Source organism: Antedon mediterranea, chromosome 2, assembly GCF_964355755.1.
Source record: "Antedon mediterranea chromosome 2, ecAntMedi1.1, whole genome shotgun sequence".
NCBI classification, from domain to species: domain Eukaryota; kingdom Metazoa; phylum Echinodermata; class Crinoidea; order Comatulida; family Antedonidae; genus Antedon; species Antedon mediterranea.
Genome location: NC_092671.1, coordinates 1,671,242 through 2,816,961, shown reverse-complemented (window position 1 = coordinate 2,816,961; position 1,145,720 = coordinate 1,671,242). Strand labels below are relative to the sequence as shown.

Below are 1,145,720 nucleotides of genomic sequence, written 5' to 3'. Positions count from 1 at the left end.
TTGGGGTGCCCGTGTTCTCGTGGTCCTCAAGAGTAGTGATGGTACCCAGGTGCTGCTGGAGGTGCCTAGGTGCTGGTGGAGGTACCCGGGTGCTGCTGAAGGTGCCCATATGCCGCTGGAGGTGCCCAGGTAATGGTGGTGCCCATGTGCTGGAGGTGCCCAGGTTCTGATGGTACCCAGGTGCTCCAGGAGATTCCCAGGTGCTGGTGGTTCCCATGTCAGTCGTGTAGAGTTTCCACACACACATAAATAATAATGTTCTATTCATTTAAGCTACGTTCACACTGAGTCCGGATTCCTAAGCTGGAGACGGGAGAGATAAGAATAATGCAACGAGTGAGGCATGACTTTTAATATAAATATTTTACTAGACAATGAACAGTTTACGATGTTAAGTAGTTTTTACAATGTGTTTTATGTTATAAAATTTCACGATATTGCACATGGCCGGATGGAAATTTAAAGCTATTATTTCCGGACTAATAACACTACTACAGTAGTATACTGGCCTTTACCGGAACTAAGTAGCAAAGACCTACATTATGGACGTACCTACAGTGCTCTGTATCTATCTTACCTTTACGTGTATACAGCTACTAGTTTTTACAACGTAAGATGGATAACTTGGATATTCTACCATTAACCCTATTCAGATTCTTCTCGTACCAATAGCAAAAGCAAGTGGAGGAAACAAAATACAGTATCTTTCGCTAGTCGAAGGTTTGTCCCATACTAACAAATACATTTACTATGAAGAATAACACTGAAATAGCAAAAGCAGTACATATCAATGCAATTAACATACAGTTAAAATATAGGGACCCCATAGAATGTAAATCTCCTTTGGGGGTTAGAGGCCTATCTCCGGTACCATACAAAATGATTGTTCTTTCGTTGGCATGGTATCGAAATTAATCAAATCAAACCTGATAGAGTTTTAATGTCTGACGCATGTTTTTAACATCTGACGCGTTTGTTTAATATCTGACGCGTTTAGCGGTATCTTTAATAAAAAACTGTATTTTATAGTAAATATTACAACGTTTTCAAATCATTAACAAAATTGTTAAAGGAATGAAGTATATATACTACTATAAATAGGTTGTGTTCCAAATTATTTATGAGTGTTACTTTTAATATTTCTTCATCAGAAATAGTCCTTCAATATTTATATTGAATAGCACAAACATGTAGTGAACTGCATCTAAAGAAACTAATATGCCATACAAATCAAGAAGTAAAACTAGTAAGGCCTTGGTAAAACTTAGTAAACTATGTGATATTTAAATCAAATGAAATCGAAAACATTACATCAATCCACCATGATGTTGGAATAATAAATCCGAATGATAAAATTGTACTCATGAAAATAAAGCCGACACAAATCACTTTTAATTACTAATTCCATATTTCTATTGTCATCTCAATAAAGGTACGTAATGTTCGAATTCAATTTTTTTCCCATAAAAGCAGTTGCTGCAGAAAAGTCACCTGCAGAACACCACCGGGAACCAGTGCAGTAATTGACGCTGTTATAGAGGGCTCTGTTGTTTTTCCGGAAATTTCGTTTGTAAACATCAAAAACAAGATGTCTTCTACGACTACGAGACGGGACCAGGTATTGTATTACTTGTTTTTTCATAACTTATGCAATGATTTAGTTTTTTAATTGAAGCTATATTGAGTGGAAGTATCAGTGCTCACTTTGAAATATAAAATATATTTAATTTCTGGCAATCATGGTTTTATTCTCATGCCTTTTCCTAGCTAGGCCTAGGCCTAGGCCTGCCTCTTTTTTTTTTAACGTAGAGCCTACCACCTAGGCCTACGCCGGAATGTGCAGCTGCATAGATAGACTAGGGTTATCCATACGGCCTAGACCCTCGAGGTAGGTACTAGACCATGTCTACTATTTTAGGACTAGAAGTAGCCTACTAAATCTAATAAATCTAACTAGCCAAGCTAATATGAGTGGCTTTTTTTTCTTTTTTAGAACTTAAAAGTTTGCTAATTATTAAAATTGTCAATCATTTATTATTTATAATAATTATTAATAGTAATACTGAAACTATTTTATTGTCCATAGTAATATAAAATGGAAATGCATTTAAAACTGGCATGAAATATTAGTAATAGGCCTACTCTACTTACTCTAGAGATTCTATGAATAAAAATAATAGTTTTAATACTAAAATAAATGTGCCTTAGGCTAGTCTAGACGAATACAGATCACTCCGGCCGCGCTTAAATCCGGCCGCAGCTATGGAGCGCCCAATGAGTCTTTTACAACCGAGACACGTTTTTTGTAGAGCTAATCAAAATAAACATTAATTAGACTGATATTTGATTATTTGAAATAAATTTATTAATATTTTACATATTGTTATTAACTATAATTAGTAAGTATGGGTACTGGCAAGATAAAGTGTTATAAAAATAAGGTTTTTAACTAATTTTTAATGTTAATGTAAAGCTATAAAATGTACATAGAAAGAAATTAAATATTGTTATTCAAGCATTAATTAGACGGGTATTTGATTATTTGAAAGGATAAGTTAAGTTTAGTTTGAAAGAAAAAGCAGTTCAAACTTCTTTGAATGTTAATGAAAAAAGTAAAATTGTTGCTAATCAACTAGTTCCATTTAAATTCTTTTTTCTTTTAATTCTTTTGGTCACCAAGAATTTGTTATAACACTGAACAGTATAGAAAACATAGATATGGGCGCACCATACTAACGGCCCCTTTGCACAGGAAGTCGAATTGAATAGCGGCCGGAGTGCATAACATCGCGCTAAACTGATACGGCGGCCGGAGTGAAGCGCGGCCGGAGTGATCGGCTTCCGTCTAGACATAGCTTTTGTTTCTAGGGTCAGCTGAAGCATTCCTTTACAGTTGTATCTTTGCTTATATTACCCCCTCACAGGTTATGGTTGGTGAACTTCCTGATGATTTTCTGTCAATCGGTGGAGGGGGAGGGGGTATTACAGTTCCAGATGGACACTCGCAACAGATTAATAATGACGAGCAAACCGCTAGAATGCTTCAATACGAGCAGAACGTGAATCCTGGCACTTACCAACAAGCGACCGTTGGACGACTTAGTATCACAGTTTCACAGGTACATTGACAAATCAAAGTATATTAAACGGATCAATATGTGACTCACCATAAATGTTGAATGTATTTATTCTTGGTTCTTAAGCTTAACTGGAAACTGAGGAAATTTGGACCCACTGCAGCCAGCAGTTCAGCGCCTACCAGATCAGCACACTGGTAGAGAATCCCCTACTCTTTGCGAATAGTGTACCAAGTTCTTTAACATACACTATATGTACATAGGACCAACGGCTTTACATCCCATCGGAAGGACGAGGCAATGAGAGTAAAGCATCTTGCCTGAGGATGCAATCAGTATGGTACATATATGCTCTATCACGTGCTAGTTATTATTACATAGCACCCGCCGCTAATTCCTGACGGTCTCTCACCTAGAACGCAACTGGGCCCAACGTTGCTTAACTTTAATGATCTGATGAGAACCGGTGTTTTAATGCAGTTTTTACTTAATTTTGTTTTCTTTATCTAGGCAAAACTTGCAAAGAATTACGGTGTGACCAGAATGGACCCTTACTGCCGTATCCGTGTCGGACACTCCGTGTTTGAAACACCAACGGATAGTAACGGCTCAAAGAACCCCAGATGGAATAAGGTGATACAGTGCAACCTGCCAACAGGAGTCAACACTTTCTATTTAGAGATATTTGATGAAGTATGTATCTGATAATTGGTAATATTATTAGCACAAACCCCTCCATAGAAAGAAGTTTTAAGTTCTGTACACAAGAAAGTGTTCACTTAAGCTCTGTCTACACTATCAAAAAAATGTTATGTGCCTATATGGACATGATGATGTCATATCACTAGCATATTTGGGCACATCACACTTTTTTTGTCAAACTAGTTTGATAGTGTGGACAGAGCTTTAGGAAAATTAAAAGTGACGTGACTGCGAATTTTGCAACAGAAACTTTCCCTATGGTTTGATATTTACCCGGATAAATAACTAACATTGAGCAGGCCCCCATGGTGAGTTTAGTCTATTTAGTGCACTATGGCTTGCTTACCAATTCCAGGGTTCCTGGTTCAAATCATTTTACAATTCAATACCCAAGTTTAGTATACGACTTATACTCAGAAAGAAGGGGTTTCCTAAGTATTTGGTTGTGTATCATACTTAATAGAAACAAAAATAGCAGTTCTATAATCAAGACTCCTTAATTAATTAATAAGCAAAATTGTATTTTATCAATTCAATTTTATTATCAATTTTTTTCTCTTTATAAGAAATCATTTACAACCGACAACCGCATTGCATGGGCCCACATCACTATACCACAGTGTGTCGTGAGTGGAGACACAAAGGAAGACTGGTACTCACTAAGCGGCAAGCAAGGCAATGATAAAGAAGGAATGATTAACTTGGTACTCTCTTACTCGGTAAATATAATGTATTTTTAAAGTATTTCAAGCACCCAACAGTCATAGCTGTGTGTTGATTTGCTGTTGGTTTTATTATTTATTATATTTCTGTTAAACTGTTTTATAATTGGAGAGATTAGATACAAAACATTATGTAGGATTTTTTTTTAAAAGCTCACAACTTTTATACACATCCCTATTCCAGATTTCCGCCAGTTCAAAAAAAATCATTTAAAAAAAGAACTACTTGCTCAAATTCAACCAATTTCAAGCACCCAGCAGTGTGTTGATTTGCTTATTGGATTTTTTTATAAAACTATTATATTTCTGTTGAATTGTTTTACATTTAGATGTTTTTTCCCCTCCAATTAAAATGCAATTCAGCATTTTTGCTATGTTTTGATATTGTTTAAATCTGAATTTAAATAAATACCAAAAAAACATTAGAGGAAGCTATAAAAATTAAAAATATACATCCAACTATAGAGGGCACTTTCACGTAATGCATTTTCACCTTTAGTTGACAAACAGTGACCTTGTAGTAGAGCCTAAGTAATATATGTCATTATCAGAATATTTGTACAGTATATCCAAAAACAAATCCTGAGAAATTGCATTTTAGCGGGAGATAAGGAGATAATCAAAATATCAAGATACTCTTGTGATTATCGGGAGGTCCTGGAATTCTATGTTAAGCCCTATCTACAAATTTTATGTGACAAAAAATGTGATATGCATATATATGGACATGATGACGTCATATCACTACCATATTTAGGCACGTCACACTTTGTGAAACTAGTTCGATAGTGTAGACAGAGCTTAATTACACAATTATGTCCCAGTTAAACACTGTATAACTTTTGTTTAAATCTATCTAATAATTTGCTAACTTTTGATTGGATAGCAAGTGGCAGCTACACCATGGTTGATGCAACAACAATTCCCTGCAGCTCCTCCTGTTATGGTCTTACCCTCTGCATATGCATACCCAGGTGTTGGTGCACCAATGGCAGGTAAGGCTTACAACAAAGTGTTTGTTTGTTTGTTCATTTACGTTCACAAACAAGTTTTGGTTGTAGGTGGGGCACTCTAATTGTGCACTGACATCGTTTATTGGCAAATGATAAATAATATTCTTGTCTAAATTTAATCTTTTGTTTAATGTGCTTGATGCTCGAAAATAGTAGATTTGTACTTGATCATGTGATGCCATTTCAACCATTTGCTAGACGGTAAATGTTTGGGCTTATGATCACTATGCTTTTGACTTGGATGATGAGTTAATAGTTTGGTGGTGATGATTACAATAATTAAAAATAATGATGAAGTTGTACTGATGAATATGTTAAATGGTAAAGAGATGATTATGGGACTTGAACCATTGATCTCAATATAAACAACCTAGCATCATACCACTAGACCACCAAAAGCGTAACTAGATTAAATGTGAAAATTCTTATTACTAGTGTATCCGCCAATGCGTCCTCCAGTCGTACAAGGCCCTGTCATGCATCAACATCAACAACAGCACCCTCAACCTCCTCCACCAATCACTCCCGAAGACATCAAATCCATCAACGAGATGTTCCCAGACACGGAACCAGAAGTTATCAAATCAGTCCTGGAAGCCAACCGAGGCAACCGTGAGGCGGCCGTTACCACACTGCTTAATATGCAATAGACCAAAATATATGTAACATGTTAAATAGTCTCATTACAGTCTCCAAGGTAACAAACGTTCAACCTTTGACCTTGGGTTACCAATCAAAATTTGATTTTTATTTCAATAACAACAGATATTTGATTGATCTTGGATTGAGGAAGTACAAAATCAAAAAACATGCATAAATATTCTCCACTTATTCATAACCCACACTTCACTGCTGGCTTTGTGAAAGATCATCTATGAGCAATTGTAAAAGTCATCCCATTTTAATAGATGTGGTTAATACATTCATTAGTGAATTGTAAACGTTTCCATTTGGTTAAGCACTAGGTATTATGGTGATGGATTTTATGAGTTTATTCAAAACATAAATTTCAGATTGTTGAATAATTATTTTTTGTGTATTATGCCCTCTATACATTGGTATAACATTTTGCATTATTTCAAATTGAGAGAGAGTGTGTTTTCATTCTCCGTTGGACAAGAATGTAAAGAATTTATTTAATGGGGACACAAATTTTTTTTTGTAAATGGTAATTATTTGTTTGTACTATGACATCTATTCCTTGAAAGTACATTTTGAATTATTTGTTTTCAAATTGATAGAGAGAAAGGGAGTGTGCTATTCATTCTCAAGAATGTACAATATAAAGAATTTATTTATGAGGACACTAATTTTTTTTTAATGATTATTATTTGTTGTATTATAGTAGGATGAAATGAAGAATTTAGGATTGAAAGTTCGCAACCCAATAATTGTAATGTTGTGAGGTCAGACATCAAACTTACAGGAAAAAAGATAAAAAATTTACATATGTGTCTATTAATGACCCTAAACCAATCTACTCTACCGCATTACTTAAGATAAAACATGACTGGTTTGATAAGATAAGTTTTTGCTTTAGGTACAAATAAACGGATATCTTGTACTCAATTAAATGTTACCCACGTGCCCTATTGAATGCCTTCCATGTACCGTATTGACTTTTATCCAGGTACCCTATTGAATTTTATCCTGTTACCAAAATCAGGTACAGAATTTATTGCTGTCCAGGTACCCTACTATTATTTTTCTTGCCTCATTCACAAACATAAGGGGATAGGACTTGTGTGTACCTTTTGCCTAAAACATATGATAGAAACTTCAAAACCCTGATGTTGGGATATCTGTTTTACAAGTATGAAATGATGTGCATCGGAGAAATTCTTAAAACATTTTTTCTTGATATATTGAGGTGAGAGAACTGAGATCCAAGGAAATGTTGGGAAAAATAATTTATTTCCATTTTAAGTCATTGCAATTCTAAATTAAATTCTCCTAATTCATTTGTTTGTATTGTGTCTGTATTTCAATAATTAAAATCCTTCTTGGACTTTTGTTTTAAAAGTAATTCTTTGAAATCATGTAAATCAATGCAATTACTATATAAAGTATGTTTTCCACTAGGTGAATATATTTCTGCGAATCGAGCATTCCTGAGTTCTGATTGGTTGGGCAATTTATCGCATCACAACAAGTATATGAATATCCACTGTCACACACAGACACTTATCATAACTTATCATGAGGTTATCTTGATTGTCAGCATACACTGTTTAGGGTCACCTTCTACAAATAGAGTTTTTTTTAAATGCTTCAAGTTTGATTATGCAGTCCGTCTGCCATTTAGTATTTGACGGGTTCTGAAGATTAAATTATGTAATTGAAAAAGAAATAAATTTAGATTAGCTTTCTTTTATTTTAAAATCATTTGTTGATGAAAACATATTGAAATGTAATTATTAAATTTTCCACAAAATTTATATGATTAATTATTCACGATATTTATGTATTATTCATAGTAATTAATGCATTATTCATGATAATTATGTATTATTCATAGTAATTAATGCATTATTCATATTTTAATTATGTATTATTCATACATTTTTGTATAATTAATTTTAATTAGTCCAGACCTAGTGTAATGGTATGGTACTTTTGATATAACTTTATATACATTTTATCATATAATACTCCGTCATAATGGCTACATTTTAAAGCTTAAAAAATTACAGTTATAAAATTATAGAATATATTATTTATCCATCATATCTTGTTATGAATATGTATGTATATTATGGCGGTTCTTACTGGAGTAATTAGTAAGTGTTTGTGTCAAGTGTAGCCTTACTTTTGTACGTGAAAGTCTATCAACACTTCGCTTTGACCTTACTCATGTTGAATATTGTGTACGTTTATGAATATCAAGCGCAGGTACTTCTGTACTGAGTACGCTTTCAACAATTGGCGTCAGTCCATCTACTAGTGTAGAGTATTGTGCGCGTTTTAATGTTAGAGCGCATCTACTTCTGTACTGAGTACGCTTTCCACAATTCGGTTCAGTCCTACTGCTGTGGCGTTTGTGTACGTTAATGTATGTCGAGCGCAGCTATTTATGTACTGTTTCAACTAATCGCTTAAACTGCTACTAGGCCTACTACAGTATAGTGTGTGCGTTTACATCAACCGTAACTAATATTTCACTGTGTTCATACTGTATGTCAAACTTTCATTCTTACTAGAGATTTGTACAAGCATTACATTGTTGAACATTAATACAGTCATCTGAGCATATTTCTTGTTTAATTTTAAATGATTAGCTTAAATCATAATTGTAGGCCTATTATTATTTATAATATTAACATACATATATATATGACGATCTGAATGATATTTTATGATTATGTACACGTTTATGTTCATAATTTATAAATAAGATTACTATTAAAATTATTTAAAACCGTACTATGTTTCTTAATCGTACATTTTTGTAGGCTACAATCCTATTATCTCTTAAAATACTAAAAAAGCTGAAGCACCACCAAAAACGGGCTTATTTCACTAATGCTAATACTGTTATTTGGAATTAGTTTTATACTATGTTAGTTATGTCGTGTTGTTGCAAAGGCTTATATTTATAATATAATAGAAATTTTAACCCCGGAAATACCCTTTAAGGGTTACTTAAAACTGGGATTTGTTTGTGAAATATTCTAAAACAAAGAATTCACATTGCAGAATCGAAAAACCCTACCTGTTTTATTCAACATGATAATGTACACTACCCCACCACAGACAATCTTATACAGTCAACTCTCCCAATACTGGACACCTTTGGGATGGCATTATGGGTTTGGGAATTGTACAGTATCTATAGGCCTATTTATCTATATGCATTTAATTATGTTTCTTAGAGAATTGTTTGCTTAAAATTCGTAGACGAGATTCAAATTCATCGTGATCGAAATAAGCTCCATGAAGGGCTCTTTCTTTACTTCCGTCTGTTTGGAATTTTTCACGCCCGTGTAGCACTCGATCGTTATCAACTGTCACCATATCACCTACAATTAAGAAGTCATGTGCATCATGTTTTAAAGAGTGACCAATATATCCCATTAATAAGTATTATCTACCTTTCTCATTATTTATTTTGTTAAGAACACATGAATACAAATTTTCAAAATCCCACCTTCTTCTATCATGAATTTCAGCAAGTTATCTGGCGCATATATCACGCTGGCAAACTTCTGAACGGCTTTGTAGAACGACCGGACTTGCTCCATCGGGATCTTTGCAATACCATCTTTACGAGCATGCTGGCTAAATGAAATTTTTCCAACCTGTCCATCTTTATCAAGGCTATCGTAAAATTGGTAAACCATTTGATTAAAATTTAAAAAAATTAAAGATTAGCAGTACAGTACTAGTATACAATTAATAAACGCACCCGTTTTTCAATGAGAAAAAAAAATGAAGTACAAAAGAGAGGGCAAACTACATATATCATGCTATTTAATACTGTATCTTATATTAAAGGTACAGGTAACAGGCCCGTAGCCAGGGGGGGTTTTTATGGTTCGGGCGAACCCAAATTGCTGTAAATAAATATAGATAGAGCTATCAGGGACGGTCGCAGGACTATTTTAAGAGGGTTGCCCAAAGACTCCAGGGCTGTAGACACTGAGTATTTGAGCAAGCAAATTGTTAAATGACACCCCTAGATGGCCGCAAATAGTACTCTCGCACGTACATTTATGATAATTTTTTTTTTCGTTCAATGCAAACGTCGCGGGAAAGTCTCCGATTAAGGTACTTTTGGTACGGTAATACATTCTAATAACTGTACTCAATTAATGTAAATTAATTATCAATTGATAATTTTTAAAAGTTGTACAAAAAATATGAAGCAGTTGCTATAAATATATTGAGCAAAAGGTTAAATTGTATAATTTGGAATTTTAATTCATTTAAAAATGCTAAATAAAGTCAGATGTTAAAACCACATTTTCCAAAAATTCATTTTCATTTATCCACTATAAACTTTACAAAAGTGTTGTTTTAAACCACACTCCAAATAAAACAAAGAAAATAATGATAGGAAATTTGCAGAAAGAAGCAAACTTTGCTCTGTTACCGGTATAACACGGTTCAAATTTTGGAACGTCTATAAATTACTACGGAAATTCGGCCTATTTACGACGAACGTACGGAAATGAAGATAAATAGGGTACTACACGCATCGGAAATACAACACTATACGCACAATTATGATTTGGCCTAAAAATTGGCCTTAGATTATGGAAAACCCCCGGCAAAACGCAATAATTATGGACAAATCGATTATTAGCCTTGGCAATATGCCTAATATTTAAAAGGAATGAATATAGGCTATATTTCGTTTGTCGATGAATTTTTTAAATCATGTGTGAATGATTGATCCATTAGAGGTAATCTGTGATGGTTCTAGTAACACTGCTATGCGTTCGTAATTTGTGAATAACGTAGTAGTATGCTACATACACGAGCCTAGATAGGGAGGATCTGTACTGTCGTTCATTGCGAGAGGAGGGGGAAGTCCGGTAATGTGTCATGAAAAATGTAACAAGCCAGAGATGAAATAAAATTACTAACATTTAGCTGATTGTCGTTGTTTTAGTCGTCGTCAGAAGTTTATCGACCGACATCTATTTCTCATGTGTAGTAGAGCGTTTCTTTGATTGAATAATTTTTGTTGTATTATAACACAAGTTCATTTTGGATTTTCAGTAAATTACCAATTGTTTATTCAAAGTCAAACTGTAACTAATCCCTCACTATTCAATCAAAATGTTATTATACTACTATATTGTTGAAAAATGGATTGCGTGACTTGAAAATAGATTGATAGTAAAATGTAATAAAGATACGTTCTTGTCTGGTTATTAGGTATGCATGCTCTGATAAAGCAGAGGATTATTTTTGTAGCGTTCCATTTAAAATAGATTTTATTACAAAGAAATATTTTGGTTGTGAAGTTCGTTTTAACAATTAGGCTAATATCAAAACATTCAACAATGATAAAATGCCCTGCAACTCTGTAACTACTTTATGACTAAGCCTATCAAGTTCCGTGTCCGGGTGGTATACGATGAAATGGAACTCAATTTCAATTTAGTGGCAAAAACAACATTTAGTATGAAATTAAGGCTGTTGCCCGGGCCACAAGGGAAACACAGTGACAGTGGGACAGTGACCCAAATACTTAGTGTCCGAACCCCCCCTTGACAGATCCTGGCTACGGCCCTGGGTAAATCAGATTTTAATATAACAAGTTTTTGTGATTCGACCAATTATATATACATTTTCTTGAAAATCAATAGGCATGTTCTGTAAGTATATACTCCCAAAAATTCAGGATGATAATTTAAAATTACTATCATGCTAACAAAACAAACCAAGCAAGTAAAAATGGTTTCTGTCAGTTGCTGCCGGTATTTTCCAGTACTAACTTGCTTGGTATGATCTTTTTCAAGACTTTTACCACAGTGGAAGAGAACACTGTTAACTACCATTCATGAAATGTGTCCAACTAACTATACCATACCATCATGCAATATGAAATGAGATGTATAACCGTAATAAATATGACATCATACTTTATGATCTTTGATTGTCCTCTATTGTCAAAGTGTCTTCCGCAGTCAAAACCAACTAATCCAAAGGACATCACACCAGTACATAGGAGTCGATGCGCGTCCGGGTCAGATGCTTTCAGATCATTCGCTATTTTAAATCCGTCCACAAACATGCTCTTACCACCAGAAGGGGCGCGTTTGAGTCCGTGAAAATTAATTATCTACATTAAATAAGTAAGATAACACATTTGCTCGGGTGAATCGTTGAAACATTTAAAAAAGTGCTTTTTAATGGTATTATTATCCGTGTTTAGACATGAATTGTTAAAGAATACAATTAATGGTGACTGTAGTTATGTGGTTATTTTAGTTTATTTACGTGGTAGTACCGTACCCATATTAAGGTGACACACCTTTAGGGACCCAACAAAGTGTCCCTTAATAGAGGTTTCTCCTGAATAGAGTAAAGTGTCCTTAAATCGAGGTGTCCCTTGAATATGAGTGTCCCCTGAATATAGATGTCTCCTGAATATGAGTGTCCCCTGAATATAGGTGTCCCCTGAATATGAATGTCCCCTGAATATAGGTGTCTCCTGAATAGGGGTTTCCCCTGAATATGGGTGTCTCCTGAATATAGGTGTCTCCTGAATATGAGTGTCCCCTGAATATAGGTGTCTCCTGAATATGAGTGTCCCCTGAATATAGGTGTCCCCTGAATATGAGTGTCCCCTGAATATAGGTGTCTCCTGAATATGAGTGTCCCCTGAATATAGGTGTCTCCTGAATATGAGTGTCCCCTGAATATAGGTGTCTCCTGAATATGAGTGTCCCCTGAATATAGGTGTCCCCTGAATATGAGTGTCCCCTGAATATAGGTGTCTCCTGAATATGAGTGTCCCCTGAATATAGGTGTCTCCTGAATATGAGTGTCCCCTGAATATAGGTGTCTCCTGAATATGAGTGTCCCCTGAATATAGCTGTCTCCTGAATATGAGTGTCCCCTGAATATAGGTGTCCCCTGAATATAAATGTCCCCTGAATATAGGTGTCTCCTGAATAGGGGTTTCCCCTGAATATGGGTGTCCCCTGAATATAGGTGTCTCCTGAATATGAGTGTCCCCTGAATATAGGTGTCTTCTGAATATGAGTGTCCCCTGAATATAGGTGTCTCCTGAATATTAGTGTCCCCTGAATATGAGTGTCCCCTGAATATAGGTGTCTCCTGAATAGGGGTTTTCCCTGAATATGAGTGTCCCCTGAATATGAGTGTCCCCTGAATATAGGTGTCTCCTGAATATGAGTGTCCCCTGAATATAGGTGTCCCCTGAATATGAGTGTCCCCTGAATATAGGTGTCTCCTGAATATGAGTGTCCCCTGAATATGAGTGTCCCCTGAATATGAGTGTCCCCTGAATATAGGTGTCTCCTGAATAGGGGTTTCCCCTGAATATGAGTGTCCCAAAGAGGGGTTCTGCTTTATTATTGTGTGTATGCAACTGTTTGGAATCTCGGTTTAAAGTTAAATCTTAGGCCCAATCTTAGCTCATTGTTTTATATTTGACTCCAAAATGAATCATTTGGACCTAGAAACCAGTCGATGTGAATACTGTAGACCGATGAAGCATGTCTCACGTTCCCTATAAAAGGGTCAATCCACCGAACCACACTGTTTGAATTTTAAAAGTGGCTTGCGAAAAATTTGTGGCTACAAATAAATACTATTTTAAAATGGTATTTATTTGTAATCTTTGGCCAAACCCTTACAAAAATTATGGTTTTGGGCCAAAGGAATATTTTTTAAATTGTTTAATGTTGATGTGAACAGATTGGCATATACTATGCAAAAGCCCCGAGTGTTAGTTATCTCGGCCCGAGGGCTTTCTAACCACATTAGTGATATGTATAGTAAAAATGTATCAAAACATACCCCAGGTGTGTTTGCTCCAAATGTGTAATCGGTGTGTAACGGGAGTTCAGCAGAGGTGTAACCTGGAAAATATGTATCCTTTTTTGACTTCACACCAAAAACAACCCTGTAAAAACATATATATACAACTTTTTTTCATCCTCACAGATTTCCTCATCTTTATTGTTCCAAATTATTTAATTCAATTTCAGTATATCACCGTGCGGTTAGAATTCATGTTCTGTGCCTGATGTGTTTACATAAAATTGAAATAATATATTAGTGCTCCCACCACATTAAAACAATCCTGGATCTGCCCATGGTGTTATATTATATTTGATAAAAGCAAAAAAATCTTTATTTTATATCTTTTGAGTAAATTGTAACCAAAGTGGAAAATATGCATTGGCGGTTAGTTTCCATCCATCAAAATTCTGCTTCAACAATGCTCTTAAAATCTTCTGACTCACCCATAAAATGTTTGTCGAATATGGCCAATTCTTTCGGTTAAATTGCGGAGTTCTTCGTCATCATGTGTTGGCGCATCATTAATCAACGCAATGCCGTGTATTTTAACACTTTGCATCCACCTGTACAGAATCTCGTCATCAGTCAGGACATCTTCATACTTAAATTTAGGCAGGTACGACAACAAATCCGCACCCCAAAGTTTCGTATCGAAAACTGGCCCCATATCGATGGTGCCAAACGTTTTATCTCGTAACCATGACGACTGGATGATCGTCTGATGTCCCTCCGTCCCATAGAACATTAGCTCTCCAGCATTCTGTTCAGATAACTTAAACTTAGCATCCAAATCTAAATCGTTGATCAGAAATTTTCTGGTTGCAACAGGTGAATCATAACACGAAGCACACCGACAGTTGTCTCGTAGCCATATGTAGGGGTATTTCATCTTGTGGCCATCGTCCCACAAGACGGTGACAGAGTGTCCATCGTCTGACGATTTAATTTCAGTAACCTGCTGTGAAAACTGTTTACGTTGATTAAAAAACGGCAAAGAAGCATCATAAAGCATTGACTGTTTTGGTGGAGCTGCTTCTTTACAATATGCTTGTTTAAATAATTTGAAAAATATGTTTCGACTGGCGGATAATGCATAAGAAGTTATCATGTTGCTGACTGTCGTAATACACGTCAATATGGCTACCAGAGAGAGAGAGAGAGAGAGAGAGAGAGATCCAGGAACCTATAAAATAAAATAGTAAGTTCTTACTTAATTTGCTTAGTTCTAAGTTGACCTTTATCGACGTAACGTAATTGTATGCTTTTATATTTCCGTTTGGGTCTGAATTTTTTTCGTTTGTGCGTGCGTGTGAGTGGATGCGTGTTTGTGTATGTGTGTTTGTGTGTTATATCTTATTTTTATCTTAGTTTTGATCTTAAATTGTTTCTCAGTATAAAAATCTCTAAATGATCAGATTACATTGCCATATGTCATTGCTTTGAACCCTATTATCATCCAAGTGTTTAAGTGCTTGATTGCCGTATTCATGTATTTTTCATAATTGTTTATACCTCAATATTCCTTTGTTGTTTTGCAATATTTAGTTCCTTGCCGGAATTCTGTTAAACTCACCTTATTTCGACAGTCTTGTTTTTTTGCATTGTTAATTTTTTCTTTTTTCCAATAGTCATTTTCATATTTATTTATTTTTTTATATTATACAGCGTATATATATTTATATATATATTATGCATATATTATTATTCATGCTTTGTACATTGCCTGATGAGTGTGGCCAGCTTTGCTGGTCATATGAAACAAATGTGTAGTAATACCGTAATTAAGCACCATGAAGTAAGTACCAAGTTCATAGTTTTTATTTTATTGTATTAAGCTCTACCCATAGTATTGAGCACTTTCTCCGGTTGATCTGGCTTTTTACTTAGTTATATTTTAAATTACATATTAACTAGTATTTTCACTGAACATATTTCTCTTTTATTTTTTCATTTTTACTAGATGTACAACCTTAACGCAGATGACGGAACATCCAACCACGATCGATTATCAACCTTAAACTTCTCCCCCTTTCCAAGCTATTCAGACAACCGTGACATTAACAGGAACCTTGGCAATTCTACATCTAACATTGATCCCGACTCTAATTTCACCAACAGCAACCACAGTCCCTCTCAATATTATGATCCTAATGAATTTCCTGTTGACTCACTTTCTGATTGCTTCTCCAGTATTCATTTCAACTCTAGAAGCATCCTCAAGCACATTGATGAAATTAAACAACTCCTATCATCCATTAATCTGCCATTCGATATTATTGGAGTAAGTGAAACTTGGCTCAAATTATAATTTTGTCTCTATCCACAGAACCCATAAAGACGGTGGAGGAGTTGCCATGTATATCCATGATACTCTACAATTCTCCATTAGAAGTGACCTGCACCCACACCCTTCAAACTGCGAATCCATCTTTATTGAAATTAAACGGCCTCATCACAAAAACATTATTGTGGGTACTGTATATAGACCCCCTCCTCTGACCCCAATCAATTCTCAATTGAACTTGACATTGTCCTTTCCAATTTAACAAAAGAAAATAGAAATGTTTATATTCTTGGAGACTTTAACATTGACATTCTTTTTAAATTGTCTCACTATGGAATCCGAGGACCCACCTTAAACGTTTTCAAAAGCTATCTCACTAACCGCTCCAATGTACTATGATCAGTGTAGTCATAATTTGATAACTGAGCACGCATCTTTTAATATCTACCTCATCAATAATTATTATTAATATCCTATATTACATTGTTGGATATGATCAGTGTAGTCATAATTTGATAACTGAGCACGCATCTTTTAATATCTACCTCATCAATAATTATTATTAATATCTTATATCACATTGTTGGATATGATCAGTGTAGTCATAATTTGATAACTGAGCACGCATCTTTTAATATCTACCTCATCAATAATTATTATTAATATCTTATATCACACTGTTGAATATGATCAGTGTAGTCATAATTTGATAACTGAGCACGTATCTTTAAATATCTACCTCATCAATGATTATTATTAATACTCTATATCATATTGTTGGATATGATTAGTGTAGTCATAATTTGATAACTGAGCACGCATCTTTTAATATCTACCTCACCAATAATTATCATTAATATCCTATATCACATTGTTCGATATGATCAGTGTATTCATAATTTGATAACTGAGCACGCATCTTTTAATATCTACCACATCAATAATTATTATTAATATCTCATATCACACTGTTGGATATGACCAGTGTAGTCATGATTTGATAACTGAGCACGCATCTTTTAATATCTACTTCATCAATAATTATCATTAATATCCTATATTTCAAATTTTCGATATGATCAGTGTAGTCATAATTTGATAACTGATCACGCATCTTTAAATATCTACCTCATCAATAATTATTATTAATATCTTATATCACATTGTTGGATATGATCAGTGTAGTCATAATTTGATAACTGAGAACACATCTTTTAATATCTATACCTCATCAATAATTATTATTAATATCCTATATCACATTGGTCGATATGATCAGTGTAGTCATAATTTGATAACTGATCACGCATCTTTTAATATCTATACCTCATCAATAATTATTATTACTCTAGATCACATTGTTGGATATGATCAGTGTAGTCATAATTTGATAACTGAGCACGCATCTTTAAATATCTACCTCATCAATAATTATTATTAATATCCTATATCACATTGTTCGATATGATCAGTGTAGTCATAATTTGATAACTGAGCACACATCTTAAAATATCTACCTCATCAATAATTATTATTAATATCGTACATCACAATATCAAATATGATCAGTGTAGTCATAATTTGATAACTGAGCACACATCTTAAAATATCTACCTCATCAATAATTAATATTAATATCCTACATCACAATATCAAATAGGATCAGTGTAGTCATAGTTTGATAACGCATCTTTTAATATCTACCTAATCAATAATAATTATTAATACTTAATGTTGGATATGATCAGTGTGATTTTGTTAAATTTACTGTATACGAGAGATCGAGTCAATGGGTTTTGAAAATATGTTATTCTTTTGTTCCTAATCACCCTATTGATTTGTATCCGTTTGCTGTTTAAATTTATATTTTTAATTAAGAACGCATCGTTTATGATGAACGTGTGCCGTTGTAAAAATGAAAATATTTGATATCTTTTCATGTATCATATGTATTGTAGGGGCCATCATGGGATATGCTTTTGCTTCTATTGAGGGTCCCAGTTATTCTTAACAGAATAAATGTGCAGTAAATGAATAATTTGATAAATGAGGACGTGTGTTTTAACATCGATCTATACAGACTGTAATGATACTCTTCCAGAAATGATATGTTGCTATAATAGGCCTATGACCAATTTCCATTACATTAATAATTCAATTAAGATTGGAAATGTGTCAGAAATACTAAAGAAATCCAGTAATCTTATTGATTAATAATTATTTATACCATTTCTGATGAACGAACAGAAAACTAAACTTGCAGCCAATCAAAAAGCTGCTGTACTGTAAAAGTAGGGAATTTTAAGTAGGAGTTGTTTTAAATGTCATTGGTCTCGGCTAATCAGTTGTTGCCATTTGACTATGATAGGCATCTTAATTATAATTATGGGTAGACCAAACAATATTGAAATATAATGACTTCCTTCACTTTTTATAAGCTTCTGACCTAGTTTGTGTTTTAAAATGTCAATTTTTTATAAATTGACAGATTTTACCATGTAAATTGTGCAAACTTTCAACAAAAACCCCACAAACATCATCCAAACAACTTATTATTGATTATACCACTACTAGAACTATAAAAGAGGAAAATGTATGAAATAATTTTATTGAAATAGCTCTAAGTTTGATTTTTTTGAGTGAAAAATGTCAATTTTGGATAAATTGACAGATTTTACCATGTAAATTGCGCAAACTTAATTGCAAATATTAAAAAAACACCCCACAAACATCATCCAAACCACTTACCATTGATTATATCATTGTTGATACCATAAAAGAGGACAATTTATGAAATAATTTTATTGAAATAGCTTTAGGTTTGACTTTTTTGGAGTGAAAATGTCAATTTTTTGATAAATTGACAGATTTTACCATGTAAACTTTGTATGTAAACATCCAAACCACTTTATTATATTAAGACAATATTAATATTTGAAGCAGATATAAAATGATGCATGCTCAGTTATCAAATGACTAGGCCTACACTGATCATATTTGATATTGGTAAATAGACTATTAATATTAATTATTGATGAGGTAGATATTAGAATATGCGTGCTCAGTTATAAAACTATGACTACAGTGATCATATCCAACATTCTGATATAGGATATTATTAGTTATTTAGGTAGATATTAAAAATGTTTGCTCAGTTATAAAACTATGACTACACTGATCATATCCAACATTCTGATATAGGATATTATTGGTGAGTTATTTAGGTAGATATTAAAAATGCTTGCTCAGTAATCAAATTTTGACTACACTGATCATATTCAATATTGTGATATAGATTATTAATAATAATTATTGATAAGGTAGATATTAAAAGATGAATGCTCAGTTATCAAACTATGACTCCACTGATCATATCCAACATTGAGATATATTATTAATAGTTATTGATAAGGTAGATATTAAAAAACTAAACATATCATATCCAACAGTGTGATATAGATTATTAATATTAATTATTGATGAGGTAGATATTAAAAGATGCGTGCTCAGTTATCAAATTAGGACTACACTGATCATATCCAACAATGTGATATAGATTATTAATATTAATTATTGATGAGGTAGATATTATTATTAAGAGGCATGCTCAGTTATCAAATTATGACTACACTGATCATATCAAACAATGTGATGTAGAGTATTAATAATAATTATTGATGAGATAGATATTAAAAGATGCGCGTGCTCAGTTATCAAATTATGACTACACTGATCATATCGAACAAAGTGATATAGATTATTAATATTAATTATTGATGAGGTAGATATTAAAAGATACGTGTTCAGTTATCAAATTAGGACTACACTGATCATATCCAACAATGTGATATATATTCTTAATAATAATTATTGATGAGGTAGATATTAATGGATACTAAAAGATGCGTGCTCAGTTATCAAATTACGACTACACTTATCATATCGAACAAAGTGATATAGATTATTAATATTAATTATTGATGAGGTAGATATTAAAAGATGCGTGCTCAGTTATCAAATTATGACTACACTTATCATATCGAACAATGTGATATAGATTATTAAAATTAATTATTGATGAGGTCGATATTAAACTTGAAATCTAAAGAGGTATAAAATCATAACAATGAATACAGTATGTATGTATACAGAAATAGTTTACATACATGTGTTTAATTGCTCTGACATAATTTTACTTTATACATTCTGATTACATTTGCAAAAAAAACACATGACCTCCAGATCACTAGCCTGGCATACATACCTCGAGACCGGCTGCAGACCATCAAACTTAAGCTGATGGCTAGGCTTGGATTCAAACAATTTAGACACCAATAGAAGGAAAATAAACATGTATTTTATACAACATGATGGTGATGATGTGGTAAAAAACATAAATTACAAAATTAAGAAAATAAACAAAATTACCGTTCTATAATCAATAGTAGTTTAAATTTTCAAAAACTAAGAAATATTACATAAATTGCAACAGAAAGTTGGTTATCCAAGCCTGTTAGAAAATGAAATAGTTCTTTCAAAGAGTTATAGAAATTTTATATAAAAAAATTACTCAGGTATGTAATATTCAAGTTCAAAGTTAAAAAAACCTTTATTTGTTCAACAATTGCATTATACAGTATAAAGCCAAAGAGAAAATTATTGTGTTGGCCACGCCCGACCGACCCTAAAATGACGAAAATGAAGGTCGGCTTTTTATTTTATTTTTGTGAGCCAAACGGCAATCGTGAAACCAAATAGTGAAAATATATTGTCTTATTTGCCAAATTGGCGAAATTTATTTCACCTCCACCGTCTAAAAAAGAAGTGTGCAACCAACACTCAATCATGTGATAACCGGAATACGCGATTAGCAATTTTTGGGGGGGATCGAAGTTTTAACTAAATAAACGCTTTGATTACACAGTGGTTGTGACACGTTTTTAATAGTTATCACATTTTTTAACATGTCATTTACAAAATGGATTACATTGCTATATACAGAAACAGAATGTATTATAGAAAATAATGGATGGCTATCTGAAAGTTTTCAGATGGAAAGTGGAGTAAGACAAGGATGTCCTCTGTCTGCTCTTTTATTCACACTTGCTGTTGAAATAATGGCTAATAATATAAGAGATAATCCTCTATGTAAAGGCACTATGTTACCATGTAATATAGATAATGTAAATGAAAGTACTGTTAACATTTGTCAATTAGCAGATGACACCGTCTTATTTACACAAGAAGAGACTAGTTTAAAACACTTTTTGAAAGAAATAGAGGTTTTTTGTAATATATCTGGATTAAAATTAAATAAAGAAAAAACTAAAGGAATGTGGATTTGTTCCAGCAAAAATAATGAAACAGCACCTTTTAATCTAACATGGACGAAGAATCCAGTTAAATTCTTAGGGATATATGTCGGCTACAATAAAAGAGTGTGCTAAGAAAAGAACTGGAATGAAAAAATCACTAAACTTGATCAGATATTGCAATTATGGCAAAAAAAGAAACCTCTCTTTTTTTGGAACAAGGCCAACAGCCATTAAGTCGCGTGCTACTACAATGCATAGTGATACCGGACCGACAGACAAACAGACCAACAGACAGACAGACAGACCGACAGACAGACGGACCGACCGACATAGTGAACTATACTGACCGAAATTACTGAACATGTTTAAAAATGTTGAAATGTTTAAAAATATTTATATTTTTTTAATTTACACGTGCGTAGCCTGTCACTTTTGACGTGCTCGTATAACGTAATTTCGAGTTGAAAAGTAAGTCAAGAAAACAGAAATCGGGCAAAATGAGTGCGCAATAACATTTAACGCGCAGTGCGCGCGCAAAAATCTGCGCACTCATGGCAATTTTGTAAACGCTTAAAATTGCCTGAAACGTACTCTTATTTCATCGAAAATAAATTTTGAAAATTTTAAGCGCGCGTACGCGTGCGTTATATGCGCTACGCACGTAATTGTATTGCCATATGATGATTTATGCCCTGAAATTTATGAGTACCAAATTTTATTTAATTGTGATTCATGGTTGTTAAGATATGATTACAAACGTGATTTCGTTAAATCGTGCGTAGACCGCGTAATTTTTTATTGCGCACCGTGAAAACATAACCACATCGATTCCTGGCAATAAGGAATATTCTGTGAAAAATTGACTTAGCTAGATTAAACTGATATCAAGATAAGGTCATAAAGCGATAAAACGCATAGTGATACCGGACCGACAGACAGACAGACAGACCGACAGACAGACCGACAGACAGACAGACCGACCGACCGACATAGTGAACTATAGAGTCGCTTCCACGCGACTAAAAATAATTATTATAAAAACATTTGCAATTTCCAAACTTGTATATAATGCTAGTGTCATAAATGTGCCTAAATATGTATTCCCAAAAGTAGAAAAGGTATTATATAGATTTTTGTGGGGTAAAAAAAGAGAAAAAATAAAAAGAAAAACCCTTAGGCCTATAAATTCAATGTTAGAAGGTGGTCTAAATATGGTACATCTTAGCACAATGGTTAGTTCGTTAAAACTTAGTTGGGTTAAGAGATTGTTAAGCCCTGACCCAGGTAAATGGAAATATTTACCAAAACATTATATGTATCCATTTGATTATACTGTCAATACTAGTGAACCCAATTTTGAAAGTCATGTAGAACTGAAATGTATGCCTGAATTTTATAAAGAAATGTTAAAAGGTGAGGTGAAAACCAAATATGCAGACGCTATCAAGTCCACCTGGACACAAGATGGAAAAATACACATACTTACGCACACTATGAAAAGAATCGTCGTCTGTACGCGCTCGGATCTATCTCGGCATGCTCAAGACCTGATGAAGTGAAGCGGCTATATTGTTCCATTTCAGGCCCAGCTAGAAAACTAATTTACTGAAAACCGGAATCTGAGTTTTTTCGCCTAATTTATTCTTGATTTGGTCTGAGACAAACTTGATTCATCAGATACTGTACTTTTTTAATTTTGGATATTATAGAAGACTTGATTATGTTTCAATTATGTTTTAAATGCCCTTTTGTTCTAAGCATTTCGTTTATATGTCTTGTTCTATGTTATTTGTATGTATGTCTTGTCACTAGTAGTTTGGTTTATACAAATAAGCACAAATATATAATTTATACATTTACATATATTGAATCCACATGAATTGTTTTATCTACTGTATGAACGTTAATTCTGATTTTAAAAAATGTATCAATTGCAACAATATTTCACACAATCTATGTTGTAATGATGACAGCTGGCTGTGCATTGACTGCACAACCATTTTGTTTCCATTTAATATGATTTTAGATGACAATGCATTTAAACAAGAAATAAAACACTTCTTTGACCACAATGTTAATCTAAACAGTTTGCAGCCTTTAACCTTAGATCCTTTTTGTATTTCATTAAACAATATACTTAATGATGACTCTTTACTTTTAGATAACAATGATCCGTGTAATTATAACCTTATTGATGCTTTTAATTCAAAAATCACAAATATGTCTTCCTCATTTAGCATTTTTAATATGAATTCTCGCAGCCTTGTTAATCATTTTAATGATATAACTGACTTTATTAGTACCTTAAAACATACTTTTTCTGCAATCTGTTTCACTGAAACCTTTTTTAATAATAACAAAACTTGTTTTTCTTTTTACAATATTCGAGGTTATACTTTATTGCATTCTTCTAGAACAACCAGAGCAGGGGGTGGCGTTGCCATATACTTAGACCAAAGATTTCAATATTCTGTTCGCAGTGATCTTTCTTCTATTATTTCTGAATCTGCCGAATCAATTTTTATCGAAGTTAAGACCGAGGCGAGGAATATTATTTTAGGTGTAGTTTATCGCTTACCCGAGTCATCATTAGTTACCTTCAATTCAAACGTATCCATTCTTTTAGACATTATTAATAATGAAAATAAAATCTCATATATTACTGGGGATTTTAACATTGATCTTTTAAAATCAAACACTCATAAACAATCATCCGAATTTTTGAGCAATATGTTTAAATTTAATTTTTACCCCCTCATTGACAGACCTACGCGAATAACAACTACAACAGCCACACTTATTGACAACATATTTTGTAACAATGTTTATGACAAAATATCTCCAGGAATTTTTTACTCTGACATCTCTGATCATTTTCCAGTGTATTCTATTACTTATTCTGAAGCTGTACATGCTTCTCTTAATGATAATAACAAATACGTTTGCTTCAGGAAAATAAATGATCAAGCTATTTCTTCTCTTGCAAATGACCTTCAAGAATCCGTTTGGTCCGATGTTTACAAAATGAAAAGTCCAAATGATGCCTATAACTTATTTTCAAAATCTTTTTCCAAACTATACGATACTCATAAAAACAGTCAGGTGTAAACGAAACATCCGGAAGAAAAAGAAACCTTGGATTACAACTGGCATTATCAAATCTATTGATAAAAGAAACAGACTTTATAAAAAATATAGGCCTATTAAAACCAAAAAAGAGTCGGACAGACACAAATACACACAATATAGAAACAAGTTGACTCATTTAATCAAAATTAACCGTAAAAAACATTATAATGACAAATTCAATTCCTTTAAAGGCAATATTCAAAAGACCTGGCAAACCATCAATACAGTCTTAGGACGCAATACTAAAAACAAACTACCTTCCCATTTTATACACAACGGATCCATAATCACTGACCCACTCACCATTGCGAATTCTTTTAATGACTATTTTGTAAACATCGGGCCAAACATTTCTAAGACAATAAAAAAACCTACTAACCAGCATTTTACTTCCTTCCTCAACTCACCTTTTTTTGCACCCACGTCAGAAGAAGAAATGGAAAATATTATCAACAATTTAAAAATTAACAAAAGTTCAGGCTATGATGATATCTAATAAGGTTATTAAAGCTATTTCCAAATTTATTTCTAAACCATTATCTTATATTTTCAACTTGTGCTTTTCTGAAGGAATTTTCCCCGACTTACTTAAAATTGCCAAGGTGGTTCCTGTCTTTAAAAAAGATGATTTTCATTCATTTAGTAACTACAGACCCATCTCTTTACTACCATGTTTTTCAAAAATCCTTGAACGGCTAACCTATGATAGATTATTTAATTTTCTCACTAAACACAGCATTCTTCACGATCGTCAATATGGGTTTAGAAAGGGATACTCAACTGATCTTGCACTTTTTGATATTTATGACCAAGTTACTAAAGCTATTTACAAAATTATTTTACTATCGGTATTTTTCTTGATCTTAGCAAGGCCTTTGATACAATTGATCATGACATTTTCTTGAGAAAACTCGAATTCTATGGTATCAGAGGCCTTGCTCTTAATTTTTTAAGAACTACCTTGGCAACCGTAAACAATTTGTCTCAGTTAAATCCTACTTTTCTTCTCATTCTAAAATTACATGTGGTGTTCCACAAGGCTCTATACTTGGACCTTTACTTTTTTTAATTTATGTTAATGACTTACCTAATTCCTCTTCCCTCTTAAATTTTGTTATTTTTGCTGATGACACTAACATTTTTTTTCACACAAAAATATTACTGAACTTGTGCAAACTACAAATAATGAATTAGTTAAGATTTCCAATTGGCTCAATTTAAATAAATTATCTTTGAATATTAATAAAAATAACTATATTTTTTTTAACTATAAAATAAAAAATATAGACTCTGTTGTTATTAAAATTAATGATAGTGTAATCAAACAAGTTAATGAAACAAAATGTCTTGGTGTTATCCTAGACTCAAAGTTATCCTGGCAGTCCCATCGTAATAATATTTCAAATATAATTTCTAGAAACATTGGAATAATGAATAAACTAAAGCACTATCTCCCACAGCACATTCTTTTATCTTTATATAACACCTTAGTTTTACCCTATATTAATTATTGTAACTTATCTTGGGCTACCACAATTGATAAATTTCTTTACTTGTGTCCCTGGACGAGTCCTGAAGCAACCAATATTGACAACATCTTTAAACTACAAAAACGTGCTATCAGGATTTGTGCAGGGTCAACCAGAATAGCTCACACCAAAAACTTATTTAATAAATTTAATATACTTAATGTATTTGATTTACACAAATTACAAACTTATATTTTTATGTATCGTCTAAAAAATCACTCTTTACCAAATCATATTATTTCTTTATTTCCTAAACAACAACCTGATATTCACAATTACAATACAAGATTTGCTAAAACAAATATTTTATCTGAAAAGCATACATTTCATTTAAGAAGAAAATCGATTTTTTTATAATGGTCCAAAACTATGGAATTTATTAAGTATTTCATTAAAATCTCTTCCTAATCTACCTTTGTTCAAATTTAACCTAAAAAAGTCTTTGGTCGCAGCATATGGCAGCTAAATCTCCTGTTCTTGTTCTTCTTGTTTCCTTTCTTCTTCGCTTAATAGAATCATATTGTTCATCTTGTAATTGTACTATTGTCTTAGCAATTTAAGCTTCTGTATTTTTAATGTAAACCGGACTGCTATTGTATACCTTCATTATTTTTATTTTTTTTTTTAACTGGTGGTCACGACTTAAAGTTGTCCGCAACTTATTTTGACCTCCATCCGCACATTTTTGATGTTTTTCTTGTTTATTGTAATTTTCTTTTTGCAATTTGTAATTTTTATCTTTTATTTTAAAATGTGTGGAGAAACTAATAAAACAAACAAAATAAAACAAAGTGTTAGTGTATTTTAACAATATAAGTATTACATACCCGCAAAATGTAAACAAAGTTGAAAAACAACAATTGTGGGAAAACACTTTTATAAAATGCAGTGGAAAAACATTATATTTTAAAAGTTGGATACAAGCAGGGTATAAAACAATAAAAGATATAATAGTTAATCACAAATTAATGACTCCGACAGAATTGATACCCACCCTTTCAGAGCAACAAAATGGAATAATTGAATATTTTAAGATTGTAAATGCAATTCCCTCAAATTGGAAGAAAATATTTATAAACAATGAAAAAGAGAGAGACAAACAAGAAATACAAACAATATATTGTAAAAAGTATAAAAATTTATTTTATTATAAACACATTATCAACAATATATCTATTACTCCATTTTGTCAATCGAAATGGGAAACAGAATTTAGAAATGTGAACTTTAAGTGGAATGAAATATGGTTAAAAAAAGTATATAGCATGAAACATGTAACAAAAGTAGCACAATTTAATTTTAAACTGCTACATCGAATTCTGGCATAAACAACGAATGAAGATATGGAAAATATCTCCTGAAGAAATGTGCGAACACTGCCAAAACGAAATTGAGACAGACAAGCACATGCTTTTGAAATGTAAAAGTATCCAAAAAGTATGGACAAAATTCAACAACATGATTCTAAAATGCTATACACTTGAAGAAACCGTACATGATTGGCTAGACATTGTTATTGGAACAAAAAGTGAAAATGTCAATGAATTATTATGATTGTTTACTTTTTGTATTTATAAAACAAATTTTATTAAATCATTAGAAAAGCATTCAAAAATTAGATCAAAAGTCGTCTGGAACTTGTTCCGATTTGAGCTAAAAAATCTTATACAGATCCATCGAAACGAATGAAGTGAGAGCAGCCGCAGCAGAGGGAGGTATATTCAGAGCGTCATTTCGACGATCAAGCGTTCTCTACTTCTACGGAGCGCCATTTATGCCTTTATTTACTTCCGAATTAGAAATAGTACTACGGTAACTGCTCCAGTGGACCACTGAATTTTAATATCTTTTCGTATGTTAATACACTGTGCTCAAGTGGACACAATTTGGAGCCAGTGGAGCACAGTGATATAAAATAGAAATAAGTCACTGAATGTTAATATCTTTTCGTATGTTAATACACTGTGCTCAAGTGGACCTAATTTGGCGCCAGTGGAGCACAGTGATATAAAATAGAAATAAGTCACTGAATTTTAATATCTTTTCGTATGTTAATACACTGTGCTCACGTGGACCCAATTTGGAGGCAGGGGAGCACAGTGATATAAAAGAGAAAAAAGTCACTGAATTGTAATATCTTTTCGTATGTTAATACATTGTGCTCAAGTCGACCCAATTTGGAGCCAGTGGAGCACAGTGATATAAAATAGAAAAAAGTCACTGAATTTTAATATCTTTTCGTATGTTAATACACTGTGCTCAAGTGGACCTAATTTGGCGCCAGTGGAGCACAGTGATATAAAATAGAAAAAAGTCACTGAATTTTAATATCTTTTCGTATGTTAATACACTGTGCTCACGTGGACCCAATTTGGCCCGCGCGCCAGTGAGCACACAGTGATATAAAATAGAAAAAAGTCACTAAATTATAATATCTTTTCGTATTTCAATACATTGTGCTCAAGTGGACCCAATTTGGTACCAATGGGAGCACAGGGAAATAGTCACATTCAAAAACATCGAGAAAAAATACTTCTGGAATTTAAAATTATTTCAAACTTGGTATATTTGTTCAACATCGGTTACTCCATCCGTAAATCAAAAGAAAAAATAGTTTCAAGCCACGTCAGTGATTTTAATAAACTTGCGTTTGCTTAAGATACTACTTACGAAAAAACATACAATTCCGACACATTATGTTAAACTCTAATAATGATTTTTACAACAAAAAAAACCGGTTAGGAATTCGATTTTTTCCCAGTAAATTGAGCAACTTAAATTAAAAATATACCAAGAAATATATATTGAAATCAAGGAGTATTTTTTTTTTACAAAAGAAATGTTCGTATGTTAATACACTGTGCTCCAGTGGATCCAATTTGGCGCCAGTGGAGCACAGGGAAATAGTCACATACAAAAACATCAAGAAAAAATACTTCTGGATTTAACAAATATTTCAAACTTGGTATATAAGTTCAATATCGGTTACTCCATCCGTAATGCAAAAGAAAAATTAGTTTCAAGCCATATCAGTGATTTTAGTAATTTTCGTTTTCGTGGCGCTATAGTATCTTTGGTTGATAGTTCTCTACGGGGCGCCGTATAGGACATTGCTAATTTTGTCGAAATATTACAATTTTGTCTACACATAATTAATTTTTTCAATACAAAATTCATTTTGTATTGACAAATTTCTTTTTGTGTTGACAAAATTGATTCTGTGTGGACAAAATGAATTTTGTCGAGACAAAATGAACTTTGTCAAGACAAAATTAATTCTGTGTAAGCAAAATTCATTCTGTGTAGACAAAATTAATTCTGTGTTGACAAAATTAATTCTGTGTAGACAAAATTCATTCTGTAACGACAAAATTCATTTTGTGTAGACAAAATTAATTCTGTGTGGACAAAATTAATTCTGTGTAGACAAAATTAATTCTGTGTGGACAAAATTCATTTTGTGGCGACAAAATGTATTCTGTGTAGACAAAATTCATTCTGTGTAGACAAAATTCATTTTGTTGCAACAAAATTCATTTTGTCGCGACAAAATTCAATTGGTTGCAACAAAATTCATTTTGTCGCGACAAAATTCATTTTGTTGCAACAAAATTGATTTTGTTGCGACAAAATGAATTTTGTTAGCCGAGCCTACTCAAGCGTGGGACAAAACGTTTTAACATTTAAATTAGAAGGCGGGGTTGTTATTGGAAACTCGAAGATTGACAGTTAGGCCTATAGGCCTACGATCAAACAGCGCGCGAATATCATTTTACGACCTCCTCTACACCGGTGCCAACAAATTGTTAATAGGTAAAGGAATTTAAATTAATTTATCTACCGTGAGTAAAAGCAAACTAATTAAGCAAAAGTCTAATATGGAACTGGAATACTTTGCGTCGAGTATAAGTACAGTTTATACTGACGTATAACAATTGTATACTTCAAAATTAATTCCGATTGTTTGTTTTTAGTTGCGTGAAAGCGACTCTATAGTTCACCATGTCGGTCGGTCTGTTGGTCGGTCGGTCCGGTATCACTTTGCGTTTTATCGCGTTTTCTGTACTCTTTGAACTGCACACGACTTACAGTGGTTGTTGGCCTTGTTTGCTATATGCTTTTGAAAGAAAAATGGTAAAGCACTTTCTTACCTCGACTCACGAATCAAACGATTTAAATTGAAAACAGAGTCCGATGCTTTTGTTTGAATATAATAATGTTAAAAATGCTAAATATAAATGTTATGTTTCTATGCTTATTTTACAACTTCATGGTTGATTTTATTTATTATACATTGCTAATTGCAAGTAATTGTTTATAGGTTTACATTGTTCTTTGTACTTTTGATGTACGTATTCAGTCTTTGGCTGGCTTGATAAGATTGATGTTAAATAAAAATGCATTTTCCTCTAATAAAATATGGAGTTGTATCGAGAGAGTATCGTAATTTCGGGCAGAATGGTTTTCGGTCTGGAAAGGGCATTATTACACTGTCTATGGGGTGTTGATATTTATACATCGAATGTTCGAATCGAATCGAATAGCCCCACATTATTGAAGCTTTACCTGAAGAGGTCCTAGACAACTTGCGTAATCTTGGAGAAGCCCAGATCCTCCGTCAAACCAGAATGGTTTTCGGTTTGGAAAGGTCATTATTACACTGTCTGGGGTGTTGATATTTATACATCGAATGTTTTATGGGCAATCAGTCCTGAACCTAGCCAACGTAGGCTACCTGGCCTACTTACTACCGTAGGTTAGAGGTTATTAGGTTTCGCAGGGTGGATGACTGTCATAATAAAACTAACGTGAGCAATCTTTTGTAGTCAGTTCTTTAAATGTTTTTTTTTCTTCAAATAACGGACAGCTTTCAGCATCATTATTTCTGCAATGATTATTATTATCTTAAAGATATATTGTCTCCTGAAAAAAAAGTGTTTTTTTAATCTTTTTGTTGAATACGTTATTTTAATGTCACATAATAGTTATTCACTTTCACAAAAAAAAAATTGGGTCTGAAAAAAGTTTATTTACCTGAAAAAACTGTAATTTAAAGCAAGAAATGGTCAAATTGTCTGGAAGCCAATGAGTTTTTGGGTAATTTAACTGTTTATTTTGTCTTTTTTCTTATGGAAGTGAACAACTTCATTAAAACTGCATAATGGCCTATTCAAAGTCCGATTTTAAAAATCTTTATTTTTCATGATTTTGGGAAACAATACATCTTTAATTTTAAAATAAAGTATATACATTTTTATAAAGATTAATTAATAATATTTTAAACGAAAAAATATTAAATAGCCCCATTACTACAATTTTACTTAAGTAATAAGCAGGGCTCTAATGAAAACCATTTTCCGATTTTTTAATATAGAATACATTATAATAATTATTATTACTGACGACGTAGATATTAAATTGTCAAAGTATGAATACTGATCATATCTGATATTTCCAGGGGTCCCTGATATTATAAAATAGATTAATATGATAGCAATAGAGACGGAGGCATGCTCAGCCATAATAACTGAACCAATAACAAATGTCAAAGATTCGCCACTGTCATCATTTATAGCTTCACCCCGTCTTGTCCTTTTCACGTTTAAACTCCGCCTTCTAATTTAAATGTTAAAACCGAGCCTACTCCAAACGTTTTTTAAAACATTTTGTCCCACGCTTGAGTAGGCTAGGCTAACAAAATTCATTTTGTCGCGACAAAATGAATTTTGTTGCAACAAAATGAATTTTGTCTACACAGAATGAATTTTGTCTACATAGAATAAATTTTGTCTACACAGAATACATTTTGTCGCCACAAAATGAATTTTGTCGTTACAGAATGAATTTTGTCTACACAGAATTAATTTTTTCCACACAGAATTAATTTACACAGAATTAATTTTGTCGAGACAAAATAAATTTTGTCAATACAAAATGAATTTTGTGTTAACAAAATGAATTTTGTATTTGTAGACAAAATTGTAATATTTCGACAAAATTAGCATGTCCCAAACGGCGCCCCGTAGTTCTCTGTTATTAAAGAACAACTACATAAGAAAATGTGTATTTACTTTTCTTTGCATGCCGCGTGTGCCATCCACGTCTGTTTTTGCACACAAAACTTGTACTGTATTTAGGTATTTAGTACGTAAGTCATATTATGGGGATTTATAGACAATATAAATAACTAGGTCAGCTTTTGTGGCTTTTGTGTGCGTGGCTGGGGTAGCTAGGCTTAAAAAGATAGACATCTAGGCTAGGACTAGCTAGAGGCCTAGGCTGTAGTAGTAGGCCCCCTAGAGCTAAACGTCACGTCGTAGGCTAGCCGGTACGGTAGAGCGGTACCCACTGACTGTTCTGTAGGGCCTACACATCACTGGATGAAGCGGGATCCAGTCAAGTCGCCCCATCGCAAAGTCGCCCCATACAAAGTCGCCCAATACAAAGTCGCCCCATCGCAAAGTCGCCCCAAAACAAAGTCGCCCCGGCACAGTCGCCCCATTACAAAGTCGCCCCATCGCAAAGTCGCCCCAACGCAAAGTCGCCCCAACGCAAAGTCGCCCCAACGCAAAGTCGCCCCATCGCAAAGTCGCCCACGGTTTTATTTCGTTATTTACAGTGTTGTGAGACAATGAGTGTTATAGGCTACTTATTGATCATTTTGCATTTATTGACAAGTTATGTGTCTTAATTTTATAAAAAAGGATTTCATCGCCGATATGATTGTTTTACATGCAGGTATTTTAGTAAAATTAAAATGCTACATTTTGACCATGGAAACACCATCGTACAGTATGATTATCGTGTGCGTGTTTTTTAAAAAGGGGAATCCCCGACGGGCAGCAGAAAGACGTAGCAGCTGTGAGAATGAAACAGATACCAGAAGGAGCAGCTCCGATTGGTTTCAGAGAATGTTTAAGATTGCGAGTCGCTTTTTATTCAACAGCAGAATGATCATTTTACTGAAGAAATTCTTTTCAACCCTTTTGGTTATAGAACATTCTAATTATCATGCCTAATAAATATCCTCATATCGGGTGTTTATTTAATTTTAATAAACAAGACAGTGAAGAGGCACGGAATAATACGTACACGGACGTACGACGAATACACACATGCACGTCATCATTTACGACATATAGTGGCGATATGATGCAATTTTATAATGGATATAATGATGGGATTGCATTTCCAGGCTTATAATCATCAATGTTCATTGTAATACTATGTATATAATAGTAAACTGAATGTTTATAAATAAATTGTTTTACCTAATTTGTTGCATATAAAAAATAAAAGACACAGATTTTTAAGGCACACATCTTTCTCTCATCATAGACCTCAGTGTAAAATAAAAACAATCAATTATTAATATAGGCCTAGGCCTAATAATAATAATAAATATTCATCGACCAAAGTAAAAATAATCTAGATCGTATAACATCATTTTATCGCGACCAAAATTAAACGCCACCGATTTCGAACGCGACTGATATCATCGTAAAACTCCGACGGGGTTTCCCCATCTTCAGATGGTGCGTTGTAGTGTGACAACGGCGGAGTAATTACGAGGGTTTCCCTCTGGTGAGAGCTAGCACGTTAGTGCGACCGCGGAGTGATTAGTTGGGGGCTTCCTCTCTGATGATTGGGGAGCGTGCTGATCGTGTGACCTAAGACTACATGGCGGGGCTTCCCCTTTTATGCCTACACGTTCCGTGTTATTTTGTGTATCATTGCGACATTTTACGCACTTTTAAACTATTTTTTAACGTTTTGGGGCGACTTTGCGATGGGGCGACTTTGTGTTGGGGCGACTTTGCGTTGGGGCGACTTTGCGTTGGGGCGACTTTGCGATGGGGCGACATTGCAATGGGGCGACTGTGTCAGGGCGACTTTGTTTTGGGGCGACTTTGCGATGGGGCGACTGTGTATGGGGCGACTTTGTATGGGGCGACTTTGCGATGGGGCGACTTGACTAGCATCCGATGAAGCAAGGTGATATTTTGCCTGGCGGATTTTGTATGTTGATATGTATGGAGTGCCATATGTGTCATGGACCAGCCTCCACAACAACCGTGACCGTGTAAGAAAGAGATGAGGGTCGTTTTTCTATTTTGTAGATATCGCGCATCCATGGCATCATAAACATGTTCAGAAAAATATTATTTTGAAATGAATTACTATTAATAATTTTTTATTTTTGCCTTATTCATTGGTCACTGAGAAAAAACATGCCAACCATGGCGGTAACAATTTTTACCTTCATGTGCCAACTTTGTTCAGTGACCAATGAGTTTAAAGATATAGGCCTAGACAAAATAATCAAATGAATAATAAAAATGTATAAATATTTATATTTTTTATGAATACGTAATCTAATAATAAGTAATAGCCAGAGACAATTACATTAATTAAGGCATTATTGATGATGTTTCTTACCCTACAAGTCTTTTTTTTGTTCTTAATTTGATATGTTCTTAATTAATGGTTTTAATTGAACGAATAGGCCTACTATAAACAATGGCAGATTCCCAGTCAAAACCATGCAGAACCATCCTAGTCACTGGAGGTACAGGCCTTGTAGGAATGGCTATCAAAGAAATTGCAGAAATTGGAAATCAGACGAATGAAAAATGGGTCTTTGTTTCGTCAAAAGACGCTGATCTTACGTAAGTAGTATAGAACAGTAGAACCCGTGAAAGGGACACTTGTACAGTTCATGTAACAAAGTGTCCCTATAATACAGGTTACTTCTGAATTGGCGTTTACGATGGGGTTATACAGTAACATACTGTATGTCCCATATTTGGGTTATACAGTAACATACTGTATGTCCCATATTTGGGTTATACAGTAACATACTGTATGTCCCATATTTGGGTTATACAGTAACATACTGTATGTCCCATATTTAGGTTATACAGTAACATACTGTATGTCCCATATTTGGGTTATACAGTAACATACTGTATGTCCCATATTTGGGTTATACAGTAATATACTGTATGTCCCATATTTGGGTTATACAGTAACATACTGTATGTCCCATATTTGCGTTATACAGTAACATACTGTATGTCCCATATTTGCGTTATACAGTAACATACTGTATGTCCCATATTTGGGTTATACAGTAACATACTGTATGTCCCATATTTGGGTTATACAGTAACATACTGTATGTCTCATATTTGGGTTATACAGTAACATACTGTATGTCCCATATTTGGGTTATACAGTAACATACTGTATGTCCCATATTTGGGTTATACAGTAACATACTGTATGTCCCATATTTGGGTTATACAGTAACATACTGTATGTCCCATATTTGGGTTATACAGTAACATACTGTATGTCCCATATTTGGGTTATACAGTAACATACTGTATGTCCCATATTTGGGTTATACAGTAACATACTGTATGTCCCATATTTGGGTTATACAGTAACATACTGTATGTCCCATATTTGGGTTATACAGTAACATACTGTATGTCCCATATTTGGGTTATACAGTAACATACTGTATGTCCCATATTTGGGTTATACAGTAACATACTGTATGTCCCATATTTGCGTTATACAGTAACATACTGTATGTCCCATATTTGCGTTATACAGTAACATACTGTATGTCCCATATTTGGGTTATACAGTAACATACTGTATGTCCCATATTTGGGTTATACAGTAACATACTGTATGTCCCATATTTGGGTTATACAGTAACATACTGTATGTCCCATATTTGGGTTATACAGTAACATACTGTATGTCCCATATTTGGGTTATACAGTAACATACTGTATGTCCCATATTTGGGTTATACAGTAACATACTGTATGTCCCATATTTGGGTTATACAGTAACATACTGTATGTCCCATATTTGGGTTATACAGTAACATACTGTATGTCCCATATTTGCGTTATACAGTAACATACTGTATGTCCCATATTTGCGTTATACAGTAACATACTGTATGTCCCATATTTGGGTTATACAGTAACATACTGTATGTCCCATATTTGGGTTATACAGTAACATACTGTATGTCTCATATTTGGGTTATACAGTAACATACTGTATGTCCCATATTTGGGTTATACAGTAACATACTGTATGTCCCATATTTGGGTTATACAGTAACATACTGTATGTCCCATATTTGGGTTATACAGTAACATACTGTATGTCCCATATTTGGGTTATACAGTAACATACTGTATGTCCCATATTTGGGTTATACAGTAACATACTGTATGTCCCATATTTGGGTTATACAGTAACATACTGTATGTCCCATATTTGGGTTATACAGTAACATACTGTATGTCCCATATTTGGGTTATACAGTAACATACTGTATGTCCCATATTTGGGTTATACAGTAACATACTGTATGTCCCATATTTGGGTTATACAGTAACATACTGTATGTCCCATATTTGGGTTATACAGTAACATACTGTATGTCCCATATTGGGGTTATACAGTAACATACTGTATGTCCCATATTTGGGTTATACAGTAACATACTGTATGTCCCATATTTGCGTTATACAGTAACATACTGTATGTCCCATATTTGGGTTATACAGTAATATACTGTATGTCCCATATTTGGGTTATACAGTAACATACTGTATGTCTCATATTTGGGTTATACAGTAACATACTGTATGTCCCATATTTGGGTTATACAGTAACATACTGTATGTCCCATATTTGGGTTATACAGTAACATACTGTATGTCCCATATTTGGGTTATACAGTAACATACTGTATGCCCCATATTTGGGTTATACAGTAACATACTGTATGTCCCATATTTGGGTTATACAGTAACATACTGTATGTCCCATATTTGGGTTATACAGTAACATACTGTATGTCCCATATTTGGGTTATACAGTAACATACTGTATGTCCCATATTTGGGTTATACAGTAACATACTGTATGTCCCATATTTGGGTTATACAGTAACATACTGTATGTCCCATATTTGGGTTATACAGTAACATACTGTATGTCCCATATTTGGGTTATACAGTAACATACTGTATGTCCCATATTGGGGTTATACAGTAACATACTGTATGTCCCATATTTGGGTTATACAGTAACATACTGTATGTCCCATATTTGGGTTATACAGTAACATACTGTATGTCCCATATTTGGGTTATACAGTAACATACTGTATGTCCCATATTTGTTTTAAGGGAAAGTGTCCCCTTAATAGGGTTGTCCCAAAGAAGGAGTTTTACTGTACTACAAAATATTTTTTTATTTTGAAGGGGTCACAAGATGATATGGTTTGACCTCTTATCTATCTCTAATTGGAGCAAGTATTCAATATGTGTGAGTCATTTAATGTTGGAACAATCTCTGCATGGAAGTGTCTCTTTAGAATGACCTATAATATAGTAATAATATTCTGTGTATTCCTTTACACTAGATCGGAAGCTGAAACGTGTGCACTATTTGAGAAGCACAAACCAACCCATGTTATTCATCTGGCGGCTATGGTCGGTGGACTGTTTAGTAACCTTAAGTACAACCTGGACTTCTGGGTAAGTTGATTCATATGCCTGAGCCTATTTACAAATGTTCTATCCAATTAATTGCTGCCTCATCCTATGGATTGAATGTTAAGCCAGGTATATAATGCATAATAAGCAACACAAAAAAAGTAATGGGTTATCATGATCGGCACTACCCTGTGGCTTTGAATCTATAATGTATCGTGTATATCTAAATGTTATCAGTCCTAATTATACTTTACATGTACACACACATAGGTAGTCTACAATCAATAATTAAGTTGTTTTGTTTGATTTTTAATACAGTATGGTGTTTTTGTGGCCATATTTTGTGTTAATGATAAATCAGTGCAGTCTTGCATAAAATACTACTACTAGGCCAGAACCTACAATAAAAGTGAGGGCGCTATTATAGAAAAGTTACTCATGCATGCAATTTCAACAAAAATGTAATGCTCAATTTTTAAAAAGCTGACTTTAAATTGAATCATCTTTTGTGGTGGTCACATAATTGTTTTAAAGCTTATTTTTTTTTTTTTTTTTCATTTCATTTATTTCGTCTCACATAATTATAACAAAAAAAATAACAAACAATACAGAAAGACAGGATTCCCAAAAGCGAACTAAATCAAACTATCAAGTGGGTGTCCAGCAAAACAAAATCAATCAACAATAAAATACAAAATTACAACATTAAAAACAACGTGAAGATTAAAAAAGTACAAAATATCTATACAAAAGTTACCCAAGACATTATTATTAGTTATCCGCTTGGTATACCAAGCGGATAACTCCTTGTTATTGTATGAGATCAACATTTTTTTTCTGTATTATTCTTCTTTCCTTCCTTCCTTTTTGTGAGTCGCGTTTCTCTAAAATGTGTAAACATAACATTTCATAACTTTGACAACATATGGGCATTTACGTGAAGTTGTGCACCTCCTATTTTTGAAAGACGTCATAGTTGCGCAACGTGACTTACGCGCAATTTTATGAATTTCAATGATTGATCATAGATTAAAAACCAAAAGTCATTTAGTATTGACACTTTGACAAAATTTAAGTCATATCAGGGGCAAACTTTCTACGGATTAAAAATGGCATGTTTCACAAGAAGTTACGCGCGCACGCGCATTTAAAATTTCAAAATGCGCAAAATTAATTTCTAATCAACTTTTTACGCGTTTCATGTCATTTTGAGCATGTCAAAAATTCCCACGGGCGCGCGATTTTTTACGCACGCGGTGCGCACGTAGCGATAAAAACATATTTTTTTCTCTTGAATTATATTTTTCAAGCCTTTCCTAGTAATTTTGAAAACAATTTAGAACTTTTCCAGTTTAAATAACGCCATACGAACACGTTGAATTAGACAATTTGTGCGCGTTTTTTAAGAAAAAGCTTAAAAAATCATCAAAATAATGTCTTTTTTTAAACAGTCATAGTTTCTAAAGTAAACCGTGAACCGTTTATTTTTATTACAAAATCTAGAAGTTGATGAGTTGCAGATATCGGATCATGCATCGATAAGGCTAAAAAAACATTGTGACGTAATCGTATGGCCACACGAATGTAAAATATAGGATTTTTGTCTGTTTCGTTATTGCTCATCACATTCAATGGAGCGCATCACGCTTATCTGTATTTCTTTTTCTCCTATATTTATATATTGTCTAGGTTAATCAACTTTCTTTAGCATGAGATAAAAATATTTTAATTTTTATAACGTCATCATGCCTAAAAATTTTAATTACGTGGGTCATTAATTTCATCTTTACAGTAAATTTTAATCTGTAATAGCTCGTAAGAATAAAATGTGATAATCACGATTAAAACGTTTTCTGGAAGCTATAGGATTGTAGATACGAATTCATGTAAACATTTTGCCAATCGGATGTTTTGACGTCATCATATTGCCAGTTGAATAAAAAAAGTCGTATTTTCATATTTTGCGTAATAGTTCATCACATTTAAATGTGCGCGCACCAACATTTTACGTATTCAAATTTCTTCTACACGTTAATATGTTGTTGCTAAGATAATTTTCTTCAGAAATTGCTATCGTTGTGTTGTTTTTTTTATGACGTCATCATGTTAAATATTTGAATTAAAGGCAGGTCCCATAATTCAGTTAATATGTCATATAATAATACAGTAGTACAATGTACACCAGCATAGTCTCTGATGTGAGCAAATTGTTGTTTGCCGCCCTCTGTATCATGTAGAATTAATGTCTCCTTTTATACACAGTGTACTGTATAATTATAATAGGCTACAAGGCGAAAATACAGGACCACCTCTTATTATAGTTTTTAACGTATGACGTGCACGTACCATCTGTCGTGCGGATAACTAACTCGTCAAAGTGACGAGTTTCATGTCTAGTTATTATTATTATTATTATTATTATTATTATTACTGTTATAATTATCACAGATATCAAATGAAGTTTCAATTTTTCGCGGATTAATGGCCGATAGTTGTAAAAGAATAAAAGGAAATATTTAGCTTAAAATAACATTTTAATTTATTAGTAAATAAGCCTAAGTTAATCGGGAGCGTATTTCTAAGATCCTGAGGCAACCTATCCCATGAGCGTTGAAACTGGTTAAATGTAGAACATTTAGAATTGTCAGTCCTACCAAACTTGTGAACAAATCTTAGATCATTGTCACGCCTGAGGTTAATCTGAACAAAATCAAAAATTTTAAAATTATATTTGTTATAGAGACATTTGGAAACAACGGAAATCAATAGGTAATTTATACGACCATCAAAGGACGGAAGACCAAGAACTCCAAGTCTCTGCTCATAAGACAGGGTGCCCCAGGATTTAGGTATACAAACCCTGGTCATGCGGCGTTGAACCCTTTCTAAAGATTCAATCTCTCCCTTTCGATACGGAAACCACGCCGGCATCCCATACTCCATAATAGGTCTAACAAGAGCATTAAAAAGCTTCGGGATAACGATGTGGTTTCTAAAACGCACGACCCTCATGATAAACCCCAGAAGCCTGGACGCCTTAGCCTTAACATTTGCGACATTCAAGCTTGTGTGTAAAGGTAAAATCCCAATATATTTAAAACACTCCACCCTCTCAATAACGTTCTCCCCAATTAGATAATTGATTGCACTGTTCTTAAGTTTGGCTGATCTAGTAAACCGTATGTGCTTACATTTAATAGGATTAAGCGGTAATTTATTAAGAACACTCCAATTATATATTTCGTTTATGTCGTTCTGCAATGCAGCACTGTCTTCGGTAGATCTTATTGCCCTGTAGACTGCTACATCGTCGGCATAAAGTAAAATATTCGATTCAATGGAGGAGGACAAGTCTAAAGTAAATACATTAAACAAAACCGGGCCGAGTACACTACCTTGCGGGACTCCCGAGGAGACAGGACAACGGTATGACAGGGCACCCCTAAACGCAACTCTTTGAGACCTACCCAATAAAAAAGATGTGAACCACCGCAAAATTTCGCCACAGATCCCAAGACGGTGAAGCTTCTCAAGGAGCAGAGAGTGACAGACCCGATCAAAAGCCTTGCTAAAATCTAAGAACAGGGCATCAATGGGAGGGGGCTTGCGTTCATCCAAAATATCAGACCAATGGGTGTAAGCAGTGGCAAGGAGAGTTTGACAAGACCTGCCGGAGACAAACCCGTGCTGTTGTGAGGACATCATACCATGCAAGTTAAGGTGGTCGGTTAGATTTTTACACACGATTCTCTCAAGTATCTTACCCACAACACTACATAGCGAAATCGGACGATAGTTGTTTATAACTTTAACATCATCTGATTTGTGAATGGGAACCACATTGGCCACTTTCCATTCTGTCGGAAGAACGCCAGATCGAAGCGAAAGATTGAAAAGCTCAGAAAGGGGCTTACATATATATGTAGCAGATAGTTTAAGCATCGATGACGTTATGCCATCAGGCCCGGAGCTTTCCCCATTTTCAGACCGTTAATTATGAACAAGACCTCCGACGGGGTTGTAATGATGTTATTGAGGGGAGAGAGGCCAATATGGTTCCCAGTACAATCAGTGTGAGTTTCAACCTGCACAGAGTCATTGTGAAATTTGATTGAAAAAAAGAGTTAAAAGCGTCGGCAATAATCTGGGGATTCTCTACTAGTGTCCTATTAATATTAAACATCTTCGGTGCATTTTTCGCTCGCGATTTCCTCGTAAATGACCAAAAAGCTTTTCCATTGTCAGTATTACTTTTTGCCGCGAGATTATTAACATACTCAAAGTATGATTTGTTTACACGATATTTGAGAGCGTTTCGACATTTCCTGAACTTATCCCATTTAACTGTGTCATCAGAATTTTTAGCTTTCTTGAATAAACGCTTCTTGATTCTTGATTGTTTTATTATATCGGGCGTTATCCACGGAGGTTTAGAACGCCTCTTAGCCTTGCGTTTCGGAACTACTTTGTGAATGACATCAAGGAAATGTGTTCTAAAAAAGTCCCAAGCAGAGTTCATATCAATAGCACATGTAAAATCAGGCCAATCAGTATTTTCGAAAGTGTTATTAAATCTATTAATATCAATCTTAGCGTAGTCTAAAAAATAGCCAGGAGGCAGGCGAGTCCCTTTGAAAGCGAGATCATAAGCACAACTGGATTCCATCGTGATCGCTACCTAAGATAGGTGCACATGTTGAAATGGATGAAAGCGTTTCAAGTTTGCTGACATAGACATGGTCGATCAGATTTCCTTCACTAGAAAGTTCATTTCTGCGTCTAGTAACAAAATTAACAACTTGTGTAAAGTTCAATACATCTAGAACAGAGGAAAGTTTCTCCTTTAAATAATTATCATGAGAGTTCAAATTAATGTTGAAATCGCCTGTTAGAATTATACAGTTGTATAAATAAACATCGTCAAAAACTGAGTCAATACTATTTTGCAATTTATCAAAGAAAGTAATATTAGCATTCGGAGGAAGATATACACAACCAATAAGAACTTTACCTTTCATAGTATATATAACAGTCCAACATATTTCAAGACCATCAACGTTATACTTAGCTGTGTCATGAGGTTGTAAGTCATTAACGACAGCAATAAGCGTTCCTCCACCATGTCAGTTTCTGTCACATCTAAATACTGTGTATAAGGATGCAGGAAACATTTGAGAGTTAGATATCGTTGGATGTAGGAAAGTTTCTGTAATGCAGATTACATTGGTTGAGTCAGTGGTGATAATACGCTGGAGATCTGAAATTTTATTTACAATGCTTCTAGCATTATAATAAGATAGATTTACTGTAGATCCACCAGGACCGGGGTTGGTTTTGACATCACCCGCAAGCACGATCATGTCTCGTTGAGACGACGTATGATTAGCATAATAATGCACTCTTCCACCTGCGTTTCTTAAATGTCTACGGTATTTAAAAAAACACCGGCAATTAGGCGGCATAAAAAAGTTTGTGTAACTTACGCAGTTATAATGATGATATTCTAAGCACTGAGGCTCAACCTTGTTATCCGAGTCGAATAGTGACGTAAGCCGGCTTACAAAGAAAAATGCAATTATGAGCAAAGTACAGGTGGTGAGACAGTACGGAATGCCCATAATGGCGATGTAAGAGTCACGTGACCTGCACGCACAAACAGGTAGGCCTAGTAAACGTCGTCGGAGAACCACCAGAAAATCAGTAAAATACGATAAACGAACAAAATAGCGTAGATGATAGTTGTAAAACAGCACTCAGTAAATAAGTTGAAAATCAATGCAGTGCTTTACATAAACCAGAAGGAGGTGACGCCGGTTTGACTATGAATAGTGTGGCTAGCGAGAGCTCGATGAAAACACGTCTACACTCGCTGAATTGTGTGTAACAGCCTTTCAGTATATATACTTTAAATTTAATCATCTTTTGTGGTGGTCACATAATTGTTTTAAGACCTAAATACACATCTTGAGAATTGATATATTTATTTTGTTGTGTTATTGTTTACAGAGAATTAATATAAAGATAAACGATAATGTTTTACATAATGCGTATAAACATAATGTACGCAAAGTAGTGTCTTGTTTGTCAACGTGCATCTTTCCTGATAAGACAACGTATCCTATTGACGAGTCGATGATCCATAACGGTCCACCGCATGACTCAAACTTTGGCTACGCATACGCAAAACGAATGATTGACGTACAAAACAAGTCAGTATAATATTTACCGTATATCCTCTGCTATAAATTCAACCACCACTGTCAAATCATTGAATTCTTTAATTTTTTAGGTCCATACTCAAATTCTATCTCTGATCTCTACCCTTGCAATTGTATGATGATGTAATAATACTTTATTATTTTCAATGTTTACAGAGCATACCATTCACAACACGGGTGTATGTTTACTTCCGTCATACCTACAAATGTTTTTGGTCCTCACGACAACTTTAATTTAGAGAATGGTCATGTGATTCCAGGACTGATACATAAAGTGTATCGAGCAAAAGGCGAGTACAGGTTATATCTAGTAAACAAAACAAAAAAGAAAAAGACTGTAGCCTAGATGCTTTTATTATATTGATAACTAAACATTCATGCAACTGAATGTATTGTAACGTAGTTGAAGTAACGAAACACCAAGACATTCTCATGGTGTGCTGCTAACCTAACTAGTTACTTATCTATTTATTTTATTAACCTAACAATAAAAAGAAAAAGAAAGCACTCAGAAACTGAGTGAAGTACTTAATATATAATATCAAAATATTGCCACAGAGGGCGCATGTTGATATTTAAAACCGGACCATGTTAAAAAAATACAAATTTTCCTTTTTTTTATTTGTGAAGTTATTAATGTGGTGGGGGTGGAAGGTGACAGTGTAGAAGAGGAGGAAAGAAAAATAATATTTTACATACTGTATATAATTGACTGAATGTTCTCATATTTTCAACAGAAGATGACACGCCATTTACAATATGGGGTACAGGGTCTCCACTTCGTCAGTTCATATACTCCAAGGACTTGGCACGTCTTTTTATCTGGGTTCTACACGAGTATGATGAGGTCAACCCCATTATCTTGTCAGTTGGAGAAGAAGATGAAGTGTCAATCAAAGAGGTTGCAGACATGGTTGTTGACGCTTATGAATTTAAAGGAAATGTTTTTGTATCCTTGGCACAAACAAATATTATTGTATAAGCTTTATTAAATTGAACCCTTACTTTTTTATTTTGTGTATCCACAAACTTTCATTCATAATCTTTTATTAGCGACCCTTCGGTTTTCATGACAGGGCAGGCTTTTGTGTCTAACAGTCATTCTATACAAGCTCATGTCTTTCTGAGCATGTATAGAATGACTTTTTGACTCGAAAGCTGTGATGTGTTGTGGAGCGAAAAGTCATTCATTTGTTTTTAGACAAAAAGTGTGCACACAAAATATATATGTTATACTCTTTTTAAAACATGAACAATTATTACCTTTATGTTACCAGGTTCATCATCAATTTATTAAATAATATAATTACATATATGTATGACACTTCTTCTGCTGCTTGTTAACTTCTTTATATCTGTTAATTTCCTATTGATCAACTCAGCTTGATACAAGTAAATCAGACGGACAGTTCAAGAAAACAGCAAGTAACGCAAAATTAAAAAGTCTTTTTCCTGATTTTAAATTTACCCCAATTAAACAAGGTATTTTTATTTACAAGAATTCAAACCATGTATCTGAATAATATCATTAATCAATCGATCATACTTTTAATATCGATGTTATTTTACTATTATTCGCAGCGTTAAAGGAGACAGTGACGTGGTTTGTGGATAATTATGAGACAGCCAGGAAATAAAGTGAAGGAAAATACGCTAACTTTAAAAGCACAAATAGGGGAGAAGAAAGAAGAACAGAAATGCATTTGGTGTCATTAACTGGACACAGAAGATGAGCACTTGTGGAAAGTTAGTTGATAGGTAGTAGACGAAACAACAGGGGTCAAAGTTCACCCTAACTAACGATTTGATAGTAGATTTGTCGTAATTGCTAGTTGAAAATGTTAAGTAGCTAAAATGTTGGGTGGTTGTAATTTGAACTTTTTTTAAACTAACAACATACAGCAGGCAAGACATGTCAATGTCTGTCATTTTTTCTTTTGTAGAATTTATTAATTTACCACACAGTGCTTACTTGCTAAAATGCTAGTTGGGTTGCTTATTTTGCTAGTTATAACCAAATGTTTTCTGGTGGATAAAAAGTATATTTCAAGCTCTGCAACACCAATAACCAAAAGTATAAGTTAATGGGGATAAAGTATACATGTTGATGTGTGTAGGATTATAATCATGTGCTATTATAAGGTATGATGTAATTATACACATAGGTTAATTACAATCCATCTTAACCGGCTGTATACACCCCGGCCTAACCTGTACATAACCCAGTCAATCCATAATCCAACCTATTGACCAATACATAGCCCATGGTATTTGAATTAACCTCTATCAACAAGTCAGCCTAACCAATACATAACCCATGCTATGCTAGCCTCTCACCCTAATCTTATTATATCTAATACATTCCAAATATATATAGTTTTGTATTTATTTTTTTGTTGGTTGGTTCATAAAACATACTATACCATATATATATATAGTTAGTATATTTTTATCACCAAATAAAGTACAAGGAACTTTTTCGAAAAATTGCTTAATTTTGACTCCATTTTTTTCAATGTATATTTGTCCTATCACAATATAATATAATATCATAAATATGTATACAGCAATATTATCACATTTTATAAAATTCATATTTTAGGTAATTTTTGACCAAAATCCCTGTACCATAGTACAGGGAACTTTTCAAAATATGGTTTCATCACCAAATAAACTACAGGGAACGTTTTTAATATAACAACATGATATCTGTATACAGCAATATTATCACATTTTATAAAAACTCATATTTTAGGTAATTTTTGAACAAAATCTTTTCTACATGGCACCAAAAGATGATAATAGAAATTGCACAATTGAGAGTTTATATTTGGGGTGATTTTTTAAAATCCCTGACATTTTTAAAGCCATTTTTATTTTTGTTGGGTCATATGAAAGTGGAGTGTATAATTTGGGTATTTTTCACCAAATCGCCTACAACTCTCTGAACACCATAAAGGATGAACAACAAGACAATAATATCATTTTAGTTTTGCACTTTTACATTTTTAATGACATTTTCTCGATATAATAGGGCATATATATTTTGAATTAACACAAAGATCAGTTACATGTGCTGTTAATAATCACCATTTTACATATATTAATAATAGGATATTATGTAATGATTTTAATATTAAAAATAAATTAAGAGAACTTTTAATATCAGGATAAGTTAACTAGCATCATTTTAATTATAGATTTAATTAATTTTAATATAAATGATGTTAAATAATTAAAATTCCTTGCTATATTTCGCATCCGTAGACAACTGCTCCCAATTGTATACAATATATTATATATATTATATATATATATATATATATATATGAATATATATATTATATATAACATACAATCAAAAGAATATTAAATTGTTAAATTACAATTATTCAACTTATAAAATGAAATTATTATCAATCATCGTTAAAACTATTTGCAATTGTTTATGGAATAATATTTATTAAAATAATAATAAATTGTAAAAATATAATTAACTAAACGACATAAATAAATATTAAACCGTTATCAATAAATTATTTATAACAAAAAATAAAAATTAATTGCTTTATTGATATTTTTGAATGCAAATAAAACATACATAAACATAAGAGCATGACATACTATATTTGGTGAGGTGACCTATGACCTCTGGACGGGATGAACTGTCATTTGGCTCGTATCTCAAGGTGTAAGTTTTAAAAGAATACTTGGAAATATTTATAGCACAAAATTAGCAAAATTGAGGTTTTATATGAAGATATTAACAAATATTTTGAACTTTTACAACGTTGTATTAAATTATGTACTAATTGAGCGCTTGTAGACAGGCATGTAGAATTTCACTGCTTGTGCCCAGACAAGCTACCTTATAAAAATCCAACAGGGATTGAAAGGAAAATAGAAATTAATTAGTTTTTCTTGCAAATAAACTAACAAAAAAGTTAGACAGGTTAAAATTGGAGAAACCAAGTTTTAGACATTACATGCCCAAAGTACAAGATTCTGCAAGCCCTGATTAGCCCACCATTCCATGTAACTGGAGTTTCATTAGCAAGAAAGGAATGTAGTAGCTAAAACTTTATTGCATGAAAATTACTTTAACATAGGCATAAAGTTTAATATAGCATATAGTTCGAACTATATAAAAACTAAGTATTACAGTGTTACTTTACGGGATGCTTAAAATTTAAAACACATTGACATTCGCAGAATTTTCCTGGCCTAAAAACACTTTGCAATTATAAATTGTGAAAATAGTAAATATAATAGCCAAAGCCTTTCTAAGCTTATTTTGCATAATGGTAGTATACCGTACTTGCACCAATAACCTTCCAGTAGCTTACACAACTTTCTAGCCCACTTAGAATTATTCATTTATTTATAGAAACGTTTTCTTATATAATGCATAAAATGCATCTCTATTCTTCTAGTGTGTTTACATACAAAGTAAACAATTTGCTGTTTAAAAAGCAAACAACAACCTCTAGGGGGCGCTATTGGACAGGGGGGGCGCTATTGGACAAGGGGAAGCAATAGTACGGTATCTACTATTTCTACTACTATTTCAATTCATCCTTCGGGGTTGTAAGTGATTTTATCATTATTTTCAAAGTTAGGAATAACAATGAGATTTTAACAACACGTATTACTATTAAAAATCGTTCACCATTTTATATAATTTCATACTTTCTGTACAATTATTTACATATCTCTATTAGTATTTATTTGCCAGCTCATAAACATTTTCGAGACAAGTCACTCACATATATTTTTTACCATAAAAATATAAACACAACACTGTGATATACAATGAAGATGGCCATGAACCTATATAAAACAACAATTTTTACAATCAATTCTTTTGATCACAACTTATATTTATATATTTAACAATAAATGATCAGTTATTAATTTTGCATTTTTTGCTATTAATATGACATACTCAATTCCTTCAGTAAACTAACAGATCATGACACAATGCGACCTAAAGAGTATCAGATAATTAGCATAACACCATATGTACATTTATTATGTTTAAAAAAATGTTACTTTCAATCAAGGATTAAAATCTTAATTAAATCAAGATTAAAAGAAGTCACTTTAAACTAAGGATTGAAATCTTAATGCAATCGACATTAAAAGAAATTACTTTCAATCAAGGAATAAAATCTTAAGTCAATTAAGAATAAAATAAAAGTCACTTAAAACCAAGGATTGAAATCAATCAAGATAAAAAGAATTCACTTTCAATCCAAAACTGAAATGAATTCAATTAAGATTATTAAAAGTCACTTTCAAATCAAGGATTAATTCAATCAATTGAAAAAAGTAACTTTAATAAGGATTAACATTTTATTTTAATCAAGATTAAAATTATAATTTAATCAGGATTGAAGATTACATTTTAATCACAATCATCGATGGTTTAATGAAAGGCTTAATCTATCTGTTAAAATACAATCTTCACCACATTACATATCTGTCAATAATTGTATGTACAGCTCTAAGAATGAATACACCATTGCAACTACTTGTGCCTTTTATAAAATTCACATCTCAACAAAACCATGAATATTAATTAAAATAATTATAATATTTAAAATTATTTTATTTGTATATATACAGGAATATACTGTTTGAACAATCATTTTTAGAAAACATATCATTTTTTTACTTAAATACATTTTGTAAATTGTCAACAGTTTTTAACTAAATACCACAACCTTCTGTTAAGACAACACACGCCCCCCCCCCCCCCACCCTTCTACACATGATGTTCCTTAACTAGGCCTAAAAATATGTTAGATAAAACTCAGCTATTATTGAGTTAAAACAATAATACATTTATTTGTTGTAAACCTTTGTATTTTATCATTTTAAACATTTATGTAAATTTCTAAACATAAATTGCAAAACCGCAAATTTATGGAATCAAAAACATGGAATCATGTACGTAGCTCGTGATATCAACACGATGCTTTACATACAGGTGTAACAAACAGAAAATGAAAGTGAAAACATTAGTTTCATGAAATTAAGTACATCAAAATTCCATAGACTTTTTTGCTTTTTATTTTGAAAGATGTATATCACATAGGTTAAAGAGCATTATACAATGGATGTCATTTGGTCACGTAGCGAAGGTGTTTTCATTCGTACCTATTCGCAAGCCAACTTGCTGTCAAAACTGCTAAGAGCAATACCAAAGGCTTGCACAGCACATAAAGGGTAGTTGTAGTCCATCGTGAAAACTTCTTCACCTACACGTCCAAATTGCATTATGATGTAGTCCACTAGAAAATAAAATAAAAAGTTGTTTAAATTTATTTAAATTCATCTTACGTTGGACAATTTTTCAACTCTTGCATTACTACTGTTTGACAGGGATAAATTAAAAATTAAAACAAAATAATAGTACAGTAAATATGGTAGTGATATGTCCAAACATGGTAGTGATATGCCCAAATATGGTAGTGATATGCCCAAATATGGTAGTGATATGACATCATCCTGTCCATATATGAGCACATCACTTTTTTTGTCATATAAAGTTTGATAATGTATATACTCTAGTAGCTAGATCAACTTTCGTATGCACTTTGAGGTCCAGAGAATTTGACTCCAGAAATTGGTTTAGGGTGGTCAAACAATCATTTTTGGCTTGGTTACACATTTTGAAAATGTGGCGAAAGGTCAAAAGGTCAGGATGAAAGGTCATAAGACCAAACACCAATATGTCCTTAAATCTCAACAACTAGTGGTCACAGCGAAGTAATTTTGGTCTCAAATTGAGATATTCAGTCTAATGGGACATTTTAGTAAAAAATGACCGGAAATGCCATTTCTGACCTTTGACCCACACCTCAGGGCATGTATGTATCTCCGTAACTACTGATCGTAGACACTTAAATTTGGTCTTAAATTGTTTGAAATAAATATTTATTATTTGTAGCACATTTTTAAAAATGTTACAAAAGGTCAAAGGGTCAAGGTCAGAGGTTATATGAACAAATAAAAATAGATACTTGTATCTCGGCAACCACTCGTCGCAGCAAGTCAATTTTAGTCTCAAAATGTTCAGAAGGCATGCTTTCATATTCAATCTAATGGGACATTTTAGTCAAAAATTATCAGAAATGCCATTTCTGACCTTTGACCCACATATCATGGCATCTTCATATCTCTGTAAGTACTGGTCGTAGAAACTTAAATTTGGTATCAAATTGTTCGAAATATACATATTTACATTCATTTTAATAGAAAATGTGGTTAAAAGATGAACAGAAATACTATTACTAATGTTTCAAACAAAAAACATATCTCTACATAACTTATCCTTAGACAGTAATGTTATGCAATAACTGATACTTTAAATTGTTTCAATTTCAAGTACTAGTTATTGCTGACCCCAAGAACATTGATAGAAACGTCAAGCTCAACAGTTCTTTTCAGAATGCTAGAAGTAACTTGCCATGTGTATCCGATTAAACTCCCCGGGCATTTATTGTTCAAAGGGGTTTTTAGGGGCAGGGGAGGCATCTTTATTTGTGGTATAATATGGTAATATGTATAATCAAATAAATACCACCTAGATGTAAAAAAAAATACAGCACAATTAATATCAAAAAGTGAAAAAAATGCTTGGTAAATTGTAGATTATGGTAGTTAATGTAATGTGTTGTGATACAATCATTGTGTAAATGCATGTGGCGGGCGTATTCCACATGTAATGGTGTTCTATTAGAGGGAATGGTGGCGTTTATTTGAGAGAGGCTTTTATTCAAAGCGGGTGTTAATTCGAATAAATACTCTAATTTTAATAATTATAATTCGTTTCTCAACTGATAAAAGGTACTTTACATGATTCGTTGTTTTCTTTATGCTTTTTAACGAAATGTTTCTGTCTTTTAGAATAAAAGTGACACTGTCATAGATAACATTAAATGGATCTTCTCTTCCAGGTGCCAGTATAATGATATAAAACAATGACACATCATTATCCTGACACAATTGCACTCATAATGGATCTTCATTCTATCATCTGTTTGTTTGTGACTACAATTTGACAACAATCTTTTGCATATTTTTAAATGCCAATACATAGCTTCATTACTATTGTACAATATGTCCAGCTTTCCTGAAAACACCCTTGTGTACAGTGTTGTAGTATGATTTTATCATGATAACTTCTGATGCTTTTATTATCAATGAATTCAGTACCTAAAACATGTCAAAGTTTCTAGTGGTATTGATAATAAATCTCCAGAAACATATATTGTTTTATTATCTACACTGGGAACAGACGTGTATAATATACACCGACAAAACTTATACATATTATAAGTTTTGTCGGTAACATTCAAAAATATTATGCAACAGTGTTACGGAATCATGACAATGAATTGGTCTATTATAGTTGTCTGTGATACCTTTTATTACATGATTGTACTTGCAACAGGATAGAATGAGGTTTAATCCAGTTATTATTCTTATTATATTAATTTTTTTTTTTTTATCTGGGGTGTATTTATTTGATTATACATGTTACCATTATTACACCCAAACAAAATAAACGCCTTCCCTGAATAACTAAATGCCCGGACCTTTTATTCGGGTAACTATAGTAAGTTACTTCTAGCATTCTTAACTGTTGAGCTCGAGTATTTATTCGAATTAACACCCGCTTTGAATAAAAGCCTCCATTCCCTCCAATAGAACATCATGTGGAATAAACGCTCCGCCACATGCATTTACAAAATAATTGTATCACAACACATTTCATTAATTACCATAATCTACAATTTACCAAGCATTTTGACATAATGTTATTTTTTTATATTAATTGTGCTGTATTTTTTTACATCTAGGTGGTATTTATTTGATTATACATGTTACCATATTATACCCCAAATAAAGATGCCTCCCCTCCCCCTAAAAACCCTTTTGAACAATAAATGCCCGGGGCGTTTAATCGGATACACATGGCAAGTTACTTCTAGCATTCTGAAAAGAACTGTTGAGCTTGACGTTTATATCAAAATGTTCTCGTGGACAGCAATAACTAGTAGGCCTACTTGAAATTGAAACAATTTAAAGTATCATATTGCATAACATTACTGTCTAAGGATAAGTTGTGTAGAGATATGTTTTTTGTTTGAAACATTAGTAATAGTATTTTCTGTTCATCTTTTAACCACATTTTCTATTACAATGAATGTAAATATGTATATTTCAAACAATTTGATACCAAATTTAAGTTTCTACGACCAGTACTTACAGAGATATGAAGATGCCCTGGTATGTGGGTCAAAGGTCAGAAATGGCATTTCTGATCATTTTTTACTAAAATGCCCCATTAGACGGAATATAAATGCATGCCTTCTGAACATTTTGAGACCAAAATTGACTTGCTGCGACCAGTGGTTGCCGAGATACAAGTACCTTTATTTATTTGTTTATATAACCCTTGACCCTGACCCTTTGACGTTTTGTAACATTTTTCAAAATGTTTTTCATATAACAAAATATATATTTCGAACAATTTAAAACCAAATTCAAGTGTCTACGACCAGTAGTTACGGAGATAAATACATGCCCTGGGTTGTGGGTCAAAGGTCAGAAATGGCATTTCCGGTCATTTTAAACTAAAATGTCCCATTAGACTAAATATAAATGTATACCTTCTGATCAATTTGAGACCAAAATTACTTCGCTGTGACCAGTGGTTGTTCAGATTTAAGGACATATTGGTGTTTGGTCTTATGACCTTTCACCCTGACCTTTTGACCTTTCGCCACATTTTCAAAATGTGTAACCAAGCCAAAAATGATTGTTTGACCACCCTAAACCAATTTCTGAAGTCAAATTCTCTGGACCTCAAAGTGCATACGAAAGTTGATCTAGCTACTAGAGTAATAGCTTTACACTAAAAGTAGTAATATATAATATATAACAGTAGAAACTTAAGTTTTATAACATGAATATATTACATAGACAAATTACCCAATTTGCATTCTGTCATCAAAACTACGAGAGGAAAATTAAACTGCTTATTATGAGACCAGTGGGACACAAAGCCTCTTTTGAACGCTAGACAGATAAATCCAAAGCAAAATTTACAACTTGTGCGCTTGCCGAAAAAGATAAATTTGATCTTCCTTTAAATTAACAATCAAACTTCCTAAAATTGTGCAATACATATTTATCGCTAGGAGATAAACAAAATAATCTCATGTGAGCGAATTTATTACGATTGATTGATTAACTTTATAAAATATAGGAGCCGTACATATAGATACACGATAAACAACAACGCATTACGATACAATAAATATTCAAAGACGTTGCCGATTATTGTGTTGTTCCTTTGAGAAATGTAACGAAGGAACGAAAGCAATAAACAGATTTGATGATTATGAGGCAATGGGGAAATGCTACAATATAGCGAGAGAATGCTTCTTGCTATTTGTTAGCGAACCATAAGTCTGATGGAAATGTCATCTAATGTATAGAGTACTTGTTCTTACTCTGTACAATGCTTACTGCAAGAATATTCTACTTGGTTTTTGTTTAGGCAGAGACTTTTACACCGCTGATTTGTTGGGGTTTAGGCCAATACTAGAGGTGTTTGTACTAAATGAGTCTTTCTTAGTCTTAGGCAGTGCAATAAAGTATGCATAGTCAGTCACTACCAAACAATCAAGTGCCCAACACAACAATTTGTTCTTCTGGTTAGAGGTTAAATATAATAATCTGATTTGAATAAGATAATTATCGGTAATTTTTTATGGAGCGGAATAGGTTAAACCTTGTTTCTGCAGGAACTTTATCTGTTAGTTATTGGTAAATTTTTGGGTGCAGAAAACACAGCTTTATTTTTCTATACATACATGCCCCCTTTATCTTAAGCTCTGTCTACACTATCAAACTAGTTTCACAAAAAGTGTGATGTGTCCAAATATGGTAATGATATACAGTACCCAAATATGCTAGTGATATGACATCATCATGTCCATATATGGGCACATCACATTTTGTTGTCACATAATGTTTGATAGTGTAGACAGAGCTTTATAGTGCAACACAACCTCTTTAAGATTGATTTCCGTTAAGATAAAAATCTTAATACATATTCACTATTAATCAATTAATGACAAATATAGATTTGATTTATAGACAACTTGACTGATCATTTCCTTTCAAGAAATAAACGATTTATTAATTTGAAATAAATCAGAAATTTCAACTGACAATCTCTGTGTATATAAGATATCATGACATTTTCAATATTTTTTTTTAATATGCCATTTTAATTATTCACTTTGATCAAAAACTAAATTAAAAAAAAAAAACCAACAAATTGACTGTTGCTGAAAAACTGTAATAATTAAAGCAAAAATAGTCAAATTTTCTGTCAGGCAATGTTTTTTCGAAATCATGCATTGTTTTTTTAGGTGAAATAATTGTTTTTTTTCGTTTTTCCCTGGGGAAGTGATTAACTTTATTAAAACTGCATAAAAAGCCTATTCAAAGTCTGATTTATTAATCTTCATTTTTTATGTTTTCGGAGAACAATACATCTTTAAACAAAATGTATAATTTTACCATCAATTTTATTTCTTTTTAATATTGGTTTGACAAAAGAAATTTCATTCCAATTTACATAAATAGTCGCGTGGAATATAAACACACAAAGAAAAATATTGATTTTCTTTACACTCACTCTCTCTAATTTCCTTAATGGAAAAATAACTACTTACGTTTACTTATTTCTATAATAACAATATGACCTCGAGTATAATTCCATCCTCGAGTATAATCCCACCCCCTAATTTAGGCTAAATTCAGACACAAGATTTTTACTATGTAACCAGAGTATAAGCCCATCCCTTAATTTTCAATAAATTTTGTACCTAGACCCCACTGGCCGTAGCCACCAGTACGGTTAGTAATGTTTCAACCTGACCACTTTTTCAGAGGCCTTTGACAACCCTGTGGCCTGCAGAGGGGCTGTTCCTCTTTTGTTGCAACAACACTATAATTCTCATGACTAGGGCACTGAGTATATATTATATGGTCATATACAGTAATATTCTATGAAGAATGTTCTGTGGGTTAAAGCTGACCATGTCGAGAAACTGGGAAAGTGAAAACTCCTTAAGAGAATAATAATAAATAAAGAAAATGTTCATTTCCGTTATTATACATAAGCAGCTTCAGATTTCATGCTTACCATCGTTCTCATGAACAATCTGAAAGTTCTTTACGGAGGCTTGAGTCACTCGACCATGAAAATTAAGAACGTAAGATTGCGTATCTGAAAATAAACAAATTATGAATATAAATAGATGAACCGGACTGCTTCTAAATGTAAAGAAACATACACACTTTATTAACAATAATATCAATACAACTTTAATTGTATGACCTGTAAAACATTATAATTACTAAAACAGTAGGGTAGAATTTAGGAAATCTTGAAAAAGCCAGTTTGAATTTTATGATTTCCATGGCGTCCAGGGTTCAAAGGTCATGTTCACTGTTGATCGTAACTAATGAGAATGCCAGGAAGAACATAATTCTGATTTTTAGACCACTTCATATAAAATGAGAAAAAACAGTGCAAAAAAACTATAATCAATATCTGGCCATGCTGTACATACTCTAACGATTTATTTTAATATTCTAATGCATGTAATTGAGTTTGGTAGAACATTAGTTCCACTAAACTGAAGATGCATTTTGTAATTCATTTAAGGTTTTAGTGATGTGTCTATAAGAGCTTCCCTGCCACTATTAAGTTGTCAATGTACTAGGAATATGGCAATTATCTAACAGAAACTTACAGCACTATTTGTGTTGAAGCAGAACAAATTATAATGCTTCAGTTCAGCACACACACACACATATATAATATTATATAAAGAGTTGCGACATTCAACTCTATGTGATGCACACCAGCCATGTTGTGTCATTTTTCATTAATTACGTGATGCATAATGAATATGAGTTGTGAATGCAAAATTTTAATAGATTGAAAAGGGTATGAATAATAGTAAAATGAAAATCACAAATGACAAAATGAACAAGTGTCCCATCACACTGACCTGGTATTGACAATCATTAGTGGCGCACAAATATATATTATATACTGTATATTGCTTTGATTAAATTTTATTGAGAAGCGCTCTCTCTTATTTCACGTACAATTACTAATTCATGGGATAAAACAAATCTCTGTCCTTTCTAAGTTAAGTTAGGATGCTTAGCCTAGTCATACTGTTTCTCGTTATTAAACTATACCAAAGATTTGAACCAAAGACCCTGTGATTAGTAAGCAAGCATGTTGATCACCAAATTACCATACCACTAATTACCTACCTGGCCTAAAGATACCAGCTCATGGTATGTCAAATTAAAACTACTATAGTACTTTTGTTTGATTGACAGGTGGGAAATGGTGCTCGGTGAAAATCACAAAATACACTATAGTTAAATTAACAATTAATAATAATATTTACATATACCTGGTTATATTTCATTGGATCACTTAACCGAATAATAATATAGAGCATGTCACAATTTAGAACAGATTACTATATTCAGAAATCAAATACTGCAAGAGAGTGTAATTATAATTACTAACCGTCATTCCAAACCGGAGTCTTGTTGTGCAGTTCAAGTAAATTATCCATCTGCTTTCCTTTAAATCTCTCAATCAAACAATCTCGATTCTGAAACACGAGAAAGGTAAGTAAACTTGCGTTATAAACGTACATTATCCATTCTATATGCACAGGAAACAACAACGACATATATTATTATTATATATCTATTCATGTTATTGCAACCCTAGCTTTTATAACTATACAATGAAAAATAAAAATGTATACGAGATCTACAGCTACAGTAGAAAGTTCACAGTATTTTTATAACAAAATAAAAATCCACATTAATATAAAAAAAAATGTGAACTGTACTATATATTTTAATTAAATTCATTGATTCAACATGAATTATCAAAAAAAATCAATGGTTACAAAATTAGAAGTATTGGAAATGTTCCACTTGTTTCATTATACAACTACTTTACATACAAAATTAAAAATAAAGAATATAAATAAAATGATAAAGTTTATCGCAAATAGCGTTAGCGATGCATGATGGGAAGGCTTTCCATCATGCATTGTGCAATGAAGTTCCTCGCAACTATTTGCGATAAACCTTATTGGCATATTTTATCTTACATTTTGCGGTCTGATGGGAACTCGTTCATGATCTAAGCTCATGCCAGGAATGATAACGGTCATTTTTCTTGGTCCTTTGAATCCTAAAACGTTTGTGTCCTACGAAAGAAAAACACAAATATAATTACTCAAAATTGTAACAATTAGTAGGGTATATGTACTGCATTATCAGTCAGTAAAGCTTGGTTCCCACTAGAACGCAACGCAAGGATGTAAATGCAGCGTAAGCCTGTTGACCAATGACAAGCGCCAATCAATTTAATCCATCGCTTGTGATTGGTCAACTCACTTACGTTGTGTTACGTACTCGTGTTTTGTTATATACTTGTGTTGCCTTCCTAGTGATAACCAAGCATTATATAACCAATTTATATTTCACGATTTTAGTAATGGTACAATTGAATTTAGTTTTAACCCATGCAAACATTCATAATTTATTAATTCTGGTAAAAAATATAAATAATTAATATAATGTAATCGAATAACTTCAGCTTCCTGGCATCCTAATCAATTCATCAGTTTCAACCATTAAAAAAAAAGGTGGTTTCATTAGCATTGTACGTCTTCAGTTATTAATCATTTCATTTTATAAAGGAAAGTCAGCAATATGAATTTCACGATTTTAGTTATGGTACATTTTAACCATGCAAACATTCAGAATTTATAAATTCTGGTGAAATATCAATAATTATTATAATGTAGTCGAATAAGTTCAGCTTTGTGGCATCCAAATCAATTCATCAATACAATCATTTTTTTTAAAAAGTATGTTTCATTAGCATTCTACGTCTTCAGTTACTAATCATTTCATTTTATGTGCACTTAACCTCGAGACATTAATAGAAATAAAATGAAGCCTATTATAGGTTTTCCGTCTAAATTCTGCCAATATGTTTTAAATTTCAGAAGGAATAACTATTCAATTTATTTACAATAATTCTCAGGAAAAATTGATAAAACATGTTCCAAGATAAAAATGTTATAATCACTACTGTGTTCCTCTGAAACATATTGTACTATACTCCATACTACTGTATACTGTAGATACATACAGTAATAACTATAATGCTATACAGTATACTGTACTGTATACTCTTGACTATATACAGTAAGTATACATACTATACTGTATGAATACTGACTAAACATTATAGTAATATACATACTATACTGTATACTGTACATACTATCTTGTATACTGTACATACTATACTGTATACTATACTGTTGACTATACAAATAGTATTATACATACTGTACTGTAAGTCTGTATACTGTACATACTATACTGTACTGTATACTGTACATACTATACTGTACAGTATACTGCACATACTATACTGTATACTGTACTGTTGACTATACAAATAGCACTATACTGTATACTGCACATACTATACTGTATACTGTACATACTATACTGTATACTGTACATACTATACTGTATACTGTACATACTATACTGTATACTGTACATACTATACTGTATACTGCACATACTATACTGTATACTGTACATACTATACTGTATACTGTACATACTATACTGTACAGTATACTGTACATACTATACTGTATACTGTACATACTATACTGTATACTGATACTATACTGTATACTGTACATACTATACTGTATACTGTACATACTATACTGTATACTGTACATACTATACTGTATACTGTACATACTATACTGTATACTGTACATACTATACTGTCATAATGTTGACAAATACTATTAGTATTACTATGTAAACTTGTTAAACATAGACTATAAACATGTGTTTATGAAAAACACTAAAATAACCATACTTCAGTTTTATTGTATCAATAATTAATAAATCATAAAAAAAAGCTAAACACATGGTTGTTGCTGACACAAAATCGACTTTCTCAACTTCTTGTATGAATAGATACAATAAATGTTCAAATGGCATTATCAGATTGCATTGATTTGGACTGCCAGTTCTATGTTATTTATATGAGAAGCGACGTAAAAAGAAATCCAGTTAGTAGGCCTACTGTATATTACAGTAGGCTGTAGTGATTGTAGCTGACACCTAAAGCAACTTTCTCAACTTCTCGTATGAATAGATACAATACATTTTCAGATTGCATTATCAGATTGCATTGATTTGATATGACTTCATGTACTAGGTTGTTTAATATGAGAAGCAATGTAAACAAACAGAATTCAGTACTGTACAGAATGATGTATATTATCTTTCGTTTAGCTCTACAATGCTGGATATATTTAATTTGAAAAATGGAACGTATAAAAATGATTAATATTTTTAACGATCCTTAAACAAAATAAATCTGTAACAGCGGCTACATAACTAAAACATTTAATGTGTGAACCATAATAATTTTTTTTATTCAGCATACCCCAATTGACGTAAAAAGTCAGAGATACCACTTTGACCTTAAAAAATTCTTTCTTTTAGAAAATGGACTATAAAATACAACAACTGGAAGCAAAGAGCAGACTGTTTGTTGTGTAGTGTGCAGTTGTACATCCAAATACATGGCAGATATAAAAGGACAATTTTTTACTGCTGCGGATGCTTTTTATATTTTAATTCATAGCCAGCAGCACATAAAAACTGGCTTCTTGCATGTTAAAATGCGTAACAACATAAACCAATTTATGAGGCTTTCAAAAATCTTGCATGACATTATGTTTTAAAAGCATTCATGTTTGAGGCACAAATCTGGACTCGGTTGTCAAATGTTGAAATAAAAGTGACAATTAATGCCATTTCAGAAAAAAATCTTAATATTGCTGCATTTTAGCCTTCTCAATATTAGTTAGTTTATTTTAGGAGACATAAAAGATGCTAAATCACCCCCTTGGAAATGTTAAATAAACTATTTTATATTGTTGAAGTTTTCAACAACTCAGTTATTTTATTTTGGGTGACATAAAAAACCTTAAATTATCCCCCTTGGCAATGTTAAGTAAACTATTTTATATTGTTGAGGTTTTCAACAACTCAGTTATTTTATTTTGGGTGACATAAAAAACCCTAAATCACCCCCCTTGGAAATGTTAAGTAAACCATCTTTTTCTTTCTAGTGCGTCATAAAAGGAAGACTACAACAAAAAGCAACTATAAATTGTATTTATACGGACAATAAATTAGAAGAGTTAGACATTAAAGGGTTATCATGGTGCTTAGTAAATAATCTATAATCTATCTGTCTCTTTTGTTTTGTTTAGCAAAAAAAATACAAAAAGATATTTGTAAGACATTTAGTTAAAATCAATTATACACAACATTTTGTTACTTTTAAAGCAGGTGTTTAAACCAGTGAATAATTTGTTAGTCTATAATTCAATAATTAATAAAAAAAAAATGTTTAATTCGTATATCAAAATTTAATAAGAAAACTAATAAAATATTTTGTATGAGAATTTAATCTGGTTAAAATTGATAATATTTTATTACAGATTAAGAAATGATCATATCAATGAAGACGATGCAAAGTGACATACATAGTAGATAATTGAATTTAGACGATCAGCGTTAACAATTACACGAATATGTGCGAATCCCAAGAGAGACGCGACATAGAGAACAAAATGAATTAATACTTGTGGAAAGTACTCAGTCTTGTCAGCGGTAATTCTAGAGGAAATGTAACAGTATAGCGTTTTCAACACACAAGATAATATCTAATACTAGTGCAACTTCATTGCTATGTTATACTGCGTTGGAAATGATTTTACTATTATTTTACTTTGTATGGAATCATAAATTATAATTTAATCACGTATAACGAAAGTGCAATGCTATACCAATCTGCTCATCTTTATTATGCAAATATTATTCCTTGAAGTACAATATACTCGGACCACTCTATGCAAGTAACCAATCTGTGTTGGATAGGCTAGTGAAAACTGTACCCAAATTTTCATGCTGATGTTACATCACTACCTTATTTGGGCATATTACTACCTTATTTGGGCATATTACTACATTATTTGGGCATATCACTACCTTATTTGGGCATATCACTACCTTATTTGGGCATATCACTACCACATTTGGGCATATCACTACCATCAAACTTTTTTTGTCAAACTATTTTGATAGCGTAGACAGAACTTTTGGTTGGGCTAGCAAAATAGGATGGGCTAGATAAATAGGATGGGCTATTAAAAATAGTTCAGTGAGGGGAATAGAAATAAGAACACAAATAAACTCACATAGATTACGGCCGCTACCTCTTCTCGCAAATTGCTTCCATCATCCAGTTGCCCTGGCTTGCCCGGACTGATGCCATTATCATATATTGTGAAATGTGTTCCCATGAAATTTGACCTAGAAGAAAAAAAAAACAAATTAAAATCTTACCATAGAGAGCGTTACTTTTACAAACAGCAATTTATATGACAATAGTATAGTATCCATAACAACAACCTTTACACAGAACTTTATGAAAATGGTTAATAATAGCTTCTAGCTATTTTCATTTTCATATTCGTGTTTGATTTGGGTTACAACTGCAAGGTTGAACGAGTCGTTCTAAAGCATCCTTCAAATTTTATCTACTAAAAATCGATTTTCAATAGATTGGTAATAGCTTATTTCACAGATCACAGAGTCAAGATATTAAAATGATATGCAACATTAGAATCGTTTTTATTGCCAACAAAATGAATTTGTTTCACGGTATACAGTAATTTTATCATATAATTATATTTTATAATGACATATTAATTATGAAATAATTTTTTGTTATACAAATTAAATATAATAATTTTAAGCTCTGTCTACACTATCAAACTTTATGTGATAACAAAATGTGATGTGCCCATATATAGACATGATGATGTCATATCATTACCATATTTGGACACATTACATTTTTTTGTCAAACTAGTGTAGACAGTGCTTAGAAAACACTGGTATCAAAATTTTTTAGTAGTAATAAATATTTATTATTAAGAACATTATACATTATTACATGTTGCATATTCCTAATGTAATGAAAGTATAATCTTTTAACTAAAAACCTGACAATATTAATACAATTTTCAAGAAACTACTTACCGTAGCTTTCCAGAGTATGCTTCCCCATCTCTTGACAAATCTGTGGCGTCTGTTGAAAGTAAGTAGTTTGAAGTCGTGCTCTTTTTTCTTCGACGAGCTGCCAACAAGAAAATCTACAAAAACGCAAACAATTTCATAATTAATCATTTAAGATTAACACCCATAAATCAGAAATAAGACTGGGAAAACCATTGGTAAACTCAACAACAAAATATATTTTTAAAAAAACATTATGTTACAATAAAATTAACATTACCCTTTTTCCATCATCTCGTTCCATGTGTAAGAAATATGTCGGGTACATGCCTCGGTCGATGCCCTTTTTATCGCGAGAAATTCTACATTTTACTGTTTGGCCTTGTGGCGCAGGTCGTAGTACGAATGCATCCAAATCATCTATTGTGAGACCTCCGCCAATAGCACCTCTCGAGTCCTAATAAAAATAAAATATATACAGTAAATAAAATATTTTATAAATATTAAATAAAACATTATAAATGTATGGAAGGTCTGAACAGTCAGTAAAATACAGAAATTGAGAAGAAATCAACAACGATAAAAGACGACAAAGTCCAAAATCAGTTTGGTGGCCACAGAAAACTCAAAAATATGTTTTTTTTATTATTTGGTATGGAAACTTATAAACATAAGGACATGGGTATTTTAATAATGCAACATTTGGATGGTTAATAAAAGCAATATACAGAGATAAGTACTGTACTGTATTTACTACTAACTATCAGTAATATCTATAATTATCAAAATTCATTTTCTTTGAGAGCAAAACAGAAAAACAAAACTCTTGGATTAATTATTTTACAAGAACACAACTAGACAAGGTTACTGCAGCCACTTAAAACAAATTACACTTTCTTCATCTTAAAAATTCATAACAACATTACTATAGCGACTGATGCAATTTGTGCTGCCATGGTTACCAAGTGTACACGACAATACAACAAAATAACTGTAAACTTTAGATTGATGATGATGATTTGTTTTATGACTTTGAACAGGCTTATTGTTTTATCTTCATCCTCATTTCCAAAACATAAATAGAATATTTTCAAAGAAAATATACTGTATGAAAAAATCGTAAAAGTAAATACATTTTATATAACTTGTTATTTGTATAACTATTTAGATACAAAAAAATGTTACAAAGTACACAAAAATGATTTGATTTATGGCTGCCGACAGTCTGATTGTTATACCTTAAAATTAACCATCCTAATTTCAAAGACATGATACTGTAAATAAAATATTTTCAAAGAAAATACATGTACTGTAAATATCGTAACAGTAAAAACATTTTATATATTATAACTTTATTATATGTATAAATATTATATATTCAAAAGTACACAAAAATGATTTGATTTATGGTTGCAGGCAGGCTGAATGTGTTTATCTTACCAAAGTAACCATCCTACAGTATATTTCCAATACCGACATATAATATAATATACAATATAATATTTTTAAAGAAAATATGTCAAAATTGTAAAAGAAAATATATTATAACTTATCATTTGTATAAATATACTATAAACAATAATTGATTAAATTGAGATGGATGGATATTACTCTAATCATTGTGCATAATCATCATTTTATTTAGTTGGACCAATGGTTGGATTTTGCTAAATCAAATTAGCAAAATGCCAAACAAACCAATCATACAGTCTCAATGTATTATCTGATTTCACTTTATTTTTAGATTAGTATAAACACAAAATTATTAATTATTATAAAGATTTAAGAAAATGTTGTGTATTGTTTGCTATAAGTACGAATTTGACTGTTTTATTTCAAGATTAATTATATTCAAAGAATTATTAGTAATATGACAAGGAAAGAAGACTAAGATTTTGTTTACAATTTTGTAAGTTGTTACACGTCCTTCAGAAAGTGAAGAGGGTTTCTTCGTTGTAAACTTAAGCTAGCTGTCTCTTAAGATTATCTAATAAACACAGCATTAATATCAAAAGTGTTCATACTGTACATATCTTTTAAGACTTAGATATCACATAAAATAAACTGGGGCGTGAAAGGGTGATAATTACTTGAATCTACTTGTCTAATTGATTGGTCTATATACATTTCATTAGTATTATTAAGATGGTATAACTCAAATGACAGCGAACTAATTCTCAATGTGTTTCTCTTTATTTGGAGTTATCCTCATTTTAATACATTCAATGGATCTTTTGGTATTAACAACAGCTGTGAGATTACCAGCTAGCCGCATGCCAGAACATGTATTTCAATGGCTTGTTGTACAGTACCAGGAGATTAAACTGTAAAATCTACAAAAGATCTATGCATTCGAATTTAGACCTTAATGTTTTGTGTCAGAAATAAATTAATAAATTTACTGCAGGCAAGAACAGCGTGACAATCGCATCATGCAAATGCAAGCCTGTAAATATTTCTAAGCAATGTCTTCTCTTCTTTAGACAACTACTTATCTCTCGTACATGCAAATAAGAAACATTCTCGATAATTACAGGCTAAGCCTTAAAGCTATCATTATAACAGAAGAGATATCCTGCTGGGATACTGACAGAAAACACACAGAATGTCCAATTACATCGCAACAGTCATGGAATGTCCAGCTCATAACACAAAAGATATCACTCAGAATTAACAGTTTAGACTGTGTTCGGATGTAAAATCAGTTACATGTGTAACTTTACATATAATAAGCAGTGATCGTTCAGACGATGAACAATTTACACGTGTAAACTAACAAAAAATACCCAGCAGGGCCATACTTCATGCATTTCTCTTTACACTATTTTGGTAAAAAATTGCTCCTTATCTTGCGATTAATCAGCTTGCGGTTTAAGGTGTAATTGAAAAATCTACCTCATGAGGTGAATTTTTGAAACTGCAAGTTTATCTCAAAATTTACAGCACACGTGACCATTACAGTTACACATGTAAATTTGTTACGTCCGAACAGGCTCTTAGACTATTTCATTACAATTGAATTTCAACTAACTGTGGTTTGGAAATCGGTTTCAGACATAATGAAATTGATACATTTTAATTGGAATTGATACAATTTATTTTATTTTTGTTGTTAAATGTAATAGATTAATTAACTACATAACCCTTCCATGATTATATACTAGGACATTAACGATCGACGATGAATATTTTAAGACAATTTTTCTGGAATAATTTTCAAGGATTTAATTATGGAAATTAGAATAGTAAAAAAAGAAACTTTGTTACTTAATAGGCATATCAATCATCTTCTAATATTATGTATCTTTTTTTTTATAATGAATGAATAAATATTGCAAAATATTATAAAATTATGTAAATAGGACTTGAATGTCAGAATGTGTGATGTATTGTACTATAGTAGAGTAGTAGTATCATGGAGTATAGAATAGTAATAGTATAGAATAGTATACAAATAATGAATGTTTATGATTGTAATGGTACAAATAATGGCACAAGGTGAATGATGAAAGGTTATATTTCAACGAGGCGATGAGCCGAGTTGAAATATAACCTTTCATCATTCACCAAGTGCCATTATTTTTACCATTACACGAATACAAAACATTCATTATTTGTTTTATATAACATCTAAATAAATTCTAGTTATTTGAATCAAATAAAAGGTAGCCCTAGCCAAAGCTTACTACATTTCATTCACACACATTGATTAAAACAGTAACATTTGGTTTTTAATAATTTTATATTAAATGTTATATTTATATGGATTTCGTAAACACACCTACTTTTGTGTTAATTATGTCAACAAACGACCAAACAATCATAGGCCTAGCCTAATACTAGCATGGCCTAGGCTAGACCTAGTAGCCTAGTACTAGCTTGGCTGAAAGGCAAAACTTCGACAGGCAATTGGAACTTATCTAAGCTAATTATGGTTTTTCCAACAATTCCACGTCTTGTAGGGATGTCCCCATTAATTAATCAAAATCCTAAAAACGATCTAAAGCTAATTTAAATGCCTTTTTGAATGAAATTAGTACATAATGTCCAAATCGTACACAAATATCTGCTGCTGTTGCATATCTCGCGGTGGTGTTTACAAATGAAACTGAGACCAGACGACAGGTGGCGCTGTTGTATTTCACAGTACAGAGCCATCATCATAGGGTAATTTGTGTACTAGATTTTTTTTCATCCGCGAAACGTTTTTTTTTTCGTACACAAATGTATAAAAGAAAAACGAAACTGAGCCCAGACGACAGGTGGCGCTGTTGTAATTCACAGTACAGAGCCATATCATAGGATAATTTGTGTACTAGATTTTTTTTCATCCGCGAGGCGTTTTTTTTTTCGTGCACAAAAATGTTTTAAAAAGTACTATTAAACGATCGTTTAATAGTGCGTACTATTGCACGCCATGTGACCCACAATCGTCCAATCAAATGACAGGAATTTATTTAGGTGTTATATAATATAGAATAGTATAGTATAGAATAGTATACAAATAATGAATGTTTATGAGTGCAATGGTACAAATAATGGCACGAGGTGAATGATGAAAGGTTATATCAACGAGGCAAAGCCGAGTTGATATAACCTTTCATCATTCACCAAGTGCCATTATTTGTACCATTACACGAATACAAAACATTCATTATTTGTTTTATATAACATCTAGACGTTTTTTTTTCGTACACAAAAATGTTTCAAAAAGTACTATTTAACGATCGTTGAATAGTGCGTACTATTGCACGCCATGTGACCCACATTCGTCCAATCAAATGACAGGAAATTATATAGGTGTTATATAATATAGAATAGTATAGAATAGAAGAGTATAGAATAGTAATTCTTTACTCCATGGTCTTACGGTACTAATGACGACATGATAATGACAATAGGGTGGTAATTATTAATAATATAAATAATAATGCTTTCATGCCACATAATAATTAATACATAATGAATATTATAATGAAATTGATAAATCATGAGTTCACATGATGTAGTACTGTACTTTATTATAAATTATAATTTGAATTCCTTACACACAATATCCACATTGATTAATTGAAAAATCAATACGTTTGTTGACCAATTATAATAAACTTTGTGTGTAGTAACTATTGCATTATGTTTTCCTTGCATAATTATCGTTATTCAGATTTAAAAGGCTGTGATGGAAAAAACTGGTTAATTTACTCTTCACAATTCTGTAGAGTATCAAAGAGCAACGTCCCTGGCTGCAGAATATTAGCTATCGCAGGTTATTAACAATGAATAACGCAAATGGTTTTATACGTCGCTACCATGGTAGCCAGTTAATTTAAAAATCATTCACGGCAAATTTTGCAATAACATAAAAAATGGATTTCTTGACAAAATCATTTGAAATATTTTATTAACGGAAATCTTTATAAATGTATTTTATTATTGTAGTAAAATGCTATTAAATTATGCTACATGCTCTGTAAGTTGAAATATTGTATAATTTAATCAAAATGACATTTGTGTTTAGCAGTATAGGCAGTAGAGATATAAAAAAACATCAGTTCTTTAACTATAAAACTGTCTTGTATTGCAGTCTCTCAAAATTGAAATTTAAGTAAGATTTTTAAAGATTCAAATTAATAATTGTATTCTTTAAAGCTCTGTCTACACTATCAAACTTTGTGGCAAACAAATGTGCCCATACAGAATATGGACATGATGATGTTTTACCCATATTTGGGCACATCACACTTTTTGGTCACAATGTGTGTACAGAGCTTTTTTGGTCTACTGAACCTGATAGTGATTTGGGATGCTATGCTAGCAGTGTACACTACTGGGTGGATTTTTGTTGTTTTTGTTTGTATAATGCACATATATACCCAGTATATAAAGAAGAAATTAGAAGATCCGGTTTTGGTGAAGTTTTTGGTTTGATAATCATCCAGAGGAAAAGTCAGCTTTAGTTGGAACAATTACTGTACTTACAGTACATCATTACTGTCCCTTTAGATGTAAATATTAGTGTTAAGCAAGTCTTGACGTCATTCTACCAACCATTCTATTTTTTTTCCAATAATTTTGACTAATTGGTTTTACTTTGTCGTGTGTATTGTTTGCTATCTTGCGGTCTTTTTAATTACAAATGATAGAAATAATCATAAAGAATGGATAAAAGTTTACTGATGGATGTCTCCATGGCCAGTCTACTTGCCTTCTTTGTAATATGATGATAAACGTTTTAATCAGTCCAGAATAAGACTAATAACAGTACCTTATTATATCGGTAAATTAAAACTCCTTTGACAATTTATTATGTAATAATGTTTTTTAAGTAAAAAAATTAGAGTTAAGAATAAATTTACTGTATCTCTAGGCCACCAAGCTTGTACTGATGATGACTATGGTTATACTGTATACAGTACACAGACTGCATTTAAAAATGGAAATTCTTGTGTTCGAATTTAGCCTAAATAAGGAGGCGAGATACAGTATTCCGTATTAACAGTGGGTACTGGTATTGTTCTGAGTCAACACTATAACTGTATGAATTGACTATACTATAAATTCAAGTACGAATAGACTATTCTACTTACTTACTATTCAAGTACAAATAGACTATTTATCCTTACTTATTCATGTAAGAATTGACTATTTATACTATCTAAGTATGAATAGAATATCTATGCTTTATTCAAATACGAATTGACTATTTATACTTACTGTTCCTGAATTTTGTCGCTCTTGATTTTCTATGTTTAAGTTTGAGTTTGAATTTGAGTTCATGCTGTTATCTACAGCATCCTGGTACGTTGGAGGGGAGTATGGCGACGTAGCTTGTAGGGAGGGCGCTGTTGGTATCATTTGCTCGTCATTCTCCTCAAAGTTCGCTCTCGATGATATTCCCATTGCTTTTAATTTCTTTTCAGTTTCTATAAAAAAAATATTTTTGTTAGGAAGTTGAAAACACAATACAGATCGAAGCGTTGAATAATGGCTTGCCTCTCGTTATTTGGAGTCAGTTTTATATATGTTATTTAAACATAATCAGTGCATTCTTGGAGAATTATGATATTAGATTGTTCATAAAACCATATTTGATTTGATATCTTTAAGATGATGTTCTGCAGTATTTGACAGAATATCTAAAATATTTTTTTTCAGTACCATTAAATTCATTGCTACTTGTAAATTCAGTACTGGCAAAGGAATAGATGACATTTTCATTCATTAAAATAAAAATATTAAAAAAAAACGAAACTCAATAAATCTAAAATCTAACTGTGCCTGTCGTAACAGAGGTTAGTTTAAGCTGTTTCATAGTTGTGTTTTTTTTTTCTTCCTATCTCTCTCTCTTGTACTTGTGATCAAGAATGAATTACTGTAAATTCATATTTGTCAGTATACTACAAAGTTTAGTATATCAGCAGGGAGTTCAGAATCTATTCAGGTAGTTCTGCATAATCTGCCTTAGTAGCCATTCACACAGTTGTGGACACTTAGTACCAAGCAGGGCGTCGCAATTATGTTAACCGCTCAACATTGTTTATCAACAATAACAATGGCTTTAATACTAATTACTATTCTGATTTAATTGTACTATTTTAACCATTTTCAATGTCGAAAATATTTGTAATTGGTCAATTTCTTATACTAGATGTTTTAGAATATCCACAAAATAATTTGCAGATAAAATAATACAAGCGTATAACTCTTTAAATAGACAGATTTTGAGAAATAAATTAATTTGCTTTTTTTTGTTGGTTTTTGTAGCATACTGTAGGTGTTTGAATTGTTTAGTATTTCCTTGCTTACAGTATATCCTGTTTGTTTTGCATTCGTAAGATAAATAAAATAAGAACTAAACGTACCTGTTGTTTCTTTAAATTGCAGAGTTTCGTCATCTGAGTCTGTACTTGTACAACCTACTGTGAGTACTTGCACGGTGGTGGTACTACCATTCAACATGTACGAGGCGGGGCCATCAATACCTGTTTAACGCAATCATAAAGAATAATAATATAGCCAGTGGCGGATCCAAGAATTTGAAATAGGGGGCACAGGGCCTAAAAATTGCAAATTTTAGGTCCTGAACTGAAATTAGTGTCCTATCTTTTGCATTATAATTTACAAAATTTAGGGGGGTTGGAAAGGCGCTGCACCCGGCAATGATAACAGCAAATAGTTAAGTGTGTAAAAATGTATAGTAATCAATCATTCTATTCTGTAATTAAATTCACTTAATAAGAAATAAGAAATTCTTTAAATTCAAATATCTTTCCTAATTTATATTAAAACAAAATCCACATTAATGCTGAAGATAATTTCCAATTATTCTATAGACTTTTTGATATTCAAATTTGTACAATTTATATACAATAGCTTATTACGGCAGGTAGAATTAGCGGATATTCGTATTAATGAAGAGAATTGTCATCATAGCTTTATAGCGCTGCCACAATTCATTATAATTAATGTTGAACGAAGCCAATGTCCTGCTGGCATAATGTTGAATTTACATTCAGACGCTTCAATTCAACATAGATTTAGCGTACAAAACCTATTTCTTCGTTTTGCATACATTTTGTGATTCATGATTGTCATTTGTTTTCTAGTTTTATTAATATTATTTATTATAATATATTGCTCTCTTTTTTTTTTACTATTAAAATAAATATAAATTAATTACAATTTCGTTCCATTTACAGTAATTTTGCACAATGTAAGAAATATTCAGTCAAAATACTGTATTCATCTTTTTTTTTAAATGAGCTAACTGTGTAAGCAATGATTGTTATACAAATTAGGAAATGAATAAGTAATTATTTTGTGGACCTCTAATTTATAGGTCCATGATTATATTATTGTATAACAATGTGTATTGTACTGTACATTGGGAACAATTGAAATGATTGTAAAATACAATGGGTTATTGACATCAAAATAACATTTCTAAGGCTTTTTACAGTTATTTATATATACAAAAGTATTTATTAAAGATATATTGTTCCCCTAAAAAATAGTTTATTTTTTGTTGAATATGGCATGATCAAATAATAATAGTTTTTCACTTTGACCAAAATCGGGATCGAAAGAAAAATATTTTCCTGGAAAAAATGTAATTTAAAGCAAAAAAATACCTAAAATGGATTTTGGTTAAAATTCACCTTTTCTTTTGTCTTTTTAAAAGTGAAATTTAAAAAAATAAATAAATAAAATAAATACAGAAGTGAATAACTTTATTCAAACTGCAAAATGGCCTATTCAAAGTCTGATAATTTATTAATATTAATTTTTTCAGGTTTTTGAATTAATGTAGACATTTTGATAATCTTAATCTTATCCTAAATATAATTTATTCAAATGGCAAGAAATGAACCAGACTACAGCACACGATTAATCATCATCAAGAGCATTGTGGGATGGCAATGCACTTTAAATTGTGGTTGGACGATCAATACCGTACACGCATGTAAAAAACAAACTCATATAATGTTCAAATTTTTTATAGTAAATTAAAATCATTTTAAATATCAATATTTGACATGTTTGGTGTACTGTGTACAAGTATCATTATCATCACCTACTACCTACCTACTGTACTAATCCAACAGATTAATTACCAGTTATTATCATTGGAAAATTATACATTAATTGTACATTATTATATTTAGCTTGCTAGTATCATAAAATAGTTTTTTTTTAATTTTTCAAAATGATATTCATCACTTCTTATAAACGAACTTATAAGCAATGCGTTTGTCTGCATTACACAGTACGTCATCTCTATCCGCTTTGCAAAGAATTTCCAATAACGAGCTCAAGAAACTGGGGGAATTTAAAGTACTGTACCATGCATAGCCATCATTGTAACTAATTATTTTATTTTTGTAGCTCACACATTGCTGTACAGTATGTGACGTTATTGGATTAGTGATAATACCATAACAATACCATAACAATACCAACATCACTTTCACTCTTTATTTAAAAATAATGTTTTTTATCATGAATTAAGCAAGTTCCCTTATTTTTCTAAAGACTTTAACAAGATACAAGAAAACTTTATTCATCCCAACTTGGGAAATTGTGTTGTTAATAACAATGCCGTATTTAAAAGAGAAATGATAGGCCTAATACATAAGTAAATAATAATAACAATAAAAGTGGATCGTAATAAATTCCCCTATCTTTGATACCTTTCATTATAGTCTTGTATGCCCTTGGGAGGAAGGAGAGACGATGGCGTTCAGTGGATCCCCGTGGCGGCCTCAGTCTACCACTACGTTCCATAAGGCAGTCGGCAATGTCCGAGTTAAGAGGATGACTAACATCATTCCATATCACTCTAAACATATTGCGCAACCGTTCATGATAGACCGAGTCCACCACAGGTAATTCACATCCAACCATCCTCCCTGCCCTCCTCACCAACCTGTCTATTCTATCCCTATCTCCCCTACCAACATTCCCACCCCAACCCAACAGAGAATATCCCCAAACAGAACTAATCACTGACAAATAAAACATCCTAAGGATGTGGCTATCAACATTAAATTAAGGTCGAACACAAATGAATTTATTTATAGAATATCATAAACAAATGACATCATCATTGACGACAAGTCCATAAATACAAAGACAGTTATACTGTATAAAGTGAGATTTATCTAGACTCGGTATATAAAAACACTTAAAACTCTGTGTGTGTGAAACGCTGCTAACAGCATGATTGATATGTTATGAATGTAGTAGCAAATTAACAGAGTATAATGCACTACTTTGGCGCAGAATGTTGTTAATATCCTGTAGAATATTTATGTAAACAATGAGTAGATGCATTGAACTTAATGGTAAGAAATCTTATGGGTTCAAATCCTCCCCAGGATCTTTTGTTAAGATTCAAGATAAAGGAGTCATTCATTTGGTGGTACTCAAGATTTAACCTAGCCTATTGTAGACCCAAAAAAAAAAATTAGGACCAAAACCAAAATACATGTAACTCCATAAAAGTTCTACTATAATGTTGGAAGGAAATTGCTGACTGCATGGTTACTTAACCAAGTGTGAATGGGGCTTTAGATGTATAATAAAAAAACATTGTACTGTACCATGTAAACTGTCACTGGCTGATGAGCTTCTGGTTGGAGAAACCAAAGGTCTGGTTTCCTCTGGCAGCCTTCTTTTTGTTTTGCCAGCAGAACCAGTTCTCTCTTCATTTGGTTTCATCATCATGGGTGTACTGTTTTTCTGTCGCTGCTTCTCCATAAGGAGCGCTCGCTAGAATGAAAAAAAAAGATAATTTATTTTATTGTTCAAAGATAACATAACAGTTGTAATTGTAATTGTAATATTTATTGCCATTCATATAAAAAAAAAGACAGATCAAACAATTTGTACAACAATAATACAAGAAAAATAAGTTACAGTATATGAAATAGCAGAGGATAACCCTTTAAGCTCAAGAGCTTGTTTCTGAAGGGGTCCTCAACATAAAAACAAATTATATTTACGTAAAAATTCAAATATAAAGTATGATAATTATAATTTAGATATTACCGGTATACAGATATTTTATAAGTAAAAGGTTTTAGAGAAAATATAAATTTGTAAATTAGGTTTTGTTTATAAACGACATTTCATAGAAAAATATTTTAAATATGTACAGTTTATATTCAATTAATTATTATTGACAATGTAATTAGATTTTTATTTTACAATTAAGATTAAATTAAATATTGACTATTGGTACTAAATTGTAATTTTTGATGCAAGATATTTCTTTACCTTGAAGGGAACATGAGAGGTAATATCCTTCAAGTTCTTTGGAAGTCTATTCCAAAGTAAAATGGCATGAAACATTTTTTAATAAAAATTATTTCTTCAAAAAATGAATAATTTTAATTAAAATGGAAATTGGCTGTGAAAGCTATTTCAATTTGAAAATCAAATTAGTACAGCCATTCTGCCTTATAAATTCAATTTACAAAATGTGTTTTTGTCCTTTACTGGTCATCTGAAGATAAAAGTGACACTGTTTACTTAATTTGCATATGCTGAATGTTTAAAGCGATGACATTAACAATAACATACAACCTAAAGATTTTTTTTAAACATCTCTATTAATTTTGCATTTTATTTTAAACTCATCGGAATTGAAATAACTGTTTGCGACACACTGATAAAAAAGTAGTTCACAAGAGATTGTTCCTTCGCAAAACTAGATTTTCCAAACCGATAGTTAAAGCTAAACAGGGTGGAGATGAAAAGAATAAATAGGTCATTTCTAATTCACAATTTACAATATTTTGTGAAGAACCAAATACACTGTAATGACAAAACAACCAGATATAACATTTTTTATTTTCTGAAATTAATTGAGCAATGAAATAATAGAACTACACAACATAATATTCCGTTCAGAGATAGATTGATGCATGGATGGACGAGAAATCTGTAGGGCAGCATCCGAAGTGTTTGATGCGAATGATTCTTTTGGAGTTACAGATATACAGTACAGTATGACTTCTGTATATTTATAAGATCTTTATAATTTCCGTTGAAGTTAGTCTCTTCAATCCAATCTAAACTCAAAACTATCTTTAGCAAAAATCATTTAAATAGAATGTTTGGTATCAATAATCTACCGTACTTTAAATAGTAAGTTCAATAAATATGGATCAATCATAACTTCAAACATGATCACTATTTTGAGGGGGGAAAAACATCATTAAATTTTGAGATGTTTGTTATTAATGTTACAAAATTGTTTAGAAACTGAATGTAAAGCTCTGTCTATATTATCAAACTTTACGGTATGTGACAACAAAATGTGATGTGCCCATATACTGTATGGACATTATGATGTCATATTACTATCTATTTGGGCATATCACTACCTTATTTGGGCACATCACACTATTTTGGTCAAACCAGTTTGATAGTGTAGACAAAGCTTAAAGATTAGTTCACACTTTGACGTAACATACTGTAATAGTGTATGCACAACGCAAGTGAGTTGACCAATCACAGTTTGTATGATCGTGCACTATGATTGGTCAAATAACTTGCAATGTGCTTACATCATTGCGTGGAGTGTGGGAACCAAGCTTTACAGAAGGTCAAATTATTTTCCTGAAAATAATTTTGTTTTTCATTTTTGTCTTACTGTTTGGTCATAAGTCATAAATAATCTGTTAATCACATTGGTTATTAGGTTGATTGAAGTGTGGGTGGTTATTAAATAAATAATGTGCCAGCAAGGCATGATTATTTACAGACATACAGGTATTGAGAACATATTTATTTAAAAGAAGTTGGAAAAGAAACAAACACTTCATTGCTGTTATCATTTGTACAGTGGTACCTGTACAGTACATTTTATGAGGCATTCTTTATCAAATAACAGAATCGAAAAAAAACCCCCATTTTAATTTATTTCACTTGCATCATACAGATACATAGAATATAATGATAATTGATAGCGATAAAACCATAGATATTACAGTGAACATAATATCTCTATGATAAAATCTATGAAATTAATGAAATCATGAACACAATATACAGTAGACAAACATGAAATTTGGTTTCCTGATACTTAAAAATTATTTTACAGTAATGGACACGATGTCATCATATCACTACTATTATTTTGGCACAGCACACTTGTTTGATAGTGTAGACAGAGCTTTACACTAAACCAGTGGGGTGACAAATGTTTAAAACTTTATTCTAAACATGTAGTATGCCACACCCAACTTTTACATTGTTTTCTGTATCTAAATTTGGTGATGTTTCACTTTCAAGCCTAAATTATCTTGTACACTGCAGTCAGAATCACTATCATGACCGGCTATTGCTCGATTACCACCGGTCATTATCTTAAATATTTGAAACTGTATCAGTGACTGTTTAGAAAATGATACAGGACAGGTCATGAATATCTTATCTTCTGTAAAACTCACACCTGAGTCGGTAGGCAGGTGTCCAAAGTAGTCTTCATCAAACTCAAATCTCATTTAAGAACTGTCAAACCTCCTCTTCTTCTTCTTACAGTATTTCATCCTTGCAACAAATCGCAATTATTTTTAGAAGTTTAAATGAATAGAACATCAAAGTAGATGTTGACTATACTGTACAACAAAGTGTATAACAAAGTGTTAAAATCATGTCTAATGATGTCTAGTTTCTCATTAGAAAAAAATAAATAAACTCACAAAATACTGTTAAATATTAAATATTGTCTTTGAATTTTTAAATAACTATAACAGTACAAATGATCGACAAATAATTCTTTAGCTTGATAATCTATGTAGCGTTAACTATCTCTTTATTGTCAATAAATGGTTGAATTTTAAATTATGTTCTGGTCCAGCGAAATAAAAAGCCTTTTGCTTGATACTATTGTTAAATAAGTTAATTCCTTGAGAAATAAATTTATTTTGACATTTAATTGATACAATAAAATATTCAACTATAATACAATAGGTTGTTTCCGCTACTTTTTTTTGTCATTTGCATGACATCTTCTACTGTATTGAAGGAAGGGAATATCGAGTATATTAGTTCTTCTAATTATAATACCGTACATTCAGATCCTGGTAAAGATATTCATTTTGCAGTGCTAAACTACTCCAATAAGAAGACATAGAATTAATGGCTCATGTGAAAGGAGCCTGTCAATAACAGCGGTGTCTTGCTAATAACTACATTAATCTTTATTGGCGCATTCGGTAATAACTAGGAATCTGTTGTCAGTAAGTGTGAACATCACACTCTCTTAAACTGCATAATGAATGCTAACTGCTTTTGTGTGAATTTTCTAGATATCAACTTTTTTTTGTCAATAATATGAAATATAATACTATAATTAGATAATATTGACTATTAAATTTTAGATCATTTAAAATATCATTCAACATTATCTCAAAAATAATATTGTCCTGAAAAAATAATTAAAAACATTTTTTTGTTGATCAAGTCATTTTGCTCTCAAAAATTGAATGAACCAAACATTTTATTTACCTGAAAAATGTATTTTAAAGAATATTCAACCACAGATTCATTGTCTAAAGACAACAGGTTTTTTAAACATAATGATTATTTTTGCCTTTAAAAAAAAAGTTTTTTTAAATTTTGTCCATTTTTTATTAGAAAACACAGTACATCTTTAAAACATACAGTATTTATACTTTTCTGCAGATTCACTAAAACAGAGTTTAAGTATGATATTTACACAGTCAACACAAGAACAAAAACATTGTTACGTACGTTACAACAATATTATTGTTCTTATTAATTACAGTATGACATCATTTGATCGCACTTAAATTGCACGAAAATATTATTTGCATTTAAGACAGTAATATATCCTTCTACTGTATCTAGGATGAAAACTTTACTAAATTCTTTTGCCTTCCGTAGAAAAAAATGTTAATTTATCCATTTATTGTCGTGGGCTATCGTCTATATTTTGACATGACACAGTATTTACCATCCTCTTTACACTACAGGGGGACATCTGCAAAATGTAACAACTTGCAATAATTTACAAAGATTTGAAAAGGATATAAGAGAGAGTAATATTGATTTTTATATCAAAACTTGTTTTTCTATCTACATCATTAGTAGGCCTAATGTACTGTAAGTAACTTTTTACAATTTGCATTTCTTTGTACACCAAATCTCTTGTCAGAAATCTATGCATGTCAGTGTCGTCGTTACCCGACGGCAGTTCATAAAATCTTTACTACAACGATAGGAAGTATTGAAGTTGATTGGACGTGCTTTGATTTATCACAGGTCATGTTACTCACTCACAAACTGAATAATCTAGAATGTTCGCTGTAAAAGAAAAATCAAAAAGAAAAATAACGTACCAAAAAACGTCCCATATTGTTGAATTTACTGCAAGTATAAGCTGATCACGCAAAGTGTTGACAAGCAATGATCATACATTAGCATTCATTACGACAAATGTATGCATTAACTGCTGCTCAGGATCAACAGCCTGAATTCTTTCCTCGTACATGCACTTAACAATGCAGTCCTCAGCGACGCAATTTAAATTTTCCAAAAGTGAAATCAGGCTAAACACGATCGGACAACTTAATATATTTCGTATTGATAATGTATATTATTCAAACATCTGCATCAATATGGATGAAATTAAAGGAACTAACGAATATTAATATCACTCAAAACGAAAGCGACAAACAAACCATTTAAATCAACGAAACTGAACAGAATAATTAAATAATAAAGTACCATGGGACTAGATTGTCAATCCAAATATATTTTATCATTAATCTAGTAATTTATAACAGTACCATATCATACTTGTTGTTGTGTATTGACGCACCACCTTTAACGCGGGTATTACGTTTCACCCGGGCTATTCGCACTAGTAAGCAAAAGTTATTAACATCTGGGTGAAACACGTTTTCCTCGAGGTCTGTTGACCAAGAAATAATCAGTTAATTAATCAAGGGTGATTAAATTACCTCTAGACTCAAGAATAAGCCCAGTATGGGTTAAGTTAGGAACAAAATAAACTCATACTACTGTACTCAGTCACTACTGTACTGTACATTTTTGGCACAGGTTGCAGTACAGTAGTAAAGTTGGCCACCTGAAATTGACTGCGTTTCTTATGACTGTGTTGATGTTATGAAATGATGGAAATACTGATAAGATTGGACATTACTTTAAAACAATGACACCTTTTTTGTCATTAGTTTTTAAATGATAGTGGGTGACTTGCTTATTAAAGTTCTTCCAGCCAATCAGTCTACTGTATAGCATAAGTTAAACACCATCTCCAAGAAGCTTTTTTCCATCTTAGTATAATTTTTCCTCTTCTGTAATCTGCATCCCGATCCATCACTGCAAACCCTAAACTAGCTAAGCTTTGAAATGTCACAGGATGCTACAGTATTGTAGTTCAAAATAAATGCTGACTATCTCCGAGTCCCAATAGAACAAAGTATAATACTGTAAATCCCTGTTGATAAAACCTTAATGCTACAATAATGCATTTTATCCAGGAGGATATACTAAAACAACTAATGCAAAACAACAACGTTTTTTTACGAATCATAAACAAAATTGTAAAGAAATGGGAAAAAAAATCAATTAATTTTGTCAATTTGTATACACTATTAATTGTCCATGTTTGAAAAAGAAAAAATGATATACAGTACTGTACTTATTGTGAAAAAATGATATACAGTACTGTACTTATTGTGAACAAATGATATACAGTACTGTACTTATTGTGAACAAATGATATACAGTACTGTACTTATTGTGAACAAATGATATACAGTACTGTACTTATTGTGAACAAATGATATACAGTACTGTACTTATTGTGAACAAATGATATACAGTACTGTACTTATTGTGAACAAATGATATACAGTACTGTACTTATTGTGAACAAATGATATACAGTACTGTACTTATTGTGAACAAATGATATATAGTACTGTACTTATTGTGAACAAATGATATACAGTACTGTACTTATTGTGAACAAATGATATACAGTACTGTACTTATTGTGAACAAATGATATACAGTACTGTACTTATTGTGAACAAATGATATACAGTACTGTACTTATTGTGAACAAATGATATACAGTACAGTACTGTACTTATTGTGAAAAAATGATATACAGTACTGTACTTATTGTGAAAAATTGATATACAGTACTGTACTTATTGTGAAAAAATGATATACAGTACTGTACTTATTGTGAAAAAATGATATACAGTACTGTACTTATTGTGAAAAAATGATATACAGTACTGTACTTATTGTGAAAAAATGATATACAGTACTGTACTTATTGTGAACAAATGATATACAGTACTGTACTTATTGTGAACAAATGATATACAGTACTGTACTTATTGTGAAAAAATGATATACAGTACTGTACTTATTGTGAAAAAATAATATACAGTACTGTACTTATTGTGAACCAATTGTAGTTATTATAAAGGCAAAATTATTGCAGATATGTCAATAACTATTTAAACTACTAATATACAAATTTGACTGTACAGAACTACTTCCAAGAGGTTCTCTTGGTGTTGGGCCATTGGAACATGGTTTCTGAATGTTTTATACATAAATACAGTACTACTGTATAATAGTATTAAAATATTATTATTAATAAGTATTAAAAACCGAAAGAACCACTTTAAGTACGAAAGCATAATACACCTACAGTAAGCAATGTCTGTGATGAGATTATTGATGTCATCACACTCACAGTAATATTTATTTTAACTGAAAATAAAGGGGTTTTCATTTTCACTTTGCAACATTTTAGGTTTTTTAAATACTATACTTACTGCATGCCTGGTTATGCCTCATTTGAGGCCCGAGAAGTGGGGTTGAAATAGTTACGACCCTGGAACTATAGTAGGTGAGGATTGAACCATGGACCTTGGGATTGGATGGCAAGCATTTTGCTAACCACCAAGCTACTGTACATCTCCATTACAATACTGTAATTTCATATTGATATTATACAGTAGTTATTGAAATTCAATCCAAGATTTGTGAATAAAGTTTCAAATAATTTTATTCAAGCTTTGAGAGAAACTCTCTACTGATTTGATGAGAATAATTGAAGTCATTAATAATGAGGATAGAATAAAGCGAGATTGAAGAGCAGTTGACGAGTTGGTAATGAATGATTAGCCTATCTCTGTATGTTGCCAGCAGAAAGTAAATTCTTGTATGATGTTACGGACAAAGGTAGCATAGAAAGCTGGATATCACAATAAAGAATGGAAGCATTGCAGAAATTTCTAATTTGTTGGTTTCCATAATTAATGTAATGACTCCGGAATTTACAGTTGAGTAAATTTACTTTAATAAGAAAAAAATTAGGTCAAATTGGGAAAGAGAGGACAAAAGCTATCAAACTTTGTGACACAATAAATTAAATGTGATGTGCCCACATATTGACTTGAAGACATCATATCACTACCATATTTGGGCATATCACACTTTTTTTGTCAAACTAGTTTGATAGTGTAGACAGAGTACAGTAAAGAGGTACATTAATGTTCCTCACAGGCTGGGCTTTAAAAAGGCAGTGAATGCATACTGTATATTTGACTCTCACATCAGTACATTACCTGATTCATAGCCAGCAATATTTTTATCAGTTTGTCTAAATATTTATCAAAAATGTACCTGTACTGTACATGTATTAATATTTAATTAATCATAAATGTATACTATTACTAATAATTTTGGAGCTCTTGAATTGAAGTCAACAAGCATGTAATTGCGTTGATTACTGACGCAAATTGAACATAGTTACATCTCCTGAAGGCTGATGGTTTTTGTTTCGTAGTTGTGATCTAAATTAGCAATAATTGACGAAACACGCTCGAAGCAGTTGCACATGATAGATCATTGACAGCAGAAAGTCCTGCTTTTAATGAAATGCAAACAGCAGTGAAGATAACATTTGCTCAGTGGGACATCAAAGTCTAAAATTAAGATTTTAACAGTTTCAATATGACGTGCACCGACCATCATCAAAGTGAGCACCGTCAATTTATGACAACTAGACAATGTCTGGAGATCTTTCTTCATAGAAATGCCCTTTTTTGCATTGGTGTACGAGAGCAGGCACTTCAGGTTGATGAGGCTAGCGGCATAGTCAATTGTGCGTGCAATGTAAAGTCATGGTAGACCATGCTTGTAAGTTACTGTAGTATTGGTTGACTGTGCCGATAGTCAGTGTTTGTTGTGATGAAACATGAAGATCATTATATATTTAAGCAAGGATCATCTTTTTCCTTATTATTTTTTTATAAAGCTCTGTCTACACTTTCAAACAAGTGTGATGTGCCCAAATATGGTGGTAATATGCTTAAATATGGTAGTGATATGACATCACATCATATATGGGCACATACTGTAAAGTTTGATAATGTAGACAGAGCTTTTTTTAAATATTTCAGAGAATAATGTAACAACATTGACCGTATAAACAATCTACTGTACATAATGGACCTTTGTTTTAGTGCTTTAAAATTCAAGTTTACAGTATAACACAATTGGTTGAATCGCCTTTTGTCAATTAAGAAATATATTTTAATTTCTTATTGTCTAAAGTGGTTTTGACTGATCTGCATATTATTTGACAAGCAACACTGTTACACCTGATCTGCTCTCTGTATTTCCTAACATTCCTTACCTCAAAAATGCACTTTCAGTCTTTCCAAACGTTTTTGTTACCTCAAAAATGTAATTGCTAATTAATGTTATTAATTGATGTGTATTTAACCACCCAGGGGCGATAGTAGCACAGTGCGTTGCCAGCATGAACCAAATTGAATCAAACTTCAGCGCTCATATTATTATACGACATAAAAAAAAAGCTATGAGTATGATGTGGCTAATTCCATGCAGAAAATTAATGTTGAGGTGCTGAATAGATTAACTGAATGCTATCTCACCAGCACTGTGGCATAAAGTTGTCATACTGTAATTTGTAAATATTTTGTAAACTCATTGAAAACAAACCTGTTTTTCTAATTTCTGTTGTCTTAAATTTGCTTGAGACGGGTTTCGCTCTTCATCAACCATCCCGGGCGGAGTGGACCAAGCACCATGGGCCGAGTATGTTGTCCTACAGCAAAAAAAAAATATTATTAATCTGTAAAACAAACTCAGAAAATAGTAAAGGCATGAAAACTATTTAGTGGACCCTTTTCTAGAGTACATGAAACAAAATTATAAATTACAGTAGAAATCTTTAATACAGTACAGTAGTACTATACAGTAGGAATATAAAAAAAAATTTTAAATAATAATTAATTAATATCATCTTATTTAAATTTTGTATTGAGTTTCCACAAAATGTTCATGTAATGTACACGGTACGTTAATCTAATTCGTACGGGCAATGAGGCGCTTAATCCATCTCGCATTCAATAACTTGTTAATGATTACTAACATGATGCGACGACGTAACATTAACATCGCATTGACATAAAAGCATTATAGTGTAGTGTAAAGTGCATTATGCTCACTAAAGACTGGCTATTTGCGAAATTTGTACTTAATTTACGGAAATGATTGAAAAAAACCTAGGTTAATGCTATTCTTTCTTACGCAATAATTCATGTGGGATCTCAATTTACTGAAGATACAAAATAAAGTAGCTGTAATGTTAAATAAAAATATTTCAACAGCCTAAAAAAGCCAAATTTAATTAGAAAACTCCTATGTCATGGTAAATTGATGCAACCATTATTTTGTGAAAAACTATATAGAAAAGTTGGGGTTATCCACGGTCAGATACTGTACCATATCAACAAAATGCACTGTACTACACTTACAGTACTAAAATGCACTGTACTACACTTACAGTATTAAAATGCACTGTACTACACTTACAGTATTAAAATGCACTGTACTATGATTATAAATTTTGTATTTTACATAAATTACCACTATGTTTATGCCCAAAGATTAGCATTGTATTGTAATTATACAGAAATAGTTTTTTGCTGTAATGTACAGTACTGTAGTAACAACTGTACTGTAAAGCTTCGTTCCCACTAGTGATGCAACGTAACGCAACCTACGCAAATGCCCTTCTAATAATTGTGTTTTCTCCCGCCGGCATAAAAATCAAACCTGCAATGTTTGCAGCATTGTTGCGTCGTCGGTTCCCATTCGTGATTACGCAATACAGCACTTTGCGTCAATACGTTGCGTTATGTTGCATCGCTAGTGGAAACCACGCTTAAGTATGTACAATACAACTAAGTACAGTACTGAGTGATAACTTAGGTTGGAAATTATTATGTTGTCTACAGAACAGTTATATTTATAAAGTGTTTTAGTTTATCAGTTCTAAAGTTGTTTATTATGTTTTAGAGAACAGTTTATTGATGTCAAAACATGTTGTCTTCATCGTCATTAGTTTCTTCAATCTCATAAAATGTCAAATGAATTATTTGAGTAATGCAATTGTATATTGAACTTGTTCTCAAATAACATGCACCATAATACTGTAATAATCGGATTAATTATTGGTTTGAAAATTGGATTACCCAATATACTGTAGTACATTTGGATTGAATATTTTGAAATTATGTTGAAAATTTAGAAATTGGATTGAAATTTGGTTTAAATATTGGATTGAATAATTGGAAAATTTGATTAAATTATACTGAAAGTTACATTGAAAATTTTGGATTGAAAAGAATGTATGAGAAGCAAAGTCTAAAAGTTTCAAACAGGATAGTGTTGTTTTCATGTCCAACTTTCAGTCGAATTTAATCTAATTCTCCAAAACTTAATAGTATAATTTTTTTTCAATTCGAATTAAAATCATTTAACTACAATATAATACCCCTTTCACACCAAAACTCCGGAGTGTCTCCGGAGACACCCCGGGGTTTATGACCATTCAAAACGTCGAGAAACTCCGGAGATACCCCTTTCACACCAACCTAGCAACACTGGGGTTAATAAAATAAAATTGTAAATGTCGCCCTCTATTTTTGTTTGTTTACATAGCGACGATCATTAGAATAATTTTAATTAACAATATTTTTAATTTAATAATTACTTTCAAAAGTCTCAGAAGTAATATAATGTTTTATTGATACTACTTATTATTTTTTAAACCTGCTATATATTTTGTACAAACATTTAAAGTGTTTTGAAATAAAACTAAAGCAATGAGTGATCGTGTGAGGATGACCTTTTGACCCGAAACACTCCGGAGTTTGATGTTGGTACCTTTCACACCAAAACACCGGGGTGTCCCCGCAGTTCGCTCTCCGGAGTTGCTTGATTTTACCTTTCACACCAAACAGCGGGGCGTCAACTCCGGGGTGTCCGGAGTTTTGCTTTTGGTGTGAAAGGGGTATAATATAATCATACTGTACAGTATACCACATACACAGGAAGTTCAAATTGAAAAAAAAAAAATTAATATCAAACTTGTCTTTATTATTAATATGAAATAAACTTTAAATGACAGTACTTGATTTGGTTCTAGATGACATTTAAAAAGTAGCCAGTTTCAATTTAAGATCTACAGTAACAAGATAATTTGTAATTTGTACTTTCATTATTTATTAACCAGAAATAGATCATGGACTTTAGTACTGAAATTATGCAGTCCTTTCATATTAAATAAACAGACAAATAGTGTTGCCACTGTATGTACAATAGTCAAATACAGGTATCCAATAACAACGATTAATACATCTATAAATATCATGTCATAATATTAATAAATATTAATAATTGTCAATGGTACTGTACAGTATGCTGAATGTTAAATTTAAAATCCCTTACTTAACATAAATTGTCCTCAGGATTAGGAAGAAAACCGTCTTTACAGTAATTTAATAGACTTAGTCTTTGTACTGTGTGCTGTAAACTTTGCTGATTTTAAATTTACTGCAAAATACTGCTTGGTGTATTGTACTCTCATTTATAGACATGGTATATAATAATTGTAAATTATTGTAATATTTTTTTAATTTATATTTTTTTGTAATGTAATGTACAGTGTACAGTATTTTCATCACAACATTACTACAGTATAAAAATGAAGAAGATTTTCTGAAATAAATGAAGCTTTATAAATTAGATACCAACAACTGTATTGTACTAATTAATTTCCAGGGATTGTGCTCTATGGTTGAGCACTCTTTTTTTTTGACAGCTAAAATGAAACTACATACAGTATGAAGTGGTTTTTGATGTACAGTACTATCATCATTTTGAAAAATTGGATCCTTCCCCGATGGTTTCCATGGATTATGAAACGAAGAAGGATTTTAGATAATTCTATTGCTCAGGTACAGCACAAACAATTGGTTGTCTTCTTTCTTCAATGTTTTTTAAGAGAATACAGAACATGCACTTACAGAACTGAACGTCCAAAATCCAAAAATGTTTTTATTGCAATCAGAAAGTACAGACCATCATAAAATACAACACAACTGTATTTAAATTAGGAGGTTAAAATAAGTTAGGTAAAGGAGGTACTGTACTGTTTCTTTGAAATGGCAAAATGCTTAAAATAATACAATAGATATAGACAGACTTTTGTTTGATTAATTCTAACAATGGCAAATTTTCTATTCATATTGTACTGTGGCATTTAACTTAACTACCGGTACCGTATGACATAAAAGTTTAACAAACTAAATAACACCAAGCAACAGTCTGTGCTTTGAGCGTCAACAAACCAGTGTTTGATTACACAGTACATTTAACAAGAACAGGCGATCCATTCAGGTGTCGACTACTGCAATGGAAAATCCACACCAGGCTTCAGCTTGACTTTGGCAATCAAGACATCATAACACAAGACGAGCCGGCGCAACCGGAGGAGATGGCCAGCTGTCACCAACGGAACAGCAACATGCTTTAAGAGTATTTGGTACTATAGTGTATGCATCTGTTATGTAATTTATTCAGTACACTTCATTTAACAAGACTCAAGGGAGTTTGCAACAAGCAATTAAACACCATTTTGAGTAACTATATGAATTAAGACATCTACAGTAACATTAACAATATGGAAATTGACAACTGTATTTATAATTTAAGAATCAGTCTACTATAAAATTTAATATTAAATCCAATTTACAGTATAATAGAAATCTATATCAGCAAAAGTAAGGAAAGGACTTAATTTAACATTAATGTAGAAACTGGGGTATTTCAACTGGATACTTAATGTAAATTGTAATAGCATAATCTGCCAGGTATTTTTGGATTGTTATTGGAACTCTATAATAGCAACTTCAAAGTGTGATACACATGGCTTTGTTTAAGATTTAAGTATTTTTAGAATGTACAGTAACAATGTTACTAGGAAATAGTATATGATATATCACCATGACAACTGAGTTAAGATTATGTCATATAATTAGTGCAGTAAGTTCCCACTGGAAAAAAAATTCTGCAACTCAACCAATGCAACATTTCACGTAGTGTACTCCTCTTTACGAAAGTTGTCATGGCATAAAACAGTGTTCGGTTTATCAACGAGGAAGAACTTGTTTTTTATATTTTTCCAACATGATGAAAATAATAGAACTTGATCAATAGTAGAGTTATAGCTTGCACGACATGCTTGCCTTCAAAATCCAATGTCCAGGGTTCAATCCCGACCTAGCCTAGTGCCAATGCTGTAAACTCATAACTCGTTCTACTCAGTCACACTCCCTCAATACTGTAGTGTACAAAATATGTGATGGCCTTCAATACTTTTAACATTTGGTTGTCATTTATCATTAATAACAATCAATTTTAAAGTTGATTGCAAATCATTCAATGCTCCTAAAATAATATCATGTTGTAGTACGCACAGTATTATCTTCAACGATTAACTAGATCGTGTCATATTAATTAGGCCTATATTTTCAAGCAAGTAATTTATTTCTTGTTCACTGACATTTTTTTGAATAGCTACTGTGTATCAGCATTGCTGTTTTTAATCAATGATTAAATGAATTGTTGTACAAAGCGTGATGAGCATGATAATATATTCGACAATCAACACCATCATTTAAATTTAAGAACATTGCATTCATTCAAGCAAGAAGTGTACCTTTTTAATTTTTAATGTAAGTGTTTTCATCAACCCTAATTAATGTTATTTTAATTTGTAAACACATGTTACAAAACTTAAAAGGCAAATATAGGCCCTACACTCATTCAATTGACATGCTACATTTCTTCCTTGACATTATATCATTCTCATAAACACAGCCTACAGGTAGGATTGGTGACTCAGTATCAGTTGGAAAAAATAAAAAAGAAATGTCTTGTTGGTTGGTTGTGGTATTCCAGCAGTCCAGTAGTAGTGGTGGTTGGAACATACATTCAAGGTGTGTTTCTTAAATAAGACTGAGGAAGTACTTACCCACTGTCATGATGATACATTGTGCCTTCTTGTATGTTTCAACAAGTAGTTTAAGGTACTTGTATTTTAAATGATAAAGTTTATATAAAAGAAAAATCTTTAAATGTTGTGGTAAAGCTCAAGCGGAAATTGTTGAATGTCAATTTACCTCACGGCGTCTATAACTATGGCCGACATGGCAACGTCAATGATTGGCTGGTTTCTAGCAGATGACAAATTTCTGGCAAATGATTGGTTGAAAATGTTGTTCTCAGTTAGAGGGCGCTATGTAATGTTATCTTTTGTAAATTGGTGGTTCAATCAAACAGACCGAGTTCGTGATCAATTTATTGTCAATTTAATTCCTTGTATAGGACAGACGTTATTAATTTTTGACATTATAATACGTATGTAGTTTAAACATAAGTAATAAAGGTTGATAATTTAAAGTATATAATGTATCTGGAAGTTACTTCTACTTTAAAACATCCATCCTGTCTAGGCCTACTCTTTTTCGTCATTACATAAAATAAAACGAGATTGGGATCACATCGCCATCCCTCCCTCACGATAACTCTTCTCTACCTACCTGTGGCCTGGGCAGACAGGCCTAGCGAATTAACACTCTTTAGGCAGACTACATAGTACCATTTTTAGTAAACATATACATGTAAAAACCATAAATAATGAAGTGAAAGTGCCATACATTCTCCAATCTATGTTTTTTTCTTTCTTTTGATATAAAGAATAAAGAACAATGGTTTTTCAGTTTTTATAATATTTTATAATCAGTTTTTGTTTATTTACAGAGTCTTCATCTACAAAATAACTGCCTGGAGAGTAGGATTGCAAGATGGAAATAAACCAGAGTTTACTAGACCAACCTCCGAGTGAAGAGGAGGAGAGACTTTACAAGGAACTTTTACTACAGGTTAATTAAACGCTTAATTATGAGACATCCATGAAGAACATTTCAATCAGACACAACTTTTTTCAAAACTGTCTGTAAATCTCTGTCTACACTATCAAACATTATGTGACAACAAAAATGTGATGTGCCTATGGACATGATGATGTCGTATCACTACCATTTTTAGGCACACTTTTTTTGTCAAACTAGTTTGATAGTGTAGACAGAGCTTTTAGTACAACATATTATCCACTAGCCAGTTCATTTTGTTAATTCGTACTGTAAAATCACAATTTATAATCAATCATACTTTGCTTTCTTATTTATTTAATCGTCATCATTTTAATTTGTTGTTATTTTGAACAGGCTTCCGAGATGCACAACATGGAGTCAAAGGAACCAGAATGTAACTTGGTTCAACCTCAGCCAGGCATGTGTGTCAAAACAAAAGATCTCCATGGAAACAAGATCTTTATAAACATCTGCCAATCGTCAGAGGTACAAACACAACTAACTTTTTATTCATTTAACCATAGAGGAACCATAAAGTAAAAAATACAGAACGAATTGGTCAGGGACTGTTAAAGTAAATAAGAATACTATAACTTTCAGAGTCTGCAGTCCCATGAAAAAATGTGTGGTTGAACCCACAACCTTGAGATTAAGAGTCTCATGCTCTACCGACTGAGCTTTAAGTCCCTTCCTCTCCCTCTCTATTCTGTTACCTTGTTAAATTGGAATTATCTTGTACCTTCTCACTACGATCTACATTTGTTATGGAATACTTCCTCTCAGTACCTGTTGATGATTTATGTCCCGAAAATGTTTGTCATTTACACTATTTATAGTATTTATATAAATATGACACTTTCGGAATGTGTCAAAAAACATTACTGTACTAGTGTTTGAGTTATGAGTTCTGACACAAACATTTTAATGTCATACATAATGCTCAGGGTCACCGAACCAAGAATACCATGTTGATAGACACTTACCATAAAGCTCTGTCTACACTATCAAACTTTATGTCACAAACTAATGTGATGTGCCCATATATGGACACAATTGTCGTATTCGATTTAGACTTTCACCGTTGAGTACAGTTTTTCCGTTGAGTACTTTTTTAACAGAGTATTTTGAGCGTTGAGATTGTTCTTAACGAAAAAGCTTTCGTTGTCAACGTTTTCTATTCGAATGACTTTCTGTATGTTGAGCACAAATTTACAATTCGAATACAAAAAGTACTCAACGAATCTTTACGTTGACAACGAAAGTTCCCAATCGAATACGACAAATGATGTCATATCACTACCATATTTGGGCATATTTTGACAAAATAGTTTGATAGTGTAGACAGAGCTTAACACCATACACCAACAGTTTCTCTCATATATTATATATAATTTGGTTTACATCTTTAGATGCCCTCGCCCTTAGACATCACAGAAGAAGAGTTAGTACAGATTTTGCAGTCAGATGAACCTGGTGATTACAGGGTTCCTATGAGCCTTGGGGAAGCTCATGCTGAAATTGACAAAGGTCTGTTTATAATGATACCATAGGCTCCTTTTGATCTGTCATGCTTAAGCTTTATCTACACTATCAAACTAGTTCGTATCACTACCATATTTGATCATTATGTCCATATATGGGCATATCACATTTTTTGTCGCATAATGTTTGATAGCTTTAGAGTGCCAGGCATACCCAATGTTTTCTATAGATTCTGATGCCATAGATTATTGTAAATAGCACCCTCTATTTGTTGGATGTATTAAAACAATTATAGCACCCTCTATTGTTTGGCTATGAATTTGTAAATCTCCCGATTATTTATTTTTTTAAAGTTGGGACATCTGGTCCAGCAAAACTGCTTGTGTTCTCAAAATCCACTTACAGTTAGATTTTAACAACAGATACTTTAATTGAAATTTAAATGATTTTTTTTTTGTTTAGCTGGTAAAGGCTGTACTGCCTACGATGTTCTTATTAGTCAAGAATTTTACGCCAAGATCAGTAAGAGTAATTTCTTTAAAGGGTTCTTTGTCACCGTTGTGTATGAAGGAATTGAAAACAAGTTCAAGTTAGCTGTTGATAGAAACCATGGTAAGTGTCCCCTTAATAGAGGTTGGTCAATGGGTAAACATTATTGGCACTTAATAGTGTCCCCTTAATAGAGGTTGGTCATAGGTCTATGGGTAAACATTATTGGCACTTAATAGTGTCCCCTTAATAGAGGTTGGTCATAGGTCAATGGGTAAACATTATTGGCACTTAATAGTGTCCCCTTAATAGGGATATCCCTTAATGTTGATTGGTCATAGGGTTACAACATACATTGGCTTTTCTTAGTTTCATAGAATGTGTCCCCTGAATGGAGGTGGGGGTCTACAGTAGCCATACATATGATGGGTGAATTGAGTGTGCCAACTGTGCATTATATTGGCAGTAATGGAATGCATAAGGATACCTACACTGCAATATTGGTATCAATTAATATGTTGGTTTATATTTTACAGAATGGACAATTTTAAAGCATCGCAAAACTATGGGGCCTCTACAGCAACATAATATTCGTAAAAAATCTAAACCAAGAATTTTAGAAATGGATTCGATTGAAGAAACGGCTGATGTTCAGATAAAACAAACAAAGAAATTAATAACTGAAGTTGATGATTCACATCAACCATCCGTTCCTGAACCAAAATACATAATGATGCGGGAACCGATTGACGGACAGCCCGAGTTTATAGTTGTTGAAGTGCAGTTACCAAACGTAGTGAGTAGTTTAATTATTATAACAAGAAAACAATCCAGCTGTGGTCTATCCACAAACAAAAATTTAGATCAGAATTTTACCCAAGACTCTGAGATCATAAGACAAAAATGTTAAGTGCCATGCTATAAGACCATAAATTATGCATTTCATTGATAATTGTTTAGATGTCATTAATTAATATTGTTTCTACTTTACAGAAAACAGCCAAATCTTTAACATTGGATTTAGGTGAAGATCGAATTTTACTAAAAGCTAGGCCAAACGTTTACCTTATGGATGTCTATCTTCCGTTTGATATCGTACAAGATGAATCAGGAGCCCAATATAATAGAGATAATACGGTAAAAGAGAAAACAAATACCATTTACTTTCTGTAGGACTCTGGGAAATCAAAATCACAAATCATGGGATTACTTTAAAGCCTTTAAAGCCAAACTTTATGTGACAAAAAAATGTGATGTGCCTATATATGGACATGAAGTCATATCACTACCGTATTTAGGCATATCACTACCATATTTGGGCACATCACACTTTTTTTGTCAAACTAGTTTGATAGTGTAGACAGAGCTTAATAAAAATCAACATTCTTTATTTTGTGGATGATATTGATAATTTTAATCATAATATATTTATGTATTTACAGGTACTAACACTGACACTACCTGTCAAACCAACATGACACTTGGGATATTGCACCCAGAAAATTACTTGGCAATGGCCAGTGCATTAAACAGTATAGACGACAACACGACCAATGGTACAGTTTAGATCAAGAGTGTATTGGACGGAGTTAGGATAGGTATTCCCACCCCTCCCTCATAAGGCAGAGATATTGCCAGGAGCCCCCAACACCAAGAAGACCTACCCATTGCTTGTTGGTTTACATGTATGAAATGTTGTAAATGAAATGGCTATTAAATCAACAGCTGCAACAAATTTGTGCTAAATTGAAATTATGTTTATAAAATAAAAGTAAAAAATAATATTGTTCAGTAATGGTTTGTTAATGTTTCACAAAATACAAACTACATTATTAAGATTTCATAGCACCATTTTATTTCAATGCATAATTCTAAGACTACTTTGATAGTGTAAACATGTTCCATCCTGTTGCGTAAATTCCCTAATATAAACACCACAAACATAGAAGGCTATATTCCACTCGATATAAACTATAATAAAAATGTTAAATATAAACTTTGTATAATATGTATAAATTATATTTAATTCTATAAAACAAAATCTCCCAATTTTACATTATAAACATAATACTGCTCGATGCCAAAAAACAACATATCTTGTGTGTGTTGTCTTTGATAGATTGTCACCAGAAATAATTTGCTATTGAAAATCTTTGGAAATCTTCCTTAATATAGTAAAACAATGATAACATTTTACATTCCTTGCACAGTATAGTATTGGCTGTGTATGCACACAATATCTGTCTTACAATGAAGTGAATCTTAACACAAATTGCAATCTCTGGGTTTGAAATATCAATAAACCGTCCATGTTAACTGTTTCATTTGTGAATTTGGTCCATGCAACTCTTCCAAGGCTTGTCTTGATCGTTCTGAGGGAAAGAAGTGAATACTATCAATAAAACTTTCATCATTGGTTGTTGCCTAGACCTAGAACCTGCCAGAAGTGTGTCAACTAAGCGAGGACCAAATGTCCTAGTACTGTAGTATGCACACAATGAATTAACTTCAAAACAGTAGGACCCCTAATTTAGAGGCTACTTTCCCACCAGTGAAACAAACAATGCCCTTTTAACACATGGTCAACTCCTACTAGAGAGACACTCCTATTAAGGTGACATTTTGTTGAGTCCCAAAGGTTTGTTGTTAGATTTTAATTAAGCAGAAGAGGGTGCTATAGCTATAAACTATGCCATGTATTTATATATTGTTGATATTAAGAATTGCCATAAACCATTTTTGTTCTGGTTACGTGCATGTTTCAGAATTTGTAAGTGGTTAACACATTACATACCTGTAATTTTAGGACATCCATGGAAGATGAGAAAAGTAACTTTTGGACAGAACCCAACTATAGCCTCAACAGCTTCATCAGTAAGTTGTGCACAATGGTCCATGTGCACCTCTTTCAGGGACTGTTTACACACACCCATAGCTAGGCTTAGAACACCCTCATCCGACACCTAGAAAACAGTAGATTTAGAATGGTACATTGATAAAGAAAGTGTTGATAAATATGAATACTGAATATCCTCATATTTTAGGCTTTAGGTGGAATCAAACCCTATGAATCAATCCTATTCACCCCTTCTCTGTCTACACTATCAAACTTTATGTGACAATAAAATGTGATGATGTCATATTATTACCACATTTAAGCATATCAGTCACTACCATATTTGGGCACATCACATTTTTTTTGTCAAACTAGTTTGATAGTGTAGACAGAGCTTAATGCCTAGTTGACTTAGAACATCACAGGTTGAGTCTTCCAATGAAAGTAAATCTATTATTTCTTTATATTTTGTGGCCTTCCAAAAGGCCCAGTTATGATGAATGTGTGCGACAGTGGCTGTGTGTGTGTGGTACACCGGGGTAACCCCCTAATCATCTCGAAACATGTACTAAATTCGTTAAAGTTTAAAGGTTCTTAAATGAGCTAGATGTGTACAATGGACCTACGGTTTATAGTCCTTATTCACCACCATGGAGCGAGCCTTGAACCCATACCGATGTTATGTTAACTTATTACTTCTGTTGATTTCTGCCGAAAGTTTCAGGTCATTGGCAACATTATTCATTATGATTTTGTTTGAATAAATGTGTACTTTAATTTGTTACTATTATGGCCTTCAACGTGAATAATATTAGTGCACAAGATTTGTCAATTAACCTGTCACAATCAACCATAGTGCATGGTGCCCATTTAGGTGACAAAAACAAGGCAGTTTGATCAAGTATATCTGTAACCATAAATAAATCTAATCTTCATAATCCTGCAGTATTCCTGAATTTCTTACTTGTGTTTTTGAGAAGTTAAAACTGCTCAACATTGTTGAATTTTGTCCTAAAGCTGCCAATGAGATGTCAGTTATCAGACAGCATCCACCGATGTTCAAATGTCTTAGATATCGGCAGTTCTGAGCGATGGCAATCACGGCGGGGTCTGTGATCAGGGTACACCTTCTGAGGTAAACTGTCTGTAAGTGAGGACAGGATCTGGATAAAGCTTCTACACCTGCAAATATGAATTTAAATTAATCTCAAATCAAATTATGAATTTGTTGTTGTACTATTTTATTAGTATTCATATTCAGCACAAATTTTCAACTTGATTCTCATGTACTGTATCTAAATTTGTCAAGTATCATAGACAAATTCCATGATACAGCATAGCATGTGTTTCACATATGATCATACTGTAGGCTGTAACCTAAACTTAAAAAAAACCTTCCATGATAACATGCACCACATGTAATACAGTTGAAAATGTTTCAATTTTGACTTGGACCTCCTTGAAACTTCTGTCAATAATGACACTTATGCAAATGAACTTATTTACATACCAAGTGATGTTATCGATGTCCTGTTTTCTTTTGTGGCGTTCAGGTCAATTTTACAAAGATTCCTACACGATGACAGTTTATGGAGCGACTCATCAGTGATGTCACATTCACTCAAATCAAGGGTCTTCGTTTTGTTGTGGACTAACTGTTAAAAATAGATTATGATTTTAATAAATTACATAATACATAAGCAAAAAATATAATCGCTGGTCACTTTGATATCTGATGATATCTATTCTATATCATACAATAAGTAAAAGACATATTGTCCCCCAAAAGCAAAAATGAAGGTCTAATTTTAATTTAATAGTCCATTTTGCATTTTTAAAGAAGTTATTCACTTTCATAGAAAACAAATAAAAAGACAACATAACGTTTAAATTCAACCAAAAACTTTTCCAGTAAATTTGACTATTTTTTTTTTTTTGCTTTAAATTGTAGTACAGTATTGTATGGTTTCAGGTAAATCATTTTTTATTTTCAATCCAAGTACCTGTATGTGAAATTAAAATGGCATATTCAACAAAAACATTTTAAAAAGTGATTTTGTTATAAAATAAAAGATATTTTTATAAAATATCTATACAAAGTTCCAATAAATGAGGTTCCCAATAAAATTAGCTCTTTTGTCTTCCTACTTCGCTATAAAATAAAACAAAAAGTTCAGATTTTACGTATGCGTCATTACCTCTGATATATTTGAGTCATTTAGGAGGCCTCGTTTGCTGAGTAAATGCAAGAACTTATCCTTTAAATTTGGTGGAACCATGTGTAGCTCATGTACGTAGGCGTCAAGCTCATGAAGAACAGCATGTAAACTCCTGTCAAAATAGAATTAGGAAAGTTAAAAATGATATACTAGCCTAGGCCTCTAGCTAGGCCTAATTGATTCAAATCACCAAATTACAAATAAAATCAATCTTGAAATTGGGATTTACATTTACAGGCCTAGAATTATTATTAGGATTTTATATCATTAAAAATATATAAGCTATATACAGTAGTATCATATATTAAGTCAGAGAGCTAGGCCAGAGTCGGACGCCATCCTGAGCTGAGAGTCACTGATCTCTCTCCTCCACACTCTAACCAGGTTGGATTTTCTCTGTATATGCACAGGGATAGCCACCCTAGGCTTAGCTAATTTTCTATTTAAGAAAAAACTGAACTTAATTTGATATTTCATAACTTCAATGCATTGCTTTATACTAATTAATAATGCTGCATTACGTACGAATTAAGAAGAGATGGAACTGTCGCAAAATTTGATGTCACCGCCATCTTTTGATGTTTACATGAAGGTTGCCAGTTTATCATGAAAGTGTACCCTTTTAAATTTCTTTCAATGGATTTTTTTTCCAATTTATGCAAACCATGGAGGTATAAAAATATTTTTATACCTCTATGTGCAAACCATAACTGAAATATGCCAACATATGAATTTTTGTAAATAATATGAAATAAGTTTATTACGTTATACTTGAAATCAAATAACACAAAACGAGTCAAATTTGTTTAAATCTTCAATTTTATTATCAAAGCCCATTCTAAACCTTTTTAAACAAAAAACAAATCAGTTGTTTTGATGATGTAACCAAAAATCTAACATTGGAAGAAAAAAAAAGTACCATTAAATGATTTGATGTAATAAAACAATCACAAAAAGACATTTCTACCGCATTTAAAATAAATCATGAATTTCACACTATATAGCTCAGGACTTGCTTGGGAATTTTTCAGAACCTAAAAAAGTACATTAAAAATACAAGCAATATACCCTGATTTTCCTCACACACACAACAAATCAAACGCAGTATGCCTTAGCAACAACAAAAAAATGGTAACTATGTTTCTATTCTTACAAAAATACAGTTTTTCTTTTAAAAATGCAGGTTTTACACTATTTATATTGTAAATTGTATTGCCTTAATTTCTTTAAACAGTTTTCAAGTGAAAATAACTCTAAGTCAAATATCCCAGAACTGGACTCCCTAAAACACACAAACTCACACAAGATCAGTATTTTGTTGAAATACATTCAGGGTTGAGATTATATTTTTGAAGTCAAGCACTGCCTAAGTAATAAGTTTTTATCAAATCCATTTTTTGGACAAGTTTTAAGGGAGTCTGGATTTAGGATATTTAACTGTATTTGCTAAAAAAAATATCAGGTAATGATTGTCAATTAAACATAATAATAATTACATATTCATTACTGACAAAAAACCAAAATAACAATCATCATAAATCGGTGAGTAGAACACAATTTGATACAAAATAGCTGGGGTTGGTGGATAAGCAATCACTTAAGCTCTCTCTACACTATCAAACTTTATGTGACAAAAAAGTGATGTGTCCATATATGACCATGATGTAGTCATATGACTACCATATTTGGGCATATAACTACCAAATTTAGGCACATCACACTTTTTTGTCAAACTAGTTTGATAGCCCAGACAGAGCTCTATATAAAGAAAAAAATGCAAGAGATGTATTGGTGGTAAATTTGTTTTTTACATCAGCTTTGTTTGGTTCAGGCTTGTTGTGAAGGCCCTTTGTAGTTTGCTGCAATTTACTGTACTATTTTTAAGGTGGGTGTCACAGCAAATTTGGCACAAGGATGTACTTATGATTCCTCGCACCTACTCTTACTCTTTGTAATTTTCAAAAGCCACAATTTTACCTCCCAAAAAAAACTAACACCAACACCTATTAAGGGAACACCTTCGGGACACAACAAAGTATACTGATGTGTTCCCTGAATAGGTGTTGGTAGTAGTGTTATAACATACTACCCTCACTCGTTTCACAGTAAAGTGTCCCCTTATAGGGGTGTTCCCTGAATATGGTCCACTGTAGTATTAAAACATATTACCGCTCATTTGATCCACAGTAAAGTGTCCCCTTTATGGGGGTGTCCCTGAATAAGGGTTTTCCAAAAAATGAAGGGTATATATTTTACACTAATTTTATTTAATACATAAATTATCTAACCCAAGGCACATAATCTGAAAGTATAATACAGTTTTGTAATATATTACATAACATTAAATGAATATTATACAAGAGGAATATTTAGTGCTGCTAACTTATCAAGGTGTTAAAAAGGAATATGCTACATGCAGTCAAATGTTAGTCTTATATTTCCAGCGAATAAATTACCATATTCATGTACAAATCCACATTTTAAGTTTAAGCAACAGAGCGATTACTCCGTGGCTTAAGTCGGTCAACAAATATTATTCATAAATTTTAAAACGAACATTAACATTAAATGGCATGTACAAACAAGTTCATATTTCTTTTTTTCTGTTCTGTGATTTTTATCTTTTAATTTATTCTAAATAACTTATATTGATATATTATGTGTCTTCTTGTTACAATGGCAATTTGGTTAGGGTCTGTGATGTGAGAATTACTGCATTACCGCTACCATATTTGTTTACATTTAATTTAAAACAAATAATTCAAGTCAAATGGCCAAGTGTTTAAGGGAGGGGCGCTGTTTAACACAAGTCTCCTCAGATTTATAGGTATATAAACCGTAGGTCCAGTGTACACAGTTTGCCAGTGCAGTTTATTATTCAAGATGAGTGGGGATGGAGTTACCCAGATGAACTGATTCACAAAATAGCCCCTGTATCAGGGGGATTACCACCTATCTGATAGGAAAGTGATTAATTTACAATTGGTAATCCACATGTCCCAAAAGAGATAAAAATAAAAAATAAATAAACAAAATAAAACAAGTATTGTATAATACAATAATTCTAATATAATTTCAGTTGAACCAATCATCTCATGATTTTAATGTTTTAAAAATGATTATGAAATAGAATTTTACAACGACATGATTTTGCGATTTTATATGGGAACCAAAATATGTGGCATTATCATATAATGCTATTCAACCTGTGCAGTGGAACCTTACTAAACCTAATGTACATCTTTCAACTTTACACAATTTTACCCGCTGAGGTAATATCAATAATAAATATAACTTTTCCATATTTATAAAATTAATTACATTTCTATAATAATTCTAAAATAAAAAACAAAATTCAATGAAATTATATATTATTTTACACATAATTTCACTCTTTCTTAATTATTCAAATCAAATAACTTGTATAAACATTATTTTTATAATAAATATATCTCGATATATAAATTAACATAACAGGTGCTTTTTTTAAACCGATTTGGTGCAGAATATTTAAATACATTAAAGCTAATTATAAAGCAAGGTGATACTAATTTAGAATTAAAACAAATTATTTAAAATTGCACAAAAACCCAACAAAATATTCCATTTTTCTGGAAGTTACTGAACCGTAAACTGCGAACCTAATTTACATATTTGACACAGATTGATTGAAAAGATCATGGAGTAAAAAAAATGTACAACAAAATTTGATTGAATTTTATATATATATTTTATGAATATATTATATAACTTTTCTACCATATAATAACCAATAGACAAAGGGGAGAATCCAAGATGGGGTGTGAATGAGGGGTCATGATGTCATTCATCCCTTTTCTTTTAATCTTTCAAAGAAGGAATTCCTTCATTTACCTCTTCCTCCGGTCTGCCTCAAATAGAAGCCCAGTGGGCCTAATTTTGCAGAAATTATCCCAAAAAACAAACTCCTAACTTCAAAATTAATAACTTACCAAAACATAAACCACTCTAAAATTAATTTGAAAACAAAAAGGGATATAGTATTTTTTTACTAAAAATACAACTAAAAACCATAATTAACATACAACTAAATAATTCAGTAGAAAACAACAACTTCTGGAAGATAAGTGGAACGAGTTAAAGGCCAGGTCAATGAACCCAAACATACCATGTTTAAAAAGTAAATCTCACACATATTATAAGCATTCTAGGCGGGAAACAACATCATTGTTCATCACTTTATAAGTAACATACAATAATCAGCTAAACAATGTTTTTAACTAACATAATGAGTTTTTTAAACCACGTTAGTTTTAAATTTGCAATCATTTTTTTAAATAATTAAAAAAACACTTTGTTTTTTTTACCTTTTAAGCTTTTTGCATCCCATTTTAGAAGATTCAAATTTATTTGGGAAAAAAAACTCCCAAAGGCAAATATCAAAAATGTATCATCTATAAAAACATGATTCTGTTTAAAAAGTCTATTTTGAAAAATAAACCAAGTGAATATATATTATTGCCTAATATGGTCATTTTCCCACAAAACGTGAAGAGTAAAAGGACATTGTGATAATTTTCAGCATTGTCAGTATTTTAGTGATTAGAAATTTTATAAAACAGCTGTACCGAAGCTTTTTTAAAATATGTTATATATCACTATTTATTATTTATCATATTGTTTGATACAGTAATATTAAATCACTATAATATCAATGAATTATACTCATCTTATCTAATTGTTTTTGTTTGTTTCAATTTCTTTATATAATTTTGTTCAATAAATATTTCTAATTAATAAATATCAGCTGGAAGGAAGTAGAATGCTTATTTACCATTTGGATAATTACTATACTGACTCAGGAATAGTTTAACCCTGGAGAATAAGCTCTCCTTGGAGTATAAGCCCACCCTGGGGTATCACCCACCCAATTTAGTTTAAAATCACAACCACATATCACTCAAGAAGATAGACTTCTGATGATTGATGGCTTATTATCTTGAAGTTCCACGTTTTGTGCTGGGTGTTCGTGTCGGGGGACTTCCTTTATATTTGGCGTTTATAACAAAGAAATCGTCCGGTACCGGGATACCTCTCTCGTCTGTAATCTGCCGACTTACGCGTACCATCTTACAAGCTTCATGTCTTTCTAGGAAATGCTCCAGCGTGTCCCAACCACCGCCGACTCGTACCATCACATGTCGGCCATGTAACATCTGTCGTAGAAAAGAATAATTTATTTATTTATGAGAAGTTTGATTGCAATGACAGTGATAGAGTAGACAGCCTTAAGGTTAAGGCATGAGTACCAATTACTGTTAAATATTATGATTAGAACAAAAAGAAAAAACTGCACATTTGTCATATTCTTGCATTGTGCTTTAGGGCTAAGTTTAACTGGTTGGTCTATTTTGTCAACTATTTTTATCTCACAAAGATATCATTATAAATGAGATATTTGAATTCGAATTGGTTTACTAAAATTAAAAAAGAAATAGGTACTGTATATAAGAATAACCTCCAAAAGTTTTTGTTGTGAAAAGTTGTTACAAAGTCTAAAAAACTTGACAAACAGTGGAACAGAAAATGAGTAACACCTCAAAAATTAATAATGTAGGCTTAAATTGACTTTCCTTTTCAATCATTCTCCAAAAATTGAGGAACTCATGAAAGGGAGGTTAAGAGATATCTTGGCTATTTTGTTGTATCTGTTAGGCTAGAGACTGTGTATAAAATGGTCTTCCTTTTCTACATGTCTCCTTTATCTTTGACAAATTAACCCTGAAAACCCAGTATTGTGTATATTGCAATGATGATGCTTGAACTATTACGAAATATAAAAAACACTTTAACTATCGTTAAATGTATTATCAAAGGGCATGTGTTTGAGGTTGAAAAGTCTTCATAAATCTTTATTAAACTATAAAAGCTATCTACAGTTTATCAGAGAAAAACAGAATAGTAAAAAACAGTTGAGACAAACTTTAACAGCAAAGTCCTATAATACTGTTGACAAAGAAAGACAGAACAATCGCATAGTTGACAGAGATAGACAAATAACCTTTTCATAAAAAAATAGTAGAAAGCCAAATGTGAATATTATTAGTAAGTATATCCTGTTTCATTCAAATTTTCAGTAATATTTTAAAATTATAATTTTTTTTTTTCATAAAACTATCTACCATCACTTTTCGAAAAACAAACTTGCAACAGAATTTAATCAAATGTAATTTTTCCATTATTAAAACAATGGTATTTAAAGATTAAAAATAGTGATATCAAATGACAGTTAATTATTTATGAAAATAATATAATCCAGATGCTTATCCATATGGTGAATATTTATAGTATATTCAACTTTATGTTATTTACCTACATATGTATGGATTTGATAACTCGGTTTCCAATATGTATTTATTTTATGTAATTTTACATATTTTATGAATTACTAATTACTAATCTTTTTTTTTATAAATTGCTAAATCCATATTTTTAGTCGCATGGACGCGACTCTATAGTTCACTATGTCGGTCGGTCGGTCGGTCTGTCTGTCGGTCGGTCCGGTATCACTATGCGTTTTAGCACGTGACTTATGGCTGTTGGCCTTGTTCTATTATTTATCAATATCACTGGTATTTGCTTTTAAAAAACGTACAGAATAAAAAAAATTGATTCATAAGATTTTGCAACAAACAATTTAAATGTCAGCTGAATTTAATTTTGAAATAAATTAATTGTTCTGTATTTTTAGTTGCATATAGATCAGACTTGGACCATAGAAGTGTGGTTTAATGGTCAGGGTCTAAATATCTTGGCAGAGGTTGGCAGAATTTTATTTAATTTGAAATGATTGATTTCATATTCTCTCATTTTGACTGTCCATGCATACATCATATAGTATTAATATTATGTACAGTACACATGTACATGCTCATAAAATCTTGTTATAATATGCATACGCAGTAATATAAATATTCAATTCAAACTAAATTTCAAATAATTCTAATGTAAACAATGTTTTAATAATGACATTTTTCAAGAGTATTAATTCCAATTATATTGGAACAGGAGATACGCATGTTACAATAAATTATATATTTTTAATCAAAACAACGGTTATTTGATGTTGTACGCTAGTTGTCCATTCAAACGGTTTCAAATCGTTTATCAATTCCTTTGATAGCTAGTACACTTTAGCGTGACGTATTCAATTTATTTTTTCTCTGTAAATGAGAATTCCTGTCATTACGTCCCTCGATACTCTTTAAAGATGCGTGTTGCCTCATCAAGAAATGACCACATTTTCACAGAAATAAATTTTGAAATCAGCTAGCAAAGTTATTAAATTGAGCATGAAATCGATGAGTATTCAACCAAAATTTAAAAAATGATTTTCATTCAAAATATTTGTTTATATTTCAATACTAACAGTGTTAAGCTCTGTCTACACTATCAAACTTTATGTGACATGATGATGTCATATCACTACTATTTGGGCATATCACTACCATATTTGGGCACATCACACTTTTTTTCAAACTAGTTTGATAGTGTAGACAGAGCTGTACAAACCAATACAGGAAAAAGATGACTGTTTGACAGTTAATATTTATCAATAATATAATTAATATCAATATTATTGATTTAAATCATTTAATTTATGCAGTAAGTGAAACATAAACAAGCTTGAATTTTATTTATTTTCTGTATAAACATTAAAATTCATGAATAATTTATACATTGTCAAATACAGGTTTTTGTTGTAGTATTGCTGGTACTAGATTACTAGAATATCTGACAGTTTATGACTAAAATAATTTGATAATAAGAATTGGTTATAGCTTAAGTACCTATATTATATAGTACTGTAATTTGTAAATGTATTTATTATTGAACCTCTGTGACTCAACAAAATGTCCCCTCAATAGGAGGGTCCGCAGTATTAACACACATATTTGGTACATAGGGAAGTATACCGCCACCCTCCCCCCCCCCCCCACCCCAACCCTCATTATGAAGGATGTCCCTGCATGGAGCCAAGGCATTCTACTGTACCAATATTTTAATGTTTTTTGTAGACGTATAGGAAGAAAATTATGAAGTAATTATCATTTATATATACTTTTGAAAATATTCAATATATTATGTAAGTTTATTTACTAAATAATTTCAATATAAAATTTAATGACAAAAAGAGAGATCGACGTTTCGGTACCATCATAGAACCATTTTCAAGATCAAGTGAATACAAAACAATAATAATTATGTGCACTAAGCACCAAAGTTGGTGACAGGAAATGCTAATTGAGGGCTAATTAAGTAATTAGCTCCTCCTACTGAGTTAGATAAACAATTTAGCTTTGATGGAATCCAATTGTTTATTGAGTGTAGGTTTTATTTACTAATACTACAATACTTTTAATTTATAAAGGTTTTTTTTATTTCAAGCAAATATTATTTTAACTGTATACATACTGCAATTTTCTAGATTTGACATTTGATTGTGATATTATAACAGTGACATTACAGCATGACATATAGGCCCAGCAGTGCTAAAACAAAACAAACAGAATAAAGTTTTTTTTTCATACCATACTTTTTTCTCTAAACAATTCAGATTCTAGATTCAAACATACAAAAATATCTAAAAATCTAAATATTTATTCACAGGTATAGAGGAATTTCTAAACCACCGGTAATATACTGAAGATTAATTAAGAATTAATCAAGATTTGGAAATCTGTGAGAATGAGAAAAAGCTGCTCCAACATGTATACTAATGTTATCAAGGATTTTCTGCAACAGCCAACAACCAACAACCAAACTACGTCATTTTAGTTCATTGCGCGCATGTTTAGATATTAGGACACGTGTCCTCACTTCTCAACGTGACACAGGTTTGATGACGACGACCTTTGATTGACTAAACTTGACCTGACCTAGCTTCCTTGTTGGTCCCTCAATTGTCCGAATCAAAAATGCCTTATTAATACTTTGTAGAGTCTCATTGAAAATACTGTATAATTTTACAAGATATGATATTATACATTCCACTTAACTACTCATAAAATTGTAATAAATTAGATGATAAGTATAAACATTTGTAATTTTAACAATAGATGGGAATTTAGTGCGTACAACAACTAGAGAATCGCATTTATCAAGGCCTTGTGGCGTATCATAGTTTGTTAAGTTAATTATTCTATCCTCTTACGCTAAGCTTACAGCAGGCCAGGTCATTGACAGGTTAATTACTTTTTTTCTCTGTTTATTTTTTAGTGTATAAATGACTTTTTGACTGCTGTGGAACGTGTACATTCCAATAGTGAATGCACATACTGTATATCAGTTTTATTGAATGTATTGATCACAAGAAAACATCAACATGACTTGCATTGTGGCATTGTGTTTTTGCTATTTTAAAGTCTGTTCATGGCTTCTCAATGATGTGTTTTCGTTCAATTGGTAAACAATATCAATACCAATCTTTACGGTGGGAAGTAAATCGGGCTGTACATAATTGGTCATTGTTTCAAACAGGCCAATTTGGGAGACATGTTCAAAAAGTATCTAGTAAACTCCTAATACTACGAATGTCATTATTAATCCTCCTACCAAGTAGCTAATACTGGGCGCTTCATTTGTACTTCTAGGAAAAATGTGATAAGGTAATTAGAATTGCTTACCCTGACAAACACAACTTTTCCTGAGATGTTATACCGGCCCTCTGAGATCCTCTTAATTTCTAAGCCATGACCTGATTTATTTGCTACCTTCATTACCTAACATGAAGAGAGAAACAAACAAAAAACATCCCTGTCATTAGTCCTTTCTAGAGAGTGTTTTATCATAAAATAATACACCTTGTTTTGTTTAAAAGGAGAAAAATGTAACTGAAATTCAAATACTTAAAAAATATCAAATACTATACAGTAGGTTCAGATGTCTATGCTGATTTTACTATTTACATTTAATTAATTTTAATAAAAATTGTGGACTATTGCTAATAATACTGGTAGTAGCAATTATGTACCAAAGGGTCAATGGTCAAACTACCAGGCTTATTTCTGATTTGCAGTGACCTATACTGTATGACCCAGCTACCCCATGTAACTCATTGTGCGTACGCATCAACATTCATCTTGGCGGATTCTAGGTACAGGCAACGACAAACAACACAATATGCGTAAGTTAGGGTATAGATCGTCACATATTGGAAGCTATACATGAACTAGTACAACACATAGATGATAAATTGGGTTAGCATTAAAAAAACAAGTAAATGCTTTCCTAGATGTTTTTATCTATTTTTCGATACAATGTTAATTATGTTCTTATTTGATTTACAATTTGGGTCAACCTTTAAACACATTTTTAGTAGCATTTTATCATGATATTTACTTCAACATCTAAGGCACCAACGGGACTCTTCTTTGCTTTTGGTACTGCTGAGACTGGCCTAGGGTTCGTCTGTTCTCTTTCAATCTCCTTTTCTAGTTTAACTAAGCCTGGCGGTTCGATGCCGTATCTTCCAGCTATCCTAGCTAGCTCGTATATGCATACTAATACATCCTTGGGCTGTTTCTGTAAAACTACAATGAGAAAGAAAGAGTGAAAATGAGTTAACTTTCTATATCTTTAAACATCACTGCCAATGTATTTATTATATGTCAACTGTTTTAATAAAGAAATATTGTCCCCCTAAACAATTTTTGTTCTTTTTATTTTTTGTTGAATATGCCATTTTAATGTCACTTGAGCAAAAACTGGATTGGAAAAAAATGTAATTTAAAGCAACAAAAAAAATTAATTAAATATCTGTCTGAAAATGGTTTTTGGTTAAAATTAAGCGTTTCTTTTGTCTTTTTATAAGTGAAATAATAATATTTTTTTGTTTTTTTATACAGAATTGAATAATTTATTAAAACTGCAAAATTTCCTATTTAAAGTCTGATTTTATTGTTTTAATCTGAATACTGCATATTTCGGATTGACCCCCCCCCCCTCTCCCTTCTAGACAGCAGCATAACAGGGGTGACCATTCATCCTGAAAAATTTACATGGTTATATTTGTTATACAACCATGGAGGAAAATATGTTTTCCTCTATGATACTACTATGTAAAAACAGCTTTAATTTGTAGGCTATTTTGTAAGCTACAGAGGCTGTATATAACAATTGGAAATGATTTAAAACTACAGAAAGTACATATTAGAACTATTTACTCTGTATAACGAATAAATATCTCTTTCACAGAACCAACAAAAAGCTTACAGTTAAGCCATCATACGAAACACCTAAAACAGGATTTTCTTTGTTATGATAATTATAATAAAAACCATAAAAACACCTAAAATAAGCAATAATGACACTCATTCTATTCTATACCTGACAAGCATGAACGGTTCAAAGTAAAGAACCATTTTATGTTGATCTGCATCAGTGAATTTAACTGATTTATCATTTAACTGTTTTCAAATTATTTTTTTGTGTTTGAACAACTCGTTTAATATTTATGATAGTGTGTGAATGAGGCTAGGTGTTATATTGTGTATCAAAATTGAGAGGAGATAGTGAGATGAAGGAGATAGTGAGATGAAGGAGATTGTGAGATGGATCGGAGTGGAGATAGTGAGATGGAGCAGAAATCGTGAGATGAAGCAGAGATTGTGAGATGGAGCAGAGATTATGAGATGGAGCAAAGATCGTGAGATGAAGCAGAGATTGTGAGATGGAGCAGAGATTATGAGATGGAGCAAAGATCGTGAGATGGAGCAGAGATCGTGAGATGGAGCAGAGATTATGAGATGGAGCGGAGATTGTGAGATGGAGCGGAGATCGTGAGATGGAGCGGAGATCAGGAGATGGAGTGGAGATAGTGAGATGAAGCAGAGATTGTGAGATGGAGCAGAGATTATGAGATGGAGCGAAGATTATGAGATGGAGCGGAGATCGTAAGATGGAGCAGAGATTGTTAAATAGAGCAGAGACTGATCAGATTCAGCAGTTGTATGTCCAACCCTTCCAGCTATAGCCACTATTCAACCAGCAAATTTATTATACAGTTTACCGACAACTAGGTCAAACTAAATGTCACTACAAATAAACATAAACGTTTTTTTTCTAATAATATCTGACGCAATTTCTTGTACAGTACATGAGCTTACGTGAAGATTTAAAGTTGTATTTCTACATATTGACTTAAGTTTAATATTTAAATATTCGCATAAAAAATACAGATAACATCAGGGAAGTGTGAGATACTTCTCTACCATGTAGTTCCCACAAAGGGGTTTACTGTACATAAAAACATCTTATGGTATACTCATACATAGAGCAAAGAAGATAAAAAGTTATTCAGTCAGCTGAGAATATCTAAACATTCATAATTAGTCCAAAATTTCCCAACATCTGTAATTACTCTGAACAATCAAAATTATAGTGGTTTATTTATCTATTTATTTATTTCATTTTCTTTCAATAGGGTAACCCTCTCAGTAATAAAGTAAAACTGCTCTACTGAGGGGCCCTACGACACATTTAAAACTAAAAACATATTTGTAAAGCAACTTCAAGTGAACTCAAACTTCAAATCATGTTCTCATTGTTAATTATCACATTTATACTATTTTTAATTATTTTAAACTATAACCATCCTAAACCACCAGCAAAAAATCACTTAAATTCAAAATGGCTATAATTGTGTTTCTTCACCATGCAAAGCTTTTATCAATAATTTAAAACAACTTTAGCACTTTTATCTCAGTAAGTACCACATTGAAAACTTTGTTGCTGGTAATTATTCGTCCATATATACTGTATATACTGCATATAAATTATAAACAATCTTGTTGTTGACATTCACTTGTCTATGATTCTACAATCATTTAAACTTTATTCAAACGTCTTAAAATTTATATTGATACGTCACTTTACATAATATTGTTTTAAGATTGTTGAAATTGTATTTGTATTTACACGGTCCTCGGGAAGAATGATGTGTTGGCACTACAGTATAATAATAATATCCTGGATTTATATAGCGCCTAAGGTTGTGAAACCTCCAAGCGCTGAACATTATTATCCCGGTCATTTATTTTTGGACCAAACACGTATGGAAACATACACATCACCAACTGAGCCCTCTGGGAGACCAGTCTTTGACTGAAGAGGTTACCCAGTATAAATATATATTTCAATCTATTTCATTCTACTCCCATAATGCAGCTAGTAATCACCACAAAGTTGTGTCTTGATCTAACCCGGTTCCAATTTATACATCTGGGTGGAGAGAGTAAGTAAAGTATCTTGCCCTAAGGATACAAGCAATGCGGCGATAGTTGGAATCGAACCTCGATCTCACGATCAGTAGTCCAACACATTGCGCCACACGTCCGAACGAAATAAAGTTGAATTGAATTATACAGGAAGGATATTGAGAAGGTCTTTTATGATAAAATATAAATAAATGGTATTGTTATAATAAATTTCATTGTTGAAACTACTAATCCTAAAAGGCAAGTATTACAGTTATTTAAAAATACTAAACAATATTTGTATTGTCTAATTACATCATAACCGTGTTACGCATGATTACTCCATAAGCTGGTATCTGAGCACACAGGTCTTGTGCTCACTCAACCACGACGTTTGTCTAGTGGGTTTTAAAGCTTATATTTCTGGATGTATAACTTCCTATTCAGAACAATTAACTAATGACCAGAAATGAGAAGGAAATAATTGAAGTTGTTGAAGTGAACAGACAGAAAAAGGGGAGACCTTTACGACTCATTAAACCGATAAAGTTTTGTGAGAGCGTCGCAAGTCAATCGTAAATAACGTATATCAAAACCAACAACTGTATCAACTTGCTATCAATTGTAACTGATACAATAATAATAATGATTTTATTAGCAACAGTCCCTGCAGTAACCTGTTCCTGCAACCATTGCAATAGCTTTTCAGATCATATTTTGGCCAATTTTTAAGCATTTTGCAAGCGCAATAAAAGTACATCCACATACTTTTAGTTGTGCTGGAGTTGGTAAGGTGACCAACCTACTGTATATTTCCCCCACTTTTCAGAGATACCCTAATAAGCTCTTGGTGTTTAGCATCCCCTTTTTATCCACCGTCTTATAACCGATATCTCTGCAAAAAAGTCCCTTTCTGTCTCGATCATAAATTTTTTGTGTTAAATTTATTGATACTCATTAAATCCAAGTGTTATCATCAAAATTGATGTCTAATATGAAAGTAACACTGAAAGTGAAAAATTTTGACCTCAGGACCTCAGCCTATATTTGGCCTAGTTTATAAATGTTAATTAAGTAGGCCTAACAGAATTAATGTACTGTACTGTACTCACCTAAAAGTAGGCATGAAATGGTTTATAGGTTTCTACTTATGATGTACAAAATGATTTATCAAATTGAAATTGTTTCGTATTATTAAATGTTAATTCAGACAAATTTGGCATTTATGATTTCATATACTTTAATGGCTTGGAAAAATGTATTAAATTTATGTATAAAAAGTGATTTTTGTGGAGAAGATGGATAGTTTGGTGGGGGTTTCCCATCTGACCTAACAGTAGGCCTACTGTAACTGTACAGTAGGCCTACTACAAGGGTTGTAACTCAAGATTATTATATTTCTATTCCACTCCCTAAACATTTCTGTTTATCCATCCTGGAATTGGTGATGGGAACATTTTCGACAGTGTAGCATAGCAAAAAGCTATACAAAACAACCTTATTGCTATACATTTCTAAAATTGTGTAGCAAAAAATACAATACAAAACTATGTTTCTCGACTTAAAAATCAGTTTGATTAGCAATATTGCTAAACAAAATTTTTTTATGAAATTTTTCCCTGATAATTTCCTCACTTTTAAATGTGTATGAAATCATTGTTTTTTAAAGATTTTACGTTAACAATCTTTACTAATTGCCAATTGTCCTATTCGATTGGGAGTTTTACCATAGAATATAGTTTTTTCGTAGTTATTTAACGGAGTATTTTGAGCGTTGAGATTGTTCTTAAAGAAAAAGCTTGCATTGTTAATGTTTTCCATTTGGATGCTTTTCTGTTGGGCACAATCTGTTTACAATTTACCATTGAAATACAAAAAGTACTTAACGAATCTTTATGTTGACAACGAAAAGTTCCCAATCGAATACGACAATTCAGAATATTCTCCCTCGCTTTCCGTTCTGAAAGGAACAAGCTACAGACGTAAACAGACAATAACGGATAAAGCCTTCTAACAATCAGCGATCTATTTCTAGCATAATTTTCGGATTCTTTAAACACACCTTGGTATTGCCATAGTAACACAAACAGCTTGTCTAGTATCAATAAAGGAAACAGTCTATTTATTTATTAAAACAAACAAATATGTAAAAATAAAATTTAATAATTTATTAATGCTTCAACCGATTAATGTAATTTTCAAATATCAAACAAACTGGGTAAAGATAGTTTTTCTGCTGTGAAATGGCTGAGTGGTTTAAGCAAGGGCGCCGTACCTAAAGAACCTACAATATTTGAATAGGTTCGAAGCCAACTCGCTCCTAGTTCTTGTTGTGGAACAATTCTTCTCGAATAGGGACTATAAACCATAGGTCCAGTGTACATAGTTTGCCTGTGTGCAGTTTAAAGAACCCATCATTCAAGAAAAGTAGGAGTTTCCCCAGTGAGCTGGTTCACAAGCCCCTGTATCAGGGGGTTACCACCTCCTATATCCGATACTGTAGGACAATGATTAATTTAGAAAAGTGAAATTATTATTCATATTCAGTAGACAGAACGATATTCAATGTTCTTAATTTAGAATAAATATGATTGCTGATATATTTTTTTGAGTTTGCATATACAGTACTATTATGTGTAACAACGAGGTTACTTGATGATTTCTGTATACAGTGAGCACAAAAGTACTTTTATTAATGACGTATTGGAACATTTCATTTTATAGATTAATGACAAATTATTGTGAATTTTCAAAGACATGACTCATAATTAATTACTTTTTAGAATAAAGACAACAGATGGTATTAGAAGTTAGATTTCTGTCATGTCATACAATTATTTTAAATCTTCATAATATTTGTATCTTTACAAATGTTCTGCGCATAAAAATTATTGTCATGTTGCTTCTTTATCATGCTATATTGCTACCTAGCTATCACCACCAACATCACCAATAGATTTGCCATCTAAAGGTCTATAACATCATATACAGTAGAGGCAGGGAGTTATTTTACAACTCCCTGGTAGAGGTATTATAATATTTGTCTCCGGACCCAATGGATTCTAGGTTCAGGTTATGAACTTGAATTCTGTTATCACATATTACATTATTTGCCCTCAATGGAAATTCGGATTAGACCCTGTACAGTACATACTCAAAAAAGTCACAGTGTAGACCAGTACACAGAGGTTAACCCTTTACTCAAGATTCATTAATTTCTTAAACTGCACATACTGTAAGTCAGATGTGGAAACTGGACCTCCAGCTTAAGATCCTTATCCAACAAAACAAAGATCGAGGAGAGCCTTGAACCTTTGCCGATTTTATGGCACCCCTGCCTTAACCGCCTAGCATAGCAGAGCTGGACGATGACCTGTACACATGATGTAATGCATCAATTACATGTTCTGCTCGTGAGAAATCAGGAGCTCTCTAATATTATAAAGGCAACATCGTCAACATTGCATGGCTATTTCTAACAATCATTTTATAAAGTATGTCATTTTTTGCTGACAAATAAATAAAGACCGTAATAAAATTATCATAAATATAGGATTATTTTTCTGCAGTTCGTTTGGTCAATAATCAAATGGACATTACCAAACACAGTAATACACCTAGCCAGTGGCATTTTCAATCAGTAAATGGACAATGACCATCATCTTTGGACTTAAAGTCCATAAACTTGATTGACACAACTCTAATTTGCAGACAAATTGTGCTCATAAAGTGAATAATCATTCAAGAACAAGGTGCTGCCTGATTTATATTAATATGTGGACATTACCATTTTTTATTAAAAGAATTAATTGTTTTGGAGGACATTCAACAAATAGCCAGATGCCTGACAGCCTAATTCACCTCATTATAGTAAACAATAGTTTCACACATGACTGATTAGTATCATCCGAAAACTGATTTACCAAATTAGGGTGGAAATATTAAATATGAATTAAAATTATCTAAATACCATGAGACAACTCTCCTATTCATTGCATTTTAATTTGTCATAAATTCTTCTGGATGCACTCAATTACATAATATTTCTCAATGTATATCCAATTCACACAAAACATCACAAACTGTAACATATTGTACCAAATTGTTAACTTGGTACGAATGTGTGAAAGTTACTATTCTCTCCATCATGTACTGAAAGGGGACACAAAAAAAAGTGTCCCTTTGATAAATCTAAGACATTTATTTCCCTCATTCATTTGACGGAGAAACATCTTCTTAATCTCCTGTAGGTTCTCCCCTTATGAATAGGGGTGTCACAAAAGAGGGCCTTTTTAAGTTTGGTTCCCACTAGAGACGCAAAGCAAGGACACAGATGCAACGCAAACAAGTTGACCAATCACAAGCAAATTACTTATGTTGCGTTCTTTAGTAGGAACCAAGCTTAACTGAATAGATGATACATAAATTAGTGAATAACGAAAGTACAGTAGTAACTATTATGTACAATAATGCTACTATAAAAGTATATTATAAAAACATTATTTACAACTGTATCAAAAAGTACTATAAATATCACATCAAGCCATAACATTCAGTTCATTGATCCCATAGTTATGAGGAGAAAAAAAACACAGAAACGGATAAAGACTTAATTTGTTGAAATAAATTCTCTAAAACACTAATACTTTTATCCGTAGTTAAGTCTAGCATGATTTCAACGAGATAACAGAGATGTGTTCTTGACGTAGAACAGGTTTTAGGTTTTTTTAACTAAGTGGTAATAAATAATCAATCTGTAATTGCATGATCTATCCTTTAGGATTAGTTACAAATTATTAAAAGATTCTCTTGTGAAAGGAAAATCCGTCAAGCTTAACATGATGATGTTATGAGGAGAAAATGTATAAATGTTGATGTTGTGGTAAAAGACAAAGTGGAAGATGATAGGTGAGGGTAACAGGGATGTTAAGTAGCTAGTCTAATCTCCCTACTCACATCTGTTTGTTTATGAATATTATTAAAATAAGTGATATCATCATTCAAATCATTTTGTTATAATTTACTTCCTTTTAAAAGGGATCAACAAATCAAACAATCAGTCGTTTGTTTTTGCAACCCGTTTATATTTTGAAGAAAAGACATTTTTCACCAAATTATTGAGATGTGTATAAGGTGGCTGTCCCCTTTATTATTACTTTAGTTTTACATATTTAGTTTGTTTCGTCATTTATAATCCAGTTTCCAGTTCGGTGTTTTGTTTTATTTGTTTTATCCTGGACTCTGCTGACACAAATCTCTTTTTTCAATGCATTTTCAGATGATATCGCAACATATTGAATCATTTAATTGACGAATAATTCATCCATTGAGTAAGACCCATCCTAAATAAAATGAGAATAGACTCGATTCTGTGCACATACTGTAGCAAATCATTGTGATTGCTTGATACTATCAATGTTAATGATGTGACCTTAGGGCTACGCATAATACATGAATATAAAACAAGCCTCTCTTTGTATTGAATTCAAAATAGAATATAACATACAGACATGTGCCTACAGTTAATTGGCTTCAATAGCTATGTGTTATGTATAAATTCAGATCTACTCTCAAAGGCCAGCTCAGTTTCCCATTACTGATATTAAAGTGTTGATTTTGAAGAAAAATTGGTAAAGTATAAGAAGTTAGATCTGATAGTTACATCAGGTCTCGTCTCATAGGAAAGATCACTTTCCCATTATCGATATTATAGTGATTTTGTAGAAAAAATGGAGAAAGTGCGCTTACAGTAAAACAAAGATGCATTAATGTACTAGTGTAAGTGATTTTTGTTCTCCAACTAAAAATACTGTTTGCGGTAAAATACCACATTATCTCAATAAAGAGAGCTAGGAAATCTCAAAATGCATCAACCATCTTCTGAAGAAAAACAAACTTATCATGCAAATATAGAGTGTCATGTTCTATTGAAGAGTAATTTAAAACTTTCTTTGAATAAAATAATTTTTTTAAACCAGATTTTCTGAGAACTGAGATTCAAAATAATAGTATTGGCATTAAAATAGCTATTGTATGTAATCTTCTATCAATTGAAACCAATTATGTACTGTACTACTACGCATCATGACATTTCTGTAGTAAAAAAAACATATATGATGAGTGCCGCTTACCTGGATAAATCTTCCAAGGGAGAAAGCTACTGAATTGTGTAAAAAGATTCCTTGAACATCCCCCTATAATAATGGACTAATCCTCCAACACACCTCTAATAATTTATTTTTATAACATAGTAAACTGTACACAGTACTTACCTAAGCCCTCAGTTTCAAATAAACAGGTATCTTCTAAACCAATTTCACGGCACCATTGAAGAAAGCTAGCTGTGTTGTCCCTTGCGAAAAATGACCCTCTTCTTGCATTCGCTCGGTATCTCACCCTTGACCTTGGCAAGTCCTTAAATTATAAAAAAAAAACACAAAATTATATAAGGATGAGTTTTTACAAGAGGACCACCATGAGTCCGCTTATTCTAACAAAAATAATTTTTAAGACAATTACTCAAATGTAAAAATTTATCCCAGGGTGGGCTTTTATTTGAATCAATACAGTAATTATTACATAATTATACACTGGTGTTCTTACTTGTGCGATTAATCCTTGTTTTTTGCATTCTTCCGCTTTGTTTTGTAGTAGTTGAGCTAATTTACACGGTAAGACACCATCAGATAAAGACTCCATGAAATTACTTGCGGAGATATGTATATCTGAAAGGTGATGCGAAAAATAAAATGAAAGCAAGCTAAATAATAAATGATAATAATGATTTACTTAATGATAATAATGACTATGAATCTTTTCAAAATAAAGTTATGATTAATTTTTATGAGAAATATATTATGAAATGACAAAAAAAACAAACAAAAATCTTCATAAATAAAAAAAATAAATTGTTCAAAAATCTATTTTAATGTTACCAATTTGTGATGTAACTGTATTGTAACCTGTCAAATTATCTTAATAACAAAAATGTTTATGGTACTATACATAGGTAGGATTTGTACCCATACTTTTCAAATTAAAAGCCTGGTAACATACTACAAGACCACTAATACCGCACTGCATTATTTTATTTTGCAATATTAATAATTTCAAACGAATTAATAGTGTTTTCCCGGCACTGGAAATCTCACTATGATTATGAAATCTTATGCATCTAATTTTTCTTACACAGCTAATAATTCTTAGAACTCGATATTCAATTCATAATTCAAATCTTTGTGACATACATTTACAGTACATTAAGAATATCATTCGTGATCCTAATAGCATAAATATTTCAGATATAAATTAGCATCGGATGGGCAATGGACGTGATAATACTATGCATGGATGTGCACTGTAAATGTGTAGTTATATTTCAAATGCTTTCTTCATATTAAAAGTAACCTCCATTTTGTATTGATGAATTATGCTTCTACCTGATATACTGTAAATTACTGGTGCAAAAAAGACAAGGAAATAAAAAGGAAAAGATAATTCTACAAGGATATTGCGATCTCGAACATAAGAAACTATGTTTTGGTCATGTAGACAGAATACAATTACAAGGAAATATTCCGGACAAGACATGGGCATGTACAGTAAAGGAAGTAGCCAACAGTATAACAATTAATAAACCAAATACAACATATCAAAAAATTACTTCCTATTGAAAATACCCTTTATTAAAATATTAAAATGTTTTCGTATCTATAATACATTATTAGAATTTTAAAATAATGGATTGTAATCTACACTCGTAAACACATTAAGGGGCCAATTACCAGTGAAATGAATCAAGTCAAGTCAAGTATCATTTATTATCATTTTTTTAAAGAAATAACATAGAAATTCTGTTTGCTCTGTTGGCGGAGCACAATATCCAACGGACACAACACGAACTCAAAAACAAAAACATTACAAAAAAGTGTCTACATGATGTTTAAGGCTCTAATAGCTCCTGGAAAGAAACTATTTGTAATCGTGCCTTATTGGCCTTAATAGAACGAAATCGTCGACTGCTGCGCATCAACTGGAACATACTAGAGGCCGGATGAAATTGATCATCTTTGATAGCCACTGCCTTTTTCAGAAGACAATCCGAAAATATGTTCTCCAAAGGCAATTTTGCAGATCCAATTATACGCGATGCGGTCTTGACTATTCTATTTAGGTCACGCTTTTCATTTTCGGTAGTGCTACCGAACCATACCGTTAAAGAATACGTTATGACACTCTCTATAACTGACCTAGAAGGACGACATTATTTCAGAATTTATACCAAATGATTTAAGTCTACGTAGGAAGAATGAGGGGCAATGTACTGTACTGTATGTTTTACCTCGACAAAACTCCTATTAAGAGGATCATTTGTTGGGTTCTGAAGATGTCTGTTTAAACAGGGGTTCTAGTTCAAATACATGTCATATTCATGATTTTAATATAATATTTAATTATGAATAATATTTCATTTTTTATAGTTAACCGCCATTTAACTTAAAAAAACATAAATTGCAGCATGCATTTGATGACCGAAAATAAATGTTTAAAGGTGATTTTTTTTGTTTTTTGCCATATATACATAATTTCTTGTGATATCAATGTCGTTTCTTTGGACTAAAAGCATCTGGTATTTTACGATTATTATCAAAATTAGTTTTGTTATTAATTTATTGAATTAACATATTAATTCATTTGTTTTGACAGCTCAATGTGATAGATGAGGGTTGATAGTGGCAGTGGTATTACTGTTATTACTACTAATAGAAATAGAGATTGGTAGAGAGAAAACAAGTAGGCTGAAGTATGTACAGTAATACAGTTGTACTGTACAATCCAATGATATATTGTATACTACATGTAGATTTTTGCAGTAGGCCTACTATACCGTAGGTAGGACAAATTCATCTTTTTCTCTTGAATTCGGTAAGAGCAGGCAAACTACTGTATAAGCAAATCTAACAACAGTATACTGTACCTTTACAGTAAGTACGATAAAAGTAAAGTAAAATTCACCTCTGGTAAAATATAGGCCTACTCTATACTCAGGTATAAGCCCATTTGAAGTCTACCCTAAACCCAACACAATGTTTATGAATATTTTATAAAAGAACCTTATCATCAGGATTACAATTTTATCAGCAAACACAGAAGCAAAATTGAGAGATTACAATAAAAACTATATTGATAGCCAGCATAAAAATAGATCTTAAGTTATAAAATATCAATGTCAATTTGCCTAATACTGTCAACGACATAATTACAACGTGCCTAGTTAAAATCAAGGTCATGGGAACAGTACTGGAGAAATGTATAGCCTAATCAATATGTTACTAACTACATTGTAAGTTAATGCTATGGGGAGAAGACGTGACTTGGTGTGCAATTGCATACTGTATTATTTACCATTATATGGTTTATATAATGATGGTATGGTCTCATTTATCAAGTCTGTAATCATAACATTCTAATATTAGAGCTATCCTTAGCCATTTCAGAATTAAGTTACTTCATATTTTAAATACCCTTTTTAAAATATAATTTTATTTTTCGTATAATAATAATTAGAATTTTTTAATGGATTTGTAATCTACTGTACACTTCTATTAAAACACATTAAGGGGACACTTTCCTGTGAAATGAACAAGGGGAAACATTATGTTTTAACACTACTGTACAACCAAACTCATATTACTGTAAGGGGACACTGACTGTTGGGTTCTGAAGATTTCCCCTTAACAGGGGTTCTAGTTCAATTGATAAAAAGTACTGTAATTCTTCCAAATTCATTTTAGAAGATCTTAAGTTCAAACTGTACAGCACAGGACAAGATTTCTCAGGAGATAATTAAGAAATAATCAACTAAATCTATCTATGCAATCACAGTACCGTAACCTACTGCACACTTGACTTATTGTGTATAATTAATCTTAAAATCAAATATTGTATTAATTAAATACTATTATTTAATCAAATCTACTGTAGTATTTATTCTGAGAATGAAGAACAAACATTGTTTATAAATTTTCAGAGACTCTTTAGAATATAAATCCCCTTTTGGAGATTTAGAGGGCTATCCCTAGTACCATACTGTAAAAAAACGGTTACAGTTTTACGTTTTTATCTGTATTTGTACTTGTATGGTATCGAGTCAATAATTAATAACTTCAAATTCCAGCAAAACCATATGTTCAAATCTAAATTTAGTACTATTTTTAATATTTTATCTTGTTCTTTTTATTTGGCTGTAATACCAAAAGTCCGTATTCATTACCAATCTGTAAGAGTGATGTTGGTGACAATAATCCGCTACTTGGTGTACCATAAAATGTTTCACTTTGCTAACAACTTTCAATCACATCTTAATATGAATACAGAGAAAGAGGATACGAATGAAATCCATTGTTAATCTCGTTGAAGGACCTCAGGGGAGATCAACAAATTGAGTGTAAGTCAATGGTATGTTGGATCTATAGTGGTAACCAAGCTTATTTGATGCATGTCTTCTTTATACTGGGTGACCTCTTCTGTGCAGCAACTGTTCTCTAGGGCCTAGTCTAGTCTCCTAACAGTCCTTTTATCTTATGTCTGGCTTCGACAACTACCAACAACTTTCTGTTGTTTGATTGTCTTGCTGTACCTAAGTTACTGTAGTGCACAGAATATTCAACAAACTGTACCACTGCATAAGCTAGTCCTTCTGCACACTGTGATGCCAGCATAAGCACTTACCTAGAACTCTTGACAACCATTCTGCTAGATCATCCTGTAGCGGGATCAATGCTGCCTCAGCTGCCTTAGCAATCTCAGTGGATAGTTCCAAGACTGTATGATCCTCTGTCATAGTACCATTAAACATCTCAAATTGAGATTTTTACAACGAAAATTATGAGATTGTTTTGATCGATTCATTCAGTCACATTTTCTTCAGTGATCAATCAAAAAACAGTGGGGGTACAGTAGCTGAAAAAGAAGGAAAATACAATTAGCAATGCATAGTAGCATAAAACTCTTTTACTGCAACAGTACAGTTAGTTTTCAGTACATTAATCGAAACATTCAAGTAAATGGAATATGAAATACATTACTGTTACAGTAGTACAGTCTTTACACATTCATTTACGGCACAACATAAATTTGAATGTTGGACTTCAAAGATATCTATGATGTAAAATAAGTGCCAGAATTAATTAAGCTAAAGGCTAAACAGTAGTTAGTGAGTAAATCATACCATTTGTCATGAGAGCATTGATTGTTTGCAATTAATTCTGTAAATCTATTTTGTTTTTATGAAATTCTAAGAAAGTATTTTAATTTATCATTTAAGAAGGATTTGTAATTTTTCTATAAAATAGACAAGACTACTGTAAGTTTTAATCGAAGCAACACTTTACAATCTTGCATACTTTATTTTATGAATAAGTTTAATCAAAGCAACACTTTACAATCTTGAATACTTTATTTAATAAGACTACATTTCATGGTAGCAAAACTTTTCAATCTGGCATACTTTATTTAAGAAGACTAATTGAAGCAACACTTTTCAATCTTGCATACTTTATTTAATAAGACTAAGTTTAATCAAAGCAACCAATCTTGCATACTTTATTTATAAGACTAAGTTTAATCAAAGCAACCAATCTTGCATACTTTATTTAATAAGACTAAGTTTAATCAAAGCAACCAATCTTGCATACTTTATTTAATACTGTAGGTGAATACAGTTCAAGATAGACCATAAGGTAGATTTACAAGAGATCCAAAATTCAGAGAAAAGATGAATATGATGCCATTTGTAAAGATAGTGTACCACAAGTTTCATCAAAAAAGAGATTTGATTTTGACGTAAAATCCTACCACTATTAGACTCGAAAAACATTTACAATTACATACACTACAGTAGAATCTTGTTGTCCAGCAATGTTATTATCATTAGTATAAAGAATAATATGATAATTATCTATGTGAACTAACATTAACAATTTATTCTATAAAACATTAATAAGTCTAACGTGATCCAATTATAAAGCATTAATGTTTGTAACATCAGTAAAGTTACAATAAATCAACTGTATTGATCTCTAAGAAGAAAGATCTATCACATTTTAAAACATTCAAGTCAGAAAATTATAGAATTACAGCACATTTCATAGAAACAAAAAAAAAACGCGATTTAAGTGGTTTACTTATGGGATCAATTCGTTGAACGATATTAAATCTCTTAAACACATTACTTTCAAATAGATCCCCTGATGCTATGAAATGTTTGACAGATTTACAGCAAAAAAAATAATAATTTACTAGTTAGAATTGTTGTAAGTAAAACGACCCATAACAAGACTGGAAAACTGGAAAAAATCAAGATTTCAAGAAAAAAATGTGGAACAAATTGTGGAAGCATAATTTCTTATTCAATAAAAAAAAATACTGTAGCTACTGTAAGTTGAGACGATACAAGTGATTTTCTTTTATTTTCAATTGTTCTTATAAATCTTAGGTATAAGGATGATTACTTTTTAGATTCTTTGACATTTGATGTTATCAAAACAGATCTACAGTACTGTAAAACGTTTTCTTATTCAATAAATAAAAATAGCTAAAATTGAAACAGTACACTTTTAAAGCAAATCACAATTTTTAATTTCTTTTGTTACTTGTTCTTACAGGTAAGGATTACTCGTTAAATTCTTTGACACATGTTATCAAAACAGATCTAAACAAACAATCAATCTGTCTTTTATAACAGGATTTACAAATAAAATTTGTTTGAGTGTGATCAGCTTTTATTATTTCAAATGTGTCCGAGGTCGTTTAACCACAGGAATTTCTTGTGGAATGATCAATAAAAACTATGAAGGTATAAGTCGGTTTTTAAACGTACAATTACGTCAGCTGGTCAATTGTGTTTAATGGTCATTGTGATATTTAACCAGAGCAATTGATGATTATTTGTATACAAACACAAGTTACAACCTAGTTACAAAATATATCGGCCAAAACGGCATTAAGTCTCGATCGCACTGGACTTAATTCGGTCAAATTATTTACCAAGTCGCCGGGTAAAGTGACCAAGAAATTCCCACAGGGTTGAGTCCAATATAGGTAGTTACTTTTACTGACCACTGCCTGCCAAGTAAAACCTCCATGGTTTTACAATGTAAAACCATGGAGGTACCTCCATGGTAAAAACTAACTACCCGGCTCAAAAGTCCAATCCGTACGAATCATGTTAACATATGCGAGTCCATCACGGTTAAATTTTGGTAAAATTACAGTAAAACTACTGTAACTGCGTGAAAATATCCAAGTGATCAAATCTTCCCATGACATTAGTTACTAAATGTCTAGTAGCGTGGTTAAATTTACCATTTTTCAAGTTCAGTGTGAACAAGGCTTTAGCCACTAGAACAGTTGGGCAAGTTGCAACCTGTATCAAACTAGTTTGACAAAAATAGTGTGCCCAAATATGGTAGTGATATGCCCAAATATGGTAGTGATATGACATCATCATGTCCATATATGGGCATATCACATATTTTTTGTCACATTAAGTTTGATAGTGTACTTTTGTAGACAGAGCAAGGATGTTGACATTTTTAAAACACATGAGGATGAGTGACTCATTAGTATCCCTTTATAGAACTTTTAACTGTGTTATGACAACATTCTAAACCCGCAGATTACTCTACACAGCACGACGGTCATTGTCTGGTGTTGGCTTCTTTCCATCTATAGTCAACCAGCTTTGTGTTTATTAAGTACAACACTAAGTGAGATTAATTAAATTATTTAAAAAAATGCTTGTATAGTATAATCATACCGTACTGATATTAATTAAGTCACGAGTTGTTTAACCTAATTAATACCAAATATAGTATTTTGAACTTTTAGCAGGCAAAATGCATCGATGTATAATATTATGGCCATCAGTTTAACAGTTAAGATAAGTAAATGTAGGGCATTAATTGACTTTTATTGATTTATATCTTTTAATTATTTATATTTCTACAGTACTATACAGCACTACTATAGTTAAACTTTAAAAAAACACTATACCTGTACTAACTACAGTAGTACTGTACGTTATTTCAATTTTATATGCGAGTTATTAAATCAGAAAATTACCTCTGTATGTAAACATTAATAATTCTACTGTAAGCAGGGAGTCTAATAACAACTCCCTGCTGTAAGTAATGAATTACACAATTGTTATGTTAACATTACTAAGCAAAATCTGTATAATTTTAGTTAACTTGTGGTGGTGGACTGGTGGTACCGAAAGTAGACGTGATGGTGTCTGCTTGTCAAAATGTGGCCGTAATGCATACCCCTGTCGGCGGGCAGATGGTGTCACGCTTCACTTCACAAACTCAGTTTGAGAATGGTAAACAATGGTAAAAGTTTAGTCATTGTGATTTCAGCAAACACATTAAGTGAATAACAATTGACGTTCATCGTTGAAAATAAGTGCACACTTTTTCAAATTGACAATACAGTATAGTAAAATTTTAAAAATGAACATTTAAAATGTATTTATGTAACACTGCAATATGATATAGTTGTAGCTGATATTCTATTTTCAATACAAAAAAATACCAGCATAAAAATTGAGTTCTTAGTGAATTTGGTTAAAATTTTACAGATTCATAAACTTGTATTTAATATTAACATCATTCAAATGAGATATTATTGTAAGTTGATGGTCTTTTTAAATAACATTGAACAAATGGTAGAGAATAATCTCCTGATATGGATACTGTACATAATTATACTGTAGTAACTATACAGTACTAGTTGTACTACTACAGTAGTACTATACTATACCTTCTGTGTACTGTATTCAAAGTTGTTTTATCTTTATATTATTGCTGACATATCCGAAAGTATAAACACTAGCACTATTTAGTAGGCATACACTAAGATTAAAAAGATAAAAAAATAATTTTTCAAGTAATATACTGTATGTGAGAAAATAAGAGATTTAATAGTACAGTATGGTATTCAATGTACAGTACACCCCTGTCGGAATGATTACATCACGCATCACTGCACAAGCCCTATTGTTTTTACAATACCATTGTTGTCACACTTCATCAGTCAGCACATGTGGGACCTAAGAACCTTGGAAGGAGTCACTGGAGAGATAATGCTGACTGTTGCAGACTTCCTCACAGACAGGTCTGGAGGCCAATCATCATGTCATGTGAAGTAAATCAATGTGAACACCATGTAGAGTACAATTGTGTTGGCACAACTCAATTGTACAATTTGTTGTTTTGTACATATGCTATGTAGAATATAATAGGGGCAGGGAGGTACAGTATGTTCTGTACCTGTACAGTATACAGTACCTCCCTGTGCTTGCAAAATATAGGTTTATTCTCTCTAGTTCTTACCTTTAGTAATTCTTACCTTTAGTAAAGTTAAGAGGCAAGGCAATGAGTTTTTAAACTCGTAGGGAGCCTCTTCTCTCATATGTGTGTATGTGTGTGTATTTGTCAAGTTTGTTTTTGAATGAATTTACACTCTTGCTATTGACAACAGATTTGGGCAGCGAGTTCCACTTGTTAATTACTCTAGTATCAAAAAAATTATTCCGTTTAGTTGAGTTCCATCTAGGTTTCTTTAATTTAAAAGTTGAGCCTCGAGATATTTGGACCAACTAGTGTGTAGAGGTTTCTTCTGGATGCTGTGTAGTTAACACAATTGCTTTTTGGGATCTAAATGTCTCAATTGGGCCTGTTTCTGCTACATATTTTAGGTTTAATTTAAAATATTTATACAGTTTATTTTTTTAATGTAGCCTACAATACATTATACAGTAATGATCAACTGCATTCTGTGAAGTATACAATATATGATCCTAACATCAGTGAGTGGTCATCGACTAAAATGTTAATATACCCAAAATGTGATGCACTCAGACGGTCGAACGGTCAAGATGCTACAGTACTTGATCAATGGCGGTCATAATAATAACTACCATTATTTCTGCTCAATGTTGCACAGCAATATCCGGTTAAGTGACATTATTGCATCGGTTATTTTCAAAACATCATTTAAAATCCAGATTCTGGTAATGGTAATTTATTCATGCACTATTATCTATGTATTTACTCATAGCACATAGGTCCAGACAGTAGTCTGTTTGCAAACTCTTAAACACCGAGACAACAGTGGCTCTGATGGCGTCTATCTATGCAATTAGTAATTGCAATAAACCATGAATCAATAATCAATAAGCATACATAATCGGTACATTTACAATAACAAAAATCGCAATTTTAATGGAAATTAACATAGGCCTGTAGATATGTTTATTCTTCAGGTGCTTAACTCATTGTGTACATAAGTCTGTCAAGTGCAGACACAGAAAAGGACAAATGATATTAAAAAAGGCAAATAAAAAGATCATGTGATCAAATAATACAGGCAGTAAACTGGTTCTATGCACTTAAAAAACCACAAGCAATGCCAAATAAATGAAAATTTTAACGAAATAAATGCAAAATTATTTAAAACAAATGGAAAAGATAGGAATTGATCTAGGATTTTAAAAGTTAGAGTTTCAAAGCAGCGACATTAGGAACGATCGCCACATCTTTTGAGATGACCTATCGGACAAGCAAGGATGGTGGAAGAAGAGGTAGACTTAGTGAACGAGTACATACATGTATGAAAGAACACAATATGATTACATGGAAATTAGAGTATGACTATGATATGAAAAGACCATGAAGAGACATGTACAGCACGTATTATATTATTATTAGTCTACTACTACTCACTGTACGTACTGTATGTATACTGTACTTAAAGGCTGAGAAAAACATAAAGTTACCGAACATTTAGTTGATAATATGTGGGATCTACAGTATCTCTAATTTTTAAATCTCTGTGCTCTAGGTCTACAATACACTAACTACTACTGTAGGTAGGCCACCACTTCTGTCCAAAATTTAAATAGTCCCATCTTTTTATGATTCAGTCAGTGTACTGACAATCTTGTGTGGTCTGAATATGTGCATGGAGTAAAGTCCATGATATGTGTGACAGTTTACCGTTTATTTTTTACAGACCAACGGTTGTCAAAATCAAACCCCACACAACGATTTACAAAACATCAAATATTTAATTTTAGCGGTGAAAATAATCAAACAGCATATAAATACTTACGGGCGGTTAAAATATCAACAAGTTCCCAATGAATCAAGAATTATTAGAGGATTTCATTCGTACGTCAACAGATTTCACACTTCTCATTGCTAATCATGCAAAAACTGAAGCCACTTGGTTTGTTGTGTGTTGCTGTCTGAAGTGCACCCTCAACGGTAGCACCTTACCACCACATTTTTATCTCATAAGATCAAAAAAGACAAACCGTGATCTTTGATCAAAGGCCATGCCGCTCTGTTTGTTTACTGTTATAAAAAGAGTGATCGATTGAATTTTTTTATGCATTTTATGTCTATAAAAAATAAAGATGCATTAAGGACTTTCATGAAACATTAATTATCTATCAGGACTCCTTCTACCCTCTTCTTTCACTTAAAATTATACTAGTATGCCATCCTATAGTATTTGAATTCTGCTTTGGTAATGCAGTACTATTAAACTAAAATCATTTTTATTGTTGTTTTTATGATATGATTATGATTAGATTATGATTTGCCTGATTTAATTCTAGTAGTACTGTATTGTAATAATATTATTTTGGTATGATTGTCACTTGTGGTATAAATAATTAATAGAGGCTAGGCCCTAAACAATTTTTTTTTTCAGTCTCATTAACCATCCCATTTTTTACATTGGTTTTTGTTATAGAAATCTTATCAAAAAAATAAAAAATGGGGGAGGGTTGGGAACATAAATATTTGGGTATATCATAATATCAAAGATATTAGAGCTTATAAGATAGCACGACGATAATTAGTATAGTATGTAAGATCTTTGATGATATAGATAGATTTATAGAGAGGGCGCACTGCAGAAAAAGAAAGAGAGACTCGATCGTGAACCAACAAAATGGCGCTAGCCGGTCGATTCTCCAAGTTATTTCGTCTTTCTTTGCTGAAAAATGTCCGTGTATCCCAAAAAGCATGCATGAGTAAGTTGCATATATATCTTTTTAATTGCTTATTATAGTAATTTGTGTAGATATGGCCTAGGTATAGGTAGCTACTAGGCTAGGCCTAGCTAGGGGCTAGTGTAAGTGTAGGCCTAGGTAGGCCTAGGCCTAGCTAGCTAGCCTAGCCTAGGAGGCTAGGCTGAGTTGGAAAGGATCTACTCTAGGCTAGTCCTAGCTAGGTAGTCTACTAAGACTAGAGGCCTAATAAATATATATTTATAATTGAGTAAGTTAGCCCCATCACCATTCATGCTTACACTAGAGAGGTCACAGAACTTCGCCTAGCTAGCCCTAGGCCTACTACTACTAGTTGTTAGACCTATCTATTAAATATTAATTAGTTATTCATTTAAACAAAATTAATTGATGACAATATTTTTCAGGTTCAGATTCATTTTTTGGAGACAGCTCCAAAAGAGGAATGCCTAAACTTTATCCCAAGACAGAAGCTGACAGAATTGCAGCTGCCAAGAAGTACAACATACGACTAGAAGATTACGAACCTTATGCAGATGATGGAATAGGTTGGGGAGATTATCCAAAGTTTGATAAAGTTCATCAGGATTCTAGAAATCCTCATGCTGACTGGGATTTCCCAGAGGAAAGAAGAAATTTTGGAGATGTTGTATGTTTTTGTTATTGTTTTTACTCCTTCATTAAACATACCTACTAAGCCTCTTGTTTGATGCTAATCTTGGTCAGTTACACCCACATTATTTATCGCCAGCCCCTAAGTTTCAAAAGAAATGGAGAACTTGTATCCATTTCCTTTCCTGATACCAGACCGAAGCCACAATGTCAATATAAACCAGTGGATGTGGGGTGTGTTATGTTTCGACAATATGTTTGGTAATACTTGTAGAAGAACTTTATATAAATTGTCATGTTTTATATGTTCGTATGAATAAGTCATACATAATCATACAACATCCCTTACTCAACAAGCTTTTTGATTTCATTTCTTGCTTACCGTTTTAATTTATAATTTCTTTTTCCCCAGTTACACATAGAAGAAGATTTTCTTAAAAGATACACACCTAATACTACAAAAACAATGAAATATTCAAGGTATGGCTACAGTATGATGGCGAACTATAAATTTAGGATTTAGAATACAGTGTGAACTCTTGGCAACCGTGTAGTCTATTTCAAGCTTAGCTTACCTGGATAAACCGACAATAGCCCGTGCTCTCCGAAATGATGATAGTGGAACGTTTCCACATGAGGGCATGGTTGCGTACTAGTCCATTATGGTCCAGGAGTGCTCTAAGAACTTTAACTTTTCGTATCTAAACCCTCCCTCTGGAGAGCATAGGCTATTGTTGGTTTATCCAGGTAAGCTGGGCACGAAATAGACTACTATACTAACATCACTATTAGTTTGTGTAATTTATACTACTGAGTATGAATAATCTCCATTGACTCCAGAGGTGGATCTTTTATTTGTTTTATAATAAATAATTTATATTTACTATTAATGTTGAAAAAAAGCCTAACATGTATAAATTCTGATTGGTTTTTTTTTGTGTATTTCAGGAAACAACAGGCTGGCATGTTTTTTGGTTTTCTTGGAATTATTCTCTTCATTTATTATCTTGGATATTTATTCAAGTGGTTTTTACCTGCAGTAAGTGTTGATACTATTACTAATCGACAAATATTTTTCAATTTCTGTTTAGTTGACCTTGGCTAAAACAAATGAGTGAGGGGGATTTTTTTTTAGAGTGGGGAGGGGCCTTTATACCTAAGAAGAAGAAAGGGGGAAAAGTATGTAATATGGACAGTCTTGTTGGCGGATCCAGGATATTTAAATAAGGGTGCTGACGGCTGGCCTAAAACTAAGTGCTCAACTTAGCCTAATGGCCTGTCTTTTACTTGTAATTTCTAAAACCTAGCTGGGCTGGGGCCCCTTTGGATTCATTTCTTTATACCGGGTGACTTCTTCTTTACTGTTCTCCCAGAAGGCCAAGTACAGCACCATGATAAACACATAGACAATTCTTGAACAGTGTACCATAGTCTTTATCATCATCACATGTGCAATGTCTGTACACAGTTTTATGTCCCATCCGAAGAAAGAGGTAATTAAAGTGAAGTATCTTGTTGAAGGATACAAGCAATTAAACCAATGACGATTACATCATAGCGCCTGCAGATATTCCTATATTATTTACATTTTTATATTCAATTTTAATTAACACGCTTAATTAATACCTTATAGGTCCCGAAACAGTATCCCGAAAACAACAAAGTAATACCGAACCAGGGCGTAATAGCATCTCATGGAAAGACGCATTATAAGTTTTAGATTTTTGTTTAGGTGGAATGAATTATACATATTGAAAATTGACAATGAATGCTGTTATAATATCGGATGTTAAAAGAAAACTTTGCAGCTGGTTGTACAACTAGAAGATGAATATCAGAAGATATTTGTTGATCACCATGAAACTTTTGCATCGCTACTACACAAATATATCAACTATTGCATCGCTACTACACCAATATATCACTATAAATTACAACCTGGTGGTTGATGATTATTAGAAAACAAATACTGTAGACAGACATGTAGTAGTAAACATCCATGAGGTTTACATTCGTAAGGCCCAGCATACATGGGCTCTGGAATACTACCAATTTATGAGGTGTTACATACTAGAGAGGAATTATTAGTAGAATGACATTTTTCATGAACACGAGACATCCTGCACAACTGCAAGCAAACCTAAATTGACAAACTCAACCAGATTGAAACTATAGTAACTTGGACCATGTCAAAATTATTATTTGCAGTTACTGCAGTAACTATACTAACTAAAGCTTGTTCTAACTTGGATGCAAACGCAAGCCCAATGACCAATCATATCACGATGGAACATCTTGTGCATGCGTTATTGCATCCTAGTAGGACTCTTTAACCTGGTTAGAAAATATTTATCAAGCCTCTTGTAAGTATTCATACAAACCATGTATTGCAGTTAATGAATCATAAAATTCTAAATTGAACAAACTAAGATCACATGTTACTGCAGTAGAATAATTTTGACATGATCCCTAAAGAAATTCATTTTATTTTTATCCATTTATTAGAATGCATCTCTGTTTAATGTAAAATAAACTTCAAAATAGTTACAGTATGTTGTTGCAATAAATACACAATTTAAATCAAGGTTATTATTATTTTTTGAATTAATGTTATTTATTTTGTGTTGCAATCATGACTTCAGGGTCGGGTCAAATTGCGGATATACCATTCACAACAAGCCATTCAGTTATTCACCCATCGCGTAAAAACATTGAGATCTGATGTGATTATATTTGCCCAGCCGGTACCAGTGTGAAAGGCCCCTTACAGTAGTCCATACCGATTATAATTAATCACATATGGAAAGATCCAACATTGTTTATACAGTAAAAAATCTTCAAAGTTTTGGTGTATTCAACGTTGAATTTTTCATTCATTGTTTGTTTAATTAAACATCAAATCGAATACACCAATAACTGTCTTATTACTTAATAAATTATATCTTGGTTAATTTTTTTTTTAAATGCATTTCTGTTGAGCACAAAGTTCCTGTTCACAAAAAAAATGGTCTGACAAATAACGAGGACGTAAGCAAACTGTCGTTTGTAATTGGTCAACTCACATCCATTGCGCTAACCAAGCTTTAACCAAACTTATTCATCCAGCAATAACATAATTGTTCTATAAAAACAGTCTGATGTATCATATACCAAACCAGCTTGGTACGCCACCACGTTGCTTTAATTCTAGTTCACTTTCTTTTTGTTTTTCTTTTAATTCCTCAATCAATTTATCTTCTTCCGATTCTTTCTCTGGGAATAAATCCGGGAAAGTAAACGTCTGTTCTCCAGCCTAAAAAATGGGATTTAAAAAAACGAGGTATAGATTAACAAATTGCTTGCTAAATCAAAAATTACATTAAATAGATCATTTGTATATTTTAGTACAAGTATATGGAAGCTTATAAGTGCCACCCAGATGTTGATGAAATTGGAGTTTCATTCTAGGTGGCACTTTTAAGCCTTTATACATACCAGTGTAACAAATGCAACTTTAAAATCATCCTTCGGTTTGTATCTCCTATTACGATGATCACGTGCTAAGCTCACGTACTTAATGAAGGTGTTCACTTGCGCAACTTCCACACCGTAAATTTTCTCCAGGTAATTTTGAATATCAAACTTTGTCATTCTGGATATCGGAAAAAAGTTTACAAAAATAAGTTAAAAAATTTCATGTGGGGTTACTTTTTTTTACGATCAAGTATAATACAGTATACAAGCAATTAAATTGCTGTGATAGAGGGTGCTAGAGTAGAAAACTATGCGATTGTAATAGAACGAGCTAGAATATGATGTATAATAATGTATTTTATACAGTAGAATCCCTTATTAAAGGGACACCTTCTGCACCCTACCTAAAAGCATGATATTGCCTCATTTTTATGTCTATGACACTTTCCCCTTTTCACATTTATAAGTACATCAAATAGCAGTAACATCCAAACTCAAATATTGTCATTACTGATATCTTTTAATAAAACAAATATTGTTCATACCCAGATCCCCAAACATCTATACAGTAATTAAAGTTTTGTTGCATAGAAAGAAAAGGAAGGGTCATATAAGCTACTTAGCTTGTTAACCGACCCGTTAACTAACATCAAGCAAAGTATCAAGCAAATAATAGGAGTATGCTAAATGTAGGGTTCTACTGTATTCATATATTCAAGATTCAAGAATTACTCACTCTACAGAACAATTAAATGTAACGACATTTGGAGGCACAGGTCTGCTTTCTTTCCATTTCACAATCTTCATCCAAAACTTTGGGAAAAATATCCGGAGTTGTGGATTCCCAGCCACATATAACGGATATCTATATGCATGGAAGATTAAAATAAATAAAAATCAGTACCGTCCCATAAATAATGTATATGCGATAATGACCTTTGGCCTAGGGCCTATTAATATTATTTTATCCTACAGAATTTATTTTCTTTATTTAGGCCTAGGCTCTAGTAAGTAGTACTGTAGGCCTAGGCCTAATTATTTTTATATTTTTTTTTATTAATAATAATAATAAACAGTATTTATATAGCGCCTAATGGATCACTGACCCCTCTAGGTGCTTTACATTAGACCTTAACTAATGGTAATAAACTATCCCCCGCCGGACACCATTCCGGTATTTCTTAGTCGAGGTTTCGGGGATGGAGACAATCAATAATGTGAAAAAAAATATATATATAACTAGGCCTAAGCTTAACTATTATGCTTAACTAAGCCTAAGGTAAAACTATCCCCCCCGCCGGACCAAAATAATATAACTGGAATCATTATACATTATTTTTTGTCTTAAAATTCCTAGCTTAATAGCTGGCACTATCCTATGCTTTGCGGTATTTAAGACTTAATTGTTGTGACTAGCCTAGGCCTGGACTTTCAGAACAACAACCGCATAATGTATGTGATTGTCCGCCCCTCCTGGAGGCTGGATGGATGGGAAAGAAGCAAACCAAAATCGCCGGCCTACAGAATTCTTACGACCAGACTAGGCATCACAGCACAATAAATATAAATAAATTAGAATAAACATATTGCATAATTAAAAATAAACGTCTACACATACTTTCTAGATATATTTGCCATCTTACTGATAGTTAAAAAGACTAATATTACTAAATTCAGGCAATAAAAGACACATGCTTAACTTTGAGTGAGCGCCCTCAAGTTGAGTCGAGCAGATTGATCGCGTGTGACGTAATTATGGAGTATGATAATGTTAGTTACGACGGGAACTAGAGGAGATAGAAGTTACTGGAACTGACGTGTGAGTGAGACCACATCTTACATTTCTTTAAAAGTTGAACATTTGTTTATGGATAAAAAATAAACTGCTGCTCAATTTATCTATGATTAAGATTCAAGCAATTTCTTCATCTCTTCATCTGAGTGGATAATACAATATAATGCATTGAAGTTTTTTTAGCACTAAATTAGTATTATCAACTGTGTAGGCCTACTGTATTAAATTGTATTGTCATTCACTACAATAGGCCTACTTTTTATGTAAAAATAATTCAGATCTACAACGTTGTCACGTATTATTGGAATTGATGAGAGCCCTATTGTATCTGTTTTTAAAAAATTGATTGATTAAGAAAACAATTATATATTGTAAGATTTCACTCATCCCATGCATAATGTTTTGAGGTGTTGCGTACTGTAACTGTAAGCGTTACCAGTCCATTATTCTAGGTTTCGTAACAGCTTTTATCCAGCTTCCATTCGGGCAATCTTCAATTTGCATTCAAAACACAGTATCGAAATACAGGGTTAAAAGGTCAAACTGGGTGACGCCATTTCACAGCATGGAGCAGTGCCCCCTCCAAACTAGGAAGTCAAAACTATTAATTCCTATAGAGGGCTCAGTCAATTAATCTATCCCCTTACCCCTATAGTATTAGCAGATCCCCTCTATGATTTTGACTTTCTAATTTGATGATCCTCATGACCTCAATAAGGCTGTGAAAAGACCACACTACTACGCGAAAACCTTAGATGACATACTCCCAGATCTGCGCGAGGCGAAATACTTTTCAACGCTAGACCTCCGAAGCGGGTATTGGAATATACCACTTACCAACAGATCACAACTATTGACAATATTCAGTACAATTTACGGGAGATTTTGTTTCACAAGACTACCGTTCGGACTGATATCTGCACAAGACGTTTTCCAAGTGGACCTAGATGGCATATTTGGCAATATTCCTAATGTCTTCTGCATCAAAGATGATATCTTAATAGCAGCCAAAACCAATAATGAACATGAGAAGGCCATACAAGATGTCATGAAAGCATGTAGAAAGGAAAACATCAAACTAAACCCTGATAAGTGCCAAATTAACAAGCGAAACGTCAAGCTCTTCGGACATGTACTCAGCAAAGAAGGAATTGCACCCGATCCAGCAAAGGTAACAGCAATACAGAACATAAAAGCACCTGCCAACAAACAGGAATTGCAATCGCTCTTGGGACTAGTACAATATCTGTCCAAGTTTGCGAAGCTGAGCCATCTAACAGAGCCTATAAGGAAGCTCCTACAGAAGGATGCAGTATATGAATGGACATCGAGCCATGACAAAGCGCTCGACAACATAAAAGACGCCATCATAAACACTCCAGTCCTCGCTTATTTTGATGCCAGGAAAGAGATCACAATCCAATGTGATGCGAGCATGAAAGGCCTTGGAGCAGTGCTCATGCAACAAGATAAACCAATACATTACGCATCAAAATCGCTAACTCCTGCAGAGAAAAATTACAGTAACATTGAGAGAGAAGCACTAGCTGTCGTATGGGCCATAAAACACTTCAGATATTATGTGTTTGGACGCGAATTCACAATCTGCTCTGATCACAAACCATTAGAAGACATCGCCAAGAAGGACATCTCAAAAATGCCAAGCAGACTCCAACGACTGATGCTGCAAATGCAGGATTACAAAGGCACAATCAAATATGTACCAGGCAAAGAAGTCCCGATAGCAGACTGCCTCTCGCGCTGCATAGACACTAATCAGAGAACATTTCAAATTCCTGATCTTGATGTCCAGATTAACGAACTGACTGATACGAAATTATTCGTCTTAGATAAAATAAAAGAAGCAACCGCAGCAGACAACATGCTACAAGAACTCAGCAAAATTATACTGAATGGCTGGCCAAACGAAAAAACGAAACTACAAATGCGTATTGGCAACATAGTTACGAACTAGCGATACACGATGGTATAATTCTCAAAGGCTCCAGAATCATCATACCAAAAGAGATGAGACCAAGAATCCTAAACATACTCCACAAACAACACAAAGGAACTGAGAAGACCAGACTGAGAGCCAGACAATCAGTATACTGGCCAGGAATTAACGCAGACATAGAACGTATCATAAACAATTGTGATGCATGTCAAACCCACCAAAGAAGCCAATCAAAACTACCAGTAAAACCCATTCATACATCTGAAGCTATGGAAATTATTGCAATCGACCTGTTTGAATTTGAAGGAAAGCAATACCTATTAACAGCTGACTACTTCACAGGATACATATGGGCAGACCAAATGATAAACACGACGAGCAATACAGTCATCAACAAGCTCGAAACAATATTCTCACTGTTTGGAAATCCCACTACAATCATTTCAGACAATGGATCGCAGCTTACAAGTGAAACACTGCAAGCATTCTGCAACAACCACGAAATCATCCACAGAACAAGCGCACCACACCACCAACAAGCAAATGGGAGAGCTGAACGAAGCATACAAACACTCAAAAGCATGCTAAAGAAATCAAAGAAAGGGGAAAAGAGTTTATATGAAATTCTTGTCGCATTGAGAGATACCCCCATATCATCAGACATTCCATCACCATATACATTAATGTGCAACAGGAAAGTCAAGAACTCTGTACCAAGCATAAACTTCCCAACTCAGAGAAACAACAATCATATCCAAGCTAAAGCACATCGTACAGAAGCATACGCTCAATATCATGCTGAACCACCACCACTTGAAGTCAGCAAGGAATGCAGGTTCCAGAAAGCACCAAAAAGTATGTGGCAACCAGCCAAAGTTGTTCAATGCACCTCCGACCGCAACTACACAGTAATAACACCAAAAGGTGTACAATACCAGCGAGATCGAATAAAAATACGACCTACACCAACTAGCACCCTGAGCAAACAACCTAGTGAAAAACAAGCGATCACACCACAAATAACTGGGAAACAAAAGACAAACATCATACCAGCCCAGCAAACGAGACCTGAACGAACCCACACTATGCCAGAGAAATTCAAGGACCACATCATGGAATAAACTACAATATAAGCACCCATGATACTTCACGTTTGTAAATAGTTGTGTTACAGAACTGTTTAGAGAGAAAGTTAATTTTTATACTGTTTGAAAACGTTTAATGAACAATGACTGTTCGTGAGTTATTATCGTTTTGAGACTTTAGTGTTGATAACCATACTCTACATGGACATACAGTTATGTTGGACAATAATCATAATGAACACTTATGTAATTTGAGCAGTGATTGTTTTTATGAATATTAATGTTAACTATAACAAGAGAATAACAATAATGACCACAGACAACATAATAATATTAAACTCTTTATTATTATATAATATCCACTTATGCATAACCGCAACTTTTCCTTAAGAAGAGGGATGTTACATTATTGTACTAAATAATTAATATGATCTTCTCAGAGAGTCGTGCTAATAACGAACGGTCAATGAATTCGGATTCGGAAATTAGGACTAAAAATGTTTTTTTTCAGGGGAAAAAGCTGATGAGATTTTGGAAAGCAAATTTATAATAAGACTGCCGTATGGTGGCGCTATATAGTTTAAAATCCAGCTCCAAAATCAAAACAAGAAGGCTGACACACATTTCGGTGAATATGTTATGCGCGATTTGAACGATTTGCGCAATTTGAAATTGCGCAAAAAAATCCTTGCGCAATTTTAAATTGCGCAAGAATTATTTGCGCAATTTCAAATTGCGCAAGGATTTTTTTGCGCAATTTCAAATTGCGCAATCAACTTGCGCAATTTCAAATTGCGCAAGAAAATCTTTGCGCAATTTTAAATTGCGCTGCACAATTTGTAAATTGCGCAAGATAGTTCTTGCGCAATATGACACCTTTGCGCAATTTGAAAACGAACTGTAAATTTTCCCATACATGGCTATAGGCTAGGCCTAGGCAGAGGAGTTTAAAATTTAGTATTTTATTATATAAATAAGACCATTTCAATGAAGATAATGTTTAATACTCACTTTTTAAGTTTTTAATATTAGTTTAAGCTAGGCCATGTAACCTAGTCAGTATCAGTAGTCCAGACCCTAGCTAGGCTAGAGTAGTATAGCCGGCCGCCCGCGCCGCGCCCGCCTGGTGGAACACCACCGCTTCGTTTTCCTTCGTCGGTTCTTCGACGGTATGCTAACTTATAACAATATTTGCACTACTAAAATAAGGAAATGCGATATTTATCTTTAAATTTGAATCATTCTTAGAAATTACTATAAAAATATGGGTGTACATGATTTCACAATCTGTCGAAAAACCTTGCGCAATTTGCAGATTACTTGCGCAATTTAATACGTTGCTTGCGCAATTTGAAACACATGTTTCAATTCAAATTGCGCAAGGATTTTTTTTGCGCAATTTCAAATTGCGCAAATCGTTCAAATCGCGCATAACAAATAAACATATTTATCATCTTATTATCTTGCCACGACGTTTGATAAACAAGGAATTTTGCCAGCCGGTAATTATATTTAGCGTTTGCAATTATGAGCACTACAATTTGATATTTTATGTATGTTTAGCGATGTTTTAACTTTACTAGCTAGGCCTACATTTACGTCGCAGTAAGTATCACACCACTCGGTCGATTTGTGCATGATGTTTTTGTATCCCATGAGCCCCTGCCTTGTGAAAAATGAATGGTTTTATTTTCTTCGATTGTTTTTCAAGTGCAATTACGTACGTATGTTTTTTTAATTAGGTTTTTTAATCAAGAATCTATAATGAAGTATTTGATGTAAAAAAACAATTCTTTTGAAAGTGAATTTACAATTTGAAAATCCTACCCCATCAGGATTCAGTAGTCAGACTTTCATCATATCAGGGTAATAATAGAGCCACTACAGTGTCATGATTGCCAACTGACACATTGATACCTCCATGACCAAATGGAAATGTGGGCGAAGTTTAAAGAAAGTCAGCGTTTGGCCAGCAAGTGGTCAGAAGAGCTGCACATCTACAGTACTATTCCAGCAACAAGTGACACAATACTGGGAGAGGTAAGTAATTATAATTGTTCAATAAACTTTATGTCTGAAAATTAATTTTATCAAAATTGAGATCTTGGACCTTTTTCCATATTATGGTATCTTTCACAATATCAGATACTGTACCTCTTTGCTTGTTCTTTGACCCTTGATTTGTAAATCACTAAATAATGTTTTATATTGGTTTTTTTGTATTTGTGTTGCCAAAATGTTGACACTATATCAATCCACCTACAGCTAAGTTAAATTTATGCAGCAGTAGTTGTGTTGTTTGATTTTATTGAAATAATTTCATGATAATTCATAAGAGAACTATAGAATGAAATAAAAATTGTCTCTTTTTCACCATCCATTTATGGAAAGCTGGTTATCAACTAAAACATAACACTATACAGACCTATATATATTATCATTACAAAGTTCTCACCCATGAACCTACTGTGTACCTAAACTATAGGGTGCCCTCACAGCTCAGGAAATTATCGGAACAGCAATAGATCGGACAAACAGCTAGATAACATGCCTTTTAGGCCTAGCGGTATAAACGGCCCTTGAGACTCGGTATACATGGCCTCTATTGCATCATGACTGCACGCTATATGAACATAAAATAACCATGGATGCTGAGTAAAATGTTATTATACACTAGTAAAATTTTATGTAATATACTGAACTATTATGATTTAGCTTAAGTGTGTGTGTACTTTGTCGACTAAAGCATGACATATCGGTTTGATTGAACGCAGTTGATCAAACCTAATGTGTCCTTTATAAAACTAATGAAACATATATCCAATGTATCATCGTTCAGAGTTTGAGTTTTAAAATACATTTGTTATAATCTAAACAGAGCCAATAATGTTCTATAATGTTAACTCTTTAGTTTTAGAGTGTACATCAATTTGGTATAAACATATTGCTTTTTTTTAAATAATGTACTTAATCATATCAATGATCATTCACATTATTTTGAAAGATTAATATTTTTACAAATATCACATTTGTGCTTAATTAATAGTTTTACTGTATTTATTATTGTTTATTCAACAGTTGTCAAATGTTATTTATAATCAAATGTATGGCTAAAACATATATAGAGAAAAAGTGTTCATGTTCCGTTTCTTAATCTTAATTTATCAGGTCTTCACATTCCATAATGGTAACATCTCTGTTTGTGGGTATGTTTACTCTACCCAACATAGACCCCCCCTCCTCCAACCCCATAACCCCCAAACCCCTAACCACTACCCGGGCTTGTTTTACATTTTCAGAAGAATCAACAGTCTAATACACTGTGATAAAAATCATAATAAAATAAATAAATGATGCTGTAATGGTGATTGTACTTATAACAAAGGGTCAAGATTGACCTTTTATAAAATAGTGAAAGCTAGCCTCAATTAGTTTCTCATAGTCAATGTTATAAAACCACATTTATTGCTGTTTGCTATTAGGATAATTGTACAAGATACTTCTTCACAGAAGTCACTTTATGTAGGCTACAGTGTCTTATACTCAACCAACTATTCACATACAGTAATACATGTAGTAAAGATTTAGTATGCTTGTCTTGTGATCATAGATCATTTTTGCCTGAGATTTTTACTGAAGTTCAATTTTATAGGACAGTGTAGGTGGGTTTTTTAACCATTATCATACACAAGAAAAATACGCTTTATTTAAAAGAACATTATATATTTCTAGCAATAATTACCTCGGCCTAGGAGGTTATTTTTCCCATAATTCTAAAATAATGTTGTTAAATATTAATACCACAGAATATAACGTACAAGAAAAAAATATTAAAGATCTGTTTTGTTGTACATATATTTATTTTTTTTGTAATTCACTTTATGACCACAATTTATTACTAAGACAAATATTAAGAAACAGAAATAGAATGTAATATACATTTCTTTGTTTTATTTATCATTTATTGGATTTGAGTATGTATAATTTTTTTTTTTAATGGTTATCAGATTCTAAACAGAAAAAGAAAATAAATGCCAGTCCCCTAGAGAATAAAAACTGACCAATCACAAAGTGAAATACTCCAAGATTTACTTATAATACAAAGATTTATCTTTTAACATTAGGAAACTATCACAGATAAAGATCACATGATTTTGCTTATTATTTTTAATAAGTTTATTAACTTTATATTGGACAGGACAGTCAGATATTTGATTAAATTTTTCATCTGATAAAACTTTAAGAAATTGAAATTTATTTAGCTGTACTGTTAATTTGTTTAATGGCAGTACTTCACTGGTGCAGATGCTGGAGGTTGTCGAAGAGAAAATATCAACCTCCACCAGGCAGGATGATCCCACTTTTCAGTCAGACCAAAAAATGTGTATAAACAGCAACTTTGTTTTTCAGCAGATCAGTGCCTTTGAGTACTGTAAGGAAATGCATTTCGCAATAATTAATATTTTTTATGTATTATTCAACATGAGTCTGATTAAAAAACAAATGGGGTCCAAAATATTTTCCTGTTGCTGTAAAGTTATTCCCTATTGTTTTCATTCATTTCTTTCATTTCGTTTAAATTATTTTATTTCAGAGAACATTGTGTCTATAATTTATTATTTTAAGTGTTTTGTATTTGTTGTCTTGTTTTTCCCTGCATGTGCTTGATCCCCCAAGCTGTGACCTGGGATGTTTGGTACATTCTTATGTTTTTTATTTTAAATAAAAGATTATTTATTTGTTTTATTCAGTTGTCAACCAACAGCGATGAAACCGCCACTAACAGGTTGAATCAATTTACTATATAAACAAAAAAATGCAAAAGAAACAAATTGCAAGATAATTTTATTTAAAGTATAGTTTTATTTTGAGAATATTGATATTTCATTCAAAGGTATTAAATTAAATATTTTATTTATGAGACAAATGACTACATAGGCTTGTGGTAATGCTATTGCAATTATTTTTTATTGCATGGTGTATTATTTCACAAATTTAAAAATTGAATAATTTATTGCATTGCAGGCATTGATATTTTGATTTATAGATTTGTTTCTTAATTCATATTTCCTGGCAACTTAAATGAAGTAGAGAATTATACCTGTCACTCACAACACCTAAAGTCATTATAATAAAATAATTTATCACATATTGACGTCATTAAAAACTGCTGACAGGTACAAATAAAAACATTTGACCTTTGACTTCCAGTCTGATTAGATAAAATTTAACTCATTTTAAAACAAATTTTTCCTGTTTTATGCTGGTCAATGAATTACAGTAGCTAGCTTGATATACACACCAAAATTGAATAATAATTATTTTAATCAAAAAATTATTATAGAGTATTCTTCCGATCTGCCACTGCCAAATAAAAGAAAAATGTAGTTTTACATCCAATTCCCTTATAACATTTGGAGTAGAATGACTTCATATTTTAATACTACTGTATTTCCTATCTCCCATTCACCAATCCCTCCCCCCACCCCCCATGTTCGTATTTAGTACAAACACTTAAAACAGGACGTTTATTTGCACTAAAATGTGAACTTTTATGCCTTGTCTGAAAACCAAGGTAAAATAAGAAGTAGACTTAAAATCTACCGTATCTATCACAAGGCCTAAAACGTTATACCACTTTTATTATACACCTCAAATGACCAGTGAATATTATTGTACTGTACTGTGCCCAAACATGGTAGTGATATGCCCAAATATGGTAGTGATAAGACATCATGTCCATATATGGGCATATCACATTTTTTGTCACATAAAGTTTGATGGTGTAGACAAGGCTTAAAATGAAAATTTACAAAATGTCAAAAATGTTTGTAGAAATTAAGAATTTTAAAAGATGAATCATAATAGGTGTGTATTTTTCTGTTTTTATAGATATTGTCGCCGGAAGATGTCACCCTTGTAATTTATAATTAATAAAGGATATCTTATTACTTACTCATAATTACAAAAGCATAGAGATATTATATTCACTATAATGCCTCTATGATAAAAATTTGCTTAGTTTTGTTTAATTGTGGTTCTGTATAGTACACTGTGTGTTTCAAAATGGATCAAAAGTATGGTTGAGATTGTCTCAACGTTTCTGAAGAATTTATATATTATAGAAAGCTTCTCATTGATACAATTGATTGATTGACCACTTTAGTTCCGAAAAAAAAAATTCCAGGTACAAAACAAATAATACAAAGAAAAATCACACTAACATAAGATTTTATCCCATTTAGTTGAGTTGAAAATTGTAACAGATAGTTCGTAATTGAAGATCATTTTCATCATTCACTTAAAAAACTCTTATTCTAAAACCATACACGCACTTGTACAGTAGTATAAACATAAGATTATAGATTATGCCATTTATTTAATATTTGTTGTTTTTGTTTGAGCTGCTTCAAAGTATAATAGCACTGTAATCAAGCGTGTTACGATTTTAGAGCTGTTTTGCAATATGATATTATCATCAATAATGACATGTCGAAGATAGTCATTCTTCAGTGAGATGTGAGAGTGCATTATCAAGATGTACACGCAATTTAGATTATATGCTATATGTACCTGGTTATTTATATTTTTTAGAGTAGCTTTTTATTGGCTCACCAATGATTTCGCAATTTTGCAATATTTTGCACTCATCATAAAATAAATAAATAACATCACTAATGTAATGGGCACTTCAATCTTTTTGCAATCTGCTTTTTTTTTTTCAAACGGCAGCGCTACATATAATTTTATCAGTGTGTCAAAAATATTTAGATATAAAAAAATAGTTCATAATTTTATTTTACCTGTCAAATGAAAAGTGTGACCATGTATTGTCCCCTGTTGATTGTTTATAAGTAGAATGAAGAGAATTTCATGAGTGAAAGATTAACTGAGGTGAATACCAAACTGCTATCTCATCACTAGAGCTTATTTTTACTAAATTTATATTTTCCAATAAATTCATTTTTACAACTGAAACATAAAATCATTACTAAAAATTACCATCGGGAAAACAAATTAGTTCAGCACGATTTAACACACATTAACTAAAAAGTTTTTTAACAATTTTAATTCACAATTTGTGATTATAAATTAAACTTATAAATGACTGAATAATTTGTGCTAATGCACTTTAATCTTGTATAGTTTATTAGGGTTATTAACTAATAATCATTGATGCATGACAATTTGTAATGTAGATTACTGCTAAAACCAGTTTGCTGCCCTCTATTTTTTTACAACTAATTATTTGACACACTAAAGCTCTGTTTCCACATGTTGGGTGCAAGAATGCTCAATTATTATCCATCATGTTAACTTTGATCTACTTCCTTGCATTGGGTGCAAATGAGAATCAAGCATATAAGTATCTATGTACAAGCTTTTACCTTTTTGTTGATACACCTTTTCATATTTTGATATACAGTATTTCTATGTTTTTAATGATATTTTTTCTTTTCTCTTTGGATGAATAAATTAATTAAATGAAGCATATACCCTGGCCACGTTTTTTCGTTCAGTGGTGTCTAGTTGACTCTTTTGTTCTTTTTTTTTTCAAGATTTTCTACATTTTAAAAGTAATTTGCCTTTTTTTTTATACATCTTTTGAAATATTTACTGTATATTATTCATTTTAAACAGGTATACATAGAACAGGCGCACTCAAAAGTTGTTTATCGAATGTGCAATAGTCAATAGCTTCAAGAGTAAAAATGTTTACAAAACATGCAATAGTACCATTAACTATCTCCATTAAATATCACTTTTCCATTTGTAGTTGAACCAATCAAATGGCAAGGATGTACTCATGCGTGTTAAAAAACTACAGTATTATAACTCATCATTAATAATACTTATTTATAGCAATATTAAAACGTTCTATTTATTAATAATTAAAACAGCATATGGTTCATAATAATAAAGCTTGTCTAATTATATGATTAACTAGGCTAACATAATCTACCTATTGAGCATCAATGGGTACAATAGAGTTAAATGCCACTTATTCTGTGTATTGGAATCCCATGGCGCTGTCTGGCTCGGAGCCAAAACAAATGTTTTGAAATGTATACCGTTATTAGTTACTGGACTCGATGAGACAGAGTATAGATCCTGCGCTGCATCAGTCCTGCTGGCTCCTCCGTAAATGTTAGTAGCTTCATATTGTTTTTTATAAGTAGGTCACGTTTAATTAAGTATTGTTGATTGAAGGTATAGTACATTTTTTTTAAATTTCTTTTCATTATTAGAAATCGTTCTATATAATTTATCAATTTTATCTGGAAAATTGTCATGTGTAATTATTATTATTGTTATCCTGTAGTTATAAAAATTGAAGCTGTCATGATTGTTTATAGATTAAAATCTAGAATTGCTGTTGTTTAGAATATTGTGGCAAAATATTGAAAATATGGTAGGTAAAAAAAACATTTTAAATAACATGGAGATAGACTTTATTTAAGCAGGATCTGTGGAAAATCTGATACAAGGTTTGTAAAATGTATTTTAAGATAGATAGAAACATCATTCACAGAACTTTGTACACTATTATAATAGTTTTTATATAACACCTAAATAAATTCCTGTCATTTGATTGGACGAATGTGGGTCACATGGCGTGCAATAGTACGCACTATTCAACGATCGTTAAATAGTACTTTTTGAAACATTTTTGTGTACGAAAAAAAAACGTCTAGATGTTATATAAAACAAATAATGAATGTTTTGTATTCGTGTAATGGTACAAATAATGGCACTTGGTGAATGATGAAAGGTTATATCAACTCGGCTTTGCCTCGTTGATATAACCTTTCATCATTCACCTCGTGCCATTATTTGTACCATTGCACTCATAAACATTCATTATTTGTATAATAATGAATGTACTCATCTGGATCCTGAACATCCTATTGAGACAGGGTAACTGTCATGGCTTCCGTACAAAATGATTCAATGGTTGATAAATGAAGGGCTGAAATGGAACACCAAGGTAACTCCCTACTCTTTCTGAAAGATGCACTGGGTTCTTTAAGTGAACACAAGCTGATTATGTAGGATACTATTGCACCATGTAGGATACTATTGCACCATGTAGGGTACTATTTCACTATCATATAAAATACTATTTTACCATCATGTAAGGTTCTATCTATTTGACCATCATGAAGGGTACTATTTCACTATCATATAAAATACTATTTTACCATCATGTAAGGTTCTATCTATTTGGTCATCATGAAGGGAAGTCTTGTAGTCTACTTATTTTGAACAGTTGTTTTGAGAGAGCAGTTCAAATTTTTGTGATTTACCTTTTTTCTTACCACGCCATTGACCTTAACAAACCCATTACAATTAGACTTGATGTCTCAAATTCAGCGTTAAAAATGATTGATTGATTGAATCTCAAGAAGTGGCTTCTTGTCATTAAATTAAACACATGATTTAACAAATTCTTACTTTTACGCTTCATCACAAACCTGTTACTCTTACTAATTGGCGAGCATTCTGTCAATAATTTCCAATCGAATGCCTTTGAGAAGAAGTTAGTGGTATTTCACACTCGTCTACTCACAAATAGGAACTTACTTTGTTCCCGTATCAAAAGAAGTATTTATATTTGATGATAATTGGATATTTATTTCTATATACCTTTATGTTATTGCAGTAGACAGTGATAGTAATTTTAATTAAGCCACTTGATCTGTTTGATACTTTATAACAGCAAAAGTAAGTGTTGTAGGTGGATCCAACAAGATGAGCCCCAATAATAAATTAAAATCCAAAGGATAAGATTAGATTCATTAAATGAATTTCAATACTTAATTTCACAGTCTATACCGTGCCTATATCATGTCTATAATTTACCTGGATAAACCGTCATAAGCCATTGCCCTCGTTTCTAAATCAACAAGGTAGAAATACACTCATAGACTACAAACACCATTTCTGGTTTGTATAATTTTTATTTTAAAATCCTAGACATTCTGCTGACATTCTACCATTCTTTCCATTGTACATGATGGAGACATTTTCAGAAAAAAACCACGGTTTTAAAAAATTTAAAAAAGCCCTCAAAACACATCTATTTCCTAAGAAGTAACTCATTGTTGGGTCTGCTGATGTAAAGCGCTTTGATCATTTTACACTAATTTGGAAAAGCGCTATATAAATAAAATAATAATAATAATAAAAATTGGCCAAATAAATATTTTTGTTTATTGAAATTACCAGGTATTCTTCCCCGACATAAACACTTTCCTTGCTGCATTTCTATTTTCTTTATGCATGCTTTTAAGGAATGTATTTTTTGTTTACTCTTATGGGCGAGTACAGATCTATCTGTATACTTTTGGTTCCAATTTCTATTTACTTAACTCCCACATGTATAAAACAAATAAAAATAATAATAACATGTTTGTTGATTTGTTTATACTTGAAGTTACATAAATAAAGTGTCTTTTAATTAAATACTATTTTATCATCTTTTAGATCTTAAATAAATGACTATATTTTAAAGGAGTGTAGTGGCATGGAAAATTCAATAAAGCTGATTAATAAAAGAAATCCAAAAGTAAAAAAACTAAGTTCTTATATAAATATACACATTATTTTCTGATTCTCCTGCAACAGGCTTGGGCCTCCCTGACAGAGAGTGGGGTATACGTAGCGGTCGACACATTAATAATAGAAGTACTGCACTTAAGCATTAACCATTATCAAATCGTGAACCTTCAGCTCTGTCTACTGTACACTAAAATGTCCAAATATCCATATGGGCACATCACATTTTTTGTCACTTACAGTTTGTTAGTATACATTTGATAGTATAAACATTTTATTTTATTTTATTTTATTTTATTTTATTTTATTCAATTTCCAGGTAACATACAAAAATCATAAACAAGGCACGGCATCATTCAACAAAACAGAACAAAGTACAATCAGCACCTGCGGGTAACCAAAAGTGGATCAGTTCAAAAGAACTGCACTGTCGAGTGGCTTTCCCAACTAATAGTACGAAAAACGCAAAAGACAAAAAAACACAGTGATAGTCTAGATGAATTCGATATCAGTAATACATTTTTTCAAATCCCTTCTAAACCCCCCAAAGTTAAACAGGACTTTGTTACGAACTTCATGCGGGATACATTCCCATATTCGAGGAAAATTAACAAACAGGGAGTATTTAAATGCATTAGTTCTAGCATACATGTGTTTAAAGGTGAGCGACTCAGGATACCGAGAATTAATTGTAAGGTATTCAAATATATCAAAATCAATTAAATTATGCAAACACTTAACTACAAAAATTATACTATGAAATTTCATTCTTTGAACCATATCTGGTAAATTTAGTATCTTAAGCCTGTCAGTGAAATCGCCTTCAACACACAATTTAGTAACCCGTCTTAATGACTTGTTAATAGCTATATTATGTTGTTTTTGATGTGGATCCCACACAGGAGCACCATATTCAATAACAGGTCGACATAGTGCATTAAAAAGTCGTAGTAAAATTTCGGTGTCATTGAAACCTACAAACCGTTTGATAAACCCAAGCATTCTCATTGATTTCATCGATACATCATTAACGTGAGCAGACCATGTTAAATCACGTGAGAAGTTAATACCAAGATATTTATGTGAATTAACAGCTTCAAGGGGATTGGATTCGATTGTATAAATAAAATGAGGGATATAATTACGTTTCCTAGTTATGTGCATGACTTTACACTTCTTTGCATTTAATTTCATTTTATTATCCTCACACCATTTGGAAATTTTACAAAGATCCTGTTGTAAGGTAAGTGCATCATGACGACTGAATACAGGTTTATAAATTACAGTATCATCTGCATACTGCTTCATAACAGAAGAGGTATTTAGAGGTAGGTCATAAACAAAGAGATTAAATAGAAGCGGGCCTAACACTGATCCCTGAGGAACACCCGAGCCCACTCTATCCCAATCAGAATGCTCCTTGTTAAGAACAACACGTTGGAATCTGTCACTGAGAAAGGAGTGAAGACACTTTAGGAGAGATCCACATACTCCCATGTTGTGCAGTTTCTTGATTACTAAATCATGGGGAACACGGTCAAAGGCCTTCTCCCAATCAAGGAATATTGCATCAATTACAGGAGGTTGTCTAACATCCATTGTTTGTGACCAATCATGATATAACGCTGAGGCCTGTGTAACACACGATCTACCTGGATAAAACCCGTGTTGCGTGGGACTTATAAATCCAAAAAATTGAAGATGAAAAAGAATGTTATCTGCTATAATACGTTCAAAAACCTTACCTATAATAGAACATAGCGATATGGGTCGATAATTATTAACATCGTTACGATTACCTGACTTAAAAATAGGAGTGACATTTGCGAGTTTCCAATCTTTTGGTACAAAGCCATCCGTTAAGAACTTGTTAAACATTTTGCACAACACTGGGGCAATAATTGGAGCTGACATGGATAACATTTTAGGTGTAATCCCGTCTGGTCCAGGGGATTTGTTGGGTTTCAATGACAATAGAGCCTCGAAAATAGTTTTTTCAGTAATATTAATGTTATTAAGGGGAACAATATCTGGGTGAACACAATTACAGATCTCATGGTTAACATTGAAATTACGATTAGGTTCGTTAAAGTTTGACGCAAAGAATGTGGAAAATGCATTTACCGCATCGATATCGGAAACCAAGGGTATACCATTAAAAACAAAGTTTTTGACTTGTCCAGTCTTACGCCTTGTCTTAACATAACTAAAAAAACGTTTGGAGTCACCATTTACACAGGCGACACTTAATTTCCTAATATATTGTAAATGAGCTTTTTTTGTTAGGTTTCTTAATTTATTACTAAACTTTCTATATTTGTCCATCTTATTTAGGTTATGAGGATGACGATGAGCCTCTTTTAGCATTCGTTTCTTTTTACGAGCCATGGTAACCATTTCTTGAGTTATCCAAGCTGGCCTGTTTCTTTTTTTACTTTTGACTTTAGGGATACAATCGTTGATAGTGGCGAGAAAGAGGTCTTTAAAATTTTCCCACATTTCCTCACAGTCTGATTGTTCCAGGCACAGTCCCCAAGGAACCGCCCCCAACGTTGTAAAAAGATCGTCATGGTCACATTTACTATATTGATAATAATATCTATCTACAGGTTTAACTTTACTGCATCTAGCGTTAATATTAAAATAAACCCCAAGGTGGTCACTTGTACTGAGACCGGGATGACTTCTGAAATTACATACAATGTCAGGGTTATTGCACAAGACCAGATCAATAATGCTACTTTTGGTGTTAGATACACGAGTAAAAAAATCAACAAATTGTATGGTATCAAGTGGAGCAATAATTTCTTTAAATTTCTTATAAACTAAGGGACTATCAACACCGTAATCATAATTAAAATCACCAGTTAAAATTACACCACAGTACTTATGTAAAATAGAAAGGATAAAATCAACGACATCGTGGAATTGATTGAGCCAATCGTCATTTGAACTCGGTGGCCTATAAACAGCACATATTAAAACGTTAAAATTGTTATTTACAGTTATTTCAATAATTTTGACCTCAATGTTAGTAGGAAAGTCAACAATAGAGGATTTAAATGCGTTCTTCAAAGCTAACAGAACACCACCACCGTGTCTTGAACGGTCTTTTCTGTACACAACGAATGAGTCTGGAAACAGTTCCGTACTATCAATAGAGGAGTCCAGCCACGTTTCTGTGACAATCAAGATATCCAATTCATCAATTGCGATACGCGCATGGAATTCTTCGATCTTATTCACCACACTTCTGGCGTTAAATAAAGCAACTTGAATAAGGTTAGTTTCAAAGATGGAAGAATCAGTTGATGTATTGCTGGATGCAAGTGACAATATACTGTTGTTGTTGTTCAATGAGTTGTCAAAAAATGAGTCCGATAGTTGTGGTAGGGAGCAGATGTTACACGCCCATGGATTATCTTGATAAAACACATAACTATCGCTGCTCATAGGTATGCACTTGATATGAAATATGTGATGACATTCACAGCAAATCAGACATTTTTGATTGCTTCTCGCCGTTTTAGCGCAAGATTCACATGTATTCTTCGTACTATTACCGTTTCCAATATGCTGGCTCTTGTTCCTATGCATCAGCTCTGGGCCTGGGTGAGGATGAATGTCGCCACTAACCAACAAACATAGGTTAAAAGTCGAATAATGATTGGCGTAATATCTCACAGGCCTACTTATATATCGTTTTCTTGTGGTGTTATTAATGCTAGCACATGTATGCAAAAAAAGAGAACATGACTCACCGACACGGATGTTATAGTGAACATTTTCGTTATGATAGCTGAGTTGACGAACCAGACAATCAAATGAACCTGGTTGAAATATGATTGATCTCAGAAATAATGTGCAGAGTAACGTCATCAAACAACTAAATAGAGTCATTATGTTGTTAAATAAGGCAATTCAAATAGGTCCAGATATGTGTTTGTTGTACCGGTACAGCTAATCAACTAGCGAGCCATTGTACTACACCGTACATTCATTTTAACCCTTCTTCATAAACAAAAAATAATAATATACTACATAAAGATAAAATTTTCAGTTGTAGAATGTGTTCTGTTTTATCTTCTGTTTTAAAAATGCACTTTAGTTTGATTGATAATATCTAAAATTGCCTAAAACCCTTTTTTTAAGTAAATTAAAAAAGTGCCATCAGTAATAAGGCAAATTATGCTGAAAGCATTTTGTGAATTCAATTCTAAAAAAAAAGTTAAAAAAATAAAGTAATGTAAAATTGTTTAGAATTTCATAACATAAAGAGTATTTAGCAAAATGTATATGAATATTACTTATAATTACATTACTTTATATTGGTTTATTATTGAAGCGAGGCACTTATTCATTTGGGTCATATTATTACAATGTTTTCATAACTTTACATTTATCTTACTTTATCCCTAGGCTATTCCAATATTAATTCCTGACCTTTTTCCTTTATTCCCATCTGATTCCTGATCAAATAGATTCGGCAATGTAAACATCTTGATTGCTTTTATTTGCTAAAGCCATTAAAGGGATCACTGTATAACAATCGATTGCATATAAGTAAAGTAGGTATCATTTGTCAGGTAAATTGTGTATCTTAGGAGTTACGACTACGGAACCAACTATAGCGTAAGTATTTAAAAAATACTGAGCATATACAGTAGTAAGATACGTAATGTAAAAGATAAAATCGGGGTGTTTTTTATATATTTTTACATATCGAGTAAAGTTACTGTTGCAAAGTAAGTAATATCATATAATTATTTGGATTCTATTTAAAAATAAGATTCTTATGGAGTATACTATAAAGCTGAACCCTGTCGTTTGCAATTGGTCAATTCGTTGTGCCAATGTCATTGCGTTGCGTCCAAGTCCAAACCAAGCTTGATAACGTCACAGACAAACTTGTGTAGTCTTTAACTATATACACAGAAAAATATTTATCTTAAACTTTTAATGTGTCTTCCATTGCAGGGTCATAGCCACCAGTATGGTTGGTAATTTTTCAACCTGACCACTTTTTCACAGGGGCCTTTGACAACCCAGTGGCTTGAACATAGATTGTTCCCCTTTCGTGCAAAAACAGCACCACTTTATTTCTTTGTGGCTACATCATTGCATTAGCTTGTCCTAATTGGATAATATAATTATTATTAATAAGAAACAATATCTTTATGTTTATGTTGGTGTACAGTATCAATCAATGGTTGCTAGTATTGATTTTTAGAGGTACAGTACTTCTACCTGGTAATCAATCTTGATCCTAAAACCCAATCTCAGGCAACTGAAAACTACTTTGTTCTATCAGAGATTGTTAATAGACAAATGGAAATATAGTATGAAGCAAGGTAATGATTTAAAAAGTATTTTATTCTTGATATTAGTTTTGTTTTACTCTATGATGTCATCAATAACGATGTAGGCTACTCATGTCTTTTAGTCTTTGAACTATAAAGTCTGTTTTCCAGTCAAAGGTGAGTTACAATGAGTTACATTAAGTTTTAAAACTTTTAAGGTTAAGATTTAAAATCTATATTGATGATTGACCCAGACCACCAATATTTACATTTGTTAAAAAATGGTTGGGAAACCATTTAAATTTGGTTTAAGCGTTTCTATCGGTCAACAACAACAATATATGTCCGACAACGTCATTTTCAGGCAACTTTAAAAACTCACATTTTTCTGACATTTTATTTTATTTTGTAAATCGTAATTATTAATAATTTGATTTATGTTCTGAACAAAAAATATTCTCTTTTAACCTTTTATGCTTATTTTGCGTCATAATGACATCACATTTGGTAACGTTTTTGGTGACATATGGTTTGTACAGGTAACACAGTTGATAAACATTGAGGAGTGTTTCAGTATAGATTATCAATATTGATTTAAGAGAATATACAAATACATCATAATTCTCACCACCTTGCTACTGTATTATATCACAAAGTTGTAGTAGTATAGATATGGGACGAACTGAAGCATTCATAGTAAGGTAGGCTATATTATATAGTACAATAGAACCCCTATTAGGGGGACACCTTTAGGGCCCAACAGAGTGTATACGAGATATATTGGCATACATTTTTATTTTTAAACCAATAACATTTCTCGAATCTTTAATCTTTCTCCCATTTATTTTTTTTTTCAATTTTGGTTGTAAATAAATGAACACTACACAGTATGGATTAATAGAAATATACCTACTGTTAAACTAATATTTAACCATTTAGATATTTCTAAACACACAAATTAATACATTACTTATCAATATCACCAATTTCAATAAAATAATTAGTTAGTGATTAGAAAGAAATAGTAAACTATGACAATTAACAGAAGATGGTAGTACTGTAGTCATTTAATACAGCTAAAAAATATGAAGAACTAGAAAGCCACTCCGAGAGTGCATACCTCCGCCTACTGTAAAATTCTTCTACATCAGATTTAGTCACCGTAAAGTGTGTGTCTTAGTGCTGTGTGTGATTTAGGCTAATTTCACTACAAGCATATGTATGCGAGTTTGGTGTAAAGGTTATGTAACCCGCCTTTCAACTAACAATAGCTTCAGCCGACTAACAATAGAACAGAAACGCGAAAAACAAACAAATAGGGTTTTTAAACTACTCGCAACAAAAAACTTATACATTAAATGTAATTATGTTTTAAAGGTACAAATCACAACATATAATTCTTGCCTCTTGTACAAAAATAAAGTTTTTTGGACAAGTAGTTCTAGAGAAAATACAATTTTTGTTTACTTATTAATTAAGACTGCACCGGCTTTTGAAATTTCTGAAAATAATTGTTAAAAGTGGTCCAGAATTGCATTTTGGGAAAGATCTTGTAATTACTTTTTGAGTAATCCTGCTAACAAACAAACAAACAAACAAACAAACACTCCTTTGCCGAGGTAAATAATATAAAGTAATAATAGTAAAGTTATGATCAGAGGGTTAAAGCTAATGAGTATCGCTCCTAGATGTCTTGTATATGAATATATATATCTGCTAGTATTATTTAATCTCTATAATAATTCTTTATTTTGGTAACATCTATCAAATTTCCACACCTTCCCTCGTCATACCTTAAATTCAGACATTTTAATAATACTGCGTAGTTGTTATATTAAAAAATCTATCCACCTATAAATATGAAATTAAATTATTATATTTGCGTAATTAATACCAGTTTCAAGGTCAATGGATTTATATTAAGTAGGTGATATAATCTTAATTGTAATAAGAAATTTACCGTGTTTTTCTTTAGATGACCAATGATGACATATATTTTGATATTAAAAAATTCATTTTAATAATTTTTATTATTAATATTTACAAAATTATAATTTTTGTAATATAATTATTCATGTTGTTAGACTCGTTAGTTTAAGCGTATTACTAGCCTGGTGTGGTACCGTACTGCTTACCTGGTGTTAAACTCAGCGTTATACATTAATAAATAAAATGCATAACTGATGTATTATAATTACGTATGAAAGCTGGTAACGCCATCTAAGCTTTGTGTAGCAGAATATATGCTATAACTACATTATATGTAGGTCAGTAATAACATAAAAGTGAGATATATAGCTTGACTGTTACTATAGAAGCATGCAGGTAATTATCATTATTTTACATTGTGTGTTTAGTCAACGAATCTAGGCCTACATTTGTTAAAAATATAGAGCACTTGTGTGGTATTCTTTCTACAGGTGTGTTCAGTTGTCAGAATAGGAAAGGCTTAGCAAAAACATAGGTAATCAGGTTTGTGTGTGACCAGTATTGGGACTATAAGACAAAGTTTAATGTGTGTGGGCAAACGTTACACGGTTGTACAAAGCTGTTGGTACATCAAAGTAATACTGGTGTGAACAAGAGAGTAAACCAATCACTCATTCGATTATGTTGATGTAAATCGGATATGATTTGAATAGGCTTAACCCCGCTTAATTCAGTTATATGCAGACTTAACTCTAGTTAAGCATACTTGCTACTTGATTTCTTTTCAACTGTTCATTCCAGTCTTTTTTCTCAACATTTTTCATTTGGTCCTATTTTGGACTGGCAGATATAAAGACCACTACAATCACTAAATATTGTGAAATATAAAAAAATGGAAATAGAAACTTTACCACTGAACTCTTATTATATTACTAGATTTTAAGATTAAATATTATAGGGTATCATTGGAATTAATCACATTATATATTTATTGGAATAAGACGCTTTCTATTGTAAGAGTTGTTTGGTCGGCAAGAAACACAAGAACTCTGTCTTTTCAAGCTACAAATTGGATTAAACTGCTAGCCTTTCTTTTTGTGAAGCAAAGCCATGATACTCTTGTATTGGTACACTATGGTATTAAATTAGAGGCTGTTATAGTCTTGCTAGAAATAGTGTAATGCTAGTAGGAGTGAACTTTAAATTTAAAAGTTACTGACAGAATTCAGGTAAGAAATTTTTATTTTATCATAAGTCCAACAAAGCTAATTATACTTGAAATTAAAAATTTCAATTTATAAAAATTCAGGTAAGACATTTGTTTTTATTTATCAATCATGACCAATTATAAGATGAAGGTTAAAATTTATCATCAAACTTAGCTAATGAAAATAATTTGACCTGAATTATTTTCATAGCCTATCATATTTATTTGAATAAGCCTCCCGCTTTGAATAAACTCCCCCTCCCTCCCCACATAGACTTTAATTTGTTTCCTTCTTTCTAATTGTTTCAAATAATGTCTACAGAAAATGTAATTTTCATGTACTGCTAGTATTCTTTTTCATCATAATGTCATTTCATACCATAGGTTTACTAAAAGTCATCACCATTAAAAGTTGAACGTCTTTAATTTACAATTTGCGAGTTGTTTACTAATTGTTTATTACAAGTCGGTAGAGAGAAAAACATATAACAGAATATTTTATGGTTACGGATTGTAGCAGTCTCCAAGATGAGGATGAACATTTCTTTATAATGATCAATAAAGCTACTTTTGATGACTTCTAAAAATAACTATTTTATCGTTGGATTATGATTGTCTGCTACATAATGATTTTTTTCAACGCATTTTGTCAAGAAATAATCAAAAACTGAATGTCTATGACTCTTTCAAACTATAAAGCCTTTGGAAGTTTAATTTCATTTTCAATTGATGTCTCATTTGTCAACATATTGAACTGCAAAAAGCTATGATTATTTGAAGTAGAATGTGCGTATAGCTGTTGATAATCTACAAAAATAACTCAACATGGTTTTATACTCAAAATAATATACATGGAAGTAATGTTAAATAATGGATTGACTGAAATAGCATATTTGCCTTTTTGATGGATAATACTATTTGGAATATAACATAAAAACAGTTCAAGTTATGCACACATAGGAATTACTATTGTGGTGGATATAAGGTGCACAATGGCCTCATATTGGTGGTACAGGTCTGCTTACCCCCCTGTAGGCCCTCGTCACTGGTCATTGGAAATTGAAGAAGATTCGCTGGTAAGACATACTTGTTTTATATGTGTACAGCCACCTCAAAACCAGGCGCTTTGGGATTTGTGTAAAATGCATTTGAATGTGTGAAACTCATATTTTGGCCATTTGATTTTTCAAGATAAACCGAGTGACCGAGTGTAATCCCATGTCAGAGTATAAGCCAACCTCCTAATTAAATTTAATTCCCTCTCCTTTTTGGAAATTGTTGAAGAATTTCTGGTAAGATACAACTTGTGCAAGTAAGGGAAATTTAAAGATGTACTACATGACCAAATACAGTATAATTTAAGCTAAATGTTGAGGGTTTATACTTAATCATGTACTGTAATGGTTTTAACAAATGTAAAGTAATCCAAGACAAATTTCATTAAAAAAAATATTTATTGGAAAAAATAACACAGAAATATTTAAATTTGTATATGCGTATACATTTAAATTTGATATTTATTTATTACTATTCTTGCAAGGGAAATAAAATGAAAAGCTGACAAAAACAAGCAAAAAAACACAAATAGTCGTTACTACTGTAAATTCTCTCCCAAAATATCTATTGTGTGACCACTGTGTCCCTGTACAATCCCAATGGGACAATAATCCTATTTGTGAGAGGTTTACTTGTTATTGTAAATACACAGACTTTCAATTCCTTTTCTTGACATATGTATCAACTATGATTACCCCCTCTATAGTTTTAGCATCTAATAACTTTTTACCAATAGCAATTCTAATCAATTATTTTAATATCAATTTATTTCTAAACAATATACTGAATAAATATTATTCACAAATACCTATTTGATTGTACCAATAAATATTATTCCATTTTTTATGTGAGGTAGATATAGCTTTGAATTATGCTTCAAAATTATTTTATATTCATCAATGGTTACATAACATAAAATAATCTATAATATAAAATTAGTATAGCCCCCTCTATTGTCTGTGTTATACCAGGCTTTAGTAACTTATTTGGTTTGATAATATTGATACAAATATGATTACACTAGATAACAATACAGTATTAGTACACAATACAATATATCATGTTTGACTGATTAACTTTGACATCTATGTATGTCAAAGTCTGCCTACACTAGATGACAATTTGGCTTTAATATTCATTTAAAAAAGAAACAAGAAATAGCTGGAAAGTTCCAATGACAAACACTTTCAAAAATTGTGTTATCAACACATGGGGCGCTATTCATTACTAATATAATAATGATATGGGTTATCAAATTAATAAGTAGTAATAATATTAATTTTTTAAGAAACTGGTAAAAACAGGGGACTAAATGAGTAGGCGGTAGGAAAGGTAATAAATCGGTAGCCAGCTCCTGTATATTTCCTGAAACTGCATCACTTGCTTAATTATTGCTTACAGTAAATAGTTTATTAATATTTTCTTTTTTAATTAAATTCTTCAACGAGTTTCTGAATTCCGTTAGATGAAACCAATAAATGATAGGATTTGCTAATGAATTAAAAATAATAGTAGCAAAACTAATCGTAGTAATGGTCTTAATAAAATCTGGTATAGATGAACAACTTACGAATGACAAAATTAAAAGTAAGATTGCATTTGGCGCCCATGTTACCACAAAAATTCCGATAATAATACTAAAAGCTTTAACCCATTGACCCCTAAGTTTATTTTGCTCCCCTGGGACCCAAAAAGCATATGTCATATAATTAACCCTAACTTTTTTTCTAAACACAGACATTAAAAAAATTAAAAAACAAAAATAATGCAAAGGACATTTTATTTCCAAATATGTTTTCAAATTTGTGTTACAACTTATTTTGGCGGAGTATGGATTATGCAAATTTTAGAAATATTTTAGGAAAATTATTAAAAATTTGTAATTTATCTTTGACTACCAAATGCACAAAAATTAATAAATATTTCATAATAAAACTCATCTCTTCATCAGAACCTATTTCTTCTCTTCAAAATAAGACCAAACTTGACCATTATGAATGACCGGTTTCGAAATTATGAAGAAATTAGTAGACTGACTCATCCGACGATGACCATATGGGGCCTAGGCCTATCGGGAGCCGCCCCGAGAGCGTCCTCGCCGCTGTTTGTTCACCGGGAATGTTAAAAAAAACATCCCGAAAGCGACTTGGAATTCGCGATTCCCACGCGCACCGGCATCCCTCGGGAGCTTAGTCCGCTATTTTAGACGTGTAGCTTGCAGAAAATTTGACGAAAATGCGTCGAAAACTTATGAAATTAAAACAAGTTTGGTATCAAAATGTTTGTCAAAAGTTATGCTTCAATAAACTGACCTTTGCGCAGAGTTTGAACAAATATTTCATGCCCATAATGCATCTGACATGTCAGGGTTCATATTACAATCAAAGGTAAACAATATGGCGCGGCCCTTGTGAGGACATCTTCACGACTTTTCTCCGGTAGAAAAATCACATTTTTACATGGAAATATGACGATTTAGACACTGTAACTGATACATAATCTTTATTTATTATACATTTATTGTATACAAGCTTCAAAATAGTGATTATTAGAAATAAAGATGGATTTTAGACGATTTTACGTTGTATGTCTAGGCCTAGATTCATTCAACGCGCCTGTCGCGTTTCGAACAGCGTGCTTCGAAAAACGGTTATATTTTCGAATTTTATTTTCAAACTAACTTCAACAATTGTTTTTATATATTTAGAAGCATATTTTTAAAAAAAAAGTTGTGAGTATTTTGTATAATTTGTTGTTACGATTCATGCACAGCAAACTGCGCATGTAAATTCGATTTACTTTTTTTTTGTTGAAAATTTGTTTACAATGACCTTGACTTTTAACCTTTTGAGCGCTTTAAGCGCTTATCGTGGTGAATCGGTTAAATAACTTTTTGAATTCTTCTATTTCATTTAAACTTGTATGTAGTTCAGACCGATTTTTCTGAAGCTGCTTATAAATATTAACATAGATGAAAATAGTTGTAATCATAGATAAAATTACAATAGAAGAGAAGATAATAAATGCGTTTCCATCAATAATATATTTCAATATTAAAAGTATTAAAAATGGCATAATAACAATTAAAATGGATACAATTATGTAACGTTTCATTGTGACTATGTTGTGGTATCGAAGCGGCGCCCACACAAGAGCTATTGATCGATCCACCGCTATGGCTGTGATTGTCAAAGTAGATGACAATAAAAATCCATCACATATGAATGCTAAATACTCAAACAATATATGAAAATCTCTATATATGTTAAGAAATCCGGGAATAACTAATACACTCAACAAAGCATCAATTACTGCCAATAAACCAATAAAAATATTTTTAGTTTTTCTTAACTTTCTATTTGTCAACAATAAAACGACCACTAACAAATTGGCTATAAATGACAGTGGTGCAAATACAGAAAATGTATTCAGTACAAAATCCAAACTAGATCGCCCGAGCATGTCAAATATGTCTCCTGTACAGTTATCCATGATAATTTACCATTTACAAAATACAAGGAATTGTGTCAAAATAATATATTATCAGATAATATTCTTTCAAAGCCCATTCTTTCATAGTGCTCATACTGGTGTGTTTTTAAAAAGATTGAATTGCAGAAAACGATTACTTCTTTTGACACAATTTTACTTTTTCGAAGAACCAAAATATAGGCCTAAAGACTAGTAGTGTCACACAATTGATGTCCATGAATAAACAATTTGTCAACTCTATGTACAGTGAAGTTATAATCTACCTTCAGTCCGGTTGTGTACAATTAGGCACTGTTGACTGGAAGAGAACTACTGTACTATGAAATACTAAATCCAGGTTCCAGCTGAAACACAGATCTTGCAGAACTTTTGCATCAAAAGACTTTATTGAAATAGAGTTGTGGAATTCACAAAACTTAACTTCATTTAAGAAACTAGTTTGCCCGTGAAAAAAATATCGCTTCAAATTTTAAAAATCTTTTTGCCCCAAGGAACCTGTAATATCTTTATGGCATGTCTCAATTTCCAGAAAAGTAGGATCTTGCAAAACTTTATTGCATCAAAAATCTTTCTTCAAATAGAGTTGTGGTATTCATTTAATTTTAGGAACTACTTAGAAAACCACTACAAGTTTTCCTTGAAGAAAACCGATATTAATTCAAATTTTCAGAAAAACGTGAGTCTCAAACCAATGATAGACAACCTCACACTGTAAAAACCGGAAGATACTGTAATCTCCTGTCATTATTAGCTGATCACTTAAACGAGTATTTGTTAAAATTAATAACATATTGATTTGTTTAAAATTCTTGTTATTAGATTTAATTGACAGGTTGGCAATTGGCAGTGTATTAAAAGATTTTATACTAGAAGCATCAACAATAAATATACTTTAAGAAAATAATTTCCGGTATCGTGATCATTTTATATAAAATTAATAAATGGTTTCGATTTGGAGGAAACAGATAGGAAAATATTTATACTAGCCCGGTGTTCATACCTTTAGTCCACTGACTAATGAGATTTGATTTGTTTTACAAATTAAATTCTTCAAAGAGTCTCTGAATTCTGTTAAATGAAACCAATAAATGATGGGATTTGCTAATGAATTAAAAAAAACAGTACTAAAAGTAATTGTAATAGAAGTCTTGAAAATATCTGGAATAGACGAACACTCAAAGAACATACCAATTAAAAGTAAGATTGTATTTGGCGCCCATGTTATCACAAAAATCCCGATAATGATAATAAAAACTTTAAATATCTTTTTGAATTCTTCTATTTCGTTTAAACTTGTATGTAATTCAGAACGATTTTTCTGAAGTTTCTTGTAGATATTAGCATAAAGGAAGATTGTGAAAATTATTGTTACGATTCCAGTAAAAGCAAAGACAAAGAATATTTTCTCCTCAAAAATGTTTCTCATTATTATGATTGTTGAAGCTGGTATTAAAACAATTAGAAGGGATACAATTATGTAACGTTTCGTTGTAACTATGGAGTGGTATCGAAGCGGCGCCCACACAAGAGCTATTGATCGATCAACCGCTATGGCGGTGATTGTCAAAGTAGATGAAAGAATAAGTCCATCACCTATAAAATTTATATATGTAAGCAATATATGGAAATCGTAAAACAAATTAAGATAAGATGGAATGAATAATATACTCAACAATGTATCAATTAATGCCAGTAAACCAATAAAAAAGTTTTGAATTTTTCTTAACTTTCTGTTTATCAACAATGAAACAACAACAACAAGATTTCCAATAAATGATACTGGTGCAAGTACGTATACGATAATTATTATGTAATCGAACATAGATTTATCAATGAAATTAATCTCATCTCCTGTACTACAGTTATCCATGATAAACTTTACCTTGACTCAATCTAAAAAAAATAGTTTAATTTCAGGATTTGTTAAATAATCATGTTTGATTAAATTCGTACATAATCTTTATCAAAGTTTCTAACCCAATATCTAATATCTAAATATATTTTACTTTTTATAAACATATTATACCTTTTCTGATCTTAAGAATGTAATTAATTGTTCATAACTATAAAACTGCCTGGAAATTCACTGATTTTAATTTAAACAATATTGATTTAATTAATTGTTCAATAAATATGATCAAATAATCATAAACCATTGATTTCAATTGTTTATTGAACCTCACCTATCTATAACCAGGGAAGAGTTAATACTCTTCCCTGCTATAACTAAATGTTTACCAACGGTTCTTGGAATCTTGATTAACAGTTAATTCATGTTCTCACATCCCCTTTTTATTTTTGTTTCATCTATTCTCTTTTAGCTGTCTTTTCCTCGTTTTCTGTAAAATATTGTACTTCCATCACACAGCAAATATTTCCTTCCTTTAACACAAGTGTTTACTTTATTTTAAAGAACCAAACATTGAATCATTTAATTTATGTCAATAGAATTAAGTTATGGTACAGATTAGCAAATGTTTCAGAGTTGTATATGTAAATTTCTGTAAAATATTGTACTTCCATCACACAGCAAATATTTCCTTCCTTTAACACAAGTGTTTACTTTATTTTGAAGAACCAAACATTGAATCATTTAATTTATGTCAATAGAAGTTATGGTACAGATTAGCAAATGTTTCAGAGTTGTATATGTAAATGCTCAGATCTAACTTTGTCTGCTTCCTAGGGTACTGTTTGTCTGTTATTACCCAGTTGTACAAACGGCATATCATTGGAAGTACCGTCTAAAATACTAAATACTGGTTCCAAAACCCATGATATTGTTTAAAAGCTGAAACATCAATCTTGCAGAACTTGATTGCACCATTTTGAATAGTTTAGCTCCTTTGTTGAATTCACAAAAAAAAACTCAGAAAATGTCTCCAAAGTAAAATCATATATGTCATTTTTTTTCAGAAGAACCTTACGTCGTGATCAACAATCCACTGTAGCATATACTGTATGACATGATTGGCTTGTTGTATGAGTATTTTAGTCTTTAATTAAAAATATATGACCATCAATTATTGTAATATTGATTTTTTTCAACTTTTATGAATCTTGTTCCTAGTTTTGATTGACAGGTCATTAAGTCGGTATATTTATGAAATTTGATGCGTGCGTGATAAATTTAAATTAATGTCAACAATGGACTAATTGCTTATTTTCTTAAGTTATGTAACTACTATACTTAATTAAGATTAAGATTTTATAGTACAGAGTAACCCTCAATAAAATAAAAATATCTAGGTATAATTGGGAAAAATTAAAAACTTGTTAACTCATAAAATGAATTTTATCTTTCAGATAAAACTACACAATCTAAAATAAGAATTAATTATTGTTTAAAAACAATTATAGTTGGTCCACATGTTATATAACAAAAACTCCAAAAACAATAGTAAATGTTTTTAGTAGTTTAATTTTTTTTCTATTTGTTGATTCAATCAAAGTAGGTCAAATTAGAAGTTTGATCAAACTGGAGGTAACATTATCTCAATGGCTAAACTTTTACAATCTCAAAATATCTATTCTTGTTTTTCGTGGATTTAGTCTCCTGCAAAATATCTCTTTCATAGATTTTCGAAATTCAGTGAGATGAAACCAATAAACAATTGGATTTAAAAATGAATTTACAATTAAATTTATATAAGTTGATGGCAAAACAAATATCATAACTTCTGGAATATCTGAGCAGTGCATAAAAAGTCCAGATAAATAAACAAAAATAACACATGTGTTTGGTCCCCATGTGATTACATACACTGAAATAATAATAGCAAATGTCTTAAACAATTTTTTAAACTCTTCAATATCATTGCTGCTTAAGTTTGTAGTAGTACGATTTTTATTTTAATGTAAATATTGATATACAGGAAAATAGTTGCTAACAATGAAAAAGGAATAATTAAAGAAATAGAAACATAGACATTGTCTTTATTAACATAATATAAAGTCAACACGTAGATGAATGGTAGCACTGCAATTGTAAATGCTACAAAAATGTAACGCTGTAGAGTTACAATAGCATGGTATCTGAGAGGTGCCCATACCAGAGCAATGGAACGATCAACAGCTATTGCAGAAATTGTCAATGCTGAAGACATTAACAGGCTCTTAGTAACATAAGCAACCAATAGAATAATAGGAGAAGTTACTAAAAGCCACTGATCCTGGCATTATTATCAAACTTGATGTCGCTAGTAGGCCGATGAAGAAATTCTGTATTTTACGTAATTTTTCATTAGTTGCGTATAAAATAATTACAAGTAGATTTCCAATTAAGCTAAATGGACAGACAATCCATAATGCCAATCCTGCCTTATTTACAGCATCTCTATTTAAATGTTGCCATACCATTCAGTAGCCGCACCAGTGCAATTTTCCATTTGATAGACTATTAATTTCTTCAGAATTGATCTGTGATATAGATATATATTAAACTAGAGGGTACTCCGAGAGTACAAACCTCCGCCTACTGTAAAATTCCTCTACATAAAATGCCCCTGAATATTTTTTTTAACATTTTTTTTTTATTAGTTCTAAGTGTAAATATGTTAACTGCACACTACAAAGTTGGGGATGACAGTGTGGTGTAATGGTTATGTATCCAGCCTCTCACAGTTGACGTCGCTGAGGTTTTTTTTTTTCATTATTTTTTTATTTTTTATTTTTTTTTTATGGACCTTGATCTTTGACCCTGACCCTTCAAAATGTAACCACAATTATATGATGTGTCATTGATCATTGTGGCTAAGTTTGGTGAGAATCGGATCAAAACTGTGGTCTCTAGACAGTAAAATAGTTTTTTGTTAGTTGTGACCTTGACCTATGACCTTTCCCCCTCAAATTCGAACTCGTCCAAGCTTTTTGGGCATAGATCATTGTGTCCAAATTTGGTTAGAATCGGATAAAAACTGTGGCCTCCATGCTGTTCACAGACACACACACAAACACACACACAAACACACAAACACACACACAAACATACAGGGTGAAAACATAACCTCCTTGGCGGAGGTAATGAAATATGACTCCGAGTGCAATATTCCAAATAAACCAATTTTAGTTTTTATAATTCGCAACCTCTGCACATGTCCAAAAATCTCTACACTTGCTCACAAACCTCACAAGCCTCTTTTTTTAAAAATCATATCAATTGATCTCAACATTTTAAACAGCAACAATTTTTTCAGTTTTTATATAGACAAAAGTCTTTTTTTCATTTTCACATCTTTAAATATTTTGCGAACATTTTATAAGTTAAAACATTGTTTTTCTTATGCGATCAGTCACACGCCGTATTTTCTTTGCAAACTTTATATTGAGTTTACCAAACTCCATTTTTGTTCTCTGTCATTATTTTGGTAAATTATCAAAATATAGTTTTTACCTTATAATTTTCCATCCAAATATGTCAAGAATCCTTTGGAATATTCTGAGAATTATACTAACAGTGCTGTTGGTGTTTTTGTTTCTAGTTACTTTGTTACAAGTAGAAGAATTCTTTTCAAAATAGAAGTAGAAGATGTTTAATTTTGTTGCAAATTGTCAATGAAAACTTCAACTTTTATCTGTTGCATAGTTACATGATGAAGTAGAAGACGTTTAAGAATCTTTGCCGTGGTTCCACAATTATATGAAAATATAAATATAGTGGATAGAACGATCTGAATTAGTAAATGTGTTATCATATTATAGCTGAAATTAGTGGTTTGTTCAAACATTATCTTAATGGCAAACTTTTAATTCATAAAATATCTATTCTTGTTCTTCGTGGATTAATTCTTCTGCAAAGTAGCTCCTTCATGGATCTTTGAAATTCAGTGAGATGAAACCAATAAACTATTGGATTTATAAATGCATTTACAATTAAAATGACATACGTCATTGGCAAAACAAGTTGCATAACTTCTGGAATATCTGAGCAGTGCATAAAAAGTCCAGAAAAATAAACAAAAGTAACACATGTGTTTGGTCCCCATGTGATCACATACACTGAAATAATAATAGCAAATGTTTTAAACACTTTTTTAAACTCTCCAATATCATTGGTGCTTAAGTTTACAGTAGTATGATTTTGTTTTAGTTTTATGTAGATATTGATGTACAGAAAAATAGTTGCTAACAATATAACAAAGATAAGTGAAGAAAAGAGCAAAAGGACACCATCTCTATGAACAATATATACAGTCAATACCCAGATAGATGGTAGTATTGCGATTGTGAATGCTACAAAAATGTAACGCTTAAGATTTACAATAATGTGGTATCGTAGAGGTGCCCATACCAGAGCGATGGAACGATCAACAGCTATTGCAGCAATTGTTAATGCAGAAGATATTAACATGCTGTTAGTACCATAAGCAGTCAATAGAATAATTGGAGAATCATTACCACTAAAAACCAGTGATCCCGGCATTATAAATAAACTTGATGTTGCATCAAAAATCGCTAGTAGGCCGATGAAGAGATTCTGTATTTTACGTAATTTTTCATTAGTTGCGTATAAAATAATAACAAGTAGGTTTCCAATTAAGCTAAATGTACAGACACAGTATAACACCAATCTTGCCTTATTTACAGCATCTTTATTTAAAATGCTGCCATACCAATCGACAGCACCAGTACAATTTTCCATTTCATTCAGCTTCAAGTTTTCCTTCTTCAATACTTTTAATTGTTCTTCTGTTGCCAGCGATGTTGTAAAATGCTTTAATATCTTTCTTAATTTAGCTCACTAACTTCAGGTTTAGTTTGAATGACAGTTGATGGATGCTAATAATGTCTTGAATTGATATGTGATATTAAATGAAAGTGTAATATGTTTTTAACAAAACTAATTAAGTATTTTACTTTTTTACATATTAGCAAAAATCGTTAAATAGAGGTCCACGAACATGTAATAAACTCGACAGTTTAAAAACGCTAAATCAATATTTATCTTCATTACAATTTTAAATTACTAATAACATTTATACTTTAAAATAAGCTATAAGCACATGATTTTTCTGAAAATTTTTTTTTTTTTATCTTTTCTTTAGGTTACTGCATGTGACAAGAAACTAGTTTTCTTCTAATACAGTATCCCTAATAATTGTCTTTAAAATGTCTTAATTATATTATACGTATTGGTATTTTGCCATTATTGAAATTAAGAAATGTTCTTGAAATGAAAATGAAATATACATTACATATTTTTACTTCAAAACTATGCATGCCGTGAAGGTTTGTGACTTCCTATTGTAGCATTTGGAAAATATTTGATAATAATACTAAAATGTTGAAGTGCCCATAACAGAGCAATTGAATGATCAATAGCTACTTTCAATGCTGAAGATATAAACAGACTGTTAGTACTGCAAGCAGTTACAATAAGAGAATAGACACCATTCAGATTAAGTAATCCCAGCATAATAATTGGGCTTGATGTTGAGTTAAAAATTGGTAATAGGTCGATGAATAGATTCTTTCATTAATTGCTATTAAAATAATTACAATAGTTTCTCAATAAAACAAAATGAACAAACATATTACAGCATAATTCTTCTTTTATTAATATAATCTTTATTACCACTACTATACCAGTACAATTATCTATTTTAAAGATATGATAACTTTCCTAGACTTTTCGTTCTTCTGCTCACAAATTGAAGATATGTACAATTACCTTTGCACACGCTCTAAAACTTGTGCTTATGCTCACAAACCTCTGCACATGCTCACAAATCTCTTTATCAAGCTCACAAACTGGGACTAAGACTTAAAGGAAAGGAACACCCTGGGCTAAATGTGCCACTGTGCTTATAGATAAATGTAATAAAAACATGATTACAATGGTTCAAGATACAATAGTAAGCAATTTAGTTAAAAAATAGACTTTTAAACGACAACATATCGGAAATTGAACAGCGCCATTTTGACAGGTTAAGAGCAATTATGTGACGTCAGATTAGGTGGACGCATTCAAGCAAATCCAAGCGTCCATCGTCTTAGTACAGTATTTCAATATGGAAGTGCGGGATATAACCATAAAATAAAATCAATTAAATAGCCTAACATACCTAATATTTTCGGAATATGGCTTGAAGTTTTTATAATTAAGAAAATTTGGAACCAGAATATACAGAAAGTGAGTTAGTTTTGCGTCGTGCTGATGAGGAAAAAAGAACATTCTCGAGCATAACAAACAAGCCGTCGAAGAATGGTGTACTTTCGGCCAGTCTATCTGTACTGTATGCCTTACTAGGCCTAGAACTCGTGTTGAACGAAAATAAAGTAGACACTGCATCGTCAACCAACAGCCTCCGTTTGGAAGGTTTGCCAGTTAATTCCCCTACCAAATCCCGTTTGAAACAGCTAGGCAATAAAAGTAACAATAGATTAACAATAGCTGAAAGATTTACGAATTGGCTTGCAGAAGAAAAGATCGATTGAAGGTTTGTTTACCAAGTCAGCGCATGCTCATACCGTGTCATCGCCGTCCTGCATGACCGCATGTCGCGTTATTAGCCAATCATATTAGCGGATTCGCTTAGCCAATAGAATCGCCAAATGCAACCGCGAATCTTAAAATTTTCGTCGGCCGTATCTGACGTCACAAACAGGCTGCTATGAGCACAAGATGGCGATTTTCAAATGTCTTGAAAACAGCTTTAAAATCCTGTTTACTAGAAAACTACAAATCCGATTTAAACATAAATTGTGCTGAATATTAAGTTGGTAGGGTTACTTATATAATAGTTAGGTAAGATATTAGAGTGTTCCTTTCCTTTAAATAACCAGTAGATTAATTTATATACATTTTACTATGTTAGAAATATTTAAAAACATTTTTTTATTTATATAGTTATAAACTTTTAATATTCCAATATTAAATTTGTATGTTTTGGTAACAAGTTCCAAAGCATTTTAAATCATGAAATGATTTGCGAAAGTCTTTAAGATGAAACCAGTAGACAATCAGATTTGCAAGAGAATTTAAGATAAGAAATGAATATGTTATAGGCATAGCAAGCTGTAGTTCTTTTGGCATTTCAGAGCAATTAAGTTGAAAAAAATATTATGACAACAATTGTGCTTGGTCCCCATGTTATAACAAAAACTCCAATAATAATTGTAAATGTTTTAAATAGTTTGTTGAATTCATGAATTTTGTTACCAAATGCTGGAGAATTATTCTTCTGTAGTTTTAAATAGATGTTAATAGATGTTAATAGATGTTAATAGATGTTAATAGATGTTAATAGATGTTAATAGATGTTAATAAATGTTAATGTACAGAAAAATCGTTATTATTATTGTCAGTAAAACTGTGATAGAAACTGTCAACATAAAATATAATTCATTTATATAGTAAAGAATTACCACATAAAGGATAGGGAGCGTAAGTATCAAAACTGACGTGATCATGTAACGCTTAGTTGTGACAAGGGCGTGATAACGAAGCGGTGCCCAAACTAGAGCAATTGAACGATCAATTGCCACAGCAGAAATTGTAAATGCAGCCGATAGAAATAGTCCATTATTAATGTACGATATTATATTTACAATTAAAGTATTATTAAATACGAATATAGATGAACTTGGTATCATTAGTATACTTATTGTCATGTCAATCATTGCTAATAGCCCAATGAAAATGTTTTGTTTCTTTCTTAATCTTGGAGATCTGGCAAGTAAAATGATCACAAGTAGGTTTACAAAAAAAGCTAACGCACATAATATAATTAATATTAATCTCAGTGTTTCCATTTCTTCTTCTTTGATTTCAGAAAACCAATCACTGAAACTACTGCAGTTGATATCCATTGTTCAAGATTTTGTTTTTGTTTTTTTCAAAACCAAATTATCAATTGATCTTCAAATTTTAACAGCACACACAAAGCATTTGTGAATCCATATAGTAAACGTTTTGTTGTACACTATTTAAAATGTGTTTTTATGTACACTTTTTATTTTTGAAAAAAAAATTTTCTTATGCATTCAGTCACAATTTTTTTTCAAAATAGACGATAGATAGTGCAACTCTTAACTGTTTTTTGTCCAGTTACTTCTTGAAGTAGTGAATGTTAAATTCTTAGCAAAATAGACGATAGATAGTGCAACTCTTAACTGCTTTGCTTCCAGTTACTTGTTGAAGTACAGAATGTTAAATTCTTAGCAAAGTAGGCAATAGATATTGCAACTCTTAACTGTTTTGTGTCCAGTTACTTGTTGAAGTACAGAATGTTAAATTCTTAGCAAAGTAGGCAATAGATACTGCAACTCTTTAACTGTTTTGTTCAGTTACTTGTTGAAGTAGAGAATGTTAAATTCTTAGCAAAGTAGGCAATAGATACTGCAACTCTTTAACTGTTTTGTTCAGTTACTTGTTGAAGTAGAGAATGTTAAATTCTTAGCAAAGTAGGCAATAGATATTGCAACTCTTAACTGTTTTGTTCAGTTACTTGTTGAAGTAGAGAATGTTAAATTCTTAGCAAAATAGGCAATAGATACTGCAACTCTTTAAACTGTTTTGTTCAGTTACTTGTTGAAGTAGAGAATGTTAAATTTTTAGCAAAATAGGCAATAGATACTGCAACTCTTAACTGTTTGCGTCCAGTTACAGTAATTGTAGAGAACGTTTAGTTCTTTGTAAAATCAGACAATGTAACCTTTGCCCTGTAAGTGTCCAGTATGTTTGTTCAAGACGAGAATTGTCATTTTTTAAGTGTTTGTTGATTGACAGTTTCTTCCTTTTGTTGTTAATTAAAACAACAACTGGTTAATTAAGTTTAAGGTATATAGAACATCATCTGGTAATGACAGTCTTTGTTTTAATTTCAAATTTAATATTTATCACAAAAGCAATTTCTCCTTTCCTTACCATAATGTTATTTGATATTGTTAGTTAGTTTCCATCTGGTTATTTCATAAAATATCTATTCTTCTTTTGCAAATTAACTCTTTCATAGATTTGCGAAATTCAATAAGGTGAAATCAATAAACAATCAAATTTATTAATGAATTTACAATTAAAATGACATACGTTATTGGCAAAACAAATGTCATAACTTCTGGAATATCCGAGCAGTCCATAAAAATAACACACATGTCTGGTCCCCATGTGAGCACATACACTGAAATAATAATAGCAAATGTCTTAAACAATTTTTTAAACTCTTCAATATCACTGACAGTTAATTTTACAGAATTTCAATTTCTTTTAGTTTTAAGTAGATATTGATGTACAGGAAAATAGTAACTAACAGTAAGATAGCTAAAGAAAAAAAGAAAAAATTACTATCTTCATCAACAATATATACAGTCAGTATGTAGATTTGTAGTAGTATTGCAATTGTACATGCTACAAAAATGTAACGCTTAAAGGTTACAATAGCGTGGTATCTAAGAGGTGCCCATACCAGAGCAATGGAACGATCAACAGCTATTGCGGCAATTGTCAATGCTGAAGACATTAACATGCTGTTAGTACCATAAGCAGTCAGTAGAATAATTGGGGAATCATCGCCGTTAAGAGCCAGTGATGCTGGCATTATTATTAAACTTGATGTTGCATCAAAAATCGCTAGTAGGCAGATGAAGAGATTATGTATTTTACGTAGTCTTTCAATAGTTGCGTATAAAATAATTACAAGTAGATTTCAAAATAAGCTAAATGGACATACACTCCATAATGCCAATCTTGCCTTATTGATATCATCTTTATTACTAAGAGCATACCAATCGGAAATGCTGGTACAATTCTCCATTTTGATAAACAATAACTTTATTTCCTTCCTTAACACTCTGTAAGTAGTTTCTTCGTTGCTAGCAATGTGTTAATGTATTCTTAATTATAGCTTACAACTAAAGGTTTAGCTTGATTGACAAACACCAAATTAATGGATGCTAATTATGTTTGGATTTGATCTGTCATATAGATAGTAACAATGAAATATGATACTCATCATCATGCCAATACTTAATTACTAATTTAAAGTCTTCTTTAGTAAGAAAAATTGCTTAAAAACTCTATCAAACAATGCCCCAACAATTTTAAGTCTTATATAAAAGTCATCGAGAAAATACAGTACCATGCTTTGATATACTGTATAAAAATCTGACTCTGTTACAAAATAATTCAAATTTTTTAAACAACTTTTCCACCATAAATTATTATTTGGTTTTTAGGTCTTTATTAATTGATAATTATGCAATGTGTGAGTTTCAAAATATATATTCTTACAAAGTTATATTAAAAAAAATCACATCTTAAAGTCAAGCTGAAGCTTCTTATATTATTAAACAATTACATTGCCTACATTTTACATATACAACTTTTCTACACTAGCAAACTTTACCAAACTTTTTTTGCAAACTCTTGAGTCTCCTTTCCTGTCATTTAAGCTATTACTAGAGGATCACATGACTGAACCAAAGACTGTTATTTGATTCGCTGACTTGATAACATAAATAAACTAGTTTGGAAGGTACACAGCCTATTAGCAAAATTGTTTCTACAGTTTGCTTTAGTTTATCAACTGATCTACATTAGCAAACTTTGCAAAACTTTACTTGCTAAACTCAGAAATTGCTCTACTTTGTGTAGGTAGACTGGGCTCCTTTTCCATGGATCTTTGGAATTTGGTGCAGTGTTAAACCAATAATTTATTGGATTATAAATTATATGAATGCATTGCCTATATTGTAATTCACAAAACATTTATTCTTAGTTGATTCATTCTTTTAAAAAGTAACTCTTTCATAGATTTTCTAAATTCACTAAGGTGAAACCAATAAACAATCGGATTTATAAATGCATTTACAATTAAAATGATATACGTTATTGGCAAAACAAGTTGCATAATTTCTGGAATATCTGAGCAGTCCATAAAAATGTCAGAGAAGTAAATAAAGATAATACATACATTTGGTCCCCATGTGAGCACATACACTGAAATAATGGTAGCAAATGTCTTAAACAATTTTTTAAACTCTTCAATATCATTGGCTGTTAAGTTTGTAGTAGTACGATTGTTTTGCAGTTTGATGTAGATATTGATGTACAGGAAAATAGTTGCTAACAGTATAAGAAAGATAACTGATGAAAAGAAGAAAAACACAAGGTTTTTGTCCAAAAGACATCATATAGATGAATGGTAGCACTAAAATTGTAAAGGCTACAAAAATGTAACGCTTTAGAGTTACAATAACGTGGTATCTGAGAGGTGCCCACACCAGAGCAATGGAACGATCAACAGCTATTGCGGCAATTGTCAGTGCTGAAGACATTAACAAGCTGTTTGTAGTATAACCAGTTAACAATACAATACGAGAAGGATTGTTATTAAGAGCCAGTGATCCAGGTATTATAAGTAAACTTGATGTTGCGTCAAAAATCGCTAGTAGGCCAATGAAGAGATTCTGTATTTTACGTAATCTTTCATTAGTTGCGTACAAAATAATTACAAGTAGGTTTCCAATGAAACAAAAAGGACATATACAATATAATGGAAATCTTGCCTTATTTACAGGATCTTTATCTAAAACGTTGCTATACCAATCTGCAATACCAGTACAGTTTTCCATTTGGGATTGATCAACTGTCCCTTCCACAACTTAGTATGTTCTTCAATATGTAAAGCTCCTCTACTGTATAGTTGTAGTGTCTTCAATGTTTAAAGTGCTTTAATATCATTCCTAATCTAGCTCACAAACTTGATTTTTAGGTTGAATGACAGGCAATCATGTTGATTGATAAGCTCAATAGTAATGTATTTTAATATCTTGCCATTAATTATATTGACATAACATGTTATTGGTGTGTGACATAAATAAATGTACAACGAAATATGATATATTTACATAGTAAAGGGCTTAATTATGATAACTAATTTTTTTTCTTCAAAATCCCTATTCTCACGATAACTTGTGCTTGAAGACAACTTAGTAAAAGTTATCTAATCTTTTTAAACATTTTGAAAGATTTAAAGCAATAGTAACAAACCTCTGCACATGCTTACAAACTTCTGCCCAACATCACGAACCTCTGCACATGCTTGCAAACTTCTGCCCAACATCACGAACCTCTGCACATGCTCACAAACATCTGCACATGATCACAAACCTCTGCACATGCTCACAAATCTCTGAACTTGTTCGCAATCCTCTGCATATGTTTACGAACCTCTCAACATGCTCACAAACTTCTGCACATGCTAACAAACCTCTGCACATGCTCACAGTGCTGTGTCTCACATCTGATGTGTGTATGAACATCTTACAAGACTTAAATGCTTGTACAGATGTCTCTCAAAGTTTGTGAGATGAAAGCATTATAACAATTGGATTTACAAAACAATTTAAAATAGCAAATATATTTGACAGAAATAACTGTCACTTCAGAGTAGGAAAAATATTGCAATAATCATGATAATTATTATCATGATCAAATTATTATTAATAGTTTGTTCAGACTTTGCATGTTAAAAATCAATTATACTTTATTGAACGTCTATTCTTGTGCTTCTTAGTTTCATTATTCTGCAAAATAATTCTTTCATAGATCTTCGAAATTCAGTGAAATGAAACCAATAAACAATTGGATTTATAAATGAATTTACTACTAAAATTATATACGTTGATTGCAATACAAACAGTAATACTTCTGGAATATCTGAACAATCTGTAAAAAGTCCAGAAAAATAAACAAAAATAACACACATGTTTGGTCCCCATGTGAGCACATACATTGAGATAATAATAGCAAATGTTTTAAACAATTTTTTAAATTCCTTAATATTGTTGGCAGTGAAGTGTGTACGATTGTTTCTGAGTTTTATGTAGATATTGATGTACACAAAAATAGTAATTAACATTGATAAAAGGATAACTTAAGAAAAAGTTATAAAGAAGATGTTTCTATCAATATGAATTACAGTCATTAGGCAGATAAATGGTAACACTGCAATTGTAAATGCTACAAAAATGTAACGCTTAAGAGTTACAATACGTGGTATCGTAAAGGTGCCCATACCAGAGCAATGGAACGATCAACAGCTATTGCTGCAATTGTCAATGCAGAAGACATTAACGGACTGTTAGCAGTATAAGTAGTTAATAAAATGAGGAGAATTATTATCACCAAGAGGCAGTGAACCAGGCATTAAAAATTAAACTTGACCAGTACAATTTTCCATTTGAATATCTTTGCTTATTTAGTATTTATGTTCTGCTAGCTTGTACATTGTTCTGTTACCAGCAATGTGTAAAATGCTTTAATATCCTTCATAATTTAGCTTACTAACTTCGGATTTAGTTTGATTGACATCAGGTTGATTGTTGCTAATAATGTCTTACTTTGATCTTGTCTTGTGACATGGATACTGTACTATGAAATATGATCTACAGAGTTTAATATTCCAGTACATCATTTTAAAAGCTAATTTATTGTCATTTTCATACAATAACAACATTGTTTGATACTAAAATACACATTTGTACAATTTTGATTGATATAAAAATCTACAGTGAAATATAATTACAAAGAAACAGTGAAAAGCCTTTCATCTTAAAACAACTTGAAGGTTTCTTTGTTTTAAACTTTGACATCAATTTAACTACTAACAAGTTTGATATATGAAACAAACAAAGGTGGGGCAAGCTGAGGTGTTTGATTCTAGTATATTTTAAGCTTTATTTGTTCATCTTCAGAAATTCACTTTATTTTGTTTATCTTCAGAAATTTCATCCTCAGAAATGAACTTTATTTTGTTAATCTTCAGAAATGAACTTTTATTTGTTCATCTTCAGAAATGAACTTTATTTGTTCATCTTCAGAAATGAACTTTATTTGTTCATCTTCAGAAATGAACTTTATTTGTTTATCTTCAGAAATGAACTTTATTTGTTTATCCTTCAGAAATTAACTTTATTTATTCATCTTCAGAAATGAACTTTATTTTGTTCATCTTCAGAAATGAACTTTATTTGTTTTCTTCAGAAATGAACTTTATTTGTTCATCTTAAGAAATGAACTTTATTTGTTATTTTCAGAAATGAACTTTATTTGTTCATCTTCAGAAATGAACTTTATTTTGTTCATCTTCAGAAATGAACTTTATTTGTTATCTTCAGAAATGAACTTTTTTTGTTCATCTTAAGAAATGAACTTTATTTGTTCATCTTCAGAAATGAACTTTATTTGTTCAACTTAAGAAATGAACTTTATTTTGTTCATCTTCAGAAATAAACTTTATTTGTTCATCTTCAGAAATAAACTTTATTTGTTCATCTTCAGAAATGAACTTTATTTGTTATCTTCAGAAATGAACTTTATTTGTTTATCTTCAGAAATGAACTTTATTTGTTCATCTTCAGAAATGAACTTTATTTGTTCATCATTCAGAAATTAACTTTATTTATTCATCTTCAGAAATGAACTTTATTTTGTTCATCTTCAGAAATGAACTTTATTTGTTATCTTCAGAAATGAACTTTATTTGTTATCTTAAGAAATGAACTTTATTTGTTATCTTCAGAAATGAACTTTATTTGTTCATCTTCAGAAATGAACTTTATTTGTTCAACTTAAGAAATGAACTTTATTTTGTTCATCTTCAGAAATAAACTTTATTTGTTCATCTTCAGAAATGAACTTTATTTGTTCATCTTCAGAAATGAACTTTATTTGTTATCTTCAGAAATGAACTTTATTTGTTATCTTCAGAAATGAACTTTATTTGTTATCTTCAGAAATGAACTTTATTTTGTTCATCTTCAGAAATAAACTTTATTTGTTCATCTTCAGAAATAAACTTTGTACATTTTCAGAAATGAACTTTATTTGTTATCTTTAGTAATGAAGAAATATAGTTGAAAAATAGAGCCATAATGGCTTGTTTCCGAGTTTGTTTTATATTATTATTTATATTATATCGATTTAATTGTGTTTATTGTACTATGCAAACCTCTGCACATGCTCACAAACAGCTGCACTTGCATCTCCTGCATCTGCTGTGTGTATGAACATTCTTTAAACATCATTTTACAAAACCTCAATTCTTGATTTTCGCTGATAACAATTCTTGTACAAATCTCTTACAGATTGTTTAAAGTCTGTGAGATGAAACCAGTAAACAATTGGATTTACAAAAGAATTTAAAATAACAAATATATATGTAATTGGCAGAATTAACTGTATCACTTTTGGAACTTCAGAGCAGTGATAAAATAATGATGAAAAATATATCAGAATAATACATATATTAGGTCCCCATGTAAAGACAAAAATTGCAATAATGGTGATGAAAGTTTTGAACAATTTGTTAAAGTCTTCAATTTCATTACTAGTTGTGTGTACGTTTGAACGATTTTGACGGAGCTTCTTGTAGATGTTGATGTACATAAATATTGTACAAATCATTATTAGAAATGTTGTAAAAGAAACTAATAAAACAGATTGGTTATATGCAAAGAAGTTCAAACACACTATGTACAAAAATGGTAGAACTGCAATTAAAACACAAGCAACTATGTATCGTTGGGTTGTGACTAGAAAGTGGTATCGAAGCGGCGCCCACACAAGAGCTATTGATCTATCAACTGCTATGGCAGCAATAGTTGATAAAGATGACATTAAAAGTCCTTCACTTCCGTACGATATTAAAATGATAATAATATTTTCATCATAAATGAAAACTTGACATCCAGGTATTGCCAATATGCTTGCTGATATATCAATAATCGCTAAAAAACCAATGAAAATGTTCTTTTTCTTTTGTAGTCTTTTATTTGTTGCAAATAAAACAATCACAAGTAAGTTTGCAAGAAAAGATAATGAACTTAGAATAAATAGAACTATTTCTGCCATCATTAAATCTGATTCTGTGACATCAGTAATCCAGTCAGTCAATTTACTGCAATTATAATCCATATTTTCACAAATTTATTATGAAGATAAAATTTAACCCAAAAAATAGTTGCTTGATTAGAGATAGTAACTGAAATTTACAAATTTTTAGAAAAATGGAATAGCTTGACATGCGGACACTAAGCGTCCACATTAAATACTAAGTGTCAGTTGCTTGTAGACACTTATTTATAAATGAACATATTGATTTTTATATTATCGTAGGTTTTCAGTTGGGCAGATTGTTTTAATAAATTTTAAATAATTAAGCTATCTAAATAAAGTGTCAATAAAGATTGTAATTAAGTTGGGTAAACCAAGACTATAAACAATAATTTAAATATATAGGATATTGGCGTTTAGTACATAGTTGTAAGTGTCAACCTTGCTCTGTCATCTAGAACCTCATTTCATTTCATTTGGTGCACATGCGCTGTTATTGGGTTGGGTTTGCTTAGGCCCAGCAAAATAACTCAAACCTCTACACAGACTCATAAACCTCTGCACATGCTCATAAACCTCTGCACATGCTCAAACAAACATCTGCACATGCTCAAAAAAACTCTTATGGATTAATTCTTCTGCAAAATAACTCTTTCATAGATTTTTGAAATTCAGTGAGATGAAACCAATAAACAATTGGATTTATAAATGCATTTAGAATTAAAATTATATATGTTGATGGCAATACAAGCAGTACAACTTCTGGAATATCTGAGCAGTCCATAAAAAGTCCAGAGAAATAAACAAAAATAACACACATGTTTGGTCCCCATGTGATTACATACACTGAAATAATAATGGTAAATGTTTTAAACAATTTTTTAAACTCTTCAATATCATTGGTGCTTAAGTTTACAGTAGTACGATTATTCTTTAGTTTTATGTAGATATTGATGTACAGGAAAATAGTTGCTAACATTGAAAAAAGGATAACTGAAAAATAGGAAATAAAGACACGGTCTCTATCGAAAAGGTATATAGCCAGCATGTAGATAAACGGTAGTACTGCAATTGTAAATGCTACAAAAATGTAACGCTTTAAAGTCACAATAACGTGGTATCGTAGAGGTGCCCATACCAGAGCAATGGAACGATCAACAGCTATTGCGGCAATTGTCAATGCAGAAGATATTAGCAGGCTGTTAGTAGCACAAGCAGTTATAAAAACAATTAGAGAATCATCACCATTCAGATTAAGTGATCCTGGCACCATAACCAAACTTGATGTTGCATCAATAAGTGCTAGTAGTCCTATGAATAGATTCTGTATCTTTCGTAGTTTTTCATTAGTTGTGTATAAAATAATTACAAGTAGGTTTCCAAGGAAACAAAATGAACAAACAATGTACAGCAGTATTTGTCCTTTATTGATGTCATCTTTATCAGCACCAGTATAGGAATTAGCAATACCAGTACAATTTTCCATTTTATTTGATTCACTATCTGTTCTCTGTATACGTTTTCCTTCTTCAAAACTCTTTGTCTTTCTTCTGTAGCCAACAATATGTAAATTGCTTTAATATCTTTCTTAATTTAACTTATTAACTTAAGGTTTAGTTTGATTGACAGATATCAAGTTTATTGATATGCTTAATAATGTCTTGCTTTGATCTTGCCATTAATTATATTTGTCATGTTTGTTTTGTAGCAGGTAATATGAAGTAGCATACTGTATGTTTACACATTTTTCGTTTCATTAAATCTGGATCACCAGAAAGGGATTTAACCAAATAGCATAAATATATATTATAAAACTGTTATTTTCACAAGCATTTCTTGCACATACAGTTTACAATTTTAATTTCAAAATACAAACAAACACAAAGACAATCAAAAACACCATAGAAGTACCTGCTTGGTTGCTTCTTATATTGACCAATCAGAGTTGAGGTATCATCAAGTGTAATAGGCAAATAGACTAATATTAATTTTCATTTTTGTAAAATAACAAAATTGATATAATATATGTTTTTACTATTTTGATTTTCTTATAAAAATCCACATTGCTATATTAATATTATTTAAAAAGTTGCATTGAAAGAAATGCCTTGAAGAATTTTTTAACTACAAAGCAAAACTTATACTATGAACATTCTTAAAAATTAATTTTACAAAACCTCAATTCTTGATTTTCGCTGATAACATTTCTTGTACAAATCTCTTACAGATTGTTTAAAGTCTGTGAGATGAAACCAGTAAACAATTGGATTTACAAAAGAATTTAAAACAACAAATATATATGTAATTGGCAGAATTAACTGTATCACTTTTGGAACTTCAGAGCAGTGATAAAATAGTGATGAAAAATATATCAGAATAATACATATATTAGGTCCCCATGTAAAGACAAAAATTGCAATAATGGTGATGAAAGTTTTGAACAATTTGTTAAATTCTTCAATTTCATTTCTAGATGTGTGTACGTTTGAACGATTTTGGCGAAGCTTCTTGTAGATATCGATGTACATAAATATTGTACAAATCATTATTAGAAACGTTGTAAAAGAAAATAGTAAAAAAGATTGGTTATATGCAAAGAAGTTCAAACACACTATGTATAAAAATGGTAGAACTGCAATCAAAACACAAGCAACTATGCATCGTTGAGTTGTGACTAGAGAGTGGTATCGAAGCGGCGCCCACACAAGAGCTATTGATCTATCAACTGCTATAGCGGTAATAGTTGATAAAGATGATATGAAAAGTCCTTCACTTCCGTGCGATATTAATATAATAATAATATTTTCATCATAATAGAAAACTAGACATCCAGGTATTGCCAATATGCTTGCTGATATATCAATAATCGCTAAAAAACCAATGAAAATGTTCTTTTTCTGTTTTAGTCTTTTACTTGTTGCAAATAAAACAATCACAAGTAAGTTTGCAAGAAAAGATAATGAACTTAGAATAAATAGAACTATTCCTCCCGTCATTAAATCTGATTCTGTGACATCACTGATCCAGTCAGTCAATTTACTGCAATTGTAATCCATATTTTTTCAAATGTATTATGAAGATAAAATTTAATAATAGAAACAGTTGCTCGATTACAGACAAGATAGTTTTACACTAAGAGTCCACATTAAATACTATAGGTTGGATGGCTGGTGGACAGTATTTATAATGAATATATTGATTATCATATTAAAGTGTAGTTTTGCAGTTGGTCAGATAATTTTAATATATTTTACATTATCAAGCTAAAATTAAAGTTTGGTAACACAAGACTATAATAACAATAATTAAAATACTATTGGAACTGTTGATCTTGCACCTCTCATAACAAATATAACAAGTAGATGCACATGCGCTGTTAAACTAGGGAGCAAGAGTTAGGGTTGGGTTTGCTTAGGCCCAGTAATTAGCTGTTAAATAGATGACCTAACAACTAGCCAATCAAATATTTTGTTCTGGAATGATCATACATTTTACTTTTATAAAACGTCTATTTTGTTTTTTCTTAAATTTATTCTTTTACAAAGTAACTCTTTCATATATCTTCGAAATTCAGTAAGGTTAAAACAATCGGATTTATAAATGCATTTACAATAAAAATTTGGAGGAGCTTGCCTACATTTTACTTTATAAAACTTCTATTCTTGTTTTTCGTAAATTCATTCTTTTACAAAGAAACTCTTTCATAGATCTTCGAAATTCAGTAAGGTTAAACCAATAAACAATCGGATTTATAAATGCATTTACAATTAAAATGACATACGTCATTGGCAAAACAAGTTGCATAACTTCTGGAATATCTGAGCAGTCCATAAAAATTTCAGAGAAATAAACAAAAATTATACACATGTTTGGTCCCCATGTGAGCACATACACTGAAATAATAATAGTAAATGTTTTAAACAATTTTTTAAACTCTTCAATATCATTGGTGCTTAAGTTTACAGTAGTACGATTGTTTTTTAGTTTTATGTAGATATTGATGTACAGTAAAATAGTTGCTAACAATGTAAACAAAATAATTAAAGAAAAGGAAAAGAAGACCTGGTCTTTATCCACTTGATGTATAGTCAGCATGTAGATAAATGGTAGCCCAGCAATTGTACAAGCTACAAAAATGTAACGCTTTAGAGTTACAATAACGTGGTATCGTAGAGGTGCCCATACCAGAGCGATGGAACGATCAACAGCTATTGCGGCAATTGTCAATGCTGAAGACATTAACAGACTATTTGTAGCTAGCAAAAAAAATCGAGAAGAATTTTCTTTAAGCGGTTGTGATGATAGTAACAGAACTAAGCTTGATGTTGCATCAACAATTGCTAATAAGCCGATGAAGAGATTCTGTATTTTGCGCAATCTTTCATTGGTTGCATATAAAATAATTACAAGTAGGTTTCCAATGAAACAAATTGGACATACACCGTACAATGCAAATCTTACATTTTTGACACGATCATCTTCTTTAAACACTCTTGCATACCAATCGGCAATACCAGTACAGTTTTCCATTTGAACAATACAGTTATTGAATTTATTTTATTATTTATTCTTCCTCAACACTCTTCTAACACTGTAGTATGTTCTTCTCATGCCAGCAATGTGTCAGTATTTTGATAATGTCTTTATCTTAGCTCACTAACTTATGGTTTAATTGACAGACTTAATTGATGCTAATAATATTTTGATTTGATGTTGTGATCTATGATATGGATACTATAAAATGGCGCTGATATGAGGGTGCCCGTGCGCGTCAGGATCTCAGTTTACAGCGAACGTATAAAATGAAATATGATATACTGTACATCTAATGTAGACATTTAGAAATCTTTATTACTAATTGTAATAATTGTGTGTCTCAAGGCGTTGGTCACGGGTAAAAAAGATCACCTCAAACATGGCGGCTTATCGATCATGTAGTTTGATGTTTATATGTAAATAACTGTCTCTCTAATTTTGACAATTAATTTATGTAGTGACAATTTTGATATAAATTATATTCTGACTATGGAGATTTCAATTTGCAAAAACCTAGAACTTAAACTAATATATATTGCGGTCATTGTCTGAACCTATAAAACACTAAAAGTCTGTCAAAGAATTGCGTGAGTTTACTGCATGTCCCAATGTCGCTTTGCTCGGACAGTCTGTTATCAATCCTCATTCTTTCCTAGATTTTGTAAACTATTGAATGGTCTTCCATCAGATTTTAGAGACCTCTCCTTTTTAGGGCAGAACTATTTTCATACCTAAAATTCCCTTTTTTTTCTCATTAGTATTTGTTCATTTGTACTGACGTGATTTAGTTTGCTGCTAACAATCCTTGCCATTTTTAAATTTGTATTGTTTTGTATTTACCGGTATATGTAATTTTTTTTTTCCAAAAATGTAATATTCAAATGTCTGCACATGTTAAAAACAAATTAAAAATCTAGAACAGTTCCAATGTTCATCTCATCTCTAGGTTGTAAAATTTAAGCCCATTATGTATGCTATTTTTATAAAGAAGACCTTTAGAAATGGTAGAACTGCAAAATGTCCGGCCAACTAAAAGGTAATAAAAGGGAAAACCACATTTATAAAGATATTTTTACAAAAATAAAGCAGGAGTATGGAATAGACTTGTCTCCAAAGACAGTAAATTCAAAGCTGAAGAGCCTGCGAAAGCAGTACAACATTGCAAAAGACAATAACTCGGGGAGGGAACGAATTACTTATCCCCATTACGATGTTTTCTGTGCTCTCACAACATCTCTATCACTAGGGCTAGGCTGAGACTTAAAAGTTCTTTTAAGGCTTTATTGCAACTTTTAATCATCGACCAAATAAATGAATGGCAATTTGGGTAAAAAGGACGATGAAATTTAACACGAACACCCAAGAAGTATTGTTAGCAGAAACAGGGTACTAAAAAATACGGTATTTTATACCGTATTTTTAGTTGCAGCAGAAACAGGCCCTAAGAAGAAAACACTGTTGCTTAGCTAGAGACAAATTTTAACAATAAAAATGACATAGCTTAACACAACAATAATAATAAGCTTTATTTATAAACAAGAAAACTAGCAGGCCATGTATAAAGACAAAATGTAAGAATTAACCTTAACTAGTGCCTGGTACATTTATACAATATAAACACAGATTTTAACTAATATGAACAAAATGTTAGAATTGTACTAAACCTTAACTAGTGCCTGGTACATTTATACAATATAAACACAGATTTTAACTAATATGAACAAAATGTTAGAATTATACTAAACCTTAACTAGTGCCTGGTACATTTATACAATATAAACACAGATTTTAACTAATATAAACAAAATGTTAGAATTATACTAAACCTTAACTAGTGCCTGTTACATTTATACAATATAAAAACAGATTTTAACTAATATAAACAAAATGTTAGAATTATATTAAACCTTAACTAGTGCCTGGTACATTTATACAATATAAACACAGATTTTAACTAATATGAACAAAATGTTAGAATTATACTAAACCTTAACTAGTGCCTGTTACATTTATACAATATAAACACAGATTTTAACTAATATAAACAAAATGTTAGAATTGTACTAAACCTTAACTAGTGCCTGTTACATTTATACAATATAAACACAGATTTCAACTAATATGAACAAAATGTTAGAATTATACTGAACCTTAACTAGTGCCTGTTACATTTATACAATATAAACACAGATTTTAACTAATATATGAACAAAATGTTAGAATTATACTTAACTAGTGCCTTGTACATTTATACACAGATTTTAACTTATATAAACAAAATGTATTCAGTATAATGTACTCATTTATTCTCTTGACTTAAATGAACTCAAAACTCAAAGACAAGCTTATTATTGATATTCTATATTAATTTTTTTTAGTGTTAAATTTGTTTTTTCTGGTGTGAAGATTTTTTTCAAACCATATTGATTATTCTTGCCATCTATTTTTCCAAAGTTTTATATCAAATTATTTGAGCTTAGTAGGTTGTTCACAAAATCTTTTCGAAAATCTGTGGAGGAACAATTACTTTATATAACGTCTATTCTTGTGCTTCTTAGTTTCAGTATTCTGCTAAATAACTCTTTCATAGATCTTTGAAATTCACTAAGATGAAACCAATAAACAATTGGATTTATAAATGAATTTATAATTGTAATAATATATGTTATTGGCAAAACAAGCTGCATATCTTCTTGAATATCTGAGCAATCAATAAAAAGTCCAGAAAAATAAACAAAAATAACACATGTGTTTGGTCCCCATGTGATCACATACACTGAAATAATAATAGCAAATGTTTTGAATATTTTTTTAAAATCTTCAATGTTGTTGGCGGTTAAGTTTACAGTAGTGTGATTGTTTTGCAGTTTTATGTAAATGTTGAAGTACAGTAAAATAGTTGCTAACAATGTAAAAATGATAGTTAGAGAAAATGAAAGAAAGAAACTGCTTCTATCAACAAGGTATATAATCAGCACATAAATGAAGGGTAGCACTGCAATTGTAAATGCTGCAAAAATGTAACGCTTAAGAGTTACAATAGCATGGTATCTGAGAGGTGCCCATACCAGAGCAATGGAACGATCAACAGCTATTGCAGCAATTGTCAATGCTGAAGACATTAACAGATTATTTGAACTAAAAATAGTGAATTGTACAATTGCAGATTTATTGCCTTGTAGACTCAGTGATCCTGGCATTATTAATAAACTTGATGTTGCATCAAAAATCGCTAATAGTCCGATGAAGAAATTCTGAATTTTGTGTAATCTTTCATTGGTTGCGTATGAAATAATTACAAGTAGGTTTCCAATGAAACATAATGGACAAATACAATATAAAACCAATCTTGCCTTATTGACAGGATCCTTATCACCAAGCCTATACCAATCCATAACACCAGTGCAATTTTCAAATTGAATCGACATGACTTTCCTTGATTAGTAGATGCTCACTTGCGTAATATTTGTTGACAGCAAGTGTTCTGATATCTTTCTTTTAGTGTGAATATAAACGACATTTAGATTCTAATAATAGATTTATTTTCATTGGATAATCATCATGTCATTGAAATATGATGTTTACAATAGTAGGACCTTATCACCACTACTTATTTTCAATGCAATTTTGATTTTAATCCATGTATATGCATCTAAGACTTCCTCTACATACATTTATTTTAAGGTCTATAAACTACATATTTTGTGGAAATAAATATCGGCCTCTTGAATTAAGCTCATTCCTACTTTTGCCACCAACTGCCATCCTTAAAGCTCTGTCTACCCTTTGAAATTTCATGTGACAACAAAATGTGATGTGCCCATATATGGACATGATGATGTCATATCACTGCCATATTGGGGCACATCACATGTGGTTTTTTTTTCAAACTAGTTTGATAGCTATAGTCTCTTGTAGGCAACATCCTTTTGACATGGCCATTTGTTTTCTTGAATGAAATAAATAAATGTTATTTTCTTATCACATTGCGTTTATTCCCGCTTAGACTAGTGTATTGCCCCATTTTTTGGTTTATCCTGACACAAATCACTCACAATAGATTTATAAGGTAATGCGTTACTGTAACATCGTATTAAATGATAAAAAACAAAACCCCACAATTTTGTATTTGTTTGTTTTGTCCACCATAACAACAGGCAGTGGCTTCTTTAAAAGTGCATTTTTATGTACAAATTCAGGCCATAATACTCAACTTAAGAATTTTTCAGCAGTTTATAATAATTACAAGTAGATTTCCAAGGAAGCAAATTGACACATATACTGTATAAAACCAATCGAACATTCATTATTGACAGAATCTATTTCACCAAGCCTATACCAATCCATAAGACCAGTACAATTTTCAAACTGAATAAACATACATTCCTTGCTTATATTATCAAAGTTCCCTTTCTTGTATCAGCAAATTTGTGTGCTTTAATATTTTTTTGTTTTAATGAAAAACATTTGGTTGATGGATGCTATTAATGTTTTGATTTTGCTTTATATTCTATTATATAACATAACATATTTGTCACTGTCAATGAAGTACAATAAGATGTTTACACAATATGACATAACTACTTAATAGTTCCAAAGCTATTTTACTTTTAAATCCACTGTGACTTCCTGTACTAAATTGTTGTGTCTATTTCTTTTAAAATATCAATTTACTATATTAAACAAATACGTTTTTCGTTTAATAATAATAATATCAAACCACGCCATTTAACATTTTGTGGACAAAGAACCAAGTTTTTTTTAGAAGAACTGGTGAATCTAAATAATATTGTTAGTTCTGTACCACACAGTGCTAAAGAAATTAAATCCCAGCACAAGAACAAGAACAAGTATTTAACAGTAAATGTCTTTATATTTTAGCTCTTGAATAAATTCAGGATTTCGAACAGTAAATGATATTTTTGTAAATAACAAACTGATAACATACCAAGAATTACTTCTCAAGTTATATAAGAAAGAAAATGCATTCATTGAATATTTTTTCTCATTGTTAATGAGAAATATATTATTATACCAAATCAATGGAAAATAATTAAAAATATACCAAGTATTGAAAATGGATCATAAAAAACCAATGTTATGTCTTCATTTTATAAGAAACACGATTATTTCCAGACATTTTATAGACATCTTATATACATCTTATATACATCTTATATACATCTTATATACATCTATATATACATCTATATATACATCTATATATACATCTTATATACATCTTATATACATCTATACCAACAAAATAGGAAACAGAATTAGGAATAGAATTGAATTGGCACGAAATATGGAGCAATAAGGTTGTAAAAAATAAGCATATTGTAAAAGTCGCCCAATTCAACTTTAAATTACTACATACAGTTATAGCATGTAGAACAAGGCTTAAACAGTAGAAGTTGGTTCACACAGAAATATGTCAAAAATGCAATGTTAAAATAGAAAATGAAAAACACTGCAGTGGATTTTTAAAAAAAAGACTATAATTCCCAAAGGGGTGATTCGGCAAACAAAACCTCCAATTAACTCCCTTCCCAACCTTTGATCATAAACTCACAAACAAGATACATATTGGATATATTTGAACAAAATGGTGAAGTTTGTCAAATCTTGTGTTTAAAATGAGTACCCTTTTTCCCGATTGTTGGAAAGAAAGAAAGTTTCGTTTATAAAACAGAATCGAGTCAGCCGTAGCTCATGACTGGATAATAAACAATTTTACAAAAAAAAAATTAAATAAAACATTCATATAATTTAATTTGTGATAATTCATAATTCCTTTTAATCCCTCTTTTACCGTATATTTCGGTATAAAAGTCGCACCTGTGTATAGGACGCATCCCCTAACTGAGAGTAAAATATCGGTATTTTGTATCGTCGATGTATAAGACGCACTTTATATTTCATCAAAACAATGTTTTTCTTACTTAGACTCAGGTGCGCCTAGCCTCAACAAGAAGGGAAGTCCCACATTCCGTCAGTTCTTTCTAACGTGTTATTCACGAGTTTTGCACCCGCAACATCGAGTGAATGACCGCACGTGTGTGTAACACCTGTGTGTGGGCTAGCCTCGCTCGGTCCTTTTATCAAGAGGGCGCACGTTTTTACGGACAATCGTATTCGATTATTATCTATGTATCCGAGAAGTGTGTACGCTAGGTCTATGCTATAATCAACTGGAGAATATACTAGTCGAATACTGTACACCATGTGACCGCCGGCGGTCGGCGATCGTGCGTATAACTATAATACTATTCCAATCGTAAACGTTTACAAATGAAATTTTATCGGAGCGCCTAAAACAGCTCAAATCTTTTCATCATATTTAGTACAACATCACGCTAAAATGCCTTGAAAACTAGACAGAAGCAGGTTGCTGTTACGTTAGTACACTGTAGCTAGGCGTACTCTTCGTACTTAGTACTACCTTACCTTAAAAAGCCCAGGCCTAGCCAATGAGGTGTCGATATGTACAATCTGTGTGGTGAGGCATTTATGTTCGGTGTATAAGACGCATCCTTAATTTAGAGGTTAAATTTGCATGTCAAAAGTGCGACTTATACACCGAAATATACGGTAGATACTTACCTTTTTCCTGAACCAGCTTTCTCTTTTTTTTTCTGAAAGTTATTTTAACCATGATTATTATAGAATAAATAAATGTTGATTTAATTTCACCTGTGTGAAATGACATTGAGGTCATTGCCATTTAGACTCCTAGTACCAGGATTTAAAACTTTCATTTAAGCTGTGTTGATTGAGTACACAGATTGAATCATATAAATATTCCTCCATTTCCTATTTGGTTTATGCTGTCATAAATCTGCTAGATTGATAAGATAAGATAATATGTTTACTGCAATATTGTATACGCATAACAATTTTAATTTTTGCGTTTTTGCAGTGTCCACCACAACAACAGACAGTCCATTCATTTTTAAGGACAATTAAGGATATCCAGGCCACAATATCCACCTTAAGCGCTTTTTAGCGATTTTGAGCCAACTCTTAGTGCTTCATTTTGTTGATAATAATCAAATTAATAATATAATATTAAATAATAATCATAATTCGTCATTTTTAAATATCTCTAGGTTGGGTTGACCAATTACAGATGTGTAGCACCTGTTTGGTCTTTACAAGTTGCCTTTTATATATTTTGTAATTTATGGCAGAAATTTGAATAAGTAGAATAAAAACCTATTTACACACATGTTATATTTTTATTGATTATTTTCCCATCTAATTCTTTAGACTTATTTATTTGACTTATTTAAGCTCCATGTTTCGTTTTCTTAAGTATAATATGATCAATGCACAAGATATTCATTTACATTGACAGACATAAACCTCTTTAAACCACCAATGTTATCCCCCCAAACCAAGGCCGGGACAAAATCTATCCTTTTGCCTAACTCATTTCAGTTTCTTTTTCTAACGGAAATTTCAAATTACCAATGTTATCTTAATATTTATCACCATCGCATTTTCGATTAGATTTAAAATATTTTATCTCAAAAAAGTATTAAGACCAGATTTTTAAAGTGTCATTTTTGGCTGAAAATTAGTGAAATGTCATACTTTATGGACAATTTCAAGAGTTTTACACTTTCACAGATTAATATACACTTATGGTTATGATTTTAAATTTCTCCATAAAATTTCTAAAACTTGAAATGTTTTTCTTTTAGGATTAATAGTTATAATACATCGATACTGGATACCAATTGAGTTATTTAAAAGTTCTAGACTAACATCGTCCTAATGAATTTTTTAGTCAATTTACAGTTTTTTTGCAATAAAAGAATAATGAAAAGCAAAACAAAAAGATAAATTGTAGGAATATATATTGATGAGTTCCATAATGTATTATAAATGTCAACATATTATACTTTCCAAAATCTTGGATCCACCACTGGTCTCCTCTCTTCATCATTGTTCTTTCCAAAATCCTGAATCCACCACTGGTCTCCTCTCTTCATCATTGTTCTTTCCAAAATCCTGGATCCACCACTGGTCTCCTCTCTTCATCATTGTTCTTTCCAAAATCCTGGATCCACCACTGGTCTCCTCTCTTCATCATTGTTCTTTCCAAAATCCTGGATCCACCACTGGTCTCCTCTCTTCATCATTGTTCTTTCCAAAATCCTGGATCCACCACTGGTCTCCTCTCTTCCTCATTGTTCTTTCCAAAATCCTGGATCCACCACTGGTCTCCTCTCTTCATCATTGTTGTTTCACTTTAGACAACCAATTTTCTGTATTATGCACCATATATAGACAGTTTATGTGATATATAAGTTAAAGATGTATTGTGCCCCTGAAAAAATATTTATTTAAATTTTTTTGTTCAATATGCCATTTTAATGTCATATAATAGTTTTAAAATTAGATCGAGAAAAAAAAATTAGAATTAACTGAAAAAACTGTAATTGAAAGCAGAAAATAGTCAAATTGGCTTCTAGCCAATGGATTTTTGGTTGAATTTAACCATTTAATTTTGTCATTTTATAAGGGAAAACATTATTGTTTTCAGTTTGTTTTCTACGGAAGTGATTAACTTTATTAAAATTACAAAATAACCTATTCAAAATCTAATTTAATTAATCTTCATTTTTCACGTTTCTAGGGGACAATACATCTTTAAATTGAATAAAGATCTTTTCCTCTGAACAGTTAATGAAGTCCTAATAAAAAGCTAATTCACAAATTATATTTTAGAATTTAAATTGATTCATTCTTTATTTACCATTCATTTAAAGCATTCTATCTGTCAAATCAATTTTTATTCATACAAAATAATGATTTCCTTGCCATAATACTAAAATTATGTTTAATGAGATTAAGTGATTTTCATCATGAAAGTGGTTCTTCACTTTGTAGAAATTTAAAGAAATTAAGTGAACAATCAAGAACGTCCTCTGTCATAGCAGTAGCCATAATGCTATAATTTTATAATCACTTTATTTTGCCAATTATCAAACATTTATCTATTTTATCTTTGTTGTTCATTTATGTCTAAGTGATGGCTTGTTGACAAAAACCAATTATTGTTTTCCAAATGGCAATACCAAATGAATTATACCATAATATGTGCGCATTATATGGCATTTTAATATTATCGGTTTGAATCCCTTGATTTGGGAGTATTAATTGTGAGCATGTGCGATGGCATTTTAGTATTATCGGTTTGAATCCCTTGATTTGGGAGTATTGTAGATTGTTCTGAGCATGTGCGATTGGAAGGGTGTATAAATATGGAATAAAAGTGGAATAATAATATAAAAGTATATAATGTGAAGGCCTAAAATGTTATAATTATGAGAAACAAAATGTAAACCTTCACTTGTCAATCCATTGATTTCCATTAAAATATAGGACATTTTATTTTTAAGGTCATAAATTGTACCCAGTTTTATTGTCATTTATAAACATATGACATATTCAGTGAGTGTTATAACATGCTTCTGGGCCTACGTCCTTGTCTTAAGAATCCCTATTGCATAATTGGGCTTATCGCAGACTTTCACTTGTTGTCAGACTCTCTGATATGATCGTAGGCAACGATTACTTGGGAAAATTATTCTGTACCCCTTAACGCCTTGACTGGAGGCCAAGAAGGGTTTCTATGCAACTTGCTTTTAGTAAAATGCTTTTAGAATTTTGCTTTTGTCAACATGTTAGTTAAAATAGATATATATGACGAAGGAATAACATTTTCTGAGAGCTTGGAACTTCTTTCTATCTGTTGTTTTATCTATTTGTATCTCTATATCCAACAACTGATCAACAACATGTTCATACATATTTTATTGTAATAAATTGGTTACCATGATTACCACACATTTGACATTTTACATGTTTTTTTAATTGTTGCATACGGTACTCTCTTTTGCTTGGAAAGAAATCAGGTAAATAGTGCCCTCTATATTACTTTGTATGGAACCAGGTGAGGTATGGCGATATCATAGAACTGTATAAAAAACTAAATCTTCGTCAGTGACCAATCACAAGCAACAGGATGATCCATCGCATTATGATTGGTCAAATTACTTGTGGCACTTGCGTAAAACCAAGTTAATACCCTTTTTACATCTGCATAAATTGTTAAACCTTGTAAAAACTTGTAACCAGGTTTATCTCCCGATTTATTACACGTTTTTGCAGATGTGAAAAGGTATTAATTGTACCATGATTCTGAGATGTTACTCTGTTATGCATAAAAATATATGAAAATCATATATTCTTTGTAGAATGTTTATTCCATTCCACGACACAACAATGGGGTAGTTTTTATAACACTGGTGGGTTCGTTTTTGTAACACCTCAACATGTTAATTTACTTGCCTCATTAGATTGTGTATCTCCATTTTGTATACTTGAATGTTTTAATTTCTAGGGTGGGAGTCATGGTCGTGCATGACTTCCTTCGTTTTATCCCATCCGGCTTGAACATTAATGTAACTAAATATCTTACAAGTTAATTACTTCAAGGCATTTCTATAGTGAGTTTGTTGATATTATGTAAGCCAACGCTTTATATCAAGGTCTAAGATAAGTTTACGTGTCACCATGGACTAATTTTACATTAACGATAACTTATTATTAAATTGAGGTATAATTGGAATCAACTAATCAAGCACAATATTTTAAAGAGTTCTTTTTCTTGAATCAAGATTATATTAAAAAACTAAAATAATTTTAAAGAAAACAAAAATTATGAATTATAAATATTCTAAACATCAAAGTACTTGATGATTTTTTAAAATTTATTTCAAAAACCTCTCTCCCCCTCTCGAGAAGCATAACATACACACATTTAAAATACAAATATGTTAGCAAGTTTAAAAGGCAATAAAAATCTACATCTATCAACATCGTTATGAAATTTTAAAAACTTTATCATTGATTCCATGACAAACACAAATAGTTGAATTTTCTTCCCATGTGACCTTTGTGGGCAATAGGACAATCATGGCAGATGATTGAGACATTGCTTTGGGGTCTAGTCTACACTGTAGACTCCAAACCAAAAAACTGATTGTGCTTTTTAACCATCTCACACTAGAAATAATTTTTTTACACACACAGATGTACTGTCTACACACACTAGATGTGGACGGGTTGCCAGATAAAAAAATAATAAAAAAGCACTTTGGTGTTTAAAAATAGAACCGTTAACACTAACTTATTTTTCACAATACATCCAAGTGATAAAAAAAAATTAGCCCAGAGTTTTCTCCGACCACTGGACCAAATTCACCCTCAATGTGAACGTAACATTATATACTCATAAATATAATAGTGTAAACAGACTGGTATTTTAACTAGTATTTCATTGCTAATTACCAAGTTTCTGGCATTTTTTTGATATCGATCAGTAAATCAAAAGAATTGCTAGAGGGGAATACTTGGATTGAAGGGATATGTACTGCTTGTCGCAAAATTGGCAACATAACTACCGGTTGTTTTTGTCGAGTCTTAATTTGATTTGATTTGGTATGTCTTCTGATCATGGTGATTAAGATTAGATTTTGTTTTTCCCATGTGGGGAATTTCAAAGTTTATTGACAGAGTTTATGTCAAATTATCAAACTCTCTGAATGGTTTTGACGTTTTGCGTCAGAAATTTGATAAAATTACCAATAATGAATCTCATCGAAAATTTAGAAATTTTAAGAATATAAATTTAAATAAGTCAATTTTATATTACTGTTTTCCCTGAAATCATTACAAGCAGGACAACATTTCGACAGCTTGAAACTATCATTTTAAAACACTCAATTTATTGGAATGCCATTTAACCTGTTGCATTTTGGGTAATATTTAATTGACAAGAACCCCAGGTTTAAAAGTTATTTTGGAAAACAAATTTAGCAGAAATGTGGTCAAAAAATGTATTTAGAAATAAATAGTTTATTCAGCGATACAGATGAAATCGGGCCTCAATTGTACAGTAACCATAAGACTTGCTCCAAGTCTGTATTGTTGTCTTTTTTATGTTAGTCCACCAGTTAGTTGGTGTTTCAATTTTTGTTTGAAAATACAGAGCTTAATTATACGTATGGAACGCCATATTTGCCATTTCAGTCTAGAACCTAGGCTATACAGTAAACGGCATCTTATTTATTTTTTTTTTGTCAAAAGCTTCGTTGAAGAGAGCACTTATATTCAAGGGTAGCAAACGTTATCAAATAATATATTTGAAGGGTGCATTGGTGCAACGGGACGCCCTGAAGAATAAAATTGCTTTTAAAAATGAGTATATTGAACAGTTGCCCCGTCACAATTGACAACCACAAGTTACATAAGTAATGAAATTAATTTTATATTTTCAATGAGTTTTATTTTTAAGGGATATAAACCCCACTCTTACTCTAAAGTGGATTGAAGGATGAATTTATAATTCAATTTTTCTTGTCGTCTGTGTTTTATCTTGATAAGAGTTTAAATACTGTTTTTTTTGCGTTTTTCACAATTTCATATGTTAAACATATGTCTGTATTGAAATAATTATAGAAAGGACACAACTCTTAATATTAAAGTAACTTTTTAGTTTTTACTGGTCTTAAAATGAATGATGCTTGTTTGTTCATTGGGTTTAAATTTAGTTTAAGTAAAATATTTGTATATTCACTGAAGGAAATTAGGGATGGATCCAGGAGTGTTTGGGTCACCCGCTCCCCTTGTACTATTAAATTCAAATGTACGACAACGTACTAATTCTTCTCTAGTATTTTCAAAAGAATTTCTGTGAAAAAAAAAATATTTAAGAGTGAAACTTGATGATTCATCATAAAGGCATGAAATTAACAATTAATAACCATTTTAACATCGCAGACAAAGACAATTAATTATATTAAGACTAAAAACGATTTGTGACGTTGCAATTTTTTTTGCAGAATGTTAATAACCTCTTATGACTAGGACGTAATTTTCAATTATCAATCAGTTCCGTTTAAAAATAAAAAATGACGAGAAACATTTCTTAAACATTTTACTGCAACCTCTTACATGGTTAGATATGTCCGGATGGAATTTATCGTTTTCTGTCTTGAATTATTATAAAATGATTGTCTTTCCTCTCATGATACCAAATTAATTATGCACAATAAAAAGGTCAATAAACCTTAATGATACTGTCTCATTCAAATGTTTTTTATTTGATATATTAAATCACAATTCTGAACTAGAACGAGGTATCACAACCAATAAGTTGCTGCTTTTATTGAGAAGTCAAATTTATAACCAAACACTACGTTAGCAAATAAAAATGGATCTTCACAATAAAAAACTGCACAAAATATTTAAAACAGCAATTGATTTCGATCTTGATTGTTTTATAAAACCATTTAGTCATTTTTTTTTTACAGCAAAGCAATTCAGAATTTGAGATCGCCTCAGCTGAAACAGTCAAATGAATATTGTGACTCTCAGTGTGTAATGTGACATTTGTTACAAGTCTCAGCCTATTATTTTAATATATTACTCTGAATAAAAATCTGAATCTATATTTTAAAGACGAGTTTATACCCTACAAAATGTAGAGAAAAGGGGATAGGGTTTCTTGTAATGGATTATTACCGTAAATCCTTTAATAGTAACCCACACTCTAACAGTAACCTCCCCCCACCCCTTCTAATAGTAACCCACTCTAAAAAACAATCAAAGAATAATTACCCAGGGTTACAATTAGAAGATTTACGGTATATCATGAAAATTGTTTCAAATATGAAGTTGGGCTATATGTATATGTAGCCTATCATAGATGAAGTGTGATGTGTAGGGCCTTTAAAAATAAACGTCATTTTAAGTTAAGGAAATGCTAATCATTATTTTAAACTAAAATTTGTGCAAGTAATGATGGATACTATTGATAAATAGATTGTAGCATGAGTGATAGTGTTGGCACTTACTAATGTGTCTAGTCTGTCATCACATGTGCTCTGGTTTTACTAAATTATGAACAAAGTTCCAATTCCTATGTCTTTACCTTGTATCTCATCTTCTGGTTATCGTCACTATTTGTACATATTAATATGATTTAATATCATATTCTGTTTTATTCGGTCTATTACTCATTTGGTATACAATTCTGGTTATATTAACCCCTGGAGAGGTAGAAGCCTGCCCTCAATATTGAATAGATTCTTTTAAAATGATTCTTATGTGCTTTTATCAGGATGATCAAACACACTAGTTAATGAGGTATTCTCAATTTAGATGTTAACATTCTGTTTTCTATTTGAGAGAATCAATATATTTTGTACCTAACTTTACCTGGATAAACCAGCCTATTCTCTTCAGGTGCAAGATATAACTCAAAAAGTGCACAATTCATTTACACTCCTTTTATTTATTGGTATAGTCAGTGAACTACGCCGTAAAGTGTGAGCAATCTCAACCAACATTTCTGAGCTCTCTTTTTGGTATTACTAAAATCATATGGAAAATATAAATACAAAATAACTAAAATATATAAAATTCAAAGAAAAAATAAACTGATGTTTTTTATTTTATTAAATGAATTTACCCAGTGAAAAACATAATTAATATTATGACCTAAACTATATTAATGTGTAGGTGGTGGACTCTTTCATTTCCAAATTCATACCCATGTTTCGTTCTGCTTCAATACTTTCTAGCAAATTTAGTTGACGTCAATATGTTGGTATTTGTCTTGCAAATTGATTAAGAAAACTTAACTTGTACTGGAAAGTTTCTAACCAGTATGAAATAAACCAGACTTAGCATCAGTTATTCTTTCCAATTTACCGAGAGATTCTGGTTGCGATTAGGCCCAACTCCAGCCCCTATATTCCACACGGAACTATGTTTTGATTACTGATAATTCTTGCAATGGTAACTATCAGAATTTCTATGAAATGAAAACTTATAAACTGTTGGTATGTTGAAATATTATGTAGTCAATATGACGCATAAATTGTAATGTATTATTTTTACCCCCTTCAACTTTGTGTGGTGTCATTTTGAGCGAAGTATAAAGTTGATTTTTATTTGAATGTTACTTTGATTTAATGAAGACTGACATTAATGTAGTACTGCCTGTTTCATTTTTTAATTGAATTTACTGATTTATAATGAATTCACAGTTTGAAGCTAAATCAAATTATAAAATGTATATACATTGTACTTTTGTGTGTTCGACCTAAATATTATTTTTTTCTACATTACTCCTATTTGCTATTCCAAATGTGAATTTGAATATGTATCATCAACAAACGTAATTGCTGGTAATATATTTGTTTGTTTTAAAATTAGTTGAAAAGGGGCTGAAATTCCTATCATTTTGTCTTATTATGTGTCCATACCATTTTAATCTCCTTAGTTTTATTTTTATTGGTTGATATACCATATATTTTTGTGTTTTGTTTTGAATTTATTTTAACCACAAAAATCTAAAATTACATAATTTCAAATTATAATTTAACAGAAAATTAAAATGTAAAAATGTATATAGTAATTGCCATAACTTCCTTCATAAGCCTAGTTGCTATGTGCTTAGTACATGAATTTGAAGGTCGTAATCAAAGATAAGCCTTTTTCATTAAAAAAAAGTTTGTAACATTTTTACATATTTCAGGGCCACTATGCAATGAACAAGATTGGGTAATCTTGCTTAACCAGAAGTTTCTAAATTTTTATAGTAAGCATACTTCACATTCACACAATTGTTATGCTTATTTTATGAATATCTGATAATCTGATAATTCGACTCTTTTTTTAAAAATTCTCTAATAAATTGTTTTTGTAAACTTTATGGAGTTTATATGTGTTTCACATAGAGTAAATGCTGTTGTTTGAAGGTTTGCATGGCAAAATCAAATGTTGATATAAAGTTTACGATACAGAACGTATATATAGTTGTATCATGAGTGAGGACAATCAAAGTATATTGAACAAAACGTTGACAAACTCAACAATTCTTTTCAGAACTATATATACATCTTTGTTGTCTCTTAAGTTTGTAGTATAAAAGCAGAATAAGCGTTGCGAAGCAAAACTCTTGATTTTACAAACGTGGGAATGTAAAGACTGGCGTTTGTATGGTGTGTACGGTCTGTGTGTGTGCGCTAGGCAACGTATATAATGTATGGTGTGTACGGTCTAAGTGTGTGCGCTAGGCAACGTATAAGAAACAATGTAATAATATAAAAACTATGAACTTGGTTACTTCATGGTGCTTTATTACTACAAATTTGTTTCATATGACCAGCAAAGCTGGCCACACTCATCAGGTAATGTACAAAGCAAAGAAACATCTACATCTTTCATCCTGGTGAACAAATCTTAATAAAGGCTGCCCTCAAGTTGTGATAGTTGTGTATAATTTACAATAAATCTTCTAAACTTTGTCCGTAATTATTTGTCGTACTTGACACTGAATGTTACCCAAGGAACTTAGTAATCAAATTACTGATAATTTCATTACAAACAATTACAAAGTAGATCAATTTAATATTTATTTGTCTGAATTTCTGTTTTTTTCAAACACAATAGATACTTTCTGTAATTAACAGGCTAATTAATTATCAGACTGTCTTCTGTTTAATTTTGTTTTCTTGTTTGAAGTTTTGAGTTTCATTTTGTCACGTTTAGTTGTCCAAATAATCAAAAATCATTATTCTTTCCAAATTTTAAATTGCATAAACTATTGTTTTTATTATTTCCAAATTTTTAATTGTATAAATCATTGTTTTTTGTACCAATAGTTACATTTATGTTTAGATAATTTTAAATTAAAAAATATAAACAAAATGTGATTCAACATTGATTTTTTTTACCATTTTTATTATTTATTCTTTATCTTTAATTGTTAAATTATCATTTTCAATTCTACCCTCTGAGTGAAAGTGTTAAATGTTCCTGAATGATAAATATGATAATTCAACAATTTTTGTGTAGAACTATTTTGTACATGAGTCAATCCCTTGAAGACTTGAAGACAATTAGGCCTATAGATATCGGATGTATTGTTTGTTTGCAGACACAAGTCAAGGGACTAACAATTTACCCCTCTGGTCATGAGGCAAATGCGAACATTTGATAGTAATGTAAAAATGGTTCAGTATAACCTTGTTTTCTTCTGCAGATTTCTTTTGTACGACTATAATAACAATTGATGATGATAAATGATGATAATAATAATGAATGAAAGTCACTCATTAGCCCTGATCAAAGAATGAGGGTTTTTTTTCCGAAATCTTGGCACTTTCTTTTTAACTGTTTTACTTTACCAATTGGATTTAGGTTTTTGCTTATTTTATTTACATCTTCACAGCTACTGATGCCCACAGCATTGTTTTACTAATTTAATACACATATGTTGTACTTTTAGGCCTATTGGTAATCCATCATTTACTTAGTTGAAAGTACTTTTAACAGATAATAAATTTATAATTTGTTAGTGAGAGAGAAAAATGTTGGCTGCAAATTACAACTAGAGGCAATTGTAGTTTAAAAAGGATGACTCATACTAAAATATTAATTTTTGTGTTAAAATTCTCTCCTTTTGTGTACAGATATTTTTGTTATATGAATTCCATTGAAATAAAACTTTTGTATTTTGTGCTATCATCAACTGTTTCATTGTCTTGTATTTAAAGGGAATTTTCAATTTACACGTATACAATGTTAGATTATTATAATAACAACAAGCTTCGTCTGATCAAGTATCTATTGTATAGTGGTAATTCAATAGTGGCCATTCAATTGTCACCATGTGATTATTTAGAAATTATATTTTTTATCCATATATTTTCAAAAATTTTACATGAAAACGGAAAAGAAAATGATAAAGCATTTTGCTCATCACATTCACATCTTTACACATCCTGTTTACCAAAAAAAAAAAACCAATTGAAAAGAAAAATAATTTAACATTTAAAGCTTTTTTTATGACACTGACATTCAAAAATGAAATAAAATTATAGTAGTAATCAATCATAATAATGATTAAAACGTGATTGGAATGATTTATGTGTTGTTATTTTTCTGAGTGAACAAAAGGAACCTTGGTTGTATTTTATAATAATATTTATTTGATACAGGTTAAAAATCCTTGCCACTAGCAAGGTATATATCGCTCAGGTGCTGATTTAGATTCAACAGTATACAAACATTTTAATAACTGTCAATTTTTTTTAAATCTTTTAATACTCAAATATATAACAATTTAATGGTTAATTAGGAGCCTAAAATTAATAGTTTACTGTTTATATTCCTTTTCAAGAATATGTGTTTATTTTTTTTATTAAAAATTAAAACTTATTGGTTATTATAATTGACCTAGGCCTAGTCTTGTGTACATGTTACAAAACATATTCTGATCTTCTGAGAACAAAAAATATTGCTATCTCCCAATATGGTCACCAGTAACAATAAAATGAAATCAAAAGTAATGAAAATTGATTCATATTTCTGTATGTTTTAAAAATCTCTTTTAAACAATTTTTGCAGAATATGATAAATTACATCATATATTCAACCAAATTATTTTGATAAATTTCAAAATAGTTAAATATTACTCATGCATATATTTACATATGGTTAGTTTATGCTGTGATATGGATATTCAGTTAATTAATTTTTAAGAAACAGTGCATGACAAAAGCAGTTTCAATTTGAGTTTCAACTTCCTACCTCGCAGGAAAATAGATTATTCCAATCTTTGTGATAAGTTGTAAGATTTATTTGACAGTTAACAGTGAGGCATTGACTCTCATTTGACGTTCCTCGGAATGTTACTTACCTGTGCTCAGAATAGAACGACTCAATCACAAAGATGGCAATTGGATAACGCAGCACATGTGCTCACAGAAGGTGACGAGGTGAAGAAGTTTTAGGAGTTTAAAATTGAACATTTTCAAGTTTAATTCATGTCTTGATGTTTTCTAAGGTTACTGGAACCTAAGGCAAGGGATCGACTATTGCCCTGGGGGTTACAATCGAGTATTACAAGCTGTGTTAAGCACAGGTATAAAAAAAACAGGCAAGTTATTTACACCTGGAAGTATCACATTGGTCGCAGTGCCCACTGGCAACAATTGCTTTGGATTTTTTTCTTGCTTTATAAGTGACGGATATTTTGATTCTCACCTTTTTTTTGTTCCTTGGTGAAAGAAGTTCAGAAATCCTTGCTAATATGGGAAATTATTGTACTTGTCACATAAAGGTAGGATTGTATTCAATTATACTTTTTTTTAATGAATACAATATTATGGTAGACCATAGCTGTTTGCTGACAAACTTGTTATTGTTTATGGTGTTAGATAATCCACTGGATAATCCTGTTTAATCCATTAACATATCTGGATCAAACGGGATTAACAGACCTGTGTATAAAATAGGCAGACACAATGCAAAATCAATGTTAAGTGCACATGAGCTAGACGTGTACACTGAACCTACGGTTTATAGTCCTTATCTGAGAAGATTCGTTCTACCAACAGAACCAGTGAGCAAGTGAGTCTCCAAAATATTTACTGAAAGAACATAGATTATCAATCAATTATTCCATCGCACTATTCAAAGATCTACTTATGGTGTTTATTTGGCCTATTGCTTGTTATTATTTATTCAAAGATCTACTTATGGCGCACATAACCAGATAATTATAAACAGTCAAAGTCAAAATCATGTTTTTTAACAATTTTCTGCTTTCAGTGGTATCTCGTTTTTTAATCATAATTTTTTACTTTTTGGATTTTTTTATTTATTTTTTATTTTTTATTTTATTTAACCATATGGTTAAAATGTTATTACTACTGTACTTATCTTTTCACAGTCTGTGAATTCTGTGTGTAGATTCATAGTTGAAATATATATATTACCTGTGACTGTGTTTGACCAAATAAAATTCAATTATAATCAAATACAAAACTACAATACTTTAATAAAAGAAATGAAACAAATGCCATCATCTCCCGATCAACTGATTCAATCAATAAATCAAAGTTACATTTATTTCTCTAGAAAATTCATAATAATAAAGTTAAATAATTTGAGTAATAAGAGGGGAAAAAGCTGATAAACATAATAGTAAAGTTATAAAAATTTGGAAAAGATAAACTTGGCTAAATGCTGTCAGCAGCCTAAATTTGAAATTAATACTTCAACATAAATATTTAAAAAAACCATTTTGGAATGTTACCAAATCATTTTATTTATTTTCGTTCGGCCTTGATAATTCATGTAATTAATTCTGTCGCCAAATGTAAAATCCACTAATTTGTAGGATAAGCAACTTCTGTAATGATGTAATATCAAGTTTAAACTTAAAGTACATTTGATCTGACAAATGCTTCTAAGGGTAATTAAGATATAACTACTCAATGTAAAAAAGTCAACATAACATAACATGTGTCATCATTATTACTACAAATTGAAAATGCTAAATTAATTTGTTTATAATGATTAATATGTACACATAGGCGGGTCTAGGAGCCTAGGCAAAGGAGCTTAGGCAAAGGAGCTAACTGTAGCTCACTTTTTTTAAAGGAGAAAAATGTTATTTGCAGTACAGTAGTTTGATAGACCCCATAAACAAATCCCCATTCTTTCCCCACAAGTGGCTTAACAGACAAAAAGTCCCTCGTAATGGGTCCTCCAATGCTAGGTAGCTCAGGCCCCTGGTTTAGGAACCCTAAGTGACCCTTCCACGCTGGAAACCTCTGAACTTCTGAGCCTTTTTTGATATATTTTTATCTGGGCCCTGTTCAGTGGCGCCTATAATCTCCAGGGCTCCGGGTTTAGCCATTATGCCACTGCTTCTGGAGCCACTGACCCCCACCCTTCTCCTATTTACCACCTTGGACCCATACACACACGATATTAATAATGTAAGTAAAAAGGTAAACAGTTATTATTGATAGTAAGCAAAATCATCTATTTTATCCAAATTGTTTGGGTGATGCTCACTTACTTATTCTTATTTTATATTACATTGAATACAGTTTGGTATTTTAAAATCTATTCATGTCATGTTATATATTAAATATATTCATATGTCATAAGTATTATATAACCAAAAGGTGAAATGTACAGTATAAAAAAAGTATAACACATATACTCCACTCTGAAATTATATTCCTATCTCATGATATGTTTCATAGAGTATTTATTATTCTTCTATATTATGTATTCAATCACAAATCAGTAGGAAATTCAAAAGTATTGATTTGCTTGTAAATGAAACTAGTTTGCCGCAAACTTGCAGAAGGAAGACCTTTTTCTGTAAAGATTGTCTTTATTCTAAAGTATCTTGAAATCACATGTGCTCTTTATACATACAAATATAAATCTTGCAGAATAATATGCTATATAATATTTTACTACAGGCAACCTATCATAATAATGGTACCTGTATAATTGTATATTATATTGTGTGTGTGTATAATAAATTATAACCCCACAGAGATATTTGTTTCCATGTCAACCAGATTGAAACTAAAAATGATATATGTATTCGAGTTTTTCATAATTCTATAGGATGAACCTTTAACCATTGTGTCATAGGCCTTTGGTTCGAGTCCCAAGAGAAATGATTTTTTGTTTGTTTTAATACTTCCAAGTGGCATAGTGCCAACAATAAAATGATATGCTTTACATTTTGAAATTAAATATTAAAATTACATTTTGTGTGTGAAATTATTAATGTTATTGGAGGTTGACATTTATAATATCATACTTCTCTATTGTCTACCAGACATGTATATGATATATAACATATTAATTAAGAACAATTATTTTAATGAAAATTATTTTCGTACTGTGGTGTTAAATTATTGTATATATATTTTTATTATTACTTTTTTAAGCACAAAACCAATACAATGTTTAAACAAGCCCGCTTTGACCCCCTCCCCTCTAATATCAGCCCACTAGATACACTGTGCATTAATTATAATTTTTAACCATTTGTTTAGTCTTCCATGTAATCATTTATAATTTATATGCTAACCATTTCACATGTCTAATGATCATTTGAAAGACAAGATGTCATGTTGTATCAGCTATCCAGCCATTGAAGTCTTAAAGGGACAGTCACTCATTATCATGAAGTCTTAAAGGGACAATCACAGTCATAATCCATACAAATCTGATAATACCTTTAAAGATATGTATGTCAAGACATAAATGTGTACTGTATTCATACGCACAGAATATTATTTTCACTATGAATTTGAAGTTTTACCATTTATACTTTTACTGATATAACATTCATAATTTATCATTTCTTCAAGAAGCATTTAGTATACGATACCAAATAGAGCATGGTTATCTCGTTACAAATCCTTATCATTAGTTACAAGCTTCTTTTAAAGGAACAGTTTCTACAATAAGTGTTTACTGTGTTTTCTTCATATAAAAAAATAGTTGGTAATGTTGCCCCTAAAAGAGATAAGTCAAGTTTACTCTTTATTTATCCTAGAGATTAATTTTCCCCACTATTTTGTGGTCACAAAAGATAAATAAATTGTAAGCCTAATACAGTTTCAATTAAAATTTATATTTTATGCAACAAAAGCTGATCATTAAAATTGTAAAATTGTAATCATTTGAAATTTAATAATAACTGTTATGATAGAAATATTTTGAAACTAAAAATGTGCATATACAGAAGGATCAATCAAAGCCTATAGGCCTACTGTACTTACCAAATCACTTTGCAGTAAACACCTCCTATTCATGTTCATAAATTGTGTTGTGAAATTCTGTTTAAATTTGCACAAAAAGAAAATAGTACTTCTGTATACAGATGGTTAGATTAACAAATAATGTGAAAGTGATCTAAACAGGAAAAAAAATTAATAAACAAATTTGTAAAAAAATTGACTGACTCAGAAATGGGGCACAGTTAGATTTCACACCATATTGTGGTTGTGTAATCATATCAAATCTTGGCAGAACTTCTGGTCGTTGAATTTTTTTTCTTCCGTATTGAAATCACATTTTGTGGTTGACGTTGGTCGTTTCTTAGCTTATGCGTCTTAAGACAAAATCAACGTAATGTGTCATAGGAAGAGACAATGTACACTCAAGTCCAACTCATCGTAGTTACACTGCCTTCGATTTAAGCGTCATTCTAATGTCATTTAAGCATGTAGTAGTCAAATGGTCAATTCAGTTCCTCTGTCGCAATGAATTATAATACACTGATTTGAAATTATTAATAAGGAGGGAGATCGGTTTGTTTCTATTACATGCTGAGTGGCTAAGTATCGAAGTTTAAATTTATGCTGTAAAAATGTTTTACCTACAAATATAGTTGCATTTGTTTTTATTTGTTATTTTTCTATCTGTTTATATAAATTTTGGTAAAAGTAATAGAAGCTCTAAGCTTATAATACATAGATACTATGGATGCCAAATGTAATGAAAATTTACCTGACCAAGATTCAAGATGACAGTTTGCTTCATAGCAGCTAACATTTGCATTTGTATATGCTTAAAATGTTTATATACTATTAACAACATTAGTAAGTAAGTTAAGTAATATTTATTGCTTTCCAAAAACATTATAATATTTTAATGAAAATAAATACATAGAATAGTACCAACATTTGTTCTGAACGATTTAGTTTATAGTAGGCCTACTGTATACATTTATTTTAGAGAGATCCCACGCTATTTATTCTCATAATCTCAACCCTTCATTTGTGTGCTGGACCAAACTTGCATGTGGATGAAAAAAAAAATACGCCAACAAAACTCCTCAGATTGTGTTTCTCAACGTCAAAATCTGTACAATGTCATAAATCTCTCATCCTCCACCAGAAAATAATACTGTCACTTTAGACAGTTCATCAATAGATCTTGGAGGAGGAGGATAGAGTACTCATCTCCAAGTACTTCTATCTAAAAAAACACTCCACAAATTATAAGTAATTTCAAACATTATTGCATTTAACAATGTAAAGTTTGTTGACAGCCTTCACAAGTAACGTGGTGCCTGGATTGACATCTGTTTGACAGCTGTCAATCAATTTTAGTTTAGTTGATACTTGGGCCCAATTGTCTTAGAAAACTACTCAAAATAAAGTTCAAGCGAAGTTAGATACTGAAACTTTCTTTTTACTTGCCAACTACTTTTTTCAATTGCAAAAATAAACTGAAGATCTTTTTACTTTTTGCATATGAAATTTACTTTTTAAAATATAATTTGTCCCATTAATAATAGGTGTCTTTACTATAAATATTGTAAATAAATTATCATGATTACTTATCATATTATTATCATCATGATAAAATTAGCATGATAAAGAAAGATCATGATCTGTTTATGCAAATGTGGTGTCTTAATTGTTTCAGGAAGCTGGGCCAATCGGTTGTGCTGTAATACTAGATCACATGCTGATTGGTTGATTCTTGTTAACTTTTAATCAATCATGTTTCTCTAATATGCTCCACTAGATCATGTTAAGATAATAAAGCTGATTGTGTTATTTGATCATTTTATGTTCACACAAATCTCAAACTTTATCATGATCTGTGAATTTTAACATGCTATTTTCATACTATTTAGAACCATACGCGCACATACAAAAAAAGCCCATAGCTAAGATTTTACAGTGAAGTTCTTTTTTTTTGGGGTTAAGTGCAGGCGATAGCAAGATAAGACTATAGATTTAGGCCTGCCTAGTAGATAAAAATAATTATATTATATTTTTTAGCACTTTTGCTACTAGTCTCTTATTTTGAAACGGCAACTTCAGAAAAAATGGGGTAATTTTAAAAACCCTCCAAACCCTCCTGGCTTCTGGCTAGCAAAGCTTTTAAAACTTAACAGGCTTATCCACTTATTTTGTATTATCTATATTGAAAGGTTCATCACTTCTCAGACTTAGTGAAAGTGTTTCTTTACAAAAAGAATAAGATAAAAGATTGTATTATATATCTCTTGATAAATAAAATTCTTGTGAATATAATCTAAACATAAAAAAATACATCCTAAATGTTTCTTCTTAGGGATTTTCTTTTTTATTCTACTTAGTTTGTTTTACGGTCGGTATTGTAATGCAGTTTGGGAACATGTGAATGATTATAGGCCGACCTCTAATGTGTCATCAGTGGTTAAGGGTGATACATTCGGTATATAAAAATCAGTACACTGGTGTTAGGTAACCACTATAGGGAATTTATAAGATAGTCTTTGAACTGAAAGTTCAATGTTTCTGAATATAAAGATAAATCCCACGATAACCTATGTGGCGCTATCTTATCGAAAATCGCAACACCTTTTACCTGTGTAACATAGTGACCCGTTTACGAGTTTAAATACATTGCAGATGGGTCACTTTTAACGGAAATTACTCGTCTCTACAGTGCACAATGAATATGCTTCTTTTGCGTTGAGTGATATGGGTGCAAATTTAACCCTATATCATTTCCTCATTTATTATCAATTGATCGTAAAATAATTACAGATAATATGAAGATTTCAGATTTTATTTCATCAAATTCGTAAATATAATTTAAATCGTGCTCTCGAGTATAAACAAGAAGGCACTGCTAATACTACTTGTTGCCCTTTTCTGACACAACCCCGAAATAACAACTATCTTTTACATCGTTTCAAGCTTTTACTCCTTCGAGGACGTTCCCTATTACTTTTATCTCTATCAAACCCATCCACTTGTGCCTGACTCACTTTTACAAAGTCATGCAACAATAATTTCTTTCACAGAATTAGTAAAAAAAAGTCTGCTAAATTGATGAATGTTTTGCTTCAAATCTGACTATTGAATTAAAATGTTTAGATTTGGATTAAGCTTGAGTGGAAGTAATTAATGTAACAAAGTAAATATGATATTAATATAAATATTGAATCATCTTCAAATTAAAATACACAGGATGTAAAGTACAAACAGCTTAAAATTCTTGTTCCAGAAAATTAAAGGGTCAACTCTGTGTTTATAACTCATTGTAACTTGCAAATACAATATAGATAACCCTCTTATTTACTGACGTCTTTGATGCAGAATTAGGATCACAAAATCCTTTTTTTTTTAAATGTGCTTACTACTAATACATTTTTTTGGTCTTAAATAGGAAATTCACAACAAATCTTAATTTATATGCATATTTTAGGTATTTTCATTTAAAAACTTCTTATGATTTATCAGTCATCTCCTTTTACTTCTCTCTTTTGCTAATCTCAAACATTTATTTATTTTACAATTGTTTTAAACATTTTTATACTTAATTCTCTTCAAATAAGACACCAAGGAACCAATGTTCTATCTCACCAAACTTTCATCTAAAAGGTTTTATTTAAATTTGGTTGAAAACACGAAAGTTACAAATTCTGGGCAAGCGCAGCCTAAGCAAAACATATTACTGACTCAAATAAACCAATATAATACATATTTTGTACCATAATTTTTAAGAATATTATAATAATTATAGGAAAATTAATTCATCAAAAGTGAAACATGTTTGTAGTAACGTAAATCAGTTATATTGGTTACCTTAATCATTTCAGATGAAATCTATTTCCTCTGACCAAGTTGTACTTATGGTTTATGTATGGGTCCACCACATGTTGCAATGTACCCCTCTAAGTGATGAATTAGTGTCAATTTTTGGTTATATCTGTGTTTACATAATGTTTATATTTCGGTGAGAATATGCAGAATATCGATAAAGTACTATTAGTGGCTAGACATTGGTAATTTAAGAGTGAATTACATGTACATGGTCTATGTAATCTTGTCTCAATATGTAACTATCTATTAGGCTATTGCTAGAAAGCACATGCTATATTCTAGAAGGTACAAATAACCTAATAATAATGTTATTCACTGTTAATATAAAGTTTTCAGTATACAACATATAGTTCTAAAAAGAACTGTTGAGTTTCTTGACGTTTTGATCAAAATGCTTTGATCGTCCTCAAGAGTTGAGACAATATATAATTTTAATCACATTTAAAAATCAACACTTCCTACCTAAATACAGGGACATCTCTGGGACATAACCATGTCCCCTTAATAGGAGTGTCCTCTGAATCGTAATTGATCATACACACATTACCCCCTAATATGGAAGTTCCAAATGAAAGGTTATACAGTACAGTAGTTACATATGTCCAAATATTTATACCAAGATATTCAATTCAATATCAAATAAAAGAATGCATTTGAAAGCAAAAATATTAATGTATTTTTTCTAGGCCAACATTGTCTGGAAATTATGCTAAAGACAATTTAATTTGTGCAGAGATTTTGCTACTGTATTTGAGTTAATTTGCCCTGTGAGAATTGTCTGGCTTAATATATTGCTTGTCATAGGCTTAAAGGGGTTAAACATTTAATGTATGGTTCATGACAAAAATGGGGTGATATAAATAACTCTGCCAAAAATGTTTCTATTTTTAAACAATATGATTTTAGCATGATGTCATCGTTACATTTGTTTTCATAAATTAAACCAAGAGAAATTTGAACACTCTATAAATGAATTTTTAGATTTGATTACATCATCATTTAATATTTTAACATTAATTATGTAATTGCATTAAAATTTTTGACGGGTTGAAGTTGCATGTGTTATAAATTACAATTTAATCAAAAACAATATCACTCATTTACAAATCAGGCATCAGATATTTAATGATGTATAACATCGCTATGAATCCCGGGGGAACATATGAAACCAAACGGAACCAGATCAATGTTTTTCATGATATGTAACCTACATTTACCCCTTAGAGGGTATAATTTACCCCCCTCAGAGGCTAGAACTTTTCCCCATACTTTATGAGCCAGCAGAATCAATGTTTATAGCCAGTTGAATACATATTTTATCTTTCTTTCACATCTGGTAACATTATTTATTAATATCCCTGAAGAGGTCCTGTCAATTTAAAGTGGAGGGAGTATTTTGATGGTATTTTGACCCTTTATTTACACCATGTTAGCCAGAATGATCTGCAGATCACAAAGATTATAACATAGAATTTGGATATGGTAGAAATAAAAGAAAGAAAGAAAAAGGGACACAATATTAATCTTGTACTGTCAAGTATTGTCCACAAAACCTATAAAAAAAAATGTGTCCACAAAAGAGAACAAAAAAATTATACTTTAAAATAATATTAAAATGCAAACCTGCTAAATATATTTGCGTTTGAGAAATATTTCTTTAATATTTTATTATATATTCATTTGAATTAACACCCTAAACCTCAAATAATAGACCCAATAAAATAGTACAACAATTCTAACCATTTAAAGTGCATAAAAAAACCCTATAAAGGTACATCATCAATAAACAACATTTGAGTTGAAACATTTCATATAGTATAGTATTCATTTATCATTAACAACCTGGCTAACTTCAAATACCTGGTTAGCTGAGATTGCATTCCATTAGTCTATTTGTGTCGGCTTTACTGTGTTCTAGATCAAAGTCAGTTATTCAATTATCTCATTAAATCTTTAATTTATCATTGTTGATGCTATTATAATGCTATTTTGATAATTTTCATTTATTATTATCAAATACCATCATATTCAAGTGAAAGAAAAAGTTTAAAGTTCGTAATGTCAAAATTATTATATTTAAAATATGAATTTTATAATAATGCATAATTATTATTTAATTAATATTAAACCAGATTGGCTTCTTAGTATAAGGTTGGTATTACTGGGTTCTTGCTGGGGTCTGGTTCCAGGGGGAGTGCTAACATAAATTAAAAGTCAAAATATATATCAAAAAGTAGTTCCCTGGATCATGTTTTTTTTTCTTTTTAGTATCCCTAGATATTTACTGAGAGTCTAGGTATATTTAGCAAAACTAGGATTAAAGCTATTAAAATCAGATTTCAATAATTGATTATTGATAATTTTGTCAAAGTTATGTAGATGTATACATTTTTATTATTTTGTTCAATCAGTTTCGTTACAAAATGACAACAAAAGGCAAATAAAATGTGTTTGTAGTAAATGACATGGAGGTTTTTACATAACCTTAAATGGGGCACCAGCGGCACGGAATGTTCAATTACGGTTGACAGCTAACATGTTCATTATCCAATCAGAAGGTATTGCACTGATTACATAGGATGGGTTTATGGTGTTCACAACTTGTATACTAACAAGACCTAATGTTGAGTGACTTCTTCACCGTTAAAGCTTCATAAATTAATTTAGGTTTTAATTTGTCTGTCTATCCTTTGACTATGTTGCTGCTAATTAGAATTAATGTTTGCAAATTAAATTTGTCTTTAATCAAAGCGTAAGATACTATAGTCAATTATGCATTCATAAAAAAAAAGATCAAATGCAAAATGCAAATCAGAGATGATAAATTAAACACACCTGAGTCAATCATGACAATTTGATTGGTTAATTTCATATCATGTGCCATTCAGCAAAACTTCTATTTAATGGTTTTATTAAATGGATTATCGAATGTTTAGTTCTGCTATTAGTTGAATAGAACTGTTAATCAACATGACATATTCTTCCCATTCCACTGCTAAACATTTATTACTATATTTGTATAATGATTTACTTTTTTTTACTTTTAGTAAATTAAGGTCAATGGAAAATACAAATACTGAATTTGAAAGCTCCACTTAAACAGAAAATAATAAAGAAAATGTTATGATACCAATTTGATGAATAAAGATAAGAATCTTGATGATGCTATATTTTGTCGTGTTCTATGTTGTTAAAATGTTAAAAGACAGTTGGAATTGGTAGATTGTGGACTTTGCGATATTATCTAAGGTGTACAGATCAGGACGCTGTGTTTCACATTCAGTTATATTATTCTGATATATTAGCTTAATGTTATAAAAGCGATGTTGTTTCAGGGAATGAACTCTACCGACGTCTCAATCTAAAAGAGACGAGGTTTGGGTAATTTGGACGGCACCAGGCCCAATCATGCTATTAGGCTCACACTGGCAGGAGGCATAGGTGAGTGACACAGGTTTCACTCACAGGTAAATTGTAAGAGACAGAATCAACTAACCACCTCTAGAGATCCACAACAGGTACCTCAGCTATTCCGAGCTGAAAATAACGAGCTTTGCAGGTTTGAGTAATTGTCTCGTAGTAGTTGGTACATACTCAAAAGGCAAGACCACCATAGAAAACTGGTAAAATAAAGATATTTGAATATGATGATATTTTGCCATGAAATTGTTCGTAATGTTTTGTGAAACTGATATCCTTATGAATGAGGTTGGATCTAAAGGTCATGGAAAAAAATTCTAAGAAACTTTTCATTATATGAACTTTTATTGCCACATAAAAGAAAAATATATTTTTAGGTCCTCCGTACTTTGAGAATTTGCATACAAGCTTTGAACATACTTTGATCATGTGTTCTTTGAGCATGTGTTCTTTGAGCATGTGTTCTTTGAGCATGTGTTCTTTGAGCATATGTACTTAGAGCGTATGTATTTTAAGCATAATATGTATTTTCAGCATACATACTTTGAGAATATGTATTTTGAGCTTATGGACTTTAAGTAACTTTTACAAGTAATTCTCGGATCTGACTCTGACTTAACTGTACATTATGCTAGTACATATTGCAAACAAATTTGCAAGTAATGCTCGGGTCGGATTCAATCACAACCTCCAAATAACTAGACTGGTGCTCATACCTCATCATCTTTCGAACAAATCATTTTCATTGATACTCTGAACATCCACCGTGTACTAGAAAGCAGGTAATTTCAAATGCTGTAATATAATTATTGTATCACTGCTGTTGAGTAATTTAGCTACTAATATAGTCACACGTTACAGTTCAACGACACAATGTACAAAACACTCTATTTGAGATGCGTAAAAATTAACATAAATAAGATAAATGGGCGAATAAAAGATTGTAATGGAACGTTGTCCATGTCATTTTAGTTAAAATCACCTTAGGTTCTAGTACATCCATATTCATTATCAGGAGTGTTTTTTTATATCTGTTTTTCAAACAATTCCTGCGTGACTGTCATCTTTTCAAGACTTTTTGATTTTAAGGTATTAATTTATTGAAAACATGACGTAGTAAAGATTAAGAGTATACTCTCCATGAAAGCATTTAGGTATAGTGAAGTAAAATATTTGTTTTAAATAGTACTTTTGAATTTGGTGTTATGCTGAGAAAAAGTGATTTAGAAGCAACAAGCAATTTAAAAGATAACTTGAGACGTTTTATATTTTATTCTTTATATAGTATTTTAATATTTATACTGTTACATAATAATAATAATAATAATAATAATGATAATAATAATAATAATTCTTATATTTTATCTTATCCATTGTATAGTATTGTATGTTTTTGACTGTTATATTTTAATTGTAATTTGAACCTTGGAAGGCAAATTTCATTTACTTTGTATTTGACAATAAATTTCAACTTGAAACTTGATATGGTACAATGGTTAGGAGTGGAACTGGCTTGTAAGAAGTCATGGGTTCGAGAAATGTCTGTACAATGTTTTTGATATCTTTTCAGCAAGATGCTGAACTATAGGATGTAAAATTGTTGGAAAATTTTCATTAAAGAACATAAAAAAGAACCATTAAAAATTAAAAATATATAATAATTATCTATACCAAATGATCAATAATACATCAGTAATATGAACTCATGACTGGGTCTATAGAGGGCCTGATCCACATTTACCTTTAGTTCTTGCTAAATAATAATTGTTTATCTATAGCAAATGCTCACCATCAATACTTCATCATTAATGTGCGACCAACATTTACCTATGAAAACACCAGATATCTAGTCATTCTTTAGCTATCCCAAATGCTCATTATCTATACTGCATCATTAATGTGCGACCAACATTTACCTATGAAAACACCAGATATCTAGTAATTCTTTAGCTATCCCAAATGCTCATTATCTATACTGCATCATTAATGTGCGACCAACATTTACCTATGAAAACACCAGATATCTAGTAATTCTTTAGCTATCCCAAATGCTCATTATCTATACTGCATCAGTAATTCTATTTAACCCACATACCGATACAGTACCGATACAGTAGAACATATAGATTTATTTAAACCCATTTCTGTTTACCTATCTTTGTACACGCTTCACTGCTTGGTGGGATGCAATAACATTTAATCTTCATTGATACTTCGGTGAAGGTGTCCATCTCATTCTAACGTTACTTATAATCGGAATTTCTGTTTCTTAAAATAACACACTTACAGACTTGAAGACTTCAACGGTTTCAATGAGATCGAGACTTGGATTTGTTTACAGTGTCCGCATTTAAGTGTCGTTTGTCAAGTAGCGTTATATAGTATTTGTTTTTTTTTTAATTGAAAAGGAAATATTAACTGATTTATATTTCATAAATTAAATTTTCTGTTTCTATCTTTATGAAATTTTTGTTGTAAAAAGTGAAAAAAGTGAATACAATATGTTTGGTGTTTTTTCATTGTGAATCTTTATTTGTTAAATAAATATCAGAAATTAATCAAACTTTAAAAATTTTTTTTAATTGTTAACCTTGTGTGGGTTCTTCCCACTTACATTTCTTCCAAAGTTTTATAAAATTCTTTTCTGAACAAATACATATTGATAGTTGTATCAACATGTATTTTTGTATGATGTTGATGATTTTTCCTTTCGATTAAACTTAATTATCACATTTCTATTGGAGGTTGTTATCTCTGCTGGTGGATTTTTTAAATAAATAACAAAATAAAACATATAAATATTATAATTAATTTTAATTTCTCAATAAGTTGATATTTATTTGTAACTTAAATATCGCTTGCTTTTATCGTGTGTTCATTATCATATTTTCATTTTTAGATCATTCCAGCCCAATAACTGATGAGAAAAGACTGATATATTTTGCACCTCACCGCAAATAATTAATTAATTAATAGATTCACATGTAAATGAGCTTGTAATTGGAAAACAGTTTCTCTTTTATAATCAGTACAATTGTGAAAACCGCATTGAAAATGACTCAGAGGCGATAAGCGAAAATTGATTTGCTGAAATTGTCTTAAAAAATTATTTTCATATAACATCTAGATAGTATTAACAGAATTTTAAAAGAAAATTTAGAAAAGAAATTTAGAGATTTCGACCAGCAATACTCAAACAAAAAACACCAAAGACGATTAGCCAACAGTTGCTGACATATTTTAAATATAGTGTATATGCACTACATTGTATATTGAATATCTGTTATATCTGTTATTTAATTGATTAAAAAAAATTATGAAAGATTGTTGTTGTTGCTGTTTTGGTGTGAAGGATACAGTAGCCCACTAAGTTCATAGACTTAAGTATTAAAAAATGATCATTAATGCTGAAATTTGATAATTCTTCAGTCAAGTCTTTAAAGAAATCAGGAAAAACCTTCCAGACCCAACAAAGTGCCTCTTTAGATGTGTCATAATAGGGTTGCCTGTAGTGTTACAAACACATTTCCCCATTTCGCAAGAACGTCTTCCCTTTATAATATTTCAACTGTATTTAGGTATAATATAATAGTCTAGTAAAGACTATAATTGTATGTTTTTTTTTATTCGCTAGAACTTCTCATTTTGGAAGGGAAGACGTTCTTGCGAAATATTCATGTTTATTTTGTGACATTTCACGAGGGGTCCCCAACTTATGTACAAAAAGAAATATCGCGTCCCAAGTGAGAAGTTCTATTGCATTTAAACATTTTTTATTTTAGCATTCAAATTTCATATAGTTCGCACAAGATACTACTTAGTGTGTTGTTTTGATCAGAATTGGAGATTTCTTTTTCTTAATACAGATTTTAACTGAAAGATTTATTTAATCCTTGGCTTTGCTTATTTGTACGGATAATAACTGGATAAATCAAAGTTTAAAGTAATTTTCATTTTTATACAAAAAAAAATAAAACATTTACAGTATTTTGTATCAATATTGGGCCATAAATGCAACTTTGAATTATTATTTGTAATTGACTGTATTTTAATTTAAAGTCTGTAACCAATACTATGTATTTTATATCTTGTTCTTAGACACTTAGATAATCGTTATATTTGTATTAATTCAGAAAATCAGGAGGGTGAATTGTTGAAGGACTAATCCATGAATCTTAAGAAAGCGGAGAGCTTTTTCTATGCTGGCTGAAATGAATTATTCAAAATACTATTGTATAAACATAACATAAACATTTCCTCTTACGTAGTAGCTAGATCTGACGTAAATGAGAAAAATCTAAGGTCACTTAGAATTTTCTAATAGCACCCTCAATTATTTTTGGTTTTCGACAAGTAGTATTGTTTATTAGCAAAACTATTACCGGTAATGATAATTACTTGTGTCATCAAATTCACAAAGAAAATCTGGCCAAACAACCCTGTTATTTTGCATGGGAAACATAATTGTTAGGTTTAATAAGATATATGCCATTTCAGAGCCTCTAGCATCTTCTTGGTAATTTTTAAGTCACTGGTTAATTTGTTGCATGTGAATACCGTAAGTACGGTCACATTATTAAAATGGTTTTAACTTTCAATTTTGGATAGGTTTATAGTCTGTTCATGAGATGATATTTTTTATAATCAGACGTATAATAAGAACAATTTTATTTGTATAATTTATTTGTTTGGGTTGAGACGTATAATAATAACAATTTTATTTGTTAATATATTTTCTGAAATATATTTGTCCGTCCACCTGCTGTGTGTCAAAGGAGATATGCAGAAAGATTTCAGTTATTTTCTTTAATAACAATTATTGTTTGAAGAAAGCGTAATCAATCATTGTGGATTATTTGAAATATTTACAAATGAGAACAAAGGGATAATTTGAAATCCTGACTAATGCAAGCAAAATCTTAACTAAATCTTTAATTTTTTTAAATTGGAGATATGGTCAGTTTAAAAAGTTGTTTTAGGCTGGCATTTGTTGTTAGAAGAGGTTCACATTGGCCCATGTTTTCCTTCGGGTTATTTGCCAAATGTCTTACAATTAAATTAATTAATTAAATATATGACACTATTTTTTATTATAACATAATAGTTTAATAATAAAACAAATATTCAAAAAATCTTAATATTCTTTAAACTTTAATCTCTTATTTTGATTGCTAACAGCTGATTGGTCAAAGGAAACTATGGGAGGAGCTTATAAACTTTTTTTATCTATAGAGGGCAGTATATACTTTTGTTATAACAGGTTATATTGAGTCAATTTTAGAATAAATTAAAAGAATCGTAAAGCAAGTCATATTTATAAATCAAGTATAACAAATTTTAAAACAATAATTTGTTTAAATTAAAATATTTAATTAAAATTATTATTATTAAAAAATATGAAAGAAATAATTAAAATTGTAATTTTTTTTTTCAGTGATATGTTATATAAATTTGAATAACAACAATTATTAATCATATTTAATAATATACATCTTATACACTTAATTAATGATCAAAATATCTATTTAATGGAACCTGATAGTTTTGATACCACCATAAGATTAGATCGCATAGTGTCTAGAATAACTAAATCTAACCTAATCATAGGATTTGTCTAATTAGTCAATCTGACCTGTGGGATTTTTAAACAATTACATCCTGCCTCCCATCAACCTACGAGGGCAGGCTATCTTTGATACTACGTTGTGAACGGGAAGTACGTTTTTGTGCTCTTGTTTCAGATTGTTCTATCAGCTATCACCCATAGTGTTAAACTGCCGCATGACTCATACTAAAATATTAGATTTATCCTTTAACAAAGACCTTTCTATTTTTCCTGTAGGGGTTTTTGATCCACCTTAAAATCAAAAGAATTTTATTATTAACAACGTCATCAATTGTTTATTTCTATGGCGATATTGACAAATAAATTGTAATAAACAATTCAAAGCAGATGTTTTGTATTTTATGGAAACAATTATTTTGTTATGGGTTTTTAAAAATATTCATATTTTTTTTAACAATGATATTTGTATTTCATATAATTGCATAAGTTATTATTAGTGTAGTATAATAGTGTGAACATCGAGTGATGTTTTTATAGGGTTTAGTTTATCTGAGTTATTTTAAATGGAACATTCCACTGTAAAATTATTCCTGTTGAAGAATGGACAGACCCATTAGTACTCACTGCTTTTTTATTTTCGACTTGTGTTAGAGACAGACTGTGGCAAAGCACTGATAACTAGCAAAAGGAATTAGGGATATTTAGATGTTTTTTTTATTATTGGAACTCAGAATTTAATCCAAGGAATAGTCATTTAAAAGTGTTCTATGACAACTGTAAAAATGAAGTCACGATTGCGAAGCTGGAATGTACGGACATCCGGTGCTATGAAGCGCTGGTGGTTGTCATGGTTTCACTTTTCACAGGTAAACAATTTAACCAATTTTTGCGTTATTATTTTGCCTAAATATGTGATTTTTGTTTTTGTTTCAAGAAACTTATTTTTGCGAGCAGGATATGAGAAGTTGTTAATTATTAAGAAAGAAAAATAACTGCATATAATAAATTGGTTATGCTGTTGGTATATGAAGGGTACAGACACATTACTGTATAGGACCGAATACAGGGTATCCTGTGCACATTTTGACAAAAATTAGGGGATGGAAAAATATAATTGTATTGACTATGCAAATATTTTTGTCTGAATTAATCCTAAATTAGGGAGGGGGAGGGGTGGGGGGAGTTATATTCAAGCATAGTATTATATCTTGAACTGTGTTCACCGATTCTTTTATAGTGAAAATTAGTTCAATATTGATTTTTCCTTATCATGGTATGTTTTAGTAGCTTCGTGGTTAACATGCATGCCTTCCAATTATAAGGTCCCAGGTTTAATCCTGACCTAGGCGTTGTAACTCATGACTCTTTCAAGTCCACTACCTAAGCCTTAAGTATGACTTAGCATGATAAATCATAGTGTATCCATTGGTGAGTTTCGCGCTGTTAGATGATGCGTATGAAATGAGAATAGAGTTGTTTACATGAATAAGGAGGAGGATGGATATTGTTACTTATAATCCTCGGATTACTGTCAGTAATTATTTATCAGATTGAATATTGTTTCGGTTTGATATTGTTAATAACATTATTGTTTCTTAAGCCAATTTGTTGACAAAAATACTGGAATCTTCTATTCTGTTACCATGAGTAAAGAGTATGTCTTTAACTTCCTTTTGTTATTGATTTTGCAAATTTTTTTATTTTACTGTTAAGATTAGATAAGATGTTAAGACATGATACACGAAATCAAATAGAATTGTTGATTGGTAAAAAGAATTGTTGAAGGTGATTTTCGAACTGAGCGAAAGAGCAGGAAAGAATAAGAATGAATGAAAACCTGCTTCATTTATTGTGGAAAAGTAAAAAATAAAATACAGTTATGCAAAGTGGTTGCTTGCCAGTTTGAAAATTAGGGGTTACAAAAAACAGCATTAAGAGATTTTTAACATTTATTATTATTTATTTAGCCAAAAACCTCATTTTGGTGTAGATATTTGACATAAAACAACATTACAATAAGTTCTATTTTATAGTTAGCTATGATGATATGTAGTAAAACACACTTTCATAATTGATGCAGTGTGCCATATGCTACTGTTACTTATCATTCATAAATATGTAATTAAAATAAATATGTTTATTTGTTCTCAAATCTGCTTATTTTATGAGCTAACTGATATATAATTTATTTAAAATTGTCCTAGAAATCTTGCTATGTTCTATGTGGGTACAAAGCCCTGTTGTATGGTTGCACACAGTGACCTAGGAATCTAGTACTATAGTACTGCATGCCCAACCCCCTCCCCCCACCCTTTGGCAACTGAAATAAAATGATGAACTGTTTGAAATCTATTTTTGACAGACTACATAGGTGGATCCCTGACTATGCTGTTACAGTAGTTATAAATCATGTGGTTTAATTAGGCATGTACCTGGAACTATTAAACTGTGGTTTGGTTGAAGTTACTAAAAATCTAGTATGTTGCTGATCAAAAACACTGTGCCTTCGTTGTACGATGGCTTGGGACTATGTTGTGAATGGATATAAAACTGCAGTGGTTTGGTTGTTAGGACCTGAAAATCTAGTCAATACCCTGTGGCTTTGCCGTGCGATGGCCTGGGATTATGTTGCACATGGCTCTGTTCTATGTTTGCACATAGGGACCTGGGAATATAGTCACTATTTGGTGATACAAGTCCTTGGCATAACACTTGTTAAACTTGTATTATACATAATTGTTATACTTTATGGTATGGATGACCTTTTATTCCTGAAATGATCATACTTAATTTAAACAGCTGTTTTAAAATTGAATCTGTTTTACATTATTATGTTTTTAAAATTGACATATTGTGCATATTATTCATAGTTTTAAAATTATTGGATAATATAGTATTTGTAGGATTGTCAGAAAAATAATTGAAATAATTAACAAAAATGTTTGTTGATTGATATTGACCATCAGAAGAGGCCAGGATGAGTAATACATATACACACTTTATATTAAAACATCAGTACAATTAATTAAATTATTAAATATTTTGTAAAAATTAAATGAAATAACCTAAAAAGTAATATTTATTTAATTCAGAGGTTGACACAAATTTAATTCTTATGAAAAGAAAATATAATACGTCTGAAAACAATTATATATTTAAACAATTTCTAAATAGCTTGTATGCCTACATTTGTCTGTATTTCATTTGAAAGAAATTATATTAACGAAAAAATTCCTTGAAAGTGCCGATGAATGATAGTGCGTTTGTTGTGATTAGTGATCGAGTAGGTATACCGTTGTACTTCCTATTTAAGTACACATTGAACTCGTTGATGGGAAGTAAGCGTTATCTCGGCCTAAAGGTCAATTCTAAGTCCTAAATGAGTACTCGGTAATGGTACAAACACACACTATGTGCCGTGTTGTGATTGATTGATCTTTGAATGGATAAAGCGTAAACATGCATGCCATGTATATCCCACGTTGAGTGGCGTCGTGTTTACAATTAAGTTGCAAAATTGATGCTAATTTTGGTCATTATTGATGGAAAAGCATTTGGAAGTATTAAAAATAAAGTTTATTCAAACAATATTAACATTTAGATTATTAAAATTTAGAGTTTCAGAATGGGGTTGATGGATTGATATGCATTGAATTTCAAATTCAGGCAAAGTATAAAAAAATGCAAATGAAAAAATTTAAATTAAGCTGAAAAGGAAAAGAGCAACCCACGAAACAATTATATTAATAAGATAAAAATATGACATTTAAGTTCTATTTATTAGTTTGTCCTTTTGAGACAAAGTAAAGAATATTGTAGATGTAGATTTATTGCATACTACAATATTATAAAAATATAATCATATTTCAAAAATGAATCGTACAGTATATAAAATAATGTGTTATAAAACTAAAATATGTTTAATTTATTTCTGAAGATTTAAACAATTATTTTTCAAATTCCTTTTCAACAAGCCTGACCTAAATGCTCATAAACAGAGTAGTGACTAATAAAGATAATACTAAATCGTAAATACTGTACAGTATGTACAAGCATTTTAATTAGATATACTATGCCTTGTTCAAAGTGTCCATACTCTAAATCACTCCAGTTTTAATTAGCGTCATAAGTAAACGTCAGTTTTGCATCAATGAACGAACAATTTATTGTCAATTTTCTGTTTTATGACAAAATGTAGGTCTACCACAAATAAGAAGATTAATTTTGTTTGTAGTAATTATTGGAGTTGGTTGGTTAATGGGATAAAATCACTTAAGCAGTAAAATCATAATAGAACCTGATTCTTAATTTACCTTGAGAGCAACTTGGGTTTCTAACACTAAAATAATGGAAAATGAACACTTCATAGTTTAGAATGAAAATTATATCAATAGTATAGTTATTAGTATTAGGGTACATTTATGAAAATAGTAAGTATAACTATTAATTAGACCACAAGTGTTTTTAATCGGTACTGCTTTATTGTTTTATAAAACGTAGCTAAAAAACCAAATCTGGATAAAAAAAAAAGGATTCTTCCTACATACAACTTAGGGTACATTTACGAAACTTAATAGTTCCATGGAAATCAGTGGATAACTCAGTATATTCATCATTTTTTAACAAGATTCGTGTGGATGTCTGCGTAGATTTGGCAGATAATTGGCGGTTGGAGTTAACCCTGGTAAATTTGAAGGGTACACACCTACACACTAGTTCTTTGGGACCGTGTAGTGACCTTTATTATTATCAGAATTCTATGCAAATCAAATTTGAGGTGTTCGTTTTTTTTTTGTGGATGGCCAACTCAAATTCTGATACTCCTGTGTCAACAGTCATACAAACAATGGGTGTTCATTGATCTTTTATTTATACTATTTTGTATAATTAATATTTGTCAAACCATTTAAGAATCTATAATTCTTGCTCAAATTAATTCTATAATTCTTGCTCAAATTAATTCTATAATTCTTGCTCAAATTAATTCTATAATTGGTGCTAATTGAATTCATCAGTTGATATAACATCTTGTTATTATTTCAACTTGGCCAAATGGTTTGAAATATTATTTTAACCAATTTACTTTGATTTCATAACCACTAGTTAAATGACAGTTCATCTTTGTTCCTCAAATTAATTAATGATGTTGACGTTTTAATTAACATTCTAACTTCACCAAATGGTTTGTTATTTTAAGCTGTAGTAATTTCTATTCAGATTTCCACTTGGATTGTTTAATTCAAATATAACTAATAGATTTATTAATTATTGTTTTAAACTTGAAAGAATTGTTTGATATTGAACTGTCTGTTATTGATGAAACCATTGATTCAAGTTCACTCCTAATTTCAATCAATTTGCCTTTTGGTAGTTGCACAGTTCACTCCTAATTTCAATCAATTTGCCTTTTGGTAGTTGCACAGTTCACTCCCAATTTCAATCAATTTGCCTGTTGGTAGTTTCAATTAAAACACTGCTATTTGACAGCAAATGTAAAGCTGCAAACTATTAACACTATCATAGATAACGAAGTTGAAGTTGCAACATTGTCAGTTTTTTTAAGTTTAATTAAAATATTGTCAATTTTAAAGAGCATTTAGTTGCAATTACAAGATTGTAACCATGTGTGTATAGTGTTTGAGATATTCCAAGTTGTTACTGCACATGTGTAATTGCCCTGTTATAAACTGACCAATCACACAGTACAGGTATATGCATAATAATCAAATATCGCTCCGACCATATCTTCTCTCGAATTTTGCCAGGTTTACAAATGTGTATATGAAAATGTGTAATAAATCGAAAGATTCAAATAAATAAATGTATGCATATGTGAAAATGGTATAAAACCCTTATACAGTACACCTTAGGCAAACATACACGAAGCATTTTATACTAATATCAATATTAATTATCATTTTATCCGATGTTGATGATGAAAGCAAACGGTGCCATCCAGACGGTTATTTAAATAACAAAGATATTGCGTGCGACACGTTTATAATAAACCTGGTTGGTAATCTCATCTGAATACTATCAAGGCCAATGTATTTTGTAACTACAAATTAAATAAAATTAATATTGAATAAAAAAAATAAAAAATAATATAAAGAGGTTTTTTTTCATTAGATGTATGTTTTTAATTGTGTTCATGTAATTTGTTTTTTAGAAAGAGGAGCTAGATGGGGAGTTGATAATTTGGGTTGGCGGTCACATTTCCAGTGATATATCTATTTTTAACTCTTCTCGGCACTCCTTTTTCAATTTTTTTTTTTTCCTTCTGAATGGATTTCACTGAATGATTGAGAGGATAGGCTCATTTTATTATAATCATTAAAAAAAAAACTACCTTGAATTACCAGAGAAGAGTGAAACGTCACACTTCTCTAGGATTACCATAAAATATTTAATATGAAGAATAGTTAATACAGTATAATACTATAGAATAGCCTTGACGTAACTACATTGTGCACACATAATTATAGGCCTACAGTGATATTTATAATAACAAACCATCTGTTAAGGAAAAAAAATTACTAAATTTAGGTCAGTTTGTATCAATCGAAATTGTTTTGAGCTGTTTTAATATTCATCATTATACAATTCTAGAGTCTGTAATTGTAAAAAAATAGTAACCACTCCAAATACATTGTGCTACATATGTAAAGTTTAACCAAATTTGATTAGAATAAGATAACAAATAAGGTTATAGAGGAGAGCACAGATAACACGTCCTCCTCTACCTCTGATTAATTTTTTTATAGAAATATTATTATTAAAATTGATATAAAACTTTATTTATAAACTCATATCAGGTGTAAACTTCATATTAATTTCCATAGTAACTAAGTGATTACATTAAATATATTACAAAACATTCCCTAGGCCCGATCCCACCTAGGCAGGGCGCTAGGAATCTTAATCCTACACGGCATGGGGACACATGAATCACTCTAAAGATGAGGAAACTCCCTGTCCTAACAACCAGGAACCCCTCCTAGGACACTATTGATTGAAGTCCATCTTTCACACCTTATGAAATGTCTTTAAAGGGCTTAGTTTATATATTGAATTATCGTATTATCTTTAAAAGAAACAAGTTATGACTGTAAAATTAGATTATAAAACCTGTGATTAGATCTTTTGACAAAATCAACCATTTATTAATACATTTTCAACACCTATCACTTCAACAACACGAAAAGCATAGATATACAAATAATTTCAGTTTTATCATCTGCACTGTATTTAGCGTTTAAGCTTGTTTCCCACTTGGATGCAACACATCGACATATGCACATTGCATTGAGTTGACCAATCATAAGCAGTAGTTCAAATGATCCATTGCATTATGATTGGTTAAATTAATTACGTCGTGCTTACTGTATGTCCATACGTTGTATCCAAGTGGGTAGCAAGCTTTAGCAATGCTACAGCTTGCTTGCTTGCATTCATTGATACATTTCTGTTTTTGCTCTTGTTTGTATTCAATGTGAAGCTCTTAATGATAGCGTAACATAGGTAAAGTAAAAGTAAAGTCAAAACTGTTTAGCCTATCTCCATTTAGTGTTTTTACCAGACCCTACTCTATGCAGTTGATTCTGAATTACATTCTCAGTACTTATCAAACACCGGTACCAATTTTTTTCACAAAGTTAAAGAGGAACAAGGTGGATAAAGAATCTTGCTCAAGAACTCAACACTCAACAGCTTGCCATTCTAATTCTCTAACCACTACGCCACAATGCCCCACTAAATAAAATAGATAAATAATATGTAATGTTCAGTAGAATTCGGAACTATTTTACAATTATGAAATTTAAAAAAATATCTGTAATGGCGATTTGTTTTACAGGAGACTAGATTATTTAGATATTGTAATAATTGTAAGAACATTATTGTGAGACATTTTCATGAATACCAATTTGCCGATTTCAAATACCATTTACATAATATCTATTGTCTAAAACCATTACCAGATTGACTGATATACTTCAATATTTCTTGTACAAGTTGAACAGAAGTTGAACAACCTAAGTATTCAGGTTATCTGTTAAAAACTGGATCAAATATGTAAAGCATTGTGATAAAAGAACATACTTTTTTTTATATAAAGAGTTGTTAATTTTAGCACTTTACTAGCTGAATCTTTAGCAAGTCTTGAGTCATTGAACGCATAATCAGCCGTGTCATATCAAGTCACGTATCCTTGTGTGGAAAGAGATCTGAATCTAGAAATAGAACAAAAATAGTTCCAAGGAGTAAAATTAACACTTATCTGATAGGACTATTATATTAAAATTTCAAAATTAAAATAAATTTACTGCAACAAAGTAAACTTTTTTGAATTTACATCCTTTAAATTTCAGGCACTCAGATTACACCTATCAAAGGCAGTCAATCAAGTACAATGTTTTATGATATATCTCAGAATATAGGATTGTAAGGAGGAGGGTTGGTACCTGTCTCAGAATACGATAGACACATAATTTGCATTATGGTCATTTTTCGTAAGTTCGTCTCGCGTATATTTATAGTATTGCTTACTGAAATACGCTGCCTCACAAGTTTTGTTCACTTGCCAACTGATGCATTCTTAAACTGCTAATATATCCAATAATGAAATGCATATTCACAAGAAGACGTCTGCAACAAAGACACTGTTAATTGGCCTACTATGTATCAACTTCTTAAAACATTGCCGTATCATTCCTCATGTTAGCTTGGATTTCCTGTGCTTCATCCCTCGAGATAGCTCATGCTTAATGAGTATTATTCATTAGGACGGAATTGTAGTGTTGTAAATTATTGGTTTTATTGCTAATACTGTTTCCAGTAATGGACTATGTGTATAGATATACTATAGACCGATTTGTTTATGCTTTTACAACGGTGATTTTTTTTCACTATTTTATTTTAATATTTGATTTATTCATTTCTTTTTTTTTTGTTGGAAATGTCATACAGTAGCAATAACGTAAACCTAATCAAGTAGTTGAGAACAATATATATAAGTACTCAATAATTATTGATACAGGTGTAATAGTCCATCAACTTCCATATTTTTTTATGGGACTTTTGAAAAATGTATTAATAAACAAAAATGCATATTAATTTAGAACTTTATTTTTAATAAACCAATTGGATTAAAAACTTAGAAATTTCTGATTTCGCTTAGTAAAAAAACTAGATGAACATGCGTTTGTTTTTTTCTTTTACATTTTCATAAAATGTAAATTTGATATCAAGAAATTCATCTCGTAAATAAAAAAAAAAATACACTTAATTATATTATGTTATACAGTATTTGTAAAATGACAAGTCACTTTAGTAGGCTTTAATACATTCTCAGATTTAGGAACTTAATGTCATAATTTGTTGAAATTTAGATTCAATCAGACAAGTTAATTCCTAACAAGATCATTATACAATTAACAAATTACTGCAAATCAACTGGATTTCATTTGTACAAACACTTGATTTGTGTTTTTAATTATAAATTACTACTGTGCAATTACTCTTTAGTTCGTACTTGTTTTCAATTAAGTTCATAATGAATACCATTACATTGAATCGAGTCTCAAAATAGTCTGCAAACATTTTCTATCAAAATAGATTTCTAAAGCTCTGTCTACACTATCAAACTAGTTTCACAAACAAAATTGAGCCCAAATGTGGTAGTGATATGACATCATCATGTCCATATATGGGCACATCATATTTTTTTGTCACATAAAGTTTGATAGTGTAGACAGAGCTTAAGGAGTGTACCATTTTCAAACATATGATATTGTAGCACAGTAGAACACAATCAATATAGATTGTCCCCTTGATGGGGGGTGTCCCCTTGATGGGGGGTGTCCCCTGAATAGTGTTGGCTTTTACTGTTTATATCACTCGTTCATTTCAAATGAAAGTGTCCTCTAAATAGGGACGTCCTCAAAGAGATTGATCCTGCTGTACAATGTCTAATTTAATAATATAAAGACAGAATTTTTAAAACAAAACAGTTTTTTACACATTATCGAACAAAATTTATTTTAAATACTAAATTTCTAGTTATTGTATTTTTACATATTTATCATTATATTAATTATATATAATAACAACTACCAGATGTTTCAGTTCCACCAAATAGAGGGCTTTGGTATGAAAAGATAGTCAAAGCTAGTTAAATAATTCAAAGTCTGTGTCAATGGTGTAGGCACATTGGTGTTAATCTGACAGAACAGAGGAAGTGAAATCTGCACTAGACCGCTGGCTAGGAGATTGATATTCCACTGGGAAAATTAAGTCCCTTTTCAGTTTGAGGGTGTGTGCCTTGTGGTTTTACAAAATCTCTAATTAACTCAATCACAAATTGTCAATTAGTGCAAGAACGCATGGACAAGATTAGTTAGCAAGTGAGCTATTTTGTAGATAATAGTTTTAGTATTCAGAGCTCGTTTATGATGTTGGATGTATTTAAAATTTTTTGGCAACTGAATTAATATTTGGTCTTATCAACAAATGTTTTCTGCGATTCTGAAGGCAATTATTGTTTTTATTGAGAATGGAAATGTGTTTATGTTGATATCAGAAAAAAAAGTATGGGAAAGTTATATATATAACAAACAGCGAAAAAAATGTCTTTTTTTAAAAAACATTTATATTTTGTTTTTGTTCTGTGTCTTTTTGTTCTAATATGACAATACTGTAACGTATGGTGAGAATACTGTAACGTATGGTGACAATACTGTAACGTATGATGAGAATACTGTAACGTATGGTGAGAGTCAATAAAACAAATGCGTAGTACTTAAAATACATATTGTATGTTTGTTACAAAAACAAATTGTTTTTGCAAACTAAACAAAGATAACTTTTTGAATATTTATTAACCATTTTTATATGAATTATTCATAAATACAATAAGACTATGCATTATTGTAGAAGCTAATAATGAATTATTCAAAATGAATGCATATGATTCTGTTTTTGTGTGTTATATTGCTTAAATTATAATGAATTATTCATATTTAAATATGATTATTTGCATTGATTATTGTAAAACTATTGAATATTTATTATCAAGTAATGAATTATTTATAATATGCATATTCTGTTATTTGCATATGATTATTGTAGAAACCTCAAATGCTCTAATATTGAATACTTAACACCTAGTAATTTAATATTCATATTATATGAATATGCATTATCCTACTGTTTTATTATACAAAGTGTTCTTACATGATTATTTTCCCTTTCAATTTCTGTTGAATGCTTTCCTTTAGAACGGCAGTGATTAACGATGTTTCTTTTGGCTAAAAATAGTATTGCTTGTAATGCTGTAATTAACGGCATGATTGTTGTGTTTTTAAAACAAAAACATCTGAAAGGAATGTTGCCTAAATGATTGGCTGGTACACTTTATTTCCATATTTTAGTAAGTCTGACACCCCAGACACCCCTCAGACTACCCTTATCACGATGAACAAAGGCATCAGTATCGAAACCTCACAATCATTCTTCAATAACGTTCAAAAGAAAAGTTCTCATAGGGGTGCAAAGATTGGGTAGCATTAAAAAAGCGGCTTATAATTCAACGCGTTGAGAAATACAACAGGATGGTAGGATATTACCTAAATAAATAATTTCTTCCCGTGTACTATACGGCATTGACTCGTTAATAACATTAACACTTGACGCTATCTCTGGGTAAAGTATTGCACTTGTTAAAAAAGGGGGAAACTTTAATGACAGGAGGTGTCTTCAATGAGACATCTGTTCAAACCTTACCATTTACCATTTCATTGATAACAGAATGGATACAGTAGAACCCCTATTTAAGCCTTATGGACCCAAATAAATGCCCATTTATTAAACTGTACTGATGTTCTCTGGATATAAAGGTTGATTGTAGTATTAAATTATATTTCCTCTTGTTCATTTCATGGGAAAGTGTCCCCTTGATAGGAGTATTCCGTGAGTAGGGTCTCCCAACTGACGGGTTAACTACTGTATAAACAATATTTAAATGTATCTTACCTTATAAGAATATTAGAACAGGGGCATATTTATTAATATTATTGTGATTGTGCTTCTTTGGAGTGTAGTATGAAAGCCTTCATACCTTATTTGAATGTCGCAATTTTGAAATGCCTCCGTGTAATAGGACTTTATTTATGAACTTTCCAAGCTTTCAAAAGGAATTTAAGTACAAATTACCAACATGATTTAATTCATGGAAACATGGGAAATGATCGTGCCATCAAAACTGTATTCAGAATTAACAACCAATGAAAATGCCATTGAAGTCCGATCAACATAGCTATGTTCGATTAAAAACTTTCAGTTCATTTTAATATGTAAATTCAGTGGATAATTATTGTTGATTAGCGTTGTACGACCTTTAATCATAAGACGACTTTGAGCTAATTTTACTAATTACCTAATATGGAAGTGAAAGTTTAAAAAAAGCTAAGATTACAGCCAAACAAAAAGATGCTATAAAATGAAGGCTAGATTGACAACTACAATAAAATCTAAGCTACTAATAAATTATTTACAGAAATTGTGGCTATTTTGAAGTTATGAACTATTTTTAAATATCTATTTTTGACAGACTATTTATATTATATGTTATATGAAACACAGTAGACACCTTTAAACAAAGTTTCCCCTGAATAAGGGTTGTCCATAGTGTTAAAACATATATTGCCTCTTGTTCGTGTCCCTTCTACGGCATTTTTTAAATGTACTAAAATAATTTTAAAGACATCTTATAATAATAATTAATAATATTAAATTATAATATCCTTTTCTGATGATTAAATATAGATAGAAATGTCAAATCTTGACGTCTCTTTCGTTACTTGGAATTAGTTTTATACTAAATGTTATTTAAACATAATCAGTGCATCTATAATAATGTAATATCCGTTGAATATTTTGTATCAATTATCAAGATTGAAGATGATCTTATTAAATATACCAATATGAATGGAGAAAAATTAATATAATATGAATAACAGAAACACAGATGAGGAGAAAAATGTATTCCGAGTTCGGACAGATTTGTTTTTTTGTAATTTAAGATACTTGTTGTTTTATAACAATATCTGACAGAAACTTGTCATTAATGACTTTCTCTCTTCTGACCTTTGCTTCCAATTGTCTGTACTATAACCGTTTGTTTTTATATTCTTTTTCTTTTCTTTTGTTCTTCTCAAAATACAATTAAACATCAGACTGTTTCTGAATTGTTTTCAGTCGAAATGAAATTATTTTTGAGACAATTATTCTGGGAGTATAATAGTAATGGTTGTTTTTCACTTCCACAATAGATATTAAATTATGAAGAATGAAAATAGTCTACAAGTACATAACATTAAAAGAAAAAAAAAAGCATTTTCTTTGACCAGCTGTTAGCTCATTTCCATAATGGAAGTGATAATATTTCTTGAGGGATCCAATATTTTAATGTATTTAGGAACATTGAATGTCTGTATTACTTTTAACGATATGTATTCAATTTCTGTAAACTATTTTTTGTTTAAAAAAAACACAAAAAACTCATTCACAATCTTGATACTAACCAAGAATATTAAATTCCCTGTAGGCCTAATTTGTCAGATAACAAGATGTATAAGTCAGCCATGACCACAACGAAAAAAGATATTTTTGTATAAAGATCGTTTCTTATTATTATACGGTACCGCAATTTTAAAAACTGTCTTAAAGCTGTTTAAATAATGAAAATGATTGAATACACCTCAAAATGCTAAATCACTCCAGACATATTGGCCTCGTTCACTTTGATGTTACGCTTAGATAAAGATGTCTGATAGCAGATAAAGACGAGAAAAAGTCTATCTATCAATACAGCGAGTTGAAACGTTGCTACCTTGCCAGGCAAAGGGCATGTATGTTGTCAAAAACAGGATTTGATGATCTTTTCAATTAGTAGAACAGCATTCACAATTTTAATGACGTTGTTTCACCTTCACTTTTTATTCACCATTTTAGTTTAAAAAAATTTGAAATAAGTTTATTGGTAACTTATAACACATAATTTGTTTTATATATATATAACAATTTTAATTTGGTATAGGTTAAAAATAAAGCACCGATCAGCTTTCATATGAAAGATATACTGTAATTATCACAGTACTATAAGTAAAAACAAAATACTGAATACATTAAAAATTTATTTTGAATTGGTTATACCGACAAAGAACAACATAATAATTTGTATAAAAATCATTTACAAATCTGTCTCATTTTAAAAGGTTATACAATATCACCAATTTTTTTGTAAGCTTTTTTCAATTTTTCAAGTTATTGACCTTTCAAAAATAAATATCAAACATCGACCTATTCCCAAACATCTCAATTTGTTAATTAAAAAATGCAAAACAAGATTAAAGTATTAGAAGTAAAAACCAATACATCAATATTACATATTTTACATCATTTTTACTAATCCATGTCCCCATTAAATATGTCAGAAACTTAATCATTTAAGCTAGTACAAAATACGGATAGAATATCGGCTATTTATTTCATTCCTTCTGTCACATTCATTCAGCTAATGTGAAATCAATAACATTCATATATATATATATGCATATTCTATATTTGTATGTATTGTTGATGAGCATATTAATTATTTCACGAGTGGACAAATAAATTAATTAAATTGAATTGAATTGCTTACCGGCTTTACAAAGTTAATGCTTGACATTAAAACTGCCCTTCAGATGTAACCTATAATTTATTACACTTTTATTAATTATAATAACTATAACAATAATCATTATAACAATAATTACAATAATTAAAAATAATAACTACTACAGTAGTAATGACTAAAATGTTTATGTGTTTAAATTTTAAATGTAAATATGTATAATTATGTTTGTATGATGTAGTATGTTTAAGCGGATATTAGCCCTTGATGGCATTTGCAGCAATATAGAAATTGAATTGAATTGAATTGAATGCAGAAGTATTTAGTGAATATGTTTCTTCCAAAACAGTATAGACACAGTACATTCAAAATAAAAAATATAAGAATAATTAGGATTTAAAAATTACACAGAATAATGTTTTAAAATAGTCAACAATGGGAAAAAATAGAATTTAAAGTGTGAAGCTACTGCTTATTGACAAATGAGAAAGTTTATGAATGACTGAACAAGTCATCAATACATTATCAATGCATTTATATGTTTTTAGGTCTTTCTTGATAGTTTATGTTTTGTCTAGCTGTCAAAAGTTCATTCTAGTTCTTGTTTTTTCACTTCTGCTGACTTGTATAGACAGTATAGTTTTATAAACTTTTGACCATCTGAGGAAATTAACGATTTGACAATAAAGTCCCAAGATTACTATGACCAGAGTTTAGTAAGAGTGGATAATGTCGCAGTGTATTCTCAACTCTATTAAGGTGTTCCTATGAGATTGTTAGAGATGATTTAGTTCAGAATATTTTGATATGAAGTATACTATTAAGTGTTGTTGAATTTTGTATTCATATTCATTGTGTGCCCTTATGTTGACTAGAAATAAACTTACCTTAAACACTTTTTAAAACTCGGATTCCAGTGGAATTTCCAAAAGTCTTCAAGAAATTTAACCTAAGTAGTGGGTGGAATTATACTTGAAAAAGGATTTTAGCATGGTATTATAATGTAATAAAGTTGTTTTTTCCCCATTTATTTAAAATATTTCTTGAATTTCTGCATACTTCCTCTTGCTTGTGACTTGTTTATTTTAAAAATATTGGTATTTTTTGTCATTGTATGTTTTAAACTATGTAGGCATAGGATAAATTTGTTTAAGCATTAGGAAAAAGAATTTTCTTTTGTATCTTAAGTGACAATAAAAAGTCTTGTATCTTGTATTAAACTGTATAAATATTTATTAAAAATTAATTTATAAATGTTATCTTAAAATTGTACAATGTCCAATTACAAAGTGAAACAATGTAAATGTCACTTATTTGGCTCATTATTCTCTGTCATCAAGTTTGTTTGTAAACTTTCCTTACTATCTGCCAAAATGTCAACATACCTTGTTGACCTCTGCATTAGCTTCCCTTTTGTTATTCTTTTACAGCACGAATAAATTAACATTTACTTTGTAGTGTTTGATGATGAAGATAAGATAGAAATTTAGGAAGTTCTTGATTGTTAATTAACGTGAACACTTTTTATAGCGAGTACAGTTAGGCCTTACTTATATATATATATTGGAATAGATATCATGTGTTGTGCATAGCCAAGTGTCTGTCAGTGTGAGCTTTTCTTTTCAACTAATACACCAAACATGTCAAATTTGAGGTTTGGGCTTGAGATTTCACAATTATGAATACACCCCCTTTTTAATGATTTGAAATACAATTTTGACTGATTGGTCAAAAACTTGAGATTTTATGTTCATGGTATGATAGCTCAAAGTTGGTTCAAGCATTCTAATCTTAACAATTGATATTTCCTTTTGATGTGAATGTTGCAATATAATTTAGAACAAAAATATTGATGGTAGGCTGTTTTTTATGTACAGCACCCACAAACTACTATACTAACACCACTCTGTTTGTTTGCGTAACTTTTGAATAAAATACTTCAACATGCTTGCATGTGATGTGGCCTTTTTCTATAAGTAAACCTTGGAACTGTATATGTCCATCCATTTATTTATTAATAAACTAAAGCAATTGACAATATCTTAAGTAGACATATTAATTTTTACTTCTCTACTGCTAACATGTGAACTTTACTTATAATGATACTCCTTAACTTATTAAAAAAAAGAAACGTTTATGTTGGCTAGGCGTTTTGTTAGAAAGTGATACCACTGTGTATGTTTCAACATGAAACAGGTTGATTTAATTGTTTAAAGACAGATGGGAAATTATGATCTAGTAATGGGTGGAGGCAACTTGTTGACAGCTTGTTCTAAGCTTATTGGCAAAGAGCAAACAAAACTCCTCAAGAATCGAGAAAGAAAGACATAGAAAGTTGACTAATCATATTGTTATTTCCCTTGTTTTAACTTCTGTAAAATGATTATGTTTCAAACATTACATTTTATTATTGCTTATTCTCTTGACATCGGGAAACTAACAGAATGTTCTCAACTCACAACATTTGGTTCAATTCCTTTTTCTTATTTTCTCCATGCTAGACTATTTGGCGATAGTTAGATTCTAGAGAGATTTGAAAACGAGTCCAATTATGATTAAGTTTAACTGAGTCACCTTAACAATTCAATAGTAAGTAATTCAGTTATTGCCAGATTATGGTGGGTCACACTAACTGATACGATAAGACCAGTTCATCCATTGTTAAGACCAGAATATTATCTCTCAAATCCTTTAATTGAGCCATAAAGCAATTGGTTTAGAACATAGTGTATAACTTTTTTTATTCAACTCTTTATTCTTAACACATGAAAGTTATAAAAAAAATGACTTTGTTGCTTAAAGAAAAATGTGTAAATTAAAGTTGAACACATGATTTGACCTAGATTGATTGGCATAATTTTGAAACAGTGGAAATTATCGGTAAATAAGTGAAAGCTGGCCGATTACATGTTTCTTGTCTCGGGAGAGCGATACCCAGTAAGTTCAGGCTTTCACCTGTACATTCTAATGTAGTGAAGTCCAATTTTATAATTTGTTGAAGCATGACTGCATGTTCTTGACCGTGTGATCCAGGATCCCCAGGAAGTTGTCAAAACTGTATCTGTCCGTGGCTGGCTCGCTGTAACTTTTGTCTCGTTACACCTTTGTTTAAATTCAATTAATTTGCGTGATTGATTCTTATTAAGTAAATCATCTATGATATAAATACGTTAAACCGAGGACATTAGATTGTCCTAGATTTTAAATTGAATTTAAATCAAAATTGTTAAATAAACTGTCTATTTTTAGAATTTAGTTCAACAATAATAAACAATCAATGGTTCTTTAATTTGTTGAATGTGTTAATTTATTAAAGATTATAGAAATGTTAAATAAAAATATCAAGAACGTTAATTTATTTGTGATTGATTATCTTAACAGGTAAACAAATAATGGACAATTATTCTTTTCATTAATAAAAATATTTAAAACATAATTTCATTATTTGATTATTGTTTCCAGTTTTCTATTTTGTGATTAGTTTCAGCATCAAGATTTGTTTTTTTTTTACAGTATCTGTTTTTCTAGGCCTCAGTTTGTACTAAGGTACTTCTTTTCATTTCTTTATTTGATTAAGATTGAAATCAATAAAATTCAATTGTTTTCTTTATCTGTTTGTATGATTCATTGTGTAATATTTATTGTTTCCTTCCGTTTGTCTGTCAACTTCTAGCAAACAATCAAATTATAATATTAGACAATCCTCTCTGTCATATTGCTTTGTTTTATACCTCTTCTGTCAACTCTAGCAAACAGTCAAATTATAATATTATACAATCCTCTCTGTCATATTTCTTTGTTTTATTCTGTAAGCTAGAAAACAGAAGATTGCAATAACCTAACATTACTCATCCATAGTCATACAATAGTACCCTATTAAGGTCCCAACAAAGTATCCCTAAAACATTAGTGTTAAACCATATGTTAGCCCTTCATTTTTTTCATAGAATAGTCTCCACTGTATTGAGTATTCTTTATTTATTTTTCACAAAAAAATCATTACAATAATATATTAAAAGAAAAAAAAGTATGAGTGTTCCAATGTAAGGGTTCAACTGTGTCATTTTTTTTCTCTTCTTCTATCCATTATTCTACATCTATTAAAGAGTTAAACGTCCTTGCAAAATATGTCTGCTTTAGATTTTCTCATAATTGATTTGTGATTCAAGGTTATTTATTTTAACTTCTTAAATTTGCTTCCTATAGATAACCAAGATTCTCTTCTTTCAAGAGACCCAAAACAAAAACACAAATATCTAAGTTGGACACATTTCATGTATTAGACAACAAAATGTCCCCTATATCATTACCCCCATTCCCTTAAAGAATGTGGTGATGCATCTTTTAATATTACCCCTCTTCTCTGAGACCCTTATTTAATAGACACCCATATTAATTAAAGGACACTTTCACATAAAACGAGACATATATATCACTACAGCCAACCCTTTCAGAGGACATTCTATTAGGGGACACTTTAACATAAAACAAATGAATGAGGTGTAATAAGGTATATGTGTTAACACTTCAGCTAACCCTTTCAGAGGACACCCTATTAAAGGGACACTTTCACAAATGAATGAGGTTAAATATATGTTTTTAACCAACCCCTATTCAGAGACCAACTCATATGAATGTGACACTTTGTTGGCATCCTGAAGGTTTTACTCTAGTTCGACAATTTCTGTCACGGGTGAAGAGTTATTTCTTTTCTCTCACTTTTGGATGAGGTGATATTTTAGGATATTTAGGTTGTTTTTGTTGAAGATGCTATTGTTAATATCCCGGTATTTTGTTTCTTTTTGTTTTGTATGATTTGTATATGGATGCACTATCTGAAATAAAGAAAATGAGTGAATAAAGGAAATGAATGGAAAAGGGGACGTTCAAACAAAATTGTTATATGCATTCCAAAAAAAAAAAAAGTTTAAAATATGAATTTAGTTTTACTTTCTACATTTGCAATTGAATTGGAATTTAATGTTTCTCTTTTTAAAGAATTACAAAAGTATGAGTAATTTCCGAACATACCAAAAGGTCTTTCCTATGTTGTAAATCTTTCCAACAAATTGGAATGTCATCCAAGACCCTTGTAATTATTGACATTTTCTACAGTTTTAACATTCTACCACGTTGACCCATGTTCTAGTCAGGATGTAGGTTAATTCAACGCAAGATCGCAGTGAATCAGGGGTTAAAACTCATATTTATGTAAGAATTACCTACCAATGATTCATAGGTGGGTAACCCTTGTTTTAAGGGGTTCGTGACAAATCATCATTATTGTAGATCTTAGTTAATCTATAGTGTCAATGACATCATTTTTTGCTTTAATTTTCATGCATTTGTAAGCTGTTGATTATTGGTCCAAGTGTCATAATTGTACAGTATTAGAATTCAGGTGCCCAGTTGAGAGCATCAACTTAATTCACCTATAAAAAAGTCACTTTAAGGGCAGCATTTGTCAAAGAGGTCAACTTTATTTAAAAGTTTTTAGGGCAATTAGATGCTACAGTTACTACAAAATGTGAGAGGAAGTTACTTTTAAAAGACTTTAAGCAAATTATTGTCTGCAAGAGAGGGGTTAAACTGAACTGAATTTTGAAAGTTTATGGCAGATTAGTACCTTCAGAAGTCTGCAAGAGGTGTGAAAAGGGGTTAAACTTAACTCAATTTTTAAAGTGTTTTTAGGGTAAATTAGTACATTTAGAAGTGTACAAGAGGTGTGAAAAGGTGTTAAACTTAACTCACTTAAGACAATTGTTGTTGCTATTGTATACACTTGTGAGAATGGGTTTTAACTTAACTAACTTTGTATCAAAGTGTTTTAGAGCCACAAACAAACAGTGCATGTAAAACAATAAAATACTACTGCTTTAAAAAAAACAAGTCATCATATCACAACAGCATTTGAAAGCATGATATGCTTCGTTCAGGACATTTTAAAAGAATGTGTAATCAATGACTTATTCTGAATTTTGTTAAATGTTTTCCAGATAGCTGATTCAAATCGGAAAATGTGTGTCATAATCACTTTCAGGAAAAAAATAACATAAAAAATGATGATCATCTATATTTAATTAGATTATGATTTAGCAAGTATCTCATCATAAATATGAATCATTGATACGGCTTTAATATACTGTATGTAGAAGGATTTTAATTTAGCCATAAATATGTTATAAAAATAATATCAAGAGAAGTTAAAGATATATTGTCCCATAAAAAAATATTTTTTTTAATTTTTTTGTTGAATATGTTATTTTAATGTCAGATAATAGTTATTCACTCTCACCAAAAATTGGGTCTGAAAAAATTGTATTTACTTGAGAAAAATGTAATTTAAAGCAAAAAATGGTCAAATTTTCTGGAAGACAATGAGTTTTTGGGTAATTTAACTGTTTATTTTGTCTTTTTATAGGTGAAATAATTTTTTTCCCCCCGTTTTATTTCTTATGGAAGTGAACAACTTCATTAAAACTGCAAAATGGCCTATTCAAAGTCCGATTTTTAAAATCTTTATTTTTCATGATTTTGGGGGACAATACATCTTTAAATGATTTAAATAGTATAAGCTTGAAAAAGTTTTCAAAGATATATAATTGTGTGCTTAGCAACACACATGCTGTCCATCGTACCTGATGAAACGTCTTTTGATGTAATATTGGTCACTTGTTTAGAGTAATATAGATTTTAAAAGATCTAAATGGTGACAGCACATATGATATATTCTTAACACTTCATCTTCACTCCCAAAGAGTTGAAAATGATAAAACTCCAATATCCTATTTGTTTGGATACAACTTTAAAAGTCGACTAATGTTTTATAGAAATACATCATAGGGTGGGACATACAGACAGACAGGATATATTTATCAGGATGTTGACATTTCATCAAGCAGAAACGAGCAAGCTATTAGCATTGATACTGTATTGCTGTTTTGGGAGATATACCAGTTATTAGGAAGTTTTTCATCATCGTATTACATCCTTCAATTTCCAAATGTTGCGTTAATCGTATACTGTCGTATTGAGTTCGACCTTAAAGTATTATTGACTTTTTTAACCATAATCTGTAGTTTTCAGAAGTTTTTAAATGTTTATTATGATTAAAATAAAATTGCTGTTTCATGTTTTTATAATCCGTCTCATCATGACCAGCCAAAAAATTATTTAAAAAAACTTTTTTAAAGGAAAAATACACTAATTTTCATACTTAATGCACAGTGAAAACTAATATTTTCATAAATAGAGAACATAATTTATATCTTTTATAACATGTACGTGATATTTTGGTGACCGCCCTGTAATCCTGCTGTGTAGAGTTCACTCCCTCTAAATTTCAATTTTGTTTTCATTAACTTAAATTTTACTGGTTAACAATTATGTATTACGTATATCTATTATATTCTTGCCAATTATTATAAGTATTTTACAATAAAATCTAGCATGACATTTTAATAATTGTTTTTAAATTGATTGAGCTCTTAATCAAATGAATCAGGATATTGAAAGTGAATTTTACGTCAATCGCTGTAATTTCGAGTTTTGAAAGACAGATATTTTTTTACTGAGTCTAAAAATATTTAGGTTAAAATATTCTGATAATTTATAAAAAGGTTCATCTTAATCAGAATGATCCATTAATGTGGACATTATATTCAGTTATTATAATACAGAAAACTAGAATACACTGTAGTTGACTATAAAACTATATCTTAGGTCATGGGCCGATCCAGGATTTTCAAATGGTGGAGTGCAAACATATAATATTAATAGTCTTTCAAATATAGATATAAAAAAAAGTTCATAATTTCATTCTAGCTCTGTAAGCATAACCCTGTAAGTTTTCACTATGTTAATTGGTTATCCGCAACGAAGTTGCAGGATAACCTCTTGTGATTGTACGAAATCATCATCTTTTTATTTTTCTTCTTTCTTTCTGTATGATTTTTGTGTAACGCTTTTCTCCAAAACTCGCAAACATAACATTTTGGTAACTATCTTAACATATTGACATTTACGTAACGTCGTCAAGCGAAGCTTTTCATGACGTTTACAATTGCGCAACGTGACTTACGCGCGATTTAACGATTTTGTCGTATCTAACATAGCTCGACAACCAAATAACATTTCAACTTGAAACTTTGCAAAAGTTTAATTTATATCATGCGCTAACTTTCTGTTGAAAAAAAATTGCGTGTTATACACAAAGTTACGCGTGCACGCGCATTTAAAATTTCAAAATGCGCAAAATTAATTTATAATCAACTTTCTACGCGTTTCATGTCGTTTTAAGCATGTCAAAAATTCCCACGCGTGCGCACATTTTTACGTGTGCGGTGCGCACGTAGAATTGAAAACGTAATTTTTTCGCGTGATTTATGTTTTTTCAGCCTTTTCTAGTAATTTTACCAAATTTTAAACAATTTTGACTTAAAGATACGTCATACGAGCACGTCGAATTGGCCAATTTGCGCGCGTTTTTTATGAAAAGGTTAAAAAATTCGTTTAAAATATGACTTTTTTTAAACAGTCGTAATTTCTAAACTAGATGGTCAAATTTTTGTGGATGACATTTTCTAGAAGTAGATGAGTTGTAGATATCGGATCAGGTATTAATATGGCTAACCAGACATTGTGACGTCATCGTATGGCCACGCGAATATAAAATTTAGGATTTTTGTATCTTTCGTCATAGCTCATCACATTGAATAGAGCGCATCTCCACTTATCCGTTTTCCATTTTCACCCCGATTTTGATATTGTCTAGGTCAATCAACTATCTTTCGCATGAGTTAAAAATATTTTAATTTTTTTGACGTCATCATGCCTACAAATTTAAATCACGTGTGGCATCAATTTCATCTTTACAGTAAATTTTAATCTGTTATAGCTCGTAAGAATAAAATTTGATAATCACGATTAAAACTTTTTCTGGAAGCTATTGGATTGTAGATACGAAATTATGTAAAAATGTTGCCAATCGGATGTTGTGACGTCATCATATGGCCAGTTAAATAAAAAAGGTCGTATTTTCATCTTTTGCGTCATAATTCATTACATTTAAAAGAGCGCGCATCAATATTTCACGTATTCAAATTTCTTCTACACGCTAATACGTTGTTGCTGAGATAATTTCCTTTCGGAATTGCTACCTTCCCGTTTCATTTTAAAACCGTCAACATGTTAAAAATTGCAATAAATAGCGGGTCCCGTAAGTTCACATATTCTACACTGTATGTGATATGGATACAGATTATACTGTGTATACTATATATGAATTTATATATAGATAAAATTCAGCAATAACAACATATCATATTCTTCAGTTCAGGTCATAATGCCAACGTGAACACTTCCTTTTGTCCTCAACCTATCCCCTTAATGTTAATGTTGCACCACTTGCGCGGCGGATAACCAAACTCGTCAAAGTGACGAGTTACATGTCTAGTATTAAGTTTGATTTCATATTTCGTTAAAATGAGTCTTATTTCTTGTACTAATTCTAACAACACAGAAGATCCTCATTAGCTGAGCAGAATTCAGTGTGGGTGGCGGTATTGTCGCACGGAGATACGGTCTCTTGGAGATCTGTCTAGTATGATTATTGTCTTGCGCTCGAATAAATCATAAAAAAATTTTACTTTTATGACATTAGATTAGTTTTATTAAAATATATATGAAATATTTATACTGATGATAGAAATTTGTTTCTGAAACATGTATGAGATCAGTCCTACAATAACTAAAGCATATAAAATGGATTTTATCATAATTTTTTTTGTGTCAGTTAAAATAATTTTAGATGATAGTATCCTGTCATAAATTAATATATTAAGTGCATGACATTAAATTTAATTAAATATATCGCATAAAAATATGTAAATCAATTTATTTATAAGTTTATATGTGTTGAAACATTACTCACTTTTTCACACCCATTTTCTCAATTACTAAATGGAAATAAGATGTCAGCATTTATTTAAAAACGATAGATAATTTTAAGAAAACTGAGCCCAACCCATAACATATCCCACAAGGACTCTACGTATCTTTTTCTGATATTACAACTTTTCAATAAAAATTATCATTTTTATATGATTTTTTTCTGCAGGGAGATGATAGGGAAAATGATAAGTGTATTTGTTATGTTAAATAAATGAATTGCCATAGAGATAATACATTTAAAATTATTAAACTTGTACAAAATTATTAAATATAATGTAAGGTTTATCTAAAAATGGGAAAAGTGAAATTTTATTTGATATTAAAACCAGCTGTTTAAAGAGTAATTCTTTGTAAAATATAAATATTATCGTATAACGCACTCAGCTAACTGGAATGGTTACACTTAAATAAGAATAAAAAAGGTTTTAATAAATAAGAGTAAAAATGACCCGAGTATTATAGTCTCAGGGGTCCTGGTTATGGAATTTGGTAAAATTAGGAGGTTGAATTTATACTTGAGTTACATTATGGATTTACAAAAGTTGTTTGTCTGAATTTAGTCTTAAAAGGGGTTAGACTTCAGACACATATATGGAAATAACGTTTTCTGAATTTTGCCCAAATTAGTTTTTTTTTAAATAAAATGAAATTTGGCAAGTAAACCAATACATACATGCATACATGAAAGACTTTGTATGAACTTTTATAATGTATATAATAGAAAAAATGGACAAAATACATCAAAGCCAATGATCTAACTTTGGTTAATGCCTGTCTTCCACTTATAATTGAAAAGTAAATTCCAATTTGACATGAAAATGTTAAAGTTTGGCAAAAGGGTAAGACTGTGTCAGAAAAAATTAAATTACCAAACTTTTAGTTTCGTTTAACTAAGAAAAATTATTTTATAAACATTTAAACTAAGATCTGATAATAAGGAAACTTTATCTAAAATCTATAATATTTTATAAGATTAATATTTGAATTGTTATCTTATTAGATAATTTTTACTAACGTCAAACTAAGTAATTGAAAATCTTAAGCTTGGTATTTCCCTCGTGTTACGCGCTCACCACATATTTAATTCATTTCAACACCCAATGCATCGTAAATTTGCTTAGCATTTTATTTAATTGACATATATGATAACATTTAAAATTAATGTGAACATTTTAGACCAAGAGTGGATTACAAACTTAAGTTTGTTATTATAAGAGCATTAAAAATCTTAATAATTAAGCTCACTTCTCATGGTTTGAAGTACATTAATTCCACATAGGAAAAACTAAAATCAAAATAGGATTCTTTTTTTTTTATTAAAGTATGAATGCTTAATAGTATTATTTTCTATATTGCCACTTCTGTTTGATGTGAATATTCACTGTATAGCTTTTGGCAACATTTAATAATCCAATGATGGGACACAAAGAAAAGGAAAAAACACTTTCTTTATTTTATATTTTGATTAGAAGAAACTAACTTAACTAAAATATATTGCCTAGACTCCAATTTTAATTTTATTATTTAAAAAAAACATATACAATAAAATCCCAACAAAATATTTTTTAGGTGGGATGTATAAGAGGTGCTTTTGGGCTTTGTTTTTTGTGGGTATTTTGATATAGTTGAAAAAAGTTATATCCCTAGAATATGGGTCTCCCAAGGAACTCTATGTAGTTTCTTTTTAATATATTAGTGAAAACATTACACATTAGTATTGTACCAATTAGAGCTTTAATCAATATAGCCATTGTTCTTTTTGAGACATTTTTCTAATTAAACAAAACCTTTTTTAAAAAATACAATGACTTAGCAAAAACTTAAGCACAAGTCTCTAACTAATTAGAATATAATAATCGTCTTTGTTTAAACACGATTTCTATTTAGGTATGTCTTGAATTATTGCGTTAAACAAAACATGACAATTGGTGAAAACAGTTAATTCCAAAAAACACCTGACTAATTATAAACATGTATATTGTGTTAACTAATTCTTTGCTTCATATCACAAGAATTTATGCAACAAAATTAATAAGGTTCATAAAGTTACATTAGAGGAAGTTGTATGAAATGTATAGCCTACTCTGTTCTTAGAGGATGTTTGAATGTTACGCTTGTAATCAGTACATTTTCATACATCCCAGGGCCCTATTTATACTCCTGGGGGTAAATAGCTATATCAACAAAACACTTGCTTTGAATATCAAGTAGTAACGATTGTACTGTGTAATAAATCATAATTCTAGCTCTCAGAGTATGTTTAAAAAAAAGGTTACAGGCAGTACATGGGCATGAGGTCTCTAATTCATGACCTTTTGTAAATAGCAATAATATCATAATAGGGAAATTTCAAATTTGAATATAAACTTTGGTTTTGCTTACACCTGTATCCCAAAAAGAAATTGGCATTTTGCTGATGATGCTATCACAATGAAGTTTGGTTTGTGAGCATGTGCAGAGGTTTCTTATGCTCTATTGCCTTTGTTTTGTGTGTTGTAGTTATGCCATATTAAAACACTGAATCATGCTGAAATATTGAAATTCAATGTAGGCTTACCTTGTTAACCTGTTTAGACTTATTTACCCTGGGTACCCACCAAAGTTTAAACTGTGCCCATGAAACCCACTTGTCTGGATGAATAACTAAGCCGAAATAGGTCCTTTAAAAAAATTCAAGTCAAGTCAATTACGTGCATATGCCAGAATTTACAGTATAATTATTAGTTTTTTTATCACCTGTTTCCTTTGATATTATCTAACAAATGTTAAGGTTGTAAACAATTAGAGTCGTTTACATAACATTTGTTCAGTTTATCAAATTGATTAAAAACAGAAATTAATGTATGTATATGCAATTTTTTTAAGTATTTAGTATCCGAAATCTGTGTTAAATAATTATGGCAATTAACCATGGATTGCCTTACTGTCGACAGACAGATTAACAACGATTGCTACATAGTCGTAGTGGCGTATTAAATGTATAATACCACGCCTTTTTTGTGCTTGTATAGTTAAAATACATAAATAGGGAAAAATATTTTATTAATGTAATGATTCCTTCCCGTCGCCAATGTTATGTAGGCCTAAATAAGTGTGTATATATATTCGGTCTGTCTCGTCCATTCATACTGATCGGCAACAGGTGACCATTACAAGATAAGTGATGAACAAAAGTTGTTTAAGAATAATAAATTAATAAATAATCAAAATAAGATATATCGCAACGATAAATTACCTTTTATTACTAACACTCAAGCACCAAAATCAATATCTCATAGAACATACCGCCTTCCAAACCAGAGCCGAACCAAGGGGGTAGCACTAAGGATGTGCGCCCCTTCTCAGCTACAATTAAATTATGAAGTACTTTTCTATATCTATTTTTAACGGACTATTAATACTATAATAATGTTAATGGTCACTCCTGGATCTGATATAAAACTTGCCCTCAATATCACTTTGTTTGTACTTTTTATTAGTGTTATATTGTACATGGATAGTGCCTTATAATAGCAACAGTAGCTAATAATAATAATTAAATATTACATCACCTACACCTACAGTAGACTGAGTACCATTTTTCAATTTTAGAAGACAAAAACCAGTTGTAGACTGAATAATTGAATTTATTTTATAGTGTTTTTGTCAATCTGGAATATCACAAATCTTGACTGAAGTTGGAACGTGTTCTCTTCGTTTTCTCGCTTTCGTGTGAATTTAAAAAATACTTTTTTAAATGTACAGCGTCAACCTGTCAACTGATGTAACAAAATAGAACAAAATAACATCACTATCTGTTTGTGGGAATTTATTTTGAAATAACGTGTGTTTTTCTGAGTACCTTGATCATATATGTCAAGGTAGAGTAGGTTAAAGATGAGTCAGAATTGACAAGACAAGATGACTGTAAACTTAAGTCTACATTAAATCATACACGCTTAAGTATGATCCAATCGCATTGTAAAGAATGATGTCATACTTACGCTATCAATCAGGTAAAGAGCGTGTACCTGAAGCAGTTGACGCGTCCTTCTTTCAGATATTATTTCTTTGAAAGACTTTTGCAATCTACAGTATTCTTCCATTGAGGGAGCTCTTTGTAACCTCCAAAATTTCTCTTTGTAACCTCCAAAAGTTACTCAAAATGAACTTGGATAAACAGGTTTAAATTGGCCATAATTATCTTTACATGCTTAAAGACATAGTAATGATTTATTTTAGTTAGTAATTAATTTAATTATGATATCTATAGTTTACATAGTAATTTTACTAATTGGTCTGACTCGTGGATATCACCACCATGTTGTGCTAACAAGTAATGAATGAGTAAAAGTTAAAAAACAGTGTCTCAATGAAACCAAATGTCAGAGTGTGAAGAAGTACTGTTGCATATATGAAGATGATTCTCATTTTTCTACAATATTAGTGTTTGAAATGATGATGATGAGTACAAGATTGCAAATTTGTCCTTTACTTATATAAAGGAAACATTTTTTCTTTACTATATAAAGGAAAAAGTGCTTCTGAACACTAAATTGTGTGTGCTTCCATGTGCAGCCTAGATAGGAACTAGTTACATCATGTTATTTCATTGTGCGTATTCAAAGAAAAAGTTTTCAGTTTCTAGAATTCGCAGTATCTTATTTAAATAGATATCTGTTTGTTTCTCTGTCATCAAATGTCTATCATAATTATGTCTTTTTTAAAGAGAATTATATTGACTCATCGCACTATTTTCATAGAATTATGAGATTAAATAAAAAAACAACATTCGTAATAACAAGAAATTTGTTTTTCAAACAATATTGACTTTACTGGATAGAAAACGTATGCACTGTCACTTTGTGTTATCGATTGTTTGAAATGATAACAGTTGACAATTATCACTTAGTAAATGTGCCAAGGTAGTTGTTAAACTACTCAACAAGTTAGAAATTGTACAATGCACAACAGGTTGCAAATCAACTCTTATTTACGCAAATTACTTTGCAATAGGAAACAAATTGAGATTGTAAAAACTTCCTCAAACAAATCATGTGACTTGAATCGACCATTCACGTCGAAGCCACACCTCAAGTTTTGAACTACTGGTGTCGTGTAGTATGACTTAGCTCGTAATCACACACCCATTTTTTCCCTAACGTCCATGTGTAAATGTTATCGTCTGCGAGATGTCTTCGTTAGATCTTCAGTATTAGCATTCAGGATATTGGTTTCAATTTTATTAGGTTAGGGACAATAAAGTATGTACTAGTAAAGGTAGAGTTGATGACACCTGTTGATATGCAAGCCCGCCTGGTATTCAGAATATATCAACGATTTACAACTGGCTGTCAAAAACTTTCAAGTAGCTGCCGTCTTTTCTTTCGGTTTTCTTGTAACAGACCACGAGAGGATTGTTCTCAAGTTTCAGATTAGTGAATACCAACGCCCAAACTTAGGTGGTCTTACTTATATTATGTCAGTTGCAATTAAAATGTTTTATTGATACATTTATTGTATATAACTTTCAGATTTAATTAAGTCAGAAATATTATGATTGGTTTGTGTATTCATGTAAAAATGTATAATTATTTTTAAGCATAAATGCATTTATTTGCAATATTTTAAAAGGTATATATTTACTTTCTTTTTCGTTTCCCTAGTAGAATATGCATACAATAACTGTATTCAATAATTGTTTTATGCAGTATTTACTGCAATGTTTTGATTATATAATTTAAACTATATTCATTGATGTCCTCATGGAATAGCATCAATAATAAATTAGATATTATTTGAAACACAAATTGAATTTTAATAATATATTGCAAAGGCTATTTTTAATTTTAATAATCCTTTGATGTGTCCTTCTAAAACAAAAATGTATCTTGAATCAAATGTCTTTGATCTCATGCAGGAATTAGTTTAGAAATATACTTCATGTTATATAAATGAATTGTATTGGTACGTAAATGCTGACAAAACTTTTAACCAATCTAGATGTCTATAAATTACTTACTTGTTTCCAATTAAATACTCACAAAAATATTTAAGACCATACATTTTAAGTTCACTGTGAGTGGTCCTTATTTATTATATATGTAAGATATTGTTTTCATTACGGAATTTATGGTAAAGTACAATGACTTAACAAAAATGAAAGGTTAGGCAGGAATGATTGCATGAAATTATTGACATTTTACTTCCAGTCATTTTTTAATGCTACATTTTTCCCAATCAGATCATGGGAAGTTTATTTTTTTAATTTCTAAAATGAAGCATTTTTTTTTTTTATTATTAAAGAATATTTGAAAGTAACATCTTAAATGCATTTTGACATATACGAACAGGGCATCATTAAACTAACAAATAGAGAGGTTTAAGAAAGTCAATTTATTTATTAATGAAAAATGTTATGATTGATGTATAACTTTTGATGGACACCCCAATGCCTCTTTATATTGGGCGTGGCTGTGTTGTCATAGACACCCCATGCCCTTTTTTGTCAGGCGTGGCTACGTTGTCATAGACAATTAATATTTGTTTTAAATTATGTCATTGCTAATTTTTCAAGATGAAATGATTGATGTTTTTTAAAATCAGTTACATCATCTCAAATTTAAATCATAATTTGTTTCTGATTTTTATGATGACCAATGATCTTTTTGATTTTGATTGAATGATTTTAAAGATAAAACTGATTATTGTCCAGTTTTTTCAAACTTTCATGATGACTTAACTTCACCTATGAATTTTTCAGAAGAAGCTCCTTAAGGTCTGTTAGTTATATTTGATTAATTTTTAACCTGTTTTTAATTTTCTTCTTTTTTTTACATTGACATCAGATCTAATTTCTTTTTATAATGAAAATTCTTGTTAATTTACACACGAAAGCTGTGAAGAACATAAGTAGATAAGAAGTTTTATTTTATAACAGTAAAGAAAAATTAATGTACTAATCAGTCAGGATTAACCACAATTTGTACCAATTTGCCACAAAAAAAATGTTAATGTCACATGCACCCTTTTGAAGCAAGATGCAAGCTCTAGTGACTTCTACTTCATTCATTAAATCAAATTACATCTTTGCCAATTTTTTAAAAATATTGAACTTCAGTTGCAGTGGTATGTACTGGAGCAATAACTTTTGAAGATATATAGTTACCACTGCAACCTGAGTTTGACAAACTACTAAAGATTCAGTTTAGAATATTTTATCTATCAAGTTGATCAAATTAAATATAATTATTAATGATAATATTTAGGATATAAAACTTACTGTCGTTTAAATCACTTTCATAAAAAAAACATTTAATTATATTAATTTTCTCGTAATCAGGAGAGTGCATGCATGTACACTTGATACTGCTTTCCTCACAAAACACACAGGAACACGCAATGTCCAATGATGGGCTATTTCCTTTGGAAAAAAATTAAATAAACTTCAAATTCATGTCAATCATTTTGATATTAATATTAAAATATTTTAGCAGATTTGAGATTTTGCAGAAATTTAGTGTCAATGATGCAGAAAGAGAAAGATTTGGTAGCATACCGAATCTGTTTTATACGATGTCAACATTTATTATTCACATCATGCCTTTTAATTTTTATTTTGAATCTTCAGAATGGATTACGTGAAAGATCATCCCCATTTTTTGTAGGTAGTTTACAAAACAGCTCTGCAGTCTTAATTTGACATACCCTTCAAGAGCCACAAGGACTTGTATTGACATTTAAAAATACAAAAAACAATCCACATTTTTTAAGGTATTTTACAAAACAGGTCTGAAGTCTTATTTTGACATACCCTACAAAAGCCACAATGACCTGTATGACATTTAAAAATACCAAAAAAATTCCTCATTTTTGTAGGTATTTTACAAAACAGCTCTGCAGTTGAACTAAAACTTTGTCACTCTTCAGGGTGGGTGATTCTTCTTTTTTTGTACCTTAAGCTCCTGTCGTCTCTGAGGCAACTCTTCATCTGGTTTGCGTTTTCTCTTTTAGCAAAGTCTCTGACGCATGTCACTGAACATAGCTTATTGTCTAATGAAAATGGAATGTTAGGATCTAATTGTAAGCGTTTAAAGTACGCGATTAAATTAACATTATTGAATTAGGTTTCTGTCACTCATCCAAGAACGTTTAGGGCGGGACATGTTATGTTACTAAGCAACTATTCTTTAGGGTGTGTTTATAGTTTTATGTTGGCTTAGTGATCTTTTTTTTTTTACATTTTGTTTTACATTTTAGATAAACAGCAATCATGACATTGCAGTTTCAGATGTAATTACTCATGATATTAATCATAATTGACTTGAATTGAAATTTGTAAAAAAAGTTTCTTAGATAATTGTAAACATCGTTTAATTAGCAATTATATTATACTGTAGTATATTAATAGTATTAGTACTTGTGTTAATTTCTATCAATGATCAACAACAAAAAAAGTACAATATAATAATTAAAAAAATACAACAATACCATTAATAAAGAATCTTATAAGACGATCCAAACCAATATTAACTATTTTAGTTGTATAGAGCTTGTAAATTGAAAAAAAATGTTAAAAATAGATAAATATACATTTTATATCATTATTTTTGTAAATGTATATCAAACGTTGAATGGTTTTCTTACATAATGTAAGTACTATACTTTGTTGGATTTGGATTCTTTAATTTGGGGTTAACCCCAGTTAAAACAACAAACACAACTACAAAGTAAAGTGGCAGGAAACACAAAAGGGAACTAAATCCCTATGACAGGAGCATGTGAACCCTTTTACCAATTATAAATTATAAAATATAGCATTTAAAAAAATAAATATCAGAAAATATCCACAAACAAATTTTTAGAAAACCATAAAAAAATACAAAAACAAGCAGAAAAAAAAAAAAAAACACTTTACCTACGCATTTTCTTTACTCTTCAATTTGTAAAAAGTTCTCATATACGTCATTGCTATCGTAATTGAGTCTTTAAAAGAGAATCAGTATGTCATTTCTACTTTCCGCTACTTTCACTCAGAGTCCGTCCGACATCTTTTCAATCAAAAAGGTGAGGTCGTTTGGGTGGATTAGTTTTTTTCTAATTCTGATAGCATGTCATGTTAAGGTCGTAATACGTAAAAAGTGACGCATCTTTCAATAAAATTAATCAAAAAGGAAAATGCAGCTCAGAATTTAAGGCAGATAATTTGAAGATTATTATCAGTGGAGCCAAGCAGATTCACTTCATGTGGTTACACTTGAAATCCAACATAGACCAGAAGACTGCTTCCCCTGTCCCCTCCCTGAAATACCTCTCCACAGAAAGTTCTCCACCCTAGAGGATTTGGTAGTACGCCTGCGGTTTAACTAAATGGAGATTTGACATATGTGTATTGTCAGTCAGTAGGCCAATCATAGCGTTACGCTGCAGTGATTCATTTATCTATTCTCAGCAGATGAACCCTGGGAAAGATGTCCGCTCTCCTGGGAGGAAATATAAGACACATCATGTTTAGGTTCTCTGTATTTAGAATAAAATTTATAGGTTGATTGCAAAAGCTGTAATGTGTGCAGAAACATTTTTCTTTAACCTTGATTTAATGAACTTACATTTTTTATTCGATTGATACCATAGAACCTCTATTAAGGTGACACCTTCAGAACCCAACAAAGTATCACCTTTATAGGCATCATGGATTGGCCTTGGTCAGTGGTGTAACAGCTATGAGCGCTCGCTCACTAAAGCCTGGGCTCCCGGAGCTTAAGGGGGCAGAAAAAGAGAGAACGAAAACAGGCATTAAAATTTATCGAAACAGGCTAAAAACAACAGAGGCCACTTAGGATCCCTAAACCATGGGTGTCTGCATTACTCCGCTGGCCTTGGTGTTCCTTGTTCGTTGCAAATGAGGAAGCATTCCCCTAGAAATGTCTCCTGAATAGGGTTGTCTCAAAAGAGTCTGAGGTCCTATTGTAGTATTATTCTTGAATAGCAGTATTTAGAAATGTGTGGCACAACTGGGTTCAGTTCCAACAAGGATATTCCAATAATGAATTAATAGTGTCCATTCATAATCTTTTGTGTTAGTTTGTTATTTAAAAAATATTATAGGGCCTAGTCTGTTAATAAAAAGTTCACTAAAAAGTACTTTTTAAATGGAGATATACTATGATGGCACTTCTCATGTTAACTATGAATATGGCATTTATTTTCTTATGGTCAAATCAATTTTTATTCCTTTGAATTCAAAGTTTGATTGATTTGGGATCGGTTTAAAATCAAAATCTTATTAGTAAGTGAATTACTCATGTAATGGTAACTTTAGACAGGACACGTTTATAGATATAAAACACTTTGGTCAAACTAGGATATAGCTATCTTCCTCTTCCTACGGATTTCCTGACTAATTTCTAACTTTTCTATCGTACCAATCAAACGTGCTTATCTATCACGTCAATTCATACATTAATCATTAATCGTTAGTGCTGAACTTGGGATACAGAATTGTTAAAGTCTGGGTGACTGGCGGATTTACATAATCTGTTCATCATCTATAGACCAGTGCAACAAAATCCAGTCGTGATATAGAAAGAAAGTTTCTAAATGATCTGGGAATTAATCAATTTTGTTTCGTAGTCTTGTTGTCTTTGCCGTGTTATTATTCTGTTATCTTAGCGTTACATATCCAACGAGTATTTTCCCTTGTTAGATTTGCAATGAATAAGATCCTTATGGTATTATATCTGACTTTATTTTAAGATATGCCTCAATCTTGTTAAAATTTCTTGTTCGTTCTTGAGTCAGTGCCAATATAATTTAGTTTAATGCAAATCAACCTATATTTTCATTTAGTTTTAAAAGATTCGGATATCATTCCTTAACATACAATTAACTGCTATACTTTTACTATATTCCCTTTTTTGTTAGCGTCATTCTAGAATATAGGCTTCTCGCATAAAGTTACCTAAGCACTACAGTTCCTTGCTTGAAAACGTAGCTTAGCATTATTATCCAATCAAATTACAACCATTATTACTTAAATTGTGTGACGTCGAATTCTAGCATTCTGTTGCATATCCACATCGTGACCAACCAATAGAGGGTGCTATATCATTTTCTTAATAAATACCAACCAATAGATGTTTTATTATAATTATTATTTAAAATATGAAACGGATAAAGGACCCTATATGAAAAAAAAACTTACTAATTGGATATAAAATATGACGGTAGCCTACATAGGATATAACCAGTTTGTAAATTGGTTCATGTAACATTAATGTGGAATAAATAACATGGAAACATTCAAATACCCAGTTACATTAGTAGTTTGATTTGATAGTAAAACATTAATTTTGATAACAGATAAGCCAGTAATTTATCAATGTGAATCATCTTCATAAACATAAGATAACATAACAACCTTGAAACGAAGAAAAATATTTTTGATAAATTAGGTCATTCTCTGACAAATGTTTGATTGAATTTGTTATATATCCCATTGATTTATGTTATATATATTGTAGGTTTATGTCAAGGCTTTAGTATGATTTAATTATAATAATGTATTGTTAATTTGGGCAAAAGTAAGTCATGACTCAAGTTGTCCCCAAACATGAATTATATTAAATAAATTTTAATTATATTATTGGTAAGTAAATTGTAAAATTTGATACATAACTTGCCAAATGCGTCAGTTACACATATTAGACATCTGTTCACTGTATTGTATTAAGTTTTCATATAATTCACAGGTTTTTCATCCCAGTTAGCAATTTTAACCGAAATAGAACGATTGCAACTAACAATTAATTATTTTCGTCTGTTAATGCCGCTATGAGGAAGCGGGGTACCAGAGGCTAAGCACGATAATTTAGGATAAATCTATCACGCAATTCTTTAATTGATTGATTTAATTAGACAAAATACCAATTATTAATTTTGAAGTATATTGAGAATATGTTGAAGAAACTTGTGTTTAATGTATTGGTGCGATTAATTTGACTGAATGTATAAATGTAGTAGGCCTACTGTGGGTACATTTTTAATCCCTAACAAAACATAGTCAATTAATGTTATCTACTATGTAATATGTTACATACTGTATGTAAAGGGAAGATTGAAATTCCCTGTTTCCCTGCATTTTACATGATTCAAAGGAGAATATAAACTGAAAATGGACAAACGCCCTCTAAATGGTTTTCATTAAATCGTTTACACTGCTACATTGTGTCGATTTCACCAATACAATTGGAGGACACCACGATTTATTCCCAGATACAGTGATGTAGCCATGAGAAATAAAATTCAAAATGCTTTTTCTTTGCTGATTTTTATGGAATAAATTGTGGTTGCTCACATTGTTTGACAAAAAAAAGGTTAATTGCCCAAATATGGTAGGGATATGCTTAAATATGGTAGTGATATGGCATTATCATGCCAAGATATGGGCACATCACATTTTTTGTCAGTTAAATGAAACTTTTATCACAATGTGTCAGAAATTTGAACAATAAGCTATTAAAATAACAATAAAAGTATTTGTTTTTTGTTATTTTACATTACATCATTATAAAAATTAACAGAGTTTCTCCTACAAACAATACTAATATTGAGCTGTATGGCCCTCAGGTATAAATTTAAATTAGGCTCATTTCCAAAATCTAAGAATAGGCCTAAAAATTTAAAACATAATTTTTTATGTGGGAAATTGTTTAGACCTTGATAAATCGACCCTGGGCATTTTATTAATTTTTCCAATCCTGACTGGAGCCATTAAGAGGCCAACTGTTTATATTTTGTATGATAAAACAGAACCATACAAATACTACCATAGCAAACAAAATTTGTGAAGTGAGCCCTCTATGGTTGTATAACTTTTTTTTATATTCAAACAACTTTGAATCTATGCTATTAGATAGTAGATAGTAATGTTGAATGAAAAATAAACCAACATTGTATCAAATTGTCTGGTCAAATATAGTTTTTTATCTATCCTGATGGAAAATACAACTACAATAATTTAAACATGTACAGAGAATAAAATGTAACATAAAAAAATACAAATATACTGTATCTATGGATACAGCAGTCCAGCAAAAGGTTGAAAAAACTACACATTATACAAACATTAGCAAAAGTGATGATAAATATGCTTAACTAGCCTATCTTATCACTAGCCTAGCTGTTTGCCTTTTTTTTTGGAAAGAGTGACACTTTGTGGAAAAGGTATTAAACCCCTGTTAAATTTCTTGCTATGGTAGGCCTTTATCCTAAAGAAATTTTTGTAACATACACTTTTCAGCACTTCAGCAACTTTTTGTATTTTTTTGTGCAAGACATTCTGTCCCATTGTCCTATTGTCATTCAAAGTCTATTATTTTGGCAACGTGTTCATTATTGTTATGAAATATGTTTATTGTTGTCCTTGATGAATTCATCTCATCTCAAGTTGGATTTGTAAATACAATAATCCTTCAACTTTCTTTTGGCCTTCAAGTAACTATTGTAATGTTGTTTTAAAAAGCTGTTTGCAACATACAGGATGTGAAAGTGTATTGTCTACCAATTTGGAGAAAAAAAAATGGCGTAAACAATCAATGATTACTTTTAATATGTTTACTGTCTTGCGCAAAGAATGTTACAAACAGAAGGCATCAGCCCATTCATATCACCTAGAAAATCTCTAGAGTTAAGCTGCACAATCAAACTAGTGTGATGTGCCCAAATATGGTAGTGATATGACATCATCACATTTTGTTGTCACATAAAGTTTGATAGTGTAGACAGAGACACACCAAGAAGCACACCATACAGAACGCTGATGTGTGTAAACTCTGGAGTCTTGTTAGGTGACGTGAAAGGGCTATGATTTCTATCATATTTAAGTTCATATAGTAATCAATATAATTATATTGCATAATATTAAACTTGTAGTGCCTGTTATTATTCATATAGTTGTGGGTTCCCACTTATTTGAATGAAAGAACCACAATAGTGTCTATACATACTTTCAATGGGCTGGCCATGGATGACAATGAATTGTCAACCACAGGGCGTATCTCTACTTTAAAGCACTGGGTTAAACTAAGTGGTTAATTTGTCGAAAGTTCAAAATTTACTAGAGCTTAGAATGTAAAAGTATTATTCATTCATTCATAATCAAAGTGGGAGTTTCTATTTATTAACATATTTGAGGTTTTGTTCTTTCAATTTCTTTCAATTCTATTATCTTACAACCAAAATAATTTAAAATACTGACTACTACAGTATCAAGCTGTTAGAACTTAAACTATGGCGTTAAAAGGAGGCATTTCATAACGAGTACATGTATGTTAAACAAGAAATTCTATGAAAGTTGAAAACCCTCGGTACAAAAGATTGTCCAATTGTTTGTAACACTTTCCCAGCAGGTAAATCAATGTATGTCTGTTGTTGGGGACTTGGAGTGTTTACTCAACTGAATAGCTTTACAACTTGCTTACCCAGCCTTATAAGCAAACTAAAGTATAATGATTCCAAATTTAATTATTTATCAAATGTTAGACCTACCATTCTGATAGTTCTTCTCTTTAGTTTCCTGTTTGATAATTTTAATATCTAGCTTTGCGTGTGAATGTTTTTTATATAATGTGATAGTTGTAATTAACCTGTACAATTTTGTGTACACTTATGCAGTTTATTTTTCCGATTTACAGATAATGTTCTACTTCATTTATCATAATTTATTGATTTTAGTAGTTAGAGTTTATTCAGTATCAATTATCAGATACATTAAAAATGATAACAATGAAATTGAAATAAGTTAAACTAACTGAAATAATTATTTTAGAGTTTTAAAGATTAAGTTATATTATTGAAATCAAAATATAATCATAATAATAATTATAATAGATTATAACAGATTGTGGCACAGTTGCTTGGTGTTTGACATGCTTAGAGTGCTTGGTTCGGTTTGCTATAACTCTATTTTAAATTTAGCCTTTATAAATGAGGTGTTCTTTAAATAAATTATTCATACACATTTTTTAATCCGTTTCATTAGATTATGAATCATTCTTATTATATTTATATTATTTTTACAATAATCATATTTAACAATTATTTCCGACTAATAAATTTCTAAACCTCAGGTCGCTTTCTGAAAGTACAATTTAACAGGTTAGAGCATACTGCTTGAATTACATCTGAGAAGGCCACTGATTGGTTTAACCACGTTTAAATTACTTAATGTATTCAGGAAATTTAAATGGTGTGCTATTAAAAATAATTTATATGCCATGTTGATAGCTGACATTTGTGTTTGTGGGGGATATGTGTCGTAGACTACGACCTTGTGTGTGTATTACCGCAAGAACTTAAGTAAAGTGTCTGACAAAAGAAGTGCATAATACCGTAACAAACTATGCTTCAAGATTTGTTTTATAATTCATCAAAGTACTTACACAATTGAGTGACGGTAGTAGAAGTAGTATAGCTGAGAATGAAAGCATGTGCTCTCCATAAATAGCTTTAGTATTACTACATCAAATGAAAGTATTTAGCTTTGGAATTTTAACATCATGGATTTTATTGATGCGGATGATGTGTTTGTAGAGTTTTGGCTTGGATCACAAACATTATTTGAAAATGTTTCATCAAAGGTAAAATAATGTTTTTGTTATATAACCCCACAGTAATTTATTTATAATTAGTATTGTAGGGCACATCTCTCTGTTACTGATATACTGTAGATGCTATGCATACTTGTTTGTTTGTCTATTCTATGCATACTACTTAATTAGTCTATGAACTTAAAGGTACATTTTGTTTATCTGTGTTCTATACAGTGAATACAACTGGAATGTCACAATTAATGTTATGAGCATGTCACTTGATATCTATATAATATAGATGCTACGAATACTAACTAGTCTACATCAGAACTTATGGTACATTATAATTGTGTTTTGTAGTAATGTACAATATCTGCATATATATATATATTTTAGGCCATATCACCATATGTCATTAATTGATGCCATACAGTACATATTATAACTATCTGTATTGTAGTAAGTAAATAGAGGTCCATTAAATTGTTGTGTTGTGCAGTAATGAATGTACTGGCATTTATTTATAATTAATATTAAAGGGCATGTTATATTAACATTGATACATGCATTTTGGAAACTAGTCAACTTAGGAATAAATTGATGAATGCAACCCACAACAAATCTGTATATCTATAATTAATATTATACACACATCAGGCATAGAAAATTAATTTTAGAATATTAATTAATTTAAAACGATAAAGATGAGGAAATCTGTAAGAATGAGACAAATTTTCCCCAACCGAGACTCGAACCCGGAACCTTCTGCTTGATATGCAAATGTCCTAACCATTAGACAACTGGGGCTAGCTAAAACTAGTACAACACAATTACTGTAGTGTGTCTAAGCTTAGATAAGTATAGGCCATTATTACTGTATTATTAATTATGCTTTTTGTGTATATAAACCTACTGTAAATTACTGATAATCACAAAAATACATATTTTAATTGTACCGTAAAATGATTTAATTTATTGTTTTTATAGTAAAATATTTATGTAAAAATTAAATTGGACTGAATTAACCTTACAAAGAAAAAAAATATTAGAAGATGATACTTATATAATTGATTTGAAATACCAACTTTAATTTAATTTTAAAAATAGAATAAAAGACTCGCAGTCTTTTATTAATTCTGAAATCAGTAACTGGATCAAATAAATTAGAATGTTTTTGTTAGATGTTCCATACAGGTTGGTTCCACAATACCCCATAACGTGAACAAACATTATTTACTCTACTCAAGGAGTCAAAATGGAATTCCAAATATTAGTTTCTGCTTAATTCCTCGGTTTAACTTATCGCAGAAATGACAATTAGTTAAACGTTTTTCTAATAATAATAATTTCAATTAGATACTGTCAATCATGCGTAACTTAGCCCACCCAAGCAGTTACGTTTTGAGCCCATGGGTATGGAAAGTGGAGAGAAAGTGGGTCTACCAACAGAATTAGGCCGATTACTATGCAGGTAGATCCATGTCTATGGCCTACATTAAATGCTTCTTTAATGTTTAACATTCTTGAAACATGCGTATGTACTTTCTATGGCTATTATGTACTTTTCTGGGCATGTGACCTACGACATTTATTTCATCATGTATACCTCTCTTACTCATTTTCTTGAAAATTTTAAAATGTAATACTGTACAGTTGCAAATATGTTTAACTAAATTTATACAACAATTACATATTTCTAATTAAAGTATTATTAATTGTAATATTCACCAAAATATTAAACATTTGAAGATAAAACAATTATAGTTTGAAAATAATAAGTGTACATATACTTATGTTTCAATAGTACCGTATGAACAATGCAAATTATACAGATTAACCAAACATAAACATCTAAAAATAACATTATCATGAGGAAAAAATAGGCCTAATACAATAGTAATTAACATGAAAAATAAATAGATTTTCATAGAACTAGTAACTAACTAGTTGTCGATAAAACCTTTGTGGAACTAGCACTGAACATTAACTAAACTTATGTTAGCTTTAACTAGTTATTTTATTACAATTATGGTGACTTTCCCATTTATTCTTGAACGTTGCTGTAAAATTGTTTACCTTTAACATTTAATAGACCTATTGTGCAATTATTCAATGTGAAGTGTTTAATCTGCAGTGCCCTTTATTTGATGTTGCTTTTCACTGTATATTGTATTCATTATTGAGTTTTTTTTCCTAATATTCTACTTCAGTTTCTCTAGTATAATACAGTACAACACCTATTAATCGTAGAGCTTCGGGACTTAAGTACTTTCCAATGAGATAAATAAGGGACACTAAGAGTTGGTTTAGTCAGGGGTTTCACTGTATTTTCCCTTAATAGGGGTGTCCTCTAAAGCCTGGTTTCCATTAAAATCGCTACAGCGTTTCCATTAAAATCGCTACACGCGCAGATGTCGCCGACACAATCGGGAAGGCTCCCCGATTCATCGCAGTCACAATCGGCAAAGTTGAACATGGTTGAAATTTGCCGATTGTGTCGGCGAAGAATCGCATACGCGTACCAAAGAATATTTAGCACTCGCGTACTAGATCTCTGATAAATTCTAGCGTTTCCATAGAATCGCTACGCTCTGTCGTGTAGCGATTTTATGGAAACCAGGCTTAAATAAACATTTAAATAGTTTCATAATAGTTGAGTTCATATCAAAAAAGTTTTTGAAATCAGTTGTTTATTGGACAAACATTATAAATTGTCTAGATAACTTAATTGAATTCAGATTGTAGAGCTGGGATTTTTACATCGGGCATTTTCCTATATTATAAGATATCGTTAACTTAACTTAACTAAAATACAACACAATATATTGTAAAAAAAGTTGTAGATATTATGATGTCTATGTATATATTATTTTTTCTTCCCACATTGTGTTCCGTTTGTAAGAACTGTACAAATTTGTCTTCTCATTTTTTAAATTATTACGATATTGAATACAATTTTAATAGAAAATGTATTCATTCATTTTTTTCAAATTTTTTTACTGAAAAATAGCTACAGTATTAGTAAAAAAAATAAAAAAAATGTTTTTATTTGGCCTTACGCATTAATCTGTCTAATCAGTGAGTGATTGACACATTTTGAGTTGCCTAAATAAATCTTTCATAGAGGTTAAACTTACCCACAGGGTGTACGTAACATGTATTTTCATGTAGATCAGTACAAGTCAGTGTAATTAATATTGTACCATAAATAAATGTAATAAATAAATTAACTAATTTTCTCAAAAATTTATAATTTGATATTGCGTGCAATTTATTTAATTGGTTATCCGCTCTTGGCGGATAACCTCTTGTTATTGTCAGGATCTTTTTTTTTTTTTTTTTTTTCTATGTTATTCTTCTTTCTTTCCCAAAATTTTGTGTCACGTGTATCTCAAATTCTGATCAACATTACATCGTATAACTTTGTCAGAAGATTTACCTCTATCTGTAGAAGTGCAGGACAGCTCGTTTTTTTACTTTAGAGTCTCGCAGCGTAAGCTACGCACGATTTTATGAATTTCGCGTATTTAACATAGACTAAAAAGCAAAAGTCATTTTGTAATGACACTTGGTGAACATTTAAGTCATATCAAGGGCAAACTTTCTATGGATTAAAAATGGCATGTTTGACATAAAGTTACGCGCGCACGCGCGTTTAAAATTTCAAATTGCGAAAAATTCATTTCTAATCAACTTTCTACGCGTTTCAGGTCATTTTGAGCATTTCAAAAATTCCCACGCGTGCGCATATTTTTTACGCGCGCGTGCGCACGTAGCGCAAAAACATCTTTTTTTTGCTTGATTTTTGTTTTTTCAGCTTTTTCTAGTACATTTACCAATTTTCAATCAATTTCGACTTAAAATCACGTCATACGAGCACGTAGAATTGAACAATTTGTGCGCGTTTTTGATGAAAAAGTTCAAAAATTTGTGAAAATTATGCCTTTTTTTAAAAAGTCATAGATTCTAAACTCCGAGGTGAAAATATTTAAAATTTCAGATTCTGGAAGTAGATGAGTTGTTTTTCTTGAATCATGCATTGATATGGCTAACCAGACATTGTGACGTCATCGTATGGCCACCCGAATATAAAATATAGGATTTTTTTCTCTTTCGTCATAGCTCGTTAATTTAATAGAGCGCATCTCTACTTATCCTTATTCCATTTCACTCAATTTTTTTATATTGTCTAGATCAATCAATTACCTTTCGCATGATCCACCATTTTAAAAATTATGATGACGTCATCATGTTCAAATGCGTCAATAACTTTGGTCACTTATTTTCAACTATTCTGCACTGTATGTAGTACGTATACAGTATATAGTGTTATACCGTATATACTTAGACGCGACGCAACATAGAGAGCGCACTAACATTTTTCAATGCCATAATCGTTTTATTTTTTTGCGCGCACTATTCTAACGTATGACGTGCACGTGGCTTTTGCACTGCGGATAACCTAACTCGTCCGTAGTGACGAGTTCAAATCTAGTTTAATTTATATTTAGTTTCCTCTCATCATTTATAATTTGTTTTGAGAATAAATATAGAAAAATTAAGAAGTCTGTTTTCTATTTTTATATACAAAATGTAATTAAAAAGTAGGACAATATCTGGGTTCAAATTCAATCCTCTAATCAGATACATTAGTTTGAAGTCATGTCCAACCATGTCTGTGTTTTATGGTCCATTTTTTAAATATTCTTATGCAATCAGAAAGTTCTTGTTCGCTTGTGTTTTTTTTTTTATTAAACAAATTTTAATGGAGAGAAATAAAAGCTAAAACTTTTTAATCAACTCAAATTTGAAAACACAGAATCAGTATATATATTCAGGGTGTTGGATTTAATAATATGAATCTCTCTGTCTCTCTTTATTATTAATCTTCTGGGTTATGAATTGTTATATTTAGCATTAAGATCACCAGGGACATACTATAAACTTCTTCAATGGGCATTTACTCAGCAAAATACTACAATTATGAGGTAATAATCATTCGTAGAAATAGCATTGATACTTCATCAGAATCCCAGCTGGACTGTTTACATAACAATACAGATATCAAATCTGTGGCGACAGATAAATGTTGTACCTTTTTTTAGTTACCCTTGACCTTATCCCGTGGGATTTTAATTGAATTACTCATCTTCATCTAACATTCCCAGTGCCAAAATTTCTATATTTCCTAATGATCTGTCAACTTGATTGCAATATAGTCTTGATATAAAATTCATCAATAAAAATTAAATAAAATTAGTAAATATAAAATGTCAGAAGTTTTTACCAATCACGTCAAACAGTCAGTCTTCGTATGCATAAAATCTATTTATATACAGAGTGTTTTAATAAATAAACAACATAGCTATAATCATCATCAATTAAAACTAGTATTCATTAACATCCGACAACATTGTAGATTTGTCAATATTGAAGTTGAAGGATACATAAAATGAAAGAGGTTTGATGGTAAATAGGTCAATGCCAATGCTTTGTGAACCAATAGAGATAATAAGACTTCTTGATTGTCTACTTTACAAATCATTTGTAGTACTGTCACATGTTATTGTAGGTAAATGCACGTTTGAGTGAGTATGCTTTTTGTGAGATTCATTCACCTGAGAAATAAAAATATTATCATATATTACTCTCAGCGTTATTACTCTAAAGCCACATGTAGTGGCCAACCTGAAAGTCTGCTTTACAGAATATATTTTAGATCAGCGATCCGCTTTTTATTTTGGTTCCCGGGACAAAACCGCGGCCCAACTACCCATCTGGACCAACATAATAAAATAGCACCACCATGGTTTTGTCTTGGTAAAAACATTTATAAGAATATGTACGTGTAGGCCCCGGAAATTGCATTGTAATTTATTTGGAGGGTTAACTTGCGCTAATGATCCACCGAAATTCAGCGCGGTCCAGGATTCACCAGGTTCATATCACAATTTACACAAGATTTTGCATTATATTGCGATAGAAACTTTAATAGCATCACATCAATTGCATTTGGTATATTTACGATCTTTTTTCGGCATTTTTAAACCACATAGGCCTAACTCAACCATTCATCATCTCGACATTTCATTGTTTGTTTGTTTGTCCTTCGGATAGCTTGTTTTTGGCAGATTTTCATATTTTTAAATTTGATTATTATTTTATACACATCCTTACTTTCTTCATTCAGAGTATGAATTTATCAAGTGTACTGCCCTCTATAATATTTTACTTTCTTTACTTTTTTTAGTAACAGTAGTTAAGTCAGTTTTTTCCTACAGTAATCTAATCAGTAAACCATTTGTACTCAGGAACATAGAAATCTAACTTTCTAATTCTAGACCAATTTCTTATTATGTTATTCATTCAGGTCACAGAGAGGTCAAAGAAAATAGTTGACCTAATATTGTTACCCATACTCCTAATAGGTTTCAGAAAATTAACAGCTATTGTGTTAATTCATGACGAAATCAACATTTGGGTGTTGTATATTGTATATATTCATCACAAAATCGACATTTAGCTGTTGTGTGTGTTCATAACATTGTACATAAATGCCTTCCGAGAAAACAAAATCAACAACTATTGTGTTTATTCATAAGCATGTTAAATCCCTTCTGACCAAATTAAAGCAAAATATTTTCATTGGCTTTTATAAACGATGGATCAATATGAGCTTGCCGACAAAGCAAGAACGTTGAAATGTTACAACGGTGGAAAGATGGCTGTGACACTAGATATTTATGAATATTAATTAAATGCTGATGGCTATTAATGAATCAATTATAAGGTCAGGTGTGCTACTGATATTTTGATTGTCAAACCCTTGACCTTATTCCTGTTTAAATAAATAAATTATCTAATTACATTATTTAAATCAGATTTAACCAAATTAATAGTGTGTGTACCAATTAAAAACTAATTTTAAGATTAATAAATTTAAGTTTGTTGATCTAGTGATATCATTGTCAATATCTGATATCATGTTGGGCCAATATTTGGTTGGAGTACCATTTAAGCCAACATTTCTGTTATTGTCAAATTGTAACGTTTAGCTGATGCCATCTGTTAACACACATATAATTTCACAAAAACAAATTGTATTTTAACATAAAAGTCATTGTATTTTGTGTAGAAAATAAACAAACAAACATAATTATTTTATTGTTCCACATATACTTATATAGTTTAATAACAAAATTTAATTATGTTGAACAATGGCAGGTGTGAGTTTCACAGTTTAACACAAGTTATGTTTTTATGTATATTGCACAGATGTTTAATGACACAAGAAATCATAAACGCATTTGATTTACCAGTGAACTTTCCACGACCACAACACCTTTATGTGCCAAGGCCTTGTTTAAGAGCTCTGTGAACCTGTTTCTGCTGCAAAAAGTAACCGATTATTAACCGTGAATAAATTAACCCTGATTTCAATAACCAGTAAAATGGTAGCATGAAAATAATTGTTAAAATCACCCAAACCATTTTAACTGGTTATTTGTTTAGTTATAGTTAGTTTTTGGCAGCAATGCAAACTATTATTTGATTGACATTTAACCGCCTGATAACAATGCATTCTGGGTAATATTAATGTTTTTTTTCCTCAGCAACCAACCACTAATTTAAACAGTTATTTGAGAGCAGAAATTTAGAAGAAATTAAGTCAGTGTAACAAATATTCTAACAAAAATGTGTTTATTCGTCAATATCTTAATACAGTGGATTGGGTGTAGAATGCCATGTAACCAATTACCATTGTTCAAATTAATTTCCATACCAAAAGTTCATTTTCTTTACAGCAGAAACAAGATCAAACCCCTTTTCAGTGCCTATCCTCAAAATATGATATAAAAAATGTATCAAATATGGTATATTTTATAATTTTAATCATTTTATTTAAGACATTTTTGTAGTTTAAGATATTTTTTTTTTAGTTCAAGTTTAAGTGCACCACCATTTTATGTGCTGCCACTGACAGAATCATGAAAATAATTGATGATAAAATTACCAAACGCAACGATTTAAAAATAATTCACATGAATCTAACAAAAGATATTGATTACGACTCTCATCTCATTTATTAACGCATAATAAAAGACTTCATTCTGAAGTACAGCCAGCCTGTTTGAACTGCAGCTTAATGTTTTTTTTTAAACTAAATATTTCAGAAGAAATAAATAAATGTTTTCTAATTGCACCAAATCGTGATGGCTGACTCCGGGTAGATCAAAGCAAATGAATTTCGGGAACAATTTTCAGAAAATTATCAAGCAACGCTTTCCTGCTCTTAATAAACTTCTCGGCTTTCTATAGATCACTTATTATTAGTAGTTGGCCTCTGTATTTGTTAGATAAATCATGTATGATACTGAACTTTCAAGTTAAAATCACGATTGTAAGGTATTTGCATAAATAAATAAATGTAGAGAAAAAAACCCCCAACATTTTGCAAAGGATCACTATACCTCAGCAACAGAACCCAAAGTGTCCAAATGTATGTGGAAGAAATTAATTAATTTATTTATTTTCATTTTTAGTAGAAATTTAAAAAAAAGTATTTTTATACATATTATACCTACATATCAAGATTTGTCAAGTGTTTATTTAGTAATGTTATCAAACAATAACAGCTTAGTGTTATTTGAAACTACTGTTTTGAATTTTGTTTGTGATATGTTAATTTGATTAACTTGAATATCAGTAACCTGCGTAACAAATTTATTGCACATTGTTGCAATAATATGTGTATAGCTCATTCTTATTGATTGGTATAGAAGTACCTATTACAAATGATGTTTTTTTAAAGTATCCATGGAGATCGTATTATATGAAGGATTTTCAACCATTGTGTCTGAATCCACAACAAAAAAACTGTATTAGGATCATGTGTGCTAATTAGACTATCATTACAATAGAATAATATTATTATTCTTCTTAACATTTACAAAAGTACCAAAAAAATCAATATATGCGATTTCAAAATTACTATACCTTCAAAAAAATTGATTTGTGGTATAGAGCTAGAAGACTGCTCTATATTACAGTAATAGTGTGATGGATCTTAGCAACACATTGTATACTTCCGATTTATCTATATGAGGCTTTGATGAAAAATAGTATGAGAGGAAATTTACATTAATAGCTTTAAACTTATAATGTTAATTGTTATTGTGTTGTTGTACACAACAACATAATTTAACAATTTATTTCAATTTTCAAAGGGTCCAATGTTCAATCCTGACCTAGTCCTGAGGGTTGTAAACTCACGACTCTTTCAACCCACTTCCTCAAATGAGACTTAGTTTATAAGCACAATCAATTATAAATTATAAAATAATTCTAACCACTAGCCATCAGCGCAAGCTCGGTGGTCTAGAGGTATGAACGCCAGGCTAGTGATCTGGAGGTAGTGTGTTCGAGTCCCACCCGAGAACTACTTGCGAATTTTTTCACAAGTATTCTCAAATGTACTTAGGTGGTCAGAGGTATGAACGCCAGGCTAGTGATCTGGAGGTAGTGGGTTTGAGTCCCACCCGAGAACTACTTGCGAATTGTTTCGCAAGTATTCTCAAATGTACTTACAAATTACGTCAGAGTAGGGCAAAACATCTAATTAATTAATTATAAAATAGTTTATCCATTATGTAATTGGTGAGTTTCTTACTGCTGGATTCGTATGAAATAACAAAGAATAAATAGAAAATGAATATTTAGAAACCACTACCCTTCTGAATCTTGACTTGTGTGAACTTATGGTTTTTACTAGTGTTGGTAGTGTTTGTAAGGTTGTAAAATTATATTATTATATGGTTATGTATTATTTCTGGTTGTATCAACTTGAATATCCTTAAAAACATAATACTGTCAAGGTGTGCAGTGTTATAGGTTTTTAACCCAGATGAGTTTCGATAAACCCATTGAACTGACATTTAAACTATTATTGTCTGTGGTGACTTATTCATCTATTTTGGGGATTTTTATTGAATTGGCATCGTTGCCCCTAGGGCAATTTAAAATGTATTGAAAATTTAGAGAAAAACTAATAATTGCTCAATTCATGCATAAAAAATATTTATATTTTTATGTTTGTAAGCAAGATTGGTTTTATTTTTTGTGTTAATGCCGGCTGTGATCATTATAAATGTTAGTTACGATCCTCATTGCAAACTTTTACTGTTATCATCAGTAATAGTTATTTTGTCTCCTCATCATTACTAGTTGTTGTCATCTTCATCGTCACTGTCATTGACTTAATCATTATCATCATTATCATCGTCATCATCATCGTCATTTTAGCCATGTTCAGTCAAGTCGAACCCATTCTCCCTGTCCTGTGCAGCTCTCTTAATAGTTTCTGCTCTCTTAATAGTTTCTGCTCTTCCTCAGTCTGTTTTTGGACTTCATTATGTGATAAGTTTTGTCCATCTGATGTCTAAATAATATTTACTTACTACAAAACATTCTGTTAAACACAAATATTTAATTGCAATATATCTCAAATGTTCTACTTTTCCATAATATAATGACTAACTACATTAATATATATTTATTATATTACTATTATTATTATATGCAATTTGTTAAATACTATTTGCACATTATTATATTACGCCCAAGTTTTATACAAATACATTTGATTGATATAAAGTTTTACAACTGATCATTATACTGTAGTCATGTTTAGATTGTGATACAGTATTTACCGGAAGTTGAAAAACTCTTTAATCAAAATAAATTATACACTAGCTTCATGTTGCATAATTATTTATAGATACCCATTATATATATATATTAAGACTATCTTTTAATTACTTCTATTATTAATATCATCTACACGTCACTTTTAAAAATATATTTATAATTTAGTGTAGAATCATTGAGGTTGTTTATGAAAATACTTTTTTAAATATTATAGTAAACACATATAATGTTTATAACAGTACTATCCTACGCTAGTAGTAAGATATATTATTTGTATTTAATTATTCTTACCTATTCTGGTATTCAATAATCATGAGTGTCCGTATATAAAAATACAAACTTAAATTAGCCATTTGAAAAATATATTAAAATTAAACACTATAAAAATGAGTACTGTATATGTAATATTTGTTACACTTGATTCACCAAATAGAAACATTTTCAGCACCAAATCAAAACAAAACAAAACAAATAATTTTTTTTTTAACATACAAAAAAAAAATTATATAGAAAATTAGAAAGGAATGTGGCATCCTTTAAAAAGAACTAGAATTAGATAATAATTTTTATTGATGTATTTATAGACATTTTATATTTACTATTACGTGTATGACATACAAAATTAGCAAAATCCTCAAAACTATAGTTTCTTTTTGATTGGTCATTTCAGCGTCTGCAATAGAATTTCCACAACGTAACCAGGACGACAGCAAATGTAGTTAGGATTGTAGTAGCACTAACCATGGAACTACTACTAGTATCTAGAGATGAGAAAACTAAATATTAGCAAATACAACATTCTTTTAAATCATTAAATTATGATGATATAAAATTATTACAGTAATATTAGTTTTTGTCATCTTCAAAAACTTGTACTAATTAGGAAATAAGTAAAAAAATAAATAAAAATTGAAAATAATAGGAACTTAAAGGTACTTCAGATGCAAAGGAAGTCAGATGCTGGTAACCCACAATTCTACCCTAAAATTTTGAGAAAAAATTTGTTTTCACAACAAAATAACTTAAAATGAACTATATATGATTTTGTTTGTGTCAGGAATACTGTGTGTATGCATGATTCATTGCCATCGAAGCCAATATCACCCATAGAATATAATATGTGGTATAAGTTAACAAAAGTTCTTTACAAAGAAATGTTCAATAGGTGAAACAACCGTATACAATCTGCCAGCCTGCTTTGCTGATTTTCACATTACTGAATAATTGAATAGAACTTCATTGAATGCAGCAACCAACAAGGATATATTCAGAATAGAGTTCATATCACTTTTTTTACAATCAAATAAAACAAGATTTAAAAAATTTAAGAAAAGTTCTAAACAAATAAAATGTGTATTAAATACATAACATTAACAACATTGATGTTCTTAGTTGCAGTATATATTAACTAAGTTATTATCACTATATCAATGATACTAATGGCACCATTTGATTTTGAATATTATTTTGTTTTTCGGTGATTAGGTGATGTGCCCATAGGGACATGATGATGTCATATCACTACCGAGTCTTCTCGGATAAGGACTATAAACCGTAGGTCCAGTGTACACAACTTGCTCGTGTGCACTTTAAAGAACCTAGTACATCTTTCGAGATGAGTAGGGGGTTACCCCGGTGTATTAGTACATCACAGCCACTGATCACCAACTGGGCCCTCTGGGAGATCAGTCATTGACTGAAGAGGTCACCCAGTATAAAGATAAAACAAACAATACCATAGCATATCACTACCATATTTGGGCAAATCACACTTGTTTTGTCAAACTAGACAGAGCTCTATTCCCAAATTATTTGTATTGGGTAAAAGTAATGGTAATAATTTCAGTATAAATAAAACATTTTATCTCTCTTTTGATTTGTTTATTTATGATTGTCATGTTTTATTTCAGCCACAAGAGATTCTTGAATCAAAGTGCCACACATTTAAAACTAAAGTCTTCAAACAGCCTGTGACATGTGCTGTGTGTAATGAAAGTATATGGAACGAGGGGCGAAACTGCAAAGGTAAGTCTGTCTGTCAATTGTTCTTTAAAAAATACATATCTCTTGTTTCTTATTACAAAAATACTTTAATGTATGCCTTCTTTTTTTATATACCTGAATTTTTTTTTTCTTATGTGTTTTCTCTGTTTTTACCTTCTTCTTATTTTAAGTGTTTTGTATTTGTTGTCTTGTTTTGCCCTGCATATGCTTGGTTCTCCATTCTTATGTTTTTTATTTGAAGTAAAGGATGGTTTATTAGAGAATTAGATTGTGAGAAAAGATATTTTTATTGAAATAGATCGGAATATATATTTATACTGGGTAACCTCTTCATATGATATATGTATTGAAATAAAATGAAAGCAAGCTAATTACATCAACCAAAAAAATTTGTAATTACCATCAGAACATGTTTCCATGGTTGGAGTGGTTTCATCGGGTTCTTCTTTTTCATTTCCTAAAAATTTACAAAAATAGATTAACATCCATAAAAAATACATATTATTGAATTTTTTGTCATTAGTTTTATAATACTTTAGGGGCTGTAATTAGTAAAGAAGAAACCTTTCTTTGGGACACCTCTATTTAGAGGACACTCCTCTTAAATGGACATTCTTATTAAGGGGACATCCCTATTAAGTGGACATTTTACTATGAAACAAACAAGGAAAGGCCATATTCCTAATTAGGAGACATCCCTACTAAGAAGATATTTGTTGGGCTATGAAAGCACTGTAAGAAGAGATGTTTGATCAATTACAAACCTTATTGATGAAATAACTGATTATTTTAAATAATGGGTGGAGTAATGAATGAATGAATGAGGCTTTAAACTTAGTGGAATGATTAATAAAATTGTAATATTGTATTTCTAATTACTGTAACATGGCTCCTCAATGGTCAGTGGGATTGTTTCAGAACCAGAATTTTCGTTCTCCTCAACCAGACAAGTGATGTTTACTTGGCAAATAGATGGTATTTTTGCAGTCAACTTTGGTCCTTTTTCTTGCACACATTTGAAATCATCATCAGGCTCTATAATCCATTTAAAGGTGGCATCCATTGTCTCATTTCCAAGACATTTTAACTCCAATTCTTGCCCAACCTTATATATCTTATCTCCTTCAATAGTTATATCTAGTTTCTTTCCTACAGTAGGGATATAATATACAATAATTATATGAATTCACATTTAAGTTTAGTTACTCAGAAAAGTTTGCAGAGGGTTCTTGGTTTGAATCTCGATTGGGACGCCTTTTTCTCATTTTCAAAAATGTTCTGTATCATTCTGGACTTCAAAGCATAGCCGACTTTAGGTCACAAGAGGAAAATTAGCCTATGTAATATATACCAACACACTATAAGTTTTCTAGTTTCTCAACAATATTTATAAACATTAATTTTTAGTATATTACTGTGCAATTTTGATTTTCCTATGCCTGTCTAATTTGTATATATATATATATCTATATTTAAAGGCATGTAGACCTTAATCTGCTTGGATAAATATTGAAAATCATATTATTTAATTGTTTCATTTAAACGGTTAGTGTATTAAAACATGTATACCATGTACGTTTTCCTTATTGTCAAGGCCAATTTGCATAGGCGAGTGCAAAACTTGTCCCACGTAAAATCTGTATCTATCCTGAGCAGATTTCCAATTTTTCAATTATAAGTGTACAGTGTTCCTGGCCTAATATAATCATAACTTTTTAAAAACTTCTTACTTGGCCAGTAAAGTGTAAAAAACCTACCTGCTACCAGTATGAAACAGAAACACATAAAAACAGATTTTCCACTGAAAATATGAATATATGTATTGAAAGCAAGCTGATTACATCAACCAAAAAAAAAAAATTTGTAATTACCATCAGAACATGTTTCCATGGTTGGAGTGGTTTCATCGGGTTCTTCATTTTCATTTCCTAAAAATTTACAAAAATAGATTAACATCCATAAAAAATACATATTATTGAATTTTTTGTCATTAGTATAATACTTTAGGGGCTGTAATTAGTAAAGAAGAAACCCTTTTTTGGGACACCTCTATTCAGAGAACACTCCTCTTAAATGGACATCCCTATTAAGGGGACATTTTACTATGAAACGAACAAGGAAAGGCCATATCCCTAATTAGGAGACATCCCTACTAAGAGGATACTTGTTGGGCTATGAAAGCACTGTAAGAAGAGATGTTTGACCAATTACAAACCTTATTGATGAAATAACTGATTATTTTAAATAATGGGTGGAGTAATGAATGAATGAGGCTTTAAACTTAGTGGAATGCTTAATAAAATTGTAATATTGTATTTATAATTACTGTAACATGGCTCCTCAATGGTCAGTGGGATTGTTTCAGAACCAGAATTTCCGTTCTCCTCAACCAGACAAGTGATGTTTACTTGGCAAATAGATGGTATTTTTGCAGTCAACTTTGGTCCTTTTTCTTGCACACATTTGAAATCGTCATCAGGCTCTATAATCCATTTAAAGGTGGCATCCATTGTCTCATTTCCAAGACATTTTAACTCCAATTCTTGCCCAACCTTATATATCTTATCTCCTTCAATAGTTATATCTAGTTTCTTTCCTACAGTAGGGATATAATATACAATAATTATAGTTAGTTAATTTAAGTTTAGTTACTCAGAAAAGTTTGCAGAGGGTTCTTGGTTTGAATCTCGATTAGGACGCCTTTTTCTCATTTTCAAAAATGTTTTGTACCATTCTGGGCTTCAAAGCATAGCCGACTTTGGGTCACAAGAGGCAAATTAGCCTATGTAATATATACCAACACACTATAAGTTTTCTAGTTTCTCAACAATATTTATAAACATTAATTTTTAGTATTACTGTGCAATTTTGATTTTCCTATGCCTAATTTGTATATACGCTCGTTGAGCTTGTGCACTCTTTGTGTTCATAATCAGTGTACCATGTCCCGCATACCTGGCTCAGCCTATATATTGTGCCAGTTCTGCGGTACATTTCATTTCGAAACCTGAGCTGCACTGACGAGATCTAATAAGATCGAAACAGTACTGTCTGCAGATTGGATATATATATATATATATATTTAAAGGCATGTAGACCTTAATCTGCTTGGATAAATATTGAAAATCATATTATTTAATTGTTTCATTTAAACGGTTAGTGTATTAAAAAATGTATACCATGTACGTTTTCCTTATTGTCAATTTACATAGGCGAGTGCATAACTTGTCCCACGTAAAATCTGTATCTATCCTGAGCAGATTTCCAATTTTTCAATTATAAGTGTACAGTGTTCCTGGCCTAATATAATCATAACTTTTTAAAAACTTCTTACTTGGCCAGTAAAGTTAGAGCTAATACACTATGTAGAACTTTCTCAAAATGCTCTAAAAACATAAAGTGTTTTTTGTTTAAAACATATTGTAGTAACTTATACTGTGCTTCTTTGTGGGCAAATTTTAATGTAAAATCTATGGAAGCACTAAGCCTTACGCCTGCTCCTTAATAAACCTAGGTCATGCAGTGCCAGCACCATGTTTGTAGAAAACCACATCTGCTCGTTCTACGAACTACAACGTAAGGTGGTGTTTGGCATGTTGTGCAGGTTAGGGAGGTCAGACAATTTTGTCATAAAATGTATTCATGAATTTGCTTTTCCTTCATCCATTCTACATAGTAGATGGATGAATCTATTGTTCTAACTGTGACTATGTAGCATAGGTTTTTTTTATATATATCTACATATATATTTATATGTATTTGTTATATTTGCAATAATGTACACTAATTTGTTACTGAACTATGGAGAATTTTTTTTTTCCAAAATAAAAGATGAATGAATGAATGAATGTAAAGTGTAAAAAACCTACCTGATACCAGTATGAAACAGAAACACATAAAAACAGATTTTCCACTGAAAATCTTCATGATGTTGTATGTACCTTGAGATCTACTATATGCTCAGTCCCAAACACTGTGAACAACAAATAAGAGAATAAAAAGAGCTAGTATTACATATAATCATCCAATCTCATCGAGATACTGTGAACTGTGAAAGATATCAAAGAACTGGTATTGATCGTAATAATTATCCAATCTAATTAAATTTGACTGATGATGAAATATCAATATTTCTAACATATCTTAACTTAATTATACACATTTAATAACAGCTACAGTGAAGATTTGTACTATACATTTTAAACTATCATCTAGAAATCAATATTTTCTAAAGCCGAAGTATATACCATTCTATAGTCACCACCAGGTAGGCTTACTTCATCAAGGCTTCTATGAATGGGTGATGAGTTGGGAGCAGGAACGCTAGTAGACCAAACCCAGTACCATTTTGATCAATCAATCAGGAAGTTATCTCACGACCACGACCGTCTGTCACAAAAATACATAATGTATAAATGAAAGATCGTCGCAGATTATAGATTGTATTATTAGTTGACAGGGTTATTGTTAAGTTGTATGGTACAATGGGTTTGTGATCGAGTTGTGATATGAGTGTAAAATAAACATTATGTTGTCAATAATAGAATTTGTATAACTAAATGCAAAAACCATTTACAATTTGCAAGCCTTCCATGACTTTAATTAAAATCAATTTTATTTTATTTGCAGATGTAGCCTAATGATTAAAGATTTTATTTTATTATTATTTATAAGAAAGGAAACTAAGTTTGCTTTTAAGCCTATTGAAAAAAAGAATTACTCCCCTATGTTTTCCAAAAACATACATTTAAGAAAAAGACCCTATTTGAAATTCAGATCCAATTAGTGGATTGCTGCATGCCCCTCTAACCCCTCTAAATTTCAGCAAAAACAATACAAACGATAAAAAATTAGATTATTTGAAAGGCAAATGATATCGATATAACAAAATGTTACAAGATAGGCTAACCTGGATATTATCGCAACCTGTCACATTTACAGCACAGAGTTAGGGGAAAATAGCAAAAACAGCATTGTGGTCGTGTTGAAGCTGCGGAGTTATACTTTTGTATTGTACAACTCCATAGGTCTGAACCAGAAAAAGAGTAGTGGAAGCCACCTCTTACGACAGTGATCTTTCGTTCGTTACAGCTCAAGGTACACACACAATTTTGATATCTAACCAATGTTATGCGTTACGTTACCTACTGGACGACTAAAGATGCAAAATTTGGTGCTTGAGGATGGGCTTGAGAAAGTGTAGAAAATATGGGTATATTCCTGGAAATTTAATCATTTTACCTTACTTATACTTTCCCAAAACCGGAATTGTTTACCGTATTTTATTTAAATTTCACCTCTACACTGGTGCGTACAATATATACTGTAACACATTACATTGGGTAATAATGTGCGTGCATGTTGCATTAAACAAAATTAAATGCTAGTAAATGCTAGTAAAATTATCTTCCATCACAAGGATCACCTACAGTATAATTCATCAAAGTGACTTAATTAAATTCTAGTTTTATTTAAATTCATTCTGAAAATCTTCTGTGAAAACCAAATTATAACTATATAATTGAAATGTTACCTTAATATTATCCCACGACCTTCTGTCACACAAACACTTGTATCAATGATAACGTTGATGACCATAGTAGATTATAGATTTCATTATTATTCAATGGTTATTGTCTGGTACAATGGGTTTGTGATTGGGTTCTGATATGAGTGTTAAATAAACATTATGTTGTCAAAAACACAATTTGTAAAAATAAAAAACCAAATACAATTTGCAAGACTTTACATTTTTTGTCAAAATTAATTTTATTTACAGAAGTTGCCTAATGATTACAGTTTCTAATTAATTATTAATTTATAAGAAGGACTATATGCCAAACTAAGTTTACTTTTAATTGCAACAAAAAAAATGAATTCTTAATGTTTTCCCAAAACATATAAATTTTAAGAAAAGGAACTTATTTGAAATTCATAGTCAGATCCAATTAGTGGACTGGTGCATGCCCCTCCGACCCCTCCACCCCTCTTCCCCTTAAATTTCAACAAAAAAAATTAAAGATACAACATTAAATTATTTGAAAGTCAAATAATATTGATATAATTAAAATGTTACCTGAGAGGCTTACCTGTATATTATCACAACCTGTCACACAAAAACCTAATAACATTTACAGCAAATTATATAGGGTAAAAGAGTTTTTTTTAGCTGAGCATATAGATTGTTTTATTTGCAGAAGTGTGTTATCAGCAAAATAATACATTAGATTCTGTGAAAGCCAAATATATCAATATAATTAAAATGTTTACTTGAATATTATCGCACAACCTGTCCCATAAAACTTATAAGAGTTGATAACATTTACCGAAAATAATATTTGCAAAGTAATTGTTTTGGTTTCAATTGGTATACAAATAAACATTGTGAAAAACATCATTTTAGAATTGAAAACAGCTCAGATAATGTGCAAATACAGATTGCACGTCAGTTTTTTTTTTTACTGTGACGTCTTGTTATCAAAAAGACTAAGTAATTTTTATTCTAGTAATGATCGTTTTATTTATATACTGCAAAATTTTAACCTTAATTATTTTTTCCGTATGTTTTAATTCTTGAAATTTTAAGATGTATCATTTTATGATGTATGTACAAGGCTCTGATCTTTTTAGTAGGAGGCCTTATACTGTAAGTACCATATATTAATAACACATCAGAAGATGTCAGAAAACTGTTTAATCAACAGATATACAAAGGTTGGTGTTGGTTCCCATGCTGATGACAGTTCTCCTGAGGCAATGTCCTGTCTTTATAAAACCATGGTATTACCCATCATTGAGTATGGCCCACCAGCATGGAGACCAGTTTAAGCGAAGCACTGATTGACAAATCCAGCGGCGTGCCACTAAGCGTATATTGGATGGAGTTGGATTGGGAGTTATTCCGTACAAGGAGCGGCTGAAGAAACTAAATTGGTTGTCCCTTAAGGACCGACGTGAAGTTTTTTTATTCTTGTTAGTTTTTCGATGTCTGTATATCAATTGTCGTAATAGTGTCACTGATCATATCAGAATCAATTTTCATTATCCTTTTATATATGTTTAAATGTATTTTGTATTTTGATAAATAATTCTATGTAGTTAAGTTCTTTTGGGGCCCTATAGGTTATGGTGACTGTTGCTTTTGAGATCCCACGACATTTTTGATGTTGAAGAAATAAATGAAAAAACAATAGTTTTACTATATTGTACCATAATATTTATATAAAATATGGAAAAATCTGCCCAATGACAAGGGAATATTACCATCAATTTACCAGTTGAAATTGAAAGGCATTTTATTTTGATAAATGTTATAAATTGGTATATTAGCTTTGCTGATTATGTTTGTTGATATAAGTTTGCGATACACCACGTATGTTAGTTGTGAAAAGAACTGTTGAGTTTCTCGACATCTCGATCAATATGCTTTGATCGTCCTCAGGACTGATTATGTTTATTATAGACATTTGTGCTATACAAATGTTAATGTTATCATATAATCAATGTGTATGTATAGTGTTTGAGTGAGCAGTTATTCTGATATTGCAGAATATTATTACAATTGATTATGTCTTATTGGTAAATCATCAGAGTGAAGGTACAGACTTTTTACAGGTTATGGTTTACGTATAGACATGATGTATACATATCAATATTCTACCATTGCTCCTTGTATTGGGATATGCCACTGATATTACACTGAACGTACAAATGAATACACATTAATTTACTCATGGTTTGCCATAGATAGTTCCTTTTTAGAACATTTTTTTTCAAATAGGCCAGATTATTTATACAATACTACGCAAATGTAATAAGTACTTATTTCATTGAATGAAAATTCTACGAGATTCTTGAGTATCAGTTAAAATACTGTTAATTTAATATATATATATTCTTTTGTCATTACCTTTTGTCATTTAGTTTTTTTTTTGTCTGTTTGTCCTGTTTGAAATGTTGAAGTAATTTAAATTCAATTAAGTTAACAATGGTTTTATTTTTTCTTCCAGTTTGCAAGTATGCGTGTCATAACAAGTGTGAATTTAAGGTAATATATTACTTTATATTTCTTGCATCGTTGCCATTACAGAATTACTGTAGTCATCCTTAAATTTCAAGATGGAATAAAAAATGGCCTCCATTTCAGAACTTAATTGCTGAATAAATTACATTCAAATTTTTAGTACTGTATTCTATATAATTTTCTGTTATGACATCAAGAAAAATACTAACTTATTTAAGAGATAAATATTCAAAGAAAATAAAAATTTTTATTGAAATTTAAACTTTTGAAATTAAATATGTAATAAAAATAAATGTGTTGAATTGAATTAGGTGATGAGAGTGACATTGGTTGTATGAAGAGAGAAATTATTGTCTAACATTTCTTTATTATTTTGATGTTAAACCTATAAAAGTTTTCTATCATAAAGCTTGGTTTCCACTAGAACACTAGAACACAAGGACGTAAGCACAAGTACATTTACCTATCAAGGGATGTATCATTCGAACGGGAGTGGAGGTAGCTTGGTGGTTAACATTTTTGCCTTCCAATCCCAATCATGTCTAGGTTTCAATCATGTCCAAGTTTCATGGTTTAACAACTCTTTCAACCAGTGGCGTATCCAGTGGGGGCCGGGGGGCCCGGGCCCCCCTGATTTCGTGTCCGTCGGCACATCATCGCATCCGTCGGCAAACAAAGGTGCCGGGGAAAAAAATAAACTACTGTATTATTCTCACTAATTGAACTGTAAACATAATTATTTTGAGTGTTTGTTTATTTACATATCATATCATTGATCGCTTCAGATCAACTATTTTATTTTCATTACATCTAGCGAAACAAGTAAAAAATGTGGTCAAAATATCGTACTACCTAGCACGTACGTACGGCCGTACGCGGTAGATTGTTTAAGCGTGGTTCCCACTAGAACGTAACGCAAGGACGTAAACGCCAATGAAAAGCGAAGTTATAGATATAGACGGTTAGCAATCACAAGGGAATAAGCCATCGCTTGTGATTGGTCAATTCACTTGCGTTGCGTTACGTCCTTGCGTTGCGTCGCAAGTGGGAACCACGCTTTACTCAAAAGTCTTTGACCTTACCCTATTTTCAACCTTGTTTTTGCAGTTGAGCCTCTCATGACCTGGGATTTGTATGTCTTCCTACGCTAAGATTATATAGTTCCACATGCCATGTGCTTTTTTGTCTTAGATATATTTATTATAAGTGCCAAAAACCCGTTTTTTCTCGATATGAGGCCTTTATTATTCAAAATTTTTTAAGAAAAAGCACTCATACCATAAAAAATATCCAAGTATTTCATTTTTGGAACAAAACCATCATTTTGTGATATGATGTCATCGTAAGCCAATCAAAGCTGAGCTTTCTCGCGATTGGCATTGCTCACGGTTGAATGATTTTGGATTCTGGCTGATTTGATTGGTGGATGCGAATCACCCGCAGCGGAATGTTTTCTGTCGCGCGTGTACCATGAATCTCTCTGATCGTTACTACACAAAGTTAGAGCAATGAATTTGCCCGAATTCCGTTAAGTAAACAACTTTATATATTTTATAAGCATTTAATAACATGTTTTATTGATATTTCCAATGGTGATATATAAAATAAATTACTAAAAAACGTAATTATATGTAATTATTTTAACCAAAAATGGCGTAGTTAATAGAATTGTCGACTGAGGCCGCAAATTGTTTTACTTCTTTCGTGGCTAAAAGCGATCACTTTCGGCGATGTTTTAGACCCTATATTTCGAAAACTACAAGTCAGATTTTCCTAATTCTTTCTTTATTGTAATATGAATACAACATACTAACAGATAATGTTGGTTTGGTTTTAATTTTGCAACGTTATCCCATATAAGACAATATGACTATGCAATCCTAGAACATGTATTGATCAGGTGTATGTACAGATAATGACACCAATTTTGTCGGCAAATTGGCAATTCCCGGCCCCCCAACTTCGAAATCCTGGATACGCCACTGCTTTCAACTCCACTCAAATGAGTTTATAAACTTTATCTATCCTTTAATTGATGAGTTACTCACTGTTGGATGCGAAGAGAAAAAAGGAAAAAAGAAACAAAAACTATTGATTGGTCAACTTGCGCGTATGCCCTTACCTTGCATCCAAGCAGGAATCAATCTCAAGCCCAGAAATTGCTATAACAAATAATTTGTGATTCTTCAATAGGATTACCTCAAATTTCCAGCCAGCATCTAACTCTTATATTATGATGATGGTGATGGTCATAACTTTCTAAAATAATTAAATCATTACAAATAAATGTTTATAGACTCATAATTACCATAGAAACTATATTAGTATATTCAACATATTATTGATTCTAGTTACATGTCTATTTACAGTATAAATTCATGTTTATAGTTACCATAGAAACTATAGTAGCATGCAACTATTGATTTAAATAATTCAAGTTACATTACATGTACTGCTGTGTATCTACAGTATAAATATTCAGATTCCCCCGGTTAACACTATAAACTACTTAAACTAACTATAGAGGGCGCAATAGCATAAAATAACTATTTTAAATACTTTGAATTTGAAAGTCAAGTCATTTTTCATTTTACTTTTATTGTTTTATGTCAAGCAAAGTGAATTTCCATTTTAATTGGACAAATAACATTTCCTGAATCTTAAATTACTATTTCTTTTGATTTATATAAGAATTTAAATATTTATCTTTTGTTTCCACATAAATATTTATCAATTTTTATTGATATAGTACATTTCATTCAGAATAGTTTTTATTAAATGCTATTTTTTATAAAATGGACATCCTTTCCTTAGTTTTGTTTTTAATAAAAGTTTAAAAAATTCTATCTTTTTTATCTACCACTACATAATAATTACAATTTGAAAGGATTTAAATCCAAGATAAATTTAAGGTTTTTTTTCAACTGACTAATTTTTTTTTTTTATTTTTTATTTTATTTCATCATCACCCTACAGTGACCAAACGTCACCATTAACAGGGCTGAAAGTCGTAAAATATAACATATAATATACAAGCAAAAATCAACAGTTGGTAATGGTAAATCATACTATACAACAATATTATTTACATTTTATTTTTGAAAAAAAAAAATGGTTATAAATCATTATTTTTCCTAAAAATATATACAAACAAATAAACAAAAGAAAATTAATCAATAGTATAACAAATTTAAATAAAGATAATTATTTACTTTATAGTTAATTTATATTGTTTAACTAGACTTTTTAATAAGTTTATTTTTCTTAAATTTTCAAGGTTAATTGGCCCGAAGTTTCTACAATTCTCAAGATTAATTATCTCTTTTATTTATTTAGATTATTTGTCCAAACTAAAATATTTAATCAATTATATAATTGAATTTATTTCATCTGTAATTGTTTTTCTAAATAATAATTACTATGAAACGAAACAATGACATGAAAAATATTGATATAGTCATAAAGACTATGAAAACTTCCTTTCCTTTAGTGTGACATCACTCAAACAGAAATGATCTATTTGTATTGTATGCTTCAATTTGTATATTACCCATCACTTGAATGGAATCTTCCGATACATTTTCCAATCACAACACACAGTGTGGTTGACTAGACCTCAGATATGAAAATGTCCTATTTTAGAATCTGCTACTGGAGGACTAAGCAGGTATTCCATATCTTCAAGGACCATTTCCGACAACATTTTATTAGGCTTGATATCTAAACCATCTCGTTTCTTCATCGTTGATTACTGGCAACTGACAAGTTTCATCTCAACAACTTTATGTGATATGGAACTTGTAACCATAAACTTGTTGTGATCATCTTCGTTGGTATTTTATTATTGAACTTTATGGTTATCTGCAGCGGAATTGTTTTAACTGTCGTGTTGGATATATTATCATCACCTGAGGATAAATTTTCTGTTTTGTGTATGTAAACTGGTCGGATGTAAAGGTATATATCACTTAATATATTATTATTAGTTATTAGTATTAGTTCTAACCATCATAGAGGTATCCATGCATGTTCCAACTTCCAAAACTACTGTCTGTACTTATTCTGAAGATTAGAAAGATAAGTTTCTTGTATACCAATGACATTTTTTAGTGCAATGCCGACATCCAAACTTAACTTTTACCTTTTACTTTTTTTTATCTAATTTGTTTTGCCATTCAATACTTAAGATAGAATTAGTAAATATATTTTAAAATAGTCCATTCCCCTGTTTGACCAGTTTACTGGAAGCAAAATAAACTTTTTCTTTTTTTTCTAAATTCGTTTGGCAATAAACATATAATTATAGCCTTCTTTATAAATGTGTACTTTAAAAAAATAGGTTCTATAATTACTACTGATATTAAAAACTCAAGAAACTTTAGAACTAGGCTAGTACTAGATCCTAGTTTTAGTTTATTTATGATCATGATTACTGTACTTTTTACTTACTATTTTTAGAAGGTAACTTATACAGATTTCTGATAATTAATAGCCCTGCTCTTGTTAATTGATGGTGTTACCTTACAAGATAATGGTTCCTAGTAGCCTAAAGCATCCAGCATGTCTATCCACCTATTCCATGTGCTTGGAATTTGTACCAGTTTGTTTCTATCAACATAGTGCTTTCATGTCAGATTAATTAAAAAATATTTTATTTTCATGCTGACATTTAATTTTTTTAAACTAAAATAAATTAGTAAAAATGCGTCATTTTATCCATGTCTATTGAGGAAGTTGTATAATAATTTTACAACTCACTGGTCTATAATCATCATAAGTTCTTTTGAAAGTCAAATTATACTCTATCCCTTAGTTTTAATAAGATTTTAAATATTTATTTCTTGTTTCCAATATTGAACTTGAGATGGTACATGAATATTTTATTAAATACATTTCAGTTTTAGTTGGTTTATAAATAATGCTACTTTATAAAAAAAATAGACACACCCTTTTTTTGTTTAACCAGACTTTTATTTTCAAGAAGGGGTACGAGGAGATCTTCATACTTTCTCAAAATTAGCAAATCTTAAATAGATATTTGCTGTGAACCTTTAACATTTAGATTTCAAACAAAGATCTCTGAGGCGAAACATTACTCAATATGTTTCTACTTTGTTCATTACAGTAATGTATTATAAAATACTAGACAGAAAAGGCCATGTTTACAAAAATAATATGACTATAAAAAGTGAGCATAGATTTTAACTACTTGATGTATAACTGTTAAAGGGCTGCAAAGCAGTAAGTTTTGTCAACTTAAAGCTGTAATGTTTTTATTTAAATTTTAGATTTTTTCAAAATATGTCTTATAAAGAGTTTTTGTAAATGTTCACTTTTCCAGGCGGATCCAGGATTATTTAAATGACTATTAAATATATAATATTACTATTCTGTCAAAACTACCTATTAGCAGTACTTTTAACATTGGCATAGCATTTTTGTATTTTTCTTTATAGTTGTTTTGTCTTAATTATACTATGGAGGCATAACTCCATGATTATACAAAGCAAAGCACAAATTTCCATTTAAAGTCGACCAATAAGATTTCTTGTATCAAAAAGTAGTTATTAATTTCATTTTAGTATTAAAAAATAAACAGAATGCCCTGGAACCACCGTTGATATTTTTTATCCATTTGTTACTATACAATCTGGTTATTTCATCTTCTTCTAATTAATGTAACACAATGAGCAAATGGTGTTTGAAACAATTTCCTTTTTACCTAAAAGGTGTTTAACAGAATGTTCTCCATGTCAATTAAACCAGATGAATGAGCTTGCTAGAAATTCCTTCTGAGTCTATATGTCAAGTCATCAAAAGGTCATTACAAGAACTTCAAATCTCAGTGCTTCTTCTTTCATCAGAAGAACTTACAAATCTCAGTGCTTCTTCTTTTATCAGTAAAGTAGAACTTACAAATCTGAGTGTTCTTTCTTTCATCAGTGAACTTTTTCATTAAATAATTTTTTTTTAATGGATATGAGATGAAAAGTGTGATAGTTTGATTGATATCAGATGTCTGCTTGGGTACAACCCTTGTCACCTATAACTTTTTATAAATTTTCCCAGATGATAACTTGTTTATAAACAAGTGAAATACCTTTGTGTTCAAGGTTAGGGGCACTGATAGGGATCTTTATTAAAATGAACATTTAACTTTTAAGATATTTATGTACTTTTATTTGGTTGTCATCATAAATTTAAATATGTGTTTTAAAACTTTTAAATAATTGTCAATTTTTCATAACATTCACAACAATTTATCTTCACCTTTATTGTAATTATCATTATTATAATCATATAATTATCATCATTTCACCATTGTCATTGTCATCATCATAATATCTTGATCATAATCATTATCATATCACCATCATCATAATCATCATCATCCTCTTCATATCATCAATATTCCTGTTTCAATGGAGTTCATTTCTATGAGGTTAGATAATGTCTATTTTTAGACCATTTTGAAAGTTGTGGCTTAGATTTCATAGGGTCTGTTTCTGCTGAAAAAATAAAAATAATCGATTTTTTCCAGTCACCGCAAACCACAAAAATAATCGCGTTGCAATTGAAAATTGCTACGACTTTAATCGGTTATTCAGGTAATCGGTTTTTAAAATCACGTCATCATTCCCCCACAGCGCAGTTCAAGTTATGAAAGGCCGATGAGAGTTGGTTTGTTTACATCCTATCGCTGCCTAAAACTCTCACATGTAGACCTACGATTAAAAATTACTCTTACGTAAAGCTATATTATTTGTAAAATAAACATCTAGGCCTACTACCGTACCACATACAACAGAATAATGATGTTATATTAATAAGGACACGTCGGCGAAAAAAGTTCGTTTCGCCGTTCGTTGGTTCTACCTTCAGCCTGCTAGGGCCTAGCCTAGAGGCTATATATTTCTACCGAAACAAGTCAACAGACAACAGGCCTAACAAATGACATGTAAAACATCGTTAGCCTGAACTGGTGGTATGTAACGGGTGTACTTGTAACACAGAATCCCGGAGTCTCTCGGTATAATTCTCCCCCACAAAATAATAAAAATCAAATGTTTAACATTTGATTGTTATTCGGTCTACCCTACATCGCGATCGTGGTTTTGCTGATCGTCGTCGATATCGCGCAAATAAACAGCATGCTTTGTGACGTGAATAAGTTTGTCATACTCTAGAGGTCAAAGTGAGGTCAATAATCGCTATTTGTGTTGCAGCTCAAAACTGCTCCGCAATAATCGGTTAAAACAAGAAATAATCGATTAAAACACGCAATGGATTGAGTGTTTTTAATCGGTTATTTTTAATCGGTTATTTTATTTTGCGCCGTTTCTGCTGCCCAAAAATAATCGATTAAAAAAATAAACGGTTAATAATCGATTATTTCTGCTCAGCAGAAACAGGCCCATAAACAGTGTAGGATATTTCTAGGAATGTGAATTATTGAAACTAAAGTTTTCAACATATTTTAGATAATAAAGTTAAAAGTACTTTATTATAAATCATGAATACCGCTAGTAGTAGTACAAACTAGAGAGAATAATATATATAATATAATATTTATAAAAATAGTTCCACAGAATGTCGTCTGCTAATTACCCAATAGAAGTTGCCAGAATGTATTGTTTGTCAAATCATCATAAATATCATTTGATATTTGAAACAAATTTGTTTATATTATTTTAATATCATCAAACTTATTTATTTATTATAATAACAGTACCATATATAATTGGTTGTAGGTTAAAGTGCAATCCTGTATTTAATTAATTTTTATACGTTAATCTAAGTTTTCTTTATTCTTTAAATTATTTTTTAGTTAATTAACTCAATTTTTAGTTAAAATATTGGTTAAATCTGGATATAAAGCATGAAACCGTTTCAAAAAGTGACTCTTACAAATAAATTATTATAAATATCATGTAATAAAAATCATTATTAGTTGATATCTGATACAAATAGTACATTAAATACTACATTAATGACATTATTAATTATAATACTGATTAATAAATGACTCATAAAGGATTATAACATCCAATAGGCTTAGTAAGGTAAAAGCTATTTTGTGGAAATGTCACCAAACGCTGGTTTTACGAAATTCCAACCAGCTGTTAATCTTATCAAAGTTTCATGAATTGTGACGAATAAATATCTCAGTGACAGGATGTCGTCTGCTAATTAACCAACAGAAATTGCCAGAAAGTTGCTGTCAGTTCATTCAAAATGTCATTTGATATTTGTATTTGTTAGATTTTAATTTTACACCAACGTATCATTGCTTGTTTTTGTTAATAATGGGTTGTAGGTGTTGTATAAATATCATACCATATGTAAATATTTACAGAATTTTCAATGCATGAGCCATATAAAAAAACATTTTTTTTAATCACCAATATTAAAGTCAACAGTAAAAAGATTTTATTTTGAATATATATTTTTATGTTTATTCTGTAAATGTTATTGATGATTGTTTTGAATTAGTATATTTGTCATTTGAAGATTTGTGACTCAGAAATAATGTCACAAAGCTTGTTTAATAGTAATAATATTATCAATTACATAAATAGCATAAATAGTATATATTTTTCTATAACCAATTATTTAATTATCTGTTACTTATTGTACTTATTGTACTGTTTCACTTTTTATGTCATGTTTGTTTTGTAGCTGTATTTATTATCTTGTCTTGAATTTTATACCCAGGAAACTGCATATCATGTATGTATTTATATGACGATGAATAAAGAATCTCAATCTCAATTACATATAATTATATTATTTTATTTTATTCAGGATTTTTTAAACAGGGAAGTGCTAGCATAATATTACAGGTACTAATATCTGTCAAAAATAGATAGCAAATAATTAATAATTTCATTTCAGCTGTCAAAAGGTGGTAGCACGCATCTGCTGCCCCTGATAGGTTCATTCAATTTAAATTAATATAAATATTTTTATTTTTTTCATGTCATATTTAAAAAATAACTAAACCATAGAGATATTATACAACTAAACCGATACAGTAAGTAGTAGTAAGTAGCAGCCCTTTGTGTATAAACATAAGCATTTCTCAAGAATTAAATGCAATTCATATAACAATTATTTTTCGTTTTTTTACTCCCATTTTTTGTGTCATTGTATTCATGTTTAGAACTGAATAAATCAAATCATGAAACTTTATTATAATTTAATAATAGCATGCAGGTACCACATCTTCTACTTTTACAACTTTGCTTCTCAATTTATCAAACTTAGACAACATGGTCATTCCAGTTTCTTGGAAAAATTGACTGGGACACCCTTAAGATCCAATAGCTTGACCTGTCCTTAAAATATAATTCATTTAGCGACAGCCTCTGGCTCTACCTATGAGACCAAAACATGATGTTACTTATAAAACCATAGGCTAGGCTCATCTGTGGAAAGACTCCAGTATAAATGGTATGTCTGGAATCCACACGAACATACCTCTCTCCCTTATTAGTCCATGTTTATATTCTTCCTGTTAGCCTAGGTAAAAGCTTTGAAAAATGATGAAATTATTCTGTATTTAGCCAATTAAAAAGATAATTTAATTAATTTTCATCTTTCCCCTGCCCTTCATTATTTTAATTTATGTGTAAGAGAAATTAAAAATATTAAAAGATGGTATTAAAAAGAGGAAATGTTGAGAAGTGTCACCTTTGATTCACACATGGTTATATCATGTTTCCTAAGATAATCATTATTAATGTTAATTATGCATACTTTAAAAATAGTGTGATAATACCCCATGTCCACATTCATTAACATTGTGTTATGATTTGTATGATGTCATCACTACTCGTGTTTATGTCATCATTAGCTGTGTAAAGTATCATGACACATCAAATTTTAAACGCATTCTGTTCAACATCATTAATGTAGTGGTTTGCATTTGGGCTTGCAGCTAAAATGCATTCACTATAAAACAGTAACCATAATAAACATAAATTTTCAAAACAATTGATATATGACCTGCCAGGTCACATTCTCAAATTTAAAACAAAATAATAAACAAGCTTTTTTTTCCAGTATTGATACGTGAATATGCTGTTTTTCTTTTGCCGATTTCAAAAAGCTTTTCATATCAAATTGCATATGACTTGAGGATGTGTGATTTATGATATAAAATATCCCCAATTATTTCAAGTTATTATAGTAATCTGTCGACAAAATAGCAAAATTGAAGTGGATTTAAATATTGGTTCTTTGAGCTTTAATAAGTATGGAATTTAGTACTTAACAGTTTTGACATGTACTGTAATACCATATTCAAGATTCAAACTTTATTCTTATATCCATTTTTTAAAAATTCCATTGCTTGCATTAAAAATTACTGAACAACAATTGAAATTACATTAAAATTAAAATTACATTAAAATAAAACATATTTGATATTTATATATAAAAAAAAACAATAAAATGCAGAACTTATTTACAGTAGATTTCACTTCTAATAAAATTCCAAAGTTTACATACATAGCGTTTTGTATGTGTTCGCCCCAGTGTGTGAAACGGCAATTGTAAATGTATGTATTTCTTATTTATTTATTTCGGTATAAAGCATGAATAACAGGAACAATGATGTGAAAAGGGTATAGTACATTAAAGTTTAATTTTTGTATTATTTATTTACAACAAGCAACAGTCCGAAGGCTGAAAAAGTTTAACTTCCAAGTTAATACGAAGTGTACGACAAGAAATAAAAATGGTTGTTAATATACCTTACGTTTATGCTTCTAGGCCTTTTATTTCTAGCCTTTGTCAGGTGGATGAAATGCCATTTAGGGAGGTGTTGAAGGTGGCTTTTTGAAACCGTACCTAAGCAGCTGCTTGCCTACAGGCTGACCAGCCATTTAAATATTAATTTCAAAGAATCACAAAATTCTTTTACCGCCAGTCATCTTGATACATTTTATAGAAAGTAATTGAAAAACTGTTAAAATGCATGTAAAAATAGATGAGAACTTCCTACAGAGGTTAATAGCGTGTAGTGAGTGTTTCTTTATCCTAGTATTATATAGCTGTATTGACCAATCACATGTCTGAATGACATACTTTCCTATAAATACAAGTCTTTCACTTAAAGTCAATAGATATAGGATTTCCTTAAAGTCTTCATTGATTTGGAGAATTTGTACATTTCGCTAATAGCTTTAATTGTGAATAGAATGGTTATTTTCGGTGGAATAGCATGCTGAGATAAGAGCATGTCTTATGGTAATACAGTACAGTCAGTAGATTATTTTTTTTTAATTGATACATACTTTTGTTAATATTTGTGGACCAGAAATTCCAAAATAAAAGATTGAATTTAATTTAATACAGCCAAAGAGCTGTAATAGTAAATGGATGGACTACAATAGCATAAAACTGCTAAAATATATGTTGACAACGCATATGTCATAACTGAATATATCCAGTACATTTACATGAAATATTCCATCTGCGGCAAACATGACTTGATTAAAGAAAACTCGTTATATAAACGTTGTGTACTTTACGACCAAGCTTACATTTTCTGACTGTTCTGTGTCCGATTCTCTGTAATTATTAATTAAGAGATTAAAGCTTTGCATTTGCGTTAGAGTTGAATTTGTTATAATCGCTTTACACGTTTGTACAACAATTTTGTTTTTTCCAACCTGTATGTTGGATTGTATGTACTATCTATTGGTGCAATAGGTTTAGTTGTTAATCTGTTCATATTCGTTGCTGCTTGTTTTTACGTGACCTCAGCCTATATTGTTGTTGTCACTTCATTATTAGTTCCTATTGGTTGTATTGCATCATTTAAGTATGTTCTTATCTTTTTATGTCCTTAATTACGTATATATTTATATCACTGGGATATATTGAAGAATAATATTTACTAAAGATGAATATACCATTAGCTTTTGCATACTTTTGTTGGCAATATTATTTTTAAATAATTGGTTTTTGATTTCTACCCAGATATTATATGATTTTATGAATGAAATAAGTATTTCTTCTTTGTTTGGGATGCCCTATCCACAGGCATTATTTTAATTTTATATACAACAAAGTTATTTTATACAAATTTGAAAGGAAAACCATTATTTTGAATAACAAAACATCGTCTTATCACCAGCGTAAATTAGGACGCATTCACCTACTTTATGAAAATTTAACAAACAATTAGGTAGAACACCAAGGGATACGTTGAACTTAAGATCAAGTACAAAACAAGACATTGGTTGGGTTCTCCATGGGTACAACAACCCTATTAAAGGGTGTATTTAGTCAGCAAAATACATATTAAGTCTGACAACTGTTGGTATGAATATTATACCCCCTCTAGAGTCCAGTCAATAGGGTTAATTATAAACTGACAATGACCACCTCATGAGTTGTAACTGTTTTAAATTTCTTGCGGAATTCATTTTCTAAATTTGATACCATGTCTCCTTATGTATGTTGTCTCCAAGATATGTCTATGAAAATATTTTTGGTTACTATGAAAAGGTAATTTTCAAAATGTAATGCCATATCATCAATGTGTACTGTATAGTCCCATGTGTGAGTATAACCCCACCCCCTGTATAGTCCTATGTGTGAGTATAACCCCACCCCCTGTATAGTCCCATGTGTGAGTATAACCCCACCCCCTGTATAGTCCCATGTGTGAGTATAACCCCACCCCCTGTATAGTCCCATGTGTGAGTATAACCCCACCCCCTGTATAGTCCCATGTGTGAGTATAACCCCACCCCCTGTATAGTCCCATGTGTGAGTATAACCCCACCCCCTGTATAGTCCCATGTGTGAGTATAACCCCACCCCCTGTATAGTCCCATGTGTGAGTATAACCCCACCCCCTGTATAGTCCCATGTGTGAGTATAACCCCACCCCCTGTATAGTCCCATGTGTGAGTATAACCCCACCCCCTGTATAGTCCCATGTGTGAGTATAACCCCACCCCCTGTATAGTCCCATGTGTGAGTATAACCCCACCCCCTGTATAGTCCCATGTGTGAGTATAACCCCACCCCCTGTATAGTCCCATGTGTGAGTATAACCCCACCCCTGTATAGTCCCATGTGTGAGTATAACCCCACCCCCTGTATAGTCCCATGTGTGAGTATAACCCCACCCCCTGTATAGTCCCATGTGTGAGTATAACCCCACCCCCTGTATAGTCCCATGTGTGAGTATAACCCCACCCCCTGTATAGTCCCATGTGTGAGTATAACCCCACCCCCTGTATAGTCCCATGTGTGAGTATAACCCCACCCCCTGTATAGTCCCATGTGTGAGTATAACCCCACCCCCTCAATTTGCCAGTGATGATGCAATCCAACCAAGCCTGTAGTCAGGATGTTTACAGGGGTGAAAGGGGGATGTTGTTGGTGTGGTCTTCCGCTTTCCACAAAAGGGGCAAACATCATCATAAGCTAGGCTAGTTAGCCTTATTTACCATACTTTGTCATACTTTGTCTAGTTTGAAAAGGCTACACTAACCCTCTGGCTATGGCCCAAACATTTGATTTCCAAGCCCACTGGGACTGTATTTGGTCATATATGGTACTGTATATCTGAAGACTTTTTATTTCATTTATTTTTCCAACAATAAAAATACATATGATAGACAGATTAGGAGAACAAAAATAATCATATTCATATGAATTTGTTTGTTACTTTATGTATAAGAAAGGCTGATGGATGCAGTTATTAGTAATAAATGTTCGTTAATTAAAACAATTTTTATTTCATTGAACATGCTAATATAAGAGATAAAAACTAATCCATTAATCTCTTTTATATACTGGATTAAAAATCCATTAGTTTTATTCAAGTGCAAAACTCACGTAAACCATACTAATTATGTTTTATAGGTTAATCTCCATAATTTGATAATATATTTCAGAGAAATGTGGTGTTGTAGGTTGTTTTTTTAAAAGCCCGTAGGGAATAGTGAAACCCTACAAAGCAGATATTTCCCATCAGGGATACTTTCATACATAGCGTTATTTAAATAGCAATTGAGTGTTTGCTTAACTACCAAGTATCTCTATCTTATTTCCACTAGTATCTAGGTAAGATACACTACATAGAAAACTTGTTTTAATGTGAATAAACTTGTGAGAATTGTCGGCAAGTTTTCCAGTATTCTTCTGTTTCATCAAAACTTTAAAATAACTTTTTATTACTTTGCCATCGGCTTTTGTTCGTTGTAAATATATCGCTGTTGTTTCATTTAATTTGGATTTTATTTTTGCTGCAGGCATTCCGTTCCAGTGAGTGTTGGTTTACTCTTCATTCAACAGTACTTATTGCAATCCGTTATTAATATTAATATATTAATTGTGCACGATATTGGTGTCATAATGATAGTAGGTTTCATTTCTGTTTGTTAAACTTTTGTTTGGTTTAATTTTGTAGGTAGCAACAGGATGTTCTCCACCAGTTAACTACGAATTGGTAAGTTTCAGTCTTTGTTCCATTTTCAATCTTTCTTCTATTTTCAATCTTTGTTCCGTTTTCAATCTTTAATCTATTTTCAATCTTTGTTCCATTTTTTTTTACATTTTTATTCTTTGTTCCATTTTCAATCTTTTTTTCCATTTCAATCTTTCTTTAATGTTCAATCTTTCTTTTCTTTCTCGTATGTTTTATTACCTATTCTTTAATTTTTTAAATAATTAAGATCTGGCATATTTCTTATTCTTATTTTCTAATTAGTTTATGATTATTGTAAGGTAAAGGTAAAGGTGAGTCCCGTGTTCTTTGAACGTAGGGAAATGAGCTGTTACGAGCTCATTGTACTAAGCCTCGGCATTATGTGGTAGGGTGGCCAGTTCCTTTCCACGCCGCCTTTTTTCTCCCTAGTATTTTCAACCAGGTACTCATTTACAGCTGAGTGGACTGGGAGTTGTCGGGAATTGAACCCGGGTCTATCTGTATGACAGTCAAGTGTCCTAACCACTCGGCTATCCAACTCCTGACAATGATTATTGTACATACTTAAATTAAACAACTTTTGATAGATTTATTGATGTTGAAATCTTCAAATAATAATCCACCACTTTATGTGACAACAATATTCATTATTCCGATATCAGTTTTAATCGTTTTTGTTCTCTTTTACACAAAAACAAGCAAAATACCCTTTCTAGGCCTTTTTTACTCCATTTGGATAAAGGCCAATAAATTACATTTACTCTGCTCCTTTTTACATTACTAGCCTTAGCACCTTTGAACACTTTGCGCTTAAATATGGATAAAAAACCGATTGGTTTTATTTGTAAATTGACACAATATTTTAGTTGCATCATTTTACTGGTCATGTCAACATTTGGTTTAATACTAATATGTTACAATTATCATATTTATCACAATTTTTAACATTAACATCAACAACTGATAATTAATATATACAGTACCATTACCATAATTTGTCATTGTTTATTATCATTGTTAATGTTATCATTATGACTAATCACACCATTACCAATTTAAAATCAAATCAAAATCAAAGTCATTGTCATCATTAGCATCATATCAATTTACTTGATTTTAATTCTAAAATTTTAGAGTAGAAGTCTTATTTCTAATATTAATAGGATTTTACATTAATTGACCTCCCAATGCTTGACAAAATACATTGACCTCTCAACATCAGTAAAAAATATCACTTTCGTCTTTATTGAGCTAATGCACATGGCGCCATCACAAACTGTTGTTTAACGTTCATCCTACAGTTTTGTTGTGTATTTTAATTGGTCAGACTCTGATGTTTTACTGGGCCCTATTATGAGTGATATGATTGTACTACTACTAGGCCCTTTTATGAGGGACATCTACTAGACCTAGCTATTCTGAGGGACGTAATTGTACTAGCCCCTATTCCGAGTGACATAATTGTACTAGGTCCTATTCTGACGTAAACAGTATAATTGCATCAGACTGGGGCAAATTATCTGACGCAAAGCTACTTCGCAGTAGTTCACATTTATCATTTATGTATATTTTATTAACTAGTTACGCAATTATCTAATATTTGGGGTAATTTACCTAGACAAACAATTGTATTTTAAATAGGGGGTCAATGCCTGAAAGAACACTGTAAGATTTATTTATGAAAGCTATTTCAAGTTGCTAATTAAACAACAATATAGTTTTGACTTCAAGTTTGGTGAACAGGAGGCTAATGACATTCATCATGGTAGTATAAAAGGGCAGGAGTAGGATTCTGGGATTATTAAAGAAGACTCACAAAGGGGGAATTTTTGATTTATTACATTCAAGTTTTATTAAATGAATTTACCAAAAAAAAAAAAGAACATCTCATATGAATGTAATAAATAAAACTTCCGGTAAACATCTTCCTCCTACGCAAAGATACCTCATTTTGCAACCTGTAAATCGCAAACCTATATATATTTTTTTAACATTTGATATAAACAAATTTTATTGATTAGTAAAATGGGTGCTGACATTTAAATGCTTGTTTATATGATTGATGATATTAAAAAACTGTATCTAGCTAGCCTTAGTGCATTCTTGGCACCTGTTGACGTACCAGGTAGGTGCGTTTTTTGGGTTATCAGTGATGGCTAGATAAAACATTCAACCCACTGCATAAATGTAAATACATTTTTGTATGTTTTGGTTATTATATTTATCAATTTCAAACAAACTTGAATGTGTCAACCAGAGAACTATAATATAAGCATAGGTACTATAAAATAAGGTACAGTATGTCACTATACTTTTATAAATCCTAAACTAACATATTTTATGGTTTTATGGTTTTATGGCTTGTTCAAAGAGTTACATTGGCTACCCATGGAGTCACGTGTTAAATTTAAGATCCTGCTGCTGGTGTTCCGATGCCTAAATAGTTGTGCTCCAAAATATCTCTCAGAATTGTTGACAGTCAAGAAGGGAAAGCGAGAACTAAGATCTAGTCATCAGGTGCTACTGGACATTCCAAGGAGCAAACATAGTTGGGGAGATCGGACTTTCAGAGTTGCTGGACCTAGGCTCTGGAACCACCTACCCTTGAACATTAAACACACATCATTATTGAGTCACTTTAAGTCACTACTCAAAACTCACCTTTTCTGATTTTTTTTACAGCGCCATGAGCAATGAATGTTGGAATGGCGCTATATAAATCGAACGATTGATTGATTGATTGATGCCATCTACATTATACTGTAAGAGAGATGTATGTTCGTTGAGCAAAACTCGGCGAGTGTGCGCACGATACAAGTCCAGAGTTTGACTTGGTGATGTGAAAGGGGTATACCGTACAATTAAAAACTAGGTTTTATTTATTTGTTATTTATTTATTTCGGTATAAAGCATGAACAAGAAGCAGCTTGTTTGCTATCCAAACAGAGAAGGAATCTTTTCTCAATGTGCTGGAATGATGGGCACTGTACTATTGCTACCTAACTTGGTCCGTAGAGTCTCTATTCCAACTTTGCTCAACTGAGGACTGTAGTACATTACATAGTTTCACATAATTGTTTAGTAGAAGATTAACAGAATATTTAGCTGTCAATAAAAACCACATTTATTGAATTATAGTAGGAATTTTCACAACCACATATAAAATCTTAAAAATACTTGTCCCACTAAAACTGTTTTGATTAAGTTTGGGAACTTTGTCTGAAACCAATAATACTGTATTTAGCATTAAATTTGAAATTTTGAAGGTGGTATACCTTATAAGGTCAATATTGTATGAGTTTGGTTTGTTTTTCTCATTTAAAAGTGTAGTATACTCATCTTGGCCTGAACTGTGCTTTTGCAATGGCCTATTTAATTCTCCAAGTACAAGGCCTGTGTATGTAATTCTCATTAGGAATTCATTTCTAGAGAAATATAATGTCATTGGTATATTGACTGCTTTTGACCTTGTTAACTTTGCCAGGGGACTCTCTCTAAAGACACCTACATGCCAGAGGTGGCCCACTTCGACCCTGTTTCCATACCAACCAATAGACAGCATCAGCTACTATACCTGTTTGTATAATTTTGTAGTGATAATTGTAATTATCCAACATAAAGTTTCATCGTATTATGACTTGTGATCAACATAATAATAGGTACATAAGGTGTCATTCCAAGCAGGATATAGTGTCAATAAACTGTATAGTGTTAAATGTATCTACATAATAAAAACTGTTCCTGAATAAAAAATAAACTTGCTGGAATCGGACGTACTGTAAACAAACCAATTTTTTGTAACTGGTACTGGAAAATACAACTTAACAGGAGTAGGAAGTTTGAATTCATATCTGTCTTGCTGTCTGCTTGCTGATATATTGTAAGTTTAATTCATTATAAATAAGTTGTGTTGCTGTAAATATACAAAAATATATGTGATTTATTAAATTAATTCACTAAATATCACCATATATGTAAAAACACAAATGTGATGGGAGAGGTGTCCCAGAACCACATACGAACTTAACACTTAATTTGATGATCTTTATACCTAGAAACCAAAAAGAGACACCTGCTGGACAAATTATAACACATTTATGTCAATAAATATTACAAATATTTAAAATAATTATATTGTGTAATGAAATTTTTTTTTAAACGCTTAAGAAACATTTGAGGTTGAAAACGACAAAAAAAAAGTTCTTAGTCTGGACTGCCAACCTCACTAGCACCAATACCTCCATACTGTACGTACCACATTTCAATGTTATTCCTTTGAAATGTACAGCTAACGGAAGCACTTTAATACTTGTCTGACAAAAATTGGCCTGATTTCTCATTAACTATACAAAGTTATTCATCCAATGACTTCCATTCAAAATCTATTACACCAATTCAGCCCCTAAATTGCCCTTCCTTTACACAATAAAACTTAAAAGTGAACAAGATAAAGTTAGTTGTTATTTATTTCATGCCTGCTCATCCATGGCCTAGCTGTTTATGATAAGGAAAAATACATCAGCAAGTGTCATCATTAAAGCTAGGTGATGATTGGAGACTGTCACTTGTTTGATTAAATTTGAACATTATTTATTACGGACATTATTAAAGTTTTAAAAGGATAACAATGCTAGCCAGATTTTTAAAGTCAAAATGGAAGAAGTTTTCCAAGAAAAAAGAGGTTTGTTTTTTAAATGTTTTATGCGATTCATAATACAGAAACTTTATTGTTTGCATGGTGAATAACACTAGAAAAGTTATTTTTGCGGTACACCATGGTTAAATGGTTGAACTTTTAATAACTTTTTTTTTAAAGATATTCAAAAAAGTTTATTGTTAGTATACTGTTTTACTTTACATTTGAGAATTGGCGTCTTCTTATGTAGTAGATTTGTTACCTCATTTTCGTTTAATTTACTTCAGCAGGCAATATATTTTAAGGTTATTTTTAGAAGTTAATTTATATACATTATTTGTTTTAAATTGGTTGTATGACTTGTGACAAGCATTTAGTGTGAAACTCCTTTTTTTTTGAAAGGTAGAACCCTAGTTTATAAGTCTGTGATTTCACACAAATATTTAGCCTGATGTGACAAATTAATTGTCACCTTGATACAAATGTGTGAAAGCATGTTTGACATCAGAATTGATTGATTGATTTATATATTGATTGATAGAAGCTTCTTACCTAAACTGTACCACTTTTGAGTCGAATGGCATTCGGTTAAGCCAAAGCAATCTACCAACAGGACGCTGAGCTCCGGAGATCAAAGGGTTTACCTGTGGCTGTGTCACGATCAGTTACATGTCTTTTAACAGACCTGCATGCCGCGGAGAATATGTACATAGTATTTGTCGCAGCCAGACATAAAATCAAAGGACTGTTATTACGAGTTCCTGTCTTAGCAAGGCAAGCTCATGTCCGTGTCCAGAGGCACAAGAAACCATAGACTTAAATCTTTAGCTGTAGTTCTTGAAAAGGACTTAAATCTTTCGGAAATATGATGTCCACCTGATTATACCTCCCTGCTCTGATATACTGGTTCATCTACAGTACACCTACAGTATGTATGATGGACAGATGAGGAAAACCGTTTGGTGGAAGCTTGACATAAAGAGACCCTTTTTAGGATGAGAGTTTGTTGTAACTGTACAGTATGTGAAATTTTGCCCTCTGTGCTTTGAGACAATGTTACGGTACATATTATAAACTAAAACATTTTTTTTTGCATTATAGATATATCTATCTCTCTGTTGCAATTGCAGTATCTCAGATATCCTGTTATACTTGTTTTAATGTAATGAATCAAGTACTTTGCCAGTAAATCTACCTTTTATAATCTCCAAGGTTTTTGTAAACTTAATTTGTTGAGCAAGGTATGACGTATAATGAAGGTATTCTTCAACCTATATTGTTGCATTGTTCCTCACAGATAGAGATTAAGGCAAACCTTCTACAAGACTGTGGATTTCTGAATCTAGTGATATATTTGTATAAAACATTTTGCTAAGTGCTATTTGATTAACAATTTACAAGATTACAAACATAATTTCTTTTCTGATTTATATAACCTTCATGAAAGTGTGTTCAATACAATAGTATTTTGTGTATGACCTAGAAAAACGGTTTCTTTTTAATTGCACAAAACATTTAGTTTTAATAAATTAATTCTGTGGTTAAAACGGGTTATTACTACAAGAATAATTATTACAATCTATACTGTATTATGATACTGTCTACCACTATTAATTTGAAATGAAAGACCATAAATCATTATTATTATATCGATTAATATCATTTGCCAATCATCATCAACACATCTATCTTCTTTATTTTTACTTTTAGTTTCAGATTTTTAGATTAATTAATTTTTAAAGTATGTATTTATGGATTGAAATATTAAGTTTTATGCCCCTAAAATCTTACCAGAGATTGGTAAATTAGTTTTCATCAGTAATTCAATTTATTATTTCATTTATCATTAAATACTATACTTCCACAGTGATAATTTCCTTTTCCTTTTGGAAACAATATTTAGAGAACATCTTTATTTTTGGGAACACCTCTATTCCAGGGGACACTCTCATTAAGGACACTTTGTTGGGCCTTACAGGTATACCTTATTAGGGGCTTCATTGTAATTCTATTTCAGTGGTTTTATAGTGGAGACTACAGTAGTAATGTGTTTGTTAAAGAAGATTAAGCGATCTGACCATCTGCTATTGTTCAGTAATCCCTATTCTTTAAAGATTATCAAAACAGTGCATTTATATTATAAGAATAGGCAACACATGCAAGTTTCCATAGCCTTGTACCTTTGTTAAGAACCAGTAGGCCTAATGACAATGTACAATCATTCATGTTAACTAAAAGTACTTTTGTGTGGATCACACAGGAAATTACTTTCTATGCTCCTATAAGGTTTTCTCTATCGTAGTTTAATACAGTCAATCTTGTGCTGTGCTCAAATGCGTGTGATCTAACGTCGGTTATACACTTTGAACATAATAAGTTATATTTGAGGTACATCAGAGGTATATCGGAGCACAGAGGTAAAAGAGAGACAGTAATCACAAGATCACTTTGTTGGTTGAACTTGGATATGATTAGCTTAGCTTAACTCTGTTCAATGGAGGCTTAACTCTAGTGCGTGTGGACACTGCTTTGGTGAAACTGTTTTAATTGATTTGCTATCTATTTTTGAGGCGTTTTTTTTAACCGGAATATGAAGTCAATACCAGATGAATTTATGGAATGTTATTTCGGTTTATGATCTGATGAATTATGTCTCTGTTAAATTGTTTTTCGTGTAGAGCAGAAATTTATGAAGAGCTGGTAAGTTATTTGAATGTAGTTAAATTTATGTTTGGTATTAGGAACATGAAATGTGTTTCGGTTCATTGACACAGAGAATCTCAGTAAATTGTCATCAAATGATGTTGTTATTGATGTTTGGAAAATGATGACGCTTTTCAGGATAATGTTGATGATGATGTTGTTGTTAATGTTGATATTAATGATGTTGTTTATAATGTTATTGTTGATTGGGATGTTATGTTATTGCTGTGGAAGATAATGTTGCTTGGTTTTATTGTGTTATTGCATTCTTGATTTTCTATTATTTTGTACTGTATACAGCATCACATATTTGTCACATGTTACAACTGTATCATATGAAGTATATGATGTGAGTATAAACGAATGTCACATGTGACACTGTATTTCAGATTTGCCTATAATATTATACAAATGAGGATATTTGTCTGGATACACTAGAGAATCGGCTCAATATTTAGTTTAAAGTGTCACATAAAAAGTTTTTGATCTGCCCCTACCTCTTGTTTACATTATTATGTGAGTCAAATGGTAGAGACCAAAGTTCTTTATGATGATAGAGTTGATAGAGATTTTTAATTGTCAACTTTGACCTGGTTAAATCCATTGACCTTCAGATCACCTATTTAGTTTACTTTCTCACAATAAAAAAATTATAGAAATGTTTATTTTTGGCCAGTATCATAAAATGTAAGTGTTTGATTGATAGCGGTTTTTAAGTATCTCTGATGGGTACTCAGATATGTATTATGATGAATGAGATTCAAATATCTTTAAAGTCTGTTAGATCAATCATGTGACATATGTGGACTGCATACATTTATTGTTGAAATGTCATTATTTCACTATTCATAAATAGGATGTTTGCATTTATAAGGATGAATAGTATATTTTATTGTTGTGTACAACTCAGCTGTAAATGAGTACCTGGTTGAAAGTGAGTCAAATGGCAAGGGGGCCGTTTACCATACCTAAAGAGCCAACAATATCGGCAAGGGTTCAAGGCCGACTCGCTCCTAGTTCTGGGGGAGGAACAAGTCTTCTCGGATAAGGACTATAAACTGGAGGTCCCGTGTACACAGTTATAACCTGTGTGCACTTTAAAAAACCCAGACGCGAGACGAGTAGGGGGTTACCTCGGTGAACTGGTTCACAAAATAGCCACCTATCTGATAGGACAGTCATAATTTACTATTGGTATTTACTATTGGTAATCCTTGGTCACATGCGCCTAAAAACATAAAATAAAATTTACCTAGCAGCTCATCCCCAACATTCAATAAACATCAGAGTCACCTTTACGTTTTTAATATTAGTGGATCCTAATTTGACTACAGATATATCGCAAACACAGATTTGTTGCCAACCCTTCAGGCAAACAAATTCTCTAAGATGGCTATAGAATTGATGATAGTGTCGCTGTAGCTCAAAAGCCTATTCACGTCTGCCCACTGTCTTATAATACTGAGTAAAATAAAGATGATGATTACTACTCTACTGTTACAAATTAGACGTTTAAATGAAGATGAAGACGTATAATTAAGAATATTCATCAATCGCAACAGACTATAAAGATTTATTGTCTACTTCATTTTACAGGTGAATATATGAATAATGATGTACGTTTTATCTTTATGGGTTTTTTCATTACTTAACATTATGTTGCTTTCATTAAGACGGACTGATGATGTACTATACAAAATAAAAACTTTCAAATGCAATCATTTTTTATATTAAACAATAAATATTAAGATGTTGTAGAAAATGTCTGCAGTTTTTTTGTAGATGTTCTAATTTTTGATCATAATTAATTTGTTCTATTTGGCTGTTTCCAGTTGGCCAATAGCATAGGTGTTTCCCACCTGGTATTTCCTTGCCTGCCCTTTTATCCGTTTTGTATTTGACATTAATTTGAATAAATGATTTTTGCACATAATTCCATCAAAGAGCCCTAATTAAATGTCATAATCCAGTAGGGTTTTTTTGTGTTTATTTGAGGGAGGCATTTATTTGGGGAGGCGTTTGTATTGATCGATGAAATCTACTACAAATAGAAATGGTGGTTGTAATATAATATTGTGTACATAGACATGTGACGGGGCGTTTTTTAAAGAAAATTAATAAATGCCCTAAGACATTTATTCGAGAGGGGGGGGGGGGGGGGCGTTTATTCCAAATGACGTTCTATGGGTTGGGGGAGCATTTATTCAAAGGGTGGGGGGGGGGGACGTTTATTGAAATAAATACAGCAAATACATTAAAATTTACAATGTTCACCTCCATCTACAAAGATATAAGCGTCATTTAAATTGTCATTAACAGTTGTAATTTCGGTTTCCTAACGCTAAAATAAATTGTATTTAAATCCATTTATATCAATGCAGGGCAATAAATAATATTTGACATGATTACTAATGTCATTTTTAGGAAAACTGAAATACATTTTATATAAATCTTTTAAGTGAAAATAAATGGTTAATAAATTATGTTTGACAGAATTATAAAATGTTAATAAAAAGCCAATAAACACGGATTATATTTTAAGTGAAGAGGTGTGTTTTAAAAGTCATGACTTCTGTAATAGTTGCTACATATAGCTTTTACTTCCTTCCTGTCTGTCTGTGTGTCCTCATGGATGCTGCAAAAGATGCCACCACCATACCACCTGTCTCCTCATTTGTACCTGAGTCTTTGCAAATCTATGACCACTGTCAGTCTGTCTGTCCATTAACATTTAAGTAGAGGGATTTGTTTAATTATTCATTATTATTATTATTAAATTCATGACTTCTGTAATATTTGGGAAAGTAATATGTAGAGAGTTTACTTTCCTTCATAGATGGTGTTGCAACTATCCGTATCTTTCTTCAATCTCTCCAAATCTATTACAGACCAGTTCTCATATACTTTTCTACTGTTGGTTTGTTTGTCTGTCTTTCAACATAGAAACCAGAGTTCTTAATGGACGTTATCAGACCATTCTGTCTACCCTGTTTCCTTCTACTTTCCCTGTATCTGAACTTCCCTTTTATATTAAACGAAACATAATTCTCTTCTCTTTACTTTCTTTCTCCAGTATTAGAGTCTCTCCAAATCTATGGCAGACCACTATCTGTCGGTCTGTCGGTCTGTCTGTCTGTCAACATAGAGGCAAGATAAGAGTTTGTCGGTCTGTAAAAAAAGAGGCCAGGTTCTTTTCTTTTATATTAAACCAGATCTTACTCTTCTCCTTACTTTCTTCCAATTCCATTCTTTATCCATCTTTTCTTCTTTAAATGAAAGCAGCAATCCTCAATTTGTTTTTGTCTCACCATCTAGTCTGGTCATGAATAAAAATCGGTTTTAAAACTTCTATTAGTTTGTTTCAATGACTAGTATTCTACATGCGTTGTTTTGTTTGTTGGACGCAAATATCATCTACTTCAGCTGTAAATTTATAATCGGATTTTGAGAAACTGAATTACTAAGGATGAGTCTATTTAGGTGACGTATGTTGATGCTCTGAAATATTACATAGATTGTAAATCACCACGACAAACATGTGTTGTTTTGATGACGTTGCATTTCTCTGCGATGCGTTGTTTCATAACGGAAATTGTTTAATATTTAGTCATAATTATAATTATAGTCATTTTCTACATTTATATCTCTCTTCCTTTTTTCTTCCTTTTTTTCTTCGTCTTCTCCTTTGTTTTCTTTCTTTTCTTTTTCTTTACTAAAAATGCTGATTGTTGACAATTTCTGGTCTTATTAAGATCTGACAAAATTATAAAAAAAACACCAATATTTTACCATTTTGTATATAATATCAATAATCTTTATTCTATAAAAACAAAACTTTTATTTTAATTAAAAAATGAATTGTGAACAAAAGTTAAGATATACAGTAGTCGAGTAGCATAAACATTTTGTTTAAAAAATATAAGTCAACTCTTTTAGAATGAACAAAACAGTGAATATAAATCTATTTCAGACAGCAATTGGCAATTTAAAAAGAAAAAAAATCAATTTATACAAAATAGATATTTTTTAGATGCCAATAATGTAAATTTCTTTTTTGTTTGCAGCCGAGATCAGGAGATCCTTCAACGTACAGTTCAGTCAAATTAGTAAGTTTCAAATTAACGTCCTGTTTTGTCTCTTGGAACATTTCCATTTGTTGTCTTTTCTAATTGTTCTACTTCTGGTGGCCTGTTTTATAATTTCAGTCTAAAATTGGTGACAGTGGATTAGGCTGCTTTTTTCTTTGCGTCATGTTTGTTTAATTTGTTGATTTGTATTATATTTTGTAAAATGTATCTTTTGCCTGAATAAAAAATAATAATAATAATAAACTTAAAAACAATGGAAAACATCATTAAAAAGAATATGTAATGAATATTGTGCACCTACTAAACCTGGTTCACAAGAAATTTATAATTGAGCTACATAAATATTGATAATCAATCACATGGTATGAATTCTCTTCGTGTATTTATTTATTCATTTTACTTTCTTCAATTACATAATAAATTGCTTTTCCTTTTTTTTTTAAATATTGCTTTGGTTTGTTGTAGACTATTGAAGATACGAATTTGCTTTTGTATAATTAAAAAGAATAATGAATTAGGAAGGATAAAATTACGCAGACATTGATGATTTTAGATTGGAATTATATAAATCTATTCTAAAATCAAGATGATTTTAAGCATCAATGTTTGATTTTTGGTAGCTTTTACATACATACTTGTTTTGGTAGTCTCCAACCATTATTCTAGATATAATTTCAGATATATTTCAGTTAGTATTCCTATTCCTCTTATCAGAAATCTTGAATTTTATAAATATCATTGTACTTCTGTAGTACTGAAGGAAAGACAAACACTTCTGTATCAATTCCTACGTACAATAGATGCTGTAGTACTTTTTGTTAGCATGAACTTCGTATAACAATAATGGTGACCCTTGTATGGAACATCCTCAAGTGAGACCTTAATTCAATGAATATTATTCGTACAGTTGCTAACAGAATGCTGAGCTCCGAAGATCAAAGGGGTTTATATGTGGCTGCGACATGATCAGTTCAGACACTGCGTGCTGCAGAGTTTATGTATATAGGATACACTGAATTTGTCGCAGCCAGACATAAGATCAAATGACAGTTACAAGTTCCTATTTTGCAAGCTCAGTGTCCTGTTGTTAGATTGCCTTGTTTTTACGTACTACTCAGTTTATACGGCATTCGTAAATGTCAGGTTTTGTAAATATAAAGGTTCAGAATAGATAAATGCTACAGTACTTTGTACATATCTTTGTTCTACACGGTAGGCCTACTAAACAAGAAAAAAACAACATATACAATAGAACCTATTTTTTGACTCCTCTATTCAGGTGATACTTCCCTGTGAAAGTAACGAGCAGTGGCCATTATGCTTATTATTACAATATATAACTATACTATAACACTACAGCCATATTCATAAGAAACCCCTAATAATGAGACACTTTCCAGTGAGGTGTTACCACTACGACCAACCCATATTCAGAAGACGTCCCTATATTAAAGGACACTTTTTTTGGTCCTGAAATTGTCCCCTTAATAGAGGTTTCACTATAATGCAGTTTACGCCTACAGTAGTTGCTTTACAAACGTGTTAATGCACTTGACAGGATCTTAGCTCTGTGGCCTGCTTTTAGTCAAGGTTGACTGCAAACATAGTATTAATTACATTAATTAAGTGCAAATAATTAACTGATTAAGCCATCAAAATTGAATGAACTCACTCTGTTACGCATCAACTTAACACCTGTAAAATTACCAACGCTCTTATTTGATGATAAACACATGTTTATGGATTGTAAATTTAAACATATTAAACTTTGAAGTTCAGTAAATTATATGGCTTTTTAATAGCGTAGGCATGCATATTTGGTACGTGTTATTTGACAAACAAACAATGTCACAATGTAGAGATGATTTTTTGCCAATTCTTGTTTTTTCTTTTCATTTGATTTACATAATTATTGACAAAAATACATATAAATTATTATTGTTCACATAAAAATAAATTATTACAGTTTTTATTAATTTTATTCTTTTAGCAAAAGCAAGGAAGTGGGCCTAAAAGAAATTCAATGTCTGTACAGACAGAAACAGTACCACCTATCACCCCTCCCAGGTAAGATACTAGAGTACATATCAACCATCACCCCTCCCAGGTAAGATACTAGAGTACATATCAACCTATCACCCCTCCCAGGTAAGATACTAGAGTACATATCAACCTATCACCCCTCCCAGGTAAGATACTAGAGTACCTATCACCCCTCCCAGGTAAGATACTAGAGTACATATCAACCTATCACCTCTCCCAGGTAAGATACTAGAGTACATATCAACCTATCACCCCTCCCAGGTAAGATACTAGAGTACATATCAACCTATCACCCCTCCCAGGTAAGATACTAGAGTACATATCAACCTATCACCCCTCCCAGGTAAGATACTAGAGTACCTATCAACCTATCACCCCTCCCAGGTAAGATACTAGAGTACATATCAACCTATCACCCCTCCCAGGTAAGATACTAGAGTACATATCAACCTATCACCTCTCCCAGGTAAGATACTAGAGTACATATCAACCTATCACCCCTCCCAGGTAAGATACTAGAGTACATATCAACCTATCACCTCTCCCAGGTAAGATACTAGAGTACATATCAACCTATCACCCCTCCCAGGTAAGATACTAGAGTACATATCAACCTATCACCCCTCCCAGGTAAGATACTAGAGTACATATCAACCTATCACCCCTCCCAGGTAAGATACTAGAGTACCTATCACCCCTCCCAGGTAAGATACAGTATAGAATACGACCCTTCCTGTATAGGATAGTACAGTACCGATCACCCCTCCCATAAAGATACATTGTAGAGTACAATCACCCTCCTGTATAACATTGTAGAGGACAGATTACATCTCCCAGCTGAGATAGTAGAGTACGATCACCCCTCCCAAAGATAGTTGAGTACCAATAACCCTTCTCAGGTAAGATAGATGAGTACCAATAGCCCCACTCATAGATAAAACTTTATCTCCCAAAATGGTACATTAACTGGTCATCGGCCCTCTTGAGGTCAGACAGATAAACTCTCACGATCGAACCATTTTGTTACATTTTCTCTATAAATCATTAACATGTAGCATTAAAGTCTGGTCTGGTAACTCTATCCTCTTTTTTTTCCTGCACATTTGTTATTGTTATCGCATTATTGTAGGCATGGGCTATACAACATATGTTGAGGCAATAACATGATGAATGGCATTTCAGGAATTCAATATTTCTGTTTCCCCCTTAGTTAGAACTTGACACTTTTTATATCATTTACATACACAGAAACTTCCAACTGTCAGGCCTGCAAAATCAATTTTAATATTCTTTTCAGAATGTGAAATGACTTGAAAATAATTATTTTATACTGGTAGTGGTATAGGCCTATAAAGTTTTGAGAGTTTTAATACTACCATATAGTTTTGAAATATTTTAAGATTTAGTAGACTACTGTGTTTAATTTCTTTTATTGATACAAAATTATGGAATGATTAGAAAATTAGAAAATTTACAAAATGATTTACATATGCACATTCTCAAACTTATTCATTTCTTTTAGGAAAAGATTTGTTGCTGAAGTAAAAAAATGTTTATTTATCATGTATATTTAAAATGTAAAACATCTTACATTTGTTACTCTATTCAGTATATTATTTTTGTTTTTCTGTATTTGTGTTTTAAAACTGTCCAAACAATTTCAAAAGATTAAACAGCTTTGATTAGTTTTTTTTTTTTTTATTGTTATACAACTATTTTGACAATTAAAATACAATTCAGTTTTCATAGAAAGTTTTCTGAAACTAAAAGTAAAAGTATGTACAAAATGATTAACATTATGCTAAATTCTTAAACTTATTCATTGCCTTATAAGGCATTATCTATTTTGATGTCATACCTACAACTGACGTATTTATTTTCTGTGAGATCTGTCTAGGTAAATGATGGCAAGTGCCATTGACCTCAATTCACACTTCAACATTGACTTTGGAGAACCCAGTACTGAGCCCTAGTACAAATAAATGATGCTAATATAAAATAAATATCAATGTTTACACAGTGATACAATATAAAATGAAAACATCAACAGTTACTCCAATATTTTGGAAAGGGTGAGGATACATTATTTATGAAGTTTAAAACAATTAACTTTGATTGTTTTACAGAGGGGTGGAAAGTTACATAATGGAGTCGTTAGACTTGGATGTGGATTACATAACAGAACGCATTATATGTAAGTATACATTTATTTATTTCAAATTGCATTGCAATATAACACTAGTAAATTTGCTATTGAAAATTATGATTTAACTGGTAGAATATATCTTTATATAAACTCTCGGAAATTACTCGGAATAGGAAAATTCAGTCTAAATGCCCAATTATGAGGTTACCAAGTACATAGGGCCCATCAATCACATATCAATGTTACGTAATAACATTAGGTGACCATATTAGTTCATAGACTATGAACATGTGGTACTGTGAAGGGCTAGACAATGATGCAAACAAAATTGGTGACAAACGACTAAAAGTTTTGATTATTTTCCATGCAGTAAAACATTTCCTTTCTGATAGACATGCTCAACACAATATATTAGTTGCTTCTAAGGACAAGTTTAATGGCTCGTGAAACATTATAGAGTGATGACATTCCTCTTTTATGGTGCCATTTATACACAGGGAGTCTAGAAAGAATATTTATGTATTTCAATGTTGATCTCTTGGCCCTCTGGTACATGACTAAAAACATGAAAGTATGTTGTCTTTTGAGTACCAGTAGATAGAATAGACAGAATGAATTACGCACAAAAAGTAGGACTATATTGTTATTTGTTCTGTATAAGGTTTATTATTAATAGCAAACTTTTATTTTCACAATGCACACTACACGTCTATCAAGTGTAGAATCATTGTGGAACTTAATATCGCATAGTCACTTGACATGTGGTGAAAGGATGATATTGTCATTGTAAAGAATAGATACTGTGGGCTTACTATCCAATCGAATTTGAACAATATCATGAAAGCCCCAGTGATTTAGGACATCTGCATATCAAGCAGAATGTCCCGAATTTGAATCTTGGTTGAGGATGGCTTTTTCTGATCCTCACATTAATTTTCACATTTATTGTTTATAAATTAATTGATTAATTAATTGTTCTATGCCTGTAAATTTATAACTATTGATTTAACTCACTTTAACTCAATAGAATTAGTCCAAACTTAACTTATTCTCCTTTCTGAGTGCAATAAACACTCCTACACATTATGTAGTTTAACAGAAATAAGTTTAGAGCATGAGTGTGAAATAAACGTGTGGTCAGATAATTCCAAGTGCATTAATGTTGAATGTTAAATGACATAAACAATACCTTAACTTTTCGTTCTCTAAGCCTTTAATGGATGGCAACATGTTTGATCCCGAATATATCTGTATGCGTGTATATTTTATGTTATCATGAATGTTTTATGGTAACCTTCACAATAATCAATTTAATGTGGAGTTTTATTATTATTTTCACTCATGAAAAGGTGCAAAAAATGATTAATACTCAATAATTATTAATATAAAAGTCAAACTTTTTATACGGTACTTTTGGTACTTTAATGGTAATTTGAAATGTTTAGTATGTTTATTTGTATACAAGTTCGTAACCAGGATTTTTACAGGTGGTTCGATTTTAAGACAACCAAAAATCACTTCCATTGCTGTTCTCTAGTTTGTACATGCAAAAGGGTGTTCATTTGAACCCTCAAACCCCTCCCTGTCTATAAGCTTGTTAAAAAATAGATATATTTATTTAATTTTATTTCAACAAAATGGAGTGGACCTGTATGGATGTGTATGATATTTTTTTTAAATAGTTTGCCCAGAGACTTAGTACATTGACCCCTAACAGCTGATTCCCCTATGTTCATAAACATGGACTTCGCATTTACCTTTATTGTGTTTTTTACCTTGTAGCAATGTCATTCCCTGCCGGTGGACTTGAATCGCAATATCAAGCAAATTTAAAAGATGTTGTACAGATGCTACAAAGAAAACATGGAAACAACTATTTGTTTTTTAATTTGTCACGACGGCGACGGGACATCAACAAACTTAATATGCAGGTGAGATTTCAAATTTGAATTGAGTTTTAACATGAAGACTCGTCTTTGTTGGTAAATATCAAATAAATTTGAAATACAGTTAAGCTTCATAATGTCTTGTTTTTTATCATAAAATATCCGAAGATTTCTTTAAAAAAAAAAGAATTTGGAATTGTTCCCAATTGTTACACTTAAACTGTCAAAAATTATTGATAGTTCCCTGAAAAGAATGTGATTTTGATAAAGTTTAAAGTTTTGATGACATTTTGGTGATCTTTTTAAAATTATCTCCTCAGGTTGTCGACATCGGTTGGCCTGATCATCTGGCGCCCCCTCTAGAGCAACTTTGCAGTATTTGTAAGCAGATTGAGACATGGTTAAAAGCAGATCCAATGCATGTTGTTGTTATTCATTGCAAGGTTCGTCCACAGTATTTCGTTTTTATTTACCTTTATTTTATTGGCCACTACCCCCAAAGCTCCAATCAGCTAAAAGTCATGTCTCAGGGGTCGATTTTACAGTCCCCAGAGTTAGACTTCTTCATCAGTATGTTCTATGAAAGAATGGATGGCTAATTGGTGACATGAATACTAGTACATCATAACACAGTACCATTTTGATTTTACGTCATTTGGGAAAATACCCCACCAACTATTATTCTAAACTCCTAGACCCGCCATGGCAAATTGTTGTGTGACTTATTATACCAAGTACATTCTTTTTTTGTAAATAAAAAAAAGCACAAAAGAACGAAAAGAAATTGATAATACAAGTTTAATATGTTCACCTTTATATTATTATTTCTACTTTAGGGAGGACGTGGTCCCATTGGTGTAGTTGTATCTGCATATATGGGCTACTTAAATTTTAGTAACAGGTAAATATTACTCAAATATTTCAATTAGAAATAAATAATTGTATACGGTAATTCAAATTTTATCATTTAATTATCAATTACTTTGTTACGGTTCATTACAAATTATTATTTTACTTTCAGTACTGATACAGCTTTAGATAGATATGCCATGCGACGGTTTTTAGATGCCAAAACAGGGTCGGCGATGCACCCCTCTCAACATCGGTACATCGATTACTTCTCAGGGTTGTTAGCAAGATCGATACAAATCAACAACAGCCCTTTATTTCTTCACTACGTCTTTATACATGGGGTACCTAACTTTGACACTGAAGGAGGTAGGTTCGCTCTTAATTGAAATCACATATGCGTAAAGATATGTCAGTAATAAAACTTTTCATTGTTAATCGTTGAAGCAGAAAATTGATTTCTTGATTGAATGTGATTGAAAGTATTTTGTAATTTTCTTGCATTGTATTTTAATTATCAGGTTGTCGACCTTTCATGAGAGTTTACCAAAATATGCAGACGGTTTTCACCTCAGGAGTTTAGTAAGTTCCATCATTATTTTATTAAGTTATTAGCCGAACGCATTCATATCAAAGTTGTGCATGTTTATTTAACTAGATAGCCCACTTGCCCATACCTTTGAAAGTGACACTCAATTATAATATCGCAGTTGATTAGATATGTGAATTGTTATTAAGGTGATTTATATATAAATCCAGGTGTAGCCAAGTTGAGAATGAGAATTAAGTGGGGAATAGGTGATTCAAGGTACCCAATCACAAATATTGTAACAGACCCAAATATTATGTACGGCTAGTTTAATTGGCTGTTTCAATCAATTTGGAGATTACAGTATTCCATTAAACTTGTCATGCAGATTAAAGCATTTCAAATTCTTGTGAAACAAGATTATCAATAATTAACTAGCATGTAAAGTAATGGAATGTCTAAATCAAAAAAGCGTGTAGGAATATTTAGCTTTTGTTGTTTTTCCGTTTTGTATCTATTCTTTTTCCTTTCACCTGGATTATTTGCCTGAATAAATATTTCTGAGCGATTGTGATTAAATTATATTGTTTGTTTTATTCACAGCACCGTGACCGAGGGCACCACAAGGTTTGCAATTCCATTTGACCAAGCCTTGCCTTTAAAGGGAGATATTCTGGTATGACAACTATTTTGGAAATAATATCTAATATATTTATTCATTATTATCATTTAATTGTTGTTAAACATAGATCATAGTGAAATGTTATTTGTTACAAGTGAAAATGAAATATAAAAGTAGTTATTTTTAATATGGTAATTAGTGATTAGTTATTTACAATAAATTTAATTATTAAAATAATTGTAAATAATTATTAATATGTAACAGCAACGATAATAGATTGAGGTACCAGTATTGCAATGATTATTACGGTAAAATAAATAAAAATGCTTTTAATTTTTTATGCCTAACATCCATTTCTTCAATTTCAGTAAAATAAACATTTATTTTCATAAAAAATAAACCCAGCTTTATTATTTGCTTATGAGAGATTATCAAATGATTAATAAAACTTTAGGCCTACTGAAATATATAATGATTGTAAATATTGATAATCATATTAATTAACATTATCAATATTGATAAATATCTCATATAAAATGTAATTAAAAAGTATGTTGATTTAGAAGAATTATTATTTTCCTAGGTGAAATGCTACCACAAAAAATTCCGGTCTACAACACGAGACGTGATATTCCGCGTGCAGTTCCACACAACAGCCATCATGGAATATCGTCTAGTTTTCCAAAAATCCGACTTGGATGATGCGTGTACAGGTATGGCTCGTTTAGTTTATCCGTTAATAGTATTTCTTGGATATTTTAATCACTTGGTTTATGGAACAATATTAAATTGCAGTTGGTAATTTTGTACAAAGACACTAAGTCATTTTAAGCCCACAGACTCCATTAAAATAACTCCACTGTCAGAGAGAATTATCATGACACAGTAGTTGGAGGTTTGAGTGAATTATATCAATGTAATTGGGACTGCTGACAATATTAAGGATTGTGCTATGCACAAATAAAGTTAATACATGTGGAACGGAACAAAAAATATATATTTGAAAAATAAAAATAATAAAATATGCCATAGCTACAGTGTGATGTGCCCAAATATGGTAGTGATATGTTTAAATATGGTAGTGATATGACATCATCATGTTCATATATGGGCATATCACATTTTTTTGTCACATAAAGTTTAAAGTGTAGACAGAGCTTAACAAACATCAAGATTGGTTCTAAAGTTTACTTTATCTCATTTTTGGAAATGTTATTGGATTTTGTAAAAAATTTCATGTTGGCTTTTCTCTGCTCATTTTTCAGATCCACGCTTTCCATCATTTACCAAAGTAGAGTTCATATTCTCAGCTACGCCTGACAAGATTCACAATAGTGACTATGTCCGCGGAAGTGCCTTTCCACTTGAAAACTCCAATGATCCTCTCATACGCTGGGATTCTTATGAACATTTTGATTCCATGATAGAAGGTGAAGATGGTAAGAGTCTGGTCTTTTATAAATACTGTAGTAATTTCACAAATGCTGTGTAAAGTAAAATTTAAATTTGCTATTAAAATCTAATGTCAAATAAAAAATATATATAAATTTGTTTAGGGTCATTTGTACAATGCTTTGAGCTAGTCGCTTTATCCAATTCGTGTGTGCAAATACCTTTTATGCAGGTTACTTGTGAAAGTTACAAGGAGTGGAATATTTGCTCATATTACTAAAATTTTTTTACATGTGACATATTTTTTCACACAGACTTGGTTGATTCCAATATGAATAGCCAAGACGTAAATAGCATACCGCACCTATCAGCCCCTGATGGCAGCTTGTATGCTCAAGTCCGCAAAAGCAACGCACCAAAAATCGAACATGTAAACAACAGTGCCTCTACACCATTAATGAACGGCCCTATCCAAATGAACGGCCCGATACCAAATGGTGTGCGACCAAGAAGTGAGAGCCCTCAAACAAAGTTACCAGTAGCAGCTATCAAGAATATGCCTTTTGATTCAGTGACGGTCGTCGGACCAACGTACAAAGAACGTGAAGAGTTAGATGAATTGTTGAAAGGTTTTGACGATCTTCTTATTGGAATTGATGCTAATGAGGTAAGCTGCTGCTTCTTGGTATTAAGCAGAGTACTAGCACAGTACTAGCCAAGTACTACTAGCACAGTACTAGCCAAGTACTACTAGCACAGTACTAGCCAAGTACTACTAGCCCAGTACTAGCCAAGTACTACTAGCACAGTACTAGCACTATTACTAGTACAGTACTAGTACAGTATTATTTCCAAAATACACTTTCTAGTAAACCACTCCCATGATAGCAAAATGGCACATGACAAATTTACAAGCCCAGCGGAAGAAATCAAGGCCTATTTAATTAATGTTTACCTTTTTAAGACATGTTTAGAATATTTCAAATTCAAAATTGTATTTTTACAGACGCCTGATGCCAGTAACTTTGTTAGTGTTCAGAAGAAAATATCGCAAACTCAGAAGGCAGAGGCAGCCAAGCCAACCTCCGTACAACGTGCGGCTCCACACATATCACCAACGTCGCCCTCACGAGACAGCGGTTACTCACGATCTTCAACCGAACTAGAAAACCCTTATGCCGAGATTCATGATAAAGACAAACAAGGGAATAAGAATCCCACACATACATCTGCTGGCCAAGTGCATAATCTGTTATATGGCGAGCCAGTGATGCGGAACAATTCAAATCATCACACAAGCCATATGTACAATACCGAACCATCACAAGTGTCACCAATGGTTAATGGACATACACATATCCAACCCATACCAAATGGACAGGTCATGCCAAATGGTCAGCTTTTGACCTATGGCCAGGGTATGACAAACGGACCTGTGGATGAAAAAATTCAAGCAGATGTCCAATCAACATCGTATAGTGCAAATCCTGGTACCCATAGTCCTTTGCGATATAATGCTAATGAACGATTAGCGAATCATGGACAAGATGATAAAAGACATTACCGCTCAAGTTCACCGTTACCAAATACTACTGTTGATTCTAATGTTTCAGCAAATTTTAGCCCCATACAAGAAAAACAGAAGCAAGGTTCTATGCCCAGCTCACCTACCAGAATAAACTCATACCCAAGGGTAAATTCTCCTTCATCACCAATCAGAGCACAGAAGGAGATTATTAAATATGTTCACACTGGGCCAACATCTCCAGCGAATCCAAGCTCTCCTATAACTGAGCGCCGACAAACACCGAACCCAAGTCCTTTGAACGATCTTCGACCGACAGTGAACCCAGTTTCTCCAACTCCTAGTGAGACCTCTAGCGAAGGATCAACAGATGGTTTAACGTGGCTTCAGAAACAGCAGCTGAAACTGAAACAGAAGCGTGACCGTGAAAGACTATCGCAAGGCTCGACATCACAGCCATTATATATTGATACCATGATGAGTAACAAACATTCAGGACATCAACATTCAACGCCCTCTCTTCAGAGTCTTTCACCGAGGTCAGATTCTTATAACCGGGTCAATGAAATAGGCTCACGATACACACCACCTCTGCTTAGTCCCAGTAGCGTAAAATCAACAGATACATATATGAAACATAGATCCACTGATATTCACAAAGACACGCCAGACCCACGTGTGAAAAACTTGCCACGTATAAGTGATCCGATTATCGCGAGTCATGTTACTCGACAACAATACCAACCAACACCAAACCGTTACCAACAGTATGTACCGCCACCAGAAGCCCATTCACCGCCTCAGCGTGGTCTTCCTAACGGTAGTATGTCAGGATCGTTTATATATGAAAGTCAACCAACGAGCAGACCGGAATCGGAGCACTCTTACGTGGTAGATCCCAACATTGTGTCTAGGCCTCCAAGAAGTCCAAGGAAAGAAAGAGTCTATTCAAACCCTGTAAACGAGAAACGAATGCATCAGATTGAAAAGTAAGTGTTTAATAATATTTAATTTTGTCCTTATTATATATTACATTTTCTTTTCTAATTTCATTATAGTTTCAAAGAACGTTAATTTTTAATTGAGAACATCAAATTTTCTTATTGCAAATACAATTTCATAGTACAAATTTCTAAAGCTTTCCTTACTATATATTTTTAAAAAGTAATTTATGATATCAACTAAATCATAATAAATAATTTGTTATATTTATTAACTTCATTCAATAATAATAATTAATAGTAATAGTTATGTCAGATTTTTATTCACTTTATCATTTTAAATTTCATGATACATACATTTAATTTAATCATATAGTATTAATTATGTAAATTAATTTATTTCTACTTACTGCAATTATATATATATGTATATTTTTTTCTATAAACTTTCTTTCTTCAAAACAAGTTCTTGTTTGAGAATCCCTAGTGTTTTGTACCTTTCCTTAACCATCTTACCACCTCCCCCCTAATATTTGTGTTGTTAATGTGTTTTTTGTTTTAATAGAACAATTAATATCATTTAATTCATTAAACAAATAGTGCATATTGTGAATCAGTATTAATTTAAAAAAAACCAACATTTTCTGAATAAAAATATTTTGCTCCAATTATAAACAGCTTGGAGGCGCTTCTAGATACGCTATGTGTAGTCAGGTAACCGAGTAACGAATATTCATAACAGTTCAGTAGCATGTTTACCATATTTGGTCATTCTAATATGAATATGTATATATTTACTGTATTTGAAGTGTATGCATGCTTGTTTATGTCGTGGAAATTTGTGCATTTTTCTTTATATGGAAATTTGTCCTTTACGTTATTATTTGTTTTTCTGTTCTGTTATATATTTAAAATATTGTCCAAATTTGTTATGTTTTTCAACATTTTTTGCACATTTAGCAAGTTGTATATTTTAATTAATAATATATTATTAAATTTTCTTGTCTGGTTTGGTAATTTTAACAGTTTTTTAAAATGTACTTTACATTTTCAGAATCCAAATTTGTTGATATATTTTTTCTTTCTCTGTGATTTTTCTGTTCAAAGTTTGTCTGCTTGTTTGTGAATTTGGTCAATTTCTACAAATAAATTTTTATTTTATTGCACTGTAAATTGTATTGTTATCTTAAATAGATTATTAAATGAATACATTTATTTATTACATATTCTTTTTAATAAGTAAATAAAAAATATCCCTGTAGGATTATTTTTATTTATATACAAATGATTTATATTTACCAACATCACCATCAATGTTGTTTACAATTTTTATTTGATTTTTATTATTATATCTTTCAAATGCAATATATTGATAACTTATTTTTATAAATATTAATTTATAATTTCATTATAATTTCTTCTTATTTGTGTTGTATATTGCAGGTCTTTGCATGCTAATGATTTGCATCTTGATTTGACTTCTTCACAGACCGCATCATCTGATATAACTTCTTCATATACCTCTCTTCCCAACACTAACACCTCGCTTGTTGCTACGCATGCATCATATAACCCATCTAACCAACAACTAATCCATCCTCAACCTACATATAATTCACTAAACGAACAGTTAATACGTTCCGTACCAGGTGCCGATAAAGAGGGCGTAGTTGTACGCTCAACAGAGCACAAAGTTAAAACAACTTTAAAATATTATCCGTTAGGGGAGTATGATAGACTAGTTCAAAACGGTGAGATTCAGCCTGGGTCTGACGTCGTAAAATACACCCCTACAGATGATGCGAAAGTAGAACCCAAACCAGATAATCCAGCCCCAGATAATCCAGCCCCAGATAATCCAGCCCCAGATAATCCGGCCCCTGATAATCCAGCCCCAGATTATAATTGGGTAATGAATCGAATTGGAAGTCTGAGAAATGTAAGCAAAGGAGTTGCTTCATCCAATGAGAATGTTGCTCCTAGTGTAAGCAACGGTATTGCCTCATCCAATGAGAATGTTGCTCTGAATTCAAAATATCAATCACAACCAGATTTACGGGGAAATCGGTATTACAAACCGTCACCGGGACTATCACAAATTCCGCAGACGACATTCAGGCCAATTTCCCATCAATCTCAATTTTCAAGAAGTGATACAAACATGGGACCAAGCAAACCCATCCGATTAGCTTTCCCGAAAAGACCCTCCCATCCTTTCCAGCATGAGTCCGGAAGCATGAAAGATCTTCGAATCCCGCAGCGTTATAACTCAACTGGACAAATCGCAGGAACGCAATTTCAATCAACACCTAACCTTTTGCATGATAGAAAGTTAACAACGCATGGAGTGGATCTAACTCAATCTCTGAGTAGATTAGATGAGGAGGATCCTCACTATAGTCAACCACAGGAAGAAAGTGTTCCTCGGACAAGCACGCCTAAAAACGAACTTGCCATTTGGGAACACGCATTAAAAAATATAGGTTCAAATTATCCAGACATAACAAATGGTTGCCTATTTAATGAGGAGGAGGACCGTTATCAAGTGCCACGAATGGCTAGGGTTCGATTCCACTCCGATTCAAATCTTCTTGGTGACTCTTTCTCTAGGCCGCTGCCTCCAGTAGATGAACCAGATGCAAGGGCAGAAGAACCGGTCCAGGAGCCCATCATTAAACAGGGAATAGTAGCAAGCAGAGTTGCTGGTAAGGATCGATTAAATAACTAAATAACTCTCTCTTATCTGTAATATACGTGGTTTGTTTGACATCGTAATTTTATATAAAATGAAGAATTACAAACAAATTCTCTCTGTAAAAATTATTATTTTTATTTTTCATCTAATAATCATTTTTATTATTTCTGAGAGAATGATAATGATTAAGAGAGTGAAAATAGAATATTATAATGAAAGAGACAGTTACTGGCATAAAGTTTCTTTTATGTAACAATGATGATGGGATGATGTTTGTAAATTTTCCTAAAATCTCTTCAACGATGAATTTTTTTCCCCAGATGCTCGTGCTAGAATAGATGAACTGGAAAGATCAATGAGCCCACCAAACTTAGAACGTCATCCAAGATCACTACATCGTAGCAATAGTGGCACTGGGTTTGAGAAAGGTCTTAGTATGCGATCAAGGACGCCCTCTCCAGAGATATGGATACGAAATCCTGGTGGACAACCACATACGGTAGGCCTAATTAAATATTTTTGTTTCACATAGCGAGATGTCTCACTGATTTTCATATCAAAAGTGTTTTTAACTAATGTTGCTTGCTCCATCCATGTCATTTACAAACTTAGTGTAAATTAAATTTTGAATGCAGCTGACTGATTTCTTTCAGGAAACATACTTTTGGAATCGTGTACACGGTTTAAAATCGCCAGAGATAGAAGCAATACGTGAAAAGGAACGCTTGATGGGGTATGCACCAGCACTAGAATCTCCAGGCACACCAGAGACACCAGGCTTTCCATTGCAGCCAACCACTCCTTATGCCAACATGGTCTCCACCCCTCTAGCATATGTGGGCGGTGCTCCTCAAGGTAAGTTGCTACAGTTTTAATGTCTCACTTCAGCAATCATTTCTACTGCAGTTACTGTAGACTAGTATTTGGTTACTGTAATACTATTTTAAATTGTTTCAATGTAGACGTTTATGTCACTGCAATAAACTCTTCCCTGGTATGATTATCCAAAATGTTGCTGCAGTAACTGTAAAGTAGTTTTAACATGGTCCCTTAATAAATGGAACATAACTAAAATACTGTTTCTGTTGCACTGTGTAGCCCATGTTAAGGTTATCATGCTTGTATGATGAATGGAAGATAATCCTAGTTTGGTGATACAATCATTGTGTTATTTGATATGGAACTTATTTAAAAAAAAAGTTTTATCAAACCAAATTTATTAAAGTATATATTTTTTAAATTTCCTTTACTAGTTTCCATTGAAATTTTGATATATATATAATACTTTATAAATCTCTATACATAAATAAATGTGACAAAAATGTAAAGTGTTAAAACAAATGAAAGAATGCACTGTGGTGATGTCTCAAAAGAAAAGGGATGTGGAAGAGGTAGAAAACAAATGATGAAAAAAACAACAGTGTTAATATGATTTAAAAAATTAGACAGAAAATGTATATCAATCAATGGTAGGCCTAATGGATAGAAAAAATGATTGTTACCAGAAAATTTATGAAAGAATGTTTGGCAGTAAAACATAGTATTGAAATGATGATTTTTTTTTAAATTGAAAAATATGTCATGTTTAGAGATCGGCCTACTGTCCAGTTTTTTTTAAAATTCTCTAAAATATCGTCATTGCTATTATATACTAGCTTATCCTATTTCAACTCCATCATTTTTTCTAGGTACTCTCCAATTTCAAATTCCTTTATAAAAATATTTTTGTGACATCACATATAGTTGCCATGACAATGGCCTTGGTTGTAGTTTTGGGGAGTTCCCAATTATGATTTCACTGCCCTGCAATGAAAACACGTTAATTCATTGGTCCCTTTAGGGTATGCCACATACCATAACCAACCACAGAAAACCCACGCAGGTTCTCAATTAGGACGTCATCTCTTTTGGTCAGTCATGCATGCAGGCTGTTCTTCCCATTATAATGAATTATAAAAAGTGGTGAATATCTGTAAAATCAAAAACTTTGAGACAGGATTGAGACAGGACATTAAACCCAGCAGGCAGCCACTTTATTTTCCACTCGCTTGTAATCAAACGTCTTGAGTTATTTTTAGCCGTATAATAGATGTTCACGTTGCCAGCAGAGAACAGTCAGAATCTACTGTGCTGTCGTCGGTAAACAACCCCTCCAAACAAAACGCTTTTGAAATAGTTTTTGAGTAGTTTAGCGGGCAAAGGTTTGTTGTTGTTTGTTCATCATTTTAAAAATTCTATACCTCCTTGTTAGCTCAGTTTATTATATTTGATATTGGACAATCTGTTATAGGATTTAAATTGTCTTAATTTGTGATAAAGTATTTTGTTGTGATGCCATCTTCAATCGTGTTGTTGAAGATGAGCAATTTTGTTTCTTTGATTTTTTATTGTCTATTTTGTATAGTCCACTTACTTTAACAATCTACTGTTTCAATCTAGCATTAATATTAATCGTAGCTATTGCTCAAAATAACAGTACGTATTTATAAGATTATAATTTTCAGTTTGTATATTCTATAGTTTTTTTCAACACACAAAATAAAATAGTTCATTAATTTTTAATATAAAAAAAACTGTACTGTAGTTAAAGAAGGAATATATTTTTGTTTAATATTTAATTTAATAATAATAATAAATAATAATAATAGTATGAATTTGTAACGCGCCAATTCCAGCAGTAAGTGATCAAAGGCGCGGTGTATGAGAGAGCTCAATCTGAAAGAAAAAGATGAGTTTTCAAGGCAGATTTAAAGGCGAGAGTAGACGAACATGATCTAATAGAGGCGGGTAGGTCATTCTATAAGCGAGAGGCAGCAGAAGTGAAGGTGAATTTATAGATAACTTTCAAGTGATAATAACAATTATCTTATTGAGACTCTTTTTAGAACAAGCACAGTTAGAACCCCATCATTCCAACACTCTCGTAAGGGGATACCCCTATTATTGGAACACCTCTATTAATGGGATACCCCTATTATTGGAACACCTCTATTAAGGGGATACCCCTATTATTGGAACACCTCTATTAAGGGTACACTTTTCTGTGAAATGGTAGGGAAATATACCGTATGTGTTTTAACACTATGGGCAACCATATTCAGGAAACACCCTCAACTTTTCCGTGAACCAAACAGAAGCCAAATTATATTTTAACATTACAATTCTATTCAGGGGTTTAATACTGTAATAGAAAAAAATACAAAACTAAGTTTTCATTTCTTTGTTATCTCTGCCGTAATCACGGTATTATTTAACTTTAATTATTGTAAAAAGAAGAAAGACACCGAATAGATACGGTAGTCAATTTAGGAAGTGTTTGTTAAAGGTAAAATAACAATTGTGGTATTATTTTCCTGTGTTGGTAGTAATGACGCAAGAAATGGGCTATGAACTTCCCACTTTATTCAATAAAATCCCAGACATAGACTTGTACAAATTTAATTTCTTCCTTTTTGTCAAGTAAATTTGTTTTTAAACAAATAGAATGAAAATGAATTGTTAATTTTGATTAGGAAAATAATATTAGTTTAATGAGATCTTTATTATTATTACAATATCTCAGACAACTTTGTTTTATTTTTATACTTTTTTATATTCTTATTCCTATTACTCAATGTTTTTATCGGTCTTAATATGTCTAAATTTTGTTTATTTATTATCCACTTATTTCCATTTAATAACTTAACAGACAGCATACGAATACAGGGAATTATTTTAACTGTTATTTTTACTGTAATAGATTTACTTTGGTTTTTGTATGAAATATAAAACAGGAAGATTAATAGAGAATTTGTTGAAATAGTATCTTTATTGTGAAACTGAGTGTTTATGTAAAGTATGATTTTTATGAGAACTTTACGTAAATGTTTTCAGTGGAAAAGAGATACCTGATTATTACCTAATAAATGCTTCTTAAATTTCACTAAAATCTGAACGTGATCTACTATTTAAACGATTAATGTATATAATTTAGTTTATTTTTCTGTGAACTTCATCCAATTAGAGGCATTAACCTCACAAGAGCTTACATATCTGTATAATCTATTCGGTAAGTGGACTTTTGTTGGCAAAATGCCAAGGTTTACCCTTACATTATAATCAGTGTTTACTAAATTAGTTCAGTTTCTGTTCAGCCAACGCAAAGAGCAGTTGATGTTTTAGACAATCTACTAAATCAGTAAGTTCTGTTCTGCTAGTTTATAGCTTAGGTTAATTTATGTTCAAAAGGTAAGTATTTATAATTTACGCAAAGCAGAATTTCAGTAAACCATGCAAACCCTATTTACTCAATGGTTTAGAAAGTTGGTTCATAGTTTTAGTGCTGATTTTTACAACCTAATGAAATCATAGTGTAGTATATTTAATACTAAGCTATACCTACATACTGTAATTTTTAAGTTAAATCATAAGTTTTATGTTTTAAGAAGTACATTAAGTACAAGATTGTTACCTCAAACTCAGTTTGTTGGTGATAATTTCATTCCTCCTCAAGTGTGTCCTTGTCTTTAATTTGTTTGCAAAGTTTTCCTAGTAGGCCTAACCTTTTTCATTGAATCGTTTCAGGTCAAATATGTTTCAAATTTGTATCCTTAAGCAAAGCTTTTAAACATACATTCTTTCATTTAATTTAACATGTTAACACTTGTTAATGTTTGTTCCATTTGTTTACTCTTGAGATTAACAAAATCAATTACTAACTAGATTTAATTCGTCACTATGACGAATTATAGGTTATATGCATTGATTTTAATAAAGATAATTGATTTTTAAAAGATATTTTGATTCATTGATTTTCTCAGATTCTTTAATTATTTATAATATATGATAGGACCTTGCTAACGCGAATACAATAGCCGGTATCACAATCCGATCAAAGATCCCTCTGCGTATAATGTCATAAACCACATTTGCTGTTACATAATAATAAAGACATAAGTTATTTTTTATCTAGATTTCATTATAAATCATGTGTATAATATATACACAAGAAATAAATTTGAACAAACAATACGGATAATAAAAAAAAACTCTTATTTCGTTTCCCAAGGTGAGACTCGATCTCGGTACCTTGAGTGCCATAGACACGAGCACACACCACCGAGCCATACACAACTGTCTAAAAATTGTAGAAAAATTCCTCCGTGTATTTACTATGCAGTAACCACTTTGGTGCAGATAGATTATTACATACCGCAATGAATTATAATTTTTTACTATGATGACATCTCTAAAAATGTACAAAAATGATGCACTGTCAAACTATATACTTTTAACTTTAATATATGAACTTTTGGAGGAAGAAAGTTAATGTTAAGTTTGTTATTTTGGCCTAAGAAAATGTCATAATTTGTTTGATTGTCGAAATGATTTTTTTTTAATTTAATATGCAATTAATTATGGCTTAATCAACTTTTGTTCCCTTAGTTTAATAATAAATCATACATAAGATACATACACTTCAAGAAAATGAAATAAAAAATATGTGTTCCCGAGCATTCTGACGATCTATATTAATTTTAAAATTTAGCATATTTTCACCATTTTGTTAACTTACACGTGCGTAGCCTGTCACTTTTGACGTGCTCGTATAAGGCAATTACGCGTTGAAAAGTGAATAAAATATGATGATATTATTAAAGAAAGGTTGTACAACCGAAATCGGACAAAAAGAGTGCGCATTAACGTATAACGCGCAGTGCACGTGCAAAAATCTGCGCACTCATGGCAATTTTTTAAACGCTTAAAATTGCCTGAAACGTACTCTAATTTCATCGAAAATAAATTTTGACAATTTTGAACATTTTAAGCGCGCGTACGCAAGCGTTATATGCGCTACGCACGTAATTGTATTGCCATATGATGAAATATGACCTGAAATTTATGAGTACCAAATTTTGTTTAATTGTGATTCATGCTTGTGAAGATATGATTACAAACGTGATTTCGTAAAATCGCGCGTAGACCGCGTAATTTTTGATTACGCATCGTGAAAATATAACCACATCGATTCCTGGCCATAAGGAATATACTCTGAAAAATTGACTTAGATAGATGAAACTGATATCAAGATAATTCACGGACAAAATACTGCTAAGGAAAGAATAAATAAATAAATAAAGATTTTGACAGAATCAAGAGGTTATATGCATGATAATGCATATAACCTAATAAGTTTATCACCTTGAACCTATAGAGGGCAGTATTTGTATAAGGTTGTTCAAGAAATACGAAAAAATTTTTATTTTTAAAGTTAATTTTCATTCATATTTTTTCTATTTTCAGATAAAGATCATAATCAGCACCAACACTACTCACCACAAAATTATAGTCAGCAACAGAGAACACCTTCTTATCCACAACACGGAACACAGAAACAAGTGACGCCGCAACATATTACAACAACACAGACAACAGTTCTACAAAGGACAACACAATCTCCAGCACCGGAACAACACAGTTCAACCCTACCACATGGTACAACGGATCAAGGTACACCGAACCACAGCTCGTTGCATATAAGAATACCACAACACGGAACATCGTACATGGGAACACCCCCACAAGGAGGAACACCCCAACAACAAACACAGTACACAGGATCACCGCAACACGGAACTCCATTAGTTGGAACACCGCAACACGGAACTCCATTAGTTGGAACACCGCAACACGGAACTCCGTTAGTTGGAACACCGCAACAAGGAACTCCATTAGTTGGAACACTGCAACACGGAACTCCATTAGTTGGAACACAGCAACAAGGAACTCCATTAGTTGGAACACCGCAACACGGAACTCCATTAGTTGGAACACCGCAACACGGAACTCCATTAGTTGGAACACCGCAACAAGGAACTCCATTAGTTGGAACACCGCAACAAGTTTCTCCACAACAGGGTACTTTGCGACACAGTACTCCTCAACAGTATAACACTCCACAGCAATATACACCACAAGGGAACTCTGCATTTATTTCTCCAGTAAAGCAACATCAAGAACAAGCCACGCCAAACCAATATATAATTCATCATCAGCAACACAGTTCACCGCATCAGTTCACACCTCAACAAAATAGACCAGAGCTATATATACAAGAAAGAGACATACAGAAATCAACACCGCAACATTTTACTCCTAAACAGTATTCTCCAAAAATAACTGAACAAAAGCCAGACATGAGTCCTGTTAAGATGTATGGCCCAAGTTCATACCCTGTAGCTCAGCAGCAAGTACTACACACACGTATGTCACCTACTGTCCAAAAACAACATTCTCCTGAACAAAAATCTGTTCATTTTGATATTGATGATTTTTATGAAACGACAAACTTGATAACGAACAACCAAACAAATAGTCCGCAAATTAGCCCAGGACAAGAGAAGGTTGTGCGGTTTGCCGACGGTAATCCAAAACAAGATGAGAATCGAAATGAACGAAATATGAAGGATATGGCGTTTGTTGAAGCAGACAGAAAAATAATTCCAACCAATCAACATCTAGTTGAAGTGCAGGTGCATCATTCTCCACCAATGAGAGACCAGCCTTCACCAATGAGGGATCAGTCTTCACCAATGGCAGATCTATTGGTAGATGAGCCTTCACCACCACAAACTAAAGTAACCGAGATGCCTCATTCCTTGCCATTTGGTGTAGAATGCACAAAACCCTATCCTCAATACACTTTATACAATGGAGGTTTAAATACTACAAACAACGGACAAATCTCACCAGCTAGCTCTCAAGATGTCTCTCCAACAGCACCGTTCGCTTCTGTTGAAATGCCTCCTAAGAACTATTACCCAACATTCAGTGACAGGTTGAAGTCTAAAGCGTCGCATAGGAATGCTCATCATGATAAGTTGCCAGAAAGTGAGCGGCCTAGAAGTGTTCAGGGAGAGGCCGAGATGAGTGGTTACAGGACAGTTTATGATAATAGAGGAAAATTACAAAAACAACCTGGAAGGTAAGTGAAGAGACACAATTTGTTTCTAATCTATTCAATTGATCCTTATGATAATTATTACATAGACAAGGAGTATGTGTGGTGCAGTGTGCTTGACATTGGAATGTTAAATGATAAATGTTTTATCGACAACCAAACATTCTGTTAATCTACTCAAAATAATTGTATGTGCAACTATGTGAATGGTTTTCGAAATTATGTAAATAAATATTCCATATTGATTGAGTCAGTCTTTTACTTTTTAGGAAATGTCACATATTACCAATTTAAAAATGATCCAAATTCAACTTAATACGCTAGTTTGTAAATCTTAAATTAATACATAAAATTCTTTAGAAAGTGGAAAGTTGTTTTCTCAGAATGTATCCAAAGGCATTTCTGTTTTGTATTTTATTCTATAATCTATTATTCCAATAATCTGATTTAGTTGAATCAAATGCAACTCCTAATCTCACTAATCTGCTTGTAGAGCAAAGCTTTAACGTACAATTAATTTGCTATTACAAATTGATACATATTGCTGATATGCAGTTTTAATTGTTTACGCATTCCTTTATTGCACTTGAGAAATACTTGAGATTTAATCACTAGAGTCATACATACTTGAGGGTGCCAGAATGCAAACGAGTTTGCAGTCTTTATTGTATGTTAATAATATTATATTCACGAGAGTGGATTAGTTGAAATTGTTTAAAATACTAGAGAAATTGAGTGTAAAAATGCTAAAATGATAAAAGTTTATCATTTTAAAACAACATTTTCTAAAATGGGTCATTTTCGTTGAAATAGACAGTTTTGTTTACAGTATTAATTATATGGTTTGTTATATTATTAAACAAGATTTTAAAGTGACAAATATTGTAATATAAGTTTTTCCTTGATTTGTGTAGTCAATTAAAACGACAAAGAACAACACACAACACAGTTCAATTAAAATGTAGTTGTGACCTAGTGATTATGAACACAATTTAATATCCAAGATCTTATTGACAGAACTCACCTTTTGAGGTAATTCAATTAATTTAAAGCACTTAAAGCTTTTGACGTTTTGTGTTTTCCTCTTGGTGAGTGTAAGGGGTGTTACTATCATTATCTCCAGCCATTGAGTCAGCTTCCTGATTGCTGTCTATATCAACAAAAAAAGAAAGTATAAATCACAACAACTTTACGATTTCATTCAGTCTAGAGTGATACTTACTGAAACAACTTTTGACAATAAAATGGTTTTTATTTTTTATGACAACAGCCCAGGCTCTGTGCGAAGTGCATCGTCGGTGGGTGAGTCGGGAAGGACAACGCCCTCTAACTTTTACCTGAATGAGCAGCCATCATTGTCTTCAAGTCAGACTTCTCTAGCAGGTAACTTTACTTTTTGTTTGAAAAATGTAATTAAATGGCATTTCATTCTCTAAAAAATTGGGATTTTAGGATTACAATAGACCTACTATAAAATGGGACATCTTCAAAGCCAAGCCCAAGTGTTATCTTAATGAGGATGTCCTCTTAAAGATGTATTGTCCCCCTGAAATTCTTAACAAAATTTTTCTTGAATATTCTTTTTTAATGTAACGCACTTTGACCAAAAATTTGATTGAAAAAAAATGTATTTACCTGAAAAAAATGTAATATAAAGCAAAAAATGGTCAAATTGGCTGCCAGTCAATAAATTTTTGGTTGAATTTAACCATTTATTTTGTCATTTTATAAGTGAAAACATTATTTTTTTTCGTTTTTTTTTCCTATGGAAGTGATTAACTTTATTAAAACAAAACAAAATAACATATTCAAATTCTGATTTAATTAATCTTCATTTTTCATGTTTTTTTCAATACATTTTTAATTGTGGTTTTGATGTCTGATGAATAGGAGTGGTTCTACTAACTTGGTATACCATCTAGTGAACTGAAAATATAATATTATTTTTTTAAAAATAAATAAAAATACAGATATTCATATTTCGAAGGACAGTGTAAAAGTGACATGATATATTTTTTTCTAATTTTTCCAAGAACTGATCAACTTGTTTTGATCCATTCGGATTTGTTAATAACCTATTAAACCATATTGGACCTTAGAGATCGTTATCATGCTATGGTTTCATGTTATTTTAATTATGAATTGCTCTATTCATAGATACAACTGGTTTTGCAAGAAATTTGATATTTTTGTTTGTATCAAATGTAACACATTAAAGGTTAAATATTCAATAAAGTCACTTTTAATGGAATTTGTGGTTTTTTAATTTCGAGGTAATAATAATAATTAGGAAATAATAATTATAAATTGTTTATCTTTGTTTACACTTTTTAATGTCCTAGACTATTCTGATTAAAGTTGAACAAATCTATTTAAGTAGAACCCCATCAGAACGTGTCCATTTAATAGGTGTGCACCCTGAATGGAAGTTAAAATAGTGTTAAAACATTATCCCCTGAATAGGGATGTCTCACAGGAAGGCTATAAATTTATTTGTAATAATTATTAAATCATTCCACAGCAATCCACAGACATTCAAGAGATACTTAAATTAAAGCTTTTCATGGTGAGAAGGTCCTCTAGATTTGCAATCAAAATTTCTTATCAATTACACCCCTATGGGCTCATAAAGCCAAGTTCATCTTTTTTTGTCAATCTTGTAACCTTCGCTCCCTGTAGGTCAGTCATATTCAATTGCGCTTAATAAATCATTAATTTTCTTCATATAAATTCTAACGTTGTCCCTGTAAATATCGCTGATAACACATAACATTTTATTAATAGGTGAATGTATGTATACTGGGTTTGATGATACAATAGTAATTTAATGCATTAAAAAGTTCAATCAATTTAAATTGTTTGTTTTATCTTTATACTGGGTGACCTCTTCAGTCAAAGACTGATCTCCCAGAGGGCCCAGTTGGTGATCAGTGGCTGTGATGTACTAATACACCGGGGTAACCCCCTACTCGTCTCGAAAGATGTACTAGGTTCTTTAAAGTGCACACGAGCAAGTTGTGTACACTGGACCTACGGTTTATAGTCCTTATCCGAGAAGACTCGTTCTACCACCAGAACCATGGAGTGAGTGAGCCTCGAACCCCTGCCGATGTTATGGCTACGTGATTACGGTTCCACTGTCTAAACCGCTCGGCCACTCACTCACTCAAAATAGTATGTTTGCTTTGAATGTATTATCTGAAACTGGTTTATAACATAAATATTTAACAATCATATTTGAAACATACCATACCATGAAGCTACCCATTGCTAGGGTGCCTTTAGGGTGGAGAACAGAAAAAATAAATATAACTCAATAATTTTTGTTGTTTGAAAGGTTAAATGTAAGATGGTATGTCATGTATTTGGTATCCTGGTAAAATGACATTCTCAACATGTCATTTAGAATGATTCGTTGAATGTTATACAGGATAATAAATTAGATAATTTGATGTCATTTTTCAAAATGATGACGATACATTAAAAACGATAGGTGGTAAATTTAAATACAGGTGCTATATAAATGTTACATTCATACCCCGGTGATAAACTTCTTCTGTTTAGTTTATTGATCAGCATGTTAAGGACACTGTCTTTGACAGATAGACATCAAAACTAATTTTGAAATTATGTTTCTAGGCCAAGAATTTAAGAGTTGGGATGGGTTGATTAGAGCATTGAATGCAGCCTCTACTGATAGATTTCAACTGTTTAGCTGCCCCTTGAACTATGCCTACATGTTGTTGATGAATTAGTCACATGTTTAAGATAGTTTAACTTAATCTGTGCAGGATTTGTGGGTAATTACCTCACATCCGTGTTATGAAAAATTAGTGGCATGCAAAAGCCATCCTAGTGTTAAATGGAATATTAGTATGTTCTTGACTGCGCGTAACAGATATATAAATGTATACTGTATATTTTATTCATAGTACTTTATTACACAAGATCCAATTAAATGATTAAAACATACATTTTACATATAATAACCTTTGGGATACCTATTCTGTAAAAACTTTCCTTTGAAATGAACGAAGGGTAACACACAAGGCCATCCCCTTTTATGTGGACACTTTCCCATGAAATTAACGAGAGGCAATATATGTGTTTGGTCAACACCTATTCAAGGGACACCTCTACTAAGGGAACATATTTTTCGTTTGCAATGAAAATCTTCTTATATTTTATATTACCATTTTAAACAGAATGATACTAATTTCTGTATATTTCAATTCCCTTATTTAGAACCAGGAGTTGAAAATGTTCGATTTGTAAAGGATTTGTCATCTTGGTGGTACAAACCAAACATTACAAGAGATGACGGTGAGTATGATAACAGGCATCACATGTGATACACATGTGATACTGTATTATGAAATTTTCCTGTGATACAGTACTATATTCTAGTATTTGGCGATACAGAGAATCAGGTAGATTAATTAATAAATAATAAAAAAAAAATGGAAAAGAAAACAAATCTGTGAGAGCTTTTTATTTGGAATCACTAAGAGGAAACAGAAAACAGAAATGCTTATATAATTTCCTAGATGACAGATTGTATTAATTAATTTTCATATAATGATCATTTTCCAAAAACAGTGGCTTACTGATTAATGCGTTATCATATTAACAACGTTTACCTACTGCGTCACTAATAACTTAATAACCTTTTCTAATTACAGCGATAGCCATGTTGAAGGACAAACAGCCAGGTACGTTTGTGGTACGTGATAGTAACTCGTTCCCTGGTGCCTTTGGCTTAGCAGTTAAAGTTGCAACACCACCTCCCAATGCTCCGCAGCAGAAGAAAGGTGAGTGACACAATTTCGACAAACTAATTTTTTCGCAAATATAGTGAAACCGATTTTAAGTTTAATTTAAATGTCAGTTAAGTTCAGTTGAAGTTCAACGAATGTACGAAATAATATATATATAACTACTGTATATGACCAATTATAGTCCCATGGGATCTGGGTACAAAATTTGGTGACAAATAAGCGGGTAGATTTTACACGAGCATGGGATTATGCTTGACCATATATGGTAATAATTTTTTATTTTAGATTATTGTAACACTTTGAATGCTTTTTTAATTTTGAAAATTTGTTTTCGTTAGTTGGTGATCCAGTATGTGAACTTGTACGGCACTTCCTCATTGAACCTAACTCACGAGGCGTCAAACTTAAAGGTTGCCAGAATGAACCCGTATTTGGCAGTCTTTCAGCGCTTGTCTACCAACATATAATGAAGCAATTGGCATTACCATGCAAACTTGTCTTGCCAGAATCAGGTAAGATGATTAGTTCTCTAGTCTAAAGCTCTGTCCACACTATCAAACTATGTGACAAAAACATGAGATGTGCCCATATATAGACATGATGATGATGTCATATCACTACCGTATTTAAGCATATTATCACTACCATATATGGGCACATCACATTTTTTGACACATAAAGTTTAATAGTATAGAGAAACTTTATGTGACAAAAAATTGTGATGTGCCCATATATGGCCATGATGATGTCATATCACTACCATATTTGGGCGCATCACATTTTTATCAAACTAGTGTAGACAGAACTTAAATGACCAAAATGTGAAAACCCCCAAGTTTAGTCATGGGATTTAAACCTAGGACAGTAGCTATTGACAGCTGGTATTGGTGCAGGATTTGAACCTATACTCTGGAGTTTGTAGGCCAGGTTGTTAAGTAACAAGCTACAGCATCATGTTCATTTATTTCTCTACTTATTAGTTTTTCTAAGTGGACTGATTGATACTTAATTTTAAAAACTAAGCAGACAGTAAGGTTAGAAATCTTAGTTGGAATCTTCAGACATGTTAAAAGTACTGTGTATCTTTCTTAGCATATGTTAGTGTTTCTCTTCAGGGATCACATGTTCAATACATTTTATGTCAAGTATCCGTCATAGTTGTCCCATTGACCTTTTCGTCTCAGATTGACCTCTATACAATCTGCTGCATTAAACTTTTACTTACTTCCATAAATAAATAATTAATTAATTGGTATTTAAAGATGTATTGTCCCTTTGACTAATTCCCAAAAATTTTTTTTTTAATATTTCGAAAAAAAGTGGGTCGTTTTGAAGTATCATAATAGTTATTAACTTTCACTAAAAATTAGTCGAAAAGAAAATAATTTAACTGAAATACAGACATTTTTTTGTTCAAAAAATAACTTTGACTTCCAGTCAAAATTTTCGATCAAAACATATCTCATAATGCAACGCGCTTGTTTGGCTGCTCTGTATGCATAATCATAAAAGTTCCTTGCGATCTGTGTGAAAACACCTTCTCAAACCGTGACGAGTTGTAAACAATCCTAATTAGCATCATGCATAATGCATACTCATGGTTTGAAATCTTTGTTTACTTTCGCTCGCGACGATTTTCCAGCAAAATGTAATCAAATTAATTTACCGGTTAATTACGTAAACTTGTAGTTTTTGGCTCGAATTTTCGACTTAAAGTGAATAACTTTAATATTACTTTGATATGGCCAATTTAAATATAGAATATTTGACCTTCATTTTTGTGTTTCAAGGGACAATACATCTTTAAGATATATTAGACAAATTATGTACCTGAAAAAACGTAAAGCAAAAATTAGTCAAATTGTCAGACAATCAGTTTTTGGTTAAATTTAACTGTTTAATTATTATTTTTATAAATAGTTATTTGTGTTCTCTTATTTATTTATTTATTTGGAACTGAATAACTTTTATTATTACTTGTTTTATTACTTTATTTACATTGGCCTATTCAAAGTCGGATTATATTCTTTAAGTTTTACTAATCATATTTGTTCACACGTGATTAGTTTATGAATTAATATTAACAATTATTTGAATAGCATTATTTTATAAATATATAATTACTTTTAAATAGATCCAGCAAATGTTGCAGGATCCACAAACGATGCTAACTCACGTGCTAACTTGTTGGCCAAAGGTGCAGGTATGTAAGGTTGATTCTATAGACAGACAGGATATTATTCTGAATAACACCACATACCCCCTCACTTATGCTCCGATCGAAATCTCATCAAAATAGACCCGTCAAATAAACCATTTTATGTAACACCTAAAAAAATTCCTGTCATTTAATTAGACGATTGTGGGTCACATGGCATGGATTTTATTATATTATTTATTATTCATTTATTCATTATTCATTATTCATTATATTCATTATTCATTATATTCATTATATTCATTTATTCATTATATTCATTATATTCATTATTCATTATATTCATTATATTCATTTATTCATTATATTCATTATATTCATTATTCATTTATTCATTTATTTATTTATTCATTATATTCATTTATTCATTATTCATTTATTAATAATAATAATTATTTGTATAATATTATAATTTCAGCTTGCAATGTTTTATATCTGCATTCATTTGACATGGAGTCATTGACAGGATCAAGCGCGGTGTCAGAAGCATCAAAGCGATTAATGGAATTGCAAACTAAACCGCCCTCTGTCATCGTACATTTTAAAGTATCGTCAAAGGGAATTACCGTCACAGATAATAATAGAAAGTGAGTTTTTACAATTTAAAAACAAATTATATATATATATATATATATATTCATTATATTCAGAGAGAGGTACTCCTCATGAAAAAGTCTGTCGGGCAGTAAAAGTTATAACTAGCGTCTTTGACTATTTGTATTCTGCTCTGCTTTGCTCTGATTTAATCTAACAACCTATTATATTAGTAGTATATATGTATGAAGCAGAAGGTATCTTGTTCGAGTCTTGTTTGAGGTAGCTTTTTATCATTCTCACAGATTTCTGTATCAGTATCATATCAGTATATCACTGGGCAGTTTACAGTTTACAATGCCTGTGAATTGATATATATTTAAAAGTACTTATATTTTATTTCTTAAATTTCTTTAACAGATTGTTTTTTAGACGTCATTATCCGGTAGAATCTGTTCTTTTCTGTGGCTCAGATTCAGGCAGTAGAAGGTGGGTTTCATTGTAAATAGACAAATTCTCGCATTTTTGGCATAAATTATTAAAACAGTTATTTTAATGACAAGAGACGTTATACAATTTTGCCCCAGTCTGACATCGTTGAATATAATAATGAATTTAATTTTCTTTATATTTTTACTCTTGCAGATGGCTTAGAGACGAGAATAGTAAAGAAGCTGATGCACGTATATTTGGCTTCGTCAGTCGCAAACCTGGTAGTTTAACGGATAACGTTTGTCATTTATTTGCCGAGTATGAAAAGGAACAGCCAGCCTCAGCTATTGTCAGTTTTGTAACAAAGGTTCTGATTGGTCAGGCCAATAACACTTCCATCAAATCGCCTTGATTTGCTAAATTATAAAACTGTGCTATGTATTATTCATTACGTAATCGTATTATATAACATGTTTATTCATAGTGTATATGAATTATTCATAAGATATATGTATTATTAGAAAGATTATTCATAGTGTATATGAATTATTCAAAAGATATATGTATTATTAACATGTTTATTCATAGTGTATATGAATTATTCATAAGATATATGTATTATCAGAAAGATTATTCATAGTGTATATGAATTATTCATACTAAATATGTAATATCAGATTATCATCATGAATATTCATAAAGTAAATAAATTATTCATAAGTTATATGAATTATATGCGAAAGAATATTTGCAATGAAGATATTACAGGGCCGTTGAAATAATGCAATTTTCCGACAACACCTAGTGTATGTCATAGGAAATTATGAGAGGAACATATGTTTACCTCAAAAAAGTTTTTTTTTATAATTCTTTCAAAGGATTTGGGAAAAGATCGTAACAAAGAAATATATAGGGAGTTTAAAAAAACATAATGCGGGGTAACATGAAGAATGTTAGGTCATGGTTACATTTTCATTTGAGGTATTTTTTTGGTAATTACGTTGTGGTGGAATGAATTACCTCTAATGTTATACTGTTTTATGTTAAATAATATAATAATCCTAATTACTTATAATACATTATTCATGTTAAAAACATGAACAGTGTATTTGCTCCTATCGATATTACGTATGCTGATTTACCGTACTTATTATGAAATTATTAGACACTTCGGTTCTCCTAAAATCAGATCAGTGATTGGTAATAGATAGTAATATTTTTCAGAAGCCTTAATTTCCAAAGATTTTTTTAGTCACAGTTATTAAACTGTGTAATTTTTGATGTTATAACTTAAAAAAATATATAAAATGTGCTATAATTAAAAAAAAAATTATTACATCATTGATAAAAACCTTGCTTGTTATCATATTGGTTAAATTGAAACAAGAAGATCAAAATGATCTTATTTTAATTATTAGACTAGACTGTATTAAATATGTATTTACTTAGGCACAGTAGTATTGTTTAATATTTAGATTTTTAACTAATTTATAATTAATTTTTAATTGTATAATACATTTGTTGATAGTTTCTTGCGTTTTTTTGCTTCTAAAATTAAACGAATTGTGTTTATGTAGCTAAACAATATTATGAAAAATATACATATATACATATATAAAAAATGTTGTGTAATTTAATTGTAAATGTAGTCGCAGAAAAAACATAGGTGTTCCCCTTGAGTTTCCATAGCAACATAAAATGGATGACATAAGTATCCTTGTGTAACAGTTGTTTTTACACAATACCTACCTACCCACAGTGCCTATTAAAATTTTTATAAATTATTCTCGTAATTCTAATATTTTAATCCATAAAAGGTTTTCTTTTAGACGTTTGCCTGTTCGTTTTTTATTAATAGAAATAAAAAAGTAAAAAGTAATATTGAAAATTGACAAAGTAGGAAAAATGTAATAATATCCAAATAACTATTTCAAATTTATGTCTTTATCTTCAGAAATTTAACATATTTATATGTACCAAATATTTTGAGATATATTATATAATTAACCAGCATTAATAAAAATTATATTATTAGAACAATAATAGAACAGAAATACTTGCAAAATGCAAAGAAGAACAGAGGGCATACTATTTACGATTTCGGCCCATATTGAAGATATTGATGACTCAAAATTGTAATAAGCCTTTGTGATGTCATCAATATATCAATATTCCCGACCAATCAAAAGGCATGGTTTGCAACGAGGATAATTTGAAAGTTGTGAATGTTATATCATGAAAACATTTTTGTTTCATCATTTTATTTCATCATTTTATTTCATCATCACTCTACAGAGACCATACGTCACCATAAACATGTTTGCAAACATACGGCCTAGTAATAAAATAGTTGATTCGTCTTTTATAAATTATCAATCAAGCATTAGCAACAACAATTAAAATGTCTCTGGTTCAATACTACAAAAAGAATAATATTATTTGATTTTAAAAGTTATCAATTATAATTACGATTAATTTCTCTATAATGTATAATGTACGTCTCTCCATTAATAATAACACATTATAGTTGTTTTCCTGTTATTAAATTTAATATGTGTTATATTGTAAATCAATTGCTGATGCAAAGAGTTGATTCAAGGGTGCTTTTTCGTAATTTATTGTAAATAAAAAACTGTTTGTTCATAAAAAAATTGTGTTTTTTGTTTCCCACTTGTATTCCTTAACTAAATATGGTATTAAAATAAAATATGTATTGAGGTAATATGCGCAGACCACCTTGTGATTCTACACATGTCATATGTCAAACAAGACCATATACATGGCTGTAGTCACATGCTCAAATTTGGGTTAGTGTTTAACGACTGTCCGACCAACCGACCGACATAGTGAGCTGTTGGGAGTCACCTTGCACGCAACTAAAAATAAAGGAAATTTGACCAAAATAACAAAAATTATTATGCAATAATACAGGGATTTTTTTTAAATGGCCAAAATATAGACTTTTCAAAATTATTATGCAATAATAATGCCATATATGCACATATATCGTCATATTATAGAGTCATAGTAACCAGTTATGTTAAAAAATGAAAGGGTAAAATTCATTTTTCGAAAATTTCCCTGTACTATACCTGTCATGAAAGAATGACTCAACTGACACATTTTTTCAAAAATCACTTTTTTAGCTTTTTGGGCTATTCAAAATTTTAACTAGAAATATGAAATTTTAAAATCAAAATACCACTCAATTGCAAGTGTGTGTTACTATTGTCACCAAAGACTAACTCAACTACAAATATATAATAATATATATAATAATACCAGATTTATATAGCGCCCTTTTCATGAGTAATCATGCTCAAAGGCGCTTTACAAGCTTTTACCCCAGTATTTTTTGGGATCAAACACGTATGGAAACATACTCCCATAATGCAGCCGGTAACCAGCGCAGTTGTGTCTAGATCTAACTGGGTACCCATTTATACACCTGGGTGGAGAGAGGTAACGTAAGTAAAGTATCTTGCCTACGGATACAAGCAATGCGGCGAGAGTTGGATTCGAACCTAGGTCTGACGATCGGTAGTCCAACGTCCAACACACTGCGCCACACGCGCCATGAAAGACTCACTCAAATGACATATTAACACCTATTATCATAGGAAACCATTTCAAGTGCACAACAATGGTGTTAATTGCACAGCAAGCTGTGTAATGTTGTTGTTTAACTTGTTTAGTTATTATTAGAGTATTAATTTTATTTCTTGAATATTTAGAATTAAATACCCCGGAGAGAGATTATGTGAACACCGTAATATTATTATTGAATATTCTCCCTCTTAAATTAATACTTAAAACTAAATGGTTATTCGACTCTGCGCATGTTTATTATGCAATAGTAACCATTTACGTCAAAAAATAAAAGGGTCGAAAATCGGTCATTTTTCGAAAATTTCCCTGTACTATAGTACAGGAATTTTTTTTTAATGGCCAATTTTCGACCTTTTTATTTTTCGATAAAACTAGTTACTATAGCACAATTGACATGCGCAGAACCCATTATTCGCCTCTGCGCATGTTTATTATGCTAATCAAAATAATATTATCTCCACACGTGAAGAGCTAAAACAAGAACACGTTTTGTTGATTATCTCAAAACTTTGCTTTATGCAGTTGAGTCCTTCTTTCATGACGGGGCAGTATAGTACAGGGATTTTTTCAAAAATGGCCAAAATATTGACTTTTTTTAATTCAATTTTTATGCAATAATATTGCCATATATGCACATATATTGCTTTATCATCATCTTAAAGAGTCATAGTAACCAGTTATGTCAAAAAATAAAAGGGTCGAAATTTGGTACAGGGCTTTCTTAAAAAGTAACCAAAATATCTACTTTTAAAAATTAAATTGTTATGCAATAATATTGACATATATGCATATATATTGCGTTAACCAGTTATTAAAAAAAAAATATGGGTAGAATCTTGGCCATTTAAAAAGAAATAAAAATCTTCATCCTGTACACATTCAAATTTACCTGTGTATAATAATAATACGGTAATAAACAAACTATTTTAAAGGTTATATGCATTTATTAAATGTATTACTATATATTATAAAGCACAATATTTGTTACTTTATATGTTAATGCAAATAATCTGTAGTAGCCTATTGTGCTACAAATGAATCATGATAGTAGTACAATACCCACATTTCTCTGTTTTCCGATATTAACTCTTTTACCAACTGGCAGGCCTACTACCTGTATTTTGGCAGCATCTCTATCCATAATTTTAAGTAGGTATACTACTTTAGAGTACCAATGTGGTGAACTTTGTTCTGGTCATTAGACCGAAAACCTGTTTGTCCTTCCTAATAAATGTTATAAAAATAATTTAGTGACAATACATAGATAAAATATTAAGTAGATTTAACAATCAAAACAAATGTTTTACAAACATTATAGTTAAAATCTGTAAAATTATAGCATTAACTTCTGAACTATATTTTGCATTGTAATACATCATCCTATACCATCCAGCTCACCTAATGCTACTAATATCACTGTGTCCTTTACTGTACATAGCACATATTCATTTCAGCACATTCTTTTATAATACTGTATATACTTAAAAAACACATTCTTTGCCAACAATGTCTTGCAAATATCAATTTAAAAAATAAACTAACATAACATGTGCGTCGATTAATTAAGCATTATAAATATTAAAGTAGAAATCGGTGGGAAATTTAAGGTTTATTGTCAAATATTAGTTTGTCCCAGTGGATAGAAATTATTCATTTACCATGGCACCAAAACAGTGAAGAAAATATGTGCAATTTACATAATTTGAGTTGAATACATAAATTTCTTTACAAATTGCACAATTAATCAGAAGCGAATATTTTAAATAACTTTAATCAAACGCATTAAAGACAGATTGTAAAATTTAAAATGATATAAAAATATTTGCATGAACATATAATAAAAAATAATATTGATTAATTCAACCCTGTTTGCATAAGATTTTCCTGAATGGTAAAGGTACCCTTAAGCTCTGTCTACACTATCAAACTAGTTTGTTATGTGCCCACAAGTATGGTAGTGATATCATCATGTCCATTTGGTCACATACAGTTTGATAGTGTAGACAGAGCTTTATTGCGTTAGATGTTTAAAAAATGTAAATTTATTATAATTAAAAAGAAAAATGTATCCATCTATACATTAGTACAGAATCACCCTGTATAAGACATACCCATAACATTTATGTAACAAAAACATATGTAATCAACCACTCCCTTCCTGAATACAGGAAACTATCCTAAAAGCAGGAATTATAAGTCAAAAATTGTAAAATGCATTTAAAAAACAATAATAAACATTTATAAAGCTCTGTTTATTAATTACTGGGCTTAAAAAACAAAAAGAACAAAAAGAATGAAACAGGTTGAGAAGTGACTTGAATGCTTAAGAGGTTTACACTGATATGGAGTGGAAGCTGGTTCCAAACTAATGGTGCTTGTGTTTTTTTTTTGTCACAATTTTTGCCCACTTATCTACAGGATCGAATCTCATTTCATGACAGGGTCTCACTTTGACACAGATGCTCTTGTCTTATCCATTTCAGAAACATCTTAAAAAAAATTCTGAGCATCTGTGTCAGAGCGAGACCTTGTCATGAAATCATACTAAATCATGCAGATAAGTTGATGCAGATACAGAAATTGATTGGAAACTAGGGCCTGTTCGTAGGGGTTGAAAATACCAGCTTATTCCCGATTTCCGTTCACGTGATCCAATTAACTTTTGCCTCAGGCTACAAAAAATTCGAGGCAAAATGTTCACCAAATTTGCAGGTTATTTCAGCGATAATCCAATTATACTCGGCCTTCGAGGATAATAAATCTCCGATAGAGGCAATGTGTCAAATTTTGACAACGTTCGCTGCCTAGGCCCGTCATTTCTCCTACGAAGCTCTTCCATACACGCTTCGAGAGCGATCGTCAGCTGGTGCTGTCCTTGTTGGTGTAGACCGCTTAGTAGGCCTAGCTGGTCGGTGGTGTTTCCGTCGTGTAACATTGGGCTCAAATTCTTCGTCAATGAGTAAAATAATGGTCGTCAGGAGAAGGCATATTTCGGCAGGATTATCGGCGTTAAGAGGCATAAGGTTTGTCGCAAGGATAAGCAGTGTAAAAGGTAGCAAGTAATTGTTATTGTAAAGAAAGATCGCGAGTAAAAAATATACAACACGCGAAACCAGCGTGCGAAAATGGGGTCGTAGGTTGTAAAGACAACTGACCTTATACCGTAATTTCCGGTTTGTGATTCGTCGATTAAGCATTTAAGCGGTTAAATATTTCAAGTACGAACAACGCTCAATTTATAACCCGAGGCATGGGTGAAATTAAGCGCTTATTTTAACCACCGTACGAACACGACCCTAGAGTGGATATTTGATATTTAAACTTTCTGAAAACTTGGACATCAGAGTTTGAGAAGAAATAAGTGTATAAGCAAAATCAAAAGAACCAGCCGTTAAAAAGACAATAATATCGCGATAGCCTTGCCATGTCGTTGTTCAACTTCTTCCACAAATCATACATTTTATTGATCTTGACGTTATGTACAGAGACGAGCTTCGTGTAATGGCAATAAGTGTAAGAAACATAATACAACTTAAAACCTCTGTGGTTACGCGGCACAATTCCAAGTTTCTCCCAACACAACGCTGAGAAAATATCTTCTAAATGAAGGTAGCGCAAACGTTGCGACATTACATACGTATCTAAAACAACATCGTTTGACATGATGTAACAAGTGCCCGACGCAAATGGCGGGTAATCGTTGTACGGGTATAGTTCATACGACATATACCACTTACTTTTTTCATTTCTGATTGGACTACCACTGATCACATGGCCCATTACAAAGCGTTTTGTATTCTCTGGTAGTTTTGCAAGGTATTTCACCGTGTAATTTAAATTGATAAACATGTCATCGTCGGTTTTCATAACATACTTTGCGCTTGAACAATACATACTCGTCCATTTAAATCCCATGATAGATTTCAACGTCAAATTCATGTAGGCGTCGTTAAAATCACCGAGGATGATGTCACCGTATTTCTCTGACTCGGCCATTACCGGATCCATGATAGACGGACCTCCTCCGACTTTTACACCTAACATGAACAGCGTTATAATCTTCTTCCCCTCGATTGATTCAACGCTTGCCCAAGTTTTCCGAACCACTTTCCGTTGCTGAATGTTCCTTCTGCTAGACGTAACCAATACAAGCAAAAAAATACCTGATGATTTGTTGACGATATCATCATTTTGGCATTTGTCCTTCGGATTTAATAGCAAATTAAATTGTGGAAAAATCGGATAATCATTGCTTTTATTTGGAAATAAGTTAAACCGGTCAAATGTTAACACATTTGAGGTTTCAGAAATGTTGGTGACTAGGACAGGCTTATATATTTTTAAATTTGAATGAAATGATGACAATTTTTTTCCACGTAAAATGTCACTAATAGACTTAGCGTTGTCGATCGGATGGATAACATGTGTCAATAACAATACGACCAAGTTGAACGCAGCCAATCCGTAAAATGTGTAAAGTTTACAATTCCGACTGCACCTCATCCTGACAATAATTATTTGCTATTTTTTGCCTGTAACATTCCTATTTTATTTATTCAACTTCCACCTTGATACATCTGAAAATAAAATGTTATGAATTTTTATGAATTCATTAATATTAAAACATTTTCATTTTATAGTTCCATGCAGTAGGCTAGCCCTCTGAGCCTGCTAGGGCCTAGGCCTAGTATAGATTCTGCGTAGTTTGTGCCTACCTAGGCCTAGCCCTGAGCCTGCTAGAGCCTATAGATTCTGCGTAGTTTGTGCCTACCTAGGCCTAGCCCTGAGCCTGCTAGAGCCTATAGATTCTGCGTAGTTTGTGCCTACCTAGGCCTAGCCCTGAGCCTGCTAGAGCCTATAGATTCTGCGTAGTTTGTGCCTACCTAGGCCTATAAAGCTTGACTCTTCACTTCTTATAACCCGTATTATTATATTATATGATTTCGATCCAAGTCGGCCCTAAACCGTCTCGGCCAAAGTCAAGTCGGCCCCCAAGTCAAGTCGGCCCCAAGTCAAGTAGGCCGGAACTTATAAACGTCGTAGGCTAGGCCTAGCTAGGCCTAGGCCCTAGCCTAATCATTTGGTAACTAGGCTATCCTATATACTTACTATTTAAATTTGCTATATTATGCCGGGTTTGTATGTATGTTCTAGTCTACAAACAGCACGTCACCACTTATGTCTGTGGAAACCTAGGCCTACGCAAAGAACCAGTTCTTTTTGGCCTAGGCAGTCGGCTACGCTGGTCATATTTTGCGACGATCGCTAAAAAATGATCAAGAATAATAATCTTTTTGATAATATAGGCTCATGTATGAAGCGCTAGCATCGTCAAAAAATGAAACGTCGGATTCTAATCCCTCCTTCCTACACAAACTTTGTTTATTATATTTATAAAGCATAATAACTGAGCTGAATATAATAATATATAATATAATAAAATAAAAATACCTAAACCAAACAAAGAGCGCAGCCTAAATTACCCAGAGAGGTGCTATTATGATCTTTTAAATTGCCACAAACTTTTTTGAAAGATAGAGGGCGATAAACTGATATTTAAAAATATCAATATATCGCCCCCTATACTTAAAATAAAGTTAATTTTAGTACTTTGCTCATTCCTGGTGAAAGGATTGTAATAGTTCCATGACTCTGTGATTGGTGGTAATTATTACATTACGACAACAGTTAAAGATACATTGTCCGCAAATAACAAGTAAAAGGAAGATCCATAAATAATATTTTGAATAGGCCATTTTTTAGTCTCAATCAAGTTATTCACCTCCGTAAAAAAAAATGAACACAAATAATGGTTTCACTTATATATAACATCTTGGCTATTTTTTTGCTTTAAATTACAATTTTTCCAGGGGCAATATAATTAACAACTTAAGAAGTTATTATTATCGTACGTCGTCCATGTTTTTAATTACGCATTGTAAATTGCTGAGTAAATTTAACTATGCTTGATTATGCTTTCATTTGAATTGTGACGAATTAAATTTCCGTAAACTTACATTGAAGCAAAATTGCTTTGTTTATTATTACTTTATCTATAATTTAAAAAATTCATAATTTAAAAAAAATCATCTTAAATTCAATTTATTTATAATTTTAAAGGAAAGTCAGTAATTAAGTTCGCTTTTGACAATCCCTTTGAAGTTGAATAAATACAATTATAAATCGGTGATTATACAAAACAGTGATGAGTATTCATTACCAAAATTGCAGTTTAAATAACAATATTATTGTTAGTTAAGGCCAATTTACACAGACGAGCGGTAACGGTAAGCGGAAAACCACGTAGCTTGTCCCCCCCCCCCCCCACAAAGAATCTATACGTATCTATATATGAGAAGAGGAAACCGCCTGTGCCCTCCGCATTGCCTCACAATGGTAATAATGAATAACATAAGCTTCTATTTGTATTACCGTTTACCGCTCGTCTGTATAAATAGGTCATTAATCCCCAATTCAATCAACTGCAACAGTACCAACTAAATCCATCGATCCGCCGCAGATGTACATTAATATGATTAGTATGTCATTATATTTACTAAGGATTAATGGTATCATCACTACATTATCAAGTAGTTTTCTGATGATCATTTTATGAATCGACTTTCACAACAAGAAGCATGAGTTGAACACATTTGTTTTGCTTGAATTCATTTACACGAACGACGGAGATTGGTTAATATGTATTTTAAATTCTCTTACCAGACAATTGTACAGTAGTAAGTTGTCGCGACGACGGCCGGACAGGTTTATACTAATCGGTACCAACAGTATGAACAAGACAATACTACTTACGACCGAGAGAGTAGGCCTATCGACGGCGGTGGCGACGACGACGGAGATTTCAACCTGGGTACTTGTTTTCGAAGTAATTCTCGGGATTATGGGAACTTTTGGAAATTTAATAATATGTATTGTAATAATTTATGTGAAGACAATGCATTCTTTGACTAATTATTTGATTCTCAGTCTGGCAGTCGCTGATCTTTTATCATCTATCCTTCTAATAATAAACGTTTTTCCGGTTGATGGTCTCGACTTGGAAATTCCGAATTCAGTTATTTTAGCAGAAATATTTTGTAGGACTTATAACAATCTATTCTTTTTCTGGATCTGTTTGACAGCCTCGGTGTTTAACTTGGTTTGTGTGACGATGGAGCGATTTTTTGCCCTCGTTTATCCGCTTTTCTACGAACGCTATTTCACTCTGAAAAAAGTTTGGATTATGGTGGTAGCAACCTGGATCGTGGCTTTTGTTCAAGAAATTGCTGCTCCGTTTGTGAGTGCGTATGACCCAGAAACCAATCAATGCGTTTACGGATTTAAAAACACGGTCTCACAGCGAATAAACGGTCTCACAATATTCCTAATATCATACTTGATCCCAGTTATTGTTATGATAATCGCTTATTACAAAATATGCCGAACACTGAAGATAGATGCGGAAACATCAAGTCAACAGGCGTCAACACAAGTGCTATCACTACTAAGCGCCCGTAAACGCGTCATATCTGTGTTAATCATGGTATTGGGAGCATTCTGCGTCTTGTGGACACCAAATCAACTTGTTTATTTGTTCCAAAATTTCGACATATTTTTATTTTCTGTTTCTTCGATGGAATACAGACTGTTCAGACTAATGGCGTTGAGTAATTCGGTTGTAAATTCGTTCATATATGGTTTTAAGTATAAGAAGTTTCGTAAATCTGTCAGAATCGTATTTGGGAGACTTTGCTTAAATGATGTCAATTCTGATGAAACAAAATTAACGGTTATAACTTCACAACTTTCACAAAGGTAAATAACAATAACAAATGTATAGATTTTTCGCACTTGGATGCAATTAAACAAAAAAAAGTTTGGATGATTCATGCGTCGTGATTGGTCAAAAACTCATCCTTGCGCATGTGCTGCTGCATGCAAGTATGAACCATACCACCAAAAAGTACTGTACCGGTATTTATTATATGTTCTATTTAGTAGAATAATTATTATCTGTATTATCTGAATCTCTCACGAGTGTTTATTCATTCATTCATCTTTTTATTTCGGAATATCATGGTGACATAATATTATATCCATAGCAAAAGAGAGAACAAAAAATCTTAATCTAACAGCTCATAGAACAAAAACAAAAATATGTAAATATATAAAGTCAATGCAACAAGGCATTCCATTGTATGTGCATTCTTGACACATGGCGATTAATGGCCATGATCAAAGAAACTAAAAACAGATTTATGGTAGTATTTGTGTTATGTATGCCATAATTGTATTAAATTGTATATTGTAGGTACGCGCGAAATATACGTAGTTTGGTTCGAAACGTGTATGTATATTACCGTATAAAAAGTTGTTTGAAAAAAATGTGCATTTTTAGTATGTTAGTTGTATAACTTACATGTACAGGTAATGTATCTATACGTGAAATTAAAGGTAAATTCTACAAATATTCGATCTAATCTTTTTTTTTTGATTTTCGAACTTGAAGCGACCGGTTTCCCTGATGAAGTATTCAATATTAACAATTTGTTTAGGGACATCCTAAACGTTTGGTTCCCACTAGGACAATGACGACAAACGACAATTCGGATGGTACATCGCATGTGAATCCAGGTTTAGAGAGGACACTATCTTGTGAAACGAACTAGAGGCACTTCTTTGGGTCCCGAGGAAGTGTCCCAATTTTCAGTATTATTGCAATCAATATAGTCTAGACGACTGTGTTTCGACTTAATATCAGTAAAAAGATAAATATGTTGGCACATATGGCGTTTCATACGTCATATGCTAAAATTCAATTGAAACGCCGACTGTTGGACTAACATAAAAAAGACAAACTTAACAGAGACTGTTACAACAAAAACGATAGGTCTTCTATGCACGATATACTTTATTATGACTGCTCTTTTTCATGGCGGTACTTAACGTATATATAAACTATGTGTGGAAGTGGAACAAATAATTTAATCCACTTTTATCACACAAACAAATAAAAAATAGAATGTTTGATCCTGTTTTAGCAAATGTTTTTGGACAAACATCTATTACATCAAGCATCTAACTACCAAAATACAACACACTTTACAAAATGTGTAATGTTTACACCCTCGGTGATGACGTCATTTACAGTTGTGATATGATTGACTGGCTGGTAAATATTTAAATAAAGATTAAAAATATTAGTAAAACAATTTTTTTTCCTCAAAATAATGTATAACTAGGGAGTGTAAACTCCTTGGTATAACCATGATACTAAAAACAGTGCATTTCTATTCTAATCAATAATTATTTAAATCAATAAAATATAAAATACCAGCTATAACATCTAAACCATTTCAGTTTAAAAAAGTTATAATTTATCAACAAAATTGACCAATAAATAATTGTTTAAACAAAAAGTGGTTTAGCATAAAGCATAACATTATATTCAAGTACCAACTGTAACATCTAAATCATTTCAGTTTAAACAAGTTATAATTTATCAACAAAATTGAGCAATAAATAATTGTTTAAAGAAAAAGTGGTTTAGCATAAAGCATTATGTTTAATACCACTACAAACAATAACAATAATTAATATCTAATAAAAGCCAGCTTATTGATTATTGTATTGTGATGGCAGAATTTAAGTGCCTAAATACACACTGTAAACATGGAGGTATAAAAAAAGGAGATTCAACTAGCTTGCCTCCTTTGATGTATTCATTGATTTTTTATACCTCCATGCTGTAAATAACATCATACACACATCTGCCATATTATGGGTATATTTCTAAAATAATATTAATATATCACTATAGTTTTCTAATACAATCATAATATTACTCTAATAGTACAATACATTTTTATATTAATTTTCTAACTACATATCAATAAAGCAACATTTCCTATGTCCTCTGTAGGTCATTTCTGAGAGTTGAAGTTTTTTACAGAGAAACATTATTCCAAATTCAAGACAAAATTTACATACAATCTATTGAAGTTGAGTCTCGCATTAGTGGCTATTAACAGCGTTTTGTAGATGCAAATCTGAATTTTTAATTTAAACTGTGACTAGTTAATCCCAACACTTCAAACATTTCAATTAAGAAAATTAGTAGTGTGAATCTTTTTAAAAATATCAGAAAAACAGCCGATTCTCGGTACTATCTAAATTTGTCCAGTATCGATTCTGTATACGACGTTAGATGTGAAACACGTGTGATGCCTGCATCATAGACCCATAACCTTCCATGATACAGGCATCTACTGTGAAACATATGTGATGCCTGCATCATAGACCAATAAACTCATAACCTTCCATGATACAGTCATAGCTGTGAAACACATGTGATGCCTACATCATAGACCAATAAACTCATAACCTTCCATGATACAGTCATAACTGTGGAACACATGTGATGCCTGCATCATAGACCCATAACCTTCCATGATACAGTCATAACTGTGAAACACATGTGATGCCTGCATCATAGACCCATAACCTTCCATGATACAGTCATAACTGTGAAACACATGTGATGCCTGCATCATAGACCAATAAACTCATAACCTTCCATGATACAGTCATAACTGTGAAACACATGTGATGCCTGCATCATAGACCCATAACCTTCCATGATACAGTCATAACTGTGAAACACATGTGATGCCTGCATCATAGACCCATAACCTTCCATGATACAGGCATAAACTTTGAAACATATAAGATGCTGTATTATATTATGGAACTTGTCTATGATACAGATAAAATATTGTAATATGAGAAGATACAGCACTTTGCTTTCAATAAATTAATTGTCAATGTTATTATTCAAATATATTATATGTCCATTATGGCTGGTTGTCATGGTTTTACACCTAAAGACAAGAACATCCAATAAAAATCAACGAATTTGAATATTAAATTTGCATAATGTTAATGTAATAAAATTTCAACCCTCAAGTAATGACCTATATTTAGCAAATGTGGGCGGACAATTTCTAAAAACCTAAACCAACATACTATTAACAAATTATATATTGTTACTACTAAGCACATCTGTGAAACAAAAATGATTCAATGATATATTAATCATATTCTAAGATCATATTCTAAGATCACTTCTAGTAAAAAAAGAATCAATACCCATTCAAATTAAATGAATGAAAAATATCTAAAATTCTTCTTTTAAGTGAGTGCTAACGCTATCATTACAATACAAGCATTAAATAAATAAATAAAAGTATTAAATTATTGTTTATCATAAAATATTTCTTTTAAAAAGATACAAAAAAATCTCTTAAAATTTCCTTTTCTATTGGTAAGATACATATCATAACAAAACTATATTTCACAATGCATGTAAATTTTGATCACAATAAAATGTGAATTTGTATTCTCACAGAAAATACATGATGTACAATACACACGCGAAGTCTATTTCTATGCTTTTTTATGCAATTTTGTCTACAGAAATTTCTAGAAGTTGCATTATTTAGTAACGGTCGCTATTGAAAAAAATACACTTGCACAGGATATAAAATCACCTGCCTAGTATTTACACGAGACAATAGTTGTTGATTCACCTGAATTATAGCCAACTAGAAAACATGAAGATGAAACTAACTAATGAACTTACGTAATTAGTAAGAAATGAACTTGGTTTTAATAGTATTAATAATCAAATGCTGTTTAATGTCATCCATTTTAAAATCCTGGGTTATTCCACACCAAATTTTAATAATTTTATTTTTTTGTATGATATGGTTTCTTATTTTTATAATGCCAAATTATCAATTATGTAAATATTGTGGTTTTAGCCTTCAGGCTACTTTACATTACATTATGAACTATTATTATATTATTATTATATTATTATTATAAAGTGTCTTGAGTGTTGTATTGAATTTAGCTTTTGTAGTTATCCATAATATATTCATACCTGTTTTAAAATTCAACAATGAATAAATTAATAAAATAATTAAATTTTTAATGCAAATATATTCTGTAAATCCTGGGCTTCATATATACTGTAACACTCAGAATATCGAAGAAAACATTACTGAAACACAAAATGATTTTCTCCTAGGTTAATTTTTTTCTTAGAATAATTTATGTTATTATTATTACAATACAAATGACTTTAGGTCACAATATTACTCCAAATATGATTGGTAACATCAATACCAAGCCACTTAATATTGCATTGAAAAGTTTAATTGTAGAAAAAATCGTATTAGTTAAGTATAGTTTTATATATATTGTCATTTTTAAGATGGCCGCTGGATATCAGCAGACCTGCGGGTTCAGCTGGAAGGGTTACCCTCTATAAATAAAGTTGAAATAAAAAATAAAAAGAATAAAACACTAACGATAGTTAATGACTGAAATGAGGTATTTATATATTTTCCTGTGCAACACGACGACAATCCTGAGATGTTGATAAAATATTTTTTTAACTGTATATTTATCTTTTCAGTTAGTAATTTGTATGCGAGTAAATTCAGAACAATAGCTTTTAATTTTTACTGTAATTTTTTATTTTGTGATTTCACAAATAGCTGTATTTCAAATAAATTTTTGGTAAATGCTGAAAAAAACAACCAGGATTGTTTAAATGTTGAACAGTACATTTTTTACCAATAAAAACAGAGATACAAGGATTGTTTAAATATTCAACTAAGCATCTCAACCACTAGAAATAGAGATAAAAGTATTATACAGGATAAATGAATACTCTACTGTAAATTTCTTTGCGACAACTTATTGCTGAAAAAAATGGGCGACACTTTCAGTACACTATTTAGTTGGTGAAAACACAAAAGAGTGCAAGAACATAATTATTAATATTGAAATTATTACACATTTGAAAATAAATTTAATCTCTTTGTGAATTATCAAAATAAAAACCGACATACTTTAAGGTACATTTTACATTTAATGCTTGTTTTTGATTTCTATACTTCTTTATTTTTCCGTCTTCACAATCTAAACAGATTCCAAAGATCTATTAGAAGAACAAGAGATATAATATTATTACTATTATGACTTTTTATTATTCAAACAATATATAATTATAAACATATTATTCAGGATTTTCGTCATAATATAATGACAGTAATAATCTTTTGTTTTGGTTATCAAATCTGATAAAATATCCATGGGTGACATTGAACACCAATATGGAATAGCACATAATACTACAATACTACCGTTTTACATAGGAAACCTGTATCTTAAAATAGCAAAGTCTGTTATTGGAAATGTGACTAGTGTGAGACTCAAAACTATCACATAGGCGCAACCTCAGAACTATACACTATACACTCTGGGGTTAGCTGTTGATTATGACAGGGTTCTCAAATATTACAAAACGTCCATAATTACAATGGAAATTCGGCCCAACTACGGACAAATAGAGATGCACACTTTGGAAATACATACAAAATTATATACAATTATGACTTGAGAACCAACAAATCTGCGCAAAAGCACTCTTTCATGTCTACCATAACCATACAAATAAAAAGCACTGAGCACCTACGCAAGTCGGAAAATTATTCTGCACATGCCCAGAAAAATGTGCGCATGTTTAGAATGATACAACGCATAAAAAAAAAATGTTTCAAATCAAGAGTAATGAATTTATAGCAAGTTGAGAACTCTGTTGTGAGAGATGGGTGACCATTTAGGCACATATTTTGTCTGCGGACCAGAAGTAGGGAAACACTGAAATTTGCTCCAATGTTATCCTATAAAAATCCTATTTAGTAAAAAAAGTAAAAACATGTATATATACTTACCCTAAACGTCTCTCTAAAGCAATGTACGACTGTTTACTAACAAACCTACCAAAGTGTTGAAGAACGTCAGGAATGGGTTCATATGGGGGCGCTATTGTTGTATCAATCGCACATATCATACTAGCCAAACTCGTAACAAGAGTTGTCCTGAAATAGTAATAAAAAAATAATATAATAAAAAAACACATTTTTATTTCAAAATATTGTTTAAATCATATTGCAATCTATGGTATATCTTGTTTCATTTAACTTGTAGGAAAAACAAACTATAAAAACATTTTTTGTTCATAAATTGCAAAAAATAACCATGTGTTTTGGGAAGCTCTTTACTATAAAGGGTCTCTCACACCTGTTCTAACAAATCAAATGGCAATGTTTCGTTTTCATGACGCTCCACATGGCTATGCGACAATCAATTCAAAACATTGACGTTCTATTTTAGTTGCTGGTGCCGGACCGGTGTGAGAGACTCTATTACTGAACCAAGCTTGTTTATATCACAAACACTTACAATATAATTTAGAATATAATAGTTAAACAATGACATTCTAATAATAGGTTGCAACTAAATATTGTATATCGATTTTGATTGAAGGTTATACACTAAGTGATAAGTAGTCTATTATCAAATATGCTTTCATTATTTCTACTTTAAAACATCATTCAAATAGATGCCAAAGTGGTCTGTAATTATAACAAGGGAAGCGGTCTGTTTTAATCAAGGACAATATGATTTTAAACTTTTAAGGATTCAATTATTTGAAGATTTTGCTTTTTATCTTAAAATTTCTTCAAAAAGTCCTTGCCGTCTTTAATTTCAGAATCAATTTATCTAAAAGCTGTGGCCACACTTAGGCTAAGGGAAACATTTACCCTAAGAGCTGTGGCCACACTTAGGCTAAGGGAAACACCCTAAGAGCTGTGGCCACACACAGGCTAAGGGAAACACTTACCCTAAGAGCTGTGGCCACACTTAGGCTGAGGGAAACACTTACCCTTAACATTAAAACAAGCTCCTATCTAAGTGAAAACAATTCAAGAGAAATACTTCAATAATTATTCAGGGGTCCCAAGTCTACCGCTACTCGCGGTAGTCTACCGCTTTTAGTACCCATCTACCGTGGTCTATTATTGTATTTTTATTTGTATGCACTGCCTTTGTTAAACCGTAACAATAATATAAACATGCACGGTCTACACGCCGGACGTAGAAAAAAAAAGAAGCGTGCAACCAACCGTGAATCAATCACGTGGTCACCGGAATACGCGATTATCAATTTTGGGAGGATCCAAGTTTTAACTAAATAAACGCTTTGATTACACAGTGGTTGAGACACGTTTTTAATAGTTATTACATTTTTAAACACCCTCATAATTAATGGACTCTACCAATGTTGATCCGCTGCAAAAAAGAACAACAGATCGCACAAAACGCACATCGTTGTTGAGGCGGTGTTTTATTTGGTTTTACTGTACGATCCGATAATACGAACATGTTAAAATGATTTAAAAGGCATGGATTCGCCAAACAAGTAGGCCTACGTTTAATACAAATTTACCTAAGATTTTCGTAAGCTCTTTTGTTCAAACTTGTTATTTATATAGCAATAATCCACCCGTTCCGGCATGCACGCTAAAAGCCTCTATTCTAGCCTAGGCCTACTCCTCGATCGATCGATGTCGATGGTGGAGAGTTTCCCAGCGATAAGAAATCGGCGAAATAGCTCATAAACGGCCTACATTTTAATGTTATATCTTTAATGCCAGTGTAATTACGTATGGATAAAACAATATAAAACTCAATGTTTTTCATTTTCATAATATGTTAACTCGCGTAATGTAGCATAAGACGGATTCGGAATAGTTATTTCTTATTATTATTTTTTTTTGGGGTTTTAAAATGGTAGCTAGCTAGGGCCTAGTAGAAGCCCTAGGCCTAAAAAAAATGAGTAAATTCTATTGGGCAATACTATTATGTGTTTATTGTACATTATGTAATTAAGTTAAATTATTTTATATACTGAATTTTAGTTAAAATACAGTATATATTTTTAAAATTCTTTGTACTGAGGATGTGTCCATAAAAAAAATAAGAATGTAAAATTAAAAATACTGATGGATAAACCTATGTAAAAATTAAGCCAACTTATGTGTAAATATTGTATATAAATTATACTGTATATGTAACATATTTAGTTAATTATAAGAGACGTAAACGACACGCGTGTTGATTTTCGATTCCCCGCGCGTTCACTTTCGACGCCCCGACGAATTGAATGTGGTTCACGACAAAATCTCCTGCGAATGGACTTTCCCAAGTTGGGACCTCTGTTTATTGAGTTAAGTGAAATACTTAATATGAATACAGCCACTGGTCTCTGCGATCTAGATCAGGTATTTCTTCTCTCCTCATTTTTATCAATCGTAATTGTTATTTTCTTGGGTCAGGTTCTTTTCATCAGCCAACTTCAACTACCCTTTTAATTATTTTTCTGGCACTTTCATTTTTAATGTTAAAACTACATTAGTACATACTACAGTTAAAACATATATTTCCTCTTGACTTACCAGACTTTTTGTGTGGAATTGTCGATATCAATAAGGGAGGTATTGGTGTAGATATGTTCAGCACGGTTCATGAGAATAAGAATGATAGACGAGCCAAACTAATAAAGAATAAACATATATCATTATTGATAAAAAACAAATATTGGATTCATAAAGAATATTGTTTATATATCATAACAAAAGATATGAATACATTAGCATCATATGAAACAAATTAATTAACAATTTTAGAAATAAGTTATTTAGTTCATACTTAAAGCCCTGTCTACACTATCAAACTAAACATTGACAAAAAGAGTGTAATGTGCCCAAATATGGTAGTAATATGCTTAAATATGGTAGTGATATGACATCATCATGTCCATTTATGGACATTTTTTTGTCACATAAAGTTTGATAGTGTAGACAAAGCTTAAGGCAATACAATGCTTATATAGATAAGTACTGAAATAGGGGGAAATTGGAAGGAAATATTATATTTCATTAGTAAAAACTATTTCAATCGTAAAACTAAATCACTGTATAAAATAAATTAAAATATTTGATACAAAAATCTTTCAATTCAGTAAAACAGATTAAAAAAAAAAGTGGAGCTCAAACAAAAGATGGAAAAATGTAAATTAATCTGTAACCTACTTTATATTGTAATGATAAAGAAACAGCGTTGTTTGGAGACTTGTTTGATTCTTCATCATTTGACACAATTTGACCTACGAATGACGATAGCCGACTTAAATCCGCTGATTGAATCACTCTAAGAACTGTAGGATATAGCACTGGTAGCGTCTAAAAAAATTATACAATTATACGATTTATAACTTGATACCAAATCATGATTTTTCAACAAACATTTACCATTCTCAAGTATCAAGAACGTACCTAATGACCATTTATGAGTAACAAAAAGCATTCAAAGAACTCTTCTTTTTTGACATCCTATTAATGAACTGTATTAACTACAAGGAACAAATGTTTAAAAAAAGATTTTCACAGGTCAATTTGCTTTTTAATAAAGTTAATCACTTCTGTAGAAAAATAATGTTTTCACTTATAAAAAGACAAAATAAACTATTAAAATCAACCAAAAATCTATTGACTTCCAGTCAATTTGACCATTTTTAGCTTTAAACAGTTTTTCAGGTAAATTTGTTCTTGATCCAATTTTTGGTAACTATTTATGTGACATTAAAGTGGCATATTCAACAAAAACCTCCTTTTAAAAGCTGAAGCAGTTTCTACGCATGGACATGACCTGATGTAACGCAAGTACTAGGCACTACACATTACCTCCTCATGCACCTCCTTTTTAGCATCTTGTAATTCCCGCTTGATAAGTATGTTGAGGTTTTTGAATACTGCCTCAACGGCTAAATAAGCATGATGGGATTCCAAAACAACTAAAGATCGACCAATCAACTTGCGTCCTTTTCTCACAGACAAAACATTTACAAATTGATCATCCGATGTCCTGGAACCAAAAAATAAAATGTTAATATCAGAAGCCAATGACTTGAATGTTGAGAAATGAAATGTTTGTATTTGCATTTTTTCCATTTTATCATATTTTATTATGTTTTTTATATGCAAAAAACAAGACAATTTGTACACAAAAAATAAATAATGGAATTGAATTAGTAAATAACTAGACACAGATCTGCAATACAAAAGAAAATGAATTGAGAAGGAAAAATGGCTGTAAAATGTTGCACCACCTTTGCACAAAAGGGTGAGCTTTTGCATCAAGATGAAAGAAGATAAATCACACAAAATATCAATCTGTACATGTGTTATTATTATCATGACTGTCTTTGGTCGATTTAACGTTCATTCTGTTAGATGGAACAAGGATTATGATGTAATTTTAAAACAATACAAAATGGCCGATTAGTACGAAGTCAATCCATGTGATGCAATTTTTAAAACTAAAATATCACATTTATGTATATATGTGTAGACTGTGAATTGTGTTTGTGCATGGAGAAATAATTATTTCTCCATGGTTTGTGTAATTTATTATGCAAAATATGTATAATTATCATAATTATGCAAATGAGCCACCTGTCTTCAAGCTGTTGTTCAATATGGAGCCCAGAGAACAGTTTGTGTTGCAGTGCAGTACATTTGCCTTGCAGGTCTTCCAGGTTAGTCTCTTCCCTAGCTTCATCCATTTGACGGTTCAAGTCTTTTATTGACAGCATCAGAATGTATAGCCTTTCAATCTTCATTAGTAAAGCTTTCTGTTGTTTGTTTGAATGAATAACTGTCTTAGCCTTTGATTCCTAAAATATAAAATTTAATACTGTACTCAAAATACTTACAAATGAATAAGTATAAGAGTATAAAGCCCTGTCTACACTATCAAACTAGTTTGACAAAAAAACTGTGATGTGCCCAAATATGGTAGTGATATGCCCAAATATGGTAGTGATATGACATCACCATGTCTATATATGGGCACATCAGATTTTGTTGTCACATTAAAAAAAAAGATAGTGTAGACAGAGCTTTACAAAAAAACTCCCCTCGGTCTATCCACTTGTGGCACTTATAAGAAGAGAAGGGGTAAACATCAGTGTACTGATCCATCTCAGCCCGGTTGTTTCTCGACACGAATAGAACCTTAGGACAAACGAAAGTAGTTGTACTGTGTCATTCACACAGTTACAGTGCAAGACACTATTCTATCTACCTACCTCATCTTCATCGACACTGTTACCCATATCAATATCGATAATCTTGCGAGGGTTATTAACGCTTACTGAAGTCAGCTTGCCAAGAGCACCAGTAAATTGCACTGACAAAAATAAATAATAAAATTGTAATTTTTTTGTAAAAGCATAATTGCAAGAATACAATCTTCGACTAGAAACAAACTAAGCATTTCAGAAAATGCTTAGTCAGATTTATTCAAGTTTTGTTCCTCTATGTCATATCGATTACAGATGTGTCCTTTCTTAATATCTCTCTGTTCTTGTATCTGATTGCAAAAATTAATTATTATGGAGATGTTTAGCTTCTTTGTAAATTGTCTTTCTCATTCTCTCCACCTCAATCATTATATTCCTTCTCCTCCTAATTGTGATTCTCATGGCTGATGTATAGTTGTGTTATGTTTTCTGTGTTAGAACTTTTTGATCATCATAAATGGTGACAATTTCAAATGAGGGTCAACCCCCATGGTGCATGAAAACATGTTTTTTTTTGCCTCTCTCTCTGTCTATTCTACAACATATTACATTTTCATAAAATATATCCAAACTATGCAATATTACAATTACGTACTGAACTATGCATTACAAAAAATGTTCCTAATTTATTTACTTGGTTTGTATTCTCTGATTTCAAGCTTCGGTGGCGGGAGGAGTGCTTTTGGTTTTCTTTCCTTGCCTTCTGATTGGATGCCTTCTACGTGCTCATCTTTCTTTTCCTTCTTCCTTAAAAACATCTGGAATAAAAAGATGTGTTTTTAATATTTCAATATTAAAATATTAATACTTTCAAATCAAGGTCCTAAAGATTCCAAATTTATTTTTACATTAACAAGCACGAATTTGCGATACTCAGGGTACAGCAAAAGAAGCTGCAAGGACGTCATAAGACCGGATGTAACGTCACATACACATCAATAACCTCGCTACCAAATACAGCTATACGGTACCATTTTCGAGACGTGATATGGCTGCATCCGGTTTGAAATTAAAAAATCCGGCTCTATAGCTTTGAGGACATGTCCCTGAAGTATACTCATGCCAAATCCCAGCTCAATACTACAACGAATAAGGGAGGAGTAGTACTTTATAAATCGCACTTTTTGCTCAATAGTGTCGGATGGAAGAAGAGGAGAAGATGAACAAGTCCTAGACTTGGGTACCCCGAGTAAAAACACTCAGAATGCCACACTTAACCGAAATCCAGACATATAAGGCCAGCCAAAATGTCTGGTATTGGGAGAGTTGACTATAACATATTTTAATATTTGGTAGTAAAAATCCTTATTTGGTATCATATCTTAATTTGATAGTAAACTCTTTTAGTAAACATACTTATTTGGTATTAAAAATTCCTTGTTTGGTAATAACAAATCCTTATTTGGTAATAACAATTCCTTATTTGGCAGTAAATACATTACCTGATAGTAAAAGTCTTCTGTCATTGGATCCTCCGACTGAAGTTGCAACATTTGAATTCTCAGAACCCAATCCTTCTCTTTCTGAGTCATCAAATTAGCATATTCGTCTCGGACTCCATTTGGAGAATTCTGATACCCTCGGAAATCATTCCGGTTACCTCTGTTATATTGCTGTCGGTTATTTCTGTTGCTGAGATTAAAAAAAAATATCAAAACATTTTTCTTTTGTTCCAATTTACAGTCAGAGGGAATAACTATATAAAAATGGCATATTAACCAGAATAATTATATTTTCAGGACAATATAATTTATCTAAAAAAGTTTTTTTATTTTTAAAAATATTTGTTAAAATTTCATACAGAATTGAATGATAAATTACTTTATAATTTATCGTGCTTATAAACTTAGTCTACTTTAAGGCTTAGGGAGTGGAGTTGAAAGAGACGCGAGTTACAACCCTTGCACTAGATCAGGATTGAACCCTGGACCTTGGGATTGGAAGGCAAACATGTTAACTACCAAGCTACAGGCATATGACTTACAATTGTCCATACTGGTTCGGAGATCGGAAGTTTTGCTGATTATAATTTCTGTTATATCCGTCACCACTACCATGCCTGCAATATGAACAATATTTAATTTTTGAAAAATGTTATTAATCTTGTTTAGTAAATACAATAAGCAATATTTTTGATTGGTCATATAAACAGCGCAAAGTTGAGGAGCTAAATCTGTTGATTATCTGCTTAAAACAGCCCAGTCAAATATGCCTACTGTAATATTGTTAAAGCATCAAAATATTTTGTAGCTGAAATGGGTTGAAAGAAATATGTTGGTATTCTTGTTCAGTAAATGCAATAGGCATATTCGATTGGTTACTCGTAAACACATCACAGTGAGAACTCCTACCACATATAAACAGCTAGATCTGATTATAATCTGCTCAAAACAGTCCAGTCAAATATGCCTAATGTAATATTGTTAAGGCATCCAAATATTTTGTAGCTGAAATGATTTTAAAAGAAATATGTACTATACTAACCTAAATGCATTATGCTGATGAGGACTATGTTGACGCGGGCTTCCCATCATGCCACTGTGTTGATGATGTGTAGAACCACCTCTACCAGGCATACTCATAGGGGATGAGGCAAATCTAGCCTGTTGCTGCAAGTGATGGTAGGGGGACCTAGTAAAGCCCGGCCTAGGACTCATTTGCCCTTGAGCTAAGCTGGCGAGTATAGCGTTCACTATCGGGGTAGGCGACACACGGCCACTGTTGCGGTACATATTATGAATCATGTGGTTGATCTGTTGGGGGTTACCGTTACCACCGGTCTTCTGAAGGATTTGTTGCGTTAACTGGTGAAAATTTTGTTGCATAGGTGAGGGTAACATTTGAGGTGGAGTCTGTGAAAACAAAAATAATACAAATCATAAATTAGGGAAAAATTGCATAATTTTATTTTTTGACAAATGGTTCCATTGACTAATGTAAAGTTATGTCTGCTTATATGTCACAAATTTAACAAACCTAAGTTCACCAAACGACATTTCTAACCTGACACACAAATAATAATACAATTACTTTACCAGATCCACTTAAGCTCTGTCTACAATATCAATTTGACAACAAAAAGTGTGATGTGCCCAAATATGGTAGTGATATGACATCATCATGTCCATATATGGGCACATCACATTTTTTTGTCGCATAAAATTGTATACAGAGCGTAAGGCTATAATCTTAACCATATCCCTCAACTCAACCAATACTTTTATACACTATAGATACATCACAGAATATTCTTTTCGGTTAAAATTTAGTTAGTTTAGTTTTAAACTCACGTGTACAGGCATTACTGGAGCAGGCGACATCTGCATATAGTGATGTCTTGGTGGCGTGCCAATAGGCATCATGGACGATGCGGGTGGAGAACCAATCACAGGCGAGATTGATCTTGCTGGGGGCGCTCTACTACGCAAATCTTTTTCAAGTTCTTCCGCTGTTACTATCTGCTTTTGTCTGGACGGTATGGCGGACATAATGGCAGAATCCTATGAACATTTATTAGTTTAGCATGAAAATAAATAAAAGCACTAACGACTCCTAAAGGGCAGTTTGGCATATTTCAGAAGAGTAGTAGTAGTAGCAAATTCAATTCAATTCAACGTAAACATTTATTTTCTTTCTTTCAATCAGTAACAATAAAACAAATGAATAAGGTATAAAAAAAGAAAGTACAAATTTCAAATAATACATTTCATAAAAGAATATATATATATATGTATAGCCTATATAGACTATTTTCACTTCACTTAATCAATAACAATAGAACAAATGAATAAGGTATTAATAAAGAAAGTACAAATTTCAAATAATACATTTCATAAATATACATATATATATATATAGCCAATAAATTATAAACTAATATTCACTTCCTTTTTCCTTTTTTTTAAATTTTTTTTTGTATACTGATAACATCAAATAAACCTTATATAAAAAGAACAGCAACATTTAGAAAGAAAGATGTCAATCACATCCTGTGATGTGGGCTGGAAGCCTACACAATGAAGTAATGAGTAAGTTAGACAATCACATCCTGTGATGTGGGCTGGAAGCCTACACAATGAAGTAATAAATAAGTTAGATAATCACATCCTGTGATGTGGGCTGGAAGCCTACACAATGAAGTAATAAATAAGTTAGACAATCACATCCTGTGATGTGGGCTGGAAGCCTACACAATGAAGTAATAAATAAGTTAGACAATCACATCCTGTGATGTGGGCTGGAAGCCTACACAATGAAGTAATAAATAAGTTAGACAATCACATCCTGTGATGTGGGCTGGAAGCCTACACAATGAAGTAATAAATAAGTTAGACAATCACATCCTGTGATGTGGGCTGGAAGCCTACACAATGAAGTAATAAATAAGTTAGACAATCACATCCTGTGATGTGGGCTGGAAGCCTACACAATGAAGTAATAAATAAGTTAGACAATCACATCCTGTGATGTGGGCTGGAAGCCTACACAATGAAGTAATAAATAAGTTAGACAGAACACAAACAGAAAAAACTTACAGGACACGAATCACAAAACAAACAGACATTTTACATACAGAACACACATCGCCAGGGGGAAACATTAATATTTAGAAATAAGGAAAGATTTTAATGTTTTATTAAATAAAAATATAGTAGCCAAATGTTTAATTTGTAGAGGAATTTTATTCCAATTCATGGGACCAGTATACCTGATTGAATGTTTAAAGGCAGTGAGTCTTGTGTCTTGTGTGAGCAAACACAGCTTTACTAATTACTTACAGTAGAATTTTAATTGATTGCATATACAGTATGCAGGGACATTGGGATGTGCTTCCTTACTAAATTTCTCAACACAAGTTTAGTGAATTCTAGCTCTCCGTCTACACTATCAAACTAGCTTGACAAAAAAAAGTGTGATGTGCCCAAATATGGTAGTGATATGACATCATCATGTCCATATATTGGCACATCACATTTTTTTGTCATATAAAGTTTGATAGTGTAGACAGAGCTTAAGCATTGACCAACACAATGTGCCTAGGTCATAGGCATTACCTGAAGCTGAGCATCATTCATGTTTCGACCAATGCCAAGAAGGGCTTTCAACTCATCTTCTTTGGTTGCTTTAGTTCTTGCTGGTGAGCCCCAAATGTTAGTAGCTGGAGACAACAGGTCTTCACTGAATGGTGCTGCTGGCGAGGAGGCTCTGATATATGCCTGGAAATTGAGGAACAATGGTATATAAATTAAACATTAAAGGTAGGAATGCAAGCTAAAAATATAATTTTAAATTGATTTGACTGAAAAAAATAAATGCTTTTTCGTTGAACAGTTAGTGGCACATGGATTAAATATCAAAATATTTTTTTGTTCAAAAGCATTCAAAAGTATCACCAGCCATTATTCATATTCAAATAATATTATTGTATCATTCTTTTTTTACTGACTGTCACTTAAAGTTCTGTCTTCACTATCAAACTAGTTTGACAACAAAAGTTTTTTTGTCACATAAAGTTTGATAGTGTAGACAAGGCTTTAGATTGCACATAATCAATACTACATTTAAACTTAGTGTCATTTTGTATCAAAAAACTTACAACAGATGTAGTTGGATTCCTACGAGCTGAACTCATTATTGCTGGATCATCCAGCTCCTCATCCAACACAAGTTGGTTAACACTTTGTTCCAATTCATCCTAAACAGAAGAAATATGAAATAAAAGTTGAGATGAGAAATTGATTGAAAGTTCATTTAGGTGAGACCAAAAACACAAACACCTTGATATACAAATGAAAGGAAATAGCATAGACCAATAGAGACTTTAAGTCAGAGTAAATACAAACTCTCAATGCATAAGGAGCAGAGTCATCGGTTTTGCCTTAGTTTCCCTTCATTTTGTACTAATATCTTTTCTTGTCATAAGCCATGAGTTTATAGAGTGAAATCAAATGCAAAAAGCCTATATTTTCTGGATTCCAATGACATTCACCAAGGTATTGATCTTGGAACTTTGTGGGGGTCTGATGTATAACCTCACTCAGTCTTTCGTTTCAATTTATCCTGCGATCGGGGAATATAGCATGAAAATCTTTTTTATACACTGAATGAATGAATCTGCATGAGAATGAGTTGTACACAGCAGTGTTCTATACACCTCTCACTTAATCTATCACCTCTGAGTACATCACTAATACTACTGTGTGAGGAAAGAATACAAAACAGGGTAGGAGATTGGGAGTGGGGTACAATTGACAAATACTGACAGAAGGGACAAAAAATGAAACAACATGCCTCTTGGAAAAGCAGTTGCTCTGCACTAGCAAATCCTGAATCATTTGGAGATGTTTTAGACTGCGATTGCTTCTTGTTGGTAATAATCTCCTTTGATGTGTTACATTTAGCATCCTTCTCTGTTTGTGCATTCCATTCATCTGAATATTTAAAAAAAAATGAAATAATATTAAAACTACTGCACTATTGTACTACTAAAAAATACAATATAGGGTGGGCAAGAGATGCCATTTTAAAACTGTAGTGTACAAAGCTTAAAAAGTGTTCTTTTGTGGAAAAAAGAACACTCATGGGGGACACGCGACTATTCAGGGATTTAAACTACTAATTTCACTCCATTATTTCCCACATTTGTGCTACCAGGCCCACAAAAATATACCCTGTAAATGTGGCACCTCTCTGTTTGGAAATGTTTAAGAGTGACCCCTCAGGGTATTAAGTACAGTACTGTATTTTGGGATGTTACAGGCATACTGTAACGCTCTCTCCTAATGTACATTTGGCAAGAGTTTTTTAACCAGATAAATCTAGAAAATGTTTTTGCTTAATATTGTGAGATAAAAAAATTAGATTTTCTCATTTGATTCTTAAAAATGAACAAAAACATGAAAAATGAAGATTAATTAAATCAGACTTTGAATATGTTATTTTGTAGTTTTAATCAAGTTAATCACTTCAATAGAAAAAAAAAATAAATAAAAGTTTTCACTTATAAAATGAAAAAATAAATGGTAAAATTCAACCAAAAATCCATTGGCTGGCAGCCAATTTCCCTATTTTTTGCTTTAAATTACATTTTTTCAGGTAAATACATTTTTTTGGATCCAATTTGGACAAAGTGGATAACTATTACCATATGTTACATTAATATGGATTATTCAACACCAATTATTTTTTCAGGGGGACAATACATCTTTAAAGTTGAAACATACCAATGGCTCCAGATCCAAATGTCTCATCATTTAATACATCATATTCTTCTTCCTCTAACTCTTCTGGAAATTCCTCCAGAGGCTAAAAAAGGGGTTAAAGTAAAACAAAAACTGTTACCAATGTCTCATTATAACATCTATATTTGGTGTGTTGTAGACAATCCAACCATCCCAATTTCTGTGGGAGCCCCCCGACATTTCATCCAATCTCCCGAATATTACAAAAATCTTCCAAATTGATGCTAGAGTAGCATGACGCACCTGGTTAACATTGAAATGCTGATTGCAGCAAGGTACAGGTATTTTGTAATGAAGTAATATAGAGGGCGTTATAGCAACAAAAAACTAGCAAGCATCAACCAACCTCCTACGATTACCAGTGTACCGTAATTGCTTTAAATCCCATAAAAATGTAAACCTGTTAACTAGAGGCAAAGAATATATCACAAGAATGAGTATTCCGCGATTTTTGCAAGAGAAATTTGTAACAGAGAGCTCCAGTGAGTGATGCCCGCCCTCATAAGGGCGGATGTATACATACTAAATAAGACTTGATTTAATAGATATTATACATGTCACATTAAATAGAATTATGATAATAGTTTTTGAAATTGTAAACTATTTTATAATACATATTAATTAACAAACTAGTGTACATTCACTTTTACAGACAATTATTTACTATCATGCTAAGTTAGTTCACAAAAAAGGCCTAACACAGCAACACCAAAAATCAACGAATCGTTACTCACACGGCCTATTCTTTACCATTGCCGTGTACTACTCTACGCCCGGTAAATTAAGTATTGTTTTTATGATATAAATTAGTATAAAATACATGTTATTAATAGGACAAAATGTTAAATGTCATTAACATTTATTTGTTTAAATATAGGAATATTATTAAACTATCCTTCGTGAAAACGCGTAAACACCAACACGCCCGGTCACGCTATCGTAGCGCCCGGTTGATAAAGCAAACTGTTTATACGGTAGTTTTTACTAAATAAATTGCATAAAACGAACAATTAAATATCCAAATAGTATTTAACATGATGTTGGCATGTAGTTGATAACATTTTTTATCATGAAAATACTACCGGTGGTCCAGCCTTTGATTAGTGAAACCGTCACAAAAAGTTGTATACATCCCAGATACATCCACACTTATGGCGGCGCCCTACCACATGGACAATATTAACTGTACAGGCCCGTATGCAGCATTTATAATGGGGGGGTGCGAGCGAAGCGAGCAACAATGGCTGGGGGCCAGGGGGCCGCCAAGGGGCCCCGGTCAGCGTTATTGACGTTCTAAAGACTGATGTAAGACTCTCTGTTGTGGCTTGGGCTAGTTGAACGATGGACACCAGAACTTGACGCTTTCATGATGAGGCCAACTCAGCAGGGGTGGCGCCAGGATCTTCCCGACGCGGGGGCTACATTCCCCGACGAGGGGGCTATGCGAGCGAAGCGAGCATCACTAGGCTGAGGGCCAGGGGCCGCCAAGGGCCCCCGGTGGGGGTCCAGGGGGCGAAGCCCCCGGAAGCAACGCGTTCTAGCGTCATTTGAGGTCTTTTTAATCAGATTTAGGGTAGCCATTTTTTCCATTTTTTATAATGCATAAATAAAATACTGCGTGCAAAAAAACGATGCGCGATGACGGTTTCAATCCATATTTTTCAATTTAAAAAATAAAAGTTCAAAGAAAATTTTGAAAAATAGAGTTGGAGGTCCCGGAAATTGGACTTATTATACTTCAAAACATGAAAAAAAATATATAAGTCCCTATCATGGGTTGTGACTGAGCTAAGAAATGTTTGAAAAATAGAGATGTTAGGTCCCGGAAAATGTACTTCTTGTTCTTCGAAATATGACCAGCTTTATTGTTGGGGCTGAGCTAAGAAAATGTTTAAAACTAGAGCTGCAGGTCTTCAAAAAATTGCATTTTATACTTTGGAAACATCAGGCCTAGAGGCTTAAAAACGCAAGCGTAGACCTTTTTCAGTCGGGGAAAAAAGTTTATTCCTCCCAGGTGTATGCATGCGTACCATCTGGACTTCCGAGTGGTGAGAAATTCATGACATACAGTTACAGGATATTGAAAATGTAATAACTATAGCTATAATGTTGGCTAAGCGAAAATGGCATGTTTTTTTGTTTAGTAATGGATGAAAAATTTATTTTAGGTGCCCCACGGTACAGAAGGTTACTTGTAAATTAAAAAATTGGTGAACAAACGAACAATTAACATAATTCGTTTTTGCTGTAGTGTAGCGTACGTCGACGCAGTACACGACGTAACCGTCGGTAAACTTCGCCTGGAAAATAACACATTACACATTTTGGTCCCTGGATGAAACTTGATATCACGCGTCTCGACCCAACGTTGAACGATTCGTACAAAGGGATACCGCCAGACAAGTGCGTACCTAGCTATTGTTTGGTAGTAAGTTAGATCGCTGGCAATAATGAATGCATATAAAGTGCATATTATCACTCTGACGTACTCTCACGGTCAATGAAACGTCGCGGTTTTCTAGGCGCTGAAGCTAGCTACGAAGTGAACGCGAACGCTTTTTACTGTATATTATATTCCCCGACAAAAAGTACACGTGTTCCCTGACGTTAAATTGTCTGTATTTCTCCAGCAAACACTTTACCGCGTACCGCGTACATGAAGCGCTAAGCTATTGCTTGTCGTCACATGATCGACTGCGCATGTTTTACATCGAGTTTGTAGTCAGTTCAGATTCCGTAATTTAATTACCGGTATTTTTTCATTTTATATTAGCATATTTTTGTTTGTATAACATTGATAATGTAAATTTTGTATATATATAATGATATTGTCTTTAGTTAAACAAGACAAGAAAAAATACCAACCGAGGAAATAGTGGACCTTTTGGGACTTGGGGGGGTGCGTCTGCACCCAACGCACCCCCCCTGGATACGGGCCTGCTGTAACAGGGAAAATCGCGGATTACTCATTCTTGTGATATCATTCTTTGCTAGAGGGTTGAAATGTTTAGCATTGGTTTGTTGAAAATGTGCATAACGTGAAATTATGCAATTACTTAATTAAAGTAAAACTAAAAGAATAAAAATTATTAAAAAAAAAACAAAAAGTGCTAGAAAGGGGACTAGGAAATTGTGACATATTTTTTCATAACATAAATTTACACAAATGTATTCTATTGTTTCTTGCTAGGATATAAAGTATGCCAATTATAGTCTAGCATTAAACAAGGAGGACGGCTTGTTTAGGCCCATTCTACACAGGCCACAAGCATAACACGGACACTCTGAGCAGAGTGCCTCAGTGAGAGGTAGCTAGGCTAGCTATAGCCTAGGCCTAGCCTAGTCTGATGTGAGCAAAAGCGTGGATGCATGCATGGAGCGGCAAAACTTAAAAGAGCATTTTTCCACCTTTCTAACTAAGACAAAACATATAATTCATAATGATATGAATATGCATCTATTACTGAATGCAACAATGGCTAGAAACTTACAGGCATAGCCGTATCAAACCCAAAAAAGTTAGTCATTTCGAAACCTCCATTTCTGTTAGGCAGGGTACAGGGGATTTCCACACATAACATTCGTTTAGCATACTACCGTAGTAGCACGTTCCATTTATGAAAAGAGGTACGGTATTATTTTAAAATATTTCATTAAACAATAATGGGATCGCAACGGCATGATTTTGAAGTTATATCATTGCCAATATTCTATATCATCATTTCATTTATATCGTAATATAAATTATAATCATTACCCCTAGCACTTAAGTCTACTTGTTTAAACAAGTAGAATGAAATACTTAAAAGTATAGAACATTACTTTATAATTACGTCAATTGTCGATGATAATTTTTATCATTAATAAATTAATGTGATCGTATAAAAAGTGTAAGAAGAGAAACTTAACACAACATGGTCCTACCTAAATGACGTCATATTTATTAAATCATTTCAAAATCATACAGTTTTTTCAAATTGCAAAAGAGTTCATCGGCAGTGCAATATATTGAAACTGATATGACGTCATTCATAACACTATCTCTGCAACATCCTGGTTTGTGCTCTTACCTTGCGCCCGGTTGATTAATATAATGAAAGGATGCATACCTAAAATTACTTACCTCATTAAAATATATGACGTACTTAATGACGTCATTAATTAAAACTACTCAAGAGTATTTTTAATAGCAGCACTTTCAACCAAGTCTAATTTGTGGAAATATGAATAATTAGTTTATATGTGGTGGTGAGGGATCTCCAAAACTAAAAATTAAAATAAATAGTCCCAATTATTAAATACCTGGTTAACTTTGATTATTGATGACAGTAGATAGACAATTAACTAATCTAATATAATAATATGAACTTGCACTGATATGAAGGGCTAGTGTTGCCTGAAATCTCATAACTTTTCTGGCTGTTTTACTTTATCGTTTTGATTTAGCTTTTCGCTTTTTTTTTTGTATTTCCATTGAGATCTAGCCACTGATACCCACAGCATTCTCATTTTTTCAGTAATTTGCCTTTGGATTTAATCAGGGAGATTACATCTCCCTGGATTAAATCTAATATAAAATATTACTTTGTAATGAATATGAATGAATGAATAATTACACTACAGAGAAATGTATTTATGCATATGATACTGAAGGAGGCTACTGCACTGAAAGTGAGCGTGATGTCTTTTATGAAATAACAAGTTGGGTTTTGTAGAGTTCATTTGTATCTATAAACTATTTAAATAAAAATGCCGTATGCGATGTTTCTATACTGAATTGCGATTACATTTTATTTTTTCAATACGAAGTCTCCCTATAACTAAATAGTTTCGTCCAATGATAAACTGGAGTTACCACGCATGTCCATCATTTCCGAATGCAAAACGAAGCCATCTTGGATTTTCGACGGAGGAGACGAACATTGCCGATTGAACAAAGCATACGAAACTTTTCAAGATAAATAAAAGTCGCTATAAAGTCAATTTCACTACCACCCAGCTCATCAAAGCGTGGAACAATCACCTTTATATATACTCGTTAATTTTTGGCTTGTGTAAAAAGAATTACAATGGAAGAGACGGAAGTTTCCGTACCTGTAAATATCGAGGAATCCGAAAATATTTCCGAAGACTTGCCGAGTGAACAGAATGCCTTTACAACAACTACAGTTGTTGAGGAGGGAGTTAGAGAAACGTCGGAACAAGTTTTTTCTGGGACACCACCTGATATTTTAACTACAGACACTGAAGTTGCAACTACACAATTAATTGCAGTTGTTGATGATGGTTCATTTGATGCATCAGATTTAAAAACTCCAGCAACACCGTGCACACCAGCTTCCCCAGGTCTAGGCGACGATAAACGGACAAAGTATAATTGGGATGATGCCTTCCAACCGCCAGTTTTACCCGTACGTTGTCGCAATCAAAATGCTGAACTACACAAGGCCAAGTTGGGATCGGGTAAGGGGATTTCCCTTTTTTATATACACAGTGAGCCCTGACACAGTGTAGGCCTAGTAATAGTACTAGCCTAGGCCTATCATAAATAAGTTGTTTTGTATTTTGTATATTGTGTTGTATTGTTGTTTATTATAATTACATTTAAGTTGATAGGCAAACCATGATGGCTAAAGTAGGCCTAGGCTATAATTTATAAAATTAAATGAAAATTAAAAATGTATTTTTCCCCAGATCAATATTTGCAATAAAATATTAATAATAATATTTAAATATTTTATTTAAAAAGCCTAGGCTAGGCATTATAGGCCTATCCTGTAAAATGTATGTGTTGTAAAGAAATTAGTCTATAATAATCTTAAAGGATACTGATATTGTGGGTATTTTATATACATTCTACGTTGGAGGTAATTTTGTATTTTTTTTTATGTTACACGTCAGTAGATGTTGAGTAACATCATGTACATTAAAAAAAAGGTATTCATTTATTCAGTTTTAATTAGATTATTGGCTGACGAAGAAAGCCTATTTGAATTGCCAGTTTAGATTTTATCACAAATTATTATATTTTAATGGAAAAAGTTTGTAAAATTTAATTGAAGCCACAAATAGACAGCATCCTTCCTATTGATGAAAGATAAACACTTCAGATTTTATAACTATTTGACACTTTTGAGAGCTTAACAATTACAACATACTGTACAGTCTACAGTATGACCAGATCCAGGATGTAGCACTGGGACTAAATAAAATTATAAATGTTAGTGCTCCCCCATTAAAGAAATCCTGGTTCCTCACCAGTAATCCTGACCTATGCTCAAATTTAGGCTAAATTCATAATTTCCTAAATTTAGACACTAAAATCCGTTGTTACTGTAATAATCTAATACTGCAATTATTAATTAATTTTCATTTTTGCCCAATTTCATAATTTGGGACTATATTTGGTTAAATACAGTATGGTAATAATATATAAACAAAGGTACAGTATTAAATACAAGGCGTGTCTGGGACACTACAGTATGTAACTTAATAAATAATTATAATAATTAGCTACCCACCAAAGTTAGTGATAATTGATCAATGAAGCAAAGAATACAACATTATAAAGAAAATTAACTAAAGGCCTACGCAAAACATTTAATCTGCATAGCACACATAACAATAGCTCACAATGGATATAGTCCTATAAATTGTAATAATAATATTAGTAGATACAGTTATAATATAAAAATTGCACTTACTCTAGTACAGTACACCATGGCATTTTACAATCAACATTGCATTAAACTAACTCATCTTAAAGGTCGTCGTCGTTGCAGCATTGGTAGGCGGCCAACCAATTTGCCATGTAGATTTATATTCTGGAGACATAATGTTGAATGTTGTAATGATAAATTACTGGAAAGGAAACAGCATTGATAATGGTTCAATTAGTGTAGTGCTGTAGATTAGAATTTATCCTAAACTGTAAACAGGTTTTTTTAAAATTAAACTAAGATTGCAGTTTACTAAAATTTAATTAAAATGGTGGCAGAGGGTTACAGGTCTCAGGTTTTTATTAAAAAAAAAAAATTAATCAGTGTTCCATCACCTTCTCATCAAAATTAATGTCTCTCATTGTTGTGCTACATGTCAAAACATAATGTCAATGACGGCGAAATGTCCCCAATAATGGGGATAACTATGCAAACAAGTAACAAGTAAGTAAATAAGGTAGACTGATGACGTCCAATCCAACGATTAGGTCTTTCATGGTTTAAATCATGGACGTGCCAAGGTATAACTATTCAACCTTTCCTGAGCGGAATTAACTTTTGTGCTGTGGGTGAAAAATGCACACAAGACCTCACAAAAGACAAATAAAATTATGAATTCAATTTTACTTTGTATGTATATAGGAAAGTAATTTTTTTTAAAGTATTTCAATTTTTTTTTATAGTAAACTAAGATTTGCAGTACAGTACATCATGTATTAATCCCCGCAAAGAAAGTTGAAGTGTAAAGTAAAAAATATCTCAATATTTTGTTTGTTGTTCCGTTCTGTTGAGTATAGATGTTGGAGACATTTTTAGGAGCATTGTACTACAAACCTCTTTTAATTCTAAGTATTTCTACAGCTTTATATTATACTAAAATTTAAATATTTGTCTACCTTAGGTTCAAAGGGAAAGTGTATTAAGGTGAAGGATGCTTGGTACACACCATCAGAATTTGAGCAGTTATGTGGCCGAGGGAACAGTAAGGATTGGAAACGAAGTATCAGGTACGGTGGCCGAACAATTCAGTGTCTCATTGAAGACAGTATATTACATCCGCACGCCGCGTCCTGCACGTGTGCAATTTGCTGCGATGACGAAAGTATGGTATGTACAGTACTTGTTTTTAATTTTCAAGTATTTAATTTTGATTGAGGCTTGTAACACTACATTACATGATGTGAGGTCCCTAATGATCAGCTTCGGCTCGATGGACCACCCTTGTAAAATATTGTTGAAATAAATAAATAAAAAATAAAACATTAAAGCTTAAATTAAGTTTTCAGATGAATTTAATTTTCAGCTCTTTTAATTAATATTACTGTAATTTAAATATAAAATGTATTACTGAATTTATTACGGTACTTAGATAGTGCTGTACAGTTATACGGAACACAGATAATATTTTTTGTTCACCGGTGGTTGACCTTCTAGTGTAAAAAAAAAGTTTCCAGAAAATCAGATTTTTTCTTAAACTCTGTCTCCACTATCTATCCAATTTGTTTGACAAAAAAAGTGTGATGTGCCCAAATATGGTAGTGATATGCTTAAATATGGTAGTGATATGACATCATCATGTCCATATATGGGCACATCACATTTTTTTGTCACATATAAAGTTTGATAGAGTAGACAGAGCTTTAAGGTTCTACAATTATCATCATCATGATACAATCTCATTTAAATCTAATTTTAGATATCTACAAGTACGTAATCAAATTAACGTCACTTGATAAGGGAGTGAAATAATGTATTTTTTTGTTCTTTTTGCAGCCTGTAATTTTCAAAAAATCTTTTCAATATAAATTTATCTTAAACAGTCAAACCTTATTGGAATTTTGAGGTGTGTTGGCTTAATTGATTTGACAAAATTGATTTTAAATCTCCCAATATTTGCTGCAACTGAAAAGTGTCTAGATGTAAATTTACAGCAAATACTGTAGTACTAGCCTCCAAGATATACACTATTGTATTCATTCAGTATGAATACATTATGACAGTAAAGAATCACACATTCATAGTATTACTCTACCAATGACCAACACTACAAGGTGAAGGTCATATAAACTGCCCTCCTTTCTAGTACTACAGTAGTCGTCCATAGCGCTTTTACACCATATTTTATTATCATTATCATATTATCACTAGACCACTATGAGTGATATTTTATTTTTGTATTTTTAATATTTTGTCACATGTGAAGCTTAATGGAAACTAGTTGAGTTGGCTTTGACTAATGGTGTCTGTGGTTTTGTCTTTAAGGATAATACCCTAAAGAGGTTTTGTCATCGTTTTAAACATTGGTCATCATTTTTAAACAATTAGTATTAAAATCATTGTTTAATCATAAAATAAATAATATACAGTAATCATCATCATTAAATCAAAATTAATTATCTGAATTGCAATCATTTTTCATCATTGTCATCAATTGTACTAAAACCATCATTCATGATCAACATTCTCATCAGAATTATCTTCAACATTTTCTTCTTCATCATTCTCATCAACATTTTGGGGTATTGCTAAACACCGCAAACCCCCGCAAACCTCCAAAAAAACATAGCAAACCCCACCGAACCAACAGAAAAGTGATTGAATCATGTAGTGTACAACCCACTGTGTATATTAATGTAAAAAAAAATTAAATTTCTACTGTTATAGTGTTAACAACTTATTTTTGGGGTAAAACATCATTTTTTTGGTCAAAAATGATTGCTAAACCCCGCAAACCTCAAAAAAACTATAGCAAACCCCACCGAACCATCATAAAAGTGATTAAATAATGTAGTGTACGACCCACTGGGTATATAAATTATTAAATTTCTACTGTTAACTACTTTTTGGGGGATAAAACATCATTTTTTGGTTAAAAATTAGCAATCATTTTTGACCAAAAAATGATGTTTTACCCCAAAAATAAGTAGTTAACAGTAGAAATTTAATATTTTTTTTACATGGATACCATTTTGCGGGGTTTAGCAATACCCACATTTTGTTCATTATTTTCATCAAATTTTTTCATTATTTTCTTCTCAATCATCATTCTTATCAACATTTTCATCAACATTTTCTTCATCATTTTCTTCCTCAACATTTTCATCAACATATTTGTTCATATTTTAATCAACATTTTCTTCATCATTTTCATCAACATTTTCTTCCCCATCATCATCATCATCATCATTCTTATCAACATTTTCATCAACATTTTCTTCATCATTTTCTTCCTCAACATTTTCATCAACATATTTGTTCATATTTTAATCAACATTTTCTTCATCATTTTCATCAACATTTTCTTCCCCATCATCATCATCATCATTCTCATCAACATTTTCTTCATCATTTTCATCAACATTTTCTTCCCCATCATCATCATCATCATTCTCATCAACATTTTCTTAAACATAATTTTCACCAACATTTTAATCTAATTATGTTTATAATATAATTTATTATTTTGTGTGAATTTTTTTTTAGACTGGTCCAGTGCGATATTTTGTACCATATAAAAGAAAGAGGAGGGATGAACTGGATACACCATCAACACCAACTGTAAAGAAACCAAGACCTAAACTAAAAGATGGTAAGTACAATTAAGCTCTATCTACACTCAAATTAGTGTGATGTGCCCAAATATGGTCATGATATGCTGAAATATGGTAGTGATATGACATCATTATGTCCTTATATATGGGCACATCACATTTATTTGTCACATAAATCTTATTACTTCCAATCTGAATTCAAATGATTTTAATTACTGTACTAACGTTTATACTGTACACCCACGCCAGCAAGAGATAAAGTACCGTTCTAAGAGGCCCACCACAATTGGCTATACACCAACATAAATCATTTGGGATTAATTTGGAGTGGGCGCAAGATGGCCTATTAGTATTACCTGATTGGGAAAAAGAGAAAAGGAAAATTGCTATTGTTTTCTTTATTATGCCACCAGACATCCCTTAATGGAGTGTCACCATTCTACTCTACAGTATCTCAAGTCAGTAGAAGACTTTCTTGGTGTTTTACAGTATATCATAAGAAATGATCCTTAAGAACCCTTTAAATCATGTGCCTTGTAATATAGATATTAATGTTTGAAGGTTTGTGTGGCGAAATCTGTTGATATAAAATTTGCGGTACACCACGTATTAGTTCATCATTCTTTACTTCTGAGGACGTCAGAAAACAAAGTATATCGAGAACTAAATATATGTGATTTAAATATTGCCTTTTTTGGGATTATTCAACAATGCTTGGTTGAAATATAAACATCCTGACTGACCCTCTTGAAAAGTACAAATTATGGTTAGTAATGTTTATAAACATCGAATAATGTTCAACACAAAATATCTGTATAATATCAAAGGGTAAATGTATGATGTCATTTTTGAAAGGTCAAACACGCTGAAGACATTCTAGGTTTGTTGAAAATAAAATTGACATTTTAATTTTGCATGCTTCAGAATGTATTGTTATAAAAACACAAAAACAAGATGTTAATATTATGTGACTTAAAAATGTCAATTGTTAAACTTGTCTTGTCTGTGGGCAGTATGTTGTTATAGCTACTGTAGACTACACAAAAGGGCAGTTGTTTATGTACAATTTATCTGCAGACAACTACATACTGTATGAATTTAGTAGGATTTCTCAATTTTATATAATAATAGAGTACTGTATTGTATGTACACAGTGAAAACTTTAAAACTGGGTAAAATACAGAGGATACTCAGCCTGTATGTTTGAACTGAACAATTTCACAAGAAAGTGTCCTGTTCTACTGTTTGTGGAATTTATTGAAAATGTTTATTGTTATAATATTTACAATACTAATTATCTGGTAGCACTTGACAGAAAGATATACAGAAAGGTATGGGTTCAATTCCTAATAAGCACAAGTCCCAGTCCACTCAGCTGTAAATGAGTACCTGGTTAAAAAATACTAGGGAGGATTAGGCAACACGGAAAGGTACTGGCCACCTTACCTTTAGTACAATGAGCTTCTAACAGCTCATTCCCCTACGTTTAAATGAACACAGGACTTGCCTTTAAATTAATATATATATTTTTATTTTAGCTGCTGAAAGTATGAGGTCATTTAGTTTGGAGAGTAATAATGGTCTGGACACCCCATTGCTGACCCCTGTAGTTCAAGTGTATCCACCGTCACCACCAAAAACACTAATTGTACTACAACCGGATCAACATTGGATTCATCTAGAAGAGGTTAGCAGAAAGTTTATTATATTTTTACCAAAATAATTATGTTTACAATACACAGCTAAAAATGATAAAGATGATAAAAATATTATTGTTTACAAATATAGCTACAGTAAAAAACTATAAAAGGTTTTAAATATTGTATGTAAAAATTGTATGTCTAGACAGTAATACACTTTCCAAGAATAATGTTTTCCAGTAACAGAACCAAATAAACTTTTTTCTTTGGTTTTTACTTTTAGCAATGTTATCACTGGTTTTATGTAGACCAAGTGATCACATGCTAGTTGTGTGAATATGTTCAGTAATTACTGTATGAAGGAGTTATAAAGAAAATAATGCCTACTTGAGTCTGTTAATTAAATTGTGAAAACTATAAATATAATATTTGGTTTAAATAAATTAAAATAACCGTGAATGTCTATTATAGTCTATGATGACAATTAATTGTTTTTATAATATAATAATTTCTAAATTATGATCTGATCTGATCTGGGTATTTTTTTCTGGAATGATATTTTAAAAGATGAAAAAATATTTAAAATATTTTTAACCTTTTAAATGATATGTTTAGCCTTTAGGCTATTCTTTGTATGTTTTAAACCTGAATAAATAAATAAAGCAAAAGATGAACAAACAGATGGGAATTGGTCATGGGCTCAAAACGACATCCCTGATTATACCCAACTAAAACCTCATTACCATAAAATACGGAACTTCCGGTCATGAAACATGAATAGAGAGTACTTTAAGAATTAATAATATATATTACTCCACTACAGTAGTTATTACTGTTTATGTTTTGTTAACACAATGTTTCTACTGTTTAACCTTTGTGTTTATAAGCCTGTCAATACAATTGTATTGTAGCTTAATTCGCAGGCTCTCATTGTTGTAATTCCTAGAAAGAGTCTTTTGAAAAGGAAATGGGGTTTTTTTGGTGGTTGAATGAGCAACAGAAATTGGTTGTTGGTGTTTTTAGGTTCTAAGGGCAAACTTTACCGTGGTACGCTGTATTAGGTTTTTAATATATTAAAAGGTTTACTATAGTATTTAAATGGATATAATATTTTATACAACATAATATTGTTCAAAGATACACTCAACTCTCTCAATACAGTACAGACGCCCTTGAGCTGTCTACCTAATTTGTCTGGTTTTAGGAAATTTTTAGGTTTTCTGGGTATTGAAAAAGTTTAATATACCAATAATAATAATAAAATACACTTGTATTCAAAATAAATTTAATAATAAGAAATAATTTTAGACTTGGAAACGTCACTGCAAGAGAATTTTAATTTCTTAAAAAGTTTCTGATTGTTTTATGAACATTATGGACCTGATTTTGCCCCATTTCAATGGTAGGCTTTTAACTGAGTTAATAGTCCATAAAGCTCTGTCTACACTATCAAACTAGTTTGAAAAAATGTGATGTGTCCAAATATAGTAGTGATATGCCCAAATATGGTAGTGATATGACATCATCATGTCCTCCATATATGGGCACATCACATTTTGTTGTCGCATAAAGTTTGATAGTGTAGACAGAGCTTTAGTTGAAATATTATTAAAGGTAATAATTAATTAAGTAATAATAATCATTTATTATTTCAAAGGTCAATAATATAATGGCATTAGGGCTTTGTGGCCTTATGATTACAAGAAGGAATCTTATGAGCTTAGATGAGTTAGGGATCACCTTGTATGGATGCCATGTGTGGGTTGCGGGATTCAATCTTATCATGCTGTTCTATAATCCTCATTATGTCAGATAGTTTAAAGGGACAGTCGCAGCAATGGACTAAAACTGAACCATGGATGAAGAATAGGTTTTATGGCTGTGGAAAGAGATGCGATTGTCACAATTTATCTGTACACTGCCACTAACAGTAATACCTATCATGTAATAGCCAGAAATCTTCATATGCCGAGTCATATTAAAGAGACAATATCAACAATTATTTTCAATATTTACTTTCAATATAAAATGACATGAAAAGGGATGGATTTGACATTATTATTTACAGTTGAGTGGTACAATCCCACTAACACCCATCATGTGATTTCAACTACATTAAAGGGATAGTAACAAACAGCGCTCATTTTAAGTTTACTACCATTGATAGCGACTAAATTGTCAGTTAGATTAAAGGAGTTTTCACTATTATTGGTATAATCCCTATGGCACCTATGTGAGCCATCAATCTTTATTATGGCTACATTAAAGGTGTAGCAACAATATCATTTCTACTATTAATAAAAATACACAATATTTCAAATAAAAATACCAGTACTGTAGGCCCTGATTCGATTGTTGCTTTTTGTATAATTGTATCAGTTTTAAAAAATATAACGTTTATATTGTCTGATACTTTTCTAATGTTTTTCAACATTGTTCTTGTGTTTTAAACTGCAGCTGCACTGTATTAACAAAGATTTTCTGATTTTTCATATGAATTAGACAAATAAAAGACCAATTGAATTAAAGTGTTGAATGTCTCAAATCTTCCTTCCTAACTATCTAATAATCCATTGATGTTTTTTCAGTTCATTTTGACTTATTCTCTGTTTTTTTTTTAGATGGCCAACACTCTTCTTCAACAAGCACAACAGCTAAAAAACATGGTATTACAAATGAAAACAGAGTGTATGACAAGCAAAGAGTCATGTCTTGCTCAAGCTAAAATACAATTTGAAGCAGAAAAAAAAGAGGCAAATAATTACATTTGACATATTGGGGTTATAGGTTAAATAGTAGACAGTATCAGTATTGATACTAAAATATAAAAAACATAAACAATGTTTTTATATCACAGTAATTGATATCAATTATGTATCAAGGAGTTTTCAATGGACTGCTTTATAGTATCTTGTGTTGTGGTCAAATGGACTATACAGTAATGTAATGTACTTGACCCTCATGGTATAGTAGATATTCTGTATCATATTGTAAATGTGGTCTACTTATCAAAATTCATTACTTAAATATCCTTGACACAGCTACTGTGTAATTAATACTAAGAGGTCATTCAATTTTCCTTTTATTATAAAAATTATTTTTTGTTGTATGAAACATAGGCAATATTACAAGTAAAAATAGACAGTCAAATGCAGCTATCAAGGGCACTAATGGAAGCACGAGCAGAAAAAGACAACGCAGTATCACAAGCATTGGCTCACGCAAGAGCGGACAAGATAGTGGCTGTTGCGGAGGCTAAATCAGCACAACTTATCAAGGTTGGTGTTTTGGTTTTTTAGCATGAAAGACGAGAAGCGAGTAGTGTATTATTATAAGGTTGATTTCTTTTAATGGTTAATGGTTTTAAATTTATATAGCGCAAAATACAAAATAGTCTCTATGCGCTGTTTAGCACAAGTGTGAAAATGAAATTGTTAATGTAATTGTAAAATAAACCACGAAATAGCCTAAAAAACCGAATAAATTGAACAAGACAACAGAAAAGTCCAAAAACGGAATCTCACATCACCACACTGTTTCACTAACTTGTCAAGACAAGCTAGCTATTTATTCACAAGTGTCATAGTGATGTGAGCATCTGTCTCCATCACGCCGAGATAAATGCTGAGTATATAAAAACAATATCAACAAAACGAATACAGCTGATTGGCTGTATTCATCAATCGCACTAACCATATATACAGTATATTTCCTTTGAGGATTTCCCTAAAGTGGTATATTCATGAGATAGAGAATTTCAAATTTTAAGGGTATTTCCCAAAGCCTGTGAGTGTGGTCAATGTTGAATATGGCTACATTCCCTGGGAATCAACTCTGGTTCTGATCTATTACATACTATTGATGTAAAAAACATCTTCAATAAAGTCTCAAAATTAGATTACTTCATTATCCCCTATTTGACAATTTAACCAGCTGTTTTATATATACTGTATATATATATTTATATACGAAAACTCTCAATAAATATTCTATATATTTAATATTTAATATTGTCTGCACAACATAGCTTTGCAGTATACCATCATGATAGCGTGTAAGGCTACTGACCTTTTAATAATTAATTGCCTAATATAAATTTGCAGGCAAAGATATTTTGATACGCCCACACAATCTGTTAGGCTTTTTATAGCCACTATCTACCAAAATACCGATAAAATACAAAAGTACAGATTGGAATGCAATGCATGATAAATTACAGTGTCTCATGTATGGAAATGAAGGCTGTTCAGGGAGGTTGGTACTGTACGTTACAAGGGGGAAATGAAGGCCATTTAGTTACGCTTTCTCATTGAGGAGGATGGGAATGGATTTTGTGGGAATGGATTTTGTGAGCTTGAATCTGTATAAAATTGATCAAACATGTTTAAAGACTGTTATTCCATTAAAATTGTTAAACCGTTAGGAGCCACTTTGCTACCGTATATACTTGGGTATAATCCCACTTTAGGTCTAATCCCACCTCCTACCAATTATGTGTTTTAGTGGTGGGGTGGGATTATACTAGAGGATATAAAGTACTGAAGTACTAAAGTATAATACTATTACTGCATTAGTGAATTTTGAAATAGGGACCACAGGCCCTAAAATTGATAAGTGATAAATTTAACCTAATTTCCTATCATTTCTTGATTGATTGTTTTGAGCTGTAGGTATGACCAAAGAATATAAATAGGTAAAGAATCAACAGTACGCGCTGTTATATATAGAAGGATAGGAAACGCGGACGTGCTCTTATGAACGCGTAAGAATCCAGCAGCCGAACGACGGCGGGCTCTAGATATGGTTCCCGTCTAATTCCACGTTTGGATGGATCGTGATGATCTGATGTGTTCTCGCGTCTGTGCTCTACTAATTTTGATATTATTAATATTTTGATAATCATTTTGATAAATAATCATCGTTTGCATTTTTATAGATAGTTTTACCTTACCCACGCCTGAAGGTGGCGCACTTCTTCTAGCAAAAAAGAAGTGCGCCACCTTCAGGCGTAGGAAAATAGTAACCCGGATGTGGTTTACGCCGCCAACGGAACTGTTGTATCTTCTCCTTTTATTATCTTTGGTATGACCCGTACCTATCACTATAAATGAATGTCAAACCAAAATGTGATTTAAAAATTTTCTGTTAATTTCAGACGTGTGTAAACTGTGGCAGAGAAGCGATGAGCGAATGTACAGGGTGCCACCTAGTGAGTTACTGTAGCAGCTTTTGCCAACGTAAAGATTGGGCGTCGCACCAACAGACGTGCGGACGACGGAGTCCATCCCATTCACCGATTCCCCTCACAGAACCACCACTGGGAACCTGTTACGTGGAGGTTGTAGAAAAAGTAGACGACTAAATACTAAAGAAAATACTTAATGTATCACAATATCTGAAAATGTTTCGCTTGAGAACAGTATGCATGCAACTAGGCTAACAGATAACAAACACCTGTCAATCATGGGTCACATGTTCTCAATATCATGAATATTTATAAACTGACTAAAAGAAGTAATTAACATGCAGAAATGTACCACCTTGTGTAACACATGTGATGTTGTATCACAGAATTTGCCAAAGATACTGGCCAAATTCAGATACAGAGAGGACAGTGAATCTATAACAAGCAAATTTCCTTTTTTAAATATGGCAATACATCAAAGTTCAATTGATATTTATACTGTAAGGACAAACGTTTTTTCTCTTAACCTATTAAAGGTTGCATTTAGCAGTATGTCTCCAGTGTGTATAATTTATCATATTTTACTGTAGGGGTATATGAACAATCCACACAAGGCTACCAAATAATATTAATTTATATTAAGATGCTAGGTGAGGTTATGTCATGAAAAATATTAGTTTAGTTAATCACATTTTATGAGAGAGAAGGATCAATAATTCTTTGGTATATACAGTAGCATGGTTGGTTCTATTATAAATTACTTATGACTATTTTTACATTAATTGACCTTTGACTGATTGGAAGTGCTTAATAAGATGACGCCACTCTAAGCATTTGACGAAAATTGGGGATTTACTCTGGTTGCATTAACATTGGATTTACCAAAGTTGTGTGTCTAAATTTAGCTTAAATTAGAGGGTGGGCTTATACTTGTGCATGAGCTTATACTCGAGCATGGGGCTTGTAAACAAGACTCTCAATAATAAGGTCACAAAGGTCATACTAAATTATAAAACAAAACATTGTGGGCAAGATCAAGGGTCCAATTTATTTATTTTTTTTTCAGTATTATTTTTTAGTGTCTAGCAACATAAATGAAGACGCCGTGACTATGTTGAGTACATAACTTCTTTGGTGGTTAAACCGAATCTTCCACAATTGACATTTTTTTATTGCCCAAACTTTACTTTAATAAATTAAACTGTTTTTTTTTATATTTGGAAAACTAAAGATGACAAAGTTGAAAAAAAAAGATTTTTTTTTAAAAGAAGCAAAGCAAATGTAAAGAGATGCTGTAAATAAATACAAAATACTATTTTCTGTGTTTTTCTTGTTTTTTTTTACGACTTTTGCATACAAACAGTTTTAAAAACCAGCCGCACTCAAAACTTTTAAATGCGCCAAAAGTGTTCCAATCCATTCTGAGGGAAGTTTGTTTGTTTGTGTACAAGAAATCTATAAAGTTCTTGCTGAATATTGAAATGTTTACCCACAATCATACATTATGCATAAACAGTGCCCTCTAGTTTATATTATACACTTTATTACTACAAGTTTTAATACACTCATCAAATATCAACCAATAATGTATATTAATTATTAGAATTCATTTATTTGCATTGTCAAAGTTAAACTTTCTTCTTACAGTGATGTAACAGACAATAGAGACTTTACAAAACACACGATGTGTTCACTAGAGCGTAAAATCATATACAGTCAACATAGCCGTTTTATTAGTTACTCACTATGGCGCGAAAACGACGGCGACCGACAGTTTCACTCTCCTTCCCCCGTCTCGCGGCGTGGGGCCCTTCTGAATCGTTTGCCTCTGGTGGAACAGCATAGGCCTAGACTTCCTAGGGGAGCCTTGCATTCAAATGCTGCACATAATTTAATGCTTGTAACACAGCCATTTTAACCTAATAAAAATGTTATTTTATTAAACAATTAAATTAGAAGTTCAAATATTATTTAGAGTTTTGAAATTTCCACGTTTAATTGTAATTTGAACAGTTTATTTAAGGTTATATATGTACATTATTTCTAATCGTTTTCCCTAAACAGGAAAATGGCAACTTTATCATCCTCAAAAAGAAACAGAATTTCACAATAAGATCCACCCATTTTGTTAAAGCTCATGCATAAATTATTCATGAGCACAGTTCTGTGGCTTCCCGTCGTGTTTCGTAAAGTCCCTAATGTTAAAAACAAAGTAACAAAATTGGTCATTAATCTTCCAAACCTTATTTTTTTTTTACTTCTAACCAGTAGCCTTGTCACCCCTGGGCTTATAGCTTTGTAAACCCCTGGGCCTGTAGCTTTGTCACCCCTGGGCTTATAGCTTTGTCAACCCCTGGGCTTGTAGCTTTGTTACTCCTGGGCCTGTAGCTTTTCACTACAACCCAGCGGCTTTGCCAACTCCCAAGAGCACCCAGTAGCATCACCATGGGCCTGTAGATTTGATGCCCCTGGGCCTGTAGCTTTTCACTACAACCCAGCAGCTTTGCCAACTCCCAAGAGCACCCAGTAGCATCACCATGGGCCTGTAGATTTGATGCCCCTGGGCCTAGAGCACCCAGTAGCATCACCATGGGCCTGTAGCTTTGATACCCCAACCCAGAGGCTTTGCCATACTCCCAAGAGCACCAAACAGACTTGTGTATGTATTATAGCACCTACAGCATGCCAAGAAACTTAATTCTAAAATACTTTGAGAATCAGTTGTCAGCTTCTCCAGATGTTGAATGATGGACTACTTTTATGATACGATGAAGGATCTTCTGTGAGAGATCCAAGGACGTCTCCAGTATTGGATGCATATTGCTGTCAAAAACAAAACAAAAATGAAATGAAAGACAACACTTTTTTTAAGGCAATCTTTGGATTTTAAGTCTGTACAATGAATTCATTTTTTACTTAATTTGAGCAAAATTCAACCTGTTAGTGGCGGTTTCATCGCTGTTGGTTGACAACTGAATAAAATAAATAAATAAATAAAATCTATGTGCCCTCTCAAGTTGAGTTAAGTATTAAATAAACTAAAAACTAATGGATTGTTCTATGGAAAACATAACTTTTTAAGAGATCATGGACATAAACAGAGTGAGGGTTGGGAAAACCATGACCTCTTCCTTAACAGGTAAACAGCATGTTTTACTGGAGAAAAATAACTTAATATTAACTTACCATATTCATGTCACCACGTTCACTTCTTGATTGTCCTTTCATGACATATGCGGAACCAGGTCGTGAAAAATGTGTGTAATCAGACTTGGAAATAGTTGGGTCAGTATCTTTAACCTGAATTAACATAAAGATGGAAATTTAAATTTAAAAAAAAAATCCTGAAAATATAGTAAATATAGAAATAGTAACAAATAGTTTTATATTGTCAACCTTTTTAATGATGTCCATCTCAATGAGTTGTTGCTTCCGTGTTCGGCTGCAACCCTCTGCTTCAAAGAACGGCCATATTGAGTCCAGAGCTGAAGCAAAGTCTGCAGCTGTTCTGAGTTTAGGAAAACGAAGAAATCAGTTTACAAAGTTATTTGGTGTTCAAAATAGATAATTTGTCAGAGTGTTCAACGGTCATGAAAGTTTCTGTCAAAGTAAAACCAGTACTACGGCCAATCTGGAATTGTGGCCAATGGGTGACCACCACCATCATGCTTATGTATTGGTCAAATGGGAAAAGTGGCTTAGCTGCCGTTAAGTTGAGACAATGTGCAAATAGGGCAAGATAGTCTTTACTTACCATTGCCTTGTGTGATTAGTGGGTATATAGTATGTTTTGTCAGTGGCTTAACTCGGGCAGTCAAATGGTTCAACTACATGTATTACTGTATATCATTTGGTATAATACCAACCTCCTAGAACACGAAGAGGGTGGGACTATATCCAGACCATAAAAACAATACTGGAGATATGCCCCAGGTGTTTGTGAAGTCAGACATAAAGTAGGGGGTGGGATTATACCCGAGGATATACGGTAATCCTACCTTCCCTTGCTATCCTTTAAAGCAAGATTTGGTTTAAAATTCATTAATTTCATAATGACTCGTCCATGGTCCTGAAAGGCAGCACAGTGACATGCTGTCCATCTTGTACCTCCATTGCATTGGTTTACATCGGCCCTGTATATAAAAATAACAGATATTGAATTTACAGTTGTGACCTTTTCAAACCATGCAAATTGCACTCACTATGTCACTATAATTGTACAGTCTAGTAAAACAATCTTTTCCAATAATGTATACAGAATAATCTATTTGCATCTGATGTCGCCAGTTTAGCCTATATTCAATTGCATTTTAATTTTTGTATACCAAGCTTATAGTAGGCCTAGACACAAACAGATTTTTTTTTTTGGTGGAAGGGAAAGGGTCATTGGCAAAAAAAACCCCATTAAATGTAAGCATCCTGCCTGTGGGCTTGATAGGGGAGTATCATCTTAAATATCCTTTTGTGTATTACCCTTGTTCCAATAGAAATTCAACGATATCACTGTAGCCCCAAAAGGCAGCATTGCATAAAGGTGAAAAACCATCTTTAGAACGACCATTGATGTTTGCTCCTCTTTGTATTAGACTTTGAACTAGCTGAAAAAACAAATTATGAATGTTAGCCTAATATAATGCATAAATAATTAAAATTCAAATCAAAGAAATATTTTTTTCTCTTTTTTTTTATGGTTGGGTGGTTTTAAATAAAAGTCTCACCTAAAACCATGAATCTTTTTTATTTTAAAATTTGTTAGGTAGGCTACACAAAAAAAACCCCCGAATAATATAGAAATTTAAAAGCCTTCTTAGGCCCTAGCTAGGCATTAACCTGTTCTGCAGACCATTCCTTCAGTAGGGCCTACACAACTTCATTCCTTCCCAACCACTCTAGGCTAGGCCTAGGCTTAGTAGTATAAGTAGGCCTACCTAGGCTACTAGCTACTACTACACTAGAACTAGGCTAGGCCTATAATAGCTTAGCTAGCCTATACAGTATTATGTATAATAAATATACCTAGGCCTAGCTAGCCTAAGTTATTTACTTTTATTATTATTCGTCTTAGTAAATGCCCTTTTATAAGTCTAGTTATGCCTACAATAAAAAAAGAAAGTTAAAACAGCATTTTGTACATTTTTATTGCCTGTTGCAGCAGCCGTTGCTAGGTCCATGGACGCTGCCATCTTTAATTGATTGATGACTAAATGATGGCGCTATACCTAAAATAATGCGAATCACAAACACCCAACACAAATTTTACTCATCAACAGAAATATAATTATTATATTGTATAAATATATTTATTGCTTTATTACATACATACATTATTAATATATACAAATGCTTCGTTTAGGCATTGATTCTATTTATTTATAACATCAGTATAAAAATATAATTCATATAAACATGATTTAAAATCACATTTTTTATTAAGTAGCTGTACAGGAGTAGGCTCAGCAACACTTTGATATGTTCTTCAAATTCATTTTTTTTTCCTTTTTGAAAGTTTATTTTTTGTTTTCCAAGTATAATGTTCACATCAATAATTCATCTTTACTTTGATTTACTTAGATATCTTTGATCAGGTTTATTGACATAATTCAGTATTGTTGCTGAGTTAGCAGATACATAACATAAGGCGGCACAGCAATACTTTGATAGAAATTATTCTATCCATTTTTTGTCCTTTTTATGCGGTTATTTCAAGTATTATTGTTCGCTCAATTCAATAATACTTCTTTACTGTGATTCACTCAGATATCCTGTTGATCCATTTGACATAATTCAGTATTCCAAACAAGTATTGCACAGTTACTGTTAGATAGATATATTTAAGCTGATAGTTAAAGTCAATTGAATTGTTCCATATTCTTTTTTCTTTTTAAAAGTTTATTTCGTTTTCCAAGTGAGTATTATTGTCCTCTCAATTCCATAATTCTTCTTTACAGTGATTCACTCAGATATCTACTTGATCAGTTTGACATAATTCAGTATTCCAAAAAACTATTACACAGTTAGTAGATAAATACACATATTTAAGGCACAGCAGTGCGTTGATGAAGTAAATATTTTTCTATCCATTTTTTGTCATTTTTATGCATTTATTTCGTTTTCCAAGTGAGTAATAATGTCCTCTCAATTCAATAATTCTTCACAGCATTGCATAGTTAGTAGATAAGCACTTTGATAGTTGAAGTCAATTGTTCTTGAAATCCATTTTTTTTCTTTTTGAAAGTTTATTTCGTTTTCCAAGTGAGTAATAGGCTAATGTCCTCTCAATAATTCTTCTTTACTTTAATTCACTCAGATATCCTTTTGATCAGTTTGACCATGGAGAAATATTGCACAGTTAGTAGATAAGAACTTTGATAGTGGAGGTCAATTGTTCTTTAAATCCATTTTTTTTTCTTTCAAAAAAAGTTTATTTCGTTTTCTAAGTGAGTATTAATATCCTCTCAATAATATTTCTTTATTCTTTTTTTCCCACATGATTAAGACATAATGTTATTTTCAATTTATTTGACAGTCACATGTCGACTATGAAGTGCTGAGTCAGCAATTGTGTGGCATTTTTTCTTCTTTTTTTTGCTTTTTTTGTATCTGTTTTAAAAATTTTGTTTTGTCTTGAAGTATTCTTCAACTGCATATATCACAATAATTCCTGGTGTCTCTCTGATGCAAATTCATTAATTTTGACTGGCTTTCCAAAATAAATAACTGCACAGGAGGCTACAAAACTGAACATTTTCTGAAAAAAAAAAGAAGAAATCTGTCAAATCGGATGGTAGAGGACATCTTCAGCAAACAAAACAAGTTTTATTTATCAGATTGAAAGATTGTTTTATATGTTGTTTCTTTACCTGCATAATTGTATGTTTTTCACATTATAAGAAAGCCAGGTTTAAGAATTTACATTATCACCGAAAGTTCTGGAGCGGTGGCGGCGTCAGCGGGTACGACGATAGCACTGTGGTTTGACCTTTGTCTGATTACTGTAATCAGTATTGATCCACATAAACAACCATGCTCCTAAAAATAAAAAACCATTATCATTTAATATAATAATGTGATGATTGAATTTAGATGAAAAATGAAGATTAGTAGCTATGTATGGGACGCCGTTCGGGACATTACTAATTTTGTCATATGGCACATAATTGTATTATATTATATATCGACAAAATCGACCCCGAATGGCGCCCCGTAGTTATGATGTTGAAAAATACCATAAAGAAACTTAGATTGGAAGAAAAGGTAACATTAAATGAGTAAAGTTAGTAATCCATTATAAATAATAGCAATAATATAATTACTATAAAAATATGACCACGATTTGTGACGCTATTAGAGTAAAAAGCAGGATTTTAATTAGGTATACAGACTCGCAGTGTCTACACTATCAAACTTATGTAACCATAAAAATGGGATGTGTCCATATATAGACACGATAACATCATATCACTACCATATTTGGTTTTTTTTTTCAAAGTAGTTTGATAGTGTAGACAGTATTAACCACCTGTTTTGGGTGCAATTGTTTGTCCTCGCGACAATTACCTTCTGTTTTCTGTTAGTTTCCTCTTCCTCCATTCTCTGTTGTTCTGTTATCAGAGCTTGATTCAGTAAGCAATTCTTGTAAAGACTTGCTTGGCGTTTAGATTTTCCAACATCCTGAGATATAGAAAATAAGAAACGATAGAAAAGCCATTGTTCATAGTTTTTTTTTCAGGGATGTAAAAGAGCATCCGGGCATAAAACCGCTTGAAACATAAAAGCACTATTATGTCTTAAACGTACGTACCTTTAACAAATGCATTCGTTTACGTTTTGGAACTGCTGCTGCCTCTGTAACATTAAACATTATTAGGGTTAATTGTTTTTAATCAAATTTTACTTTTAAATACGTAAAATTCATCAAATATATATATTTCATTCATTTCATTTATCTTTTTATTTCGGAATATCATGGTGACATAATATTATATCCATAGCAAAAGATATATATATATATATATAAATATAATATTTACCTCTTTTTAATTGGCATTCGCTTGTCATGTAAGTCTTACCGAAAATCTAAAAAAGAAACAATAAAATACATTTTTATTTTCATTGAAATCCTAGATCCTGCCTGTCTGTCTGAATGTCTAGTATAGATAATGTCTAGTAGCAGCACCAGCAGTGTCACCATATTCAATATTGACTATGGTGATACCTATTATATGCACTGTTTTACACTGATAGTTACAAAATAAAGTCGGCTTACCAAATCAGAATTCTGAATGAGCATTTCGACTACTCCGTTCCATCGAAGTATCAAGGACTTTGCTTCAAAAGCAGTCAAATCATCACTAAATAAGTTTAAAAAAATAATTATTTTTGTTGCTGAGTAGGTATCCACTGTACATGATAGAAAGCCCTTACACTATTATTATTATTATTATTTTATGCCTATAGTTGGTTTAACTGATTACTTACCATTTCTCTGCAAAGCTTGGACCAAAGACAATGCCAAGACTTTTAGCGGTCATAGCTTTGGCACGCCCTTTTTGATGTAATGTGATTCTAATAAAAAAGAATGAGTTATTTAAAAAAAATTATCTAAAAAGTTTATTCAATATCATCTTGATTATATTGAATTGTTGATGAAAATGATGATAATGATGATGATGATAATGATGATGGATTGTGAGATTAGAACAATGTTAACATGCTTATAGAATTAATATAAGATATGATCATAATTTATTTATTATTTACCTTTTCAGATGCATAATGATAATTTTCAGGATACTGAAATTTTCATATGGCATGCAACGAATAGAATCTTTAAGTGCTGTCAAAAGTTGATTATTGAGGGGGTTGTTACGACCATCAATATGCAAATGAAGCTTCACGATGTTGTGAAGTTGAGCTTCCACATAAGTTGGTATAATCTGTACCTGAATAACAACAATCACAACTTTCCATTATTTAATTATACTCAGTGACATGAAAAAAAATCCCCAAAAACACATCAAACTCTTTAAAATGTGACTTTAGATGCTAGGTTAGTACTATAATATTAGCTAGATAAATGAATTAGTTTTAAAATGTATAACACCTGTAACTGGTTAGTTCAACAAAGCTATTATTATCCAGAATTGTTACAGAAAAATCTGCCACGTGAATGTAAAGAAAATTAAAAGTTTGAACCCAAATAGCTGGCATGTCCAATAATTTTATAGATTGAATGAACTAATTTGTCAATTACATATTTAGTTTCAAGGCTCTAAAAGATTAGATTGTCTAAACTAATTTCACTTCATATTTCTGTGTCAATTTCAGTTTGCATTCACCTGTCCTAACAATCGCTTAACGGAGCTTGCAATAGTTGATGGTCTATGCTTTCTCATTTTTACGGCAGAAAAGTTGTTAAGAAGTCCCCTGCACAGCCTCCGGACTCGTTTGGATGGTCCGTTCACACGATAAATACCAACTGTATCAAGGTAGTTACGTTCAATCTCACCAATTAGTTTTAGAATGATCATATAGTAATCAGAGAGATCCTGTTGCAATTAGTAAACACAAAACAAATGATGTTGGTTATCAGATGTTAGGATTAGTACAAACAATTAGTGTAAAAATGTTAATTAGTTAATCATCCATTCCCGTCAATCATCCAATAAACAAACCAACCAATCATTCATCGAGCAACCAACCATCAACCAATCAACCACTCATCAACCAACCAACCATCAACCAACCAAAATTACCCATCAACCAACCACCTATATCAACCAACCACCTATCAACCAACCAATCATCAACCAACGAATCATCAACCAACCAACCATCAACCAAACACCCATCAACCAACCAACCATCAACCAACCAAAATTACCCATCAACCAACCACCTATCAACCAACCATCAACCAACCAACCATCAACCAACCATCAACCAACCAACCATCAACCAATCATCAATCAACCAATTATCAACCACCCATCAACCAACCAATCATCAACCAACCAACCATCACCCAAACAATCATCAACCAACCAAAATTACCCATCAACCAACCATCAACCAACCACCCACCCATCAACCAACCAACCATCAACCAACCAACCATCAATCAACTAACTATCAACCAACCAACCATCAACCAAACACCCATCAACGAACCAACCAACCATCAACCAAACACCCATCAACACCAACCAACCAACCAAACAACCACCCATCAACCAACCAAGCATCAACCAACCACCCATCAACCAACCAACCATCAACCAACCAACCAACCACCCATCAACCAACCAATCATCAACCAACCAATCATCAACCAACCACCCATCAACCAACCAATCATCAAGCAACCACACATCAATCAATCAACCAACCAATCAAAAACCACTCAAATTTTTGTCTTACGTACCTCAGTTTTCGGCTCTGCCAAGTCCAGAGTAGCAGCATTTAAAAAACAAAATAAACAAAACTTAATTATTAGCACAACTATAGTATAGATAGGCTACCTAGGCCTAGGGCCTAGGCTTGTTTTAAATGTTAATTATTATCATTTTGAGCCATTAGGCCTACAGTATAATATAAAATAAATACAACAGTAGCTAGGCAGACTGCCTGGAATATTTAATTATTAGGCTAGATAGTCCTAGCCTAGCTAGGGGCTATAGGCCAGGCCTAGCTAGGGGCTAGCCTATCTATGGCCTAGGCCCGGCCTAGCTAGCTAGAGCTACACACAAAACATTTTTTTGACATTTTTAAATGCATAAATAAAGTTATTTAAGCAAAAAACATGTCAAAATTTCTCCACCTACCTGTGGCGCTACTGTTTAAATCTGAAATAAAATTATTTGCTCGGCGAAATAAAGCCATTATTTAAAATTTTTTGAAAGATTTGTAGAGAATATCTTATTCAATGTTTACTGAATCTCATCGGAAATAAAACTGAACGTATGTTTGTTTAGTAACCAAGCAGGTTTCTACGATTATGCGCGTAAATCGAACACAGGCGCGGCGCGTAAAACATTTTGTGAACTTCCTTATTTGCTGAAAAGTTTTAGTATTGTGACGTGATGTCACGTGTTAGTAACGGTAGTTTGTGTGACGTAATGTGTCGATTGTGAATCTCACGCGTCTATAAACCCCCTACTTTAGGTGACCGCCGGTCCCCTTCCCTTCCCGGCCAGCCATGAGGCATAGCATTTATTCTTTTACTGATCACAGATGAATAAAACTAAGTTAACAGAAACGAAACTTAATTTCATGCCAAATTGGAAAAATAATGACATTATTATAATTATTATGGATACTGTATAGAACTCAATAGGTTACAGACAGACTTGCATAGTGCAAACTTAATCCAATTAAGTATGTGCACAATTGATTTACATTCTTGGGCTTAAACAATCCCCGTTTGGCGGTTATCCAACACAAATTAATTGCTTCGTTGACCAATGTTTCATTTTTAAGAAAGACGATTTGCGCATGCGTTCTTGTAGAGACACCGCTGAGATTGATACAAGTAGCCTGCTACAGTCACTTCTTGGACTAAAATATTTGTAGGTTGTCGTGTTGTTGTCGCATCAGGTCTACTAGTACTATTGTCATTTGGGTTTGAGTAAATACAAAAAGACATAATGGCAAAAGAGGTGAACGTAGTTTTTAATTTTTACGAGAAGATTACACCGCCACCGAATATGGAATCGTTCCTCAAAGGCTGGTCGCATCTAGGCGAATTTGTTAAAACGCTTGATCATTTCGTTAGCGCTCAACTGCACACAAATGTAGATCCTCAAGGTAAATAAACAGCATTATTTTCTTATGTCGATTCTGTAGATAATTATAAAAGAAAACACAAAATAAACACTGGCAAGGCCGACCGACGGGTTGTCGCCATCGTGTGAGTACAGTACCTAGAGGCCTAGGCCTTCTGAGCCTATTGAGCCTAATTAATGTTTTTTTACCGTGCTAGACTTTTGTCAAACTGCTTAGAAATGGATAAAAAGTGACATTTTCATTTTCTAACCTATTTGTCGCAAATTATTGTGTGAGATATGTGTAAATCGTTATCCGAATTCAACTTAAATTCGATTATTTGTGGCTTAGCTTAAATTATTAGCATAATCATGTAGATGGACAAACACATTTTACACAATGAATTACACATTCTGATCGATATAATTTGATGTGATTCATACATAGGGCCTACAATAGGACATATTAATGAACTCAACATTAGCCACGTTATCTTAATCCATGTCATTGAAGAATTATAATTTATTTCACGTTGTAATTAAGTATTGATTCTAGGAGTACAGATGTGCTATTATGACAACTTGCATTAGCTATACGTAATTCTAATCATGATAATTTTGTTATTCCTGTTTAGGTTACGTTTCCAGCCCCATTGCTAAACGTCCCCCACCCCCCCCCCCCCCCCCTCACTCCACGTGATTTTGAAAATCATACAAATAAGGTTTTCATAAGGACGCAACGCACAAAGGCACACTATTAATTTGATCAATCACCACGATCTGAAATCTGTTGTGATTGGTATAATTACTCGCGTTGCGCGTATGCCCTTGCGTTTCAACCAATGGGAACCAAGCTTGATAGTACCAGTATTAACCACATTATATTCTGAAAACTTTGGGTAACCCTTTAAAGTTTCCGGAGAAATCTTATCTCATAAAAATGTCAGTATACTCACCTGGAAAAGAATATAACAGGAAGGAAAAGGGTGCAAGATTCACATTGATAAAAGTGTTAATAAGATAATTAAATCATGATATTATTCTAAAACGTTTATGATTGACGGCAGATTGGATAATAAGGAGTTAAATGCAATGGGATTTGAATATGTTAACTGCGAGCGTTTCTTGATGTTAGTGAACTTTTTCGTTTCAAAATTTAAGCCTATTTTTAAAATGACAAATCTACTCTACGTCTAGAATTTACACAATAGTCAGCTTTGAATACTCGAAGGATGCTTAGAAAAGTACATTGACTTGGCACGTCTAAATCGAAACTGAAAAGATGTTATCACAATCAGTATACATTATATCTATATGAAAACCTGTATAAACAGATTACAATTTCCAACACAGATGACCCAGATTTCCTTCTCTTATGCATGAACTAACATATAATATAAGTAGCCTACTGCACTTGGCACTGTTTAAGGCCGGTACACACTTTAAACGCGAAGCGACGGCAACCGTCACGTCAAATCGAAGTGAGTCGCGCAAAGCTTAAAAAAGTTCGCGAGCTCCGAATTTACCGCGTTGAAGTTAAAAATCGACTGACACCAATGCGACGTTATATTCGATTTGATGTTCACACTGAAATCGTTTGTGTCACGGTAAAATTACATTTTTTACCGGCTGCGTAATCCTCACGTCGACAGGTACATGTCATTATCAATTGTATTACAGTGTAGGTAAATGGTTTGGCGATGGTACATTTTTGTAATGCAAAAAAAACCAAGAAAAAATACGATTGGGGGGAGGCACCGCTATCAGTGTTTTTACTGGAGGAAAAGGGGGTTGTGGTATAGGTGGGGTTTTTGTTGAGAGCTGAGATGCGCCGTGATTGGAACAAATCACAGATTTATCACCCACAAATAATATATTCATTTTAATACTATGTTAGGTCGTTTCCCGTACGTGAATTATTCTTTCTTTGAGGGAACACAAGAACGGATTACAAAGGACTTTGGTGAACCTTCTCCCGAATTGATCAAAGCTCTGGTTGAAGGTCATGGGCCTCCAGGCTTACAGGTAAATTATCCAGGTAAGTGTTTCCTCTCGATTTAATCTCGGTCATTCATTAAGCTAGGTTATCTAGACTTGCAGCCCCAAGTCTGTAGTTATTGTCTTTCTTTTCGATTTTTGTATGAAAATACGAGCTCAAGTAGTATAGGTATGAAACGCAAAAATATTTATTTTTGTACTAATATTAAGTCAAAACTCCGTCTAGAATCTACAGACTAGGTTCTCAAAATAGACGTAACGCGACGTGGACGCAACGCCAAGCTGCAAGCAACAGGTTGACTTGACCAATGACAACCGACAGTTATATTGCCTGTGATTGGTCAACTTACTTTACGCTTAAGTCCTTGTGTGAAGTAGGCCTACAGTTGGAACCATTTACTTGAAACATCCTTTCAACACATATAAATATCCGATACATTTTCTTTTTCCAATTTACCTCTCTTTTTTTTTGTAGGTGGTTATACAGAAATTGCAACAATGGACGGATCCTCCATCGCACCCGCCTTGGCAAAACAGCCTGATTCTTTGTTTTTATTGTCAAGTTTCAAAGTAAGTGACTTTTTACATTATTATATCAAAAGTATAGTAACAGAAAGTGCAGTTCAGAATGTTTCGACGTTTTTGGTACAACATTCTTTTTTGTTGTTAATGTACTGTAGGGGCCTCAGGGTATCTGTTATGCATGACGTCACTTTAGATGAAAACATAAAGATATTGCATAATAATTAATTATCTTCATTTTTAGGGACCAAAAACCGATGCAGAATCGGCAAAGTTTGAATCCGAATGGATGGATGTAACGGGAGTAACAAAGCTAAAAGCTACCGGAAACTTACAGAATGCCGCCCTCTATAAGCGATTTACACACGCCCCTTATGACGTCCTCATGTACGTTGTAAGGTGTGAATTTACAGGTATTGATACTGATGAAGGGTTGAAGATAACCAGTGATCTAAAAGAAGGAATTATCGGAGATGGCGTGGAAAGAACAAATACTTCGTTGTACAAGATTGAACCGAGTAATGTCGTCTGCAAATAAATTCGTCACGTTGTTGCGTGTCGTTTTGGCGCGCATGATTTTGATTGGATGTCTGCCAGGTTCTTCGATACTTAATTGAAGTACAGTAATGTGATTATTCTTGCCTACGTGTTGAATTGTGTTTTTCTTTTGTAAATGTGTTATTAACATTTTATAAACAATCATTTTTTGACATGATTTAAGCGTTAAAACGAGGTTGTGGCGAGTTCATCATAATACCGAATACTATAGTTGCCCATATACCTCTCAAAGATTGCCTACAGGGAAAACTGTTAGCCTAAATTAATGTAATAACTTCTTTTATATGCGCCTACGTTTTTAAAAATGATAGTCTCAAACTCAAAGCTTTTCAAGTTAAAACTGTATTTTCGTATTACCTGTAGCTTAAAAATGTTAATTTTAAAGAAATATACACATACTTATTGAAACGTAAATATTCAGATGTTTCAATGTTTATCATCAATTATGAATAAATATATAAAATATAAGGGTATTAAATATTTTTGTGACGTATACACATGCAAGTTTTCGAGTGTCATTTGACACACTTATACATTCAATTATTTACGAATTATGTAAACACGATATATTACGCAATGTTGTTTCAATAATTTGAATTTCTTTTAGCATCGACTAACGACACTAGCTGACAAATCATGCCGACAATGTGAATAGTCATTCGAACTCCAGATTTAGTAGCCGTGTTATGTAATCCTCTAAATGATCTCTTTAGACACTTTATCCCCAGCCATCGCTTCATCTCAAAATCCGCTTCAATATTTACATAACACAGATTTCTCAAAGACTGAACGACAATATGGAGGCACGGTTTTAAATTTCCATTTAGTTTCAAAATATTAGATTTTTTCCAACCCCATGCTTTCATCTTTGAGGTGATAATTCCTTGAAAATCACAGAAGTCTCCAATGAAATAAACAAACACGCATAACGCTGGTCGTTTGATGGTCGTCATCTCCCAGACGCAATACTTCATGCGTTCGAAACTATGAAACCCGTCGTTTTCAATACTCTGATCGCCTGCTTGGAAGAACCAATCATCATCTACAATCCACTGGTCGTCATCTTCTGGTCCAATCACATCCTCGTAATAACTTTCCAGCCTTTCAAATTCAACCAAATCGATGCGTTCAATTTCGTTTAACTTATCAAACTCTTCTACATCTTCAAACAAAGTGTAAATTACCATAGGTAGCTGGAACTTATTCCAATTTCTCCTTGGAAATCCGTCTGCCGAGCAAATTCGTTCATGAAATTCAAATAAAAGTAACTCATCATATTCTTTGCATGTTTTGATTAGATAACAATATTCCTCAATAAAAAGGTTGATCTCAATCAAAAAGTTAGTTGCCATGGAAACATTTCAGAGCATAATTGCTTGATTGGAAATATTCTAAAATGAATTAATAAGATAATAAAAGCGGACTGTGATTCAGTCTAGGAATAATATGTCGTAATTTCAAAATTTACAAACTCATATAAACTTATTTCTAAAAGAATTTAATTTATCTATATAAATATAAATATATTATTTTATGTAGCCTACACTATATTTGACGTATTCCTCTATACTTAAACCATACCTATGTTATAGGTCGTCCATGCTTAAATTAATATGAATAACATCTTTGTTAACAAAATGTTACAATTATTATAATCATAAATAAATCATAAATACTACTAGACTTCTAACAACGAAACGGTGTTTGGTGAATACAGTATACAGTACGTACTTACGTTTACCTGCTGACAATAAAACTTACTCCCGAATTAATGCTTACCAGTTCTATCAACAATGCATGTTAGGCAACTAGCGTTTATTTCAGGTCGTGAGGTATTAAGTCGCTGCAACGCACTCGCTGACAAAAACGGTTAATAATTAATCATATTAATTATAAAATGTTCTAGTTTCTTTATAATACTAGTGACTGTAAAAACACATAAATGGCCGGGAACAAGTTTTGAAAAGCGCACTCTTGTGTCAGGCTTTTATCGATCTCACATGACCACTTCAGCAATTGGCGTCGGCGACTCTGTTACGGTGGTGAATATAGATGTAACTTCAGCAAGTTCAAGAACATATTTGGGAATCTGCTGTCTATTTTACTATACTAAACCAACTAAATAAATCATTTTAATCTAAATTTGGTATTTTAAAAACTATACATTAATTTCAAAATCTTAATTATCGTAAACATGTACAAGTAACTACCCTACAAATAATGGTTGAACCTATACTTCTATAGTCGTATTATTTGCGATTGGTCACTGTGTGCCTTCGATAGCTCAGTTGGTAGAGCGGAGGACTGTAGAGTTTCAATAGTAATCCTTAGGTCGCTGGTTCAAATCCGGCTCGAAGGACATATTTATTTTTAATTTATTTTTTTCGATATATTAGTATATATATTTTTAAAATTTACTTTCAATATAGTCGAAATGTTGAACTTTTTGTTTTTTTTCTATTAAGCTTATTAAGTCTCCTTAGGCCTGAATGATTGCCCACGTACAAGTTCATTCAAATAATTAATCACTGACACATGCATGGACTTACGATTGTAGTATGGCGAGCTTGCTTTTTGGCAGGCCTGTCTAGCCCGCGAGTACCGTATGATTCACATCATTCATAGCCATGCTTTTTATTTTTCAAAAGATTATATAATTATTGTGTCATCTACTTTAAAATGATTTATATATCATTTATAGTTATGGATGAATAATTAATGTCGATCACTACAAGAATGCCTTTTCAGTTGTGTTAATAATGAAATATTAAGTTGGATGCTGGCCAGCCTAACAAACGATAGGCCTACATACAATACAGTCGCTTGTTTATGGTATTTCAGCCTTTGGAGGCTGGGACTAGCCTAGTTATCACTAGGCCTTCCTAAGTTAGATGATTCATTGGATGGAATCCGATGATAAAAGTTTAATCCTTTTTTACGTGTATAGTTAAAATGTTATAATTAAAAAACTTACAATTTTCTTTAAATTTTTGTCTTCTCCATGTCATGTTTGGGTACGTCTTGACGTGTGATGTGCTCCCCGGTGGGATGTTGTTGTTTCTGATTGGTCAGTAGTTCATTACGAAACCTAAACATTATGAATATAATTACGCATGCGCATACGTCTAACGATGAATATAATGATTGCGAAATCCTATAGAATTAACTGTAAGTTTCAGAAATGATATATCATATCCAGGTAAAATTTTTTAAATGTTATTTGGTCAAAATGTACTGTTTCAATTAGGGCAAATAAAATGATAATATTTATTTGAGTATTTTAGTGGTACCAATAGACCAAGTAGTTAAAGAAGATATGGACATTTTAACTTGAAAAAAAACATTTTTTTCTGTAATTTTAGGCCTACACACAATTCCACCAACATTTTGTTGCATTGTTTTTTTTCTTAAGTTCTTTTTAGCATGTTCTCTACTAGTTATTGTGTCGATGGTGAAAAAACAAAACAGCAACAAATAATAGCCTGTAATATTGTGAATATTGATTCTCTTTATATGAATGACTTTAATACGTTAGCTTAATGATTGGTGTAATAATCGATGGTCGATAAATGATATGCAATGGAAACGAAAGTAACTACTGATATTTAATATTTAACATCACTAGCTTCTCAAGCTATGTCTACACTATCAAACTAGTTTAACAAACAAAGGGTGATGTGCCCAAGTATGGTAGTGATGCTTAAATATGGAAGTGATATGACATCATCATGTCCATATATGGGCACATTACATTTTTTGTCACATAAAGTTTGATAGTGTAGACAGAGCCTAATATATTGGAATATGCATTTTCTAATACTAATAATAAAATAATAATAAATAATAATAGTGGTACTTCATTTTACAAACAAGGAGTTTTGCGTCAAATAATTGCAATAAAGTTAATCCCTTCCGTTGAAAAAAAACCCCAAAATAATATTTTCATTATAATAAGACAAAATAAACGGTTAAATTCAACCAAAAACATATTGATAGCCAATTTGACTATTTGTTGCTTTAAATTACAGTTTTTCCAGGTAAATAATTTTTTTTTTTGATCCACTTTTGGTCAAGGTGATTAACTACTATGTGACATTAAAATATATATTTTTTAGAAGGACACCAATATGGCCTACGTACACAAATAATACCTAAAGCATTGCACAACTTTGATATGTACTCTTTAATGTGAAAAGTTCATAACCGTCCTCCGAAACGGCACTCGAGTCGGTGGTCTCACTGCTCATCTTGCAATCATGCGTGTCTGCGTTGTACGAGAAGGAGTTGCAGTTGGCAGTGTCTTCACAATACAAGCTACAAACACCAGAACTCACGGCTTTCCTAGACGACAGCAGCGAGCTTCCAAGTGGCGATTTGTTCATCCCGGCGTTTTTGTAGGATTTGATTTCAGACACTTGAAAAAACAAGAATGAATAGTAAACTACGAAGCAACCTATGACCTATAGACTTATTACGTCATAGTAAATTACAGAGCAAACTAAGATCTATAGACTTATGACGTCATAGTACATTACGGCGCAACCCAGGATCTGATGTAAGCATAGGCTACTACGCTTAAAGGTTGTTTTCAATTTTGTCAAGTTGTTGGACCAATTTTGGTCGATTTCAGTTGGATATGACGTAATTCAAAAGAGCCACTAAACTGAACTACAATTATTATTGCTTAACTGATTTATCCATTTATTGATAAATATTCATCTAAACAAAACATAATGTATGTCAGCAGGGCTGTGAGCATATTAATTATTTCACTTTAAACTTACGTTTACTTTCACAAATATAACCATATTGGGCATCACAGCTATCACTGTCTGCAGAGTCGATTGGGGTGCATTCTGCAGCAGACCACAGCGTTGACAGTGGTCCAACGAGAGCGTGCGTCAACTTAGTCAGATAAACGCGTTCATCATCATCGTCAATAGTTGCTAGATAAGCGTTGATTCGTTTACACGCGTTCGCTGCCTCTTGCCACGTAGTTTCTGCAGTTATTACTTTGTAACACGCGGTGGCACGGCGAACTGTTCTATGTGCATGTATGGAACCTGGAAAACAGAGACAGAGTAATACTAGGCCTCTAAGTGATAGGTTATCATTGTTACAATCATTTTGAACGAATAACATTACATTACAGCCAAGCCGCCTATCAAGGGGGACACTCTATATTAAAGGAAACTTTGTTGGGTTCCGAAGTTGTCCACATAATAGGGGTTCATGTATAATATAATTTAGATATTTCATACCTTGACATATGAGAGGGCCAATTCTGAAGTACGCTGATTCAGAAGAGCTGTCTACGTCCGCTATTTTGAGTTCTTTAATTGGCATCTCTTCTTTGTCAATGATGTCGCCCCTGTCTTCCCGCCAACTTCCATCATTTGCATATCCGTTGCAAAGTTCGCCATTGTAGCACGAATCTTGAAATACGGAATTTAGTTAAAACGTTTTTTCTGGTCAACATTTTCATCACTAAGACTCATGGAAGGACGTAAATGCAAACAATTACCGAAACGTAATATAGGCTTGATGACGTAGACGAATATTGAACACTGATTTCTGCTTTGGCTTTACCTACGTCACAATAGTGATGATTCCACTTCTCGTAAGGGGAAGATCGTTAAAGCGTGGTTCCCACTAGAGACGCAACGCAATGACGTAACGCAACGTAAGTGATTTGACCAATCACAAGTGATGGATTATTCGAACGGTGGCTTGTCATTGGTCAACTCGCTTGCGTTGCGCGTACGTCCTTCTTGCGTTGCATCTCTAGTGGGAACCACGCTTAAGAAGATTATTTGTTTACGTTGCGTAGCGTCGGAATTTTTCTTCTAGTGGGAACCAAGCTTAAAGGTGTGTGGCATTGAGCATTAACGTGGAACTAGCTAGGTTATGTTTTCACAACTCTTGTTTTCGAAAATATGGTTATTAGTCATTAATTTGTCTATGAAAAGCATATTAACTTATAGTCATCCCCTTACGCGCCGCCGCAGTTCAGTGACTTTTTCTGTTGGCCCTGTTGTGAGGAGCAATATCACTGCTAGGTTGTAGATGTAAAAGATAAAAAATATTTTGGTACATATGGCGTATCATATGTATACTTGAGCTCTGGTATCGAAAAAAAACTTGTCAGTTAGGAAATGGATATTATTGAGATATAAAATATAATTTGCATTGCAGCGCAGCGTAAGCTCAAAATAATGTTGACAATCACTACGTGATGAATCATACGAACTATCGCTTGTCAACTCAAATCACTTATTACTCACCCGTTAGCGAGCAGGGACAGCCTTCTACAGTGCCAGGTGCCAATCCCCAGTTCTTCATTTGCACACCTGTGATTGACAGCCAATAACTACCTCCAAAGTGCGCTTCTTTAACATCAATCTGTACAATCAAACAACAATATTATACTAAAGATTTAATGAAAATTATCAAGTGAAAAAAGTAGGCCTATATTTGAGTGATATAACGGTATAACAGTAAATTAACCAATCAACGATAGAGAGAGGGGGTGGGGGGAGGCAGGCGACTCAGCCTGTTCAACGGTCCGTGGAATTGTTTGTATCCGCAAGCGCACTGTAAATTGCACGCGCTCAGTGGTAGTTCCGACGTCACCTCTTTCGAAAGCTCGCTATTTGCTACATAACATGAATAATGACTTACGTTAAAATACTGCTGACAGGCATTTGATTCTGCTGTGAGTGCCATCATCTGCGCATCAGATGCCCAATACGTGAATACCTGTAAATGGGTCGTCGGTCCTTCCACAAAAGTTCGATATGGTACATCATGGAATACTACAGTAGTGACTAACATAAAGGAGAAAATACTATACATTAGGGCCTAAGTAAGTAGTACTTGTATTTATCAGCTAGTAGTTCGAATCCTCGGTCTCAGTTAGTACCAGGGTTATTTGTGGCTAAAGAAGGCTCGTACTACCATAGTTTCCAGAGAAAATGATGCCTTGGCTAATAAGTATCAATACCTTCGTCTTCGCTCAATTCCAAATCACAGTACGCCCAATAAGCATCATCACCGCCATCACCGTCTGGATCAATAAGATAAGAATCAGTCTTTGTGAAGCCAGCCGCTTTCACCTCAGCGCACGAATGCAGAGCTGGAGGTGCTACCCCTATAGTTAAAATAATATGTGTGCTTTAATGAGTGTGATTTACATTATGGCACTGTCAACAATGGAAAAAATCATCGTCATTATCATCATCATCATCTTCATCGTCGTCGTCATCGACGTCATCATCATCAATATCAACATCATCATCGTCGCCGTCATCATCATCGTCGTTGCTGTCTTCATCGTCGTCGTCATCATCATATCATCGTCATCATCATCATCGCCGTCGTCGTCCTCATCGTCGTCCTCATCATCATATCATCATCGTCGTCGTTATCGTTGTCGTCATCATCATCGTCGTCGTTGTCGTCATCATCATCAACATCATCGTCGTCATCGTCATCATCATATCATCATCGTCGTCGTCGTCATCATCATCATTGTCGTCGTCGTCGTCATATCCTCAACATCCATACATACCGGGGAAAACACCAAATAAAACGAGTTTTGCAAGAGGCGACATAAAAAGGGTATTGGCAATCAACAAGTTATGAAAGCCTGTGATTACCTCGACATTTTAGAGGACCGATTATAAAGAATGCATATTCATAAGATGTACCGGTATCTCCAACCTGGAACTTGGTTACTGGCAGTCGGGCTCTATCCGTCAAAATCCCGCTATCAAATCGAGTTCGGTAATCGTTGGTATCGGCATTACAAGGTTTACTGGAGGTACTACAACTTCCTAAGAGTAATAAAGAATGATTACAGTGAGATACTGATAGGTCATTACACGAGGCAGGCCGAACCAGATACCAATACGTCAGATTATCCGAGGCAGGCCGAACCAGCAGATAAAGACTCTGTATTTAATTGGGCGTGAGTTACATTTTTTTTCTAAAAGTTGAGTTGAATGCACTGTGTATAAGCATGGATTGAATATTTCTAATTATTTAATCCATGGTATGAACAGAGAAAAATTAGCGTTCTTATTTGCATGATTGATACTCAGAAAAATAAAAATACATTGTACTCAACTCCTCGATCTGAATTTAAGTGGAAAAATGTATTTAAAAATCCAAACTTTGAACGTGAAGGTATTTGGCAAAGAAAACAAATGTATAAAGCTCTGTCTTCAATATTTTGCCAAAAAAAAGTGATATCCCCAAATATAGTATAGTGTTATGACATCATCATCCATATATGGGCACATCACAAGTTTGATAGTGTGGACAGAGATTGATTAATGACAAAGTACAAAGTAAAATGTAAAGTAAACGGATGGACAAAAACATTGTTAACGAATAACTAGGTGTAGAATAAGTATAAGGTATAAAATATTGACAGAAGGTTTTGGATTAAAAAAAAGATTATATTTGAATTATAAGCCAATTTACACAGATGAGCGGTAAACGGTAAGCGGAAAACCGCGTAGCTTGTCCCACACGTAGAATCTGAATCTATCCTAAGCGGAAACCGCGCATTGTGTAAATGGTCATAAGGAATGACCCTATATTGTTATCATATCTATTATTATCGCTAGTCTGTGTAAATTGGCCTTAACGTCTTTGAAATGTCATGGTTACATACAGTAAACACTTCAATGTAATCTTATTGCAATGAATTGTGTAAATACTTGGGTTAATTTTATTTCTGGTGACCTATCTAGTAGGTTCAATATGTCCTAGGAAGCATGTTATTTCATAAAAATAACTCTCATGAGATTTATGCTGTGTTTGACAGTTATTGTAAAATTTACACAGCTGTGCTTTTTATTTTAAAAATGTGTGTTTTCTTTTCCATTGCTGTTGCAAAATTAGTAGTTGTATTAGTGTAGTTTTAGTTTTAAAATAAGTTCTTTTAATAGCATTGAGTCAAATTTTATGTTTATAGTTAATAATCAAATATGAAAAATGTTTTAGTTTCAGTTTTTATTTTCCATTGTTTTTGTATTAAATTTTGTAATTGTATGGACGCACCATCTACGCATGTGTGTCACTACTGTTAAAAAAGTGTTGTTCCAAATAAATATTATTATTATTAACTTACCTGTCAGTCCACATGCGCAGGTCCTCTTATATGTTTTCCCACCTCCCCAGGTGTACATGTGTTCACCGTCTCTTGATACCCACCAAGCAAACGGGTTGTTTGCATAAAAATACATCCATGAATGATGACTTTCAAACTAAAATGAATAAAGAATGTGAAACTACAGGGCGCCGTTTGGGACATGTATAATTATGTTTACATTGGAAACAAATGTAAATTAACTTCGATAGATTTCGAAATATAAGGGTAGACAAGCGATAGAAATATGCCTTCCCATCGGATTACAACTGTGGTGTATTTGAACGCGGAACAAACACATTGGATTTTATTAATTTAATTTAATTTAATTTTAGCAATTAAAACAATACATAGACTTTGAGTGTGCCAAGGAGTGGCAAAAGAGGTCGAAGGACCACTGTCGCCATAAGGCGTGCCACACCAGCACTCAAAGCATACAATAAAACATAAAACAATGTAAATAAGTAATATAAATACTATGATTATATACATTAAAGAGGCATAGTGTTTTTAAAGTGGTCCATTAACATGTTTTTAAATTGTACCCAACTTCCGCAAACAAAGGCGTCTGTAATATTGACCGGTAGTGCATTCCACAGACGGATAAATCTGGTTGGGATACAATACTTTCCACTATCAGTTTTGGATGCAAGATGTTTAAAAGTCAGAACATCCAAATGCCTACAATTGATAATCAACATATTTAAAATAAAACTATTCTGTAATTTATATAATATATTTGTAACAAAAATGTGGTGGTGCTGACCACCAGGAGATCGTGTCAATGTCCTATTGCAGAGATAAACTATCTTCCTCCGTCATTATACATTTAGCAATGCAAGTGTCGTCTGCATATTGATATGGTTTTGCATGTAGGTGCATATGTAGATCATTAACATATATATTAAATAACAGGGGTCCAAGCACAGACCCCTGAGGAACCCCTGATATTACGCAACTCTTGCCGGACATCTTTCCATTAAAACCAACTTGTTGCTTACGTCCAGTTAAAAATGATTCCAACCAAGGCAACATGGAACCACCAATTCCATAGGTTCTTTTTAGTTTAGAAATCAGTGTAGAGTGCGAAATTGAATCAAATGCACGACTATAGTCTAGTGCAACAATATCAATGCGTGGGACACCTTTGTCAAGTAAGGTTGTCAATGATGTTGTCGCCTCGGCTAGCAAGCTTGAACAAGATTTACCAGGATTAAATCCATGCTGCGCATCATACAGAAGGCCGAACTCGTTTAGGTGGTTACGAAGTTCATCAGCAACTATACTCTCCAATACTTTGCAAAATAGCGAAGTTAAGGCTACCGGTCTGTAGTTTTTCAATTCGCCTTTCTTGCCCTTTTTGTGAATGGGAGCAATATTTGCATCTTTCCAGGCCGAAGGTACTTCGCCACTAGACAAGCTATACTTGTATATGTCTGTCAGCAACGGTGACAGACTAGCAGCACATAGCTTCAGCATAGACGATGTCACACAGTCAGGACCAGGTGCTTTTCCATTTTTTAAGTTTCTCAATTTTTTATATACAGTGACAGGGTGAATATATATGTTTTCCAGAGTTGGAATATCCAGATTAGGAGAACTTATAGTATAATTTTCGTCACTTGGAGGCTCAGTAAAATATGACGAAAATAAGGAATTAAATGAATCTGCAATAATGATAGGATCGGAACATGCTATACCATTGACTTCAAAGATGGAACACTGAACTGACTGTCTTTTAGATTTTACATAAGACCAGAACTGCTTCGTGTTGTGCGGCTTAGACATTAGGTCATTTAAAAATTGACTTTTACATCGACCTATATCGTATTTTACTTTATTACGAATTTTCTTGTAACTATTTCAGTGTTCAACAGTGCCTGAAGACTTTGCACGTTTAAATAGTCGACGTTTTAATGTTACAAGACGCTTAATATCCGGAGAAATCCACGGTTTGGTTTTCTTTTTCTGTCTTCTGTTAGGGATTGCAGCATTGATACAGTCCATAAATAATGATTGGAACTTTTCCCATGTTTTGTTAACAGATTTGTCATCATAAATTGAGTCCCATGTGATACTTCTGACACTATTGTTAAGTAATTCTATGTCAGTCTTATTATACAGGTATTTTGTCCTTATCGGAAGGGCCATGACCCTAGGCTCACCGCGAATCCGAAAGGAAATCATGCAGTGATCAGAGGTTGAGAATGGTTCCATAACACGTATGTCACACACTTGTTGATCACAGTTGGTAAATAGTAGGTCAATGAGAGTGCTATTTCGATCTAAACTGGTTGCAATTCTCGTTGGCTCCTCAATCATCTGACGAAGGCCTAAGGATGAAGTCCACTCGGAGACTTTAGTAAGTAGCTGGTTAGCCGGATTACAACCAGCTTCCAACCAGTTGATATTAAAGTCCCCCATTAGGACAACTCCTTTGAACTGTTGGATGTTTAAGTTCAGCAGTACTTCTTCCAGATGATTGGCAGAATTGGATCACCAGGTGGCCTGTAATATATACCACATAGCCACTTTCCGTCTTTTAAACTGAATTCAGCCCAAACACATTCGATATCGGCCATAGAGGGATGTAAAATGCGTTTAGGGTCCAACTCTGGTTTTATTGCCAGTAAGACTCCACCACCACGGGTAGCACGATCCTTTCTAAAGATGACATGTTGAGATGAGATAGTGCCATCCAGGATTGTGTCGTCAAGCCAACTCTCTGTGACTCCAATCAGACTTAAGTCCATTTGATGAACCAGATTGTCAAAGCAGGAAAGTTTGTTCTTCAAACTGCGGGCATTCATACATACTCCAGTCAGACATGGATTGTTTTTGTGAACACTAGCATCCGATTGATTATCTTGGATAGAGTCCAAAGTGGAGTTGAGTGAGAAGTCATCACTAAAAAAAGAGTCATTCAACCGCGGCAATGCACATACAAAACATGTCCAGGTGTAATTCCTACCTTTATAAAACCGTCTATAATTAGCCTGAGAAATCGAGACACAACTAGCATGGAAAACCATTTGACAGTTGCAGCAAGTAACCTGCTGACGGTTCCGAAAAATGTTACTAGCGCAAGTACCACATATAATAGAGCCTGTCACACCAGACCTACCTACAATACTAGATTCAGAACGTTTTAGAGCATCAGTCGACCTAGAAGTGGAATCAGGCCCCGGGTTAGGGTGGATATCGACGCATAATGATAGAAGATCTATATTAAATGTGGACACTGAACTGGTATCATGGGCCACCCTGCTCTTTGAAAAATTCCTATGTTGTAGCATAGACCTACGATATACTGACTTGTACTTAGGTATCCCAATATAAACTCTAGAATAAACTTTATTAATAAACTCTGTACCATTCTTTAAACAATTTGAATCAGGAACTACAAGACAATAACGGCAAAAAGCTAAACTAATCAAAACAATAAATATCTGTGAATAATAGACCATAATTTATGTTAAGAAATTAATAAATTCAGTCAATAAATTAGAAAGGCCTATGTCCTGTTTAACAATTCGATACAGTAAATGATTACCTAAAATTCAGATAAAATATATACATTTAATTATTATTATTAATCCAATTGTCATTGGATGTTTATATATAAAAGAGCGTGTAAACATAGCTTTAAGTAACGGAATTTTACCTCAACATACTGTTCACACGATGCTGATTTTGTGATTAACTGTGCTATCTGTTCCATTGTGAAACCGCTATAAGAGATTGTTCTTGAGTATTGTCCTGTGCTTTCGTACCCGTTCACTAACCTACGAACCTCACCGTTTTTAATAATTGTTATACCTTTAAAACAAACACAATTAATTAGCGATCGTTTTATTCTGTTAACCACAAATTAATGGATGCCAATGAAAATCAAAGTAGTCACGTGATCATATTAGGGTACGACGTCATCTATATACATTAATAACGAAAATAGTCATACCTTTTATATTATATTATGTTATTTTAAAAGCTAGATCCGGCTATAAATTGTCATTGCTATTTATCTTTTAATTATAAACCATTGTAAGAACATAATTAATAACACAACTTATTTTTCCACAGTTGTTAAGCAGAACGAGATTATTTGTGAAATAAGTGGTACTACAGGATGTTTTACCGAGTTTTAATTATTACTTACAATCGCCAACTGGGTAAATATTTGCAATATTCCTACATGAATCATGAACTTACCATCATTGGGGTCAGAGGTCATATCACATTCAACCTGTATACCCCCGGCACCTGCCTCCTCTGGGTCTATGGTTTTCAACCCATTTGTTAGATCACCCTGCTGTTTAAGTTCAGCACAAGAGATCTGACCATTGACTGAAATAAATCACGTGACTGTTTTAGCTGATTTTAAGATGATTAACTCTGAAACGCTAATACTCGAAGATGATCATTGTTGTAAAGCGTGGTTCCCACTAGAACGCAACGCTGTGCTGTATTGCGTAATCACAAGTGGGAACCAACGACGCAACAGTGCTGCAAATATCGCAGGTTTGATTTCACGCAGGCGGGGGCAAACACAATTATTGGAAGGGCATTTTCTTCCGTTACGTAGCGTCGCTAGTGGGAACCAAGCTTAATAGCCATGATTCCGTTCTCATAAAGCGTGGTTCCCACTAGCGACGCAACACAAGGACGTAACGTAACGCAAGTGAATTGACCAATCACACGCGATGGCTTATTCGCTTGTAATTGCTAACTGTCTATAACTTCGCTTGTCATTGGTTAAAACGCTCGCGTTGCGTTTACGTCCTTGCGTTACGTCCTAGTGGGAACCAAGCTTAAGAGCGTAAACGCAACGCAAGTAATTTGACCAATCTCGACGCGAAGGATAATGATCCCGTCGTCTGATTGGTCAAATTACCTGCATTGCACTTCACCCAGGGAACCAAGCTAAAACATCGCCTCCACTTTTTTCCATGTATATTTTTGTTCATTGATTTCATTATTTTGTTTAAAAGCATTGATTAAAGCTGCTTTCACATTGTGCCCAGATTCTGTCCGGCGCCCTGAGAAAAATATCGCGAACGTTGAGTGTGCTCACATTAAGCACGAATTTGGTTATCCGTTGTCAAGCGAGCTCATTCATGCTCACTGCTGATTGGACGAAAGAAAAAAAAAGAAGATTTCAGAAAACAAAAGCGCTTCTTAATCCATCGCTACTAATTCGAAGACCTAATCAGGTACGGATTCAAATCGTACAAATTTGGTGTGAACAATCATACGCTTTACCACTGAATCCATTTTTCACGGTATTTTTCTCAAGGCACCGGCGGACCGAATCCGGGCGCGATGTGGAAGCAGCTTAAAGTAGGCCTAAATTACTTTCCTTCATTTATGAGCAAGTAGAAATCTACACAATAAGAACCTGTATCAAGTTCATTATGTAGCCCTAAACATTGTAACTGTAATGACTCTAAAACTTTAACGAAGAGATTTACACATTTCCTTTAAAAGATTTAAACCTGATAATCGAATCAAAACATTGCACGTTATAATAACACATACACAGCATTTTAGAAGTAAAGAGCAAACGGCATTTAATTCGCATTCTGATTGTTAACTTTAACGCGCAACGTTACGCGCCCAGTCAACTGCTTACCTTGATACCCGGCACTCAGTAACAAACTCCATATCAATATCATGTCCTTTCGATGACAATACGGCATTGTATACTAAGTTCTTTTTAAAAGTCAACATCAATGGTAGTTACGAGGCCTATATCATGGTGTTAGTGCATGCCATGTTATAGAGACTGTGTGGTCCAAGAATGGAAGCTACATGCATGTTTGACCAATGCGTAAAAGAAAGGATCATATCTGAATTTCTCAAATTAACACTAATATGAACAAATATTGATATTTATACAAAGAACTCATACCTGGAAATAACTAAAGGTGCAAATTATTGATAAAATATTCGATTATCGCATTTCCGGCGTCTGATCATCCGAGAACCTTTTATAACAACGCTCTATATATAATAAGGTTTGACGTAATATTGATGTCAAGTGTGGACACGGGAATGGCGTGAGGGGATGGAAATAAAAGAGGGAAGCCAATTCGGTGTTAATTTTCCTTAGATTGGTTTGGATATTATTTTGTTTGATAGGAAGGTATTGGGAATATAGGCCTAGATAAATACAAACTTTAAAATAGGCCTATATACATAAAGTGCCAATATGTTAACACGGCGACACTTTTATAACCCTCCAAAGTAAATAATAATAACTCTCGAAAAATTTCATGTGGTTTCAAATAAATAAAGCTACAGAAAATAGCCGAAACGTAGCAAGTAAGTACTTGAAAATTGGTTTACCGAAAAGTTAAAATTTATTTATAAAATAATAATAATAATTATTATTATTAGAAATAATAATAATAATTATTATTATTATTAATGGTGTTAATTATATACAATAAAAGAATGGAAATATTGGTAAAATGTGTTATTGTAAGGACTAATACAGATACCGTTAACTGATTATTGCCACGGAGATTAAAAAATACCCACAAAAACAATCTACAAGGCTAAATTAAAAAAACGTTAATTTCATGCCGGAGATTTGATTTTTTTAAATATTTGCAAACAAATCAAGTGGCTCCAGAATTTCACGATGGAAGTATACGTATAGTTATACTAACATTTTATTTTAATTTGGCTTCTGTAAAGTTACTATGATATTATTTCGAGTATGAAATCACCAACAAAAACAGGCTTAGTAACCATATAGGCCTATAGGCCTATATATATACTTTATTCGTCAAAAATTTTAAGACATTAAATTAAATTATTTCCAGTGCAATGTAAATATTAGCTGCAACTGGAGGCGAAAGGCTAACCGTGTATCCTGGAGGCGAAAGGGTAACCGTGTATCCTGGAGGCGAAAGGCTAACCGTTTATCCTGGAGGCGAAAGGCCAACCGTGTATCATAGAGCCGAAAGGCTAACCGTTTATCCTGGAGGCGAAAGGCTAACCGTGTAACTAGCTATATCAACAAAATATTATTTTCCTTTGTAATTCGATTGTTCTTTTGACTTATATATACCTTTTTTCCTAAGACATGTGCTTTACATTCATAAATCTTGGTGACTTATCTACATTACCAAAGAGTTCTGTGTAGCAACACTTTAAAAAACGAAAATGAATATAAATGTCACATGACGCTCGTTCAGTTTTACCGCTGACGTAATACTACAATAACAATTTTAAACCCGGTAATTTTCTGAACGATACAAATTTCAAACGGTCTTGTTTGATCCTTCCACAGACTATATTCAACAGCGGTCTTCGAACGTATACTGTAACATCGATAAGTTTGTTAGAAAGAACGAAATTTCATTCTTTGTAAATGAAAAGGTTTTGTTGCTTGAAAAATATTTAATTTATGTAGTTAATACAAAGCGTAACATATTTTGATTACAGTTAAACATAGCATATAAAACCATAATTACATCACAAAAACACCACAAAATCGATATAACAAACAGCTCTTTCTAATATATATTACTAGCACTATCACTTCAATGTACCTAACTTTGTGTAGTATCATAGGCAAACGCAATGATACAGCATATATTGTGTTTCACATGTAATATCTGGTATCATCGACTCTAACCCACTCGACACTTTCCCAACATGTTTCGGTCTATTTAAAGTCACAAACTAAATTTAAAAAAATCATTATTATAATCATTTTTTTTTTCGTTTTTAAACGTTTAATATTAAGGGACCCGCTATCAATACAAGCATTCGCCATGCGATTGATATTTTTCGTTCTGCCTGTGATGTACCCACTGGTGCGATAGAGTCGATCATGAAGTGAAACAATGAAAGAATATTCAAATTTTCAGAGATAATATATCGTGTCTACCACGATTTAACGGATTCTTCCATGATACAGGCGCACATGTGATACACCTGAGATGCTAAATTTATCTTATTAAAACCACATCGATCTAAATTCCGATATCAACATTATTCCTAAAAAATTAGCAATCAGGCACTAACGCATTTGGCAAGTTTCGTAATAACTCGTTTGTAAAATAAACAGTTCATAACCGTCCTCCGAAACGGCACTGGAGTCGGTGGTCTCATTGCTCATCTTGCAATCATGCGTGTCTGCGTTAAACGAGAATGAGTTGCAGTTTTCACAATACAAGCTACAAACACCAGAACTCACGGCTTTCCTAGACGACAGAATGGTGTTTGGTGATTGGCCAGAACTGACGCGTCTGAAATTTCTGTGAAGTCCAACTGAAAATAATAAATGTTAAACAATTATCTTAAGCTCTGTCTAGACTATCAAACTTTATGTGACAACATATGATGTGCCCATATATGGACATGATGATGTCATATCCCTACCATATTTGGGCATATCACTACCATATTTGGGCACATAACACCTTTTTTGTCAAACGAGTTTGATAGTGTAGACGTTTTCAAGGCTTCTAATTGAAAGTATGATTGTAGGACTAACATTAAAAAACTTACATTTACTTTCACAAATATAACCATATTTGGCATCACAGCTAACACTGTCTGCAGAGTCAATTGGGATACATTGTGCACCAGACCACAGCGTTGACAGTGGTCCAACGAGAGCGTGCGTCAACTTGGTAAGATAAACGCGTTCATCATCATCGTCAATAGTTGCTAGATAAGCGTTGATTCGTTTACACGCGTTCGCTGCCTCTTGCCACGTGATTGGTGCAGTTATCACTTTGTAGCAAGATGTTCCGTACGTAATCGTCTTGGCCACAGGACCTATGTAATAAATAGGCAAATAGCTATCTCGTGAGTCAATAGACAAGTCTTGCAAAGCGCGAACATTTCTAATAGGCCTAAACACACTATTTAACTAAATCGTAAAAAACATAAACGTTAAATTTGTGAATTGTTTATTTTGCCGATCTGGATATTGAAGTGTTTCTTCAAGATAGCCTACCACCTGACTAAACATTTAGGCAAATTTAAGCCTATACATGTCAAATTAGAAATTTAAATGAAGGTACCTATCTCTTGTATGTTAACAACACTGAAAACTCATGAGGTATATTTTGCCAGCGTGTGGTACTGTCTAATAAATAGGCAAATATAAACCAGTGGTGTTCTAGGTAACAGATGTCCGTTCTTCAAGGTATTATACTAATATTTATCAACCTATAAAGCCTGTTTTTCAATTACCTAATTGACGTTTATTTCATATGCGTAATTCTCTTCATTGGAAATTTTTTTAACAAAAAGTAATCAAATCAAATAGATGCCGTTTGAATTTTTTTTTCACAAAGAACAATCAATTATTGGAATGCTCTTACGACTATAGTGGTCAGAACACCAAATCTATTAACCTTCAGAAAGCGATTGGAAAAGCATTGGCATGATAAGGGCTCATCCTATATACCCTTTAAACCGTGTCAAATATTAGTGCAGTTTTAATGAATCAGTGATCCATGAAGAAAGAAGTCAAGGAATCCCGCGAAATTACGCCGATGGTAATGCGAGGACATTGAGCCTACAAATGTATTGTAGAAATGTATTGAATAAATACCGACTGTATTTCTTTTTTAAATCGCCTTGTTGCCACCCGCCAAGTTTCCACTCTGCCTATTGCCACCCGGTCTGTTTCCACTCGCCCAGTTTCCACTCGGCCTATTGCCACTCGGTCTGTTTCCACTCGCCCAGTTTCCACTCGGCCTATTGCCACTCGGTCTGTTTCCACTCGCCCAGTTTCCACTCGGCCTATTGCCACTCGGTCTGTTTCCACCCGCCCAGTTTCCACTCTGCCTATTGACACCCGGTCTGTTTCCACCCGCCAAGTTTCCACTCTGCCTATTGCCACCCGGTCTGTTTCCACTCGCCCAGTTTCCACTCGGCCTATTGCCACCCGGTCTGTTTCCACCCGCCCAGTTTCCACTCGGCCTATTGCCACCCGGTCTGTTTCCACCCGCCAAGTTTCCACTCGGCCTATTGCCACCCGGTCTGTTTCCACCCGCCCAGTTTCCACTTGGCCTATTGCCACTCGGTCTGTTTCCACTCGCCCAGTTTCCACTCGGCCTATTGCCACCCGGTCTGTTTCCACCCGCCCAGTTTCCACTCGGCCTATTGCCACCCGGTCTGTTTCCACTCGCCCAGTTTCCACTCGGCCTATTGCCACCCGGTCTGTTTCCACCCGCCCAGTTTCCACTCTGCCTATTGCCACCCGGTCTGTTTCCACCCGCCAAGTTTCCACTCGCCCAGTTTCCACTCTGCCTATTGCCACCCGGTCTGTTTCCACTCGCCCAGTTTCCACTCTCCCTATTGCCACCCGGTCTGTTTCCACTCGCCCAGTTTCCACTCGGCCTATTGCCACCCGGTCTGTTTCCACCCGCTATTGCCACCTAGGTCCTTTCCACCTACTTCATTTTAAAGTGGAGCTACACTCAGACTTTCTCAGCTTATATTATGTTTAAGTATGTTTAATTGAAAGTGATTACCTAAAAAAAAACAGGGAAAATACGGAATTATTTTCCAAAAACTCATTTCTAAAAAATCGGTCAGAAAATAGTGTTTTTTAATACATTACACTTTTTCAGTAACTTAGGGGTTATTAGTTTACAATACGTCGCAAAACGCGTTACACTTAGCAACTGACGCGTTTTAGTCGCCGGTGAACGCATGGGTGAAATGTCTCCCCTTTGGTAAATTATGTGTCGAAAAATGGGGAATACATTTTATACGATTTGTTTAGGCCTAAGTAATATTTCCGATAAAAATGTCAGTATAATCAGGGAGCAACTCCCTGGTATAATTTACATGTAATATATAGCCACATCTTTCTCAAATCTCGTTAGATTTGACATTTTAGTAATAAGTCTCATAATCACATTATTACACTGTGAAACATGATAGGGTCACATTCAAAATGTTTTAATATACTTTTTGCCCGTCAAAAATAACATCGCGACAAAATAACAGATCGCCAGCTGCAGTAAGTGTGATTGTGAAAAATGTCACGTGATCATACTCCCTAGCAAAATAAAAAACCCAAATTGGACCCGAACGGGGGAAAGTGTCTATTTACGCAAAATTGCGCAATGTATACGCGATAACTATACCAGAAATAGAAAGATCTGGAAAAATTACATAAAACTACATTTAAAAATTTTTTTTTAGTGAAGAAATTAATTTTTTAGGATTATTCAAATATACCCCCGTTTTGCATGTAAAAGAAATTACAAGGTATCCCCCCAAAACGCAAAAAGGCGTGATTTTCAAGAAACTCGTACTCATTGAAAAAAAATTTGAAAAAATATGAAGTATGGGGGATGATATTTTTAAATAATAGTTGAAATGTATGAAAAATAGTAATTTTCTGGGTGGAGCTCCACTTTAAAGAACTATTACGAGGGGACAAACTGACAAACTGGCGTGATTGCGACAAAGGCGCGTAGCGTCTCTGGGCCAATATATTATTTCCCCCGGTCTATTAGGCCCTATATTCTCATCCAGTTGAACTAATTATTGTTAATTAAACAATTGTTTTAAATTGTTTATATCAATTGCTTTGTGACAATCAATTGAAGTTGTTGTATAATATCATAGCATTTTGTCCTGATGTAATCAGTAACGAAATGGGTATAGATTTATTTAGATAAATGAAAACTAAGTGGTAAACAACGTGGGCATACATGATGTTACTTTAACAACTATCGGAAATTAACCCTAAAACTGTAAAATCAGTGATATTATCAGATCAGGTAGCAAATGATTGGGTGGAAAAGGGCTGGGTGGAAAAAGGCTGGGTGGCAAAAGGCCGGATGGCAAAAGGTCAGGTGGCAACGGTACGCATTATTTTTTTTCCTATGAGACTAAGGCAGAAGTCATGAATAATTCATTATAGGTCAGGTCCTATATTTTTTTGAACGTATGCTCACCTGTTGGGTTGATTTGCATAAATGCCATCTCACTAGCTAATGTGGCCAGTTGAGACGAGGCCAGCGTAGTTATAGGCCTAATACGATTGTGTTATATTATTCTACTGTATTGAGAAGTTACACTACTACTGTATATTGAGAAGTTATACAATATAATTATCTCGATTGTGGCATGATTAAAAGCCTTCCGTGTTCTTTCTTACATATTATCTCAACTCAAATAAGTGGCCAGTGAGGCCGCAGTTACAATAAACATGGCAAGTTTGGTATCAAATTAAAACTTATGTATAACAACACAAGCATATGTCAAATATATTTTGAACAATGTAATGACATCATTTTAAGCAACAACAATATATACTCAGGTATTAAATAAGTTAGTAAACAATCTTAAAAGTCATACATATTGATATGTAGCATCAAATTAAAGCTTATGATTATATAAATTGCATGAGTGTATAGGAACACACTGAAAACAATATAATGATGTCATTGCAACCACACCCATTTTTATGTAACTATGTAGCATGTTTTGTATTATACGGAACGCATACTTAATCATAAATTATTTAAATTGAAATATATATTTATACTGGGTAACCTCTTCAGTCAATGACTGGTCTCCCAGAGGGCCCAGTTGGTGATCAGTGGCTGTGATGTACTAATACACCGGGGTAACCCCCTACTCGTCTCAAAAGATGTACTAGGTTCTATTAAAGTGCACACGAGCTAGATGTGTACACTAGACCTACGGTTTATAGTCCTTATCCTAGAAGACTCGCTCTACCACCAGAACCATGGAGTGAGTGAGCCTCGAACCCCTGCCGATGTTATGGCTAAGTAATTACGGTTTTACTGTCTTAACCGCTCGGCCACTCACTCGTGGCCGAAATTACTTTAAAAAAAATAACTTGTACATCAAAACACAGAAGAATATTTTCAGCCAAATGGATTCGCCTATTGGAACGCAAGTTCAATAACTTTATGGCCGATGTCTGTCACGAACGACAATTTCAATTTCCTACAGTGCATTATTTTTGCAGCAGTATTTGTAATGTACTGGTTTGTACTAGTTTGTACTGGTTTGTACTGGTTTGTACTGGTTTGTACTGGTTTGTACTGGTTTGTACTGGTTTGTACTGGTTTGGAGTTGTCTTTAAAAAACTATCCGAAATTTCCTACGGTGCCTACAATATAAATAATGTTTACCTGTACATTCAAGAGGTCCTACTGAGAAATATGCTTTTTCAACACTATCGTCTGTATCTGATATTAGTATCTCTTTCATTGGTAAATCTTCCTTGCTTGTAATATACCCACTGTCTTCCCGCCATACGTTATCATTAATCTGACAGTTGCAGGTGTAGCTAGCACTTTGACAAGATCCTTAACATAAGCATAGTCAATATACTAGATATATTATATACTATTATAATACACAGTTTAGAAAACCTTTATGTCAAAAAGTATTCCAACTGACATTTTCGGCTTTCATTATCTAAATATATTGCGGTCAATTACATATCCAGGTATCAAAAGTACAAGGATGGTTGAGAAGCTATATTTACCATTAAGTGAGCAAGGGCATTGGTAAGAATCACTTCCTGGTGACCCTCCCCAGTTAACAAGTTCACATCCATTAATTGATACCCAGCGTGACCAAGCAAAATATACATTGTAGCAGTCAATCTGAAACGTGGATATAATGCTCATGCAGTTCTCAAAACTTAAAGATGTATTGTCCCTTGAAACACAAAAAATGAAGGTCAAAATATTCTAAATTTAAATTTGTCATATCAAAGTGATATTAAAGTTATTCACTTTAAGTCTAAAATTCGAGCCAAAAACAACAAGTTCACGTAATTAACAGTTAAATTAATTTGATTACATTTCGTCTGGAAAATCGTCATGAGCGAAAGTAAACAAAGATTTCAAACCACGAGTATGCATTATGCATGATGCTAAAAAAAAAAAATTAACTTCCGTACTGATGCTAGAGTTATGTTTTAAGTTTAAGCACAGTTTAAAGCAAAATTTTATTTATTTTAAACATTTTATTAATTATGAGAATGTTACATGAATATTTTAACCAATATTTCTTATTGACGATTACACATTGATTTTTTAACTTATAAGTTATATATTTATATTATATCATTCAAGCAATGATTGTATTTAAGATTTTTACTGAAACACACTTTGCATGACTTTTATTACATTTTCTGAAATAGTTAAATGTTTTTGAACTTCTATTGTTTCATCACATATTCATCATACAGAGTTTCCTCTGTGAATACACTAAGAGTTTGCTATAATATGCTTTGAGGACATTAATGCGTTGACCTGCACTTTTTGTTAATAATAGTAAACCCACAAGTACGACAGATTTCTTGCTTAATCAAAGCTTTTTTAAAAATAGAATGAGCTTTGTTTTTTTAGTTAAATCAACTCATGTTTAGTTCGCAAAGTGATTTTACTGTTTTATATGAATATGAAGTCCGCAATAGAGAGAAATGAATGAATAAATAACATACCGGTAGCATTATTTTTTGCAAAACACACTGTCTGGTGCACGCTCGCAGTGCAGAACGGAGGGGTGTCACGAAACCTAAGATCACGAAAGCTAAGACCCCATAAGACCTAAGATCACGAAACCTAAGACCCAAGATTACCAATAATTCTCTTTCGCACCTGCCTGCCAACTTTATCCTGAATACCACACCTTAGAATTACATGAAGAAGAATCAAATAATAACAATAAACTCTTTAAATAAATTGATGATTTTACAGACGTCTCATGCTAATTTCGCATACTCTATGGTCAATATTTTGTTTCTATGGAATGCCAAAAGAGCAACATTAATAAAGGGCTAAAAACTATATGGAATCCATCTATTTAACTCATGCTCATGTTCAATTCAATATATTTCGTCACTGTTAATACAAATAAAATTTTACTGTTGATACTTTACACGGTTTCGTTAACTTTAAGAATAAAATCGACAAATTCATCATATCCCCTTAGGTCGCCCTTATGTCTAGGCCTAGGGTAAGTAGTGATGCTGATTTTAAGATCGATTAATATTCTTTGAAAATAGAAAAGTATCAGCAGTAACATATTACAGCATTTTTATTGATAAATTAAACGTGCATTTCACCAATAAATGCAATAAGTGTAGACGTATTCCATCGAGTGTTTAGCCCTTTATTATTGTTGCTCTTTTGGCGCTCCATAGAAACGAAAATATTGAAAGTTGAGTATGCGAAAGTTTGCAAGAAACACGTCTGTAAAATCACCAATTTGTATTTATAAATAATACCAAGTATTTATTTGTTACTTTTTATGTGAATCTCTTTCATAAAAGTACTTATGAGGCCTAATTCTAAGGTGTGGTATTCAGAATAAACTTAGTTGAATGATTTTGGAGTCAAAATACAATGCAGGTGCCGAATGGAAACACCTCTCGCTTGGGTGCACAACAGTTAATATACACACTTTTTTGCGGGAAAAAAGTATAGGAAAATTGTTTTGGTGAACATTTTTACGGCACTTTTATATTTTGGCCTATATAACACACACAAATGCCCATTAACACACACAAATACCTATATATAGGGGATAGGGAAAACCAATTTACGGTTTTTGTTACTTGGAGTTGTATTTTAATTATTAAAATTAGCATAGGCTAACTTTAATAACTACTTCTCATAGTAGTTGATGAATCGAGTCGAAAACAACGACAATACAAATAAAAGCACTTGACTGGATTGTTTGACTACTGTTTCTTTATTTTGTATATCAAACCTATGTAATTATAGGTATTTTTCTATGTAATTTTCTATTTATATTATTGTTGTTGTTGTTGTTGCTGCTGCTGCTGTTTTTGTTGCTGTTTTTGTTGCTGTTGTTGTTGATGTTGATGTTGTTGATGTTGTTGTTAATGTTGTTGATGATGTTGTTGATGATGTTGTTGATGATGATGATGTTGTTGTTGTTGATGATGTTGTTGTTGTTGGTGATGTTGTTGATGTTGTTGTTGATGATAATGTTGATGATGTTGTTGTTGTTGTTGCTGTTGCTGCTGCTGCTGTTGCTGTTGTTGTTGTTGCTGTTGCTGTTTTTGTTGCTGCTGCTGTTGTTTTTGTTTGTATTGTCTTTAGTTGACAGGGACGTGAGGAACTCAATACTTTTGCTTTACTGCTACACCGCTGTTAAACTAATTTTGTTATGTAGAAAGATTGCAAATAAATAAAATAATTGGAAATATTACTTGAATTTAAAAGAAACTTACTTCAAAATATTGTCGACATTCGCTTGAACCTGTAGTGAGCATGTGCAACTGAGTGTCACTGATTGCATAGTTGAACACTTTCCTGTATTTTGGATTTCTGTAACCATGGACATAAGTTTGTTCAGGGACGTCATGGAATACAACAGTAATAACTGCAATAAAGAATGAAGATCAACTTATAAGTTATTTTAACTATAATATTTGGATTATTTGCGGCACCAAAGTAACTAAAGAATTTATTTAAAATGAAGAAGTTTAATGTAAACTCTCATTTATTCAAATTATCTTGAATGTTCTCGGGTGGGGCTCCAACCTACGACCTCCGGGTACTGCACCAGCAGGATTGTAATTACAATCCTGTTGGTGCAGTACCCGCTGCTTACTTGGGCTCGAATCTAACCACTAGCCATCAGCGCAAGCTCGGTGGTCTAGAGGTATGAACGCCAGGCTAGTGATCTGGAGGTCGTGTTCGAGTCCCACCCAAGAACAGTCGAGCAGCAAAGTGCTCATTTAACCGTTAAAACGCTGTTTTTTAACTGCGCAGGTCACTGAGCATCGCCAAGTTATAGTGACTTCCGGTTCGCTTTTCACTTCGCGGCAAGCATTTTGCATGGGAATACCCTTACAAATCTGCTGCAATTTCCACCATCCGGGTTAAATTATATCTTTCTATATTTGGAAATTGTTACTCCTAATATGGAAGATTATTCCCGCCACAAAATGTTGGTATAAATAGCCCAGGAAATGACGACAGAGCTTATTGAAGAAAAAAGTGCAGATGGAGGTGTTCGTTGAGGTAGGCTACATGATTTATTTGTTTGGTTTCGTAGGGAATCCGGCACTTTTCTCATCAGCACGGAACCTTTATAAAAACTTAGTGGTTGGTTATTAGGTTATTAATCTATCTTTTCTGAAAGTTTAAGCTTGGTTCAGCTTGTGGGACGGATTCAATATCCGTTCAAAGCTGGGGATATATTCTAAGCAGACTCCATCTTGGATTCGTATGTTTAGTACAGGCCGTGTGGTTGAGTAATTTCAATCCTTCAAAATCACTATGTGCAATCCGTTTTTAAACCAGTTAATATACCAAAATATGTTATTAGTAGCTTTATTATTTTGGATTTGGTGCTAGTTTGGTAAATATTGCAATATAATTGTAGATTATTGGGTTGTAAAAAAATGTACCCAACTTGTAGTATTATCTAGGCCTAGGCTAGGCCTAGCCTAGCCCATTTGACGGAAACCCAGTGCTATTTGTAGGCGGATAGAGAGGGCCGCAGGCTAGTTTTTAGTGGCATATCGCCGACTTATTATAATCAATGTGAAGCCATATTATTATTATGTTTAAAATGTTGAATCTATATCCACTGGATTATGGATATATATCGTCGGATATTTAAAGAAAGGCCTAGACCTTTTGATTTATTTAATTAATTTAGGACTATATTACGGGAAATTCTTTGCCAAAGAAAATAAAATACGTTGTGGCTGTTGGAGGTTTGTAAATATATGACAATAATGTAGCCTAGGCTAGGAAGGACTGTAGGTAGGATGAGGTAATTTGGATGGTCGTACATATGATATTTATATATACAGTATTGTGTATAGTAGTGATCATGGCGATTTAGGATGACTAAAGTTGACATTAAAATTATTTAACTATGAATAGCTCATTATTGGTGTTTTTTTTTTCTTTCAGGTTTCTAAGAATAAACTATCCGACTTGTGATTCATCTTGTGCTGCAAAAACAATCCTATTTTGATATTTGTAAATTGATGTACGTAACAGATGTCTTTAAAAATAAAAAAAAATAAAAATTTTTATTATCGCGATGATTTAACTCAAATATTGACATATAACTTGATATTTTAGCCTGAGCAAGATAGTTTGATAGGCATATTTTACTTCGATGTAAATAAGATATTACATGTTATACTGTATGTAAAATACTTTTTTGTAAATAAAATTATTTAATGGTGGTTAATTTATTAACTTGTTAATTTGTTTGTTAGTTATGATGTTATACTATTAATTATTTAGTTATTTAGTAACCAAAGTGGAGTGGATTCGTGGCAGTTGCAACTTGACTGTAATATGCATATATATAATAATATTTACTTCTTCTTGGATAAAGTTAAAGCAAAATAAGCAATAATAAAAATTAAATATTTATTTTGCCATAAAGAAAGCAAAAACTAAACATACAGTACTATATGTACAGTAATACCATGGACCTATAGGTCCATGGTAATACATACTGTAGTATTGAGCACCAGTAGCAGAGACGTCTGGACAATCGAATATAATCGTTATCAGCTGTCTGGGTACCCAAGGCTAGTGCTATAAAATGGCGAAAATTCGTGTATTCATTCGCCGTCAGCGAAATGAATCCGGCACTTTTCTCATCAGAAGCAAATCAACAAATCCTTTTATCAGTTTGTTTTGATATATAATCTGGATAATATATATTAAAATGGCCTTGGTTCAAGCATGTTTAACAGGTAAAATCAGATTTTTTCCTACCTAGGCCCCTTAGCACTGCGGTACCCTACGCCGTGTGGGGGAACCGATCTCGGCAGTATTTCTTAAGTAGGCTATCTTTCGTAAAATCCTTAGTTGAATTTTATTAATATAAATTTAATTGTATGAATATGCTATTTAAATGTTATTGAAATTTTTTTTTGCTGCATTTTGTAATTCCGCACTACTTGCTTTATCGCGATTCCAAGATGGCGGCAATTCAAATTTTGATTTGGTAATAATTCGCGAGGTCAACCACTTTGCTGCCCGACTGAGAACTACTTGCGATTTTTTTCGCAAGTATTCTCAATGTACTTAGTATAAAGTACAAATTACGTCAGAGTAGGGCAAAACACCTAATTACTCAACTCCCTGACGCAAAACTACAATTACAAAACTGTCATCTTATTAATTTGTTTTATTTAGTTTTCTCGTGGTACAAAGTCAAAAGGTCAAATTATCTTGAATGTCAACAAGGTCAGCAGCAGAAAACATTATAAGATATATTGAAAGATACGAGATAAAAATAAGCAATGCATATAAATAATCCATCCCTATATTTATGTCAATCTTTAGTAGACAAACACGGTCAATTTAACACACTGTCAATCCAAATTAAATACAATGATATAGTTTATGAATTACTGTAATTGTATTTGTGTGTGGTAAACAACAAATAAATACTTTGCAAAATGTAAAGACCAACAGAGGGCGCGCTATTTAGTATTTTAACCCAAATTGAAGTTACAGATAACTAGAAATTGTCTGACTTAAAAAAAAAAAATTGAAAAATGTAATTTTTGTTTTTAATTTTTAATCTTTTAAATAGTTAAATTTTTTATAGTGTTTTACCTTGCCTGTAAATAGTATTTTAACATTTCCTTTTTTTTGCAATTCGATGTATTTTTCTTGTTTTTATATTGTATTGATTATACCAAGCAAAATAAATTTCCATTTTAAACTGGACCAATATAATTTCTTGAATCGATTTTCCGGAAAATATCCAGTTATGGTCTGTTGGTTTAAAACTATTTGCCAAAAAAAACAGACAGAACAGAATTCGGCGGGGATAACGTTTTTTACGATACCGTTCACACAAACTTTACAAACATACAAGGCAAGTAATACTTGACAAAATGCTTACAAAACGTTTTGTCAAGTATAGCAGTTACGTCACTGGCCGAAAGACAAACCTTCATCTTTGTAAACGTCAAGATCACAATATGCCCAATAAGCATTGTCACTGCTATCACCGTCTGGATCAATGAGATAAGAATCAGTCTTTGTGAATCCAGCCGCTCTTACCTCACCGCATGAACGTAGAACTGGAGGTGCAAATCCTAAATAAAAAATAAGATGTGCACTAGTTCTCAGTTATCACCACCTAACCATTCTTATTATAATGTTCTTATTCATAATGTTTTTATGATCTAAAGTAACAAAAATATTTACGTTTGGTAGGTAGTAATTATTTTCATTTTAGAACTTGTTGACTTAATGCGTCTTCATTACACAAAGACCTGTTTGGTTTGTATTGTATTGTTTTATATTCATTATAATGTTGTGTAGATAAACACGGAACGCTTTGTATTTAATGCCTATTTGAACGCCATTTACGCAATTTTCTGAAGATTCCATTTCATCATTTTTTACCTACCTTGACATTTTAACGGACCAAGTGTAAGATAAGAATATTCATAACTTGATTCTACGTCCCCACCATACATTTTGGTAACTGGCAAACGGGCTCTATCGGTCAAAAGTCCATCATCACTTCGTAGTTTGTTGTCATTTATATCACAGTTACAGGCGTAACCTGGTTTATCACAAGTTCCTGAAATGAAAAAAGATAAAAAATACTCTTTACCATTAAAATAAATCACAAAATAGAACAAATGTATACTACTATGTTTCCAGAAACTTTATTGCCTTCAATAAATTTGAGACTCGGGAAAGTACGGTGGCCTATAAGTGTCACAGCAACTTTCAAATAATATCACTGCAACTTTAAAAAAAAAAGCCACGGCAATTTGAAAAAAACCCACGGCAATTTGAAAAAAACCCACGGCAAATTAAAAATAAAACATCACGGCAATTTAACAAAAATATCACGGAAACTTAAAAATGAAACACCATCGCAAATTAGTACTGAAACACCAAGAAAATTAGTAATGAAACAATGGAAAATTACAGAATGCCACGGTGGACGGCGGAAGTGAAACCCTTGGAATCTTCGATTTTTTCTGAGGTAAGTAATTGTTTATACAATAGTCCTAATTAAATGTTATGGAATCTACCTATCGTGAACATATGAGACAGCAAGTGAGTAACCAACACGGTTAACCGTTTTGCATTATTGTTTCCGCCTATCTCAGATAGGCATGATGTATATGAACTAAACAAACTTAATTCTATACCAATCAAATATACAAACAGTACAACTTTGCTGTTCATAAAAGTTAATAAAACACAATAACATGTTTAGTTATTTACTTATGTAATAAATTACTATTCCTAACACAGTATCATAGTGTCTACATGAACATTCTATAATAAGATGTTTTGATTTAAGAAACCATGTTTAATTAATAAGAACAATCAGGAACATTCCAGTATGCTATTAATAGAAACTGTAATCATGTAATAATAAGAATTATAAGGAATGATCTAGAAGGTTATGACCATAATGTATATAAGGAGAAGTATGACAATTGTAAGAGGGAGAAGTATTTTTGATTGAAGCATTTATTTTGAAGAAGAAGGTTGTTGGAGGTTGGATATTATATTGTAAAATTTATTGTGAAGCTGTTGTTTAAAGTGCTTACTGGATTGTTGAAAGTTGAAGTTAAAGCTTTGTTTTTGAGTTATTTTACAACTTGTGGATTTTGTGTGTATACTTTTATGTCACAAGGGAGTTCCTAAAGAATTTTCAACCGCTCGGGAACATACGTAAGAGGAGTTCGTGATACAATTATTACAATCGTACATATTAAATATGTCTATAAAAAATGTAAGATTGAAAAAAAAGCATAAATCGATACTATTTACAAATGGCGATATATTAATTAATGATACCAGTGCATCGACTGCTCTTTGGTACTTACCAAAACTCACTACCGTATCTAATACGCATGCGCATGTCTAATTCGCCATTATTTATTATTGTTCCAAGTTGTGGATTATTCACCATCATCTATTAATCTAATTCTAATTACTATGTGGGTTTACTCACCATTTAATGCGCATGCGCACGTCCTGCCGTACGTTTTCACTCCTCCCCACATGTACATATCGGCACCGTCTCGTGAAACCCACCAATAATAAATATTAGGGTTTTCTTTTAGTTTTGAATTGTGACAATCAAGCTGCAGAAAAAAAGGATAGTAGTAGTATACAGAATTGTGGTATTGTTCCTGTGACCTCTACCTGGCTCATGCATTTATATTATAAACAGTTACATTTTTACCTTAATGTACTGTTCACATGATGCTGATTTTTGCACTAGTTGTGTGATCTGTTCCATTGTGTACCCACTGTATGTTATTGTCCGTACATACGATCCGGGGTCATGGTATGAACTCCCAGTAATCAGTAACGATGTATTAGTGTTATGCTGAATGATTGTGATGCCTGCAAGAACAAATCAATTTGTTGATTGATCGTTTTCAAAATACTGTACGTTGTTGATTGTTTCACACGTGCGCTAACCAATGGATCCACTCTTGATGGAATTTTACTGATAAAAATTCACTTGAAATGAAAATTAATTAAATTTCGCACCATGAGTAAAGCTTTTGTTCCCGCAGTCGAGTCAATGCTTTCGCCGTTTTAGAGATCTGCTGCGCACAAAAAATGACCAGAAAAAATGAAATTTGTGACAATTACAATAGGCTATCGCTCTACAAAAAGCGATAGCCTACTCTACAAAGCTTTCGTTCCCGCAGTCGAGCCAATGCTGATGCTCAAACCTGTTTCATATTAAATCTGGTAATATATTGTTATTAAAGTCATTGTAGTACAGAAAGCAAACGTCATATCGATATTTATGCCGATGTTAATATCGAGTATTTTTTACATGTCAACATAATGTTTCTTTAGCATTTAGTTCCACATTTATTCTCATTCACGCATTATCTATTCTTAGGTTGGTACACATCGTTTATTATTTTAGCTGCTAATATTGAATATGATTTGATAAATAACAGAAAACACCATAAACTTGCCATCAGTTGGATCTGACGTCATGTCACATTCAACAGTTATCTCATCTCCTGATTGGCCAGTTTCCTTTGGGTTGATTGTTTTCATACCATTCGTTAAATCACCGTCTTTTTTAAGCTGAGCACACGAAACCTGGCCATTGACTAAAGACATTGAGGAATAAGTTAATTTCTCACGGTAACTAATAAAGAAAAAGTGAACCGAAGAAATATAGCGGTTATTATAGGAAATCAACGGCGCAGATCTGCTGGAGTGGGAAGAGGGGAGACAAAAGAGTGTGAGCCCAAGGATTTCCTTTTAGTACAGCACACACGTTTTGTACAAGTTATGTGCAAAGAACTCTCTATAGGATTAATTGGTTCCTGTTCAAAATAAGTTTTATCCCCCCCCCCCCCCAACAAAATACGGAACCTTGGGGGAATCCCACAAACAATATAAAGTGTATCTGAGAAATAGTTGTTTAATGGAATAATTTATTTTCTGTTGCTAAGATAATGTTTTAACCAAAGAAGTGCATTACCTCGAATGCCATAATGAGATCATTTTGGAACATAGTATCGAATGATCAATTGTGTCAAAAACTGTATTGAAATCATGGACAAATATAATTTCACTTAATAGCACAGGGAGAATAGAAATGTCTGTAATTCTTACAAAAAAAATTTCTTTTTAAATTTTTAAAATTGGAATTTACCCGTGCAATTTTAGTGCATTTGGAAGTTAGGATATTTGAAATGAAATATTAAAAATGTAACTAAGAGGTAAGTAAATACATGGTGTAGCAATACGAATTAATTTAGCAGGAATGTTGTCATATAGCCTGTTGCATTATTTATATCAATCAAGCAAATTAAAAATTAATAGACGGCAAACTTATTACTGATTATTTGGAATGTTTTTAGCTCTGGACAAATATTTGTGAAAAGCAATTAAATTAATATATAATAGCTTTTAATCTGTGATTTCAGTAATACTCTCATTCTGTTGAGAGAGATTATCTTATTTGGGAAATTTATTGTGGTATGTTTCTTCCTAAGTTAGGTATTAATAATTTTCCAGGCTTTGGAAAAATCGTTTTTATTATTATTAATTAATTAATAATTATAAGTTTTTCTTTGGACTACAGTATTAACTTTGTCAATTTATTTTTGTACTTTTTTATAAGCTAAAAATAAAATGGTTTCAAAATTTGACTTAATAACATTATAATAATATACTTTGTGTTTTTCGATAACAACATATTTATTTAGGATTTCACAATCCTGTTTTACATTGTGGTCCTCCTGTCTTAGATACAAACGTTTTGGCTTTGTGAAAATTAATCAATATCTAGCTTTAAAGGAAGTAATTTTTGGAGAATAGTTAGTTTAGTTCAGTTATACAATATTTTAGCACCTACGACTTTGTTTTTTTTTTTCAGAATATTATACCACGGGTTCCGGCCCGTTGCCACCTGGACTTTTGCCACCCCGTCCATTTTGCCACCCGGTCTCCAGCCACCTGGGCTTTTGCCACCCGGCCTTTTGCTACTACTATACATTCGAATTAATCCAGTGAAAGCCCTATGTAAAACTAATTTAAACTTACTTTGTTTAAATGGAATAAAAAGTACCAGCAGTAACAGCGAAAACATGACGATGTCTTCTTTTCTGATTCTTGAGTCGATGTGTGATAGATCACCGATTCGATATTCATGTACGTGACTTTTTTACATACAGAGTAAATAATTAAAACCAAAAACACGCGATGTTCATATAAACGTTATTTCGTCTGGTAAGACGGACGGACGCCAAAACTTAATCACAGAACCAAACATCTTACATTTTAAAACCACTTATAGTTTTGCATTATTTACATTCAGATAAGTAGAGTTTTATAATTAGAGCTCCCAATTGAACGAAAGCGCAACCAAATTATTAATACAGTTTCAAATGACACAAAACAAACTATAAATCTATGACACTTTCAACTTTTAAAAATTCAATCCAAAATATTACTGATTAAGTTTTACCTTGAATTCCTTCAATTAGTTATATATACTGTATGTTTTGTAGAGAGTTACGTTTTTATAAATTTCTGTGTACTAATGAGTTTAGTTGTGAATTATTTTTATTATATTGTTAATGTTCTCTACTGAACAACTTTGGAAATCAATGTTTTAGCACTGAAAGTGTATAGATAATAATAAAGCGTGCCAAAAGTAATTTGACCAATAAGGATCGCTTGTGATTGGTCAAATCACTGCTGAACTGAACCGAATGTTCTATAGTCTTTTAATGACTTGTTTCAATCTCAATGATAGGTTTTATTTTAACAAGGTTGAATTGTTAGATCTCATAATGTATGCCGTTTTATTAACAGCAGAATAATGTTTTTATTTTAGAGATTGGCTTTCAATGTCACCAGCATTACCTTCCCTGAATTAATGATATACCAAAATATCACCTTTTACTCTCTACCTATATTAACAATCACCTTAACGCCCATTGTAGACTTTCCCCACCCAAGTCTGTAGTTATTGTTTATTTTATGTTAGTTCACTAGTCAGCTTTTCGATGTTTGTCTGAAAATTACAATTAAAACGAGTATAGAAATCGATTTTCAGACAGCAAATAAGAATGACGTAGGTTATCATACCGTATTTGGCTATATAGGGCGGGCCGTATGGTATGTAAATATAGATTTCGAATCAACCAATGATCAAACGGACGTCATTTTGGTTTCAAAAAGAGTACTTACAATCGAATCGAGTAAGACTTTTAATTGAAACTGAAACAACAATTGTTGAAATATAAATAAATAAAACGTTATTTTCTCAATATCGGGCATTTATTATTCAAATCTTTTAAAGAAAATGTACCATAAAGAAGGTCTATTTATTTCATTTTTGAACGACTTTTGTTTCAAATTTTTGTATCATTCAAAAAAAGTCTGCAAACCAAACTAACTTCATGTGAACCTTAGTAAATGTTCAGATTACGTCATCAATTAATCATGATGAACCTAATGTCTTATTTTACATTGTAAATGTCCCGCTCGATCCGTCAAATGATTTGTTTCAATCTTAATGAAAGGTTTTATTTCAACGAATGGTTGAATTGTTAGGCCTATAAGGTATGCCATTAACAGAAAACTGTTGGGGGCCCTTATGCCCACAAATGCCAAGTTATCATCCAACCATCAACTCTGAATATATACTACCAAAATATCACATATTACTCTCTAACCCTTTACATTAACAATCGTCTACACTCATCGCATCAGTACACCTAAATATAAAAAAAATAATAATAATTCATCCGAATAGATTTATTTTATCTAATTCAGATGCATTTGACAACTTTCGTACGTCGTTTGTAAAATAAACAGTTCATAACCGTCCTCCGAAACGGCACTGGAGTCGGTGGTCTCGTTGCTCATCTTGCAATCATGCGTGTCTGCGTTGTACGAGAATGAGGTGCAGTTGGCAGTGTCTTCACAATACAAGCTACAGACACCAGAACTCATGGCTTTCCTAGACGACAGAATGGTGTTAGGTGATTGGTCAGAACTGACGCGTTTGAAGCTTCTGTACTGTCCGACTGAAAACAACAGTAAATTCAGTGATTTATATAAACACATTTGGTCTAGCGGGAGCATTATTGTGTTAATGATTATATACATTCAAAACTTACATTCACTTTCGCAAATATAACCATATTTGGCATAACAGGTAACATTGTCTGCAGAGTCGATTGGAGTACATTCTGCACCAGACCACAGCGTTGACAGTGGTCCAACGAGAGCGTGCGTCAACTTGGTCAGATAAACGCGTTCATCATCATCGTCACTAGTTGCTAGGTGAGCGTTGATTTGTTGACACGCGTTCATTGCCTCTTGCCACGTGATTGGTGCAGTTATCACTTTGTAGCAAGATGTTCCGTACGTAATCGTCTTGGCCGCAGGACCTACCGGGAAAATAATGTAAACTGATAGTGACTCGGCTTTCTTTACCATGATAATCTTAAAGATGCATTTTGTTTCTTTTTTTATTTAACGTACTGTTACACTACCATTTTAAGTTTCTAGAAAGTTTCTTTTTACCAGCTAGCATCGCAAACGATTAAAAAACTTCTGAAGTAAGTTATGACACGCCATGTGTGCCGAATTGTTTTTCTTTCTCGCAACGTAACGACGCAACGTAAGAAAATACTCGTACTCTATCAATTTCGCAACCCTCTTTTACGGAATTTTGAATCATCACAGTTGCGACGTACGCAAAGCAGAAAACGGTGTTGAATATACGTCTACGACACCGTGCTTACGCCGTCGGTTCCCGCTTGGAACACACACCGCCATGTTCTTACGGCACTCGCGTCAATACGTTGCGTCTACGTTCTTGCGTTGCGTTATCTATTTTTAATCTATTTAAAAATAACCGGTTAAATTGCGTTATGCAGCAGAAACAGACCCCTGGGAATTACCAAGTTTCAGACTCTGGTATGTTTGGGCGGTTTTGATTTCTTCTGTTTGGCTTTAGAGTAAATAAAATAAAGTATAAGTGCATTACCAATCTTAATATTAATAGTTTACCTGTACATTCAAGAGGTCCTATTGTGAAATAAGCTTTTTCAACACTATCGTCTGTATCTGCTATTAGTATCTCTTTCATTGGTAAATCTTCCTTGCTTGTAATATATCCACTGTCTTCCCGCCATACGTTATCATTAATCTGACAGTTGCAGGCGTAGCTAGCACTTTGACAAGATCCTTAATACAAGAAAGAATAGACAATAGAAAATATGATACTGTACAATCTAAAGTATACTACTACAATCATACGCTAATGCACAGTTCTTTAAGTGACCATTTGTGGTAAATACACATCAGAATCATAATCATAATCATAATCAGAATCATAACGACGACGAAATGTTTGTATACACGCGCGCTTACGACAATATCATAAGACAAAGTATAATAGCTTTTTAGTTATGAAAAGCAGGAATTGTGTGAAAACAAAGTTTAACCAACCGATTCTGCTACTGTCCCTAGGTGATATCTGTATAACTATAGAAAGTTATCCACGTTGCTGTCTGCATAAATGCTGTACTTTTAACACCGTACACTGTTATGTAGCACAGTGTCTGTTGACAATTTACAATGAGTTTATTACCTTAATTATTTTCTATTATAAAAAATTACTTCCTAAATATACTAAACCTAACCCTCTAAATAATCTCCCTCAACTATTAAAAAATTTAAGAATAAAAAAAAAAGCATGTTCTTTATAGACCTTGAACCGAGGGATCCAGTTAAATTAAATGTGAGAACACGTCACGTCTCCAAATAATCATTAAGTAAAATCATTCCCCCCCCCCCACCCCACCCCCAACAAGTCATAGCACATTAATTGCTAGACGGGCTTTTTCCTGAAAGTTGTAGCGTTTTGTATGTATGATTAAGTCTCTGTGTATCAACGTTGTGTTATAATCAGACCAGACATTCAAGAATATGATTGAAGTATACCTTACCATCAAGTGAGCAAGGGCATTGGTAGGAATCACTTCCTGTTGACCCTCCCCAGTTAACAAGTTCATCTCCATTAATTGATACCCACCGTGACGAAGACAACTGTACATTGTAGCAGTCAATCTGAAACGTAAACACTGTATAGATGTACCTAATGAGACAGCTACAGATTCAGCTCATATTTGGTTTAAGAGATCTATTAGCCAACAATTGAGAACGAGTCAATGATTATCTAGTGCTGCTAACTCTATTTTTTTTTAAATTGTATATTATGAAACTTTAAAAATAGTTAACTTGACGGATAATTTGAACAGCAATAAATATTACTTAAAGATTGTCTCCCAAAAACATGAATAATGAAAATCGGACTTTAAATATATTGTAATGATTTTGGGGTAGAAGAAAAAGATAGAGGGCAGCAGATGGAGGCAGAGTTAGGCAGGAAGAGTAGCAGAGAACGGACGTGAGAAAAGGGGCAGAGCGGGATGCGATTTTTTTTTTCGTACATAAGTTGGGGACCCCCCTCATGAAACGTCACAAAATAAACATGAATAATTTATCAGTTAAATTTTCTTGTTCCGTGTGCACCCATGCGTATAGCAACAAGAAGTGATTACACAAGTGCGGTACTTGTCTAGGCCTATCTCCGCTGTTGTTGCGGCGTGCGATTTCATAAAAGAAAAGCGGCGTTTTGTGTGGATTGTCGAAATAATCAGCCTTTGTTTATGGTGTTTTTAATATAATTTATTACTAAAGAATTATGTGTTAAAATTATAGTTTCTATTAATACTATAGGCCTAATTATTAGTCTCTAAACCCATGTCTATTCTAGTAGTAGCTGTGTGGGTACGGTGTGTGTGACGTGTGTGTGTTAGGTATGACACAATCCGAGTAATAAGTCAGCAAAATTAAACATTACACAAAAATACATTTTTTATTCTCGTGGGTCTAATCTTCCCATCTCATGTGTTCATATACGCGCATTGTTTGATAATAAAATAGCAGAATTAAAAAAATACAGTACACAAATTATACACATTCTTTATTATTGTGGGTCTAAGCTTTCTTTGGGCTATGTCCAATGAATTACTACTTAGTTGCTATTGTTTTATGCCTAGCTGTCGATTAGCCTCGACTCGACACATTTTGTGTGAAGAATAGTGCGCGAAGGCAATACGTGAATTGACCTAGAATCCTATAGCAGGGTAACTTAGCACTTTTTTTGTGCACTTTGTGACAAAAGCACCAAATTTGGCACAAACCTTCTTTAGGGTATATCTAACAATCCTAGAAGGGGTGCCCAAAAATCGGAACAATTTAACGACGTCATTTGGACCACGCCCTTTTTTTAGTATTACGTAATTAGGTGAAAACTTAAATCTTCGTATATACATACCAAGTTTGGTATCAAATAAAAACTCATGACATGTACATTGCAATACACACATAAAAAATATATGATTTCTCTTCAGACGGAATATATAGGTCAAATAATGTAATTTTCTGTCATATTGAAGGGTATTTCAATCAAAACGTGCCAATATTGTGCTATGTTATGAACATTGTAGTTATAAGAACAACAACATTCATTTTTGTAATAGTACTAATATATATTTATCCTGTACCAGTTACTTTCCTTTAACATAATATTAGGAACCACTGAAAAAAAGTATTTAAAACATATACTGTATCAAACTTGGCTCAATAACCACTGGACTATTAATAAACCGACAAAAGACCATTTGACTGACAATTATGGCGTTAGCATCCATAACAATACATGGAGGTGATTATCAACTTTACTTTTATGAAATTATTTATCTGGAAACAAACGCTTATAATGGTACAGAGTTGCTAGATGACGAACAAGTTCTACGGCATGGGTAACAAGACCAGTGCACTGCTGAACGACACTTGCAGTTCCCTGAGCAAAAAGGCAACTTTTTGCAGCCACACTTTAGCAATTCCCTACATGCCTTGGATGCTTCAGGTAGTATTGTCCAGACTGGTGTTCATGTACTGCCGGTTTTAGTCCAACCAAAGTCTTCTGGTGATGGAGCATTCTGCTGTGGCTGTAGACTGGTGGTCCAAATGCTTGCTTGGTATATGGATCTGTTGGAATGCTGTAAAAGTGCATCCTGCAATAAACAATTTAAAGATTGGTGTTACCTTTTAATGAAAGAAAAACATGAATCTGATAATAAATTATTAAACGACAATTGACAATTATATGGAAGCTCCCCTTACCTGTGTAGGAGGAATGTTGTCCATTGTCCGTGCCTTTCTTGAAAAAAGATCTTGTCTTAGCTTAGTAACACTTCTTAAAGTACTTGTCTTGTCGTATAGATGACATGTAAACTCCTCTAGCAACTGGAATTGAGATGAGTTGACTCCTAGAAATTTGAAAGGTGTGCCATGAAAAGAAAGGCTTCTGTGACTGCTGGAAATGAGTTCCACGTCTCCCATGCGGAGTGTTTTGATTTTCCGAAGAACTGGGATGTAGTATCGGACCCAGTAAATGCATGAAAAACTGGCAGCCCTCTTGACTTATCCTCTCCTAGGTTATGGCAGATGGTATTTATATTAAAATATTGGAAGTGCTTACGCATGCCAAATGCGACCCAGATACACGTACCAAGATAACAGGCTATTAGATTGCAGAAAATACCAACCAGGATAACAACGACATCAGTATCAACTGTACGCACCAAAATAACCCTGCTACCTTTCTTTAAGGCATCATCAATGTGAATGCACATCCTGGAGTCGGCCTCTTCATGGTCGCAGATTGACATAGGTTGAGTAGATGTCAACATACAACAGACTTGCCTACAGGACATATATCAAGAATTACTTACTAATTTAATATGCCTTTTTAATTAATTATTGGTATGAAACTGTATAAGTAAATTAATCGTTTGGTTACAAACAAAATAAATTAGTATGTATCATAATAAAACTTACCTGATGTAATGTAAACTTCTTTGCAGTCAGAGTAATCATGGGTAGACACCTTTGTAGTTAAAAAGTTAAATAACTCCTCTTTATTTACTGGATCTTTCAGAAAGTCTGGAAAATTCCCTGGAATCTTTGTTTGTCCCCCAACTTTCCTCTTGACCCCTTTTCCTCTTTTTTCTCCTGTAGACTGCTTAAGACTATCTGTTCTGTAAGTGTCCCACACTATATCAATTCTGTTACTATTCTGCAGCTGCTGTCTGGTCCACGGTAGAAAGACCTGTCATACAAATGATACAAGAATAACGATCCGCATATAGAAGTGACCAATTATGTGGTGGTTAAACAATAGATACAATCCTGAATGCAAAGAAATGTACTCACCTTATCACCGTAGTCATCAAATGTAAATGCATGGTTGCTGGAAAGGGCATGGACAATAGCAGCTCTGTCAAACACCTTTACGTCAAAATATGTAGGAGGTTCAGGCTGGCCTCAGTCTCAAAATGCTGTAGCAACTCAGACTTCTTAGTTGGTAGTCGAAGCTTTCCATTTACTGCCAAAGAGGGTTGCCATGGCTGGTTTTCATGCATGAAGAAGTCTTCCAAATCTCCATCACTAGATTGACTTGCAATATACAGTTGACTGAATAGGCTGCAGTCACTTTTTAAACTCTTAACTTGTTGCTTTGTTTTGGACACTGATTTTGACCATGGTGTGTTGAACAACGGCAGCTTATTCTGTTTGATGGCTTGTCGAGAATAACTTCCTTGAAATATTTTTGGTACTGGGTAGTACCTACATCCTGAATTGTACGAACTGTCACTACTGCACTTTCATTGGCACAATCTCGAGCATCCAAGACCAGAAGTTCTGAACAATTATCGAGGAATGGGTTGCCTGCATTGCTCAAGGAACTGCAAGTGCCGTTCAGCAGGTCTTTTTTGCACTGGTCTTTGTTACCCATGCCGTGGAACTTGTTCATTATAAGTGTTTGTTTCCAGATAAATAATTTCATAAAGTAAAGTTGATAATCACCTCCATGTATTGTTATGGATGCTAACGCCATAATTGTCAGTCAAATGGTCTTTTGTCTGTTTACTTAGTCCAGTGATTATTGAGCCAAGTTTGATACAGTATATGTTTATATACTTTTTTTCAGTGGTTCCTAATATTATGTTAAAGGAAAGTAACTGATACAGGATAAATATATATTAGTACTGTAGTTCTATTACAAAAATGAATGTTGTTGTTCTTATAACTACAATGTTCATAACATAGCCCAATATTGGCGCGTTTTGATTGAAATCCCCTTCAATATGACAGAAAATTACATTATTTGACCTATATATTCCGTCTGAAGAGAAATCATATATTTGTTATGTGTGTATTGCAATGTACATGTCATGAGTTTTAATTTGATACCAAACTTGGTATGTATATACAAAGATTTAAGTTTTCACCTAATTACGTAATACTAAAAAAAGGGCGTGGTCCAAATGACGTCGTTAAATTGTTCCGATTTTCGGGCACCCCTTCTAGGATGGTTAGATATACCCTAAAGAAGGTTTGTGCCAAATTTGGTGCTTTTGTCACAAAATGCACAATCTTCATAAAAAATGGAAGTTAGCAACCCTGCTACTAGGCCTACTGTAGAAAGAATCGTATCGCAGTTGTTTGTGTAATCACTTCTTGTTGCTATACGCTTGGGTGCACACGGAACAACAAATTTAACTGATGAATTATTCATGTTTATTTTTGTGACGTTTCATGAGGGGTCCCCAACTTATGTACGAAAAAAAAAATCGCGAGCGGGATTGGAGAAGGAAGGCAATGGAGGGTTACCTCGAGCTGCGTTAAAAAGGAGGGAGAGATTGGAGCTGGAAAAGCGGAGAAGCAGGGAGAAGACGTGTTAAATAAGTAGGGACATTAGAGAAATTGAAAAACAAAGTGTTGAGAAGATTAGAGAAAAGAAAGAGAAAATTAGAGCTGAATAATAAAAGGAGAGTTAAGACACAGCAAGTAAAGTTAGCCGGAGGGTACAGCCTACCACTTGTGCTACTGTTGGAGACATAGTGAGCCGGAGGTTGCACCTACTGGTTGTATCACTATTTGAGACATAGTGAGCCGGAGGTTGCACCTACTGTACTGGTTGTATCACTATTTGAGACATAGCTGAGCCGGAGGTTGCACCTACTGGTTGTGTTACTGCTTGAGATACAGTTAGCCCGTTGTACACCCTGTGGTTGTGATACTGCTTTGCTGGTGGGTACACCTATTAGCCAGTGGTTAAGACTACTGGTGGTTACCCTGTTAGCCGGTACGTGGTTACGCCATTGTTGGTGGTTACGTTGCCGTTGGAGGTTACACCGTTGGTGGTTACGTTGCTGTGGAGGTTACACCATCGTTAGTGGTTACGTTGCTGTGGAGGTTACACCATTGTTGGTGGTTACGTTGCTGCGGAGGTTACACCATTGTTGGTGGTTACGTTGCTGTGGAGGTTACACACACTTTTTTAGATGTGATCTTAATTTGTTTTGGAGTACGGTACAAAGTAAGAGTTAATTTTATGGCTAGTGAGCGTTCTGCGTATCTTTTACGATAGCCCTCTCACATAGTGTAAAGCTACGCTGCCACGCATGTCTTGCTTGTCTTCTCCTTTTTTCAGACTATTCTTTTCTTTTTTGTTGTATATCACTCTATCGATGGCCCAATTTGGGTATTCACATATATTAAGTACTTTTCTTATGTGATTCATATCTTCTCTTTTGCTCTGCTATGTTGTTACGATGTTTTGGCATCTGTCCACAAGTGTGTTCAAGAGAATGATTTGATTTGAAGTTTAAGTATTGGTCAGTATGTGTGGATTTCCTGTAAATCGAAGTTTTTATTGTACCGTCAGTTTTTAGGGTGATGAGGCAGTTCATATACAGGAGAGTGTTGTCAGTCATTCTTCCTATAGTAAACTTGATACTTTTAGTAGGGTCTATGGTGTTAAGATGTTGGTTAAGATCTTCTATGGATTCTTTTTTAACCACAGCTAAAACATCGTCTACATACCTTTGCCAATAAGTAGGTCTGATGTTGTCATTTGCTCTGCTTATGGCCTCAGTCTCCAACCATTCTAAAAACAGGTTTGCAACGATTAGGCTAATTGGACTTCCCATAGCTATGCCGTATTTTTGCCTGTATATGATGTTTCCAAAACTAAAGTATGCGGTGTTCACGACCAGAGACAACAATTCTATAACGTCTTCTACTTTTATTTTTGTACGGTCTTGTAGCGTTTGGTCAGCCCTTAAGCATTCATGTATTATTTCCAGTGATTTTTCCGTAGGGGTCTTTGTAAACAAAGATACTAAATCAAATGAAACAAAGGTATGGTTAGTTGACACATGAAGATCTTTAAGTTCGGTTGCTAGTTCTTTAGAGTTGTTTATTGAGTGTGTGGAGTTGCCAACCATTGGTTTTAAAATATCTCTTAGAAATTTGGACTCCTCATAGTAAATGGAGTCTATACCGTCTACGATTGGCCTCAAAGGCCAGTTTGGTTTATGAATTTTAGGTGTGCAATATAGCCTCGGTGTTTTTTCGGCTGTCGGGAATAATTTACATTTTTCCCCGTATGTGACTTTCTTTTCATTAAGCAATCTATTTAGGATATTCACCAAAGCACGTTTATATTTAGGAGTGCGGTTTGATTTGAGTTGTTCATATACTTGGTCGTCGGATAACATCTCACACGAGTGAGTGGCCGAGCGGTTAAGACAGTGGAACCGTAATTACGTAGACATAACATCGGCAAGGGTTCGAGGCTCACTCGCTCCATGGTTCTGGTGGTAAAACGAGTCTTCTCGGATAAGGACTATAAACCGTAGGTCCAGTGTGCACATAGCTCATGCGCACTTTAAAGAACCTAGTACATCTTTCGAGACGAGTAGGGGGTTACCCCGGTGTACTAGTCCACACAAACACAGCCACTGTGCAAATTGGGACTGGACCGTTTTAGAGGTGTTCACCACCTGTTGGTCCAGATCCTTCATTAACTGAGTTAGTGAGAAGTCTAATAAAATAAAAATTTAAAAAAAAATTTTAAAAAATAAATAAAATTTGAGTTGTTCATATACTTGGTCGTCGGATAACATCTCATTGAATAATTTACATTTTTCCCCGTATGTGATTTTCTTTTCATTAAGCAATCTATTTAGGATATTCACCAAAGCACGTTTATATTTAGGATTGGGGTTTGATTTGAGTTGTTCATATACTTGGTCGTCGGATTTACTACAACAGTAGCACGGCCTTTGTCAGCAGGAAAAATTGTAATCTCATGGTCTTCTTTAAGTAATTTTAGCCCTGTTTTTTCCTTTGCTGATAAGTTTGAAGATGGAGGTTTGTATGATTTTATGAGTGAAACGATCTCTTACCTCATATGACATCCTTTTCTTCTATGGGTACCCGGTCCGGGTTTGCTGCCGTTTCGGTGGCTATGATGAGCTCATTTACCGGTATTCGGCTCTCGCTAATGGCGAAATTATTCCCCTTTTTAAGCACCTGCTTCTGGTCTACACTAATCTTTTTGCTGGATAGATTCACCAACCATCTGTCTTTAAGTTGTTTGCTGTCCAATTGTGTCTCTTGATTTAATCCAACTAGTAGTTTTTTGACTTTTATCTTTCCACCAATGTAATTTGTTTTGTTGACGATTTCGTACTTTTAGGAATTCGCTTTCTCTCGCATTCTCAACATGCCTGTGAACGTCCGCTCGAGCTGTGTCATCAGTGATTATTTCAACTATTTTCTCTTCTAGTTCTTCCTCTTTCTTAGCTAATTTTTCGATGTTGTTTGTAGTGATTTGTATTCTTTCTCTAATCAAACTACGTTCCGCTTTTTTGATAATGTCGTGTCCTCGTGTGGTGTTAATCTGGCATTTTAATTTTAAACTTGGTGGTGTTATGTCTAAGCGTTTGCAGTGTAGAGCGAATATCCGGTTATTTCTTTCTTGGCGCGAAGACTTCCTCACAATTTTCTCTTTAGGCGCACTAATTTTACACCATCCTGACCATAATCATTTCGGATAAAATTGAATAAATTCATCTCCTTCCCAAATATATTTTTAGAATCAAATTTTCGTTTCTAGTGAAGGACAAATTATCGAAAATTTTGGTTAGAATTATTTTTCAGGGGGACAATACATCTGTCATATTATTGATGTTGTGATTCTCTGTGTTTAGAGAAGGATGCTTTAGACCAGGTCCGCCTTAATTAGCCAATCAAAATCGCATAAATTTTGGAGGGAAAATGTTATCCTCCTCTGAAGCCTAAAATTTGCATATCCAGTATAAAAGTAGAATGTAATAGATATTAGAGAAGAAGAGAGAATAAGATCAGAGTAGATAAACGAGAAGAGAGAATAAGATCAGAGTAGATAAACGGAAAGATGATAAAGAGAATATTAAGGCTTGACTGGTAGTGGTAGAAAGATGTATTAATCGAATTACAAGGAATAAAAGTTCTAGTTGAGTTAAATATACTTTTTGTATGAGTTATCATTCAGTGACAGCTGTGTACGTCGCGTGGAAATATATACGCCTGAGAAAGCTCGGAACGACAGCTGTGTACGTCGAGTGGATATACGCCTGAGAAAGCTCGGAACCAACTAAGATAAATTCACTACAACATCTTTAAATAGAAACTTACATCAAAATATTGCCGACATTTGCTTGACCCTGTAGTGAGCATGCGCAGCTGAGTGTCACTGATTGGATAGTTGAACACTTTGCTGTATTTTGGATCGTTGTAACCATGGACATAAGTGCGTTCAGGGACATCGTGGAACACAGCAGTAGTAACTGGAAGGATGAACAACGAAACAATTATTTAAATCAAACATCAAATATCCACATCAAACTAAATAAAGAATATGGAATGGTAGGATATAATGTCTATTTACCCAATTCTCACGACATACAATATGATACACATGAGAAGCTGTATCACGAAATTTGTCTATGAAACTTTTGAAATAATCATAATCATGATATATTGTTTAATTCTTTTCATAACCGTAGAAAGTAAAGGTTACAATATATTTGACAACTTGTTTTACTTTTTTCATTTGTTAATTGTCATAATTAGGTTTTTTGTTTCCACACGTGCTTGTGGAAATGAAATAAACAAAACAAGTTATCGAGAATCAATTCCTCAGCAGCAGAATGAATGTGTAAAAATTAAAATATGTTTTGAACAAAATACATAAGAAGTTGGTTTACTAAGACTCATCCCATCTGAAACTGTGGAAATCTTAAGAGCCTAAGAAACAACAGACACCTGAATGAAATGTTCTGTTTCCGCGAGTTCATAAAAGAAGGTTAGGGCCTTTGACGTCACTGCCGAACTCAATACATTTAAAATACAAAATAAATACAATTACATTTAATTGATTATTTTAATTGATTTGTTTGTGGCAAAGAATAAACAACTTATGACCGAAAAACTGATACAAACCTTCATCTTTGCCAAGGTCAAGATCACAATACGCCCAATAAGCATTGTCACTGCCATCACCGTCTGGATCGATGAGATAAGAGTCAGTCTTTGTGAATCCTGCCGCTTTCACCTCAGCGCATGAACGCAAAACGGGGGGTGCAAAGCCTAAATTGAAATAAACATAGATAGGTACTATAGGCCTTCTATTATTAACCCTAAATTCGTTTTCAATTACCACAAGCACAATGTTTTAAATGCACATATACAGTTACAAAGAAAATTAAAAATGTGCAAAAAAACTCAATGGGTGAGTAAATTTGTTATATAGCGTGAAAATAACAAGTTGAATTAAAACACCATGGATAATATTTAGTTTGATACCACCATTTTTTACCACGCCGTTTTTTTTTCTTCATAATTTTGTTTAAATTCCTCTATAACATACAACATTTGAAAAAGTATCCCAAATTAGTAGATTATATAATTATTTTGAACTTTATTAACGTACTTTATGGAACGCCTCAAGGCTTTTTTATGGAACGTCTTTACGCATTTGACGATTCCATTTCCAACATTGAATGAGTTCTTACATTACCTACCTCGACATTCTAACGGACCAAGGGTAAAGAAAGAATATTCGTTACTCGAATCTACGTCACCAGCGTAAACTTTGGTAACGGGTAAACGAGCTCTATCGGTTAAAAGTCCGTAATCATTCCTTAGTTTTAAATCATTCATATCGCAGTTACAAACTAAACCTGGTTCATCACAAGTTCCTGAAATAAACAAAAGATAAGTACGACTTACCGTTATTTATAAATGACGGACGTAACACACTTAAAAAAATACTACCGGTATAACTTAGCCTAATTGTATATGAAAACGTTTCACAATTAAAAAAAAACATTGAAGAAGATAAGAGAGAATAGAACAAACTTCATGTATATATCAATAAATATAAAGTTACAAATAGTTTTATATAGAAATAGTAACTTGGTTGATTTTTTTTATTGTTAATAAAACAGGTTTATTTATTTTATTGCAATCATAAACAAGTTGAAAAGAGAATAAGCCGTATAATAAATGAAATGAATACAATGTACATCAATCAATACATTGATCGGTGATACTAACAGTACATTGACTTCCTCAACCGCATTTTATGCTTTCTGGCATGGAGGCATGAAAGACTTCTACTCCTGTCTATTTTGGGTCATATTCTCTTCTACATTTCGACACCACGTGGTTGTGGGTCTTCCTCGTTTCCTTGTTTACTTCTTGTGTCCACCGTCTTACCAGATGTTCAATCCATCTCCAGTCCCGTCTCACGTTCTCTTGTTGGTATCTGAACGTTCTTGTTTTGATAATAATATGTTTGATTCATAGCTTTGTATGTTCTGGCATTGTGTCACATCCGTCTCTTGACACCCACCAGTGGTAGTCTTTACTGTTATATCTCAATACTGTACCGTGGCATTCCAACTGCAGAATAAGCAAAAGGAAGTAAGTAAAAAGTACTACATACCCCCTCCCCCATTCTCAACCTGGCATAGACGTGCATTAGTCTTATCAGTGTTATTACCTTAATGTACTGTTCACACGATGCTGATTTTTGCACTAGTTGTGTGATCTGTTCCATTGTGTACCCAGTGTAGGTTATTGTCCGTACATACGATCCGGGGTCACCGTATGAACCCCCAGTAATTAGTAACCGTGTATTAGTGTCATGTTTAATGATTGTGATGCCTGCAAGAACAAATAAATATACATTTTGTACATAGGCCTAATGCGATTTGGCCTATTGTAAAAATACGTCATTCGTTTTGTCAAATATGCTAAGTTAACTTTCCGAAAGCATGAGAGCTTTTCTCACAGGATATTGTATTCAACAGGTCAACATGGTAAAATTGATTCAGAAGCTCTAATACAAACGTAATTACGTTATATATCAATCTAAATCAATGTAGTCGAGTTGTACGACAAAATTTACTATTTTCTGTTTATTGGATGTGTCACAGTATCGTCATTCATACATTGTATAGGGTTGGTACACATGCCGATAGATTGGTTGTTTACTATTTAGCTGTTATTATATAAAATATGAATATGATGAGATAAAGAGAAACCACAAACTTGCCATCAGTTGGATCTGACGTCATGTCACATTCAACAGTTATCTCATCTCCTGATTGGTCAGTTTCCTCTGGGTTGATTGTTTTCATACCATTCGTTGAATCACCATCTTTTTTTATCTGAGCACATGAAACCTGGCCATTGACTAAAGACATTGAAGAATGTAAAGTTGATTCAATAGTTACAAGGGAAACTAAACCGAAGAAATGAATGGTTGACTATGTATTGAGAAATACAAAGTAGAATTAATAACTGCATTACTAATACTACTAATAAATTAACTGAAGAACATTAAAAAAAAAAAAACAGTAGCCTAAACATGTGTACTAGCACTCCTATCATTCCTATACTACCGTACATCCCCGTAATAATAATCTTCTGAAGATTCTGTTCTCTATAAATAGAGCGATGTTTGTTTTTCAGAATTAACAATTTATAGCACTGAACTGAATTAAAAAAAAGTTTAGCAGACAGTGTTTTAATTAGGTTTACATTCAAACTGATTCAATAAAAACCTAAAATACGTACTTTGTTCAAACTGAATGAAAAGTAATATCAACAACGTTGATGAAAACATGACGATGTGTCCTCCAAATCTTGTGTCGATGTGATAGTTACACAACAAACAAACAGATATTCATGTACGTGACCATTTCTTCATAATTAAAACGAATAGCAATCGATGGTCGTACATGATATTATTTACAGAGCGCTTGTTAATTCTAAACCGATCTTTGTTCAGAGTACATCAATTGGTTTGAATATAGATTTACAAACGATTGTTGATCGATGCATTTTATTTATTAATTTCTTAACATGTATGTACATCTTAGGTATTTACAATGGTAGTAGAAGTTAAGCTTGATTCCCACTAGAACGCAACTCAGCGACGTATTGACGTAAGGTGTTGTATTGCGTAATCACAAGTGGGAACCGACGACGCAATAGTGCTGCAAACATTGCAGGTTTGATTTCACGCAGACGGGGGAAAACACAATTATCGGAAGGGCATTTTCTTACGTTGCGTAGGTTGCGTTACGTTACGTCGTTACCACGCTTAAGTGGGTTGATTGATATAAGTATATAATTATATAAGTATATAATTTTCTTACATGGTTTCCCAACATACAAGTTTTCAATTGGATTTTTATTTCCAATTGATCGATACTTTCTTGGGTTTTTTTGCCTCTTTCATTTTTTTATATAACTGAATCATCTTTTTTTTATACATTATAATTTTCTGTATTATATCTCAAAAAAAAAAAAAAATATTTATATATCAAATATCAGAAATTATGTTTTACTCAAATATGAATGAAAGAAATAAATGTTTATTTGATTTGATTTGATTTGATTTGATATTAGGGAATGGTACAGGTAACAGATTTTGTTTATTTATTTATTTTTTTCAGATGCCCGGAAAGGTAAAATAACTCTATGTTGGCCAATAAGACGATATAGATTCATTTTCACAATGAAGAACGGGATTTACAGTTTGTATGACTTATCCGAGCCGTAGCCGTAGCCGTAGCCGTAGCCTCTTATTTTATTTATTTATTTTATTTATAATCTCATTCAACAGCGGGAAACCCGCAACTTACAGAATGGAATAAAATATAAATATATATTTAAAAGCATATACAATACAATTGTACTTACAAACAATACTTATTTTACGTTACGTCTCAATTACGGTTTTACTGGCTTTAACATCTATAGTTACGATGCAATGGATCATCCGAACAGTATACAATAACATATAATTCAATTCAATTCTTTATCTAACATCAAGAAGGTAAGCAACAAAACAAACAAATAAATAACATTGAAGCAATACATTAATAGACGACAGCGAGCGAAGTGATAATTTGCTATTCCCGGCTTTACTAAAATATTATTGTCTATAAAGCGTGGTTCCCACTAGAACGCAACGCAAGGACGTAAACGCAACGCAAGCGTTTTAACCAATGACAAGCGAAGTTATAGACAGTTAGCAATCACAAGCGAATAAGCCATCGCTTGTGATTGGTCAATTCACTTGCGTTGCGTTACGTCCTTGCGTTGCGTCGCTAGTGAGAACCACGCTTAAGCGTGGTTCCCACTAGCGACGCAAGGACGTCACGCAACGCAAGTGAATTTGATTGATTGATTGATTGATTCTTTTATTTTTCACACAACATTCATAAAAATATAAATAAAAAATTAAGTACAATAAAGTGTGAAAAACAGGGTAACCACAAGCAAGCAAAGCTTTTAATCTGTGGCACCCTAAATAAATGAACGAAAATACAACGTACTATAATATAATATATGTATATATATATATATATATATATATATATATATATATATATATATATATATATATATATATATATATATATAAATCAATGATGTTGCGTAGCACTAATTTACACAGTGCTACGCAACATCATTGATTTATATATATATATATATATATATATATATATATATATATATATATATATATATATATATATATATATATATATATTTAATCAAATAAATCCAGCCAGAGACATTTTTTCATACAACTAAAAAATACGGAACTTTCGCCAATGAGCTATGCTCGACGTGATTATGAGATCATGTTCCGAATATGAGCACTGTTTCTATAATTTACAGTATGATTTATATATATATATATATATATATAGCTATGCTCGACGCGATTATGAGATCATGTTCCGAATATGAGCACTGTTTCTATAATTTACAGTATGATTTATATATATATATATATATATATATATACTTCACAGTCTCAGAATATATACGAAAATGTAATTAATTAAGTTAATGTTAGACATATTTTACAAATGTTGTTTTCGCAAAGATATATTGTTTCTTTATAACTATTAATGCATTTATTTAGTAATAGTTTTTTAAATATTGATATATTTTCACTCTCTCTTATATTTCTTATAAGTTGATTCCATAGCTTAGGTCCTCTATATGCTATACTTTGCTGACCCATATTAGTTGATTTTAATTTTATACAATAATTGTCTTTATTTCGAGTGTTATATGTATGATAATTATCAAATAAACTGAATAAAGAATTAAAACATTTTGGAAGTTGTCCTTTTTGGTATTTAAACATAAAATTTAAAACACTGTTTTTATACAAATCAAATATATTAAATGTGCCCGTTTTCACAAAGAGCTGAGAAGAGGGATGATGAAAGTCTACCTTACAAATAATCCTAAGAGCTCTTTTCTGAAGCAAAAGAAGGCGATCCAAATTTTCTTTGTTTCCCGCACCCCATACAATAATACCATATGTCAACACAAGCGATGGCTTATTCGCTTGTGATATAACTTCGCTTGTCATAGGGTTAAAACGCTTGCGTCCTTGCGTTACGTTCTAGTGGGAACCACGCTTAAGAGTTTATCTAATCCAGATGCATTTGACAACTTTCGTACGTCGTTTGTAAAATAAACAGTTCATAACCGTCCTCCGAAACGGCACTGGAGTCAGTGGTCTCACTGCTCATCTTGCAATCATGCGTGTCTGCGTTGTACGAGAATGAGTTGCAGTTGGCAGTGTCTTCACAATACAAGCTACAAACACCAGAACTCACGGCTTTCCTAGACGACAAAATGGTGTTAGGTGATTGGTCAGAACTGACGCGTTTGAAGCTTCTGTACTGTCCGACTGAAAACAACAGTAAATTCAATGATTTATATAGGCCTAGACCTAAACACATTTGCTCTATCGGGAGCATTATCGTGTTAATGAGTATAACTATTCAAAACTTACATTCAGCTTCACAAATATAACCATATTTGGCATCACAGCTAACACTGTCTGCAGAGTCGATTGAGGTACATTCTGCACCAGACCACAGCGTTGACAGTGGTCCAACGAGAGCGTGCGTCAACTTAGACAGATAAACGCGTTCATCATCATCATCAATAGTTGCTAGATGAGCGTTGATTCGTTTACACGCGTTCGCTGCCTGTTGCCACGTAGTTGGTGCAGTTATCACTTTGTAGCAAGATGTTCCGTATGTGATCGTCTTGGCCACAGGACCTATGTAATAAATAGGCAAACATAATATAAACCGTGTGCTGTTCTACGGAACATCCTTTCTTCTCAAAGAAATCTAATATTCTAAGCTTCCAATTACGGTTGGTTTATGCGCGCGTATATGCGCACATCTATATTTTTTCTTTGACATGAGAAAAACGCGCAATTAGTCAGAGGAATACCTATAATTTATCATAGAATTATATTCATGAAAACGACGTATTATTTTCCACTAGGCGAATAGCGAATATACTGTAGTCGCGCGAATCAAAATCGTTGTTTTATGAAGGTAAAGGTAAAGGTAAAGGTATTTATATTTGTCCTCAAGCTTAACTGGAAACTGAGAAAATTCGGATTAGGCCCTCCACGGACCACCCACGGCAGCCAGCAGTGCCTCGCCTACCAGATCAGCACACCGGGAGACGATCCCCTACTCTTTTCGAATAGTGTACCAAGTTCTTTAACGTGCACTGTTAAGTACACGGGACTAACGGCTTTACATCCCATCCGAAGGATGAGGCAATGAGAGTAAAGCATCTTGCCTAAGGATGCAATTAGTATGGTACAGATAACCTCGAACCCATGCCTATCACATGCTAGTCCAATATTACCATTACACCATCACTCTCCAGTATATACAGCACCCACAGTAATTCATTTTCCAACTACTTTTGTGACGCGCGAAAAATGCCCGACCAATCAGAGCTTAAGCGAAAAATATATGCATTATTTTATTTTATTAAATTTCCTACGGTGCCTACAATAATAATAATAAATAATAATAAACAGTATTTATATAGCGCCTAATGGATCACTGACCCCTCTAGGTGCTTTACATAGGACCTTAACTAATGGTAATAAACTATCCCCCGCCGGACACCATTCCAGTATTTCTTAGCCGAGGTTTCGGGGATGGAGACAATCAATAATGTGAAGAAAAAAAAATGTAACTAAGCTTAACTATGCTTAACTAAGGTAAAACTATAAATAATATATACAATATAAATAATGTTTACCTGTACATTCAAGAGGTCCTACTGAGAAATATAGTTCTTCGTAACTATGGTCTGTATCTGCTATTAGTATCTCTTTCATTGGTAAATCTTCCTTGCTTGTAATATATCCCCGGTCTTCCCGCCATGAGCTATCATTAATCTCACAATTGCAGGTGTAGCTAGCACTTTGACAAGATCCTTAATACAAGAAAGGCCATAGAAAATATGATACAAGAGACGCGCGATTAATGTATTGTATAGTATATTATACTATAATACACAGTTCTAAAAAACTGTGTGACCAAAAGCATTCAAACTGCGATCTTTCTGCCCGTATCTACTAAATCTTGAACAGCCTACACATTCACTTAGAAAACTCTCACATTTTCCAGAATAGGATGACATATTGTTACAAATTATAATAATTGTTAAGATAATTAGCATAATTAGTCAGATTGCCATAAATTCTTATACTTATTGAAATTTTGTTAAAGATTGAGAAGGTGTCAAAAATTAAAACTTACCATCAAGTGAGCAAGGACATTGGTAGGAATCACTTCCTGTTCCTCCCCAGTTAACAAGTTCATTTCCATTGATTGATACCCAACGTGACCCAGAAAACAGTACATGGTAGCAGTCAATCTGGAATTTAAAAACAGTAAAACAATTCATTAATTTTACTTTATTGCCTTATAAAACCATGAAATACTGTCAATTGGTGGCATTGGTGACGCCCTCAATCAACAATTGAGTTTGTACAAGTAAATACCCGTCTCGAATATAAGCCCATCTCATTATACAAACCTGTCTTGGGTAGAATGAAGTCCATCTATAAGATTCATTGAGGAAAATAATCTAATCAATTCATTAAATATTCTGGTATACACGAGCAGTCACAGAACAAGAATGTACCATTCTATTTCAAAAAGCATATCAAGGAATGCATGGCGAAATCAAATGTTATAAGTTTGCGTACGTGGTGTACCGCAAACTTATATCAACATATCAAGTAAAAAAATACTGCCGACATCTGCTTGAATCTGTAGTGACCATGCGCAATTGAGTGTCACTGATTGGATAGTTGAACACTTTGCTGTATTTTGGATTGTTGTAACCATGGACATAAGTGCGTTCATAGACATCATGGAACACAGCAGTAGTAACTGCAATAAAGAAAAATACTTACGTAAGTTTTATACAAAGTTTGTGGAAGTCGGAGTAGATAGTGACCATTGAATGAGTCAATTTTTTCAGAAGTTCCAGAAAACTACATAAAAAAACTTCAATTAAAATTAAAATACAAATATTTTATGAATTACTGTAATTGTAGGCCTATTTATGTGTAGTAAACAACAAACAGATAGCCATAACCGAAAAACACAAACCTTCGTCTTTGCCAAGTTCAAGATCACAATACGCCCAATAAGCAATGTCACTGCCATCACCGTCTGGATCAATAAGATAAGAGTCAGTCTTTGTGAATCCAGCCGCTTTCACCTCAGCGCATGAACGTAAAACGGGTGGTGCAAATCCTAAATTGAAATAGATAAACGTTATATTAATACACCTCATAATATCTTATCAATCACCATCGTAATAAGTTAGATTAGTAAGATTTGTTAGATTAGTAAGTTAGATTCTAAACTGGTAACAACTTTTTGGTAGGATACAATTAAGTTGTGACGTAGCAGGTCTATTTCATGCAACGCCATATTATACGCAATTCTCTGACGTTTCTATTCCATCACATCACAGAATACTTCGACATTGGTTACCTACCTCGACATTTTAATGAACCAAGTGTAAGGAAAGTATATTCGCGTTGACTATTTACGTCACCAGCGTAAACTTTGGTAACGGGTAAACGAGCTCTATCGGTTAAAAGTCCGTAATCATTCCTTAGTTGCTTATCATTTATATCACAGTTACAAACTAAGCCTGGGTCATCACAAGTTCCTGAAATAAATAAAGAGCAAAGATATAGTAGAAAAAAAGAATAAAGAGTGAAGACAGGGGCGGTGGAGGGATTCAATGAAGGTGGGGATTGGGGTGTTCCTTAGTTTGCTAACTTGCGAGAAAACCAGGCAGTCAAAACTGAGACTTTTTGAAATAAAATATAACTGTTAGTTTCAGTCGGTTTACGGACATCTCCGGTCAATTTCAGAAGCCTACATTTTACGTACAAATTTCATCATATAAGGCTGAAAATAAATTGTAATATTTTACTTTCATTTTATATCTTTTAGGCAATGTGGCCAAGGATTAGGCTACCAATAGTAAATTAATCACTTTCCTATCAGATAGGTCGTAATAATCCTGATACAGGGGCTATTTTGTGAATCAGATAACCTGGGTAACCCCCTACTCGTCTCGAATAATGAGCTGGGTTCTTTATATAGTGCACACGGACTGTGTAACACTGGACCTACGGTTTTTAGTCTGAGAAGACTTGTTCCACCACCAGAACTAGGAGCGAGTCGGCCTCGAACCCATGCCAATATTGTTGGCTTTTTAGTTACAGTAAACTTATTTTTTAAGAAAAAACAGTTCACATTATTATGTGGGGATACTCACCATCTTTATCATAATATAATTCACATTACTATGTAGGATTACTCACCATCTAATCCGCATGCGCACGTCCTGTTGTACGTTTTACCCCCTCCCCACATGTACATAGCGGCTCCCTCTCTTGACACCCACCGATAATTATACACTGTTAGAAATTTAATTGCTGAAGCGTGGCATTCAAGCTATGAAAAGAAATAATACATAACATACAGATATTGACATCCTGAGGGAATGATATTTTTCTCGAAGGAATATATTTCCTGAAGCAAAGCTTCTATCCCGTATTTTACATAGGCATGTAAGTAAATAGGCCTACTGTACGTGTTGGATGTTTGAAGAGGCTTTCGGATCCTGTCACCTCTAAATCTGGAAAAGATGTGCATTTAAAGCCTTGCCAATGATAGTGTGTTACCTTAATATACTGTTCACACGATGCTGATTTTTGCACTAGTTGTGAGATCTGTTCCATTGTGTACCCAGTGTAGGTTATTGTCCGTCCATACGAGCCAGCGTTTACGTATGAACTCCCAGTAATTAATAACCGTGTATTCATATCATGTTTAATGACTGTGATGCCTGCAAGAACAAATCAAGATCACTTTATTATACAGGCCTACTGCAATTAGGCCTTTCTTGACATTGCAAATGAAAATACCTTTTATACCATATACGGAAACAATAGAATAGACATGGAAAGATTCATGAAACGGGAAGCGCTAATTAGTTGATTGCTCCTCACGCCCAAACATATCTTCCTTCTATTTTCCCGTTTTCTCTCCATCTTTTTAATAGCAAGTCTTCACAATTATATTATACTAGTTTATCAATACAAAGTGATACGACCTAAAGCTCTGTCTGCACTAACAAAATAGTTTGACAAAAAAGTGTGACGTGCCCAAACATAGATAGATCGAAGGAGGTGACGTAAGGAGGTGGCGTAAGCAGAAAAAAAGATGTTATGGTGTGCTCTCCCTGCCTCAGCACTAAAGCCAGTGTCACAGCCTTTTTGAGGTCGTTTCCACCATATCACCAGATGCATGCACACAGTAGCCCGCATAGCTTTAACTCTATTCCACCAGACCCGCATGGGACTCTAACCCACGACATTCGTGTTGTTAACACGACGCTCGTTCGACTGAGCTAACTGGTCATTTTGTTTGTAAACAGGTTAATACACGCTTCGTTCCGTCAAGATGACGGTCATGATGAATATGCATATTCATGGAGTACGAATGTATTACGTAATATGAAGCACGTATAAATAGATCATTTTCAGATCCTTAGTCATGTAGGCTTACTTTGTTGCGTAACGGGTAATGCTCTGTTTTAAGTGCTCTCAACTCTAGCATTGGTTTTTTACTATTTTAAAACTATAAATTTAAAAATGCTTAGATAAATAATTGAAAACACCATAAACTTGCCATCAGTTGGATCTGACGTCATGTCACATTCAACAGTTATCTCATCTCCTGATTGGTCAGTTTCCTCTGGGTTGATTGTTTTCATACCATTCGTTAAATCACCATCTTTTTTAAGCTGAGCACATGAAACCTGGCCATTGACTAAAGACATTGAGAAATATAAAGTGGATTTGATGTTTAGTTTTTTATATGAAAGTTTGAAAACTAATCACCTTTCAGAGAGAAATGCATAGTGGCTAATTGAGCGTCTTCCCCACTAATCTCAATTACAAGAGAAAAATGAATTCACTTAAAGATGTATAATTATTGACAATTTTTTTGTTGAATACGCCATTTTAATGTCATTATAGTTATCCACTTTCAATAAAAATTAGGTAAAAAAATGGTTATTTTCTTGAAAAAACTTTAATTTAAAGTAAAAAATAGTCAAATTGGTTGAATTTAACCATTTATTTTGTAATTTTATAAGTGAAAAAATTACTTTCGTTTTTTTCGTACGTGATTAACTTGATTAAAATTACAAAATAACCTCAAAGTCTGATTTAATTAATATTCGTTTTTTTATGTTTTTGGGGGAAATACATCTTTAAGTTGTTTAAAGTATTGTAAAAGGTTGTTTTTAAAAGTTTGCTTAAAGATACATTAAAATTTATGATTTTATTTTATTGTTTTATATTATTTAACGTCATGCGTATTTTTAGCAATAATCTTCGCACATTTCGTAACATTATAAGTAGCTGTCTGTAGTAGAATGTATATGTATTTTATGCGTGATGTTTGTCTGTGTTCCCTACTGTAAATGAGTTCGGAAAATAAACAAATAAAAAATAAATATTGGCATACTATCTGTGAAATGTGCGCCGCGTGGTTGTTTTAAGTTTAAATCGTACAACTGTATGTTCCTTCTTTGTTGCAGCAATTACGTAATGTATAGGCTTAAGATTCCACTCTGAAGTAAAATTAAGCAAACTTACCTTGTTTGAATGTAATTAAAAGTAATAAACACAACTGTAAAGACATGACGATATTCTTCTTGTCCGATTATGCCTTATCGAAGTTCACCACAACAATGACACTCTGGAACCGTCACTCTCGCTAATCTTATTATTAATTATTAAAATCAATTACTCATTCTTAGTACATTAGCTTTATTAAATGTCAGAAATCAATATCTTATAAAAATGACAATTATAAATAGACATAATAACATTACAATAAATTAAATCAATTAGAATAGATTCTTAATATAGAGCTTTTGTTGATTGTGCAGAAATCAATATCTTATAAAAATGACAACTATAAATAGACATACAGACATTATAGTTACAATCAATAAAATCAATTACTATATACATTGCTAATTACAAGGCTTTTGTTATTATCGGTTGTTATGACAATTATAAATAGAGATACAACATATTGCCGGTGATGTTAAAGATTTTAAAATAGCCTTGCATTATACGTGCGCTGTGCACGTGACTTGATGTTACGTAATAAGACTTTGAGTACTCTAGCTGTAAAACAAAGACATAAAATATGGTACCTTAACAAGTGCGACAGCTCAATATCAAAGTGCGATGAATTATTTCAGTTTTTATACAGTGCGACAACTTGTATTCCGACGTTCGACAGGCTATTAAAAAGTGCTTTGATAATGACCAAAATATGATATTTATTGTACATTTAGCTTGAGAATTACTTTGTTATTAAGACTTCTGATGATGCATAATTTATCTGTAAAGAAATCCAACCTGTTTTTGTTTTATAAATATGTATTATTTCAGTTTAGGACCTGAAGATAAACTATTCGATTCGATCCAGGCTTATATTTACAATGTTGAGTCAATTTCAGTTGATACATGCTGTGTTCTTAGATGACAGGCGTGACAATTTGCTACATTCGCTATCTTCATTGATTTACTAAAACTGTTTTAGATTTCTATTAAATCTTTTCTAATCCATTGTGCATTTGACATCTTCCGTAAGTCGTTTGTAAAATAAACAGTTCATAACCGTCCTCCGAAACGGCACTGGAGTCGATGGTCTCACCGCTCATCTTGCAATCATGTATGTCTGCGTTGTACGAGAATGAGTTGCAGTTGGCAGTGTCTTCACAATACAAGCTACAAACACCAGAACTCACGGATTTTCTAGACGACAGAATAGTGTTAGGTGATTGGTCAGAACTGACGCGTTTAAAGCTTCTGTACTGTCCGACTGAAAACATTAATAAATTCAGTGATTAATATAAACACATTTAATATAGCGGAAGCATTATCGTATTAAGGATTATAAACATTCAAAACTTACATTCAGTTTCACAAATATAACCATATTTGGCATCACAGCTAACACTGTCTGCAGAGTCAATTGGAGTACATTCTGCAGCAGACCACATCGTTGACAGTGGTCCAACGAGAGCGTGCGTCAACTTAGTCAGATAAACGCGTTCATCATCATCGTCAATAGTTGCTAGATGAGCGTTGATTCGTTTACACGCGTTCGCTGCCTCTTGCCACGTAGTTGGTGCAGTTATAACTTTGTAACAAGATGTTCCGTACGTAATCGTCTTGGCCACAGGACCTATGTAATAAATATAAACCAGTTATGTACTAATTAATATTGCTAACATGATCGTTTCCTCAAAGAAAAATAATTAATATAAAAATAAAATGAATATGGTAGAAGTCAATGCAGCCTGCTTTCCATTTGGTCGTTTATGCGCACGTATATATATATTTTTACTTTTGGCATGAGAAAAAACGAAATTAGTCAGAGCTGAGGAACGCCTACGACGACGGAAAGCTTATTTTTTACTCTATAGGCGAATCTATTCGCGCGAGCCAAAATCGTTGTTTCATGCGCATGGGTAATTCATTTTCCACCTGTTTTTACCGGAAAATGCGCAACCGGAATGCGTTAGCTCAGGAATGTTGATTCGCGATTAGATTCGCGTATAGTGGGAAAGGGCGTATATGGCCCCAGACGTAAACAAATAGTTTACCTGTACATTCAAGAGGCCCTACTGTGAAATAAGCTTTTTCGTGACTATCGTCTGTATCTGCTATTAGTATTTCTTTCATCGGTAAATCTTCCTTGCTTGTAATATATCCTCGGTCTTCCCGCCATGCGCTATCATTAATCTGACAATTGCAGGTGTAGCTAGCACTTTGACAAGATCCTTAATACAAGAAAGGCCATAGAAAATATGATACAAGAGACGCCTATACAAAGCCTATATAAGCCTATTACAAAGTTCTAAAAAATGTTTGTCCAAGGCATTCAAACACACTCACATTCACTAAGAAGATTCCAAAATCTTCCTGAATAACAGATGGAATATTAAACAATAATTAATGTTTACAATATTAGATTACCGTAAATACCTATTATTAAAAGTGTGTTCAAGCTTACCAGTAAATTATGACTGAGAAGGCATCAACAAGGTAAACTTACCATCAAGTGAGCAGGGGCATTGGTAAGAATCACTTCCTGGTGACCCTCCCCAGTTAACAAGTTCATCTCCATTAATTGATACCCAACGCGACCAACTAAAGGATACATGGTAGCAGTCAATCTGAAACGTAAAATATATAACAATAAGTAACAATATTTTAAGCTACCAAGACTTGTATCTAACTGAATTGCAATAGTCGGTTAGATAGTATCCAGCGACAGCAGCGGAGGCGGATGGCACAATCTAATTTTACTTGATCCTTTATTTATATAAACACGGTCAATCTTATGATAAAATATAATTATATTATACAGGATTGTTTTTCCTTGTCTATTCCTTGATCCTCAATTTTTTTTCCTGATGGAACTATTGTTGGGATCTTGGGCTCTCCAGACACAGCGGCTATTTACTGCATTATGTGTTTCATACTTATATTTCTTTGTGTGAACAAAATGAACTTGGAATATACTTAAATATATTGGAAATATACAGAGCGAGACATTTACATCAAAATATTGCTGACATTTGCTTGAACCTGTAGTGAGCATGCGCAGCTGAGTGTCACTGATTGGATAGTTGAACACTTTGCTGTATTTTGGATCGTTGTAACCATGGACATAAGTGCGTTCCGGGACGTCGTGGAACACAGCAGTAGTAACTAAAATATAACAAAAGTACCAACAAATTAATAAATAAACAATAACAATAGGTGATCATTTTATTCTAAATGATCACCTAAAAAAACCCCGAAGATTTAATAAACGGCAAGTAGAAACCAAATGTATTTTATAGGCGCTAAACATCTTCCAATAAAACTTAAAACAATAACATTTACTTATAGCAAAGACACAAACCTTCATCTTTGCCAAGTTCAAGATCACAATACGCCCAATATGGATTGTCGCTGCCATCACCGTCTGGATCAATAAGATAAGAGTCAGTCTTTGTGAATCCAGCCGCTTTCACCTCGGCGCATGAACCCAAAATTGGAGGCGCAAACCCTAAAAAGTAATTTATAGATATAATTTTAAATATATATTACTAAAATACCTATTGGAAAATTAATCTTAGATTCATATTCAGAACAATAAATAATAAATTAATGCAACTCTAAAGCTCTGTCTACACTATCAAACTAGTTTGCCAAAAATGTGTGATGTGCCAAAATATAGTAGTGATATGAAATCATCACATATTGGCACTGCATTTTAGAGTTTGATAGTGTACAGCTTTACAACGGTATAAAATACAGTTGTTTCCATAGTTCATTGTTGATGAAGATATATCGGGACGGTATATAATATATAACTATTTGAACATAACTAATCATAATCACAAAATATCACAATAATTTCAACACCAGAGTGATAAATAAGAGGTTGTTTTAATGCAAGACTTTACATTTATTTTTTAGATGATCATCAAAATGTTATGATTAACTTGTCCTAATTGTTAGTTTTCTGGTACAGCGTGTTTCCAAAAGGAATTAAAGTAAAGGTAAGAATGTGTGTCGGCGTTTAGCCGGTTGCTATGATGAAACCATTTACCGAAACGTCGATACATTCTCAATTTAGGCCACTTCTATCCGTTTGAAACAAATGTTGTCTTACCATTGTTCTTTCGCCAATCGTTAGTTCAAACACACATACACACCGAATCATCGCACACCAAATTGAGAGATTAGATTGGACTGCAGCATTTTTTAGGCATATCCTGGGTGATAGCAGTTGCATAGGACAGCAGAAAAGGTGTAGATTGGAGAGAGGCCTTCGGTCTGCGCAGTGAGCTGATAATGACCAACATGATGATGATGATGATGATAATAATAATGATAAAGATGATGATCATCATGATGGTGATGAAGATGATGAAGATGATGATGATGATCATGATCATGATGGTGATAAAGATAATGATGATGAAGATGATGGTGATGATGATGATGATGATGATGAAGAAAATGATGATGATGATGATGATCATGATGGTGATGAAGATGATGATGGTGATGATGGTGATGAAGATGATGATGATGTATGATGATGAAGAAGATGATGATGATCATCATCATGAAGATGATGAAGATGAAGATGATGATGATGATGATGAATGATGATGATGATGACGATGATTTTGATGGTGTTGATGATGATAATGATCATGATGATCATGATCATGATGGTGATGATGATGATGAAGATAATGATGAAGATGATGATAATGATACCTACCTTTACACTTTAATGAACCCAGAGTAAAGAAAGCGTATTCATAACTTTCACCTGTGTCACCAATGTACACTTTTGTGACTGGCAGACGATTTCTATCAGTCAAAAGCCCGCCATCACTTCTTAAATGGCTGTCATTTATATCACAGTTACAGATGAAACCTGGTTTCTCACAAGTTCCTAAAATAAACAAAGTCAAACATTTTGTAGCACAATTCCAAAAACCGTAGATTCTCCTGAATACAGAAAACACAAAATAATAAAATGATAATTATTTAAATTCTGTGTGGTTTTTATGGGTAGGCACTCAAGAAGAAACTTGAAATTGTCAGAAGTAATTTTTCAAATTATAGTAAAATTAAAAAAACTGGAGGTTCTGGATTATAGTCCTAACGAAGAAAAACAAATCCGATTTCATTCATCATGTAATCCGAATTCTCACATACAATTCATCATTACTATTATTTGGTTACTCACCATCTAATCCGCATGCGCACGTCCTGTTGTACGTTTTTCCTCCTCCCCACATGATCATATCGGTGCCGTCTCTTGACACCCACCAGGTATAAGGCGTCGTGTAAGGTCGAATCACCGAATGATGACATTCAAGCTGTACATATAAGACTATACTTTAATCTCAATGTAGGATTGAGCAAGTAAGCTTAAGTAGGAGTGAGCAAGTAAGCTTAAGTGGGAGTGAGCAAGTAAGATTAAGTAGGAGTGAGAAAGTACGATTAAGTAAGAGTGAGCAAGTATAGGTATAAGTAGGAGTGAGAAAGTTAAATAGACGAAGTAGTAGGATTTGATCAGAAGGCTTAGGTAGGACTGAGCAAGTAGACGAAATAAAATTATGTGAGCAAGAAGGCAACAATGTGAGCAAGTGTGTTTAAAGTAGGAGTGAAGGAGTAAGTTTAAAATAAAAAAGTAAGCAAGTCTTAAAGTTATGTAACTCACCAAGTGATTTAATAGGCCAACAATTAGGTAAATGAATTAGCAATAAAACGAATAAGCATAATAGTATAGAAAGAATAAACAAAAATCTGTATTAATATAATAACCTTAATGTACTGTTCACACGATGCTGATTTTTGCACTAGTTGTGTGATCTGTTCCATTGTGTACCCAGTGTAGGTTATTGTCCGTACATACGACCCTGGGTTTTCGTATGAACCCCCGCTAACTAGTAACCGTGTATTGGTGTCGTGCTTAATGATCGTGATGCCTGAAAGTAAGAAGAAGTTATGAAAAAGTCTGGTACCTACTTGGATACAAAAACAACGTAGGCGCGCCAACGCAAGTGAGTTTAGCAATCACAAGGGCCAGATCGGGTGATCCATTAGGTTGTGATCATTCAAATTACTTGCGCTGCGCGCTACGTCATTGCGTTGCGTCGAAGAGTGGGAACTAAGCTTAATGGTTCCAGTAGTCTATGTACCGGTACACTTGTTGATTTGACCGACCAGTTAACCACAGTGTATTACAGGGCGTCGTCCAACCAAGGCACTCTAACAACACTGAGCTCGACTTGCCTAGATAGGAACTCACAACAGTCCTTTGATTTTATGTCTGGCTGCGACAAATACCAATATACTGTACTATACTCTCCAGGGCGCGCGGTGTCGCATATAAACCATTTGATCTCCGGAGCTTAGCATCATGTTGTTAGATTGCCTAACCTCTGTTCCACAAACAATGGTTCGAAAAAGACAAAATATGGTTTCGTCTTTTTATCGAAAGACAAACAATATATTTAAAAGACAAAACATGGTTTCTTACACAAACCACATGGTTTTTGTAACAATTTGGTAAGGAGGACAGAACAGGTGTCGGAAGGAGGCGTTCCATGTGTATCCTTAACATGCAAAAATATGATATAATTTGTTCCATTTCTCCAGATGCATTATTTGTTAATTTTATTAATATCGAGATATTGAGATAGTTAAGTTTATGTCAGGAAAGACATGAATTGTGTATGTGCTGAGAATTTAGATGTTTCTATCTCTATCATCCAACACTACTGCATTGTGTATGTGCTGAGAATGTAGATGTTTCTATCTCTATCATCCAACACTACTGCATTGTGTATGTGCTGAGAATGTAGATGTTTCTATCTCTATCATCCAACACTACTGCATTGTGTATGTGCTGAGAATTTAGATGTTTCTATCTCTATCATCCAACACTACTGCATTGTGTATGTGCTGAGAATGTAGATGTTTCTATCTCTATCATCCAACACTACTGCATTGTGTATGTGCTGAGAATGTAGATGTTTCTATCTCTATCATCCAACACTACTGCATTGTGTATGTGCTGAGAATGTAGATGTTTCTATCTCTATCATCCAACACTACTGCATTGTGTAGGCCTATGTGCTGAGAATGTAGATGTTTCTATCTCTATCATCCAACACTACTGCATTGTGTATGTGCTGAGAATGTAGATGTTTCTATCTCTATCATCCAACACTACTGCATTGTGTATGTGCTGAGAATGTAGATGTTTCTATCTCTATCATCCAACACTACTGCATTGTGTATGTGCTGAGAATGTAGATGTTTCTATCTCTATCATCCAACACTACTGCATTGTGTATGTGCTGAGAATGTAGATGTTTCTATCTCTATCATCCAACACTACTGCATTGTGTATGTGCTGAGAATGTAGATGTTTCTATCTCTATCATCCAACACTACTGCATTGTGATTTTTTTGTTCATCGATCTAATGATTAGTTTTGAAATATAGACTTTATAAAAGAAAATCAAGGAAACTTGCCATCAGTTGAATCTGACGTCATGTCACATTCAACAGTTATCTCATCTCCTGATTGGTCAGTTTCCTCTGGGTTGATTGTTTTCATACCATTCGTTGAATCACCATCTTTTTTTATCTGAGCACAGGAAACCTGGCCATTGACTAAATAAATTGAGTAATAAAGTGGATTTAATATTTAGGTTATTTAAAAATAAACCGTCATTCATGTTTTTATTTTATATGTTTAGCCTAATATTAACGTAATGTTGATTTTTCTTTTAATTAAAACTTTCTCTTTCTTTCGAGTAGGTTACAAAAACAATTGTTTTTCAATGATTACATATATATAAAAACGAAAGATCGGGCAAAATCCAAGAAATAAACGGTTATGTCAGGAGGGAGCTCTTTTGAAAAAAAATCTCCAGAAAGAGGACAATTGGAATGAAACACGATCAATAAAAGTACTCATTTTAAAGTTTTAAACGGCAGCAGCAGCTACAGATAAACCGTTTGATCTCCAGGGCTCAGCATCCTGTTGTTAAATTGTCTTGATTAAAGTTTGTAGTGGTGATTACGTTAATGAACAGCATCTGATTTTTCTTTTCATTCCTCAAGGTTTCATTATTGCAGCAACGACCTAATTTATATAGGTTCCAGTAGGAATCATTCAGATGTAAAATTAACTTACCTTGTTGAAATGTTGTAATCAAAAGAAATAGACAAATCGGTAAAAACATGACGGTATTCCTGTGCGCTTCTGTTATCGAAGTGTACCGCTAATAGAACATAGAACACTCTTGCTACTAATTAAAATCAATTATTATAGATTCTTAATTGGTTCAGAACTTGTGTTCATTTTTAGAAATCAATATTATAGACCGAGTAACGATTATTATCTTGAATATTAGAACAAACATCGTTAGAAGATTGGTATGTTGAGGATACATAACAAGACACCATGCCACCTAAAGTCATTTTATAGACAGTTTTGCAACCTAAAGTCGTTTCATAGACAGTCTTGCAACCTAAAGTTGTTTCATAGACAGTCTTGCAACCTAAAGTCGTTTCATAAACAGTCTTGCTACCTAAAGTCGTTTCATAGACAGTCTTGCAACCTAAAGTCGTTTCATAGACAGTCTTGCAACCTAAAGTCATTTCATAGACAGTTTTGCAACCTAAAGTCGTTTCATAGACAGTCTTGCCACCTAAAGTCATTTCATAGACAGTCTTGCCACCTAAAGTCGTTTCATAGACAGTCTTGCCACCTAAAGTCGTTTCATAGACAGTTTTGCAACCTAAAGTCGTTTCATAGACAGTCTTGCCACCTAAAGTCGTTTCATAGACAGTCTTGCAACCTAAAGTCGTTTCATAGACATTTTGCAACCTAAAGTCGTTTCATAGACATTTTGCAACGTAAAGTCGTTTTATAGACAGTCTTGCAACCTAAAGTCGTTTCATAGGCAGTTTTGCAACCTAAAGTCGTTTCATAGACAGTCTTGCCACCTAAAGTCATTTCATAGACAGTCTTGCCACCTAAAGTCGTTTCATAGACAGTCTTGCAACCTAAAGTCGTTTCATAGGCAGTCTTGCAACCTAAACTTATTTCATAGAAAAATTTTTAACCACTGATATTATTATCACGCTATAAGTATCATTGCATTTATAAAGAAAATGACTTGTTTAGTTGTCTATGAAACGCTCGACTTTAGGTTGCAAGACTGTCTATGAAAAGTTAGACTTTAGGTTGCAGTCTTTTACTTCTTTCTTCACTTGTTTCAACATTTAAGATTGTTTTTACATGAATGAATGTTTTTTTTTTTGAGGTTTGCGGGGGTTTGTGGGGTTTAGCAAAATCCTGTTTTTCCCGCCAAATTGGACGCCATATTGGATTCTGACGTGATGATGTCATCGTATCGACTTGATTCATCAACTACTATGCTAATTTTAATCATTAAAACACAACTGCAAGTAACAAAAACCGTTTATTGATTTCCCTATCCCCTATATATAGGTATTTGTGTGTGTTAATAGGAATTTGTGTGTGTTATATAGGCCAAAATTTAAAAGTGCCGTAACAAATTTTCCCCAAGACCCTGGGATGGGGATTTTTTATGACATTCTATATGGTATACTATCAGAAAAAAAAAAAAAAATTCCTATATTTTTTTCCCGCAAATGTGTATATTAACTGTTCTGCACCCAAAATATTTATAATTTAGCAGATAATTGGTAATTAATCGATTGTTTCCATGGACAATTATAAATAACATACATATATATTGTTTATTAAATCGATCGCCCTTTTATGAGTCGTATGCTACTGATCGATCAAAACGCGCTGCTTTTCTTCTTTTCTCTACTCGACACGTTAGGTGGTCAAAATCTGGTCATTTGATACTTCACGTAGTATATGTAGACTAGGCTATGAATGAGGTAGGTGCCACCCGGAGAGGTAGAAATTCTCATATAACTTTTCTAGACCAGTTTTTTCTGGGGAATCCAAATATATTGGGTAAACGGGCTGTAACCTGAGAACTTTCGCGTGAGGGCGCTTTTTTCAAAATGGCTGCCAGTTACAGTAGACTATGATATCTTGGCAACCACTGGTCATAGAGAGTTGATTTTGGTGTCAAATTGTTTGGAATGTACATGTTCCTATTTGATGTAATAGAAAATTTTGTCAGAAAATGGCCGGAAATACCTCTATTGACCTTTGACCCAATATCTAACAGATATCATATCTCCGTAACTACTGGACACAGAAAGTTGTAATTGGTGTCAAACTCTCCAGAATATAGATGTTTATATTCAAACTAATAGAACATTATCTGTAAAAATGACCGGAAATAACGTTACTGACCTTTGACCCAAAATGCAAGACATTTCTCCTATCTGATCACGTTAATCCTGTCAATTAATTCATTTTGTGCCAATTGGAGGTTGACATTCTCATATTATTTTCTTGACCAGTTTTTCATGTGCAATCCGAGTAATATGAGATAAATAAGCCATAACAAGGCCAAGAATTTAATTCTTTTACTACATACATGCTTCCCTTTAGTGTTTCAGTCTGTATGTCGTGTATTAATCTTCAAGATCGCTCACATCACTGCAATCTGAAAAGTCTTCATATTCATTATGTGTAAACAGTTCCTGGACATCAGTGGGCATCACTGTCTCAATCCATTTAGGCTCCATTTGTTCGTTCCATCCATTGTGTGTACTGTTGTTAACAAAATCATTGACGTCTGCTGATTGCCATTCTTTAGTAATGAAGTTTGCTCTAAGTATATGAAACTCAAGGGTCTGCGGACATAGTGGCAGTAATGATATATCTGTAATCTTGTTGTGTCTGGAAAACTTTCTGTTGAAAATATCATATCTTGCTTGATTCACTTTTCCCCTTCACTCCATACAATGGTGAAACATACTCTTCAAGTTCCTCATACAACTCTTTTGATGGAACATCTGACACTCCAAGGTTGCAGAATGTGTCAACACATTTTTTTTTTATTCCAGAAGCTTCCAGCAGGTACGTTTTCCTTTCCGAACGAAAGCGGAGTTATACTCGTTACCTGTGAAAGCATGGAATCCAATAAGGGATGATTTCTGCACTTTTGTTAAATCAATGTCACTCAATTTCAGTACATTTCGGTATTTCCCAGTGTTTGTATCAATAATTACCCTCTGCCCATCACCCTATGAAATGAGATAGTGAAATGACTGGAATGTCAAAGTCTCCGGAATGGGAACGAATTATTGCTACGCCTTGATTGTTATTTGTTAAAGCATGCTTTGCATGCAGGATGACTTTCGTGTCGGCTTCTTCTTGGCTACTATTAAGCTCCGGAACCAATACAACATCTCAGTTAGTAACGTAGATGCATTCTTTGTACGATGAAAAGTAGATAACATCACTCCTCATATCTGTTAGAATGCTTTCTTTCTTTGACACTAGTACACAGCGAATAAGCTCAATCAATCTGGTCTTGTTTTTGCCGTTGGCAAGGAAATTGTTAAAATCACGGGGCAACTTTGATATTTTTGAGCTTACAATTACTTTTGGTGCAATACCGCGTCTGTTTCGCGCAGTGCTCGACCAGGATCCATAACATCATCTCACTTTATTTTCGAATAGTGGGAAGAAACTCGAAATCAAGGCAAATGGGAAAGTAAGAGTAATATAAGCTAATCGGGATGTTTTAGGAAAGCTTCTTGCCACTTCAACAAAGCATGGTAGAATAATTGACTTTAAGAAAGCCTTTGAGTATCCACTTACCCCTGTCCCGCTAAGCCTTGCTAATGCAGATGGGACAAGACGAACAACTCAGAAAAGTGTCCTAATGGAAATTCTCATCGAAAGTTCAACAGATGTTATAGATCCTGGTCGGGCACTGCCAGCAAAGGCTACTGTCATTGCCTATGTTGTTGACTTGATGGCATTAATCAGAACATTTACATCTTACCCTGATACGTACGAGGATCTTGTAGCAAAGGTTTTCAACAGCATCCCTAAAGGATACAAGCGTGTTGATATTGTTACCGATGCATACCTGCCAAAAAGCATTAAGTCTGTTGAGAGAAACATACGCGGTATTGCACCAAAAGTAATTGTAAGCTCAACAATATCAAAGTTGGCCCGTGATTTCAACAATTTCCTTGCCAATAACGGCGAGAACAAGACCAGATTGATTGAGCTTATTCGCTGTGTACTAGTGTCAAAGAAAGAAAGCATTCTAACAGATATGAGGAGTGATATTATCTACTTTTCATCGTACAAAGAATACATCTACGTTACTAACTGAGATGTTGTATTGGTTCCGGAGCTTAATAGTAGCCGGAAGAAGAAGCCTACACGAAAGTCATCCTGCATGCAAAGCATGCTTTAACAAATAACAATCAAGGCGTAGCAATAATTCGTTCCCATTCTTGAGACATTGATATTCCAGTCATTGCACTATCTCATTTCATAGATGATGGGCAGAGGGTAATTATTGATACAAACACTGAGAAATACCGAAAGGTACTGAAATTGAGTGACATTGATTTAACAAAAGCGCAGAAATCATCCCTTATTGGATTCCATGCTTTCACAAGTAACGATTATAACTCCGCTTTCTTTCGGAAAGGAAAACGTACCTGCTGGAAGCTTCTGGAATCAAAAGCAAAATTTGTTGACACATTCTGCAACCTTGGAGTGTCAGATGTTCCATCAAAAGAGTTGTATGAGGAATTTGAAGAGTATGTTTCACTATTGTATGGAGTGAAGGGAAAAAGTGTAAATCAAGCAAGATATGATATCTTCAACAGAAAGTTTTCCAGACACAACAAGATTACAGATATAAAAATTATAATTACTGCCACTATGTCAGCAGACCCTTGAGTTTCATATACTTAGAGCACACTTCATTACTAAAGAATGGCAATCAGCAGACGTCAAGTCAAGTCAAGTCAAATATCATTTATTATCATTTGTTTTAGGAAAAACATAGAAATTCTGTGAAATTCAATGATTTTGTCAACAACAGTACACACAATGGATGGAACGAACAAATGGAGCCTAAATGGATTGAGACAGTAATGCCCACTGATGTCCAGGAACTGTTTACACATAATGAATATGAAGACTTTTCAGATTGCAGTGATGTGAGCGATCTTGAAGATTAATACACGACATACAGTCTGAAACACTAAAGGGAAGCATGTATGTAGTAAAAGAATTAAATTCTTGGCCTTGTTATGGCTTATTTATCTCATATATTCGGATTGCACATGAAAAACTGGTCAAGAAAATAATATGAGAATGTCAACCTCCAATTGGCACAAAATGAATTAATTGACAAGATTAACGTGATCAGATGGGAGAAATGTCTTGCATTTTGGGTCAAAGGTCAGTAACGTTATTTCCGGTCATTTTTACAGATAATTTTCTATTAGTCTGAATATAAACATCTATATTCTGGAGAGTTTGACACCAATTACAACTTTCTGTGTCGAGTAGTTACGGAGATATGATATCTGTTAGATATTGGGTCAAAGGTCAATAGAGGTATTTCCGGCCATTTTCTGACAAAATGTTCTATTACATCAAATAGGAACATGTACATTCCGAATAATTTGACACCAAAATCACCTCTCTATGACCAGTGGTTGCCAAGATATCATAGTCTACTGTAACTGGCAGCCATTTTGAAAAAAGCGCCCTCACGCGAAAGTTCTCAGGTTACAGCCCGTTTACCCAATATATTTGGATTCCCCAGAAAAAACTGGTCTAGAAAAGTCATATGAGAATTTCTACCTCTCCGGGTGGCACCTACCTCATTCATAGCCTAGTCTAATGGGGTTGCTTGGCAAACAATTAACACGACGGGAAGCCACAGAACGGTGGTCAAAGTGGGCGGATCTTAGCATGAAATTCCGTTGTCTTTATTTTTTGATGACGACTAGAAATAATGTATATTAATTAACCTTAAATATTCAGTTCAAATTACACTTAAACGTGGAATTTTCAAAACTCTAAATAATATTTGAACTTCTAATTTAATTGTTTAATGAAATAACATTTTTATTAGGTTAAAATAGCTGTTGAAAGCGGCGTTTGAATGCGAGGCCCCTATAGCTAGGAAGGCTAGGCTTATGCTGTATCACCAGAGCCAAATGATTCAGAAGGACCACGAGATAGGGGAGGGATCGGGGAGAGAGATACCGTCGGTCGTCGTCTTTACGCAGGGTGCGTAACTATTAACTAATAAAAGGGTATGTTGACTGTATTTGATTTTGAGCTCTATCGAACACAAGATATTCCGTCCTTATTGTATACGGGACGGACAAATCAAAATCAATTCCTCTCATTTTTTCAATTACAGGTATATGTTAAATATATGTGTACCGTATAAAACTATAAACATATCATTTAGCTCACTACACAGTGTGCTTACAATAAGATCCATTATTAGCCAATCAATGCTCAACATTAGGCCTACTGTACATAGTATTTTAATATGTTATATAGGTCTAGATCGATGGTGATACAAATATGAATCATAAACATTGTAAAAATTTATTTTTAGACCATAACCATTGTTACATGCACGCGTTTGGCTGAAAACACAATTTTACATAATTTTTTTTTTTAAATAGGTTATTGATTCAAAACAGACAAACGATCACTATATATATACACAGTATACAGATCAAAGTTAATGCTTGATAGAGGGCGAATGTCAATTGTGGTGAAGGATTTCCTTGTGACAGAATGACGTCATCGTACCCAAAATGGAGGCAGTTCCCCGAATGGAAATGCTCTTTTTAGAGCTAAAACAAAGTTCAGAAAAGGTTGAATTTTCATCAGTTTTAAAAAAGGTTGGTATAGGTACATTTTTTATACATTTTTCTTTACTCCAGTTAAATATTAATTGTTTAGTTCACCGTTAAATGCCATTTTATTGAAATCAAATTGCTGACCTGCCAACTGAATTGCTATGTTTTTGTTTATATTTTGACTCCTACCCGGGGGGAATAAAGTTCTTAGGCTAGCCTCTAGGCCTAGGCCTAGTCTCTATAAACTGATAAATGACATTGCAAAAAGGCACAGGCCTAGCTCTAAACTAGCTATTATAACTATTACAGCTCCGTCACATGTTGTGCTAAGCCTACTAGGCCTAGTAGTAGGCCTGATCCTACCTTTATTTGTTACCTTCCTTCATACAAATTAGATAGGCTAGGCCTAGCTAGCTAGGCCTTTCATTTTTGCAAAAAGTCTTCTGAAATATATTACGGATGGTGCTTTAATAAAAGTGGTGGGCAGACCATATATTCTCAATCTATGATTGTAATATAATTTGTTCCAATCATTTGATGCCCCACCCTGTCTGTACAGTACAGCTCATCTATAAAATGTTTGTGTGTTCGTTTGGGTTTATGTGTTTTGTTTCAAAATCTTTCATTATTTAATAATAATATTACTGCAATTCAGCTCCTTGGGTTGCAATGCATTTGCAATTAAATAATATTTAATAATTTTCAATTTTTTTGTTTTGTATTTTTATATGTTTGTTGAATTTCAATAAAAGATATTGAGATATATAAATAAGTTTAAGATCGACTTTGAATTTGCAACTTTACATGGTTTTAGGACTTTAAATATACCAACATAGGGCAAACCCGGTTTATGATGATATCAGTTGCGTTTGATAAAACCAAGTTGATGTTCTGTATAGAGCACCACACAGTAGCCCAGCTTTTGATCCTATCTGCTGCATTTGAGAATGGTTACGATTTATTCGGTTGAGTTGACATCCTGTCTGCTTCTGTGATTCAGAAACAATTGCTTATCATTTTGAATACTAAATAATATATATATATATATATAATATATATTGAATTTTTTGTTTTGGATTTTGATAATTGTTCTGTGAGTTTTTTCAGTATTTAAGAAAAAAATGTGTTTTCTTTTTTCTCAGTATATAAGTGAACATTACATGGAAGATGCGAGTCGATATAACGATGAAATCCGACAAATTGAGCAGCTGAGATCGGTAAGAGGATGATACAATTTAACGACAGCAAACCTTATTGGTTGGTTGCGCTAGGCTAACCTGGATGGAGTGCAAGGCCTAATTACAAGCAATCAGTAAACTAATAGATGTTTACATTTTCACTGGTGAAAAATTGTGGCAATCTTGACCTAATCACTTTGATATTGTTAGAACGTAGATATTTAGTTTTTAAAAAAGAGTGAAAATAACAGGATGAATATCTGTCATGTCAGAGGAAGTAACCTATTAGTGATCGTCTGAATAATCTGGTTGAACAGAGCATCAATGTTTTCACTGAAAATGTAAATAAAATAGTTGGCACAGATAAAGATGTATAAATTTAAACAAATTAAATTTATGATAATATTTTTCTGTGAATTTCTGAGGCCAAATTTTAAATCACATTGTTTTCTTTATGACACTTAATAATAATTTTTTATTTCATATCCTCTCTTATACCAGAATATCCCCACTTTTTTGTAATGGATTACTATAAATAATAGAAATTATTATATCTTTTTCAGAGTGCTAGCAATGTTGCACAAGATTTTGGTGGTTTAAGTACTTTGAAGAAATACTATGGTCAACTGCACTTGTTGACCAGTCGCTTCCCAATGGCCGAAGGAGAGCCTAGCTTTATTCAGTTTGTATGGTCAGTTCAGAGAAAGTACACATATAAGTGCACTTACACCAAAAGACTTGCTTTTTTCATGCATCTTTGATGACAAAGTCCATTTTTTATTTTAACCATCTTTAAAAAGGTTAACCCTTCCAGTTTAGCCCAGTGGGTTAACTGATATTCAAGGGCCCTTTTAAAAAAAATAAAATGTAATGCAACATTCCATTTTAAAATAAAAATACTTTGATAAATAAAGGATCGGATGTTCACTTAATTTTATTGTGATGTACTTACAGGGTGGATGCATTTGACGAAACATTTGTGACAGAGGGCGATATTCATTTTGAGCAAGCGTCCATATTGTACAACCTCGGCACTTTGCATGCCATTCTTGGAGCAAGAGAATCGCGTACGTCAGAAGAAGAGATGAAAGTAGCGTGCACTCACTTTCAGTGTGCTGCTGGCGTGTTCTCTTTCCTCAAGGACCATGTGGGATCAAATAAGAGTCCTGATATATCAATGGAACTTCTACAAATTTACATTAACCTTATGCTTGTAAGTTGTAAGCTACACTATCAAACTAGTTTTACCAAAAAATTTGGTGTGCCTAAACATGGTAGTGATGTGCCCAAATATGATAGCGATGTGCCCAAATATGGAAGAGATTTTACATCTTCATGTCCATATATGAGTACATCACATTTTTTTGAATAAATACAAGTGATAGTGTAGACATAGCTTTAAAACATTTTGTTTTTCATTACAATTGTACTTGTCAGTATTAAAATGATTATTTAAGAAATTGTTTTAATGATATGATACATTTGAGAATGTTTGAGAGTATTCATGAATTTTTAAACTTGCAGGCAAGAATTCATAGTTGGAACATTACAATAAATTATTGACTATTTGTAACATATTTGTATGTGCGATGGTCAAATTGCTTGCCTGGACCCACCTAATCTGTACACTACACTATCAAACTAGTTTGAAAAAAAAAAAGTGTGATGTGCCCAAATATGGTGGTGATATGCACAAATATAGTAGTGATATGCCCAAAATATAGTAGTGATATGACATCATTATGCCCATATATGGGCACATCATAACATAAAGTTTGATACTGCAGACAGAGCTTTATGTTTAGTTTATAAGCCATCATCTTTAATTATTTAATTATATTCTCAGCATCTGTATTCATAACTGATTTAAAACTATCAGACTCATTTTTAAAATAAAATAATCAATATATTTCCAGGGCCAGGCACAAGAGTGTCTGTTGGAGAAGAGTATGCAAGATAACAGAAAGAGTTCGTTAGTAGCCCGAATTAGTAGCCAAGTAAAAGATTTCTACAAACTAGCCCTTAAAGGTCTAGATGATAGTAGAGCCGATATCATTGTTGGATCACGGCGCTATAAACAGTGGAAGAAAGTACTGCAAATTAAGATAGCTCACTTCACTAGTATTGCTTATGTAAGTTTACTTTCATCTCCCAAATCTTCAAATTCTCTAAAACTTCTATAATTTTCGTGCGTACTGTAGCAATGCTCTTATCACACTTTGTTTTGTATGTTAAGATGTACATGGGCAACCAAGCAGAAGAACAACAGAAATACGGAGACAGAGTGGCTTACATGAAGGCGGCGCTGGATAAGCATTCAGAAGCTGTTAAACTAGCAAAGGTAGTTTGTCTTCACTTATCTACATCAGGCAGGAGATACAATAGACCCCCCATTAAGGGGACACCTTTATACCCTTTTCATAGTAGAAGTATCCCCTCAGTAGTGGCCATAGTGTTAAAACATTATTTCTCTTTGTTCTTTTCATGTGAAAGTGTTGCTTTAATAAGGTGTCCCAAATGAGAATTCTACAGTATTTAACTCGCTTCCTGCGTTGTGATAGTTCCCCCGACTACCCACTTTCTAAAGTGGTTTGTAAGCAGGTTCATTATTGTCTGTTGCCTTGTAAATTTTAGTGGTCCAATCCAAAGTTCATAAATGTGAATCTTACAACTGAATTCACACACATATACATATGCAATTTACAACAGTATTCTGTAAAAAAAATGAAGTATATAATATGTTGATATAAACTTTGCGTTTACACCATGTATGTAGTTATGAAAAGAACTGTTTCGTTTCTATCAATGTGCTTTGATCGTCCTCAGGAGTAAGAGTGAATCATTTATATTAAAATCTAGGAATGAATGAATTATATTAAAATCTTCTGTTTTAGGGGCAAAAAGAAGGAATAGCAGAAGCTTTGGTATTTACTAAAGATGTGGTTGTAGGGAAACATGAGGCTGCCAAAAAAGACAATGATTTTATTTATCATGATAAAATACCAGATATAGAAAGTCTTCCAGATATTAAAGGTAATCATGTTAAAATGTTAATGATTCGTATTAGAGCGTTGTCTATTCAAACCAAAAAAAATTAGAATTTCTCTTTATTGGCATTGTATGTATCTAGTATCAATATACAGTAGAACCCATCATTTCGGACATCCCTATTCAGGAGACACTTTACAGCTCTGTCTACACTATAAACTTTATGTGACAAAAAATGTGATGTGCCCATATATGGACATGATGATGTAATATCACTACTATATTTGGGCATATCACTACCATATTTGGGCAAATCACTTTTTTTGTAAAACTAGTTTTATAGTGTAGAGAAAGCTTAATTCTAAACTTTTCATTTATATTTAATCAATTTCAGGTGCATCGCTTGTGAAAGCATTGACATTTCAAGCATACGACGAGACGGTTGCAGGACCTGATATATTTAAGAAGCTTGTTCCAATGGAAGCCCATGCAGCGGCGTCGGTATACAGCGAAGAAAAGGCTAAATTACTTAGAGAGTTAGGTGCTAAGATTGAAGGAAAAAACAACCAGTTAGAGTATGTTATTTAATTTTTTTTCATTAATTAATCAATATATTTTTAATGTGTTTATTTATAACTAAATCCTTAAAACTGAATATCTTTTCATAGAAAGGTTATTGCGTCTTTTGTTAATCTACAACCGGTAATGGTAAGCAGAAAACCGCCTAGCTTGTTCCACATAGAATCTGTATCTAAAGGGAAAACCGCCCGTCCACTCCATGTTGTGTGTAAATGGTCATAAGGAATAAGATAGATTCTATATTTCTATTACCGTTACCGCTTGTCTGTGTAAATCGGCTTAAATGGAGCATTAGGTTCGAGGTTTTACCTCTTACGATTGAATTTTTGAGTTCACAAACATATGCAATTTACAACAGTATTCTATGAAAAAAGATGACGTATATAATATGTTGATATAAACTTTGCGGTAGACCAAGTATGTAGTTATGAAAAGAACTGTTGAGTTTCTGGACGTTTCTATTTATATGTTTCGATCATCCTCAGGAGTAAAAGTGAAAAAAGAATTATATTAACATTTTTTTTAATTAAAATTCATGGTTTTACGGTATAATATCCTTCTCCAGCCAATATCTTGAGTCCTTACAAGTTGACCAGCTACGATTACAGAAGGAACCAGAAAGACTACCGCAGGTTCTTCTGGAAGTGTGCGCTGCCATCAGCGTCAAACCAGATGCTATCAAGTCTCTTGTACAATCCATGAATGGTGAGAACAAGTTAATTTCTGTCATTAATAATATTAAAGATATTATATAACAAGTTCCCAATCTCCTTATTTAATTAAAAGAAAGAGATGTTATAATTTTTGTTTATGTACAGGTATGTAATTTAAGCACATTTGAAACCCAATTTAATAATAGCCTCTTATTTTTATGGCAACTTATTCTAGAGCTTTCAAACGTTGTACTGGATGTTGATGCGGAACTCAAAGAAGTAGAAGCTATTGTAAATCAAGAAAAACAAGATGAGGAATCATATAGTGTAAGTATGCTGCCAACTCACCTGAACAAAAAAGATAATGCCCTTTACCTAGTTGCTCGAGTTTATTGTAAATACCCCTTAAAGTATGATATAATCTTCCTTACAAAATACCGTGCAAATAAATATTTAAAAAAATTAATAATTATCACTGTAGTGTAGGTATGTTGCCCACTCACTTGGACAAATAGGATAATGCCCTTTACCTAGATGCTAAAGTCTATTGTTATTTATTGTAAATACCCCTTGAATTATGATAGAATCATCCAAACAAAATGCTGTGCAAATAATTTTGCCCCTTACCTGGACAAAGAGGATAATGTCCTTTCCCAATTAGTTCATGTTTATTAAAACACACCTTAAAATAAAATGGAATCATCCATCACACATGCTGTTAGAATGCATTCTAAACCCTTCATTATCTGTAGAGGGATCTGTATAGTAATTTGTATATTGTTTGTTATTATTTCCAATATATATTTGTAATTCTTTTACAGAAAGAATTCAGTAGCAAACCTGAATTTGTAGTGAAAGATATAGGAAAGGAACTTAAGAAATATAAAGAGGGACATACAAAGGCTAGTCAATCTAACACTGATTTGCATAAAGCAATGGAGGTCCACCTGGCTAACATTAGGTTGTTGGCCGGTCCATTAGAAAAGCTTCAAGAAATTCTGCCATCACAAAAAGCAACAGAATGTAAGTGAACTATAAATATTCGTCTAGTACAGTAAGGGATCATGACAAAATGATTCTAATGCATTTACTGCAGTAACTATATTTGCAAGAATGTATGACAAAATGATTCTAATGCATTTACTGCAGTAACTATATTTGCAAGAATGTATGACAAAATGATTCTAATGCATTTACTGCAGTAACTATATTTGCAAGAATGTATGACAAAATGATTCTAATGCATTTACTGCAGTAACTATATTTGCAAGAATGTATGACAAAATGATTCTAATGCATTTACTGCAGTAACTATATTTGCAAGAATGTATGACAAAATGATTCTAATGCATTTACTGCAGTAACTGTATTTGCAAGAATGTATGATTTTAGTTTGTTTCAATATAGAAGTTTATGAGGCAAATACTGCGATATACAGTGTGTATGATTAGGCAGAAAAGCTTACTAAATACTGTCTTACATGCTTGTCCATATAGCTGTCATATAGAAGTTTATGAGGCAGTCACTGCAATATACAGTGTGTATGATTAGGCATAAAAGCTTACTAAATACTTGCATAATCTGTCAACAAAATTTATTTACTGCAGTAACTGCAGTAGAGTAATTTTTACATGGTCCCTAAGTGAATCCTTATACATTTCATATTGCACATAGAGCTTAAGGTATCTAGTATTAAAATCTAAAATGCATAAAGTCCTACATGCTTGTCCATATCGCTGTCATATTGATGTCATGTCAGACTATAGAACTACTATCCTTTAAGTCATTCTTTGAAAAAAAGGAAATATAGCGCTTGCCGTATAAAAGAGAACCAGGTTGCAACTTGAACTTCATCTGTGTGAAGCTCTTGAGAGTGGGTATACGTCCCTCTAGTGAGTGTCAGGTTACTCTTTTGCACAATTGTTTATATTGTACAGTTTATAAATTAAAATTATTAACATACTATGGTATACTCATACCTCAAAGTGACGTATATGATTTTGTTAAATGTTAGCACCTGAAGATCAAGGTGTTCAAGATACACTCAAAATGCTGATTGAGAAAGTAGAAAAAATGAAAAATCAACGTAAACATCTTGAAAAACAGCTAAGAGAAAAGTTACAGAACGATGACATCACAAGTACCATAGTAACCAAGGATGAAGGAGATAGGAAGGTACAAACTACTTTAATTTTTTTTAAAGAAAATAAATCCTGTGAAAATGCTATGTGGGTTTTGTTTTTTACATTCGCCTGTTTTTCATCTGTTAAAGATGGCTTTCGTAGCACGAAAATCATCTATTGAGATACAAATAAAATAAAATAAGCTAAGTAAAAATAGTAAAATAAAACAGCCAGAAAGAAAGTGCTGAGCTTTTGGAAAACACTATTCCTTCATCAAGGCTAATAAAGATATCAATAATATTGTCTATTGTTATTATATATTCAGTAAGATTTACCACCCAGTTAACCAAAATATAGTAATGTGTAATACACCTTTAGCATCTGGTTACCAGAAAAATCTGGTTTTAACCAGAATGGCTGGTTACATTCACCAGATAGAACCAGTTTGATCCAATTGTTATCTTCTGTTTTTTAATCATATTTTTTATATGCATAATATTTAATGGGTGCAGGTCAAGTCGGCCCCAAACCGTCTCGGCCAAAGTCAAGTCGCCTCCACGTCAAGTCGGCCCCAAGTCAACTCGGCCTCAAGTCAACTCTGCCTCACGTCAACTCGGCCAAAAACTAATCGGTCAACTAGGCCACAATAAAGTATGGAACGCAAAAAGTGCTTAATATTATTATGATTATTACTATCCACTCTTTAAAAAAAATTAAGAAATAAGAAAATAAAAAAATGATATCATTGCCGATATGAATAGAAGTACCCGCGTTTTACAAAAACACGTGCAGGTACCACATTTTAGTAAATCGAAGACCATCATGGAGATATTATAGCTCCATGGTTCCACCATTTGGCCATAGAAAAATGATCGTACTGTACATATCGTTTTTGTCCATGATTTGCGTTTTTAAAAAAGGGGAAACCCCCGATCAGCGAAAACATGTAGCAGTTGTAGATATCGAAATAGCTGCCAAAGGCACAGGGAGGCGCAGCTACGAATTGGTTTCAGATGTTGTCGCCTAATCAAATTAAATGCATACACTGAAGAAATCTACGCGTGATTCAACCATAGAGTTAACATTAATTAATACCTCAATGATTCAACCAAACAATCCAACCAAACAATCTTATTACACCTAATATATGTCCTCGCATATCGGACATGTTTATTGAATTTTGACGCACGAACGAACATACGCGCCCACGTACGTGCATCATCATATTTTTTATTTATTTTTTTTTATTCAGTTGTCAACCAACAGCGATGAAACCGTCACTAACAGGTTGAATAATATTGGGTGTATGCCTACAATGTGTTCCTATTTATTATCCAAATGTTCATATTGTAATCATTAATAATAGTATGAATGCTAGCTTATTAATCAATTGTTTGTTATGCGCAATTTCAGAACAATTTGTGCAATTTGAAATTTTATTAAACGTAAATAAAGAAAAATTCGTGAAATCCTTCTTTTTTTTTTTTGCTAAAAGTATTATTGTCTAAATATTAATATTCATTAAAAGTCAGAATTATTCATAGGTAATAAAATGTGAAGAAATATTATTTTATCAATCCCCTTCCTTTGCACCTTTTGCATTCCATACTTTAACGGGGCCGAGTTGACCGATTATTTTTTGGCCGAGTTGACGTGAGGCCGAGTTGACTTGAGGCCGAGTTGACTTGGGGCCGACTTGACTTGGGGCCGACTTGACTTTGGCTGAGACGGTTTAGGGCCGACTTGGATCGAAATCTATTTAATAATGCATATATTTTAGTGAGTTATATAAGGAATATTTTAGTAAATTTTCAATGTAAATTGCAGAAATTCTTTGAAGAAGAATTAGCAAAACATCAATCCACTGTCACCTACATTGAGCAGAATTTGTCAGCACAAGATAACATTCTGAAGGCAGTGACAGAAGCCAATGCAAGATATGCTGATACAAGAAAAATGTCTGCTGATATAGCTCAAAGGTAACAGAAAAAAGTGATCTTAGATAAAAAAAAAAAACATTTTACTGATTTTTAAGGTGTTAATGATTTTGTTTTTTAATTTGAGTTTAACCAACATGTTACAACTACATTTCATTCAGACAAAACGTCTGGGGCTTCTAAAGAGACAGTGAAGTTTTATAGCTCGCAAGCCAGAAGCCCACGTACATGCAATATTTTACGCAATTTATTTCAATTTTACCAATTATTAGAAGGGAAGATAAAATTCAAGAGCTGGTGATGTCATACACAGTCTACGATGATCTTCTTGCCAAGTCACGCAAAGGAATTGATTTTTACAAGAAACTGCAGATAGGAATTATGAAAATACATACAAACTGCACAGACCTTGTGAAGGAAAGACAAGAGCTTAGAAATAGACAGATTGCTAGGTTTAGACCTAAACCAAGTGAGTAACTTAGAAATAGACAGATTGCTAGGTTTAGACCTAAACCAAGTGAGTAACTTAGAAATAGACAGATTGCTAGGTTTAGACCTAAACCAAGTGAGTAACTTAGAAATAGACAGATTGCTAGGTTTAGACCTAAACCAAGTGAGTAACTTAGAAATAGACAGATTGCTAGGTTTAGACCTAAACCAAGTGAGTAACTTTCTAATTGTGGTTATTACATCTGTCCCTTGTTCGATCATTTTATTATTACTGTATATGAACAAGTGTAGTCCCAACCCCTAATTTAGCCTAAATATGAACACAAGACTTCGGTCAATGCCATGATTAATGCAATCTGTGTATAATCCACCCTAACTTTCACCAAATTTTGTACCCAGACCTTCTGGTACTACACTCAGTCATTACAGTACAGTCTTACAGTAATATTGTTTATTTAAACATCGTAATCAACAGATAAATACAATTACTTTTACCATCTTTCAGGTCCTCAGAGGAATCCATTACCTAAGCAGTCTGAACCAGGACCAGCTGGCCCGAAACTATCAGACTTCTGGAAACCCAAGACATCTCAAGGTTTACCTGCATCACCTGTCCATGCACCATCAAGCACAGGAATGTATCCAACTGCGGCAACCATTGCTGATGTCTCTGCTGGTGGAGGAGCTCTTACAGGAATGCCGCCAATGTCTTCTCAAGGGGGTGTAACAAACCAGAGGGCGCACTCTCAACCTGGGTCGATGCCTCCTCAGCAAACACCTATATCACAGAGTCACAACACTGGGCCCAGTGCACCACCTCCGAGTCCTGCAAGGACTGGTTCGATGCATCAGATGCCTGTTTCTTCACAACAGCAAGTTCCTATGTCTGCTGGACAACCTCCAACATCTATGCATCCAGCTCCAATGCATCGACCACCGGTACCTGTACAACATCCTCATGCCTCAACACAGCAGCAAATACCCAGCTCAATGTATTCAGTGCCTAGGAGTACACAACATGTGCCTATGCAGCAACACCAGATGCATCAGCCATCTACATCCATTCCTCAACATGTTTTATCCATGCCACCACCAGCTGCATCAAGGCCACAACAAGTTGCATCAGTCCCTCAAGCAGCAACATCCATTCCCCCTCATAGTGTAGCAATGCATCCACACACATCAGCATATCAACCAGCTGCATCAGCATATCAACCAGCTGCATCTATACCACCACAGGTTGCAACATTTTCGCAACCAGCTGCATCCATGCCACCACAAGTTGCAGCAGTTCCACAACCAGCTGCATCTATGCCACCACAAGTTGCAGCAGTTCCACAACCAGCTGCATCCATGCCACCACAAGTTGCAACAGTTTCACAACCAGCTGCATCTATGCCACAATATTCTCAACAAAACTATCACCATAACCAAATGATTACGCCATCTTCTCAGCCTATGAGAACACCAAACAGTACAAGGCAATACAATCAACCAATGCACAACACTGCTTACAATCCTAAACTGGCGATGACGTCTCAAGCACAAATGTTAAACCATAACCAGCATCCAAGCTTACAGCATCACCCAAGTTCTCAAAGTGCTCAACTGCAAAATCCTAACGTGCCATATCAAATGCATCAACAGCATCAATTTAGTCAGCAGAACATGTACCAGCAGCCTTCACAGCCATCACAATCAGTGCAATACCAGGCTCAGTACATGCAACAGCAAGTAGCACAAACTCGACAGCAAACGCCTGGGCAAACAACCGTAGCCTTTCCTCAGCCAAACCAGCCTGGCCAACAATATTATCAAAATGTTGGTTCACCGCATGGTAGCCCACAACATCGGCCTAGAGCACCACAATATAATATCCCTGGTAGTATCAGTCAAACACCAGCACAGAATTCACACCAACCATATACACAACAAAATATGCAAAGCTACCAGCCTAACCAAACCCCTGTAGGAGGCTACAAACAAGTTTCATCTCAGCCTCAAATGTATTCTCAACCCCCAATGCCCCAACAACAGGTTCCTCCAACATCTACCCACGTTTATCAACAACCTACAAATATTGTGCAACCAAACCAGGGAAACTTTCAACAAATGCAACATAAAAGTCAACAGTCATTTCAAAATCACATGACCAATCCACCATTGCAACAGTACAGCGCCCAGACATCATTACAACAGCCTGGGAATCAGCCAATGCCAGGTAGATACACAAGCCAGCAGCCTATGGCTCACCCGTCCCAGACGAGTTACCAAAACCAACAACCTACACAACCAGGCCAATCCATAGCTCAGCCATCACAAGTTGTACACCAAACCCCACAGCCCATGACTCAGCCACCTCAGGCCACACATCCAAGCCAACCCATGGCTCAGTCAACACAGGCCACACAACCAGGCCAACCCATGGCTCAGTCATCACTGCCCGTACACCAAACTCAACAGCCCATGGTTCAGCCACCTCAGCCTACACGCCCAAACCCAGGTGCTCAATACCAAACTCAACAACAACCAACTCAAATGCAGATGCCTCCTAATTCACAAAGTGGGAAACCTGTCCCACAACCAAGACAAAGTCTAGCTAAGCAACCTCACTCAATACAGAACATTCAACAACTTGAGCAACAGCAGCTTCAACAACCACTACAACCGACCAAAGCCACTGGATTGAAACAACCAGATCTCTTATCTACAAGCCCCGATGACAACCAACAAAAATCTCTGGAAAACGTCCTCCTTCCAAAGAAGCAAGAACCTAAGTCAGTGCCAGAAGAACGACCACTAAGAATTGTGAAAATGCCAAGTACCGATCCTTATGATGATAAAGAGAACTTGGATAGGTTCGTAGAGGAAGTAGAAAAGTTGGAGAAATATGTTGAGGGACTCAACAAGCAGACTTTAAGTGGACCAACAGTTATTGACAGTCTTTGGAGGGTAAGTTGTTTTTGTAACTCTATTACATGGCTATAAAAACGAAACTGTGTAAAAATAGTCAACTTCAGCATTAAATAAACTGAATTATTAGTACAGTAATAAAATGTATAAAAAAAATGCCAGTATGATGTTGGAGGATTTACTGTTTTGATTTTACAATGGTTTTTTTTTATTTTGGAAAATTGTTATAAATTTAATTGTGAATTTCTTTTTGCAGGAATTGGTTGAAAGCCAAGATAGGGATACGAGACAATATTCAATATCTATCGCTCGATGCTATTCCTTGAAAAACCGTTATCCTGATTTCATGCCATGTAAGTTGGTCTGTCTGTCCACCAGCTGCATGTGTAGTTGATGATTCTTCTTTTTGCAGTCAGAGAACTTTTTAAATATTTGCTTTAATTAATAATTCATTATGCTTTATTATGTTGAATTTTTAAATTCAATCTATTCTGTTTTTGTAATCATGTTTAAATTTTAGATGACCATAACCGAGTCATATTAAAAGGATTGAAAGACGATTACATTAATGCGAGCTACCTGGATGATCTCACGCCATCATGTCCAACAATAATAGCAACTCAATCACCAACCAGTATGACCATCCTGGACTTCTGGACAATGATCTATGAAAACCAGGTTTCTGTTATTGCTATGTTGATATCAAAGCCACCTGGAAAGGTAAGTTATGCTAATTTATGTTCATTTTTATTTCCTATTTCATTATCTAAAAATAGAAATGTTATAAGTCTATAATCTTAAAAAACAAATTCTTATTTTTTCTTCAGGGTAAATCTGATTTCATAACGTACTGGCCTGAGCAGCGAGGTCAAATTATGAGGCACGGGCCGATTTCCGTGACCTTGCAAGCAACCAAGACGACTGACTACCACGTAGAAAGATTAATGACAATAAGTCACCGAGAAACACGACAAATGAAGACGTTTGCTCACCTGCAGTTTACTGCTTGGCCAGAATTGTAAGTCTTTTCATACCCTATCATCATCATTTTGTGTTCCCACAATCACCATTGTTGACGGAACAGTGTGGTGGCAATCTTCATGGGTTTACTTTTGATTTATTTCTAGTTTTATTTTATTATTTTTATTCTGTTTATTTTGTTATTTTTAAAAATGTATTTATTTTTACAAAGGGGTGACTTGAGTTGGTGAGGTTGTCATGCCCGGTTATAGATGCACTATCATCTGCCTATATATGTGTATGAATGAGTGAATGCGTGTAATAGCAAATATTTGTATAACTGACCACCGTAGAGACTATTGTATTGATGTCTAGTGACTATTTTACTCTTTTAATTTTAGTGGAGTACCCACAAATTCCAGCTCAGTATTACAGTTTGTTGGAGAAGTGTTAAATTACCAGCGGCAACAGCGAAATACATCACTACCCATCGTAGTACATTGCAAGTAAGTTAGAATTACATTAAAACTATAATCTGGAACACCTCTATTCAAGAATACAGAAATGGGAACTCTATTTGGTTTCTAACTGTGTACCTGTGTGTTTTTTTCAGTGGTGGGGTTGGTAGGACAGGTACATTTTGCACCATTTTAGCTGGTGTTCAGGAGATCTTAGCTGGTTCAGGCATCATAGATGTTCCACAGGTTGTTAAGAAACAAAGACAACAACGAAAATGGATGGTGCTAGAGAAGGTGAGGAGAATTGTATTTTCCGTTTTGAAATTATTTTATACAAATAAATAAAAGTTTCATTGGTGTACGCGGAATTCTGTATTAAATATTTTATGGGGATCTTCATTTCAGGAACAATTGTCATTTTGTTTTGGAACAATCCTTTGCTACGCTGAGCAGATTTTAACCAAGAGTAAGTAAATTTGACTTTTTAAAGAGGGTCACGCGTATGCAAATGTACTTTCACATAATACCAGGAAACTTGGTTCAAATCCAATATTTATTTATTTCAACAATATTGTACGAGGGTTGTCCATCCATTCGAAGTTTATTAGGGACCCTCACAAATATACAATCATTAACATACAACAATTAAATATTTTAAAAATAAATAAATAAATAGAATCAAAAGGGAAATCAATTAAAACAAAATTTAAATTGGCCATCTCATAGAGATTTCATGTAATATATCACCTATCTAAAATTAGAATTTAAATTGGCCATCTCATAGAGATTCCATGTAATATATCACCTATCTAAAATTAGAATTTAAATTGGCCATCTCATAGAGATTTCATGTAATATATCACCTATCTAAAATTAGAATTTAAATTGGCCATCTCATAGAGATTTCATGTAATATATCACCTATCTAAAATTAGAATTTAAATTGGCCATCTCATAGAGATTTCATGTAATATATCACCTATCTAAAATTGGAATTTAAATTGGCCATCTCATAGAGATTTCATGTAATATATCACCTATCTAAAATTGGAATTTAAATTGGCCATCTCATAAAGATTTCATGTAATATATCACCTATCTAAAATTGGAATTTAAATTGGCCATCTCATAGAGATTTCATGTAATATATCACCTATCTAAAATTAGAATTTAAATTGGCCATCTCATAGAGATTTCATGTAATATATCACCTATCTAAAATTAGAATTTAAATTGGCCATCTCATAGAGATTTCATGTAATATATCACCTATCTAAAATTAGAATCATTTTTTTATGATTTGTTTTGAAATGTGTATAGATAATTTGTTTTCTTGTGAGTTTGTTTTATAATTTGTGTAATATTTTTTCCCTCATTATTTCTTTCTTTGATTATTTCAGTTCTTTCTTAACTTTTTTTATACACGTTTATTTCATTTTATTTTTTTTAGTTATCAGTACTCCTATATTTTTTTTATTTAACTCTTGAATGTTTGTTGATGTTTTTTATTTAAACTTGATTCTTATTTTAACATTTCACTTTTTACTGAATTCTTATATCTAACTCTTCAATTTAGGAGGAATTTATTTGCATCCAATAATACCAACGACCTCCGATAAAAAGAAACCACCACAGCGATTCACTTCCTTTGACCCGATTCTTGGTGTTGACTCTATTGACAATTTACAAAGTAAGATATCTCAAATGAACTTTATGTCATCTAGTAGCATAGCAACACAAGCCACACCCACCTGTCAATCAACTGAGTCTTCACAAACAGAAAATCAAATCATCAGTAATGGTGTAACAGGGACAAACTTGCCCGATCAAGATTTACTTTCCCAACAAAATAGTAAACAATTAGAAGATTCTGTAAAGCCGAGTGAAACCTTGACTGCCATACAGCCTGTATCAGTAGAGAGCGCTGTATTTGTGGATTCTAATGGCAGCGATAAGACGACGGTACGCGTGGAAGCGAAACCTTCAACCTTAAATACGTTACAAGAAAGAAATCTGGAAGATTTCGGCGTAAGCATGGTGAACTTTGTGCCCGGTGAATCTGATGATAATAATGCAACGCAAGAAGTAGATGAAGCAAGTAACGGGAACAACCACAACAACCTTCTTACGGATCTCAACCCTCAAAACTTTAGTCTTAAGAATGAAAACACAAAGCAAAAGATCAGCAAAGCAGACTTTTTTAATCAACAGTCTAAACTAGGTCATGAGGTCGAGACGGATGACCCCCTCAGTCTGCTTGACCCCATGTGGACTATGAAGGGTAAACCTTCAACTAAATCAGATAGCAGCTAACATTACCATTTTATGTAGTATGTGTATATACTGTATGTCGCAATGTAGATCTTATTCAAGTAATTTTTCTTTTGGATGATCCAAAGTAAAAAAAAATTCGTAAAACTTACGTTTTTTACTCTAGCTTTCGCTGGTCAACGACGCAGCTTAATCATGAGTGAGTCTCTGTGACTTGGACTTGTTACCATTAGATCTCGTATTTGGTATAGTGCCATCTATGGAACGTTCAGGTTTACTAATGTAGATCTTCCAAATTATGTACATTCAATATTTAATGCAAACGACTGAGAAATATGCCTAAAATCACATAATATTTGTATGTAGAAAATTCATTTATCAAAATTAGCTGATTTTCGCAGGATTCTCTGCACTCTATGTATAATTTGTCCAGTATCATAGGCAAACGCTTTAATACAGTGTTACATATTTATCACATGTGATGCCTATATTATCCATAAGCGGAGCTAATCTTACATAAGTCACATGTTACACTGTAATGATGAATCACTGTAGTGATAATCATATATGTGGCGATATATTACAGTACAGAGATTACAAATTCTCCCCAAAAAAATGATTTTCGAAATGGCTGTAAGAAAATTCAGGTTTTGGTTGATTTTCTGGTTCCAAACTTTCAAATAATGATATGTTTACCAATTAATGGTGGGTGTATATATATTTTTTTTATATAATTGTAATAAGTAGAGTTTATATTTTATTACTCAGCATTTTTTCTTTGCAATATAGAATTACTTATTAAAATTAATAAATTATATTGGTATAAAAATATTGAATCCTGGTAAAATAATATACAGTTTACATAATTAGAATATTTAAGCCGAACACCACTCACCAAGTTTTATAAATTTTTTTAGTTATTTTGTTTGTTAGTTTTATTTAGTTTATTTTGTTCTTACAATAATTTCAGGAGATTTTTAATTTGTAAAATCCATAAAATTTCAACTGTGAAAAGCTTGAAATGTAAGGCATAATCTGTGAGGGAAATCAGCGTAAATTGTTAGGGTGTGTTGAACCGAGGACACCCCATGGTAACTGGTTAACAGTTAATAATCAATCCTTAACAAGTTGTTAATGGCGGGATTTGGAGACCAGGGATTTGAACCAACACATTTGGAGGATACACACCAGTTCTTTGATACCTTTTTTAGATATAAACAATGGATTTTATGAGAATGATATGCAAATCATGCGATGTTGTCCTGCGGCGGTTAGTTCATGAAAGGTGCCCTTAAATGTTCTGGTTCTCTTGTGCCATTAAATGTCCTGCGGCGGTTAGTTCATGAAAGGTGCCCTTACATGTTCTGGTTCTCTTGTGCCATTAAAGTCCTGCGGCGGTTAGTTCATGAAAGGTGCCCTTAAATGTTCTGGTTCTCTTGTGCCATTAAATGTTCCGGTGCTCTTACAGTTCCCTGGTCTCCTTCATGTTCTGGTTCTCTGCTGCCCTTACATGTTCCGAGTGTGCTTAAACATTTCGTAAACACAACCTCAGACATAATAGACATACTTTATTGTCGCATAATAATTGTAAAATGTGAGACTCAGCTCCCCGTTACATTTGTAATAAAAACACCATAATGGTAGATTTACCATTCTTACCGTTCTTATAGTATTCAAATATTGTGATCTAAAAATAGATTTTATACACTAATCATGTGCAATATGCAATTACTTTATAAGCTGTGAGTCGGATACAAAATGTTCTAGCTATTTCCATCTGTAGTTGTAATGTACTCAATGTTGCATCTGTACAATGGGCATACAATTTAATAACAAAAGGTTGAAAAATGTTGTGTACTGTATTGTTATAATGTAGTGATGTATATTAGAAAGAAAGCATGTGAATTAAAATATATAGGTTAAAAAATATTCAAGATAAACCAATGTATTGTAACTGTGAATATATCAAAGGAATAAATATTTGTTTTTCTGTTGAGAAAACAAGTATAAAAATATAATACTCTTACTATTATTTTGTTGAATTTTGAAATAGTATGTCCCATTTTAGCACTCATATTAAATTATTATGAGCCACTAGCATTGTATTTTAATCATTTTGCATTATAACACACCTGATTAGATTCTTGTCATTTGATTGAAGGATTGTAGTGGAGCTGTAGCTTGGTGGTTAACAGGCTTGCCTTCCAATCCCAAGGTTGTAACTCACAACTCTTTCAACTCCACTCTCTAAGACTTGGTTTATAAGCATGATAAATTATAAAATAGTTTAAAAGGCACTTGAATTAACTTTAGATTGATCAAACCAGTTCTTTTTATCTTAAAAATTTGTCATTTTGAAAACCGACTGCAAAATCATTGTCAGATTTATGTTTTCTTCTTCCCACACTGTGTAATCATGTCATCCACATTTCAAACTAAACCAACTAAATAAAATCAACAAAATTGTCTGTACAGGAATTTTATTTTTCAAATGTATCACAAACTTTTTAGTTTATCCTCCTAATAATGTATGCCACATACTGTAAAATACTGCAACTAGTCACTGATTTCATATTGTAGTCATGGAAACAGACAACACAACTTGGGCTCCAAGGTTAAAAATAATTTAAAATCATTAAAACAAACATCTAATCCATAATATGTAAAACTTTCATACTATAAAATTTTAATTTTAAAAAGTAAAAAGTTTATTTTCCTGATATTATTTTCTAACTTTACAGTTTCTTTAAAATAAAGTGGTTGTCCTACCGTAAGAACTTTGAAATTAGAACAAAATATTAATTATGGTTTTTTTTTTAATGCATAAATAAAGTGAATATACAATTCCTTCAAAAGTAATGTGTACAAAAATGTTCATAGTTTAGAAAACTGAAAATTCCGCACGAGATACAAAACTCTACTACCAAATATACACAGCTTTATATGAGGAGTGTTTACAGTCATGTGATTACTGTTTTCAGCTGTGATTGGTCTATTTGTACCAGCTTGAATATTGTTCTCATCTACTCCTCTTTGGTTCAAACAGTTCTTTGTTAAAATATCTCATTCTGCTTTTAACTGTTTGGGAGGATTCTCTGAAGGTGTATCTGCTTCCAGTGGACGTTTTTTAGTTCCTGCATCAGCATCTGAATACAATTTAAGTAACGTAATAATAGTAATTAGGGAAGAGACATTAATTCTTTAGTGCATAAAGTTGTTGAGAACTGTGCATTATGATATAATTGTTCTCATTATTTTGACTAACCTCCTTTATCTTCAACTTTGACTTCTTTTTTCTCAGTTTGTTTAGTTTCTGCACCATCTGTCAAAAAGATAACAGTACCAATTACCATGTTTAATCACCAAAACATTCTTAGCATTTCCTTATATGGATATTTACAAATTTTCAGCAAAAATACAACTATTTCAAACCAACCTTCATTATCACTGTCAGAAAACTTAGTTTTCTTTCCTCTGGGCTCATCATAGCCACGTTTGTCGCGTCTACCACTAAACCTTCCTCTCTTTCCTTTACGTCCTGTATGAGAAGTAAAATACTTTTGCATAAAAACTTTGTCTACTGTATGTAGACAAAACATACAGTCAACTCTCCCAATACCGAACTCTCCGAAAACCGGAAAAACTCCCAAAACAAACTTTCTTGAGGTCCAAAAGTTCCACATTTTTTTTACCATTAAAAACACATTTTCCATATCAGACTTTCCAGAAAACCAGACATATTAGGCCAGCCTAAATGTGTTTGGTATTGGGAGAGTTGAAAGTATATTTGTATAGGTCTTTTAACTGTATATCAGGGACAAAATTCACTATTGGCAATCTCCTTTCTCGTAGCAAAGCGCCCTCATAAAAATAGCAAATTCTTACCAGCCTGCATACGTAGCCTGCTAGCCGTTTTGTCTTCGAACACTTTGACCCAGTGTTTCTTCTCTTCTTCGCCTTCAAGAACACGCACAGCAATGTCTTGACCCCGAACTTGTATTTTACCATCGTTAGCTGCTTTAACCTTTTCAATCACCTCTACAGCTTTGACATCGTCATCAAATCGTATAGTCCCCTACAAATGAACACAATTTATTGATAACATTTCACAGAACAATTTAAATACAATGTACAATGTACAATGCTTTGCCTTTGGTTAGTTGTCCTATTAATAGATAGCTACATATTTGTAAATCTGTAAAATGAAGACAATAATTATTCTTCTGCAAAATATTTATAGAGAAAATATTTTTTTTTTAAACTATTATTAAACATATAAAATGTTAAAGAATTAAAACAATAGAAATATATTAAATAATACAATATGTCCAAGAGAATGTTACAACAATTCTATTAGAAAATATTTAAAGTATATAAATATATAAAGGATCCAAAATATAAGGTTATTGAATATTATCTAAAAGATTTGACATGTCAAAAGATAACTGACCTCTGTTTGACCCCTAACAAAATCGACCCAGTTCACCGTGCCATGTTCTCCGAACACTTCCTTAAGATCTTCCCTGGATGTCTGATCCGACGTGCCACTGAAATGCAGGATACACCCTTCTGTGAAGTCCTCAAATGCTGCCTACAGAAAAGGATTTCAGCATTTTATTACGAAAACAAATTAAAAAATGATGCCACTACTTCATTATTACTTAAACTTACTTTTATTAAAACATTAAATATAAACAACTCTTAAAAATAAAAAACAATTTCTCTTTTACTACATAAATACTTTTTACTTAAACTTACATTTAATAAAACACTTTAAATATAAACAACTCTTTAAATAAAATAACTCTTGATTAAAAAACAACTTCTCTTATGGTGTACTAAATAAATACTGCAGTGAAAGGGTTTTTAAAAAAAGGGAATTAAATATACAATGGTTGAAACTAAACAAGCTTCAACAAGCATTATACTTTTCTTGCTTTTTTGTTAAATAATACTGGAACGGGTAAATAAGAATGCGTGTTTTGTTGTTTGGTTTTTATTACACCAACTTATCCATGCTTTACCTTGTCTGCTGCTAATTTTTCTTCCTTTTCTTTTTGCATTGCCTCTCTATATAAATATAAATCAGATTTATTTCTTGTCCGTCAAAAACATGAATAAAAATAAATGTTTTTATCATTATTTCCCTTAAATCCTCTACCCTTTTGAACACTGAAAACAGAGGTAAGTGGTGCTGGGATGGGTAACCTGAAACCCTTTCCCTGACATCCAGAATCCGCACTGATTACTAATTTCACAAACTTGTTTTTTTTTAAGTTTTATCTATTTTAAATTTGATTTATTTTGTATAGTTATGTGAATTAATTTTTTTTTATATTTAAACTGTTATTTATTTTTGTACTATTTTCAAATGACACTTACTGTACTTTTCTTTCTTTTTCATCTTCTTTCTCCTTTTTCTTTTCTTCTGCTTTCATAACAAAATAAGCATCTCTAACAAAAGAAACAAAAAAAATTCAATGTTGTGAAACGTTTAAAAAATGTAGAAAATTGTGTATAATTATTATTTGTCTTCACCTACTTTGACATTTTCAAGGCACCTTCTTCTCCGATTTTAAAATTCTCCTCTGCTAAAAACTTTTCAGCATCTTCTGCGTTCATAAACACTGCAAACACCGAACCCTTAAGATAAAAAAGATAAAGTTAACATATTCTTTCATTTGTTAAAAATAAAACAATATATATATTAAAATAATACTATGCAATTATGACAAACTAAATCAATTATTTCTTATTTTGATAAATAAAATTTTAATAAAAATAGAATTGTGAAATGAGTGAAAATAAAACTACGGCTAAACCCTACTTAGATGACACTCCTATTAAGAGGACATTTGGTGTCCCCTTAGGGGGGTTGGTTGTACAGTAGAACCCATATTAATGGAACTTCACTAGGACTTAAAATGTGTCTCAAGGATGGGTTCAACTCTATACAATTAAATTGTGCCCACTGATATTGTGGATAGTTTGTTTTACCTTGAATTTTTTGTCAGCGTCTTTTCGCATTTGGATGTGGGCAATTGGGCCAAACTTTTCAATAATATCTTGGACGTCGTCAAGAGTAGATTCCAACGAAAATCCTTTCTATAAACAAATAAAAGTAAATAAACAGTTTATAACTTAGAGTACATCAAGTAAATAATAAAATCATTTAAAAAGTATAATGTATAAATAGCTTACACAATAAACACTTCTAGCCTTGACGTCTTTTCTGTTTTCTTCTGTATCTCCTGGAATTGGTTTGTTTTCTGATCTGCGAATTTTCAATTTGTCTTCGCTTATCTGTAAAATTATAAGTGTTTTGTTTCACATAAAGTTATGTTTATCTGAACTGGAAACCTCTAAAAGTCTAATATGTACGATATATACAGCAGCAGACGAATAGGAAACAAGCAATAACATATGTGGATCTGCTACAAACGGATACAGACTCCAGCATTGAAGAAATAAAGATAAAAGAATATAAGGATATAGGACGGAATATACGTCCATCACTGGAGTCTGTCATCAGGCCATGGAGTAAGTATACCTATTATAAGTCTGTGTGAAAAAGGATACATTTTGACATACATGCATATTTGGTTTTGTATGTTTGCAAAAAACTGTGTGCATATGTGTATTATTAACATAACAGATGATGAGATGATGATTTATAATGCATATACCTCAATCAAGCCACTTTTTGATTTTGCAAGTGCTGTGACCAAGACCTCAAAGTCTTCCGAGAGCTGCTTTAACCTGTTAAACTTTACCATTGTTTCAAGAGAAACCCCTAGATAAATGGATGTAAGGAACATAATGCAACAATACGTTAAATTGGAATTAGACATAGTCTACTAATATAACTCATTATATACATTTATAATGTGCCCAAGGGTATTCCAGAAATGTGTACATCTTAACCTGGCAACTTTTAAAATCCAATTTAAATAAAGATATTCTCCTGTTTTATATCTTATTCTATGTTAAATCAATTTGAATTTTACACATGATCGGAATGTCTTTTTTTTTATGTTTAAAGGATACAACCATCGTCTGATTTGATTTCTTGCTGTAAGAATTTATCTCTCTTCAAATTTGCATCTCCAAAATAATACTGAAACAAACAATAAAATTATTATTTTAAGAAAAAAGGCAACACATTAGCAACACAAAATTTATTTATAAGTTTAAAGATGTATTGTCCCAAAAACATGAAAAATTAACAAAATCCGACTTTTAATAGGCCATTTTGCAGTATTAATAAAGTTATTCACTTCTATTCTATAGAAAAAAAAATTATTTCACTTATAAATTGACGACAAAATAAACTGTTTATTTTAACAAAAAACTCATTCATTGTCTGACGGACAATTTAAGTCCTTTTTTTTAAATGGCATATTCAAATAAAAATTGTAAAAAATAATATTTCAGGGGGACAATACTGTAAGCTTTTCTTTAAAATAAGTTAGAATTAATTAAACAACTCACCTCAATTTGTCGAATTATCTTCTTTTCAAGATCTGATGGTGAACTTTGACCATTTGCTTCTGCTTGAGCCATAATAAATGATTCTACCACACTAAAAAAAAGTTTAAATAAAAAAAACTTCTAGGCCCAGACCATGCTTACATCAAACCACACTACACGGAAATTCCATCACACTACACCGTGTGACCGAGGAGTCTACTTATCCACCAATCAATCGCCCTGCAGCCTAACTGTCGCGTTGTTTAGAATGTTAAATGTTGAGCATTTATTATTGGCCTACACAAACATTCTTACCTTAAAACACGACTTGATAAACTTCAGTTCTTCACAATACAATAATAAATTGAAACAAAAACTTAAAATGTTGGTTTATATAAAAGAAATATTGCTAGTTAATTGCATCAGTCTGATGTCAACAAACGTTAACTAAAAAGAAGGAAACACATGTGGGAAAAGAAAAGGTCATCTCTAAAAATAAATTAAAGTTATGATGAGAGGTAGAAATATTAAATTTAATTAATTAGGTATATCTCTCACTAAAATTACACCTTCTGTATAATAAATATTATATGGAATATTGTTCATATTATACTTAATTATTAATATTTTCTGAATAAAATAAGTGCAGTATAAACAATTATTTTAAAGGTCAGATTATTGAGTTTGCGCAGTTTATTTTCATCCAACGTGCTGTCGGCGGCGAAGAAGAAGAGAATTTTTGTCAGAAAACATTACTGTAATTGCTAATTTTGGGTTAATTTCAGATATTTTATATATTGTAAATGACTAGTAGACATTAATAAAGTCTAAGAGGTTCCATAATTAATGATCGAATCTTTGTAAACCTGTTACTGACGTCTGCTCTTGCAGTCAGGCCAAACTCAGTGATTTCATCATTTTTTTTGTATATCTTGCAGGTAGGCCTACCCTGGTGCAGAAAAAGACAGCGGCGAACACATGGCTGCAGCCCTGAACAAGTTGTTTACTCAGTTGGGAGCTCTTGGTATTGGCGTGGCTGTAGTTGGTAGTGTTGTAAATACCGCCCTATATAATGGTGAATTAAATTCTTAAACTTTAATTTTGAATCATATTATTTTAATGTTAAAAATGTATTTTCTTATGTATTTTTTGTAATTTGTATTATTAAGGCAAAAATGTTGGATGAATATTTTCTTATTTTAATAAATAAATATATTCTGCAATGATGTTTAATATCTGTCAATCCATTGATGTGAGAATTACATGAAAACAATTTTACCTTCTGAGCAGAATTATTAAATTTTACTATTTAGAGAAAAAATACATTAATTATTAAATCTGTAATGATGCTGAATTTTTTAATATTTGTCTTTCAGTTGATGGAGGGCATCGTGCAGTTATCTTTGACAGACTTTCAGGGGTCAAAGCTTATGTAATGGGCGAGGGGACCCATTTTTTAATTCCCTGGGTTCAGCGTCCAATCATATTTGATTGTCGTTCAAGGCCCCGCAACGTTCCTGTCGTTACAGGAAGCAAAGGTGAACTATGACTTGATAAAGTTGAAACAAAATGTTAAAGTTTAAATTTGTTTAAAACAGTTTTAGAATAAGTAAAGTAAAACATTTAAAGATGCATTGTCCCCCTGAAAAATTGTTGTTGAATATTCCATTTTAATGTAACATAATAGTTATCCACTTTGACCAAAATGTAATTTAAACCAAAAAAATGGTCAAATTGGCTGCCAGCCAATGGATTTTTGGTTGAATTTAACCATTTATTTTGTCATTTTACAAGTGAAAACATTATTTTTTTCATTTTTTTTTTCTTATGGAAATGATTAACTTAATTAAAACTAAAAAATAATATATTCAAATTCTGATTTAATTAATCTTCATTTTTTATGTTTTTGGGAGACAATACATCTTTAAGTATGTTTTACTTGTTAGTTAAATATAAATTTCTGCAATGATGTTTTATATCTGTCAATCCATTGATTTGAACAATGAAAACAAATCTTATATTTCTGAGCAGAAATCTAAATGTTATCCAAAAAGATAAGATTCTTAAATTGGGTTTTAAGTATTATGAACAATAGAGGAGTAACCAATATTTTAACCTAATGATTTTACCTTCAGTTTGTGTTTATTATAAAATCAACAATAAGAAATGCAGTCCTTTATTCGTTTAAGTAAAAAGTCGGAGAGCTTGAAATTGCTCTCCTTAAATTTCAAAGGAGAACAGTTACTCTCCTACTAAAGAATTCTAGAGAATTTTCACATTATCATCCTTAAAAAATAAGGACTGTTAATAATATATATCATTTCAGAATATATATGAAATTGTATTTAACATTTTGATTTATCTGCCACTGTACTAGACTTGCAGAATGTAAACATCACACTACGTGTCCTGTTCAGACCTATGGCACCTGAACTACCCAAAGTGTACATGAGTCTTGGTGAAGATTATGATGAGAGAGTACTTCCATCCATCACAAGTGAAGTCCTCAAAGCAGTTGTGGTAGGTGCTATTTTGTATGCATTAAGCTCTGTCTGCACTATCAAACTTTATGTGACAAAAAAATGTGATGTACCCGTATATGGACATGATGATGTCATATCACTACCATATTTAAGCATATCACTACCATATTTGGGAACATTCTTCCTAATTGTAATCCACATTGATTACTTTTTGTTTTCTGCAGTGATGTTATAAATCTGTCAATCCATTGATAAATATATGAAAAAAATACTTTTTTAACTGAGCAGAAAAATGATTAGTTCTTATAATTTTAAATTAATATATTTTACAAATATTATTTGAAAATAATTATTATTTTGAAATATCATAGTGCCCTCTAGAGTTTGGGTTCAGGGCAAATATACAATTACTGTATTATAACACAATTTCTCTCCAGGTAATCATTATTTATTAACCTAGTTAAATTTTGTCCCATTTTTGTAGGCACAATTTGATGCTGGTGAACTGATCACACAGAGAGAAATTGTCTCGCAACGCGTTCAGGAAGAGCTTACTGAAAGGGCTAGGCAGTTCGGACTCATTCTTGATGATATTTCTTTGGTAATCTAATTTATGACTGGCAAAATAAATGAAATGAACATTTCACATCTTACCAGCATTTGTATTTAACACATAATAGATATAGAACAAAAAATCAATAAACGCATTTTTAAGAAATTGTGTATTTGGAAGCTGAATTTGTAATAATTGTCATATCCACTGATTTTTTTAGACTCATTTGTCATTTGGAAGAGAGTTTACAGAAGCCGTTGAAATGAAACAAGTTGCACAACAAGAGGCAGAACGTGCCAGATTCTTGGTAGAAAAGGTAATAAGATTTCTCTGTGTGATGTGAATTTTTCCCCATGTACTCATTACATGTTATGCAAGTGACCTCGTAAAAGGGTTGTAAAGCTCTGTCTACACTATCAAACTAGTTTGACAACAAATGTGCCCAAATATGGTAGTGATGTGCCCAATTATGGTAGTGATATATCATCATTTCCATATATTGGCACATCACATTTTTTTTGTCACATAGAGTTTGATAGTGTACACAGAGCTTTAGAGAGAATTTACAACCACTAGGCATACTAAGTATTAGTATATTTCATGTCTGATATTACAACTTTACTTGATACTCCTGATGTTAAAACTTAATTTAATTATAATAAGTTACTTGTAATTTTAATACACTACTTTCAGTATACCTTTTTTGCAATGATGTTTCATATCTGTCAATCCATTGATAATTTTAAATGAAAACAGATTATTTTTCTACTGAGCAAAAAAGTATATTTATTTAAATTATCTTGAGGTTGAGTGGCATTCACAATTTTTTTAAATAATACATTATAACCCCTATCAAAGGGACACCTTTGGGCCCAACACAATGTCACATTAATTGTCACTAAATAGAGTTAGGCTTTATTTGTGAATTTCTACATTTTACCTCCCTAGGCTGAGCATGTCAAAAGTGCAGCTATCACGACAGCTGAAGGTGATTCTATCGCAGCTAAACTACTCTCCACCGCGTTCAACAAAGCTGGAGAAGGCTTGGTAGAGCTTCGTAAATTAGAGGCCGCCGAAGATATTGCGTTCCAAATGTCACGTTCAAGAAACGTCTCGTATTTGCCTCCAGGACAACAAACCTTACTAAGTTTACCGCAGATGTAAAGGTGGACGAACAGATTTAAAATGTGAAAGTGTAATTAAATAGTTTGAATGAAAGAGCTGAATAGATCTCATCCGGATTGTTTTAATTATTTTCCCTCTTGATAGAGACATTTGGAGCCTTAAAAAAACAATTTTATCCACTGTATTAAAGGCTTTTTAAATTATACCAAATGTCAACCAATTAAAACAGAAAGAAAAAACAACAAGATTCAGTTTATTTTAATATAGCTGTGATTTAATCATATTACACAAGTCAAATTTTTCTCATAAAGTCGTAATAATTGGCTCATAAATTTGACATTTCATTTGTTATTACATTTATATCGAACCTTATTCACTGCATTTAATGAAAGTTCTGAGATTATTAAATATAGACAATTATAAGGATAGCATTTTGTTAATTTGTTTCTTGATTAAATGTGAATGATTCCTGTCGTGTTCTATAGTTTAGCTTTAATTTATTATTCATCAATTACAAATTATACAACTTAAAGAAAGCATAAACCATTACAATTCCTGATAATTGTTTAAAAAAATATTTGAAATTGTCTGTTTTAAAATTTTAATTTATTGCATTGCAAATTGTTTATAACGTCCCCAATATTGAAAAATAATCTTACTGAATAGATATATACCAACAGATCATCCATATTTTTTAAAAATTGATACTTTGATGTATTCCAGTCTTCAACCATGCAAATTTATTCACCCATATGACGAAATTTAATACAGTACTTAGTGGAAAACAGCCTTTGACACCAATATAGTTTTTAAAGCTTGGTTCCCACTAGCGACGCAACCTGGGCAACGTAAGAAAATTCCCTTCCAATAATTGTGTTTTCCCTCGCCTGGCCTGCGTGAAATCAAACCTGCGATGTTTCCAGCACTGTTTCATCATCTGTTCCCAATTGTGATTAGCAATACACCACTTTGCGTCGATACGTCGCTGCGTTACGTTGCGCTGCGTTCTTAACATTAAAATAATGAACGTACGTCTTCCCCGACGACGTACGTCTTCGTTGATTCGTTACACATTACATTATTTACCGTTATTAGTGGAGATGCTTCAAATTCCTTAGAAACAACATTAACGTTTCTTCTCAATATATTTGTTCTTACCCCCATTCCTGAACAAGATTGATGACTGAATTGTGCTAACAGTGATTAACAACAATGTATACGTTTGCCATCTATTAACCTAATACGGTCAAATTCAACATATTCCATCAATACAATTACGTTTGTACGTTGATGCATCATCTCAGTTTTAGATAAAACTTTAAGTGCTGTGAGAGATTAACGTTGAAAGTATTATTATAAATATTTATTCATATATTTCATGAATATTCAAGAATTTGAATTTTTTTCTTGAAATCGTGGACTAAGAGACGCCAAAGATTTTGTCAATATCCCTGAAGATACGTTTAGCGGACGTCACCGTGGGCCTGACAATGACTCATTTGTACAATTTAAATGTAACTGGTCATCTTTTGTCTCCAGTAACCAAGTTCAGAAGAACCTGGTCTGTAGACTGTCTATTTATTCAACCCTCTAACCTTAAATACTTAAAAAGACCTTTGGACACAACGACAGAGTATAACTGTGTCATTTTTCTATTAGATTTAAAATGAACTAAAAATGTTACAAAAACCGAGGCATACGGAAAATACATTACAAGTAACATAAATGGTTTTAAATGTATTTAACGCAAAATACAAATAGGCCTAGACTCTATGCACTGTTTGGCACAAGTGTAAAAATGAAAATTTTGATGTAAAATAAACCAGAAAAAAGCCTAATAAACCGAATAAATAGTAGAGCAATGGTAACATTTTTATAATGGTAACTCTCTGCATACACCGTTTAAATCTTTTACAACCCCAAATAAATTAAGAGCTAAAAACCATCAATATTTTAAATGTCCTCTAAAAAGGTAAATTACTGAAATGGGAGATGTTATATAATTATACAAAGAAAAATCGAATCGATTTTTTAAAATAAAGTCCTGAAAAGATCTCAAGAACTGAAACTTAATTACAGTGTCATAACTTAATCCTTAATTCTTGGAATTATCATATTAATCTTTTGAGTAGCTCAACTGTTGTTAAGCCGCTTTTATAATTTACGAAATTTTATCAACTTCAAATCGCATCGATTTGCAATTTAAGTCTAGAAACGACTTGAGCAAAATCTTGTAAACGGCTTTGTAGAAATATGGTTGGGAATGAAGTTTAATTTTGTTTTATTGCGCTACAGATATTATTTTTATTAATTAGACGTTTTATTTCATCAAATAATCGTGAAAATCGGAAACGCGAGCGCATACTGGATTACGCGCGCTGGCGTATCGGATACGCGTACAGCGTACCCATACCGGAAACGCGTATTATGTCTACGCTTTCTGGACGTGCGTACGACGAGATGCGCGACACGATACATGGACCATGGAGGTATAAAACTGATACCTCCATGTTTAGTTTAGTTATAATGTACAAAACTATTTCTCACAATCTATCTACACGTTATACAAAATTAATATTGTTAATATTAATATTATAAAATAAATTTATTATATAAATGTTGAGCCATGAAAATGTTATTATACAGATCAGAAGGACGCCATCAACATATCGGCGTTTTTATATACAGCTTTCTGCTGATAAGATGACCCTGGCGTCGATATGTCGGGGTTTATGACCTTTAACCACTGTTTGAGGTCATACAGTGGTGAAAGCGAGGCGATAACTATAGAAATGGCGACGGTCAGCCTACTTATATTTATCATCTTTGCCACGGGTGTTCATGGGCTTGATTGTAAGTTTTTTTAATTTCATATTATAGATACATTTGTTTGTTACACACTGTTCGTTTTTCTTGTAAATTAAGCAAGTATAAGATGCTTTAAATTTGCATCAAATTCGAGTGTCCATTTTGTCCCTCGATAGTCTGCTATGTTTTGTAAACAATAGCTGTCAATGCTTCTTCTCATGAGGGGTACGTGGTCATCGTGGCCGTGTGCTTGTCTACTCTATACTAGGCCTAGGCCAAAATGGTAGTCTAGTTCAATTTCACAATCCTAGGCCTATGTACAACCGATAATGTCTGATTCCGTCCAGTGTTTGACTAGGCCAATGCATATTAATATTATATATTCTTATATTGATGACTTGAAATAAAATACATTGTCACTGTTGTCACTACTAGTACTACACTGATTAACATGATGATGAAGAAAACGATTTGGAGATGATGGGACTTGAGACCTACTGTGGCCAGTATCGCACCACAGCACACACTCCAGTCTCTTACCAACTGTTCTGTTTAGGAATGTACTGTGCATATCCAAATAAACAAACGAGCAAACATCTACATTCTGCCTACAGTATAATAATGTAGAATCTACTTTACTGTGTATACAAATACAACAGATACAGATTCATTTATTGTCCAAAATATTAATGGAAATTACAGTGCTTATAAACCTTGGCTTGCCTAAATTAAATATAAATATAAGGGGGACTATCTAACAAATGTTTTGTTATAATGCCTTATCCCAGCTGGGTAGAACGAGTACTTGTAACGGTAATGGTGTTTTTATTATTGTATTTCCATTTATAAATGAAATGTTTATGTAGTGCATGCAAAATAATAAAGTTAATAATCTCAGTTTTAACTGTAATTAGTTATTGCATTATATTGTTATTCATCCTTTTCTTTAATCGTCCTTTTATAATGGTTTATGTCACACAAAAAATCAAGAGTATTTTTCCGCTGTACCACAAATAGTGGCAGACACAAATGCCCAAGATGTCAAGCTATTTGTTTGTCAGTCGAGGAAACTTTTTATCATTTAAAAACTTTTCTTCCATATCGCTTTTTATTCAACAATAATCTACACAAAGATGCAGAAGCAGTTATGCAGTAGTGCTATGGGGGTCCTTTGACACCTAAAATGAAATAAAAATTATGAATATTTTTGACAGACTAAATTATTGTTTTAGTGCTCCCCCAATTAAAGAAATCCTAGATCGCCCACTTTATTGCAATACTGTACATTCTGTATGAATCAGTGTTTTTGTTTTTTTTGCTTTTTTATAATGTTCACAATAATCAAGAAGTAGGTACATTAAGTATAAATTTTATGTACAGTAGAAAGTTTATTTTACAGTGAATGTTACTGAAGCTCTATTCAGCCTTCCCACAGTGCAAAGTGTTTTCCTTCCCACAGTGCAAAGTGTTTTCAGCAATTTGCCCTCAGGAAATTAAAACATCTTACAATTTGATTCTTAAATCTGAAAATGAAATCCTTTTAGTTTGTAAATTAATCGTTTTAAGTCTCCAATTCTTGGCCTTGAACTAAATTTCACATTTCTTCAAATTCAGTGGATATTCTTTACACGATTTACGGCTTTAAATTCACCCTAGTAAGCAATTTGCTAGATTTATTCATACAGTAATCACTTAGCTAGTTGAACATTTCAAAACTAGCTTTTTTGTGGAATGAATAAATTTATCAAAATCTGGCCCTACTAAACAGTATACAGTATCTTACAGTAAATGTAAATCAAACTTTATGTGACAACAAATGTGATGTGATATTTTTAAGTATAAACAGAGCTTTAGGGCCTCTTGTTTATCAAACCACAAAATGTAATGTGCCCATATATGGACATGATGATTTAATATCACTACCATATTTTCTCACATCACACTTTTTTTAGTATACACAGCTTTAGGCCTCTTATCAAACCATCATATTTACACATATTTAGTTTCTCAAATCTACTGTATATAATATTGTAAATTACTGGATGGATATTGGTCAAAATACTCATTACAGTACAGTACAACAGGTAGGGAAATGACACTGATAGCAATAAGAAGAATTTATGTTCAACCAAATTGAACAGATGGGGTATTGCTAAACACCGCAAACCTACAAAAAAACATAGCAAACCCCATCGAACCAACATAAAAGTGATTGAATCATGTAGTGTACAACCCACTGGGTATATCAATGTAAAAAAAAATTAAATTTCTACTGATAACAACTTATTTTTGGGGTAAAACATCATTTTTTGGTCAAAAATGATTGCTAAACCCCGCAAACCTCCAAAAAACCATAGCAAACCCCACCGAACCAACATAAAAGTGATTGAATAATGTAGTGTACGACCCACTGGGTATTATTAAATTTCTACTGTTAACTACTTATTTTTGGGGATAAAACATAATTTTTTGGTTACAAATTAGCAATCATTTTTTACCAAAAAATGATGTTTTACCCCAAAAATAAGTGGTTAACAGTAGAAATTTAATATTTTTTTTACATGGATATACCCAGTGGGTTGTACACTACATGATTCAATCACTTTTATGTTGGTTCGATGGGGTTTGCTATGTTTTTTTTTAGGTTTGCGGGGGTTTGCGGTGTTTAGCAATACCCAACAGATGCTGTGTACTTACTGTATTTATTGATTTTGTAAATTCATACATTAATTGCAATAATATTAATTAGCCCATGTTGCCACTTTGGCTTCTACTAATGAATGGTTTAACATATGTATTCTTGTATGTATATTAAATGCACTGCAGATGATGATAATATGGTAAGAGTTTAAAAGTACAGTTGCCTTCAAATTGATTTGTATTTTTTACTACAAAAAAGAATGCATAATTTGTACAGTATTACAGTAGTGCAGTGTAATGTATTATTATTAATATTACCTAAATTACTTTGTGTTGGTTTTGATTGCCAGTTTATTTTCCTACCAGTAGACCCCATGTTGGTTAACCACTCCATCTCCACAACACATTGAAAACATATGGAATGTATTCTACAGTACTGTATTCTGTCTACTCTACTATATAACAGAAATTGATAATTTATTTAGGGTTTCTGCTTTCACGCTGTGGAGAACACATTTTCATTAGATAGTCTCATATGTTTGTTATATTGAAGTGTGAGTCGATATTAACCTGATTTGTGAACACCCATAGGTGATGTAACAGAATTAGAAAAATGGTACCCTGACAAAATTGAGCTAATTTCACAGGCCCTGGAGGTTGCAATATCTGAATGTTGATGAATTGCAAATTGTAACCTTTCAACCTTATTATGAAAGATTGTTGTGGACAGTACTGTAGTAGTGAGTTGGAGTAGAGTACTGTCTCCTATAATAGGGAGCTTTCGATTGGCTATACTGTACTACGGTAGGATCTTAATTGCATAAATTGTTTAAAACAAGCTTTTGAGCTTACAGTATACAGTACTGATAGGGTTATCCTCTTGTCATTATTTTGTTATATTTACAGTATTATATATTTGTATATTCAATTCAATTCAATTCAGCTTTATTTCAGACAAACACCTACTGTAGACTTAGGTACAGTAGTAATTATCCACCAAAACTGAGTCAAATAATCTAAAGGAGCATATCCTACAGTATGCATAATGAATTCTGTTTCTGTATACAGTAGTGTGCTATCCTGTACTGTACTGTACGTACTGTACTGTAGGTACTTAAAACATGATAGTGAAATGCGGATATTGTACTGTAATGTAGTATTAGCATTTAAAAAATGTATTCACTGATGATAATCCAGTAATGCATTGTTTAAGTAAATAAATCAGTCAGTCAGTTCCATCAATTAATGCAAAATAATTTAAAAACTACTAGTGTATTAAAAGTAGCTTGAATACATTTGGATTAGCCTGTATATGAGTAGTCCATACACCTGTATTACAGTGTATCTGATTATACAACTCCCTGATTATACAGTAGATTCATACAGTAGCTAAATTAGCTAAATTTCATTTATTCTTATTTTAATCCTACTGTACAAATATGTTTAATGTTTTATTTGATTGATTTTTTTTATAATTGCAGACATGAATCTTACAATATTCAGTAATAATAAACAGATTTTGTTAATTGCATTGATTACCGACCACTCAACCATGTGTACAGTAAAGTACTATGATATTACAGTACAGTAGGATAGGATAATGTCTAAATTATTTATTGTCCTTAATTGTCCAAATCTGATAATACTTGCCCAGTATCATGTGAAGATTCTGTGATACAGTATCTTATGTGTAAACATGTTTTGCCTGTAACATACTAGGTTAAGAGTTAGGTTGTGGTCTATGGTGTGATAAATATGTATTAAATAATTGTTTTATATGATACTGGAGAAATCTAGATACTTCAACTTCCAACTTTATTTTCCAAATAATATTTTGTTTTACAATGATAAATAATGTTACATTTTAAAACATAAGGAAGAAGCTAGACAGTGCCGAGAATCTGAATGTGATGTACAGTACTAAAAGATGAAGTAGCTTATTTTTACAGTAAAATAATTCCATGTTCAAAATCAATTCATTACGATACACTAAGTATTAAGTAAAATCAATATTTTTTATGCTACTGCACGGCAAAGTAGGGTACAATAGCTTTTCCTAATGAAAAAAGTGACATACATATTGCGGTCATCTGCGTACAAAATATAACTAAATGTTGATAATTATTATGATCATTAATGTGACCTTTGAGAGTATGTCATTAAAATTCAAAATACATCTCCCTTGGAATTTAATGTGCAAATAATCTGACCTAAATTGTTTTGATTAATAATTTATATACTATTTTCGTTCCTTTACCCTTGAAAATAATCTCTTAATGCGCTGATGATTTGTGGGTATCTGTAAATAATCCGAGCATATTAATAAAACGATGCCGATGAATATTGCAAAACATTTCATGGCCAAGATCAAGGGTAGATCAATGGATAAGAAGTTAGGTTATTTTTGTATTCGTAATAAAAGTTGAAGGTTAAAACAGTTTTTGGAACAAAGGGATGTTTTGGTTAAATACAAAGAAAAGATGAACTTGTATTAGAACTTAAAAGGAAGTTGTGGTGTCTGATTGTCTGATCTTAAAAATAAAGATATGGAAATTATACATGTTACTGTACGCTACTATAACTGTGTTAGGCCCTACTGTACAGGTACACGAAACAATGGTGTTGCTGTATGGTCTGGAGTCTATTCTATTGTCATTTTCTTCTCTAGTATAGTAATTCTTTGAAAATTGACCAATTTCAGTACTAGGATTTTTTGTGAAAATACTATAGCTGCATATTAAAATACATTACTAATTAATTATATGGCATTTAAATTGCATGACAAACAAGCAGGAGATAACCATGTAACAATTTGTACATATACATTAGTATAAGTTAAATATTTTTCAATATCTTTAATTATTTTTAAATAATACAGTACTTAAAAGTACTGTATTTAATATTATTAAAAGAATAATGTACTTATAAACATTGCTGTACTGTACATTCAATTGAATCTAGATTACTGTACTCTAAGTTGTTAAAATAAAATAATTGTAAAACATGTCAAGTTTATTATCAACCAAGTTTGATTTGTTAGCAAAATGGAATATTTCCTCCCAGGGGGTTGAATTCAATCTAAGGCCTTCTTTTGTCATATATTTTTGACAACATGCTGAGATGAGCTTCAGGCTTTTTGTTTTGATTATTAGTTAGTCTGCTGCCACCAATGTTTATAAAGTTTCAGTGTACTTGTATCGTTGAGTTTACAGTAAGTAACAGTCTTAGTAAATTAAAAACATTAACAATTTCTTCTTTTTAGTTAAACAATTAGTAATTTTCATTAACATATACAACTGCTTATTACATTTGTTGGCAGATACGACGATAAATTTTAATCGCTAGAAACAGTTACAAAAAAGCCCAAACATAATTATATTTACGATATTTAAGCCATTATACAATCATACAGCATGCGGTCATAATATTTATTTTTTTGGCCGAACGGAAGGGGTTTCCCTTTACTTATAGCTACAGTACCGTGGTATTGCTTGTCACAACACTTCTGACTCGAATAGAGGGCAGTGTTGAGCTAAAAAATAAATCCCTCCGGCAACTTAACTTCAGATACTGTGGCAGTTACTGTATGATGTCATGAAAGGGAACTATTGTACAGTAAACAAATTTCTAATGGCTTGCATTGCATTCAGTACCTTAACCTACATAAATAAAACTTTTTCTAAATTCAGTCTCCTACAGTATAACCAGAACCTCATAAGCAGACTTTTCATGACATACAAAAGGTATCAAATTCTTATTTACCATTAAGAACATTTGGTTACCAGAATTTCAGGAAAAACTGACATTAGGGTGTCTAGTAGAGTGTCTGTACAGTATGCTATAAATATCAAAGTTTTTAACTGCCACCAAACTGCTTTCTCAGGCTGGTCTTTTGTTAGATTCGGTCATAAAATATAGGCAGTAGTGAGAATGATGTCAATCTATGTCTCTAAATGAACTTAGCTGAACTCACAACAAAAGCATCCCATTTTTTCAGGTGCAACAATGCAAGTCTACGTTACAAAAGCGATAAATATGTTTCGGCCCTTCATTGTATAATAATGTACTATTGTTATCGCGGTTACTGATTGTGTGTGAGTTGAAGCAAGGCTATACATTGTATACAGGTTACAGACATAAGCCCAGCACTTGTGGTTTTTATTTAATAAATGACATGCAAAAGATGAAAGAAATTATTTTATGCCTATGGCGATGAAATATATGAAATTCATTGATCATAAGTTATGCAGGTTTTTTTCATATTGGTGGTTCATTGTTTGAGGTTTTTGTGTAGATTTGTTATTTTAGGAGTGTTTAAAACCTGTCCCAGTTGGCATGCTAGGCCCTTTTCCCCTAGGCTACACACTTCACTTTCAAAGTATTGTTTTAAGCACTCTATAAACGTGTCATACACAGTAACAAAGTCTGTAGCTTGTATATAAAATACTTTTAAAATTAGATTTGATCTTGATTGAGGCGCTCCTACAGGTTTTTAAACTTGATAAAATCTTGATAAAATGCCTCAACTTCTGCGTGTGTGTTATTTCTGTAGGTGATGAGAAATGTTTAGGTTCGGTAATCAAGATTTACGTAAGTTTATTCACCTGACAAGTCCGAAATGATTGGTTTCTAGTTACGAAAACACAACATGTAAGAATCGTTGCTTTGAATAAGATACAAGTATTGTGTTTGTTGATGCAACAAAAGCTGTGCAAACGGTCATCGAACCTCACGACAGTAAAAATATTATCCTTTAAAATTTGAAAGTTTTCGTGCTAATAATGCTTTTTTTTCTTTATCCTGCAGATTGTTCTAAAAGCAAAGTTGTTTTAAGATCTTCCAGAAATAGCAACTAATAAAATATTTGTGAAATTTTATGACAAAATATTCAATAATAAAAGCATAGTATTATGGTGGATAAGATATGTTTTACAGCTCAGCCATAAATGATAAATTTTGATTGGTCCAGTTTTTGATTGGTCCATGTTGTGATTGCATCAATTCTCCAGCCTGCAGTTTAAAAAGAAACCTGCTCTTGAGCATTTAGTCCCCCTTCGCACTGCAAGGGCATTTTGTTACCTAATTAACACTCTCCCCCTCCTTACAGTACAGTATCTAGGTGTGGTCCAAATATAGTTTAAAAACTTCCCAGTACAATTACATTCATGTTATTGAACTACCACATAACTACCTGCATGTGAGCAGTTGCAATAAAATCAAACAAACATTCCAACTCTCAGTGTACAACTGTGGTTGCTAATTAGAATCATGTATATTTTGAAGACATGTTTTGCAACATATCAACTTTTTAAAATATTCCCAGGTCTTTTATATTCAGAAGGTCTTAAGCGTGTGACCCATTTTAAAGCAGCTTTTACTTTCCCTCTAAAAAACTAAATATGTGCCTGTTTACAAACGTTAAGCCACAATACAATTTTTTTTCTTTGTGGACTTTCTGTACAAAATAATGATGAATAGAAAATAGGATGAATAGAAAATGTGTCAGTTTAGACTATGCGTTCCAAGCTTGAAATGTATTTAACAATAAGTATATAATTTACATGTTAGAATTGGGTCCTTCCTTTGTTGTTAGGCTGTCTAATTTTTCAGTGCTTCAATTCTACAATTACTTAGATTTCAGCAAATTGTGCTTGTTCCAATTATCTTGTTTCATTGCATCATGGATGACAGCTAACTTTTGATACCATTTAAAGTAGTCTTGTTTTATTTTTCGATTTTTGATAATGAAAATTACCCCCAAGGCCTAACATTTTTTTAAAAAGTACAGTATGCAGTATACCAAATTATAACCTGCTAAAGGTAGTGTGATATATTGAGGTAATCTCTTTCTATTCCAAATTAAACAAAAATTATTTATTACATAATTTGCTAAGACTCATCTACAGTATACCAGTAACACTGGAATATATGTTATAAATATATTTATGACCAATCCATGTCCAACTATACTGTACATGGAGCATTTTTATTAAATATATTTATGACCAATCCATGTCCAACTATACTGTACATGAAGCATTTTCATTAAATCAAATTTGATATAGCAATACAGTAAATTGTTGATAAATCTGAATTTTGAAAACAGCATTTTTGGCTTGACCATTTGATACTGTAAATAAACATTAATACAATATTATGTAATATTTTGCTACTGTATGCTGCTGCTGTAAACCTTCCCTGCTCATTATATATTGTATTATTTTGAATATCAATAACTATATTATTTCTTTTGTATAGCACTGTACAATATATGTACGGTTACTGTAGTCATTTAACCAAATTTGCAATACTTTTCTGTCCTATATTTCTTGTTTTTTATAATGAGAATGTTCAGGTTTAATCGACATTTGATAGTAACTGTAAATGTAGTCAAATTAAAAGCTTGTTCTGTTCAAGCTTTTAATGAATTTTGCTGACAGACAGAACTGCTATAAACATTATTTTAATCTTTTTTTCTTTTTTTTCCAATATTCCCAATAGTAAAATCCATGATTTTATTTGATCTTATCATAAATTAATAAGTTACTTTTAAAAATATATAATACATTAATGGTATTTAATTTAAAGAGAATCTGCATTCCATTGTAAACAAACTTTCTAATGTTCTTGAGGTAATTTCCTGATTGATCGTAATCGAAACGGTACTGGGTTTGGTCTACTAGCGTTCCTGCTCCCAACCAGTACATCCATTCATAGAAGCCTTAATGAAGTAAGCCTACCTGGTGGTGGCCATAGAACGGTCCCAAGATAACGACTATACTTCAGCTTTAGTCAATAGAAGATTGAAATATTGTTAGAGATAGAGTATACGATGTTTGATTGTGTAGATGTGTGACTTGTTCTATTATTCAAATGATGGTTGGGTGTTATGATTTTTAGGTTTAAAAATAGATTTAAATTGTTATACTTTTTACTGTATCTTCCACAAATTTACTTTATTTCTTTACAGTAATTTCTGAACATTCTGACTTTTTTTTTTACTTTTAAGCTAATTATTTGTTGGCTAGACTTGGTTTTGTATACTACATACTTTAGTATCAATGTACTCTAGTTTGCCTTGTCTTTTAGACATTTGGCTGTACTGTATCTTTATTTCTAGTATAATACTCACAGCCCATGTCTGCTGTTTTCTTATCGGCTTTATTATTTTTAGTTTTCTCCAGTAATATCTTGAAAATAATATTTCATATTTGTGATCTTATATCTTACTGAACTCCAAGAGAAAGTGGGTTAAAAGTAATGATAAAAGGTGTTATTGTTATAAACTGGTGTAGTTTGACATCGTCATGCTAAAAGAGCTTTTTCTTTTTTTCTCCACTATCACCTGCCTCAACATAAAACCATTAATTTCTTTTAATAAAACATCTACATTTTGAAGCATTGATCAACAAAAAAGAAATTAAAAATGCCAACGAGTAACTTTCGAATTGATTGGATTAAAAAAACAGACTTGTTACGTTTGCGAGTGAATCGAAGATGACAGCAAAATCTAGGCATCCATTTGGCAATTTAGCGGGCAATGAAAGAGAACTTGAAATGGAGAATGTAACCTGGTTTCTGTTGCTATTTAGTCCTAGATTCCTATGTTCGTTATGATGACAGTGCTAGGAAAACTAGGGTAAGGAAAATTACCTTTCGCTCGCCATGTATTGTTGCTAATACTTCATTCTGTAATCGGATACATTCTGAAAATAGTACGTATAGTTTGTATGTTAAGATAAGTTGCAGAAATTATTATTTGGTAATTTGCAAATATCTTAAGTGATATTTATTGCAAATTCTTTCGTTTTTTTTTATTTAATATGTTGTAATTTAATACTGCATCAATGTATGAAATGAAATCTAAAGTTTTAAAAATTAGTGTAGTGACTTTGTTTATTATTTAATTATTTTGGCTGAAAATTGCCCAATAGAACTTGTACTTTACAGGAGGTCATATTGAGGGGCGCAATTACTGTCCATGCTTTCGTAGCAAAGTGTAAATTCCTTCATTCATGTGGAGTACCGTAAATCTTGATATATTTAGTATTTCTGCTTCATTTAATCAGTTTTCAAATGAGTTTTGAATAGGTTACTAGATTGAATTGAATAACGTGCTAAACCTCAAGGGTGTGAAAACACCCAAGGTGTCAACAAATCCAATCAACTTGAAAGAAAATATCTTCAGATTTTAGGCATGCAGCCAGATTTGGAATAATAGTGGGTTAGTTTCTAAATGTAAGGGGTTAGTTAGAGGATCTTATGCCTTCAGGAGGGGTTTTTCATTTTAGTTATCCCTCTATAAACTGTATGTACTATGGAACATCTTACTGTACTATATATGGTCAGGCATGTTGGTACAGTATTCGGAGTCTAGTAAATGCAATAGCCCTGGTGTCGTTTGGGTGAAAAATCTGAACATTGAATCTTTAAGTAGTCTGCAGAATTTCCATGGATTTTCTATTTGCTTAAAATCTGCTAAAAGTTTAATTAAATAAAATGTACTATCAGAATTAATTTATTATTTAGTTAATCATCTCAACTGAGAATCCAGAAGTATTAAATATATAGCATTACATTGCTACAGTGGCCATCATCGTGATTTTAATCTGTATTTAGCATTTGCTTGACCTCCTAACCTTTATACTATCTTGTGATGTGTATCTTAAAGCAATAATCAAAATATCTAATTATAAGAGAACTTAACTGGACCCCTACCATATTTACTGTCATGTTATGTATGATATAAACTGCTAATGAGCTTGTTAGTCAGACCCCAGTACCACATTGATAAGGAACACTATACTGTCCCCACTGTTCATATCCAATCCCCTTCCCCACATTGACATAAGGATGCAACACAGCCTCTGCAGTCATATCGTATTAATGAGAGGAATATATTTTTTTACTCTGTCAAACTTTTGATAAACAAAATGTGATGTGCCCAAATATAGTTGTGATATGCCCAAATATGGTAGTGATATGACATCATCATGTCCATACAGTACATGGGCACATCACATTGTTTTGTCACATAAAGTTTGATAGTGTAGACAGAGCTTTACACTCCCTATGTGATTTCTCCAATTGGGTTGCATTTGATTAAATATATGTTTTATACACATGGTCAAAGTAATGGTACTGTATGACAGACAGCTATTTTTGCATTATAGTTTGAGAGTTCTCAAATTTATCTTGTTAACGATCTTATAGTTCTCCCGTGCAAGATCTTTGGTTTTCGTGCATTTAAAAATTATCTATTGCATGCATGACTTCCTATTTGACTTGGTTATACCTTTAGCATTTCACACATTATTAATTTAGCCGGTTTCAAGTAGACATTCCCCACTGGTAATATAGCACTTTCTGACTGTTAGAAAATTCAGTGGAAATTTCAGCTGTGTCGAATCATGTTGAGAGATAGTGAGATGTTTATCCAATTTCTACAGTCCGAGAAATAGATACTGGTATACATTTAAGTGTACGTTATCGTCAGATTTGATTTCGTATGGATTATATCTTGTCACCAAAGTCCAGTTGAAGGCATGAGCTGAGCATGCCAGGCACTTTCTGTCCGATTCATGTTAAGTAAGTGTATATTAAGTAATTATTTAGTAACGTTTTATTCATGTTTACTGTACATGCCTTTTTTAAAAAGAAAGCCATTTCTTTCACCTACAGTACTGTAGACATTACACTAGTAATCATATTTTAAGACATTTAGGACATTATAATGTTAATAAACGTTGTAGCATTGCAATCATTACATTTTATGAATCGAGATTCTTAAAACTAGCACAATAAATAGTGTGACAGCACCTAACTCATGGTTAGTTAGACCATGGACCTAAGGTCTAAGGTTACACGGTACAGTACTGGGCAAGTTGGAGTATACTGTACTAAACTCACCTAGCGATTTGAGTAAGACTTTTTGTGCTACTGTAGTACAGTAATGTCGTAAAACAACAGGTTGTGCGATCTTGGCTCATACATTATTAGGTAAAAATGATGCTGTGTGAAAGGGCCTTTAATAACATTTGATCCTGTCCACCTTTCTCCAGCATCTATACCCATGTATGTTTGCAAAATAGTCTGAACAGATCCAATAACAATTTGAAAACAAGTTTTTAAAAAAAATTATTTCAGAATTTATATTTTTAGATAATAATATTTGATATACACATGTAGATTTTCTGCTACTGTACGATTTAAAAGTATGTGATGTTTTATAATATTAATGTTATGTTAATTCAAATAGGGTTGCTATACTCAAGATGGTTTTTATTGATTTTGTTGGCAATTTTATTAACTCTTTTGATACATAATTTAGAAAAAGATGACACGATTTAATACCTAGAAACATCTGCACTCTAACTCATTCATTAAATTTGAATATTTAATTTTAATACACCGTTGGGAAACTCCCATTTGGTCTTTATACAGTTATATGCTTTGTTTATTGAGTTGATACATTTATTGTTATCCTATATGTTTGGCAATGTGCCACTTTATTCAATAATTAAAACAAATTGGACATAAAGGATATTTAGCTAATGAAAAATACCTCTTTGACCTCATTCTACTACATGGATAATTACGTAAAGCTGTTTAAATTCATACATTAGTTTTTTATAACCTTAAAAGTACAACAAAGAAGCTCATTGTGAATTCGTTAGTGATCGTTTTCAAAAGTATTTTTGACATCTTCACCGATTATCTCGATTAAGAGAAGGATATCCCATTTGAAATGCCATTTTATTGGCAAAATATGAATTGTTATAAAAACATCATAATAGTATTTAAGTTTCTTTAAACTCTCTTTTATTTCAACTTCATTTGTCATTGGCGCCCATTCTCGTAAAATAAGATTAATGTTCTATTGTGGAACTGATTACCAAAATGACCTACACGTACGCAGCTCTCTTTCATTTCACGTTAGAAAAAAATTCAGAGTTTAGATTTAATTTTTCCTTGATGAGTTCGCATTTCATGAAATTGATTACATACTACGGTATATAGGAAATACGGCACATAATATTGACTGTGGTGATATGATAGCATAACTTAAAGTATTGTATCATTTTAGCTTGAGGGTTTAACAGCTCTAGTTTGTATTCTAACTATACCAAAAACAAATATGTGTTGCGTATGAATTGATTTTGTGAAGCGAAAAATTAGAAATAATTCTCTTCTTGCACGCTACCTTAAAACGATCATTCATACCCACCCAACCATGTGTGTACTGTACATATCGCAGTAATGTCGAATATGCTACCAACTAGTAACCATTGAAATCATGACAAATACATAATATACATTATTTTAACATGACATAATAATAGTACAGTTGAACTAAAAAGACCTTTTGGGACCTAACAAATGTCCCTTGAATAGAAGTTGTCTTGTTATTAAAACAGGTATTTTTCCAATAAAAAATGTAAACATTTTTCTTCTAATTGTTCAATTTAATACAATACATATAATAGAATAAAACTTTATTATCCCAAACTCCAGGGAAATTCATTTGGTTGTAGTAATTTCATAAAAACAAATTTAATGAACATCTATATTTTGTTTTGTTTTTATTCAATGTGAATTAAATTTATAAATATATTTAGAAAGGAGACACTTTACAATGAAATGTGTGAGGGTCAATACTAAAGCCACCCCATATTCAGGGGGAACCCCCTTTTAGAGGACACTTTACTCTGAAAATTCCAATGTACTGTACATTTATGAAGGGGAAACTTTGTTAAATTAATAGAAATGTTACTGTAATTCAAATGAAAAAAAAAATCATCCTTGTTTTTAATAAAAATTATAAAAACCCAAAATGTACCACTTATATTGATGAAATCTACTTATTTATGTAAGACTTGAAAAGTAATATATTAGTAGCAACACTGACCTTGGAAGTAAATTACTATATGCAAAAAAGAAAATATTAAGTTGCCATGTTTTACACAACCTTAGGAAATGACATTTTTCAGTTAAATTGTTTGTGTTCATTTTCATGTTTCATGTTCAAAGTACTGAATCATAATGAAAAATAGTTCATTATAAATACTGTACATGATTAAATCAAAAATCACCATGAACTTAATAAAACAATACGTTGTTACATTTAGTTTGACTTGCATCGTATACGTTATAACAATTAATTTCTTTCCCAATTATTTGTTTTGATTCTTAAATCAGACTTTTTGTGTTTTTTTTTTTATCCCACCAATTACTTAATTGTCTTTCCACTCTGATTCTGTCGCCAAATAATTAAAAAAGAAAATGAACCATATTTTGTTTTTTATATTTAACAATATAATTGTACAAACGAAAGCAAATAAATTTTAATATTTTTGTCTAAATTATTTACAATTGATAGATACTGTAAAAACAGATTCCATACAATTATTTTTTAATTTAAGAATCAACATATAGATAGTCATTATTCAGATTTTAATTAATTAAGTTTTTTTCTCTAATATTTTAGCCAATTTTTTGTATCTAGTAAATCATGTCTCAAAATTCTTGGTAGATTATTTATCATAGCAGATTGAAATACTGTAAGTAAGGTGATTACTGTAAAACAGTAATTAATGTTTAATTTATTAATAATACAGAATTTACCAAGATACTGGAAAAGTTTCAAGATACAGTACCGAGAATCGGCTATTCCCTGTCAGTAAGAAGCTGTACAGTAGGTTGATTATCAATGTGACATTATGTTCTAAGGCCAGCTGTGTTTCTATAATTTCCTTAATGTCGGAAAGAAAGTAGGACTTGTTTAACATTTACTATTTTTAAATTTCATACTGTAGATAGTTATGTTATTTTAAACAATGCTAAATTCATTATTGTAACACCACATTCAAGAACAATGTTATGTTTTCTCAGGTTAAATGTTTTTTTTATTCTAGTATAGTCCAATGTGAACTGACCATTCCAAATGGTTTTATTGGTTTGGCGTCATTTCAGATTCTTTTTGCACGTGATTAATTTCAGGCCCATTTTATTCGATGGTTTGTTCTCACACTTAAATAACTGTATCAATTCTGTTACTACAGTATGTTTGACCATACTACCCTTCAGTACATAGACTCGCAGTCTGCGATCCGTCTGCAAACCTCCATGTAAAGCACTCATAATTATCAAAAATAAAAAATTGATCATGAAAAATATTTTAGAATTGCTAACAAGGATAGTATCGATGGTGTTTAGCGTAAACTGTGTCGTCGGAGGGAGAATGTCGCGGGAATGATCAAGTTGTTCGATAATTTACCTGGACCTTGTTCTTCGGTGGAATGAAGTTGTTAGATTCAAACTAGGTTAAAGCTGTTTCTAGATTTAAACCCAAATTGTTATTATAAAAATTAGGAATACTAAAACATTTAATCTTTATAAATAATTGAACAAAAAATGAAAGAAATAAGTCAAAAACAATTTTGAGTTTAATTTATATAATTGTCTGAAGATACTTAATATTAAATTATTTAATTAGACATTTTGAATAGAATGACTTTTAAATAATGTTAATTAACTTTGAATTGGATATTCAATTCATGGTAAATAGTCTCTACAGTATAACACATACAACATGTCACTGTGTGATGCGTTCATGTGTGACAAGTTATGGATTTAGTAAACAAATAAACACAAATATATTTCACTTTACATTTAAATGTGAAACATTTAACATCATGACCCAAGATAAAAAGATTTTTAGACATTTAATTTAAAAAATCTTTTTCATTTTAACTAATTAAAAAAAAACATTATAAACAACATAAACGGAATTCAAGGCAATTTTTTTAAAGTTATAAACTGAATCTAAAGGAATTTTGTGTAAGCTATAGTGTTTGCGATGATTCAAAATATTCAATTTTAGTTGTTGGATTTCCACGAGTTGATCTTCGTTCCGCCTTAATGTTCATTACTACAACAAAATGTTTAAATAGGTCACTATACGATGAGGTAGTCGGTCAGTTTACCTGTATCACATGACAAGATGTTGCTGCCCAGATGAGTTATGTACTGTAGCAGTGATGTCCAGTATCTTTATTCTAATGCCGTAGCAAGCTAGCATCAGTCACTAGTTACACGTTAAACCTATATATTATTACTATTACTTTCAATCAAGATTTATGCGTCCTATCGTTAGCTTCCTTTTGCATATTGGCACTGATTACGATACGTTATTCTACTCCAATGATCACTATTAATAACGATTAAGATATATATTAAAACTTCCTTATTTTTTATGAAGTGAACTCGGTACATTTGATAATATAACGTGAATAATTGAAAGTAAATTAGAAGAATTAATCAGATCATTCAACCTATGTTTCCTATTTGAATTGTTAATGCCATTAATTACAGTAAATAACTTATTAAAAACTAGTTTTATGCGGTTAATGGTACTACTGTACTGTACTCAACTACAAAAATTAAACAAAAACCACTGCTGATTGCTACTAATGTTGTTGTTTGTATCCTTTCAATACTAAACATAAAAAACTCATGTTTTTACTTGGAATAATGCTTGCACAATAAAGCATTTTTATAGTAGGATTGTAATTTGTATGCACAAAGTTTAGTATTCATTTAATGATACTATTTAAATATTTTTTTTTAAAGTATTAAAAAAACACCCCTTTAAACAAATGGAATAGTCAAAATAGCAATTAATGTAATGTGTCCTTAGGTGGGCATTGACCAGTACGTTTTTTATTTATTATTTATCATTACTGTCACAATTAATAAAATCGTTTTAATGTAATTGTTGGGAAAAGAGTAGATAATCTTAATTACAGAAGCGTTGTTTTAGATAAACCCTTGTGAATAAATGTCAGAGTGGTAAACAGTCAGCCTCTAGTGATACCTTGCGAGATTACTGTAAAAATGTAACAAATGCATTCTATGGTAAAACATGAGTACTACCCATTCAAGGGATCAGTAATATTTTTTTTGTTTTTTGCGTTGTAGACAATTAGATAAAGACGTTTGGATGCAGTAGCTGCATTGTAAATGTAGGTTCTAGTTTCACCTTTAGTGACATACTGAAAGTAAAAACCTGTAAATATGGATGTAAAGTGTAACCTATGTCACATACAATAAAGCATAATTAAAATTCATGAAAAATAAAATCTGAGTATTTTAAAAAAAGTGCATTATTGTACAAATCCTGGATCTGACACATTTATGGTTTTTATGAAAATGTTGTTCGCAAGATTTTGCAAATAATATGATATTAATTTTATGAAGAGTCTTGATTTATGAGTGCTTAACTTTAGACTGGGTAGGAAAAATTTAGGCAAGTTCTCTTCAGAACAATAAAATGTTTTATCAGACCAAAGTGTTTTCACTGTAGGCACATCCATAACAACATGTATGAGTGGTAAAATCCAGATGGATCAATGGCCCCTCCAGCATCCCTCTCCATTTTGATAACCTTCCCCCCCCCCTCCACCAATAAATTGCCAAGTCTCTTTATTCTGCAACTACTGTACTGACTGCGTCTAAAAATACAGTACATCATGTCAACAATTTGTATTATTGCTGTTTCCTTATTTTGCTTATGTTCAATTGAACTAGAACATAAGAAAAGGTTATCAAAATCGTTGAATCACCATATCTAGGTTACCACCATTAATACCAATAAATTCTTATTATATTTCCTATACAAATCTTAATCTCCAATATCGAAAGAAAAACAGAGGGTGTAAAGCTGATTGATAGATTCCATTGTTCAGCTTTAATACATTTTACAATCTAATTGAATAAAATATCAAATTTCTTTTTAGGTGGCTCCAAAGGAATTAATTTTCTTTTACCTATTATTCTCAAGACTATTGTGTTTTCTTTATTTTACCATAAGAACATTACTTTTAAATCTGTTATAAAAACATGCTGCTGGTCATACGATAAGATTCGGATTTTGAAAAGTGGCTGTAAACACTGTGCTATTCGCAGTATCAAAGATATATTATAAGAGGCTTAAGATTTAAATTAACTTTAACAGTCGTAATCAATTTATGATTTCAAACAGATTTACTGTAGAGTTCCAAATAATTTATTTCAAGAAAATATCAACGTTAGAATTATGCAATATGATATAACGCATAATAGGTGGTGTATTTCACATAAGTTTCACTTAAGCCGCCAGAGCCAACGAAACACACGCTTATAGGTTATAATGTTGTGCGTCCTAAAGATGGCATCCAATACGGTTGTTATTTAATAACTATGCAAATTGGCAATCCAACTCCTATACATTCATCATACTGCTACAGGTACAGAAATAATGTGTTTTAAATTAAATTAATTACTATTACTACTGGACCTGGAGAAATTTTGAAAGACTCGCAAAATGCCTGGAGGAATACCATACTATCCAATTTAACACATCTCATTGTTTTTCTATATCAAAGAGTTAGGAATCGTAAATTAAATTAATTGAAATAAATATACATTGAATGAAAGTAGGCCGTTGTGTATTGGGTCACCAGTGTATACTACAAATTTCCAAAAATTGATTTAATATAAGATATCTAATTTAGTTTTAAAGAAATGTAGGAATCTGTGCATACGGACCCTAAAGGTATTAACAATAATTTAGATTTGAAGAAAGTAGATACATGGTTCAGTACTTTGGTTCAACATAAAATCGTGCACAGTAACCACTATTAGAGATACTCCTTCTAGACCAAACAAGTATCCCCTGAATAGTGAAAATGTTAAAGGAACATATAGGACACTCTTAAAACCAAGTAGATACATGGTTCAGTACTTTGGTTCAACATAAAATACTGCACAGTAACCACTATTAGAGATACTCCTTCTTGACCCAACAAGTATCCCCTGAATAGTGAAAATGTTAAAGGAACATAGGACATTCTTAAAACCAAGTAGATACATGGTTCAGTACTTTGGTTCAACACAAAATACTGCACAGTAACCACTATTAGAGATACTCCTTCTTGACCCAACAAGTATCCCCTGAATAGTGAAAATGTTAAAGGAACATAGGACACTCTTAAAACCAAGTAGATACATGGTTCAGTACGTTGGTTCAACATAAAATACTGCACAGTAACCACTATTAGAGATACTCCTTCTTGACCCAACAAGTATCCCCTGAATAGTGAAAATGTTAAAGGAACATAGGACACTCTTAAAACCAAGTAGATACATGGTTCAGTACTTTGGTTCAACATAAAATACTGCACAGTAACCACTATTAGAGATACTCCTTCTTGACCCAACAAGTATCCCCTGAATAGTGAAAATGTTAAAGGAACATAGGACACTCTTAAAACCAAGTAGATACATGGTTCAGTACTTTGGTTCAACATAAAATACTGCACAGTAACCACTATTAGAGATACTCCTTCTAGACCCAACCAGTATCCCCTGAATAGTGAAAATGTTAAAGGAACATAGGACACTCTTAAAACCAAGTAGATACATGGTTCAGTACTTTGGTTCAACATAAAATACTGCACAGTAACCACTATTAGAGATACTCCTTCTTGACCCAACAAGTGTCCTCTGAATAGTGAAAATGTTAAAGGAACATAGGACACTCTTAAAACCAAGTAGATACATGGTTCAGTACTTTGGTTCAACATAAAATACTGCACAGTAACCACTATTAGAGATACTCCTTCTTGACCCAACAAGTGTCCTCTGAATAGTGAAAATGTTAAAGGAACATAGGACACTCTTAAAACCAAGTAGATACATGGTTCAGTACTTTGGTTCAACATAAAATACTGCACAGTAACCACTATTAGAGATACTCTTTCTAGACCCAACCAGTGTCCCCTGAATAGTGAAAATGTTAAAGGAACATAGGACACTCTTAAAACCAAGTAGATACATGGTTCAGTACTTTGGTTCAACATAAAATACTGCACAGTAACCACTATTAGAGATACTCCTTCTAGACCCAACCAGTGTCCCCTGAATAGTGAAAATGTTAAAGGAACATAGGACACTCTTAAAATCAAGTAGATACATGGTTCAGTACTTTGGTTCAACATAAAATACTGCACAGTAACCACTATTAGAGATACTCCTTCTAGACCCAACCAGTGTCCCCGGAATACTGAAAATGTTAAAGGAACATAGGACACTCTTAAAACCAAGTAGATACATGGTTCAGTACTTTGGTTCAACATAAAATACTGCACAGTAACCACTATTAGAGATACTCCTTCTAGACCCAACCAGTGTCCCCTGAATAGTGAAAATGTTAAAGGAACACGCTCTTGAAACCAAACATGAGGGTATTATATGTAACAACTATTCACATTTAATGAATTATAAATAAAATATGCGTCATAAGAAATAAATGTTATGTTGTAGATGGAATAATTATGTATATTTACCCTGGTTATGTCCGCCTTAGTTTACAATATAAAATGTAGGTAATGTACACATTAATGAAATGTAGGTTAAGTATTCCAGCTTATGCCCTATTTTATTCTTGTTCTTAATTTTGATTGGTTGAGAACCTAATAAATATGGGCGACAGGTTTATAAGACTGATCTCTTTATTGATTAAAATTGTAGCAATTCATAAATTTGTTTACAGTATTAGGTTTACTTACAATAGTAAGAAATCGTTTGTTAAAGTACATTCGATATTTGAATTTAAGAACTGTTTATATCAAGGATTTGAAATATTGGCTGTAGGATTTATAAGTTTCCTAAATAAAGCTATCAATGGAGAAACCTACATGCATAGATTTCCTTTTTTCAATTTAGTTAATCCTCCTTATTTTTAATCCTTTATCATTTTATGGTCCATATAGTGCCATTGTTTACTGTAAATTGTTTTACTTCCTCAATCAGATGTGTTTTCCTATTTTGCTGTGATTCCACAATGGTACCCAGTTTAATATCCTTACATCTCCCACCCCACCTATTTATGTTATTTGCTGATATACTACTACAATACCAGGTTGTAATAAATGTGTCTGGTTTTGCGGAAATTCTGGTATTCTGAATGCGTTTTTAATGGTACAAAGAAGCCTTTTAGACCTCAAGAAATTTATTGGGAAAGTTTCAAATGTTTAGAGAGGTATAGGGGATACACTGTCTACACTATCAAACTTTATGTGAAAAAAAGTGATGTGCCCATTAGACACGATGATGTCATCCATATTTGGGCATATCACTACCATATTTGGGCACATCACAATTTTTTTGATAGTGTAGACAGAGCTTAAGTGAGTATATTATATAATAAAATGGGCAAGTTGATTATGTACATTTGTAATGACTTTTAATCTACACCTTGTTTTGTTGAAAAGGTCAAATAGAGAATCTTGCATAATGCATTCAAAGTATCTGTTATGATTGATAGATTAATCTTTATATGAAGATTACGTCTTATCTGTTTATTGCTTTGATGAGTTTAATTAATGATGGAGTGATATCAACTTTATTCTTGATTTTTAAATAGTTTGCATATATATTTTACAACTCCCCGCATAAATATAGTTATTTATAATGTAAATTTATATCCATCAATATTCCAATATTTATTTTGTTTGTTATAATTATAAAGTACAGGACAAAAAACTTATTTGACCAATATATTTATTTGATTAAGATATAAAACCACCTCAAGAGACCTCCTTGTCCTTTCTTTCTCCATGGTTAGACATAGCTACCAGGAAAAACAGAATTGAAAGGAATAAAAGAAAAATAAACAAAAAAAGACTATTCTTGATTTCCAACTATTGACATTTAGAAATAGTCAACTCTTCCAATACCAGACTTTTTTTTATAGTTAAAAAGGTCCCAAATTCATTCTTACCATTAAAAACACATTCTGATTACCAAACATATTAGGCCAAAGGTGTCTGATATTGGGAGAGTTGACTATGTGAATTTAGATAAAAAATTTATGAAAAATTAATGTATTTAAATTATTTTAATAAATAAGTACACAATTTAATATTAATATAGTCTTAAAAATATAGAGATTATTAAGTTCTGGGTTTGACACAGTTCACTAAAAAAACAGAATTGTAAAGAATTTATAAACAAAATGTTGCATAATATTTCCGAACAAATGGAAGCATCTATGATTAAATTACAGTATATATACATACTTGATTGAAACATTCAAATTTAATAAAGGTAAAGATTGCAAGGAATCTTAAGAAATATATTTTTAAATATTAATATGACCTTGTAAATGATGGTGGATATCTGATTTTATTCTGCAAGAACATTGATTATGTTCCCAGCTGCATAAATTGTAATATACAGAAGTACTTGAATCTTTTTGGAGGTTGCATTCTTTATCTATAGTTACATCACACCTGAGATAATCCCTTTGTCATATAGGATAATCCCCTTTGTCATATAGGATAATCCTCTTTGTCCCATGAGTGAAACCTGTAGTGGCACTGTTGTTGGGATCTACCATTCAGAATGAGTAATTCTTTTAAATAACACTTGAATGCATGTGCCCCAATTTTAGGTGTGAAACGGTGAGTTTCCACGGGTTTGTAAACGCATACGTTACGGACAGAAGACTGCTTTGTGTGTAAATACACATATAATTATCTCTAAATACCTCTCAATGCATGTGCCCCAATTTGAAGTGTGCAACGGTGGGTTTTCACAGGCTTGCTATAGCATACACATATAGCATACACATATAGCATATACTGTGTATGCAGAAGACCATCTTATGTGTAAATAATACAATAGAACCTAAAGACAAAGCTCAGATTGTAAATGTAGTTATTTGATCTAAAAAACGAGGCAAACATTCAAAAAGTACCTTTTGTAAAGGTCACAACCGGTACATATTTAAACTGAGCTTTTGAAGGAGGTTTTCGTGTTTGACCTAACTGGTAAAGCAAATTTGGTTTTCACACCTGTACACATTAGAGGGGGAGTGTATTGTACTGACTAAATAATAGAACGATCCTGATTGGCTGATAGCTGTGTTGAGTTGTGTAGGCTATAGAGATTCAGTCATTGTGTTGTATGCTGTGTTTGCAGCATAAGCTAAATCTCTGGTTGTGTTCAGCCAATAGTTTTAATGTAGCAAAAGCATTGCATGCTATCCTTCATGTACTCTACGGATATTTTCTAAATCTTTTTTTTTATTTGCTGTTGGATAAATACACCTATCATAGATGAGTTTTGGAAGGTTTCTTGGCAATAGGGGTAAGTTCCAATATTAGAATGATAATACTGTACACACATTTGATGTGTAATAGTTTTAATATGGGTAATTTCCAACATTTACATTACTAGTATAATTCAAGGCTCAAAATTCACTCTAACTAGACATTTGGTATTAGATTTTTCATTATTGCTAGTTATACTGTACATATGTTTTGATGTTTACTAATTACAGGTATGGTTAAAATTGATACTCATTTGGGGATAGTTAATTAACACCTTATCCAGGGAGGTGAACCCAACTGTATCGTCACATACCTACCTACTGTATACACACAATAGTTGATTTACATAATTGTACAAAGCAATTGTGCTCAATCTCAATCAGAGAAAAAAAAATCAAAATTATACTGAAAAAATGACAATGCTGTGGATACCAGTGGCTAAATTTCAATGGAGATAATACATAACAATTTTTAAAACATATGAAATATAGTAAGCAAAAAGCTAAATAAAAAAAATAACTTAAATTAAAACAGCCAGAAAGAAGTGACAAGATTTCAAAAAACACTATTTCTTCGTTAGGCATAATTATTATATATAGTACAGTACCTGCATATATTTTATTCAGATGAAATAATAATGAATTTTATGGTCATATTTGTTTCCTGAGAATGACAAATTAATGATGAAATATTGCATGTTGCGATTCTGTGTTTTCATTTCTTGGAATATTTCTGTATTAATTATTACATTTAGATCACTTTTTTATCATTTTGAAGTGCATAGTAGGTAGAAACTTTAGGCACCTTGAGCACTTTAGTATATATATACACTTAACTTAACTGAAATCTTATTAAAGTTAACAAAATATTCTCGAGAAATCATTTATCAACTTTAATATTCTTAATTATGAAAGAAAACCCAAAGCATTAAATTATACATTATTCCGTGAGTAATGTGGGTTATATATGTCATAGGAAGAATTTTGTATAATAAACCTTTGCCGTTAAACTGTAGGATTTAAATGAAATTTATGATGACAGTGAAGTTAGACTGAATAATGAGGGATGATACTAAGCCTATGTCGCTTCCTATTCAAATTTTGTAAAGATACTAAAAGGTATTAACCATTCCAATGAAATATATACACTTAATTTCTGCATTTCTCCCTCTGTACATTGTTGAGCTTGTTAGCTGTTTATTTCACTAATCATTTACTATTTAAACTAACATTTTACAAAAATTAAACATTTTCTTATATTATTTAACATATTTTTAGTTTAGCCTATACTACAGTACAGATACTGTTCATAGACACAACATAGTTTGGTGCTAGCTAGATACAGTATAACACACTGTGATAGTAGGCATTTATTATATTAAATTTTAATATACAAACATTTAACTGGAAAACTCTGAGAAAAATATAATATCTTGCATTAAACTAAGATGACCCTAAGATTGTCAAAAACATATGAAAATCATTAGATTTCTAATTTATTATTGTTTCACTGTGACTGCTTGGTTATTTTACACCTAAGAAAATTGACTTGATATTGATGATAATTTCCCCTCTCTCTTAACATATCACCTGTTTTCATGGAGTGTGAAACCTGTAATTGGTAAATTAGCAAATCTTTTGTTGTCAGATACTGTTTACCTATGTAGCTATTGATTTAGCTATAGGATTTCTATAAGAAGCTTTCGGTTGGATGTAAGACTATGTGCTTGTGTACTTTATGTACTGTAATACCAGATCGGATATTTTTTTAAACGCGGGCAAATTTCACTACACATTTTTGTAAATAAAGCTTAACCGTGCAGCATGGGTAATTTGTATGCACTTGGTTTTTTTCGGTCGGACTTGCCCGTTGCCTGGTTCAGTTGAGAGACTTTAAAGTATGTGCATGGAAAAATATACTATTTTAATAATTTTCTTGCATTATTACAGCAAGAACCAATCATAACATAAATGTTTAAAGGATGGCATACCAACAAGAAAGAAAAACATCTAATGTTGTTATAAAAACACTGTATACTTTCTTAAAGAAATTTTATGAAAGATTTTTAAAAATAACATAAAAATTATGAGTAATTTATTGTGCTAAATGATAGTGGTAAAGCTGAGCTAATGAGTAATGAAACACAATCTGTAAATGAAGAAGTCAAAGGTCAAAAGAACGGTCTAGTTCAACAGCTTTTAAGTTTAGTTGATTATCATGTGGGGCAGGTATCGCCGTATCTCGGCCTAGTCAATTATTGCTCTGAATATTTTAAAGTATATTGTTTATAAAGTGGTATTTGATCTCTTTACAATTAGATGAAAATATTCGGTAGCACATGTCAATTTCAAAGTTTGTCAATTCCAATTATTTATTTAATATATTGTTTTATATTATGGTCACACCTGTAGTAATTTGTCTGATAGTGTGGTTCAATAGGATCATGTTTATATTTAAAATATATTATAGACTATATGGATTATTATTAACTATAGTATATATTACATCCATCCTAAAAAAAAATACTGAGGTTAACCATCTAGACAGACACACAACTTACCACTGGGAGACAAAAATTAATTGAAGCGTGTCGTACACTTAATTGGGATGTGTCCTGTTAGACGGAGATGGTATAATAAGGTACAATAAATACCATATACTGTAGTATTTATGTTTTGTTCATATTTTAATGTTAAATACCTAATTTTATTTTTTTGTAATAGGTACAAGTCTACAATATTTCGTGCCTAGCTTACCTGGATAAACTGACCTTAGCCTATTCTCTTCAAGAAGAAAGCTACAACTCGAATATATAAAATGTTATTAAACACCCCTATCAGATAATGGTACAGTACATTCCTACCAACACCACTTTTGGTTTTGGTTACTCTCTATTATGTATTATTGTTAATGCAGTATGTACATCAATTAAAATGAATTTCTTGTTTATTCATACAGTTTAATACATTAATAGATCAAATACAAATGAACTATGTAATATTGTTTATTTATATAATACTCCATTGATCATATACATCACTTTGACAGATTTGATTCAAGTTAAAAATCAAGTATATGTTGCATATGGGAATTTCTATATTAAATCTTAATTTATAATTTAAATTTACTGACTTCTGAATAAATAATACGATTTTTAATTTAAAAACAGCTGTCAAGGGACGTGCATTTATTGCAAACCATTCTGTAAAACACGACAAATGATACGTGATTCCTTGCCAATTTTCATGTTCGACTATCAAAGTCAAAACTCATCGAACCTCGTAAATTATAAACTTGAGGTTGGAAGCAAGGATATTTTTTTTATAAATATTCCTTATATGTCTAGTAATTTATAGAATCATACATATATTAAAAAGAGAGTATGATTTATGTGTGTTCCTCTGAGAGAACATGCCTTAGAAATGTACATAATAAATATGACATGAAGCATGTTAGAAAGCAAGCGTACTGGAAAAACTTAACATTGATGAAATTTGATGTTTTTATGTAAAAGTTTTCTTAATTCAACACACTGTATAAGATTCTTTTTTCTCGTAAATTTTCATCTTTCCCATTATTTTAAGACCTGTCAAATTGTCAAATTAGATTCAACCATGTTAAAGTTATTCTACGATCTTCCACAGCGCTTATACAGTACTTGCTATCGTAATTTTATCTGATTACGAACCACTAATAGCCCACTCGCAAACAATAACTTGCCCTGAATAAGCATTGAACACTGTACTATATTGCCTGCAGCTATCTGTACTATCGATCAATTTTGAGAAATATTAATAAAGCTGAATATAATGCCTGTGCATAAAGAAACAAGCCGGAATCTAAGCAATATCATTTAAGATGATGTTAGCTGTATTGTATTGGACACGACGACAAAGGTACCGACAAACAGAAAGAATGATATATTTGATGATATAAATTCTCTGCCTAAAACCAGTTTGTTTCACAAAAACTAGTTAATATGGTCATTGTGCCTTTGATCTTGCCTTTCTATTATATTATTCAGCATATCCTTGGGCTCTTTTTGTTCTGTTAAGGAGAATGACATTGTGAATGTTCATATATCATTTCATTCAATATACAAATTATACTTTGCCATTAGGCTATACATTGCCTGATATAGTACAACTTTGAGTATGCAACTGTATTGTATTAAATAATATAGTCATTTCAATAAAATTCCTCAATTATCATTGTCATAACAATTGTACATACAGAATGTTTGACATTAAATTATGTCCACTTGAATAGTTATTTACTACTTTAATATAGTAACAAACCATACAGTAGATTCAAATTAATCGTTTTCATTTTCTTTAGTTTTGTTATTGTAGTATAAATGACCAAATTAAAAAATATGTTAATATCAGTATTTCAAATTGCTGAAAATTAACAATAATACCAATGAGTGGTCTCATCTTCGTAGATTAATCCTAATATAGAAGATAACATCATTACATTTTACTTTTTGTTAATACGTGTAACTCGGGCGTAAAGTCTTATAATTATTGAAGTGCGTCTTAATTGATTAAGACAGCAAAATTCGCAAGCTTTAAGGCTTTCGTTAAGGTAATTAATTCACAAAGGTGATAATGGATATTGATTAAAGTAGCCAACTCGTTGTGTTGGATTTGAACACGTTTTGTAAGATCGAAAAGAAGCGGCTACATTCCTTAAAAGCTGATGATCGGCTCTGGTTTCATGCTGGGTTAAGTGGTGATTTGACTTTATTTGCTGAGTATTGATCATCGTACTCGCTACTCTGCTATCTTTGTACGGTTTAACGACTTCCACTGTACACCGACAACATTTTACAATTGTGATTAGAATAATTATTTCACGCTTTTGTTGTCATTTGCGGTACAAACTGAAAACTATCTCATCAAATGGTCCGCAGAATTGGTTCAGGTCATAATAGTATATTGAGCGGTATGCACAATCCATTTACACGAAAATATGGAAAAACGATTATAAAAATGACATGATGATAAATTACTTTATACGTACTAGATCTACTCTCTTAAAACTTCTTTATATCTCATTTCTTATTAGTTATGATTGCTTCAACTAAATTACTTTCTTAAACATTTAATGACTTGAATTTAAAAAGTTTATTTTGCATCAATGATAAATATGTTTTAAATTAATGTTCATAGCTATTTTCCCTTTTGAATCATTTTTTATTACATCATCATTATTGTATCATTCGCTAAACGCTCTTTTAAGATCATTAGACATTTTTTTAAATACAGTAATGCAAATAGTTCTTAAACATTTTTTTTCTTCAACTATGTAACATAGTTTTAAACTTTTTGTTTTCAATATATATTTTTTTAAACTTTCGTACAGAGTTTCTTTTGTTTTTGTTTTTGCAATTTTTAAATAGTTTTACATCTTTAACAGTTTCTTTATTTTTAACTTTTTATCTTGTATTTTATCTGTTATAATACTGCACGTTTTAAATTGTTGCAACATTTTTTATGTTTGTTTTTTATTGTTGTTTTAATCTACCAAGCAAAGTGAATTTCCATTTTTATGGACAAATAAAATTTCTTGAATCTTGAATCTTGAATCTATATAATATAATTTTAAGTAAGATAATGTCGGTAATGAGTTCAGCAGAAGAGGGAAGATTAAAAAGATAAACTGGCAAAACTTATAGATAAATAAATCATTTATTTGTTTAAAACGTTAAATGTCATGTTAAACCATATAATCCATTAGAGATTTATGAATTATTATAAATACTATAAACAGAAATTTATATTTGGGGTGTGGAGGAAAGGGGTTGGGGTGAGCACAGAACATACTACTGTGACAGTAGTCAGGAGTGGGGGAGGGTTTAAAAGAGGTTTCTTTGGGTGAATACTCAAGCCAGATGTAAGGTCTTAGAGGTAAAAAGTGGGGTTAAGGTTAGCTAGTTTACTCTGTCCATTAAAGGCATTAAATTTAAATTTCTGCAATGATTCAGAATTTGTATTGTTATTGTTTTATATAGTTTTCCACGATTTTTACTATTAAAAAATAGACAAAATACAACCAACACGTGACTTGGAATTAGTTGACATTTAATACATAGTATTTATGTATTTTTCATGAAATAAACATAATGAAACAATCTTATAAGTGGTTTTGAGAAATTAATCTTGTAAAATGTATACACTCCCAACGCATGCATTGTAAATTTAATCTTGTTTAGTAGTTACAATTTGTTTTTTATAGGAACACCACACCAAGATTAGCAATAAATTTCAAACAAGTTGACATCACTTTTAAAAATTAATATTTTATCAGAAATGTATCAAAATTTGTAAGAATAAAAAAATTGTTGTTGTATACAGTAGATTCGGTGGTAATCTTCAATCAAATAAATGCAAAAGAAACGGACCCATGGACGTAAGAAAAACAAAAACAATTCAACATTTTTGGTGTGTAGTACACTACATGATTCACTTACCGGTAACTTTTATGTTGGTTGCTATGTTTTTTTGGAGTTTTGCAGGGTTTGCGGTGTTTAGCAATATCCTGGTACTAGTATGACAGTAGGTACACTAGGTATACAGCTGTATTGCAATGAGCCAATTATGTTTGATGGACAAAGTGTTTGATACTATTTGTTGAACTATACACACTTCTGTCAAGCGAATGAAAACAAACTATCAATAACATGTATGACTTCATGAGTGCTTTGTTTTGTATGAAAACTAATAAAACAAGAATAAATAAATAATATGAAGTGTCTGCACTAGAAGTAACAGTATAAAAAGAATAAAACTAAGATTCCAAATGATATTGTATCATCAGTAATACTGTCCACTTGCAGTCAACATTCTGACAAACGGAGCTGGCCTATGTATTAAATGTCTCCGATTTCTGGGACATTATTTTTAGTACGTTTTTTGCCTTACTTACGATACAGTACAGTTATTTGACATTAATTTAGAAGTAGATGTTCATGTATTTCTGTTGATAAAGTTATCTTTATTTCGTACATATTCTCATAATATGTTCTTAGATAGGTCATTTTTATTCACCGTGACAAGCACAGATATCCAATAGTGTAGTTTACCAATTTCTTGTTTTATATTCTCTTTTGATGGGATTTTACTGATGAGAAATCTTAATAGGCTCATGGGGTTAAAGTTGGTCTTGTAAACTACGATAGATAGTTGTTTCTCATTACAAACAGCTGTGCGACAGTAAATCACGTCTCTGGTGATATTCTAAAAATGGTCGTTAAATCTCAATAAACATTAGCTAACAATAAACTTTATCAAGTAAACACTTATCTCCTTTATGAAGTAATCCAGCTTTTTGTTTTTTGTTTTTTCTGAATACTGATTATTGAGTCTTGAAACTAGCTCTCATAAATATATTCAATCTTTTCTCCTTTTTGAAATAATATTAATAATAATACTTCATGGATGGCAAACATAAAAAAGGAAACAGAACTGTTCACATGCGGACCTATACACATGCTTGCTCAAAACGTACAGAGTGGCGAACACAAGTGAGACACGCAATGTCTAAAATGTACAAAGTGGCGAACACAAGTGAGACACGCAATGTCTAAAATGTACAAAGTGGCGAACACAAGTGAGACACGCAATGTCTAAAATGTACAAAGTGGCGAACACAAGTGAGACACGCAATGTCTAAAATGTACAAAGTGGCGAACACAAGTGAGACACGCAATGTCTAAAATGTACAAAGTGGCGAACACAAGTGAGACACGCAATGTCTAAAATGTACAAAGTGGCGAACACAAGTGAGACACGCAATGTCTAAAATGTACAAAGTGGCGAACACAAGTGAGACACGCAATGTCTAAAATGTACAAAGTGGCGAACACAAGTGAGACGCATTGTCTAATGACGACTAGTACTGAGGATGATTAATACTAACTTTCCACAATTTTTTGTTGAAAAGTTTTCTTATATTATATTGTAAGTTCTTTTAGTATACAGTATCCTGTTTTTAAAAAACAATTGCAATATCTTTAGAAAAAAAATTAAAAATAACAAAAACTATAAATAAAAGGTTACACCCATGTAAGTTTCTTTCATACAATGTTGCCTTTCTTTCTGCACATCATTAAGTCAGTACTATGACTGCATGCTTAAGTTGTTAATCATTTTGATTTGAAGAGAAAACATTATACGTGACTAGAATTAGTTACTTAAGTCTTGTTGACATTTGCGTGCTGTTAGCTCTTTATTTTTACGAACATGCTTAATTTTCTATGCCAAAATGCAACATATTTACTCAAAGTACTTTTGACACAGCATGCTGTATCATTCTGCCTTTGCGCTCTGGGCACGGAAAAGATTTTCTTTGTGAATCGTAAACAAATTGTGACTTTTTAAATAATTTCTGTTTAGAAATGTTATGGATTTCCTTCTTCAACTGAGACTTCTTTGAATTTTCTTTTCTTTTAAAATGATAGCATAAAATATGATAGTCGGGGGCGGATACAACATGTAAAATCATATATATTTGAGCTAGACCTTCGTATATATTATGCCTTTTCTCCAACAATATGCAACTCCTTTTATAGTGTATGTAGCCACTTAAACATGTTATGGAGGATGTAATATCATTTTTATATTGACCTATGGCCTTTGTATATTGTGACTTTTCTCCAATTGTTTGTTCAGGTGATAAGTAAACAGCCATGACAAACAGAGAGTACAGTTATGTGTGTGCACTTGTACAGTAAACAACAAAAACTAGACCTTTGATATCAAGTACATGAAAATCTGTGATTTCATTGGTCAGAAAATGATACTTTGTTCCATGTTGTAGATTAAAACATGTATTAAAAGTGTGGACTTTACCCTAGTACTTAACATTGTCTGTATATTTATTGATTTGTTCAAAGTAATGTTGTTAGATAAAAGTTCTTTTGAACAATTTATATGATATTTTAAGTGCTCTAAATTCACCACTTAACAAAAGATGAATGTTAGAATTAAAGGTTGGTGTTATAATCATTGTAATGTTATAATCATTGTAATGCTATTAAAAGTCAGTTGATAATCGAAATAATAGCAACAGTATGATTGTAAAAATGCTATTTGGCCTGTTTCTGCTGCGAAAAAAGTCTGTGAATAAATTGACCCCATTTTTTGGTGTTACAATGTTATACAACCGTTTAATGGCAACACAAAATAACGGTTATTTTGATTAACCCTTGTTTTCCTTACCAATAGCACCTTGAATGTTTGACTGTCTGACCAAATTAGATTTTGGGTAACGACCCACTTAATCAGGTTCGAGATTAGCAGAAATGTGATTGATATAATTTTTAATTCTATCTATTTTCAAATGAGAAGTAAATTTGGCACTTTGTAGTACTGTAGAAAAAAGCGAATAGTAGACTGTTTATTCCGAAACAATCTTGGTGACCTTCTTCCAAAAGCAGTGTTCAGACACATAATGTTTTATTATCATATTCAACAGCCCTTCGTCAGACTGGTGACGATTAAACTTAATATTACAATAAAGAAGAGCATTTTATGATATTGATTGCGCCCTTTATGATATCCCAGCAACCATATGTGTGTTTTGACTTTCTGACCTGATATTAAAATGTTAAGTACAAAGTGCAAAGACATTTAGTATTACATAAAGATCAAAAGTTATTGTATACTCACCCAGATTTATATTTTTTACAGTACTGTGTACCTCAAGAAAAAGGTAATAACCCTTCATGGGATATGTAATTATAAGTTCAATATTATCATTAATATCATAATGATCCTTTTGATATGATATCTTATACTATTATAATGATGTTAATGATAATAGTGAACTTTGATTCTATTCTACTTAGCCTAAAAAAAGTACAGTGTTGTTATTTGTCACCTACTAATTGCATTAATTAATCATAATAAATGTATACATTATCATTTCATGTCATAAAATTGACAATAATTATGATAGAATGTTTTATTTAAGATTGATTGAACAATAGTAGACATGATGAGGTGGTACAGTACAATAAATACTTAAATGACCTTTGGCGTGACCTCTGATTGTTTTATGCATCTTTTTTATGTTTCTACTTCTATTTGTTAAGTTTATGATTTGTTTGCAATAGTACAGTACAAACTGGATGCACATCTCAGAGTTCAACTCATTAGTGCGGAATTTAATATTATTATTCATTTTGTTATCTGAAAACTAAATATGATAATGTTTTTACTAGATGTGTAAAGGATACAAACTGACCTCTCCCCCTCCCTCAATCTCCAATTTACATCCAATTGGAGATTGATTTTAAGATGTCCCATTCCAATGGGAAGATTCTAGTTACCAAATGCCAAAAATGTTCAATATATTTATGATAATTCTTATACACTCCTGAAAAAAATGATTGTGTTTTAAAAAAAATATTGTTGTTTTTATGTGTGCTGATAAATACCTTCTTGTATTTGTGTTTTTCTTTTTTTTTCTGTTAAGTACTTATTACACAAATTGCATACTTAAGTCTTCACGTAAGATGTACATGATTTTGGAATCGGTCGGATTGTAGGCCCATCTGAAACACATTAGTCGTCCAGGTTAGGATTTTGTGGGCAGACTTGTTGGCTTCTAGTCTGTGTTAAACATCTATTCATAAAGGTGATTTCAGTTCATATTCCAAATCTGATAAACCCCTGCGTGCCCATGAGAGGCAATGTTTAAGCCTGTTTGGAATTTGTTGTGACTCTTTTCATGATTTTAAGCAGATTGATAAATGAATTTACCAAAAAATGTTGTTTCTACTTATTAATGTACTTCTGAAAATAGTTAGTTAGGCTCAATCTGTGCGATGTTGTTCCTGAATTGAGTTGCTGTCAACAGGGATAATCAATTTTGATATTAATATTAATGAGTTTTGTAGTAATATTTCCTTGTCATAAATGAATGAATGAATAGCTGTTTGTAATAGTATTGTATTTTGTGATTGTCAAACAGGAAAAAATGATTTAGAAAAAACAAATATCGTTCTGTACTTCCAATATACAGTAACATAGTATAGGAATACATACAAACTCTCCTAATACCGGACATTTTTCAGCAGGCCTACTATAGTACAGTAGGTCTCTCCAAAAATTCTGGTACAGGTAATCTGAATGTGTTTTTAATGGTGAAAACAAATTTGATACCTTTTGTACCTCAAGAAAAGTTTTCCGTTTTTTATATTGTATTGTGAAAATCTTCTGTACTCTTGAAGAAAGTTTAAAAAAAAAAAACTTTAATATTCATAAAAAAATAAAAATAGGAATTGTTGAAGTAGTTGGAGAAGACAGAAGTTTCTTGTAGTTTCAAGTTATATTTTAAGTGTAGTAAAAAATATTCCTAATAAAATCAAGTTTCCTCGACAATTTGAGATGTTAAAAGAATTTTATATAGTCTTATGAATAATTATGATATCTAGAGCTCGCTATAATTTTACTTTTCATGTCTTAAAATCCTCCATCTGCAGCATTATCTTACATAATTTCTATCGTCGTAAAATTTCAAGAGTTTTATTTGTTTAAGACTTAGTAACATTATCTACAGCTAACATCGATAAGCTCTTTTCAGCATCCTTCATATAATTTTTTTTGTCGAAGAATGATAAATGTGTACGCATAGTGTTACTGCACGCAATCAATCACGCAATATAACTGCTGATATTGCATCACAAGATATGGACGCACGCAACTTGACTATTGCTAAATATATCGCTAACAATTTGTACATGCATTCATAGATGTTGAAGGTTTTAATTGATTAAAAAATATTGAAAAGAAAAACCTCTTTTGAACAGGTAATGTATTCTATAGTTCTAGGCATGTTACTTAATTTCTTGATATATTTTACCTACAATATGATGCAGTTTATATAGTCAGAATTTCTACTGGTTATTTCTGAATATTTGAATCAGTGTTTACTTGCAATTAGCAACCACTCGACAATGTATTATTAAATTAACAAAATGCACATGTCTTTAAATGTGTATACAATGACTTTTCGACTTGACAGCTGAATAGTCGTGTGGCATGGTCAATGCTATTAGCTTTAGCTCCCTGAAAAACAAACAAATTCTCTTCAGACCATAATTTTTTAGGTCCCATTTAATGAATTCTGAGAAGCAGACTCTTAGAAAACAGTGTTGTCTGCTATCCAAGTTAAGCGTTTATGTAACTGTGTTAAGTAGTACCAGTAAGTATTTGTTCTACTACCTGTAAGTTGTGTAGAAATTGTATATATTATATCTATTATATTGATTATACTATACAGTATAGACAGTATACAGTAGTTTGTCATTTTATAAAGGTGTTGAGTTGTGCAGGTATTAATTTTACCAATGTTGTGATTTGTGGTTTATTTATTGAGGTGAGTTTAGGGTCTAATGTGGCAGTTCCTTCCCTCTGTCTTGTAAAATTACTTGTGGTTTACCTTGCATTGTAATAGGTTATACTAATGAGGTCAGAGGTCAGGTGATGTTACAAAGTCTATTGATATTGTGTGTACAAATAGATGTATGTGTCTTCCTCATCCAGTTTCCTGCCCATCTCTATTTCATATTTTTCTGAAATGTCTTGAACTTTGCGTTATTTTCCTAATTTTGGTACTATGTTGAAATTTGTCTTTTAGCATCATTTTCCATTGCTTGTTCAGTTGTAATTTCATCGCCATTGTTGTCCATAAAGATGATTTCTTTAAATACTTTAATGATATTTAAAATATGATAAAATTAACAAATGAGAAGAATTGATCATAATGACAGATTGTCAATCACAAGATAACAGTTTTGTAAGACTTTTGCCATTAAATATCTGTCTAAACTATCAAACTTTATGTGACAAAAAATGTGATGTTCCCATATATGGACATGATGATGTCATATCACTACCATGTTTGGGCACATCACTATCAACATATCACCACATAAAACTACTTTCTATCCAGTCAACAAGATTTTTATATTATTCTCATTTAGATATAATTAAGAAAATAAATTATGTGAGTATGGTTAGGTTGAATTCCTACGACATGACCTATTTTTAGATTTATTAGCATCTTCAAGTGAACTATATTTTCATATTTTAATGTAAACTTCGGTTTGCTATAATTTGTATTGCCAAGTGAAGCCGAAAAAAAACATTCATTAGGAATTTGACAAAAGTTATTAATTTCAATGTTTTTGTGCTTTTCCATTATTGCTACGATTAACTAATTTAAGAATTGAAAATTTGGTTTTTATTTTTGAACAGATGGCTTGTTTAATTTGATTTTTTTAAAAGGTTAATGATGAAAAAAATTACTTTTTATTCTTGAAACGAAGGAAAACTTTGTTGAGATTAGTTTTAAAAATTATTCTGAATTTCAAGGAAAATGACTATAATATTTCCACTCAGTTGTACTGTGTATATTTGTATATTTGGTGGCATTTTTAATATAAAGCCCTGTCCACACTATCAAACTTTATGTGACAAAAAAATGTGTTGTGCCCATATATGGACATGATGATGTCATATCACTACTATATTTAGGCACATCACTATCATATTTGGGCATATCACACTTTTTTGTCAAACTAGTTTGATAGTTTAGACAGAGCTTTAGACAACTTTAAAAATTAGTAAAAGATTGCTAAACTTTATTCTGTAGTCTTTAATTGGAGGGAAACCCACAAGCATGATTTTTTTGTGGAAATAAACAGAATCTGAAGTTTGTTTATTTAAAAAAAGAGAGATTATGATTGATGTGCGTCTGTATAATATTACCATAAATTGAATATGTTGTTATATTGTCTAAATAATTTGTTTTTGTATAACAATCTGTTAGCCTGTTTATAGTTGTCAATAGCTATCTAGGATAATGTATAACAATTTATCTTTTTCGCAATGTAGTTACTAATTTCTTGGGTAAGTGCGTGTAAATTTAACATTTTCTAATTCATAATTGACGTCATCTAGCGGTTTTTAACAACATTTTAAGAGTCAAAATGAGCTTCGTAGATCGCTTGACGTTTAAATCACCCCCCTGATTGGTATTTAAAATTACTTTACAAAGACGAGTGATTAATGCAGGTTCAGAAGAATTCTCTTCAAGTCTCCCTTGGGTGGTTTATTACAACCCCCTCAAGGTAGCAGACATGCAGGCACCAACAGCAGCTTTATACAACTATTGTTTCCCATGTGTTTAGCAAACACATTTTACTATACCTATTGTTATTGTGAATATCCTGTGTGTTGTGCTAGGCCGTGAATAGTATTGTTACCTGTCCACTTGAAAGGTATAGACCTTCTTCTTTCTGTCACAGATGTCCAGGAATTGAGAGGTCATGTATTATAGCTAGGCTTATGGATAAGTACAGGGAGTAGTTTCAAGTGACCTGGTTTAATACTTATAATTAATTCGTTCAATCTGTGATTTTCATCAAAGACGTGCGAATTATTGAAGTTTCATAAACACTATTGTTGGAACTGATACACTGGTACAGTATATAAAATAATACATTATATCACTGATACTCTGTAAGGTTTACCAATAATCTAATGGAAATAGGATAGAGGATGTCTTGTAGTTAAACATGTATGTACACTTTATTCTTCTGCAGGTTGTAAAATATAATATATTATATAGGAGTTAGGTAGGACACTTAACTGTCATACAACAGAGAGACTTTGGTTCAATTCCTGACAAATCCCATTCTACTCAGCTGTAAATGAGTACCTGGTTGAAAAATACTACGGAGGATAAGGCGGCGTGGAAAGGAACTGGCCACCCTACCACATACTAAATGCCGAGGCTACTGTAGTACAATGAACTCCTAACAACTTGTTACCCTATGTTCATAAATGAATACAGGACTTACCTTTTATCATTTACTTTTTTTTACATATATACTTGGTTATTTTGTAAAATTGTTAATGTAAATAAAGCGATTTTTAAAACAAAGAAGGTTATCTGTAGTAAAGTGCTTTTATTAAATTTTTGTTAGTAAAATTTCTATTGGTGGTTTATTGCACATCATTGAAATCATTGAGCACGTATCAACGATAACGATGACGAGAGAAAGGCCCCTGGCTAAGCTGAAATAAAAATGAGAGGTAATTTGTCAAGAATATGATATCCGTAGAAATGATAGATTACTTCTAAAATAAAATGATAATTTGCCATTTGTCCACTGAAGAGGCTCAATCTAATAGCGAAATAGATTTCAAAGTCCAGTGTAGTGCGACCATAAGCTTTTAGCAAACTCTTGTAAACTGTGCAATAATAAATACTAGGGATTTTTACATACAGTCATTCATGTGAACATTGGTTAAAAATGGGTTAAAATAATTCAAAAACATATGCATTTTATCATATAACTTATTTTTTTATTAAAATTCCAGATAAATATAATTTCTTCCCTAAAAAAAATCTAAAATTTTAAAAATATTAAATAAAACTGTAATATATTTAGCAATGAACTTTTAAACATTGTGTTCATTGCTTTGAATCGTCGTTTGTTTACTTCTTGTTTATTGGGATTTTAAAATGGTTTTCCTCCTTCCACGTTTAAAAAAAGTAAAGATATAAATTATGTTAATGTTTATAGATTGTACTTTCTTTCTGTCTGCCCTAATTTAAATATGTACTTTTTATGTAAAAACATTTTTCTACCAAGAATTTGTTCATATCCCTAGATAATTCAAATGCAAGACAAACAAAAATATCATATTTGCTAAATGATCATTTTTCCCAAATGCACCAAGAATTTTGACAGAGGTGTATTGATAGCATCCTAATTTGTTCTAATTAATTTGTGCCATTTTGCAGGATAAATCCTGGGTGATTTTAATAACCGTTTAACAATCTCAAGAGATTTGCCTGTTTTTCCAAGTCTCTGCTATCCTACTCTCATCAACCACTTTCTATTGTTAATGTGTTCCCTAATTGACAATAAATTCTTTGCTTTAAATTTCATTTCTGATTCAAAATGTTGAAGATATAATATAATATTATTCATGTGTATGCTTAAGTTTGTATGTATTTGTATTTTCATATAAAAATTTACATTTATTTACAGTTATTAGTTTTAAAATTAAGGTATAAAATTTCTCAAATATTTCCTAATCCGTATTATCTTATAGAAATTTTAATTAAGATTTACAGTTTAGTTTAAAAATTAAGGTATGTAAACATTCTCAAATATTTCCCAAACATAATTTATTTCATAAGTATAACCAGATTTAAAATATAATTTCATAATTAAAACGTCTTATATTTGCAATTGCAATAAAAAAAATCCATTAAACTTCATAATTTCATAACCAATTTCTTTTCTGTATTTTCCATTCTTTATTCTTCTCATCTTCCTTCCCAACTTCTTCTCATCTTCCTTCCCAACTTCTTCTCATCTTCCTTCCCAACTTCTTCTCATCTTCCTTCCCAACTTCTTCTCATCTTCCTTCCCAACTTCTTCTCATCTTCCTTCCCAACTTCTTCTCATCTTCCTTCCCAACTTCTTCTCATCTTCCTTCCCAACTTCTTCTCATCTTCCTTCCCAACTTCTTCTCATCTTCCTTCCCAACTTCTTCTCAGTTTTCTTTCCATCTTCCTTCCCTTTTTCCTTTCCATCTTTTTTCCCATTTTCTTTTGCTATTGTCCTTCCTGTTTTCCATTTCATTTTCCTTCCCAACTTCCTCTACATCTTCCTTTTGATCTTCCTTCTTTTGGGAATCCAATCTGGTTTGCTCTTTGTCTTCAATTTGTCAGTCAAACCAACTCATAAATTTTACTCTTCTTTAGAATGCATCCTTCCCTTCCCACGGTTCTCATAACGTCACCAAAATTTATATCTTATGAAAAATTATACTTGGATACTCTCAATAAATGATTCACGATCTTCTATGAGTATTACCAGCAACACATTCCTTTAGAAATACTTTTAAAAATTATAAATGTTATTAGATTTATGCATTTAGGAAAACCGTACTTGATCTGGTTGCAAGAATTGAGGATTAGTGGTCGTACAGACAAATGGATAACATCATCTCTTTGTCATTGAGACAATTAGTAAGAGATCATCTCATAGAAATAGTGAACAAAGGCTATGGTCCAAGTTCAATAGAATAAAGCTTTACAAGAATCCAAAGAACATATGGTAAAGAAAGCCGGCACTCTGTATCAGGCTTATTTTTCTTATTCATAATTGATACTACTACCATAGCAGATACAAGTTTAATTGCCGTCATTGCAGTATATTCATGTTTTTTGGATATTTTTAACAGTATTTTTGTTTTGGATTAGGCTTTATTCTCAGTTTTCTATTCATGAGATTGTTTTCAATGCTTTCATTTAGTAGGTATTATTTTTGTATTTCTTATAAGATAGATATGATAAACAAATATATTTTTAGTGTTATTGATCTGATTACTGTAACATTATATTTTAAAGACAATAACTATCGCAGTAGTGCTATTGTAGTAGATAATACAGTACCCGTTAATAAAGTGTAATAATAATTGCATTGTATATGAAGATGTGCATGTTATGTAACAGTTTTTAAATGTTTTGCGAGGGTCTTTTTGAAAGGGCTTTTTAATGACAATGGAATATGTAATAGGAAATCGAACAATACCCACCCATTATATTATATTATACCATTGTGGAGTGTATGACAATGTACCATTGTGGAGTGTATGACAATGTACCATTGTTTAGAGTTTGTGGTATATGACAATGTTAGGTGTTGGCTTGTTTTGTTTTTAATCAAACTTTGGTGTAGCACAAACTTTACTTTTAATATTGTTTATTTTTCATGTAAAACCTTTAAACAATACTGGAAAACATGGTTAATAATGATAAATTCAATCTCATTTTCTTCTGTGTTCAAATTGTATTAGAACTAGTAGTGAGTAGCATAACATACTGTTTTGAGTGTAGCGTAAAAAAAAACTGTTTATGTTACAAATGATATGAGTTGCTAGACCTGGCATTCAAGTAAAACACAACATGGATTGATGAGCGGATAATTGACAGGCTGTCACTGATTTATTGCCCAATTTATTCCAACCTGATGTAATAAAATTGATCAGTGATATATGGTGCGTAAACTGGTGAATATATTTATTTCGGATTTTTAATTAAGAACATTACTTGACAGTCCAATTATGTATAGGAGAGGGAAATGATTAAATTCCAGGTCTTCTAGTATTTTGTACCTGAAATGTTCGTCTATAAATTTTGTCATTTCGTATTGTCATCAGCTGCAGTTGAAAAATTGTCATTTAATATTAATATTTGTCATTGAATTGTCATCAGTTTTATTGTCACCATGAATTTTGTCATTGTCCTGAGCCTCAATTCTTAAACCATTTTCTTCATTATCTTATTATTGTCATTAACCAATCATCCTCCTTATTATATTGTAAATTGTCATCAGTGTCCTTGTCACCATCGATATTTTCAACTTCTTCAACCACTTCTTTTAACTGTTCATCAGTTTTCTCTCTTTGTTGTCCATCAATCTTCATCCTCCTCATTGTCATCATCTTCCTTCACTTCATCCTTCTTATCAACTTCTGCATCATCACAACTCTTCAGTTATTATCGTAGAAGCAAGTCTGTCAAATATTTTTTAAGTGAGCAGCATTTTTGCATAATATTATATAAAACGTATGCATTTTTCTCACCTGCCATAGATTTTAATACTTAATGGATTTCTCTCCATTATCGTGCATTTTGTTTGCCAATTATGAACATTTTCCCTAATTACTCCCACTAGGTATTTTGGTAACAATTGAAACACAGTCATTTATAACCAAGCCTGAATGTACAATAAGGCTGACACTCAATTTTTCTATGATTAATGATGCTTTGCTATAGTTAATATTTCATTAACTGGCAGCAGTATCCACTTGATATGAATGTTAGCTGTATAGGACACACTTGGAAGTGTTGACTTTAAACAACTCATTATTTATCCAGTTAAATGAATACAGCTAGACTAGACAGTTAAATAAACTACCGGAATGCATAGATGCAATAATGATGATAATATTATTATTATTATTATTATTATTGTAGGTCATATTATTCTTTGTAGTTTAATGGAGATTAATGAGTCTGGTTTTAATGGTTTTCTATTGTGTAATGAATGATATCTACTTTTAGCAGTTATATAAGCATCAACATTATAAGAGAGGTTTATAATAATATTGGACAATGATTGAAAACATATTCTCACAGTAGTAGCATCTGTATAGATTCGCAAGAATGGATAGAGAATGCAGAAATAGCTTTGTATTTTATGAAATATACTTTACTATCATCATTCATTTCCTTTCCATGTAAAATACATCCTGGACACTTTCCTTAAACCAAATACAGTTAATCTATTTCATTCCTATAGTAGCTTAGCCTAGATAAACAGATATTTAGGCTACAGTCGTCCAATGATCAGTGGGAGATCCAGGATTTTGAATATAAAGGGCATAAAAGGCCCTATATTTGTTGACTACAGTATATTATAATACTAGCCTAGCTACAGTTGTATCTGATCTTTTTAACACATTAAGTGAAGAAACTAAATTGTCAAGTAATTTAAATGTTTTTAAAAGTAACTTTAAGGCATTACTGTAGTTTAAGTTGTATTGTATTTACTGTTATTTTTATATTTTAGTTTAAAATGTACTATTGTACCCAGGGCCCCAAGGGAGACCAGCCTTTTTGACTGATTGGGCCATCCTGGTTAAATATTGTTAATAAATTAATTAATTGTATGTCGTTTTTACAGTATGTATAGTATTTATATCCAGTTGAGTTCTTTGTAGTAGTACTGAATTAATATAAAATGATACAAAACAGTTTTTAGTGTACATGAATGATATATATGACTTTTAAAGTGCTTTTATAGTGAGTAACAAATGATTTTATTTGGTTTCTGTAAATGCTTTTCTTAGTTTAATGCAAAGTGGATTTAAATTGTTTATGTTACAAACGATTCACATTGATACTATAGGTATATTCAGTAATATTTTACATTCTTTGTCATGATATGTCGTGCAATGTTCATCTGGATGTTCATAGGAAGTTCATGGATTATACCATTTGTGGGTAAAGGTAAAATTGTTTTGTTTCGTTTGGTTATTGTTGGTTTATCCAGGTATATGTGGTTTAATATACGGTAGTTACAGTACAGTAGTTTGTATTATATAACTTTATGATGATAATGATGCGTTTTATTATATGTAATATATACTGAATCTTTTAAGGATTATTGTACCCATACAGGGGTAGCTATTAGTGCTAAATTTGTGCTCCATGAAGATTTTTATTCATGTAAGTTATTTTTAGGCTATTTTAAGGCTTTTAATTTTGGGTGCACGTGCCAAGCAAATTAAAAAATATGCTTTTATTTGATTTCACGAAAATAGAATATAATATTATGAAAGATGTTATTATAGAATTAAAACCTGTGATAAAAGCTTTCAACGTTATTGAAGCTTGCAATTATAAAGAATACGTTTTTACAGTTTAGCCGAGAGTGTGAAGTTTATCAGTAACCAGCCGGTGTTGAGCGTGAAAGAATAAATGCCGACGTGTGAATGGTATTATTAGTGTGAAGGCTCACCACCTTCTTTTAATAGGAGTAGTGAGAAATGTATTAAGTTCTGCTTTACTTGGTTTAATACATTTGAGAAGATTAAAGGATCCCGACTTTTATGTTTATGGAGGATCGATATACAATATCTTTATCAATGGCGTAATAGATATGAGTGCTCACTGGCTAAACCCAGGGGAATCAGAGATTAGACGGTACAGAAACATGAGCAGCGTCAATGCAACTGCCCAGCATTAGAGGGCCCTTAGGAGTACTAAACCAGGGACCCCTTTCCTCTTCATTATGCCACTTATCTCTATATAAGAAGAACCTGTCTGATATGTTTCATCTTGTGTTAATAGGTATTTCGGTTCGTACTATAAGACTACAGTATTTATATATAAATTAAACCATGTATCCAGTACAGATTATGTTGAGGATTCACAATAGACTTTCCTATGTTTTTTTTTTAACAATAAAACCAAAAATAACATTTAGAGAAACTACAGTTTAAATGAAATTCTCCGAAAAATATACATATTCTGTGTGTCTCATACTTACATACTCATGGAACGTCACCATTCATAAGTCTGACGCTAATTATTATGGTATAAGAATAATAATTTCATTAATCATTTGTAAATTGCTATATTGTTATTCAAGACATCATCTTCTTTCAATATCTCTTACGTCGCATTGCGCGTGTGACAATAACCGGGTATTTTAGAGTTTGAATAATTTTTTTTCCCGTCGGCAAACCATGAGTCTTGTTGAATTTTTAATGAATATGAATAATTAATATTGGTTTAATTATAATCTACCATAGTATTAAATGTCTGGGTTTTCCGCTAATTTATTCACTTTGGATAGGTTTTGTCGGATTGACAAAAAATATTGAAAAATTCAATTAAGGGGATTGTGATAATGTTTCAGGTAGAGTAGACTCTTTACATATTTTTAATGTAATATTTATATAGCTTATCTATAAAAGCTGTGAATATTGGAGGCTGTTAACTCCCTATTGAGAATGTTTCTGTAATTGCTGTAGATATGGAATACTGTATATCTTTTTCTGTTAGGAGATAATCAGCAAAAGTACTTTTAATAAACACACCCCTCCCAAGCTCTGTCTACACTATCAAACTTTATGCGACAAAAAATGTGATGTGCCCATATATGGACATGATGATGTCATAACATGACCATAGTTGGGGATATCACTATCCTATTTGGGCACATCACACTTTTTTTGTTAAACTAGTTTAATAGTGTAAACAGAGCTTTATTCTTCAACCCAATTAATCTAAATTTATTTATTGTTGTTAAAACCATTATGGGAACATTTAGTATTCACAAATATCACAAATATCTATAACATAAATCAGGAATACCACACAGAAATAGAATAATAATTGTATGTGATCAGCATAAAAAAAATATGATACTATAACACAATATCCCTTGCAGGTGATTTCCGCAATTCACCATAAACAATCCATATCTCCATGACAACAGGGGGATTTGAGAAACCTGACAGATGTGTATCTTGCCTCGTCTTCTCCGCTTTCTCTTCCGGTGGACACATTTCTATGATTCTGATTTCAAAGAAAACAGACATGAAACTTGCAATGGAATGTGTTTCTTCTTTTTTAATGAAAATATGTTGTAATGAAAATAAATTGAAAATATCAAAAGATTTTGATGGAAACGATCTTCCAGTGTCAAATCGGTCAGAAACTAGCTTTGATAACTAAACAAGTTTATGGAAATACAGTAATTTCAATGTACAGCTCTTTTGATATGGTTTCATTCTAAGAGCCGCTATATCAAATTTGCAATGTATGGGATTTTTGTCAATAAGACTTTGATTTTTAGCAAGCTAAATGTATGTTTTATTATATTTTATTAGTTATATATTTAAATTTAAAGGTTTATATTCATTTTTGACATTATTTAGTTTGATAATTAATGTATTTCGTTTTTTTAAATAGCTGATGATCAAGATCTCAATGCCAACATGACAACGAGAAAATCTTTTTTTTGCGCCTGTGATGAGCTGTGTGATAATGGTATGCAGCCATGCGAAACGACCGGCAAATGTTTTGTATCAATATCACATGACGGAAACGGACAGACTAGTAGGAGAAGGGTAACATACTTTTATTTATCAGTTTCATAAAGCTCTGTCTGCACTATCAAACTAGATTGATATGCCCAAATATGGTATTAATCTTGTCAAATATGGTGGTGATATGACATCATCATGTCCATATATGGGCACATCACATATTTTTGTCACATCAGGTTTAGTGTAGACAGAGCTTAAGTCTGTAGTTAGTCTCAATATACAGTAGAACCTCTCTTTTGAGATGACCCTAATAAGGAGACACTTCCACTTGAAAAGAATGAGGGGAACAATGTTTAAACTCTATTTAGGGGACACTTTCCTATTAAACAAACGAGGTGCAATATATGTTTTAACACTCCTACTGTATGGCCAACCCCTATTCAGGGGACATCCCTATTTAGAGGACACTTTTTACATACTGAAGGTGTCCCCTTAAATGGGGTTCATCTGTCTGTCTGTAATTTATCAATATTGGCTACAACAATACTGGTGGTGCCATCATATTAATTGTGGTAAAATCAATGTACGATATATATTTGAAGAATCTGGTTTTGGTCTTTTTAATTTATATTTATTTAAACTTTAAAGAGGATCTACATAAAAGTACATCTTAACCACAAACAATAAAAATAATTAATAATAGTGATGATTAATTATCTCCTATTAAGTTCATTCCACTCATCATCAGAATCAGAATTTTGAAAGCAACAGCTGTACACAAAAAAAAAAGGCTTCAATATCTTTGTAAATTAAATTAAATGACTTGCAGATTGATAGGCTCGATTGGAGTGCTTATTGATGTATTCATTTATGATTGGTTTCTAAAAGAAAACAGGTTTTTAAGCCTACTCACGGCGAGGCCTATCAGGACGTTCTCGATTCAAGCCTACTTGAAATGCCACAGTTTCAGTCTGAAATCCTTGTAGAGACTGCGTCACCACAGCTTAGAGGATTCTCACTCGTACAAGCCCTTTAAGTGCCCTTTGAGTTACTATCCATCTGCTAAAATTGAAAACATTTTTTGAGTAGGTAAAGCTTATTCAGTTTTGGATTTGATTAATGAGACGTCTCCTTTTTGCTTTGATATGAGAATCTAAATTCAAATAATTCATTGCTGTATCAAGACATACATAGCTCATAGCTATGTGCAGAATTAGAATATAAGACACTCAATGATAACAGCATTGACGATAATAATATTCTAATTCCCATACCTGTACTGTTGAGCATAGCTGTGTGCAGGTTTACAATTAAAAACACACAAAGATAACATTGACGTTTTAAGAAGTTTACAAAATATACATACTTCTATATAATTTATTATCAACATACAGTACTTCACATAAAATAATTCTTTACAAAGTTATAGCTATAATTGTAAAACTATATTATTACACAAAGCTTTGTTTTTTTTTCTTTGGCAAGAAGCATTATATTCACTAAATTGGCAAAACTTACTTCATACCTACACCGTAAACGAATAAAATGTGAATAAAAATACGATAGCTGTAAAAATACTCAAATCTTTATCGTTCTGTTTGAAATATATACAAGAAATTCAAAGTTAGTGGTCATTGGAGAACGTATCTGTGAATTATTTTGCGAGAAACAGACATAGGCATGTACAACCTCTGTTAGATGATACAGCCGTTTCACCATGTTCTTATGAGCTAACTCTCTAAGGACGCAACGCTTTAAACCAGATTTACGTCTTTTGAATCGCGAGAAGAAATGAATCTGTGAAACGTAAATACTCGATATAAAACTGATCTTGTGCTAGACTAGATTGCGTACAGTAGCTCATCAAATTCCAGATTGTGGCGGTCTTACTACCGTCTCATTAAATTCTATGAAATGTGTTATAAAACTTGCCATTATGAGGAAATCGTGTCAGTTTCTAACCTAATGCTTCAACTTAAATTACTTTATCTTGCGCTAGATTCTAATTGGTGTGACATTTTCAAATTATTACTAAAAATCCAAGAATTTCCATCTCAATATTTTAATTTTTAAACCAAAATATTACGAAGAAAATTAGTTCAGTGATTCTCGTGAGAATTTGATAATATTTGTAAGTGTGTGTTTGATGAAGTGTGTGATTTCAGTAAATCTTGTTTTAAAATATGAGATTATTTATTTATAGAGTTAATTACCAGCAAATATGAGTTTATATGTGAACTGTTATATTTTATATTATTGTATATGAAGTAACTATAATAGTTACAGTATACTTGTATGGTAGAAGGATTATTTCTCTGTGTTTTTATGTAAAGATTAAATATTAGGCCTAAAAGAAACTCTACATAGGTTTATTGATAGGTTGTAGTAAATCTCTTCTTCTTATCTCATTATTCAACGATTTACAATCATTCACAGCATCATCACTTGATCGACAAGAACTCTTAAAGAAAGACAAGTTGAGGTATAGGCCCAAGCACTAACGTTTCACTCCTTCTTCATTCATCATCATCATCATCTTCATCTTTTATCTCTTTATCCCATCATCATTGTTAAAGCATCTTCACTATGTATCTATCTCTCTACTCATCTCAACATACTATTGTAAATAAATTATTCACAATGTCGTTTTTCAATCTCGAACCTTTTAATTTTCATCATTCTTCGAAAAATTTATCTTCTGGCAACGAGTTTCTCATCGAAGTTTATCAACTGATATATCATCAAGATTTATAAGTGTAGCATAAGTAGTGTAGAGAGTATGTTTAATAGCAGTAATGGCAGTATTAATAGATTTTACGGCATGTTTTACAGCCACAACGAGCACTTCATGTTCAAAAGATGTCCGTGAACTGATGCTTATATGCATTTTAGCAAAATATTCTTTTCAAAGAATATATAAATAATATTCAATCATTATATTTGGAATGTTGTTATTCAATGAATTATTTATTTGACGATTTAGTTTTAGAAACATAAAATGAAAAAAAAAAAGAATTTATATCTATATATAAATTAGAGCTGGATAAGGTAGACTTATATTTTTTATATAAGTATTTACTATTGCATAAATCCATGCACATGGGGATATCAGATTGACTACTAAACTAAAAAATCAAATTTTTAATACAGAAGACCATAAAAATGTTGTTTTCATGAAGTTATTCACTTTTACCGAAAAATAAACAACAGAATATTGTCTTTTAATCATGGTTTATTGGGTAAATATTATATTTGTTTCTCCATGCAATTTTTGGTCAAATTGGATAAATTATGTCATTAAAATGGCCAACAACAGCAAAAAATTGTCCAATTATCTTTTCAAGGGAGATATCTTTTAATATCACATTGAAATAAAATTATGATTATTAATAGTTTTTGGTAACATTTCTAATTAGATTTAAAAAAATGAAGTACAGTAACTTGGTAATTATAATTATTTTTTAGTTTTTCAAAATAAATAAAATATTAAGTAATAATTTTTAATTTAAATGCTTTATTTATTTATAAATAATAGAGAACCACAAATATTATTAAGTAATTATTTAAATTAAATTCCTAATTCATAGAATGAGAGAAACCACAAATTTGAATCATTCATTATCTACATTTCTATTGTTCTAAGCAGATGGTGTTAGTCCATCCACTGCCCCATACAAATATGTTTTTACTAAATTCTATTAAACCAGTCCACAGGAAGCTGTATTAAATATAAAATTTAGCAAACAATAACGATTAAGTATATTCTTTGAATTTGAGCAGATGTTGAGTTATTGTAGAAAAGTCACGGCCGGAAGAAAACGATCCATTTATATAAGGAGTTGGAATTTTCAAACGCAGATGACATGTATTTTGTTTTGCTAGTAACATCTGTATTTATGAAATACCAAACTAGACTACACGCTACTTGTATTCACATCTGAAATGTAGGTAGCACGGAGTGGTCAGAATGTTTGTGTAGGTATTTGATATCCCATATCAACTGTGTTCAAGTACAATCTCTAGCAGTGTAATGATAAGACTCCATTTTATGTCTTCTGGTGCTATGATCTTTGCGGTAAATTTTGTTCCATTTCAGAATAAAATCATTTCTTTCATTGGTATACTCATAAATTCATAAACAAAGAAAACTTCATACAGTTTATTATTTTGAAAATAAAAGTTTGGTTTCAAAATAATTAATTGAATAGTTTTCAGTTATCACCAAGGGGTTTAGAATGTATTCTTTGCCTGTAATGTCTGTATTTAATAAACAATATATTTATACATAAAAGACAAAACAATTTGACTTCCTTGGTCTATTATGTATATGCTCTAATCCAGGCCTGCTCTAATCTCTAGACTTCTTCAACAGTGGGATTTTGACATAATAATCAAATGAAAATTACCTAAATTGTTGAAAGTTTATTATAAAAACAAACTATGAAAGTTTTTTTAATATAGAAGTTCTCAAAACTGAAAGTTTTAACATTTTTAAAAGTAATTTGTAAATTGTGTTTCGTACACTAAGATACAAGTTCAAGTGATTCTCGGGTGGGATTCAAACCCACAACCTCCAGATTACTAGCAAGGAGTTGCTACTGTACCTCTAGACCACCAAGCTTGTGCCGATGGCTTAGATATGAACATCATTTAGCATTCTAATATTTCAAAACATGCATTGATTTGATTGACAGTTAATTGACAGTTATAGTGTTATTTGATTGATTGCTTGTATCGACCACAAAATGAATTTAAATAAAGGCATTATTAATAATTGTATGAAAGCTAATTTGAATAACTATGTGAGTTGCTGGAAGACAAGCATAAAATATATAGAATATGTATGTATTTTAAACAGTAACATCTATAACTGCGTTTGTAAACTAACTACGGTATATAAACATCTTTTCACGCTTTTTTTATCAGCATTCCATACAAGTGTATGTACAAGGCACTAAACAATTTTAGATGTTAGCATTAACATCTAAAACATAATTTTCATTACATTAACATTTTCGTGGGTCGAACCGGTGAATTAGCCATTATACTCCTCTTGTCGGAGTGTTCTCTCGGTCAAGTCTCCACTCTCGGTCAAGTCTCCACTCTCGGTCAACTCTGCCTTGGTTGGTCATAAAGATAGGTCGTCGTTTTGAACCATCTTAAAGGCATTGCTCTGTGTGATTAGATGACTGTGAGACATGATTCTTTAGAATGAGCACAATTAGTCGATTTCGCTCTTCTTTCTCTCGGCGTATGTGACTTTAAACAGTCAGTATGAATATATTGTAATTAACTGTGGCGTAATATTACAGTGTTCAGGATAAATCTTAATTTACCGATCTATTACTGTAAAACTCCACGATAGACAAGAACTTTTCAAAGTTTTTGCTAATTACGTAGAAATGACGGAAGCAATGTAACTGTTTGATCACCGTCTAATGTTTACCGACAACAAGACGTGTACAGTTCGACGTCCATGAATCAATGCAAGTTAAATATATTCTAGATACTAACTTAGCAAGATGATGGTTTAGATCTTAAGATTCCTAGGCTCAAATTCTTAATACATACATGAGAGCGTAATGAGGTAGTGGAAGGGCATTTGGTCTTGACATACTCAATATATAGCAATTCATTAATGTAGAAGAATAATTTTAAAATATTTTTAAAAACAGAAGGGTTAAGAAAGTGCAAAAAAAAATCTAGTATTTAAGTTGTATCATTGAATACTCTAATAGCTGTCATAGGATTTCGTAACACTCAATATTTACCTTTCTCTTGCATAACATTACAGTGTCATATATAGCGCTTTACAATAAACGATTATCTGGTAACAAGGTGTGTTTTTAAAAGATTGGCACTCATGATGATGAATTGGGGATCCTTTTAGTGAGGTTATTCCACATAGTCGGGCCAAGCTTTGAAAACGAGGATTACCTCAAAACAAAAGTTGATTAAAATGTACCCTTGATATATAATTTATGTTTTCATTATATTATATTTTTCAGGGTTGTCTTAATTATGGTCAGCAAGGGATACTTATATGTAAGTCAGGATCTAACAGCAAGTTGAGTATACAGTGCTGTGAGGGTGACATGTGTAATGTCAACATATCAGTGTCACTGTCAACATCTCCTACACCAAAACCTGCATCAACAGACCCAGGTAACATTCACTTTTATTTATTGATATGATGACATACTAAACCTGAATTCTTCCCAGCCTATATTTCTTCCACCTAAATTCTATATAAATGACCATTTGTGGTTCACTCCATTGTTCTGGTGGTAGAATGAGTCTTCTCTGACAAAAACTATAAAGCGTAGGTCCAGTGTACCCAAATCCTTGTGTGTATTTAGGATTTACTGTAGTACTGTAAATCTTTTGAGACTAATAGTGTGTGACTCTGGTGTACTGAGTAGTACAGTACACACACAGCCACTATGGTGGTGGTGTTAAAATGAGTCTTCTCAGACAAGGAATATAAACTTTAAAGAACCTAGAGTACATCTTTGAGACAAGTAGGTGTACTAGTTCACACACAGCCACTGTCTCTGGTGGTAAAACGAGTCTTCTCAGACAAGGAATATAAACTTTAAAGAACCTAGTACATCTTTGAGACAAGTAGGTGTACTAGTTTACATACAGCCACTGTCTTAAGTAGGCCTTCTAGTTGGCCTCCTAGTTCTGTAATAATCAATATATTGATTGTGAAACTTACGATGATGATTCACCTGAAATTTATTTTTATAAACTGATTTATAATGTCAAATGTAAGAGTATTGGATAATATACGGATGGATAGTAAATGTGCTAATGGCATAGAATAACTAACTGAGAATAAAACTTTCAGATGGCTTAAAAGATTTACCATTTACATGACTAAATTAACAAGTAAATCACTCACTCAACAGGGTTCTTAAAACACAGGCTTAGCACCTATTCATCTGAATGAAATCCCAAATGACACTTTCTTTGAATTGTACATTGTTCAAAGGTGTTCTTACTTTAAAATTTTAATTAGTAACATCCAACGAAAACTGACTACAGCGATTTTTTTTAAAAAGAAATTTAAAGTTCTGAGGACGTCCATCCTCGCATAAAGCGGTCATTAATCATTCCTTCGGTTGTTAAATGGCAGTCCATCCGGGCCTTTTGAGGTCAAAGTTGAGAGTTTCCACCCATGCTTTGTGAATGTATAATGGCATTAGGATATGAAAAACAACAGATTTTGTGATTTTCATCCCATTTTTGAGCAAAGATTGTAATGCTTTTTTTTTCTCATAAAACAGTGTTTACTTTACACCAATAGTCTAAACATGTATTAAAAAAGGAGAATGTATGATCTTACACTACCTACAATTGTAGCATTTAAAATTTATTTTCAATTAATTTTCATAATTTGTTTCTCTTTACAGGCGGGAACATGACGATGGCGAAGTACAATGTACCAATATTAGTCACCTCCATTTTGGGTCCATTTGTTGCTCTAACGTTTCTAATATTGTTCTGTTTATGTTTGTTTCGACATAAACACAAAAGGCAAATGCAAAAGTTATCGATGGTTGACCCAGAACTCGCACACAGACACCCTCACGAGTTACGTGCGGTACCTGCCGGAGACAGTACACTAAAGGTATTTGGGTATTCATTTTTGCTAGGCAATTTATTGATCAATTTCAATAGTATTATTATCTTTACAAATTGCAATTTTTTTGGCCTTTTCAATCTTCAATAATCAACATGGGGGATCATGAAATACTGATCCTTATTTGGAAGTACAGTATACTTTTATTTATCAATATCAAAATCATTCATTATTTACTTTCAATAAAGGCTTATTTAATGGATGTAAATCGCTCCAGTTTTCATGCGCTATATAATAAATACATCAACATTATTACCATTAACCAGGAAAAACTGGTCTTTATTTGGAGGTATCCTTTTTGTTTCTCAATATCAATAACTTTTAAGAAAGTCTCATTTGTGGATGTAAATCAGCTCAGTTTTCATGCACTATACATTAACATTATTAACATTAATAAAAACTGGTCTTTATTTGGAGGTGTCCTTTTTGTTTCTCAATATCATTAATAACTTTTAAGAAAGTCGCATTTGTGGATGTAAATCAGCTCAGTTTGCATGCGCTATATACATTAACATTATTAACATTAATAAAAACTGGTCTTTATTTGGAGGTATCCTTTTTGTTTCTCAATATCAAAAGCATTGAATATTTACTTTCAAAGTAAAGTCTCATTCACAGTGATTATAAATCATAAATTAGTAAGCAGCCTTGCTATAACCATTCATCTCCATCAACTTTATACTTACTTGAAGATATTCATTTTCTACTCGGAATCTATGTCCTAAACGCGCGTTATTAATTGAAATGTGCTATTAAGTCCACGTATAACCCTTCAAATTGTTGTTGTCGCGTCAACGTGCTCACAAATGACCTGTAAATCGTAATTGAAATAGTTTTTATGTATGGATATTATTGAACTCTGTGACTCGCTAGATTCTTAATATCAAATAATATATATTTGTCTTTGTCTTGCTACTACTATTTTGTTATACATGTAATTATGATATGTTGATATAGTATGTAGTAATGTATTCAAATTTAGAATATTTTATGTAAAATATATACTGTAATATTGATTGGTGCCGCTTACAGTACTTTTTATTCTCACAGAGTTCATAATTTATTTATTTTATATATTTGAACCATATTTAATGAGGGTGATACATCCAGCAATTGCTGATCATTTGGGACAGATACAATAAACAAAATACAACAAAAAACAGAAAAGTAAATAAAAACAAAAGCCTATAAATAAATAAATGTCTAATTCCATATTAATTTCTTGAAGAATTTTTTAGATGCATTTTGATTTACAAAAAGACAGAAAAGGAAATAAATGTTTTATTGCGATTAACAATAAAATATAAAATTTCATAATTGACAAGTACAAATATTTTCTTCTTCTTATGGCATATTTGTGTTGTGTCATCTGATGCTTTAAAACTGCTTGTCAATGTGTATTTATCTTGTCAATCAGCGAGTATTCATAAACCATTGTTTTCTCCCATTTGAGACGTCCAATACGATCATCGTCATGTTTTACTTGTCTTAATTTGATTTACTATCAGGGACGGAAAAAAACATCTTGATCACGTAATTTGCTGAACCAAATACTACTACTGGGTCCAATATAATTTATTCACTCACGCATTAATTAGAAATATAAATTATTAAGAGGGTGTTAATAGATGAATTGATTAAAAATTATAAAAGTTAATAAATAAACAGTGACGCTTTGGAAATGTCCAATGTAGCAACAATCTTGTTGAGTGCTTGTGAGTGCTGTTCATTCAATGTATCCAATCTGATTATATCTACTGAAGTTCACAACCTTTTTTATGCCCAGAAAATTAATTATTACAGATTGTCATTTAGAAATGATTAATCGCAAGAGCTATGCATACTCCATGTTAGATTATTCAAATTCAGTAAACGTCAGGTAAAAGCCAACACCGTCAGGTATACAAAAATGATATTGATGCGCTTATAAACGTCAAAATACGGCGTAAATTACTCGTATGTGTCGCTTTTATGTGTCATCAGCGAGACACATGATTTAGTTATAAATGGATAGTTCTCCGCAGAGTGCCTTCTAGCGTTGTCACGTTAAGAGTAGATATGTATGCGGGTAGTGAATATGAATGACTTGAGATTACTCGAGAAATGGATGACCTACCGAGTTTAAAGAATGTAAAATGAACACAAATTACTTTGTCAATTTTAGTTATAAAAATATCTCTTTTGATAGAACTAGCGGGTATAGTTTATATCTTCGTATAAATAGCTAAATGCATTGATGCTGTACATGTACATTATTTATTCAGAGGATGAGAGGCCTAGTTAGGTTGTCTATTCACAGACGGACAACATGCCTTTATCTTCTAGGTTTCTCGTCAATGAGCCATTGATTGAGATAACTTGAATTATGATTAAATCCTACCGACACATTATAATCAAATGTCAGCTCTATTAAACTTGCTGTAGATTTCACAGATTTATATATTAACTATGACATTAAATTGATGTACAGTAATTTTACATGGAAACATTAATACATCATCAGTTGGCGGTATGTCTAATTTAATTCCAATTTCATATACCTTGTCGAATGCCGCACTTTGTCAGGTTATTGACTCTTTTTTTATTTAAAAATTGTTCTTGGTTACAAAGAAGAGACCAATATGGGTTCTTGACAACAACATGTTTGCAACATAGGTCATGACCTGACCTCTTGACCTTTTGCTTTTATCAATAGCTTTTATATCTGTTTGTACTTATTATCATTTGCAGCTGGTAGGTGCAACCTAAAAAAGATGTTTTTGGTCAACAATATTCGTACTATATAATCAATAATTTAATAATTTTTGAATCACAAACATATTTAATATTCATAAATTTATTTCCACTAGATAATAAAAAAAAATTGTATTGTGAACAATTTATATTGTGAACAATTATCATATTAATGTTTCCTTTTGTTTTCTAATGTGTTGATTTTTTATCATTATTATTACAAAAAATTAACTTTTTCCCACTTGATACATTGTAATTTGCATCGTCATAAAAATTTATAAATCTTTTTATATGCGAAAGATTCATCACAGCTGAATGTTTCCCAATGATTTTCCATCATATTACCGCCGTCGTACGGTTTCCTTTGTGAGTAAGATTGAGTGTTAGCTAGCCTAGCCTACGGATAATCACAATATAGATGCATTGCTAGCCTTTTATGAGAGTTAAGCCCATCCATCTTAAATCGGCAAACTCTCACAACAAGCATTTGAATAATATGGGACTGCAGGTGTTTGAAATTAAATAAAGTCTGATGAGAGCGAGCATATTGAATCCATCCAGGGTACTACTGTATAAGCAAGCAATAACTTGTATGAACTTTGTATGCATATTCATGTAGTTGGGTCAAGGGTCAATATTTAGGTTTGAATATCAGATGATTAACAATTGAATTCAAATTTTACCATACATTAAATGTTAATATTACAGTAGAACCGCTCGTTTCTGACGTCACTTTCTTTTGAAAGAAAAACAACATTGTTGGGTTCCAATGATGGTTCTTAATTGGGGTTCTTCTGTAGTTTATTTGTAAATAGTTTCAATTTTTTCTTTTCCACAAACATATGATCAATCCCATTTAAAACATAATGGAGCTGTAGCTTGGTGGTTCACATGCTTGCCTTCCAATTTGAAGGTCCGAGGTTCGATCCTGACTTTGTGCACAGTTGTAACTCTTTGAACTCCACTCCCTAGTTTATCCATCCTGTGATTGGCAAGTTACACGATGCTTATGAATAAAATAAGATAAAATAAGTTTGATGCAATGGTTAATCACTTTCACCTCATATCTTTTTCTGATATATTTCTTGGATAACCTTGTATAAATATAAGTTTTAATTGTTATAATTCATTGGAATTTTTCCAACTAAAAACAAAAATATTAATAATCATCTGATAGAAGCAGATGTGTTTTTTTTTTCTTCAATCGCCCATTCTAACCATTATGATTTAATTGGTACCGTGTTACATAAACCATTCTCATGTAACATTAAAAAATGTGACATGTGACAATCGTTGCATCCAGGGTAACCTCTGATACGGTATCACTTTGAAATAAATGAAAACATGAGACTTTTACACCTGTGTATCACGAAATTAAATAAAGTAATCCGTTAGAGCAATGAACTTAACACGATACCTACCAATTTAACTAGACGCAATACCCTATCTCTATATCTTAATATTTTATGAATCTGGTGATTCGTATCAATTTATGGTATTTATTAAACATTTTTAAAAAGGAAAGTGCTACAAATTGATAGAAAGATATTCTTGCTCTGAAAAGCTGTGGGTGTCGGTGAGAATAAGCAAAAAGATAAATCAAAACGGTAGATAAAACAGAACAGAACGCAAGTGGCAAGGTTTGGGAAACAGTATCCTTCGTCAAGGATAATCTAAATAATACAAATATTATAACTGATCTAAATATAATATATAGTGATATTTATTGCGAAAGTTAAAAAAGTATGTAATTTGGTAGGTCGTTTTTATGAGCATAAACAGAATATTACTTCATCAAACATCAATTTAATTAATAATAATAAAAAAAATACATAGAAATAAAGCAAACATTGTCAAGCTAAATCTCTGTCTACATTATCAAACTTTATTTTAAAATGTGGTGGACATGACGATGATGATGTCATATCATATCACTACCATATTTGGGCATATCACTACCATATTTAGGCACATACAGTAACACTTTTTTGTCAAACTAGTTTGATAATGTAGAGAGAACTTAAGAATAATATGTTTAAAATGTTTTTATTTTTGTTTTTAAAGGACATGTTTGACCATTCTTGCACGTCTGGCAGTGGATCAGGGTTACCATTCTTGGTACAAAGAACAGTAGCACGACAAATTACATTGGTTGAACAAGTTGGTAAGTATCAAAGATATATTGTCACCCTGAAAAAAAAATTTTTTTGTTGTTGAATACCCATTTTAATGTCATATAATAGTTATTCACATTGACCAAAAATTGGATCGAAAAATGAAAAAAAAAAATAGTTTACTTTAACAATAACACAAACAAAGTTTAATTGACTGGAAGTACTGTAAATGAGATTTTGGTGTAATTTAACCGTTAATTTTGTCTTTTTGTAAGTGACAACCCTTTTTTTTAGTATTTTTTACAAAAGTGATTAACTATTCAAAGTCTTACGCCCGTATTCTTAAACCGGACTTTAGTCGTAGTTCAAAGTTCGACTTGGAAAAGTCGTAGTTCGAGCTATTACTTCAAATTCGATTCAAAAACGAAGTAGTCGAAGTTTGCAGTTCGACTTAATGAAGTCGAGCTTTTAGTCGAGTTGCACACGTCTGGGTAACAAAGGCTATACATTGGCCAATGACAAGAGAGTATTGAGGAGCAGACGAAATTTTGCGCATTGATATCACTTTCCATTTCTTACAACACTTTTTACGCATCAGGACTATATACATGAAAAATAATTTTAATCGTTAATTATTAGAACAATATCAGTATTAATTTAACAGTGAAGTATATTTGATTAACAACAAATAAAATCTTAAAAATATATTTAGGAACCATGGCGGTACGGTAACTTTTATATTTTCTAGGCCCCCAACAAACTATGATCGCCACGAACCACGCACGTCATAGCGTGACAAGAAAGCGCTAGGCCCCCTAAACATTCCATCGCGTGGTGAATTGCCGCATCTCCCATTGTCGCGTGACGTAGCTCAAGTCGGACTTGCGCGAAGAAAATAATGTAATTTGTATACAGTTGTAAATAAAGATGATTTTCATTATTATAATTTATACCAATGTATATTTAATTAAGCTAATATAAATATAGATATATATCTGGCCAATATAACAACTCAATGACTGTTACGTTTTTTATAAACCATTTAAAAACCATTTAGTCGACCATTTAGTCTGCTCCCTCCAGGACTAAAAAAATCGATCAAAATCCGTCTCGATTTAGTCGAGGTTGGCCTGATTTAGTCGGTGATTTAGTTGAAGTTCGGTTTATGAATTAAAATGACGTCATTTTTTTAGTTTTAGCTCGAACTACGACTAAAGTCCGGTTTAAGAATACGGGCGTTAGTTTATTAACCTTCATTTTTTACAAGACAATACATCTAAAATTAATCACAATTAAATTTTAATAATCTGAATATGATAGTATATCTTTAGTATTATTTTTAGAGCACTTCTCAAATTCTTTTGTTGTTACTGTATGCTATTATAAGAATATGAGTAATATATTTTTAAATCTCATGAATATATTTAAAATTAATAATGTTCTCAAAATTGTAATAAATTAATCAAAATTCTAGTTACGGAATAACTTCCATAAATTAGAATTTAATTTGAAGTACTCAAAGTTAACGTTAACAAAGCCAACCTCAGCACATTACTGAAGCCATAACTTTCCTCAATGGATAATTCCCAGATTTCAGCTGTCACTTTGATGTATGGTGGGATTATTCCATAAAAATTATTAATATTGATAATTAATAAATTGTTCCCATACTAATTTGTTGAAGGTTTTATTGCATGGTGACTATTCAAAAATCAATATCGTTTTAATGCATGTGATTAATATAAATAAACGTTACCTTAATTTCTTCCTGTTATCGTTATGTTTTACCGTTTAGCGAAAGTAACGATTACAAATATTTTAGGCAGGTGGAACATTAATAATGATTTAAATTATATTTTTTTTCTAGTGAAAGAATTTTTTGAGTAATTTTAGCTTTTTATTCATTTGGGCAGAAAAAAACTTGATATTTAATAATAATATAGTAATAATAATAATATACCACATTTATATAGCACCCTTTTTGTGAAAAAACATGCTTATATTTAATGTTATTGAAATGTTATATTAATTAGATAGGTACCATTTTAATAAATGTTAACTTGGAATAAACACCTCCCTCGAATAAATACCTCCCTCGAATAAATACCTCCCTCGAATAAATACCTCCCTCAAACAAATACCTTCATAGAAACTCCCCTGAATAAAATAATAATCAAAATTGGAAATATTTCATCTGGTTTACGAAACATTCTGTAAGTTTATAAGTTATAATTTGTTGGTTTTTACAAAAAGCAATCTTTGTTAATAATAATAATAAATATGTTATGATAATTAATGTACTTAAATAAAAACAAAAAAAATCAATTTTTGAGACAGAAATGAATAAATGATTTTTTATACCATACATTGGAATAAATAAAAAAGTGATTTAAATATTTGAGTGTGAAATGTTAGTTAATGTGTAGTAGCAGTGTGGATTCATTGTACTGGGATTCACACATCTTCTGATTGGCTGATGAGAAACTGTTAAAATAACATCTTTTTTCATAAATCCTCTGTGTTAACATGATTAAAATGAATAATTTGAGTACATAAAAACTTGAATTACTGAGTTAAAATCAGAAGATGCGTAATGAAGCATAAATCTTTGATTGCCTCAAGTTTTATGTTACAAACGTATTTTGCTCATTTGTAATACAAACGATACAAGATATTGTGATTTATCTAGTGGTAATTTTACTTAGCACTTAAACTGTCAGGTCTCATACAGGAATGTATAGCCCAGTATAGAACAGCTTACGTCGCAGTAAGCTTGTTCACATTAAAAGATCATTGCGAGGAATTTCATTTGCGGATTTAACATGATCGCACAACTTTATCACCATGACGGCACAGACTGTTGTCAGGGCGATCTGCTTCGTTACCAAAGCATGATTCATCGTTGCCGACGCAACAAATGATTTTGGAATAATCCTTGTATTTCGCAGACATTATTACATAAGTTATATTATACAGTACATCGTTTCCATGAGAACCCACTTGGTTGACATGAAAACATATTAATTTTGCCCTTTTTTTATAGCTTGATATACAAAGAAGATGATTTAATTTCTGTTACATGAATAGAGATTCAATTTGTACATTTGTATGGTTTATTAAACTCGGATATGTTTTTAATTTAAATTCAATTTGTGGAAAGTTCCTTAGAAAAATATTGCCATAATATTTATATTAAGGTTTGCTAAGTTATTAATATTTGCAACTGACATTATTTTGATTGATAATGCATTTTAAATAACAATTTATTTCTTTTCCATTCTAAAAATACCTTTTGTTACTTGTCCATCATCACTGGTAGAAATACTGTAGGTTCTGTAACCATTTCTATTCAGGTGCTATAGGGCACTGAACAATGCTGAACACTCTAAAATAATTTTTGATCATTTGTTTTTGTCTATAGAATTTTGTGATGTTTTTATTTGTATCATCTACATGACAATAAATGTTAAAGTTGATTTTACTGATGAATGAATGGCCAGAAACACAATATAGTTATTTAAGTTAAATTAAAATTTATTTATTAATCTTGGTTGTTTTTGTTAATACAATAAAGGAATAAAAATATATATCATATTATCTTTCAGGTAAGGGCAGGTATGGTGAAGTCTGGAGGGGTCAGTGGCAGGGAGAAAATGTTGCCGTCAAAATATTTAGTTCAAGAGACGAAAAATCTTGGATACGAGAAACAGAGATTTATAACACAGTATTATTGAGGCACGATAATATTCTGGGTTTCATCGCATCTGACATGACGTCTCGTAATTCTTGCACGCAACTTTGGTTAATCACTCATTACCATCCTCTCGGTTCACTCTACGATTTCTTGAACCGGAACATTCTAGATCCACCGTTAATGTGTCGTCTGCTTCTTTCTGCCTCTAGCGGATTAGTCCATTTGCACACGGAGATAAAGTGTAACAGAACAAAGCCAGCCATTGCGCATAGAGACATTAAAACTAAAAATATATTAGTTCGGGACAATCTCACGTGTTGTATCGCGGATTTAGGATTGGCCGTTTTACATTCAGAAGACTCTAATACTATTAATGTAGGCTCTAACAATAAAGTTGGAACAAAAAGGTATATGTCGCCAGAAATGTTGGACGAGACTATGAACATGGAAAGCTTTGAGTCTTTCAAGCGAGCTGACGTCTACGCTTTTGGAATGGTCTTATGGGAAGTTGGAAGGCGGTGTGAGATTGGAGGTAAGGTAGTTGATAATACTCAAGGAAGTGGGAGGGAGGGTCTTTGACCTTTGATACTATAGGAAGAAAGAAGGGGCTACTAATATGCCTCACCATATTTCCCTTGTCGAAATGTTAGCCACAATGATATGTAGGTTTGTTTTGTGTGCCTTTTTTGGCCCTGTTACCTACAAAACAGCTTCTCATATACAGTGTACTCAGACTCCTCCACATATATGCCTGGAGAGCCACCGCCAGACAGTATTTAATTAACCTTTTTATAATCCTGCCAGGCTTTGGGAGGAGACAGAGATTATCTTTTATTTACTTCATTTTTTTAACATCACATTTTGTTATTGAAAAAAATAAAATGAAAGGATTACTGATGTTCTTATTATTGATTTCATAGAGAAACTATGACAATAATAATATTATGTTCAAAATACATTGATGTTAATTTGAATTTATTTTTTATTTCAGGTTTGTGTGAGGAATATAAACCACCATTTTATGAGTATGTTCCCAACGACCCTAGTTTTGAGTACATGAGGAAAGTTGTATGTGTAGAGAAGCTAAGACCCACGTTACATAATAGGTGGTGTACAGACCAAGTAAGTAACACCAAAAAAATATAGACTACATTTTGTGTACTCTTGAATTTGTTTATACAATTATTCTGCAAGCTTGTTTTGGCATCATATAAACTGTTTATTGCAGTAAAAATGTATAGTTACTACAGTAAACTGCAGTAGAATCTTTTTGACAGGATCCCTAAAGCTCTGTTTACACCATCAAACTAGGTTGACAAAAAAAGTGTGATGTGCCCAAGTATGATAGTTTTAGTTTAAATATGGTAGTGATATGACATCATTATGTCCATATATGGGCACATCACATAAAGTTGTCACATAAAGTTGTTAGTGTAGACAGAGATTAAGTGTGGTTATTAATGATTAAAGGAATATCATTGGGCAGAGAATCAATATTCAAACACTTCATTAGAAAGATAACAATAGTGTATGTTATTAAGAATTTCAATTCCAACATAATAGCATATTTCAGTGTGTAATACACTTTTTCATACATGGATTATGCTATCTTGATTTCAGTTAAGTTACAATTGTCTGTTTTTCATTGTCTACATTTCAAATTCATTACAAATAGTGAACCGTCTGTCAACTGCTAGTGTGTCATCATTGACAAATGTTGACATCTTTCTTATGAGATCATCGCCACGGTAATAACACATGTTACACATCACTATTTATCAGTTTTTGTTTCTCAACTTGTGATTCTCAGACATCGTCTAATGCTTCATATTTTGCTCCCGGATGAATAATTAAAATTTGTAAGATGTTTGAATTTGAAAGTTGTAGTAATGATAGCAATTTGAAATTGAATTTGATGTATGATTTACTTATCTCCCCACAGACGCTAACTTGTCTTGCTAAGTTGATGAAGGAATGTTGGTACCACACGGCATCTGCTCGACATACATCCCTTCGTGTAAAAAAGACACTTATGAAGATTTCTGAATCTTGCTCAAAAACATCAAAAATTGTTTACTAAATTAAACGAAAATGCAACTGTTTATAAAATATATTGAAATGTGAAATTTCAGAATGTGGATATATTCACAAGAGGGTCGTGAAATGTTGTAAACATCGTCATGACATTTACACAGGATCGGTAAATCCACAAAGTTTTAAAAAACAGACAAAGTGTTAAAATATTTGTTTGGAAGACATGTTGTAAACACCGCCCTCAGGTTTCATAAACTTATAACTATGGAGGGTAGGCTTACGGATGAAGAAGTTCAGGTATAAAACATGATGTTTTAAATACTGCTCTCACAGGTTGTAAAATCATGGTATTGCTAATTTAAAAATGATAGCTGATGAAGAACGATCCTTCAAATGTGCTCTCTGCACAGATATTATACAAAGCCATGGAGAGAATACAGGTTTGGCCTGCACAGGCACACAGAAAACCATTGTGTTGAGAACAGAGGTCTGGCTAGCACAGACAAAGAGTAAGCTATCATGTTGAGAGCAGAAGTTTGGCCTGCGTCAACACAGAGAATGCCACATGTTAAGAGTGAAAAGGTCTCACACATAAATCAATCGTGTTGAGAGCAGAGGTCCGGCCTACACATAACATGTTGTGAGGTGCGGAATGTACTGTCATTACCTTCTGTGTGAATATTGCAGTAACTTGAGGGTTTATAATAAACCATGAACACATATTGGTAAAAAACGCTAGAAACTATGTTAACAGTGAGCTAACCTAATCTGAGCTTCAGAGACTATTTAATAGGAAGATTGCAAAGGTGTTGAGTTATTACCGTCTCTACGAAAAATATTACCATGTTTCTCAGGAACAGGATGTACGACAACAGCCAATCACAAAATGACGTATCTGAGTTGAAAAATATCAACCAAAATACACAAGTTATTTTTTACAGTGTTGCAGATTACAGATTTGAAAGACATGTGCCAAATAATTTCAGCGTAAAATCTATTGAACTTATAGATGGTTCTATTAAGAAAATAAATATTAAGATAATTACTGGAAACGATGAACTAAACGGGAATGTATCTGACGCACCTGCCTGTCATGTTTATTGATTCGTAGAAAATGAAGATGTTTTTGTCGGGTAGAATCATTGTATATTCCACTCTCAACTATTACCCTAATGCTAGCACAGTGAATGTATTCAAAGAACCGCTGTATAAACTCAGTGTTAATTTATTGTTCTGATAGCACAGAAAAATAATGTTTATCTCTCTACGCACTTAAGCTCTGTCTACACTATCAAACTAGTTTGACAAAAAAAGTGTGATGTGCCCAAATATGATAGTGATATGATGTCATCATGTCCATATATGGGCACATCACATTTTTTGTTCACATAAAATTTGATAGTGTAGACAGAGCTTAAGACTGCCTATTTTAATTGTAGCATCAAGTAATTCTATAAAAACCTTTAATGTAATATAAATAATACTGTATTCAATAAAAAGACGCATTTTCAGTGAATGTTCAGTAGAAAAAGTAGATAACTTAGACAATGGTTTGAAAACTAGTTTTAAAGAAGCACTTAAAAGATTAAGATCTTATTATTGCATCTTCAGCTCATGCATTTATTACTGTACTTAAAATGATCTTAAAATACCTTTTGTTATTAAGCACCCACCACCACAAATTAAGACTAAAAATTATTTTCAATAATTTTTTTACAAGTGACATTTACAGGTTATTATGAACAATATTGAATTCAATAATGAAAATAATTTTAAAACTGCCAAATTTCACTTATAGTAGCATTTTATGTAGCATTATTATTATCTTTTTCTCAGAATCTAAATCCTAAGTTTATATTGATATTATTAGAAAAACAACATTGTACTAAATCCCTGCATGATTGAAAATAATTCTGAAGGTAAAAAAAAATTGCTAAAACAAATTGTAAATTGAGTGATTTGTAGAAAATTGTGTACCAATCCAAGATAAATATATTATATAAATATATATAAATATATAGTACTACTGTATTCTTTCCCTTGAATTTTTGTACATTATGAACATAGATTAAATTATGTGAGATAGAGAGAGCGATTGCTAAACTCCTAATAATGTGACATTAGTTGTAATTTGAAATTACAAGATCGTGGTATCCATCCGGTATTTTTTTTACTCGTCTAAATGTATTTAAACGAGTAGAATTGTTAGATTTAATAAAGAGATAAGGCTGTAAATGTTATGACTTTCATCTGCTAAAACGGTTTCTAACCTCATGGCTATAATCTTCGAGTGATCATCCTTTTATGGATGAATTTAAAGGTCAATAGGTCATCGGATTTAATTTGTTGGAAAAAATCTTTTTATGTGCTTCAAACTAGATGATGCATTTGTTCTTTGTGTCTAAAAGAGTTAGGTTTAACGATCTTCGTACATTTTCCATGTCAAATTTTATTTTCTATTTCTGAATTTGTTAAATACATACATTCTTAAGCTCTGTCTACACTATCACATTTTATGTGACACAAAAATGTGATGTGCCCATATATGGACTTGATTATGCCATATTTGGGCATCACACACTTTTTTTTCAAAATAGTTTGATAGTATAGACAGAGCTTTATGAATAAAAGTATAGAAATACATAGTTCTATATTCAAATTTTAATTAGCATATTTTGCGTTGTGTGTGACTGGATATTCCTATATGAACAAGCATCTCATGAATATGCATGTTTATGAATAGTTTTCATGAATATGCATTAGATAAATTTTATTTTAAATTTGTAACCACTCTCGGTACTGTATCTAGATTTCTCCAGTATGATAGGAAAATTCTGTAATACAGCATCACATGTGTTTCACATGTATCACCTAGTATCATAGACTATAATTACATGATACAGGCACAACATGTGACACACATGAGATTCTGTATTACCAATTTTTCCTATGATACTGGGAAAATATTGTCATATGTGGAGATACATCACCGATTATCAAGTATTTTTTATACCTTTTAATTTGTTTCGAGAGATAAGAGTATGAGAGTATTTTAATAATCCAACTTTGAGTTTAAAACACTTTGTATAAATTAAAAGTTCAATAATTATCTACAGTTGAATAAGAAGTGGAAATGGAAAACCTTGTAGAAAACGAATTGTAAATTATAGCCTTATTGTTATTGAAATTATATTATTGTATATTATAGCATTTTAGTTTTTTTCTGTAATTAATTTTGTGACAGTAAAAACTTTGAATAAAAAAGTAAAGTCAGTTCCATCGATTCGTGTTTTATATACAAAATTTTATATTAATATATAATATAATATTAATATATTATATACAATTACAATTTTGTAAGCGCCAATTCCAGCAACAAGTGATCAAAGGCGCCGTGGACTAAGATGTTGCACCTTTTCAACAACATTCTTCTCCCCTAAGGGTCACATTGTGTCATCGGCAGCCAACTACAGCTCCATTACGTCTGTCCACGACAGTGTGTGTGTGTAAACTAGTACACCGGGGTAACCCCCTACTCGTCTCGAAAGATGTACTAGGTTCTTTAAAGTGCACATGAGCCAGATGTACACAGGACCTACGGTTTATAGTCCTTATCCGAGAAGACTATTACACTGTATGATAAAGTGTTACACACCCTACAAAGGTCAAACATTACTGAAAGTTGACCCCAACATACTTAATTGAATTCCATGGAAATCCAAAAATTAAAAACAAAAAATGTATTTTTTACCAATTAAAAATTAATTTATAGGATTTTTAGATGCAACTTTGGTGGGCTAATTCTCAAACGGGTTATAGAAGTGCTCTCAAATCACAGTAGGATTTGGACCAGAATACCAGCATCAAAAGCAGCGCAATGACAAAGTTCCCTTAGGATTTGTGATAAAAGCTAGGGCTAATATTTGTATCATACCATCTTACCCAAGGGAAATCAGCAATGGATATAGATACAAGAACGTGAAGTAATTTGATATGTGCTAAATAATGAAATATACAAATACACTTGGTTATAGGAATTTATTGTGGAACAATATTTATATTTACAGAGTGTATGCCACACAAGAGATGAGGCTGATCATTCAACCCAGTCCGATAGTGTTTAACAAAAGTCTTTTGTAAAAATATGTTAAAAGAAGAAGACAAAATGCGAAATTGATTATTCCAAAATAAGCTTACCCGCCAAAATGTATTTTAAGGCAAACGCTAAAATTAAAAACTGTATAAACAAATTAATAATTTATTGTCAATAATAAAAATAAACTAATATCTGAATTGTGAAATTTTAATAAAATAAATGACTTTTTTTGTCAGGTAATTTCTGACAATGTAATGTTTTTAAGATTAATAATCGCCAGGCATGACCTTTCAGTTTTTCTGGATGGATTACTTACACTATTTGTTTGACAAGAATTTAAACATACATTTCAAAGTTGTTTTAATTTCATGTAAAAACATTCAAATTCCATGTTTTTAAGTTGTAAACATGTTATCAATCAAATAAATGCAACTTAACAAGGAATTTAATCAGACTTTACACAACAGATGTTATTCCAATCTAATCCATCTAGAAAATTGAACATCGCTGTCGTGATTCAAGATAACGCTAACTATATGGAATTCCCGTTTGATCATGTTTGCAATTTTAACAATTACATCAGAGATGCGAAATACATCATAGTGTCACAAACTACTTTTATACAGTCATTCACCCTTATGAAGGGACAAAGGTCAAAGTTCAGCAGTGAAGAGATGAACTTTTCTGTTTCCACCAGCGGCGCATATAGGAAGAAACGCATGCCAGCTTATTCCTCCCTGAATCGGTAGATTATGACTGATCGGTACCTGAAAAATATCATTTATAAAATGTAAGTGATGTTTTATTAGTTTGAAACAAATAATCATTTTTTTGTTGCAACGTTAAATAATTAAAAATACCTAAAGGCAAATTCAAAAAGCACTTTATCATAATAGTTTATCAGCAACAAAACTGACATATGAATGGTCAAAGACTGAAAACACCAGCGGTCATTTAAATTTGACCACTAGCCTACGGCAATGAGGCAAGTAGAGATAATTACGCCGCAAATAGTAAGGGATAATTGATTTTTATATAACTGAGAAATTAAACTCTAAAAAAGGTATGAAAAGGAAATTAAATCTGAAATGCACTACGAATCGCACCTGCTAAGAAGACAAACTTAATAGGTTACAAATAGTACTGTAATAGGTATTTGATAGAGCATTTTCCGGTGACTTTCCAACTTCTCTACCAACATAGTACATCAATACAAATTTAAAATATTTAGTTATGATGAAAACAACCCATAGAGGAGAAAAAAGGATTTAGTAGAATTACTGTATATACTCTGGTATAATCACCCCAACAACCTCCCCCCCCCCCCCCCCCACACACACCCTAAAACACAAAAATGATTGGTAAGCATTTCTTGTAAAAACTCAATCTGAACTGGCTAGAGAGAGGCCTACATCCAGACCAAAAGTCAATACTGGGACTATACCCAGGGATAATGCCTGTTTGTGAAATCAGACATAAAGTAGAAGACACAAAGTGGGATTATACCGGAGGATATACAGTACTTTAACATAAATATTATCTGCTGATGATATTTTTTTAATACTAATAACCATGACAATAAACTGCAAAATGATAAATATACAAGCAAATTAACTTTTTTTCATTTGTAAGCATTCATTACCACTTATGTTTTAAGTCAGTGACTGTGCTATTGTTTCCTAGCAACTGTATACATTTGTTTTTGTGTTCGGGACATAAAAGGTAAAAACCGCAAACTTTTATTAATATAAAATAGAATAGCATAAGAATTACAGAACTGTGATCAAACATTGTGTTTTTGTTTCCAAATTTTAAAAAATGAAATTCACCTGATGATGATCTAAATGGACTATCTTGATCTGATTATTAGGTTGACCCAAGGTCGCAAACAAACTGTTACTGCTACGACACCAGCGTATATAACGCGCCTTCTCGGAATGTGCTCGTTGGCTCTCTATAGCTTGACTGAAAGAGGTAAAATTTTTTAAATATATAATTTATTTATTTATTTATATAAAAACAATTCACGCAAATGAATTTGTTACAATTCCTTGTGCCTAGTATTTTGTCAGGATTCTACATGTATATTATTTAAATACACATTAACTTTTGTTTTTTCGATTTCATACACTTGTATTTCTACCTTGAATCTGTTGTATCCCAAATCATCCAATCACCATTAACGACAGCCCCAACACACGCAGCATCCTCCCACGACCAATCAGCAGACAGCAACATACCAGGTCCAGCATCGAGGGTCATGATTGGTTCCTCAAGCCTCATGTCATAGAACCGAATAATTCCACCCTTTTCAGCCACCATAAGCTGAAAGAAATCAAACAAAATATAGATACATGTATTAATAGTGCATTAATTAATCATTAATAATTAATATATTAATTGTGCATTGTAATCAAATGACACTGTCCACAGAAATTATTATTATATATATATTATTATATTATTAATTTATTGAAATGTATCATATTGTACAAATAATTAACGACATAATCTATAAAAAAAAACCCAACAAACCTTCATTGGATCACGTGGATTCCAAGCGACTGACATGCCTTGAGATTTCAATGGGAATAGCGCCTTCTGTTGTCCACACTGATCCCACGTCCTACATGTGTAATCATCGGAGACACTCGCTATCAGATCGCCCTCTAATGGTTCTATGCTAACTTCATTTACATAATCTGTATGCCCATCAAAAACCTGTGACATGAAAAACCTGTTTCTTTAATCAATGTAATGCCGATTTTCCACTAGGCGAATCTGTTCGCGCGAATCCAAAGCGTCATGCTATGCGCAAATACAGTATTGCGCAACCAATCAGAGCTCAGGAAATGAGCTATGATGCTTTCATGAGCACTCATGCGAATCGAAAAGCTCAGCAGTGATGTGAGGAGAACATGAACGTCGCAGCTACTCTTCACTCATGTAGTGGAAAGAGAGTAGCACGATTTTTTTCTGTTAGATAAAAACATTGGATTCGCATGGTACAGGTACACTAATCTTAATACTTACAGTGTATAAACTTATAAACATACTGATATATTTGGTTGGGTAACTAAATAAAGATGTTATATATATTTGTTTTTACCTGAACTGTGTTGTCTTCTTTGAGATCAGATGTAAATAAACGTAATCTGAAGTCAGACCCAGCTGTACAGAATCTGAAAATCAATTGAAAAATATATTGGTGGCTATTTGATATTTTTACAGTACAATGGTACAAATAAAGGCTTCACCTAATGAATTAAAAAAATTATTTGTGTCTAATATATATAGGTAGGGAATTCAATTGTGTTTCAAAACGCATTTTTGTATTGGTTCAGTACAACATGACATTATTTAGACAAGTGTACAATGTTTTATTTTTCATCCATCGATGTAAAACATGCATTACCAACTAACTATGCATATTATACCTGTTCTTGTCTCATTATGCAGGCGAGGTACATGTGTTTGTATTTGATGTAATATTTACTATTATTACCTACTTACCTTATGCATCTTGGTAGACAGTCTAGACTTGTCCTTGGACTCCATGAGAGGGCATCTACACGACAGCCATGATGGAATTCATTAACTTGATGAAATTCAAATTTGTCTAGATCTTTGTCTTCTTCCTGTAAGAATTAAACAAATAGCTCATAATTTTAATTTTAAAGTAGGTTCTCGGAGAACCCTCTAGTTATCATTTATTTTAATTTTAAAAAGTACCTCAAGAAAAGGATTAACTATTTTTAGAATTTGAAATTTGTTTAATTGAAGTAATGTTCGTTACTCACTGGAAATACACATGTGCCGATGAGAATGCGCATACTGCCCCCAATAGCAATGAGATGAGACGAAGCCTCAAATGGACAGAACTCCACACAAGTAACTGGTTCTTTGCAGTCTATTGACAACTGTTTGGTAGAATTTTCTTGTTCCATATTGCTAATCTAATGAAAATCAATCAATTTTAAAAAGAAGCAGGCGAATCTGATGATTGATTTCATCTATTATCAATCATCTGGTTGACCTATTTATCTTACCTTTTAATTTATGTTTATTAAACTCAGTTTCGGCCTATTAAAAAGCTAATATAATAGGCATAAGCCAGGCTGGATAGTCTTCGGCGTACGTACTAGCTAGTATAAGTAGTAGAATGGGCCTAGGCCTAGCTATAGAGTAGGCTCCAGCAGCACAGACAGCATCGACACTGATGACAGTCACATTCACTGCTGGCCCGGCCCAAAAGAATACACATGTGCATGGGCATTAGGCCTAGCCTAAGATGCCCTAAAATAGTTCAAATTAACTATATTTATTGAATCAAACATTACGATACATGCTTAATAAAGATGATAATTATACTGGATTTAAATATTTCACCACTATCACTTAGCCAGAAAACGTGTAAAACAGTCGGATAAATGGAAAAGAGTCTGTTTTGTTTACAAAAACCGCCACCTCCAATAATTTGATATTAGTGAGGGCGCCTTGACAAAAACAAACAAACTCACGTTTTTTATTAATTTAGCAGACGAGAGAAAGTGCTGTACGAACATAACGTAGGCCTGGCCTTGTTAGACCTGATAAAAAAATCATGTTACCGTTTATGGAACGTGAATGCAATACGGGACACTAGATTCAGTAATTTACTGCTACGTTAGAGCCTATCTATACTGGAAATGAGATCAAAAGAGGTATGCTATTATGCTTCAAATGAACTTGACATTTGGTCAGGCTATACCGCTACTGTATGCCTACCACCTGATCGTGATGTCCAAATGATTATTAACTTGTTCCTGTAAAAAATGGAAGTTGAGGCAAACCACTACATGCTTAAGCCCTCTTGAACATGACAGAAGACTCCTCGCATGAGACGCAAATTTATATCATGTAAAATGTTGAATGAATTAGTACCTTGTTAAAAAAAATTATCTTTTTACTAAATTTCTTTAAATGTATTACATTTTAATCAATCCTTTCAACCAAGAATAAATATTACAATAGTTTTTGTACACAATTTACAACAATACTTTCAATTATTTTATATTTTAGTTTACAGAAAAAAAAAACCAAATCACATTTTTACAAACTAAATACATTAATATCATGATTAATATTCCTATAAAAATTACAATTTATTACCTCATAATTAAAAACAATATATTACATACTACCATTACCAAACATAATCTATAATACAAACTAATTCATATCAAAATTAAGAAACATAATTGTAGGGTTATATACATAACCAGACTTCTCCCTCAAAAGAAATGCTCTTTGATGAAATTGCCTCCTAAATGTTGAAATCAAGGTCAACACTTTGACCCTGATTAACGTGGACAACGTGCGTCGTCTGCTGATCTTTACCCCACGTCCCCGCAGTCACAGCATAAGTCCCTGGGGCTACCACTACGTGGACATCTTCTGTTTTGTGAAGCTGAAATAAATGGAATCTTTGTTAAAAGCTTCCCCACAGCTAGGAACAAATTTGGGAGGGTTTTTTTTGTTGCTGTTTTATCATATTTTATAAAATTTTATTTCAGTTAGAATATGTCTGTCTCCTTAATGTTGTGGTCTAATTGTTAGAAGACATGACATGTGATAGCAAATACATCTATGTATTTGGACAGAAACCACACCAGACATATGTGTAAGTTAATGTAAACAATTAATATGCGATTACAAAATATGTTCATCTTGTTTGTAATACTAAAATGAATTTAGAAATTTGTTTTTAGCAAACCAATCATAATAAAACCTTAAGATGTAAAAGTTACCATAACAGTTTCATTTTTCTTCTGAAAGAACAACAAAACTGTTTTTGATTATGGTTGGTTTGTTAAAAAGAAATTTCTGAATTAATTTGTTGAATAAATAATAAGTTACATACCGGATTTGTTTTCTGAATTGGAACGATTCGATGCGAGTGGAAACGGCGGCAATGACTCTGATCATGTGTTGTCTTGCTTGTTGACGGGACGCATCTATAAAATCTCTGTCAACGCAAAAAGAAACACAGATAATTTGTTTATACTAAAAAGTTTAAAGAAACCCGTATATGAATTGAAATTAATATTATTCACCACTCTTGTTTATCTCTTAAAGCTCTGTTTACACTATAAAACTTTATGTGACAAAAAATGTGATGTGCCCATATATAGACATGATGATGTCATATCACTACCATATTTGGGCATACCACTACCATATTTCAGCACATCACACTTTTTGTCAAACTAGTTTGATAGTGTAGATAGAGCTTTAGTTTAATTTATGTGAAATAAGGAGGCAAGGAGTAATCACTTATATCATGAATATAAAATCAATTTTTAACATTAATAATAATATAATCTACAGTAGAACCATTCCATTGAGGGGACACTTTGCCATAATATGAACAAGGCAAAATATACATTTCAACACTGTTGTCAATGTCTATTCAGGGAACAGCACTATTAATGGGACACTTTGTTTGGTCTCAAAGGTGCCCTCTACTTAATAAGTGCTGTAATATGTATATTTGTGAAATAAATGTATGAAACCTGAGTTATACCTTGCACTGCCTTGTTGACGTTGACATAAACTGTAACATACTGCTAAACGCCTCGTCTAACGATGTGTACACGAGAGGATCCTGTACAGACAAAAGTAAACAGCAGAGAGAGTTATCATGTAGCAAAAACTAGCGTATGGTAAGGATCAGATCAGGGAATATAATTGCCACTGTACAATAGCATAGCCAAATTATACAACACAATACAGTACCACCATGCTATGGATTTAAATGGTACAGTCAAAAATGCATACAAATTCTGATTGATTAACAGTTATGGCTACCACTAATCACAATTTTTTGACAAATTTTCCCAGCTGGGGAGAGTTGAACATTTATGAGTTTTATTCATTTTACATTTACACAAGAGTGCCGAATCAGCGTATTTCAGCAGGCTGGTAGGTTCCTTGTTTTAAAATCCTCAAGTCTGTTTTTAATAACGATAATATACTGCACAGAGACAACGCATGCATACCTGAATATCAGGTCTTGTGTACTCCACCTGTGCTGGCCACTCTACACGTCGCTGTTGAGCTCTGTTGAGAACGCTACTTCCCTGCCTACCAGCCCTGCACAATGTACATGACATCCAACTATTCTAAAAAAAAGTATATAAACATTTTTTTTAATAAAGTTCAGTATACTGTAGTAGTATTTCATCATTTATCAAATTTCATTTGCACCTTCTGTCGTATATGATCTGTCTGTTTTATGATAATAATAATAATAATATTTATTCAGCAAAAGTACGATTTACATTTCATCTTGCCAGGAGCAAGTAATAAATAGTGTAGTGAAAACCCCCTTATATAATAATGGGTCGACCCAAGGTGTGACCCGAGGTCACGTGCGTTACTGACCGGTGCCGGAGCAGCCTCTTTGAACGCAGGACATTAGACGGAACGGACGTAAATCGTGACTAGGCCTAAGCCTACTATGCTGTATCGAGCCATACGCACGTTCCCTGGTGTTAGATATACACTAGCCTATAGCCAGCGGGGTTTCCTGTGTAAGCTTCCCGGCCTAGACTGGGCGGTATATAAGCCAGTTCTACGGTAATATTGGTGGAACAACAGGTATTCACTGTGATTGAATAGGTTATAGGCTAGGCCTATATATAATATAGTTTAAGCCTCATTGCTACTATTACGAGGTACGAGCCACAAGGGGTCAAGCTCAACCCCACTAGCCTAGCTAGTACTAAGGGACTGCTCACCGGGTAGCTATACGCACACAGCAACGGAATTAAGGGATACGTTTAGTCCTCCTAGACTGGCCTGTGTGTTTATCACTACCAGCAGCCACACATCGGAGTAGACTACTCGTACTCTTCTGTGTATATAATACTACATCCTGGCTACCATACCAGGGGGCAAGAGACCAGTCCCGCCTAAAAGGTAAGCTAGTACGCCTTGTGTAATAATTGTAGTAGCTTCGCACTCTCGGCCGTTTTACAACAATAGGCATGAGCTCAAACAGAAACTGCTTTTCTTACTCCATCCATCGATGGGGCTATCTAGGGGCCTATTATTAGAGATGCTAACTAATTAGAATGTATTAATACTGCCTTTATGGCATTAAAAACAAGTTATGCTATGCCTACCTCTGTATCCTCAGGCATGACAGAATACCACACTCACTGGAAAAAATAAAATTTATGAAAATCATCTTAAAATTAAAAAGTTAATGAAATTGAAAACATTTAAATATTAAATAACTTTAGAGGCTAACGTCAGAGAAATTCGTTGCCACACAGCATTAAGCATAGGCCTAATTATTTTAAAGATATATATATATATATATATAACTGTTCATTTCTAGGCCTAGGCCTGCCCACTCGGGTGCTTCTTTCAGTAACCTCGGCGGCGGGCACTCCGGGCCGTGCTTTTTAGTAGGCTAGGACCGGACATGCCTATTCTGCTTAGAGAGAGGGAGGCCTCTATCTAGTCAATTGTATTTAGTTTTAGTTGTAAGGAAGGCCCTTCTGGCTCGGTTTGTCATTATTTAAGTCTAGGCCTAGTAGTTTGATCATTCTTACACTTTTTAAGTCTTACGTTAAAACGTTTCAACACAAAATGTATGCTTTGTCGTCGTTTTTCTTGAACGTAAACAACACTCTTCCAACCAAAAATGACGTTCCTTTTAAGCGCCCCGCGTGATTACGCGCGAATGCATCTTCTCGTCGCAACGCAACAAAGTCCCCAAATCCTAATCTAAATAGCGCCCTCTAGGAAATTTACTTAGTTTTCACTTAAACGTCTTGGATGGTATTTTGTCTACAATACAGAAGAAAAGTCCTACATGATCTATTTCGGCTTGTAGACACACAGACTGTATAAATATCTATACTCACGTGACGATTTTAAGAAATTACATTTAAAAACAAGTTCAATATATTTTGTATTGGAAATATTACATAAAGAACCAAATGCACGTACGGTGCATCACTAATTGGCAGGAGACCTAAAAATGTTTTCAATGCCTTTTTGTAAACCTAAAATTATCTAAAATACAAAGCGAATCCAAAAAACAAGTACATAGCTATAACGGGCATTGTTTTAATTAATTTAAATGACTTATTAATAGACTACAAATGAATGGGTACGACTCGCATAGTACCGAACCGTAGGTTACAGTGGATATCGTGAAAATTAATTGTATTATTATTATTATTAAATCTTAAAACTGAATAAAAACCGTGGGCAATATTCAACCAACAATGAATTAACCAATCGAATAATAAATAAATTATCGATTAATGATAGATTAATAATAGATTATTCTGAACTCGTTCTTGTCTCACGTATTCGATCGATGACACAATGCGACGTGTTTTTAGGAGAGTCGACGGCATTCCAGGAGGCGCGCCGCCCACTAGATAGTGACCATGAGTTCTTCCAAAGGTTTTCGGTGGAAATTCGGCACAGTAGCGTCATTAGAAGGAAAGCCGACGGGTAGTAACAATATTGCTTTCTCGTTGACTGGTCGACCTAGAAGTTGACGGAGGCGTGGACCTGCGTTCATTGGAGTTGAAGTTACCGTTGCAAGTCCTGCATTCTGGAAGAAAATAAGAAATGCTTGGTTCATTATTGTTTTCAAATAGTATCTTATTTACAACATACAGAAAGTAGGCCTAGTTTCAGACTTGTAAATTGACTGCCCAACAATCTAGTTGTTGGTTCTTTAACTGCCGCTGTCGCCGCGGGAAGACGAACCCGGAATCTGGAAATACCGGCAGAGTTTACTGTTTGTACATTACCTGTAACGCAGCTAGAAGGAATCCAACACAAATAGACGAGCTCATTTCATTGTAATAGTGAACAATCCGTGTACCGTCTTTCTTTAAACCGTAAACCTAAAGAGACAATGATATATTATTTACTGTTGCATGCGATGGCATCAAATAGAGCCTATGGTCAATGCCATGGTCAATGGCCATTGTCAATGGCCAATGAATAATAAAAATACGTTATGGTGTAAATCAGTTATTAATAATCGTTTGTGCTATATGCGCTTAGTAGAGCAGGTAAACTTGTTTGTTTAACCGCGTTTGGTGCCAACTGAGGACGACGCAAACGGCGTTCGTGATGACGGATGAGAACTACTCACCTGCTTGAAAACCACGATGACGTAAGGTGCGGTGTCTATATATGGCTTTCTCCATGTTGTTTTTATAACTTCAAGATCATCTAGCCACTTCTGCCCCATCCGTTTTGCATAGTTGATTTGTTCCTCTTCCTCAACTATTTCTCGAATGCTGGACTTAACTTCTGGATTTGAGACTACGGCAAAGAACCATGGTTCTGTGTGAGCTCCGCTAGGGGCGGTTCCTATACAAAATGTAGTTATTAATACCATGTTTATTGTGGTTGGCCCTATCCAGTTTATAGATCATTTAGACCAGTAAGGCCCTCTAAAAAACATAGCTACACAGCCCCACTTTCCAAAGGCTCATTTGTAGTTGAAAGCCTGGAATCGCCATTTACAATTTAAGTTATTTTTGCCAACAAATTGGAAGGCACCTTTGATACAAAATATAAAAAAAACCTCTTTCGAGACACCCCCTCTTAAGGGACACTGTGAAAAGAAGTGAGGGGCATTATATTTTTTAACAATCCCTATTCAGAGAGGATACACCTATTCAGTGGACACTTTGTTGGGTCCCGAAAAAGGTGTTTCTTTAAAAAAATAGAGGTTAGATGTTTAAAATGTAGTATTGCTGATAGGCTATGAACAATACGTTCTATTCCTTATCATTTTGCCAGACGTTTAGGATTTTGGTAGTTTGATAATTATGCCTAATACTATTATTATTATTCATTCATTCAAAAAGCGGTAAAAACCATCTTTTCACTTATAAAATGACAAAAATTCAACCAAAAGCCCATGGCTGGTCGCCAATTTGAATATGTTTTTCTTTACAGTCTTTTAGGTAAATCCATTTTTTTTTTCGATCCAATTTTTGGTCAAAGTGTTAGATAAATATTAGGTGACATTAAAATGACATATTTAAAACAGAAAAAAATGTGTAAGAATTATTTTTTCAGGGGGACAATACGTTTTTAATACTAATAGGTCTCCTTTTTACATAACGCTTTAATGCTCAATATTACCCATTTTTTGATCAAAACTCGTCAAAATTCCAAATTATATTCCAAGGCCTAGCTTACCTGCCGTTAGGAGAACATTTTCAATGACATTAAGTGCCACAGGTTCATCTGAGAAAAATCGTACAGATCTCCGTTTATTCATTTCTTCGTAGAAATTTCTAGATCTCGTCAACATTTCATCGGTAGGGTATCTAACCATACCATAAGGTATATGTTCACAATCGTCATCGGTTGGAACACTCTGGTTACCGTTATCGTCAACGCAGCCTTCATCGTCGTCGTTATCGACGAATATCTTCCGATTATCGTCGACACTACTTCGATTTGTTGAAGAATTTTTTTAGAAGCTTTGAATAAATTGAACAATGATAATTCCAATACATACAGTTAAAATATACTGCCAATAGTTAGCGATGAATGGAGCTGATACGTCCATATTGAACTAATGCTATAGACACATAAACAGCAAGAGGCCTATTGACTTGCTATCAGCCAAATACCACTATTGTTAGTAATACTAAAGGGGGTTTTATATTTATTGATGCGTACAACAAAGAGGGGATAATCAGACTTCTCAATGTATTATATTCGGAACAGTGCACGCGTTCATTCACACGACGCACATATCATCCGAACGCATGAGGGTGCAATTATATCTCTGTGATTGACTATTATTTATTAAAGTAGGCCGATAACCGCTTTTTTGGACGAAGCATATAACACCTCTCTGGTCAGGGGACCGTGGGTCACTTCTACCCCTATATCAATTATTATTAAGGGAAAATTTATGATTTTGTTCGTGTCGACTCACTACCATGGTATCCCTCCTTTAGAAACCTTTAGAAAGGGTGGGGGGGGGGGGGATGTAAAGGAAATTGACTCACCGACATTAGACCTGACCAAGACGTGTTTTCTTTAGCCAAATCAGCAGGCATTCGATTTTCATTCATTTTTTTTCTTTTGAGAAAATAAAATTAACAACTCTTTTAGTATCTAATCTTGAAATCATTCGTATAATATCGGTTGTGAGTAATATCCATATCATTTGGAGATTATTTTTTCAATTTGTGTATTTTTAGTAATTTGATTATTCTTATTCATGTTTTTGTTTAAAAATAGCAATATTAGGCTAATATATAAAAAAAAAACGTCAATTCTTGCATCTTTATGGTACTGCTTATCAACAAAATTTACTGTGCGTATTTTGAAAACATTTTTCGAAAATTAACTGTGATAAGGTATCATATGAGTATATCACCCTCTATATAATTTACGTACACAGCTCCACCCACTTTCCTTTTATTTAGTGCACGGTGTGGTACTGAACTAAGCCTGTTGCCGCGCGGTGAACAACTCAAGTCCGCACTGCTGGAGAGGTGGAATATCTGCTTTAACATTCACCAAATTTGTTTATTGTGAGTTTTTGGTGAGTATAAACCCCGGTATAAACATGATTTAAATATTGTATTATTATATATGCGGTATAAGATATCAAAAGGGCTTTATCAAGTGCTGTTTTTATTCAGTTACCGTCGTCGCTAGGTTTCTAGGCTAATCAGGGTGGTGAACCCTCTCTCTGCTCTGACTGATATGGGGGAGGAGGATTGGATAGCCGGTGAACCGCTTTCAGGGGGAACTCCCCTTGTGGTCTTGGGGCCTAAAGTTTCGTTTGGTTTTTATCTTCAAATACCTAGCTCAATTTATACTTCAGCATATTCTATATAGACATCGCAGTGTTTGTTATTAGATATAAATATGTCAACTCCTATCAGTATGTTTGAGTAATTTAAATTGGAAAATGAAAACAATTTATTTTTGAATTTATTATGAACAGACAGAAAGTTGATGTAGTGGATTGCCTTCGTGATTAATTGGGAACGTATGGCAGCCACTAATAAAGAATATAAGGACGTTTTTATTCATAGGGGTTGCTCTGTCTACGCTATCAAACTTTATATGGGCACATCACACTTTTTTGATAATATACACAGAGCTTAAACTACACTATCAAACTTTATGTGACAACAAAATGTGACATGCCCGTATATGGACATTATCACTACATATCATATCACCATATTTGGGCACTTTTTTTTGTCAAACTAGTTTGATGGTGTGGACAGAGCTTATGTATTCTACACAACCATTATTTTAATTTCCATAAATTGTGAAATTAATAAATTCTAAGAATTAACTTTATATCAGAATGTTTTGTACACTTTTCAATCTACAGTAGGAACCATTCAGTAAAGCAAACAGTTTTTTAAGCATCACTTCAATAGTCAATTTCCTAATAACTTTCATTTAGAAATGAGCCTATTGTTTTCTACTGATAATCCATTGTTGTATTTGTCATTAAGATCCTGTTCCAGTTAGCAATTAATTCTATGTAATCATACTTTAAGGAAGTCAAAACTATTAAAATCAAGATGTTTCTGTGTCAATGTAAATAAAGATATCAATTATAAACCTATCATCACATGGTGTGACTGCATCTAGCGCCAAATAAACCATATAATAAATTTTGTATTGACTGTATTGCTGCTAAATTTGTGCTCCCAAATAACAGTTTAACTCAATGGGTGGTTGTCAGCGAATGTTTAAAATACCCAAAATACAAAATGTGCTCATGGCCAAATTAATTTTTGATAATTATTTTCAGGCTACCATTTAACCGGTTATTGAAATTGTTTTCTGTTTCTGCTGCCAAGAAAGTTGAGTTTAATATATCACCCTAGAAACTAGCAATTTGGATTTTTTATTTGCTAGGTGAATATTGAAAATAATGTTCTTGTAAAATAAAAATTTTTTTAGTATAGCAGGTAATTTTGAGTATTACTAGATTACAAAATAAAACGTAAATTTCTAGTCGTGATTATACATTTAAAAATACATTCTGTTTTATTTTAAATTTCCAAATAATGAAAACAGAGAAGTGATAATTGCACTCTGGTATTGTGTGAACTTGATGCGTTACAAACAATGCTTGATTGTTTGCAACAAAACAACAAAAGAAGAGGAGGTATAGATTGAAGGTGAAGTGACCCTTTGAGGGTCCACCAACAGTTTGAATAACCCTAAAACAAATTTGCAATTCTCTACTTTTGTAAGAACAATTCAACTTATTTATCAAAGACTCTTAAATTATCTATAGTAAGTACAGTATTCAACGGAAATAAATTATTGCATATTACTGTACTCTAGGGATGGTACTTATCCCGTAATACACCTTAAATTTCAGATCACAAACTACTAATAGTAGTAATGTAGGCAAAGCCAACAGTAAGTACAGTACTGTATCCAATTCAATGTTTAATTTTCACAATAATAAGTAATTGGCTGGGTTTCTCGGGAATGAATTCAGGTATATTCTAATAATTGGGAAAATTGGACCAAACAGGAGCTCCTCCCAAATAGGAGCTCCTCCCAAACAGGAGCTCCTCCCAAACAGGAGCTCCTCCCAAACAGGAGCTCCTCCCAAACAGGAGCTCCTCCCTCTCATTTCTTAGTAGGCCTTCTTTCACTTTCCTTCAATTTACACAGCGCATGAATGTTTGCGCAGTTTAGCATCGCAATACTGGACAGATTGGGTTGTGGGAATTCCCAGTTCAGCACCTCTGAATCTTCCTTGCTTATTGTCACCATTGGAACTAAACTGTTAATGGACAGTAGCTATGCATTCAGTAACTTTTTACTACGGATCTATAAATTAGAAGCTATAAAGGTACATGATTTACTAACTATAGATGAAAGTGTAAATTTCTCTGCAGGAATCTATCACTGTATTTACTCCCAACACTATTGTCTGTACACATTACAAGTAGAGTGGAGCAGCTTGCTTTAGAGACAAACACAGAGATAAAATTTAAATTAAAATAGTTACTGTTTTAAAGCGCATTATTATTACTTAGAAATTTAGCAATTAACCTAAATCTATATTCAGCTTTTTTCAATCACTTTAAATCTATTATTTAGACATTGTATTTGCATTTTGTAATGATTTATAACTCGTTATTTGTTTATTAGTAAACGCTCTTATTTCTAGTTCATTTCCTACACCAATACAACCCCAACACCATCAATGCCTCGGATTTCAATGGGTTCGTTGAAGCATGCAAAACTCACCACACACTCGTCTTTCATTCAGTAACGTTAGGTTTCATCTCAAAGGTGTTTGCGTATAGTACTACTAGTTAAAATAAGTTGCGTACATAAAATAGTGTTATAAACACTGATTGTAAATGCCTTAACTGTATGCTATAGTGTGTAGGCTGTCAATTGTTTAGGCTATACTAACTGTATGCTATAGTGTGTAGGCTGTCAATAGTTTAGGCTACACTAACTGTATGCTATAGTGTGTAGGCGGTCAATAGTTTAGGCAACACTAACTGTATGCTATAGTGTGTAGGCTGTCAATAGTTTAGGCTACACTAACTGTATGCTATAGTGTGTAGGCTGTCAATAGTTTAGGCTACACTAACTGTATGCTATAGTATGTAGGCTGTCAATAGTTTAGGCTACACTAACTGTATGCTATAGTGTGTAGGCTGTCAATAGTTTAGGCTACACTAACTGTATGCTATAGTGTGTAGGCTGTCAATAGTTTAGGCTACACTAACTGTATGCTATAGTGTGTAGGCTGTCAATAGTTTAGGCTACACTAACTGTATGCTATAGTGTGTAGGCTGTCAATAGTTTAGGCTACACTAACTGTATGCTATAGTGTTTAGGCTGTCAATAGTTTAGGCTACACTAACTGTATGCTATAGTGTGTAGGCTGTCAATAGTTTAGGCTACACTAACTGTATGCTATAGTGTGTAGGCTATCAATAGTTTAGGCTACACTAACTGTATGCTATAGTGTGTAGGCTGTCAATAGTTTAGGCTACACTAACTGTATGCTATAGTGTGTAGGCTGTCAGTAGTTTAGGCTACACTAACTGTATGCTATAGTGTGTAGGCTGTCAATAGTTTAGGCTACACTAACTGTATGCTATAGTGTGTAGGCTGTCGATAGTTTAGGCTACACTAACTGTATGCTATAGTGTGTAGGCTGTCAATAGTTTAGGCTATACTAACTGTATGCTATAGTGTGTAGGCTGTCAATAGTTTAGGCTACACTAACTGTATGCTATAGTGTGTAGGCTGTCAATAGTTTAGGCTACACTAACTGTATGCTATAGTGTGTAGGCTGTCAATAGTTTAGGCTACACTAACTGTATGCTATAGTGTGTAGGCTGTCAATAGTTTAGGCTACACTAACTGTATGCTATAGTGTGTAGGCGGTCAATAGTTTAGGCTACACTAACTGTATGCTATAGTGTGTAGGCTGTCAATAGTTTAGGCTACACTAACTGTATGCTATAGTGTGTAGGCTGTCAATAGTTTAGGCTACACTAACTGTATGCTATAGTGTGTAGGCTGTCAATAGTTTAGGCTACACTAACTGTATGCTATAGTGTGTAGGCTGTCAATAGTTTAGGCTACACTAACTGTATGCTATAGTGTGTAGGTTGTCAATAGTTTAGGCTACACTAACTGTATGCTATAGTGTGTAGGCTGTCAATAGTTTAGGCTACACTAACTGTATGCTATAGTGTGTAGGCTGTCAATAGTTTCTACACTAACTGTATGCTATAGTGTGTAGGCTGTCAATAGTTTAGGCTACACTAACTGTATGCTATAGTGTGTAGGCTGTCAATAGTTTAGGCTACACTAACTGTATGCTATAGTGTGTAGGCTGTCAATAGTTTAGGCGTTATGTACAGTAGACCAGACGCTGTATCTGTGTGTATGCTTTAGTACAGTACAGGCTATTTTTCTTCAGCATGTCCTTATTTGAGCTTATGGAATGTTGTAGTAGACCACCAAAATAGATGATACTTACCTGAATGCATTGAGGATGGCTCAATATTAGTCTTATTTGCCTTAAGCTCTGTCTACACTATCAAAGTTTATTTGACAAAAAAATGTGATGTTCCCATATATACTGTATGAACATGATGATGTCATATCACTACCACCATTACTTTTCTTCCAGTATGGTTTTTTAATAACCGTGCATAACTAATGATCTGTACTGTACATAGTTTAGTATGCATTAAAAGAATAGCCTCTATGATAATGTAATTTCCTTTAATTATGTAATTTTATGTTTGAAAGGTCAAATGTAAATTTTTTCAAAAACAGAAGAATTGAAGTAACTGTTTTTTCCTCAATTGCAAATTTCATCATCAAACATTTACTGTTATAAATTTATATTGAACTTGCATGATAGGTTTATAGTTGTTCCAGACGTTCCAACCCCAAGTTTGGGAGGTTTGCATAGTGGTAATTTAACGAAAAAGATTTGAAATATTTTAGACTCATCACAAAATTCCTCACGAAAATGGCTCGCAATGTGTGTCGCACATTATCGGATGTAATCAGGCCTTGTCTTTTGAAAATTATAGGTGTGCTACAAATTGCACTCCACAATACATTCAGGGGTGCTGTAGGTGTACTGTTTGTATTTTGGTGTGTAGAAGTTTACTAAATTAAGCGTGTTGTAAATCACACTCCTCAAGGGCCGTTTAGGAGTGTGTTAGGTGAGTGATCTCACTCGCTCGCCTTAAAAGATAAGGCCTGATGTAATTATGTATTAAATACAGAAATAACCTTGATAAAAACGTGGGATTGAAAAATTAATTTGTTAATATTCAGATCAGGAGATAGGATGAAATTACGTTGGAACGTCTGTTGTTTTGTTGTTAAAAATCTGTTTCACGGCCTCTCTTTAGGGTGGTCCTGGTACTATAAGGTAAACTCCGATTAATCTTTGGTCATTATACTCATTAAAACAACTCCAATTATGAAACCACGTTTAATTTATCATATTCAGTTGAAGCAAATTAAATATTAACCTTTTGATGTTGTTATCTCCACCAATGCCTACTGTCTGTAGGCCTTTGTTTGCGTTGTGTATACAAGCAACTATGTCTAAGTGTTAGCAGACTAAAGGTTCTTGGGCGTGTAAGCATCGAGGTGTGTAAATTCCACTGAGCTTCGATTTTAATTTATAGTTTAATCGTTTGAGATAACGCTTTACAGTTGGTCCTTATATATTGTTATATTTATTGTTTTTAATAGTCTTTTTCGTGCCTACCTGTAGCTTACCTAGATAAACCGCCAATAGCCCTTTCTTTTCAAAGAGCGAGATATAATTCGAAAAGTACAAATTTTTCATTGACCTCTCCACAAATAATATTTTCCAGGCCTGGATTTAGGTAGGGGATAAACAGGCTTTAGTCCCCCCTCCCCCTATGTCTTCAAAAGAGCTTGCACAGTGGTTGCAATAGATAGACAATAATAATAAGAATAATAAGCAATTTTAAATGTAAACGATTAATTAATTAATTTGTTAAAATACTGTAGTTGATGGATGAGTGTGATTGGGACTAATAACCTAGTTAAGCAGTGAACAGTCTGCTGAATTCTGTAAACAATGGTAATAATTGATTTTTGCTTGAATGCAAGGCTAACCTATCGGCAACTGTCATTGCTAAGTTCAATTTCCACTTGCATATTACCACCAGTCTCTAAAGAAAAACTAAAATTCTCTGGTTTTCGTTAGTAAGCCAAGATCGCGTTGCAGCCTACTGTACTTGCAAATCATGAAATGAGAAACTGCTTTTATAAGTAAAGTTTCTCATTTCATGATTTGCTGTTTGTTTATTGTGTAGTAACATTATTTAAAATCAAAAGTTGTCGCTTGTGCTGACATGCTGAGTGCTCTTCACATAATACTGTTGCCATTAGACTGTAATGAATTTGGTCATAGTAATATACTTTATTTAATACCATATATGGAATTTCATTTTTTCTTCTAGTTTAGTAGGCTTACTTATTGTATTCTGTAGTGCAAGGCCTGATATTATAACTTTTTTCCTACAACACTGTACAGTATAATGCAAATGTCTTTCATTATTAATCATGATAATTGCCTTTTTAAATGTAGGTCAGTTTGTTCATTCTGTAGAAATGAGATGTCTTTCAATTTTAAGTTTGGCATTGAAAATACATTTCAGCGTCTGTTAGATTTCAAATAATCTAGGTCATTCTGTAATTTGTTCTCATTAATTGTGTTAATTCCTACATTAAAGCACACAAATTAAACCTTTATTTACACATCATATGCTTTTATAAACCTATTTAGTCATTGAATTTATCATCAAATTTCTATGATTTTGCTGTTTAAAGACGTTGTTATTTCAAACTTGCTTGTTGAATTGTAATAGTGTAACAGATACTAAACAAACAGGAACCAACATAAAAAGAGCAAGGAGTCAATATCGCCAGCTATTCTTGGCTAAATTAAGAATTATTGAACTATAAAAGACAACAGTGAATATGCAAATACAATCAATATTGTAAGTTTGGTTTCTCTGACTGAGAGAGAACCTCAAATATGCTTAAGTAAACTGGCTTAACACTGAGTTGATATAGTATAAATAGAACATTTATTACAGTTTTTGTAAATGATTGATTACCGGTGTAGCATAGTGTATGTGTAGCATACACATAGATAAACTTTGTCACATACAGTTAATACTGTACTGTAAAATGTGTGACTTGGCTTCTTGTTACAATACCACCTTAAAATTCCTACGCTTTTATCAAATGATACAGTATATATAGCAAAAAAAGAAACACAAAACGGTGTTTTCTACCCAAAATTCAGATTGATCAGTTACTGCTAATGAAAATTGTTTTAATGAAAATGTTTCATATTAATGATTATTTTTATAAATAAATTAATATGGAATTTAAATGCCTTCAAAAACCGAAAAAAATCGCAATTGATAAATTATAAAATTATTATTTAAAAAATAAAGTAGTCTTTGGTCATAGTTCAAGGGTCATATAAACTGTGTTTATTGGTAAATACCAGGACAGTCCAGCATAAGGTTAACAGTTGCCTTATGCAACTAGACCATCAGTGATGCTAGTTGTGTCCCCTGTCGTTATGTAGTTTCTGGCGTGATACAGTAGTAATCTTATGTGCTTATAAACATTTTCAAAATAGCCTGCTGCTCATTGGATTGGATCTTGATAGCTGATAGTAGGAAGCCATTCCTTTAAAGTCGTTGGTGCCAATCAAGGTGTTATCAGACTTTGCCTCCCTTCATTTGTTGAATTAATGATTGTGGACACCCTTATTTTGTGCAATTCAAATAAAACACCTTTCCTTTTGTTAATTTTATTATAAAGCAAAATAATTAATTGGTAATTAATGTTTATAATTTTTAATATTATTTTTATGTGGAAAATACTAAGATAAAGATAATATAGTTATATTTTTTGAATCACATTTTTCACTTCAAAGATCTAGATCGGTTTAGTGTTTTACATATTCGCCGTATAAAAATTGTAAAGTGATGTATATAAGAATAGCAGTCATTGGCTATCCCAACGTTTTTTTCCCAGAAATTAATCGGAAGAGATTTCATATTATTCGGAAAAGGGATGTGTTGTGGGTCATACTGTATATACATAATAACATTCAGTACCTGTGGTTGTTTCACACTATGCGCAAAGAAATTCTACATATATAACTTTTTTTTAAACTTAAAGACCCCTTCCCTGCAATTTTGGACGTTTTTTGGAAAATAATACATATATCACTTTAAAAACATTAAACCATGTCATTCCTTGTCTTAAATGTACGTTTTATGGTAAATTATGATAAAAAGTGAGAAACAATGCACTACCTAAGTAGCTCGCGGCGATCGACCTCTCGTGGACGGTCTTAGGCCTAGCCTAGCTAGGCTTAGTTTTGTAGGCCTAGCTGGTAAACATCGGTAACGTACGAACATCGTACGCGAGCTATATACCTAGCCTGACGTTGTATAGTTGCTGCATTATTTTTGCCAGACTCCGTTGATACAAATTGGGGAAAACCCGGTATTTTCGCTGAAAAGTTAGGGGTCTTCCATTTGTTTTGGCCTCACGATGATCGAAAAGTGGGCGAATTACAGGTGAAAAATAAAAATATCAATCCGCGCGCAATGCATTTTGGGATTTATAGCGGGCCGCTATAATTATTTGAATCGACTTATTTTTCACATTTTTAACCGTTTAAAGACGAAAAAAGTTATCGCAATAGGACCATATAGTATTATTTTTACATTAAGTATAGTTTGTGATCTTAAATTAGATCTAAAAAACGTAGGGAATGGGGCTTTAACCATTTAGTCTTTAAACAAAATTTCAAATCGACCCAATATAGTGCAATAAAATGTTTTTGTTACAACTTTCTACAGTACATAGTACATACACAAACATTGTTTATCATGTATGTATTGTTAATTAAATTGGTACAATATGTAGTACTGTAGTTCTACAATATTAGAATATTATATCTTCTAAACCATTATCTTATATGTATCAAAATGAAGTTCTATACCAATTCAATTAAGTTTAAACCTAATTAGGTTGGTTGAATTAAGCCGGTTTAATTGGTTATTATCAATAACTTATGGAAATGTTCTAGCATGATTCTTGCTTGGGGCTATTCATTTTATCTAATTATTATTTTAAAATACGCTATGTTGATAAGATGAGAAATTTCTAATGATGTACGATCAGTTCCTGCGAGTGATGATAGGAAGTTGTGTACTACTGTATCTTAGCAACATGATCACGCTCTCATTATGCAAACTGATTTTGTAATCTGTATTTAATTCATTTTTAAAATCAAAATTGACTCCTTTTATGACATAAAATCTGCGTACACTTGACCTTACCTACAGTAAGCTGTCCACGCCATTTTTTTGTATCTGTTATCTCTTCAAAATCTTAAGTTCTGTCTACACGATCAAACTTAGTTTGACCAAAAAGAAAGTGTAATGTGCTAAAATATGGTAGTGATATGCTTAAATATGGTGGTAGTGATATGACATCAATAATCAGTAATAATTATTAATCAATAAAATTAAATCTTTGACTTTTGAAGACAGTTTTAATAAATACCTCAATGCAGTATATTTTAAATTGCTAACTATGATCATATTTAATTCTGGATTATTTTAAAAGTAAAGTTTGGTTAGCTTTCAGGAACAATTGAAATGCTACTGTATACTGTACCAATCCGGGGTTAATGGTAGATTTCCTAACCTAGTATTATAGGAAATAACAACAACACCTACTACAGTACAACAATGTTTGTTATTTTCATAAACCAAACCTGATAATCCCAAAACCTACTACTGTACAGGTATTTGTAATATTTTGTTTATAAACCATTATTGTACTCCTAAACATCATATTATACTAAAGGATTATTGCGAGGTCAATCTGTGGTTGACCTTGGGACAATGATCATATCCCTGCTAACACGATTCTAACAACTTTTATATTTAAACTCGTCATAATGATTAATAAACAAACTAATTCACATAAAAATAAAATAACTGGTGTAACATCGTAATTAAGTTAAGTTCGTTCACTTAATAATTAATTAGACGATAGAATTACAGCATGTATTACATAGTATTTGTTGATGTAAACTAGATTTAAATGTGTAATTTACAAGTCCGACTAATTTATAATAGCCCAAGCCACACAACACTATCAATAATAGTGAACCACATACTGTACATATATACCATGTAACCCTATAACACTATACATATTAGTACTTAAACCCTAAAACTCATAAGATGAAGTGAGTTAAGACAGTGAAATAGCTCCATTGTTGTCTTCTCGGATAACTACTATAAACCGTAGGTCCGGTGTACAAAAATTAGCACTGATTACTATAGTAGCTGCATTATGGGAGTACGTTTCCATACGTGGTTGATACCAAAAACAAATAGACTGGGTACTAATGTGAAGCGCTTATAATCATTGTGCTACATCATTATATAAGAACAAATGTACATCTTTTGAAACGATAGTATTTAAAATATTATAAGATACTACATACAGTGTAGATAATTATTATAGGCTGATTTTTTTATAGCATTATAGGCCTGTTGAAATGAATTCAACTGCAAAATATAATACATCAGTTTAAAGTTCCATATGCAGAAAACTTTGTACCGTAGGTCAAAGTATTCATCTCCACAACGAGTGTGGTAGACACAAGCGGTAGACACTGTTTTTGTTAATGAGTAAACTGTTAATGGACTTGGCCAGGTATCAATGTCTATAGTTGGCCAGATATCAATGCCTTTAGTTGGCCGGTTAGTATTACAAGTTGCGTCTCATTCAGCTGGTGTAGTTGTATTACTATGGGTCAGCAGCTAGTGGCAGCCAATCAGAACAGCTGTGTTAAATGTGTTTGTTGAGACTTAAAATTAATAATGTAAAATGATACTTTAGGTAATTTGTGCAAGTTCAAAACATGTACAATTATATAATAACATGTTTACTTTAAATTTATATTACAGTACTTTGGGAGACTTTCCATATGATGAATGTACTATAATTGTAAAGCCCTGTCTACACTATCAAACTTTATAGGGCAAAAAAATGTGATGTGCCCATATATGGACATGATGATGTCATATCACTACCATAATTGGGCATGTCACACCTTTTTTTAGTTTGATAGTATAGACAGAGCTTAAAAGAAATACTGTACTGGTTTGAGATTTTATCGTGACTCATACAGCAGAACCCCTCATTTGAGAAAGCACTGTTAAAGGGACACCACTATTAAAGGGACACTTTCCTGTGAAATGTGGGAGAAATTAATTGAATATTTTTTACTAAAATTTACCTTATCTGGGTAATAATACATCATTGTTAATATCTATTGTTTTATTTTAATGCATATTTTCAGATAGCCATCTATATATCTGACTTTTTTTAAAGAAAATACTGTAAAATATATTTTGAAATTAATTATTTATCTTGAATAATATTTCTTGGCAGAATTAATACACAGTTAGTTCCTTATTTTGATTGTTTAACTTTCTTCTTGTTCATTAGTTAACTATTATACACATATTCATATTTTCTATATTTATTTAACCTTTAACACAGTATTTCATTTATTCTAATAATGTTTGTGGAAGCTTCCATTTTGCTACAGGGTGGAAAGTTTTACTTGATTTATGCTCTGCTAATTTGTGTTCATTAATACAACAGATCTTTTACGGTGATCATCTCTTCCAATACCACCACCCTTGGGTGTACTGTAGTATTCATATTTTTTTCAAACCCTCTGGTCAATGGAATTTGGGACCTTTTACAGTAGACCTCAAGAAATTTCTGGTTTTGTGGAATTTCCATTTTCAAAGAGAGTCGAGTATTGGGAGAGTCGACAAATATTAATATAATGTGTAACGGAATGTTTTGAATACACAAATATATTGTTTACAGTTTGTACACGTTTGATCCTCCTCATCTCCATTGATGTGTGCAGTCTTTACAAAACAGTTGAATAGCTTCAAATTTGTAAAGTAATTATTTTACAAAGTTTCTACAATGGTTTATTACATGATAAAAGACAATTTAAGCTTGGTTCCCACTAGAACGTAACGCAAGGACGTAAACGCAACGCAAGCGTTTTAACCAATGACAAGCGAAGTTATAGACAGTTAGCAATCACAAGCGAATAAGCCATCGCTTGTGATTGGTAAATTCACTTGCGTTGCGTTACGTCCTTGCGTTGCGTCGCTAGTGGGAACCACGCTGTACAGAGGTTTGCTAATGAAACACCATTTCAAATACTGTAAATGCCCTGCCATGTTGTACATTATTGTTTTTATATTGTTAATCAATCGATCAAAGATAGCATAGCTACACTATCAAACTAGTTTGATAAAAAAGTGTGATGTGCCCAAATATGGTAGTGAAATGACATCATCATGTCCGTATACCGTAAAACCTCGAAAAGAAGCCCATGGGCTTAAATCTCGAAAAGAAGCCCCCCTCCACAGTTTGCAAAAGTACTCTAAAAAAGAAGCCAATCTCGAAATAAAGCCCCCTTTCAAGATAGTATGGGCTTTATTTCGAGATTTTGTTGTCACATAAAGTTTGATAGTGTAGACAGAGCTTAAGAATAACATAGTCAATTTACAATAAAACCTCTTATTTTCTTCTTCAGATAGTACCTAGGCATTTCCTCTATTGCCACCATGGCTTTGCAAATTGATCCAGCATTTAGGGATGCAGGCAGGAAAGAAGGTATTAAGATCTGGAGGATTGAGAACATGAAAGTTGTGAGTTGGCCAGAGAAAGATTATGGTCACTTCTTCCAAGGAGATTCTTACATTGTCCTTCATGTGAGTAAATAGTCATTAAAGAAATCAACGCATATTATTGAAATCTTAAAAGTATAATATTAGTCTGAGTCAACTCTACCAATACCAAACTCTCTGAAAACAGGAAAATCTCCAAAAACCAGACTTTCCTTGAGGTCCAAAAAGTACCAAATTCATTTTACCATTAGAAACACATTCAGAATACCAGACTTTTTGAAAAACCCGATATTTTAGGCCAGCCCAAAGGTGGCCTGTATTGGGAGAGTTGACCGTTGTAGTACTGTACTACAGTAAATTGTTAGAATTTGATAATGTCTTGTGGCCTTGTCAACCCCATTGAATTGATATCCATGGTTGATGAAGTATATTGTGTACAGTTAGAGGTATATATAGAGCAAATTATAACTGCTCTAGTTGTTTGTTTTATTTAATTTATTGGGCGTACATTATTTATTATACAATACACAATCTCATTTCCTAGTAGCACAGTGTACTTTGATTATTCTTCACTGGGATAGTTATGTTCTTTGGCTCATGTTGACTAACGAATAAAGTATCTGCCAGCCTTTGAGTACCTACTCATTTATTATTCAACACGATGGCTTATCAACCAGTGTGGGCTTATTATATACCAGTGTAGGCTTATATACCAGCATGGGCTTATACACCAACGTGGGCTTATACACCAGCATGGGTTTATATACCAGCGTGGGCTTATGCACCAGCATAGGCATATACACCAGCGTGGGCTTATATACAAGCATTGGCTTATTCACCAGCGTTGGCTTATACAAGCATGGGCTTATACACAAACGTGGGCTTATACACAAACGTGGGCTTATACACCAGCCTGGGCTTATACATCAGCATGGGCTTATTCACCAGCATGGGCTTATATACCAGTGTAAGCTTATACACCAGCGTGGGCTTATACACCAGCGTGGGCTTATTCACCAGCTTGGGCTTATACACCAACGTGGGCTTATTCACCAGCATTGGCTTATATACAAGCATGGGCTTATACATCAGCGTGGGCATATTCATCAGTGTAGAGTTATATTATATACTGTACCAGTTTGAGCTTATCTACCAGTGTAGACTTATACACCAGTGTGGGCTTACTGTGGGAGTATACCCCAGTTTGTGCTTAATCAAATTTACATACGGTCACTGCTGTGACTAGACTAAACATACACGCCTATTTTGGGCAAGGTAATTGATAAAGAGTCACATAATAAATCAGTAATTGGGTTCAATTTATTGACAATTTTCTAGCAGTGAGATCTATCCTACATTTCATCACCAGTAGTTTGTGGCTGTGTAGGTGGTATGTAAACATTTCTAACAGCCAATATTAATTGGCGTGTCAATCGACTATCCTTTTACTATTAGACTTTGAGTTGGGTGCCGTGCATGCCTATATAACTATTCATCATACATCTGCTTAACAGTGTCTCAATATTTAAATGCATTTAATATTGAAATACTGTATTGTTTCTAATAAACGCTCCCTATGAGATTTTTTCCATATTGTAATGAGTGCTCAAATAGAATTACATGTGTATCCAGTCCATATAGCAGCCTTAGATTGGTATTTAAAGGGAAAATATTTATACGGCTTTACCACGTTGAATACGGCTTTACCACGTTGAAACACCGGTTCTCGTCAGATCACCGAAGTTAAGCGACGTTGGGCCTGGTTAGAGCTTGGATGGGAGACCATCTGGGAATAACGGGTGCTGTATACGGAGCTGGGGTCCCGTTAGGCATTTGAAATCAGCACTGCTGACTCTTATGGCAGCCCCTGCATCTAGTATCTGCCTCAGACCTCTGGTCAAGGTGGGCACTGGACGAGAGAAGCCCTTGATCAATGTTAGGACCAATCAAGGTGCTTTAAACAGTCCTGGCTTTGTTTGTATCAAACCTGTTAGTGGCGGTAATTATCGCTGTTGGTTTCGATTAAATAAAATAAAAATTAAATTAAATTTCACAATGATGTACCCACTAGCGATGGATTTATTGCTGTTCAAATAACTAGCAAACAGGACATGGTCTAGATATTGCTTGCACATTCGCCGAACCAGAACCGTGCCGGAGCAGAGAAGTGCCTTTACAGAAATGTGTTTTTAAAGAAATATTGGTTGAAAACAGAATGTAAATATTTTAATCTATGAGTAGTATTTTAAACGACGACGTAGAAAGCAATAGTCGATGACACCTGCCTTCTGTTTGTCATTTATAATCACTCATCTAGCAACAGACACTTCCATTCAGCTGCAATTAAAATACATATAAATTGCCAATCCAAACTCAGGTTTTTTTCTCCAAATATTTAATACAATTTCCACATGAAAGCAGTCTTAAAGTTGTCAACATTAAATCCTCATCATACACACTTTTGGGTTACATTCAATTAGCTACTGTATTACTATTTTATCCCATTTTTCTGCCTTGATAAATACTAAATACATTTTTACAATTCACTTATTAATGTATGAACAATTGATTATGAGTTATTAGTAACTTAAGTATGTAATAATTTTCTTTATTTTATAGACTCGCAAGGTCGGAAATGGTTTTGATTGGAATATTCATTTTTGGCTTGGACGTGAAACTTCTAATGTAAGTAAGACCTTCAAATGTTTCAAGTTTTATTTTATTTATTTGTTTACACTTAACTTATGTTTTGTATATGAGACTATTAAAAGAGAAAAGAGTGAAATAGTGCTTATAATACTGTATAAAGTAGAGGCGTATGAGGGTTTGGATTTTTATGATTACATGGGCCAACCACCTTACCATTTTTTCCGTATGAGGATGGTTCAATCATATTCAAGAGCGGCTTTTTTCTAATCTTACCAGGATGAGGCAGGAGTTGCAGCATACAAGACAGTTGAGTTGGATGACCAGCTTGGAGGGAGCCCTGTCCAACATCGAGAAGTGCAAGAACATGAAAGTCAACTCTTTGTCTCGTACTTTAAGAAGGGAATCCGGTAAGTACCTATACCTTTTTTTTTATTTTAAATAAATTATTAAATTTCAGATTTAATTGAAATATTTTATTTATTTGTTTTTTAAATTTAGGTACCAAACTGGAGGCATTAAGTCCGGATTCAAAACAGTTGATCGAAACAAATTTGAGAAGCGACTTCTGAAAGTGAAAGGAAAAAGGAACGTTCGTGTTATTCCAGTAAGGAGAAATTTTTTAAATCACTCAAAAATATGTTTAGGATAATATTTGATAATGTTCTGGATTTAAAAAGCACCTAATGTTGTGAAATCTCTAAGAGCTGTACTCTACATATTATTACCCTGGTCATTATTACCCTGGTCATTATTACCCTGGTCATTTTTGGATCAAACACGTATGGAAACATACTCCCATAATTTGTACACCTGGTTTGGGATAGGCAAACGTAAGTAAAGTGTCTTGCCTAAGAAACAAGCATTGAATTCGAACCCACGATCTCATGATCAGTAGTCCAAAGTCCAACAAACTGCACCACAACCTCTTACAAATATAAAAATAGGTAGTGTTTTTAAGGGTTGTCTTTGGCATAATAAGTTACTATTTTGTTTGCAGGTTGCGTTGGAGTGGGCATCCCTGAATCAAGGTGACGTCTTTATTCTAGATCTAGGCCAACAAATCTTTGTATGGCATGGAACAGATAGCAACAGGATGGAGAAGATGAAGGTATAATCTATATATGAGTCATTTCTCTACATCACACTTTCTATTGTTTCGTTATCAGAAAAGTATTTTTAATTAAATGTTTAAAGTAAAAATATATGTACTGACATTTGATAATATAATATTGACACACACAGACAAAAATTGAACTGTAAGTGATATAAAAGAAACTAATTAATTAATTAATTAATTAATTAATTTTAACTGTTCAAATGTAGGAATCTGTATTTTGAGGTCTAAACTTCTATTTTACAATTAAAAACACATTTATGCTGCTTTCACATTGCGGTCAGATTTGGTCCAAAACAAATATTGTAGAAAATGGGTTCAGTGGTAAAGTTCAACAGTGAGCATGAATGACCTCAATTGACATCTGATAACGAAATTCGTGCTTGATGTGAAAGCATGTCAGCCCCCGCAATATTTTTCTCGAGGCGCTGGAACGAATCCGGCTGCAATATAAAAGCCACTTAGGATACAAGATTTTTTGAAAAACCATATATATTATGCCAGCCAAAGGCTCTCAGTATTAGGAGAGTTGACTGTATTATTAAAATATATCAATAAACTGAATGATATAAATTGACAGGGTATAGAGGTAGCCCAGAGTATCCGAGATGATGAGAGGGGAGGCAGAGCACATATAGAGGTCCTAAACGGTGCTGTGAAGGACGTTAACCCGGTGGCCTTAGCCGCCCTAGGGGGTCAGAAAGGGTCTGTTGCCCCAGCTACAGCAGGAGGTGATGATGAGAAGTTCTCAAGAAAACTTCAAGCCAACACAAAGCTCTACAAGTAAGTACATGCTTAAAATTTATTTTTAAATAATATCTTATATAACGATTTATATTAATGTTTTTCTATATAGAAAGTTAGGTTAAGAAGAGCTTTCCTGATAATTTGTGAAAATTTTTCATTTGCTTTTATTAAAAAAATAACCAGAACTCATCTGACAGTTTCATGATGAATGTTTTAGTGTATTCAAAACAAAATTGTTTGACATCCCTAATCATAATTTTTAAATAAATTGAATAAGTAAAAGCCCATTTGTTTCTTTATTTTATATATCAATTTGACAGGAATAAACGAAAATGTTTGCCATTGATTTTTATATAAATTTTGATTGTATTACCATGTAGACAGTTACATACATTAATTATCGATAAGTAGTTCATTAATTGTAAACCAGTATCAATTTATCTTACGTTTCAAGACAGAGAAAAATGTTAACATTATATTAACAATTAACAATAAACATTACATTGTTTTTTTTAAGGGTGACTGATGAGTCTGGATCCCTGGTGGTCACTGAAATTGGAGCTCCACCACTCAACCAGAGTTCACTAGATTCTAAGGTTTGTCTGTCTTTCTTGTCAAAATGGAATGTAATCAGCTTCATTTGTTTTTACCATCCTATATGTGAAAGTGTGGTATGATTGAAAAAGAAAGACCATATTTTATTACTATTGTTACAGTTATTAAATCCGATATGCAAAACATAATTCAATGTAAAAAGAAAGAACATATTACTATTGTGTTGTTAAATTGACCACCAAAAGAATATATTGATAGAAATTGTCAGTTTAATCCATTGTCAGAGTGTAGTATAGTCTATTTTGTGCCTAGCTTATCTGGATAAACCACATAGGTCTTTTTACTCTGAGGAGCACTTGACTCAAAAAGTAGTAACTCCCACTCCAAAACAGTGGTATCATCCATGCATTATAGTATAATATATTTAGTCCATTTTGTGCCTGGCTTACCTGGATAAACCATAAAAGGCATTTCCTCTCTGAGGGAGCACACAACTCAGCAAATAACACCCTCCGAGGCAGTGGTATTACCCATACACTATAATATAATTTGTGTAATACTTAACAATTTATCATTGCAGGATTGTTTCATCGTTGATCAAGGTCAATCCGGAATTTTTGTGTGGAAGGGAAAGGGGGCGACAAAAAACGAGAGAGATAGGGCTTTCAAGAACGCCTTGGTAAAGTTCCCAATGCTAATTCTATTCCACGGCGTGCTTAAAGTTCTTTCACATCAGTTGTTGCACTTGAATCAATTTGGCAGAAATGGACAATTTGTAACACAATTTTGTTTTTAAAATTTACTGTTTTGCCTAGTTTTCATAAATTACTTGCTATAGCAATTGTCAGTTTATTTATATGTTTATGAAACTCTGGTATAATGTTTCAAAATAAACCAAATTTGTAAAATTCATTAAACTAAACAACTTTCTGCCTTATTGCATTTTTGCTCTGCTGTTGTCTCCATGTAACCCTAGGTCAAAGTTCATGACCTTATATCCATGTCTTTTTTTTAACTTCTTGTCGCCAACTCCTTGTTTTATCTTCATTTTCTTTGCACAATATTTGTAGTTTCATATGCAAATTTTTGTCATTTTAATAGTTCGATTTGAGTAAATTAGTTCCATTGATATTGTTTAGTTGCTATTTTTATTTTTTGCTTGCTCTCTGATTAATAAATGGAATGCTAAACGTGTTTGTAGTTGGTATTGGGCACATTTTATACCAAACATATCGCATCTGAGCTTTTTATTTTAATGCTGATCAATTCTGTTACTGTAGAATTTTTACTATTTTTGTAGATGTTTTTTCACCAATATTATTCCAGTCTTGGGTATTTATGATTTCATATACCCGGTTTGTGCACCCTAAACAGAAACAGATGTGATATGGTTTCCCTCTAATTTTGCTATGCCTACATATATTTATTTTTACTTCATTCCTTGTTTTTTATTTTGTATCAAACCTTTTTTTAACCGGTCTCTGTTTTAATTTGCAAGAGATCTGTACTTTATTGTATTATTATCTATTGTCATATTTATCATATTTTTTGCTTTTGTTTTTGTTTGTTTTTTGCATGGCTTGAAGTGAACTTTGTATGTTATCTATCCATTATTTTTATTTTTTTTTTTAACAAATTAATTTAAGCATCATTAATATGATAACATTTTATTTTAATTTCTGTACTAACCATTTATAATTTCAGGCAATTACTTGCATTTTTATTTCTTATGTTAGATTGCTTATATTGTGCTAATATTAAAAAAAATAAGCACACATGCTTTCTATTAAGTAACTATGCATGAAGTGCTTAGTATGTAGTTTAAGTACCTTTACACTAGAAGTTGTTGAGGTTGATTAACAAAATGCTAGGTTTATTACAAATATTAACACTCTATCTACAAGACCTGGTAATGGTTTCAATAATGAAGTGTAGCAGACTGATCTGTAATCTAGGCAGAGAATTTTATGCATGGACTAACGGAAGATCTTGACTGTAAACAAAGGGGTGCGCTAACCAAAAACCCACACACCTCATCTTAGCCCAACTATGGGACATTTTAAAGATGCCTTTATATGTACCATTTTTGTACCCACTATTTTCACAAGAGTATTAAGAAAAGGAACATGGTATCGTTATGAAACTCCCTGCCTACAACTTTACCAGAGATACTAACAATTACAATCTTATCTTGCAACTAAAGTCTTAAAAATCAGCTGCATGATGTGAAATAATAAAATATCTAAATAATTGCTTAAAGACTACCTTTTACCTGCATGAAATCTTTACTCTAAATAAATATATATATATATATATATATTATTTAATGCTAATCATATGCTAAACAAACAACTGTTCTTTTCTACTCTTCCTTCCGTATTCACTACTTATCCACTACTCACTAAATTCTTTTACAAGCTAATCACTTCACAGCATTATACATTTTTGTTAAGTCACATAATATGTATTATTGTAATATTTATAATATAAACATATATCAGGAACTAGTAATTACTAATTTTGGTAAAATAAAAATTCATAATTTTGCATACTATAACAGCAACCCCACAAAGAATGGTACCTTTAATATTGTATTAATAACTTTATGCATAATACAGAATATTTATTTATTTTATTTTTATTTAATATTTATCTATTTTGGTAACAATCCCGCTGTTTCTCCTAATACTACAATATTTCTAATATTGGAACGTTTTTACTAATTCTAATAATTTTACATAATAATATTGTGCAGAAATCTGAATATAAATTTTTGTGTAAATTTTTAAATTGCTTGCGCAAAAAAATAATACTTTACATTTTTTTTTTAATAACAAATGCATCAATCATTTTAAATACCACTATTTATTCTCATTAAATTTCCATACATCAAAACAAAAATTCATTCACATTTTCTCTGTTTTCTTCACCTTCTCTTATTCATTTCCGTCATGCAATTTCCTAATTTACCCTTTTGGTGAAATTCTGTAAGAAATTTTGAAAAGACATGATATTTCGCTGTGAACTATGACCTTTGAACCTTCCACTTGCCAATGGTTTGTATGTAGAATAAAGGTAAGTATCTGGGTATATGAAATTAGTAGGGGTATTAGTTAAGCACAATTATAAAAATAGTTACTACGTAAATAAATTATAATACACATATTATGAACTAAGTATAGAGTACATAGACTTCAAATACCATACATTGTATCTACACTATCAAACTAGTTTGACAAAAAAAAGTGTGATATCCCCAAATATGGTGGTGATATGCCCAAATATGTTATGTCCATATATGGGCACATTACATTTTTATGTCACATAAAGTTTGATTGTTTAGACAGAGCTTAATATAAGTTTATATATAAGATTTTATTTAGGTTTCACAATGATAAACTTTGTTTTGTGTATAAATGTTACTTTCTCATGTTTTTAAGTAGTAGACTAATTTGTTTTTATTTATATATTAGTTATTCTGTATATTTTTGTAATGTATTTAGTCATTGATTTAGTTTCAGATTTAACTGGTAAATATTTGGTTCATTTTTCTTTTGTTTTTTTTCTTGATGTGCACATTTTTGTCATTTGTATTTTTTACATTCTTGAATTTGTAAGCATTTATTTTAATAATAATTTAATGTTAAATTGTCAATAATTCTCAAATTGATTGTGATAAAATAATTAACTTTATAGTTTGTTACCCATACCATCACTATAGGGTTTTATCAAGGCAAAGAAATACCCACCTCACACCCCAGTAACCACAGTGATAGAAAACGGTGAGCCAGCTCAATTCAAAGCCATCTTTAAGAATTGGCGTGATAAAGGAGATGTGAGCGGACCTGGAAAGACGTTCACCGTTGGAAGAGGAGTTGGTAATTTATTTTATTTCATTTCACAGTTAATAATTAAATCTGAATGGGCATAAATAATTCTGTTGTATTTAAATTAATTACTATTTAAATGTTTTATTGTTTAACGAAAAGTTTTTTTCAAATTGCAGCCCGTGTTCAACAAAAGAAGTTTGATGCCAGCACCCTTCACCAGGTCAAGACCTCTGACCTTGAAGCCGACCCCTCAATGGCTGCACAGTTGAAAATGTTTGATGCTGGTGACGGAAAGATTGAGGTAATCTTTTTTTTAAATGATACATAGCAAGTTAAGTCTGTGATGTTTAATAAGTTGGTCTAAAGCTCTCTCTACACTATCAAACTAGTTGTGCCGAAATATGGTAGTGATCATGTCCATATATGGGCACATCACATTTTGTTGATAGTGTGGACAGGGATTTACTGATATAAATTGATACTAGGTAGGTGCTAGGTAAAATTTATTCATGGCATGCAACAAAGGACAAATATTATGCTCATATCAGTGCAGTCATGTATGTACAAAATTACCAAGCAATCAAATGAGGTACACTACTAAAGAGGTAAACATATTGAAAGAGCTATAGAAACTTCATCTGAATGCGCAGAACATTTTGATGAATAACTAATTTATTTTAACTTTTTCCCTTCAGATCTGGCGTGTTGAGAACTTCGATTTGGTACCACTTGAGAAGCAGCTGTATGGTCAGTTTTTTGGCGGAGACTCTTACGTTATTTTATATACATATCGCCAGCGAAGTCGTGAACAATACATCATCTACTACTGGCTGGTATGTTATACCCAATATTTTGTTATAAATTTGATAGAATATGTGCATAAATGCCTGCTACAAGTTCCACCGTGTCTATCCTAGATAGCTATTATTGCATTTTGTACTAATGTGTGTAGTTATCATTTAACAGGGTCGTGAATCTTCAAAAGATGAATCAGGAACAGCAGCTCTTAAATCCACTGAGCTTGATGATAAGTATGGTGGTGCCCCAGTACAGGTAACGATTGCAACACAGAAATTAAACTAATCAATCAATAATATTTTTTTATTCCTTTTGATTTTTTGAACAATAGCTTTTTATATGCTTTTTGTAAGATATTTCAAATTTGGAAATATGATAAATGCGATTGTCCGCATTAGGAAAATAATTCAGTTATCCAAAACAAGATATTATACTTTATTTGATCTAAATTCTAGAATCTGATAACAATTTATAATGTTATGATTTATGACCAAATATCGAATAGAATTGTATGTATCAATATTATATTCTCTTCATCTATATGTTTTCGAACTTGATACCCAAATAATGTTCGATGTTTTTTGCCGTGCGTGCTTGCATGTTATTTAGATCCGTGTAGTACAAGGTAAAGAACCAAATCATTTCTTACAAATCTTCAAAGGAAAGTTAGTCATCCACAAGGTAAGGCGTCTGCTGTCACTTGTCTGCTGCCCTCTGTAATGGTGATTAGAAGCTTTGTCTTGTTTAATCTTACAATAGGCTACAGTACTGCTTAATTTCTTTGCAGTTTAATTCTGTCCGTTAAAAAATCTTTTCTCATTCCAAATAAATACCATAATTCAAACAGCCCGATATAATTTTCTCGATTAAAATCAAAACTATTTTTACAAGATACGGTTTCTGTTCACCATTCACAGATTCGTGCAGCATTTTCTTATTTTGATCTTTTTCTTATCATTCAGAAATTAAATTTTCTAGGTTCGATGCCAGATGGGTAAAGAACCTCCACATTTCTGTTCTCTATTCAAGGGTAAACTTATCATACATAAGGTACTTCTTCTCTCCTTCTTTCTGCAACTCTTTTCTGCACTTACTTTCTGTCACTACTGTTTCACTACACCCTTTTGCAACCTTCTCTTTCTTCAACTATCCCTGTATTTTTTTCCCTTCTATAACTTTTTCTTTCTATATAACCTTTACTTTCTGTAACTTCTCCTTTCTGTAACTTCTCCTTTCTGTAACTTCTCCTTTCTGTAACTTCTCCTTTCTATAACTTCTCCTTTCTGTAACTTCTCCTTTCTGTAACTTCTCCTTTCTGTAACTTCTCCTTTCTGTAACTTCTCCTTTCTATAACTTCTCCTTTCTGTAACTTCTCCTTTCTGTAACTTCTCCTTTCTGTATCTTCTCCTTTCTATAACTTCTCTTTTCTGTAACTTCTCCTTTCTGTAACTTCTCCTTTCTGTAACTTCTCCTTTCTGTAACTTCTCCTTTCTATAACTTCTCCTTTCTGTAACTTCTCCTTTCTGTAACTTCTCCTTTCTGTAACTTCTTCTTTCTGTAACTTCTCCTTTCTGTAACTTCTCCTTTCTGTAACTTCTCCTTTCTGTAACTTCTCCTTTCTGTAACTTCTCCTTTCTGTAACTTCTCCTTTCTGTAACTTCTCCTTTCTGTATCTTCTCCTTTCTGTATCTTCTCCTTTCTGTATCTTCTCCTTTCTGTAACTTCTCCTTTCTGTAACTTCTCCTTTCTGTAACTTCTCCTTTCTGTAACTTCTCCTTTCTATAACTTCTCCTTTCTGTAACTTCTCCTTTCTGTAACTTCTCCTTTCTGTAACTTCTCCTTTCTGTAACTTCTCCTTTCTGTAACTTCTCCTTTCTGTAACTTCTCCTTTCTGTAACTTCTCCTTTCTGTATCTTCTCCTTTCTGTATCTTCTCCTTTCTATAACTTCTCTTTTCTTTAACTTTCCTTTTTAAAAGTTTTTCTTTCTTTACCTTTCCCTTTATATAATGTCTTCTTTCTTTAACTTTCCCTTCTGCTACTACCCTTTTTTCAACTTGCCCTTTCCACAAACACCACTAACAAGTTTGATATAGAAATAGTGGTTTTATGGTTTGTTATTTCATACCGATTGCTCCTAGAATTGTTTGTGTGTTAGAACTTCCCATGATACATTGTACAATTTCAATCCAAATTTTTCTTTGATAATAATCATAACTTTGATATTATCTGATTAATTAATTTCTAGAAGGTTATTTCAAAATGTATATCCTAGAATAAGAAAAAAATGATTGAAACATATTATAAATTTTTTTAATAAATTTAATTTTTGCTAAACATATTAGAGAAGATATGATTATTGAGGTAAATTAAATGGTTTAATGTTATATGGTTAACATTATATTTAAAAAATTTAAAAATATGATTTAATTTACTAATTCTAATGAAGCATGTAATTCATTTCTGATTATTATTATTTTCTACTAATCTAAATATGATTTAAATGTGTTTATTAGTAATATTTAAATTACATATCATTACATTAAACATTAAAAGTGGTATACTTTATCTGAGCTGATCAGATTATTTAAAGATTTGGGTTGAACCATGGGTTGTTTTTAGGTTTGGGTGATAGTATACATACTGTACATATCATTTAATTATTTGGTGTTTTTTTTTACTAGTAAAAATAACAGTAATAATATTTTTTTTTTTTTAATTAAGGATTATGTTATTGTACAATTGGAATGTTATGACTTTAGTAGCATGATTCAGTCGTCATCAGTTGTTTTTAGGCATGACTATCAACTATTAATATTTATGTAAATGTATAAATGTAATTATTATCATCCTCAACCTTAACTGGAAAGTAAAGAAATTCAGATTAGGCCCTCTACAGCAACAGTGCAGCATCTACAAGATTAGCTCACTAAGAGACGATCCCTTAATTTTGAATAGTGTACAAAGTTCACTGTATGTACACAGTAATGACTTTACATCCCATCCAAAGGACGAAGCAAAGAGAGTTAAAAAACATATATATGGCACAGTAGATAGTGTCATGTGACTAATAGTAGAGCAGTTAACGCCATAAAAATAGCCAAGTTGTTCACTTTATTACCAACGCATGACTAGGACGTAAAGCGACGTGAGCAATTTATCAATCACAAGTGATGTATTATCTGAATTTTCGCTTGTGATTGGTCAATTCACTTGCATTAGGCTTATTTCCTTGCGTTGCGTCCTAGTAGAAAACCGGCTTTACCATTATGCAATATCTATATTCTCAATACAACTAACACTATAAGAAATGAGTCTAATTCGCATTTATTTTGACCAATATTGTTTTTGTTTTAGGGTGGCAAGGCAAGTGGTTTCAAAAACTCTTCAGAAAAGGACAAAAGTTTTTCAGGTGGAACTCGAGTATTCCAAGTTAAAGGAACAAATGAGTTCAACACTCGTGCTGTTGAGGTATTATTATGATGTCATCATTATTGCATTGCATAATGCCATTTCTTGTCCACTATATGGTTCTGTAATTATTGAACAAGCATACATTGTTGGAAGGGTCACACAGACTATTTCAGTGAAAAATGGGCTAGTGTACCTTTTAATGCAAGACGTTGATGTAATTGAGCATTGTATCCAATCACAATGTTTTCTATGATGATGTCATGAAGGATGATACTTCCATTGGCTGAAAAGCCTCGTTTTTTTTTATCTGTGGTTTATGTTACCTTGCGATCAGATTCATATGGTAATACACCAGAACTCTGTCTGTGTGAACATACATTAGTCATTGCCACTCAATGCAGTTGTTTGTTTATCACTCTTTTTAGGTACCAGCCAAGGCTTCGTCACTCAACTCAAATGATATATTTGTTGTTCAAAGTAATAAACAAGTCTTCCTCTGGTGTGGAAAGGTAAGACAACATTATTTGGCTACCTCGTCTTTATTTACCTATTTTATCAGGTTTTTTATTGTTTATTTTAATATCTTATTTAACAATTGCTGTTATTTTGATGCTCTGTTGTATGTTTAATTATAATGTTTCTGTTTTTTTAGGGAGGAAGCGGAGATGAACGACAGTTGTCTAAGAATATTGCAAAAACTATTTCTCCAGTGTAAGGTTTTATTTTTGTTTTAATTAAGTAAAATCATGTATCATTCATCCCGTTTATTTTGTTTTGGTGGTTGAAGATCATTTAAATAATTTTAGCAATTGGTATCAATAATGTTTGTAAAGTAAAATGAAACGCATTTCTTCAAAAATTAATTTTTATTCATCTGTTATTGTAGAAAACATTGTCATTTATTTCATGTGAATTTCTCTTTTTAGTGGTGATTTCACTATGGTACCAGAAGGGCAGGAGCCAGCTGCCTTCTGGAATATTCTAGGAGGAAAGAGTGCTTACGCTTCTGAGAAAGTGTTTGGTGTAAGTCTTTAAAATATATTGTTTTCGAGTGATTTAGTTTACTTTTAGTTATCCCTGTCTACCCGTTTATTTTATTGTACCTTTGTACTGTCCTTTTTTAGACGAATAGATGAAATAAAATAAGCTATGTTTTAAAATTCTTCTTACGCCCGTATTCTTAAACCGGACTTTAGTCGTAGTTCGAAGTTCGACTTGAAAAAGTCGTAGTTCGAGCTATTACTTCAAATTCGATTCAAAAACGAAGTAGTCGAAGTTTGCAGTTCGACTTAATGAAGTCGAGCTTTTAGTCGAGTTGCACACGTCTGGGTAACAAAGGCTATACATTGGCCAATGACAAGAGAGTATTTGAGGAGCAGACGAAATTTTGCGCATTGATATCACTTTCCATTTCTTACAACACTTTTTACGCATCAGGACTATATACATGAAAAATAATTTTAATCGTTAATTATTAGAACAATATCAGTATCAATTTAACAGTGAAGTATATATTTGATTAACAACAAATAAAATCTTCAAAATATATTTAGGAACCATGGCGGTACGGTAACTTTTATATTTTCTAGGCCCCCAACAAAGTATGCTCGCCACGAACCACGCACTTCATAGCCTGACAAGAAAGCGCTAGGCCCCCTAAACATTCCATCGCGTGGTGAATTGCCGCATCTCCCATTGTCGCTATGGCGTGACGTAGCTCAAGTCGGACTTGCGCGAAGAAAATAATGTAGTTTGTATACAGTTGTAAATAAAGAGGATTTTCATTATTATAACTTATACCAATGTATATTTAATTAAGCTAATATAAATATAGATATTTCATTCTTCAATATCTGGCCAATATAACAACTCAATGACTGTTACGTTTTTTATAAACATCGTTTAAAAACCATTTAGTCGACCATTTAGCCTGCCCCTTCCAGGACTAAAAAAATCAATCAAAATCCGTCTCGATTTAGTCGAGGTTGGCCTGATTTAGTCGGTGAGTTAGTTGAAGTTCGGTTTATGAATTAAAATGACGTCATTTTTTTAGTTTTAGCTCGAACTACGACTAAAGTCCGGTTTAAGAATACGGGCGTTAGTGTTTGTTAAAAGTTAAGAGAAAACTAGCTGTTATAATCTCCACTTCTGAATTTGAAATTGTCTGCTTTTAGAAGAGTGTCTTGAATAACAACTCATTCTAAATTAAACTTACAATCATACGATTACATAATTACAATATATAAAAATGCTATATTTTAAACTTATTTTTTATTATTGTAAATGATATTGTTTAGGATGAGGTGCCAACCCACCCAGCTAGACTGTTCCAGTGCTCAAATGCATCAGGAAATTTCAAAGTTGAAGAGATCTTTAACTTTGTCCAAGACGATTTAATTGAAGATGATGTGATGATGTTGGACACATATGATGAGGTATTATTTCTCTTTAGTATCTATGTTACATACAGATTCATCATTATTAACGGCTCTCAAAGTTGTGGTATATCTTTTTCTTATTGTATCCACAAACTAGATTATATTGTGTGTCAGTCACAGCTGCACACAACATGATATCCAGTCACGATGGTGTGAGGATTAGTTCGCTACAAATAGGGTACTAACAGTAGCTTATCAGGGCCACTAATCTGACTCACGACAATGGCTGTGTATGAACTAGTACAACGGGGTAACCCTACTCATCTCGAAAGATGTACTAGGTTCTATCACATGAGCTAGGCCTACTGTGTATAGTCTTTATCCGAGAAGACTTGTTCTACCACCAGAACCATGGTTTTTGGTATATGTAACTGCAAGACTTGTTCATCATACTGACTCAATTTCAATTTTTTATTTATTCATTTCTTTTTTTATCAGCTCTTTATTTGGGTTGGAAAAGGAGCGAATGCAACAGAAAAGAAAGAAATAATGAAAACAGCAAGGGAATACATCCAAACAGACCCAAGTGGACGTAAAGACGATTCTGTCATGTTGATTACCGTTAAACAAGGCTATGAACCAATCAATTTCACAGGTCACTTTATGGCCTGGGATGATAATCTATTTGCGGTGAGTGTTTTGCAAATATGTTAATAACTTTTGTTGTTTTTCTATTGTTTCATGACAAATAATGACATAAATACTAACAGTTACCAAATGCCAATTTTCTGGTTTGTGTGAAAGAAGATTTCATAAGATCTATTTTATATGTAACTTAAGAAGATATTTGTCTATGTATTCTGCTATTTTGTCATAAAACATATTTTGGTTTCATGTATTTCTTTCATTTTTATAAACAAGATGTTGTTAACTAATTTCTTTTTACATTACCAGGGATCGGTATCTCTAGAGGAGAAAGTAAAACAACTTAATCAAGAGAACTCTGGTGTTACCATTACCAAACTTGTAAGTATATGCATATCATAAAAGAGGTGATAATCAGAAACTATCAAAATGATATAATATTTTAATTTACTGTCCACACAAAAGAGAACTAGTCACATCTAGGCTGGGCACGTCTAGGCTGGGCACTGGTCACGTCTAGGCTGGGCACTAGTCACATCTAGGCTGTGCACGAGTCACGTTGTGGCTAGGCACTAGTCACGTTTTGGCTAGGCACTAGTCATGTCTAGGCTAGGCACTAGTCACGTCTAGGCTGAGCACTAGTCGCGTTTTGGCTAAGTACTAGTCACATCTAGGCTGGGCACTAGTCATGTTTTGGCTGGGCACTAGTCATGTCTAGGCTGGGCACTAGTCATGTCTAGGCTGAGCACTAGTCATGTTTTGGCTGGGCACTAGTCACGTCTAGGCTAGGCACTAGTCACGTTTGGCTAGGCCCTAGTCATGTCTAGGCTGAGCACTAGTCACGTCTAGGCTGCGCACTAGTCACGTCTAGGCTGAGCACTAGTCACATCTAGGCATGTAGCCACAATGCAGCATGCTTTCTCACTTGATTTCTCAACACAGTTGTTGTGTATTCTGTGCCTGGACATTAATAACCAACAACACAATATGCGTAGGTTGTAGAGCCTAGGTCATAAATCGATAGTCATCCATTATATCATAATCATTTTTTGTTATGTTTGGATTTTGCATTTTAGAATGTGTTTCACATCTTGACAATAGAGTACTTCCATTTTTTATTTGTTTTATGCTGTTGATTTTTTAATATTTTATATTAATATGTTATTTTTGTTTTACTTTTGATTAAAACATTTTATTTTATGATTTTGAATGTTTTGTTATTGACAACTTGAGGTAATCTTGCTCAATTCTTAACCATTTTTATTTGCTTCACCCCTGATTTCATTGTCAATGTTTGCTGGTAATTATCCTGATTTAGACTGAGGTATGATATAATGTTTACATTTAAAACCCCATTGTGTTCTCTAGCCCTCCTAACCCTTACTACACTTTATATCTAATGTTTTGCACGATTTGGATCTAACACAAGTTTGCAGTGTTGATAATAATGAACACTTTTAAATGGCAATAATGAGTTTAAAGTAAACACGGTTTGGTGTGTTGGTGGGTACATAAACTATAGCTAAGGGTTGGTTCGCACTAGAGAGGTAATGCGAAGATGTGAGTTGAACAATGACAAGTGACAGTCCAAATAATTCATCACTTGTGATTGGTCAAATAACTTCCTTGCCTTGCATCCTAGTGGGAGCTTTATTGGTGCCTGCTTATGATTTCCATTTTTTTCCGGTGTTCTAGTCCAATACTGGTTAAAAACAATACCATCAGCTATTAAGCATTCCTGAAATTGCTAATTTTTATTTGGTTTTAATGTGTGCTTAGAAACAAGTTTTAAGCTTTGTTCCCACTCGATCTCAACGCAAGTAAGTTGACCAATCACAAGCGACAATTTGGATAACTCATCACATCATGATTGTTCAAATCACTTATGTTGCATCCTAGTGGGAACCAAGCGTTAGTGTTTATTACTCTCTGTCAGCCTGTCTGTCTGTCTCTTTAGTTTTTCTTATTAATATTATGTATTTTTGTATTTGCATGAATAAATGGGATTATTATGATTTACTTATAATACAAGATAATACTGTTATTGTGTGCTAGTAAACTGTGAAATAGATTTCATAAATCATTAATTAACCATTAATCAACCATTTCATTATCATTTTAAATTGCATTATTAAGGCTAAGAATATTTGTTAGTCTTAATTTAATCGATGATAAAAAAAACTTTTTTGGAGGTTTGAGGGAGAGGTTGAGGTGGTGGAGAATTTTTATTACAGGTATAAATTACGGTTTGGTCAAAACATCTTTAAAAAATTAGATAATTCAAAAAGTTGTTATTGCTTATTTGTTTGACTTTGTTAATCGCATTTTCAACATCTGGTCAACGACCTTTTGTACAGTTAATTTGAATACTGTACATCCATGACTGGTTTGGTCTGTTCAGTGATGCATATCAAAACACCTTAGTCAACTTTTGTTTACAGTTGTATTTTGTTCGACAGTACTCCATGATTGGTGAGCGATAATAAATAAGTAACCAGGAATGAGAAAATAAATTGATTGAATATTTGATTTCTTTAGGCTGATTTCAAAATTGAGCCACAAGAGGATGACCCAAGTTTAGTAGATAACTATCCATTAGAACAATTGAAACTAGAAGAATTACCAGACGGAGTTGATCCAACAAAGAAAGAGGTAAAAGAACTATACAATTACAATTTAAGAATGCTATGCTATACACGGAAAGAGACAATCTGGAATATTGGCATAAATCCTTGTTATGGAAATATTCAACTGGCTGTGCAGGCAATATTTCCAGAAATTAAAGAATGGAAATCATAGACTTAATCATTTTTTACCAAAATGTTGGGTTCAATCTTAGACACAGTAACAAATTTTGTTTACCATTATGTCAAACTAAAGGATTAAAATCAAAGTAAAATCTTTTCCTTTTCTTAGAGAGTTCTGTTTTGAGAGCATTTGTAAAAAATAGACTGAACTTTTCCCAAAAGAAATCTTGTAGTTGCAAGATTTTCCTTTACTCATTTTTCTGCATTTAATATATATTATTAATTTTGTGTTTTTGGTTATAGCTGTATTTATCGGATGCAGACTTCAAGGCTAACTTTGGTATGGACTACAAACAATTCAAGGGAATACCAAAATGGAAACAGGCCAATTTGAAAAAGAAAGTGGGTATTTTCTAAGCAAGTCTATTTTGAGATACTTAAAAAGAAAATGGGTATTTTCTAAGCAAGTCTATTTGAGATACTTAAAAAGAAAGTTGATATTTTCTAGTTTCAGCAAAACTTAATTTGACATATTTAGAATCACGCATAAGGCTATACATTTTTGTAATTAATTTTTTCTTTAGTGACGTAAATCTATGCCTTCACGTTGTTGTCTTAATTTTAATTATGATAATCACTTTTATAAATAGTGCAAAATTCTAGGTGTTTGGGGGCGCTGCAAGAAGTAATTATTCAGTTTACTGATTAAATTAATCAAAAATGTTATGTTTTAAAATAGTAAACATATATTTTACAACATTTTAATTGTTACATTTTACAAATCTTGTATTTTTTAAACATTAAATAATAATTGTACAAAAGTACTGAAATTCGGACAGTAGGTTTTAGTGTAAGTTGATTTGTAGTATTTTATAATATAGATTTTGATGTAAAAACTTTGCAGTACTCGCTCAATGCTACATATCTTATTTAAATTAGTGTGATTTTCTTGTTTTAATGTGTGTGTGTCTATAATGGTTTATTTCTGCATATATAGTTTTCTACTTAGTACTATTCTAATAATGAATAATTTAAACAATATTTATAAAATTGCAATTTTCTTAGCTCTTTCTGAAACAATTAATAATACAACCTTTAATATTATTGTCACCGCTTTTTATTTTCTTTTTATGATATTTCCAAAAAATTAATTTGCACAAAATGTTTAGATTTTCGATTTCTGCATACAATTAAGAAAAATCGTTTGATTTAGATTTTATGCGAAAATTAAGAAATCTTGAACATTTTTGGCGAAAGTAAATGATATTTAGAGCTCTAGTATTTGATTATATTTTATAGATTATTTATGTTTAATTTAAACCTTGTGTTAAGTATACCTTTGAATAAAATAGAGTAATGTAGTAAATTTATTAATATATTCAGATGATTAATAAATTAATTGTACACTTTTATACAAATTATATGCAAATTACATGCAGACACTTTTGAAATTATAAAAGTTTCGATATTGATTGTTTATTTACTTTAATACAATAATTAATATTTTGTTGACTATCTATAGGTCTTCAATGGTGAATATAACCTACAGAATAGTCTAACTAAGATAAAGATTTTGGCACACACGGCGTGTCATAACTATACACTAGCTTAATTAAGATATCAGATATGATATTCTCCACAGCTGGCAATTCACAGATTAAGTTGTTTACTCAAATATTAGTTAACTATCCTTCCAAACAAATTAAATGTACATAAAAAGATAATTCATACCAAAATATACATGTTCTTACTTAAAAATTTATTTTAAAATTCTTTAAAAACCAAAGCGTTTGTAACATTTTTATACCTTTTTATCTGATTTGAAACTAAACAATTCAAATCGTTGATCAGTTTTTAAAACTTGTATCTGGATATTTGCTGTGAAAATCTTAAATGTAATTATCATAGTACTGGAGTATGAAGCCACTAAATACAACGTAGACATCTTTATTTCATAGATAGACTTTTTCAAACTGAATAATTTTAAATTGTAATTTATGATAGAGTCTAATAAATAGTTATAATAGTGATAAATTAATATATTGTGCTTTTTGTTATTATTGTCTAAAGTAAAATACTGCTTGGGTTTTGTCAAAAACCAAATTATGTGATTATGTACATGTCACATTATGGACATGTCACATTATGGACATGTCACATTATGTACATGTCACATTATGTACATGTCACATTATGGACATGTCACATTATGGACATGTCACATTATGGACATGTCACATTATGGACATGTCACATTATGGACATTTTTCAAAAAAATGGCAAATTTTCGATCTTTTTATTTTTCGATAAAACTGGTTACTATACCACAATTAACATGCGCAGAACCCATTAGTCGACTCTGCGCATGTTTATTATGCTATAGTAACCATTTATGTCAAAAGTAACCACTTTTGACATAAATGGTTACTATAGCATAATGAACATGCGTAGAGTCGAATCATGGGTTCTGCGCATTTCAATTGTGCTATCATAACCATTTATGTCAAATATAATAATAATAATAATAATAATAACAACTTTATTTAAAAACGGATGCAACACTTGAATCACCATATTGGTGTTTTTCACAAGGCCGTTACTTACTACAAAGCTATACTATTACACAAGTTATAAGTTACAGTACAAAAACAACAACAACAAAAAAGATTTCATGAAAAATATAGAGTTTTAAGTATATTTTATCTTTGGTCATTTATAATTTTTTTAAATATTATATATATTAGGAGCTGTAATTGCATTTGAGTTTATAGCATTTAAACTATTCCATAGCTTTGCGCCAGAATACGAGAAACTTTTCTTTTTATACTCAGTGTTTGCCTTATGTAAACTTAGAATATCTTTTGATCTAGTATTATATGTTTGTTTGCGTTCATAGAATCTGTTTCTTAAGTAGGATGGTGTCAAGTTATTCATTATTTTATACATTCTGACTGCTTCGTTGTAATATTGTTTTTCTTCTAAATTAGGCCAATTTAAATCTTTGAACGCCTGTGAGCTAGAGTCATACCTAGATGTATGTGTAATTATTTTAGCCGCTCTATTTTGGAGTACTTGGAGTTTATATTTGAGTTTGGTTACAACGACCCCATACTACATTGCAGTAGTCAAAATGGTGGGCTATGATAGATTTGTACATTAATGATTGAATATTTTGAATATGGTTATGATAGCACAATTGACATGCGCAGAACCCATTATTCGACTCTGCACATGTTTATTATGCAATAGTAACCATTTACGTCAAAAAATAAAAGGGTCGAAAATCGGCCATTTTTCGAAAATTTCCCTGTACTATAGTACAGGGATTTTTCAAAAAATGGCAAATTTTCGACCTTTTTATTTTTTGATAAAACTGGTTACTATAGCACAATTGACATGCGCAGAACCCATTATTCGCCTCTGCGCATGTTTATTATGCTATAGTAACCATTTATGTCAAAAAATAAAAGGGTCGAAAATCGGCAATTTTTCGAAAATTTTCCTGTACTATAGTACAGGGATTTTTCAAAATATGGCAAATTTTCAACCTTTTTATTTTTCGATAAAACTGGTTACTATAGCACAATTGACATGCGCAGAACCCATTATTCGCCTCTGCGCATGTTTATTATGCTATAGTAACCATTTATGTCAAAACTGGTTACTATAGCACAATTAACATGCGCAGAACCCATTATTCGTCTCTGCGCATGTTTATTATGCAATAGTAACCATTTATGTCAAAAAATAAAAGGGTCGAAAATCGGCCATTTTTCAAAAATTTCCCTTACCGTATGTCAAAAGTAACCATATTTGACATAAATGGTTACTATAGCATAATAAACATGCGCAGAGTCGACTAATGGGTTCTGCGCATGTTAATTGTGCTATAGTAACATTTTTAGAAAATTTCCCTGTACTATAGTACAGGGATTTTTCAAAAAGGGGCAAATTTTCGACCTTTTTATTTTTCGATAAAACTGGTTACTATAGCACAATTGACATGCGCAGAACCCATTATTCGTCTCTGCGCATGTTTATTATGCAATAGTAACCATTTATGTCAAAAAATAAAAGGGTCGAAAATCGGCCATTTTTCAAAAATTTCCCTTACCGTATGTCAAAAGTAACCATATTTGACATAAATGGTTACTATAGCATAATAAACATGCGCAGAGTCGACTAATGGGTTCTGCGCATGTTAATTGTGCTATAGTAACATTTTTAGAAAATTTCCCTGTACTATAGTACAGGGATTTTTCAAAAAGGGGCAAATTTTCGACCTTTTTATTTTTCGATAAAACTGGTTACTATAGCACAATTGACATGCGCAGAACCCATTATTCGTCTCTGCGCATGTTTATTATGCAATAGTAACCATTTATGTCAAAAAATAAAAGGGTCGAAAATCGGCCATTTTTCAAAAATTTCCCTTACCGTATGTCAAAAGTAACCATATTTGACATAAATGGTTACTATAGCATAATAAACATGCGCAGAGTCGACTAATGGGTTCTGCGCATGTTAATTGTGCTATAGTAACATTTTTAGAAAATTTCCCTGTACTATAGTACAGGAATTTTTCAAAAAGGGGCAAATTTTCGACCTTTTTATTTTTCGATAAAACTGGTTACTATAGCACAATTGACATGCGCAGAACCCATTATTCGCCTCTGCTCATGTTTATTATGCTATAGTAACCATTTATGTCAAAACTGGTTACTATAGCACAATTGACATACTAATCAAAATAATATTATCTACACACGTGAAGAGCTAAAACAAGAAAATCTTTGCTTTATGCAGTTGAGTCCTTCTTTCATGACGGGCCAGTATATGAGTGCATATTGACTTATTATTAAAGTCTTATTAAATTATAATTTTGTTGGTATTATTGCTAAAGATACTGATATATCCCTAACCGTGCATGTTCTATTTAAAAAACAACAATAAACTCAACCAAATATTATTTAAAGTCAATCTTTTAATATAAAAATGCACCCATGAATAGAAATGATCTGATTGTCGACAAAGTAAGATAGGCCTCCTATCCCTATAGTATTATTGAAGTATGTCCACATTATACTAGCAACACATCTTATACAGCCATTAACAAAAACATCAGGATGATTTACACACAGCATTTTGTTTTCTATGCGCAAGCTAAATAAAACATTGGTTATTATTATTTAACATTCAGTCATTTAAATAACCTTAAAGATCAGAATATTGACTTTACTTTTTTGCATTTATAACACATAATGGCATTGTCATTCTTATTTGCTCTTGAAAATACAGAACTGTATAAGAAAAGGCATTATACAGATGGACAAACAGACATACTTACACAGACTGTTGAAATTCACATTTATCTTTATAAATAGGCTCACCAAGACTTTGCAGTTAATCATAACAATGCCATTAATAACAAATTCATATTATCATGTTATTTTACCGATCACTCTAAAAAAGACCTAGTAATATTTTTATCTCACTAAAAATAAATCTATTGAATGTTCCTAATTTGTGAGTAGTTTACATTCATTTACATATATCAGGAAGGAGAATTGGAAACATACATCCCACAAGGAAATATACATCCAATAGGGAAACATACATCCCACATTGAAATATGCATCCCATAGGTAAATATACATATCCCATATGGAAACATACATCCCACATTGAAATATACATCCCATAGGGATATATACATATCCCATATGGAAATTTACATCCCATAATGAAATATACAGTACATCCAATAGGGAAACATACATCCCACATTGAAATACGCATCCCATGGGTAAATATACATATCCCATATGGAAACATACATCACACATTGAAATATACATCCCATAATGAAATATACAGTACATCCAATAGGGAAACATACATCTCACATTGAAATACGCATCCCATAGGTAAATATACATATCCCATATGGAAACATACATCACACATTGAAATATACATATCCCATATGGAAATTTACATCCCATAATGAAATATACATCCCATATACATATACATCAAAATGTGCTTCCCATGTCAAAACATACATCCCATATTGAAACATTATAATCATTCTATTTTCATCATATTATTATTTTACCCTAAATTCATAACATTTTGTAAGATTACATTGTACCTCTCAAGACCGCAATAATATTTGGTGACTCACAAGAAACTAATTATACGAATACACTTGGATGCAAAGCTAGTGGGTGGGGTAGGGTGTGCAGTCTAACCCAGATTCAAGTTCATCTACCAAATTAATCTAAATCGGCTTCATATTAACAGAGAACCTTCTCTAAGATGTTCCTTCACAATCTTTTAGTATTTTACCTTTTGAATATCTTGCCAAGCTAAGCTTTTAATCTAAGCTACATCTTACCACCGATCACGAGTTTAATCAAACTGGCATTTATGAATAATTTTGCTTAAGTCGAAAATGCTAAGCAGTGCATATAAGCAGACAAGGGAAAAAAACAGCTTTTGTCATCGTAGGGCTTGTTTCTAGAGAAACATTTCAAAAGGTATTCTGTAAAATATTGGATAACTTTGCAGCTAAAAATTGCTCCAAGAAAACAGTTTTTTAAAACCGATATTGAATGATAAAGACCGGAATTAATTGAGGTCTTTAAAACAATTTCAGCTGGCAAGAAAATACCATTCTTTCAAAATACGGAATTTTAAATTTGTATTCTCCTGCTCAGTGGAAACAGGCCCTTAGATGTAATGTTAGATATACAGTAGTAACAATCTAGTTGGTTAGAAATATTAATAAATCTGATAAAGTTTGCTAAAAAGCAAATACCATAAATTATCTGGCGCATGGTATCAAAGAGAATATAATCTAATACTTGTCTGTCTAACAATACTACAAGCAAAAAACGTTTGATGTTTCGTGATAAAAATTTAAGTACATTTTAAGCGAACTCAAAACATTAGTGATCATTTGTATGATTTAAAAATAGTAGAATGTTGAATATTAATATCAAATTCTAGGTATTCCTAATAACGTAATTAGGGAGCATTCGCTTTGCCTAATTAGGGACAACCTAGGTCATGCAATTGTCATCTGAACCCAGAGACCAGCAAAAACTGTTGAGGTACGCATGTAGCAAGGTAGCAAGCATGTAGCAAGGTAGCATGTCCCAACTTCCCTGCATGCTTACAAACGTGACTTAAGTTGTGTTTACAGTATCAAAATAGTTTGACAAAAAAAGTGTGATGTGCCAAAATATGGTAGTAATATGCTAAAATATGGTAGTAATATGACATCGTCGTGTCCATTATGGGCACATCACATTTTTGTTGTCAAACTAGATTGATAGTGTAGAGAGAGCATTAGTTGGGTTGTTACAAATCAAAGCTTCCTATTATGTTGTGCCGTGAGAATTAAGCCTGTTTTCCTGTCGACGTTATTCGACACTATTGTTAACAATAATCGGCAATCTTCTACGTAAACATTGAAATGTTAACGATTTACAGGAAAAGGTACTCGCTATCGTTATCATTTCAACTTGACCGTTTTCAAACGATCGTCGTTGAACTGTTAACGATCAACGACAATAGCGTCAAATAACATCGACAGGAAAACAGGCTTTGAAGAGACGTGGTCAAATCATTGATTAAAAGTTATCTTTCCCTCATTCCTTTTTATCCAAACCATATACTGTATAATATGAATTGTTAAAAGAATTTATTTAATTCTGAATTACTGTACATATTACATATTTTTAATTATCCATGGTCTTTATGTAAGAACAATCAACATGGTTAGAATTACATAAAAGCAGTATTACAATTCAAAAAGTATCTGTAATATCATTTCAATTACTAATATTACAGAAAAGCAATAAATAATATTTAAGAAGCATATTTCAGTAATTGTTTTCTTTGCTGAAGATGAATTATATTCCAATATTTTGCACATTAAAGCAACAACATGTGTGTGTGGTTTTAGAATCCACAAATCCTTGCTATATGCTGCGTAAATAATTGTAGTACAATTTTACCAGAAAAAAAAAATGTCAAAATGACAAAATATACCTACAGCAGATATGTTTTATACGCAACAAAGTGTTTAGTAAATATGCATTTTACGTTGCAAATATCTAAGAATTATATTGTACTGGAAGGGGATGTGTTGATGACTTACTGTAAATGATCAAATTAACTGTGCTGCATTTAACATTTTCTGAGGTTTCTGACCGACCAAAATACTATCAGAATGCAGCCTATCAGATTGCAGTAAATGTGAATGTATGTATTTGCATATAGACAGTCTAAGGAAATTATAGTTTATACCGCCATCCCAGGATATAAGAACACAACAAATACACCTTATGTATCACCTAGCAAAAGTTTACACGCACAAACCCAGGCATCAAGAACAGAGTTTTGTTTGGTATGTGCCCCAAAGTGTGTACATTTTCCATAGACTGTATAAATACAAAATTAACACTGTAACTCATTTCAACATTTTCAAATGGCAATGACATTTACAATATGAATTCAATAGGAAAATCATTTTGGTAGTAAATTCAATATTTGTGTGTACTGTATTAATATTTGAGTACACGCCTTATTTGGGTACATCCCTTATATGACTGCATATTTAATCATTTACGGTAAGCATTGTACAGTATATACAAACAGATATTGTTATCAGAGGGTGAGGTTTTACAAAGGGAAGCATTTTAGTGTTAACTGCATTATTTATAAAACTGAATACATTCTGGTAATTCTATAATATATACATCAAGCGTCATTTCATTAGTTTAATGGGGTCTGGTGTGTCATGTGTAGTCCCATTTCATTTTACTATAACAATCATTTTCAATCTGAAATCAGCAGTGCATTAGAAAAAAATCAATTTTGTTGCGATTTCATTAAAACTATAAACAAATTAAGAAACCATTAAAAAAGAATAACCATAGAATATATATTCCTTTTTTTTGTTTAGTAATCAAATATTAATATGATGAATTGTTTCCAAATATGTGTTGTAACTTTAGATTTTAAAGTGATTCTAAAATATTACATTTATTAACTAGTTAAATCATAGTAAATAGATTGACTATGGTTAAATGTAATAATGTATGTTGTTCTTAATATGTAAACTGCATCTGTAAAGAGTGAATTCAATGATAGATTAACATCAAAGGACAGCTAGATGTAAACAAGTAGGTGTTTTGATTTCTGTCCGATTCCAGCTCAAGTATTATACATATGAAACGCCATATGTAGTGGAGCTGTAGCTTGGTGGTTAACGTGCTTGCCTTCCAATCCCAAGGTCCCGGGTGCAATCCTGACCTAGTGCAGGGTTGTAACTCATGACTCTTTCAACTCCACTCCCTAAGCCTCAAACGAGACTTAGTTTATAAGCACGATAATTTATTAAATAGTTTATCCATCCTGTAATTGGCGAGTTACTCACTGTTGGATGAGTAAAAAGAAAAAAAAAAAAAAAAAAATAATATGTGCCAAAAGATATTAAGTCCAATCGCCGTCTAGAACCTATCTAAGCCATCTGTTAAATACCAACCATGATTTGAGATTAGTAAACAAATATTATTTTAAATGCTTTGTTTCAGCACATTGCTACTCCCAATAAAAATCTTGCGGAAAATTAAAATAAAATATTTCTTTCAGAATGGAATTACACTTGCAAACAAACATACATTTCCAGCACTCTAATATTAATCTATGAGTGTTGTTAGTGAATACACAGAAAAATGATAAATTAGCTATTTTTTTTTATGAGAAATCGTTAATTCTTTGTTAGTATTAATATCAAATATACAATATGGGAAATTCATGTTTCACAATTACTTAAATACATCATAGACTTCAATGCTATTTTGGTAAAAATAAAAATAATACCTACGACTGTTATTAATTTTTTTGTTATCAAAATAAATCCAAAATCAAAACAAACATTAACTATCCCAACAAACACCCAGTAAAATGAAGTATTATACAAGGTATATATATATATATATATATATAATATTTATAAATTGTTTTCACACAAAAACTTCATTCCTTTTACATCTTGGATTCATCTAATTACACGGGTCACCGAACAGGTCAAATCTTGTAGAATTCAATCAAAAGTTTTAGAAAACTTGATAGCAAAAATATTTATCCTCCTTTTACGGATATAATTCATTCTTATTTCTGTAAATAAATTACAAGGGAATACTATTTAGTACACAAATGTTACCTGTATATACATATGTGATTTTAATTACCTCCTTCCAACAAAAACAAAATATTGAAATGGAAGAATATAGTTTTAATAATTACAATATCCTAATGTGAATTTGGATAAATAAAAATACATTTTACATATTTAATAATTGGTAATGCGTACAAGAGTGTTCTAATTAAGGAGGCACTTATTTAGGTACATAGTTCTACAATGATTATATACAGGGTATGCGCATTATTTATACTGTCATTTTTATAACCTAATGATATGTAATTACAAACAAAACATCTCCTCTTGTTGACTTGATTGCACTATTAAATAAAAAGATACGAAAAAGCAGTGATTGTTTAAAATCTCTTCAAATTTGTTAAGTTTTTATTTTTGCTGCATAACAAGAGAAACTGTTTTGTCCAAATTTGTATTTTCAAATAGCGAGGCCCGCCCTCTATCAATAATATAGCAAGTAGTACCGATTCATCTTCATATGAAATCTCTAAATAGCTAAGTACAATATAACCGAGAAAATAACAATTAAATAATTAAAAGAGGATCATTTTTATAGATATGAACACAACTAGGTTATAAAAGTGTTAACCAGGACTATCATAAGGATTTGTTCATTTATATACAGTGTGTAGTACAGTAATGAATAAACTAAAGACTGATTATTAATTAATATTTCATTCAATGTTGGACTAACATCCAAACTGACAATCAGTCACAAGTTTTTCCAAGTAAATACAATTTAGGTTGTAAAACAATACAGCTAAAAATAACTTGGGTATCACTGCATTAAATGCTTTGTTTACTTGTTACATGTTTCACTAGTGTACCACAGTTTAAAAGTTTACAATTTATTAGGACATTTGTTTATAATGGTTTGAATAAATCTGTAATGAGATATTTAATCATATCTACTGGTATTGTTTTAAGCAAACGGTAAACAATATAACATTCTGTCAATAATATAATAATCTAATTAAAATAAAATGTAAAAACGTAAAAATAACTGCTTGAATCTATTGTTAAATTCTATAAAAATTGTTTTTTTAATTATTTTATGTTCTATTTCTACGAGCAAGCTGTTCTATGATGTTTTCTCTGTCAATGTTCCACTAGATGGCTGCTGCAGTGCCGAGGTTCATCTAGATGGCTGCTCGGCTGAGATCCCAAAAGATGACTGCTTTGCTCAATACCCACTAGATGGTTGCTCTGATAAGGTCCACTAGATGGATGCTGCAGTGTAGACATTCCACTAGATGGTTGCATTGCTGACATTCCACTAGACAGCTACTCGTGTGAGGTTTCACTAGATGGTTGCACTGCTGACGTTCCACTAGACAGCTACTTATGTGAGGTTCCACTAGATGGTACACTGCTGAGATTCCACTAGAAGGCTACTCTGCAAAGGTCCCATTAATGGCAGCTCAGAATACACCACAACTAATAAACGGTTGCGTGCACACTGACAAATAATTAGCCAGCCAATTAATCAATCTTAATCACACACATAAGTACACAAAACCAGAATTGATAATGATTATCCCAGATAGTAATTATCAAACAACACAGCGTCCTCCTCCTCCTTCTCGTGGATAAACTACTCTGTTATGTCTGTATATGATTGTGGTTCTCCTTCCTGAGAATTGTGTACACATTATCAAGTTTTGATATTCGTTCCAAAAGTGGGATGATATCGAGCAATTCTGTGTCTGATACATCGTCAAACCAGGACACAACTGGGATCTGAAAAACATTAGTTAGAAATAATTAGTATGTTAAGCAGATTGCAGGACTTGAACCCAGGACAACAGAAGGTGGTCAAGCATCTTAAAACACTAATATACTGACAATAATCGCAAGACTTCACTTCATGATAAAGAAAGAGTTAGGCCTACTTTTTAATTAATTACATTAGTAATGTAAAGGATTCCAGATACCACCAGATCATGATATACAGGTAATAATGGAGGTAAAGTAAGAAAAAAATGTTGATTATCAAATCACAATATGTTTACTATTTGACTACTACAAACAAATCTAGAACATGCAATCAAACTCCATAGCTGTGGAATATTTTATCAAGTGGCTCTGACATGTTTATAAATGAGCTATAATTCAAATAGTATAAAATCTAGTATTTCTATATCCTATGTTTTGTTAATAAATTTACTGTAAAAAAAATTTTCAAAGCATATTCAATGCTTTAATATTAAAGAAGAACCCGGAACCTAATAAGTAGTTATGATTGCATTCTATAGGGCATTGTATTGCACTAATGCCAATGTAATGCAATATTTTGTGTTATTACTTGATGTTAATATTAAGTTGTTTACAGAAGTAGAAACAACCAACATTATCAATACATTATCAGGTTTCCAATAGGAAGTACTTTGATAAATCCAGGTCTGTATTGACGGCCATAAATCATTATGAATATGAAATAATCACCTATACCACAGTTTACAATGTACATGTTATAGCTCAAAACCTACTGTTCTCACCAAGTCTTAGATGAAATAATCACCTATACCCCATTTCACAATGTAAATGTTTAGTTCCAAACCTACTGTTCTCACCAAGTCTTAGATAAAATAATCACCTATACCCCATTTCACAATGTAAATGTTTAGTTCCAAACCTACTGTTCTCACCAAGTCTTAGATGAAATAATCACCTATACCCCATTTCACAATGTAAATGTTTAGTTCCAAACCTACTGTTCTCACCAAGTCTTAGATGAAATAATCACCTATACCCCATTTCACAATGTACATGTTATAGCTCAAAACCTACTGTTCTCACCAAGTCTTAGATGAAATAATCACCTATACCCCATTTCACAATGTAAATGTTTAGCTCAAAACCTACTGTTCTCACCAAGTCTTAGATGAAATAATCACCTATACCCCATTTCACAATGTACATGTTATAGCTCAAAACCTACTGTTCTCACCAAGTCTTAGATGAAATAATCACCTATACCCCATTTCACAATGTAAATGTTTAGCTCAAAACCTACTGTTCTCACCAAGTCTTAGATGAAATAATCACCTATACCCCATTTCACAATGTAAATGTTTAGCTCAAAACCTACTGTTCTCACCAAGTCTTAGATGAAATAATCACCTATACCCCATTTCACAATGTAAATGTTTAGCTCAAAACCTACTGTTCTCACCAAGTCTTAGATGAAATAATCACCTATACCCCATTTCACAATGTAAATGTTTAGCTCAAAACCTACTGTTCTCACCAAGTCTTAGATGAAATAATCACCTATACCCCATTTCACAATGTAAATGTTATGTAGTTCAACACTTATTTTTCTCACAGAGTCTTAGATTTCTTAAATACCCATTGACATACTCAGAAGCACACTTAAGTACAGGAATGTAGCTAGGGATATATAGGGGGTGTAAAATGGGGTGGGATAAACAAGAATTAAAAGAGTACACTTTCGGGTATCCAGAGGCTTCTTGGGTTGGTGCTGTGTTTAATTTAGGGAGGGTAGTTGGATGACCACTCAGCAGAATTACATCATTGGATGCCTACTAGGCTAACTTTCCTTTTAATTTTAGTAGGAAACTAGCCTAGGCATTCTGAGGTGTTCCCACATTAAATCAATTTTAAATATCTTTTTTTTAATGTTTTATTCAATTGGGAAATTACCTATACTTGATTACCACCCAGCCTTGCTTTTCACCCACCACATGCTCACATACCAAGTACCTTCCTACACATTCTGCAAAACAGCACATCTAAACCTTGCGAGGATTTCCTATTAAGTAGCATGATTACATTCAAAAGTAGGCCATAGTCAAGTATAGCATGTACTTATATCAAGTCTTCTTTTATATCAGTGGCCTGGATAGATTAATTTACCTGAAATCACTAATGATATTGAGTAATAGTACAGGGCTTCTTTCTATTAAAAGAAGTCTTAAGAACTCATAATGCTAAACTGTCTTTACACTCTATGATACCAATTTTCTATCTCACTACTGTAACCGGAGTATATCCCAGCTTTTTGTAAATTTTAAGGCCTACGGTAGACGTTGAAATTATTCAATATGGATGGATTCATTGATTTAAAACAAATGTGTTATATTCATTGAATAGAAAAAATATTTTATTCGTAGAAATATTGAATGTACTATATCTCATTAGCTAAGTTAAACATTGAATGTACTATATCTCATTAGCTAAGTTAAATATTGAATGTACTATATCTCATTAGCTAAGTTAAATATTGAATGTACTATATCTCATTAGCTAAGTTAAACATTGAATGTACTATATCTCATTAGCTAAGTTAAACATTGAATGTACTACAGTATATCTCACTAGCTAAGTTAAACATTGAATGTACTATATCTCATTAGCTAAGTTAAATTTTTTCAAAGTGAATACTAAATAGGCATCACAATTAAACTTTATAGAAAGGTCAAGGGTGAGTCAGTATTTGATCACTTCCTTTTTGTCAAAATATTACGAATTAAGAATGAGAATTTAAACTAATATTACAGGAGGTAATGATTGTTGGTTGTATTTATTTTAAAAAAAATCAGATTAGTGATATGAAAGTCCAATTTGAAACCAACTTGTAATTCTCTTTAGGCCTGTTTCTACTGAGCAAGAAATACAGATTTAAATACCATATATTTAAAGAACAGATCCACATTAAAAGAGCCAATATTGAATACAGAAATATCAAATTGATTCCGTATTGATTGTTGTTTATAAAAACGGTTACCATAGAGACATTTTTAGCTGCAACGCTAACTTTTTATAAACCGATTTTTTTTTAATGGTTCTTTTGTGATTTCTATCAATAGAATAAAAATTCATTATCATGATACAATTATTGTATAAACAAATTTCTGTTACAAATAATCATTAGAATGAAATGTTAATTTATCAATATTTTGTGGAAATTATTCAGTTTAATATTGAAAAAAGGTACATAAAGTACAATAAACTGGATCAACTATTAGACATAGCAATCAATCAGTATTCCTATATATGAAATACACATCGTTTGACTGAGTTGACTAAAAAGATGATCCCTTAAATTTCCATTATGAGAGGAATTTAAAAACAACAAAATGAATACACAGCAACATTTTAAGCACATCCCTTAAAGCATTTGACATAATTCTATGATAGCGCTTGAAAATAGAATTATTGTTTGGTTCTTCTTCCTGCACCAAATTTTGTTAATTACAAGAGAAATTATATTAAATATTTATTAAATCCTTAAAAAAATATTTAGCAAGTAGTTATAAACTATTTTGAGTTATATTAAATTTCCTAATTATTATTACCTTATATTAAACCAGAATATTTTATTATTTATTTATAAACTAAACAATAAATGTGACGTTACCACATAAATATTATAGTAGAATTTATTTCTTTTTTAAAAAAATCAAATTTATCTCAATGTAAAATTTATTCTTTCAGGAAAATCAGGAATTTCGGGCAAGTCACAAGTATTTAGGAACAGCCGAAAAATTCCTGGTTGACAGAACAGAATAAAAATATCTATGAATTGCGTTTATTGCGCAGGTGTTAAATAAATTCTAATTAAAAATAATCTTGCTTTTACTGTCGTCTTTAAAAACACTTGAAATCATCGTCACCTATTCTAACTGCTTAATTAGAAACGTAACGATGCTGTTACCTAATCCTCAACATCTACATATTCTGTGAAACATAATCTACCCTAGTCAAACTGACTGGAGCTGTTAAACGCTCGTAGATTTACCTCATCACATGACCTTTTAAAGAACGTCCAATCACAGCTTGAGAGCATTTAACTGTGGATTGCTTCTCAAGGACGTTTGTACCTGTGCCTGTGCTGATCCCTTTAAACCGCAGGGTTATTAGAATTCACTCTGGTCATTTGATAGTTATTTCTTGAATTAAGCATCTTTATTTTGTCAACACCTTAGACACGTAGCTACACAAGGCAGTTGTGTATAACGTTATCAACTGTATCAGAAATATCAATCAAATGAACGTTCTCTGTTTAAAGACTTCTATTACACTTAGTTACAGATTACTTTGCACAGATCCACAAAAATCTGGACTTTCTTGAGTACATGGTCGCTGTGTACCATCCAATGAATGTTTTTGAGTACAGTTACTATTATAAATTCTAACTTACCTTAAAATATATTTTTTTCCTTTCATATATTCTTTTTCATACTGCAAATAACTTGCCAATTACTGGATGGATAATGTATATCATGCTTTATTTGAAGTTTAGGGAGTGAAGTAGAAACAGTTACAACCCTGGTACTACATAGAGTTACAACCCTGGCTTGAACCCTGTACCTTGGAATTTGAAGGCAAGCATGTCAACCACATAGGTACAACTCCAAAACGTTGTTACCTGTCACAACAGCAACTTTGTAGGAGCTGTACTTTTTGATGATTTATACAGTAGAATTCTGTTAAAGGTCCTCTTAATACGGGTGTCAGTCCCCTGAATAGGGTTGACTGTGGTGTTAAAACATATGTTGCATTTGTTTCATGGAAAAGTGTCCCCTTAAAGGGTAGCTCGGGGTATAAAGTATTTATATAACAAGTTTGATTGGTTACTTACAGCATTATCCTGATGGAAGATATAAGAAGCAGGCGAGTTGTCAACAATCACAATTCGTTCAAGATTTCTACCCAACCTGCTTAAATCCTATACAAAAGAAAAGAAATAGATTAATGATACAAAAAGAGCTGCATATACCTAACCTCCTGCTTGATGGGTTTTGTATGCTTCGAAACAGTTTACAAACAATAGAATTATTTTACTTGTATGCGTCTACATCCTTGTGTTAATCCTTAAACTTAGAGGGGCAGCTTGATGACATGGGTCATAGTATGTCATCAGTCCTCCTCTGGACCTAAAACCCACCAAAAGTATGTCGGGGGAGGAGGGATAGAGCAAGAATGCGTACAATTAATTATCATGAAGTAGTTAGGTCGCCAGTCTTCGCAAATCGAAAGCTTCCTATTATCAAAGTGTTGGCTTTAAATCCAAGTTGTTTATGTTTAAGCTCATTTGTCCAAATGTATGAAGAAAATAAAATGATTAAAACTGTTACGTCAAAAAGTCGAGAAGAATTGTCTGGAAGAAATATTTTGTGTTTGTTGTGATTTCACTATTATTATTATGTGAGGCTCTATTTAGACAGTATGGGTTTTAAATATTTATAAGACATATCTATATATATTATAGATAAGCTGTGCTTATTATTCATTCATCATTTTATAATGCGATATCCTTGGTCTTATTGCAACATCAAGGTACATTTTGTCATTAACATGAAATATTAGTATGTCATTAACATTAGTCTGTTACTGTAAATATGTTAACAGGTTTGCATAATTGGCTGCGCTCCAATAATGTAGTTCAATCGAGAGAAAAATCTCAAGAATTATTTATGGTAATCAAAATGCATTTTCTATGCATTTTAATTGAAACATAATTAGACCTACCTTTATATAGTTGCCACGATGAAAAACGCAAGATTCCCTAAACAGCCTTGACTTAAATATGCGTGATTTGTCAAGTAAATCTGCTACGGGATCCGCATACTGCATAACAAGAAAAGAACATTGTAGTTACAGTGTATTTAATTTAATTAGCATTTTGAGTGAAAATTCAATTTGCATTTACAAAAGAAAATTGATATACTTTGTCAATTACGATATTGATTGATGGAAATGTACAGGTGTGGAATGCAAGTTGGCAGCATTTCATAAGTGTACACATTTCATAGGTATGCAAATTCAGTTCACAGGTGCTTTATGCAAATGTCTATGGCTACAAGTGAGCGAGTTGCCGAGAAGTTAAGACAGTGGAACATAGCAATAATATCGGCAAGAGTTTGAGGCTCTCACTCTCTCCATGGTTCTGGTGGTAGAACAAGTCTTCTTGAATGAGCACTATAAACCATAGGTCCAGTGTATACTGTACATCTAGTTCATGTGCACTTAAAAAACCTAGTACATCTTTTGAGACGAGTAGGTTACCCCGGTGTACTATGTCAGTAGTACTGTACATCACAGCCACTGATCACCAACTGGGCCCTCTGGGAGACCAGTCTTTTAACAAATTTGAAAAAAATCAATTGTGTCCTATAGAAACATGGTGGAGCTCACCTTTGCTAAGCTGGCAGTGAATAAAACACATTCATAGAGTTCTCCCATTCGTTGTAAAAACTCATCAACATAAGGCCTCTTAAGAACATACACCTGGTATTAAAAGAAATATACATTATTCATAAATTAGATCACTTAATGGGTAAATATCATTAGTCCTTTTTGGTGCAAATCCATGTTTTTTAAATCTTCTTTTTTTTCTCATCTAAAAATTGTTTGATAAACTACATAATTTCTAGTATGCTTATTCCTTGTTATCCATTTTTTTTTTTCATTCATTTTTTTTTGGAAAAAATAAATGATATTTTCAATTAGAAAAAAATTGAGTACTTAGACTTTAATTAAAATAGTGGTTAGTTGACACTATGATACACCTACTATACACCCACTAACATTGAATTACAAGACAAAACACACTTTAAAATTTTAAATGTAATTATCTAATGTGATAACACCTACGGATTCATTTAGAAACCACACAGATACAGTGATTTAGTTTAACTACTAAGCGTAAGAAAATTATACATCATGGGTTGTTTGTGCGTCCTAATGAATAAGGCAAAACAATAAATTAAATGGGGGTTTTTCTTCTATTCTATTTGAAAATCAAATACAATTCTTTTAATTTTCCAATACTGGTATCTCAATGGAAAAGTTTGTATTTTTCATAGTCAAAATGCATTCTATAAACTTGACAGAATGCATTCTGTAAACTTGATGGGATGCATTCTGTAAACTTGATGGGATGCATTCTGTAAACTTGACAGAATGTACACTGTAAACTTGATGGGATGCATTCTGTAAACTTGACAAAATGAATTCTGTAAACTTGATAGAATGCATTTTGTATACTCGACAGAATAATTCTGTAAACCTGACAGAATGCATTTTGTAAATTGACTGGAAAATATAAGTTTAGCCTAGGAATGTAATATTTTAACCTAATTATATATCGATTTGATTGTAAAAAAAACTAATAAAATAAGGTACACAATTATTAACAACCACTTCCAATGGGTAAATAAAAATATAATGGTGCAGTACATACCTGGTGTACTGTACCATCTATTTCTACAGGTACAACAAAATCAGCATTACTAACAGGCTGAAATAAAAACACAATTCAAAGTTAGCATGTACAGTAATGATAAAAACATCCCTTAACTGAATAATGGAACAAACCATTGAGTAACAGAGCATTGTACTACCCTACAATCATTATGGACTTTACCATTTAATTACAGGATATATACTATATCTACTTACTCACACTTATGTGATGAAAACATCAATATTATCATAATTATTACCAATATAAGCTAAAATATGTTAAAATCAATTTTTATGTATTTAGTGTTTAAAAAACATTGTTTTTTTTGTTTTTCAAATATTTGCATTTTTTAATTTAATACAATTTACATTTTTTAAATAATTTTATTGTTAAAGTGTATATTGAAAAATGTTTTCAAAATAAAATATTAAAAAAATAAAAATTTAGATTATTTTGTATCTACATTAGTCTCTATTCATGATCATCAGAAAAAAGAAGAAAAAACACCAATAATTGTTTCAAATAAAACCAACTAATACAGTTAGTGTAGTGTACTTTAAGGTCTAGACACGGACATACAGAAAGCAAGCAAAATGACGTTATTGAGTACTTTGACTAAAGATCTGTTTTAAACTAATAAATAATGTCTAAAACAGTAAAGAAACTATCATTTACAGTTATACAGGAATTAATAAATAGAGTATGGGAACATACAGCTCAATAAACAAATCAAATTTACACACAAAATAAATCACAAAACTAACAATAGTTGAAATAACAACTCGTATTATTTCAAAAAGCAGACAAGTATGATTTATTTAGCATGATTTTTGGAATTCAGTCAATGTTTAATTTATTTGTTTTGACTCAATTAGCTGCCAATTGTGCTGGAGTCATTTTAGTAAAACTGAAGACCTCAGAAGGGACATCTCTACCATAGAATTGGCTCTGTGACTTTTACCTACAGTAGCTAACGGTTAGAATTCCAAGGCCATGAAAAGCAGGTAAATGAGGGCGCTACATTAAGCGCTATATAAATCCAGGATATTATTATTGCCAAAAGTATGTTTTAAACAATAATTAAATTACCAAAAATATATACAGTAGGACGAACACTCGGAGAACATGGCGAACTTAAAAGGGAAAGCAGAGTCTCATGAGTGATAGCAATCACGCCATCTTTTTTTGGCTATGTAAAACTATCTCAATAAGATTTACTCGGAAAGTGGGACGTCATAAAAACTTACTGCGCGACTTGGTAAGTTTTAGGGAAAAGTTACTGGGCTGATCGCATAGCAGTCATCATGGAAAAGTCTTACAAAAGTTCAAGCTTTTACAGTAAATGTTTCTAGCATTCCAACATGCTTTTCGATTGTTGAGTGTGTACTTTTTTACCAACCAAAAAATTATTTATTACAATATTTATTTATGGTGGCCTATCATTTACAGTATTTAGAGCATTGATAAAGCATTCAAATAAGAAAACATTATGCAATATTGTATACAATGATAAATATCAAAATAATTCGTAAAAATAAATTATGCCCCGCTGACGAACTGTGCAATAATAATAAAAAATTGTTTAACTTTCTAAAAGACTGTAATAGTAGCAACTAAAATTACCACAACCGGATAAATACACGAGAAAACCATGGATGGGGTCAAACCATTTATTGTAAAGGGGTCACTTATAGTTCCTTGAAGGTGTGCCAAGTACAGCTCTGCGAATATGTATATCAATATGATACGCTTCAGTGCACAAATGGTATTTTGTTATTATATTTCTAGATGAGATAAATTTTAGATAGAATAAATATTAATTCTTTGTAGAATAATGTCCAAATTAAGTTGCGCAATAATTGTGAAATCTCAAATTACGCTAATTATTAGGTTTGTGCATTTTTTACAGTTTCCGTTGTTTGGTGTTGTGTCGTGAAATCAATAGTATAAAAAGCAAGCTTTGTTAAGATTATTTATCTAGAATTTAAAAGTTTGCCACAACTTACCTTAAATGAGCTATGTACCAATGTTTCATCCAAGTCAATTACTATACAATTTTTATGCATATCTTGAGGTTTCACCTGTGGTAGTAAGTATCTATTTGGTACCTGAAATACACACAAAAACACCAATTAAGCACATAGTACGAGCAAGTATACCACATTGATATATTTACAATTTTCCTGTTAAAATTAAAAGCATGCGTTGAATTACAAAACCAAATTGCAAATTGAAAAGAATCGTATAATTAACAAATAGAATCTTGCTTCAAGTTAAAAAAATTGTTAGAAAAATGGTGAATCGGTGAGCATAAAAACTATAATATTAAGAGAAAGGTTTTACAAAATAAAATCCAAGTGAAAATTGTTTTTTTCTTAATTAAATTATTGGTTATTATTTTCCATTACAAACAAAAACAGTTGGAAATAATGATTTTTTTTAAATGATTAAAAACATCCAATGGGTGGTTCAACGACAAACAACAACTCATAGTGATTATTGAATTATGACCTCCGCGTAAAAACATTTTAGATCTTTAGGACAATCAGTCAGTCATATACAAAGAAAATCAAAAGAATTACTTTTAAAGGAATCGCTATGCAAAAATCAAAATCATGCCATCATTAAAAACCATTTAATTACTATTTAAGTACTATATTAATAATGAGAGAGAGTTCATAATTGTAAACCAATTGCTTTCCATGAACAAAAATGTAATCATGACATTCTGTACCCATTACGGTCCAGTGGTTTCTTTGAAAAGCTCAAGATATTGCATGAAAAATGTCTTTAAAACCATGATTGACAATTACACCATGACGTTGGGAAAGTCCCTTTGTACAAATAAAAATATCATATAACCTTCATATTACATTTAACAATAAAATAAAAAATCCAAGGAACAATTGTTCTTTTAGATTCTATAGCAACTATGTTTGAATAGTGCTCTTAGATCTATAGACATTATAACTGTGTTTACTAATGTAGAGTGGTACTTAATTGATAATGACCTCTTTCTAGAGTTCAAATGATCCAATCAATGAACTTATCTTTATTAGCTCATTTACACAATAATCATGTCATTTATCTCATAATGATTGAAAACTATTAAATAATACGTTGATGAATCATTTAAAAACTATCTGTAAAATCTTTGAATTGCAGAAATGGAAACATAGTACAGTAATACTATTTTCTGATTAAAACACATAGCGTAGCGCCACATAAATATGTACAGTAATTTAGCAAATGAAAGGCAATGACATTGAAGAACGTTGGGAATTCCTAGGGCGTGACATGCGTTACGAGTATGACGCCACCAAGGCCCTGTTGTTTTTCTCTAAAGGCTAGAGTGTTGCTTTGTAATTAATACTTGCTGTGTGCTGTAAGATAATGCCAAGTCTCATCATTAGTCTCCAAGCATCAAATGTTTTTTGGCATGATAATTGGATGTTTTAAAAATTAAATTATCAAATTTATAAATCTTATTTCATCAATTTTAAATACTAAATGTATGTAATAATACACATCAATATTACCCACAATGCAGTTGAAATATGAGGCAAATTATCTTTATTTTAAGTTGCAGCTATAATGATTGTTACAATAACATTTATATCATCAATTAATTGTTGTTTATTTGTTGATTACTTTTTAATAAGGTATTGAAACTTTCCAAATATAATTAAAATTGATCAATTACACATTTCTTGCTATTAGAACAGCGATGTGTTTCAATTCTATAAAACGATCAAAGTTAGTTGAAAACATGAGAACCACATACAGCTGATCAAATAATTATCGGTAAAGTTCTCCAAATAATTTTGGTCCAAACTCAAGTAAGTGAAATGATGGTAGTACGTTGGGGTGTGCACATTTGAGGGCGTGGTTGATGGATTAGTCCATTAAGGTAGAGGGGTGCTCTAGGAACTTTTTTAATCAAAGCCCTCCATCTGGAGAGCACAGTATACTGTCTGTTTAAACCAGTTATTCTAAGCACGGACTATACTACAAAATGCAAATAATGTAATAACAGTGTGTTGGATTTTAAAATATGTAGGTCACAAATATAAGAAACTGACTGGTTGAGATGTAACTAAAAAAGAACAGTCACTTATTGTTAAACTATGAATTACGCTCGCTAAAAACAATTGTCTAAGACATTCATTCATACAAATTTATCTATTTTGACAGGCGAAAGTAAGAAGTTAAAATTGAAACGGCATGAATAGATAAATATTAAATGGAGTCTTCTATTAGTAAATGATTAAATGTCAAGAAATTCACTGGGGAGAGAGTGATAAATATATGCGATATGGAGGTATGGGTGAGGAACACATGTTGTACACTGATAACTGTCTTACAAACAAACTCTAGGGAGTTTTGGATTTCAACATTTCCCATCATGCATCTTTGAAACTATCTACCTTTTCGAGAGGTTTACAATACGCAAGTTTGTAAACGTTTTTCACTGATGAAATGCCAATATTATGGATACAAATTTAAATTTTACATTGTTAGGAGTTGAATAAGGTTTTAAACTGTATATTGAAGGAATGGTATATCTTCGCAACAGAAACCGGTTTAAAAAAAAAACAAAAAAAAACACCAATTTCAAATAAAGTTTTAAAACCTCCAATTCATCCAGGTCTCAATTTCCAGATTTGTTTTATAAAAGAGAAATTGTTATTTGAAACGCAATGACGGTTTCAGACTGCGTGTTGTGAGTAATAATAAAAAAATTCACCACCGAAAATGGAAAAAACGGATTTAATTCAAATAAACATACAGTACAGTATGACGTCTTTTGATATCAATACCAAACTGCCAAAACTGGTTTAGAATATGTTTTTTTTTGTGTTTTTTTTATAGTTTTTTTGTTAGTACAGTCGACTCCGCCTAAGTCGAATCTAACGGGACCGGTATAAAAATTCGAGTTACGCGAACTTCGACTTACAGATTTGCCAAAAAAATGCTAGGCCTAGGTTCACTCACTAGCTGCGCTATGGCTAGGCCTGTCGCGATCGCGGCCCACGCGATGAGCCTTCTTGAATTGAATTTTCTTAGCTAGCTAGCTAGGCCTAATAAATGCTAAGCCTCTTTATCGACAATGATAAACTGTATTTTTCCGAAACAATACAAAAACGTATAATAAATACATTTCGGTTCTTATTCGAAATCGGTATCTATTGTTTATTGCCATCTGTCTAGCACAAAATAGGTACCCACAAAACGCCGCTCAAGTTCTCAACTCTGAAACAACTCATACACTATACACTAGCGCGAGTTGTAGGACGCCGCCTATACTATACAACCTGCTTGAGAGAACCGATATGGTCCCACATTTTCCCCTCTGTTGTTTGTTTATCGAATTACGTACGTTTCATCGGCTTTTTTAACGCGTTGTTGCCGCGTAATTTGTGACTTCGACTTATACGATATAAATCACTAAAGAATGTGTGTATTCGGACCGCAAAAAGACGTCGACTTAGACGAATTTCGACTTAGAAAAATTCGACTTAGAAATAAAAATTACACAGTAATGTATAGGAAAGAATTGGGACTTTCCTAAAAATTCGACTTTCGCGATTTTTCGACTTACGCGAATTCGACTTAGGCGGAGTCGACTGTACTATTAAATACACAGACACACATACTGTCATTCTCCTCAATGGCTAATTCTTACAGTACATGAAATACAAAGGAACAAGAACATACAATTTCTGTGTACAGGTGTTTTTACATTAATACTTTTGATACATTTTTTGTGCCAATACCACATGCATTTTAGAAAATCAATTTAAATAGGTTATAAAAACTACGATTTATTATTTTATAATTTGTTTGGCCGTCACTTTATCTAGTTGCATGCAGATTTCATAGCATGCTCAAACCTATATAAATTATTAAAATATCATCATCTATCATCATCATCATCCGTTACGCTATTCGTCTTGGGTAGAAATTGCGTACGCTAATCGTTTCCATGACTCTTTTTCGGTGGTCTGATGGTCTGTCGTTAAATTTGCGATCGATGTATTTGCTTTTTTGAGTTCTTTATTTATGTTTCCTATCCAGGTAGTTTTTGTTCTGCCAACTGGTCTTTCAACTTTTCGAATGGATTCTGTCAACGCTAATTTGGCTGGAGTGTCCATCGGAAGCCTTAGCATATGTATTTGTTAAAAACATTTGATTCCTGCATGCAAATTCTAAAAGGTGTTCTCCATTGCTGTTTAGTTCCCCCTTTCCAAATTTTCCTATATTTTGTGGGTATACGTTGTAGACTGTTCCCGTCTTTGCATTATAGTCTCCTAATATCACTAGAATATCTCTCTTATTTACACAGTTTGTTATATTTTGTAGGTCTTCATAAAAAGTTCTTCTTCGATCCGGGTGTTGCTCGCTTACTTTAAGGGTATTGGCGTACGCGCATATTACAACCATTTTATTATCATACGATTTATTTTCTTGTTTTGTAGTTAACATGCATATTCTGTCGCATATTAAAATATGGGAAATCAGATATTTATATAGTGCACGATGTACTGTACTATAGTATATAAAGGCAAATGAATGTAAGCAATGATGGTGTACTATAACAGTGGAAGTAAAAATCAACAAAATTATAATTTGTACATTACAGTACTTAATTACATACAGTACATTATTATTTTTTGTTTATTTCTTTTTATTTTATTTAAGAATCATCAAACAGCAACCAAAGTTACCCATAACAGGACAATAATAATAACACAATAATATCCATAATATTTAATAATATACTTAAAACTTGAAATGTGCATTTTAAAGACTTGTTTATAAAAGAAAATATCTGTCATTGTGTTTTATAGCTCTTTTATTATTGAACTTTTTTAAAATTTATAAATTTTACACAAAAAAAATGCTTTGTTCATAAATTCATTATAATTATCAAATATTTAATTGTAACGTCTACTGTAATAATAACAATATTCTGGTAATATTTTGAAGAAGTAGTGAAGTTTATTAACTGAATCAAATGGAATTTATACTATGTAACAGAAACTACACCGAGAGCTGAGCAGCGTACACAGCGCAAATACATCAAATATCAAGGGGTCAAACAAGGTCAAGCTGATGGGAATAAGATGGTTAGTTGATTGTTGTTATTCAGACATAACTATTGAGTTTTCTTCATTTAATATCACAACTATGCAGCAGAGATTAAAAATCAATAATTAATGAAATCAGAGATTGCTGTTGTTGGTTCCAAGAAGGATAATTTGGACGAGAACATTAAAACAGCAGTGTGTGAGGAATGTTTGTGATTTGCTCATTACTGTATTCGTCCTTCTTATATTCATAAATTACATACAAATTTATTAAAGTAGTAACTTCTGAATGAATGAAAGAAATTGAAATGTAGCATCAATGAAAGTAGATTGTGAGAGAAAGAGAAAGAGTGAGTGCGTAGCGACGATACTATTACTAATGGATTAATGATACTATTTAGACTGGGTAAAGGCTTGCATACTGTATATTAAGTACCTACATGTATGCTAGCAATGATACTATTTAGACTGGGTAGAGGCTTGCATAGTTAAACAATATTAGTATCTATGCTAGCAATAATGATACTATTTAGACTGGGTAGAGGCTTGCATAGTTAACAATCAGTATCTATGCTAGCAATAATGATACTATTTAGACTGGGTAGAGGCTTGCATAGTTAACAATCAGTATCTATGCTAGCAATAATGATACTATTTAGACTGGGTAGAGGCTTGCATAGTTACAATCAGTATCTATGCTAGCAATAATGATACTACTGTATTTAGACTGGGTAGAGGCTTGCATAGTTAACAATATCAGTATCTGTATTTAACTATATAGCAATAATGATTTATATTTTCACTGAGTATATTGTAGGCATAAAGGTGCATGTTAACCAACAACAAGTTCAACACAGTACCTATGCTAACTAGCAATAATGGATTTATGTCCCTATTCAGACTACGATGGATGTATAGACATAAGGTGTGCATAGTTAACTATCTATGCTACTGTAGCAACCAATAATACATGTCTGGCAGACATATGGTGTATGCCACCATCATTGAATATTACAGTACAGTACCTGGGAACCTAGGTGATTTTCACATGTCTGGAAGACATATGGTGTATGCCACCATCATTGAATATTACAGTACAGTACCTGGGAACCTAGGTGATTTTTACTAGGTGAATCACCTATTATCTATTGTTAATTTTATAGTAGATTTTTGTGACTGCTATGTTAGCAAAAATCAAGCTTAGAAATGTAATGCAATTACTTTAATTCAAAAGAATGCATAAATATATTTCACACTCTGAATATGACAAAACTCAGGAACACTTTTGTTTAGAAATGTTGATTAGTCATACTGTATATATATTGATCAATCTGAATTAGGTATTGGTTGCGTTGGTATTTTGTAGGTGCCCTGAAGAAAATATCGTGGAAAAGCATAGGGTCGTTTACACCAAATTCATACGATTTGAGTTTGTACGATTTGAATCTGTACCTGATTCGGACTCTGAATTTGGTGCCATTTGTTTGTTGAAATGTTTTTTATTTGACCAATCAACAGTGAGCATGAATGACCTCGCTTGACAATGGACAACCGAATTTGTGCTCGATGTGAACACTGAAAGCACGTTCAACAATATTTTTCCTCAGCACGCCGGGGCCAAATCTTGGCGGCGGGCCAAATCAGGGCACTGGGCCAAATCTGGGCGCGATGTGAAATCATCTTTAGGCTATGTTACACAGTTAACTGGCTAAAATGTTCCCAGATTGATCTGCAAATTTAGCCTGAGTTTATTCTTTATTTGTATCAGATATTAAATTAAATATCCTATATTTGTATGGTATCCACTGTACTAGTATATAATAATAAATAATATAATAATTATTGATTGTAGTGTAGGCTACGTGTGTGAGCTTTGTACTGGCTATCAGCTACTCTAGATCAATATTGTTTTATTCATAGGTTTACTGTATTGTAAACAGAACAACTGTTTAAAAATGTTCAAAGTAATGACAATTGGCAGTATTTTGGTTTATTTTAATGTTAATATCCAAGCGTATCATATATTTTAAAATACCTTACAATTTGGATTGCAAAATGGTTTTAGTTATTCTGAACAATTACATATCAGTGGTGCAATCCTTTAACCATCGTCCTTTCCATTTTTTTTTTGCTAATAAAATATTATATTGAGTACTGTACCAGGCTTTCTGCAAGTATTCAATTGTTAAATTAAAGTAATAGAGAAACAGAATACAAAATATTAAAGAAATAATGTTTAGAAATCTAACATTAAGCATACACAAAGGGTATATCATTGTTCTTGGTGGCAGAAGTAGGCGAGGACATCCAACTTTATAGTCTTTCACCCCGCCTAAAAACCTTATTGTATGTCAGCCTCAAGATATGAAACATCTGGGTACCTCAAAGTACCGTTTTTCCCCCGCCCTAGATTCCGTCGACTTCAACAACTAAATCATGATAATACAATTCTCCTTAAACCATATGGTTTTCAGAAAAAAGCATACAGTACAAAGAATTTGAGATTTTTTAGATGATTAAATTCCGATTTCTGCTAAGGAAAGTTTATTTTATTTACCTTACATGCTAATTGTGATGACAAAATACCTGAATAAAGAGAGCACCTTTATTGAAACACTAGCAATAGGAAATAGTAGAGAATATCTTTCCTTCCGTACATAATCTAGAATGGACAGAAAGTCTGGCTATTATCCAGCATGTTTTTTGTGACCTATGAGTTGTAATTATTAGTGACTCCTATTAGTGACCAGGTATATTTTAAGCGCTGTTGACACTTGCATAGATATTGGTCCCGCACTGCCCCACATTGATTGAGTTACAATACAGGAATCAGGGGTTGCAACTTACGGAAAGTTCATGCAGTATTGGACAATGCATGCAGTATTGGACAATGCATGCAGTATTGGACAATGCATGCAGTATTGGACAATGCATGCAGTATTGGACAATGCATGCAGTATTGGACAATGCATGCAGTATTGGACAATGCATGCAGTATTGGACAATGCATGCAGTATTGGACAATGCATCCAGTATTGGACAATGCATCCAGTATTGGACCATGCATCCAGTATTGGACAATGCATGCAGTATTGGACAATGCATGCAGTATTGGACAATGCATGCAGTATTGGACAATGCATGCAGTATTGGACAATGCATGCAGTATTGGACAATGCATGCAGTATTGGACAATGCATGCAGTATTGGACAATGCATGCAGTATTCGACAATGCATGCAGTATTGGACAACGCATGCAGTATTGGACAATGCATGCAGTATTGGAAAATGCATGCAATATTGGACAATGCATGCAGTGTTGGACAATTCATGCAAAAACGCGTGGGATTTGAATTTCTACAGCCTACATTATCACCTAGTTTTGGATCAATGTATAAAATTGGAACATAATTAATAACATTATGTTGAGATGTTTACAGTACTGTAAAGTGGGTGGTTCAAAAGTCATTCAAACTCCTGCTTTAATATTATTTCAAATCTTTTGACATACAGATTTCAATCTCAGCAACTACTTTACTGTAACTGAAGCTCTGTCTACACTATCAAACTAGTTTGTGTGATGTGCCCAAATATGGTAGTGATATGCCCACAAATAGACACATCACATAAAGTTTAACATTGTAGACAGAGCATTACAACTCAAATTTTTACCACAAAAAATGCACATATAAGAATATGTTTCCTATCAAAATTCAGAGTGATCAGTACAGTATAGGCTAATCAACATTTATAAATAAAAGTGTTCCCTGAATTTTGGTTAATTCACAGTGTGAAATTATATTGATGTACTGTATTCTTTGGAATTAAAATCATTGCATTTTTGAGCTTGATATTTTATCACCCACTCAAATTTCATTTCATGTAATTACATGGAGACTTTACAAAACCAGTGAATAGCTATGGCTGCTAAGTAATTTTGTTTTCCTACTGTAGTATAATTATGTTTCCATTTCTATGAAATAAAAGATACCGTAAACAAAACGATCATAATTCTGTGGCTTTAAATTCTTGATATAGTTTACATCATCATATGTTAGAAGTATTCATGTATTCATGAAAACTTTACATTATATAATTATGAATATTTAAGCAAACTAATTACATTAAAATAACATTAATGTATTCAGAAAACAATGAGCTATTGTTATTAACCTATTTGGTCATCACGATCAATTTTTAAAATCATTTTCACACCATCCAATAGTATACATGTGAACTGTCCAATACAGGGTGGCAAATCTACACTAGACTAAAGCTCTGTCCACACTATCAAACTTTATGTGAAAAAAAATGATATGCCCATATATGGACATGATGATGTCATGATCAGTATCCTATTTGGGCATATCACTATCATGTTTGAGCACATCACACTTTTTTTGTCAAACTAGTTTGATGTTATATTGTAGACATATATATTCGTGCTGTATTGGCTGACAATAACATACAAATGTTTAACTGTGATGGTTTTGAACCAATTTTTGGTTGTTAATTGGTTTGCAAGCATGTTTCAATAACAATAATCACTTACTAAGTTGTCTTTAAATCTATTGTAATGTAATATTTTTAACATTTTTTTTTAAATAAAAAATAAAGTCAAATGCCATACTGTACTGTAGTGTTCCACATGATTGCTTCATAAAACAATATCAGACAATTAAATGAACTTGAAATACAGTACAGCACCTCTGTTTAATTGTTTGTACACAAAAAGAAATATTCATGACAAACTAGCAATTATAAACTAACATTACAAATGGACAAATAGCATACCACCATACATCATCTTGCTATTTAATATTTTACACATTTTATATTTGTTATTGTAAATGCACATTGTTTGTATGAATGGGGTGAATATTTTTAAATTAACGAGAGGAGAAGCCTATCTTTTTAATATTTTCAGTCTTTGTTGAAACGTCAACTTTTTTTGTCATTAACTTTTATTTTAAAGTTAATATACAGTAGTAAATGTCTTTAATTCGTGAATATTTCATTTCGTAAAGCCTGACTACTATTTACCTTGGCTCCACCTCATAAATAGTCTAAAACAGTCAATCTATTCGCAGTTTATTCAGATAAAGCAGAAAGGAGACGGATTAATTACAATAAAAAAAGTAATAACATTTTAGATGCTTTAGAAGTTTTAAATATAAAAATGCTTTAATTGTTATCCTGAAAATATGAGGAAACATCCTTTAAGGTTAGAGCACCTTTGTTGTGGTTACGGCTCAGTGAACAAAGGAAAAAGAATTGAAAACCAAGTAATCAAATACTATCAATATTCAATGGAAAGGTTAGAAATTACCTTGAAAATGAAATATACAGACAATCATTCATTCAAAGCTAAAATACACAATCAGTGGCGGATCTAGGATCTAACGAGGGGGACGGCCACGAAAGTGGCAAACGAGGTGCGTAGCACCGAGTGGGGGAGGGTTTGGGAGGGGGAGTCCCCCTCCCGAGGCTCCGAAAATTTTTGAAAAAATAGAAGCTTACACACTGTTTAATAGGCTAGAGAAACTGTTTCCATCACACTTAATAACAAATATTACATAATGTAAATTTAAATAAATCCTTCCTAAATACTGTACGGATCTTTTTCGACGAACTAATAATAAACTTTGATCGAAAAACTTTCAAACAAAATGAACATTTGGTAATGCGGTACTCCGAAAATGCCTCGATAGTGCATGTGTTGTGTACCGTGTTTTGGTGATCTGTTAACCTCAGCCGGGTGAATAACTCAATGTAATTTGGTATACAATGATTGCAGTAATCGCCATGTCTATAACACAAATCAAAAAACAACAAATACGCCACATACTTTTTTTTCGGCCGTCCTGTGTACGTACAAGACATTTTATGTTTATTTTATGCCTATAAAATAATAAAAGAAAACCATGTTTCTCGTTTATTTTTATCGTTTATACTGCATACTATACTATAATATTATACAAAAAACCTTCTTGCGCAAGAAAAAAGTTCCTGATATTACACTCTCAGGGGTGTAAATATACCACGCTAACGCTTGCACACGCGGACCAGAGGGCGGCGGAAATTAACTGCAATGCCAATGGAAAATGGTGTATTTTTGGAGAGTGATGACGTCAGTATTCACACGATGTGTGAGCGAGCTAGACAACGTGACGCTGGTAGTTTTAGGAGTGCGTGTGTTGTGAAAATAACTCAGTTGTGGGTATTTTCCGAAGATTTTAAATCGCGTTTTCTTTTTAAACTCTTGAATTCATAATAGTAATTGAACTATTTCACTGTGTAGGCCTATTTACACAACTATTAATGCTAACCCTAGCTCTAGTAGGGCCTAGCTAGGCCTAGGCTAACTCTTCTTAATTAAAAGATTAATCCACGTCTAGCGACCGTCAATCGCGGGTAGGTTGCATCTTTTTTTTTTTTTTGAGAATTAAGGGGGGTGGCTAGCCACCCTATTCACCCCCGCTAGATCCGCCACTGACAATACAGTATAATATACAGTATTTAACATTTTTGCAACTCCATTTCCCTTTTTAAATTTACCAATGACATTCATATTTATTTAAGCGTTCTTTCAAACAGTGTATTTTCATTCAAATCTTGTAAAAGACATTGAACGAACAGAACTCCAATCAACACCTTTGTAGATAACGTGCCATAATTGATATTGATTTTGTCTACGCATGAACGCATTCTATATAAATTATATCTTCATAACTTTATAAATTAATATAGCATTCATTTGATGTTGTTAATGTACATCATAATGTGGTGTAGTACATTAGCATAGGCGGATTCAAGGGGAAGCCCAGCAGGTCTAAGTCCAGCACCTAATTTCACCATTTAAACATTAACCCCATCCATGTACAGTAATATGGAGGCCCAAATTTGTGCGTATATACAGTAATTTATTTGTTTTCTTTCATATAAACAAAATTCAGCTGGGTACAATAGTGGGTACACACTGACATACAGTACAGTAGTACAGTAATTTACAGCAAGTATATTGTTTGTTCCAAGAAGATATACAGATTGTATTATAATCTGGACCATGGTTAAATTATGGTTACAGGTAGCTCAAAACAAGGACGTCCTACCAAGAAAAACACCCACCTAAATAATCTCTATAAAAACAAAGCTCCCACAAACAATATTTCCACCCACCTGATCAAATAAAAATTAGAAAAAGTATTAGTATATTATTATTAGGTATATACTATAACTATAAAATATTTTAGTTTTTTTATTTCAATTCATCGACATTTTTATTCCATAATCAAAATAAAAACATATACAAATACAATACAAATAATAAGATAATGGAATGGGATACAAAATAAGCACAAGTGCTTTAAGCATGTAACCCTAACAAAAAGATCAAACAATTAGTACAAACAAAAAGAACAAACCAAAATAACATAATGTGATTTACTTAACTTAAATATTTCTATTGTTATAATATTGCTTTAATCTCTGTTTAAACAAACTTAAAGTGGGGGATTGTTTTATATAGTCTGTTAAATTGTTCCAAATATGTGTTCCTTGGTAGGAAATACATTGCTGTCCGACTTTGGTGCGTTTTAGTTGTGGACAGTAGTTTAACCTGTTTCTAGTTGAGTAATTATGGAATGAGGCAGATGTACTAAATAAGTTATTAAATGATTCAGGTAATAGATTATGTTTATATTGATACATAAATATAGCAGTGTGTTTCGTATAAAGGTCAAAAATATTTAATGTTTGGGTTGAAATAAAAAGTGGATGAGAAGGATGCATAAAATGAACATGACAAATATTTCTAAGTGCTTTTTTCTGGAGAATATGTATACGGTTTAAGTTTGTAGCAGAAGTAGCACCCCATACTGTGATAGCATACGTTATTCTAGGTAATATAAGTGCATTGTATACCGTTAACAAGATTTTACTTGATAACATAGACTTCACTTTGTTTAAGACACCAATTATTCTAGAAATACTGTTTGCTACCTCATTTACATGAAAATTAAACGATAAAGTTTCATCCAGAAATAAGCCTAGAAATTTAACTTCAGTAGCTTTTACTATACATTCATTTCCCATCCTCAATTCTAGTGAGGTAGTGTCAGCTGACTTATTTCTAGCCTTAAATATAACATATTTTGATTTGTTTACATTTAGCGTTAATTTGTTAGCAATAAACCAGTCCGAAAGTATAGATAACTCCTGGTTCATTGTATCAAAAGCTTGAGTAACATCATTGTGACTATAAAACACATTTGTGTCATCTGCATACATAATCATGTCTACATGGTTACATGCTAGACTAATATCATTAATGAATATAAGAAATAATAATGGACCCAATATGGATCCCTGAGGAACTCCAGTGTTTACTGTCATTTTACTAGATGCAGTATTAACAATAAATGTGTATTGTAGTCTTTTTTTAAGATAGTTTGAGAACCAGTTTAGCGGAACTCCTCTTATACCATAAAATCTTAACTTATCTAATAATATATCATGATCGATTGTATCAAACGCTTTTGATAAATCAAGGAAAACTCCTAGTGTGAACTCTTTATTCTCAATAGCGTTTGTGATTTTTTCAATCGATTGTATTAAAGCATGACTAGTTGAATGGTGTTGTCTAAATCCATACTGTGTTTTACTCAGTACGTTATATTTTGAGAGGTAACAAATCGTTTGATCATACACAATCCTCTCAAATATTTTGGAAAAAAAGGGTAAAATGGAAATAGGCCGATAATTATTTATATCGGAGATGTCACCATTCTTAAATACCGGGATAACTTTAGCAATTTTTATATCAGCCGGGACACAGCCCGATGATAATGACGTATTAATAATATGCAATAAAGGTTTTAAAATAAACGGGGAAGCAGATTTTATGAGTTGGGCACTTATACCATCATGGCCAGGAGAAGTATTCTTTGTGTTTTTAATATAGTGGTTAAGTTCATGTTCAGTAACAGGCTTAAAAAACATTGAAGAGGTAAAATTTCCCTTTAAGAAAGTTCTGTGGGTGATTTCTTCATTTTGAGGTTCATGCCTAAATTTATTATTTAGTTTTTCTCCAATATTAATAAAAAAAGAGTTGAATGCATCAGCTTTCTCATCATTATCAGAGAAAGTCTCAGTACCCAATTTTATTTTTGTAGGCAAATTGGTAGTCTTTTTCCTACCCATTATATCATTTAGGATTGTCCACGTTTTTTTAATATCTTGTTTATTTCGTTCAAACTGGACCATATAATATTCTTTTTTCCGATTTCTAATAGTAGTGGTTAACTTGTTTCTAAAATTTATGTACGTACTTTTATTAGTAGTGGTGTTATTTTGTTTGTACTTTTTATATAATTTATGTTTTTGAGAGATAGCTCTGGCAATTTCAGCTGTGATCCAAGGAGATTTTAACTTGTTCGCCTTATTTCTAATTCGTTTTAAAGGGAAACAATTATCAATTGTTTTATTTAAAGTGTTTGTAAAATTTTGATAAGCAACATTCGCATTATTTGAGAATAGCACATCATTCCACTGATTACTTTGTAATTCTTGCAAAAAATACTCCGTTTGTTGAGGAGAGTATTGTCGTTTGTATACAAATCGAGGATATTGCTTATTATGTTTTTCCAAAGTATCTACACAGAATATTGGGAAGTGATCAGAAATATCAGTAATAAGTATTCCACTTTTAAGGGACGTAGTAAAAGAATCGATGTTGCAATAAATGTTATCAATTATTGAAGCACAATTATCGGATATTCTAGTAGGACTTTTTATGATTGGCTGAAATGACTGAGAAAATATTGTGTCTAAGTGTGATTGGATAGTGTTGTCGGTAGATTGTTGGAGTAAGTTTATGTTATAGTCTCCCACAAGGTAAGCTTTCTTTTTTTCTAGATTAATCATTTGCATTACACATGTTAATTCATCATCAAACTTTTGCAAGGAACGTGAGGGTGGTCTATAAACTATACCACAAATAACATTATTTCCTGATTCTAACTCAATCTCAATAAAAATAGTCTCTGCTTCAGTCATACAGGATGACAGATCATTTCTAATAATATATGTTAGTTTGTTGGTAACATAGAACGCTACCCCACCACCTCTCTTATCTTTCCTATCATTGTGAATCAAACTGTAGCCTGGTAACTGGTATAGATTAATATTATCTTTTTCGGTTAACCAGGTTTCACTGAAGGCAATGAGGGAGAAGGCATGTACGAGTGAGTCTAAATAGTTTGAGATTAAGTCAAACTTATTAACAACACTACGACAGTTTAGTCCAAATATAGAAAAGTAGAGGTGTCTTACTAATGAGTAGGCCTAGTTTTATTTCATCGGGACTTGCCCCCGATGTTTGTATTTGAACGCAAAAAATGTTTTTTTATCGCATATGTTTACCCGCCGTTATCGCGTACAGTGTTTACCTGCGGAAAAGTAGGCTCAATCGGGCTGTTTGCTAGCGCGCTATGAAGTGTCCTTTCCGGCCAACTACAGAGTTGTCCTACTGATGAGTAGGCATTTTTTATTTCATCGGGGAATTCCCCTTGACGTTCGAAATGAACGCAAAAAATGTTTCTTATCGCGTATGTTTACCGGCGGAAAAAGCAGGCTACGATCGTGCGGTTTGCTAGCGCGCTATGAAGTGTTTTTCCGGCCAACTACAGAGTTGTCCTACTCATGAGTAGGCCTAGGTTTATTTCATCGGGGAATTCCCCTTGACGTTCGTATTGAACACAAAAACATTTTTTTATCGCGTATGTTTACTGGCGGAAAAAGTATGCTACGATGGTTTTACTGTTTGGTAGTGCGCTATAAAGTTTCGTTTCCGGCCAACTAGAGTTGTCCTACTGATGAGTAGGCTAATAGATTAGGCCTATTTTTTTAATTGGGGCTTCCCCCTGACGTTCGTAATGAACGCAAAAAATGTTTCTTCGCGTATGTTTACCGGCGGAAAAAGTTGGCTACGATCGTTTTGTTGTTTGCTAGCGCGCTATAAGTGTTATTTCCGGCCAAACCAGAGGTGTCATTGAACATAAATGTTATGTGCGAGAGTACCATTTCCGGCCATCTAGGGTGTAAATTACCAAAAATCGCTTCGCCACAGCCCCAACCATGGTGGGGCTGTGACTCAAGTACTTAGTGTCGGAATGCCCCCCCCCCCACTCGGGGGGGGGGGGGCCGAAGCGTGACGCTTGATATGAATCCTGGGGAGAACACTGCTTAGGCTGTGTTTATACAAGTTGAATCCGTGTTGCACGGGCCGAGGTCAACCCCACAAAAACCTTGCAATTATACATGAAATCGTAATACCGTCTTATACCGTAGTTCATAATCCTAAGTTGTATATACTTGCATGCATTATGAATTAATATGACTTTATATTAAGGATTTTAATAAAGGATGATTTCGTTTAAAATTTAGTTTATTCAATTATTGATTTTTTAAATCTGCTTTGGAAATTAGAAAAAAAATGTTTTAGAAATAGGATAAAACTATGCTACATTTTGCCAAATTATGCTAACATTTGATTAGCGTTAATGTTAAGTGCTAAATCGGTTAAAATATGCAAAAAAGCACAATTATCTACTAGATTTGGTCAACATTTTCACAGCACATACTTTTATTTAACGAGAGGTCAAAACAATACCCGGGGATCCACCAAATTTTAGGATTCAGCCAAGTAGCCTTTTTTGGAATTAAAATCTCATTACCCGGAATCTCTTCGATGTTATACAACACACTTTTTGTAGGCGTGTTGAATATGCGTGTAATAGCGTGTTGTATAAACGCGCCCTTAGCCTAAGCTCATCTTAAGCCCATGTATAAAAAAAATTAGGGTGGTTTTACATACAGAGCGGCTTTGCATATAACACAATGAGGGCACTTTGTGTATGCTCTGCGTTAAATAAAGAGCAGCTATGCATGTAGCCTCCGCAAGAATAATTATGAGGATGTGGTTCCTCTACTATGGGGAGAATACTGTTACTGTGATACTTGACCTCAATCCTGTTATTTCTTATTGATTACCAGAACTACATGTTAAAAAAATACTGATTATCATCAAAGTAGTAACAGATATGAACGTTAAAAATGTGAATAAATATATTGAAAAGAATATTGTTAAATAATGCTATATTTAACTATTCAAGAGTTTGTAGAGTAACATAAATCTTGTTTTTTTTTTAAAGGATGAGTTTATTCTATTGCATTTGTATGTTAAAAAGCTGGAAAGATGGATTACTGTAGCTAAATGGATTCCTTTAGAAAAAAGCATGTCGACTGATAAGGCCAAATAAAAAACAGTACTTTTACATCCAAGATTTGAAATTTTTGAGTGACTTTACTATTGTGACACCAACATGAGAATGATAGTCTGGTAGCTCTTTACAAACATCACAGAATGCTTGATAACTGTGATTTTGTAATTTTAATAAAACAATTTCAATACTATACTTTTAACAATATGTACACTGTACAGTATACTGTAGAAGAAGTCATGCGGCTCTAAATGAGAGAGAGATGTTAAAGCTTCATATTTGTTAATTTGGCCAAAAATCAGAAAAATATCTTTAAAAATAAATATTAGTAACTGTAGATTCAATATTATTAGTAGTTGTTAGTTTTAACAAACTATGAAAATGAATACATAAATTGACCTACAGAGGATTATCAATCAATCAATAAATCATCAGTTAATCAATCGATATCAGTTATTTAATAAACAGTTAAGCAATATTAATAATCAGTTAATAAAAAATAATCAGTGAATCAATCAATAATCAGTTAATTGATCAATAATAATTTTTTCTATTAGAACTATCAATTATATTAAAATTGATTAAAATGTAATCACAATATGACGTGCAGAATGAAGATGAAGGATTAGTATGGTTAATAGTAGAATGAATTCTACGTCGTATCAAAATGGCCACGTACCAATAGTGCAGAGGTGGTGCTCGTATAAGGAGGAGTGTGCTCCGACGGCTGGGATAAAAACAAAAAACAACATTTCAAATACCAGTGAAAAGAGACAGAATATCAACATGCATTTTTATAAAATAATGATCTTTAAAAACAATGCTTTAAAGTGCTAATAAAGTACAAACATTTGACATAAACATTCAAAACGTCCAAATGCGACTAAATATGATGTGCCCATATTTGGACACAATGATATCATATCACTACCATATTTGGGCACACCACACTTTTTGTCAAACTAGTTTGATGTGCAGACAGAGCTTTACTCTAGTACTGCTTGTCCAAAATCTGTATCTTAATACAGTACTGTCTTTTCTTGCTAACACTAACAAACAGCGCTTTTTAATAAATTTATGTCTTTTTTATAACAAGTTCATTGGCAGCATGCTTAGTCTAGTCTACTGTATGCATACAACAGTTTCAAAGTTGAAAAGGTGTGAAAAATGTAAAAATATTTGGCACATGTGATGGTTTTGAATAAAATAAATTGACTCACCCTCTGTCCGTTCTCTCCTTGATTTGGTAATGCATTTTGGGATGTGTTTGTTGTCCGACTGTTTGATCCAAAACAACAAAAGAAGGAACTTATCAAACCTCTACTCCTTGGTTTTTTGGCAGGCTGTACAGCTGCAATCCAAATAATCAAATATCATCATCAATTTATTATAATTTTTTTTTTCAGTTTTACTAAATGTATTCTTGTTTTAGTCATCATCTTTAAAGAAGGCAACAAGATAGTAAAGATACCCGTCACAAGACCAAAGAAAAATATGATGATTTGAAAAATGTACAAACTCTGTACTGTATAGTAGTACACGTGCCTACTTCAGACAAGACATTTTCCAACAATAAATTTCTGTAATATGTTTTTTTAGCAGTTGTAGCCATGTTGAAATGTGTATGCCATTTTAGTTTATTATATAATGTATGTTCAAAGTAGACACAGTGAGCCAGATTGTATTTTAAGCAGCAACACTTGCTAAATAGAGCAACAAGATTATCTACGTTGACATCTTATACATTATATATTGAATAAGATTATGAGAAATACTCAAAAGGCAAAGGTCAACTCTAATAGCTAACAGTTATGTATAGCAGCAATAAAAAGGGTACGTAAACAAAGTGTCCAATCATATTTCAACAAATTCTGCATCTGTTATAAATCCAGTTCTACTACTAAATAAGTTGAACAAACAAATTCACATAAAGTTAGAAATTGTGATATATTGGTTGTGTTGACATATTTGAAAAATGTACAGATATAGGCTTTTACAACAATGTTTTTGATAATGACAGTTTAACTCTTGTTCCTTTCTCAGTCAGCAATGTCGAGCGATGTTTGTCAGAATCATATAAATCAGAGTGGTCAAATAATATAATGCAAAAAACCTCATTAAATTTATACTCAAAATTGAAACCTTTCCCTAATTTAGAAAAGTATTTACTTGATAAAACACATTTTTATGAGACAAGTCTGAAATTTAAATTAAGATCTAACACTCTACCTTTAGATTGTAAAACTTTTATATATTTGTATTTAGATTTGTAAATATTATACACCTGTGTGTGATAACAACTATAGGTCATCAGTACCTGATGTTGAAACACAATGGTTTGTAATGTAAACTCTTTACTATATTTTATGTTTATTTTTATATACCTCTTTATCAACTCAAACCTATGATACTGTAGGACAATTTAATACAGTACCTGTATTACCATGTTGGTAATGATTTTTCTTTTATATTTTTGCAAATAGTTTAAGAACCTGTATCCGTCATATAATGTATTGTTTTGATGTATTATGTTAAATTGGATGCACCACTTCTGTGTGTGCCACCGATGCAAAGGTGTCATTTCCTAATAAATTATTATTATTATATTATTGGACAAAAACTTTCTTACAAAGTAAATAAAATTTAACCAATATCAATGATTTAAATTACTATAAATTTACATTTATTTTAAATTGTTGTCAAACAATTAAGAATTATTTGTTTGTATTTTAGTTTCTATAATCAATTAACACATTGACTGCCAAGGCATTTTCCGTAATTTCTGTCCCAGTGCCAAGTCCCGTTTACATATTAAATTACAGTTTGAAAGTGTAACATCTGGTCACAGACTATCATGATGTCATTCAAAATACGATGGCGGGAAAAACCGTTGAGACGTATAAATACGTCACTGGCAATGGTCCAACAATTTTATTGACTTTGCCAGGAACGTAAATATACGTCGGGGATTTTCCGCGCTAAAATCGGTCAAACCTATCATCGAGAGATAAAAACAGTAAACCACACTGAATCATTTCATCCTTTATTATTTTTATTTACTATTAGTGCAATTTATGACATGTTTGAGATGATTATATTGAGTGTGAGGGCGCCATCGTATCAACCATATTCAATGCATGAGGGAATAAACACAAACAAACATATGACATTTATTTTTAGATTATCGTTTACGTACATCATTCATAAACTGCCATGCGATAATTCCTGTTCCAATCACCACTGCCAGCGATTCTACATACAATACAAAAGTGCTACGATTTTGACGTAGTATTAAGTCTTGGCAAGTAGCGACACGCAATTTTTGACGTATAAATACGCCGTGGCAGTGAACGTGTTAAATGGTAATAAAATAAAGGAAAAAAAGCACAGCTGATTATAAAATAGTACGTTCTCAATTTCCAACGTGCTTATCCCATATACGCCTAGCTAGCTACATCCATATAAGCCTAGAGGCTAGCATACTACCTATATAAGCCTATTCTATAGCCTGGGCAGGCCGCCGTGGTTATTATTATATAGGGCCTAGGCCTAGCCTAGTATTAGTATTATATTCTGTTCAAAATCGTCACTATATTTAGCCTACTCACTAACTAAGGCCTAGATAGGCCTATCTAGGCAGTCCTAATATGAGGCCCAGCCAGCATTTATTTATGCCTAGCCTATATTACAATCTAGAAAGCTATACGATTAACATGACGTAGGCCTAGGCCTATATATACAAAATGTGGCCAAACGGATGTTTACAAACCCTGCACATAATGTACATACGGTCGGTCAGTCAACTAACTTCCCTGGAAAAAGGGGTGCGATCAAAAAAAAAGGAACAATCTCATCATCCCTTTGCAGAAAACACAGTATATCTTACCCCTTTCTGACGTTGGAAGAGTATTTAAAGGTTCCTCGTCACGACTGACTTGAGTAATAATGGACGTACCGTCCATTTAGATTGACTATGTATTCGTTTTCAGTGCAGATTTGTACTAAAATTCCAAGCAAAACATTCAAATTCTCACATGCGAAGCGAGCCAAGATGGTGGAAAGAGGTCAACATATAAAATAAGTGTCAACTTACTCAGTAGTTTCTAGAGAAATCGGTAGGATGTAAATAAACAAACAAATACTGCAAGTTCAATTGTATTATTTTAGTTACAGTAATGTATTGAAAAGCAATTATGAAATGGCAAATATAAAAAAGATTAATTTTTGAGTAGAATAGTGTGAAAATTATGGTTTATGTTTTGTTTATATATTTATTTTCTTTGAGCGCCAAAATGGCGCACATGCAAGACCTAGAAACTGCTGGTAATATTTCCTGAACTGAAATCAAGCGCAATGATTGGCTGTCATTCACGGTCAAAGTTAACATTTATTTACTTTGTGCTGCTAAATACTACAACTGTACTAAAGTACCCGGTTGTTGTAGGAGATCCTGGTGTTTCAAAATATAAATCGGACAAAATAGTTAAAATTATGATACAACTTTTATTTTCTTAATAATTTATACTTAACCATTTAATAAAGACATTAGGCATGTTGTAAAATAATTGTGAACAATTGTCAATTTTGTTATGTTGTCCCGAGACTTTTTTACATGACATGCCTATAGTATTTTTTAATTTAAAATTTACTTATATCATTGCAAACAAAATGTCAGGATTTATTTTGGATATGACGTAAGTTTAGCCCCTATGTGGTCAAAAAGTGGTCCATTTGTTTAGGCGCGGATAAGTGTTTATAAAGGGCAGTACATAATATTTACTTCGAATAATGTGTGTATTGTAATTTTTGGAAAACGAAAAGTAACACAACGCCCTCTCTAGTGCATGCACTTTTGAAGTTGGAGAATTTGGCGGTATATTCAGAGTGTCAATAATGTAAATAGTATAAGTATACGGTAACTGCTCAAGTGGACCCAATTTAGCACCAGGGTAGCACAGTGAAATAGAAATAAGTCACTACTTTCAATATCTTTTCGTATGTTAATACACTGTGCTCAAGTGGACCTAATTTGAAGTCGCTTAAGTTTCAATATTATATGTTTAAAAGGCATCTGAAATCATATTTTTTCAACAAATTTACGTTGCGCCTTAGCTTAGAACTTATCCTTTTGGAAAGAATTCGGCGCATTATGAATATGAATTGAATTGAATTGAATATCTTTTCGTATGTTAATACACTGTGTGCTCAAGTGGACACAATTTGGCACCAGTGGAGCACAGTGATATAAACTATAAATAAGTCACTGAATGTTAATATCTATCTTTTCGTTTTTAAAACATCGAGAAAAATACTTCTGGAAATACTTCAAAAATATTTCAAACTTGCTATATATGTTAAATATCGGTTACTCCATCCGTAATGCAAAAGAAAAATTAGTTTCAAGCCATATCAGTGATTTTAATAACTTGCGTTTGTCTAAGATAAATACTTATTTAGTGTCCCTGGAAAATGCACATATTCATTGAAATATGAAATTAAATATTAAGTCTCCAGTACTAGCCCACCATGCTTTAGGCAGAGCTAATATTGAAAATAGAGCCCAAAATTGCACTTATACTTATTACTATACATAGTCACCTATGATAATTATGATAATGTTAAAATTTCAACTATCCAGATGCTACTTCAAAATTTTAGGTGGGGTTTTCTACTCTAAAAACTCGACTTCATATATGCCTAAGGCCTAGCCCAAAATTGGTCTAGAAATCGGCATCTTTGCAAATGTTCTATATTTTATCTTATTTCACTCTCCATTAACCCATACAAAAACCATCGGAGACAAACTATCTGTTTAAAACATGTTTATTCTGGGATTCTGGCCAAACACACCAACTACCATAAACGTTTATTCATAACATATTATTACAATACAATATCTTTTTCGTGTAGCAACATTGATTAACAAAATCAAAATGTAACAGTGTGGCATGTTGACCGCGAATGACTAAAAAAAGCATCTTTCCCACTACACCTGCACGTGACCATTGCATAACAACGCACGGCATACCAAACCGTTTGGTACACCTGCGATGAAAATAATAAATTCAATTTCTTTTAAAATTGAGGGTGGCAAACATAAAATTTACGAGATCGAATACAGGTTGAAAATTTTTTTTTTTTTTTAAAGATGTTAAATGTGCTCTCTCTGCCTCAGCACTAAGGCCCTGCCACAACCTTTTGGGGTCGTTTCCAGCACATCACCAGATGCATTGATGTTGTCGCCTCATGATGTGTGGTGGAAAGGGGGACGTATGATCTGTGAACCCCAAACACAGTGGAACACGACGCTCAGGCGACTGAGTGGTTTTAACAAGGTTAATAGGATATTTATGACGTAATGATGAATTACGTAATACACGTATAAATAGACTATTATCAGCTGTTTAGTCATGTACTACTTTGTGGCCGAACGGGTAATGCTCAGGTTTGGATGCTGTCAGCTCTAGTAGATTGGGTTCGAACCTCTACGGATATTTTTTTTTTTTGGGAATTGAAAATAAATATTTATTTTTTTCATTTTGAAAGAGAGATATTGTAAAGGTTGTAAATGTCAGGCCTAAACAAGTGGACCTTTTTTTTAAATCAAAAACAAAGTTGCATGGCATTATTTTCCATTAAATAGACAGCCATAAAACCTCGAAAAGAAGCCCATGCTCATTTTTAGTACTCTTGGGTGGGCTTCTTTTCCACATGAAGTTCTTTTCGAGATTACTTTTGCAAACTAAAAGAGAAGAGCTGCTAGGTTCCCGCCCGGAAAATGTTTATTTACATGATTTGAATGAACAATTTTTTAATGTAAAGATTAACAACATCAAATTTATCAGTGTGGCGTGTTTACCGCGAATGACTAACATACCATCTTCCCCATAATACACCTCATTTGTATAACAACGCACGGCATACCAAACTGTTTAAAATAGAGCTGCAATGTCCCCGGAAATGACATCTATTATTTTTTTAACATATATAAGAATCTTCAGCAAAGACAATTTTGAAAAATAGAGCTGCATAGGTTCCTTCCCGCCCGGAAAAATGGCACTTTACATGATTTGAAATTATAACAATAGACAATTTAGACAATAGAGCTTGTCTCCGGAAAGTGCACCTATTCATTGAATATGAAATTGAATATTAAGTCTCTAGTTTTTTAAACCAGAAACAACAGCAGAAACAAATCCGCCACTTACAGCTTGGTTTAACAGATACAAAGACAATTACAACAACTCAGAAACACTTAAATTACGACGAAACAGATAAAGATTCGAATTAAAAATGTCGATCTATTTTATATCACTGCTCCACTGGTGCCAAATTTGGTCCACTTGAGCACAGTGTATTAATATATGAAAATATATTTAATTTAGTGATTTATTTCTATTCTACATCACTGTGCTCCACCGGTGCCAAATGTGATCCACTTGAGCAGTTACGGTAGTACTATTTCTATTTCGGAAGTAAATAAAGGCATAAATGGCGCTCCGTAGAGAAGTAGAGAATGCTCCATCGTTAGAATGACGCTCTGAATATACTTGAGGGTGACAATCTTTTTATATTTAACCCGTTTTGGCATTTTTAAAATACACAAAATAGCGGGAAATTTAATATTTATATAATATTTTATAATGGGTTGGCGTTTGTTAATACTTTTCATTGACGATTTCATTTCATGTCTCTTCTGGATCTCCAATAGTTTTGAATTTAAGCTGCTGTTATTGAACTTTTTGGGATCTCTGTGTCTAAGTCTTTCACTATGCCCAAATATGGTAGTAATATGACGTCTTCGTGTCCATATATGAGCACATCACATTGTTTGTCACATAAAGTTTGATAGTGTAGACAGTGCTTTAGATTATAAATAATATAATATATGGGAGATCATTTTTTTTCCAAAATAAAAGATGAGTGAATGAATTATAAAATATAGGAGATAAATTCAGATAAAATAAATGAAACAAACAATTAGATTGTCAATATATATCTATTGTAATTAAATCTATTTACAAAACATGGCAACAGAATAAAACTATACATAAACAATCATAATATAATTTCACTCTTAACTAAATCTACTACAAAAACATATGCAATCTATCATTAAATATGCCATAATAATTTACCCGAATATCTTACATGCTTTTGCCGATAAGCAATAGTAAAACATTTAATAATTGTTGTTGGTTATAGCAAAGCTATTAAGAATTTATACAGTTAAAAATGCTAAAAACTGTAAACTTTCCCAAAACCTGAATTTTCTTTGGCAAAACCCATAGATTTTGGCCAGTCCATGTCAGTATTTTGGCCAGTCCATGTCAGTATTTTGGCCAGTCCATGTCAGTATTTTGGCCAGTCCATGTCAGTATTTTGGCCAGTCCATGTCAGTATTTTGGCCAGTCCATGTCAGTATTTTGGCCAGTCCATGTCAGTATTTTGGCCAGTCCATGTCAGTATTTTGGCCAGTCCATGTCAGTATTTTGGGTGAGTTAACTGCATAATATTTGGGTATATTTTGTTTCTGTTTAATTTCTTTTTAAAACGTACTTAGGATAATGTTATTTTATTTATTGCCAAGGCCTAACAATACACCAAATTCCACTTTCTAACTGACAACATTAAAGTGCAAGACTTGGGTAGCAATATATTATGTTTTTGAGATCCATTTCCTCTCATCCCAAATCCAATATCTGTATTTATGTCCCTGCCCCCATTTCTGTTATCCATGAATAACAACTACCATACTTAAGCCTATCTTTCCTAAGCAGTCCGAGGTTTAATATGTAATTTTAGAGAGTACAACACAGCTGACATCATGGTACTGCGTAACATGCCTTTGTTGCTATGCAATTGAAGTGGTGATTGTGATGCTTGGCTACCAATCCAAGCCTTTAAGTGTTTTTTTTCTATTGATAAATTACACTCCCAAAGACTTGAAATAAGACTTTGTTTATGTACAGCATCTTGTGTATAGGCTTGTCTGTGAATGGAATTGCCACCTTTAAGAAGGATAGTGAATGAATTCACTTATGGTTATCCTTGGCAATTCTAAATAGAAAGAATTTAGATTGGTTTCGGTACTGCACCTGTTTAAAAAATAAATTCTAATATTTAAAAAAATTCCTTTGTGCTTATAAATCTGGACTAAAGATTAAATATACATCAGAGAACTAGCATTATGAGTTTTATGTATTTGTTATTATTTCATAGATTATGCACCAGCTGAAATCAATAGATATCTGGGAAGTCATCGACTATAATCTGGGTTGCAATCAGAGTTACATTGAAACAAAGGCATGTCACGTGGTACCATGATGTCAGACCATAATACTCTATACATTATAGTTGACCGTTTCCGTTATCCAAGAAAGTCAACTACTTCTTCAAGTTCTCGTTGTCTGGCTTGTTCATGCGCCCACCTTTCCTCTGCAGTTTTAGGTGTTATCTTCCATTTATCGTGATAAATTCTCTTGCCACAAGCCGGACATTTTTTTCCACCTAAAAATGAGATTTAAAATGTAAATGTAACAGTTGAACCGTGAATTAGATTATTGTGATTTGATTGGAGAATTGTAGGTCACATGATATTCAATAAACTACTCCAATGAAAATAGAATATCTCATGAAATTATTTGTACCATTGCACTCATAAACATTCATTAGTTGTATACTATGCATTACCTGTAAAGGGTGGTGTTTTCATATACTCTGATATACAACCATTGTGAAATAAATGTCCACAGTAAACCCACTCTACATGCCTGCCATGATGAGGATCATTCACTACGTGCTATTAAACAAATAAAAACATCACATAATTTGTTTTATTTCACATTAGCAAATGCATTCGACAAATACAGTAAACTCTCCCAATACTAGAGTGTCTGAAACCGAAAACTCTCCCAAAACCCGACTTTTATTGATGCCCAAAAGGTCCCAAATTTGTTTTTACCATTAAAAACACATTCTGAATACCAGACTTTCCAGACATATTGGGCCAGCCTAAAGGTGTATTGGAAGAGTTGACTGTACAAGTTGTTACTGCTGTCACTTATTCTTCCATAATGATATACCATATTCTATGTATGTGTGATTCACTTAGTGACCCATTATCACTGATAGTACAATCACATTATAGAAAGAAATAATGCATTTCATTTTCCGCCAATACGATTTTTTTTACATAGCTTATGCTGCACCGTAACATACATTACAGCACCCTCTATTGTTTGGTAATGAATTATATATTATTAGTATACCACCCTCTATTGTTTGGTAATGAATTATACATTAATATTATTTACTATTACTAATAGTAATAACAGTTATATAGAAGAGGCATATATAAACTTACAGTTGGATCAGTTGGGAAAACATATTCTTTGCAAACGGCGCACTTCTCCGTCGGGTATCGCTTGATGCAACCACGTATTAATAATTCAGCGCATAATTTCAGAGATGGTTTGACTTCAAATGGGGGATCTCTATAAAATACAACAATGCCAAGATTATATCACCATCAGTAAGCAAATTATCATATATGTAAAGCATGAAAACCATTCAGGATACATTTAGGTTTGAGCTTCCAGAATTCCAGTGTAATGTGTCCAAATATGATAATGATATGGCCAAATATGGAAGTGATATGACATCATGTTCATATATGGGCACATCACATTTTTAGATAGTGTAAACAGAGCTCAATAAGCACGCTGCCTCGACCAAACACTACCAATTGCACATATGCGAAAATATGGTACTTAATATGACATCATGTCCATATATGGGCATATTACATTTTTTCAATGACATTACCATTGTTCCACACAACTATGATCTTACAGTGGTGTTATACAACAAATATGATACCATCTTTGTCGTTACAACTTCCTTGCACTGCATGTTCTACATTCACTTACTTTGGCCTTTTCTTTAAAGGAGGTGTCACACATTGTCTAGCCAATTCAGTCGCCCTAGCTACACACATTTTCTCAAACAGGTCAGGAAAATTTGTCTCTTTTTGTTCTATACTGCAAAACAAAACAAATTGCACTGATTATTTTTAGAATGAATTATAACATTATCTTTAGTTTAAAGTTTACCAAATAAGGCAGTGATATACCCAAATATGGTAGTGCTATGCTCATATATGGTAGTGATATGACATCATCATGTCCATATATGGGCACATCACATTTTGTTGTCACATAACGTTTGATAGTGTAGACATGGCTTAAAAATAATTATACGTACCTAACTTGTTCTTCAGGGTATGTGTTGGGTATCGTAAATTTTAATTTCATAAAATAATTCTTTTCAAAAACATTTGCAATTAAGATTCCAGATTTTTGTTTCACCTTCAGTTCATCTTCAGATGTTATTAATTCTTTCTTTATAAAACTAAGTTCATCGCTACAAACAACAAAAGCATTATCTTCTAAAAATTGCCTTATAAAAACTAAGACTGGTAGGACCTGAAAAAAAAAAACTTTATTAAACAGTGTCATCATCACTCAACTGAAAAACTATCTCAACATCAAGAAGTTTATACTACTACAGTATTCATGTTTGTACAGCTGGAATAAAGTCTATTTATATTTGGTTCAAGAGTAATGTATTTTAAATCAAACTTTAAAATCATAAACAAATTTTTGCTTCAGTTATCACACACAATAACCTGGTAAATATTTTATTTTTTGTTGTGAGGTAATTTCCCGATTGATCATAATCAAAACGGTACTGGGTTTGGTCTACTAGCGTTCCTGCTCCCAACCAGTACATCCATTCATAGAAGCCTTAATGAAGTAAGCCTACCTGGTGGTGGCCATAGAACGGTCCCGAGATAACGACTATATTTCGGCTTTAGTCGATAGAAGATTGAAAAAATTGTTAGAGATAGAGTATAGGATGTTGGATTATGTGTAGATGTGTGATTTGTTCTTTTATTCAAATGTTAAAGCTGTTTAAATATTATTTTCATTTCCAAAGGTTGGAGTTCATAGAACTCGGATTTAGATTGGTGGGGATCATTGAGTTTCGATAACAAGTTATAGCACTGTCTGTTTGGATGCCATTTGTGTATACATTGACACTGTAGGAACTTATACATATATTAAAATGTATTCAATATTATCTGCATCATCTTGCAGAACCTCAATTGAGTATTTGTGATACTGGAGTTTTCACTGTCTGATTTGTGTTTTATGCTATGCCTCATCCAAGTAGAAAAGCATACAGAATGCAGTAAATAATAAAAATCAAATATCCATTAACACAATATTACCTGTTTTTTACCTAGATATTTCTTAGCTTCAGCATCAGCTATATTGCATATTCCTGCTAACAACTTCTCCGATATTGTTTTACTTTTCAGTTCAATAATAACTGGAGACTTGGGATAGTCATCACCGAATTGAAGACATACAACTAACGTTTTAAACTTGGTTTTGCTAAAAATAAAAAATCAGATAACTAATTAATTATTGAACAAGATAGGGCACTTATGGGTCTTGTAGATGCGTGATATCATGTAGGTGATAAATTTGCGACCCTTCAAAGATCAAAGCATTCTGTTGTTATTATACCTTATTTTGACTCTAACTGACGCCTGATGACATGTGATCAGTTCCGAGTTTTCAATTTCACTTGTACATTTTGTTCTTAGTTCATCCAGCTCTTCTTTCACAAAAGCCATTATAACAAATCTGTAAATCAGAAAATGAAAAAGTGATTTTTTTGGCAAGACAAAATCAAATAAATTAAAAATAAAACTAATGGTTATTTAAATTACTAAATGTGTCACTACACTGTCATATTATGAAGTTAGATATTAATTAAAAACAAAGGCCCTATATAGGCCTAGGCCTACGTATATAGTATAGGCCTAGCTAGGCCTAGTATAGGCCTAGGCCTAGATAGGATCGGAGGCTAGGCTAGTCCTACTTGTTCATCTTACTCAGTAGGCATATTAATTATTATCCTAGGCCTAGTTACCAATACCTTTTCGGCAGTGAATAGTTAGGGAGAGCAAGCTAGTTACTGTAGCCTATAGTACTACTGCTAGGCCTAGCTAGGCCTAGCTAGGCCTAACTAACCTAGCCCTAGCTAGGCTAGGCCTAGCTAGCTAGTAGGCTAGCCGGGTCTGCCAGTCAAGAGGCCAAGATAGGCATCCATAAATAGGCCTCCATCAGATAGAAGATTAGCTACATGCTAAACTAGTATATCAATAATTGTTTACATACATATGCATATTATTATAAGATCTTACTATATTATTATTTGTGTGGAGATCTAACCTAAAGGCTAGGCTAGCCTACTAGACGAGTGAGGGGAATCCCAGCCAGGACAAAACAACTTTTCTCGACCTCAACGATGATCGGTGATGTCAGTGTGTCAGGTATGAAACGCCAATATAGCCTAAACAAGCCAGCGAGATTATAAATGAAATCAAAATTTCCAACATGGGCACACTAAACCAAAATATTCACGTACGCTGTAATTTATTAGCGTGCGCAGTCTGTAAAAATCATTTTTATTGTTCAAAAATATAAAAATGTACAACGAATCCTAGATCACGTCAGTGACAAAATTAACACATTATAGGCCTACGCGGTCGTAAAAATGAAACTATCAGAATCATCATTGCGAACATAAATAATAATAAAGAAACAACAATCAAACCAACTTTTTCTTTCCTCACCCCCTACCTACCCTCTAATCAAGTTTCAATACATTTTGGATCTTCCACGACAATAAGCAAAATGTGCTTTGTCATTGATCAAAAATAATTATTTTACTTATGAGGAAGTGGGACATGGTCACAGACGAAGAAAATGGTGAAATAACTCATTGGGACACCACCTCTAAGGACACTTTCTTTCAGGGGGCTTTTAAAGGTGTCCCGTTATTAGTTGGTCTACTACGTAGCCCTAATACAATTTACGCGATCGAAACAGTGAGACCGAAACAAAATCGGTCGTCTACTTCTACGGCTACTACTATACAAAGGTGTAATAATGTCATATTGGCTTTATGCGCCGGATGACGAAATTACAGAACATAAATAAATCCTCCATGATAATAATTGTTGGTTGTAGTATCACGTGATTGGTACGTTTCTGTCCTTTGAACCATGATATTAGGAGCGATAAAGGTTGATTCCAACAACACTAGACAAGATAGTAGAAGGAACCAGGGACCAAGAAACCAAAAAAAGTAAGTAGGCCTATAATTAATAGGGTACCTTACTAATTACTTTACTTAACTTTGTTTGATTAGTAACTTTGTCGATGACAGAGATCGTACGTTGGTAGATGCGAATTAACTAGTTTACTTTTAAAAAATGACATATTTTCCTAGGTAGGCCTATATTTACTATACATTGAAAAACTGGTTTCAGTTGGGGGAGGGGGCGGGGTCTACTCATTGGTTCCTGGGGTGCGACCACCACCACCACCACTTTAAAAAGAGTTTATATTTTGTATCGTCATAATCTGCAGTGAGTGTTTCGGTGTGGATTATTTACGCTTGTGTAATAGTTTTACGGTGAATTGTATATCTCTCCATCATTAATTTAATTAATATATTTAATATTATCATTCCTATCATTTATTTTAAACATTTGCGAAACCACCTTACACCATGCATGGTACAGCATCGTACACTCTATGGATCCACTGCACCGCAGGAGGCGGATATATAACTCGTGATAGGCTACACGGTTATGAATTAATAATTCAACCGTTAATATATATTACTCTCAGTGGAAAACTAGTATAGGCCTAATATAATATTATAATAGCCTACTAAGCCTAGATCTGAATTGGTTTAAACGCTTGTATATTCTATTCACATTTTAACTTCAATATTATTATGTGTACAGATAGTCTTCTTTGGTATAATAAGTTTATCGTTTTAAAATTAAAAGAAATACGCTTGAGCGACATCATCGGCAGGTTGTGATTTTCCATAAGGGCCTAACATTCTTTTTATTAAAACCGATTTTTAATGCATTGCGCTATTATGTTGTATTGTTATTGACGTAAATATGAGTTTAGGCCTATACGAAAATAAATGTTGTTTATGTAATTTTAATAGACATACATGATGAGTTTACAGGACGAGTTAACACCACTCATGACGGCTAATGTCGATGCCGGAACAGTTAAGGTAAATCAAACACTATTATCATTATACAAAGTCCTATATAATTCTTCCGTAATATATAATACCAGGGTTTATGTAAACAACGACATTTTTTGTGTAAACACCCAGTTTATATATAACCATGTCGAGTGGGTAAAAGAGTAGATCATTTAGACTTGTAATGCTATATATTCGTTATTTTAACCAAGGTTGCCTTGTTTCAACGAATTCACCTAAATTTTATTCACAACAAAAATGACATTTTCTATAGTAGTCGTAAACTTGAAATTGGTCAATTTCAATAGGCTTAGGTCTTACTAAAGCTTGGTTCCAACTAGCGACTCAACGCAAGGACGTAACGCAACGTAAGTGATATGACCAATCACAAGTGATTATTCGAACAGTGGCTTGTCATTTATTGGTCAACTCGCTTGCGTTGCGCGTACGTTCTTGCGTCTGGGAATCACGCTACTAAATCCGGTCTGCTGATTCCATAGCATAGGCCTGCAGCAGCATTATACAACTTAAAGATTCATTAACATAGAAGTTGAACTTCTTATTTAAACAGATTAAAAATGTGTTGAAGTAATAATTTGTTTTCTGTTAAACAGATTTATTTTTCGTTGAACGGATTACGTCTTCGCTTAAACGAATTGTAAACTTAATATTCAAACTTTTATCTTATTTAAGGGTTTGACTATTTTGACCGCAGGGGTGTTTGTTGTCGGTGAGATGGCTGGAAGTGGTGTTCTAGCCCTGCCGAAGGCGGTGGTTGATACTGGTAGGATAGACATTTGTTTGGATTCATTTTCGGGCTAAATGATTGTATTACTTAATAGTAATATTCTTATCACACACGGACGACCGTTGCCAATTATGCCTATAAATACATCATGGAAATGATCAAATAAAAACGATGCAGCATCAAAAATACAATTGAGAAATAAAACATATTAGGCCTATGATATGAAGCTTCATGTATTGTCCCAAATGGTATTTTTCAAAGAATATAAATGCCAATTTACACAGACGAGCGGTTAACGGTATAAGCGGATCAATAATATAGAAGCTATGTTATATTTATTTATGACCATTTACGCAAAACGCAGAGCGGACGTGTAGTTGAGCGGAAACCCGCTCGGATAAATACAGATTCTACGTGGGACAACTACAAGGTTTTTCGCCTATCGTTGCCGCGTCTGTGTAAACGATTATTAATGTTAACAATAGTTTGTATATCTTAGGTTGGTTCGGCATAGTTATGATCATCTTGTGTGCAATATCATCAGCGTACACTGCCATTATTCTTGGTCGATGTTGGATCATTTTACAAAACCGATTTCCACTCTACAGGGAACACGTGCCATACCCTTATCCTGCTATTGGGTACGAGGCATTTGGAAACCCTGGAAAGTAAGTAACTGTTCTTAATAACGAATTTTCGATTACATGACATTGGCTCAGGTCTTTGCTGACCACACAAACGTATTGTAAAATGCGCCCAATTGTACAAATCAGCGAGTGTTCTGTTAGCTCCCGTGTCCAAACACTGATGAAATAAACACATCCATTTTAGAAGTATTTTGTTTCGCTGACACGCACGACCCATCGTGTGATCAAGTAAGATCTAAAGAGAATTAGGACAAGGCAATCCAACAAGACACTGAGCTCGCCTTGCCAAAATAGGAACTCGTATAAGTCCTTTGATCTATATTAAGGGGCGTTGAACTGATCGTTATCATATTGCAGTAACAGGTAAAACCTTTGATCTCCGGAGCTCAGCGTCTGGTTAGATCCTTGATTGAACAGGGTGACAAGCTTCATCATCCAAGCGTCTTGATGAATTCTTTTGCGTTCTAATAAAAATCTGAATTTTTATAAAATTTAGAAGGAAATGTATTTTTATTAATTCTGCATTGGCAATGTCAAATATTTCGTTTATCTTTAGGTATATTGTCAGTTTCTGCGTACTTTTTACATTGTTCGGCGTCAGTACTGTATTTCTACTCATAGCATCAGAGAATATACAATCCCTGTTCACTGGAGGAATATCATTTTGCGCCTGGTTGCCTATTATAGCCGCTGTTCTATGTCCGTTTACTTGGCTTGGAACACCAAAGGATTTCTGGTTAGTTTGTTTTCTTATAATTAAAACAATAATAAAATTTCATTCATTGGACTTGATAATGACCCCATGATGCTGTTGAAACGTCGTTCTTTTTTAACCGTTATTCTTCTATTATGTATTTACAATAAACGTACCCTCATTCGTAATAATATAAACAGTGCACATTCGTCAACATTATGTCTGCATTGTCGTTTATTGGCTTTGTCGTCTTTGAATACAACACATTTTAATACTGGGTATACCCCCGTATACAGTAGTACTGAGTTTTCTCCCACACAAAAGAGAACAACTTCTTTTCAATAATTATTATACGTATACTTTCGTGTTCGCACGAGAAAAAGTATACTTTTGTGTTCACACGAGAAAACAAACTAACATAAGTGTTTATTTACCGTACTTATTTATAAAGTTTGGCTTAAACGACAGGTACAATTTAAATTGCTATTACCCATCTTTCTGGTTCGTATGTAAAAGCATCTTCTTATTACGAAGATCCATGTAATAAAGTAACATTCATAAGCGCTTTCAATCCTGAATCAATGTAAACTTCAATTGAATATAGGCCGATTGCAGTCGGTGCGATGTCAGCTACCGTGCTCGCATGTCTACTGATGTTTGTACAGATTCTAATGGACATTAAGATTAACCCAGAACCACAACATTCCAACACAACATTCAAGAAGTTCTTTGTCGCATTTGGTACTATTTTATTTGCATTTGGAGGACATGCCGCCTTTCCGACAATCCAACACGACATGAAGAGACCTAGTAATTTTAAATGGGGTGTAATATGGTCTTATGCAGGTATAGTAAAGTTGATATTATTGATTAATGAAATATTATATAGACAAATATTGTATTTATTTATTTATTTATTTATTATTTACATCTTTATCCAGGATTACACAATCAGGTAAAAGAAAACCTGTTTTGCATTGTGGTCCTAAATACAAAATAAATCGGGGGAAAAAGTTAGTTTTGTGGAAAAAATAAGATTGATATCTTAGCTTTAAATGAAACAATTGTTGGGAAATATTTTATTTCAGTTGGTAGGTTCTGTAATATATGTTAGCGCCTGCAACTTGAACGACAAGTATTATTAGCTAAGCAATCAAGGTTTAGCAGTGTACATTTATAGTTTTTGTCATCGGCGTTAGCTACGCAAGAAGTAGGGCCTATCCCAAAATATTTGGAGGAGTTAGAGAAGAGTATACTTTTAAATATTGTTGTCTTCAATCCGATTAGAATAATAATTTATTATTACAGTTATTGTCTTAATGTATCTACCAGTGGCAACATCCGGGTATTTCATCTACGGTGACAAGTTGGACACGAACCCAAACGGTGACAGTATTCTATCACTTATGTCACCCGGTGGCATTACTACCACTGTGACAGTGTTGATAACTGCTCACCTCACGTTTGGCTACATTATTGTTATAAATCCTTTTTGTCAACAGTTTGAGGAAGCTCTAGGGGTCAAACCAGGTTAGTGTTGATGTTCACATTACTGTACGTTATTTCAAGTTAAACGTATTGTCTTTAAAAAAGAATTAAAACACTATATTTCTACAGTTATTGTTCCTTTCTTTCCTGGATCGGAATCTGGATCCTCAATACAACCCAACTCGCGGCATGTCTCTTCACATAAATTACTCTTCCATTGGTTAACCACTGTTGCCCGACAATAACTACCATCCTCAGAATCATGTTGCCAACAAATCTACACATGTCGAAATCCTCTCATTCTCATTTGACGTCACACAACATTGAAGAGTGGTTCTCACTAGAGACGCAACACAAGGACGTAACGCAACGTAAGCGTGTTGACCAATGATAAGCGACAGTTTGAATATTTCATCGCTTGTGATTGGTCAAATCACGTTGCGTTACGTTCTTATGTTGCGTCTCCACCATTGAGAACGAAGCTTTAAACTATCCCTTTGGTACATCGGTGTTATCTTTATCAATCCTTCGCCGTCGCTTCCAAATCTCAGATGTTCTCGTTTGTAAGAAAATAACTTTAATTTTTAATCTTTATTTTCAGGGTTCGGAATAAAACGCTGCATCGTGCGGTCGTTTGTCGTAGCATGTAATTTGTTTGTTGCTGAAACTATCCCTCATTTTGGTGCTATTTTATCTCTGGTCGGAGGCTCGACTGTAGTTTTTCTAACGTTTGTTTTTCCGTCTTTATTCTACATTCGTCTGATGACAATGGAAGATGATGGCAATAAACCTGTGTAAGTATCTACAAACTTAATTCTTACTCAAAACAAAAGACTTATTTTGTACTGGGAGAATGAGGTGCAAACTTTATTGTCCGGGTGGTATTGTCCAGGGGTAGTTGTCCGTATGGTAGTTGTTTGTGTGGTAGTTGTCAAGGGGGTAGTTGTCCGGGGGGTAGTTATCCGTGTGGTAGTTGTCCGGGTGGTAGTTATCCGTGTGGTAGTTGGTCGTGTGGTAGTTGTCAAGGGGGTAGTTGTCCAGGGGTAGTTATCCGTGTGGTAGTTGGTCGTGTGGTAGTTGTTCTGTGTGTGTAAACATCTCTTCCATACATATATAGAATATATTTCTTCTCTGCTTACAACATCTCTCCTTTTAACAACCTTCGATCATCCGAAGCGGGAACAAAAACCCATGAGACACATTACAAGTTTTAGCATATTTTTCCATTTTTTCCTTCAGGATAATCCCTCTTTACGAAAGAGTGATTCATTACGAGATAATTTTAATTGGAATATTCGGTGGAATTGCATCAACGTTCTCAGCAATCGATGACATGGCATCCGGTGCGTCATCGTTTACGGTGCCTTGTTACGTCAACGCAAGTGCTGCTCATTTATAAAGTTGGAACAAATTACGCGCTTGTGTCGAGTGCAGATGCTAGAAACGCATCGTGTTACGGTCCTCATCAGACGTTGTAGCAGGAAGATGGTCAATTCGTCAGTCGTCTTCTATATATAATTCCCAAAATTTCTTGTAAGCATGTAAATCTACCATAAAGCAGTAATGGTTTCTTGTTCGAATCTCTGTCTACACTATCAAACTAGTTTTACAGAAAAGTGTGATGTGCCCAAATATAGTGATGTGACGTCATCGTGTCCATATATGGGCACATTACATTTTGTTGTCACAAGTTTGATAGTGTAGACAGAGCTTTATAGTACACCACCCGCTGCCATGGGCAGTAAATCCACCATTAAGCTATGTTTCATTAAATTGCCTTGTTAGAATCCCATCTGAGGCGTTTTTATCACACTATTAAAATATCCATCGATATAGCATATTTACATAATTTGTTTATGTATTATTAACAGTAATTAAAATTTTCACAGTTTTGCCATTAATGAATTATATCTTGTTATATTGAATCCTGTAACATTTACATCTTTAAATTACAGTATTCATTTTAAAGGTGTCTTCTTGGTTCGTGTTTAACATTAAAAACAATGCAATTTAATGTATTTTGTAAAATGAGGCTTTAATATTTTGTAAAGAATTTTATTTTATAAATCAAAGAAACAAAATCTGAAATATTATAGACTGACAAGTAATGAATTAGTTTGTTATGTATGTTTCTGTGTGTATAGAAAAAAGCTGAAATAGTAGATAAAATATAAAAATACTATATATTGAAAAGTGTGTTCTATATTTAGGTTTGTTGTGTGTGTGTAATGTCCACATCAAAACATGTATTGTGTCTATAACATAGACAATTACTGAAATAGTAGACGTAAGATAGACATTTACAGGCATAGATTAAATATATAAAATAATGTATTGTTGTAGCATATCACACGGAATTACTGAATACAAACAAATTTATTAATAATTAAGCTTTGTTTATATTGTGAGAGAAAACTGAAATAAATTTTATATAAATCTTTAAATAATGTATTGTTGTACCATATGTAACACAGAGTTGATGAATTAATTTATTAATAATTAATATTTTAAAGAAAACTGAAATAAACTTTATATAAATCTTTAAATGTTCATGACATTTATTACATACACTTCTTTATAACATACTTAAAGTTAATTAAATAAGCTCTTTAGGTTTATATCTAACAACCACCACCAATCCACCAATCAATCGATCAATTAATCAATCAACTAATCAATACTTTAATCAATCAATCGATCATTCAATTCAAATACTAAATAAAATATTATCTTATAATACAAGATACTTACATAATAAATCATGATTACATTTTATTAAAATTTAAATATTCACATAGTGAAGTTGATAATGATTATTTGAATGGAACAAAATGTGAAGATTTAAAAAGCTGACTTTAAAATAGCACGATTGATATTGTGTGAGTATTTTACATGAGAAAATACAGTTCCTCAAAAATTATAAAATAGTTTAGTATTACTGTTTAATAAAAAAAAAATTCTAGTTTGCAATAAATGTATTATAATAATGATAAACAGAAACAAAATTTAAAATAAAATTATAACAAAAACAATTATAATAATGTGCAGTTTAAATTGAAATATATTACATCTGTGCATTAACTGCACTATTTCATAAGGTGGGTCATAATAGGCTACACAACTGTCAATTTCAGAGTACAAAAAGCCCCCCCTTTCTTGATGTGGCCTTTTTAACAGCATTGAAGATGACATTAAATAGCCCTAACTTGCCTGACCATTTTTTTGCAACTTTTGTGGAAGAAGAATCTCTCCCCTCCCCCAGCACCCCCTACTATAAAAATCCTGGCTACCGGCTTGTTACACATAAGTGAGTAGAATATACAGATATAAGGCAGAAACAACTCAAACATTTGGTTATTAATAAATACAGAATACCTGACAGACTAGTAGTAACTGTAGTCTTGTAGTCCTCTGGGAGATGAGATGATGACTTGTTTTAGTAACTGTGTGTTTAGCATATGTACAACATATACACTAGAGCAGCATGTACTAAGAATAGATATAACGATAGTAGAGGTGGGTTTTGACGGAACTTGCGTTGGAAGTATTGACTGTGGAATATAAAAATACATACAGATCATAAATAAATGTAGAAAAAATATAAATCAATAAACAACTAATAATTCAATTGTTTTAAATTATAAAAGTATAATAGAGTGCGAGCTGGTAACCACTATAAATGTCGTTCGTATGTTTTAAGCGTGCTCAGAATGACTGTTACACTCGGTAGTGAAAATGAAAGGTTTCTTTTATCTTGAGAAGGCTACTTACTTTCTACCTTGGCACCAACGTTTCACATGAGAGGTAAATGAATGCGCATGACGAGCTAAAGACCAAAGAAGAAATAGTTATTTATCAATCATTGTGTTTCAAATATTAAATCAGTTAATAATATAAAAATTACACATGAATCTATGACAGTACACAAAAACAAGTGACAAGGAACACATGAATCAGAGAATTTACACATAAAATGTGACATGATGGTTACCAATGAACATAACATAACTGGTGTACAATACTTTGTACAGTAATAGTTACATGAATCTATGACAGTACACAAAAACAAGTGATAAAGAACACATGAATCAATGAAAGTACACATAAACTGTGACATCATGGTTTCTAATGCACATATCTGGTGTACAATTCATACAATACTTTGTACAGTAATAGTTACATGAATCTATGCAAGTACACAAAAACAAGTGATAAAGAACACATGAATCAATGAAAGTACACATAAACTGTGACATTATGATGGTTACCAATGCATGCTTTGTACAGCAAAATTTTACAGAATAAAAACAATTTTTACAAAAAATATACTGTGGGATGTAAGGTTGAAATAACAAAAAGACTGAAATATAATGCATTCTCATTGAGAAATACATACATATGGGGACAGAGAAATGAAGTAAAACATGCATGTACGCATTGAAGCCTAAAATAAAATCTGAACTAATAAATATTGAAAAAAATAAATGACTAAATAAAGTTGAAAGGAGTAAAACAAACCGGCGCAGGCATTTTACAAAGTGCATCAAAGGCGACAGTATTTTTATTTCTGTATCAATACAAACATACCAAGGGTTGTGTCTGCCCGCAGAAAATTAAATTCCCTTGAAGAAGGAGGAGGTAAGGCTTTCTTACTAAGAATGGTATCGGACGAGTGAGGAAGCATAGAGGGCGCACTACCACTATCATCGATCATGATGCTGCTGTATTCAGATGTGGGGGGCGGTAGCTTGTTAGCTTCAAACTTAAGTTGGTCTTGTGCTCTGAAGAGAGACTCTTCAACTTGTAGTCGTTTGTTTTGCTCAACCTCTACAGCGGTCTACAAAAAAAAGATTCACAAAAGAAAATGTTTATTTAACAACATAAGACAACTATCAATATCAACATCAATGTCAACACTGTCACACTTGATGGACATACGACTACCATATTTGGGCAAATCACACATTTTTGATAGTGAGTGATTTTGAGTTTATAGTGTGGACAAAGCCTTATGCAATGACAAAATTTATTATTATTTAGGCATATTGCTATGGAATTTTTAATACTAATGCTAATTAAAATAATTACTTAAAAATTTAAATACCTCAAGCTTAGCAAACTCCTTTGCCATTGCTAGCCTGGCTTGTTCTGATTCTTCCAATCTGTAATGTATAAATATAAACAAATAACTTAACACAAACTTTACATGTAAATGTTTAAAATAACACATTAATGTTCATATATTAATTTTAAGGTGTATCATATAATTTTTTCTTTTAGTCTATGATGTAAAAAAAAAAATAACTATGCAATGTTCAACAATGTGCATATACTTCTACATTATGTAGCACATTCAACACAATACTGTACCTTTTAGTGAGATTAATTAAGTCAGTCTGTAACAAGTCATGTGATTGGTCCTCTTGTTTTGTAGGAGGGGCTGACCATTGAACTTCTGCTGTATGTGGAACTACTATTGGTTCTTCAACAATCTATAAAATAAAAATATGCAACATAATAATGTTCGTGACAAACAACTGAATATATTAAACTGCATATGAAAATGTTTTCGAATTAGATTAAACATAATCTTAAGACTTTTATTTTTATAAAATAGTTTTAATATTGTTAGGCGCTCTGTTCTTAGTAGACTTAGGCTTAGTAGCCATACAAAGCCTAAATGGATTAGAATAGAACAAAGAAACATAAGACAAATTAATATTATAAAAAAATACCTTTGGTTGAGAGACCTGGCCGCTAGCAAACTTTTGTTCTAAGGCATTATGTCTGTAAGCTAATTCCTTGTATCGATTATCAGTGTCCCGTAATGTCCGATGAATATTGTGCAGTTGTACTGAAAGATTATTGCGTTCTTCTACCACAGACCCGATTTGAGCAGTTAACTCCTGGTTCCTATAAAAAAAAATGTGTCAGTTATTTAAGATTCCTTTGTGTCATGTGTTGACTTTCCAGTACTACTCTTTCTGATTTTCTTGCAGTTATCAAATAGGCTTTCATTGTTTTTTTTTTATAGAAAATACAGATTCTAGAGTGAATATAAATTGCCATCTATGAAACAAAATGTTACTAACTGACCTTTGCTCACGTAAATGAAGACTGCGTGTCAACAGGTCACGTTCTTCTAATACACTTTGAAGCTGTTGACGACTTTCATCATAAGACCCTTGAAGTTTTTCTCTTTCAACGTCCGAACTTGGTGGCATCTCTGGGATGATGGCTACTGGAGAGCTCATTTTCTTTGTCTTTTCATTTGTCATTTCTTGCATTGTCTCTTTCATTTCTTCCACTTCATCAGTCAGTTCCTCATTTCTTGCTTGATAATAATCAGCAGTTAACTGAACTTGTTTTAACTGTTCTGCCAACTGAGCAAGTTGAGTGTTCTGGGTTTCAACACTTGATTTCAACTGCTGTTTCTCGGTGGAGATCATTCGCATTTCTTCTAAAATTTCTTTTTCTGTTGCTTTAGCTTTAGAACGTTCCAAGTCAATGCCACTTTGGTTTAAAGTCAATTTCTGATTATTATCAAAGCTTATATCAAGTTTTTCTTTCGTTGACTTTAATCCTGATTTTAATGTATCAACCTCTTCTCTAAGTTCTTCTTCATGTTTTGCTATTTCTCTAAGCTTTTCAACTTCAAGAACAAGATTTGCATTTTCTGTGTCAATAGTATGTTTTTGAGCGTTCACATCATCTAACAGAGTTGAAACATTCCCAAGTTCATGTTTGCATTTTTCTAATTCTTCTATTAGCTTGTCTTTTTCTTGTCGGAGGATGGAACTATCATCTTTAAGCTCTGATTGTTGTGTTGTCAAGCTTTCAATTTCTAACAATGATTTATTATGATCTTCCTGCAAAAGTTCAAATTCAGCTTGTGTTTCATCGTGGTCCCATTTCATTTTATCATTTTCAGACATCAACTTAGAATTTTCCTCCAACACATTGCTACATTCAGTCTTCATTGTTTCACATTCATCTTTCGATTTCTTTATATCTTCATTATATTTTGCTTGCCAATCATTTTGTGTTTCATCCAATTCTTCTTGCAGTTGGGTAATTTCTTCTTCTTTTAAGATTCTCATTTTGTCTAACTTGACTTTAAGATTGCCAACTTCTTCTTGTACCTGAGCATTCTCATCTCTAACAGTTGTTAAATCTTTTGAGATTTGCTGGTTCATCAGTTGTAGCTCTTTAGCTTTCTTAGTTGCAGCTTCTATTGTACTTTGCAGCTCTTTATTCTGGACCTCTACAGCAGCTGCAGCATCACTATCTGCAGATTTTTCATTTTTTAGTTGCATTATCTTTTCTTTAGCGGTTTTTAGATGTTTTTTCAGCATAGAAATATCTTTTTCATTTTCATCAACAGTAGAAAGTGCTTGTTTGTAATTGTCTTGTAACTCAGTCAGTTCAGTATTTAATGCATCATATTTTGCTCTTTCATTCTGGAGATCTTTTGTAAGAGAGTTTTTTTCTTCAAAACTTTGGTCATGTGATTGTCTAAGACTTTCGAATTCAATCTTCATATTCCCAATTTTTTGTTCAAAAACATCTTCATGCTTACGTATAACAGTCTCACTTAACTCTTCCTTCTTCTTTTTCAAATCTTCTAACTGTTTTGTTACTGCCTTGTAGGTTTCGTCCGTTTTCATCAACCGGGCTTTCAGCTTTTCATTCTGCTTTTGAATAACATCTCTAGCATTTCTTTCTTCATTTAACTCCTCTGTCATATTTTCTTGTTGTTTTGTAAGTAATCTTATATTATTTCCATCATCAATATTAGTTTCTTTAAGTTTTTCTAAATTTACTTTCAGTTCTTCTAACTGGTCACACAGACTTTGGTTCTCCTTTTCCAGATTGGCACAGCGGTCTTCAGTTTGCTTAAGTGAATCTCTAACCTGCTCTAACTGTGCAATATCTTTCTCCTTTTCAGCAACAATGGTCCGTGTGCTGGACTTCAGAGAATTAAACTCCTCTTCAACATATTGCAAATCTTCAGCTCGTTTTCTAAGGGAAACTAATTGTAAATTAAGTTCTTCATTTTTATTTATTTCTTCTTCCAGTTTGGAATTCATGCCTTCAAGCTGATTCTCCAATTCGTGCAGCTTTTTGGCGTGTTCATTAACTGTGGATTCTCGCTCTTCTTTTTGCTGTAGTACCTCAGAAAGTCTAGAGTTCAGGCTATCCAACATAGTTGCTTGGTTCTCCAATATCTCCTGTTTTTCTCCTAATGATTTCTGCAGGTTTTCTTTTTCTATGGTTAAAGAACTAATATCTTGTTTACCTCCTTCCAGTTGTGATTTAACATCCTTTGCTTTTGTTAAAAGTTTACCATACTTAATTTTTAGTCCTTGTAATTCTTCTTGTAATTTTGTTTTCTCTTTCTTAAATTGCTCTTGTGTTTTTTCAAGTTCATCGTCCTTCTCTAGCTTTGAGCCATCTGTCTCTGTTTGAATTTCGTCTAATTTTTTTTCTAAAGTGGAGATCAAGACGTCTTTTTCAGAAACACTTTGATTTAACTCATCAAATTGAACATTTTGTCCAGTAAGTTTAGCTTCAAGATCTTCTAATTGCAAAGATCTATTTTGTAATTCATTTTCTAACTCGGGAATTCGTTCAGAATAAGCTACTAAACTACTGTTCATGGAAGACATTTTGGAAGTTGTATTTTGTAATTCTGATTCTAATTTCTGAATTGATTCTTCACTATTTTCAAGTTTTTCAGTTAACTCTTGAATATGCAAATTTAATTTACTTTCAATTTCTTCCTTCTCATGTCTAGACTTTTCACTTTTCTCAATTAATTCTGCACTGATCTTAGAAATATTTTCTTGTAATTTACTACACTGGTCTTCATAACTGCTTCTTTGTTCCTTCAAAACAAGATCTAGTTTTGTTATATCATTTTCTTTACTTCTCAGCTGACTTTCCAGATCCTGCACTTTTTCCATTGATCTCTCAAATGCTTCATTAAGGGCTGAGAGTTGACTAGCAATCTCTGATTCTTGACTACTTGTCTGTTTTTCAAGAGTCTCTATTTTGGATGTTTCACGTTGGTGCTCTTCTTCAAGATGACGCAGCTTCATTTGTAATTGTTGGCTTTCAGAATTATAAGTTTCATTTAATTCTTTTACTTCAGCTTCCTTTTTATTGAATTCTTCCTGAATCCTCTGAATCTCTTCTTTATACATCTCTATACTTTCCTTCAAAGATGATATTTCAGCGCTAAAGTTGTCTGCACTTACAGCGAGTTGTGATTTGTATTCTTTAATTTGTGCTTCATACTCAACAATTTCTGATGATACTTTGTCCTTCTCTGTTGAGACCAGATCTATTTGTCTTTGTAACTGATTGAGTTCCTCGTGGTAAGCTTTTTCATTGTCTACAATCTTCTGCGTAACCTGGTGGAGCATGTCTGTTTTTTCAGTTAGACTGTCTTCAAGATGTTTTAATTTCTCTTCAGCAATGTTGTTTCTTTCTTGCAGTTCCTCTTTTTCATTTGAGGTTATACTCATTAATTTGGAATACTCTTCATTTAGTACATTGAATGATTCTGTTTTTTGCTTCAGCGCATCTTGTAAGTTTGCGGTCTCTTCTTCAAACTTTTGAATCTGTTTATTAAGTGCATCAACATTTTCTTTGTGAGATTCTTCAGTAATGTTAAGTGATTCTGTAAGAGAACTTATTTCCTGATTGGCTGACTGTAATGAATTGCTTCTTTCATCATCACCCAACATCATATTGTGATGTTTTTCTTGTAATTCTTTAAACCTTTCTGTAATTTCAGAACAATTGTTTTCTAGTTTCACTAATGATGACTTTAAAGATTGATTTTCTTGGACTGTTGAACCAATAGACTGTTCTCTTTCTTTTTCAATTTGAGTTAAACTGTTATACTGCTCTTGTAATTGATTAAATTTGGCCGATTCTTCCTGCATAGATTCTTCATGTCTTTCTTTCTCGGTCCTAGCATTGCTATCACAATGCTCCTTTTCAACCTGTAATTTGTCAACTTTTTGCAATAGTTCATCAGCATTAGCTTGTACTATTTTCAATTGTTCTTGTGCATTAGTAAGTTCTTGAGATAACGATTGATTCTGATTTTCTAATTCATCTAATCTTCTGATCTGATCTTGTAGATTTTTCTCCACTTGTTCCTTTTCCATTTGTAACATTTTAAGTTGTTTTCTTTCTTCTTCAATTGCCAACTGATGTTTGTTTGTTATATCACATGCTGAAGCTTCCTGGCCTTGAATTTCTTGTTCTTGTTTTACTAATCGATCTTCTTTAGTTTTTAATTCAGTTTCTAAGTTCTCAAGTGTCTTGGACAGTCTTTCTTTTTCCTCCGTGTTCTCCTGTTCCTTTTGGCTCATAGTTTCTCTTTCTTGTTTCAATTCAGCTTTTACCTCATTCAACTCTTTCTTTGTAGATTTTAGCTTCTGTTTAACATTTTCTTTCATTTTTTGTAGTTGTTTACTAGCAGCATCAATTGCAGATGATTTTTCCTTTAGTTCATTTTTAAATTCAGCAATCTTTTTCTGCTGTGCTTCTTCTAAATCTGCAAGTTTAGTGTTCAACGTAGCTTGAACTTCATTAAAATTGTCTTTGTCTAATTTACGTTGTTCTTGATAAGAACTTTCATTTTCTTGTACCTGTTTTAATGTTGTTATCAATTGTTCTTGCAGAGATGAGTTCTGTTGATCTTTTTCCTCAAGTTGTTTGGTAAATTTTATCACTGTGTTTTCCATCTCATTGCTTTTAAGATCAAGTTCAGATTTTGTTTGTTCCAATTGCAAATTTAAACTATCAAGTTGATTTTGAAAATCTGATATCGTCTTTTGGTTACTTGCGATTTCAGTTTCAAGGTCAGAAATTTGCTCCAAAAGTGATGTTACTTTGGATTCTGTTCTTCTTCCTTCTGAACTTTGACCATCTTTTATAACTTCCAGTTCTCGTTCAGCTTTGCTGACTGCGTTTTCCAGAGATGTTATTGAATGATTTCTCTCATTAAGTAGATCTTTCATTTTGTTTAATTCTTGTAAATGTTCAGTCACATTACTTGACAGTGTTGAAATCAAGTCATCTTTTTCTACGCAATCTTGTTTAAGTTCACGTATATCCTTTTCTAAGTTGTTCTGGATTCCTTTAAGTTCTTGTTTCTCTAAAAGAAATATAGACTTCTGATTTTCAACTTGAGAATTTGCTTGTTCAATATCCATTTGAAGTAACTCTAAATTTGTTTCATTTCTTTGTGATTCTATTGTAACCTGATTAAGTTTATCAGTCAAATCGATCAGCTTTGCCTGGCTTTCTGCAAGTTCAGTCTCCTTCATGTGCAACTTGGATACAGTATCTACTAATTCTTCTTCTTTTAAGTTCAATCTTTCCGTAACTTCTTCTAAGTTCTCCACAGTTTGTTTCACTTTGTCATTTAAAAGTTCAATTTCATGATTACTAGCTTCCACCTTTCTAGTCATAGTTGACACTTTGTTTTCATAGTCTTCAACCGCTTTGTCAAGTTTATCAACTGTGTGCTTTAACTGTGTATTAGTTGAGTCAATCTCTGCTTGAAGTTGAACTACCTGCATGCAAAAATTGAATTAAAGATTTTAATTAAAAACACTATAGAATATAAAATGTAGCGTATATATATTCATGTTTTCATGTATTGAAAAGACTTATAACAAACTGATGAACACATTATTATTATTAACTTAACTAAAGCTCTGTCTACACTTTCAAACTAGTTTGACAAAAAATGGTAATGTTCGCAAATAAGGTAGTAATATGATGTCATACTGTACATGAGCACATCACATTTTTTGTCAGTTTGATAGTGTGGACAGAGCCTAAGTCAACATCAATAAAAACTCTTCTTTAGGTATTAGTACAATCTTAAATTAAATTAATCTTAAATTAAATCAATGTATTGAATTTATATGAAAAATATACCTGATTTTGAAGTTCTTTATTTAGACTTTCTTTGGACACTGTCAAACTTTCAAGTTGAGATTGTAACTGTGCATTGGATTTATTTAGTCTGGTTATTTCTTCCATGTTACTTACAGACAATTGTAAGTGACCTTTGCTCACTTCCTATAGGATAAAATCAGTTTACATATTAGAACTAGAAAGCCACTCCGAGAGTGCATACCTCCACCTATTGTAAAATTCTCCTACATAAGATTTCCCCAGTAAAAAAAATATATATATTTGTGTGTGTCTTAATGCTGTTTGTGATTTAGGCTAATTTCACTACAAGCATGTGTATGCGAGTTTGGTGTAATGTTTATGTAACAAGCCTTTCAATTAACAATAGCTTCAGTTGACTAACAATAGAACAGCAACGCGAAAATCAAACAAGTAAATTTGAAAAGAAATAGGTTTTTTAAACTATCATCAACCTCTAAAAACGTGCAAATAAAATCAAATTATGTTTCAAAATTACAAATCACAAATTATAACTCTTGCCTCTTGTACAAAAATGAAGTTTTTTGGACAAGTATTTCTCGAGAAAATGCAATTTCAGTTTACTTGTTACTTTAAGACTGCCTGCCAGCTTTTGAAAAATTCTGTCCTATCTTTTAACACTAGCAGGTCTGAAAAGTATACAAAAAAGTGGTCCAGAATTGGGACCATGGTCCCAATTTAATGGAATGGTCCTTGACCACATTTTGGTAAAGATCTTGTAATTACTTTTTGAGTAATCTTGTTAACAAACAAACAAACACACGCTACCGATTACACAAACCTCCTTGGCGGAGGTAAATAAGAAGTTACATAAAAAGCACAATGCTAAAGGAATGAATTAACGATGATGTCTACAGCTGTTAGACAAAACATTTTCTTCTTTTATTAAGAGTTTAACTCCTAATTTTATATACACCAACACATACCGTATATTTCGGTGTATAAGTCGCACTTTTGACACGCAAATTTGACCTCTAAATTAAGGGTGCATCTTATACACCAAACATAAATGCCTCACCACACAGATTGTACATATCGTCACCTCATTTGCTAGGCCTGAGTAAGCTAGGCCTAGCTACATTATACTAACGTAACGGCAACCTGCTTCTGCCTAGTTTTCAAGGCATTTTAGCATGATGTTATACTAAATATGATGAAAAGATTTGTTCATTATGGAGCTGCTGTTTTACGCGCTCCAATAAAACTTCATTTTTAAACGTTTACGATTGCAAGCCCTTCTTGGGCGGCCACATGGTGTACGGTATTCGACAAGTATATTCTCCAGGTGATTATAGCATGGACCTAGCGTACACACTTCTCGGATACATAGATACTAATCGAATACGATTGTCCGTGAAAACGTGCGCCCTTTCGAAATGATCGATCGAGGCTAGCCCACACACACGTACGTACGTGTTACACACACGGTCATGCACTCGATGTTGCAGGTGCGAAACTCATGAATAACAAGTTAGAAAGAACTTGTTGAGGCTGGGCGCGGCCGAGCCTAGGTAAGAAAAACCTAAATAAAAGACGCCGTTGTAGATATAACAAAATTATTATTACAATAATATTGATTACAATTTTAAAAAAAATTGTTTTTATGAAATATAAGGTGCGTCTTATACATCAACGATATAAAAAATAGCGATATTTTACTCTCAGTGAGGGGGTGCGTCTTATACACAGGTGCGACTTATACACCGAAATATACGGTATGAATCTTCACACTAATATTAAACGATGACAGACTAACAGAGAGCACTGGCATGAACATGTAAAATTGACTATACCTTTTGAGTAACTTGAAGTTCATAAATCTTTGTCTCTAGGATCGATTTTCCTTCCTCTAGGTCAGTAACCTTTGAACTCAAACCTCTTTTTATTTCTTCCAATTCATTTATTTTCTGTTGTAGTAACTTGCACTCATCCTCTATGACCACGATAGGCATATGTTCGCTCTCCATGTCCTTCTTGAGTGTGTTGATTTCTTCTTCATGTTGGCTGTGTTGTTCTTTATTCTCATTATTTAGTCTGACAACCTCCTCTTCTAGTTTTGTTTTAGCAGAATTTAAATCTAGATTTAAAAGATTGAAACAGATTTCAAGTAATATTTTGAAGTATTGACTAAAAACATTTTTTGTTCTGACAATGTAAACTAATGTAAATGTAGGTAAGGTACACTTTAAAGTACAGCCTCTTGAATGCATAGATGGGATGTGACAACAAAAGGTGGTAAATAAATGTACAGACCACATCATGTACAATTTGCAAATGGATGCCAAAAAAAAACCCAAAAGAAATTGTCACCCTATATAGTATAACTTTCCTAAATTTGGAGTGTTGGGGTCTGATTGGCCTGTTTAAAAACATTGTATCTCCACTGCTCATCTGATATATGACATGTACAGCCACCAAAGAAGATTTGTGTTATAAACCACTCTACCTTTTATTTTATTTACTTGAATGAATTATTTTACTATAACCTCAATGTAGGCCTAATTTTTTTCTATTTTGTTAATGGTGGTCTCTGCTTAAAGTCTATTTTCTTAGACTTATTTTGACCACCATCCACATTTATACTTAACTAATTATTTATAAAGAAATATATTATGTATTAATTGTGGCAATCAAATAAAACAAACAACAAACCAACTGCTGAATAACATGATCAGGACTGGTGCAAATTTATAGGTTGTGTTGTGTAAGATGTCAATTTCCTGGTTGAAATTTAGCACTCTTTATATTGTATATTTTGTATATGGATGTACCATCCGAAATAAAGGAAATTAATGTATGAATGAATAACATACACTTTCTACATAATTCTATTTTACTAAATACATTTAGAAATAAAGAATGTTGAGTTTTAGAATAGTTGACTGTATTGTAAATTCTCTACATAATTACTTACTTTCTTTCTCTTCTTCCAGTTGAACCATCCTTATTTCCAAGCTCACCTTGTCCTCTTGTAGCTGTTTCCTTTCACCTTCAGTTGTTTTCAAACTAATTTGCTCCTGTTCAAGTAATTCTTTTAAAGATTCTATTGTTTTATCTTGAGAAGCCTAGAAAAACAATAAAATAGATAGTTGCATTCAGACACAGCGAATATAAAAAAAGAAACAAAACACTGCTAAACAAAATGTGTTGTTGTTGATAATTTGTTTTAAGCTCTGTCTACACTATCAAATTAGTTTGACAAAAAAAACTATGCACATCATATTTGTTTGTCATATAAAGTTTGATAGTGTAGACAAAAATAATAAATACATGCACTATTAAAACCATAATTAAAGTATTAATTAACCTGTTACTTAGTTTGTTAAAGAAATATTATATAGTATAAAAAACTAAAGGAAAGTTGATAGTGACCTCTGACACAGTCTTACACACATTAGTTTTTAAATATAGTTACTTATAATAATAAAAAAATTAAAACCTATAGTGGCATTATGTTGATATCAAGTTTTCGGTATACCATGTGATTGTATAGTTCTGAAAAGAAGAGTTTCTCAACGTTTTGATCAATATACTTTGATCATCCTTAGGGGTGAGAAAGTAGCATTATTTGCTTTAACAAATTAGTTCAAAATACTCAGGGTCAATGACCTTTGTGCTCATACCCGACTTCTACATAGTACATATGTTACATAATCATAGTATTCACAAAAACAAGTCATGCAATTCAAATAGGAAACAAGCAATAAACTGGGATCTACAGTTTAACACAGGTTGAAATTACAGCAGGACCCCTCATTTTCCGATGAAATGATAAGAGGCAATTATGGCCTTCCCCTATATCTATAAAGGGACACAAGTTCTACTGTACTTCTAGGATATATACTGTAAGCGAAAAATCATATTTTCTATACATTTAAATTTACCACAGGAAATCAAAAACATACACAAGCCTATACCAACAGGTAGTGAGGATACAGAACATCCTAGGCTGTGAGGAAACACAAGACCCTAGGATGTGGGGATACACAAGAGCCTAGGCTGTGGGGAAACACAAGACCCTAGGCTGTGAGGAGACACAAGACCCTAGGCTGTGAGGAGACACAAGACCCTAGGCTGTGAGGAGGACAAGACCCTAGGCTGTGAGGAGACACAAGACCCTAGGCTGTGAGGAAACACAAGACCCTAGGCTGTGAAGATACACAAGATCCTAGGCTGTGAAGATACACAATACCCTAGGCTGTGAGGAAACACAATACCCTAGGCTGTGAGGAAACACAAGACCTTAGGCTGTGAGGATACACAAGATCCTAGGCTGTGACAAGACAACAGGCAGATCACACAAAACACCTTGAAACAAAACATGCATGCTGTATTTTACTCAACCCAGCACACACACCCAATTATATAAACCAAGATGGATACCAAAAGAAAGAAGAGAGAGAGGACTAAATCTAACCATATTTATAACAGCATTTTTCTTAATCTCGCTCACTTCTACAAGCTTGCTTTCAACACTGACCCGAGATTTTCTCTCTTCATCCCTTTCGTCGGTCATCTCCTGAATGTCAGCCTTTGCCTGCGTAAGATCTCGACGAAACTGCTCTTGCATTTCCATCTGTTTAGCATCATGGTTCACCTGGTTCTGAAACAAGAAAAACAATTTCATTTTAAACTGAGTCAGTTACATCAGGGAGTTGTTATAATAACAACTCCCTGGTTACATCATTCATTACTCAAATTCTTGCAATGGCACCTCATACAAAAGTACAGAATAAATAGAGGATAATGCCTTAAAAAAACAAGTTTCCAATATTGTACTAGAGGTACTAGGACAATTTTCTATACTATGAGAACATATAATTATCGGTCCTAGAAAATTGTTGAGGGAGTTTAGGCCTCTGAATATAAAAGTAGGGCTTAGTTTGAATTGCAGTCATACACCACCATACATTTTCCCTACCTCGTCTACTTGTTTTTGTAAATCCTCAATGTTGCTCAGCAATTTTTGCTCATTTTCGAGGTGACTGCCAATCATTTCTTTCAATCCTTCTTTTTCTTCCAAAAGTTCTTTCTTATTTTTTTCCAGTTGACTGATAGTTTCCAGTTCTTTACCTACAAAGTAATAACATATAATGATGTGATTAATATGTTATTTAGTCAAAATGTTCCCTAATAAGGCATTGTATTGGGCCTGTTTCCAATGAGCAAGCGAATACATATTTAAAAATACTGTATTTTGAAAGAACAGTATTTTTTTGCTATTAGAAACAGGTCCAAATAAAAATAACAAATACGGTTTTAAAAACCTCATTTGACCACACGCAGCTCCAGGTTAAAATGTTTTTTACTGAATTTAAAATTATGTAAAAATGATTTGTTTATTTTAGTCTAATCTGTTTACTTTCTCTATACTATAGTTTCTAGAATTTAATATCACTCGCATTGCCAGTAAAATAAATTTTAGACCACACCTACCTAATTGAACTTTGACCTCACTTACCTAATTGAATCTTGACCTCTTCAAAGTCAACCAACTTAAGTTGTAAGTTTCCTTTCTCATCTTCCAGCTCTGTGATCTGCATTTTCAATTCCTCCACATCATCAACAGAAGATGCAGTCTGTTTACAAAAAGACATTATTTTGAAGGATTATTATGGTAAATGTGTATAAAATTATAAGTAGAAAATGTGTGAGCTGGAGTTTTAAAAAAACAGTTATAAAATCACACCAATCAATGCATATTCAATAATAGTGATTATTTGCAAAATGCTGCAAATTAACTGTAATATTACAGTATAACAAAATATATAACATTATCCTTATTACAATAATTATTTCTCTACATATTATTGGTTTTAATGTTTTTTTTTTAAATACAATATTCAATATGGTAAACAAAAATTACTGTTACTCATTATGCATGGTTGTGATGTTAAAAATGCACAACAAGTGATAAAAGTTAATTATGATGTAGATTCTTGCCTTACAATGAAAATATCTAACATATAATAGCAATTAGTATAACACAGTGGATATAAAAATGTTAGAATTACTATTTTTTGGTTTTATAAAGCAGAAAGGTGTAGCAAGAGAAGGCAAATGACATGAATATAAATACAAGTAGCAAAAAGTTAATAGTGTATAAAAAATGTTATAATTAAATATTATGTTATTACGGATTGTTAGTTTAAAACATATATTATCCTAATGATGTATACACTATCACTAAAATAATAACTTTGAAAAATACCTATTAATAATACTTGGAATTTTAAAAACAAAATATGTTACATATAATATGTAGGTTTGTTTACAAACATTTCTTTTTTAAATGTCAGTTAGTCAAATCAATCTCATCATAAGTATCAAATTGTAAACACAGCTGGTATTAGGGTAGTTTTCAAATTTTGATTTTAACAATCACAAAATGACAACATCATTTGAAAAAGCAGACAGAAAACAAAAAAATACCTTGACAATTTGTGAAGCAAAAAATATAACAGAGATATAAATTTATTTTTAAGCAGCTGCCAGACAATTGTGCGTGTTGGAATGGTAAATAAGAACATAGAAAAGGCTAAAAACTGAAAGCAGAAAGTTTGGAACGATGTCAGAATGAGTGATTGAGGAAAGAAACCCTTTACCAGCAGGAAGAATGAAATGGAATCTGTGATCAAATCTAACCTTCTTCATCTCTTGTAATTCATCCTCTAAGGTTTTAATTTTCGCCTTAGCTTGTGCCTTCATTTTGACCATCTTAATTTCTGTTTTCTTCTTGTAGTCTTCTATCTCCTTTTCTTTTTCACCAAGAACAATTTCCATTTTTGAAATTCTATCTTGTAATTCATCAACATTCTTACTCAGTTCTTCATTATTTGCTTTCTGGTTGTCAGCTTGAGTTGACTTGAGTTGATCCAACTCAGTTCTAGATTGATCCAGATCTGATCTGGTTTGATCCAGTTCTGACTGGTTCTTTTCATAGGTTTGATGTAGAGCTGTATACTGTGTACTGGCTTGTTTACAAGCTGCATCATACTGAGTAAGAGCAGTCTGCAATGCTGATATGGCTGTGTTCTTTTCATTTATTTCTTGTTCATACTTCTCTTCAAATTCTTTCATATCCCGAGTCCACCTATCTTCCCTTGACATTGCATCTTCGTGTAATCCTTGAAATTGCTGATGCATCACTTCTAGTTTTTCAGTAATGCTTTTCAAAGAAGATTCTTTTTCTTCTATTACTGAATCTTTTTCAGTAATTTCCTTCTGCAACATCTCCAAAACTTGCATTTTTCCAGAAAGTATTTCTTCTTTTTCTTGCAAACGATGTTCTATTGATTTAATCATTTCCATTTGTGCATCACTTTCTGATTTTCCCACAAGATTTTCAAGTTGCGTTTTATGTTCGAGTTCTATTGCTCCAATTTTATCCTCTTGAAATTTTAACATTGACTCCAACTCACTGATTTTTTGCTTATATCGTCCTTCTAGATGTTGTTTTTCATTTTCTGATTTCTCCTTCTCTTCTCGCATTTTAGATTCTTTTTCGCTGATCTCATCAACTAGTGATGTCATTTTTTCATCCCCACTTTCAAACTTTGACCTCATATTGTCCATTATTGAGTTCTGATTGGAGATGACTTCTTCCTTGGTTGTTAGTTCATCTCTAATGACCTAAAACAAAAAATATAATTATTTTTTTTCAGCAGATGTTATTGATAGTCTCCTCTGTCTGTTCTAAACTTGTTAAATATTTCTATCTCTAAAAAACACTGTATCTGCTTGTATTTTACCTTGATAACCTTATCTCTGCTTTGGATAACTTCATCTTTATTTCTTACATGCTCTTGCAATTCCATTATCTTAGCCTCAAGTTCCAGTGATTTATTATTTTGATCAATCATCATCTTGTCTTTGTAAACAAGTTGTGCATACATTTCTTGCACCTTAGCTGAATCCTACAAAAAACAGACACCAGAAAAAATGGTAAAAATCAATACTGGAATTAGGCAAAATCTGCCTCATCTGTGTCTGTACCATGTGGTGCCTGTATCATGGATGGTTTTGGTTACATGTACAACACACATGATGCTGTATCATGGAATTTGCTAATGATACTGGACAAATTTAGATACAGAGAATTGGCAAACATATTATATTTTTCCTACCATAGGCTATCCAATTTTACACCAATTTAAAATGCATTTAAGTTAAGTCTCACCTCAGATGATGAATCAGATGCCATTGGTTGGTTAGTAGGCTTAGACTCTGTTGCACCAGCTGATCTCATAGCCTCAATTACAGCATCTTTCTTTAACAGTTCATTTTCTCGACTCTGAAGATCTGCTAAGATTTTACGTTCTGTTTCTTCACGTTCTTTAAGAAGCTTTTCATTGGACGAGAGAGATATTTCCTGCGTTTGCATGAGTGCAACTTTTTCTTCTAAGGTATCTTGTAGTTTTTTCAATTTCCCTTCAAGTTCTTCAACTAATTTGCTTTTTTCTTCTAGTTTTTTGCGGATAACTAGAAGCTTGGCGCGTGATGATGGATCGTCTCTGCTAGGTTTTTCGTTCGTTTCCTGGATTGTAATCGCATTGCAAAATAAATATCAAATACACACACACACGAATAATTGACTTAAAACCTTACAAAATATTTTAAAAATTATTATGGCGTACTGCTATATATTTATACTTTAGTGAAATTACATATAACAGATGTGAAAATTAAAGTTTAGTTTTTAAGTGAATTTTCTATACAGTTAAAATCAAATTATTTTTGCGTCAATTTTGTAAAATATAGAAATTGTTTTTGCATAATGACGTTCACTTATATATTGATTTATCCTTAACACATTCCCCTAAAGACTGATATTTGAACTACTTCGCAAGTATTGTATTTCTTTGTATATTATTATATGCTGTCAGACACCAACAGGAAAATGTTTTAACATTCAACACATCAATTGAACATTTTAAGGAAGTTGGCTTTATTAAAAAATAAATTACATTATGTATCCAGTCAGCTGAATCAATTACAGACTTCTCTTGGGTTATTTTTATTCAAGATATTTATTTAAATATATAATAAAATTAGTGACATTACTATTCTTTACAGTACAGTAATGTAAAAAAAAACAAACAAAATACACACTACAAACATTAAAGGAACGAGTATTTATTATCTATACAAATTTGAATAAATAAAAATACTAATTTTGTCAGTATTCTCAAATAATTATGAATTCTTCTAAACATATAATATTGTTATGTCATCATTATAAACGATGCCTGTATTATTCTTTATTACTTATTATAAAATATCAAAAATTATAAAAAATATTATGAAGTATAAAAAAAATACCACTTTTGTAAATTAATTTATTTAATTTGAAATAATGATGATTGGAGTATGTAGACACAGCGTGCAAACAAGGAACTAAATATATAAAATGTTGTTATTTTCAGCATCCAGTCGGAAAAAGAGAAAATTGTGAAGAGAATTATAACTGAGCATGCCCACTATTATTCAACTGCTATAGATATGTTTAGATACAAAGTGATAGATTAGTATTTATATCTGCCTGATTAGGTCATTTGACTTTATGATTAGGCCAAAAAAAGGTCTGTTGGAGTAACAGGTCCAAAATTATAGAGTATGTAGGTAGGTTTCTTTTTTTTTCTTTTTTAGGGCACCACAAGTTGTGAAAGCTTTTTTGCATGTTTTGTGGTTGTTCCTGTTTCATTTCTTAGTTTTACAATGTTATAATTTTATCTTATTGTATCGTGCTTGAAATGAAATAAAATAAACATAAAAAAAAAATAATTTCTAATTTCTGAGAAGAGCAATCTTCTAGACCAAAGAATTCTTGATTTTTCGAGGATTTGATAGATTTGATTTTTCGTAGAATAAATGGTAAATCTGATCATCAAAATAAGATACTACATTTTTAATATATTTTTTAATTATTAATATTCGTTAAAAAAGATGTATAAATAAAATGCATGCAAGATATATAAATAAATAGCATTTTCAGTAAAAAAAGTATAAAATATATAAATAGAATAGAGTGGATGCTCAAATAAAATAAATAAAATCTTCCAAACCTTGACAGGGGGCGTGGCTGTGATGTCACTGGATTTCTTAAGTTCATCTATCTGGTTGTTAAGCGATGAAATCTTGGCCTTTGCTTGCAGTTTGAACTTTGACATTTTAGCATTGTTTTCCTGTGTTAAAAATTGATATAACCTTTTAGTAATAATGACAATTATAAAGCTAGTTAATTAAGTATTTCTATTTAAAAATAGATTTATAATTGACAATTGATAATTAGTTTTACTGAATAAACAGCTCATCCAGGGAAAAAGACAAGAAAGATAATGATACAGTAGGGTGTTGAATGATAATTAATGTGACTGATAATGGGGATGGTTAAATAATTTATGATCTATTTTTGATATCCTAAAAATTCAAATTTAATATAAATATTAGATAAATGATGTTAAATATGTACATAGTATTTATAATTTTATAAGATCTTTGATTTTTTATAAAGTTTTATAATATTTTATCCTGTAATATATTTAGTTTTATAAATGGTGCAAATTGATCAAGTATTTTAGGATATTTTAGGTTAGTTTTGTGGAAGTTGCTATTGTTAATTTCCTGGTGAAATTGTTTCTCTTTTTGTTTTGTATGTTTCGTATCGTATATGGATGTACTATCTGAAATAAAGGAAATGAATGAATATATTTCATAAGATTATAAACACCTTCATATCTGTTTCTTTTTGGCGTAATTGAGCGTCCTTCTCTCTGATCATATCTTTCAGTTGACTTATTAGTTTGTTTTGCTCCAGCAACTGATCCTCTGCATCTGAGTGTGATATGAAGCTACTATCAGTTGCTGACTGGAAGCTGGCATCCCCCGCACCCTCTGGCTTAGACGGCGTTTCTGACCCAGCCTATATTATAAAATGAATATCACGTTTAATTTTTTTATCCAGCACTGTGGTAAGATATTTGTATTATTAGGGCCGGTAATCACCACAACGTTACATTTCCTTGAAAAAGCTCCATTACCTGTTGTGCAGCTGCTGCTGCGGCGGCAGCAGCTGCAGCCTCCTCTTCTGTCAGCGACTTGTTGACATTATCCACCACAGTATCAAGTTTGTCCTGGACATTTTGTGCCAGGTTGCTAAATCGACTCCACATCCTCTAGAATCTGGCTTCAGGAATATTGATCAATATCCTATTTATAAATAAAATACATTTACAATATTATTACTACTGTATATTAAATTATATAGGAGTATATGTTACTATAATAATTACAGAGAGATGATATTTATTATATTCTTCCTAAAAATCAACATTAACTAACTTTACGATCACTCACACTCATCGCTGCGCAGCGGGTTAATGTTTTAACAATTTGGTCAGGTGCGAAAGTACAGTAGCGTCCAGAAATATTCCTTTTTTCCCTTCCCTACAGTCTATCAGGCTAGGCTAGTGAGAAGCCCAACTACTGGCCTTGTTCAGAAAGTGAGTCAATCACAAAGCTGCTCACCTCCTGACACGTTGTAACAGAATAGATAGGAGATAGGCAGCCGTGTCGTAGTATGTAGCATGTGGCATAGCCTACGCTTAGTTCACTTTAATTAAGAATTTAGTGGATGGTTTTTAAAGAAAGCACTGAAAATAAAAACTATATGAATAGATTAATAATATAGCATGTATTTTAAGGCAAATTGATCATCGATAAACAAGTAAATCAAAGTTCTAAAACAAACCTCGAACGTCTATCTCGTCATTCTGATCATCGTCGTATGTCGACCATCAAAACAATTCTCAGATTAAATTGAGGGCGCTCACACACTTTCCTAAAAAAAAAAAACAAGAGGAGGAGGGAAACGTGAATGAATGAATAGAAGAAAGAAATGTGTTCGTTTTCGTTTGAATAAATACATTAAATTTACTTTAAATCATATTGAAACATAATGACTACATTAATATTAGATAATGGAGCATATCAAGCAAAAATTGGTCGGTCAACTTCTGAGAAACCAAAGTAAGTATCTGATAATGTCTAGTAGGCCAGACTGTGGAAGATCCGCACGGTAGATTATAAAATATGAGGCACCTTCATTGCAATATTTGCGTATAGAATAGCTTGAATATAAACTAGGGTATGAGCCGGCCTAGAAAAATAAATTTCAATATTAAGTCGACCAGGTGATTTTTTTTTCATGAAATTTATACGTTTTGTTATTTATTAATGAAAATCTATCTATGTTTTTTTTCGTAGTTATTAATTTCATTTTTTAAAATTGTATCCATTCACGGATCGATGGTCCATCATGTTGTGGAGCATTAAGTATAAACAATTTATTTTGTTGGTTTTTGTATTGATAAATGTTAAGCTGCTTTCCAAACTGCATCATGAAAGCAAAAAGTGAAAGAAGAAAGCAGTTTATTGGAAGTCAAATAGATGATTGTAAGGACCTCTCTTCTCTCTACTATGTTCTGCCTTTTCAGAAAGTGAGTTAAGTTTATTTTATTATTTAAAGACCGATTGTATTTATGGATTAGTACACATTTTACCAACCAAGACTATCTTAAAAGTTAAGGAATGGTTGAATGAAACACTAAACTAAGGTTGAAAAAGTGACATTAACCTGTTGTTGAATGGGACACACTAATCTTAAAGATGCCCAAGGTACAGTGTAGTAGGTGCAAAAGTGTATTAGCACCAATTGTATTACATGTCATTAACTGAGGAATTGTATATTATATTTCAGGGCTATTTGGTGAACTGGGATGTACAACGCCAGGTGTGGGATTACGTGTTTGGTAAAGACGTGATGAACGTAGACTTCTCAGACACGTCAATAGTCATCACTGAACCTTACTTTAACTTTGTGTCCATACAAGAAGCAATGAATGAAATATTCTTTGAGGAATACAAGTTTGATGCAATTCTCAGAACAAATGGTAATTAGGCAATGTAATAAAATAAAACTCTGTCTACACTATCAGGCTAGTTTGATAAAGAAAGTGTGATGTGCACAAATATGGTAGTGATATTCCCAAATATGGTAGTGATATGACATCATCATGTTTATAGGCGCATCACATTTTTTTGTCGTATAAAGTTTGATAGTGTAGACAGAGCTTTAGGGTTTTTTAACTTGATTTAGTTGAGAGAGGTTAAACTAATTCTTTTTCTTTCATTTTTTTTATTTTGTCTTTGTCAGCTGGATCACTAAGTTCTTATAAAAGACTGCATGATGATAAAGAAGATAAATGTTGTTTGGTTGTTGATAGTGGCTACTCATTCACACATATTGCACCATACTATGGCAAAAAGAAGATCAAACATGCTGTTAGAAGGTAGGACATTGATGGTAAACTAAATCATGTTCTAGAGACTCAGCTAGGTAGATTGGTGTAGGAGTCAAAAATGTGCATTCTCTTTGGAAATTAAAATTATTAAATCAAATATCAATATTATCCCACAACCAATGTAATCATCTTTGACTCTGTTTACACTTACGAATGAGTCCAGGGTTGCTTCCAGATTTAATTGTTTTGATCCAATCCAGTATCTTTACACTTTAAATATAAATATCAGTATGATCTTAATTTTTTTGTTTAGAATAAATGTTGGAGGTAAATTATTAACGAACCACCTAAAGGAGATCATTTCATACCGTCAACTTCATGTGATGGACGAGACGTACGTGGTCAATCAAGTGAAAGAGGATGTGTCGTTTGTGTCGTTACAATTCAATAAAGATATGGAGATTGCCAGGTACGTTGTTGGATACAGTTTTCCATCCTGAATGAAATTAGATGGTTGGGGTTTTCAAATCCGTTCTATGATTAGAATTGACTAAAAATCCTAAATATCTCCACTCCATGCTAGAGCTTTGAGATAATTAGCCCTGAATTGAATATTTATGAACTTTTTTCAGATTAAAATATCCAGACAATACAATAATCCGAGATTATGTGCTGCCAGATTTCTCACAAATCAAGAGAGGTTATGTAAAAGAGCCGTCTACATCAACAAAGTCTCACGAACAGGTTTGACTAACCACTACTTACTTTTCCGGCTCGGCCCCTCTGCTTATTTCTGCTGTGAGGTTTGACTAACTAGATGTTTTTTAAATACAATTAATGGCAAGACCAATGATGTTGATAATTATATTATCATTGAGACTGCCTAAAAGAATAAACTTTAATGTACTGCCGTTATTGCTACTCTTTTTCAACATCCCTTTCCATCAAATACTGACATACAATAGGCTAACATGAAAATCATACTTATTTTGTAGTTAATCTCTTCCGTAGAAAAAAAACCGAAAAAATAATGTTTTCACTTTACTTATAAAATGAAAAAGCAAAACTGGTAAATTAAAAAAAAAAAACATTTTTCCTTTAAATTACAGTTTTTTCAGGTAAATCTTCAAAGTGTTTTAAAAAAAATTTTTCAGGGGGACAATATATCTTAAAAAATATGAACATTTTTTCCAGATTGTTAAAATGAACAATGAGCGATTCACAACACCAGAGGTGCTGTTCCACCCTTCTGACATCGCCATTCGTGAGATGGGTGTGTCTGAAGCCATCGTCGACTCCATATCAGCCACACCTGAAGGTACAGTAATACTTCACCAACTATTTTCCATATTCTTAAAATAATATTACTATACATGAGAGCCATATTAATTATGTTGTTCTCTGTGTATCTTGCATCCAAAAAAGTCAATAAACAGTATTATATATATATATATATATTAATCCCCAGTGGTCTAATGGTTAGGACATCTGCATATCAAGTAGAAGGTTCCGGGTTAGAATTTTGGTTGGGGAGACTTTTCTCCTTCTCACAGATTTCCTCATTTCAATCGTTTCAAATTAATTGATTAGATTTCAGTATATCTCAGGGTGGTTGAGAATCATGTGCCTGTTGTGTTTATATATTTTGATATATATATCAATGATTTTAATTTGTAATGATTTAAATTTATTTAGAAATGCATCCTCACCTCTACAATAACATCGTCTTGACCGGTGGAAACACATTGTTTCCAGGATTTAGGGAACGAGTGGAGCGTGACGTTCGTTCAATGGCACCACAAGAATACCATGTTAATGTATTCCTACCAAAAAAGTAAGACATTCCATTATTTTCCAGTCAAAAGTACTGTTTGCCACTGAATAGCATTTTGTTTTATTTCACATTGCACATCAAGTTTGAATATTATAGTTCTGTCCAAAAATTAAAACTCTTTAGCTCTGTCTCTATCAAACTTTATGTGACAAAAAAATGTGATGTACCCATATATGGACATGATAATGTCATATCACTACCATATTTGAGCATATCACCACTATAATAGGGCACATCACACTTATTTTTGTCAAATTAGTTTGATAGTGTAGTCAGAGCCTTAAATATTACCTCTAATTGAAGACCAATTTGTACCAATAAGACCAAGGCATCTCAATCATAGGAAAGACACCAGTATTCGTAATCAGTGTAAATTGTTTATATTAAGGAGAGTTTCTGTTTTTCTTCTAGCCCGGTTGAATACGCATGGCATGGCGGCAAGTGTATCAGTAAGTCAGATGAGTTCTCATCCAAGATGTGTGTCAGCAAGAAGGAATATGAAGAAAGTGGCCAGAGCATTTGTACAGACAAGTTTGATATATGAATCAATGAATAAACATTGTACAAGTTATTTATGCTTCAGCTTGAAAGTACCTGTATCTATAGTTTGGGTTGTGTATACCTGATGCTATTTTTATTATTAGGCATTGAAATAATAACAGCTGTCCAATTAAAAAAGGACTATTACAACCATACTAGATAGTACCCTTCCATTGGACAGGTAAACGGCCAGCAATAACCACTCTGTGACCTGATGTGACGTAGTAAAAAAGGCAGAGAATTGGAGAATGCGGCATTCAACAGTTCCAAAGAAATTGGTCTAAAAAACACATTTTGCATACAAATTTGCCATTCTAACATGGATAAAGAGGAAATAAAAGAGACCCCAGCTTGAACGGTGCTAATATTAGTTTTGCTTTTTAGGACATAGAGTAACACATTTTGGGTTACACTGTAACAGTCTTTTCATTATACTGTGTTGCCGTTGTTCTCAGTCCAACCAGCTAACATACTTTTTCCACCGAATGTGCAGAAACCACTTTGGTACTGAATGAGATGGATATATAGAATTAGGCCTGTATTACAGTAGGATATCCTTACAGTATATGAATATAGGCCTAATGTGTTGAGACTAGAGATGATGTTAACATTCCAGGTATTAAATCAGTACAGGTGAAATACAGAACTCCTTGCTGTACAATCACCTGGTGATAAATTACAAATTGCTTTTTCATTTTTAAAATAAGTAATATTATTGCATTGTGTATTTTAATAATGACATACAACAACTTTGGGTATGCTAGGCATAAAGAATTTATTTCTCTTTACCATCATTCATCTATTTACAGACTTATTTACAAACAAAAGAACATTCTAAAATACATGCATATACTAAGGCTCAAACTAGTTTGACAAAAAAAGTGTTATGTGCCCAAATATGGTAGTGATATGATGTCATCATGTTTAATGGACACATCACATTTTTTTGTCACATAAAATTTGATAGTGTAGACAGAGCTTAAGGGGAAAATTGTTGTCTACTACACAACTCACCCTGTAAAATTAAGTGATAAATTACTATGATTATTTACATGTAATGACAAATGATTACACAAATTTGCAAATATACAAGATTTGATATCTAAAAAAAATTGTAATTGGCAATTATAATAGTGGCAATTTCCATATATGGTCGTGTACATTTTCTCTACATAAATATTTGCATAGTACATTTGGCCACAAATTAAACTAGTACATTCAGTATATAAATACCAAATCATTTTTTAATTATACATTATGGTTATATGAAAAAAATAAATTTCAAATATCAACATCAAAATGTGAAATATTAAATAAATTCAATCATTAATTAAGTTGTATTTTGACCAAATGTGATTATATCAATTTATTCGAATGAATATCATGGCTTAACAACAATTGGGGGCTTCAGATTTGCGACGACTATGTAATGTGAATTCATTGTTCATTCAGACATGCTCCCCACTTTGACACAGTTTTTAACCAATGAGACATTGACCTGTACTGATCAAGCTTGTTACCAGGTCACCGCAAAAATCGAAAGCTTCGTTATAAGCACTTATAGCATATTTGGAAAATGCTTATCATAAATTGTTTGATGGTGTTTCTGGAGCTGTTTAAGACGTTGTTTCTTCTCTTTGAGTGGAAGGCTGGTATCATCTATTATTTTATTCATTAGTTCTTTTAACCCACTGTCAGTAGCTGTTATGCCTTGCTCATAGAATTCTTTCACAGATATTCTTACACAGAATTGATTCACTGCAAAGATGAAAGAAAATTATCTATATATAAATTTACGTAAGGGCAAAATTCAGTAAATCGCGCGTTATTTCTAGAATGTTTACTCGATGGTATATAAAGTTGGTTCGTACTTTCGGTACTGATTTTAACCGCCTGATGTAACCCTGTTTACTAATTAAATTGAGTTCGATAATTAGTTATTGATGATTAAAACGAATTTAGGTTCAACGATTTGCCCCAAATAGGGGTGTTTTTCGATCGTGGTATACACTGTCTAATGGATGTCCGTCTTGAAAAATACCCGCAGACGATAATACGAGGATGCTTCGCATTTTCCTATCTCCTCCTACGATAATTGTTTTTAATGGCTAAAAACCGGTTGAACAGCTCGAGTACAGCATCATAATGTTGAAGACAGGCCGATTTTCTTTAAAAAATACTATTTTGATAGATTTAATATACGTTTAAACAAATGTATTGATTTGCGATGAATGGAACATTCAATCTCTCAGACTCCCAGTTTGTAGGTAAATTTATGAGCCATTGGTTTAACAAAAGTAGGTAAATTTATGGGCCCGTGGAGAATAAAACTTATATATAGTATTGCAATACTTTGACAATATTGTAAATACTGTACGTATTAACCAATTTTGTTCGCCATTTGAATCTAAATTGTCTTACTGTGAATGTGGTTACTGTTAGATATATAAACAAAATATACAAAGAACATTTATTACTTTGACTGTGGGTAGATTACTGACAGTTGCTTCTCAACGTTTGTAGTAATTAATAATTATAAAAAAATATAAACGTCGTAGTAGTGTATCGTTATGTACTTTACTATTTCGGTCGACTACCGTATAACACGGAAAGTTTTAAAAAAGCATTATAAATCGTAAATGTTTTACTGTGTTTAGTGGTATATTATTAATAGGCCTATAAAACATTTAAAACAATATTTCGTTACTGAGTGGATAGAGAATATATTAAAGAATTTTTCTTCCCATTTTCTTCCCCATCCCTCAACTCTAATGTTATATACAAAACACAAATTGGGTTTGTTTAAATGAGTTCAGATAAAAAAATTGGACTCATTTTTAAGACAAGGCCTAATTCCCAGGGTGCTAATTTTACATAAATCATCCTGTCTATTTATTCGTTTCTGTAAATGACAATGTACTATAGTCCTGCGATACGTACATTTTTTACGCTGAAATTACTGTGTATTCGAGAACCATCTGTGGGCACGACCTAGATGGTACGCGAGCGAAGCGAGCGTACCATCTAGTTAGATACAATTTACTGATTTAAATTCAGTAAGAACATTTGTGAATATTATCACTATAATGAATGTTTTGTATAATATCTCAGTCTAATCAAGTCAACTCTCCCAATACTGGGTTAAGAACATTTGTGATTATTATCACTATAATGAATGTTTTGTATAATATCTCAGTCTAATCAAGTCAACTCTCCCAATACTGGGTTATTATGTCTGATATTCTGAATGGTTTTTAATCGTAAATAAGAATTTAGGACCTTTTAAGTTTTGGCACTCAAGAAAAGTCCGGTATTGGGAGAGTGTATTTATTTGGCATTATGTAGTATTTATATTTTAAGAAGAGTCAAGGCCAAATTGTTACTGCTTGTTACTGCTTTCGAGTGAGTCTCCAATATCGCCTCTAAAACCTCCAATTACCTTCACTTAAATCCTCCTCTCCATTTTTCCACTTTTTGGTCCTCTCTTCAACTGATTTTTTCACAGCTTGTGGAATAGTAAACAGCTTCTCATTGTGATCCATCATGAAGCCCACTAGATAGTTACACTGGGTTGATGTCAGACATGCTGTCTTTATAATGGCAGACGTGAAGCTGCGGCACACTGTGGATCGGTTGTCCAACTGATAAAAACAATTTATATTGATTACTATAGGAATATTTAACTGGACACTCACATTACACAAACACCTCACAGTGAGCATTCCCACTGAATAGGATGAAAATGAAATGGACTGACTCACCTCAAATCGTAAACGTACTGCATCCCTACTGCCAGCATGTGACATAAAATTCAATAAATGTCGTAGTTGCTCACAGCTATCATAGCTAAGCATTATCATGCAAAGTTGTAAGACTTCAAGAGCTAGTCTCAGCTTCCCAGACGCCAATAACTTCACGACAATGACTAACACCTCTGAGCACTTAGCAGGTAAAAGCGGCGACTTCTTGTTACTGTAGGATTTAACAAGCTCATCAAAGAGAAGGATTTTCCTGGCATGTTTTGTGGTCTTTGGTTCTATAATGTTTTCGTTTTCCACACAAGTTTTAGTAATGACGTTGCCGTTGGGATGATGCTCTAGACAAGAAAATGCGGCTGACATCCAGGAATCAACCGGGCTAAAACAAATTTTTCCAAAAAAAAAAGTGAGATTTTAAAATGCAATTCATACTACTAGTGCACAGTCCTGAAAAAATGTGTGCCCAAAAGGCTTTCAGAAAATTATTTTAAAGGCCAGGTGCGGGCAAACAAATTTTGTAGAAAGGCATTTTAAAAAGCTATGAAAAATAAACGGTGTGGTAAAAAATGTTGTCAGATGACTAGGTAATATAACTTGAATTTTACATTTCTGGTATTTTTTCAACTTCAGATTTTCATTTTTATGCTACAGCAAAAATTATCTACCGTATATCCACCATCTTTTTTCACCAGACATGTTATTATAGTAGGTTAAACTACCTAACTACTGAAAAAAAGTCTTCCTGGTTTTTATGGCAGAATTTTGTCAAATTTTGTATTTGACCATATTAAGGGAAATTCATGTTTTTTCATCTTGATTTCTGTTACAAATATTTGATATATGTACAATTAATCAGATATTATATTTAAAATTCATGCCTGTACCTGAGCTTTAAATGATACATGATTATGGACATACCTTTTACAACTTTCCCTAAACGTTTGTTCTAATGAGGAAATTCCAATGACATCATCTGACCCGGGACATGATTGGCTAATGTCACATGACAAGAGGTTATCGAGTATTGGGAATTCAACAAGCTTTAACAAATGCTGGATTGTGGATTCTCGCCATATTTCTTCTTTAACTGAAAATAACAAACACAAAAATCAAGCACTTTATCATTGTAAACGATTATAGGCTACAAATATTAATAGTATAGCTACTTTTTGCTTTAACCATGGGCTTTGCGACTATACAGCTATTGAGTCTAAAAGTCATTCTGGACATGGTCATATGTTTAACTTACGATATGGAGGCATAACTTTTGGCTTGTGATATCTCTTGGACTTGCTGGCAGCTCTCTGCAGATACCGATGGCTCCCTCTCAGAACCCTGTCACCACTTACTGATGGATTGCACAACATCTCTGCTTGCCTTGCAGGATCAGATGATCTAGATAGGTTCTCTTTAGCACAGGTACAGCGTGACTTACTTGGTGTTTGCATCTCTAAATCTAATGCATCACTTTCTCTACATCACGATTAAGATTTTAAAATCAATTTTATATTTGTGTTGATCTTAATAAGAAGACAAATTTAATCTTAAATTAAATTTTAAGAGATTCTGTTGACAAATGTTAGCATTATTTTTTTATATTATTAAGACTATTAATTTAGAAAAAAGCAGTTACTTGTACGATATACTTAAGAAAATAATAATCTTATTTCATCTCATAATTTATTCATTATTATTAGTCTATTTCAGTATATACAAAAACTGAAATTGGGGAGACCAGGGTCAACCTAAGTGAACTTAATCACTGTAGCTGAATTGGTTGACCGAACCCCAAAGTCAGTTTACACATAAAAGACACAAAATACAATTATTGAGAGATATACAAAAATAGTTTATATATAAACATCTTATCCTACCTTTTTCTTTTGCAACATTTGGTTCCTGAATCTGATTCAACAAACCTATATGAAAATTACAATTTAAAAGATAAGACATAAGTACAGCACTTTATTTAACCATTTTTAAGTTTCCACCCCCACCATCACACCAGTCCCCCCCCCCCCCCACCCATTTCAAAATCCTGGATCAAATTGTACTTACCGATAAAATTGAGAGTTACTATCAGAGAATGTAGCTTTCTTTACTACTTGGCCAACTGTTGTGGTTTCCAGAAATACCTTAGCATCTAACAAAAGCTATCAATACAAATAAAAGTTTTGAAGAATCTAAAATTGAATATGTTATGATAGTAATGCCTGGCTTTTGCTGTGTACAGAATTTACATAAAATACAACATATTTAAATAAAAAACATATACAGTATATATATATATATAATGCACTTGTCAATTGTATGACCCACTATACAACCCCCGGGAGAAGTGCGTCATGGGTGAGTCATTTACAAATAATTACTGACGCAGGGGTGCGTCAAAAAACCTAGATGGTACGTCACATCAATGAACAAGGTGTGTCAATGTCCGTCACTTTACCACCCACCATATCATAAACAACATGGTCACAGTGCGTCAAAATGGGTGCGTCAAAATGGGTGCGTCATGGTCACCTAAAAGTCACATTTTTAACGGGTGCGTCATGGTATTCAAAGGTATGACGCACATCGGACAAATGACGCACCTCTCCCGGGGGTCGTATAGTGGGTCATACAATTGACAAGTGCATAAATCATACTGTAAATTATAGAAACAGTGCTCATATTCGGAACATGATCTCATAATCGCGTATATATATATATATTTGTGAAGATGTACTGGATACTATAGTAGTACATTTTTCAAGGTTAAATGGTCTGTCAGTGTCACACCTGTTCCGACACAGTTCTGGTCAAGCGCCGGCAAAACAAATGTCTGTGTTTGGTTTTTACAACACTCCCTGTGCAAATCGATATAAGTGAAAATTAAACATTGACGTTTGATTTGATTTGCAATGTGAAAGACCCTTAAGACAAGTTATTATCTTACTGCACTACAGTGGCAAACAACGATATATAAAACACATATATTTCATCATACAATTTTAATTGTTAATTTCATCTATTTTATACCTGTGCTAATTTGATGGACTTGTCTCTTGGAACTATTTCTTCAAAACTACCATTTTCTTTCAAGTACTTCTCAAGAACATCAGTTACTTCCGTTCCAGAGAAACAATTTTCATACGTTTTCATCAAATGACGGTGGCGCTTTGGAGTAACTTTGTCATGAATTTCTTTTATGATATCGTGCCATATCTTGGTAGCTCTAAATGGTCCTAGAGTAATTAACCAATCATTTGTGTTATTACTATAGAATACTGAATGTGCCTACAGTATCAGTAACAAATTTACATTTTTGTAAGTGAAAAATTGATGTTGTTTCATCATAAAAATTGGAATAAAATAAATACATTTTTTATCATTCATATTGTTGTTATGTATGTTATCAATCATTAATATGAATAATATTGAGTGTTTATTAGGCCTAGCCTAGTATATTATTGATTGGCATTTCTATACTATTATTTGCCAATTTTGTACCTAGTAGCAGTACTGTAGTGGCCTAGATAGTAGGTGGAGTGGTACCAACTAAAGGGCTATAGCTAGCTAGGCAGTCCCATTGGTACGAAGTATCGCGAGGAACAAAATGACTGACAGAGTGACAGTTGAGTAGTAGTGTACTTGTTATGCGCGATTTGAACGATTTGCGCAATTTGAAATTGCGCAAAAAAATCCTTGCGCAATTTGAAATTGCGCAAATAATTCTTGCGCAATTTAAAATTGCGCAAGGATTTTTTTGCGCAATTTCAAATTGCGCAATCAACTTGCGCAATTTCAAATTGCGCAAGAAAATCTTTGCGCAATTTTAAATTGCGCTGCACAATTTGTAAATTGCGCAAGATAGTTCTTGCGCAATATGACACCTTTGCGCAATTTGAAAACGAACTGTAAATTTTCCCATACATGGCTAGGCTAGGCCTAGGCAGAGGAGTTTAAAATTTAGTATTTTATTATATAAATAAGACCATTTCAATGAAGATAATGTTTAATACTCACTTTTTAAGTTTTTAATATTAGTTTAAGCTAGGCCATGTAACCTAAGTCAGTATCAGTAGTCCAGACCCTAGCTAGGCTAGAGTAGTATAGCCGGCCGCCCGCGCCGCGCCCGCCTGGTGGAATACCACCGCTTCGTTTTCCTTCGTCGGTTCTTCGACGATATGCTAACTTATAACAATATTTGCACTACTAAAATAAGGAAATGCGATATTTATCTTTATTTTTGAATCATTCTTAGAAATTACTATAAAAATATGGGTGTACATGATTTCACAATCTGTCGAAAAACCTTGCACAATTTGCAGATTACTTGCGCAATTTAATACGTTGCTTGCGCAATTTGAAACACATGTTTCAATTCAAATTGCGCAAGGATTTTGTTTGCGCAATTTAAAATTGCGCAAATCGTTCAAATCGCGCATAACATACTAACCCTTGCTGCTGGCAACTGCACTCTCGGCGGACGACGGGCTAGAGCCTACTACAAGTAACGCTAAAAATGTGTACGTTTACAGGTTTATTTGACCTAGAATAATACAAGATAGTACCGTAAACAACATTTATATACCTGTTTTAACTTTTTCGTCATCTTGCATCATTGGGGTATTTTGAAAATAGTGAAAACTTAACAATGTCGCCATTCCTTTATTCAAACATTCGCGGTTCACATCGGCTTACAAAAGGTCACATAACACACAAGGTCATACCTATGTGGCACGCTGTTAGTGCCTTTTACATTGAATATAACAAATAAGTGGCATTACAACGCACAGTCATTGTAGTAGAGCAGTTAGTGCCATAAAAATAGCCAAGTTGTGCACTTTATTACCAAAGCATGAAACTTGCCACAAAGTTTCTTTGATGTATATAGATTAAAAATATCGGGGGGTGCCAAGTGTCCAACGTCCGGTATGGCGGCCATCTTGATTTCAAAATGGCCACCATAAAAACAAAAAGTGTTCATATCTTGGGAACTATAAACAGTAGAGACTTGATTCTGGTGTTAAATTGTTCACAAACCACATATTTCTATTTGCTCTAATGAAAAGTTTCGTGAAAAAATGACCGGAAATGACGTTTCTCCTAGTTTGACCTTTGACCTCTTATCTGTATATCTCAGTAACTACTGATCATTTTCAATCGATTTTGGTGTCATTTTGTTCAGCATAGAGACATTTATATTTGTAGTAATGAAACATTTTCACATAAAATGACTGGAAATACAATTTATAACCTTTGACATATATAATATGTGAACATACTGTATGTGGTTTACATTGGTATAAATGCACCTAATTTTTTTTAACGAAATAACTGACACTGCAAAAATGACCAGGAATTATTATTCTGAATTTTTGACTTTTGATGTGATAGGATAGGCGTAAAGTATGACAGATCACTGAGAAACAGCAATCACTGAGCTCATCTATGCCGACTTGTTTGCTAAACTGTGATGTGTCAATCGTTAGATAAAAGTTTTGGTCCTCTCTCCATCATCTTTTTTTTTTGCACTGTATTATACCATATGGACAATTGTCTGAAATAAAAGTTGAATTGAATTGTTAGATGCCATTTGGAAATATTTTTGATGTAAAGTAGCATTCTTTCGTTGGCCTCTTTGATGTTGCATATGAGACAAGTTCGGAAAGTTTTCATTTTCATGAGTTAAGAGAATACCGTCTTTCAAAGTACTTACTACAAACTTATCCTGCATTTGTGCAGTAGACCTACTTTCATTAGTCAGAAACTCAGATAATTCTTGTTCATTTTCGTTGCATCTAAAAAAATGTACTCCATTTTTATGGTAATGGGCCTTTGCTGTAAACCATCTGAATCCTTTTCCTCGATTTTCTCTACTCATTGGTTTTTTAGCAAAATCCGAACCAAATCAATTCGTAAAAGACATCTCAATATAATTATTCAAGTAATTCTCAAATTAGTGACATGGACCTACAATATACTGTTCTGTACAAGACCTATTTAGGCATCCACTTGTGGACTTTCACTTTCAAGGTCTTGGTCTCCTAATCATACAAGAAACAATGTCTGATTTAATCAATCAAAGTAGTGGGTCCAGACAAAGAAGGGGATGTAAGACCATCCACAGACAAAAAAGGGGGTATAAGACCATCCACAGACAAAGAAGGGGGTATAAGACTATCCACAGACAAAGAAGGGCGTAAGACCATCCACAGACAAAGAAGGGGGTGTAAGACTATCCACAGACAAAGAAAGGGGTATAAGGCCATCTACAGACAAAGAAGGGGGTGTAAGGACCATCCACAGACAAAGAAGGAGGTGTAAGACCATCCACAGACAAAGAAGAAAGGGGTGTAGGACCGTCCACAGACAAAGAAAGGGGTGTAAGGCCATCCACAGAGAAAGAAAGGGGTGTAAGGCCATCCACAGAGAAAGAAGGGGGTGTAAGACCATCCACAGACAAAGAAGGGGTGTAAGACCATCCACACACAAAGAAAGGGGTGTAAGACCATCCACACACAAAAAAGGGGTGTAAGACCATCAACAGACAAAGAAAGGGGTGTAATACCATCAACAGACAAGGAAGGGGATATAAGACCGTCCACAGGCACAGAAGGGGTGTAAGACCGTCCACAGACAAAGAAAGGGGTGTAAGACCGTCCACAGATAAAGAAGGGGGTGTAGGACCGTCCACAGACAAAGAAGGGGGTGTAAGACCACCCACTGACAAAGAAAGGGTATAGGACCACTTACAGACAAAGAAGGGGTATAAGACCATCCACAGACAAAGAAGGTGATGTAGGACCATCCACAGACAAAGAAGGGGGTGTCGGACAATCCACAGACAAAGAAGGGGATGTAAGACCACCCACAGACAAAGAAGGGGGTGTAAGACCATCCACACACAAAGAAGGGATTATAAGACCATCTACAGACAAAGAAGGGGGTATAAGACCATCCACAGACAAAGAAGGGGGTATAAGACCATCCACAGAGAAAGAAGGAGGTGTAAGACCATCCACAGACAAAGAAGGTGTGTAAAACCATCCACACACATAGAAAGGGGTGTAATACCATCAACAGACAAAGAAAGGGGTTTAATACCATCAACAGACAAAAAAGGGGGTATAAGACCGTCCACAGACAAAGAAAGGGGTTCAAGACCATCCACAGACAAAGAAGGGGGTATAAGACCATCCACAGACAAAGAAGGGGGTGTAGGACTATCCACAGACAAAGAAGGGGGTGTAGGACTATCCACAGACAAAGAAGGGAGTGTAGGACCATCCACAGACAAAGAAGGGGTGTAAGACCATCTACATACAAAGAAAGGGGTGTAAAGACCATCCACAGACAAAGAAGCGGGTATAAGACCATCCACAGACAAAGAAGGGGGTATAAGACCATCCACAGACAAAGAAGCGGGTATAAGACCATCCACAGACAAAGAAGCGGGTATAAGACTATCCACAGACAAGGAAGGGGGTATAAGACCATCCACAGACAAAGAATGGGGTATAAGACCATCTACAGACAAAGAAGGAGGGGTAGGACCATATTACCGAGGAAGCATAGGCCTACAAAAAGAAGATGCAATCAAAATAGGCCTACCAGCCACTTGGAAAACAATAAATTGTAGAATAACTGAGGCTTGATTGTTGAAATATAAAGGGTTCTTTGTAAGGTCATTAATAATATATTGATATAAACACGATCATCATACTATTAATTTGACATTCAAATACAGTCTATCTCGAAAAGAAGCTCATACTATCACCTTTTCGAGGTTTTACGGTATTCCATAACATGTATGTTATTTCCTCTGTCAAACTATTAAAACTTTTAGCGAATCAGAAGGTGCCAACATCATTGAACTAATGGTACCACCAAAAGCACAATGTTTACCAATTTTATGTACTATATACAATTTAAGTCCATTAATCATTTAATATAATTACGCCTATCAGGTCAAAGTTTAGTTCAAAATTAGGTGCATTTAAGACCACCAAAAACCACATACAGTATATTCACATAATTAAAAATCAATAATTAAATGTCAAAGGTCATAAATTGTATTTCCGGTCATTTTATGTGAAAATGTTTCATTACTACAAATATAAATGTATTTATTCTGAACAAAATGACACCAAAATCGATTGAAAATGACCAGTAGTTACAGAGATATACAAATACGAGGTCAAAGGTCAAACTGAAAGAAACGTCATTTCCGGTCATTTTTTGACGAAAATTTTCATTAGAGCAAATAGAAATATATAGTTTGTGAACAATTTGAGACCAGAATTAAGTCTCTAATGTGTATAGTTGCCAAGATATGAACATTTTTTGTTTTTATGGTGGCCATTTTGAAATCAAGATGGCCGCCATACCGGACGTTGGACACTTGGCACCCCCCGATATTTTGAATCTATATACATTATAGAAACTTTGTGCCAAGTTTCATGCTTTGGTAATAAAATGCACAGCTCATGTCATTAACTGCTCTACTATTGTGTGAACGCCTCACAGGTGTGCATAGAACGATAATATAAAAAAAGCAATATTTTACTTTTTTATTTTAAAATATCAATTCATGTTTTCTGAACTATCTACAGTAAAACAATTATAATACTGTAGGCCCCTAGTTAAAATGTTTTTCTGTATTATTATTGTTATTTATTTGGCGATGTACAATTCTGGACTAACATTCTAGCTTACTTTTTATCTTCCAATATATTAATATTTTTGTACAAGCTTGCAACATCACGAAGCTAGAATTAGAAGAAGAAACATTTTTTTTGTTTGGAAAAAAAAATCATAAAAAATTAAACAAATTGTCTTTCTTTATAAGTCAACAATGACTTATTTGAATTATATTATGAATCTTTTTTTTTACGTTATGTAATTTGTATATTTATATATGGTGCTATAGAAGAGGAGTCGAACGTGGAACAAATTGGTCCTGTCGAACATGCGTCGAAAATGTATTGTATCTAATGCATTGATGGCGCTGCATAGACAACTTTCCATGTGGACGATTGCACCACCGACGGTCATCATACGGACGGTGGTGTTGTGCATAGAGTAAGTATGGTAGGCCTAGAAACAAGTCATACTTTTAGTTATATGTACTTAATTTGTATTTTATATTATTTGACCATGTGATACACAATTTTATAATGATTAAATACAGTAAACCAGATTGGCAAAAAGTAGCTCGTACGATAAATATCTCTTTAGTTTTACACCCGCGTCAAACGCCTTGCTTGGCAATAGTTTTAGCCTAGTTTGTAGTGTAGAGAGAGAACTGCAGCCACACTCGCACTACAGGAGCTGGCAACTGGCTCGATGGAGAGCAGCTGAATGGCAAGTGGAGTCCATACCATATTTGCATATTTAGTCTAAATAAGGCAACTGGTAACACCGGGCCTGGTCTAAAGGCTAATCTTCATAAAATGATCTTGATTGTTTGTATACATTGCTACACTGTCACAAAAAATACTATTCTTCCTACTTAATTAAGTTAAAACTTTATAAAAATGTAAGCATCAACTCAACTTTAACACATTTTTTTTTCTTAATTTTATTCCATGCCTATTTAGTATTTCTATATTTTAAAATGTCATCGAAATTGAATATGCTACCAGTTTTAACCGACACTCACTCTTTGATAAATGAATCACTACATATATTTAATACAATAAAATTGAATATGCTACCAGTTTTAACCGACACTCACTCTTTGATAAATGAATCACTACATATATTTAATACAATAAAATTGAATATGCTACCAGTTTTAACCAACACTCACTCTTTGATAAATGAATCACTACATATATTTAATACAATAAAATTGAATATGCTACCAGTTTTAACCGACACTCACTCTTTGATAAATGAATCACTACATATATTTAATACAATAAAATTGCTCGATCGCGATCCCGGATCGAATGTAATATAATTTTATTGGAATTTTTAATAATAAATAAAATAGAGACGGCTTAAAACACACAAATTAATAACATTCCTGTCAATTGGTTGGCCTAATAATTCAATCATTTTTCAATCAGCAATTGTTTTGTGCTCTTGTAGTTATTAGATTGCCAAAGAAATGCCACCAAAAAAGAAGGGAGAAGCCCCAAAAGCCCCCGCACTTATTGGTCGGGTGGGGACATCACTGTCATGTGGAATAGTTGGTCTACCAAATGTAGGGTAAGTGTACACAATGCTGCAAAACTATTTCAAAAGTTCTGATTGTGGAGAAAATGTACTTGTATTAGATTTCAAGATAAAATGTGATAACTTTTCTTTGTTTCAGGAAATCAACATTTTTTAATGTACTTACCAAAAGTCAAGCATCTGCAGAAAACTTTCCATTTTGCACAATAGGTAGTTTGTCTGCTGTATTTTTTTTATTTTAAAAGAACAGTTGATGACGTTGTTTGTTCATGACGTGTTCCCATATATCTATAAAACCATCCTTTAAACTCTTATGAAAATAACTTTTTGAGTAATAAAGCTGAAGAACAAATATAGAAACATACACACACATGATTGACCCCATGACCTCTCGCCATTCTGGCAGATTTAAGGTATGGTAGAGAATCACTATTTATTACATATAATTCAATTGCTTAGCTCAATGAATTATTGATTAAACATGATTTATTTGTGTACTATTTGATAATTTCCTCCTTTTTTTCTATTTTGTCATTTGTCTTGATGGTGACTTGGTTTGTGGTTACAGATCCTAATGAAAATAAGTATTTCTTTATCTTATTTTGAATATGTAGCATTTCTACGAAATATAGTACCATATTCAGTTACTAAAGTTTTGTCTCTGTCTAAACTAGTTTTATGATGTGCCCAAATATGGTAGTGATATGTTTAAATATGGTAGTGATATAACATCATCATGTCCATATATGGGCATTTTTGTCACATAAAGTTATAGTGATCGTGTAGACAGAGCTATGGTAACTAAATGAACTGTTGTTAAATGAAAACTCTCTTTTTCATGATCCAATATATTTAAATAAAATCGTAAACTTGCATTTATATTCAAGCTAAATGAAATGTTACCTAATAAATGTTTAATTGTCTTTTGTCTTTTTCTGCACGTAGGGTACCAGTCCCAGATGAAAGATATGATTTTCTTGTTGATTTCTTTAAACCTGCAAGGTAAAAATCGCAATAAAAACCCTTTAAAAATACAGACCACTCTTAGTTATATACTGTACCTGATAAATAGGATATGTTGAAGGATGTTAAAACTGAAATTAAGTTTGGTTCACGTATCAAATCGTTATGACTGAGTATGCCATACCATGCTCAAGTATAGTCCCACCCCTAAATTTGACACAATATCCATTGTTAATGTAATCCGAATGTAATCCCACCCAATAATTTTAGCTAAATGGGACTTTACTTAGTCATATACGGTATAATTTTCTTCAGCCCAGATATTATCCCCATCCAGTGCCTCACCTATTCATATCTATGTGAATTCTATCATACTTTTGTAAATTTGTTTTCAGCAAAGTTCCAGCATTTCTTCATGTAACGGATATTGCCGGGCTAGTAAAGGGCGCGCATGAAGGCAAGGGGCTCGGAAATGCTTTTTTATCTCATATTAAAGCAGTAGATGGGATTTACCATGTCGTACGTAAGTGGTGTTTATTGTGCAAAACTAAAGCTCTGTCCACACTACCAAACTAGTTTGAAAAAAAATTATGGTAGTGATATGACATCATCATGTCCATATATTGGCACATCACATTTTTTTGTTTGAATATTAACAAATTTATTTGAAATAATAAAAATTATTTATTTTTTTAATTAAGGAACTTTTGAAGATGATGATATAACTCACGTTGAGGGCGAGGTTGACCCTGTACGTGATCTTGAAATCATCAAGGAAGAACTTCGTCTGAAAGACATTGAATTTCTTGAAAGTCGTATCACCGATTTAGAGAAGAAAGTTAAACGGGGTGGAGACAAAAAGAGTCAACCTGAATTTGTAAGTTATTCATTTTTCTTAAACAGCCTGCTGTTTCATAGACTTGTCTACTGTTACAAATAAATTTTCATGTAAATTTAGACTCGATAGCAATATATTGGAGGCTATAAAGAAGGCAAATGAAAATTGAATATATATGAAACATTGTTCTTGATATATTTTAATGGCATGCCTTTTTTTTTCAGGATGCCCTTGCGAAAATAGGTAAATGTTTGAATGAGGAAAAAATGTGGATAAGAACCAAAGAGTGGAGTAGTTTTGAGGTAATAATATTTTTTTTTTAATTTTATTTTTTTTATTATTTGCATTTCCAAGTATACCCAAATTCAGTGACTATCCTTCTTATAAAACAAGACACATAGTCTTAATACAAAGTTTTAGTAGGTATTGGGAGTGGAATTTATCATGAAATATTCTGGCATCTGATAGGATTTGAATCCAGGACCCTTGGATTAGTAGGCAAGAATCTTAACCACCAAGCCACAACTCCATTCTACATTTGAATCTCCATAGTGAGTGCCAAATTACTAACTTAAATAAATAAATATACTTTGGGTTCATGAAATATTATTTTGAAGGACTAAATTCAGTTGTACACATTATTCAGTATCTTATTATTTATTTTATTCATACTATTTTTTTTGCAGATTGAAGTTCTCAATAAACACATGTTTATTACATCCAAACCTGTCATTTATCTCGTTAATTTATCAGAAAGGAATTACCTGAGAAAGAAAAACAAATGGTTTGTTTAAAACATTTATTTGTTTATTTAGAAGGTTAATAAAAGGCTATAAAATAAGTATAGGTTGAATGACCCTTCGGCAAATTTGTTTTCATGACTTCAATGTTTTTCGCAGAGAAAAAATTGATTGATTAGCTACAATTTTCATTTCCATCTTTTTGATTCACATGAGTGCTCATGAATATGTTATAACTCGTTTTCCTGAGCCCTGATTGGTTGTACAATTGCTCATTAAAAAGTAGAAACTACTATTGATTTCACTGAAGCAAGAAACTAGAATTTGTCACAGAAGGGGATTTGAAAGATTAAAATATGAATATGCATGTTGACACTTTTGATTCACATGAACAACTTTGATTAGTGTAACCCAGGCTCTACCCACCTCATCCAAAAGTGACATTGTTTTTTCTTCTTCAGGTTAGGAAAGATAAAAGAGTGGGTTGATAAGAATGACCCAGGAGCTTTGATTATCCCATTCAGCGCTGGATTTGAACTGACCTACTTTAATATGGATGAAGATGAACAAAAGAAATATTTAGAAGAGCACAAAACAACAAGGTATGGGCTAAATAAGTATATATATCGCTATACAAAAATGTAACTAATCAAGTGCCATTTCTGTATTGTTATTGTTTCGCCAAAGTCAAGCAACAGGCAGGAAGGATGTTTACAGTGTTGGCCTTGCGATTTTGTTTTATCAAACCGCCACGTGACCCACAATTGTCTAATCAAATGACAAGAATATATTTAGTGTTATAAATTAGGATATTGTATTAAATATAATATAATTTCAAATATTTGTTTTGTTTTACTTTACAGTAACCTAAACAAGATCATTGTAAATGGCTTTAAAGCTTTGCAGTTGGAATACTTCTTCACCAGTGGTGCGGATGAAGTGAAAGCTTGGCCTATACAGGTAAGGTCAACTCTTCTTCATAGTATCGAATAAAGTATATATACTCTATAATATTAGACAGAGACACAAAGATAGCTTTAGAATTTTGAAGTGAAAACTAAATTTACTTTGAGCCTAAAGCCTGGGCTACTATAAAAATTGAGTAATGGCTTCTTATCTTGATAATAAAGATCATGTGTTTTGATAATCTCTCGGGGTTTTTTTTTACAGAAAGGAACAAAGGCCCCTCAAGCTGCTGGTAAAATTCATACAGACTTTGAGAAAGGCTTCATTATGGCAGAAGTAATGAAATTTGTTGATTTTAAAGAGCTAGGCTCTGAAGGAGCAGTTAAGGTAAAATGTGTTTTTCTTGATGGTGTTACAGTTGTCATGTTTATATATTAACAACTTTTCAATGCATTAATCTATGCTGTGCGCATGCTCATAAATTTCTGAGTGTGCGTAAATGATTATGGCTCAATCTTATAAACTAACAATAAACTAATAAATAATATAACAATTTTGTATATGAAAGAAAGATATAGGTTTTTTGCAAATATTTTGTTTATTTCTATTTACTTTTTGATATTCTGTTTCTAACAGAGTGCTGGCAAGTACAGACAACAAGGCCGTAATTATGTCGTAGAAGATGGCGACATGATTCTATTTAAGTTCAACGCAGGCGCAGGTCTATCGGATAAAAAAAAGAAATAATTTCAAATGAATTTGTTGATGATATTGATGGTATATTTAGAATGCAGTAGAGCCTCTATTAGGGAATACATTTAGGACCCAACAAAGTGTCCTCTTAATAAAGGTGTTCTCTGAATAGTGGTTTGCTGTAATGTTGAAACATTGTCTTTTGTTCTATTCACAGGGAAATCATTCCAAAATTGGCCATTTTACATTTTAGAATACTTTCAGAAAATAGTACAGGTATTTATTATTTGCAGTTTAACGCTACCACAAAACAAAGTGTGGTGAGACCAAGAACATTTTAAAGGGTGCCAAATTTGTACAACAAATCAAGCCTGTAAAGCTCTGTCTAAAGCTTTACACTATCAAACTTTATAAAAAAATGTGTCCAAATATGGTAGTGATATACCTAAATATGGTAGTGATATACCTAAATATGGTAGTGATATACCTAAATATGGTAGCGATATGACATCATCATGTCCATATATGGGCACCTAACATTTGTTGTCACATGAAGTTTTATAGTGTTGACAGATCTTAAGGGTTAGTTTTGCCTTTAGACTACACAAGCAGCCTAATTAATTTATAAAAAATCCTAGCTACAGCCTTGGAAAAGTTAATTTTTGACTCGCTTCACAAAATTCAAAGAACGTTGGTGTGCCATAATAATTTTAATTGCCTAATTTCTTTTTATCTACTTAAGACCATATTATCTTTTAACTCCTTATGTAACATTTATTTTGGTTTTATCTGATCATAATAATGTATAAGTTATCTCTCTTTAGATCTTATCTATTTTATCTTTGTCTTCAATTAATAAAATCGTAAAATAAATTTTCTTGAAGACTAACTATTGAGTTTGTAATCATTTCATTGGCAATGTTTTAAAAAAAATTATAAGCAAATAATTTATGCGAGAAAATGTAGAAAGAGCAAAATATAAAAACTTGAAGAAAAAAGTTGATTGTAGTGATTATGATTGTGAGTAATTTTCATACTATTCAGATAACAATTGATTGTTGTATGTACTGTATCAGGTCTAGTGACAATAAACAACCTGCAGTATTGTCTCTTCTGACAGAAACAGCACTTTTATATTCTAAATATTAACCCTTTAAATAATCTCTCAGTTTAAAGTGAAATAAAAACATCTGTTTCAAAATTGTTGGTAATTTATATTAATTTATTTATACAGTAAATATAAGATTTAAAAAAAATTATATAATAAATATTAATTGTGATACATCTGACCTATTAAAAAAATTATTTTAAATATTTTTTAATTAAGACTTGAGTATTGCAAGATGCTTTTAGTTTATAGTGACACTAATTAAATTAGGTTTTATTAAATCAATATTATCAAATAAACACTTATTGTCCACGCCTTTGCAAATATTTAAACAAGTCAATTGGTGCTAATTATAATAAGATTTGACCTATGACATACCTAATTAACACAGAAAGGTTTATTCTTTGTACTTTTCACCGTAATACGCTTAATTGTGAGTGTTCCATATAAGCAGAGTGCCAGACAGATTAACAATTATTCCGCCCCCTTTTGTCCTATGGCCAACCCTAACCACGGATTAGCCAGCCTCATAAGCCAGTCATGCAGATCAGGGTTGTATTATTTTTTTGTTCATGAATTAATATTAAAGATGGTCCCTAACCGTAAGTTCACTACAGTATCATACAATTTAAGCATTATTTAGTGATAGATTAATTTTGAGAAATTAATATTTGAATTTGATGTGAGACAGATTCGGCTCACGACGACCAGTCTAGTTTTAAGTACGTTCTGATGTTTTTCATAGTGTCGGTGTCTTTGATGTTTGTTGACCAATGGGTGATGGTCTTTGCTCATCACGTCCGCCTCCTCAACGGCCGTGAGTAATTTGTCCACTTACAAAGTAATCAATCAAATCTTTTTAGAGCAATTTATGCAAATTATGTCTTCCGTCGTTCGTCCCCCGGAAGGCGTGGTATGAATTTTTCATTTTTTTGTAAACAAGAAATTACAAAATTGCAGATCAACTCTTTTGTTGTTTCGTTCGTCAAGGAAACAGTCCATATTTTTTCCTTCGAATGGGTACTTTGGGAATTCGAAACTAATGTCGGGTATTTCCTTTGAACTCTCGCGTTTGTCCCTCCCCTGTCAATCATTGCACATCAAGGCAGACCGCTACACGAATAACAACTGCGATTTGATTCTTAAATAGTACCTTTATTTTGTATATCCAAAGTTTGCTTCTGTAATATTTTTGTAGGAAAATGATAAATTTATTTACAAACAATTCCTGTAAATGATGTATGTTTATCTGTTGCATAAATTAGTAAAAATAAGGTTTTGTTTACGTCTGCGAGGCGTATTAATATTTGGTATGACAAGATTAGTAATGCGGTTTAAATGAGCAGATGGAGTGTGTGGATTGCGAAGATTATATTCATGTCGGAAACATCACTATCCAACGCTCAAATTGTTATCACAAATGCGAATATTGGGCCTAAAATGGCTACAGTTGCCATTGCTAGACCACAGAGTGATTATATTCAACCTTCCAGTGCATCACAGGTAATTAAAAAAAATTATTTATAGGTTATACCTATTTTTAATGTGTACATATCGTTTGTCTTTCGTTCATGAAAACTTCCTTGTGTGTATACCGCTTTTTCACACCCACTTCTTTGTTCCCGCCCCTTGTTTTTTAGGATATCCAGCCTTCCCCCCTCGCGATGTTAGCAGCCACATGTAGTAAGATTGGAACTGTTGCGGAGACAGGGGGAACAACAACTCATGCTCCTCAAACAACTGTAAAGATTCTAGGCCAAAATCAGGCTGGTGAATTCATAACAACAGCAACAGGAAATATTGTTACCGCTGTGCCACAGGCGTCCATTGCTCAACCCATTCAAACTGGACTGCCCGTTCCCGTTCGGTTTGCGAGCGCGACACAGTTGCCTACTGGAACAACTGCTCAAATAGTGGACGGTTCGCCCGTTAAAACTGTGATAGCAACAGGAATCAATTCTCAGCAAATTTTACAACCACAAATTTTGAACAATACTAATTTACTGCAGTACAGTATAATTCCTCAGCTACATCTTGATTCAGATGGAAGTTTAATTGCAACACAAATTCCTGGTACAAATCAGGCAATACTCAGAGCTACTGCTCCAGCACAAACTAATTTAAATCTCTCCTCTGCTGCTACTTCAGGTTTTGCTTTGCCTACCGGACAAATAATTTCAACAAATGGACAATTAGTCCAAAACTTTTCAGTTCCTCGGTTAACTGCACTTAACTCACAGGGGTTAACGTTACAACTTGCACCCTCCCCAAATGTTTCTGTTGCTAGCAGTGACCAGGGAGGGGGTCAAGTTTACAGTATCGTTGCACCCCAACAGATATTTCAGCAGGACATTTCTGACGCTACATTTGCGTCAGCTGATCAGACTGTTAATAAGCAAGACAGGACACAATCAACGGTTGATTTAAAACAGGTCAGTTCTCACAATGTGACCTCTACAACGTCCCAACCGCAGAATATTTTAACGACGCAGAACATAAAGCCTCAACAGGGCACGATTTCATTTCAACAAGATGCGAAGATTCAAGACCCTGCAACTCAGTTGCAGCAACAACTGCAACAGGTTGTTGCGTTCCAACAACAGCAGCAACGTCCAGTATTTACAATTCAGCAACCGCAATCCCAGAGTGCTCAAATCGTTAATGTCATACAGCCGCAACACATTACACTGCAACCGCAACAGGTCGCAGTTCAACCCCAGCAGACTATTTCCATTCACCCACAACAAACAATATTACAACCTCATCAGGGAGCTATCACGGTTCGAACGCAAGCTCCGACGCAAGTCAGTACGCAATCGCAACAGGTCATTGCGCAAGCGGTAAATACCCAGGGTACAACGTTGCTTCAGAGTCCGTTCTTAACTATGAAATCTATACCGAATACGTTAAACTTGCAGCAAGTTCAACTCCAAGGCTTGAACATATCCGGTACAAATGCTCAGGGCCAGCCCATCCTGGCCGCTGTTTCTGGTACGAGTATCGGTCTTGCCAATCCAACTGTTGCCGTGCAGAGTTACAGTAACGTGCCAACGTTAACTGTACCAACGGTGTCCACTCAGATCCGACAAGGAATATCTACAACAACTGCAGGACAAATAGCAAATGCTGCTGGTGAGTACTAAACATTTTAAATAATTATAATTATTTTTCATTGACAAATAATTAAAATGTTATAAATTTCATTGTGTGAAATATAATTATAATTAACTACATTAATAGCAGATGCTATACAGATTAAAAGTTATTAATTTGTCATATTTACTATTTTAAAACCAGATTAATTAGATTTCTTGAAGAAAAATAGGAAATATGAAAAAAAAAAGAACATTTCTTGTCAATCAAATTCACATTTCACTATTTAGACAAAGAACAAAATTGATCTGTATCTGTAATTATGTTTGTCATATTATTCATTGTGACCCTGAGACATTTATATTTACATGGTAACATAACAATTGTAATTACCTTATCTCATACACTTCATTGTTGCATACTGTACTTTTGTTCATTCAATTTTGTTGGTAAAAATGATAATACAAATGCAAAAATTCCAAAATAAATTTTCTTTCAATGGGTGCATGCGATACAAAATTGATTACCTATACAATAAACCAGTCCCATACCAATCAATTTGGTAGATTGACAGATTATTAATACTAATAGAGAGAAAAAACATGGTTTGTTTTTTTAACGTTTTGATTGACCGTGAATAAAACCATCATTTTCACTTTTAAATTCTAGTCAACTGTATAATATATTATTATTGATGTTAGAAAGTTTGCTTGCTGTCAGTTGAAATTACTGACAGTTATAGACAATGATGATTATTCTGCTTCATATCCCATACACTATTGAAATAACAAATTGACAGATACTTTAAACAACAAACTAACTTTCAACATCTGTGCAAAAAATTGGCATTATCAATAATAATTGAAAACCTGAGAAGTTACAGTTAGGACTACTTTGTTTGTTTGTTTATTGTTTTTAACTTGTTTACTACACTACTAATAGTACTAAGTTACTATTTCTTTTTTATTTATTGTCAATTTTCTTATAAAATAGTTGTATTATGGTTAAGTATTCATGAATAGGATTACTGTTGAAAGTCCTATACCTAGAGACAGTCTATAATTATGTTTTCTTCTAAATTTCAAAATCATTTTGTGTTTTATTTTTATTATTTAAGTTTATTAACTCATTCATGTGCATTAGCTCTCAATTATTTTCTTTTTATTTGAATTTATTTACTTTTTTGATGCTATGTTTAAAGAGCTGTTTTCTGAACTTTAAATTATCATAAATTAAGGCAGTTTAGAATATTGGGTGCCTTCCCCAAGGTCAGCATTTCTTGTTACACAAGCCACTCCCCAAAAGCAGTTTACTTAATTATTAATGAATATTCATTAGCATCACCAGCTTCATCACCTTTCAATCTCACTATTAGCTAAGTACTGTCGCACAATTATTTAAATCAACTAGTGACTATTAACAATCATGTCTATTGTTCAAAATAGAGACTATTATTAAACTACCGTATATTTCGGTGTATAAGTCGCACCTGTGTATAAGACGCACCCCCTAACTGAGAGTAAAATATCGGTATTTTTTATATCGTCGATGTATAAGACGCACCTTATTTTTCATCAAAAGAATGTTTTTTTTAAATTGTAATCAATATTATTGTAATAATATATTTTGTTATATCTACAACGGCGTCCTTTATTTAGGTTTTTTCATACCTAGGCTCGGCCGCGCCCAGCCTCAACAAGTTCTTTCTAACTTGTTATTCATGAGTTTCGCCGCAACATCGAGTGCATGACCGTGTGTGTAACACGTACGTGTGTGGGCTAGCCTCGCTCGATCATTTCGAGAGGGCGCACGTTTTCACGGACAATCGTATTCGATTAGTATCTATGTATCCGAGAAGTGTATACGCTAGGTCCATGCTATAATCAACTGGAGAATATACTAGTCGAATACCGTACACCATGTGGCCGCCAAGAAGGGTTTGCGCTAGGCTAGGGGTACGGCGGTCGTGCGTATAACTATAAATACACCATGTGGCCACCAAGAAAGGTCTCCGCTGGGGGTACGGCGATCGTGCGTATAACTACTGTATAAATAAATACTATTCTAATCGTACGTAAACGTTTACAAATGAAATTTTATGGGAGTGCCATAATGAACAAATCTTTTCATCATATTTAGTATAACATCATGCTAAAATGCCTTGAAAACTAGGCAGAAGCAGGTTGCCGTTACGTTAGTTAGTTACTGTAGCTAGGCCTAGCAGTAGCAAACGAGGTGATGATAGCATAGGCCTATGTACAATCTGTGTAGTGAGGCATTTATGTTTGGTGTATAAGACGCACCCTTAATTTAGAGGTCAAATTTGCGTGTCAAAAGGGCGACTTATACACCGAAATATACGGTAAATAGAGCTACCTAAAGTATTCATGTATTGTTCAAATGTAGAGTGTTAAACTAATAGCTAGAGCTACATTGGTAGCAGCCATTGTATTGTGACAATGCACAGTGTTAAACTAATAACTAGAGCTACATTGGTAGCAGCCATTGTATTGTGACAATGCACAGTGTTAAACTAATAGCTAGAGCTACATTGGTAGCAGCCATTGTATTGTGACAATGTACAGTGTTAAACTAATAGCTAGAGCTACATTGGTAGCAGCCATTGTATTGTTGTGACAATGCACAGTGTTAAACTAATAGCTAGAGCTACATTGGTAGCAGCCATTGTATTGTGACAATGCACAGTGTTAAACTAATAGCTAGAGCTACATTGGTAGCAGCCATTGTATTGTGACAATGTACAGTGTTAAACTAATAGCTAGAGCTACATTGGTAGCAGCCATTGTATTGTGACAATGTACAGTGTTAAACTAATAGCTAGAGCTACATTGGTAGCAGCCATTATTGTGGCAATGTACAGTGTTAAACTAATAGCTAGAGCTACATTGGTAGCAGCCATTGTATTGTTGTGACAATTTACAGTGTTAAACTAATAATAGCTAGAGCGGGTATTGCTAAACCCCGCAAATCCCCGCAAACCTCCAAAAAAACATAGCAAACCCCACCGAACCAACATAAAAGTGATTGAATCATGTAGTGTACAACCCACTGGGTATATCAATGTAAAAAAAATATTAAATTTCTACTGTTAACAACTTATTTTTCGGGTAAAACATCATTTTTTGGTCAAAAATGATTGCTAAACCCCGCAAACCTAAAAAAAAACCATAGCAAACCCCACCGAACCAACACAAAAGTGATTGAATAATGTAGTGTACGACCCACTGGGTATATAAATTATTAAATTTCTACTGTTAACTACTTTTTTGAGGATAAAACATCATTTTTTGGTCAAAAATTAGCAATCATTTTTGACCAAAAAATGATGTTTTACCCCAAAAATATGTAGTTAACAGTAGAAATTTAATAATTTTTTTACATGGGTTTGCTATATTTTTTTGGAGGTTTGCGGAGTTTAGCAATCATTTTTGACCAAAAAATGAGGTTTTACCCCAAAAATAAGTAGTTAACCGTAGAAATTTAATATTTTTTTTACATGGATATACCCAGTGGGTTGTACACTACATAATTCAATCACTTTTATGTTGGTTCGATGGGGTTTGCTATGTTTTTTTGGAGGTTTGCGGTGTTTAGCAATACCCGCTAGAGCTACATTGGTAGCAGCCATTGTATTGTGACAATGTACAGTGTAATGTTTAACTAATGACTATTGTAGAGAGCTAGTATTATTCAATTTTAAACTAATGACTAGCTAGTATTGGCGTAATATATAATACCCCTTTTACACTATCACCGTAACAGCGGTGTAACCCCGCGGTTGTTAGTACACCGGGCCGTTAAACGCCGGTGTTGTGGTTTTTATTGACTGGTGTAAATGGGAAAATCCAACCACCCCGGTGTGCTCTACCCGGGGTGAAACAAAGCTGAATGTTTTCCGGTGTACCTTCTCCGGTGTAGTCGAATCTACACCGGAGACACGAAGTGGTTGTGGTTCAACACCGAGCTGTTAAACAATAATAATTGTACGATATATTGTGCTGTTTGTTATTTTTTTTTTAAAGGCACAAACAAATTTTTGATTTTTCTTTTCTACTGAAAATATTGAAATTGTTCGTGTGCATTCTGTACCTTACCAGAAAGCCTAAAATAATGTAATATTGGTGTAACTCTACCCTGACCTATTTTATGTTGGCCTAATTATTGAAAAAGGGAAAAATATATATAATACTGACATCTCAATGGATGAAAACGATATCTTTTTAGGAACTGAAAAAGTACCATATAATAATTTTCCTTCATTGATACATTGTTTATGCTAATTAAAAAATACATTTTTATTTTAAATACTTACCGTACCTACCCTATTTTTACGCCAACCTAACAATTTAAGGCCTATTTAATGTACTACAGTCTACAAGGCGGAAATGCAGTCATTTTAAAAAGAAAAATAATTGTTAGGCCCTAATTTTTAAAATAATAAATGATAATCTTAATAGCCACAAAGAAAATATTACACTGGACTACATTCAAAATTAAATAAATTATGTGTAAATTCAGATTATTATGTTTTTATGAGATTTGTTGATATGTTCCAGTGTTTAAACGTTTAAAGTTGAACCATAGTCAGTTAAGTTCCACGTGGTGTGCGCTTGCAATAGTGGTTTGATTGACAGCACCGGGGTGATCGATGTAGTGTAAATGGGCGCAACTCAAGTTTATCTCGCAGTTTTTTTGGCTAGTGTAAATGGAAATTGCCTCCGAGTTCAACTCGTGTTCCTCTCTCAGTCGATAGTGTAAAAAGGGTATAAGTGTAGAAGAGCTAGAAATCATATGTATTGTTCAAAATGTAGAGCCTGCAGAATCAAGTGTTAACTTGTGACTTAGATACAATCATGTAGTATTTTTAAAGCAATTTTAAAACGCAATTCATTCAATTGCTTTTTCCCTACAAATTTTAAAATGTAAATCAAACTGATGGTTTTTGTTATACCTGTATCTCATAACATTTTTATCTCTTGTGTAAATTATGAATTACAAATTGAGTAAAAATTATGAGTTTATTAATATTAAAATTTTAATGGAAGATACTGAATTAGTTTATTAATTTTATCTATAAATTTGTTTAAAATAATCTTGTATTTTAAATTATTGATTGTTTGATAAAAAAATTTAAAAGAAAGAAATTTTGGTCTTACCATCGTTGAATTTGTATTATAATATAAGTATGTGCTAACATACGCAGATGAGGCACGTACACTAGTTAAATAGTAATTACGTCCACTTAAATGTTAAGTAAATATTAGCTCATGTTACTGTTAGTATTCCATTTAAATTATTAGGCTTAGACTTGAGATTTTAGTGTTTTAATAATTATTATACAGAGACTGTCTTTAGTAATCAGAACATTTTACTTTTTTATTTAAATTGGTAACTAAAATTGAATTATTGTATTTCATTATACTGTACCTTATTGAATCAAATGTTTTTTTATTTAATAGCTAAACCAAAGATACATACAAATCATCAGCCTACAGTATTATAGTGTAAAACACTAACATATTATTGTTTGTTTTTAGCTCCTCAAATTGTTCAGACGTTGGACAGTAAAAAGTGGACGCAGCAACAAGTGACCATCCAAGATGCTAGCCAAGTAGTTACTCAATATGCCGCCCCGGCAACGGACGATGCTAATGTGCCAGTAAATCCAGGAAAGAGATTGAAGAGGGTGGCTTGTACTTGCCCGAACTGTAAAAATGGCGATTCAAGGTACAGTACAGTAGCTAAAAGATTGATATTATAAGGAGGGAGGGGTAGGGGAGGAAGAGGGAATTATCAATAATGTGTTTTTATGAGAATGATAGTTTTGTTTCTTAAAAGGATTGAAAGCTACAGTACAACAATCATGTTTTGGCTGTAAAATTTTTAAATGAGATTAGAATGCATTTAATGCTGATTCCACTATCCTTTTTAATATTCAAAGATACCATGCTCCATTTGCTACCCTACCGGTAATTTCTAAAAATAAATGTGTGTGTTCCATCTGGTTAATCCAGACTAAAAGTAGATACTGTTTCCTAATTTTGGTTAACCCCTACCTGTAGAGTATTCCTAGATAACATGTTCTAGTTCCTTTAAACCCCTAACAGTACAGTTTAACTATGAACAATAGAATATCCTACTATTATCTTTTCAGAACGGATGGTAAAAAGAAACAGCATATTTGTCACGTGTCTGGTTGTAATAAGATGTACGGCAAGACCAGTCACTTGAGAGCTCATTTGCGCTGGCATTCAGGGGAGCGTCCTTTTGTATGTCAGTGGTTGTATTGTGGAAAGAGGTTCACTCGCTCTGATGAGCTGCAACGGCATATTAGGACTCATACTGGTTAGTACAGTCTTTGCATGCAATTCAAGTCATACTTAACCTGTGGTAATGAGCCAGACACAAAAGTGTACGCCAATACCAACAATGGTTTAGTCACTATTCAAATCACTGCATATTTTGTCACTGCATACTTTTGTTTGAGTGCTCCTGTGTACTTTCCAATATTGATCTTTGTTTGAATCAAGACCAGATCTCCTGATAATTGAGATTTCCCTATTATTTGTTTTGAATACCAAAAATAACCCCTCACATTCCAATGTGCATACATGTGCCATTTTCGGTAGGCTCTACTATCCTAGCATGGGTACTGTAGAAGCACCCATGTTTGTAGCAAGCCTTGTCTTTTGATGCATGGCAGTGCATTTGTTATGCGCGATTTGAACGATTTGCGCAATTTGAAATTGCGCAAAAAAATCCTTGCGCAATTTGAAATTGCGCAAAGAATTCTTGCGCAATTTAAAATTGCGCAAGGATTTTTTTGCGCAATTTCAAATTGCGCAATCAACTTGCGCAATTTCAAATTGCGCAAGAAAATCTTTGCGCAATTTTAAATTGCGCAAGATAGTTCTTGCGCAATATGACACCTTTGCGCAATTTGAAAACGAACTGTAAATTTTCCCATACATGGCTAGGCTAGGCCTAGGCAGAGGAGTTTAAAATTTAGTATTTTATTATATAAATAAGACCATTTCAATGAAGATAATGTTTAATACTCACTTTTTAAGTTTTTAATATTAGTTTAAGCTAGGCCATGTAACCTAGTCAGTATCAGTAGTCCAGACCCTAGCTAGGCTAGAGTAGTATAGCCGGCCGCCCGCGCCGCGCCCGCCTGGTGGAACACCACCGCTTCGTTTTCCTTCGTCGGTTCTTCGACGGTATGCTAACTTATAACAATATTTGCACTACTAAAATAAGGAAATGCGATATTTATCTTTAATTTTGAATCATTCTTAGAAATTACTATAAAAATATGGGTTTGCATGATTTCACAATCTGTCGAAAAACCTTGCGCAATTTGCAGATTACTTGCGCAATTTAATACGTTGCTTGCGCAATTTGAAACACATGTTTCAATTCAAATTGCGCAAGGATTTTTTTTGCGCAATTTCAAATTGCGCAAATCGTTCAAATCGCGCATAACACATTCACTTAACCAACACACTCCTTTGAAAAGATGCTGAACATCATGTGACATATTATTGCACCTAAATCTACTTAACTATTAATGTATCTTTTTAATTTAAGGTGAAAAGAAATTTTCATGTGAGCTGTGTCCAAAGAGATTTATGCGGAGTGATCATTTGTCGAAACATCTTAAGACACATCAAAAGCCAAAGTCTGCAGCTGTACGTGCAAACAACGATAACGAAGATAATGACATCATCATGGCTGTGGAAGAAACCACTATTGGGTCAATACCTACATCTGTGATGACGATTGGAAAGCCAGACCAAATGTGAAGAGAAGAAAGATGGGATTGAAAAGCAATGATAGGTCAACTGCCAATATCTTTCACATAACAAATTGTTTTAATGTTTATTTACTTTAAATTTATACCAGCGCATTGTAAATCAACTCAAATTCTATATAATTCTTGATAAAATAACAATTATTAGGTTCATGCACTGCAATTGGATGCGCAAGCATGGTATTGGATATGATTTTTGTAATGCACTGAGAAATAATTTGAATAATATAATATAACATTGTATCTTATCTCATAAGATTCAATAATGTTATAGTTTTTTTTAGATAAGATATGTTAAATTCATTTCAACATAAATATGTTGTCTGTTTTTTAGTATAGACATTGGTTAAATATTGTTATATACCTAGTCATACGCCCTACAAATGGTAAATTATGGTACGATTAATAGATGAAAGATAGTCAACAGTCTACATTTTCACAAAGTGTTAACATCTGTACAGTCAGACCTCACAAATAGACCTATTCCAAGTATTTTGCCTGGGTGGCCGTATAGATATAGAATACTTGTAAGTCTGTAAACTGACATTGATATATTAGAGTTTAGATTTTCAAGACAACAATTGTGATATTAATGTGTCTGCTTGACTGGAAACAGACATTATCATGTAGTGTTCACATGATTTTGTTGACGTTTGAATTGAATACAGGGTTATGTCTCAAATTAAGCTCATACCTCCAAGGCAGGCGTATCCCCCAGGGTAAGCTTATATCATCCCCAGGCTGAGCATATATTCCCAGGCTGAGCTTATATCCCCAGGCTGAGCTTATATCCCTAGGGTAAACTTATATCTCTAGGGTGAGCTTATATTTCCAGGGTAAGCTTATATTTCCAGGGTAAGCTTATATTCCCAGTCTAAGCTTACACTTATTGTTATGTTTTCAAACAATTATTGATTACTAAATACATTTTTTACATTTAAATTCTTATTTTGCAATCACTAATACAAACAAATTAAAGATTGAAATCTAAAATTATTTATATATATACAATAATTTAGAAAAATATATTTAAAATTGCAAAATGAACACTATATTAATGATAATCATGAATTTGATTTGTTAAATTTATTATTGATAAAAATATTGATTATTGATACAATAGTTTACATAATTGTCTACAAGATTTGTTTTATATAATGTATTTCTAATGTCAAACATAAAGAAATATGATCAAATTGTCATGATTTTTTTATACTTTATACAGATTTATTGTGATAGTAAATATGTTCTTTGAAATTTTATTTATCGACCAATTTACAAAAAGATTACAGTTTCGATATGTTGGGTTAAAGTAAATCATCAAAATAGATTTTATTACTGTACTGTAGCCATAGGAAATGTGCTGCACTGTCATTTGTACAAATTGTAAAAAGAAATTATTATTATATAATGTACATAGTGTGTATATAAAAGCAATTATACTCGTGTGGTAATACTAATAGTAGTAGTAGAATTACATTTTTAATATATCCATAAGTGATGTATAATGCTATTAAAATTTATTCTATTCTATATACAATTATTATTTGTTTGTAATGATGGAACCATATGCTTTGGTTTTATAGATTTCCATGTCTTTGTATGTCATCATAATGTTATCTTGTAGATGCATTAACAGCCCTGTTATCTAATTCTTTAAACCTGCCTTCGTAGTAGTTAATATTAATGACTTCTCATTTTCACAAAGCGCCATCAGACTGCTTGGTAATGTAATTACAATCATTCTGTGGATGTTCATATGTTTTTCTCGATGCGGCGCATAGTCTAGTGGATTACCGTGAAAACATAAATTCGCTAATCATTCAGCACCAAATTCAGGACTGAGGTAAAATGATTTATTATTTTGGATCTGATTTTATTCAAGGGATGGGTATAATAAAAGTATTTATTTCTAAATATAAATACATTACTTGTTCATATGTTTATAAAACCTGATGAACTCCTGTTGTCTACACAACTCGCATAACGGACTTTCAATAGTATAGTATCCTTCAGGAATACAGCTTTGTTTTTAGATTGTATATTGTTACATTGGTGGCACTATTGTTCTTGCCCAAATGATATTTTGATCCTGTATTGTGGCCAATGACCACAACTTTTCTTAAGCGTTCACTTTATTGAAGCACTAATGACTTTATAGTGCCAGGCAAAGACCACACTAATTTTGGTTATAATGGTTAAATATTCACTATTTTCATGTTTTGTAGGATAACAGTTCAATAAATGCCAATAGTTTCTCCAGGGTCTTTGTACCCTTTTTAGCATTTAACCAGGTTTCAATGCAATGCTTAAAATAAATTTGTTGTATTCCATCTCCCCTATTATACACAAAATAAATAATGTTTTTCTCATTGAGAAAATGAGAGATCAGAGGACTTTAGATCTTCAGACCACCAAAAGAGAGTCTTTGTAAATGAGTAGTGTACAAATGTCAAAACGAATAACGTGATAGATGGTGATGCTCATCCGTTTATATTTGTTGACCTTTGAACGTTTTTAAAAAGCTCCACAGTTCATTTAAGAAACCATGTTAGGTTTTACGACACACTTCAAACTTCCTTCTTTTGTAAAAGTCTATAATTATATAATGTATCTTAGAATTTTATAGATTAAATTATGAATTCTGTTGCATAAATACACTGGCACAGCAGCAGCACTATAAAATGTTGTTATTATGTGTTCTAAGTTGCATACTACTACTGTATTTTATGATATTGTACAAAATGTATACAATTTAGAAATCTATTATGCATTAAAATATGTATAAATACCTTAACCGTTTTGATCAATTTTGTTGTTGATGTGGGATGCAGACCAACAGTGGGCGACTGAGCCTTATGTATTTATCCATAGAGATATTATAATGAATATATAATATCTCTATGATTTACCTAACAATTATTCATTTAATTGCACCATTAATATTATACAGATATTGACTGCTTTGAGGTGTATTATGACATTTGAGATCCCACGAGGGAATTATATAAAACAACTGCCTGTATAAACTACTGTATGTACTCATAATGAGGGCGCCTGTCAAATGAAAAGGAGAAAGAAGTGGGTCTGTTTTTTTATACCAAAGTCCGGGAAGTCCCTTCCCTAACACGACGATGTTTTGATAAAATGGAACAAATTGCAAAGCGAGTTTTACTTTGGTTTCAGCTAATTTTATAATTTTGCAAGTAAGTTAACAATTCTAATCTTCTTGTTATTAAACACTAGGATTACTGGTTAGTGTAGCTAGGCCTATGACCGGTTGATTTGAAAACATTACCGTCCTTCTTTACAGTTTGGTTTGGATGAAGCATGGAGGTATCTATTTTTATACCTCCATGGATGAAGGCTACTGTATAATAGGCCAAAGATATCTCCACGCTTAGCCAATGGGTGCATGGCGGCGCATGCTGCCGTATACAATTAATCATGGGCCATTGGCTAAGAAATGGGAAACTTCCGATTTTAAGACGGTAGACCATGGATAATAGTTTTCCTCCATGAGTAGATGGGAGGAGGGAGGAACCTGGTGTGGAATCCAGTTTTAAAAAGCAAGAAGCCACATAGTCCACCACCACGGTGCATATATAAAATTATGAATTGACCAATCATGCCAATTTGTAACTCCGCCTACTTAGTCATGCACCGCCACAATCCTCCTGGCCTCGTATGCAAAAATGTCTTTTATTTACCAACGTTATGACATGATTAAACAATTTATTATTCAAGGAGTTTATTTCAAAATAAAAACAGGCCTCCTTGAAAGAGGAATGTGTTTGTCTAGTCTTAAATAGCTTCTTAAAAATAATTTGAATAAAGTTAACAAAAATAATAATTTAAAAAGTCAAAATGAACAGGTTTTGTCAAAGTGAATATCTAGTGGTATATTAAAAAAGGAGTTTTATTTCAATTATCTAACTTATTTGGCTTATTAGCAAAATAACTACTGTAGCATAAAATGTTTTATTTATTTGCAGATATCTACACCAGGTGACATACAAAAGCTCATGAACAACTATGCACAATATGTTAATAATAATAGTCTTCCAGAAGGCATGCACACGTTAAGTTTATCACATCTAAGTGAATCTGCATAACATGGATAAAGCAACAGGTGAGAAACTTTTAAAGGATGCAGTTCTGGGAAATGATTTACAGAAAATAGAGGAAATCATTTCCAAGCTTGACCGTCAAGATTTCACATCAACTGGTGTTGAAGACTTGCTAAGCAATGAACTCTGCAGTGCGGTCCAACATTCAAGTCTGGACACAGTTAAGTTACTTGTAAAGAAAGGAGCCAGTGTCAACCACAAAGATGTTTTGAAGCAGTCAGTACTTTTCAAAGCAGTACACAGCATGAGTTCGGATAGTGAGAACATTTTGAAGTTTTTGTTGGAAAACGGAGCAAATATAAACCACAAAAATAGGAATGGCCAGACAGATTTTATGCATTTGATGTATAGTGGTAAATTGGAGTACAGTTATTTGTTAGAGAAAGTTGAAACAGTAAGCAATATACAGGAGAAAGAGCTTAGAACTGGTGGAAGCTATCTTCACATAGCCAGCAAACGCCATGCTGATGATAGCAGGGTTGATATGTTGAAAAAGCTGTTGGAAATGGGGCTAGATGTAAATTGTCTGGACAACAATGATGATACACCGCTTCATGTGATTGGTGAAATTGCATGTCATCGCTCGATACAATTTCTGTTGGAGAATTGTGCAGACATCAAAGCCAAAAACAGTCTTGGTGAAACCGTTTTGCATTATCTTGCATGTACCAGTCAATTTGAAAGGTTCACCACATCTTTGAAGTTACTGATAGACAAAGGTGCTGAAATAAATGAGTTAGACTACGAGGGGAAGACAGTTGTGCACCACGCCTTAACATCAGGGGATACAACCTGTGAAGTTATCAAAGAGTTGATGAAATATGGAATAAAGATGAATGTACAAGATCACAGGGGACAAAATGAAATATTCCATGCTGTAGAAAAGGTAAAGGATTTTGAACTTCGCAGTGAAATTATCAAAATGCTGGTAGAAGAAGGTGTAGATGTAAATCAAGCTAATGTGTATGGTGTAACGCCACTTCATCAGGCTACAACTATTGGTGACTTGGACATTTTGGTAACCATACTAGAGCTGGGTGCTGACGTCACAAGAAAATCCAATACAGGAGCAACTGCACTTCATTGGGCATGTAGAATTTACAATATGGCACATGTCTTAATTTTCTGGTATTTAAAAAATGGCCATAACATCAATGTAAGAGATAATTATGGCTCGACAGCACTCCACTGGGCCGTATGGCATAGAAAGCTACCAGTTTGTCAGACTTTGTTAAGAGCTCGTTGTGACGTGTGCATTAAAGACCACAATGATGAATCACCCACTGATCTCGCACAAATTTTGCACTTCCCCCAATTTCAAGAATTACTATCTAAATTCAAAACACTAAAACCACTGCAATTACAAAATCCTGTTTTGGTATGCAATGAAAATGATCCGCTATTTTGTTGCCCCCTTTTAAAATACATCAGAAAAGAACATGGTACAGTTGATATTGACGAATATATAAAGCATGTCGACAAGCACAAGACTTCTCTTTGCAAGTCTATCAATATCATGTTAAAATTGACTAATATGGGAATGTTTTATGACATTGAGGACAATTCCATTGTTCCAGAGAAAATGGACAAGTTGATGCACCTTGTGGCTGACAGAATGGCTGTTCGAAATCCATTATTTCGCTGTGAGTTACGGTTGGCTGGAAGCTCTTTTGAAGGTACAAAAGTACAGGTCAGAGATGAATTTGATTTTATTTGGGGTTTGATAGAATTCAGCAATGCATTCGTTCCAGTTGAATCTACTGCTTTTCCAGAAGGGTTTGTTAAACTTCGTCTACGAGATGAAAAGTTTCAACAACAGTTTTCTCAGTATCTTGACCAAGACAATTTCCTAGACTGTAAGATGTTGAATCGTCAATTGTACAACTTAATAAATGAAGAGGTCAGGCATATTGTGGACGATCAAAATGAACTTATTTGTGTAAAATTTCTTGATGAAATTTTCTGTGGCACTTCAAATTTGAGCTTTGTCTATTTTGGACGCAAAGCAAAGACCTTCAAGATAGATGTAGATGTTGTTCCAACAATTTGGTTTCCTGAATGGACACCAGAAGGTTTTTCTGTTGGCCACTCATGCTTACTGCAACAATGCACAAACGATCCCATGTTTTCGGTGGTTTTCAAAACACCAGACAGGTACCATGTGAAAGATTATACCATGTTTTATAGAATATCATATAGTTATCTCGAACAAAACATAATGAAGTCTGTACCAGATCATATCAAAAAAGGATACATCATCCTGAAATCTCTTTCTGAAACTGGATATTTTCCAAAGGTCGTAGACCACGACAGCGGAAGAAAATTAAAAAAATACATAACCAGTTACCACCTTAAAACTTGTTTTCTTCATGAACTTGAGATAGCTAAACGTGAAAACGATCCCAATCTTAAAGAAACTGCAGAAAATGTCGGCAACAGTATTTCGTTGAAATGGGCTGAAAGAATTCTTGGACATATGGACAAATGTATTCAGAGTGGATGCTTACCCTCATTCTTTAACCCCGACAAAAATGTTTTATTTGTTGAAGGACTTGTTGTCGATGGCAAGGTAGAGCCAGATGTGTTTATGCCGTTGGTATCACTCTTCAAGTACCTGCTAAATACAGATGTCTAATTTTTGTTGATAAGCTCAATTTCCTAATTTGATAAATATTTTGAATGACATTACTTGCGTCAATATATTACATTATTATTATTTTATTATCTGTTTGTTGTATTATTTTTGTATCTGTTTGTTGTCTATCTATTTATTTTAAGAACGCACCGTGTATGAACGTGTGCCACAGTTGTAAAGGTGTAGCTTCAAAATTATTATTACATGAGATGACATGAAATTGGGATTACTATATTACCGCAGTTTGTTCTTCTATCCCAGTTTGTCCCTGTCCCTTTGTACTTGTCTCAGGCAGGCCCGACACCAGCTCCTTAACTTTCTGGGATCCTGCCTTCTTCCTTTTATTTTTTTATTTCAAAGCTACGATTATCTTTATTCATATGATATCTATAAATAAATTTACAGGCAAAAGTATATTGCGATTGTAAATATAAATGGAAATGTTACATTGAATGAAAGTACAGCTTTGTATGTTTGGATATAATTCAAGTTAAAATAAATAAACGCCTTCAAAAACATTATTGTGAATAAATATAATTTATTTCAATATAATTAGAATACATCTACCACAGTAATACTATTATTACACATTCTTAACATTTAGAATAAAACCATCACCATGATTCACCCAAACATTTTAGTTAAGTACGTTTTACATGGAAGAAATAATTCCACCATTCTATTATTTAAGCCACATGTTGTATATAAATTATACCCTTGTATTTTTACAAAATCCGCTTATTTTCAAACACAGCATACATCACATACAAATATTATTTACTGTTGTAACAAAAAATTACTGAAGAAGATTTTAAATTTATTAAAAATACAAAACAAAGCATTAAAAAAAATAAACAAACTCATATTTTCAAGGTATTAATAATATAACATATAAAGTTGGTTTATATAAAAAACAGGAACATTTGTTTACCTCTATTTTAAAAACAGGAACATTTGTGTCCCTCTATTTTTTTAAAGTTTATCTGAAGACCTACCATTTACTACTGTATGTATTTAATAGTAGACAATGTAAAATTATTCCTTTTGTCCAAGAATACATTTTTTAATGTTCTCAATTTGTAAAATGTGACTTTTATGCACGAGTAGGGGATTACCCCAGTTAGGATCAGCCCCAGTCGAAAATAGTAATGGGGCCTTCTGTTCCTACTAACCTCTTAGTATCACCATCAAACCATGGTGAACAACCTTCAAACATGAAGACATCACTTGAAACAAAAGTTAAAATTAAGCAAATCAACCCTTTAAAAAAACATGTTTTACTTCAGCCAATCAGTAAAATCATTTGAAAAGTAAATTTACAATAATAAAAAACCTTTTCTTCAACATAACAAACGTAAAAAAAAATATATAAAATGGAGCAAAATACATTTCCTTGTCTCTACTTACAGCAGGCTAGAATAAAGCTTCATTTACACTGCTCTGTTTCATCGTTTAATTCTGTATATTGTTTCACAAAACATTTTGAAACAGACCAAGTACGAATGCACCTTAAGACTCTTCCCTGTTATATACTTGGAATAACCAGTTTATATACACTGTGTACATTTACTTAAACCATCTAGCACCACTGCATGTGGTCCCAAGAAACAACCCTAACACAAGCCCACGCACTATATAAGAACGTTCTAAAAGCACCGTAAAATCATTTAAAACTTACTAATACACTTAGGCTTATTCTATTAAAGTTTTGAGTATTTGGTAGTTCATATGTATACTTCTAGTATAGCATACTATCTACCTACAGTATCTACCAGTCTCGCACATCTTCACAACTTATGAGTTTGTTTTTCCAATAAACAGGCAAAAATCGTCACAAGCTAGGCTAATTAGGCCTATTTATCATTACTTTCTGGTCTCTATTTGAAAAGGGCACTACAAGCAAAAGGGGGTTTATTTGAACCCTCTACGCTCCCCTCCCCACTACAGGCTTGAATAAATGGCTGATGTAATCATAGATAGCTGATCTGATATTTACACCAACCAAAAATATTTAGGCAAGCATATTATAAGCCTCAAGCATTTTTAAGCTTGTATATAGAACAAGCTTAAAATTATGTTTTTACTCTCAAACAAAAGAATAAAATTTTACTCAATTTAAACAAATTAACTACATTTATTCTTGATAACTCTTTCCTTCTACGTTTGCCACTGGGTCTCGCAAAGACATTTCTGCTTGGTTTTTATCGTCTACTAAATTTGTTAAGTCTGTAGTCTCTGGAACAGATGGGGTGATGTATGTGTAACGTAGTGCCATTGCAATAAAGATCAATAAGATTACACCAGTAAGTCCAGCAAAAATAAAGAATTCTATGGCCTGTTACAAAAAAGATAGTAAAAGTTCAATAGTGTTAAAAATCAAAGTAGAGTTGTTACTTATGTATAGTTAATTTCATTTTTACTATGCTCTTCTTGACTACACTGCTATTGAGTCTAACAGTCATTCTGCTCATTTTTATTTTATTAAATTTCCAGACAAACAGAAAAATAACAAAATGAGTGGATGCAAACTGTCAACTATCAAAGTGGGTCACAGGATGACTTTTCGACTCAAAAGCTGAGTGTGATGTTGTATTGTAAGATACTGTAATGCAGCCAACTTTCCAAAAATTTAGCCCAAAATATATGATTTCATATTTTTTACACTGTAGAAATGAATTTGAAATATTTTAAGAAATAAATTAGGATTATTCTGAGTTTTGACAGTGCAATAACAATTTATTTATCTCAAATGTAAAGTAATGTGTAAAGTATTGCTATCAAAGCTCTTACCTGACTATCAACAATTCTACTCTCAGCTACAATGACAACAACGAGATTACCAAACCCTACCGTCATCAACCACGCAGCCTGCACGCATGATTTCATACTGGATGGGGCCTACAATACAAAGGTACAATACAGCTATAATATTATTTATTCTCTCTCCGCAAGAATGTCACACTCCTCATCATAAACATTTTGTAAAAAAAATATAATTATAACTTTTAACACTATAATTATTTGATTGTAACAAACCTGAGAATATGAGAATTCTAAGCCGGTTACAGAAAACAAAATCTCGCCAAAAGTGATCACAAAATATTGTGGAATCTGCCAGAATATGGAGATGGTGTTTGGGTTGATGTCAACATGCACCACAATGATTGGCTGAAAAACAACAACAATAAATGATTATCAATACAATAAGCACACACATCTAAACATATTGACTTCTGACATTTCAACTTTTGACATCTTAAAATGTATTTTTTCTACTGTTTTTATGTACAGGGCCCCACCCGACAGTGATTTAGTTCACTTTTGGGGTGCCCTGTCTAAGGGTCCCCACCTGACAGTGATTTAGTTCACTTTTGGGGTGCCCTGTCTAAGGGTCCCCACCTGACAGTGATTTAGTTCACTTTTTGAGTGCCCTGTCTCATGTTCTGGCTGATATTTATTATGTTTGTGTATTTTATTGTTTTGTTCATTGTTTTGAGACGAATAAATGAAATGAAATTGATATTTGATGTCTCAACATGTTGACATTTGACATGTTGACATTTGACATCTTAACATATTGACAGGACAACAATGTACAGTGTATGTTAAAAATCGAGTAACTGTTTGTTGAATGGAACGGTAAATGTTAATAGCTCCACCCAAAAATTGAATGCGCCAATTTTTAAAAAATATAAAATTCTTGCGTTTTGAATCTTGTAAACACACCTGACATGAACCCAGTGACAGTGTCTCGTTGCATTGGATAACCATTGTATATATAGCTCCATTTTCAGCTATTAGTTTTATATTAGCTTCTTCGTGAGTTTTATTGTCATCAGGTGACTGAGATGGGATTAGTACTGTATACCTACAATTAAAATTAACATTTTTTAAAATGTATCAAAAGAAAACAAAATTTTTAAGATGTATCCTCTTTCGTTTATTTTATTTCCTTTCAGTAAGACATAAAACTAGCATGCCTTTTTCTTTATTATTATGCAGTATCTTTAATATTTGAAAGCTAAAGAATTCTGATGACCTAGGAACTCGTATGCCATTTTACTTCATTTTGTGCATGTGGTGGCATTGTGACACGATTCCTATACGACACATTTTCTAGTGGATTCTATGTCCACAACCAATAAGTGTAAGTCCTAGGTCGTCGAAAATTGAACTCATCTTTCGCAATGCACAAGATACGACATTAGGTTAAGTTCAGAACTTCATATTTAAGAATCCTGGATTCGCCACAGAATTCATTAATTTGGTCTTATCAAATAAAAAAGCTTCAAATTAGAACTTACGTATCTGGAACAATCTCCACAAAGGCAGATGCATTAAAGAATTCAAAAGGAATGGTGTAGGCATTCTTATCACTCTCTAATATCACAGACATGTTTGTCAGGATATCAGGTTCTATGACATACACAACACTGCAAAAAAACAAATTACAAATTTAACAAATGCACAGGCTTTAACATAGTAGCATGGGTACCAACAAATCAAAGATGTATGCTTACAAATTGATTAAATTCATTTCAAAGTTAATTTTAAAAAGGAATACAAGATCAATGTAAACAAATCTTCTGTTCTTTCTTTTTGAGTATAGCAAACTATGTGTGATGCAATGTGAAAGAAAACTTATAATATGATCTTCTCCTAAATAATTTTTGTTTTCTTTTCTGTAACAGAAAGATGGCATTGAAATAAAAAGTGTAACTGATGTACCGACTAGTAAAGCGCCATCTAAATATTGAGTACCATGGATGAAACCCATACATGTCAGATGTAAATCCACGTTTAAAGGTCAACCAAATGTCAAGTTCAATATGTTCTTTTGACTTTTATGGTTTAGTTAAGTTTTTTAGGTCATCAACCACATACAAGCTTTTAGCTTTTTGTTGATGGACCTTTTCATCTTTTAATTTATTTAAGTCTAAAATTTTTAATGATATTTTTCTTTTCTCTTTGATGAATAAAATTAAATGAACACTTAAAGGTCAACCCAATGTCATGTTCAAGTTTTCTGATCCTGTTTATAACACTCACTTGATTAAGGCATCGGCTCGATGTGGTTTAACTATCTGTCCTTTGAATTGTCTAGTTTCAAATTGTAAGACACCTGATTGGTTAAACAACCCAACAACTGCTACATCAGCTTCCTCGCTTGTTAATTCTGGTACGTAGACAGATGTATCACTTAGAGGGCAGTTTTGTGGTAGAAACGTTACGGTGTAGTTGTTTAATGGTAGAATGGTTTGGTCTGAAGACTGGTGAGACAAAAAACAAATAGAAATTAGTATTATTTTAATTCATCCTATTCTCATTCTCATTAATACTAACAAACTTTTATAAAGTGATGTTTACTGATGTCTCATAGCACTAAAAGACGAAAAGAATTATTAAAACAGCTGAGATTTTAGAAGTGACTTGAATTGCTTAAAAAAACATAAAAACGAATAAAAACAGCAACTACAAAACAAGGTTAATTAGCAGAAAATACAAAAGGGAACAGAATCCTATAGCCTTGGAGAAATGACATAGCTAAGATCACAAAATAGAAACTGAATCCATATAGGTCTGTATTCCTCTCATGCCCATGATGAAAAAATATAAGCGATTCAAATATAATATATCATAAAATGAAATCTGAAATTCATTCATTAAAACACAAAAAATGGCAATTAGAACAATTAATTTTCAATATTACCAGAAATGAAAAAAAAAAGAAAATGATCTACAATATTTGTATAAACTAATATATTAAAGTATTACAACTCTTACTTACTATTACTCCATGGTTAATAATTACTTACATTAGCAAAGGCCAGATGTCCAAGTACTTGGTCCGTATCCCCTCTAAGCTCAGCATCCAGGTTACAGGGGGCAGCATTTATGATTTTAATCATTCCTTCATCGGACTTTGGGAAAGTTAATTCATTGCTCTACAAGTGATAAAAAGGAATTAATTTCTCTATTTTTTTACAATTTAAATCGAACAAACTCAGGAAAAGTGTAAATGCTTTCTATCATTCTGACCCTCATCAACTGTTACCTCGTTTTATTACCAACTTACGTCAAGTCTCAACTGAAGAAACCCAGCAATCACAAACGCCAATCCAGCAAAGAAGATACCGGCACCCATCCTCTGTAGAGGGCGACATGGGAGCCGCAAGAAACGTATCAATGGATATATAACGACTTCAAATAAAGGAATCATCAGAATTATCAATATTGGGTTAAAAACCTAAACAAGGAAATAACATTGATATTATTATGTTATAAATATGTTAATCATAAAGGCAAGTTACTGAAAAGAATGACAATGCTGTGGGTATCAGTGGCTTGAACTCAATGAAGATACAAATAAAATAAACACTGAAAAAATTACAATGCTGTGGGTATCAGTGGTTGGTATTAATGGAGATACAAATAAATTAAGCAAAAAGCTAAATCAAACAATAAAGTAAACCAGCTAGAGAGAGAGAATGTTTTTATTATATTATATATTTCTATATTGGGAATCATGCTTGTATTTTTGCTGGTTTTATCAAATTATCTCTCTAAAAAAAATACAGTAAAATCTGTATTACATACCATCATTTGATCTGGTTTAACTCTCCAATTACCCTGAAATATATAAAATTATAAACAATCAGAAAATAAGTACACAATTTACAACAAATGCACCAATGGGAAACATTTCTATATGTAAATCACAAGATTAACATGAAGGATACTCATTAAGCCAAAAAATATTTCTTATTTACAAAAAATGAAACAAAAATTCACAACTCACCAGTTGACCATCTAAGTGTTCTGCCTGAAGTGTCCATCGCGACCCTTGCTGGTCAAACAACGCCCAGAAAATTGGCAGCGGTAAATACATAAATAAAACATGGAATAGATTCCTTATGTCAGTAAGTAACTTAGCCTGAAACACAAATTAAAAATAATTACCATGGTATTTAAATTTAAAAAATAAACAAAATATCAATATGACCGCACAGATTATTTTCTGGATTAAAAAAAACCTCATCTACTTCAAGCTACATTTAACTTGTTCCATTTCATACAATGGAAGACATTATTCAATTCCGTATATAAGATTCCATTATTTAACAAAATGGTGCCGTCTTCCACTCTGTATGAAACAGAACAAGTAAATGTAGCTTCATAGATAAAGATGATGCAATAGAAAACATGGTGGACATTTTGGTTTGTTCCATTACTTTATAGGGGTGTACTTCTCGTGGAAAATCATTGGCTAAAGTTGGTTTATTCAGGTAAATAGTCTTACTTACATCATATTTATCATCTGCCCAGTCAATCCAGTGTTCTTTTGTAATATCTGTTTTCCTTTTAACAAATCGATTTTTTAATGCATACTGCAAAGTACAAAAAGAACATCAAATATTTTGACAATGCTACAGTACATTTATCAGAACATTTACCAGAACATTTACAGAACATTTACAGTACATTTACCAGAAAATTTACAGAACATTTACAGTACATTTATCAGTAGATTAGAATACTGTTATCATAACAGTTTATTTATTCTACAAATGTTTGTGTTTTTTTTTTTTTTATTTTCTTACTTTCGGTAAAAATCAAAACTTTCTTGTATAAAAGCAACTGATACATTTAACTTGATTTACAGTATATGCTTTCTTGACCTCTGTGTACACTATCAAACTAGTTTGACAAAAAAGTGTGATGTGCACAAATATGGTAGTGATTTGCCCAATTATGGTAGTGGTATGACATCATCATGGTACATCACATAAAGTTTGATAGTGTAGACAGAGCTTTAGAAGGCTCACTGTAAACTACCTATTTTCACCTTTTCCTCATTAAAGACAGGCATACAGTACTTACATAGGCATACGGTACTTACATAGGCATACAGTACTTACATAGGCATACGGTACTTACATAGGCATACAGTACTTACATAGGCATACAGTACTTACATAGGCATACAGTACTTACATAGGCATACAGTACTTACATAGGCATACAGTACTTACATAGGCATACAGTACTTACATAGGCATACGGTACTTACATAGGCATACGGTACTTACATAGGCATACGGTACTTACATAGGCATACGGTACTTACATAGGCATACAGTACTTACATAGGCATACAGTACTTACATAGGCATACAGTACTTACATAGGCATACGGTACTTACATAGGCATACAGTACTTACATAGGCATACAGTACTTACATAGGCATACAGTACTTACATAGGCATACGGTACTTACATAGGCATACAGTACTTACATAGGCATACGGTACTTACATAGGCATACAGTACTTACATAGGCATACAGTACTTACATAGGCATACAGTACTTACATAGGCATACAGTACTTACATAGGCATACAGTACTTACATAGGCATACAGTACTTACATAGGCATACAGTACTTACATAGGCATACAGTACTTACATAGGCATACAGTACTTACAAATATAGCGCTAATGACTTGCCCTATAATGTTACCAGTTGGTGGGAATTGCTTATACTTCTTTCGTCCAAGTACAAATATAACTGAAATGAAGAAAAAGAAATGTTATGCTAATAACTCTCCATAAACCATTTTCTATGATATCATATTGGTCCCAATTGTCATTTACAAATCATATTAGACTCCAAGATCCAAACACTGTGGGTGCTCTAGTACACATATACCATTGTAAAATCACTTACATAATGAAATACACATTAAAACTGCTGGAACACCAAAGGCTAAGAAATAACAGTCTTCTCCAAAGCATTGGACATCACTCCTTAAAATTGGTGTAATGAAAGTTGATAGAACACTACCAGCGTTGATTGTAAAGTAAAACACAGCAAAGAATTTCTGTAGCATTTCCACCTATTAAATAGGTTTAGAAAAGAAAAGTTACTACACTTCTAACAACTCAATAAATTGTCTCGCATGTTTACAAATCTTTTCTCGCACATAATTCTGACAAAAAAATAGTTTCTCAATGCTTTACGAGTCAAAAGATTTTTTATTGAAAACGCAGTACAATAATAATAATACAGTATACAGTATATTAAATCTATAGAGGGCGCTGTATAAACAATTATTTATGCATGAGTAGGTTTAAACTTCTACCTAAATTTGTTTGTTGTGTTCTTACCTCACCACCGATAAACTGATCACCCCCAAATGCTGACACACATGGTTTGATCCCTCCGGTACCAATTGCGATTAAAAGAAGGGCAATCATTGGGCCAACACTGCAAAATAATTTATTATTTAGAATAAAATAATATAGTTCCTATTTTTAGTTGTGACTTGGAGAAATTACACAAACCAACATTCATGGATTAGTTCAGTATTATTAGAACTTTTAGGTATCTTGCTTGGAAGAGATATGGCTACAATTGGTTTATCAAGGTATAAACTAGATATGAAATAGACAAATACAAAAAAAAATTAAATCAAATATAAATCAATATGTGGCATACAAAGGCTTTGAATCATTTACTCATAATGTGTCTTTAATAAATTTAGTGAAAAGTTGCTTAGATGATGATAATAATACTACTTACATTTCTGGGCTGCCAGTTGTCTGGGGTGGTAGAGCTGTGAGAGACATCAAAGCACTACCACACATATACACAAATGAGATATACAGGATTGTCCTACAAAGAGAGTTACATGCATTAGATCAAACTTATTTATACTAAGAATGTAATTGTATAATGCATCCATGTTTTCAAATGGTGCAGTTTATAAAAGTAATTAAAATGTAGTCTAGTTTATCCATCTTCAATTGTCATGTTTTTGGAAGTGTTTGCAATGCATTTTATGTGTTTGTTTAGAGTTATATCAATTGTAGGCCTTCAGTACCTGTATTTTCCAAGGAATCCATCTGCTATCATGGCACCCATCAGCGGTGTAAAATAACACAACATGACAAACGTGTGAAACAGAGCGGTGGCATTATTATCACTTAGTAATAAGATGTTCGTTAAGTACAGAATTAAAATTGCTGAAAAAATTTTTTTAAATGTATTATTAAATCAACAAACTATATTTTGAAACTCAAATGCCATTTCAAAATCAAATCATAATCAATCGAAATATAAAAAATATAGGATTGGATATTTGCAATTCATTAATTAAAAAACAAAAAATATATAAATTTTAAAAAGCCATATATAAAAAAGTTAGAACAGCAAAAAACAAAGCCGGGTACCCGACCATGCAAGGAAAAGGCAACCATTAAAGATACCGGTGTTGATTCTTTGATCTATTTGTATTGCACTTTGGTAAAGGAAATTCAGTATCTGATCTTAATTGATTGATATCTCAATTGGTATGGAACAAGGTGCGGTGGTGGAAGTAGGTTGTGGAGGAGAGGGGAATGTTTAAGTTAAGTTTGATATCAATCTTATCTTTAGATGATGAGACATTATGTAATTATTATGAAATCTTATTTCTCCATGCTCTAAGTAAAGTTATAATATCTTTGGTCTCAACTCAAGATTCTTAGTAGTTATACTTACTTCTCATTCCATAGTATGAAAATCGTTCACAAAATTCATTCCCAACAATGTAGTAGACACTGGTTGGGAAATTGTCTGCACAGCAAAAGAATTTCTAAAAAAATATTAAAGGTAAAGCATGTTTAACAAGTAATTATACACAGATAATCAATATAAAAAATGCATTTGTATTAATGTGTATAGCAGTATTTATCATACTATAAAGCACATTTTTCAAAGAATTTGTGCTCAAAAGTATTGTTAAGTTTATTAATCATGATGTATATAGCAGTACTTGTATTATTATAATGCACAGTTCTCCAACACTTTATGCCCCAATGGTTTTCGACAATAATTGAAATTACACTTAAAACATAGTGTATTGTTGTTTGTCAGACATTCTCATCTATATATAAATTTACGTAAGGGCAAAATTCGGTAAATCGCGCGTAATTTCTAGAATGTTTACTCGATCTAAATTAATCATTAGCTGGTGTTAACCTTACCGGCATTCTACCCCAGGCCTTGCCACTGATCTTTTGTGGCTTCTCATCAGACTCAAGCAGTGAGGCATCTGGCGACACAAAAAAAATACATTTGATTTACTTTATTTAAAGATACAGACATTCAGTATTTCCATTTTTTCAGTAATTTGCCTTTTGATTTAACATAATAAACGAAACAATCGTCCTATTTTTGTTATTGTATTCAATTTCATTGCTTAACATTTTCACGTAAACTTCACTTCCACTAATCACATTCATCTAGGAAATTACGGTGCAGGTGATTGTAATACATGAGAAAACATACTCGTCTCGCAGGACGCATTAATTTGGTCTCGCATTTCACAAGCCAATCTCGCATGTCATCTTAAAACACGTCCCATGAGAAACATTAACTTTGCTTCTCACAGTGTTAATATCGCGTATCACGTCTCACGGGAGGAATTACCTCGGTCTCGCATCTCAGTAAGCTTATCTCATACAACATCACCTTAAACATTCAGTGTGATGTTAATTATATACGTTAATGAAGTTGATAACACTAATGAGGCATACACCTGTATTATTATCATTCATTATAATTATTTTTGACGTATGAAATACTATAATTCTATAAATATATTATTTAATGACATCATTTGTATGTGAATAACACTTACTGTATGATGATACTAAGCTTTAGCATCTTGTGAATAAATAGCATAAAATTATAATAACATTATTTTACATGAATGAAAAGTGAAGAATAAAAAAAATAAAATTAAAAACAATAGTGCAAGACTAAATATATTTTTATTAATAATTTTAAATTATTATTATACTGTAAATATAATGGATAGTATTACTAATAAATAATAAGTATTATTTATTGATTATTAATTCAATATTAAAAAGAAATATAGTAATTTAATGTTTTGATATAAATAATTAATTTGATTAGAGACAAGACTAAATATGCAAGACATGTACAGTATGATGATTTAAGTAAACTAGAACCTATCCTTTGGGAAAGTCCCTCACAATGGGAAAACTCCTTCTTTGGGAAAATCCTATTCATGGTACATCCCTATTTAGGGGACACTTTTCTGCGAAGTGAATGGGAAGCAAGATATATTCTACAGTAACTTTTCAGCCAATTACCATTTTTAGGGGACACTTCTGTCAAAGCGGAAGTTTGTTGATAACCAAAGCTGTTCTCTTAATACCTATAATGTACAGGGTCTACTAGATAAAATCTCAATATCTCAATTCATAATTTTACATATTTAAATAATATATGATTCAATTGATTACACAAACCAGAAATGGTGTCTATTTCATGCCTAGCTTACCTGGATAAACCAACAAATGCCATATTCTCCTCGAAGAGTGAAATATATGATGATGGTGGTTTGTGAGCATGCTCCCACTTGAGGGCTTGGTTTGTGGACTGTACCATTTATAAAGAGTGGTGTTCAATGAATTTTATACTTTTCGAGTACATATCGCTCTTCTAGGAGAATAGGGCATTTGTCGGTTTATCCAGGTAAGCTAGGCACGGAATAGACTAATCATTTCATTATGCTACATGGAAATTTTAAATATTGTCCATGAGTTAAAAACAGCAGATATAGAAGAAGATTAACATAGTACTGTACTACGGATACACACTTCCTGTGAATTTTTTGTCAAACAAATGCAAAATTTTCTTTAAAATCGCTTGAAGACACAACTATTGAATTACACCTTCTTATTAATTGGTTGACGTAGCCAACAGTTACTAACAATCTGAAAATCCTTAGAGATGATATCGTATAACGAATTATAAAACTATAACTTAGCGCGATATCTCCGGTGACATTAAGTGTTGACACTTAATAATAAGTAATTATTAGCACGCTAAGTACGTAACGCTGACTACGTACAATTCAATACCTTTAGCGAAGTCATCTGTTTATAGATGCTTGCTTTTAGTCTTTCTATAAAGTATGTCCTTAGAAAATTCAATAGTGGCAATTTTCCTTACAAATCATTATAGACATTAATATCATTTGCACACTCAATAAAGCTTTTATCTGTCGCAATAAACAAAAGCTTTCTTACTTTCGTCAAAACATGACAATTAAAAATGAATAAAAATTTCAATGAATAGGCCATTTTGTAGTTTCAATAATCTTATTCACTCTTTCCAAAAATAATGTTTTCACTTATAAAAAATGGTCATATTTAAAGAAAAACATGAAAATTAAATCATTTTTTTGTCTATCCAATTTTTTTTTTACATTAAAATGGTATATTCAACAAAAAGAATTATTTTGTCGTGGGGGACCGGGACAATACATCTTTAGCCAAAAATCTAAAAGGTAATGTCCAAGCATAAGTAAACTCAGTAAAGCCTGTTATATTACTTATTCTAAGTCTGCTAAAATAATAACAATATATATCGTCTTTTTCTCGTGATCAATGGCATAAATGAGATATTAAACCCATCAGGGCTTAATGTTTTCATAATGAGAATAGTTCCACATATTGAATAAATATAATTGTAGTTACAGAATATTCTGTGATGTGTTTTCCATCTGTCACTGTGCCAATGATAATAAGAAAGAAGTTGTAAATTCACATTTAAAAAAGAATTTTTATAATAATATAAATAAAGTGGAAAAAATAATATTTTGAATTATTTTTTTTAGTAAATTTCATCACCACTGTGCTAACAAAAAACGAGAGTTGTAAAATCACATTATTCAGAAGAATTTTTATAAATAAGTTTTTACACAATTTTTTTTTATATTATGCAAATGTAAAGTATTTAAATAATTCCTGAATATCTTTTTATAATGTTTATTGTCTTTCAAACTCTATATTCAAATAAATAAACAATATTTTTAATAAATTGTAATGATAAAATGATATTAAATTTACATACAGTACATATTTATATTTAAATATTCCTGTATATTGATATTGCATTTTGTATGTCTCGCACTGATTTTTTTAATGGCAATTTCAAATACAGGTTGAAATGTTTTTTATTATGGACAAGTAAAGACAATCAGTATCAGCATATTGTATATTCAGAACAGTTTATATAAATGAGTTCTGTTGTATTGTAATGATTTTTTTGCTTCAATTTATTTTATCAATTTATTCAAAAAGTTCGCCGCAGTATTGCAATCATAGGAAGAATTTTCCTCCATAGCATACTATAATTTGTTTTTAAAGACGAAAATTTTTGTCAAAGATCTCATCACAGGGTACTAGCAAATTATGTGTGATTTAAAATTGAGATAAACTTGATCTCAATAAAGTCTTTTTTATCATAATCTCTTTTTTCTATGTAAGTGAATAACTTCGTCAAAACTGCAAAATAGTCTATTCAAAGTCTGATTTTATAAATCTTTTTAATGATTTTAGGGGACAATACATCTTAAATAATAGGGGTGTCCCTGAATAAGGGTGTCCCAATAGAGGGTCTATTACCTCCCTGGTCTACTGTACTGTATAAATATGTCAAGAATTAGATTAGTATTATTTGTATGAATGGCTTGAGTAATAGGATTTAGACAAAAGGAGAAAAGGAAAAAGGTGTGGTGTTGTTGAGGCATTATAGTATGGCAGGTAATACAGTTAATACTGCGTCCGTATTCAAGTAAGCATATCCTTACCATCACTGCTATTTACTCATTTTTGTTGATGAATTTTATTATTTCTAAGTGTAGTGCAATATTCATAAATATTTTTTTTAATAAAGTTGCTCTATTTTAAAGGAGAAAGTGGGGTAGAGGAAGTGCCTGTTTATTTGGGAAAGGTTTTTCCCTTACTCCTCGTCCACTCTGCAACATTGCTTTTTTATACAACAAAATAATGATCATTGCAACATAACTGCAATTTACAATTTAATTTGAAATTTAAGAGAACTCTTTTTTAAATCATTGTTTTAAATGTTGCAATATGTTTCATGTTTTTATAATAAGTATTCTAAAATGTATTTTTATAAGTGTATGTATTTTTTATACATTAAATACCTTATTGAACATAGGAAGAACATGTTTATCAATGTTTCACATTTCACAATTAAAGTTGATATTATGTCTATTTCTAAATTTTCTCAATGTCTCAATTCTAATAATATAAGTCAAACAATTTTAATGTGTTCTTTATATCATTCTAATCTAGTATAAGAAAATAAATTTGGACAATTTCTATATTTTTAATATTTATTGGATATTCATTATCACTATCACATCTACCAGAATTATATAATTTATGTAAGTGCTTACTAAAATGAGACGCACCTCATGTCTCAGGGAATATTCCTCATTTTCTGTTTGCAGATATCATTTTATAAACTATTTGTTTTGAAAAATGCATTTCACCATCTTAGATGTGATCAATGCGCAAGCCACGTTGCCAAAAGCGTTTAAGCTCAACCCATATGTTTCTTAATCCATACTGTCGTAATTGATTGAATTTAATGTAATTGATCAGAGCCATCTGAATTACTTGTTATTTAAAGGTTGACAACATTAATGCCTAGTTACCAACTATAGCCAAGAATTTTAAATAGCAAAAGATATATTAAATACAGTTTTGTTGGGGAAAGAAAATGGGGAGGGGGAGGATTTCATGTAGTGGTGCAGTGGTCTTTAAGTAGACAGTCAAGTTCAAATTATCTTACAAAAATTGAGAGTTTGTAGTGGAGCTTTAGCTTTGTGGTTAACGTGCTTGCCTTCCAATCCCAAGGTCCAGGGTTCAATCCTGACCTAGTGCCAGGGTTGGAACTCACTACTCTTTCAACTCCATTCCCTAAGCCTCAAATGAGACTTAGTTTATAAGCATGATAAATGAAGTTTATAGATCCTGTAATTAGTGAATTACTTGTACTGTATGAATGCGTATGAATTTTAAAACAAAGTAGGAACTGGAAAAAAAATGTATAGAAAATATATATTCCTACGGTAGCTGTTTAGAAATTTCTGTTACCATTTATTAAAACTTATTTTTGTTATCTGCAGTTCCAAACTGCTGATAGTACAGTAGGGAAAGTTTACTAAACACACATGTTTGGCTACGCATTCAATGTGTACACTTTGTACACACAGTGTCATTAAGATACTTGGGTACGTGGGATTGTTTGCCTAGCTCATTCTAGTCAGGTCATTGTGGGTGTCAGTAAACAGAATAAAAATAACTTGTAGATTACGTTGATAACAACACGGCTATTAAATGTTGATACATAATTTGTACATTATGTTAATTGCATAGAATAATATTACAATATAATAATAATAATAAGGTTTAAGACCCATTTATTTTTGTCAGTTTAGGAAGCGCCGGAGTCCTGAGAAGGACGCCGAGACTCAACTGGTGCTAACTGCATTTTATTAGTCGAACACATGTTAGCGATGAGGGCATATCACCATCTTTACACTTGTTTTCACAGCACCTGAAGACTTTTTTTTTTACACTTTATAAACTTAAAACCATGTGACTAGTGTCTGATCGCAGAGAGGTCATCATGGAATCATACAATAGTGGCCGTATACCAACCATATTGGCTGGTAAACCACAATATAACTTTAGTCCACATTCTTTTTTAACTATACAGCATCAATCATTAATATCTATCTTTTTTTTTAAATCAGTCTTTCCATATGGTGTCCACATATATATAATCAAGTTTGATATTAATGTTGAATGCTTAATCAAACACGTCCACTATATAACCAAAGTTGAAATATCAAAAATATGGTTATGGTTATTGAAATTAAATATCCGTAAAATGAGTTTCTGTAAATTGATGAGATTTGGAAAATGGGATTGTAAAGTACTAAATGTTATAAATGAAATTGAAAAAAAAAAGTGGAAAGAAGAAAAGACAGCAAAAGCAAAAAAATAATAAAATCATTTGAATGAAAATCTTTTATTATCTAGCATCAATTTATAGTTGTTGCTTTTTTAATAATATGGACAAAAGCGAGGTGAAATATAGACAGTAAAATGTTATAACGTACAGTATCCAATCTGTATCCAAAGCGGTTAAGACAGTGGAACCGTAATTACGTAGCCATAACATCCACAGGGGTTCGAGGCTCACTCACTCCATGGTTCTGGTGGTAGAACGAGCCTTCTCGGATAAGGACTATAAACCGTAGGTCCAGTGTACACATAGCTCATGTGCACTTTAAAAAACCTAGTATATCTTTTGAGACGAGTAGGGGGTTACCCCGGTAACTAGTCCACACAAACACCACCTGTTGGTCCCGATCCTTCACTAACAGTGTTAGTGAGAAGTTGAATAAATAAAAATAAAATAAATAATATTTGTTTCAGGAAAAATTTAAAAATTGGCGAACACAAGCTTAATTGGGCATTTGACATGTTCAAATGTAAACATAATTACTTGATATTAAGCAAGATGAAAAAATGATTATAATGACAAATTATTATAATTCCGATTTGAGGATGGCTAGCACATGTATAAGATTTTCATTCAAAATTTTCATATTAAATAAATGTTGACATGTTAAAATAAAATTACTAAAGTTACACCACCTTCAAGTGGGCTCATCTCATCACTACATGTTGACGAATCTAAAATTATAGAAAAGAAATCAAAGAAATATTAATATTGTCAGTTTTCCACCACCACAATTTTAGAATTTAAAAAAAAAGGACCGGTTAAATTTGATTTGCAAGTCTTTATGGTACAGTAAGTTTAATTAAAATAAAAATTAATTTATAAAGGTACCATCGAGGTGAGAAAATTGAAAAACAGATAATAGTTAACCATGCAGAGATAAAAGATCATATTGCATGTACTAATTACTATACTATAGGATTTTATATTAAAGTGTTATTGTACCAAACTACTGAAAGCAAGAGGCACTGAAATATAGTATTTTTAAACAGTATGCATTCATGATTCTTTAAAAGAGTTCTAATTTATGCAATTAGCAAACAATGCTTTATACCATAGTATGAACAATGCTTTATACCATAGTATGAACAATGCTTTATACCATAGTATGAACAATGCTTTATACCATAGTATGAACAATGCTTATACCATAGTATGAACAATGCTTATACCATAGTATGAACAATGCTTTATACCATAGTATGAACAATGCTTATACCATAGTATGAACAATGCTTATACCATAGTATGAACAATGCTTATACCATAGTATGAACAATGCTTATACCATAGTATGAACAATGCTTATACCATAGTATGAACGTTCAAAAGGGAGAGATTAAAGTCTGTCTTTTGGAAGACGAAATAACTGTATAAGAGATTAAAAAAACACTATCGTCAAATTGGTTGTGATTGTAATTACATGCACTAACTTGAAGATGCCTAAATTCCCATGAAAAAAACATATGAATCCCATTTATATTTTGTGTTTGTGGATTATCAATTATGTACTGTGCATAATATTATCGGTATGTTTTCACATAAACGCCTCCAAAACCCATAAAAACTATGATTACTAAATTCTAAACCTGTATCAATAAATATAAAAGTCTACAAAAATGGTGGACGCTTGAGTGATTGTTTCTGATTGGGTAGGACGTGTTAAACTTTGTGTATACTGTAAGGTTGATAAACGCCAAGACATGCATACAATGATATATGTAAGTAAGTAAGTAAGTAATTACGGTTGTCTGATTTAAAACAATCAATATTTCTATTACTTCTCTTTCTCAATGCCTTTATACTGGATATACAATACCAGATTTTAAATACTGGTTAACTGTGGCAGGTTCCTCAATACTTATTAACAGATTTCCCCTTTGTACAGGATTCATTGTTGGTCTTCCTATTCAATGGGGTTAAGTCAACTATGAAGAATACTGAGTCTATTCAAAGGTATTTAAAAAGGTTTATAGTGAAACATACAAAAGATATTCACTCTACACTGACTTAGAATACCTTGAGTATTACTTAACTTTAGCTGCAGCAAAAAATGTGTTTTGGTTTTCTGTCAGCTAACCAAACAGATCATTATTGTAGAGTTAGTCTAATGTTTGATCGGAAGGAGGCAGCAAAATAGGTGTATGAGGAAATATGATTTGTATCATATTTTTAATACAGTAATTTTGAACTTCACCTGGAACTGCCTGCTACAATAGTAATTAGGTTATATGCATGATATGCATATAACCTCTTGATTCTGTCAAAATCTTTATTTATTTATTTATTTATTTATTCTTTCCTTAGCACTATTTTGTCCGTGCATTATCTTGGCATCAGTTTAATCTAGCTAAGTCAAGTTTTCAGAGTATATTCCTCATGGCCAGGAATCGATGTGGTTATATTTTCACGATGCGTAATCAAAAATTACGCGGTCTACGCGCGATTTTACGAAATCACGTTTGTAATCATATCTTCACAAGCATGAATCACAATTAAACAAAATTTGGTACTCATAAATTTCAGGTCATATTTCATCATATGGCAATAAAATTACGTGCGTAGCGCATATAACGCTTGCGTACGCGCGCTTAAAATGTTCAAAATTGTCAAAATTTATTTTCGATGAAATTAGAGTACGTTTCAGGCAATTTTAAGCGTTTAAAAAATTGCCATGAGTGCGCAGATTTTTGCACGCGCACTGCGCGTTAAACGTTAATGCGCACTCTTTTTGCCCGATTTCTGTTTTACAATCTTTCTTTAATAATATCATCATATTTGATTAAGGTTTCAACTCGAAATTGCGTTATACGAGCACGTCAAAAGTGACTGGCTACGCACGTATAAGTTAACAAAATGGTGAAAATATGCTAAATTTTAAAATTAATATATATCGTCAGAATGCAGGGGAACACCTATTTTTTATTTCATTTTCTTGAAGTGTATGTATCATATGTATGATTTATTATCAAATAAAGAGAACAAAAGTTGATTAAGTCATCATTAATTGCATATTAAATTTAAAAAAAATAATTTCGACAATCAAACAAATTATGACATTTTCTTAGGCCAAAATAACAAACTTAACATTAACTTTCTTCCTTCAAAAATTCATATATTAAAGTTAAAAGTATGTAGTTTGACAGTGCATCATTTGTATACATTTTAAAGATGTCATCATAGTAAAAAATTATAATTCATTTCGGTATGTAATAATCTATTTGCATCAAAGTGGTTACTGCATAGTAAATACACGGAGGAATTTTTCTACAACTTTTAGTGAGTTGTGTATGGCTCGATGGTCTGTGCTCGTGTCTATGGCATTCAAGGTGCCGAGATCGAGTCTCACCTTGGGAAACGAAATAAGATTTTTTTTTATTATCCGTATTGTTTGTTCAAATTTATTTCTTAGTGTATAGATTATACACATGATTTATAATGAAATCTAGATAAAAATTAACTTATGTCTTTATTTTTATGTAACAACAAATGTGGTTTATGACATTATACGCATATGGATCTTTGATCGGATTGTGATACCGGCTATGGTGTTCGCGTTAGCAAGGTCCTATCATATATTATAAATAATTAAAGATTCTGAGAAAATCAATCAATCCATATATCTTTTAAAAATCAATTATCTTTATTTAAATCAATGCATATAACCTATAATTCGTCATAGTGACGAATTAAATCTAGTTATTATTTTCTTTCTACAAAATTAATTAACAAAGAGCAGTCATCATTTCTTGTTATAGGAATCTTTGAAAATTGCTCTTTTCCGATTCTAAAAAGTAGTGGCTATAAAAATGGGAATAAATTAAGCGCTCTGTTTGAAGCCATGCCTCCGGATTAAGCATCACAAATTCTTTTATTCTAGGTAGTCCCTAAGTTAAACCGAGCTAACGAAAATCAATAATCAATATAATATATTATAATTACAACAAATGAAAAATAAATGTAAATGACAATTCATATTTTAGCATTTTTGTGTTAACTTAATCAATACATGCGCTTAAATCCATGCTAACGAAACAATCCCATCATGCATGTTTCATGCAGGATGCATAGGTCAACAACCTGACCTGATATGTTACCATCGAAGGGGTCAAGCGTTTCAGCATCGACGAAAAGCTGTGCCATGGTGAAAATAATCAGACTCTTCAAACAAAAATAAGGCGCATGGTAACGACGAAGGGGTCAGGGTCAAAGCTAAACTGAAAACATAAAATAAAAATTAAAAAAATGATTTTTAAATGATAAATCAAATAAAGGCCGATTTAAACAGACAAGTGGTAATGGTAATGAAAATATATAATCTATATTTATGTTATTTCTTATGACCATTTACACACAGCATAGAGCGGACAGGAGTTTTCCACTCAGGAAAAGTACAGATTCTATGTGGGACAAGCTATGCAGTGTTCCGATTACCGTTACAGTTCACTGTTACCACTCATCTGTGTGTAAATTGGCCTTAAGGATACCACTATCAAAAACACTGACAAAGCAACCCCTTGCCCTTTATTTCTGATACTGTACAATTCTGTTTAAAAAATCGTTTATCACCCCGTGTGTTCTTTAAATTAATGAAGACAATCAAATAAAAATTCACATACTTTTAAACATCAAAATATTTCTAACGCTCGAATTGCACTCGAAAATACACGCGAGTAAAACACTTCTCACGGTAAACGATTTTTAACAGCCTGTACACACCTACTTCCTAATTCTATTCTACTTGACAGACTTGACATTTGACTTTAAAAATAACATTAATCAAAACAGAACTACAAAATGATCTATTTATATTTATACCTTTTAAAACACGGCATAGGGAGCTAGAAAATCTAAAAAATATCCACGTATATAAACTAATAAGGGGAGATTTTAACGCAAACAGGTTGAACCTATTCAAACTGTACAACCAGAAACGGGTCAGTGTACACGGACAATATAGTAAACACAATACTTTACTAGGTAAACATCAAATCACAGACCTGTTTTACAAACCGATCCATGATGGCTGTTAAATACGCCCATTACTGACAGAGTCGTGTCAAAATACACTACATACGTACAAATACTTAATTCTGACAAAATCGTAAATAAATAGTTAGTTGATACTTACTTTTCTCACTTGAACTCACACTGCCATATGCTGCACTGGCCTCCGATGCCATGTTACTTTCCCGGTACTTAATAACACTGCAGTTATAAACTGTGACTACTGATAAATAGCCACAGTTTTGGGTCCAGTAGAAAATAATTTCAAACTATAGAGGGTAGTACGTAGGTTTTTTGTTTCATCAGGCGATCGATTTAAAAAAAACGTGGGAAACACGCAAAGTTTTGACACATACGTTTTGATAATTACAGTACCTTGTAATTGTTGGAACTTTATTTCTTCATTTCAACAAATAAAGATCTTTCCTGAAGATGAAAAAATAAAGTTTGAAATACTGAATGCCATATTTATTTGGAGTTTTTTGTTTGATCTAATAATTGATTAAAACTATACTTTTACATCAGTGACGCAGCACTCATAAACCATGGAGGATACCTCCATGCATAAACCATGAACAATAACAATTTGAAAAGCAGCAGATGGCAACAGAATTATCGAAAAAAACAATAAATAGATCAAGTTTAAAAAACACCCACATTTATTAGAATGGATTGTTTTCACCCCTAGAAGAAAATTTGTATTAATGTTTTTTCTGAATTTTGCCATTTTATTGCCACATAATAGTATATTAAAAATATTTAAAGCAAAAAATAGTGATATTGATTCAATTTTCCATTTTGGAAAAAACAATACATCCTTTAATACACACTGTCTATCTGGTTATTTTGTAGATTTGTTTGAATTTGGCATGGAGAGAATTTTTACAATAGCAAACAAACACACTTCAGATAATTAATTAAACGGTTTCTTTTGTTGTGTGAGTTAATTTATCAGAAAACATTGAAAACAAAGAATTTAGAAATTCCAGTGACATTTAAAATCCATTGGCGGATAGAGGGCAGCAGACATAAATTACAATAACAAAGAGTATTTTTGGTTCCAAAACACCAGCAGTTCAGGCTAATTGCGTGTTAAATTACGGTAGGTTTTTAGATTGTTTTACACATTTTTATAACATGTAATGTACCGTATTTTACACATTAACAGTCTAATGTAGTTTCTTCAACTTTTTGTTTGAGATCCTTGTTTTTTATATCATTTATACAAAATATTTTTGTTGTGTAGCTAGGTAGGGACAAATTGAACTTTTCTAGGCCACCTGGCTCTGGTTGGAAGTGCACAAAGACAGTCTATTTGACGGGGCCTAATTGAGTATATTATCATGCTATACAAATTACCAATATTTGATTAAATCCTGCCTGTTAGTTGTTTATTTAATGCTGTCCATACTTTAACTACATTAACGTATTCATCCTTCCAACTACGACGACTGTATTTTAAGCATAACAATATATTTTTTTTGTTCTCAATCTCAGTTTTGGTATGTCACCTCCAGTACCCAATCCTTTTGTTGTGTACAGCTAGCTGTGACATCACAATTATATACCATCCTTCACTTAGACAAGGTTGTTTATGCTGATAGGGCATGTGGATGTCATTTTATTTTATTAGGATTGGAAAATTATTATATTATAATTATAGGCCATTCATACTTTTTACTAATTTGACAAGACTGATTTAGTTGCCGCCGGCAATTTGAGCCACTGCCTAGGCAGGGCCTGGTCGTCTTTACTCATCACCATTTCGCGCCACTCATTTAGTGGGATACGTAGACGGTATAAAATATTTAAGAAATATTTCTTGTTTAAAAATAATTTGGCCTTAAGATTCCTAGTTCATATCTGTCCAATAAAATACCTTTTGACTCTTTTGAGTTATTGTTTTGATCAAGAAGTCAAGGTTCAGGCTTTTCAAATCCATTCATTACTGAGCACAATTCAAACCAATAGAAAGTAACCACGGCGTCAGAGAACCAGCCTGAACATTTTTTTAAATGGCATGGTATCAGCTGTTTCGATAGTCTGAACTTGTCAACACAATATTGATAGCCATTGCAGACATTGTTTGTTTAAACAAATTTAACTATAGTATTGTACCAACAACCAGCAAAATGGGCCAACTAAACAATGGGATAATGTATTCAAATCCTATTGTCTTTCATAATATTATATCAACAGTTTTGTATCCTACCAATTTACCACATGGCTATGCTGTATACAATATCTGCCAAACTTGCTAAGGCCTTGTCTACACTATCAAACTTTATGTGACAGAAAAATATGATCATGTACCCATATATGGACATGATGATGTCATATCACTACAATATTTGGGCATACCACTACCATATTTTGGCATAGCACTACCATATTTGGACACATTACACTTTTAATTATTGTCAAACTAGTTTGATAGTGTAGACAGAGCCAATTCTGGAACCTATTTGCAATATGGGACCCCACTGGGGAATTCCCCTGCAGTATCCATTTTTTTTATACAATTAATTTGTGATTGAAAGTACTGTACATGATTGTAGAATATGAGCTGGTTTGCCAAATACCAGAATATAAACTCATCCATACGTTTCATTGTTGATAAAAGTTTAGTCGCATCAATTCTTGACTAGTCTATAGCTAAATTATTTTATATATATATTTTTAGTCTGTTTCGTGCCCAAGTTAACTGGATAAACCAACAATACCCTGTGCTCTCCAGAGGGAGGACTTTGATATGAAAAGTTAAAATGTTCTATACACTCTACCGTAATGGACTAAACTGTCAAGCACACACTACGTTCCACAATTATTATCAATTTAATAAAATGTATAAATTTGAGACATTTTAAAGAGATATTTAATTTGATTGTTTTCTTAATACAGAATATTAATTTTCAATTTCATTGTTACCGATTAGAAACAATTTTAATGTGATTATAATTTTAGTTTTACCCATAAAATAATTGTACTCCTTACTACTATTCTTTATAGCCCATAATAATATAGAGAACAGTATGAAATGATGTTTGTTGTGTAACATGCATTAATACAGGAGTTGTTCTAAAGCATTATTGTTTATTACAGCTCACTGTACAATGATATGAATCGTAACCATTGACTACTGACTGCACATAAAATATATTAGAATGTAAAACCACAAATTGTCTAAGTACACACATTTAGCATTGTGTTCTGATCTACCGGGTTAATCTATTATTAGCTAAATTTCAAAATGTTATTTTTTCCCCGACATGAATGAAATTCACCGTTTCAAAAACTAAATTGTTTGCAAGGCAGGCTGTTGAGATGACACGCATCAGTAAGCATTCGTTTGTTGTTGAACAACCAGCTCAAAATAATTCAATCTGCATTGAGTTTTTGAACTAATTCCTTTGCCATCATTTTATCACACAGCAGCGTATATTTAAATTTAGCTAAAAGACAGAATTTGAGGTTTATTTGCCGTTTGGATTGGAATTGGAATTGTACTGTTATAAAAAGAATTTTTTTTTAATTAACAAAAACATGCCATTGAACAGATGCTTTGTTCAGGTAATAATGAAATAGCTCTTTTACATGGATTGGTGGCCTATTGGGTGACAATAACTAAAGTTATACATTTATTCCAAGTATTTGAACGAGCAGTTTCGTCGTTTAATTAAAACGCCGGTTAACTACTTGAAATAGGTGACTGTTTATAGATTAGAGTTCTTGAGATTGCTTAATTTCCAGGAAAAAGTCTCCGTAGAGTCCACACACTCACGACGAAGCAAACCAATATTCTGTGTAAACAAACTAAAAGATTAATGCTTTTTATGAAATGAATTCTGCCGGTCGTAAAAGTACTCATAAAATAAAAACTTAGTTTCAATCTTCTGATGTACCGTACGTTACTGCTTGACAGACAGTAGATAGTCTAAAGCTCTGTCCACACTATCAAACTAGTTTTACAAAAAAGTGTGATGTGCCCAAATATCGTGCTGATTTTTCCAAATATGTATTTTTCTTTGTTGCTTGATTGTCTTAATTATGCCAAGCAAAACAAGTTTCCATTTTAAAGTGGACCAATAAAATGTCTTGAATGATATATGACATCATCATGTCCATATATGGGCACATCATATTTTTTTGTTACATAGTGTAAACAAGGCTTTAAATCTTAATCTTAATTTTCGACCACCATTGTGGAGTAAAAGGAAAGGGCAAAACTGAAACAGGAAATCACCTTTAATTTTCTGTCGTAATGTTCAAATCTGTAAGTCCTTTGTTACATACAATTAATAATTAAATTAAACTTTAAAATACCTTTCAACAAGGCTACCAGGTTGTAGACAGTTACTATCATCTCTTTTTATATGTTCCATTTGTCATTTATGTGTAACTACCGTAACACATTTTGTCTTTATAATGTGTAGCATTTGTCATTGTACAGTATAGCATTTGTCACAATACAAGTGTAGTACAAGTGTCACTTTTTAAAATTTAGAACAAAGAAACCACAAACACATGTCACACGGAATGATTGAAATAGCCTAAATTGGATTTTTAATTTATTTTCCTTTTTCTTTATTTTTCTTTCTTAACTATTATTTTTAAGTGCTTAATCCTGTTGAAAATGTTTAAAATCCATAACAAGTACTCGGCTGTCTACTTGGCTTTGATGACGACATCAAAAAGTACTCCAATAAAGAATCTATTTTAACTGTATTTATTTGAAGATTAATTTAATTTTGTACACTTTTTAATGAGCATATATGACATCATCATCTTTCCACAAATTACAATCATTATCATAGGCCTATTACCTTACCATCTTTGTGATTATCGAAAATTAAATTACATCATTTTTATAAGTAAAATCAGCATCATTAGTGACGTCATCATCATGTTTATGCACTTGTCAATTGTATGATCCACTATACGAGCCCGGGAGAGGTGCGTCATGGATGCGTCATTTACAAATAATTATTGACGGAGGAACCTAAATAGTACATTGCATTAATGAACAATAGTGTGTCAATGGCCATCACTTTACCACCCACCATATCATAAACAACATTGTCACAATGAGTGCGTCATGGTTACCTAAAGGTAAGTTCATTTTTTGACATAATAATGGTATTCATAAGGTATGATGGACATCAGACAAATGACGCACCTCTCCCAGAGGTATAATGGGTCATACAATTGACAAATGAGTACCTCTCCCAGGGGTATAATGGGTCATACAATTGACAAGTGCATTATTACTACCACCACAATCATCATCACAACTATTGTTATAATCATCTTGTTCATTGTTATCATTATTATTATCATCATCATCATGTTCACATCATCATGTTCATGTCATCATCATCATCATCATTTTCATGTCATCATCATCATGTTCATATCATCATCATCATGTTCATGTCATCATCATCATGTTCATGTTATCAGGTTCATATTATCATCATCATCATCATCATATTCACATCATCATGTTCATGTCATCATTATCATCATTTTCATGTCATCATCATCATGTTCATATCATCATCATCATCATGTTCATGTCAACATCATGTTCATGTCATCATCATAATTTTCATGTCATCATCATCATGTTCATATCATCATCATCATCATCATCATGTTCATGTCATCATCATCATGTTCATGTTATCATCATCATCATCATCATGTTCATATCATCATCATCATGTTCATATCATCATCATCATGTTCATATCATCATCATCAACTTCTCCATTATTTAATAATGTTAAAAAGGTTAAATGCTAATCTAAACCTGCCAAAACAAAAGACACAAAAAAAACCAAAAATAACTCTTCTTTGTTTTCCTTATATAATAATCAGTTAACATCTGTTTTCATATTTATCATCCTTATCAATATTCCCCATACATTCTTGATAATATCTATGTTTTTGTTATTTTACAGATCCTGTCCAGCATTGAAACAATGCAACTGGAAATGAAACTAATTAAATCGCAAGTTGATGTTTCTTTGTTTGCTGTTATAGATTTTCAAGGATGTTTATGATTTGTGCAATACATTGTAATTAATTCCCTCCAGTACAGTACTACACAACTGTATTCTCTAAGGTTAGGTGCAATTTTATATTGTTTATTTGTCAACTTGTCTTCTAAAAAGCGAGAATGGGAAGCGTGTCATCCAAGTTTCAGAAAGCGATTTACCAAGGAGACGAGAAACAAGCGTTATATTTGTACAACAACACGCCGGAGATACGCAAGTCACTTGATCCGAACTCGACATACGGTGATAAATATGAACACAATACGTTGATGCACTATGCGAGTCGACATGGAATGGTTCAGGTGTTGAGGTAGGTCTTTATTTTTACTTCGGTACAGCTGTGCTATTCACGTTCCGAACTTTAAGGTTTCAGATCTGTGCTTATTGGCAACCTTTCATTTTGAGACACTTAATAAAGGTGACGGTCCCGAAAATAAATGATTATGATTCTGTGTGTGCTCCCACTTTATAATAATAATTGTATGTATGTACCATTATCTGATAGGGATGTTTAACAGATTTGTATATATAATCAAAGTTTTGCTCTCTTTTAGGCAATGTCGGTTTCCAAGTAAGCTAGTCACGAAATAGTCAATGTTATACAGTCTTCGCGTGCATATATCCCAGTATACACACATTATTTGGTCAATTTAATGTTGTTCGGCTGTACTATCCCTTGAAAAAGTCACTATTTTCGCTATGTAGATTGAGGATGTTATTACTGTAGTACTTGAGTAATGTGAAATGACTTGGGGTAGGCAATATAAAACATTTAAAATCTACTTTTAAATAAATTGTTTATTCGACAATATGCATCAGAAATAGGCTCTAGATGATCAAATGACATTCAGATCTTTTAAACTAAATTAAGTTCACTGTTCAAATACAAAAATACCCCATGACCTTTAAAGTTATTTAATTACTTCTAATTTACAGCTAAAGTAAGCCAAGGTATTTTTACAGTAAATCAATCCAACTGTATGTGACCTGCAGCTCAAAAGGCTACAGATTATTGATCTAGCATGTACAGCTGATTGTAGGCAATAAGGATATAGGCATGATGTATGTTTAATCATATTTCAGTTCTTGTTTGTACAAAACCCTCGCTAAATAAAGTGAATGATTACATTAGTGTATGTTAAGTTAATGTAAACATTAGGCTACACAAAGTGGAACCCTAACCTGTATAGTGCAGTATGTAGTCAGGATTTTTTAAGAGATTTTTTATAGGATGTCACGTCTGCCATATACTACTACTGCTTCTACTATTATGTGTCTGGGACCAGCTTCCCAGACCATTGACAGATGCTGCAGTCCTAGAAAGCCCATCAGCCTTCATTAGAAAAGTTCACATTCATTTTGAATCGCGTTTTACTGTTTTTTTGTGTCTTTTATGTGTAAACTGACTTTGGGGGTAGGTCAACCGGCTCAGCTACAGTAATTAAGTTTACTTAGATTGACCCTGGTCTCCCCAATTTCATTTTTTGTTTGTTATGTACATACTGAAATAGACCGAATAAATAATGAAATGAAAAACTACTTCTATAGGCCTACTATGTGTAAAATGACGTTGACACTATGATAGATTGCATTTACAGCCGCGTTAACTGTAACTAGAACTGCCGTGTACAGTAATAACCTCGAAAATTGGATTATATTAACCAACTTACTTAATTATTCAAATCAAATTAGTTATTCATATGAAACTAATGGTTACTGTTTAAACAGTAAGTAAGAGTCTTAGTGTACAGAAACGATTGTTTTCAGTATATTACTTGTCTTTTTATTTGTGTAAACAAATGTCTCTCTAAGTTATTTCTGCAAATTCATTGCACTTCCTATCCAAACTTGATTAATTATATAATTATTGAAATAATTAGTTAATGTTTAAAACATCATTAAAATTTAAATTATTTTTTTAGAATTAAAAAAAATATAGGCTACTGTACAGCAGAAACTCTATTAAGAAGACCCCATCAGGACCCAACAAGTATCAGCTTGTAGGGTCCTCAAAATAGGAGGACCTCAAAATAGGAGGTCCTCAAAATAGGGGATCCTCAAAATACGAGGTCCTCAAAATAGGGGTTCCTCAAAATAGGAAGACCTCAAAATAGGGGATCCTCAAAATAGGAGGTCCTCAAAATAGGGGTTCCTCAAAATAGGAGGACCTCAAAAAAGGAGAACCTCAAAATAGGGGATCCTCAAAATAGGAGGTGCTCAAAATAGGAGTTACCTCAAAATAGGAGGACCTCAAAATAGGAAGACCTCAAAGTAGGGGATCCTCAAAATAGGAGGTCCTCAAAATAGGGGTTCCTCAAAATAGGAGGACCTCAAAAAAGGAGAACCTCAAAATAGGGGCCCTCAAAATAGGGGGTCCTCAAAATAGGAGGTCCTCAAAATAGGGGTTCCTCAAAATAGGAGGACCTCAAAAAAGGAGAACCTCAAAATAGGAAGACCTCAAAATAGGGGATCCTCAAAATAGGAGGTCCTCAAAATAGGGGTTCCTCAAAATAGGAGGACCTCAAAAAAGGAGAACCTCAAAATAGGGACCCTCAAAATAGGGGGTCCTCAAAATAGGAGGACCTCAAAAAAGGAGGACCTCAAAATAGGAAGACCTCAAAGTAGGGGATCCTCAAAATAGGAGGTCCTCAAAATAGGGGTTCCTCAAAATAGGAGGACCTCAAAAAAGGAGAACCTCAAAATAGGGGCCCTCAAAATAGGGGGTCCTCAAAATAGGGGTTCCTCAAAATAGGAGGACCTCAAAAAAGGAGGACCTCAAAATAGGAAGACCTCAAAGTAGGGGATCCTCAAAATAGGAGGTCCTCAAAATAGGGGTTCCTCAAAATAGGAGGACCTCAAAAAAGGAGAACCTCAAAATAGGGGCCCTCAAAATAGGGGGTCCTCAAAATAGGAGGTCCTCAAAATAGGGGTTCCTCAAAATAGGAGGACCTCAAAAAAGGAGAACCTCAAAATAGGAAGACCTCAAAATAGGGGATCCTCAAAATAGGAGGTCCTCAAAATAGGGGTTCCTCAAAATAGGAGGACCTCAAAAAAGGAGAACCTCAAAATAGGGACCCTCAAAATAGGGGGTCCTCAAAATAGGAGGTCCTCAAAATAGGAGGACCTCAAAATAGGAGGACCTCAAAAAAGGAGAACCTCAAAATAGGGGCCCTCAAAATAGGGGGTCCTCAAAATAGGTATTTGCAGTACTGTTAAAAGATATCCTTATTTGTTTCACTGGAAAGTGTCTCTAGGGATGTCCCAAAGGAGGTGTTATATCCATAGACAATAGATCCATGTTCTATCTACTGTATTTTCAAAAAGGTAAATCACTGGTAGAATTTAACAGAAAAATATAATCACAGTAGAACTGTACAGAAAAGGCTTGAGTACACACACTGTCTATATAGTCAAATTATGTAATTTTATTTAATACCTTAAACAGTTTGTCTGACCTATCTTGTTATAAGCCTACAATAAAACACACCCATATCCATCCATCCATGTTTGGACATTAGGCATAACGTAATTACTATAGTTTTTCTTTCATTAAAAAAAATATCTGGATGTCAAAACAGTGCTAATATTATTAAGCTCAGTCTACACTATCAAACAAAAAAATAAGATGTGCTCAGTACCATATTTGAGCATTTACCATATTTGGACATATCACATCTTTTTTTGTCAAAGTAGTTTGATAGTGAAGAATGGAGTTTTATAGTCATGTTGAACTATTAAAGACTTGTTAATGTTCTGAATATATTATAAAAATATAACATTTCAATAAGTTTTTAAAACTAGGATTATTACTGTACTTTCTTATATAATTCTACTAAAGTGTTATCTATTATACAGATATTGACTGCTTAGAGGTTAAATATAAGATTTGACATCCCCGAGGGAATGATATTAAGTTCGAGGGAATATATATTTCCCGAAGCGCCAGCTGAGGGAAATATATAGTCCCCGAGAACTTAATATCATTCCCGAGGGGATGTCAAATCTTATATTTAACCGATATAAAAGGCAATATCTGTTATATTATATAGCCAAGAACAAGTCTGCTGGGTTGGGTGAAGCTAGGCTAGGCCTCCTATAGGAGTAGTTGTATTGTATTTAAAACAAGCCTGCCTAGACACCTTACCTTGCGAAGAATAATATAGGCCTACAGATAATTACTAATTAATGATTCCTTGGCAATAAAATATTCACTTAGGCCTAGGTCGTTTAAATTAACAGAAGAATTTCCATCAATAAGCCTATTAATAATAATATTATAATCAGGTAGGCCGAATAAACAATTCGTCTTCTCTCGATCTTCGAGGAGCCGAATCACCGGATGTTCAGCGCGTACTAGTTACTAGGTTACTACCGTGAGTATTGACCAATCACAAACGGTGTTTCATCACATTTAGGGTGGACTTATAACAAATGAGGGCGCTATGTATGCATAGCTTAAATAGTTTAGAAGATTACTTTCTTCAAGCAAATTCCGTGGCCCAGCGGATGAGACGTTGTCTTGCGATGGAGTGACAATTCCACCCGAGTTCAAGATCGAGTAGATGACTTTTGTTTATTTATCGGCAAACTCGAGTGTTGCACACGAAAATTACACAGTCAATATCATCGTACTCGAGAATCTATATGTTTAATGACAGAGGACACGATAATTACGCGAAAATTACACAGTCAATATCATCGTTCTCGAGGATATATACGATTTACGATCCTCGCAGCGGTAGTCATGTGATGCAGTTTCAACCAATCACGTTCGCGTATTTACATAGGCTATGTAATATACAGTCATATGATAAGATAGTGTTCTTTCTTCTGTCACTTAATTCTGTTGTAAGTGAAACAGTAAACAGACAACACCAGTATGTCAACATCCTCAACCTTACATAATGCAGTCACATGTTTTGAATAGTAAACATCTATTCATTCAAAACCATTGGTTACAAGCTGTCGGTAAAAAATGATGAATTTTATTATTTAAATCGTTAGTTTTAATTATTAATTTCTTTTATAGTACCATAAATAAAGTAATGATTGTCTTTTATAACATGCAATGTCCTTAAAGAAGTTCAAATGAACAAATGATTAGTCATCGTAAATAATCTGTAAAAATATAGTGAGAGTTTTGAGTTTTTAGTTTGGTGATTTGAACAAAATTTTGCTCCATTCACATCAGAACTAGAAAGGTTGTGAAGCAAGTTTTCTATTAATTTGGAAATTGTATTGTATTGTACTGATAAAGTATATTGTATTGTACATACTGTACTGCAAAATTTGCACTGAGGCAGTATCTTTGCTAATTAAAAAAATTAAATTATATAAAATACAAGTAGATACAATAAATGTGTCTAAAATTACTATAGATTCTGCAGTGAAAAATACTAATTCTTAATTGAGGGTACAGGTTGCTCTGTGAGACTTTTAAGATATTCTCTGTGTACCCAAGGCCCCAAGGGAGACCAGTCTTTTTGACTGATTGGGCCACCCTGGTTAAATATTGTTAATAAATAAATAAATAAATAAATACTATGTGCTGCTTACCCAGCCTACCATTATTTAAACCGAGAGATCTACTCTTTAGTATATTTACAATAACCTCCTAGTGCTAAAAAAACAAGTGTTTTACCCTACTGGAAATAAACATTGAAATTAATTTCAGTACTTCATTTTATTTTGCAATCCCGTCTCCTCTCTTAATGTAACAATTATGAATGCACCACTTTTTGTCAGTGTCACCAAACCTTAGTTTTTATCACCCACAATTAAACTAAATGTATGCTACATCCTTTTTGTACATTATGGTATATTCCTATTTAAATATTACAACGCCTATGTGATGTCTAGTATTGTTATGCCCCCAAACCCAAGGTCTTATTAGCTGTACAATAATCATATTGTGAGATTGTTCAACAATACATATTTTTATGACTAATAATATCATAATACTATTAGAATAGTCATACGAGTTGATAATCAGCTATTGTACTGTGTTTGTGTTGGAATAATTTGAATTAACAGAGTTTAAAGTGTTTATGTGTTAAAATAGGTTTTCCATGTGCAATTTGTGATGAAAGTTGGCAACTTATTATACAGTAGAGCATGTTTTTGACAGGATTTACTGTACATAGGTCTTTGGGAGCAGTGGGGTAACGGCTATGAGCGCTCGCTGGCTAAATCCAGGGGCCATGGAGCTTATGAATGCCTAGAGGAGAAGATAGACGCGATTCAAATATGTCGAAAAGAGCTAAAAACGCCCGAGGCCTCCAGTGTTGGAGGGCCACTTAGGGTTCCTAAACCAGGGGCCTCGGGCCTCTGCATTACGCCACTGTTTAGGAGTGGAGTTGTTTTAATTTATCATCAATATGATGACATGATTTGAACACACGACCATGGAATTCCAATCATGACAACCACACCAAAATAAAACTCAAATCAGCTGTTTCTTTCCATTATTTTCACTACAATACATCCAGCATTTTCATCAATTATTATTGAGTCCAGTAATAATTGTTATAATTCAAAACAAATGTTCTGACGTATTCTAGTTTTCACATACTGTAATTCAGTTTTAATGACATCATGGATGTTGAAATTTGTATTCAAATTGCTTTAAATAATGGGGTTGAGTTGTCAAGTTACTCGTATCACGAAGAAATTATTACACAGAATAGCTTAATTATGCGCAGCACTTGCAAAGTGGGCGAGTGTTTGTGAATAGAAGAACATTAAAATCTTTCAACTATTGCACATTATTCAAGAAAATTTAGGTAACGCAATAAATTAGACATTGTAATACTAGAAATGGAAAAAGAGAAAATATTTGAATTATTCACCAAATTTGAGCCAAGTCGTGAGTGTCATATTGGCGCCGAATAAAACAGATTTATTTGCCATTTGGACGCATTTGTAGAAGCATAGAATACCAGCAACATTGTTGAATGTTACTTGTCATCTCATTAAACTTTATTACCACTATGTGACCCTAACACTTGTCATAACAAGACATTAAACTATAATAATACTTTATTATAAAAACACAACGATATTGATGCGCAATATGTGAAATAGTGGAGCTGTAGCTTGGTGGTAACATGCTAGCCTTCCAATCTCAAGGTTCAGGGTTCATTCCTGACCTAGTGCCAGGGTTGTAACTCATGACTCTTTCCTTAAGCCTCAAATGAAACTATAAGCACCATACAGTAAGTAATAAAATAGTTGTCCATCCTGCTCGGTGTTGGATGCATATGGAATAAAAATACATACATATTTTTTTTTCTGCAGTATATTTTTAAATGATCATCATGGCAACCCTAATAAGAAGAATTTCCACGATGAAACTTCTCTACACTGTGTATGTTCTGGAGACGATGTCATATCTATTTATAGTAGCGCTTCGGCCGGATTTGGACACACGACTGTTGAACAACAGCGTAAAGAATGTTTACGAATGATTCTACAATGGAAGGGCGGACTGTTGGCTAACGGTGAGCGGGAATGTGCGGATGTATTTGCCATTGATGAGGTAAGTTAATGTTTGGGATGGTGGTGCTGTGGTGCTTGCCTTACAATCCCAAAGTCCTGGGTTCACATCTGAACTAGTGCCACGGGTAAACTCACAACTGTTTACTCGACTCTAAAAAGTTTGGTTTCCATAAGTGCGACACAATTAATTTGACCAATCATATAGTATGGATCATCCAAACTGTTGGGTGATTGGTCAACTCACTTGTGTTGTTCTTATGTCGTTGCGTTATATCTAAACGGGAACACAGCTATTAAGGTAGTTTTTTTCTATTGGCAAATTACTAGCTATTAGATTTTTTTTTTAAAGATAAAATACAGGCTATTCAGTGATAATGGAATGATATTGAAGATGTGGAGATGTACAATGTAGTAAAATTTTTGATATTTAAATTCTGACCTCACCATACTTCAACGTGAAGAAGTCTTGACCTCAGAGGTCATGTACTTAAGCTACTTTTAAGTCGTCAATTGCCAATTCTATTCTATAAATAGATTTTATTGATTACATTTCAAAGACGTACAATCAATTGTATTTTAAATGGGAAATATTGTATTTTGCGTTTTAAAACGATTACTTTTTTATGTCTGGAGTACAGTAGTATAATATAGTATTCCAAGGAGAGACTTTTGGTATCACAAAGTGTGTTTTCTCAAAATATTTTAACTCAGTTTGTCACATAAAAATCATCCAGACTTTTAAACATTGAATGTCCAAAAGTATTAATGCTTCTACACATTAATTCTAACAATGTATGCCTATTATGTTTCTGTCGTGGTTCTAAACAAAAAAAGGAGAATACACTTTGAAACACAACAAACAAAAGAACCCGCACAGCCTTATATCAGAACTATAACATAGCGAGAGCCTGAAACACAACAAACAAAAGAACCCGCACAGCCTTATATCAGAACTATAACATAGCGAGAGCCTGAAACACAACAAACAAAAGAACCCGCACAGCCTTATATCAGAACTATAACATAGCGAGAGCCTGAAACACAACAAACAAAAGAACCTGCACAGCCTTATATCAGAACTATAACATAGCGAGAGCCTGAAACACAACAAACAAAAACCCCGCTCCGCTTACGCACGACCTATATCACACAGTGTCACCTGTATTTCAATTACAGAATGACTACACAGCGCCCTTAATACACAATTAATTCCAAATCATTACATTTCTTTATGACATAAATATTCATTAAAAATTTAAAAATATATGCAGTGCTGAGTATTAAAGTCTGTTAAAATGGGTTATATTATAATACTACATTTTCTCTGCTGTTATAAATGTTGTGTACTTTAATCCTTTTAGACCTTTTTTATAATGTAATGACCTTATAGACACTTGACCTTTGTGGTTTTTTACCTCTTTGAGACTTACAAATCATTTAAATTTTTTGCATAATAATATTCACATAACAATGTAATAATCACAACCTAGTACATTCTATTGTAGCCTATTTCCTGTTGGACTAGCTAGCCCATAATGTACACCTACAAAATGGCCTGTTTCTATCAAAAATCTTGAATGCGATTTATAAATTGGAATATCAAAAAAATAACTGTGATATTACATTATGATGTTACCTGACACCTCTGTTTTTATATTTTGCGTGTAATTTGAGATATAATATTTGTTTTCTTATTAAGATGTAATCTATATTGAAGTCATTATAGCAACATTATACACTGGTAGTGAAGAAGGGAAATAAATGCTTACATTTATTTTTCCACTGATTATAACTTGAAACTAGATTTAATTCGTCACTATGACGAATTACAGGTTATATGCATTGATTTAAATAAAGATAATTGATTTTTAAAAGATATATTATTGATTGATTGATTTTCTCAGAATCTTTAATTATTTATAATATATGATAGGACCTTGCTAACGCGAACACTATAGCCGGTATCACAATCCGATCAAAGATCCATATGCGTATAATGTCATAAACCACATTTGTTGTTACATAATAATAAAGACATAAGTTAATTTTTATCTAGATTTCATTATAAATCATGTGTATAATCTATACACTAAGAAATAAATTTGAACAAACAATACGGATAATAAAAAAAAAATCTTATTTCGTTTCCCAAGGTGAGACTCGATCTCGGTACCTTGAATGCCATAGACACGAGCACAGACCATCGAGCCATACACAACTGACTATTAGTCCATGGGATTTAGACTTTTAACTCACACAAATTGCAAGAAAAGGTTTTTTTGATGAAATTTGTTCTTTAGACCCTACTGAACACATTTATCAACGTTAGGACATTTTTCGACAACAGGAAGTAGCCTAATTTGCATATTTAAAAATGGCCGCCATTTTTAATAACGTACTCTGTATCTTGGAAACCGCTAGTCACAGATACTTAATTATGGTGTCAAAATCGTTAGAATATATGATTTTATATTCACTTTATTGAAAAAGTTTGTCCAAAAATGGATGGAAGTGCTATTTCTAACATTATTGACCTTTGACCTTGAATTCTCATATCTCAGCAACCACTAATCGGAGATATATAAATTATGGCTTAAATTGTTCAGAAACTACACATTTATATCCAGTCTAATGGCATGTTTTTGCAAAAAATGGCCGATTCTAACATTATTGACCTTTGACCTTGATTTATCATATCTTAGCAACCACTAATCTGAGAGACACACAATATGGCTCAAACTGTTCAGAAACTACATATTTATATTTAGTCTAATGGCATGTTTTTGCAAAAAATGGCCGATTCTAACATTATTGACCTTTGAACTTTGCACTACATAAAATAGCATAAACTTTGAAAATTTTGTACATATGCAATTATTTTTAGTGTCAAATTGTTCAGAACATACATGTTTCTATAGAGTCCAATGACACATTATGTCCAATAATGGCCTATCGTATGGTTATTAACATTTGAACTATATTTGAAAAGGATTTTTAAACCCGGAATCTTCTTCATGTAGGCATTCATTAGAACATGTGATTTGACACTACTTGTTTAGAATAATATGGTGGTAATTTAAAGTGCATGTAACCAGTTGATTTAATTTAGTTACTGAAAATATTCACTTTAAAAAAAAAATATTAGACATTATAGGTTTGGATTATTAATAAATTTTAAATAGGTCTTACATCTTACTCAGGATAAAGTTGGTGTTGACACTATTAACAGAGCCAGAGTTTGTTAATGATATATTGTACATACTTTAGGCCATGCCATTTTGCAGGTTTATTAAAGTTTTTTTCAAGTTAGCAATTTATTTTTTGATCAAATTAAATTGGCATTAAATGGCATATTCAACAAACAAATTTCTAAAGATTATTTAATTTGAGTGCATTCTTTTAGGTTGAAACATAGTCTTATTAAGAAGGCCTTTTCTACTACTAGACGCATTGTTGACAACTGGAATTTTAAAAGATCGGTATTAATGCAACATATTTAGTTTAGTTTAATTAATTGGCTATCGAGACTCATAATTAAGCTGACCACCACTTGCAATATTTTCGCCGTATACAGTAAAAACCAGTTTCTTATGGAATTTATTTATTTATTTCACTAACCATATACAGTATGACTACTAGTGGTGTATAGTTTTTAACCTTTTATAATTTGTTTTTGTACTTTTTTTACGTGAATGTATTGTGTATGTTCCATGGATGTCCACATGAAGAAGATTCCGGGTTTAAATCTTTTTCAAATATAGTTAAAATGTTAATAACCATACAATAGGCCATTATTGGACATAATGTTTTATTGGACTCTATAGGAACATGTATGTTCTGAACAATTTGACACTAAAAATAATTTCATATGTACAATATTTTCAAAGTTTTGCGATTTTATGTAGTGCAAAGTTCAAAGGTCAATAATGTTAGAATCGGCCATTTTTTGCAAAAACATGCCATTAGACTAAATATAAATATGTAGTTTCTGAACAGTTTGAGTCATATTGTGTGTCTCTCAGATTAGTGGTTGCTAAGATATGATAAATCAAGGTCAAAGGTCAATAATGTTAGAATCGGCCATTTTTTGCAAAAACATGCCATTAGACTGGATATAAATGTGTAGTTTCTGAACAATTTAAGCCATAATTTATATATCTCCGATTAGTGGTTGCTGAGATATGAGAATTCAAGGTCAAAGGTCAATAATGTTAGAAATAGCACTTCCATCCATTTTTGGACAAACTTTTTCAATAAAGTGAATATAAAATCATATATTCTAACGATTTTGACACCATAATTAAGTATCTGTGACTAGCGGTTTCCAAGATACAGAGTACGTTATTAAAAATGGCGGCCATTTTTAATTATGCAAATTAGGCTACTTCCTGTTGTCGAAAAATGTCCTAACGTTGATAAATGTGTTCAGTAGGGTCTAAAGAACACATTTCATCAAAAAAACCTTTTCTTGCAATTTGTGTGAGAAAAGGGTCATTTTTTAGCTAAATCCCATGGACTATATACGTTGTAGAAAAATTCCTCCGTGTATTTACTATGCAGTAACCACTTTGATGCAAATAGATTATTACATACCGAAATGAATTATAATTTTTTACTATGATGACATCTTTAAAATGTATACAAATGATACACTGTCAAACTACATACTTTTAACTTTAATATATGAATATTTGAAGGAAGAAAGTTAATGTTAAGTTTGTTATTTTGGCCTAAGAAAATGTCATAATTTGTTTGATTGTCGAAATTATTTTTTAAAAATTTAATATGCAATTAATGATGACTTAATCAACTTTTGTTCTCTTTATTTGATAATAAATGATACATATGATACATACACTTCAAGAAAATGAAATAAAAAATAGGTGTTCCCCTGTATTCTGACGATATATATTAATTTTAAAATTTAGCATATTTTCACCATTTTGTTAACTTATACGTGCGTAGCCAGTCACTTTTGATGTGCCCGTAGAACGCAATTTCGAGTTGAAACCTGAACCAAATATGATGATATTATTAAAGAAAGATTGTAAAACAGAAATCCGGCAAAAAGAGTGGGCATTAACGTTTAACGCGCAGTGCGCGTGCAAAAATCTGCGCACTCATGGCAATTTTTTAAACGCTTAAAATTGCCTGAAACGTACTCTAATTTCATCGAAAATAAATTTTGACAATTTTGAACATTTTAAGCGCGCGTACGCAAGCGTTATATGCGCTACGCACGTAATTTTATTGCCATATGATGAAATATGACCTGAAATTTATGAGTACCAAATTTTGTTTAATTGTGATTCATGCTTGTGAAGATATGATTACAAACGTGATTTCGTAAAATCGCGCGTAGACCGCGTAATTTTTTATTACGCATCGTGAAAATATAACCACATCGATTCCTGGCCATAAGGAATATACTCTGAAAACTTGACTTAGCTAGATGAAACTGATGCCAAGATAATGCACGGACAAAATAGTGCTAAGGAAAGAATAAATAAATAAATAAATAAATAAATAAATAAATAAATAAATAAAGATTTTGACAGAATCAAGAGGTTATATGCATATCATGCATATAACCTAAAAATGGTAATCAATATTATTTGGGTATATTATTATATTATATTATTATTGTATATTATTATAGAAAAAGAACACTGCTCTTCATTATGCTGCAAGTGCGGGATATTTATCATTAGTTGAGGTAAGAAAACATATTCTTTATTTTAAAGTAAAAAAAATTGGAGTAAACCAATGCTTAGGGGCAGTTTTGTCAATAGTTAATCTAGAAATTTTACCTGGTAGTAAAGTTTTGTTTCCACTGGGACGCAACACAATGATGTAAATTCACCGTATGCAAGTTGACCAAAAGTTTGGGTGATTGATCTTAAAATTACTTGTGATGTACGTTCTTGCATTGCGTCTTAAGTGGGAACCAATATTTAATGACAGTTTTAAATTCCACTACAACTGCACTGAAAAATCACTGAATATAATGGGCTTGTCCAGGCCACAATGTGTTCACCCTCTCAAACCTTTCAGAGGAATTTAATATAAACCCTACACCTTCCCGACCCCTTCATACTGGATCACTGTCTGTATCAGCTTCTATCATAGTGTATTCATCTGTAAATTCCTAAGAGATTTCTGCAATCTAGTTCAGAATCTCATTCCATAAATTGGTCAACAAAGCATTGAGGTTTTTGTTATTTTTCTTGTGTCTCTGTTTACCTTCTTTCTCTATCAGGGAAAATTCAATTGTTGCTTTTAAAGCTCTGTCTACACTATCAAACTTTATGCAAAAAAAATATGTGATGTGCCCATATATGGACATTCAAATTAGTTTGAGAGTGTAGACAGAGCTTAAGACAGCTTGAAAAACTCTCCTTTTTGACTCATACTTTAATTCTTTGTTTTCTGGCATTTTATTTATACTGTTAATCATTGAGGCTTTGCATATTGAATCCAAATATTGACTGAACTGTTGACATAAACCATAGACCCAAGTTTGCATAATTATACTCTGTAATAACGAGATGTAATGCACTTAATGTGCATTTAAATCAATGTCAAATAATTGAATTCAAAAATAACAAAATTCAACCTACTGTACACTTTTCAGCAACCTAGAATTTCTTTATTTAAAAATGCTTTTAAACTGCCACTAATTACCCCTAAAAAAAGCTTCTATTAAGGGGACATTTTACCATAAAATAACCAGGGGGCAATAGAATAATAATTCATTATAGATAAAAAAAATGATGTTAAAATTGCTACAAAAGTATTTCATATTCACTTGTTTTAATTTAACACAGATCATTTCCTTTCCATTTTTTATTATAAAGTCTATTTCCTTTTTATTTTTTTCCTTGTATTGTAGCTTCTTCTCACACACGGTGCTCCATTGTTTGAAGAAAATCAAGAAAAAGAAACGCCATGTGACTGTGCCGAGAAAAGTTGCCGCTATGAGATAGCATCGTACCTTGAGTCAAAGATGGTCTTTTGTGTAAGTACAGTGAGAGGTCGCAGGTTCGAGACCTGTCAGAGGCATTTTATCACACGATAGATTTATGGGACTCTAATACAAATAATTTATTTAGGTGTTATATAATATCAGTTATAAGCTGTCAAACAAAGAATCATTGTCTCAGTAAACATTTTACTACCTTTGTTTCAATCTCTTATAACATGTAAACACAGAAATATTTAAATAATAGATAACTCAACATTATAATGTGCATATGTTTTACACGATGGATGTCGCAGGCAGAAAATTAAATTTTTACCAATTTCCCAGCGAAGATCGTCATATTTTATATTAATAATTATATTTAAAGCATATTTGCCTTGTCTGTTTTCAACTTCTCGCTACAGCCTTGGTGCCGCAATATCCATGTGCTTGACATACCATGAACGCCCAAGTGGTCTAATGGATGAGTTACCGTATATAGCAAGGTTCAAGAAGAGTCCAAGTTCAAGTATCAGTTGGGGAGACTTTTTTAACCACAGTCAATATACCAGCCTTTTCTTGAGTTCCAAATGGGCCCAAATTCTTTTTTAACATTGAAAACACATTCAGAATTTGCAGAAAATCCCAGCCAGCCTCAGAGAGTTGACTTTATTCCAATTTTCTCATTTCTGTTGTTTTATATTATACTTTAATTATTGCTATGCAGTTCTAGAGTTTTGTTTTCATTCTGTTGAAATTCAAGTAACAATATATTATGAATCTTGTATGACCATGATTAACATAATTGTCTACAACAATAATCCTATACTGTCAGCTCCTACTTCATGTGATGTTAGTATTAGAATAAGTCGGTTCACAGAAAGGTTTAAGTTTCTCGCTGTATCAACACTAATATGTCATATTGACATAGTATCACTTGCCTTTTGCTGTTTACGATTATCACCCCAATGATTGGAAAAGGAAAGTCAGAACAGAGATGACTATTGCATGGCTTGTTTCTATATGATGTTTTGTATATGTTAAAGTCATTTAAGCATCAATTCTTAAGACTGTTCTCAATCCATTTATCCATTTTATTGGTGGCGGGTTTCCTGCTGTTGAATGTGACTGAAAATAAATAAATGATTAAATAATTTGATCAACTTTCCCAAGTCAAACCACTAGTATAGACATTGATATATTAAAATTAAATATACATTTGTATCGAGTACCCATTTGACTCCTGGGTACAATGTTTAGTTATATCATACCACTGTCTATGCGGTTATGTTTTCTCCACTGTATGTTTGTTTGTGAGTTTGTATATTTTTTAGCAGCTTAGAGGGCACAGTTTTTATTATTATTATTATTATTTATTGCCAAAAACCAGTTACAAACAAACAAAACACAGAAACTAAGGGAGTAGGCAGGAACCTAAAAGTGAACCTAATCACTATAACAAGAGTTCAGGTTCCGTACTCCCAAAGTAACAACAATGATATAAAATAAACTATATAAAAATATTTAAAAAACAAATAGACGAATCAACAGTGTCAATATAAAATAAACGGATAACGGATTATTTATAATATTGTGTGTAGTTATTTACATTACATTATTTGTGGTTTTTTTTTATTAGTTAATTTATTATTGTAAGACTGGAATATGTTTTTGTTCTTGGTTGCTGTTATTATAATGTAAATGTTTTTCTCTTCCAGCCGGATTTTATGGATGATGACTTTACCGAAGAGTTGAGCAATGTCACGTATGAAGAAGTAAGCTTTATTTTTTCTACATTTAATTTACAATTTCTCTGGAATAATGAATTTCATAGTGGGTAACTTTTCTTGTGGCAACCCCACTACCAAAGTGTGTACTATGTAATTGTAAGCAAAGGTCTATAACCTCCATGTATATAGAACCATTTCAAAATGATTTTATGATTTGTTTAACAAGCTTTGTTATGGTAATACTTTAAAGTATATACAATCATTTTGACATGAATGAATGAGCTGCTTACATTTATTTGTTTACATTTATTTGCATTTATTTGTCCAATATCAGAAATTGTTTTGTACAACATTAAAATATCTGTGAAAATACACACAAAAGAAATGTTAAAAACATGTATATAAAAATACAGAGGGGGGTAAAATACAGAAGGGGGTAAAATACAGAGGGGGGTAAAATTAAAGATAGTAAAAACATTAGCATTATACATAAAAATTGATAATTACATCAATAATCATTAAAGATGTATAATTGTCCCCCTGAAAAGTAAGTTTTAAATTTGTTTTTGTTGAATATGCCATTTTAATGTCACATAAGCAAAAAATATTCAAATTATGGCTGCCAGCCAATGGGTTTTTGTTTGAATTTAACCATTAATAATGTTATTTTATATGTGAAAACATTATTTTTTTTTTTCACGAAAGTGATTAACTTTATTGAAACTACAAAATAACCTATTCAAAGTCTTATTTAATTAATTTTTTTTCTTCATGTTTTTGGGGGACAATACATCTTTAAGAGAAGATTATATACTATCAACATACAATTTCCAAAGCTTATAATCGACTGTCACAATTAGCGCACCCTGCTCCGTAATGTGCAAATCATTTTCAAATTCCTCGTAACCTTGAAGGAACGCATGATTGCCGTTGTTTAACATCTACAGGTTTTTCATCACTTATTTAGATAGGCGTTAATTTATTAACAAGAGAACCTAGGATTATTAATGGCTGATGAGCTGGCTTAGCCAGCTGTGTAATGTATTTAGTATACTATGCACAAGATATATAGTATTTAGATTTCATAATCAAAATTCAATAACGTACTAGGATGAATTTGATTATTTAAAAAAAGATGTTATGATGAATTTTGATTATTAAAAAAAAATGTTTGAATTTAGAAAGTCAGCGTACGCTATTAATATCAGACGAATAGAAAATAAAAGAAAATAATGAAAAAAGAAGGATAATATTGGAAAAGAAATAGGAAAAACCTAGAATTCACAAAGATTATAGTGTTTATATAATTGTTTTTTGTTGTTCAGAATATTATAATGGCGGGAGAACAATATAGAAAATAGTGAAATAAGAAGGATAATAACAGTAGAACATGAAAAAATAAATGTTTAACATTTTTTTGTTAAATATCCCATTTTAACACATAATAGACTTAACTAGTTATTCACTTTAACCAAAAATTAAGTTTTAAAAAAATCCTGAAAAATGGTAATTGAAAGAAAAAATCTATAAAATTGTCTTTTTAAAAATGAAAAAAAATTTTTCATGTCATCATTTTTTTTATGATATTCCTGGTGATAATACAGAATTAAATGTTGAAATGGATCCTGACATGTTTGTGTGTATATCACAGTTTAACTACATAGGCACGTATTATTGTATACTTTCATATACTATAGTATTACAATATACTATTCTTTTGGATTTATGTTTTTATTTAATTTCAGATATTTAAATTGATATTATACTCCATTAATTCATGTGGGTATATTCTATAATGTTGATTTACTGTAGTTTAGGCAAAATCCATGTCCAACTCATAATCTTGTTTAAATAGTTTAGATTCAGTAAATAAATCAATCGCTGAGTGAAATGCAGATCGCGCGAGAGCATTTCCTATTAAATATTTTGGCACATATTAAAGATAATAGATTTTAATAATACATTTGTGACATTTCCAATTTATTGATTTTCCCAAAAGTTAATAAGCATGGTCTGTTTGTATAGATATTTGCAAACTAAATTTAAGATCCAAGGTTCAAGACATTTTATTGTTCCACTTAAAATGGAAATTCATTTTTCTTGGAATAATAAAATTAAGACAATAGAACTGAAAATACATAAAATTTCAAAAACGATATAGACCAAAGTTAAAATAGTGTTAAATTTAGGATAACTTCAAAATTGTGGATTTTGATCTTGGATATACACATATAAAAACATTTAGTATATAAAAAGCATTGCTAACATTTTTCTAAGTAAAAACAAAACAACAAAACACTATAGTGTTTTGGTTTTTATCATGTCATACTACATACAGTATGTTACAAAATTGTGGTAGATAACTAATTCATTTTCATCCCATGGGTCTTTATGCTGTTAGATTGCCATTTATATATATATATATTTAATTATGCTTGCTAACCTTGGGTCATTATCCATCTATTTATGATTTTTATCAATCCTAAAAAAAGAATAAAAATTATTGTAATCGATTTCGATTATCAATTTTAATTTTAAAATAGTCTTTTTCTCTTGGAGAGATTTTGTTTTGATTTAATAAATGTTTGATTAATATTCATGAATTTTATAATGTTTTTTCAAAGGTATTTATTGGTATGCGTCCTCAAGAACTGCAGACAGAAAAGGACATTTTAGTTGTAGAAACGTCAGACATGTTACGAGTACCTTTATTTACTGCTGAGGCTCTTCTTAGAAACAATGGTATGTTATAAAATAGTACTTCTATTGCATGCTTAGATTACCTGGATAAACCAACATTGGCCTACATGTTATGAGTAGGTGGACATTTTATTGATGGCTTGTCTTAGAAATAATGGTATGCTATAACCACTGTTCTTACAATAAGATGACTTAAGAATATGTATGTCCACCTTTGAAATGATTTCAAAGATATAAGAGTATTTTACAATGCAATGCAACAATTTAGCCGCAATGAAAGTTAAGGTCAACTCAGACAGCGTCGTACGAGGCCCAACAAATTGTCTTGACAGGAGAACAACAAAACAATGTTCTCCCGACGACCAAAAAAACCATGCCCAACGCTATCTCAAGACAACTCATCTCATTGGAATTCAACTCAGACAGCACCAACAAGTCAAGACGTTTTGTTGGGCCTTGTCGTACGATGCTGTCTGAGTTGGCCTTTAGTTAACCAATGACAAGCGACAGTTGTCCATCGTTTGTGATTGGTCAAAATTTTTGCCATGATGCCTAAAAATTGTTTGGTCATCTAGAAATGTTGTATATTGCTTTTAGTATTTTTACATTCAATAAAATATTGGTAAAAAGGTATTGTCAGGTTTTTTTGAATATGAATACTGTGATAATAACTCATGCTAAAGAGGTTATTATCCAGTAACCTTTAGTTACTCCTCTTACAGTTACACATATCATATGGTACCATGTGGCCTAGAAAAAAGCCCCAGACAAAGTTAACGGTAATTTTGTCTCAATTTTTGAAAAAGGCTAACTTATCAAACTACTTGGAATATTGTTGGCCAATCAGAAGTCAGAGTGGGTTTTTTAAATAGTTAAGATGAGATGTTTTAAGTTTAGTTTTAGTTTTGGCATGAAGGTGAACAGACACAGGCCAGCAAGAGCGCCTGTTCATTAAAGAAATATACTTTTACTTTAACTTTACTGCATTTTTGATGTTCATCTTTGTCTGATAACTTTAAATATTAAACCGCTCGGACGTTTCTCCTATATGACTATATAAGCAAACCGCTCGGACTCATGCGAAGCCCGTAACATGGTGGCAGCGGTGCTGGAAACGTTTTTAACCCGTTACTATTAACATTAGACGAACTGTGCTGTGGTGGACCACTTCACAAATTTTTTTATGGATTTGCTTGACTTGAATTTTGATCTGAAACAAGACTTTACCAACATTGTGGATGACATTGTTTTCATGCCAGAAACACAAAGGGAAGGAAAACTTTCTGTCAATATCATCAATGAGTTCCAAGTCAAAGGTACATTTTTCATTTTGTGGTAAAAGTTTGTGATGCACTATAGTTTAAGTTTTGTTATATATATCTTACTAAGTCTTAAGTCATAGTCATTATATATTGTATAAGTACATTAATGCCTAAACATAAGTCAAGTAGGATCTTAAGATCTCAACAAAGTTCCATAATGAATACCGATGAAGCACAAACTTCTCAGGCTGCTTCTCAAAATAGTACTGTTGTACCAGCTATACCTGAAACCACTCAAAATACTGGTAACGAGACCGACATTCCGGATATGGTACTTGATAAAATTTCTGTAGAAATTGGGGGTCAAATGATTTTGATGCACATGCATGATTGGTTGGCCTATCAAAAAATCGAAATGGAAAAAGAAAAGTTAGAATTAGAACGGAAAAAGATTGAATATGATAGAGAGATTGCAAATAAGACATTAGCACGAGACGAAAATGTTGAAACTATAAGAGCTCAAATACAACGAGAGAGTAATGATGGTCATAGCACCACAAGTTCATATGCCTCCACAAAAATAGATCGATATAAACAAAAACTAACTAATAATATCGATGCTGACGCTTATTTTACGGCATTCGAAAGTTATGCTAAAAGGGAACAATGGGAGGAATCCACTTGGGTTCGACGCATCTCCCAATGCATTGAGGGAAAGGCTCGAGACGCCATGAATACCATCATGGACGAAAATTTTGATTACGAAACCCTAAAATGTACGATACTGGAAGTGTTTCAACTGACCCCAGAACATTACAGACAAAAATTTAGGAACTTAAAGCGAAATGACAATGAAAGCATACGTTCCTACATTACAAAGGTTGGGCATAATTTTGATTGTTGGGTGAGATACTCTGGCATTGCGGCTGATGATGCGGCAGGTATTTCGCAATTGATAATACGCGAACAGGTTTTAGAGAACATTCCCAATGATATGCGCCAGCATTTACTTCAAAAGAAAGTATTAAATACAGCTGACTTTGCCAGAGAGGCGGAGGAGTATGCCAGCATAATACCTAATTATTGGCAACGCCATAAGCTAAATAATAAGCAAATAGGCACAAATAGTCATTACAGACCGCAGCCCTACAATAGCAAACCACCAAGGTTTGACAGACCGACTTACAACAGGCCAAGGTTTAACCCGCCTCCTTCTGCACCAAATCACAGTGCATTTAACAGGCCGGCTACAAATCCACAAAATCAGCATCAATTCAGACCAAACTTTAATGCTAGCTATCAGCAAGATCTGAATTCATTAAACAGGCCATTTATTCCTCAACAACCTCCCCGATTTAGCAACACACAAGGTCGGCAAAATCAAAATCAAAGACAAAAAAATCAACGACCGCACGATTCCTTAAAGTGCATCACGGTGCATAGTGGCTCATCAAAGACTGAGCCTTTGAACAAAGCTTTCTTAATTAATGGTATACTTGAGGGTAAAGCCATAACATTTTTGAGAGACACAGGATCGTCAATTACATTGATTGATAAACAGTTTATTCCCCAAAAGAGTCTCACAGGTTCGTATACCTTAGTCCGAGGCATAGGCCGCACTAACATAGAAATTCCTACCGCTGAGGTACATATTACCACAGAAAAAATACCTACTACCAAAGTTATCGTTGGTGTAATAGAAGGCCTTGGTAGTGATGGTCTATTGGGCAATGATCTAGACCCAGAAAATAAATGGGACAAACCAAAAGATGTACTAGTAGTTACTAGAGCACAAACTCGTGTATTGCCCGAAATAAAAGCTCAGGATTGTATTAGACAATATCTTGAACAACATCAAACAACATCAGAAAATGTGGCACTTAATTTCAAAGAATCACTTGATTACAATTTGCCAAACACACCAGAGGCAAAATCCTTGTTGCACAGCGACATTAAAGACTTGATAAAACTACAAGAAAAAGATGAAACATTGAAATTCATTCGAAGTGAGGTAAAAGATAAATCATGCACAAAAGATCAAGATGTCTGTTTTTATAAAGAAAATGGAATTATAATGAGAAAATGCCAACCACAGACACGTTTCCGCAAACAAATCGATGACCAAATAGTTGTACCACAGGAGTACAGAGAACACATTATAAATATAGCTCATGACAAAACTGGACATCTAGGTGTCCAAAAGACACAGGATAGGATAACCCAACATTTTTATTGGCCTGGAATAAACCATCAAGTTAGAGAACATTGTAAAACATGTCCTCAATGTCAGTATTTGACAAAAACAAAGAAACAAAAACAACTATTGCGACCATTACCAATCATTGATATTCCGTTTAAAAGAATTGGAATAGATATTGCAGGTCCATTTTGTGTTACAGAGGATGGAAATAGATATCTTTTAGTATTGTGCGACTATGCAACTAGATATCCAGAAGCCATTGCAATACCCGATCAAACCGCGGTAACTGTAGCACAGAGTTTAATCACTGTATTTTCGAGAGTGGGTTTACCTAGTCAAATTATTCATGACCAAGGTACCAACTTCATGTCTCAAATTATCGTAGAACTATGCAAAAAATTGGGAATTGAGAAAATTCCTACTACGCCTTATCACCAACAGACTAACGGACTTACGGAGCGTTTTATAGGTACACTAAAACTTATGATAAATTCGCTGTCTCATGTCCAACGAGAAAACTGGGATAGGTATATTCCATTGCTGTTATTCTCTTATAGAGAAGTACCGTGTGAATTCACAGGATATTCACCATTTCACTTACTATATGGTAGACAAATAAGGGGTCCCTTAAGCTTAATTAAGCAAGGATTCCTTGGCGAGAACACTCAAACAGACATACCTTCACACTTGTTAGGGATAGCTCACAACTTAACTAAATGGATGGCTAGTGCAAATCACACTAAACAGAAAAAGCAACAGAAAATGAAATCTTATTACGACAGAACTGCAAAAGATATACACTATAAAGTCGGTGAAGAGGTCTTAATTTTCCTCCCAGAAGGCGCGGGAAAGTTGGATTCGAAATGGCAAGGTCCATATAAAATCACTAAAAAGGTTGGTGAGGTGGATTATGAAATACATATGCCTGATAAACGAAAATCTCATAGAATTATACATGCTAACTTAATCAAAAAATGGTACACACAAGAAGACGCTCGGCAAATATCTCAATGTTACTGTGTAACTGGGGTAATTCAAGAAATAGGCAATGAATCACTTGTTCAGCCTGTTGATTATGATCTCGAAACACAATTTCTTGATGACAGTATAGGTCCATCCTATAAACAAACACAAACATGGAAAGATGTAAAAATTGCAGACTCCATTTCTACAAAACAAAAACGGGAACTAACCAATACACTTAAGAAACATACTAAGGCATTTTCTGATGTGCCTGGAAAAACTAATGTACTTACACATACAGTAAAAACTACTCATGAAACACCAATCAGACAACGTGCTTACAGGACACCACATTCAATGATGACAAAAGTCAAAGAAGAGGTGGACAGTATGTTGAGTCTAGGGGTCATTGAGAGGTCAACTAGTGCATATGCATCTCCTATTGTCGTTGTACCAAAACCTAACGGTGATATTCGCGTGTGCACTGATTACCGTGCATTGAACAAGATAACTGAATTTGATCCTTATCCTATTCCTAGGATAGATCAGATACTTGATGAAGTAGCTAAAGCTAAATATATCTCAACCCTAGATTTGACTAAGGGATTTTATCAGGTACCTCTAGATCCGCAAGCTAAAGCAAAATCAGCATTTGTGACACCTTTTGGGCAGTTTGCATATAGGGTCATGCCGTTCGGTATGATGAATTCTAGTGCGACATTTCAAAAGCTAGTTGATACTGTGTTGATGGGATGTTCCGCATTTTGCAGACAATATATTGACGATATTGCGATTTTCTCTAATACGTGGCAAGATCATTTAAATCATTTAGATATTGTATTAAGTAAAATTTCAGAAGCTGGTCTTACTATTAAGCCATCTAAATCGAAATTTGCTAACAGCACTGTAAACTACCTTAGACATACCATAGGGGATGGCCAAATAAAGCCTATGTTAGATAAGATAGAGTTGGTAGAGAAATTCCCTACCCCTCAAACTAAGAAGAATGTCAGGTCATTTTTGGGATTGACAGGGTATTATAGGAAGTTTATTCTACACTATGATGACATAGCAAGACCCTTGATAAACTTGACTAAAAAAGCCGAACCTAAGAGAGTAAATTGGACGCCTGAGTGTGATAAAGCATTCACAGATTTAAAATCTCAGCTTATTGCTCACCCCATTTTAAGAGCACCAAACTTTGATAAACCATTTTTACTACAAACTGATGCATCGAAAACAGGAATTGGAGCTGTTTTAAGCCAGTTAGATACTGATTGTAATGAACATCCTATTGTTTACCTTAGTAGAAGGATGTTGCCCAATGAGTTAAATTATTCAGTTGCTGAACAAGAATGTTTAGCTATAGTATGGTCAATTAACAAGTTACGATATTACTTACAAGGGCACAAATTTACAGTTATAACTGACCACAAGGCGTTGAAATGGCTTGACAATACCCGCCATTCAAATAATAGACTAATGAGATGGTCAATGACTCTACAACAATTTACTTTTGATATACAATACCGCAAAGGTATAACAAACACCAATGCTGACAGTTTGTCACGTCGATGTTAGTAATTCAGGGAACATACGGTACATCGCATTATTTTAATTTATAGTTAAGTGAGTACACAAGCTTCATCAGACCAAAATGTGTATGTTATAAGGATTATCACAAATAATCCCACTTTATATAGTAAAATTAAGTATTAAGATACAAACGAAATGATTCTCACAAAGAATCTATATATATTGTGACCATTATAAAAATTGTGTAAAATTGGTTAAAAAAAAAAAAAAAAAAAAAAAAAAAAAAAAAAAATTATAATATCTGTATTGTCAGTAAAGATTATATTTAGCATCACCAACTAACAATTGGCCAGAGCACTTCACAATATTGAAGGTTATATGTACTACCAACTTACACTTGGTATTAGACACTTTACTGTATTGTAGTACAGCTGATTTATTATGATATTATATTATTTAAGATGTAGAATTAAGCATAAAGTGCATCTCGAACTGTTGCCATAAAATGTTATGAATGTGACCATTAACCCCATCATCTTCTTTTATACAAACTTTGAACACTGTGACCTGTTTATGAACTCTTACATTTATGATTGACAGCAGTGCAACAGTGAAATGAGGAGCATTGAAGAAAAACTTTTATGTAATTAATTTGATTGATATTTTACTTTTGACAGCGTGATTTTTGCAGAACTGCAGAACACTTTATGATTTTGAAGTTAAATTTAACACAGTGGACACCATACCATTGATGAACAATAACTTGAACAATGAACTTTACATTTTGATGATGTAGCAGTAGAAATTATAAACAATGCATTTTTAATTTTAATACTGCAAGCTAAACATTTGAAACTACTTTGAACATTTCAGTTTTATATTCTCATATTATATTGGTTTAGCTATTAAGTACTGTAGTTAAGGACATACTATTTTTAGAAGAGTGACACACTCTTTTATTCAGTAGGGGGGTGTGATAATAACTCATGCTAAAGAGGTTATTATCCAGTAACCTTTAGTTACTCCTCTTACAGTTACACATATCATATGGTACCATGTGGCCTAGAAAAAAGCCCCAGACAAAGTTAACGGTAATTTTGTCTCAATTTTTGAAAAAGGCTAACTTATCAAACTACTTGGAATATTGTTGGCCAATCAGAAGTCAGAGTGGGTTTTTTAAATAGTTAAGATGAGATGTTTTAAGTTTAGTTTTAGTTTTGGCATGAAGGTGAACAGACACAGGCCAGCAAGAGCGCCTGTTCATTAAAGAAATATACTTTTACTTTAACTTTACTGCATTTTTGATGTTCATCTTTGTCTGATAACTTTAAATATTAAACCGCTCGGACGTTTCTCCTATATGACTATATAAGCAAACCGCTCGGACTCATGCGAAGCCCGTAACAAATACATTTTTATTTTTAACCAATAGAATGGTCACGAGAAGCTTTACTAGAGTCCTGGATGAAAGATGCTAAGGCCTGTTGTGAAATGAATGGTGTACAACCCCCTGCCAATCTGGACAGTCTAAAGAGGGAACATCGACTGACATCAATGTCCGCTACTGACCCTCATCCACTCACATCAATGTCCGCTACTGACCCTCTTCCTATCAACTCCTTGACGGTAAGCTTGTAACATTTAATTTTTGTATTTGACAATACAAACATAAAACAGGTCAGGAAAAACAAAGGCATAGGATAAAACAAATCTGATTATATGATGGTGATAATGATAATGATGATTATAATATTATAATGGTGAGCAAAACTGTATAAACTATATAAATGAATGTTAAGGGATTGGATGGATGAGATGGATGGGTGGAATTGATGAATAGGTGTGGATTGATGGATGGATGGATAGGATAGGATAGGATGAGATGAATGGATACCTGTTATTGGTATCGATTATTGTGTTATGGTGACAATGACGGTGGTGGCAGTTTAATTTGTTAAAATCAGTAACTAATAATATTGATAACATTTAATAATGATACAATTTAATATTAATAACAAAAAACATTAATATCTCCATAATGACATCAATGAAAAACTATAATGATGTTGCTGATAATGATAGGATTTTTAAATAATGCTAGTATTAATCTTCAGTTCCTAAGCTTTATATAATGCCTTTCTTACTTGGTTAACCTTGGTGCATAAATATTAATAATATGTTTGTAATTTGTAATATTAATTGCAGTGTGAGATTTGTGAAGATACCATCGAAGATGACCAAGCTACGATTGAGATTCCTTGTATGCATGCATTTTGTCGTGATTGCTGGATAAGGTATGGTTATTGATCATTATTAATTGATTATTATTTATTGGTTATTATTGATTGGTTATTGGTCATTGTTGATTCGTTATTGATGATTATTGATTGGTTATTGATTATTATTGATTGATTATTGATTACCACATAGGTGTTAATTTTTCAAATGTGTGTCCTGTTAAAATATGTTTTTTTACTCAATGGTGGCGTAAGGGTGTCTGGTATTGAGAGAGATAAATGTATAAGCTTTTGCTATCACCATTTTCCACTTGTTTAAACCCCTTTTAAAAATGCTCTTAATAAACAATTGAAATTCAAAACCCAGATATATCCTTCTCAAGCAAGTTATAAAATAAATCAATAAAGAGTAATAATATTTAATATGGATCATTTTTATAGTTTCAGTTCTTCTTTGAAAAATCTGTAAATATGTTTATATTAAAGCTGCATAGCGATACCTTGTGTGGAAACTTGCAATGGTTTTTGTGTCGCTAGGCCCGATCTACCATTAAAGAATTTCGAATATTTTGGGGACACAGACCATCCACTCTACTTCTAAATTGTGTAATGGTAGAATGAGGACAGTGTATCTGCATACAGACTATTCTGCCGAACCATTCTAATTTTAGATACTTATTTTGTTATTTCCATTGGGCAATAAAAGAATTTTAATGTATAATATATAGTAAACATAAATTTGTGTTATTTTGTCTTTAAGATATTTAACTGGTAAGATAACAGAAGGTGATATTCATAACATAATGTGTCCAGCGTACAATTGTCCAAAGCTTGTTCCAGTTGAGGTGGTAGAAGATGTTGTACCAAGAGATATAGCAAGGAAATACCTGCAGTTTGACATTAGGGTAAGTTTTCCATGAGCATGTGATGCATACATGACCAGCATGTCTGAAAGTAAGGTAAACAACAGTAAAATCAAGTCTTACTCAACTTCATATTGTGTATAGCAAACTTTACTGTGTTTATGCTTTTAAACCTGCCACGGTACTAGTTCACACAGCCACTGATCGTAACTGTGACCTCTGGGAGACCAATATTTGACTGAAGAGGTCACCTAGTATAAAAAAAATAATAAATAAACAAACAAAATAAAAATAAAATCATCATAGTCTTTTACTGTGCAGAACTTTTGCTCATGGGTTAGTCACTTTATGCAGCTGAGCTTTCAAAATGTCTTTCTTAAATATTGTTTTTTAGAGGTTTTTCCCCATAAGCCATTTCATTCTCACATTGACTTGATATTGTTTTTATTATTAATAATTAATTATGATCAACTAACACTGTTGGTATTTGTTAAAACCTAGACATTTTTGGAAATATTTTGACATTTACAAGAATTGAGACAAATTAGCATAGTATTTGAACTAGGTTGTTTGCCCCAGAAGTGTAATTGTACAAATTTACTATTCAAAGTATTTCGTTGTACTGACATTTAAGCATGATTTGTGCCTACTTGATCTAGGTGACAGAGAACATTAACAAGGCTACTTAAAACACATAAGAAACTGTCAACCCGCATTTAAAATCTAACCTTTTCTTTGACCCGACCTAAAAATATCTGGTATGATTTATTTTGCGGCTGCTATAGTAAAGGTTAAATATTGACAGTCAAATTCTTCGACTGTCGAATCCAAATCCCTATGCTACAAATAAAGCACAGTGTTATGGGTTTACGTCAGTGCTGGTTTACGTGAAAGTAAATTACTTTAAGTAGTTTTGGAGCTAAATTAATTTAACTTGATCCCAATACTTTTATGCCTGCTGCCCTCTATGTTCTAATCAACATAATCTGGATTAGCTTTGATTTACCAGACTCCATGTATTGGGATATTTTATGTAACACCATGGAGAAATAAGTTAACTTATTTCTCCATGGTAACACCAAATTGATAGCCATTCCTGTGCTATTGACCAGAATAATACGTATAAACATAGGCCAGGGCTAACTTATTCTCCAATTAATTAGTAAGGCGTAGGCCTATGTTATTGTTTCTAGGGCAAGTTAAATATGTTATGGATGCATGAGAAATAGCCACATATCTGTGTGAGACAAAAAACCAGCATTCATACATGTTTAGTATTGTTAACTACCATACTACAGCTTCACTAAAGTCTGGATCAAGAAAACTAACTTTTTACACTTCACTATACATAAATTCTTGTCTTGTATTTTGCAGGCTTTTGTGGACACAAATCCATTTATAAAATGGTGCCCCAAGCCTGGATGCAGTTGCGCAGTAAAACTTCCTCAAGACCCACCATCGTCCAATAACAGACGACGAAGGACGCCATCACCCCCTCCCATGTCAAGAGCGGTCACATGTAGTCAGGGACACAGTTTCTGTTGGTTGGTTATTATAATTATTTATTTAAATTACAAGATTTATTGTCTTATAAAAAATCCTAAAAGCAATGGTAATTAACCGTTTGTTACTCTTCAGGCAGGAAATTGAATCTATAAAATGGGTATTCATCCAGTACATTGAATGTTATAGCATATTTTATGTTTTATTTAGTTCAAATGTAATTAAATTCCAATACACATAAAAAGAATATACATTCTAAAATTAATTACCATAAAATTAAAATACATACTTTAACAGTATGATTAAATTACTACATAAATATGAACAGTTTCTGTGGCTTTATTTCAAAATAAAGACATTTTTTTATTCTAGTATAAAACATTACATTACAAAACTCACAATTCAATTCAATTCAACTTTATTAAACAACTGAGATCAACACATGGTTGTTCTTCCCTAGGGCCTTGCACATACAAAATACAATTTTACTAATATTTTAACAATATTATGTGCAGTGCGGTATATAAATATATATTTAAAAGTTTATATTTCTGTCTGAACATTATTGTAGATTACAATAAACAAATAAAATGAATCTTTACATTTAGTTTTACGTCATTTCCAGTGTAAAAATAGTTCAACAATAATGATTAATTAATTATACATATTAAAACAAACAAATGGTTCACAAAGATCGCACCACACATTCTATTATTGTAAAGAATGACGCAAATTCAAACATGGCATCTTCACCTTTCTCTAATCCATCGCTTTTTGTGATAACCTCAACTAAGCCATTTGGAAAATGAAAAAATAAAACCGTTTTATTGATATGGCCTAAAGTAAAGTACCTAACCCTAAGTATGTAAAATGTATCAATTGACTTTACTGTATTTGTTTTCTATTTCTTCTTTTTTTTATCCAATCTGAGAAGTTAATAATTAATAACTTATATGATAGTGAAGGCAGAAAAAATAATTTTCTTATAAATAAAATTTAAAAGAATGAAATTAATGGACATCTAGAAATAGAACTTTTAAATATAAAGGTGTTTGATTGATACAGTTAAAAATACTACACTTGTTATTAATATAATAAAATATTTCTTTTTTTTTAGGGAGAATTTTTTTTTTATGCAAAATACTCCTTTAAACAATTTTTTTTCTCCTACACGAACACTTATTATATTTTGAACGTACAGTAACCCTTTGACTGTCATTTCCTCAATGGAAGGAAATAGGCCTTTGCTTTTTATATACTTAAATTATTAAGTTTTCTGTTTTTAATAGGGAATGTTGTGGAGAACCACATGAGCCTTGTAGCTGTAGTAATTTACAGAAATGGAAAGAAAAGACAAGTGAAGTCAAACCAGAGGAATGTAAGTAGAAGTATATAAACAATGAATATTAAAGTTTATTGATGAAATTTATTTTGAAGCCTAAATGATAATAAAGTATGTAAGTTTATAACATAAGATTAGATCTTGAGACCGAGTCATTTAACATTTTGATATTTAATAAATCATCATAGAAGGATTGCAGAAGATACCTCACATTTGGAGTTTTATATTACTATATTCTGATTCAATTGTACTGAATTCTCAGTACAATGAGAATACTTATTATTATCGTAATGTTGTCCCTCACATTTGGAGTCTTAAGCTCTGTCTACACTGTCTAACTTAAAAAAGTGTGATGTGCCCAAATTTGGTGATATGACATCATCATGTCCATATATGGGCACATCACATTTTTTTTTCACATAAGGTTTGATAGTGTAGACAGAGTTTAATTTGTAATAATCTTTTTATAAAATTAGTAAGTGGAACAGCGCAGGAATCCGAATCGGTGGCCAACCTACTCTGGCTTGTAACCAACTCAAAACCTTGTCCAAAATGCACATCACCAATACAAAAGAACGAAGGCTGCAATCACATGAAATGTACTAAGGTAAGGCACCATGACAACATTATTTTACTGCTGTTGCTGCAGTAACTACATTTTTTGTTTGGTCTTTAACCTGTTTATGCAAGTATTTACCAAAACTTTTTCTGGGTATCATACACACTGTTTCTTGCAATGACTGCATTCATAAACTTAGCATCAAAAACAAACTAAAATTGTGTATGTTATTCCTGTAGCAATATGTAGTTACTACATTAACTGCAGTAGTATAATATTGAAATAATCCTCAAAATATCTTTCAATAACTAGCCTGCATAACCTTACCCCTCCCCAACTGGTTAAGTTATTTACAATTACATCTCTCCATGTTTTTCCGAATTGATTGCGCTTTTTGTTTTCATCTATTTTCTGTGTATGGTATCAAAATAAATCAAATCTGTCAATTCTACTATTTTTCACTCTTTGATTCTTTTTTTCTGTTAACAGTGCAAGAATGACTTTTGCTGGGTTTGTTTGGAGCCTTGGAATAAGCACAGTTCAGAGACTGGTGGTTATTTTCGCTGCAATCGCTTTGAAGCTGTCCAGAAGGTACACGGCAAAATGGAGACGGATCGAGAAGATGTAAGTTACATCTCAAATTATTGTCACCCAACAATGACATTCGGACACCCACTACTTTAAAGATCATATGTTTTAACACTACGGCAAACCCCATCACTAAATCATCTACTGGTTGTATTTGATGTATGCTATGATTGTGATAATTATTATTTCTTTTTCAATAACTTTTTATCGTTTATATATCTATTGACAATCAGTATAATTGTTTCTTACTATTACCATGAGCTGTACACTTAAAGCTATTCACTTACGTCCCTTCACATGTTTTACTATTACCATGAGCTGTACACTTAAAGCTATTCACTTACGTCCCTTCACATGTTTTACTATTACCATGAGCTGTACACTTAAAGCTATTCACTTACGTCCCTTCACATGTTTTACTATTACCATGAGCTGTACACTTAAAGCTATTCACTTACGTCCCTTCACATGTTTTACTATTACCATGAGCTGTGCACTTAAAGCTATTTGCTTACGTCCCTTCACATGTTTTACTATTACCATGAGCTGTACACTTAAAGCTATTCACTTACGTCCCTTCACATGTTTTACTATTACGATGAGCTGTACACTTAAAGCTATTCACTTACGTCCCTTCACATGTTTTACTATTACCATGAGCTGTACACTTAAAGCTATTCACTTACGTCCCTTCACATGTTTTACTATTACCATGAGCTGTACACTTAAAGCTATTCACTTACGTCCCTTCACATGTTTTACTATTACCATGAGCTGTACACTTAAAGCTATTTGCTTACGCCCCTTCACATGTTACTATTACCATGAGCTGTACACTTAAAGCTATTCACTTACGTCCCTTCACATGTTTTACTATTACCATGAGCTGTACACTTAAAGGTATTCGCTTACGTCCCTTCACATGTTTTACTATTATCATGAGCTGTACACTTAAAGCTATTCGCTTACGTCCCTTCACATGTTTCATTTCATACTTTTATATTTTATTTTCAATTTTGAAATGTTACTTTTCTTTTTCAAACAATTTTTAAATCATTGTTTTTATATGTATGATTCATGTGAATAAAGTGATGGATCTTTTAAAGTACTCCCAATGATTTATAGTAATGTATTGTTCCTTGTAAATAGTTTTTATTTATTTTTTTAAATTTTCATTTCAAAACAGATATATAACACGATAACAGAAAGTAGTTATAGTTTAGTTATTCATATCTCATATCTTTTTTTCCTCAATATGTTCTTTTCTGTTTTGTTTTGTTTCTTGTGCGCACCACATATTGTGAGTGCTACCAATTTAAAGGTGCTTGGTCAACAATTAAAATGGACCTGAAATGGACTTTCGATTTTCAAGAAATTCACACATGTTATTTAAATGTATCAAATTAACACAAGCCCATACAAATAAAAACAAAATGTATAGTATTTTGAGAAAAACGAAATTTTAAGATACCTTGGTAAATTAGCGAAAATTACTCACGCCATTGCAATATTCTATTTCAACGGCCGTCAGGAGCCTCTATATTCACGATGTCACATATACACACGACGATATCGAGAGCGTGTATGCCGCCCGATAGTCAGTGAATGATCGACGGCCTGGAAAGATACGCGAAGCGTTGACACTAATACTAATTTATTCAATATCTAATGTTGTTGAAATATAGGTCCCTAAAATGTACTTTGTTCTAAAACCCGAATTTAGAAGGCCTACCTCCCAAATCATTACTAGGCCTAGGCCCCCAGCGCGCGATCCACCACCCACCCACATGCGAGGCTCCGTTTAGTGTGCATCCAAGGACCAAAGCAATATCAACAACTTGCTGCACATTGTCAAGCCAAAGTAAAATATGAATAAAATTTGTTTTCAAACTGCCTGATTCGTGACAAATAAATTATCATCTGATATTACTAATTTAATTCTGCTAAACTAAAAAATAAAGAAACTAACACATTTCAGCAGTATAAATTACGAACGATATACAAAATACACGAACGGAAAATATGGATACGCATCATTGCACACGTCGCTGTATCCCGGACAACGTTGCCAGGCTAACTTCGGTATTGCCAGAAAAAAAACGTTGATTTGAAGATTTTTAATTGTCATTTACTCGATGAATAACCGTTTATACGGTAATAATGTTATCTAAAAAAATTCTAAATACGTTTCTGCAAATGCACAAGCATTTTTTAGAAAATACTCCATATATTTCAAGAGTTATAGCCAAAAAACTGCAAATTGTCCATTGGAGGGATAGGAATATATTCGCAAAGTGACGTCACCCGCGAATTTTGTTGATTTTCAAATGGGGCTTTCCCCAAAAGGGCGAATTTATATTTTGTAACAATATACATTCTAGCAACACCTAATAGCCCCCAAAACATCATTCTAAAATGAAAAAAATCGAAAATCCATTTCAGGTCCATTTTTATTAAATATACCTTACTACATCCCTGTCTTGTCTAACCCAACCTGAATGATTTTCAAAATGTATTTTAGGCCTACATAGTAACAACAAATATAAACATTTTGATTTTTTTGATAAAATTTTGTTACAAAATTATTTAATATCATTCAGGCTGAGAAGAAGAATCAAGAGATGATATGCCTGAACCGTTTTTTGCATTACTATACGCGGTATAAGAATCACGAAAATAGTCTGAAACTGGAAGAACCGTTGAAAAAAAGAGTCACAATGAAGATGAAAGCTCTAGAGGGAACAAAGGCCTGTACTGCTGGTATGTATTATTGTCTGTTAATTTTATGCAAATTTATTCAAATTAAATGAATATTAATTAACTACAGCAGAAACCATACCTTTAGACACCTCCTTTTAAGGGGACACTTTCCTGTGAAATGAACAAGGGGAAATATGTACACCACAGCTAAACCCTATTATAGGAGCACTTATAACAAGGGGACATATGTTTTAACACTACAGCTAAACCCTATTATAGGAACACTTATAACAAGGGGAAATATGTTTTAACACTACAGCTAAACCCTATTATAGGAACACTTATAACAAGGGGAAATATGTTTTAACACTACAGCTAAACCCTATTATAGGAACACTTATAACAAGGGGAAATATGTTTTAACACTACAGCTAAACCCTATTATAGGAACACTTATAACAAGGGGAAATATGTTTTAACACTACAGCTAAACCCTATTATAGGAACACTTATAACAAGGGGAAATATGTTTTAACACTACAGGTAAACCCTATTATAGGAACACTTATAACAAGGGGAAATATGTTTTAACACTACAGCTAAACCCTATTATAGGAACACTTATAACAAGGGGAAATATGTTTTAACACTACAGCTAAACCCTATTATAGGAACACTTATAACAAGGGGAAATATGTTTTAACACTACAGCTAAACCCTATTATAGGAACACTTATAACAAGGGGAAATATGTTTTAACACTACAGCTAAACCCTATTATATGAACACTTATAACAAGGGGAAATATGTTTTAACACTACAGCTAAACCCTATTATATGAACACTTATAACAAGGGGAAATATGTTTTAACACTACAGCAAAACCCTATTATATGAACACTTATAACAAGGGGAAATATGTTTTAACACTACAGCTAAACCCTATTATATGAACACTTATAACAAGGGGAAATATGTTTTAACACTACAGCTAAACCCTATTATTGGAACACTTATAACAAGGGGAAATATGTTTTAACACTACAGCTAAACCCTATTATTGGAACACTTATAACAAGGGGAAATATGTTTTAACACTACAACTAAACCCTATTATAGGAACACTTATAACAAGGGGAAATATGTTTTAACACTACAGCTAAACCCTATTATATGAACACTTATAACAAGGGGAAATATGTTTTAACACTACAGCTAAACCCTATTATAGGAACACTTATAACAAGGGGAAATATGTTTTAACACTACAGCTAAACCCTATTATAGGAACACTTATAACAAGGGGAAATATGTTTTAACACTACAGCAAAACCCTATTATAGGAACACTTATAACAGGGGGAAATATGTTTTAACACTACAGCTAAACCCTATTATAGGAACACTTATAACAAGGGGAAATATGTTTTAACACTACAGCTAAACCCTATTATAGGAACACTTATAACAAGGGGAAATATGTTTTAACACTACAGCTAAACCCTATTATAGGAACACTTATAACAAGGGGAAATATGTTTTAACACTACAGCTAAACCCTATTATAGGAACACTTATAACAAGGGGAAATATGTTTTAACACTACAGCTAAACCCTATTATAGGAACACTTATAACAAGGGGAAATATGTTTTAACACTACAGCTAAACCCTATTATAGGAACACTTATAACAAGGGGAAATAATGTTTTAACACTACAGCTAAACCCTATTATAGGAACCTTATAACAAGGGGACGTTGTTAGGTTCTAAAGGTGTCCCCTTAATAGAGGTTCTACTGTATTATTCAAAACAGTTGATAAGTTGTATTTCAAGATTCTCCCAGTGTATCTAGGGAAATGTCATAGTATATCAATGTTCATATGCAAATTTCTTAATACAGTATCACAGGTGACATTTTCTTAAATTTAACCTATTTTCTATGAAACAGTTGTAACTTGGGACAAACATGTGACACTGTATCATGGAATGTTCATAATTAAGATACAGTATGGAAAATCAGTGTATTATTTTGTATTGAACCATATTCCATTTTCATTATAATGTTCTAAATCTCAATCATTCATCATTTTCTATTTCACAAATTTAATCCCATCAAATTTTGATATTATAATCACTTAATCCAGTTTGCTTAATCTCATTCACGAAATTGAATAATGTAATCATGTAAGACTTTACCAACACAGGATTCAATCTTATCTTTGCAAAGGACTGTGTTTCTATTTCATTAGGTAAAGAACATTAATGTATGAAATACACTGATGTAATTATAACAAGCGATCCAACTTCTAAATGGAAAACATCCTATGATTACAATTACAAATCTTATTAACTATAATTTATTAAATTTACAAATAGTATTCAATGTTATTGCTGGCTTATTTTCTAAAATAGAAATTCAGAAATGGTGATGTATTTGATCTTTCATTATAATAAATTCAAATTACTGAAAAATGATACAGTGGTTGGATCTCAATGGAGATAAAACATAAAATAAGCACTGAAAAAATGACAATGCTGTGGGTATCAGTGGATGGATCTAAATGGAGATACAAAATAAAATAAGCACTGAAAAAATGACAATGCTGTGGGTATCAGTGGCTGGATCTCAATAGAGATACAAAATAAAATAAGCACTGAAAAAATGACAATGCTGTGGGTATCAGTGGCTGAATCTCAATGGAGATACAAATAAAATAAGCAAAAAGCTAAATCAAATTGATAAAGTAAAACAGCCAGAAAGAAAACACTATTCCTTTCTATTACAATTATGCATACTTACCTGGATAAACTAAAAAATGCAATTGCTCACAGAAAGAGAGTGCCCCAAATAAATACATGCAATTATGTAGCTTTTTGTCTTTTTTTAGCTTCTGATACTGATTTCATCAAGGATGCAATAATTGAATTGTTGAAAGCAAGACACATCTTGAAATACTCATATGCATATGGCTACTACTTGGAAGACAAGGATGGAAGTAAACAAATATTTGAATTTATGCAGGTAATGTTTTATGTTTCAACTCAATTAGGTGTGTATGTGTGTCTTAAGGTCTGTCTACAATATCAAACTTTATGTGACAACAAAAATGTGGTGTGCCCAAATATGGTAGGATATGATCAAATATGGTAGTGATACCATATGTGATCAGGTCCAAATATGGGCACATCACATAAAGTTTGATAGTGTAGACAGAGCTTAACTTTATGTGACAACAAAATTTTATGTGCCCATAATATGGACATGATGATGTCATTTCACTACCATATTTGGGCACATCACACTTTTTGTTTTAGACAGAGCTTTAGTCTGTTAGGTGTATGACTTTTCTTTCTTTCTTTCTTTCTTTATTCGTAATTTTGACCTTTGACCTATATTACATAATAACATGAATCAATATTTAGGCGGTCGTTTCTTAAACTAAAGCATTTTCTAAAACATTAAAATAAAATTATTTCTCTTGATTTGGACATTCCTTAAGTTAAAACTTTTGTCAATGTATATAGCAAACAGTCTTAATTCTCTTTTATTTCTAAATACATAATTCAAATAGGTATATTTATTTTGATTTCTGTCTCAGGTTGTTGTATAAAGAACAGCTAAATAAAAATTTGTCTTCAATTTCCCCAGTATTACAAAATAAACGAAATCGAAAATGATAAAAGTGTTCTGAACTTAAAATTTAAATTATGTAAATAGTTTTCTGTAACATAATCAGCTTTAAAATAATTATAAAATCGCAAACGTGGGTTTTGTTGGAGAATTTCTCTTTCGTTCTGTAAAACTGTATCGTATACCCTCTGGCTGAAATTGTGTAAGAAATTATTATTTATATAATTTAAATAAAAAATATAATTAAATCCGTAATAGTTAAGAATATATTTAAACTTAGTGCCCAACAGTCGCTTCCCTTCTCGGCCCAGGACTTTTGTTGAAGAAGGCATATTTTTGGTAGTCTTGTGGTTTCCATCATTAATATTTTAATCCAGTAACTTATCATTCTAATATGTCTGTAATACTTTAATTGAATATGGCCCAATTCACTTCTTGCTGCCTCGTTGGGACACGACTGCTGGACATTTAATGTATATTTACAATGCTTAAGATGGATATTTTCAATTTCTTTTCCTTTTATATGCCCCCATATTTTGCATCCATATAAGATAATAGACTGAAAATCATATTGAATGATTTTGCTGTTGCAGGATGAATTAGAGCAAGCGTGTGAAACACTATCACAGATGGTTGCCAGGTTGTTCCTCTGCACGCCTCGACCCAAGGTCATCATGACCACTGTCATCGTTCAACGTAAACGAGGAGAGTTTTTGTCAGCAGTCAGCAAGGGCTTCTTACCCCCAGACTCGTCACCAAGAACACAACCAGTAAGAAGAGACTCGGACGATACTGATGAAGAGGTAATTATTCTGTAATAGATTCAATAGACTTCATTAGTTAAGTTAAAATGAAATTATGAACTATTTTTTACTATTAATATTACATGTTAGTTTTGCAATCCTCTGTTTAAAAAATCCTGGATTCGCCCTAAAGTTTGATTCTGAGATGTCTAGGATGTACTTGTGACAGAATCAGTCTAAGAGAGAGAGATTTTGAGTCGAGTATGTAATTGAAAGAGTGTTTGAGTCGAGTTTCACTCCTAAAACTTCTTATCTTTCCATGTTTTTAAAATGACCTCGTACTTAGCACTGTTTTAATTTGCTGATGGAAATAATTAGACTTGCATTACTACTAATGAATTTGTAGCGAGTGCCCTTTCATTGGCTAGTTGTATGAAGTCAAATTGCGAGACGTAATAACACCAGGCTTCCTTTTAATCTCATATCTGTCTCCTATTTTGCACAATATCATAATTGAAATAATGGTTGTTATTAATATTATATTATTACCAGCTCAAGATCTTGATTCATTTTGTGCTGATAATCCTAAAGCATAATTATTATTAATTTTATATCAAATGTGTCCTTCTCTGTTTATGGACCTTTTTCTGCTGCATCATGTTATAAACTATGCTATAGAACATACTATATAATAAATTCCTGTCATTTGATAGAACGATTGTGTCACATGGCATGCAATAGTACACACTATTGAATGATCGTTCAAAAGTAAATGGTTTTAACACTTATTTTGTAAATTAGTTTTCAACAAAGGTAGTGTTATAAATCATGTTAGGAGCTATACAATTTATTTACAATATATACCAAATAATAATATAAATTCACAAACTAAGAGAAATATCATGACATTATTGGAAACAGAAATAAATGTGATAACTACAGTATTGTATTTTTGTTTTTTACTAAATTAGTAAGAATTCGGGTTGGTAATAATTTACATTGCATTTTTAACACGTTCACTGCCACGGCGTATTTATACGTCAAAAATTGCGTGTCGCTACTTGCCAAGACGTAATACTACGTCAAAATCGTAGCACTTTTGTATTGTATGTAGAATCGCTGGCAGTGGTGATTGGAACAGGAATTATCGCATGGCAGTTTATGAATGATGTACGTAAACGATAATCTAAAAATAAATGTCATATGTTTGTTTGTGTTTATTCCCTCATGCATTGAATATGGCGCCCTCACACTCAATATAATCATCTCAAACGGGACTTGGCACTGGGACAGAAATTACGGAAAATGCCTTGGCAGTCAATGTGTTAAGGAAGCTAAAAAGGTTTTAATAATTGGACTTGACTTGATGTAATTATAAAATAACTTTGGAGTGTATAGAAACATAATAGCAATTTGTGAATGGTCACCATTGGTCGCTAACTGAATTCATGATGATGTCATCATTTCTATTGTTAGTACGTCAACACAAACTCAATCAACTAATTGAGCTCTTTATTCTCTAATAATTAATTACTGTAACCTTCTACTGATGATAGAGCTGCCATTATAAGTTACAGGTTGTTTTTGCCACAGTCAATTAGACTTGTAGTCACTTTAACAGCCATAGGAGACAACTCCATTTATTTTTGCCTAATGGATTTCTCATTTTCATTGTCTGACTAATTAGGTCTTTTAATGTACACACTAATTGTTGTTTGTGTTACATAATCTTGTCTCCAATTCAAATGTCAGATGTGTCGATCTCTCCAGTTAAATTTTAACATTATATTTTTTTAATGCCAGTAATAATATCCATCCAGTAAGCTTTTTTTTAATACGCATCCAAATGTGAGCAACTCACCAATTACACTAGTTTATTATATATTGTGCGTATCAACTAAGTCAGAAATTTTCCAGTGTACACAAACTGCTTGTGTGCGCTTTAAAGAACCTAGTAGGAGTTACCCTGGTGTACTAGCTCACACATTTACTGTTGTGGACACATGATAGAGCTTATATTTTGGCTTAGGGAGTGGAGTTGAAAGAGTCAGTTACAACCCTGTCACTGGCACTAGGTCAGGATTGAACCCTGAACCCTGGGTTTGGAAGGCAAGCATGATTAATAGTCATATTATCTGCAAGCCATTTTGTAAAAGTTGTGTTTTAATCACATATACCTCGCTATTTAGGGGACACTTTCCTGTGAATCTACATGATATTCTATTTGTGTTGATTGTTACCATTTTGTTTAGTCATGACAACTTTAAGAATTTGCCAAAAAAAAGCAGAAGAAAGAAAAAAACATTATGGCAAAATCCATTAGAGCCCTCATCATAATAGTAATATACCTTAATGACAAACTAATTAGTGACCCCATAATATATACATTACTGTCAAATTAATTAGTCCCCCCAATAATAATGATATACTTTAATGACAAACCAATTAGTGACCCCATAATATATACATTAATGTCAAATTAATTAGTCCCCCCAATAATAATAATATACCTTTATGACAAACCAATTAGTGACCCCATAATAATATACATTAATGACAAATTAATTGGTGTCGTAATAATAATAATAATAATAATAATATACATTAATGACAAATCAATTACAGCCCACATAACATTAGTACATACCTTTGAATAGACAGGTGGTCCATTAAGGTTGGAGTCATAACAGTATAAGTACAATGTAATGACCTATGACCTGCTTACTTAAAAACTACTTTTCAAAAGATAGCATTATTCCAGTCTGGGTTGAGGTATAATATTTCAAAATGTTTCATAAAAAGTAGAATCAACAGTGTTATCTAAATGACCAGGATTTTTATTACTGACCATTAATAATTGATAAACACAAAGTTGTTTTAAAGATTTTTATACAAAGTTAAGTCATGCCATTTGTTAATTATGCCATAGCTAGAATTATTAATATAAAATATTAATAGATTTAACGAGATATGGTGGAGGCGTGTGGTGAAAACTGAACGCCTCTTGGTAGCTATTAAGGCTGTAGGAATAAACATACTTGTGTGGTTTTTCAACGTACTGACTTAGCTGCTGCACGCTTCTCCCCTGTCAATGCTGCTAATTTTAGCGTTCTATCATGTGTCCACGACAGTAAATGTGTGAGCTAGTACACGTGGCAACTCCCTACTCATCTCAAAAGATGTTCTAGGTTCTTTAAAGTGCAAACAACCATTTTGTGTACACTGGACAATACTGTAGTCCTTATCCGAGAATGCTTATTCTACCACCAGAACCATGGCGCGAGTGAGCCTCGAACCCTTGCCAATATTATGGCTATAAAGTATGGTTTCACTGTCTTAACCGCTATAATATTACTCTTTATTTACTGATACTCCATATAATTATTAGTTACTGTTGCTGTCACCTTTATGACTTAATTGAAATCGAGCTTAATGAAGTAATCATCATCTTCATTGTTTACCTTGTTTTCAATTAATATATTTCAGCCAATTCAACCTTGAATTTTACTACAGGCTTTGATAATGATTATTTTGTCGTATTCGTAAATTATATACAATGCGTAGGCATAAGCTTAATACAAAAACAGATTAAACAGAAACACTAATTTGAAATAACCTACATTTTAAAATGGAGTTCATTTAATAACAGATACTAAAAGCTCTGTCTATACTATCAAATTAGTTGGACAAAAGAAGTGTGATATGCCCAAATATGGTAGTGATATGCCAAAATATGGTAGTGATATGACATCATCACATCCATATATGGGCACATCACAAGTTTTTGTCACATAAAGTTTGATAGTGTAGACAGAGGTTTTGAACTAAACAAAGAATTTATCCAATAGCATTTAAGAAAAACTAGTAATCTATATATAAATTATGGTTAATTCTGACATAGGCGAGCACAATGCAAAAACTTCTCTACAAATCTCCGCCTTGGATACCTACCTTATCTATCCGAGATGTACCGCGAAACGTAGATTTGATAACATTAGTGTGCACGCCGACGCTATTGTTCCATATTTATATCTTAGGAAGATATTATAAAGAGTTTTTTAACAACATTTATGATTTCAACATTGGATTTTCCTCTCAATTTCAATTCTTCCCGGTCAAAGTAATTTCCGGGTTTAAGATAAGTTCACCTTAGTTTCAAATATTTTCTCTCTTTTATACACAAGGGAGCAGTTAAAATAATAGATTTGACCCTAAAGGTGACTGGAAACAGGCACTTTGCATCAATCAATATACAGTGTCCCTTTGGAAGACGAAAAAAAAATTGGCCATTAATCATAGCCATTTCAGTTTTTTGTTTATTTTAAAACATACCACACGTGTGTGAAGGTACAGTAGTTAAATAATAGGAATTATACTGCAAATTAATAAAGATCAAATTAAATATACGCCATAAAGAATCAGAATATATTGTGGGGAATAGTATTATAAAATTACATAGGGAGATTTGATAAGACATTTTTCGAGTGAAATCCCGATAGCTGAGTTTTATTGAGTAAGCTTGCAGGAATAACTGTAGGCTATCTTCCTGTGTCCCGTTAGGACCGAGATGTCTGCCCATGTTGCAAGCCGTAATGTCTTCTTTCTTGGGCCCACTCTGTCACGGCAGTTAGTTTCAAAAGATGATTAAATTAAATAATGTATTAATAATTATTAGGATGGTATTCATTTGAATAAACGCCAATAAAACATCACTTTGAATAATAACCCCCCCCCCCCCCCCCCACAACCCAACTATCTAATAAACGTCCATCCACATATTTATAATAACACAATTATACTATTTGTAGTAGAATTCACCGCACTGTTATCTGCAATTTACCAAGCATTTGTTATTCTTTTTTACCACTTTTCATATCTATGAGAGGATTTCATTTGATTATAAATGTTACCATATTATTAGAACTAAAAAATTTAACATATATCCCTAGAATAAGCACCTCCCTCAAATGACCTCCGCCTCCCCAAAGGGCCCTACCAAACAATAAAAACTATACTTTAAAATGTTATTAATCATCTAAAACACACTTTTCATATCTATGAGAGGATTTCATTTGATTATAAATGTTACCATATTATTAGAACTAAAAAATTGAACATATATCCCTCGAATAAGCACCTCCCTCAAATGACCTCCGCCTCCCCAAAGGGCCCTACCAAACAATAAAAACTATACTTTAAAATGTTATTAATCATCTAAAACACTGTGAAACAAAGTAGTTTAGTTTTACGAATGTCAAGCATTTTCAATAATGGTAACCGACAGAAAATGTATAAGGAGAACATTATCATTCCGAGAACCATCGTCTACACTTCCTAGAGGGGGAGCGAGCGAAGCGAGCTCACCCTCTAGTAATAATAATTTCGGTTTTTGTGAACATCCTAATGAATTTGCCAATGATTTAAATAAGTTTTATTCACGATTTGGGAATGATAATCAGTCCTTTAATGAGTTAATTGATTGTAATATAGAAGACCGCATTGTTTAAAGCCCCATTCCCTACGTTTTTTAGATCTAATTTAAGATCACAAACTATATTTAATGTAAAAATAATACTATATGGTCCTATTGCGATAACTTTTTTCGTCTTTAAACGGTTAAAAATGTGAAAAATAAGTCGATTCTAATAATTATAGCGGCCCGCTATAAATCCCAAAATGCATTGCGCGCGGATGGATATTTTTGTTTTTCACCTGTAATTCGCCCACTTTTCGATCGATCGTGAGGCCAAAACAAATGGAAGACTCCTAACTTTTCAGCGAAAATACCGGGTTTTCCCCAATTTGTATCAACGGAGTCTGGCAAAAATAGAAAGACAATTAATGCAGCAACTATACAACGTCAGGCTAGGTATATAAGTAGCGTACGATGTTCGTACGTTACCGATGTTTACCAGCTAGGCCTACAAAACTAAGCCTAGCTAGGCTAGGCCTAAGACCGTCCACGAGAGGTCGATCGCCGCGAGCTACTTAGGTAGTGCATTGTTTCTCACTTTTTATCATAATTTACCATAAAACGTACATTTAAGACAAGGAATGACATGGTTTAATGTTTTTAAAGTGATATATATGTATTATTTTCCAAAAAACGTCCAAAATTGCAGGGAAGGGGTCTTTAATATAGATATACAGGCTGTTTACCAACAATTTTGGAAAGTGAACAAAAGAAAAGCAGGCGGACCTGATAACGCTAGCGCCCGGGTACTTGGTATGTGTGCTAAACAATTAGCGGTCCCCTTTAACCTATTGTTTCAAGAATCCCTGGATCTACATCATGTGCCTATCTGCTGGAAATCGTGAACAATTATCCTTGTCCCTAAAAGAGCCCAAGAGCCACCAAAATCGCTCATAAATTAAGTACTGTTCTAGCTAAGTGCCAGGACTGGTTAACTAAAAACAAATTATCTTTACATGTTGGCAAAACCGAAAGTATTATCTTTGGTAGCAGAGCGAAGCTTAACAAAGTTAAAGAGTTTTCTGTAGAATTAATGGGCCGTAGAATCAAAAGTACTAAGCAAGTTAAATATTTGGGTATTGATTTAGACCAATATGTATCATGTGATATTATTGCAACTAGTGTTATCAGTAAAGTTAAGTCAAGGTTGAAGTTTTTACATAGGGAAAGTTCATGCTTGAATAAAAAATGTCGTAAACTATTAAGCACTGCTTTAATACAATGTACATTTGACTATTCTGCCTCGGCATGGTACGGCGGTGGTGTCAATAAGAATCTTAAACATAAATTACAAACTGCCCAAAACAAGATGGCACGTTTCATTTTAAATGTTGGTCCGAGGTCTCACATAGGTGCCAAAGAGCTTTCCGGTCTTGGGTTTCTTAATGTCAGCCTCAGAAATAAGTTTTTAAGATTAAATTATGTTCACAAAATTTGTTATAACTTTAATACGCCTTCTTTCCTTAAGGATAACTTTTTGTTAATTTCTGATCATCATAACCATTTCACCAGGGGTACAACATTTAATTTTGTCACTCCTAAGGCTACTGGCATTAATGATACGACTTTTTATTTCTTAGGTATCCGTGACTGGAACAGGCTCCCCAATTCACTCAAATCAATACAAAATAATGCAACCTTCAAAATAAAACTTAAAGAATATTTTAATAATGAACAGCTTGGAATTTCAGTTTAATTAAGTTATTTTTAATTGTTTTTTTGATGTTATCTTGTCTTGTATGTATTTTTTGTTTTTTTTTCATTTTTACTGAGTCATACTTAATGATAATTGTACTAGGCCCAACCACTCACTTTTCAGTCATTACAGATTGGACCCCATTGGAAATAAGTTTATTTTTTTGTCGACTTAATGGGGTATCCAGGTATTCTTTTTACATTGTATATTTTAACTTTTATGTATGAATATCGAATAAAATCAATCAATCAATTGAATGACTTTTGTCCGGTAGCACTTACCCCTATTGTTATGAAGTGCTTTGAAAAGATTATTAGTAAACATTATTATTACTATTGCCCCTTTATCTCCGCTTCTCTTTGCAATTTGTGTGGATGATGCTGTTCTTACACTTTTCCATTTTATACAGAGTCATGTTAATAATTTGAATTGTTATGTTAGAGCAACTTTTGTAGATTTTTCCTCTGCATTTAATACATTGCAACCTAGCATTCTAATTAGAAAACTTAGTGATATGAACGTAAAGCCTCAGTGTTCTCCCCAGGATTCACATCAAGCGTCACGCTTGGCCCCCCCCCCCCCCCCCCTGGGGGTGGGGGGGGGGGGGGAATTGGGACACTAAGTACTTGAGTCACAGCCCCACCATGGTTGGGGCTGTGGCGAAGCGATTTTTGGTAATTTACACCCTAGATGGCCGGAAATGGTACTCTCGCACATAACATTTATGTTGAATGACGCCTCTGGTTTGGCCGGAAATAACACTTATAGCGCGCTAGCAAACAACAAAACGATCGTAGCCAACTTTTTCCGCCGGTAAACATACGCGAAGAAACATTTTTTTGCGTTAATTACGAACGTCAGGGGGAAGCCCCAATGAAAAAAATAGGCCTAATCTATTAGCCTACTCATCAGTAGGACAACTCTAGTTGGCCGGAAACGAAACTTTATAGCGCACTAGCAAACAGTAAAACCATCGTAGCATACTTTTTCCGCCAGTAAACATACGCGATAAAAAAATGTTTTTGCATTCAATACGAACGTCAAGGGGAATTCCCCGATGAAATAAAACTAGGCCTACTCATGAGTAGGACAACTCTGTAGTTGGCCGGAAAGACACTTCATAGCGCGCTAGCAAACCGCACGATCGTAGCCTGCTTTTTCCGCCGGTAAACATACGCGATAAGAAACATTTTTTGCGTTCATTACGAACGTCAAGGGGAATTCCCCGATGAAATAAAAAAATGCTACTCATCAGTAGGACAACTCTGTAGTTGGCCGGAAAGGACACTTCATAGCGCGCTAGCAAACAGCCCGATTGAGCCTACTTTTCCGCAGGTAAACATACTGTACGCGATATATGAAAAAAAAAATATGCCTTCTCATCAGTAGTCAACTGTAGTTAGCCGGAAACGACACCTCATAGCGCGTTAGCAAACATTAAAACGATCGTAGCCTACTTTTTTTTTCCGCCGGCGGGTAAACATATGCGATAAAAAACATTTTTTGCGTTCAAATACAAACATCAGGGGCAAGTCCCGATGAAATAAAACTAGGCCTACTCATTAGTAAGACACCTCTAGTTGCCCGGAAATAAGACTTCATAGCGCACTAGGAAATAGGAAAACAATTCGAAAGAGAGACATGGCAGTAACAAAACACGTGCTTACATCTCTCGGCGGCGGCCGCCGGTGAAAGCACCATGTGACATACAGTATCGCAGTACTGATATCACAATACCATGTGACATCCCTTGTCACTCGACTTTCTCACGAAGTAGGGCCTAAAACATTCTAGCACCGATGTACAAATACACTTAACTTAAGGTACATTAAATGTACCTTAAGCAAGTGAAATAAGACTTTAGCGCACTAGCAAATAGGAAAACGATCGTAGCCTTCTTGAATGTATTATACGATCAAAGCAGCTAGCATTGAATTGCGCCTAGAAATCATTTGATGACGTGCGTATGTTACCGACGAAAGAGTAAATCCCACCGATAGAGTCGATTAATTCAGTGTGATATTGAAAATAATAATATCATCGATATTTATTTTTAATACACATAACATTTTTAGAAGAAAAACAATACAATCAATCATTTACTTTATTTACAATATACAAGTTACTACATTTTAGACAACAGCCAAATACTAGAGATCGAAAGAGAGACATGGCAGTAACAAAACACGTGTTTACATCTCTCGGCGGCGGCCGGTGAAAGCGAGTCTCAGTTGTTTAACACTTTGTTACGCAGTCTTTTGTTTTTCGTCTAGTGGTCATGTCACGTGTCTCGTATGCATTAGGCTCTTTATGCATGCCGCGCCTCAGCTCTAGAGAAAGTACCGTACCTGCCTGTTAATCTATTTTTAGATTGTTGTGGTTGATATTTTTAAGCGTCACGGATAAGGTTTTAAGCGTCACGGCCGACCGTAAAGCGTCACGGTAGAGAACCCAAGCGTCACGGTACCGTGACGCTTCAAAGGCCTGGGGAGAACACTGAGCCTTATCTTATAACATGGATTAGTAGCTTTTTAAGTAATAGAGTACAAAGTGTGTCAGTATCGGGGACTCTTTCGGATAAACAGATAACTAATATCGGATCCCCACAAGGTTGTGTTCTCTCGCCGCTATTATATGTTTTGTATACGAATGATTGTAAATCTACTCATCAAAACAATTATTTTTTTAGGTACGCCGACGATACAGTCTTATTAGGTTTAATTGATAAGAATGATGAGACATTGTATAAAAAACTCAGTGAATTCATTTATTACATGGATGTGTAGATAATCGTTTAGTTATTAACGAATGTAAAACTAAAGAAATGATTTTTTACTTCTAAAATAGTTCTAATCAACCGGATTATGTTTAGGTTAAAATCAATGCAGTTGATATTGTGTCCAAATATGAATATCTTGGAATGGTAATCGACAACAAGCTTAATTGGGGTGAACATTGTAAGGGTAAATCTAGATTGTACTTTTTAAGAAAATTAAACTTGGTTTAAATGTTGACAACACAATATTAGGTCTATTTTATAAGTCGGTAATGGAAAGTGTCTTAATTTATGGTTGTCTAATATGGTTCAGTAGTTTTATAAAATCAGACCTAAAGAATGTTCAATGTTTAGTAAATAAGGCGTGCAGAATAACAGATGATAGTGATTTTTAATGGTTGAGATCTGGAAGGCGTTTAGGGCTACACGTTGTAGAACAAAACACTTCCTCAATTCTTTTATTCCGTACTCAGTTAGACATTTTAATAACCGTTGTTAAGTCGTTGAATTTTGTTGTTTTAACCTTTTAACTTTGAGCAATTGTATGTCACATGAATTTCCGTAAGGACAAATAAAACGAACTATGAACATAATTAATAATTGATAATAAATTTAATTTTCTAATTCTGTAATCTTGATAGGATGATATTTTACTGCGACAAGCGATAGAAGCGTCTCTGAAAGAATTTGCACCCCCAGAACGGACATCGTGGCTTGATGACACTGATGATGAAGATGAATCTATGCTCTTTCGCAGGCGACTAGGAGAAGGTAGGCATAAAGCTCTGTCTACACTATCAACTTTTATGTGACAAAAAAATGAGATGTGCTTTTGTTCATTAAATTATGATCCTATTATGATTATTATCCTATAACTACTGTACAGTATTATGTAACATCAAAATGGTATATTCAACAAAAATCTATTTTTCAATGTTTCAATTCAATTTATCACACATTATTGGTTGATTTGTAACTAATGAAAGTAATAAAAGGCCTAAATACATTCTAATGTTCATGTTACTATTTATAGATTCTATTGACATGGCTAATGTTCATGTTACTATTTATAGATTCTATTGACATGGCTAATGTTCATGTTACTATTTATAGATTCTATTGACACGGCTAATGTTCATGTTACTATTTATAGATTCTATTGACAAGGCTAATGTTCATGTTACTATTTATAGATTCTAATGTTCATGTTTACTATTTATAGATTCTATTGACAAGGCTAATGTTCATGTTACTATTTATAGATTCTATTGACAAGGCTAATGTTCATGTTACTATTTATAGATTCTATTGACAAGGCTAATGTTCATGTTACTATTTATAGATTCTATTGACAAGGCTAATGTTCATGTTACTATTTATAGATTCTATTGACATGGCTAATGTTCATGTTACTATTTATAGATTCTATTGACATGGCTAATGTTCATGTTACTATTTATAGATTCTATTGACATGGCTAATGTTCATGTTACTATTTATAGATTCTATTGACATGGCTAATGTTCATGTTACTATTTATAGATTCTATTGACATGGCTAATGTTCATGTTACTATTTATAGATTCTATTGACAAGGCTAATGTTCATGTTACTATTTATAGATTCTAACGTTCATGTTACTATTATAGATTCTATTGACATGGCTAATGTTCATGTTACTATTTATAGATTCTATTGACATGGCTAATGTTCATGTTACTATTATAGATTCTATTGACAAGGCTAATGTTCATGTTACTATTTATAGATTCTATTGACACGGCTAATGTTCATGTTACTATTTATAGATTCTATTGACATGGCTAATGTTCATGTTACTATTTATAGATTCTATTGACAAGGCTAATGTTCATGTTACTATTTATAGATTCTAACGTTCATGTTACTATTTATAGATTCTATTGACATGGCTAATGTTCATGTTTACTATTTATAGATTCTATTGACAAGGCTAATGTTCATGTTACTATTTATAGATTCTAATGTTCATGTTACTATTTATAGATTCTATTGACATGGCTAATGTTCATGTTACTATTTATAGATTCTATTGACAAGGCTAATGTTCATGTTACTATTTATAGATTCTATTGACATGGCTAATGTTCATGTTACTATTTATAGATTCTAATGTTCATGTTACTATTTATAGATTCTATTGACATGGCTAATGTTCATGTTACTATTTATAGATTCTATTGACAAGGCTAATGTTCATGTTACTATTTATAGATTCTATTGACAAGGCTAATGTTCATGTTACTATTTATAGATTCTAATGTTCATGTTACTATTTATAGATTCTATTGACATGGCTAATGTTCATGTTACTATTTATAGATTCTATTGACACGGCTAATGTTCATGTTACTATTTATAGATTCTATTGACAAGGCTAATGTTCATGTTACTATTTATAGATTCTAACGTTCATGTTACTATTATAGATTCTATTGACATGGCTAATGTTCATGTTTCTATTTATAGATTCTAATGTTCATGTTACTATTATAGATTCTATTGACATGGCTAATGTTCATGTTACTATTTATAGATTCTAATGTTCATGTTACTATTATAGATTCTATTGACATGGCTAATGTTCATGTTACTATTTATAGATTCTATTGACAAGGCTAATGTTCATGTTACTATTTATAGATTCTAATGTTCATGTTACTATTATAGATTCTATTGACATGGCTAATGTTCATGTTACTATTTATAGATTCTATTGACAAGGCTAATGTTCATGTTACTATTTATAGATTCTAATGTTCATGTTACTATTATAGATTCTATTGACATGGCTAATGTTCATGTTACTATTTATAGATTCTATTGACACGGCTAATGTTCATGTTACTATTTATAGATTCTATTGACAAGGCTAATGTTCATGTTACTATTTATAGATTCTAACGTTCATGTTACTATTTATAGATTCTATTGACAAGGCTAATGTTCATGTTACTATTTATAGATTCTATTGACAAGGCTAATGTTCATGTTACTATTTATAGATTCTAACGTTCATGTTACTATTTATAGATTCTATTGACACGGCTAATGTTCATGTTACTATTTATAGATTCTATTGACATGGCTAATGTTCATGTTACTATTTATAGATTCTAATGTTCATGTTACTATTTATAGATTCTATTGACAAGGCTAATGTTCATGTTACTATTTATAGATTCTAACGTTCATGTTACTATTTATAGATTCTATTGACATGGCTAATGTTCATGTTACTATTTATAGATTCTATTGACATGGCTAATGTTCATGTTACTATTTATAGATTCTATTGACATGGCTAATGTTCATGTTACTATTTATAGATTCTATTGACATGGCTAATGTTCATGTTTACTATTTATAGATTCTATTGACATGGCTAATGTTCATGTTACTATTTATAGATTCTAATGACATGGCTAATGTTCATGTTACTATTTATAGATTCTATTGACATGGCTAATGTTACTATTTATAGATTCTATTGACATGGCTAATGTTCATAAGATTCTAATGTTCATGTTACTATTTATAGATTCTATTGACAAGGCTAATGTTCATGTTACTATTTATAGATTCTAATGTTCATGTTACTATTTATAGATTCTATTGACATAGCTAATGTTCATGATACTATTTATAGATTCTAATGACATGACTAATGTTACTATTTATAGATTCTATTGACACGCCTAATGTTCATGTTACTATTTATATATTCTAATGACATGGCTAATGTTACTATTTATAGATTCATCAGGAATAAGTGAAGGTTTGTTGCGAGCTTTTGAGCTTTCCCAGCAGCTGTTGATGCAGCAAACGGAGGGCATCACTTCAAGGTAAATATTAATCAATTCTGATCTAATCTAATTATAATTACATGATCAATTTTCTTCTCTTTTGTTAAACAACTCTACTCCGGGGACCCTAACACACGATAATGTCCGTTTGTATAGCGCCATACCATACCGATCATTGCTCATGGCGTTGTGGACTTAGATGTTACACTATCTAACTACATTTCTCATCTAAGGGTCACATCATGTCAGTACTGCTAATTCAGGCACTCTTTTATCTGTCCAAGAGCTGAGTGAGCCAACACACCAGGGTAACTGCCTACTTGTCTTGAAAGATGTACTAGGTACTTTAAAGTAAAACAAATATTTTGTGTGCACTGAGTCTACTGTTTTGGTCTCGAGAATCGAACCCTTGCCAATATTATGGAGCAGGATTACAGCTGTCTTAAAGACCCTTTCCCTGCAATTTTGGACGTTTTTTGGAAAATAATACATATATATCACTTTAAAAACATTAAACCATGTCATTCCTTGTCTTAAATGTACATTTTATGGTAAATTATGATAAAAAGTGAGAAACAATGCACTACCTAAGTAGCTCGCGGCGATCGACCTCTCGTGGACGGTCTTAGGCCTAGCCTAGCTAGGCTTAGTTTTGTAGGCCTAGCTGGTAAACATCGGTAACGTACGAACATCGTATGCGAGCTATATACCTAGCCTGACGTTGTATAGTTGCTGCATTAATTGTCTTTCTATTTTTGCCAGACTCCGTTGATACAAATTGGGGAAAACCCGGTATTTTCGCTGAAAAGTTAGGAGTCTTCCATTTGTTTTGGCCTCACGATCGATCGAAAAGTGGGCGAATTACAGGTGAAAAACAAAAATATCAATCCGCGCGCAATGCATTTTGGGATTTATAGCAGGCCGCTATAATTATTAGAATCGACTTATTTTTCACATTTTTAACCGTTTAAAGACGAAAAAAGTTATCGCAATAGGACCATATAGTATTATTTTTACATTAAATATAGTTTGTGATCTTAAATTAGATCTAAAAAACGTAGGGAATGGGGCTTTAACTGCTTTGAGCACTTGCGAACATCTATTTTTGACATTTTTTTCCTCTGACTGGGAACTGGATCCTAATTTTTTATTACACATGAACCTTGGCTTCCACAAGGTTTTTTTTTTTAAATTTGTCCCCTGACGACTGACTGGATCCTATTTTTTTTACACATGAACTTTGTCTTCTGCAAGTTTTTAAATTTATATTGTAAGTAATGGTGTATGTATAACATTTCTCAGAGATTAATGCGGCCTAGCTGTTGGCAAATTCATTAAATAACTTCTATTACTTGAATTGCTAATGATTGATATGCTACAATTTATCTCTAGCATTTAAAAAAAACATTTTCAATAATCAGTCATTAACAAAACAATTTGTTTACTTATCTTGAACAAGACAACAAATAGAATGTATTTTGTATTTCAACCTGGCTTAGATTTGACAAAGAATCATCTCATCCAGAGCAGGTTATTACAAAAAGGTTAAATGAGTTTGAACTAGATGTAGTACAGTATAAGGAATTGGCACTTAATCATTAATATAGTAAAAGCTATTGATATTCTATCTTAATAAAGCTGGATGTGCTAAAGCTTATATGAGATTTGTGTAGAAGAGTTACAATAGTCATAAAATAATGGTTCTAATATCTAAATTTAATTAATAATTTCTAGTTTCCTATTAATTAATTTAAATTCATATTTATTTACGTCCAAAAAAGGAATAACAAGAAAAAAGAAATTACAAATTTGAAAATAAAATAAGCTTGACAAAGAATGAAGACTGTTGAAAAATGAAATAAGTAGGTGAATAAAATGCCATAAAGAGAAGGGGGAGGGGGAGGGGGAAATCCAAAACAAAGATAGATATTCAAATAAATCTTTTAAAAATAAATATATAATAATAAGTAATGCAAAATAAATAATAAAGCTAAATAAAATGTGTAAATATAAGATTTTTAAAATGTAATTTTGTAAAATTGTTTTTGTTTTTTAAAATTAATAAATCTATGATTTTAGATTAAAATTGTATATGAAATTCACTTTCTTTATATTCATAGTCTATCACCATGTAAGTAAGATCAATGCAATGAGATATCAAATCAAAGTATCTGTTGTTAGTGTGGTGTTGGAAATTATTGTCACTTTGCTTAATTAAAACTTCACGCATTAACTGATAAATTCAAATGTCTTATAGTTTCTAATATTAGTAATAAAATAATAATGTTAATCTTGTATAGCGCTTAATGCTCAAAGCAATGCGACGAGCGTAGGTCGCGGTCAGAAGTCCTATGCTACCGCGCCCCACAGCATTAATACAATACAACAAAGACAGAGCAACCAATAAAATAGAAACGAAAACTATTGTTTGTTTACTTTTCCACTCTGCCTACAAACTAAAGTTCCTTTTTTTTTCCTTTTTTTTTTGTGTAACTTTTAGCAAATCTAGGATGTTTGCAAGTTCTTTCTGATAAATAATTGTTTCATATTTAATATCTTTCAGTTTTCAATCAGATCAGGCAGTACCTCCTGAAATGAAAGAACTAGTTGACGAAGGTAAGAGAGATTGTAGTTTGATACACATCCATTCGCAGATCCAAGTGGGAAAGGGGAAGACTTGTGGGAGGTCATAGTTCAATACACACCCAATGGCAGATCCAAGTGAGGCAGGGGATGTGTGATGAGATGAATCCTATAACTGCAATTTGACCATTTTTCCGCCATTCCCCTTTATCTGCCACTGTTAATATGTTGAATATATTATAGTAATAGCGAGGACACTAAGGTTTTACCATCATACCATTTGTAATCAATGTATTCAACCATTAGTTAAATTTTTTAATAATGAAACAATCCTTCAAAAAATGTTTGTAATATTATATATACTGTTAGTGACTGTCTTTATTATTTTGTGTATATATGTTATCAGAGAAAACAAGCTTTTAAACGTTTTTTTAAACAATGTTTACTACTGCACGCATTCATACCCAGTATGAATCATTGAGTATCAGAATGGTACTGATAATGATTTAAACTACATTTGAGAATCATTCTGCGCTGGTATGTTTCCTAGAAAAATGCAACTGCTAATTACATGTTTTGTATTGTAGATATTGTGTCCAGCCATGACGCATATGAAAAAAAGACAAAACAAACAAACGAACATTTAGCAGAACCAGATTCAAAAGGTAAATTGTATAATTATTGATTATTGTATTGTATGTTACATGCTTCATTAGACCTACCAGGCCTTACTGGCAGCAAGGCGCCAGTCACTATACATCTGTAGTAAAACCTTACTTAGCAACCAACAAATAAAATCTAAAAATACTTCAAAGATTTAAATGTGTTTCACAGAATCTCCCAGCACAAAAAACTTTGGTATATTTTAAGGAAGTGTTCTAAATAGAATTATTATGCAAGTGATTCATGAATAGAATTAGCCTTACCCATTCTGAAGGTGTGTCATAGAATTCTAAATATAGAATACCAAACACACATTTTCATTGTGCCCAACTTAAGCTTCAAGAAGTAACTAATTAAACTTTGCTCATTATCTAAATATAGACACAAAGAATTCTAAATATAGAACACCAAACACACCTTGTCATTGTCCCCATCTTAAGCATCAATAAGTAACTAGCTAACTGTTCATTATCTACATAAATATAGACACATTAAATTACCCATTATGTTGTGACTAATTCATTTTTAATTATTTAAAATAAACAGTCCATCCATTAAGATTCTGTCTGTTTCGTTTGAATATCTCTGGGAGGTCTGCTATTTCCTTTTATTGATTTTTTGTCTGTGAAATGAAACAGGTGCTTCTATATCAAGTCAAATATTTACACAATATATATAAATTTAGGTAATTTGAAAGTGAAATCTTTGATTTTTAATTTATAAATTCATTTAAATACATTATGAAGAATGTTCATTATGTTATTTTCATATTTGATTTACATTTTTTTACATATATGTGTACAAAATCTCTGAATGGTCAATTTTAAACAAACTTATTTTAAACCCTACTAAATGTAACATCTTGTCTATCGATAGAAGGAGAGCTCCATCTTCTAATGACTATGTACTTAACGATCAGGTTATTGCACATGTTAAACATCTGAAAATTCTTGGTGTGTACATATCCGATGATTTGTCATGGTCTAAACAAGTCCATGAGGTTGTAAATAAGTGTAATAGAACACTGGGTCTTGTTAGAGCAATTGCTGGTGGTTGTTCTACACCCGTTCTTTTAAAATTATACCAGTGTCTAGTCCTCCCTCATATAAAGTACTGTTGCGAGGTGTGGTACCCTTATCGCATATGTCAAATTCAAATGATTGAGCAAATCCAGAGATGGGCCACCCGGTTGATCTTACATCAACGTCGTCAGGAACAGTCATATGAGGGGAGACTAGACACTCTTGATATCCCATCTACAATCGCTATTAGAGATTGTTATACTGTTCTATTTGTTTGCAATGTTTTACTTTATCATCAAAGATCTATTATTTATAATTTACTCATAGTTAATAATCGTCATGATACTCTCACTTTCAAGCATCTTCGCTCCAGTAATGATATGTCAAAATTTTGCATCCCGACCAGATTCACTAGAACTTGGAATTCCATACCCAATCAGATTCGTGATATTTTTGTTAATGGTTCTTTTATTAATTTTAAATTATCTCTAAAGCTATATTTTAAATCTCGGAGAGAAACTTTTTAAATTTTTAAATGAAATGATATGTCTACTATATTTGTATATATTCTTGTTATTTGTTATTTATGTGTTGGAGAGACACACCTTACCGGTGACAGCGTTTGTTTAATGCTTTTGTCTTTCCTCGGCCTCGTGTCTTGTTTTTCATATATATATATATATATTTATGTTTTTTGTAATTATTATTTTATGTTTATTGCCGAAATGAATAAAATAAAATAAAAAAATATGGTGTTATTTGAAATCCAATATTTATACATAATTATATAGAAATATAAATAAAATTCATTTAATTTATTTATCTAAAAAAAAACAAGAATTATAACTAAAATTCTTAAGAATTAGAACTACAATTATTACGTATTTGATTTGGATATTATGAAACAATTATTTTCGAAATCATTCTACTGCAGTAATTTTTAAGGTAAATATAAACAACGTTTGTTGCAATAACTGCCTTATTAGGTTCTACATTGAAACGAAATAATATCAAATGTTATTTCGGCAGAAATATTTAGTTACTGCAGTAAGTAGAGTAATTCTGACACAATCCATATCAATTTATTTTCAATGTAACTAAAATTTCACCGTAAAGTTTTCTTTGTGATGATATCTTCATTTTTTTTTAGATGCTACAAATGAGGTATTTCAATTAGACTTCGAGCTTGCTCAGACTAAATTTGACAAATTGGCGTCTAATAATCCTTTATCATCTAAGAGTAAGAAGATGTCAAATGTTGCAGATACCGATATGTCAATGGACATAGACTTTGATAAACTGTTTAAGGAGAGCAGTAAATTAGAATCAACTCTAGCCAAAAGAGATTGTAAAAAAAGAGAAATAACAGGTCAACATGAAAAAAGAAGGAGTAATTCAGATCCGTCTTATTCTTCTCTGGATTCTAAAAGAAATAAGGAACGAAGTCGTGGACATGTTAAAAGTTCAGAGAGTAGCAGAACGTCTAAAGGAGATCACCAAACAAAGTCTTTAAAATCAACCAAGAAAAGTAAAGAGAACGCTTCACATTCCTACAGGCCTAGATCGATGCACGCACAAGTACGCACTCCACATTCCACGAGTGCTTCAGGTGACAACAGGTCTGAGAAAATGTCAAAGGTCAATTTAGATCTCTGCCACGAATTGGAATCTGAGTTTGAACGAATACGAGAAGAAATGAAAAAGGTTCAAGGACAGGTTACGGAACTTGTGGCAGAACATCAAAATGGACAGAAAAAAGAACTCGGTGCACGGAAAAAAGAAAGAAAACCTTCAAAAATTCCGAAAACTGGAAGCAAGTCCGAAGGAGAGTCTGAAGATGGATGTAGAAAACTTTACGAAGAGAAACTTAGTTTCAAGTGCAATGATGATGTCATAGCGACAAAACCGCAAGCAAGATTGTGGAAGAAGAAGTCAACCAGCAGTGAAACTGATGTGTTTAATCCGTCCTATAGTAAAGTAAAAGATGATAATTCACCTTGGAAGCTACGAGATGATACAGAGAGTTCTGCTTCGTGGCCTAGCTCGCCAAAACGATCTCCTAAAGTTTGCAGAAAAATAACTTCCTCTCTTTATCCAGATACTGAACAAAAACATCCGAAAAAGAATGAGGATGTCTGGCAAAAGATGTCGGATGAGCAGATTAAAGAACAACGTATTGCTCAGGCAAACGAAAGTCGTAGGTATCAAAGTATCTTGGACACAGCAAAGGAATTGCCTTCAAATACAGGGGAGGATGTGTCAGACGTTGACATCCAGATGACCTCGAGGGCAAGAGTTTATTCTGCTGGCAGCAGGAACCATGAAAGTGAGTGGCCATTACATGAGGACAGCACTACAGGATGGCAAATGTATATATGAGGCTTATACGTACAATTTATTTAGTAGTCATTGTATTTTATCTTATTTTGTCATGTTATTTACAGTGTAAAGTACTGTTATAGAATACTGTATGTTTGGGCCAATTCACACTCCTGTGTGTATTGTACATTAGTGAATCATGATATCTACAAATATATTATCTAACTGCGGAAGAAGCAAGGTTAGCTTATTGTTTAAGTGGAAGCCAGAAAAGAAGCCAAACATCTGAAAATGAAGATCTATGTTTCATATTCAACTTTATGAATAATACTTAATTACTATTATTCATATAAATACAAAATTAATTAATTACATTATATTGCATTATATAAATCACCAAAGGACTAAGAACTAAAAAAAAATATTTAAAAAAAGATTGAAAAGAGTATAACTGCACACTGGATGTGTTTATAATGATGTGATTTTTATTCAGACCTTGTTAATTGATTATTTTACTATTAATTAAATAATATTTAAACGTCTCTACATATTTAAACCGACATTTGTATTTACCTTGATGTACACAAGTATGTACTATTATACAATTTCGTTATGGACAAACAATATTACTTGTATTAATCCATATCTAAGGACAAACTTTGTATTCTCTTGTATTATTGTTTGAAGGTTTGCATGGCGAAATCAATATGTTGATATAAAGTTTGCGATGCACCATCTATATAGTTATGAAAACTGTTCTTTTCAGAACTATATACGTGGTGTGTGTTTTAGCATTATGGGCAACACTTTTTCGACACCCATTTTAAAGTAACACTTTCTTAGTTAGACTTGTTAGTCCCCCGATGTCCCCTTAATAGGGGTTAAATTGCGTCGTAGATTGACTGGGCTAATATTAAACAATCCTGAAGCCGGGTTTCCACTAGGCGGATTAATTCGCACGATTCCAACATTCCTGGGCCGGATTTAGCAAACTTGCTTAGCAAAAAAATCGTCTTAACTTTGCCTTAAATCCCTGATTTTGCTTAAGTCGGATTTATTAATAATACTAAGCAAAAATATTTGCTTAATTTTGTCTTAAATCTAAGACGAACAACACCCTGCCTTAATTTTGATAAATTCCAACCCTAAGCTCTGATTGGTTGTACACTTTTGGCATAACAAAAATTGGATAAAAAACCTTTCTTTCAATTTTCGTGAATAAATTCAATGGAAAACAGGGTTAGTCCTCCAGTGTATTTCGAAACGTGCAAATAGTCTCATAAAGCATCGTTCACACTAGGATGATCCATCGTGCTGTGATTGGTAAATTAATTTTCGATTGCGTTGCTTCCTAGTGGAAACCAAGCTTAATACGAAACACAGAATCTCACAAATAGCATACTGGCTAAGCTCTGCTTCAGTTATAATGTACTTCGATATTGATGTAAGACTTTTTGTAAAACTGCCTATATTTATGTGTTTTTGAACAAAAATGATGTTGCTGCATTTTGAAATTAAGTCGGAATTTTAATTTCTTTTCATATCGAATTTATATTGAATAGGCCTATCGAATGTAATATAACATTTATTTATTTAATTATAGGCATTTTATTTATTTATATGATATATACACTTATTTAATGTCATGAATTTTTATTTAGTATTCTAGGAAATATTTTCATATCACTAAAATAGACAGAAACTAGTTTCTTTGTTAAATTAATAACAAACCAAACACTTTTGTTCATGGCGTATGACGTCATAATGTACATGATAAAGTGTTTTTGACATTTATTGACAAAATAATTGCAATTTACAAAAGAAGCGGCTGCAAATCCATGTGGATATAAGTTACAAGTTACATGAATTAAATAAACATGTAAAAGACATAATTACAACAAAAATGTCAATATCCCTTCTTCAAGATACTTTCTCAAGTTCACCATAGATTGTTTTTTACGTATTTTTACGCGAATTCGGCGAATATTTTAATATTTAGCTACGAAAAAATTGTCACAAAGAGATCCTGTTTGACGCGTGCGTTTTTCCGTAATGTCACTGACGACTCGCCAGTATTTGAACGCGCGTTTCGAATTGACTTTAGTGATGTCACTGACGATTCATCATTACATAATTTAAACGTACGCTTCAAAATTGAGGTTTTCCGTGATTTCACTGACGATTCAACAGCATTTGAACGCTCGCGTCAAATTGATATCCGCGATGTCACTGACGACTCAACAGCAAATGAACGCGCGCGTCAAATTGATCTCCGCAATGTCACTGACGATTTATCACCATTTAAGCGCGCGCGTCAAATTTATATCCGCGATGTCACTGACGACTCAACATCATTTGAACGCGCGCGTCAAATTGATTTCCGCAATGTCACTGACGATTCATCGCCATTTAAACGCGCGCTTCAGAATTTATGTTTTCTGTTATGTTACTGACATTCATCAGCTTTTGAACGCGCGCAACTTCTATAGCTCACAGGCGTATAATATTGTATCAGACTTTTAAAGTGCGCGTAAAATTGTAGTTCTTTTAAATGTCACTGGCGTATTTTGGTAACCGAATGTCAATACGTGAGCTTGATATAGTATCTAGGCTTGTAAATAACGGTAACTAATTATTGATATTTTCTTGACTAAGGACAAATAATTTTCTAAAGAAATTATAACACAGTGTATTTTGTATCCGTTTTAGCATAAAGAAATACACAGAAATGTCTACATTTCAGATTTAGTGTTAATAATAATTAAATTTATGAATTTATATCATATTTGAATTTCTTTATACGCTGTCTTCTGCTGCTATTTTCTTCGTGGTGAATATTGAATGAATAATAAATATTATAATAAAACAAGTGATTAATAATACTGTGTGAACAGTGTCTTGTTTGTTTGTTTGTTTGTTTGTTTGTTATGTTTCACATGGAAATACAAATCGAGTTTATCGCGCAGTGGAAATAATTTATTTTGTCGTAAATATCATTGAAGTCTTGAGAGGTTTGTGAAGTTGTATCTATAATGCATTTTGCGTCTAATTGGTACGAAGAATACATGCAATTATGATATCAACGAGAAACTATGGCGTGCTACGTAGAAATTAAATTGTTACTAATGAGAGATTCATAGAAAAACAAACATGCGCAGTCTGACATGGAGTAGTTAGTTGGCTTGCCGACGACGAGGAGCAGCCAGATACTCAAGAAGACTTTCAAGGTCCGGGTGGTGGGCCATAATTTCGTCTCAATTAAGCCGTGTACGATTATCCTCTTGCAACAATGCAACATTCCTTACTAGAGTAGCGTAAGCTATTGAATGCACTGTAGACTGTAGTGAAAGTAGTGTATGACGATATCGCGAAACAGCCATGAGTGGAAACGGTTCAAAGAGCGATGTTTTGTTGGATATAGACGCTGTTATATCACCTATAATGCTAAGTTTTGGTATTTTATGTAACACTATTTGGATTATTCTTCTCGCTAGGCACCTTTTTAGACACTCTGTCAATTCGAAAACGCCAATGGTTATGGCCCTATCCTTAGCAATTTGTGACGGTTGCTGGGTGATATTCGCTGGAATAGGATGGTTTATTTTACACACGTCAAAAACATCATCAAACGAATTAGGAGGTTACACATATTTTATTTTTGTGGAAACATTTTTTGAGCGGTTATCGCATCTTCTTGTTGTAGCGGCGGGAATCGAACGTTTTTTAGCTATACAAACACCATTTTTCTACGAGAAGTACAACTCGAACACTTGCTTAATCAAACTATTTCTAGTATGCTCAATATATTCACTATTGTTTGCTAGCATCCGGCTAATGTCGGACATAGATCATTATACCAGTGTTAATAAACCGATCTATCGGCCGAATTTTTCGAACGGTGCCTCAGATGTACGGATATTATACGACGGTTGGACGCTGTGTGAACTAGCGACTATGCTTATTATATTAACTGTTTGTAACATAACTGTTATTCGTTGTTTAAGGATTCTTCGTGAACGTTTGGTGTCATCGTGTCCAAGGAACTTACAGGGCTACCTGAAACAGAAGGACATGGTGAAAGGCATTCATGCCAGTTTTAGTTACTTGTTGGTTGTCATTACTATTGTTCTTGCCGTCACAAGTATACCATATCAGGTACTTATAGATATTGGTCATATTTATGGCATCTTTATCAACAATGATGTTGTCATGACGATTTTGTAACCAACCCCCCGCCCTCCCCGCCCCCCTTTTACCCCTTCCTTCCCAACTCTCAAAAAGATAAATAAAATTCTGTCTTATAAATATTTACTAGCTAATTAGTAATATTTATCGAATCATAATTGCGGTATGATGCTTTGCGGTCATCTTTACACACACATTCCCTTTACTATGTTGTGCTTGACACGCCTTCATTGTTTACACACACATTCCCTTTACTATTTTGTGCTTGACACGCCTTCATTGTTTTAGGTATTAATTAATATTAGCAAAAAGATAAATATGGAAACGCCAACATAAAAAAGACAATGAATACAGACTAATTTAACGGTAACAAGTCCTGCTTTTTAAAACACATGATGGCGAATCCTTGCCGTTTTTTCGTATTCTGAACACTCGACATTATTTTGAAACACTTGTTAGATCTATCTCTTTGTTATTTATGCCCAAATGCCCCATTCTGGGAAGAAAAAAATACGTTTCCAGTTCATACAAACGTGTATTATTATTATTCCCTTTGGCGGTAAAGTCCTATTAAAAGCACATTTCAAATCCGCAAAATGTTTGCATTAAAATAGTCATATAGCAAAGATTCTCATACGTGTTATTATTGAGGAAATCTATATCATTCCGTCGTGTCAATAACAGAATTGAATAGGATGACATCCCTAATTTCCTGCATGATTCTCGGTGAAATCGTAACATTCCGCTAAGACTGTAATCATGGTAACAATAACATGTTCCTAGTCTCCATAATTATAATCATGGAGATGAAGACCTCTACGATTTAGACATTAAACATGGAATATCAAAGAATTTTAAAAATCGGTTTAAAGATGTGTGAAAACTAAAGATTATAAAATCAGACTTTTAATAGCCCATTTTGATGAAAGTTATCACATCGAACAAAAATGATCATTTCACAAAAGTCAAAAGAAACGGTTCTGAAACAAGTCTGAAAATATTGTATTACAAAGACCGGTAAAAATCTAAAAATGGTACGAGCAAAGAAAAAGATATAAAAAATATTGATTTACATATAAGCTACTTTTATATAAAAATTCTTATATTAATTCGTGCCATGTCGTTATAATAAAAACGTTATTAAATTTTAAAAGGTTAAGGTTTGTTTTGCCTCCAACCTATAATTCGACCAGCAATACATCATCAGAATAGTGCTTGTGATTGGTCAATTCACTGGCGCCTATTAGAAAACGACCTAGGAGCGACGTAAACGTAACGTAATGCTTGGTATCCATAATTAGTGGTTCCCACTAGAAGGCAACGCAGCAACGTATTGACGCAAAGTGTTGCATTGCGTAATCACAAGTGGGAACCGACGACGCAATAGTGCTGCAAACATCGTAGGTTTGATTTCACGCAGACGGGGCCAAACACAATTATTAGAAGGGCATTTGCTTACGTTGCGTAGATTGCGTCGCTAGTGGGAACCAAGCTTTAAGCGTGGTTCCCACTAGCGACGCAACACAAGGACGCAACGCAACGCAAGTGAATTGACCAATCACAAGCGATGGCTTATTCGCTTGTGGTTGCTAACTGTCTATAACTTCGCTGGTCATTGGTTAAAACGCTTGCGTTGCGTTTACGTCCTTGCGTTACGTTCTAGTGGGAACCAAGCTTAACTGATTTTACTCATCACTGTGATCGAAAAAAAGTAATTGCGTTTTGCGTACGTCGCTGCGTTTTGCGTACGTCTCGCTACGTTGTGTACGTAACGTCCTAGTACCAAGCTTATTACATAACGTTGTCGTTATTTCACCGTACTGTAACTGATACATTTGTAATGTCTTATTTATATTACTTTTGTTGATTTTGATGGTTCAATAGTGTGTGATTGTTATATTTTCCGCAGGTGCGTATTATCTGTAACCGAGCGTCAGTCTGGCCATCGGAAACTGCTAACTACATCGCATCCACGATTCTTCGTTCTACTCCTACGATCAACCCACTTGTTTACATCTTTTATCAGAAGTCAGTACGAAATCGGATCAAACCCAGATTGCCGTGTTTCCAAAAAGTGCACCCCATGGATGAATTAACTGTATGAATGCGTCACAATAAAATGAACGCTTATCACTCAGCCTACTATAGTGTTGGATGGGCTTAAGCATTGTTTACATACACAGCAGCCCAGAAGTTAAGAGGCACTGTTGTTTTATGTCGTCGAAGTTAGACGGCCTAGCTTTTGAAACGCTGATTTAAGCCCAAGAATAACAGCCTGATCCCGTCTTCACCTCATATTCGAATCATTTCCCATTCCTCTCCTTGTTTATGGGCTAATAATTATTATCTAGTTGCAGGTGGTAGCTACAGGTTACTGAACTACCTATACTGCTGAGAAATCAATTAAAGCCAAACCATTTTTGTTGAAACAAAATTATGATATACGTCAAAATAATGATTTTGTTTCTCTCAAGCTTCATTGATGAACTAACCAATTAGGCCTACCTCAAAACAAGATAGGTAGCTCACTTATTTACGGCGACAACTTAACATACATTACGTCACGCATAAAATTAGTAATATATTGTATTTGTCTAGATTGTATTTATCTCTTTGTTTAATAAAATTAAAATATATTAATTGTGTCTTTAGTGTTTATTTAAATTACCGAAAATTGATGGTTGACGTCACACACAAACATTTTGGTACGATCCTTTCTTTTATTTTAAAATTTTTTATAATTTGCTTAAAATGAATTATTAGGCCTACAATTTAAATATCTAACAATCTAACAAATCATACATTTTCAAAATATAATATAATTATTTTAAGTATTAATTGAAACTAGGAACTTCTCTGCATGGTAAAACAACGTCCTCTTGTTGAGTGTTGTTTTATGATAACTTGCTATAGGCCCCACCTTATTACGCACATCTATCGCGTTGTTTTAGATTGTTAGATTTTTAAATTCCTTTCAAGCAAATTATTACAAAATATTAAATAAGGATCGTTAATCCCCAAATTATACTACGCTTGTCCCAGGCATGGATTATGCTCTTTCTTAGTTTACAATACTCCCGTTTTGAGTATTATGTGGTCCTAACAACCTGCTTAGCTAATCAATTTGGTTGTATATTGTATTCATAATGCTTTAGTGCTTCTCTCATGGTGCTCAATTGGGAAAGAAATGGTGGTCATTTACCGTCTTTGGAAACCTGCCCGGTTTATCTGTACAAATAATATTCAGTAGTAAACATAGAGCAAAGTACAAGATATTCATTTATTTGTACAGGCCTATATAAACAATCGTTTAAACGTTAAGTTCAGTAGCTTTTATTTCTCTATTTCAATTCGGTTAATGGCTTTCACCTCCAACCGTGTCTGGTTAATTAAAAATCATAAGTCTAGATCTAGTGGGGTGGGGCTCTCACTTATCTATCAGTGTTGAAAAAAATATCTATTGTAAAATATAATACTGCCCTCTATAATTATAATTAGTACTTTTCTATAGATAAATAATGATATGATTAACAATACCACCCACGTCATTTTTAAGCCAGCACTGTAACAATTAAGATTTTGTCACACGGCTGGTTATTACGGCTATTAAACTTTGCTCAATTGTATGTCGTTGGGGGCAGCAGAGAGGAAAAATTAAAGCGTGGTCTTGGTTAATATTATTGCAAAGCACTCACTTCGCGCCGGTAAACGCGAAGACGACTTTATGTTTTTTAAATTGTTTTGACGTAATCATTGAATCATTTATTATAGTTCTGTACAATTCTCTTGTAAGTGGAGAAATCAATTATGTACATTCATATTTGATCATCATATATGTGATGTGAATGTAATTAGCCCCCGTAGTTAACTAACCAACTGACCCCAGTTCACACAAACACTAACCATGGAGATAAGCACTAACCATACTTACTTGGCAAAAAACTATATACAATTTGTAATGTCTTCTTTACTGACGTAATATTATTAGTTTATTAATAAACAAATTTAAATAACGTTTATTGCCGGACCATTATTCTCAAGATCAAACTAAATTAATAATACGGTACATTTATGTACAGCCGTACTTTGAGATTAACATGGCAATATATGCAATAGAAGGTTTGTTTGTTAGGGTTTTTTTTGTTTTGTTCCATCCTAAATAAATATTATTTATTCTTGAAAATTGAACAAATAAAGTTCGAAATATTGAATCATAATTGTTGGCTCATTTTTTCGAAATAAAAAAAAAAGTATTAATATTATCGAATAGACCTAGATCAAACATTATTATATTATTAGTGGCCCTCTGGTAAAAAAGTAATAAATGTTATTGATTAAATAATTAGTCAAATACCATGGAGACTCCATCATGGTCAAACATAGCAGGATGTTGAGGTGCTTGACCTCAATTTCTAAGAAATGAAGAGTTAATACTTCCATTATGACAATACATTAATTAACACTCGCCTCAGGAAAACATGAATACGATCCTGATTGCGTTACAGCATATTACGTAACCACATAATTGACCTCAACTTCTGGTCATTGGCCGGGTGAATTCATTTTTAACAAGGTGTGCTTATTTTAACCATTTTACAAAAAAACCCAAAAATTTAGTTCAATCAAATCGATATTTCATTAAATACATGTAAAAAGTAAAACGATAATTGTAAAAATAATTTAAGGTGTGCTTATTTTAACCATTTTACAAAAAAACCCAAAAATTTAGTTCAATCAAATCGATATTTCATTAAATACATGTAAAAAGTAAAACGATAATTGTAAAAATAATTGTTTTTAATAAATATTGTTTTTTAATAGTTTTTAGCTGTAATAAGTCATAAAATAAAATATTTGTTCTCCCTTTTTATGAAAATGGTTTTTACCATCTAACTTGATGATTGAGGACATGTCTCTGGAATGGTGGTACAATAATAGGCCTGTCACTCCAAAATCAGTCCGGGCCAAAATCGGTCCGGCGGACCAGTTTTGGCTGCCAAAATCAGTCCGGGGGACCATTTATGGCTGCCAAAACCTGTCCGGCCGGACCAATTTTGGCCGCCAAAACTGGTCCGGCCTGGATAAAATCGGTCCGGGCAGTAGGACTGTTTTTGGCCGCCAAATATGGTCCGGTCTTACAAATATATGGTGCGCAAAATGAGTCATAATGTATATATCATTAAAAAAAAGGCCATGATTAGTCATTAATATTGAAAACTACGGGGTTTTATTTGTTATTTTAATATTATAAATTAAGCCTGTTTTTTTTATTATCATTATTAGTAGTAACTCATCAATAATTAGTACTAATTGTTAGGCTTTTTGTATACAATATGTATCTCTGCCTGTTTTTAATCCATTTTGTTCTTTTTTAACATCTTCGTTTCTCCATGATGTTAAAAACAATTTAATTTATTAATTATTTATGGTTAATCAATCAATATATCAATTCAATAGAATTATTATAAAACAATTATCCAATATTAATTAGGCTGAGGAAGGAAAAAGGTCTCAATCATAAATAAAATCTAGCTGGCAATATCAGCGTCTCATACCCGTTCGTGTGAGTGTGTGGCAGGCCGAAATATGAGTGAACACCTAAGTCATGTTTTTAGATAAAATACATTTATTTATAGTATTTATCCGACAAGATAACTTACTAATATATATCATGGGATATTTTTCTAGCCATAAACAACTTAAAACAGCATCATAGGCCTAGTAATTCATTTAAAATCGACAGAAGAATAGCCCGGACCGATTTTGGCAGTGGCGGACTGCTTTTGGCCACAATTTTAGAGCCAAAACTGGTCCGGCCGGACCGATTTTGGCCCCGGACCATATTTATCGTGACAGCCCTTTAGATTGGCGAAAGTTTTCAATTGTGAGGTACTAAGCTGCCCTTGAACAATTCACATCAAGTTTATTGAATTTTTCCGCAACAAAAGATATCCAGAATGAAGACAATCTCCAAATATAGGCCTAGACCTAGTTATGGTAAGAATAGGTGTATTTGAGTTTCTGGGTGGGGGTGTTGACACTGGAAACTTTATTTAGTTAGGCCTGCTATCTAGGGCCTAAGGCCAGTTGGCCTGCCTAGCCTCTAGTGAGTAGGAGCGAGTGACTAGACCTCGCTCTCCTAGCTAGTCTAGGCCTCTTGTCACTTAATTTCATTTATATGCCTACCTACGTATTAATTACGCCTACATGTAATTTATTTCACTAAATAAATAATAGTAATAATACTGATTGATGACATACCATAAACCTACTATACACAGTGCGTTTGTTGTTATTCGTAATTTGAACAACTTGTGCAATTTCATTGTCTCATCTTGCAGATTAATTTTTTTTTTTTGGTAATACCTACATTTTATTTTAATTTATAATATTAATTGCATTATTTATTGATGCATGAGTCATGCATCAATAAATAATGCAATTAATATTATAAATTAAAATAAAATGTAGGTATTACCAAAAAAAAAAAATTTGACAGGTTTATCAAGCTTTGGTTTTATCAAATACTGAAAATACAGTGCGCTGCTGTTTTAATTTGTTTGCACAATTCGAGTAATTTTGATTCATATAAATAATTAGTATTTGAATAATGTGTGTGGTGTTATGATGTGTACATCTCTTTCCTGTTTATAATATAAATTAATTTAAATATTAAAAATAAGTCATCATCTAGACAATAGAGTTTAGCCACTGCATAGGCTAATGTCCAGAAGGTCATTTACAACTGGTCAAACACTATTGGTCAGTTAACATCATGGTCAGTAGTTGTGTTTGTTGAGACTCATGCCCTTCACATTCCATACCCTGGGAGCTGATTGCATGATTACATAAGGCAATGTTACCAGCTTTGTCAAAACACTTCTGCAAAGTGTGACAACAAGGTGTGTTCTATTAGCAGTGTAAGATTTTTTTATAATTTAACAAGATAAACGACAATAACAATGCAATTTTACGACGAGAACATGAATGTGCCGATGGTTCCGCACGCTGCGTATAAGTTGAATCCGTGGCAGAATCCCCCGCGCCATGTTGGTTTTTTTCTGCCAACACTTCAACGTCAACGATCTAGCTCGCTAGATGTCCCTCAAACTCCGGAACATCACATTAATTTTTGTCCAAAAGTATTGGGTAAAAAACGAAGAAATTCAACAAATTCAACTGGTATGTGTAAGTAAAGTTTAGCTATTATTTACCAGAAAAAATATTAATATTATGATTTTTTTAGAGTAAGTAAAATGAAGGACTCCTTCATATAATTTGTGACAATCTTTTGTAATCTTTCTTTAAAATTAACTTGTATAACTGTATACTGTAGTTTTCGTAGATAATGCAATACATTTTACATATCTTTGTTTTTTTATTACATGACTTTTAGAGTAATAACTGGTTTTGTTTCTCCTCCAACTCCTTGCTGAACATTTGTTTCTCTTATCATAAATAGTATATAGACAAAAAAAAAATGTCTCATTGATTTTTCTACTTAGTTAAAGCCCCATTCCCTACGTTTTTTAGATCTAATTTAAGATCACAAACTATATTTAATGTAAAAATAATACTATATGGTCCTATTGCGATAACTTTTTTCGTCTTTAAACGGTTAAAAATGTGAAAAATAAGTCGATTTTAATAATTATAGCGGCCCGCTATAAATCCCAAAATGCATTGCGCGCGGATTGATATTTTTGTTTTTCACCTGTAATTCGCCCACTTTTCGATCGATCGTGAGGTCAAAACAAATGGAAGACTCCTAACTTTTCAGCGAAAATACCGGGTTTTCCCCAATTTGTATCAACGGAGTCTGGCAAAAATAGAAAGACAATTAATGCAGCAACTATACAACGTCAGGCTAGGTATATAGCTAGCGTACGATGTTCGCACGTTACCGATGTTTACCAGCTAGGCCTACAAAACTAAGCCTAGCCAGGCTAGGCCTAAGACCGTCCACGAGAGGTCGATCGCCGCGAGCTACTTAGGTAGTGCATTTTTTCTCACTTTTTATCATAATTTACCATAAAACGTACATTTAAAACAAGGAATGACATGGTTTAATGTTTTTAAAGTGATATATATGTATTATTTTCCAAAAAACGTCCAAAATTGCAGGGAAGGGGTCTTTAAACTTGGCATAGGCTCTGGTAAGTGTATGTACAGATAGCTGTGCAGAACTCTTTGAGTTTGAACCCTATCTTGTCAAACCTAGGCAGATCCAGCCATTTGGCCTGTGCCTCCCCTTAATTTTTTATAAGACAAGGCTAAGTTTAGAACTTCATTTTACATTTTTGGGGGCTCCCCTTCCCTTTTCAAAATCCTGTAACACTACAGTCTACAGTGATTTTATATCTTGCTGTTTTTGTCATGCCCACTCTTAACAAATCAATACCATACCCTGTCACGCCCACTCTTAACCAATTAATACCATCCCTGTCATGCCCACTCTTGACCCTCTACCATCAAACTCTCACACCCACTCTTTCGTTTTGTGAATTTCTACATCATTTGTCATCTTTTTATTTACCTAGAAAAGTCATGCCAGTAGTCATCTCATTATCTGTGGCCTTCTCCTTAGAAGCTTTTCATGGTTACAGAGAACTTATTATGTCAAGGGTATTGTAGTGTTTTTGTGCAGGCATAAGACCTTGCTAGCTTGATGAATATTTAAGTAGCCTGGGTGAATGTCAAAATAGGTCCAGCAAAGCTTGCTGTAGCCTGGGTGAATGTCAAAATAGGCCTATCAAAGCATATTTTGCATTAATATTTAAAACTAGTCATAAGGATGAATATATTTTTATCTTTTGTTTTTAATGAATTATAAGACTCAGCATCATTTTGTTGAAATCGGTGTTATCTTTTATATTTTGCCTCAAAGTAACTGATTGTTTTTTTAAAGCTATTTCCATATCAAAATGTTAATAATTGATATAATCTTTTCATTGGAAGTTTAAATACATATATTTGTTATGACCACATCAATAGTGTTAAAGAGTCACAATTCAATCAAGTTTGAACCATATCATGAAATCCCCAGTGGTATAATGGTAGGGCATCTGCATGTTGGCCAGAAGGTTCCTAGTTTGAATCTAGACTGGAGCGGCTTGTTTTTCTCATTTTCACAGGTTTCCAAATATTTCAGTGTTTTGTTAAAAGTTAGTTGGCTATTTACACATTATATTATAATGATATGCATTTATATTCAAGGTTCTATTATAATAGATATTTTATTTACTCAGAACTTTGATTATGTAATATTACATAACATCCTGTCAATTTGAACAAGGTCATTCTAGGTCATCCTTGAATAAGGCTTAATTTGCTTGCATTACAGTAGGGTGAAAGACAAGCTGCTTTGGTCAGCCTTGGACATCAGATTACTTTGGCCATTAGTGTATTTGAGGACTTATGCAATTATTGCATTGACCATGGAGGTTATTTAAGTACAATCTACAATGAACTTAGTCTTAAGGACTGTTGTATACCAATAAGTCATCTAAATTATTTAAGTCTTTTTATTCATTTTTTAAAATAAATTTACAGACATAGAATACATTTTTAACCAGCCAGAGATAAACTGGATGAATCAATTAATTTTAATGGTAATGAAAAGCTTTGAGGATAAGAATTCAAAAATTAAAAAAATTATCAAATAAATGTTGTGACATACAAATATTTACTGAGTTGAAAGCTTGCTTTGTCCCTTTTTAAAACTAGCTGTCCCTACAACCTACTAAAGAATTAGTCAATTTTTTGCTGATTATGGATTTGATAAGGTCATGAAATTGAAATAATAGATAGATAATAATAAAAGAAGATGTTTCCAAGGTTTAATAAACATAAATTTATTCAATATTGACAGGATTGATTGAAAACCCCATATAATAATAGATTATTGCTATTATGTTTCCTTGTAATGTCCTCTTTTAACCTTTTATCTAAATCACTTTTATTAATTTAAATTACTAATAATTCAACATTTTATGAAAACCTTTCCTCTACACTTACTTTATTATTTATTACATTATCAAAATAATATTAATAACAGCATAATAATAGTTGATTACTATTATTATTAAGTTTGTAATGTCCAGCTCTTGTAACATTTTTATCATCTTAAACGCTAATCGTTGTGACTGTGAGACATTGCACGTTTCACTTGTGTTTGCCACTCAGTATGCCTTGAGCAAGCATGTGTATAGGTCCGCATGTGAACAGTTCTGTTTCCTTTTTTATGTTTGCCATCCATGTTGTTTTTGGTCTTCCATTTGGTCATCTCCGAGTGCGATCTTAGCTGGTGTGTTTTCATTTTTTGAACAGAGCAGGTGACCATACCATGTCAGCCTTCTTTTCTTTATGTTCTTACTCCATTCAATTTATCCTGTTCTTTTGTACAAATCTTCATAAACATTTTAAATAAAACAATTTTATAATATCTATTTTAGCACACACCTGGCACTGTTAAAAGTAAATTAATAATCAATTCGACATTTTATGATAACCTTTCCTCAACTTTATTTACTTTATTATTATCGAAAACATTAATTAAACTGTCGTTAATAAATCATTGCTATTTTAATAATTATATAATTTTGTTATGTATTGACAAACAAGGTAATCATATTTATTTTTATCTTTGCATTTCAAATGATAACAACCATTTTTAGTAAATTTGAAGGTTAGTCAATAATTAGCTGATTGTTATCAGCCAAGTTGTAGGCCAACTAAGATTTTGACATACCGTATATATTTATTATCTTTATTTTATCATTTGAACGGTGGTCTAATAGTAGGATGTAAGCATATCAAGCAGAAGATTCTGGGTTCTAATCTCAGTGGTGGCTTTTTATCATTGTCACAGATTTCCACATCTTTACTTTCCCTGCAAATGTAATGTTTATTGTATTACATGTAACCATGGTGGTTCCATTCATACTGCCAATCTGTTTTCACATTGATTACGTTCTGATCTTGAGTCGGTGTTTGTCTATTTTTAAAAATGTATCGTAATTAAGACGCAATTCACAGAGATATCTTGAGTGAGGTGTTTGTCTTCTTGTAGTCAAGCATACAAAAGAAATACTGCACATACTAAAAACATCATGTTTGCATCACTAAGCTTTACCGTGTGTACTAAGCTCCTTCTAGTCCTTCATGATTGGAACCTGTTTGTGACTGAAGAAAAACACAGCACATACTGTACATTTAAATAGAATGCTATATACCCTTTTTATTGAAATAATTTGACTGCTGATAAGTTTAGACTGGAGTGTTTTACACATTGATTTTAAAATAACGCAAATTGCGCTTAGGTCCTTGTGTTGAGTCCTAATGAGAACCAAGACTTAGACATTTCTAGGGTTGCAGCTAAAATGAAATTATAAATTTTTAATTGACTATTAAGCTCTGTCTACACTATCAAACTAGTTTGACAAAAGAAGTATGATGTATCCAAATATGGTAGTGATATGACATCATCATGTCCATATATGGGCACATCACATTTTTTAGCCACAGCGTTAATAATGTGTTCTTCTGGATGTGCTCTTTTAATAATATCTGACTCTCTAATTGCAATTCCATGGTATGGCCTTTGATCTATATAGAAATGTTGTTTTGTTTTTCTTCAGGGACACCATATGTTCCAAGTTACATGGACCTTTCAAATGGACCTGAACCTTGCATTGTGTGTGGAGATGCCGCCACTGGTTATCACTACCGCTGTATGACATGTGAAGGATGTAAGGTATGTAGACATCAATAATAGCAATTAACATTATTAGGCTTAGCCGCAGGAAACTATTAAGTATGCATATTGGTTTCTATAAATGCCATTATCGGCATCATCACTAACATCATTAATAATTATTATTTATCATCTTATTCATTGCTAACCAATATCTTTTTGAAAAGAAAGAAAAATATTATTATTGTTGAGTGATACTGTACATGGGAGTGTCATTTCCAGGCCTGACCTGACTAGTAGGAGATGCCACTATCATGAATTCTATGTGAGAGTAACATTTCCGACCATCTATGGGTGTCATTTACCTAAATTCCCTTCGCCACACTACAGTAAATAATATAGTGTGGGTGTGGCCCTAATTCAAAATTCTTGATCCGCCCCTGAAATCATACAGTACATCATTGTCTTTATCATTAAAATGAAATTATTTATCACCGTTGTCATTAAAATGAAATCATTATCATCATTTTAATTAATTATTAAAATGAAATCATTATCATCATTTTAATTAATTATTAAAATGAAATAATTTTATCATCATTGTTATTATCATTTTATCTTTTTTTATTATTATTATTAAAATAAATTATTTTATCATCTTTTTCTTTATGAAAATTAAATCATTTTATCATCGTTGTCATTATCATTAAAATGAATTCATTTTATCATCATTGTCATTATTATTAAAATTTTCATTTTATAATCTTTGTCTTCATTAAAATCAAATAATTTAATCAGTCCTGTAAATCATATCACTCATAAGTATTGTAATTTAGATAGTTTATATAGTAGATCAGATAAAGTCAGTTCTTTTCATTTTCTTTAGGGTTTCTTTAGGAGAACTATCCAGAAAAATCTGACGTATTATTGCAAGAGGGGCGAGAACTGTGTCATTGACAAATCAACAAGAAACCAATGCCAACAATGTCGATATAAGAAATGTTTACGAACTGGAATGGCACCTGATTGTAAGTTATAAATAAAATATATTAATTGGTCACATGTATTGTCCTACGCTGACGTAAATTGTACATCTACATTTGATAACGTGACGTGTAATTGTTGAGTGGGGCTCGAACCCACAACCTCCAGATCATTAGTCATTCAGAACTTTAAAAACCGAGCTTGCACTGATGGCTAAGGTTAGATTTCAGCCCAAGATTTATTCAATTACTCAAATAAATTAAAATGAACCAAAGATTAGTTATTTTTATTAATATGTTATTTTTTATATACATGCATTGAGAGAGATAAAAAAATGTTGGCACAATTAATAAGAATAACTATATGTTTTAATAAAAATATATGAGTAATGAATTTATAATAATTTTTCTGTCTCAACAGTAGTCTTAAATGAACACCAACGAAAGGCAAAACGAAGACTTATACAAAATAACCGTGAACGACGGCACAAAGAGGATATCCTACGAGAACCGGTAGTATCGCCCAACCGACTGACATCACAAGAAATAGATTTAATAAATGCTATTAGTCAGTCACATAGAGAGACTTGTCAACTTGCCAGCAGGTTTAAGCATTTCAACATATCAAAGGTACAAATATTAAAACTATAAAAGTACTTTGCTTCAACAAATAGTAGATATTTGATGACCACGACTTTACTTATTAAAAGCAATCATGTTTAAATATACCAATTAAAAAAATACCTGAAACAATTAGTTACGTAATGCTGGAGTCCCCTGGTTGAGGGATCCTAAGCGGCCCGTCAAACCATATAGGCCTTGGATTTTTTAACTTATTTTAATGCCTGAATATTGGTGTAAATATGAATTGAAAAAAAAATTAAATACGCATCCAAACTTGTAGCAAATGCCAGTCTCAACGAATTCTCGCATGAGGCTAAGACCTTGCGCTGTTTTGACCACAAGAAAATCTATTACAATTTGACCATGGTCAGTTTGACATTGTGTGCCTTTATATGTATCAAACCACCAGTATATTTATGCTGAATTTAAAGCCTTTTTAAGGATTGATTGTGTGGCTGGTATTTATTTACATGCTAAGTTACGTAATTATGCAACATTTAGTTGTCACAATTAAGAACTTGTTTGTATATAAAGTATGCAGAGAATGGATTAAAACAGATAATCCATTTAAGCCGGCAATAACAGATAACCTTAAATAAGTTATTTCAATATAGCGACACATAAGGTCATAGATTGTTGTGTGTTATGAATCATTGTAATTAATTTGTTAACAAAATGTAAGGTTTTATGTAGGTGTGTGAAATTGCTAGGTTAGATACAGTATGTCAACATAAAATGTCCACCATTGCAAGACACTTGAAACTAAGAGATTATTTTTCACCACTCTTCCATGTTCCTAAACCTACCTAAAATGAAAAGCACATTTTATTCATCACAGATCATGATGTGGTCTGATGGTCTGGGTTAATTGGAAGTGATTATAAAACTAACTATCTTTCTTTTTTCTTATTTAGGATGACTTGCCGAATAACGGCTTATCTATGTTCAATACAGAATTGAGTAACTTACCAGATACCAGGCCTACAGAGAAACAGAGAACACATGATCTAATGAACACACTAGAATTTAGCAGGCTACCAGACACAACAAAACAGAGAACACACGACCTGATGAACACGCCAGAATTGAGCAGTCTACCAGATACAACAAAACAGAACAATCACGATCTGATCAACATAGCTGAAATTATGACTCCTTCAATTGTTAACATTGTGGAATTTGCCAAAAAGATTCCGGGTTTTGCAATGGTAATTTTATTTATTTTAGAGTATATACTGTTTTAGTACACGTAATCTGCAGATTTGTTCCTGGAAGTTTTGTATACACACTCATAGTGAGCTTACAGAAGGTCTGACCTGCTTGCCTTGGGTAAATAAGAAAGATGAAGTAATTAAAGTTTGTCTTGTTTTTTTAAGACACTCATTAGACATAAAAGATCTACCATCAGATCGTAAGGCCTACTGGTAACCAGACACACATTTTTTTGTTTAGACTTTCGATAGATTTCAATAAATATTCGTTATTTTTCCTTAGCTTGAGTATTCAGACCAAGTCCTGTTACTCAAGTCCTGTTGCATGGAGATAATGTGTATGAGAATTGCACAGAAGTACAACCCTACAACCAACACACTGGAGATGTCCAATGGACTGTCAGTTGATAGGTCGCAGCTTACAGGGAGCATACTGGCGGAACTACTTGAACCAATCTTTGACTTTGCGGTTGGTTTGTCCAGACTCAAGCTTACGGATGCAGAAATCGCGCTTCTCTCGGCGGTTCTACTTGTAACTGGAGGTGAGGAGAAACGTCATTAAATAATCATTAAACAAATTAATCTATATAAAGTAATTAAACAAAATGGTGGGAACAAGGCTACCAGTTTAGCACTCCTAAAGCTCTGTCTACACTATCAAACTGTATGTGACAAAAAAATGTGATGTGCCTATATATGGACATGATGATGTCATATCACCACAATATTTGGGCAAATGACACTATTTTTGTCAAACTAGTTTTATAGTGTAGACAGAGTCCTCCAATGCTGGGTAGTTGCATTGGGGCTGCTTATGCTCTGTGGTCCGTTAACCTCTGCGACTCCAGGCTTTAATGATCTTTCACACCTGTTCCGGCACGGTTTCCAGTCTGGTTCGAATATAATAGCCGCATGGAGCGTCATGAAAATAAAAAATTGGCATTTGATTTGCCAGATCGGAACAGGTGTGAAAGGCCCTTTAGCCTTTGAACCATAGCCGTTGCACCACTCATGAAAATTAAATTCTGTTTTTAGATCAACCTGGGCTTAAAAATCACCACCATATTTGGGCAAATGACACTAATTTTGTCAAACTAGTTTTATAGTGTAGAGCCCTCCAATGCTGGGTAGTTGCATTGGGGCTGCTTATGCTCTGTGGCCCCTTAATCTCTGCGACTCTAGGCTTAAGGGTCTTTCACACCTGTTCCGGCACGGTTCCGGTCTGGCGCCGGCAAATTGATTCGAATATAATAGCCGCATGGAGCGCCGTGAAAATAAAAAATTGGCATTCAATTTGCCAGATCGGAGCAGGTGTGAAAGGCCCTTTAGCCTGTGAGCCATATCCGTTGCACCACTCATGAAAACCATCTTTTTTATAATAAATTAAATTCTGTTTTCAGATCGACCTGGGCTTAAAAATCCAAAATCTGTTGAAGTTTTGCAAGATGAGCTTTTGACAGCATTCCAGCATTACGTCAGTCAATCTCGACCAAAAACTCCAGTTTACTGGGCTAAAATTCTTATGAAGGTGAGAAATCATGAGTCTCTGAAACCAAACCTTGTTCAATTCAATGAAAACTAACTATTGATCTCCTGCAGATATTTATTTATACCTGTTTTAGTTATTATTTTAGAGGGGATGAGGGCTCGTCTAGTTTATTTAGAGTTCCTGAATATGTCTTGTCCTAGTTACCATAAAACAACGCTCAAATACATTAAAAAGTAATTTTGCAATTGTACTTTATTCTTATTATAAGTTATACCTCTCAACTATGTTCTTTCTTTTCAATTCTCAGATAACAGACTTGCGAACTATTAGTACACGGCATGCAGATACCGTCATGTCTCTCACATTAGACTGCCCTCAAGGTATCCCACCAATGCTGTTGGAGGTATTTGACATTTGAACCATCTATTTTAATAGCATATTTAATACAGGGTATAATAAAAGTGTAATATAAAATATATTAATAAAAAATTGTAAATTATATATATTTATATTGTATTGTCTAGAATCGGATTTTGTTTTGTTTTATATGTATCAACAATTAGTTGTAAAGATATTTTATCACTAAATCTGGATTTTACACTCTGCTGATTTGCACACAGTCTTGAACATACAGTATGTTTAACAATTTTCTCTTCCCTATTAATGTTCTTGGGAAATCCAAACATCTGTGTAGTTATGTAATGTCTTTGGGAATATTTCTCCCCTTTCCCTATGTAGCGTAATTATGACCAAAGAAATTTATTTTAATACTATTATCTACTGCTATCTCTATTGTAGTGAAGATTACAATAGAGTGTGCTGTATGCAAGAATACTGAGTATGCGCAGAATTACTTTTTGACTCGATAGGTGAGCATAATCTAGTACCGCATCATGAAATTTTAACAAATAATTGCACAATGTATTCGGAAAAAAAAAACAATTGAGTGAATAAAAACTGAAATATGCTGATGTTTTAAATGTTATATAACAATGACGTATCCAGACAACTACCTTCTGGACAATTACCTATTTAGGATAACTAAAGCTCTGTCTACACTATCAAACTAGTTTTACAAAAAAAATGTGATGTGCCCAAATATGGTAGTGATATGTCCAAATTTGGTAGTGATATGACATCATTATGTCCATATATAGGCACATCACATTTTTTTGTCACATAAAATTTGATAGTGTAGACCGAGCTTAACCCCATGTTTAGGGATAGTTGAGCAATTGTCCTGAGTTGTCCGGATAGTAGTTCTAGGATTAAAAATGAAATAAAATTTAGTGTAATCAAGTTTCAGGAAAAATGTGTAAATAAATTTAGATGAACAAATAATAAAGTTCCTAACTTTTACTCAGGATTTCCTCATATTTCAGTGGTTATAAGCAAGTATGTGAGTTAATTTCCAGTATTGAGTGGTTTAAAGTTCCTCTATGCCTGACGTATATTTATAGATATATTGTATAATAGGATGATGAGAACTATAGTAGAAAGAAACTGTTCATATTGGTATGACGCCAGTATATTAGATACAGTATGTGTATATGGTAATTTGAATAAAATTTAAACATCAATTAAATAGTCATTTTTATTTCATACAATAGTAAATAAAAAATCAAAAATATGAAAGCAAACTTTTGTAAAATAGAGGGCGACAGACATGATTTACTATTGTTCTAATTATCCTGTTTAAAAAAACACAAATGTTCCAATTTAGATAAATTTGAAATAAAATAAAGTAATAGCTAAATCTATATTTTTATAAAATAATAATTTAATAATAATTAATTAAAATTGAAGTAGGTTATTTATACTAATGTTGATAATTAATTAGATTTATGGAAATGTGAAAATGGAAAATTTGTAACAACCTCATTAGTTCTGACGACCGTCGTCGTTATTGGTCGATGATTCACCCTTCCTGTCACACGCAACGTAGACGCAATACAAGTGTAACCAATCACGACACTGGATCTTATTTGTTCCGTTAGCCACAATGGCGAATTGACCAATCACAAGCGACAGTTCGAATAATCTTCGCTTTAGATTGATCAATTTGCTTGCGTTACGGCTGACGTCCTTGCGTTGCGTCCTAGTAGGAATTAAGTTTAAAACTTGCGTCCGGTTGAAGCCAAACTCACATTGGTTGTGCCTACATCATTGCTGCGTCCAAGTAGCGTTGTGCCGGCCTAGGACTAGATGCGAACCAACCTTAAAACAAGTTATAACGTGTTTGATTATTTCATCGCTTGTGAATTGTCAACGCGTCTACGTTGCGTTATGTCTCTAGTGAGAACCGTGAATCGCTCATTGACCTCAGACCTAAAAACCTCTTTACCAAATTTCAAACCTGTTCGCCAACAACAAACAAACAAATAAAAACAAACAAAAACTGTCTGATAGTACGTGACGTCAATAATCTTCTATCTGGAACTGTTTAGAGAGACGTAGAATACAATACAATCATAATACGTATGCTTTATGCAAACAATGAATCAAAGGTTGCTGCTCAAAATACAATAACTAACAACTACAATCTAGTTCCAACTCCGAAAGGAAACCAATTGAGTATTTTGTAGAGTTTTATCAGTGGTTATAGCGAATTATTGCCATATCCCATACGGTACTACAACATACAAGTCACGGGAGGAACTTGTGTCATATTGGAACGCAAGTTGTACAATCAGTGCTAAGTGTCAAAATATTATTTTGCTGTGGGCAATATTGTTGTTGTTTTGTGCAGTCAGCAATGTACATAGGAGGCCTACTGTGACAAACTGTGACAAATCTGTGTTGTTACGTCTGCTGCCTAAAACCAACACGTGAGTTACGTTAGGTATGCGATTGTTATGAAATGAGTATTATGTTATAACAGGAGGGATATATACTGATTAATAAACGGAAATATACCATTGCCATTCACCGATTAATATTCCATAATTCGTGATAATTTGTAAGCTATGGGCCGGATATGATTACAACGTATGAGCTAATCGTATAGGGTTTTATACTGTCAGAGGACTTGTATACCAGCACAACGTATAAAATAGAACAGTCACTATGGGTTGCTGTTGTAGTAACGATTCGGAATCGGATACTATAGAAAAACCTAGCAAAAGTGTTACAAAAGAAGACGAAACGTATGAAAACCCGCTTATGATCGGAAAAGAACGACCGATGACGTACGGAGCTACAGCTGAAACGACGTGCGTTGAACAACGTAGATCATCGCCGATCGTTGCCGTCGAAGCAGCTTCGCCAGCACAGTCGGATAATACCGAAACAGTCGAGAATGAGGAAAAAACGGAACCAAAGAGAAAGAAAAGTAAGAATAAATTCAAAAAACTTTTGAAGAAGAATTTTAAAACTGATAAAAAGGGGCAGAAAGACGACAAAGCCGGTAAGTTTTTTTTCGCACTTTTATTATCAACTAAGATATTAAACCAATTCTTTCTGCTCATTCTTTCGACCCCTCCCCATAATCGTATTATATAGGCCTATTCATTATTTTAGTGAGTCGGTCAATAAAGAATATCTGTGAGTTGCATTACTAGATGTTTTATAACCATGTCGGAAAATAATTAGTTCGTACCAATTCTCTCAGAGGTACAATACCACCTGGGAAATTGACTTATATAACTAGGAAGGAAATTAGTGAACCTTACAATGCACGTAGGCAGGCCTGCTAACTATAGAATTGTGATATATATCATGATATATGAAATATTATTTAACACTAAAGTACTTGAAATTTACATCATATTATAAACTATTGCTTTTGAAAGTATTATTTTAACCAGTCCCATTGCTATAATATTATTATTCTGTGATATTAATATTATATTTCAATTTATTATTATATCTAGAAAAACAGTCGAAACATAGTAAGTTGACCTATCAAGATATCACAACGTTACGTGAAAATGAGAAACAAAAGAGAGGTAGGTAGATATTGATAAATCGATTGATCGATTGATCAACCGTTAATCATCCGTTACGCAACGTGTCCCATTGGCGCGAACGCTTATAACTCTGTCACGAAACTATAAAATAGTAACGTGAATGTTGTCAGATGACACAACAATCAGCAGATGGTCACAAGGCGCTTAGAAATAGAAATTAACTTATATTAACTATTAAAATATATTGTTTATATTTTGTTTTCAGCTGAGAACAGAGTTAAGGATTTAGAGGCTAAAGTCACGAGTAAGGTAGTGTTGGAGGCATTAGAGGTAAATGAATATTAAATACACGGTAGTACTAGTAGGCTTACTGTTACAGTAGCCATCTACTATTATGCAGGCGCGGCCTACTGTTTGTCTACACTATAACAGTGTATACCAACGCATTGTTTAGTTAAAGACATTTACATTTGTGTGTAAGCATAAATGCTGGTATATAACAATGCTATATCATTTTACGATGTATAAAACAAACAAGAAATATAGATAGGAAAACCATGATTATATACATAGCTTATAATAAATACAGTCTCTTATTATAAATTATTATGTTTCAATATTTTACTTTTAGAAAGTACATGAAAGAGGTGAAAAACTAGGCAAATTACAAGACACAACGGACGAACTAAATGTAAAAGCGCTAAGTTTTGCAGAAAACGCGCGAAGAGTAGCAGAACTCGAGGAACAGAAATACCTTGCAAAGAAAAGAAAAAAGGAAAAGAAAACGTGACATAGAATATAAAATGATGACGAATTGTCTATGATGAATGCTACCCGCCGGACGGAGGTGGTGATGTATCCTGTGCAAGACACGGAAGCCGGACTACGCGTATCAGGAAGTACGCGTATCAGGAAGTAAGCGCATCACAGGCTAGAGAGAGAGATATAGTGGAAGCAAGGAAGTTTGATTACTAGTTCCGCACTACTGGCTACCAGTACCATGTTTGATGTGCTTAAATAAACCACGTGGGACATGATAGCAAGGATTAATAAAGGGAAATGATTCGAAAGGGAGTCTTAGAGCACGAGTCAATTCGATCTGTTTACTGAATATGAAAAGAAAGGTCAAATATTATTTTTAAATTAATAAGAGACATAAGCCATAATGAGCTTTCGATTGACGACGACCTGTGACTTAGCCTCCTATGTAGGTTAAGCATTACGTCATTGATACAAGTCATCGTCCATTTCGATTTTTTTAAACCACATGTTGTCACCTGGACTTATATTTTGTCAACTTACAAATGAAAATGGTAGGTCTAACTCCATACCATATGACGTCATATAAGTCGTAGATTGTTGCGAAATCGAAGTCGTAGATTGTTGTTAATTACGAACCTATTTCTACTCTAATAGGCATTTATTACGAAATATCACGAACTTGTGTAAAAACAATGTTGATTGAATGAGTTTTACTGTGAATAAATAAAGTTTATATAATATATAATAATAAATACTATATTAAATAAAAACTGGTGAATTTAAAAAAGGTCATATTTTAGGGGATTTTGTAAAAAAAAATCCATGTACTATAGCACAGGAATTTTCTGGAAAATGACAACATTTTGTTATTTTTATTTTTTAAACAAAGTGGTCCTATGGCATTTTTTTCGACCCTTTTATTTTTTTTACATAAATGGTTACTATAGTATAATAAACATGCGCAGAGTCGAATAATGGGTTCTGCGCATGTCAATTGTGCTATAGTAACCACTTTTGACATAAATGGTTACTATAGTATAATAAACATGCGCAGATGCGAATAATGGGTTCTGCGCATTTAAATTGTGCTATAGTAACCAATTTTATCGAAAAATAAAAAGGTCGAATTTGGCCATTTTTTTGCCAAAAAATCCCTGTACTATAGTACCTGGAAATTTTCGAAAAATGACCGATTTTCGACCCTTTTATTTTTTGACATAAATGGTTACTATAGTATAATAAACATGTGCAGAGTCGAATAATGGGTTCTGCGCATGTCTATTGTGCTATAGTAACCACTTCTGACATAAATGGTTACTATAGCATAATAAACATGCGCAGATGCGAATAATGGGTTCTGCGCATGTCAATTGTGCTATAGTAACCAGTTTTATCGAAAAATAAAAAGGTCGAAAATTTGCCATTTTTTTTGAAAAAATCCCTGTACAAGTACATGAAAAATTTTTGAAAAAATGGCCGATTTTCGACCCTTTTATTTTTTTACATAAATGGTTACTATAGTATAATAAACATGCGCAGAGTCGAATAATGGGTTCTGCGCATGTCAATTGTGCTATATTAACCACTTTTGACATAAATGGTTACTACAGTATAGTATAATAAATATGCGCAGATGCTAATAATGGGTTCTGCGCATGTCAATTGTGCCATAGTAACCAGTTTTATCGAAAAATAAACAAGTGGAAAATTGGAAATTTTTTTGAAAAAATCCCTGTACATGGAAATGTTCGAAAAATGGCCGATTTTCGACCCTTTTATTTTTTGACATAAATGGTTACTATAGTATAATAAACATGCGCAGAGTCGAATAATGGATTCTGCAGTAACCACTTTTGACACAAAAATATAAATATATGTTATACAGAATAAAGACACCTTTTAAGACATGATATATTATAATTAATGCATTTTTTAAATTGTTTTTGTAGGCCTACAGACACTACCGTATATACATTGCTAGCAATCACATTTCCCACATTTCTGTATATATTTAGTGTGTACATAGATTTGTAACTAAAAATAAGTTTAAAATATTGTTTCATTTCATTGTTTCTTGTATTTTTATTTAGTTTTAAGTATTAATTTAAGAGGGAGAATATTCAATAATAATATCATTACGGTGTTTACATAATCTCTCCAGGGTATTTAATTCTAAATATTCCAGAAATAAAATCCCTGTACTATAGCACATAGATTTTCTCGAAAAAATGACAACATTTGACATTTTTATTTTTTAAACAAAGTGGTCCTATGGCAACATATGGTTATTCTATGGCAATATACATGCACATATAGCAATATTAGTGCATATTAAGTGAATTTTAAAAAGATCATATTTTGGGTGATTTTTGTAAAAAAATCCCTATACTATAGCACATAGATTTTCTGGAAAAATGACAAAATGTTGACATTTTTATTTTTTAAACAAAGTGGTCCTATGGCACCATCTGGTTATTCTATGGCAATATACATGCACATATAGCAATATTAGTGTATATTAAGTGAATTTAAAAAAGGTCATATTTTGGGTGATTTTGTAAAAAATCCCTATAGCACAGGGATTTTCTCGAAAAATGACCAAATTTTGACATTTGTATTTTTTGACACGAAGTGGTCCTATGGCACCATATGGTTATTCTATGGCAATATACATACACATGTGTGCATTTAAAAAAGGTCACATTCTGGGTGATTTCTGTACTGTAATTTAAATTCCTGAAAAACCAAATAAAAAACATGAACAATGGATTTCTTTTCTCAAATACAGTGTTTTAGCTGACCTATATTTTTATATTGTGTTTTTATTGAACAATTTCGTTATATCAATTTTATATTTCATTAAAAATAATAAACATAAATTTTTATAATAAATACATTATATACTATGATTTACATACTCTTGGGTTATACACCGTTAAAGTCTGTTTTCCTGTCGATGTAATGTTACGGCAAATTGCCAATTTCAAATCATAACGTTACATCGACAGGAAAACAGCTTGTACAATTACAGTACAAACTTGTGTTTGTTAGTTGCTGTTTGAGAAGCCGACAAGACGATCTAATAATAATAATAGAGAGAGGACAAAATTAACATACAACAAGCTAGCTTCTTATACGTGGGACTAATCAAACTTGTTTCCCACTTTGACGCAACGCAGCCAAACCACGTAATTTGACAAATAACTTGCGGTCAACTGAGTTGCGTCCCGCCTACGTTTCGCCCAAGTTGGAACCGTCTAAGTGGGAATAAGATTATTTCACAACACAAAACATTTCAGCATCACGTTTGAGGAAAGAATGGCGAGAAACCATTAAAGGGAAACCACTCAATAAATTGAGGGAACCACGTAATTGGACGACAAGGCCACATAGTTAGTTGATGACATTGACCCCTCGAATGGAGATGTATGACTCAAATGGAAAAAGACCACTCAAATGGAGTAGAACTCAAACAGAGATGTATGACTCAAATGGAGAAAGACCACTCAAATGGAGAAGAACTCAAACGGAGATGTATGACTCGAATGGGGAAAGAACACTCAAATGGAGTAGAACTCAAACGGAGATGTATGACTCAAATGGAGAAAGACCACTCAAATGGAGAAGAACTCAAACGGAGATGTATGACTCGAATGGGGAAAGACCACTCAAATGGAGTAGAACTCAAACGGAGATGTATGACTCAAATTGAGAAAGCCCAAATAGAGGGTATATTGTAATTCTATTACACAGATACAAAATGCATCTCAAATTAATATACGATCAATTTACACATACACTTTGACAAAAAATATGTATCTACAACTTCAAATACAAAATATATACTATATTTGTATATATTCTAAATATATAAATTAACATTGCTATATTAACATTCAAACAATACACCTTTAACAGAAACTGGTCCTTTAAAGTAAAGATACTGCGAATACATTACCCACTGTTAAAACTTTAATTCGCACTTTCAAATATGTACTAATTATTTGTTAGGAGATAAGTAATTAGTACATATTTGAAAGTGCGAATTAAAGTTACTGTAAATATAAATTCCCTTATGACAAATCTGTCTCTCTTAAAGGGTAGGTCCAGGTTTAACATTTCTATTGTTTATTTTAAAATAAAAACCATTTCAGTGTACAACATTGATGATATAGCACTTATCTTGCAACACAATGCTTGTTCTGCTTCACCACTGACTAAAAAATAAGTGAGATATGTGTTGCAAAGGTTTAAAATTCAAAATAAACATCAAAAATGTTAAACTCGGAGGTACTCTTTAAGGTAACTTAAGTGGACCAACTTAGAAATCAATTGGCTTAAAATGTCACACTCGCTTAAAATGCAAGTTTGATTTTCTTTTGTATAATAATATTGAATACAGTTAATTATTATCTTCAGATTACAATATATATATACATTTATACAAACACTGAAGTCACATATTCTGCACTAAAGGCGAGTAGTCCTATGTTTATTTTGCTGTTAAGGAGTTACTTTTACTAAGCCTTAGCATTATGTAGTAGCCAGTACCTTTCTAGATCACCTTATCCACCCTAGTATATATCAACCATGTACTCAATTACAGCTGAGTGGATTTGGAGTTGTTCTTATCAAGAATCTTTCTGTGTTATAGTTGTAACTACTTGGTTACCTCAACTCTGTTAGTGCACTATGTAAAGCATTAAATTGAGCTCAGTACTTTAGACCCTGTTTGTATTTTCATATCACACGAATATACACAACATTATATTACCAACACTGCTTGCATTACTATTCTGTAAGTGGCGGATTTATCACTGTTGGATGTGAAAGAAAATAAATAAATAAAGCAACCACCTAGTTAGTGAATTCATAGCCATAAATAAATAAACACGTGCGGCATTCAGCCATCGCAAAGTAATGGGTCTAACTACCGAATTTTCATGTGTGTTTACTGTTCTGCTGAATGGCTAAAGGGTCCAACCGAATATCATCAGTGTGGTTTAGAAGGATATAGAGTACAATGTTTCGGGTTAGTGTTATTAATAGATTGTTTTATTTAAATATTTTAAAAGAAATAAAAATAAAAATTGCACAATGATTAAAAAAAAAGGATTTTACAATATTAAGGACAGTTTCTTGACATTTTGTAACAGAATTTTACAAATATAATATTTGAAAACTAATTTACAGTAATATTATTCAATTACTTTAAATAATTGCATTTCTTATTTAAGGTGGTATATATATATAGACAACATTGCATTTAGAATTAAAATATAACAGATAAGACTTAAATAAACAGGTGACATTATAGAAAATGTGACAAACAGAACAAGATAAACTAATAATATATACATTGCCACTGGATAACTTTTCTAGCACCACTTCCAACCAATCACAGCTATCAACCAATCACAACTATCAACCAATCACAGCTATGAACTAATCACAGCTATGGACCAATCACAGCTATCAACCAATTAGTGAAAGACTAAGGTAATGTATACTATCCAAATAGTCACTGATATGGCCACTGAGTACCCAAATATGGACATAATTACATAAAGAAATTTGATTGGATGCAATCTATCAATCAACATAGTAGTTTAAACAAAACATCTTTTAAATAAATTTTCAAAAGGCACTGCTAAATATTGCACCAATGAAAACCTGCTGAATGACAATTTGATCTAGGGAGAGTGTACAAGAAGCAATGGTAAGCACCAAACTGCTGCAAACCATCACATTTTCCTCTAAATTTGTGCTGTTTTATCTCCAGGAAGTTTATTTCAGATATAACTGCTCCTCTTTTTATATATTTTTTTTTTTAAACACAAAAACATTAAGAGAAATTAAGGAAAATGTTGCCACTGTTGTGCTGTAATAATATACATATATACCATGGTAATTTGCCTATCTACAATACAATATGGTGTAAAAATATATGTCCTTACACAATCCAATGAAAATTAAGAAACACGCCTATCTAGATACACAATATGTGCATGGAAGAACACAGAAAAGCAGTACACTATACAGTACTTTAGGCACTACATATCTCCTCCTGTGTTTAAGGCCTTTTAAATATTATATGCACACAAAGAGTGTCCTATCTTGTCCATAACAGTTATACCGGATTCACACGTACAGAAATCGTGTAACAAATTGTTGCCTCGGTACACCCGTGTGAAAGCTATTTTTCTGTGATTAATGAATTTAAAATCCTAAAACGAGAAGGTAATCTGTACAGGCTTTTACATGTAAGCATATCTTTCCAATGAGTAAAGCTCTGTCTACACTACCAAACTATAATATGACATCATCCCGTCCATAAAGTGTGATCGTGTAACAAATTGTTGCCTTGGTACACTTGTGTGTAAGCATATTTTTCCAATGAGTAAAGCTCTGTCTACACTATCAAATAAGTATGATGTGCCCAAATATGGTATAATATGACATCATCTTGTTCATAAAGTGTAATAGTGTAGACAGCTCCAATACACAGTATTTAAACATTTATTATTACCCAGTGACAAATTTGCGTGTGTAACTCAGTAAGTGTGAATCAGGTATAACATAATGCTGGAACAATGTTGACAAGTAGCACCTAGCACTCGGCACCAACCAGTAAGGCATGTCTCCCAAGATCAGAGTGAAACCAATAACAATCCACATCAATCTTCACCACTGAAGGCATTAAACACAAGGCATACAACTGTCAGACAAACATAACATTTATCAAGTGTTACCATTACAAGGCATGACAATTACACATACCAGCAACAACTACTAATCCACCAGTAAGAGCGTGTTCTAACAACTATACCAATGAGGTGGGACCTTCTCAACCGGATCCGCCAGAAAGGTATCATAACATCTTCCAAAAAGGTGGGACCTTCATTATCGGATCCACTAGAGAGAGTATGTCCTAACAACTATCAATGAGGTGGGACCTTCACAATCGGATCCGCCAGTAAGAGCGTGTCTTAACTATACCAATGAGGTGGAACATTCACAATTGGATCTGCCAGAAACATGACCTAAAAGTACCCAATGCGGTGGGACCTTCACAATCGGATCCACCAGTAAGAGTGTGTCTTAACATCTACCAATGACGTGGGACTTCTAAATCGGATCCACCAGTAAGAGCGTGTCCCATCATCTACCATTGAAGTGGAACCTTCATGGGGCATAACCTTCACAAACTACCAATATGTCTTTTACAAAATCTACCATTAAGGCATGTACATTACAATATTTATGAGTGGCTCCATTATATCTATCTACCAATAAGGTATGCTGGATGCCAACCATCCATTTAAGGCACCTCCTCCATCCTCCAGTTGAATGTTCACTTGCCAGGTTTAATACTTGGCGCTTTTTCGTTTCTTTTCTTTTAACTGTTTAGCTGATTCAGCAAAACTAAACGCAGATTCTCGCATTGCATCACTTGTCTCTTCTACTTCTTTTAGTCTCTGTCCTCTTTCATAAGCCGCCTAAAAAAAAAACAGCAATATCAATTCTGTTAATAAATATACATGATGTACTACTAATACAAATTTTTTTTAAAATTTATTTATTTCGGTTTAAAAACACGTACAAAACAGCAGCCATTGGCTGATAACGTTTGTTTACAATCAATATACATATATAATTAAAAGTAAAAGAGGCACAATTACAAACAGTATAGAAAAATAACTATATATTATAAAACACAAAATACAATATTATTCGTTCATAAAATTGAGTACGTCATTAACAGAAGATGATAACCGTTAATATACATGTGATTCTCAGTACAGTATACTGTATCATGGAAGGTTAAAGCTCTGTCTACACTATCAAACTTTATGTGACAAAAAAATGTGATGTGCCCAAATTATATGGACATGATGATGTTATATCACTACCATATTTGGTCATATCACTACCGTATTTGAGCACATCACATTGTTGTTGTTAAACTAGTTATGTAGACAGAGCGTAATGGTTAGTTTCAGATCTACTGTATGATACAGGGAGCACATGTGAAACGCATTGCTTATGATACTGGGTACATTTACAACAGTACTGATAATCGGCTGTAATAAATTCTCACAGAAAAATTCTTCAATATTAATCTTTATCATTTATATTACCAATGTCATACAGATACAAATTCCAACAATTTTAAATTAATCACCTATAAATAATTGAGTTCTGTGTTTAAATAATACTATAACTTATTTGATATTGTTGATTTAGTACATAAAAAAGAAGATTGTTAAGAGAATTATCTTATAATAGTTGAAACGTTCTTTCAATCCTCTACGGCCGTGCTGTCAAGCACAGCTAATTAATTCACATACTGAAACGTGCTTTCAAATTCAACATTATATAGGTTAATTAATTTACATATTTTTAATTTGCATACACAGTAAAAAAATATTTGATTATTATATACTATAGTAACATTTTAAAAATAAATGTTTATGTTTATTATTAATTATAAAAATATTAAATTATAGAAACTTAAAAATCATCAAGAAAATGTTATATCTTTTTCGAACAACCACCCCTAAAAAAAGATGGTCCTACCAGATGAATGTTTACCAGGTAAAAAATTGAACAGAATTAATATTTTGCTGTGCAGGTTCAGTTGCGGGATAAATTAGGAGTTGCTCACAATTCACTATTCAACATCTGAGGGGATGGGGTGTACAGTAGCATCCCAGAAAGGTCAAAGGTGAAAGCCTTGGTGGCAGTCTAAAGCCTGTTTCCTGTCGACGTTATTCGACGCTATCATCGTTGATTGTTAACAGTTCAACGACGATCGTTTCCAAACGATCAAGTTGAAATGATAACGTCAGCAGGTAATCGCCGATTATTGTTAACGATAGCGTCGAATAACGTCGACAGGAAAACAGGCTTTAGGGAGCAGACTGTTAGGGAGACAGGCGGTCAGTTTTCACCTGATATTATAAAATAAAAGTGTTGTCCTGGAGAAGAACCATTTGCCTTCTTCACAACATAAGAGAAAAATAACATTTGATACAACATTCTTAACATACGTAATGCTTGAAAGATTATTGTTGCAGAGGATAGGTCTATATTTACAGAGTGTTCAAACTGTCTCTCTGTAATGTGCGAAATTGTTAATAGGCGACACAAGAGAACTGCTATAACTGGAAATGAATGTAATCTACGCCTCCACATAAGATTAAAGTCCAAAGAAAATTAAAAACGGAAATTAATATCTAATACGATGTACATGTATGCAACACCTAGCTTTATTTCTGAATTTGTAACATTATTTATAATTATTATTTATTTTGAATAATTTCAGACTTTGAAGCAGCCAGACAACTAACTCGCCAATTAAAGGATGGATAAACTATTTTTAATTTGTTCATGCTTATAAGCCAAGTCTCATTTGAGGCTTAGGGTATGTGAGATACAACCCTGGCACTATGTCAGGATTGAACCTTGGAATTGGAAGGCAAGCATGCTAACCACTAAGCTACAGCTCAACTACTCCAATCAAGCTGGCACAACGAAGGGTAGAATGGTCCAGAATGGACTTTTTACTTGTACTAGGTTCTTTAAAAGTGTCTACACTGGTCCTTATCCGAGAAGACTCGTTCTACCACCAGAACCATGGAGCGAGTGAGCCTCAAAACACTTGGCAATGTTATGGCTAACTACGGTTCCACTGTCTTAAGAACTCTCTCTTCTAGACATATCTTTTGCATTATATTTATTATTCTGTATAATGAGCAGAGCAGATGTTTCAACATGTCCATTTTATGTAAACAAGATGTTTTATCTGTCAAATATTTAATACATTCATAAGTGTTGTAAGAACCTAAGAAGTTTAAAAAAAAATAATATTGTCTTTGAAAAAAATAATTTATTGGAACATCAATCATCATCTATTTATCATGTATATACCCTGTTAGTGTTACACCACACATGGAAATATGGAATATCTACAGTGATAGTTAATACAATTACTTGAGTGATGGGTCCACTTGTTTTTTAAAGTTATAACCTTGGTATTTGAACAAATTTAATGCAAGAGTATTAAAAAACATCCCACAGGGTTAGTAAACAGCATCACTAAGTGAAAAGAAATCATGTTTGGTAAAAACAACACTTAATCAATCAATAATATTAGAAGATTACTAATATTTTGGCGGCAAAAGAAAAAAGAAAATTTAACGATTGCAAACTCATGCCTAACAGGTTGCTTTAATACATACAGCGTACTATCTATCTAATGAATTTAACATTAGTATGCTAATCTACTGAATCCTATATCCTGATATACATTATTCATACATCACAAGTACATGATTTAATCCTATTATCTTTTTACTATTTTATTATTAAACAGAATTAGCACTTATGAGCACCTGAACATTGACAAGTTACAATAAAATAAAACCAGATAATAGAGGGCGCTCACACAAGAGGAGTGTTTTGAAAAAGCAAGAGAAAAAAAAGAAACAAATTTAATTAAAAGTAAGTACAAATGAATGTTTCGTTGTTATGCTACTTTTAGTAATAATTAGGAGGGTTGCATAACAACGAAAAATGAGATATTCTTAATCATACTTTATTTCCTTTTACGTAAATTATGTTGTCAAATTCCGCTAAGAACAGTCATCTATCTGGTGACTTACATTTAATGCCTGGCCAATAGCACTTGTCTTCTGTACATCTTCTTTACTTTCTGCCTCAGCTTCTATTTTACTCCATTGTTTCTCTCGCTCCAACATTCTTTCTAAAAAATAAGATTTCACCAAAAAAATTGTGTTTAGAAATTGCAGTGGTAATTCCACTCATTGAAATTAACAAAATAATATTGTGTTTATATTCAAAATCATTAAAAACATTAATACTGGGTGACGACCTCTTTAGTACAAGACCGTCTCTCAGAGTATAGGGTTGGCATTTATCAATATTTGCTTATATTTTTGCTTAAGCTGAAATATTTAAGAAGTGCTTAAGCAAATAACTTAATCTTATTTATCAAACCGTCTTAGCAATGTCTTAGCAGAAAAATTGTTTTAGGTAAATTTTACTTTGCACATGCACAAAATTAAACTCTAGAGGGCAGCAAATTATGTCTTAAGACGAAAAATCCTTGCTTACGTGTGCGCATTAGCTTTTTTCTCTTAGCGATGGTGGCGCTATAACATTTTATCTCCATATTTTTATTATTTGAAATAGAGAAAGAAATTTTTCATCTTAAGGCAGGGTGTTGTTCGTCTTAGATTTAAGACAAAATTAAGCAAATTTTTTTGCTTAGATATATTGATAAATCTGACTTAAGCAAAATCAAGGATTTAGGGCAAAGTTAAGACGATTTTTTTGCTAAGCAAGTTTGATAAATCCGGCCCCAGGCCCCTACTCTTTTTTAATTGTGAAAGTAAAGTACCTTGCTTTAGATACTATGGCAACATGGTAAAATGAGAGTAAAGTATCTTATGGTAACATGGCACACGTCTTGAACCAATGCCTTTTATGCCATAACATGCCGTAACCAGTTTTCAAAATTATGTATGCGCAACAATAACCATAAATAACTTCTTTTTCAATTTAAATTTAAAATACTAATATTTTTAATCTACAACTAGGGAGTGTTTAAATTGAAAACTGATTATATTATTTGAATAAATTTCCATAAACATATATGATGTATTGCATTTGTTATGATGTTGTAATGAGACTTAAATAAACCCATGAGAGGACATTTGATATCAACAATGGCAAGACAAATTTGCTTTATAAAATTCAACTATAATTTAATATTTATGAAGTCATTCAATTTTTTTTTCTTTTCGTTTTTTTAATTTACCATGACATCTATCACAGGAAAATTGTTGTGAATTAATGAAGATTTATAGTATATTGATATATTTTATTTATTTATTCCTTTCAGTAAAAAGTCATTGTTATATAAAATATTTTGCTTTAAAACTGGAATCAAATTTGAAACATTTTGAGGTGCCTGGAATAGTTAGGTGTGGTTGCTAGGTTGCCATTATGGGTTTTGTATTGTCTTTATATTTTAACTTTGTTTTTTGGGGTTTTATTGGCCCTCTGGGGCCCTTTGACTTGACATGGATAACTTGAAATAAATAAAGACAACACTTAATAAAATAGTACTATGATGACAACAACGACAGCGATGATGATAGTGTAAATAGTGACATTGCATTGCAGTTTATATTACACAGAATTATGTTACATCTATGTATGTTTAAAATGTATATGAAGTGTTATTTTAATGCAAAATACATAATTTATCACTTAAAATGTTATAGGGACAAACTAGAAAACTTTATATCTTGATGTGCAATTCTAAAATACAAGCATTAAGGGGGCGCTCTTAAGACAATATTCCACTTGAAAAATTTGTTTGTGCGAATTGAAAGCGTCAGCTTGCATGCATGCGTAGAGAGGTGTTTGGAAGAATGAATGGGCATGTGTATAAGCTGACTAAATCATCTAGTGGAAAATCGACAACGTGTACATTTGCACATAGGTCATCTACACCTTATGATTTTATTAAAAGAAAACACATGTAGGAAACTTGTAAGGCATGTTGCTTTTTTAAACACAAGGAGTAATTTAAGTGTAATTTCTTATGATATACCAAAGAATAAAGATTAGTAATGACTTAGCATTGAGAATGTGCTACCAAAGTGTATTTACCATTCGACATTGTGATTTCTAAAGCTCTGTCTACACTATCAAACATTGTATGACAACAAAATGTGATGCTTAAATATGTAGTGATATGACATCATCATGTCCATATATGGATATAACGTTGGATAGTGTAGACAGAGCCTTACTCTGAAAATAGGTTAGTCATAGAAGTTATGCTGATTGGTTCATTCATATACTGTGGTACCACATATTGGAATGGCATAAAATGTACACTACCTCTTGCATATTTTGACTGCATTTTATCGGAGCTCATTCTCGTTAGCGGTTGATGCGCAGATGGTGATGAAGGACTTCTGCGTCCGTATGACATTGTTCTGTGACGACCGGGTGATATTGGGCTATGAGCTGGTGAAATGGACCGTGGGGATCTCGGGCTAGGTGGTTCGGGCAATAAGTTGGCAGGTGACATTGGGCTAGTAGGTGTAACCAGTGATGAATCATCTATACATGAAATGAAGTTAATGTTAGTATAATATATGATCTTTATATACAGTCAACTCTCCCAATACACCTTTGGGCTAGCCTATATTGTGGGACAACAATATATGTTTTCTGTAAAGTCTGGTATTCTAAATGCGTTTTTAATGGTAAAGAAGAATTTGGAACCTTTAAAGAAAAGTTTGGTATTGGGAGAGCTAACTGTAGACATTGTTATTACAATAACAATACATCAATATTTGTTATACATAAATTATAAATTGTAAACAAGGAAAAGACAAAGTTCAAAGTATAAATGTGAAACAATATAATCTCACCAACATAATTAGTTACAGTAGAATGCCTGACCAATAAAATAACGGAAACATGCTATTACTTTAAAGCATGTACTGTATGTTTGTATTCATCCTGCATGGCCATAATCTTGAATGTCATAATCATATGGACACAAGCAATAATACATTGATACCGTTTTAATCTATATCTTCATCATTGTAATTTCCACAATCAACTAGGAGGACTAAAAGAAGGCCTACTTTTCAAGTAGTGGCTGTGTGAACTAGTACACTGCGGTAACCTCTTCAAAGATGAAACTATGTTCTTTAAAGTGCACATGAGCATTTTGTATACACTGGACCTACAGTTTATAGTCCTTATCCGATAAGAACCATGGAGCGAGTGAGGCTCGAACCTTTGCCAATATTATGGCTACATAAACAGTTCCACCCGCTCATCCAATGTCAATAATACATATATGCAACTGTAGTTTTATATATTTTAATCCATATATAATATCTGATTCAGTGGCGGAGATAGGATTTATAAATAAGGGGAAAGAGGAAAAGAGAGGGGCATGGCCTAAAAACGGTAAAAACAAGTGCTGAACTGAACCTACTGTAATGTCCAATCTTTTGCATTGTACATTTCCAAATTTTGGGGCGGTGGGAAAGGAGGTGTGTTGCTAGGCCGGTTATCATCCCCGATCTACCTATGACTGTACTCTACATAATCATGCCATGTGATGCACAAGATTTAAAGGTTGAAAACATTTATTACCGAAATCGTAATAAATTTCACTGCGTCATCAGAGTATGCCTTTATGAATACCGAATTTAACAATAGAAAGTAGAGTTCTTCGATTGAAGAGAATCATTTACATTTATGACATTTTCGTTTCAATTTATTCAACACAGCGAGAAGGCTTGATTCATATTGCACTGTATGTCAGACAATTAATGAGTTTTTAAAGACAATGAGCACTACATAATTGTTTCTGAGAAGAATACCCAAACAAAATGACATGGCAATGTATATGTAGTCATAACATGTAATGTATCATAAATTGTTTTTGATTAATTTCTTTTTACAATGTGAAAATTTACAGTTACAATTTTAAAGCAAGCATCAAAGCCCTAGAGAATGATGGAAAAATGGCAAATGTAATTTAAAATTTTGTAGCAGTAATTTCAGTTTTTGTTGTGGGAGTAGAAAATACATGATTCATAGACATATAATTAACACATTAATAAAAGATAGGATCATGTTATCTACAAGGATTGAATATTAATGTCATTTATCATTCATGTCATTGATGTTGACACAAAAACACATAAGAATACAGGTAGAATCACAATGAGTTAATATCAATTTTAAAGACAATTTTTCCAATTTTCTTAATGTCACAAAAATGATGACATTTTTAAAGGGCAAATCTCTACTTTCAATGTTTACATTGTTAGTAGTAAATCTGAAAAATAAAAATTTGAAAATATTCGAACTAGCGGTAGAGAAAAGAAAAAAGTCATCTTAAAAGAGATTCTGTTTATTATCTTACCATTAGACCACCTGATATATTTATTTATGTTATTATTTAATGTGTGGTTATATGAAGAATAGTTGATGAATATTGGCACAGCTGTATACTGACACAAAATACAATTTATTAAACTACTGTAATTCAGTTTACTGATATTTACAAATATTATACATCATTGGTAAACATAGGGATATTAACATTACAAACACTCTTTAAGTAATACCATGAATGCATAGGCCTACTATTGATTATAATTTGTCAAAATACAGATAACTAAATTTACTTGTAATCTCTGTCTGATCCGTTTGATCTGATATTAATCCTCCCATATCCAACGCATAAAACGCCAAAAATACAGTTTCCAATTGTGACTGCTAACTACTATTACAATATGAAGCTATCAAACCGCTACCATCTCCTTCCCTGCAGCTTCAGAATCTTAGCCAGGCTCAAAATGGTTGGTTCACGGGCTAAATTATTAGCGTGCTTGAAATCAATACATCGTCACAGTGAATTGAGACATATCAGCTTAAATAATGCAGATTTTTTTTTTACATATGATTCAGATAGCGTTCCTGCTGCATAACCTGTAATTAGCACATTTAAATTATTCTGCACATGTGCAGATAAATTTTGTGTTTATGTCGTCATTAACAAGCGTTCCGCTAGGATGCATATAGAGGCCACAAGATACTCAATCAAAATGTTGGTCAAATGCCTTCGATTTCTACTTAACCATTTCCGTTTTTTTTCAAAAATAAAATATGTATTACAAATAGTACTACAGTAGTATACTGTTATTATATTAACATTTATTATTTATTAATATTATTTATTATTAATTTTAAAAAATATATTTATTTATTCATGTAAACCGGGTTGCCCAATTAAGAAGACTGGTCTATTGTATTGTGGTAGTATTTTAGATACTTTTTTTTATATTTCTAATGATGAGAATATTATTGGATTAAAATTTATTTTAAAATTAATTAATTTCATGGCATGTTTTTTGTTTATGCGCTTGTAAAGTTTGTAAACATTATAATTTGTAATTTAATACATGATCGTTATTAAGTATGAATTACAATATTGAATTAATTTTATTGTTTTATTGCATATAGTCCACAAGTACATAGCATGTTATAGCAGTGATACCATCTCGTGGGAAATATTAACTAGAATAAGCATCATTAGTACAAAGATTACAGACTCCAGTTTAATTAAATTAAAATTGACAGCTCAAGAGTTAAGTGGTTAGATATTATTTAACATGACTTGAATAATATTATATAATATGTGAATAATAATGGGAACAAAAAATCAAGGGTCAAGTGAAGACCTAATTTCAATACAAACTCCTTTTCATTTTATCCTACTGTAGTCAATTCATTGAATCATGGTACTGGACAATGACCGCTGTGACTCAGTCAATCTTTAGCATCGTCCCTTATCAAAACCCAGGGTACACTAACCCTTATGCAATGTGGATGAGTTTTACTTGTGTATAAATACTGTGGCTTTACAAGGCCTTTAACAAGGTTATGACTCATGAGATTAAAGATTTTAAAATTTAATATTAAACTGGAAGGAACGTAGTATAAGAGACATTTAAACAATAATTGATGTATCGTCGCTTATTAAGGAAAACTCACTTATTGTTAAATATTTTCATACGCATCCAACAGCTAGCAACTCGCCAATTACAGGATGGATAAAGTATTTTATATTTATCATATAAATCAAGTTCCATTTGAGGCTTAGGGAGTGATGACGAATGATGAGACAACACTTGCATTAGGTCAGGATTGAACCCTGGACCCTGGCATTGGTTTAAGCTACAGGTCCACTAAAATGTTTGGTAATCAATCTCCTTTATTTACACACATAAATCTTGGTCTAACACATAGTAGTGTTGATGAACACGTAGTAGTGTTGATGAACACGTAGTAGTGTTGATGAACACGTAGTAGTGTTGATGAACACGTAGTAGTGTTGATGAACACGTAGTAGTGTTGATGAACACGTAGTAGTGTTGATGAACACGTAGTAGTGTTGATGAACACGTAGTAGTGTTGATGAACACGTAGTAGTGTTGATGAACACGTAGTAGTGTTGATGAACACGTAGTAGTGTTGATGAACACGTAGTAGTGTTGATGAACACGTAGTAGTGTTGATGAACACATAGTAGTGTTGATGAACACATAGTAGTGTTGATGAACACATAGTAGTGTTGATGAACACATAGTAGTGTTGATGATCACATAGTAGTGTTGATGATCACATAGTAGTGTTAATGAACACATACTATAGTAGTGTTGATGAACACATAGTAGTGTTGATGATCACATAGTAGTGTTGATGATCACATAGTAGTGTTGATGCTCACATAGTGTAGTGTTAATGAACACATACTATAGTAGTGTTGAACACAGAGTAGTGTTAATGAACACATAGTAGTGTTGAACACATAGTAGTGTTAATGAACACATAGTAGTGTTGAACACGTAGTAGTGTTGAACACGTAGTAGTGTTAAACACATAGTAGTGTTAAACACAGAGTAGTGTTAATGAAGTGATAGTAATACACAGGTAGTGTTTATAAATACACAGGCAGGGCTCGCAGAATCGCTTGCCCGACGTCCCGCGGCAACCAAATAAATACGTCGGGCAACTAAAATTTAACATGTCATGTCCCGACGGGCAACCTCTTAAAATCACCGAAAATGTCCACGATGTTTTACAGGGGTTGTGAAAAACTGTAACAATGAAAATAATAGTCGCGCACGAACGAATTCTCTTGACGTCGAGACCAGTGTAGTGTTTGTTAAGTAAATGTATGGATCGGAATTCGGTGGTATGGAACGTTATCTCCAGGAGCCAAAACATGTGTTTCTATGCAGTCGGGCGTATCAAGTCGTTGCGTATAGAGTTTCCAGGTCTGTCATATAGCACGCGGTCTCTTGCGGCATCCATTGATCGCGAAATAGGAAGCGTTGAACTCTCGGCTTTTAACTTATTTGAAGTTATTATACCAGGGAGTTTCTAATTAACAACTCCCTAGTTATACTATAAACCAAATAAAATAGGGGCTAGTATGTTTTTGTTTTTCTCAATTATCGACATCATTTTATGGTGGTAATAAAATCTGAATCTACTACTTAGTATTAATTATGTGGCCTACAGCCTGATAGTAGATTAGGCCTATGTTTAATTACATTCATGTTATGTATTTTGTGTGTAATAAATAATTTGCTGAATTACTGTAATTATTGTTCAAATGTACAGTTGTATTGAAAATACAGTATATTATTAAATTATAATAGATACGTAATTTTTTTTTTTTTTTTGTCTGTGCCAAATAGGCGGCGGCCGATGTTTTTAACACAGGCAAGTAGGCCTACCATTTTTTTAATAAATATTACAGAATATAAATTTAATAGGCCTAATAATTTATTTAATAAATACATTGAATACTTAAATAGTTACAGTATATTTTTTATTATCAACATTGAAAATAATACACTTCTTCGGGTATCGCCGAGAGTTCAACTTTCAAAAACTCCAACTTGGCGGAGCACGTGGTTTTCACCACAATTCGGCACAGTTCCCTTGTGTTGTTTTCAATCACCAACTTGTGCGAGCAGATGGTTGTTTTTATCCAACCTGTGCGAGCTTCTACTGAAACAACAAGTAAACTTCCACAAGCCCGCACTCTCCACACACCATACCCATGTGCTCCTACTACGTACGGCAGCTGCTGTGAGGTTTTTTGCTATACGCATGCGTATTGTTTCACGTCACGTAGACGGACGTCAGTTGATGTTTGTTTTTTTTTTCTTCCCTATGATTTCAACGCGTTACAAGCTCATCACCTTCATAAGTACTTTGTTTAAACTTTTTAGGCCTAGGAGGCCTACATTTCTATAGGCAATATTTTAGATATATCTATTAAATAATTGTAAGATAATTAGTGCCATGTCTAGGCCACTACATTTTAAATATCGCAAAATAGCTTGATTTCGGAATTTCATTGCACAATAGAAGCAAAACGTTTTTGCTCCCAAAGTAAACCCACGTGAATTCATTCACGAAACGGAACACATCTTCGATCGATGACAAACAATGCCGTGCAACGAAGCGTAACCAACAGAAATAACATAGCGTTTTCAAGGGATTTCAGGACACCACAGCCCTCGAATTTTACCGCGGCCAGTGCCGTCGGTGCCCTCCCAGTTGGCCTCAATGCCCTCGAAAATTAATAGCACCCACGGCCACTACTGGCCTGCCCTTTTTTTTGTGTTGGCCGTGAGTGCCCTTCCCGAGTTTTACCACAATAAAAACCACTGAAGTAGATAGAAAATAATGTCAAGAATATCGGACGAGACGCAAAACTATCGCCTGTCTTCGTTGCAAGGGGATTTCCCTAAACGCATTTAGAGAAAACATCGAACATATTTATATAACCAAAACAATATCGTCCCGGCCGCCGTGCGTGGTAAATAATGGTATAGATAGTACATTAAAATACAGGGGTGTACACTTTTAATAATAAAGCTAAAAACGTTCCTCGATCGGAGGTCACTGAAAGTATTAAAGTCGCACCACCCCCGCCTCAATAATCGAGCTAGCCGCCTTCGTTGAAAAAAAAATTACACGCACTCCTTGTCCTAGCCAGCCTATCCTCCCGCCGCGCCGATCCGATCAACAAACACACGCGATTCAATACACATTGGGAAAACAATTCCATTTGACGCACACGCACCCTCTGATAAGAAATTTCACACGACGTCGTCGTACGTGTGAGTACGAAGGATCGGTCGTTGGAAAAACAATTCCTTTTGACGTACACGCACCCTCTGATATGAAAATACCATGTGCGTTCCTGCATGGTGTAGTCCATTCCATTATACGTGTAAAATTAGGGGTGTCAACTTTTAGTACTAAAGTTAAACCGGTACCTCAACCCGAAGATCGTTGGAAGTATATTATATTTATATTTTATCGCACCCACCTCAATAATCCAGCCGACAGATCATCGAAAAATCTTGTTTAACGACGTCGTACACTAAATTAACAAACGCGTTTTTACCGAACTCAAGGAAATGGTATAGTCCACAATACACGTGCAGAAGGCTAAACAGAGAGAGAGAGAGGGGTCGGCGTCCGTCCGTGTTTTGAATTCTTATGAATATGGATTATACTAACAAAAAAGCTTCAGAAATCGAAACTCGGAAAATAACAATAATTTATATTCTACAACATAATGTCATTGGCTTGATTTTTTACCGTGGTTAACACTCTGTGTATGAATAGTTGTAGCATGGATTAAAGAATAGAAGGATATGCATCGACGGTGACATCAAACGATTTTACAACGCGCTTGCCTATACTAAAGCACTGCTGCCAATCAAACAAACACGTTCATTGAACTCCGTGTCTCTAACCGCGGCCCTCTGTAAAACGCTGCGAATCAACTGTTACATTTTTTGAGACCAAAACGTAACCATGTAGAAATCGTATGCGCAGTCTGAATGTTCTATTGACATGTCTGCGTCGATGATTAATTGATAACAAACATATATTGCTGAATAATTCTGTTTTAGTTTCATCACAATCGGACTACGAAAAGTTCACTTTCTTACGACTGGTAATTTTAGGTAGTTGGTAATATTAATAAAATATGCCATTTTTATATTTGAATTATCATTATTTGCCTGCCATCTTCTGTCATTAAAAATTGCGTTAATCTATAGAATATTAAATTATGCATTTGACCATGTATGTTGTTAGCGTGGCCGGTGTTCAGACATACAACAATCGTGTTTTTTAATATATGGCTAAGCAGTGGTTTCTTCATAAATCTCCTTAATTATCGATGTGATTATATTTAAACTGTAGTGCCTGGTGATTGGCTAGTGGTTATGTCATCCACATCACATCCAATCACCGGGCCTAATTGAATGAAAACAGCGATCCCTGATCCGGGATTGGCTGGCTATGTATAGTTGCGATTCGTTACCTAGCGGTCGTTTTGAAAAGTACACGCAGGGCAAACTTGATCACGAACAAACGAAGTAGGCCTACCTATTATTATTATTCACACAAGAAGTAAGACAACGGTGAGTATTTAAGATTAGCCTAGGCCTACCTAGGCAGTATCAATGTCGGCAAATCATAGGGTTTACTAGCCCAGTTTAGCCTAGTTAGTACAAGGCCTGGGCCTAGCTAGGCTAGCATTCTTGCTGATTTTGTAATTTTACAACAAATGAGACAACTAATAGTTATTGTCTCAGATGTAGGGCTACTACAGGTCATAAAATGCTACTTTAATCATCATAAAAAAATCATTAGCGTAGATCAATCGCGGCAGAAACCAACATAGTCAATAGTTGACCATCTACAAACATCATGCCACCAAAGAACGCGCGAAAGAAGCGTAGTAGCCAACAAGGTTAAATGTCGTTGCACATGTGCAGTAAACAATATATTAGGCACGCGACCGTTTCGTTGTTACCATGCGGTTAATTAAACTGTAACATTGTGGGCGGTCCGCGGTCTGTCGGCGAGAGTCAAGGAACCCTTGATCTCACGTCGATGCATATCCTTCTATTCTTTAATCCATGGTTGTAGTTAAGGCCTACAAACAAATTGTTTTTGTAACCTGTGTTCTCCGTCCGCGCCTTAGTGCTGCTAAGTGCTTGCTGTTGTATTAGGGTCTTTACCCGTTGGGCCTGGCTTCACATGCCTTTTTTTGATCGCATTGTTTGAAACTAAACGAAACAACTGTGAACGCTAAACATCGTACCTTAATAATTATTATTTATATGGATCGTAAATACACGTAATATTTATATATAATGAAATACAAAAAGATGTAGACAGTCCTCTCCTACTACTACTACTACGCAATCTGATGAATAGGGGAAATTCCCCCAAAAATGTTTGCGGGTAGAATTTTTTTTTTTTGAAAAAAATTCCACCCGGGCGCTCAACCGGAAACAAGCTATTTTTAAATTTTGGCCTAGTTATTAAAATATTTTTTAATTTTGGCCTGACACCATGTTAATTAAACAATCGCAACTCTTGTACGGAGGATCGTATGAGAAAATAAATTACTGTAAAATGTTCTTAAAAGATCGGCCTACATCACTGTGTAATTGAAAAAATTTGAAAAATTGTTTTCACTACTTTAAAATCCATCGAAAAAAACACCACAGTGTATTAAGCATAGTCGTTTTTTACCGACGTTTTTTCGCGGTGCAGTCGCGGTATAAAACGTTAAAATTAAGCTAAAATAGTGGGCAAGTAAAAAAATGATGAGGGCAACCAAAATCCAAAACCTACTTGCCCGAAGGGCAACCAAATATTTTAGGATTCTGCGAGCCCTGACAGGAATGTTGAGTGTTGATGAACACCTACAAACAATACATATACAGTAGTATTAATCAACACTTTGTTTATGAACACATGTCCGTGGTCACGTACTGTAAACATAAATAGGTTTGTTTAATTACCTCGACTCCACTCCGTTTCATCATCATCACTGTCTTGTTGGCCTTTGTGTTGTGCATTGCTTTTGTCTGCAATTAATAAAAAAGCGGAAGAAATATACAATAAAATAACAAAGTCAGAATATGATGATAATGCGGCCAAAATCCTTCAGTCACAGATTGTGTACTACAGCACATCTAATCTGCATACTAAAAATAGAAGTATTGTGTTGTGTATCATAGTTATGTATACATACTACTTGATAATTTACCATTTGCGTAATTAAAATGCTCAATAACATATTCAAAATGAATGTCAATTCCAATGTTTAGACTCTTGTAATGAAAGTATAAAGATCTTATTATACTTATAGAGAAAAGATTTTATTAAATTTCTTACAATATTTTTTTATTTAATTTAATTTGGATTTATATAGCGCTTTTAAAAGCGCTGTACAATTGATAATACTATAATATGATAATATGCCTTCTAGTTTAACACAGTTAAAAAAATAAATCAATCCATTTTTTTTTTTTCTCTTTGTACTATGATTATTTATGTATGTTTATGATTGTGTATGATAAATGGAAATAAAGAAAGAATCTTAATTTTTGTTTTAAAATGCCAGTATTGTGAAAATAAAGAAATGAAATGATTATATTAAGACCTATACAGTAAGTAATGAATCATACTGAGTTAATTATATAATGTACATGGATCCACAAGTCTTGAGTGTCCTTCAGAGAGAAGGGGCGGGAGAGAAAAAACAGTAGGTAGCTTTCACTTTAAGACACACACACGACCTACGACCTAAGAACGACATGTCAATTAAATTAGATGTAAGGTACTCAGAGATTTCTTGGGTGGCTACTGTGTTCAAATTTGACTGGGTGGAAAAGTTTAATACAAGGTTTTGGCTATAGTAAGTGTTTGAAAGTGGGTAAAATTACATTCATGAACTTTTGGTACTGATGTTGTGGTAAGGTTAGTACCCTATCTAAAAACTATTGGACTGCCCCTATATTTATACTTGGAATATTTATTTCTATATCATATTTAAAGGTATGAATACATTTGTATAGCCATCATAAATCATTTATCATATTATTTATATTTGGTTTAAAAAATTCATCATTGACATTTTTGTTACACTTGCCTTTAAAATAAAAATTGTCACATCTTATAAAGAAAATTAACAAGTAACGTTTTACTCAATTTAAAGATGCAAGAACTGAAATCTTTTTTGGGTCAAAGGTCAAACCTAATGACTGACATAATGGACTTGAGATGCATTCAAGATCAGTTCTCTGCACTTTACAAGAACAGACAGCAATTTAAATAAATCTTGCCGCACTTTAATATGTTATAATTGCACTGCAATAATTGTAACAGTTGATTTCAGAAAAAGTAATATCTTTCTTTCAAAGTACAGTAGATTTAAGCAACAAATTTATTTCCCCCATTTGTCATAATTTTGGAACATTTTTGTTGCAGTTTTCTTGAAAATAAACGCTTTCTTACCAGTAGGGGAGTTCACACTGTAGTGTACAACCCCATTCTAGTGTACAACCCCATTCTTGTGTACAAGTGTCCCCAGATATGGTAAAATTTTCAAAAATTCTGTATTTAACCTGACAATTTTAAGATAAATTCATACTTCTTCATCAGGATTTCTATATTGTTTGAAGGTTTGCATGGCGAAATCAAATATGTTGATATAAAGTTTGTGGTACATCACATATGGTATGCTCACTCCTGAAGCATATTGATCAAAACATCAAGCAAAATCAACAGTTCCTTTCAGAACTGTTTATACGTGGTATACACACTGTATTCTTACAGTAATTGTTTAGGGTTACACATTTAAAGCATACTGTGCTTATTTTGTATCCCATTCCATTTTCCTATTTTATTGCTATATATATTATTTGGTTTTTTTATTGTTTAGGAATAAAAATGTCAATGAAATGAAAATTAATGCCTGTACCCAAGCTTAAAAAAAAACCACATTATTGTATATTTGTATCGCCAAACTTTGACACAAAACAAGACGATGTAAAGGAATAGTTTTCAATTGCCATGTGTCTCTTGTACGTAAAGCCTCATTAGCCACTGTAAGGATTAATATTATTACTAGACTCATATTTCATCATATTATTATAGTAATATAAAAAATTGAAACAAATACAATCCTTGAAATGTATAATAAAATTATACAATCATATAGAAAGTGATACTATTGCTATATTGCACGTATTTTCTCTTAATTATCTTCTTAAGTCATAAGACTAAATTTATGTCAAAAAATAAGAAGGTTGAAATTTGCATTATAACATTTTTAGAAGAGTAAATTATATAAATGTTGCTAATATTGCTACATTACACGTATTGTATCTTAAGCTCTGTCTACACTATCAAACTAGTTTGACAAAAAAAGGTGATGTGCTCAAATATTGTAGTGATATGACATCATCATTTCCATATGGACTATTTTTTGTCACATAAAGTTTGATAGTGTAGACAGAGCTTTAGGGCGTCATAAGCCTAACCTATGTAAAAGGTTGAAATTTGCATTATAACATTTTTTTAAAGGGTATATTATATAAATGTTATTATTTCTATATTATTATTATTATTATTTGGTAGGAAATAGTAACGTGGAAGAAGATTGCTGTTCTTATGAGCATCAGCAGTGATATTGTTGTGAACAAACCAACTTTTTTTTGTTGCCAGAAAACGCTATCTTTCAACATTAATTTTAATTAACCTCATAAAGGTTTGGTTTCTAGAAATTATTTAGTTCTGATTAGACCGATGATGATCTCATTTCTACCTAAATTATTCAAACCTTTTTGTTGTATAGTAGTATTAAAAGCTGTTGCTATTTCATAGTAACTTCTTTAAAGATATATATTTTAATATTTCAATGTCACATACAGTATAGTTATTGAATTTGAAAAAACATTGCATCGATTGATTCAAGACATTGGTCCACTTTAAAATGGAAATTTGTTTTGCTTGGCATAATTAAGATAATAAAACAACAAAAACAAAAGATATCAAATTGCAAAAGGCAATCTTAAAATAGTCAAATTGTTTTTCAGACATTGGATTTCTTTGTTTTCTTATATTATAAGTGAAAACATTATTTTTGGGGAAAATAAATCTTTAACCAGCTTCTTCTATTCTAATGTTCATCATTACTTTTATCATAATCTTTAATTTTGCATTAAAATTCTATACGACCTCGTAAAGAACACATACTGTTTGAGCCTCCATTATTAAAGATTTGATTATTATCAATAGTGAATGTGTTATGTAAAACATTCTTATAAACCTTGCCTTTAGATCAGATCCCCCTTAGACAGATTTCCTTAAGTATATACTCGGCACTAGCAGTCCATGCCAAATTGCATACTTAAATTATTACAGTACTATCATTTGTAATCCATTCTATCGTTCAATTAATACAGATTTATCTATGCGAGTTGAAATCAAATTGATTTCTGCAATCGTCATATTTTAATCCACCATAATTTATATAATAATCATTTACACATAACACAAATAACGAATAGAGAAATAGATGCTATTTTAATAATTGTAAAAAATAATTAAATATCTTGATTCATATTCATAGCACTCTTGGGAATTTTATATGAAAATGAAAATCTAAATAAAAAATAAAAACAAAAAGTTAGTATTTAAACAATTTAATTATCAATAAGCATTTACAAGTGCATTTTACTTTGTCAGAGGAGGTTTGAGAGAAATAATTGTGATCTATTTTGAGTTGAAAGTACTTTTAAAATATCCTTTTCTAAACATAACAACAAATACTAGAACTTGTTATGTTTACAGATATTTACAGGTGTCTATTTACAGGTGTCTATTTTCATTTGCTTGTTTGAATTCACTGATTCATTATATTTATTATCTATACTTGAATGCTTACTTTATATCACTTATGAAAATAAGGAGTGTTGACCTTTTATACATACAATTGACCTTGCTTACTGTATTTTGTGTATTACAATTATTTATTATATAAAAACTTCAAGTTGATTATAAATAACAGGACGTGAATAACTACCAATCCCATTTTTCTATGAAATTTTTTTTTTTGAATGTGCGTAAAATTCAAATCAATCTAGATCTAATACATATTTTATAAATGAGACATAGAACTATTATATTACTATAGCTAGAGTATAATATCATACAGATTAAAAAGTCAGTTTAAAGATCATACCGAGTACAAAAATGTCATAAGTCTATTTGTGCCTAGCTTACCTGGATAAACTAACAATAGCCCGTGCTCTCAAGAGGTGGGGCTTATAGTACAGTAGATACAAAAAAAAGTTGCTATACCATCTATGATAAACGCTATTAACACAGACAGGTCTAGAGAAAGTGTCTGCTTTACGGTAGGTAGATAGGGAGACAAGTGTGAACAGGCTTTTAAATGCGTATCCATTTAATGGGGAGTATCAGCTTACAATGGTTGTCCGCACAGATTCAACTGTAGATGATAATAACAGAGTTAATAACAATTCCCTAGTAATCAGTTACAGTAACCCAATGGTCAAATTAATACTTTAAACATGCAGTGGAGCCCGACCATTTGGACTTGTAGTGGACGGCAATTTGGACCTGCGATGGACTACGACCAATTGTACGTGCGTTGGGACCACAAACATTTGGAAGTACGGTGATCTGTACGTTCTATGGCTATTAATATTTAATAATGTACAGAATTTCTGTACAATTAATTAAGATCTAGTTTATCCTACAGTCATTGTCATAAATAATTTAATAACAAAAGACTGCTTCTGTGTACTAAAATTAATCATGAATTATTCTTTTTCATTTATCTTCCAAACTATGATTGGTTTCATTAAGATACAGTACAGTGTTTTAGTTTAAGAGTAAAATGTTACTTTCTGCTGATCCAATCAGTAATCTGTAGAAACATTGCAAACATTCATCAATTTGGATCCTAATGAAATTGTTTCAAAGTATTTCAGTTTCAATTTGTGGATAATACTTTGTTTTAGGTCCTTTTTCTGTTGTAAAAAAATAACAATGTGAATAAATTAACCATTTAAATTTTGCAGAAATGCAGTTGATTATAAACATACTGTATTTAAGTCTATTTTGAAATAAACGGATGATTTGCCGCTATAGACCCTTAAAGAACACACATACGGACACATGCACTGTTTACTTGCAACTGTGTATTTAGGAACATTTTACCAATTATACAACAAAATGTTGACAATTTTGGTGGCAGGATTAATCAATGAAAAAAAGGATATGTCATGTACAGTAAAGCATTTTGGGTGATGACTTTATCAGAACAAGAACTGCTATTCACAATCACCACTCACATACAGTATTGTAAAAAGTGCCTAATAATAATATCATATACAATTTACCACAAGGTACTTGACTACAGCACACTCCCAGGCCAAGCCAAGATTATTATATTTTTTAATGAGATGACAGTTTTTATATTTTTAAACCATCTGTTTATGACCACTCCCTATAAACCATTATGTGAAATGAAACACACACACATACACACTTTAAACTGTATTTTACCATATGGTTAATTAGTATCTTGCATGGTTTTTTTCATTTTTAATGTTTAAAATGTGGAAATCTAATTGTCTCAAAAACAATAGCTTTTTAATGCTTATTATTAAAGAATAGTGTAATCAACATATTATAGTAATAACTCTATTGTATAGTAATAGTATTATACTAGTCTTTTGAGGTTATGTCAAACGAGGTTTGTCACCATGTCAAACGACAGACAATCAGATATGTGTGAATTATGTGTTTGAATAATTGTAGAATGAATAACTAAGTAATAATATCATTATCATCAGAAATCTTTAAATACGTATTAATGCACATTGTTATTCACTGTAAATATATAAATATCACTAATATAAGCCCAAAATGTGTTACTCTAAAGCATCTCCTCATAAACCACATTCTCTTTTATTTAGCAATTTTGGGCTAAGTACAGTAGGACACTTCTGTTGCAGGAAATGTAGTTATTTATTGATCAGAGGTCACAATCAGGTCCAAGAGAGGTCATCAATGATTCTTTGATAAGATGGAGCCTATCCCGACGAGTAAAGATGAGAAACTGCTAAATATATTAAATATTGTTAGTTAAAACTTATTATATTGCAAATTTTTCAAATTGAAATCTAAACAGAAAGTGATACTGTAGTTTAAATTTATTATAAGGTTATATAAATATTTCTGGAAGTTTAGTTCCCACGCTTCATTGCCTCGTAAAAAAGTTGGATTTGAACGCAGTATTTAGGTATTTAAAGTTACTTGCCACTATAACACATTAATACTGTAGAATAAATGAATTCATTGTTGGTCAGTAAAGTCTTGGTCAGTAAAGTCTTGGTCAGTCAAGTCACACATAATCAGTCAAGTCTTGGTCAGTCAAGTTACCCATGGTCAGTCAAGTCACACAAGGTCCACAGTCAAATCTTGGTCAGTCCATAGTCATTGGAAAATTACCCATGGTCAGTCAAAGTCACCCATGGTCAGTCAAATCTTGGCCCTCTGTCAAGTCACCCACGGTCAGTCAAGTCACCCATGGTCAGTCAAATCTTCTTATTGTGTTGTGATTGTAGATTTATAGACTCATTAATATTATATTGTTTTCAAGTTCGAAAATTTATATTTGATCTAAGTGTGTGATGTAATTAGAATTTAAACGTGACACCTCATTTTGAGGATTACGGGGTAAAGTGCTTTTTAATCTCTACTAGGCATTACTGTCTTTGCTAACTTTTATTACACAACCTCTAAGACGGAAAGAATTTTAATATCACGTATTGGACTAAATAACTTCAGCATTGAATAAAAAATATAAATTGGAATGAAATATAATAATAAATTTATGGTTAAAATATTATGAGAGATCAGACAATCTGTTTTTTAAAATAATGCAATATTTCAGTAGAAAGTGATACTTTTTTCATCGTTGTGTTTCTTGTTTTAGATTTAACTATCAGGCTCATGTGCGAGTAGTGACATAATTATTTAATAATTATTTAACAAAACACATTTTCTGCTCAATGCTCAATTACGAAACAGGTCGACTCTAGAAGATTTTTGGTGAATTGACGTAAAGATATATTGTCCCCCTAAACTAAAAAAAATTGTTTTAATATGCCATTTTAATGTCACATTAATAGTTATTCACTTTGACCAAAAACTGGATTTAAAATAATTGCCTGAAAATGTAATTTAAAGCAAAAAATACTTAAATTGTTATTAAAACTGCAAAATGGCCTATTTAAAATCTGATTTTATTAATCTTCATTTTTCATGTTTTTGAAGGACAATACCTCTTTAATTAAGTATTGATTTAAGTATCTTAATTCTTACCGTCAGTTTCAGTGCTGTCTCTACTCTTGTTAGGGTGCAACATCTTAGCCATTCCTTTCTGCATTGATTTGCTTGCTTTTCTACTAGCCCGCTTCATTGACGATCCAACCTTCCTAACCATTGACTTGGACTTCTTAGTCTTCTTCTCACTGCCATTTAAGCTGTCCAGGCTGCCATTCTGGTTACCAGAGACATTGGAATGTCCTCCGGTAGAATCTTCAGGATCAGTAGACTCAGCAGCTGAGGCACCTTCGGCATCTACACGAGTTCCTTCAGCTGTTTTAGTTCCTTCCGACACTGCTGAATCTTCAGGCTTGAAGATGCTGGCTAAGCCACTAGCTACAGTCTTCGGGGATCCTTCTTCTTCACCTTCAATCGTGATAGACGGGCTTGCAACAACTGGGGCGTGTTCTTTGGTAATTGGTGCCGCATTCTTCTGCTTATCGGTTTTTGCTGGGGCACTTGAATAAGCACGTATTGGTGGTGGTGAATCATCGTCACTTTCATCAGAATCAGACGACGACACATGAACTCTGACATGTCTAACTGACCTCTGTTCTGAATCCGAACTAAACTTTTGTCTAAGTGGTGATTTAGGGTATTGATAGCGTTTGGTTTCAGGTGGTCTGGCCGACCCACCGGATTCTAACGTACCATACTTGTGGTGCTCAGCTGGAGACTCTGCCGACTTTGGGTCCAACGACTCATAATCATCATTCTTTTTTACGTAGCAACAACACATAATACCCATAATGAATAAGGTCAAAGGTTACCTGCACGGCAGATGGCTTCAGTATACTGTAGAAATAGAAAAAGAGACAAACAACTTGTTTTAAATGACAAATATAGATAATTCAAAGATGTACAATACTGTTCACAGCATGAATATAACAATATTTATACACGAAAGCAGAGCATCAGAGCATGTGACTTTAAATGCCTTTTGTACCATTGTTTGGCTTACACAATGAAGGGAAATCTGAAGCTGTACAAAACATTCTACTAAACAGTGCCGTCAATATAAATTTATTTCTTTTTGAACTATTACACGACTTCCTGTAAATACAAGTTTATAAATATACAGTCAGAATTTGACACAAATTTTATAAATCTACAGGCATGTGAATCTAGCATGAAAATTCACAAATAATTTAATGACTCCACATACGGTAGTACTAATTTTGTTTGTTTAAACCCTGTCAAAGTATTGAGTATCATAGACCTAGATGTTGTACCTTTGGGGCTGAATCATATACATTAATTCTTAATAAATCTTTATTTAAATTGAGTATGTCAGAAATCTATCTCATACAGGTAACCAAATAATTCACTTGCCAGAAGCCAAGATTTGAATTTAATACTCTTTTCCGTTTTAATGGTAACAATTGTACACCTATTAATTAATATAATCATTAGGATACTAACCAGGTGTCTGCATATTAAATACGTACAGTACACTTGAAAGTGTTGCATATAAAATGTATTGCGTATGCGTTGCAGCTTATTGACATTGGGCCTAAGCCTGGGCTAAACCTTAGAAGGGAAGAAGAGGAGTGGGAGTGGTCAACGATTATCTCTCACAAGATCCTACAGTATGCCTTGAAAAACTAAAGTGTTGCATATCAAATATATTATGTGTGTTATTACGGCATTGACATTGGGCTTTAGGAGTTGGCAGTGGGTGGGTTTGTCAATAAGAGCCCCGGTTCTAAAATGGTCTCATTACCCTTCACAAGATACACTATGTGCCAATTTTAAGTAAACGGTAGAAATATGAGAAAATTACAGTCTATAAAACAAACATTCCTTTTTAGGCTTCTTGCACTTGACTTGATATTGATATATTTATATTGCAATTATGTCGTCTACTCAAGTGAAACAAATATAAAGAAAGGACCCACTTGTGCCATGCCCACGGCGCAAGGCTTTTAAAATCAGACAACTTATTTCATTTTATGGACGTACAGGTACTTATCTATATTTCGTTTTATCGCTAAAGTCTTCAGTAAGTAGTTAGTTTACTTGTCCGGTACATTTCATTATGCCACCTGCTACATATCAGTAGTATTAGGAAAAACAAGTTGATTTGAGAGATTAAAAAAAAAGATAAATTACGAGATACAAAAATTGCACAATTATAATCATTTAAATTGACAGACAAACAGGAAACATTTTCATTATAAAAAACTGATATAAAATATAACTGTCTGATAAATCTGAATTTATTTGGATTAAGAAACATACAATAGTGTTTGTATTGTTTTTTTGGCTGTACCATTTGGTTTGGTTGCATTCTTTTAATAGGAAACATACAATAGTGTTTATATTGTTTTTTTGGCTATACCATTTGGTTTGGTCGTATTCTTTTAATAGGAAACATACAGTAGTTTTGTATTGTTTTTTTGGCTATACCATTTAGTTTGGTTGTTCCCTGGAAAAATTATAATATTTGTTAATTAATGTTACCCTAAAAAAAAGTTAAATTATAAAAGCAGACACAGAAGATTTACTGTGCACTTCTGAAGACAATACGACATGCATCCTCGAGGCATTCTTAAATACAGTTTTGGTGAAATCTAGACCCAGACATTGAACAACAATACAACGTGTTTAGGTCTTCTCATAGAACGCTTCCTTATTAACGCAAATTAATTGGGTATTCCCAAAGTACAGGTAAATCCTTGTAACATAAGTTAATACAATAAATAAATTGTAACTACACACCATCAATATCAAGTCTTTGATTTCCCTGATGAATACTAACAATGTCTTCATTATCTTATGAATTTCTATTGTTACTGTATACATAAATAATATACAAATTCTTATTTGAAAAAGACCTGTGTTGATTACTTTGTCTATAATAGACATATTATAAAAGCTAGAGTGACAACTAGACGACAGCCAAGTGATGTGAATAGGACAGGGACTCATCAAATTATGTTTAAAAAATAAAACAACCTACTGTACAACATTTTGAATTTTGACCATATACAGTACAGTAGTTCTATCTTAAATACAATACATTTAATCATGTTTTTGCTACAGGGGTTAAAAAATCAATAGGTGATTAGAGAATGAAAATGTACTAAACTTGACCTTATGGTAGCATTATGTAGCATGGATGCAATAGTTCCAAAGATGGATGGGTGGGACACCAATACAAATTTCAACCTCCCAGCTCCAACCCAAGAAATGGGTACCTGTGTGAATTTTTTTTTTACCACCCAACAGTACTACAGTATGTGGATATATACATAGATACTATACAATACATCCATGTTGAGTGTACAAAGTTTAATTATGATTCATAACAAAATACAGGTATGTTTTGTGTATAGTAAGTAAAATATCAATAAATTGTTATTAACTGTACAATGTGTTTTAATAGATTTTTTTTTTTAAGTGAGTTAGAATAATATTTATAATCATTACACGCATGAATGGTTAAGACTTGTGAATTATACTTAAAAAGGAAATTCATCAAATTACAGCGTGTTCCTTATTATTAAATACTGTATTATCTGTGGCACAAAATAAATTAGGAATTGAGAAGTGAAAGCATATTTTAATTAGAATAAATGCTAAGTGATTTTTTATAGACTAAAAGTGACATTCAAATAGGAGCAAGCAAGTACAATATGCTGTTGTATACTATATGTAAATATTGTAATATCGTAAAAAATATAAATTTTACAGTATTAACAATCAAACATGAATTTTAATGGCTGTCATTTTATCGTTTTTTCAACAATGGTAGAAACTTAAGTATGCATGTGATTTGCAGAATGAATATTACAGTACTTTAGAGTAATTATTTATAATAAATATATATAAATACATCAAAACCAGTGGTGGGCCCAGGATTTTGAAATACTGTAGGATTTGTTAATTGTGAAATAAGTCTTGAATTTTAATAACCTAATGACATTGACAGTTCTATTTTTTCACCAGATGTCAACCACTTGGATCCGCATAAAAACCTTTCCTTAAAAAATATACATCTGCAAAAAGATCTTAGTTCTTCTTGGTAGACAGAATCATATGTAAAGTGCTATGTAGAAAGTCAAATTGAACATGCACAATAGCCGGTCAATTGCAATATAATTCATGTAATGGATTATACTGGATAGCAGAATAGCTGTTATACAAGAGTCATGTCTGGTTAGATAGTTGATTGTTATTGAATGTATTCCTACGAGACCAGACAATTTATTCATCAAAATCCAGGGAGATATATAATGCTGCAATGCATCTATCGTGTCCAACCTTTTAATACTACTTAGTGCTTTATTAATGGCTCTGGTTCACTCAGCTATTCGTTCAACTTTTAATTTCATATGGTTTAAATATGAAATTCTAAATTGCAGATTTGTGCAGCTTTTGCATTTAGTGCATCACCTCTTCTGACAATTATATCTCAATTTACGTTATTAGTGCTTATATTGGTATAATTAGTGCATCACAAAGGCTCAGTGTATAATTGTATTGAGCTGGGTGGGAAAATACCAGATTCACTCTACCACGAATAACTTAAAAAGCATATAGCTTCCATAAATGCACACAAATTCCAAAGTTTTTTGTTTTCATTACATTTGTTTGCCACTGGCATGTGCTTTTGTAGTGCATGTGCAAACATTAACAAAGCGATGTGCACATGAACTTGACCCTAGATAGGGCCAGGCTAAGGAAGGGTGGTGGCACACAAAAACAGGACTTCCCTGGTATTTTATAAATGATTTCAAATTGCACAAGAAAATCTTTAAAAATCCTTGCACAATTTTAAATAGCACAAATCATTCAGATCATGAACATACAAACCAGAATATCCAGGGAGGTGAAGGGGGGGGGGGGGGGAAAGATAATGGGGGGGGGGAGAGATAATGGGATGTGAAGGATCCAGGGACGAATCTAGGGACGAATGGGAGGATCCAGGTAGGTTAAGATCCCGGGAGGATTCATCCATGCTTCCCCCGGCCCGGCCCTTTTGACACCTAAAAAAATGAATTACATTTTGACATCATGATTTATCATTATTATATAAATCCCTTGATAAAAATCCTGGATCCGCCCCCAGGAAGCAGGCGTGCCTAGCTAGATCCTAGAGCTAAGAAAAAGATCATTTCTAAGGTAGGCCAAACATTGTTTAGCCGGCCGGTGAATGTGGTGGTAAAAAAGTTTAGAAGCACTGCATGCAAACAGTGCGGGGGTGGTGGGATTTGTCGTCGGCTCGGTTTCCCTGGTTGATCCAAAAACATTAGTTAGGGCCAGGCCCTAGAAAATAGTAAACCAATGAATACTAACCAACTAACTTACCTAGCTCAATACTCCCATTCCTACATAAATTTCTCCCGATATCTATAAACTCTCTTGATCCTGCCGCTCAATAAACAGACTGTTGATCGTCCGAAACTCTACTCTCTATCTTTCTTCGCGAATAACAATTGTAAAATTTATGTGTGAATGACCGCGCGCGAAATGTTGTCTAACGATGGGGTCGCCCTTGCAACTTTAGAGATCAATGAGCTCGGGAACCAGTAGACGTTGTTACAAATAAATTTCATAAAGTTACGGATTGGCACGATTGTATTAACTAATTAAACGCATCATTTTACAATTTTGTTTATGCTCAAAAATGTTTTGGTGATAAAAAACTTTCTGTGTTATGGTGGTGTTTTGTTGCGGTTGATTGTAAACATGTTTTCCTTTTATTCTATATAAAATGTAAAAATATAAACTGATAAGTGTAAGTGCTAATATTTAATAGTATTTTTATTACACTGTTACCTGTAAATAGCCCTGCAGTGTTAGGCTAGTTTAATTTAGGCTCTTGCTACTAGGCTAGGCCTCCTACTACTACTCTAGGCTAGTAGTAGCCTACCCTAGGCTAGCTAGGCCTTCCGCAAACAAAGCCTAGCCTAGTATACTACTAATACATCCTGACAGACGGGGACTGGCTTGGTTCGGGAACTAGGGCCTAGGCCTAACTAGTATAAATTAATTGGTAATCGATTGGTATGATTGAAAATAATGCAATAGAACCTAGGCCTAATAACTGTTTATTTATTGGATGACAATTGTTCAGGTACCATTACCATAATATGTACTACAACAAATATTTTGAAAAGACTTATTTAGTTCCAATTTCAATAGTAAACTTGTTTACAGTGTATGTTATATATATATATAAATCCAAAGGCAAATTACTGAAAAAATTACAATGCTGTGGGTATCAGTGGCTGGATCTCAATAGAGATAAAAAATAAAAGTGAAAAGCTAAATCAAAACAAGAAGTAAAATAGCCAGAAAAGTTAGCAAAGCTTTCGGGCAACACTAGCCCTTCATCAGTGCAAGTGAAGGAATTTGGATAACGTCATATAGTATAAAGCTGGAAAATTCTTTAATTTTAGACAGTTTTCCAACATTTTTAAATTCACTTAAATCACATGTTTTATATTGACTTTGTTGAATCGACTATAATGTATTTTATCCGTTTATTTTATATTGACGCTGTTGATTCGTCTATTTGTTATTTAAATATTTTTATATAGTTTATTATATATCATTGTTGTTACTTTGGGAGTACGGAACCTGAACTCTTGTTATAGTGATTAGGTTCACTTTTAGGTTCCTGCCTACTCCCTTAGTTTCTGTGTTTTTGTTTGTTTGTATCTGGTTTTTGGCAATAAATAATAATAATAAGTGCTGCCTGGGTGGACAGGAATAAAAAAAATATAACAAAGGGAGACAGGGTGGAGTCTGAATAAGAGTAGAAAACAAAGAAGGTAGCTTGGTAGAGATATAAACAATTTTGGAATGAGACTAAAAAACAGCTTAAATGGTGGTTAATATTGAAACTTAAATTTTGGTAGTCAATGGAATAATTTTACCGATCTGGGAGTATGTTCCTAATATTACTACAGTAATACCTTTTTATTCCACAGAACTGTAGATGGACAAAAAAGAGAAAACGTTTTTTAAAAAGGCATAAAAAAACCAAAACATGGGAACAGGAAGCTCCTTTAGTGTAAGGGGCGAGGCCGGTGACACAGGGGTGGTAACAAGGATACCAATAGAGGTCAAACCTCGTAGAACCCTTCTACCGTCAGTTGGCTCATTAACGCTTGGACGCAAGGGCAAAGGAGCTAGTATGAGGTCAGCCTTATCCGTGGAATTGGAGAATACCGAGCTTGATCGTATACGAAGGGATTTTGAAACTTACAAGTACAGTAAACAAACAGAGGTTGCAGATCTTGCTAAAAAGGAGAAGAAACTTGAAAGCGAGAATAGACGTTTAAGAGCAGAATTACAAGTAAAGCCTCATCTACACTATTAAAATTTGACAAAAAAATGTGATGTGCCCATATGGACATGATGATGTCATATCACCTCCATATTTGGGCACATCACACTTTTTTTGTCAAACTAGTTTGATATAGTGTATACAGAGCTTATAAGACAGCATTAATTAAAATGTTTTATTAAATAAACGTTTTTTACATATTACATTGCTCTGTAATAATTCTTTGTACATTATTTTATTTTATAGGCTCTTCAAAAAACCTGTAATAAATTGAGAGTTGAAAGAGACTTGGCGTGCGACTCGGAATATCAGGCCATGGTCAGAGCTAATATATTTGAACAAGATCGCAACAAGGTCCAGCATAATTTCAAGGTAGATATAGTTTTTTTTCTTATGATGGCAAAAGTTATCCTTATATCTATGCCACCCATTTTTTCCCTCAAGTTTCCATCTTATAAATGTTTTTTGTTTTTGTTTTATAGATATTCAGAGAAACCAAAGAGAGTGAGATAAGAGATTTGCTTAAATCTCGTCGTGACCTAGAAGTGACCTTACAAAATTCAAATTTACCTCACATTAGTTTAAAATCCCCAAGTCCAGCAAATGTGGATACAAATGGTATGTTGTTTCACTTGGTATGGAACATTGGGGAAAGAAACAATTTTTTGGGTTAGGTTACTTGGGCTAAATTATAATAAACAAACCCTTTAAAAAAAACAAAAAAACAGGTTAAATTAATTTTTTTTTCTGCCGTTTTTGTTGCAGGTGATTGGTGGACAACTGTAGAAAGTGAGCCCTCGCTCGGCAGTACAACTCAGTTACAATCTTTACACGCAAGAGGGCCAGACAATCCATACAATCCGGTCGATAATGAAAGTTTATTTGTAAATAGTTACAATGGTGTGTTTATTTGTCAAATTTATAATCTATTAAAAAGCTCTCCAATTAAGTATTAAAATAATATTAATCCTAATTCCTAAAAAAAAATGAGTAAAAAAGTGGTGCTATTGAGAATTTTTATTTATTTCTGATAGGTGGAATTTCTCCAAGTATGTTGACACCATTTTATCAAGAAGTTACATCTCGTGTCATTACTGTTTACTTGAGTGCTCCTAGCAACATGCAAGCCGAAGTTGATATATTTAAAATGGTTAATTACTTTTAAAATCAATTTACAATAACAAGGAAACATCACTCAAAGGACAATATATAAACCATGACAATAATTACAACTCCTAAAAATCAAAAAATTGAAAATAGCATTTATATAAACTGTAATCCATCAATGATAATACTTACTGCAGATATATTTGAGAGCCTGTGCTCAACAATCACACTAAGGCTAATGGGAAATGATTTACTTAGTATTGAAAGGATATACTACTACCTAAGGGAATTCCTTAAAAATTGACTTAAATGAATACTTATTATTTAAGTACATATACCCAATACAAATTTTATTAAATTATAATTTTTAATATTTAGGAATACGAAGCAAAGCTGAAACAACTTTGTGAAATGGAAGGACGCTTTTTTCTTCTTGTTCATTTAAGAACGGACAATTGTAAAGAAATGACAGACGATGAACTTGTAGTACAACATGAGGTGCGCCAAAGACAACTGCAACAGGCTACAATGTTTTTGGCATTCTTAGGTGGCCATACTGACAGGTAAACATTTTATTTCTGTGTTAATGACAGCCAGTATCACCCTGATTGCTGACTGATGATACGGTCATGCTATGGTAGGGCTACAGTGGAAATCTGCTTAAAAACCATTATGATAGCTATGTTCTACACTATCAAATATATGGACACGATGATGTCTTATCACTACCATACTTGGGCATATCACTACCATATTTGGGCGTATCACTACCATATTTGGTCAATCTAGTTTGATAGTGTAGAAGGAGCTTAATAGTATATATTTACTATTAATTTCCAACAAATTTTATGATGGACCAATAAATATTATTTTTTTAATTTTATTTATTGACAATATTTAAGCACCAAAACTTGTACTATAAAGTATTGACACTAATGGCTTTATTGTAATTGTGTATTACTTTTTGTTCTTCAGATTTACTGCAGAGGAATATAACATAGCACATCACATGAATCCTGGAGCAAGACCAGCTATTTTCTGCTTCAGAAATCCAGCCTACAAAAAGTAATAAATATAATCTGTGTCAATAATTTAATTTCATGCAGACCTTCCAACTCTCCCAATATTTCTGTGTTTTTTCTGATATTTAATTGTCTAAGTTGGGAGGTCTGATCATGGGCCATAACTATATTTTTGTATATATGTAAGATCAGATATAGCACCTGGTAAATCAGTTGAATAGAACACAGACATTGAATCATGGCGTTGTCTAAAACATAATCATTATTCTGTTCTTCTAGTTATTTATGTTAGTCCACCAGTTGGCATTTCGATTTTTTTCTGTTTTTGAACACAAGTATTATGTGTATGAAATGCCATATGTGCCAAAATATTCGGCAAGACACAGTCTGATAAATAGACCTTTTTCTGTTTGTACCGCATTTCAGTAAAAATAACCTTTTTTCTCCCAATAGTTGTAAAGGTAATAACAAGGAAGCTTGCGAAATGAAGCGGCTTGTGCATGAAAGAGGGCGCTGTAAGATTATTGATAAATATGACGATCCAACTCAAGGGGCTAAAGAAGCATACAGAGAGCTGACAAGACTTTTAAGATTAGTGAGTTTGTGTACAAATATATTCCACCAACCAACAAAAAGTCTATGCGACACAGTACAAGGATGTTATCAGAACACAGCTATCTGCATAAAGCTCTGTCTACACTATCAAACTAGTTTGACAAAAAAAATGGTATTGATGTTCCCAAATAGGGTAGTTATTTTTTTGATAGTGTAGACAGAGCATAAGAATGTTTAGTTTCCTGAAATAGACATTGCTCTATTAAAGTCCACATCTAATTAGTTATTAGATTACTTATAAAATTGTCTATAAACAAAGTTGGCTAGCTGTGTTTTTGACGAATCCTATATGCGTGTTTTCAGGAACTTGGCTTGCCAATGGAAGAGAAGAATGGTAAAATGGTGGATCATGAATTGCAAAGTATAGGGTCAAATGATACAAACGTAACGTGGGATGCTTACAGTAATGCAGAACAGTTGGAAATATTTGAGTTGGCATTGGTTTCAACTTGTGAGCTAGGTTTTGAAAAAGTATGTATGATAATGACAATTATGATAGTGATGAAATAATTTTGTCAAATAAGTGAGCAAATCTCAAATGATCCGTAAATTTCTTTGATTTTTTAAGCATTATGAAAGATTGAATGATCATGTGATTGCAGCAGGGCCATTGCCACCATATCTGATCTGTGGGCCATCTGGTTCGGGCAAGTCACTGCTTCTAGCCAAGTGGATATCTTTGCAACAGAAGCATGCAAGGTCTAGTCTCATTCTTTACCATTTTGTAGGATCGTCAAAAACATGCAGTGCTGATTCTGTCAACATGATTAGGAGAATGACAACACAGGTTTGAAATATTAATAAATATATTTAATTATTTAGTTTGTTACATAATACATAATATGTATATTTCTCTTACAAACTTCTGAATAAAAAAAAAGAAGAAAAAGAAGAAAAAAAGAAGAAAAGCTATTCAATAATGTTCTAATGTATATTTAATGAACTATAGAATTAATTTAAAATTTAAGGTTTAGTAAATAATAATTTCTTGCAGCTTCTACAATACGTGTCTTCGCCTCCAACTTTAACCTCTGACCCAGCTAGACTCCTTGAAGAGTTTCCAAGGTGGCTTGAGCGTGTTTCAACCAAATTTCCTGGAGGAATTATCTTGGTTATTGATTCCATGGAACAATTACAAGTGAGCAATCAAAATATAAATTATTTTAATATATTGAAAAATTGAAAAATAAAAACTAATGTAGTAATGAAGACTTATAAATAAATATTTTTATTTATATTTATCATATTTTCAGAATGCAGAGTCTAATATGCAGTGGTTATTAGATCCTCTTCCGGTTGATGTTCGTGTTATTGTATCGGTTAGTGCTGATGCCCGTCCTCAAGCATGGAGGTAAAACTGCTTATACTGTACCTTTGTTTACTCTTCAAAAACGTTTTTCAATCGATACCAATTTTGATGGTAGAAGTTCACTTCAAACTAACAAAGGATTAAACAATTCTTCTAACTGTCTAATTTTTCTTTCTTCAGATCATGGCCAACCCTTCACCTTGAACCTTTAACCCCAAAGCATGTCAAAGAACTTGTCCGTGCCGAGTGCAATATCAAAAACTTTAGTCTATCCAGCGAGCAGCAGTCTCGTCTTTTATCTCACTGCCGAATGCCTAGTACGCGGTTACCTCTCTACATCATGGTGCTGATTGATGAGTTGATCCATTTTAATCAGACAATGATGGACTTGGACCAGAAACTTGAAGCGTGTCTGAAGTATGCCGACACAATTGAACTGTATAGACACGTACTTGAGACGTTAGAGATTGAGCATGAGGGCGTGTCTAATAGAGGCCTACTGAAAAGGGTGTGTAAACAGAATCTATGTATATTGTTTGAATGGCAAAATCAATATGTTGATATGAAGACGATCAAAGTACACCGATCGAAATTTCGAAAAACTCAACAGTTCTTTTCAAAACTAACTTTACGTGGTATACTGAAACTTTATATCAACATAGAATCTGTGTAGTAACATATTGTTTCTAATGTACATTCAAGTACTGTAATTACTTCATAGTCTTTGGTAAATTAAGTATTGATACCTAAATTTGAGAGCAAAAGCAAGCCTATAGTCACAATATATAGTTAATACTATCTACTAGCTACAGTTTATATTATTACAAATATCTTTCTTTTATTTAGCAAAAGATTATAAAAACACCAAAAAACTCCAGATATCTATGCCAAAATAAGCTGTAAAAGTTTGGGGGGAAAACTCAACTTGTTTCCAACAAATATCTGGGAGACAAACATTACAATTATAACCCAACTAATAATAACTTTCAAACATTTCTATCTTTCGCTATGAAACTGCATCTTTAAATAAAAGCACTGATGCATTTTAATTTCTATTTTTCTAGATAATGCAAATAATGTGTTGTTCCCGTAATGGCATTGCAGAATCCGAGCTATTCCATCTAATTCCAGAGTTGACATGGATATTCTGGTCACCTCTGTTGTATGACCTCATCAATAGACATGTTTTAAACTACCGTGCTGGACTGATATCATTTGCACATGAACAGGTTGGACGCTATATTTGATGTTGACATTTTATGCTAAAGACATGGCAGTTAAAAACTGAATTGCGTCCAATAACAGCTAAAGAAAAATACATACAACCAAAACAAAAACAAAGTTTATATTAACACAGGTGTATTATCTATTATATATGCAAATGTACTTTACATGCTCGTATTCCTTTCCACCACTGTCTATAGAAGTCAGATGTTTCTAAGATATACTTGGTCAAAGTTTACGCAATAATTTATACAATAAAAAATTGTATAATACAATTTACATACAAAAAAGAGTTATATTTTAATTTTATGTAATTAATCTTTATATTAATGTAAGGTTATGGAAGCCGTTCAGATCCGCTACTGTATGGGTGTCCACGAGAAAGAACTTTCTTCCGCCAATCAACTGCTGCTTGATTATTTTTCAAATTCTTTGAGGTAATTAGTTTACAAATTTAGGCGTATTGGGCTGGGTTAGAGTGACTTAATCTCTTTGATTGAAATATATATATATCTATATATATCTATATATATATCTAGTGCAGGTTTTAAGATTCTAACTGAGCTGCCTTATGATTCTTACATTGCCTAAAGCTCTGTCTACACTATCAAACTAGTTTGAAAAAAAAGTGTTCCCAAATATGGTAGTGATATGCTCAAATATGGTAGTGATATGCTCAAATATGGTAGTAATACGACAAAGCTTTAGAGAAGATTATGCAGTGTGACAGTTTTCAATTATATATACTACTTTTAACTGTGTATGCTAGGCCGGGATATGTTACTGGTCGTGTTGTAGACGAGTTGCCGTGGCTGATCCTACAAACAGACGACATGGCAAAACTTAAAACATGCATTAGTGATCTGTTTGTGTTTCAACTGTTGTACTCCAGAGGGCGGTGTGGTGAACTTATTGGGTACTGGCAGAGCGCAGGATATGATAAAACTGCCATGGCAACAGAGTATTTCAATGCAATTAAGAAAGCTGAAGAGAGTGAGTCATTAAAAAAAATATTTTTTTAGAAATCTGTTAAATTATTATTACCATACTGTATATGACAGGCATAGTCCTAGGGGCTAAAAAATAGGGGGTGGGATTATACTTGGATTGCATTACCAATGTATTTATCAAAGTCTTTCTTTTTGAATGCAAGTTGTATTATTTTTCTTTAGAACTAGGTGGAGTGTACACATTGCCTCGCATTGCAGATATGTATGAAATGCTGGGAATATTTTTAAAGGACTTGGGCCTTCTAAATCAGGTGAGAATGTAGATACGTGTATTATTATTGTTGCATAATGGTAAAATTATTACAAATGAACCTGAGGATTTAATGTGTATTAAACACAGATACTAGGTTTTAAAATGAGGAAGCTAAACTCAAAAACAGCTATTAATGCCCAAATAAATCAATTAAATACTAAGTATAGGAAATGAATATAGACTACAAATTGATTTATACATAAAAAGTGCAGTAAATACAATAAACAGTATTGTGGTTTTTTATTTCCTAGGCTGTGGTTCCCCTTAATCGAGCTCTTGAAGTGAGGGAATCAATCGATCCTGATCACCCCAGTGTAGCACAGTGTTTTTATCTCCTTGGAGGCCTACACGGACAGTGGGGTAAGTTTGCTACGGCTGAGGCCTACTTTAAACAAGCTCTGGACATCAATGGAAATGCTTTTGGTAACGAACATGAGTCGGTGGTGAAGGTTCTTGAGTCTTTGGCGTTTTTGTATCGTAAACAAAACAAGTAAGTATTTTTGGCATTCCTTCAGAATATGATACACACAGTAACACATTAAAGGATGTACATAATATTTATGTATTTCCTTTTGTTTTAGACATGATCAGGCAGAACCACTACAAAAGCATGTTGCAGCATTGAAGCGGAAGATTCAACCACCTCAACTGACAACACATGGTAATGGTAGTATATTACAGAAACGTGCCTTGCAGCTAGAGGAACTAGCTACTGGACCAGACACACCAGAATTAGCAAAAACATTGAATGAATTAGGGGTATTGTACTATCTACAAAATAAACAAAGGTATAAAGCATTATGTAGACTAAAGTACTGAGATTGCTGAAAAATACAAAAGTATTGTTACTGCCATTTCTATCGTAGCAATGTAAATGTAGTCTTCAGTTTACTGGAAAATCGATTTATCCCCTGTATGAGCTTGCTTTAGTGCTTACCATGATCAATATCCTGGTATTAAAAACTATAGAACAGCTTACACCATCATTGACTACTAAATCTTTCCAACTTTGTACAATAACAATTAAGAGAAAATCAAGTCAATAGTTAACAAATCAATGATCTATCATAATTATATATTTCAGTACTTCTGAAACCTATTTCAAACGCTCCTTAGCGATGCGTGAAGCAACGCTTGGATCAGAACATCAGGATGTTGCGCAATCTCTTAATAACTTAGCATCGTTGTACAACGATCGAAAAGAACTTAACGTAGCTGAACCATTGTTTGAGAGGGCGCTAAAAATTAGACAGAAGACGTTGCCAAAAGAACATCCATCAATTGCAGCCACTATCAAGAACCTAGCAACCTTATATAGAAAACAGGTATACAGTGTACAGGCCTACTTACTGTAAAATTAAACCTAGTTTTGTAATGCTCAAAGTACCAGAAACTATACAATTTTTTTTAAAATAATTTATTTATAATTTCGCTGCATCGAAAAAACATCGATGGCAGTATTTGCAACTAATATTGTAAATGCATATTTTAAACACAATTCATGAAGGTTAATTCAGTTTCTTCCCTATTCACATTACTAACATTTGTTCTTCTTAGGGTAAATTTGAGCTAGCTAAGCCACTGTATGAACAATATGTTGATATTCGTGAGAACACTTTTGGTGAGAAACATCCAAGTGTTGCTACAGCACTAGTCAACCTGGGAGTGCTACACTGTCAACAGGTAATATATCAATATCAAATTAAATTATACAGTAATTCTAATCTAACCTAAAAAAACATTATTAGTTTTCTCAACTAAATGAATTAAAACCTTTAGTAATAATACAGTAATATTCCTTTACAATGAACAATAACCTAGAGTGAGACTAGTCTAAAGCCCAAACAGATTCTGCACTCCCTCCATAATGAAATAAACAGATTCATTAGTACCAATATTATTATTTTCAGGGTACACATCATGAAGCGTTACCACTATATGAACGCGCCTTGAAAATTTATGAAGACGCATTTGGGCAGCATCACCCACAAGTAGCGGAAACACTACGCAATTTGGCCGTGTTGCGCTACGAGCAAGGAGAATATCAGAACGCAGCGCAATTGTACAAGCGTGCTACAGAAATCAAGGATCTGGATGCTATGTCGTTTACTAGCAAATCTATAAGTGGATCCTCAGTAGCTAGGAATTCAGTGGCTGGCCAGGGTGCGTATTTTCCAGACCCCAGGTGATAATGGGTGTATGGAAAGGGTGGGCTTCAAACATGTACATGCAACTCTACTACATTCTAAACAGATTTACTAGAGTTAAAGACTATTATCCTAAGGATGAAATACAAAATCAAGTAATTTTGAGGTTTGGATTTGGACATCAAAGTAACAACTTTAAATGCAACTAAATCATGGTTTAAATGTAATAATTGAAATCTTACCATAAAAGTGCAGCCTACTGCTACTGTAGTACTAGCATCTTGTTCCATGACTCAGGCCTAGCAGTATTGTACTGTAGGTCTGACATGGCTCAGGCTGCATTTCTTGAGCCTACACTGTGAATACATCATTGTTGTCACACCTCTCGGGCTGTAATGACAGCACAAATACAAAGGCATGTTCAACAATAGTCAAATCACACCTGCTTAAATATGCAAATAAACCAAAAATTACAGGAAGTGAATCATGAAAGAACTTGGTATTTAATCAGTCTATTCTAGATTGCTACACCTAATCAAAATAAAAAACAACTTAAATTAAATCAACTCCTTTTATGGCAAGGATTTCACTGGCCTAAACATTTATTTTTTTTAAAAAGTGTAATATTTTTGTAACATTTGTATAAAATATTTGCCAAATGACTTTCCTATAAACATAATTCCTTGTAACCTTTTATTTATTAAGATATTTTATATGTGCTTTACTATGGTAGGGTATTTATGCCACCTTGGGTATATTTTATAGACATAGCATATTTTAATTAATATTTAAATATGAATAAATTATATTTTCATAATATATGCATTGTTATGTTTTATTTGTCATTGACAGCTGCTAATTCAATACATAATTTGTATCAAGAGACAACATTGAGATATCAATAAAACATGCCAAACACTACCATATGGAAAAAAGGAGAACAAGAAAAGTTAAACTAAGATTATCAATATGCTATATTAAAAAGATACTTGCTCAATAACATACCAATTTAAATTCTTTGCTTGCTTACTAAATTATGTTTTCAGTAAGTGCTTATACTTATAACCAGTGATGCCCGTCTGGCATTTCCAAAGACAACACAATATAGCTTCAAATTTTCATTTTTTTTAAACGACGTTCTCCTAAATAAGGGCAGCAGGCCGTAACCCAAATTTGGGACGCGAAACATTTTTAAGGGCAGCAGGGTGGCTTAAGACATTGAACAAAAAAAACGATTATAATAATAATTTAGCATAGTAAGCGCCTTTTAATGTTGCTGAATGTCGACTTGTTTTGATCAATAATCACAATAAAATGTAATGCAACATCCTGCATGAACTGTGGCGACGTGACAATTGTGTTGTGTACGTTAAAGGGGAAACCCCCACGATGTGCTGAATTTTTTTCGGTGAATCAGCGGAAATTCAAACATAAAATACAATTTCCAAAATGATAAAAAAAGGTTGCCGAACATCATTATTATTATTATTATTATTATCATTATTATTTATTATTATTTGGTTTTTGCGACTGGTGGTACCTAATTGATTGGAGTGCATATTCAAATAAGGTCCTTACAGAAATGTTTATGGTAATTCCAGTAAACCATTAAGGAAATACACACATGGATGAACCAACAAGTTAAATACTAAAGAAATAATTACAAAAATACAAACAAGCTAGAAATAGCTAAATTTCCAAGGATTCTTCAGGATTTGATTTCAACCATGAATTTCCTGTTTTCATTACAATGAGTTTGTAAAATTGGTTTTTACAGGTTTAATCATATTTTTATGCTTGGCCAAATCTGCATAGATTTTACTACCTCATTCAGAACCCCTGTAGAGAAACTGTATTTTTGGATGCTAATCATACATGCATTTACACAACAACTATTTGGTGTACTACTATTTATTTAATATATATCTCACGCATGCACATTTTAAAATTCAACCATTTGAATGTTTGAATGTAATAATTGAACAGCTAAACTTATCATACTCATATGATAAACTCATAAATCCAGGTTTATCATATTAGTATTGAACAATCCGTTTTGTAATAAATTTACATTATAGTTTGGTCAAAAAAATAATGATTAAATTGCACAATTGATAGCAAACATTTATTTAAAATAAGTAAATGCAATATCAGGGCATCACGTATGCAAAACCCAGGAGAGCAACAAATCGCTCTCCTCAAATCACCGAGGAGAGCAATTCGCTCTCCTTGCAAAAATTTTAAATCGCTCTCCTCAAATATTTATGTTGAAGTTGAAGGATGGTCGCCCTTATTAAAAATGGCTGGCCCTTATTAATTTTTTGTACACATTTTTTTGCCCGACAGGGGATAAACCCCCCCCCCCTCCCCCGGGCACAACAAATGTATACTGTACCTCTCCCCTAAAATCCCCCACACCCACCTTTACACACAATATTTTCCGTGGGGATCGTATTATTCTACAGTAAAAAAACTCCAGCCAATTTTTTTTTATGGCCTGCCTGGGTAGATTGGGTTTCAGGAGCCTGGAGAATCCTGTCCTGGCCAACTATTATGCCTTTAGCCTAGCTTTTCTAGCCTAGCTTGTTGGCCTAGAAATCAGACAGAAAACCTGAAAAGTATTTACCTGCAATTCATAAATTATACAATTCTAACATGCAACAGCCATTAAAATATTGATAATAAGTTACAAAGTGTCATTTTAAAATAATTAAGAAAGATATTTGATCGTGTTTATGTTATGCGCGATTTGAATGATTTGCGCAATTTGAAATTGCGCAAAAAAATCCTTGCGCAATTTGAAATTGCGCAAAGAATTCTTGCGCAATTTAAAATTGCGCAAGGATTTTTTTGCGCAATTTCAAATTGCGCAATCAACTTGCGCAATTTCAAATTGCGCAAGAAAATCTTTGCGCAATTTTAAATTGCGCTGCACAATTTGTAAATTGCGCAAGATAGTTCTTGCGCAATATGACACCTTTGCGCAATTTGAAAACGAACTGTAAATTTTCCCATACATGGCTAGGCTAGGCCGAGGAGTTTAAAATTTAGTATTTTATTATATAAATAAGACCATTTCAATGAAGATAATGTTTAATACTCACTTTTTAAGTTTTTAATATTAGTTTAAGCTAGGCCATGTAACCTAGTCAGTATCAGTAGTCCAGACCCTAGCTAGGCTAGAGTAGGCCTAGTATAGCCGGCCGCCCGCGCCGCGCCCGCCTGGTGGAACACCACCGCTTCGTTTTCCTTCGTCGGTTCTTCGACGGTATGCTAACTTATAACAATATTTGCACTACTAAAATAAGGAAATGTGATATTTATCTTTAATTTTGAATCATTCTTAGAAATTAAATACTATAAAAATATGGGTGTGCATGATTTCACAATCTGTCGAAAAACCTTGCGCAATTTGCAGATTACTTGCGCAATTTAATACGTTGCTTGCGCAATTTGAAACACATGTTTCAATTCAAATTGCGCAAGGATTTTTTTTGCGCAATTTCAAATTGCGCAAATCGTTCAAATCGCGCATAACATTTACATGTGTCACACATGGGCGCACGCACAATAGGGGAGGGCTGAGAGAGCTTCTAGAAGATGCTGACGTGCTGACGTCACACGTCAGCACGTGTTTTGAGGAGGATTTGAGTGACCAAAATTGGTTAGAACTTTCGAAGAAATAATCCATCTTCAAAATGACATAATTAAAGCAACCAGCAGCTAAGCTTTTTTAAATAATAAACATTATATTTAGGCCTCCTATATTAATGTTTCCTTTTAAAATTAAATATATTTTATTAACTCGTTCCATAAAAACATAAAGGGAAAAATTATTGGTTGGGACATGATCTTCCTGTAAAGGAGGTGTTTCTATGACACCGTACTGGTTGCACTATGAGGCGATGAAGTAAACTCGCCCTTGAATGCGCGCAGGCAGGGGAATCCCCTTTGTTTGTACCTCGTCGCACTAGGTGAGATGGAGCGCGATGAATTGCTCTCCTTTTCGAAGGTTGTTGATTGCGATCGCGCTCGCGATCCTTAAAAACGAGGGACTGCCATTAGGCTTGTAGCTTTATAACTTAGCTTATATATTATTAGCCTAGGCCTAGATTGGTTTTAACTTTTAAAAATCCACGTGTTTTTAGGCCTCTTGACAGAAAAATCAACACTGTCAAAAGCTAGGCTCTATTTTGAAAATTAAGGAGCGCGATAAATTGCTCTCCTCGAAGCCTGTTGAGGAGCGCGGTCGCGCAGGCGCTCCTTATAAATGATGCCCTGCAATATGTGACCTTTCATAATAAATATCTTCTCATAAAAATATTAGAAATATTCGCTTAGAATATTTCATGGATGTTTTAAGAAAGCTATTTTGATAAAAACCATAAAAGCTGTCTTCTCCAAGAACATCATCGAATGAAAAAAATGGAACAAAATGGGATATTTCTGCAGTTTTGACTTTACAAGTTACTGTTTTCATGTGTTGACAAAATGATGTTATTCTGAATCCTCAGTTTTGTCTTCATGTGGCTTTATAATGATGTTCCTTAAAGAGCTTTCATTTGAGCCATTAGGTCTTCTACAGATAATTCATCATTACCAACTTCCTCTGCTGCATCAACCTAAAAAAATTAACTTTCCATCATTATCTCATCCCCCCTTTCATCATTATCTTATCACTTTCACTCATCATTATCATCACTTTGATGGTCAACATCACCCTCATCTATGATATCACTGTCATCTTCCAATCAGGGAGCTCCCGAGATGCGACACATGATGAGTAGCAACCAGTTAGGTCATGTTAATTCATTGTGCGCATGCACTGAAGCATGCTTCCTCGACACAGTTTTGGCGGTTTCTAAGGCTAGGAGACGATCAACGACACATCAATGCGTTGTTTGTTGCAAACCGAAAGTTCCCTACTATCTCATCACAATGCATCATCACTTAACTTCACTTACTTTTTTTGATTCAGGTTTATCATACGAGTATGAGAGTCCCGCAACAAGCTCAGGAGCTGGCTTGGACTTTAGATCTTCATCACTTGTCTCTGATACTAAACAGATACCTGCGAACAAAGATAATGTAGCATCCATGTGACATTAAAAACTGTACATACAATTTTGTACAAAACATGGTGTGATTAGTTTTCATGGTCTTACTAGAGTGCCGTGTTAATGTATATTATAAACATTTCACAAAGTAAAAATAATATATTTGAGTATTACTGACCCCATTCATTGGACTCATGGACAATTTCTTCAACTTTTTCTTCTATGACTTCTTTTGGCTTTTTTGCTTCACTTTCCTACAAAAAAAAACGTTTTTCATGAAACACTATAATATTTCTGTGAGAGTAGATGATCAATTTTTAATTTACTATCTACCAGAGTCTGATGGTAAAAAAAAGAGAAAAATTCTACAAAACATGGTAAATTTGTCATTCACTATTACCTGAAAAACTTTCTGTTGTTTTCTGCAAAAGCTATCCTCACAAGTAGAGTTAGGTTTCAATGCCATTGTAGGGAAGAAGTCAGTCAGAGCACTATAGCCTAAATAATGTGTAACATTTCCAAATCCTAAAAGGTACCTAAGTAAATAAAATGTTATCAAAATAAAGTCTTAATACAAACAATAATTCAGTACAATCTAAAGTTATAATATTTAGACAAAAAGAGAGAAAAACAAGACAGGAATTAAGGCTTGGTCTTTCGTATGGCAACATTACACATTTAAGATTTAGAATTAGAACTATACAGTACAGATGTTTGGGATCTTGATTATCTGTTTGGATATGGATATGTGACTTACAAATAAAAACTTACTTAAAAAAACTTAAATTACTTACTTCAGAGTATTTTGAACTAAAAATCCCGCTACAATACCCATCGTTGTTGGCAAGCTCGCAGCACATACGCCCTCTCTTTTCAACGTTTTCTCATCGATATTTGAAGCAACAACTAGTGGTGGGGCACACTATAGAAAAAAAGTGATATAAATTACAAATTTCCCTCAGAAACAATTTCAGAATAATGAATAAATATGTAAATACTGTTCAAGACGATAATTGTGATCTAATTTTGCCTTAAATTCATCCTTTTTTTCGGAACTGAACACTTTGTCTATCCTGCCGCTGATGCAGATTATTTTTTCTTTTTTATAATAAAAGACTTACAGCAAAACATGCAGTTTCTCCTGGTTTAATAAACTGTATGTGACCAGAAACAGCATTCTCACTAACACCAGACTCAAACCAATTCTGTCCCAATTCATTGCATGCCTACATTATTCAAAAAAAGGAAGAATAAGGATGTAAAAATGAAAAAGTATTAGTTATTAATTTTTTCTATATCTAATATTTACTACAACAAATTGTCTATTTTCAATTAACTTGTATTTCTACAAAACATTGTAAATAACACTTATTTAAAAAAGGAGATACATACCATATTAATTGCCATCCTTGCTTCAAAATTGTCCACACAGCTAAGTACAAGATCCACAGGCCCATCGCCACTCAAATTTCCTTTACTAAAATTGAATAAAATGCAGTTTTGGAATAGTAACTTAATTATACAACATTGTGTCTTTTTTTGAGTAAACATGTAAAGCCTTCTAAATACCCTTCCATTCTATTATCACATGTGACCGAGTATAATCTAACCCCCTCATTTTCCCCATGTTATACCCACAGGTCCCCTGGAATTCTCGTTGTATATATACATACACAATATCAAACAATTTTAAGCATTTACTTTCCTACTACCTATTTTTAAGTTCTTGACCCATCACTGCACAGTTGTATGCATGCTGTGACAGTGTTGTTATGTATAAATTACACTAAGACAGTACAGTATTTAGCAGAACTTTACCTTATTCTTTCCATAAAATGTTTAAAATTGTCCATTGTTGTGATATTGTAATTGTGAGTTTCAAAGGTAACATCTGGATTGATTTCTCTGAAAATGAATATTTGTGAAATTGCATAAAAACAATAAAAATCTCTTTTCACTTAAGTTTTTTAGTAAAGCTCTGTCAACACTATCAAACTTTATGTGACAACAAAATGTGATGTGCCCATATATGGACATGATGATGATGGTCATATCATTACCAAATTTGGGCATATCATCACCATATTTAGGAACATCACAGATAGAAACTTACCGGAGAGTTTTTTCAGCAGCTTGTACTTTACTCATACCGGCTTGGTATGGTTGGAAAAAAAGGCGATTCATGTTGGCCAACTCAACCTTATCATAATCAAATAGCAGCAACTGAAAAAAGAAGAAGCAATACTAATTTTTAGTGCGATTTTGAACTATGGAGAATTTTTTTTTTCCCGAAATAAAAGATGAATGAATGATTGAAAACAGGAATATAGAGAATGTGGCAACAAAGAAATTGCCCAATCGGAATAGACTTCTCCTGTCTTTGATAGTACCAGACGATACTACAGTACTTGATATCATCAACCAATTGATTGGTTATCAAATTTAATAATAATTTCTTGTCAACTTTATATAATGTTAACCCTTCAATACATGCCAGTGACATTTAGGGACCCTCTTTTTAAATTCCAAGTTCCTGCCAAAGAGCTGATAGGTACTGTTGCAAGTAAATTACAATAAATACTTGTAACTACACCTTTCCTACTCCACATCGAGTTAGCATTTCTGCCGTAACACTTCCTACGCCACCAACACCAACAACAGCTACGGTGAACTCTCGGATACGCTAACAATACACAAATAAAAAAAAGGTATATTATACAAATTACAAAATATTGTATTATTTCCATGAATAGATATATAGAAGCAAAGCACACTGTAATGAAGTAAATATATTCAACAATATTATTAGACATTAAGGGTACTACTAGTTTTAGTCACTTTTATTTAATTTAAATGGCTCCACCACTGCTAATAGGCCTAATAATTAAAGATATTGACTCTTTCTTATTTAATTAATTAAAATGCAAAAGCAAAGAAAGGCATACCTCATAATTGTCCACTATTCCCATTCGCTTTAATGCCATCAGACGACTAGATTAAATATATAAAAAAAACATGTTTAATATTTAAAAACCTACTAACACTCAGTACTACTATTATTACTGGGCCTAGGCCCGTTAGGGCCCAGCTAAGACGTCTAGGGCTAGGCTAGAGCTAGTACAGTAGTACTACCTGTACGGGTTGCTATCGACAACTTCAGCACTCATTTTGTCGATTCGTTGCCGAGCCTGGCTACTCGTCCGGTGACTTTCTTGTGCATTTGCAAGTTCTTTTTCAAGATATTTAACTCTTGCTTGTAAATCAGCGATACTATCCATTTTTTTCAAAAAATCAACAAACAGTTTAGCAGTTAAAATATCATAAAAACACCAAAACAGCTGCTGAAGATCCGACCCTTTAATTCGTTTTCAACAACACACACACATCGCACATGCACGTCACAGCAAGCGCGCCCTCTAATGGTTTCAACCATTATGATTTTATGTTCTAAAAATAGAATCATACGAAAGCCCATTAATGCCATTTTAAGTATATGTTTTTCGAACGTAATCCGTTATAACGAATTAGTAATTCGTTTGAACGGATTAATAATTCGTTTGAACGGATTAATAATCTGTTAATTACTAATTTGTTTAAACGGATTACTAATTTGTTCAAACGGATTACTAATCCGTTCAAACGAATTACTAATTTGTTTAAACGGATTACTAATTCGTTCAAACGAATTACTAATTTGTTTAAACGGATTACTAATTCGTTCAAACGAATTACTAATTTGTTTAAACGGATTAGTAATCCGTTCAAACGAATTACTAATTCATTCAAACGAATTAGTAATCCGTTTAAACGAATTAATAATTTGTTTAAACGGATTATTAATCTGTTTGAACAAATTAGTAATTCGTTTGAACGAATTAGTAATCCGTTTAAACAAATTATTAATTTGTTTAAACAAATTAATAATTTGTTCAAACGGATTACTAATTCGTTAGAACGAATTAGTAATTCGTTTGAACAAATTAGTAATCCGTTTAAACAAATTACTAATCCGTTTGAACGGATGCCTAATTCGTTTTAACAGATTATTAATCTGTTTAAACAAATTAGTAATTCGTTTGAACAGATTAGTAATCCGTTCAAACGAATTACAACATATTCTTTAAATGGCACTTGTTGTATATGTTGCAATTGGTTTGAACGGATTACTAATTCGTTTAAACAAATTAGTAAACTTTATTATCCAACTGGGAAATTTATTTGGTGTGGTATACAAATATTCATAAATACGTTGAATAATACATACAAAATACAAGAAGCACAATGATCATTATAAAAATCTCTCTCTGATTAGTAATTATGTCATTTAGGCCTACATTTGTCAGGGAAGGAGAAGGGAGCATTTAAAAGATTTCAATTTTTAGTCGCGTGGAAGCGACTCTATAGTTCACTATGTTGTCGGTTGGTCGGTCTGTCTGTCTGTCTGTCTGTCTGTCGGTCCGGTATCACTATGCGTTTTATCGCTTTCTGACCTTATCTTGATATCAGTTTAATCTAGCTAGGTCAATTTTTCACAGTATATTCCTTATGGCCAGGAATCAATGTGGTTATGTTTTCACGGTGCGCAATAAAAAATTACGCGGTCTACGCACGATTTAACGAAATCACGTTTGTAATCATATCTTCACAACCATGAATCACAATTAAATAAAATTTGGTACTCATAAATTTCAGGGCATAAATCATCATATGGCAATACAATTACGTGCGTAGCGCATGTAACGCATGCGTACGCGCGCTTAAAATTTTTAAAATTTATTTTCAATGAAATAAGAGTACGTTTCAGGCAATTTTAAGCGTTTACAAAATTGCCATGAGTGCGCATATTTTTGCGCGCGCACTGCGCGTTAAATGTTATTGCGCACCCTTTTTGCCCGATTTCTGTTTTCTTGACTTACTTTTCAACTCGAAATTACGTTATACGAGCACGTCAAAAGTGACAGGCTAAGCACGTGTAAATTTAACAAATATATGTTTTCAAACATTTCAACATTTTTAAACATGTTCAGTAATTTCGGTCAGTATAGTTCACTATGTCGGTCGGTCGGTCTGTCTGTCTGTCGGTCTTTCTGTCGGTCTGTCTGTCGGTCTGTCGGTCTGTCTGTCGGTCCGGTATCACTATGCATTGTAGCACGCGACTTAATTGCTGTTGGCCTTGTTTTAAATTATCGAGACTATCGGTACTATTACTAAAGGCAAGGGCAATATTGAGTAAGCTGAGTTGATCGTCCATTGTCAAATTAAATGTTTTTTTTTTAAATGATATCCTAAATTGTTAAAAGATGTGAAAGAAATACAACCGTTATCAAGGTTGTTTTTTCCGTGTTATCCTCTCGAGCATCAGGTTGTTTCCTCTGTTAACTCAAAGCATAGCGACATATATAAAATCACAATAATAATAAATTATTATAGTAGGCCTACACAACCTGTCATTAATGCTTAGGCCATTCCTTCAAACCTCGAAAAAGTGAGAATTCACTCTACTTGATTATATGATTTTATATAATAATTATGTAATAATTGATAGGCCTACTGTAATAGAATACATACGTGTTATTTATAGGCACAATAACCGTATTAATATATTTCTTAGAAACGAATTAAGCATATGATTTCTCATAAATATTCAATAAACAAGGTAGATATCTGGAAATTCCCAAACAAGAAAAATCGTTACGATTTTGATTAAGATAATACAAAACACAATAGAAACCTCCGTTTCTATTTATAGTTCTTGTATATAAATTGTGACTATGTGCGTTGGTTAATTGAGTCTGGGATGACTGATGATATAGATATGATGTTATAGGTCTACAGACAATGACAGCTCGACGCGATCGTCAGCGGACCATTTCTGAGCGGTTGCACCAGCTTAGGTGAGTTATTTAATATTATTTCTCTTATGTTAAAAGGCTTATGACAAATGCTGTTGTCTCACAGTCCGATCCTGGCATATAAAAATGAGCTTTTCCCCATAAATGTCTTCATAGTAGCTCTAACCGTTTATCAATTAATTGCAACTATATAATAGTCTTGACAACGATCAGCAATCTTACTCATTACTTGTTTACTATCTCTTTATATTTTTCTGTTTTTTTTTTTTTCTGTGGGCTTTACTTTTAAGGTATATATATATACATATATATGTATTTTTTTTATAAATTTTGTATTTTTTATTGTTTATTATGTGCAATTTGGACCCCATTGGAAATGGGCTGTTTTTTCCGGCCTAAATGGGTGTTCCTGATGCTCATTATTTTGTCTTTTGTCTGTATGTAATTTTAATGTTGAGCATCAAATAAATTCAATCAATCAATCAATCAAATTAACAATTACAACAAAATTACAATTAGGCCTATTGCGCTCCATGACTTGCACTCTTTTTGTTAAAGAATTTACACAACGTATTTATTATTACTATTATTGTGATCTGACACGGGGTGGTACTCCTTTGATGATGAATTTAGAAATTCCCATATTACTAGGAAGTTATAACAAAATGCGGACTGCTATGAATTTGGAAATTCTCGTATTAATCAATAATAATCAATTTTATGAAGAAAAAAAATTATTTCCAGAAATTTAATAATTTGTTTGAAGTTTAACAAGATATGAAGATATACATAATATGTCTGGACAATTATTTTTTTACTAGCTATTGATATAATATTAGAATAGTTGTAAAAATCTACGGGTATATTATACTTATTGTAACAGAATAATGACACTATAAATATTTCAAATCAAATCAATACATTTCTTCCAAAATGGAACAATAAAAGTCTAAAAAATAATTAAACAAAGATACTAAATTTTAAAAATGAAGAGGGCTAAGCTCTAAGAAACGTCAAATAAATAAACATTGGCACTTGTAGCAAGCAACCAAGCACATTTAACAAAAGTAGACGTAATTTCTAACAATGTTTCTTGTGGCTCTAATCTATGGTTTGATTTGATACTTATGGAATTTATTTATAGAAATATTTACCTTATTGACAATTTTTTTCTATTTTTTAGAATCCAAGATTTACCCACACAAAGCTTTAAAGAGGTTAGTAGGTCTGTCTATCCAGGAGGCATCAATATCTTTAAAATAATTAATTTAAGGTTAAATAACATGAATGTTTTGTATTTAGCCTGATTATTTAATATATAAAGATAATTATATTTAGTCCGTATATTAAAGGTACCGTAATAAATCTGATCAGTGATTCTTAAATTATAGCGTTTGAAGTTTGTACGGAAGCTCAGACGTGACATCATAGAGGAGGCGGATAATGAATATAAAGATGGCCAATATGTAAATTCATACACTCATTTTGATGAAGCACTTAAACTCAGCAGACTACTACTGAACTCGGGCGAGGACCTACGGTTTAATGATGACAAACCACTGTTCTTTCAACAAATACAAATACTTCTGAAACTGGTAACAACTTATAATAATATGGCTTAAGTGAATAATTTTAATGTTTCTTATAAGATATTTTTTCTTGCGTTTTATGCATCTCCAAACACAAGGCAACTATAGTAAATTAATTTACAATTGGTTTGTGGAAGATTTAGATGGTATATACAGTGCTTTGACAATTGATTAATTCTGTATATTTAACATAATAATATGTATGTTTTTAATTTTTTAAAGGAACGTTATGTTGAAGTACTTGTCAGGTGTGATAAAGGTATTTATTAATTTAATTGGATATCACCCTTACTCTAAATTAAATTGTTTATAAAGATCATCAAACTTGTTGAAAGACCGGCTGTTTGTACGTGTGCGCACATGCATTTCAATAATCCATTGATATAAGTTATTTTATTAACTTTAGTTCTGTTACATGAACCTTCATACAACCATGTGAGAGTAGACAAAGCAGTGGCATTGTATGCTACATACCAATATCAAGAATGCCTGAAAACATTGAGTTACTTCAAGCCACAGGTATGTTATCTTTCTACTTGTATCAGGATTTTTTTTAATAATTTCTTTCTAGTTTTTATAATTGATAGGCCTATAACGATGTAGCCTATATTGTTATGATTTGAGCGTTAATTGCTCTCATAAAAGGTTCACGTAAAATATACATTATTGGTAGATTTGTATGCTTTATTTTGCGACAAATGCGTAATATAATGTATTTATATTACTTATTAGCAACGAAAACAAAAATCACGAATCGTGGAACTTATTGAAAAGCTGAAAGAAGTTGGTTTCATGTTTACTGACGATGATCCTTCAGGATTTTGGAACAGTCAAGGAGCCAAACCAAAATTCAATAAGGTACAAGTCAATTAAAGTTTATTTAATAAAAAATGAAAAGACGGCGGTGACTTTGTAAATGCATTATTTTAAGAATATGATATAATTCAAGAAATATCAAGGTTTGATTGATTGAAATATATATTTATACTGGGTAACCTCTTCAGTCAAAGACTGGTCTCCCAGAGGGCCCAGTTGGTGATCAGTGGCTGCGATGTATTAATACACCGGGGTAACCCCCTACTCGTCTCGAAAGATGTACTAGGTTCTTTAAAGGTAATAAGAAGATCGCGCGCTCCCCTCTTCAAGACAGTCAAAAGTTTTCTTGATAGGAGTATAAACACATTAAAAACCTGAAAAAAATATCTTTTGTTGAATCAGTCATTTTAACCGGAAACCCTTTTTCTGTTAGAAAACAATGGGGTTTGGTTAAAATCATTATTTGTGTTCGTGTTTGGTTTCTACGGAAGTGAACTTTATTGAAACTGTAAAATGGTCTTCTATCCAACGTCTGATTTTATTTATCTTCATTGTTCATTCTTGTGGGGACAATACATCTTCAAAATGGTCAAATCAGCCTTTGAAGCCACTAGAGGATTTCGAAGTGTATCAATCTGAATGCGCCGTAAATTGATAAAGCTCACCTCCTCGTTCGTAGTGACATTTCCACTATTTTGTGTTCTATAATAGATCCATCAAAGGACACCCACTGCTGCACCATTTATTAAAAAGTCAAAGAAGCAAAACATGTCTACAAATTTGGACAAAACAAAATCACGTAAGTACTATAATCAATGATAGATCTAAGCTGAATTTGTTCAAAAAATTATGTGCATTTAGAACATTGCATTGCTTTACATTATAGGCCTAGACTTAACTAATGGTCACCACAGCGCAACAGAACGTCAGAGTGATTCAGATTCGGATACGAGTGTAGCAAATGAAATATCTGATTCAGAATTTGCACAATCTTCCAACAGAACGTTGCCATCTGCAGGTATATTATTTAAAATCCAAATCAAAAAAATAGTATAAACAGGAGATAACGACTCGAAAACAAATACAGATTTTTGTTTAAAACATGAACTGGAGACGGAAAATAATCCCGGAATAGATCAATTAGTTTGTACATTCAGGGGACTAACACTCTGAGCAATTGTTCAATTTTATCAATATCATAAAGAAGTTTATTGTCGTGTACGCATACACTTATCACTCTTATAGACGAAATTTATAACGTGTCTTACTTTTTAAGATCAACATGTAGACAGAGGCCGTTCATCACAAGGTTGCAGAATTGACAAGGAAGACTACTTGAATAATAATAATTCTGAAGAATGGTTTGCACCAACAAGACGGCGAAGAAATACGGTAACTATAGCAAAATTATGATTATTATTTTACTTATTTGTTCTAATACTACCCCTTCAGCCGAAGACTGATCTCCCAAAGGGCCCACCAGTATCAAACAGTTACAAAGTTAAGAAACCAAGACAAAACAGATAAAAACAACCCACCAGCCACACCTAACTACTAGCAGAATTCCAGTTTAAATGTTTATTGTCTTATTAATTAATTGAATTAATTACACCTTGTAGCGTATGCTTTCATGGGTTACGCCAATGGAAGCTTTCAATGTATACAATATATTTGTGTGAAAAAATGCCAGACGGGAGTCGAAACAGTAACCTCTAAGGCAAGCACAATTAACAGCAGTTTATCCGTTGGACTGTATCACAAAAGAAGAATTAATTAAGATTAAAGCAAGTTACTACTTAAAAAGTAAATTTATAAACATAATAATTATATTTTTACTTTAGTCTGGTAGCCTGGATCTTAGTAGAACACCACAAATTGGAGGTAAGAACAACTGTTATAGGTCTAGTTGTATACATAAATCAGTCATACAGTCAAGCCCGACAAAACCTGTACTTTATTTTTAATTTGAATATTTTCTTTCTTTTTATTAAAGAACACTTTGGCGAATCAAAAAATAATTCAAAATTCAACAACAAGAAGATCGTAACAGAATCGGTAGAAGCTTTAAATCTTATATTAGCCTGCCGAAACTGCTTTACAAGAACTGCTTATTATGGACGAAGTGGCTATTATTATAACTGCAAGTTGAGAAATCATAACTGTTTAAAGGACATTTTAATTTGCCCAGATACGGCGGCAACCAAAGCGTTCAAACGCAACGTTTGGTGCCAAATTCGTGAACGTGTTCAGACAAACTTTAACGGTGAATACAAGCTATGTCACAGCTATCAAGCGGATAAGCCATGTAAGGTTCAGAATTGTTCATTCCCACATACCGACGAAGAAAAAGTGGTTTGGAATGCAGAACGGCAAGGAACCTTCGATCGCAACAACGTTATACTCCACTTGAAGTCAAATACGCCTGGATTGAAATCCTGTTTTCTAGGTCCAAACGTGCCTAGAAACGTGAAGATGACACCCCAACATCACCAATCACTACCTGTGGTACCTGCTGTCCCGCAATTTAACCCACCAAGGCCAATTGCCATTTTACCCAGTTTACATCCGCGACTAATCTCTGGAAACGTAAATATAATATCGGCACTTACACATCCACAGCCTGGTAATGTTCCTTGGCAACAAACAGAAAGTCCTGTTGGCACATCATTTGAAAATTCTTCAAATGTGCTTAATTACCAGGCTCCTTTAAGTTCACTTCCAATACATAGACCTCCCTTTCCAGTTAAAAACAAATTTCCTCAGTCTGAAAATCAACAGCTGAAAGCAGCAAAGCAACAGTCTGCATTGTTCAGTGCTCTTCTTGAAAAGGTTAAAGGTCGTTTTACTTACATATGTCAGCAATGCCGCTATTTGAGACCTCCTTGTATAACTTTCCAAAACAGAAACAATCTAAAGTTTTGTGGACACCCCTTGCAGAAGCATCAGTGGTCGACCTATAAAATATTGGCACACGAAGTACAAGAAAATGGAAGAATCATACGATCTACAATAAGACTTAAGCTTCCTAACAACGTGGCAAATCAGTGTAGACACTATGTCAGATCATACGGCTGTGAGAGAGGCGACATCTGTAATTTTGCCCATGATTTCATAGAACTTGAAATTTGGAAATTAGAACAAAGGAATGTTGTTGATAGAGATTCTCTTGTGAAGTTTTGTGGATCTATGGCGGCACCCACTCGATCTGAAAAATCAGTCAGCTCACTGGACATACCGGCAACTAAGCAAGAAGCAAAATGCCCATTCAACTTAAAATTAGTATGCGGAACATGCTGGAGCCGTGGAGGACAGCAACGAGGACAACATCGCAAAGACACAACAAAGTGTGAAGCTGGACATTTATGGAAAGAAAAGATATGTCTTGTGTTTTCTGGTGGTAGAAAATGGATTAAAGTAAACGACAGACATCCAAATCTTAGACCTAATATTAAACCTGTAATGTGTAAGAACAAATCGAAATGTAGTTATGCAGATAGACAAGGAAAGCAATGCATGTATTGTCATTCAGAAGAAGAAATCCAAATTTGGATATTTATGGAAAAACACAAATGTAAGTACAAAGCTCTAGTCCATTTTTTGGTTGATTCTATGCACCATGTTCGCTATTTCAAAAATAATAACATAAAATATTGCATATTTCTTAAATATAACTTTTCTTTCAGTGAAAAGCTTGGATGAGATTTTTGAAAGTCAGAATTTGTCAGCTAATAACGAAAAAACAAAAGAAGATCCAAAGGTTTTCACTGAGCATGAAACTGTAAATTACCATTGTACTTACTGTAAGATGGATTTTGATTCCACGCAAACGCTTGACTTCCATATCAGCACTTTGAAACACAAACGTTGTGTTAACTCCGACACTGAAAGAAGCTGGAATCACAGAAGTCCGCCACTTAATGTTGTCAACGGCGAGTACGTTATGTGTGACAGGTATGAAAATAGGAGATATATTAAGTAAAGGCCAATTTACACAGACAAGCGGTAACGGTAAGCGGTAATTGTAAGCGGAAATCCGCGTGGCTTGTCCCATTTACACAGCGCGCGGAATTCGCGAGCGGAGTGATATAAATTAAGTGCCTGTAGGCCTCGAGGCTAATGCATGTTACAGTTACTGCTGGCCTGGATGTGACTGACTGTCAATAGGCCTAGCACACACAGGCCTAGGTTTTAGAGGGACTTGTTGCCTAATAACGTCCTAAATGCATATTTTCTTTTCACTACCTGTATTTCTGAATAATAACAAGTTCCAAAACTAGGCCTACAACGGCACTCGTATTTATTGTCGTCTTTGACTCGACGGAGTCGCGTAAAAAAGTTGTTGATAGATGACGTCATTTCAATCATGTCGTTGGTTGGCAAGAATCCATAATTATCGCGCGCTATTTTCACAAAATCGAATCTGTTTATATCCTGAGCGGATTTCCGGTCACCCGCCCGTCCGCTCGCGTTCTGTGTAAAAGGTCATATTCAGATTCTATTTTTTGCGTTTTCCGCTTATCTTTACCGCTCGTCTGTGTAAATTCGCCTTAAGAATGGAATAGTCCTATTAATTTACTTCCCTCTACTAGTACGCGGATCCAGAAAAAACACCAATTAATTGCCTTCCATAACATTTTAAGGACTAATATTTGTTAGAAAATAAAACAGAACCTTTTTTTCAGAGGTCAAATAACAATGATAATGATTTATTTTATTATTATTCTACTGTAAGACACAAAGAGAATAATTGCCCCTACTCGAATGTGGACCCAGCTAACAACCACTGCACACTAGCACACACTCAAGAAGAATTGGAAGAATGGAAAGAAAGACATCAATATCGAATGATGAAAAGACGAAAAGCTAACGAGAGCAAACTCTTCTCATTCATGGATCAACTTTTGATTGAATACAACTCATCAACATCTGAGGTTAAAGTGGTAAGAAAAGTAGACAACTAAATTAAATCTATTTTGGCAGAGAAAAGAGCAGACATATTATATATACAGATCCTACGATAATTGTGTTCAAACACCCTATTCATAATTGTTAACATTTATTAACAACAAAATTTATACTTTTAGATAACTGAGAAGGAATTGCCCAAAATTTGGATTAATTGTGAGAAGAAATTGAATTGTTTTATCGATGCCATTGACAGAGAGTGTGACAAAGTATTCAAAGATTGTTGGACATTCCAAGTGGAGTGTATTGATGGAGTAAGTGAAGGTTTAAAAAATATTACGTTTCAATTTCTAGTAATGATACTGCAGTAGCAAACGCTTGATATAGGCCTATATGTAAAACAAATTAACAAACACATAAGCACGAATAACATGGCTGGGTGTTCAAATTTCGGGGCCCATGGTTTTATTGTGGCAAGAAATATTGAAGAAATCAATTTAAGTGACGGGGCTATTATGATTTGATTATTTGGTATGGGCTGTAATACTATACTGTATTAACAAGCGCAACTGTTGTAATAATCTAATTATTATCATTATTTAGGAAGAAAGACTAAAACGTGTTGGTTTACTTTATGATGAACATCGTTTGCACTTTTACTTGTCACAACCAAGACATGAAGATAAACCCCAGGTGTGCCCTGGAAATATGATCAAGACTGGATATACATATACCGTAAATGTACATTTCACCAGCAACATGCTTGGAAGTTTCCATCAGTGGGTTGTCTTTGATTTTGGGAAGAAGCCAGTTATGGTTCGAAAACTTAATGTTCATGTTGGTGCAGAAGAAGATCGTCCTAAATACATGAAGCAGTTGAGCCAGTCCACATATATTTGGGACACAAGTAATACAGAGATAATCCGACCAACTGAACCAAGCCCCCTTGAAGAAGACCTCTTCAAGAAATACAAGCCACCAAGTGCAAATCTAAATATTGATGATTTAAATGTAGGCGAGCTAACTCAGGAGAATTACAAACATAGGATGCACAAATTGGTGAATTTGGAGGAAAGAGATAGGATGACAAAGATCAGCAGGTATATTATTGATATATTTTTATATTCTATTACTATAAACATGTGCATTAAATTATTAAAAGTCTATAAAAAGTAAGAGTAAATATGAAATCATTTATATACATCTCTAGGATTAGGAAATAAATTTGTTGTTAAAAACTTATCCCTAACGGTGTGTTCTATTGTTTCTGAACCTAACCCTTTGTCTAACTTCTCCTTAACGTATGATATAGGCGTATTATCTTAACGAATGCACTTTTCAATAATCAAATTTTAGGTTTAACACAACAACAGAGATGGAAATTGAAAATAATATCACAGTTGAATCCTATGCTGGTAGCGAACTGTTCATTGCTCAAAATGATGAACTCTTTGGTAAAATAGAATTAACAGAAACTCTAAACTGTGATACTGAATCAAGTCTGCTAATCATAGAGTCTGTACAAAATGTATTGTGCAAATTTGATTCAGAATCAAATGAAGCTTACGAACTAAAACTCGTATCCAATGAAAGAATTGGTGGTGGCACAAAAGATTACATCTACGTAAATCTGAACGCAACATTGGTAGACAAATTAAAACTGGAAGCCGGCAAGAAAGAGCAAATCGAAGTTCAGTTCCAGGTTGACCGCTTACTTTTCTGTGAAATGCACTACGCTGTTGATAGCTTGGAAAACATGGATTTTGTGTTTCCAGTACCCGGAAATGAACTGGCAATTCCGGTTGTTTGTAGTACGGAGAACCTTAACAAGAAACAACATCAAGCAGTAGAATATATGCATAAGGCAGGAACTACGACAGTCAACGGGCCACCATTGGTGATATATGGACCGTTTGGTACAGGAAAAACACGAACCATGGCAGAGTCTGTAAAGAAGATCCTTCTTAAACATGGTACAACGGTTTTGATTTGCACCATGTCAAATAGGTTTGTAATGTATATGAAAGTAGGCCTACTGACATTAGCATTAGTCTGATGAAGATGTTTAAGAAGAAGAAAATCTCAAACTTAATTACTGATATTTATTTTCTTTATTGTTTGGGAGAAAGAGATGACTAAATCTGGGAAGAAAAAAGTACTGTAAATATAATATGTAATTTATAACAGCTAATATGACACTGCTTTTTATTTTCTTACTTAGTGGGGCAGATCTGTACATTATTGAACATTTAGATGAATATCTCAAAACTTACCAACACCAAAGGCCTACCAAAAAAAAAACTTATAAAAAACGTCCCAAACCAACACTGCTTCGCGTGTACCAACCTGAACGACGTATTGCGACCATACATCCAGATGTTAGGAAGTATTGTCTGGTTGACAAAGCCACTAACACAATCAATCTACCAACCAGAGATGATGTGAAGAGATCTCGGGTTGTCATCTGTACCCTTAATATGGCATTAAGATTAGTATCTCTGAACTTGAAAGGTCATTTTACACACATACTAATTGATGAGGCAGGTCAGGCATTAGAGACTCAAGCAATCATGCCGTTAGCAATGGCAGAGTGGAAGACATGTGTAGCAATTGCTGGTGATCATATTCAAATGAGTCCAAAGGTAATAGGTATTCTTTTAAATATATTACTACGTAATATACTGTAATATACTAATTAAAGTTGTTTTCCAAATGGTACTTTGAATGCATTTTGTATCTTCTCCTTGTCTGCTTCTTTGGCAAGCAAGAAATGTCCAAAAAATCCTATTAGTGTAGTAGTAAATCACAAAATTCACAGCATATATTTCGAAAAGCCCATGTAAAAAAATGTGTTTTTTTCGCAAACATTCAATAAAAAATTGCAAACTGCATTGTTCACTACACGTACGATCATTATCTTTCCTCAGTTATCTAAATAGCAAATGTGACTAATGATAAAAACGGTATTGTTTTTTCTAATAGGTTTATTCTAAGGAGGCACGCATCGGTGGATTTGATCAATCTATTCTTAAGCGCCTACATGATCATTACAAGAAAGCAAAGGACGAAAATACTATATTTCTGTATTACAACTACAGAACCTGTGAAGAGATTTTATCGTTTGTATCTGATATATTTTACAAAACCAAACTAATCTCTAAAAAATTGCATCCAATTCACCCCACTATTCACCCGTTATCATTTTACGCTGTCCGGGGGAAAGATCATCTCGTAGGAACATCATATTGTAATAGGGATGAAGTAGTAGAACTTGGATTCAGAGTTGAAAATCTTTATCGCAACTGGCCACCAGAATGGGGAGAGAAGAGAGATATTGGTGTTGTTACACCATATAATTCTCAGGTAAGTAAATACCAATCATTTCGCATAATACGTAAGATTCACTGACCTTCAAGTACAGATGGCTGAAAATAAAAACAATTTAACGTACAATTTAACAAAACAATTTCAGGTGCTTGAAGTTCGCAAAGAACTCCGAAGACGCAAGTTAAATGATGTTACAGTTGAAGGAGTGAGAAACGTACAAGGTATTTTATCTTTCGACTACGAATATATAGTAATTATTTTACCATTGGCTACACTTGTTATTGACAATCGGGTTTCAATTCATTTTAGTTGACTATATGTTAAATACTATTTAGTCTTTTCTTTTTTATTCAACCTATTAATATTGTTTTGCAAAGGTAAAGAATTCCGAGCACTGTTTATTAGTGTTGTGCGAACAAGAGAAAAACTGGACGGAAAGGGGAACGTTACTGTCAAATACAGCAATCCAGATGAAAGTGAAAATTTTTACTATGGATTTCTTTCTGATAAAAAGATGTTAAACACGGCATTTACAAGAGCCAAATCTCTTCTGGTGGTTGTTGGAGATCCTATAGCAATGTGTTCTATTGGTCTTTGCTCAAAAGTTTGGGAGAAGTTTCTCCAGAAATGTGAGCAACACAGAAGTTTGTATCCAAGTGATATAACCCTACAGCAAATACGTGGAGAAATAGACGCTACAAACATTGAACTTAATCCCCTTGCTGCTCCTTTCAAACCGTCTTTCGGAAAAAAAGAATCTGATGTTAAGATAAAGAGCCCAGCAGAAGTTATGAGACAGATCAGTGAGGATTTTCCATGTCTATCCAGAATCGGTGGAGATGAATTAGAAACGTCTGTTAGTGGTGATTTTACTTTTTTTCACGAGGAACTGAATATTTCCGAACATGAACAATGGCAGTCAGACGATGAGGAATTTGATATGAATAAAATTGAGGATTCAATTTTGAAAGAGCTTCGGAGACAAGTTGATGACGAGTGTGGATCTTCATCAAATTTCAAAGAATTCAAAAAAACTGAGGAACCATCAATTCAGATTTGGAACAAAGGTAGTAGTGAACACATAGTAGATTCTGTCCCAATAAACACTGAACTAATGAAAAAAAAACTCGAGTTAGAAGAAATTGTATTAAAGTTATTTGTTCCAGAAAACGACTATCCACATCGTCAAGGAGTTGATTTCTTTAAAGAGCACAACCCAGAAGACACCGACATAAATAATGAAGAATTAGATCAAGACAAGAAATATAACCTACTTCTTGAATCAGAACCGGAAAAATACAAAAGATGCAAATTTCATCTTGATGTTCGAGGAAAGACACACGCTACAACTTTAGAAGAATTTATTCCAATAAATATTGCAATCGTCACTAAGCATAACAGAGGGCGGGGTTTAAACAATGATGAAGTTATCATAGAAATACAAGAAAATGAAAATATTTATGAAGAGTCCGAAAACAAAGACATGTCTGAAACAATTTATGGCAAAGTTGTCCATGTCTTGAAGAGAGCGTCTGACCCATACTTGCGTAAACTAGTATGCGTACTAGATCCATATAGTAATAGTCTTATGGTGCCGGTAAATACAAATTTCCCAAAACTGCGCGTACCGACACAGGATAAAAACAAGTCGCCAATTGAGGATGCTACTGTTCAAATATACACCTTAAGTAATCAGGTCAATAGTCAGAATCCGTTTTATTTAGAAGACCAAGTTGTCGTGACAAATAAGGATCGTCCTCATAAACTGTTTGTGGTACAATATTGGAAATGGCACGATAAAATGACGTATCCAATGGGATTTGTTACAGAAGAGCTGCCGCCAGCCACTAATAAAGCAGAGGGGATTAGAATTCTAAAGCTTATACATGGTGTTGAAGATACCTGGAAGAAGAAAGTCCGTGAAGAACTTGACAATACGTTTTCAGAAATCTGGACAATTCCAGAAGATGAAATAAAAAAGAGAACTGATTTCAGGAACATTGAAACATTCACTATCGACCCAAAAGGTTGTCAAGATATTGATGATGCAATAAGTATACATAAACTTTCTGACAGTCATTATGAAGTTGGAGTTCATATCGCTGATGTCAGCTACTTTGTAGGAAACAAAACATTGCTTGATGAAGAAGCACAGAAGAGAGCCACTACATATTATCCAACACTTTCAGCTCCCATCAACATGCTGCCATCACGTCTTAGTAATGACTTGTGCAGTTTGGTTCCAGGAAAGGATAGATTAACAATGTCTGTGCTTATGGACATAAGAAATGATGGTCTACATTCTTGCACAAAAATAGTGAAATCTGTGATTCAATCCAGACAAAAATTCACGTACAAAGAAGTAGAAGACATCATTCATAATGGAAACAATAATGTAAAACCATCTCTTGTAACTGCAATTCATGTACTGAATGAATTAGCTCAGAAGACTCGTGCAGCTCGCCTTAAAGAAGGTAGATTTTCATACAATGAGGATGAAAATGAAGAAGAGGCATCATGTCCTCTTGCACATTCACTGATTGAAGAATTTATGATTCTTGCAAACACAGCTATTGCAGAGTATCTGATGGAAAGATTTCCTCAATGTGTGCCACTCAGGAGGCAACTTTCTCCAGATCCTGAAAAGCTACAGGAATTTCAAGTCAAACATTTACCTGATATTAGAAACAGTAAAGAGATGTTAGGGAAATTTAAAGACTATGTTGATTCTTCACAGTGCAATTGTGATGATGTCTGTAAATGCGGTGAACAAAGTAACACAATTACAATGCAGACACGGGAATGGAACCAATTGGTGGAAGTTGTAAATAATATCAAGCAAGGTTCCAATGCCAGTCTTGCTGAAATGATGAAGATTATCCAGATTGTTTGTACTGATAACAAACATCCAAAACTCTCTGTGATGATGGCACACTACTACACGATACAAGAAATGTCAGATTACAAATGTTCTGGTCAAAGCATTTCCGAGGGTCGAGATCTGGCACATCATTCCCTTGAAGTTGACTTCTACACTCACTTTACATCTCCAATAAGACGTTACATTGACATAGTTGTGCACCGCCTTATAGATGCAGCTATCAACCAACAAGACATACCTTATACTAAAGAAGAAATCGGTTCCATCTGCTATAACTCCTCTACTATGTCTGCAAATGCTAAGGATTTTACAAAGAGTACAAAGTTGTTTATGATGGCTTTACAGTTGCAAGAAACATCAATGTCATGTTTACCTACTGTGGAGAAAGCAACGGAAAGACATATTAGCTTTGTCTTTCCAAGGTTTATGCAAATTACCAACAAGACTGTGGGCTTAAACAAGTTACAGACATCGAACAGACCAGAACCTAATAACGACACCATCAATATAACATGGAAGCAAAGAATATATGATGCAAAAGCGGAACCTGATGAGGTTCTACCAAAAATGGACAGCTCTACAGGAGAGTTGGATGCAAACCGTTTTGTTGTTACTTTTGATAGTAACTATCGGCAAGAAATTCTTTCTGGAATTGAAAACAACGATATACAACAAATTTATTCTGCAATGCATTTGTCTGCCCAGGTTATCGAAACTACTGAGAAAGAAAAGAACAAAAGAACTTTGAATAAATATAATGGCAAACAGTTAATGAAAGAAGTCACATCAGAAATATTGGACAGATACAACAATCGATATCATTTTGTAGAGTTTGAAAGAGAATATTCTCCGGGACACATGGTTGAAGTTAAGCTTACTGCAGGATTTGAACAAGGAATTCCTGAACCTAAAATCCAACTCTTCAACTTGACACCTGAACTGGACATATGTCTAGAACATCGTTCCGATCCTGTTACATGTTTCTCTCAGTTAGCAAACCAGAAGCCTAGAGGTGCGAAAGATATTCCTACATATCAGAAACGTTGGTTGGCAGTGCTATCAATGGCATCTGCATCAAATGCTGTATCTGAAGATGACAGCCTCATCATCAGAAATGTCTCAATCGATTGGAAATTTGATTCAGATAAACAGAGTTACAATGGTGTCTTTCATCTACCGGCTGATTTCTGTGTCGATCGAAGTATAAGGTATTTATATTTATGATTCAAAATAACAAGTTCCAAATTATACTATAACTAATATTATGGTCAACGACGTTTTCCGAAAGGTAGGCTTACATTGGAAGTTAACAAATATAAAATTAGTTTAAAAATAAAAACAGTTTAGCACAGTTTACGAACAGAAACAAAATATTTAATTGGTGAACAATGACTTCCTTTCCTGTGTTTGTGCTTGGCAGTGTCACATAAAATTTGTGACGAGTATTCGCAAGTTAATTACATTTCTTACAATGCATGCAAATATCAAATTACATACTTTTGCAATTCAATTACAGATTTTACCAATCTGATTATTTATGTGTTCGCTACTCTGGCTTTGACATACTAAACAAAAATGTAAATCCGAATCGTTCTCGACTTAAGTCTACCTGGGTTGGTCACTGCTACACAACGGAGGTAGAAAAAGATCAAATGCAGACAACAATTTGGATTAGATTAAACCAGTCTGGGACAGGAACGAGTCTTACAAGTGTACTCTACCCAAATCCAAAAAAAGAACTTCTCTGTACTGTTGAAATCATTTCACAAGGAAAATCAGATAGGTTGGTATGAACTCTTCACTTGCGTTAACAATAGTAATTTTGAACAATAAGAATAATTCTTACCAATATAATAATCGTTAAAGCACGAGAGCTTGAAAGGTTACGGACAGCATAGGCAGTTTGTTTGTTAAATAAGGGGATAGAGGTGGGGGATAACTAAACCTAAAATTATGGACTATGTCACAACACTTGATTGGTAACTCTTAATAGCATTTAATCCCAAAGGCCGATGGTCAAATAACATTTGCGCAGGGGAAATTTCCTATTTTTTTCTGGAGTTTAAGCAACTTATAAACAATCAATATTTGCGTTCCATTATTTAACATATTTGTTGATCCACCAATGTTCTTGAGGGCAAACATGAGTTCATTGATAATATCAATCAACATCGATATTTACAACTAGTGAAAAAAGGAATGCACTATTTTCAATCAACTATTTCAAATAAGCTAGACCAATGGTGAGTAACCTAAATTTACATTTTTCAAAGGCGTCTCGAAGATGCTGTAAAAGGTCTTAGTGAAACCAAGTCTTCGTTAATCCAGGATGTTGTTCTTAAAAAATGCAACGGTGGGAAGCAAGATAGTGAGTATTAATTATTTGTTCCTCACGGGCGTTTATTGAGGTAAAAAAGTGTATGCACAAAATGTAAAGACGGAAAACTGTTGGAAACACACTGACACAGACGAACACTATAAAATTACTTAGAAAATATTCTATAAAATTATTTATTATTTTTATTATTGTTTTAATATTTATTATTAATAATTGTTTTAAATTTAAATAGATTATTTTCCAATTCTTCAAAATTATTTATTTTAGACTCTACCCTTGGAAAACTTGCTGAAATTGCGAAAACAATGAAAGTTGGTAATCTAAACGTAGCTTTGCCGCCACCGAATGACGCTCAAAAGGGGGCGATAAAGACAGCCCTTGCACAACCATTTACAGTTATACAGGGACCGCCGGGTAAGCATTGTGCCACTGCACCGTTAACTTATATAATTATAACGACTTAAATATCAATATCTTATTCGTGATACACTCATTTTATACACTAAATCACATTTGTTTCCATTTTAGTTGTGCCCTGATTACTATTAGGAATTGCTAGATATAAAAACACTCAACTTTATCAAAAAATGTGTCCTTTATGAGATTCCAATACAAGTGAAGATGAAAATCATTGCTTTATAGAGTTTAATCTCTTCTATACGATTCATTACATTGTTATTTGCTTGATAAGATCAATAATTTAGAACCTTTATTTGTAATTTTTCGAATAGAAAACCTGAGATTCTAGAAAAGCGTAATACAGTAATTTACTTTCATAAATGCTATTGTATTGGTATACTGTAGGTCTACTCTGCAACACACACGTCAGTTTGGGTAAGACTATAATATTAATAAATTTACTATATTCAGGAACTGGAAAATCTGTGACAGGAGCACAACTAGCATACTACTTTTCTGAGATGAACACACAAATACCACCTACTGGTAAAGGCAGGCCACAGGTTCTCTACTGCGGCCCATCTAACAAGTCTGTTGATGTTGTGGCAGGTAATACAATAATATAATAAATACCATGGCATAGAAAGAAAGAAATATGACAAAGTTTATTCACACAGCCCATAGAGAAGTACATGCCTGTGCATTTTATTCTAGATGAAGAATGAGTACTGGATTATTTTTGTTCATGGTTAGGTGATGCACTGTGGTTGCGCGCATTGTATTGGCAGTACATGAGTTCATATTTCTACCATACATATGTTTGTTTCAATAGGTTATTTAAAGAAGTTTCCAGGATTATCTATCGTTCGGGTTTACAGTGATAAAATTGAAAAGAAAGATTTCCCATTGCCATGGGAACAAAATATTCAAATAAAGGCTGATTTATTAACCTCTACTGACCCTGATCATGTCAAAATCGCATTACACCATCTCATCAGGACAACCGGCAATACAATGAGTGCCGAGATAAGAAAGTTTGATCGGAATTTTCAACAACTGAAACCAGGCACTGTTGTTCATAGGAAAACACGAACAAAATATTTTCAACTGATAGAATCAGCAAAGGTAAAAATGTTGTATATACACAGCTAAAACAAAACGCAGAATCTGTGCGTTACAAAGTCAAATCAAATCAAATCAACATTTATTTCTTCCAAAATAAGAAAAAATACTCAATATAATTTGTAATAAGAAGGAAGAGGGCAAAACTCAAAAAGTATAATGTTTACATTAATAGTTAGTATTTTTCTATCAGTAGTTAGAAATTAATGGTATGGTATCTTAATAACTGCAGGAAGAAGAACTTAAGAAACATAAAATCATCTTAGCAACTTGCAATTCAGCTGGTTCTAATTGTGTCAAAGAATACTGCAGTATTATACAGTGTATCATAGATGAAGCAGGGATGTGTAGTGAACCTGAGTCTCTTATCCCTCTTGTTATGTGTTCACCTTACCAAGTGGTTCTTATTGGAGATCACAAACAGTTGAGGTAAGACAAAGTAATTCACATTTTGTAGATTCCTTTAAAATTTAGTCCTGCCATTTATATTAAATAAACAATTTTTTTTTTTTTTAATTCATTTACAGACCAATCATTAATGAGGAACGTGCAAAGGATTTAGGTATGGGTATATCTCTACTAGAGCGTTATGAGGGAAAGGCACTGATGTTAACCATACAGTATAGAATGGTTAGTATCGAGCTAGTTTTGTCATTTGTTTTTTCAGCTAGCAGCTTCCTAATTTAAAAGACATATAGGTTCTACAGAATTTTTTTGAAAACCAGCATAGCGACTTTGTTTAAACTTTTTTTTTTTCGTTGCACTTCTCTCAAAACCTTCATTACTGTACAATTGAACGGTAAATTCGAAGTTTATTTAAAGATTAAATTAATCTTTTCTCTTCTTTTAGCATCCCAAAATTTGTGAGTTTTCATCGAACGCTTTCTACGATAACAAATTGGTGACAGACGATTCTGTTGAAAATCGAAAAATTAAAAAATGGCAAAGAAAGTTTTGGCCAGCTGGTTCAAGTTGTCCAACCGTATTCTGCCACGTGAATGGTAAGGAGGAGACACTGACTGTAAAAAGCTCAGAAGGAGGTGAACAAAGTAAAAGCAATCCACGAGAAGTGAAGCAGGTGGTTAGTACAGTTGGTAGTTTACGTTAATGTATAATTTTAGGTTAGGGAATTTGTACACGTTTGCAAACTATGGTGTGATTTACAATGCTTTTGGAACAATTATAGGAATTCCATTGCGCAATGTGATCCAATACATCGGGTATAAGTTTTGTTTTGAAAATTATATGAATACAAAAAGATCGAATTGATTTTAGGCCTAAAATACATTCTCATAATTGTATGTGTAAATATTCTGTGTAGTAAACAATCATTTCGATTGGACTCGTCTTTCTTCGAGCGTATTATAAGAACTTCTAATTGTTTCCTTTATTGTTTGATGAAATGCCTGTATTCCTATAACGTTCTAATATTAATGTAGGTGAGAATTGCTAGTAAACTACTGGACAAGGGAGTGAAACCTAAAGATATTTTGATACTATCGCAGTATCGCTTGCAATGTCAACGAATCAGAGATGATCTGAAAGTTCGTGGAATTGAGGAGGTTCAAGTCTCAACTGTGGTACTCAGCCAAGGTATGGTTCACGTTAGAGAGAATAATGTTGATACTGTATTATTTAGACAATAGACAAATTTCATTCATTGCGCGATAGGATACCATTTTACATTAAAAAAAAAAATAATAATAATACTGTACCTGATTTATCAATTTGATTTAAAATACCTATTACTTCTTTGGAATGCTATACAAACAGAGCAATTTCTTATCTGTTTGTACAACTTACAAAAAAGGTTTATGTTTATAATATATATAACAAAACTAGACCTTACAACCATAACAAAATGATGTATATATATTCGTTAGGTAGTGAATGTGATTACGTAATCATGTCAACTGTACGGTCTTTACCAAGAATGGAGATTGAAAAGAAACCAAGTATTCGGTGGTTGAAGAGAAATTTGGGTTTTATAATTGATGAAAATCAAATGAATGTAGCACTGACCAGAGCCAAGAAAGGACTCATTCTTATAGGTAAGAAGAACGGAAGAAGTTAATAAAGGTTTTTATGTTTAAGATTATATACATGGCAACGTATTAAAATCTTACTTGTGAATCTCTTGATCAAGAAAAAAATGTCGATGAATTGAAATTGAATTGAAGACAAGAAATCAGATTACGCTCAGTTCCCGTTTGAAAAGCCTCAAATATCTTTATAGGGAAGACACTATAGGAGGGTGACACAAATCAAAGAAAAAAGAAGGTATTAAATTATAGACATAGTTTAATAAGACTGGCGGAGAAGAGGGCCGGTTGCAATTACGGATAAGCAATACTGAAAAGAGAAAAGACTGTAATGATGATTAAAGAACCATTGTATAGATATTAATCTAATTTTATATTTTATTATTTTCTATAACTACAGGGAACCAGTATTTACTTCAAACTCACCCCAAGTGGAAGAAACTGCTGGAAATGTACAAGGAAAATAACTGCCTTTTAAAAGCATCAGATTTCAAACCTTAAGGTTTTTACTCTTCTCATCTTCTCCTCTTTCTCTTCCATCTGGACACTATTGAGCGATTTATAAAGTACTACTCCTCCCTTATTCGTTGTAGTATTGAGCTGGGATTTGGCATGAATATACTATAGGGACATGTCCTCAAAGCTATAGATTTTTTAATTTTAAAACGGATGCAGCCATATGACGTCTCGAAGATGGTACCTTTTGCTGTACACCGAGTATCGCACATTCGTGCTTGTTTTAATATCTACCTGGAAAACATTCTACTGTACACAAAAGCTGGGACAAGGACAAAATCCAACAAGCAAATCACCAAGAGCATCAAGTTATTTGTTCTGGTGCGATTCATTATTTTCTTCTACATTATTGTAATTCTCTTCATTATTGACAAAAAATGATTAATTGTGATAATTGACAAAACGTGATTTAAACGTTTTTAAATAGTGTTTTTTTTAATTGGTCTTAATAAGTGCGTGTTAATTGTTTTTCATTATATTCTACAATAACATTTTATTATGGCCTTCACAATTCTTTTGTAATAGGTAGGCCTATTGAATATATTTTAAAATAGACACTTTAATCGTCAAAAATATGGTTGGTAGTCGATTATTTCAAATAGTGTTGGTCCTAGTACAAAACCCTATGCATTGGTAAACTACATAAACTAAAACCTGTTGGAGAAAATGGATCAATCTAATTCTAAAATAACCTTGAAGGCATTAATGATAGTTATATTTTTTATAATATATTTGTTAATGGTATGTGGTATCAAGTAGAGTAGTAGAAGTGCGTTTAAGTAAAAAATATTACACAAAATAAGGTTTATTCTTTAAAGTACTGTTCTGTGCTGTAGCCTTGACGTAGTTAGTCTCATCATGGATTAAAGAATAGAAGGATATGCATCGACGGTGACATCAAACGATTTTACAACGCGCTTGCCTATACTAAAGCACTGCTGCCAATCAAACAAACACGTTCATTGAACTCCATGTCTCTAACCGCGGCCCTCTGTAAAACGCTGCGAATCAACTGTTACATTTTTTTGAGACCAAAACGTAACCATGTAGAAATCGTATGCGCAGTCTGAATGTTCTATTGACATGTCTGCGTCGATGATTAATTGATAACAAACATATATTGCTGAATAATTCTGTTTTAGTTTCATCACAATCGGACTACGAAAAGTTCACTTTCTTACGACTGGTAATTTTAAGTAGTTGGTAATATTAATAAAATATGCAATTTTTATATTTGAATTATCTTTATTTGCCTGCCATCTTCTGTCATTAAAAATTGCGTTAATCTATAGAATATTAAATTTTGCATTTGACCATGTATGTTGTTAGCGTGGCCGGTGTTCAGACATACAACAATCGTGTTTTTTAATATATGGCTAAGCAGTGGTTTCTTCATAAATCTCCTTAATTATCGATGTGATTATATTTAAACTGTAGTGCCTGGTGATTGGCTAGTGGTTATGTCATCCACATCACATCCAATCACCGGGCCTAATTGAATGAAAACAGCGATCCCTGATCCGGGATTGGCTGGCTATGTATAGTTGCGATTCGTTACCTAGCGGTCGTTTTGAAAAGTACACGCAGGGCAAACTTGATCACGAACAAACGAAGTAGGCCTACCTATTATTATTCACACAAGAAGTAAGACAACGGTGAGTATTTAAGATTAGCCTAGGCCTACCTAGGCAGTATCAATGTCGGCAAATCATAGGGTTTACTAGCCCAGTTTAGCCTAGTTAGTACAAGGCCTAGCTAGGCTAGCATTCTTGCTGATTTTGTAATTTTACAACAAATGAGACAACTAATAGTTATTGTCTCAGATGTAGGGCTACTACAGGTCATAAAATGCTACTTTAATCATCATAAAAAAATCATTAGCGTAGATCAATCGCGGCAGAAACCAACATAGTCAATAGTTGACCATAAACATCATGCAACCAAAGAACGCGCGAAAGAAGCGTAGCCAACTAGGTTAAATGTCGTTGCACATGTGCAGTAAACAATATATTAGGCACGCGACCGTTTCGTTGTTACCCTGCGGTTAATTAAACTGTAACATTGTGGGCGGTCCGCAGTCTGTCGGCGAGAGTCAAGGAACCCTTGATCTCACGTCGATGCATATCCTTCTATTCTTTAATCCATGGTCTCATTCGTATTTCTTCTTTATCTGAAACAATCAATCTATAATATGCAATAAACAAACAATTTACTCATAACACATTTGTCGTATTCGATTTAGACTTTCACCGTTGAGTACCGTACAGTTTTTCCGTTGAGTACTTCTTTAACGGAGTATTTTGAGCGTTGAGATTGTTCTTAATACTCTAGTAGCTAGATCAACTTTCGTATGCACTTTGAGGTCCAGAGAATTTGACTTCAGAAATTGGTTTAGGGTGGTCAAACAATCATTTTTGGATTGGTTACACATTTTGAAAATGTGGCGAAAGGTCAAAAGGTCAGGGTGAAAGGTCATAAGACCAAACACCAATATGTCCTTAAATCTCAACAACCACTGGTCACAGCGAAGTAATTTTGGTCTCAAATTGATCAGAAGGTATACATTTATATTCAGTCTAATGGGACATTTTAGTCAAAAATGACCGGAAATGCCATTTCTGACCTTTGACCCACACCTCAGGGCATGTATGTATCTCCGTAACTACTGATCGTAGACACTTAAATTTGGTCTTAAATTGTTTGAAATAAATATTTATTATTTGTAGCACATTTTTAAAAATGTTACAAAAGGTCAAAGGGTCAATGTCAAAGGTTATATGAACAAATAAAAATAGATACTTGTATCTCGGCAACCACTCGTCGCAGCAAGTCAATTTTAGTCTCAAAATGTTCATAATGGGACATTTTAGTCAAAATTTATCAGAAATGCCATTTCTGACCTTTGACACACATATCATGGCATCTTCATATCTCTGTAAGTACTGGTCGTAGAAACTTAAATTTGGTATCAAATTGTTCGAAATATACATATTTACATTCATTGTAATAGAAAATGTGGTTAAAAGATGAACAGAAAATACTATTACTAATGTTTCAAACAAAAAACATATCTCTAGGCCTACATAACTTATCCTTAGACAGTAATGTTATGCAATAACTGATACTTTAAATTGTTTCAATTTCAAGTACTAGTTATTGCTGTCCCCAAGAACATTTTGATAGAAATGTCAAGCTCAACAGTTTTTTTCAGAATGCTAGAAGTAACTTGCCATGTGTATCCGATTAAACTCCCTGGGCATTTATTGTTCAAAGGGGTTTTTAGAGGCAGGGGAGGCATCTTTATTTGTGGTATAATATGGTAATATGTATAATCAAATAAATACCACCTAGATGTTAAAAAAAATACAGCACAATTAATATCAAAAAGTGAAAAAAATGCTTGGTAAATTGTAGATTATGGTAGTTAATGTAATGTGTTGTGATACAATTATTGTGTAAATGCATGTGGCGGGCGTATTCCACATGGTGTTCTATTAGAGGGAATGGTGGCGTTTATTTGAGAGAGGCTTTTATTCAAAGCGGGTGTTAATTCGAATAAATAATTTTAATAATTATAATTCATTTCTCAACTGATAAAAGGTACTTTACATGATTCGTTTTCTTCTTTATGCTTTTTAAAGAAATGTTTCTGTCTTTTAGAATAAAAGTGACACTGTCATAGATAACATTAAATGGATCTTCTCTTCCAGGTGCCAGTATAATGATATAAAACAATGACATATCATTATCCTGACACAATTGCACTCATAATGGATCTTCATTCTATCATCTGTTTGTTTGTGACTACAATTTGACTTTTATTACATGATTGTACTTGCAACAGGATAGAATGAGGTTTAATCCAGTTATTATTCTTATTATATTAATTTTTTTTTTATCTGGGGTGTATTTATTTGATTATACATGTTACCATTATTACACCCAAACAAAATAAACGCCTTCCCTGAATAACTAAATGCCCGGACCTTTTATTCGGGTAACTATAGTAAGTTACTTCTAGCCTTCTTAACTGTTGAGCTCGAGTATTTATTCAATTAACACCCGCTTTGAATAAAAGCCTCCATTCCCTCCAATAGAACATCATGTGGAATAAACGCTCCGCCACATGCATTTACAAAATAATTGTATCACAACACATTTCATTAATTACCATAATCTACAATTTACCAAGCATTTTGACATAATGTTATCATTTTTTTATATTGATTGTGCTGTATTTTTCTAGGTGGTATTTATTTGATTATACATGTTACCATATTATACCCCAAATAAATATGCCTCCCCTCCCCCTAAAAACCCTTTTGAACAATAAATGCCCGGGGCGTTTAATCGGATACACATGGCAAGTTACTTCTAGCATTCTGAAAAGAACTGTTGAGCTTGACGTTTACATCAAAATGTTCTCGTGGACAGCAATAACTAGTAGGCCTACTTGAAATTGAAACAATTTGAAGTATCATATTGCATAACATTACTGTGTAAAGATAAGTTGTGTAGAGATATGTTTTTTGTTTGAAACATTAGTAATAGTATTTTCTGTTCATCTTTTAACCACATTTTCTATTACAATGAATGTAAATATGTATATTTCGAACAATTTGATACCAAATTTAAGTTTCTACGACCAGTACTTACAGAGATATGAAGATGCCCTGGTATGTGGGTCAAAGGTCAGAAATGGCATTTCTGATCATTTTTAACTAAAATGCCCCATTAGACAGAATATAAATGCATGCCTTCTGAACATTTTGAGACCGAAATTGACTTGCTGCAACCAGTGGTTGCCGAGATACAAGTACCTTTATTTATTTGTTTATATAACCCTTGACCCTGACCCTTTGACCTTTTGTAACATTTTTCAAAATGTTTTTCAAATAACAAAATATATATTTCGAACAATTTAAAACCAAATTCAAGTGTCTACGACCAGTAGTTACGGAGATAAATACATGCCCTGGGTTGTGGGTCAAAGGTCAGAAATGGCATTTCCGGTCATTTTAAACTAAAATGTCCCATTAGACTGAATATAAATGTATACCTTCTGATCAATTTGAGACCAAAATTACTTAGCTGTGACCAGTGGTTGTTCAGATTTAAGGACATATTAGTGTTTGGTCTTATGACCTTTCACCCTGACCTTGTGACCTTTCGCCACATTTTCAAAATGTGTAACCAAGCCAAAAATGATTGTTTGACCACTCTAAACCAATTTCTGAAGTCAAATTCTCTGGACCTCAAAGTGCATACGAAAGTTGATCTAGCTACTAGAGTATAACGAAAAAGCTTTCGTTGTCAACGTTTTCTATTCGAATGACTTTCTGTTGAGCACAAATTTACAATTCGAATACAAAAAGTACTCAACGAATCTTTACGTTGACAACGAAAGTTCCCAATCGAATACGACAATTGTAAAAATATATTTTACGGTAACATATTATAGCCTACTCAAACTCAACTGGGGAGCACTCAATCGATTTAAGAATTGTGTACTGGGGGGGGGGGGGGCTAAAGGTCCGCACTTTTTCATGCAAGGGAAATTTGACGACAGATGATTTTATATCATGTTTACATTAAAATCGTAGTTTTTACATACATACAGCATCAAAGAATATAGGTCTATATATACTTTGGCAACACTAAAGCTTGGTTCCCACTAGGAAGCAACGCAAGGATGTGAGCGTAACGTAAGCGAGTTGACCAATAAAAAGTGACAGTTCGGATTGCTTGTGATTGGTCAAATTACTTGCGTTGCGCGTCCACTGTGCACCTACCACCTGGAAAACGCATTCGTAGGCCTATACCATACTGCGGGGAAGATTCAGACAGGAGCAGTACGATGTCAGAGCTATGCTCCTCCCCTTTGAAAAGCAAAATTAACATTTGACCTTTGGCAATTATTAATAGAGTAGGCCTACTTAGTTACTTATTATTGGATGTGTCACTTCACGTCACAACACAATAGGCCTATATTGATATTATTTTTAGTAAATAAGCACAATAGTATCATTGTAGGCGGCACCTAATCGTGGAAGATTACGAGTATAATTATTAGCAATATGAATTGTGAGGAGGCGACGGAAATATGACTAATATTCCTTAAAAATGTTAATACGCAATTTAAATATATTTCAGTAAACATGTCAGAAATCTGGAAATTCCCAGACATGAAAAATCAATACGATAATTGAGATAACACGGAACACAATAGACCTTCCGTTATCTATTTAAAAATCCATGTCCATGTATAAATCGTGACTACGTGCATTATTTATCAAATCCAGTCTGATGTTCGAGATGTCGAAGTTGTATAAATAATGTTGTAGGCCTAAAAGAACAATGCCGCCAGCTGCTCGAAGCGACCGTCAGTGGAGCATTTCTGAGCGTTTGCACCAGCTTGAGTGAGTAGCTTTCGTATTATTTGTTAAGCCTCCATTTCCGTCATGTTGATCATGTTTTTTAGTAGGCCTCGCTATATCCAACCTGTAATATCATAAACATCGCAATAATATGTCAACACACGGGTCGCTTTACGTCTATTTTCGGCACCACAAAATAAACAGTTTTGACAACCCAAATACAATTTTATAGGCCCTCGACTCCTTCTATTTTTCTATTCTATTCCGTCATGTTGATCATGTTTTTTAGTAGGCCTCGCTATATCCAACCTGTAATATCATAAACATCGCAATAATAATGTCAACACACGGGTCGCTTTACGCAATTGCATGTTGCTGCAGACTGTCCGCCATGCGGTATGTCTACTAGAGGGAGTTTGTGTCCGCCAACCGGTACCTTGTCAAATTGCCCGACGATTCCATTTTACAGTGGGTAATTACTGTAACTAGTACAATAGCCCGGCGATTCCATTTTACAGTGGGTAATTATTGTATCTACAGTGTGGTAGACCGTCAATTACTCGTATTGGTATTACTTATACTGGTATTTGATATACTGTGTGTAGTTTTTTGTTCTTTTTAATTAATAAATGACCTTTTACAATTGTCTATTGTGATTTTTTTAAACATTGACGAATTAGAAAATATTGGCAACAGAGGGCGCTATTTCTACATTTATAACAGAGCCATAATGAAAGAGTAAGTAATACGACCAAAGATTTTAAAATCTCTCTGGTAGTGGTACAGTTACACTGTTCTACAATTTTAGTATCCCGTAACAGAGTAAACCCCCTATTGAATTACAACAATAATACGTTGCATGCTCCTACGAAATTTACGCATGTTTTGGGAGATACAGAATATTTTAGCTTAGTTAACATTTTAGATATCCCGACAGTTTTGTCTAAGTACTCTCACATGCATTGATGAAGGGCTATTCATAAACTCATACTCATATATAACTCATTATAAGCCTATGATTATTCATTATTATTATTAAATATTGTTATTATTATTATCTTGCACCCTATATAGCTCTCCGAATTTTATCTATAATTATAATTATTGTTTAATCTTAAGTTGTTTTAGGCCCATGTGACATTATGTTTAATTGTTTATTATTATTTTTACAAAGGAAAACGGACTTGGATATTGGGAGGGGAGGGGGGGGGGGAGTTCATGTTTGGTCGATAATATGTTAAACGGAGGGGGTAGGAGGGGGCATGGTGTCAATGGATATGCCTACATCGTGTGTAACTGTAACAGTGTCCGCCAGAAAGAGCTTTTAAGGGCATCTTTACATTAATTTATATTTACATTTATATGGATCAATTACAAATTATAACAGGCAACAGGTACGTTATGATACATAAACATCAGATAAGCCGTTGATTTCATCGCCCAAAAACGTGCCAATATTTGTTATAACGTAAAAGATATCCCAACTATCCACTAAAGAGAGAGTTTATTAAATTACAATATTCTGTCACCGAAAAAAATATGATATACATTTAATTTTTTTAATGTGATAGGCCTACTTCCAGACGGTTAAAAATTATGAGTCTTGACTATACATCGTACCGTTTTTTAATGTCCGTTAGGGGAGGTATAGTGTGAAGGGATAGGCCTACATTTGGCGATATTCTGTCACCGAAAAAAATATGATATAAATTAAATTTTTAAATGTGATACTTCTAGACTGAGACAAGTCTTGACTATACACATACACATCGTACCGTATTTGAATGTCCGTTTAAAAATAGCAGAGAAATGCAGTTTGTTTTAATATACAGTAGATATAGGCCTATGCAGTTTGTCCACCAGAGGGAGTTTTTGGACCTACGTTCTTTTTTAACTAAATAATTTGTCTAGGTGTGATCGTGTATTTGAGCTTGGATGGGGAGGGGGGGGGGGGGTTCATGTTTGGTCGATAATATGTTGAACGGAGGGGGTATGGTGTGTAGAGATAGGCCTACACCGTGTGTAACTGAAGTCTCCGCCTAGAGAGAGTTTAAGGGCATCTTTACATTAATTTGTATTTAGTACATTTATATGGATCAATTACAAATTATAGCAAGAGGTACGTTCTATATAAACATCAGATAAGCCGTTGATTTCATCGCCCAAAAACGTTCCAATATTTGTTATAACGGTAAAGATAGCCAAACTGTCCACTAGAGAGACAGTTTATTGAATTACGATATTCTGTCACCGAAAAAAATTTGATTTACATTTAATTTTTTAAATGTGATACTTCCAGACTGAGATAAATTATGAGTCTTGACTATACATCGTACCGTTTTTTGAATGTCCGTTTAAAAATAGCAGAGAAATACAGTTTGTTTTAATATAGATATAGGCCTAATATGCAGTTTGTCTACCAGAGTGAGTTTTTGGACCTACGTTCTTAATAATGTGTCTGGGTGTGATCGTGTATTTGAGCATGGATGGGGAGGGGGAGAGAGTTGGTCAATATGTTGAACGGAGGGGGAGTGGGATGGTGTGGACGTGAAGGAATAAGCCTACACCTTGTGTAACCGAATTGTCCGCCAGAGAGTGTTTAAGGGCATCTTTACATACATTTTTATTTTGTACATTTATATGAATCAATTACAAATTATAGCAACAGGTACGTTCTATATAAACATCAGATAAGCCGTTGATGTCATCGCCCAACCGTTTACGTTTATTTATCAATTTAATTTAACGTTGAAATCCAGTCGAATTTGGTTAAAAAGATATGTTTTCAATGTTGAAAAAAGATTGAAAGAGGTAGTTATAAATTATGCTTTCATGTTTTAACCCCTTTACAGTATTACGTTTCTTTAGCAATCTCTTTTCAACGTTAATTTAACGTTAAAATCGAGTTGGCATTTTTGGTTAAAATGACAACATGTTTTCATCATTGAATAAAAGTTGAAATTATGTTTTCATGTTTTGCCTCCATTACAGTATTACGTTTCTATATCAATCTCATTTCAACGATAATTTAACGTTATAATCGAGCTGGCTTTTGGTTAAAATAGCAACATGATTTGAATTGAACATTGTGTTACGTTTATAACACAATATAATGTTAACGTTAATTCAACGTTAAAATCCATTTGGCATTTTTGGTTAAAATGACAACATTTTTTCAACATTGAATAAAGGTTGAAATTACATTGTGTTAACGCCATTATTACGTTTGTTTTTCAATATTATTTCAACGTTAAGATGTATTGTCCCTTTGACTAATTCAACAAAATAAATTTATTTAAAAAAATTAATATTTCGAAAAAAAGTTGGTCATTTTGAAGTATCATAATAGTTATTAACTTTCACCAAAAATTAGTCGAAAAAAGTTGATTTAAAATTAAAACAAAACAGTAGACACAAGTATGAATATTTTCATAACCCAATTTATCCATTTTTAAACTTAACCTTATTTTTGCATGCAGATGTCATTTGTCCATTCGTCTACAAGCCTTTCGTTTTACTATTACAAATGTCTTAATTAAATGCACTGTGTTGAAGGGTGCAGTATGTTTGAATTTACAGTTTGTCTGTAATATTTCTGCTACAGTATTCTGTAGTATTTTGAAAGATATGCTACTTAAATTAGGGTGTATTTAAAACAATAATCATAATAAAGGTTACATTGGTTAAACATTAAATTATTACCCGAACCTTACTTTCTTTTAAAAAAATACAAATAATAAGTCAATCTATCAATATTCATGATAGTTTGCTCCTATGGAATTTATAAATTATATCTTATGTTTAGGAAGTCTTTTTTATGTTTTACATTGTAATGTTTAATGTTATGTCTTTTGGAAACTCAGACCAAAAATCCCTTTTTTAAGATTCCACACATCATTTTTAACAAGGCTTTTTCTTGTAATTTGTTTTATAAAATTGTATATACTGTGAAACAATAAAAATGATATGAAAAATTAATATGATTTTGAAATTATGAAGAATCAGATATACAGTAATTCGGTAAATAATGGCCAATGTAGTACACAGTAGTATAGCAATAACAGTATAATATAATGCTGCGCAGGATATAGCTATGCTAGTTAATAATACTAGTATTATATGCAAAGGATGGCCACCGGCGACGGTTTTCAGCCGTTCCTACAATACGGACAATGCAGTTATTTTTTAGGCCTACGTTGTGTGATGTCTAGCATTAATTTGTTTGTTTTAAGGTTGTTATAGTTTTGATGTTATTTTTTAATGTATTCATCATGTGGAATTCATCATGTGGAGATTTAAGATGGGATAAACCACCTGCAAGAAACAGGTTAGATTCACAGAATATTCTACTGATAAAAATATTGTATATAAAAACCGAACAGAAAAAATTCGATATACAAAACACCTCGGATTATGGTCTATCAAACTGCCATTTGGATATGTCGACGCAACTCTAGGAAAAGTGACGCTTTAGTAACGCAATTTACTTACAGAAACAAATTACATATAATTTTTCCCTCTAAAAAAATGGTATCGTCAGGAATATGTTCCCCCTGGCAGACATACCGCCTTGCAGACATTACAGAAACAAAGTACAGATATTTTCCCTTTTAAAAAAATGGTATCGTCGAGAATATGTTCCCCTGGCGGACATACCGCCTGGCAGACATACCGCATGGCGGACAGTCTGCAGCAGGATCTCTATCGCTTTACGTCCATTGTTCGGCACCACAAAATAAACAGTTTTGACAACCCAAATACAATTTTATAAGCCCTCGACTCCTTCTATTTTTCTATTCTATTTCAAAATCCTGTCACCCATAAATAACATTTTCTGTAAAATCCTATTTATATTTGAATTTCGATCAACTTCACACCCATCACTCTACTCTTCACCCCCCCCCCCCCCACACACACACACCCCTTATTGTTAATTAAATTCTGAATGTGAAATGTCCTTATATCACATAGATAGCTTTTTTTTATTTATCTAAGTCTAGTATTAGTTATTATTCATGTTTCCGTGTTTAGGTAGGACCAGGCTATCTACTAAGTATGCTTTCTGGATAGCCTCTAACGAGGCCATACGGGATCAATATTTGAGGGTGCGTTGCATTCAAATTATATTCTTGCGTGTCGGACCTATTGATTGATTGATTGATTGATTGATTGATTGGGAAGGGGGTGGGTGTTGAATAGAGGTTGTGCACTCCTTTCTTCATTAGCAGTGGTTTCACGATGACTTAACAATGTATATAGTACAGTCCGTCAAAAAGGTTGTGTTCACAGCGCACTCTCTACTTGTGGAACTAATTAATCCCTGGGCGAATCCTGGGTACGGGGCCGGGACGCGAAATTTGTATTACTCGACGTCACAGCAGAGATTATGAATAATGCATGAGATGAATTATTGTCTATATTAAAGACAAAATTAAAAGATATATTTTGCGGCCGGGACACTCTTAAAATGAGCTTATGCCTCTCGTATAGCATTCACTGTCCAATGCAAATGTCTGACCCACACCTAAATTTGGCAAATTCATTAAAAATGGATTTAATTGAAACATTTGTTTCTATGTGATACATTGGACACTTTATTGATGAATTTGGACATTTCTAACAAATAAACACGAATCATTGTTTGAATTATTATTATTACAAGCCTATTCTATAAAAGTAATGCGATCGATCTGACCGTCCAGATTTGTATAGCTTCTTTTCCTACTTCTTGATATTGTAGTAAACAAAATCAAAACTGTGTCATCTGTCACACGACAGATGACACCATGAATCAGGAAATTACAATAATTAGTTCTTACGAATCTAACACGTCATTACAATAAAATACCGCTATCTGACAGATTGCACGAATTAGGAAATTCCCATATTACAAAATTCTAACAAGCGATTGACAGCAGACTGTATCGATCACGTGATGTTTATTTTGACGTTTCGATTTATTGGTGTTTAATTAGCTTACCAAAGTTCATATGATAGCTAAATATGTGTTTATAATCAATCAACATTTATTTCGACAATTAAATATTACATTGTTTATTTAATATAATGACGTTATCAAAATTCCTTCACTTGCACTGATGAAGGGCTAGTGTTGCCCGAAAGCTCTGCTAACTTTTCTGGCTGTTTTACTTTATCGTTTTGATTTAGCTTTTCGCTTTTTTTTTGTATCTCCATTGAGATCCAGCCACTGATACCCACAGCATTTTCATTTTTTCAGTAATTTGCCTTTGGATTTAATATAACATCACGTTTATTCATTGCCTTTTATTTAGTAAATTACATACCTACTTTAAAACATAAACAGTACTAGAGAAAAGGGTATTGAGAAATAACATTCTTGTATTTTTTGTTTTTAGGCCTATATATTCATTTACAATGGGCCGTTAAATTCTATAGAATTTAATATAAAATCACATTATTCTGCTAAAGTCCTGTACTTGTGCACTGTGGTTTGCTAGGCTAGGAAGCCTAACTCCCTGGCCTAAACATGTAAAATGAAATGATCTATACTATATTATATCCATTTTTGCATGAAGAACCACCACCTCACTGTCCCTGTACAGTGTAGCTTATTGCTTAACATGCTTGCCTTAATCACAGTACTGAAACTTTATTATATTTTTTTTAGGATCCAAGATGTACCAGTAAGTATCAAAGAGGTGAGTCATAACAAATAAATTAAAATTATCATATCATGGGTACGTGTAGTTAACTCCTCAAGATCAGTTTGTTATAGATTATTTTACAGTATGATTGTCTTGTTTACAGCGTTTGAAGTTTGTACGGAAGCTCAGAAGTGACATCATAGAGGAGGCGGAGAATGAATATAAAGATGGCCAGTATATGAACTCATACACTCTATTTAGTCAAGCACTTGATCTCAGCAGACTACTACTGAACTTGGGTGATGAACTGGTGTTTAAGGATGACAAACCATTGTTATTTCAACGAATACAAATACTTTTACAAATGGTAATAATCATGGCTTTTTTTTACTATTTATTGTATTAATTAATATATTTGTTGTTTTCTTCTTTCTTTCTTTTATTTCGGCCCATTTCACATGATAAAATCCATATTATTTTCGGACATACAGGTTTTTCTTTTTTCACAAGCTTTACATAAGTATTTTGCAAAAGACTTAATTTTATGGGTTTCATTGTTTACAAACATATTTTTTAACATTTATACATTTAAATCAGACTATGCATAATAAGAGTAATTATGGTTGAGAAATATTTAATGAAGTTTTTGTATTTATTGTAGGGATGTTACTTTGATGTACTTGATGAGTGTGAAGAAGGTAAATCTATAATTTGTTTTCAATATATAATCTTTAATTACATTCATGACTAAATTCACATTTTTCCCATCAATCAAAAATCATCATGTTGAATACTACTAAAATGTCTTTTTAATTATGTTGTTTGATTAACTTCAGTGCTGTTTCATGAACCAACATACAACCATGTGAGAGTAGACAAAGCAGTGGCATTGTATGCTACATACCAATATCAAGAATGCCTGAAAACATTGAGTTACTTCAAGCCACAGGTATGTTATCTTTCTTCATGTATCTGGAATTTTCCCAATCTAACAGTTTTTAGCCAACTGGTTTTTCTGTCATTGATTATGAAACAAAAATTGTTGTATTAACTACAAGTTTGAATTCCTGTGATGGGCTGCAAGTGCCACTCTTTGAAAGATGCTCATGATCACTTTGTTTTACAATTTCAGGTGCTCTATGTGCCCCTCCCTCTATTGCAAGAACTGAATGTGTATTGCTGGTTAAAGATGGTACAGCAACTGCTGTACCATCATGCCTTTCATTGAACAAATTAGTCGTTCCAGCTTTTACTCTCTAAACGTTATTTAAAAATCAAGTGAGAGATCTTAATTACTACTTGATTTAAGTTTGTATATTTTTTATAGCAACGGGAAAACAATCCACGTATTGCAGACCTTGTGGAAAAGCTGAAGGAACATGGTTTTATGTTTACTGCTGATCTTCCTGGAACATTGGACCATCAAGGAGCTAAACCAAAATATAATAAGGTACAAACCAACAAGTGAAAATACTTACAAAACTTGTCATTGTAGTGTGCCTCTGAAAAAAACAATGAATAAAGAAATGTCAATTTAAAAACAAATACATATGTCAGTAAAACCCAAAAAAGACACAAAATATGTCTTTCTTTATTCTTTCTTTATACATCTTCAGCACAGGTGTACTGTTTTTTTAGAAGCAAAATTATATACGAATCAGTACAAACAACAAATATAAAATGAAAAAAGTAATCACAAAACAGAATTTTTTAAAGATAAAACAGATAGATTTTGAGTTGGTTGTTTTGGTATGATATTGTTATCGTTATTCTCTAATAGAACGCTCAACAAAGGACAGTGCATGCTGATGCACCATTTCTTAAAAAGACAAAGAAGCAAAAAATGTTTACAAATTTGGACAAAACAAAATCAAGTAAGTAAAGTTTACATTTTAATCTTAACCCTTTGAAGACATGGCCCGTATCCCGTACGGGGTAATTTACTGTCCCAGGATGCGAGGCCCGTATATGTACGGGTTGACTTTTTGGTCACTGAATTTACCTTTGACTTAGGTTTAAAAAAATGCAATTTTTCGGAAGGCCAAAACAGAAGGCCAGAACAATAAAACCAACAATTGCAGAAAGTTACAGTCATAAAAATATATTTTGCATTTTTCCTAACCCTATTAAAAATACCTTAGTCACTTCAAAGGGTTAAAATTGTCCAATTACTGACAAAAACAAGTGAGTGCGTGGCCACCACTAGAATCCTTTAACACTACCTTCTTTATATTTTGAATTACAAATCAAGTAAAAGTACAATTACTTAATCAATCAATCAATCAAGAATACAGATTTCACAGCCATGTATGTAGGATAGGAAAGAATATAGGTCCATCATTGAGGTATTATAGATCTTAATTTAGCATAAATAAACGTTTAGCTTTTTTTTAACAGGTTCAACTAACGATATTCACAATATGATGGCAAAGAGAGAGAGTGAGTCCGATTCTGATACAAGTGTAGCCAGTGGAATGTCTGATTCTGAACTCGCACAATCTTTAAACAAACAACCTGGTATAGCAATCACATTTTTATTCAAGTTAATTATTTAAACCTGATTTACTGCATACTAATTTCATTTTACATATTTTTTTGTTGTCCCAAAACAATCTGTCTGACCAATTCATAGGTTTCCTCAATAAAAATGGCTTAACCCAGCATTTACATAGAAACACATGGAATCAAGGTCTGCAGAATTATAATTTATTTACTTAATTTTAAATGAAACTTTTCTTTTTAGATCAACCTGTAGATGGAGGTCTTCCAATTCCATCGTCTGTATCATATGGACGCAGAATTGGGAAAGAAGAGGACGACTTGGATGATGACAATAATGCCGGTGAATGGGTTACAAAAACAAGACGACGTAGAAATACGGTAACTATTAAAAAAAGTCAGCCATAGCATAATGCAGTTCTCAAGCCTTCCACAGGAATCCTGGTACATACATATATTGCATTTTATCCTGTGTACAGTAGCGAGTGAGTGGCCAAGCAGTTAGACGGTGGAACCGTAATACCTTGCCATAACATCGGCAATGGTTTGAGCCTCACTCGCTCCACGGTTCTGGTGATAGAACGAGTCTTCTTGGATAAGGAGTATAAACCTTAGGTCCAGTGTCCACATCTAGCTCATGTGCACTTTAAATAACCTAGTACATCTTTCAAGACAAGTAGAGGGTTACTCTGGTGTACTAGTATACACACAGCTACTGTCACACATAGACAGTTATTAACTCATCATGAGGGCCCCTTGTTTGTCAGCATATGCTGTTTAGGGTCACCCTCTATAAATAAGGTTAAATAAACAACACAAACAAAAACATCTATGGTCAAACCAACATTTTTACAGTGTCCTACTGAATAGTAATAATCAAATATTATAGAGTAAGTTAATAACTATACTATATAACCAGATATTTTTGCATCCCTTCTGAACTTGCTTAAATATTGATAATGTTCATAGATTAGTCATGCTGGACCAAGACACTCACCAATTGGCAGTCCAAACAACCAGCAATCCAGAGGTATATCATTATCAGCCTTTTATTCAACCCTATTACAATATTTGAGGAAATTGTGACCATTTAGTATATGGCCATTCTGCACTGTGTACGGCACCAATTTAGAGATACTTGTATAATAAACAATTTTGGATAGAGTTTTGATTGGGTGAATGTTCAACATAAATCAAGCCTTTTAATTAACATACACAAAACTGTTTTTATTTTATAGCAAACAAACAAAATGTTTCTGGTTCTTCAAAAAAATCCAAAAAGCGAAGACATAAGGTAAACATTGGTGTTTTGGCTTCATATTAACTGGGGTAATACAATTTCAAAAATAAATATTTTATTCTAAATATATATTTTTACTTTAGTCTGGAAATGCTGTGTTGCGTAGCCATGTTAGTACACCGCAAAACCATGCAACTCCACAAAATGGAGGTGAGGATAGAGGTTAATTTTGTTTATATAAAAAACATTTTAAAAATTACAATTACAAAATACAATAAAATTATTCATACAACTGCAAGCAAAATATAACCACTTTTGGCAAAAACAAATTTATTTAAGCTGATATATTTTCTTTCTTTCCTTAGGATCAAAAAATGAATCTAACAAGATTGTAACTGGACATGCAACAGAATGGATAGAAGCTTTAACTCTTAGATTAGCCTGCCGAAACTGCTTTACAAGGACTGCTTATTATGGACGAAGTGGCTATTACTATCACGGCAATTTGAGAAACCACAGCTGTTTTAAGGACATTTTAATTTGTCCAGACACCAAAGCAACCAAAGCGTTCAAACGCAGTGTCTGGTGTCAAATTCGTGAACGTGTACATAAAGATTTTAAAGGTGAACACAAGCTTTGTTACTGCTATCAAGCAGATAAGCCATGTAAGGTTCCAGATTGTCAATTCCCACATACAGACGAAGAAAAACAGGTTTGGAATGCAGAAAGGAAAGGAAACTTCAATCGAAAAGATGTTATGCTCCACCTGAAATCGAATACTCATAGATTGAAAACCAGTTTCCAAGGATCTAACGTGCATAGAAACGTGAAGAAGACACCCCAACGTGGTGTTGTTATGATACAACAACAATCACTACCTGCTGTTCCGCAACCACTACAGCCACCACCAACATTTATAAATCCACAGCATCAAACCCATTTTGGCATGCAACCGCAGCCAACTACAATTTTAGCACCAGTTCCTGCACCTCTGCAACAATCTCCAAGACCTGTTGCCATGCAACCGCAGCCAACTACACTTTCTGCACCAGTTCCAAGACCTCTGCAACAACCTCCAAGACCTGTTGCCATGCAACCGCAGCCAACTAGAATTTCTGCACCAGTTCCTAGACCTCTGCAACAATCTCCAAGACCTGTTGCCATGCAACCACAGCCAATTAAAATGTCTGCACCAGTTCCTGGACCTCTGCAACCTGTTAGCATGCCACTTATTAATTTAGAAAATCTGCTTTCTAAAAGTAACTTGCCAGCGTTGATAAATCAGCAGCCTGTTGCGGTCCCTGCATCTTGGCAACAACATCAAAGACCTGTTGGCATGTCATTTGGTAATTTTTCAAATGTTATCAAATCAAACCAAAACCAGTGGCCTAATACAGAACCTGTAAGTCCTTTAAGTTCACTTCCAATGGATAGACCTCCCTTTCCAGTTCAACATAAATTTCATCAATCTGAAAATCAACAGCTGAAAGCAGCAAAGCAACAGTCTGCATTGTTCAGTTCTCTTCTTGAAAAGGTTAAAGGTCGTTTCACTTACATATGCCAGCAATGCTGCTATTTGAAGCCTCCTTGTATAACTTTTCAAAACAGAAGTGATTCAAGATTTTGTGGACACCCTTGGAGGCAGCATCCATGGTCGACCTGTAAAATACTCGCACACGAAATACATGAAAATGGAAAAATAATACGATCTATAATAAGACCTAAGCTTCCTAACAACATAGCAGATAATTGCAGATACTATGTCAGATCATACTGTAAGAGGGGCGACAGCTGTAATTTTGCCCACGATTCCATAGAACTGGAAATCTGGAAGTTAGAACAAAGGTACGCAATTGATAGAGACTCTCTTGTGGAGTTTTGTGGATCCATGGCGGCACCCACTCGATTTGACAAACCAGTCAGTTCAGCTTTCCCCGACACCCTGGCAGCTAAGGAACAAGCAAAATGTCCATTCCACTTAAAATTTGTATGTGGAACATGCTGGAGCCGTGGAGGACAGCAACGAAGACAACATTGCAAAGACACAACAAAGTGTGAAGCTGGACATTCATGGAAAGAAAAGATTTGTCTTGTGTTTTCTGGTCAACAAAAGTGGATTAAAGTCAATGGCAGACATCCAAATCTTAGACCCAATACTAAACCTGTGATGTGTAAGAACAAATCCAAATGTGACTATGCAGATAGACATGGACAGCAATGCATGCATTGTCATTCAGAGGAGGAAAAGCAAATTTGGATATTTATGGCAAAACACAAATGTAAGTAAAAAGCATTGTTAATTTTGTGGTTAATCTTACTCACCATGTTAAAAATATTAATGTAACATATTGCATATTTATGTTTTAGTGAAAAGCTTGGATGAGATTGTTGAAAGCCAGAATTTGTCAGCTAATAACGAAAAACAAAAAGAAGTCCAAAAAAGTATCCCACAACGTGTCAATTACCATTGTACTTACTGTAAGATGGATTTTAATTCTACACCGACGCTTGAATTCCATATCAGCACTTTGAAACACAAACGTTGTGTTAACTCTGACACTGAAAGAAGCTGGAAACACCGAAGTCCACCACTTGGTGTTGTCAACGGACAGTATGTTATTTGTAACCGGTAAGAAACCTATACTATTCTAACTACTATTTTATATACAGCACATAAGATGGACATCTCAGATATATTGAAAGAAATTTTTTAACTAATTCATCGGATGTATTTAAAAAATAATATAATATATTGTTATTTTCATGGTTAGACACAAAGAAAATAGTTGCCCCTACTCAAATGTGGACCCAGCTAACAACCACTGCACACTGGCACACACTCAAGAAGAATTGGAAGAATGGAAAGAAAGACATGAATATCGAATGATGAAAAGACGAAAAGCTAACGAGAGCAAACTCTTCTCATTCATGGATCAACTTTTGATTGAATACAACTCATCAACATCTGAGGTTAAATTGGTATGAAAAGTAGACAACTAAATATGTTAACATTATTTGTAGATTTTTGTTTTATTTTTAGATCTTTCAATTTTTAAATGATTTTTTCCTTTTTCATGTTGCATGTGTGACTCACTATATAACATGCAAAATTATGTAATAATCATAAAACAAAACTATTCATTTCACTGCAACATTAAAATTCATAATCATTAAAGTATATATCATTTATATTTATAGATCACTGAGAAAGAACCACCTGAAATTCAGATTAGTTGTGAGAAGAAACTAAACTGTTTTATCGATGCCATTGACAGAGAACGTGACAAAGTATTCAAAGATTGTTGGACATTCCAAGTGGAATGCATTGATGGAGTAAGTGAAGGTTTAAATTTTGTCTTTCTCTTTTGTAGCAAACTAACTTTCATTCAATTATCCTACACCATTAAAATGTTTATAAATATACTTTAAATAATGGTTTTTTTTTTTAAATAGAAAGCTTCTGGAGATTGATAAAATTCCATTTATTTAACATTTAAAATTGTATGCTTTTTTTAAGTGTCAACTTTTTAACAATATTTTTAATAGATGACAAATTTCGTTTTTGTAAAAGCACAAGTTAACGGAGTACTTACTCGAACGTTTCGATCTCTATCAGAGATCCTTCTCAACTGACTGCGGAGTGTTAATGCAGCTTGGTCATTCTTGACGTCATCTGTTGATGACGTTGTACGCCTCCGGTTGTAGGTTGGAGGTTGTGCGGGGCTCGGCCAGGTGATGTGTCTATCAAATCATTGTACAAATGCGAGAGTTCGTGGGCTCCAGTGTCCCGGTTCATGGTCTTCTCTTTTTTCTCCTTATATGTAATGATTCTCTAATCTGTCTGTCTTTGCGTTTAGGCTCTTTGGTTAAGATGGTAGCCTCCCAGTTCGGTACATGATTGTGTTTTATGACATGTTCTGTAATGGCAGATTTGTGTATGATCGAAGATGTGGATGTTCTGGAGGCCCTAGTCATTACTCCCCCCGTGTTTGTTGTAACATCTTTTTTGTGATCATTAATTCGTGTTTGTAATGCCCTCCCTGTTTCCCCAATGTAAACTTGTGGACAGTTGCGGCAGGTGACTTCGTAGATTACTCCACTAATTAATCGCCTAACAACAGATCCGACACTTCTGGATAGAACTAAACTACATGTGACAGACATAATGGAGCTCCTCGGTTTAATTGTGAACAAAACCTATTTCTCGTTCAATGGTAACATTTATAGGCAAATACAAGGCATTGCTATGGGAAGCCCAATAAGTCCTATATTGGCGAACTTGTATCTAGAGTGGCTCGAACATCAAGCCATAAACACGGCACCCACTAACATCAAGCCTGTGTATTGGAAACGATACGTTGATGATGTATTAGCTATCATCCCCATAGGTACAGTACATACATTTAACACACATCTTAATAACATCGATATAACTGACAATATAAAGTTCACCACAGAATCGATGACAAACAACACAATACCTTTCCTGGACATGCTCATCACACTCAATGACAATGGAACAGTTACCACCTCAGTCTATCGGAAGCCCACTCACACAGACCAATATTTACATTTCAACTCACATCATCCACTCGAACACAAACTGGGGCTTATAAACACGCTTGTGGACAGAGCTGAGAAGGTAGTGGGAGATATGGATTTGAGGAAAGTTGAGATGGATAACATCAAGAAAGCGTTACACAACTGCCAGTATCCAGAGTGGTCCTTCCAGAGAGTTATGGAAAACCGAAAAAGAAAAAAGAACAAAGGACACGAACCACAGAAGGAAAAGATCAAGATGCGAGGTAGCATAGGAATCCCCTATGTAAAAGGAATGGCAGAAAGAATACGACGCACTCTCTCCTATCACAATGTCGGAACCTATTTCCTACCCCAAAATAAAATCAAGAATAGCCTTGTCCACCCAAAAGATAAAATCGAGAAGATGGATACATGTGGAGTAATCTACGAAGTCACCTGCCGCAACTGTCCACAAGTTTACATTGGGGAAACAGGGAGGGCATTACAAACACGAATTAATGATCACAAAAAAGATGTTACAACAAACACGGGGGGAGTAATGACTAGGGCCTCCAGAACATCCACATCTTCGATCATACACAAATCTGCCATTACAGAACATGTCATAAAACACAATCATGTACCGAACTGGGAGGCTACCATCTTAACCAAAGAGCCTAAACGCAAAGACAGACAGATTAGAGAATCATTACATATAAGGAGAAATAAAGAGAAGACCATGAACCGGGACACTGGAGCCCACGAACTCTCGCATTTGTACAATGATTTGATAGACACATCACCTGGCCGAGCCCCGCACAACCTCCAACCTACAACCGGAGGCGTACAACGTCATCAACAGATGACGTCAAGAATGACCAAGCTGCATTAACACTCCGCAGTCAGTTGAGAAGGATCTCTGATAGAGATCGAAACGTTCGAGTAAGTACTCCGTTAACTTGTGCTTTTACAAAAACGAAATTTGTCATCTATACAAAATCGAAGCTAAATGAAATTCTTTCAATATTTTTAATATCCATATTTAGGTAGAAAGGTTAAAACGTGTTGGCCTACTTTACGATGAACATCGCTTGCACTTTTTTTTGTCACATCCAAAAGAAGAAAATAAACCTCAAGTCTGTCCTGGAAATTTAATCATGGATGGATATACATATACCGTAGATGTACATTTCACCAGCAACATGCTTGGAAGTTTCCATCAGTGGGTTGTCTTTGATTTTGGGAAGAAGCCAGTTATGGTTCGAAAACTTAATGTTCATGTTGGTGCAAAAGAAGACCGTCCTAAATACATGAAGCAGTTGAGTGAACGTCAGTCCACCATTATTTGGGACACAAGTAATACAGAGATAATCCGACCACCTGAACCAAGCCCTATTGAAGAAGACCTCATCAGGAAATACAAGCCACCAAGTGCAAATCTAAATATTGATGATTTAAATGTAGGTGAGCTAACTCAGGAGAATTACAAACATAGGATGCACAAAATGGTGCATTTGGAGGAAAGGGACAGAATGAAAAAGATCAACAGGTATTATTTATTATTTTAATAGATATTGTAGGCCTTATACTACTACATTTATAACAATTTTTGTATGTTTTGACATTTTTCGATATACTGCGCTTACAATACTGCCCCTTTACATTTCATTTCATACTTTTTATATTTTATTTTCAATTAGAAGTTTTACTTTTTTTTAATTTTCAAATCATTATTTGATGTATGTGAATAAAGCGATTGGTCAAACTTGCTTGTTTGATCAATATATATATATATATATATATATAAATCAAAGAGCTGCATAGGCAGGATATAGAAAAAAATCAAGATCAAATAAGTTAAAACTGCCTCAATATAGATTTATTTTTACGACATGTTTCGGGCATAGCCCATCATCAGGTGAAGAGAATTGTAACAAAGGATAACATATATAAGTCACAAAATTACATAATAAAACAAATCAGCCAATCAAAGATGTTAACAAACAAAAGGCATAGTTATAAAGGCACATATATATATATAATGAAGAATAATAACATGTTTTTCATAATTTTAGGTTCAACACAATGACAGAAATAGAAATTGAAAGTACTATCACAGTTGAATCCTATGCTGGTACCGAAATGTTCATTGCTCAAAATGGTGAACTCTTTGGTAAAATAGAACTAACTGAAACTCTAAACTGTGACACAGAATCCAGCCAGATTATCATGGAGTCTGTACAAAGTGTATTGTGTAAATTTGATTCAGAATCAAATAAAGCTTATGAACTTAAAATTGTATCCAATGAAAGCATCAATGGTCGCACAAAAGACTACATCTATGTAACTCTGAATGCGAAGTTTGTAGAAAAACTAAAACTGAAAGCAAAAACTAAAATAAGTATTGAAGTTCAGTTCCAGGTTGAGCGCTTATTTTTCTGTGAAATGCACTATGCTATTGATAGTTTGGAAAACATGGATTTTGTGTTTCCAATAGCTGGAGAAAAACTAGCCATTCCAGCTGGTTTGGCTACTGATGTTCTCAATGAAAAACAAGAACAAGCAGTAGAGTATATGCGTATGGCAGGAAATATGACAGTCTGTGGGCCACCATTGGTGATATATGGACCATTTGGTACAGGAAAAACAAGAACCATGGCAGAGTCTGTAAAGAAGATCCTTCTGAGACACGGTACAAAGGTTTTGATTTGCACCATGTCCAATAGGTTTGTAAATTAATTTGGTTATGATAAGTATAGATAATCGCATAATTTTATTTATGGTACTTTAATTTTTAATTGTCCATAAGGTAGGTAAGTATAACTTCATTGCTCAAAATAAGAATTAGGAAGCATTTTTAGATAAAGGTTGTAATGAACTATATAAATAAATAGTACATATAATAAATAAATCTACAGATGAATATGACATTTTATTTAGTGTTCTTAATGTTTTTATTATCTTATTTAGTGGGGCAGATTTGTACATTACTGAACATTTAGATGAATATTTAACAACTTACCCAAAATGTACAGGGCTTAAACCAACGCTGCTTCGAGTGTACCAATCTGAACGACGTATTGGGACCATACCTTCAGTTGTTAGGAAGTATTGTCTGATTGACAAAACCACAAACACAATTAATCTACCAACCAGAGATGATGTGAAGAGATCTAGAGTTGTCATCTGTACCCTTAATATGGCATTAAGATTAGTATCTCTGAACTTGAAAGGTCATTTCACACACATACTAATTGATGAGGCAGGTCAGGCATTAGAGACTCAAGCTATTATGCCGTTAGCAATGGCAGAGTGGAACTCATGTGTAGCAATTGCTGGAGATCATATTCAAATGAGTCCAAAGGTAAATAGATCCTTAAAAAAACATTTTGCTTAGACTTGGAGAACCAAAGGACTTAATTACCTGGGTAAGTTAATGACTTACCCACTAAATCAATCAAGCCTGAACTAAATGATCAAGTCTGAACTAAATAATTAAGCCTGAACTAGCCCTTAAATTCAACCGAATTATAAAGACTGACAATTTCTTTCAATGAAATGTATTTCTAATAGGTCTATTCTGAGGAGGCACGCATTGGTGGATTTGATCGATCTATTCTTAAGCGCCTACATGATCATTACGAAAAAACAGGTGACCAAAATACTATATTTCTGCATCACAACTACCGAACATGTAAAGAAATTCTAACATTTGTGTCCGACATATTTTACAAAACCAAACTAAGTTCCAAGAAGTTGCACCCACCACACCCAACTCTGTACCCGTTATCGTTTTATGCTGTCAGGGGCCAAGATCATCTTGTAGGAACATCATATTGTAATAGAGATGAAGTAGTAGAACTTGGATTCAGAGTTGAGGGTCTTTATCGCAACTGGCCAACAGAATGGGGAGAGAAAAAAAGTATTGGTGTTGTTACACCATATAATTCTCAGGTACGTAAATCGCTGTTTTGCATAAATACGGTACATTCACCACAGATACCGTCAATCTTTGAATTGTAACATTTGGTTATTATTCTTTGATTGTTTTTTAGGGTGGGTTACTATTAGAAGGGGGGTTACTATGAGAGTAGTGGGTTAATATTACTAATCTTAAATTACGCACCTGTAAATAGTAATCCACCCCCAACTTTTCCAGTCAGCAACTCATAGCAAAATAATATAACAGTACGAATAAACAAATATGGTTGACCTCTAACTTTATTTTATAAACTCAAAAACACTCAATCCTCCCCCACTCCCGAGATCAACATGCATTATTTCCTTATTTTCAAAATACGACCATGCCCAGTCTTCATAATGAAAAGAAAAATACAAAATAAACAAATGTTGATTTTAGTGTCATTTTTTCAATAGTTTTTGTGACTCCAATAATAACCCCCATGGGTTACTATTAGCGTAGTGTGTTATTATTATAGATTGATTTATAAGGTGGGTTACTATTAGAAGGGGTGTTACTATTAGAGTGTGGGTTACTATTAGAAAATTTACAGTATACAGTATTCATAGGCCATTTATTAATTTCAGGTGCGTGAAATACGTAAAGAACTTCGAAGACGCAAGTTGAACGATGTAACAGTTGAGAGTGTAAGAAATGTACAAGGTAATTTATTTTGTAGACAACATTATATACAGCAATTCTGCACAGGTTATTCAAGTTTTCCCTCAATCTATATTGTTACAATATTGAAGAACGTAAATTCAAGAGTAAACTGCAATTCATTATTACAACTTGCATATATTATTTCTTAAAGGTAAAGAATTCCGAGCATTATTCATCAGTGTTGTACGAACAAGAGCAACCTTAGTGAAGACACATGTTGCTGCTAAATACAACAGCCCGGACGAAAGTGCAGAATTTTACTATGGATTCCTTTCTGATGAAAAGCTGTTAAACACTGCATTTACACGAGCCAAATCTCTTCTGATGGTTGTTGGAGATCCTATAGCGATGTGTTCTATTGGTCTTTGTTCAAAGGTTTGGGAGAAGTTTCTCCAGAAATGTGAGAATCACGGAAGTTTATATCCAACTAATTTAACTCTGCAACAAATACGTGGAGACATTGACGCTACGAACATTGGACTCAATCCATTTGCTGCTCCTTTCAAACCATCTGTCATCAAAGAAAAATCTGTGGATGTCCCAAAGAGAAAGAAGCCAGCAGAAGATAAAATAACAAGACAGATCAGCGAGGATTTTCCACGTTTATCCACAATAAGTAGAGATGACTCAGAAAACTTTGTCAGTGGTGATTTTTCTTTTTTCACAGAAATACCGGCGGATTTCTGTGAATCTGAACAATGGCAGTCGGAAGATGAAGAAGAAATTGATGAGAAAAAAATCAATGATTCAATTCTGAAAGAACTTAGAAGACAAGTTAACCAAGAAATGAAAACCGACAATGTATCAGCTGCAAATGAAAATGGATCATCTTCAAATTTGATAGAATCTAAAAGAAATGAGGAACCATCAATTCAGAAATTGGACAAAGGAAGCAATGAGGATTCTATTCCAGTAACAAAACAAAGAACCAATTTTCAACAAAAACAAGAGTTAGAACAAATTGCAATAAAGTTATTTGTTCCAGAAAAAGACCATTCAAATCTTCAAGGTTCTGAATTCTTTGAAGAGTACGATCCAGAAGACACCGACATAAGTAGCGAAGAATTAGATCAAGACAAGAAGTATGGACCACTGCTTGAATCAGAACCAGAAAAATATAAGAAATGCAAATTTCATCTTGATGTTCGAGGAAAGACATACGCTACCACTTTAGAGGAAGATATTCTAATGAATATTTCAATAATAAGTAAGCATAACAGAGGGCGTGCTCTAAACAATGATGAAGTTATCATAGAAGTGCAAGAAAATGAAGAAATTCTTGAAGAAGTTGACATCAAAGCATTGGATAATCCAGAAAATGAAGAAAAATCTAAAAAAATGTATGGTAAGGTTGTCCAGGTCTTGAAGAGAGCATCTGACCCCTACTTGCGTAAACTAGTTTGCATGCTGGATCAGCATAGTAACAGCCTTATGGTACCCGTAAACAAAGACTTCCCAAAACTTTGCATACAGACAAAGGACAAAAACAAATCACCGAGCGAGGATGTTACTGTAGACATATACACCTTAAGTAAACAGGTCAACAGTGATAAGCCATTTTATTCAGAAAGGAAAGTTGTGGTGACCAACAAGGACCGTCTTCATAAACTGTTTGTGGTACGCTATTGGAAATGGCACGATAAAATGACGTATCCAATGGGATTTGTTACAGAAGAGCTGCCTCCAGCCACTAACAAAGCAGAGGGGATTAGAATTCTAAAGCTTATACATGGAGTTGAAGATACCTGGAAGAAGAAAGTCCGTGAAGAACTTGACAAGACGTTTTCAGAAAACTGGAAAATTCCAGAAGATGAAATGAAAAAGAGAACTGACTTAAGAAATATTGAAACATTCACTATCGACCCAAAAGGTTGTCAAGATATTGATGATGCACTTAGCATACGTAAACTTTCTGACAGTCATTATGAAGTTGGAGTTCATATCGCTGATGTCAGCTATTTTGTAGGAAACAAAACATTGCTTGATGAAGAGGCAAAGAAGAGAGCCACTACATATTATCCAACACTTTCAGCTCCCATCAACATGCTGCCATCACGACTTAGTACCAACTTTTGCAGTTTAATTCCAGGAAAAGATAGATTAGCAATGTCTGTGTTTATGGACATAAGAAATGACGGTCTACATTCTAACACAAAAATAGTGAAATCTGTGATTCAATCCAGACAAAAATTCATGTACAAAGAAGTAGAAGACATCATTCATAATGGAAACAATGATGTAAAACCATCCATTGTAACTGCAATTCATGTACTGAATGAATTAGCTCAGAAGACTCGTGCAGCGCGCCTTAAGGAAGGTAGATTTTCATACAATGAGGATGAAAATGAAGAAGAGGCATCATGTCCTCTTGCACATTCACTGATTGAAGAATTCATGATCCTTGCAAACAAAGCTGTCGCAGAGTATTTGATGGAAATATTTCCTCAATGTGTGCCACTCAGAAGGCAGCTCTCTCCAGATCCTGATACTCTCCAGGAATTTCAAGTCAAACACTTACCTCACATCAGAAACAGTAAAGAGATGTTAGGGAAGTTTAAAGAATATGTTGATTCTTCACAGTGCAATTGTGATGATGTCTGTAAATGTGGTGAACAAAGTAACACAATTACAATGCAGACACGGGAATGGAACCAGTTGGTGGAAATTGTAAATAATATCAAGCAAGGTTCCGATGCCAGTCTTGCTGAAATGATGAAGATTATCCAGATTGTTTGTACTGATAATAAACACCCAAAGCTCTCTGTGATGATGGCACACTACTACATGATACAAGAGAAGTCGGATTACAAATGTTCTGGTCAAAGCCTTTCCGATGGTCGAGATCTGGCACATCATTCTCTTGAAGTTGACTTCTACACTCACTTTACATCTCCAATAAGACGTTACATTGACATAGTTGTGCACCGCCTTATAGATGCAGCTATCAACCAACAAGACAAACCTTACACTGAAGAAGAAATCAGTTCCATCTGCTATAACTCAACAATTAAATCGTCAAATGCCAAGGCTTTTGAAAAAAGAACAAAGTTGTTCACGATGGCTTTACAGTTGAAAGAGGTATCAATTTCATGTTTATCTACTGTGGAGCAAGCATCTGATAAAAATATTAGCTTTGTCTTCCCTAGATTTATGCAAATTACTGGTAGGGCTGTGGGCTTAAACAAGTTAAAGCCATCAAAAATACCAGGGGTTGATAATGATATTATCAACGTATCATGGAAGCAAAGAATATATGATGCAAAAGCAAAACCTACTGAGGTTCTACCAAAGATGGACAGCTCTGCAGGAGAACTAGATGCAAACCGTTTTGTTGTCACTTTTAACAGTACTCATTGGCAAGAAATTCTTTCTGGAATCGAAGATGACGATATCCATCAAATTCGCGCTGCAATGCATTATGCTGCCCAAGAAATTGAAACTACCGAGAAAGAAAAAAATCAAAGAACTGTAGTTAAAAGTGAGAATGGAAAACAGTTGAAGAAAGAAGTGACATCTGAAATACTAGATCGGCACGGAAACAGATATCATTTTGTGGAGTTTGAAAGAGAATACACTCTAGGGCACATGGTTGAAGTTAAGCTTATGGCAGGACTTGAACGAGGAATTCCTGAACCTAAAATCCAACTCTTCAACTTGACACCTGAACTGGACATATGTTTAGAACATCGTTCCGATCCTGTTACATGTTTCTCTCAGTTAGCAAATAAGAAACCTAGAGGGGCGAATGACATACCTACATATCAGAAACGTTGGTTGGCAGTGCTATCAATGGAATCTGCATCAAATGCTGTATCTGAAGATGACAGTCTTATCATCAGGAATGTCTCAATAAATTGGACATTTGATTCAGATAAACAGAGTTACAATGGTGTGTTTCAGCTACCAACCAATTTCTGTGTCGATCGAAGTATAAGGTAGTTATATCTTTTCAGCTTTTATAATAAGTTTCAAATTAAGTTCCAAATTTAACAAACCTAATGTAGAATTTATGGTTTTGTAAAACACTGTAGGCATAGTTTATATATACAGTAAACATTCTGTATAAACAAGAACTTTTAATCCTATTATATTATTTCTTAATTCAACATTTCTACTGTGGTTGGAAATTCATGCATACAGTATAATTATTTATACCATTTATGTAGCACTCCAAGGTTACTCAAATTTTTAGACAAGCCAAGGAGATGAAATTAGTATAGTACTTACATAAGCATATTATAGGAGTTTTATACAATTTAATTTCAGATTTTATCACTCTGATTATTTATGTGTTCGCTACTCTGGCCTCGACGTACCACACAAAAAGCTAAGTCAGAATCGCTCTGAAGTTAAATCTACTTGGGTTGGCCATTGCTACACAACAGAAGTTAACCTGGATAAAATGCAGAAAAAAATTTGCATTAGGTTAAACCAGTCTGTCTCGTCCCTGCCACAGAGTGTACTTTATCCAAAGCCAAAAAAGAAACATCTTTGTATTATTGAGCTCATTCCAAGAGGAAAATCAGATAGGTGAGTTTAAACTTAACACATACATCTTTGGTACTACAGTAATAAATTCCATAGTATATACTATAGGGGGTTTAAAAAAATCCTGCTCGGAAAAAAGATTATGTTCATTGTCCACTAAGTTATGATTTTGCATCACATGTGAACAACCTACTAAAACATTAGTCTGGATGCTGCTACAACATCTTAATGTAACAAATTTGTTATTGAGTCTAACAATATTAAAAACAGTTTGTGAATTTGCAGTTTTGATATTTTAAATTATTTGAATTTTTTTATCCAAAGGCGCCTTGAAAGGGCTGTAAATGGTCTTAGTGGAAACAAGTTAAATCAAGATATTGTTCTTCTTAAAAAGCACAAGATGGGAGGAAAGGAAGATAGTAAGTATTATATTGAACTTATTTATTAAAAAAAAATGTTGGTGCACTTCAAAAAAAGACCGGTTGCTTTTTCACTCTTTAAACATTTTTTTTTAAAGGTTCTACTGCAAACATACTTGCTGGAATTGCAAAAACAATTAAAGTTGGAAAAATAAAAGGTGTAGGTTTGCCACCACCAAATAATGTCCAAAAGCAGGCAATTGAGGCAGCTCTGGAAAAACCATTTACAGTTATACAAGGACCTCCAGGTAAAGTAGGATGTCATTGCACAGATATAAATAATGTATTCAATTTTTTACTTATTGAATTTCATTATAGATGCCAGGTGTAAGTGTTGTAACATTGTATTATAATGATTTCAGGAACTGGAAAAACTGTAACAGGAGCACAACTAGCATATTACTTTTCTGAGATGAACACAAAAATACCACCTACTGGTAAAGGCAGGCCACAGGTTCTCTACTGCGGACCATCTAATAAGTCTGTTGACGTTGTGGCTGGTAATTTCTTTTGATTTGACTTGATAAAATAACTCATAATTGGATAATATATTGCTGTGGCGCGTAGCATGAATGATATTGCCTTAAGGTACAGGTAGGAGTCCGACGAGTGCTAGAGAAAATTGAATTCAATTCAAAAAACATTTATTTACATCCAAAAGATAAAAGTAACAAAACAATAATGACAAGAGATAATTTAGAAAAAGGACGAAGGCAAGATAAATAAAAAATTAATCAATTAAAAATAATGAAAAAAAATAAAAATAAACATAATACCAGTAGATAAAAGTTGAAAAAATAAAGTAAAAATGCAGAAAAAAGTACAGCTGCAGGGCATAGTAATGAATAAGATGACAAAATGAATAAATGTAGCAAGTCACGGAACATGAAACAACGACCATATCGAACAAATCGCTTTAGTAACGTGACAAAAAGTCGAGACATGTCTGCAGTTTTGATTCTCAAGCAGCGTTTCTCTAGTCGTTTGAATGGGATATTGGTTGAGTTTATATAAATACACTAGGAACAATTTAGCTGTACACTAATTAGAAAAGAGTATTAAATTGTTTACTATTAGTGCTTCTAATAGTATTCTTAATTCTATGACTTGTCAAAGGCTCAACAATTCATCAAGTAATTGTCATTTTGTTATTATTAGGTTATTTAAAAAGGTTTCCAGGATTACCTATTGTTCGAGTTTACAGTGAAACTATTGAAAAGAAAGATTTTCCATTGCCATGGGAAAAAAACGTCGGGAAAAAAGCTGATATACAGTCCTCTACTGACCCTGATCATGTCAACGTTGCATTACACCATCTCATCAGGACCGGTGACAATTCTAAGAGTGCTGAAATATGCAAGCTCGATCGAGAATTTCGACGTCTGAGACCAGAAACAGTCGTTACTGAGGAAACAAGATCAAGATATTTAAAACTGATAGATTCAGCAAAGGTAAACCCAAATTTTACTCAAATGAGACTTTTGTATAAAATGATTGACAATTTTAAAATCAGTTGTTATTGCATTTTTGAAAATATTACTGTATATATTATTCCTAATAATTACAGGAAGAAGAACTTAAGAAATATAAAATCATCTTAGCAACTTGCAATTCAGCTGGTTCTAATTGTGTCAAAGAATACTGCAGTATTATACAGTGTATCATAGATGAAGCAGGGATGTGTAGTGAACCTGAGTCTCTTATCCCTCTTGTTATGTGTTCACCTTACCAAGTTGTACTTATTGGAGATCACAAACAGTTGAGGTAAGAATGAAATGTCAATCTGAAACTGGGAAGCGCTTTGTCTATGACCGAGTATAAACCCGCCCCAACCTTCTCTTTAAATAAGGCTAAATTCGAACACAAGACATTGATAAATTCCTTGTTGTAAATCGAGTATTATCCTCATTTTCACCAGATTTCACACCCAGTCCTCATGTGAGTATTGGATTTTATTTAATAATATAATTGTGTTCATTTACTTTCAGACCAATCATTAAAGAGAAGCATGCAGAGGATTTAGGTCTGGGTATATCTCTACTAGAGCGTTATGAGGCAAGGACAATGATGTTAACCATACAGTACAGAATGGTAAGTCTACTATTTTAATTTCTATTTCAAAAGGAATACGATAAAAAATGCAACATATTGCTATATTGCAAGAACTGCCATTAGTACAACCATGCTGTTTTTATAGTGTTTGCTCACATTTAATGTTTCCATTTCTTTTAGCACCAAAAAATCTGTGAGTTTCCATCAAGCGCTTTCTATGATAAAAAATTGGTGACAGACGATTCCGTTAAAAATCGCAAAATTAAAAACTGGCAAAGGAAATTTTGGCCAGCTGGTTCCATTTGTCCAACCGTATTCTGTCACGTGTATGGAAAAGAGGAGACATTGACTGTTAACAGCTCAGAAGGAAGTGAACAAAGTAAAAGCAACCCACAAGAGGTGTATCATGTGGTTAGTAATCTACTTTCATGTACACAGGAGGAAGGGGTTGATGGGTGTAAAGTTTGCATTGCTACATAATGTGATCAGTGACCATTTAGTTATAGGCCTAAATCTTTGTACAAATGTTACTGTTATGATACAAGGTGTACTTTTAATATATAAATGTTGTCAATTTTTATTTCATGTAGGTGAGAATTGCTTGTAAACTGTTGGACAAGGGAGTGCAACCTAAAGATATTTTGATACTATCGCAGTATCGCTTGCAATGTCAACGAATCAGAGATGATCTGAAAGTGCGTGGAATAGAGGAGGTTCAAGTATCAACTGTGGTACTCAGTCAAGGTCAATTAATTTCTGATATATGTACATGAACTTGTTAGACATAAACAGACAGAAGTAACATATATATTTACTTCTGTGGCCAGATTACTTTCATCTGTACTTTTCTAATATAGGAATCAAAAAACTGATGAAACAAATTACGAAAACGATTTATTTAGATAGTTTGATATTTGTTCACATAATGTGATTAGTTTCTCTCCATGAACATAAATAGAAAAACAAAACTGCAAATCGCAATTTGTTATACTATGAATTTTTTTGTTGGCATTGAACAAATTTATTTTCCATCCACTAGGAAGTGAATGTGATTACGTAATCATGTCAACTGTACGTTCATTACCAAGAGTTGAGATTGAAAAGAGACCAAGTATTAGATGGATGAAGATGAATTTAGGTTTTATAGCTGATGAAAACCAAATGAATGTGGCACTGACCAGAGCCAAGAAAGGACTCATTCTTATAGGTAAGTACTATGAGATAATAAAGAAATAGTGACAAGGACAAAGTTTGGGCTCCATTTTCATTAAAAAAAGTAATTCTTTTATCACACGACATGACTACAATCAAGCCAACAAAGATTAAGAGGGACGATACTAATAATTTATTTTTGACAAAAAGTGCACTTAATAACCTTTTTTTTCTTTACAGGTAACCAGTACCTATTGGAAACTCACTCCAAGTGGAAGGAATTACTACAAATGTACAGGCAAAATAAATGCCTTGTTGATCACGCATCAGATTTCAAACCTTAAGTTTGAATGTAGCAAGGATATCTGACAAGTAAAGAAGAAACATCAAGCCATTCTCAACCATACTTTAGTTGCTTTTGGAAACACATGGTGTATCAAATTTTACTAAGACAAAAAAAGAGCTATTACATTTTCTTTCAATGATGCAGCTTAGTGTTTTTAGTAACGAAGATAAACTTTATATATAGATATAGATTTAGTAGTTAGTAGTGTCACAAATATTGTACACAGTCATCATTTTAAAATCTTAAATGTAAATTTTGGCTTTGTAAAATCTTTATAAACTTTTGGATCTTCATATTTGTAAATCATAATGATGTGTAAACTATATTTTTAAACTACAAAATTATGTTTTAATCTTTAAATGTTTGGTATCATTTTAGATTTCAACTAAAATATCTAAAGATGTTAGATTTCACAATACCTTAATTATTATATTAGACAATTACAGATGTAGGCATACACTCAATTTCTCATGTACATTTTAAAAGTATTTTCTTTTTCTAAATTGGTCCACACTTCAATTCAATTTTATACTAATAAATATTTGTTTGCATGTTTCTTTCTTTATTCCACATCCACAGTACTGAGACTTAAACTGTTTCTTTTATTGAATATACTTACTTAATGAAACACAGAAAATATATTTCTAATTTGTATATTTTTTGACATTTTATTATTTTTATTGTCAATAGGATTTACTGTAAAATTTTGAAATCATGTATCAATATAAAATTGTAATTTTTGAAAATGTTGATGCTTATATTATATGTATGGTGATATGATAATGGTGATGATTTCAATGGCAATGTATTTAATTATGATAATAACAATTCTAAAGAACTCAGCATTAAATCATTAAAGACAGTTTATTTCTAATCTTATATTTGTAAAATGTTACATTTTTTATACCATGATAAATATTATAAGGAGACTCCAAGTAGATTATTATTATATATACGGCTACATAGTCAAGATTTATGAATACTGTGGATACAAGTTTTCTGGGGATATGTTTTAATTAAAATTGGTATAACTTATTGATATTGTATATGAATTACACTTATCTAAAAAGTAGGCCTACATTATAAATATTTAGCTATTGAAGAAATTTCCAAATATGGAGTCACTCTACAAATATTTTCAATCATTCCAAATTACCTTTTTCTAAATGTGTCAATACAAAATAAAAAACACAGAAGTGTAAAAGTTTCTTACCTATTTAAAATGGTACAGTGATGTGATGATTTGCTGGAATCTGTTACATTCAGTACACCTTGTTTTGTCCAATCAGCTTCCAATATGCTCACCTGGTGAAGGTGCCACGCTTCCAAAGGATCTGGTTCTGGTATACAGATCAAACAGTGGAAAACATGCCTGAATACAAGTTTAAAAACCAAACCTAAATTAGTATAGTTAAAAGCTGTTTAGTGAAAAATGCACCACTCCCAACACGATTAGGAGACATCAAAATGACTATAATGTTCTAATTTATTTATTTTTTCTTTTTTGTAGAGGCCTAGAAGTATAAGCATTTTTATTTCAGACAAACTGTCCAGATGATACATATAAATTTTAAAAATATATATAATGTAACAACCATCAACAAAATGATGGAGAGAAGACCAGACAATATACAATAAAAAACATTAATTTTACACATTTCTTAATTTTAATGTATTTTATTTTTATATTATATACAGTGTAAATTTGTTATTTCCTTTCATTTGTAAATATATGTAGGCCTACATGATTTGCTTTCTTTTCCTTCATTTGTTTTATTTTGGTGGCACAATCAAAGATAATGAAAAAAGTAAACACCAATAAATAAATACTGTAAATCACCAATAAAAATCACCAAGTAAACTTCCGGTTGATGCGCTCTCTACTTGAAATAAGCATCTTTCAACTGAATACAATGATAACATTATTGATATTCATGATAGCCTACACCTTTGTTCTTGTTCACTATAGCATCACTTCACATAAGACTCAGTGGTATAATTCTCTATAACAAGGTCTATGCTCAGTCTACAGTAGGCTTCACTTTAGCCCAGTTTAAAAAAAGTGCCGTTAGTAATAATTTTATTCAGCACCGGCAGGTAATTCTTTTCTCCATGGATATTAGTTTGTAAACCTAGGAGACACATTAAGATAGGACAATGTGAAGGACAAAACACTAATAATATTAATGTAGCTGAACACGTGGTAATGGGTAATCACCAACCACAATAAATTTAGATACTTTGGTGTATGGATATCCTACGACGACATCCATATTGGTGAACATGAAGTCGCATATCTAATCAACTTTCAAAAAAAGCTACTACTATTTTTTTGATTGAATTTGGCTAAAACTCTGAAAAGGACTATATGAGCACTCACTGGCTTAACCCAAGGGCCTGCACCCCAGAGCCCTGCAGCAATGCACACAAAAAAACAGTAAAGCAAACAAATAATAGTATTATATTTAGGAAAGGCCAGAGCCGGATATTAAAAAACAAAATGTCCTATACTGTGCTTTCGTCTGGTTCTACCTTTTACGGTAATGATGAACTGAAATAAAGGCTTTTTGTCACTGATATTTATAATGAAGCTTAGGTCGGATAACTGGATTTTGAAAATAGTAGTTTATTATTATGTGCACACAACACATTTATGTTACGGTTAAAAAAAAACAGTCGGCCCTAGTTTGTACATTATTTATTTTGATGTACCACCTCATTGTAAAAAATACAGTATATAAACAGTTTAAAATAACTTGGTTGTGGTCGATTTGCAGCTAAACCATGAAGGACGTAAACATAAATAATGTTTTTACACCTTTATTTGTCTATGACAAAGAGATAGACCTTTGAACCTTCAATTCAAGCAGGCTTATCACAATTGTATGATAGTTGTTGTCGTTAAAGTAGACACATTTCACCCAACAATAACTGCTCTCTTCTGATCAAAAGCAATAACTAACAAAATCATACTTTTGCATAAATCTGTCAGTTTCTGTAAAACATACAGAAAAATACAAAAGGAAATATTTGTAAGTATGTATCAATAATAGTAATAGATTCATTGGAACTCAACCTACTGGTACACTGTAACCAGTATACTTTACTCAACCAATGCTTATAGATCTTGAGATATTACTGTCTACGGTCATAGTGCATATCGGCCGCTATCCATTTGGCTGCCATGGAGTTAATTTGTTTAACAATTTCTTGCTTTACCTAAACAAACCATCCACCATGAGGCAATGGTGAGTAAAGGCATTTTGAGTAAAAAGAGAGCGGACCACATTTGTCGGGGAGGAAAATATGATATTTCCTAATGAAAATAAAACAATACCCTACTGAGTGTGGGTAGGATTTCAAGGATTTTCAACTTAAAAAGCAACTAAAACTACCCTTAGATTATTGTTTAATATCGTCTGGAGTTTCTGGAAGCTCTACCCATGTAGCGTAATAGGTGAGGAGGCAGGGGGAATAGCAAATTCGTACCAGGCTGGGTATAAAGAAGAAAAAAGAAAGAGAGCACATGGGAAAGACAAAGGGAGAAAGAATTTAGGAAATCAAAAATTGATTGTAGATCAATGCTTGTATGTATCGATATAGTATTAAATCAATATTTTCTAGCTACTGTATGAAAACGGTAGCATAGATTCAGTATTCCAAGTGTCCTGCTTTCGATGGAATCTTAAAAGCCGCAGTCCGACAGCAATGTTTACTACCCTAGTTGGTTTTGGTGTATCTAAAATCAGGCCTATTTTCCTTCCCAATATATACATTTTCAAGGTATAAGTGTAATTTCCGGAGACCTTGCAGCTTTATTTTTCAAAATTTTCTCACCTCACAAATTTTGTCTATTTCAAAGTATATGTGCAATTTTCGAGGACCTATCTTTGCACCCACTGTCCCAAGGCCTCTGTGATGGGGCTTGCTCCGCCCCTCGGCCCCTTTAGACGGCCCCAGCCAATGGATGCTTGGTTTGCGCGCATAAAGCACACATGCAATTTGAGTTAAACTTTACAAACTTTTTTCTTTTGCAGACAACATTTCTTGAAATGGCAAACAATGATCCTAATAGGAAGTTCATGGACTTGAAATCTAACTTCAGTAAAATGTACAGTGATCCTCACAAATTTAAATGGTTGCGATTCTTTTTATTTGAGCACATATCTTCAGAAGACCTCGCTGCTACAAATTCTGGAATTCAATTATTAAATTTACTAGAGAAAGCTGGTTATATTAGCCATAATAATGTTCATCTTTTATTAGAAATCGCTAAAATTTCATATTTGCAAAGCGCAGAAGAACTTGTAACCGAGTATATGTCAGATGGAGGTATTACAAATGGTCAAAAAACGACCAATAAAAAGCTATCAAAATATCGGAAAAGCCTCTTTAAGGCATTACGAGATGTCAGAACAAATGGCTTAAGTGGTATTATTTCTTACTACAAGTTAAGCAATGATTTCCAAAATATTTGGGATTTAATATTTCATCTGGAGAAAGCAAAATTTCTAGAAGATAAACCAGGAAAAATAAGGAGGTTTACAAAATCTCTCAGTGAAACAGCAAAGAATCATTTACTTGGCATTAGTACGTATTTTCTATTTTTGTATAAATTATATCATTTAAAAACATGAAAATGGATGCATTTACAGTATTATATTGTTATGACACAAAGAGTGAGGCTAATATTTTGGCCAACTGTAATTTTGTTATCTTAGTGTCAACCAACAAGCCTGGTTTTGCTTGATTCATAGCCTGCCAGGTGATGAACAATTATGAATTACTAAGTCAGTTTTAGTGCAACAAACAAAACTTTGGGGCATTCTTAGCTTTACTAAATATATTTTCCACATGGTGTACTTTACTAGTGTTTGTTTGCCATGCAAACCTTCAAACAATTTGTTGATATATTTTTACAATACAATGTACAGTGTTCATTATTTTTGTGTTTGTATTCTCAATACAACCATAGACAATCAGTGTATTTATTGAAATAAAGATTAATATTTTGTTATGATGTTGTCAAGCCACTTGACACTCACTTCTTCAATCAACATTTTTTGTTTAAAATTGATTAATGTCTAAATGTTTTACCGCAGGTGCTGAAATACAGATATTTTTTAAACAAAAAATTGGAGATTCTGAAGATCAACTACCATCTAAAAAAAGTAACAGAATAATTCTTGAAGATGTTTTAGCATTATGTTATGGCAAACTGAAAGAAATTACTTGTTACTTTTTATTCCGCCGTTGTGAAGCTTTTCACTTATCAAAAGGATCCATAGTATTTCATGTCTCTTTAGTTGATCCCAATGGCCTTACAAATCTCTGGAAACTGCATCAAAGTGGGCAACTTTTAACAGATATAGCAGGAATACTTTTTACAGAGAAACACCAACTGGACTTTGAGCAGACTTGGGAGACACAGTTTGATAAAGGAGTATACAAAGAGGCTCTTGATAAGCTAAGCAGAAAAGGTGAGAAATTAATTTGTGTGAGTCTACCTTAATTACGATAATGACATTAGAGTGACTTTACTGTTCATGAATAGCAACAAAATCATGACTTTGCTTATTAGGCTAGGGAGAAAAAAATGGATAAACAGAACTTAAAACCATAGAGCATAATATTAAAAGTGAAATCACACCAATCCTAACATTTAAATACGTCGTTCATTGCCTATGTATTCATTCATTCATTTCAAACATATATAGAAAACAGTACATACACAAAATTCCTAAAAACTAATCCGCAAACTGTTCGCCTTTATTTGTAATTCAGTGATCTGATGGCTATATAATTATTATAGTTATGTATTTGTTGTGACAATGCATGCACAGAGCAATGAGCTGATTTGGGTGCTTAATTTGCCACGAAATGCAGTTTTCTGTTTGCAATTTTTTTAAGACCTATTCATGCAAAACGATAGATTAAACCTTCCTTTTGGATTTTTTAAAATATTCAATGTAGAAAATTTAGATTATTATATGCACAACATACTTAGGAAACATCACAAAACGTAATATGATTGGTGGTAATATCAAAATGAGTTAAAAAGAAAGCCCTTAAAGTTTACATCTATTAAATTGTATTCTATTTATGTAGGTGCTAGTACCAAAAGACATACCACTGCAGCAAATACATCCGAAAACACTGTTACAGCTTCTGGTTTAGAAAATTCAAACAGTAAGGTAAACATGACAATGAAAGTATCCAATTGTGAAAAATGTATAAAAAAAACCACAACATTGTGTTATGTTTATTTTCAACTTTTCGTGTAATAATTACAGCTCGATGAAGATCCACAATCTGGAAACAAAAATAGAACGTTAGTAGAACCCGCCTGCTTGCACAAATGTCGACAACTTGAAATTTCATTTAGGAGTGTACTTTGTGAACAGGATGAGATGCAAGAAGTCAAACAGACTTCTTTAAGTCCTCTGCCTATCGGTGAGGCTCAACTATCTACTCAGTCTATTGCCTCTACTGCACCAGTTGCAGTAGGCGTACCAGCAAATCTGGAAACTAATCAACAAATAACATGCCCTCAACATGTGCCTGTAAATTACCATTGTTCTTATTGCGAGATGGATTTTGAATCACTAGTCTCCCATGTCAGCAATTTGGAACACAACCAGTGTATTACCTCCGACACAGACAGAAATTGGAAACATCGAAGTCCACCTCTTGATATTGTCAATGGTCTATACGTTATGTGCGATAGGTAAAGTATATTACAATTTGGCTCCTTTCACTTCAGTTTCAATTGTAGAAACCTTTTTTTCTCACAGTTAAATGTACAGAAACCAAGAAAAGAACTGCTGGATTATTCTTGAGTCTTGCATATTGTTTACTATAATTGTATTTATTATACTGTTGTAATAACACCTCAATACATTTATTTTAAACACTAAAACATATTTTTTTTCACTAATACCAGACACTCTAATGAAGACTCAGCTAACTACCAGTGCATGCAGGCACATACGCAAGAAGAATTGGAAGAATGGAAAGAACGACATGAATATCGACTGATGAAAAGAGAAAAAGCCAAGCTGGGTAAACTCTTCTTATTCATGGATCAACTCATGATTGAGTACAACTCAGCAACTTCCAGCGTCAAAGTGGTAAGAAAATTACAAACATATTATTATAGTAATATACTGTACTTGAAATTAAGTAAGCAATAATTAAGGGGACCTAGTATTCAAGATTTGACTACCATATTGAGTAGTCACGGCCTCTAAACTACTTATATGATAATACTAGACCCAATAAACTAGTCAATATATGACTTGCCAATTGATTGAAGAAAATTATACATGTAAACAATAAAAATTAAATGTTGAGTACTTGGTCTTTTATTAACAAGATCACTATCTGCATATATAGTATATATAGTCTTTGTTCTAAGCAGGTTCATTAATTAATATAATGAGTGTAACCTACACTACTCAATTTTTTTAGATGACTGAAAAGGAATTACCAAATATTCGGATTTACTGTGATACAGAACATGACTGTTTTATTGATGAGCTTGAAAGAAAGTCTGACAACGTATTTAAAGACTGCGGGAGGTTTCAAGTGGAGTGTATTGGAGGTGTAAGTGAAGGTTTCTTAATTTCAAGATTACACAGTAGCAGTGTGCTCGATTTCAAATTTTAAAGGGAATTGCTTAATAGTGTTTTCAAGGGCTCAAACAATATCAATGTTATTCAATTTAAAATGCTTACTTTCGTTGGCTTTGGTCTTAATATTTCGAAACTTAAAAAATGAAAAAAAAAGAAATATTAAATGAAATATAATATGGCTAAAAACATATGTCTTATTACTAAATCTTTAGGTAGAAAGACTAAAACGTGTTAGCTTACTATACGATGAACATCGCTTTCACTTTTTTTTGTCACAACCAAAACATGAAGATAAACCCCAGGTTTGCCCTGGAAATATGATTATAAAGGAAGGTACATTCAGTACATACAGCATAGATGTACATTTCGCCAGCAACAAGCTTGGAAGCTTCCATCAATGGGTTGTCTTTGATTTTGGGAAGAAGCCAGTTATGGTTCGAAAACTTAATGTTCATGTCGGTGCAAAAGAAGAATACATGAAGCAGTTGAGTGAACGTCAGTCCATCATTATTTGGGACACAAGTAATACAGAGATAGTCACATCAACTCAACCTAGTCCATGTGACAAGGATCTCTTAAAGAAATACAAGCCACCTGGTGCCAATCTAAATATTGATTACTTGAATGAAAGTGAGCTAACTCAGGAGAATTACAAACATAGAATGCACCAGATGGTGAATTTGGAGGAAAGAGATAGAATGAAAATGATTAACAGGTATAGTCACCCAATTTCGTTCAAACTGTTCAGACTGTATGTAGCTGACTATTGTCAAGACGATTTTTAGATTTTTAGATCAGGGACACTAATGAAGACAGAAATAATAAGAGAAAATTAGGGTCAGACAAGAGATACTTATCTGCTACTCATATTAATATAATCACTAAACTGTTTACAGTCATGATGCCTGTCAGCAATACTCGATATACAAAGAAATGCTTCTAGATTGTCCATGCAAACAACTTAGATATTCTGAAAAAGTTGATTGTGTGATTCGCCAACCACCGCAATTTTTCTTTATTCAAGGAGCTCTCTCGATTGCGTCAGCAATGCGAAGCAATAGCGTAGCGATTACAATAATACTACAGAAGGACAAAATATGCAAAAAAAATTTGAAATTTATGTAATATACTGTAAACTAGTTAGTAAGTGAATACAATTTTGAATACTAAAAAACATGTTTTCTTAATTGAAGGTTCAAGACAAAAACAGAGATGGAAATTGAAAATAATGTCACGGTTGAATCTTATACTGGTACTGAACTGTTTATTGCTCAAAATGGTGAACTCTATGGGAAAATAGAATTAACAGAAACTCTAAATTGTGACGTTGAATCAAGTCTGCTAATCATGGAGTCTGTACAAAGTGTATTGTGCAAATTTGATTCAGAATCAAATGAAGCTTATGAACTTAAAATCATATCTGATGAAGGAATCGATGGTCATACAAAAGATTATATCTACGTTAAGCTGAATGCAAAATTTGTAGAAAATCTCAAACTTGAAGCAAAAACTAAAATACATGTCGAAGTTCAGTTCCAGGTTGACCGCTTACTTTTCTGTGAGATGCACTATGCAATTGATAGCTTGGAAAACATGGAATCTGTATTACCATTACAAGGATATACACTGGCTATTCCACCTGGTTTGTCTACTGACGTCCTCAACGAGAAACAAGAACAAGCAATAGAGTATATGCGTATGGCAGGAACTACAGCAATTAGCAAGCCACCATTGGTGATATATGGTCCGTTTGGTACAGGAAAAACAAGAACCATGGCAGAGTCTGTAAAGAAGATCCTCCTGAAACACGGTACCAAGGTTTTGATTTGCACCATGTCCAATAGGTTTGTAATAAAAATTAATATATATAACAGCTAAAATGATAGAGGTGGGTATGGTATGACATTTTATTTAATGTCTTTATTCTATTTCTTAGTGGGGCAGATCTGTACATTACTGAACATTTAGATGACTATATCAAAACTTACCCAAAACGTAGAGGTCTCAAACCAACACTACTTCGTTTGTATCAAACTGAACGACGCATTAAAACCATACATCCAGATGTTAAGAAGTATTGTCTGATTGACAAAACCACAAACACAATCAATCTACCAACTAGAAATGATGTGAAGAGATCTCGAGTTGTCATCTGTACCCTTAATATGGCTTTGACTTTAGTACGACTGAACTTGAAAGGCCATTTCACACAGATACTAATTGATGAGGCGGGTCAAGCATTAGAGACTCAAGCTATCATGCCGTTAGCAATGGCAGAGAGGAAGACATGTGTAGCAATTGCTGGTGATCATATTCAAATGAGCCCAAAGGTAATTTATAAATAAATTAAAAAAAAGAAGTTTCACAATGGTGTGTTTACACAAAACACTTTTGTGTCATGAGGGCTTAGGAGTTAGGCCTATGCATATTAAATCATTACAATAAGTTGTCACCTTAAACAAGGAGCCCTGAAATAGAGGGATAGAACCAAAGCATCCCAAAATGTTTCCAATAACAGTAATACAACATTTATTATTACATAAGTCTCCCAATTTATATGTATAAAATACAATATTATTTCTGTAGGTTTATTCCGAAGAGGCACGCATCGGTGGATTTGATAAATCTATTCTTAAACGCCTACATGATCATTACAATATCACGGGTGACAAAAACACAATATTTCTGCATATAAACTACCGAACTTGTGAAGAAATTTTGTCATTTGTATCGACAACGTTCTACAAAACCAAACTACTTTCAATGAATAAACATCAATCACACCCAACAATGTACCCGTTATCGTTTTATGCAGTCAGGGGCCAAGATCATTTCATAGAAACATCATATTGTAATAGAGATGAAGTAGTAGAGATTGGAATACGAGTGGCAGATCTTTATCACAACTGGCCACCAGAATGGGGAGACAAGAAAGATATTGGTGTTGTTACACCATACAAATCACAGGTACGTCTATCCCACTTGGTTTTAATTGATCACCAGGGGTGAATGTATGCAGATAAACATAATTTAACATAAAATTTAACATAATTTCAGGTGCGTGAAATTCGGCAAGAACTCAGAAAACGCAAGTTGCACGATGTGAACGTTGAAGGCGTGAGAAATGTACAAGGTATTCTATTCTAGACCATATGCTACATGATTCTGTTAAATTTCCTTTTATTCTATTACAATATTATATATTATTTATTTTGTAAAGGTAAAGAATTTCGGGCCTTGTTCATCAGTGTTGTGCGAACAAGAGCAACACTTGAAAGGACACATGTCACAGCCAAATATAGTAATCCGGTTGAAAGTGCAGAATTTTACTATGGATTTCTTTCTGATGAAAAGCTGTTAAACACTGCGTTTACAAGAGCAAAATCGCTCCTGGTGGTTGTTGGGGATCCTATAACCATGTGTTCTATTGGTGATTGTTCAAAAGTGTGGGAAAAGTTCCTCCACAAATGTGAACAACACAGAAGTTTGCATCCAAGCAATTTAAACCTTCAGCAAATACGTAGAAACACCAAGACTATGAATATTGGACTTAATCCCTTTGCTACTCCCTTTAACCCATCTGTCAGAAAAAAAGCTGTTGATGCTTCAAAGAGAAAGAAGTCTGCAGAGGTTAAAACAACAAGACAGACTAGTGAGGATTTTCCGCTTTTATCCACAGTAGGTGTAGATGAAGTTGAAAACTTTGTCATTGGTGATTTTAACTTATTTTTGGAGGTTCCAGAAGGTGACGAAAATGAACACTGGCAGTCAGAAGATGAAGAAGAAATTGATATGAAAAAAATTGAGGATTCAATTCTGAAAGAGCCTAGGAGACAAGTTAAGCAAGTAATGGAAACAGATGACTTGTTTTCTGGAAATAAAAAAAGAACATTATCAAATTTGAAAGAATCCAAAAGTCATGAACCCTCGAATCAGAAATTGGACAAAGAAAGTGAGGACATAAATCATGTACAAGCAAATATTGAGTTAACAAAACAAAGAACCACTCTTTATGAAAAAAAAGAGCTAGAAGAAATTGCTAAGAAGTTATTTGTTCCAGAAAAAGACCATTCAAATCTTCAAGGTTCTGAATTCTTTGAAGAGTATGATCCAGAAGACACCGACATAAGTAGCGAAGAATTAGATCAAGACAAGAAATATGAACCACTGCTTGAATCAGAACCAGAAAAATACAAGAGATGCAAATTCCATCTTAATGTTCAAGGAAAGACATATGCTACCACTTTAGAGGAAGATATTCCAATGAATATTTCAATCATCAGTAAGCATAACAGAGGGCGTGCTTTAAACAATGATGACGTAATTATAGAAATGCAAGAGAATAAAGAAATTCTAGAAGAAGTTGAAATTGATGAATTAAGTGATAAACCAGAAAACAAGCCTGACAAAATGTATGGTAGGGTTGTCCATGTCTTGAAAAGAGCATCAAACCCATATTTGCGTAAACTGGTATGCATGCTAGATCAGCATAGTAACAGCCTTATGGTACCTGTAAACAAAGACTTTCCAAAACTTTGCATACAGACAAAGGACAAAAACAAATCACCGAGTGAGGATGTTACTGTAGACATATACATCTTAAGTAAACAGGTCAACAGTGATAAGCCATTTTACTTAGAACGCAACGTTGTGGTAACCAACAAGGACCGTCTTCATAAACTGTTTGTAGTACGCTATTGGAAATGGCCCGATAAAATGACGTATCCAATGGGATTTGTTACAGAAGAGCTGCCACCAGCCACTAACAAAGCAGAGGGGATTAAAATTCTAAAGCTTATACATGATGTTGGAGATACTTGGAAGAAAAAAGTTCGTGAAGAACTTGACAGGAAGTTTTCTGAAAATTGGACAATTCCAGAAGATGAAATAAAAGAGAGAACTGATTTCAGAAAAGCTGAAACATTCAGTATTGACCCCAAGGGTTGTCAAGATATTGATGATGCACTTAGCATACATAGACTTGCTGATAATCATTATGAAGTAGGCGTTCATATCGCTGATGTCAGCTATTTTGTAGGAAACAAAACAATGCTTGATGAAGAGGTACAGAAGAGAGCCACTACATATTATCCAACACTTTCAGCTCCCATCAACATGCTGCCATCACGACTTAGTAATGACTTCTGCAGTTTAATTCCAGGAAAGGATAGATTAACAATGTCTATATTTATGGACATAAGAAACGACGGTCTACATTCTGACACAAAAATAGTGAAATCGGTCATTCATTCCAGACAAAAATTCACGTACAAAGAAGTAGAAGACATCATTCATAATGGAAATAATGATGTAAAACCATCTATTGTAACTGCAATTAATAAACTGAATGAATTAGCTCAGAAGACTCGTGCAGCTCGCCTTAAAGAAGGTAGATTTTCATACAATGAGGATGAAAATGAAGAAGAGGCGTCATATCCTCTTGCACATTCACTGACACTGATTGAAGAATTCATGATTCTTGCAAACAAAGCTGTTGCAGAGTATTTGATGGAAAGATTTCCTCAATGTGTGCCACTCAGGAGGCAACTTTCACCTGATCCTGAAAAGCTCCAGGAATTTCAAGTCAAACACTTACCTGATATTAGAAATAGTAAAGAAATGGCAGGGAAGTTTAAAGACTATGTTGATTCTTCACAGTGCAATTGTGATAATGTATGTAAATGCGGTGAACAAAGTAACACAATTACAATGCAGACACGTGAATGGAACCAATTGGTTGAAATTGTAAATAAAATCAAGCAAGGTTCAGATGCCAGTCTTGCTGAAATGATGAAGATTATCCAGATTGTTTGTACTGATACTAAACACCCAAAGCTCTCAGTGATGATGGCACACTACTACATGATACAAGAGAAGTCAGATTACAAATGTTCTGGTCAAAGCATTTCCGATGGTCGAGATCTGGCACATCATTCCCTTGAGATTGACTTCTACACTCACTTTACATCTCCCATAAGACGTTACATTGACATAGTTGTACACCGCCTTATAGATGCAGCTATCAACCAACAAGACATACCTTACACTGAAGAAGAAATTAGTTCCATCTGCTATAATTGTTCAATTCAGTCTTCAAATGCTAAAGCTTTTGAAAAAAGGACAAAGTTGTTGACGAAGGCTTTACAGTTGAAAGAGGTATCAATTTCATGTTTATCTACTGTGGAGCAAGCATCTGATAAAAACATTAGCTTTGTCTTCCCTAGATTTATGCAAATTACAGACAATGCTGTGGGCTTAAACAAATTAAAGCCATCAAAAATACCAGGAGCTAATGATGATACTATCATTGTAACGTGGAAGCAAAGAATATATGATGCAAAAGCAAAACCTACTGAGGTTCTACCAAAGATGGACAGCTCTGCAGGAGAACTAGATGCAAACCGTTTTGTTGTTACTTTTAACAGTACTCATTGGCAAGAAATTCTTTCTGGAATTGAAGATGACGATATCCATCAAATTCATGCTGCCATGTATGTTGCTTCCCAAGAAATTAAAACTAAAGAAAAAAACCAAAGAACTATGGGTAAAAGTGAGAATGGAAAACTGTTGAAAAAAAAATTGACATCTGAAATACTAGATCAGCATGGAAACAGATACCATTTTGTGGAGTTTGAAAGAGAATACAATCTAGGGCACATGGTTGAAGTTAAGCTTATGGCAGGATTTGAGCGAGGAATTCCTGAACCTAAAATCCAACTCTTCAACTTGACACCTGAACTGGACATATGTCTAGATCATCGTTCTGATCCTGTTACATGTTTCTCTCAGTTAGCAAATAAGAAACCCAGAGATGCAAAGGACATACCTACATATCAGGAACGTTGGTTGGCAGTGCTATCAATGGAATCTGCATCAAATGCTGTATCTGAAGATGATACCCTCATCATACGAAATGTATCAATCGATTGGAAATTTGTTTCAGATAAACAGATTTACAATGGTGTGTTTCAGCTACCGACTGATTTCTGTGAGGACCGAAGTATAAGGTATTTATATTTTTTTACAATTCAAAAAGTTCCAAATAATATATATTGTACTTGCAGTACTAAAATGTCTTGACATGCCTGAAGAGATTATATGAAGTTAATATATTTCATAAAATTGAATTTCAGATTTAATCCATCAGATTATTTATGTGTTCGCTATTCTGGTATTGACATACCACACAAAAATCTAAGTCAGAATCGCTCTGAAGTTAAGTGTACTTGGGTTGGCCATTGCTATATAAGAAATGTCAAAGTTAAAGAAGTACAGATGGAAATTGGAATAAGATTAAACCAGTCTGGCATTGGAAAGAGCCCCACACTGCCACATAGTGTCATCTCCACAAAGCTAAAGAAGAAACCACTTTGTATTCTTGAGCTCATACCACAAGGAGAATCAGAAAAGTTAGTTTGAACAATAAATTACTGCCTTCATAAATAGTATGTGCTTCGAAAGTATATTCACTTTACACCATGCCGTCATCATATCACTCCAGATTATCACTGACCTTCATTAAACAATGTTTATCTTCATGATGCTTGTTTGAACTTTTAAAGCTCTATTTTTTGTCCGTCCATCTTATATATTCTTTGATATGTTCCATCTCGTCGCCTTTGCTCTTCTGACAAATCATTGCTATTTGTTCCTCAACGCACATTTTTTTTGTTGCATCACTCTTTGGAACAAACTCCCACCTTTTTGCAAACATTCATCCCACTTTTGATTCACTTAAAATTAATTTAAAAACTCATGTAGTTAGCAAAGTTCAGGATACAATGCACCTTCGATCATTTATTTGGAAATTAGCACATTATAAACTTTTGATTATTATTATTATTGTTGTTATTATTATTATTAGTAGTAGTGGTAGCATGGATAACTGTAGTGTATACCTTTTACCTGTTTTGATGAAAAATGTCTATTTGTGAATCATTTTTAGGAATGTTTACCAATTAATTACAGTATTTCAATTGTTTAATTTATTCAAAGACGTCTTGAAAGATCTGTGAAAGGCCTAAGTGAAAATAAATCTTCATTAAACAGAGATATTGTTCTTCTTAAAAAGTTTAAGGTGGGAGGACAAGAAGATAGTGAGTATTAATGTTATTGTTTAAAAATGGTGTTGTATTAATATCTAAAATTCTATTTCCTAATTTAAAATAATTGAATTAATCTTCAACAAGACATATTTATTCTTTTTAGGTTCAATTTATAATAGACTTGTTGAAATTGCAAAAAGAATAAAAGTTGGGAAGATAAAAGGTGTAGATTTGCCACCACCAAATGATGTCCAAGAGAAGGCAATAAAGACAGCTTTGGCAAAACCATTTACATTTATACAGGGACCGCCAGGTAAGTAGGATGTCATTGCATTGTTACACACATTGACCCTATCAACATTAACATAACATTTTGTACCAGAAATCATTTTAAATTAATCAAGTCAACTTTTTGAGTGTTCAAAAGAGCTTAAAGATTTTATTTTTATTTAAGGAACTGGAAAATCTGTGACAGGAGCGCAACTTGCATACTATTTTTCAGAGATGAACACACAAATACAACCTACTGGCAAAGGGCAGCCACAGGTGCTCTACTGCGGCCCATCTAACAAGTCTGTTGATGTTGTTGCAGGTAATCTTTTTTAACTGATGATGTAATTAATAATTTGATTATATAATACTTTGAAAATCAGACATAGAGACAAAGACCACCACTGTATAGTTTTGTTTGTGGCCTGTTAGAAGCAAGCAGTTTTCTTCTTATTGCCTTGTCCTTAGAACGCTGTTGGTCATGTATATAAATTCAGTGCATTCATGGAGTATGTTATGAATCTTACTGCTCACAATTCACCAGAGTAAATGTTTGTTTTATTATTAGGTTATTTAAAAAAGTTTCCAGGATTATCTATTGTTCGAGTTTACAGTGAAACTATTGAGAAGAAAGATTTTCCGTTGCCATGGGAGAAAAACGTTGGGAAAAAAGCTGATATACTGACCTCTACTGACCCTGACCATGTCAACATTGCATTACACTATCTCATCAGGACCGGTGACAATTCTAAGAGTGCCGAAATATGCAAGTTTGATCGAGATTTTCGACAACTGATACCAGGTGATGTCATTCCTAAAAAAAAAAGAAAATCATATCATCAACTGATAAATTCAGCAAAGGTAAATTTAAATTTAAACCGTCTTTGCTAAGAAGGGCACAAGCGATGCTACAAGCACTAAAACTCCTGATCTCGCAATCAGAAGTCTAACGTTCACTGTGCTACACGTTCTCTTTGGTAAAACAAACAAAAATGACCTTTAACATTGGAATCTTCTTAATAATTACAGGAAGAAGAACTTAAGAAATATAAAATCATCTTAGCAACTTGCACTTCAGCTGGTTCAAAATTCATCCCAGAATACTGCAGTATTATACAGTGTATCATAGATGAAGCAGGGATGTGTAGTGAACCTGAGTCTCTTATCCCTCTTGTTATGTGTTCACCTTACCAAGTTGTACTTATTGGAGATCACAAACAGTTGAGGTAAGAATGAAAGCGAATGACTGAAACTGGAATCGCTTTGTCTATAAACCTTCCCCCAACCCCCTCCGCCAAATTTCATGTCTTAAGTATTGGATTTTATTTACATAATATAATTGTGTTAATTTTCAGACCAATCATTAAAGAGAAGCATGCAGAGGATTTAGGTATGGGTATATCTCTACTAGAGCGTTATGAGGCAAAGACAATGATGTTAACTATACAGTACAGAATGGTATATCTCTACTATTTTAATTTATATTTACATAAAAAATATATAAATAAAAAACTGAAAGTAAAAGTATTTTTATTACTAGTGAGGCACCTATATTGCAAGAGCTGCCAGTCTGTTTTATATAGTGTTTACTCACATTTAATTTTTTCATTTCTTTTAGCACCAAAAGATCTGTGAGTTTCCATCAAACGCTTTCTATGAGAAAAAATTGGTGACAGACGATTCTGTTAAAAATCGCAAAATTAAAAACTGGGAAACAAATTTTTGGCCAGCTGGTTCCAGTTGTCCAACCGTGTTCTGCCATGTGTATGGAAAAGAGGAGACATTGACTGTTAACAGCTCAGAGGGAGGTGAACAAAGTAAAAGCAACCCACAAGAAGTGTATCATGTGGTTAGTAATCTACTTTGATGTATACAGGAGGAGGTGGTTGATGGGTGTGGTGTTTATAAAAGTTTGCATTAATTGTTACATATGGGCTTTGTGATCAGTGACCATTTAGTTTTAGGCCTAAATCTTTGTACAACTATTACTGTTATGATACAAATTGTACTTTTAATACTAAATGTTGTCAATTAAAATGTTATGTAGGTGAGAATTGCTTGTAAACTGCTGGACAAGGGAGTGAAACCTAAAGATATTTTGATACTATCGCAGTATCGCTTGCAATGTCAACGAATCAGAGATGATCTGAAAGTGTGTGGAATAGAGGAGGTTCAAGTATCAACTGTGGTACTCAGTCAAGGTCAATTCATTTCTGATATATGTACATGAACTTGTTAGACATGAACAGACAGAATTAGTAACAGACATATTTACTTCTGTGGCCAGATTACTTTCATGTGTACTTTTCTAATATGGGAATCAAAAATCTGATGAAACAAATTACGAAAAAGATTTATTTAGATAGTTTGATATTTATTCACATAATGTGTTTAGTTTTTCAAAACAAAACTACAAATCGCAATTTGTGATACTATGAATTTTTTTTTTTTGGCATTAAACAAATTTATTTTCCATCCACTAGGAAGTGAATGTGATTACGTAATCATGTCAACTGTACGTTCATTACCAAGAGTTGAGATTGAAAAGAGACCAAGTATTCGATGGATGAAGATGAATTTAGGTTTTATAGCTGATGAAAACCAAATGAATGTGGCACTGACCAGGGCCAAGAAAGGATTCATTCTTATAGGTAAGTACTATGAAAGAAGTTAGCTCTCCAATTTTGGTTTTGGGCTCCTTTTTCATTTACAAAAGTAATTCTTGTATAGGAAGACATAACTACCATAGGCTGAAGAAGGGACAAATACTAACATTATGTTTTGGCAGTTTTTAAAAAGATTAAAGAGAGAATTAGAAATAAGAATTATTGACAAAAAGTACACTGGTGGTTTACCTCACGACATTTTGTTTTCTTTACAGGGAACCAGTACTTGCTTCAAACTCACCCCAAGTGGAAGGAATTACTACAAATGTACAGGCAAAATAAATGCCTTGTTGATCATGCATCAGATTTCAAACCGTAAGTTTGAATGTAGCAAGGCTATCAACATCAAGAAACATCTGACAAGTAAAGAAGAAACATCAAGACATTCTCAACCATACTTTGGAAACACATGGTGTATTGCAAACCTGACTTTAAGTCAAAAAGAAAAAAGAGCTAATAATTCTGTAGTTCTGCAGTGATTATTTTTGTAGTCAAGTATTTTTAATAACAAAGATTAACATTATATAGATATATGTAGTTGTTGTTAAAAGTCATAAATATTGTTACAGTCGTCATTTTAATATCTTAAATGTAAATTTTGGCTTTGTAAAATCTTTATAAACTTTTGGATCTTCATAAATGTAAATTGTAATAATAAACTACATTTTAATTTAAATTTTATTTTTTTATTTTTTATTTTATTTATTAAACAGTAAATCATTGCCACTAACAAGCAGGTTAAAATCTTAATAAAACTACTTTAGATAAAAAATTTATTATTTTGTTATCATCATTTAGATTTTAACTAAAATATCCAAAGATTTTACAATGCATTAATTATTACACGTATATTATACAGATGCACATTCAATTTTTAATGTAAATTTTAAAGGTGTTTTCTTTTTCCTTGGTCCACTATTTTGTTTGCATGTTTGTGATTTGTTTCATAAATGTACTCATTTCTTCCTTTCATCCACTAAGACTTATTTTTATTGAATATACTAATAATGAAACACAGAAAATATATTTCTATTTTGTATATTTTTATACATTTTTCTTATTTTTATTATCAGTAACTTTACTGTAAAATTATGAAATAATAATTTTACATCATTTTTAAAGTTGTAATTTGTTGAAAATGTATTCTAATATGTAATTATGACAATGGTTAATTAATGGTGATAAAATAATGGTTATAATTATGATATGTAATGAATTATAATGGTATTAACATAATAATTGGGATTTCTTGAAAGTTTGTATAATCCACACATAATAAAAATACTAAAGAAAAAAAATAATTGGGAAATTTTTGTTTAAAGTGATTGATTCAACTACAGTGACTTCACATTGAATTGGTGGTAGATATGCCTCAAACTATTTGAGACTACCTGAAATGCCTAAAACTAATACAATAATAATATAATAATAATAACTGGAGGGTAAAATATGTATCTTAATATAGCTACTATAGTTCTTGATTAAAACAGACATAGAAAATAATCTATATTAGATAATAAAACTGTGATTTCACTCACCATATATTCATTTTAACAATTTTTTTTTTTTTGTTGTTTTTATTGTAGTAAAGATAGAAAATTAACCTAAATTGACCTTAAATTTCCTTTATGACAATTTTTCAATTTCACATAGGAAAATCCTAGTCATAAACAATTCTTAGTTTAGGTCTTGTAACAATCATGAAAAAGTCACGACCTTTTTAAAACAATGCTGCTTCTACACTGATCAATGTGTATCAATGCTGTTGCAAAAAGGTAATTATATTTTATAACAATCAGAAATGTTAAACCTGGAACTACCCATTAAAAATATAAAGGTTAAGGCCCTATTTTATTATTTGAATGGAGGTGGTTGATTCGCAGCCTAATCATAGAGGAAGAAAACGTAAATAATCATATTTACACCTTCATTTATTCTATGGTATACCCATGGAGAAATTGTCCATGGGTATACCATAGACCTTTGGTCCTTGTTCAGTCTGGCTTGGGTTTATCACAATACTGTACATTGTATAATTTATTGTATAATTATAGTTGCTACAGTAGGCCTATTATCTCCACAACAATAATTGCTGCTCTCTTTTGATACTAAAAGAGCATTAAATAATAAAATCGTACTTTTGAGTAAATGAGTTTTGGAGAGAAACTAGGAGAAATGCATGCAAAGAAGTAAATCTGTAAGTACGTATCAATAATAATATATAGACTAATTGGAACTTTACTGACCTATCTGTGCACTTTAACCAGTATACTTTACCCAACCAAATCAAAATAATACAATTACCTCCTAATTTTATAATTTGTCTTTCTTATTTCCTTTTTGCAGCAGGCCTGTTTGTAATTATAATGTATGCATTAATGTTCACAATACTATACACCTGCTAGCACTTTAGATTATATTACCATTTGAACTGAATTGTAAACTGCACATGCTCCAGTAATGCACTAAACTGAATTTTAATTACATTTTTGTACAAAATTACCTCCATGATTTCTTTATTTTATTAATCTATATATTGGATATATTGTTATTTCTTTTTTTTGTAATTAGTGTATGTAAATGATTTGCTTTTCTTTTTTACCTCATTGTTTTTTTTGTTTTTTTTTGTTGCACCACTAAAGAAGATTATGTGTGCCACTGACAAAATAAAAATCCTGTCAATCACCAAGTAGACTTCCGGTGGATGCGCCCTCTACCTGAAATATTAAGCATCTTTTTCCTTTCATTCACATAACACAATACAATAGCCTACACCTTTGTTCTCACGCACTATAGCATAATTTCCCATCATACCTTGGTGGTGTAATTCTCTTTGCCTGGCTATCAGTAACAAGGTTTGGCTCAGTTTTAGCCCATTAAAAAAAAAACCTTGATAATGTATTATGCAGTAAATTCTTTTCTCCATGGATAATACTTTGTAAACCTGGGAAATGTTAAGGTAGGGCAATGTGAAGGACAAAACAATAAAAATAATGTAGGTGAACATTTAATAGCTCCTACTGTTGATCCACCATCACCGCTGCCTATCTACATATTACATATATTATCCACAATATGTAAGTCTATCAAAGCATTCCGACACAATTAATGCAGGAATTATACTGATATTAATGAGTGCCCCTGCTTGTCCTTAACAAGTGAGTATTTATGAAAATTGACATACAAGGACTTAATTATCAATATTTCAATTTTTAAAGTTTTAATATATTGAATGGTTGCCTTTTTAAAGTTTCTTTTATATTATCATATTTGCACATAAACATTTTCAACAATTCTTTTGCAGACAGAAACATTTGGTGAAATGGCAATTAACGATGATGCTGATGAGAAGTTTAAGGACTTGAAAACGGAATTCAGTAAACTATATGAATTTCACAAATGCAAATGGTTAAGGTTCTGTGTATTTGATTATCTGCCTTTGAGTTACCTCAGCGCCACTACAGGAAATCAGTTATTAAATTCACTAGAGGAACGTGGTTGTATACTACATTATGATGTTCATCTTTTATGGGAAATAGCAGACATTTCAGAGTTGATAAAAGCAAAGGACCTTGTAACTAAATATATTTTAGACAGAGCTATTATAGATAATCAAAATTCGGCACACAAAAGGCTGTCAAAATATCGTAGGAGTCTCTTTAAGGCATTACTAGAAGTCGAAAAAAAAGAGCTATGTCGAATTATTGATCACTACGGATTGTCCGGTGATTTCCAAAATACTTGGGATTTGGTATTTCAACTGGAAAAAGAAAAACTTCTTGAAGATGAACCAAACAAAATAATGAGGTTTGCAAAATGTCTTAACCAAACAGCAAAGAATCATCTACTTGGCAATTGTATGTATTTTGTTTTTACTGTTTACTACTCCTGTAAATTTAATATAATTAAATGTACAATATTTTAGTAACTGAATATGCATCGCACACTGATTGTTTCAATGAGTCATTTTAGATGCTTTCATAAAATCACATTACACATTAGGCTTATTTAACTTGTTTTAATGAAAATGTATATGTTTTTACTAAAGGTGCTCAAGTAACCTTTTCTGTAAAAAAACGCAAACCTGAAGATTCTGAAGATCTACCATCTCCAAAAAGACAGTTTACGGATGGAGAGATTAGAGCAGTATGTTATGACAAAGAGAATAATTTGATAGGTTACCTTACATTCCGTAAATGTCAATTTGATGAAATCACACATGGATCCATAGTATTTCATGTAACGTTTGTTGATCCCAATGGCCTTACAAATCTCTTTAAACTGCATCAAAGTGGGCAACTTCTCAAAGATATAGCAGGAATACTTTTTACAGACGAACATCGGCAGGAGTTTCAAGAAACTTGGGAGACAGAGTTTGATCAACAAATATACATAGATGCTCTTGATAAGCTAAATGGGAAAGGTAAGAAATTGATTGTCATTTAACTTTTAGTCCAACTCAATGGTCAAAAAATAACAAATTTAGTTTCTGACTTCAGTCCATTTTTACACCTGCACCGACCCCAAATTGATTCAGTATTGCTTCTCAATGTTATATTAATATAATGACATTTCACATTTCAGGACACACTTATGTCATACCTTCCATCACACAAAAGGATACAGATGTTTCAAAGAGCCCAACAGAAGTTGCAATACCAATTAGTCTGTCATTAAGGCGACATAAAATGCCAGCTGCTCGAAGCGATCGTCTGTGGAGCATTTCTGAGCGGTTGGACCAGCTTGAGTGAGTTTATTTTAATTAGGCCTAGTTGTACACTAGATGGCACCCACTATGTTTTGGCACACCATCAATAACATGGAATTATTTTAATAGTGGAAATAAAGGGCAACATATTATTATCCAGTGTAACATTACAACAATTTTTTTTTATTTAGAAGGCTTGTGATGATTTGCGATTTAAATTACCTGCAAAGTGTAAAAAAAAAATGTTAAATGTACATATTCTTAAGCTTAAATGGATACTAAGGAAATTCAGGTTAGGCCCTCCCCCACGGAAGCCAGCAGTGCAGCGCCTACCAGATCAGCACACAGGGAGACGATCCTCTACTCTTTAACGTGCACTATATGTACAGGGGTCTAACGGTTTATCTTATCCGAAGGACGAGGCAATGACAGTAAAGCATCTTGCCTAAGAATGCAATCAGTATGGTACAGATAGACTCGAACCCATGCCTATTACCTGATAGTCCGATATTATCAGCACACCATCACTCTCTGGTATATACAGCACCCACCGCTATCTCCCATACAGAATGCAACTGGGCCCAACATTGCTTAACTTGTAAACTGTAAGAAAATTATAATGAACAAAACTAATTGTTCATAATTTATATTTCAATATCTGGGGTCTATAAATATGAAAAAAATATTTATTCAGGGCTTTTCAGTCAATACAAATTTCAGTATTATATACGGATGTAAAAACACTTGTAATTGCTACATTAAAAAGTTGTAGCAGCTCAAAAATAGAGTATTCGAGGATCAATACACACATTCCACTCATTTCTCCACAATAAGAAACATATTCATATTATAAATCTTTTATTGAGTAAGAGTGACAATTCTAGACATGTGTTAAATGTGAAATTCTGAAATATTCTTTTTTTGGTCAATGCATTAATAGATCTTTTAATGTGAAAGAAAAAAAATGTATCACAGGAGGGTATCGACCTGAATTTATCACTTTGGTTAAAATACCTCCATTTTAAACCTATACCTATGTGAAAATTATATCTATCCTTGTTACATGGTAATCAAATAACAATATGCCTTTTAACTTGTTAAAGTTCTGGTGTACAGTGTGATATTCCAGTGAAGTTATGCTTGGTAATGCTGGTTGCTTCAGTACCAGTGCTTTACAGTATCATAGAAATAATAATGATTTTTTTTTATATTCTTAGAATCCAAAATGTACCAGAAAATACCAAAGAGGTGAGTAAAATAAAATTATAATATATATAAAAGTGAATAGAAAAAAGTGGAAGAAAACATGCAATCTCTCTTACACACCTTACTCAAGAACCCACCCTGTGTATACAGGCATGGTTTCTAAGCTTAACTCTATTTCTCCTTCTCCTTCAAAAAAGGCTGTTCATGAATCACAATCGTCAAGAAAAAGAAAGCTTGATGAGGATCAACCTCCTGACCAAAGTACAAATCCTGTTAAGATTTTAGAGCATCTTACCAAACATAAAGGCAATCTGAAGTCTGATGATGCATTTGAATTTACTGATAAACTACAACAGGTTGTTGACTACTTCCGTCAGCTTGGTTTAGGACTAGTAACCGACAAGACAGAAGGATGAATAGTCTTCCACTTATCTGTCATTGTCATAAATATGCGCTGATAAATTTACGTGAAATCCATGATAGTGGACAACTTTTGAAAAACTTTTAGTTAGCCACTAATATTTTCAAATATTAGTGGCAGAGGAAAATCAGTAGAAATTATTTCAAGAGGAATTAAACATTAAACAGAATAGGCCCTCTAGAGGTCAGTCTGTTTGATGATAGATCGTCATTATTTCTGAAGAAGCTGTCCGATCAGGACAGCGAAACTGTCAAGGTTAGTTTTTACTAATTATTGGTTTGGAAAAAAGAATAATTTCAATATACTTATACCTACAAACCAGATGAGCATTTTCAATCATTATCCTTAGACAGTAATGTTATGCAATAACTGATACTTTAAATTGTTTCAATTTCAAGTACTAGTTATTGCTGTCCACGAGAACATTTTGATATAAACGTCAAACTCAACAGTTCTTTTCAGAATGCTAGAAGTAACTTGCCATGTGTATCCGATTAAACGCCCCTGGCATTCATTGTTCAAAAGAGTTTTTAGGGGGAGGGGAGGCATCTTTTTTGGGGGTATAATATGGTAACATGTATAATCAAATAAATACCACCTAGATGTAAAAAAATACAGCACAATTAATATCAAAAAATTATGTCAAAATGCTTGGTAAATTGTAGATTATGGTAGTTAATGAAATGTGTTGTGATACAATTATTTTGTAAATGCATGTGGCGGAGCGTTTATTCCAGATGATGTTTTATTGGAGGGAATGGTGACGTTTATTTGAGGGAGGCTTTTATTCAAAGCGGGTGTTAATTCAACAGTTAAGAATGCTAGAAGTAACTTACCATAGTTACCCGAATAAAAGGCCCTGTTAAGTTACCAGAAATTGTCCTTTTTTGGGTTGGGGTAGGGGTGCGACCGCTTATAATTATGAACTGAAAAAGCAAAACCCCTTTCATAATGTTTTCGTTCAATTTTCTCTATATCGGGGGATCCAATAACCTGCATGATCTCTGAAATAGAGCAACAAAATTCGTCAATCGCAGCTAGTCTTGGCTTCGTTGTGCTGCCTATCGCACACACAGTAGTTTGTGAGCAGCCTTCCTATCCAAAGAGTCGATTGAGTCCAAAATGAAAGAGAAACTATTGTACGTATGTACTAAGCGGATAACTAATAACAAAGAAGAAGATGAAAAAAAAGATATTTACAATCACAAGGGTTATCCGCAACTAAGGATAACCAAAAAAAAAATAAAAAGAGAGGATGAAAATGAAGAAGAGGTATCTTATCCTCTTGCACATTCATTGATTGAAGAATTCATGATTCTTGCAAACAAAGCTGTAGCAGAGTATCTGATGGAAAGATTTCCTCAATCTGTGCCACTCAGAAGGCAACTTTCACCTGATCCTGAAAAGCTCCAGGAATTTCAAGTCAAACACTTACCTGATATTAGAAATAGTAAAGAGATGTTAGGGAAGTTTAAAGACTATGTTGATTCTTCACAGTGCAATTGTGATAATGTATGTAAATGCGGTGAACAAAGTAACACAATTACAATGCTGACACAGGAATGGAACAAGTTGGTGGAAATTGTAAATAATACCAAGCAAGGTTCCGATGCCAGTCTTGCTGAAATGATGAAGATTATCCAGATTGTTTGTACTGATAATAAACATCCAAAGCTCTCTGTAATGATGGCACATTACAACATGATACAAGAAAAGTCAGATTACAAATGTTCTGGTCAAAGCATTTCCAAGGGTCAAGATCAATTGACTTCTATACCCACTTTACATCTCCCATAAGACGTTACATTGACATAGTTGTACACCGCCTTAAGGATGCAGCTATCAACCAACAAGACATACCTTACACTGAAGAACAAATTAGTTCCATCTGCTATAACTCAACAATTAAATTGTCAAATTCTAAAGCTTTTGAAAAAAGGAAAAAGTTGTTGACGAAGGCTTTACAGTTGAAAGAGGTATCAATTTCATGTTTATCTACTGTGGAGCAAGCATCTGATAAAAACATTAGCTTTATCTTCCCTAGATTTATGCAAATTACAGACAATGCTGTGGGCTTAAACAAATTAAAGCCATCAAAAATACCAGAAGCTAATGATGATACTATCATTGTAACGTGGAAGCAAAGAATATATGATGCAAAAGCAAAACCTACTGAGGTTCTACCAAAAATGGACAGCTCTACACGAGAGCTGGATGCAAACCGTTTTGTTGTTACTTTTATAAACTTTTGGATCTTCATAAATAGGCTAGTCAATCTAGCAAAAAAAAACAGCCCAAAGTGAAACAAATTGCAAACAGAGATTTTTCTTTTTTAAATGGTCATATATGATGAGGAGATCAAAATTTGAGCATCACACCTCTGTCACTCATCCCGATGATATGCAAATTAGCTTAAATATGCAAATTAGGGTGAAATTACAGGGTTACCATATCTCAAAAACTACTAGTCCGAGAGAGTTGATTTTTTCACTGATCTATTCAAAAAGTATATATTTATATTTACTCTAATGAAACATTTTACGAAAAAATGACCGGAAGTACAACATTTGACCTTCGACCCCATTTCTCAATGTTTGCATATACAATGTGACTAAAATGTCTGTAGAGACTTTATTTTGCCCTCAAATGACCCAGACATAGGTTCCTAATAGCCAGCATAGGATCACTTTGTAATTCCCAAAATCACACCTTTGTCACACACCTCGAAAGTATGCAAATTAGTAGTACAATTTAAATAAAATATGCAAATAAGGGGAAAAAATTACAGTTGTCCTATATCTCGAAAACCACTAATGCTAGAGAGCTGATTTTTTCACAGCCGTATTCAAAATGTACATATTTCTATTTGCTCCAATGAAACATTTTACAAAAAATTGACCGGAAGTATGACATTTGACCCTCGACCCCATTTCTCAATACAGTATTGCATATATAAATGAAACTAAAATGTCTGTAGAGACTTTGTTTTGCCCTCAAATGACTCGAAGACAGGTTTCTAATAGCCAACATAGGAATGTTTAGTAAATCTCAAAATCACACCTGTATCACTCACCTTCAAAGTATGCAAATTATTAGTACAAGTTACATGAAATATGCAAATTAGAGGGTGAAATTAAAGGTTCCTATATATCGAAAACCACTAAGGCTAGAGAGTTGATTTTTTCAATAACTTGTTCAGAATGTACATATTTATATTTACTCTAATGAAACATTTTACGAAAAAATGACCGGAAATACAACAATTGACCCTCGACCCCATTTATCAATGTTTGCATACATAATGCGACTAAAATGTCTGTAGAGACTTTGTTTTGGACTCAAATAACTTGGACATGTTTCCTATAGTCAGCATAGGACCGCTTTGTAATTCCCAAAATCACGCTTTCGTTTTGGCATAGTTGGAATTCCCTTTTTTCGTATTAGTTTATGTACAGCGCTTAGAGGTTTCACAACATTAGGCGCTATATAAATCCAGGATATTATTATTATTATTATTTCTCAATATTTGCATATAATGCAACTAAAATGTATCTACAGACTTTGTTTTGGCCTCAAATGACTCGGATACAGGTTTTATATAGCCAGTAAGTCAAGCACCTCGAAAGTATGCAAATTAGTAGTACAAGCTATATGAAATATGCAAATTACAGTGAATTGCCTTATGTATCTCGAAAACGCTAATGACCGAGAGAGAAAGATATGGCAACTTTCTTGTACTACTGATTTGCATACTTTCAAGCGAAGTAACAGAGGTGTGATTTTGAGAATTACTAATCAGTTCTATGCTGGCTATAGAAAACCTGTATCTGGGTCATTATTGAAAAAAAAAATTATCGAAAGTATGACATTTGACCCTCGAACCTATTTCTCAATATTTGCATATAATGCAACTAAAATGTATGTACAGACTTTGTTTTGGCCTCAAATGACTTGGATACAGGTTTTATATAGCCAGTATAGGATCGTTTAGAATTCCAAAAGTCAAGCAACTCGAAAGTATGCAAATTATTAGTACAAGTTATAATATGAAATATTCAAATTACAGCCTTATGTATCTCGAAAAACGCTAATGACCGATAGAGATATGGCAACTTTCACCTCTTGTACTACTAATTTGCATATTTTCTAGGGAAGTAACAAAGGTGTGATTTTGAGAATTACTAACATTTCTATGCTGGCTATAGAAAACCTGAAAATCTGAGTCATTTGAGGCCAAAACAGTCTGTACAGATATTTTAGTTGAATTATATGAAAATATTGAGAAATAGGGTCAAGGGTCAAATGTCATAATTCAATCAAGACAATTTTTGCGTAAAATGTTTCATTACACGAATATAAATATGTACATTCTGAATCAACTCTGAATTCAAATCAACTCTCTAGAATTAATGGTTTTTGAGATATGGGAAGACTGTAATTTCACCCCTAATTTGCATATTTCATGTAACTTGTACTAATAATTTGCATACTTTCAAGGTATGTGACAAAGATGTGATTTTGGGAATTACAAAGAGGTCCTATGCTGACAATAGGAAAACTGTATCCGAGTCATTTGAGTCCAAAAAAATTATCTACAGACATTTTAGTCGCATTATGTATGCAAACATTGATAAATAGGGTCAAGGGTCAATTGTTGTATTTCCGTTCATTTTTTCGTAAAATGTTTCATTAGAGCAAATATAAATATGTACATTCTGAACAAGTTTTTGAAAAAATCAACTCTCTACCTTAGCGGTTTTCGATACATATAGGAACCTGTAATTTCACCCCCTAATTTGCATATTTCATGTAACTTGTACTAATAAATTGCATACTTTGAAGGTGAGTGATACAGGTGTGATTTTGAGATTTACTAAACATTCCTATGTTGGCTATTATACCCCTTTTACACTATCACTGTAACAGCGGTGTAACCCCGCAGTTGTTAGTACACCGGGTCGTTAAACGCCGGTGTTGTGGTTTTTATTGACTGGTGTAAATGGGAAAATCCAACCACCCCGGTGTGGTCTCCCCAGGGTGAAACGAAGCTGAATGTTTTCCGGTGTACCTTCTCCGGTGTAGTCGAATCTACACCGGGGACAAGAAGTGTAAACGGTTTTTGTGGTTCAACACCGAGCTGTTAAAGGTCATTGACGTGAAAATGTAACATTTTGTCACAGAAATACAATATATTATGCGAACAAAATAGGTTTTTTGCTTAAAATACACCCTTTTTGCTTAAAATAATAATTGTACGATATATTGTGCTGTTCGTTATTTTATTATTTATTTATTTATATTTAAAGGCAAAAACAAATTTGTGATTTTTTTTTCTGCTGAAAATATTGAAATTTTTCGTGTGCATTCTACCTTACCAGAAAGCCAAAAATAATGTAATATTGGTGTAACTCTACCCTGGCCGATTCTATATGTAGGCCTAATTATTGAAAAAGGGAAAAATATATATAATACTGACGTCTTTAGGAACTGAAAAAGTAGGCCTACCATATAATAATTTTCCTTCATTGATACATTGTTATGCTAATTAACAAATACATTTTTTATTTTAAATACTTACCATACCTACCCTATTTTTACGACGCCAACCTAACAATTTAAGGCCTATTTGTACGTACAGTCTACAAGGCAGAAATGCAGTCATTTTAAAATAAAAATAATTGTTAGGCCCTAATTTTTAAATAATAAATGATAATCTTAATAGCCACGAAGAAAATATAACACTGGACTACATTCAAAATTAAATAAATTGTGTGTAAATTCGGATTATTATGTTTTTATATGAGATTTATCGATATGTTCCAGTATTTTAACATTTAAACCATTAGTCAGTTAAGTTCCACGTGTGCGCTTGCAATAGTGATTTGATTGACAGCACCGGGGTGATCGATGTAGTGTAAATGGGCGCAACTCGAGTTCATCTCGCAGTTTTTTTGGCTAGTGTAAATGGAAATTGCCTCCGAGTTTAACTCGTGTTCCTCTCTCAGTCGATAGTGTAAAAAGGGTATTAGAAACCTGTATCCGAGTCATTTGAGGGCAAAACAAAGTCTCTACAGACATTTTAGTTTCTTTATATATGCAATATTGAGAAATGGGGTCGAGGGTCAAATGTCATAGTTCCGGGCATTTTTTTGTAAAATGTCTCATTACAGTAAATATAAATATATACATTTTAAATATTTTAGTGAAAAAATCAACACTCTAGCATTAGCGGTTTTCGAGATATGGCAACGCTGTAATTTCACTCCCTAATTTGCATATTTAATATTACTTTTACTACTAATTTGCATACTTTCGAGGTGCATGACGAAGTTGTGATTTTAGGAATTATAATACAGTTCTATGGTGGGTATTGAAAAACAATATCCAAGTCATTGAGTCCAAAATAAAGTCTCTACAGACATTTTAATCACATATTTATGTAAATATTGAGAAATGGGGTCAAGGGTCAAAATTTGGTACTTCCGGACATTTTAATGTAAAATGTCTCATTAGAGCAAATATAAATATATATATTCTGAACCAGACTGTGCAAAAATGAACTCTCTACGATTAGTAGTTTTTAAGATATGGTAACCCTGTAATTTCACCCTAATTTGCATATTTAAGCTAATTTGCATACCTTCGGAATGAGTGTCAGAGGTGTGATGCTCAAAAAATAATCACCTTATCATATGTAACCATTTAAAAAAAAATAAATGTCTGTTTGCAATTTGTTTCACTCAAAATGCTAGATTGACTAGCCTAAAATGTAAATCGTAATAATAAACTACATTTTAATTTTAAATTTAATTTTTTTATTTTTTATTTTATTTATTAAACAGTAAATCATTGCCACTAACAAGCAGGTTAAAATCTTAATAAAACTACTTTAGATAAAAAATTTATTATTTTGTTATCATTTAGATTTCAACTAAAATATCCAAAGATTTTACAATGCATTAATTATTACACGTATATTATACAGATGCACATTCAATTTTTAATGTAAGTTTTCTTTTTTTCAATTGGTCCACTATTTTGTTTCGTGATTTGATTCATGAATGTCATTTGTTCCTTTCATCCACTAAGACTTATTTTTATTGAATATACTTTTAATGAAACACAGAAAATATGATAATTATGATATGTAATAAATTATGATGGTATTAACATAATAATTGTGATTTTTTTAAAGTTTGTATAATCCACACATAATAAAAATAATTGAGAAAGTTGTTAAAATTTTTTTTTAAAGTGTTTGATCCAAGTACAGTGACTTCACATTGAATTGTTGGTGATATGCATCAAACTATTTAGACTACCTGAAATGCCTAAAACTAATATAATAGTTTTTTCCACATACTTAATAACTGCAAACCTGATAACAGGAGGGTCAAATAAGTATCTTAATATAGCTACTATAGTTCTTGATTAAAACAAACATAGAAAATAATCTACACTAGATAATAAAACTGTGCTTTCACTCACCATATACCGTACCCATTTTAACAATTTCTTTTTTGTTTTGTTTATAGTGTAGTAAAGATAAGAAATTCACCTAAATTGACAACAACAACAAATTCTTAGTTCAGGTATTGTAACAATTACTATGAAAAAGTCTTGAACACCACTTTTTAAAACAATGCTACTTCTATGCTGTTTAATGTGTATTAATGTTGTTGCAACAAGTTTATTTCGCTTTCTTTTATTTCGTTTTCTTTCAGTAGGGTCAGTAGCCCTCTCAGTAATAAAATAAAAACTGCTCTTCCGAGGGGCCCTACAATACATTTAAACAAAATTTTAAAACAACTTAAACTAAATTATTAGTTAAATATTTAATAACAAACAATAACAATTTTAAACCTGGAGCTACCCATTAAAAATATAAAGGTAAAGGCCCTATTTCATTATTTGAACTTAAGTTAAAATGGAGGTGGTTGATTCGCTGCTTAATCATAGAGGAAGCAAACATAAATAATCATATTGTTACACCTTTATTTGTTCCATGGGTATACCATAGACCTTTGGTCCTTGTTCAGTGTGGCTTGGGTTTATCACAATACTGTACATTGTATAATTATAGTCGCTACAGTAGGCCTATTATCTCCACAACAATACCTGCTGCTCTTTTGAACTAAAAGAGCATTACATAACAAAATCGTACTTTTGAGTAAATGAGTTTTGACGAGAAACTGGGAGAAATGTAAATCTGTAAGTATGTATCAATAATATTAATTAGAACTTACTGACCTACCTGTGCACATAACCAGTATACTTTACTCTTGGAGGTATTCTAATTTTATACCTCCATGCTTTACTCAACCCAATTTTGTTAATCTAATAATATATAAATGAAGCACACAGGCAATTTAAATTTTATTAACATTTTTACACATAAACAATGTAAATAAGTGTTCACAAAAAAAGATTTTGTGACTTTTTTGAAATTCAAATGATTATGATTCTGCTTTACAAATCCAGAAAATCAAATTAAAATGACTACTGCAAAAAGGAAAATAAGAAAGAGGTGGTAAGTATTTATAATTTCATATTGTAATTATACTGTATGCATCGATTCTGACAGACAATGAAAGCTAGCATTACCATTGAATGAATAAACGACACATGCTCCAGTAATGCACTTATTTATAAGTTTGTATATATTTTTGTACAAAAGTATACCTCTAAGATTATACATTCACTTTCCATATATTGGGTATGCTTATTAATTATTTGTTGTAAATGTGTATGTACATGATTTGCTTTCTTTTTCCCCCATTTTTTTTTTATTGTTTAATTTTGGTTGCACCTTTAAAGGTAATGTGTGCAACTGACACAAGGTTAATAAATAAATCACAAAGTTAACTTCCGGTGGATGCGCCCTCTACTTGAACATGTAATACAATAAAATTATTGACATACAGCCTACACCTTTGTTCTCATGCAATAGCATAATTTCCCATCAGACCTCTGAGTAAAATTGGCGATCAGTAACCAGGCTAAGCTTATTTACCTGTAGCTCATTTTTTTCAAAAAAGAACAGAATGACAGAACTAAATGATTTAGTTAGTAAGAAATGAATTTCTCCAAGGATATTACTTTGTAAGCCTGCCCTAGGGAACACATACATTTTATGGTAGGTCTTTGTGAAGGGAAAAATATAACACTTATACCAAGGCCTATAGTTGTGTTATTTTTACGTTGCATAGATTTCCTTAATCACTCAGACTTTTTTTTATTGCAATTTTCATTAATACATTATTATTAATCCTTCATAATAATGTAATTGGTTTTTTAAATATTAGCTGACATTTAAATTTCACTTTTTAGTACAATTTTGCAGGTAACACAGTAAAATTATTTGTTTTTACTCTTCTATTGCAGATATATATATATATATATTTGTGAAATGGCCAACAATGAGAAATTTATGAAATTAAAATTGCAGTTCAGTAAATTCTTTGAATCTCACAAATATAAATGGTTGCGTTTCTGCCTATTTGATCATCTCCCCTTTGGGGATCTTACTGCTGCAGATTCTGGAACTCAATTATTAAATTCATTAGAAGACCGTGGTCATATTAGACATAACAATGTTCATCTCTTACTGGAAATCTCAAAACTTTCATGTTTGACAAAAGCAGAAGAATGTGTAACTGAGTATATGTTAGATGGTAATAATAATACAAATACTCAAAATAAGGTAACAAGAAAGTTGTCAAAATATCGGAAAAGCCTCTTTAATGCATTACGAGAAGTTGGAAATGATGAGTTAAGTGAAATCAAGGGTTACTACAATTTGAGCAATGATTACCAAACTATTTGGGATTTACTATTACGACTCGAAAGAGATAGAAGCCTAGAAGATGATTCAAATAAGATAGAGAGGTTTGCAAATTGTCTTAACCCAACAGCAAAGAATCATCTACTTGGCATATGTATGTATTTTCCGTTTTGTTATATATCATTAAAAAAATTCTGATTTAAAATTTGTGCATCACAGTATAATTGTTTAGGCCTATATCATTAAATTAATCAGCTCAGAAAATGGTTAATAGCATACAAAATAAAGTGGGTTAAGTCCAACTTTACTTCTCTTAAATGTGCAGTGTTACTTTTGTGTTACAAATACATTTTTTGTAACAGACAGGTTTTTCTGAAGTAAAGATTTTATGAAAAGGATCATTGTTCCTAATTATTTTCAGGAGCAAAAAATCACATTCAAATGACTTTCATAATTGTTATGTTTTATTGAAGGCGTTAAAATACCCATATCTATCAAACGAAAAGCTGATGATTCTGAAGATGAACTATCTCAAAAAAGACATAGATTGGAACATGAAGATATTTTAGCAAAATGTCAAGACAGAGAGCAAAAACTATTATTTTACTTTTTACGCTGTGGTTGCGGTAAAGGTTTCGAGATAATAGAAGGATCAATAGTATTTCATGTATCCATAGTGGATCCTAGAGCCCTTACAAATCTATGGAGACTTCATCAAAATGGGCAACTTCTTAAAGATGTAGCAGAAATACTTTTTTTTAAAGAGAAACATCGACAAGATTTTGAAGTGACTTGGGAGACACAGTTTGATCAACAAATATACATAGCTGCTCTTGAGAAGCTAAACCAGAAAGGTAGGAAATTTATTATGTCATTTAACTTTTAGTCTAACTCAAGTGTCAAAAAATTTAGTTTCTGACTTCACTCCATTTTTACACCTGCACCAACCCCAAATTGATTCAGTATTGCATCTCAATGTTTTATAAATACAATGACATTTCACATTTCAGAACACACTTATTTGATACCTACCATCACACAAAAGGATACAGATATTTCACAGAAAAAGAACCCAGCAGAAGTTGCAATACCAAGACAGTCAGACGCTACATTAAGGCGACATACAATGCCAGCTGCTCGAAGTGATCGTCAGTGGAGCATTTCTGAGCGGTTGGACCAGCTTGAGTGAGTTTATTCTAATAGGCTTTGTACATAGACATATCAATTACTTATTTTAGGTTTTATTATTAACACTAGATGGAACCCACTATGGAATTATTGTAATAATGGAAATAAAGGGCAACACATTATTATCCAGTGTAACAGTACAACAATTTTTTTTATTTAAAAGGCTTGTGATGATTTGAGATTTAAAGTACCTTCAAAATGTAAAAATGTTAAATGTACATATTCTTGGTCTTCAAGCTTAACTGGAAACTAAGGAAATTCAGATTAGGCTCTTCCCCACTGCAGCCAGCAGTGCAGCACCTACCAGATCAGCACACCGGGAGACAATCCCCTACTCTTTGAGAATAGTGTACAAAGTTCTTTAACATGCACTATATGTACAGGAGACTAACAGCTTATCTCATCCGAAAGACGAGGCAATGAGAGTAAAGCATCTTGCCTGAAGAATGCAATCAGTATGTTACAGATAGACTCGAACCCATGCCTATTACATGATAGTCCGATATTATCAGTACACCATAACTCTCTGGTATATACAGCACCCACCACTATCTCCCATCCAGAATGCAACTGGGCCCAACATTGCTTAACTTGTAAACTGTAAGAAAATTATAATGAACAAAACTAATTGTTCATAATTTATAAATATAAAAAAACATATTTATTCAGGGCTTCAGTCAATACAAAAATTTCAGTATTGTATACGGATGTAAAAGCACTTGTAATTGCTACATTAAAAAGTTGTAGCAGCTTAAAAAGAGGGTATTTGATGGTCAATACACACATTACACCCATTTATCCACAATAAGAAACATATTCATATTATAAATCTTTTATTGAGTAAGAGTGACTGAGAGTGAATTTGGTTAAAATACTTTAAACCTATACCTGTGTGACAATTTACTATTCTTGTTACATGGTAATCAAATAACAATAGGCCTTTTAACTTTTCTTAAAGTTCTGGTACAGTGTGCTATTCCAGTGAAGTTATGCTTGGTAATGCTGGTTGCTTCAGTACCAGTGCTTTACAGTATCATAGAAATAATAATGATTTTTTTTATATTCTTAGAATCCAAGATGTACCAGAAAATACCAAAGAGGTGAGTAAAATAAAAATAGAATATATATAAAAGTGAATAGAAAAAAGTGGAAGAAAACATGCAGTCTCTCTTACACACCTTACTCAAGAACCCACCCTGTGTATACAGGCATGGTTTCTAAGCTTAACTCTATTTCTCCTTCTCCTTCAAAAAAGACTGTTGAATCACAATCATCATCAAAAAGAAACCTTGATGAGGATCAACCTCCTCCTGACCAAAGTACAAATCCTGTTAAGATTTTAGATCATCTTACCAAACATAAAGCCAATCTGAAGTCTGATGATGCATTTGAATTTACTGATAAACTACAACGGGTTGTTAACTACTTCCGTCAGCGTGGTTTAGAACTAACCTACACGACAGAAGGATGAATAGTCTTCCACTTATCTGTCATTGTCATAAATATGCGCTGATAAATTTACGTGAAATACATGATAGTGGACAACTTTTGAAAAACTTTTAGTTAGCCACTAATATTTTCAAATATTAGTGGCAGAGGAAAATCAGCAGAAATTATTTCAAGAGGAATGGATCACACACATTGATGAAATTGAATACCACAAGGCGCTCTTTGTACTCAAGGAAAACGGTAAAAAATATTGTATAATATTACATCACTATCTCTATTAGTGTGTTGTTGAAAACAAGAACTATTGTGGTATTGTATTTAATAATTCTTATGACACATTTGTAATTTTCATTTTTTTGTAATTGTATTTTTAAAATATTCATAAAAATTGACTTGCTGATTTTATAAATGTGAATACACACACTTTTTGATCTTGCAACAAATTGTATTTTGCTGGATTACTTTCTGTTTTATACTTTTAAAAACCTTAAAGTATACATTTACACACAACACAAATAAGTTAAGCTTCCCCAGTTTATTCAGATTATAACAATACATAATATTTATTTCTACTGATACTGTACAACATTTTGGCCTCTTGGGGCTACCACTCATATGACATCGCTGTACTAAAGGTCCAGTGTGTTGTCACAGGAGCCAGTAAATCAAATGGTTGTTATTAAGTATATCAGTAAGGATGTAAGTGACATCCGTTAGGTAAATTGTGGAATTTGGGGGAAAAATAATTCCCCAGAATTATACCAGCCAAATGAGCGAATAAAATGAGTAACATATGAGTAGCGCCTGTGTTGAGTTAGGTGTTGGATGATGCCGGGGGATGGCTGGGTGTTTAGATTGAAAAGTTTGTACAACTATCGAACGGCTAATTTAACAATGAAGTGTGCTAGTATGCATCTAATTAGTAAACAACTAAAAACATTCTGAATTCCCATTGGTTGCAAATTAGAAATTAGCCTATCCTACATTTTTGTGGTTCCACTATTAGATATACCTGTTGGTCTACAGAAATAAAGTGTAAACTAGATTTAATTCGTCACTATGACGAATTATAGGTTATATGCATTGATTTAAATAAAGATAATTGATTTTTAAAAGATATTTTGATTCATTGATTTTCTCAGATTCTTTAATTATTTATAATATATGATAGGACCTTGCTAACGCGAATACAATAGCCGGTATCACAATCCGATCAAAGATCCCTCTGCGTATAATGTCATAAACCACATTTGCTGTTACATAATAATAAAGACATAAGTTATTTTTTATCTAGATTTCATTATAAATCATGTGTATAATATATACACTAAGAAATAAATTTGAACAAACAATACGGATAATAAAAAAAAAATCTTATTTCGTTTCCCAAGGTGAGACTCGATCTCGGTACCTTGAGTGCCATAGACACGAGCACACACCACCGAGCCATACACAACTGACTAAAAATTGTAGAAAAATTCCTCCGTGTATTTACTATGCAGTAACCACTTTGGTGCAGATAGATTATTACATACCGCAATGAATTATAATTTTTTACTATGATGACATCTCTAAAAATGTACAACAATGATGCACTGTCAAACTATATACTTTTAACTTTAATATATGAACTTTTGAAGGAAGAAAGTTAATGTTAAGTTTGTTATTTTGGCCTAAGAAAATGTCATAATTTGTTTGATTGTCGAAATGAATTTTTTTAAATTTAATATGCAATTAATTATGGCTTAATCAACTTTTGTTCCCTTAATTTAATAATAAATCATACATAAGATACATACACTTCAAGAAAATGAAATAAAAAATATGTTCCCGAGCATTCTGACGATCTATATTAATTTTAAAATTTAGCATATTTTCACCATTTTGTTAACTTACACGTGCGTAGCCTGTCACTTTTGACGTGCTCGTATAAGGCAATTTCGCGTTGAAAAGTGAATAAAATATGATGATATTATTAAGGAAAGGTTGTACAGCCGAAATCGGACAAAAAGAGTGTGTATTAACGTATAACGCGCAGTGCGCGTGCAAAAATCTGCGCACTCATGGCAATTTTTTAAACGCTTAAAATTGCCTGAAACATACTCTAATTTCATCGAAAATAAATTGTGACAATTTTAAGCGCGCGTAAGCATGCGTTATATGCGCTACGCACGTAATTATATTGCCATATGATGAAATATGACCTGAAATTTATGGGTACTGTAGTATCCACACAATTTAAATAAGAGCAAGAAAACACAGTCTTATGAATCAACACTTTATTGTCTACTTTCTTTCTCAACCTCGTGTTTCAACCACCTGCCCTCAACGCCCACTCTAGTTCCTGTTACCACAATCTCCCCCTTGTAACAAATTACATTCTTCAACGTACCTACTAGGATTCCTTACTACTCTACCTGACCTAGTTCTATACGGAACTTAGTCTACATCTCTTTGTATGAATCTATCTACATTTACATGTTCTGGTTGTTCATTTTCAAAATCATCTATCAATACCTTATTCAATGGCGTCGCCCATTTCTTACAATCAGGGCTTACAATAGCCAGCCTTTCAATATTATATGTTTTTCTATTACTCAACACAAAAGTCGCATTTCCCACCTTCTTAACTACTCGAAATGGCCCTCTAAATGAACTACTACCCTTATGTACATATCCAGTTTTCTTTACCTTTACATGCATTCCTTCCTGTACAACAGGTAATTTTACACTGTTATGATTATCAAAATATTTCTTTTGTTTCTCTTGTTTAACCCTTACTAGTTCTTTAAGTTTAGTTTTATCAACCACCACATCTGATGGCGGTGTCAATCCTTTTATATCTAACTGGTTTCTTAATTTTCGTCCATGTAACAGCAGTGCTGGTTCCACCTCTGTTGTTGAGTGTGGAGTGTTTCTATATACAAATAAAAATGACTGTACATATTGTTTAACTTCTTTCCCTTCTAATGATGCAGTTTGTATTGTTTGTTTTAACACTTTGTTAAATCTTTCTACTGCCCCATTACTCTGTGGGTGATAAATAGCAGAATGCAAATGCCTAATATCCCTTTGTTTCAGAAATTGTTTCATTTCGTAACTGACAAACTGAACTCCATGATCAGTTATCAATTCTAATGGGTAGCCCTCCCGAGCAAATACCCTCGACAGAAAATCTATTACGACTTGTGTGGTAACTTTTGGTACAAGACATACCTCTGGCCACTTAGAATGGTAATCTATATATAAATTTACGTAAGGGCAAAATTCGCTAAATCGCGCCTTACTTCTAGAATTTTTACTCGATGGTATATAAAGTTGGTTCGTACTTTCGGTACTGATTTTAACCACCTGATGTAACCCTGTTTACTAATTAAATTAAGTTAGATAATTAGTTATCGACGATTAAAACGAATTTAGGTTCAACGATTTGCCCCAAATAGGGGTGTTTTTCGATCGTGGTATACACTGTCTAATGGATGTCCATCTTGAAAAATACCCGCCACAAAAATGCGAGAAGGCTTCGTATTTTCCTATCTCCTCCTACGATAATTGTTTTTAATAGCTGAAAATCGGTTGAACAGCTAGAGTACAGCATCATAATGTTGAAGACAGGCCGATTTTCTTTAAAAAATACTATTTTGATAGATTTAATATACGTTTATAGAAATGTATTGATTTGCATTGAATGGAACATTCCAAATTATTGCATACCTCCATGGTTTAACACAAGTAGGTAAATTTATAGACCCTTAGAGAATAAACAGAAATAGTATTGTAATGCTATACAATACTGCAAATAGGTACAGTATTAACCACTTTTGATCGCCATTTGAATCAAAAGTGTGTTGGTACTGTTAGATATAATATAAACAAATATACTAATTAACTGTATTACTGTGAGTGTGGGTAGCTCCTACTTTTAGATTATAAACACATACTAATATAATACTTTATTACTGTCAGTTGTTTCTCAACGTTTGTATTAATTAATAATTACAAAAATATAAACGTATTAGTGGTCTTTAAATGTACTTTACTATTTCAATCGACCATGAGACAGTGACAGTTTTAATAAAGTATTAAATCGGAAATGTTTTACTCTATTTAGTGGTATATTATTTATAGGCCTATAGAAAAAATATTTCGTTAATGATTGGATAATAAAGAAATATAAAGAATAATTTAACAAAATTGGGTTTGTTTAAATGAGTCCAAATAACAAATTTCGACTCATTTTGTGACAAGTTTCTAGGTGCTAATTTTGGTTGACTACATAAATCATTGTGTCTATTTATTTGTTTCTGTAAACGACAATGTCCTGCCGTACGTACATTTGAAATCGCCAGTGTTTTTACGCTGAAATTACTATGTATTCGAGAACCATCTGTGGGCACGAACTAGATGGTACGCGAGCGAAGCGAGCGTACCATCTAGTCAATTAAAGTAATGGCAAATCTGCACTGGCTTGGTAGTAAGTCGCAGGGACCCACTATATCTAGTCCCAACTTTTCCCAGGGCATTGATGGGTATTCTATGGGTGTCATTGGAGCTTTTGAAATCTTTATCGTTTTATCATGTTCTATACACACAATGCAATGTTTAATTATATTTTCTACCTGGGTATCCATTCTTGGCCACCAATACAATTGCCTTAATCTTTTCTTAGTTCTCATTATCCCTTGGTGAGCCTCATGTGCCTTGTAAATTAAATGAACTGTTAGGGAGTCTGGTACCACCACCCTATCACCTCTGTAAACTCTATTTTCTAATACTATTAATTCCTCCCGTACTTTATAATATGGCAGTATGTTGCTATCCAACATATCTTTACTTTCTGGCCAACCAGACTCTATGTATTTAATCACTTTCTGTTGGGTTTCATCTTTATCTACCTCAGCCTTAAATTGTCCTAGGGTTATACAACACTCTTCTTCTATCTCTACTAAACATACCGCAGCAATGTCATTGTTCTGTTCCGAGGACCCCCCTTCATATTCCAATGGCAGACGAGATAATCCATCTGCCACAACATTATCAGAGCCTGGTTTGTATTCAACGGTGTAGTTATAATTTAGCAGCCTTGCACCCCATCTAGCTATACGCATAGGTCTGTGGCCATTCCCACTGGATGCTAACAGTGTTGTCAGTGCTTTGTGATCAGTTCGTAGTATAAAATGTCTACCCCATAGGTACGTATGAAATTTCTCAATTGAGTACACACATGCCAAGGCTTCACGTTCGCCTGTGGAATATTTTCTTTCTGCACATGTTAACTTTCTTGATGTGAAAGCTATGGTTACTTCCTTCCCTTCGATTAGCTGGGTGAGAACTGCCCCTATTCCATACCCCGACCCATCTGTCGTCACAATTACTTCCCTTTCTGGGTCAAACAAGGCAAGGGCTGGACATGTCACAATGCTCTGCTTAATCAATGCAAATGCCCCACTGGCCCTTTCACTCCAGTCAAATTCCTCCCCTAATTGAATATCCCTTAGTGGCTGTACAAGGGTTGCATAATTCTTGATAAATTTGGAATAGTATCCGGCTAAGCCCAGAAAGGATTTCACCTGCTCTTTATTTTCTGGAACCGGAGCGCATTTTATTGCTTTAACTAATTCTGGGTTTGGGTGAAGCCCCTCTGAATCTAATACATGGCCCAAAATTTTAACGCTAGTCACTCCAAACTCACACTTGTCATTGAGGCGCATTCCATACTCTTGAAGCCTATTGAGTACTGCCCTTAGAGCTGTATCATGGTCTGATTTAGTCCTGCCAAAAACAAAAATATCATCAATAAAGTACCCAATATTGGGAATTCCTTGCAGTATTATTGACATTAATTTTTGAAATGCGGTAGGAGCAGAAGCCAACCCAAAGCACACCTTTTTAAATCTGTACAAACCCTTGTGGGATACAAACGTTGTAAGGTCCCTACTATTTTCATGTAAATTTAACTGGTGATATGCAGACTTCAAATCTAATTTGCTAAACAATTTAGTGCCTGACATGGTATCTAATAATTCATCAATTTTTGGTAAAGGGTGTTGTCACAGTATTGATCTGCTGCCACCTACAGTTATGACTCAACTAATATATTATTTGCTGCCACCTATTGTGGGTTGACCTTTGAGTGAATAAAGGCACTTCGATATGGTTAATGCTACATGTGTGTACATTTGATCATCTTTGTGCCATATGCTATTATGCTGTTGTCACCATATGCAATTAGCTTTGCATTAGATCTATGTAAATTCATAGGCTTGTTCATCTCATCTGTCTGTGATGGAAATAGCTGTCTGAATATTCGCATCGGCATAACATTGACTTCCGCACCACTGTCGAGTTTACATCGAACAGTTCTATTGGTGTCGCCGGTCATTTGAATATTGGCGTAAGCTTGAGTGTCTGTCTTCACTGCATTCACATTGTTTTCAAGAGAATCAAGTACAAAACTGTTACCTGTGTCATCTTCGTCGTGATGTAGTGTTGTTTCTCCCAGTTGATTGACTCTTTTCTTATTATATTGTTTCTTGAAAGTAGAGTCCTTTTTCTTTTTGAAGCAAACCTTGCTTCTGTGGCCTGCTTTCTTACAGTAAAAGCAGTGTTCATTCGCAGCAGGGCATGTGTCATTTCTTTCATGCTGTTCACCACAGTTCAAGCAATGGTGTGTGTTGTATTTGGGTTTTTGTCTGGGTTGTCTCTTGTATTTCACAGCTTGTATCGCCTTGGTACCTTCAATGTCATCCATTTGTCTTTTTGTGCCTTCATATGCACGTACAATTTTCAATGCACCGTCTAGTGTCATGTCTTTGTCTTGTGCTATCAATTTGCGCCGTATAGTATCATTATATAGGCCTGCAATTAATGTGTCTAGTAACTGTTCCTGTTTGTCTGTAAATTCACATTCATCAGCAATCAGTTTTGCCTTTGTAATGAAAGCATCTACTGTTTCTTGTTCTTCTTGTTTGAGTGCCCTTAATCTGAAACGAGCTACTCTGAAGTTTGACTTAGGTTTTACATAATTATCAAATCCAGTCCAGTGTGGGGCAAGCTGTTGCTTGTGTTCGTCTGATAAACCCCAGCCATCACGGATGTCTCGACCTGTGTCGCCGACCCATAACATTAGGTATTGTACTTTTATTACCTCATCTTTTTCTGATAGTGGTCCATTAAAAATAAATTCGCACGTCCGTTTGAACTTACGTAGAGCTTCGGGCAAATTTGTTGTCTTCCAGTCGATGGATGGAATAGGTATGCCTGTTAATTCAGCCATCCTGCGTTGTAGATTATTATAAGTCTATATTTTTCCGTTGTTTTCCGAAAATCACAATTAATGAATTCACCTGTGCGTTCTTTAACCTCTATTCTGACACCATGTCGTGATGTATGTGCTTGATGGTGAATGCTTTCTTAGATTCAAACCGAGTAATAAACAGGCTCACACACATGTAGCATTAACCATATCGAAGTACATTGGAACTTACTGTACAAACAAATGTACACACGGTAATACAACGAAAAAACTTTACTTTTACATTACGGAGGATGACGGCAAGACAATGCTTAGTCTCAACACGTGCCTCGACTTAAAGCTAATTACACTAAACTGCATAGATACATGCATAAAGTGTCACAAGAAAAGTGATATATCTGAAATCACTTCATCCATAAGATTTGGACAAAACGGCGACGCCAAAGAAGACCTACTGTCACAATACAAGTCATGTTTCCAGGGAGTTGGTCTTTTCCCAGGTGAATATCACATAGACTTGCGTGAAAATGCAGAACCTGTCATTCACCCTCCACGAAGAGTACCTGAAACATTAAAGACAGCCCTAAAAAAGGAATTACAACGAATGATTGATCTTGAAATAATTGAGAAAGTTGAACAGCCAACCGACTGGGTCAACAGCATTGTGTATGTTACAAAACCTACAGGTGAATTGCGTATCTGTCTGGATCCAAAAGACTTAAATAAACATGTTAAACGGCCTCATCATTATACACAGACACTGGATGATGTGCTGCCAAGCCTACAGGGATCCACACTGTTTACAATTCTTGATGCTCGCTCCGGATATTGGAACGTAAAACTTGATAACGCATCTAAACTATTAACAACTTTCAATACACCATATGGACGATACTGTTTCAAAAGACTACCTTTTGGACTAGTTTCAGCACAAGATGTATTTCAGAAGAAGGTAGACCAGACATTCGAAGGCCTACCAGGTGTAATTGCCATCGCAGACGACATTGTCGTGTTCGGCAAAGACGAATCAACACATGACGCTAATTTAAAACGTGTCATGGACCGTACAAAGGAAGTTGGGTTAAAACTCAACCCAAACAAATGCATGGTGAAGTCCCAAAGAATTAAATTCTTTGGAAATATTCTCACACACAAGGGTCTTGAACCAGATCCAAGTAAAGTTACATCAATTATAAACATGACACCTCCAACAAACGTAACAGAACTACAATCACTACTGGGCATGGCCAATTATCTTGGACGTTTCACTCCAAATTTGGCAACCATCACAAGTTGTCTTCGAGACTTAACAAAGAAAGACGTGATTTTCTCATGGGGCCCAGAACACCAAGCCGCTTTTAAAAAACTGAAAGAGGCAATCAGCGCAACGCCAACGCTGGCATACTTTAATCACAAAAAAGAAGTTACTGTACAAACTGATGCCAGTATGCGAGGCCTCGGAGCGACTCTAATGCAAAATGGACAACCGGTTGCTTACGCAAGCAAAAGCCTCACAGACACTGAGAGAAATTACTGTAACATTGAACGAGAAATGCTGGGTGTCGTTTTTGGCCTTGAACGGTTTCATCATTATATATACGGAAGACATATTACCATTGAGACCGATCACAAGCCTCTCGAGGCTATTACAAAAAAACATCTGAGGAATGCACCACCCAGACTCATGCGAATGCTACTTCGAATACAGAAGTACGACTTTACCGTCAAATACATTCCGGGACGAGAAATACCCGTTGCCGATGGACTGTCACGGTTGCCAGTCAAGGGCGAAGAGATAAAGGATATCGACATTACCATTCACGACATTACATGCACTACAGCATCCAGACTGGAAAAGATAAGACATTCAACTCAAAACGACAAAACACTTAACATCCTTACACATATAATTGCTGAAGGATGGCCAGAAAACCATAGCACGTGCCCAAAGGAAGCAATGCCTTTTTGGAACTTTCGAGAAGAGCTAGTCAGTCACAATGGAGTAGTTCTGAAAGGAAACCGTGTTATAATTCCAAAGGAAATGCAGAGAGAGATTCTTGACAAAATACATACAGGACATCAAGGTATAGAGAAATGTCGACTTAGAGCCCGAGAATCAGTATTCTGGTGCGGTATTAATTCTGATATTGACAACATGGTCAAACAATGTAGTGTTTGTCAACACAATCAAGTAGCCCAGCAACAAGAGCCACTGATCCCCATTGAAGCCAGCAAACCATGGGATATAATCGGATCTGATCTATTTCACTGGAACGGACACAACTACTTGCTGGTAGTGGACTACTACAGTTCGTATGTAATAATACGGAAGTTAACAAGTATCACCTCACAAGCAATCGTAAGCAAACTTAAAATCATATTCTCTGAATTCGGAATTCCAAACACATTCATAAGCGATAATGGCAAACAGTACGACTCTGATGAATTTCGAATGTTCACGAACACTTACAATTTTAAACACACTACAAGCAGTCCGAGATATCCACAATGTAACGGCAAAGCAGAGAGATTTGTGGGTATCACAAAGAAAGCGCTGGAGAAGTCGTATGAAGCTGGAGATGACCCTGCCTTAGCACTCCTATGTCTACGCACCACACCCCTTCAAGCAGGAATGCCCTCACCAGCAGAGATCATGTTTGGACGCAAGATACAGGCAAACTTACCGGTAATAAGCACCAATAAGTATGATCACACAAAATTTACTCGTTCAACAAAATGGTATACTCACTATAATCAACATGCTAAACCACTCAAGGAACTTCAGAACGGACAAAGCGTAAGGGTCCAAGACTATAAAACCAAGAAATGGAAACCAGCGATCATAGACAAACCAAGTTCAGAACCCAGATCATACCTTCTGACCACATCAACAGGAGCCCAGTATCGTAGAAACCGTCGACACATACGGACAACTGGCGAAACCTTCCAAAAAACACTAAGCGATGATTCACAGGACATTATCAGTGAACCTGACACACTAAAAGACGCCAAGCCAACAAATACACCACCACTAATTGAATCACCTAAGCTCATGCCTACACCTACGATCGGACAAGAAAACCAATATGTAACTAGATCTGGCCGAACAGTGAATCCACCAAAGCGTCTGGACTTGTAATACAGTATAATAATAATATTAATAAATCACAACTTGAACTTGACTGTAGCTATACATATCAATCTAATAACTCTATATGAACGTTTTACAAAGTTATATAAGCTAGCATACAACGAACAGTGATACACGTATGCAATAACCAATTCATGATACTTTACTATTTATTTATTTTTAAATTACAAGTTAGACACAATATTTAAAGAAGGGAGATGTCACAGTATTGATCTGCTGCCACCTACAGTTATGACTCAACTAATATATTATTTGCTGCCACCTATTGTGGGTTGACCTTTGAGTGAATAAAGGCACTTCGATATGGTTAATGCTACATGTGTGTGAGCCTGTTTATTACTGGGTTTGAATCTAAGAAAGCATTCACCATCAAGCACATACATCACGACAGGTGTTTTTCAATTACTATGGATTCATTTACTTTTCTCAAATCCACACAAAGTCGTATTCCACCATTTTTCTTCCAAACAACTACTAATGGAGACACCCAATCGGTTGCCCCCTTAACCCTTTCAATAACTCCTTCCTTCTCCAACCTATTCAACTCATTAGTAACTTTGTCCCGAACTGCCAGAGGCAGTCTTCTCAGTGCTTGCTGCACAGGTGGCACTTGGGAATTAACCTTAACTGTATGCTCAAAACCTTTAATGTGTCCCAGATCAGAACCAAATAGATGGGGAAACTTATTTTTTACCCAACCCATATTGGTATCCTCACCCTCACAGTTCTCAACTTTCATTGTCAAACATGACATAGTTGACCCATCAATTGTTAACGCTAGCCTTTGAATTAAATCTTTTCCCAAAATAGAACACCCTTGGTCTACTACTAAAAACTTTGCTGTAGCCATTTTTGACTTGTACTTAACCAATGCATTAAATTCCCCAACAATTTTAATTGTTTGTCTTGTATAAGTTAACAAATTAACTCCACTTGGGTACAGTGCTTCCTGCACAAAATGTCTTTGAAACAGTTTCATACTTAACAGGGATACATCTGACGCTGTATCAACAACAAAAGGTAGGTTCACATTATTCACACGAATAGTCACTGAAACATTTGTCTTCCTCATGCACTCACCATTAGCTTCTCCATCGAAACACTGCATAACATTTGCATTACCAACTTCCCGAGGGATATGACCGATTGGGCCGCCGACAAGTTGAGCCGCCGGTGATTTCTATCAGGTTTCTATGAAACGCCCAGTGCATGCGTCTTTTACGACATTTCGCGTAGTGATTAGGATGGTGTCCTAGTACATAAGTTCATGGTCTTGGTTTATTGTGTCATGAAAATAAATAATATATAGGCCTAATTACATATTACAATTAACAACACAGCAAAGGAAAGTAGTAATATTTAATTGTTTTTAATCTTTCGAGGAAAAAATTCAGTGCACTCATAATTGTTCTCGCGTGTAGGCCTACCACGTAAAGTCACGTTGTCCTCTCTCAGGACTAATTAATAGGGTATTAACATTCTTCGAATGAGGTTAAATAAATATTATTTTTTATTTACTAATCTTTTAATATCATATTTTATTGAATTTTACAATGTTAATACACAAAATATTTTACTAAAAAACGTGATTTTATGTAATTATTTTACCGAAAAATGGAGTAGGCCTAGTTCATACAACTGCCGACTGAGAGGCAACATGTTTACGTCATTTTTGGCTAAAAACGATCACTTTCGGTGATGTTTTTTAATATTTTGGAATCTACAAGCCAGATTTTCATAATTATTAATTATAATATTTAATAATATATATACTAAAAACCATGATATATACATGGAGCAATAATTATAATCTAATTTTATAGCTCCATGATATATAAACTTTTGAATGTACATCGTTATCTCTAATATAAATAGAACGAGCACCGGCGAAAGTTAGCATTTGGCGTTCCATAGAAAATAACGTTTTTCTGGCGGCGGCTCAACTTGTCGGCGGCTCAACTTGGCCTAATCCCTTCCCGACACATGCGCTGAAAGTGGCCTACTCTGGAACACTGACGGCATACTCGACTCCTTGCTGGACATTCATCAGAATTTGCCAGGTGGCGTTGTGACCCGCATCGAAAACATCGTCTTTTTCCTTCCCCATTAGGACCATTGTTACGGTAGCTCCTTTTGTTCACCTGCGTTTGTGCACACACTGGCATTGGTACTGCATTGAGTTCATCAGGAATCTTTACCGCTATCCCCTCTATCGCTTTCCGTTCCTTCTCAGCTGCTTCGACCCTCTCTGCAATCTGAATAGCTTTGGTCAAGGTCAAGTCTTTCTCCATTAATAATCTTTCACGTACTCTTGTAGAGTTTGTTTTTTCTACAATCTGATCACGGATCATGTCGTCATGCAACCCAGCAAACTGGCACGTACTTGCTAAGTGTTTAAGAGCTAAAACAAACATTTGAACGTTCTCACCTGGTTCATGAGATCGGCTACGAAACTTGTACCTCTCCGCTACCACGTTAATTTTAGGTTCAAAATAGTCACCAAGTAATTGTAATGCTCTTGTAAATTCATCATTATCATCATCTGCTGCCTGCTGTGCACCTGGTATGGCAGCCGAAGTAGCCCTACTGTTCAAAACAGTGTAATAAATCCGTTGAGCTTCAGTACCTAACGACGCTATCAGGATAGCTTTGCGGCGGCCCGCCGGCGATTTTTTTTTTCGTACATAAGTTGAGGACCCCCTCATGAAACGTCACAAAATAAACATGAATAATTCATCAGTTAAATTTTCTTGTTCCGTGTGCACCCAAGCGTATAGCAACAAGAAGTGATTACACAAGTGCGGTACGATTCTAGGCCTATCTCCGCTGTGGTTGCCGCGTGCGATTTCATAATAGAATAGCGGCGTTTTGTGTGGATTGTCAAAATAATCAGCCTTTAGTTTGTGGTGTTTTTAATATAATTTATTACTAAAGAATTACGTGTTAAAATTATAGTTTCTATTGATACTATTAGGCCTATAATTACTAGTCTCTAAACCCCTGTATATTCTAGTAGTAGCTGTGTGGTGGGTGTGTGTGACGTGTGTGTTAGGTATGACACAGTCCGAGTAATAAGTCAGCAAAATTAAACAATAAACATTACACAAAAATACATTTTTTATTCTCGTGGGTCTAATCTTCCCATCTCATGTGTTCATATACGCGAATTTTTAAAGTTCCTTTGAGTACATACATCCATATTGTTTGATAATAAAAGCAGAATTAAAAAATTACAGTACACAAATTGTACACATTCTTTATTATTGTGGGTCTAAGCTTTCGGGGCTATGTCCAATTACTACTTAGTTTAATGTCTTGCCTAGCTGTCGATTAGCCTCGACTCGACACATTTTGCATAGTGGACGTGTGTGTGAAGACCTGAACGTGAATTGACCTAGAGAATCCTAGGCCTATTATTGTAGAATGAATCGTATCGCAGTTGTGTAATCACTTCGTGTTGCTTAGTCTGGGCTCCAGACGGAGTTTTTTCTTAATACTGTATTAGTAAAAAACTAATATTTTTGCACATATGGCGTTTCATACGTGTATTACTTGAGTTTGGATACTCCGTCTGGGGAAACACGCAAAAGTCACGTGGTTTGACACCAAGAATTCTTGGTGCATAGATTATCCGGTTGACTAGTTTCAGCTGCATGCGATTGGCTACTCACTCGTACACTGTTTTAATATTCATATTTCAGAATTTCAAAGACTCAACAACTAAGATGGTACGCATGCGCTATGTTACGTTTAGACAATGTGTACTTGTGGGTACATTGATGAAAGTTTCTGAAGGCTAGAAAGGATTTTATATGGATCAATTAATCAGGGAGATGTAATTTACATCTCCCTGATTTAATATTACGCGGAGATAATTTGATTTAATTCCCACCCAGACCCTGTCCTGTTCTGTGTAGTGGTGTATAGCCGGCCCTGTCTGTTGTGTGTGAATCCTGTTGTGTGCCGGTGGTGGTATTATGTAGGCCTACCTTATTGGCGTTTTATTTGGCAGGTCATACGTGCGAGTTGAGTAGGATCTACGAAGGAGGCCTAGGCTAAGGACTCACCAATTAATAAACAAAACAACTTGGCAACACGATTTCATATTTTAACAGTCTCGATCGTACATTCAGCACTGTACGTATAGGCCACTCGATCTTTTTCATTTTGAAACAAAATGATCATTGGTTGATTCGAAATCCATATTTACATACCGCCCGCCCCATATAGCCAAATACGGTATGATAACCTACGTCATTCTTATCGGATGTTTGCGGTCTGCAAATCGATTTCTATACGTGTTTCACAAGTCTGTATTTTCAGACAAAAATCGCGGTCGAAATAAAAACAAATAAATAAAAAAAAAAACAATACAGACTTGGGGCAAGTCTACGTGTTGCTATACGCTTGGGTGCACACGGAACAACAAATTTAACTGATGAATTATTCATGTTTATTTTGTGACGTTTCATGAGGGGTCCCCAACTTATGTACGAAAAAAAAAATCGCGGCCCGCCGACGCTCCCTCCAAGTCAGCAGCCGACAAGTAATTTTGAAATATTATTTTCCATGTTTTCCACTGAACAACGGGCGTGCCTGGAGATTCCAGAAATGGGTGTGGTTTACTCACTATATTATAGTTCATCCTCGTCGCCAATTGTAGTATCCACACAATTTAAATAAGAGCAAGAAAACACACACAATAAATTGTGACAATTTTGACAATTTTAAGCGCGCGTAAGCATGCGTTATATGCGCTACGCACGTAATTATATTGCCATATGATGAAATATGACCTGAAATTTATGGGTACTGTAGTATCCACACAATTTAAATAAGAGCAAGAAAACACAGTCTTATGAATCAACACTTTATTGTCTACTTTCTTTCTCAACCTCGTGTTTCAACCACCTGCCCTCAACGCCCACTCTAGTTCCCGTTACCACAGGTACCAAATTTGGTTTAAAAGTGATTCATGATTGTGAAGATATGATTACAAATGTGATTTTGTTAAATCGCGCGTAGACCGCGTAATTTTTGATTGCACTGGTACTGGTACTGGTTCAAATAACCGTCTCACAGAGACATCTGGTAGCCATTGACTTGAAGTTGGCATTTGGATGTGTTACTTTTAAATGTAGGCCTACAGTATGTGAGTGACTACTACCAAATTACACAGTCACAAAACAACTTATAAAACAGTGAAAACATAACCACATCGATTCCTGGCCATAAGGAATAAACTCTGAAAAATTGACTTAGCTAGATGAAACTGATATCAAGATAATTGACAGACAAAATAGTGCTAAGGAAAGAATAAATAAAGAAATAAATAAATAAAGATTCTGACAGAATCAAGAGGTTATATGCATGATAATGCATATAACCTAATTATAACTGTGGTTGGAACTTTCATAAAAGTGTCTCCCTAACATTCACTTTTTAATTACCCTTTAGAAACAATATACCATTCATCCTAAAACTTCTATTACTCTGAAATCTACCCTCATTTATATACCACATCCTTGTGCTGTGTATAAACTATAATTTGTTACTTTAAATTTCCTTTTAAGAAAATGATGGTAGTTTGATTCATTTGCATAACATTTCTACACAAACTAAAATTGTTTAACACATTCATACATGTCTGTTTTATATTTAATTTTAGCTCAATCAGAGACATTTATTTAAGAAGAATCAGATTCAAAAACTGGTACTGTATGATATTTTAGTATAACATCATTACCACTGTTTCCTTTCGGCATAGTTTATCATTTTAAAAATCAGAATGTATCTTGTATTATTTTAATTCAAACCAATTAAAAACGTATTCTATTAGAGAGAGTGTAAAAAAACAATTACCAAATAATTTGCTAATTTCACAATATTACAAATAATTTCTTCAGTATAATAATTTTGTTTTGTCATTACATTCAGAACTCAACAGTTACACTTACAGTCTACACCTTTTTATGTTTTTTTATGCCCTCTGCAAAAACATTACATGTATATACTGTGTATTTTTTTGTGACAGGAAAGCTATTTTTTGGCTCGTTTTCACACACACATACATTGTATTGTACTATTTATGTATAATGATGTGAATAAAGTTGGTATAGTATTGTATTGTATTAATATATGCAATAAAATTAAAATTATGCCATACCGTAGCCGCGCCTGTATAATGCCAGGTGGGAAAAATAATGACTAATCCCCAAAATGTGGCCCTAAACATCGCCACCAACGGTTGAATGTCTATAAACCCTAACTGACACAAAATAGGGCCTAACATTGTATCCCCACCATATCGTTGAAAATTTATATTTTTACTAATAATTCCCACTATCTGGGGTGCGAAAATGGTAATTGCAAATGATACCAACACCAAACCTCCCCCCCCCCCCAAAAAAATTATAATTTTTTAGCTAAATATATAAAAATATGTCTTCAAGACCTCAGCCCCATGGTCACTGGGGCTGAGGTAAGAACATTTTGAAAAATAGAGCTGCACGATGGCCGGAAATAACACTTAATTTGTAAAAATATATTTATTAGTGCCTCCAGGATCTTAGCCCCCCATAGTCTGAAAATGGCACTTATAATTTAAGATAGAAAATAAAAATATACATTAGGCCTAAGTGTCTTCAGGACAAATTGTTCCATAAAAATTTGGAAACATTAGGCGCAGGAGCCCCGGATAGCGTTACGAAGTCGTTAACTCTGTCAGCCCATGGTCAACCCAACTAATGTGTTTTTCCCAAGGACAACTTATCAATAACTAAACTTTGTCACCACCCATAAGTGTGCTGTTCATTTCCTATTGACCAATGAACACCAATGTAACTGAACCTGAGTTTCTTGCTATTCGACCTTGGGTGCAAATTATACAATTAATTGATGTTAAGGCCACTGACTACTCTTTTCTGTATAGAAACACTGAATTGACTGAATAATAAGAAAACCCTACAATAATTTCTACTACTACTTGATATGGTGTTATACAAGAACTATATTAAAAGAATTGAATGTATGGAGAATGAAAAGTTAAACGTTATAACTTATATGTAAAACATCACTTAGATGATATCTATCAGATATATCATTTTCTAAAAATTGTTTCATTGGTTAGAATAGATCACGGAAAACCAATACCAATACTGATCTGGACTCGGAAATTCAAAATGTAGCAGGCAACGTTTCACCAATGAAAACTTTCAAGACAAACAAAGTATCATAATTATCATGATATCCATTTTTATTTAATAACGATAAATGGATATAAATATTTCGTCTTTTTTGTTATTTTGTGATGGAAAATATATTGAGTGAACATTGGCACTGAGCTTAAATGTTCCCCGTCCCCTTAATGTACGCTTTATAGGAGTGTCCCCTCAGTAAGGATTTGCTGTTTTTCCCCTTAATAATAAATTATGATGTCCATCTTATCCTCTCAATTTTAATGTGCTACACCCGATAATAGAATACACATCTAGCTCGTGTGTACTTTAAAGAACCTAGTACTGTACATCTTTCGAGACGAGTGGGGGGTTACCCCGGTGTATTAGTACATCACAGCCACTGATCACCAACTGGGCCCTCTGGGAGACCAGTCTTTGACTGAAGAGGTTACCCAGTATAAATATATATTTCAATTCAATTCAATAGAATAACTGTACAGTAGGCTCCCATTTGATGCAATGTGTTACCCAATGTGCTCAATTTGATTGTGCTACCCAAATCCATGCTATCCATTTGAAATAATTTGCTATCCATTTGAAAGAATGTGCTACCCGATAATCCGTATAGAATAATGTACAGTACAATTATATCCATTTGATTGTGCTACCTAATGTGCTATCCATTTGAAATAATGTGCTATCCATTTGAAAGAATGTGCTATCCATTTGAAAGAATGTGCTACCCGATAATCCGTATAGAATAATGTACAGTACAGTACTATATCCATTTGATTGTGCTACCCAATGTGCTATCCATTTGAAAGAATGTGCTATCCATTTGAAAGAATGTGCTACCCGATAATCCGTATAGAATAATGTACAGTACTATATCCATTTGATTGTGCTACCTAATGTGCTATCCATTTGAAAGAATGTGCTACCCGATAATCCTTATAGAATAATGTACAGTACTATATCCATTTGACTTTGCTACCTAATGTGCTATCCATTTGAAAGAATGTGCTACCCGATAATCCGTAGGCTATAGAATAATGTACAGTACAATTATATCCATTTGATTGTGCTACCTAATGTGCTATCCATTTGAAATAGGCCTAATGTGCTATCCATTTGAAAATGTGCTACCCGATAATCCTTATAGAATAATGTACAGTACTATATCCATTTGACTGTGCTACCTAATGTGCTATCCATTTGAAAGAATGTGCTACCCGATAATCCGTAGGCTATAGAATAATGTACAGTACAATTATATCCATTTGATTGTGCTACCTAATGTGCTATCCATTTGAAATAATGTGCTACCCGATAATCCTTATAGAATAATGTACAGTACTATATCCATATACTATTGTGCTACCCAATGTGCTATCCATTTGAAATAATGTGCTCCATTTGAAATAATGTGCTATCCATTTGAAAGAATGTGCTATCCATTTGAAATAATTCTCTATCCATTTGAAAGAATGTGCTACCCGATAATCCGTATAGAATAATGTACAGTAGGCCTACTATATCCATTTGACTGTGCTACCTAATGTGCTATCCATTTGAAATAATGTGCTACCCGATAATCCTTATAGAATAATGTACAGTACTATATCTATTTGATTGTGCTACCCAATGTGCTATCCATTTGAAATAATGTGCTATCCATTTGAAATAATGTGCTATCCATTTGAAATAATGTGCTATCCATTTGAAAGAATGTGCTATCCATTTGAAATAGGCCTAATGTGCTATCCATTTGAAAGAATGTGCTACCCGATAATCATAGAATAATGTACAGTACTATATCCATTTGATTGTGCTACCTAATGTGCTATCCATTTGAAATAATGTGCTATCCATTTGAAAGAATGTGCTATCCATTTGAAAGAATGTGCTATCCATTTGAAAGAATGTGCTACACGATAATCCGTATAGAATGCACAGTACAGTTATATCATAGTTATATTCATTTGATTGAGCTATCTATTGTGCTATCCGTTTGAACTAATGTGCTGTCTGTTTGAAATAATTCAGGTTTTTTTTAAAAATATGTTTTGCTATCCATTTTAAACGTGCTAAACAAGTTACATATTTGTTGATATAAATTTGCGGTACACCACGTAGGCCTATATTAGTTCTGAAAAGAACTGTTGAGTTGCTTGACGTTTCGATTTAGGCCTACTCCAAAGTCAAAGTCTCCAAAGCTATTCCATCATGTCGTATTCGGGGAATCGCCCACAAGTGTTTTCTCAGAGAAGGGTATGTTCTGTATGGGGTTCTGTATGCTATTTGTTAATAATGTACAAAAAATGAAATGAAAAATCATATTAATTATCGGTATGTACGGAGGAAGCTCGAACAAGACGAAGCGCGAAACAAATAAAAGCGCAGCGCGAAACATCTGAAATGATATACAATTTCTCAAAACATGAAAACACAGAATATATTATATTAATATAACTTTTTAATATTTCCAAAGGCTCGGACAAGGAAGAAGGGCCTTAAAAAACTGAATTGCTATATGTTAGACCACATTTCCATAACTTTTCAAAACTCAACGAACCCTCTGCTAGTAGGCCTAATTAATATAGGAGCGTATCGCCAAATCATTAGAGAAAAAAAAAACATGGCATGAAGATGTAATTAATCAAACAACGGCCAAAGAATACCAACAATTTTAATTTAGGTTTCGATTCGTAATTACTAATGTGGTGGACTAAGCCTAGTTTGAAACTATAGTGACCATTTATTTTAGAAAGAAAGATAGACAAATTTGTTTCCATCTCCATGTTATTGTTAATACCAAGGCACTTTTCAATTAAAAATTCTGGCCTAGTATTCTTGCAAGGTCGTCACAGCTCCAGTTACAAAGGTCGTCACAGCTCCAGTTACAAACGGTGATACAAAGTGTCAATCATTTGACCAGTGAACAGCCCACTGGTAGGATAGTCCTTGAAACCGTCCGTAAAACACATTAATCACTCACATCAGTCATGCCGCTAATGGTTGAAAACCTCACTTTTTGGGGTTTTCAAACGTAACGCTATCCGGGGCTCCTGCGTCTAATGAAATAGAGCTGCTCGATGGCCGGAAATGGCACTTAATTTGAAATAAAAATGTAATAAGAGTCTCTAGGACCTCGGCCCACCCCCATGGTCACTGGGGCTGAGGTAAGAACATTTAGAAAAATACGGCTGCTAAGATGCAAATGGAACTTAATATGAAATATGGAAAACAAATTCTCTGGGAGAACATTTTGTTTAAATTAGAGCTGTTAAGTTACCAGAAATTGTCCTTTTTTGGGTTGGGGTAGGGGTGCGACCGCTTATTAAATTATGAACTGAAAAAGCAAAACCCCTTTCATAATGTTTTCGTTTAATTTTCTCTATATCGTGGGATCCAATAACCTGCATGATCTCTGATGAAATAGAGCAACAAAATTCGTCAATCGCAGCTAGTCTCGGCTTCGTTGTGCTGCCTATCGCACACACGGTAGTTTGTGAGCAGCCTTCCTATCCAAAGAGTCGATTGAGTCCAAAATGAAAGCAAAACTATTGTACGTATGTACTAAGCGGATAACTAATAACAAAGAAGAAGATGAAAAAAAAGATATTTACAATCACAAGGGTTATCTGCAACTAAGGATAACCAAAAAAAAATTAAAAGAGAGGATGAAAATGAAGAAGAGGTATCTTATCCTCTTGCACATTCATTGATTGAAGAATTCATAATTCTTGCAAACAAAGCTGTAGCAGAGTATCTGATGGAAAGATTTCCTCAATCTGTGCCACTCAGAAGGCAACTTTCACCTGATCCTGAAAAGCTCCAGGAATTTCAAGTCAAACACTTACCTGATATTAGAAATAGTAAAGTGATGTTAGGGAAGTTTAAAGACTATGTTGATTCTTCACAGTGTAATTGTGATAATGTATGTAAATGCGGTGAACAAAGTAATACAATTACAATGCTGACACAGGAATGGAACAAGTTGGTGGAAATTGTAAATAATATCAAGCAAGGTTCCGATGCCAGTCTTGCTGAAATGATGAAGATTATCCAGATTGTTTGTACTGATAATAAACATCCAGCTCTCTGTAATGATGGCACATTACAACATGATACAAGAAAAGTCAGATTACAAATGTTCTGGTCAAAGCATTTCCAAGGGTCAAGATCAATTGACTTCTATACCCACTTTACATCTCCCATAAGACGTTACATTGACATAGTTGTACACCGCCTTATAGATGCAGCTATCAACCAACAAGACATACCTTACACTGAACAACAAATTAGTTCCATCTGCTATAACTCAACAATTAAATTGTCAAATTCTAAAGCTTTTGAAAAAAGGACAAAGTTGTTGACGAAGGCTTTACAGTTGAAAGAGATATCAATTTCATGTTTATCTACTGTGGAGCAAGCATCTGATAAAAATATTAGCTTTGTCTTCCCTAGATTTATGCAAATTACAGACAATGCTGTGGACTTAAACAAATTAAAGCCATCAAAAATACCAGAAGCTAATGATGATACTATCATTGTAACGTGGAAGCAAAGAATATATGATGCAAAAGCAAAACCTACTGAGGTTCTACCAAAAATCTCTACACGAGAGCTGGATGCAAACCGTTTTGTTGTTACTTTTAACAGTACTCATTGGCAAGAAATTCTTTCTGGAATTGAAGATGATGATATCCATCAAATTCATGCTGCCATGTATGTTGCTTCCCAAGAAATTAAAACTAAAGAAAAAACCAAAGAACTACGGGCAAAAGTGAGAATGGGAAACTGTTGAAAAAAAAAGTGACATCTGAATAATCTAGGGCATATGGTTGAAGTTAAGCTTATGGCAGGATTTGAACGAGGAATTCCTGAACCTAAAATCCAACTCTTCAACTTGACACCTGAACTGGACATATGTCTAGAACATCGTTCTGATCCTGTTACATGTTTCTCTCAGTTACCAAATAAGAAACCCAGAGATGCAGAGGACATACCTACATATCAGGAACGTTGGTTGGCAGTGCTATCAATGGAATCTGCATCAAATGCTGTATCTGAAGATGATACCTTCATCATACGAAATGTATCAATCGATTGGAAATTTGTTTCAGATAAACAGATTTACAATGGTGTGTTTCAGCTACCGACTGATTTCTGTGAGGACCGAAGTATAAGGTATTTATATTTTTTTACAATTCTAAAAGTTCCAAATAATATATATTGTACTTGCAGTACTAAAATGTCTTGACATGCCTGAAGAGATACAATTATATGAAGTTAATATATTTCATAAAATTCAATTTCAGATTTAATCCATCTGATTATTTATGTGTTCGCTATTCTGGTATTGACATACCACACAAAAATCTAAGTCAGAATCGCTCTGAAGTTAAGTGTACTTGGATTGGTCATTGCTATATAAGAAATGTCAAAGTTAAAGAAGTACAGATGGAAATTGGAATAAGATTAAACCAGTCTGGCATTGGAAAGAGCCCCACACTGCCACATAGTGTCATCTCCACAAAGCTAAAGAAGAAACCACTTTGTATTCTTGAGCTCATACCACAAGGAGAATCAGACAAGTTAGTTTGAACAATAAATTACTGCCTTCATAAATAGTATGTGCTTCGAAAGTATATTCACTTTACACCATGCCGTCATCATATCATTCCAGATTATCACTGACCTTCATTAAACAATGTTTATCTTCATGATGCTTGTTTGAACTTTTAAAGCTCTATTTTTTGTCCGTCCATCTTATATATTCTTTGATATGTTCCATCTCGTCGCCTTTGCTCTTCTGACAAATCATTGCTATTTGTTCCTCAACGCACATTTTTTTTGTTGCATCACTCTTTGGAACAAACTCCCACCTTTTTGCAAACATTCATCCCACTTTTGATTTATTTAAAATTATTTTAAAAACGCATTTAGTTAGCAAAGTTCAGGATACAATGCACCTTCGATCATTTATTTGGAAATTAGCACATTATAAACTTTTGATTATTATTATTATTGTTATTATTATTAGTAGTAGTAGTGGTAGCATGGATAACTGTAGTGTATACCTTTTACCTGTTTTGATGAAAAATGTCTATTTGTGAATCATTTTTAGTAATGTTTACCAATTAATTACAGTATTTCAATTGTTTAATTTATTCAAAGACGTCTTGAAAGATCTGTGAAAGGCCTAAGTGAAAATAAATCTTCATTAAACAGAGATATTGTTCTTCTTAAAAAAGTTTAAGGTGGGAGGACAAGAAGATAGTGAGTATTAATGTTATTGTTTAAAAATGGTGTTGTATTAATATCTAAAATTCTATTTCCTAATTTAAAATAATTGAATTAATCTTCAACAAGACACATTTATTCTTTTTAGGTTCAATTTATAATAGACTTGTTGAAATTGCAAAAAGAATAAAAGTTGGGAAGATAAAAGGTGTAGATTTGCCACCACCAAATGATGTCCAAGAGAAGGCAATAAAGACAGCTTTGGCAAAATTGTTGTACCCGAAATCATTTTAAATTAATCAAGTAAACTTTTTGAGTGTTCAAAAGAGCTTAAAGATTTTATTTTTATTTAAGGAACTGGAAAATCTGTGACAGGAGCGCAACTTGCATACTATTTTTCAGAGATGAACACACAAATACCACCTACTGGTAAAGGGCAGCCACAGGTGCTCTACTGTGGCCCATCTAACAAGTCTGTCGATGTTGTTGCAGGTAATCTTTTTTTACTGATGATGTAATTAATAATTTGATAATATAATACTTGTAAATACTGAAAATCAGACATAAAGAGACAGACAACTAATGTATATAGTTTTATTTGTGGCCTGTAAGTGTTAGAGGCAAGCAGTTTTCTTCTTATTGCCTTGTCCTTAGAATGCTGTAGGCCATGCATATAAATTCAGTGCATTCATGGTGTATGTTATGAATCTTATTGCTTACAATTCACCAGAGTAAATGTTTTTTTTTTATTAGGTTATTTAAAAAAGTTTCCAGGATTATCTATTGTTCGAGTTTACAGTGAAACTATTGAGAAGAAAGATTTTCCATTGCCATGGGAGAAAAACGTTGGAAAAAAAGCTGATATACTGACCTCTACTGACCCTGACCATGTCAACATTGCATTACACTATCTCATCAGGACCGGTGACAATTCTAAGAGTACCGAAATATGCAAGTTTGATCGAGATTTTCGACAACTGAAACCAGGTGAAGTCATTCCTAAAGAAAAAAGAAAATTATATCATCAACTGATAAATTCAGCAAAGGTAAATTTAAATTTAACCCATCTTTGCTAAGAAGGGCACAAGCGATGCTACAAGCACTAAAACTCCTGATCTCGCAATCAGAAGTCTAACGTTCACTGTGCTACACGTTCTCTTTGGTAAATAAAATAAACAGTACAGTCATTAATGGCGTAGCCTGATTAGCAAAACAAACAAAAATGACCTTTAACATTGGAATCTTCTTAATAATTACAGGAAGAAGAACTTAAGAAATATAAAATCATCTTAGCAACTTGCAATTCAGCTGGTTCAAAATTCATCCCAGAATACTGCAGTATTATACAGTGTATCATAGATGAAGCAGGGATGTGTAGTGAACCCGAGTCTCTTATCCCTCTTGTTATGTGTTCACCTTACCAAGTTGTACTTATTGGAGATCACAAACAGTTGAGGTAAGAATGAAAGCAAATGACTGAAACTGGAATCGCTTTGTCTATAAACCTGCCCTCAACCCCCTCCTCCTATTTTGATAAGGCTAAGACATTAATAAATACCTTGTTAATGTAAATCGAGTATCAACATCATTTTCGCCAAATTTCATGTCTCAAGTATTGGATTTTATTTAAATAATATAATTGTTAATTTTCAGACCAATCATTAAAGAGAAGCATGCAGAGGATTTAGGTATGGGTATATCTCTACTAGAGCGTTATGAGGCAAAGACAATGATGTTAACCATACAGTACAGAATGGTATATGTCTACTATTTTAATTTATATTTACATAAAAAATATATAAATAAAAAACTGAAAGTAAAAGTATTTTTATTACTAGTGAGGCACCTATATTGCAAGAGCTGCCATTCTGTTTTATATTATATATATAGTGTTTGCTCACATTTAATTTTTCCATTTCTTATTTAGCACCAAAAGATCTGTGAGTTTCCATCAAACGCTTTCTATGATAAAAAATTGGTGACAGACGATTCTGTTAAAAATCGCAAAATTAAAAACTGGGAAACAAATTTTTGGCCAGCTGGTTCCAGTTGTCCAACTGTGTTCTGTCACGTGTATGGAAAAGAGGAGACACTGACTGTTAATAGCTCAGAGGGAGGTGAACAAAGCAAAAGAAACCCACAGGAGGTGTATCATGTGGTTAGTAATCTACTTTGATGAAAACAGGAGGAGGTGGTTGATGGGTGTGGTGTTTATAAAAGTTTGCATTAATTGTTACATATGGGCTTTGTGATCAGTGACCATTTAGTTATAGGCCTAAATCTTTGTACAACTATTACTGTTATGATACAAATTGTACTTTTAATACTAAATGTTGTCAATTAAAATTTTATGTAGGTGAGAATTGCTTGTAAACTGCTGGACAAGGGAGTGAAACCTAAGGATATTTTGATACTATCGCAGTATCGCTTGCAATGTCAACGAATCAGAGATGATCTGAAAGTGTGTGGAATAGAGAAGGTTCAAGTCTCAACTGTGGTTCTCAGTCAAGGTCAATTAATTTCTGATATATGTACATGAACTTGTTAGACATGAACAGACAAAAGTAACAGACAAATTTACTTCTCTGACCAGAGTACTTTTTTATTTATTTATTTATTCAATTTCCAGGTATACAGACAACAACATTAACAAACGAAGTGTGGATGGAGTACCCTGTGGATTGCCAACAGTGCAAGCACTATCAAAGTGGCTCTCCAATACTCCAAACCACATACATAAATCACATAAAAATACTTTAATCTGTACTTTATTTTCGATCCACTAGGAAGTGAACGTGATTACGTAATCATGTCAACTGTACGTTCATTACCAAGAGTTGAGATTGAAAAGAGACCAAGTATTCGATGGATGAAGATGAACTTAGGTTTTATAACTGATGAAAACCAAATGAATGTAGCACTGACCAGGGCCAAGAAAGGACTCATTCTTATAGGTAAGTACTATGAAAGAAGTTAGCTCTCTAATTTTGGTTTGGGCTCCTTTTTCATTTACAAAAGTAATTCTTGTATAGGAAGAAACAACTAATAGTAATACTAACAATGCGTTTTGGCAATTTTTAAAAAGATTGAGAGAATTAGAAATAAGAATAATTTACAAAAAGTGCACTGGTGGTTTACCTCACGACATTTTTCTTTACAGGGAACCAGTACTTGCTTAAAACACACCCCAAGTGGAAGGAATTACTACAAATGTGTAGGCAAAATAAATGCCTTGTTGATCATGCATCAGATTTCAAACCTTAAGTTTGAATGTAGCAAGGCTATCAACATCAAGAAACATCTGAAAAGTAAAGAAGAAACATCAAGACATTCTCAACCATACTTTAGTTGCTTTTGGAAACACATGGTGTATTGCAAACCTGACTTTAAGTCAAAAAGAAAAAAGAGCTAATAATTCTGTAGTTCTGCAGTGATTATTTTTGTAGTCAAGTATTTTTAATAACAAAGATTAACATTATATAGATATATGTAGTTGTTGTTAAAAGTCATAAATATTGTTACAGTCGTCATTTTAATATCTTAAATGTAAATTTTGGCTTTGTAAAATCTTTATAAACTTTGGATCTTCATAAATGTAAATCGTAATAATAAACTACATTTTAATTTTAAATTTTATTTTTTTATTTTTTATTTTATTTATTAAACAGTAAATCATTGCCACTAACAAGCAGGTTAAAATCTTAATAAAACTACTTTAGATAAAAAATTAATTATTTTGATATCATTTAGATTTTAACTAAAATATCCAAAGATTTTACAATGCATTATTACACATATATTATACAGATGCACATTCAATTTTTAATGTAAATTTTACAAGTGTTTTCTTTTTTTCAATTGGTCCACAATTTTGTTTGCATGTTTGTGATTTGTTTCATGAATGTACTAATTTCTTCTCTTCATCCACTAAGACTTATTTTTCATTGAATATACTTAATGAAACACAGAAAATATATTTCTATTTTGTATATTTTTATACATTTTCTTATTTTTATTGTCAATAGCTTTACTGTAAAATTATGAAAAAGTAATTTTACTTCATTTTTAAAGTTGTAATTTGTTAAAAATATATTTTGATATGTAATTATGACAATGGTTAATTAATGGTGATATAATAATGGTGATAATTGTGATATGTAATCAATTATGATGGTATTAACATAATAATTGTGATTTTGTATAATCCACACATAATAAAAATACTAAAGAAAAAAAATAATAGAGAAAGTTGTTAAAATATTTTTTTGAATTGATTGATCCAAGTACAGTGGCTTCACAGTGAATTGTTGGTGATATTCATCAAACTATTTGATACAACCTGAAATGCCTAAAACTAAAACTTGATTAAAACAAACATAGAAAATAATCTACACTAGATAATAAAACTGTGCTTTCACTCACCATATACCCATTTTAACAATTTCTTTTTTTGTTGTTTTTATTTTTAGTGTAGTAAAGATAGGAAATTCACCTAAATTGACCTTAAATTTCCTTATGACAATTTTCAATTTTACATAAGAAAATACTATTTTTATTACAATAGTCATAAACAATTCTTAGTTTAGGTCATTTAACTATCATGAAAAAGTCACGACCTTTTTAAAACAACGCTGCTTCTACACTGTTCAATGTGTAAAAATGTTGTTGCAAAAAGGTAAGTATATTTTATAACAATCAAAAATTTCAAACCTGGAGCTACCCATTAAAAAATATAAAGGTAATTAAAGGCCCTATTTTATTATTTGAATGGAAGTGGTTCATTCGCAGTCTAATCATAGAGAAAGCAAACGTAAATAATCATATTTACACCTTCATTTATTCTATCTGGTATAGCCATTGAGAAATTCTCCATGGCTATACCATAGACCTTCGGTCCTTGTTCAGTCTGGCTTGGGTTTATCCCAATACAGTACATTGTATAATTTATTGTATAATTATAGTTGCTACAGTAGGCCTATTATCTCCACAACAATAACTGCTGCTCACTTTTGATACTAAAAGAGCATTAATAACAAAATCATACTTTTGAGTAAATGAGTTTTGGAGAGAAACTAGGAGAAATGCATGCAAAGAAGTAAATCTGTAAGTATGTATCAATAATAATATATAGACTAATTGGAACTTTACTGACCTATTTTTGCACTTTAACCAGTATACTTTACCCAACCAATTTTTTTTTCAGAAAATCAAATCAAAATGACTAATACAATATTACCACCTAATTTTATAATTTGTCTTTCTTATTTCCTTTTTGCAGCAGGCCTGTTTGTAATTATAATGTATGCATTAATTTTCACAAAACTATACACCTACTAGCACTTTAGATTATATTACCATTTGAACTGAATATAACAACTATACAACACCAAATCGATTGGGTGTTTTTAACCATTATTTTCAGGTTGCCATTTAAGCGCTTATCGGGGTGAATCGATTGAATTTATTGAAAATTTGTCCTGTTTCTGCTCCCAAGAAATTAGGGTTAAATTATTCACAGTTATTAACCAGTTATTTTTTACAGCAGAAACAGGAACTATAAATCAATACAGAACATTATATTTATACATTCACTGTTTATTTTTTATCTATTTTGATAATGTTATTAATTTTTTTATTTTTCATTTTACAGAGTAAATTTGTTATTTCGTTTTTTTTTGTAAAAATAGTGATGTAGGCCTACATGATTTCCTTTTTTTTCTCATTTGTTTTATTGTTTTACTTTAGCTGCACCATCAAAGAAAATGTGTGTGTGTGCGCCACCCAAAAGTAAACACCAATAAATAAATACAATAAATCACCAAGTAAATCACCAAGTAAACTTCCGGTGGATGCGCCCTTTACTTGAAATATTAAGCATCTTTCAACTGAATACAATATAATAACATTATTGATATGCTAGCCTACACCTTTGTTCTTGTGCACTATAGCATCATTTCACATCAGACTTCGGTGGTGTAATTACCTTTATCTGGCTATCAAACCATGTCGAGGCTTAATTTTGTTGAACTCATTTCCCTTTGGTAATGATTTATTAACAGCCTTTCTCCAGGGATATTACTTTTTAATCCTAGGAGACACATACATTTAAGGTAGGACAATATGTTATAACAAAAAGTAGGGTAATCATTGGTCATAATTATAGGCTGCTTAACAACCCTCCCCATTTATAGATCTTTAATAACCATTTCAGCAACCATTTTCACATCCTCTGAGCATGATCGAGCTAAAAATACGCTTGGACAGTTTAGCATCTGGTCTATAGATTTTATTCTAAGGCCTATATGCTTTATAAACACAATATACTCAAAACCGAAATATCAACCAAAAAAAGTTTAACTGAATACATTACTGATAGGCATACATTTAAAAAAAATGTATATAAAGTCTTTTATTTATTCAATTAGCTTTAAAGGGGGATTCTGGGTTTAAAATTGCTTTTAAATATCGTTTATTTATTAAATAAAAAATATTATAACAATATAGACATGTCAGAATGAAGAAGTAATAACGAGAAATTAAAAAAATTAAATTTCATATACATTTTAGGGTAAATTCATGGAAAGTCTGTTTTTCAGCAGCTTAGGGAAGCTCATTAATATTCATGAGATATTCACAAAATCACGTATTCCAAACTCGTGACGTCATGTACGTTGTGTTTGTCAACTAATTTACATCTCTCTCCCCTGTCAAACGACGACCACCCGATCATTGTGAAATACATTTTTTTATAGATTTTCTAAGCTAGGCCTAAAGTGTAATAATAACAGTAGTAGCATATATTTATTTGACATTTAATGAAATACAAAATTTAGTACAGATTACGGAGTCATAAATTATACTATTTTTATACCTCTATAGTACAGATCGTATTATCGGCTTCACGTACAATACTACTCTAGGGCTAGCCTAATGGGCGAGAGCCATTCTGACTAGGGATTCCATGCCACGATGGCTACGTTAAAACAATGGGGCCCATGGGCCTAGAGCTAGCCTACTACTAGACGTTTGGCCCATAAATAACAAACCCATCCTATCAACCAAACTCCTAAACAATCTAAACCTAAAACGTTCTACAAAATCGGCTGTAAATATTGAAGCAAAACAAGGTCCGATCGCCGTCCACACGTATGGTGTCCCGATCGTCTAAGTAGGCCTAAAATAAAATAGGCTTAGTTTACTCTCCAAAAAAGCGGATACTCATGCATCAAGCAAGTAGACCAGGTAGTAGGAAGGAGACCTAGCCGATCCGGCCCAGTTAAAAATTGAGCTAGCTAGTGTAGTAGACCCTATGCGAATTGATACTACCAGGCCTTTTACTATAGGCTGCACTACACAAATATTCCAACTCTCTCATTCGAGCTATATTATCTATACCATTCCGGTAGGTCGAGTCGACCTTCAATCAAATACTGTACATCGTTCATGTTGTGATTATAGACGGGGTATACTCGACCCGACCAGTTTGGTATTGTTGTATCTGCTTATCACGTGATGATGCCAGGCATGGGCAGCAGAGAGAGCACGTGTATCGTCGTCTCGCTCGATCCTCAGCAGGAATGTACAGTATACGTTACGCTTCATTGATTTTGATTTTTCCCTAAGTCGGTGCGAAAATCGGCAAACGTAAAGTGCAAACATATCTAATTTTTCACTGTTTTGATGAATTTTCATAAAAAATTGACTTTATAAATGGGAAGACCGACTAAAATTACATCAGATAAGTATAATTTTACAAAAGTAATTGATATGGTTAATGATAACGAGTCGTCGGAAGATGGACCATTTCACGAATTTCCTATTTTGTAACCACAGTGTGATTTTGCCGTAGCTGCACTTGTAATCTGGCCTGATTTCACAGCCTTCGTTCTGCTTCACTGGGCGCTTATATAAATTGAAACTTTTACCGTTCAAGAGACAAACAAATATATTTTCCATTTTTTACTATTCATTTTAAACCCGGAACCCCCCTTTAAGTTAAAGATACCCTTGTAGCAGACCTACCACATAGCCTTTAAACATTTACTTTTAATTTGATTATTTATATATCTCTTATTTAACCTCACATTGACAGGTTACCTTCCTGTTACCATCACTTTTCTTAGCAAACATTGTATATTTTATCTATTTATTGAGAATCCTCACTTGATTCACTTGGAATAAATTGCATAGTTTACTGTATATATTTAGTAGTTGTTTTATTTACCGTTGCGCCGACTACTAAACCCTCTTCATTTGCAGGATATCAAAGCAGGAAGCAATATTATTTGATCTATGGTATACTACGAGACTTTATTTAAATTGATATTTAACAGATAGCCTATGAAAGATTTTAAAGATTTACAGTAATATTGATAATTACTATGGATTTAATTATAATTAATTATGACTGTAAAACGGATTATGGCTGTAAAACAATAAAATAGGCTACCACAAACAAAAATATTAACGAGAACCCTAGGCCAATGCAGTACAGCCCACAAATGTAAAAAGCATCCACAAATTTCACTACATTTCACACCCAAAAATGTACAAATTACTGAAAATGTCAAAACACAAATTGTTTTTAAAAAAATGCTTAAAAATAAAACAATGCACCATTTAAGCAGGCTCTTCATAATCATCTCAATCATAAACATCTAAAGTGTATACAATCACCTTTATCAGAAATCAGTGTTTCAAAACTACCATTATTTATTACAGACAAAAACGTGTATTGGAAGGAAAAACAATGGATTTCATGGACTTTAAATGTAGCTTCAGTGCATTCTACGAAAATCCAAGATACAAATGGTTGAGATTCCTCTTATTTGAATTCCTCACTATAGATGACCTTACCTCTACAGAATCAGGGAATCAGTTACTCAATGACCTTGAAGATATTGGGGTTATTGCAGATAAGGATGTTCATGTTTTGCTCCAAATTGCGAACCTTTCATGTTTAGTAAAGGCACAATCCCTTGTAATTGAGTACATGAAAAAAAATGGTCAAAATACGTCTGATACAAATATATCAGGGTATCGGAAAAGACTGTTTAAGGCATTACGAGATGCTGGTAAAAAGGACTACACTAGAATTATTGCTTATTACAAGTTGATGAGCAATGATTTCCCTACTACTTGGGATTTAGTATTTCATCTGGAAACGGAAAAAATTCTAGAAGATGATCCAGAAAAAATAAAGAGGTTTGCAGGTCGTCTTAACCAAACAGCAAAGAATCGTCTACTTGACATTAGTATGTATTTGTCTTTTGTTATTGAAATTTTGTTTAAAACGAGTAACCTAATGTGTTAATGTTAATTCTAAAATTAATTGCACAGAACATTAAAAAGAAATAAACAAACTCTGTTCAAATCCCAAAACAATCATACAACAATTTTTGTATTAGGGGTTTTTTTCTGAATATATATTTTTTTTTTTTCTGAAACAAAGATTAAACTTTAAAAAAATTACTTACCTTTGTAAAGTCATATGACTTTCTCTTACTCAACATCTTTGAATAAAGTATATTTGTGTTTTCTTACAGGTGAACAAATACCCATATCTCTATCTAGAAAACGGAAATATGACGATTCTGAAGACCAACAATCTTCAAAAAGACACGGAATTGAAAATGAAATTGTTTTTTCTATAACTTGTGACAAACAAGAGAAAATTAATATTTACTTTAGATCATCTGGTAGTGGAGCTGTTGAAATAACAAAAGGATCTATAGTATTCCATGTATCTTTTGTTGATCCCAATGCTCTTACAAATATATGGAAACTGCATCAAAGTGGGCAACTTCTGAAAGACATAGCAGGAATACTGTTTACAGACGAACATCGGCAGGAGTTTGAAGAGACTTGGGAGACACAGTTAGATCGACAAATTTACATAGCTGCTCTTGATAAGCTAAATGAAAAAAGTGTGAAATTAAGTAATACCATGTCACCAGTTGAACTACCCACTTACTGGCAGCAACCCCAACAGCTTGTTGGCTTGTCATTTGGTAGTTTTTCTGATGTGCATTCTGCTGAACAGGATCAGACCCAGAAAGCACAGAATATTGAAAGGGTTCACATATCCACACCTGCTACAGAAGTATCGGGAACACTGCAAACTAATCAACAAGTAAGCTCTCAGAGCATTCCTGTACATCACCACTGTTCTTATTGCGAGATTGATTTTGATTTGCTGCTTCCCCACATCAGCACTTTAGAACACAAAAAGTGGGTTGACTCAGACACTGACAGAAATTGGAAATATCGAAATCCACCTCTTAAAATTGTCAATGGACAATTTGTAATTTGTGATAGGTATTGTATTTTGGATATTTTTATCTCAAGATTAGATTAATAAACTAAACTTCCTTTAAATGTAAACAAAAAATAGGTGATGGTATATATATATACTTGCATTGTCATCACCATTATCATCATCAAAATTTCATTTTGACTATTAAATAATAAGTTCAACATTGATGGCAGTGATATTAAAAAAATTTTTTCTTGACTGTCAGAAACAAACAGAATCATTGTCCCCACTCTAACGCAGACCCAGCTAGTAACCAATGCATGCAGGCACACAGCCCGGAAGAATTAGAAGAATGGAAAGAACGACATGAATATCGAATGATGAAAAGAGACAAAAAGAAGAGTAAACTCTTCATATTCATGGATCAACTCTTGGAGGAGTACAACTCAGCATTTATCAAGGCAGATGTGGTAAGAGTACAGTACATTATAGATGAATTTTTTGTTACACAGTAGGGGCCTACAGTAATTAACATTATTATAAATAAGTAATTTGGCTATTGAAAACTCTATGTTTACAACTTTCAAATTACATAACAAAACAAACCTAAAGAGAAATTAAAGTAAAAAGTAAGTCAAAATATATAGTATATGTACTTTTACGTTTCGATCTGAATGACTAATAATAATAATAATAATAATATTAATATTATGTAATAATGAATTATTATATTGCGCTGGTTGCCTTGAACTCTAATTTTGAATAGAGGGCATTCCCTAAACAAAACTCCATTATACACATTTAGTATTAGCCAGCTCCAAGCCAACAGTATATAAGTGTAAACGCTCTAGGAATAACAGAGTCGGTCTAGAGCCGGTACAATTTTGATCCTACTCTAGAGTAGGCTTTGGGCCGGCATTTGCAAGCTTCAGGTCACCACTCTGTGTAGTGTAAACGCACGCGGTCATAGTTTAAAGCCTAAAAAATAGTTGATGTAAATAGGGTCATACTGTACTGTATCAAGCTTTATTCCCACATGACCAAATGAATAGAAATATTAATAATATTAATTTAATGGTTGTTAATGCTATTAAATAAATATTTATAGATGACTGAAAAAGATTTGCCAAACATTTGGATTTCTTGTGACAGCAAACTTGACTGTTTTATTGATGCCAATAAGTCTGATGACACATTTAAAGGCTGTTGGCATTTTCAGGTGAAATGTACTGAAGTAAGTGAAGTTAATTCTTCTTTTAAATACACAAGTTCACTTGGGTTGGTGCCCATATTCAGATTTTCTTAAAATCTAATTTTGGTAAAAACATATTATAGACATTTAATTTGACTAAAAAAATCATTACTAATCTTTAGAAAGAAATGCTAAAACGTATTGGCTTACTACACGATGAACATCGCTCGCAGTTTTTCTTGTCACATCCAGAAAAAGAAGTTAGACCTCAGGTTTGCCCTGGAAATATGATCATGGATGAATATGGTGCCTACAACATAGATGTACATTTCACCACACACAAGCTTGGAAGTTTCCATCAGTGGGTTGTCTTTGATTTTGGGAAGAAGCCAATTATGTTTCGAGAACTTAAAGTTCTTGTTGGTGCTGAAGGTGAATGTGAAAGTAATAGTAAAAGTCAGTCCACCATTATTTGGGACACAAGTAATACTGAGATAATCCGATCAACTGAACCCAGCTCTTCTGACGAAGACCTCTTAAGGAAGTACAAACCACCAAGTGCGAATCTAAATATTGATTACTTGAATGAAAGTGAGCTAACTCGGGAAAATTACAAACATAGGATGCACAATATGGTGAACTTGGAGGAGAGAGATAGAATGAAAATGATTAACAGGTATGTGACATAGAATTTTTACTTAGTTGTCTCCTGAGGGACCATTCCCTGATGCCTAAATGTATAATGTTTTTAATTCTTCAATAGGTTGAACACAATGGCACAGATGGACATTTTAAGTAGTATTACAATTGAATCTTATGCTGAGTCTGAACTGTTAACTGCTCGAAAGGGTGAACTTTATGGTAAAATAAACTTAACTGACACACTAAACTTTGACTTTGAATCAAATCAGCTTATCATGGAATCTGTACAAACGGTATTGTGCAAATTTGATTCAGAATCAAATGAAGCTTACGAACTTAAAATTGTATCCAATGAAAGTATCAGTGGGGATTACATCTATGTAAACCTGAACGCAAAATTTGTAGAAAAACTTCAACTGGAAGCTGGCCCGAAAAGCATTGAGTTTCAGTTTCAGCTTGACCGTTTACTTTTCTGTCAAATGCACCTCGCTATTGATAGTTTAACAAATCTAGATTCTGTATTACCAACCCGAGGAGATAGATTGCATATTCCAGATGATTTCCCAATAGAGAACGACAACAAAGGCCAAGAACAAGTAATACAGTGTTTGGCGGGAACACCAGCAATCAGCGGGCCACCATTGGTGATATATGGTCCATTTGGTACAGGAAAAACACGAACTATGGCAGAGTCAGTAAAAAAGATCCTTCTTAAAGATGACACAACAGTTTTGATTTGTACCATGTCAAATAGGTTTGTAAATTGATTTAATGTACTTTGGTGTATATATTATGATATCTCTATATCGTTTACTCAAAGTTGAAAATAACCAGTAAATGTCACACAGTAAACACTACTACTGTTACTTACAGGGAGTGGTATTCTCAAAACATCTATTATAGCATCTGAATTGAGGCTATAGTGGGAATCTTTTTAGGCAGACAATTTTGATTATAATTGAAATATTTGATTAAACAAGTTCTGCATTTATTATTGCTACTGTATTCCTTATTACAGTACAAATGATTAAAGATGTATTTTCCCTTGAAACACAAAAAATGAAGGTCAAAATATTATAAATTTAAATTGGCCATATCAAAGTAATATTAAAGTTATTCACTTTAAGTTGAAAATTTGAGCCAAAAACAACAAGTTTACGTAATTAACAGGTAAATTAATTTGATTACATTTCGTCTGGAAAATCGTCGCGAGGAAAGTAAACAAAGATTTCAAACCACGAGTATGCATAATGCTAATTAGGATTGTTTACAACTCGTCACGGTTGAGAAGGTGTTTTCACACAGATCGCGAGGAAGTTTTATGATTATGCATACAGAGTAGCCAAACAACCGCGTTGCATTATGAGATATGTTTTGATAGAAAACTTTGACTTCCAGTCAAAGTTATTTTTTGAACAAAAAAACGTCTGTATTTCAGTTAAATGATTTTTTTCCGACTAATTTTTGGTGAAAGTTAATAATTATTATGATACTTCAAAATGACACTTTTTTTCGAAATTAGTCAAAGGGACAATACATCTTTAAATAATCATTTATTTTGATCTTGTAGTAGTGCAGATTTGTACATTACTGATTATTTGGATAAATATCTCAACAAAAGTTACTCAAAACGCAAATGTCCAAAACTCCTTCGGGTGTATGCTTCTAGACGACGCATTAATACCATTCCTTCAGAAGTTAAGAAGTATTGTCTGATTGACAAAACCACAAACACAATCAATCTACCTACCAAACGCGATGTGATAAGATCTCGAGTTGTCATCTGTACCCTTAATATGACTTTGACTTTAGTACGACTGAACGTGAAAGGATATTTCACACACATACTAATTGATGAGGCGGGTCAGGCATTAGAGACTCAAGCTATCATGCCGTTAGCAATGGCCGAGAGAACGACATGCATAGCAATTGCTGGTGATCATATGCAAATGAGCCCAAAGGTAATATTATTCTTATGATGTAGAGTCTGAGAACCTCATGTTCCAAATTTAAAATAGCTTATATGTCGACAGATTGTTGTGCATTTTATACTGTAGTATTATATCTAATTCAAACTATTCTTTGGTATACAGTGGTTAAATTATAATAGAACATTATTTTTATAGGTCTATTCTGAGGAAGCGCGTATTGCTGGATTTGATCAATCTATTCTAAAACGTCTACATGATCATTATGAAAACACAGGAGATAAAAATACTATATTTCTGTATAACAACTACCGAACCTGTCAAGAAATTTTATCATTTGTATCAGAAGCATTTTATGGAATAAAGCTAATTTCAATGAAGGAGCATCCACCACATCCCACCCTGTACCCTTTATCGTTTTACGCAGTAAGTGGCCAAGATCATCCCATAGGAACATCATATTGGAATAATGATGAAGTAGAAGAACTTGGAATCAGAGTGGAAGTTCTCTATCATAACTGGCCGCAAGAATGGGGAAAGAAGATAGATATTGGTGTAGTTACACCCTATGGATTTCAGGCATGTAAACTTGATTTGTTTTTTGATGTTACACTTTTATTAGTTAAGGTAAGAAAAACAGCAAAAGCTTACTTATAACTTAACTTAAATTTCAGGTGCGCGAAATTCGTAGAGAACTCCGAAGTCGAAATTTGCCAGATGTGACTGTGGAGAGTGTTAGAAATATTCAAGGTAGTTTATATTAGACCATAACAATTTGCAAACAATTATATTGCAATCCATTTTACATTTGACATATAGTATATTTTCAATCATAAGAAACTCATCATAAAGTATTCACATTTGTTGCATTGATTTCTTGTTACTTTATTTCTTTAATCCTTAATGTATTTAAATATATATTGTTTTCTAAAGGTAAAGAATTCCGTGCATTGTTCATCAATGTTGTGCGAACAAAAGCAACAATTCCACAAACATACGACTTTGGTAAATACCATAGTCCAGATGCAAGTTATGGATTTCTTTCTGATAAAAAGCTGTTAAACACTGCATTCACACGAGCCAAATCTCTTCTGGTAGTTGTTGGAGATCCTACAACAATGTATTCTATTCGTGGTAATTGCTCAAATGTTTGGAAGAAATTCCTCCAGACATGCGACCAACAAATACGTAAAGGTATTGGACCTGCTGCTACCTTCAAACCGTCTGTAACAGAAAAGGATGAAGATGTTTCAAAGAAAAAGAGCAAAGCAAAAATCAGTGAGGACTTCCCACCTCTAACCACAAAAGATATCGATAAAAACTTTTTTGATGAAGGACAAGGTAATTACGAATCAAAAGGTGATAAAATTGATGTAAAAGCAAAGGATGATTCAATTTTGAAAGTGCTTAGGGGTCTAGTTAAAAAAACAGCAAGTAGACCTCCATCAGATGTGAAAGAAACCAAAGAACTAGAGGATCTTACAAAGCTTGTGAAACAGTTATTTGTTCCTGAAAAAGACTATTCAAAACTTCAAGGTTCTGATTTCTTTGAAGAGTATGATCCAGAAATAGACACAATCATAAGAAGTGAAGAATTAGATCAAGACAAGAAATACGAGCCACTGCTAGAATCAGAACCAGAAAAATACAAAAGATGCATATTTCATCTTGATGTTCGAGGAAAGACACACGCTACAACTTTAGATGAACATATTAACACTAGGATTTCAATCATCAATAAGCATGATAGAGGGCAAGCTTTGAACATGGACGAGGTTATTGTTGATATTCAAAAAACTGAAGAAGACACATCTGAAAAACATGGTAAAGTTGTCCACATTTTGAAGAGAGCATCTGACCCATATTTGCGTAAAATAGTCTGCATGCTAGATAAATACAGCAATAACCATATGGTCCCAATAAATAAAGCTTTCCCAAAACTTTATATTCTATCAAAGGATAAAAACAAACCACCGAGTGAGGATTTTCTTGTTGAAATATATACCTTAAGTAAACAGGTAGACAGTGATAAGCCATTTTTTGATACACAGCAGAAAGTTTTAGTAACAAATAAGGACCGTTCTCATAAACTATTTGTAGTACGTTATTGGAAATGGCACAGTAAAATGCTGTATCCTATCGGATTTGTTACAGAAGAGCTGCCGCCAGCCACTAACAAAGCAGAGGGGATAAGAATTCTAAAGCTTATACATGGTGTTGAAGATATCTGGAAGAAGAAAGTCTGTGAAAAACTTGACGAAAAGTTTTCTGAAAATTGGAAAATTCCAGAAGATGAAATAAAAATGAGAACCGATTTTAGAAATGTTGAAACTTTCACTATTGACCCCAAGTGTTGTCAAGATATTGATGATGCACTTAGCATACGTAAAGTTGCTGATGATCTTTATGAAGTTGGAGTTCATATTGCCGATGTCAGCTATTTTGTAGGAAACAAAACATTGCTTGATGAAGAGGCACAGAAGAGAGCCACTACATATTATCCAACACTTTCAGCTCCCATCAACATGCTGCCATCACGACTTAGTAATGACTTGTGCAGTTTAATTCCAGGAAAGGATAGATTAACAATGTCTGTGTTTATGGACATCAGTACTGATGGCCTACATTCTGGCACAAAAATAGTGAAATCTGTGATTCAATCCAGACAAAAATTCACGTACACAGAAGCAGAAGACATCATTCACAACGGAAACAATGATTTAAAACCATCTATTGTAACTGCAATAAATAAACTAAATGAATTAGCTCAGAAGACTCGCACAGCTCGCCTTAAGGAAGGCAGATTTTCATACAATGAGGATGAAAATGAAGAAGAGGCATCATGTCCTCTTGCACATTCATTGATTGAAGAGTTTATGGTTCTTGCAAACAAAGCTGTCGCAGATTATCTGATGGAAAGATTTCCTCAATGTGTGCCACTCAGGAGGCAACTCTCTCCAGACCCTGAAAAGCTACAGGAATTTCAAGCCAAACACTTACCCGATATCAGAAACAGTAAAGAGATGTTAGGGAAGTTTAAAGACTATGTTGATTCTTCACAGTGTAATTGTGATAACGTCTGTAAATGCGGTAAAAAAAGCAATACAATTACAATGCTGACATGGGAATGGAACCAATTGGTTGAAGTTGTAAATAATATAAAGAATGGTGCAGATGCCAGTCTTGCCGATATGATGAAAATTATCAAGATTGTTTGTACTGATAATAAACATCCAAAGCTCTCTGTGATGATGGCACACTACAACAGGATACAAGAGAAGTCAGATTACAAATGTTCTGGTCAAAGCATTTCCGATGGTCAAGATCTGGCACATCATTTCCTTGAGATTGACTTCTACACTCACTTTACATCTCCCATAAGACGTTACATTGACATCGTTGTGCACCGCCTTGTAGATGCAGCTATCAACCAACAAGACATACCTTACACTGAAGAAGAAATCAGTTCCATATGCTATCATGCATCAAATAAGTCTTCAAATGCTACAGCTTTTGAAAAGAGCACTAAGTTGTTAACAAATGCTCTAAAATTGAAAGAGTCTTCAATGTCATGTCTTCTTGTTGTGGAGCAAGTTTCCGACAAATGTATTACCTTTGACTTTCCTAGTGTTATACCAATAAACAACATAGATGTGGGTTTAAATATGTTAAAGCCATTCAAGAAACCAGATGTTAAAGAAGATACTATCTGTTTGATATGGAAGCAAGAAATATATGATGCAAAAGCAGAACCCAAAAAGGCTCTACAGAAAATGGACAGCATTGCAGGAGAACTAGATGCGAACCGTTTTGTTGTTACTTTTAATAGTACTTATTGGCAGGAAATTCTTTCTGGAATCGAAGATGATGATATCCATCAAATTCGAGCTGCAATGCATTTTGCTGCCCAAGAAATTGAAACTACTGAGAAAGAAAAAAATCAAAGAACTATGGGTAAAAGTACAAATGGAAAACTGTTGAAGAAGGAAGTCACATCAGAAGTTTTAGACAGACATGGCAACAGACATCATTTTGTAGAGTTCAATAGAGAATATTCTCCAGGACACGTTGTTGAAGTTAAACTTATGGCAGGACTTGAACGAGGAATTCTTGAACCTAAAATCCAACTCTTCAACTTGACACCTGAACTGGACATATGTTTAGAACATCGTTCTGATCCTGTTACATGTTTCTCTCAGTTAGCAAGTCATAAACCCAGAGGTGCGAAGGACATACCTACATATCAGAGACATTGGTTGGCAGTGCTATCAATGGAATCTGCATCAAATGCTGTATCTGAAGATGACAGCCTCATCATACGAAATGTATCAATCCATTGGAAATTTGATTCAGATAGTTACAGCGGTGTGTTTCAGCTACGGCCTAACTTCTGTAAAGCTCGAAGTATAAGGTAATTGTATTTTGAATTATTTCTAAATTACACCATTTCAATGTTAAACAACCACTTTGCAACCTCATATTTTAATGGAGAAAATGAATGTCTTGGGTATAAATCCAGCTACTATTTTATGGATCAATAATTTTTTTAAAGATAGGGAACAATTCGTCTGTTTTAATGATAATACTTCAGAAACACTTATGTGCAATACTGGTGCACCACAAGGTTGTGTTTTATCTCCTATTTTATTTTCTTTATATACTAATGATTTTAAATGTTCAGATGATCTAGTTTTAACCAAATGCTTTACTGTGAAATACGCTGATGACACCGGTCTAGTTGGCCTGATAAAACATGATGACCCTAAGTCATATTTTGATAATGTCAGTTATTTTTCTACTTGGTGTTCTAATAACTATCTAAAATTAAATGTTAACAAGACTAAAGAATTGATCATTGATTTTAGAAAAGGTAACAAAACACATGATAAGCTATGTATATTAAACGATAAAGTGGAAGTTGTTAGTAACTTTAAGTATCTAGGCACAGTAATCGATGATAAACTTAATTGGAAGGAAAACACTAAGTTAGTTACCACAAATTGTTATAAACGACTGTACTTTTTGAGAAGATTGAAGAAATTTCATGTGTGCAATAGGATCTTGACTTTATTTTATCTGTTTTAACTTTTAATGCATTAGTTTGGTTCAACAATTTAAACCAGCAATGCATGAAAAAAGTACAAAGAATAAGTAAATCTGCCAAAAAGATAATAGGAAACGATATTAAGAAATCAGATGAAGTTGTTAACAACGCACTTACAAATAAGCTTAAAGTTATTATGTCAGATGTTAGCCACCCCCTTAACCAGTACATTACGTTAAGCCGGTCTGGGCGCATTACATATCCTCGCTGGAACACTGAACGCCTACGTAGATCCTTTCTCCCATCTGCTATGAGGCATTTTAATTTAAGGTGGAAACGATAACTGCAATAAGTATTTTAAATCTGTATTTTTAACTCATTTTGTTCTTTTTGTGTCCTCTTTTAACTTTTTTATATGACATCTTGTTCTCTGTTTTATGTGATTTTATTCTTTTTTACTGTTAGTGCGACAATGTTTTTAGACAATTTTAATGTGTGTACTTTCAGCCAAAGTTTCAAGCCATTTATGAGTTTGACAATAAAGTTTATTGAATATTGAATATATTGAATATATGTCAAAAGTAACTATGCTCAAATTTTTCTTCTGCTGCAATGCAGTAGTTATAATACAGGTTTAGTAATTGTCGGCGCAACGGTAAAATAAAACAACTACTAAATGTATACAGTAAACTATGCAATTTATTCCAAGTGAATCAAGTGAGGATTCTCAATAAATAAATAAAATATACAATAAGACAATGCAATAAACGGTGTAGCTAAGATGCAGGTTGAGAAAAGAGTGTGTTAATAATGTGGTCAGTGCATGGTAATATTGGGCTTGGCCCATCTCATCTGACCAATTAGGATTAAGAGAATTAATGTGGTTTTCTGTTAGAGTCATTAACATTCTTAAAATCCATTAGCTAGAAAAGTGAAGGTAACCTGTCAATGTGAGGTTAAATAAAGAGATATATAGAGGATGTATAAATAATCAAATTAAAAGTAAATGTTGGAATTGTTTAAAAGCTATGTGGTAGGTCTGCTACAGGAGCCCCCTTCCAGTGAAAGAATTAATGATAGAACGAGACAAAACGTTGAGGGAAATGAACATGTCTACCAGAACGAGTAGTACGGGGAGGGGTTGCCAAAATGGGTGACGGGTTGGTTGGTTTAACTAGGGGTGATGCTTGTAGCTTGGGAGTGAGGGTTTGCTCTTGGCTTTTAAATATATCAGTATCCAAATGAGCTACCTTTAAGCGATCAATACTGACTGTGTCCTGTCGACCATTTAGATCGAGAACAAAGTGTTTGTCTGTTCGACTTAATACCTTAAATGGACCATCATATGGACGTTGTAAGGGTTTTCGAACAGAGTCACTTCGAACAACAACATGGGTACAATTAAATATTTCTTGATTGATATAGGATTTACGGTTAGAGTTGGTGCGGATAGGTGTGGGACGTAGTTTACTCATATTATCACGCAATCTATCAATATAATTAGAATAATCACAATGTTCAGAGTTTGAATTAAAGAATTGTCCAGGTAATCTTAAAGTAGTGCCATAAACAAGTTCAGCTGCACTATGACCTAGATCAGCCTTAAGGGCTGTACGAATGCCTAAAAGTACTATTGGTAAATGTTCTGTCCATTTAGTGTAATCATTATGTGCTTTTAGAGAACCCTTCAAATGTCGATGAAAACGTTCTACAAGTCCGTTCGCAATAGGATGGTATGCAGTTGTATGAATGTGCTTAGTTCCTAGTAAGTTGGCGAGTGAATGAAATAATGCAGATTCAAATTGTCTTCCTCGATCTGTTGTAATGTTTGAAGGTATTCCGAATGAAGCGATCCATCGATTGACAAATGCGTGTGCGACAGTATCGGCTGTGATATCCGGAATAGGTACGGCTTCGGGCCATCGAGTAAAACGATCGATAAAAGTGAGTAAATAAGAAAAACCATTTGACGGAGGGAGAGGTCCAACAATATCTATATGTACATGGTCAAAACGGGCGTCAGGTGTAGAAAAAGTAGAGAGTGGCGAAACAGTGTGCCGGTGTACTTGGGAACGTTGACATTGAATGCATGTTTGAGACCATCGTCGTACATCACGATTGATTGCTGGCCATACGAAACGGTCGGTAATTAAACGTTGTGTTGCTCGTATACCAGGATGTGATAGCGAATGTAGAGTGTCAAATATTATGCGTCTGAATTCTTGTGGGATATATGGACGTGGATTGCCTTTGAAAATATCACAAAGAATTGTAGAGTCAGAAGTTGGAATTGGAAAGTTTTGAAATTGTAGTGAAGACGGTGATTCAAGTAGCTTGTGCAATTCATCGTCATTCTTTTGTGCAGCAGCAATAAGACTAAAATCAACAATGTTAGTTGTGTTGTGACTGAAAGTATTAAGTTCGATTCGCGACAATGCATCAGCTGCTGCATTAGCTTTTCCACTCACATGGCGTATGTCCGTTGTGAATTGAGATATGAAATCGAGATGACGGATTTCGCGTGGCGAGTGACGATTTGGTTTGGCGAGTAAAGCATACACAAGTGGCTTATGGTCAGTAAAAATATGAAATGAGCGTCCTTCAAGTGAATGACGAAAATGTTTAACTGTTAACACAAATGTGTTATGGCGCTCTGTTGCTGTCGCAACCCCTGGACCGCTTGTTGTCGAATAAAGAAATGAAAAAATGAAATGAAATGAAATAGGTTGCCAATTGTTGTCAATGCATTGTTGTAGTATACCCCCTATGGCCACATCCGAAGCGTCAACCATGATACTTAAAGGTGCATCTGGCTGCGGATGGGTGAGAAGTGTAGCACTTGCGAGGGCGACTTTAATATTATTAAATCCCAATAAAGCTGTGTCGGTCCATACCAGATCCTGTTTCTTACCTGCCCCAACAAGTAGAGCTGTGACAGGTTGTAAAATCTGGGCACACTGCGGTATAAATCGCCTATAAAAGTTAATAAGTCCAAGGAATTCACGTAGTTTGCGTAAAGAAGTTGGTTGTGGAAAGTTTTGTATCGCTTTGACCTTTACTTGAAGTGGTCGGACACCTTGCGAATCAACATGATGTCCAAGAAACTCGAGTGACGAAACTCCAAATTGGCATTTCGCTGGGTTGAGAACAACGCTATACTCATTAAGACGTGTGAATAGTTGATGAAGATGAGTTTCGTGTTCCTCGGCGTTGGAACTTGCAACAAGCAGGTCGTCGATATAAGCGTAGCAAAAATCCAATCCACGCGTTACCTGATCAATAAAACGTTGAAAAGTTTGAGCGGCATTGCGGAGGCCAAATGGCATTCTAAGAAATTCAAAAAGTCCAAATGGTGTAGTAATTGCTGTTTTATGAACATCAGCAGGTTCAACTGGTATCTGATGGTAAGCTCGGACGAGATCAATCTTAGAAAATATAGTGGATCCGTGCAGAGATGCTGTAAAATCGTGCATGTACGGGATAGGATACCGATCTGCAACAGTAGCATTGTTCAATGCTCGATAATCCCCACAGGGACGCCAATCCCCAGGAGTTTTCTTAGGCACCATATGTAAAGGTGATGCCCAGTTACTTTTAGAGGGGCGTATAATTCCAAGCTGCATCATGTGTTCAAATTCATGTCTGACTGTTTTGCAGCGGTCATGTGCGAGCCGTCGAGGATGTGACGAAATTGGTGGACCATGGGTCTGAATATGATGTGTCACATCGTGTTTTAGCGACGCTTCCTGATAACAAGGGCGTGTAATGTTTGGGAATTTTGTAAGAATGTAGTCCCAATTGGACTTAGCCTCAAGGGTGGTAAATATAAGACCGAGAGGCGAAGTTTTGGAGGCAACACCTTGAATACTCAGGTTGGTGGTAGTGTCAATGAGTCGTCGATTATTCATATCGACTAACAGTCCAAAATGTCTTAAAAAATCAGCCCCTATGATGGGGTGTGTGACGTCTGCGACAACAAATAACCATTGAGATGTTCGTCTCAAACCTAAGTCTAAGGTTACAGAGCGATGTCCATAAGTGTTGATAGATGTATTATTTGCGGCAGTCAAAGTAGACTCTTGTCGCCTATGTAGACGCTCATGGCGAGTAGGTGGAACAACGCTAACTTCTGCCCCAGTGTCTCTGAGGAAACGTTGTTTTGATAATTTATTTACAATAAAGAAAAGGCGACTTACGATTTGACGGCCAGCAACATTCGTCGCATTTAGTTGTCGGCGTTGGAGTTTTCCGAACACGGCGGATTGCATTTTCGAGCATTTACTCCAAATTTGTCATGGTACCAACAGAGTTGAGGAGTGTTGTTTGAATGTTGAGCTGAGCGATTGGTACTGTTAGGGTGAGCAGGAGATGAATGCCTACCACTCGATCGATTTTGATGTCGACTTGTGCTGCGACTTTGATGTCTGTTGTGCAGTCTGTCAGATTGCAAGGAATTAACTTGTGTTGACAGTTGTTGAATCTGTTTTTGCAGGGTTTCAAGGGTCGCAGACAAGGAGGGTGTATTGTCCGTGTGTACTGCCGATACACTTGTTGGCGCAGTTGCAGTTACAGATACTTCAATAATTTTGTCAGCCAATGATGTCAAGCTTCCCAGGTCCAACTCATCCTTGGTGGAAGCTAGGATAAGCTGTACATTAGTTGGGAGGCGACTTAAGAATAGTTGTTTCATAATTGAAGATTCGAGTGGCCTGTCGCCTAAGAGTTGTAACATCCGTCGGTATAATTGCGACGGTTTCCTATCCCCCAACTCCTCGGCCGTCAGGAGTTGGCGGAGGCGCTGTTGGTCGGAGTCAGTTGTCCGACGTATTAAGGTATCTTTCAAGTTCACATACCTGTTATCAGTAGATCCCGAACTTCCTGCGCAATTTCAGGTTGCAATGATCCGACTAAGTAAGCGTATTTTGTAGCATCTACTGTAATCCCACACGTTGTGAACTGTGCTTCCACTTGGGTGAACCACAATATCGGATCATTGGGCCAGTATGGAGGCAGTTTCAACGCTACAGAAGAAATTGGCCTGTTGACGGTTGCTGCGTCAGGAGAAATTGGCCTGGTGCTGGGGTTGTGCTGGAGGTTGCGGTAGCTGTCGTTGTTGCTGTTGTCCTTCCATTTTAAGTTAAATTCGGTATAAGAAAGTCGAGGGTCACCACTTTAGTAATTGTCGGCGCAACGGTAAAATAAAACAACTACTAAATGTATACAGTATTAAACTATGCAATTTATTCCAAGTGAATCAAGTGAGGATTCTCAATAAATAGATAAAATATACAATATACAATATTTGATAAGACAATGCAATAAACGGTGTAGCTAAGATGCTGGTTGAGAAAAGAGTGTGTTAATAATGTGGTCAGTGCATGGTAATATTGGGCTTGGCCCATCTCATCTGACCAATTAGGATTAAGAGAATTAATGTGGTTTTCTGTTAGAGTCATTAACATTCTTAAAATCCATTAGCTAGAAAAGTGAAGGTAACCTGTCAATGTGAGGTTAAATAAAGAGATATATAGAGGATGTATAAATAATCAAATTAAAAGTAAATGTTGAATTGTTTAAAAGCTATGTGGTAGGTCTGCTACACAGGTTTATTGGACCAACAAGTTGAGTACCTCCTCCTTAACCCTCCTATAGGAGAGTGAAATTCTATATTTATAGGGTTACGTTGTTGGCTCAATTTTAAGAATTTAATTTATTGGAACTTCTTGTCTATTATTGATTTTCTTTTAATAAAAAATAAATGGAAAACAAAGGAGGGGTGGGGGTAAAAAAGATACATGAAGATACAGTTGGTATTGATATACTTTTAACTGGACTAAGATCTTAGGTTGAATATATTTAAATAAATTTAAATACATTTTTTTTCTACATTTATATATTTTTATAAGCTTTTCTGTTTCAGATTCAACTGTTCTGACTATTTATGTGTGCGGTATCGTGGTGATTACATATCCCACAAAGGTCAGAATCTTTCTGGTGTCAAGAATGCATGGGTTGGCCACTGCTACATAACAGAGGTCACCTCAAATGATAGGGAATCAACAAAGATTGTCATAAGACTAAATCAGTCTGCCTCAAAACTGCCATGGAGTATACTTTATCAACAGCAAAAGATGAAACATCTTTGTACTATTGAGGTCATTCAAAAAGGAATATCAGATCAGTAAGTATTTTGATCCCAAAACTTAAGAATGAGATACAAGGGATCTTTTTTTCTTTGCCTTTTGTAAATTCACAAATCTGGTTCAGTAAGGATACCTAACTTGTTGGATTAAGAATGTAAGTAATTTTTAAAGATGTACACTCAGTAAGACATGGAAAGACTATAAATTTAAATGAATAATTAAACACTAATTAAACTAATTTAATTTATTATTTAGGCGGCTAGGAGATGCTGTAAAAAGTCTTAGTAGTGGAAAGTCGCGGCTCAACAAAGACATTGTTCTTATGCTGGGTGGAAGAAAAGATGGTAAATACTATTTTTCTAAATTTATATATTGAAAATAATGTTTTGCTAATCTGTGCAATAAATAAACAAATTGCACAGGAATAGAGAAAACAGCTAGTAATGATTTCAAATTCTTTTTCTCAACAATGCATTTTTTTTTTTTTTTTTTTTACACCATATATTTAATGAGGGTGATCCATCCAGCAATTGCTGATCATTAGGGACCCTCAGAGGTTCACAAGACAAACATATACAAGATGCTCTACATAAACAAAGTCTTATTACAAGTCTTTAGGAGTGGAGTTGTAATTTTGTCCTTAGAAAAAATCCTGACATGTGACGGGACTTGAACCCAGGACCCTTGGAGTGGTAGCCAAGCATCATAACCACCAAGCCACAAACAGCCTTCAATTGTTATTTATTTGGTTCATAATTCTTCAGCGTTAATATAAGTTTATTTATAATGTCCTTTTAGCTACTGCTTGTGATAAGGCAAAATTTGTTAAAAGATGGTAAAAATCAGTCCAACTTTCTATATTTATTTAATCTTTCTTTATTCTGAAATACACTTTCAATACAATGTACTGATTTCCAAAGTGGTTCAGTTCTTAACTACATAAATGTAAACAGAATACAGTATATAAATGGACAAAAGAAAATATAAAATTAAACCTAAAATTATCAAAATCAAATTAACACAATTAAAGTAAGCACATTTAAAGGTTAAAACATAAATAATTGAGATTTTGAAACAAGATAAAAGAAGTTTTAATCATTGAGCATTAATTAGATTTAGTTTTGAATTAAAATTAAAGTTTTGAAATTTGTGATTTGAAAGTTGATACTGTCATATCATAAAGATCATTTTTTATTTTGTTAGGTAGAAAGTACAGATTCTATAAGCGCAATTACTAATATTTGCTACTGCTAATACTAACATTAAGTTTTATACAATTTTTTTTCAACAGACTCTATAAAACGAATTCCTGAAATTACAGGAATAAGAGGTGTAGCTTTACCACCACCAAATAAGGACCAAAAAAAAGCTATAAAGACAGCTCTGGAAAATTCATTTAGAGTTATACAGGGACCTCCAGGTACACTCTAATAAAAATGATATGGTCTAAATAAAATTGAATTTTACACTAATGACATTTTCTTACAACAAAAAGCTCTGGGCTACTCAAGTTTATGAATTCATTTACATTAAACAATTTTAGTTTATAATTGATTCAAAATATTTGTTATATATTTATTAAATCAAGGCACTGGGAAAACAGTGACTGGAGCACAAATTGCATACTACTTTTCCGAGATGAACACCCAAATACCTTCAACTGGTAAAAGGCAGGTGCTGTACTGCGGACCATCTAATAAGTCTGTCGATGTTGTGGCAGGTAATGTTTATATTTTCATTTTGACAGCTCAAAATAAAATAATTACATGCAATCAATGACTACAAGTCACACTCATACTAGTGGCAGTGGCGTAAAGCAATGTGGGGTGGTTCAAAGGGCTGAGTATTTGCATTGGGCCCCTTAAACTCAAACCGTCATGCTGATGTGAACCTAAGCTCCTGGTTTTCTTTATTCAGTTAATGATAACATTTCTTCGTCTCAAGCAAACACAAAACACTAAACCAGTAGTAAATTTGTTCAATTTAGGATATTTAAAGGAGTTTCCAGATTTAACTATTGTCCGGGTTTACAGTGAAACTATTGAGAAGAAAGATTTTCCATTGCCATGGGAGAAAAATATTGGAAGGAAGGCAGATATACAGACCTCTACTGACCCTGACCATGTCAACATTGCATTGCACCATCTCATCAGAAAGAGTGGTAATTCAATGAGTGCCAAAATAATACAGCTAGATGAGGAATTCAAAGAATATTCAGGTCCAGAAAGAATTATTGAATATTTGCAACTGATAGAATTAGCAAAGGTAAATTCTAATTGCTGTTTATGCATATAACCCAACCAAATGGAAAATGGGAAGCTAATGGATAACAGTGAAAGCATGTATAGGTGCTGAATAAGAACCTTGTGGGAAAAAAATTGATAAGAGCTAAAATAGTTAATACAAATTAATTATAATATATCATAATACAGTAGAAACAACAATTATGTATTAATTCATTGAACTTGTGCACAACTTAATAATTTGCAGAAAGAAGAACTTAAGAAATATCAAATAATCTTAGCAACTTGCAATTTAGCTGGTTCAAAATTCATCAAAGAATACTGCAGCATTAGACAGTGTATCATAGACGAAGCAGGGATGTGTAGTGAACCTGAGTCTCTTATCCCTCTTGTTATGTGTTCACCTTACCAAGTTGTACTTATTGGAGATCACAAACAGTTGAGGTAAGATTATGATGATCATGCATGAAAGAACTGAAGGAAAGGGTAGAAATTATCTTTATAAATTTAGAGCTTCATTATAGTTGTCTTTGTTTTCAGACCAATCATTACTGAGGAACGTGCAAAGCATTTAGGTATGGAAATATCTCTACTTGAGCGTTATCAGAAAAAGAAAATGATGTTAACTAAACAGTACAGAATGGTAAGTCTACTCTTTCAAATTATATTTAGTATTCCAATGTTGCCTCAACTTGAACGATTTTTATATCTGGTGTAGCATACAAAAATATTAACTTCATTATGAATTTATTTTTGAATAATGAAGATGTTGGGATTTGGCACCTGGAATTGTGGAGGGTAGAATGAATCACAATGAACACACCATGCTAGCAATAGGGACTTTTAGATTTGAATGAAAGTGAACGAATTTCATGTCCACATGGGTCATAGTCGACTGTTACTCGTCGACAGATATATGAACGTTTAGATTAAGTAAAAATTTACGTTGACGTGCCGGTGAACGCATGATGTAATGAACTTGGGTTCTGACCTTGTAAAATAGCCAATACAAATCAATATTTCACAGTTTGCAAATATAATTTTACTGAAATTCACTTTACTACATTCTCAGAAAATCATAGTGAGATAATTCCGCCATAATTTTGGCAAACTTTTGCAGTATTATGAACCCAATTGAATTGTGATACTAAGGTTGATTTTTCAATTATAAATGTATATCATTACATTACAAAATACTGCCCAATTAAATTGGACTTTTGGAATTCAATTCATTACATTTTTCCTTTCTTAGCATCCAAAGATCTGCGAGTTTCCATCAAAAGCTTTCTACGATAATAAATTAGAGACAGATGATCATGTTATAAATCGTAAAACTGAAAACTGGGAACAGGAGTTTTGGCCAGCTGGTTCCAGTTGTCCAATTATATTCTGCCACGTGAATGGTAAAGAGGAAACCCAAACTGTTAAGAGTTTAGAAGCAAGTGAACAAAGCAAAAGCAACCCACATGAGGTTGATCATGTGGTTAGTGGTTTACAATGATTTATATTACATAGCCTATGTAAATACATGGATGTGATTGGTTGCATTACATGACTACTGCTGCAAGGATCGTAAATCGTATATATCCTCGAGTACGATGATATTGACGGAGTAATTTTCGCGTGATTATCGTGACCCTGTCATTAAACATATAAAATCCAGTAAATTCTCAAGTACGATGATATTGACTGTGTAATTTTCAGGTGACAACACTCGCGTTTGGCGATAAATAAACAAAATTCATCTAATGAGACTGAACTCGCGAAGATTAGTCCACATCATCACGACAACGTTTTACCTTAGCTAGTGCTTCGGAAAATATAAATTCCCTTGACCAAAATATCATTCCCTCAGGGATGTCAAATCTTATATTTTACCTCTAAGAAGGCAATATCTGTATAATATAGGACTTTGTTACAAAGCATTTGCAGCAGTAGCCTAATGTGTGTGTTTTCAGTGGAGTGTCCAAGAATCTTCATTTTTGGTGTAAACATTGTTCAGAGATCATTGCCAAGTTTTAATGTAGGCAAAATTATAGATAAGAAAACAGAAAACATACAAATTTCACTAGATTTGAACTCGTCACTTTGACGAGTTCGGGTTCAGCTATCCTGAGGAGTTACAAAATAGGTATATTTTTGCACAAAATTTGCATTAAATTACCTATTCTCTAGTACACCATTATTAAAGTTTAACGTGCATGTGCGTCGCTATTTTGCAATTAAAGTTAATCAAAATGAATGAAATTCTACCACAGAAGGTATGAAAAACAAAATTTAATTGCAAAAACCTTTTTCTACGCTTTGTACGAGCTGTGTGCACAAGTGTGTGCGCAAAACGCAAACAATTTTTAAATGCTCAAAATGACCTGAAATGTACGCGAAATTAATTAGAAATCAATTTTGCTCATTTTGAAATTTTAAATACACGTAATCGCGTAATTATTTGCGTAGCATACTATTTTTATCATGTCAAAAATTTCTCCATATTATTATAAATACACTTTTGTAAAGTTTCATTGAAAAATGAATTTTTGTTCAGAATTTACGATCAACCATACATCTACAGTTAGAGGTCAATCTTCTGACAAAGTTATACAATCCTATGTTGACAAGAATTAGAGATACACGATTAACAAAATTCGGGGAAAAAAATAAGAATAAGATAGAAAAAAAATAAGATTCTGACAATAACAAGGTCCTGGTCCTAATGCAACCTGCTTGAAGAAAAGCAAACATAAACATCTACATTCAATATCAACTTCATGCAGTTTCTTTGAAATTTCCTTAATTATGATTAGTAACAAAATACAAGTAGGCCAAATCTCTTATCCTTTACCTCCAATCAATCAATCAATTAGTTTAGTAAGCACTAAACGCTATACTTTTTCTCTCTATAAACCTGAACATTTATAGCACATTCATTTAAAAATTTTTATTTGGAAAAAAAAAATACTATTTACATACATCAACCAGCCTAAATATACCATTTACATATTTTTACCATTTTGTATTTGTTTAGGTCCGGATTGCTTGTAAACTTCTGGAGAAAGGAGTAGAATCTAAAGATGTTGTGATACTATCTCAATATCGGTTCCAATGTAAACGAATCAGAACTGCTCTTAAGGAATGTGGAATTCTTGTTTCAACTGTGTTTCTTAGCCAAGGTATGGTTATATTGCAAAATTGGTTGATCTACAGTATAAATGTGATTCATAGTTATTAACAGTCTCGCATCGTGCGGTCAGGTGATTTTAATGAAACACGCATTATTTAAAAGAATAAACACATAACATGTTGCGAGGTGTTTTCCCGAATGATCATACGATCAAAACGGTATGAAAAAATGTTATCCTTAGTCACAGAAAAAGTAGGCTACGATAATTTCTGACCAACTAGAGGTTCCATTATTTGTTTTACGTGCGCTAGTACCATTTCCGACTGTCTAGGGTTGTCATTGAACTAAATTCCCCACAAACCACTCCCCCACACCCAAACACTAAAATGGTGTAGTCTGTCACGCACTTCAATTTTAAGGTTGGTAATTATATGATTTGTCCATCCATATCCAAAATCAAACAAATTAATGTATACAAATCAATTTATATCCGAAAGGTAAGGAATGGGATTACGTAATCATGTCAACTGTAAGGTCATTACCAGGAGTTGAGATTGAAAAGAGACCAAGTGTAGGATGGATAAAGACCAATTTAGGTTTTATAGCTGATGAAAACCAAATGAATGTAGCACTGACCAGGGCCAAGAAAGGACTCATTCTTATAGGTAAGAACTAAATAATAGAGAAACGGGCATACTGAAAGACAAATGCATTGACTATGTAACAAACATTTTAAATATTAATCTTTTCATTACAGGAAACCGGGATCTACTTGAAACTCATCCCAAATGGAAGGAATTACTACAAATGTACAGGCAAAATAAATGTATTGTTGATGCATCAGATTTCAAACCATAAGTCTCTGAGCTAGGCTACCAATGACAAGAAACTTCTCTACATGTACAGTACTATCCATTATTCAGTACTTGCGCAACAATACAGTTGCGCATTTTAAATTGTACAGCAATTGTGATTTTATGTCAAATCTGTATATAAATTGTACTGCATATTTGCTTTAATTGTAAATTTCAAAGTTTTTTAATAAATTCTTAATTTGATTTTTAAACAGATGTGTGTACACTTTGAATGTTTATTCTCAAGGTTTCAAAGACTTTGTAGAGATGTGATGTTTTTGAGCCCCACACTTTCAACATCTATATTAGTATGAGGGTGAAGAGCATATTATCAAGTACACATTTTGTGTTAAGGCCAATTTACACAGACGAGTGGCAACGGTAAGCGAAAAACCATGTCACATGTCCAACGTAGAATCTGTATCTATCCCGAGCGGTAACCGCCTCTCCACTCTGTGTTGTGCGAGTAAATGGTCATAAGGAATAACATAGATTCTATATTTGTATTATCGTTACCGCTGGTCTGTGTAAATTGGCCTTAAAGGTTGCATTTGTGTATTTGGTCTTGCTGTCTACTATTCAATCCACGATTATTTTCTAAAAACCATAAACAAACAAACAAGACAAATTATTTTTTTCACTTTGTTATTTTTAATATACAAGATCAAGAATTACAATTAGCTGTTTTAAAGAGTTTCCAGGTTGAATATCATCATTTCATTGGTGTTATCCTTTGCTACCCATCACAAATTAAAACTGGATCATTTGTCCCTGCAAGATAAAAATAATACAAATGGTTAATTAAATGTCAAATTATTTCTTAGGCTAGGAAACAATAATACAGACTATAAACACACACAGTATCAACTTATATTTGTATTTTGCTCATCCTCACGAAACATCGAGAAACTCTTTCTCTCTTCTTTTCAGAACTAAATATATGTGGTGTATGGCAAACTTTATATCAAAATATAATATTCATACACAATTTTACCAAAAATGTTTTACAAAAGACTTAGGTTTCATAGAAACAATAACATACTATTATTCAGTTACTGATGTAATAAACATCCATTAGAAAAATATCCTGGAACCAGAATTTTGGGAGTACTTACCTTTCGTTTCTTGTCTCCTCCTAGCTCAAAATGTTTACATCTTTTGATTGCTAATTGTTTCCTGTACTTACACTCTGTGCATTCCATTCTAAGTGTAATCTTTTTTGTTGTTTTGGCCTATAAAATATACCAAATACAATGTCTTTATTAAACTAAAATATTTACTCCAACCAATGGAATACATGCTATTGCAATAGATTCAATATTTCAATACAAATTATGTTATTATCAGCAATGTTTCATTAATATTATGTATGTTTCAAAATTCTAATATCAAACTCATTCTTAAAAAACATTTGCTTAATCAGAAATGGAGCATTGGCATAACAGATCAACAACAGTCTTGCCAATATTTAACCCATATTTGGAAATTAGATAATTTTTAACCCATATTTGGAAATTAGATAATTTTTAACCCATATTTGGAAATTAGATAATTTTTAACCCATATTTGGTAATAGCTTTTTTAAAAGACATTCCATGCATTGACAATATACACCAATATTTGTAATATATATATATGATTTAAATTTAATAATCCTGAAATTATGTGCAAAAATACCTTTTTGTGAAACACAGGCTTGGTCTGACCACCATATCCACATTGTTTTCGGTCATAACGCCGCTTTCCTATATAACAAAACAAAAAATCACAATTCCTTCAAAACAAAGATTTCATCAAATATTAAATTACTACCATATTACAGTATCATAATGGTCACAGTCATGCTTGGTTCGCCACTGTTTTTCTATCACCAATGGAAACCAATCTCTATCCATGTTTTATTGAATGGTTTCGAATTTTAATATAATTAAAAATATATTCTGAAAACACAACATTTTGGGTCAGCACACTGTACACTTGGAAGGGAATAATAATATATCGGACATAGGAACAACTAGTTACGTCAACGCAAACTGAAAACTCTCCAAGAAGGTAAATACTGCATGATCTTTGACCTACCTTGAGCATACAAGGATGCTTTACCAGCCTTGTACTGGGTCACTTTGTGGGTCATGTGCTTCCTGCACTTCTTGCAGAAGGTGCGCCTTGATTTTGGAACATTCACCTGTGAAGCATGAAAACTTAAGTTTAGTTCTGTCATTTATTTTTATGGTAATGAGGACCAATCATAGTCGACACATGTTCCCAACTGCAAGTGTATGTAGCCTAAATAACAATTTACAATTTGGCAACTAGGGCTAGGCGGCTACTACTACTACTAGCCTATTATTAGTATAGATAGCAGGGAAAAATTTCATCTTAAAATTTCGTTTAGCAATATTGCTAATAAAACTGATGTTTGAGTCGAGAAACATAGTTTTCTATATAGCCTAGGCCTAGTATATTTTGCTACAAAATTGTAGAATTGTGTAGCAAGAAGGTTGTTTTGTATAGCTTTTTGCTATGCTACACTGGCGAAATTATTCCCTGGATAGTCTTCAAAACAAGCCTAAACTACCCCAAAATCTAGTCTAGCTAGGCCTGCTAGGGCCTCTAGGCTACTTACTGCTACTTAATTACAAAGCCTAACCTGTGAATGTGACCGATACTGGAATCCCTGCTAATACTTATATAGGCTAGAGGCATATATGGTATTACTGTATTAGCGTAGTAGTGTCGTCCAATACCTTCCTAGCTAGCTAGTGCTCTAGTCTCAACCGGCATATCATACGGTACGACGTACAGACGTGTAGTAGGCCTAGGCCTAGCTCATGCAATAAATATTGCTATAATTTGGAGATTCAAACTAGACTAAAAGTAAAAATACAAACATAGGCCGATTTTTCAGATTAAGTTTATGACTGAATTCCACCAATTTGGTGTATAGTTTATTGTGTAAGATAGGATGATTGGATATATTTAAGAGCATAATTGTTACACTGTACCCACCATTTTGGCCTCCAAATAAGAAAAGATCAGATTCACAACGTTGGTGGCGCACTGTTGATTTTTCAAGAGCTTGAATTGCAGCAGTAAATAATTTTTCCTTACTAATTAGCTGCTAGTATAAAACAATTTTACAAAGATTTTAACAAAAATATAAGCATCATTTTAACACGTACACGAATGGTATAAAATAAATTAATTTTTCGTAAGTGGTTTTTATCTTCTGTAACAAAAAAAGTTTTTCATTTTCATAGATCAGATCTGAATATTGCTACAAAAACGTTACAGTCATTATTTTGTATCTAAAGTGAATTGTTCTAAATATATTTTTGCAATACAATAAAATACATGTTTTTTTTTTATAGTATTATTTAACAGTTATAGCAAAAAAAATAAACCTATAATCACTGAACAGGCTGCCGTGAATAAATCAGCTTTAAAAATATAGGCAAAAAATTATAAGCAGCCAACTTTTAACATTTTTTTCTCTTTATTTATACAGATTCATTTTTTGGCTCACACGGTAATAAAAAAATATAAAAATAGATGTGAACATCCTAAATGATTAACCCCTCTGGATAAAGTAAGGTTAATGGCCAGATATCAACTGTAATTTCACCTCACAAAATGAATAGCATATGCTTGTTATTAAAATGCTGACAATTCTGAAGGGCTTCTGCTTCCAGATATTAATTTTCAAAGAGAAAGAGGTAAACTTATAACAATCACTCTTATGAGTCATCCTCGAGAGTCATGTGATCTGAAGACTAACTTGCAGATTGTTTACTTTTACAATTCTACTGCAAGAGAGATATTTCTGAGCAATTAAAGATGTTTTGTCCCCAAAAACATGAAAAATGAAGATTAATTAACATTAAAATGGCATATTCAACAAAAATTGACCATACATATTGAAATGTATATATTATTGTTTATAGGCCCTATATTGATCAAAAGGATCTCAATGAAGGTACAAATAAAATTAGCAAAAAGCTAAATAAAACAGATAAAGTAAAACAGTCAGAAAGAAAATGCAGTTCCTCAGTAAACCTGATTACACAAAAAAAGGTGATATGGCATGACAGAATTATGTTGATGAGATCTAAAACTGATGATCAGTGGAGGGAGGATCCAGGAAGAAAGAAAAGAAAAATGGTAAACTTAACTTACTCTTTTGCATTGGAATTTAAAAATTTGAAGACACAATTGACACAATACTGGTATAAAATACTCAAAAACAACCAAAGGGTTGAAATGAAGAGTTTACAATTATTCAGAATGAATGCCTAAACAGTACATTAAACAAGAATATAAAAATAAACATTTAACAATATAAAGAAACAATTTATTAATACAAATTCAATTCAATATACATTCATTCAATAAGGTAGTGATATTTACAAGTTAAATCCTATATACAATTAATATAATGACAATGATGATGATAGAGATGACAAACAAATTTGATGAAAATGGAAAAATATAAACACATTTAGTAATAATGATACCTAATCATAATAATATTGATAAGAGAGGATTATGAGTATGTATATGACATTGCTGTTATAAAGAAAAAGTGTTTTTTTCACAAAAACAATTACCATGGCATGTGGTGTTACATTAAAATCATTTATTATGGCTCATTAAAATGTGCTTAGCTACTGCTTTTTAATGTGCATAATTTGGGAGACAATGTGGAGACTAGAATAACACAAAGTAGGCTTACATATGTAAAAGAAGCAATGATAGAATTATGAAAATTAGTTGGGGGCATAATTGAAAAGAATTAAAAAAGAAGTTGAACTGACGATTACAAGCGACTGTAGTATCATCCGTATGCAAATTTGTTAGTATGTACTTAAGTTGAGGTAATACGAATGGAGTTTGGTTTACACGGTAAAAATCTTGAACATCATGAACATGTTTTGAATCGTGCATTCGCAGTTGACGATGACGTTAAAGCGTCAATGCCAAATCTATCTAAAGTCAATAGCCACAGATTCGTTGAGTTACAGCAGCATCTGATGTAATAATAAATAACAATCAACTGAAGATGCAAAATCCTTCATTGCTGATATCCAAGATCTATACTCACTTATAATTAATAAGTTTAATAAACCCTCAGTGGAATAAATCAAGTTAATATGTAGGCCGATGTGAAATGTCATGTTTGCACGATTGAATTAAATTGATGTTGTCACATGAATTGTTAACAATTGTGTTTCTTGGAGGTAATTCCTCTGCAGTTTATTCTTCCATGATTGGTTGGTTACTCAACTTATTTATTTAGATTACAACCAAAGAGGCATAAAAATAATATTATATCTTCATTGTATAATTGCATATAAATCAGAAATGTAAGTAAACCAACCAACCAAATTTCATATGTACCTCATTGTCATTAAATTGACAATAAACAATATCGTACCGTTTATGGTAAGTTAGTTTCACCATGGCCATAATGGAGTATGAACCCCTTGCATTATTTGTAGAAACACTGTGGTAAAGTAATAGAAATTTTAAAATACTGGATTCAAACAAATAGTAATTGTAGCCAACCATCCAAATTATGGCAGCCAATCGACGATAAGACTAGTGTCACTAAAAATATTGATGTAAATGTGATATTTCTATGTCATTATTCCTTATATGGTTATTTTATTTATTTATTCCTTTCAGTGAAACATGAAACATTGAGCAGTAAAGAAAGAGCTGTCAATGACACCAAAGGGTGTGTCCATCCAACTCCAGAACCCTTAAGAGCTAGTTGTTAATCACACCAAAAGGGTGTTTCTCTCCAACTCTAGATCCATTAAAAGCTGTATGTTTATTTGTTACTTGTTTTAATTCAGATACTAGCTATATATGACAAACATAATATGATTATAAATTATTGAATTTAACAAGTTAAATATTTATCACCAATTACCAACGCATTGAATAGGATTCAACTAATATCAATTAAACGACAGGAACAAAGGTTTTTAACAATGAACCTTTGATAAAGATGGGTCATTACATTCTTCAAATCACCTGCCACCTATCTCATTACAATGTTTCTCAATAGATTTATATAAACTGCATGTGTTTTAATCTTTCCTCTTAAAAGCTATACTTTGACTGAGAATGTTTGATAGCATCATTTTATTACATGTTTACCACAAGATTCTCTGAATAAATTTAAATAGATTTGGAACTTCATTTCCATCATATTCAAGAGAAGCTACTGTAGTTTTCTCTTTATATGAACCCTGAACTCTCTTGCACGTATTATTATCATTTACATCTTCTAATTTCTATTACAATGAATACATTCCTGAGAAGAGTTTTTTATACAACATTTAATATCGTTTTTAGTTATTCTTTTTTTTTACAGAAACTCTACTTTATTCTTCAAACAAATCCCCAACAAACATCAATAGCGCCCTCTACTTTCTACCAAGAAAACATGAATTTCTGTAAAATAAAATGTCCATTTCTTTCCCCAGCGCTTGGTTTAGTTTGAATTTTATTTTTTAATAATACAAAAAATGTACATTATAAAAATAATCATCAAGAAGTTTATCTAGGTTACCATCATTTTCCAAAAATCATAAAATATTCATCCCATTATTCTTCTACTTAAAGTTAATAGAATCTGCAGAAAATCACATTTAGTATCAAGAACATTGCATATAAAATACTTCAGTTCATTTTTATTTGGCAACAAAATTAAACATAAAACATTAAAGAGTCATTATCTAGGATTGCCATCTGCTGTAGTTATTATGTTGATAACCTAGAATAATGACCCTTTATGAAACTTAATAAAAATATAAATTTAAAATAAATCGTGATTATCAAAAATAAATCTGATATTTCAATTCAAATTGGAAACGAGTCAAAATATATGAAAGGAGATTGTTAAAAAAAGTCCAGAGCTTGTTTGAACTTTTAAAAATAAAATAATTACTATTTTTATTTTTCTGCAACCCGACGGATTGTTTTTATCATTTATAAAATATTTAGCACTCCCTAATCTATAATGCTGGAGCCGCCCCTGTAGGTGACACACAGCCACTCTTGTGGACAGGAGAGGGAATGATAGCGGACATGACGTGACCCTTAGGAGAGAAGCATTTTGTTCCACAGAGCCATGAGCTATACACAAAAATATCCAGAAAAGAGGACTGACTTTAAAAATCCAAATTGATTTAAAATTAATATAATTTTTTACAATCTACTGCTTCATAGGTTTTTGATGGGTCATGGGTCAAACATCTCTACAGTAACAGTAAGCAATTTATACTTACCAGGTGATTTATAGATGCTTATTTTTATTTGGTCCATCTCTCTTCATAATTTAAAGCTTTGCATCTGAACTCAAATAGAGGTTAAAGTTGTAAATCATGACAAATGTAATTACAACATTCATTAAACTCCTGCTGTAGTATAAGGGCAGCTTGGGATAACCCATCGCATCGCATCGGTCTCAAATCACAAATCTTCTTTTATCAATCGTTATTTTAGGTCCTTTTCCTAGTGTATACCTACAGTGGAATATACCCATTGCAACTGTTATTTTCTACTGTAGGCCTATATGCCATAGAATATTATGAAAAAATCATTGTTTTTTCAGTCTTTGCCACAGCAGAATCTGACCACTGTACATATTGGAATTTTTATAGATAGGGATCTATTTTACCGTTTTCATGAAATTAATTTGTATATTATCTATAACTTACCTTCAATTGATTGTGATGAAAATAAATACACTTTAAAATTGATTTTATTGTTTTTCTTCCTCTTCTTTTCATTTTTTAGGCTTTTTGACTAAAAAATAAAAAAAGAATAAAGTATTGCAGATATCTCTGCGATGTAAGCAAATTATATTTTATTATCTAAAATTATTTATTAAAAACAGTTGTAAAATATATTTAACATAGTGATAATCTTAGACTAAATATAGCTTTTACTACTGGTTTATGGTCTCTTAAAAAGAAGCGGTTTAGTTTAAGGTTTTACACTCTCACCCAGAGAATTCTAGTTGGTGAAAGTTGAGAGAAGAATTTATCACACTACCAAACACCTATAACTACATTATCATGTGCATAATGAATTATGTTTTTTAAAAACATTTCAACATCAATTTGTATCATAAGGTATGTTTCACTTTCAATGTGTGAATAAATTACCTCCATTATTTTTTTTGGTTTTTGACAAATTTCAAATAACTGGTTTAAATGTTATCCTTAGTAATGGTTAAAAACATCCAATACAAAAATGTATTCGTTTGGACTAAACATGCGCAATGTAACATGCATTTAGTTGTATTAGTGGGTGGGGTAGTCTTGGATCTTCGCTTTATACCAGGGAAGAGTGAAATTATAGTAAAATTTCACTCTTCTCTTTGATTACCAATTCGTTTTTTATTTTTTTTTTATTTTTACCATATTTAATGAGGGTGATCCATCCAGCAATTGCTGATCATTAGGGACCCTCAGAGGTTCACAAGACAAACATATACACAAGATGCTCTACATAAACAAAGTCTTATTAATATTACAAGTCTTTGGGAGTGGAGTTGTAATTTTGTCCTTAGAAAAAATCCATGACATGTGACGGGACTTGCACCCAGGACCCTTGGAGTGGTAGCCAAGCATCATAACCACCAAGCCACAACTCCACTCAAAATAATCTGTACAGAAATAACTTTTCCAAATATAAAACCTGCTAGTTATTATTATTTTCAGAATGACTACATAACAGACATTAGTTGGATAATATTACCACTTTAGACACCAGCATTGTAGCTATAGGCGACAGTTGTACATTCTTTTACGATGATTCTATCACCCTAACTTAGCAAGATAATGATATCAGCTAAATGATCTATAAAGATATCAATACAAGGTTTTGCTATATTTATATTGTATTTATAGATCAGATAATAATAAGGAAAGTTTGAAGAGCCACGATCTATAAAGATATCCATTCATTTCATTCTTAATTTAGCCTTCAAAATCGAAATACATTTAAACATAAGTACAAAAACAAGACAGGCAGAAATCTAAGGAGGCAAGGATAAGCAAATATCAATACAAGGTTTACTATATTTATAGTCAGATAATAATGAGGAAAGGTAACTATCCCATCTCAGGCCTATCAGTAGGTAGATCTAATGGCCCTGCTGATATTGAAAAAATAAAAGGAAAAAAAGATACCAATAAATTGATATATAGTAGGGCCTAGACAAAGTTGCTGTGTTGTTTTTAAAATTATATAGTTTTAAAACATTCAAACAAGTTTTATGTATGTGATGTGGATGCATACCTCAGATTTTGATTGCAATTGATTGTAACATCTATGGTATCTATAATGACACTATCATAGATGTCTTCTTTTCAAATCTAGAAAATATAAAATAACAAAAAATGATTTATATTAAGCTTTTCTTGCATATTAAATGGTTAGTCACCTTCTTCATCTGTAAACTAACATATTTTATGCAACATTTTTTAAGATCACATTTTAAATCCCTAGATGATGTATAATTCACATTCATTGCTGATGTGGACGATTGGCTATAATCATATTGGTCATCTACATCCAATCCAAGCATTTATAGTAATTCCATTATGTTTCAAAGGCTATTTATTTTGTTTGGAACAAAATAGTAACTAAAGAACTAAAGGTTTTAGACTTATTATTGACAGACAAACAAAAGAGAGCATCTTTTACATAGTATTCATTTAATATACATTGTTCATCTCAAACATTAAATCTTAAGTAGATCTGTCGAACTTAGCATGTATAATAATGGGGTTTAAGATAGTTGCAGTAGGCCCCTACCCTACAAACTGATTCTATTTTCAACCTGCCTGCCACATGAACATAAATAATCAAATGAAACCTCAGTTGGTAAAAGAGAGAGGAGCTGCAGCAATCCTCCATTATTGTTTGTCTTTAGTATAAACATCCACAACTGTCTCGTATTCATTACAGTAATAAATTAGACACATAGTATGTTTGCTCTTTACTATATCAAGCTATGTTTAGTGTGTCCAGGCTGCTTATGTGTTTATTCACTGTTTTCTACATAATTTTTATTGTACATTCAAGGTATGCGACTTGATTTAACCAGTGATGATAGACGACAGGGCATGGAAAACTTCTAAGAAAAAACGGAGAATATTAGCTATATAATGAGGAGTGAATTGCCGAGCAGTTAAGACGGTATAATCCATCCTTATGACACAGGTTCGAGGCTCATTCTCTCGATGGTTCTGGTGGTAGAAGATTCTTCTCGGATAAGGACTACAAACCATAGGCCCAGTCAGTGTATACAATGCTTATGAGCACTTTAAAGAACCTAGTACATCTTTTGAGACAAGTAGGAGGTTAATCCCAAGTGGTGAAATATTGCCGTAGTAGACAGCACTGACACAAATAAGAATGATTTTTCTAAGCCTAAAATAATGATGATTATAATGATGAGATGGTGTCTTGATTGATAATAATGATGATAAATATGATGGTTAAATTTTATCCATGATTTAGATGATCATATATAGGCAGATCCAGATAGTGAAAAGGGCTTCTATTAGGAAGACTTTTGGGTAGACACAATATCTCCTGTTCTTTTAACACACCTTTCCAAACATTCTGGACCATTTATAATGGTTGTAGTGGTGATACAAATCCTGATACAAATCATGATGATACAAATCATGATGATACAAATCATGATGATACAAATCATGATGATACAAATCCTGATGATACAAATCCTGATACAAATCATGACACAAATCATGACACAAATCTTGATACAAATCATGATACAAATCATGATGATACAGTACAAATCATGATACAAGTCAGGATACAAATCCTGATGATACAAATCCTGATAATACAAATCCTGATGATACAAATCATGATACAAATCTTGAAGATACAAATCTAGATACAAATCTTGATTATACAAATCTTGATACAAATCATGATGATACAAACTACATTTTAATTTACCAAGCTGTGAACTCCAACCTACTTTGAAAGTCAGCAAAGTATTTCCATGACCTGAATTTACTAAATTGATCAATTTATATTTAGCTATAAACATGTCACAGCAATAATAAATACAATAAATTCTGACCTACAGTATGTTAGGTTGACACCAATAACATTATAGAACAGTGAATACCAAAAGAGCCTATTTCTTATACACAGAATTTTTATAAATTTCTTATACTATGTATATGACAGACATAAATATTAAAAAAAATCTATTTTCAGATGAAACCAATTCTGTTCTCAACTCTCTTAAAACCGAAAAACAATGGGCTAGCTCGAAAATGTTTTGCAAAGTATGCTTTGTGAATTTATTCAAATAAGAAAAAAACATATTTGCGATGATTAATTAAGAAATTCCTTTTATTTTGGAAGAATTTTCAAATTTGGGAAAGTTGTTGGTTTTCAAAAATTTACAAACTCATATTTTTACATAAAAAAAAAAGCAATAATCATTTTATGTTTTAAACCTTTATGTTTGAACGTGATATCTCTATTTCTGATATTTAACTATTTTGTTCCAAATATAAAATGTTGATACGATATTAACTACAGTACCAATTATTAAATCAACATGTTTTCACATTACGAACCAAAATACCTTAATGTCATAGTTCAGATGTCATCAAATGTAAATGAAAGGAATGATTGATGTTACAACATTAAAGAGAAGAAAGCAAACAATGTGCTCTGCTCATACAGCAGCACATTCAATGTCAATTTGACATTAAGGGACACCAGCTTATCTGTTAATGTACAACTCATGTATGTAACTTATAATATAAAATGAATAGTTTTTAATTTTTATTTGCACTTCAATACACTACATAAATTCATGAACAAAATATCATGTTATGTACACAAGCCATACAGAGAATTAGCATTTGAACAGCATTTCGCATTTATTTTATTTCGGAAAAATTTCATCCAAATCAACCAACGTACAGACAGAAAAAGAAAAAAGAAAATTCGCAAACTCTAAGCTTAAATATATAGGATACTTTTCCATCTGCAATACATTTTTGAGTTATGGAGCATATTATTTGCAAACACAAGCAACAAGAATATTACTATTCATCCAACATACGTTGCATGAAACCATAGATGAATATTGTGATTTCCTGATTTTAATGGTTTTTTTACTTCAGAGATCCACAATTCATGATAGTTATTTTAAATATTTAAATATATCTGAGAATGTGTAAGAGTTTGAAGTGACTTTAATTACAAAGCATCAAACATGTACATTGCAATATTAATCTTGAGATGAAGTTAATTAACAAAAAAAGACTATGAATCTATAATTTAAATAAAAAATAACCAACTAAAGGAAAAATTGTCTTGAAGACAATTAAAATGTATTTTATATTTTTTTGTAAAATGAAATCATAATATTTTGTTCTTTTTTTTGGTAAATTTAAACTATTTAAAATATGGCCTATTCAAAGTTTTTATATTATTCATCTGTATTTTCAATTAAAATGTTATATTTGATCAATAATTTAAATGAATTTAAATTCATTATACAAAATGATTGATAAGAGAATAAAGCATCGTATGAATAATTAACATATATTTAAAAATATGCAAATAATTTTTTCATTTCACGTGAAGAAATATAGTAATAATATAAACATGTATGATTCAGAGATGGATAATGCCTGTCTAACTTATTTGATTACAAATTTCTAAATCAATAATCATATTAGAAGCAAGACCTTTACCGCATCCCGAGGGAAGTTTTAGTCTGAAGTCGATGTTTAATAATGAGTGGAACAAACTCATGAATCATGTTGCTGGATTAGATCACTTATTTTGATTATGTTGTCTGTTATGTATAGATAATAATATAAAACTAACCGGTGAAGTTTTTCCATTCTATGGCATGTTTTATATTTATGAAACTCTATGTGAAACAATATGGCATAGTAGTAATGCACAGATAATAATATAAAACTACTCGGTGAAGTTTTTCCATTTTATGAAACTGTAAAAATAAAATGACTAAAATAATTATGCTTATAATAGTTTTAGTTATAATAAATGTTAGGAAATATAACCATCACTGAAAATTAAGTCTATAAATTTGATTAAAGTAATAAATAATCATAATATTAATTGATTACTTTATTGTAAGTTTTTAAAAAACATCCATATTATCATAATTTTAAAAAGGTGGAAGGCCCATGACATGTTTTATATTTACGGAACTCTACGTGAAAAAATATGGCGTAGTAGATGTGTAGTTCTTACATTGATCCCATCTACAATGTTACCTGTTTCATATAGATGATAGGAAAGGGTTTAAATCATGTATCAGGGCCATAGCCACCAGCACGGTTGACAGAGGCTTTTGATAACCCAGTGGCTTGAACAAAGATTGTTCTCTTTTCTTGCAAAAACCGTACCACTTTATCTCCTCTGACTACATCACTGTGCATAGTTAGTGTTATACTCAGAATACTGTGATAATCCTACAGTAAAATCTAAATATTTTCTACACAGCACAGCATACTACCAGTACCATGATGGCGGCAACATTTTGAAATCCAGAAAAATTATCAAAAAGCTAAAAACGATCTCTTGTGAACCCCTGAACTCTCCCTCGGATTCATGCTATATCATCTTGTCTCTGCTAATAAATCACAATAATAAGATTCTGAACAAAAATCGACAGAAAATGCATTTGCTCTTCATCTTTTATAGAGTCTATCAACATTTATTTAAACTTCTTTAATTGTATTACTACTAATTACTGTGTCATAAAATGCAAGAAAACATATCAAGGAACTTTTACTGGAGGAAAGGAATATATCTTTATTTTTCCAATTTACTCTAGAATAGGATTTTATTTTTTTCTATTCTTTAAATTCTATTTCTTTAAAAACCAATAAATGCACTCATTATGTTTAACTAACTGACTTCAAATATAAATGATTTAAAACATTGAACCATGTATTATATTCTATTTATTTTCATTTCATTCATCAGTTATATGTTCATGTTATATGTTCATGTTATATGTTCATGTTATATGTTCATGTTATATGTTCATGTTATATGTTCATGTTATATGTTCATGTTATATGTTCATGTTATATGTTCATGTTATATGTTCATGTTATATGTTCATGTTATATGTTCATGTTATATGTTCATGTTATATGTTCATGTTATATGTTCATGTTATATGTTCATGTTATATGTTCATGTTATATGTTCATGTTATGGCAATGACAAGTTTGTTGAAATAAATAAAATAAATAAATAAGAGAGAACTAAATAGTGTTTGCCATTGCACTCTGATCATAGAGTATCAAAATTAATACCAAAATGGTCCTAAAAAGGTTTTAAACTATATTTGAAACCTGCACCGGGTGGCTATCTTTTCTAATACAATACAAGTGCTCGTGGTATGGTCACTTGACATTTTTAAAGGGTTTATACCTTTTGTGGAGAATAATTCTACCCACAATTCAAGTGACATTTTCTAAATCTTTATCATTCTTGAATTGAAATCAAGAAATAAAGCCAGAGGAGTAACCCTTAAACAAACACACGAACAACAAAAGGTGATGTAATCATCGCGTATCCAAACTTCCAATTACGAAATTTGATCCTAATAGAGGGAAATCTAATACCCATATCTAGGCTAATGTGCGAAATTGAGTTGCGTTTTAAGAATTGCCACAACGTAAACATAATAAACTACGAATAAATTAATTGATTGAGTCTACTGAGGTATAATTAATTGCTTCCATGGCCTTATAAAGGATAAATGAACTTGAAATCTGTCTTCAAGAACTGATCATTTAATTCCTTAATAAGATAATTAATCCAACAACTGAAAGGTTTCAGTTACATTTTTGTATCGATGGAAGAACTCTCTCTCTCTCTCTCTCTACTTTATATTTTTAGCCTGTATGAGGGTCTCCATGATTTGTTTGCTATTAGTGTTAAATTCATTATTAAATTACTTTTGTTTTTCCAATTTTTAATGGATAAAATAAAATGATATCTTGAATATCATGCCATATCATATGGTATCTTTACTTGAAAAATGTGTTATTCTGTAACCTTTTCAAAATCCCACACCTGTGTAACTGCGAATGGTGCTTCCTTGTATGTGTAATTTTGTCAGTAATGTGCAGTTGTTTGATTTAATAGCAGAACATCTTAAAAATGATTCAAATGATTAAAAGTTGAATTCTCAATCTAGTATTATCTCTTTATTTGTAGTCACTGTTTTATAAATAATTTTGTGCCTCCATTTTTCTGGAAACCTGTTAGTACCAGTGTGAATGATTAAAGACACTTATAACAATATTTATGGTATGCCTATTACTTTGAATAAAAAAACCCATTGTATTAAGCTATACTTGCTTTGTCCTAATTTTAGAAACAACATTTTTATAGTTCAGATAAAGTAGGACAAAATATTAATTGAAAACTGTGTAACAACTTTTATGTTTTCGCACCAATATTTTATTGACAACTAAATAGCTAGCCTCAGGTAAGAAAGAGATGCAGTGAAAACACTGCTGCATCTCACACGGCATCTCACAATGAAGATTACTAGATGAGGAGAAACATCACCATGACTACCAAAATGAATGAATAAAATACACAATGTTATGAAAATTTAACAAAAAATGACCTTGAATTTTGTTTATGAGAATGTTAATGATGAATTTATTACTTTGAATGTCTGAAACCAATTGATATCATGTTTAATTATAATCAAACAGAGGCCTTTATTGGAATTAAGCTTGATTGAATAGATAGACAATGATGGTGAAAATGTGAAATAATTCAGGTGTGACCTTCATTTTGTTTCTAATACCCGCCTATTAAGGTGTTTTTTTGTAGAATAATTTATCTAAAAATGTGTTTCGTCTTTGCAACTATAGGCCTACAGTACAATTTAAAATGTTCATTATTACCTTTAATGACATCATTCCATTGTCTTTGCACTATTGCATTTCAGAAATATATCCACCTGAAAAGAAATTAATTCATTAATTAATTAATAATTGAACAATTTTATTATTGTTATTTGTCCATGACATTCAAAACATATTTTGTCTTTGGTGCACTGTAGGCCTACATACATTCAATTTAAAGATAAAACTGATAGAAATATTCATTATTACCTTGCTGACATGTGAGATTACATCATCATTGACGGTTTTCTGCATTTTCTTGTATGCACCATTCTTCATGTTACAAAATGTTAAACAAAATCTCAAATTATCACATAAACTGACCATCATAAATCATTTTCAGGGTGAGATATATAATTTTTTACCTCTAAAAAAGGCACCTTGTAAAAGACCTCGCCCCTGGATCCGCCTGAGAAAGTTACAGTAGCAGTATTTGCTTGCACCTGATCTATAACATCTCTTGGTTGGACCAGTGGTCAGCAGGCTAGTTTATTTTGTGAGTTCAAGGACCGATATAAACCACTCTACAGTTAATTACAGAAGAAGGAGGTACAAGGTGAAATACCTTTTTAACCAAACCAAGAATGTATTTTAATGACCACAACAAATAAACACAACAAAGGCTAACATAAACTTTGGACTTGGCTTCTAATGAGTTAACCAAACAGTTTTTCAAAATTTTTTAAAGCTAAGAACTTAATTTCTTTGTTATAATATAATGAACGTTTTGATAGTTGTTGATTAACTACTGTATGAAATGTGCACACATGAGATTGAGGCATAAAAACAAATTAACAGTTTACTTACCAAAACTTGGCAGGTACCATACATCTAATTAGTAAAATCATGATGATCGGTAGTGCTGCCATAATTCATGGTGACATAGCGACATGGCTCTCAGATTTGTGATAGTTTTTGTAGTGTTTTCTTCGTTTTTTATACTGTCTACGTTTACATACAGAATTTCTATAAATATTTTTATGTGCAAATGTGACAATAAAAATTTAATTTTCCACTAATGAATGAATCTGGCTCCCTGAGTGTGATCAGATTATGAGAAAATAAAAAAAAAAATTTTTGCCAAAAAGTGCCCTAACAAACAAAATGATTAATGGAAAATTAAAAGGTTACCGGCTCAAACAGTGCACAGTGTGTGGAAATTGAGTAATACATTTTGGATTGTGCTATTATAGATGGCTTAATTCCATACAAAAATGACTTTTCAAACCAAACAATTTGACGCTCACCGGTTAGTAGCAACATTCATTTTCAGGAAATGTTTCTATTCTATTGAGATTTAGTCAACCCATCAAAATAGGTCTACCTGTCTATCTACAGCTCTTACAAATATTCTAATTAGACAAATCCTTTGTGATTACATTCCACAAAGTCACTCAATACCTAGCAATCTTTTATCATCTTCAATTTACAACATAAACAAGAGAAATGTGCTCATTACCATCACATTTTGACATTACTACATTCAAGTGCTACTAATCAAAATGCATTCTTGACAACATTGCTATCTTGTCATCCTGACGCTGTAAAAATCTAAACTAGGACATTCTGATGTACAGTTAAATGAGCTATGGTTATGTCCGTCCTGGCGTGCCATAATGCGAGCGTATCTGAAGACATTATACTACTTTGGAAATAAACCTTAACAATACTAGAGACAGTCTTCATGTGGCTATATACTAATGGCCTGGCTATTAAAGATGCATTAGAAATATAATCTAAAAAAAGGTATACATTTGTCAAATCATTGAAGGGCAGAATCTAGAAAACATCTGATAATGACTTTAACCTATTAATTATAGCAAATACATGACCACCTCCTCTGGCAACTGAGAAGAATGGATTGATTAGAAAAGACAGTGAGCCTAGATCAATGAAAGGAAGGAGCAAATAAAATCTAAAATTTGCTGACATACACATGAAACTACTCAAAAGTATCTATGAAATAATATATAAAGGAGTGTATACTCTTGTGTGAACTCGTCAGCGATCATCGTGACTATAGGGACAGAGGTTGAAATCGATAAATCTGTCAAGATAGGAAATACACCAAGAGCAAGATACCAAGACAAGTCCCAAATGAGCTATAATTTAATATCACATTTGAAATTATGAACATTAAATGACGAGCAAATGGTAGAATCATTTCACATTAAAGTAAGTTCAGTACAGGTGTAAAAATAAAACATAACAGATGCAAGCCCTGAACTAGATAAATGATGAAGATGCCTGAGGGAGGGAAACAGACTCCTCTCAGGCTGTGTCACCTCAGATTTCAACTTATTATAACTGAACAAACAGGTTCAAGACTTGATCAAGAATGCTAGGCTCTTGTTGCCTGTCCTGATCATAAGCTGGAAGGCATCCCTTGACCCATAAATGAAAACTATCATCCATGACCTGGGGGTTTTATGGAGCCTAACACACCTTTGGGACCTGTGTAGTCTTCTCAACCTTCCATTAGAATGTTGTTAAAAGATCAAGTGTATGTAATGTGAAACGCCATATGTAATGTTCGCTGCCTCACTGATAAATGTCTTTACCTTAAAAAATTACAAATATGGTAGACATTTTTATTACTGAATTTAAAAAGAATGCAGAACTGTAATTTTTTACTTCACATTCAACTCAATTATTTAGGATAGATTAATTTCATTTTGTCATTGAGGTTCAAAGACACAATCCTCCTTATTTCTTAGGACATTCTATATGATCAGACCTCTACAATATATATTCTTGGTAATAGGTAAATGCAGCTACTGTATTATCAGAAACAAAATAAATAAAAAATGATTTTATACTGGTCATGAAATAAAAAGAGTATTTTTGTTTTAGCTGATAATAGGCAATATTATTAGCCAATATTAGATTATTAGATTACCAAATTAGTATAAATAATCTAAATGTCTCCCTCTAGTGTTCAGTAAACCTTTCAATATTACAGTACAAAGGAATTTTCCCCTCATTACATAAGTGGCAAATAATAGATAACATGAATTATTTAGTAAAAATTACCAAATATCAAAATTCTAAACTCTTTGTAGCTTGTATTTTCTGTGAATATAAAATAATATATAGTTAGATTATATAGATATAGTTCTTCTCTATCCTGCAATTGACTAGTAAACTTGCTTTTTGATGTGTATGAAATGAAAAATAGTTACCGTACGATTGGAGCATGGTGCAGTATTGGTTGTTTCGCTGGTCGTCACTGCTTTGTACAGTAGTGTATGATCGAGTATAATCATAACCACTAACTTAGAATTAATTCAGACAGAAGACCTTGGTAAATACATTTTTAATGCAATCCAAGTATAAATCACACTCCCTAATGTTGTATACAATACTCGATACTGTACATAATATTGACATTGACTCAATCTCATTTACAATCTAAAAAAGTCATTGCTTCGATGTAGCTATTTATTTTTGTGGACAGCAACTTCTTAAAAAGGTCATTCTTTTTCTACAAACATCTGCCTAAGATGAGCCTAGGCTAAGTTTACGTCTTTCTTTCTGCTACCTGTGGGTGAACCAAATCTTTTTTTATTTTTCTTCAAGAAATCAGGATCCGCGGCCTAAATAATTTCTGTTTCATCTCAGAGCACTCACTTTTCTTACATTATTATTACATTGTTTGTTTACTATATTGTTGTGTTTGTTGTGTTGTATTCTTCTTTGTGATACCTCCCACAACCTTGAATATGATATCTGTAGGCTGTACATGTTCTGTTGTAATCTATAACCAAATTAAGTAATACACACATTATCTCAAATGACTCACAGGTAAATCAAACTTTAGTATACAGTAACATGCATACATACAGATCATGCACTTCTTACACACATTTAGAAATTGTAACCGTCAATCAATTTCTATAATTTTTCATAATATATCGCGACTCTATAGCTCACTATGTCGGTCAGTCGGTAAACACTAATTCAAATTTGTGCACGCGACTGCAGCCATGTATATGGCCTTGTTTCTATTTCTTGTTGAATCCCATTGTTTCACTTCCCCTATTTAGCATTATGCTGCTACCTTTTAATGTTATATAGTATATGTATTTGGAATAAACACCAACGAATAATAAATAGGAATAAACCATTAAGTACCTTTGCAGGAATTGCGTAAAAACATCAAAAACATCCTTTGTCTAAAAACTATAAAATAGAAAGAGAAAGTAGAACATTTGAAGGGAGAAACATTCATTATTAAATTAATAAAATCTCATTATTTATCGGAGATGAAATATTAAACTTCCCTAAGCAAGCCACTTACTTGTCGCTAATTTGTTCATAGATTGTGTTAGAAACTTACACAAAAAATTAAAGAAAACAAATTAAATATAATAAAAGCTGTCAATCATGGGTTTATAACCTGTTAATGTTTTCCTGTCTAAGTTTGTATGGTTTCAGAGGATGCCTAGTGGTTGACACTCAAGAGGTTCACAGCCCATTCAGGTCTTCCTGTCTGTGGCTTGAAAAGGAAACCTTGAGGTTACAGAATGCAAGTAAATCACTTTAGCCTGTAGGTTCTTAAAACTGCCTTGGTTCTTAATTCTTCCAATTAAATGGTTAATATGTTAAGCCAGGTCCTTAAGACGTGTATAAGGAAGAAGGGGGTGATAAAGAGAGTTGACTGATGACAAAACAGCACAATATGACATCCAGGGGAGGGGCACACACATTTGTTTGTCAGGGAAGACTGTGAAGTTTCAATAGATTGTGGGATGTATGCATAAGCAAGTGGATGGTTAAATGGTGGTTTGGAACTTCGGACAACAGACATGAGGTACAGGAGTTAACAACCTACTGTACCTGCAGTACAAATATATACCTATTTAGTTTCAATTTAACAAAATAATACACAGTGTTGACTGAACTAATCAAATCAATGGCTGAGAAAATGATATGCACATATTTATTTATTTATATTTATGGTCGAACTTGTAGATAAACAAGGCAGATGTTAGCAGCCCCCTAATTTACGCAATTCTATAGGATTTTCTATTATATCCTATGATAGGTAATAAGACGTATGTATAAGAAGATGTAGAATTTGTCCAATGGCGTGCGTTGTTATGACATGGTGGTCACAAGCTGTACATTGTGGTTGACCGACACAAGCTGTACATTGTGGCTGACCGACAACAGATATTATTATTATTATATTATGTAAAAGCAAACAGGTGAAACACTGTTTATTTGTAATATTATACAGTTGAAAAGCAAAGTAAAATTTTCCTAAATATGATAAATATCTGTTTGCAATTCTTTCTATTTTTTTTAAACATCAATCACTACATATTTTCGAGCTACCTTTTTATAGCAAATTTGAATTTCAACATTAAATATTACATGCAAATTAGGAATATTACATGCAAATTAGGAAAATGGAGTCAAATTTGTAACTGTAATATTTACAAACTAGGAAAATTAATACAATTTGTAAAAATTCAAATTTATAATAATTTTATGACTTTTAAAGCGACTTAAAATATTATAATAATTAACTTGTATCAGCATTATTCACTGATTCTGGCTTTCAATTATGAAAAGAAAATAGAAAACTTGAAACAATTAACAGACAAATTACTTTGCATACATTATAAAAATTATCATTTTCACCATCTGCTTCATATATTTTCAAATTGGAATTTTCTTTGTAAAAAATGACAAGAAGGGTTTTTTTTTGCATCTTGTGCAGTTGGCTAAGTAGATTAATCCCATGGACTACTTGTGCAGTTGGCTAAGTAGATTAATTTGGAAAATCATAAAAAATACATACAAAGATAACAGTAAACTATTGATATATATATATATTTTTATAGATTTATAGAACATTTTCCAGGAGTGCACAAAAAGCTTAGCTTAGATAATGTATGTCATCTTAGTAGCGGTGGATCCTGGATTTCAGATCATGTAATGATTTGGTTCATATGTGTTGTTACATTGCTTGACATTTTTGTTGTAATACCTTTAATGTAATTTATAAAAATATATAAATGTTTGTTTTCTTATGTTCAATATACATTTTCATGTAAATCAAATTTTATATTATATGGTGATCCTGTATTGGTGTTTTAATACACTGCTGGATCTTGAATACATAAATTTAATAGGGGTGACGAGGGCCTACAATTTGTAAAATTAAGTGCTGAATTAATATAATGTCCTATTTATGAGCTCCTTTGAGTCTGAACCTCCTATGGGTAGTTTTACAAGGACCAGCCAAGATCAAAGTTGAGTTCCTAAACACAGATTACATGTGTTTGCGATAAAAACTAGGGGGATGGAAAGAGTATTAAAGGGATTGACATAGATTTTGAAAATTGTTGAGCAACTGCCAAACATGACCTTACCCCTGTCAATAATGTATTGTAAGATTGGAAAGGTACAGGAAATGATGTCGTCAAATAGCCAACACCAATGAATATGTCATTTACAACCTGTTCATATTTCTTTGTTGTTCTCAAATTTTGATGCAGGAAACCGAAAACATGATGGAAGGTTAATTGAACGTGACAAGTATGGTTAGTTCAAAATGTCTGACCATAGAGACTACAAAATGTTCTGACATTTTATTATAAATGGTTGAAATCAAGGTCATAGTTCAGATTACTGTCGGGGGGGGGGGGGGGGGGGGAATGTAAATATTGAACTGATGTTTGACAAGTGTGGTTTTCTTAGGGCCTGTTCAGACTACAGAGCTTTGAAGTGGTATACAACTCCATACTGTAGATATCGAAATAGGGTAAAGAAGAATAGAAATAGAAAAATTGTCTTACGACACTGGCCTTTTTGCTCAACCTCAAGGTGCAATGATCGTGACATCCAATCAATCAGATTTATTCATGTATACCATACGGGATACCATATTTTCGACATGATCAGCGAAACCTCAGTTTGTCACACTAAAAGCCTTTAATTGAGTCTCTTTGCTGTTGTGATGTTAGTATAATGTGACCTTTACAATACGAAAGCATAACTCCATCCATCTGAACATACCCTTAGATAAAATGCTCATATTTTAAATTTATGACCGACAAATATTAATTTGGAGAATAATTTCTAAATCTAGCCATCTGTTTTTGACTGAATAGTTCATGTTAATCTCTTTTTCACCTTCAAAAATTTTCAGACAGTCAACTCTCCAAAGAACAAACATCATTGCACATAAAACTTTATTTTAGAATGTATTTTTTTATGTTCCAGTAGTAAACAATATAAGAGAATTTCTGATTATGACGAGAGTTGACTTTGAATTTTAAAAACTAAATAATGTTATTTATGTTTACCATAAACCATTAACTATTAACATAATTACTTATGAATGTGCCAAAAAATCCTTGGAAAAATGTCTATTAACAGTTTGAATTTCTGAACAAACAGGCATAAAGTTTCATCACAATTTATGACAAGTGGTGTTGTCATCAAAATATGTGTCATGTGACACAGATCAGCTGTGTAGGTACATTTCCTTCACCATGTGACAGCCCCAGAAAACTCAACAACACATTTGCAAACTGACATTTAAAATGACGTTCAATTTGGCGGATGCTTTCCTATGGCAAAGCCAACTCATAATGCATTTACGTCGTAGCTTACTTTCCAAAGACCATCAAATGTATTTTTGCAGTTTTCATGTCTGTATAATGAGTATAATGTGACATATTGGATATTATGATAAATCTTTTTATGATGTGTTTGTTTTGGTGGTAACTTACATCAGTTAAATAGCAACATTATGCAGAAAACATTTGGAATACTATAAATGTGCTTATGACACTTTTATTTTGTAAAGCTCTGTCTACACTATCAAATTTTATGTGACAAAAATGTGATGTGCCCATATATGGACTTGATGATCTCATATTTAAGAATATCACTGCTATATTACATGGAAACATCACACCTTTTTTTGTCAAACAAGTTTTGAGTGTAGACAGAGCTTAAGAGAATATTTGGAACTTTAGTAGGTGTTGCCTACGTCACTAACCAGGTATTGGTCTAAATGAACCCTGGTCAGCACGGACTCCTGCCCTACTTAAATTAGATCTAAAACAATCTAGGTGGCATGGTAAAGGGGAAAAAAGGGGATTAATATGCTTTATTAAACAAGTATGTCGTAAGAAGCCTCTTATGATGATTGAGCTATTCATGATAACTCTTTTCATGATAATTGTTTCCAATATCAAATATTTAGGCCTGCTTTTTCAATAAATACTGTATACTTATAAGAGTATAGTAAATAAAACATTTATTGTTTCACCAAATACATAATAAATATTAAAAAAGACATTTTAGAGACAGAAAGCAGGCACAGGGATGGGAGGGGCAGTGGAGAACAATAGAGAATTAAACACCTACTACAGTACAACAACTTGAAATGTTTTTCGTTTCTAGTTTGTTCAACCATTAGGTTCATATACAAGACATTATCCACTTGCTCGATAATGAAAGGTCATGACCTCATGTTATGTTGATTAGAAGCTAAAATATCACACAATCATTTAAGTGATATTTTATGAAACTAATTGAATTAATAAGCAGTTCTCCATGCACTGATTTGCGTTAAGTCAGAAAATGTCAATGTATATTTGTATTTACATAGGTTGAAAAGAGGTTGCAAACTAAATGTACAACATATGGTATGTTTTGCTACTAAATACCCAGATAAATTTAATGAATTAGTGAAAATAAAATTCATTTCAATATAGATACGTTACAGAGGTTTTGTGTAATAATATAATTACTATTACCTGTTTAGATTTAGATTACCTCTATTATGGAACCATGTCCCATGAACCATGTAAACTATTCCACTGCAGTTACTGCAGTAACTACATTTTTTCTAATAAGAATTTCTTGGTATACTGTATCCTTTACATTATGCTACTGTAGGTGGTACAAAAAATATATTTAAATAATCCAATGTAATCATCCAAAATTATAAATGTTAACCCATGCGACCTTTGACACGGATCAATTACAAAGATTTGTAGTAAATGATTTCTGGCAACATAGAATGTCTTAATACAATAGATAAATTGATTGACGACTCTGCAGAATCTCACATTAAAATGTGAACATTTTCCTGAATATTACCTTCAGCAAATCCACTGGCGCCTTGTTTAGTCACTCACTAATGAATAAAAGAATTAAAAATTGAAAGCAATTATAATACTATAATTTTGTCCATTCTACCAGATGCTTTACTAATAAGTAAATTCAATTTTAACTTTTAATATTAAAGAAACAAAATTATGATAAATTGTAAAATAAGATATATCATTCTAAAGGGCAAGAAGAGTACACCATTCAAATCATTATCATTAAAATTCTTGATTGAGATTCATCTTTCAGTAGAATTGTCATTTAAACACATTTATAACTAAGTATACTTTCTAGAAATCTAAAATGCAATAGCCAAATCTACATCAATGTTTTAATCTTATGATAGCGAAATTTAGATGAACGTCAGACAAAATTCAATACCTCATTAAAACAATTCTGTACAGATTCTTTTTATTCTATGAACAGTTCAAATTACAGAATTAAAAAGTAACTATTTTTCAAAAATTACAACAAGCAAACATTAACTAGTTTTGAAATTTTCAACTAATATAAAATTAAAAATCTATAAGCAAATTGCTAAGTTCCAATGGTGGATTTCAAGCAAAGACCATGTCTATGAATGCGTGTAATAGCAAAAAATTGTACAGAATTGACCATAGGCCTGCCTACCATAGGCTTATACCGTATTCTCCCTAAAAATTCTGATATAAATATAATATAAAAGGATTATGAGAATGATTGACTGATGAAAACTGTCAGTTGATTGATAAACATAAATCATTGTTGTTGACACCTATGATTGGCAGCAGGAAATAAGCAATCTACCAGATTAGTAACAGCTTTTTAAAATAATAATTAAAACTTATTTGTCACAATATACTAGTGATTACCATTGGAATGATGCCTGTAGCAAAGATCTATTGGTCGACAAGGAATAACATTCCTCACAGCATTCACACAACGCAGTAATGCTGGTTTTAAAACACTAATTACACCGGTAATGATTTCTTTTTATCATAGAGGAATAGAAATGTGTATTTTATAGAGCTAAACAATGTAATGATATAGACTATTCTATAATGTGATAATGATGTGTATAACATTATAGTACTTTGCTGGTAGGACTATTGTAAATGATTGTGTAAGGTGTGTTACATTTTTACATTACATTATAAAAAATCAATATCCTTCATTTTCATAAAAGTTTTATTAATACAGTAAAAATAATCCTTCTTTGGGATACCCCTATTAAAGGGACAGTTTCCTATGTAATTAACAAGGAGCGTCATCTGTTTTAATTTTGAAGTTCAATACTACAACCAACTCCTATTGAAGGGCACCATATAAAGGGGACAATTATTTCAATCCCGAAGGTGTCCCCCCCCCCCCCTTAATTGAAGTTCTACAGTATTCGTTGTAAGTGTTAACACCTTGAATTTGTTTAAAAAGCAAATATATGTTTATTAATTTTTCAGGAATATTTATATTTTATTTGTCTAGCCTTGAAAGAAATACCCTATAAATATTAACATTAAATATTATTTACAGACAAGACACAACAAGACAAAAGAATGAAACATCTTTGATAAAATTAATACATTTATAAATCCTTGTAAAATGTACGATTCTGACAAATATATAGGTGCCTGAGAGACCTCAAAAGCAAGTACATATTGTCATCATTAATAAACCAATTCTGCTCTAATTTAACCCAACAACAACTAACACTTGGGTCGGTGAAACGGAAATACCAAGGCCTCCAAAACATTGACTACAATTTCAGCAATAATAACCCCCACGGCTGAACAAACACTCTGCATAAATCGCATTTATATGCTCCGCCTAATTAGCTCAAATTAACCATTTCGAAGCTGCCAAACACTGTATCAAACAAAACCATATGTTAAGCGTAAGATTTCTATACTTTTTTATGAATAAATCAAAAGAAAAACAAAATATAAATTAGTTTTTGGTTTTATCAGCGTCAACTAAAGCGAAATAAACATGTAGTGAAAATGGTTTTATTATTAAGCATCTTGTACAAAGCATTATTGTTAATTCATTTCTTTATACTTTTATGATGAATATGATGAAACAGAAACTTTTTAAACAATGCATTATAGCCTACACAGCAGGGATGGATATAAAATGTTTAGGATGTTGGGAGGGGGTTCAGGGGTTGGGAGGGATTTTGGAGTTGGAAGGGAGTTAGGGTTGGGAAGATAAAGATGTGAATGAACCTATCTGTTTTTTCTTTTTAACTGATTATTAGTACATTTATTCTTTTAACTGATTATTTCTGATGAGAATAGTACATTTATTCTTGTCCATGCTTTAATCAAATAATATAATACTGTACATTGTGTTCACATTGAGTATTAACAAGTTAAAAATGATAGAATGTACATCATTTTAATGACAAAGACTCCTTCCATCTGGCAGCAAGCTTTTCCAAGAAAGACAGCTGACCAAGTAAAAGTGACAATAATATATTTCTGTGGTTATAGACTATTAAACTAATTTGATAAGAATTTATAGCAAACTACAACATCCCTCTTCATTGGGTCATAAAAGTACAATAAATGCTTCTCTCAAATAAAAATTGCTAAATAGCTGATTTTCCATGTTTTTTTTTCCAAAAAAGGCATTAAGAATAGAAATATATATATAATCCTATCATGTTCCTATTGTTTCATTTTTCCAATAATTGTCTGAAGATAAAGACATAAATAAAATGGATGAGAATACTGTATAACAACTTAGAGATGCGACCAGTTTATCAACAAATCGTACGGTCACTAATTTACACAATTTTTGCTTGTATTTGTAGCAGAAGTACTACTTTCGTTAATACAATTATGATAAAAGCAATTGTAAATCTTGATTTGATTACTAAAATCCTGGAGCAAGATTCAGGATCAAATAGCAGAGAACAGACAAGTGGAATTTGGGATTAAATTGGTTTTATAACTACGTCTACTCATGCATTTAATTTGCGCTAAATGTCAAGAAGTTGATGTGAACCATGTTGATAATTGTATGTAGATTGGTAGTGACATTTGTAATCCATGAAGTGAAAATACCGGTCTAATCAGTGGACGGTGCACCAAAAGATATCCTGAGCCTTGAACTGGCTTACATTAGTGGATTCTATACCAGAGTTACGGTACTGGATAGTGTGATCGTGATCAACAGATCAAGATCAGTTATCATGAACAAGAAACGGTTTCTTCAATAGTCAATCAACTTATAGTAGGCCTATTCTTTCGGTTTTAAATAAAAATCATGTCCATAATTTTGGTTTTTAGATTGTGAATGGGCTTCTGAACAAGCAGCTAAATTTTGCAAGATATATCGCCGTAATAGCTAACGTAACAATGAGTGAATGTGAGTCTGAACATTGTAGAACATTCACAAAATTAACGTTCAAATGACTGTGGCAACAAACTAGTACTTATTCACACATACATTATTATGTAACACAACATATACAAAGTTTATTGCTGAGTGGTCCAACATCAACCAAACATTATTTCAAATGAGATCAATGGGAAGGGTCTGGGATTTATAGTCCGGAGGTCATGTTCCCTCAAGTGGCGTCACCAGCAAAATTAAACAAACCACAATTTAACCGAAAACTTCCATAATGGCTAACCACACAGTTAACACATTACCAGCATGTTGATCAACTTAAAATAAGAATAAGATGGTCTTTAATTTAAATCAAAATATAATTATTCTAAGAAGTCTAAATTAAAGCACTTTATATAAAGCACAAATATATTAACTTTCTATGAACACATTGTTTTATTTTTATTATTGCAATTACTGCAAAATAACAATTAAATGTCCTTTAAATAAAAACATAATCTATTTTCTGAATTGTAAATTATAGCAATTTAAAAATAGATTAATTTGTCATCACTTTCTATGTCATATAATCATTACAATTAAAGTTAAATAACAATAAAATGGCCTTTAGATAAAAACATAATGTGTTCTGTTATTACTAAGTGTAATTTAAAGCACATTGAAAGTAAATTAATGAGTGGATAAAACATTCCTTTCTATTGTCTATAATATTAAAAGTTTCTTTTAACAGAATAACTTGTTTCATCTGTTTAAAATACTAAAATAGGTAATGTTCATAAACCAATATTAAAACTTATGTCAAGATAATTGCATCTAGCTATGTTTTAGTATTACTATTAAGAATTTGAAATCAGACGAAAACTTACTAAAATATATGACAGTGAAATAGTATCAAATAAATTTAAGTTCCAAACTGTTACATTATATTGTTCTTTTACGTTCTAATTGAACTTGAAAAAGACAATAATATGTTTAACGCTTCAATTACTCTAATAGTTTTAATAGGTAATAAAGTTTTATATATTTGTTCCCGCTTAGAAATCCACAATATTAAACAACCTGTATTCTGTTTCTCGTCAGACTTTTACAATTGTTTGATTGGAGTTGGGAAAGAAAGAGACTAATTCTTACATTGTAGTGGCGTGCAAACCACACAGTCTGGCACTGTTTTTGACATTGAAGTATTTAAAGCAATCCTACTAAAGGGATTTTATGGCTAACTACTGCTCTGAAACTCCTCTATAATAAGAGAGCTACTAATCTATCTCTTTTTCCATCAAAGATACAACTAGCTTCATTTCATACAATTTATAGTGTACTATAACAGAGCAACTTTGGTTTTTAAAACTTTATTTTATAGAGGACTTCAGCTGAATAAAAAAAGGTAAAAAAGGACTGAATTACAACAATCCTCTACATGTTGGTTTAATTACCATTTTACTTCATTTTCAATTAATTTTTCAAGCAAAATTCATTAGAGATTTTGGTTAAAAATGTGGATATTACATAATAATAGTTTCCTGTATTATGTAAGACTTAGTATATTTTGAACTCACTAATTTTATTTTTGTTGTCATAGTAATTCATCATGATTACTTTAATAATTTCTGGGTTTTTTTTAAATAATTTTATTAGATTAAAAGAATTTTATGAATATTATTATCCATGCAATATGAAATTTTTTTTTTATCTGTAACATGAATATTTTAAAAGCTATTCTGAATGTTTATATATTTCATAAATTCATAATTAATGTTAATTATAATACTAACATTAATATTTAATATTTTTTATTACTATTTAGGAAAGCAACAACTTGTTGTTAGTGAATAAATGATACTTGAATGTAAATTTAATATAGACTAAACAAATAGTAAGGACTAACTCCACCAGGAGATATATAAATACTGCACTACATATTATTATCCCAGTTTAATAATTGAGTAATACACCTAGTATTTTTAGTATTACTTTTAATACCTAATTCTTCTTCGCTTAACAAAAAAGAATACATAACAAATGGCCTCGTAACAGAGTGAAGTCCTGTCAAAAGAACAAAAGATATAGATCCTTAAAATGTAAATTAATCATCCAAGGTCTAAAAAGAAACACACTGCTGGACATCGTGTCTGCAGTTATATAAATACACCATATACAATGACAATCATTCAGTAAGTAGTCAAAACAACTGTTCTCATAAAGGGGCATATTGTGTTCTCCCTGGGGTGAAGCTGCAACTCTCCCTGGAACCTCTGGCACCACATGAATGTTATTTTCACACCTTCATGCAACTACATCCAAGTGTACTTTTGTGTTTTTCTTAGTCAATAAATAATCTGCTTTCTAAAAAAAAAATAGGTTTATTAATTCTAGGAAGTTATACCTAATGTGCAATCATACTTTTGTGTGAAACAAAATATATGTTTTAACACTGCAACTTCAGGGGACAGATTCAGGGGTCCCAAAGGTGTCCCCTTAGTAGGTGGTTGTACTGTACTGTTTTCCCTATTTACATTCAAATTGTAATTTAGCAACAACAACTGTAATCGCAATACAGTAACTGATATTCACAGATTTTCTTCTTTCTCAACTAGCTTAGTTTGTCTTAATAACAGGTCTTGATTTTAATATGCTATGCTGTTTCAGTAAGAGGTTCACGATATGGCCTTGTTTTCACAGAGATCTAGGATGGATGGATTCGTAAATTATGTAACTGGAGCTGAACAAAGCAAAGGTAAATGGTAATGTATTACAAGAAGACAGTATGCTACATTAATACAACAGGCAATATGAATATTGTGTACTAATACTGTAAACATCATGAGACATGTTTATAAACCACTCTTGCTTCTGATGTAGTTGTACCATTTCGCAAGTGTAAAGCGCAATGTAAATAGTGCTTTCTAAAAGATAAAGACAATTTTTATTTCATTATGTTAATTGTCTTAAAATTCACTCTTCATTAATCTTAGAACCCAACATTATTAAATTAAAATTATTATTAAAAATAAATAAGAAAAGTAATAGAAAAATGTGCACTATGTGCAGATATAAATTAGTATAATATCGTAGTTAACATCTGACAAGAAGGGGTGGATCCAGGATTATTTAAACAGAGGAACGCTAAAATATAATAAATAGTCTGTCAAAATTAGGCATGTCACTCCAATCACTCCACCCCTCTCATTACCCTCCACTGGATACACCCCTGACAAGCATATATGACAATCTTCATGAAAATCAGATGATCAAACAGCTAAAAATAATTCCCTTTCATCTCATAACTACTATACAGTTTATAATCCAAAGAAGACAGGAAACAGCAAATTACATATTCTGACCATCAAACTGCTGCTTGTTTCATACGAAAAACATCAATTTATTTCCTTGTATAAAACACATCTGTCATTATTGGTTTCCTTGCAGAAGACATGTTAATTTTATCAATTTGACAACTGATTCATATGTTATCTCATGAATATTTGTGAAAAAAATCAGTGAAATGAAATTCATAATATTTTAACATATCAAAATTGGATGTAAAACTGTGACAAGGCTGTATAGCCATTATTTTTTTTATAGTTGGGTGGATGTTAGGGATTGGAAGGGGCAGGGATTTAAGGGAATACAATCATCATAATATATATATATTTTTTAAATAAAATTTGTTAACCTTCCAAATTGTTAGAAATGACTGTAACATGTTAATTGTATCAATTTGCCAAATATTTCATCTAATGTTATTTCATGTGAATATTTTGAAAAATTGAAATTTGTAATATTAACATCAAACTTTACTGTAAAAATGGTTAGGAAAATGTGACAAGTCCGTGGCCAGGATTGTTTATGGTTGGGTAGGGACAAAAATCGTCATGAGCTTAGATATATTATATATATCTAACATTTTTAAACAGAAGTAAATTTTTTGTCAATTTACCAAACCTTCCAAATTGTTAGAAATACTACTGTAATATTTAATTATTAATAAACCATTGGTAAAAAAATTAAGTTGTTCATTTTGGACTCTTAACCTTTAATATAATTTATTTCCATCATACTACGGTCAATATTAATATAATTGTATCCATCTTGCTCAGTTTAGTATCTTGCCTTCCTCACTATGTTTTACTGCAAATCATATTAAGTAGTCGATATAAATTATACCCATTAGGAGTATTGGTCAATATTAATAGGATCTTGTAATGATCTAATAATAAGACCTATTCCCTTTATGAGATGTTGTGTGTTTGGATTTAGGCATCAGAGCACATAACTTTAGAGCATTAAATATCCTTACATTAGCAAATAGTGCATATGTTGCTATCGTATCAAGAAGAAAGAACAATAAATAAAACTGTTACGTAAAGAAGTCGAACAGCGTTTTTTTGTAAGAAATATTTCTTGATGAATTTAGGCATCAGAGCATATAACTTTAGAGCATTAAATATCCTTACATTAGCAAATAGTGCATTGTTGCTATCGTAACAATACAATGTTTTATTTTTAAACTAAAAAAAGTAAAAAATGTTGTGGATTGTTATTGCATTTAGCGAATTATGTTGTAATGTAAAATAGTGTAATATTAATAATGAATGAACAATTCACAAATGTTTGTTATTTTACCTGCAAATACAAATACAGACAAAAGGTGATAAATGAAATTAAAATGAAATGAAATGGTGAATGTATTATAAACAAATGAAATTATATATGGTAACAAGAAATCATAAAATGTTTTTTTTCATAACTTTTTGATTTCATTCTTTATCACGCACAGTGAACTTAATTTCTTTCAAGCTTGCTTTGGTCTAAATTAAAACCGAACTTGGTGGTCTAAATTAATATTTTTCAAGTAATCCTTACTTTTGCTCAAATGAATTCAGACATTTTCCATTATAGTTAGTGGTCATTATTGATTTATTTTCGCATTTTAGAATCGTTGGACTTCAGACAAGATGAACATGACTCAGTTTAATCTACCTCATTGCTTTAAACAATCTTAGATACTCCATCATCTCTCGTCTAAATGAAAGTTTCTTTAATCCACAGGCATTTTGACAGATTTCCACACGTTTCAATATCGCAACAGATAGACAGTAAGGTGCCTTTGCTTTAAATAATTATCTTGTTGCTCTTCATTTCTGATCTAGATGTCAGAATTCATCAGATCGAGGTTTACTCCAAGCTAAAAATGCGAAGAATATTAGGTAAACAGGTCTTTCTAACTGACTAAAGACCACCATTCTAACATAGACGAATGATTACAGGGAAGGGTTGTAAGTATCGGCCTTATGGTTTAGTAGGAGATACAAATGTTCTAGTTCAGATTATTACTATTCAGCAGCAGATCCCGGGTTACGCCTAAATTTCGCAAATTTTAATGCAAAAGATTTTTAAAAAAATTATTAATTAAGCTCAGCCCTTTATTTCACAACGTTCCAGTTCAGTTTATTGCTATTCAGTGGCCCCCTAAATTTTGCAAACTGTAATGCAGATAAAGATAGGACAGCTAATTAAACTCAGCCCTTCGTTTCACCATTTAGGTCCTGGGCCCCCCATTTCAGAATCCTGGATCTGTCACTGCTATTAGATATGAAATAAACACAAAGTACACAATGGCGACAAATCTAACAAAAAGCAATTTTTATTGGAGCCAGCAAGTGTGGAATAAACACCAATGGTATCCAGAAAATAAATTGAATTATGAAGGTCTCAATCAATTATAGAACCTTGCACATTAAACAGCAAATTTATGGCATTACAATCAGGTGTTGTTTTGATTTTGGAATTTTTAAAAATATGTAAATGATAGTAGAGGGAATACAATAGGAGAAAAGAGGTTAAAGATATTAGAAAAATTAAACTGAAGTGTGTGTTTAAATTATTGAATATGAAATTTAGTACATAAATAACTAAAAAATACACTTGGAGACCGGAAAGGTTAGTGAATTTGTGAGAAATCTGTCTGGACGGAAGCAGAAAGTGGCTGTGAAATGGTATATGAACCAAATGAACTAAATAAAATAAATAAAATTTAAAAAAAAACAATGGGACAACATTCCTACCTATTCTGAGAAAAAAATTGTGTTTTTCAAGTAAGAATTATTATGATCATTATAGATACTATTTTTACATTTTTTCTCCATGCTGCAGGTGTATAGTTATTTTATTTACATATTTTATTTTTTTTTGTTCTATTAGTATTGTTTAATACCATTTCATAGGATTGTACACTTTAAAAAAAAACCAAGTATGTTTTCACTTATAAAAAGACAAAATAAACGGTTAAATTCAACCAAAAATCCATTGGTTGGCAGAAATTTGACTATTTTTTGCTTTATGCAAGTTTTTTTTTCGATACAACTTTTTGTCAAATTGAATAACTATTATGTGGCATTAAAATAGCATATTCAACAAACAAATTATTAAAATTGGGGGTGGGGGGATGGGGGTTGGTTAGGATAGGGGTTGATAGTTGTTTTGTCTTTACACTTTTCTCTATGTAATTCATTAATTGTTATATTGTTATTGTGAAGGATGCACCTTTGTACTAAGTGTGCCACCGATCTAAAGGTGTAATTCCAAATAAATAAATAAATACAATTATTTTGTCAGGAAGAAATATATCTTTAAAAATTAGATAACAAAGTACTTTTTTTTCTTTTTTCTTTTAAGAATAGAAATCTCAGTTTATGAATCAGGTGTCTCATATCATGCATATTATTCATTTCATTTTTCCTTGTAATGGGTCTGACCCAGATTATAATTAAGATAGCATTCCAAAGATGATATGTTTATAGTTTCTGGGCATTACACAATGAAGTATGACAAATTACCCGCGTTATTCACAACAGGCTCACTCAGCAATGAACTCAGCGCTGGTCTCATCTTAATCTGATGAAAACCGACAAGTTGTAGACAGCTGTATGCCTAGGCTTCAGGTCATAGCCGATCTGAGGCCAACTTCACAGGGGAAAACATCACTTTCACTGCTGCTACTAAAATGTAGTTATCACCATAACCATCCTAGCTTACGCAGCACAATGTTTAAACATTGAATCTCTCAAGAGAGGTAGCATTCTCTGCATTGACTCAATATGTTCAACTAAGTTCATAAAGGAATTTTCATTTACATTAAAACAACATTATAGGAGTGCAGTCATACCGAGATAGGCGTAGCTTGGCGTGATGATAACGTTACACGTCGGTCTCACCACAGGGATCATTGTAAGCATTTCAAATACGTAATTTGGTTTATAGAGGACCATGATTTATCAAATATATTATAATAAAATGAAAATCATTATTTGCACAGTATTAATATCATATGAGAATAATTCGGAACTAAATTAGTATCAAAATAATTTATTCATTATTCATAACTAAACATGTTTTATCAAATTGATCTCGCAGGTTAACGTGGCCACAGGTCAACATTTTACCTACTTTGAATAAATTGATTGATTACGGACATTTAATAATATACCAAGTTACCATAGAAACAGTTTCATTATTGCTTTTTTTTCAGCATAACATGCATAAAATAAATTGTACGAATAGGTTTTTCAATTTTTTCCTAAATTGTTATAACAAAATGTATCATTTTATACAGTTTTAAATAATTTCTTACTGTAAAAACTGATATAAATTAAGAAATACTTGTATTATCTATTTCGTTAATATAAATAAATTCACTTGTTTGAATGCCATATTTGTTTCTTTTTTTTTATTGAACCAAGTTTCATCATGGAGGGAAAAAAATGTTTTCCTCCATGGTTTCATAAGTAGCCTCCAATCTAGCAAAGCTGATCATTGGGGCCTCAACAATACACACAGTACAGAAAAACATATCATAAACATACAATTATAAAAAACTACTACAAAGATATAAAAATTGCAATAAAATTTCAAAATATAAAGTGATTATGAATAATAAAAATAATCTGAAAAAATCTTCTTGTTTAGCATATGATGGCAATGGAATATATGAAGAAGCGCAACAATAGAAAATATTAGATACGTGTCTATAATTGTTATTACAAGAAGGTTCAATCGTTCAAAGACAAGAGATATTTAGCAGGAGAGTAACCAGGTGCATTGAAGCAACAACACCGTGTTATTATAATTTTAAATAGCAAACTCAATCGTTTCTATATGCTATTGAGACTCTGTAATCCCTCATGGTTACGCATAAAATAGCACTAGCCTACCAGTCTTATTATATCAACAGAATGTATTTAAATATTTTGCCTGTGAACATAATTTTCATCTGTCAGTCACGCTATCAGTCTTTTGGTGATTTATAACAGTCAGATAGTCATTAAAGATATTATGTATGCAGAAAACCAATAATTATGATATGACAATCAGGGTCATTCTACCGTGACCTAAAAACAAGCCATCTTATGACTGACAGTTTTGTTGCATAGCAGATAAATTGCTTCATTTTAAATCATTCGGAATATGGAATTTTGCATTTAAGCCAATGATGGTATTGAATCGCAATATTGTTTAGCATCTGGTCTCCTTCAAATATTAAAATTGTTTAAAAATAATCAAAGCTACAGAGGGCTAAAGTTGCTAAGACGCGATGTAAGGATGCACACCAAATTTGGCCGTTTACAAGTGATGTGATTCAAACCATCACTCTTTTGGAATTGGTCAGCAAGTTGTTTGTATGTCTTTTGCTTTGCGTCCTAGTGCGAAACCAAGCTTTACTGATAGAATTCAGAAAAGAGTATTGAAAATGAAATAAATTTAAACATTAGTCAGACTTAAAAACAGTAAAACAATATCATGTATCCTGCAGAACAGACAATCTAAACATGTATTCATAATCTAAACTTTGTTTTCCTGTTTTAGAAAAGAACAATTCCTGAACTAACAAATTGCTATTTTGAACCCAACAATGTATGCCATATTTCAATTTACCAAGTTTGAATTTATTATTGTACGGAAGCATGTCTCACTCAAATGGTGCTGAGTTACAAGGACATTATTATTTTCTCATTTAAAAGAAATACAAAGAGAACCTATCAATAATATGTGAAAGCACTTCTGATAGGTATAGTATACATGCAGGGTGCATAGAGTGTCTGCTGAGCACCCCTTAGGATCTTTCTTTTTAATATCATTTACAGGTTTTAGTTTTATTGCTTCACATTTTGAGAAATGCGAAATTTTCATTTTTCTTTTTTTTCCCTGAACTAGATTCTAAAACCTACAATTATTATTATTAACGACGATATTAAAATATTATAAGAACTATACAATATAAGAACTATTATAAGAAATATAATAGACCGTTTAATAGTGTGTACTATTGCATGCCATGTGACCCACAATCGTCGAATCAAATGACAGGAATTTATTTAGGTGTTATATAAAGAACATATTATATAAGAACTAAAAACATAAAAATAATAATTATAATAGGAACTACAAATAATATAAGAACTCGACGAATAATTACACAGTATAGCCTACTTTGGTTGGTTGGAATACAAGACGCCAATTATTGAGTATGGTAATTATGCCTAAATATATTTTTGTGAATGCTATTTAATATTTTTTATACATCAATAAATATTATTACAGTATTATCAAGTTCACAATAAGGCCATGTTCACATTAACTGCTTACAGCCATGGTCACTCACTGTGCTACAAATCCATTTCAATCTGTTCTAGCCCGAAAAGCTTTTTCATACAAGGGCGTTGACACGGTGACCTACATTGTCATAAACAAAAGAATTACAGAAGCCATAAAATATATATTCTAGTAGTTTACCTGTATATTAAAAAATCTAGAAGCAAAAATAACAAAAATAGACCTGAATTATTAAAGGGAAATGGAGGTAAATGCAATTGGAATACCAACACGTTGACAGATATAGAAAACAAAATTATGGCATCAATTAAGCAGAGGTGTGAACAGAGTGTGATGGAATAAAGTGGTAGGCTATCATGGTTTCCTCTTTGTTCTGAGCAGGATTTTGTATAACATGTTTCCATATATAGGTGCCAAATCCACATCCACCACAGGGGCAGTGTAAAACCAATACACCAAGGCAACTCCTATTCGTCTGATGTATGATGTATGTGCACATGAGCACATTTATTTTATGTTTCAGGCTTGCCCAACACAAGTCCTCCTACATAGGGATCAAGCCTTCTTTCAATGTTACTTAATACTTTGTCATATTATGTATCTCCTTTTATTTTGTTACTATGTCATTGAAAGTAAATAAATGTTTAAATGCAAAAAAAAAAAAAATAGGGACTTTGAGTGGACGTGCACTCAGATTATTCAAATTAGACATAAGATCAAGTGAACCAGCATTACCATTGACAACTACTGTACTGTACAAATAAAGATATTTAAATGTTTTTGTTACAAACATACAATGGTTTAATATATGATTGATTGACATCCTAGTTTCACTTCCATGCATCATTGATTCTGATTGGCTGCTGCTTCATAGAGGTCACAATCTGTGGCTAGTATCTTGCTAATTTCTATGATGAAATTTATCCTTGTCCCGAGGGAATAATCAATATTCTTGTATTCTTATTCTTAATATGCTTTCAGTAAACACACGGTAATACCAACCAAGTTAATGTGCCGATTTAAAATTAAACTAAATTTGTTCGTTCTTTTCACTTGTATGATAGTTTTTCGTAAATATATATGTTATATACGTGATTCACATATAAAAGGGTTAACATATTGAATATGTTTTGTGGACGAAATACAGTTATCTTACCTTATGTAAAATATTGTAACAAGTTGGTAATCTTTTACCAGCCTTGTTTACATGGATGTAACAGCGATATGGACTTGAATTGACAAATTTATTGTACAAAATATATGATTTAAAAGAATATTAAAAAAAGCACCCTAATCACAAGTCTGGCACCTGCTGAGATTATATTCATGTTATAATGTATCTGCGCATATCTTTCTAATGTGTCTTTTACATGGCGTTAACTTTACATTACACTGTACCTGTATTATCCAGTGAGATAATTATTCAGTGGCGTAAATGCAAGGGGGAAGCCCCTGGTTTACCACTCCTAAAGGGCCCTACTCATGCTCTGAGACTCTGGGTTTAGCCAGTGAGCACTCATAGCCAGTAAGCAGCGCTGAAAATATTCATGTAACATTGTTACATTTGTGTTGTGTGTGTGAATTGGGTAATTGCTTAATAGTACTGTGCATAATGTTGCAGATCACATGACCACACTAATAGCAGTTGTTTTAATGAGATAAACAGATACACTGCTTAGTTGATGCTTAATTATGTCCGACTTTCATATGGTAAATTGATAGAATTAACGCCACTTATTTTCAGTAAATGAGGTCATATTTCGGTAAATTATTTCTGTTAGTGTTATACGCTTACACCTCAATCGCAATTAGTCTTTGCATTTTCAAGTAGATAAATTCATAAAACCTAGCATACAGTGCAGTATGTGTACAACTGAATTTAAAAGAATTGTATAGCAAGATGAGAATACTATTGTTTATACATATGATTAACTGACACTTTTAAATTTCATAAATAAAATGTAATTACATGAATTACATTATATACACAAAGGGTGATAACAATACATGGAACAGCCAATAGCAGACAATAATTTTAATACCAGTAAAAATTACAATTTAAGGCTATAAAACAGCTGCTAATATCATCATAATTCATGAATTTATTATTAAATGGCTGTCAATCAAATTGGTAGTTAGTGACCATAAATTATTAATAATTATCTTTAATAATTATGAATTTAAATCTGATACAGTGTAAAATTGCTACTAACCTTCTTAATAATGGAATATGCCGCTTCAAATAAACATAAAAAATGTTGTAAAAGATCTCAACTGGTCAATGCTCTGGAATGGAAAAATTTACATCATGAAAAGCAGTAATTAACATTTTAACAAGATGGTAGCCAAGCCAGTTCAAAACAGTATATTGGTGTTTGTAACATGTGAGAATTTTGCCAAACATTTATTTTGTGCTTACGACAACATAATGTTATGTCCTTTTAACTTTTTCATTTGTAAAACCAGGTAGATTTTATTTACTTGGAATTAATTTTTTATCACATATATAATAGAAAAGACAGTATGGTTACCAGTTATGACTAAACTGCATACTTCTGAATATCTAATATAATATAACATGCATCCCCAATTTTAGACACATTCTGCAAATGATGTTGAATTGAAACAAGTAAACACATTGAAATCATATGCTTTATAATAAATAACAAAATTTGATTGGTTGCATCTATTAACCATGGCATTTTAAATACAGTATGCCATTTAACACCTTAAATAACTTGTGTATGTGAAAGTCATACAATATTTATTTACTTTAATCAAGGATGTATACATATTTTATATTGTACTATGATAGCCATTAATGTAGTTTATTAAAGCACTGGAAATTTTACTTGTCTTGAGATTAAACTGCGTTTGCTAATAGTAATATATATGTAGTGGAGCTCAGAAACACTGATATGATCATTTGTCACCCTATAGCCTCTGGTCATTGGTTTCCCTTAACATTTAAACAGTCAGTCATGGGGAGTGTAATCATATGCATACTGTGGCTACTAAGAAGTCATCATTGTGGGATAAGAACAACAGAGCAGAGATGACGAATAGGAAAGTATTTTTTTTATTGTTTCAATAAACTAAATATATTACGGTATTAGTATGTACTGTACATTTATTTAAAACAGAATACATTATAACAATTGAAATCTACTAACTAGTAAAACAAAAGCCTGTTTAAATGAGCTCTAATATTAATAATAATAATAATAATATTTATTCGGTCATCAATGTAAAAAATAACCATAATAATAATAATAATAATAATAAACAGTATTTATATAGCGCCTAATGGATCACTGACCCCTCTAGGTGCTTTACATAGAATGAATGAGAATAGGCTAAAGCCCAAACAGATCTGCACTCACTCCATATTATTGATACATATTAATAGTATAAATTTTTGTCTACACTGTCAAACTAACACAAAAATGTGATAGTGTAGACAGAGCTTTAGGCCACTATCAACCAAGGAATAGAAAGAAATAACTGTTTAAATATTCAGAAATGAGATGACAGACAAAGTTAATGAAGTTTTTCCTGAAAAGTGTCAAAAACATGGATAAACAATTTCCCTTTAAGTATAGCTTCCTTATTGAGGATAGCTACTACAGACTCCCTATGGAAATCATTTTAAGGTGTTTGGAGACCAATAAACGAAGCTATTAACAGATTCCTACCAGATCATAAACTTTTATATGAGGCCATCACCCATTGGTGGATAATCATGTGCTTTGTTTCGCCAAGAAATGACCAGTAGGAAAGAACCTTGATATTGATGATCATTGAAAGGTTTTAACAATAACAATATTGCCCTTGGTATCTGATACTCAAAATAATCATTAGATTACATAAGTTATTGAACTTAATATTCAGACATGAAGAAAGTATTAAAATATTTCCTCTTTGATTGTATCATGGTTTAAATCGTCAAGGTTGGATTAAAGAGCAAAGGGTTTTATGGGTGTGAAGTTGCCAAGTTTGGGTCATCTCAATGTGTAGGTCATCTGACTGCACAGGTCGAATATGCGATATTTATAGTATTACTGTAATGCTTTACTTAATTGTTGGCAATGTTTCAATTTGAACAGCTTTTATGGTATACAGTGCAGTATTTTTGCAAGTTCTGTACAAGCCCGTAGTTTTGTGCAGAAAAGTTTTTTTTGTTTTTTTCCCACAAATAGGGGCCAGTGCAAGCGTAAATAACTAAAGAAATATAAATTTAGGCCTATTGTAGGGTATATCAAGAAAATGGGGGGGGGGGGGGTGGTGGGTCTTTTGAACTCTACGAACCCCCTTGCTACGGGATTGCTGTTAAGGTCAATTTACACAGATGAGGGGGGTCTTTTGAACTCTATGAACCCCTTGCTACGGGATTGCTGTTAAGGCCAATTTACACAGATGAGGGGGGGTCTTTTGAACTCTACAAACCCCCTTGCTACGGGATTGCTGTTAAGGTCAATTTACACAGATGAGCGGTAACTAATGGTAATAAAATATAGAATCTATCTTTAATATTCCTTGTGACCATTTACACACAACGCGTACTGGCAGTTTCCTGCTCAAGGTAGATACAGATTCTATGTGGGATAAGCTATGCAGTTTTCCACTTACCGTACCGCTCGGCTGTAAATTGCTTATATATTTTCTTTCCTTTCAAGGTAAAGTGCTCTTCATCCTCTATTCAAATCCATAAAAATACATGACATGTAAAATATTTTTTAAATGGTTATTTAGAATTACATTTAAATGAATGGTTATGTTTACACCTATAAATTAACACAAAGCACTTCACAGGGGAATGAAGGTCACTCAGTCAAATTAGTCAGAGGTTGGATCAATTGTAAGTTGTGATCTTCAAGGATACATTACATCACTCTGTATTTTTGTTGGATATCTGTTGCAAACAATGTAACACCCCATAGGCTTTTACACTGTTACAGTCAATTGTTATACCGAAATATGTATGTTATACCATTCATATACCAAAAATCTTGGAACCTAGAATGCAGAATCACAATCTTGGAAGGATAAACAAACAATCTAATCACCAACTTGATTCTCACATTATTTATAATTATACTGACTATTTCAAGGATATAATATGCTTTTTACAAATGAATATAAATGTGTATTAGAGATGTAGTGATAGTCATCCATCATCTTACTGAGCCTCTCCCATCCATCTGCTCTCCATCCATCTCTGGTATCATGAATACCCATCCATCTTTAGTGCCATGAAGAGCACTCCATCTCTGGGGTGCCAGGAAGAGCCCTATCTCATACTATATGGGGAACCCAACCAGCCTTGCCTAATAGGCCAAAGGTATGGTAATTACTAAAAGTGCCAAAGGGTATTGAAGTTGCTAGACTGCTTAATAGAGCCACTTTATAAGAAAGTTAAACCTTCAAGGTTTCAAGGCTTCTGTGCATTTGTCACAGCATTTATCACTTGGATTTTGAGGAATGAGTTGGGAAGGATCTTGGGCCTAAAAGCTAAGCCTTGGTCCTTGGAGCATTTGGGTGGTAGTGTTATTAACACATGTATGTGGATAAAACTCAAGGTTATCTGAATTATTTCATTAATAACTGAATTATATAAAAGGAACAGTAATAGTGTACGTTTCATACAGGATTTTAATTGCAACAATTTCATGATTAAATTTACAAGCTGGTTTTTTTTGCTAGAAAATTAAATAATTACTATGTTGTTTCCTATGAGTAAATGTCATTTAGTAATACCAATCAGGAAAAAAAGGAATTATCCTAAAAACTGCAAAATCATCATTATTTAATAGTATTTTTCAGACGTAGTACGTAAAAAAGTACATATTAGGCCTAAAATACTGTACAACCAACTGAAAGAAATTCACAAAACTTTCAGAAACCGAGTTTTGTTTTCTTTTGTAAAAAAATGTTGCAATAAGAAAACAATGCATTTATAGTATACCAGATTTTTTTTACATTCACCGCTCCCAATATCAGACTACTTGAAGAAAAGTTTGGTTTTGGAAGAATATGGATTTGTATAAATGTATGAGAAAAAAAGAATTGAGAACATGGTATGTAAACCAATAGACAGACAATCTGCCGTGTGCATAGCTATGCCTGAACACACGCGTAAAAGAACAAGGTGTTAAAAATAGACATACAAAGAACATTCTGAGTTGATCCCTTATTATAAGAAAAACTACCAATTACACCTTGGTAGCCTTTTAGTGAAACCTGACCCATACAGCTAGAATGAACTCAACAAAAATAAACATTACTTGATTCTCTCCCTCTGACAACTGTAATTTTCATTACGCTTAACAGGGCCATCTGTTTAAGGATGAGAGATTAAAAATCAAAAAAATATACTCAAATATAATTCCATACACTTCCTTTTACATTAACAGTTTTTCTGTCTTTTGGCCAGATGTCTGCATTTCCTCACAGACAATAGAAGTCATTCTACAACCAAAAAGGTTTATTTGCTGAAGGAACCTTATGACTAAAACGGGGACAGGGTCAGATTCTAACTCAAAATACAAATATGAGTAAGAATATTAAAAGACATTTAAAAATTTTATTTTCAGCCAACAGAAGAATAAAGTGTAAGTTTTTAACAATAAAAATATTCAAAGGAATCTAAAGCTCTGTCTACACTATCAAACTAAATGTGATGCCAATAAATGGACATGATGATATCATACCACTAGTACCATATTTATGTATATCACCAGCTAAGTTTTGGAAATCTCTAGTATTAAATTTACCTTGTCACATATCTTAAAGACCCCTTCCCTGCAATTTTGGACGTTTTTTGGAAAATAATACATATATATCACTTTAAAAACATTAAACCATGTCATTCCTTGTCTTAAATGTACGTTTTATGGTAAATTATGATAAAAAGTGAGAAACAATGCACTACCTAAGTAGCTCGCGGCGATCGACCTCTCGTGGACGGTCTTAGGCCTAGCCTAGCTAGGCTTAGTTTTGTAGGCCTAGCTGGTAAACATCGATAACGTATGAAAATCGTACGCTAGCTATATACCTAGCCTGACGTTGTATAGTTGCTGCATTAATTGTCTTTCTATTTTTGCCAGACTCCGTTGATACAAATTGGGGAAAACCCGGTATTTTCGCTGAAAAGTTAGGAGTCTTCCATTTGTTTTGGCTTCACGATCGATCGAAAAGTGGGCGAATTACAGGTGAAAAACAAAAATATCAATCCGCGCGCAATGCATTTTGGGATTTATAGCGGGCCTCTATAATTATTAGAATTGATTTATTTTTCACTTTTTTAACCGTTTAAAGACGAAAAAAGTTATCGCAATAGGACCATATAGTATTATTTTTACATTAAATATAGTTTGTGATCTTAAAATAGATCTAAAAAACGTAGGGAATGGGGCTTTAAGAATCTTATGGTTTTTAAACTACTAACCGTTTTTTTTACCTATCTATCAAAATTTCATTTTAAATGTATTATTAAAACAAAATACTAAAGCAATGAGTGATATGCCCATTATGACGAAGAGTTCAAAAGGACAACAGATTTATTCTGAATGATTCCGAAAAATGTATGCGTTTTCTTGGACGTAGTAGTTAGTAGGTCATTGACATTAAAATGTGTACTGAATTATGTCTTTAGGAAACCATTCGCACAAAGAATAGCTAGCTATGTACTGTAATGGGTTTCAGCTTTCTTTGAATTAAAAAGACATGACATGTTACTGTACATGGAAATATTACAATATTGTTATCATATAATCACTGCCATAACCAGTCACTAAGTTTATTCTTCATCACTACCTTGCTACATCACTTGAATATTGTCTGATAAATTTCAATCAAAACTTCTTTGCAACACAAATTTGCTTTTGAATGTCTAGGGGTTGGAATGTTTGATATCATCACTGTCATGGCCATTGTCTGTACAAGCTGCAGCACAATTATCTCTTGCCTATTTCCATCCTTCGATGTCATTATCCTGACTGCTACCACATCAGTCATCCTTACAATCTACTAGCTCCACCACCAACTATCACCACCTCAATATCCGAACCACCACTTCAATACCACCACCTAAAAATCCTACCACCTCAATACCCCTACTCACACTGTAACATGGTGGGACCAACCCTATTAATCACACAGGCTATTCACCCCTTACTCTTCCGGATGCCTACTTAACTTGGAACACTACATTCCTAAGGTGGGTCTTTCAAGGAAAGTCAATCAGGATGTGGTCATCTTTCCTGTCCCCTTAATTAATATAAATATATGTTTTGTAGTTAAGTTAGTTAGTTCGGGTATTGATTCTTCAAACTATAACATCAGTCACTACATTTTCACATTGTTTTAAAATCTTACTTTTGATTGAATACATATTATATTTTGTACATTGAATAATTTTGTGCCATCATTATTGTCTTGGCCCTCGACACGACTACCGTCACACACACCTCCAGCATTATCCTCTTCACTAACATCTTCCTTACAATGTAAAATAAATGAATTAGTTATTATTATCATTTTTTTATCTATCGCATGACTTTTAGATTTAATATTGGCAGTCAAATAGAAAATGATAAGGACTTATACTGTACTGGTATATCAACAAACTAGTAATTATTTTTACTTGGCTTAAAATGTTTTAAAAGCATTTCTAAAATTCAAAGATTAGAAACACAAGAACGCTCATCATAGCAAGTTCCAAATTGTTTAATTTATTATACTTTTAATAAATTAAGGGAAAAAATTCAACAATAATGCCTGCAGGCAAAGCAAGCTAAAAAAGATAATATACTTGTTCATATTACCATGGAAACATACTATGCTAAGATTATTTTTCCAGGTCATAGCATGTATCAACATTAATTGAAGATGAAACGAGATATTAAAAATGCACACAAAAAAAACACATGACATGATGGTTCTGTAGTTTAAATTCGCAATACATCTTTGGAATTACACTTGTTTTATATTATATTACATCAGAATCCCTCCTTATAGACAACTAAATTCAGGGGACACTTTCCTGTGAATTTAACGAGGGCAATATATAATTGAGATGGCCAAATCGCAGAAAAGAAACCCTCTATTCAGGGGACACCACTATAAATGGTTCTATTTTATTCTACAAAGGTGTTCCTTAATAATATAGGCATGGAGGAATTTATTTAGAAATAAATAATTCCACCATGATATAAGAGGTTCTACTGTATCCATATTTTATATTTTATTCTACAACACATATATCATGAAAATATTATTGTATGTCAGAAAACCACTACTCAAATTCCAGACACTGTCGGCCCTTTTGAAGCAGGTAGGCAATCCGTAAACACTCCTCGGAGTTGTTTTACAGTACTCTTGTAATATATTTCTTTTTGGATCACGATGTATAAACAAGTTTATAGCCTCTGGAATTGTTGATCAGTATTCCTTTTCATATCACGTAGTGGTGTTCATACCCCACACAGGATGGCTACAACTTTTATTTATGTTAAAATACCAAGAGAGCTACTATTATTGTGGTTTTCATAGCAAAGAGCTGACCACTAAAGTAGTGTTAAGTTTTCACTTTATTCAAGGTATGTTACATGCTGTTTCTCTATAAGATTTAAAAACAGATATCTTACAGATTTGAGCATGGAGGTAGAATTCTATCACTATGTTTGGATGTACATCAAAGTTAACAATATAGAGCGTAAGAGAATTTTTAGTTCTAAATCCATTCTATGCACATTTAAAAACATTCATGTGAATGCTAGCTTTAACATGAAACATACAAAATAAAACACATCGAATGTGAGGATTTCAACTCAATGAAAACTACACAAGAAGAAGACTATATATTACCAAATTTTATAAAAACCTATAAATCAAGCCCACTTGACAGAATTGAGAGTATTTGGTTTTTATTTAGAGCGTGATTTAGAGCCGATTTAATACTTAAAATTATCAAGACCAGAAGATTGAAAGTCTTAATTCTAGTTATCCTTAATGAAGGAAATTAAAAAAGAAAGTAAAAAGACCGCCAGGAAGACCAAAAGATAACTGGATAAACCAAATAAAAATTTTAAAAGATTTTAAAGGAAAAGTAGACTTACAAACAGAAAAATATGGAAACAAATCGTGGAAAGCGTAATTTAAATGACGGAAGATGTTTCAAGAGAGTTCAATATTGAATATCGAAACGTGGCGGGCTGAAGGCGCTTGACCTTTGACAAGATCGCCTAAATTTTTTAGTATATTAACTTTACAATACTTATAGTGTTGTATATTCTGGTACAGCCGCTCCATAATCTCTTTGCTTTTCTTCCTTATATCTATATTGTTTTAAATTTATACTAACAAATATCTTTTTATTAATATTATAATAATAATATATCAACAATTTACTAAATAATATTTATCGCATAATATACAATCTACGATAATTAAATTAATTTATTAAATAAATAACATCATTTGAATAAAAGAACAAATCACACATCTACACATAATCAAACATCTCTAACAATTTTTTCAATCTTCTATCGTCTAAAGCCGAAGTATAGTCGTTATCTCGGGACCGTTCTATGGCCACCACCAGGTAGGCTTACTATGAATGGATGTACTGGTTGGGACCAGGAACGCTAGTAGACCAAACCCAGTACCGTTATTGATTACTATCAATCGGGAAATTATCTCACGATAATATAAATGACGTTTTTAATAGGCAATATTTAAAAATATTAATATGCACTACTTTATAGTTTGTATTTTATTTAATTTGTTTTTTGTTAATAATATTCCAACATAAATACAGCAAGGTAATGAGAAACATACATTTTCATCTTTAACATTAAACATACCTTGTGTATGTCTTTTGAATGTGCAACATATGATAATCACCTCTCATGTGAAAAGGTAAAACGGTAACTTATGTTTGGTACAAAACATGAAAGTGAAATGCAAATATTATAATTGGAAGGAAGAGCATTAATGATATACAGACACACATGAATGTAATCTGTATCCTGGGTATGTTGAAGCAGCTAAATGTTGCAGCTAAAAAAGGCACCTAAAAGTTGCAGCTAAAAGTTCCAGGTAAAAGTTGCAGCTAAAAGGCTCACTGAAATAGCAGCCAAACTGTGTTCCATACCGTATGCCATTGATACAGTAGGGCATTATTAATATTGATAGTTAGAGAATGTAATTTGTTAAATTTGTCATGCTATATGTTCCTTTGTCTTGATTTTTAATTTAAACTAATATTTTAGAAAGCATAAAATGAATTTAGATATTACATTTAAAATGAAATAGCATAATTAAAACAAAATATCAAGATTAAGAATTTGTAACTAAATATTGTATGCAACAACTGCACAAAAAGAATTCTTATAAACCTTGCATGGTTAATTGGAAATTAATGAAATACATTTATGGAAAATTGACGTCAGTGAACAATAGGTGGTATAAGTAGGTTCTACAGAGATCGCAAATGAACAAAATACGTCCAACTAATTATTAACACACCTTACTAAGGATAAAGGATATTGTATAATCCACTGCTGGGTAAACCTTTAATCTGTGAAATTGATCTTGTATTTTTTTAAATCTGTAATATTATGTTTTTGTTCAATTAATTTCCGTTTGTTCTTTTGTTGTAATAAGATCGTAAGGTGTGTAAGGGAAACTTGGTAACAAGTTACATTGTTGCTTTTTTTCTTCTTGTTCTTAAAAGAATGAGTGCTTTGGCATTTGTGTTTACGCCCAGGTGTGTCTAAACAAACTAGTTTGACAAAAAAAGTATGATGTGCCGAAATATGGTAGGGATGTGCCCAAATATGGTAGTGATGACATCATCGTGTCCATATATGGGCACATTACATTATTTTGTCACATAAAGTTTGAGTGTAGACACAGCTTTAGGCTGTACAAACAGCTGTGAAATAAGCTGTCCGAGAAATCAGACTTTAGAAGTGGGAATATTATTAGTTCATTTGATTACTTTATTCCATTTTTACTATTAATAATAGGGGCAGATCAAAGGATTTTTCAAACTGAGGAAGGCTAACATATAATATTAAATAGCGCCTGTCAAATTAGATACTTTAAAAAAAGATTTCATTATAGCTGTCAAAGGGGAGCTCACGCCCAAACACAACCCCCTTGGATCCGCTGATTAAAATACATTTGACAATATAAATTATCTTTTTTGCATTTTACATTGGACAAACATGTCGATGTAAAGATGTCTAGAATTCGAATGTGCAAATGAAAACAGATGAGAAGTAAATGAATATACAACATACACTAAAGCAATCAATCTGTTAAATGCCACTTAAAACGTCAGGTTGCCATCAAACCAATAATTACAAAAATAATATATTACAAAAATAACATTAATGTCCATCTATCTATTAGAATACAGGTAGAAATAATGTTATTTGGCTATCAAAACAAGACATAGAAAGAAACATACGATAGAGAAAACATTAGAGAAAACATGAATGTTATTTATGTAATACTGTAAGGAAACAAATGTCCAAATAATTGGTCACAAACAGCTTACATTACAATAGCAATAACAGTTGGTAAAGGTTAATAGTTCTTGTTGGTAATGTAAAAAAAAATACATGACTGTATACAATAAAATTTAGATTGCATCATCTACTGGTTCACAGTTAGCCAGTCACAGAGTAGCACCTACTCTGAATGACTGCTGCATTCAAAGTAACCGACACTGAACTCAAAACTAAAAGTGTAATGAATTAAAACATTTGTTTTTCTTTGTGATTAATCTTTACTTATCCAAGACTAAAGACATTGACAAAAACACAATAAATTTTGTCAAAGTATAAAATTTATAAGAAATCTAAATCAGATAAATGCCAACTTTCAGGATTTGAAATAAATTTACAGCCATGTTTTGAAGATGTTGTTTCTTCTTGTAGAGAAAATTATGTTCTTTTGGCTTAACCTCATAAAATTATTTCAATAATTTTGTCTCAGAAAGCAGTTGAGATCCCCCTTGTAACTAAATAACAATAAACATGCATCTAACAAGACAAAGACGGATGAGGTGTTGGAAGAATGACTGATGATCTCATTCAATTTATGAGCTTTTAGGATGGAAAGTTAGGTAACAGTATTCCTAGATGGTCTTTTAAAATGTGATCAATGACGATGATTGAGTTACAGAGGATGAATGTTTGGCAAGAGGGACTTGTATGTAAACACATGATATATGAGGTACTGTAGTCAATAATGTACTGCTGTAGAGTCAATAATGTATCGTATGTCTTTGCATATAAACTCTGTAGTGGTGTTGTTAACACCATAACTTTGGCGGTGTGTATGATTGACGGACATACCTCAGCGAACTGAATAATTTGAATAATAATAATTTATTAATTTATATAGCACAAATTCCATATACAGCATATGTTGAAATGAGACTATTGCATTATTAACCCGGTTATTTTGATCAAACATGTATGGAAACATACTTCCATATTATTTTTATTTCAAAAGATTTACCAATCAATGTTTTTTTAATGTACAGTATTGATTGATCATTGTAGACCTAGGCCTAATTGTATAATGATGAAAGTATATAGTAAGCTCAATGAAATACTCATCATACATAGTCGCTTCATCGTGTTTGTAATTTACAAACTTAAGATGGTTACCTAACTTAAGATGGTTACGGCAAAAATTGACTTTGCAGTTAACTGAAAGAAATACCAAACATCAATCGATCCATCAATAATAATATTTAAATATCATCTGCTTCTCTACAATACACAAACCGAAATAAATTTCAACATATTTATAATTGCTGATTACCAACCACTGAGAGCTGGATGAATTCTCAGTGCCATTTTAGTAAGTAGACTTCTAAACATATGCCAACACAGCAAGGGACAAATGGGGCCATAGGTGTGCAAAAACAACATGTAATGGACGTCTGATCTTAAATCCAATTGCACAAAGGCGAACGAACAAGTGCATTGTTTATCGTTTTTTTCCTTTCAATTTATAATGAAAAGCTAAATCATTCTAATTTTACCACTAAGATGTTGAATAATGGCAAGATTAATGCACTTATTGTTCAAGTGATTACAGCATTATCCCTTAATTGCTTCATCCTTACATCTTTTGTTGCTTTATTTTCTATGTTTCTATCAATCTAATGATTGTATAGAAAGCTGGGGACGTCGAACTACCTCCGATCAGTGTAAAAGCCAATATTTGTCAAGTTTCTTAGACAAAGCTCCAGTATATTCCAACTTCTAACCACTAGAGAATTGAATCAAATTGTTGAAACAAACAAAAGCTTTATAGAAATGACAAACTCAGAAAAAAAGGAGCAAATCAAGTTTCATTGTTGCAGTAGCAGGGTCAGGCCACAACCAACACCTTCCAAAGTACATTTCTATATTGTTTTTCTTTTTCATGCAAGTACATAGACTTAACCCAAGGGAAATCTATTTTGTGTCGATACTATTCCTCAACAACAAGCACTATTATCCAAAATAACTAAGAAATCAGAGGTTTTGATTTTATTAAATTTTTTCCTACAAATATAAATAATTGGCAATTTTATGTACATACTGTAAAGCTCTGTCTACATTCTCAAACTATGTGAAAAAAAATGTGATATGGACATGATGATGTCATATCACTACCATATTTGTGAAGATCACTACCATATTTGGGAAGATCACACTTTATTTTGTCAAGCTAGTTTGATAATGTAGACTAAAGAGATTAAGATTCAGGATTTCTTTTAAGTAGTTATAGGTTGATTTTTTTAGATTATCTTTAGTTTGTACACACAAACAAGTGAGAAAATGCCTATACGTACACCAATAACAATGGCAATGCTAATCTTATTTAAAACTGCAGAAAGCTTCCATGCAATTAGCAAGTGTATACTAAAAGAAAGGTGTTTGTATAATTTTGAGAGTTAAGTCACAAACTAAACACAGACCAGGTGGTAGAAGCTTCACTTCGTCATAATAAAGTATACAATTAAATATGTACTCCTTAGAAAATATCTTTATATTGCTATTTTAAAGTCCTGGATATTGGAAACAAACTAATGATGAATGTTGATTGATAGTTTCAACAGTTCAGTAGTTATGCTACATGCAAGTATCGAAATATTCTGTATTTTACTTATATTTCCTTTTTGGAAAAAGATGTTGTACCACAAACCGTACTTTACTATTTCAAAGAAAATATATTTTACTATTATTTTTTTTAAATTTAATCAGTACATCTTGGTTAGGTGAATGGTCAGAATTAATATTGAAAGAAATAAAAGTTCAAATAAGGATGTTTACATTTTCAACATGCTTGTAAAGAAGAATGTATATCAAATATTAGGCATGTCAGTAACCAAGAAAAGCCGTTTAAACACCGATTAGATATCTACTTACTGCCACAGTCAACTGTGAGAAACATCTTACATTTGCCATTACTAGTATTCTTTAGTTTTATTATTCACTAAACAATGAAGAAAAGAATAACTTAATTCAACAATGGAGATTTGAAGAAAGTGATAATTAAATGTGGCAAGTGAACTAAACCAACTACAAATGGCTAGAAATAAGATTAATATTGCAGTTGTTAAAGATAACAAAATGTGGCTAGCTTATCAATCACCAAGTTCTCAAAGTTGTAAGGAAACTTTAGAAAAGTTCATAAATATGGTGAAGAGTTGTTGAAACCAGTACAGTAAGAAAACTTTAGAAAAGATTAATGATGGAAAGATATAGCAATCATCAAGTTCATAAATATGGTGAAGAATTGTTGAAACCAGTACAGTAAGAAAACTTTAGAAAAAGTTAATGATATAAATTAGAAAAAGTTAATGGAAATTACTAAATGAAAAATTCCACCACATACTGTAGCTGAAAGCAAACTTTAACACAAAATGGAAAATAAAGTAATAAAAAGAAGGTTAAAATGAAAAAAAAAAATATTTTACTGGCTTTTTAATTTTTGTAAACAATCGTTGAATGGAAATAATTAATAGGTTTTCATCAAGATTTTTAAAGTACAGTATGCGAACTAAATGATTTCACTGTATATTGGACATTCCTAGAATTCAGAAATACAGACATGCTATGTTTTGCTTGTGTTCTTTCTTAGCAGGAGACAAAACTAACTCGAGAGAAAGCACACAGCTTGATCAGAGGTTTCTGATTTTAGAACTTAAAATTGAAATACCTCGCAATCCCCTACACATATGGAGAAAAAACAAATAAAATGGCACATTTATATTCAAATTATTATTTAAAAAATGATTTGTTAAATATAAAATGATACATGCAAATGCTATTAGAAAATGAAACATTACTAACATTAGTTCTTTAATTCCAGTGGGCGGTCATCGACTATAAAATGTCAACTTTACTTAAAATGCAATGTTCATAGGAAGTCAAATGGTCAAGATGTTACGACAGTTGACTCAAAGTCAACCATGGTCAATCACATAACCCTTATTTTGCGCTAACCAGTTAAGTAGCATTCCAACACCAATGTTTATAACCATAGAATTTATATGGTTATTTTAAATTTTTTCTGTTTTAAGAGTGTTTTGAGTGTATAATTAATTCACATAAGTATTAACTAGTTATTTGCTCACAGCAGCATGGAATGGAATATTAATAAAGAGGATAAAAATGTTAATTATATTGACCTATGTTATACCATAGAGGAATTATTCTTCCACGGTTGTATACTGTTAATGATTTAATAGGTACTAACTTGAGATGCATTAGCACCTTAATTCATTCATCATTCATTGTAATATTATAATCTGTACAAGGCTTGCGTTGTGTTTATTCTGTGATTCACAGCTCTCGCTGCTTTGTTTCTTTCCATCCTGTATTCGGGGTCAAACGAGGGTGAAATATTTGACACCTTTTCCTTTCATAGTTGCCAGACCTACTTTTCGTAAAATAATAAGCTAAAAATATTTTTGTATTCTACAAGGTTAATTAGCTATTTATCTCTCTGATAATCTCTCTTATGAATGTGTTTATCAGAGCATCAAGACCAAACGTTTATTTTATTTTCTTATCGGCAAAATCGTTCTTTTTAAAGTGAACATAAAAGTAGTCTTCTGAAAGTATAAATATATACAGTTTATTTTTCCAATGTATAGGATACAATTTTTGAAGGATGATAACTACATTTGACTTTAAACATAGCAAGTAAAGTTAAAGTTGGAGCTTGGTGGTTTAAAAAAAAAGAAGTCATAAAAGTCTTTTCTTTAATATAATCTGTTTCAGGAAATATATTAAATTTAATGAATATATTCAGAGTATCAAATGTATATCATAAAACTGTCATGTTTAGATTGAGTGTCACACTTTGGAGTCACAGGATACTAATATAAGGCAAGATGAGAACCAGTGAATATTTAGTTGCTACTGAAGTTTTTAACAAGAGGGTGAAATGAACGCCATTGACCGTTATGGTGTGGTCATATTAAGCTCCGTTTAAATGATCACCAGCTAAAATCGCACTTAGGGAGACCCTGTGAAAGATTAAATGACCACAAGGAAGACCGATCACAACATGGATGGTAAATATTAAAAAATAAACAAACATTTTCACATGCGGACCTATACACATTCTTGCTCAAATATGTACAGAGTGGCAAACACAAGTGAGACGTGCGATGTAGACAACTAGCGTTTAAGAAGAATAGGTAATTTACCTATATACGCAAAAAAAGTAAAAGAAATTGTATATAGGCATAATCGTTAATATTCAGTATCTTTACCATTGCATGTTCACCTATCATCCCAGTCCTAGTTCTTCTCCTCTAGATTGTCTCTGGTGTACGCCATAAAACTCTATTAATATCATTTAAGTATCAATAAAATAATATGCAAACAAGGTCACAACCTATATTTAAATCAATTGAACACATTTTAAATTTATCTTTAGCAATGGTTAGTTTTTATGAGTTACCGAACCACATACTGTATATACACCAAAATTATAATGATTTACCCAATTTTAAATTTGTTATTGAAAATTGTGTGTATGTTTTTTACTACAATCTAGTCTTGTGAAGTGAGTGAGTGTAGGACAAATTTCATTTAAAAAAAATGGATTTTAGTTATTTAATTATTCATTACAAAAAGATATATTTTATAAACAAAATAATCTGACATTGAATGGGCCTTTTTGTAGTGTAGTTGGAATTATTTAAGGGGTCAATATATCTTTGATCAAATATTTAATTACTCATAATTATATGTTTTATTTTGTTTGTTATTGAGCTATATTGTACACATGATAGCAGCAGACACAACTGGTGAAGCATAACAATTTGTTTAATTTGTATTAACAATTAATTCAGCCTGTCAATCATTAGATAATAAATTAGCAGCTGATTGGCAATAAACAAACTGGTTTCCTTTTGGGAGTTGTTCATATTAATGCATACTTCCCATATACTGTACTGTCTTTATTTCAACATCTATTTAATCATTGTAAAGTCTGTTATTACAAACGTAAACAATCACCATTCTTTACCAGTACTTTTCTAGGTTTTTTTAACATCAGCAACACAATAAAAAAATACAAACATAGAAGTGCTGGTGGGAGAGGGTCGCAAGAATTTGATGGAAGTAAGGAATTAAACATTTCTGAAATAAGTCAGTCACAGTGGGCCTTCAGTGGCAGCAAAAATACGTCAAAACATCAAGAAATTAAACATGGTAAATTACAACCAATATTCAATAATATACAGACAGCAAACAGTAGGCCTACAACCTTCTTCTCTCTTCCAAACTTCAAAAGTACCCTGTCCTTGTATTTAGTAAAATAAAAAAACAGGGCGTTTTCAACAGTAGGTAAGAAGAATGAATAAACACCTTGACAGTAGCACCTTAATAGAATTACAAATACATTGTATATTCGTTGCCACACCTTAAAATCAAAAGCCTTAATACATGATCAAATCTAATTATGAAGGTACATAGTTACCAGGTAACAATTTAATTCATTAAAAAACTCATTTCTTAATAATGATGATAAAAAACAGTAAAGTAAAAGTACAGTATAAATATGAAACCTCTACTGTGGTTATGTAAACTAATAAGAAGTAATATAAACATATACAAAAATAAATAAAATACATATCAGTTTCGGTTTGGTATCAGTGTTAGGCTTATAGAAGGATAGGCCTATTTATAGTATTTGTGTGCTTGAGAAAAAAATTACAAAATAAAAGTCACAAAGAAAAGTAAAGTTTTACTGATGGTTATCCTAAGATATATGGCAACCAAACATTATAACAACCGTCGCAAGCACTTTGTAAGAAAAAAATAATGATAACATTTACATTATGGCAGTGAAAACTCCATCCTTTGCATAAAAGGTCATTCATACATATATTTAAATTCTACAGTAGATTTTGAACCTCTCACAAAAGCCAAACAAGATCCGCCAATAAGCCAGCATCATCATCAAGTAGATAGATATGGTTAACATTTCTTCAGATTATTTTCTAATGTCAGTTTCATTTGGCTATCGCATCATTCTGTATTTCACAATTGATTGATCATTATTGGCTGGAGCTTTTAGTATTATAGCTCATATTAGCTACGTAATATTTCTGTTTACTAGCTAGATTGAAGTTGATAGATTCTACCTAAACATTTCTAATGTATTCAGAATAAAGAAATCTGTCTATGGAAACACAAAGTAACACTTCACGTACAGGGTGTCAAATAGAAAAAGACGACAGAAGTCAGAGGGTGATGAGATATAAATGTAATATTTGCAAGTTGACTCACAAAATGTACTGAGTATATACAGTAGGCCTACAATTACATTAGGAATTTGAATCATATTATGACAGCCCCAGTGGGTTTAATGGTATGACATCTGCATATCAAGGCGATGATTCTAGGCTCGAATCTCAGATGGGGTGACTTTCTCTCGTTCTCTCAAATTTTGTTAAAAAATAATACATTTTCAGTATATCACTAGGCAGTTTAAATTATCTATGCCTTTGAATCTAAAAACATTGTTTAATTTTTTGTATACGAATCTGAAAGTTGAAGGTTGAATCTAAAGAAAGATTACTGAGAAATGTTACACATAAAATATTATTAAATGCAACACATTCTACAATAGATGTGTCAATCATAAATATTATATGAATATGATGACCTTCATGAATAAATAGAAAATGAATATTAGAAAATGAACCTAACAAAAGTGATTACATAGTATATAATTATAATATGTCATTCTTATATAGCGCTTCATACATTAAAGCCTCTACACATTATTACCCAGGTTATTTTTGGATCAAACACGAATGGAAACATACTCCAATAATGCAACCTTGTTGAAAATTCATTGTCCAAATCTGTGTGCAATTCAGTTACGCTGCAAGACACACATTATTTAATTGTTACTCCTTATTTACATAGTGCTTTGACAATTGTAAAAAGGTACATACAACATCAAAAGCACAAGAAAAATTACCAATCTAGTTATTCCCTAAAGCGTGGTTCCCACTAGAACGCGACCTAAAGTGCTGTATTACATAATCACAAGTGGGTTTGATTTCACGCAGGCAGGGGCAAAAACAATTATTAGAAGAACATTTTCTTACATTGCGTAGATTGTGTTACGTTGCTTCGCTAGTGGGAACACACATTAGTACATGGTACCATCTTTAGAATGTATTGTAAGGGAGGCCTATATAAACTGTGATATTAATGGTAAGCTTATACTACTGTATCACATTAAATATGCTATGGAGAAAATTATAATGTACAGTACAAAGTTCTGACATTTCATTGAAAAATCACCAAGAACTATGAACATCATACTGCTTTTAATACATTACTTGTTCATCTTTAATTTTTAGGGGCGAAAAAATGTTTAAATAAACAGAAACTTAAATTTATTTAATTGCCATCAAAATTACAGCTGAAATATCAATTTTAATGCAAAGCTAGACACAATACATTATTTCATTTTGAAATTCTGATTGCATTACAGAATATGGTTTAATATTACAGTAATAACATATGGACCAACAATTGCAATTCTCAATACAGAACAATGCAATTCTAGCCAGTGGTAGCACTATTAACCATTGATATGTCGCTAGGCTATCTCTAGACCAAAGAAACGCTTGAACATTATTTAAAAAGTATCATTAATGACAACATTAATGAAAACATTCAAGAGCATTAAGAAACTGAAATCCAAGACAGGTGTTTTGTACGAGACTTAATGTCATGTTGCTATAGTAACAAACAATAATTATTAAAGTATTGAATTTAAGAATTTCTAACAGGTCATGTTTCTTTATGTAATTATTTCTTAATAAATCTGTGGCTCATCTAATATCCATCATTTCAGCGGATGTTTTTTAATGCATGTAATTAGAAAGATTTGATCTGATTACTACACTTTTATATTCAGATTTTTGTGTATTTCAACTTATTGGTTTCTAATTGAAATATCAAGTATACCATGAAGAAAATAAGCTGCCTTCCACTCAACCCCCCCCCCCCCCCACCAACTTCCCTCGCTTTTTAAACATCCATCAACCATGGCGGATATTTTTCCTCCTTCCATGCATCAACCAATCCCATGATTCCAGGCTACTGAATTCAATAGTACAGTTCCCATGTCAATCAAAATTAAGAATAAAATACACTGTTTAGTTTTTTTTCTCCATTAACAGCACTTTCAAAGTTTGCTTAAGTGCTCACGTAACCTACAAACAGTAGACCATTTCAGTCAAAATCGACCCTTATGATAATAAATTCATATTGTACAAATAATAATACACTGTATATGTAATAATATATTACTGTACTGTAAATAGTTCAATGTTTAAATATGATACTTAGTGGGAGGTGGTTAGGAACACTTTGCTACAAAATAAACCACTTCAACTTGGAATATTTTTTATCAATATGAAACTAATCAAGTATGTTATCAATCATCAGGGCGTTTGAATGTTATCACATGCACATTGTAGGCTGTTATCATTACAATGAGCAAACATAAAAGATCTGTTCACACTATGTAAACTGTAAAGCATATACAAAAGATACAATATGTATATATTCCTCTATGTTTAAAGATTGTTCCCTGAAAAAAATAATTTTAAAGCATTTTTTGTTGAATATTCCATTTTAATGTAACATAATAGTTGTTCACTTTGACCAAAAATTGGATGGAAAGAAAATGTATTTAACTGAAAAAACTGTAATTTAAAGCAAAAAATGGTCAAATTGGCTGGCCAGTTTTTGGTTGAATTTAACCATTTATGTTGTCATTTTATAAGTGAAAACATTATTTTTTTATGGTTTTTTTTCCTACGGAAGTGATTAACTTTATTAAAACTACAAAATAGCATATTCAAAGTCTGATTTATCTTCATATTTCTTCATTTTTCATGTTTTTGGGGGACCATACATCTTTAAGTACTGTACTAAATATTATTTACACCTTGCTTGCTCACGAAATACGGGAAATATCTACGTTTAAGCATTACTCATGTAATTCATGTGAAACACATTATTCATGCAGTATTCTTAATACAGTATTTTAGATTATTTTAATATCTTATCTTGAAAAGGAAGATAATTTTTGAAAATGTAATTTTTTGTCAAATTTAAAAGTATATCTATAAAAAATAATAGAATTTCGAAACTGAAAACTAATGGCTTTTGTGTAATTTGCACTCTAATAATGGTATTAATACTACAAAATGCAGATGTCTGGAGTCATAGTATAATCTCTTTTTTCTTAATGGATAAGTAAACCTTCATTAAGGAAAACAAAAGGAACAATTAACTGCCAACCATGACAAAGCTTTGAATCATTATGTTCAACAATACAAAAAAAAACAATGCAATCCTCTTCTAGTTCACAATGCAAGATAACTACTACTGTACATACATGGCAACATATGCAGTGGTGGATCCAGGATTTTGAAATAGGGGAGGTTGAGCTCAGGGCCTAAAAGTACTGAAATTAAGTGCTGAACTCAATTTGATGTCCTATCTTTTGCATTACAATTTGTAAAATTTAGAGGGGGCCCAGCCGTTGAATCTGCCCCTAATTCTGAAAACGGGAGATCATGTTGTTTTAGGTCAACAGCGACCTCTATCTATTATCGAGAGGAAGGAGTGCAGTGTGTGACGTCACAAGTGGTATTGTGTGATGGCTATGTGGGAGAATCTTTTTTTCGTTCAGAAAAATAAAAAAAAATTATGGCTGTACAATGGCTTAAATATCATATTTTTGCTTTTTTTTTATATTTTAAATGCAGAAAACACACATAAAAATGTAATTCTTTGTAATCCGGGAGAAAATGTGCAAAACCAGGAGCATACTAATGTTAGGTTTGGAGACAAGTAAAAAGATGGGATTCTCCAGGCCAAAACAGGAGTATTGGTATGTATGCTACTAAATTAGGACAATAATAATACAGTAGAAATAGTGAATAATTAGGACACAACAGAAATAGTGAATGAGATAGTTTAACACTATGTTTAAAGATCAGTTTAAATCTATTAAATAGTTTAAATTGCTATCAAATTTTATTCTTCTAGATGATCTAAATGAGTCTTTTGTAAAGTCTACTAATTCTGTTAACAAAAAAATAAATCGCTATATAACAACTGAAGCTTCTGGAGTGGCAACTATGAAAAGCTTTCTACACAATCAATACAACACCTTTGCAGCTTTCATTCTAAAAGAAAGCGCCATGAATAGATTTGTACAACAGCGAATGAACAAAATAACAAATGCATACTAATGGATAAAGAACTATTGGCGTCTATTATAGGAGGGGACAATTTACAGTCATTGGGTCATGCTTCAGTTCATCTCAATTGTATTTCTTGGGTTTTCTAGCTTCCTACATTAGTTGAAAATAAAGTCAATCTTAAATTTCACAATTTGGTAGACAAAGACATTTTGAGCACATCAAAATCACATAAAGAATAATTTACAGAATTTTATGGCGCAAATTAAGGATAGGAATATTATATGCAGGCATAACTGAACACAGACATATCATCTTTGCTCTGTAGACATACAATATTTAAACTGTATTCAGTTTGATTTTTAAAACAATGGAAAATAATGAGAACCTTTTAATACGAGTATGATAAACAGGTTTACTGAATTAATTATAAATATATTCATCCAATATAATTTAAGTCTTTCAGTTTTTAATATGCATTTAAAATCAGAAACAAAAATAATATGCAAATTTGATAGGCATAGAACTCTCACAAACCAGTGGGAATGAGAAAAAAAGTCATCGCAACCAAGAATTTAATCCGGATAGCTGAATATTCTTGTGCTGGTTTTACACTGAAACAAATGTCGCAAAAAGAATTTTTAATCCACATATAAAACCAGATGAAAACATTTTCCCAAAAATAAAGTGTGTTTTTGTTGATTATTCTATTATAAAACACTCAAAATTAATTTGTGTACACAGCATGTAGTACATTTAATGCAGAACACAACATAAAGGATTGCTAATGTAGTTTGAGAACAGCCCTCCCCTGGGGGCCATTACTAGCACATCTGACATTTATGGAGCCTTCCATTTCCTTATATGGTATACGAGACCTCATTGAAATTCAAGGTGAAAGGTCAAATGGTATACTTGTCAGCATAATATGTTTAGACATTACAGTATTACCTATGTCATTCAAAGTAAAATGTGTGTAATGAATTGACTCGAGGAGCTAAAGGCTGGAATTTTAACATCAAATCACTGTTGAAACAGTATATATATATATATGACACAGTATAAACATAAATATAATTTACATGCATATTGCTTCATGGTGAAATTGTGTATGAAAACAAATTATGGGATGGCGTTATGATTATACAATTCATGTTGTAACATTATAAAGCTATGATCATGAACTTCATTTTGAGTTATTAGTTTCACGTCAAATCAACAACTGATGTGAAATAATTAACAATATTACTTTCCCATGCATTCTGACTGCAAATGTAGAACACAGCAGAATTCAATTAAAATTAATACTGTATTTGTTTTATCAACTGTATTTCTCATGAATGCAGTGAATTAAATTTAGCCAATCAAATTTCCGATGTGGCGATATACAATTTTATAAATTACATTACAGACCATTTCATATATTCTTCAATCCACTTACATAGTATTTATCGTCGCATTAGCAGCAATAATTAGGCTAATTTGAATACATTATCCAGCATTATTGACAAAGCAAAATGGACCAAAAAAAAATATGTTGTGTAGCAAGTGAGTTTGTGATAGATAGCAGCCCATTCCATGGTTGCCATTATTACAGTCCGTGTGTTATTATTACAGGCGTACTAATAACGGTATCAGCGCTTAAGATATTTGCTTATCAGTATGCATACTTGAATCATCAACTACTATGTACTCTGGCCTTCCGTCGTCGGCGTGTCAAGCGGCTGATTAAAATTAAAAAAAAAAAACAAGCACCCAGAGAAACAGTGGTGCCACTCCATTAGATAAGCACACATCAAATCCTATGTGACTAGACCGACGTATGTACAAGATATGACTACATCAGAGACCGAACAGGCAGTCCACTTAATACACAGGGTATTAATTATGTGAATAAACCGGACCAGATAATACAACATTTTATCTAATTTAGTGTGTAACTGGCCCCCACCCCACCCGACTGTATCAAATGTGATAGGGATCAGCGCAACAACCCACTTTGATAAAGTACAGAGTATTATCAATATCACAAGTTTGCAAAGTCCAATTTCAACTACTGTAGAAACAAGTCCGAAAAATATTTTTGGTGTTAAGAAATTTAATAAAAAGAAACTTATGCAAGAGCAAAGTCATGGCGCTAATTTTAAGCGTGTTCATGCCAACACCTCAAAATAGTGCAATGTAGGGCGGGTTAAAAAGCAACTTCTTATTGTGAAAATATGCTCGATCTGTGAAAGTCACTTCAGAAACAAATTTGGAGTGGGTAAATTAACATCGAAACTAATGCACTGGTATGAATTAAGGCAACCAGTTGGTTACAAAGACATCGGTACTGTATGGTACACAGGACGGTAACTATTTATGGGTACTGTAGGTATTTACTCGGCCAAACCAAGTTAAGCATGAAGCACACAAAACACATTTCATACAATTTTTAACACAATAATGAAACAAAAGGAATAGCATATCCAAGCACAGCCTATCATATTTATTCATGTTTTAGCAAATGCTGCTTTTAGATAACCATGCTGTACACACTATATTTTTTTCTTTAAGTCTGTACTTACTGCAAGTTAAGCATAGAATACTAGCATCTATTCTTGTATTAGATTGTAAGTGTAGATTCTTATTTTACACAAGATGTCTGTCTATTTTAAGTTTCACATTATCAACATTGCCTATGTAGTATAATCCATTTCAAAAATGTACTTTAAGAAAATTAATAAGCACTGGTCTGCTAAGATTTTAACTACATATGGAAGCAGCATTTTTAACAAACAATATAACAAGAGTTGGATACCCATATCAACCACTACGGTATTGTCCAAACAAGGAGGAATTGTCTCCATGCTCCAAATTTTAACTTTTTAAATTTGTCATTCAGTTGTATGTACGACTTTGCACAAAAGCTGAAATACGATTGCATTTTACAATTTATAAATAATTTAGATAGAAACAATGCTACAGCCTGGGATTAAATTTGTACAAGATAAATTTAGGTTTTAACAAACATTACTAAAGGTAGTTTGGAGTCTTTCTTAAAAAATAAAGATTAAAATGTTTGAATAGCAAGTCCTGTTCAATTGTCTACTACTTAGCAAATGCACTGTGTTTCTGTGACCCTTTAGAAAGGGACAACAAAGGCTTAATTATGACAATCCTTAATCCATTAGAACAGACATCATAGTGATGATGACATAGGTAGAACAACCCTGAAGACTTACAATGGGAACAATAGTCTGACATAAGAATAGACAGACATGCCTAGAATTAAGTACAGAACACAAATTAACAGATTCAAAGGAGGCGGTTTTTAATAGCTGGTACTGTATAACCACCAGAACACAAACTAGTATTTCCAATAACAGATATTTCTAATGTACCAGTTGGGATAAGGATTCTTGTGTTTTTAACTATTTTTTTTCTCATCAGTCACTATGTACTTATTAATATTATACGTTTTACAATTTATACACAATGGGGTTAAGAAACTACCATTCATTTTTACAATTTATATACATAGCTAGCAACGTTGATATTTACAATAATCTAAATTTTACAAAAAGATGAACACAGTATAAGTTTTAAATTCTTTTGGTCAGTACTTTGGCAAATCAAAGTACAGACTTAGGGAACATCAGTCCATAACAATACAGGCTAAACAGCCAAATTTAAAATTCCAAATATAGAATTTAAACAAATTATTCAAAAAATTGTGTAAAATTAAGAAAACAGAATCTGAAAATGAAACATTTGGGAAAATTTTCTTTAAAACTAAATTGCGATAACTATTGATGTCACTTCCTGTCTGAGTGATGCTAACAATTCACTTATAAGTTTGTCTTATAATTAAAAACTTGTATATATTATAGTGTACTAAAATTTAATTTTAAAATGTTTAGGGAAATAAACCCAAAAATTGAAAAAATAACAAATCGATTTTAAAACTTTTAACATAATCTCCTACATAAAAAATAAGAAAAGAATATAAAATTGTTAAATTTAAATGTTCTGAACATAAATGACATTTTAAAAATAAAAACCTTATTTTAATGATTAGGCAAATGACCAGCATGTTTATCAATATAGTAAATGAAGAATTTTAAAATAAAATGATTTTCAAAAGATCAAAATGATTATTATTTCTTTTAGTCTATGCCTCATAAGATAAAGCAAAATAGTCAATAGTTTTTTGTTATGCGATTAAACTTCTGAAGGTTTCTTCGGAACGGATCTTCTCCTCGAACACAATTTATAATAAAAGTTTATCCACGATTGAAGGGTCTTCCCAGACCAAATCCAAAAACCACTGGTAATGCCAACAACCACTAACATTAAATATTTAACCATAAAAACAGTGAAGTTCGGCCTTTGACCCTGAGAGGCTTCGGGTAATAACCCATCTAGATGCGGACAGACCACACTGTATTTTAAACAATTGTCCGAGAGCCAACGTAACTCCCACTGAGCCCTAAAGTTTTGCTCATAAATATAGCAGGCTACTACAACAGTGGCTGGAACAGTGTATAGTACAGTGAAAATTCCAATACGAAACATTAATTTTTCCAACTTGTCTGTTTTCGTATTTTCGTGCTTCATAAAAGTCCTTATACGACACAAAGCGATAAATCCGGTTATTAAAAAGAATGTTCCTATGATTAGATAGATGATAAGAGGGGCAAGTACAAATCCTCGTAGTGCGGCAATGTTCGTACCACCAGTGAAACAAACACCGCTGAGAGGGTCACCGTCGACCTCACCCATCGTAAGAATTACAATTGTCTTTACAGCAGGAATAGACCAAGCAGCAACGTGAAAATATTGGGAATTTCTCTCGATAGCCTCATGACCCCATTTCAAACCGGCAGCCAAGAACCATGTGAGACTCAACAACACCCACCAAATAGAAGATGCCATCGTGAAGTAGTACAAAACCATAAATAGAATCGTACACATCTCTTTCTTGGCACCTTGCGTCAGAGTTGCCTCTCGATGTACGTCCTCAGATGAAGGCTGATTACAAGCTATTTCATCGTCCATAAAAAATCCAACAATGTATACAACAGCAATCATAAAGTAACACCCAGAAAGAAAAATAATTGGACGTTCAGGATACCTAAACCTTTTAGTGTCTATCACAAATGTCATGAAAGTAAATAAAGACGATCCGGCACAAATAAACGCCCAAATACCAATCCAAAGCCTGGCAAACTTTTGTTGAGCAGGGTCTGTAAAAAACATTGGACACGGGGCTCCACAATTTTTTGATCCCAAAAATTCTTCATCTTTCTCAGGAACTGTGAATTCTTTTGGACATGTAAATGGAATATCTTCTTTGTGAATTGCGGGAGTTGATGTCACAACATTTTCTGGAGACTTTGTCGTTATAGTCTTTCCACCATTACCATCATTGTCAATTGGGTGCGTTGTTCGATTTCGGTCAACACATAAAATTCCAGGTCGTTGTTCGGGAAACAAATCACAGTCAAGTTTATCAGGCCATTGGAAACCAAATCTGTTCATCAAAGCTTCGCATCCATTCCTCGCACTTTGACATAACGATTTACATGGAGGTATCGCAAAATCCACCATTGTACATGGAGGTGCATACATCGAACACAAAAAGTATTTTAAATCCACAGAACATTCGACTTTTACGAGCGGATAAAATTGATGTACTTCTAAACCAGCATCTTCTTGGTTTTGATTCAACAAATTTGGTGAAATTGTGGTGTTATATGGAAGCTGATGACACAGTGGAATTGTGATTGCTTCGCACCTAGGCTTCGAATAAGTATCACCTCCGCCATTATTCCCGTATGGACCATGTACCTGCGCCGTTGTACAGTGCAACAACAGCGACAAAACAAGAACAGAGAGCGGTTTCACCCACCTTCGGTTTTTCACATGATCTTCTCTGCAGAACATGGTTGTTGTTGGTTTATTTACCTTCACAAGGCAATCCACACGAGCTTCAAAATGTATCCAGTAATTGTATTTTGTTAACTTTAGAGCATAAACATTAATTCTTGACTAAATTTGTGATCAAAATATACTCCTCGTAATATAAGCCACAACCATCAGCAAGCCTAAGTTCACGCTTTGTCGCCAAACACTTGCTCAGTTGACACAGTGAATAGACTGCAACTGAGTTACGTCACAGCAGTTTCTAAATCTCCACAGGGGTGTCTGCAAATTTATAGCAAAAACGACTAAACTAAGTCATATTTAAAATAATAAAACATTACATCTTATAATTATTATATATATTATTATATATCAATTATTTTTTTGCCAAAATTATTTGAAATTAATCTTGTTTGTTGTTTTAAATATAAAAGGTCTGAGAAACTACTGATTAAGCTTTAATCGTAAATTGACCAATCGGTAGCCATATAATCTACCACGTGACGTGTAAAATGTTTACTTTGCAAATTTATAGGCGCATTTCAGACGTTTTATTGAAACGTGAAACGGTGACATAAGTATGCCAGTAAAAATGTAAACAATCAATAAGATTGAAATTAACTAATAAATCATAATTTTTTTTTTTAGAATGTACCAGTACTCGGAATTGTTTACTTTTTATGGCAAGCTGGTTGGTTTGCATGAAATCAACTAGAATAAAACATTCGTATTGGAATACAGCGTAACATACATTTAATTTAGACAATTTAAAACAATATTTCTTGCTAAAAACAGGGTTTTTAAAAAACAACTTTCATTTAAAAATACATACTTTAACATGATTAAAAGGTCAAATAAGTGTTTATAGGTGACATTCTTTCCATTTCCATTTTTGTTTGTATGCAAAGATTGTATTGGAATGTTTGTTTGTAAACTAATTCGAAACAAAATATTTTATCTTTAACTTTTTAATATGATATATTTGATATATAACTTGAATCTACATAGCAGAACCAGTAGGTAATATGTTTTGTTCGGACAGTACTGATACAACAGCAGCACTGTGATTAAAGAACTTTTAAAATAGAGGGCGCTATGTCAAAATTTGTTATCCTCTTATTGTCATTTATAACTTTATTTAACCACTTTATACATAACTTTAATTAAGTATGTTAATTTTGTATAAATTCTTTTGATTTCATACAGCTATGAGTCCTGAAGTTAACCACGGAAGCCCAATCAGTATATCGCCTTGATTGCAATTCCTATCAACTTGACAATTGCCTATTGCGTAAATATCTCTTAAAGATTCACTAAAAATTAATTGGCAAACGGTTTTTTCTGCTAATTTCTTAATAACGCAGAAAAAAATAAAGTAAAATATTATTGTTGCATTGATTGTCAGCATATGCTGTTTTAGGGTTACCCTCTTTAAACAAGGTTTAATAACAAAAATAAATAAATGGATTAAATCTTGGTTCGAACTTTAACGACGTAGTAACTTGTGCAACGCACGTGAGTTGATCAATCAACGCGACAGTTTAAATAATCAATCGCGTTTGATTAGTCAACTCGATTGCGTTGCGCGCTTACGTCCTTTCGTTGCGAAAAAACTTAAAATAATAAAACAGTAAAGACAGGACAATCTCGTGTTTTTCCTCTTTATTGATGTACTTCAATATTCTGCAAAAATATAGTTTCTCTTAAATGAATGGTCATAAGTAAAAACAAGATGCAACATGTATCGATTATTAGAGACATCGATGGTGATACCAATTATTAAGATCAAACGAAACGACGGCATTTTCAAAAACATAATTATTAAACCGTCGAATCTATCAAATTATCTATTGTCATTTCATCTGACAAATTTAACGCATTATGCCGGGAATTAAAACACAATTATCGACAATAGAAGTACACTACTATCGATAGGGTACAAACAAAACACCTCACTGTGCAGTGAAAAAACTGAATTCTCCGGGGGTGGAGCGAACTAATACTATTCATAAAAGTTCGTAAACCGGAACTGAATTGCGTGAATTGCAACAGTCTCTACAAACCCCGGTTTGTACGCGCTCAGCAGACTAGAAAGCTACTGCATGTACCATAATAATGCGGCGTCTTTGAAATTATCGGTCATTCTTTGATGCTTTTATTCTATAAAAAATATTATGCCTTACTTATTCCTTTGAAATAGTTTGAGTTCTAACACTGTCTAACCGTTTAGGAACTTCATTTTATTTATGAATACTGTAGCAACATTGTTGTCGGAGAGCAATAGGTTTAAACCTGGATTTGTAGAAAGCCGATAATACGAGAAAATACAGAATTGTTTTGGACAAGAACAATAAATAGAAAAGACCTAATGGACCAAATTGTTCCGTCATTATAATACAGAAATTGAAAAGTATTAATTTAGCCATTTTAGTCATAAGAACCACACTATAGAGGACTTCCTACATTGTAACTGTACGGGGAAAATTAATTTGTAAGCGAGCGACAAGATGGGGGACGGACGGGTATTCTGATAATTCCCATTTTATGAGGGATACAACAGGAATACTGAGAAGTATACTACAATTATCATTAGGACTACATACCTACGATACATCCTGAAATTACTGTGTGTCTCAGGCCTAACATAGTGGGGTTTCTTATAAGTCGAATTAATATACCTAGACCTACATTTCAAAGTCATATCGTAGCCTATAATTAGCTGAACAGAAAAATATAACAAAACATTTACAAACCAATATAGAACTGCAACACAGCGGAACATTTGATTGTTCTTAATCATCTATACTTATGCATGAAACGTCATTTGGTAATTTGATTTACTTTCAGGTCGTTACACAACAGGAAAGAACTGTTCTTTGAACGAGGCTGAAAACATGTTGTCTGCCGTGTTCACAAATGGCGCGCAACAAAAGAGCGAATATTTGTCGCGAATAATCCACCTGTCTCCGTGTACGCCTACTCGGGTTCCAATGCATTGTACACTGATGATTAACACAACATCTCCAGGCTAAAGTTTAATATTAATCAGTTTTTATTCTTACTAGGAAAGTATATCATTTTGAAGATCAATAAACAGGCATATTTGTTGACGGCCGGCCGGACAAGTGTTTTTTCTTTCGTATAAATACGTTCGTCTTTAAAATTCCATTCCATTGTTTTATTACAAAGGCATCATGAACATGAAAAAAGGGACGCACGCGCATAACGGTTTGCTAGCTAGAATTGATTTTAACGAAAGTATTCAACATTTGTGATGATTTATTATACAAAATTAATGGATACATAATACTAAAACATTTACATAACTGTTTAAAATGAAAACACTTATTCATGTTCACAATTAAAAGGTTAAATGACAACATATTTAGGTTTAGAAATATTTCGACAACATTTAAAATAAAAGTAGTCCTATTAAAGTTATCTTTAATTGAAGTGAGAATATGCACTCTGCTGTTTAGCATTGTACCCCATCGAAATTCTTTACCAGATTTCTAATTCCCTTTGACCATGCGTAAATAGTTTTAATGACAAGTTTCTTTCCATTCTTATAGCCCAGTATAAGATAATCCTCACCCGGCTTCACAACATGGCAACATTCTGCAGCTACTACGTCCTTTGCATTGAGTCGCAATGTCTTCAAATCGCGTTTGATCAAACCATGCGTTTTATAAAGCGTGCGTCGTCTTCCACTTATCAAGTACGTTGTACCGTCCAGTGTATTGGCTACCTCCTCTAGTCTAACCTTCATAACTATATTAAAACAAGTTAGGAGATATTACTACATTTAATGTTGGTTCAATCCCAGGACGCAAGCGATGACGTACCTGCGCAACACAAGTAATGTGACCAATCGCAGACAATTGATTATCCGAACTGTGATTTGTCAACTGACTTCCGTTGCACGTACGCCCGTATGCTAGGTTCTTACTGGAGGTAAGCGAAACGCAAGAGAGTTAACCAATCACAGGCGACAGTAACAACAATAAACATATGACAATAAATAGTACAGTATATAAAGGGTAAATAGTATATAAAGGGTAAATAGTATATAAAGGGTAAATAGTATATAAAGGGTAAATAGTATATAAAGGGTAAATAGTATAGGGGAAATAGTAGGCCTATATAAAGGGTAAATAGTATATAAAGGGTAAATAGTATATAAAGGGTAAATAGGGGCTGGTTAGTTTGGATTTAGTGGACTACTTTTACTATTGCCGGAAACCGGAAATGAAACTTACCAAAATCTGCTCCACAGAATTGCTGCTTGAGATCGTCTTTTCTTCCATCAAGAGATTCATAACAGAATGTTGAGTTATCACGTGACACTGTAAAACATATACATAATAAGTTATAATAAGTAAATAGACAACGGATTATTTTGAAGATGACAGCACAACGCGTCCGACGTTTGTGATTGGTCAAAAATATTTGACGTACCGTACGTACGCTGCTGTTGGTAATAAAACGCCTATTTAATATAAACTGTCAAACTTCATGTGATGTGCCCATATAGACTTACTTGGTGTTGGTTCAGTAGCCTGCGTTGTTTGATCCATAAGCGGCTCGGTGGTGGTGCTCTTCAGGTTCTCCACACCCATGCATAGACCATCCTTTGGGAAGTATTTACAGTCAAGTTTGGTGGGCCATTTGAATCCGTATCTGTTCATAAGACCTTCGCAGTCAGCTCTGGCGCGCTTACACAACGACTTACACGGAGGAAGAGCGTACTCAAGCACAGTACAAGGAGGAGCGTACATCGAACACAGAAAATCTTGTAAATATTCCGAACATCCGACTTTAACAAGTGGGTAGAATTGATGGGCTTCTAAACCGGCGTCATCTTGGGAGTCATGATCCAAGAGGTTGGGTACAATCGTAAAGTTATACAACCTGTCTTTACACAAGGGAACAGTTACTGGCTCACATTTATCTTTAACGTACCAATCCGGTATCTGGTGGTAGTTTGGTGGTTTGTATTTGCCAAAACGAGGCTCAATGGTAGTCATGACGTCTGATTCTTCAGTAGGATCAACTTCCACGCTCCCGTCTACCAACGTCAGTATATGGAATAGTATCAGAATGAAGGAATAGAGATATGAGGAACCCATGATGAAATAAAAACTGTAAACTTGTCTACAAAGCAACCACTCCACACTGTACACACGATGGAAGTGACGGGTTGATACAATAGTTTCATTACTTGATTGTTCCATGCATTTCCGTCGTCTCAGGTCAACTTTTGATGCAGGATAAGGAATCGATTACTAGGCCTACTTCCTACAACAAGAATTAAGACAGTAACATATCCGGTCTACAACAATCGTCATAAGACGATGTCATCTGGTGTTATCATGTACCATGGACCTATAAATTAGATTTATAGATCCCATGTTTTTACTTCTGTAAGTTATAAACATATGGGGAGATAATTATGTTGCTATCCGGACTGATTTAGTTTACTTTGTTTAGTTTAGTTAAAATTATGTTTCTAATCTCTGAACCGAGGATGAAAGATGTACTGATATCCGATAGCATTATAATCTAAACTGGCCAGTATTCATTATAAAAATAGATAAATAAATGTGGAACGCAAATAAAAGACTGTCTCCAAACAAGACTCTAAATTGAGTCTGACGCAGATCGAATATACCATTAAAAGGAGTACTTGTATAAACGCTCTTCCACAAGATTTCGATGATATTGATGGCATGTAAGCTAACTTACCTTCGGTACCACCATACCAGGAATAAGCTAAGTGTTAAGTTAGGCTTACTGGAACGAGCAACGCACTAAAAATACATGACTATTCAAAATATTGAGTATAGATCGTTTAATTACAAATTGAATACACAGTATACTTTCAACATTACTTCGATTTTAAATTACACAATATAGTATGCGTTGAAACAAAATGAATGTTTGTTTTATTCAGTTCACAACCAACAGCGACGAAACCGCCACTAACAGGTTGCGGTCATCGATGGACTTCGTTGTCACCTTAATGATGATGTATACTGTCGGTAGATTATGTTAGTGGTGGTTGTGGTAATAAGGCCTAACTCCGTCTTAGCCATCGATACATACACTCTGGGTTTGCTCGGGAAAGCGGTTGCAGTCAAGTTCATCCGGCCAAGTAAAACCGAAATTATCCATAATATCTTGACAACCATTTTTCGAACTTTGACAAAGTGACTTGCATGGTGGTGTAACATAGCAAGTGTCCGTGCAGGGAGGTAGATACATCGCACACAGGAAATCCTGAAGATCTGGCGAACATTCAACCAATATTAGAGGATAGAAGGTAGTCAACACCAAAGCTGCTTCATTCTGACTTGTGTGATTTAACAAATTTGGAAGAATCGTAGTGTTGTATAGCTGGCTCTGACAGATGGAAACTGTGATGTTTTCACATTGTGTGGCATTAGGGTTTTGAGTATGACTTCCATATAATGAAGTCTGTGCCATCGTCGTATCGGCGAACATCCAAATGATAAAAGCAAACATTATCATCTTTCCATTTGAAGGAATCGTCATTTTGAATGGCCTACTGTATCTCAACAGACCGTACACTCTTGTTACAAAACTGACGCTTTGGAAATGTGAAATAAAGTATTTATTCCTACTTTATATACTGAGTTTCTTCCATCTATTTTGACGGAACTAGGAAGCTATTAAAGATACAGAGCATTGGTACAGGTTGATGCGGGTGCAATTAACCTGCTATTTTTCCTGTAGTTGTTTTTTTATAATATTGTATTATCGTGGAAAACGTTCAGATTCATAATACAGATACATACACGCAGAGATGAGAATGATATCTCTATATGGTACACAATTACCATAGTTGAAAAGAGTATTACTGTACATAAATGTAGTGTCAATACGTCACGCCTTATAATTTCGGCTCGACTCTACTGTAAGTTTCAAAACGTTGATGGCGCTATGTTTTTTCCCCTGAATCGCTCTTCCCTCGTTTTAATAATATTTATTTTAACATTAATTTTTCTTTAATATGGACATTTTTTTTCTTGTTTTGATGATAAAAAGGGTGCATTTGAACACTTATGGTACTAAATTAGTTACTGTCAATTCACAGCTCATCTTTACCGCGTGAAATGTCTTTTACAGCCGTTTGTATTGTACGCATTCAACGGACTAGAAAGCTAGGGCAGCAGGTATTAAATAATTCGGTGTCTTTTGATATACCGCCACCAGACGGCATTCTTTTGATGTTCACTTTCAATAAAAAGTATATATTTACGGTTGATTTGCTCTTTGAAAATACAGACAACTTCCTGAATACGTTTCATACACACACACTACTCTTGCTTGGCCTAGTAGTAGTATACTACAGGACTACTAATAGGTTTGTGAGCCTTATAGGTCTCTAGGTGTATCTACGAGGGAGGATAAGTCCTAAAGTTTCTAAGCCTACATACTTACTAAGTTACGTCACCGTCTAATTTCGAGAGAGGAGTAAGATTATATTTTTACTCAAATCCTATGTTTCTTAACTGAACATTGCATATGAGGCATACGTGTTTACAAAAAACGAAAGTCACTTCACCAGGGGTAAAGCTATTCATTGTGCTAAGTAGAAATTTTCCAAAGTTAATCATTTTATGGTATCGCGGACAATTACACACATGTAAACGATTAACGAGGGGAAAACGTAATGATATAAAAACAACGCATTACGTATGATACGTGTACGAAACCTATGTTTAATTCAAATTAATGAACAACAACTTTAAAATATACGAATTTGTACAAATTTTAAGAAATAATGTTACCTATTTGGCCAGTAGTTTATATACAACCCGGATATAAGTCACGGAAAACATCACGTTATTTTTTCTTTATATTTCAAATCATTGGGAAAGAAATTAACAAACTTTTCTTTAAAACAATCTTTTTAACGAAATATATTGTTTATTTGCAGTAAAGTCTACGATAATGATGAGTAGGCTAATAATATAAAAATGACGGGGAAAAAAATATACGAAAGATGTTGAGGGCGCCATTCGGAATCTGTCTCAAGCAATTTTTACTGGGGTTTATGCTTTACAATATATCTTTCATATTGTGTTATAATTTCTAAAAAAATAAATTTAATATAAAACATCGAATATAGTGTTAAATATTCAATAAAATGTTAATTAAACTACTTAATTCTGTACATCACGGCTATTTATATGGAAGATAACAGTAAAATAGGACAAATTTTAATTGTCAAACCATTTTGTATTAGGCCTAATAGGTACGTGTTTTATGTCTCCCTCTGAAAACAGTATATTTCCAATTCACAATATACACAGCGCCCTCTTTCGCTCTTGAAAAGTTAATAACGTTATCATTTCTATCATAAAATTCCCACAAAAAGATTCAAGATATTATCATACAATGTATTAATTGAATTAATGTTAGCCTTGCTTTTTATTCAATTTAAATCAAGATAAATATCAACTCGAGCGAGTAAGATTGTAGACTCTTTCATTTCGAGGAAAGATAACCACCCAGGCGGTTTTAAATCTAGTAGGACCATTCCAAATGTATAACGAACATACACACGCTATCTCTTATAATATTAATATAGATGTGCATTATATTTAATGGTGATCGAAACATCGTAAATAGTCAAAAAATATTTCTACCCACGTTTTAATAATTAATACTGATACTAACACCCTTGATAATATACATTTTTATTTTTCGTAATAGATAACGCGTCACAATTTATTATCGAGATTGTATGACGCGTTTTTGTGCATGTTATGCGTTTCATAAATAAACCAATGGTTCGCCGCCGGTTCTCAACAACCGTCTACTTTTTTTTAATAATCACGATCAGCAGTCTAAATCTACAAATTTTCTAATGGTCTGTCTGAAGTCTCTGGATCGTGTCCAGGCGAATACAGAGCTGATGATCAGCCTTTTATTGTCTTTGTAACCCATAACAAGAAACTCTTCGCCTGGCTTCATAACGTTGCAACATTCAGGTGCTGCGCTGTTGCGCATGTGGAACAACATCGCCTTCAAATCGCGTTTCTTCAGACCATCGCGTTTATATATTTCACGTTTTCGATCGTTAGCTTGGTACGATGTTTCTTGAACTGTGCTTGAAATAGATTCTAGACGGATCTTCATTACTGAAAGTAAACAAGAAAAGAAATCATCAATAAATGACTTCACAAATGCGGAAAATACCAATTTAAAAAAGTGTCAAATCTAGAAAAGGATATTGGTAAGGCATAAAAAGCGTGCCATACTTTCTCCGTTCATTCCATTACGCTAACCCGCATTTTAAGTTCACAAGAAGAAAGGAGTAAAAACGCGCTAATCAAGTCCCCTGTTAGAAGATTTAGAGGTACCCTGGCATTTAATCGAGATAGTAAACAATTAAATGTGATCTCGCCAACAGCCAACTTCCTGAATCTGCCGTTTGTTTTTCATTTGTCAATACAATTTAATAAGACAAAGAATATCAACTCTATCCCCCTTTTGCTTCTCTATTTGAACCCATTGGAATTTAATATATTAGGGAATGATTTTTATGGGCCTTGAGTTACGGTAATGCTTGTAATACCGTAAAGTGGGTCGAAGAAAATTGATAGTGATGTAATTTTAAAACAGTTTTATTAGAAATTATTTTATGAGATCACCGATAGTAATCGACATTTAAAACGTGCTAAAACATCAGAATGTATTAGTCATAAAATAAAAAAAAAATCATAAAAACGATGGTCCGTAATTGGTTCAAATTAAAACGTGTCCTTCTATAAAGTTTTTTAACGCATGAGGGCGCTATACAGTAAATTTATTAATTTTGTTGTACCGTATGTGATCATATTGCTTAATTTGATAAATTAATGTAAGTTTATCTGAATAGTTAAAAAGAGGACTACTGTAGCAGTTTTCTGCGTTTCGTGCCAACACTGAGTTCAGTGCTGTTTTTAAGCCTGAGTTTTGATTCTAAATAATTTAATTTTGCTTTGACATGAAAAGCAACCTAGCCATCTGACATAATCGTTCATAAATGTAGAAAACACGGAAATGCATCATCTTTATAATTATGTTCTGCTGCACTGGAGGGAATTCAAGCAAGTCCTTAAACCAGGTTCATAAACCAGTTAAGGTTATTGAGCCCCAAGTTAGTTGAGGGCACATGGGTATAGGCCAGGTGTTTAACCAGTACCGGTATTTTCACCCTTGATTGATTGGAGTTTATAAGCCTAGAAAAACGATATGTACGGGTATTAATGATAGCAGGTAAAAAGATGGAATATAAAACAAAGCCTGGGAGATTTCCGCAGCTGCTGTGACTGAAGTTATCTTTTGTACATCTATCATGGTAACAGGGAGACACACATACCGTATCTTTTTATTCTATATGCCTAAGACAGGAAGAAAATGAAACCCTTTCTTTTAACAATCGATTTTAGCCTTATACGTTTCCCAAAATCTAAGATCCGGTCTGACGAAAAGTGACTCACGAATATTGATACGATGCATTGAGCGGCTTAAGCTTGGTTCTCACGTAAGCGCAACGCATGGTAAGCTAACCAATCACAAGCGACAGTTTAGATGATCCATACGTCGTGATTGGTCAAATTGCGCGCGCTTATGTTCTTGCGTTGCTTTAGCTTTATGTGTACCAATGAATTTTAAAATTATGCGATATGGTTTGATAAAATCTAAATTAATGTAGTGTAAAATAAATACTTACCAAAGTGTGCTTTGCAGAATTCAGAAAGAATATCTTCGTAAACAATAGCGCTAGATTCGAAGCAATAAGTGACATCGTCAACTGGAACTGAAAGTTAAAGAAAAGAAAAAAATAAGTAAAGAATAAATATCAACTCAAACTTAAATTTAAAGACACGTACGTAGGATAATGAATAATAATAATAATAAACTTTAATTCCACAAATTCCGCAAAATAGGGCCTAGAGAGTAACAAAATAAAAATACAGCCAATAATGAAAATGTTATTAATATAATGCAAGAAAAGAAATATAAGTGGAAAAGGGACACAGCAGTAAACAAGTTTAACTAAAGAACAGAAAATGTAATCATTCTAAAACAGAATGATAATGATAATAATGATATTAGGCTTGCTATTAAACGCAATGTTTATATATGGTTGAAAAAGTAGGTGTATTTATTTTTTCTTTACAATTTTCAGTAATTCGATGGAAATATGAACACTGCCGGTGGTCTTTTAAACTTCAAGATGTGTTAGTTTGTGTTTGTCTATTTTGAATGACAGACGATCCTTTTTTCACCCTTTCCAACTTTGGTATACTAACACAGTCTCAAATTGTTCTCACCTCAGAGCTATAGGGGGTGATTTTAACCACACTGGGTGGGATAGAATACGAAAGGAAAATACAGGTAGTAAGAGTGGTAGCATCAGCTTACTAAAAGGATACAGTTACGCGAGTTGACAAGACCGTTTAAAATCTATAAACGTCAATTTTATTTGCTAGTAATAGTTTTATTATGTTGTAATGAATATTATACGATCAATTTGAGATGTGCATAAAACTAAGTATTCTGCTCAAACGGTCATAACATTGTGTTACGTTTCTATGACACGTATTACAGAAACCTATGACGTATTGTCGAAATATTTGCTCAGTGAGTAAAACTATTATACTTAAGCTAACACTGGACTTGTTCAGCCAAAATCCACTGTCGGACAGACGAGTGGCGACTTTTACCAAAATAAAATTACAACTCTTTTGGAACTGATAAATAACAAAAAAAAAACAATCAAACAACACGCCGGACTCGGACACGACATCGGATTACTATACCGATTAGATCACTGTACTATTAATTACTTTTATTACCAAAAACCTGCCAAATCCCAGACCACAACAAATAGTAACAACTGAACCGAAATTAACGTTTTTGAAAAAAAGGTGATAAAGTTTAGAACAATCTGATTCTGTCGCATCAGAGTATTTTCGCTGATGCGTTATTTCAAATTAATTGGCGAAAAATTTTGGGGACGGTAAGGTAACTACACCAGATGATGTTATCACCTGAAACAATTGGTCAAATAGGTCCTTCCCCTAAAGGCTGACGGCTTAATGTATCACCTTGGAGCGGTATCCTTTGAAGTTTATAGGTACTATTAAAAGTACCGTATCAATGGATACTTAAGTGCATCTCCAATGAGTTTAGTTTACAAGATTGTTTGCGTTTCGTATAGGAAATGTTATCAAATTGAACTGGATTTTAACGCCATTCTTAGTCAAAGAATCCTATATACTGAGAAGAGACATGAATGCAACTGAATAGGTTAGACAAGCAAACAAACATGCCTAAGTTAGTTAAACATAAATGTTTGCAAATATCTCCTCCTGACATTCTATTTTCTAACCTTGATCCTATTATCAGATTAGGCTAATTATACGTAATTTTTAAAGCAATTTATTATTATTTCTATTTCGATTGAAATCAGACAGCTTTAGATTTGGTTCATTTGATTCAATAATATCTAAATGTCTAGGTGTTTATATTTACTGGTCTGTCGCTTACAGAATGCTGCTGACGGATTTCAATCAGCCAAAAAGATCTTATCAAATTCACACACATTACTCGCCAATAATAGAGATATCCTATCGGTACTACAGATTAGTTTTAAAAATGAAAAAAAAATAACTTTGTATTGAAGGTTTAATAAAAAATAAACCTAAACTCCCATTTCTACTACATTTCTGTTAATTTTGTTCTCATATCTTGATGTCGATCAATTATGATGAATGATAAATTGATATTACTTGTTTTTGGTATTATGATATAAGATAAGATAAGATAAGATAACTTTTATTGATCCTCAAAAAGGAAATTCATTGCTCGTGATAATAACAAAGAAAACACAATAAAAACAAATATAGCATAAAACCATTCATATAAAAACATCTAAAAAAATACAAGATAAAATTATCTTCGTGACTTCCTGTTGTATGATACCGGAGGGAATAAAGGATTTGGCATATCGATTTGTTTTTCACACTGAGGAGCCTCAATCTACCACTTGGATTAAGTTGGTCTATGATCACTTTGTGGAGAGGATGAGAGGCATCCGACTCAATGCGTTCGAAATCTTTCTGGAGGTGTTCTAGGTGCACAATAGGCCTAATAGTTATTTTAAAAATTGGTCTTTTAGAATTGGTCTTTTAATCCGAGGTGTTACGGAAAATGAGTTATTATATGAATTAACGTTTTATAAGTGTTTGTGATTTACATCATCACAGTGGTATTTCCTTTATTTCATACATGGAAGGCAAAATGGTCAATGGAATTGAAAAGTCATCTTAATACAACACAAGGGCTAACAGTAATTCCCAACTTAGTTCTAATACAAAACGTACCGGTCAAAATAATACTATTACACCCATGAAAGGAAAACCTTAATCCATAAACAGTAAAATGAAAGGCACCTAATGGGTACGGGCTAACGTAAAACGAATTAATACGGAGAAATAAGTACAGTACTTATTTGGAATTAGATACGGTAGTTTTTAATCTGATATTTAAGTCTACGGTATACAATGACACAACTGATTTTCATTTGACGTCATAGATAGATCGACAGACAAACAGACAGACGGGGGGGGGGGGGGGGTGGTGGTGGTGAAATGGACGGATAGATGGAATGGATGTTACTAGATATGGGTAGACGGATGGATGAATTAATGGATGGATGGGTACCGTACATTGATTAAAATCTTTATCCATTCACAATTCCAATGTACAATAGTACCAAAACAAGCGGTTTCTTGTCAGTTTGGATACCATTTAGGCCTACATATACAGTTTAAAGTTTAGACCTTCAAGTACATTAAATATGATTTAATATTATTGAAGAACATTAGCAAATGTTGACTAGAGGATAACAACTGGTCGATTAGTCACCTGTTCAAAGTAATAAGTGTTGATTGTTGGAACGAACCAAATGTGATACGCGGCATGTGCTGCACGACAACATTAAAAAAAGTGATTATTTTTCCAACATTAATCTTGAAGCGGTTATTACCAGTGAACTTGGACAAGTCCCAGTTTGTGGTAAGTAACCTTTAAAAACGTCATCTAAATCTCGTGAGTACGACAAGGCGGTTTCTAACAGATGTAATTGCACCGTGTACCCATGTAATTTTATAATCAATCAATGTTTTTACACTAGAATAATAAGCCAGGTTTAGATGGCGGGATGACTCAAAGGAGTTAAGAATGATGGACATTCTTTAGATGATTGGACACTTCCTGTAGTGGACTGATATGATTCGGCTAAAGAAATGACCAAGACGAGAACTGACCAAGACGAGAAATGGCCAAGACGGGAAATGACCAAGACGAGAAATGACCAAGACGAGAAATGGCCAAGACGATGGAAGAAACTTGCAAAGGAATTATTAGAGAATATTTGATAGGAAAGGCTTGTTCCAATAATACAAAATGACAACCATGATACAATGATAACTCACGATGGTCATTCCTCGTACAGTATATAATATGATTAATGATCATGTGACGAGGAGATATCTGATGACAGGACGAATTAAGAGAATTTGCGATGGATTAAATTCAAATTTCAATTAAAAAACTTGGTCTACATGAACATAAGTCTATAGTCTAGTATTAGTAGGCCCATTACAACATGGGAAGGCCTAAGTTTGTATAGTATTAGACTAGAGTCCTATAAAACATGGGTAGGCATAAGTATATAGTATAGTAGGCCGATATGATGAAAACATGGGTCCTAGTCTGTGGTATTAGTATAGGCATATGACAACAAGGGTGGTAGGCCGAAGTCTAGTATTAGTAGGCATATGAGTCTGTATAGTTTCCTGTAGTATAGGCATTATGACAATAAATGTACTGTATTCAAATTGTATTTTTCACTAAACTAAAAAATCACAGTACTGCCATTGCTGTCAAGTGAAATTATCCTTACACGCGTGAACCTTTAAAACCTTGTCTTGGGCAACAGGTGCCGATATTCAGCAGCACGTCCCTTTGAGACAAACCGGTACAGGTAGAACGGAAGAATGTTTCAATTTACCAACAACTTACTGGATCATTTAATTATACATTAATGAAGAATGTTAATATGACCTCATTTTCATGTACGATATGGGAACCAAACTTCAGCTGAACTGTTGAATTGGGCCACTAATTTGTGAATTATTCCCCACACACTTATTTTAAAGAGAGAGAAAAATATTAAAGGTTTTTTTTTCACAGTAGTATTTTATTAATAATGTGTTAGGTTAATCATCAACACAAATTCCTATAGAATGTTATATATATAATTATATATAATGGTACAACAATAAACGTACACGGGGTCCTAATATTTAAATGTTATTCCCATTAAACCGTAATTGTATGCGTTATCATACCTAATGGTTTGATCAGGGAGCAATTCTTTGATCTGGTTGACTCGTTAATTTCTTGTTCACATAAAATATCTGTATAAAAAATATAGAAAATGTATTCTGAAGTATACGGCACTTATCTAAAAGTTCACCCGAAGACAAATTAAGTTAGCCTACCCCAGTAAACGACATTTAATCGTATAGATAATGGCGGGGATTACATCTACAACAAAACAACTAGGCCTATTACATGTACATCTTAGGAGATTGCCAAAATCGGAAATGATATTGAAAGATAATTATGTCTTGCTACAGATGCAGATTAAGTGCATCCTTGAACGTGAAGACATCATACCAAGATGGAACGTGAGTTGGATCTGTCTTCAAAGAAACTGATTGACATAAAGTGAGCTGCTCTGCTGACTAAACTTATTTGATAAAGAAACACTTTTATATTAACTTTTGTAAACGCGAATGAAACGTGATCACAGTCTTGAAGAACATTGATGGAATTTGGTAAATCGAGAAATTGCACGATTTAGTTAGCTGGCTTACTGTATATCTTATGGAAATGAAAAACTTAATAATATAACTAACTATTGTTGGTGAAAAGAATGGCAAAGTGGCTACAAAGAATAACTCCTGAGGACGATCAACTTCGATCAGAACTATACGTGGTGTACGGAACCACAAAATTTATATCAAAACATGAAACCAGTTAAACAAAATATAGAAAAGGATATTTTTAACATATCTTATAATGCTGTGAAAATTATAGAAAATAAAACCATTATATTTAGTACTAATTAACCCCCCTTGGTAAATTTAGTAACACTTAATGATAGAGGCATAGAAATGTAAAACAAAGCTTTGTGAAATGACCCCACCCGTCACTGTGTACATTACAAAAGTATGTCAATCGTGTTATTAATCGTATTCATAATAATGAACTAAAAACATTCTTACCTGGAGCAATTGTAGTCAATACTGGAGCAGGTCTTTTAGAAACATTATCATCAGTTCTATTACGATCAATGCAAAGGACACCAGGGCCGGCTTCTTTGAACTTGTCGCATGATAGTTGCTCTGGCCAACTGAACCCAAATCTATTCATAAGAACTTCACATCCATACCTTGCTTGTTCGCAAAGATTCAAACACGGGGGGATGACAAAGTTTTGGATACAGGGTGGTGCGTACATCATACAAAGAAAAAATCGCAAATCTTCGGAACATTCAACATTTACGAGCGGTAAAAATTGGGCAATTTCTGCGCCTGCCTCCTCTTGGCTCTGGTGTTTAAGAAAATTAGGGAATGTCGTCATATTGTACGGTAAGTTCTCGCACATCGGGATAGTAACTGGCTGACATTTTTGGTAAACTTCTTGTGACCTACGGGCCTCAACCGATTGTCCATCCAAAAACGATAAAACAAAAATAATAAGCAAACATAACTCCATTATTTTGGGCATCTGTAAAAACGTCGATAAAAATAGAAAAATTGTACACAGGCAATTCAAATGAGCGTATGTAAATGAACGGCAAACAAAATAGTTTGGCAAACGCACTTGTTGAAAACTAAACGCAAAATAAATCGGTTTGCATCAATCTCACGTCGTCGTCGACTCCCACTGGAATATGTTGATTTCTTGTAGAACTTGGCTTGATATTTGCTGCGAGGGGCAATTACCTGTGATTGGTCAAAATGATTGCAACATTAACACTACGACGTTACTTATGCTTGATGGATGTGTGAATACTGGATTCTCCCAATAGTAACGTAACAGCATGGGGCAGTGCGTTAAATACCTACATGGACAGAGTGTAGCAATCACCCTATTCAAAAGAAACGGATGTTGATCATTGAAATCAGCAATATTGACAGCAACAGAAAATGTGCAGTATCCGTTGTTTATCATACATTTAAAAAATAAAGTACAAGTTGATGACACGTTTTGTGAACAATGATCCCCCCGCAAAATTCACAATTTGGAAGAGTCCATTGTGTCGTCGACGACGCAGTCTTTTGTTGTTCTTTCAAGACTTACTTTTGTACGCTAGTCTGTTGTAAGATGATTGTAGATTTTGGACTTTATTAGATTTATATGTGACCCTTTGTTGGCACACTAAATAAGCACTCGACTGAGGTTTGGACAAACTTTAACATTTAATATCAAATTAAATATAACGTGTTAACCCTTTGACTTTTTAAACTGCACTTTTAAGCTGTGTTTTCGACCATGAACAATCTCTTCGAAGCTCATAAATCACACAAAATATCGCATTTTTAACAAAATAAAACAGCGAAACATTTCAATAAATATCATTTCAATTATGAAATATCGATTTTAAAATAACAATGTGGTCAAAATGTGTAGATATCCCAAAAACTAATTGATTAAAAAAAAATTCTTTCTATCTATCACCAATCACAACATTTAGTATCGGTATAAAATATATATTCTTATATTATCATGCCTATATCCTATATTTAACATTAGACAACATTGTAACTCATTTCAAAGACTAGTTTTACGGTATAATGTTACTGTAACCGTCCTATAAACGGATAGTTTTCTTGGTATATTTTATGGGTTTTTTTACGACGGTAACTAGGAGTTTAGTCTAGCCTTTTATTATTGGTAATAAGAAAGATAATAAAACTTATCGTTATTAATATGATATTGGTTTTATTACAACATAAATAATATGAAATGTGTAGGAGATAAAGGCGTTTGTGAATATTTTGGCTTCACTGTCGAGGTGTGGGTTAGTTTTTCGTATTAAGTTAATGATTTGCTGTCGAAATGGTACCAATTCAGAAGTGGGGGGGGGGGGGGGGTGGTAGGGGGTAGGTCGGCCAATGAGTTGCAGCAGCATCCGTGTGCATGACGGTTCACAAACTTCAGCCTAAAACACCCCAAAACAAAATGACGGAATTGTAGCCATCGAAGCAGGCTCATGATGAATCAGAACACTTGTCGGGACTCCTTTGACTGTCGGTAAGCCACACACATTACAGACGACTTAGTTTATTTTCCTTATTACGAACTGTTCTTTTTGTTTATTGCTTGGTGAGAATTTGTTTAGGAATAGCCAGTCGTGTTACGGAACTCTGTACGGTACCGTAATGGGGGGTTATTTTCTTGGCGCTACACACAAAGCACAGTCGACGAAACTATAAATTACTGCTGCTTCAGTTCTGTTTGCTATTTCATACAGACAGAACATGATCGTCAAAGGCCCGGTCAAAGGACCTGGTGCATTTACACGCTCAATTAGATACTTATTCAATGTATTATACTTACATGAATAAAAACAGGTTGAAACTATTTACACATAATTAACATCATTTTAAAATTTAGTCCTAAGTTACTTCCATGTATGATGGGCTCGTGATGATTATTCGTCACCCCGTGCACCAAACAACATGGTACAGTATTACTATACCGCCGGCGTGTTTAAATTACATAAAGTAAACGCGCTTTTCCACATTACATTAAGTAGACGCGCGCATCCACATTACTTAAAGTAGACGCGCGCGTCCACATTACATAAAGTAGATGCGCGTTCACATTACACTAAGTAGACGCGCGCGTCCACATTGCATGAAGTATACCCGCGTGTCGAAATATTACTTAAAGTATACACGCGTGCCCACATTACATAGAGTATACACGCGCGCCCACATTACATAGAGTATACGCGCGCGTCCACATTACTTAAAGTATACGCGAATCCATATTACAACGAGTAGACGCGTGCGTTCACATTTCGTACGATTACTATAAAATAGTTGAGATTTTATTTTAAAATTTTTTAAATTATTATGAAGTCGAAGTTATGCATAATAAGGATTAGAAGAATGATAAATATAATAACGAGGGTGATTGATCAAAAGTCATCTTCCGGAACTATTTATTTTAGACTAATGAGCATTACTACTACTATACATGTCGGCACTCTTTAATAAGTGTTTAACATTCTATTATGAGTTAAGTGGTCCTATTAACAGATAATCACATCTAGAAATGTTTCAATCAACACAAATGATAGATTTGAACCATTATGTGAAGGTCACTTCTGCTTTTAACTACCCGATTACTCCGAGTGATACAATAAGGACTAATGAGCTACGTATTGTTGGACCAATATTTATCCACTCGCGGGATATAGTGCTCAACAGTGTTTAAAACGCCGCTAGAATTATTTACATACCAGAGGCGTACGCCAGTGTCACAATAAAGGATTTAGGCCTATTTATATTTTGCATAAAAGAAAAAAAAACACAAGCAGGGTTACTGTTTAATCTTGCACAATAGTAGTACCAATTGTCATTAGGATTGTAATAAAATGCAATCTTATTTGTTGAATTGACCTTATTCAGTAAGTTGGTAAATCCACAAAGTCATAACTAATTTTAGTTCAATATTTGTTATCGTGCGCAGACGATGAATTATTCGATTTAACGTACTTTTGTCCAGCGTCACTGGGAGGTTTCGATTTGACAACTGGTTACGTCATGTTCGTCTGGACCAGAATCCGACAAAAAACGATTCAAGGAATCGATGACGAAGATGACGACGACAATGCGTCACATTATGTCGCAAATCGAAAGCGCCACTACCGTAGAGTTTACGCGCCATAATTCAAAGTAACAAACTACAAAAGCAGACTTTTTGCTAAAATTAAGAACGGTATAAAAAAAGGTGTACACTTAAAAGTAGCATTGATCTAAATGCCAAATTTATGTCAATGTCTACCACATGTCTCTATTAAGACGTTTACTGGAACCAGTACCATGATTATTTTAGTTCAGCAAAATATAGTGAAATGGTATAGCAATGGAACCTATTTATCAGAGTGTAAATTACATGATTTATATAACACAGCGCCATCTATAGGCAAAAAGGAAATTAAATCAAACATTGGAACAATAATTTAATGTTAAAAAAATGTAAAAACAATATTTTCAGCGTTCTTTTTTGACACCAAGATGTTTACACTCATATAATAATATAATTTTAATATAATAAATAATAAAAAATGATAATGTTTTCATCAGTTAACAAGTATATTTAAAATATATTTAATAAAAATAGTCAACAATGGCATGCGGTTCTATGGAAACGTCCACTCTATTGCGCCCTTACTACTGCATTAGCAAGATGGGTAATACGTTTGTCCGTAGCATAATCAACACTTTGTTTGATTAGAAATGCATCTGTACAAAGTATTGAAAAGTTTATAAATATTAACACAAAATAAAACATTTCGCCGCTTTTGTAATTCATTCTCCCAACGTTAAAAATGTCATATGCTTCAACATTAGAAAAGTAGCCAAATATTCATCTTAAGAACATTTCCAGATTCGAGAGTTTTAACAAACAATTTTTTACTTTTTTGACTCAAAACTCTACAAAATAGCATACATTGATTACAAAGGGGTAGAAAGATACGGTAACTTGCTGCTAAACTTGTGATAATTAAGTTTCTATAAACATATAATTCATAAACACTAAAAGTACGAGTGTAAATGTTGATTTATTCAAACAATAACCAGAATTATTTCCAGTGACCGTTGCTACTGTGGTATATTGTGTTATTGTATCGATGTCTTGTCTGGGATTGCTATACCCCAGGCCGCCGTGTGTTGTAGGTAAAACTTTATTATTTTGTTTAACTTTTGAGCAAATATTTCGCGTTTCTTCGGACGTTGATGAACCAGGCGTTGTATGGGGTGCAGTATGTTGTAATCCATTTCCTCTATCTCTTGATCTATCTTTATCAAAGCAAAATCCTGACTTTGGATAACGGAGGCAGTCAAGATGTTCCGGCCAATCGAAGCCTTTAGAGTTAACAGCAGGTTCGCAGCCTTGTCTTACAGTTTCACAGAGCTGACGACATGGCGGAAACGGCTTATAAGACACCATGTTACACATTGGTGTATACACAGCACATATAAATAACTGAAGATCTTCTGAACATCCACTGAAATATTCGTAGTTATAACTACTGATTTCTAGGCTGGCCTCTGTTTGGCTTCCATGTCCAAGAAAGTTGGGCATATGTGTCATGTTGTACGGCATCTCGTTACACATGTCTATCTGTATAGGTTCGCATTCATAAAGATATCCAAGATCCTGAACCAAAGGGTTGCAATTAACGACGTCCATCAACATATAAATAATCATGTATAGATACATAATACTTCCCTTTTCTTTAAATATCCAAATCATTTAAAGCTCTTCACAAACAATCATTGACAACTTCGTTTTCTATATCCGGTCGTTCAGCTTCTTCTCAGAATTGTTGGGAGAAACGGAGAGAATCGTTTGTTCCTCTATTTTGTACAGTTAAATATTGTCGAATGCATTCTATCGAACAAAATACCGTCTGCTTCCAGCGTTCCAGCAGACTACAGGGTGAACATTCACGGCAGGAATTATTAGAACGTTGAAAGGTTAAGAAATGTTTTGAGAAAACGCAGCAAGAATGTGAAATCCGGATAATGCTTCCGAAGTCGTGACCAGTTAGATTGTGAACTCAACGTCAAATGAAAGAAGCGCACGCGATTAATAATTCTAAAATTAATTTGCCTCCACAGTGCTCAGCAGGTGGCAGATACCAATGAGTTTACATCGGAATGGAGGAATATACACCAGAACACTTCACAATCTGGCGCATCACAACAAAGCAGGCAATCTAGTTTTGCTAATTACACGTTCTAACGAAGAGATTGAAATGAACGATGTAAGTAAACGTGATGATGTTAAGAAGACGAACTAGAAATAAATTACAGGACGCCTGCATCTCTGACAGTTATACTTGTCGATAATAACTAAACATAGCGGGAAACCTGACAAATTGTTGAGCAGACAACATGCGCTTTGAGGAGTTTGAACTCTAGTTGCCACACAGCAAATTCATTGGTTTACAAATTTAACGCATCCACTTTTAGATATAAATTTTCCATTTGCAACGCTAATCATTGAACCATTAAATGCATCGAAGTCTGCAGTAATTTTACAAAAGGCATGAAAAAGTCACAGAAATAAGAAACAATTTATCATCTTGGGTATTATCCACGTCAGACTTTGATTTTTGATTCAAGCGTTTAAAAACAACGTAGGCCCTACTCTAAAACAGTACTGAAACCATGAATGGATTGGATTAATTTGCATAATCGACGTCAAATGACGGTAACGAAGAAATCTGAAAAGTACACAGCAAAATTAACAATTTTACAAAAACTTTTATGAAATAAATTCAGAAACCAATATCGTCATGAGAAACCTTTATTTAAGCACTTTGTATTACACATTGCAATCATCTTTGTCTCTTTGCAAATGTCCTCTGTAATATGTCGTCCGATATGTGGAAACAATGGGATTGGTATAATCTCCATTTAGGCTATTTACTAACCCGGTTGGACCACACCAAACGATTGGTTATACTGTATAAGTATTTAATGTTTTAGAATATCGCCATTATTTTATTTATTGGAATTAATTTATTTCACAGCTGAACTTAAACTGTCAATTTAGTTACTTGAAATGATATACAAGACATCTTTATCTGGTGTTGTTCTTTTCAGATATTGAAATTAATTAATTATTATTATTTACTGTTGTTTTATAGCAATTTTTATTATTTGGTATAATAATCTATTAATGATATAAATGTGAATAAAATGGTATATTTTGTATAATTCACAAAATAAAAAGGTCCCCTTTCCATTCACACCTGTAATCAACAAACCCCCACCCACTCAATCCCAGATGCATGATACATTCATCTGTAATCAACCAACCCCCACCCACTCAATCCCAGATGCATGATACATTGAAACATGAATAATGCTGCCTTCAATTTCACAATACAAATGAGCACACTTTCCATACAAAAATTTAATTACATTAAACTGTACACTGTCTGCTTTATACACTTCTCCCATCTATACAATATCTGATGTTTCTATACGTCCAATTTTACATAATAAATATTATAAAAAAATATCTTTCTACCGAACTATAATTACTGTTTTGTCAAGTATTGTAGGCATATGTATTTAAAATAAAAACTTAATGTCTTGCAAATTTATAATATATAACTTGGCTATAAGTTGTTTTAAATATAATAGTAATATAAAATACAATCATTCAATTACTACCGATACTGGGCACACATTACTATGTTACCTTATGAAAGGCCAACCTTTGTCTTTGAATTATAAAAATAACAAAAAAAAAAAGAATCTTCTTGGGATATACATGTTAATTTCACTAAAGTTAAAACAATCTATATATTACAGTCAAAGATATATATTATATAATATAATACAGTATATATACAGTATTATATAATTCTAAAAAAGTACACTATTTGGTCCTTAAAATTACAGAAATCTTTAATTTCTTTTATTAATAAAAATTGAAAACATTTTATTAGGATTCTATCTTTAAAATTGTTTTTTATACT

The 1,145,720-nt window shown here is 32.6% G+C and overlaps 60 protein-coding genes, 1 non-coding gene and 1 pseudogene across 100 annotated transcripts; 30 read left to right on the top strand and 32 right to left on the bottom strand.

Annotated features, from left to right (window-relative positions):
- Positions 1-1,556: 1,556 nt before the first annotated feature.
- LOC140040054 (toll-interacting protein A-like) lies at positions 1,557-7,475 on the top strand. Its single transcript, XM_072085709.1, has 6 exons — positions 1,557-1,618; positions 2,925-3,119; positions 3,588-3,770; positions 4,346-4,498; positions 5,388-5,496; positions 5,950-7,475. The coding sequence occupies exons 1-6, from the start codon at positions 1,589-1,591 to the stop codon at positions 6,162-6,164; spliced, it is 885 nt and encodes a 294-aa protein (XP_071941810.1). The 5' UTR covers positions 1,557-1,588; the 3' UTR covers positions 6,165-7,475.
- A 1,089-nt stretch (positions 7,476-8,564) lies between these two features.
- Positions 8,565-15,282, bottom strand: LOC140040053 (gamma-butyrobetaine dioxygenase-like). The gene is made up of 5 exons (XM_072085708.1): positions 14,463-15,282; positions 14,014-14,119; positions 12,108-12,307; positions 9,662-9,831; positions 8,565-9,533 (listed from the first exon to the last, which is right to left on the bottom strand). Exons 1-5 carry the CDS (start codon positions 15,125-15,127, stop codon positions 9,370-9,372), a joined length of 1,305 nt encoding a protein of 434 aa, XP_071941809.1. The 5' UTR covers positions 15,128-15,282; the 3' UTR covers positions 8,565-9,369.
- Positions 15,283-32,337: 17,055 nt separating this feature from the next.
- LOC140040052 (GDP-L-fucose synthase-like) lies at positions 32,338-46,501 on the top strand. 3 transcript variants are annotated; one of them, XM_072085705.1, is made up of 8 exons: positions 32,338-32,424; positions 34,783-34,945; positions 37,744-37,858; positions 43,823-44,025; positions 44,191-44,324; positions 44,772-44,983; positions 45,417-45,516; positions 45,616-46,501. In XM_072085705.1, the coding sequence occupies exons 2-8, from the start codon at positions 34,797-34,799 to the stop codon at positions 45,669-45,671; spliced, it is 969 nt and encodes a 322-aa protein (XP_071941806.1). In that variant the 5' UTR covers positions 32,338-32,424; positions 34,783-34,796; the 3' UTR covers positions 45,672-46,501. The 3 variants fall into 3 exon arrangements, with proteins under 3 accessions (XP_071941806.1, XP_071941808.1, XP_071941807.1); XM_072085707.1 differs by having other exon boundaries at positions 32,354-32,413; XM_072085706.1 differs by having other exon boundaries at positions 32,365-32,420.
- Positions 46,502-49,818: 3,317 nt separating this feature from the next.
- On the bottom strand, positions 49,819-89,450 carry LOC140040049 (tubby-related protein 3-like). 2 transcript variants are annotated; one of them, XM_072085699.1, is made up of 12 exons: positions 89,261-89,450; positions 83,878-83,983; positions 74,424-74,592; positions 71,184-71,303; positions 70,036-70,244; positions 63,602-63,778; positions 63,346-63,458; positions 62,499-62,613; positions 58,284-58,382; positions 57,683-57,770; positions 56,270-56,353; positions 49,819-50,330 (listed from the first exon to the last, which is right to left on the bottom strand). In XM_072085699.1, exons 1-12 carry the CDS (start codon positions 89,278-89,280, stop codon positions 50,197-50,199), a joined length of 1,434 nt encoding a protein of 477 aa, XP_071941800.1. In that variant the 5' UTR covers positions 89,281-89,450; the 3' UTR covers positions 49,819-50,196. The 2 variants fall into 2 exon arrangements, with proteins under 2 accessions (XP_071941800.1, XP_071941801.1); XM_072085700.1 differs by lacking the exons at positions 83,878-83,983; positions 89,261-89,450 and adding an exon at positions 79,194-79,250.
- A 110-nt stretch (positions 89,451-89,560) lies between these two features.
- Positions 89,561-93,888, top strand: LOC140040050 (PIH1 domain-containing protein 1-like). Its single transcript, XM_072085701.1, has 8 exons — positions 89,561-89,646; positions 90,049-90,170; positions 90,516-90,647; positions 91,571-91,688; positions 92,106-92,255; positions 92,669-92,928; positions 93,126-93,269; positions 93,575-93,888. The coding sequence occupies exons 2-8, from the start codon at positions 90,093-90,095 to the stop codon at positions 93,608-93,610; spliced, it is 918 nt and encodes a 305-aa protein (XP_071941802.1). The 5' UTR covers positions 89,561-89,646; positions 90,049-90,092; the 3' UTR covers positions 93,611-93,888.
- Positions 93,889-93,988: 100 nt separating this feature from the next.
- Positions 93,989-97,768, bottom strand: LOC140040051 (protein AMN1 homolog). 2 transcript variants are annotated; one of them, XM_072085703.1, is made up of 6 exons: positions 97,713-97,768; positions 97,167-97,299; positions 96,479-96,623; positions 95,933-96,150; positions 94,927-95,095; positions 93,989-94,504 (listed from the first exon to the last, which is right to left on the bottom strand). In XM_072085703.1, the coding sequence occupies exons 1-6, from the start codon at positions 97,757-97,759 to the stop codon at positions 94,428-94,430; spliced, it is 789 nt and encodes a 262-aa protein (XP_071941804.1). In that variant the 5' UTR covers positions 97,760-97,768; the 3' UTR covers positions 93,989-94,427. The 2 variants fall into 2 exon arrangements, with proteins under 2 accessions (XP_071941804.1, XP_071941805.1); XM_072085704.1 differs by having other exon boundaries at positions 97,709-97,766.
- A 3,159-nt stretch (positions 97,769-100,927) lies between these two features.
- Positions 100,928-127,695, bottom strand: LOC140040047 (growth arrest-specific protein 2-like). Of its 3 annotated transcripts, none has more exons than XM_072085696.1 (7): positions 127,598-127,695; positions 121,154-121,384; positions 117,026-117,147; positions 116,695-116,836; positions 107,568-107,758; positions 106,853-106,948; positions 100,928-102,382 (listed from the first exon to the last, which is right to left on the bottom strand). In XM_072085696.1, the coding sequence occupies exons 2-7, from the start codon at positions 121,278-121,280 to the stop codon at positions 102,161-102,163; spliced, it is 900 nt and encodes a 299-aa protein (XP_071941797.1). In that variant the 5' UTR covers positions 121,281-121,384; positions 127,598-127,695; the 3' UTR covers positions 100,928-102,160. The 3 variants fall into 3 exon arrangements, with proteins under 3 accessions (XP_071941797.1, XP_071941798.1, XP_071941799.1); XM_072085697.1 differs by lacking the exon at positions 127,598-127,695 and adding an exon at positions 125,834-125,855; XM_072085698.1 differs by lacking the exon at positions 100,928-102,382 and having other exon boundaries at positions 106,725-106,948.
- Positions 127,696-128,414: 719 nt separating this feature from the next.
- LOC140040045 (NADH dehydrogenase [ubiquinone] 1 beta subcomplex subunit 8, mitochondrial-like) lies at positions 128,415-131,726 on the top strand. The gene is made up of 5 exons (XM_072085693.1): positions 128,415-128,528; positions 128,933-129,174; positions 129,550-129,617; positions 130,086-130,176; positions 130,771-131,726. The coding sequence occupies exons 1-5, from the start codon at positions 128,447-128,449 to the stop codon at positions 130,855-130,857; spliced, it is 570 nt and encodes a 189-aa protein (XP_071941794.1). The 5' UTR covers positions 128,415-128,446; the 3' UTR covers positions 130,858-131,726.
- LOC140040046 (large ribosomal subunit protein uL23m-like) lies at positions 131,671-134,305 on the bottom strand. 2 transcript variants are annotated; one of them, XM_072085695.1, is made up of 4 exons: positions 134,291-134,298; positions 133,327-133,455; positions 132,612-132,768; positions 131,671-132,429 (listed from the first exon to the last, which is right to left on the bottom strand). In XM_072085695.1, the coding sequence occupies exons 2-4, from the start codon at positions 133,395-133,397 to the stop codon at positions 132,280-132,282; spliced, it is 378 nt and encodes a 125-aa protein (XP_071941796.1). In that variant the 5' UTR covers positions 133,398-133,455; positions 134,291-134,298; the 3' UTR covers positions 131,671-132,279. The 2 variants fall into 2 exon arrangements, with proteins under 2 accessions (XP_071941796.1, XP_071941795.1); XM_072085694.1 differs by having other exon boundaries at positions 131,678-132,429; positions 134,209-134,305.
- A 12,975-nt stretch (positions 134,306-147,280) lies between these two features.
- LOC140041188 (uncharacterized) lies at positions 147,281-152,486 on the bottom strand. The gene is made up of 3 exons (XM_072087612.1): positions 152,431-152,486; positions 148,765-151,618; positions 147,281-147,325 (listed from the first exon to the last, which is right to left on the bottom strand). The coding sequence occupies exons 1-3, from the start codon at positions 152,484-152,486 to the stop codon at positions 147,281-147,283; spliced, it is 2,955 nt and encodes a 984-aa protein (XP_071943713.1).
- A 67,172-nt stretch (positions 152,487-219,658) lies between these two features.
- On the top strand, positions 219,659-338,026 carry LOC140040041 (tensin-3-like). Of its 9 annotated transcripts, none has more exons than XM_072085679.1 (30): positions 219,659-219,723; positions 271,669-271,783; positions 279,772-279,809; positions 294,223-294,261; positions 305,644-305,685; positions 307,658-307,734; positions 309,837-309,904; positions 311,639-311,787; positions 312,063-312,185; positions 312,579-312,643; positions 312,764-312,960; positions 313,113-313,173; positions 313,724-313,796; positions 314,326-314,455; positions 315,008-315,181; positions 315,449-315,801; positions 316,141-317,648; positions 318,279-318,314; positions 320,211-320,305; positions 320,616-320,794; positions 320,949-321,150; positions 326,578-328,258; positions 329,505-329,617; positions 332,480-332,557; positions 332,917-333,045; positions 333,351-333,524; positions 335,147-335,215; positions 335,649-335,817; positions 336,185-336,253; positions 336,410-338,026. In XM_072085679.1, exons 1-30 carry the CDS (start codon positions 219,685-219,687, stop codon positions 336,606-336,608), a joined length of 6,444 nt encoding a protein of 2,147 aa, XP_071941780.1. In that variant the 5' UTR covers positions 219,659-219,684; the 3' UTR covers positions 336,609-338,026. The 9 variants fall into 9 exon arrangements, with proteins under 9 accessions (XP_071941780.1, XP_071941778.1, XP_071941781.1 ...); XM_072085677.1 differs by lacking the exon at positions 219,659-219,723 and adding an exon at positions 258,925-259,099; XM_072085680.1 differs by lacking the exons at positions 219,659-219,723; positions 305,644-305,685 and adding an exon at positions 258,926-259,099.
- LOC140040044 (uncharacterized) lies at positions 255,456-282,017 on the bottom strand. Of its 6 annotated transcripts, XR_011842687.1 has the most exons (9): positions 277,296-277,321; positions 276,010-276,151; positions 275,632-275,735; positions 274,089-274,358; positions 273,634-273,690; positions 272,642-272,911; positions 272,163-272,219; positions 270,362-270,519; positions 255,456-255,467 (listed from the first exon to the last, which is right to left on the bottom strand). XR_011842687.1 is itself a non-coding variant. In XM_072085688.1 (8 exons), exons 3-8 carry the CDS (start codon positions 275,687-275,689, stop codon positions 270,425-270,427), a joined length of 807 nt encoding a protein of 268 aa, XP_071941789.1. In that variant the 5' UTR covers positions 275,690-275,735; positions 276,010-276,151; positions 281,908-282,017; the 3' UTR covers positions 269,576-270,424. The 6 variants fall into 6 exon arrangements, 5 of the variants coding, with proteins under 5 accessions (XP_071941789.1, XP_071941791.1, XP_071941788.1 ...); XM_072085688.1 differs by lacking the exons at positions 255,456-255,467; positions 277,296-277,321 and adding an exon at positions 281,908-282,017 and having other exon boundaries at positions 269,576-270,519; XM_072085690.1 differs by lacking the exons at positions 255,456-255,467; positions 277,296-277,321 and adding an exon at positions 281,908-282,017 and having other exon boundaries at positions 269,576-270,519; positions 276,040-276,151.
- A 2,721-nt stretch (positions 338,027-340,747) lies between the features above and the next one.
- Positions 340,748-345,057, bottom strand: LOC140040040 (beta-1,3-galactosyltransferase 1-like). Its single transcript, XM_072085676.1, has 2 exons — positions 344,915-345,057; positions 340,748-344,382 (listed from the first exon to the last, which is right to left on the bottom strand). The coding sequence occupies exon 2, from the start codon at positions 344,306-344,308 to the stop codon at positions 343,181-343,183; it is 1,128 nt and encodes a 375-aa protein (XP_071941777.1). The 5' UTR covers positions 344,309-344,382; positions 344,915-345,057; the 3' UTR covers positions 340,748-343,180.
- Positions 345,058-346,516: 1,459 nt separating this feature from the next.
- Positions 346,517-347,626, top strand: LOC140039499 (gastrin-releasing peptide receptor-like). Its single transcript, XM_072085108.1, has one exon. It carries the CDS (start codon positions 346,596-346,598, stop codon positions 347,622-347,624), a length of 1,029 nt encoding a protein of 342 aa, XP_071941209.1. The 5' UTR covers positions 346,517-346,595; the 3' UTR covers positions 347,625-347,626.
- A 3,924-nt stretch (positions 347,627-351,550) lies between these two features.
- Positions 351,551-369,670, bottom strand: LOC140040043 (protein PAT1 homolog 1-like). The gene is made up of 17 exons (XM_072085686.1): positions 369,598-369,670; positions 366,089-366,170; positions 365,157-365,296; positions 364,462-364,560; positions 363,920-364,081; positions 362,156-362,365; positions 361,350-361,717; positions 360,850-360,924; positions 360,308-360,497; positions 359,500-359,623; positions 358,872-358,972; positions 358,237-358,457; positions 357,466-357,646; positions 356,815-356,964; positions 356,179-356,276; positions 353,611-353,757; positions 351,551-352,814 (listed from the first exon to the last, which is right to left on the bottom strand). The coding sequence occupies exons 1-17, from the start codon at positions 369,631-369,633 to the stop codon at positions 352,796-352,798; spliced, it is 2,403 nt and encodes an 800-aa protein (XP_071941787.1). The 5' UTR covers positions 369,634-369,670; the 3' UTR covers positions 351,551-352,795.
- A 1,340-nt stretch (positions 369,671-371,010) lies between these two features.
- LOC140040038 (deformed epidermal autoregulatory factor 1 homolog) lies at positions 371,011-384,453 on the top strand. Its single transcript, XM_072085673.1, has 7 exons — positions 371,011-371,569; positions 373,727-373,932; positions 376,309-376,414; positions 377,915-378,063; positions 380,638-380,769; positions 381,136-381,294; positions 383,172-384,453. Exons 1-7 carry the CDS (start codon positions 371,176-371,178, stop codon positions 383,376-383,378), a joined length of 1,353 nt encoding a protein of 450 aa, XP_071941774.1. The 5' UTR covers positions 371,011-371,175; the 3' UTR covers positions 383,379-384,453.
- A 3-nt stretch (positions 384,454-384,456) lies between these two features.
- On the bottom strand, positions 384,457-388,384 carry LOC140040039 (uncharacterized). Of its 2 annotated transcripts, XR_011842686.1 has the most exons (7): positions 388,334-388,384; positions 387,675-387,799; positions 387,200-387,334; positions 386,598-386,709; positions 386,388-386,501; positions 385,824-386,024; positions 384,457-385,609 (listed from the first exon to the last, which is right to left on the bottom strand). XR_011842686.1 is itself a non-coding variant. In XM_072085674.1 (6 exons), exons 1-6 carry the CDS (start codon positions 388,382-388,384, stop codon positions 385,926-385,928), a joined length of 636 nt encoding a protein of 211 aa, XP_071941775.1. In that variant the 3' UTR covers positions 384,457-385,925. The 2 variants fall into 2 exon arrangements, 1 of the variants encoding a protein (XP_071941775.1); XM_072085674.1 differs by having other exon boundaries at positions 384,457-386,024.
- A 128-nt stretch (positions 388,385-388,512) lies between these two features.
- LOC140039498 (rho GTPase-activating protein 42-like) lies at positions 388,513-394,138 on the bottom strand. The gene is made up of 10 exons (XM_072085106.1): positions 394,025-394,138; positions 393,625-393,638; positions 391,962-392,143; positions 391,680-391,766; positions 391,468-391,552; positions 391,232-391,277; positions 391,003-391,046; positions 390,759-390,872; positions 390,062-390,230; positions 388,513-389,949 (listed from the first exon to the last, which is right to left on the bottom strand). Exons 1-9 carry the CDS (start codon positions 394,080-394,082, stop codon positions 390,111-390,113), a joined length of 750 nt encoding a protein of 249 aa, XP_071941207.1. The 5' UTR covers positions 394,083-394,138; the 3' UTR covers positions 388,513-389,949; positions 390,062-390,110.
- A 566-nt stretch (positions 394,139-394,704) lies between these two features.
- On the top strand, positions 394,705-398,461 carry LOC140039497 (uncharacterized). The gene is made up of 4 exons (XM_072085105.1): positions 394,705-395,006; positions 396,861-397,001; positions 397,437-397,531; positions 397,728-398,461. The coding sequence occupies exons 1-4, from the start codon at positions 394,847-394,849 to the stop codon at positions 398,019-398,021; spliced, it is 690 nt and encodes a 229-aa protein (XP_071941206.1). The 5' UTR covers positions 394,705-394,846; the 3' UTR covers positions 398,022-398,461.
- A 1,853-nt stretch (positions 398,462-400,314) lies between these two features.
- Trnay-gua (transfer RNA tyrosine (anticodon GUA)) lies at positions 400,315-400,400 on the top strand. Its single transcript is given in 2 exon segments — positions 400,315-400,351; positions 400,365-400,400. It is a non-coding gene; the product is annotated as a tRNA-Tyr (tRNA).
- A 1,100-nt stretch (positions 400,401-401,500) lies between these two features.
- On the bottom strand, positions 401,501-413,004 carry LOC140039496 (contactin-associated protein like 5-1-like). Its single transcript, XM_072085104.1, has 11 exons — positions 412,831-413,004; positions 411,411-411,545; positions 410,863-411,017; positions 407,181-407,316; positions 405,700-405,876; positions 405,045-405,191; positions 404,723-404,868; positions 404,326-404,443; positions 403,303-403,476; positions 402,826-403,104; positions 401,501-402,455 (listed from the first exon to the last, which is right to left on the bottom strand). The coding sequence occupies exons 1-11, from the start codon at positions 412,895-412,897 to the stop codon at positions 402,193-402,195; spliced, it is 1,797 nt and encodes a 598-aa protein (XP_071941205.1). The 5' UTR covers positions 412,898-413,004; the 3' UTR covers positions 401,501-402,192.
- A 740-nt stretch (positions 413,005-413,744) lies between these two features.
- Positions 413,745-431,833, bottom strand: LOC140039495 (uncharacterized). The gene is made up of 11 exons (XM_072085103.1): positions 431,768-431,833; positions 430,183-430,323; positions 429,426-429,589; positions 429,192-429,324; positions 427,617-427,793; positions 427,153-427,299; positions 423,439-423,590; positions 420,715-420,835; positions 420,356-420,532; positions 415,725-415,997; positions 413,745-415,484 (listed from the first exon to the last, which is right to left on the bottom strand). The coding sequence occupies exons 1-11, from the start codon at positions 431,811-431,813 to the stop codon at positions 415,234-415,236; spliced, it is 1,782 nt and encodes a 593-aa protein (XP_071941204.1). The 5' UTR covers positions 431,814-431,833; the 3' UTR covers positions 413,745-415,233.
- Positions 431,834-432,385: 552 nt separating this feature from the next.
- LOC140039493 (uncharacterized) lies at positions 432,386-457,367 on the bottom strand. The gene is made up of 11 exons (XM_072085101.1): positions 457,284-457,367; positions 456,310-456,450; positions 455,301-455,464; positions 454,938-455,070; positions 445,735-445,911; positions 445,154-445,300; positions 444,347-444,498; positions 435,694-435,814; positions 434,753-434,929; positions 433,855-434,127; positions 432,386-433,761 (listed from the first exon to the last, which is right to left on the bottom strand). The coding sequence occupies exons 1-11, from the start codon at positions 457,327-457,329 to the stop codon at positions 433,499-433,501; spliced, it is 1,794 nt and encodes a 597-aa protein (XP_071941202.1). The 5' UTR covers positions 457,330-457,367; the 3' UTR covers positions 432,386-433,498.
- Positions 446,288-447,852, bottom strand: LOC140039494 (uncharacterized). The gene is made up of 4 exons (XM_072085102.1): positions 447,797-447,852; positions 447,273-447,413; positions 446,718-446,881; positions 446,288-446,617 (listed from the first exon to the last, which is right to left on the bottom strand). The coding sequence occupies exons 1-4, from the start codon at positions 447,843-447,845 to the stop codon at positions 446,516-446,518; spliced, it is 456 nt and encodes a 151-aa protein (XP_071941203.1). The 5' UTR covers positions 447,846-447,852; the 3' UTR covers positions 446,288-446,515.
- LOC140039492 (uncharacterized) lies at positions 450,107-453,232 on the bottom strand. Its single transcript, XM_072085099.1, has 5 exons — positions 453,122-453,232; positions 452,842-452,959; positions 452,339-452,515; positions 451,053-451,325; positions 450,107-450,947 (listed from the first exon to the last, which is right to left on the bottom strand). The coding sequence occupies exons 3-5, from the start codon at positions 452,415-452,417 to the stop codon at positions 450,685-450,687; spliced, it is 615 nt and encodes a 204-aa protein (XP_071941200.1). The 5' UTR covers positions 452,418-452,515; positions 452,842-452,959; positions 453,122-453,232; the 3' UTR covers positions 450,107-450,684.
- An 884-nt stretch (positions 457,368-458,251) lies between the features above and the next one.
- On the bottom strand, positions 458,252-466,263 carry LOC140041187 (uncharacterized). Its single transcript, XM_072087611.1, has 13 exons — positions 466,191-466,263; positions 465,666-466,105; positions 465,439-465,526; positions 464,772-464,912; positions 463,053-463,216; positions 462,472-462,604; positions 461,998-462,174; positions 460,621-460,767; positions 460,273-460,424; positions 459,766-459,886; positions 459,314-459,490; positions 458,620-458,892; positions 458,252-458,526 (listed from the first exon to the last, which is right to left on the bottom strand). The coding sequence occupies exons 1-13, from the start codon at positions 466,261-466,263 to the stop codon at positions 458,252-458,254; spliced, it is 2,361 nt and encodes a 786-aa protein (XP_071943712.1).
- A 5,762-nt stretch (positions 466,264-472,025) lies between these two features.
- LOC140040035 (tyrosine-protein phosphatase non-receptor type 23-like) lies at positions 472,026-491,060 on the top strand. Its single transcript, XM_072085671.1, has 22 exons — positions 472,026-472,112; positions 473,213-473,287; positions 473,812-473,939; positions 474,203-474,461; positions 475,165-475,380; positions 475,485-475,589; positions 476,143-476,281; positions 476,631-476,811; positions 477,381-477,520; positions 477,704-477,795; positions 478,290-478,491; positions 479,483-479,643; positions 481,419-481,570; positions 481,801-481,997; positions 482,484-484,930; positions 485,148-485,244; positions 485,412-485,611; positions 485,719-485,909; positions 486,253-486,357; positions 486,465-486,603; positions 486,715-486,775; positions 487,886-491,060. Exons 1-22 carry the CDS (start codon positions 472,026-472,028, stop codon positions 488,620-488,622), a joined length of 6,111 nt encoding a protein of 2,036 aa, XP_071941772.1. The 3' UTR covers positions 488,623-491,060.
- On the bottom strand, positions 491,044-496,502 carry LOC140040037 (lupus La protein homolog). Its single transcript, XM_072085672.1, has 14 exons — positions 496,366-496,502; positions 496,072-496,162; positions 495,628-495,697; positions 495,267-495,373; positions 494,782-494,883; positions 494,578-494,685; positions 494,123-494,223; positions 493,963-494,034; positions 493,605-493,650; positions 493,031-493,171; positions 492,466-492,655; positions 492,017-492,118; positions 491,846-491,902; positions 491,044-491,726 (listed from the first exon to the last, which is right to left on the bottom strand). Exons 2-14 carry the CDS (start codon positions 496,141-496,143, stop codon positions 491,644-491,646), a joined length of 1,251 nt encoding a protein of 416 aa, XP_071941773.1. The 5' UTR covers positions 496,144-496,162; positions 496,366-496,502; the 3' UTR covers positions 491,044-491,643.
- A 236-nt stretch (positions 496,503-496,738) lies between these two features.
- Positions 496,739-500,636, top strand: LOC140039491 (prohibitin 1-like). The gene is made up of 7 exons (XM_072085098.1): positions 496,739-496,807; positions 496,989-497,125; positions 497,427-497,588; positions 498,428-498,570; positions 499,018-499,134; positions 499,307-499,402; positions 500,035-500,636. Exons 2-7 carry the CDS (start codon positions 497,029-497,031, stop codon positions 500,248-500,250), a joined length of 831 nt encoding a protein of 276 aa, XP_071941199.1. The 5' UTR covers positions 496,739-496,807; positions 496,989-497,028; the 3' UTR covers positions 500,251-500,636.
- A 2,350-nt stretch (positions 500,637-502,986) lies between these two features.
- Positions 502,987-570,966, top strand: LOC140040034 (activin receptor type-1-like). Of its 2 annotated transcripts, none has more exons than XM_072085669.1 (8): positions 502,987-503,064; positions 549,399-549,556; positions 555,484-555,640; positions 556,894-557,111; positions 561,921-562,020; positions 565,576-566,196; positions 566,656-566,786; positions 567,607-570,966. In XM_072085669.1, the coding sequence occupies exons 1-8, from the start codon at positions 503,004-503,006 to the stop codon at positions 567,742-567,744; spliced, it is 1,584 nt and encodes a 527-aa protein (XP_071941770.1). In that variant the 5' UTR covers positions 502,987-503,003; the 3' UTR covers positions 567,745-570,966. The 2 variants fall into 2 exon arrangements, with proteins under 2 accessions (XP_071941770.1, XP_071941771.1); XM_072085670.1 differs by lacking the exon at positions 502,987-503,064 and adding an exon at positions 526,650-526,851.
- Positions 570,967-571,706: 740 nt separating this feature from the next.
- LOC140039490 (nucleoporin Nup37-like) lies at positions 571,707-576,281 on the bottom strand. 3 transcript variants are annotated; one of them, XM_072085096.1, is made up of 8 exons: positions 576,166-576,281; positions 575,595-575,750; positions 575,308-575,432; positions 574,904-574,976; positions 574,330-574,515; positions 573,938-574,119; positions 573,624-573,759; positions 571,707-572,561 (listed from the first exon to the last, which is right to left on the bottom strand). In XM_072085096.1, the coding sequence occupies exons 2-8, from the start codon at positions 575,739-575,741 to the stop codon at positions 572,448-572,450; spliced, it is 963 nt and encodes a 320-aa protein (XP_071941197.1). In that variant the 5' UTR covers positions 575,742-575,750; positions 576,166-576,281; the 3' UTR covers positions 571,707-572,447. The 3 variants fall into 3 exon arrangements, with proteins under 3 accessions (XP_071941197.1, XP_071941196.1, XP_071941198.1); XM_072085095.1 differs by having other exon boundaries at positions 576,140-576,267; XM_072085097.1 differs by having other exon boundaries at positions 576,184-576,256.
- Positions 576,282-576,782: 501 nt separating this feature from the next.
- LOC140040033 (A-kinase-interacting protein 1-like) lies at positions 576,783-580,545 on the bottom strand. Of its 4 annotated transcripts, none has more exons than XM_072085666.1 (6): positions 580,398-580,535; positions 579,963-579,998; positions 578,835-578,957; positions 578,360-578,440; positions 577,697-577,801; positions 576,783-577,243 (listed from the first exon to the last, which is right to left on the bottom strand). In XM_072085666.1, the coding sequence occupies exons 2-6, from the start codon at positions 579,978-579,980 to the stop codon at positions 577,100-577,102; spliced, it is 471 nt and encodes a 156-aa protein (XP_071941767.1). In that variant the 5' UTR covers positions 579,981-579,998; positions 580,398-580,535; the 3' UTR covers positions 576,783-577,099. The 4 variants fall into 4 exon arrangements, with proteins under 4 accessions (XP_071941767.1, XP_071941769.1, XP_071941768.1 ...); XM_072085668.1 differs by having other exon boundaries at positions 578,835-578,952; positions 580,414-580,514; XM_072085667.1 differs by having other exon boundaries at positions 578,835-578,952; positions 580,398-580,509.
- Positions 580,546-580,702: 157 nt separating this feature from the next.
- On the bottom strand, positions 580,703-583,398 carry LOC140040032 (iodotyrosine deiodinase-like). The gene is made up of 4 exons (XM_072085664.1): positions 583,030-583,398; positions 581,969-582,189; positions 581,619-581,714; positions 580,703-581,416 (listed from the first exon to the last, which is right to left on the bottom strand). Exons 1-4 carry the CDS (start codon positions 583,166-583,168, stop codon positions 581,234-581,236), a joined length of 639 nt encoding a protein of 212 aa, XP_071941765.1. The 5' UTR covers positions 583,169-583,398; the 3' UTR covers positions 580,703-581,233.
- Positions 583,399-584,269: 871 nt separating this feature from the next.
- On the top strand, positions 584,270-618,335 carry LOC140040030 (advillin-like). 3 transcript variants are annotated; one of them, XM_072085659.1, is made up of 23 exons: positions 584,270-584,395; positions 597,065-597,242; positions 599,778-599,843; positions 600,084-600,214; positions 600,306-600,411; positions 600,805-600,915; positions 601,502-601,704; positions 602,186-602,264; positions 602,804-602,902; positions 605,945-606,101; positions 606,230-606,354; positions 606,749-606,886; positions 607,020-607,106; positions 607,830-607,901; positions 610,207-610,320; positions 610,689-610,772; positions 610,916-610,974; positions 611,190-611,286; positions 612,561-612,698; positions 613,140-613,331; positions 613,596-613,667; positions 615,825-615,938; positions 616,337-618,335. In XM_072085659.1, the coding sequence occupies exons 2-23, from the start codon at positions 597,096-597,098 to the stop codon at positions 616,448-616,450; spliced, it is 2,505 nt and encodes an 834-aa protein (XP_071941760.1). In that variant the 5' UTR covers positions 584,270-584,395; positions 597,065-597,095; the 3' UTR covers positions 616,451-618,335. The 3 variants fall into 3 exon arrangements, with proteins under 3 accessions (XP_071941760.1, XP_071941758.1, XP_071941759.1); XM_072085657.1 differs by lacking the exon at positions 607,830-607,901 and adding an exon at positions 607,461-607,532 and having other exon boundaries at positions 616,337-618,334; XM_072085658.1 differs by lacking the exon at positions 607,830-607,901 and adding an exon at positions 607,461-607,532 and having other exon boundaries at positions 584,305-584,384.
- LOC140041201 (5S ribosomal RNA) lies at positions 598,852-598,969 on the top strand (annotated as a pseudogene).
- A 2,662-nt stretch (positions 618,336-620,997) lies between the features above and the next one.
- On the bottom strand, positions 620,998-658,900 carry LOC140040028 (carboxy-terminal domain RNA polymerase II polypeptide A small phosphatase 1-like). Of its 2 annotated transcripts, XM_072085651.1 has the most exons (9): positions 658,741-658,900; positions 656,075-656,205; positions 655,534-655,581; positions 637,488-637,589; positions 635,479-635,535; positions 634,431-634,523; positions 633,765-633,863; positions 632,875-632,961; positions 620,998-628,007 (listed from the first exon to the last, which is right to left on the bottom strand). In XM_072085651.1, exons 1-9 carry the CDS (start codon positions 658,814-658,816, stop codon positions 627,870-627,872), a joined length of 831 nt encoding a protein of 276 aa, XP_071941752.1. In that variant the 5' UTR covers positions 658,817-658,900; the 3' UTR covers positions 620,998-627,869. The 2 variants fall into 2 exon arrangements, with proteins under 2 accessions (XP_071941752.1, XP_071941753.1); XM_072085652.1 differs by lacking the exon at positions 655,534-655,581.
- A 4,235-nt stretch (positions 658,901-663,135) lies between these two features.
- Positions 663,136-668,394, bottom strand: LOC140039489 (uncharacterized). Of its 2 annotated transcripts, none has more exons than XM_072085093.1 (8): positions 668,134-668,394; positions 667,451-667,570; positions 667,150-667,315; positions 666,120-666,340; positions 665,786-665,896; positions 665,221-665,350; positions 664,548-664,656; positions 663,136-664,364 (listed from the first exon to the last, which is right to left on the bottom strand). In XM_072085093.1, exons 2-8 carry the CDS (start codon positions 667,558-667,560, stop codon positions 664,225-664,227), a joined length of 987 nt encoding a protein of 328 aa, XP_071941194.1. In that variant the 5' UTR covers positions 667,561-667,570; positions 668,134-668,394; the 3' UTR covers positions 663,136-664,224. The 2 variants fall into 2 exon arrangements, with proteins under 2 accessions (XP_071941194.1, XP_071941195.1); XM_072085094.1 differs by lacking the exon at positions 668,134-668,394 and adding an exon at positions 667,866-667,879.
- A 292-nt stretch (positions 668,395-668,686) lies between these two features.
- Positions 668,687-675,599, top strand: LOC140040031 (uncharacterized). 3 transcript variants are annotated; one of them, XM_072085660.1, is made up of 9 exons: positions 668,687-669,080; positions 669,963-670,034; positions 670,701-670,791; positions 671,255-671,423; positions 671,959-672,138; positions 672,701-672,942; positions 673,405-673,626; positions 674,186-674,378; positions 674,824-675,599. In XM_072085660.1, exons 2-9 carry the CDS (start codon positions 669,969-669,971, stop codon positions 674,981-674,983), a joined length of 1,323 nt encoding a protein of 440 aa, XP_071941761.1. In that variant the 5' UTR covers positions 668,687-669,080; positions 669,963-669,968; the 3' UTR covers positions 674,984-675,599. The 3 variants fall into 3 exon arrangements, with proteins under 3 accessions (XP_071941761.1, XP_071941762.1, XP_071941763.1); XM_072085661.1 differs by lacking the exon at positions 668,687-669,080 and adding an exon at positions 669,639-669,760; XM_072085662.1 differs by lacking the exons at positions 668,687-669,080; positions 670,701-670,791.
- A 513-nt stretch (positions 675,600-676,112) lies between these two features.
- LOC140040029 (uncharacterized) lies at positions 676,113-694,083 on the bottom strand. 3 transcript variants are annotated; one of them, XM_072085654.1, is made up of 16 exons: positions 693,749-694,083; positions 693,321-693,485; positions 692,215-693,201; positions 691,031-691,148; positions 690,491-690,642; positions 689,987-690,172; positions 688,484-688,634; positions 687,363-687,646; positions 685,552-685,695; positions 679,681-685,181; positions 679,320-679,497; positions 678,955-679,076; positions 678,689-678,746; positions 678,172-678,421; positions 677,356-677,410; positions 676,113-677,135 (listed from the first exon to the last, which is right to left on the bottom strand). In XM_072085654.1, the coding sequence occupies exons 1-16, from the start codon at positions 693,950-693,952 to the stop codon at positions 677,036-677,038; spliced, it is 8,655 nt and encodes a 2,884-aa protein (XP_071941755.1). In that variant the 5' UTR covers positions 693,953-694,083; the 3' UTR covers positions 676,113-677,035. The 3 variants fall into 3 exon arrangements, with proteins under 3 accessions (XP_071941755.1, XP_071941757.1, XP_071941756.1); XM_072085656.1 differs by having other exon boundaries at positions 678,238-678,421; XM_072085655.1 differs by having other exon boundaries at positions 690,050-690,172.
- A 1,412-nt stretch (positions 694,084-695,495) lies between these two features.
- LOC140041186 (uncharacterized) lies at positions 695,496-697,361 on the bottom strand. Its single transcript, XM_072087610.1, has 4 exons — positions 697,319-697,361; positions 696,609-696,777; positions 696,299-696,490; positions 695,496-695,753 (listed from the first exon to the last, which is right to left on the bottom strand). Exons 2-4 carry the CDS (start codon positions 696,738-696,740, stop codon positions 695,496-695,498), a joined length of 582 nt encoding a protein of 193 aa, XP_071943711.1. The 5' UTR covers positions 696,741-696,777; positions 697,319-697,361.
- Positions 697,362-697,438: 77 nt separating this feature from the next.
- Positions 697,439-702,453, top strand: LOC140040027 (actin-related protein 6-like). Its single transcript, XM_072085650.1, has 9 exons — positions 697,439-697,596; positions 697,949-698,066; positions 698,327-698,519; positions 698,783-698,918; positions 699,184-699,339; positions 699,503-699,614; positions 700,065-700,188; positions 700,566-700,704; positions 701,116-702,453. The coding sequence occupies exons 1-9, from the start codon at positions 697,526-697,528 to the stop codon at positions 701,246-701,248; spliced, it is 1,182 nt and encodes a 393-aa protein (XP_071941751.1). The 5' UTR covers positions 697,439-697,525; the 3' UTR covers positions 701,249-702,453.
- A 21-nt stretch (positions 702,454-702,474) lies between these two features.
- LOC140040026 (DEP domain-containing protein 7-like) lies at positions 702,475-709,679 on the bottom strand. The gene is made up of 9 exons (XM_072085649.1): positions 709,579-709,679; positions 708,024-708,229; positions 707,061-707,155; positions 706,877-706,921; positions 706,252-706,475; positions 705,921-706,089; positions 705,006-705,381; positions 704,684-704,885; positions 702,475-703,002 (listed from the first exon to the last, which is right to left on the bottom strand). The coding sequence occupies exons 1-9, from the start codon at positions 709,649-709,651 to the stop codon at positions 702,803-702,805; spliced, it is 1,590 nt and encodes a 529-aa protein (XP_071941750.1). The 5' UTR covers positions 709,652-709,679; the 3' UTR covers positions 702,475-702,802.
- A 4,373-nt stretch (positions 709,680-714,052) lies between these two features.
- LOC140040025 (obg-like ATPase 1) lies at positions 714,053-719,762 on the top strand. Its single transcript, XM_072085648.1, has 13 exons — positions 714,053-714,071; positions 715,086-715,205; positions 715,312-715,382; positions 715,741-715,756; positions 716,118-716,174; positions 716,531-716,658; positions 716,837-717,012; positions 717,198-717,275; positions 717,660-717,757; positions 718,175-718,315; positions 718,577-718,673; positions 718,884-719,006; positions 719,256-719,762. Exons 2-13 carry the CDS (start codon positions 715,105-715,107, stop codon positions 719,364-719,366), a joined length of 1,197 nt encoding a protein of 398 aa, XP_071941749.1. The 5' UTR covers positions 714,053-714,071; positions 715,086-715,104; the 3' UTR covers positions 719,367-719,762.
- A 2,037-nt stretch (positions 719,763-721,799) lies between these two features.
- On the top strand, positions 721,800-734,091 carry LOC140040024 (uncharacterized). The gene is made up of 5 exons (XM_072085647.1): positions 721,800-721,923; positions 722,061-723,552; positions 729,072-729,261; positions 729,689-729,879; positions 731,125-734,091. Exons 1-5 carry the CDS (start codon positions 721,861-721,863, stop codon positions 731,337-731,339), a joined length of 2,151 nt encoding a protein of 716 aa, XP_071941748.1. The 5' UTR covers positions 721,800-721,860; the 3' UTR covers positions 731,340-734,091.
- Positions 734,092-738,639: 4,548 nt separating this feature from the next.
- Positions 738,640-760,255, bottom strand: LOC140040023 (solute carrier family 15 member 1-like). Its single transcript, XM_072085646.1, has 19 exons — positions 760,174-760,255; positions 749,144-749,211; positions 748,659-748,752; positions 748,000-748,141; positions 747,699-747,791; positions 747,284-747,383; positions 746,844-747,012; positions 746,602-746,684; positions 745,417-745,500; positions 744,912-745,046; positions 744,710-744,742; positions 744,189-744,359; positions 743,929-744,057; positions 743,162-743,382; positions 742,417-742,545; positions 741,839-741,980; positions 741,149-741,280; positions 740,903-741,010; positions 738,640-740,447 (listed from the first exon to the last, which is right to left on the bottom strand). The coding sequence occupies exons 1-19, from the start codon at positions 760,223-760,225 to the stop codon at positions 740,247-740,249; spliced, it is 2,286 nt and encodes a 761-aa protein (XP_071941747.1). The 5' UTR covers positions 760,226-760,255; the 3' UTR covers positions 738,640-740,246.
- Positions 760,256-761,021: 766 nt separating this feature from the next.
- Positions 761,022-828,340, top strand: LOC140040021 (ankyrin repeat and IBR domain-containing protein 1-like). The gene is made up of 22 exons (XM_072085643.1): positions 761,022-761,151; positions 766,013-766,418; positions 773,405-773,645; positions 779,265-779,321; positions 780,498-780,623; positions 782,285-782,341; positions 784,921-785,038; positions 792,390-792,583; positions 793,163-793,251; positions 793,955-794,099; positions 795,432-795,601; positions 796,850-796,938; positions 797,379-797,509; positions 797,951-798,085; positions 800,650-800,809; positions 803,639-803,772; positions 804,975-805,184; positions 815,711-815,840; positions 818,866-818,953; positions 821,478-821,530; positions 822,085-822,162; positions 824,333-828,340. The coding sequence occupies exons 2-22, from the start codon at positions 766,231-766,233 to the stop codon at positions 825,559-825,561; spliced, it is 3,822 nt and encodes a 1,273-aa protein (XP_071941744.1). The 5' UTR covers positions 761,022-761,151; positions 766,013-766,230; the 3' UTR covers positions 825,562-828,340.
- Positions 828,341-828,552: 212 nt separating this feature from the next.
- On the top strand, positions 828,553-832,274 carry LOC140040022 (prostaglandin E2 receptor EP2 subtype-like). Its single transcript, XM_072085644.1, has 2 exons — positions 828,553-829,656; positions 831,596-832,274. The coding sequence occupies exons 1-2, from the start codon at positions 828,880-828,882 to the stop codon at positions 831,788-831,790; spliced, it is 972 nt and encodes a 323-aa protein (XP_071941745.1). The 5' UTR covers positions 828,553-828,879; the 3' UTR covers positions 831,791-832,274.
- A 2,366-nt stretch (positions 832,275-834,640) lies between these two features.
- Positions 834,641-847,201, top strand: LOC140039488 (thyroid hormone receptor beta-A-like). Its single transcript, XM_072085092.1, has 8 exons — positions 834,641-835,683; positions 841,326-841,441; positions 842,268-842,409; positions 842,786-842,994; positions 843,903-844,196; positions 844,483-844,741; positions 845,600-845,727; positions 845,996-847,201. Exons 1-8 carry the CDS (start codon positions 835,644-835,646, stop codon positions 846,104-846,106), a joined length of 1,299 nt encoding a protein of 432 aa, XP_071941193.1. The 5' UTR covers positions 834,641-835,643; the 3' UTR covers positions 846,107-847,201.
- Positions 847,202-848,230: 1,029 nt separating this feature from the next.
- On the top strand, positions 848,231-852,156 carry LOC140040020 (uncharacterized). The gene is made up of 4 exons (XM_072085642.1): positions 848,231-849,094; positions 849,561-849,635; positions 849,862-849,926; positions 850,228-852,156. Exons 1-4 carry the CDS (start codon positions 848,755-848,757, stop codon positions 850,384-850,386), a joined length of 639 nt encoding a protein of 212 aa, XP_071941743.1. The 5' UTR covers positions 848,231-848,754; the 3' UTR covers positions 850,387-852,156.
- A 95-nt stretch (positions 852,157-852,251) lies between these two features.
- On the bottom strand, positions 852,252-885,689 carry LOC140040019 (uncharacterized). Of its 2 annotated transcripts, none has more exons than XM_072085641.1 (6): positions 885,573-885,687; positions 880,257-881,054; positions 872,852-872,917; positions 863,298-863,522; positions 861,026-861,126; positions 852,252-857,857 (listed from the first exon to the last, which is right to left on the bottom strand). In XM_072085641.1, exons 2-6 carry the CDS (start codon positions 881,005-881,007, stop codon positions 857,726-857,728), a joined length of 1,275 nt encoding a protein of 424 aa, XP_071941742.1. In that variant the 5' UTR covers positions 881,008-881,054; positions 885,573-885,687; the 3' UTR covers positions 852,252-857,725. The 2 variants fall into 2 exon arrangements, 1 of the variants encoding a protein (XP_071941742.1); XR_011842685.1 differs by having other exon boundaries at positions 857,716-857,857; positions 861,026-861,122; positions 885,573-885,689.
- A 225-nt stretch (positions 885,690-885,914) lies between these two features.
- LOC140040018 (nephrocystin-3-like) lies at positions 885,915-897,177 on the top strand. The gene is made up of 23 exons (XM_072085640.1): positions 885,915-886,002; positions 887,201-887,568; positions 887,806-887,931; positions 888,042-888,177; positions 888,325-888,459; positions 888,594-888,709; positions 889,045-889,229; positions 889,642-889,731; positions 890,142-890,283; positions 890,607-890,774; positions 890,872-891,090; positions 891,298-891,441; positions 891,557-891,654; positions 891,793-892,120; positions 892,677-892,841; positions 893,173-893,273; positions 893,606-893,829; positions 894,009-894,097; positions 894,351-894,589; positions 894,681-894,887; positions 895,184-895,424; positions 895,657-895,782; positions 896,010-897,177. The coding sequence occupies exons 2-23, from the start codon at positions 887,260-887,262 to the stop codon at positions 896,286-896,288; spliced, it is 3,867 nt and encodes a 1,288-aa protein (XP_071941741.1). The 5' UTR covers positions 885,915-886,002; positions 887,201-887,259; the 3' UTR covers positions 896,289-897,177.
- A 2,657-nt stretch (positions 897,178-899,834) lies between these two features.
- Positions 899,835-962,766, bottom strand: LOC140040017 (ubiquitin-like modifier-activating enzyme 5). Of its 2 annotated transcripts, XM_072085639.1 has the most exons (13): positions 962,648-962,766; positions 941,572-941,595; positions 904,249-904,294; positions 903,897-903,986; positions 903,417-903,526; positions 903,122-903,208; positions 902,696-902,780; positions 902,425-902,529; positions 902,098-902,225; positions 901,704-901,839; positions 901,482-901,557; positions 901,211-901,317; positions 899,835-900,868 (listed from the first exon to the last, which is right to left on the bottom strand). In XM_072085639.1, exons 3-13 carry the CDS (start codon positions 904,285-904,287, stop codon positions 900,794-900,796), a joined length of 1,038 nt encoding a protein of 345 aa, XP_071941740.1. In that variant the 5' UTR covers positions 904,288-904,294; positions 941,572-941,595; positions 962,648-962,766; the 3' UTR covers positions 899,835-900,793. The 2 variants fall into 2 exon arrangements, with proteins under 2 accessions (XP_071941740.1, XP_071941739.1); XM_072085638.1 differs by lacking the exons at positions 941,572-941,595; positions 962,648-962,766 and adding an exon at positions 904,436-904,682.
- Positions 907,142-928,234, top strand: LOC140041185 (3'-5' exoribonuclease HELZ2-like). The gene is made up of 31 exons (XM_072087609.1): positions 907,142-907,197; positions 908,339-908,372; positions 908,547-908,750; positions 908,967-909,003; positions 909,151-909,263; positions 909,477-909,602; positions 910,272-910,359; positions 910,447-910,578; positions 910,837-910,952; positions 911,402-911,441; positions 911,554-913,131; positions 913,244-913,511; positions 914,293-914,500; positions 914,645-914,779; positions 915,069-915,565; positions 915,822-916,472; positions 916,687-917,107; positions 917,448-917,828; positions 917,938-918,013; positions 918,170-921,881; positions 922,190-922,456; positions 922,947-923,041; positions 923,279-923,425; positions 923,882-924,019; positions 924,243-924,535; positions 924,765-924,961; positions 925,060-925,162; positions 925,383-925,613; positions 925,972-926,125; positions 926,416-926,583; positions 926,975-928,234. Exons 1-31 carry the CDS (start codon positions 907,142-907,144, stop codon positions 927,073-927,075), a joined length of 10,767 nt encoding a protein of 3,588 aa, XP_071943710.1. The 3' UTR covers positions 927,076-928,234.
- LOC140040016 (3'-5' exoribonuclease HELZ2-like) lies at positions 933,429-962,680 on the top strand. Its single transcript, XM_072085636.1, has 33 exons — positions 933,429-933,509; positions 940,117-940,147; positions 940,257-940,460; positions 940,755-940,791; positions 940,930-941,042; positions 941,421-941,543; positions 941,874-941,967; positions 942,491-942,610; positions 942,837-942,973; positions 943,562-943,622; positions 943,831-943,886; positions 943,976-944,042; positions 944,198-946,111; positions 946,200-946,461; positions 946,604-946,811; positions 947,031-947,165; positions 949,400-949,902; positions 950,429-951,079; positions 951,324-951,717; positions 951,927-952,307; positions 952,902-952,977; positions 953,129-956,912; positions 957,244-957,507; positions 957,790-957,884; positions 957,983-958,132; positions 958,247-958,384; positions 959,043-959,335; positions 959,452-959,648; positions 959,873-959,975; positions 960,117-960,347; positions 960,527-960,680; positions 960,976-961,143; positions 961,329-962,680. The coding sequence occupies exons 1-33, from the start codon at positions 933,448-933,450 to the stop codon at positions 961,430-961,432; spliced, it is 11,310 nt and encodes a 3,769-aa protein (XP_071941737.1). The 5' UTR covers positions 933,429-933,447; the 3' UTR covers positions 961,433-962,680.
- Positions 962,767-965,486: 2,720 nt separating the features above from the next.
- On the top strand, positions 965,487-980,519 carry LOC140041184 (3'-5' exoribonuclease HELZ2-like). The gene is made up of 22 exons (XM_072087607.1): positions 965,487-966,024; positions 966,537-966,914; positions 967,543-967,628; positions 967,728-968,161; positions 968,378-968,564; positions 968,905-969,039; positions 969,281-969,783; positions 970,262-970,912; positions 971,005-971,398; positions 971,655-972,035; positions 972,126-972,201; positions 972,289-976,075; positions 977,118-977,164; positions 977,277-977,426; positions 977,568-977,705; positions 977,952-978,244; positions 978,413-978,609; positions 978,739-978,841; positions 979,002-979,232; positions 979,431-979,584; positions 979,867-980,034; positions 980,265-980,519. Exons 1-22 carry the CDS (start codon positions 965,487-965,489, stop codon positions 980,366-980,368), a joined length of 9,135 nt encoding a protein of 3,044 aa, XP_071943708.1. The 3' UTR covers positions 980,369-980,519.
- A 4,095-nt stretch (positions 980,520-984,614) lies between these two features.
- LOC140041183 (uncharacterized) lies at positions 984,615-986,497 on the top strand. Its single transcript, XM_072087606.1, has 3 exons — positions 984,615-984,796; positions 985,975-986,005; positions 986,161-986,497. Exons 1-3 carry the CDS (start codon positions 984,615-984,617, stop codon positions 986,377-986,379), a joined length of 432 nt encoding a protein of 143 aa, XP_071943707.1. The 3' UTR covers positions 986,380-986,497.
- A 9,226-nt stretch (positions 986,498-995,723) lies between these two features.
- Positions 995,724-999,979, top strand: LOC140040015 (uncharacterized). Of its 3 annotated transcripts, XR_011842684.1 has the most exons (6): positions 995,724-996,322; positions 996,642-997,022; positions 997,179-997,353; positions 997,594-997,811; positions 998,426-998,456; positions 998,700-998,743. XR_011842684.1 is itself a non-coding variant. In XM_072085634.1 (5 exons), the coding sequence occupies exons 1-5, from the start codon at positions 995,794-995,796 to the stop codon at positions 998,825-998,827; spliced, it is 1,332 nt and encodes a 443-aa protein (XP_071941735.1). In that variant the 5' UTR covers positions 995,724-995,793; the 3' UTR covers positions 998,828-999,979. The 3 variants fall into 3 exon arrangements, 2 of the variants coding, with proteins under 2 accessions (XP_071941735.1, XP_071941736.1); XM_072085634.1 differs by lacking the exon at positions 997,594-997,811 and having other exon boundaries at positions 998,612-999,979; XM_072085635.1 differs by lacking the exons at positions 998,426-998,456; positions 998,700-998,743 and having other exon boundaries at positions 997,594-998,348.
- Positions 999,980-1,011,166: 11,187 nt separating this feature from the next.
- On the bottom strand, positions 1,011,167-1,014,986 carry LOC140041182 (uncharacterized). The gene is made up of 2 exons (XM_072087605.1): positions 1,014,958-1,014,986; positions 1,011,167-1,011,797 (listed from the first exon to the last, which is right to left on the bottom strand). Exons 1-2 carry the CDS (start codon positions 1,014,984-1,014,986, stop codon positions 1,011,167-1,011,169), a joined length of 660 nt encoding a protein of 219 aa, XP_071943706.1.
- A 6,246-nt stretch (positions 1,014,987-1,021,232) lies between these two features.
- LOC140041180 (3'-5' exoribonuclease HELZ2-like) lies at positions 1,021,233-1,025,902 on the top strand. Its single transcript, XM_072087604.1, has 11 exons — positions 1,021,233-1,021,582; positions 1,021,714-1,021,989; positions 1,022,573-1,022,601; positions 1,022,993-1,023,130; positions 1,023,392-1,023,684; positions 1,023,898-1,024,094; positions 1,024,292-1,024,394; positions 1,024,566-1,024,796; positions 1,024,995-1,025,148; positions 1,025,425-1,025,592; positions 1,025,799-1,025,902. The coding sequence occupies exons 1-11, from the start codon at positions 1,021,233-1,021,235 to the stop codon at positions 1,025,900-1,025,902; spliced, it is 2,043 nt and encodes a 680-aa protein (XP_071943705.1).
- Positions 1,025,903-1,031,387: 5,485 nt separating this feature from the next.
- On the top strand, positions 1,031,388-1,054,119 carry LOC140041179 (3'-5' exoribonuclease HELZ2-like). Its single transcript, XM_072087603.1, has 24 exons — positions 1,031,388-1,031,892; positions 1,032,184-1,032,955; positions 1,033,159-1,033,363; positions 1,034,002-1,034,127; positions 1,034,268-1,034,761; positions 1,034,849-1,035,481; positions 1,036,298-1,036,688; positions 1,036,854-1,037,282; positions 1,037,330-1,037,405; positions 1,037,589-1,041,066; positions 1,041,521-1,041,640; positions 1,046,192-1,046,424; positions 1,046,628-1,046,799; positions 1,047,620-1,047,880; positions 1,048,098-1,048,186; positions 1,049,134-1,049,262; positions 1,049,431-1,049,562; positions 1,049,830-1,050,107; positions 1,050,333-1,050,529; positions 1,050,626-1,050,728; positions 1,051,338-1,051,568; positions 1,053,108-1,053,252; positions 1,053,701-1,053,868; positions 1,053,961-1,054,119. The coding sequence occupies exons 1-24, from the start codon at positions 1,031,388-1,031,390 to the stop codon at positions 1,054,059-1,054,061; spliced, it is 9,468 nt and encodes a 3,155-aa protein (XP_071943704.1). The 3' UTR covers positions 1,054,062-1,054,119.
- Positions 1,054,120-1,054,685: 566 nt separating this feature from the next.
- On the bottom strand, positions 1,054,686-1,057,092 carry LOC140039487 (uncharacterized). The gene is made up of 5 exons (XM_072085090.1): positions 1,057,067-1,057,092; positions 1,056,137-1,056,242; positions 1,055,735-1,055,802; positions 1,055,173-1,055,289; positions 1,054,686-1,054,828 (listed from the first exon to the last, which is right to left on the bottom strand). The coding sequence occupies exons 1-5, from the start codon at positions 1,057,067-1,057,069 to the stop codon at positions 1,054,808-1,054,810; spliced, it is 315 nt and encodes a 104-aa protein (XP_071941191.1). The 5' UTR covers positions 1,057,070-1,057,092; the 3' UTR covers positions 1,054,686-1,054,807.
- Positions 1,057,093-1,118,387: 61,295 nt separating this feature from the next.
- Positions 1,118,388-1,139,019, bottom strand: LOC140041178 (uncharacterized). Its single transcript, XM_072087602.1, has 9 exons — positions 1,138,207-1,139,019; positions 1,132,575-1,132,661; positions 1,130,701-1,130,997; positions 1,129,292-1,129,307; positions 1,127,920-1,128,470; positions 1,126,368-1,127,084; positions 1,126,087-1,126,173; positions 1,125,306-1,125,598; positions 1,118,388-1,121,953 (listed from the first exon to the last, which is right to left on the bottom strand). Exons 1-9 carry the CDS (start codon positions 1,138,709-1,138,711, stop codon positions 1,120,124-1,120,126), a joined length of 4,383 nt encoding a protein of 1,460 aa, XP_071943703.1. The 5' UTR covers positions 1,138,712-1,139,019; the 3' UTR covers positions 1,118,388-1,120,123.
- Between the last annotated feature and the right edge of the window lie 6,701 nt (positions 1,139,020-1,145,720).

What these genes read in the sequence shown, in the direction of transcription:
- LOC140040054 (XM_072085709.1), top strand. Translation starts at nt 1,589, where the DNA reads ATGTCTTCTACGACTACGAGACGGGACCAG. An exon ending in TTAGTATCACAGTTTCACAG is followed by an intron (nt 3,120 to 3,587) that starts GTACATTGACAA and finishes TTCTTTATCTAG; the next exon opens with GCAAAACTTGCAAAGAATTA. An exon ending in ATTTAGAGATATTTGATGAA is followed by an intron (nt 3,771 to 4,345) that starts GTATGTATCTGA and finishes TCTCTTTATAAG; the next exon opens with AAATCATTTACAACCGACAA.
- LOC140040053 (XM_072085708.1), bottom strand. Translation starts at nt 15,127, where the DNA reads ATGATAACTTCTTATGCATTATCCGCCAGTCGAAACATATTTTTCAAA. An exon ending in ATTCGACAAACATTTTATGG is followed by an intron (nt 14,120 to 14,462) that starts GTGAGTCAGAAG and finishes ATGTTTTTACAG; the next exon opens with GGTTGTTTTTGGTGTGAAGT. An exon ending in GAAATTCATGATAGAAGAAG is followed by an intron (nt 9,534 to 9,661) that starts GTGGGATTTTGA and finishes TCTTAATTGTAG; the next exon opens with GTGATATGGTGACAGTTGAT.
- LOC140040052 (XM_072085705.1), top strand. Translation starts at nt 34,797, where the DNA reads ATGGCAGATTCCCAGTCAAAACCATGCAGAACCATCCTAGTCACTGGA. An exon ending in AGTACAACCTGGACTTCTGG is followed by an intron (nt 37,859 to 43,822) that starts GTAAGTTGATTC and finishes TATTGTTTACAG; the next exon opens with AGAATTAATATAAAGATAAA. An exon ending in TAAAGTGTATCGAGCAAAAG is followed by an intron (nt 44,325 to 44,771) that starts GCGAGTACAGGT and finishes TATTTTCAACAG; the next exon opens with AAGATGACACGCCATTTACA.
- LOC140040049 (XM_072085699.1), bottom strand. Translation starts at nt 89,280, where the DNA reads ATGTATCATCATGACAGTGG. An exon ending in ATGTATCATCATGACAGTGG is followed by an intron (nt 83,984 to 89,260) that starts GTAAGTACTTCC and finishes TTTTTGCTGTAG; the next exon opens with GACAACATACTCGGCCCATG. An exon ending in AGGTAGCGGCCGTAATCTAT is followed by an intron (nt 58,383 to 62,498) that starts GTGAGTTTATTT and finishes TTTCTTTCGTAG; the next exon opens with GACACAAACGTTTTAGGATT.
- LOC140040050 (XM_072085701.1), top strand. Translation starts at nt 90,093, where the DNA reads ATGGAAATAAACCAGAGTTTACTAGACCAACCTCCGAGTGAAGAGGAG. An exon ending in ACATCTGCCAATCGTCAGAG is followed by an intron (nt 90,648 to 91,570) that starts GTACAAACACAA and finishes TTACATCTTTAG; the next exon opens with ATGCCCTCGCCCTTAGACAT. An exon ending in AGCTGTTGATAGAAACCATG is followed by an intron (nt 92,256 to 92,668) that starts GTAAGTGTCCCC and finishes TATATTTTACAG; the next exon opens with AATGGACAATTTTAAAGCAT.
- LOC140040051 (XM_072085703.1), bottom strand. Translation starts at nt 97,759, where the DNA reads ATGGCGGTGACATCAAATTTTGCGACAGTTCCATCTCTTCTTAATTC. An exon ending in GTTCCATCTCTTCTTAATTC is followed by an intron (nt 97,300 to 97,712) that starts GTACGTAATGCA and finishes CTATTTTGACAG; the next exon opens with GAGTTTACATGCTGTTCTTC. An exon ending in GACATCGATAACATCACTTG is followed by an intron (nt 96,151 to 96,478) that starts GTATGTAAATAA and finishes TCATATTTGCAG; the next exon opens with GTGTAGAAGCTTTATCCAGA.
- LOC140040047 (XM_072085696.1), bottom strand. Translation starts at nt 121,280, where the DNA reads ATGTTTAATGGTACTATGACAGAGGATCATACAGTCTTGGAACTATCC. An exon ending in ATGGTTGTCAAGAGTTCTAG is followed by an intron (nt 117,148 to 121,153) that starts GTAAGTGCTTAT and finishes ATCACCTTTCAG; the next exon opens with ATATACATATCTCCGCAAGT. An exon ending in AACAAGGATTAATCGCACAA is followed by an intron (nt 116,837 to 117,025) that starts GTAAGAACACCA and finishes TTATAATTTAAG; the next exon opens with GACTTGCCAAGGTCAAGGGT.
- LOC140040045 (XM_072085693.1), top strand. Translation starts at nt 128,447, where the DNA reads ATGGCGCTAGCCGGTCGATTCTCCAAGTTATTTCGTCTTTCTTTGCTG. An exon ending in AAAACAATGAAATATTCAAG is followed by an intron (nt 129,618 to 130,085) that starts GTATGGCTACAG and finishes TGTGTATTTCAG; the next exon opens with GAAACAACAGGCTGGCATGT. An exon ending in TCAAGTGGTTTTTACCTGCA is followed by an intron (nt 130,177 to 130,770) that starts GTAAGTGTTGAT and finishes AATACCTTATAG; the next exon opens with GTCCCGAAACAGTATCCCGA.
- LOC140040046 (XM_072085694.1), bottom strand. Translation starts at nt 134,228, where the DNA reads ATGGCAAATATATCTAGAAA. An exon ending in ATGGCAAATATATCTAGAAA is followed by an intron (nt 133,456 to 134,208) that starts GTATGTGTAGAC and finishes CCATGCATATAG; the next exon opens with ATATCCGTTATATGTGGCTG. An exon ending in AAGTTGCATTTGTTACACTG is followed by an intron (nt 132,430 to 132,611) that starts GTATGTATAAAG and finishes CCCATTTTTTAG; the next exon opens with GCTGGAGAACAGACGTTTAC.
- LOC140041188 (XM_072087612.1), bottom strand. Translation starts at nt 152,486, where the DNA reads ATGTTTACATTGCCGAATCTATTTGATCAGGAATCAGATGGGAATAAA. An exon ending in GATGGGAATAAAGGAAAAAG is followed by an intron (nt 151,619 to 152,430) that starts GTCAGGAATTAA and finishes TTTGTTGGTTAG; the next exon opens with TGGCGACATTCATCCTCACC. An exon ending in TACTAAATTTACCAGATATG is followed by an intron (nt 147,326 to 148,764) that starts GTTCAAAGAATG and finishes TTGTTGATTTAG; the next exon opens with AAACGAGGGCAATGGCTTAT.
- LOC140040041 (XM_072085677.1), top strand. Translation starts at nt 259,019, where the DNA reads ATGGATTTTATTGATGCGGATGATGTGTTTGTAGAGTTTTGGCTTGGA. An exon ending in CTTGGATGATGCGTGTACAG is followed by an intron (nt 314,456 to 315,007) that starts GTATGGCTCGTT and finishes CTCATTTTTCAG; the next exon opens with ATCCACGCTTTCCATCATTT. An exon ending in AGTAGCAAGCAGAGTTGCTG is followed by an intron (nt 320,306 to 320,615) that starts GTAAGGATCGAT and finishes TTTTTTCCCCAG; the next exon opens with ATGCTCGTGCTAGAATAGAT.
- LOC140040044 (XM_072085688.1), bottom strand. Translation starts at nt 275,689, where the DNA reads ATGAAGATTTTCAGTGGAAAATCTGTTTTTATGTGTTTCTGTTTCATA. An exon ending in CTGTTTCATACTGGTATCAG is followed by an intron (nt 274,359 to 275,631) that starts GTAGGTTTTTTA and finishes TCCCTACTGTAG; the next exon opens with GAAAGAAACTAGATATAACT. An exon ending in CATGGAAACATGTTCTGATG is followed by an intron (nt 272,912 to 273,633) that starts GTAATTACAAAT and finishes TCCCTACTGTAG; the next exon opens with GAAAGAAACTAGATATAACT.
- LOC140040040 (XM_072085676.1), bottom strand. Translation starts at nt 344,308, where the DNA reads ATGAGGTGCAGTCGGAATTGTAAACTTTACACATTTTACGGATTGGCT.
- LOC140039499 (XM_072085108.1), top strand. Translation starts at nt 346,596, where the DNA reads ATGAACAAGACAATACTACTTACGACCGAGAGAGTAGGCCTATCGACG.
- LOC140040043 (XM_072085686.1), bottom strand. Translation starts at nt 369,633, where the DNA reads ATGACTAACTTTTTTGGGTTTGATACGGCTATGCCT. An exon ending in GGTTTGATACGGCTATGCCT is followed by an intron (nt 366,171 to 369,597) that starts GTAAGTTTCTAG and finishes CCCCTTTTTTAG; the next exon opens with CCTCTGGAGGAATTTCCAGA. An exon ending in AATTCCACACAAAAAGTCTG is followed by an intron (nt 353,758 to 356,178) that starts GTAAGTCAAGAG and finishes TTACTATTTCAG; the next exon opens with GACAACTCTTGTTACGAGTT.
- LOC140040038 (XM_072085673.1), top strand. Translation starts at nt 371,176, where the DNA reads ATGGAAGAGACGGAAGTTTCCGTACCTGTAAATATCGAGGAATCCGAA. An exon ending in CAAGGCCAAGTTGGGATCGG is followed by an intron (nt 371,570 to 373,726) that starts GTAAGGGGATTT and finishes TGTCTACCTTAG; the next exon opens with GTTCAAAGGGAAAGTGTATT. An exon ending in ATTGGATTCATCTAGAAGAG is followed by an intron (nt 378,064 to 380,637) that starts GTTAGCAGAAAG and finishes TTTTTTTTTTAG; the next exon opens with ATGGCCAACACTCTTCTTCA.
- LOC140040039 (XM_072085674.1), bottom strand. Translation starts at nt 388,384, where the DNA reads ATGGCAGCGTCCATGGACCTAGCAACGGCTGCTGCAACAGGCAATAAA. An exon ending in CTGCAACAGGCAATAAAAAT is followed by an intron (nt 387,800 to 388,333) that starts GTACAAAATGCT and finishes TTGTTTTTTCAG; the next exon opens with CTAGTTCAAAGTCTAATACA. An exon ending in AACGTGGTGACATGAATATG is followed by an intron (nt 386,025 to 386,387) that starts GTAAGTTAATAT and finishes TGTTTTTGACAG; the next exon opens with CAATATGCATCCAATACTGG.
- LOC140039498 (XM_072085106.1), bottom strand. Translation starts at nt 394,082, where the DNA reads ATGGCTTTATTTCGCCGAGCAAATAATTTTATTTCAGATTTAAACAGT. An exon ending in CCAAGCTTTGCAGAGAAATG is followed by an intron (nt 391,553 to 391,679) that starts GTAAGTAATCAG and finishes AAACTTATTTAG; the next exon opens with TGATGATTTGACTGCTTTTG. An exon ending in AAACTAACAGAAAACAGAAG is followed by an intron (nt 390,231 to 390,758) that starts GTAATTGTCGCG and finishes TTTTATTTTTAG; the next exon opens with GAGCATGGTTGTTTATGTGG.
- LOC140039497 (XM_072085105.1), top strand. Translation starts at nt 394,847, where the DNA reads ATGGCAAAAGAGGTGAACGTAGTTTTTAATTTTTACGAGAAGATTACA. An exon ending in CTTACAGGTAAATTATCCAG is followed by an intron (nt 397,002 to 397,436) that starts GTAAGTGTTTCC and finishes TTTTTTTTGTAG; the next exon opens with GTGGTTATACAGAAATTGCA. An exon ending in TTTTATTGTCAAGTTTCAAA is followed by an intron (nt 397,532 to 397,727) that starts GTAAGTGACTTT and finishes CTTCATTTTTAG; the next exon opens with GGACCAAAAACCGATGCAGA.
- LOC140039496 (XM_072085104.1), bottom strand. Translation starts at nt 412,897, where the DNA reads ATGCCGTATTGTCATCGAAAGGACATGATATTGATATGGAGTTTGTTA. An exon ending in CTGCGCATGTGGACTGACAG is followed by an intron (nt 405,877 to 407,180) that starts GTAAGTTAATAA and finishes TATTACTCTTAG; the next exon opens with GAAGTTGTAGTACCTCCAGT. An exon ending in TGGCCCTCTCATATGTCAAG is followed by an intron (nt 403,105 to 403,302) that starts GTATGAAATATC and finishes TCTGTTTTCCAG; the next exon opens with GTTCCATACATGCACATAGA.
- LOC140039495 (XM_072085103.1), bottom strand. Translation starts at nt 431,813, where the DNA reads ATGTTTTCGCTGTTACTGCTGGTACTTTTTATTCCATTTAAACAAA. An exon ending in CATGTGAACAGTACATTAAG is followed by an intron (nt 429,325 to 429,425) that starts GTAAAAATGTAA and finishes TTTTTTCTGCAG; the next exon opens with CTTGATTGTCACAATTCAAA. An exon ending in AGGACCTCTTGAATGTACAG is followed by an intron (nt 415,998 to 420,355) that starts GTAAACATTATT and finishes TTTATTACATAG; the next exon opens with GTCCTGTGGCCAAGACGATT.
- LOC140039494 (XM_072085102.1), bottom strand. Translation starts at nt 447,845, where the DNA reads ATGTTTTCATCAACGTTGTTGATATTACTTTTCATTCAGTTTGAACAA. An exon ending in GACGTCAGATCCAACTGATG is followed by an intron (nt 446,882 to 447,272) that starts GCAAGTTTGTGG and finishes TTGTTCTTGCAG; the next exon opens with GCATCACAATCATTAAACAT. An exon ending in CGTGTGAACAGTACATTAAG is followed by an intron (nt 446,618 to 446,717) that starts GTAATAACACTG and finishes CTTATTCTGCAG; the next exon opens with TTGGAATGCCACGGTACAGT.
- LOC140039492 (XM_072085099.1), bottom strand. Translation starts at nt 452,417, where the DNA reads ATGAAAGAGATACTAATAGCAGATACAGACCATAGTTACGAAGAACTA. An exon ending in AGGACCTCTTGAATGTACAG is followed by an intron (nt 451,326 to 452,338) that starts GTAAACATTATT and finishes TTTATTACATAG; the next exon opens with GTCCTGTGGCCAAGACGATC. An exon ending in TTATATTTGTGAAGCTGAAT is followed by an intron (nt 450,948 to 451,052) that starts GTAAGTTTTGAA and finishes TGTTGTTTTCAG; the next exon opens with TCGGACAGTACAGAAGCTTC.
- LOC140039493 (XM_072085101.1), bottom strand. Translation starts at nt 457,329, where the DNA reads ATGTCTTTACAGTTGTGTTTATTACTTTTAATTACATTCAAACAAG. An exon ending in GTGCGCATGCGGATTAGATG is followed by an intron (nt 445,912 to 454,937) that starts GTGAGTAATCCT and finishes TGTTTATTTCAG; the next exon opens with GAACTTGTGATGAACCAGGT. An exon ending in ATGCCCTTGCTCACTTGATG is followed by an intron (nt 434,930 to 435,693) that starts GTAAGGTATACT and finishes TCTTGTATTAAG; the next exon opens with GATCTTGTCAAAGTGCTAGC.
- LOC140041187 (XM_072087611.1), bottom strand. Translation starts at nt 466,263, where the DNA reads ATGACTTTAGGTGGCAAGACTGTCTATGAAACGACTTTAGGTTGCAAA. An exon ending in CATACCAATCTTCTAACGAT is followed by an intron (nt 465,527 to 465,665) that starts GTTTGTTCTAAT and finishes ATGTTCTATTAG; the next exon opens with CGGTACACTTCGATAACAGA. An exon ending in ATGCCCCTGCTCACTTGATG is followed by an intron (nt 459,491 to 459,765) that starts GTAAGTTTACCT and finishes TCTTGTATTAAG; the next exon opens with GATCTTGTCAAAGTGCTAGC.
- LOC140040035 (XM_072085671.1), top strand. Translation starts at nt 472,026, where the DNA reads ATGGAGGCAGTTCCCCGAATGGAAATGCTCTTTTTAGAGCTAAAACAA. An exon ending in AAGCTGTTAAACTAGCAAAG is followed by an intron (nt 475,590 to 476,142) that starts GTAGTTTGTCTT and finishes CTTCTGTTTTAG; the next exon opens with GGGCAAAAAGAAGGAATAGC. An exon ending in TCTTGTACAATCCATGAATG is followed by an intron (nt 477,521 to 477,703) that starts GTGAGAACAAGT and finishes AACTTATTCTAG; the next exon opens with AGCTTTCAAACGTTGTACTG.
- LOC140040037 (XM_072085672.1), bottom strand. Translation starts at nt 496,143, where the DNA reads ATGGCTCAAGCAGAAGCAAATGGTCAAAGTTCACCATCAGATCTTGAA. An exon ending in GAAAAAGAAAGAAAAGTACA is followed by an intron (nt 493,651 to 493,962) that starts GTAAGTGTCATT and finishes ATATTTATATAG; the next exon opens with AGAGGCAATGCAAAAAGAAA. An exon ending in TTGTTAGGGGTCAAACAGAG is followed by an intron (nt 492,656 to 493,030) that starts GTCAGTTATCTT and finishes GTTCATTTGTAG; the next exon opens with GGGACTATACGATTTGATGA.
- LOC140039491 (XM_072085098.1), top strand. Translation starts at nt 497,029, where the DNA reads ATGGCTGCAGCCCTGAACAAGTTGTTTACTCAGTTGGGAGCTCTTGGT. An exon ending in TGTCGTTACAGGAAGCAAAG is followed by an intron (nt 497,589 to 498,427) that starts GTGAACTATGAC and finishes CCACTGTACTAG; the next exon opens with ACTTGCAGAATGTAAACATC. An exon ending in AAGTCCTCAAAGCAGTTGTG is followed by an intron (nt 498,571 to 499,017) that starts GTAGGTGCTATT and finishes CCATTTTTGTAG; the next exon opens with GCACAATTTGATGCTGGTGA.
- LOC140040034 (XM_072085669.1), top strand. Translation starts at nt 503,004, where the DNA reads ATGGCGACGGTCAGCCTACTTATATTTATCATCTTTGCCACGGGTGTT. An exon ending in TACATTGGTTGAACAAGTTG is followed by an intron (nt 562,021 to 565,575) that starts GTAAGTATCAAA and finishes ATTATCTTTCAG; the next exon opens with GTAAGGGCAGGTATGGTGAA. An exon ending in ATAGGTGGTGTACAGACCAA is followed by an intron (nt 566,787 to 567,606) that starts GTAAGTAACACC and finishes ATCTCCCCACAG; the next exon opens with ACGCTAACTTGTCTTGCTAA.
- LOC140039490 (XM_072085096.1), bottom strand. Translation starts at nt 575,741, where the DNA reads ATGGAACAAGAAAATTCTACCAAACAGTTGTCAATAGACTGCAAAGAA. An exon ending in AAGAAGACAACACAGTTCAG is followed by an intron (nt 574,516 to 574,903) that starts GTAAAAACAAAT and finishes TTCATGTCACAG; the next exon opens with GTTTTTGATGGGCATACAGA. An exon ending in TCCATTTAGATCATCATCAG is followed by an intron (nt 572,562 to 573,623) that starts GTGAATTTCATT and finishes GATATTTTTCAG; the next exon opens with GTACCGATCAGTCATAATCT.
- LOC140040033 (XM_072085665.1), bottom strand. An exon ending in CGTCAACAAGGCAGTGCAAG is followed by an intron (nt 577,802 to 578,359) that starts GTATAACTCAGG and finishes TTGCGTTGACAG; the next exon opens with AGATTTTATAGATGCGTCCC. An exon ending in CAATTCAGAAAACAAATCCG is followed by an intron (nt 577,244 to 577,696) that starts GTATGTAACTTA and finishes CATTTATTTCAG; the next exon opens with CTTCACAAAACAGAAGATGT.
- LOC140040032 (XM_072085664.1), bottom strand. Translation starts at nt 583,168, where the DNA reads ATGGTTAGATACCCTACCGATGAAATGTTGACGAGATCTAGAAATTTC. An exon ending in AAATGTTCTCCTAACGGCAG is followed by an intron (nt 582,190 to 583,029) that starts GTAAGCTAGGCC and finishes CATTTTGTATAG; the next exon opens with GAACCGCCCCTAGCGGAGCT. An exon ending in TCATCGTGGTTTTCAAGCAG is followed by an intron (nt 581,715 to 581,968) that starts GTGAGTAGTTCT and finishes TTGTCTCTTTAG; the next exon opens with GTTTACGGTTTAAAGAAAGA.
- LOC140040030 (XM_072085659.1), top strand. Translation starts at nt 597,096, where the DNA reads ATGGCTTTGCAAATTGATCCAGCATTTAGGGATGCAGGCAGGAAAGAA. An exon ending in ATTCTTACATTGTCCTTCAT is followed by an intron (nt 597,243 to 599,777) that starts GTGAGTAAATAG and finishes TTTATTTTATAG; the next exon opens with ACTCGCAAGGTCGGAAATGG. An exon ending in AGAGTTCACTAGATTCTAAG is followed by an intron (nt 602,265 to 602,803) that starts GTTTGTCTGTCT and finishes TTATCATTGCAG; the next exon opens with GATTGTTTCATCGTTGATCA.
- LOC140040028 (XM_072085651.1), bottom strand. Translation starts at nt 658,816, where the DNA reads ATGGACGGTACGTCCATTATTACTCAAGTCAGTCGTGACGAGGAACCT. An exon ending in GCACCACCTCTGCACTATTG is followed by an intron (nt 637,590 to 655,533) that starts GTACGTGGCCAT and finishes TGTGTATTTCAG; the next exon opens with GTACCAAATAGATACTTACT. An exon ending in ATCGTGGCAACTATATAAAG is followed by an intron (nt 632,962 to 633,764) that starts GTAGGTCTAATT and finishes TCTTTTGTATAG; the next exon opens with GATTTAAGCAGGTTGGGTAG.
- LOC140039489 (XM_072085093.1), bottom strand. Translation starts at nt 667,560, where the DNA reads ATGGCTTTTGTGAAAGAAGAGCTGGATGAACTAAGAACAAAATGTACA. An exon ending in CCTTTAAAGAAAAGGCCAAA is followed by an intron (nt 665,351 to 665,785) that starts GTAAGTGAATGT and finishes TGTATTTTATAG; the next exon opens with AGATCCCCCATTTGAAGTCA. An exon ending in GAAAACACCACCCTTTACAG is followed by an intron (nt 664,365 to 664,547) that starts GTAATGCATAGT and finishes TCTCATTTTTAG; the next exon opens with GTGGAAAAAAATGTCCGGCT.
- LOC140040031 (XM_072085660.1), top strand. Translation starts at nt 669,969, where the DNA reads ATGATGAGTTTACAGGACGAGTTAACACCACTCATGACGGCTAATGTC. An exon ending in TCGATGCCGGAACAGTTAAG is followed by an intron (nt 670,035 to 670,700) that starts GTAAATCAAACA and finishes ATCTTATTTAAG; the next exon opens with GGTTTGACTATTTTGACCGC. An exon ending in GGAACACCAAAGGATTTCTG is followed by an intron (nt 672,139 to 672,700) that starts GTTAGTTTGTTT and finishes AATTGAATATAG; the next exon opens with GCCGATTGCAGTCGGTGCGA.
- LOC140040029 (XM_072085654.1), bottom strand. Translation starts at nt 693,952, where the DNA reads ATGCAAACGCAGGAAATATCTCTCTCGTCCAATGAAAAGCTTCTTAAA. An exon ending in TACAAAAACAAGTAGACGAG is followed by an intron (nt 690,173 to 690,490) that starts GTAGGGAAAATG and finishes TTCTTGTTTCAG; the next exon opens with AACCAGGTGAACCATGATGC. An exon ending in CTTCATTTACGTGAGCAAAG is followed by an intron (nt 679,498 to 679,680) that starts GTCAGTTAGTAA and finishes TTTTTTTTATAG; the next exon opens with GAACCAGGAGTTAACTGCTC.
- LOC140041186 (XM_072087610.1), bottom strand. Translation starts at nt 696,740, where the DNA reads ATGTGGAGTCGATTTAGCAACCTGGCACAAAATGTCCAGGACAAACTT. An exon ending in CAGCAGCAGCTGCACAACAG is followed by an intron (nt 696,491 to 696,608) that starts GTAATGGAGCTT and finishes TTTATAATATAG; the next exon opens with GCTGGGTCAGAAACGCCGTC. An exon ending in AAAAAGAAACAGATATGAAG is followed by an intron (nt 695,754 to 696,298) that starts GTGTTTATAATC and finishes TTTTTAACACAG; the next exon opens with GAAAACAATGCTAAAATGTC.
- LOC140040027 (XM_072085650.1), top strand. Translation starts at nt 697,526, where the DNA reads ATGACTACATTAATATTAGATAATGGAGCATATCAAGCAAAAATTGGT. An exon ending in AAAGATATGGAGATTGCCAG is followed by an intron (nt 699,340 to 699,502) that starts GTACGTTGTTGG and finishes AACTTTTTTCAG; the next exon opens with ATTAAAATATCCAGACAATA. An exon ending in AATGTATTCCTACCAAAAAA is followed by an intron (nt 700,705 to 701,115) that starts GTAAGACATTCC and finishes TTTTTCTTCTAG; the next exon opens with CCCGGTTGAATACGCATGGC.
- LOC140040026 (XM_072085649.1), bottom strand. Translation starts at nt 709,651, where the DNA reads ATGGCGACATTGTTAAGTTTTCACTATTTTCAAAATACCCCAATGATG. An exon ending in AGTCCATCAAATTAGCACAG is followed by an intron (nt 707,156 to 708,023) that starts GTATAAAATAGA and finishes TTGTATTGATAG; the next exon opens with CTTTTGTTAGATGCTAAGGT. An exon ending in AAAAGTTATGCCTCCATATC is followed by an intron (nt 706,090 to 706,251) that starts GTAAGTTAAACA and finishes TGTTATTTTCAG; the next exon opens with TTAAAGAAGAAATATGGCGA.
- LOC140040025 (XM_072085648.1), top strand. Translation starts at nt 715,105, where the DNA reads ATGCCACCAAAAAAGAAGGGAGAAGCCCCAAAAGCCCCCGCACTTATT. An exon ending in GAAGAGCACAAAACAACAAG is followed by an intron (nt 718,316 to 718,576) that starts GTATGGGCTAAA and finishes TTTACTTTACAG; the next exon opens with TAACCTAAACAAGATCATTG. An exon ending in GCTCTGAAGGAGCAGTTAAG is followed by an intron (nt 719,007 to 719,255) that starts GTAAAATGTGTT and finishes TGTTTCTAACAG; the next exon opens with AGTGCTGGCAAGTACAGACA.
- LOC140040024 (XM_072085647.1), top strand. Translation starts at nt 721,861, where the DNA reads ATGGCTACAGTTGCCATTGCTAGACCACAGAGTGATTATATTCAACCT. An exon ending in ACAAATAGCAAATGCTGCTG is followed by an intron (nt 723,553 to 729,071) that starts GTGAGTACTAAA and finishes GTTTGTTTTTAG; the next exon opens with CTCCTCAAATTGTTCAGACG. An exon ending in GCATATTAGGACTCATACTG is followed by an intron (nt 729,880 to 731,124) that starts GTTAGTACAGTC and finishes TTTTAATTTAAG; the next exon opens with GTGAAAAGAAATTTTCATGT.
- LOC140040023 (XM_072085646.1), bottom strand. Translation starts at nt 760,225, where the DNA reads ATGGCATCGGAGGCCAGTGCAGCATATGGCAGTGTGAGTTCAAGTGAG. An exon ending in TGTCACTGGGTTCATGTCAG is followed by an intron (nt 741,281 to 741,838) that starts GTGTGTTTACAA and finishes GTTGTTTTTCAG; the next exon opens with CCAATCATTGTGGTGCATGT. An exon ending in GTAGAATTGTTGATAGTCAG is followed by an intron (nt 740,448 to 740,902) that starts GTAAGAGCTTTG and finishes TTTTTGTAACAG; the next exon opens with GCCATAGAATTCTTTATTTT.
- LOC140040021 (XM_072085643.1), top strand. Translation starts at nt 766,231, where the DNA reads ATGGGAAGCGTGTCATCCAAGTTTCAGAAAGCGATTTACCAAGGAGAC. An exon ending in AGTCAAAGATGGTCTTTTGT is followed by an intron (nt 780,624 to 782,284) that starts GTAAGTACAGTG and finishes TTTCTCTTCCAG; the next exon opens with CCGGATTTTATGGATGATGA. An exon ending in AACAAAGGCCTGTACTGCTG is followed by an intron (nt 800,810 to 803,638) that starts GTATGTATTATT and finishes GTCTTTTTTTAG; the next exon opens with CTTCTGATACTGATTTCATC.
- LOC140040022 (XM_072085644.1), top strand. Translation starts at nt 828,880, where the DNA reads ATGAGTGGAAACGGTTCAAAGAGCGATGTTTTGTTGGATATAGACGCT. An exon ending in TCACAAGTATACCATATCAG is followed by an intron (nt 829,657 to 831,595) that starts GTACTTATAGAT and finishes TATTTTCCGCAG; the next exon opens with GTGCGTATTATCTGTAACCG.
- LOC140039488 (XM_072085092.1), top strand. Translation starts at nt 835,644, where the DNA reads ATGAAGACAATCTCCAAATATAGGCCTAGACCTAGTTATG. An exon ending in TGACATGTGAAGGATGTAAG is followed by an intron (nt 841,442 to 842,267) that starts GTATGTAGACAT and finishes CATTTTCTTTAG; the next exon opens with GGTTTCTTTAGGAGAACTAT. An exon ending in GGGCTAAAATTCTTATGAAG is followed by an intron (nt 845,728 to 845,995) that starts GTGAGAAATCAT and finishes TTCAATTCTCAG; the next exon opens with ATAACAGACTTGCGAACTAT.
- LOC140040020 (XM_072085642.1), top strand. Translation starts at nt 848,755, where the DNA reads ATGGGTTGCTGTTGTAGTAACGATTCGGAATCGGATACTATAGAAAAA. An exon ending in AAATGAGAAACAAAAGAGAG is followed by an intron (nt 849,636 to 849,861) that starts GTAGGTAGATAT and finishes TTTTGTTTTCAG; the next exon opens with CTGAGAACAGAGTTAAGGAT. An exon ending in TAGTGTTGGAGGCATTAGAG is followed by an intron (nt 849,927 to 850,227) that starts GTAAATGAATAT and finishes TTTTACTTTTAG; the next exon opens with AAAGTACATGAAAGAGGTGA.
- LOC140040019 (XM_072085641.1), bottom strand. Translation starts at nt 881,007, where the DNA reads ATGGGTATTATGTGTTGTTGCTACGTAAAAAAGAATGATGATTATGAG. An exon ending in AGACAGCACTGAAACTGACG is followed by an intron (nt 872,918 to 880,256) that starts GTAAGAATTAAG and finishes TATTAATTGCAG; the next exon opens with ACAAAAGCAATGCACAACAC. An exon ending in CTATTGGCCAGGCATTAAAT is followed by an intron (nt 857,858 to 861,025) that starts GTAAGTCACCAG and finishes TTTTTTTTTTAG; the next exon opens with GCGGCTTATGAAAGAGGACA.
- LOC140040018 (XM_072085640.1), top strand. Translation starts at nt 887,260, where the DNA reads ATGGGAACAGGAAGCTCCTTTAGTGTAAGGGGCGAGGCCGGTGACACA. An exon ending in AGCAAATGTGGATACAAATG is followed by an intron (nt 888,178 to 888,324) that starts GTATGTTGTTTC and finishes TTTTTGTTGCAG; the next exon opens with GTGATTGGTGGACAACTGTA. An exon ending in GTGAGCTAGGTTTTGAAAAA is followed by an intron (nt 890,775 to 890,871) that starts GTATGTATGATA and finishes TGATTTTTTAAG; the next exon opens with CATTATGAAAGATTGAATGA.
- LOC140040017 (XM_072085638.1), bottom strand. Translation starts at nt 904,581, where the DNA reads ATGGATAGTATCGCTGATTTACAAGCAAGAGTTAAATATCTTGAAAAA. An exon ending in TTAGTTCAAAATACTCTGAA is followed by an intron (nt 901,840 to 902,097) that starts GTAAGTAATTTA and finishes TTATTTACTTAG; the next exon opens with GTACCTTTTAGGATTTGGAA. An exon ending in CCATGAGTCCAATGAATGGG is followed by an intron (nt 901,318 to 901,481) that starts GTCAGTAATACT and finishes CTTTGTTCGCAG; the next exon opens with GTATCTGTTTAGTATCAGAG.
- LOC140041185 (XM_072087609.1), top strand. Translation starts at nt 907,142, where the DNA reads ATGACAGCTCGACGCGATCGTCAGCGGACCATTTCTGAGCGGTTGCAC. An exon ending in CAGAACGTTGCCATCTGCAG is followed by an intron (nt 910,579 to 910,836) that starts GTATATTATTTA and finishes TTACTTTTTAAG; the next exon opens with ATCAACATGTAGACAGAGGC. An exon ending in TGTGTCGATCGAAGTATAAG is followed by an intron (nt 921,882 to 922,189) that starts GTATTTATATTT and finishes ATTCAATTACAG; the next exon opens with ATTTTACCAATCTGATTATT.
- LOC140040016 (XM_072085636.1), top strand. Translation starts at nt 933,448, where the DNA reads ATGCCGCCAGCTGCTCGAAGCGACCGTCAGTGGAGCATTTCTGAGCGT. An exon ending in CACAAGAGGTGTATCATGTG is followed by an intron (nt 960,348 to 960,526) that starts GTTAGTAATCTA and finishes TATTTCATGTAG; the next exon opens with GTGAGAATTGCTTGTAAACT. An exon ending in GAAAGGACTCATTCTTATAG is followed by an intron (nt 961,144 to 961,328) that starts GTAAGTACTATG and finishes TTTTCTTTACAG; the next exon opens with GTAACCAGTACCTATTGGAA.
- LOC140041184 (XM_072087607.1), top strand. Translation starts at nt 965,487, where the DNA reads ATGGCAAACAATGATCCTAATAGGAAGTTCATGGACTTGAAATCTAAC. An exon ending in GAATCATTTACTTGGCATTA is followed by an intron (nt 966,025 to 966,536) that starts GTACGTATTTTC and finishes GTTTTACCGCAG; the next exon opens with GTGCTGAAATACAGATATTT. An exon ending in TGATAAGCTAAGCAGAAAAG is followed by an intron (nt 966,915 to 967,542) that starts GTGAGAAATTAA and finishes CTATTTATGTAG; the next exon opens with GTGCTAGTACCAAAAGACAT.
- LOC140041183 (XM_072087606.1), top strand. Translation starts at nt 984,615, where the DNA reads ATGACATTTCACATTTCAGGACACACTTATGTCATACCTTCCATCACA. An exon ending in GAGCGGTTGGACCAGCTTGA is followed by an intron (nt 984,797 to 985,974) that starts GTGAGTTTATTT and finishes TTATATTCTTAG; the next exon opens with AATCCAAAATGTACCAGAAA. An exon ending in TACCAGAAAATACCAAAGAG is followed by an intron (nt 986,006 to 986,160) that starts GTGAGTAAAATA and finishes CCTTCAAAAAAG; the next exon opens with GCTGTTCATGAATCACAATC.
- LOC140040015 (XM_072085634.1), top strand. Translation starts at nt 995,794, where the DNA reads ATGGCCAACAATGAGAAATTTATGAAATTAAAATTGCAGTTCAGTAAA. An exon ending in GAATCATCTACTTGGCATAT is followed by an intron (nt 996,323 to 996,641) that starts GTATGTATTTTC and finishes GTTTTATTGAAG; the next exon opens with GCGTTAAAATACCCATATCT. An exon ending in TGAGAAGCTAAACCAGAAAG is followed by an intron (nt 997,023 to 997,178) that starts GTAGGAAATTTA and finishes TTCACATTTCAG; the next exon opens with AACACACTTATTTGATACCT.
- LOC140041182 (XM_072087605.1), bottom strand. Translation starts at nt 1,014,986, where the DNA reads ATGATAAACTATGCCGAAAGGAAACAGTG. An exon ending in TATGCCGAAAGGAAACAGTG is followed by an intron (nt 1,011,798 to 1,014,957) that starts GTAATGATGTTA and finishes TGTTTTGAACAG; the next exon opens with TAGGGCTACTTCGGCTGCCA.
- LOC140041180 (XM_072087604.1), top strand. Translation starts at nt 1,021,233, where the DNA reads ATGGTTGAAGTTAAGCTTATGGCAGGATTTGAACGAGGAATTCCTGAA. An exon ending in AACTGATAAATTCAGCAAAG is followed by an intron (nt 1,023,685 to 1,023,897) that starts GTAAATTTAAAT and finishes TAATAATTACAG; the next exon opens with GAAGAAGAACTTAAGAAATA. An exon ending in AACTGTGGTTCTCAGTCAAG is followed by an intron (nt 1,025,149 to 1,025,424) that starts GTCAATTAATTT and finishes TCGATCCACTAG; the next exon opens with GAAGTGAACGTGATTACGTA.
- LOC140041179 (XM_072087603.1), top strand. Translation starts at nt 1,031,388, where the DNA reads ATGGATTTCATGGACTTTAAATGTAGCTTCAGTGCATTCTACGAAAAT. An exon ending in ATTTGTACCATGTCAAATAG is followed by an intron (nt 1,035,482 to 1,036,297) that starts GTTTGTAAATTG and finishes TTGATCTTGTAG; the next exon opens with TAGTGCAGATTTGTACATTA. An exon ending in AGTTATACAGGGACCTCCAG is followed by an intron (nt 1,049,263 to 1,049,430) that starts GTACACTCTAAT and finishes TATTAAATCAAG; the next exon opens with GCACTGGGAAAACAGTGACT.
- LOC140039487 (XM_072085090.1), bottom strand. An exon ending in AGCATCCTTGTATGCTCAAG is followed by an intron (nt 1,055,803 to 1,056,136) that starts GTAGGTCAAAGA and finishes TTTGTTATATAG; the next exon opens with GAAAGCGGCGTTATGACCGA. An exon ending in GAGGAGACAAGAAACGAAAG is followed by an intron (nt 1,054,829 to 1,055,172) that starts GTAAGTACTCCC and finishes TTTATCTTGCAG; the next exon opens with GGACAAATGATCCAGTTTTA.
- LOC140041178 (XM_072087602.1), bottom strand. Translation starts at nt 1,138,711, where the DNA reads ATGCCCAAAATAATGGAGTTATGTTTGCTTATTATTTTTGTTTTATCG. An exon ending in CCAGAGTGTATGTATCGATG is followed by an intron (nt 1,127,085 to 1,127,919) that starts GCTAAGACGGAG and finishes CTGCATCAAAAG; the next exon opens with TTGACCTGAGACGACGGAAA. An exon ending in ATTTCGATGGGGTACAATGC is followed by an intron (nt 1,121,954 to 1,125,305) that starts TAAACAGCAGAG and finishes TCACAAATTTAG; the next exon opens with TCAAGAATTAATGTTTATGC.